The 1,062,983-nt window shown below is 32.7% G+C and overlaps 14 protein-coding genes across 23 annotated transcripts; 7 read left to right on the forward strand and 7 right to left on the reverse strand.

Annotated features, from left to right (window-relative positions):
- The first annotated feature begins 35,461 nt into the window (after positions 1-35,461).
- Positions 35,462-581,946, forward strand: LOC140448135 (uncharacterized). 3 transcript variants are annotated; one of them, XM_072541218.1, is made up of 14 exons: positions 35,462-35,800; positions 120,144-120,201; positions 523,572-523,665; positions 530,074-530,429; positions 538,356-538,578; positions 547,416-547,606; positions 549,639-549,838; positions 553,528-553,755; positions 553,818-554,630; positions 559,402-559,731; positions 561,508-561,777; positions 565,423-565,743; positions 572,897-572,965; positions 574,698-581,946. In XM_072541218.1, the coding sequence occupies exons 2-14, from the start codon at positions 120,149-120,151 to the stop codon at positions 574,775-574,777; spliced, it is 3,228 nt and encodes a 1,075-aa protein (XP_072397319.1). In that variant the 5' UTR covers positions 35,462-35,800; positions 120,144-120,148; the 3' UTR covers positions 574,778-581,946. The 3 variants fall into 3 exon arrangements, with proteins under 3 accessions (XP_072397319.1, XP_072397320.1, XP_072397322.1); XM_072541219.1 differs by having other exon boundaries at positions 523,575-523,665; XM_072541221.1 differs by lacking the exon at positions 565,423-565,743.
- Positions 581,947-663,122: 81,176 nt separating this feature from the next.
- On the reverse strand, positions 663,123-690,275 carry chic (profilin chickadee). Its single transcript, XM_072541222.1, has 4 exons — positions 690,029-690,275; positions 671,931-672,102; positions 665,267-665,366; positions 663,123-664,587 (listed from the first exon to the last, which is right to left on the reverse strand). The coding sequence occupies exons 1-3, from the start codon at positions 690,137-690,139 to the stop codon at positions 665,269-665,271; spliced, it is 381 nt and encodes a 126-aa protein (XP_072397323.1). The 5' UTR covers positions 690,140-690,275; the 3' UTR covers positions 663,123-664,587; positions 665,267-665,268.
- Positions 690,276-693,876: 3,601 nt separating this feature from the next.
- On the reverse strand, positions 693,877-705,758 carry eIF4A (eukaryotic translation initiation factor 4A). Of its 2 annotated transcripts, XR_011951659.1 has the most exons (7): positions 705,581-705,758; positions 700,206-700,462; positions 699,109-699,494; positions 698,149-698,376; positions 696,773-696,996; positions 695,685-695,888; positions 693,877-694,057 (listed from the first exon to the last, which is right to left on the reverse strand). XR_011951659.1 is itself a non-coding variant. In XM_072541224.1 (6 exons), exons 1-6 carry the CDS (start codon positions 705,598-705,600, stop codon positions 695,744-695,746), a joined length of 1,260 nt encoding a protein of 419 aa, XP_072397325.1. In that variant the 5' UTR covers positions 705,601-705,758; the 3' UTR covers positions 693,993-695,743. The 2 variants fall into 2 exon arrangements, 1 of the variants encoding a protein (XP_072397325.1); XM_072541224.1 differs by having other exon boundaries at positions 693,993-695,888.
- A 509-nt stretch (positions 705,759-706,267) lies between these two features.
- Elp1 (elongator complex protein 1) lies at positions 706,268-723,124 on the forward strand. The gene is made up of 6 exons (XM_072541223.1): positions 706,268-706,936; positions 707,731-708,020; positions 712,668-714,867; positions 715,936-716,170; positions 720,601-720,929; positions 722,996-723,124. The coding sequence occupies exons 1-6, from the start codon at positions 706,414-706,416 to the stop codon at positions 723,061-723,063; spliced, it is 3,645 nt and encodes a 1,214-aa protein (XP_072397324.1). The 5' UTR covers positions 706,268-706,413; the 3' UTR covers positions 723,064-723,124.
- Positions 723,125-725,818: 2,694 nt separating this feature from the next.
- Positions 725,819-771,348, reverse strand: LOC140448139 (uncharacterized). 3 transcript variants are annotated; one of them, XM_072541225.1, is made up of 6 exons: positions 771,139-771,348; positions 744,759-745,029; positions 742,479-742,563; positions 736,094-736,259; positions 735,160-735,390; positions 725,819-734,486 (listed from the first exon to the last, which is right to left on the reverse strand). In XM_072541225.1, the coding sequence occupies exons 1-6, from the start codon at positions 771,209-771,211 to the stop codon at positions 733,915-733,917; spliced, it is 1,398 nt and encodes a 465-aa protein (XP_072397326.1). In that variant the 5' UTR covers positions 771,212-771,348; the 3' UTR covers positions 725,819-733,914. The 3 variants fall into 3 exon arrangements, with proteins under 3 accessions (XP_072397326.1, XP_072397327.1, XP_072397328.1); XM_072541226.1 differs by lacking the exon at positions 771,139-771,348 and adding an exon at positions 755,975-756,283; XM_072541227.1 differs by lacking the exon at positions 771,139-771,348 and adding an exon at positions 749,044-749,224.
- A 4,993-nt stretch (positions 771,349-776,341) lies between these two features.
- Positions 776,342-784,363, reverse strand: LOC140448141 (activating signal cointegrator 1 complex subunit 1-like). Its single transcript, XM_072541228.1, has 5 exons — positions 783,999-784,363; positions 783,716-783,920; positions 782,530-782,952; positions 779,038-779,213; positions 776,342-777,263 (listed from the first exon to the last, which is right to left on the reverse strand). Exons 1-5 carry the CDS (start codon positions 784,102-784,104, stop codon positions 777,016-777,018), a joined length of 1,158 nt encoding a protein of 385 aa, XP_072397329.1. The 5' UTR covers positions 784,105-784,363; the 3' UTR covers positions 776,342-777,015.
- A 55-nt stretch (positions 784,364-784,418) lies between these two features.
- RabX6 (RAS oncogene family member RabX6) lies at positions 784,419-818,656 on the forward strand. Its single transcript, XM_072541229.1, has 3 exons — positions 784,419-784,671; positions 785,096-785,340; positions 817,349-818,656. The coding sequence occupies exons 1-3, from the start codon at positions 784,492-784,494 to the stop codon at positions 817,548-817,550; spliced, it is 627 nt and encodes a 208-aa protein (XP_072397330.1). The 5' UTR covers positions 784,419-784,491; the 3' UTR covers positions 817,551-818,656.
- LOC140448632 (facilitated trehalose transporter Tret1-2 homolog) lies at positions 789,961-812,216 on the forward strand. Its single transcript, XM_072541730.1, has 3 exons — positions 789,961-790,330; positions 795,738-795,819; positions 810,772-812,216. The coding sequence occupies exons 2-3, from the start codon at positions 795,774-795,776 to the stop codon at positions 812,103-812,105; spliced, it is 1,380 nt and encodes a 459-aa protein (XP_072397831.1). The 5' UTR covers positions 789,961-790,330; positions 795,738-795,773; the 3' UTR covers positions 812,106-812,216.
- A 35,702-nt stretch (positions 818,657-854,358) lies between the features above and the next one.
- On the reverse strand, positions 854,359-865,860 carry Nfs1 (Nfs1 cysteine desulfurase). The gene is made up of 7 exons (XM_072541230.1): positions 865,678-865,860; positions 865,545-865,618; positions 865,233-865,487; positions 861,833-861,998; positions 861,377-861,538; positions 856,023-856,319; positions 854,359-854,774 (listed from the first exon to the last, which is right to left on the reverse strand). The coding sequence occupies exons 1-7, from the start codon at positions 865,775-865,777 to the stop codon at positions 854,488-854,490; spliced, it is 1,341 nt and encodes a 446-aa protein (XP_072397331.1). The 5' UTR covers positions 865,778-865,860; the 3' UTR covers positions 854,359-854,487.
- Positions 865,861-869,907: 4,047 nt separating this feature from the next.
- LOC140448633 (uncharacterized) lies at positions 869,908-881,716 on the reverse strand. Its single transcript, XM_072541731.1, has 3 exons — positions 881,514-881,716; positions 876,526-876,882; positions 869,908-870,329 (listed from the first exon to the last, which is right to left on the reverse strand). Exons 1-3 carry the CDS (start codon positions 881,583-881,585, stop codon positions 869,952-869,954), a joined length of 807 nt encoding a protein of 268 aa, XP_072397832.1. The 5' UTR covers positions 881,586-881,716; the 3' UTR covers positions 869,908-869,951.
- Positions 881,717-881,989: 273 nt separating this feature from the next.
- Positions 881,990-928,146, forward strand: LOC140448144 (integral membrane protein 2C). 2 transcript variants are annotated; one of them, XM_072541232.1, is made up of 6 exons: positions 881,991-882,170; positions 893,792-894,012; positions 905,289-905,375; positions 920,872-921,135; positions 925,647-925,792; positions 927,380-928,146. In XM_072541232.1, exons 1-6 carry the CDS (start codon positions 882,084-882,086, stop codon positions 927,505-927,507), a joined length of 933 nt encoding a protein of 310 aa, XP_072397333.1. In that variant the 5' UTR covers positions 881,991-882,083; the 3' UTR covers positions 927,508-928,146. The 2 variants fall into 2 exon arrangements, with proteins under 2 accessions (XP_072397334.1, XP_072397333.1); XM_072541233.1 differs by lacking the exon at positions 905,289-905,375 and having other exon boundaries at positions 881,990-882,170.
- Positions 928,147-930,968: 2,822 nt separating this feature from the next.
- On the reverse strand, positions 930,969-948,616 carry LOC140448146 (putative GTP-binding protein 6). Of its 4 annotated transcripts, none has more exons than XM_072541237.1 (6): positions 948,197-948,616; positions 940,103-940,279; positions 934,925-935,768; positions 932,023-932,227; positions 931,252-931,351; positions 930,969-931,200 (listed from the first exon to the last, which is right to left on the reverse strand). In XM_072541237.1, the coding sequence occupies exons 2-6, from the start codon at positions 940,231-940,233 to the stop codon at positions 931,065-931,067; spliced, it is 1,416 nt and encodes a 471-aa protein (XP_072397338.1). In that variant the 5' UTR covers positions 940,234-940,279; positions 948,197-948,616; the 3' UTR covers positions 930,969-931,064. The 4 variants fall into 4 exon arrangements, with proteins under 4 accessions (XP_072397338.1, XP_072397336.1, XP_072397337.1 ...); XM_072541235.1 differs by lacking the exon at positions 948,197-948,616 and adding an exon at positions 943,355-943,534; XM_072541236.1 differs by lacking the exon at positions 948,197-948,616 and adding an exon at positions 940,337-940,538.
- Positions 944,812-1,012,312, forward strand: Dcr-2 (Endoribonuclease Dcr-2). Its single transcript, XM_072541234.1, has 17 exons — positions 944,812-945,266; positions 947,822-948,054; positions 961,220-961,460; positions 962,072-962,359; positions 973,257-973,641; positions 977,641-977,895; positions 978,925-979,200; positions 982,052-982,264; positions 983,319-983,876; positions 986,747-986,902; positions 989,069-989,267; positions 991,372-991,665; positions 993,753-993,915; positions 997,516-998,054; positions 1,001,813-1,002,381; positions 1,004,663-1,004,847; positions 1,007,589-1,012,312. The coding sequence occupies exons 1-17, from the start codon at positions 945,115-945,117 to the stop codon at positions 1,007,752-1,007,754; spliced, it is 4,872 nt and encodes a 1,623-aa protein (XP_072397335.1). The 5' UTR covers positions 944,812-945,114; the 3' UTR covers positions 1,007,755-1,012,312.
- Positions 1,012,313-1,044,040: 31,728 nt separating this feature from the next.
- On the forward strand, positions 1,044,041-1,053,655 carry LOC140448147 (monocarboxylate transporter 12-like). The gene is made up of 6 exons (XM_072541239.1): positions 1,044,041-1,044,120; positions 1,044,379-1,045,326; positions 1,046,523-1,046,851; positions 1,048,793-1,049,096; positions 1,050,925-1,051,207; positions 1,052,948-1,053,655. The coding sequence occupies exons 2-6, from the start codon at positions 1,044,433-1,044,435 to the stop codon at positions 1,053,139-1,053,141; spliced, it is 2,004 nt and encodes a 667-aa protein (XP_072397340.1). The 5' UTR covers positions 1,044,041-1,044,120; positions 1,044,379-1,044,432; the 3' UTR covers positions 1,053,142-1,053,655.
- Positions 1,053,656-1,062,983: the final 9,328 nt, after the last annotated feature.

The following is a 1,062,983-nucleotide window of genomic DNA, read 5'->3' on the forward strand; positions in this document are numbered from 1 at the left end:
AGCATTCAAAGCTATCTCCTTTTTTTGTGTATGATGAAAAGTATTTCAATCATTTCTTTTATATGCCTGCTGTATCTATTCCGGGTGATTTGTTTCTGGCTAATTTTTTTAATTACATCTTTAACTTCAAAAATCGATGGTGGTTCTTCTTTGCTCTCATGTATTCCCCTTACCTCATCTCTTCCGTCTTCCAGGTTTTCTTCTCCTTCCTCTATATTAAGTGCCTGGTTAAAGTATTCCACATATATATTCAATACATATTTTTCTTGTTAATAGGTCATCATTCTGACTTCTTCATTGTCTTGTAGTTACCTTCGTTTCTATTGATGTTAACTTTCTTTCTTTCCTTCTTTCTTTATTTTAAGCATCTTTCTGTAGGCTTCATTTTTTTCCTTTGTTGCATTGTTGCATTCATCGTCAAACTATAATTTATGGGCACAAATTTCTGTTCCTATTTCATCTTTCGCTGCTTCTTCAATATCTTCTTTTATTCTGGTCCAGTAGGAGTCTATATCTGTTTGGCCTTCTTCATTTACGTTTTGATTCCTTAGCCTGTTGGTGATGTCTTCCGAGTACCGTTCTGAAATTGCCACATCTCTTAGCTTTTGCATATTCCTTTTTTTTTCTATCCATTTTATTTTCTTTACTGGTATTTGAAATTCTATCCCTGAATGTTGAGTTCACTAAACAATGGTCTGAATCTATGTTTGCGCCTCTATAACTTCCTCAGTTTATTACGTCTGTTCCATGCTTTAAATCTATTAAGATGTGATCATTCTGACTTGTTCTTCCACAAGGAGAGGTCCAGGTTACCTTGTATACGTTCTTGTATTCGAAATACGTGCTAGCGACTGTCATATTCAGTGCTGCTTCTAAGTTTATCAGTAGCAATCCATGATTGCTACTGATATTGTGTAAGTTATGCTTTCCTATCGTGGGCATAAAAACTCGCTCTCGTCCTATTCTTGCATATATGTCACATAATACTATCTTCTGGGACACCTTCTGTAGGCTTGCTCTAGGTCTTCGAAAAACTGTTTTTTTATTTACTCGGGTTTGTCATCAGTTGGAGCATGTGCATTGATCAAAATGAAATTAAAGAATTTTATTTTTAAGCAAAAATAACACATTTTTTGACTGTGGGCTTTAAAGTCAATAATAAGACCTTTTGTTCTTTGGTTTACAATAAGGACCCGCCACATCCGTATGTTGGCTTTCATTGCAGCTATAATATATAAAGGGTGCGGGGAATAAAGGCGCAATGTCACTATTAGTACATTTTTCAGAAAACTATATTTTCTATTTTTTTTATTTTGTAATATTTAACTTGTATGATCCTAAACTCCATTTTTTTAACAGGTTGCTAAACAATTTAGTAAAATATGTTATATAACAGTATAATTGTTAATTATATTAATTTAATAAAAAATATTTTAAATTAATAAAAAAAAGAATCTTGCTGCTAGCGCACGAAAATAAGTTAAACAACGCCTTTATTATCTTTTATTATAATTAAAAAACAATATACTAATATGGTAAAGATTCAAAGTACTGCTCAGCTTCTTTGGAACAAAATGCACTAAGAGACACTACATCTTCAAATGTTTCTCTAGAAAGTGGTAGCAGCTTCTGATGACATGCTAAAGGTAACTAGAGTGTCATTGGTTTTTTTTGCCCTTTGGAATCACTGTATTTGAAATGAAATTTCCATAGTACTTTGTACGATTAGAAATCAAATGGGGAGATTTTTGTTCAATTTTTAAAACTTTTATAGGTCTTATTTGAAATGGGCATTTTTTAAAGATTTTGTTATCAAAATACTCAGTCCATGATTTCAGCATATTTTGGTCAAATTCAATCACATCAAAAGGAAACGTTTTTTTTCTTGAATTCCGGAAAACTTCAGCCCATTCCTCTGGCAATTCAACTCTTGATTTTTGATTTATAATCCACATATTTTTATCTGTTTCCATGTATCAATGCCCTCTAATTGGAAAAATCATATGTATGGTCTTAAGACTCTTCTCTATGTGAACAAGATGATACAAGAATCTTGCAACTGTATAGTTTTTATTTTGGTTCCCATAAGAATCAGGAATATAAACAACTCTTCAACTAAAGGATCAAGAAAATTATGGATGAAATGGTAAAGGAGAGAAGACACATTGTCTGCGCCTTTTTTCCTTATTTTCTGTGGGTATGTATAAAAAACACTTTTATTCATCTGTTCGGGGGTACCCGAATGAAATATTATACTTATTCGTAAATTTGGTTCTGTAAGATTCGTAAGAAATGGGGGCCTCTTTGTACATTTCCATGACAATCAGCCACATTTTTTTAACGTTTAATTCCTCAGATAGGTATACTTTAGAAGAATCCTTTAAGCTATAATGGGATTCTCCTTCTTTAAAGGAAGATATGTGTTCCATCACAGCATCCGATAGCTTATGAGGGCGATATATTAATTTCAAAGATCGTTGCAATAACTCTAACTTCTTTCTTCCAATTCCATGGATAGACAGAAAAGATTTAACGCAGATAGGTACATCAGTAATAACTTCGTCAGCATTTTTAAAATCTGTACTTACTCTATCTAACTAATCTGTACTATTTTTGAACTCTGTAAACATATGTGGAATCATTTAATTTTTCTGGGTCGGTCAAATCTTTTCTTGACCTCCGTTGTTTAATTTGTAAAACTGTAATAAGACCATATAGGTATAAATTCTGTGCATCCTCTGAGTCAAATAAATGAAAACTACGTATTATTGACTGTCTAGCATCAGGTGATACAATTTCAAAGCAACGATATCTTTTGCACTTACAGTCTGGCTCTGTTACGTGACTCTGTAGTCGTAGCCTGTTACGAACCTTATTCATCTGCCCAGTTTTTTCCGTTTTTTTTGTGTTTTCTTGTTTAGGGTTTTCTAAACTATCACTACTACTGTCTATAAAGTCACTTGCAAAAACTTTACTCATTTTATAATCAATAATTTAACGATATTATAGACTTAAATAAATTGCACACTGGATTCTTTAGTGCAAATAACAGCTCAAGAAAAGACAAGTTGTAGTCACAGTGGCGCCACACGAAAGTGACAATGCGCTTTCATTCCTAGAACGCATGTACTATGCGCATTTCTCCCCAGACTACCAAATATTTACTTGCGATTTTCTACTGACCTAATGCTTATATTCCCCGTTGGAAGGTATTGATTTGAGCCTTTAGAGTACTCCTAACATATAGCATTAAAATCTCGATTTTCGTAAAAGTTGACATTGCGCCTTTATTCCCTGCACCCTTCATGTGGAATAGGTTCTCTTGTCAAGTTCCCATCCACCACATTTCCTGTAGTGTTGAAACATCTACTTTGTACGTGTTCACTATGCCTAGTGAGACAGAGACACAAAGATGAGACTGCTTCAGTTCGGTACATGGTTCAGGTATTCGATGTTCCTAATCTAAATTCCATTTTTCGTTTGCAAAATCGTCGTCGTGAGTTCCATCCAGCTAATAGTTCCTGAGGTCTCGTAACATATACTCTTTTACAGGAAGGGGTTGTCGGCCTCTAGCCCAACCCCGAACCTGAAGAACCAGAGACTGTTCTGTTAGGTTTGCCATACCTTAGTCTGTTTTGGTTTGCGTTTGGTATTTTAATTTCCCAACTACTCTGCGATCCTAGGACCGGTTATATTGCAAGATAGGTGTATCCCTGTTCTTGTATAATTCGGACCATCTTGTTAAGAGATAATAAGTGTTTCCAGACTTTTGGTTTCGGTATATTGCAGAGATCTTTTATATCGGCCTTACTATTTGTACAGTTTTAATCTTTTTATATGAATCATCTCCAATGTACATCTTTTGTTGTAGTTCTTTTTATTTTTTTATTTGGAGTTTTTTATCAGAGCCAGTTTATCCATGGTCCTTTTTTTCCAAAATCTGTACATTTTCAAAATCAAAAGAACGGCTATTTTCTAAAGAATGCTTAAATGCTTAAACCTGTAGTATTTGATTTGTTAGTTTGTACAGTATGTGTGTGTGCAACAGCCCTTCTATGTAGACATTGGCGTGTTTGCCCAATATATGTTGAATTGCAGTCTTGTGGACAGGTGGTACTTAGGTTTTTATTTCGGAAAGATATACAGAATAAACAAATTATAATAGATATAAATTAAATATATATATATATATATATATATATATATATATATATATATATATATATATATAATAAATTTTAGTTGAATATTTTTCAGATTATATATTTCGTACTATTTTTTTAAACTTCCCTCGTAGTATTGATTTGTCACACCAAATATATTGAATTTTCGGGTTCATTAACCTAAAGAGTCCAGACATAAATTCAACATTACCCATTTAAAAATCCATATATCTCCGGACGAATAAAAGTAGAGTATTATTTGATTGCTTTAATATAGAGTGTATTAAAACTAATATAATAAGATTTATAGCAAATTCGAAGCATTCAAAACAGCTTTTATCATCTCTAAGAGCATAAACAAGGCAATAAAAATAGGATGAAATGTGCACTACATACAAAGTTTAACATATTTTTTCTTGCGGATAATGGATTTTATCAAATAGATTTATTATTATTTGCCAACTGCTACGCAATTTATATCGATAGTTAGTTAATTTAAAAGCAACGCGAAAAGAAGGTCCATGAAAAATGGCCAAAAATAGCCGAAGAGATATTTGTCAACAAATCTAGATTAGCTGCATTTTAATACTTAAAAAATGAAAAAAAGAGAACCACAATTTCATTCTAACTAGCAGCTAACATGAAAAACGCACATAAAAGTTAAATCATAATCACAGTTTTCTGTTTAAAATAAGAAAATTATATATAAAGCGTTGACCAAACATATAATAGATATAGTTCTGGGGATGCCAATTATCACTCCAGATGCTCCAGTTTTTTTCACATACACAGTCATTCTGGAACATCTCCTACTAAATGCCGAGTGTTCAAGCTAATTCATTACGATACGTATTAACCTATAATTAATTTTTGAATTAATGTATACCTGTAATTAAAATTGTAGTTAATATTACAACTATTGGAGAAAAGTATATCCAGCGAGAACCGCTCATAAGAGAATTTTCTAACAAATTATTCGTAGATTAATCGTAGAATACGGACTATAAATTCTTATCAGAAAGATTTCATAGGTTTTTTAACCCCTTAATAAATTATCGCGAGATACCTCGTGGTGCAACTCATCATCATCATCATCATTAACCTGTATGCTTCCACTACTGGGCATAGGTCTCCCTCAGCTCTTTCCATCTGTCTCTGTCTTGTGCGGATTGCATCCAGTACAGTGGTACAACTACCGTGCCTAAAATAATAAACCCACAATATTTCGTGCTGTTCTATTTATTGAAAATTTAAACGATTTCTCTTGTATTTTTAATCTGCGTTTGATATTCCTTGGGTGGAGAGAGACGATTTGTCTGATGAACGAGAGTGAGCAATTGTTTGTCTTATAATTAGTTTTGAGACTCTACGTGTAACGTGTTTTTCATTGAAAATGGATTTTAGTGACCATTTGGAAAACAGTATGTACGCGGGCAACTCAAACAAGGTATCTCGTAGACACCATGGTCTCATTGGGAATTTGGTCTTTTACGGATCTGACGAGATTGGACAATTTGAAGTGAATAGTGAAGATGGTCTTCATGTTTAGATGATTAAGAGTTCTACTGATCTTGTCAGTGACACCTTTGATAAAAGGTAGAAAGATTTTGCGTTTGATCAGGCGGCAAGGTTTTTTGAATGCTCCTATTGATTTGGGTTTTGTGGTAGCCGTTTTGTAAGAGTGTTTGCCTTATTATTAATTTCGGATGATCTGTGATTGTTGTCGCTAAGTCTTGTGGAACATGAAACAAGAGTGTTGATAACTGAAATAAGTTGGGAGGGGTGATGATTTGACTAAGCATTTAGATAACGGTTCGTATAGGTGGATTTCAGGTACACAGTACACTGTTTCTAAATGAGAACATCAAGGAATGGCAAAGACGCCTTAGACCCTACTTCTATCGTGAATTGAATACTGGGATGTATTCCATTCAGGTCGGAGAGGAAGGGATCTAATGTGTCTTTACCATGGGACCAAAAGACAAAGGTGTCATCAACGTACCGTAACTAGCAAGTGGGTTTGAGATTTGATGAGGACAGGGCTGTTGTTTCGAAATGTTCCATGTAGATATCAGCTATTACAGGAGAGAGAGAGATCCCATTGGAGCACCATTAATTTGACGGTAGAAATGATTTTGGAATGCAAAGTATGTATTAGACATGCAGTGTTTTATGAGAGGTAATGTGGGGATTTAATGTTAAGAGGGTGTAATTTTTGTATGTCTGTAGGTAGAGTAGACTTATTTATGATGGAATTGGTCGTTTTTTCAAATAAATGGTGAGATCGTTTAGGACGCGTTTGTATTCTGTAAAATTAAGAAGTTTGAACATTTTGTCAAAATAATTAGAGAATTTGAGAATGATGGTGGCAATTCCTGTGTCGGCCGGAAGGTTGACAATATCAGGGTTATTATAAAGTTCTTTGAGAGCACGTCTTTCTAAAAGACTGATATTTGACGGTGGGGGTTTGGAAGTACGGAGAATTCTGGCGACATCTTGTCTGGCAACTTCGGGTTGGTCGGAAATAAGATGAGAAATAGCTTCTTTAGTTTGTCAAATAATTTAATCAGTTGGGATCGAAAAAGGAGTGACAGAAAAAATTAAGCCTTTTGACAGAGCTTTGGTAACTGAATCGAATATGTATATCTGAGAAAATTTGTACAATACTATAAGGTTGTTGATTTGAAATGGACTGGGGAGTTTGCTGACAGATAAGTTGGTCCAGTTTGCGTTTCTGGGTTTGGGTTTTGTTGTCAGAAATGTGTTGGACTTTTTTGTGAGAAAGTCGATCAAAAGTGTCCCATAATAATGGATGGATATTTTAAGAGTAGATGTGAATGTAGGTTTGAAAAAGTTACGAATTTGTTGTGTCTAAGTTGCGTCGGCTGAAATAAATTAAATTTCGAAGAAGCGAAAAACCAGTTGCTCTAAAAATTTTGGAAATCGATGAAGATTTGGTGTGATATTTAATTTGAAGAGATTTTGGATTGACTTAATGGTCACAACACGATTTAAGAAAAGCGAGGTCACAGAAAAGATGTTATTTGAATGAAAAATTTCTCCCCGTAGAGACGAATGAAATATTCAGATAAGTTTCCGTGGTCAGGATTCTCAACGTGGTTCTTCCCGAGTACTTAATAATTTTCATTTACCTGACCACGGAAGCTTATCCAAACATATATATATATATATATATATATATATATATATATATATATATATATATATATATATATATACTTTCGTGAAGCTACTTTCGTGATGCTCGTCTTAGCATTTTACTATAGAGAAAAAGAAATGTAACGCCAGTATAGAAGCTTCGCATTAATATTTTCTGTCTTTTCGAACAATCTGCGTGTAATGCATTGGCGCTGTACATGAAAAAGGAGCGACTTAAATACATCTAACATTTTAAATGAACTTGATAACGCAACTAAATCAGGATTACCAGAAAATAGAGTTTAAAGTGTAAAAGCAAGTCCTTCTACACTTTCCAACCCCCTGAAGCTTAGTAGTTGGCATTTTAATGATATTATTTGTGTCACAGGAAAGAAATATCATTGAACTAGAGTATGTGTTGTATGTAGTAGGCGAAAGATAAATCTGGAAAGAAGGTTAGGCGCCAGTCACGTTATTACTGCACTGATTATGATGTGGGACTTTATGTGGTACCACATTTCAAGAATTATCATAGATAACTTAGTTTTTAGTTCCGCCAAAATAACTTTTAAATATTATTATATATATTCAGGGATTCTACAGTATTCACTGCCTTCCCTCGCTCAACCATTTCCATCTTTCTCTGTTGTCCCATTCTCCATCGTTTAGGCCTCTCTTACTCATGGCGTCATCTACTTCGTTCCTCCAGGATTTTCGGGGTCGTCCTCTTTTCCTCCTTCCTATGGGGCTCCATTCGGTTATTCTCTTTATCCACCTGCTGTGGCTAGTTCTTTTTACATTTCCATACCACTTTAGTCTTTTTTGTTCTATATATGTTAGTATGTCTGTTTCTATTGATGTTCTTTGCTTTATTTCGTCATTACTTCTCCTATCCATTCTTGTTACTCTGCAGCATCTTCGCAGACATTCCATCTCTGTTGCTACAATCTTACTGCTGTTTTTCTTGTTTATGATCAAATTTTCAGCCCCATATGTCATAATACTTCGCACTAGTGTTTTATAAATCTGTGTTTTTGTCTTCATATTTAGGTGTCTATTCCAACATACTGAGTTAAGTTGTCGAATTGCTGTTCTTGTTTGTCCTAATCTTTGTGTAATTTCTTTCTCTGTTGTTGCCTTTTTCGTGATTCTAAACCCCAAGTATTTGAATTTATCCTTTCCTTTGATTGTTACGTTGTCATCAATCTGTAGATCTTCTATGTCTTCTTCACTTGTAGATAGGTACTCTGATGTCGCGAGGTTAATCTCTAGGCCAGCCTTGGTATATTCTTCTTGTAGTTTCTTCATCATGTAGCTGAGGTCGTCTTGATCTTGTACAATCACTACTTGATCGTCTGCAAAGCTTAACGTATATAGGTATTTGTTCCGTATCGGTACTCCCATCCCTTCGCATTTTCTTTTCCATGTAGTCAAGGCTTTCTCTAAGTATATTTTGAATAGGGTTGGAGATGTGGAACAACCCTGCAGGAGCCCTTTTTGTTGCGATGAAGTCTCCTATGATTCTTGTTCCCATTTTAATGGACACTTTATTTTCTTTATACAGAGCTTTTGTAGCTTCTATGGGTTCCGTCTGTATTTCTAATTTGTCTAAGCCTGCCTGACCCTCCCCGATTTTGCCTTTTATCGCTTGCTCTATCTTTTCTTGCAGTATCTTCCCATATAATCTTCCTATTGATGATATTACGCTTATTCCTCTGTAGTTTTCGCATCGTTTTCTATCTCCTTGCTTAAATATAAATGTCATATATGCCTCCGTCCATTGTAATTTTTTTGATCCGTATTTTATAAGCTCAGGTGAGATTCCTCCAGGTCCAGGTGCTTTCTTATTTTTGATTGCTTTTATGGCCGTTCTCGTTTCCCTATCTGTTATTTCGATTTCTTGTTGTGGGGATCTGCTTCGTCTTCGCCTGTTTTCTTTTCCAATGACTTGTGGTCTTTATTCTGTTAACAGTTCCTTGTAATAGTCCTTCCATTCTTTGACCTGTAGATTTCCCAATTTAATTTTTTCTTTTGAGTTTTGTTTCAATCCTTTCAGTACTTTCCATGACCTCGAAGTTCTTGTACCTCCTATGTATGTTTCAATATTTAAGCAGGTTCTTTCTCATTCTTCATTCTTTTGTGGTGTTATTTGTTTTTTCACTTCTCTATCTTTTTCTCTTAAATATTATTAAAACCACTTATTCGCAAACTTTAATTTCAATCCTACAATGATATCTCACGATAACTCTTATCTGTATTTTACTCCGTCTAAAAATATTAAAAAAAAACAACAACAAATGGATATTGACAGGAATCTCCATCTTTTACATGAAAACATGTAGCAAATACATTAATAAAAAACGTGTATCTTTTTAACAGTTAATTTATATTTAAATGGGAATAAGCCACAATTAAAGGTTAAAATACGTTTATTGACGTTTCAATTTCCACTTCGGAAATCGTTCTCAAAATACAAACATTAGTGTTTGTTATTTTGAGAACGATTTCCGAAGTGGAAATTGAAACGTCAATAAACGTATTTTAACCTTTAATTGTGGCTTATTCCCATTTAAATATAAATTAATTTAAAATGCCACAAGAAAATAGCTTCAGAACAATATTTTTTAACAGTTTTTAGAAAAGTAAATAATTCGTTAAGGAGTTAAAACTTATTTACCTTACACTACTTATATTTACAGTATAAAAAGAAGTCCAGACAGATAAAAAGACAGTCCAAAAAGAAAAAAATATCTAGTAGCTTCAAGTATTAAGTAAAATCTGACATAATATTTTTAAGTCTTTAAAAATTATTTTTATACCATTAAAATCAATTTGGTCCATTTTTATTATATGCTGCAAATGCTGTTTCCCCAGTTAATAAATTTGTCTCGTTCTTATAGTTTTCAACTGTCTATATTCTCAGTACAAGTCTCCAATCTCCACGGTGTAGAGACAGGGCATAAATCTTAGAGCGGAATTTTTTAACAACACTAATGAGGTCTATCGCTAGTTTCTGGAGCTATGTCATCAATTTGTCACTTTTCTCCGAAAAACATGGCACGGCAAAATTGAAAGACATTAATTGGAAATCCAGATATCTCTTACCCTCTTACGTTGGATTTTAGATTTGACACGTTGTTACTTCATTATTATACTGCAAATTATATTTTAAGAAAGACATATAATTATACAAATAATATAAAAGTATAAATAAAATAACTTTTTATAGATCAATTATTCTTTGACTTAATAGAAAATTTAAATTTAGAGCTGGCTGAAGACCAAAATAAAGCAGCAGTAGGACAGCAATTAAAAAAAGTTATTAAACAGAATAACAAGAGCGTTGGCTCAAACGGAGTTCGTAAACAAAAGAGATGCAGAACTTAAAGAAATTACGTCCAATCTTATGACCAAAATATCTTCTCCTTTATGTGCCGACTTCTAATGAATGTTCGTTATTCTACTTACTACATTGTATATAGATTTGTTACGCGAAATTCTCTTAAACTATTTACATTCTAACTCTCAGCTTTAATTTTACCTTTACCAAAGGAATGCATCGAATCTCAAAATTATTCAGAAACATCCCTCGACCGATCCCCTTGCGCTTTTCCTTCTAACCGTACGGTACGAGTCAATGATTTCCATCGTTTTCACGCTTTTCCCCGACTCCACTTCGTCACATTCACATTCACTCTCTTCTTCAAGTGGCATTCAGATTATTATTAGCAGACACGCACACTTTGGTTACTGCTGTGTCTGCTGTGTCTACTATGAGGAGGAAAATGCGACCAACGACATGGAAATTCTAAAGACTTTTATATTTACTGGCAAAGCTATTAAAAGAATGGGTTTTAAAAGATTAGGGTACTTTTTATTTCGCGCACCTAATGGACTTGTTATTAGGTTGGGGAATGTTTAGGGCGTAAAAAATGTTAAACCGGTTACAAAACTTTTATTAACTAATAATAATCGCATAGTGAATTTACCTTATGTAAATTACCGTAGTCAAGATTAATATTATAAGCTGTATTTCTGAGACTGAACTAACTAATTAATTATTAACATTATCAGCAAAGGGAGAAAACTATTGAATAATGGATAAAGTTTCAAACTTAACGGCAGAAAGAACCTTTAAATACAAAACCAACGCACAGTTGGAAAACGGGTTGCTTGGAAAACATTCGTGAATGGACATCAAATGCAGAACAATTATTCTATATTGTAGAAGATCGAGAAGTCTTCGTAATGGTGATCGCCAACGTCGGGTAATTCTGATATGGCACATGAAGAAAAACATTCATACTCCAGTAAATGACCATTTTGGAGTGTATTTTCCTCGTTACAACGGATTTGCATAAAAATTTGGATTTAGGTTCTTCTTACCATCTACTTCCCTTTTGGACTTAAAGAGTTTCTTTTACTTGTGGGAGAAAGCCACCCCTTCTCGGGGGTGAAAAATATACTTTGAAAATAATTCCGGAAATAGATAAATTGACTAATTCTAAGTAACTTTATTCCATAGAGTTTTTTACTAAGTCAATACTTTTTGAGTTACTTGCGAGTGAAAATGTTTATTTAAAAAAAACACATTTTCAGACGGTTTTTCACAAATAACTCAAATATTAAGTATTTATGGAAAAAATATATTAAGAAGAAATGTAGATTATAAAAAAAGAAAAAATAGTGTACTTATGAAGCCTTAAGACCTAATAGAAGCAGAGTTGTAGCTCATGAAAAGTAGGTTCTTATTTGTCAAATTTCAAGTCAAATATTTTAACGTGAAATAACCATTAAATGAAGCACTTTTCAGAAAAAACTGATTAAAACTTTTTGAAAATGTTTAGAAAAAACTTTCTAGCATAAAAACTAGGCGAGTTGCGCTTAAAATAAAGTTGTTCCCTTTTTTTGGTAAAAAAACAAACACTTAAAATTTACTTATTCTTTATATACACATATAATCAATTTATATATTTTTTATATGACCTGTAAGTTTGACCGATTCAAAGTGCTTATTTTTGAAAAAATTGGGTTTTAATGTAAAAGAAACATTTTTGAAATTTTGAAAAAAAATGCATTTTTTCAGAATTTTTAAAAAAATATTAGTAATTCGAAAAATCTTGAAAAGTAAAAAAAATTTAGGTTTTGTGTTTCCAAACATTTTTTTTCTGTAAGACATTGCTGTACACTCGTGATTAGTGATTCGTTTAAACCCTTTCAACTACAACCCTTTTAAAAATAAGGGTTTAAAAAAATTAATTTAAGTGATCCTATTACCCTTAAAAACCTACAAAATAGTTTTATAAGTACTTCATAGCTTAAAACCTAACCGAGTTATAAGTAAAAAACCAATGACATATTTTAGGAGATATCAGAACGCGTATTCTGGAGCATTGTAAGATACACATAATGTGCTATTAAGGCACAGACATACTTTTACCCATCCTTACAAACTAATAAGGGTTGTTTTTTAAGTTGAAATAAAATAAATTCATAACATTTTAATTAAAAAAATTATTGTATATATAAATTCAATGAAAAAAAATACTTCAACTATTCGAATTTCTTTGCAAGGGGTTATTTTTATAAGGGTAGAAATTATATGGTACAAAATTAAAACAGTAAAGTAATCGAAATTTAATGTCTGTGTATAATCACATAATCCAAATATGATTTTTTTCTAATAGTGGTCGTTTTCGCCCCTAAAAAATAAAATACAACCAACGATCTAATTTTGAAGTGGAGGGAAGAGTAACCCAGATCTAAATTTTCATCGAAATCAGTGGAAAAAAGGTATTCAATGGCATTGTTTTAATTACAACTAATTTAAGTAATCTCTACGTCGTTGGAAGAGCACTTCTTGTATGCTAAAGAGAGCCTCTCTCGTACCCACTGCGTCCGAAAACCAAAATACGTATGGCTGATTTTTTCTTCACATAGTCTATATATCCTCAGGACAAAATTATAGAAGGATCTAAAGGGAATGAAGTTAGTTTCTTCTTCTTCTTCTTCTTCGTGCGACTAGGATTACTCCTGTTTTTCTGCCTCTGATTCTGTTTCAGTTGTTGTTACTGTTACTTTACATTATCTTTCCACCTTTTTGGCGGCCTTCCAACAGGTCTTCTGCTATACGGCTTGTTGTTTTTACAGATATTCGCTAATCTATCTAGTCCCATTCGGTTTACATGTTCGTTCCAGTTTTTTTTTCTTGTTTTTATCCACCTGTTAATATTTTGAATTTTGCATTGTTCGCGTATACTTCTGTTGGTTTGTCTGTCTCTTAATGATATGCCCGCTATTGATCTTAACACTTTAATTTCGATATTGTTGATTTGTTGTTTCGTCTTTTTTGTATCGGTCCTTGTCTCCGCTGCATATGTTAGAATTGGTCTTACTGTTGTCTTGTATACTTTCATTTTGCTTTCCGTCGTCAGATATTTGTTTCTCCATATGGTTTCTCGGAGGCAACCACTTACTCTTGCCGCTTTTGATGCTTGCCTTGTAGTCTCTGTTCTTATATCCCTGTCACTAGTGATCTCTACTCCTAGTTAATTGAATTTCATTACTTGTTCTACAATTTTGCCGTCTATTTCTATTTTGCATCTACGCGGCTCTTTACTGATAACTATACATTTAGTTTTTTCTACTGATATTCTCATATTAAGTTTGTTTGCTGTGATATTGAAGGTGTGGAGCACTGGAGCTGCCTTTGTAGGTCATCTTCGTTATCAGCAATTAGTACTTCATCATCGGCATAGCATTGTATCGTGATTTTATGCGCCCCCATGTGGTATCCGTGTCGTTTTCTTACTTCGTGAATTATTTGATTCATCATCATATTGAATAACAATGGGCTGAGCGAGTCTCCTTGGCGGATTCCTCCTTTTTCTATGCATTCTGTTTCACCTGTTAGCATTATAACTCTGGTCTTGTTGTTCTTGTTAATTTCATTAATTGTCCTTATTATCTGATCGTCTATTTGTTCAGCTTGTAATAAATTTAAGATGTCATTTCGCTTCACCCTGTCAAAAGCACTTTTTAAATCTACAAAGCACATGTATGCTGGTTTTCCATATTCAATAGACTTGCTGCGGTTCTTCCGAAAGTCTTGTTATTCATCTGCTATCTTCCCTTTTTTCTCGATTTTATCTTTTATGACTGCCGTTAACAATTTTAATGTGCTATTCATCAGACTAATGCCTCTATAATGTTCAGGATTTCTCGAGTCTCCCTTTGAAGTTAGCGTCAGTCTAATAAAAATACTGTAACATTTGTTTATGGGCACAAGACGGGAGTATTGGACGCTGCTGACCCTATTTTTCATTTAAAATGGAATTAAGACGGACATGTTAGTAGAAAAAGGAAGAAGCGGTAGATAAGAAAGATGGCAGGGACACGAAGCATACATAACTAGAGGCAGGCCACCCAGTAGATGGCTAGACTTAATAAAGAGGATTACTGGAAACTAGATAAAAAGGACGCAAGATAGAGAGAATTGGTAAAAACTAAGAGAAGCAGTAGACAATTTAGGCTTTTTAGAATAAATAGATAGATTCCCAGAAATAATCTATTGAAGCAAAATTGCCCTCGTACCAATATTGTTGAAAATCTAAATAGAAAAATTAGTTTGTCATGAAAAAAGATATATATGAACCTAAAGATTTATACTTTCTGCTCTGCAGGTGACCAAATAATTATAGTGTCGATATACTACGATATACAATGTGTGTATATATATACATACATTGTAAACTAAAAGTCTGAAAACGCCTAATTATCTCTTAAGTGGATGATCCCAATTGTACAAAAACCAGGATACGCCTATTCTGCAATATGAAGATTTCAAATTTGATGCTTGTAATGTTTGCTAGATTATTAACCATTTTTCTAATATCATTAGTCACTTTGGGGACACTTGAGCTACAAGAGCTACATGAGCTTCTAAACATTATAAATGGTAAAAGAAAGAAATGCTACATACTAGAACATATTACTCTTAATACCGGTACATAAAAAAGGAAATAGGCAAGACTGCTTAAACTATAGGCAAATAGCCTTGCTGGGTACGGTATACAACATATTAGCGAGTATTCAAGCAAAATTGGAATCGTATACACCAAAATAAATAGGAGAGTATCAATGTGGTTTACAAAATAGCAAATCAGTCACAGATCATATTTTTACATTAATGCAAACCGAGAGAATGTGTTATGAGTATAATATTCCTATCCACGCTGTCTTCATATATTTTAAAAAAGTATATAATACTGAATTTATTAAAATATTTAATAATACCAAGCAAATAAATTAATTGTTCTTGGTTCCGGTTTTGGCTAAGGTTCATGCTCGGCCGGTAATGCAGATTCAACGCTTATCGACAGTGACGTCACACTGTCTTGTACAATTGTCCCATACTGTGCAATTTGCGACACATTTCTCGGCAGAATGTAGTAGGATCTGGTTATTAATAAAAAGAAAATACCACTTTTAGTAAGTCAGTAACATACCGAGGATATATTATCATTTACGTTTTCTAAATAATATACCAATAAAATCAGAATTTGGTGTTTATTGAGAGTAAACTATATGAAAGACCAAATACCATATCGGGATAGTATTATGAGATTTTTTTCCTAGTTTTTTCCTCATGATTTACTATGGAATCACTAGCAGGAGAATTTATTAGCTGTTATCATAGCATGTGGTTGTCTTTTTAGAGACTAATCAAGTGCTATTATTTTTTCTGACAGATATTATCAAGATTAAAGTTGATTTCATGTAATCGAATGAACTATCTTACAATAAAATCGTCCCAGGAACGCAACTGAGCAATATTGGCAATATAATTTTAAAGTGGTCTACTTTAAAATGTATAATGTATGTCTGAATTGTCAATATAAATGAGTCAGATAAAATTAAATTATTAGAAGAATTTTTCACCAAGAAACAAAAAACAAAATTTGTTTATAATTTATAAATTTTTGTATTTTGAGAACGATTTCCGAAGTGGAAATTGAAGCGTCAATAAACTTATTGAAACTTAATTATGGCTTATTCCCATTAAAGCATTAATTACTATAAGAAGCCACAAGAAAATAGCTTCAGAACAATATGGAGAAATGTAATAGACGTATTCTACCATCGTTTAGGATACTGTTAAATTAACATTTGGAAGACGTTTTAAATATTTGCTTAGGTAAACATTAACTTAACAATGTAGTAAACTTGATATTTGGGTCAGTGTATATTTTTCATAAAATTCATAAAATTTTTTCAAAAGTGTCCGGACTATAAATGATGCATTTAAGGGTTGTTCTTTTGCAGTGAGTACAGCTCAATTAAAACCAAAATTAAATTTGCCCTGTACCCACTATTAATTTCAGAACATAAATTTGTTTGTCCTTTGCTCAAAATTCTAGACGATCCCTTCGTAGACACTGCGAAAGGTGAACGGAAGGGGCTACAAGGTCTCTAATATTCAAAATTGCAAATGGCCGATGCGACATCGGCGTGATTCGTCGTTAATTAAGTTTCGGATAACCAGCAGGAGTCTATCCAATTTATTAAATTGATTAGTCCTGATGTCAAGGCGATTGGAGGATTTTCAGACGCTAATTTACTGCTGGTGAATCGAAAAGTCAAAATTAATTTAAAATGCAGTAAATTATAAAATACTTACTGTTACAATTGTTAGAAATCTTTCTTTAGTGTTTTAGAGAAATTATGGACACTACCTATACCTACATAATAACTATATAAGAAAAATGGTCACATGCTAATTGATTTTACAAAGGAAAAAAAACCTTTTAATAATAAGTACCTTTGCCTAAAAAGTAAAGGAGTAAATATATTTTCTAAATATTCTGTAAATACATTAGCTTTTTCATTGTCAGTCTGCTCCTAACTTCTATCAGGTTTTCTTATTAGACAAATTAGTAGTGTCGGTTTCTTGTCTTAGTTGGTCTTCATATAAATTGGTCATTTGGAGAGAAATTGTTAAGTAGAACAAACATTAGAGATAATTAAAAAGTATTGTAAGTATTGTTATAAGTATAGTATTAAAAATTAATTGTAAAAGTAGTAGCAGATAACACTAGCAAGTCTAAAAAACAATAAAAGCTATAATTTACGATGATGTAAATTGGAAATAGAGAAACTCAATAAACTGCTATTCAAAAAATCTAAAAACAAAAAGTAAAAAAACATAGAGCAAAGAAGAAAAACCAGTGCAACATTACTAAACAAAAAGATGAGATTTTATAAAGATAAGTTAAAAAATATAAAAGACAATTATAAAAATAATTAAATTATAAATTTATGTCAAAGCATTCAAATTAAAAAAAGGAAATATAAACCGCAGCCTACATATTACAAAGATAAAGAAGAAAAAATGATATTTGGTGACCAAGAAATATTAAGACGATGAAAACAACATTTTGATGAATTGTTAAACAGGTAGTAAATAAATAATGACAAAGAAAAAAACACAAATAATGGAAATAAAGATGACTTAGGTTACGATAATGAAGAATCTCAATCAAAAATAAGTGCGCAAGAAATCTTAACAATAGCCTAGGAGAATATTAAGTGTGGCTTTAGAAAATGGAGAAGCACTATAGACAACACCTTTACTTTAAAGGAAATACAAAATGAGAGTCATAAACATAATAAACCGAAAACGGCACTCTTTAGAGATTTTAAGCAAGCTTTTGATAGAACTGGGTAAAGATAACCAGATATGCGTCGAATAGGATTAACATGGTCAGCGTTTGGTAAATTAAACTCTGTATTTAAATCGGATCTACACATATGCCTCAAAAGAAAAATCTTACCAATGTGTGTTACCTGTACTTACTTATGTAGCGTTTATGTGAACATTAACACTCACAAAAAAGGTAGTAAATAAGATTTGCGTGACTGAGATGTCTATGGAGCGCTAGATGTTGGGTGTCCCTCTGAGAGACCGAAGAACAAAAACAACAGACGTCATCGAAAAAATCGCGTCGCTAAAATGATATGGGGCAGGACACGAGGCCAAATTATCAGACAACCGATGGATAAAACGTATTCTCGAGTGGAGACCAAGACAAAAAGTAATACGGAGCAGAGGACGCCCACCAACTAGATGGACTTACGACCTGAAGCGTGTTGCCAATAACTGGATGCAAGCCGCACAAGACAGAGACAGATAGAAATAGCTAAGGGAGACCTACGTCCAGCAGTGGACGCGTACATGTTAATGATGACGATGATTTAATAGAATAAAAAGAAAAGAAATATATAAAGCATTAAAAAATCTAGTTTTACCAAAAATAATAAGAATAATGAAGCACTTATGAAAACAGATAATAAATTAATGGTAAATAATAAACTAGAAAAAACATTTGAAGTGAAAGAAAGTACGATAGATCCTTTGTTATCATTGTTATTTAATATAGTGTTGAAAATGGTATTAAAATAGGCTAACATTATCAGATCTGGTCACATAAATCAATATTTTTCATTTGCGGATAAAGTAGTAATTATGTCCAGAAGCAAAGAACTAAAAAAAGTTGTGGAACAAATAGAAAAAGTAGCTAAATTCTTTAGCGTGAAGCGTGTGTTCTTGTTCAATCCTTTTTGTATAGTCACCCAATAGTGTTTTCAATGGGAAGGTTAGGAAATCGAGTGAATGAACGAACGGTAGGAAATTGTCACGAATTTAAAGGAAGTGCAGGAGATTGTTTTTACTTATTAAACCAATTGTCTGGCTAGATAGGTCGTGAATCTAAGGCAAAAAAAAGTAGCTAAATTACGAACGTATAAAACTGTAATAAGACCAATATTTCGGAATCCTGGAATATGATAAAAATTGAGCGATCAATGTTACAAGTCTGGAAAAGATTAATACGTCGAAGGATATTTGGTGAAAAAATTATAAACAATCAGTCGACACGAAGATTTTAAGCAACTTCAAGGGAAAATCTTTGACCAATGTGTGCTACCTGTACTTACTTACGTAGCGTTAATGTGAACATTAACACTCACAAAAAAGGTAGTTATAAGATTCGCGTGACTCAGACTAAGGAGCCTAATATAATTACAGTAGTAAGAGCACAAAAACTTAGATGGGTAGGATATGTCCAAAGCAAGGTAAAATGCAAATAATCTTGTTAAGCGCTACAATAGGTATGAAAGGAAATCCCGGGACCAAATAGAGTCATAAAGTTAGTGAGTTACCTCAGTGTAAGCAATTGGAAAGAAAAAACGATTAACAAACAGGAATGGAGGAAGATTGTAAACCAAGCCATGGTTTGGTGCCAATATAGCTCTGAGATAATTTGCTAGTCTTGTTCGTCAAGTATAGTTGTTTTCAAAGTTTCGATCATCTTTTGATTGTTAAGGCAATCAAATGCTTTTGAATACTTGATAAAACATGCATAGATATTTACATTCATGTCTCTGCATCGTTCTAATAACACATTTAAGGCAAACAAGAGCTTCTTGTGTTCCCAATCAATTTCGAAATCCGAATTGAGTGTCTCTCATCTGAAACTCACACTATTTGTAAATTCGTGTAAGAATGATCCTGAAAAAAGTTTTAACACCATTAGAATTTTTTTGGTAATGTTACGAATTTTGATTTTGTCTAGTCTGATGGTATTTTATCTGTGTCATATATCTTATTGAAAAGAGCTGTTATTAAGCCGGGGCTTTTACTTTCGTTGTCTGTATTTAATTTAAGTATTTCGACATTGATATTGTCTTAACCGCTGGCTTTTTTGGTTTTCTGAGCTTTTACTACATAAATAATCTTCTTTTGACATTTTTGGACCTTTTTAATTTATTCGATCAACATTGGACGTTGGAGAACAAAATCTATCATCGTCAAAAAGTGTCTGAATGTATTCTTTTCATCTCTTCAGTTTGTCTTCTGTATCTATAATTATCTCGTTATTATTATTTCTTACTATTGTTCCTTGTCTCTTTCTGTGTTAACCTGTCATTTCTTTAACTTTTTATGGACAATGAAGGTGTCGTATCTTTCCTAAAGGTGTTCAATTTCTAGGGATCTGTTTTACATCCAGTTTTCTTGTTACTGTTACATGTTACTTCAACTTCTGTCTGTACTAAGTTCTCTAGCGTTTCTATTTCTTTCTCAACCTTGATACTGATTTCAGTTTTCTTTTCAGGGTTCTTCAGTTGTGAGATGTCTATTTTTCTTGACACTATTTCCCTTTTAACTTAAAGAAACCTTAGACGTTGGTCTAAAATCCATTATAACTGAATTGTGATCGCTATGAATGTCAGCTCCAGGATATATGAAGTGCTAATAAATAATTATTATTATCATCATCATCATCATCATTTAACCCGGATCTATCCACTGCTGGATATAGGTCTCCCTCAGTCTTTTTCATGTATTTCTGTTTTGTGCTGTTTGCATCCAATTTTTGTCGATCCGTTTTATGTCATCAGACCATCTTGTTGGTGGACGACCTCTAATTATTATTATACCAAAAAGTATTTTAAGCATATTTTTATCTATTTAACGTTAACGCACGTATTAAGATTTAGCTATCATGATCTGATTTGACAGAATACGTTTTAATTTTACTTATTCTTTTGGAAAAATTTGCATTTAAATATACCTATTACAAAAAATGAAGTTTTTATATTTCCTTTTTATTTTTACGATAAAATAACTCCATCCCATTTTTATAATAAATGTTTACTACGTTATTTGTCTTTAAATACCACCACTTCTCGTTTAAAAGTATGAAAGAGTTCGCTTTCCTGCAGTTTAACAAAAAGTACGATTTAGTGTGTATAAAACAAAAAATCGACAGCAAAACACTTGCAATTCTCATGGAAAACTCTGCAAAAGGTTCCCATTCACGGAGAACAAAAAAGGTCATTACATAATTCAAACTTACAATTATTTTTAAAAGGCCGGTGAATATGCTTTTTGAATAGATCCTACAAAGATGCCACTTGAATGTTTTAAAACTGGAGTTAATTGCACATAATTTTGCAAGTTTTAATTATTCATATCCTTATTGAAGTGTTAGGAACTTACATGTTTGAAATTATTAATTATTTAAAATTTGTTTATTATTTCGTTTCTAAGAAACTAACGAGCTTGTGATTTTATTAATACTTAATGATAATATTTTGCATTATTGGAATATCAGAGGCAATATGTTAAAATTTATTTCCAATTTTCTTCATTCTCGCAGCTTCATAGTTCGATCAGACAACGTTAACTCAGATAAAAAAGTTCAAAAGAACGGAGTACCACAAGGATCAATTATAAGCTCAACCCTTTTTCTAATAGCCATAAACGACATACTTCAACAATGCTCACCGATTGTTAAAGGAAGATTATACGCTGATGACTTAGTTTTATTCGCCAAAGGAAAAAACTCTACATCTATTCAAAAACATTTACAACAAACAATTAATCAGTTAGAATCATGGTCTAGGACTATCGGATTACAATTTTCACCAACAAAAACTAAATGTATTTTATTCACACGAAAAAATAACACTCTAACTCAACATCTAAAGCTATATAATCAAACCCTTAGTTTCACAAATAATATCAGATTTTTAGGTATGGTTTTCGACCAAAAGCTCACCTGGAAAAAACATACAGAAGAACTTAAAAAATCATGCCAAGCAGGACTAAATTTTATGAAAACTATTTCCAGCAAAAACTGGGCAGCAGATCAAAATACACTATTACATGTATATAAATCTTTAATTAGATCCAAACTCGACTATGGTGCGATAGTTTATTCATCAAGTAAAATATCAGTATTAAAAACATTAGAAACTGTTCAAAACACAGCTCTACGAATAGCTACAGGTGCGTTTCGAACGACACCAGTTGAAAGTTTACAATGCTTAACAGGAGAACCACCACTAAGTTTACGATGCAAATACCTTTCTCTCTCATATGCTTCTAAAATAGCTAGTAATAAAGAACACCCTACTTATACGAATACGTTCACAGATCGATTTTAAGACACTTTCTCTACAACAAGACTAGATCCACCATTTTACGAAAGAGTTAGAAGAAACCTTCATGACCTAGATCTTAAATCTCCTGAAATTCTCCTAACAAATTTCCTAACTTCTCCACCTTGGTTAATACCAATTCCCAAGATTAATACTAACCTTAGTATATATAAAAAACGTGAGACTATAACAGACCTGATCAAACAATCATTCTTAACAGAAATGGAAACTTATAAAAATCACTATAAGATATACACTGACGCATCCAAATCTTCAGACGGTGTTGGTGCAGCAATCCTTACACCCAATACATCCTTAAAATTTAAATTCAAGCCTAATACTTCGTCATATACTGCGGAGTTGTTTGCAATATTACAAGCACTTATCCACATAAAAGAGTCGAAACAGTCCCCGTCTCTCATAATAACCGATTCACTAAGCTCACTTCACACTATCAAACGTTTTTATACCAATAATCCAATTGCCTCACATATCAAATCAGAAATAGAGATTCTAAATAATAATAAGATCACTGTTGACTTCATGTTTGTTCCATCACATTCAGGTATACAAGGAAATGAAGAAGCAGATGAACTAGCACGCTTAGCATCCTTCAGTCAGGACTCCATTCTTATTAATGAGGTTTCTTCAGATGACTTTAAATCAGAAATAAAACATAAAGTGTTAAGTGCGTGGCAAAATAAGTGGAGTGCATCACAAAATAAACTCAAGGAAATCAAACAATTAGTGAAACCGTGGCTCCAACCAACAGCGAATAGACAGGACCAAGTGAGAATAACACGTTTGCGACTAGGACACAGTAACTTTACACATAAACACCTCTTTACGCGAACTGTGCCGCCAATGTGTGAAAATTGTCAAGTAACACTCTCTGTGAAGCATATACTAACTCAGTGCAAAACATATGAAGCAGCAAGAAAGAAGCACACTATACCAAATAATATAAAGGAAGCCCTAGGAAAAAACATGAACATTAAAAACACAATAAGTTATCTTAAAGACTCAGGACTGTATCAATTATTGTAATTTTTTCTAACTTTACCTGTATTATATATTTAGGTCGCTAATAACCCTGGTGGTTACAGCGTAAATAAAAAAAAATGATAATATTTTAGAGCTGAACAATTTATGTATATACCGTAAATTCGAACTACTTTAGCCCATTTTTTAAAACCCTTTAAATCAAATCTCAATAAATCTTAGCCTTTTTTTACTACTAAACTGTGGTCATCTGTTTTACATAAGTAAAATGTCTCAAATAAAATGCTTAAAGCGTTTTAATGTTTAAAAAAAATATTACTTTTTTAAACTTTTTACCTGAGCCAATGTTAGTGTTACTTTGACCCAATCAATATGATTTTACTTTGTTTAAAGCATTATATAACTAGGGTAAATGAAATACAGGGGTTTATTTACTAACCGTATATTTAAATGACAGAAAAATATATTTCAAATCATGTTTTTTAAAAAAGGTACAAAAATGAAGAAAAGGGTACAAAAATAAATTAAAGGTTGGATTTTTTCTAAATAGCACTCCATTTGTAAAACAAAGAATCCTTTTCTTTTGGCCACTTCCAAAACTTGGTACGTTCCATGTATTCAAAAACAGCACCTTTTTCTGACCAATTAACAGCTATCTCAGAGAACTGTAGCTCAGTCCATTCCACAACAACGAAGTTTACTTTTTGCAAATTTTACTTTAATTCTTCTTCTTCGTTTTGTTCCGGGGGATTTATGATACTGAAAGAAGTAGATGCAACTGTATCGTTATTTTTGTGATTTTCTTGGAGACCACTAATCGTGCTAATTTCTTCGTCTCTTGAAAGCTCTTCTTCGTCTATTGAAAGAACCACGAAAAACCAAGAAACGAGGTTGTAATTGTCACTATCTTCTTCCGAAGATGAAAGTTTCATGTCATCTTTGTTCATTTTTCTCTTTTGTCTCTTAACTTCTTGTTTCTTTTTTAAATTCCCGTCTGTCACTTTTTTATGTTTTTCCTTTCTTCTTGTTTTTTCTTCTCGCTTTTATCTTCTTTTCTTCCTTTTTTTTGACCTTTATAATTGGTTTGGTTTTCTTGATACTAAATAATGTAGCTGTTATGCTTTTAGAACCAGCAGAGATGAAAACACTTAGATAAATTGATGGTAAGACACTATGGGACAACGCTAGAAGCACATATATACGACGTTGATGCAAGGTGGAGAACATCAAGAACTGGGTAAGAAATAGAAGAGTAGAATGAAACGATCATATAATCTGAATGACAACAAATAGACTAGTGAAGACGGCAAGAGACGGTTCCCCAGTAGAGACGATCAGTAGAAAGATCACGAAAATGATGGAACGACAACTTACTGGAGGCACATTGAAAAACAGACAGTCATGTCTACGTATAAATAAAAAGAAGTTATGCTTTTATTAGCAGGAACGTTTATTTTTTTTCGTTTCATTAATCGGGTTTTAACAACTTGCCTTTTGTTTTCCAAATGGCAGATAAATGTTTGTTCTACCAATTCCAATTTAACTGTCACATTGTTGGAAGGCAAGCGCTTCAAAACTTTTTCTTTTTCAAAGGGATGTATGCCTTCCTTTTTAAAACCAGACTTTAAGTTTTCCTTTCGATGAAGCTAAAAGTCATAAAAAGATTTTTTCAACAATCGTGGAAAAATGACTTTTAGTAATGTGGCAACAGTTTTGCCATTATTAGACTGTTTCCATTCGGTCATAATCTGTCGCCAATTACTTTTAAGAGGCTTAAAATAGGCCATATCCAGTGGTTGTGTTAGGTTCGAGGAGTTTGGAGGCAAGCCTTGTTTCTTCGCAAAGCCTGACCACGTTTAAGCTTACATGTGATCTAAGTTTATCACCGATAACTACTTTTTTACGTTTTGGTTTCTTTAAGATTGGAAGAAGATGTGTAGCAAACTAATCTTCAAATGCTGCTCCGTAGCGCGCCGATCGAACCTTGTTGTTGCTCGTTCGCCTCCTTGTTGTTTCTTCCTGTTGCAATGTGCTTCTTCAGGGCCATCTCTCAACCATGTGGTCCACAAATGTTCAGCCTTATAAATAATATAAAGTGGCACAGAGGTATAATCATTAGACATGCATATATCGTCGTAGTTATAGATGTTCTGAGACAGTACATTCTCAGCCACTTGTTTTAAGTGATCGAAGTAGTCTAAGATTATTTTTCTATTAATCTGAGGATGTCTTTTTAAGAAAGATTTGATTCAGTCATAGTCAGGCAAATTATTGCAAAAATAGCGTATTGTCTTCCCTTGTCTTGTGACATGACTTTTTACAATATATCTCAAATCCAGTTCATCAATTTGGAATCTGAATTCACACATTTTGTCGATGTGACTAGCAAACGCTTTTCTTCTTGAGTACAAATCTATTCAAATAATGCAAATTATAACAATACCATTGCATTAAGTATTAAATTCTGATGTTAAAAAAGTACTTACCAATATTGTAACGGTTTTTGCAGTCTAAGTTTTAGATATTAAAAAATCACTTGTTGCACATACAATACAAAAGCACTCGTGCTGGATCTAGTAGGCAGGTAACACGTGAAACATTTAATAGTCGCTACGAGATGCGCAGGTCTGCACTCTAGCGGAAACTACCGTAATTGGCTTAAAATCTACTATCTGGAGATACTTTGACAACTTTTTATTTTATTGGTAATTTGGTCCAAAGAAGAACCCTAGGGCCAAAGTTACCCAGTAACACTTTTTTATGGTAATCACATTATTGGTTTATTAAAATGATTGCCACATTTGGACAAGAAACCTTCAACTACTTCTAATAATCTTCGTCACTAATTTATGATATTATGTTGAGAATTATCAGCTGTCTCATAAAGTCTGTGCTATCAATTATTATCTAACGGAGCACAGGATGAAATATTTCTTCTTCTTCATGTGCCGAGCTCGAATATCGAGCGTTGGCTATCAAATTGGCTAAAGTAATTTTGTTGACGGCAGCTCGGAAAAGAGATGCAGAGGATCTGTTAAACCAATCTCTCAGATTTCTAAGCCATGACGTTCTTCTTCGACCTGGCCCTCTTCTTCCGTCTACCTTGCCTTGTATTATTAAATGGAGTATATTATATCTCTCTGGGTGGCGCATAACATGGCCAAAATATTCAAGTTTGCGATTTATGAAATATTTGCCAAAAGTACAAATACTGCAAATTTAATCAAGATGCATAATGCTGTAGCTTTAAAAATATACGGTGTCTGCCCAAAACACATAAAGCGGGTATGCATCTGTGCCCCATCGTCTCATGCATTCAGTCTCCTTTTGAAAACCTTTCAAAATATTTGAAAAAATTATTTCCAATGTAATTAATAAAAATTCATACTATTTAGAAGATGCTGATGACCTGAAATCTAAATTAAAAAAAAAACGGGTGTGGCAGTCAAGTGGGACTGCCGGTAGAAGTTATACTTCTATACACGCGTTCGCCGTTACAAATTTATATGGGAGTCAATCTGCACAATCATTACATATGTAATGCTATAGGTAAGAGAGAGCAGAAAGAGAAACAGAATTAGGTATATAGGTATATGGTGCATCGTTTGCTGTATATAAACAACATTTGACCTGTAATAGGAGTATAGTAAATGAAGGATTGAATCAATATTTTGAATAAAATGTATATTTTTATTTTCATACCTATATGTATAAAAGAAGTTGAATGCAAAAAATTTTTTTACAGATACTCTGCAGTAAAATTCATTGTTTATTTTGTTACTAATATAAAAATACAATACAATACACTGCAACATAATTCAATATAATAATACAATACAAATTAGAATGCAACATTCATAAGTATTTGAAAATGACAATATGCATTATAACTTATTTACGCATATGTTTAATTTACCATGATAATAATATTAATAAAAAAATAATAATAATAAATAAATATTAAATATATTTACAAAAAGAATATTTTCATTCTCTAGAGAGAAAGAGAGAGAAATATATCTTCTGTCTCTCTCTTACCTATATCTTACATATGTAATGATTTTGCCGATTCACTTCCATGCAAATTTCTAACGTCGAACGCGTGTATAGAAGTATAACTTCAATAAAACTTTACCTAGAAATTATAAATTAGTTTCTCTCGAAACTATATATTTATACACCAATATTCCAATAGCTCTAGCGAAAAATATTATTAAAAAATAGTGGAATGAAATTAAAGTGTTTACATACATCCATCCCTCTACTAGAAGAAAATTTCTATTAGCAATCGAAAAAACATTAAAATCAACCTATTTCCTATACAAAAAAGTTGCCATTGTTTATGAACACTGAACAATGAACAGTATTATAAATAATAAAGTGTTTATTAACAATGAATACTTTTTAGATGAACAAGTTTAGCTATTATCAATAAAAACAAGATTTGTTGACAATAAAATACTTTCCCATTTAATTCAAATAAACTTTTTTAATAAACAAAGGCCCTATTCGCTGTCAGAAGGATAATACATGTTCTAAAAATATATTTATAACCCGAAATAAATTTAAAAACATATTTGCATAATTAGCATCTTAGCGTAATACTAGCAGTTGAATTGTATTTACCGATGCGGCAACACTGTTAAGTTTCACGTGTAATGTTACCAGGCGCCCCGAATAAAGCTTTTTCTCTCGTATACCATACACACTTATTTCTCTTCGCGGTGCTGGCGGTGTTATGCTTGAATGATGACTTTTGCTACATTGAATAATCAGAATTACGTAATACTGTGATTATTCTAGTCTGTGATGGGTTTGATCGCGGTTTCATTTGGTGTTGCAAAACAATTGATTGTTTTTGTTATTGGTGCACCCATGTTTTAGTATGGTTATTTAAAAACACAATTAACACACAGAAATATTATGATATTGTTCGTATGGATGAGTACTGTAATTAAGAAATTGTCTGCGTTTTTCTGCTAAATCTTTAATGACATTTTATTTTATGTAAGACGAAACCACAATAATTGAATGTAATGAGAATTAAATTTTACATTTGTTTTGACGTTTCGATTTCCATAGCAGAAATTCAATTTGTAAAAATCGTAAACCTTACTGGTAGCAACTTTGTTAAGCATGTTAAGAACTACTGCCTGTAAGTTCTGCTATTTTACGAACAGACCAAGTACTCCTATTCGGTCTGTTCCAGATCAACCCACGCCAAAAAAGGTAAAGCCACTCTAATATAAAAACTATAAAGCCGTCGAATTTTACCAAGTACCAAAAATGTTGCACAGAAACTAACGAATACGTGGAACTAACCAAAAAGACAGTTGCTGAACATCAAATTTATAAAGCCGTCAGATTTTACTAGTGCCAAATGATGCACAAAAACAAATGAATACATGGAACACCAAGCAGACACTTGCTGAACGTCACCTTCTTGGTTTTCATCATCATTTTGGCTTTACAACACTGCGTGGATATATTTAAAATAAGGAAGTTTTAGTCAAGTTCCAGTAGAACCGGAAGACATAGGAAGCTTTAAATATTTTAGATGAATTGGGCATATCTAAAACCCTCTCATCATAAATTTTCAGATATGAACTGTCTAGTCCAATAGGGACTCAAAGAATTACCCTGTATAATTAATAAATTTTTAAAATTCAAAACAAACTGTATTTGGTCTATCTTTTTTAATTATATTTTTGTAAAAAATTATTCCTGTATATAGATATTAATGTATCAGGGTAATATATATTGAATTCGAGTCCTTACAAGTTACTTTATAAACTATATCAGATTGACTAACTATATTGGTTATAGGTTTCAATTTTCCAAAAATGTTTGTTGGATGTTGCTAATAACTTGCGCTCAACATTAATAATATATCTAGAAACATACTTGCCATCTGCTTGGAAAAACTAGACGGAATGGCAATAATATACAGTTTGTGGAAATTGGTGAAGATATTGTTATTGTTGTTTGGGATAGAAAGTTGGTGATTTTTTAAGAATTGTTGGTAGAGGTAAGGTTAGAACATTATAAAATTCCAGTGACTAATTATTTTCGTCTAAAAGACTTTTTTTTCAGATTTTTTAAATGATATGTAGGAAGTATACCACGTTTGGCACATCTTTTGACAGGTATTTTGCTGTAGAAATCAAGCATAAATGATTTTTCTCCATATTAACTTTATTTTTGTGAAAAAGTATTGGTTTACTAAAGCTTAAAGTTACACCCCTTAAAAATTAAACGTCACGCCTATGTTTTGCTAGTGTCAAATTCAAATTTTTTCCGTTAAGTCAAACACGCATTAAAACGAAATTTGCAACATTAATAGGAATCTTTCTTAAAAGTAACGTAAATAAAACAACCTATATTTCAAAGTATTAAACTCATAATTCAAAACAGTTTACTCATCAGCTATAATTATTTAATTAAACGTTTAAAATAGTATTCACCAAGTTCGTACAATTATATAAATGCCTACATATACGTTTAATTTCAATGGCTGTTAAGTATGTGCTTCGTGGAAAACTCTGGTATTTCATCTGCCAATAAACGCAATTATGTCGATTTATAGCATCATTTAGAAAAACATTCATCTGAAAAATTAATATTAAATAGAAAATTTGGATTATTCTTTCTTTTCTCAGTTATAATCTTACAAAATTGTACTCGCCTATCAACCTTAATTTATTTCCTGTACCAAGTGTATTTTATAGGAATAAAATTAGTAATATTTCAACATTCATGTATAACTTATTGTTAACTATATACTACACAAATTAAAACTTGTAATGACACAAAGTAGTAGCAAAAATCAAAAATAATTCATTACTTCTGTCTAAGAATTTATTATTTAGAAATTCCACTACTACAAAAAACAAAAAATGTACAGGCCCAACCTTCAAAGTGCTCACGTCCAATAAATTCTTAGTGAATCATAAGGTTTTACCTTTTTTACAAATTGTGTCAAATGAAATCGAAAAATAAAAAGGAAGTACTTAAATATCAATTAGTAACAAACCAGTTACGCCGTCTTTAACTAACGAATAAAAATATTAGTACTGGTGGGATGATACTATTATAATAGTACCGATTTTAATTGATTTCGTCTATTACTATCAAGTTAGCAATATAGAACCGACACGAATGATTTTAAACAACTCGTAATCACACGAATGATCCATACCTGTATTAGAGGACGAGGACTATACCAGAAATAAAAGTTAAGAGGATCTATATTAACCATCCACATCAAAAACAAAGGAAACTACGAAAACAGTTTATTCTGAAGCCAACAAATGTCTCAAAATTCATAAAATTGATAAGCGGTGGTAGTAACAGTGATGGTCGGAGATAGATAAAAAGGCTGATGGTTTTTAAGTGGAACAATCATATAGACTTTGAACCAATACGATATGAAACACGTTCCAATTTCATTTTTAATATATTGCGGATCTTCCATTTCCGAGACACATGGTGTACACACAAACTAACGATTTATTTATTACCCTTAACCTGGTTGAGGTATGCAAATGAAATGTGGTGGATTGTAAGAGTGAGTTTTTGCACATTTTGTGACATACAACTAAACATTTTATATTCATCACTGGCGCGCGCGCATTCGAAAAACGAAGCTGAAAAAATCTTATATCTTAAAATTCATAAATAATAATTGATGAGTTATTAAACTGTGCTAAATCTCAGCTAGATAGACGAAATAGTTTGTAACTTATTCAATTTGTTTATCCTGGGGTGTGATTATTTAAACAACTTTACTTGCCCAACAGTGACTCTATTTGAAGTTATTTAACAGATAACCCTTTAAGGTAATGGTAATCGTAAAATACCATCTGCCACTTTGTGTAAAAATACACACTTTGGTGCTTTTACTATCCAGAAGGAAGGAGTTTTGTTGGAAAAACGATTGGGAAACTAATGTCTAGAGAGTTAAGTGCTATCCTCACTCGCTGGTAACTAAGATATTGGTACTTTTGTGTAAATGTATTTCGAGAAAGGGGATGGTTTTTATTTGGAAAATATTATTTCACTGGTTTTTAAGACTAACAATTCTATACCACCTTTGGAACCATATTTCTAATTGATTGGGAAATGTCTGCAGAGTTGAGGACATAACATGTGATGTTTCTTCATTTGATAAAGACTACTAAATCGTCGGCATATAAGCGAGATTTTGGTGGTCTGTTTATATCCTTTATTAATGTTGTCATTAATGACCACTAAAAATAATGTGAGACTTATTACAGACCCCTGAGGAGTACCGTTCTTCTCAAGATAAATGTTGGAAAAACAGTTATTTACCTTCGTTTTAAAAGTTCTTTTTTTTCGATAGTTTTGGATGTAAGCCAAAGTAGGACCTCTGATATGCCAGGAGTGTAGTTTTTCTAAAATAATATATCTCCAACATGTATTGAATGCTCGTTCTAGGTCAACAGTTATAGCAATCCATAGTTATTTAATTACTAACACCTCATGAATTTCGCTCTCTAGGTCAAAGATAGTGTCGATGGTAGAAGAGTCTTTTCGAAAGCCATTTTGGTCCTAATATAAAAAAATTTGATTTTTCTAAAGTCCACAATAGCCTATAGTTTATTATTCTTTTTTTCAACAATGTTTCCATAGCACAGATGATAGAAAGCTGTATGTAAGACTCTGGATCGAGAAGGGATTTGTTGTCCTTCTTCTTTCTTTTTGTATGTAGGCTTTAAAACCTGTTTCTTCTTTAATATTAGCCTCCTAAATTGTTTAAATTATAGCACCATCTTTTTCTTGGTCTGCCAGACGTTCTTCGTCCATTTGGTAACTTATCTCGTGCTATTCGTACTATCCCATCCTCTGCCATTCTACTGATGTGTTCGTTCCACCCCTGTTTCCGTTTTGTCACCCATCCACTTATGTCTTCTATATTGCATGCTCTTCTTATGTTTTCGCTTCTCTCCCTATCCAACAGACTTTTCCCTGATATTCGTCGAAGTATATTCATCTCTGTTTTTAGTAGTCGTCTCGTTTTAGATGTGTCAGGTCTTGTCTCCGCAGTGTATGTTAATATAGGTCGAATTGCTGCTTTATAGATTCTTGTTTTTGTGTCTTGTCTTAGGTGTTTGTTCTTACAGATTGTGTCATTAAGAGATCCCGCCACTTTACTTGCTTTTAAGCTTTGTTGTCGTACTTTATGCCTATTCCCAAATATGTCTATTCCCATATATCTAAACCCTGCTTCCTGCTTTATTATTTTTCCATCAATTTCGATTTTACATCGTAATGGGCATTTAGATGTCATACATTTGGTTATTTCTACTGATATTATCATATTGTATTTCTTGGCTGGTGTATTGAACACGTTTGTTAATCTTTGGAGCTTGTCTTCTGTCTCGGCGATTAATGCGACGTCGTCTGCATAACATAATATTTGGATTTTTTTGTTCCCCATTCTGTAACCATGACCTTTACGTACTGCTTCTATTATTTCGTCCATTATTATATTAGAGAGAAGTGGGCTTAACGAGTCACCCTGTCTGACTTCGCTTTGTACTGGTATACACTGTGTTAGTTTTTCATTTATCTTTACCTGTATTCGATTATGGAAGTAGATGTTTTCGATGGTTTGTATAATATTGATTGGTATGTTGATTTTATACAGTAGGTGTAAGACGTCTTCGAATTGGATGTAATCGAAAGCCTTTGTCAGGTCGATAAACACGGATATGCTGGTTTATTGTACTCGATGGCCTTTTCTGGAATTCTGGATGGAACTAAATCCCTGTTTTTATCTGATAAAGTTGTTATTTTATTGATTTTGTTGGTTGGACTTTTGTGGTAAGCTTAAGTGCGGTGTTCACTAGATTTATAATACTACTATACTTACTATAATTGTTGGGGTCTTCTTTATTTCCTTACTTAAACATTGGTATCATTATGCTGTTTCTCCATGCGTCTAGTATCTTGAAGAGATTTGTTGAGTTTTAAAATTGGATTATACTATGGATTTGGTCCAGAGTTTTGGAAACTGTCGATTTAGCCAAACAAGATTGAGTAATTTGAGAACGTAATGTTTTGAAGGAGAAGAAAGATGTTTTAGAAATATGGTCGGAATGTTGTCTGGAGTTTTTTGTGGTCAAACGAGAAGTTAAGGTCTTGGCAACTAATTAGACTTAAGATGGGATTTTCTGCGGGTTCCACTAAAGACAAGATATTTGTTTTTCTTTTTCTATCTAAATTATATACCTATATTATATATTACAATTTAAATATTTCTCACGAACTAATAGTAAAATTCGATAATTTTTTATGGAAAAAATTTATTTATTTATTTTTTCCGGAATTTTTTGATTTTTCCGGTAAGTGAAAGTACACCAATTCTTATTATTTTCTCGACCTATTCGGTTTAAAAAAAATGAATATTCTGCCTGTCGTTAAAGGCGAAATATTCTAAATTTTTCTAGTGGGCTTCAATTTGAACTCCTATTTTAAAAAGAACGGAGCTAGGTGAGTTCTCCCCTCCACCTTAACGTGGCGATATCTTACGAGTACGATCACTTTAACGGATTCTAACTTTTTAAACCTTCTCTCTATATGCTAATTATAAATTGGATAATAGATTCTAGATCTTTACTTATAATCTATTTAATTTTCAACTCTTAATGTTAATAAAAAATGGAAATATGATTTTAAGAAAAAAATGCTATCTTGGTTCCTACAGGTCACAGAAGGTTTTTTTTAATATGTATTGTGTTTTTTTTCACCATCTTTTCAGCGAGTCCAGTTACAAGCGCGTAATAGAAAAAACATCAATGTTATTATAAATTTTTTTAACTTAAAATTCTATCAGCACTTTTTTAAACGATTTAGATAAAATGTTGAATTTTTTTTAATATATTGAAATTAAATTTATTTAACTGCTATGTCTTTATTTAATTTATAATGTCTTTATTAAAATGTTCTTATTTTAATTTATTAAAAAGCACAATAATTTATATATAAGTTTATTAACCACTAAGAATACATAATTTATTTTAGGCGAACGTAACAATTAAAATCGCGAGCGCGTCTTATTCAAAATTAACTCATCCCCTTCAATTACAGTTCCGTTATTATATATAAAGTCCTGTTATTCGAGAACGGAGGCGATCTCACCAGAAGCTCAGACCGGTTTTATTTCGGTCTACCTGGACACATCGAATCGGATGAATTATCATAATTTGGGTCTAGATCCTTCGCCGGAACTTCTACCAAAACAGAATTAGTCATAATATATTTACAGTTATTTTAGGCCATGATATTTATCGTATCAATATCTAAAAATTAAAGGCTCAAAGAATCGGATGCGATCTGCTAAATACCTCTGGAGGCACCGCTTGTGCAAGTGCAGTTGTTTAAATAATCGCTCCCCTGGATAAACAAAATTGAATAACTTACAAACTATTTGGTCGATCTAGCTGATATTTAGCACACATCAATAATTAATTAATTGTCATAATTTTTAGTAGTTATATTACATGTCATTATTCAAAAAACAAAGGTATTAACATTTGTAAATTACTCCAAAAATAAGGGTTTTTTGCAATTATCTCGGTCAATTGTTTAAAAAAAGAACTTATTAAGGTCTACAACTTTTATTTTATCCATTTTCTCTGAAATCTAGAAGAAATGTTTTATAGGCAAAAATAATTTTTTCACTTTTTATTAGTGTAAAAAAAAACAGCAAAATCAGATGTACGTCTTCAATGAGTTATCATCAGATATCATATAAGTACCTTTTAGAGCCTTTAAAAACCCGTATAAGATGTTAACGTGAAATCGATGATTTTTTCACAGATATACTGTGGTATCAGTTCAATATAAAAATAAACTCTAATGTGATATATCCTATAGTATTCTATAAATGTGATCACTCCTAATAAATACTAATCTATGTACAGTTTGGTACAGAAGTGAATAACGAAAGTAAATAAAATTAAAACCTTACCAATCCTCAACCTATAAATTGATCACAGATACATAAGAAATACGGGAACTTACGCAACGCTGCAGCATGCGCCTCCGCTGGAGAGATGGAAATCGAAGGTTTTGAGAAAAGGGGGAACTGGCTCTCCGACTACACAAAATCAAACTCACTCAGTTCTATACCGACTAGGAGAGGTTGATAATGTAGGTTTCTATATATGGGGTAGGCGCGTAACATCGCGGACTCAAAATGCGGAAAAACTATTAGTCAACTATGAGGTTAATGTTATATTTATGAATCGCCTTTAGTGAGTTTTTGGACTACTGCTAGTTTTTAGTGATTGTTGTATTTGTCATTGTGTAGGTGTCTAAGAGTGTTCATGTGCAGTGTTTACAATAATTGAATTCTTGCCTGTGTAAAATTGTAAGAAAGGATTTTTAAAAGTTTCGTAGATTGGCTTGTAATAAGGAATACTTTAAGGATAGCTACGTTTTAAATGGTAAATATTTGTTACACATTTATTACAATTTAATAAGCATATTCAGTTAATTTTTTCATCTTGACATCACCAGATTCTTCATAATATATCTTTCTATTCGCCACATAACTTTCCATACAGACACATACTACAAGAACAGTACCAACAAGTTAAAGGTCACTCAGTGTATGCCAATACTCGGCTTACCAGAAAAACTTGTTTTGAGATTGAGGATTGTTTAGCAGACTGAATGATATCCAACTTTTTATATAACATTTTTGAATAAATTATGTAAATATCTTATGATGTTTCATATACATTTAGAAAAACAATAAAATAAATTATTCAACTGCGGTTGGAATAAATTAAAATATGTAAAAATAAGGTATACAAATCTTGAATATTATTCTCAGTACTAAGCATTAAATGGTTTTAATATTATTATACAACCTGATGTTTTTAAGAATATCTACGACTTCTTGTTAAATTGTAAGTAACAATAAAAAAGAGTATTAGCTTGCCTATGATTGAAATAATTTTATAATTGAACATTAAGTAATAATTCTTGAAGTACAGAAAGGGTTTAAAAAATAATTGCAATCTGTGCAACCAGTGAAAGCTGGGTCAGCGTTTTTGAGACTTTGAGAACAAACTTCTTCCAATGAATATGACCAAGATATGCATGAGACATTAAACAAACAATTGTTTCTTCTCAAATCTGTATACTGTGTACTTTTATTCAAAAGGAACCACGTAACTGAAAGACTTTCTTTATAATATAATGTGTCGTAAACACGAAATTTTATTCAAAGTTGGTTTATCATTATCAATGGTTGATTATTACACATTTTGACAACGCAAAAGCTAATCTACAAAATTGATTACGGACCATAGTCCTCGATGAAATGCCCTTTGGTGATTCAAACTATATATTATTGACGTTGGAGTTATCTTTATTATATTATTTCTATTGTTTATCGATGATATGAAGCCTAACTATATAAGCATAATAAATAAACACAGTACTAAAAGCATTAGGAAGGAGTAGGTGTATTATATTAAATTTAAACTGGACGAAAAATTACATCTTTTAATTAAAAATAAGATATTTGGTATTTTCCAAATAATATCTTGGAAACCATATTTTCGTTTGGATTTTTTGGTGCTAGATAGGTATGAAAATAAAAATGAGTTCTATAAAAATGAAACAAAAAAAGATAAAATTAGTATAAAAGTATAAAATTTGTTCTATAAAAATGAAATCAAATAAAAAATAATTTCAAACAATTAGAAATTCTAGACCAAATAAAATTCTTAGGTAATTAAATGTTCAAACAGACCACCAAATTGTAACGGACAGTACCCAAATCTATTATACAAGGCATTTCTCATGGCGTTGAGTTCATATGCCGATATGTTTTGGCTAAGTTGGATCATCTTTTCCTTCAATTCCTTCAAGTTGGTAGAACGCTCGAATTTATACCTGTACAATTTCGTTTTTACCATCCCACAAAAATAAAAATCTAGAGGAGCTAAATCGGGTGACCGAGAGGGCCATTTTATTGTACCTTCTGTACTAATGACACGTTCAGTATAAATTCACGCTAAATAGTTTCTAACGGCGTTTGCATTATGTGCAGGACAGCCGTCGTGTTGAAACCAAATTTCGTTGAAGTTAATTTGAAGACCTTGAAGTGCAGGAATAATTTGATTTTGCAGTAATTTTTGACTACGTTTAAAATGCCTTTTTACAGAAAAAAGGAACAATAATATGGTCTCCCAAAATTTAAGTCCAAACATTCAACTTTTGTGGAGAGAGACCTGAGAGATTTTCCTGAGACCAATAACGTACAACGGATGGATTATGTTTCTTGTGAATTGTGAAGGAGGAGTCATCTGTAAACAAAATATTTTTAAAAAAATTATTACATATTTGCATAGCATTTCTCCATCATAATTTCACAAAATTGCATCCGTTTAAATTGATCATCAGGAAATATTTCTTGAGTTGTCTGCAGTTTTTAACAATGGTAGTTGTTTCTTTTCAAAATATTCCTCACTGTTTTTGCATTCAACTCAACTTCATCGGCAATTTGTTTACTTGAACACGGCGTCGCTTCAGCCAATGCACAAACTTGAATTTCTCGTTCTTGAGAAATTTTCTTTTCGCGAGGTTGATCTGACTGGCAGCATTTTTTATATCTGCCATAAGTACAGCCAAACTTTTCAAATTGATGAATAATTGCCAAAACAATTTTTTTCTGTAGGTATTGGCCTATTTTCAAAAGCCATAATAAATAAATGAATAGTTTCTTGTACTTGCCCTCAAAGTACCATTTTATTATTTGTACCCGCGGCCTGTCTCGTATGCAGTTTACCATTGAAGAGAACGGACGAATGACGATGTTGCCAAAATTATCTTGTTTTATTGGAAATTAGGTTACAATTTAGTCAAATAAAATTGCAAATCTGTAAATTTCTCATGGATTTAAGAAATTTTTTACCAGTATTTGTGTCAATTAGTGTTTCATTTTTAATATATCCAGTTTTGAATGGTAATATAACCGCGCCACTGATGTTTTTATTCAAATATGTAATAAGGCAACCTTGCTGCTGTTCCTTACGTATAAGCTGGATCGGAAATAATCGTCTGGCGTTCACTAATTAGCGTTCATGAGGAATGTGGAGGGGTGACCAAAGTTAAATATGATTGTTATCTTTGTCTATTCGCTGAAACTATGATTTTATATCTGTGTTAAATATCCTGTTAAATTCTACTATACCGACCATAAACTTTTACATACACCGTATGTCTATACTATGTGCTGAATGTAAAGAATGTACTTATTAATTTTATGTAAAGATGTTCAATCACTCTATGATCAGTCAGAGGCCAATGGTATGTCACTAAATATTAGAAAAAATTTATATCACAAGTACATAAGTACTAAGAAAAATAACAACAAATTGCAATATTTAAGAATTACAAGATATAATTAATAAAGTCAATGTGGTAAAAAATTTTGGATTTCAAATTGATCAAATCATTTCATTAGTCCATCACCTAGATGTTAGATCAAGCAGGCTGGTCAGACACTTGGTTTTATCTTAACAAACTCTGTAGGTCTTGTATGTTTATGAAATCTACCAGGTCAGAGCAACTACACACAGAATCAAAAATTTTGGCGGTCAAAAATCTTGGACCTGGACCCAAATGACTACTCAGAAAATAAAAAACTTATATGTATATGTCATAAATTCACTATCTTACCAAGTTATCCATATAGCTTTTAGATGCATAATTCTTGGGTCGGGAAAGATAAGAAAAATAAAATAAGGTCCTAAAATTTAATTTATTAAACAACATATTATATAACAACAACATTATATAACAACTCTGTTCTCGAGGTATGTATCGACCCATCTTGGCATTGAGAGGATAAGATTGCCAGTCTGTTCTTGAGGAATTTTGTGCTACTCTTTCTGTTGCGCCATAATCAGCTCATGGAGACTATATGGAGATTTTATCGTCTGAATATGGCTTAACTCAATTGGATTTAAGTCCTGCGAGTTTGCCGTTAAGTACATTCTCTGAACTCTGGCTTCAATTAATACCTTTTTAAGTCCTTCTAGTGCGATGTGGTCGAAAGTTTGTCATCCATAAAGATAAATTTTGGTCCAAATTTTTCGTTCCAGAGTAGAACAATTGTTTTGGTAACATTTCCAGATAAATATTTTCCGTCAGTACCTTCGGATTGTAAATAAGTGGAGTGAGAACACCGTGCATAATGCATCCCCAAAACATTACTGTCTCTGTTTAATAAGGAACCACTACTTAATGACAAGCTAAACGTGCTACGTGTCCTCACCATCCAGCCTGAAAAGTCCACTGCGGAACATAGGCCTCTTCCTAGTGTTTCCAACCACGTCTATCTTGCACCACTCTCATACAGTTTTTATTTTGTCTTCTTAAATCTTTAGCCCATCGTGTAGGTGGTGGACTGACGCTTCCCATGTCTTCCCTTGGCCTTCATTCTAATAATTGCTTTATTCGTCACCCATCCGTCATTTTAGCTATGTGCCCTGCCCATCTCCAATTTAGTCTGGGTATCCTTTCGATTACGTCAGTCACCTTGCTTCTTCTCCTGACCTCTTCGTCTTTTATTTTGTCTCGCAGTGTTATCCCTAACATGGATCGCACCATGTGTGACTTTTAGTTTGGTAGCCGAAGCTTTTGTTAAAGTAAGTGTTTCTGTTCCTTATGTCAACACTTAGAGGATGGCTACATGTCCTACTCCCTACATACTCTTATAAAGCACTCTACATACTTGTTGATCCAAATTGAGACTTATCCAAAAATAAAAGAAAACTTCCCCATTAGGTAAACGTGAGGTAAAAGCAAGTTTCTGGGATTACGGCAGCATGCAAAATGTCCAGCTTACTGTTTTATAATAAGCAATGTTATATATAAGTTATAGATAGTTATAGATAAGTTAATGAAAATATGTTTGGTTTTCTTTTCATTGACCATTAGATCATAATTGGGAAACTGACAGATTATCCAACAAGCCTTCACCGAATTCTAGGTCTTAAAATGAGTTCTGAAATAATTGGATATGCATATCTCCAGTTTCTTCAATCAATCGTATTCTGCTAACATTCATTCTGGGAATTCTAAGCCTGGCTGAAATCCTATGATTGCTCTGGCTCTATCAAAACGGGAATTTGGATGACCAGTCATTTTTTGAGCAATTGGAAACAAATTATATCTTTTGATGTTTACTTGAACACGACAATTTTTAACAAAATATTATAGTTACAGAAAGAGATAAGGTTTTTTTGGTATTTTCATTCCATGATAAAACCCGGTATTTTATTCGAGATAATTTTTGTAAAAGAATTATTTTGATAAGAGTTTTAGATTTGGTTTTATACAGGAAGTCCAAGATTTTTGTAGTTGGGTGTATTCAACATTTCGTTCAACTTATCTAATTAAAATTACCATTCTCGTAAAACACACTTTTTCTTAATGGTGCCCTTTTGACATTTAATTTCCTTTGAAGAATTAATTAGAGAGCACCATAATGTTTTTGAGTTTACATTGTGTTTCAGATATTCTAATGTTTGCCTTGTTTTGCTGATTTTGTAGCAACAAACCACTTAAAAAAAATTTAATACGCCATTTTGATGGTTTTTCAATCTCTTAACAGATACAATGTTTAATTTTATATGTAAATACACAGTATAAATAGATACTTTTTAATGGTAAGCGAGAATTCCAAAAGTCGCATTTTTCACACTAAACTGTTATTAATTAAAAAACTACGCCAAACTGTATATATTATCGAAAAAACTTGTCATTATACCTGATGTTTTGTATTATGATGGCCTGAGAAAAACTCCCTGGACTAAAAGTGAAACTATTGAACTAATCATACATATCAGGCGATCTTAAGTAATTTTGATCAATATTTTACAGATCATAGTTTACAATTATAATTATATAATAACAATAGAATTACAGTAGGTATCAATTTACGGTTATATCAGCTAATAATAGTACCGGGACACTATATCTATTCATTTTTTTCAACATTAAATTTCTTAGGGCCGTCTGTTAGATTCCCACACGTATCTGCTACACATAACAACCAATGAATAGCAATGTGATTTATTATGTGAGACAATATTTTCTTGTAAATTCAGTTTAATTGGATAATATGTCTTCTTAAGAACAAACAATTTTTGTGAATATACAAAAACCGATGTATCGCCTTTATCTGTTTATATTTATTAGATTTTCCGTTTAAAGAAAACCACATAAATTGGTTTTTTCTAGAAAATCTTTCTCTAATAATTTAATGCCACTCAATTGGCAGTCTCTTAATAATTTGAGTTTGTACTCATTTGCTCATGTCTGATGATAGTCATAAGCTCGAAATCGCTTTATAATGCCAGTGTTTACGAATTAAATTACAAAAATCACCAGGCCGTTCCGTTCTTGAGGAATACACTATCCTTCAAGGAAATAATTTTCTTTTAATGCATGATAACGCACGATCACATGTTGCAGGTGTAACCCGTGATTATTTGAACGAAGTTGGTATATAAACCATGAACTAGCCACCCTGCAGCCTTGATCTAAATCCCAAAGAGAATTTGTGGGATGTTATTGATCTTCCACTCAGGAGCCGACAACCACCACCTGTCTCTCTTGATGACACAGAAGTTATGGTGAGAGAAGTGTGCGATGAAATGTATTAAGACCAAATACGACTCTTGATTTTAAGTATGCCGCGTCGCTGTGGTAGAGAAGTAATTAGAAATACAGGCAGAAATACTTGTTATTATACTTTATTTCTTTGTAACTGTAAGTATAATTATTCAATAAAACGTTCAAAATAGTATTCACCAACGTTAGTACGATTATATAAATGCCTGCATATACGTTTAATTTCAATTGCTGTTAAGTATGTGCTTCGTGGAAAACTCTAGTATTTCATAAGCCCAATAAACGCTATTATGTCGATTTATAGCATCATTTAGGAAAACATTTATCTGAAAAATTAATATTAAATAAAAAATTAAGATTACTCTTTTTTTCTCACTTCAAATCTTACAAAATTGTAGTCGCCGATCGTCTTCATTTATTTCCTGTACCAAGTGTATTTTATAGGGATGAAATTAGTAATATTTCAGCATTCATCTCACTCATCACTTATTGTTATCTATACTTAACAAATTAAAATTTAAAATGACACCAAGTAATAGTAAAAATCAAAAATAATTCGTTACCTCTGTCTAAAAATTTATTACTTTATAAATTCCACTACTACAAAAAACAAAAAATGTTCAGGCCCAACCTTCAAAGTATTCGCGTCTAATAAAATCTTGGTGAATCATAAGTTTGTACCTTTTTTACAAATTGTGCCAAATCAAATCGAAAACTAAAAAGGACGTACTTAAATATCAATTAGTAACAAACCAGTTCCGCCGTCTTTACACTAACGAAATCAAATATTAGTATTGGGGGATGATACTATTAGTACCGCCTTTATGATTGATTTCGTCTATTATTACCAAGTTATATAGAACCGACATGATTTTTTTTAAAATCTGGTAAACTGGTAATCGCACTAATGATCCAGAACTGTGTTAGATGACGAGGACTATACCAGAAATGAAAGAGGATCTGTATTAACCATCCAAATTAAAAACAAAGGACACTTATACGAAAATAGTCTATTCTGAAGTCAAAAAACTGATAAGCAGAGGTGACGATATCAGTAATGTTTCGGAGATAGATAAAAGGCTGATATTTTCTGAAGTGGAACAATATAGACCTTGGACCAATATGATATGATACACTTTCCAATTTCATTGTTTCTATATTGCAGATCTTTTATTTCCGAAACACGGGGTGTTAAAATTTTTCTTACAAAGTAACGATTTATTTATTGCCCTGAACCTGGTTGAGATTATGTAAATGAAATTTGGTGGGGATTAAGAGTTGGTTTTTGCGCATTTTGTGACGTACAACTAGGAATTTTATATTCATTATTGGCGCGCATACGGATAATGGTCTCATTTTTTTTTAAATACTATAGGCCAGTAAAGAAAAAAAATAGAAAAAATCTTATATGTATCTTAAAAATTATACAAATGCAAATCTTCACTAATCTGCAAACAGCAATTAAAGTGGTCAGACTCAAATCACTTAAAATAATATTCTCTCCTGTTGAAATTTAGTTTTAGATATTATTTTTAAAAGAGTCCACCCTGATTACATAAAAATAACAATACAAACCCATGAATGATATAACTAACAAGTATGAAAATCATGGGTCAGTGTTGAAGAATCAATACGGGAGATGACAATACGGACAGTATCAAATTCATCACAACTTTCCCTTACTTGGTCGGCAGGTAGTCAGGTACCTCAAAGATGATTTGTCAAATCAATCGAAGTCGTTAATAAAGGATTATCCCCTATAATTATTAAATAAATGTAATAGTATAGATATGTCTTAATAAGTTTATGTGAAATACAAGTAATTATCTGCCTAAGATACAACTTTTACAAAATTCGTGTTTTCTATTTTCTTATTATTATTAGTGTTAAGAATTTTTAATTAATGGAGTCTTTTTTAACACATATTTAACTAAACAAATTAATGCATAATTCCTAATATTTCAAAAAAAACTTTATTGGTTTCCAGTAAATCCGTATGGCCATGGTTTATGATCTTGACTACGATGTTTGAAGATTTGCATTTGTAATGAGCTGCCAGTAGCAAACAAACAGACTTTAAGTGTTTTTGAGAAAGGAAACTTGTTAAAGATTATTTAGGTTATGCTTTCTAGGCATTAGTTGTTTTAAATATAAATTAAGTTTATGTTATATTGTGTTTCTTGCTTTAAGCTGCTTTAAATGGTTATAAAAACTTGCTACATTTAAAGTTTTATATAATATTTGATAATAAATATATTGAGATAAACCTTTTACAAAAATATTGATAAAAGATGAAATTTACAATATTAATAAAATGTAGCATTTCTTTCTCATAAATTCCCCAAGATGTTCCAAAATAAGATGAAAAAACCCAAATTTATTTGTACACCCTATATATGGGTAAAAAGTTTGACATTTTTTGGAAAAACATTTACAGTAATTCCCTAAATAATGGATCTATAATGTGACAAAAAAAAAATAAAAATCCACTTAACAGTTCAGAAGAAAAATAGCTTCAAATTTATGACACATTTATGGGAGAGCGTTAATTTTGGAGAGTAGTGTATAAAATACCTACTAACAAACATGCCACAAGGAAGTAATTTCAGAACAAAATTATATGTATATGTACATTTTAAAAACAGTAATTTTGAGTACTTTATCGGCAATTTTTTGCCTGGTTATATCGTATTATTCCAATAAAAGAAATTTTACCTACCACAGATAAAAAATAACTATACCGTATTAAAAAATAAGCAATAAAAAGGAGTAGGATATGAAGTTTTAAACTACCAATGCCGATGATTTTTATTACGCATTAAACTGCAATTACAGTTAAACCAATTGCTAATAAAGTCGAAGTGACCTTTATCTTGTATAGTCTATATAGTAACCAACTCAGCGAATAGTCCAGTCAATGAAAAAAATATTTTAAGTTTGTTTTGTCAAGGCATCCATATATGTTATTAACGCATCCTGCTAATTTATTAGCTCTTTGAACTTAATCTTTTATTTTTTTTTATCGTCCCCATACCTGGGCAGTGTAATCCCTAGGTAATTTATTTCCATTACTTTTTCAATGCCAACTCCATTGTCTAAGTCTTAGAATCATTATGGTAAATTCTTTTGCTCTTGTACTAAACATCTGCATTAGTCTTTGAAGGCTATGTTCCTTTTGGGCTATCAACTTTTCATGGTCTGCGCAACAGAGAATTTTGAATTTCATTCTTCCCCATGCTGTGTTCTCTTATTTAGTGACGCTCTTTATAACTTCATTCATGATTATAATAAATAGTATAGGGCTTAGTAAATTTCCCTGTCTTATTCGATTGCTTTTATCTATAGATTTTTTAAGTTCTCCATCTATTCTGAGTTTGTTTCTCATTGCTTTTATATACGTTTTCAATTTTTTTAATATACATCGGAATCTCTTTATTATACAAGAAATGTATTACATCTTCAAGTTTTACTCTGTCAAATGCCCTCTTCAAGTCGATCAATATTAGAAATGCGGGTCTATTATATTCTAATGCGTTCTGTGTAGTCTGTTTTATGACGGCATCTGTACACGACCTTCCTGTACGGGAATCTTGTTGCTCATTTGCTAAGTTTATGTGCCAATTTACTCGTTTCTCGAAAAATTTGAGTTATAAGTTTCAGGGTAGTATTTAGCAAATTGATACTTATGTAGTTTTCTGCTTGTTTTTATCGCCATTTATGAAAAATAGGATCAACTCGCTAGTCTTTCATTCTTCTGGTATTTACTTAATTGTATCTTAAAATTTTGCTAACTAATGTTGCCAGTTGATCCGTCATTGACGCTTTACCATATTTCAATAATTTATTTGGTATCACATCTTTATCTACAGTTTTTTGGTTTTTTAGTTTTTCAAGTGTTTTTTGTGCTTCGTGCTTGCTTGGGTAAGCTTCTTTATTTATGGTAATTTCTAGTATTTGTGGTTCCTCTATATATAACTTCTTTAGATAGTCAATCCATGCATCGTTTACAATGTATTTCGTGTCTATTAATTTCTTTACGTCCGCTCTTTGACGTCTTATAAAGCACCATATTTCTTGTTGTAAGCCATAAAAACCATGCTCCAGTTCTGTCCACCAGGAGGATGGTAATCTTGCTGAAGACTCCCTACCTCCTTATTCGTGCTGACCGCCAAGCTACTCGCCCTACCAAACATCAATATTGGCAGGGTTGTTTAAGTTCGTTGCAGTTCGGTATCAAAATATTGTCAATCGAATAAATAAATCCGTTTTATTATGCTATTTATTTACATTTTACTAACTGATGCTTTAGACTGTTTGGGTCCCATTTTTTTGTTTTTTTTTATATTGTAATGTATCTAATCTCTTTACTACGATAGTTATTTATTTTCGTTTTATATTTAACCCGAGATATTTTTCAATTTTGCTTGTTGTATATTTTAGATAAGACGTTCGACTTTTGTGATCTAGTTTTAAATGAAAACTTCTTCTTCTTCTACTTCTTGGAGATCTTTCGATCTGTTTAATTCTGAAGCTGCCTCTGGTTAATTTCCTGGAAGGTAGATTTCCAACTATCCCTCCATCTTTTAGGGAAGTCTTCCGGGAGGTCTTGAACCGGACAGGTTGTTTTTTAGGGTAATTTTTGAGAGTCTATTCTCATCCATTCGTCTTATATGATTGGTCCACATCCTCTTACGCTGCCTTCCCATCTTACAATATCTTGAATTTTGCACTGCTCTCTGACGTTTATATTTCTCACCCTGTCTAAATAAATAATTCTAAATAAATTATGTCTCAATCTACAAGCATGATAGATCATAATGAGAGCATTATAAGATCAGTTAATTTGTTCAGATCATTGAACTAATATCTTGGCTTTCCTGATGACGATATTTAACTTTTAAATTTCTTGCTTACTATTCGAAAGTTCGATCATAATAAAGTTAAATCAATCGGCAAACGCATATCAATTATGTTCTCTAATACCGAATAAAAAAAGGGTTTAATCCAACCTCTTTTTTAATACATCCATAAACTGTACAGTCTAAAGTCGATTTGTGTGCAACTGGCAACTTATTCTAAATGCAAATCTTCAAATAGAGGTTAAGGGTTACCGTCAAGGCTCTAAACCATTGCCGTACGGATGTAAATGAAACCAATAAGGTTTTTTTTTGAAAAATTACATGAAATTAAAAAATTGTAACAGTAATAAAAGAAAATGGGAAGAACGAATTTTGTAAGTTGTATCTGATAATTACCTGTATTTTATTTGCGCTCTTTAATTTTTTTCACGAAGCAAGTTCTCAGCAACTTTGGATTTATAAGGCATATGTATATATATATATATATATATATATATATATATATATATATATATATACTATTACATTCATACAATACTTTGTCTCATTAGGAGATAATTCTTTATTACTAATTTTTACGAATTAGACAAATTATCTTTGAGGTGCCTGCCTACCTGCCGACCGAGTAAGGGGAAGTTGTGACAAGTTTCATACAGTCTGTATCATCAGTTAGCAGTTCAGTCCATGCGTTACAATTGCATCATCGTTTTAATTTGTTGCTGCTAAACTTAGAAACTGTTGGTATTTTCTCAGACAAAGAACTATTGTGTTAAATGTTCTTGTTTATCATCATCTTGTTAAACTGCCTTGTTCATCAACAATCTTTAATAACGATTAATAATATAGTGGAATTGAGCAGGCCATTCAGCGAGAATGCATGACTCACGATGGACGAGCAAAATTGGAGAGCATTGGAGGCCAAGAGCAGACAAACGTAGTAGAGGAAAACCACCTACACGTTGGGCTGACGTGTAGGCGGTTTTCCTCTACTATCGTCCTAACCGGAGATACAATGATCTGCCCAAGATTTATTTTTGGATACAGAGGACATTGCAAAACAAGAAAATGATAATTTTAACTGATAAAACTGACATCTAACTTTCACCAATACTCTCACTGTAGTACATGGAACCATATCGTTCTAACCTTAAAGCATTTTGTGCACTTGGAACTATATTTCACTGTTGACTGTGGCGCTATCTGTCAACGAATGGCAGACCTTTCAATACCATTCTATGCAGAATTCAAAGAACAATAGATTTGTGTTAAAAAACAAATTTTGTACAAACTGTCGCTTGGAACCCCATGCTTGTAAGCCTCGATTTGTAATGAGCTGCCAGTTACAAGCAAATAAAGTATAATACAGATTGTACTAAATAAAATATACAGATATTTTGTATATCTTATAATATAGGGTTTTATATTTCCTCGCAAAAAAATACTTTTAGAAAAGAAGTGAAAAATTTTACATTACATTTTATTCATTTTATTGGATTTCCCTAAAATGCATGTCGTTCCAATTAAGCTTGAATTTGAAACACAGGAAATCTAGTATAACAAAATAGAGATAAGGTGTTTAGATTGATAACTGTGGTTGATAGGAAATTGTGTACTTTTATGTTTAATCTCTCGATATCTTTATAGTTAATATTTGTACTTCCTTAATTTGTGGATAGTTAATCTTGATCACGATTTCATAGTTATTTGCTTTGAAAAACGAACGTATAAAATATAAATTGTTCACACTACGAAGCACGTTATTCGAATTAGTTGTCATGGAATTGCACGGATTGAGACACGATTTCTACAATATTATCATAAACTATATCTATTACAATAATTTGTAACGTGTTAGCAACATTTTTCTTATATCTCAAACATTTTAAAAATTAAATAAACTAGTTTTACTTGTGTAGCAAAATTATGGAATAGATTAATACTAGAATACGTGACTTTGAAGACAAATCTCCAAACAGATCAATTTTTATTTTTAATTTTTGATTTTTTGGCATATACAGGGTGAGTTTAATAGTGCGACATTGGTCGATAATTCCATTGTGGTACAGAATATCCAAAAAAATTATCTAGAAAAAATGTAGTCAAAGGATATTCTCTAGGCTTGTGAAATATGCCGACTTCTACAGGGTAATTAATAAATAACTGGTAAAGCATACAAGTTTTTTAAATAGAACACTTTGTATATTTTCTAATATTTAGATTCCTCTTATAATCCCATGTGCAGAGTGTCCAAATTCATAACGTCTTTTTTCGTTAAGGTAACGATTGCCCAATCAAATCATCAATAGCTCACCACATTAGCGAGGTACAGGACAAATTGAAAAATGTCGAAAACGCCAGGATTAAATATCTTCTTTATTAAGCAAAATTTAAAAAAATAGAAATTTTTGATAGATACATTATGAAAGAGTTCAGTGGCGTAGGAGAAAGTTTTTTAGGGGGTCTCGCTAAGGAAATATAATACCAACTTTTGTTTTTTTTTATATGGGACACCCTATATATTTTGATATTTTTCGTTTAAATTTTTAATTCTCTTTCACGTGATGTCACATATTATATACCTATTTTCAATAAAATGTTTATAGTTGACGTCATGTTATAGCCACTTAAAAATAAAACACTCGCAACAATGGTAACACATTTTAACATTTTATTATGAGGATGCTAATTTCTTGAGAGATTTATTTAGCAAAAATTAAATCAGTACCTACCTAACAATAAAGTAAATGCTTAAATAACTGCTTATTGTTGGCTCAAAGTGAATTATTAATTTTAAAGTATTGATTCCATATTATAAATAAAATTGTCACGAAATAGAACACACTGTATTTTATTATCTTTTTTGTTACCACTTATAATTTTTTATCCGATACAACAGTATTATCTCTCTTTCTTTTTTTATTATTGTTCTGAAGCTAGTTTTTTTGACAATATAATTTATTATTTTTTATTGGGAATAAGCCAAAATTTTGCTTTAAAATGAGTTTATTTTGTAAACTTATAAAATAACATATTGTTATATCTTGTAAAAATGTTCATTTCGTAGAGTAGGTTATATTAAAAGGTAATAGGTAATAGTTAAGGTAATATTTAGCGACGAAGCTCGCATATTATCCAGTGCATAAATATTTAACTGACACAATAAACTATACTGGAATGACTCATCCCCACTTAGTTCAGGGGATCTAAAAGTAAGGAAAAGTCGGTTTTAACGTTAGTGTTTTGTCATAATAAATTAGTTTATCATATATTTGCTGATACATGTTTGAACATGTTTTATTAGAAATATTTGGCCGAGAGGAATACATTTTTATTTCAACAAAATGGACCCCTGCCCTTATTGCCGAAGTCGTTGGAAATGATATAATTAAAAATTTTTATAATCGGTGGATTGGAATGTATGGTCCTTGTTCACCAGAACTAAATCCTCCTGATTTGTTTAAAATATCCTGAATATTCATAAAACTGATTTTAATATTAAGAAAGAATTATTACCAAGCATTCAAATACTCCTATAAACTAAAGCCAATGCATATAATGTGTATAACTAGTGCATAACTAAGTTTGAATCAATAACCATTTTTCTGAATCTAAATTACAGAAAAATGGAATTCCACAGGGCTCAAATCTAAGCGTAGCGCTATTTTTAATTGCTATTAACAATATTGTATCGTACTGCAATGGCACAATTAAAACTTTTTCTAAAAGTCTATAGAATCGTGGTCTAACAACATTGGACTCAAGTTTTCCACCATAAAAACAAAAGCTATACATTTTTCACGAAAATCAAAATCCACAAAAGCTCCAAAATCTATTTTTATGCAATTCTCCTATCTTATATACTAAAACGCTAAGCCCTTTTCTTGTCCACCACTTTAATCAAAAACCATATTAGATAATTAAAATATTTTTTCGGAATATTATTAGTATTACGTATGAGATTGTCAAGATATACTTTTGGTACAAAAATTCACTTCCGGTTTTGAGATGACCGGAAGTTAAAATTTACTTTAAGTTTTAGACCCCACAATGTATATATGGATCGAAAGGTCTCGTCGAGACGAATCTAAATGTACTTCCGGTTGCGATCCGACACCGGAAGTGACCCGAAACGCGCATAAAACGTCAAGATAGAGCAAATCTGACACCGGATTCGTGATCAGCATGCAAAATTAACTGCTAAATGATATCCATGTCGACATTTGATGAACTAAAAATTGCATTCCGGTTTTGAGGTCGACTTCCGGTTTCGTTTTTATTAGTCAAATCAATAGAGAATTCAACGTAGAGTTCAAAAATGTAAGTTCACGAAATTATTATTTATAGTTTTTGAGTTATTGATAAAAATATTTTTACTTCCGGTCATTGTATATATTGTATATTTTTCTCGCAAAATAAAAATTTCATTTAAAAAACTCGATGTCGAGTTGGTCCGCTAGTAGAATATACATATAACAGAAATAAAATTCCTAGGGATGCAAATCAAAATTAAATTGGACAAGTCATATACACTCGCTAAGACTATCGTGCCAAGCTGGAATAAACATTATGAAATCTGTATCACATAAAAATTGGGGAGCAGATTTTCCAACTCTAAGAAATTTATATAGAGCTTTAGTTAGATCAAAACTGGACTACGGATGTGTTGTGTATAACACCGCAAACCAAGCATTAGAAGCAATAGAAGCACCACTAAATTGATAAAAATAAAATCTTTCGTCCTTCCATGGAACTTCTGGCCTTCAAAGCGACATCAAGTCCTAATAACACGTCTCAGATTAGGACATTTTGTTGTTGTTGTAGGACAGAAAGGATTTTGTTAATTCAATTTAGAAATTACTTGTTTCATATTTTCATTACTTGAGCAATTTACTTTCGTACTTCTTATGCTTATTAAAGTGGACTTGGCTGTCGACTGTCAGAAATAATTCAAAACAGTCGCAAATTCGTGAAATATAATATTTTTAATTACTTATAAAAAATAAAATGACTTTATAAATAGTTAAACATTTGAGTGATGTTTAATCGTACAATTTTCGGGCTTATTTTTCTCTTAAATTACTTTTGAGACTTCTTCGTGACAACTGCTCCCTGGGATATTATTAATCTGTACTGTCGTATATTTTACGAGTCTATGGGGATCCTAAGAACTTGACTTTTACGTATAGCTTATGTTATCACTTTCCTTTTAGTAAAACGGAAAATTTTTCATTTTGATATCTATTTACAATGTCCTGCTTTATAAGTACATATACTTGTTAATATTCATTGTTTAAAACCGTTATACAATAATAAACCGTTAATAATTAAATTGAAAATTAACAACTTTAATGATCTAAACTGTTCTAAAGTGAACAAAATTCTATGTAGTTATGGTAAATGTTTATAAGCTTAGAAAGTGCTGTTTATTATTAAATCATTTTGTCTACATAAATGTAATTGTTTTAAACTGTTTTCCATAGGTTAGTAGTATACGTCTAAACAAAGAAAATAAGCACCGGATTATTGAGATCCATTCAGTCAAATTATCTGGACCAGTCATAAAAATCAAAAAATTTTCAAAAAATCTTAAAAACAAATTAAATTTCAACTGCTAAACACGTTTATGCAGTTTTGACGAAAAATATTTAATTTTTAATAATAATCCAGTCGTCTGTTGACCCGTAAAAATCATACAAACAAGCTGAATTTTGTCTAGAATATCAATATTGAGACTCCAAAAAAGATGCAAAAAACTTTACTACTTTTACCCCTGGGCTTCCTCTAAAACCCACCTCGTAGAGGGCTAAAAACTCAAAAAAAAAAATCGATTTACCAAGGACCTGAAGGCCGCAGAAAAAAATGTTTTAAATAAAAAATGTAGCTGATATACTTTTAAATAAAAATATTAATTAGCACTTTTTCTGTACAATGAACCATTTTTTCAGAAATAACGCTTGAAACGACCGACTATTTTGAATGCCAGTTGCGCTCGCGAAATCAATATTAAATAAAATGTGTATCAAGTCGACGGTAAAAATTCGATATCTTCTAATCAGATGGTGCTATCGACAAAAATGAAAACGCATTTTAAAGATGAAAAGCACAGCCTTCTTGTGAAATTTTTGTATTTTACAGAAAATGAAGTGAGTTTCTATAAATCTGTTCAATAAATAAACGTTGGGCGATTTTTGCCATTTTTTACAATTATTCTCCTGAGATCATTAAAATTTACTACTTTAATTGACAGGTCATAGTGAGATTTAGATTTTTAGAGATCAACCTTCAAAACCTATAATATGAAATTTGAATTTTAAGTTGTGGCAACAACTTTTAAACAAAAATGCTAATCAACATTTTTGTTTAAAATTATCACAGCTGCATTTTTTATTTAAGATATTTTTTTTATGGTGTACAGATTCTTGGTAAATCGATTTTTTCCGTTTTACCTCCTCGTAGTGGACGGTTTTAGGAGAAATCCTGAGGGTAAAAGTGGTAAACTTTGTTGCATTTTATTGGCGCTTAAAATTAACATTCTCGGCAAAATTCAGCTTGTTCGCATTATTTTTAGTTTTGTCTCTGACGACTGAAATATAAATTGGTCTAGTAATGAATGGTTGTATTTCTCGCCGATTAAAAATAACCTGAATAATAAATATTAAATATTATTAATATTTAACTCTTGTTATTTCTTACATATCTGGTAAAAACTGTCCTGGTAAAAAATTATTTCCTATTTTTTGAGTTCTACTAAATTTTCTAGAATAACTTTCTCTAATAATATGTAATAAAATTTTTAACACGATTCATTGAATAGTTTTTAACAGTTTAATTTGTTTATCTCAAATTTGCAAAAATTTACAATTTTTTGGAAATGCTATAAGACACTATTAGCCCTAACTCATTATTTGCCATAATTTCAAATACTTAGTGATATTACATGCCATTAAAAAAAAAAAAAAACAAAGTTGTAAATATTTATAAATTACTCCAAAAATAAGGTTTGAGCCGGGCAATTATCTCAGTCGATTGTTTATGTACTTACCATTTTAATTTAGACGCAAAGTAAAGAACTTTTTAAGATCTTCAACTTTTATTTGGTGTCTAACTTAGTTGACAAATGGTGGCATAACAAAAATTCTTCAACTTTAGCTATAGAATTTCCCAATGTTTCTTCCTATTTAGAAATCCCAGCTGTAACTAATTTCTTCCATTCTAATTTCAATATTCTTTATTCTCAAACTAAAGTTTATTTCCCTATTTTTGATGATAACAATACCATTCAACTTCAGAAACAACTTGCCAAATTTGATAAGCCATATAGGATTTTCACAGATAGGTCAAAATCCATTTTAAGAGTTGGTTGTGCGGTATATATCCAAAACAATCAAGAATACATTATGTTTAAATTGAATCAACAATGTTCCATTTATTTTGCAGAACTGTTTGCAATATATCAAGCTCTGGAATTCACTATTGAGAAGAAAATGTCGGATCAACAAATAGTAATCCTGTCGAATTGAAAATCTGCGATGTCTACTTTAGATAATGCGCATAAGCATAATATACCTACAAAAACAGTATTGCTGGTTCTCGGGTAACACCAAAGCAGATTGTTATAAGGAAGCGGCTTCAAATGGATTAGAACTTAGTTATCTCAATAGAAGTGATTTAGTCTCGCTGCGTAAACAAGAATTAAAAGAAAACTGGAAAATTGAATGGAATGCTTTCTGTAACAAAAGTAACAACCTTTGTACAAACATTTACCGTGTTTTACCTACTGCGTCTTTTGCTGCAAGAAGTCATCCCAATAGAAGAGTAAATTCTATGTTTGTTAGATGCCTTGTTAATCATGCTACTGTGAAAGAATATCTTCATAGATTTAATTTAAGTGAAACAGAACTCTGCGATTGTAATGATAACACTGATGATATCAATCATGGGATGTTCGGGTGCATATATAATGATGCTGCTATTAAGTTTATTGGAATATCTGATAAAAGAACAAATACCTCTTCCTCAGAGTCAATCCTCTATTTTATATATCTCTCATCGTAATATTAGGCTTAATCAATTTTTTTGGGGATATTTAAAAAGACCTAAAAGAAAAATTTAGGATGGAATGTGTAATGTGAATGTCGTATAAATGTTGCTTTGTTCCCTTTGTCTATCCTTATGTTATATATTTACCTCCTAGCCGTTGCCTTCCTTGTGTAATAAAGTCGCTATGAAAGGCACCTTAGCGAGAAAAGTATCCCTATATTATGTACGCCCTTATCGGTACTAAATATTCACTTTAAGTTGGTTAGGGCCCTAAATGTAACAAATGAAAGTATGGTTTCACGTCAATCTACCGATTCGTGTGATACTGATGTTTATAATATATTTTTAATTTACTTTTAGGCGAAGTATTATTTTGTTAAATGCAATAGGTCAAAACATCATTAACAAATTCAAGTAGGCAAATACATTAGCCATTACAGTAGCCATAACAAAGCCATTAATTAAATAAAAAACACTTTTATTTGAACCATTTTTCTCTAAAATGTATAAGAAACGTTTTATAGCCAAAAATGATTTTTTCACTTTTTAGGTTGTTTAAAAAAAACAAAGCAAAATCAGCTGTACGTCTTAAGGTGCGTTTTTACCAAGCGCGCAAAATGTTTGCAAACGTTTGCAAATGATTACAACTGTTAGCAAACAATTTTATTTGGTTGGTGTAGACAGATTTCAGAACGCTCCCAAACAACTGCAAACGTTTGCAATTGTTTGGCACGGTTCCGTCGGCTCGGCTGTCGGTACTTCAAAGGGATTCGTTGTTCGTGCGTGTTTGGTGGAGACACTAGTTTTTATAGTCTGTCATAGTAGAAAGGAATTTCGGTGAGCGATTAGTCTAGACTTATTTGTTTTTTACAAAAAAAATGGAGTGGGATAATGAGAAATGTTTGGACTTAATTGAATTTTACAAAACCAGAAATATGGAATGCCAGTCATAAGCTATACTACAATAAATTTAAAAAATTCAACGCCTCGTGTGGAATAGTGTGGAAAACAGAAATAGTGTAAACGGATCATTTAGAAGTTCTATTGAACTTCTCCTTTTTAAAAAATTTGACATCTAAAATCTACGATTTCTTTTTTTTTATATTCTCGTTTTTCACTAACTTAAACATGATTCTAAAACTAGTCGCACATATAACTTTTCTTTTCGTCATTTTGTACAAACAAGACGGAACGATGGCAAATGTTTGCAAACTTACACAAATTCTCGAGTTCTTGTTTTTGACAAATTATGCCATTAACATATGTGTTGGCAAACGCTAGCAAATGTTTGTGTGTAGATGTTTGTAAATGTTTTTTGGTGAAAACGCACCTTTAGGATGTACTTAGGATGTAGGCTTCCTTTTAGGGTTTTAAGTTTTAAGGATTCCTTTTAAAACCTACAAAAATCTGTATAAGATTTTTTAAGCTTTTTTTATTCTTTACTATCCCATTAAAACATATTAACTGTATTAATAACAAATATATTAGTTGTTTATCTTCTACAATAATTCTTTCGGTATAATAATTTTCTAGTAATTCTAAAGAGTAAAATAAATACTAACAATAACACAATATCTCCGCCTGCTCTCAACACTGTCAAGGCCGTCCACTAAAAAGTTGTTTCAACAAAATACCAATACAATGGTATGTCAGCTGACTATGGTTAGCATTTTTAATCATTCTAACATCATATCGATAAATAGAATAACCACAATATATTCTCGGTGAATAATAATCGAGTGTGTGGTTTAAAAATATTAATTGATGTTTTTGTAATTAGTTAATAACATACCCGTAGTCCATATGCTGGTAATGCCATTACCATCGCTTTAATTATGCTTAACTATTATACATATTTGAAAGGTATTTTTTAATTTAAATTATTATGTGTTGATTATAAAGAATAAAAACCGATACAATGTAGTTTAAATATAGTCCATTGAAAAGTTACATTGAGATTACGCATCTTGGAAAAAGGGGGGCAAAGGATTTTCTCGCTGTATCTCGTAAATTAACAAGCGAAGAACGGAAGTTAGAATTGGCGTCATTGTGAGTGATTTATCTTCGAATTTTTCGATTAATTTTAATATTTCTATGATGTCACTGCAGATTTTACCAGAACAGTTGAGCCACATTGCATTTGAGGCCTACTTGTCGGCAACCATACATACTTTCACAGTTTCCCTTGCATCTGCAGAAAATAAATTTCAGAAGTTCGGGGTGTGCTATAGTTTTGATTGGTATCTAAATTTTTCCATGCTTTTTCCAGCCCCAATTATCAGGATCGCAGTGTTTCCTGGTGATAAACGCTAACACTGTGGAAATAAGCTGCATCTTGTGTTGGCGAAAGCGGTGATAGTTAAATGAAGTTAAATGTAATTTGGTCACTGTCTTGACGAATCGTTTGTATCTCATGCTTTTAGAGAATGATCTTTTTTTCCATCTTATAAAAAGATGAAAAAGTCATGAGATTTAAACTACTTTGTTTCTATCTTCTCCAGTTTTTTGTACATTGACTTTTATGAACGGGATTGTCAGGTCTTCATGGAGAATGATTGTATATACATCCCAAGGAGCATCTCCTTAGACGCTATAAAAACATAATTTAAAAATAAAAATCGACTGGTTTGGGGATTTGTCTTCAAAGTCGTCTATTTTTGAAACCATGAATTTATTTCATAATTTTGTCCCTCACTGTATATTTGCGGTTTCTATGACTAATTTTGGGTATTTAATACGCTTCGTATTTATAAAAAACTCTTTCTTTAGGCAACAATAGTTTTTTATCGACATTTAAGCTCCATTTACTACTGTAACTAAACTTTGTATAATGTGTATAAAATTTCTGAATTATCTTACCCCATTGGCATATTTTAGTGGCGGGTTTTATAGAGCGTCGTTAATCTATACTTATACTTAACACCAGTGGATCGTTAACTTTAACTGATACTTAAATTTTTTTTAATATGTTTTAATAAGCCACTTAACTGCTATTTAATATTTTTATTGACCGATGTATTTACTACTTGTGCCACTCAGTATAGAAGACGTACATTTTTAAAAAAATCTAAAAGGAAATTGTGATACTAAGTAAATATTTTAGTCACTTTACTGTATATTTGACTCGTCGTTAACTGTATTATTACTTTTTTTTTGTTTTTTTATAGTACTACAAAATATTAAAGTTAACAGATTAATTAAAATTTAATTATATACACAGTACTTTCTTCTTTTTCTCCCCAATTTCCATGCTAGCATATTTATTAGCGTCATAACCTCTTAATAAATTGCTTCTATAAACAAAATGAACTATTTTTTTTTAAACCGAACTCCATATTTTTCTAGTTTAAATAAATCACTTGATTAGGTGATAGCAATGTAACGTTTGATTAAAATATGAGGTACTTACCGTTCTAAAGTTATGACGAATTGAAATTAAAAATTTAAATTTAGTCAAAATTCACGAATTGCACTAGGTATATATTATTAAGCAATGGGAGCAACAACGTTTTAATGGTTCTTTGCTCTCATATCTGCTTCCTAGGTGCTCAGCAAAGGACTTCGAGCCCAATCGAAGTTTCCTCTGCGTTTGTAATATCTTACAATAAAAACTCAGTTTGGAAAAGTCCCAGCAAAAGAGTCTAAGTACGAATGGGGAGCATAGCCTCGTGAAGGGGGCGGCTCCCAGGATATAGGAGACCCTATGTGGGGGCCATAGCAAGACTAGACTGCCTTGGCTTGGAAAATGCAAACTTTTTAATCATTTTTCTTTAGTATCGATATGTGTATTTTCAAGTCAATTGGCCAATCGTAAATCGTAAAGGCACGAGATGACAACAAAATCCTCCATACGAGGTAGGAGTATGTAACGTTCTTCCATGACTTATACTGTATTGAATGCAAAACACGTTTTCGTCTACTTCTTTTAGTGTTGTTAGCCTTAGCCTCATTTTACTTCTCCTGGTACGCTACCTATCTCCCCCTTTTGGTTTTGGCGAGGTAGGAGTATGTAACGTTCTTCCATGACTTATACTGTATTGAATGCAAAACACGTGTTCTTCTACTTCTTTTAGTGTTGTTAGCCTTAGCCTCATTTTACTTCTCCTGGTACGCTACCTATCTCCCCCTTTTGGTTTTGGCCCACATTTTTCGGGATCAAAAGTTATGACGAATGAAAATTTTTATTTAAAATTCACGACTTACCCTGTATATTATTACACAATGGGAGTAAACACGTTTTAATGATCATTTGCTATTCCCCATACAAGGTAGTAGAATGTACAGTTTCTTATGACCCACCCTGTATGGCTCAAAAAAAAAATTAAAATTAGGAAAATATAGTTACCCTAGCAACAGATAAACAGAAGATAAATAGGTAATAAATAGGAAGGAAGCGGAAAACTTTTTAAACATTTCTAATTGTTTTAATTATCAGTCCCTATAAGTTGTTATATCAATAACTAGTTTATCAAGACATAATTTTAATTGTTATTTTTTAATAACCATTATTTTGGACTAAATGAGTTGAGCTAATTTTCTGAAACTCAATTTTATTATTATGTAACACAATTATCTTTAATTTGTTGTTTTGATTTCAAAGAATTGTTAATTAGAACATTTTAATAACACAAATTACAAGAATAGTGAACATTTCGTCGTTAAAATATTTCGTTTAGATATGCGTGTATCTTTTTTATTACCGAGAGATCAACGACCCTTGCTACTCTTATCAGAAATTACACAAAATGTTGCATGTTTCGGTAGTTAGCCATTCCTAGATTTTATACATTATGAACTTTATACTTTGTCCGAGAGGTAAAAAACTTATGTTAAGTTTACTTAATCATTTTTATAACTTTGCAGATTAATTTATTGACTTTTGATTTTTTATAAGTAAAGTTTTATTTATAAATTTAAATATATAACTTGTACGATTAATAGAAATTTATATAAATATTATACAATAATCAATAAAATTTAAATATTTCTTAAGACATAATGAGAAACTTCTTCAACTTTTTATGGAAAAATTTAACTAATTCAGTTTTCCGAGATTTTTTTATTTTTCCGGTAGATGAAAATAGCACAACAGTTCTTATTATTTAAATTAAAAAAAAATCAAAGTTCTGCGTTCCATAGAAACCAAGATATTGCAAATGTTTCCAGCGCGCTCCAATTTGAAGTTCCATTCATGACGAAAACAGAGCTCAGACATGCGTTATTTTAAGAGTAGCTACCATCACTTTTAAAGGGGTATACCTTTTTACTTCCGCTCGGTATATGCCATCTATAAAATGGATAAAAAACTTTAGATCTTCGTTTCTGATCTCTTCAATTTTCAGTTATTCGTTATTCAGCTCTTAATGAGCTTGTCTACAAGCGCGTGACATTAAAAATGTCAAAGTTATTATAAATGTTTATAAGCTAAAAAGTCAGCCTATTACGAATATTTATTATTTTTATATAATATTAATTTAAACACAATGTATTTTAGTTAATTTTTTTAGTTTTATAATGTTACCCAAAATTTCCCGTTGCTACTGTTCTATAGATTATGTCATATTAAAACTTCAGAAAACAAACTGTCACCGATTAGGGAAAAAATTTAAATAATTTAGCAGATAACGAGAGAACAGAATTTGAGTTGTTTTTTCGCAAATAAAAACAGTTTACTACAAATCCGTCAATTGGCGCTGTACAATAAAGACAAATTCCCAACACAGCCATTTTTCAAACTGTTTTTTTAATAACAATTTTGATGAAATGTTAAAATTTTTTTAATACATCTTAAAATTAAAATTGTTCTGAAGCTATCTTTTTGTGGCGTCTTAATGCAATTACGATCCACCGATCCAAAATTATTGTCATCATAGTGGGAGGAAGGAAAGAGATACCTATACAGCGCATGCCTATCATTAATTCAGATATACTGTCAGTGTACGTCATCTTTGAGTATGTTCAGATCATCGAGCAATAAGACTGTTTTTTTGCTTGATGGTTTAGATATACTTCTCAGTTTACGTCAATTTTGACTTTTTAAGTTTTAGTAAACAAAATTATAATTAAAAATAGTTTTCACGGATGAACAAAAGCGATTTATGCTAGAAATGTATTTTAGAGATGGCCGAAGACTTAACGGAGAATGGGTTTACTCCAACCGAGATACGTTTGAAGGTTTTGTTGAAGAATTTCCTCCCAATGTTGCGGTTCATTATGACGTCTTTTGCAGAACTATTCGTCTCGTTGTAGATGTTGAGAAACGGGAAGCGTAACCACAAGCCAGGGGCAGGTAGGCCTAAAGTACGAACTAAAGAAAACATCGAACTGGTTGAAACAGTTATTGTAGGTCAACCACATACATCAATTCCGCATTTACATCAACAAATAGATCTTTCATATGAAACTTGCCAGCGTATTCTTAAGCAAGATTTAAATTTTCATCCGTATTGTTTACAAGCTTTCCATGAAATCGCCCTAAACGAGTATCCACAATGGCCTAGCTTTTTGTAATTGGTTTCTGAACAATCTCAATAATAATGATGATGATGTATTAGGCAAAACCTGTTTTACTGACGAAGGTTTCATCTTTCTGGGTACACAAATTCTCAGAATGTGAGTGCAGATAACCCGCATTCTTTTATTAAAACGTCTTTATATCCACAGAAACTTGGAGTTTGCTATATGTAAGCGACGTAATGTAGGACCAATATTTTTTGAAGGGATTCTAAATGTTAAACGATACCATCAAGAAATTTTAACTCCAATTATAAATCAATTGATGAATGATGAATTTTCAACAAGACGGGACTCGAATTCATACAACGCTGCAAAATTTGAATTTTATTATGGACTTTTTCGGCAATAGAGTCATAAATAAGTTTAAATACGCCTATTATATTCCCCCCTCGCTACTGTGATTTGACCCTGCGATTTTTTTCTGTGGCTACATTTAAAATATTCGACTTTTAAAACGCCTATAGTGGATTTGGATGATCTTAGACAAATAAGAGAGAATTATATTGAAGAATTAAATAATACTCTAAGAACTAATTTTCGTTAGAACAAGTAATTTTGGCTCTATTTTATTAGGATTTAATTATTCCCTTTTTAATATTGATGTTTGTGATTTGATTTTTTAATTCAGATTTCTGTTGCTGTGTGTTGGTTTTCTATACACCTGAGTCTCATATCCAATATCGTTCTCTGAGATTAATACATCCAGGCAAGGTAGTGTATTAGAAGTAATGGAATTAAAGAGAAGAGCTATGAGTCATGCCGATGCAGTACACAAGTTTACCTGTTATTTACAAGGTCATAGCTCTTGTCAAAATCCATTACCTATATTATATTCCTTTCCATGGTAACTGTTATTGTCTCTTCTTTGGCGTTTATCTCATTCAAGAATGTGTTTAACAACTCTGATCCATGAAGCCCCTTGTTATTCTCCTGGTCTGCTGGTAGGATAATTATGATGTCGTCATTTTTTAAAGTTCTTACAGCCTTTAGGTCCTCTTTGCTATGTTTTGTTTACTTTTATTAAACTTTTTGAATTCAATTTTATATAATCCTCTATATTCTTCTTTTTCGTGGGTTGGTAATTATCCAAAATTAGATGTAATTAGCTCAGTGAAAAATATATCTCAATATTTTTCTAGATCTACAACTTTGATTTGAACAATTTTTCTATAAAAATGTATAAGAAAAGTTTTATAGGCCAAAAATGATTTTTTCACTTTTTATGATTATTCATAAAATGAGCAAAAATACAAAAATCAGCTGTATGTCTTCAAGGATTTCTCATCAGCTATCACTCATATACCTTGTACAACCTTCAAAAACTTGTATAACATTTTTTCAGCTTTTTTTTTCCTTTACTGGCCTCCTGGGAGAGCACGAATGCGAGAAAAACAAATCGACTAAAAAGCATTATTAAAGATCTCTATTTATATTTTTTGTGTCATATTTCGTTTACTTTTTAAAAAAATAAACCATCTTTAGAAATTTAAAAACCAAAAATATTTTCAGTGTTTCACGTTTATGTACTTCTGAGAAAAATCGAAGATAAAAAATAACGAGCAACATGAGCATTGCAGCAATTTAAAAATCCCCTATATTTATGGCTTTCCAGTAGTAAGTGAAAGAAAAATATTATCAGCTTTTACGTTTTTTTTTTTGTTTTCAAAAGGTATGTCGAGGCCAACGTGTTCTTTGAAGTCAGTAAGTTTGCATACAAAATGTTTTTCTTGGTTCCCCCCACAGAAATATCGGATTGCTTATAGGAAATAAGGCTTCTTTTTATAGGATCTCCCAGCTCTTTGATTTAAGAGTTTTATATAAATAGTACACATACGTTAACAGAATGGTATTATAAGAGATTATCTACAAAATAATCAGTTTGAGATTTATGATTGGTTTAGCACAGTATTTCAGTTTTGTTCTTAATGAAATTAATACTAATTCCCATTCCTTTTATTATTATAAACAGTTCTAACTTTTTACGATATTTTAATATCCTTCCATAAATCCTTAATTCGAATGCTTCTTTACAGGCTAACAAAGTCCATTTTTTACTGTTATTATATTAGATACCAAAAAAAGTTATTTACAAAAATAGGAGTTAGCTGTAAGGTTCGCATTTTAAAATTAGATACAAATATACAGAGTCCTCCATAATATTTTACCCCATTAAAGATAGGTTTTTTAAATGAGATACACTGTGTTTTTATGAAGTATTCCCTATGGCTATTAGTTTTGGTTATTAGTTTTTTTAGATATTTTTATTTTTCTATAAAAGTATTAATTAGGTAAGTATTTAAACGTTTACCAAATATTTATCGTGAATTGGCCATGATTGATTTGTCAAAAACTGAGAGTTTACCATTATTGTATGTTAGTTTAATGATGAAATATGTAACGATGTGCATCGCTAGCCATCGCCACGTCCCGTCAACGTTCCGTATACATACCCCCATCGCCGAATTCCACTTCCATCGGTGCGCGCAGAGAAAATGGAAGGCCGGCAACCTTATAAAACAGCGTACGTCTCAAGAGAGAATTGAGTTTCGCCATAGTGGTGATCTGGTAAAAACTCTACCGAACCTTTGGGTGTTGACTGAAGTCCAACTGCTTCGGATAGAGTGTTGATCTAGTGGCAGTCCATTACAGGGTCTTGGAGTGTTGATCTGAGACAGATCAACACTTATTTTTTTCCGTGTACAAGTGGTGATTAGTTACTTCTCCTAGCTGGACCGAGTGTTGATTGATCCGTCCATCTCTACTTCTCTAACCCGTCCTTCTTTTCTTTGCCGCGTGTGCATTAAGACATCGTAATTGTCGTTTCAATTTTATGTTATTAATTGTATTTTATTTTTCGTAGGTATTTAACAGCCGTACGCCGTGATATACCGCCTGTCTAAAGGGGAATTACAATTTGAGGCCGTAAAGGTCGGCTTAGATTCCAAAGGCACTGCCAAAGATCTGTGATCAAGGTTAAGAGACTTTAGGTCCGCTATAGATAGCGGAGATCTAACGAAAACCGAATGGGACTCCAATAGGAACCTAATCCGACGAAGAACCCATGGATAAACTAACCCTAATATGATCCCAATAGGAACCAAATCCGAAGAAGAACCGAAAAAAAAACAGAAACGAATAGCACCAGGCCATTTAAGAATTGTGACAACCGTTTACCAAATAGCGCAAAGCTATTTAGCTATGCTCAAATATTACACTATATTAGCAACTATAAGAAATTGCCTTAAGTGGAACTAGTAAAATATGTCTATCCGCTATAGAAAAGCCTCGGCACAATGTTCCAATTGATTTTGTGGGACCATGCCCAAGATCTACAGAGAGAAGCATCTTCTTGACAGTCATCCAAGACCAGTTTACGAATGCTATCGCCTAACCGACACAGAAAATATCGTAATGGGATCATGCCATTGTAGACTCCACGCCACAAAAAAAATGTATGCTATATTTTTTTTTCTAAAGAAAAGGGGATGTAACGATGTGCATCGCCAGCCATCGCCACGTCCCGTCAACGCTCCGTACACACACTCCAACCACTGAGTTTCACTTTCATCGATACGCACTAGAAGAGATGGAAGGCCGACAACCATATGAAGTACCGTACGCTGCAAGAAAGAATCCAGTTCCGCCAGAATTCTGATCTGCTACGAATAGTGGCAGTTCCTTACCCGCTCTTGGAGTGTTGATCTAGGACAGACCTATTCTTTTCCGTAGCTAAATGTTGATTAGTTACTTCCCGCTCCTCGCCGGACCGAGTTTTGATCGTTCTGCAATCTCTACTCCTCTAACACGTCCTTAATACATCGTAATTGTCGTTTTAATTTTATGACATTAATTGCATTTCATTTTTCGCAGGATCACAGAAGGTCGCTGAGCTGTGCGCCGACACCTTCCCCGTAGGATTTGCATTCGAATTATGTACATAGCCTATCGAATATAATTTTATTTTGTAATTTATTTTTATCAAATATATTTCTATTTTAATTAATCCTGACGTTTACTGAGCCTGCTGTCAAAAAGAGCTGCCCGTGACAAATAACGATACAGAAACGAAAACAATTTATAAAAAAAATTAACTAACGGAAAATTAAACAAAATAACCAATACAAAAAAAAATAAAAAAACAATTATAACTTTAGCTCATCTTATTTAGAGAAGGTGTTCCAAATAACCTTCCAAAACATTTATACATGCATGAAAGCGGTCATTGAAAGAATATGCTTACATTACGAAGCATTTGTAAAGAAATACGTTGAAATACAATTCGGATTCATTCTTTCATATAATTCCTTGTTGCTAGAGATGTTTTATACGCTTCGCTCTTAACATAACCCCAAAGAAATAAATCCATTTTATTGAAATCTGGTGACCTGGGTGGTCACCTTACCGGTCCATCTCTTCCGTTATTTAAATAACTTTAAAGAACTTAATGGTATAGAACATTACTTTCATCAAACAAACAATTACATTTACCCATCTCTACTTCATTGGATAAAATCTGTCTCCTCAAGAACTTCCCCGTGTACTGTTAAACAATTACAATAGTTGACTTGAGTTCTCTAATCAACAATACAAGATAGTTTGAACCATGTTCTTTCAACCATCAATTAATAGAGTATCGGCATGTAAGTAATGTTTTATTTAATTGTTTATTTATTAATTCATTACAGTTTAATAGACTATTTTACCAATTTGTGGGTCTTACCTTGTCTGCGTAAACATTTTATTCATTTTGAAAAACCACAGACATGTAATATTGGCATAATTACTGTAATTTATATAATTTATATCACCTATCTTTGTTTTACCTTTATTAGACAACACCCTAATATGGGTTTATTATTTTCAGCATTGATTTAACTTTGTATCGTGACCTGAAGATGCTTTGCATATTGTAGAAAGCGAAACCGGTCATCTGATAGTTAAATTAAATTGATTGTGAGTAAGTCTAATTTATTATTTCTTTTACCTTTTGAAATGGACTCACACAAGCAACACATTCATGATTTTTACAACCTTTTTCATTACAGTAGACATTAGTATAAATTTCAAAGAAAACTCGGAAAAAAACGACAAAAGAAAATAAGCAAACGAAATAAAAACTGGAATTTTCCGTATTAAAATTGCAATTCTTAATACAATAACAAAGTTATTAAAGATTCGGTAGCAATAAATTTTCGTCGGAAATTTATATGGAGATAATAAAAAAATAACTCAAGATTAAATTGATATTGAGTTGAAATATTATCCCATTTCTAACTTTTTCCCGCTTGGAAAAACAGCCACTTCTCCTGTTCAACTAGAACATTTTAATATCTTGAGATTTAATACTGAAACACGGAAAAGCTTATAAATATTGTCAAAGCAATATTTAGGATATTTAGCAACCCATAAAAAGAGATATATGTAAACCATTCTGATATAAAGAATCAGAAAAACTCATCAATAATTTATTACTTAATAAGAAATATTTATGAAATACCTAGTTATAAATTTTTATTTGATGATTTATTTTATGGAAATTTGTGTTCTTAGATGGAATCTTATCAACTTATTTCAAAGATTTTCATCAAGGCGGGTACCCATATGCGAGCAGAACTGTTCGCGAACCGTTTGTGAACGCTATATTCGTTAACTTGTACGACGGAACGAACCGCTTGCGAGCTGTTCGTTCGTTGCTCGTCAGGAACCACAGCCTGTCGGTTTTTGGGACGAACACAAAGAATGTTCGCAGAACTATAAATTGTGTCTATAAATTGTTTCTGCTAAGTGTGCGATGAGATCATTCGGTTAAACAAAATTGCTGAACGAGCGCGGCTTATTCAAAAGTAACGAGAGAAATTAATAACAGATAATCTAAACAAAATACCGAAATGTTTAGAATAACGAAGTAAATTAATTCTCGGTTTGTTATTAGATACTTAGGGTATTGGATAGCCTGAACATAAACATATTTTCAACAAACTCTTCGCGAACAGCTCACGAGCAGTTCGCAAACAGTTCGGCTCTCGCAAATGTGTACCCACCTTCAGATTATTTATAATTTTCTGTGTAGAATAAACGGTTCTCTCAGAAACAACGCTTGAACCGATCGGCAATTTTTAATATCAGTTACGTGCGCTAAATCATTGTTCAATAAAATTTGTATCATCTCGACGGTAAAAATTCGATATCTTGTGATCCGATTGTGCAATAGACAAAAATGAAGATGCGTTTAAAAGATAAAGAGTGCAGCTTTTGTACGAATTTTTTGTATTTTGCCACAAATAAACTTTTTTTTGTAAAGGTAGTAAATAAATAAACTTTTTTTACCAATTTTTATGATTTTAACCGATTAACCGGCCACTGTGGAGTTTCGATAACTAAAGCCTAATCTTTAAAAACTGTACTATGAGATTTTAGTTTTGGGTTTGGGCAACACATGTAAGGCATTTGAAATATGCTTAAAATACGCTGAATTTAAACTTTCATATTACAGACGATCTAAAATATATGTAAAACTGCTCTTTTTCAGTTACACCAAAATGTTTTTCAAAACAGCTTATCTTCTGCTACAAATAACACTCAAAACTATCTTTTTGGTGGCATTTCACGTGACGTGCGATCGTTTCTAATGTTAAAGTTTAGATTCTGCGTTTTTTAGTCATATTTCAAATGTCTCAGATTTGCTACCACAACTTAAAATTCAAATTTTATGTTATAGGTTTTGAAGATTGGCCTATAAAAATCCAATTTTTACTATGATTGGTCAACATTTCGCGCGCGAAACCCCTCTACGAAGGAGGTTTTAGGGGGAAACCTGGGAGTAAAAGTGGTAAACTTTTTTGCATCTTTTTTGGGGCCCCAAAATTGATATTCTCGGCAAAATTTAGCTTGTTCGTATGATTTTTAGGGTCTTGTTCTTTATTTTTTTTTTTGAATCCAGTAAGAACTTGAAATTATTAATATTATCTGTTGATGCGCCTGATAACTTACTTTCTTTGAAAGAAAACTGCGCTGTAAAATTGTGATTGTAGTGTTTGAAACTGGTATATGGAAATTCTGATAGAGTGTTAAACTATTTCTTTTCTTCTTTTTCTTAAAGTGCCCTCTCCTCAATGGAGGTTGGCTACTACAATTTTAAACTCTTCTCTATCTTCAGCTGTTCTTATTAGCTGTTCAAAATTTAGCCCTGTCCATTGTCGGATGTTTCTGAGCCACGATAGTCTTTTCCTTCCTAGGCTTCTCTTTCCCTCGATTTTTCCTTTTACTATAAGTTGGGCATATTGGTACTTATTATTTCTCAGTATGTGGCCTAGGTATGATGTTTTTCCAACTTTTACTGTGTTAAAAAGTTCTCTTTCCTTGCCTATTCTATGCAGCACTTCTTCGTTTGAGGTATGCGATGTCCATGAAATTTTGAGTATTCTCCGGTAGATCCACATTTCAAAGGCCTCCAATTTATTTACGGTTGATGTTTTAAGGGTCCACGTTTCAAATGCATATAGAAGAGTCGACCAGACGTAGCATTTTGATAAACGTAGTCGAATTTCGAGTTTTATTCGAGAATCACTATTTCTTTTAAAAACTGTAAATTGTAAGGGAATTGTTCCTCCTCCTCATTCCTTAAGCCTTTGTCAGGTTGTCAGGGCGTAGTGATACTGTAAATATTGTTAGCTTGCTGTATCCATTAGGTTTACTTAATTAATTTATTATTGCCTAATTGTATTGCATAAGTACCTAGTTTATTATTAGATACTCCCATATTCTCATTATAGTGCAGAGGGAGTATCCCATTGTACTTCCTTTTTACTAAATCAAAAGCCTTTGTGTAATCCACAAAACAGTAGCATTAGTATATTGTGTTCCCTCGATTGTTCTAATATTTGTCTGGTGTTCAGTAACTGCTTGCATGAGGAATAAGGGCAATGGTTCTATAATTGCTGCCTACTGTTAATGACCCATTGTATGGCTAGGGATAAAGATTGATTCGCACCACTCATCAGGCCATTCACTTCTGATCAATATCATGTTACATATATTTAGTATTAAATTCATTTCAATTTCGCTCATTGCTTTCAGTCTCTGCTGATATGCCATCTATCTCTGGGATTTTTTGTTTCTTAGGAGCTGTTCAAGTATTACGTAAGCATTATTGGGGGCAGGGGTCTTTGCTTTGTTTAATTTTGTTGACATGGGTGTGGAGGAGGGTTAAATGGTGACTACGTCAGCAGTAGTTACCCACACAAATGTGTTAGCTGAAGTACGGAGTTCAATGGAGAATAATGGCTAACATTTTACAGCACAATATGTTGGGCCAAGCAACATCTTCCTGATTTCCCAGACATTAAATGGTATTTAGAACATGTGCGTGAAAGCCAATACTTGCTTCAAATTGTAAAATGTAAAGACATGAAATGCTGTCCTTTAAGAAGTGGTCTATTTAGATTACTAGACAACAGCTTTCTTTTACCACCAGTAAAAGTAAAACAAACAGTTGATGACTTGGTTTTGGATATTATAATTTGCAATTTCTCAATCTTGCAGTCAATTTAGGTCTACGCTTAAATATGCTTCACTCAAAGATTTCGTGCAAATACCCTACGAATATTTTTGTTCGACGGTAAAATTGAAGCTGTTCAATTTTACCGTCGAAGTCGAACATGCAAACGTGTTAATGCTTCCGTTAAGTCCCTAAATCGTCACGTCGAGAAGATCAATAAAAAAGTTAATAATGCACACTGATATGAAATTAATAGCTTCTTCTTCTTCGTGCCCTCTCCTCAATGGAGGTTGGCTACTACAATTTTAAAATCTTCTCTATCTTCAGCTGTTCTTATTAGCTGTTCAAAATTTAGCCCTGTCCATTGTCGGATGTTTCTGAGCCACGATAGTCTTTTCCTTCCTAGGCCTCTCTTTCCCTCGATTTTTCCTTTCACTGTAAGTTGGGCATATTGGTACTTATTATTTCTCAGTATGTGGCCTAGGTATGATGTTTTTCTAACTTTTACTGTGTTAAAAAGTTCTCTTTCCTTGCCTATTCTATGCAGCACTTCTTCGTTTGAGTATAGCAAACATTTAAAAGAAGTTTGTTTTGTTAGTAATATTTCACTTAAGATTATAATATTTGTACCCTACTCTATGTTGAATACACTCTCAATAAGGTTTGTTTAATTATATATTATGTATGTTAAAGTCATCTACCTAAATTTATTTTCTTATTTTTAGAATTATAACGCTCATGAGTCAATAAAAAAAACAGAATAGGTACATTAAAAAAAATGAATATAACAATTTTTATGTAACATGGAAGGGGGCGGGATAAAAGTTTTGCTTCCTTTTGCTGAAAGGGGGTTTGGGGAGGTAATACTTAAAAGACTTCTTGGTTGATGGAGAGCCTTCTCTACTTCTGCTCGTAAAATGATTGTTTCTGCTTTCTTGAATGCATGTTTTTTTATGTTCTGAGACTAATACATATTTTAAAATGTCTGTATATAATTCTGAACTGTGTTATTTCCAGGTTTCTGCAATAATCTATATACCGGCTTTTATTTACATGTATCTACCTTTTTATTTGATTTCTGAAGGTATTTTATGCCTTCTAATATTTGTGGTTTCTCCTTGTTTATCAGTTTTATCTGGAATACTTCCGCATTGTTTTAACTTAAGGAAGTTGTTACAGCCATCCAATTACATTAATCGAATTGCGCTAACATACAGGCCGATATTCAAAAATAAATACAACTGCATAAAGTCTGCTAAAGAATGACGGGAATGTTTCGTTCTTCCGGAGAAACGTTATTAACTCCCAACAGAAACCGTACCCACACATCAAAGTGAAATGCTAAATTGACACAGTAAATAAAATCTGAATGTATCCAATTGTTTGCTAGTGTGTATTTAGATTTACGATTTGCAGAAAACTATTTTTAACAATAGGTAGTGTGGGTATAATCTGTTTATGGAGTATAACAATGATTTTGTTAACCTACTTTTCAGTCCTATCGGTTCCGTGGAAATACGACACGTATATGATTTAAATAAAATATGAATTATTGGTTTAGTTTATCCAATATGCTTTTTATTTGTTTTATCCGCAAATTTACCATCTGCTTTATAAAAGCTTTAAACAAACTAGATTACATTATTTACATAACTTAAGAAGAGTGATTATCCAGTAAAAAAAGATTAGTTTCTTCAGTGTTTGTTGGTCAGCGGTTTTGAAAGTCGACTAATAAGTTTTTTATGGTTATGGTTATGGTTTTATGGTTTGGTATACCTAATACAATAAAGTAAAGAGTATTTTTCAGCCGTCATCATCCATTAATTCTACACGTTATAATGTTTAGGTTAAGTTTGGTTTAATATGAGTGGACGCTTAACTATCCTTCCACAAGACGAAAGAGGTCTATTGTGGGTCATCTCTAGGTTATACTTGTCTCTTCAGTTCAGCCTTTTTAACAAAATCTATTATTGCCTTTGGTGACACTTGTACGAAGTTGTAGGGGTTGAGTTAATAATGTTCAAATGTATTGGGCCTATCTTCTAGCCAACTTTGGACAGCTGCATAAAAATTGTTCCGCCGTCTGGTCTTAAGCCTGACAAAAGCTGCAATCCGCATTTCCTTTTGGTTCAATTTAATTCATATGCCTCTGGAAGCGGCAATGTTCTGTTAGGAGACCTACGATAATTCGCAGATCATTTCTATTTGTATCCTACGATAGATTTTTGGATCACTTTTTCGAAGGTTCATCTATAAACGCCTTTGAATATTTAAGATCCATTTGTTCGTACCATTGGTTACGTTTCATACGTTCTACTTAGTGCAATATATTTTTTTGCGGCAAGTAGGTTCGCCTTTTTCGTTTTTTTCGTTAACAGTCTGTCCACTTTCTGTGCAACTGAGCATCTAGGCCTAATACATTTAAGAATTATCAAATCAAGTTCTGCTACTTTGAAGAAGTGTTACCACAGGCTATAATAGACTTTATTATATATAGGCTGGACTGAAAGGATAACTTTAACCTCGGGATGAGCCACAATAGAGTCCTTAGGTCGAGTGGAAGGGTAGTTAGGGCATCCATAATAATGATTATATTATGAGCAATGAGTTATAATTCTTATCCATTATTTCCATCATTTCGTTGATTTTAATGTAAAGAACATCTCATCTGACCTTAAATATTGTTGAGATGTACGCACCCCAGCAGCTAAGATTGAAAAGTAAATAGATTTTTATGAGGAAATACACAGTATACTCAAAAATATTCGGACTAGAGAGGTAAGACTACTTTTAGTTGATTTTAACGCAAAGAACGGCGAGGAACACCTGAGTAAATTTTAGAAACTTCTGGCGGGAGGTATGTAGTGAAAGAAATGATGGTTTAGTGAAACTCTGCAAAGAAAACAATTTTGTAGTAACAAATACAAATTTAAGCTCCAAAAGAAGATGGATATACTAAAAGTACACATACTTTAAAATAATGATACCTCAAGGCGATCCAAATAGTAAAAAAATATATACAGAAAGCCAAAAAACCGAGAAACAAAAGTCCAACAATGCTTTAACGTCTTTAAGTGGAGATAAATAAATGATGATCACTGAGCTGGAACAATCTATCTTACCGTACTACCCAGGACTCGGTTCACTGGTCAATTCCAATTCAACACGACCACTCCACATTGAATTTGGAATGATACATCTCTGAAAATTTCTGAATAAAATGTCGCCCGAACCACCAACAGAGCGAACTAATCACATTATCAGTTTGTTAAGCTATTAAACCGATATTACTTTTATTTTAAGGTACTTATCATTTTTCACTGGACAACTTTTCTCTAAGCTTTTTTGTTTTTAATACATACATAACTAAATTAAATTTTTTTATCACGCCACTGGTTTGATCAATTTTAAAGCTAAATGATAGGGACGTGTAGGTCTTAAAGAGATTAGCGTAGTATCCAGAAGTTTGAACGTACTTTATTTTCGTACGTGATACAGATAATTGTTTTAAACTTTTTTCTTAAAGAAGTATTTTCAACACCGTTTAAACATGTAAACGTTGGGAAAGTTTATTTCGCTTGTGTAAAAACTATTCTGTTGGTTTAATATAGAAAAAGTCGAAACGTTTTTACCAATTTTTGTTGAAACTAACTAAGTTTGAAGTTTGACCTAAGAACTCGTGAAAATAGGCCCGTATTTAACTATAATTAGTTATTATCTATAAAATAATAAACTACTGTCTGGTACATAACTCGATTGTTACTAATACCTTCTAAGAACACAAAAATCTACAGAAGTGTACAAGAGAATAGCCTAGTTAAGAAGAAAAGTACATAATAGACTATAATATTGACAGAAAATAAAAACAGTAAGAAAAGAACTGATGTAGGAGGGAGACCTGGACCCGAAATAAACAGCGACCATTACCTGCTGGTAGCAATAATAAAAGAGGAAATAAAAATTACAAAAGAATAAGATAATAAAAGCGGCATAACAAAACTAAAAGAAAATAAAAACTAAGAAATATGCTAAAACAATTAATAAAGAAATAGAAATAAGAAACTGGGACACTATGGGACCATATGAAAAACTCTGAAAGACACAATAGGACAGATGAAAATATTAGGCTGTCAAATACAATTAAAGAAGGATACATGGAGAAAACATTTAAGCAATAGGACATATGAAAACTATAAACAATTTAAAGAGCAGAGAAAAAGAGTGAAAAATAAAATATCTAGCAAAACGACGATCCTGTAAAGAATGTGGTAACAAACTAGAAGAATACAGTAGCAGCAATCAAAAACTATTCTATAAAATAGATTATATAGAATAGAAAACTAATATATAAAATATATAGAATACAAAGCTATTCTATAAAGTGGTCATAAATGACCAATAAGGAATTTTAATCTATCCGAAATTAGTAAAGTTACTTAAAATTAAGAGTTTACCCTATAATAAATAACGCACGAGGTTGAAATGCACGTAACGCACAAGCATTATGCTTTTTCTCACCTTTTTTTCTTAACATGAAATTGCCAACGTAGTTATGCATCTAATGATATAAGTACCTAAGTATTTGCCGTATTTGCGTATGGTACTTGGTTATTATTAATTATAACTGTTATCTTTTGTATCTTTTTATTGGTAAAGTTAACGTGGATAGATTTATTTTCGTTAGTCTAATTTTTGTTAGTCTATTTTGTTGCTTGCTGATTGTAGTTTGTTTATTGTCTCTTTTACAGTGTCATCTACTTCTAAAATCGCCGTATCATGATTTTCCAGTGGTATTTCTTATTCTATGTACTTGATCAGTTGTCACGTGCTTATTTCTGAAGCCAAGTTGATGTGTCGTAATCAAATTTTTTGTTTTAATAATTATTTTCATTCTTTTGAGCAGAAGAGTCTCGAATACCTTTGACATTATAGGAAGCAGTGGTACTTGTCTGTACAAAGATACTTGAGAGGTTTTCCTGGTTTAGCAATCATTATCAATTCCAGTATTTTCCATAATCTGGGCAGATACAATAATCTTAAGGCAGCATTAATAAGATTAGTAAGTTTCACAATAGCTTTACGAGGTAGATTTTTAGTACCTCAGCAGTGATTAAATCACAGCTTGGAGTTTTTTATGAGCTGATGTTTTCTTTTATTTCATCCATTACTTCTTTAGGGGATGTTTGTTTTATTAGTTTTTCTACTTGAACTGGTGTTTTCCAACTTTGTTCACCGTTTTGGCTTTCATTGGGTTTGCATGCGGTTTTAAGATGTTTAGCAAATCTCTCTCTCTCTTTTCTTCAATGCTCCCGGTCCAATTAACATTCTTTAGTCTAATGGGCGGAGAGTGGATAATTGAGCTTTTTAGTTTTTTTGTAGCTTTCCACAAATAATAACCAGTTCTACTATTATACGACCAAAACTCGAGATTGATTCGGAACAGACTTTTGCAAGACGCATTGCGTCTATAAGAAAACTAGAACTGCTCCAGTGGGGACCTTAAGGTGACTAAGTCCGTTTTAAAAAAGAAAACAAAAGAGTAAGTGTGGAGCGCTGCGTAATGGTAGGATCCAACCTGGCGGCCGATGGAGAACTACGTGTGAGTCTACGGATCAATAAAGAATCCGAGCTAGAATCGAACAGACTGCCCTGGATGCCTTATAATTAACTCCATCGTGCTAATTTTATGCAGATGAAAGGAAAAGAAAATCTTATGCAACCAAGACACTGATGAACCAAAACCTGCGACATGCCGTCCACAAAGGAGATCTAAAAGTAATTCATAAAACGGATGGAACGTCACAACGATAATAAACTAAAATCAAAAAACATTTGGAAACTTTAAGAGATAAAAACTAATTATGGGCACTAAATTTTGAATCTGTAACTTTAGTAGACCAAAACTGATAGCAATGGGATAAATCTTTGAGTTCTTGGCGGCGTTTATAACAAAATGTAGTCTCACGACCAGGTGCTAAAGGCAGTTACAGTTTCTCGCCTGAGGTAAGAAGAATAATAATAATTTTGTTGATTTTATGCTGTTCAGAATTCAAAGCAACTCATTTCGTGTGGTTTTAAGCTTAAGTGATTCGGTATCTTAAATAACTACATTTCAGTTACTAAGAAAAAGTGGATGAATTAAGTTGAGAAATTTTAAAACTTATGATTGAAAGAAGAAAATATAAAGAGAAGTTAATTAAGACTATCCTTTCTTTAGTTCTTAGCATCAATTTTGCTGCAGTTAACGTGGTTTTATTTATTAGGTCCCAAGTTCAACGGTAACTTCAATCTCCACAAAAAATTTCCATTTTGAAAGAGCATTTTAAAACTGTTTTGTTGTGGTTTTTCGATGGTATTTACCATATTTAATGAGAACTAACCAGACTTTCAATATAGAGTAAAATACAATATTTCAGACAACTATTTTCAAAGTAGAAATGGAAACGTCACAGCAAACATATTTTTAAGTAAAATTGTGATATATTTTAATTGTGAATAACTAACGTACATAAAATTTAAAGTTTATGTAAACGCTTTGATGTGAAGGAATAACTACAGGACAGGATTTATTTAAAAATTGTGCAAAGTACTTAAATCATACTACTTACATATAACGAATATTTAACATTATTTAAAGTATCTGACAAATATTCGATTTGATTACAAGCTCAGCGATTGATAAGTACTATGGTATGCTTTAAATTAATTGGAAACTATAACAGTATGAAAACTTGCAAACACTAACGAACGATGAAGTGTGAAATATTATAAATCACCGTCACAAATTAATTTAACATCTTAATTCAAAGAATTTAATTTTTAAGCATATATAATCCACATGAAATAGTGTCGGCGTGGAAATCAACCCCTACGGCAAATTTGCGCTGATGACCCGATTAGTTTATGCCAGTGCAAAAATTCTGCCACTACTGCATTATTTCCACCGGGAGCAATAAACGAGCTGCCTAATTCGTTAGACAGACAAAACTTGTTATGTGAAAAATAAAACATAATTAAGTTTTACAAATGAACTACCAATTGCTCTATCTTTGATAATTTCAAAGAGCGACCTGCTCTTACTGAAATGGTAAAGTAAATATTAGGTATTATTTTATCAGAAAACTCAGATGGTCTGAGCGCGTAATCCCGTTGGATTACTATGGCAATGCCAAGCGGCATATAATAATCGCCTTTTTGAGGTGGATTACTTCTCTTCAGTTTGTAGAACACTGGAATCTAATTCGTGATTATTTTTATAATTTCTGAAGGTGTTCTTCTCATTATATTTGATAGACCGTATAGGTGGTATATGTTTTAAAGTAAAGACATTTGGGTGGAAGTATATAACCGTAGTTCTTTTGCATAAATCACTTTCAAGTATAACTAGAAATTTTATGCGTGAATTCTCAAAAGAGGTGTTAACTTTTTGTTAAACAATATATTAAAAAAATTATTATATTCCTCTTAATTTTTTTTTTTAATTTTTCATTAAAATGAAAAACTACTACAAATCACAAACAAATATTTAAAAAAACCTTGTTTTGTGATTTTTTTATCATAATTATATTATAAATAGGACCTTCATATTTCGCGAAAGAAATATTTTTAGTATGTCTTTACAAATTTCAATAAAATCCATCCAACAGTTTGCTGTATATGCGTTGTCTGCATAGCAGATTATTTTAAGTTGTTTTTTTTTTTCAAATTTGGTATCCTTTTTTAGTTCTTACTTTTTTTTATTATATAGTGAAGCCTTAGAAAAGGCGAAGATGGTATCCTTTTAAATGGATAACGCCTAAACAACATCCGCTATGCAGATGACACCGTTATTTTTACAGACAGTTAAACAGTTTACAACAACTAATAAACAAAGTAAATGAAGTAAGTGAAAGATTTGGACTACAAGTAAACATATCAAAAACTAAATTTATGGTTATCAGCAAAAATAAAATTAGAGACGTCCAAATGCTTATTAAGAATACACCAGTGGGCCGGGTAAAACAGTTTACCTATCTTGGAACAATAGCAAACGAACAATGGGATCACTAACAGGAAGTAAAATGTAGAATAGAGAAGGTTAGGAGTGCATTCAACAATATAGCCAAACAGTTCAAAAGCCACAACCTTAATCTGGAAATAGAAGTAAGGCTCCTACGATGTTATATCTTCTCAATATTATATTACGGAGTTGAATCCTGGATACTCACTGAATCGATGGAGAAAAAGCTTGAAGCCTTCGAGATGTGGCTATACAGAAGAATCCTAAGGATATCATGGACGGACAAGATAACCAACGAGAATGTACTATGAAGAATGGGGAAAAAAGAGAAGTGATGTATACGATTAAAAGGAGAAAGAGAAAAGCGAGGAATTAGGAGAAGAAGAACATCATCGTTAAAAAACCTGAGGAAGTGGTTCTCCACAACAACAACTAATCTATTTAAAGCATCAGTTAATAATATAATTATAGCCAGAATGAAAGCCAACATTCGAAAATAATAGATACCAAAAGAAGACTTTTTTTATTATTTCATCCATTAGCAGGTTGAACAAAATAGAGGGCTCGGGGAATCTCCCTGGTTAATATATCTAATCTCCCTGGTTAATAAATCTATTACCAGCTTCAAATGGGCCAGTTAGCTCTTCTTCTACTTTTACTTTTCTTTTGTGGTTGTTGTATATGTGGTTGATATTTTCGATAGTTTTAATTATCCCTTGAGATATTTCTCATGCGTACAGTTCCACAAAACATAGATATGCCGGTCTGTTGTAATATAGTAATTTCTCTTGCGCTTGCCTCATTATAAATATAGCGTCGGTGCATGATCTCCATGCATGTGGTTTTCGTTTTTGATCTAGTATTTTTTGGATTCGTTTTAATATTTGTTTGGTCAAATCTAGTCCTCCGTACTTTAGGAGTTCGTGCAATATGCCTTCCTATCCTGGTGATGTTCCATGCTTTAATTTTCTTAATTCTTCCCTTACCATTCCCCCCTCAATGTTTATTTCTTCGTTTGTCGTCTCTTTTTGTTTCGTAAAAGTCGTATTCCAACTGTCTTCACATTTTGTCTACACTTCCTCTCTAAACCCTGACTTTTTCGTTTTTGATACGTTAGTGTTCGTTACTTTCCTGTCTCCTGAAATACTTCTGTTGCTGCGATAAGTTGTGGTATCTTAGATCGATTTGTTTATCGACGTATTTCTCTGTTGGTTATAAATTAATCTATCCTAGATCTTTGTCCACGGATGTTATTGAATATATATTTTTGTTGTACTTCGTGGTCAAAAAATGTGCTTTTCGTAATTTATGCACGAGCGTCATCAGTTCTCCATGTTCATTTCTAACATTATAACTATTTGGTACTCACACATTGGCAGATCATTTAGAGTCATAAAGACAAATTGGAAATTATATATGGCACATGCTTGACCTAGTATAGGAGGAAGTAATTTTATTCACTAGTCATTAATATTTGCATGTGAAAGTATCACATGCAAAAATAAAATAAAAAATTTAAAAGCTAACAACAGCTTACACTTAATACGACATAATGAGATTTAAATTTCAAAATATATTATTGTTTCTCTTTGCAAACATCCACTAACCTCATTATTTTGGCACTATTTTGTTACAATGACTCTTCAGCGTCATTAACCAGGGTCAAAAAATAGGAGCAGTTTCTTCTGAAAATTGTATAGGTAGATCATGCCGTGTAGATATCGTCTCGAGATTATTCTACAACAAAAGAACTACCATAAAGTAATAAACTGAAACCATTGTACTTAATCATGTTTTACAATGACTCAAGTCTTGCCAAGGTTATTCAACGGTGACCGCAACATTTTTTGTGAACAGTTTTTATAATTTAATTTAAGGAAAGCAGGCCAAACACCTCCAAATACAGCTTAGGTTAAAATAATAAATTAATAAAATATAAGAAGAAATTTTTTTTTATTTTACATTCTTGATAATTTCTATTTGTGACAGATCTGAAATTTAACTTTTTATGATGATGGAAAATGTTAATTACAATGTGTTTTAAGAAGTATTAAGAAGTTTTAAGTTTTTTACACAGTATAATATATATATATATATATATATATATATATATATATATATATATATTTTAATAATCTCATAATATGCCACAAGAAAATAGCTTCAAAACAATAATAAATGGTCGCATCAAAATCACGTCGCACATTCGTTTTGTAAGCGGGGCCACCAAACGAATTTGTTTCGTAGGTTATGGGAGTAAAATTAACTGTAATATGAGTATAGACTTTTCATTTACAGGAGAATCAGAATAAAATAGGCGAAAAATTACGTTTTTTTATTAAAAATAAGACATAATTTGGTATTTTCCACATAATATCTTTGAAATAATGTTTTTTGTTTAGTTTAGAATGAATGGGTGGAAAAATAAAATAAGTTCTATCAAGATTAAATATAATTAAAATTTATTCCAAAACTACTACTTAAATTAAAAGAATTCCAAAAAGTTAGAAACTATAAACTAAATAAAACTCTTACCGAATTAAATGTTCACACAAACCTTATGCCAAACAGAAACCAAAAAATCTTTTATACAACGCCTTTCTCATGGCATTAAGGTTATTTGCTGATATATTTTGGCTAAGTTCGATTATCTTTTGTCTCAGTTGCTCCAAGTTAGTGGCTTGCTCGAATTTATGTCTGTAAAAATTGGTGGTCTTTAGCATCCTCCAAAAATAAAAATCTCAGGGAGTTTTTCGGGTTTATCGCATGGTATAACTTTCCATTGTGAACATTAATCCACAATGTGGAGGGGGCTAGGGGGAAATATCATTTCGATCAATATCTATTAAGTGGAAATATAATGTTCATATTTCTTTTAAAACTCTCTTAAATTTTGTAATAATAATTATAAAAATTTTCTGTATCTGTATATATATTCGGAAAGATTTTCGCGGTTAGTATAATTAAACCTAAAGCTAAGATCAAAAATGAATATCAAACCCACTTGGCTTCCGGGTTGGACCGGGCTTTCGACTTCCTCTCTAAAGTTTTCATTGGGGTCTCCCTCTTCACTACACTGTTCACTGTACTTTTACTGCTTAGACTGAGAAACCATCCATTTTTGATGGCAGGAAATGGATTGGTAGACGGACGGACGGTGTTGACGAATGTTCATAAATATTATTTTGTATTATACGATTGGTTTGGCCTATGTAAGATCATTGGCAGTTGCATAAGGAATTTCATAAATTCCCTATTGTTCATTTGGGATATTGTCTTTGACGGATCAAACAAGATAAAAAAGTTTTTGTTGAGGGGCAAATAATGTCTTTTTTCTTTTTGATTTAAGAATTTTGTCGATTTTGTTAGTGACACCTTTGATGTAAGGAAGAAAGCATTTCTTATTATGAGTATCTGATTCTTGAGTATGGATGATTTTCGTGGTATCTATTATATTATATGGCTTGTTCCCAAGGTTTTGTATGACTTTGTTTACAGAAAAAGTACCAACTTCCATCACTTACAGTCACAAATTAATTCAGTCTTTAATAGCCTTGTTTCCAGATCAACATGTCTATGCGATAATTAAAGTAGATCCGCTCAGGCCTCTTTTCTAAAACAAGACCTTATTAAAAAAAACTTTTAGACAGCTAAATCAACCAACACAACAATCTAATAAAAACACGTAAGCTGTAATGCTTCAATCACATTACGCGGTACTCTAGAAAATATGAACTTTTGCATCTGATCGTATAGGGAAAGATCCAAAGTAAACGTTGCGCTGACAGAAAAAGAACATTATAACTTAAAAACTTAAGACAAATGTACGAAAAATTGACTACGTCATTATTTGGAGCTGTTTTATTATTTAGTCTGTATTTTTGATTGATTTTAGAATGTCACTGGTTCTTGCTGATAGTTGCCTGTTTAGAATGAATGACATAGTATATATATATATATATATATATATATATATATATATATATATATATATATATATATATAGAATATGACAGCTACTCTAGTTGGTCTAGTCTTGTACAAATGTTAGCTGTAAACTTATACTTATTTACCATCAAGTACCACGTTAACAAACTATATTTTTTTCAGTAAAATAGCACCTAGTACGCTGAAGTGCTAAAGAGGATATTTTAAATTACTTTCCCGAAAAGAGCGTTTACCTTTTCGTTCGCTTGCATAAAAACAAAGCCTTGGTGATTCTCTCTACGCTTTCTCGTTTAGTCTGCTCCGCAAAGACCAGCGTAATGACCGTGAGTAGAAACCAATAAAATGAAAGAAAACATCTTTTGAAATAAAACGACAAAAGGTTGAATCGTAATTTATCTTTTCCTTCCGGAGTTTGAAATTGTTATTGGTCTGATTAGTTCCAGTTAGAGCACGACTTATTCGATATATAAAGAACATGTGGTTAATCAAGTAAGTTTGGGTTTTAATCGAGTTGCCAAAGAAAGTTGATTCGAAAGGTGAATGTTAAATTTATTGTTTAAAATAAATATTTATTGTAGAGGTAGCAATGAACAAAAATTATATTTGTTAACATTTCTTTTATAAATGTGTCAAAGAAAATTTTGCTTCATGAAATTTTAACACTATTTTGATACCATATCTAATAACTATAAAAGATTTTAATCGGACTAGAATGTTCGAGACAAAAATGAAATAGTCTGAACACCCGAGACTATTTGTAATATCTGAGTCCTGCAAATATCTGATATATTTTATGCTATGTATTAACTATCTTGAATATAAGTTGCAAGGTGTGGGTTTGTCTACGAGATTATTCATCTCAACCGATATCAAATGCCTAAGCGGGAGCGAAGTAAAAAGGATGACAAAATTACCTGTTATGTAGATATAAAAGTATGTAGATATCACACTTGTGATATCTATATATTCACTCAAGAGACAGGGATGTGACGATCACGCTCCTATGTAAAAAAACAACAAGAAGGTGAGCCAACATCAACACCAAGCCCAAAGAACAAAATTGAGTCGTAATCATTAGCAAAACCAAAGAAAAATCCTTTGTGGATCTAATGACAGAAGTAAAAAACAAACTCACAGGAAGAAAGGACATTGACATAAAAAGTATCAAACAAACTAGAGACCAAGGAATATCACTGGAGTTGGGCGGAGGATGGGAAATGGTGGAGGAAGTAAAGAAACTCCTCTCTGATAATACATGCGTGTCGAGAGCGGTGGCAAAAGGGGGCATCGTGAAGAGAAGAATCTTGGTACAGGAAATCCCACTTAATACAACGAAGGAGGAGATCCAAAAGGTTACGGAGGAAGCAGCTGGCAAAGAGCGGGCCTGTGACATCATAAAAATTTAGACCGAGACACGAGGCGAAGTAAGAGGGATGATGAGTGCCGTGATAGATGTAGATGAAGACGCGGCCGAAAACATCTTGAACAGTAGACTACACAGCCTGCCGAGTAATAGAATAAAGCTTAGAAATACCGAGATGCCTGAAATGTCTCGCTTTTGGACACAAACAATGGCACTTCAAGGAGCAGAACAGAAGAGGATGTTGCTTCCGATGTGGCAAAGAGGGTTACATAGCTCTGAAATGCAAGAAAGAAAAAACCAGATGCCTCAACTGCGACTTAACTGGGCATGCGGCGAATTCAATAATATGCCCAAAGTTCAACCAGTCGGTTATTTTCTGAGTGACACTGACTAATCTCAAGAAGAATGCGCGAGTGGAAACAGTACAAAAGAGAGCGCGAAAGAAGTCCAAGGCTTAGACATGGCAAACACAGGAAACAGGACTCGAGAGCTGAGGGTGCTCCAAACTAACGTGGGAACAGCGAGATTAGCACATGATCTTGCCGAGGCTGCCGCAGTCGAAAAGATCACGGAGATAGCACGCGCACGAGATAGAGAATTCTCACCACAGGCCTCTTTCAATAAATTATAGCCTCAGTCGGAGTTTTTTTTTTAATTTAACGAGAAATTTCACATTAATCCGTTGCTCATGTTTTTAATCACGCATTGTTATCTGCACGAGAAAAAAACACGTTCTTTTCTCGTAGATACACTTCAAGCTATCCAATGCTGCATTCGTTTCCCACTCTTCTCCTCTAGGACGCCTTCTGCGGGTGCAGTCTCGATATTTAATAGCCAGACCTCGTATGCCAACCTGCACAATATTTACCAGAATATATCGTTTAAATTTAGTTCATAAATAATTTGTTCACTTTCAACAATAAAAAATCATATATATACAGGGTGGTCCTTAAGTAATTGTACAAACAGAAACCGTAGATTCTGCACTTTAAAATATTACGATTTAAGCCAACTTGCTTTAATAAAATGTTGATATTAAGAAAGATACAGGGTGTTAAAGTGGAAATTAAAAATTTTATTTTTCGATATTACTTTTACGTTTGTAAATATTTTTGGACAAAAACTTACAGTTGGATGCTTTTGCGAAGGAAAAATTATAATTTTATACTTTCTTTAATGTAACTAATAGAGGGCGCCACATATGCCACATGTGTGGCATAAATTTGCGCTTAACTTTTTTGCTCTTTAAGTTAGCTCTATTTTTGTTAAAAAATATTAAAGATACATTATTTGTACAAAGAAAAGGTATACTTGATAGTAACCTGAAAATTCGACCGTTTTCGAGATAAATGCATTTTATAAGTCAGTTGCACAATAATTCTTAGTTTGATATTTATGCGGTAAAGCACTGAATACCTGTAGATACGCATAATTCATAGTTTATTCTTATTAAAACAACTCAAAGATGATAATGTAACATCACAAAATGGTGTGTTATATGTCCAATATCTTATTGGAGAAAAGATATTTCATCTCCTTCTTTAGGTGCCGTGTCCGTAGTCAGACGTTGGCCGTCATCATGTTTACAATTTCCCTTTGCTATCGCTTCTATAATGGCGTTGTATTACTTTTTCTTTATTATAAAATGCTAAAAATCCAAAATATGTGGTTTATGCAAGATGGTACACAACCACATTCTAAAAAGAAGACAGTTGGAACATACCTTAATACAACTTTTCTGAACGTTGGATTGGTCGTGGTAGTCATATTCCTTGGCAATGTGGTGAGATATTGATATAATTATTTAATTCATAAAAAATCCGAAAAGAATACTTAGTTCATTACGTAAATTGTTTACTCAGTTTTATTAGGACAAATAGAAAGTAGAGCACAGGTATTTAATTACACATATGTGTCCTGTTTCATAATACTTTTGCTACAAATCTAACCTGAAAGACAGCATTTTTACAAAAACATCATCGTTTTCCTAATAACCGATATTGTTATAAATATAGTAAACACACAGGCAATTTAGTTCAGCATAATATTAGTTCATTAGTAAATCATAATAGTCCATTTGTTCGAGATGTAATTATAGTTACTCATAATCTGTAACGTAATCATATAAATAAGTAATGTCATCGATATATTCATCCATTATACATTATAGCCACCACATAGCCCTGAATTTAATCCGCTTGATTTTGGTGTATGAAGCGGATTAAAATAACGTATCTATAAGAATCCCATAAACATTCGCAACCAACTATGGGAAGAAATAAATACTGCAGCAGTTTCTTTAGAACCAATGATGCTATTTAATATGAGACGATCTTTTATGGAATATATTGACAAATGAATTAAAGAATATGGTGGACATATCGAACACTTACTATGACAAAAACTGTTATTTAGTTTAACTATTTCTTAATTTGATTTGTAAACAAAATGTTTTGATTATGACTTTAATTTAACATAAAACATAAAATTTTTGATGTAAAATCCTATTATTCTGTTATTTTGTCAAATCCTATTATTGATTATTCTGCTGATATATTTATTTTATTTGATGTTTCGTTCACTATTAAGTTTAGTTAAAGGTATTTTATACCAAAATTCAGAAGTATTAATGTTTTTGTCTATTTTTTCTTCGTTGCCTGGAGTAATTGCCTTAGATCAGAAATATGCAGCTGATTTTTAAAATGCGATTATCTCGAAAACTGTTGAGTTTTGAAGTTATTAACAAGTATACCTTTTTTTTGTTAAGATAATGAATCTTTAATATTTGTTATCTCAAATACAGGTAACTTAAAGAGCAAAAAAGTTAAGTGCAAATTTATACCAGATATGTGGCATAAGTAGCGCCCTCTATCAGATATATCAAAGTGTGCATCAAATTATAATTTCTCATATTTAAAATTACCCAGTTGTAAATTTTTATACATAAATGTTTACAAACATGAAAGTTATAGCGAAAAATAAAATTTTAATTTTGCACTTTAACACCCTGTATCTTTCTTAATATCAACATTTTATTAAAGCAATTTGGCTTAAATCGCAATATTTTCAAGTGTAGAATCTACTGTTTCTTTTTGTACAATTACTTTGTTAAATGACCATCCTAAAAATTTCCAAACGAGCTGATATTAAATGAGCCGAGAATTAATAACAAAATTGGCATGAATCATCGACTTGATTAATCTCAATGTTAGAGAGGACGGATTTAGTAACATCGCAGAACTTCAGTGGATTACGCATTTGATTCAAAAATAATTATTAAACCAGCTCTCCTATAATAATATATAATAATATATACATACATAAAATTCTTGGAAAGTCTATTTATATTAATAAGTGTGTTTATTTTAATAAGATTGTTTATAATGTTGGATTTTTAAACTGCATTTTTAAAATTTTTTTATTATCAAAATTATTTTTACATCATCATTTTGATTGGTGAGTGGTTGTTCAGGATAAGTTTATGTAGCAACAGCTTTTCAGTTAAAAGTTCTTTCACCCAACCTTCCATCTCGCACTTCCGCAATATGCGTCGCACTGTTCTCTTTCACACTATGATTCTTTCGGTGACACATCGGTCTTCTAACATTTGCTTAATTGAGCGGTTTGGTCTATGCCAGCGGTGGGCAACCCCCAATCCGCAGGCCACCTCCGGCCGTCATGTAGGATTTGTTTCTAAAATTTGTCACTATTGGCTGAAACTTTGTAGATATGTAGCGTTGGTCATGCTGATCAAAAGTTATCATTGCCCCAAGGCCCTTACATTTTTTTCAATAAAATGTAAGGTTTTTCAATTATTTGTGACAAAGCGATTAAAAACATTAGAAAAATTTAAATTTTAAATCACGAATAAATCTAAAAGGAATGATTTATCGAAAAAAAAATTTGTTTCTTTCTATTCTTGAGGTTATTTTCAATATAATTGTACGAAATTGGGGTGGCTTCCACACCAAGGTAAATGCACACTTCGGCTATGGTTATATAGTAAATATGGTTTATTTTGTAGTTAATGGTAAATAGAGGTTAATTCCACAATTTCATTAATATATGGAAATCCGAGTTAAAACCTTGTTACACTGCACTAGGGTTGTGGGGTCGTGTTTTGTGCCGTTCTATATATTTTTCACAAATATTACATGTTTTTCAGTTTTTTGATTCGATGTATATGGTTCGAAATATTCGACCGTCCTGATTCTTTTGGCATACCCTATATATTTAAATAGTATACAGGGTGGTTAATAAGTGCGACTAGCTTAAGGTGATGAAGAAAAAGCAGCAGGAGGACAGAGGAAGAAATTGAGTCAGGGATCTGAAATTTATGGTTAATATTATTTATTAGTTTATGGCCTAACATCTGAAACATTTTCTGATTTACGGTAATAGGTTTGGTTATTTATAAATTTTTAGTTTTTTTTTAGTTGTTAATTGAGTGGCAAGACCACCTCTCTGGAACGGTGGTTAAGGTTTTAGCCGGAACACAGTTAATCCAGCACTACCCTGGAGTCTTCTGGCCTAGTATCCTACGCGGCCGAAAAATACCAGGGTGTCTTGTGACGTAAATGTCCAAAAAAGATTTCCCCCACCGTTGCCTGTCAGAATTCAATGGATACCTTCTTAGGCTGTTAATGGAATCTGACAATACGGCAATTAAAAAAAAGCCTAAGGTGATGATTCGCAAATGCTTTGTTTCTGAGATATGGGGTGTTGAAATTTTTCTTACAAACTGACGATTTATTTATTGCTCTGAAACCGATGAAATGAAATTTGGTGAGTTTTAAGAGGTGATTATTGCGCGTTTTTAAACATACGGGTAATGTAACAGTTATGTTTTTAGCATAATTTTTGATATAGGTGGTTTCTAGTGGAAGTCAATTCACAGCAGATAATTAATCTTTACCACAAGGGGACTGTTTTTTTAATGCTTAAACCCGAGTCTTTAGTGGATTTAGTATTTTTCAACAGTACTTCTCTAGTCTTATGGGGCGGAAACTATAACTCTAACCAAAACTACGGCTTTGAAATTGAGAGTGGTACAGAGACGAATGGAACGGTCTATGCTGTTAGTGACGTTGCGAAACCGAATAAGAAACGAAGATCTGCAAAGAATCACGAGTATTGTTGATGTTGTGGAACGCATAGCGGAATTAAAATGGAATTGGACTGGCCATGTAGCGAGAATGCATGACTGACGATGGACGAGCAAAATTACACATTGGAGGCCAAGAGCAGACAAACGTAGTAGAGGAAGACCACCTACACGTTGGGCTGACGACATCAGGCGTATCACGAAAAATTGGCAACAAAAAGCACAAAATCGCAAAGAATGGAGGAGTTTAAGGGATGCCTATGTCCAGCAGTGGACCTGATAAATAAAGGCTTGATGATGATGACTTCTCTAGTATATTTGTAGTTATTTTATGCATGAATTTATAATTCGTTGTGACCAAATCATTAACCATGCCATACATCCATCCTATGGAACTACAGCTCAATTGTAGCCATTCTCCTTCACGATCGACTGCCAAGAAGATTTCTGGCGTCCTCATTTACATTATCTTCCCTTCGCTTTTTCGGTCTTCCGATAGGTCACTTCTCCTGCATTCTTGCATTCAACAGTTTTTTGGGAACTCAAGCCCAAAGATTGAAGACGCTGTAGCTAAACATTATTATCTAATTGTACTTGGATTTGAAAAATAATACACAGCTTCTATATGGTTGAAAGAACCACACCCACTCTCTTCGACACGAGCGACATGGCCTTGAATATAAATTTGTATGCCAAGATGATTATGATATGCATCTACGCTACACTACTAACACTACTACAAAATTCGGAAAACGTAGTAGGCAGTATATTTCGAAAACTTGTACACTTCTCTCACAAATACCACTCGCTATGTCAATTTCAAAAATGTTAGTATTAATTGGTATAGGAGAAAAGTGCTGGAAGAGTTTGAGATAAAAGATACGGTAAATGACTGCTCGAAAGCCAACAGCAATGTTGTAGTGCGAGTCGGAGAGGAAGTCTAAAAAAACATCTGGCAAAGGGCAAACTATGGAAAAAGGAACATGGTGGTGGAACTATGAAGTATAACAGAAAGTTTGGGAGAAGAAAGAGGCTAAAAAGGGGTATGGCAGGTCTAAAATAGAAAAGATAAAAATATTAACAAGGTAGCAAAGAGAGAAGCAAAGCACGCTATAGTTACTTTTAAGGGAAGACCGTTTGAAGCTGTATGAAACACTCGAGGGGATGAAAAGTTTACACACAATAAAGAATGTTAATATAAAACAAAGATGGTGTTCGGACTTAATACAAACTTGCAACAGCTCTCTTACGTCTTGCCCCTCGCTGCAACATTGCGCTGTCCAAAATTTGACTCTGCGAAAGATTGCACACACAATCTCTCTCTTACGTTTCAACTGCCGGGCGAAGCAGCCACTTCGGTAAATCATCTGATCACGTATTGTAAGTTTTAATATTTCTTATACAAAAGCAGAGAGCAAATAAATGGCAATTGTATGTAGAATCTATCGAACAATTTAATCGAATAATTGCAATACATTTCTACTGAGTAAGAAGTAGTTTATTTAAATTTATACATCAAAAAGAACCACCGCTTAATATATATATATATATATATATATATATATATATATATATATATATATATATATATATATATATATATATATATATATATGACTTATATATATATATATATATATATATATATATATATATGTGTTTGAATGCACATCTACTTAATCATTCGACAGTGAAGCGAATGAGAATTGCTCGCTTGACCCGCTTGGATATCTGACCGACCATCGGAGGAAGGAAGGAATAATCTGAAGTAATTATACCTAATTACTTGTATTCAGCCGAAATATTTATTCAGCTACACTTGGACGGTGTTAGAAAAACCCTTCCTGTTCCAGATGGTAAAAAATAGTTTAGAAAGCTACTAAATAAAGAACACCATAGGATGTAATATCGAGGATAACGAGTGATGAGGATGAGGAATAATAAGATGATGTAGGACCTGATGGAACACCTTTGGAGGTTTGGAAGATTCATTGTAGCGGAAGGGGTTGACGTTTTGTGACGAATGATGAGTAGGACATATGAGCAACACAGGATATTCAATCCATGAAGGGGGGAGGTAGCACTGTATAAAGATAAAGGGGACATTGAAAAGGTGTGCGAAACAGTTCCTAGATAAGAGCTATGTAGACGTATGGTTACTGAGAATTATATCAAGCTGTGAAGGATATGTGTACACCACACGTAAGGACTTGTGTCAGATTGATCCAAAGTTTTTCAATGACAATTAGTTAACATCAAGGCTCTGCACTGAGTCTCTATCTATTTGATTTTCTTATAGATATACTGATAAAGAAGGTAAGGGAGGGGCTCCTTGGTCAATGCTGTTTGCGGATGATATCGTGTTATGTGGTTGGAAGAAACATGAATGGTTAGGGACATCTAATTGCTCAGGGAAAAACTAGAACAAGCAGGAGAATTTTAATACATTTCCTACATAACGAAAAATGGAACACTAGAATACGATCTGGTTGGTATAACTGAAAGCGATTGAGCGAAGTATTTTATGATCGAAAAAATCGGGAAAGAACTGAAAGAAAAGATATTTATATAATAGTGTGGTGAGCCATGCGTCGCTAAAGTGTGCCCTGTAAAGAAAATTCAGGAAAAGAAGATGAAGGTATCTGAAATAAAATTGAGGTGGATATAGGGTAAGACTAGAAAGGACAGGATCAGGAACGACTTGATTAGGGTAAGAGCCTAGTCCCAAAAAAGGTTCAAGAACAAAGACTAAATTCATTTGGTCGTTAGACGTAGAATTATATAGGACGAAGATTAGAAAGTGGAGGAAAAGAGGTAGAGGAAAACACAGAAGGTGGAAGGACTGTGTGACAGAGGACTTGAGATAAAAAAGTTGAAATAAAAAAGACACGATGGACACGAGGAAGATTAAGAAGAAGAGATTAAGGGTAATAATTGATATTCCTTGCATTTTTTTAAGTGCATAGCAGTAAAAGGGAAATTAAATTTTGCCAAATGGGCGTAAAAATTAAAATTCTTATTACTGTTTTTTAAATATCGGTATGCTTGTTTATTTACGTCTATTACATTATTATTCATCTCGTGTTAAAGTATTTGAATTCTAGCAGAAATAAAATAATATTAGCTAGAAAATAACTTCAATTGAATTTTTAGCGAAAAAAATATAAACCGATTACACCCGTCTGCATGGCAGCAACGTTACGAACATAAAACAGCATTAAGCCTTTTAGAATTTTGATGAAGACCCCTCGAAAAAGTCTCGAAAACTACACGAATTGATTCTTGGCAATGCCCATTATCGAATGCATACCATTAAAACTTCGGGAAAATGGAAAAGTGTACGTTCTCGAAGTAAAACTGTTCAGACTTTAAATTAAGTTGGAGAGCACGGTATGGAGTGCATATAATTTAGACTGCTGGGGCCATCTGAAGACTTTAAAAATAGTTTGTTTTAAGTTTTCCGTAACGGAAATCCAAAGTAATATTTAATATGCAGACATTTTCAAATTTAAAAGAATTTAAAAGAATTCTTTCGTTAAAAAATGTTCAATTTAACAAACATTTTTAACTATTTAATGGATATAAATCATGTTGTGCTTGATATTTTATTTATTTGTACCAACGGTCGAACCATTTAATTAGATTGTGTGTAATAATAAAATTTTTACTAATTAGATTCGATACTAGAACAATATTCTAACTCAGAGAAAAAAATGCAAATATTATCAAAGATTTGAACAAAAATGTTTTAAGTTCCCGACTGAAAATACTTATACTTGTTAAGTAGGAAGCTATCTTAGCGAGCATCTCTCCAAGATACGTCCATATTTTTATCTGCCTATCCTACTTAACAAGTATAAGTATTTACTTGTTAAGTAGGATAGGCAGATAAAAATATGGACGTATCTTGCAGAGATGCTCGCTAAGATAGCTTGTTTATAATAATTCTTCAATTAAAGTAGGGAAGGATCTCGAAGAGATGCTCCCTGTAAGATATTTATTTAATAATAAATAGCCAAATAAAATGTAAATTATGAAGGAAAAACAAAGATTTTAAAATATTATGTGAATTCAATGTGAAAATAATAAAAAGTGAATTTCGGAAACCGATAATGTGCATATTTACCGTCTAGGATCGATCTATTCAGTAACAATAGTAGTAATAAAAAGTTTGTTTCTGCAGTGGTTTGCTTACAATCTAACATAGGTCTCTTTATTCTAACTTATTTCAAGCTTGAATAAAACCTTGTCATAATGACAATTATAAGGAAGGTTAGCGATTGAAGTCGTCGAAACATTGCGCCCGTCCAGTCAATGATTATTGGTTTCCGATGCAATCGGAACTCCAAATATTATAGATGAACACACGGGGCGGCGGTGTTGTGAATTGCCTACCAAACAGGTGAAGAGAACCAAATTTAGTACTATTTAAATAAATAAATGATTAATAAAGCGCGAAAGTAGCGCCACATCGTTAGTTATTGACTCTGGGGCGTATTACACTCTTGTTTACTTATCACTATTTATTTTGTCTTCCCAATATTTACCAGATTCGTTAAGCAAAGCCCAAACTATTCACCAGATTCATTAATTTTGTTACGTTGTAACGAATATTATTTACTGAAACGCCGTTGATCTTGATTTTAATAGCTTTTGCCTCATTTTCTAAACATTTTCTTGATATAAATGTTGAACAAAGTAGAACATAGGATAGATCTCTGTCAGTCTCTCCTTAAAATTTCTAAAATCTCAGTTAAAATATCGTTATTCTTCTTCTTCTTCTTCCTTCTTGTATGTAGGCTTTAAAGCCTGTTTCTTCTTCAATATTAGCCTACTAAATTGTTTAAATTATAGCACCATCTTTTTCTTGGTCTGCCAATACTTTCATTTGGTGACTTATTTCTTGAATCGGCTGAAAACAAAAATTAGCAACGTAGTTGTCGAATTTTACCTCGCCTTATTACGTTTTAGTTTAAATTAGTTTTCACAAAAATTTCAATACTGGCACTTTAGGGTTTAATCTCGTATCCAAGGCGTCGCAGAAGAGGGACCCTATTGGCCACGATGTTAAATCTGGTACGACAATAAACGATTTTGACACGAGGAAGATTGGCTTAGCTATCGGTAAAAAAGGGGAGGAAGAGCAATGGAGGGACTAGGAGAATAAACACCGTTTTCGTAAGAGTTTTGAAGAACCGGCCAAAATTTTTCTGGTGGGAGAGGTATCGGGACATTTGGGTATCTTCTCTTGGTACATAAATAATTAAAGTTATTCTGCTCCAACCATTCGCAAGTTCTCCTGGCAAAATGGCTCGATGCGAGATCAGGCCAAGTTATTATTTTCTGGTGCTGATGATGGATAATAATACAACCAACTTCGGATATAAAATTTTTGAGTATAAAGCTCAAGATATAAAGCTTTTCCCCGAGCTCAATCAATATATCGTATGATTGAGAAATTGTGCACCCACCTTCAGAAATGGCACAGCAATCTAAAACTTTGTTAGTAAATTTTGCTCTTGTTTTAGATTTAACTCCGTTTGGATAGTTTTCAATTTAAGAGGTGTAAAGTACATCGCTAACTTTCATTTCAGGATGTTCGAGTGAAAAATATATTTCAGTATTATGTAATTACAATAAATCTGTTTCTCACAAAATGGCTTCGCCGCAAAGCTCGGATATGCAAGCATTTTTTCACGCTATGCCTAGTCTATTTTTTACACTTCCTTCTTTTTTTGGATTTTGCACTATATCCCGACACAATTTTCTGAACCGATTTGCATATGAGCCTTCTACTTAAAATTTTCGGTAAATAATTGCATGTGTATTTCTTCAAATTCTCTTATTATCCTGTAAATTGTTGCGTGGCTAACATTTTAATCTCTGAATAAGTTAACAATTTTAAGTTTGGGCATCCTTCCAACACGGCGGTTGGCTGGTCCAAGCGATAAATATCTGTGCAAATTACAAACTTTTTACGTTTATTGGATTAGTCTGAAATTCAATAATACATAGGAAACACGATTTATTTGACGTTATGGTTAAAATTGCATTTTATTGCATTTTATGATCAGGCATTTAGTTAAGATATTGTTAATAAGTTAACAATTCAAAATTTTTTACGTTGAAGTGAAAACTTATGTTGTAATTGGTGTATATTTAATTAAAAAATTAAATTAAAAATCCAAATGAATTACAATAGTTGATTTTTTGTTCAAAACGAACGTTTTCGGACTTATTGGTCCATCTTCAGTGAATTTTGAAGTACTTGCGCTAATAACCGTATCAATAAGAAGTGGGTGAATTTAAATAATTAAAAACTACATACTTAAAACTATTAAATTTGGTGAACGGTATGTATATACTGGAAACAACACTCACATCAGTATGCATGCAATTGCCAGCCAACTCATAGAGTTGGCTTACTATTAATAATAAGATCTGACTATTAATAATAAGCTGGCTTAAAAAACAAATTTATATGTTAACCAAAACACAAGAGGCATACCATAATTACAAGACAATTAGAATCGAAACACATGCACTTGTGAGAAAAATAAAAAATGATACTGGGAACGCTTTTCGAAAGAAATGGAACGTGATTGTTACGGTCTGCAAAAATTAATACGGCGCTTCATAAGAGGTCAAAGAACGAAGGTAAAGGAACTAATAGAACCAAAACACATAGAAAAGGATACGTGGATTGACTACCTAAAAAAGCTATATGCAGAAGAAGAACAAATGACGCTAGAACCGGAAACACCAAAACTGAAAAACTTAATATAAATATACAGGAAGTTCGTAAAATACTCGAAAGCCTAAAGAACAGAAAAGAAGCAGGTAAAGACAGGATACCAAACGAGTTACTGAAATATTGTGGAGCAAATTAATAAAATTATAAAACACAATAAAATACCGGAAGAATGGAAAACGAGCAAACTTATTCTACTATTTAAAAAAGGAGATAAAAAACAGCCCGAAAACTACAGAGGTATAAACTTGTTAAATACTACGCTAAAACTTACAACCAAAATTTTATAAGTGCTAATAAATCAAACGATAAGTTTAGCAGATGAACAACAAGGTTTTCGTAGTGGAAGATCGTGTACAAATACAATATTCGTTATAAATCAAATTACTGAGAAATCACTAGAGTATAATAGATCAGCATTTCTGTGTCTGATAGACCTAAATAAACCGTTTGACAGTGTAAGATCCAAAGATGTAATCCATGTTCTGCATAATAGAGAAGTTATAGTAAATATTATAAAAACTATCGAAAACATCTACCAAACCAACAAAATGAAAGTCAGAATAGATGGACAACTTACAGAACCTATAGAAATAGGCAGCGGAATAAGACAAGGGGTTTCATTGAGCCCCATGGTCTTCAATTTGATCATGGATGAAATCATCAAAATCGTTAACAAAAGAAGAGGATACAGAATGGGAAACAAAGAAATCAAAATACTCTGTTACGCAGACGACGCAATATTGATAGCCCGAGATGAAGATAGTCTGCAAAGACTGGTCCACAGATTTAACATTAGAGCAAAAGAATTTAATATGACAATCTCATCTCAGAAAACTAAAACAATAGTAGTCAGCAAAGAACCAACCAGATTTAAAATATAAGTTGATGTCATCAGTATTGAACAAGTAATGAAAACAAAATATCTGGGAAAGACCTGGACAAAGAAACAAAGCAAAGCAATCAAGTATAAAAAGCAAATAGACTGGCAGGATGCCTTAATAACACTATATGGCGAAACAGACACATTAACACTAAGATGAAGTCAAGAATTTATAAAGCCAGTGTAGGACCAATAATGACATATACCTCAAAAACAAGACCCGACACAGCCACAACGCAAGGGCTACTTACTAACGGCAGAGATAAGAGTACTGAGAAGAATTACAGGAAATACGCTCAGAGATCGAAAGAGAAGTGAAGACATTAGAAGAAAATGTAACGTACAGTATATAAATGAATGGACACAAAATAGAAAAAATCGTCAAAATAGCAAGAGATAAGTCACCAATCGGCAGAAGTATCGGACGACCGCGTAAAAGAAAGAGCGACAACCTTCCATAGAGGTATTAATCCGCCAATGAACAAGCAGAATTACTTATAAAGAGGAAAAAGTAGGAGATGAAGAAACAAATTGGATACTAGAATAAATAATTACAATTAGCACATTCATACAACTGAAGAACGTACTTTGTTACTGTAACCATAACATAGATATTCCCACATTAATGCTGCGATTTTCTTTACAGATTGCTATATAGTTTATAAGCAGGGACAAAAAACAACCTGAAACCAAAAAATTAAACCACTTTGAGATCTGCTATATGAAAATGCACAGAATAGAATCCCAAATCTTGTGGTATTGTAAAGAATGAATAAATAATATAAAATAATAATATAAAAGGTGTTTTTTAGAGGTATAGGACTTTGAAATAAAATAAAACAAAGATGATTTTTATATATTGACATGAAATTGACTTTATTCGAAAGATAATCTATTGACATTAAAATTTAAATATGATTTCTGGCATATGACCGTCATGGCTGACTCTGACGTAATCTAGTCTGGAGGTCCAATATTTGTCGCTATATATCGGCAATAACGCGGCAAATGTTATCCTCCAAGTGGTCAATTATTTCATGCTTATCGGCGTAAACTAGCACCTTCACATATCCCCACATAAAATGGTCTAGCAGTGTTAAATCGCACGATCTTGGAGGCCAATTTACGGTCCAAAAGGTGATACTATGCGGTTACCAAACGTTTCCTTCAATAAATCGATTGTAGCACGAACTGTGTGATATGTTGCGCCGTCCTGAAATGGCAGCTCCTGCACATCATGGTGATTCAATTAGGGAATGAAAAAGGCAGTAATCATGGCTCTATAGCGGTCACCATTGACTGTAACGTTCTAGCCAGCATCGTTTTTGAAGAATTACGGTCCAATGATTCCACCAGACCATAAAGCACACCAAATAGTCAGTTTTTCTGGATGTAATGATTTCTCAACTTACATTTGAGGGTTATCTTAACTCCAAATAGGGCAGTTTTTTTGTTGACATAGCCATTCAACAAAAAGTGAGTTCATCGCTAAACAAAATTCGCTTATGAAAATCGGAATCAACGGTAATCTCAACGGCAACCTTCAATTCTTGCATGAGTTTGATTTTGGATTAACAAGTATCCAACTGCTGTACACGATGGCAGATAGGCTGATTCGGATCTTCCTGAATGCTACGCTCTGCAGCAGCAACAACTTTTTCTATGCGCACTGTACGAAGTGTCTGTGAATGCATACTATCATCTAAAATAAACGCGGTGCAAAAACGTTCCATGGTTAATCGAATTACTTGCTCTGATGGACTAGTATGTTGACACCATAAAATGTACGTAGTGCGAGATACGTATTTCGAACCGAACCACAATTTCCAAAATAAATTTGTACAATTTGGAAGCGTTACTCAGGAGTCAAGTCTATTCATGCTGAAATGCCAAACCAAATTTAACATAAATCACTCGAGAGCTGTCAAAATGGCCGGCACAGCTGTCAAAATGGCCAACAGTTAAAAAAGTGTTATCAACTTACATTTTTATACCTCTAAAAAAACACCCTTTAGAAGTTTAGGAATCAATATTTGTCTGCAACCTCATAAATTGTAGGGAAAAATATGCATTATCCAATTTCCTTCATTACTGCGATTTAATCTCATTTTTTTTTTCATTTTTGTATCCCAATAACATAAATCTTTCAGTTAGACGTTTTTTTGCTGTATATTTTTTACCTTTCATGTGTCCCCTATTTCTGTAGAAGGAAACATATCGATTTTTATAAGATTTTGGTTTTTTTTGGTTCAATGATTTCCCCGTTCTTTTTGACAGCATTATATCTTTGATTAAAAAACCATTAGCATTTTTGAGAGCATTATAACTGTTAACCACAATAAAAACAACCAAAATTGAATACCTCGGTCACATCATGAGGAACAGCGAAAGATATGGGCTGCTGCAATTAATTCTGCAACGAAAAGGAGAAGGAAAACGACGACCAGGAAGGCGAAGGATATCCTGGCTGAAAAATATTCGTACGTACATGGTTTAAACAACAACTACAAATCTTTTCAGAGCAGCAGTTTGCAAAGTACAGAATGCCATGATTGTCGCCAACATCCGAAACGGATATGCACTGCAAGAAGAAGATAACTTTGATTAAAGCTGTCGTCTTTCTATACTTTTTACAGTTTTTTGTCCTATTAACAAAAATTTGGTTTAAATATTTTAGTTCAAATATTTTTCATAAGACTTACTCTAATGTCCTCATTGACTCATTGTATATCGGTATAACGCAATTTTTCAATGTATGTTTTTATAAATAATGCGTATCTACTTACAAATTCTTGAATTAATCATTACTCATAGTGTTGAAATTTGTACCGCAACTGCGTAATGTTAATTGACATTGTTCTCTGATTAATACGTTCAATTTTGACGTGATAATCTACATTCCAGCTAAAACAGTACATTAAGTATCAAATTAGCCGTAATAAACTACTACGTAAATTTGTTTTGTGTAGGTTGATTACTTAGATTGCCGTAATTATTTGTTGCATGTCCAAAGTTGGGTTAACTTTTGAGGAAAATTAGGTTTTAATTTTGTAGGTTTTCAAAGCATATCAGGTCGATAAAGAACAATCAAGGTTAATTTAACTTATCGTTTTATATCTATGACAAGAAACTAAAAAATAATTGCCACACAACAGTTTTAACGAGAACAAGTAGAACGAAAGTGTATTTCATATTATTTTTGTTTTATAATAAATGTACACAACCAGTTGAAAATTGTTGTTTTGTTAATTTTCGGAAACTCTATTAAAACGTTATTAAACATTTGGTGTTGGGATCAACACCAATGTTTCCAGTAAATTTCGTTATGTTTACTGATATTTTATGCTGATTTTTGAAAACTAATATAGAAGGGGAAAATATATTAAATTGAAACAGCCTTAAGTCACACAAAAATCAAAGTTGAGTTAGATGTGCCAATGCATTATTCTGTTGTAGCCAAAGTGGTTTATTTTATCTGTTTATACAAAAAAAATTATTACCAATGGTAAAAGCATCTTTACATGCAAAACAACTTATTTCCACAATACTGATCCATGCTTACCAGCTTATTTCCAACCAATCAATAGGAACTCTGCAACTGCCACAAGCTGACCCAGTGAGTCTTACAAATTTGAGGTTATGTGAGGGTTATAAAGGATAATGTATGGGGTAGACGGAAGTGTAAGTGTTGGTGAAGGAAATAAATGGACTATGAAGGAAAAATTTACAGGAGGAAAAAAAGTGAACAAATTACCAGGTACTATAAACTCTAAATACTCCTAAAAGAGCCTTAGTTTTTATACAGTTTAAGCATAAAAATAAATGTTTCACGTGCGTAAAAATAAGGCCTTTTTACATCAACTCTTTCAAAGAAGAGGTTTATAAAGTTCCAGACACGAAAAGACCAATCAATATAATTGCCAGTCTGATTCTGTCTAAACAGAGTCTAAACATTCTGTAAACTAAATACAGTATCCAGGAAAACCATTTATTTCTCATTAAACATTGTATGTCCAACACTTCCTAAATTAATTGTACAGACAAATAAATGGTGCCCCAATGGACTCCCCACTATATCCAGTAATTGTCAATATCTTTATGAAACACATCGAGACCTGAGCACTCTCCACGTCATTGCTCAAACCCACATTCTGGCTACGATATGTTGATAATACATTCGTCATTGGTTTCCACGACAGGGATGCTTTTGTGTCTTTTTAATCATATCTTCTTAATCCCCTAGTATCTAGTTTACGATGGAGGTGGAAGCTGATTCATCCCTACCGTTTCTTGCCTTTATCGCAAAGAAAAACCAATCCCAAGGTTTTCATTACTCTGTTTATCGAAAACGTACCCATACCAATCGTTACTTGCATGCCAACTCTCATCATCCACCTTTACAAATTAATTCAGTTATTAATATCCTTCTCTTCATCATCTTGCGATTATGCTAGTAGACCCGATAAGCTCTCTAGTTTAAAACAAGCCTAAACCAAAATGGCTACCGTGAAAATGACATTAATAGGAGCATCTACAGACATCAATCTCCCACTCAATCTCAACCCAAAAGACTTAGAGCCTCATCATACGAAAATTTTTCTTCCCCTCATCAAAGGTGTCACTGACAAAATCGACAAAATTATTAAATCAAGAGGAATAAAGACAATCTTTACCCCGCAACAAAAACTGTCATCTCTTGTCTGATCATTCGCAGACAAAATTCCAAATGAACAACACGGAGTTTATGAAATTCCTTGTGCAGACTGCCTTCGATCGTATATAGGCCAAACAAATCGTAGAATCCAAAATAGGATTTATGAACATTCCATTTCTGATCGCAATTCTGATTCAATTTTAGCTCTAGGTCAACAAGATCTTCATACAGGTCACAAAATTGCTTTTGAAAACTCCATAACCATAGCCCCCATCCACTTCCATAAACCAAGAATTATCGGAGAAGCCATAGAAACTGAAAAGAGGCCAAATTGTCTTAATAAAATAGATGACGACATCCGATTACCTTCGACATGAAGATTTCTTGTGTAGTAGTATCTGGGGGCTCGGGAAACTGAGACCTCGGAAACCCTGAAAAAGACATTAAAGAGGATGTCGAAAGCTTGGCGCAGTGATAATCGACGCGGTTTAACCCGGAAGCCTGTTAAGTTTAATAATAATGCGTCTAATAGTATTAATCTTAACTTTTGGTTTAATTTATATATATATATATATATATATATATATATATATATATATATATATATATATATATATATATATATATATATATTGTAAAGACTACGACCGTCAATTTATATTTCTAAAGTATTCAACTAGTGAATTCAGAGGTTTAATCGGTCATTCAGGTTGGCAAATAAAAAAAGAAGTCAACTACTTCATAAGTTTATTGAAGACGTTTCGCTTTATATTTCTAAAGCTTCATCAGTTCTCTAAAATATAACAAATGACATTGAGTTTATAAGAAATACAGATATAGTTCATAACTTACAACTCAATATGTAGTATGTTATCGATGTTATCATATCTACTGTACACTTTACTCCTTATTTAAAACTAACTTAACCAAAAAAGAAAAAACAAAAAACAAAAACAAAAAACACACAAACTTTGCAGAAAATAATGTTCATATTCGTAGATATGAATATTTAAAAAAATTTTAAATGAACATTTGGCTTCATTTAGATGGTTCTCCACTGAAGACCAACAAAGTTCTGATTTATTGCAATCTAAGCAAACAACTTGACGCGATACCGAAAATTTTTTTAAGGGCCATGTGTCACCAAATTCCAAGGTTTGAGACAATTATGAACTTCTACAGGGGACATTGCATAATTAGTTGGACAGGTGGAATTTATATGGCGGAAATATTTGATATATTATTTTTAATTTATGTTTTAATGAAACTTGGAAATAGGGGATAATTTTGTTATTATTTTGAACAAAAAATACGCCAACTTTTAACTGAAGAATAAGTCTTCCATCTTCCATCTGTAAGTCTTCTCTTATCCTGGTATTTTATATTTTATACGTATTTATGTCTTTGGCTCTTCAAAGGTACAGCTGGTTCCTAAAAAAACTGATACGACTATTAAAGCGCATTTTGTAGAAAATTGTGCAGTGTATTTTGAAGTATTTTGAAGTATTTTGAAGTATTTTGAAGTATTTTGAAGTATTTTGAATACTGATTATTTACATGCTGTCACTGTCACTTCCAAATCTTAAAATTTGACAGATAACTTATTCTGTTGTAACTTATTCTCTATTGTAACGAAATAAGAAGATGGTTAGAGAGAACAAGAAACTCTCGAAAGAAAACAAGGTTCTGGAAGATCAAAAATATCTATCGCTCATGAAGATCGTACGCTTTTCGAGAGATTAGATCCTTTTGAAGGTGGAAAAACTGCAAGAATTATGCCACAGTTTCCGGGAAGAAAGACAACAACTTGGCGCAGAATTAAAGCATCGCCTCCTAGGCACCGAGCTGCAGCAAAAAAACAAGCTTTTACACCACAACAGAAGCAATCAAGACTTATATTTGCTTTAAATCATCAGCTACAAAATCAAAATTTTTGGGACAGCGTAATATTTACAGATAAGAAATTTTTTCAATCTTCTAAAAAGGGCAAAATTGGGGTGTATAGGCCAGATAATAATAGATTTAATACTCTATAGGTATATAATGTATAGGGATGGATTTCATCTAGAGGAATGGGAATGGTATGGCGTATTTATGTCAGGCTTATTGGGCAGACTTATCTGAATATTCTGGAAATCATCATGTCTCCCTGTGTAGAACAGTTGTATCCAGAAAATAATTTTATCCTCCAACAACATCATGGTCCAGCTACAGTCCAGATTTAAACCCAATCGAGAATTTGTGGGGGCTTATTATAAAACGGTTGTATCGGCGTAATTTTATACCTCAAAATGTTGAAGAGCTGTGGCACGGTATACAACAGATTTGGGAAGAGCGCTCTGAAGAACAGAATTTCATAGTTCCTTTCACACACATGGACCGAAGACTACAAGCTGTTATCAACGCTGATGGAGATATTACAAAATATTAATTTTATTTTTACATATCTAACTTTAGTATAGCTTTGGTCTTCCAGACCCTTGTTGTCCTGCGAGAATTTCTTGTTCCCTCCATTTTTTATTAATAGAAAAACTGTGGTTCTGCTTATGTTAAAATATTTTGCTGCCTCTGATAGTGCCCAGTTTTCTTTTAATTTGGTTACAATTCTTGCTTTAATACATTGTTGAGTTAAGTCGTTTGTTTTATTCCTTTATAGTAATAAAAATAATAACAGCCCTTTTTTTTTATTGTATAATGGCTTTGGCATAGCCAATTAGCCAGACTATTTGTGGTAATTACAATTTTTGATTTTATTACCTAAGCCTATTTATAATATAAATTTACAGGAAGTAATATGTTGGTATACACATTCAATTTTTGACATATTTACAAGTTTTGATTTGAATACCTAAAACTAGTTATAATTTAAATTTACAGGATGTTATGTATTCGTAGATACATTTTAATATCTGTTTATTATTTGAAAAAATAATTGTATTTAAATTGACAGGCAATGAACAATTTAGCTCAATTAGTTTTTCATACATCATTTTGATACTTTGTTTGGACTGTCCACACTCCAATATAAAGTGCTGCAGATCTCCCACTTTACCACAGGAGCAATAGGGGTTATCAGTAATACCTATGCTGTATTTGTATGCAGGAGTGAGTGCGTGGTTTGATCTTATTCTGTTTATTGTTTTTATAAATAACCTATTTGTCTCATATTTGAACCATCTCTCATTGGGTATTAGTGGTTGGCAAGCTCTAAAGTTTATTCCAGTTGTACTTTGGTTGTATAAACGTTGCCATCTTTGTTTGCAGTTGTTTCTACTGATATTATCTATGTCTGCTACTGCAAGAAGTATGTTGTTTATATTATGTTTGGTTAAAGCTGCAGATTTAGCTAATTTATCGACTTCTTCATTTCCTAATATTCCAGAGTGTCCTTTTACCCAACAAATAATAATCGAGCTACCTGCGGAAATAATATCATAATGTAACTTCTTTATTTCTATCTCAATATGGTTTAGGTTTTTTGTGGTTTTGATAGAAGTGAGTTTGTCCATAATGCTTCTACAATCAGTCAGAATGATATAATTATTCATACCATTAGAGGCTATATATTTTAACGCAAGAAATAAAGCTGATAGTTCGGCAGTATATATTGAAGCTTCATTGGGCAATCGACATGATTCTTTGTAATCAGAATTCCAGTGATATATTGCACAACCCGTTTTATTTTGAATTTTAGAGCCGTCAGTAAAAATATATTGAAATGCAGGCCACTTATCTTTAATTATTTTATTGATCATACTTCCTGGAAGATTTGAATCCATATAATATGTTTCTATTATCCTAGAGAAGAGAGTCTTAGGAGGTTGTGTATAAATTGGTGGTATTTTATTTTGATACAATTGTTCTTCAAATATTGTTAGTTTCCAATAACTTTCAACGTATATGGGAGTTTTTAATTAATAACAGCCCTATTTGATATAAAAACCATCATTTATGTACTCTTTATAAAATGCAGGAATTCAAAATAATATCAAAATTTAGACCTTTCTTAATTATTACAATTTATGAATTAACATATGTAATCAATTGTTTGTTGTTTATTTGTTTATTTTATTATTTGCCTGTCATCATAAATATAATATAATGTCAGACCAATCAAATACACTGCTCAAAATGATCAAATATTACTAAAAGTAGTATCAGTTTTTTAGGATCCAGCTGTACTTCATTTAGGTCTCTGTTAATACCCATGTTTCCTGTCCAAAAGTTAATACAGACTCATGATAGAGGACTAGGGTTTTTTTATCCTATCGTTGATCTCTATATCATGTTTTCCATTGTTCTTGTTCACTTGTCCTGATTATCTTCTACTATAATAATTGCATCATCATTCTATATTCGTTTATAATCTAATTTCATATATTCCAGTTTTTTATAATTGCTTTTCGTTTTTTGCTAGAATGACTGTATCGACTACAAGTATTCTTTTCGAAGTGTCTACATTTCTTCAGTTTCTATATCCCACAAGCTTTTTTCTTGCTTTACTTATATGTGCATTGTCTTATTATTTTGTCAATATATAACTATTAACAAGGTTTGTCTAGACCTCCTCCTTGTCTCAGCCCATATTTATTTGAAAATAATGTTTCTTATCATTTGAATATACTATTTATATAGTATATTTGAATACTGTACTGAAATTTTTCCAGAAATTTGCTTGTCTTGGTGACAGATAGATTTTAAAATTAGTTGTTAATCTGTAGGTTATTATATTTGGATAAAAGTTTATACATTTGGCAAACGAGACTTAATAATATTGTTTTTATCTTCCTTTTATATCCTTTATTGTGTATTTGACCTTAATTAAATTGTATTGTTCTGTTTTTTTATTATATTTGTTTTTGTTTTATACTTTTTATACTTTTTGTACTTTTTAACTGATTTTTTTTAGCTTTGTCCATAAAATTGTTCAATAATTTTCAGTGACAATAAAGCATATTTCTATTCTATTCTAATCGCAGTGTTCCAATTATCTGGTATTCTTCGTTCTATAAAACCTCAACTTTTTGAGTAGTTCATTATCTCAAATTTTCAGTAGTTCAGGAATAACATCGTTTTCACGAAGTTATTTAACCACATTATAATAGAAAAAGCAGTTCATTATACAAATGTCATAAAAAAAAATCATAAGAAAATGAATCCTTTACTTTGTTATGAGCCACGTTCTATCACGAACATTAATTCTGTTCAAAGTAAAAATTTTCTTAGCGTTTTAATTAAAATACAGCATAGTTAACCTTACGAGTTTTTCTGCCTCGAGCTCTAAGTGCTGCACGCTGCTTTTTTTGTGATCCTACCAATTACAGCTCCAAGATACTCCAAAGGAATTGCGGTTAAATTACATTATTTCCAAAATTAAATTTTTTGTTCAGATTAAAATACAACTGCATTTTTAATGCAATGTATGTATACAGGGTGTGCCAAAACTCTGGTTGCTTGGATTACGGCTGAATTATTGAATATATAAAAAATGTTTCAAACAAAACTGACGTCTATCAATGACGTCTATAATTTAAAATTTATTTTTGATTGTACAAGGCCAGTTAGAATAAACCAAAGTTGTGTGTTTTAAATGGAAAATCGTATATACTAAAGCAATTTTGAATACATTTTTTAAAAATAGGAACAGTTTTATACAAGGTTTATAGGCCTAAAGTTGTTAATTTTTTAAATATTTAAAATTTTTTTGAGAAAAACGAGTAATAAATATGTAAATGATATGTCAAAGATTTTCTAGGGTAGTGTTATTTTTAAATAATTTAATATCTTTAACATCCAGCGATACAATATACAGTGTTAAACTATTTTCTCATTTTTTTTAATAGAACACCCTGTATATACATCATCATCATTGGTGCTGCAGCCCTATAAAAGAGCCTCGACCTTCCCAAGTCTATTACGGCAGTCAGTTCTATCCATTGCCAACTGTTGCCAGTTTGCTGCGCCTATTTTTCTACCATCCTCATCTACATCATCCCTCCATCTGAGTTTTGGCCTACTCCTACTTCTACTTCCCACAGGTTATGGCATAAGGATTTCTCTAGGAGGGTTGTTCTGCTGTGATCTTGCCAGATGTCCTGCCCATCTTAGTCTTCCTATTTTTATAAGGGATACTACGTCTTTACCACCAAATATATGTTTATATCTGTGATATATCTCGTAGTTGTACCTCTTTCTCCAAACACAATTTTCACAGATGCCACCGAATATTCTTCTTAGGATCCTTCGTTCAAATATAAACAGGTTTTCATCTGCTTGGGAAATGGTCCATGTCTCCGACCCATATGTCAATACTGGTTGTATAAGGGTTTTGTATATGGTTATTTTTGTTTTAAGACCATATAAAATACTCGAAAATATTTTGTATGCTGTATTAAGGAGGAAAACACCCTGTATATTAGTATTATATTTTCTAGAAAGCATCACAACCTTTCTTTTGATATCAAGGTTTTACATACCCAGCATGCTGTAGAGAAGAACTATAGATTTCATGTTTTTGCAAATTCTTTAATATAATAATTATCATATGTATCTACTGAACTAAAAAATCTAGTCAACGAAGACGTAAGTTTAATTACTTATATATTTAATTCAATATTAAAAACAGGCTATTTTCCACTCCAATGGAAAGTTGCTCAAATTGTTCTTATTCCAAAACCTAATAAGGATCACACAGAAGTATCTTCATATCGCCCAATTAGCTTGTTGCCTATTATATCCAAAGTATTTGAACGGCTTTTTCTGAGAGGACTGGAGCTTATTTTATATGACAGTAATGTTTTACCGAATTATCAGTTTGGATTTAGGAAACAACATGGTACCATCGAGCAAATTCATAGGGTGGTAAGACTTTCAGAAATTCGCTCGAACACAAAAATTACTGTACTGCTGCATTTTTAGAAGCCTCTTAAGCTTTCGACCAAGTTTGGCATGTATCTCTTATCTCAAAAATTAAATACATACTTCCTTCCTCATCCCAATAAGTTTACTTTTAAGATCCTACCTGACAGATTAATTCTTTCAAGTCAAAAGAGGTGAGGAAGTCACTAATCTTTTTCCAATATGTTCCGGAGTTCCACAAGGAAGCATACTGGGACCCACCCTCTACTTAATATTCACATCAGATCTACTAATAACGACCAATACAACAATCGCTACATATGCCGATAACACAGTTATCATGGTTTAAATTCTACAGCAACTAAAGCATCCCAGGTATTGCAAAATCACCTACTTAAACTAGAGAACTGGCTTAAACTGTGGCGAGTCCAAGTCAACAGTTGAAAATCAACACAAATAACGTTTACGTTAAAAAAAGGTGACGCGCCACCAGTTTCTATACGTGTGTGGTTCCAGTCCAACCCTACTTCTTTTAGCACCTCAATCAATTTTCCGTGTTTGATGTGGTCGAAGGCCTTTCTATAATCGACAAAGCACACATACCCGTTTTTGAACCTCAAGATATCTTTCTGCCATCAGTGTCAATCCCATAATTGCTTCTCTAGTGCCTGTACCCTTTCTAAAACCATATTGAGAACGATTCAGGTATTCTTCACACTTATTGTGAATTCGGTTATAAATTATTCGCATAAAAATCTTAGAGGCATGACGATACAGTTCGATGGTCTTCACATTTCCTTGCTTTTTGTTTTTTAGGAAGAGCTATGTATGTGGATGTTAGCCAGTCATGCGGTATTATGCCATGTTCATATATAATGTTGCAGAGGTATGTTAATTTCCTGACAGCATTAGTTGACTGTTAAGTTCTTTGTATCTTGTTAGGTTTTTGTTTTTTACCATCCGTCTCCTCTCCATAATTTGTAATATTTCGTTTGTCATCCATGGTTTTCTATGTTAACGGTTTTCTTTCTGTATACTTTGGTCTGCTGCCTCCAAGACAATATTTTTAATTTTCTCCCACATGTCTTCAATGTTTTCTTTTATTGTCTTCTCCTTAGTGGGAGCTATTGTCTTAGACTCTAACTGCGTGTCTACTATATCTTCATACTTCTGTTGCTGTCCTTGGTCAGCACTACTCCATGATATTCTCTGACTGGGTTTAGCCTTGTCTACTCTTTTGAATTTTAATCGGATAGTTGCGACTACAGGATTGTGGTGTGAATTTATGTCACAGCTTGGGTATGTTTTTCCATTTAGAATACCATTACGGAAGCTTTTGATTGTAATGTAGTCGATTTGGTTCCTCAGAATATTTCCTTCGCAATCTTGAGGAGACCTCCACGTATATAGACGTCTTTTATGTAATTTAAACCATGTGTTAAGAACCGCCAGGTTGTTCTCTTGGCAAAATTCAACAAAGCGTGTGCCTCGTTTGTTCCTGGTTCATTTCAATTATCATTATTACTCCCATTAAAATCTTCACTTATTTCGAGTTACGTTCCAGAACTGGTGGTCGTTGAGTTTTATAGGAGACATTGTTCGGTCATGCGATACTGGATCTTATTTTTCCAAACGATTACTGGCAATGAGTATTATAGGTTTTTAACAGCCGAGTTGCCTGGCTTGTTAAAGGATGTTCACTTGGGAATCATACGAAACATATGGTTTCTATCATGCGGTATTAATAATGCGTTCACACAATACTTTTTTCTGTCAGAAAATCACTGCTCTGGCCTTTATAATGCGAATATTTATCTTTTTGCTTATATCCCCATTGTCATTTATTTTTGAAACTGGATAAGTGATGTTCTTGGTTTTTTCTATTTCATTACCATATGCTGTAATTATGTAGTCATCTACCGATGTTTCCTGACTATGATATATTTAGTTTTTAAACTATTAAGTTTTAAGCCATATTCTTCAAATTCTTCAGTAACACTGTCAATTAATAACTATAGTTCTTCCGCAGAACTCGCAATCGACACAGTATTATCCGCATATCTCAAATCACTTACTTAATTCCATTGACCGTGATTCCGACATCAATCATGGCAAAGCCTCCGTGAGAATATGCTCAGAGTACAGATTAAAAGACAGTGGTAACAATATGCAGCCCTGTGGAACCCCACAGACAATTTTAATTGTTTCAAAAGTATCTAGGCCAGTTCTGATATTCTAGCCCAAGTCGGTTATTCCTACGTATTTGCTTTATAGCAAAAAGCTCGGATACGTTTGAAAAAATATTCCCATGAAATATTTTTGTATAATCACATTCGTTAGACACCAATTTTTTAAGTTTTTTGATTCATCAGAACAAAAAAGGTCTCTGCAATTTTTTTCCAAATTTAATCATTTATAAATTTAAAACTGAAAAAAAAACTAAAAATGACGATTTTCAAGTATCAAAAACACAAATAAATAATACCATTTTTAAAAACATTAACTACCTAAATTTAAGTTCAAACCTTCTTCTATTAGCTCCTTATTTTGTGTTTATTGGGTTTATTTTATTTTAAAATATTGTTTTTAATTGTTAGTCAAGGTCACATAATGTCCTGTCATAATTAATATTCTGAATATGGTATAACGTTACTTTTTCTGGAAAACTTTACTATGGTTTTAATCCTTTTTATAAAAGTCCCTATGCAACTAAATGAAACTATATCTTAAGTGTTGTTAAATAATGTGATAATTGAAAAACAAATATCAAACAATGTCACATATCCTACACAAACATTAAAAAAATATCTAATGCAAACACATCACGTCATGTGTAATTCGGTAGAGGTTATAATACGTTTATCTTTGTATATAATAAGTGGAGTGTAAATAATTTTCCATTGTCGATGCCAAAAATTGCTGTTTCAATTCTAAAAGAACTGAATTATCAAAGTCATAAAACAAACCCAACAGACCAGTTTACTCCCTACAGTCTTGTCTGAAAAATGAATGAAACTAACGTCCATTCACTCACCATGGGAACGATTAGGAGAGGCAGAAAAACACCCCTGTTGGCCCTTTATTCGCGAAGATATAGGGGTAGCAATAACAATGGCAAGCGCAGACACAGGTTTTATTCAGAAATCGATAATTGCAGTTGGCATAATGTCATCTTATTTCGGCAATAATCCACAAGTGCTTGAAATACAATGAGGGGTTTCATCTCGCTAATACTTCCAGTGCTGTGGATTAAGCGGGTGACGCTGAGTTATATTAGTCACCGGAATTCATCGATTTTAGTAACACCTGTCGTATCATTGCCAGCTGAATACTGATTCTATTAATATTAACTGGTACAATAATAACTTTATACTGATATAAAAACACGATAAGGTGCCTAAAAACTATCGCTTTGAAACGGTAACAAATTTTGATTCAACTATATTTTTTATTTATGGCTAGAAACTGGAAAGTATGCAGTTTGATCTATTTAAAAAAATTTAGAAAATTGTAATTTCGTTTTGTAGTTCACCCTGTATACAAATTTTAGTCAATGATTTTAAATAAACTTAATTTAAAAACTATAATGTATCCAACGGTTCTTTTGTAGAGGGTGTTTTGTTATGTTTTAATTAATGCCCATTTTTGCTGTCAGTATTTTATGGTTAGTTCTACATTCTCCTCCTCTTCCGACTCTCACATCTTTTATTCTTATCGTGGTATCTGGTTTGACTATTACGTGTCTTATCGATTTCAGCTTTCGTGTTTCTTGCGTCCATGTATATTTATGAATATTTTTATGTCTGAAGAATCCGTTGGTGATTTTTAGGTTGTTTAGTTCGCATGATTCAATCAGACGTTCTCCATTATCGTTTTCTTTCCTGCCATTTCCTTTTCTTACATTTAGTAATATATTCTTAGATTTAAAATAATTTTTAACTGTCAAAATCTGATTAAAAAATTAATCTTTACATAGTATAATTATTCTACTTTATAATAAATTATAAAAGTTTGGCAACCTAGCATACTGCTTTTTATCTTTTAATAATCATATTTAAAACAGTTATCTATATCTACGCCACTGATTTTTTGGGACGATACACGTGGAGGGTATGAAAACAGGTTTTGTTTATTTTAGGGATTTTGGAACAAATGTTGCACGTTCGAGGATCATTTTGTTTGATGATAGTATTGCAAATGAGGGAAATTGGAAACTGCTGAGTTTCCCTTTGATAAAATTTTATGATGAAGTTATGATTCATTATGTACTGTAGTACACTTTATTTAAGCACGCTTTTGTTGTACCAGAAAACATAAACAAAAAGCAATAAAAGTGTAGAGAAAATATTGAACACTTTTTAAATTTTTGTCATTGAAATTATTAATGGTTTTTAAGTTAATTTGAAATTTATTAACAAAATCATTTTCTATTTACTTATTGAGCTTTCATAGTTAAGACATCAATTTTAAATGAAGTTATGTACGTTATTTCATTAATATCCAAAAAAATTTTACAAAATACAAAATATATTATTGATATTTTATGTCGTCCTTACAACATTTGCATTTAAAAGAAACACAAATAGAAAATTATTCCCTATTCATGATGCTTTACGTAGTGATAACTTGTTTTTTCTGATCTGTCTCTAATTAGCCCAACCAAATAAATTATCCATGTGCAGTATTGAAATAAATACAAACTCATACAAACAATCTTATCAAACATATAAAATTTTGATAAAGTTATAACCATAACAACATGAGAACTGTCTTGCTAAACTTTTTGAATAACTTCCTACTCACTAAGTCTTCTTTTTAATGGATTAACTGAGTTGGGAAATAAGAAAATACGTTATTAAGTTTAAATATGCAACAGCAACAAAAAAATTTACTGTTATAGTTAATCTACCTTGAGTTAAACATGTTGTGGACTGTACACAAGAATATTAGATAAAGAAATATGCACTGCTTCGAATAAGGTTTTTATGACGCAACTATATTTTGTCTCTTGTTTGGTTTATAACTTTCTTAACTTTGAAATAACTTTACTTAAGAAAAGTAGAGACGATGAATTAGATAGAGCTGTCAGCAATGTGTTGAGCTTCCGTACTGTCAAATTCCTTATGATGAAGGTTTAAGTCCAAGGCATTTGCTGGGGTAGCGACGAATATGGGTCTTAATTTGAGAAGAAATTTGCTTGTTACACCAGTCAAATCTTGAACCCAAATTAAATTGGGTAATTTAATTAACAGAAGTGGTGGCACAAATGTTGCAACTTCTTCCGCAGTGGGCGATAACTGACCTTCACGACTTAATTTCTAACCCTAAAGAGTAGGCCTTTTTATAGGAAAATATTTAAAACAGAAATATACTGTTAACTTGGGGTATACGGTTAGTCTGAGTATTATTTGGGAATATTTTCAAACGAGACGTGACGGAACTAAAATTTACCCAACTAACAATAAATTTTTGGCGATTACTTTGAGGGATTATTTCAGCTTTTACAATTTTAATTTCGATCAAATGTTCTTGCATAATAAGTGCTCAAAAGAAAATGGTAGTTTATGAAAATGGCCATATTTTTGGTAAAAATGCTTGTTTATAAATATTTAGTGTAATGGATTGTATCACTTTCAGTTATGCAAGATATGATAATTTTTTATTAGAAGATGAAAAAGTGAAAGGTTGTAAATTAAAAAAAATCTAATACACCTAACCCAAGGCGCATATTCTTTTTGAAGACTTATATTTTATTATAATGTAAAACAAAACCTAAACAATGTTTTGACCGGTTATTTATTACATTAAAAATATGGTTATACCATGAATCCAATGAACCTTCTCTCACTCTAAGACGACGATGTCTTCTACTTTCGTATGCTGCATCAACATCGGAAAATCCCTTTAATCCGTTCATTCCCTAATTACCACAATGTCGTCTTCTACCAATAACAATATCCAATACCTCATCATAAAACCTATACCTCAATTAATTTCTTCACTACTTAAAAATATTGACCTCCTTCTGACTAGTTCATTTCTTCTACCTTTACTTCCTTCCTGGGCTAAAAATTTTCCTTCAATAGACACTTGATTCGCTATCTTTAACAAACACGAATCTTCTAACATTCTTATAGAGTAAGCATTTTTAAAAACCACAAGGAATCTACGTTCCTGTATTTGGCTGTATACCATATATTAAAAAAATTTATTAAAATCCTTTGTAAAAGGTATATATTTTTAAAAACCCAAACGGGCTGTTTTAGACAAAACGTTTTCGGAATCCATTATTCCATCATCAGTGTCCTATAAAATATATAACCACTTAATTAAAAAGAACGTGAAGTTAAAATTTTGACCAAGATTAATGTAAAGTGTGGTTAATACTTACTAGGAGTACATGAATGTAGCCACTAAATACATGGGTAAAAACCCGTTAACAAATAATTAGTTACATTTGATTTACATTATATTTTAAAAAATTATTAGGATGTTAAAGTTACCGTTGGATTAGGTAACATGGTGACATATGACTCCACGTTGAAGTTGCAAGTCCTGAGACGGTGTGTCTACGAGGACTTAATGGAAGCAACTGATTGAAATGACAATGTTGACAAGTTAGGACGGAACAAGTAACAGAGTAGTCAATATAACTGTATGTGTCTACTTAAGACAAAAGCCAACGTTAATTAAATTTGTTAAAGTAATAGATTTTTTGATATTAAATTAATATAACAGTATCAACCATCAATGTTGTTGTTTTTTTAAAAATTGATTTTTATGTGTATGAGATGAAATGTGGAGAGAAGATAATGTGGTTATAGTTGGGCAACCAACTATGTATGTGTGTGGTAGTGTAATGAAAAGGAGATTTTTATATTTAGGCCCTTTATGTTTCTTCAACATTTGGTACTTGGGAAATAGAAAATAGACACATGTAGAAGGTTGAGTTATAGAAATTTTGTTTGATATTGGTGGAAAATGAATGAATATATTTAAAATATGAACGTGTTCTTACATGAATGAAATAAAACTTTTGTAGTATAATGGTCATGTGAAATTTAACTTATAACTCGATTATAGAAGGCCCTGTATGTCAAAAAACAACATTTGGTACCTGGTAAATGTAAAACTAATTAAGTTATAAGTACATGAAATTAATTAATATAAGTTACATGAAAGAATCTTTCTCAAAATAAACGTAATGAACATCTCAAGACCCTCAAATCCATTAAGAATAAAATCATATCCCACAACTTAATTATCAGTAAAGCTGACAAAGGTAACTGTCTAGTGATCTTAGATCAAACTTCATATCATAATAAAGTCTCAACCTTCCTCAACAACAATAACTTCACTCTACTTACAACAGACCCCTCTAAAAAGTTCATAAATAAATTAAAAGACAATATCAAACATTTCACAGATTTCTTCTCAGAACATTTTGCCCCATATTATAAAATCCCAAGCAACCCCTTGATACCCAGGCTGTACGGTTTACCTAAGATACACAAAGAGGGCATTCCCATTCGTCCAGTTGTTAGTTTCATTAACACTCCAGTCTCCATCTTATCAAAATTTATATTAAATCTTATTAACAACATGACGAACTTCAGCCCTCGATTTTCAGTCAAAAATACTAGTCATCTAGTCAATAATTTACAACACATCAATCTTCACCCCAACATTACTATGCTTTCATTTGATGTCAGCAATCTATTCACGTCTGTCCCTAAACAAGAAACAATTAATCTGGTTAATTCTCTTCTCAGAGCCAACTCCATTACTTCATCTACTACCAAATCCATTATCCAACTTCTACAACTTTGTTTAGAACAAGATTTCTTTGTTTTTAACAACAAATACTATAGACAACCTGATGGCTTAGCCATGGGTAGCTGTCTCTCTCCTTTTTTGGCTGATGTATTTATGGATCATTTAGAATCCACACAGATCATGAAAAACCCTGAAATACTCCATTGGTTCCGCTATGTTGATGACTGTTTAGTCTTCATTTCAGGTAATTCCAATTCAGCTGAACATTTACTTTCCAAAATTAACCAAATTCACCCCAATATCAAGTTCACTATGGAACTAGAATCATCCATGTCAATCAATTTTCTAGATCTCACCATTACCAGATTAACTGACCACTTCGAGTTCAGTATCTATAGGAAACCCACACAGACTGATCACACAATTCCATTTTCATCTAACCACCCCATGTCACATAAACATGCAGCTTTTCACAGTTACATCCACCGCTTAGAAACCATTCCACTTTCAGACATAAATTACAAAAAAGAATTCAACATACTTAGACAAATAGCAGTCAACAATGGATATGATCCCAACATCATCAACAAACTCATCCGTAAAAAACGCCTTAAGACCCTGCAGGAGAATGCGTTCCCCAGAGACCTCACCACCAAGCCCAATTACGTTTCACTTCCATACTATCATGAAAGTCTTTCTGGAGATATTCGAAATCTCATCCAACGGTCGGTTGAAAACATCCATGTGTCATTTAAGTACCCAACAATTTGGGTCAACACATATCTAATTCCAAAGATCCCATCAATTATATGGATCGGAGTGGAGTGTATAGATTAAAATGTTCAGATTGCAATGCCTCTTACATAGGTAGAACATGCAGATCACTATCCTCACGTTCTCTAGAACACACTAAAAGAGAAAATACTTCCACTTTCTCTCAACATCTTAAAGAACACAAACACACCCTTAATATCCCAGAAGACGTTTCACTTATTCACAACATCCCCCAAAAAAATTTTCTTAAATTAGACTTATACGAAGACCTTGAAATTCTTAAAGAAAAACAAAAAAGCCCAAATTGCGTCAATCGTCATGTATCCTTCAATCGAGACTTCCTCCCTCTCCATCGCCAACTATTTTCATAATCTTCATCCCCTACTCACTTTTACAACAAAAATCTACATTTATCACTATTTGTCCGCCCAATACTCATCTTCTTTAATCCACTCCAAAAAACTTTTCTGTTTACACATCACACTCACAATCAGTCCTTATCTCTCTCTAGTAAACCCAAACTTCTAATCCGACCCACTATACCTTTTGTTGTCCATACTTCTTGTCGGCACCTCCAAACCTTAGACTATTCTTCATCTCTTTCAAACAAACCTCTCAGTCCTCATTTCACTCTTCCACACAACCCCCCTAGGTTTTGGTTGCAGCTCTCTGCAATCTTAAATCCTATCATAAATCTTAATCATAGTTTAAGTCCTAATTAAATTAAAGGAAATTGGTTTTAAAGACTTTTTTGGTGGACAATTTATTGTTGTATAACAATTCATAATTTCTACCTTGCGAAGATAATTTTGCAGTACCAGAAAATCGTGTTTAATAAATGTTAATGCCATACCACGTAAAGTTCTAGGATATCAGATGAATCACGAGACCCTTTCATCAGTTTTAGCTATGTCACGTAACAAATTCGCTTGGCTACTAGGCAATTTACATCTAGTTGATAATACAGTGCAGCCAAAAAAGACTGATCCCCGATTTGACAAACTTTACAAAGTGCGACTTCTACTGGCCAAACTCATGGAAACGTTTCTTGCAGCACTGAAGAGCTTCACATGAGTTTCAAGAGATTAATAAGTCTATGATACGATTCAAAGGTCGAAGCAGTGTCTGACAGTACATGGCTACAAAGTATGGGTTAGAGCAGATTCAAGCGGATTCATGTGCGAGTTCCTGATATGTACCGGTAAAGTGGGAAATTCCACCGAAAAAAGCTGAGGACGAGTCGTACAGGATCTAACAAGGGTATTAGTAAATAAACACCACCGAGTATTCTTTGACAACTATTTCAACTGTATTGATCTTCAGAGATCTTTATTGTCGGACGGAATTTATGCAAATGGAGCCGTTCAGAAAAAAACAAAGGATTTACCAGAGTTCAAAACTGACATATAAATGAACAGAGGGGATTCAGATTACCGTATTTCAACAGATGGACTATCTCCGTTGAATTTGATGAATCGCAGAAGTGGATGATTCTTTTAGCAAATCACAAAAATCCAGCAACAAACGAAGTTGTAAAGGGAAGACAAAAAGACGCTACTCCAAATGACGTTTCATGTCCACAAATGGTAGTGCTCTAAAACTCACATATGAGATATGTTGACAAATTTGACATGCTGAAAAGTCTTTATGAGGTGAATCGTAAGTCACACAAGTGGTGGCATAGAATATTTTTTTATTTTGTGGATGCTTGCGTCGTAAACGCATTCATTCTATTTCAACTTAGAAGCCAATTCAAAAGTATGTCTTTGAACGAATTTTTGCTCTTTGTGAACATCAGCAGAAAAACCTATGAGTAAATTCAAAAGGCATATTCCCTTGGAACTGCGCCATTCAAAGTCTTCTCGTATGCCCCAAAGAACTACTTCTTTGAGATGTTCCAACTGCAGCACGACAACAAATGTTAGCAGAACACAGTGGAAATGTTCATCTTGCAATGTCGGATTTTGTCTCAAACACGACAAAAATTGTTTTGCAAGATTCCATTCAAAACAATAGTAAAAAATAGGAAGAAAGAAGTGCTACCTGGTTTTTATTTCTCATTTAATTTTTTGTTAAGCTATGTTCCTGCTGGTATCTTAAAAATACCACATCCTGCGTGATATACTTCAGGATCAGCATTGTTCATTTTGACTGAATTTGTTTTGAATATACTAAAATAAATAAATTTCACAAAAATCCTGTTTTTTTATTTAATAAAAATCGGGCTTCAAAGAGTTAAATTGCTTATACCTCTCTGTTGCTTATTTTTTTCAAAACACTGTTATAGTCTATTGGTGTAATGCACATAGTTATGATAAAAAGAATTCTTTTCATAAAAGCGCTTATCAAGATATCATATTGAGTAATCGATATATTGGTGCTTTATGTCATGCAATTTTTCTGTTTTCATAAGCCATTCATTTTGTAATGCACAAAAACTTGATTGTCGCGAAATAAATTGTGTTGTGCAGAAGACTTCAGCCCGATAGATAGTAATAAATCAAGAGCTTACGTTTTTACACAGTTGGGAAGGATTTCGGCTCTTCTTATTTATTTATTTTAGGGCGGGGTATTTGTTTGACTCTTTGCAGGGAGACATGACAAATAAGCTTTTTTCAAAGTACTTTTGTTTGTGGATTTAGGGCCCAGCGTAACGTCAGCAGTCTCTGTGGATATCGATCCACATTTAGCTTTTGTTCTTGAATCGTTCATGCTGATTGTATAATTAGATCTTTTGTTTCTATCCAAAACGGGTTGAAAATAGGAACAAATATACCGCTTTAAGTTTAACTGTGAGTTAGCACATTTAACAACTTAAATATTATCAAAGAAATTATTTTAAAATTTTGTAAAAGATTTAAGAATAACTGTGTTAATCTTCATTGGTTTTTATCGACGAATCCGAATGATAATGCACATATATAATGTCATAATGTCCCTAAGAAATAGAAATACGACGAGAATTGTAATAATAATGTTGTTTAGTTGTAACAATAAAACTCCAACTAATGTTGAGAGCCAATCGTTTGGCTTCAACCAGCTTAAGTCTCTCAGGCGTAGGTAGGTATTATCTTAAAAAGGCAAATTTAGAAAAGGAGTTTGGATGGGACACATAAAACATGCTATTAACTAATTATATTTATTATTATATTTATTATTCATAAGAATGAATTTTAATATTAAAAAAAATGGCTTCCTGCCTGAAGCTTTACAAAATATGAAAATGATACTTATGCTAAAATGTATGGTTGGTTTCCTGTAGTTGAATAGATTCCAGTTAAAAAAAAATAACTTGTTGCTGTAGTTGTAGTGTGGTTGTAGTTGGACGTAGATACTTATTTGGATGTAGGATGTATGTAAGCTGAAGTACTTTCAGGCAGGTGTGGAGTTCACCATAGTTACTGCAGTTGTATTCTCTGTGGTACCACGTGATTCAGGAAGTCCCTACCAAATAGAGGGAAAAAATTTGAAATGAGGCCAAAAAAAGAAAACGAGAAACTTTGTGTTAGCGAGAGCATTAATTTTAAACATTTCCTTGCCATAAGAAAAAACAAACAATTTTTTTAAAAGGACTGCAGATGAAAACGATAAATAAATAGGTCTTACCTATTTTAATTAGCAATGTTGACCCATTATATAAGTTTTGTAGTGCTTTCTGAGCGTGTGATTTATATCAGTGTCTCGAATTACTTCTCAAAATTTTGGTATTTTCACTGTATCGTAGGCCATTAGCAGATGTTAAAAAGTACACATAAAAGTGAGTTATATGTACTTCTTTTAATCCCTTTATCATCGTTGTCATCAAGATGTAGCAAATTAACTTTTAAAATAATATATATAATATTTAAAAATATAAGGCACCGATAAGTCGTTTTTACCCTACAAAAACCGATGTGTAGGCAAGCATACTAAAAATACTCCTCTAATACGACAACTAAAAATAAACTATTTTTAGAAGGGATCAAGATTTTTTTTAAATTTTTAATAGATTATTGCTTGTTATCGGATATAATTTATAATTAAGTACTACTTAGCCGATTCATCTATGTATATTAATAGCTTGTTTAATTTTTTTTTAATTTCGACAACGCTAATGAATTATTTTTTTAGGTGGTATGGCACGTGCTGGAATGGCATTAAGAAGAGGAACGAATCAGGGGAATACAGAGTAAGTATTTACTTTAGACTAATTAAATTTATTTTTCATGAGGGTGTAGATCGTGATTAACAAATTGAACAATTTGTAATCCTTTAGAGGAGTAATGTGAAGTGATCGATGGATTAAAACAATAATAATTTTATATATTTATTTTTTTTAGTATATAATTTCAATAAACAATAGTTACAAAAGTAAATACATTACTATTTTACGATGAGATAGATTTTTAAACTAGCACTAATTTGTTCTCTGCTTATTTGGTGCAATTGTGAAATGGATTTCAAATTTTTACTAATTCAAGAGCGAGTTTTCGATGCGACGTCGTATTTATTATGTCAAATTTTTTCAGTAAACGTATATACATTAACAAAAGAGTTTCTTAGCCGTACTGCGACCTAAAAGTGGACCATATTCACTGAGCAATAGACAGAAAGTTGTTAAAATAGGCGGTGAAATAATAAATAATATTAAGTACGCCAATGACACAGCATTATCAGTTAAAACTTTGGAAAACGCTCAGACTTATTAACTTGTTGTACGAAAAAGTCTATATAGAAATCCTAATATCAATATTACCAAAACTAAGTCCGTAACAATAGGGAAATACAAATAGGTCCAAATCAACATATGCTGAAAGAAGAAGTTGTACCGTTAGAAAATTTTAAATACGTTGTGAGCTGACTTCACACTAATAGTGAATATAACTAAATTCTTTCCAGAATTTTCAAAAAAGAACAATGAAACTTTTAGGAAAGTGGCAATTTATTTCGCAACATTTAGCTTGATATGGTTGACCCAGCGATTCTCTAACTTCTTTAACCCGTCTGAAAAATACGTTTCTCGAGGTCTGCAAAGTAAGCCTCTATGACGGCGACGCTCTCCTCATTCGACTTAAATTTCTGCTCGGCGAGTGACTTTTTCGAGTGACGTTTTGAAACAAAAAAAGTCACACGGAGCCAATCCTGGAAAAGACGATGGATGGGGTAGCATTTCGTAGTCCAATTCTTGGAAAATCTGAGCTGTAAAAAAAGAGCACTATTTTTTCGCCATTTTCGGACCAATAATTTGGCCTAGTACAGCTCTTTGACCGGTATGTTCTTCTCAAGGTAATCGACGTAGATCACACATTGGTGAATCTCAGAAAATGGTGGTCAACATCTTTCTTTCCGGCCAGCAGGACAGCCTTCGCCTACTTCGGAACATGTTAACTGGGTAAAGTCCATTGTTTCGACTGTCTATTGGTTTATGGAGTATACCAGTGGATTCATGTTTTGTCGACAGTTTCAAGATAACGCAGAAAATCCTTCGGATTGCGCTTAAACAGCGTCAAACACTGATCTGAACTGGTCTCACGGTTGCGCTTGTTGTCCGGAATGTGCTAACACAGGATATGACCCACGCGGTCTTTTTTAAAAGCCTACTATCTCAGGTATCTCTCGCACCTTTAATCGGCCGTCTGCCAATACGAGATCGTGAATTTTTGTCACAATATCTTCCATGGTAATCGTTTTCGAGGCACCTGGACATGACTCATCAAAAACCGATCGCCATCGAAGGACAAAAACAAGAATCAAATCAATGACCGACCGATATTGCTCTTTTTCCATTTTTCTAAATTCCGCGATTGCGCCCGATTTCAGACGTGGTGAAAAAACCAAAAGTCTAATTAGGCTGAAATTTTGACATTTTGTTGCGATAGTGGCGCCATCGAGCGGTGAGGCTGACGACTTATCTCTTTCGAGCGGCTGCTGATAGGGAAAGGTTTGTTGGTATTGTTGACAGAATATCTACTGAATATCAAACTGAAGAAGCAAAACCTTTAAAAAAAATCATATTTTTTACTTTGGAAATGATAGAGTATATATCTATGAAATCTAAAATCATGTGGTATCGACGAAAGAGATGAATGTGATGAAGACGAATAGAAATATATTGGTGCCAGTAATACTTTAACACAAACCAACTAGCTGTTGATCATTAGACCTCCCAAAACATGAAAATATAGGAATTATCAAATATAACAATTACCATCGCTGGAAAGAGGAAGAGTTCTTAGCCTTTTATTAAATTATTTAGGGACGATTTATATCAAAATACATTTTGCTGAAAGTTTAATAAACCTTACTTATTAGATTCCTTTATCTGTTCAGGTACACCTGATTTAAAGAATTGAAATATGCACACTACACTATAAATATATTTTTAAAGTAGAAACGTTAAATTGATGTGAATTGAAGTTTTTAATAATATTTAAGAACTATTTTCAATGTACAGCTGCTTCCTAAAAAAAAACTGATACGACTCTTAGTAAGATTTGATCATTTTGAGCAGTGTATTTGATTGGTCTGACATTATATATTTATTATGACAGACAAATAATAAAATAAACAAAAAAATAACAAACAATTATTGATTCCATAAGTTAATTCATAAATTGTAATAAATATTAAGGTCTAAATTTTGATATTATTTTGAATTCCTGCATTTTATAAAGAGTATGTAAATGATAGTTTTTACATAAAATAGGGTTGTTGTTATTATTTTTATTATTATTAAGGATTAAAACAAACGACTTAACAGTATATTAAAGCAAAAATTGTAACCAAATTAAAAGATAACTGTGCACTATCAGAGACATCAAAACATTCTAACATAAGCAGAGCCACACTTGTTCTACTCGTATTAATAAAAAATGGAGGAAATAAGAATCTCTCGAAAGAAAGCGAGTATCTGGAAGACCAAAACTATACTAAATTTAGGTATGTAAAAATAAAATTAATATTTTTTTATATCTCCATCAATATTGATAACAGCTTGTAGACTTCGGTCCATCTGCGTGAAAGGAACTATGAAATTGTCTTTTTCAGAGAGCTCGTCCCAAATCTGTTGTATACCGTGCCACAGCTCTTCAGCATTTTGAGGTTAAAAATTACGCCGATACAACCGTTTTATAATAGCCCCCCACACATTCTCGATTGTGTTTAAATCTGAACTGCAACTGAGCCATGGTACGGTTTCGATGTTGTTATTCTGGAGCCACCGGTTTATTATATTTGCAGTGTGAACAGGACAATTATCTTGGAGGATAAAATTATTTTCTGTATACAACTGTTCTACACTGGGAAACATGATGTTTTCTAGAATATTCAGATAAGTCCAACAAACCAGCCATAAATACGACATACCATTCCCATTCCTCTAGATGAAATCCATACTCATACATTGGCGCCAAAAAGGTCAGCTGCTCGATATCTATCAACATGTAGAGGATTAAATCTATTATTATCTGGTCTATATACTTCAATTTTGCCCTTTTTAGAAGATTGAAAAATTTTCTCATTTGTAAATATTACCCTGTCCCAAAAATCTTGATTTTGTAACTGATGGTTTAAGGAAATATAAATCTTGATTGCTGTTGTGGTGTAAGAGCTTGTTTTTTTGCTGCAGTTCGGTACCTAAGACGCGGTGCTTTAATTCTGCGCCAAGTTGTTGTCTTCCTTCCCGGAACCTATGACATAATTCTTGCAGTTTTCGCATCTTTAAAAGGATTATCTTCTAATCTCTCCAAATGCGTACGATCTTCATGAGCGGTAGATATTTTTGGTCTTCTAGATAGAACCTAACTTTCTTTCGAGAGTTTCTTGTTCTCTCCACCTTTTATTAATATTAAAAACTATTCTTCTGTTTACGTTAAAATGGTTCGCTACGGCAGATAGTGACCAACCATCTTTTCATTTCGTTACAATTCTTGCTTTTAGTTCTTTGCTAGCATATGGAGCTATTTTTTGAGGTTGAACAAAATAAGCTATCTGACAAATTTAAAAATTTGGCAGTAACAGTGACAGTATATAAATAATAGTATTTATCCTTCGAAATACACTGCTCAATTTTTTACAAAATACGTTTTAAGAATCGTATCAGTTTTTTTAGGAACCAGCTGTACATAAATCTCTTAAATAGTTTGCGTGCTAGACACTATAAAATCAAGAAAGGGCCGCATATTATAGAGAGTAAGCCGGCGTTTTCATTTCTGCTCCATCACAGTTAACTGGTAGGGATGGTCCGGCGGGATATATGGCCTATCTTAATAATCCCTTTAATATTAATGTTCAATTACTTACATTTATAAGAGCGGCCACTTTACGCATAATTCGGAAATATCTAGTCCTTTAACTCAATTAAATATGTAAACTGAGCTTGTCGTTAACCTGTACCAAAAATAATCTTTAAACAAGGGATATATAATAATATTGTAACAAAATAAATGCACATATGATAAATATATCGGACATCCAGAAAAATAAATTATACACCAACACAGTCCAAAGGAGAGATCCATGAAGAGAAAAAACAGTATGGCTTAAAAATCTAGAAAAATAAAACCTTCCATATATACATATACATCTTAAAAAATATAAACGCATAGCTGACAAGTATTATAACTTAGCTCATTCAACAAACAGCTGAGATTATCTACTGTGGCTGAGTTCAATTAGCCTGAAAGCATGGGTTAAGCTCCAAAAATAAATATAAGCACCATCATAATATATCTAATGTATCGAGACAATTCCATGTACTGATATGTAAGTATTCTTATATTATTAAATATAAAATTGACTCATGCAACTGATGCATCAGTCAACATTAGAATAAAGCCGGTATATTTGAAACACGCTTTGTTTTTTACATAATTGACTATTTTATATAACCCTTAAACGCACAACAATATGTAGGTTCCATGTATACCTAAGGGTGGGTAACAAATATCCACCTCGAAAATTCCTTATATATTTATTGACAGTTGTTAAAAATTGATTAAATTTAAGAACCTTACGCTTAGTAAACACAGCATTTTCTGAAATATTAATATAAAGAATTGTACAAACCTTACAAAACTAACGAACTATTAAAAAACAATCTGAAATAAGAAGGCTAATCTGACTTTTAATGTTTAACTGCTGCATCCCTAGAATTAAAACAGATATTAGTTTTTTTCACTGTTTTTGCCACATAGATATATTGTACTTCGCAGACACTGTGGTTGGCTTTGACAGTTTTTTACACCTTCATTTCTACTAACAGCTTCTTTAACGCAAATGAAAAACCGTGTATTTGTAGTGTGACGTATATCGTCAGAGTTTTGCCCCAAGATACCCTCAATTGCAACTACAATGTAAAGATGCAACCCCTTTAGATTCTCTGCCTTTCGTTTTCTCAGCCTTTATTAGTTCGATGCCTAGATCCAGGAGGAAAAGAACCCTTCTATTATGTTTTTTTATGTTTCATTGTGGGTGGTAAAATATAAATAAGGAAAATGCGTTTAAGCAAGCAATGTCTAATACTGTAAAGAATATTGAATTGAATATTGAATATAGACCATTTGGTCTATTGCGTCTACTCCACCGTTGGTAGCATTGTAATGTAGATTTATATCAGACTTATTCTTGGCATTGTTGTTCACCACGTCATCACCATGTTGTGCAGATAAAAAAATTATTTGTGTTTTTGTCGGTTTTATCCTAGGAGCATAGGCGAGAAGGGTAACTGGTGGAGTTTTGGAGTGGGAATCCGTAACGGCGAACATATTTGAGTATAGTTTCCTATCTTCAGTTCTTTTGATAACGTTAGGTTTATATTTGCGGTTTAGTTGCATTATACCAATCATAGTGAGTCCGAAATCTTTATATAGTTCTACTGCTAAGTCTATGGAAGTGTAATAGCGATATGTAGTAACGCTGTGGTCTAAAGAATAATACAGCACCAGGAACGGACGAAGTTTCGGCAGAATTGTTGAAATATGGGGGACCCGAACTCTGGGGAAGAATCCATTACCTGATAAAGTTGGTATTGACCAAGGAGCAAATGCCGAAGGAATGGGCAGCCAATATATAAAAAAGGAGATAAGACAGAATGCCAGAATTACAGATCAATTACATTACTAAATGTAATATACAAAATTCTTTCTGGCATTATCTACACTAGATTGTCAGAATACTCCGAAAATATAATTGGTGATTATCAAAATGGATTCAGACCAAACAGAGTCACTACAGACAACATATTTATATTTAGAACGATACAAGAGAAATCTTATGTATACGACATAGAACTATATAATATGTATATCGACTTTAAACAAGCTTTTGATGTATGAATAGAGTCAAAATGCTGGAAGACCTTCGAAATCTAGGTATACCAAAAAAATATATCAGCCTCATAAAAATGACATTGCAGGGTTCAAAAGCCGTAGTTAGAGTAGATAGAGAACTGTCTTTCCTGTTTGACAGGAAAGGGGGTGAGACATCAACATGGGGGTGACACAGGGAGACGCACTTTTAACCATGCTGTTAAGGTTAAATAGTTTAAGGAAATTGATCCTGAAGCACAAAAAAAGTGCTTAAAATAAACGAAACAAAAACTAAGTACATGGCTATCAAAAGAACACATGAGAATGAAAATAATATAGCAATAGACAACTATACTATTGAACGTGTGGATGCCTTTACATATCTGGCCACAGAAATTAATCAGAAGAATTCCGTAAGTAGCGAAGTTAATGCACGTATTTCCAGTGAAAATCGTACATACGAACGACATCGAAATTATTAGACAAAAGAACCAAAATGACTATCTACAGAACTTTGATTAGACCCGTAGTAACCTATGGATGTGAAACCTGGGTAATGACGAAAAAAGAGGAAGCCCAACTCAGGACATTTGAGAGAAAGATACTGAGAAAAGTATATGGCCAGGTGCAAGAGGAATACGGCAAATGGAGACTCAGGAGAAACTACGAGGTTAATGAACTGAATGAAGGGTATGACATGGCAAGATTTGTGAAAAGTCAAAGATTGTCATGACTGGGGCATGTTCAGCGACAAGAAGACACAAAAAAGACAAAGAAGATGTAACAGTGGAAGCCGGTAGGAAGGCGGAAAAAAGGAAGGCCCAGGACGAGATGGTTGAATGGCGTGAAAGGCGACCTGAAAACCATGAATATAAGACAATGGATGAGAAGGGCCCAAGAGAGATCTGAATGGAAGGACATAGCCAGACAGGCAAATACCCATCCAGGGTTATGATGCCAAAAGAAGAAGAAGAAGTAACGTTGCGACCTGTATTCTTTATTGGTTCAACTAGACGCTTTACAATGTCTTTTGGTCCTCTAGACTTTGGTGTTGTGCTTTCCACCTTTCCAGAATAAACCTCCATTCTCAGAACGTAACGAGATTTACAATCTGCTATCATCTTAATAAGAATCCCATGCTTTCCTGGTTTATCTTTCATGAAAACTTTAAAAAGAGACCTTCTTCTAAACAGGGACAACATCTCATCAATATCGACATTTACGCCTGTAGTTAAGTATTTTAGGAATGTACCGTTCAATTCGAAGATATTTATTTCTATATGGTGTAAATTTATCTTGCTGTCGCCGTTCTTACCTTGTCTCTCTATCATCGAATTGCATAACTTTTAACAAATTTAAAAATTTGTTTCTGCTCACGGTAGCAACGTAGATAGCCCAGGCACATGCTTTTGACCACATATCATGGCGGTTCAGCTTAGTTTCCACATTTACAACCATCAAAATTAAAATACCATTAAAACACAGTAATTTAGATTTGTCGATTTTCTCCACATTCTTCCTTTTAGACTCATCATTAGCGTGGCGGATAATTACGTTTATTTACATCTTTCCCATCCCAATCAGAACATTTTATCTAGAAAAGTTGTGCAGATTTTTATTACGAACAGATATTAGAACAGATATAGAAATATTAGAACATTTTTGGACCAACTCGACTACTCCCAATGGTTCGAAATCGACACTAAACTATGGGTCCCAATAATAAAGGACCGAATTCAAAAAGAAAACCAACAATAATTAGCGCTGGGACTATTAATATAACGCGAGTAAGTATTAGACTGTGTTTTAAAGTAAAATTTTTTACCACAAAAGTTCAGTTATTTAGACCATTACAACGTTTTAAACCAGGTTAGGTAATTCTTCCTGAATTACACTATGTTAAGTTCATTTTTAAACTATAATTTTAGTTGTCGAATTTTGCGAAGGTACAAATTACGAAACCACTGTAGTTCAGTCGACTGAAAGATAAACTGCATAATTTTCAAATTGCCTATTGGAGTAAATAAAAACTGATTACATATTTGGCAATTGTTACCACAAGTTAAATAGAACTGGTTTAACAAATATTAGTTAACAGGATAGATCGGAAATTATTCTAATTTAGAAAGGCTTTGTATTAAAATATATTTTACACAGGGACATATATTTATGAACAGATTTGAGCAGTTTTTTTCTTAAAAGTTAATATTATGCAACATTAGCACTGAAATAAGAAAGTAAAACCAATATGATAAATTTTTAATTAACATAAAATTGTACATAATCAATTTAAAAACAATAGGAGAATAACTTGGCAGTGAACCTGACTTTTATGTCAAACACTGACAAACCTGATAGGATAAAGTTGTCTATAATATTCGAAGTCTACAGCCAATGTAATAGCAAAGAGGTTAACATCGTATTATTCTTCTAAACTATAGTCTTTCAAATACCGTGATATATGACGAACTCTTTCAGATCTTAAGAGCTCCTGAAGAAGGCTCCTGAGTTGAGACTGAAGCTGTGGGTCCTTCAAGAAGTAATGAATCCGGTGGAGGGGAAGATGTAGACGCTCTGCTCGGGGTGCATGTTTTGCGTGGTTGTATAATGGCATGAGAAATCGTTGAGGTTCGAATGTAATTCATGTGGGTCCTCTATCAACACTAATTCTTGAACTGGTATATCTAGTATTCCTTGTTCACGTCCAATTGGAGCCAGATGACGATTAGACACTGTGGTCTCCATCCGTCTTTCAGTTTAACAAAAGAGTACTCAGGATTTACCACTACTACCTCCACTTCTACAGTAGGCTGGTACTTATTTTTCCGATCGAGCCTTTTCATCAAGATATGATCTGATTCTGCTAGCCATGACGGTATTGTATTCATATTTGGAGATCGACCTGTTTCCTTTATGCGGCGTACAGTTAATTACGGTACATAATAATAAACTAATGTAAGGTAGCGCAACTAGTAGGTATTGTTCCTAAGTCTCAATAGGTACTTCATGTAATTCACAGGCCAGTTGAATAGCTTTCCAGATAGTAGAGTTCAACTTCTCCATTTGACTATTATCTTGAGAATTATAAGCAGAAGTTCTACTTATTTCAATTTCTCTGACTTTAAGAAACCCTTTGATTTCAGCTGATAGAAATTGAGTTCCTCTATTCGAATGGATGTATGTCAGCGTTTCAAATATCATGAATAAGTTATTTAAATTCATGATTAACATTTTGGTACTAATTTCACTGCATGAGAAACCAAATGAGAATTTGGACTTCTCATCTATTACCGTAAGAATATAATGTTACTTGGTATTCGAAGGCACTGGCCCTTTAAAGTCGATACTAAGGTGTTCGAATGAAGATGTGGTTTTATAAGCTTTGGAAAAAGCCCTTTATTCTTACATATACTTACGTATACTAAGTACTTTGGCTTGATTTTGTTACATACTTGAGAGTCACGAGTCATAGTCTTGTCACTCGTGACTCTAAAGAATAATAAGATCACTGTTGACTTCATGTTTGCTCTATCACATTCAGGTATACAAGGAAATGAAGAAGCAATGAACTAGCCCGCTTAGCATCCATTAGCCAAGACTCCATTCTTATTAATGAGGTTTCTTCTGGTGACTTCAAGTCAGAAATAAAATATAAAATGTTGAGTGAGTGGCGGAATAAGTGGAGTGCATCGCAAGGTAAACTCAAGGAAATGGAACAATTAGTGAAACCGTGGCTCCAACCCACAGCGAATAGACACGACCAAGTAAAAATAGCGCGTTTGCGGCTGGAACACAGTGACTTGACACATAAACGCCTCTTTGCTCGGACTGTGCCTCCAATGTGTGAGAATGTGAGAATGTCAAATAACACTCTCCGTAGAGCATATCCTAACTAGGTGCAAAACATATGAAGCAGCAAGAGGGAAGCACACTATTCCAAATAATACAAAGGAAGCGTAAGGAAAAAAAAATTCGTCGCACTACTTTAGTACAATTAAAAAAATGGCAACGCTTAGAAAGGGAGGAAAAAACAGGTAAAACAATCATGAAAACTAGGCCCACTCCAAAAAGGCTGTGCTTTAAGCTGTGTTTACATTAAGAAATATTTTCAAACTCGTTCCATTAAAAATGATATTAAGTATTAATTTTCTTTATGGTTATGTTTATATAAATCTTCGTTTTATTTTTGTACGTCACTGGGAGCATTTGGCAGCATGAATATTGTGATAAACAGAGGTCGGTGGTAATCAGGCCATTCATCATTCCGGTGCAACAATGCGTCAATTTTTTTTCCTAAACATGGCAAGCTGCCAATGCCATTCAATAGATGTAAATATATGCGAATATGAGGCTTTCAGTTATTTTGCCCGTCGAGCTGTAATATCAAATTTAATTTCATATTTTAAAATACTAAAAGTTACTGTAAACAATTTTAATCATTAAACAAGTGTTATTTTTACATTATTTTCAAAAATATAAAACTTAACACTTGCTATAAAAATAAAATGTCGGATTTTACGACAAATGACGACTAAGCAATAAACTAATAAATAAAACATTGATAGAACAAAATTTGATTAATAAACGTATTAACAGATCATAACGTACATATACAGAGGTACAAACAATTATTATTATTATTGTCCAAGAAGTAACGATAGAAAAGGTTGCCATATTTGTGTTTATGGTGAAAAAAAATATGTGTGCAGAACACCAATTTAGTATTTGCGGAGATTGTAAATAATATAAGAATAAAGTATTCAATTCCTTTCTTGTTTTTTAATTTACTTTTGACATATTAAAAAGTATTTGTCAAATTCTTTTATATTTTGACTAACTCTGTATATTAGTTTTGCTTATTGTTGTTATTATAATCAGAAAATGCATCTAACAATACATTTTCTGATTAGAAATCAAATCATTTAGTAAATTTTTTGACAAATAACTTTAAATACCATTTAAATGTCTTTTATTTTGAAAAAACAGTTCTTAATGTTTATACGCTTAAAAAAGTCAAAATTTCCATTGCAAGTATCAGATATCAGTTAGCAGTACTTAGTGTTGCCTATGCCAGAAATATATATAAATAGCAGCCTCTGGTACAATTTGGAGGAATATGGCAAATATCCATAAAAATTCATGTAGAACGTAAAACATAAGTTAAAATTGCAATTTTCATTACAAGTAATTGTGACTTAATCCCATATAAACATAATATCTAACAATTTTCTTATTTTCAAGTAAGCAAACCTCATGACCAGGTCTATTATGTGTTCGTAAAAAATTAGTTCACAATCGAAGTTCGCTTAATTTTATTGATTATATTATTCGATGATGGTGTCATTGATTGATTGTCTTATCGTATCATACTTTTATGTTGTGTGAAATCGGTGAAATAGAAATTTTACGTTTTTTTTATTCTCAGCTACAGTATCATTCTCCGAACCGGATCATCCTAAGAAGAAGAACGATTTTTCATCTTGCAACCAACTTACATTATAGTTTATAATTTTATCAGTCCAATTATATTTTGTCGGGATTATATAACTATTAGTAGGTGTTATTTTTCTTGATAATATTGTAATTTCTATTTACTGAAACCGAAAAGTTGTTTCCATAACTTCGAAACATAAATTCATAGTATCCTTAATGTAGCCTGTCTTGCAATATGCACTAAATAGCTATATATTCACATAGAGAAACAGGCATAACTAATTGCTTAAAATAATCCTTCTCGCATACTCCAAAAGGTAACAGGCTTACTATTATATTACTATGATGCTTTTGGGTAAGTAGACTCGTGCATAAAGTAGAAATATATGAGCCATTCCTCTTACAAAGAGGATATTTAACGACCAATTAAATCATATCTTCATACGGGGTGTTCCATATTGTAACATCTTTGTCAACGATCATAATGGGTTATATTAACTAAAAAACATTTATATTTTATAAACTCTAGTTATAAATTTCGGTTAAGTAAAAGATCTATACGAATTTATCTAAACGAAATACGTGCTAGTATAAATCAACACTGAGAAATGTGCACATTATGTGGAGCAAAATCGAAGATTCTGTTATAACGACACAGAATGAAACTCTACAAAAAAAGAAATTACTATTTAAATGGGAATAAGCCACAATTAAAGGTTAAAGTACGTTTATTGACGTTTCAATTTCCACTTCGGAAAAGGTTCTCAAAATACAAACATTAGTAAATTAAACAAATTTTGTTTAATGTTTGTATTTTGAGAACGCTTTCCGAAGTGGAAATTGAAACGCCAATAAACGTACTTTAACCTTTAATTGTGACTTATTCCCATTTAAATAGTAATTACTTTAAAATGCCACAAGAAAATAGCTTCAAAACAATAAAAAAAAAGAAGACAGCCAAAACCTTAGATTACTCAAGAAATACTGGAAAATAAGGAACAAAGAAAAAAATATAGAAACAAAAACTAGTGGATGATGGAAACATGCATTGAAATGAAGGAATTGCAGAAAAACATGATCATCATAATTTATATAAAAAAGTTAGAGCATTATCTGGAAAATCGCGAACATACACACCCAATCGACTAATTGACAAAAACAATAGACCTATTAATAATTCAATTAAAATAAAACAAGTGTGGACTAAACAGATTGAAGATCTTTTCACAAGAAAGGAACCAACAAATTTATAATCAGGAAGCTCTAATAATATTAAAATCTGAGGGCCAACATGCTATAAACAAATTAAAATCTGGCAGAGCCCTTGGGTTAGATTAAGTTTACATCGAGCTGATTAAACTTATAGATGACAACAATTTAAGCGCAATAGCTATTTAGCGGAAAATACCATGGACCAATCATTTTCCGAACATAATGATGTTGCACAGACTGGAAAGAGACAGAGAACTTTTGACCGCCATTAAAAGGAGAAAGACAGCATATTTGTGGTACATACTTAGAAATATTAAGGGCAAAATCGAAGGAAAAGGGGGTCCTGGTAGATGACAAATATCCTGACTGAAAAACATTCGCGACTGGACCGGATTAAACACACAGACACTTTTAAGAAAAGCAGAAGATAGAGACGTATTTGCAATAGTTATAGCCGACATTCATAAGTGTAGTCTTCACTAAAAGAAGAAGAAGAAGAATAGATATATTTAAAAATATTACAATTTATACCCGATCAAAATCAGTAGACACATTATCCACAAACCAGACGGTGTGAGTATTAAGTGAATTTGAATACCTACTGCTTAGAGTGACACTTAGGGCCGATTGTTCGAACGTTAATCAAAACTTGATTGTAATCAAATGTTTAATTACAATCAAATACGTCACAGCAGCTGTCAAAATTATTAAAAATTGCTTATTAATATTACTGATTTGTAAATAAAAACATGAAATTAACATCAGAAATAGTGTAATTATGCTTTAATTTAAATTAAAACGCAAAATAACAAAATTGAATAAAGTAAATCAGTCAACATTGCCTCAAAATGTGACGTATTTGATTTTAATTAAATATTTGATTACAATTAGGTTTTGATTAGCGTTCGAACAATCGGCCCTTAATATTTTTGATATTAGGCTTCACCTCCGATGCGCAGTGGATAGTAAATAGCAACCAAATTCCATCATTTTTATTTCGTGATCGTTAAAAGTGAGGTCCTTATACAGTCTGCGACTAAAAATATTATTTTTCTTTTACTTGAGCAAATGTAATTGTTTTTATGTGGCGAGAAGCGGTACAAAAAGCTTGTTAAAGATTTAAAAAAAGTACAGAAAGTGCTGCCTTACCAACGAGAGTAAGTTTAAACACTATAAAACGATATCCTACATTATTTTCTATACTTAACGACAAAATGATGAAATGAATGAAATCTACCCCAAAATCCAACTTAGACGATTGTGACAGAGGTTAACCTCATCGTATATTAATACATTTTTATGTGACGGAAAAGGAGTTTATACCGTACGACATATAACAAAAAAAATTAGTTAATATTAAACATTATAGGAAAGAAAATCGCCCCATAATTTACATGGATGAAACTTATAATTAGTCTACTCGTATCCATGACAAATATTGGGAAGAAACTCGAATAGAATAGAAATATCTTTATTCGCAAAAACTGGTTGACAAACAAATAAATAATTACTATTTTAATTGGAATAAGCCAAAATTGAAGGTTATAATAAGTTTATTGACGTTTCAATCTCCACTTCGGAAATCGTTCTCAAAATACAAACATTAATAAATTAAAAAAAGTTTGTTTTTTTTTATTTTTTGTTACTTGGTGAAAAATTCTTCTACTAATTTAATTTTATCTGACTCATTTATATTGACAATTCAGGCATATATTATACATTTTAAAGTGAGTGAAATAGTAAATTGTAATAGAAATAAATTACAGACCAATATTTTTATGGAAATAATTATGAAAATAAATATTTTAATAAAACCGATCACCCTTTATAGGTTAAAAATTTGTTTATAGAACATGTTATAAAAAACAGTTTATAGCAGGTAGGTAGTTTATAAAGAAAAAATTATAAAAAACTTGTACATATTGAATTGGAAAAAATTTTAATTTTAATTTTAATTTTAATTTCATATTTCGTTTTATTTTATTTCATTTCATTTTATTTTATTTTATTTTATTTTATTTTATTTTATTTTATTTTATTTTATTTTGTTTTATTTTATTTTATTTTATTTTAATCTGTTTTATTTTAATTAATTTTATTTTATTAAGAAACACATATGGGACTGCGTTTAGTACTACACGTAGTGCGCGGTCGAGCAATTTGTCGTTACAGTCTGGAATTTCATTGCGTTTCAATAATTTTTTTTATTACACGTCTGCGCGATCCACCGCACCGATTAATGCATTCCTAATAATAAAAAATCTATAAAACAATATTAACAAAATATATATGGAAAAAATATAATCAGTAGATACGAAACGGATAAAATACGGATAATTGGTTTCCTAAATACCATAGGTTTCACAGTCAATTCCAAACACACACACACATCATTTTGTCCTTTAAAATTGATATTGAAAATTATTTCACGGTGTTACATATAATTCGATTATAATATATATTTAGTTATTATCTAAATTATGCATGATGCAGTTACTTACCGGAAGTTATCGCGAAACACACACGATCATTTTGGGAATACCCGAACGTGATGTATCATGTTTAAAATAATCCAATATGAAATAAATGGTAACGAAATGCACTAGAATAGAATTTGACAGTGTTATAAAAGAGAAATATTAGAAATTTGTTTACATACTCGTATTGTATATTCATATCGACTTATTTTTATTAATTAAAAAATTTGTTTTATTCCTTGTTTAAAAAGGAATTTAACGAAGTAAGTTTTGCCGAAGTAATTTACAGACAAAACAATCCATCGTTGCGTAATTTATTTAAAGGATATATTTATTTGTATGTAGAAATTATTTGTGAAAAATATTGCAGAATGGAGCCAAATAACAAACGATAAGCAAAAAAGGAGGAGATCATATCCCGATCCTATAAAAAAGGACAATGAGATGTAAACAGCCTCTAGATGTACCAAGAAATCCAAGCGAGTATTAATCGTTGTATCTTTGCTTTAAACAAGTTATTAAGAAGTTAAAACATATCTACAGCGGCTCAAGTAAGAATATCCAAGACAGTGATAAGGTCTTCTTCTTCTACTTCTTGGAGATCTTTCGATTGGTTTAATTCTGAAGCTGCCTCTGGTTAATTTCCTGTGATGTAGATTGCCAACTATCCCTCCATCTTTTAGGTGGTCTTCCGGGGGGTCTTGAACCGGGCGGGTTGGTTTCTAGGGCAATTTTTGGGAGTCTAGTCTCATCCATTCGTCTTACATGATTGTACCACATCCTCTTACGCTGCCTTCCCCATCTTACAATATTTTGAATTTTGCTCTGCTCTCTGACGTTTGTATTTCTCACCCTGTCTCTTCTTGTTTTGCTCACTATTGTTCTTAGGGTTTTTATTTCGGCAACCCTTAGCATCTGTTTCGTTTTGTTGGTATCTTCGCGCACTTCTATGCCATATGTCATCATCCGTCGTATGCTTGTAGATTTTAATTTTACTATCTGTGCGCATATACGGATTTGACCAGACTATCTCCCGCAGACATCCCGACAATGCGGATGCTTTGTTGATCTGACTCCTTGGGTACTTTACTGGATCGTGTGTGCTTGATATATCTATGCCCAGATATCTGAATTGCATCACGTGTTCTATGGAATTGTTCTCAACCACTACCTTACATCTTAGCGGATCTTTTGCTATTGTCATACATTTAGTTTGGTTGGTAGGAATGGTCATATCCGTCATCCATCATCAAATCCGTCTGTAAATAGCCTTCACCGTTTTCCTACGCTAAGATTTCTGCTTGCATTTACGTGTTACTAGTCTTATTTGTGTAGACATGTTGCTGAATCTCTCTGCAGATTTTCTCTCTATGCTTGTTCTTATCTCTACAAGCAGCCTGAATAGCTCTAAAAACCTGTCGATACTGGGAATGCCTAAGAGGTTTCTGAATTCCATCAATTTTGAGTTTTCTGCGTTCTTCAACGAGGTCAAAAGTATCTTCAGACATGTACACTTTTTTTGGTTTGGTTGATTCGGGCTGCCTCGCAGTCAGTCAAGATCTGTATCAAGGTATTTTTAAAAGATAGCCAAATCTTTTCAGAATTAGGAGTGCCGAAGGTTGGTAAACTATTTTAAAATCTTTTATTACATTGGCTTTTAAATTGTTGTGTATTTTAAATATACACACCAATTTAGGCGTAGACAATACTTCAACTATATTGTCTTAAGTTTATGATAATTTAAAATACAGGGTGTTGCATTTAAAAATACTAATCAAATAATAAATTTGTGTTTTGACTTACCCTGTATTATATTTAAAAGTATTAGCAAAGTCAATTATTTTTATCAATTTTGACAATCATTTAAAAACTAAGCCTACTACAGGTCGTTGCTTGCGTCCTTCTTTCTAATTATACAGCGCGTTGAACTAAAAATTAAAAAAAAAATCAGAGTAGTCATTAAAAAAAATATCTTTGATGTGGTACTGTGTTATAGAAGACCTTGTATGTTTGTATCTAATTTTAAAATATGAAGCTTACAATTTTTTTGTAAATAACTTTTTTTAGTATTCCTACAATACCAGATACAACGGACTTTGTCACAAAAGTTGATCACCCTGTATATGTTTGTATGATAATGATGGTTTCTATTTTAAAGATTAATTTTGTATTCTTCACAAATTCCATAATATGTACATTTCTTCGTTTTTTTTTACATATTTACGTACAGCTACGGAATTATTTAAGAATAACTATCCCCAACCTAACCATATTTTGATCTGACATTGATTTTTTCAAGTACACCAACCTTAACATACTAGCAAATATTAAAAACTATTTTAATCATGCAAAATACATTTGCATATGATATGTAGGTTCCTGGAATCTTATTAATTTATACAAGGTTGCACAGGTGTGTATTATTAAGTGGATGTGACATTGATTACAAGAAACCGAAAGTGTAATTATTTTTTTTTATTTACCAGGTGGGTATGATGGCATGAAGCTGTCTAGTTGTATAAATACGAAATAAACAAAAACAATTATAAATAAAACGAAATTAAACTTTTTAGCATAAAATATGCTTAATAGAAAGTAACGATTAGTTATATATACTGTGTGGCTTTTTAAAATACATCAAAATATTATTTTTGTATATTTTCAATTAAAAGAATTTCTTATATCGTACATTAAATTAATCAAAGGGCTTTCTCCATATGTAGCGCTTTCAGTAGTAGTTTTAGATTCTCTTTTATAATTTTAAAAGCATTAGAAAATATAATACTACTATATACAAAACAAAATATGTATATTTAAAAAAATTAGAACATTTGTTCTAATTGTCTTCGAATTAGTACTTATTAAGTACTTATCCTACAAAAGAAAAACGAAAATTTTTGAAAAAGTGTCGATTTATCTTTCGACATAGTCTACGTTTAACTTTATACACTTGATCCAGCGATGCTCCAACTTCTTTAACCTGTCTAAAAATACGTTTTCTCGAGGTCTGCAAAGTAGGCTTGCGATGACCTTCTATTTTGACTTTAATTTCTAACCAGCCAGTGCCTTTTCTAAGTTTAAAAACAAAAAGAAGTCACACGTGGCCAAATCTAGAGAATATGGTGGATGAAGCAACAGTTCGTAGACGAATTCGACCAATTTCCCCATCGCGACGGCAGAGGTGAGTCTGTTATCATGATGAAAGAACAGTTTTTTCTTCGTTAACTGGGGTCTTTTTTATGCAATTCTGCATCGAATCGGCCCAATAATTTGGCGTAGTAGAGCCCTGTGACCGTTTTGACATTCCACACGTAGTCGACGTAGATCACCACCCATTGTGAATCACAGAAAATGGTGGTCATCACATTTCCGGCCTATAAGACAGTCTTTGCCTCCTTCGGTACACCTTCCCCGGGTGCTGCCACTGTTTCAACTGTTTGTTGGTCCCTGGTCTGTACCAATCGATTCATGTTTCGTCAATGGTTACGAAACGAGGTAGAAACTCCTTCGGATTATACTTAAATAGCGTCAAACACTGCTCGGAAGTGGTCTCACGGTTAAACTTGCTGTCTGGAGTGATCAAAAGTGGCAATCATTACGCCAGCAGCCTTTTCATGCCCAAAATTTCACGCAGGATATGAAATACTCGATTTTTTGATATGACTGCTGTCTTATCTATCTCGCGCACCTTCAGTCGGCGGTCTACCAATATGAGATCGTGGATTTTTGTCACGATATCCTTCATGGTAACCGATTTCGGAGCACCTGAGCATGACTCATCAAAAACCGACGTGCGACCACGTTGAAACTCGTTAAACCAATTTTTAAGGGTTGCCTTCGAAGGAGAAGAGTAACCGTACACAACATCCAAGTGCTCTTTGATTTCGCTGTGCGATTTATCTTTCAAAAACAAGAATTAAATCACCTACTGATATTGCACTTTTCCATTTTTCTACAATCCGCGGACACGCCCGCTTTCACACGCGGCCGAAACAAAACTATGAGTCTGATTCGGCTGAAATTTTGACGTTAGCCATTTCTGAGAATATATTACACGTTAGGATATTTCTCTTGAGATAGTAGCGCCATCGGGCGGTGAGGCTAAGTACTTATCGGACTGCCTACTTAAGTATATGTATTTTACGAAATTGCAACTATTTTGGAATGAAAGTTTTCACTTAAACAATCCACTGTTCTGAGAAAGTTCTCCCAATATTTGAAGCACTGAAGCAAAAATACGGTTTTAACTGATAATGTATTTTACATTCATTTAGAGAAATATACAATTATTAGTGAAAAAATAGATGAAAATTACAAATTCTTTTGTTTCTATGTTGTAGTGGTAAGTATTTACTGATCAAATAATAATAAATCACACTCCACAAAACTAAACTCAAATACAGTAACCAACTGTACAACTGATAATTGTTTATTAAATAAGAGAAAAAGGTTAGGGATTTCCCAATAGTTAAGCCTCAACTCTCGATCAAGTATATTTTCCTAAAAATCTATTATAAACAAACCGTTGATATTTTATTATTGACCCAAAATTTTATTGTACGAAGGTTTAGTAATATTACTATAAATATTATCGTAAGTAGTAACAAACAATTTTAAAAAAAGGCACAAATAGACGGAATTTAGAAAAAAAGGCAAAAAGTGCAAAAAATACCTAGAATAGGTAAAGTATAAAAAACATTTTGCCTATAATCTGAGCTTAAGTCAGTATAGTTACAAAGGTTTCTATATCTAATAAAATTTCTGACATTTCCCTACAAGGAGAGTTTATAATACTTCAAATAGGTCTGAGGTGTATTTCTCTCCACTGTTTATTACAGGTTTTCTCCGGTAGTACCGCTTTTTTATTGCCTTAATTATATCTGGACAGTAACGGATGTCAGTCATAATTTCCCACATCTTATTTAGGCTGAGTCAGTTAAAAGTTTTCTCTTACTATAAAATATATAGAGGAAAGTAGCCAAAATTGCACCGGCGCCAATATTGTACCTCCACTGTATTTATCCTTTATGAGGAAGCCAGAGCACTCTTATCTCGTTTAGTGGAACTAGTTCCTACCTAGAGTTAAGTGCTGACATTTTACACCTTTTACGTTTGTCGATTTTGTTTTATCAATTTTTTGTATTTCATGGTGTTTCAGTATAGTTTTATAGGTCCATACGTAAATTTACAGCATCTGTAAAGGTATGTGCAAATCATTTTGATACATAAATATATATTTAGTTGTATAAAACTGAGTTTCCCTTTGCCGCAACCATTTTTAGATTAGGACTCGCAGTTTATTTACATAAAATGCAAATTTCCTATATTATTATACCACGCCGAGTTGCCTATATTGTACAGGTACAATTTTAGATACCATTGGGTATTTAAAACCTACTTATTTTCAAAATTAAATAAATAACACAATGTGTTACCAACAGCAATGGAGAAGGAGCTAGTTGATCACATTTTAAAACTGGAGACGTTGGTGTTTGACCTCACGATCAATGATGTTCGACGGCGTGCATTTCAAATCGTCGAGAGAAATCAAATACCACATAATTTTAATAAAGAACCTCAAATGGACCTGGAAAAAATTGTTGATAAGAGTAATATTGATGCAACTGGCATATTTAACGTTGACGAAATGGGTGTCAGCACTGTGTAGAACAAATGCCAAGAGATTCTAGCACAAAAAGGTAAAAGGCAAGTTGGTTCAGTATCCAGTGGAGAACGTGGAGTCGACACGACAGTTGTTTGCTGTACAAGTGCTTCAGGAATTTACGTTCCACCTATATTTATATTTAAGCGTATGCGATTGAACAATGATTTGAGAATTGGTGCTCCACTATTTTACCATACACTGATCCCTCTATATGGGTTACTACGGGTAATATACAAAAATAACATTCCTATTAGGAATTTGTCTTTCTTGCTGAGTTCTATAAATAAACAATTTATTAGATATTGAATTACAACTCGTTCTAATTCTCGAGTATTAAGAAATTTACTCTTTTAAGCAAAAATATTTTACTTATGTTTGGTAATGTTTCGCAAATTGCCTGAATAAAAATATTTATATTTTGTTACAAATCATTATAAAATTTGGTTGTAAACTATTCCTTTGAGTTACCTATATGATTACAGGTCATCTCATTTGTGTGATCACTGTTTTCATAATAAGCCTGGTATGAAATTATATAAAATTATTTCTAACACATATTTATAATGTTTTTATGCGCTGATGGCAAATAAAATAAAATTTGTATTTATTAAAGGAAAATGCATAAATATGTTTTGTTACAGACTGTTAGAGAAGACACAGCATCTAGTGAAAATGAGGACAATGTATTGAATATATTGCCAGAATTGAACAACTCTATGACTGAAGAATCGACTGATATTAGGAGCAATGATTTCATAAATTCGGATGTTAATGATTCAGACCAAGATCCCGATTATGAGATGAATAAAGAATCTGCAGATTCATCTGGTGCAGATGCTGCTTCTCTGGAGGATAACCTGACAAATAATACATCTACCGCATCAAATGTACCATTAAAATAAAGGGGAAAGAAACGAGTGCGTGATCTTGGCAGTTGGAAGTGCAACATTAGAAAAAAAATAAGCTAGCAGGAAAAGAATATGTTTCAAAAAAAGGAACATTAATAGCAGCAAAAGCAATAAAGCCACCGTGTCTGCCATCATGCAAAAAAAAGTGAAAGAATTTCCCATGATGATAGGCAGAAAATTCTGATAATTTTAAACGGAAACTTGTATCCAACAATATTGAAAGAAAACCAGTGTCTTAAAGTTGGCGACAAACCTAAATGCTCCAAGGAGAAATGTAACGTTATCTTATTTTTTTGTTATAAGAGATACTAAAATACCGGTCTGCAAACATTTCTTCTTAAATACACTCTGCATATTAGATATGTTTCTGAGAACCGCTTTAGCAAACATAACGGATATAGAAATAGTTGAACCGAATAATAGAGGAAAGAAACCACCAGCAAATAAAATTAACGAAATTGTTTACCAAGGAGTACGGTCACACATAAGCTCATTTACAACAGTAGAGAGTCATTATAGCCGAGAGAGGACCGAAAAGCACTATTTGGTGTTGCAAAAGCACTAATGGGATTATTGCGAAAAAATGGTTATACGAAAAAATTTTAATTTTTAATATCTATCCTTCAAACAACCGTCCAATGATACATGCGACACATGTGATCATTTTAATATCAAAATTAAAACTACTGAGGACAAAGGCGAAAACCAAGTCATCCAAATACAATACGATGAACATTTTACTGAAGCCAGTCTCCGATATACTCTAAAAAGAACTGATATCTAAGGAAATTGATTCAAAGAAAATTACCATAATGGTTGACTTACAAAAATGTTTACCAACCCCATTGCTGACAAATACTCAGTCGTTTTATTTAAGAGAATTGTGGACATTAAACCTCACGATATTTAACGCAACAGAAGGAAAAAGTCATTGTGCAATGTAGGATGAAACAGTTGGGATCCGTGGAGCCTGTAAAATTTCTTCGTGCATTTTCAGGTGGGCATTAGCTAACTTGAATTCAAATATAAAGGAACTTACGATATGGTCAGATAATTGTACAGGCCAAAATAGAAACTTCACCATAGTTGCTATGTATATGTGGCTTATTCGCTGTGTCCCAACCTTATAATATATAAATCACAAATTTTTATTAAACGGACACACTCATATGAAGACTGACGGAGTCCATTCTGTAATAGAGAGAGCCAAAAAGAAAATTGATAAAACAAACACCATGATGGTTCCCTGGGTCTGGCAGCAATTTGTCAGACAGTGTAAATTTAAAGATGTAATTGAAGTATACGATATGAGGTTAGAAGATTTTAAAAATATTAAATCACTGTTCGTCAACAATGCTGCTCCTTTAATAAACAGAAAAAAAAATTCTAATCATAAAGATTTTCTCATTAGTGAAGTTGTTCATCCGCAAGTACGATCGTCAGATCCGGGGACTCTCTTTTACAAGAACGAACTGGCCAACAGATATTCATCCTGTAAGTAAAAAATTACGGCCCATATGATCTAAAAAGTTTAATGACCTACAGACAAGTTTGCAGTGGATCCCTCCATGTTTTCATCATTTCTACAAGAATATACCACATGGAAATAACATCGCTGAATATTCTGAGGAAAAAGAGCAATAATACTGGTGTGGACGATATTAGTGAATGTTTATTAAACAATACTTAATACTGAATTTTAGTTTTTATATTTCTTATAAAATAATATAGTTGTTTCAATTCTTACTTATTTTGTATGATATAACCTTATGAAACCTGTGAAATATTCAATGGTATACCGTCTTTCCCCATTTATTTTATGCGAACGTATTTGGTAAAAGGTAATTTTTTTTAAGGGTAAACTATCCCATAGTGCTCCCATCCCTTAACGGTAAACTGAAATATTATAAGAATATTTTTTTCAGTAGTGGTAGACAATAAAATATTATCTTACTATCAAAATGATTTTAAAGAAGAATAACTAATTCGTCAGTTGCCTCATAAATAGTTAAAAAAACTTAAATCGGCTCTACTGTAAAATTAGCAAAATGTTACATACGATAGTTTACCCCTGAGGTCCAGGTAATTTTTTAACAGTAAAATTAATGATATTAAGTTATCATAAATCAAAATTACTATGTGTGTGTAGATGTTTAATATTTATCCTAATACATAACTATGACGTATATTATTCAAATTAAAAAAATTAATTAAAAAAATATGTTAAGTGGTACAATATTGGCAACTCCCCCTATTATGGGCTTTCAAGGTTAAATTTTGGATCTTCGTTTAAATCTTCATTTTCCTGAGGTCCAGATGATCGTAAATACGTTGTTACTAGCATTGTAAATTTGAGTAATATAAATTCCACATTTATTTTCACAGGATATTATTGTTTTTTATCCTCATTATTTCTCTCTGGTAAAAGTTCATCATATTCTTATTTATAAATACGTGTATAATAATACGTTAACTTATTGTTTTCTGGATATTCAAATAAAATCTGCCTAAAACACTCAAAATAGAGAACGAAGAGAGTTGTAAGTTAAATACATACCCCCAGCAATATTAAAATTTTTAAGCAACTCAAGCATGAAACAAAAAATTAAATATTACTCTGGAGAAATTATCATAACGCAATTTTCTCCGGTCCCATTCCTATCTTTTTCCGGAAACGTTTCTTGGGAAGGAGGAAATAATATTCGAATGGAAGAATTGAAAGCATGGGAATGTTTGAAGTTTGAGGGTGCTTTTTCATGAAATGTTGGTCGCAGAATCGGAACGGTTTGCTTTTGGAATATAAAATAAAGTAAAAATGATTCTGTTCATTAATTCTTAATGTTTAATCATCTTAGTTAATCTTTTAAAGATGTTATTCGTTTGGAACAAGTAATATATTATCGTGTATTCCGTTGGGAATAAACCACAAATTAAGTGTGGTTAGAAGACAGAAGAGTTTACAAATCGAAAGGCATTTGTAAATGATAAAATTTAATTTTATTTATTTAATTGTTCAATTTTAAATTGTTTAATAGTTTAATTGGTTATCAATGTTTTTTTATATTATTTATATTGACATTTTAATTTTCACTTCAGAAATCGCTCTCAAAATACAAAAATTAATAAATTAAACAAATTTTGTTTTTTGTTACTTGGTGAAAAATTCTTCTATTTTAATTTTATCTGACTCATTTATATTGCCAATTTAGACATATATTATAAATTTTTAAGGTGAAGACTTCAAAATGATATTGCCAATATTGCTGAGTTGCTTTCCTGGGACGACTTTATTGTAAGATGGTTCATTGTGTATGAGTACAGTGTATTTCTTTCGATTACATGAAATCAACTTTAACTTTAAAATATCAGTTAGAAAAAATCATAGCATGTAATTCGTCTTTAAAAAGACAGCCACATGCCATGACGACAGTAAAATTCTCCTGTTAGTGATTCCATCGTAAATCATGAGGAAAAAACCAGGAAAAAAACCTCATAATACTATCCTGACATGGTAAGTATTTGGTCTTACATTTAGTTTACTCTCAATAAACACCAAATTTTGATGTTATATGTTTGTTATTTAAAAAACATAAATGGTGTATCCTCGATATGTTACTGACTTACTACTAGTGGTATTTTCCTTTTATTAACTTCTTCTTTTAATATGGGTAATCAGATCCTACTGCATTCTGCCGAGGAATTTGCGACACAATTGGTCTCATTTAGCATAATTAGAGCCGCTTCTTTGATTTTTATTTACCATCTGTTTCTTTTCGGACTATACTTGAATCAATTCATTGAACCCTATGTTCATTTTCTCATGGATGTTTACATATTTGAGATCTACTAAATTCTCTATTTTTAATAAAATAGATATCAGATTGATGTTGACTTATTCTAACATTTAATGGCCTTGATGTTTCACCTAAATAAAACTGATCGAATTGACAAGGTATTTTATAAATACAATTCTTTGTTCATTGTTAGTTTTTCTAATAATCCTTTTATATATGACATTGTTATTTTTCTCGCATTATTCATTGTGTATGCTATAGAATCTCGTTCTAAGTTGTTCTGTTCTATTCGGTCGATTGTTGAAAATTCCTAATTTATAAACGATAAAAGATAATCATTTTTTAATAAAACAGATGTTAACAAATGTTTTTCTCTAAGAACGCATTTTCGGTAGAATGCCAATCAAAAACAATAGATTCTCAATAGAAGAGTATATTCAGTGTTTGTTAGATGCCTTGTTAATTATGCTACTGTGAAAGCCTATCTTCATAGATTTAATTTAAGTAAAACAAAACTTTGCGATTATAATGGTAACACTGACGATATAAATCATGGTATGTTCGTTTGCATATATAATGATGCTGCTATTAAGTATCTATTGGAAAGTCTGATAAAAGAACAAATACCTCTTCCTCAGTGTCAATCTTCTATTTTATATATATCTCGTCATAATATTAGGCTGAACCAAATTTTTTGGGAATATTTAAAAAGGACTAAAAGAAAAATTAGGGTGGAATGAGTAATGTGAATGTATAAATCTAGCATTGTTCCCACTGTCTATCCTTATGTTATATATTTATCTCTTAGCCGTTGCCTGTCTTGTGTTGTAATAAAGTCGCTATGAAAGGCACCTTGAAAAGTATCTCTATATTATGTAATTCCTTGTTGGTTCTAAATACTCACTTTAAGTTGGTTAGGGCCTTGAATGGAAGGAATGAAAGTATGGTTTCTTGTCAATCTACTGATTCTTGTGAAACTGATGTTTACATTATATTTTTAATTTACCTCTATGCGAAGTACTATTTTGTTAACAAATGCAATAGGTTAATACATCAATAACAAATTCAAGTAGTCAAATACATTATCGTGGCAGAATGGATCAAGTTATCCAAAGCCATTAAGCATTTCCCCGTCTATTTTTATTTCTCTTTTTTCCCACTTTAGCATTTTAAAGGCGTATTCGAGGACCGCTATAAATAATTTAGATGAGAGAGTGTCGCCCTGTCTCACACCTCGCTTTATATGAATTTCTCTGGTGGTATCATGTAGTTTTACACGCATTGTGGCGTTTTGGCACAATGTTTGTACTAACTTTGTAAGTCGGTAGTCTATCTACTATTGTTCAGAGTAGTTATAATGCTTTCTAATTCCACGGTATCGAAGGCTTTGAGAAAGTCTACGAAGATAAGTACCAGTGATCTGTTATATTCTATCGATTTTTCTATTAAGGTTTTTACTGTTGTAGGTGATCGTTTGTTCTGAATTTTGAACAGATTCTGCAATATGCACATTTCAAATTTGATGCTTGCAATGTTGCCAGATTTACCATTTTTTCTGATATCATTAGTAGCATTTTAAATACAACACTCTGTACACATAGTTGTAATCAAAAAATTTATTCAAAGAATTAGGCGTTTTTAGGCTGTTGTTTTATCTTTTTAAGATGTTCCTGACTATATAAAATCGAAAGTAGTGAAACGTTGAACTGGTACTACAGTGGAGATTTGAATAAGATAATATATACTGGGTGTTGTATTTAAAAAAAAAAAAACAAAGTGACCAATTATATCAGAAAATGGTAAATCTAACAACATAATATATACACTCACAATTATTTTTATTTCTTCGTTAGAAGATATCTGTTTAGGGACATACCTATTAAGAATAAAAACACAGCATATTCCGTATTAGAATTGCGGTACAAATAGTAACGCACAAAGGGGACTAAGAAGGAGAAAGTGCTATTCGCTACGTAATTAAGAAGGATATTACGGATCAGGTTACACATAACCTCAGTTATAGCGGTAGTTCAATAATAAAAGCGAGACATTAAGAAGATAGTAAAAGGAAAATGGAACCAAGTTTTATAACTCAATAGACGGACAAATTAATGAAAATGGTCTTTCCAACAAGTATGAGATAACTTTCCTTAGACATATTAGACAGTGTACTGAAATGTTAGAAAACTAAAAAGAACGGGTGTAAACGTTAAGACTATTTTATAGTTATCTCAGTATTCAACAAAGCTAGGATAAACACTTTTATTATTTGCGTCTAAAGTTTGTATTTTTATAGTTGTGAAAGGAAAGATTGACCGCATTTGTTGCGGATATTCCATAAGTAAAATAATTGTCTTTATGCATGTGTTGCATACAATATTTTCTGTACAGCCCCATACAAATAATAAAATTAAAATTAATATTAAGAATATTTAATTAAACATTTTCAGTAACGAATACATAATTATTGAATTAGAAATTAGAGCCAATAATGTATTGCAAAAATTAACAACTAAATTATGAATATTTGTTTCATTTTGCAAGATGAATATTGAAAATGCAATTATTTAGTTGACTAATGTGAATTTTTGATCCAGTCGCATTTGTTTTCTTTTGATTCATACATAAAGCTTCGTTTAAATTTTGAATATATATTTAGGCTAGTAAAGGAAAAAGAGAGGTAGCGGGTAGGTACTCCTTTGGAGTCCCTTGGATTCTATTTAATAGTCCTATCAGGGAAAGTGAATCAATCCCTGCCTCAGCAGATTCCAGGAGCTTCTTCACCTGGAAAGCTAGCAACTGTTAAGGGTCCCTTGTCCAGGGTCCCGTATGAAGTCCAAAACGGCATCCAAGGCGTCGAAGAATATTTTAGGTACGGCGAAGATGGCGGAGTTGGCAACCCCTGATTTTAGAGATAGTATAAGATCACAAACCTAGAAGCGTATGACCCGGAGCTGCCGGCTTCAAACAGCGGCGGTACAAGCGATGAGCGACTGAACTTAAAAACTCACCAACCCGACTTGCCAGCGTGGTGTTTTAATACAAATACCTCCCAACAAATGTCAGATTTTAAAACAAAAACGGATGTACCCCAGGTGAGTATAGCGAGAAATCGAAAGTCTAACACTGATTTATCAGTCTGTTCCAAGGATTCTGGGGGAGACGCGAAAGACGAAAAAACCTTTAACACTCTTTATCTGTACCTACAGTGCCACAACAATATTATCTAAAGAAAAAGTCACCGAAATGGAAATCGAGATGTCAAAAGTAAAATGGGATATAATTGGAGTCAGTGAAGTAAGGCGACATAAAGAAAACCTAACAACACTAAAATCAGGCCATATATTTTATAGTATAGGTAGTGAAACCGAATTAATCGGGAGAGTCGGTTTGGATTATTAATTTATAATTTATATTATATATTTCTATAAATAGTGTACATTAATTATTTAAAATTTAAATATTTCTTACGAAATAATAGAAAAATTCAATAACTTTTTATGGAAAAAATTAATCAATTTATTTTTTCGGGATTTTTCGATTTTTCTGGAGGGGTAAAGTAAACGAGTTCTTATTATTTTCTCCACCTATTCCAGCTTGAAAAACAAAATTAATATTCTGCGTGCCATAGAAGGCACGCAACGGTGGAAAACAGAAAAAAATATTTTCGGAATATTTGTTATACTCTGGACTACTTTTAGGATAAATACGGTTCTGTATTTAACAAAAATGTATTCGGTATTCATTGTCTGGTGGGAGTAGGAGACGTAACTGGTGAATAAGGGGCCGAGCTCCAACGTATATCTTGATTTCGGGTGTAAAGTGAATGTATTCAGCATTAAATTTACATAGGACAGTGCCAAACTGTTTGGAGATGCCCCAAATTGCTTCAATAACACCAAATTAAAACTTGTTCTTTCATTTATTGCAGTATAAATTTCGACGTTTTTGGGTCGCACCAAACATAGTGTCTATCTCAATAGTTTCATCCATTTTAATGTCCATTTATAAACTTAAACATAAAACAGATTTTTATAAAATTCTAATAAAAGCTTAATAAATTCTAAAAGAGAATTTTATATACGGCAATAATTTGTATTTTCATTTAATTTGTTATATCCAGTTTTTATTTCTTTACTATATACGGTTTCCTTCCCAATCTCTGGAAAAAATTCAAATTGCAAAAAATTCGATATCGACCCAGATATAGACTTAAATCAATTCAAGACGAACATTACAAATTTGTTGTTGGAACGTTGAAGGAAAAAGATCACAGGATGCTGAAGAATTTAGAAAACTATTAACATAAACATGGATATCGTAGTAATTAGTGAGACAAAGAAGAAGGGTGAAGGAAACGAAGTAAAGGAAGACTATGTTCTTTTATATAGGTAGTGGAGTCAAGAAAAAAAATCGAGCAGAAGCTAAAGGTTCTATATCTATCAGAAAAAAATATATAAAGAATATAAAAAACTGGTGTGCTGCAGTAAACGAGGGACAAATCACAATGGAATTAAAACTACAAGGACAAGACCTGGTAATAGTAGGTAGGTATACGAGCTCCTTCCCATATCAGTTGGCCCAACATTAGATTGATAAGAAAATTAAATTTTAGAGAACAAAAATAAAAGAATAGCGTACATTTTCGAAGTCTTAATGCATCGAAAAGTATTTTTGATTTTCCTAATTATAGAAAATATTCTATAACGCAATGAAAACTATTTACTTAACATAATAATAATAAATTTAAAAAATGCAAAGAATATGTTATATTAACAAAAAAAATGTGAAAGTTTACCACTTTGAATTACATTCCCTTTATTTTTAATGACATCCATAATTCTTCGAGGCATAGTTTGTACCAAATTCTGACAAAATTCTAATGTAAACGAATCTTATATTTCTTGCAATTTTTTCTTCAATTCGTTGACGGATCTGGCAGGATGTTTTCTTAAATCTTTTTTTATTTCGCGCCACAAAGTCTCTATAGAAACCCATTCCAGAAGTGGTATGCCGTGGTCTTCAATCCATTTTAAACTCTTTTTTGATATATGACAACCTACGACGTCCTATTGGAAGACAAAATCTTCCGCTGATGTTAAACGGTGTTCCATAATCGGTAAAAGAGATTTTTCTAAAATATTCAAATATTTGTCCGTGTTTACAATCCCATCGATAAAATGTAACTTTCCCACACCTTTAGACGACATCCTGCCCCAGATCATGACAGATGCAGGAAATTTGACTTTTCTCTTCAGACAATCGGGATGGAAAGCTTCATTTTTCCTGAGAATGACGCGACTCCTACTGTCTTCAACACACACTTCAAATCCGGACTCGTCACTCCATTGTATTCCCATTGCGACTGAGTCCAATATTTATGCTCTTTTGACCATCTTAGTCTATTTTTCTTTTGTTGTAATGTCAAAAGTGGCTTTTCCTTAGCGGAAAATAAAATGAAATTTATTAAAAACAATTCATACTAATTTTTTCAACTATAACATTTACTTTGTAAGTACCAAATATTAATTTGTGGGCCTCTTGGTGACATTTTGATCTAGAAACATATCTTCCAATAACATCACTCCATAAAACGCTTGACTCCATATAATTTGCTCGTCGATTTTGACGTGACAACGTCTTAAATTAGGTTTTGGCTCGGAGTCATTCATGAAAAAGTGTAACGCCCGCTCACGTCTGTTACAGTGAGTCACCGAACGAGAGAGAGGCCCGCCGGACCGGCGAATGCCTTGCGTCTCTCTCCCACTCAAACATGATCGGTCCGCTGCGCGCGCAGCACTAGAGAATTAGGCGCGTTGAATCGGTGCGTGCTTGTGTCTCTGTCTTTCTCGAGCGTTCTTGGCGTTTAAGACACATTACAGCAGAAACACTTCCTTTCATTTCATATTTCTCCTATCATCGTCCTATCCTCAACAAAATCACTCAAATAGAAATTAGTTAAGTTTAAGTTTACATGTACAATGTTTTAGTAAACAAAATATATTTCTATAGTTAAAATTTGTGCAATTCTTATTTTCATTCAATTCCTTGTTCATATTGTGCAATTTAATAATATTCATATCAATAAATATTCTACCGAGAAAAAGACGTTGTCACGTAAAATCTTCGCCCGTAAAACCGACTTTACAGGCAACCGATTTTTTTTTCACTATAATTCGTCTTATTACCCTTCGATCTGCTTTGGTTATTTTAGTTTTTCGTACATTTCTAGGTTTTGTAATAATTGCATTTTTCAGAATTAAAAAATCTACAATCTGAACAAATTTTCTCATCGATAACTTTACCTCGAGCCATTATATAATCCACAAACGGCAAAAAGCTTTACAATACCATAGATAAAGAATATATATTACTGAATAGATAGGAAACTGTGTAGGTTATTTCTGGACAATGCGCCATCTGGCGGCCTTAGGAAAGCAACATCTTTTTAAAAAATCTTCTCGTAATTCTTCAAATATAAAGATTAATATTGAGGGTTGGATTACAAAAATAAAACAAACGTTGGTTCTTTTTCTACTTTATTTTCTTTTTTACGTTTTTATATAAACATTAATTACATGTATTTTAATGTAGTTGGTTAAACAGTGGCTATTCTGTAGTTTCTATAAATTACAACACAGAAACAGAGAAGGAATAGCATCACATTTCAAGGTGGACTTATATCTCAATCCAACATAGCGGGCTTCTGGTCCAAAATGAATTGTGCAAGTCTTCTATGCTTTGTTAATCCAAATATCATAAAGCTAAAAAATAAATAGTTTGTTTTTAATATTTTCTGTGAAATAATGTTACATAGTATATTTCTAGAGGTGCTTTACAAAAGGACAAATAAACAAAAGTTTTGTAGAAAAAGTTCTTGAAACATTGAAGAATTGCCACATTTTTAATGGCGATAATTTTAATTCCTAAAAAACTTTTACCTAATTCTATATCGGCAACAATTCTAATACACATCATAACGTGAAAGAAAGAAGTTTGGGACAACATCGGACATTTTAAGGCAATTATTAAAAAATAAATAAAATCTTATATCAGCATTTTCTACTTACCGCCCTATCTTTTGGAAAAATATCCATTTGAGCATCCTTATTGTAATTATTACAACCATTAACGCAACAGTTAAAAACCGTAATTATTTAAATATGATGGCAAAAAAGCAAACAATTATTTAATCGCAAATAATACAACTCGAAACACTGTGTCGAAACCACAATAAAAATGGCGTACTTGTTTTGTTGGTTGCGGTATTGCGCAGTCACGAAGCTTTGCTATGAATGCTACGCCCTCTGGTGTCCTTAGGAAATACAAATTTCAGAGGACTGTCACTCCCATAAGAGATACCCGGGCATGTACCGTTCGCGTCATAAAAAACTGGTACAACTCTTATTACCGAAAATCATGTTTTTCAAGTTGTGTAAGTTGATCTTGTCACATGTGTCATTCTAATTTCTAGGGCACTGTTGCCAGTTCAACGAAAATATTATATGAAATCAGCTAAAAGCAGGGCTGTGTGACAGACCGCCAGTTTTGAGTATTCTAAAAACTAAAACATCGAGCATTCTCGATCAGTCAGTCACATTAAATTTGTTTAAACATGCACCCTAAAAAATTCTCATATTAATTTTGTAATTTTTCATTATCTCAATTAAGTACTCATGCCTTGATTTGTGTTTTATTATAATTTATGAAAATATTTCAATTCAAATATAGTGATAGATAAAATCAATCTAGACATAACTTTAAATTATTATAATAAAACATTACAGTGAGGTATTGGATCTGTCACTTTATAATCTACGTAGGATAAAGTATAATGTTAGTTTTTGTTAATGTTATCGTTCATATAATAAATAATAAATTAATTTTGGTAGTTGGCCTGTGACTAAACTTATTGATACAAAATACAGTTCGTGTTCGGTAGGTAATTGAAGTACAAAATTAGGTACAGCAGATGCATTCCAATGTTCCCTGTGCCAATAATCTAGGTTTAAAGATCCTTCAAATATTTTGGATATTAGCTGAACCCTATCTCTGGTTATTAAATTTATTAAATACGGTTTTTTATTGTTAATGATAAAAATAATACCTATCTAATAATAACTTTATTTTTTTTTAATTAGATTTAGTGCAATTCCGTTATCTGTGATGGCAACAGCGAATTAATTCACGAACCACTGTATCCAGTCTGAACCCAGGTTTACATTGGGAAAAAAAAGTGTACCAGTTTTATATGACGGGAAGTGTACAATACTACAAAATATATTTGACATTGACTTACAATATTATTGTTTTGATGTCATTTTTCCAAAGATACAAAATTTAACGTAATTATGAAAAAATCATTGTATGTTGACATAAGTGAATGCATAACGAGGGTTTAGTGAAATTTTTTTTATTGTTGAAAATAAATAAGAAACCATAAGGGTAATGTTTTTAATAAATATTAATAAAAATGCCATATTAATTAATATGGGAACTTATAAAAACATGCAGAGTATAATTTGTTTGTGGTAATCGACTGAAACTGCAAATTACAAAGGTGGGCCAACTGTTATGGGAAGGGGCACGTATTTCCTTAAATTGGTAATGCCTCTGTGGTCGTCAAACCAAAAATTCTTTGAAGAACTAATAAAATCAAGAGATTTAAATTCTTACTCAGTGACTTTAATGAATAAGTTGGAAGAAAAAAGTGAAGTTCAGTGATAGGAGAACACGGAGAAGACAAGGTTAATGACAACAGCACACGTGTTATCGGAATGTAAACAGCAATTAATAAAAATACAAAATGGATATTTTAAACTTACAGTAATCCACAAATATAAGTGGAAACAAAGAACAAAAGGTATAAAATATGTAATTGATTACTGCTTAACCAGACAACATTCAGAAACAAACATTATTGACTTATTGATTATGTTTACGTATAATTTTAAAATTTAAACAAATAAAAATAATTTGGGCGTTAATGAGTTAATAAAATACTTAAATAAAAATAAACCAGTTACCCTTTTCGTTTACATTTATACTACTACTAAGGATTTCCACAGTTTTCACTGTCTTCCTTCACTCAACCGTTTTCTCCAATTTTCCCTGTCATTCCAGTCTCCATCTCGCAGGGTTCTTTTCTCCATAGCCTCGTCGATTTCATCTCTGAATGACCTTCGGGGTCTTCCTCTCTTTCTTCTTCCAATCGGGCTCCGGTTTTATTATCGGGTTTACATTTATTCGGTATTTATTAATTCTCATTATAAATTTCATGTTTATAAATTTTTCATAATTTGTATATTAACTAAACTTTAAATTAATTAAATTGTTTTTTCCGTTGACCGTCCATTTATGATCAATTTTAACACCCTCAAAATCATTGATTAATGACCCCCATTAATGAATGATTTTCTATTAATGAACGATTTTATTATAGGCAACACAACATACATTGCTTGCATAAATTAATTAAAGGCTCTGAGATTGGCAGTGACCTGTGGTGTAGGCAACCAAACATATACCTATTTATAAACCCACTAAAAAATTAATTTAAAATGAAGTAGCCGATGTTAGTACTATCTGTCATTATATGTCATTATTTACTTTATTGTTTAAAATTCTGTGTATTTGAAAAATCAAAGGATGGATATTGACGAAGAGTTTAATTTAACTCCACCAGAATTTAACTTCTTCTATCACAGAATTTACAGAGGTCCAAGAAGACTTAAATATAAATTTGTCAAAATGCTATACAGCAGATAATTATTTATCAATATCTTCCTTTAATTTTAGTAATTGTACCATTTCGAATATTAATATTTACTATAATAAAACTACCACTAAGGAAACTTTGAATAAAGTCAATGAAAGCTGAAAAAATTGTTGTATATCGTTAAGTAAATAAATATTTAAACTAAGATATCTTTATACTCATGAATTAAAATGGCGATTAACAATCTCGAACATTAACGCACTCGCTTCGCTCGCGCGTTAATATATCTCAATTGTTAATCGCCCTTATTAATACACTTGTTGGTTAAATAACTATTAAGTAACATCATAATACAAAATTGCCGTCATAAAATAAGTGTCATAAAATAAAAACTCTGTTGTATACGATTAAACTTTCATGTTTACCAGAAACCAGAACATGTTTTCCTGGTTTTAATCAGATAAATGCAAAAGCGATGTAATAATTGCTTAGTCTTTGTTCTATTCGTCAGTGTTTTGTCTTTGTATACACCGCATTGAAATCTGACTTTATTGATGCTATTTAAACCCTCTTTGAATGTTTGCTTTTTGCAAGATTTGTTATATTAAAATTGTAAAACAAGATTTTTAAATAACTACCATTGGTAGAATTAAACGGACTTTTGTTCAACAAATTAGTCATGAAAATGAAGTCATTTCATTGCAATAATCATCTCAGTTTAGATCTAAGACAAAGAATGGTTAAGTGTTATATTTGTTCCGTACTTTTGTATAGTGCAGAGGTGTGGACGCTAAAAGTATCGATCATGAACAAAATTGAAGCATTGGAAATGTGGGTTCATAGACGAATGCTAAAGATACTTTGGACAGCAAAGAAAACTAATGAAGTACTAAGGAGCGTGAACAAAGATAGAGAACTGCTAAAGACTGTTAAACATCGGAAAATGTCTTACCTAGGACATATAGTAAGGGGAAGTCGATATAAAATATTACAACTGATCCTTAAAGGCAAAATAGAGGGCCGTAGAGTTGTAGGAAGAAAACAAGTTTCTTGGTTAAAAAACATTCGTGGATGGACACAGATATCAAATGCAAGACAATTATTCCATATTGCAGAAGATCGAGAAGCCTTCGCAATGGTGATCGCCAAGGTCGGATAATTCTGATATGGCACGCGAAGAAGAAGAATCATTATCCCAAGAGCTTTATTGAAAGAACTCATATAGCAGCACAACGAGCGTGTTTCTTACGTAAATACATGGAAAACAGATATAGTACATATTCACACGAAGTTGGACGAAACGTGGATTTTTTCTAGGGGAAACAAAATGATGTTGTTGCAAGATGACAACAGCAAAAGTATAAGTAGTAAACCAGGTGGTTATGATGGAAAAAGACTAACGGCAGGTTTTACAAAGTAATGTTACCTTGCGGTGAAGAGATAACCAGCGGTTACCCTGAAATATAGGTTTCACAATATAAGGGCAACAGCTCCGGTTGTGGATAACCTAAAAAATTTTTAACCCAAAGTAAAAGCGGTGGTTTAGAGCTTGAACAGGATATCCTAACCTAATTTCGAATTTCGTTTTGTTGAAATTGACAGAGTGTAGACAGATACGTAAATTATTAATTAATCAGATATGGATTTATATGATGTAAATGATTTTAGCAGTGATGGGGAAGCTGGCAGACCAAGAATTATTAGGCACAGAACAAATCATTTTGAAGAACTAGACCATGAAGATTTTAAATTCTGTCGGTTTAGATTCTCAAAGAACACAGTTGAAAATATTTTGGAGCAAATTGAAGATACATCTCTAAAGATAGATCTCTTGAACATTTTTGTGGGTTCCATTTTATAATTTTAATTTTAACGTGGAAGAACAAACAACCACTACTTAGAACAAACTACCACACTAGAAGAGAACTTGAAAATGAGAATAATATTTGTATATTTATTGTTTTCGATCAAACGTGACCAATGTGTCTATACTGGTCATAACTCATCTATACTGGTCAATGTCCATAATATTTACTGACAATATTTCATAAAAATTTGATTATTGCCCATAATTTCTTACCAACATAATAAAAATAAAACGAAACCTAAGGTTAAGTGACCATAACCTAATCTGTGAATGTGAAACGGCATCTGTCAGTGAAACTAGGGGTAAAGGTTACTTAACTCTTAGCCCCCTTTCAGACGAGGATACTGTATCCGAGATACGCGTATCCGAGATGCAGATATTACATAGACTCAAATGGAGCTTTTCACACGAGACGCGCGAGAGATACAGTATGCGAGATACCGAATTCAGTATCTCGGACTTTCCTGTCGCCGACGACTGAATGCGTATCCCAGATACAGAAGAAACATTACGTTAAATGAACGCTTTCAGACACGAATACTTTTGCACCACATTCCATAGACGCGCGATTTTCTGTCGAATAATAATTGTGAATGAGCAACGAAAGAAAGACGGTGTTTTCTGAATATAGTTAAATAATGGAGCGTACTGTATTTGATAGCGACAAATTTATTTGTTTGGTACAATCAAATCCCTGTCTATGGGATACAGCATCGCCAGATTACTGCAATAGAAATAAAAAGCAGCAGTGCTGGGTCGAAAATTCTAAGCGACAATTTTGAGGCCATGACTGCAGTACAGCAAAATGAATATGGTAAGAAATAAACGTGTATTTATTATAAATACATAGTAGAATATTTTAATATTTTGTTTCATACGTATACAGTTTAGTTTTAAAAGTTTTCTAATTGGAATTTTGATTATTTAACGAATATCAAACTACATTATTGTGAAAGGAATACGGTCATTTTTTATTTAGGGCGAGGTAAACAATTTACAAATTGGAGATAAGTACACATATTTATTTTAAATTTAAGTCATAGACTTTAACTTTAAAAAGTCATAGAAAGCCGTTTTTTGATGAAATAACTCTACGCATAGTTGTGTCTTTTTTACTCAATTGAATTTCCAAAATTTTATGAAGTTCTTCAAACGACTTCACAGACATTCGAAAATAATTAAAAAACTTCGATGGATCTTGCAATAAATCTTGATACAGCAAACTATACGTTCCCTTGGTTTCTCTTAATTCTAAAATAGGATGAACCCACAAATTACGTCGTCTTTTCAGTTTCTTTTTATTTAATATGTTTAGCACAGCATAACACACTCTTCTACATCCATAATCCAAAAATATAACCGCACTGCACTGCTACTATTTTTACACTGACGAGCATGCCCGTGAATCCGATACAGCCGCCATCGAAAATTCTGTATCTCGCATACAGTATCTCGGATACAGTATCCTCGTCTGAAAGGGGGCTTAGGGTTAACCACTGATTGTGAAACTGGCCGTTAATCTGGTTCATGCCGGTTCAGCAAAAATTTTTATTTCAGACGCCAGTTTATTATTTTATCCTTGACTACAGATTATCACGGTGAAATAAATAGTACAATATTTACTAATGAATAAGTACACAATTACTTCCTTTTTTAGAACACCCATGTTTGATTGTCATGGATAACGTACCATACCACAGTAAAATCATCAATAAACAACTTTCGCTAGATGGTTAAAATCAGACGTTATAGATTAGTTAAAGAAATACAATGTGATTTTGATGAACATCAGGTAAAACCAAAACTGTTACAATTGGCCAAGATGAATCGACAAGAACATATATAGTGATATATAGATATTGCCACAACTGTGTATACCAAATAACCTGTTTAACAAATTACGAAACTGTGTCCTTCGCAATTTATTTAACGTAAATAAAAACCAATAATGAGATTTAGAAAAGAACGTATGAAAAATAGTAAAGAAAGCAAGAAATTGAAAAGGAATAGTCATAGGAAAGAGACAAATGGAAAGAAGTGGTAAAGAAAAGCATTGAGGTATTATAAAATAAAATATATTTCCGAACGATTTCCGAAGTGGAAATTGAAACGTCAATAAATGTATTTTAACCTTTAATTGTGGCTTATTCCCATTTAAATATTAATTAATAAAATATATTGTCTCAAATAAAATTTAAAAAATAAATGTTAAGCTAATAATTCAAATCATACAACACTTTTCGAAAAGTTTTTCCAAAAACGTTTCTGTTTTCTATTAATTAGTGTATATCTCACTAACATGAACGTGTCTCAATTACTGTTATTCCAAATTATATTAAATATTCACTCAACTGTAATATAAATTTTAAAACTAAAACCTCAAAACGCTGTATACGACCTCTCGTTCAAATATGTACACATACAACTACAGTAGTGTATTATTGTCATACATGCTGCAAGTATTGTCGTTGCTCTAATTAGGACTCTTTTCAAACTTCGTCGCGGTGATAAAGCTCTCGAATTTGCAGAAGTTGGCATACACAGTTCACGTTTAGAATATTTTAACATACAAAACATCGAGCAGACGGGTCATACCCGAACAAAAGTTTCTTAAACTCATTTCCAATGACAATAAAGAAGTAGGATGTAAAATTGGCTCCATTTGTTAGAGACAGAGGTAAATGTAAAATAGTCTAAGATAAATTACAGACAGCGGGGTTTTCATATAGTTTTTATCTAGTTTTTTTTTACCTATTCCTTTCTCACTGATTCTTTTGCACATTAAATGACGAAAGGATGGAATCGATACTTTGAAAGCCGTGCAACGGCTATTCGTACCTATTCGTACAAGAAATTTATAATTTTGTTTTTATTGACATAAAACTTTGAGAAATAGTTTATTATATAAATAACTACCATGGGCTGAAATATGTGTTATTCTCGACGGTAGTGCAGAAATAATTTTAATCTCATATGAACAGCATCCGCAACATTTTCACAGAATATTGAAAGTCGATGTTTAAGTAAATAATCAATTCTGATCAAAATCAAAGTCATGTTTTGGTAACATTTCGAGAAAATCGAAAATTTGTATACAAATTCATAATTCTACTTTAGTGTTTATAGTAATAACAACAACTACAACGACTGACGTTGACGTATGCGATGTATATTTCCAGTAAATCCTTTCAATAGCGACCATCCTCGGAATAAAAATGTGGTCGTAAATAAGAAGTGGTCGTTTAAAAGAGAACATATTAAAATTAAAGCAACTGATCTGCATTTTACGCTCTTTATTTATATCTTAAATATAATTTTAATTAACTGTAATTTCTATTTTTATCAGAAGCATAAATGAACACAGTCACATGAATTTAAGTATAGGTTGCATCCTTTTTTGGACACATTCTTCTTCTTTAAGTTGCGCTCTCATCGGAAATTGAATTGTATAATGACCTACCTAAATCTGACGTCACAATGGGCGGGAATTTTAAAAATATTTCCAAACGGTTCTAATTTGTGTGTATTTGTCCCATAAGAAGTTGGAAATATTGTTTTTTTTTTTAATTAATTGAAGAATAAAGAAGGACTTTTGGTTATGAACATTCATTCTGTGTGATTGGTACTATTTGTTGTTCGTAAATTTGTGAGGTAAGAATATAAAGTATTAAGATATTTGCTATGAATGTTCATATTTTAAGGTTATGTTATTGTTTGATTAAACTTTGATTATTTTTTACTGTATTTCAAGGTATTTTGTTGTTGTTTTTATCGAGGTTATTTCAAAATAAATCTAGAAATCGTTTAATTTATTTACGAAGTTAAAAAATATTTAAATTATCGCCAATCACATAGAATGAATGTTCATAACCAAAAGTCCTATTCTTTAAACAATTAAAAAAAACAATATTTCCAACTTCTTATGGGACAAATACACACAAATTAGAAATGTTTGGAAAGGTTGTTAAAATTCCCGGCTATTGTGACGTCAGAGGTTAGGTCGTCCATTGAACTGCATCCAAACCATTTGGGGGATTGTGTAGCCACGAGATTTAGCGTCTTTCTAGTTTTCGCTCGTCTTGGATTTTGCTCTGCATTATATTTCTGCAAAATTTCGGGCCAATTCTTTTTAAATGCATTCATTTTTTTTCGAATCCTGAGAAAACTACTAAGGATTTTTGAAAAATTTAAACGCAGAATGAAAGATTACATTATTGCCGAGGACCGAAAGTCCCTGAAAGCTTCTATAATGTTTATTTTAATAAGTTACAGGGGTGAAAAAGAAAACAAAATTTAGTGTGATTTTTAATTTCAAATATTTCACTCAAAAATTTTTTGGTTTATTCTAAGGGACTTTCGGCCCTCGATAAAATCTTTCATTCTGCGTTTAAATTTTTCTAAAATACTTATTAGTTTTCTAATTTAAACATTGTTTGTATTTTGAGAACGATTTCCGAAGTGGAAATTGAAAGGTCAATAAACGTACTTTAACCTTTAATTCTGGCTTATTCCCATTTAAATAGTAATAATTCTTTAAAATAACAAACAGCTTTAGTTTCCAAGGTTTCAAGTTTTGCAAATAAATACTTTTAAGATGTGAAAAAGGCAGCATTAAATGGACAGAAAGGTGGAATGTTTTAAGTCAAATAACACATGGTGATTCTTTTTTTTTTAAGTTTTTTAAAACTTTGTTCAATTTGATCAATGCCTTTTATTATTTCAATAAAGTAGTTGATTCTTGTTTTTTGCACAGTTGACAAAGTTTGCACAGTTTTTTGGCGCAGTAATTACAGCGAGCACGTATCGGAGTCTGTTACGCCGATTTTGAAAAAAACTTATACAATAAAAAATACAATATAGATCCTTTGCATTCTAAGTATAAAAATACTTTTGCGTGCTGTACATGAATACGGTTCTTCATTTTTAAATCTAAGCATAATTTAAGCGTAGTTGTGTTTGTACCACAATATTCGTTTTAAAAATTTTAAAAATGTAAATAAACATTTGTCAAACGAATGAAATCTAAGCTAAATAGGAGGATGTAGCCATATTGAATAGGTTTTCTGAAAAACACATTTATATTGTTTCTATTATTTAGTTTTATAGTTTATTTGAAATCTGAGAACATTATCGAATTATTACTTCTACAGATTACACCACTGGTGAAAATAGTAATAAACTCTCATTCAAGGAAATGTTTACTTGGCAAACAAATAAACAACCACCTAATCTAATCTATTTGAAGGAAAGATAACCTAAATTGCATACTAAGCCACTAAATTAAAATGCACTTCTGTATAGACAAATTGTAGAAAAAACTTTAACTCGTTTTATTTTAAGGCGTATAAGCATATGTGCACATTTTCATCGTTCTTATTTTTTGTCATCAATTAGCAGTTAATGTTACAAAACTAAAAAGTATCTGCTCTTTACAAAATTATAATTTAATTGATTTCCTAATCACCGCAATATTTAATAACAAACTGTTTATCGACTATTATTTTAGGATTGTTTAAGTTGTGCCGTAATATTAGTTAAAATAAATACCTCATTTATAAATATATTTTATTTAAATATGTAGATACAGTAGATCCGCTGGATCTTTGCATATTGTCATCATTCGTATTATAGGAAATAAACCAAAACATGTGAGCCAAACTTATATGGGCTAAAAGAATTAGAAAATGGCTAATATTACAATCGACGTTTTTATACTTCTTTATGCATGCCCTATGTTCTGTTTGTAGATATGGTAATATATACTATAATATTATATGGAACCATATTTCAATCGTTATATAACTTGCAAACAATATAAACCAGCGGTGCCCAAACGGTTGATCGCGATCCACTGGTCGATCGCCATAGAATTCAAAATTAATCAGGCCCTGGTTGAAATATTCCAGACTTCTGGGACAAAATTACCTCGTTACGTTCGGCGAATTTTATCGATTCTTTTTGAATATTTGTTTCGTATATAATGGATAAGCTGCGGTGACGAAGCATTATGTCAACCTTTCTTAAGTTACGATAAGTAGAAGTTTTATGTAAAATAGCAATAGTCAAGGCACAAAATGAGTACATTGAAAAAAAGGAAAATGTACTATTTTAATAGTGATTAAGAAGAAGAATCTTTGTTTATAATATTCAAGGATAACTATATTTAAGTGGCACTACCCAAGTGCGAGAACTTTAAATCGACTACGTTTTGGACATGCGTGCTATACATATTATTTACTTAAAATAAGTTTGTATTAAGTTTTAATAAGTGTCTATAGTCAACATAGAGCAAATAGACAAGACAAAAAAGGCCATTGAAAGACAAATTATCAACATAATGCTGTTAAATATAAAGGGGAATATCTGGACGACAAACTTTTCAGAGAAAATCGAGGAGCGACGGAGGCCTGTGTCAAACATAGGATGTCTCAACGCCCATAGATAGGTAAATCGAACAAACTCAGTCATCATCCGCATAAAAGTATCTCCTTTACCATTATATTTCTACTAGTTTTAAATCCAATTTAATTTTTTTTTCAGTGTACTTCGGCTTCCACAATTTTGTAAAGTAATGAATAATTTATATGTTAATTAGTTTGATTAAAGCGAGATTCGCCGATAGTGTCTGAATCGTTTGACGTGTTGACATGTTGTATAGCATTATTTTTCAAGGGTGGTAGACAACATGTGTTTGTATTCATTAACCTTAAGCCCATTAATTTTAATAACATCATTGACTGTCTGTGTTGAATGTGTGTGACTTGGAAGCACTTAACTAACGAAGGGTTCTGGGTCGTGTCCTGTTAAGACCGTCTGCGGGTTGTTAAATCACAGTTGGGTAATCACTGTTAAATAAAGTAAATCGTTAATTAGATAATTTAATAGGTATTTGACTCTTACTTGTTTCGTATATTGAACTGTGTATGGATGATGCGCTTAAAATACAAGTACGTGGGTGCGATGAGAAGTAAAAAATTTGGTTTCTTTTGATGTTTTTATATTTTTAATCGAGCTTTATGCAAGGTAGATCAACAACAGATGCAATTTTCATTATAAGGCAGTTGATGGAAAAATACAGTAACAAAGAAAAAAACGCTCATATGGTATTTATTGATCTTGAGAAAGCATATGATAGAGTTCCCAGAATTCTGTGGAATGTTACGAAAGGTGTGTGAGAGATTAATAAATTTCATGTGAAAGTAGGATTGCAGGGCTCAGTGCTTATTCCATACGTATTCTCATTAGTGTTAAATCAAATAATAGCAAAATTACATAGTAAAATTTCCTGATGCTGATGATGTAATGTTGGCAGAAAAAAGTGGAAGGGATTTAGAACAGACACTAAAACAGTAGAGACAAGCTCTGGAGAAAAAACCTAGTAGGACTACAACAGATGATTTGGAATACGCATTTAAAGATAGAGTTACTGAAAGAAGATTATATCTTAGAATGGTAAAAAGATTGTGAAAAGTAATAGTTTTAAGTACCTTGGTTTAGCGTTGGGAAATATATGGAGATATATTACAAGGCGGTTCATGCAATATCTTCATTAAAAATGCAGTGACTGATTTTCTGAACCACTCCATCCAGTACTATTTCTGTTGAATTTCCTTCTTCATACGCTCCTATTTTTATGTCTATCAAGAATTTTTTCTATTGCCTCTAACAGAAATGATGTAAGATCGGCCTGTTGGATTTAGGTAGGGCGTTGTATTGTCGTCATATTTTATGTATTGTTATATTTTTATTAATCGAAATTATTGTTTTTATTTATTATCAAAGGTTCTACACTTATAACACTTACAAGTTTATTTAAAGTCTTTATTTGTACAATATAAGTAATTTATTTCACACTAATAATTATATAAGCGTTACATTTTAAAAACTCGACGCGATGTTCAAAAACTAACTGTCCCTTTAACTAAAATGTCTCATATATATATATATATATATATATATATATATATATATATAAATATATATATATATATATATATATATATATATATATATATATATATATATATATATATATCTACGGCATAAAGTGGACTCCGCCCATGTTAAAATTCAGGTTCAAGTGAGCTCCGTGGTCAAGTGGCCACCGATATACGGAGCTCACTTGACCATTCCATAATATTGGCTCTGTCGATTCGTCAACATGTATAGTTTCACAATTTTTAAAAATTTTGTGGAGCCCCTAAGTACCCCTGTATCATGAATGTATATCGCTTAGTTCACGTGTATATATTATAGGGGTCGTTCAGATCTTGTTCCGTGTATATTGGAACCATACGTATATCGGTTTAAGTAAGCTCTGATAGTTTGGCAACTATGGGATTAAGCCGTTTATTTCCAGCGTATATTCTAAACGGTTCATATAGACTCCTTACTTTTGTTATCATTCATACGCATTACAGTATGTAACAGATATGTGTACTACCAAATACCTGTTTTTGGTAGGTACGTGCTTTTCTAAAAATAGATTTATAGATACAAAAGGATTTCATTACCAAGTTGGATGTGTTTTTTCATATGCGAAAATTTCCTAATGTATTTTGTTAACGTGAGTATGTCTTTATACGTTTTATTTAAGAATCCGGTTAATAAGAACTTCTTTTATTGTTTCATCATATCTTATATACAGTTTTTTTATTATTTTATTTCTTCTATTTTATTATTTTATTTTTTTCTGGATTCTATTTCTTATTATTCTATTTTTTAATTCTGGATAGAAGGTTATCTCAAAATAAATATTTAAGTGCTAAAATAGATATTTTTTTGTTAAAATGGGTAGTAGTGCACAAAAAAGGGAAGAATGATTAATTTTTCTAACATGAATTATGCCACTTCACCAATATTACATATTTCTGAATGTTTTATCTCGTATTTAGGAGTAATATGTAATCAATATAAGTGGAGTTAGTGTCAAATTTGCAATAATCTTTATAAGTAATAGCTTACTGACTGTACTTTACATGTTCAGTTCACATAAATAAACCTTGTCCCTTCAAAAAGAGCGATTTGAACGGTAAAGTTAACTAAGAAAGTGTGATAAGTCTTGTACTACCCCACATGCACATAAGTTAACCGGTGTTTGCAGGCAAGAGTCCTCCTGCAAGATTTAAGGAAGATAACTACCATAAGGAAGTTCCGTTCGAGGGATCAGATGGAGAGGAGCAGCTTATTTTTGTTTGTATATCTTGCAGATGTGTTGATATAGCCAGTTTTTCCTTGATTCTAGTCATAAAATAGGCTGGTATTCGTGGAGTGGATGTCACGAATCTGGACTTTGTTTTTTTTTGCTCTGTAGCTACTTATCTTCGGATATTAGGTGGATTGATAGCTACGATATTGTAGAGCTTATGTATGGATGTGAGTCTTAATATTCCCTGAATTTGGCTGACTAATTTATAACTAAATATTTTATAAGTTATTTAAATAACTATTTATAAACGGCATTTAGATTAACAAATACCACTCCTCATACCTGATATTTTTCGTACTTCTCTTCGCTGTGTTGGGCAAGATTTAGTATTTGTGACATATATGATCTAACCTGTCATATATAGCCACTTTTGTCTTTTAATTTGAGTTTTTCTTCTATTATCGGTTTATATTAAGGATCATGCACAGAAGTATTCTGTATAGCTGACAAAATAAATAGATATATTGGCCGATAGCTTTTGTGGTCGTTGGAGTTTTTGCCAGGTTTAAGCAAGGCAACAACTTTGTCTTTGCTTTGCTTGTCTAAAGACTTTGGATATTAGCCATTGTTGTATTTTTAGTTCAAATTTTATAGTTTTGTGCTCAGATCCTCAGCCAGGAGCCGTAATATTGTTCATTAAATACGTGGATAGCGGATCCAAGCTCAACATCGTTAAAAGGTTCTCTCAGCTGACTGGTTTTGTTTTCTCTCATTATAAGTTTTTATGTAAAGTGGAGTGTCTTCATCTCTAGATATACTCTTAATATTTATACACATAATTAGAATAGTTGGTCCTAAAAAGCACCGATTTAACAAAAAACATATTGAACGGGTGATTTAAGAATTAACGATTACTTAATTATTCATTACCCAGGGTACGCCCGATTGCGGTGGTCTTATTAGTACTTCAATTTTCGTGAACGCTTCTACTTTAAACTTCATAAAAAATGACTAATCTTTTACTTTGCTGTTACTGTTATTTTAAGACGATATTTCGAGTCAGATTTGTATAGTAATAACTATAGTCAATATATAGTCTCTATAAGTAAATGAGTTTGTGGTATCGGTTACAACTCATATATATTGATAATGAGGAAATAAACAGGTTAAAATAGGTGTAGAAAATTTTACCTACATATATCGGCACCATTGTTCAGGAGATGGGTTTATCCCAGAGATCAAAGGTTACATACTTTTACAGGCGTATTCTAGGTTCTATTTATATAATTGAATTTCCATCAAGTAACGGTCGAATCTATCACTTACTAAAAGAGTACGAAAAGACCTGCTTATGCTTTAGAGTATGGGTACTTTAGTACAAAGTACCCTTTGCTTTTGCCAATTGCTTTGTCACTTTCTCAGCGATGGGTCTCCCTTTTGCTCATCAATAATGTTCCCGCTCGATATAGTTATTCTAAGATATTCAGATTTCACTATATGCTCTACATTTGGCTTTATCTCCTATTAATTTACAACTAGGACGAAATCTTTATAATATATCTGATGCATTGATATTAAAGTGGAGTAGAATACTTGGTAGATAATATTTATTTGTTTTGAGTATACTTATTTTACGACCTAGTACATAAAAAAATAAATACTTGTGTGCTCAGTGCTTTCTAAGTCTGTAAAACATAAACATGCTTCCATATTGGATTATACATTTATTAAGAATGTCCACTCTCTGAATTGAAGTTTTTATCTTAAAATATGACTGTGTCCCACAATCTTTCACAAAAGTTATTCTTTTCTGAAATTTTCTGAATAAGGTTCAATAGGTTTTTATATTTTGTTTTACGTTTTAATCTTTAAATCGGAGTTCATTTTTTGAAAAACTATAAACATGTGACAACAAATTGCTATATGAACGGCGTTATGCATCACTAGACCCAGCCCCAATTTCTTAAATTGTGGATTATGGCGCTTTCTGGTGGAAAAGAGGAACAACAGGATAACATCAGATGTAGACCAAACAAAAGAAATTAGGACACGCATTGAAATAGCACGTGCATTATTTTTTAAACTTTAAAAGTTTCTTTGTTTTCGGGATATAAAGTTAGAGCCTGAGAATGTTTCGATATTACGTGTTCCCTACTTTTCTTTATGGCTTGGAAGCGTGAACACTAAAACAAGTCCATCTGAATAAGTTGGCCGCCTTTGAATTTTGGTGTTACAGAAGAATTTTACGAATATCATGGATTCAAAGAATGTCAAACGTGGAAGTAACTAGAATGATAGGAAATGGGGCGGAAATATTATTAACTATCAAAAGACGAAAACTTGAGTACTTAGGACATGTGATGACAACTTATTATGCAAGGCAAAATCCGAGGAAAGCGAAATGTGGGAAGACGAAGAATATTCTGGCTTAAAAACTTAAATGAATGGTTTGAATGCAGTAGTGTAGAACTTTATAGAGCGGCAGTCAACAGAGTCCGTATAGCCATGATGATTTCCAACCTTCGATAGAAGATGGAACTTAAAGAAGAATATAGAAAAAGGCATAAACTATCTACGTAATAAATCCCATTAACCTGTTAGTAACGGATAACCAGATATATTTAAAAAGATTAAGTACCTTTCTTTTTATTTTGGATTTTGAATTTTGCATAACTAGAGCAAGCGACTAATTTTTGTGTATTAGTTTTGGACCAAGCGCCCCTTGCGAGCGTTTTAATGATTGTAAATCGAATATTTGGCAACATATGTACATAAACGTGGTTAACAATGGTGACGTTGGCAACTTGTTGAGGCGTTTAGGTTAAGAAGTAGTGGCAGTTATTGCTTAAATTTTTCTATAATAGTTACATTACAGAAGAGCTAACACAGAAAGAGAATACTTAACAAAAGACATAACATTAAGTAAAATGTATGAATTGTATATTGAAGAAGCAGACAATGACCTTGTTAAATTTTCGTTTTACAAAAAAATGTTTTTAACACGATTTAATCTTCAAAGAAAAAAGTTGAAAAAAGATACTTGTAGTAGATGTGATTGTTTCGAATTAGAAATTAAAAATTGCGCAGATAACGAACAATTAAGCGTTAAAAAAAGAAAAAATGTGCACTTCGAAGAAAGAAAGCTAGACATGAAGATAAGCAACGATCAACCAGAACTGGAAACCTTTTGTTTTGATTTAAAGAAAAACTCTTCCCCTTTCGAGAATTCTAATAAATATTGTATATTATAAGCGTCAATTATGTATTTACAACCTTGGTATCCATAGCGCCAAGGATAAAAAAGGTCATTGTTATATTTGGATAGAAGGTGAAGCTGGTCGGGGAGCCCAGGACGTAGGCATTGGTCTTAAGAAACACATTGAAGAAAATGTTACTTCTGCAAAACATGTAATTTTGTGGTCAGACTCTTGTGGCGGCCAAAACCGCAGCATTAAAATAGTTGATTCTAAAAATGATTTTGGAAACTCATCCTACCATTGAAAAAATTACATTACGCTATTTCTTTCCTAGTCATAGCTTTTACCCAATGGTAGTGATTTTGGAGATTTTGAAAATGCCCTAAAATTTCAACAACGTTTATATACCGTTGATGATTACCTAAACGTGATGAAAAAATTCCGTAAAAAGAACCCACTAGTAGTTCACAGAATGAAAAAAGAAGAATTCGTCAAGCTAAGAAGAAATACAAGCGAATCAACAGAAGAGACCAATTTAATAGATCTTGATAAAATATTAAAGTTAACAACTACAATTTCGTAAATATGGAACACTTTAAATATCTTAGATAAATAATCACGGTTAATAATAATGCCACTAAAGAAATACAGATCATAATTTAAACTTTTTACCTATTTTAATACATAGATGCTAATCATGGACAATGACTAAAACGGATAAGGAAGAACTACGAATATTTGAAAGGAAAATAATAGGAAAATTGTTTTAACCTCATTATCATATCGCTACAAATCCGTATAGAAGAAGAACACATACTTAATAAAGAAAGCTCTTATAACGATATTGTTTAGGCAAATAAATTGCTTAAGGTAGATCGTACACATGCATAGACGCCAAGATGTCAAACTTGTAAAACTGTTATGGAAGGAAGTTAGCACAGAAGAATACCACTTGGGCGTCTCAGTATGCAATGAAGAGAAAACATCCAATCATATCTCAAAAAATTAACATCGTGAAGGTTCTTCTCTGAACCCCATAACAAATGGCTAATCTTTTACTTTTCATTAAAAATTTAAATTTTAATAAGTCACGTAAATAACGTTTTAAAAGTGCCTTTCCTGAGATAACTTTTTTTAAGCCTGGTTTGTTTGATTACATGTAATTGATTTGATAGTCCCCAACAGATGAGTATTGACTATAGGTAGGATAGCAGGTAGTTGAACAGGCATGTGTTGATAAATATGATGGGTCGGTAGATAGTCTCATTATTCCTAAATCTGACCTCATGTTACCTTCCCCCTTCATTTGTGGAAGTCCTAAAGGCATTTTTTCTCTTGGGTCATCCTCCCAATTTAACTTGGCAATGTAGTTATTATAGAGCCTTTGGATATAGCCAGCGCAACTTTAGCATTGAGATTTAGCTTCTTACACGACGTTGTTGTCTTTATATATGTGTTTGGCCTTGGCATTAGTTCCGTTCGGTATTGGTTAGTACGCGGACCTTTGTAAGTCGGAAAATACTTCTGATGGCTTTTCTAGCGATCCTGATCTAATTAATACCTGAGTTTTACGTACATTGTTTTGTTAGCGTTCTGGCCACATATCCACACATTAGCACTGGTTTAATCACTGTTTTATATATCCTGATTTAAGAAAGTCGTATTAGACCTCTGAATTTAAAAGTATTATAAGAGTTATATATACATCAGTTAGCTACCTGAATATTCCCTTTTATTTCTTATGTTACAACGTTATCTACGATATCTAAAATGTTGCAATCCTTTAAAATTATATGGGTCTATTGTTACGTTATGCCCTACTCTACGTCACCTCTTTTGTATGTTAAAGAACATTTATATGCTTTATTACTGACAATTAGACCGTTTTTTTTATGCTAATATCATTATTTTATAGTATTCTAATAATTTATGGATTAAATCCGGATAGCAAATTGATATTCTTCACTTTCTCGGAAAAATAATATTCTAACACACAAAATCCTATTAAATTGCCAAAACCTTCCTTGCATATTCTATTCACTCATGAGGGGCACCAGCAATATCAGTACCATAATAAGGCGTATAGTACTGGACTGGCTAATCGTTGGAAAATGGGAAGCATGAGTTTTAATGTTTTCGGGACTGCCATCTGTTAGCGGAGAGCAGAGATATTAGTACCAAGTTAATGCATATAGTAATCGTTGCTGGAACTTTATTATTATTAAACAACACTATATTTTCTTGTAAAATCATCATGACTTTACAGTAAGACAAATTTTCGAACGTTGGTTATGGAAACATAATAGGTTCCCTATGTCGATATCCAGCAAAATCGTTGTAATAAGGAGACGGAAAACAAAAATCCAGAGATAAAAATATGCACCAAGAAAGTCTGTTTTATTCAACAGTCGAATAAACTACAGATTCTTGATTCAAATAGTCAAAAAATCAATAAACAGCTTAGTAAAATAGAAATAACGCATATTTAAGATGTAATCCATTAACGGGCCAAGGTACAAAGCACTCCTGGCATATGCTAATGATATGGATCTCATAAGAAACTCTCTCCGGTCCGCAAACATCTTTAACAAAGTGCACGAAAAATGTTTCACTTAAAATCAACGAAATGAAAACCGAATACAAGCGAATCAACAGAAGAGACCAATTTAATAAATTTAGAACAAACATTAAAGTCAACAACTACAATACATTGATATTTATGTGGCAATCAGCTGTAAAAGTCATTGCCTTTTTCGTGTCGTATCGTATTTTAGCATATCATATTTTGAGTGAAGTTGATCCTAAATGCGTCTAATAATATTAAGTTTGTAAAACAGCTGTCCGTTTATGCTCATTTGTTCACCTTTTGTAAAACAGTCTGTGTAAATATAAGGGATTTATATAATCTTTTCATTTCGTAATCTTTTCGTTTTATAATTATAGTTCTCTTGCTTTTATTTTCTATGGTAATACATATACATACCCAATTCAAAAGGGAGAAAACCTGAGAGTTCTAAATTAAACATAAACATTATTCTCTCTTTCTCCTTATATGTTATATAAAGATCATCGTCATCGTATAGTCAGAACGGAACAAGATTCTATTGCCTTTTCTTCTTTTTGTCTTCCCTTTTCTATTGAAAATACAGCCAGGTAAATGACGTTTTTAAAATTTATGTCAATATTTCTGAAGTGCCTTTCCTTGGATATTTTTTTAAGCCCAGTTCGTTTAATTACATGTAATTGATTTGATATTCCACAACAGATAAGTATTGATTGTAGGTCTCATTATTCCTAAATCTGACCATATGTTACCTCCTCCTTCATTTGTGGAAGTCTTAAAGGCATTTTTTCTCTTGGGGCATCCTCCCAATTTAACTTGGCAATGCAGTTATTATAGAGTCTTTGGATAAAGCCAGCGCAACTTTAGCACTGAGATTTAGTTTCTTGTACGACGTTGCTATCTTTATATATGTGTTTGATCTTGGAATTAGCTCTGTTCGGTATTGGTTAGTACTCGGACCTCTGTAAGTCGGAAAATACCTCTGATGGCTTTTCTAGCAATCCTGGTCTAATAAAGAGGGTTATATATACATAAACATCAGTTAGCTACCTAAATATTCCCTTTTATTTTTTATGTAACAACATTACCTACGGCATCTAAGACGCTGCAATCTTTCAAAATTATATGGCTTTATTGTTCCGTTATGCCCTACTCTCGATCCTCTCTTTTGTATGTTAAAGAACATTTATTTGCTTTTCTCATTAGTGACTATTAGACCATCAGTCAGACTATCAGTCAGACTATCAGTCAGTCCACGGATTCTGGGGGGGCAAAATTCTGACATATTTTAGAAAACCATCTAACAGATATATATCTCTAAAAATTGCAACTTTCAATGCAAGAACCCTGCTATCAGAAGAAAAATTCATAGAAATGGAATCTGAACTTGATAAAATCAATTGGGACATTGTGGGAGTCGCTGAGGTCAGAAGGAAAGAAGAAAGCCTAACCACTTTAAAATCCGGTCACATTTTCTATCATGTCGGAGAAAACTATGGGAATGGAGTCATTGGGCTCTTTATTAATAAAAAACTAACTGAGAATATCATATCAGTAAAAGCAGTTTCCACAAGAGTTATACTTGCAAAATTACAACTAAACACCCGTTACTCCATAAAGATCATTCAAGTCTATGCACCAACATCGAGTCACGCTGACGAAGAAATAGAACAGTTCTATGATGACTTGTACACAGCTGTTTCAGAAGACCAAGAACATTTTACGGTAATATGTGGCGACTTTAATGACAAAATAGGAATAAGCACTGACCCAGCTGAAAATGCCCTCGGAAATTTTGGCACACCAGGTAGAAACGAAAGGGACGAAATACTCTTAAATTTTCTATAAGAAAACAATCTATATTTAATGAATAGCTTCTTCTATAAGAAGATCCATAGAAGATGGACTTGGAAGAGCCCCTATGGTAAGACAAAAAATGAGATCGACTTCATCATCACTGACAAAAAACATATAGTCAAAGATGTTACAGTCTTAAATCAATTTTCGGTTGCAAGCGATCATAGAATGGTCCGAGCAACTGTAGAAGTCAATATTAAGCAAGAAAGACTGAAGATGATAAAAAGTAAAAAATTCAAACCTTGGATGCGCCCAACGAATGAACTTGAGTTTGAAAAATATATCACCAGTAACTTACTCAGAAATATAACAAGAGAAGACATAAATAACCTAAACGAAGAAATAGTAGATACATTAACACAAGCTCAGGAAAAATTTGGCCCTAAACATGGAAAAGAACAAAAAATAGTAATGAAACGAAACAAAAAATGGAAGATCGTAGAATACTGAGAAGTGAAGGAAATGTTGACTCACAAGATATAAACAACATAAATAAAGAAATCTCTAAAGCCATCAGACGGGATATTAGATAATACAACAACGAGAAAATTATAAAAACTATAGAAGACAACAAAAGCATGAAAGCATTGAGGAGAAAAATAGAAAATGACAAAAAAGAAATCTTCCAACTTAAAGACAAAAATGGAAATATTATCTCAGATAGACCAAGCATATTACATATAGTGGAAAGTTTCTATAAAACATTATATAAAAGTCAACTTATTCCAGAGCTCATCGAACAACCAATACAAAAGGTACATAATGTAGGATCGGAGGATATACCAGATATATCACGAGAGGAAATTCAACATGCCCTCAAAAATATGAAAAATAATAGAGGTCCGGGGGAAGATGGTGTAGTCATTGAAACAATTAAACTAGGAGGTCCACTTTTAATGTCCCGAATCCAAACACTTTTTAATCTATGTCTGCATAGTAAAAACATTTCAAGTAAATGGAAAAATTCGGTTACAATCATCCTCCACAAAAAAGGGGAAAAGCAGATCTCGAAAACTATAGGCCAATTAGTTTGCTTAACTACCTATACAAGCTCTTTACTCGAATACTGACAAACAGATTAGAAGCAAAACTCGATTTCTATCAATCAGAAGAACAGGCAGGATTTCGAGCGGGACACGGAACAAACGACCATTTGCAATGCCTTAAAACTCTAGTTGAAAAGTCTATCGAATATAACAGACCCCTTGCTCTTATCTTTGTCGACTTCCACAAAGCATTTGACACAGTCGAAACAGTTGCTATCTTAAAAGCACTATCGGAATGCAGAATATATCAAAGGTATGCAAATATTATTCGAAATATATACGACATGCGACAAATGCGACAACAACCGTTAACCTCCATTGCACTGAGAAGATAAAAATTGGCAGAAGGGTGCGGCAGGGAGATACCTTGTCGCCAAAACTATTTATAACAGTTATGGAGTACGCATTTAAAAGGCTAGAGTGGGAATCAAAGGGTATTAGAATCGATGGAAAGATATTCAATCATCTCAGATATGCCGATGATATTGTTCTCATAACAGACAACTTAGGAGAAGCCAGAGTTATGCTATAACAACTACAGCAAGTAACCCAGAAAGTCGGTTTAAAAATAAACTATGGAAAAACAAATGTGATGACCAATATCGTCCCCAATGAGCTAATAGAAATCAAAAAGTCGCCCATAGAACTTGTAGAAAAATATGTGTATTTGGGTCACAAAATAAGGTTAACGCGAAACCAAACATGCGAGCTACTCAAAAGAATAAGTCTGGGTTGGGCTGCATTCGGAAAAATGAGAGACGTATTTAAAACAAATATACCGATCCATTTAAAAAGAAAAGCTTTTAACCAGTGCGTTCTACCAGTCCTCACATACGGAGCAGAAACCTTAACTCTCACAAAAACATCAGCCGAAAAATTGAGAAGGACACAACGAAAGATGGAGAGATAAATGCTTGGAAGAAACTTAAGCAATAGAATAAGAAACGAGGAAGTTCGTAGAAGAACCGGAGTGGAAGACATTATCGAACATATTACAAAAAACAAAAAAGGAGATGGACAGGACATGTTGCAAGAATGAAAGACAACAGTTGGACAAAAAAATTGCTTGAGTGGAGACCACGGGCTGAAAAGCGAAGCCGAGGAAGACCCCCAAAGCGATGGACCAACGACCTCAAAAGAATCGTGACCAATTGGATAGCAGAGGCGCAGAACAGAAGCAGATGGAAAAGTCTAGAGGAGGCCTATGTTCAACAATGCACAACTCAGGGCTAATTGATGATGATGATGATGATGACTATTAGACCGCTTTTTTTTTGCTGCTACTAGCATTATTTTAGAGCATTCTATTATTTAATTTATGGATTAAATCCGGATAGCAAATAGATATTCTTCACTTTCTCGGAGAAATAATATTCTAACACACAAAATCCTATTAAATTGTCAAAACCTTCCTTGCATATTCTATGCACTTATGAGGAGCAGCAGCAATATCAGTACCATCATAGGGCGTATAGTTCTGGACTGGCTAATTGTTGGATAATGAGAAGCATGAGTGTAGCAGTTTTAATGTTTTCGGGACTTCTACCTGGTATCGGGGAGCAGAATTATCATTACCGAGTTAATGCATATAGGAATTGTTGCTTGAACTTTATTATTATTAAACAACACTATATTTCCTAGTAAAATAATCAAAAATTTACAGTAAGAAAAATTTTTGAACGTTGGTTATGAAAACATCATGTACATACCACCGGGTTCACTATGTCCATATCCAGCAAAATCCTTGTAATAATGATACTGGAAACTAAAGATGAAAATATGCTTCAAGAAACTTTGTGTTATAAAACAGTCGAATAAAATACAGATTCTCGATTCCAATAATCAAAAAATTAATGAACAGCTTACTAAAATAGAAATAACGCCTATTTAAGATGTAATCCATTAACGGCCCAAGGGACAAAGCACTCCTAGCATATGCTAATGATATAGAACTCATAACTCTAATGAGAAACTCTTCCGTCCACAAACTTCAATAAAGTGAAGAGAGCACAAAAAATGTTTGACTTAAAATCAACGAAATGAAAACCAAATACAAGCGAATCAACAGAAAACCAATCAACCAATTCAATCAATTTAGAAAAAACATTAAAGTCAACAACTACAATTTCGAAAGTATGGAACACTTTAAATATCTTAGATCACTAATCACGGTTAGTAATAATGCCACTAAAGAAATACAAAGCATAATTCAAACTTCAGACCTATTTTAATACATGGATGTGAGTCATGGAGAATGACTAAAACAAATAAGGAAGCACTCCGAATATTTGAAAGGAAAATAATCAGAAATTTTTATTTAACCCCATTATCATAACTACTATTTAAATGGGAATAAGCCACAATTAGAGGTTAAAGTTAGTTTATTGACGTTTCAATTTCCACTTCGGAAATCATTCTCACTAATGTTTGTATTTTGAGAACGATTTCCGAAGTGGAAATTGAAACGTCAATAAACTAACTTTAAGCTTTAATTGTGGCTTATTCCCATTTAAATAGTAATTACTTTAAAATGCCACGAGAAAATAACTTCAGAACTCATTATCATATCGCTACAAATCCGTATACAATAAGAAAACATACTGAATAAAGAAATCTCGCATAACGATATTGTTCAGGAAAATAAATCCCTTAAGGTATATCGGACACGTGCATAGACGCCAAAATGTCAAACTTATAGAACTGGTGTGGAAGGAAGTTAGCACAGAAGAATGCCACTTGGGCATGTCAGTATACAATGGAGAGAAAACATCCAATCATATCTCAAAAAATGAACATTTCATTTGATTGCAGATTCGTGGAAAATCGATCAACTTGCAGATAAGTTGTAGTCAGCGAAGATCTACCGAGTATTGTAGCGCTACGTATTGATAATGATAAAGAGATAGGAGAAACAGTGACAAAAAGCAACAAAAATGGACTATGGTGCAAAGCTACTTCAAAATCTTTGATTGGAGAGGATTTAAATGAAAGTATAAGAAATACAATGGATGATTGATGGATTCGAGAAACTTGAGACTTGAGAAAGGCACTCTCCGAAACAGCTGTAGTGATAAGATAGAAATAATTTTGTAGAAGTTTTGCTGTTTTATTGTTAAACAAAATGGAATTAACATACGACATTATATACGCTAAAATAACTAGACAACTTATATGATACGGACATATAAGGAGAAAGTTTAATGATACAATAGTCTACCCAATATTTGTTATGAGTAAAAACGATATAAATAAACAAAATAAAGAAATCCATGGCAAAAGGCAAAAAGAGTAATCATTTAAAAATGAGAGAGGTATCCTGTGGATAACATGTGCTTAATTAGGAACGAATGGAGATGAAGATCAGAAGACGACAAAGAATGTTTTAAATTGATAAATGTATACAATTTTTAACAATGTATATTTATAGATCATTATTAGGGCCAACGTTCTAATTTTATGTAAAATAACACTTTTCAAGTCGGATCGGTTACAGCACGGTGGAATCAAATACACCCAAAGTTAAAAACTATCGATGTTTATATGAAAGATGAAACCTTATGGCACATGACCGTGCAATCTTGACACCTACACATTATCACATAATTGTGAACGGTATATTGTACCTAATTACTAAGAAGTTTAATAATTTACGGGAGATTTAATGTATTTAAAATTTTACAGGATCCGGTATCGTAATAAGAAGTCAAATTTCACTACAACTCCATAAAAACGTGTTAAATTTTACTTTGGATATTCTTTTTGTGAATATAATAAGTAAAAATACAGTAAGTTTCATCTTCTTATTGTGCCGTATTCTAATTAAGGTTAGCGATTACTTCTTCAAACGTTTCCCATAAATTATTATAGTTTAAATTTAACTACTTTATGAAACAAATATTGCACGTCATAGATTGCAGGAATTGAAAAATTATAAAGATCTCCTGTTTACAGAGTTTCTTTTAATTTTATGTAGTTTATTATAATCCTACCGAATGGCTTCTACTTTCTTAAACTGTTACACGACTACTCTACTCGATGTTAGTACATTTAGAGACTAAATGTTTAAGTGCATATTCATTTTAACAAAAAATAATAATAAATAAAACGAAAACTAGCCATTTCCAAGCTTATAATAAATACTTTTTTAAGTTTGAAAATAATTAAAGCAAGTAATATAAATAACCACCATAAAATATTTAACTACATTAACCGAGTACCTATTTGTGAAATTTCTCGATGACTAAATTGATTGATATTTAAATAAATTTGAAGTTCCAAAACGTACCTGCTGTAAAATTTAAAAATCTACGACTAATCAAATTATTGGCAACATCGGAGGAGTTTAGTTGTATACGCAAAGAAATGTATACGGATCCCAAAAGTGTTTTAACCTATTACAGAGTCCACTTAATCCGACGTGTTGGTCGGAGTCCACATAAAGCGCTACCCAGATAATAATATACACGATGTATATTCGCCTGGAGTTTTAGTATGGAGTCCCCATTAACCGCTAGATCTATATATATATATATATATATATATATATATATATATATATATATATATATATAAATAACCGTTAATCGAGAATTACGGCGAAGAATCGATGGCCTTCCATCGAAGGAATTCCATCAAAAGCAGGTTTTTTATATAGGAGGGGGACCCATATATCTAGAAATTCGTCGAAGGATGTCGACCTTCCAGACCCTTGGCGAAAAGACTGGAAGGTCACGCCATACTGGTTTTTTTTTAGCCGAGGGAGACCCGTCGATCTTCTTAGTAGAAAATACTCGAATGAATAAGGATATTAGTAATAAATATGTTTACAATTTTGAGTCATATGATGCGTCATTATCTATCGTAACAGTATTTACACGACTCTTATAGTTATCCAAGTCTTTGGTATGTAACTTAGTGTTATGCTAGCCCTAAAGATCTTTATTAGTATGGGTCATAAGATGTTCAATTCTTAATAACTGCAGGAATTGTTCCATCCTCCCCTGGAGATTTAAATGGTACAAAGTGATTTATAGCCCACTCTACATATTCCGGTTTGATGTTTATTGCACATAATTCCTATTCTGTTTTGCTAGGGCCTTTAGGTCGTTCTACGGTTTCAGTCTGAGTTTGCTCATCAATAATTGTTGAACATGGGAAGTGTTTTGTAGTAAGAGCACTAGTATTTGTTTTTTAGATTCGAGAAAGTTGCCGTTAAGTCTATTAAGTAAGCATGGTTTCTGTGCCAGATCCTTAAAAAGAATTTTGTGGATTCTAGTAGTCGCAGATATATCTGCAATTCTCTGGCTTTCTATCTCTTTGTGGTATTCAGTAAGAGTTTTCCTTAATGTTTTCCAGTTCTCCAAATCTTTGGCTTTATTCGATAGCGTCCTTACTTATTTTATTAGTTTTTCCAGTTTCTAGTTTTTATTTTAATCGAACAGTTCTCCTGATATGTGAGTATTTCTTCCCTGATTCGTTCACTCTCCTCTTTAATATCCAAACATGTTTTGACATTACTAATATTATTTCATATATTTGCTCCCAATTTGATTTAATATCCTTTTGTTGATACACCTGTATATAAAGTAAAGTTAATGTGTCTGTGATCCGAGCTCAATGGCCCTTTCGACATATACTAGTTAATAATTTTGTTCAGTACTTATAGTTAGATCAAGAAAATCCTAACTTTTCTTGTTAAAAAAGGTAGGCTTTTTATTTTTATTAATTGATACGAGCCCTTCCTCTAGAATGTAGTTAAAATGGTAATTGATTTCTTCTATGTATTCTATATATGAATGTAGTTAAAATGGTATTTCATTTCTTCTACGATTAACGTGTTCGATTAACCACAATTACAGACCTACTTATTTAAACACCTAAGTATTCTAAGTTTAAAATTATTTCATATAAATATAATATACGATTTTTACAATTATCAGCTCAAAAATTGTATTCAAGTGTGACAAAAAGAGTTATTAGTAAAACATTTAAGTTGAATTTTCATATTTATATTTTGGAAGAGATTTCTAAATCAGCACATATTAAATATGGCTTTTTATAAAATTGGAAAGAAAGAACACAATATTGGAAGAGCCTATTTACTTTTTCAATGTTATTAAATTTTGAACATATTATTTAAATTTGAAAAATACAAAAAACACTATGAAGCTTCACGCTAGTCTACAGTACATAGTTTTTCATATTTAAAGTAAGTCTTCAACCTTTCATGCGGTATCAATAGAATTACCGTTATCTATTATTTATTACTATTATCTTTATTTTTTAATTCTTATGTTATTACAAAAAAATGACCTCTAGTATAAATAGAGTTTTTAAGCATTAAGTTCTATTGTGTAGAGCAATCACAAAACTGTAACCGAATTTTTATAAAAGCTACACTCAGATGCAAAAAAACCCAACAGAAAAAATTTTGGTCAAATTCAAACTATATCAATTTTTTTATTTTTAGACCTATTTTAATACTTTTTTAGCACACTGTGTAAAAATTTATATATTAATTTAGTATAGTAAGTTTTTTCATAAAATTTTAATTACGGGGAACGGGGTTAATCGAAAGGTGGTTTTTTATCCTAATTTTGAAACATCCTGTGGAATAATTCCGTTAGCGGATTTTCGTAAAATCTTGTTTTTCGGTTGCAACCATATCTTTTATGTATTGTTTATATATGTTTTTTGTTTCATGCAATAATATGGATTAGTTCATTTTTAGGAGCGAAATGACACTTTGCCACCCACAATTTACGAATTTTCCTATTATTACCATTATCTTTTGTATTAATTTGTAATACCACGATGGGGCCTTTGGTGACCGATATCGAAGGAATGTCATATGGACATCCCAGAAGCACTGTATTTAAATAATAATTAAAAGCAACGTCATGATCTTGGTTTTAATGAACAATGATAACAATAACAAATCATAAAAAAACAACTTAAATGTAACTTAACATAAGTACGCAAATAACGAAGAAAAACTACTAAAATATAACTTAATACTATGTATTGCCTCCCCTAGCCTCTATAACTGCCTGTACACGTCGGCTCATACTGTCTATGAGGTTGCGAATATCATCTTGCTGGATGTTTTGCATTCCTCTTCTAGAGCCAAGCTAAGTTCGTTAATTGAGGCTGGTGCGACTTCGCGGCCTCTACTATTTCTACCAAGTATGTCCCAAACGTGCTCTATTGGGTTTAGATCTGGCAAACACGCTGGCCAGTTAGAAAATCATCGCCGATATATTGAGAAAAGAGTACTACGTGATTCGCTAAAATTTCATCAATATACCGGTTTGCAGTTAACGAACCCTCAATAAATACCAATTCAGTGTACGCTTCTCGGGATATTCCTGCCCATACCATCACCGAACCCCCTCCATGGCTAAAGTGGGGACTGACAGCGCACTCTGCAAATCTCTCTCCAGTTCGATGCCATACTCGTTACCATCATCCCATCTGATGAGTGGAGACAGTATCTCGACTCATCCGTAAAAAGAACATTGCTCCATTGTCTTAAATTCCAATATAAATGTTCCCTGAAAAGTTGTAGTCTAGCCACTCTGTGCCGTGGAAGTAATTTGGGCCCAGTTGCTGGTCTGCAACTTAGCAAAAAACACTTTCATTATTTCCTCGAACCTCTTTAAGCTTATTTCTTGTTTGCATCGCTGGTAAATGACGATCCCGCAAGGCGTTGACTCGTATAAAACGATCATTTAAAGCGGTAGCTTTCCGATTTCTGCCACTTCCCGCTTTACGCTTGTTTGTTTTAGTTCATATAAAACGTTCCACTACCCTTTAGATGGTTGAACGATGAGTGTGTAGTACTCTAGCCACATATTCATAATTTCGCCCATCTTCAACCAGAGGAACGGCTTTCGCATAATCTTCGACGCTAAGAACCATGATCAATCATGGTAAGGTAAACAAAATGTTAAGTGTCAATATAACATAATGATCACTAAAGCCACCTCGTCGTATGGCGTTGCATTTTTTTTGCATTTTAGTGTATAAACAATTAATGATTTCGCAACATTTGGCTATTTTTTGGAACAAGAGATTAGTTTAAAAAGGTTTCGAAAGGTTTAGAATTTTGAAGGTTGTTTTAATCGTATTTTTGCAGTAAATTGTTAATAATTAAAAAACCACTCCAAAATTTCTGCAGAAAACATATATAGGTCTGCTTACTATAGATAAAAAATATTAACAAAAAAACTCATCAAATACCTATTGGGATGCCCTGAGAAATACTTATTTTCCTGAACTATAAAGTATATGACAACTTACAGGCGCAGTTTATAAAAACCGTATAATTTATATACGATATTCAGCTAAATACTTCTACAACCAGCAAAACATGATTTTTACAAAATCGGCACTTAAAATCCTTTTAATTCCAACCCCCTCAATTTAAAAAATTTACTATCAATCTGTATATCGGAAGTATGTATATAGATTACATAAAAACCAAAGTTTTCTAATATTACTTTATACATAAATCTAAACTAAATTAATTTAAAAGACAAACAATCTGTTTTTCAAAAACTTCACCTATAAACAAATCAAAGACAAACATTTTAATCTTGATGTTTTTTCGTCCAACTAGTCTACGTCTATTCAGCATTTTAAATTCGCCATAACTCTTCCTTGAATATATTCAACACTGAAGGCTTTTCCCGGGTTTTAGTAAAGCAGCTTATTCCTGAAATCACGAGATTTATGATGGTTGCTTATATCACCAAACCCCAAACAGTTTACGAAAAAAAGTCTTTTTATTTTGTTTCTGGGAATTTAAATTTAAAATTTAGTAGTTCACTTAAACTACTGTTAACCTATCCAAAACATAATTTGGTATAATTATACAGGGTGAGTCATAACTATTGGGACATAGACTAGGGACAGGTTATTTGGACCAAAATATGGCTATTGGGCCAAATATGCCTTAATAAAATGTTGCTGAGAAAAACATACAGGGTGTTAAAGTTAATTTTTGTTTTTCGTTTTTTGCTAATAGTTTCCCTGTATATTTATAAATTGCTATCAAAATTGGCACAGAGGCATAATCTTAGACAAGAAATAGTATTTTATTTACAATTTTACGTTTTGTCATAGAGGGCGCCACGTGGATCATTCCTAATGATCAAATTGAGTCTAAACTTTTTCTGATGAAACTTTTTAGTAATTTTTATTAGAAAATATGACGTAAACATCATTTTTACGTAAAATTGGTACTCTTGTTTAAACATGATAATTTCAACCGTTTTCGATAAAAACGCAGTCGAACTGCTTAGAGTCTTAAAAAAGGATTTCAAATATTATTTCATTTATGAAAAGTATGCTTTGGACTGTCAGATAATTGTTGTTGGTAAATGTCATTTGTTCAGAGTAAATTATTTTTGATGTGACAGTGTAGTGTAATGTTGCATTTTTTAAAAGTAATCATTACTTTTTTTGATTGAAATGCCTCGTCACAATCATTTTACTAATGAAGAAATGCGAGATATGATTTGCGTATACGCACAAGAAAATTTTTGCAGTCGCTCGGCAGCCAGAAGGTATGGAATGTTATATGCAAACAGAAGGCAACCAATTCACAAAACTTTTGCAAGATTATATCGTAGTTTAAGTGAAACTGGGTCATTTCACACTAAAAATCGGGGTAGTCGACCGAAACAAATCACACCTAATCAGAAGATAAACTTTTGATTCGAGTAGATGAAAATTCTGAAATAAGTTCACGACATCTATTAGCAGCAACAGGAGTAAGTCAGTCGTCTATTGTTAGAATTCTAAAAAAAGAGAACCTCCATCCTTATCACTTTAAAATTTACTTCCAACAGATCTTCCACGACGGTTACAGTTTTGCCAACGTATTCTGAATAAACATCGCAATGACAGACACTTTATTAAGAATATTATGTTCACCGACGAAGCAACTTTTACCAGACGAGGGGTTTTTAATTGGCGAAATAGTCATTATTGGGAAGAAGAAAACCCGCATGCTATTAAAGCTAGACATTTTCAGCATGAGTTTAAATTGAATATTTGGTGTGGCATTATAGGCGACCAACTACTAGGGCCTTATGTTCTTCCTCCGAATTTAAATGGAGATTCTTATTTATTCTTTTTGGAAAATACTCTTAGTGATATTTTAGATGATCTGTCACTGGATGTAAGAAGAAAAATGTGGTTTATGCAGGATGGAGCGCCACCTCATTTTTCATTAGCTGTTAGAAATCATCTTAATGACGTATTTCCTCAACGATGGATTGGCAGAGGCAGTGATTTTCAATGGCCACCAAGAAGTCCTGAGTACAACTCACTAGATTTTTATTTTTGGGGACATATGAAGTCCTTAGTTTATGCCAATGAAATTAATACACGAGACGAACTTTGGAGATACATTCAAAAAGCAGCTAATCTTATAAGTGGACAGAATAATATTTTTTTAACGTCCGAAAATCCTTTATAAAAATAATTAGAAAAGGCATAGAAATCGGAGGAGACCATGTAGAACATTTAGTTTGAATTTTTGTGAGTTCTTTTAAGTTAAAGTGTGTTTAATTTTGATTTATCGTCAAAACGGAAACCTTACGTTAGTTGCGACTTTGTTTATTAGTTTGGTATTTGATAGTGGAATTGTAAATAAAATACTATTTCTTGTCTAAGATTATGCCTCTGTGCCAATTTTGATAGCAATTTATAAATATACAGGGAAACTATTAGCAAAAAACGAAAAACAAAAATTAACTTTAACACCCTGTATCTTTTTTCTCAGCAACATTTTATTAAGGCATATTTGGCCCAATAGCCATATTTTGGTCCAAATAACCTGTCCTTAGTCTATGTCCCAATAGTTATGACTCACCCTGTATGAGTTATTATATTTATTTTTATTATAATAATGCAATTTTGACTTTATGTGCGTATTACTTTTTTTTTACAATCTTTAGGCGTTTTTTGAAATATACAGATGTTTGTTTAGTTTCACATAAGTGGTTAAATAGTTTAACACAGATTTTTGAGTTCAATATTCTTTTTCTTCAAGTACCATCTCCGTGATAAAAAGTACCCCCGTTGAGATAGCCAAAATACTCTCACTCCTAGAATTCTATTTTTTTACGTTCTATGCGATTAAAAAATAAGGCTCAGGGCAATTTTAGCCCGCCAACCCCCCCCCTGCCCCCTACCTACAAAAACGTCAATTTTTCGTTTTTATTTTTTTTTTAGGTGGAGTTCAATCACACCCACACATAAAAGTTCATTTTGTTTTTTCAAAAAAGGCGTATATCTTTTTTTGGACGTAGTTGCAGGTCCAATTTTTTTTTATTTTATGTATTTAGTCAAAAACTATATCACTGATTTTTTTTTTCAGATTTGTCCCTATGGTGTGCTTTTTTAAAAAATCCAAAAACTGTTTTTTAGGGGTTCTCGGGGATTTTATAGACATCAAAATATATCAAATAATATTTAGCCTAATTCAAGTTAAAATTAGCTAAAGGTCTTCAATGGCGTATCGCTATGTTTGATTGTTCTTTGTCATTGTATTCGATTAGATAATTATTGTCATATAATACTTCTCACGTCACGATTGACCCGATAGTAGCAAAGATACGTGTTTAAAGCCTTTTTGACATGTTGCCATGTTTGATTTTGCCTTGTCATTAAATTCTATTCGCTAAATCCTGTCATATGACATATCGCACGGTCTTATATGTTAAGTCGTTTAGGAACTATAAGCTTAAGGTCTTCTCGACAATTCATCCTGTGACCCAGCCCTTTTTGATTTACTTCTTCTCCCTCTTCTCTACCTCTTTTTAAAGACCCCTCAAAGTCACGATCCAACCAGCCGTTCTCGCGCTCAACGACGTCAGAGTAGAGAAGAAAAAAAGTTCTGACCATACAAAATTTATATTTTAACATTTAACAATTTTGATAAACAATTAAACGTATTTCAAAAAGGAATCGACTGATCGGATCTTACCAAATCTCATTCAATTTGTATTTAAAAGAGCTACAATTTAATGCTTTTTGCTTAAGAAAAAAATAATGTTTATAACTCCTTAACTCAAAGAACAAATTATTGAAGAGCTCTTTATCTTTTCTTTCTTGAATAATTGGGTGTGTCCACATGCTCCGAGTTTTCCTTTTTTCTTTTCTAGCTGTAGTTCAGAAGAGTCGACATCAATACTTCTTCTTTATCACTCATTTTAATAAATCACAATAATTTTGAAAGTGAAATCTTTCTATTTCTATCTGAAGTAACTAAAAACTCCGTCTTGATTAAACTTCTTCTTCAGCCCTAAGTAATCCATCTTTCGGCATAGGCCTCCACCAAATCAATCCAGTGTTTTCTATTTTGCGCCACTTGCTTCCATTTGTGTCCTCCGATCTTCTTAATGTCATCAGCCCATCTCATTTGTGGTCTTTCTTTGCTTCTCTATCCTAACCATGGTCTCCATTGTTGTATTTCGTGGTTCTATCTTTTATTCTTCAGTCGGGCATTGTGCTGCGAAGCTCCATTTTAATTTGGCAGCATGTTCTCCTGCGTCTTTTACTTTGGATTTGCTTCTAATCCATTTGTTTGTTTTTTTGTCTATAAGTCTCACCCGTGTATTGATCTTTCCACCGCTCTTTGTGCCTTTACTATTTTATCCATATTAGACTTGGTGAGTGTCCACGTCTGTGAACCATACTTGAGTGTAGGGAGGATACACTGATAGTAAATTCTGTTTTTCAAATATTGTTCTATTTTAGTGCTTTTCAAAATCCAACTAGTTTTTCAAATCCTGCCCACGCTAACCTTATTCTTCTGGTAATTTCGGCAGTTTGATTTTGTTTGTTAACTTTCATTATCTGTCCCAGGTAGATTTATTCGCTTACTGTTTCTAAATTTATGTCGTTCAACGTTAGTTCTTTAATATTAGGTGTATTTGTCAATATTTTTGTTTTTTTCCAAGTTCATCTTAAGACCTACTTTTTCCGAAGCTTGAAATAGTTGCGTCATCATGGTCTGTAGTTCTTCGAAACTTGTAGCGAATATTACAATGTCATCAGCGTATCTAAGTTTTCTTCCATTAACATTTATCCCTTTATCTATTAATCCCTTTGAACACGTCTTCCAGTCCAAGTGTGAATAGTTTTGATAAGAACATCACCCTAGCGAACTCATGTGTTGATTGGTATAGCTTTTGTTTTCGCATCTATTTGTATTTTCATTGTAGCTTTCTTGTAAATATTATGTACGAGCATTCTGTATCGAGAGTCTATCCTGCAGTTGTTCATAGCACTCTCTATTATAAGTAGAAAACAGCTTCGGTTAAATCGTTACGTGTGTACTGGTCTAGAAAACCGCCTCGGTAAACGTTTCGGTCAAATTTCTGGGTGTGTCGTTGGCCTAAAATGTTGATTTGATACAATAAAAATAAAAATAATCAAAAACAACACCCGCACAACTGCACCAAAAGTGTCACAAAAAAATTATAACCGACAGTTTGTTGCAATATAGAAAGATTATAATACAAGATATACTGATCGTTGCAATACCAGCCCGTACAGAGTCAGTTTACAGAATAAACTGACACAAAGCAATCCCAACTCTTTCTAATTTGTCAGGTTTATCAATCCCTTGACCTAAATGGCCAATGAGAAAGTCACGTGGTCGAGAAACGATAACCGTTTTCACTGTAGTACTGGGGCACTGGGGGAACGAGACTGTATTGCAGCATCTTGTATTATATGTCTGAATTGAAAACACTTACAGGTTACTCCTGGCATTGCCGTTCATAACGCTGTGCTGGCTTCAAAAATTTACTAATTAACGTATGTTTTTTTCACTACAGCTTGGGCTAAAAGTTTAGATTTCGGGACGGATACAGAAAAAATATGTTTCTGTTTCATAAGATAAACAAATCTTTATTTCACATATTTGATCATATTCGGGATTAGAAAATTGCGCAAACTTTCAGTTTTCAATTTTTTATGAATAGGGATAGTTTTCACCCTTAGAAAATTCCAAAAAAACTATTTTAATACATAGCTTTTAAAGATTAGGTTGGGATAAGCTCATCTGCAATGAAATCGGTGTGGTTCTTTAAAATTTAGAGGTCTTACTATAGTTTACCGTGAGAGAATGGACTAATTAAAATACATAGGTATTTATAAATACGTTTAGTGGTGTGTTGTTACAAAACTATTTTTAACCCGTTTATTTATTTAGATTTTGTCAAGAATTATATAGTACTGTAATTGTTCTGATCCAAATATTCTGAATGTTCTGCTCGGATTTGTCCCTTGAGATCCACTTTCGCTTTCTTTCTTTTCACTTAAGTAACCCTCGTCACAAGAAACATTATTCACGTTTGGCGCACATACATATGTATGCCAGCTATTTGAGAAAAAAAGATTTTTGTCCTCTCGCCGGTAAGCTTTATAATAACGATTAAATATAAACGGTTATTTTGTAGTTTAATAATTTAATTTGAGAAATATTGATTGCAATCCAAAGTTTACAAATGTATATTAACTGTTAATTAATTTTGCTGTATATATATTTTTTGTTAATATATTTTCTTTTGTTTTAGGTAAGTTCTACTTATGCAGAATATTGATTAAGAGCTGTAAGTCTTAATTTTTATTGATTTAATGTTTTCACTAGATAAATAAGATTGCTATTTTGTCAGAGACGAAAATACCACAGAACGTTTAAAAACCATATGAACAAGCTGAATATTGTTAAGAATATTAATTTGGGGAGTCCAAAAATAATACAAAAAAGTTTGCCACTCCTACTCATGGGCTTCCCCCCAAAAAGTCACCTCGTAGGGGGGTAATACAGACAACATAGATTTACTAAGAATCTATATTATGTCGTAGAAAAAAATGTTTCAAATAAGAAATGTGTATTTTATTTCACGTTAAGAACGGAATGTTTGGCTTATGCAGATCAGTGATGCCGAAGCTCTCAGTCACGTGTTGCTACTAGACTGCCGATATACAAGTCAATCTAATCAGAGTCGTATTTAACGCTGTGTAGATGAAGTTAACTTAATTTCACTAATAAGCGGATACGTATAGTTGAATACATAATAATGCATTATAATTACTTGTTTCTTTTATTGGCAGATATAGGTATGTAATTATTATAGGTATGATAAAAATATTTAAAATAGTTATCTATTGTTTTAACGCTTTAGATAATTAGATAATATAACGATTTTAACTAAAAGATAAAAAGCAAGTTCAACTGTTATTTCATTTGCATTTAAATAATAACAACAATTACTTATATAAAATTTTTTCCTTGTACATAACATGCATTCCCATTATATTATTTGAAATTTTTCGGACGATTATCTAATTTTTACTTTTTACCGGTCTATCACTTATATACTTTTCGAATTTGGCACTTTGTGTCCGCCGATTTTCACACTATCACATAATTTACTCCACTGTCATCACTATCACTGCCAACCGTCACATTTATTACCACAGGATCAATATCGTCCATCAACCTGTCAATAACAAAAAATTTTACCAGTATACCAATTTTATAGTTTTTCCAGTTGTCCACTGTTACTATACCAAATGCATTTCTTATTAATTGTGTTGTGTGAGGCAACATGTCTTTTAACTTGACTCCATACATTTTCAATTGGATTTAACTCACAATGGTATGGAGGTAGTATCAGAATGGCAACATTTTTCTCTTTGAAAATCTCGTTGATTTTATATTTTATGATTTCTTCTTTGAATGTGTTTACAACTTCCACAAGCTCCGATTTTAAATAATCTTCTTTAAAAAAGATATTTTTCACTATCAACTATGTTTTAATTTAATCTTTATTAAACGCTTTTGTCGGAATCACTTCTTCTCTCATCGAATGGTGCGAAGCGTTGTCCACGACCACAACATATTTCTGTGGAAGATTAAGAAGCAGCTTTTCCTTTATTTTTGCTAATAACTAAAAAGCAGCACATTCCACAAAGCCTAATTAACTACCCGCATGCACTATAACAAATCGGTAGCCTTGTCGTGTCGGCTGTTTTAGGTCTGTTGACAACCCCTTAACAAACACATCTCTGGCTAAAGTCACTGAGAGGTCCTTTTATTCTTTGGAAACACTATGTCCGACATTCACCTAAGTTTCATCCAAATAAATGACGGTGTAGCCTTGGGAACAAAATTTATTGTTGAAATGGTTATTTCACGCAAATGCCTCCGTTTCTGAATATCTGGCCGTTTTATCATGGACGACTTTACTTCTCGTTTGCAAAAAAACAAAGTTCATTTAATTTAGTATTCTCCACATTGTTGTGCGTGACATGTCGGCAGTAAGTTTTTAAAGCAAAAACTATGCACGATGGCGCGGAGCCGCGTATGAACTACTGCTACTAAACGAACTTTCTGCTGTTCACTTTACTTTTGGTACGTTTTCTCGTTTTTCTTTGCGGGTCTTAGTCCTCATTTTGCGGCATCTTTGCGTATACTAGAATCTACTCCCATCATTGCACTTACGTTATTAATTAAACTTCTAACCTTTCACCACTCTTTAAATTTAGATGATAACTAAATGCGTTTAAAATAATTTGTTTTACACGGTTGTCAAAGTTATTATATTCCTTTTTTCTTAATTTTTAAATTTACATTTTCAATCAACATTACACTGTGAAGTCAGAATAACTACTAGACAACCACAAAGCCTTCTTATCGTTATAGGCACGAGGTACGAAAATGATTAGTTTGTAATGACCATGATCCTGACGCCGGACGCTGGAATTCACTAGCCAATCAGCGTACCGGACACATCTCTTAACACTGGAAAAATTGCCCATTGGTTGGAAACCACGGTTTTTTCAATCTTTCGGCAATTTAAAATTCTTATTAGTCTGATGTTTGTAAAATCCACTTTCCTACGTCACAAGCCTGAAAGACAAAGGAAATCGGGTAGGTGTATTTTCTAGCATCAGTCAGTTCGAGATTTCTCTCGTATTTTAATACTCTACGTACGGTGCTTGTCATCCATCTAGTCTCTGCATTTTTATTTTACCATATTTTGACTGTATATTTTATATTGTCTGATATATTTGCATTTCGTATCTCTGCTTGCAGGCCACGCTCTGAAAAGTACACACACATTTATATATATATATATATATATATATATATATATATATATATATATATATATGTGTGTGTGTTAAACCTAGAAACCTAGAGCAAAGATTAATATTATTATAAAAATTAATATTAAACTCACCAGTCTTTCGGGTTGAACCGCGTTGATTTCCATTGCGCCGAGCTTTCGACATTCTCTCTGATGTCTTCTTCAGGGCTTCCGAGGTCTCGGCCTCCCAAGCCCCCAGACACTACTGCACTGATCACTGTTTACTTCACTACTACAGTAGAGTTTTGGCAGCAAGTGCGAGGCATTTTAAATGTGCCTGAAAAACGCTGAACTTTCACATTACAAACGATTTAAAACGTCTAAAACTGCTTCCTTTCTATTCCATATGTACGTTTTTCGAAACTACTCAACTTGAGCTAGAACTTTTACCAAATGCCGTAATCGTGAATACATTTCCCGTGAAGTGAAATCGTTTGTAATGTGGAAGTTTAAATTCGGCATTTTTTGGCGTATTTCAAATGTCTCACATTTGTTACCAAGAAATTTAGTGTTGTAAGTTAAAAGTCTAAAACATTTTTTCTACGTTGTACAGATTCTTGGTAAATCGATGTTTTCCGTTTTACCCCCTTCGAAGGGGGTTTTAGGGGGAGACCCGGGGGTAGGACTGGCAAACTTTTTTGCATCTTTTTGGGGCCCCAAAATTGTCATTCTCAACAAAATTTAGCTGATTCGTATGATTTTTAGAGGTCAAATCTCTGACGACGAGACTAACTAGTATTTAACTAAAAGTATTAATATTTTAAGTAACATATTTCCTAATCAAAATCACTTAACAGTTGCGTCGTATAATGTGGTTTCTGGAAGTCCGCTATGTCGAAATGTAAAATATTTTTCATTGTTTAGTTTTATGGCTTTGTGTCGCTTTTGGTAATACTGTATAAATACACAGTGAAATTATTAACAAAAAACGAAAAAATAATTTTAATTTTAACACTCTCTATTTCTTTCCAAACCAGAATATTTTTTTGAAGACATATTTTGATCCAAACTCACTAGTCTATGTTCCAATTTGTCTGTTTTAGACATTTATTTTTAATCCTATCTTTAGTGTAGATGTCCTCAACGACCGAATTGTGTGTTTATTGCTAGTAAAACCTTTTACACTTTTATATGAAAATATGTTGAAAATTTAAAAGATAACTTATCTTATACAACTTCATTGTCTTCTGTGTTTCGCCCCGAGACATTATATTAATGGGAACTCTTGCGGTCTCAGCAGAACGTAATAAATTGGTTGGTTGTTGTAAGATAACCACAAAAGACAGTTTATGTTTTATCGATTTTGCTGTGTTTGTATAACGTAACATGTAGCCTCACGCTTTGGAATTTCTCAATTTCTCTGCTTACCCTACCCAACGAGGTTATAAAGGAACCTAAATTTCATGAATATTAACATAAACACAGTATGTTGTCGCATTGTTGTATACTAAATATTTTGTTAGGTGTTGCTACTTTAGTGTGGAAGTGTCGTAGAATATTTTAATATATCATGTTAAAATAACTTTTGATGGCGTTGCCATATCTACATCATAATTAAATTGTCAATTAACTCAAACAAATTCCACTTGCTTCTTAGCTTTTTATCAGAACTTTCTCTGTTTTTTCGTTTTTCAAAGTTTGAAAAACTAACTTTGCTCCAAATTGTCGTATAACAACTTTTTTGAAAATTCGTGTAAAGACCTCGTCAGTTTTCAAATATGAAACAGATTTCATTTAAAAATGACAATAATTTTGCAAAAATATTTTTATTCAAAAATGACTTTTTATGATACGTGTTGATGGTGTATCATTTCCTCTTTTCTATGGTATCTGTAAACATCATAGTTTATTGAATTTTCTTTGAGTTTAAAATGTTTTAAAGACTGTTTGGTAAATGGTATTTAATTCTGTGACGATTGGACTTTTCGCGTTTTTCCACTAGCACATGTTTTACCGTAAGGGGTGAACCGCACTCATCACAAATTGAACGTTCTCCTTTCTTGAACAAATGTTCATGAGAAAATTGGGTATGTCCAAATCGTAAACGGGAAATAATTATCTGCTTTCGTCTGGATACCTCGGGTGGTTGCCACGATCCAATCTTATTTTTTATCTCCTGAAGCAATTTACTAGTTTATTTAAGTGTTCTTGTAATATTGACGCCATACTTCGATTAACGTTCTTACCTTTGATGTAAATAATTTAGTCATCAGCATAAAGTCTTGCCTGAACAGGTTTCGCAATGATTTTTATTATATCGTTGCTAATAAAAATAGAGTAGGATTCATAAATTCCATATTTTTGTTGTGATATTTTGAGACTTTTTTTGCACCACAAGACCTAACGTTGAACGCAATATCAAAGGTGTAAATTGATGTTTTACAAGACTTATAAACAAGTAACAAAAAATATTTAAAATGTGAGCAATTTATCGTCGAATTCGCAGTTGTGGTCTTTTTTCATTTTGGCCACACGGGCTGCTACCCCTGAACATCGACGTAATCGTCCTAAATAGTGCAGATGGTTTCGAGGCCAGGTATATAATGGAGCTGACCTTTAGTAATGAATCTCGATTCTCTTTAGAGATGCGTAATAGCCCAGCCTGGTTCAGAAAACAACGTGGTGAAAGACGAAATCCACAGTTATTTGTCTAACGAGACGTGCACCGCACTGTTGGGGTTATAGTGTGGACTGCCATTACATATGGTTTAAAGTCACCTTTAATCTTCATGAACGGGAACTCGACAGCTCGGCGATACTTAAAAGAAATTCTGAAACCTCATCTATTACCCTACCTTTAGCTGTTCAAGGGCACACATGGCAATAGTGCTCTTGGACATCTTTGAACAGGCTGAAGTCGAGCTTTTGTCCTAGCCCTCGAGATCCCCAGATTGATTCTAAATTTAACACGTGTGGAACATGATGGGGAGGACCCTTTTTAATTTAGAGTATTCTCCTCAAACTTTGGAAGCACTTTGGGAGGAGTTAATTATGACATGCAACGAAATACCCCAGGTATTAACAAAACAGACCTAAATAATGAGGCCCCTTTATACTTTTTAACTTAAATTCCGGTTTTAAAAGTTGACAATTGATTAATGTCCCTACATACAGTGTTTGAACCACCTATGAAATAAAATTGTTTGTGTCACTATTTTAAAAAATTATAAAAACGCTGAAACCTGTCAATTAAATTTGCACTTTGCATTTGTAAATGTTTTAAAAATAAATGTGCACTTTTAAAACATAAATTTAAATGTACAGGATGATTCACGCAAGTCTAGCAGTCCATTATCTTCATTTTTACAACCTGTATATTTTAATTATTTTATTAAAATCTCCTCAATTTATGCAGAACCAATTTTTCTCACAATATTACAGAATTGAAATAGAATCGATAGAAAACATATAAAAACTGTTCCAGTTTAAATTTCAAACTACGATTAAATATTGTGATATTCTACTTTTCTTCTGAGTTTTAACACAGAACAACAGTGTACTTTAAAAAAAATGAAAGATTATAATAAACAGTTTTACTCTAAATTTTTACTGTGTACCTACCGATACTTCGATAGTTTTAAAAGTAGGTCTATTATCCTTGTTCCTGGTAAATATTATTACAGTGCTACTGTACGTACGAAGCTACGAGGAAAAAATAAAATGGGCAGAAAATGGAGGAAGAAGGAACAGGTAATTTGATACACTTTTTTCCCTTCGTTGATGGTATAGTGATTGATCTTTTTATAGTTCAAAGATGACTGGCAAAGAATAGAGATTATATGAGTTTTATACAGCGTGATTTATAAGATATGTGTATTATAAAGGTTTGAGATTTTAGACACGGGGTAATAAACCTTACAAAATAATTAAGCAATAATCTTAATCGAACAATGATACTCGTATGGTAATAAAAAATATATTTTAAGTGGATTTTAATTTACCAATGCTCCTTTAGGAGCGGAAAATAGGTGATTTTGGGTATGGTCAGAGAAATTATAGAGGTGTTACTTTGATGAACTACCTAGATGAAAAGCATATATACGCAATGAACCCCTTTTACAGAAAGAAGTCCCAACGAAAGTGGACATGGATACTATCCACGGAACGATATATCATTAAAGATGTAACAGTTCTTAACATATTCACAACAGGTAGCGATCACAGGATGGTCAGAGCAAAAATTAGTATTGACGGTAACTATGAAATAATACATATTGAACATAAACTACGAATAATAAATGAATGAAATACGGTATTTCAGTAATATATTAAATACAAACACAACCCATACTATAAGAAATTGTTAAAAACAAGTTAAAAAAACTTATTTGCTAGTCTAAGTCCTGATGCCACTTTTAAAAACATAATCCAGGACATAATGGTGGATTTTCATTACAATCCTTACATCGCCAAGACGTTTCTTTTCGAATTTTATTTTTAGAACATTGACGACATCGTAAATAATAATTCTTTCGTGTATATTCTTCAGATACAGGAATCATTTCTTATGGCATCCTCATTATCATGATAATGAGGATACCTAATTTGTTCATCATTCCTCCGAGTTATTTCCTTACATTTACCTCCATGTACAGGACCCACTTTTACATAACTCCTGCCGTCAGTCTAGACAAGAGGTACATTAATAAAACTTTTTAGATAATTTCTAAAATCTAAGCTACTCATACATCATTCTTGGCGGTCTTCTTTTACCTTTTGATAAATAAAGTAGGCATTGGCAATTGTTACATCTAACAAATGAAACAAAACTTTTTTATACAAGCGAATGGTCCTTCGTGGCATGAGTAATGAAATTAGTTGATCAGTTCTATCAACACCAGACATATTGTGATTATATTCAGTTATATTTTTTAGTTTTACTTTGAGCTGGTTAAATCTGTTGGTTGTTTCTATCATTGTCGGATGGTAACGAGTGGATATACTACAGACATCTCTCTTATCCTTCCATTTTGATACATAAGCACGGTCTTGTCTTCTCCATATATCCTGTCCTTTTCTTAGGTTCGCGCCAGTTACAATTTTTGGATTGTCTCGTCTATTATAACATAAGGTTTCTGTGCAATGTGTTCGTCTCTGTAACAATTTTTTGCATAAGCCTACACTGTTATAAAAATTAAAAATCCACAAGGAAAATAATTCCTGCAGCTGGCTGTATACCACGTACTTATCACAAAAATAGGTTAAATCTTTGTAAATGGGTATATTTTATAAAAAAACCCTTAAAAGGGCTACATCAAAAACACGAACGTTTTTGGAACAACAGTTCCATCATCAGGTTAAAAATACAGGTTACCATGCCTGAGCCACCAAAATATTAGGGTAACCCTTTAAAATATATAAAAATACCAAAGATTGTACATAATGTTATTATTATTATTTGATGTTTAATATTTAATTAAATTTTACTTCAGGTAACATACACCCATGCCTTAAGTGAGTTCCAGCGTCCGGAGAGTAAACCTCTTCAAACGGAGTTCAGCTGGTAACTCAGTTACCAATTTAATTACAGAATTTACAGAATTTAATTTCATATTTGGCCCTCTTGCTCTTCATATATTGTCGAAAAAGTAATCTACCTTTGAATAGTAATAACGACTCGTCTAAACATAAATTTTCTTCAGGAGATAACTCCTGAAGAAAATGACCTACTTACTTATAATCGCCTACTTACAAATAAAATTTGTAAGTAGGCCATTTAGTAACTATTCCACTTTATGTAGCCTACTGTTTCTATTTTCTGTCTCGTAACTAAAACATCTTAAAATCTGCTCGAATCGTCGCCCACTCATTGTTGCAGAAAATATAGGATGATAGTATAATGAATCATACGTAAAAACTTTTTTATAGATTACATTTTTATTTGTCCTTGCAACATACACAGACCCATTTTTATAGCTCAGTTAGGTTCACGTTTTTCCACACACATTTTCTACTATACTTTCTGTTAGGTCTGGATTCTCTTGAAAGTTTGTTGCTATATCTATTGGTGGATTCTAATATCATATTCATGATTTACTCGGTTCAAAGCATTTCAAAAATTTGAACAGTTGTGGCATTTTCTGGTAAATCAAGTTTAACACCCGCTAAATCTCTATCGAAATTAAATTCGGGAATTGGTATCACATTTTCAACCCAATTTTCCACATCATTAAATTCCTCATCTGTATTTTCAATCTCTTCAGAGCTACTGAAATTTTGTAATGTTGGTAATTGCCTTACTTTATCACCATTATCATCAGCACTATCTAAAATATAAATAGACGTTACACACAAATTCAGTATTCAATGAAATACTAAAAGTTTTTTCATAAAACCAACTCTACCTTAGTCATTGGCAAACGAAGCGTGGGGAGACGGCGTATATCTTGCCTACGCAATTTAAGAGACTGGTTCCAGTGCACATCTAACCAATGATTTAGAGCAACAGCTTCAAAGATAAGAATAGCAATGATGATTGCCAAACTCCGTAGCGAAGAGGGCACTTGAAGAAAAAGAAGACCTTAGTCATTGTACCGCGACAGGCAGTGAAATCTAAGGTCTGATTTTGATAAAATAAAATAATAATTCAGAAAATCCAATGCATAACTTTGGTTCAAAATGATACCTATTATTTCATGCTCATTTGAGAAGTGACATTCCTGTTGTACCAATTATACATATATGTACATAGGATTTTGTTTTTTGCTAATTTGCTATGTTGGTACAGATAAATAGGTACAGGTAAATATTTTATACTTACCACTAATCTCATCTGTGTTGGTATGGGGATATAATCATCTGAACTGTCGCTATTTCCAAACATGTTAGCATTTTGTTCCTTATTACCTCCCACACTATCATCAGAACTGCCACTACTTTCTGATAAATGCAGATCGTTTCGTTTTTTCCTAAATTTCATTTTTTTAAAACTTATTTATTCTGCAATTATTGTACTAAAGAGGCTCCACCTTTTCAATCATGAACGAAAATAGGGAGTTACAGTCGTAATATTCCTCTCGAGTGTCGTCGTCCACCGATTTACACCGATTTCCCACTACGTGCACTACTGTGGGAATCCCACAAAATTAGAAGTATTCTTATAGGACACCGTATTCTCATATATAAGAAAACACTTATATTTATCGTCGGTCCGGACCGCCTTGACTCTGAGAGCGATTCAAATAGCGACTGCTATGACCGTCTTGTCCCAGAATACCGATAATAAACCGACGGCCAGGACCGTCTTGTCCGTGAAAGGGTTAAGTAATTTTGATTTTATTTCGAGTTTAGTTGCGATTTCGCAGCCATAAGCCAGCATTTCAATCAGTTGTGGTTTAATCCCAAATAAAATAATATTTAATTCACAGAATTAGTTGATGAGTTTAACAAGAACAGATTCTTGCCAGATTTTTGCGGTACCCTCTAAATGAATTAAGGGTGACTCATATAAATTAAAATTAAATCAGTAACATTATTCGTCACAGTAAATTTTACTTTCAAATAAGAATTTTTATTCTTGTTATGTACAAAGAAGCAAGTTAGTTTTAAGGTTAATTATGTTTATCGTACTTATCATGTTGTAGTACGAAAAGAGTCTTCATTGCATAAAACAATATTTATAAAGACTTTAGACAATCTTTCGTCTGTCAACAAAGCTGTGAACGTCTTGCATTTCCTTTTGTTTATTATACGTATAAACACTCTGTTAACAAGCTCAACTCTTTTTCTCTCGATTCACTTGAAAGTACGTGCGATTAAAATGCGGGCAAACATTAAATATACTTTGAAGTTCTTGAGAGATTATGCAAATATCTGTGCGGAAATTCTAGGTCTAGAGCCGAGAACACTAATTTTCAAGCAACAATTTCTTGTACGTAATTAAATTATCCAAGGATTTTCGTGTTTTCCTTGAAGTTGAACTCTAATGATGTCGCCGTGTCTTTTGAAGTGTGTGTTGGAGCTTCTTCCTTGGTTGTTTGCTATGTTTTAAGCAACGAAAGCGAAATAATTCGATAAATTTTGTTTTTAATTCACCAGCACAAATAAGTAAAGATAGAAAAATGTATTTATAGAAGACAAAGGCACGCGGAAACCGACTAATTTATATCGCAACTATAACGACTTCTTTAAGTACTTTTTTTTTTAATTAAAACCTTTATTGTTTTTGTCAAAATTAAATAGACAATCGAATTCTAAGACCGGCGATATGTGTCACTATTGCCTAAAGTTAGTAGTTTTTGAGATACACCGCATTCTAAACTAATTCTAAAACTTAATTGGACTGTTACTAATATTAAACGTACGTTTTTAAAATTGCATTGCCTATTTAATTTTATCAGAAAAAATTAGATTTCCATTTAAAAAAAATGGATGGCAATATTTTCCTTAAGAATATTCTTAATTTTTCTTCATCTTTATCTGTGACGCACATTGTCGCAGTTGCGTATCTAACTACTGATCTGATTGCAACTCTGTATATATATTCAGTTTTGTATTTCTGGATAAGTTTTCGTCCTTCATTAGCCTGTGATATCTCCAGTATGTTTTGTTGCCGGCTAGTATTCAGTTCGTTACTTGTTCACTTCTCTTATTTTTGCCACTCATAATTACTCCCGAATATTTAAGTTGTTGTTATCAATTGATCTCAATTGTTCAATTTTGTCCTGATATTGAATTTTAATCATTATGAGAGTTACATATCCCTAATTTGCTGGTAGGTTAATTATGGAGTCATCACTTGTTAAAGTTCTTACAGCTTTTAGTTTTTTAGTACACTGAGCCAATTATGTCTAATCTTGGAATAGAAGGATGAAAAATAACAAAGTTTTGACCTCTTGACAGTATTAAACTCTCCAGAAATTCGCTATCAACCCTCTTCCGTGAGCTACAAAACGTACATCCAGTATACGTCATGCATTGCACAGAGGTCAGGATGAGTACGTGGAAGTAAGATTTGTTAGTACGTTCTGGTCAAAGTTTCAGGTACCTTCACCACCTCTGAGATACAATACCAACCATTTGACTCATAGTCGATGTCGTATAAATTCTTATTGAAGAAATTGTATATTTAATTTTTGCAAACAAATGTATAAAAGATTAACAAAAGAAATATTTTTTTGAGATCTAGAAATCTTTAAGGAATTCTAAAGTTTAAAGCAACATTTTTGTCTTGTTGCTCTTGTCGTCTTAAATATTCATCGAGAATACCTGTGGTTACACTGTCGCTACACCTCCATTTTTTTGTATTGAAAAGCCAGGTGTATGACGTTCGTATCAGTACTGTGCAAACATTGTCTGTGTTATTTTGAGCGTCATTTATCCATGCTTTTAACGACTTCTTGTTAACACTGCAATTCAAAGGTGTGTAACTACCAACACGTCATTGTTTTAATAACAAAAGGTTGTCGCCTTAAGGTTGACATTCACACGAAGTGAACATTACTTATTCCTTTTGACCGGATAACACTACGCGTTAAAATAGTACTTTAAAATAAAAATACTAATTAGAGACACATATGTTGACAAGTTGGAGTTATTGGCAATTTGTTTTTTGTTTTTGTTTTTGAAAGTTTAAAACATTTACCTTACCTTTTTATGCCACAAGCAAACTGTAATTTTTTTGGTTTAAAATATTTAATAAAAATATTTAAAATATAAAATATTTGTCTTTACGCCCTAATTTTCAATCGAAAATGTTCACATCAAAGTGCTTGTTTTAAAAAGTCGGTGGGATTTTTGTTTGTTGAAATTTCTTCTTTCTGATGGTGTAAAAAATATACATTTCTATGGTGAATTTTTTCAGAAATGCAAAAAATGAAAAAGCTCTAATTTGAAAAATTAATTTAGTCATGTAAAGTTTGGATTTGTTTATTAAAATTTGCAGTTAAAAACTCAAAACAAGTAAAATTACATGCTACATTGATAAGTGAAAAAATTACTAATTTATGAAATATAGAGATTGTAAAAAACATGTAAAACTAGTTGATTTTCTAAACATTAAAGATAGGAATTAGAGGAGATTTTATAAAAAGTGTAAACTACTGTAATGTTTTTATTAAATAAGTTGATTTATTAAATGCTAATTACATTTACAGCCTGCACGTTAATATTTATAAATACAAAATAATCAAAAGGTAGTAAGGCCCAGATCCTCTTAACTCTTCCCGACTTCCCTTTAAAATACCATTTAATGGGCAAAAATTTTCCGTAGACCATTCAAATACCTAAACCCTATTCATTCTACAAATTCCCAATCGTCAATAGAACCACGTGTAAGCCAAACAGGGTCGTACTGATGTACGACCTATGTATCATATGATTTTTAAAAATATTTACTTTTGAAACTGTTAGTGTAAGAATTTCTTGAAATTTAATCATTATATCACAATTAAACTAAACTCTAAAAAATAACACGACCAGTAAATAACTTAACTATAACTTCTTCTTCTTCTGGTTCCTATCCGTTTCGGATGTTGGAAATCATATTGGCAATCATGACCTTGCTCGCTGCGGCTCGAAACAGCTCCGTTGAGGTTTTCTTAAACCATGTTCTTAAATTCCGCAGCCATGATATTCTCCTTCTACCGGGTCCTCGCTTACCTTTGACTTTACCTTGCAATATAGACTGCAGCAGGGAGTAACGGTGCTGATTTCTCATAACGTGTCCCAGATATTGCAATTTTATGCGTTTGATCGTAAACACAATCTCTGGGTCCTTCTTCATTTTTTCTAGAACTTCCTTGTTCGTGATCCTTGCTGTCCATGATATTCTCAGCATTCTTCTATAAAGCCACATCTCAAATGCTTCAAGTTTTTTAATAGTGGTGTCTGTAAGCGTCCATGCCTCCGCCCCGTACAACAACACAGAGAAAACATAGCATCTCAAATGTCTCATTTTTGTATGCAGGGATATGTTGTGACTTTTGAAGATGGCGCTCATTTTGTTAAAGACCGTTCTTGCCTTTCCTATGCGGCACTTTATTTCCTGTACATTGCTCCACTGTTCGTTTATAATAGTTCCCAGGTAGCAATACTGTTTTACTCGCTCTATCTCGCTCTATCTGTAACTATAACTAATAACATAAATATAACACAATATATTAACTTAAAAATCAACACGATACAATTTGAATTTAAAATGTTCGCAAGTTGGGATCTGTAACATGAGAATCTGTCTCGCTTAAGGTAATAAATTAGATTTAATAGCCTCTTGACGAATGAGACGGCGAATATCAACACGTGCTCATGTTTACTGATGGGAATTCGGTAAACGAATAAACTTTAATGTAAATTATCTTAAAATAGCAATAAATAGCGATGGATTCGACCGTTCCTTAATGGAAATTCATTTTATCTATTAATAAAAAACTGAAAAGTTTTTAGTGTATGGTAAAGATCTTACAACTTTCCCAAAATATTGTATATGTCTTCTAAAATATTAACTTAATTGGATGTTTATATGTGGATCTTGGCCTGCTCCCAAAGAATTCGCCACTTCTGTCGAATTCCTGGCAACTTCCCTTCATCTTCTGTAGGTCTTTTTCCACATCATCAATCCATCTCCTTCGTGATCGTTCTCTACTTCTTGTGCCCTCTGGTTTTAAAAATGTTAATCTCTTCGTGTATTCGCGATCTGACATCCTAACAATGTGTCCAGCTCGTCTAAGTCGCTGCACTTTAACGAATTTCACAATATCTGGATCGGTGTATAACTGATATAGTTCAAAGTTGTATCTGCGACGATATAGCCCATTTTCATTTACGGCCCCAACAATATTTCTAAGAATTTTTCTCTCAAAAATACCAAGAAGTCTATCATTATTTTGAGATAAGGTCCACGTTTCAGCCACATATATCAAAACCGGTCTTATTAAGGTCTTGTATATATTGAGCTTTACTGCACGTTTTATATTTTAATTTTTTAAATGTTTCTGGAGACCGTGAACGGTTCTGTTTGCTACTGCTATGAGTCTTTCTATTTCGTCGCTTGTCGTGTTTGTTGCGTTTACTAGCGATCCAAGATATGTGAATTCTTTGACTTGCTCAAAGGTATAGTTGTTAATTTGAATTATGTCTTGGATATTTCGGGAGTTTTTAGAAACCACCATATATTTGGTTTTTTCCTCGTTTATCACAAGTCATCATTCACTTTTGCCCACTATATCGTCACCGAATGCGAGAATTTGCGTCGATCTATTAAAAATAGTTCCATTTATTCTAATATTTAATTGTCTGATTTAATTGCAGTTTCCAAGGCAATATTAAAGAAGATACATGCCAACGCGTCCCTCTGTCTTACGTTTTGCATTGTTAGTTGGGTCAACTTAACTAACTTAGTTTGGATCCCAAAGTCTATCATTGCATGTCAATGTCATCTGCGTATGCTAGTAAGAATTTTGGTCCATTTACTGTCAGTAATTCTGTTTTAAGTTGTGCTGGTCTTACTACTTTCTCCAGGATGATATTAAAGAGGAGAGGTGACAGCGCATCTCCTTGTTTCAGGCCACTGCTTATTTCGAAAGATTCTGAGAGTTTGTTACCTATCCGTACTCTGGATCTACAGCTATTCACACATAACTTAACAAGCTGGATAAGTTTTTTGGAACTGAAAGTTCTGCCATTGCATTCCACATCTGATCCCTATTAATGCTGTCGTACGCTTGCCGGAAATCTATGAAGAAATCTTACTTATCATCGATGGAAAATTACAAGGCCACATTCTGAATCATCAACGGGAAAATCTTAGAACTTAGAAAAAGTTATAAGTACTTGTTACGTCAATAGCTTTAAGCATTTGTAAGATATATAATCAAAATATCTCCTATAATTTATTTTATAAGATTTTTATAGGAAATAGTTCCTCAATTTTTATTTTTGTAATAATAATAATAAGTATACTAAAATTTTCTTTCTAACATTTCGTCCGAAAATGCTAAAGATATTATCAAAGACAATGAGGTAATGGTTGTAACTGCCACTGTCCGCTTACTGCCGCTATTTCTAAAATATCTAACTTAGTCTTTGAGTGCCCTACAGGCTCTGTCAGTTGGTCCGAATTAGTATTACAATTTTCGGTGGTTCCGAGGAGAGGTTGCGTGTTTCGCAGAGCTACGATTCACATCATGTTTGGATGCAGACTCTTTTCTTTACTAATAAACTTAATTGATGTGTTTAGATTTAAATATCTTCTTGAAATATCTGTGGATAGTAGTACGATACCGTGTTATTGATCGAAACACCTTTGATTTTGGTCGTTTCCTACCCCGTCTGCATTATTTGCTCTTTTAAATTTTCAGGGTTATTCTGCACATTCGTTCGAAAGGAGCCAATTCCAACTTATCACGTACCAAGATTGACAAAAGTATTGTCAAGTAGACTATTTCTTGACAAGAAACGAAGATACATGAATGTAAATACTGCAAGGTAGAATAGTCCGTGAAATGAATCCAAAATATCGGGGAGGATCTCGTGAAGTGTGGTGCACCCTGTAGAGCAGAACACATCAACACTGTTTTAACTAAACGACCAAAAACATTTTACTTGCTTTCGCAGTTTTTATGTATATTTTGATTGAGCCGTTTACACAAAATATTTACTCGTTTTGGCTGAAACAGGGGAAACTTTCGTATATTTTAAACCTTTTTTATGTCCATATCCTTCTCGTTCGAAAAACTTTATGTTTCTGTTTATACCGAAACCGAAAATATTTAGAATTTTGTACGGCACGTCGCAATTTAGGGTAGCAATCTAGTACGGATGCTATAAAATTCGAGATATATGACATTTTCGTTATTGTCCAATTTTCCCGAAATTGTGGTCAAATTTGATATTCTTTGTTTATTTCATCTGCAATGGAAAAAGTCAAAGTAATTTAATTTTATGTATTTAGATACTTTTTAACCAATCTTTCTCCAAATATGAATTAAAAAAAATTGTTTTGTTACTTTGTGACACAAAAATTCTTCTAATAATTTAATTCTATCTGCCTTATTCATATGTAGATGACTCTAATATATTTGAGTACCTACTTATTTGGTACTTATATTCCAGTGACGACTTTATTAGGGGATAGTCCATTCCATGATAAGTTACATGTAATTTTACTTACATGATTTTAAACTTTACCTTGAGAATACACTTCATACTCCAGTCGTTATGGACAAAAATGATAATTAACCACTAAAAATCATACGAACAAGCTGAATTTTGCTGTGAAAATTAATCTTGGGACCCCAAAAAAGATGCAAAAAGATTGCTACTCCTACTACCAGACTTTCCCTGAAAACCTCCTTTCGTAGGGGGCGCGATCTGAAACGTTTAAAACTACTTCTTTTTGATTGCACGAGTACGTTATATAAAACTACACAACTTTGGCTACAAATTTCTCTTAATAGCGTCTTCGTGAAAGCATTTCCTGTGATGTGAAATCATTTGTAATGTGAAAGTTTAAATTCAGAGTTTTTAAGCATATTTCAAATGCTTCATATTTCTTGCCAAAACTTAAAATCGATGTTCCATGTTATAGTTTTTGAAGATTTGGCTCTAATAATGAACTGATAAGTTTTATTGATCTTATGAGAATTGAAAAAAATGACAAGCATCGTGCAACGTATATTTATTTAATAGCTTTATAGAAACTGACTTCAATTTTCGAAAAAATGTAAAAATTGTATACAAATGCTGCACTCTTCATCTTTAAAATGCATTTTACAACAGTTGCCATGCGACGAGGGATCCAATCAATTTTAATTTAGAGCCACTACACTCTAATTTTTTTTATTTCCTTCTATTTTAAGGCTAGGACGAGAATAAAATATTATTTTGGCCTGTTGTACAACTTTCATAAATAAGTCACTGTCGGTTTGCTTAATCTAAACTTGTTAAAAGAAGTCTTTTTTGTTATAAAAATTAAAATGGTCGATTCTCCCTTAAATACTTTATTCTCGCAGTAAGTTCATAGAAATCACACTCTTCGATTTCATTAAATCTAATAAGTATAAGTCTTCACAAGTAATTCTGATAGTAATTAGTATTCAGATAGTACTTTATTTGGCAAACAAATATTTAACAAGAAAAAGACAGTTAAGATTTGATTTCACGTATAGTGCGTCTGTCTATCAGCTTATACGTATTTCTCCCTAAAAGGGCTCTTCCCTTCTTCTGTCTTTTTCTTTTTATTCCGATATACTCTGTACGAGTACTAGAAACCAATTTGCTAAGGGTTTTTACTTAGTGGAGGAGATATGTTGTGGAATGCAATTTTTTGATTCCCCATGTCTCTAATAACATCTTTATCAACGTCCGTTTTGCCTTGCAATTCTTAGACCTTAGAACAGATTAAAGCAAAAATCTGAATTTGGTTTCGAAAATTAGTTTACGGATTTTAAATATTTAGCATTTTATCTGCCATAAGTTATTCTGCGATAAATTTATTCGCTAAAAAAAGACGCTACTTTTTTATGTGTCGGATAAATAGTTAACCGAAAGTGAAAAGACTAGCCCTACACCAAGTAAATATAACATAAAGCTTAAAATTATTTTTCTTAATAAATCTTTCCTTAAAATTATAGCAACCAATATTTTTAGCAATTTTACGAACAAATTAATCGTATTACTAATTATATTAATATGTAATTAATATTATTAGTATTAATTAAAGGTTTTGATTCAAAATCAAAATATTATTGACTGAGTAGGTTGAAATGGCATTTGGTAGTTCAGATTTTTTTCCTAGGTGGCGCTAAGAATTGTCGTCCTAGACAAACTGCGAATTTTTACCGTCGAGTTCATACACATTTTATTTAGAACATTGATTTCGTTCGCGTAGCGGACATTCAAAATCGTCGGTTGCTTCAAGAGTTGTTTCTGAGAGAACAGTTCATTCCACAGAAAAAGTGCTAATAAACATTTTTGTTTAAGATTATCCCAGCTACATTTCTTGTTTAAAACATGTTTTATGTGGAAGATTTTGGGGAGAAACCAGGTGGTAGGAGTGGCAAACTTTTTTGTCCCATAAATTGATATTCTCTGCAAAATTCAACTTGTTTGTCTCATTTTTAGAGAGCCAACTTTTCATCAGATCACTTGGTAAATCAGTTTGAAGTCGTTCCAGGTGATAGAGTGGGCAACTAACAATAATATGTTGGATTGTCAGAGGAATATTACAAACATAGCACAGTTTTTGTTGTTCTTTCTTCATTAGGTACTGGTGGGTTAACTTGGTATGTCCTATTCTCAAGCGGTGTTGTAGGACTTGATCTCGTCGTTTTTGCGGCATTATCCCTTTTGGTGGCAAATTTGGGTTGATGCGTTGTGGTTTGTTGTCGTCAAGTATTTTCCATCTCTCGAGTTATATTTTCATTGAAAATTCTTTGATGGTGTTTTTGAACATCGGAATGATGAATTTCTAGGAGCTCTTTATCTGGCCTATTCATATAGCAGGCTTCTTTAGCTTCCCGATCAGATTTTTCATTACCTATTGTGCCTACATGAGATGGAATCCAAACAAATTCTACCCTTTTATTCTTACTGTAAAGTTCTTCTAGATCAATTTCAATTTGGCATAGTATTGGATGGTTTGGGTTAACCCTTAATATTCCTTTTACTGCACTTCTGTGAAATTGACTGCTTCCAATTTGCGCTGGTTTGATATATGTTGTAGGGCTTTAGATATGGCATATAATTCGGCAGAATATATGGAGTACTCCTTAGGTAGCTGGAACTGATGTTTAATTGTTTCGTCAATGAAAGCTGCGCCTACCGTTTCCATTTCAGAAGTTTTTGACGCATTTGTATATATTTGGTAATATCTTTTGTACTTGTCTTTAATCGCTTGAAACCGTTGTAGAATTATATGTGATGAAGTATCAGATTTAGGATACAGTAGAAGATTTGTATTACATTTGGGGAGTTTTATGATCCAAGTGGAAGGGTAGTTTATTTCATTGGAAATAACTTTCGGAAAATTGAAACTGTGATTCTTTTACTAAAAGATGCAGAAAGAAAGGGTTTTTGTTCAAAAATTAAATGAAAATTGTCAAAAAATGTGTACGAATAAGCAGGTTTATTAGAATTTGCTCCAATTTTAGCTGCATATTTTAGGCTTAGTCCGTGTCTTCTAATTGAAAGAGGTGGTTTACCAGCTTCTACATACAGACTTTCTACTGGACTGGTCCTGTAGGCTCCAAGTGCAAGCCTTGATGCGGTATTTTGTATGATGTCCAATTGCTTTAATAAACTATCTTTAGCTGAACTGTAGACTATTGATCCATAATCTAGCTTGTTAAGAATCTGTGTTTTATATATATTTAGGAATTGTGTGGTATTAGCTCCCCAATTATGATTGGCTAATACTTTGAGAATGTTCATATTTTGCATGCAAAAGTTGTTGAATGTGGGTTTTCCAAGTGAGTTTTTTATCTAATATCATTCTCAAAAATCGATGTTGTTCTACATACTGCAAATTTTGATTTTATAGTGTTAATTTTGGCCAACTTGTTTGTTTGTTTCTTGAAAAATATATTGCTTTTGTTTTGTTTGTAGAAAACGAAGACATGTTTTCTCTGACCACTTTTCTAAAGATTTGGTGGACTCTTGCAGAATAGTTGCAGCTATCCGGCTATTTTTATTGCTTACATAAGGAACAAGGTCATCTGCATATATGTAAACCAATTTGGACAGGGCTATTAATGTTATCAACAACTTCATTCATTGCAATCAAGAAAAGTGTTACACTAAGTGTTGATCCTTGGGGAGTTCCGTTATCGTGGGTATACGAACTTGAAAAATGATTAGTAAGTTTAACTCTAAAATTTCTATCATAAACAAAATTTTTGATAAAAGCTAGAAGATTTCCGTCCACACACCATTGTTTTAATCTTTTTAGGACATCATACTTCCACACAGTATCGTAGGCTTTTACTATATCAAAGAAGACGGCCAGTACTTGAAGATTACTTGCAAATGCCTCATGTATGACTGATTATAGTTTAATCAAGTTGTCCGTTGTACATCTGTTTTTCCTAAATCCGCTTGGTTGTTTGCATATTAAATTATTGGATTCCAGGAAGTATTGCAGGCGTTTGTTAAGTATTTTTTCTATTAGTTTGCACAAGGTAGATGTTAAAGATATAGGTCGATACGAATTTGGATCCGTCTTTATTTTATTAGGTTTTAAAATAGGAATTACAATTGCTACTTTCCAAGATTTTGGGAATTGTTTCGTATAGAATAACAGATTATAGATATTATTATCCAGAAGGTATTGTTTAGCATTTGCTGGAAGATTTATAAGGAATGCATAAGATATTTCGTCAGGTACTGGGCTAGAATTTTTAACGTCCTGAAGTGTTTCATTTAGTTCATTTATACTTAGTGATGAGTTCAGTGGATGATTGGTATTTGTAATGATTATTTCTTGTTCTGAGTTTCTTTTATGTTCAATAAATATTGGGTCATACATAGTGTCATTGCTGTATGTTTGAAACGAAACTGCTAAGACATTTGTTATTTGTGCTTCATCAGTTATTTGATTTCCGTTCATATTAAGAGAGTTTATCTTGTAAGTATATGGAATACCTTTAATTCTGCGGATCTTGTTCCACACTTCAGATGCGGGGGTATCATCGGTAATTGAGGATACATATTGTTTCCATGACTCACGCTTATTCTTTTTGATTATATATCTCGCCTTAGCTCTATGTTTTTTAAAATTAACTAAGTTATATGGTATTTTTTTATTACGTTGAAAGGATGTTTACTAAGTTTCAGTACATCTTGACATTCAGCATTCCACCATGGGACCGTCTGTTTACGTTTTGGCCTGCTTGTTTTATCTATAGTTTCTTCTGCAGCTTTTATAATCAATGTAGTGAATTTTTCAACGATGAAATCAATATCAGTTTTCAATGGTCCTAAGTGGGGTATAAAGTTTTATAAGTATAATGTAGTACTTCCCAGTTTAAATTTGAAGCTAGCGAGCTTTCGCATGTAGAGAGATCGATAGCGGAATGTTTACCAGTAATTGAGTTAAAGCGAGTTTTTCCCCTGAGTTAAGCAAGACAAAGTTAGTTAAACTTAAAAATCTTTCTATAATATCACCTCTTTTATCTGTAGCATGTTGTACTATGTGCATTAAAGTCTCTTACTATTATTCTGGGTTTTGGAATTTGTTCAATTAACGTTTCGAGTTGTTTGGCAGTGATTTCGGTATCTGATGGAATATATACATTAAAATAGTAAATTTTTGTAAATGAATGTGATGACTAGTAGAGACTCATGTCTAATCCTAAAAGTGAACGGGCTTTGTAATGTGTTTTATATTACCAGAGCATTCATTGTAAAATCCTATAAAGATTTCGATTTTTATAAAAAAATCTTTGTTGTCAATCAGTACTCCGTTATATTGTCCATACAGACACAAAAAATGTTTTGTTATTTATGTTATTAATTAAAATTACTAGTACTTTTGACCCATCTTGTTAAGAATATAATAAAATGAGATCTAACTAACTCAGTTTACGTTTTTCTTTGTGTACAAACTTTGTAAATAAAAGTATATACCTCTAACTACAAGTTATAAAATTACCAATAAGAATAGGGCGGCAGTAGTAAAGTTTCGGTCAACAAGAACTTCCAGTTATACGTATGCCGATGTAAGTGGTTGTTTCGCTTTCAGGTTCTCCTTTTCCAGTGAAAGTCCTCCCCAAGGCCTAAGACGATCATATCGATCCAGTTTGTCACGCCAGAATTAGCACAGGAGATGCTTCGAGAATACCGGACGATCCTCCGGTGGTTGGTGAAGATTAATTCGTAGTTCAGGAGCTTAATAAATTAGAGTGCTTTATATTCCGGATGGTTATATAATTTAAATTAATTGTCGAGTATCTATTACATGACAGTAATTTATTATATTTATTATGCACATATAATTAAAAGTACGTATATAGATGTTTTAAAACTTTTCAGAGTATATTTAATCTACTCTTTCTAGTTATTGCTTGATACAATTTTTGTAAAAATGTAGTTGTTTTCCACTACAGTTTTTGCTTTAACTCCTTTACCTAATTTTTGGTTCGTAGATCTCGTTTTTGATCTTGTCTTTAAAGCGTGATACGCTTCATTGATAGTTCTGTTTTTGTTTATGTTGACGTTAGTCTTGAATTTTTTTTAGTAAAAGTGTCTGCATGATAGTTGGCAGCATACAACAGCAGTTGGATAGTTGGCAGCAAGATCTAAGTTCGACTTCCATTAGAACTATGGAATCGGCATAATCGGTGGAGTAGTAGTTCTCCATCAATATTCATAACTTTTTAATCCCGTTTAAAGGTTTTTAATGCGTGTTCTAGGTCATGATATGAACTGATTTGGTGACATCTTGTCGCCCTGCCTGACTCCCCTTTCAATTTGTAGTTTGTTACTGTTTTTATAACCTTATTGTGTTATATAAACTTATTGTGTTATATCATATATCGTATAGCTGATATTATTCTCCGATTTTAATTTAGTACTTTAGTAACAATATCCAATTTTACTCAATCCTGTGATATTATATTGTTTCTCTGTTTGGTAAAGGTCTTATTTTTATCTAATCTCGTTGTAATTACTCTTGATAAAATTTTGATTTGTCCAGGTCAGTTTTATCTTAAAGATAAATTAAAGAGGTGTTTTGTTTATTGTCTATGTTTCTTACAAACTTCTACTGTTTCAATAAGGTTTTTAATCACCACGAAGAAACTTTATTAAAGAAATTAACCTTAATTAGAGGTTAACCTAAGTTTCCATAAAAATTCGGCTCCAGGATTAGACAATATTTACTATATAATGTTGTACAACCTGACAAAAACACAATTTGCTGAATATCCTTAACTTAATATGAGAAACTCAAGATTACTTAAGTAGTTAGAAGAGGTATGCGGTTATTTTAATACTTATATGTAGCGTCATGCGTTTTAAAAGCTTTATAACGCATGATAAAAAGAAGATTAGAATCGTGGTTTAAAACTAATAAGGTTACAATAAGGTAATAAGGTACAATATCAATTTTGATTAGAAAAGAACACTCCACAATGGAAAATATGGGGAATTTAATAACAGCTATCAACACTTTCTTTTTGAGTTCTAAATCAGTAGTTGCTTTCTTTGTAGATATAGTAAGCGCTTATGACAATGTAAACCTTAACATTTGATATAATCAGATGAAAAATATTGGTCTAAATATGGATTAAGCTAAACGAATTATAAAATTGTACAATAACCGAACAATCTCATTAAAAACAGGGAATAAAATAATATGTGAAAGAAATGTTAATATCGGTATTTCACAAGGCAGTATATTAAGATCCACTCTATATCTGATATACACAGCCGAAATAGAAAATAGAGTTCAAAATTTTGTCAAAATATTAGAGTGTGCAGACGATTTAATAATTTACAAAGACCTATGTGACATCCCCTTTTGAACTAAAAAACTGCTGAGAACTTTAGGGGTTTTATATATTTCAAGTCAAAAACAAAGTTATGTATATTCTCCAGAAAAAAAAAACAGTCAAGTACCGATTTCAGTAACAATTCAAGATATGACTTTTCAAGTACTACTATCAATTAAACATCTAGGCATTATTCTAGATTAGAAGTTACTATGAAAGGAACATAAGAGCAGTAAATAGTTGTAACTGGAGAGCAGACTCCAATATTAGTCTCCCCTTTATATTGGACTTCAAAATATGCCTATTGCAAATATATTCTTTAGGGAAAAACACCTGAGAATTTCCCACTACTAGAGGCGTCCAAAAAGGAGATTAATATTGATATTATTATGATTAATGATATTAATCACCAAAGCTCTTCACTGTTACTCTAGAAAATATATTCAGCAAATGAACTGGCAGAACAATGGCCTATTCATTGATGAAAAATACCTCAGCCATCTGATATTTGCAGACGACATCGTTCTGATTGTTGATAATCCTGAAGAACTATAAGAGCTTATAAGCGACTTAAATGCAGTTAGCAGCTGCAACTGAAGTTGACCTAAATACGAACTTGGCAAAAACAAATACCATGCACAACGAGCTAGTGGATGTCCAATATGTAATAACAAACAATACTGTACTTCAGACAGTAGACGAGTATGTATACCTGGAACAATTAATACGTAAATCTGGCTCCTTACTCCCAGATATCAACAGAAGATTGAAACTGGCTTGGGACTATGGTTTGCATATTCAAATCGAAGATGCCACTCCACATGAAAAAAAAAGCATTTGATCAGTGTATGCTACCAACCATGATATTCGGCTGCGAAATTTGGACATTAAAGAAAGAGATAATAGCGAAACTTAAAGTCACAAGAGACCAAGAATACGTTAAAATTTAAGATGGAACTATGACATAAGGAATCTAGGCGGTAAAACATGGCACAAAAAAGCAAATACTAGACAATCGTGGGCAGAAATGAAAAACGACTGTGTAAGAGAGGCTGCACCATAATCGTTAGAGTACGCTGAAAATGATGATGATGATGACATCTAAAAGTTATGAAAGAAAATTTTACCATACCGCTCTCTATTTTTCTCGAATAGACAGTTATAAATATAAAATTATTCAATTTGTCGGTTCTTTACGAAAAATATTAAAGATTGTTAAATCTCATACAACTGAACTGAGTTGTAAAATTTAACACAATTATTCGGTCAGAATTAAAACCTTGAATTTTACTTCTAAATCAAACTTAAAATTTACTAGTGATTTTAACTTTACCGTTAAAACTTTCACAATTCTCAGTCGACTTTGGAACCGTCGTTGTCTCCATCCCACACTGACATGTAGGCAGAAAATTAAGTGTGGGTGTTGTATCTATTGATTTTCTACATATTGCTCATTTAGGTTCCATATTTTTAAATAATGATGTTTTATTGGACGTAATTATAGTTTCGTAGTGTTGTATTGATACTTAGTACTGCCATAATTTGTCTAGACAATTGCATAGACCCATATTTCTTAGACGTAACAATAAATCACTATAAAATCTATTTATGTTTGTTATAATCCCACTAGAAAATGGTGAATATAATTTCAATTATAAAAATGAATAGGTAAATATTTTTAGACCATTAGAAATTTATTATACATTAGCAAATACAAGAACGTGGCTAATTTTCCATTATATTCTTTTCTTGTAACATTTTAATAATATTTTTTATACATATTTAATGGAATTTGACCACAATTATTCATCAGTTTAATTGGCTATCAGTTTAACCCTATGTAGATTAGTGGTGCATATTTGTACCACTTGCTTTTTTCCGTAACTGAATATTCGTACATTGTTAAAATAAACAAAATGCTTTTCGAAATACAAGAGCAGTGACTGCGTAAGATTGTGGATTTTAAATGAGTAATACCATGTTTTAATGAAAATACGAAAATGACGTCAAAAAGTGGTACAAATGATACCACCGAGCATATATTACAAGCGTGAGCTTTCGGGCACTTTTTTTCCACTGTTTTTAACAATCTTATATTGATAAATTGAAGTAAAAGTAAATATTAATATGTTTTATTATAAAATTAATAAATGATCTACTGATTTCCGATCTTTTGCAATTTTTTTTTTTGTTAAATCGGTAAAAATACCTATTCGAGTTTAGATTTTCAGTTTGTTAGTGGTGCGAATTAACCTTAATGGTTTTGTCAAAGGCTACACTTACGCATGCCAATTTAGAATTTTGAAATACAATGCTATCAAAATAGGATCAATATGAATATTCGAAACTTCATTAATATTTGACTAGAAGATTTTTTTGTTTAAAAAGTGGTATATATATATATATATATATATATATATATATATATATATATATATATATATATATAAACTTATGTCCAACTAGTAATGAAATATTAAGTGGTATGTATATGTACCACTAAATGTTAGGTCTTAAAATTCTTTAGGTACTTTTCAATTCTATACTATTTAATTATACAAGTTATTGTATAATTTTAGTACCTAGTTAACGCTTTAAATAATCAAAATGTATTTAATATTTTAAAGTTGCAGTTCTGTGAATATTTTTATTTTTTGCAGATTGAACGCAAAGGTCATTATAATTAAGAAAATTTGTTTTAACAAGTTTTGAAATTCAATGTCCTCTTAGCATATTTTTAAATGTAGTTAAAAATTTGGTTTATATTCGCTCCGTGCGTGACCATGGTAGGGGTACCTTGAAACGATGCTAGCGTGCGTAACGGCGAAACATGACAAAATTGGAATCTTTTTATGCATACATTTTATCAAAAATGTGTGCAAATACATGTTGCGTATTTAATTGTGCTAATGATAGCAAAAAGAGTAAGTGTAGTTTTTATAGGTTCCCAAAGATTACATATAAATTAGAGAAAAGAAAAAGATGGATCCCTGCTAATAATATGAAAAAGTAAATATCACATAACCTCATTTTTATGCAATTGAAATAAGAAATATTTAAATAATTTACCTTAAACGATATTTTATAAGGCTTCAAGCTAACTGCAGAGTGCCTGATGACTTTAGCTTTTATATCATAACTTTCACTATTACTATTTTTAATTAAATGCTCTTTCACGTGAAAAACTTGATTTGCCAGTACTAGATTTTTCCCTTTCTTTTCCGTTTGGGGTCAAAAAGATATATTATCATGAATTTTGAGAAACCCAGTTTTTAATACTACATTTATTTTGTACATAAACTGAAAAAATATAACTAAAAAGTTTATTAATAATTGTCAACTTCGCCTGTATTTAACAATGTCAAACATATGTCATATGTTTAACCTGAAAATTGGTAGGTCCAAAACTGTCAGATGAAGGCGGTAGGTGTCGCGTCAGTCACGCACGGAGCGAATAGATCAGTCTAACGTATTTTGTTGTCAATGTGAAGTCTAAATCTCACTGTTGAAAAGCTTAAAGTTTATTTAGTCTACTTACAGAAGTTCTTAGCAACGCAAAAGGTGATGGAGGAGTTTTGTTATTATTGTCTAGAACTGTCAATAGTCAATTCATATATATTAAATTAGACAACGTTACGATAATCCTACTTAAGGAAAAAGTCAACGTCAGATTTAAAATATAGCTCTTCATTGGTATCATAACTAATAACTAATAACGGAACGTAGATCGACTTTTTTTACCGTAGAAAGGTTACGCGATATATGAAAAGTAGTACTAAACAGATACAAAACGTTCGCATATTCTTTGCGCAGAATGTGAATATTATGTCTCGAGTGTGTTGTACTTTTTTGTGATTATTCTGGCTGAAAATTAAGTTTCTTAGAATAATACCTATATAAACTTAAATTCTAAAGATCGTTTAGATTAAGTCGTTTAATTTACTTTAGGTTCGTACCATTCAATTTAGTTGCTAAAAAATGTTTCTTTTATGGTTGATATATTCAATGTTTGCGTTATTTTAAACAATATTATAACAATAGTACATTTCCATAAAATTTTTTTTTTCATAAAAATTAGGTATATTAAAAGTGGTATAAATATGTACCACCAAACTGTTACCTTCACTAAACTATAAAACTACAACCAAAATGATGCTGTGTTTACTAATTTTTGGTAAACTATATTCCTCAAAACTCAGTTATTATAAAAAATACAATATTTGAAAGTCCCTTTTATTTTTCCTGATAAAGGGGTTAAAATACATTTAATTTGACGTTTCAATTTCAACTTTGAAAGTCGTTTTCAAAATACAAATTAAACAATTTTTTATTCTGTTCCCTGTTACCTGGCAATACAAAAAATTCTTCTAATAATTTAATTTTATTCGCCTCATTTAAATTGACAATTTAGACATATATAATACATTTTAAAGTAGCTGACTTTAGAATGATATTGTCAATATTTTTGAGATCCGTTTCTAGGACGACTTTATTGGTGTGTGAGCTGAGTGTTTAATATAAGAATTCTACTAACAATCATGTATTTGGTATTTTATATATAAATAAGTACATACATCCAGACCGTATAGTTAGCTTACTTCAGTTATACGAGACAATAATATTTGAAGCCCTTCTATATTGTCCGCAAACACGACGGTGTCGTCCGCATGTCTAATGCTGTTTAGTCTTTCTCCATTCACTATAATACCTTCGTCCCTGACTTCTGCGGTATTTTTGAAAATTTGTTCTGAGTATATAAAGAAAAGGTCCACGCCTAACACCTGCCTGATGTTCTCCTAGGAACGCTTGTGTACAAGGCTTCAATCTCTCATGTAAGATGTTTGACAATATCTTGTATGCTGTATTTAGGAGGCTTATTCCGCGGTAATTATTATATTCAAGCTGGTTCCTTTTTTGTGTAAAGAGCATATTAAGCCTAAGCTTCAGTACTTAGACATTTGCTGCTTGAACCAAATTTTACAAATTATTTTTTTAATCACCTTGGCGATCTGGTCTTGAACGTATTTAAATAATTCTGCTGGGTTATCACAGCTGTCTGGGGATTTGTGGTTTTTTTAGTTATGGTTCCACAAATTCCTCATTTCGGTACTACAGTTCTGTTGCTACTACCGAAAGTTCGAAATTGTCTTACCCATCGTAACAGAATATCCTCTTTGTGGGTAAGTAAGTTACCATCTTGTTAATTCTGGGCTTGAATTCTGTTTTAATAATGTTTATTTGGTGATAGAACTTTCTTGTTTCTCCTTTACTCATATGGCTTTCGGGCCGTTCTAATACGTTGTTTTCTGATTCCCGTTTCTTGTTTCGACGTACGCGTTTCTACTTTTTCCTAAGTAAGTTTTTGAACCTACCTATCTATTGTCCTAGTTCTTCGTAGTTCGGAGACCTAAAACGAAAATGGGACCGGTGTGTTTAATATGTATTTATATATTGTTTTTGTAAATATTAAGTGATGAATATGTATATATATATATATATATATATATATATATATATATACTACTTTTATATTTATATATACTACATTTTAAGAGAAAATATGTACGTTTGTCTATATTTTACTTTGCTTTATCTGAGTATTTGAGGTAATACGAAACTTTCAGTTTTCAGCACGTCCATTGACATAATCGTGATTCACGCCATTGAGACTTTTAATGGAAAATAAATCTCTACGCAGTGGTTTATCATCGTTTTTGCATAAAGGGTAAAATACATAATGTTGGTCTTATGGTTACCATTTGTAACGCTTAGCGTAGGGGAGTTTTAAAGATTAAAATGCCAACACCAAAAAAGATCATTATGTCGGAGAGTTATAAATGATCTATTGTTTTCTTGCGTTTTGTATTTTTTGAGACTGTTTTATAATTGAAACTTAATACAGTCGGCGCTTTTGTGGAAAAATATAGAAAATGTATTATTTAATACACATCAGGCGAAATTAGAAGAGGAATAACAATATTGTCACTGGCATTAGACTGGCTGACAAACAACGTAGTTAAATGTACACGAGAATATTTTGTGTCATAAAATATATAAACATTAAGAAATATATAAATATATTACGAATATATAAACATTAAGGAAACTATATTTGATGGCAATTTCAAAAACCTGAAATAACGATGAAAGTCCTAACACCCTTTAACAAGAAAATAACTACGTAATCTTGGCAAAGTAATCCATCATACAAACGATCAATTACTTAAATAAATTATAATAACAGTCACCAAAACTCAAATCTGAACGCTCTTGGTTATCATGGAATTTAATTGTCACACTGAAATTCATTCCTGTAAATCTAACTTCAGCCAGTGGTGTTACAAAGAGAGGGAAAAATATTTAGAACAAAATGCATATTGCTTATTATTAAATATATTGTTATTTTACAAAAATATTATTTATAAAACATGTTTAGAAGTTTAATTCATTTTTAATGTATACTTTTTTGTTACAGGTAAGTTTCATTACCTTCCACAAATACCATATCAAGCAGGAGTTAATATGTGTTTTGGTATGTATGGTTTGTTAAAAATTTCACCATTTTTAACATAAATTTTAAGGATATTTCGTTTATATTATCACACCATCTCAGATTCAGAGAGTTCTTGTTTTTTTGGTCCCCAAGATTTATTTTTTTGTCCTGAAATGTAGGTACAAATGTTTAATAGTCCACGATCAAAACTATGTGAAAAATACTAACTGATGCGTTTTTGTCACAGAATATTTGAAGACATTACCGTAGTATCTGTATCCCTTAATTTTTGACATATTTTTATTTAACAACGACCTAATAAAAAAAAGTGGAAAAGTAGGCGGTACTGTAGACTAGCGCGGAGCTTCATAGATATTTTCTGTATTTTTAAAATTTAAGTATATTTTAAATTAATAGAATAATACATAGAATACCATAATAAATAGAATACCATAATAAATAAAATACCAGAGAACACATGGATAGAGCATTTTGAGAACTTATTAACAGAGAGAAGAGAAAGGCTTAAACAGACAAATCAACAAGTGGAAGTAGAAGGGAGAATAGAAATATCAATAGAACAAGTGAAAAAAGCAGTTAAGGGAATGAAATTAAGAAAAACTTCAGGCTCAAATCATCAAAACTGTTTGAAATGATCCGAAAATTGTTCGAAAGATACTTAAACGGAGACGAAGTTCCAGAAGAATGGAGACAACCGTATATCTCTCCAATACACAAGAAAGGCACAAAGACGGATCCTAAAAATTATAGAGGGATCACAGTGATTGCTACTATAGGCCGACTATACTCAAAAGTACTACGAAACCTGATAGATAATGATATTAAAGACAAACAATCTGAAGAACAAGCGGGATTTAGGGCTGGACGCTACAAGATGGATAATATTTTCACATTAAAAATTGCAATAGAAAAACTAGTGCAGAGAAATAGAGAAACCCATATAGCTTTAATAGATTTGGAAAAAGCATATGACAGTGTACCGATCTCCCAACTATGGATAGAAATGGGTAACTTGAAAATAAGCCCAATTCTTATTAACGCCACTCAAAAATACTACGAACAAAACTTTGCAAGAATTAAAATGGGACAAGAAATCACCTCTCCTTTTCAAACAACAAAGGGACTAAGACAAGGCTGCTGTCTGTCACCCACCTTATTTAAAATCTATTTGGACAGATCCTTAGTAAAATGGGTAAAAAAATGTAGAAACATGGGAATAACGGTGGAAGAAAACACGCATATACACTTTTCTTTGAGGATGACCAGGTAGTAATTGCCGAAGACAGCTACGATCTTAGCTATATGGTAAGAAAACTGCAAGAAGAATATGAGGTGGCAGGTCTAAACATGAATATGATAAAATGTGAATATCTCTCAGTGAGAACAGATGAAATATGTGACCTAGTCTTGGAAGACGACAAAATCAAAGGTGTGCAATCCAGCAAATATTTGGGGGCATTTTCAACAAGAAGGGAAATACCGGAGATGAAATCAGGGAAAGAATAAACAAGGGCAGAGCTGCGACCCGTGCCTTAAACTCTCTTCTCTAGCAAAAAACAAGTCGACGAGAAACCAAAAAATACATTTACGGTAGTCCAAAGTATTACACTTTACGGTTCGGAAGTATGGGACGTCACCAAAGCTAATACAAACAAACTTATGACAACAGAAATGGAGTATCTGAGACAAAGCTGCGGTAGATCGAAACCGGAGAGCATTAGAAACGAACAAATAAGAAACGAAATGAAAATGGAGCGAAATATCAATGATGACATAGGAAGAAAACAATTAATCTGGTTCGGACATGTTAAAAGAATGCCAAAGTACAGATGTCCTAGAAGAGTACTGGAATGTATCCCTCCTGAAAGAAGAAAGAGATGACGACCACGGAGAAGTTGGCGCAACGATATTGATGAAGCAATGGCGGCAAGAGACTTAGAAGCAACTGCATATGACAGAGAAAGATGGAAATTGGGGGGCGGAGAAGCGGCGACAGCCGTAATCAATCCGTTATTAAAAAAATATTTAAAATTAAATAAAGTAAATTTGTTATTGATTTGTTTTTTATATTTTAAACAAATTCAATAAATTATTATGTTTTCTTCTAACATTCTAAGTCAAAAACCTGTCAAATTCACACCAAATATTATTAATAAAACATAAATAAATATCATTAGATAGAAAATTTAATTACATTATATAATTATAATTATATAAACTAAATATAATGTTTAAAAATAATAATTGTATTTATATGAAATTATTTTTAAACGAGAAATATTATAAAAATTTAAACACATTATTTAATGTTGTTATTAATGGGATGACATTTATGACTTATTAAATTTTAAATCGAATCTAATACGATACACATTTCGTACAGCTCAAAAAGACAGAAAACCACAGTCGTTTTCGTTTAAGGCTACAAAAATAGGTGGCGATTTAAATAGCAGGACCCATTCGCTGGCTTTCCGTGTATGAGTTTATATCTATCCGAAACTATATATATATATATATATATATATATATATATATATATATATATATATATATATTATATACATATATATATATATATATATATATATATATATATATATATATATATATATATATAGAGAGAGAGAGAGAGAGAGAGCTCTCTCTTAATGCCTATTTTATTATTGGTTTTACCTCCATGTTTAAATCCAATAGATCATGTCTTGTTTGAAATCTCACATTTTTTGATATATGCGTCTGGTACCATTAAAGTAGTCACTACTCTCTTAGATATTCGTTCTATCTGCTAATTCCATGTAATCTGCTAGTCTAGTATCACCCCAAGAGGCTTTGCTTTACTTAAATTACACCAGATTCAGATTTGTACCATCAGGTTTAGAGAACGTAATCCGTCAAAATGACTTCTTTTGTTAAATTTTATGATTTTATACTTACATGAATACGATGACCATATTATGCTTATAGTGGGTTATCTTCTACCTTTGACTATGCTATTAAAGTTGCCATGCTTTTAGGTGACTAGGTCATCTGCGTAGCCCAGGACCAGAAATGCAGCCAGTATTATTTCTCTTATAGAATCCTGTTCTATACTCATAGTTTTACCTATGTATTGTACTTTTAACTAATTCACCATCGCTGGTGTGTCTATCAAGAAGTTTTTTACACAGTCGTCAGAATAAAGGGCTACTTTAATAACACTATGTGCCAAATATATTAAACAGACACATTAAGACTAGGTAAATTAAAGAATTTATAAAGCCAGTACAAGAAGACTAAATATATTAGAAGCAAGATCACAGCAATATATAACGTGTAGGAGGTAAACGAGTGAGCATTGAGCAGAAAAAAGGAATGGAATAATCATATACATAGAATGGAGAAGGCGAGACTAGTCAAGAAAGCCCTGAGAAAATCAATTCATTTATGGTTGCCAACCTTCGATGAGTAGAGGACATATGAAGAAAAAAAATCAACCCACAATTGAACAAGCATAATTGCTTATAGAGTTGTGGAATCCTACATACGATATTGGATGCATATTAAACATTATCCACAAAATTTTTGGTAGTACTTATGCATAAACTGGTCCCCGACTTGTAAATGTTGTTACACTGAATATATTATGAATACCTTTTAATATTAAAAAATCCAAAACCCTTTTAAAATCCAATATAAAAAACAAGATGAAGAAACTTTAAAATTAATAGAGAAAATATTCAATAAAAACGAAGAGTTTAATTGTGATCGTAGAAAAATTCTATGATAGTTTTAATAAATTATGTAACTACCTGCATTAAAACCTAAATGGTCTTTTTTATTAACAGCTTTTCAGCTTTATAACGTATTACAAAATCCATATAATCTATCAGCACCTCTTATACAAAAGACAATGCGAAATATCATGCAGGTTTAACTGTCTACATTGTTGCCATGCCACGCTTTCTATCCTACTGACTGTTGAAGCAGGTTCAGTAACCTTGAAACGAAACGTTGCGTTGCTCCTCGTCGATCTCCACGGCGAAGATAGGACGATAACTGTTTTCGAGGGGATTTCTACGGTCGTTAACTCAAACTACGGGATCCGGGAGATATTGCGAGTACGTGGGGGATTTCACCACCAACATGTAAAGACGGCCTGTAGATAAGGTGGTGGTTACTCGTGATGCTGCGGCATTATAGTTGTTTAATGGTAATTTTTGTATATTTTTGTGTATTTTTATGCTACAACTTATTAACGCTACTATGTAGGACGAATTATTAAGTCCTCATATTGTTCTGAAGCTATTTTCTTGTGGCATTTTAAAGTAATTACTATTTAAATGGGATATAAATTAAATGGGAATAAGCCACAAATTGAAACGTCAATAAACGTACTGTAACCTTTAATGGTGGCTACAATTGAAGGTTAAAGTTAAGGCTACAAAATTTGATTCATCTGTCCATAAAATGTTATAAAAATAATTAAGATCATTGTTCAAATTTGTAAGCATGTCTTGACAAAACTGTAAACGCTTTCTCTTATGAACATCGGAAGTTCTTGTACCGGTAATATTTTATACGGCTTATAGTTGTGCTTTTTTAAAACACAACTATAAGCATTGTTTAGACTAGTTTCGGAATTTTCTAAAATAAAAATGTTTTAATCTATTATTTAAGTATTTAATTTTTACCTTCAAAGTAAAGCTTCATCATCATTTCCTACGATAGTACGTTTCTTCCGTTCAAACATTTTTTCATTTATGACATGAAGATAATTATATAAAAATGTATTTGCAGAAGGAGTCTGTCGATCTGGATAAATCAACCTATATTCTCTTCTTGCCGCTTGCTTGTTTTTATTATTTTTTACATAAATTAAGAATATATCTACTTTTTCATCTGCAGTATAACCCATTTCGGTATGAGGACTGGCAGTTTATAATAAATTAATAATTGTTTCATTTTGAAATGTCAGTTGCATAGCCACCTATGGTTACCCTTTTGTAGTACCATATGCCATTATAGAACAAAACTAATGCTACACAATGTTATATATTGGTAATCAGGAAATGCAGGGCTACTCAAAACTATAAAAAAATGCAGGGTGTCCATTTGAAATATTGAAGATGCATTTTATTGGGCACTCCCTGTATACAAAACTTGGGCTGTTGCTACATTGTTGGTTGGTACAGATAAAATAATACAACTTTTATTTGAAACTTTTTTTTGTATTCCTTTAAATTAAGGAAAATAAGTAAGGGGCAAAATATAATGAAAAACCCGGTACATATTTGGAATTTCGGAGCAACAATTTTTCGTAGTTCGTTGTTGGCAGATAAAATTACAATATTTCTTAAAAAACTGAAGGCAAATTTTGTCCGGAGTCGTTGTGAAAAGGGTCCGTTGTTCGGAGGTGTCTTCCTATTTACCCACATATGAAATGTACGGTGACCTAAAAACTGTCCGTTCGGCAGAGGTTTTCCTTGTGGAGGGGTGTCCGATAGCAGAAGTTTTACTGTATACATATACACAATTTGTGTGCCGCAATTTATGTATTTTATTACTTGGTATCGGATAAACATGTGCATATACTTGAGCGGTTATAAGGACAAGCAATGGGCACAACAGTAACTCCCTAATGCCCTGCTATTTTATTGATAGGTATAATTGTGTTTTCGATACTTCAATTTCGTTAAGATGTTTTGAGTTTGAAAAAGTTTTTATTTACCATTATATTTAATATTGAGGTCTAAAAAATTCAATTCATATTACATTTATTTGTGAACTTACAAATTTATGAACAAAATGAATACAAGTTCTTTAGAAGTATATTTTAATTAACTACTCAAGTATTTTTAATAAACTACTTTTCAAGCTGCGCTTGCATTGAAAACGAAACAGACCTGTAAAGTTTGTTCTGAAACAAAAACTTAAGAGCTACTACAGGAAAAATTAAAATAGTATTATTTATAAGAAGAAATACAGGAAATATTCCACAACTCACTAAAAAAACATTAGTGATATTTCAACATAATTAGAAGAGAGAGTTTAAATATTTTGTAATACATTTAAAAACAACAATTAAAACCATACGAATAGACGAACCCAAAGACTATAATCAATTCAAAAAATATATGGAAGTCAGAAGAAGTTCAGAAAAAGAACAATTTTGTTCATTTTCTCTGCCAATCACTACGTTAGCCCATAAAAAGCTATTATAAGCAGAACTGCTGCGCACAAAACTGATTTCTATCAAGAAACCTATCAATTATCTTGCAAAAACACAACTCTTCGTTCCATTTCTGTTCATTCTCGATTAACCCGAGTTCAGATTATTGCCCACCATCGATTAAATGATTACAGAAAAATAATCAGCACGCTTACCCTTCGCACCCCAAAAACTGAGGGGTTCCTTAACAATGTTTGAGGGTAACAAAGTATAAATCAATCGTTTTCTGTCAATGACAGGCTATTTATAGAATGGGAAGAGTGAGGAAAATGATTTTTTTCTGTATGCGCAATAAAAATTAATTACATTATTTTAAAAAAATTTTTATTAAGTAATATACATTTTCAATTTAAAAGAACAAAAAATGATGGTGTTCTTTTAAGGGTAGTATGAAAAGATTTTAATTACAACATAAAAGGAAATAAGCCAAAAAAGTCCTGTTCGGAACTGTGATAAATCCAGGTATCCGATTTGTTTTTATTTATTATAGGAATATATAAAGAAAACTAATACGTTTTCGGCTTCTTTTTTAATTTCTAAGTGTAAAAAATGGCATTTTTCGATTTTTTGCTTACCATTAAAAAGCTGAATATTTGAGGTAGAATAACAATACTTTATCTTTTAGAACAGTTTTGTTTTACAGCTTTTAAAAGTTATAAAATTATTTTGTTGCTTCGTAAACTGCAAAATAATGCAAAATCGTTAATTGTTTATAACTATTGTAAAAATCAATCTAGAGATTTGTTATTGCGCCCAAAGTTGGGCATTGTGGTCCTAAACAAACGTTTAAAATTTTAGATCGATTCCATTAATTAGTTTAAAAGCTATTTGATTATCCCAGAGACTTTTTTGCAATAACGTTATTCAGAAAATAATGAAGATGCGGTAATTCTACGTAAACCCAATGAAAGTTTAAGAGCTAAACTATCAAAATGTATCAAAAAACCAAAAATCATTTTTCAAAATCACTGTTATTTTTAACGTTACATCAAGTAGATTAACTTTTAAGCTATTACTTGTAGACAAAATATTTTTTAGTATTTAAAAACTTGACAGCTCTACACGAATTTGAACAAAAAACAAAGTTATTCTAGAATGATTAGGTAGAAAGTTGGGATTTAGATTATACATACTCAGTATTTTCAATGAGTGTTAAAAATAAGGTTGAAATGATTATTTTTCTTATTCTTCTTTTTCTTCTTTCTCTTTATAAGAAATTCTGCTTGCTCATTGGCGGATTTATACCTATATGGAAGGTTGTCACTCCATCTTTTGCGCGGTCGTCCGATGCTTCCTCCGCCGATTGGTGACTTATCTCTTGCTATTTTGACGATTCTGCTCCATTCTGCCTCCATTCTGCTTATGTGGTTATTCCTATCTTTTTTCTATTTTGTGTCCATTCATTTATACAAGGTACGTTACATTTTCTTCTAATGTCTTCACTTCTCTTTCGTTCTCTTAGCGTATTTTCTGTAATTCTTCTCAGTACTCTCATCTCAGAAATGAAAATTAGTTGCACCATAATAATAGTCGAGGTCCTAAGCTTGCCAATTTTCCGTAGTATTTGCAACTTTTTGCATTCGATTCGGGGAAGGGTCAGGAAAGTTTGTGAATAAAGTTCATGGTGGAAATTGCATTAAGGAAAATGCATTTCCAAAGTGCATAGAAAATGAAAAATTTTTAACTCGAAAAATATTGACACTAATGAGTAATTGAGTATATTAAGTATTTTTGTGTAGACCTTCGATCGTCTTCCTTCTTTTTGAAATCCGCTTCTGAATTTCTTGGCTTTTTCCACCTTTATAATACTCTTTACTTTCGTTGTTTGTGGTAGTCCCCAGTTGTGTCTCTTTATATGTGGTCTGTCCCATTTCCCTATGCTTTGTTTTTTGCTCAATAATAATCAGTCCATACTGTTTAGCCTTCGCTTCAAAGTGTTGGAAAAGTCCTTAGTAGTTCCCCTTTAGTTCATGACATTAACACTACATCGTCTACAAAGGCCTTTCGTTCGTATTCCACTCTCTATTGCCTCCCGCAAGACATTAAAGAGTATTGTGGACAGCGGATCTCCATCAGTCCTCTTCTTACTTCAAATTTTCCTCTTCGGCTTCCTTCTATCCTTACTCCATTGTCGGTCTTCATTAAGGTCATTTTTACTAGTCTAATTATTTTTCCGAAATTCCAAGTTCTCTTATTACAAAATTGTAAGTTTGTTTTAAATCTATAAAGAGAAGACTTAGCTTTAACTGTTGCTCTTACGTACTGCTCTGAATCATTTTTAACACAAATATTTTATCTATGGTAGATCTGCCTTTTTTAAATCCTCTCTGGTGTTCACCAACCTGCTCATTTAAGTGCCTTTTTAGTCTACTTCTTATATGACTCTGGCGAGTACCTTACATGTTATATCCAGAAGAGTGATACTCCTGTAGTTTTCGCACCCTGCTTTATCTTCTTTCTTATGAATGGAACATAATATTTGCTCTCATTTTTGATTAGTTCTGCAGGAATAACATTGTTGCCTGCACTTCTATTGTGTTTTATGCTATATATGGTTTCTCTTATTTCTTCCACGGTGGGAATCTCCATTGTTTCCTTCAGTTCGCTGACTTCCCCTACCATTTCCACTTGCTCCTCATCCTTTCCATCTACGTCTTCATTAAGCAACTCTCTGAAATACTTCTGCCATTTATCTAGCTTCCCTTGCTTATCTCCTATTAGGTCCCTTTTTTACTCTTGTAGTAATTCTGTTTTTTTGCCTTGGAAATTGGTCCTTTTCGCCTCCTGGTAAAAATTTTTCACATTTTTATTATTATAATGTGTTTCAATCTCTTAGAGCTCCCATTGGAGGTTAACACCTATAGGTTAGCAGATTAAAAAATGAACAAAAAACGAAAACCTAAGCAGATATGACTGAAATTCTAGTAATTTATTGTTTTTTTCCAAGATCAGCCTCAATACCAAATTGTATTAAAATAAAGTAATTTATAATCAGTGTTTGGATGTCTAGGTCATTTGTATAATTACGAATTCTAGCGTATTTACATAGGTATTTAATAAATTGGTTATATTAATCTGTAAGAAATTTTAAATAAGCAATTCTATGAAGAAATTCATGTATTCGTTCAGATTCACATAACATTTGCTTATTGTTAAGATTTAAGAAAAGTGTTACAGTTCTGATATTCAATAAACGCAAATTCTAAATTCCTTTGTTGGACTAGGAAATGTCTATTTGCAGAAACCGAGAAAAAATGCGAACAGTAGAGTTCACAACAAATGATTTTGTGGTGAAGCTTGTATTTACAATAGCCGCAAATCGGTCGGCAAAATCGAAGTTGTAAACGGTATCGTTATTACGAGATTAACAGTGCTACGGATGTAATAGTCACGAATGTAGGCGCAAGAGAAAAATGGGCGAGAATAATATCGAGGGACTGAGAACTCATGGCTTACCCTAATTACGGTTTTTTTCGATGGCTCTATAGTTTTAAGCATTGAGTTGTGGTCCACCAAAACATTTATATTTTGCTGTCATAATTCGGTAAAATACATTAACATAAAATATTTCAGAAAAGATTGTATATTTTTTTCTACAATTTTATAGTGTAAAGTAGAGTAATATATTATTTAATCAGTTAATTACAGCAGCTTCTTTTACGGAATTAAATATATTGGTATTAATACAGATATATGTGAGAAAAGATAGGATTTAATGAATATATCGATATATAAGAACATGTTAACCTGCGTCCTTAAGCTTGTGGTGTCGCAAGAAGGGACCAATCATGACGCAGATTGTAACTCTGACCGGCCAATCACAAACAGCGTTATTGCTAACACGAAGTGTATAAATGTTTAGCAGCACATCTTCCGATCGGGATCTAGTCGTCTTACACTACTAGCCCCGCTAGACCTTGTTGGCCGAGTGTCATTTGAAAATTCAACGTTTATTATTATTATTCAAGATTGGTACACTAGAAGGTGTAGGAGCCGGAGTAGCGACTGTTAGTCATTCTTTCGTCGGGGTGAAGAAAAGTTTGATAATAAACTTGTCACCTCACGAAAGAAACTGTCGACTCGAAGTGAACATTTCCTGCCTGGGCGTGCATCGATCTTTGAGAAAGGAAAGACAGATTGCATTATACCTATCGCAGATCGCGCCGAACTGGCAAAGTGTTCCGCTATTCCACGGACGGTTAGGAGTGAATAAAAGTCCCTGGAGTCACTTCTCACTCGGTGGCCGAGTCGAAGTCGCACTTCGCCGTTAGAAACCTTCTCGACGGAAATAATCAACGTCTTTACAAGACATAAGATTGTTTCCGCAGGAGGTAACGTGCGAGGTGTAGCAAAATCATCAGAGTCGCCATTCCGACGGTGTTCTTACACCTTGTGGGGTGTGTGCTCGACCACTCGTCGAAACGTAAAGGGCTGGCATCTGGGTGAAATCTAACATGTACACCGCAATTAGAATACTCATATTCAATACATGTAAGAAAATAATACACCTTCCAGTAAGAAACTATCGAACTGTTAAAGTATTCTAAATTGTCGGTGAGCTTTTGAGGACTATAGAGCCACCAGTGAACTTCACGTGTTGTTCGGGTACATACCATTACCACGAGATCAAGGATCGAATCGAGAAACCGTCGATCCTCCTGTAGAGCGGCAGTCGCAGATCATTCAGATATGGAGAATACCTTCGTGGATGCTACGGTCGTACGACAGTAGCTTTCAACATAGACAATGGCACGTGATGGGATCTAACGAATACAACTCCTCGTCCTTTTTTCCGTTTGGTAAATAATTTCCTTCTTCATTTGTCGAATAGTCACTTTTGACATTCTATTGCAGTTCCATTTCAAATTGCATTTTGAAGACAAAATAAACCTTGATCAGGCCTGGATTCCAACCTAACGTGATCGATTGCATATTTCTCACTATCAAGCCCAGAAATAGTTGTATAGCATAGCATCTAAGATTCATTTATTTCGACTTCCACGATGGTTCTTGGTAATAATAATGCAGTGAATTCCCCTGCCTTTCTACATCGCAGTATATGAGGCACTTGAACTATTGTCGCTGTGCCTCATAATGTACAATGATGGACCGGTCCAGGATCGTTTCCTATACGACCCATAGTTGTACTGAGGATGCTGCTACAAGTTTTGAGGAACCTTTATTGACCTTCCAGTTTATTTGCGTAATGTTTTGTGCCAACAGGGTTACCTCGTGAAAGATGTGGATCTTCACCACGCATTTCGGTCTTGACCATAAGTTTATTTGAGCATCTCTCAAGGCTTTCAAAAAATTCGCGTCATTCCACTAAAATATCTTTTATTGGCTGAAACACTTTACAAATTCATTTAAAAAGTCTTGTCGTTAAGTATCGATTTTTTAAATAATAGTTGATTTATGGGCTAAACAAGAGTTTTATAAGTATTATAGTGGATACAGTTTTTGGATCCACCGCTTGCAGATTTGTCACGTTCATATCTCTCTATTCCTATATACAGATAACGACATTGTTTTTTTGACCATAGGAATTAAGATTTATTGCAATACCATCTTTAGAGTATATTTATTATAATGTTCTAAAACTAATTTTTTGGTTATTTTTTAGCCTTAATAGCAATACAAATAAATAAGTAAGTAAATAAGTAATATGCTTTATTGTGACTGAAAATTGTACAAATTTTATGGAGAAAGCTTACAACAATAAGACAAAAGGAAGAAAAAAAATCAGAATAAAAATCGTTTGTACTTTTAAATAAAAAAAAAACAATAAAATTCTTCCAAACTTAAACATAAAAAATACTACCTAATTAAGAACCTACAAATTTCGTAAAATGTCCGTAACAAAAAATAAAAATTAGGAAAGCAGATTAATGAATTAAGGGCTCAAATAGTCCACCTCCTTGTGCTAAACAGTAACCAAATCTGTCATACAGATTTCTCGTCATATTTTGGAGTAGGGCTGGTGTAATGCTTGCAGAGAAATGATGTATTTTTGCCCTTAATTCGACTAGGTTTGTGGCCCTTTTAAACTGAGGCCTATAAATGTTTTCTTTGAGAAAACATTTATAGGCCCAAAAAAATAAATTGGCCACTAAGTCACAGGGCCTAGTGGGCCATTTAATTGTACCACGTGTACTTATCAGTCGATCAGGAAACGTTTGATTGAGGAAGTCAATAGTTGCTCTAGAGTTGTGAGCCGAACACCCATCCTGTTGGGAATAAACCTCCTGAAAATTAACGGTAAGGCGTCGAATTGCCGGAATGATCTCATTCTGTAAAAGTTGTAAATATTTGGACCCGTTTAGATTTCCATCGATAAAAAATGGACCGACAATATGGTCGCCTAACATCCCAACATTTCACCAAACATTTAACTTTTGCGGATGCTGCGTTTGCACTACAACACTGAGGTGCTTATTTTTCCGAGAATAATACCTTGCAACGGATGGATTGTGTTTTTTATGTAATGAAATTATAGTATTCGTCAGAAAATAAAATATTTTTTAAAAAGTGTACATTTTCATTCTGTTTATCTAAGATAATTTCACAAAACTCCATCCGCCTAAAGTTATCGTTCGGAAACAGTTCTTGTGTTGGTTGTATCTTAAAACAGTGATACTTATTCCATTTGAGAACTCGCTGGATAGTTCGAGAATTCACGTTAACTTCCCTAGCAATTTGTACACTATTTCAGGGTTCACTAGCTTCCACAAAAGCACAAATATCAATATCCCTGTTTTGACGCTCCTCATCGACAGGTCTAACACGTGGTTCATTACCTTCATGACACTTTTTACAACTGTTTACACATCCCGAAGTTTGAAAATGTTTAATGGTATTTTAAACTCTTGTAACACTTGGTGGGGGTCTATTTTCGAAGACAACAATAAATAAATCAATTACTTCGCGTATCGAATGACCCTAAAAGTACCTTTTATAAGTTGCACTTTTTCTTGGCCGTTATACAACGTAATAGGCATTTTATTAATTATTTGTTTATTCTTTCAGAACTTCGTTTGAATTTTTTAATGTCAATGTGACAATTGCGACAATTGGTACCTACTGTGAAATGAATATAGAGGTGGAAACGTGTAAACATGTCACAGCGATTGCCATTGATTGCCATAGATTTTTTTTAATAATCTGAATTTCTATTCTGAATGTTTCTACTCTTGTTTCATGTGCTATCTACTCTAAGAAGGTGAGCAATTATCCTGGCAATTGGCACTTTCGATACCGCTGCTCTAAAGATATCAGTAGAAGTGCTATTAAACCAAACGATCGTCACTTATGACGTGTCCTATATATTGCAATTTTACAATTTTAGTAGTATTTAAAATTTAAAACCTCTTTGTCCTAATCCATTCGTCTCAACATCTAGACATTTGTCCATCCACCCAACTTATTCGTAATATTTTTCTGTATATTTCTGTCCATAATTCGAAGGCTTTCAATCTGTCTGAAAATTTGTTTTATTATCTTAGTCTCCAACCCATAAAATAATACGAAGAACATGTAGCATCTCAGAAGTCTTATTTTTAAAGAAATTTTAATAGCCCTGCTACAAAATACTTTTTTTTACTTTGTGGAAAGTATTTCTTGCCTGTCCTATTCTTGATTTAATATCTTTTGTGTACACAATATTTTCATTAATTTTTGTTCTAAGATATTTATATTTTGACCTTTTTTAATTTGTTCTTCGCGTATTGTTTGGCTTTCTCGGCGCCGTTGGGCTTTTGTAATCACCATAAATTGTGTTAAGGGACAATCCATTTTCTTCACTGACTTCTACCACCTATTAACCATACAGTATACGTTGAATAAAGTAGGAGACAGGACACAACTTTATCTGACACTCTTCAGCTATCTGATTATAATAGAGGCCGCTAATGATCTTGATATCTCTTATATTTCATGATCATTCTTATCAGTTTTAAATAAGCGCTTAGTAAAGATGAGCATGCAATACATCCGTAATCTATTTTTGAGTGAATCGGCGTTATCTACAGCAGCCACAATGCATTTTTGTTTGTCCTCCAATTTTTACTTAATAGATATCTTAGTAAATTTAGCCCGTTTTGGTTTGTCAGATGTAGTTGCTTAATATGTGACTTAATTAAAAGTTTCATCGGATGTTATCCCAAGATATTATATTTTACTGCATTGTTTTAAAATGTTTCTCCATTTAATGTTCTACTTCATTTGAACCAGCTAAGAATCTGAAACTTTAAATTATAGCAAAGCAAGCTACATAGTCATATTACACGATCCAAGACGAAGAATTTTATGTATTAAAAGTATGTCTAAATACATTTTTTAATGCCATAAAACAGTTTTAAAGTACGTACGCCTAGAAACGTTTTGTTCTCCATAATGTAGGGATGAATCATGTACTAGTATGTCTTTGCTACTATACGCTGCTCCAGCTCGTATACAAAACGTACAATGAAAAGTCTGATGAAAAGGTCTATCTTCTAACTTTATGTTCTTGACATATGATAAGTAGAAAGGTAGCCACTTAGGCGCATTTTGACCTGTGACTTCCACTGTTTAAAACGTATGCACATTTGCTTCTCGCATAAAATTATTTTATTCCGATCCACGCATAACTCTCATAGTTCACATCTCATTCATACAATTCTTCAATTTGGATCATATAATACGACTATGTAACTTGCTTTTCTATAATCTAAATAAGCATTTTAAGAAAGATTTCCGAAGTGGAAATCGAAACGCCAAATAAACTTATTATTTAAAGTTTTATTAGCTAAATAATAACCTTATAAACAAATTATACGCCTTTGTTTGTAAAAAATATCAGTTTATAATTGTTATAAATAATATTTCGATTATAATTATGGTTTAGTTATAAAGCAAGTAGTTTTTCCTTTAATTTGAGCTATTATAAATTTATTTTAGTTAAAATGCTGCCGAGTTACAAAGAAAACGTCTAAATGCCGTAATTTTGCACTGTTTCTGTAGCAATTTTGCAATATCTTCGGTTCTAATTATTAATTCAATGTTTATATAATAGTCTCCCGTTTTATACCGCTGTCGCGGCTTTGGGAGTATAGCAGGGTAGTCTGCTATATCTAGGGCCTACGGTATACAAGGAAGGTAACATGGCCAGTGCTACGCTTCAACCGTCTATTATTACCCCTGGTTTTACCCAAGATACTCATTTTTATTCAGGCTGAGTCGACCTGGGGCCTATAGACATTTTTAAAATGTCTAGATGTTCTTGCCGACGGTGGGATTCGAACCCCGGACCACCGGCTTGCGAGTCAAGCATCCTACCGCTTGCGCTACGCAGGCCCTAATTCAATGTTTATCAAACATTATTTTGTAGGAACAAATTGCATTGTGCAAAATTCATTTGTATCTGTAAGTTTACGATTTACATTTATAACAAATTCCTGTCACTTTCGACGCAAAACCAAGTTTGAAATTCAAATTCAGCGGATCAAAATACATAAGAATACACTCTGAAACTCCGTGGACTTTGCTCGGCCAGGAAACAATCCTGGCCCCTGGACTAATTGGTAAAAATGTCCATGTTGAATATTAAAATACATGTGACTTCGAAATAAATGAAAAATAACTTATTTAATTATAAAAAAATATCTTATCTTGTATCAAGTTCCGGTACTGATAATGATTTGATATGAAATACATCTCATTCCAAATACAAAATATTAAATAATTAAGATATATTTCTATTGCATTAATACTACAAAAAGCAATTTAATTAAAAGCTAGAGTTTATTTGATGGCTTATTTTATATTTTTAATAATATGGGTGTTAATAGCATTTGCTCGGAAATAGTGCTCAACCTTATTTAACCAGAGCGTCATAAATTCTCACATAATGCCACTCCGATATAGACACGTACCAGGAACATTACATGAATACTTTATAAGGAAAATATAAGCGACGAACTTGTGGAAAACCGTCCTACTTTTAGCTATAGCTATAGCAACAAATTTCAATTTTATGTCAGGGCTGCTTTTACGGAATCACCACTTTCAACTTTAGTAGTCTTAGAACAAGAATTATTAGGTGTGTTTTATGATAGTACGGCGTGTATAAAATGTTGCTCAACATAAGTTCTTAATTATGAACTTGGTGTAAATACAAATTAACCGGAATTTTAAAAACTTTGTTGGATGAAAACTGTAGTAAGAAAATATTTATAGGAGTTGCTCCGTCTTATCAATTTGCTTTAATAGTGCTGAGCAGTTACGTGGGAATTACATCTCCTTCCTCTTTATATTAACTTTCGGAAGAATATGATGACTTTATTTATTACTAATTTGTATAGTTAGATATTAGTTAGATAAGTTTTGGTTGCTAAGCTATCACCAGTTACCCTTTTAATCGTTAGTGCTTCGTATGGAGAAGATTCCTTGGTATTGTAATATCATTGACATTCTGATAAATTCCGTTAAGTACATTTTATACAATTTTTATTTAAATACAGAAACGCATTTAAACAATTTGTTTCTATTGTCTGTCAGAAATCCAAGCGTAATGTATAACTGATTGCATACGGGTTAATTTTGTGACAGTCAAAACCAATGCTTTAACAGTTAGGTATATAATTATATTGTAGATCCTCCGGATCTGGATGTTTGCACATTGTCATCATTCGTACATTCGTATGTAATAATACTACCTACAGTAAATAAACATTTGAACAGTAGTAATCAGAAATGAAAGTGTTTTCATTGCATATAAGCATATATTTATGGGTTATGATCTAAAAAACTGAATAGAAGTCTACCTCAGGGCTTCATCATCTTCATCATTCTGTTTATTCAGTGTTAACTATGTTTTTCAGAATTAATTAAAGATTTTGCTGTTACGACTGTGGAGGCATTTGATGGATTCAAGATCGAAGAGCTTTGAGCCTCATAACGAATATTATTCGTACAAAATGGCTAAAACTGTATTAAACATAGTAAGACTGTATGCAGGTTACACACATGTTATCAAACAAAATTGAAAAACAGCTGTACAGCTGGATCCTAAAAAAACTGATACTACTCTTAAAGCGTATTTTGTAGAAAATTGAGCAGTGTATTTTGAAAGATAAATACTTATTATTTACATACTGTCACTGTCACTGCCAAATCTTAAAATTTGCAAGATAGCTTATTCTGTTCAACCTCAAAAAATGGCTCCACATGCTAGCAAAGAACTAGACTCGGTCCCAGTCCGAACTGTCTAGTGAATTTAGTAATTTCTTTTTTGCGAAGTTTGTTACTTTTTGACAGACTAAAAGTGGCTGAAAATTACTATACAACCAAATACACGTACATATAGCCAATATTAATAGTAAACAAACTAAATGGTAAATAAAATAGAACTTTGCGAATTACCGACAATCAATATTTATTTATCTGCTCCATATAATAAATAGTTATGTCAAATTATAACAACTAAAATATATTTTTTAAATATATATATACTACCCAAAATTTGATGGGTTTAGTATACACTTTCACTATTTAGAATAATTCTTCTTTTTTTAAAGAAAGAAGTCTGCAATAGTAGGATACTTGAGCTATTAATACTGAGAAGTAGGAATTGTTGTGTTGTAGGTTTCCGACAATGAATCTGTCAAAATATGCCCGAGCTAAGCGAATGGAGTTTTATAAAAGCAAGAATTGTTACGAAATTAGAAGATGGTTGCTCACTATCTGCCGTAGCGAACCATTTTAACGTGAGCAGAACAACAGTTTTTATTATTAATAAAAGATGGAGCAAACAAGAAATTCTCGAAAGAGAGCAAGGTTCGGGAAGACCAAAAATATCTACCGCTCATGAAGATCGTGAGCTTTTGGAGAGATTAGAAGAGAATCCTTTTTAAGATTCAAAAACTGTAAGAATTATGTCACAGTTTCCGGGAAGAAAACAAGAGTCAATTTAAAGTAAAGATAAATGGTACAATATCCAGCACCAAGGACCAAACAAATGAAACACCTTAAGGATCCATTATTAGTTAAACACTATTCTTAGTAGCAATAAAAAAAATCTTAGAAAATTTTCCAAAACTTGTTAAGGCAAGATTATACGCTAATAATTTGGTTATATTTTCAAGAAAAAAAAAATTCTTTATACACAGAAAAACTTGCAATGTGCAATAAATCACATTGAAAACTGGTCAAAAACGTGGGATTACAATTTTCTACAACCAACACCAAATGTGTTGTATTTTGAAAAAACGGCACTCTACAAATACAAATCGAGATCTTTAGTTATATGCAAAGAACTTAACTTTTGTGGAATTTTTGGGAATGATTTTTGATAATAAACGTTGGAAATACCATATTATGCAAATTAAGCAATCTTGTCAATCTGGTCTCAATTGAATGCGAACACTGTGCAATTGTATTTGAGGATTAGATTTTAAAAGTCTAATTCATATTTACAAATCACTAGTACGATCATGGATTCATGATCTCGATTGTGGATCATTATGGACTCGATTATGGATCATTTGTATACTCATCTGCAAAGAAGACTCTTCTTGCTCAATTAGAAGTCATAGAAAATGCAGCACCAAGAATAGCTACAGGAGCATTTTGTACTACCCCATTAAAAGTCTACAATGTTTAACCGGTTAACCCCTTTTAAATTTTGGAAGAATGTACTTGTCATTAACATACTCATCAACCACATGTGCGATAAAATCGCACAAAAATTTCCATCATACTATCGCTCAACGTTTCAAAGAAACTTATATAAATAAAAAAAGGACGAACCCTCCCTTTTACGAGAGAATCGGAAGATATCTCTTTCTCCATAATATTCAATTCCCAAAACTTTTTGATCAGACACGAACAGTCACACCTCCTTCCAGGACCTTTCCTCCTGCAATATGTGATCTATCTCTTTCTAAATACAATGAGCTTGAGACCTCCCATGCAACAATTATTCAATCATTTTAACACATACTGGCTTCTTTGGATAGTGTAAGGTCAGCAGTTATACTAATCCAATGTCATGCCGGTATTTGTTTAAAATATTTTTAATATATTTCGTCGTTTTTTAAGCCCTAGATCATTTAGCCTGCTACACCTTGTATAACATATTCAATTATTACAAATTTATCTCTGGAATTTGGTAGTCATAAAGTATTCGCCCAAAGCCGATAAAAAATAATTGAGAAACTATATTGAGTGTCGAATTCTGCGTAAAATCATGAAATTGAAAGTTTCAGTTTTCGTTCAGGGTTATCGATTTAGTTGTCTGGTGGTGCAGACTAAAAATAATTTATTGCGAACATTGCTACCCATTAATTTTGATCTTACTTCTTCTGTTCAAAGTCACAGGCGTAGAAATTCGTATGTCTGAGGTGGAGGATTTTTGGTAATATATTATTAGACCTTTCAGTTTTATCTCCTATAAATTATATGTTTCATAAGAAAGACTTGAAACCGTGCGTAGAAAATTGGTTCAAACGAATTTTTTCACTAGCTAGCTTTTTCTATACGTTTTGCACGATTTATTGCTTATGTAGTAATTATAGTAAAAACTGAGTAGATTTATATAATAGGTATAAGAAAGTGTTGTTACTTACTTTACTGTGATGGCTAATGGTTCATGATATCTTAGAAAAAGTAAAAAAAAGAAGCATTTCATGCTCTAGGCTATGAGAATGATTAGTTATAGTAGCTAGATGTAAGAATAATAGTATTATTGCTGATCCTATGCAAGTATACATTTACTAATTATCTTATATTACTATAACGACACCCTTGACCCCCCAACCATGGATGAAATATTACATCTTAGTGTTATATTTATAAAAATTTTACTTGCAATAAGCCTCTCACTTTTTGGGATCTGAAATCTTAAATGATTTATTGCCATATTATATAGCAGTTGTAATTACTTATATTGTAATGGTTGGGTAGAGCATATTATGATTTCAATGTTATTTTACTTCCATGTTTACTCATCATCAAGTATTATCTACACTAGTCAGATTTGATAAACAGACATAAACAGCTTTAAATATACACAGTTTCTAATTTGCATCTAGTTGATTTTTTACTGATTTTTGTTGTTTTGGTTTTCTAAAGTTGAAATCATTATATTAAACTCTGCTCTTGTATTTAATCTATCCTCAATGATAGTCTTTGTATACTATCTTGATCTTGGGCTATCAGTACTGCGTCGTGTGCGTAACATAGTATTTTTACTTTTTTCTCATTATGTATTTTTTTGCTACTGTTTTTGATATCTTTAACCATTACTAAATCGTAGAGCATAATGTTTAATGAGTCTCTCTGTCTAATTCAGTTGTCTGTGTCTATAGCTTTCGTAAGAAATACTGTATACTACGAAACTACACAGATACATCCGTGGTAATAAATCTTAACCAGCGATTTATAAGGAAATCAAACTCATTATAAAATACATCAAATCATCACACAAACCAAAATATTAAGATTAACGTGCTTACCTATATCAAGCAAAAAATGGCCAATAAAATAAAATCATAACAAAATAATAAGTTTTAAAAAAACTGTATTTGTTCATTAAAAATGGGCATATACAGACAACAACAAACTAGTATCTAAATAAATTGCGGTCACGTGAACAGAAAAAAGTAGGTGATTCTCAAAAAAAAAGTAAATTAATTACTATTTACAATTAAAAAAAAATGAAAAATGATGGACATGGACCACAATTTTTTAACTAAAAAAGCTTTTTGGTTCGAAAATTATACACGTATGTCTCTAGTTCCATTCTCCCTTGTGGAGTATTGGGCACTTTTGCGTTTCGATTCTTGACCAAAAGTGTAATATTGCTGACTGGCCGGGTCAGCGCATCTTCGTTCTTATTTATTCTCTGGATAAGCTGTATACTAGTGCCTTCCATTCTCTTCTATTGATCTTGATCTATTGTCTGGTGTTCCTCTGTTTGTTTTTCTCCCCTGGTTGGTATTCAAGTACTTGTCTCGGTATGTTGCTTTAATCTTTCCTCAAAAGTATGGCCAATTCATTTCTTTTTTTTTCCGTGACTGTAGTAGATATGTTAGTTTGCTTTGTTCTTTCTCATAGTTTTGTATTATTTCTTCTATTGGGCCAGTATATTTTCAGGATTTTTTTAAAGATTTGTTTACAAAAGTTTGCAGTTTTTTATTTATGGTTTCATCTTGTATCTATGATTCTGTTCTGTAAAGTAATATACTTTTGATGCAACTATTAAAGATTTTAATTTTTGTTGTTTCTGATATTTCGTTTCTTTGTCAAATTTTATTTAAGGCGTTGAATGCATATTAAGCCTTTATTATTCTCGTCTTTATATCTTTTGTACACCTCCCGTTCCTTTCTAAGATTGATCCCAAATATGTCTACTTCTTTTACTTCCTTACCGTTTTTCATTATTTTATTATTTGGGTGGTTATTATTTTTTAAGAGTTTGGTTTTCTCTTTGTTAATTTGGTGTCCAATCTTGTCGAAGTCCGATGCCAACTTGTCAATTTTTATTTGCATACGACTACGGTGATCAGTTAGTCGGCATAATAAGTCATCCGCAAATTCAAGATCTTCTAGCTGTTTGAATAGATTCCATCTAATTCTTCTTCAGTTATTTTTCTCATTACCCAATCTATCATAATAAGAATTAGGGTCGGGGACAGTATGCACTCATGTTTGACTGCATTTTCTATGCCGTTACATTTGCACTGTTGAAGGTCTATTCAAGGTCGATAAAATTCACATATATATGTTTATTCCATTCACTTGTTTGTTCCAAGATAATTCTAAGATTGCAAATGTGGTCAATGGTGGAGCGTTTGTCACGGAAGCCTGTTTGGTTACTTCTCAGTTTTTTATCTAGTTCTGGCTTCAATCTTTCCACTCCTTCGGTAATTTTTCGTCAGTCCATATCTTATTTTGTCTAAAAGTATATGTAACATTTCTATTGATTGCTCAGTAGCTGCTTTTATTGGGTCAATGGTATATTGTCGGCGACAATAACCTAACTAGTTACCAGCTGAAGTCCGTTTGAAGAGGTTTACTCTCCGGACACTGGAACTCACTTAAAGCATGGGTGTATGTTACCTGAAGTAAAATTTAATTAAAATATTAAACATCAAATAACATTATCAACATCATGTACAATCTTTGGTAACATAATATATTTTAAAGGGTTTTTACCCAAATATTTTGGTGGCTCAGGCATGGTAACCTGTATTTTAACCTGATGATGGAACCCCTTTTAAGGGTTTTTACAAAATATACCCATATACAAAGATTAACCTCTTTTTGTGATACGTGGTATACAGCCAGCTGCAGGAATTATTTTCCTTGTGGATTCTTAAGATGCTCTAGAATAATTTTTTTTATACCATTATGGACAAAAATATGAGATAACTTAATTGGATGTGTTAATAATTGGACTATCGAGCAGTTAATACTGTTGTAAAAATGTCTTGTTCACAGTACAGACGAGAATACTGTTATGGAAATCACATGGACGAAACTGCGTCTGCAGAAGAGTTGGGGGACGGTATGCCAGTTATAACCTCATACAGAGCATTATTTTTGATGGTGGCGGCAAAGTGCTGTGGGGCGCGGTATTGCTTGGAAAGGACATACCGAACTTGTGGAAGTGATTGTACGAATGACAACTGACATGTACTTACATTAAAAAATTTTTTTTAGGTAAAGATTTGCGCAATCTGTCATCTTTGGACAATAATCAAATTTTATAATTCACACAGAGAAATTAGCATGAACGAAGATTACCTGCCAGTGCTGATACCTTCCTAGTTGAATGTAACTACAATTAATATTTAGAATTTTTTCTTATATTATTAACAATTTACTAGTGTCATCTATCTGGTAATTTCAAAGGTTTGTGTCTCTTAACTCTTCTCGCTTTTCTGCTGTTATCCAGTAGGTTTACCGCACTAGAATTTGGGTGAACCTCTAACCGCTTTAAATGACTATCACTACACTTTTTTATTTCTTTGCGCGCAACACTTACTAAAAGATCATGATGTATGACTACATTAAGCACCTAGTATGGTGCATTAACAATCTGCCTAAGGACCTTCAATTGGAACCTCTGCAGGATTTCAATATTGGATTCGCTTGCTCACCCCCACAGTTAAATGCCATAGGTCCAGATGGGTTTTAGAATTACTTTATACAGTTAGAATTTATTTTCTAGTAATAGCTCAGATCTTCTTTTAAGTAGCCAATAAAGTTATCTTAATTTTAATTCAAGTTGTTTCCATTTATTGAAGATGTGGTTTCTCCAAGTAAGTCGTCTATCATAATTCCAAGGTAATTTGCACTATGGGATTACGGTATATCTTGATTGTTTAGTTGTACAAGTGGGCATGTTAGACGTTTAGTTGTAAAAGCTTAAATAACTTTCATTAATCCTGATTCATCATTTTCTTAATCACATCTGAATGGTGTTTAAGTGGACTTGCAAAGTTCTAGCTGCTTTGATGGAATTTGTGTGGAACGAGAGGATGACGTGTCATCAGTAAATGTTGCCAAAGAACATTAATTAGAAGTGGGTAGGTCGGCCGTGTAAAATAGATATAAGACAGGACCAAACAGACTACCTTGAGGTATGCCGGAGTTTATAGGTCTCAATGCTGTTACTATCGTAGCGTATTTTATCTGGAAATATCTGTCTGTTATGTAGTATTTGAATATCCTATAGTATTCAGATGGTAGTTGTTTTATTTTATATAGCAAACTTAAAAACCACACTTCATCAAAAGCTTGTGTTATGTCCAAGAAGACTGCAGAACAATATCGCTTTTTCTCCAAATTATTGAAAACATTTTAGAAGATCATGTTTTGCTATTTTCCGGCCATATTGGAAATGCCATATTCATGCTAATGCATAATAATGCACGTCCTCATATCGCAAGAATAGTAAATTATTACCATGATGAGGTTCAATTTGAAAGATTTTATTGGCCACCAGACATCCCGGATTTAAATCCGATCGAGCATTTGGGGGACACCTCAAAACGTCGTATTTGGAAAAGAAATCCTGTTTCTATGACACTAAAAGAGCTACGGATTGTAGTACAAGAAGATGCAAATGCAATTCTTTAAGTATATATTTAAGATTTAATGCAGAGCAGTCCACGACGGTTACAAAATTCAGGATAAAATACCCGCTATTAATTTAATTATTCTTTTAAACATAACATTAAAATACGACGTCGTAAGTAATTCTTAATTGGAAGCTATTTTTTGTTCAAATTCCAAAAATTTCAACTTAAATTATTTATTTTTTAATTATTTACTTAAAATATACTTCATTTTATTAATTATTCACTTATAATGTGTTAAACAAAGTTTTTTTTTCTGAAAAAAGTATTTTGGTAACGTCCACATTAAAATATTGAACATATTTTTATTAAATGTATCTTAATCATATATGACCGAAACTGTCAAAGAATACTCGAAAATTTTTTAAAGAATTGCTTATAAAACTGCAGTACATGTTTTGCCTTCAATTAATCTCTTACTGGTGTTTAAAACACAACTATTTTTACTAAAATTCAAATAAGCAGAAATGTATAACATATTTCTTAAAATTTGAAATTATAATTAATTAATTAGGTAGTTAACTAATTTCTTTAAAAATCTCTCCCAGTACGCCATTGTCTACTGCTGGCTGGTTGGTTCGACTGCTGTGGGGAAATTGGACTTGTAATTTATAAGAACATTTATTGCAACTTCAAGTCGGTGTAAATTTAAATAAAAATTTGCTTCGCTTTAAATTTGGATTACCTGATAAGAATGCCAAGAATAAGATCGGGAACAATACCAACACTGATCTGTTTTTAATGAAACATTAGATACAGACATAGATACTCGGTGAGAGTAAGAGATATAGAGGAATATATGTATAAAGACCGGGAGTGATAATCAGTTACATCTATTCATCTCAAAACCTCATTTCCTCACAACAGATGCATGTAGATCCTGATCCATTAAGGTCTCTTAGAAATGGTGTCTCGCCGCAAGTTGTACCGATTAGAAGTAATATTAATTCCTAATTAGTGATGTTACGATCTGCTGTATTTCTCACGAATTTAATCAAAATCTTTCTGTTGTCCCTTATGCCAGAATGCACTCAATTACTATTCATCGGTAATACAGAACGCGAACTTGAATCTTAATTAAAATGGATATAAATCATTACCTAAATTAACAAAAAAACATAAATATGTCTCATCGAGCCACTCCAATTATGTTTACAATTATCTTTCTAAAAATGTAAGATAATAATTTGTGTCTTTGTATATAACATCTAGAATATTATTTTAGTTACGAATTGTATTAGCCCAGGCGAGTAGAAAAAGATTTTCTTAAAAATAAAAAAGAAAGCAAAAGATATACAAAATATTACCGATTTAAACATTTTTTAGTTAGTAAAGAAATCTATATTATATTCGGTAAAAAAATTATAGGGCCTGCGTAGCGCAAGCGGTAGGATACTTGCCTCGCAAGCCGGTGGTCCGGAGTTCGAATCCTACCGTCGGCAAGAACATCTAGACATCTAGACATCTCAGACTCAGCCTGAATAAAAATGAGTACCTTGGGTAAAACCAGGGGTAATAATAGACGGTTGAAGCGTAGCACTGGCCATGTTACCTTCCTTGTATACCGTAGGCCCTAGATATAGCAGACTACCCTGCTATACTCCCAAAGCCGCGACAGCGGTATAAAACGGGAGACTATTATTTAAAAAAATTATATAACCATCTCCCTTTGCAACTTAAATCTACAACTTCTTTCCTTTAAGTTCCGTAAATTGACAAAAGCCTATCTATTTGAAAGACCATATTATTCAGTAGAAGAGTTTCTGAACGAATAACTAAGAAATTACAGTGCCTTTTATTAATTTTTTTGGGGGGCTTGCGCCACCCAAGGTTTTTTGTTAGTAACTTTTGATTTTTAAGAGTCATACAGATGGAAGCGGAAATCTCGAAAATCAAGTAGAATGCGATAGTGGTTAGCGAGGTAAAACAATGAGGAGAAAGCCTGAAAAATCTGAAATTAGGTCATGTATTTTATCAGATAGGTGGAGAATAGGATGAGCAGTGAGCTGTTGAATATTATGAAACAATACTCAGAAATACAGAGGCATTAACAATGAGATAAGAAAGAAGATATTAGAGATAAAAATTTAATTCTTTGAGTAAAGTTCGAGGAACTTATTACGACCTATGCAACCCTTATAAATAGGTTAAAGAAATGGCATGAATAAAATATACTACGACACTATTAGACAACAAAAAACTAAAATTCTGAAGATAGTAAATACCCGGTATATAAAGATCTATAAACCATTTAACGACATATTTTTTATAGTGGTGCTTTTATTTCCAAATTTTATTATCATTTATGGATTTAGATGTATGAAAGCAAATAACTTTCATTTAAGTGCCCACTTAATTCTCACCTACACAAAAACTTTCTTCATTTTTTCAGCAAAAATGCTTAATATTTTCATATCAACTTTTATTACTTTTATGATTTTCTGCGTAATAAAACTAGGACTGTATATTAAGGAAGTCAAATTATGGCATTTCTCAACATTTTAAATTAATTTTTCCAGGGATATATAAACCTCAATTCGTGAAGTCCATTGAGATATGAGCATAACATAATGAATGTAGTTTTATTTGCGTTGAATAAGAATTCAATTTGAAACCTGTGAGGTAAAATCATAAAACAGACATATTTAAGTTCCGGAATAATTTTAGTTGATTATTTTACTAATATTAACGAATAGAAGAGCTTCTAGGAATACAGAGGTTCCGAAACTGTTTTCTTGTGGTATGTTTAAGTTAAATATCTTATTTTTATGCGGTAAACCCACAAAACTTTGCTTATTAATTTGACAGGTGACTTACCAGGCGCCGATCTTGTTAGTAAATAACCATGATTTTTGTGTGTTTATGTATTATGTATTATATTTTATATATAATTGTAGATTATTTGTCTCTGACCTTCTATTTATTCATTAATGTGATAATGTTCTTGTTGGTCACTTTTTTTTTTTAAATTGTTAACCAGTGCCTGCTACATTCTGTTGATGAGTGTGCTCCACATTTTGCTTCACCAACTAAGAAAAGAGCGGCTTCTTTGAATTTTTTTTACTGTCTGTTTTTTTTTACGACTATTGATGCATCTTTCCATTGTATTTTGTGTTCATTGTAACAAGCATGTTTGCATATCTGGGATCTGTTAAAGTCTCTGTTTTTAATGTATGATTCATGTTTATTTATCCTGACCATGTCTCATATACCACGTCTTACTTAAATCAGATAACAAGAACAATACAACATCACAGATAACTAACTTGACTGATATATCCATTAACAACTAACCTACCTTTATAATTAATTTTCATTAACTAAAAAAGATAACATTCGTTTTTACGAATGAACCTTAACGATATAAAGATTCATAAGAACTACTTGAATTTATCAGCGCATGCGTTCTGGCTAAAATAGAACCTCACTTTTAAACTTTCTAACAATCAAAAATTTAGTTATTGCCGACAATTCAAAGAATTACCTCCTTTTAAATGTAGTTACATTGGGTTTTTCGATTAACCTTGGGTAAACCTTTGCGTTTTAAGTTCAAAGCTACCATACATTTCAAACCTTAAAAAAAAACTTTTTTTGCACATAGTAACAAAAAACACCATTATGTTACTAGCAAAGTTTATTAATATTCTAACTCTACAATTCTAAGTTACGGTAAGATCAATAATGTTTTTAATAGATAATATATGGTAGCTAATTATAATTTATTCTCTTTCAGCCCTGAAGAAGCCAAATTAATTCGGAAAAGAAAGTAAAAGAAAACGTTCGGAGAAACAATTGATACTCATTAGAGTCTTTCTTGCAGATTTCCCAAAATTTAAGAGTTTACTATTTAACTTATCTGCAAAGATTAAATTTCTTTTCTATATATATATATATATATATATATATATATATATATATATATATATATATATGTATATATATGTATATATATTGTGATATTGTAATACAAAGGCCACATGATATTTAAATTAAAAATCAAAATTTTTGTGTTTCAAATTTGAGGGACATAACTTTTTCTAGTACAAACCCCAACCGCCGTTTCTAAAATAGGATCCAGCTGAAATTTTATATTGCTAATTTAACAGTTTATGTTATGTAATTTATTATTTTTATTGTTTCAGGTAAGTTTGGATGCTGAACTGCTAGAATGGTAATATGTTTTCAGATTATATAAAATTTGTGTTAAACTGATTCTTCAATAATGATAAAAAAGTCCAAACTTCTATAAGCAGCATTAATAAAAATTATTAATTTAGGTGTAGAAAAATTCCAACTTGTCTTCAGCATGAAATCGGTTAATGTAATGTAAATTGCATATTATACATTGCTTATACTTATATAAAATGTCATATTTCATAATTTAATAGGTAATAAATTCTTAGTAAGGCAGAACAGTATTCAATTAGCGGTCAGAAAGTTTTTTTCTCTTAATATTATGCCTTTTATTTTCTTTATTAAAAAACCTTACGATTTTGTAATTGGTTACTCAGGTTTCTCTGAATTTAAGAAAGAGTACTACAAAGTTTTAGGTCAACAGGTATTTTTTTCTACTTTATTAGTCCTTTTCAGCTCTTTTGCTACTTCTTACTTTCTTTTTTTTTTTCTATTAATAAGTCATAGGTAACCAAAGTTCCAGATATCTGTTCCAGAATTCTATGGTGTCCTTCGCTACTTGTATATCTTTATTTACCTATTAAAAATATTAAATTGGTAATTTTATTCCATCCAAAAAGCCGCTAAATATTAGTCGTAATTAAAAAACGTAATCTACTTTGCTTATCTTTTCAGAAATAATGAATATGTGTCGTTCTAAATTACCTTTATGTTATACTTTCATTTATCAGTGTTGCTAAAATGTCACCCGTGAGATTATCGCCCTGCTGCGAGGCTGCGAAAGGGTTAACATTAAATTCGCAATATGGCGGCTATTATTTTGATATCATCCTGTCGTTTAGGACTTACCTATTAATTGTGGAAACGGTACACCGACGTTGCTTGTTGCTTTATGAGGATTGATTATGAAGTAAGTTGATATTTAGATGTCAGGTTTCAGCGAAGTTTCAACGTGTCATCGTTTTGATTAATTGACTATTTATAAAGTAAATAGTAATAATATATGCTTCTACATAGGTAAATAGTACATAGTTTAGAAAAATATATATACACTTAAGTGCAAAATAATTGACTTAACATTATTTTAAGAAAGTACGTCTCCTGTTTCAATATAAAAAGTGAAAATTTAATAATATTTAGTGTACAATCATTAACCCATTATTGAGTTTTAAAAAGTTTTGTTTTTTGGTAAATCATATGACGTATTACAAATAAATAATGCAACACGTCGAGAGGGGGTCAGAATTTGACTTATTGAAATCGACACGAACTAACTTAAAGCGTTCGGTTAACATCATACGCATCAATTTCCATAGCAACCCACTAATACATCAGTAACTTAAGCTCTCAACTGCATTACAAATTGATATCACTTCCGTCAAAGCAGCTCAAGCAGTAGCATTATTGAGAGAAGGACTGAGCCAGAGGGTCACGGCAAATCGACTAAATTAAGCCAATCTGTTGTGTCCCGAGTGTATTGTCGGTAACAAGATACTGGTGATTATTTCCGTCGACAAGGAGGAGGCCGTAAACGAATAACAACGGAGATATGATCAATTTTTTGTATCGAAATCCCCGACATTTGACTGGTGCTAATCTCAAAGAAGAGCTTAGAGAGGTTCGAAAAATGGTTATCACCATTTGGACAGTCAGAGGGAGACTGAAGGTAGCCAACCTGACATCAAAAAGGGCAGCTACGGGCCCTAAGCTAACTGCAGCCCAGAATCAAAGGTAATTAGAATTTGCTTGCCAACATCTGGATTGGGACGACTATCAATGGAGTCAGTTATTATTCTCGGACGAAAGAAGGATCTGTCTACATGGCAACGATAAAAGGTGTCAAGTCTATAGAAGGCCAGGAGAGCGATTTGCTCAATATTGTATATGAGAAATTGTGTCATATAGAGGCGGTTCTTTTATGTTTTGGGTAGGCATTTCCATGAATGGGAAAACCGAGTTGGTTCTTGTGCCTGATGGAGAACGTGGAGGAGGTTTAACGGCAGATCATTACATCAGAGACATTTTGGAGGCACATGGGGTTCCATACGCGGGATTTATTGGTGATGCCTTTATTTTAATGCACGATAATGCTCGATGCCATACCGCACGAGTCACCATCTGTCTGACTGAGAAGCTCTAATAGGAAGACGATCATTCAGAAAACCACGAAAATGATAGAATGACTTACTGGAGGCACATTTAAAAACAGATAGAGCCATGTCTACATAAAAGGAAGAGGATAAAGAAGGTATCCACTTTTGGATATCTACTAAATTAAATAAAAGTTTTGGCAGTTTTTTTGTTTGAGTAAAACAGTAAATATATACTTTTTATTATCATTTTTTCTCTCCCGTTCTTATTTTCCGTTATTTTTTATTATCGATATTTTATCGTTCCCAAAGACAATTGCTTTTAAAACACCTGACTAAATTTACCAAAGTTTGTGCTTTTCCTCGTATAAGGAACCAACATTACAATCATTAAATCGGTAAATTAAAAAGGGCATTGCGGTATTTCATCCGATTTCATCTTATATTTAAGTTGCCGTATAAATATGGCCTACATACGATCCAAAAACAAAACAGATGTATCTCATTTTTATTTCTGTTTGTTTAAGCAATTTGTTCGGTTTAAAACGGAAGCCGTTTACTTGACTCTACATAAATAGGAAAAATAAATAGGAATAAAGTTCTCATCCGCAGACAGATGGAGAAGAGTTTAAGTTGTCAAATAATAGTAAAGGAACTAGAGACTTACACCTGCTACCTCAAGTGTACCACTAAAGCTAATTAATGTGTGGGTATAAATATCGCTCCGTTGGTATTACATAAAGATCGATTGTGGAAACTGTGATGAAATTGTTTTAAATTTTCTTATGTATGACTTACATTGCTTGCTCTGCTTCTTCTTCTTTATATTTGGCAAATTGCTTATCTTTCTTTAATTAATTTATTTTATCGACTTCTTTGATTTTATATAATGTATTCTTTTTTTGTGGTATCCAATACCTAAAGAATGTTAATATACATTCAGTGCTTATAATATTAGTATATTGAAATCAATCTATTAAATACACCTTAAATTATTAACAATAAATTACAAAAATATAGAAACCCGTATAAGAAAAACACAACACGGTTTCTAAAAAGACAGAAAATCTTTCCATAATAAAACGCCTAGAGAATAATTTTACCTAGAAACTCATATTTCAATTACGGATTTTGAAAAAGCGTTATATTCTATTCAAAAGAGTAGACCCTAATATTTGACAACGTTTATTGGATTTTGTGAAAATGCTAAAATGGTCTATTTTTATTTCAAATGGATCTTTTAACAATATAGGCATCTGTCATTTGTCGAAATCCTCCCTTCCAGTATCATCATCATCATCATTTTGGCTTTACAACCCTGCGTTGGTCCTAGCTTCCTCAAGAATTTCTCTCCAGTCGTCTCTACCTATCGTCTTCCTCCGTCTAGCACGTATTCCCAGATATCTCATGTCTTCATCAATGTTATCAAGGAACCTTCTTCTGGGTCTTCTTCTCCTTCTCTGACCAATGGGTATATCAAAGAGAGTTTTTCCCAGCCTGGACTTTTCCTTCTATCCGTTCTGCATATGAAGCCATACGGTGTCATAGTACTGTGGAAAATATTTTATACGCTGCATTTAGAAGCGTAATTCCTCTGTGGTTAGAGCATTCAAAGATATCTTCTTTTTTTTGGGTATGGTGCAAAGTATTCCAATATTTCAATAATTGGCGTGAGATTTCTGAGTCCATATTTCTTTTATAAGCTGCTGTAATACCATTATGGTATCGTGGCCACCTTCTTTATATAGTTCAGCTGGGAAATTATCTATTCCGGGTGATTTGTTTTTGGCTATCTTTTTAACTGCATTTTTAACTTCAAGAATCGTTGGTGGTTCCTCTTCCCTCTCGTATGTCCCCCTTACCTTATTTCTTTCGTCTTCCTGGTTTTCTTTTTCTTCTTCTTCTATACTAATTTCCTAATTAAGTATTCGCCCTATCTATTCAATATATCTTTCCTTGGTTAATAGGTCGCCATTCTGACTTCTGCATTGTCTTGTGGTTGCTTTGAATTCTTTTCTGTTGATGTTAAATTTCTTATAGAATGCTCTGAATTATTTCTCTCTGTTTAGGTTTTCTATATATTAAAGTTCTTTATTTAAGTTATTTAATTTTTTTCTTTTGTTTATATTTTCTTTTCTTCTCTTCTCTTTGTCTGGTAATCCTCTACAGTTGTTCTAGTTCGTCGGGTAAACATCTTTCTGCAGGCTTCATTTATTTCTTTTGTTACATTCTTGCATTGATCGTAAGTATCCCCCTTAGTCAGTATCGTCCCTTCCAGTATCACAAACCTTTAATTTTAAATAGGGAATAAACCATGTGTAGCACATCATTAAACAGGTATTTTTTCTGGAAAATTCAAGCACTCATGATTTTTTTTTCATATTAACTCAGTTCTTATAAAAAAGTATCAATTTGTTAAATGTGTTACACCTCTTAAAAACTAAACGTAACGCCTATGTTCTGCTAGTGTTAATGACAAATTTTTCCGTCATAAAAATCTTCTTAAGGTGCCCTCTCTATTACTGAAGGTTGGCTATAACTACAGCAAATTGCTCTCTATCTTGAGCTATTCTTAGTGTCAAATGTGTGTCCATGCCTGTCCAGTCTATTACATTTTTCAGCCAGGAGCATTTTCTTCTTCCTGGACTTCTTCTTCCTTCCACTTTCCCTTCCATTATCAGTCATAGGAAGTTGTATTTTTCTCCTCTGTAAATATGTCCTAGATTACTCGGTTTTCTGGTTTTTACAATATTTAGGAGTTCTCTCTCAGTCCACATTCTTCTCAGTACCTTATTGTTCGTCTTTGGTCACGTGCTCTGTCCAAGAGATCTTCAGCATTCTTCAAAAAACCCACATTTAAAAGGTTTCTACACGTCCCATACTTGTGATTCCGAGAGTCCATGTTTCCACTCCGTATAGCAATATTGAATAAATGAATGTTTTTACAAATTGGTATCGGATATCCAACGATAAGGTAGAGTTTATTAGGAATTTTTTTCATTCTTTGAAAAGCGGACCTAGCATACTCTATACGAGCACGTATTTCAACTTCGTAGTTAAGATCGTTTGTTATCCAGCAACCAAGATACTGGAATTTTTGTACGGGTTTTATCTGTTTGTTGTAGATACGAATATTAATATCGGCATTTGGTGCACGTGTAACGGCCATTACTTTTGTTTTATTTGTGTTTATATTCAGCCGCAAGCTATCTTCCTCTCTGGTTATGGCATTCATAAGTCGTTGCAAACCCTCAGCACTGTCCGCAATAATGACGGTGTCGTCTGCGTATCTTAAGTTGTTTACATATTCTCCGTTGATTTTTATTCCTTCTTCAATATTTTCGAGGGCATTTTGGAAGATCTTTTCGGAATATATATTAAACAATAGTGGAGAAAGTACACAGCCCTGGCGAACTCTTCTTTTATTGACATTTCTGCTGTCATAAGATTGTCTATTTTAATCGACGCCATTTGATCCCAATATAGTTTTTTAATAAGTGCTACAGTGTTATGGTCTATACCATGTTGTGTTAGGGTTTCTATGAGTTCTATGTGTTTTACTTGATCAAACGCCTTTTCGTAGTCGATAAAACAGAGAAACACTTCTTTTCGTTGATCTCGGCATTTTTGTAGTAATATCTGGAGGCTAAATAATGCCTCCCTCGTACCAAGCGCCATACGAAATCCAAATTGATTGTCGCTCTGATATCTCGCATTCTCTGTATATACGTTGATGTACGATTTTGAGTAAAATTTTCAGAAAATGGCTGATCAGGCTAATCAATCTGAGCTGTAAGCATCTATTTGCTTTATTTTTCTTGGGTATGAGTATAAATGTCGATCTAAGCCAGTCTTCTGGGAAGATTCCAGTGGTATATATTTTGTTAAATAGTAGTGTTAAGAATTGAAGATTTTTTTTATTGATAAGTTTTATTATCTCTACATATATCTCATCTGGACCTGAGGCCTTTCGTGGCTTTGCCGTATTGATTGTTTTTGTAACTTCCGATGTTAATATAGTAAGTATTGTGTCTTGTACTATATTTATTTGTGGTTCTGTTCTCTCGTCAAAAAGATCTTCGATGTATTTTCCCATATATTTCCTACATTTTCTGGGCTAGATAGTATTTGGGTATAATGTACTAGAGTTGTTGTGGTGAATTTTTTCTTCATATGTGTGACTTCCTTAGTCTTTTTGTATACATAGAAATAGTCATGTTTTTTAATAATTTAGTAATTTTAGTAATTCCTTTAGTAATTCCTTTAGTAAGGGGTTGTTGTAACCCCTGAACTACCGAACTGGCATGCTAGACAAAGCTCCCCACTTCCTCTTTTGCGCTCCTCTGTCGTCCACACACATACGCCACCTTCTACTTTCCCCTGTTCCTTAATAGTCCACTACTTCTCAATACTCAGAAATTCAGTAACTGACGTCTACCACACCCCCACTGCTCCGACAAAAAAAAGAAGTACCTCATCCCTTGAAGAGGCTCAGGTCTAAACAAGGTCAAAAGGCCTAAAACTCAAGTAGCTAGCAATTCCCTCAGTTCTTTGGCTTTCCTGATTTTGTTTTGGATGGTTCTCTGGGTTTCTTTATATTTTACTTCATTGCGGTTTTTTTAAGATCTTCTTACGTCCATCAGTTCTAGAATTTCTTCTGCCATCCATGTATCCATGTAGTCGTAAAAATAAAATGAAAAAAATGTTTATAACAAAATTGATAAAGATAGTATATAAATGACGTTTATATTTTAAACCTATTTTCGATTATATAGGATCAGTCAGACAGCAGAATGAACCATAGTTGTGTTTTTTTAATTAAGCACCATGTATATTAAATCATTTTTATATGTGTTTTCTGAAAACATGAAAATTGTTATAATTTTCAAAATATATGAGAAAAACTTTTATTGGGAAAAATGGTAGTATTTAAAGGTATAAAATGGTAATTTTCTTCTAATTTTCCCGAAAATTTTCACCTGTCGGACAGGAAAAACGGAAGATAAGTTTAATCATACAATATATTCTTTTAATTAAATAGCTTAAAAATTGTAAGAAAAACACGAAAACAAAATTGTCTGATGATAAATATAGGTATTGGATTGGAAAACGTGTTGGAAAAACTATAGTGACGAAATTCATAGATAACCAGCTAATTTTTTAGGATACTTTCATTAACAGCAGCAAAAACCACTTTTCTTATTGTCTGACGGAACTTGTTACTTGAAAATGTTACAATTACATTTTATAATTTTTATTTGACGTTTCTATTTCCATTCCGGAAATCATTTTTAAGACAGAATATTTTAAGATAGTAAGTTGTTGTTATAACCAATAGTTGTTTTGATTTTACCAAACAGGACCAAAAAATTAGGCAGAGGAACAATATATGTAACAAACAAGTGCTGCACTAGAGACCCTGTCACATAAAACGACTCAAATAAAAATCTAGGATGCGGTGGGCATATGATTTAAAGAAACGTACCAGTCCAAGATGGATGAAAATCGCAATGAACAGAGAAAAATGGAAGTAAGGGGGAGGTCTATAAACGAAATTGGATATAAAAAGGGCTTTAGATAGATGTCGCATCTGTGTCTGGAATTTGAATAGGTCCAATAATATTCAATATTTGTTTCCAACATTTATCTTGATTAAAATGGTAATAAAATAATCTGAGTTATTATAATAGCGCGGATTAGTTAGATTTTGGTAATTACATTTCTATATATAAAAGTAATAAAAATATTTGAACTAAAAAAATCTATGTTTATTGCATATACTACATCATTTTCATTAATGAGCCATTAAAGTTTCGTTCTCTGCCGTGTAGGAAGCATCATTTTTACATTAAAAGGCAATTTATTATCGCTCTTAAGATATACATTTCTAATAATAAACTCCAGAAACTGTTTTAACCGTCGGTAGTGCTCTACTGCAACCGAAATAAACGTTGTCCAAGCAGAAATCCCATCAATCATAGAACGTAATATCTCACTCGTGGAGAAAGTAGCTCTCGAAGAAGTTACACACTTGCTGTGTCAGTGCCTACAAACAAAAATAGAAACTATTTTGAGAGTCAAAAGCGTATTGTTATAGAGAACATAATTGATATATTTAGATTGGTCTGTTTGGCTATTTCAGATCCGGTTCTACATCACCATAATATTTCGATGATAAAAGGTCAAACAAAACAAAAAAAAATGGCACTGGAGAAGTTATAACAAATTTTAAATATTTTGTTGCGCTAATTGTAAAAATGTCTTTCTTTTTTCGTAATAGCTCAATTTTTTTATAGTTTTAGCTACTTGGAAGTTCCCATGATCGTAAAAACCAAATTTCACTACCTGAGCTGTATAATTAATGTATACCTATTCAAGTTTCAGTTTACTATTAGTAATATTTATAAGGGAACTTGTAAGTATCAGTCTGTGTTCATTATTGACAGTTTTTAGGAACAAAATAGTTTAGTCTACTTGTTTACGTATACGTATACGAATCTTATCCATATCTTATACATTTTAGAAAAAACTGGGGGGGGGAAATGGGTACACGGTAACTCATTACCAATTAGCATAAATGCCCACGTAGATAGTACAAACTCTTCACTGCAATAAAAGCAGAGATTTTGAAATAGACCCAGAGACTTGCAAACTGATAACTGGCCTACCTGAACGCCGTAAAAGGCAAATGTTTGCAAACCGCTTGATAATTTAGGTTTGATAATTTAAAAGAATAATTTAAGTCCAAATGCAAATAAATTAACGAAGTTGGGGACTTTGATATAATCGGAAATAGCTCATGATCACAAATATTTTCATTAAAAAATTCACTATTAAAAACCTATGCAGCTAAATTTTCATATTTCAAATCCGTTTAGATTTCAAAGCCACTCGCCGGGGGACACCCAAAATAAACATATCAGTTAAATTTTAAAGCAATTAGCTTAAAATAATTTCTGAATTCTACAGATTTCCAAATAAACAAGAAATGTAACAGGTAACAGGCAATCTTCCGTACTAGATACCAGCGTTTGGGACAAAACTGCTGGTGGTGAGTTTACCTACGGGTGTGATAAGTTTACCGATCTCCAAAGGATACCAGTGATCATTTATTAGACCCTCCAAAGTACGTGGCATAAAAAAATTAAAATTATTTTAAATTTTTATAAGTTAAAAAGTCGGCCCTTTTTCAAACGATTTTTTTAATAACAATGTTGATAATTTTTTTTTAATATTCCTAAAAATTGAAGTCTCAAAAAATCGATTGTGATTTACTATATATATATATATATATATATATATATATATATATATATATATATATATATATATATATATATATATATATATATATATATATATATATCTAGACTCACTGTTTGGGTAAATACAGTTGTTAATAATCGCACTCCTTGTTAAACAAATTAAATAACTTACAAACGATGTACCTTAGATTTAGCACACTTCATTACCTCTTTCATTGTCAGAATTTCAAGTAGTTATGTTATATATCATTATGGAAAAATCAAAATTATTAACATTTATGAATTACTGTAAAAATAATGGTTTTTTGCAATTATCTCGGTGAATTAATTAATTATGTATTTTTATTTAGAAGCTCGCAAATAGAACTCTTCAAGATCTATAACTTTTATTTTAACTTTTTTTCTGCAAAATCAATAAGAAACGTGTTATAGGCAAAACATGATTTTTGTACTTTTTTTGACTGTTTAAAGAAAACAAAGCAAAATCTGTGCATATGTACATCTTTAAGGATTTGTCATAAGCTATCCCTCATTAACCTTTTAGAACCTTAAAAAACCTGTAAAGTTTTTTCAGATTTTTTTGTTCACTGGCCTAAAATAAGACCATGTTATCTTCAAGCAGCGTGGTGACTATATTTTGAAAGAAAACAGAAAAACGGTTTCCAACCTTGTAAAAGAAAATCAATGTATAAACCAGATAATTTCTAAGAAAATCAAACAACAGCACCAAACACCAAATGATCCACCAAGGTCCTATGAAGTTTAAAATTTATACAATAATTCATAACAGAACTAAATGGAATAATTATGTATGAGATTACTATTTATTTATTTACTACTAGCGGAGCCGACAGACTCCGTTCTGTCAAATAGATTTGGAATGTGGCAGTTTATTTCTTTAATTCTCGTGAACAGACCGTCACCATGATGATAGGGCGGTGTGTGAGGGTCAGTTCGGGTGCCCTAGGTATCTTCGCTTCCACGAACTTTGGCCACCCTTTTGGACCCATTTAAAACCCCGACTGGGATGTCTGCCAGAGGGCTTTAAACTAAGAGGGGAACTTAAGGTTCCAACCTGATTGAAAAATAATCTAAAGGAATAGTGGGAACCTAAAGATGACAAATATTTATAAAGTGGGTGCTTCAATGATAAAACATAGAGATAATTAATTATTTATTATTATTATTATTAACATAGGGTTAATAACCGATGTAACAAAGAATAATGAAATAAAACGTATAACGTATATAAACGTAAGTATTTTCAGTAATCGCTTTATTGTAAATCAAGTGAATCATAATTATTAACAAAAATCTGTTTTATTTTTATTGTAGTGCTTTATGATATACAATGTTTTTTGTTTGATTACCTGGTGAATATACGAACAAATCTGATGGTTTCAAAACATGGGAACAGGCAACATACAATTGACCATGTGAGAAACATGGGTTTTCTAGATTAATACCACAAACATCTAATGATTTCCCCTGGGACTTATTTATGGTCATAGCAAAAGCAAGCCGCACTGGAAACTGTAGTCGTTTAAATTCAAATGCTACATCAGTTGGAATCATTGGGATGTGTGGTATCAAAACGTGTTCTCCTTTATACTTTGCTTTCAGGGAAAGTATCCTATAGTTGCTTCTATCACGTTGTTCAATAATTTTTTTATCGCTTACCGTGTGCCGTTGCAAAGACGCGGTTGGTTGATATTTTTCAACATTATAACTACCGATCCAACCTTTAATTGAAGATTGTGAGGTGGCAATCCTGGTAAATCTAGCGATTTTAAAAATTCAGGCAGATAGTTGACGACATCATCTTGGTTAGTAGCCGAATCAACTGATTTATATATCCTTAATTCGCCTGTGATTTGTTCTTGAATGTTGAAATTTAATTCAATTACATCTATGTTTTTTTCAGCCAATATAGCTCGTTCTCTAAACCAATCATGGTTTCTGTAATTTTGAGTAACATCTAAAAACACCTTTTGAATAAGTTCATCTTTTGATCGAGTTAACTGACAAAAACTTTGAGGAAAGTTAATGCAACCAGTCAAAGTGTCTATAGGAAATTTGCCATTACCAATGTCAATGAGTTGTTTAGAGAATATGTCTCCAGATTGGTCATTTTGCAACTCGACACGCATATTCTTGCTTAAGTGTAATACCTTGACATGTTTCCACAAATTGAAGGACTTTAAACATGCATTGAGTTCATCAGCTGACGTTGATCGTGGAATCACTGGCAATGTCTGACGAAAATCTATGTAGATCTATTGTAGATCTTGTAAGGTTCTATCTAAAGCCTTCAAAGATTTTTTATGTGACATCGTGCATTCATCCCAAACAATCAATTCACATTGTTGCAAAACCTTTGCCAATGCAGAGTTCTTCGAAATGTTGCAGTTTGGAGTTTCGTTGCTTTGCATGTTTAATGGCAATTTTAGTGCTGAATGGGCTGTTCGACCATCTTCAAGCAAAGTTGCTGCGATTCCCGACGAAGCGAGTGCAAGTGCAATTTTATTTTGTGAGCGATTTGTTGCTAATATCAATGAAATCAAAAAAGTTTTTCCTGCACCACCAGGTGCATCTAAGAAGTAAATCCCTCCTGTTTTATCATTTGTTACTTTCATAAGTGTATCAAATACATACTTCTGTTGTTCCTTCAATAGTGGAAGATTTGTTTGAATTAATTCTTTCAAAGTGTTCACCGGACCGAACAGACCGCTCCGAAAATATTTGTATGGGAAAAGAAAAGGGCTGTTTTAGAGTTTTTCCGGAAATTATTCAAATTTTTCTCACCGTAAAAATCATCCTTAGACTTCAAGGAACATTTAAAAAAAAGAATTGTTAAGATTGGTCCATGCGTTGTTGAGTTATGCGCTTACCAACACATTTTGTGATTCATTTTTATATTATAGATAAAACGAATTAATGTACCTCACATTAAGATAAATATGTTTATAAGTATATACATTTAAAAGTATGTTATATTTATATGGGTTTCAGCGATTTCCGTGTAAATTGAAACGTCATACATCAGTACAATGTAATTTGTAATGCGTTTCGTATCAGAACCATTAATTTTACTGTGATTATATAACTTATATAACTATTGAATAGTATACCAAGTGTTGTTTAGATAATCTAATAACTGTTTTGTTTATTTTTTGGGTATTTAAAAGGGTCATTTACCTTTAAGGACACGGGCCGTCCCTGCATTAACACACATTCCATACAGTTTTTTCGTTCATTTAGAGACTCGACATTATCATCGCTTTTCTTCTTTTTACCGTTTCGAGTTACTACCTATTTCTTATTAAAGAGGAAGAGACTTTTTCAACGGATGCTTACTCTTTTTATCCTTTCGAATAAAAAGAGTGATACAATATTACTCCACTAGAATGATGTATGTACATTGCATGGGCGGAGAAACGGAAGTCTTCTGATGATATAACTGCACGTTGTGGTTGATAATTTTAGTTTTACTTATCCGCCAATGAAGCATTAACGAGTAAAACGTATAATTTTACTAAGAGCAAGAAAATTTTTAATTTCTCTTTAGATACTGCCACTGCGTTTTCAATTATATGATATATGTAGGTATATTTTATTGAGTAGAAACACTAAACAATTTTTGATTTCTTATTAAACCAGTTTAATCTATTTCAATTCAGTTTAACCACTAATTATTTAAACTAGAGTGAAATATTTATCAAAATCGTAAGTTTATAACATAGACACATACAATAAGTTTGGTTAATTAATTTCCAGATAAATAATATCTTACTTAAAGTAACAGAAAAGATTTTTAAAACTTAGAAGTGAAAATATACAGATACCGAGAAATCAGACATCCAAAGTCTTTGTCTTACAAAGCAAAATATAAAGCGTAATGTTTGAAAATTATATATTAGTAGATAAAAGATAATACCGGGGGTATAATGCATCCCTGTCTGACACCTCTTTGAATATTTGAATGTAACATTCTTCGGTTAATTCTCCACCGATTTTTACGACTGCCTTCTGCTCCCAATACAAGTTTTTTATGATACGTCCATCTCTACTTTATCATTAATCCCTTTATTTTCGTAAAGCTTTTTCGTAAAAGATGTAAGCCATATAAATATGTTTACGTTGGTCGCGACATTTTTAGAGACGTACGTTTAGGCCAAAAAGTGCCTAAGGGATACCCAGCGCATTTGTAAATCCAAACTGGGTTTGATCTAGGTCCCTTTCGCAATGACTTTTTACGCTTCCTTGGTACAAAAATTTTTAAAGCACTTTGAGAAAATTGGACGAGTAAAAGATGGCATTCGAACAGCTAGACCAAAAACTGTTATAAATTATAATAAAACTTTAGATTTAATACAAAGTTTCGTTGAAGATCCATATATATCCTCTCGCAGAGCTTTACAAATATATGCTGTAGGTCACTCTTCAGCCTTGCGAGTAATACATAAGAATTCATTTAATTCCTACTAAATCCAGGTGTTGCAAGAATCAAATAAAGATGGGTACGACTGTAGATTGCAGTTTAGTAAGGTGATGATGAATAAAATTGTAACTGACGAGAAATCCGACGTTTTTTCGACGAAGCAATATTTATACTTTGGAAGAATGTAAATTTTCAAAAATATAAGATATTGGAATAAGGTAAATTCACACTGGATACGTGAAAACCATACTCAAAGATCACAAAAACTAAATGTATGGTTAAGTATAGTTGTTTTATCTTTTTAAGATTTTCCTGACTACATAAAATCGAAAGGATTGTATACGGTTGAACTGGTATTGACGTGGAGATTTCAATAAAAGTGCAATATACAGGGTGATGTATTTAAAACACCAAAGGGACTAATGATATCACAAAAATGGTAAATTTGGCAACGTTAAAATCATCAAATTTCAAATCTTCATATTGTAAAATAGGAGTATCCCTGTTTTTGTCAAATTCGGAACGTCCATTTAAGAGATAATTAGGCGTATTCACACTTTAGGTCTACTCTGTGAACCTTATATTAATAACAAAAAGCAAAACACACCACAAAGATAAAAGTTAAAAGCCTACAGGAGGTCTCCACAAGAAACCTGTTCCAAAAAAAACTGAAAAAGCAAAATCATATATATCACAGAAAATGATGCAGTCGAACAACGTTGGACAAAGATTAAGTCAAGTATCTAAGAAAGTTTTTGATGAGAGGGAAATAAACAAAAATAATTCATTCTTGAGGTAAAGTACTACGGTTTTGCACAGATGGAGTACTAAAGGTAAAAGAAAAATGTAAAAAAGCTTAACTGGAATACATGTCAACTAATACACAAAACAATAACAAATGATCACTGGGAACGTTTTTTGAAAGAAATAAAAAATGATTTTTACGGTCTACAAAAGGAAATATTGCGTTTTATACAAATGGGATTAATAATAAACAAATCATAATGGTAAGATCTGTAACAGACGTAAGCGTGGCGTAATTAGTTCCTAAAATTTTACGTCATCCTCACAACCAGAAGAGGCGAGGTCAAATAGTAGATATAGTAGATATCTGTCATTTGTCAAACCCTTCCCTTAGAGTACCACAAATCTTTAGTTTTAAGTAGGTTATATACTAGTTTACCATACATCATTTGTATGTGTAGAATAACTCTAATTGTGAATAGGTATCAGTTTATCGAAAGTGTTCACTTCTTAAAAACTAAAGTAACGCCTGAGTTTTGCTAGTGTTAATTTAAAATTTTTCATGAAGCTATTTTCTTGTGGCATTTTAAATTAATTACTATTTAAATGGGAATAAGCCACAATTAAAGGTTAAAATACGTTTATTGACGTTTCAATTTCCACTTCGGAAATCGTTCTCAAAATACAAACATTAGTAAATTAAACAAATTTTGTTTTTTGTTACTTAGTGAAAAATTCTTCTAATAATTTAATTTTATCTGACTCATCTATATTGACAATTCAGACATATATTATACATTTTAAAGTAGACGACTTTAAAATGATATTGCCAATATTGTTGAGTTGCGTTCCTGGGACGACTTTACTTATAAGATAGTTCATTCGATTACATGAAATCAACTTTAACTTGATAATATCCGTTAGAAAAGATCATAACATGTAATTCGTCTTTAAAAAGACAAATACATGCCATGATGACAGTAAAATTCTCCTGTTAGTGATTCCATAGTAAAGTATGAGAGAAAAACCAGGAAAAAAACCTCATAATACTATCCCGACATGGTAAGTATTTGATCGTGCATTTAGTTTACCTTCAATAAACGCCAAATTCCGATTTTATATGTTTGTTATTTAAAAAACATAAATGATGTATTCTCTATATGTTACTGACTTACTAATAGTGGTATTTTCCTTTTAATAACTTCCTCTTTCAATATGGGTAACCAGATCCTACTACATTCTGCCGAGGAATTCGCGACACAATTGGTCTCATTTAGCATTTGCTAAATGAGACCTGATTACCCTAATTAAACTGATATCCACCAACGTGGGGTTACTAGACTACATTCATGCACTATTTGTCGTCTTAATTATTTCAATGAAGCAAGAATATAAATCTTTTTTTTTAAATAACCTCATAGCAAGAAGTCCAAAGGAGTTAAATCAGGCGATCTTGCTGGCTATTCAATAAAACTTGTTCGTCTAATTTATTGCATAGGAAACCTTTAATTCAGTTATCGCAATACTTTTATGATGTAATAGGGAAGTGCGCCGTCTTGTTGGAAAAACAAATCATCTTCTGAGTATATGTTGTCATTTTCGATGATATCTGTCAAAATGGGACAATTGTGTCTTCTAATAATTCTAGATATGATTTTCTGATTAAATTTTGTTGCAAAAAGAATGACCCGACAATACGATCTACCGATTCCCATAAATTCCTGCCCATATATATAATTTCAATGGCTGTTGGATATGTGTCTCGTGGAAAACTTAAGAATTTTCATCAGCCCAATATCAGCAATTATTCCGATTTATATTTACAAATATTTTCTCAGTCATAATCCCATAAAACTGTGGTTGTCTGTCTGGATCATTTTAATAATTTATTTCCTGTACCAAATAGGATAGACCATTTCGATTTTCGAATGAATTTAAAAAATATTTATTTAATATCGGTGTTAATCGCTAACAATAATAGTTGAAATAACTAAACATTTTGTAATTTTTTTTTCAATTCATATTTTTATGCAACGGAAAAAGTTCATATATTATATTTACACTAGCAAAACACTTTACTTTACAAGAGACTTTACTGTAGTTTTTAATAGGTGTAAAATTTTTAATAAATTTATACTTTATCACAAACAAAAGTTATAATGAAAAAAAATCATGTATGGCTGATATCAAGGTGGATTCGTTTGAGTGGTCAACCCTGCATATCAAATAAAGAAAAATCAAGTATCTGCTTGTTTAATGTAACATATCTAAAATATGATAATTAAAATTAGGCTCCTTGATAATTTACTAATTCAATTAAATTGTTTAAAGCCTTAACAGAAACTCAATTTTATGTTAATTTGAATTGATTGTATCAGTTATTTAACATTTTTATTCTTTTATATTATGAGTTACTGTATAAACACCTTTTTGTACACAATGTCGAGAATAGAAAAAAATTGAGTTCTCACTGCAGTCAAGTTTGCTTAACACGTTGCATGCTAATCACGCCTATGAGCGTCAAGATATCGCTTCAGTCATATGCTGATGACGCACATGTGAGTTTTCAAGATACCTATGTTTTGTATTGTCTAGCATAAATACCCTTGTGTATAAAAGTTTACTTTTTGGAAAAGTTTGTAGAGAAAACTTTCTGTTAACTTATTTATCAAGCAGTTCTCAAAAACATTTTCTACCTTTCCTTCTACTACCAATAGTTCCATAGTTCCCGTTCTTATGGCCGAAGTAATTGAGGTATTCTCGGTTTACTTTTTTTATTAGCCTGTCGTTTATATGAAGCTGTTCCAGAAGTGACAGGTTGGTCCTGTGTTTTGTCCAGAATACTTCCTCCACAAAAGCGCAGACCGGCCAAGGCATTTTTATATACATAATGACAAATACTCTGTCTATGTCCTTAATTATTTCTTTTTCTCCTTTTAGAATGTTTCCATTACCTTCTTCAATTTTACTTATATTTTTCTTTTTCTCATTTTAGAATGTTTCCATTACCTTCTTCAATTTCACTTGTGTTTCGGTAATTTCTTCTCGGGTGCCGTATTGAATCAAATTATTTTCGATTTGCTTCGTAAATTGGGGTTAAAAAATAATATTGTTTCTGGTAAAATTATTCAAAAAAAAGCAGTAGAAATTTCAAGTGAACTAAGCATTGATATGAAGGCTTCTAGTTCTTCTAGGCTTGAGAAATTTTAAAAGCGACAAAATAGTTGCTTCAAATTTGTATATGACAAAACAGCTGCTGAAAATTACTTAGTGGTTTCTGATTGAAAGGAAAAACTGCTCAATTTATTGAAGCGATACTCACCGCTAGATATTTTAACGCAGATGAGTCGGGATTATTTTTATTTCGACGAAAGCATTATCTAACATAACTTATGCCCTAAGAGAAGAAATGAGCAGTGCAAGTAAGGCTTCCAAAGATGGACTCACAATAATTCGGTTTTGCACCAACACTATAAAAATAAAAAACAAAGAAAAGCCACCGGTAATCAAAAAAGAAAATCTTTTCTCCAAGTACAAAAACTAATTCATAAAATTATTTAAATTTAGATTCTGTATTATCTTTATTTTGCCATATCAAATTTATTAAATTAATATATTTTCTAAATTTAAATTAACCTTATTCTATTTTTTGCTATTAGACTTTTTTATTTTGGATTTATATTATTAGAAAAGATAATGCTGATTATCACAGTCAACAACCGAAATCCGTATCTATCTATTACAATAATTGTATTATTTTATTTATTTATTAAAACCTATTACAGAATTCCGTACCTACATAATAGGTTGCCATGCTTTTTAGTTGTCAAACTATCAAACTATTGACGTTTGTTAAAATAAATGCAAATAATAATTCACATTGTAAAAGATCGAAGATTCGTGTGGTAAAATGAATGCAAATAATTCAAACTGTAAAAGATCAAAATATAGTACTGATCAATTATATAATACCTATATTAAATAATAATTCATCTAGTGAAGATAAATTCAGTGAATCCAATAATAGTGTAGTTCTGTTAGATGAAGACACAGGTATGTTTATTATAAAGTACAGATATGATTCCAATACGAGATTTGAGAAATGAATTCAAAATTATATCATAACTTCATTTGTATACATGTTTTGAAATGTTTATTTCTAATATCAACCTTTTAGAATATTATCAACAGAATTATTTTGCAGCATTATATTTTCTTGTATAATTGCTTTATTTTCTTTTTTTAGATTTTGAAGAAGAAAATGATTATTCTGGATTGGTTGAAGCGTTACATGGAAATGCAGATAGGAATGAAAATATACAGGAGGAGCCAAATTTAAGTGAGGATTCGTGGAAAGACGATCCTATTGGAATGCAAAATTTTAATTTTACCAAATCTTCTGGGTTATTAGTAGACATTCCAGGGACTGGTCTTCCATATGATTTTTTTTGCCTTCTTGTAGAAGATATTTTTGGAGAGTGTGGAGAGTTTTGGAAAAAGTGGAGAGATAAAAGAGAAGTTATGTACATATCCACGGAATTTAAAAATGATCTTATCGAAACTGAAAACAAAAGAAACCAAATAAAAATAAAACCCCTACCTATATCCAAATATAATGAGTTTATGAGTGGTGTTGATCGCAAAGATCAAATGCTCGCTTACTATCCATGTGAGCGAAAGACGCTAATATGGTATAAAAAAATAGGTATTAACATATTTCAAGTTTTGTTGTTAAATTCCTATTATTTGTACAAAAGTTATACTCCGTACACTGGTAGAAAAATGAATTTATATGAATATAGTTTAGAAATTATCAGACATCTTTTAAAAAATTCTGAAACAGTATTGGTTACTCCAGTGTACAAACAACAACAAACAACAGACAAGCACAACATTTCAAAAATTTTAAATGTTGATACTAAAGGTCGGATAAAGAGAAAAAGATGTAAGGTATGTTCAAAGAATAATTTAAGAAAAGACACGATATTTGAGTGCAGCTTCTGTCCTGAAAAACCTGGCCTTTGTGTTGGAAATTGTTTTGTACAGTATCATAATGATAATAATTTGTAATTATTAATATTATTATTGTAATATGTTTTCTATTAAAATTTCCAGTAAATGTTTCTTTTGACAATAATGACTTTCTGCAATTTAAAAATCAAAGACGCACATGTGAGTCACTTATCATATGGATGAAACTTTAATGATCTAGTGCTGACGACGCCTATGAGCGTCACGCGTTAAAAAAGACAAAATTTAGCAAAAACTTTATAAATGTATTCTGCCAACAAGAAACCAATTGCAGTTATAACGATTTACAAAAAAAATACTCTCAGCACCTAGCAGTAGCATATCGTTAGGCTTTAAGCATGCGACGTGTTAATACTTAGCATATAATTCTCTTTCAAATAGAATAAAGCCATAAAATGTAAATGAATCTTCAGAAAAGCATTCAGGTGTTGGTGGTCTGAATATAAAAGTCTTAAAAATTCCCAGCCGTAAACAGTCCGCAGTGTATTACCATTTAATCTAATTTAAAACGAGTCAGCAGGAATAAAGTTAAACTTTTGCCATGCAATTTCATACAATAAGTACTTATTGTATCTCAGCGTTTAGTACAGCTACTATTCCAGAGCATGATGTCTTCATAACTAAGCTATATAGGAAGGAACATTATTTTAGTTACACGTTCATATACTCATTGTTTATTATATTTATGAATAATATATACACGAATCGTATATCATGAGGAGGAACTTGTTGGGCTAACATAATAAAATAAATATTTTCGTTATATTCAGCCTTAGTACATCAACAACGACTCCAGCAATTTTCCAACTTTTTTATGCCCGTCCGAATAATACGATTATGGAATTTCTTCAAAATATGCGTTTGTTTTGTGAATTATCTCTTGGTTGAGCTGAACTTTTTATTTAAGAGTTATGTCTTTAGATTTGGGAATACATAACAATCGAAGGGGGCCAATCAGGAAAATAAGGTGGATGAGAACGGAATTCAAAGCCCAACTTATGAATTTTTACCATTGTCACAACGCTCTTGTAAACTTGTACATTGTGTTGGAGCAACAACACTTTTTTCAATAATACAAGCTTTCCGACTTATCAGGCTACTCTTACTCTATTGAGCAGTAATCTCTTGCATCCTTTGTAATTCGGTTTAATGGCTTAGCGATATGTGCAAACTTCTTAATGAACCTCTGATACTAAGTATATAGACCAAGAAAACTTCCCACTTGATGTTTGTTAGTCAGTTTTGGCCACTCCTTAAAGTCATCGACTTTTACCTTATCCACGGCTACTCCGTCTTTACTGACTATATGATACATACCCAGTCTTAAGTTGATTAAAAAGATCTCCCTTAACACATTTTCCTGAAGCCTTTTAAATATTGCAGGAACATTATAAAGTCTAAATGGCATAACGTTGAATTGTGGTTGTGAACGTATTTGTTGAATTGAAATTGTATAATCCAGATTCTGTGGCGAAGGCTATCTTCTTTTTATCTACTGGGTGGATTTTTACCTGCCAGTATCCAGACTTCAAATTAAAAGTAGAAAACACTTTACTTTCGGTCAATGTATCCAACGTATCGTCAATCCAATGCAGACGATAACTATCTCCCTTGGTAACATTGTTGAACAAATGGTCAAATGTCAAATGACCAAACAGGTGTACACAGAACCTCGTAGTTCCGTCTTTTTTGTTAACCAGGACCACCGGTTAGACCGTGGACTGGTAGAAGGTTCTATCACTCCATCATTTCGTTCACTCCGAACAATTGTTTTAGTTGTGCAATCAAAATTTCTCGTAGAATATCAGAAAGAAGTGGAACTAATTTGACTTAACACTGACCTATATTCAATGTAGAGTCAAAGCCGGAAAACCACACAGAAAACACACACACACATTATATATATATATATATATATATATATATATATATATATATATATATATATACATTTTATTATATCATATACACAAATATTTTTAATGGGCTCCAATCAGGTGTATTGGAGCGTATTTTTTAATAATGTCAACTATTACAAATTTGTGTTTATCTATTTAGTCGGACAGAGGCTTTTTCAAAATCTATGTAATATGTGCTTCTAAGTTACACTCCCTTCGTTTTTTGATAATTTATTTGATAATAAAAACATTCGTTAGTAGACACATGTCTCTTCGAAAACCGTGTTATCCTATAATGCTTCTATAATATTTCTAATATAATGTTAGTAGTGTCTTGAGTATATTGAATAGATTGCATTAAATAGAGTGATATCTCTACAGTGTTGGCAATTACTACAGTCACCTGTTTTAAACTGTGGTATGATTTGTACGATTTGCACATTTCAGAATATATTAAACTCCTGTCAATAGTTTATCAGATGTAGCAAGATGTAGCTACATATCCGTATCACAGAAGCTCCATATTTATTTGGTTTCTTATTGCTTTAATATTTTTTCATGTTGTGATCGATTCCATAAGTTCCTGCTTTGTTTTATGTACAATTATATATGAAATTTGTTCTTCTAAGCTCTCTTGGAACTCTCTCTTCAAGCAGCATGTAGGGTGTTCCAAGATGTTTTTAACACCCCATAATTCAGAAAGGGATGAATATTGTATTTTAAAATTAGGAAATGTCAATTGGACCTACAATACTATCATCAATTGATGTATTCATGAGGTTATCGCGGGCATCGTGACGTCATTACAATGGAAAAAATTAAATGGATCATGGAAGTGAAGGTTAAGTCATGTTAGGTTTTTATCCCAAATTTACGGTGTACCAAAATAAGGGCATTAATGTTAATACATACGCTAAATTTATTTATTAAATGTATTAATAATATTAAATGGCTCATTTATCATTTTCAAATTATCCTGAAAATATTTTTATAGTTTTTACAAATTCACAAGAAAAGCAAGTTGTCCTTGAGATTTTATTTAAATCCTTTATTGATAACTACAAACAGTAAGAGCTAATGTCATTTCTTGTGTTCTCTCTAGTTTTAAAATAGAATTCTGAAATATCTTGAGTTCATACAGTAATATTCCTACAGATTTATAGTAAATATAAAAAAAATGCTCGAAATGCTCAAACCTTATACATGTAACGTTTTCCCAAAAAAAGAACACTGTCTTATATAATTTTTGCTAAGGTTGAGAAGAAATTGCGGCAAGGTTCATTTCCGAACAGTAAACATAGAGATTATGACAAACCAATACAGACCTAACAAAACTTGGTGAATGTTTTAGCATATGTAGTGATTAATCCACATGTGTCCGTAAGGTCCATTATTGCAGAAACTGGTGTGTCGTTAAATACAGTTCAAAGGGTTTTAAAAACCCACCATCGATTTAAACTGTGTTTGTTTTATGAAATGCAACCCACCGATTTGGATCGAAGACTTAACCTTCACCGTCATAATGCGAGAAAGGATGCAAGACAATCATGACTTTTAACTAGAATTTTGTGGAGTAACAAAGCTCGTTTTTCTAATACTGGGATTGTAAATTTTCTCCCATTATTGGTCAGTGGAAAAGCTGCACTGGTTAAGGGAACTCGCCTTCAAATATCTGAATTTTCTGAAAAATAAGCTACTTTTGTTACTGAAAAATATTCCTTTACGCAAAAGAGGAGTAATGGTAAGGCAACAAGATGGTGCAACTCCAGATAATGGCGGTATTGTTATCAATTACCTTAATGCCATATTTCCAAACAGATGAATTGGAACTAACGGACCCGTCCAATAGCCTCCAAGATCGCCTGTGCTATCACAGTTGGATTTTTTTTGTTTAGGATTATTAAAAAAATCGTTTATAATGAAGAATATACAGATGCAGTAGATTTAAAAACTAAAATTAGACAAGCATCTACCCTGATTGCGGCAAAGATGATACATGAGGCATGTACACGTGAACTGTTTAGACGGTTTTACACTTGTGTTGAAGCAAAACGAAGTCATTTTGAACACCGCCTATAAAAATTTTTCACATTTTGAACATCATTTTTGAAAATAAAAATTCAATTGAAAAATTAGCGTACTTATTTAAATTAATACCCTCATTGTGGTACACCGCTGAATTTGACATAAAGCCTTTCGTTTGACCCAACCTTCACTCCCACGATCCATTTAATTTGTCCATTGTAATGACGTCACTAACCTGTGATGACATCACAGATGGCATGTATACATCAATCATGTATACATCAATTAATATTGTTTTAGATCTAATTGGCATTTCCCAATTTTCAAATAAAAAATATTCATTACTTCCTGAATTATAGGCTGTTAAAATCTTGTAACACCGTGTATGTTACAATCTCTATTTTTCACATAAGATTAATGTTCACTTATTCTTTAACGATTAGCAAGTTTAACATTTAACGGTCGTAAACTCTCTAACCTTAATAAAAATGTTCGCATTTACAAGGTATTTAGCATGTGCAATCCTTTCTTTTTACCTATTCGTTGAGCTGCTTTTTCTGGTGTTAAGTTACTCATTTTTTAGTCGCACTACGCTAAAACGGAAAGGAAACATACGTACATTATTCTGTAACGCAAAAGATAAAAGAGTTAATCTTATTATATTTTAATTTATTCTACACGTATATTAAAATGTTCTGGTAAAAATTCATATTTACTTTTAACATTCTCTTCTATTTATCTATATTCTTTTCTATATCAAACAAGGAAAATTAACTATATGAAGTTATTTCTCTCATGACGATGAATATATTTGACAAAAATTACTGTTTTGTCCTTTCTTGTGAATATTAACTCATAGGTAATTAAACTGTACTAAAAAAGTTAACAAAAAACTTTTATTTATTAAAAAAGTATACTTTTTACAAAGTAGGGATAAATTTAATATTTTGTATGTCCGCCTTTGGCTGCTAAAAGAGCTTGAACACGTCGAGGCATGCTCTCGATACAAGCTTGAATAGTTTCCTGGAGATAAGCATTATGATTCCAATCATATATGAGCGTTTCAAGTAACTTCCTTTTATTAGTAATGTTTTTCTTTTTTTGCAATCTCTCTTTTCAGTAGTTCCCACCCATTCTCAATAGCGTTCATATCAGGCGAGTTGCCTGGCCAGTCAAGAACTTTAATTTTTTTTTTGGTTTAAATAAGTTGAAATACTCTTAGCTTTGTGGCAAGGAGCACCATCATGCCTAAATATGGGTTCTTCTTCGCCAGGAAACCATTCCTGCAGCTATGGCAAAAGTCTCGTCTCGAGTACTTTCCGGTACTGGTCTTATGATCGTGTTTTCCACCACGTAGAGATGGCCTGTACCTTTGCCGGATACCACAGACTAGACCATGGAGTGACGGTGGGTGTTTGATGGTGGGTACAATGCAGTCGGGCTTGTATTTCTCGTTGGAACGTCTCCGAACAAACTTCGTTTTTTCTGTCAAAACTTGAAAAACTATAATACCCTTAATTATACCAATAACTTCATTGCACGTGTATATAATCTAAAAAATAATAAAAAAATGATAAATCACTCACCTCTGCAATAAAATTTCGGGTCAAAACCATTTAGAATTCAAATGTTGAGAGAGTATTTAAGGTTATAAAATGCACACTAGTTGACAGGACACAATTCCGTGTAGAAATGGCAGATAGGGCGGTGTTGCCAACGGTAAAATAATACAATAATGTTACTATACTATATTAAATGTTGGTTTGCGAAAAAATAACTTTCTGTTGAAAAAAATTATTAATTTTAAAAAATGCAGATTTTTAATGCTTTTTCTAATAATTTGTCCAGGTACTGTACATTTTAATATAATACGTTGCTGACTTTGCAATTTTATTCTGGTGAATTTTAATATAGATTTAGTGAAGGTGTTTTTATTTCAATGTTTAGATATCAAAAATTGTGTGGCGAAAAGTAAATTTCAGGATATAAATAGAGCAAATAAATTCTCCCCTTTATTTTTTCCAGTAAATAAATCTTCATTCGAAAATCCGTGCATGTTCGTGTTATTGACGTGTCACCGCCACTAGGAAGTTTTGATAAACTACCCCTAAATATATGTGCCACACGCGACCTCAAAAAAGATATACTAATTGAACACTATAAAAACAAATCAATCCCAGACAGTAACCCTCCGATGACATCTCTTATTAAGTATTGAGTTTATTCAAGCGAAACCCTCTTCAAGTTTGGTGGTGAGTTAACCAAAGAATGTCAAACATGTGAAAAAAGATAAGGGACATAATGAACTTTCTTCGTGAAATACCCTCTCTCCCCACCTCTGTATGACACGTGAACTACCCACCCCCAACTTTGGGGTCGCAGACGGTTGATTTCGCCATAGGCGTGGTGCATGAGAGGGTAGAAATCGCGGTTTTTGGGGGACTTTTCAAACTCAAACAGGAGAGGTTCTTTAATAAGGGCGGTAGGGGAGATGCAGCTTGATTGATTATAACAACAGATACAGATGTTCGAACTTTTTGAGGGTAAGATAAACGTTTGTAGTAACTTTTAACTGTAATTTGTACGGACAAACATATATTAAATAAATCTACAAATTGAAAAATACTGTTTTAGATTTTTAACGAGGCTTTGTTTGAGACTTTGAGACACGTGATTTTTAAGGTGGAAGGTATATGTTACTAATAAGTGGGAGTCGAAAATTGTATTTGGAAAGCTATGTTTGCAGGAATTTCGAGAGTTCTTATTTCTGCAAAATTATCAAACACAAAAAAAATGCTATTTAATATTTCAATGAAACAAAAAATTGTTATTAAAAACAGTACAATTTCAAGTACAAAAACAATTTAGTTTGACCATTTAAATCAGATTTTAATCTCGCGTGAGTGGATTTACTGCCGTGAATGGGTTTATTCTTACTTCGAATTGAGAAATTATTAGAGAATCTTATGTATAAAATGTTATGTATGTTAAATATATAAAGAGATTAATTCCACAATTTTTATTTATATACAAAATTTATAACAATTAATTTGCGTATATTTTTAATATTTTCGAGAAACAGTAGTTTTAAAAATACTAAGTATAATTCAAGAAATATTAACATGTATAAATTTAATTTTCAAATAAAAAATTAATTTGTGTAAAATTTATTGGTCAAACATATTATTTATAACTATAATACATAAATATTTAAGTTGCTTATTATTTGATAACCTTTTCTACTAATTATAATTGAAATTATTATTAGTAGTGGTAAAATAAAAAGAAAAAAGTAAAATTTTACAAAATAAAAATTTATTTTAAATTGTTTAAACACATTACTTGGGTAAATAAATAATTCACAAATAAACTAAATGCATTTTTATAATCTATGCCATGAGGTACCCCAAATTAAAAAAAAACAATAATTTTCGTTGATTAAAACCGGAAATATTGCGACTTTTAGACATCGTTTCGCTTTTAAACCCTTTATCTTTGGCGCTTCATGTATGGCTCATTATTAAATGAATCGTTTTCAAATGACAGCTTAATCTTCGTGATCATAACTTCGTGATCAACTTCGTTGATCTGAAGTTGAAGAGCTTTGGATCAACAGTTTATACCATTTACTGATTCTGAAACGTGCCTGGAAGATTACAGGTAGTAGCAAGAAGCTGAGGGGATTCTATAAGATATTAAGTAAAAAATTCATCAATGAAATCTGCAACATTTTGTATTTTTTATTAAATTTAATTGGTACTAAAAAATTTTAGTATGACTTTTAAAAAAAGTGTGATATACTTGAAGTTCATATTTTTGTAATTTTTGATTAATTTCCACTTTAGCGTCACGAATTTATTTTTAAATTTTTGTCTAAATTAAATATAATTTGTACTTCGTCTATTTTTTATTGTTAGCATCTATTTGCAAAACAGGCTACGCCTCTGAATTGCATCAAAGGATGTGTCGGGTTTGCAATATAATACACAACAGCTATATACTGTTGTAGTTTGAAGTAAATTAGCCTACCCAATATATAACCCTTTCTGTGTTTGACAACCATTTCATTTGTTAGATATTAACTCATTTCTTGACAACTTTTGTTTAGATGTTCGTTATTAAAAATAAAAGATTTAGCATTGTTCTGAAGCTATTTTCTTGTGTCATTTAAAATAATTACTATTTTAATGGGAATTGTTAAAATATATAGCCCAGTCTGGTTATGCAAAAATCATCGATTTCACGGCAAAATTTTTCGCAGATATCTGATGCTTTTAAGACATAATAATTTTAGGCCACAATGTTATCGCTTATATTTTACATAAACAATATTTCTACCATTTTTTTATATTAAGAATATCTTTATTTTCCCGTTTTTTAAATTAAAATTGATAAATAATTTACGGAGATATTTTGCAAAAAAGCAGTTTTTTTGCAGATCCAGAACTCCCAAAAAATAACGGTTCTCAGAACCGTTATTTTCAACAACAAAACAGAAAGCATTGCAACATAAGGTAACGTTTAGGGTGTATGTCTATCGAGCGACATCTTGGGTAGTGGTCCTATAGCACGGCCAAGATCATTCAACTAAACGTCTCTCGGAGGCGTTGCTAGCTAGCTCGCGAAGATCTGTTGAGTGCCTGACGAGCACTTAAGCTCTTCCTACGAAGGATATGACTCTTAATTCTAACGGTGTTCTCCCGTTGTCGCTGGTAAGTCTGCCAAAGTCTAGTAGGAAAAGCCACATTAATATCCGTTCTTCCAAAAATTTCTTTAATGGGCCTTGTCCAAGGAAAGCTTTCACTCCTGAGATAAAGACACTATCGTCTCAGGAAATGTTTAAATCTCCACGCCAACCAAGCCAAACAAAACATGAGCAGGATAATTTCCTCTCAAATTAACATCACCCCTTCAAGAGGCATTCATCTGGTATTCTGATTCACCAAAAGAGTCAGAAACCTGAACTCCAATCTTTCAAGCCCTAATCTTCACCAATAAGATGAGAAAGACCACGATTTGCTCCTATGAGCAAAATTATCCGTCACTTCTAAACATAGGACAAGCTTCAGGTCTAAAACTGCCACCAACATAGTCATCGCTCCCGTAAAAAGAACCATCCCTCTAACAAATGAGGTTGCCATAACCTCAAAAGCCATCAACCAATCCTGATGCTAAGACAACCTCAAATATTCAACCTAGTTCTGAGAAGCGACTGCCACGCTTCTACTATAAAATATTTAATATACCACAAACATATGATACCTAGAGGAAGCTAGTCCTACTAGTCAACACTCAGGAGCTTCTGAAGAGTATCATGATAAACCTTAGAATAGTTCCAAAAGATCACTTGGTTTATTTCGGGACATTAAAAACTTTGGATGTGAAAGATATGGCCAAGAGATTGCAAAACAAAACGGGTGATCCAAATATCACAATCGAGCCTAAAAACTTAAGACTCCTTTTCAAAAACTCTAAAGCCAATATATCGAAGCCATCACCCTTCCATCTCGTCGTAACTGATATTGATCCAGCCATAACAATCGAGGAACTAGTCTGAAGTCTCACGGAAATGGACTTTCCTTTCAAGTCCTTACACCGAATTATCTTTTAAAAAATGGACAAACCCACCAGGCTAGTTTGCATGTTCCTCGACTCTGAAGAATACTTCACGCATGCTCTGACCAACGGCATCTACAAAAATGGCTTAATCAGACTCTGTGAAGCTACTCATGCCATTAATATCATCTGTCCATCTTCCAAATACTGGAGCTGTTGCTGCCAAAAAAGACATGAAATCTACGAATGCCAAAAAAGGCAGACGACTTGCCCGGCAAGTACAAAAGTCCAAACTATCCTCCGATTAAAAACAAACGGTGAGTTAAACTCAATCATACCAAAATGTAATCAATCTTATTCAAATTCCCTCACAGCCGTGATGCTGGAAGGAACCAGATAGTCCTTCAAGGAGAAGCTCTTGGAAGTTAATTCTTATTTGGAAGTTAATTTTAATAGGACTCTCGACTGGGACATTGACATCAAAGACACCCTAGACAGGGTAAGAAAAAGAGCTAGACTCCTAGGCGAACTGTCTGGAAAACTCGGAAATACCGTAAGTATATAGGTCATCTACGGAGAGCTCTTTTAAGCTCTCTCTATTTGAATAAGCTGCATCTTTCTTGTTTTAGTCATGACCTCTAATCAGAAATTTATGCCTAATTGATTTTATGTTTGCCAATGTTGTGACGAAGCAGAGGACGGCCACCGACTAGACAGACGGATGATATCAAGCGCATCACCACAAACTGAATGCAAGAAGCTCAAGATAGAAATAGGTGGAAAATTTTACGGGAGGCCTACGTTTAGCAGTGGACAAATAAAAATTTAGCCCATCAAATATAGGCTAATTGATGATGATTATGAATGTTGTAACCGGATCTTCGTACAAGGCTAGAATGTAGGTGTTTTTTTGCTGCGGGCAACAGTAGTAACTATAAACGACTGGTCAATCTCACTTTCAGCTTTGTCCATTTAAGCAATGCAAATGCGTGCAGCTTTTGTCTATTGTCAAGGACAATTTTTGTGACCCAGATACTTTTTTCTGGTACATCCCAGATGCAGCATTGCACAATTTTGTTGCCCTTCAGTTCCGCAATTTTAAAGTTACAAACAGCTAGTTTAGATATGTAAAAAACAGCCATCGTAGAATCAGTTGCTTGTTTGTTCTTCTCCTTTTATGCCATGGACAAATCTATTTCCAAAATATGATTTTCGTATTTTAGATGAATATCTTTTGTATTATTGTAAATTAGACAAACTGTGCATTGGTATTTTTTGGGTTTGTAGAAACTCGAATGTATGTATATGAGTGAAAAATAGCTCTGTATTGGCGTCAGCTGACTGTTGGGAGGTTTGTGTCCTTCCTTTCTTTCAGACAATCCCTGTAAATTTCGGCGATAGATTTGCCACCACCAATATATTACCGTGAACTTTCAGAGACCTTCAATTTCTTCTTAGGCCTGTCCGTTCCAAACGTTGGCGATCATTCTGGCTATGATGACTTTGTTGGCTGTTATACGGAATAGCTGTGTTGAGGTCTTTCTATACCATGCTCTCAGGTTAGCAAGCCAGGATATTCTTCTTCGTCTTGGAGCTCCTCTTCCTTCAATTTTACCTTGCAGACCTTCAATAATGACTCTAAATATAGTTGGATATAGGATAGTTAAACTTTAAAATTACAAAAGCTTTTTATTTTTAATTCTCGTGAAATAATGTTTTGTATGGTCATTGAATCTATAACTTTCAAATATATTGGCTTGCGCTATTATTATAAGTAAAAATGTCACTTCTCCAACTTTTTATCTATTCTTCGTGGCATTTATATAATACCGATATTTTCTTCGAAGACGGAGATTAACGACTTCTTTTTTAATGGACTTTCCTATATAAATATTGAGCTATTTTCGGATATTTTGCTTTTTACGCAAATTTAGGTAATCATTTATTTAAAAATCAACATTTCAGTACATACAACAAAGTTTCAATTAATCATGCTCAAACATGTACAAATTCTTTTATCGTAAACGTGTTTAGGAATATAATCCAGTAGTGACACAGATAATCAATAAACACATCAATCACTATCAGCGCTACCCTATATTCATTTTCATTTTCATTCGATACGCATTCAGTTTATGCATTATTGAAATATCGAATTGATATTGACGATCCGTCGACAATACAATTTGCAGCAGTGTAACAACACCTGTAGGACTATTAATATTTAAGTAGCGGCTTTGTTTTTATTTCCTCATCTTTTTTATTACACATACCCGTTTTATGTAGGACTCTTCTTACAACGTCCACTAGATTGCATTAATCAGCTATTTAATTTTGTGATATTCGACGATACAGTGAACTGGGAATGCTGATGGCAACGTAACAAAAAAAAATTAAGAAATACGGTATGAAAATAACTGAAATTAACGTTTAATCGTTTTGAGTGACTTTTATGTCCTTTATTGTCTGCATACGACAAAAACAATTGTTTCTGAAATTAGCAGTTGTTTCAATGTTTCAGCGAAATATGTGCTGTAGCTATTCTGTGTTTTAACTAAAACTATTTAAAAACTGTTTTGTGTTTTATATTTTAACTTGTACAGGAATTTTTGGTACAAGATTTGGTATAGAGGAAAATATGACAATCTTTTTGAAGACGGATGGCGTTTCTCTACTTTTCTTTACTTTGGAATACCTAAAGTGACGATTGGTGTTCCTCTTTTAGTAAATCTACCGTTTTAGTAAATCCATAATTCTTCACTATCGCCTTCGATCTTTTAGGATTATTCGTTTTTGAGTTTCCTATGCTCAAGTGGTCCAAAAACTAAAAAAAAACTGTTTCCCAAACAGAAACTAATTTTTTTTTTGAGACAATTCTTTTACTTGAACTCTTGGTCATTCCCAGTGAGTAAATCCATTTCGTAATATGTCATACGTCTATTTTCATAGATAAGCTTGTGTATATCATTGACGTTTACGTGACTGGCTTCATTTTGATGTACAGCTGGTTCCTACAAAAACTGATACGACTCTTAAAGCGTATTTTGTAGAAAATTAAGCAGGTATTTTAAAGGATAAATACTTATTATATACATACTGTCATTTTCACTGCCAAATCTTGAAACTTGTCAGATAACTTATTCTGTTTAACCTCCAATGGCTCCACATGCTAGCAAAGAACTAAAAGTAAGAATTGTAACGAAATTAGATGGTTGGTCACTATCTGCCGTAACGAATAATTTTAATGTAAGCAGAACAACAGTTTTTAATATGTATAAAAGATGGAGAGAACAAGAAACTCTCGAAAGAAAGCAAGGTTCTGGAAGACCAAAAATATCTACCGCTCATGAAGTACGTAAGCTTTTGGAGGAATTAGAAGAGAATCCTTTTGAAGATGCGAAAATTGCAAGAATGATGTACGGGAAGAAAGACAACAACTTGGCGCAGAATTAAATCATCGCGACTTTGTGATCTTATACTACCCCTAAAATCAAGGGTTGCCAGCTCCAGCATCTTCGCCGTATCGGAAGTATTCTTCGTCGCCTTGGACGCCGCTCTGGACTTCATCCGTGACCCTGGACAAGGGACCCTTAGCAGGTGCTAGCTTCCCGGGTCAAGAAGCTCCTGGAATCTGCGTGGGGCAAGAATTGATTCACTTTTCCTGATGCGACTGTCCAATAGAATCCAAGGGACTCCAAAGGAGTTCCTACCCGCTACCCGCTTGATTTTATAGTATCCCTAAAATCAAGGGTTGCCACTTCCGCCATCCACATCGTACCGAAGATGTTTTTCTCTGCCGCACCGTGCCTACCGTTGTGGTCTTTGCCCGTATCCCTGGATAAGGGTCCTTGTTATATCCCACAGAACTGGGTTCCATCTGAACTTATCCATCTATTCACTGCGGTACAGCATGAAGTGATAGATGCCAACCCCCATCGTAGACGCGCCAGATTGGAGTTTCGCACGTGGGCGACAGAGAGCGACTGTACCTTGTGAGCCAGGTTATTATACATGTATGATTCAATGCACAAAGGCCTGTGTTACTAGTTGTCTCTGTTGCCTCTAGAGGTGCTAGGAAATGGATCGTTCATCTCCGCAGAGCTCCTCAGTTCTGGAAAAGACTGATCAAATCTACGTGTTCCCAGATACCCTGAGTTGAGCTTTTCTTAACTTTTTACTGTCGTAATATTGAACATACAGTATTAATATTGAACTTATTGTCAGATGGTTTAACAGAAAACAAAGCGAGTCTAGCGATCAGAATAACACATCAGTTTAAATGCGAACAGATTCAAGAAAAGAAACTTTGAAAGTAGAAACATTTGCAGAACTGTTGGTTGATTTTGGTATTGTTGCATTATTGTTTGTTGGATTAAAGTTTTCATTTATTAAAAATTCTCCTACTTTAAGAAAAAAAATTTCTTGCGATTCTTAACATCCAGAAAGAGAATGTTGTCTTCTCCTTCTATTGCTTAAGATGTCGTGTTAGATACTTAACTACGGGAGGGTGGATAATACTTAGTAAATTAAGAAAGGCAGATAATAAACGTTTGTGACTAATAATTGTCCCTTAACCATCCACCGACATACTTACGGTATATAAACAGTTCCTGTAAAAAATGTGAGTGATCATCGAAAATTATAGCCAAAATTTTTTTGCAAAATTCCATACACTCTGTAACTATTTTAAAGAATTAGATTTTATTGTTACTTTCGTTGTACTCGTACTCGTAATCCATAAAAAATAGATTTATAATTATTTTTAGCATAATATGAAATGTGTTAATTAAGATAATAATATAAGTTATTGCAAAATATTGATTTAAAAGTATACTATCGCTTTATCCCACACACTTCCAATCTTGTTAATACGGTCTAATTATATAGAATTATGCAATTCTTATTGTATCAAGTCAACTGTACATATCTCCCATGTCCATCCATTCCTAGATAAGTACATGGGCGCAATACCATTTCCGCTCTCTGTCTTTATATGTAACAATGAACTCAGCTGATGCTAAAGGTAACACTAACGGTACAGAGACCGGCATTCCACCTACAAAACGAAACTAACGCAAATAATACATGCAATAATCCTCGGATGATAAAATAAGTGATGGAAATAAAATTGTGTAGGTGATTAGTATTGAACATATATATTGAAAAATTTTAATATTTTTTAAATGTAACTGGTATTTACAGATTACCAAAAAGCTTTTAACTCTTTGGGAGGCTATCACAATATACTTGTTTACTGTAAAAAATATAAAAGCACTCCACTGATTTAGTATAGCATAGTAGAAATAATGATAAATATAAACGGAGTCTTGAGACAAAGGTATGCAATATCGCCTCTATTTTATCCCGACGAAAGCAGCTATTTAACAGATCTACTGGTGAAACCGAACAAATTGACATAGATATAAAAATATCGAATGAACTACCAAGTATGTAAGATAAAAGAAAAATGTTCGAACAATGTCTTTCCTGAACAAATAAATAAAACACAATCGTAGGCCTTTATGTCCAATACCAGTTAAAGATTTGAGGTGATCTACCGGAATATGGACTTGATCCAAAAGAGTAGATTTCAGAAAGAACAAAAGTGAGAGAAAAATATAACAATAATGGAAATAACATGAAGATTACGTGTGCACATTGCAAGAGTTGAGGAGAAAGCACAAACAAATACAATACCAGAATGAAGAAGACCTTCATTCGATAAGAGACTACAAGGCAGATCAATGACACCAACAACCAAGTTATTAATAAATGATATCTGTAAAATGCGTAAACTACTTAAAGTAAAGTTCATTGGTTGATCGAAAATAGGCACACGTTGAAACATTTACCGAAGTTGTATATTTAAAGACTCACGGCAGATCCTTGATATGGAAGAACAGGAAAAAAAGTTATACATATATTAACAACAATAATTTTACTCGGAAAGCTTTTGAGTTTGGTGTTTTTTAAATACGATAAGTGAGAAACAAAAACAGCGAAAATACTTTTCAGTAAAATCCAGTTTACAAGCAAATATTACACATGGATATACAAAGGCCGTCATCTGACAACTCGTGGAAAGACGTTCTTTGCTGATCACGTCGACAAAGAGAAACAGAAAAAATCAATATTAACGAAAAGAAAAGAGACAACGGGTGACACTTTATATTAGTGTAAAATTAATAAATATTGACTTTTTGATATCTACACCAATGGAGCTTGTCTCCTAGAAGTGATGGGGTAAGTACGTGCTATAGATCAGCTTTCACTTTCCTTTGAACTGTGTCAATTTACCGGCAATCGGCGGTACTGGCCGCGCTGATCATAAATAGATAGTTTATGCCCTATCCCAGTTGTCGTAAATCACAAATATTGAGGGTAAAAATGGTGTTCCACGTTTTTATATTTTGTCTTTTTCTATTATGTATTTTCTATTTCTCTTCGCTGATGCAAAACACCGCGCCACGTTCTGTCAGATCGCGTTCCTTCAGATTGTATCTATGGATAAGTATAATAACCGAAAAGGTTATTGAAAAAAAATTATTTTTAATAAAATTAGGACGAATACATGTGTTATCAACGAAACTGCTAAAAATACCTGCTAATGTTTTTTTCAATATAGAAAGTTTACTCAGTTTTTAAAAGAGAATTTCTGACAAAAGTATGTAATATATTGCGTGTATTACAGTCACTAACGTGAATCCGTCAAGCTGGCTTAACTTCACTTCAGACAACCAGACAAGAAAATATTCCAATTTTAACTCCAATATAAAAGAATATTTCACTTCTTAAAAACTTTTTGTGAAAATATTATTCTATTGATTTGTTACTGTTTGGAAAAGTATTAAGTGTTTAGTTATATATTTTTCTTTAATATTTTTATTACTGTATTATAATATGATCTTATTAATTATTGATTTTTATTACTTATTTATTTTTAAAAGGTTACAGTATATCCTTTTTCTTCTATTCAGTAAATTCTCATTTTCAAACCCTCTAAGATATTATGATAATCTCTTTTCAAGTTTAAAGAAATACACTTGTTGTGAATTGTCTGGAAAGTACAGAAAACGCTTTAGAATATTAAATTTCTACTGAATTGCATACGCAATTTGGTATCACGGCAACAGAAAGTGACAGTTTTAAAACCCTTGTTATTCGCTTTCGCGAATTCTTCGCGAATCCCGATTTTTGTCGATAGGACACTTGGATCAAAAGATATCGAATTTTTGCAGTCGAGCTGATACAAATTTTATTGAACATTGATTTCGTGCAGGTGACACATTCAAACTCGACGGTCGCTTCAAGCGTTGTTGCTAAAAGAACGGTTCATTCTACACAAAAAGTGCTTATAAACATTTCTGTTTAAAATTATCTCAGCTATATTTTTTATTTGAAACATTTTTCTACGACATACAGATTCTTGGTAAATCAAATTTTTTTTCCATTTTTACCCCATACGAGGGGGATTTTAAGGGGAAGCCCAGGGATAAAAGTGGTAAACTTTTTTTGCATATTTTTTGGGGTCCCCAAATAATATTCTCGGCAAAATTAGACGTATGTCATATAATCAATAATAAATCCATTAATTAATTCTTACAGATCCGTAATAAGTCATTGTAAATAAAAAACCAAACTACTTGTATTAACTAGAAAATTTATTTTAAAATGCTGTTTCTTGTTTCAAACCAATCGAACGAGTTTGAAATCCATTTTCCGTTTATTGATTCCGCAACAATTTTTTAACCGAAAACGCGGCGTAAGGCGTCAGTGAAAACCACATTTTTGGGACATGACAAATATAGAAGTTCCGTCAACCATAAAATTACAATGTTCAAGTGTATCTATAGGCTTAACAGAATTTACTTTGGTTTACCTTATGCCCTATATACATGTATCCCTTTTCCGAAATCGATTTTCCTTCCATATTCTCCGCCTTCCCACGCTCTTTCTCAAAATAGGAAGGAAGCTTTTATAAAGTGCTTTCGAATTTTTTATGTACCTCGTGCCCGGATTATCCTATAGATCCGTTCCATGTGAGATGGCACGTCAGTATATACACATATGCATAATTTATATATGTTTTTTGACATATCTTGAATGTAAATACGTTACATTGACAGATATTCGGAACCCTTTCAATGCACAAAGGCAATTTTATTTTATCAGGAAAGCGGAGCAACAATTTATGTATTCGTGTAAAAACTCTTTCTAATATTTTAAGCTATTTTATAAAATTACCGCAATAAATTATTTAACCTTCTTGATACTTACGTTGTATAGTATTAACAAATAATTCCAACATAAAGTTTTTATTAATGCGGTTAAATTGAAATAAAAAGAGACATTTTTCAGGGACAGTTAAAGAAAAAATCAAATATACGAGGACTCAGCCATTATTAATTGATTTACAACAAGCATGCTGTGGATTAGGATAATTTCCGTTCTTTATTTGCAACTTTTTTTTCAAAAATATGTTAAATACAATATAAGAGAGAAAAAGGACCCCACGCATATGTTGTCTAACATGCTGTAAACTGTTGACTGGATGGCCCGACGGTTCTCGCCACATGCTGTGTGCAGTTGCAATGATTTGGAAGGAATCGACAGATCATACTTTAGACTGTTACTTTTGCTTAGCAATGTAACGTAAGCAAACTATATACTTGTGTACACAAATAATCTGTGCCCTTTTGCTCGTGTCGAGAAGAGTTTGGGTTTGGTTTTTTTAAAAATAGTATTCAATCTGTTTGATGAATTGGGCACCATACTTTAATAGTTTACCCTCGTAAGGAAACGAGCTCAGACAAAGAAATAAAATGAAAAATTTAAAACAAAGCTAACCTTTATTGTTTTGTAACGAACAAAAAGTTATTAAAAGATTCTAGGAGAATAACGTCATCCCGGAAAAGAAATAAAAAATCTCTGTTCAGGTATAAAATTTCAAATTAGAAGTGCTTATACGAGACTAAAATTAAACTTTATTTAATTTTAGCCATAATCTTGGCATTAGATTATGAATGAGAAATATTTATATGAAAATAAAATTATACTTTATCCAAAATTTTGAAATTCGTTCATATAAAAAAAATTTGATTGTATAGAAGATATTTTATATATTATAAAGATATTTATGTAATTAAGAGACCAATAATAAATCACATCACTGTTACTTAGTTCATAGATAATCTTCACTGTTCAATAAAAAAATATAAAATTGGTACAACTGATTTATCCAAATCCATTGGCTTGTAGAAAGGATATAATTTTGTATAGGTACTATACAAAATGTAGACACGATGTAGAAAGTCTAGGTACACAGGATGGGATTTCAGAACGTTGAATCTATCGACAGCAGAAACATATTATCCACCACAAAAATCTATAGGATGGGGTGGCAAAGCAAACGGGATATTCCACAAAAGGCACTTATACCAAATAAGCGTAATCCTACGAACTGCTGAGAGTGTCATATAATGGTGGCCAACTATACATTTTTGTTTTAGAACACATACCTACCATAAATTCATAGATACTTCGATAACCTCGGGCCAATAAACAGAGTTCTGGCAAAAAGGAATTTTTCAGCTTACCTGGTCAAGAGACCACTCAAACAAAATTTCATCCTGTATGATGGACATTCAGAGACAGAAAAGAGAGATGAATTGCCAGGAGGTTACGAACACTCGGATTTTGAGGCCAAAGTCGGACCTATTAGGAACTATATTTGGATCCTTGAGTTAATTTAGATGCACTCGGCAGATATATGCCGTGAGCAACATTGATTCGAATATTTACTAGGAATTATAATACCTAATAAATTTTTGAAACTTTTGAAACAGTTACAACAAATACAACAGGGATAACAAGTAAGTCAAAACATACTTTAAAATAGCCCAACTTGCCTTAAGCGATCAGACTTGATACTCATATCAAGAACTACTAAGTGACACCACTTCGTCCAATTATATAGAAATTTGTGACAGCCCATATCCTTCGCCAGATCAAGAAGGAAATATTGATATACAAGATCCTAGTTTTAAGGTAGAAACTGAATTCCATTTATTAACTTAATTAATGATTTGATTTGTGATTCGGTTTTACCTAAAAAAAAGAAGCGGAACTGTTGAGATCGCTGCTCTAGGATTGGAACATACTTCTTAAAAATACTATATTACTTTAGAAAGAGGCAAGATTATTTTAAAGATTTTTTTCCCAAGAAGGATAATAATTAGTGGATTGTAATGATATTTCAGCAGTAATGAACACTTTAGGTCGTAAGCATACACCAGAAGAATGCCGTTTATTTATAGACTTATCCAAAGCTAGTCTTAAGGCTATTCTACTACATAACAGTAACTAATTCCGTTTAGTCCTTTTGGCCTATACTGAAAAGATAAAAGGGATATATGGCAATATGAAACTAATTTTATAAAATAAAGATGATAGATACAGATGGAACTCATGTGTAGATCTTCTGAAGATTTCTTGTACTCAAAAGAAAAGTTTCCTAAACTAAGTTATGCGAAAACCGAAGACGGCATCTTTGTAGGTCCACAAATACTAGATTTGATAACAGATAACAATTTCGAAAGCAAACTTAATGACTTAAAAAAAAGCGCATCAACCTATTTTAAAACTGTGGTTAAAAACTTCTTGTGAAACTACAAAGACTACAACTACATTAAATATGTCAACGCTCGACTAAAAGCCTACAGTGATTTAAACTGCAACATGTCTCTTAAAATCCATTTCCTTGATACCCACTTGGACTTTTTCCCACCAAATTTTAGAGATGTTTGTAAAAACGGAGTGCGAGAATGCTAGCTGACTATTTCTGGACACATCAGAAGCAAAATACTAGAGAAAATCGCTCACAATCATCTGTTCATGTAGTAAATCCATATATGTACAGTTGTAAATAGGTAAAAAATATTATATTTGTATTTGCCTGTCACAAGGAAACCTTACGTAATAGAAAAAAAAACAATTATCATTTTTATCTATACATTATACTTATCTTTTTTGTGCAATAAGAAGTTTTATGTATACGGGTATGTTGGTGTAGCTGGAGGTGTAGCTATTTTAGCAGCTGCGTGTATAGATTGGGTGAGAAGAAGCACGGCATTCTCGAACATGTCTGGTTGCTTCAATCTAATATCAAATTTTATATTTTTATTTATGTTAGAATCAAATTTGTTTCAGTTGGTTTTTGGTGCTGTCAACTTAGGGACATTTGGACGTTTTATAATGTGCGTGGATGGTGTGACAATTATAGGAGTATATATGGTCACTGGACAGCTCCCAGAATACTTGTATATTAAAATAATTTAAGATTACGCTATGTAGGATAAGGAAGTCGAACATATTTGGAATATTATTTGGATCTGATAGCCAGTAGATGGGTTTCCCTGTAGATAAGAGCTGTTTGTATTAGCTATGGTTTGTCTGAGTTTTTTTGCCGTACATGGTCTCGACCTGCAGTCTGTATGCTTGGCATTCCAGTCACCTCCAATTAAGAACTTTTCTGATAAATGTTTAAAGAAGTCTTTATATTCTGCTGTGGTGATATTATGCCTTAAAGGGCTGTGCATTGCCCAATGTCAAAGAACCATGGTTGAGAACTGATATCGATTACTGCAGCTTGTATTTTTTTCGACTGATGCATTGTTTCCTTATAATGTAGTATGGTGAATAACATTTTTATGACAAAATATTATATATTTTTTTGTTACCCAGTGTTATTATCCCTACACCTAAATAACGCACTAGACAATGCATTGTTAAAGAAATTTAATGAAATACTCACGGAATTTATCGTACACTTTGTTAAATAAAAACGAACGTGTTATCTGAAAATACATCTTGTTTTCCTCTTCGAAACAAACACGGCAATTTATAAAATTATTTTGTAGGGTTGTGAAAAGACTGCACAATGACATTTTCCTAACCGTTGTGAAAATTTAATTAGGATGATGCGGGAAACGCGGAAAACCTATTAGGATTTTCCCTATGTTTTGTTTTGCATTAATATATTTACTGTCTACCCACTTTTCCGATATATATTTAGTACAAGGCTACAGGAAAATAAAGACATTAGCATGAATTATGGAAAATTTGTTTCGGAAATTTATACCATTTTGGTAAAAGGATTTAATGGGGCCCATTTATTTTGCGTCTGCTTATGTTGTCATATTTCAAACAATAATTCATAATCCACCGTTTTTGTGAAATACATACTTTATTATTAATTTAGACATATAGAATATTTAATTGTAATTTGCATATACAATAATGGTACAACACTTATGTGATTTAAAATTATTTATGAATTATTGGTTTTAAAGTTTTAGATATGACAATAGTATGGAGATAAAGTCATCATTTAAAACAACAAAGGAGACTGAATCAGCACATTTATTGTTTATAAGTTTATTTATGAAAATTAAAGAGGACACTAGTTTAAATAAGGAAACTCTCAGAATTAAATTTTTTTCATTTTTTACGTTTTATGTGGCTATAAGTAAGGCTTTGTGCAATTTTACCTTTAAACCTCAAAAAAAAATGTTTTAGGTTTATAAAGGTGTTTCGCCCAATTTTTGAATGTTCTAATTCACGTACTTCAAATTATATATAACCTAGAAAAATCTTGATTTTTTTGTATTTAAATTATTAAATTACTGCAAAAACAAGGATTGTGTACAATTGTTTGTATCAATTGTTTCTTCTTCTTCTTCTTCTTCAAGTGCCCTGTCCGTTGCGAACGTTGGCTATTAACATGGCAATTCTGATCTTGTTTGCGGCGCTTCTGAATAGTTCGACAGATGTGAGCCCAAACCACTTCCTCAGATTTTGAAGCCACGAGTGTCTTCTTCTGCCTGCCCCTCGCTTACTGTCTATTTTTTCCTGGACAATCAATTGCAGTAGAGGGTACTTATCGTGTCTCAATATGTGGCCTAGATATCCAAGCTTTCTTTTTCGGACTTATCACATCTATATATATATATATATATATATATATATATATATATATATATATATATATATATATACTCATGGACAAAAATATCGAATATTTTGGAATTTTCAAATAATTTTTCAAAATAAATTCTGGTCAATCAAGTCGTTTATTGTAAAATTGTTTTAACAATGTTTAATGAACAATTTTAAGTTTTTATTCGGAGAAAATTGTGAAAAAAATAAATGTTTAATATTAGGTAAATAAGGTTATTTTACTCTAAATTTAAATGATAATTTAAATTACTTAAACAAGTCGTTTTAACTGAAAGAAGTGCATGATCAGTAACGAGTATTCCCTCTCTAGCTCTTGTAACTGCTTGCATCTTTCTTGGCATGCTTGCAAGTAAATTTTGGACATATCCTTGGGAAATTGCATTCCATTCATCCTGTGCAGCAAGCCGAAGCTGCTCTATCGTATTTGGAACGGGATTTCTTTGTCGCATGCTGCGTTTTAGGTGGTCCCACATGTATTCTATTGGATTTAAATCCGGGCTAAACGGTGGCCAATCCAATCTTCGAATTTGGACCTCATCAAGATAATTACTCACTATTAATTAACGTGAATCTTTCATATTTAATGTAACCAACATATCACAAAACATGATCTTCCAGGATGTTTTAAACGTAAGAACCACTAAGTCATCCGTCCAATCACTTCCACAAGTGCGGTACGTACCTCCCAACTAATACCTTCCCAAAGAATTATGCCATCAACTCCAAAACTAACTGTCTGGGCGAGACTGCAGCTGGCGAATCGTTCTCCAACTCTTCTGTAGACGTAGTTTTGATCATCTGGCTTCCATAATAGGATTCTGGTCTCAACAGTGAAAATAATGTTTTTGCAGTTGTCGATATTCCACTAAATATGTGTTCTTGCAAATTCCAAACGACGAGCTTTATGATTTTGGAGAAGACGTGGATTTTTGGCGGGGCGTCTGGGCTTTAAGTTTGCTTCTTTTGATCTTCGTCTAACTGTTTGTGAACTCACACTAACTTGTCTAACATTAAATAGCTCATTTCTAAGGTGCGTCGATGCCAATGAACGATATCGTGTAGAATTAAGAACCAAAAACATTCATCAATTGCGGTTGTGCACCTTGGGCGTCCTTGACCAGGCCTTCGTACAAAATTTCCTGTTTCGCGGTAACTTTTTAGAGTATTTGAAAAGTATTTGAAACTATAGATTCAGTTCTACTAAGACGTCGTGCGATATCTTTTTGTGCATATCCTTCCTCGTACAAAATTACAATATGTGCTACTTGGACTTCATCGCAGTGTCGAATTAGTGGGATACTTGTTTTAAACTTAGTTAAATCAAAACAATATTTAATTAAACCTAATAATTTAAACTAAAAATAACCGAATTAGTATGATTTTTCCTTTACGTGAAAAAGAATTTTTATGATAAAAAGTACCAATGACACTAACCACTAAATAAACATCAAAATAAACATAAAAATATTTTAAACAAGTTGAGTACATCAGCCTACTATATGAGTATTATCAGTAATCTAAAATTATTTTGAAATAATAGTAACTACAAAAAAAAATTGAAAAATTCCAAAATATTCGATATTTTTGTCCATGAGTGTATATATATATATATATATATATATATATATATATATATATATATATATATATATATATATATATATATAATAACAAAAAAGAAGTACTTGTGACTCGTTTGGAACAAATATATAACTGTTTTGGATGGGTTGGAGTCAATAATAGGGCTATTGGTTAACTATTTTTTTATTCTCGAGCTTTCAATTGTGTTTACAATTATTATCAAGAACTAAAAAAGACAAAATACTTACAAGGTTGAACTAAAAAGAAAAAACAATTTTTGTTAACTTACCAAATAAAAATTAGTTTGGTAAGTAAAAATCACTGCTTACATCTTCAAAATATTTAATAAAAAAATGTTTTAATCTAATAAATGTTTCTCCGAAAATTTTTATAATTTTGAAAACATCTTTTTAATATAAAAATAATTGAATTTATAAATAAGTTCAAATAGCAACCAATTACAAATAGCCTCAATGTCATAAATGCCAACATAAAATTTTTATTTTTGACATTTATATTGCCAAAAGTAAAATTTCGTTTAAACATTCTTTTTGTTTAGTAACACAAAGAAGAAGATTTATTCACCGTTGACAGATGTCTGAAAGAATGTGACAGATATATGGAGAATTAAATATGACATTTTACAAGTTTTATATATAAATCATAAAGAAAGAATATAATTGTAAATTTTGCTTAAATTTTGAATTTCAGATCTTTTGTTTAAGCTATTATCATTTTTGCTAATACAAACCATTTCCAAAAAAGTCCTTTTAAATTTATTACTTTCACTACATAAAATTTTAATGTTATCAAAATCCATAATATGGTCTTTATCGATTACATGTACGTACATGTACGTACACCTTAGATAATCTAGATAACGAGAGCACACAGTTACTTTACTCCTGGAGACTAACACAAAAACTACAGGAATCACACAGATCAACGACGGATGAATACGAACATATAAAAAACTGCATGAAAGACGCAGCGCTAGAAGCCTTAGGGCCACAGGTACGAAGAGTAGATAAACCATATTGGTGGGATAAAGAAGTGGAAGAAAAGATAAAAAGAAAGAAGGAAGTATATCTACAGTTATTACAACAGGGAGACGAACGTACAAAACAACAATATAAAAACTTGAATAAAGAAGTCAAACGAGAAGTGGTTAAAAAGAAAAATAGTACATGGGAACAAAAATGCCATTACCTAGACAACCATATAGGAGGGACAAAGAGCTCTGAAGCCTGGAGAACTATAAAAACGATGAGAACAACGACAAAAAACCAAGTCATAATAAATAGAATACCAGAGAACACATGGGTAGAGCATTTTGAGAACTTATTAACAGAGAGAAGAGAAAGGTTTAAACAGACAAATGAACAAGTGGAAGTAGAAGGAAGAATTGAAATATCAATAGAACAAGTGAATGAAGCAGTTAAGGGAATGAAATTAAAAAAATCTCCAGGCCCAGGCGGAATACATCCAGAGTTGATTAGATATGGATCATCAAAACTGTTTGAGATGATCCGAAAATTATTCGAAAGATGCTTAAACGGAGAAGAAGTTCCAGAAGAATGGAGACAATCGTATATCTCTCCAATACACAAGAAAGGCACAAAGATGGATCCTAAAAACTATAGAGGGATCGCAGTGATTGCTACTATAGGCCGACTATACTCAAAAGTACTACGAAACCTGATAGAAAATGATATCAAAGACAAACAACCCGAAGAACAAGCGGGATTTAGGGCCGGACGCTCCACTATGGATAATATCTTCACATTAAAAATTGCAATGGAAAAACGAGTGCAGAGAAATAGAGAAACTCATATAGCTTTAATAGATTTGGAAAAAGCATATGACAGTGTACCGATCTCCCAACTATGGATAGAAATGGGTAACTTGAAAATAAACCCAATTCTTATTAACGCCACTCAAAAATATTACGAACAAAACTTTGCGAGAATTAAAATGGGACAAGAAATCACCTCTCCTTTTCAAACAACAAAAGGATTACGACAAGGCTGCTGTCTGTCACCCACCTTATTTAAAATCTATTTGGACAGATCCTTAGTGAAATGGGTAAAAAAATGTAGAAACATGGGAATAACGGTGGAAGAAAACAAGCTATATACACTTTTCTTTGCGGATGACCAGGTAGTAATTGCCGAAGACAGCTACGATCTTAGCTATATGGTAAGAAAACTGCAAGAAGAATATGAGGTGGCAGGTCTAAACATGAATATGACAAAATGTGAATATCTCTCAGTGGGAACAGATGAAATATGTGACCTAGTCTTGGAAGACGACAAAATCAAAGGCGTGCAATCCTGCAAATATTTGGGGGTCATTTTCAACAAGAAGGGAAATAGCGCAGATGAAATCAGGGAAAGAATAAACAAGGGCAGAGCAGCGACCCGTGCCTTAAACTCTCTTCTCTGGCAAAAAACAATTCGACGAGAAACCAAAAAACACATTTACGGTAGTATAGTTCAAAGTATTACACTTTACGGTTCGGAAGTATGGGACGTCACCAAAGCTAATAAAAACAAACTTATGACGACAGAAATGGATTATCTGAGACGAAGCTGCGGTAGATCGAAACTGGAGAGAGTTAGAAACGAACAAATAAGAAACGAAATGAAAATGGAGAGAAATATCAATGATGACATAGAAAGAAAACAATTAATCTGGTTCGGACATGTTAAAAGAATGCCAGAGTACAGATGGCCTAGGAGAGTACTGGAATGGATCTCTCCTGAAAGAAGAAAGAGAGGACGACCACGGAGAAGTTGGCGCAACGATATTGATGAAGCAATGGCGGCAAGAGACTTAGAAGAGGCAACTGCATATGACAGAAAAAGATGGAAATTGGGGGCGGAGAAGCGGCGACAGCCGTAATAAATCCGTTATTATATATATATCGATTACATGTTCTGCCAAAGCACAAGATGGTTTTTTAATTCTGCAATCACTTTTGTGAGAAATAATGCGATTTGAAAGATTTCTTCCGGTCTCACCAACATATTCAGCCTCACACTGAGTACAACTAATACTGTATACTAAATTCGTTTTTTCAAATTTGTCTATAGGATATTTAGTTTTAGAATATAAAGATGAAATAGTTTTGATGTTCTTTGTTGCTATTTTTATATTGTCAATAACCTTTAGTGTTTGTATTAATTTAGGTGTTAATGATGGTATAAAAGGTAGTGAATGATAATAGATGTTCTGATTGTTAGATACAATGTTTTGAGATTGAGCAAAAAATGGTGTTAAATTATTTATATTACCAATATTAGAAAAAAGCATCCTATGTAGCATATCTGTAGGATAAGAGTTTTCAATTAGAATATTTTTTAATAATTGAAGATCTTCTTGTAGATAATCTGGATGAGAAAGTTTTAAAACACGTTCTTTTAATCCTGTTATAAGGTTCATTTTCATCTTATTTGGATGGTGAGAGTAATAGCTTATAAATCTATTACTACATATGGGTTTTCTGAACCATCTGGTTTTCAACATATTGTCTGTATTTCTTACAATTCTCATGTCAAGGAATGGTAGAGAATTATCTACCTCTTCCTCAACTGTGAATTGTATATGTTGATTATGACTGTTGAAAATGTTGACTGTTTCATGAATTTTGTGTTTAGGAAGTGCCAAAACTAAATCATCTACATATCTCTTAATAAAAGGAATGAAAAAAGTGCAATTACTGATACAATCACTGATAACATCATCCATGACATAGCTACTTAGAATGGGTGAAAGACTAGATCCCATAGGACTACCAAAAATTTGTTTATAAAATACACCATTAAATATAAAAATATTAGAATCAAAAACAAAGTTGATAAGTGTTTTGAAATGTAATAAGTCAATATTAGTGTGTTGTGAAATCTCATTCCAATGTTTTTCAACACTACTTATGATTAAATCTAAAGGCAAATTAGTAAAAAGAGATGTTACATCAAAACTAACTAAAACATAATTTTGTGGTAATTGGAAATTATTAATGAAAGAACTAAAATCAAATGAATCTTTAATGTAAAAATTGTTGTTTAAATTATAAGACTTAGTTAAGATGTCAGTGAGGAGCTGTGCTATTGGTAGATTAGGAGGGCATAAAGATGAAACAATTGGTCTCATAGATAAAGTTGGTTTATGTATTTTTGGCAGAGCATAGAACCGTGGAGCAATAGAATTATAAATTTTGAGCTCTTTTGCTTTTTTATTATCAATAAATTTCTTTATGTTTAATTTAGATACTAGACAATTTACTTTTTGTTGCAAAGTACAAACAGGACTCCTTCTAAGTGTAGTGTAATACTTAGTATCATTTAAGAGTTCTCCAGTTTTTTGTAGATAATCCTCTTTGTACATTACAACAGTTCCGTTACCTTTATCGCTTTTAACAATATAAATTTCAGGATGGTTTTTAAGAAAAAGTTTAGTTTGCATATAGTATTTATTTAAAAAATGATCTTTGACTTCTTTATGCAAAAAGTTTGTAATAACGTTTGTACATTTAGATCTAACAACATCCTTTTGACTATCATTAAGTGGTCTGATTATTGATTCAATATCAGAAAGTAAATTAGGAACTCTAATATCAGATTTGGAAGGACATAAAGAAAATTTAGGTCCTAATGCTAAAAATTTTTTAATTTCAAAAGGAAAATGAATAGATGTTAGATTTTAAGACAATTTGCAATTTTTTTGCTCAATCTCAAAACATTGTATCTAACAATCAGAACATCTATTATCATTCACTACCTTTTATACCATCATTAACACCTAAATTAATACAAACACTAAAGGTTATTGACAATATAAAAATAGCAACAAAGAACATCAAAACTATTTCATCTTTATATTCTAAAACTAAATATCCTATAGACAAATTTGAAAAAACGAATTTAGTATACAGTATTAGTTGTACTCAGTGTGAGGCTGAATATGTTGGTGAGACCGGAAGAAATCTTTCAAATCGCATTATTTCTCACAAAAGTGATTGCAGAATTAAAAAACCATCTTGTGCTTTGGCAGAACATGTAATCGATAAAGACCATATTATGGATTTTGATAACATTAAAATTTTATGTAGTGAAAGTAATAAATTTAAAAGGACTTTTTTGGAAATGGTTTGTATTAGCAAAAATGATAATAGCTTAAACAAAAGATCTGAAATTCAAAATTTAAGCAAAATTTATAATTATATTCTTTCTTTATGATTTATATATAAAACTTGTAAAATGTCATATTTAATTCTCCATATATCTGTCACATTCTTTCAGACATCTGTCAACGGTGAATAAATCTTCTTCTTTTTGTTACTAAACAAAAAGAATGTTTAAACGAAATTTTACTTTTGGCAATATAATTGTCAAAAATAAAAATTTTATGTTGGCATTTATGACATTGAGGCTATTTGTAATTGGTTGCTATTTGAACTTATTTATAAATTCAATTATTTTTATATTAAAAAAATGTTTTCAAAATTATAAAAATTTTCGGAGAAACATTTATTAGATTAAAACATTTTTTTATTAAATATTTTGAAGATGTAAGCAGTGATTTTTACTTACCAAACTAATTTTTATTTGGTAAGTTAACAAAAATTGTTTTTTCTTTTTAGTTCAACTTTGTAAGTATTTTGTCTTTTTTAGCTCTTGATAATAATTGTAAACACAATTGAAAGCTCGAGAATAAAAAAATAGTTAACCAATAGCCCTATTATTGACTCCAACCCATCCAAAACAGTTATATATATATATATATATATATATATATATATATATATCTAACGTTTATATAATGTAGATATAACATTTAGATAAAAATTGCGAAATATTTTAATATTAAAGCTATCAGTGGCTTTTTTTTTGTGAAATAAGTTTTGCTCTAACTACTATTAACGAACCGAATTAATATTATACGAACCGAAAACCACTAGGATTTTACAAAACCAAGTTCTCAGCGCCAACGTGGTAACGTGAGAGGTATCAATTATTCTCTTTAAGTTCTGGCCTTCTTGAAGCAATTAAACTTTTGGAAGAACTTTATCTAAGAGCTTAAAATCAGACAGAGATAACTTACCGGTTCAGTTAAATTGCTGGATTAAAGACAAGATTAATTTTAATGATATTTCCTATTCCTTACTCCTTTCAATTTATTTTCGGATCTGGAAAATGGGTCGGTTGATTTTTGGTACATTGCTCCAAGAAGTATAATTTGTGTCAAAGAGTTAATTGTATTTGCGAGAAGATTAAAATTTGGCCTTAATATGCCTACAATTTTTTTTATAAAAGTATTCTGATTCTTAATTGTTTATACAATATTTATCATAAATTATATTTTATTATAAAGTATGACTTAAAATATCCAACATTATATTGACAAATTTATGACAGCTATTTTAACATGTCCGTCTCTCCACACAGATATTTTTTCTTATTATTTTTTTAAGTATCTTATTAACTAATTGGTGTGTTAAGGGATAGTGAAGCGCAATACATGATGCTGTATCCTGTTAGCATCACTCAGCCTCTCCTACTAAATTCATATCTTCATCTCCAAGTTGGTACACATCGGTAACCTGAGCAATCCCATTGGAGATTGGGTAACCAAGCCCAGTGGAAGGTGGGGTCAGAGCTGACGAAGAAGGGAGCCTTGGTCCTCCGATGAATAAGCGTTGAGCGCAAGGCTAACAACCCTTCCCTGTAAAACTCATTTGTTGCGAAGACAATGGCTAATGAAACAAACGGACGGATCTCACAACGACGAACTCAGCAAAGAAAAATGGACATGATTATGGATTTACAATTTGGAACCTGGAATGTGCGAACAGATGGAAGTGCCAGGGAGAAATTCGTAAAAATAAGATCTCACTATACTACTCCGGAAAAGAAATGAGACAAGGTGAAAGAGGAGTAGGGTTTATAGTAACAAAGACTACGAAAATCCATTATCGCACTTACACCAATATCACCAATATCAACTCAAAGGTAAAGCTGGGGAAAGAAGAAACTTTCGTAAACATATTTGGGAATCATAGTTTGCATAATGAAACCAGTCAAAATGGACTTGGGGTTGCACAATTTGCAATTATGTAACTGTCAGCACTAACTTCCAGAGAAAAGATATCCATAAAAGAACATGGAAAATACCAGGAACCAATGAAGCCAATCAAATTGACCACATTCTCATTTCAAAAAGATGGGCAACAGACATAACTAATGTCAGAACGTATCTCGGGGCGAATTCTAGCTTAGATCACTATCTTGTGGTGGTAAAATTGCAAAAGAGAAAAACAGCCAAATTTAAAAATGGAATGTTGAAGGATTCAAAGGTCCAACAAAGACACAAGAATATCAAAATACTCTCCAAATAAAACTAAACGGAATCACGGAATCAGAGAGGAAGATATCGAAGAGGAAGAATGGAGACAATTAAAAACAATAATAATGGAATCTGCACAGGAAACTGTCGGAAAAGCCAAAAGGCAAAGATATGCGGAATGGTATGATGATGAATGCAGAACTACAGTAGAGGAATAAAGGCAATCTAGGCTTAACCTACTTCAAAGAAACACAAGAAATAGCAGAGAAATTTATAAGGAAAAGAGAATACAAGCGACTAGAATATGCAGAAGAAAAAAAAGAGAGGCTGTGACAAAACAAATACAAGAAATCCTACAACATAACAACAGACACGAAAGCAGAAAATTCTATAAAAGAATAAAAGAAAGCACATAGTCATTTAGACCAAATTGACGCTACAGCACTTCCTGACCTGAATTAAAACCTTCTTCTATTCTTTCTTGTCGAATGTCCTTCTCTATCCCCTTACTCCCCTTAAATCGTCCAGCACATCAAATATATCAAATTCGTTTATTTAAAAATCAAATTCAAATTAAGCCTGTATTTATTTACCATATTCAAAGCGTTTAACTTGTTATAATGTTACAAGTTGAGCAATATTTGCGGTGTAAACTTGTACATGAAGTGGTACATAAGCTTTTAGTAGACCTTCAATGGTTTAATATGTTTGGTAAATATTAGGTTTATATGGAATAAAGCCACAATTAATTGTAATGGAAATTAAATGTGTAACTGCTGTTTGACGTTTCAATTTCCACTCTGGAAATCCTCTTTAAAAAAAGATTATTTTAAAAATTCTGGCTTAATCCCATTTAAACATAATGTTTAAATGAGATTAACCTAATTTATTCCAGTCAAAATAATTTTGCTTAAATGTTTTTTAAAAGAACTTTTTGATTTTTGATACGTAGTAGCTTTAATTAATTTATATGCTGTTCGGAAAAAATAGAAATTAATGTACATCAATCATCAACAAAAAAATTGTAATACTTCCCTTAATCCTTTTTATGATGTTATGAGGCAGTAAAGTGAATGAACATGACATAATAGACGACAGATATAGGTTATGTAGGGGACACCAGAGCACATGTTTGAATAATTAGAATATGTTTAATATCTAGGTACAGTTCATCCCAAACCCTTTTTTCAGTGCGTCATAGTTGATCGAATTCTCTCTAACGCATTAAGCTAGAAGTGACAGAAAAAAACGTAAGTCTGTGATTATTATACATAGAACTAAACAATGATAGAACTTAGAAAATTATGTATCGTTCACAGGTATTTGCATATTAAAGCGAATTTTACTTACGGATATATAATTGGTTGGAGTTTAGAATGCGCTAAATAGATATCCAATCAATGATGCGCATAAATATAATTTGACGCAGATGGTCTCAATAGTGACAGTACTATGATAATGTCAACTGATAAAATGATAATTGTCATTCCAGATTAGTATTTTAAGACATTTTACAGTGAAAATTTAATTTTGTATTTATTGTCATAAAAATATTTTAAATATGCCGAGATATACTGAGAAAGAACAAAGCCTAATATTAAAATTATTAAATTATTTTCAATTAGAAGATATTCATATGTATTAAAACGGTTCTTTTTAGAACCACATTTTATTAAAATATAAGATATAATTGATGCCAGCCACATAATCCCCTGTAATCATTGATTTTAATGAATTAGGTTCTGAATCGGATTGTGGATTGTTTGAAATATAATATTCATTTTTGTTATTCATAAAAAAAGAAGATAAACTTACATTCGGTATCTTGTTTTTTAACTAAACTCCATTAACACTATTTCATCTGCATACCGAAACTGGTAGATTAACTCAAAAATCAACTGCTTTACTATTTAAACTGTCCATTGTTTTTTTACCTAAACTTCATAACACTCTTTCATTTACACACCCAATCTAGTAGAATAACTCACTATTTAAACTATTTTCACGATTTTATGATAAATCTTCACAAAATTAAACTAATGGCTGCCACAGAAACTTTCCGAAAATTACTTATCCGAATATGACTGATTTCAATCGATGCTTTGAAAATTTATCACAGGAATGTTTGCTTTGATGCCTTGAAATTTCCAGTAAATTTTTTTTATCTCGCAGTCAACTCTTAAAAGATTCTATAGGAGGAAGCATTATTTTAAATAAACAAACATTCCAATTCCATAGTGTTTATAATAAATAATAATAAATCCAAAAAAAATTGAATTCTTAAAGTTTTTACTTCACATTTTAAAAAAATAATCTTTTCACATTTAGCCGATTACAATCCTGCAACTGTCAGATTTAACTAAAATGTCATGCAATAATTCTCGACATTCTTAAAATCCTATATGACGTCAAAATTAGTGACGCACTGAAAGAAGGGTTTGGGACAGACTGTAGTATTAGAGTACTAAATAAAACTGAGGAACAAAGGAAAAGTGTTTTAATTTACAAAACGACTCAATCCATATAAGAAAATGTATATAATTTTTATTATTGTCGAATTTCCATTATAATTCAAAAACTTAACTTAAAAATTTAACTGAAGAAATATTATTTGGTTTGATGAGTTAAATTTACGAATAATAGCAGCTTCTACAGACCTAATTGTCACTACTAGGTACTTGAAAATCACTGTCGAAATAGACCAATATAGTCCAGTTGTCAGTGACGAAAATGCCATTGAACCTCTAAAAACCATACGAACAAGCTGAATTTTGCTGAGAATGTTAATTTTAAGACGCCAAAAAGATGCCAAAAAGATTACCACTCCTCCCCCGGGCTTACCTCTAATACACCGCTTGTAGCGAGAGAAAACGGAGAGCATCGATTTACATCGAAAAATGTTTAAAATAAAAAATATAGCTGAAATAATTTTGAAAAAAAAAACGTTTATTGGCATTTTTTGTGTAGAATGAACCGTTCTCTCAGAAACAACGTTTAAAGCGACCGTCGATTTTTACTGTCAGTTAAGAACGCGAAATTCATTTTAAATAAAATTTGGATCAACTCAACGGTGCAAATTTGACGTCTTTTAATCAGAGTGTCCTATCTAAAACAATAATTAAAATGCGTTTTATAGGTAAAGAATGCAGCTTTCGTATGCAACTTTTGCATTTTTTTTGCAGATAAAGTCAGTTTCTACAAATCTATTAAATAAATAAACGTTTCGCGATTTTGGCCATCTTTACGGTTCTCATAAGATCAATAACATTTACTACTTCATTGACCAGTAACTAAAAAACGCTGAATTTTACATTACATTAGAAACGATTTAAAATATTTTGAACTGCTTCTTTTTGATTGCAGAGGTACGTTTTTCGAAATTACATAACTACAGCTACAAATTCCACTCAATATCGTCTTCGTGGAAGCATTTCCCGTGGCGTGCAATCGTTTGCACGATGGTGCTTTAATTCAATTTTCTCCCAAAAACTTTAGTATTTTAGCACTTACTTCATCGGGTTTTCTGTTCTTTTACAGGTTCATTGACATCTAATTATCTGTATTCCTTTGTGTCTTCTAAACTTTGGGACAGTTATTTCTGTTTGTTTTCAGTTATTTCATGTTGTTCAATTTCATTACATTCTTTACTATGAAACTGTGTTTCCGCATGTCTTATCTTCTGCCTGATTATTGCGTGGATACTCTTGTATTCATTTTTATCTTTATTCTGATTTCTCTTCTTTGGTTCATGTCTTAGTATTTCTTCTGTCATCCACCCTTGGTCTCTTCTTGTTTTTACTGCACTTAATTTTGTTTCTTGAACGGTCCTTACTATGTCTTTAGTTCTCGTCCAGTTTTCCTCAGTACTTTCCTCTTTGCTTGATATCAGCTTTATTTTATTACTACTAGAACCAGGTAAATTAAATTAAAGACAACTAAAGGAAGTAATCAGCAACTCCGTTGTGAAAAATTGGGATATAAATTTAAACAAAGCTGTTTTATATTCAATGTTCTTTTATGATATTGTTTAAAGTTTGACCGATGAAGATTTTAATCAAATATCTGATAAAACAACGTCATACATGTTTAGTTTGTTCTTATAAGACTTGTTTCCTGGAAATAAGATCTTTCATTACGTACTGTAATTATCACATAAGTATGGATATTCAAGATACTATTTTGACATCATACGTACCAAATAATAAGATTGAATAGTATAATACATTATTATAATCTTAAAATATAAGGTTATTATATTAAATTAAAGAGAAATTATTGGATTCATTCAAAGCTCAGAAGCTACTGTATTTGTTCTGTAAAACTATTCTATTATTACAAGTTTAAAATTGGGCAAGTTGAGAGTCAAAATATTACTGTGGAATTTTTACAAATTTAGTACTTGCATAATTTTAACAAGAACAAAACTATCATTAGATTGTAATTACCGTTTCCAAAAATATTAATTTTAGAAATAAGTACATACATGTACATAAAAAAGTACATACCTGTATATAATTTGATTCTTTTTTGTTACAGGTAAGTGATCCAAGGAGTTATCATTCGTAAGTTATGTCTACCAATTTTATATACTAAATAACATGAAAATAACTTATATAGGTAAAAATTCCACTTCCCGTCTACCTGAACAATTTGATCTTCTCTAGAGATATCAATATATTAAAAACGATTTACGAAGATATCAAAAACTTTAAATATAAATTGTTGCTTAAAACTAACTTATATTTAAGTAAGTTAAATAAAGAATTAAAAAAAGAAAAGGAAGATGTAAACCTCCGAGATGTTGAATCGGGTTATGTCTTAGCGCAGGAAAAAAAAAAAAAAAAATTAAAAAAGAAAAAAAAAACAATTAAAAAATATTATTACTAATTGCATGTTAGATTGTACGGATGATTATATGTTTATTCCTCTAATTGTAAAAAATTGCTCTGATTGTAAAAATTGTTTGTCTTTAAATTTGTCTGGCTAATTGGCTCGGCCAAGGCTATCAAACTAAATATAAAAAAAAAAAAAAAAAAAAAAAAAAAAAAAAAAAAAAAAAAAAAACTTATATAGGGAAAATTGACTATACCATAATTTAACAAAAAAAATTACAATGAAGTAAAAAACTTCTATTGTAATTGGCATCTTTGTAAAATTAATAAAATTATAAAAATATCCAAAATGATTATAGTCTTCAAAACGTTTTTAATTTTATCGGAACTTTATCAGACCATCATTAGTGAAACTTGAGCATTTGCAAAAAGTCACTTTAAAGCGGTATTGAAACCTTTGATTTATTTTTCGCATTTCGCATATGTCCGAAGAACTGTAACTTTCGAGATTTAATGGTGGTCATTACCTCTCGCTTCTTATTCATTCTTCTGAGGACCTCCTCATTTGTGACTTGGTCAGTCCACGGGATCTTTAGCATTCTCCGATATAGCCACATCTCAAATGCTTCCAGTTTTCTGCACATATCTTCGTTCAAGGTACACGATTCAACAACATAAAAAAGGACAAAGAAGACGTAGCATCGCAGCATTCTTACTTTTGTATCAAGAGAGAGGTTGTGACTCTTGAAGAAGGCCCCCATCCGATTGAAGGTGGATCTAGCTTTTCCGATGCGTGCTCTAATCTCCTGGTTGTTGGTCCATTCTTCATTTATTATGGTGCCGGGGTAGTTGTAGTGCGTCACTTCGGAATAGTAGTTGTTGTTAATTCTGACACGAAAGATCTGTTTTCTAGAAAGTTCTTAATACAATGAAGGCAATTTTTACGAATATTCCGTTTTTTTGTTACACTGTTAAATCTCCAACATGTATTAAAGGAAGGACGGTATTGATAATGGTGTTTAATGTTTAAAAGTGTATTATAAAACAATCTGTAAGTTACATGTTCCATAAAATATCAAGTTTAATTCAGTATATATTGTGGAGTTCGCTAATACACGACTTAAACAAAATAAATGATTTCATAACTGGTTATATAAACAGCTAATACAGCGCCAGCGTTTATACGGCTTAAGAATCAAAGTTTAGAGATACGTAAAACAGGAAAACATAATAAACACATGTAAAATTCTACATACTATTTATAAAACAAGGAAGTTATTTTAGCAACGTTACTCCCGCTATTTATGTTTATTCTAATTTCACTAAACACACCTGTACCAAATATATTTCAGTATGCTGGTTAAATCCATCCAAACCGACCGAGGATATTTGGCATTCCCGTGCTCAACGCTTAGGAATGTTTATAACATCAAAAGCAAAACAATGCTCCTTCTTTACAACCAGAACTTTTACGAGCAACAAAGCCTAATTTAGTTGTTACTATAAAGGGAGGAGAGCAACAGTGTCGGACTTTTGGGACGCGAGGTGTCGTCTCAAATAAATTTTTTGATTAGAAATATTATTCGTAGCCTTAATTATCGTCTGTAACCGACTATTTCTGTAGTCTATTTTTAACTGATAAAACGTAATAGCAACGCCACGTTTACTACTGATACTTATTCCTGTCAATTATGTCTCAGCGACAAAATTATGACAGATCCGTCACGAAGGTGTCTGGTAATTCTATTGTTGTCAGTTTGACAAACTTCATTGAGGCATAATTAATTTTGGACAGATATAATGAATCCAGACGAAAAATCAAGATTTGGTTGCCAGTCAGGTAAATAAATTAAAAAATTGGTTTTGGAAAATGTCCCACACGCAGAGGTCCAGAAGCTTTATTTGGACCCAATTTTTGGAGTTCCTACGAGTGAGAAATTTTAGGCTTGAAGGATGTAGCAAAGGCAATGGCGACGACTATAAAGTTGACAAAATCCCTCGACTGTCGTCTCGTAATTTAACTGTCAAAATTTAATTCGCCAAAATTTTCAGGCAACAAACCTTCAGAACGCAGAAGGATAAAAGACTTCTAGAAATATTCGAGATTAAGATACTCCGCAAAATATTTGAAGCTATAAACGATCAAGGGCAGAGACGCAAAAGATTTAATTTTGAATTATACTAACTCTTTAGTGAACTAGATGTCGTAACGTTCATTACAACACAGCAACTTAGATGGGCCGGACACATAATACGAATGCCTGAAAACATAATTGCTAAAATGCTAACGCCATGAACACTCATAGGAAAAAAAAGCAGAGGCCGACCGCGAATAAGGTGGTTAGATGGAGTTGAGACCGACTTAGGGATACTAAAAGAAATATCCCTATCGGCAACAGAAGATGGCAACACGTGGCCAGAAACCGAACAGAATGGCGACTAATCTTATAGCAGGCCAGGATCCACAGAGGATTGTCGAGCTGAAGATGATGATGATGGTAAATCCCAGCAAAGAAATGGGATAAAAGGAAAGCTGCTATCAAAACTGTTATTTTTACAAGATATTAATAAGCATTATTGGGGATCAAGAGATCATTTTTAGTTGTTTAATATTAGGTTAAGGTTAAATAGTTATACCACGTTTTTCAGCAATTAAATGACATTTATATAATACTTATATAATTTATTATTTTCGCATTATTTAACATTTGTAAAAACATCGATGTTTCTATAACGTTGATGCTTTCTTTTTTTTTTTTTTTTTCTATATATCGTTACTATTGATGTTCAGGTTCCATGTTACTATCGATTCTTAACACTGATGTTTTTTACGGATGTCGTATTCCTATAACAAATTCATTTGTTACACTACTACTGAAATTGATGTTTTTAGAGCGTGGTCTATGACATGAACAATTTCAATATTTTCAACTGCACGTTTAAAGAGAAGACCATATCCAGCTTTTTAACGACGCTACCGGTATCTCGAAATAATTAAACAAAATTTTTCAAAACATTGTAACATGTATTGTAATTGTTCATTTATGGGACAGGATATTCGTCACGAAAATCAGAAACGCTTTTCAGAATACTTCACGCCTGTACGGTAACATTCGATAACTGTTGTCTTTTTCTCTTTGTTGAACATACATCCCGTAAGACTACAACGGGTAGTAAGACAAGGAGAAACCATCTCTTCCAAACTATTTACCCTTGCTCTAGAAGACATTTTTAAGAAACTAGAATGGAAAAACAAGGCTATCAACGTCGAAGAATCATACTTAAACCAATTGAGATTCGCAGATGACATAGTTTTAAAAGCCGATAATATCCAGGAACTAAATGATATGTTACAACAATTGAATGCAGTTTCAGGAGCGGTAGGCTTAAAAATGAACTACAACAAAACAAAAATACTGAGCCGAGACCAGACAAATATAACAATACAAAATCATACCATAGAAAATGTTGAACATTATGTATATCTTGGTCATGTCATCAAACTAGGAAAACCAAATCAAGATGCTGAAATTAAAAAAGAACACAACTGACATGGGTCGCTTTTGGCAAACTAACATATATCTTGAAAAACACCTCCATTCCTGTAAACTTAAAGGTGTATAACACATGCATACTAACAGTTTGTACCTACGGCTTGGAGACAGTAGCTCTTACCAAAAAATCTGCTAAAAAATTAGAAACAACGCAAAGAGTAATGGAACGAATCATGCTTGGAATATCACTAAAAGACAAGATTAGAAACACCGAGATAAGACGTAGAACAAGGATTAGAGATATTGTGGAAGAAATTACAAAAATGAAGTGGCGCTGGACAGGTCACGTAGCCCGATAGAAAGACAACAGGTAGATACGGAGAATTCTAGAATGGAGACCAAGGACGACAACAAGAAGCATGGGAAGACCTCAAAAAAGTTGGGTAGATGACATAAGAGCAGTGGCAGGCAAACAGTGGATTAGATTGGCGTAAGATAGAGAAAGATGGAAGCAATTGGGAGATACCTACATTCAGGAGTGGATGGAAAATGGTTGACAAAGAGAACATACATGATTCAATTTAATATTCTAAAAAAATATTACGTTCATAATCAGAAAACAGGTATAAGGATGTAGTATATAAACAAACGGTATCGTCAATGCTAATTTATGTTTGTTGCATCATTCTGCAAGATCACTAACTACGAAGTAGCACAAATAAGTTATTTTATGGTTTTCTCATTTAACGATTTTTTTGAACGCTGTATATAAAGCAAGAAAAGTAATTATTTTTCCTGTTCGGAACACCAATAATAAATCTTATATTTCCAAAAGTTTAATATGTTCGAATTAATTTAGGGATTTTTATTTCAAATATTATCAAATTCGCAGGAATTGTATTTTGGTTGATTAACTTTGAATAGCGGTAGATAGTAATCAAACACTAATGTACACCGTACACCGTATATCGTGGAGAGCCACCCTAATACCTATGTAGGGTAGAATCCCCATTTGAAACCCATAAAAAGTACATTAATCCCTTCCTGTATCTTACCCACTTCCCCCATTAACACGATACTAATCTGTTAGATGTTTCTGTTCGTAAGATTATGGAGAAACTACAACCAAAATGTGAGATGTGGTGAGAATTCGTTAATATATACCTTGCTATATTATACCTACCTTTAAATTAAGCATCGTATCACATAAACGGTCTAGTATGAAACGGTAATTTGTTTTGACTTACATTCTTATTCTTTTACTTGTTAGTTTTTTTCCTTTGAACCCTTAGTAATTTATCTAGAACTTCGATTGGTTTTGTTAACTCCCAAACTTCCGAATCGTGCAGTTTAATGTTTGTAATTATACTTCTGTCGATATATTTTTGTCATTTATCGGAAAAAGGGATTAAAATTTTCTAAATTCAAGATATTTTCTGGTTTTACTTCACTACAATTCTGTATAATTCACTATTAGATATTCATCCTTTATTAATTATCATTTTTAGGAGGTTAGTTTCAAATTTTTGTTGCAAATAAACTTTTTTTTTGTGTTAAATACAGCGATCACTTCTTTTTCTATTTTACTTCTTGCAAAGAGTTGTTCTTAGTACTTTTACGTATATTCAAACTGTTTATTCCCCCGAAAAAACATTGTCGAAAATTTACCCCTTAGATAAAAACATATCTCTTTTTATATTTATGAAAATTATAGGTAAGAAAAAATTGCGTATGCATTATACGTTACCTGATGATATTATGATTATTTTAATATTATTGGATATATTTTTAATATTTTTTAATAAATTAGTACAAGAAAAATTGTTTATATAGATTATAATAGTTGTAATGTTTAAATAATCTTTCTTAACCAGTTTAAACTTTCAAAACCTATTGTTGACATATGATCAAAGTAAACTTATTACAAATTCCGCTTAATTTCAATGTTTACTGTCAAGTAATTAATTTTAATGATTTTTATTTCTCAAAAATATTTTTTTTATAAAACGTAGTTCTTGATATATTTGCAAAATATTGCCAAAAAACTTGCATTTTTGAATTAAAAACGACCACATTTAGGTGCGAATATCTCAAAAAGTGTTAATTACTATTTAAATGGGAATAAGCCACAATTAAAGGTTAAAATACGTTTATTGACGTTTCAATTTCCACTTCGGAAATCGTTCTCAAAATACAAAAAAAAAATGTTTGTATTTTGAGAACGATTTCCGAAGTGGAAATTGAAACGTCAATAAACGTATTTTAACCTTTAATTGTGGCTTATTCTTATTTAAATAGTAATTAATTTTGTATTTTGAGAACGATTTCCGAAGTGGAAATTGAAACGTCAATAAACGTATTTTAACCTTTAATTGTGGCTGATTCCCATTTAAATAGTAATTAATTTAAAATGCCACAAGAAAATAGCTTCAGAACAATATCAAAAAGTATTGGCAAGACAAACAATTATTATATAAAATTTAAACTTAAATTTGTCCCCCAACCGAATGGAAGAATTATTTTTTATAAAGAAATTTCCAACCTATTAAGGGATAAAATCTCCATCTAGGGAAAAAGCACGTATCGGCACTATTTAACTGGGCTATTCTCTATGTTCATTTCAAATTTCACGCCAATTCCATTTCATTGGAAAAAAATGGTAGCCAAATACTTGAGGGACTGTACTATAAGCACACAAATTCCAGTATAAAATACTAGTAGAACCAAGGGAAAACCCAAGCCTACATATAAGAAATAAGAATAAAAAGATTTTCCAATTTTTAAATTTCTTCTCAACCAAAAAGGGCTGTTGAGTAAATGATGAAGACTTGAAAAATTATTAATATAAATTCATAATATCAAATTCGATTTTTCGTTTACTATCCTCATCACAGTATTATTTTCCTTTTTTTATATATAAAATCACTTCAATAAGAAGTAGTTACCTATGTTAACAGCAACACGATGTTTGATTTGACTCTAATTAAGCACCTGTGTTAAATATTTCTGGTTTAAACATATAAAGTCAATTCTTCTACAGTAATGTGTAATAGAATATTACACATTCTGCAGAAGTATTGATTTTATCCATAGATCTATGCGAGTATTGTCAACGATAAGAAAGAAGTTCAACAAACCCGCATCGCACGTGGTATTGAATTAAAGAAAAATGAATGGGAATGAATCACAATGGGACAAAAATCCGCAATTTCCTATCTGCCGAGAATATGAGAGCAGATACCGAAGCGACATTTTTAACAAAACTGCACGATTTCGTGGTTTTCGTTTATGGGTTTCAGACATAAAAAATATAGACCGTTTGAGGGTATGTCACTAGCTGAATTCTTTTGCAAGTAACAAAAAATAATCAAATATATGCCATTTACGGAAGTCAGTTTATAATATTTATTTTTTACATCCAGAATTTTTCACTCATATATTTTCACAATTTAATTGAATAGAACAGATTAGCTGTTCAGTTTGATTTCTCTGATTATTGCTATGCTCCATCTACAATTAGTTGAAAAAAATAGAAATTAAGGCGTTTCTTAAATATCACTATACAAAATATGGTAAAATTTACTTAACCAAAATATATTCAAAAATATTAAGTATCATACATACCACAAAATAATCAAACTCAGTGCTGAGATAAAATATTCAAATATATTATATATCGATAAAGTTATCTTATATTATTAAAAAACGTGAGAACTAACGTAAGTCCTATTTGCAATGGATTAACTATGTATGCAAATAAAACAAAACATTCAATTAAAACATAAATACGCAAACAAAGAATAAAAACATTTACTGTTTCGTTAATCCATTTCGATTAAACATGTTTAATAGAGACTTGCACTAGATTAGTAATTAACATTAATGTGGAATTAAAGAAGCATGATATATGCACTATTAGCGTATATTAACAAGAAGTCACTTGTATTATTGTCTAACTTACTTAACACTCAAATCTCTTAATAATAGGAATGAAACGTACTGTACAATAACTTGTAACTGTAAAGCAGATCCACAGGATGTTAATCTTTGTTGCAGATAAATCTTAAATACAAAGCGGGCCTCCGTCAGATCAGGAAAAAGATGGCCGCTGAATTAGGGGAAACTCATATACCCAGTGGAACAACCTGGATTCCCAATTTGAGACTGCTTTAAGATCTTTTGAATCTAACGGAAATAACTGCGACTACCTTGAGATTAACTTTGGAACCAACTGGGACTATGTTTGGAGTTAACCTTGGAATTACGTTTGGAATTACTGTGGATCAATTAGATAGAAAATAGAAAGTCAAATAGGCGAAGTCACACAAGATAAAAATATAGAAAATACAAAAAGGTACAAAAAATATCTTACCCTTAGACACAGGTCTCGAAAACACACCAATCGAACTGCAGCTACATCTTGAATAGCGGAAAATGTAATAAAATTGAAAAGATATGCCTTTTACTAAAGAAATATTTAAATAGGTAGATGCCGATACTTATCCTGGGTGGTAGAAAATACACTAAACTTATTTTACCTAACGGCATATCTTTCGGCAACTTCCTAAGGGATTAGTTTATATATTTACAAGCAAGATGTCACGTTACATAAATTTACCTAACTAACGGTATATTTTGAATTCTGAAGACATTAGAAGAAAATGTAACGTATATTGTAAAAATTAATGGACACAAAATAGAAAACAAAAGAATGGAATAACACATAAGCAAAATGGAGGAGACACGTGTCGTCAAAATAGCAAGAGATAAGTCACCAATCAGCAGAGGTATCAGACGACCGCGCAAAAGTTGGAGTGACAACCTTTCATAGAGGTATTAATCCGCCAATGAACAAGCAGAATTGCTTATAAAAAGGAAGAAGAAGAAGAACGGTATATTTTTCGGAACCTTTTCAATTGATTATAAAAGAATATTACTACACTACGTTATAATATATAAGTGAGTGGTCTTATCTAAAGAAAAAATATTTACAAAAATTACAATTATGTACAGGCTGATTTTATAAAATTTAACAAAATAACTAAAATTGGACAAGATATAACAACCGTCATTTTGACATCGGCACCGTTACAATATGGCACCGAACTCTTCTTGATCGACCTATTGGGCAGATGAGAAGAAGAAGACTCGGAACAAGGATACGCGTTTAATAGAAGAAAGATATAAATAGGGAAGACTGGAGGAAAATTCTTGAGGAGGCTACAGTTTACATAATGTTGTAAAGCCAGAATGACGATATTGTGGTGTTCTTTCTAGCTAACAATTTAATTTGCGACTGTAGTCTGACGTATATGACTGTAGTATATCTTCTTAAAGACGACGTAGATCGGAATGTGATTCCGAAGGTTAGCGAGTAAGCAAATTGACATAATATTTGCTCTGTTAATCTTATTGATAACAATATTTTTTACTGTTTTAGTGCATTTTTGTGGTCGGTAACTTATCGAATTTAACCCAGTGAAGCCACCGCCGCCTTGGATTGAACATCGGATGGATTCCCATAATTAATAATAATAATAGTCTCCCGTTTTATACCGCTGTCGCGGCTTTGGGAGTATAGCAGGGTAGTCTGCTATATCTAGGGCCTACGGTATACAAGGAAGGTAACATGGCCAGTGCTACGCTTCAACCGTCTATTATTACCCCTGGTTTTACCCAAGGTACTCATTTTTATTCAGGCTGAGTCGACCTGGGGCCTATAGACATTTTTAAAATGTCTAGATGTTCTTGCCGGCGGTGGGATTCGAACCCCGGACCACCGGCTTGCGAGTCAAGCATCCTACCGCTTGCGCTACGCAGGCCCTTTCCCATAATTAACAATTAAAAAATAACCGTCTAAATTGAAATAAGCTCCGATTGGTCTTCAGAATCTTGAATTTGAATGTTTAAACTTGAATTTGGATACTTGGCAACCTCAAAAATAATAATTTATATCTGAGTTTTCAAAGCCTGAGCCTATCTGAGCCCCAAAAATGCATATTTTCGCATTTTTTATATTTTAAATCGCTTATAACTCAAAAACTGTCAACTTTAGAGAAATATTACAAGAAACATTATTTTGTTTAAAATGGCACAAAAAACACGGAAAATGTTTTCCCGAGCAAAAAAGGTGTTTTTGGAATTTGTTAAAAATATTGTTTAAACAATTTCTGGCCAAACATTTCGCCCGGCACCCCGGCTAAATGTGTTTTAACAGGATATTTTTTAACAAGAATCCACAAAAAACCGACTCAGACACATTTTTCCTACGGAAGCGGTCTCACAACATGTACTGATAAATTAAATCTCCTAATTGACCAGCAGAGATGGTTAAGGTCTCATATTATTTGAAATTATTGTTACTCTAAAACTCTACAAGTTTCTTTTGGATATTGTGTTGTTGATAAGACAAGTGTTGTTATTATCGAAAGTAAGTGGGTTGAGTAAAAAAAGGATTTCACATTAATTGTTTGATCTTAGCGTATTTATATGGTGAAATGCACATAACACATTTTCATGTCGTGAGACTTGGTTATTGTTAAACGTTTTAATGAGTGTAATTTGTATGTGAAGTAACAAGAATAAGGTGCCCGAATGGTATTACCGGCAAATATACACCTGCAACGGTTTTACTGTACGAAACAGTTATTATTGTCATCAGCTAAATAATACTTCCAAAAAATTTACAATATAATATACATAGGTACTTTTTATACTTCTTTTGCGAATAGCTTAAGAAAATTTTTTACTTTTCGACTTTAAATTCTGTTGTTTTTATTGTTATCGGCTTTCAATTTAGTTTATTTTAATATTTTGTCTCTGCTTTTAGAGCTTCTTTAGTTAATGTTTGACAATGTTCAGTCTTTCCTTCTATACATTTCTTTGATCCTTTGGTAGTTCTCTATGTTTATGGTTAGTTTAAATACAAAAAACTTTGGAAAAAAAATATCTTGAACTCTCTCTAAATGTTTCAAATAATTTTATAATTTCTAAGGTTTTTTTAAATATATCTTTTAATAATTTAAAAGTAAACCCGTTTTTTCCATTAGTCGGGAAAATGAGCTCTGTAGATTTTTCGTAAACTAAGGAACATTCAATACATAATGTATATGAAAATGCAACTATGATAGTACAACTAGACGAACATACCCATAAATCCCATTCCCATTAAGAGAGGAGTTAGGCAAGGCAACGTAATATCTCCAAAGGTTTTTAATCTAGCCCTAGAAGATGTCTTCAAAACTAAACATTGGTCAGAATTGAAACAGAACAGGTCCAGGAATATATCTACCTAGGTTAAATTTTGAAACTTGACAATGTTAGGTTTACGACTGTCAGATAAAAAGAGAAACGACTAGGTAAGCTTGGAGCTTGAAATGGAGATTCGCAGGTCAAACTGCTAGACAAAAAGACCAACGTTAAAACGTCACACTACAACATTGAAGACCTTATAAAAGTAGACGGCCAATAGGAGACCACAGATGAGATGGATGGACCACATAAAAAGAATAGCCGGAACAAATTGAAAGTATTTTGCTTAGGATAGAGATCCATGGAAGGAGTTGTTAGAGGCCTATATCCAAACATGGGCGAAAAAAGGCTAAGAAGAAGAAGAAAGGAACATTTAATTCGTAATAATCTCTACAAACTTTGTAAAAAATCCTTGTCCAATCATACAGAAATAAGAAACTGCATTTGTGCATTAGAAAAATGCATTTTAAAAGTGCAGTTTTAAGTGGGTGTTCGAAGTTAAAAAATTTAGTGAAAAACTCAATGAATATTTATAAAAATAGGTCAAATTTTGTTATTTGGAGGTTTTTGAGGTCGCTGAACACGAATATGATACCGGCAAGAGCCAAAGAAGTACCTGGTGCTCGGTGAGGGGATTATCAACGCCTTCCTCAGTTTTGTGAAAATTTTTTATATAATTTGACAAAACTCGTTACTTTGTGACAATGGCAAGAGTCTTCGGAATACATGGTACCTGCTAAGGATGTTGGAATGGATGTTGTACTGCGAAAACGAAAGTGTCCGCTTACTTCCCTCCATCAGTTTTTGCTTTCAGAGTGGTCAATAACGTTGAATAGTAATTCTCAGTTACTCTTCTGCCTTTAACTAGAAAATCAATCCATCATGATTACTTTTTAAGGATCTTTTTAAGGATAAGTAAGCATATTTTTAAAACATATTTTTAAATACGAAATTTTTTAGGACTTTTAGAACCAGGGTGTCTCCATTTCATCGATTGCTGATTTGTTTCTGGATCGTAGAAATGTACCCAAGCTTCATCACTCAGATATTATCACGGCTTCAGAAGTTTACATCTTTTTCTTGTCCTTGCATGCTTCTTGCCCACATTCATGTATTGGGGACTCATGGAAAAATTTTCTCATAACCAAATCGGCGTGAACTACTCGTATATGATGTGTTCATATGAAATATTTGGTGTATCCATATTTATTTTAGCCTCTTTCGACTGATAAAATTATGATATTTTTACCTTCGATCATAATTGTCAATGTTATTATTTTAATATATCTTTTAACTCTACTAGAGTGTATTATTTATAATTTGCGTTCTGTTCTATTCTGTATAATAGGATAAGATTCTCTGATTAATAAATTCTAGGGAAATCTAATGTCAATCGAGAAAGATATCCAGATTTCACATATTTCTTTTAATTTGTTCTTATTTCTCTTTGTTCATGGAGATACCACATTAAAACATCAAGTTTCGCGGGTCGGTTTCAAATATACCTTTTTGTATATCAAAATATTTTCCATTGTTTCACATTTTTTAATTTAAAAGTGACACGTTTGAAACCCTCGATGACTCGACCCTATATTAAGTACAAAAAAAAACCAAATGAAACATACGTAATATTTATACGCAACTGGCTCGGTCGTTGCTTTTATTACCAGTAGGGGAAAGTGGATGATATCCAAGGGGTAGAAAAAGGATTTTACGAATCTTAATTTTTTTTAAATAAGATAATTAGAATAGCATTTGTATATATATATATATATATATATATATATATATATATGTGTGTGTGTGTGTGTGTGTGTGTGTGTGTGTGTGTGTGTGTGTGTGTGCGTGTGTTCGGAAAGATCTCCGCGGTTAGTACAATTAAACCTAAAACTAAGTTCAATATTATTATAAAAATTAATATTAAACTCACCAGGCTTCCGCATTAATCCGCGTCGATTATCACTGCGCCGAGCTTTCGCCATCCTCTCTGATGTCTTCTTCAGGGCTTCCGGAGTCACAGTCTTCTAAGACGTTAATACACTGATTACTAGTTGGTAAGACTGCATCCAAACCGTTCCCTTAAATTTTTAAGCCCTTATCTCCCTACATTGCGCTTTCCTCAAATTTTATCTTACAAAATAAGTTGTAGAAATGAGTATTTATGCCCTCTTACCACGTGCACTTAAGTTTTCGGTTTTTGATGGTTAATATGAGTTCTTCATAACTTCCTTTTCTTCATTTTAACATCCAAAATGTTTCCATTAATAAATATACTCTCTATTGAATTCAAGAGGTCTTCTTTAAATACCCTAGCGGTCTCCTCTCTGGAGTTCAACCTACAGTGAGCTTCAACACTAAACGAAATTCGTCTATGAAAATCGATATGAACACCAATCTCAGCAGCACCCAAACTTAGTTGTTTCCCAAGGTGAGTGGACACAGCTTTAAGTAGTGGTAGTACCTTTAAGTACCACCTGTCAGTCCGATATTAGTAATTTGAGTGAAATTTATTAATAATTTATTTACCGTCTTACACAGAAATATGAATCACATCAAACTCCTTATTACGAGTTCAACAAATAGTCCAATATTATTTCGCTATTCCCAACCTTCCTTCGAACAAATTATTTCATGATTTTCGTATATTTCTATTAATCCCTTTTCGACAATTCGCACTGTTAAGTGACGACCCAAAGAGGGATAAAATATATACTCATTTTCTAAACAAAGCACGTCACAGTGTCTGCAACAAGAAAAGCAAATGAAGCCGTATAGAGTATAAGTATAGAAATCCGTCATTGTAGTCGTTTACTTATAAACTTCTTCATTATATTTGTAGTGAACTGAGAAAGCTTTATTAAAATTTAAAAAAGCAAAACGTATTATGGTTTTTCTATAAATAGAACGTTTTCACAGTACGTTTACTCTAAATGATAACACGCATGCATAGAGACGTCGTATATTCTGTATCTGTATCTGTAGAGTAGGGAGGGCGAGTTAAGTTTCACAGCACTTAGGCCACAATTGACCCATTGTGCATCCTCTCAGGGAGCTGTCACCCTTAGCTCATTGTCCATCCTGACATTTCTAGGAAGGTGGACAAGTCACCAGGAGACATCTCTCTTATGTGGGCAGGTGCGGGACAGGACTCGCCGAACGCGTACTCTCGTATTAACGATAACTCTGGGCATTCACATAGGACATGCTCTACAGTTTCGTCTTCTCGTTCACACTTCCTACATAGAGGTGTGTCTGCTAGCCACAGTGTGTGGAGGTGTTTGCTTAGTTGACATGACCAGTTAAAAAACCAACAGCCAAACGTAGATTTTTCCTGGTCATTCCCAAGTACTTCTTTGATGTTGACTCTTCAAGGTTACTTAGTGTTACCCTGGCAAGTTTACATCCTTTCCCTTCTTCCCATCTTTTTACGGTTTGCGTATGGGAGTGACATTTGACAATTTCCGCGATTGTTGTAGTTGACCAACCAAAAAGATCCCCAGGTCCTAAGAGTCTTAGGCCTGCCGCCTTCCTAGATAATTGGTCAGCAATGTGGTTGCCTTTATTCCTATTGTGTCCTTTAACCCACCTCAGGATCTCTCTTACGGCTATGGAGATACCAGTCAGTTCTGTCTGAACTACGCTGGCATTTTTGCCCATACCCCACTTTATTCTTAGGTTCAGTGATCTGGAGTATATCCCGCATCCTGAGCCTTCTTTCATTTTGGAGCCATCGGTGTATATGCAATAGGCATTTGCCACGTTTGTCTCCATACACTGTCTTGTTTCAATTTTGTAGGGTTTGTTAAAGACAAACTTTGGTTCAATTGAGTCGCAGCCTGCCTGTAGCAGTGGTAACGTATCCAGCGCTCCCCGCCAGAAACGAGTTCTCAATTGTCCCATTCCTACATCAAGGTTTGCACCAGCTGAGCGCAGTCGCATCATTGTCACTAGCGCCACCTCTTTGACATATATATCTAGAGGCGCGATGCCAATGATCAACTCCATTGCAGCAGTTGGTGTTGTTTTCATGGCACCTGTTATATTTATGCAAGCCATCCGCTTTGTTAATCGCTGTTGCCTGTAGCACTTTTGGTACCCAAGCAATAGCTCCGTAAGTTAGCATTGGCCTAATGACAGCGGTGTAGACCCAGGCGATCACCCTGGGGACGTCGTACATTGCGTATAGAAGAAGTTATTGCTGCTATACAACGTAACATAGAGGAAGTGCATCTGCCATCGTTCACAAGAGTTAAAGTTGTGTCTGTCCCGTTTAGCTAACAACTAAGCTTGGGTGCTGCTAAAAGGAGATTGCTGTTCATCTTGATATCCGTAGGCGAATTTTGATTAGTGTTGAAGCTCATTGTTGGTTGAACTTAAAATAAGAGTCCGTCAAAATAACTTACGTTTTACATACGATACAATATTAATTATGGATAACAACAATGATTTGCAGAACGCAACTAAGAAAAATATGAAAATCATGAACTCAAAGATTGTCAACGTGAAAGGAACTAGAAGACTAGAAAATGACGCAGAAATCATATTAACCATCAAACACCGAAAACTTTAGTACTTGGGACATGTGATAAGAGAGCAAAAATACTCATTTTTACAACTTATTAAGCAAGACAAAATTCAAAGAAAACGAAATGTGAGAAAATGAAGAATTTCCTGGCCTAAGAACCTAAGGGAACGGTTTGAATGCAGTATTTTCAGTCTTCGATAGATGACAGGCTTTGAAAAAGAAGAGAAGTTGGTTAAAGAGCTGTAAGCGAAACTGCTATATTTCGAGAGAACATCGTCCTCACTTCTATGTTAAGATATCATTATGTCTAGAAAAACCGACTGTTTGGTGTTCTTTATGGGTTCGTGGAATTATTGATCCGTATTTCTCCAATCGAAGTTGGCCAGGACGTTACAAATCAATAATAACCTCTAAACAGTCACGATCACTGACTTTTTCGTTCATTACTTGAATAACCTTGATGTGTAGGAGCTGTGGTATAAACAAGACAGCATCATCTCACACAGCTTGAGTCAAAATGGATTTGTTGAAGAAAACAATTGGTGACCGACTAATTTGACGTTAGGAGTCTTCAATATTGTGCGGTTTAATAATATTTTCTGTAAAAGTATGTAAAGTTTCTAGTCTTTGCTGATTAGCCAGAAATAATTTCAAAATTTGTGGACAGATCTCTAGATTGGAATACCTTCGAGCGGGCCGCGACAACCCTATGCCAGAAATCATATTTAAATAAAATGACAAAGATTATCTTGCGAATAACGTTACTTTTATGTTAATTTAAAAAAATGTGTGTCAGTCCAATTTAAAGTTTTATACGTCTAAAAAACTCAATTATATACCTCCAAAGAAACACCTAGTGAGTAATATTCTAAGCAAACAATATAAGTGTCTTGTGTGTACTTATAAATAAAAAACTAAAAGATACTACTGTCAACAAAGACAGTCAATCAGATGTATGTAGTTTATAAAGTAGATTGTAATGGTTATACGTCATCATATATTGGACAGACACATCCATATTTACATTATTGCACACAAATATAGTACATATAAGAAACAATAAGCCCAACACTGTTGCCTTCGCCTAACATTCTTTGGAAATAGCCATTCTTTTATTTTTGAAAAAACACAAATTCTAATAAAAAAATCAAATTACAATAAAATTGTAGACTAAAGATGCTACTTATTAAAAAGAAACCAATCTGTATCAATAATAAGACTGGTGTCAAATACCTGCCCAATATATATTAAAATTTGATTAATTAACTATAACCACATTTTCTAAAACTAGCGTTGCTTTTACTCGTATTTTGCAAAGACATAAACGACATAGTCCATTCGTTCTTAAGAAAATCGCTGATTTATGTATCACAGTTAGTTTTATTGTGAAATAACATTTAATGTAATTTGCAGCAGGAAAAGGTATTTTTGTTTTAAAAAAAGTAATTAACATTCAACTGCCTTTACCCAAGGGCCAACAACATCAAATTAAATCTAAAAACGGAAATTGCGAACACCAAACTCCATTTCCCCCAATATATACGAGGTTAGGTAAAGCCAGCATGCTGCGTATTTGCCTATCAAACGGGTGATCGGGTATGATACAATGCAGAGACCAGAGACGTCCCAGCGAGAAGCAAAAACTGACAAACGGCGTACATACGTGACGTCCATATCTGGTTGGAGATAAAAGCCCACGGAATCTCTTTTTGACAGAAGGTTACCGTACACGGTTAAGCCTAAACGTGGCTTATTATCCTCGTATGAGCCGTTCTCACGTGTTTGTAAAAACAATCTATGTTGTTTTATTGGATATACGCCTTATAAGCCCGCAGCGGTGTAGTCGTAAAACGTAAGGCGATGATAAAAGTTAATATACTTTTAATCTGAAGATTTTTTCGATAATACACAAACACTGTAGAGCTGTAATTTAGTTCGTTATGTAATTTGATTGGCCTTATATCTTACATTCCATAACTGCAAATTGTTGTAATGTGAAAGTGTTCAATTAGCGGAATAATCGTCTAAACTTTTTATATCTGTAAAATGTAAGGTTATAAATTGTTAAAAAAATCACATAACATTACCAATAGTTTGTTTTTATTTGTTTTTCTACTTCGAAAATCGTTCCCCAAATACAAAACATTAATTCATGTTTCATATTTTAAAAATGATTTTGAAAGTGTAAGTCAAAACGTTAAAATAAACTTATTTTAGATAATTAAGATTTCCTCCTTATCTGATACGAGTAAAATGGAATTCCGACATTGTTTTATATATCGAAAGTTAAGATCTTGTAATGCTTTTCGCAATAATAATTCATGGCTCATTTTAGAAAAATTATCTATTTCACCTATTTTACTTAATATAGATGTGAAAGTTGGAGCCCTATTTTCAAAGAAAAATAAATGTAGAGTTCTGCGGATGATATTTTTTGGGCTTCATCCAACTCAACACATTTTCATTTGCGCTGATTTGTGTATCTTAAGCACAATATATTCGACTGTCTCCACTGATACTCCTGCTAAAAAATACTGAAATAACCACGCCGCTGGAATTGTATAAATTCCCAACAGTTGGCAATTTTAAAAATCGGTTCTTAACAATGAATCACCCTCCCTATTTTCTTGCCAGAGTATAATTTTAAGAAAAAAGTCGACGTACAAACCCATATTTATGTCTTATATTTAAAATAGTCTTCTTTTAAGTAAAAAAAAAGGCACGATCTTGTAAAGTACACTCTTTGATATTTTAAGCCGCCTTCGAACCTAGAACTTTATAAAATTACATATTAAAGCGTGAATGTGTTAAACATTATCCGCTCTGAAGTATAATATTGCGCCTATTCCTAGTGTGTTTATCTGATAATTACCTTTCGCGAACATGAAAGTTAATAGCATACCCCGATTCGTGTAAATATCCAAATTCCAATGCATTGGAATAAATCGAGATGAAACTGCAGCTGAGTATAAATATTTAGAAGGGAATCGACCTGATTAGTCAATTTATTAGCAAATATCTCAAGCTGTTCACATTCGAATGCAAACAAGATACACCATATGCTTTGAAATTTGCTTTATACGCTAAAATCGAGCAATCTCAAGTTTCTCTAGTTAAACGAATTTAAGAGAATGTTCAAATACACAGAGAGCTCCTATTAAGTTACAGAAGTTTGAGTCTACTGAACTGTTCGGAAATTGGGTAGTAATTTGTTTGACATACAACAGTTTTTAAACCTAATGGAACACATTTAGGATGTCTCATACAAAATTGATTAGGGTTTATTATTAACAGATCCTAAAGTAAAACATATTTTGTTTTTGTATAGGTCTAAGAGTTCGACCACTAATAAATACATAAAGGCGCGTACTGACTTGATAAATTTATTCCAACGAACGCGGTCTGCGCAAAAATGGTTAGGTCTGTACGTGTGTCCACATAAAGTTAACCAGTAGGAATGCTACGCGTCCGTAGTCGATTTCTGAACGACATCAAAGAATATTTAATAGTCAATTTGCTCAGTTTTGACAGTAGTTACGAATGTAAAGGGGCTTACTGACTTGAGCACATTAACTCGCATGCACACTGTGCGCGCACACAAGATTGCGCGAGTGATTTTATTTACCGCAATTATTGTAAACAAGGAAACTCACATAGTATACTAAAACAGAAAAAAAAGCGAGATAAAACAATTTTTAACTAAAATCAATCTGTACAGTGTACGGGCATACCCGCTACATTCACAAATACCGAAGTCCAAACTGAGCAAATCCACCGTCCAAAAGTCAGTACGCGCCTTTACGGTTGTGCCTGCATAATATATTCAGATTAATTTTATTTAAAAATTGTTTAATTCGAAATTTTTTCATAAAGAATAAAGTGGAATAACGAACAGTGCTTGCAATTAATTGACGAATATGAACAACAACAATTTTATTGGATGTCAAACACCGTCAGCATTTTTCACGAAATAAATTCAATGGATGGCAAAGTATAGTAAATAATTTAAAAGTAAAAGAACATCCGTGTTTAAACACGGATTGTTTTTTGCAATCTAGCTTTTAAGTTTCTGAATTAAATCACGTTCAATTATATTCACAATGTTCTAAATAAACATAAAGATCCTTGCATGTTTTCGGAATGATGGAAGACATAAATTGTTTAGAAACTTTAAAAAGGGTATTGCATACCTTGCATACCTTCTTTCTTTAAAAAATCTATAGGGACAAATATATTCAATTATATGAAAAATTATCTTTTTGATTTCTCTCTTGTCGGTGTCATTTACTCTTAAAATATGACCAGTATTTTTACTCTCTTATCAAAATCGCCCGCAGCTGTATCTACAGACGACATCAAACTTCGAAATTTCTTTCTCGCGATAAAAACAAAAAAATGAGTCTGCGCTCAACTTTTAAGAAATGTAATTGGATTGAGCCTGTCCGGATAACTGGTTAACATCAATCAAAACTTTCTTGCAGAATCGAGAATCAACTAAAAACTACCCTTAAGTATGACAAACGACTTTTCGGAGTAAGTTATCATGAAAGAAACGAGAGCAGTGGCAAACTACAACAGGTTTTACTGAGGTCATTTTTCACTATGAAAATTATTTATTTATTGACTCTTGGATTCTGAAACGTTGAAAAATCGAGTCAAAAACAATAGCAAAATTTACTTTATTTTATTTCGTTGATCATCATCAACCACTTTGGGTTCTTAGCTGTACTATAGTTAACACATAGATACTCAAATCTAAAAAGTATTTTTGATTAATTGCTAGGTTTACAATTAGGTAATAATGTCATATTTTGCAATTTGTATATTTGTGTAATAGTTACAGTGTGTTTAAAACATTAATATCTTTCAAGTAATTAAACATGTTTGTAAATTTACAATGTGCTCCTAAGACTGCTTTTATATTGTTAGGTAGTGAATATTTTTGTCTTTTACTAATATATTTAGACCACTCTATTAAGATATGTGTTACATTAATGTAAACGGGTTAGGTTAACAAACAGCTGGCGATTCAAATTAATCTCGCACCAAGATTCGGTTGAGGGCTTTACGATGTGTAGAGTTAATTGTAAAATATTTCATTCGATTTTCCATTCATTTGTCACTTTTTCTTTAAGTAACGATTTGTAGTCGGAAACAGACACTTAGTTCACCAATACTTAAGAGGCACTGTTAATTGTTTCCCTGACATGAAAATCTACTTGTTCGTTTTCTTGATGTCCAATGTGTGATGCAACCCATATACAGCGTACTTGCTGCCTCGCGTTTTTTGGCAAATGTAATTGTTCTTTTACGAGTATTAAAATACTTATGGGATTACTTGTATATAACTGTTCTATCGTATGTCATGCACTGAGATAGTCAGTAATTATGGCAGAATTTGGAATTTTTTGGATACATATATAAATGATGGCTTGCAGAGTTGAGTATCGTTCTCCACATCGAGTAGGATATTTTTGGTAAAGGTGGAATCCGTTGAGAATGATAAGATGATTGAGTAGTTGGTGATGAAGATTGTATGAAATTTGTCGACTGCTGGTTGGCTTGATAAGATGTTTGAGAGGTGGGCGACGGTGATGGTATGAAAGCTGTCGGCTGCTGGTTAACTGGATTTTGTGTATAGTACCCACGATATTGATCTTGCCAGCCAGTGTTTTGAAAATCATATGTTTGGTAACCTACTCTATTTTGCCCTTAATTTTCTGTATCAGAGGTAAGACTCCTGCTTGAAACTCTTAAAGTTTTATCCATCGTGAACGAATCCACGGCAGGTAGCATCCCTTTGAAAAATAATAAATTAGGATTTTCTTTTTCCTGTTTTTTCCTAGAGTCCAGATATTTAGCTATCTTGTCATCGATCTCTTTGTCTTTCGTACTCCTACGAGTCGGTGTACAAAACTTTTTATTACTACTCGGACAATGTTCTACATTTTCTTCGGTGCTCGGTACGGTGCTTGACGTTTGAATTGACTCTTCGGTGGGTCTCGGCTCATAAACCTTTTTTAAAAACATCAATTGCTCTTCGTGCACATAATTTCGGGACCTTTTAGCGGCAGATCCAGATCTTTTTTCATCTTTCTTTTTTTTTCATAGATTTTTGCCATGTGTCTCGAATGTTGCTCCATTTATCCGAGACAAATTGTCCTGCAAACAAATTAATACATAATAATGAGTAATTCTTATTTAGATTATTTTTTTTAGATATTTTGCATCTGGGTGTTCGTTTAGGGAACTCCACTACTCGTATAGGGTAGGAGTTTCTACTATTAGTAAAATAATAAAAGAAATGAGCGCCATTATTTGGAACAGATTACACACAGATTTCATGAAGTTGCCTAATTCGGAGAGAGAATGGGAGGCCATTGCAAATGGATTTGAAACAAAAGCTAACTTTTCTCATTGCCTTGGAGCCGTCGACGGAAAACACATTAGAATTATAAAACCAAGCAATAGTGGTTCTATGTTCTTTAATTACAAAGAGTATTTCTCTTTTGTATTACTTTTTTTTGGAATGAGGTGAAAAGGTTCGAAACCGACTAGAGAAGGTGTCCCTAGTACTGTTGGATTCAACCAGAAAGGCGGGACCACACGAGAATGGCACAGAGTTCACACGAAATCCGGGGCCCCATCGTGCGCCCCTGTCAGGTCGCCTACCAACTAAAACCACCCCCTCTTCGACGCTGAATATCCCCGGATGAGTTCATTAGAGAACAAAACATGGGGACATCCCGCGCAGTCTGGAAGGATGTTCTTGCAGAAGGTCTTAGGGCTTGTCCTACGATGTATACCTAATAACGGCACACATCTAGGGAGGGTCTGATTTCTTTTCGGAAGGAAAAGGGGGAAGGGGATTCGAAAAACTGATGTTATTATAGAATGAAGAAGAAGAGAAAGATGAAACAAAGAGAAAAGTCTGCACCTTTAGTGTCTCTGGTTACCTGTCGATATGGAAGCTGGTTCCTACCGGAACAAGATTAGGACAGATTAGTTTCCCACTGTAGTTTTCGCACTAAAGGAGTTCTTGTCGCTGAGTACCAAGAATGGGGGGAAAGTACATTAAAAATTATATCGAGTAGATATGCGTAAGTAATTTTTTACTATTGTTATCTATTTAATTATTATTCTAATATGTATGACGTTTATATCCGGTGTAGCTTCTCTTTGTATATTAAGTCGAGGATAATTTTGTATTACTTGCTGTGGTCGATTCAGAATACCGATTTAACTATATAAGTGTGGGTTCATATGGGAAGGAATGTGATTCTACGATACTAAAGAATAGTACGTTTTGGCAAAAGTTAAATGATGGTTCATTAAATATACCAAAGCCTAGACGTTACATGAAAATACATATGATGAAAATAAGTTTGTACTTATTGGCGACGAAGGCTTTGGTGTGACATCGAATTTTTTAAGACCTTATGGAGGTACACATTTAGATCATAAGAAAAAAATGTTTAACTACCGCTTGAGCCGCGCTAGAAGATATGTTGAATGTGCCTTTGGTATTCTAGCCATCAAATGGAGAATACTGCATCGGCCGATAGATCTTTAAAAAGCTTGTACACGTTTACATAACTTTGTTAGAGATAAAGACGATATTAATTTAGAGCATAGCCAAAACCCAATTTCTACGGAAAAAGATGAAATAACACATCCCAATATAAAAACTAGAGGTGTTCGGTCCTAATGCGAATGTGATTCGAACAGTATTGGCCGATTACTTCGTATCTGATATTGGTTCAATACCTTGGCAGGAAGTAGCTTTATGAATATGTTTTTACCTACATATTATTTATATACTTACACGGTGTTCTAACAAAAATTTGTACATCCCTAGAACTTGGCAAAATTAAAGTTTTGACAGAAATCCAAATACAGGTAGTTTTTTATATCGAGTAAAAGAAAAAATAACCTTTATGTCACTTTAAACAAAAATATTTCTATACATTGATTAACTTATAGCTCACAAATTTCTAAAAAAATAGAATAAGTACCTATATTCATCTCAAGAAGAATGTGCTTTCATCGTATACCTACCTACTTAGTAAATAAAAAATTTAAACAAACTCACCAAATTCTTTTCTTTCTTTTTCTTCAAGTTGTTCAAACTCAGGATTTAATATTGTACATATTTCGCGCCATGCTGCTAATCTTAAGTTTTTATCTTTATATCCTTCTGACGTTTTGTCCCACAAGACAGTTTTATTTTCGATAAGCGATATCAATGCAGACGTATCTAACTCCATTTTTCATGAGCGTAGAAGCCGAAATGATGAAGGGAAGTACATCGGTGCCGTCTGATTGGCAGACCCGTTCACATTACATCCGATCCGGGCGTTTAGACGGCTCTTCGCAGTGGCAAATGGCAAAACGTCCGTCTAAAAACTCGGTTCCGTCTTTTTCTCGGAACCGCCTTAATGTAAACAGTGTCATATAAATTGTATTGTCACTGGCATATCCGTCTCTTTAGACGTTCCGAGAAAACAGACATAGTGAGAACGGGCTCTAACAGATTTCTTTCTAAATACCTGTGATATTGTCCCTATTCTCACGCGAAAATAAGTTTGTTGAGCATTTTTAGAAAAGTTATTAATAATCTTCAAAAAATCGACTTTTCAAGCTTTTTTGCAATAGTTCAGTAACAAATTAACAAAAATAACTTTACAAGCTCTGATTTTAAAGAATTGTCTATGCTTTTTCAGTAAAATTATGTCACTTTTCCACATAATTTACCGGTCTTTGCCTTAAGTATTTAACAATAATAACAATCTTGCATTGTTTATATATTGTTTATAAGTAAAAAGTTACGTTTAATCATTTACATATTTTGAAAATTACATTGTTATCACTAAATTTATCAAAAATAGTTGTTAGATACCTGTATCAATGAGTGTCTTTAGAAAATCAGTAATTGCCTGGTCTATATGAACTAGAGCTAAATAACAAAATTGCCTTTTATATGTGATACAGCAACTTAAAGACTAGGTATAATCCACAATATAATTCTTTCGTTCATTTGCAATTTTTTGCCACTCCAACTACTTGAGTTAAGGTAGCGAGTCTAAAAAGGTATTTTTATTTTTGTACAAAGTAATAAAGTAAAAATATAAAAGTTTCCACTTCTATTTTTATAATTAAGGTATTTTACATCTTTATCCTCTTTATGTATATAAAAGTTTTCAATATAAAACTGTTTTAACAGAATCCGTACTCGTAAATTTTCAACAACTTGCCGAGTTGTGTGACTAGGATTATTCTCCTGTCCAAATATACATGGAACTAGGACAGAACTCTTGCATTTTATTTCGGTACATTTGTCGTCCACAGGTTGTATGTTTTCAAAACGTTATGCGCTAGTAGATACTCATACGTTGTATTCAGAAATAGATTTACGTTTAGGAAACGAAATCCGATTCAGAATAAAGTTTACTTAATACCAAAAGTTTTATCTGAAAATAGAAACGAGGCAATATTTGTTTGTAGTAATGTAGTAAGGAGAGTAAATTACCGTTTTAGTTTATAATTTTAAAATTAATCTACTGTTATTATTAACAGTTTATATAATTACAAAAAAAAACGGCTAAAAAATTGTAGTAATCATGTCAAAATTCTCTTTGTCTCTGGGGCTATTAATGAGCCTTGTATCTCTTGATCACCTAAGTGGCAAATATTCCTAAATACGATTCTCCTTCATGTCAGACATTATCTTTAATTTGAATTTAACAATTAACTTTAAACGTCCCCGCTATCTTGTCTTCTCCAATGTGTCACTATGATATTTGTAGTAGCCAGTGTACAATGTCTTAAATTTTAAAATCAATATGATGTACTCAATACTACTACTGTCAAACTTCGACAACAAAAATCCTCCGTATACAATGAAGCCATCCCTACCGTATACAGTTACATCAAGAATAGATAGTCGATGATTAGCTATTTGTCAGTGGTCTCAGCAGCAAGTAATAGTAACCGATTTTTTTTGATTATGTGCATTTTGGATATAGGGCTACATTTCACAAAAATGGAACAGTGAATGGGCACAATTTTCATTGATCAAACATGTGATCAGTATGGATTAAAACTCAACGTCAAGAAAACTAAATATATGAGTTCTATATGATATAGCACACAAAACTATACAGGATGGCGGTATAAAAGTCGGAGATGCCGTAGAGGGCAGTAGAGAAACTCGTGTATCTCGGCCGTAATATTAATGTCAGGCAGGATCCAACCGTAGAAATTAAAAGCCGCACAGACAAGCCTGCGCCACTTTTGTAAAAATGAGGAACGTACTTTCCAGCCACGATCTTAATATCGACCTTCGCCTTCGAATGATATTGCTATATTTTTCCGATGCTACTGTATGGAGTGGAAGCGCGGACCCTAAGTTAGGATATGATTAAACGCTTGGAATCCTTTGAGATGTGGTTATACAAACGACTACTAAGAATAACCTGAGCCAACAGAGTTAATGAGGAGGTCCTTAAACAGTCAGACAATCACCGATGCGAGCGAAGTGTGGGCAGTCGACACATACATGCAGCGTGTATTCGGCTTATTCGTGTCCTTTGAAGTATGTAAAAAACTAACAAGTGGGCGGATAGGCGTATTTGCTATTCGGGTATTTGCTGATGCGTGCGAATAAAGTAAATAATTGCCGAATGTTCCCTCTACACTTCGTCTTATGCGGTAGATTATGGCGCATAACACATAGCGAAGTATGGTGCCGAGATTATAGCTGCGCCGAATATTGGCAGCAACTTTATTACAAATAGAAGAAGTAATAAACAGACAAACAATAATACCATAGAATTATTTGTTTAAAACTAATCATTCACCATTAGAGTTATAAATGTTGAAGTAAAATGGGGAAGTGAAATGGATGTCATTACACGTGTGAGTGAAAATTAAAAAAAAAATGGTGTCCCTTCTTTTTATTTGCATTAGTTTAGTAGCTAGATGTGTATAATTATCCTCTTTTATAATCATGAGTGTTTGTAGTCAATACGAGTATATAGGCTGAAATGCTTCTGTGATGAATTAACTCAAAAAACGCGAATTTCATAAACATTTAGAAAACAGTAGGTGTAGCATTTTATTTATAAAATTAATTTTTATATTTACGTATTTACTGTTTTTATTTGGAACTCCTCGCCATTTTAGTTTATATAGCGTTATTTTGATGTTTAAAGCGTTATTTTGATGTTTAAATTTTCATTTCGGAAATCGAAACGTCAAAATGAAGATGTTAAACTAAAATTGCGGTTACTCCACAATAAAAATAGTAAATAATAAAATGCCACCAGAAAATAGCTTCAAAACTTATGAACTTAGTCTGGTATTTTTGGATTATTTAAATTATTGTATTAACTTTCAACTGACGGGAGGGGTCAGACAGACCCCCAGTACTTTTTAAATCTATGTAAAACTTGCAAATTTAGTATTTATGCCCGGCCGCGCCATCTAGACTTTGTTGACTGAATAGTTAGTGTAAATATTTTATTGCTTTGGTTTTAGGTTTTATTATGAAGATGATCGAGAAGAACGTACATTAGAAACGTAAAACTAATGATCGAACTGCAGCAGTGTCTTGGTAATTTCAGCGTTTTGTAAAAAATTGCCAAGACTGTTTTTCTATGGGAGAATTATGTTGTATCGACGAAATGCTGATAGGCTTTTGCGGTAGATGTAGGTTCCGCATATCCGTAGCTAATAAACCTCGGAAATATGGACTGAAAATTATGCCCTAACAGACGCAAGTACCCACTATGGTAAGGAGGGATGTTTCATAAAACCAACACAAGCGGTGTTGAGATTGTGTAATCCAATTGCTAATTCACACCGAAATGTCACAGCAGACGATTGGTTTTCATCCATAGAAGTCATGGATGCATTAAAAAACAAGGACTGACCTATGTTGGCACGCTTAAGCGAAACAAAAAGGAAATACCTATTGTAGCACCTTCTAAGTCGGAGCAGAGCTAAAGGATCTTCAATTTATGGTTTTACAAATGACTACACTATAATTTCCTACGTTCAAAAAAAAGGGAAGGCATATGTGTTAATATCATCAATGCACCATACCGAATTTGAGGACATAGAATCTGGTAAACACAAAATCATTTGCTTTTATAATCAAAGAAAAGGCGGTTATAGTTTAAATGGATGTTATAAAAACAACCAAGCCATAGAGAGAAAAGAGCAAGACAACTTACAGAACCATACCTTAATATAAGATTGTACAATTTTCGATTACCTTGGAAGCTTCGCATGGGTATCAGTAGAATACTAAAGAAAGCTTTACCTGAAGCAGAGAGGGGAGAATTAAATAACACCAGAAGCGAAAGAGATGTGATAACTGTGATCGAAAGAATGACCAAAAAAAAACAAAAATGTCGTGTGGCAAATGTTCCCGACCCAAAAATTGCATTTAGAAAAATCTTACTTGTAAATTGTTCAAAAGTAATACAGTTTTGTTGATAATTATATATTATAATTAAAGAGTTTGTATATTTTAGTTCCTTGTTCTTTATATGAAACGAAAAAATCAAGAAAGAAATAGTGATTTTATTTTTTATATTTCTTTTGTAAAAAATTATGATCTGCTGCCAGAAAACCTTGAAAAATAAGTTATGTTACATTTTTTTGGCATTTGTCATTATGAATAAAAAATAAATAGAAAATGGGCTTACATGGTTTTATTCCAGCTTAAATGATTACAAATTATAATGAAATAATGAATTGTCTTTAATAGTTTCACAAAAAAAAACTTAAAAAAAAATAAAAAATGGACAGCAGCAATGGACAGCAATGGTCGCAGTTAAGGACAGAATAGACCACGACGCCAGTTGAGGGTTAAATATTGACTTGTTCCGTTTGTCTCATAGTACGTTTTTTCTTCTATGTAATTTGTAATCCTACCTCATAATTATGTTTATATTTTAATGCTTTAAGAGCAAGATAATCTTAATTCCTTTCTTTCTTTTACTAACATAATTAACCAATTATGGTTTCAATTTTAATGAGACGACACTGCCAACAAAACACCAGAATCTGCCAAATGGCTCATTTTCATAAATTGGCAAATTTTATTTATTTCCTCCCAATAGCGATTAACATTGAAGGGAGTGAAAAATTGCCTCTAATTACACCAGCATAAACGAGTAAAAAATAAATAAAAAAGAGAAAAACAGCGACTACAACACTCAGGCAAAGCCAGCTTCCTCATACAAAGTGAAAAATAATTACACCTGCAATTTCGTGTCGCATAAATCACAGTCAAGGTTTTGCAGTGGCGGGCAACTAATTTTCTTTTGAATCTATTTTTAAATGTTGACTTACATTCTTTATCGTACAGAAAAAAAGAAAGTTTTCGGTATGTTTATTTTGCGTTTACCTATTGAGCTTTAGGTGTCGATTTATAAAAATTGTCATAACATATATATACCTTTTTTAATATACATATAGAATTCTAACAATAATTTATAATTTATTTTAATATATATATATATATATATATATATATATATATATATATATATATATATGTATTGATTTATAGTATCAGCAATCGGTCTGTATGAAATAAAACTCTATTTCTTTTATGTCTCAATATTTCGTCACGATTTTGTGAGTTCTTCAGGAGAAAACTGTAAATTTATTAGAATAATTATTCTATGTAAACAAAGTGAATATTTCAATACTTATTAGAAGAGTAAAAATTTAAATTTTGTTAACATATCTAAATGACATTTGATTTTAATTGATTTAAGACTTTTTGGTTGGTTCTGATTAGGGAATGAAACTTAACAGTAGACGATCATAAAAATATTCTTGGTAACTAGTGGACAATTGGTAAGAATAATAAAACGTAGATCGTATATTCACAATCTGCAAATGTATATTATATATTTCATAGAAGTCGATTGGCTCGAAGATCTTTCCACATCTCTATTCAGTCGAACAGATCTAAGAAAACCTATCAGCCGCTTAACAGAGATAATTATAACATCGAGAGATAAACTGGACAACTGGACACGTGAAACATATTGCAAATGCTGGTCGTCCACCAGTAAATGACATTTCTAAAACGTCTGTCTTACGTTTACTCAAAAAGAAAAACAGCTTCTGTATAAAATGCATTATGTCCAGGAAATCAATGGATGATCTCTGAATGAAGTTTTGCTAATGGAAGATTTATGTAATTAAAATCCGCACTTCATTCGTCAAATCTTTTTTTTTTTTTTTTTGATGAAGGAACCTTATGTTTATATAGAACAGTAAATCGGCAAAACTACAGATATTGGAGTAAAGATAAATCCTATTGGATGACTGCGGTACATACTCAACACAAGTAAACGTAGATAGAATTGTATATATTTTGCATCTTACGGCTTAAAGATAGCATTTTTTACAAAACGAACTTACCAATCGACATGAATTACTGATAGATTATAAAATCCAAGTTTTAAAAATATAATTGGGTTGAAAATTCATAGCATAACTCTAAAAATGATCCAAAATATTCAAGAAAATTGTTGTTGTCGTTATAGTCACTGCCAAGAGGCAGGTGGGTGGCAATTTGAACTGTAAGAGAAAAATAGTTTTATTTGTTTTAGTGTCAATGAATTTAATTAAAAATTAAATAATTTTAGCTACCCTCTACAAATAATTATAATAATCTTGTAAGGATTCGAAAAAAAAACTAATAATTTAATTCATGTAGTTCAAATTTTATTTAAATCACAAAGCAGTAACTTATATTCGACCCTGTATAAAGCTTGTATTTGCTTTTTGCAGAGAAATCTATCTATGTAAAAGGCTGGGATGACAAGTTACACTGTTTGTCCGGTTGGGTAACTACGCCAGCTAGAAAAGAAATTTGACTACTCTGAAATTTTACTACTTCATCAGTAATTAATTTTTTCGCAAAATTGTTAGAAATATAGATTGGGTACTGTAAGTGTAAGGTAAGATTTACAAACATTTACATTTACACTTGGTATAAAAATAAAATGACTTTTAACTAACGTTAACGTTTTACCAAAATAAAATAAACTAAAATTAAATAAAATTAAATGCAATTAAATAAAATTTATTAAAATTATTTAGAAATTAAATAAAATTATAGAGAATTAAATGAAATTATGTAAAATAAAATTAAATGTAATTATAATCAAAATTAATAATAAAATATAAATACAAGATACTCCGGAAAATGTAAATGATGAATAAATTCAATATAATATTTAACAAATTTTAGAAGTTACTTAAATCGTTATACAAAAGTTTTAAAGAAAAACATTAAGACTTTTTATATTTTAAAGAACGTCAAGTGTGGTTTTATTATAAAAAAAATTAACAATTCAGTAATATGCAAACTTAAAATTTCATTAACCCACATAGTAATAACGCGCTATAAGAAGTATTCACTTCTGTTGGCACTCCCCAAATGCCATGCGCCGTTCTTTTTTTTTTAGTTTTTGAGTAACTGCAGATGGCAATTGATTGGACATCGACGGGCAAAATCACTTCTTCTTCTTATTGCGCCGTCTCCTCTCGAAGCGGTCAAACGATCTCCTCAGGTCTTTCAGCCACGAGTTCTGGCGTCTTCCAACGATTTGGAGTAATTTATGTCTTTCACCTCACAACACATGACCCAAGTATAGTAGAGCACTTTAGTTCTCTTGAAATAGAATAAACAAAATTAAAAAATGATTATTTTATTTAGAACAAATTGTTTTTGGGTAATCAGTTTTCAGTTTTGATAAGTTCCCATTTATCGCCTTAAGAACTTAGTTTTAATTTCAAACTCGAAAACAAACTTAAAATTTGTTTACAATGAAAATCATGAGATTGCGGTCAATGGACATTTCTGTTTGTAAGATCTAAATTAATATGTCCAACTAAATCTGTTTGCTAAATTAGCATACGGGGTAGGTGTGATTATTTACTGTTTATTTGTATACAAATCACTTTTTTTGATTGATCACTTATTGAATTGAATGACTGATTGAATCATTGACTGATTTTGAATTGATAACTTTTTTTCTTTTTACTGTCTATCCCATATTTCCGATTTAACTCTAATAGCTATCATCCCCTTAATTTTTCTTCTTTTCAATTTTTCTTTTGTCTGTGCTAGTAAGAATTATACAAAGAACCATGCTCAGATCTCTTCCGATTTTGAGTACCGTGTCCCCGTTCATTTTGTGTACCTTAAACACTTTTTATCATTTGTTGTGCTATAATCTTTATATATCGTTGAATATACATATAAATAAATAACCTCTCAAATGAGCTAGCACACGACCCACGACCCCTATTTATTTAAAATAAATCATTCATAAATCCGTCATTTAAAAAAATCATCGATTACGTCATAATATTTACATCTATAACGTTACTAGTATAATATATATTTCAAAACATAATAATTTAAAAATAAATCGACCTGTTTTAGGATTTGTTTCTGAAGTGTACTATTCTCGCAAACTTTTTATTCCATAATAATTGTGAACCTCACTGTAAATATTTTACTGGGTTCTTGGTGTAGGGTCGATCTAATACCTGCTACTGATATTTTGGTATGTGAAATATTGACTGTATCAGATTCTTTCCGGTTATTGGCATTAAATTCTTTGAAATCTTACAACATATCTCTTTTTAGAAGTTTATAATAGCAATTAAATGCATGCCTTGCCGAATAAATCATTCTTTTTGTTAAAGAAAGATTATCTAGTGAGTGGTTAGGGCATGTGGATGGCTCTGGGCCAAAAGAACTTCAAACCGTCTGTCGGGCGGACAAACTGACAAAGAAAATTAATGTTTTCCTAGTTTTTAAACATTGTGTTATCATAGTCGTATCAGTAATATAAAAAATGGGCAGTTACTATTAACCAAAGTATCGGTTACAACTTACTTTATCCTATTTTTGTGCTAGTTTTCTACCTTCTTGTTGACTTCATTTCTACTATTTCAATTTTTATTAAGCAAACCTAAAGTAAATACAATTTAACAAGAAATAAAGTATTTATATATTTTTTAAGTATGTTTATGTAATTAGGAGATAATAGATGGTCGTGGTCGTGAATTGGATGCAAGAGGTACAAGATCGAAATAGATGGAAAATTATGAGGGAGATCTATGTCCAGCAGTGGATAAGCGAAGATTGAATGATGATTATGATGATGAGATGGTCGTGGAACAATTTTTAGCAAAGAATCGAATGAAGTGGCTGATTAGAAGAGTTAAATCCATTACACTAAACTTGCCACCTTATTGATCTATTAAGCAAGTGCCGATCATTATTGAACTATCTGCAAAAGGGTTTCTTGTTGCTGATTTAATCCAAGCGCTTTGTTGTAAGTGTTGTATTTCAACCACAATATCTTTGTTATGATCAAAAAAGAAATATTTCACTTATTATCTCAAGGTAACAATATCGTCTATATCTGGATGCCTTCTTCAAGTGGTAATGAGAAAATGTTGGCTTTAAATACAGCACCTAATTAACGAGAATATTGTATTTTCAAACGAACTATCTTGGTTGAAAGAAAATTAACCACAATTTTAGTTAAATATACGTTTATTTTGATGTTTTGATTTCTACTTTAGTTCACTCGTCAGAAATTTTACCTCTAAAAGTCATGCAAACCAGCTGAATTTTGCTGTGAAAGTCAATTTTTGGACCTTAAAGAAGATGCAAGAGAGTTTACCACTCCAACCTCCCGGTTTTCCCCTAAAACATCGTAGGGGAGAAACGGAAAAATCGATTTACCAAAAATTTGTAGAAAAAAATTTGTACAGGTAATTTTAAACAAAAATGTTTATTAGCAATTTTTATGTAGAATGAACCGTTCTTCCAGAAATAACGCTTGATGCGACCGGCGATTTTAAATAATAGGTACAGCTGGTTGAAAATTGAGCAGTGTGTTTTGAAGGATAAATACTTTGTCAAAGAACTCATTTTGTTCATCCTCAAAAAATGGCTCCACATGCTAGCAAAAAAACAAAAGCAAAAATTATAACGAAATACTTGGTCACTATCTGCCGTAGCAAACCACTTTAACGTAAGCAAAACAACAGTTTTTAGTATTAATAAAAGATGGAGAGAACAAGAAACTCTCTAAAGAAAGCAAGGTTCTGGAAGACCGAAAATATCTACCGCTCGTGAAGATCGTACGCTTTCGGCGAGATTAGAAGACAATCCTTTTGAAGATGCCCAAACTGCAAGAATTATGTCACAGTTTCCGGGAAAAAAGACAACTTGGCGCAGAATTTAAGCATCGCGTCTTAGGTACCTAACTGCAGCAAAAAACAAGCTCTTACACCACAACAGAAGCAATCAAGACTTATATTTGCTTTAAACCATCAGCTACAAAATCAAGATTTTTGGGACTGGGTAATATTTACAGATGAGAAAATTTTTCAATCTTCCAAAAAGGGCAAAATTGAGGTGTATAGACCAGATAATAATAGATTTAATCCTGTATATAATGATAGATATTGAGCAGCTGGTCATTTTATCGCCAATGTATGGCCATGGATTTCATCTAGAGGAATGGGAATAATATGGCGTATTGATGGCAGGTTTGTTGGCAGACTTATCTAAATAGTCTATAAAACATCATGTTTCCCAGTGTAGAACAGTTGTTTGCAGGTAATAATTGTATCCTCCAATAAGATAATTGTCCTGTTTACACTGCAAATATAATAAACCAGTGGCTCCAGAATAACAACATTGAAACCTTGCCATGGCCCAACTACAGCCCAGACTTAACCGCAATCGAGAATGTGGTAGGTTATTATAACACGGTTGTATCGGCGTAATTGTATATCTCAAAATGTTGAAGAGCTGTAGCACGGTATACAATAGGTTTGGGAAGAGCTCTCTGACAGAAGACAATTTCATAGTTCGTTTCACGCAGATGGACCGAAGACTCAATGCTGATGGAGATATTACAAAATATTAATTTTATTTTTACATACTTAAATTTAGTATAGTTTTAGTCTTCCAGACCCTCGCTTTCCTTCAAGAGTTTCTTGTTCCCTCCATTTTTTATTAATAAAAAAACTGTGGGTCTGCTTATGTTAAAATATTTTGCTGCCTCTGGTAGTGCCCAGTTATCTTTTAATTTGGTTACAATTATTGCTTTAATATATTGTTGAGTTAAGTCGTTTGTTTTATTTCTTAATAATAATAAAAATCATAACAACAACCCTATTTTATGTAAAAACTATCATTTATATACTCTTTATAAAATGCAGGAATTCAAAATAATATCAAAATTTAGACCTTAATAATTATTATAATTTATGAATTAACATATTTAATCAATTGTTTGTTGTTTGTTTATTTTATTATTTGTATGTTATAATAAATATAATATAATGCCAGACCAATCAAATACACTGTTCAAAATGATTAAATCTTACTAAGAGTCGTATCAGTTTTTTTAGGAATTAGTTGTACGTGCACGAAATCAATTTTTTTAATAAAATTTGTATTAAGTAACTCGATGGTAAAAATTCAATATTGTTTGATGGGATTGTCCTATCGATAAAAATAAAATTGGGTTATAGGTGAAAAGTGCTGCTTTCGTATGCAATTTCTGTGTTTTGCCGCAAAAAAGCCAGTTTTTATAAATGTGTTAAATAACTAAATGTTGCCCCACTTTTGCCATTTTTTACGATTCTCATAAGACTAATAAAATTTATCACTTTTATTTGCCCATCGCTGTAGGATTTCCATTACTAGAACCTTCAAAACCTATAGCATGAAATTTCTATTTTGAGTTTTGACAACAAATACGATGCATTTGAAATATGCCTAAAATTTCACATTACTCGCGTTACGGAAAATGCTTTCTTAAAGACGGTACTCGTATTAAGTGAAATATGTAGCAGAGAGTAAAAATGACAAAATGTCTCAATCTATATGAAGAAAAAATCTAAAGTAGCACCTTACCGTGGTAAAAACCTTTAGAAATCATTGTTTTTCTATAAAATAGATTTTCAGCTAGAATTTTTGATGGACTATTATCTCTTTTTTGTCTAGTGTTCTTACTAAATCCAAAAACTTTAGAAATCACTGTTTTTTTAACAAATATATTACGAGTAATATATAACAAATATATAATTAATAATTTATGAGTTAAAAAAGTTAACTACGGAGATTTTCAAAGGTGAGGTCATTGCCGACATAATTTTAAAGCAATAATTGTTCTACGCCTTTGACCATTGCTCCGTCTTATAATGATCTTATAATTCCGGAAAAGTTCGATTTTTGGGTCATTGCTCGGAAACTCTTTCCATTAATTTTCTAAACTTATAATAGACAGAATGTGGCTTTTGTGATATTTATTCCATCGCAATGCAGGCCAATAGAGTTCTTTGAGAAAAGTTACTCGAGGGTGAATGGTTGTGAGCTGAATACATGATCGAGTAGATATGACTTAAATGAATAAATCGCATTTTAATATATATTGGCATCAAATTCTTTTATCAGATAATTTTCAGTTTATCCATGTTTGATAAATGAATAGTTAAAATATTTACATAGTTGGTAGTATGGAATAAGATACTCCGAAGAATGAACATGAGATACAAATTAATAAAAACAAGATTTCTGCAAAAAACAAATAATGCCATAATTCAGTATACTGCATTGCTTTGATTGATAGACCCGGATATCGCCTATCTTTACAGAACTGTTGCATTAGAAACGTATACAAGCTTATACAAATCGCAACAGAGGCACATTAATTTACTAACGAAGAGCTCAAAAAGGGTATGGACATCATTAAAAGGATGAAAGCCTAACGGAGCAGATAAAGCACTTCGGGCCTAAAGCCAGACAATGGGTGCTTAACTTATTAAACAAAAATGTGAGTCTACCTACTAGATCTCAAAATTGTGGCGCAAATCAAAAGTGGCAGTAGCCCTTCTGAAGCCCGGGAAAGACCCCGAACTACCAAGTAGCTACCATCTAATATCCCTGCTATGTCTCCTGTATAAAATATATGAACACCTCAGTATTAGGCAAAATAAAAACTAAATGTTTATTATTATTATAATAGTTTATTAATAATTTATTAAAATTATTTTTTGTTAGTTTCGGTAATTGTGTCATTTATGTTATAACCATTTAAATGATTTCACCATTATTTTTTTTTCAATTATAAGGTATTAAGAATACTTTTTAATTATTCGTTTTCTTTTTTCAGGTAAGTTTCCAGACTAAGGTAAAATATTTTAACTAGTTTTTAACAGTCCTTCGGTTTTTCCTTTGGTTAATAAATGTTAATGTAGCTTTTGGCTTTTTGAGAACTTTAATTTTTTATATTTTAACGTGTTTTGAAAATATTTTTGTGAAACAAGAAGAATAAGTTCGTTCACAATATTTTAAATTAACTTATGGTTAAGTACCTACTTGTGAGATAAAAGCCATGATTTATAGTCCAGTCCTCAGAGATTTCACCCCAAAAATCATACGAACAAGCTATGTTTTGCAGAGAATATCAATTTAGGGACCTCAAAAAAATACAAAAAAAGTTTACCACTTTTACCCCCGGGCTTTCCACTAAAACCATCCTCGTAGGGGGTTAAAAACGCAAAATAATCGATTGGCCAAGAATCTGTTCGCCGTAGAAAAAAATATTTTAAATAAAAAATGTAAATAAGATAATTTTGAACAAAAATGTATATAAACAATTTTTGCGTAGAGTCAACCGTTCTCTCAGAAACAACGCTTGGAGCGACCGGTGGTTTTAGGGAGAAGTCCGGAGGTAAAAGTGGTAAACTGTTTTTGATCTTTTTTGGGGCCCGAAAATTAATATTCTCGGCAAAATTCAGCTTGTTCGTACGATTTTTAGAGCTTAAAGGGCATTTTCGTCTCTGACGAATGGAGTATATCTTGGATCGAACACGACAAGCGTCGAAGTAAAAAGACGCACAGCAATAACAAGCAGAACCCTTCATAGTCTTCAGAAATATCTGAGAAATAAAAACCTAAAATGTGCAGTAAAGCTTAACATTTACAAGATCTTAATTGACCAGTTTTGATATATGGGGCTGAAATATGGACTTTGTCCCAAACCGACGAGATACTACTTGGTTTTCTTGAAAGACAAATACTTCGGAAGATTTTTGGGGCCGTAAATGAAAATGATCTATGGCGTCGAAGATATGCCTTTGAATTATACCAGCTATACATAGATCCACATATTGGAAAATTTATTCAGGTGCAGGGACACAATGCTAGGATGATAATGAGTACACGAAGAACTTGACATTTTTGAACCCAGAGGGCAGAAGGTTTATAGGACAACCGCCTTGAAGATGAATTGATGATGTAGAAAAAGACCTTAAGATTCTAAGGTACAGCAGATGGAGGGAAGTTGCTAGGAATCGACGGGAGTTACGACTTCTTTACGAGCACGGCAATGATGATGATTTACTATTCATACTAGGAATAAACCACAACTTTACTTTAAAATATGTTTTTTACGTTTTAATACATAATACGATGATAATATATAATACCTTAAACACAAAACTCTTTAAACGTATCAAAAATAGTACATTGAAAATTACACATATGAAAAAATTCTGATAAAATGTTTCTTTTAAAAATTAAAAAGTAAGAAAAGACAAACCATATAATATGATAACTATATTTAGTCATGATGAAGTAATAAAATATGCACACCACGTATTGAATTTCAGTTTGGTTTATATATCAAGTCAAGTGAAGTGAGTAATGGAAAAGAGCACCGCTATTGTTACCTAACATGGCTTATTTAACCTTTAGTTGACCTTTCACCTACTTACATTCATATAGTTCACACGAATCTTTCTACGGTTCGGCTGTTTTGATCAAAAGGATCATATAATGTACTTATTATCTTGACATATACCAATTATACAAGGCGTTAATAAAGCGTGTAATCACACCATTATTTTCTAATTACAAGTTGATTATTTTTAGAGGTAAACCTTTGAGAGCTTTATTTCATGTTTTTTTTTTCCAATATATTGCAAAAAAACTAATTTTTACTCTTGATTGTCTGTTTTTTAGTAAGCACTGTGTGCTTACGTCTTGGCTCCAACTCTTTCTGCGATGGCGCTAGCTCCGATGTTCCATTATGAATTTATCTCAATCGATTGTTATCTCTTGTTATTTTCCCATTTTTTAAGTGACACACTCTCATTTTTTTTTACTTTTAATATCAGGTATAAATATTTTTGATCCATCGTATGTGTCGTATGCGTCCGCGTCTTTCCATGTCTAGTAAGTTTAGGTATATATGTAAATTGCAATCCTATTTCAATAAAACAAACTAAACTAATTAGAATCCAATAAAACCTGCAATATAAAATAGTTTAAAGATTCTATATTTATTATCAAATTTCCATTGCACCACTTTATAACTCGATTTGCAAAATAACAGTCAATTTCGAACTGGTAAATACTTATCAGTCGATGATGTATTATGCCCAGGGTGACAATCAAAACAGAACTTCTACCGGATATTGAGGGTCGATGGAGGCCGAAATAATCAGTTAATACTGTCCAACTAAGACCTTAATACAGAAAGGGATTTGGATTAAGGATATTCGTTATCGGTTAGTGTACGTGACAATATTAATAATAAGTAAAGAGGTCACTTTGGACTGGTGGAGTTTTCACTGTTAAGTCTAAAAGTTCTAATCATAAAGTTTTCTTGCATTTGCAAATGAACTTAATGAGTTCGTCTCTGCAAGCACTTGATCCAATATTTTTTATACTTTCAACTTACAATAAATACTCAGAGACAAATATGAAATTTCGAAAATGATACTAATGTGAATCGAAGTTCACAAGAAAAAACAACTATACGAGTTTACTCTGTACGCCACTCAACCCCGGCTTTACTACATCTTTATGCTTTTTGCCCAAGAAAATATAAAATATATAATATAGACACATTGAAGAAAAACCATTTGTGAGATCATACTGTAGCGAAAATTTTCAAAATCATATGCTTACTCGAGGAATCATGAACAAAATCGAAGGAAGAGCCAAAGAAATTATTTATGTCTACTGCCGTAAAGACTGGCCGTCAATAAAAGCAATCCTTATCCAAAATTTTGCAAAACAATGTTCATTAATTCATTAACTAAAAATTTAGTTAATCTTCGTCAAGCCCCAAACGAAAATCCTCATCATTTCCATGAAAAAGTTATTCATCTAAATAATATTTCAAATCACATTGAATTTCACACAGAACATAAGGAAGTAAAAAAGAATTTTTCCAGCAACAAGCTTTAACCACATTTTTGGCAGGTCTAAGAGAATCTCTAGGATGAACAGTCCGATCCATGAGATCATCGATTCTCGCTCTTGCTATTTAATATATTCAGGAAGATAAAAAAATCTCAGAATTATTCTTTACGGCTGTGTAATCATATTATAGCGTCTATTATGTGGCTTGGGCAACCTGAGTTGTCCAAGCCACAATGACCACAGCAATTCTCTAGGCCAAATCAAATGGGATATTTTAACCCTTAAGATTCCAACAAAATCCACAAATCACTCCATATGCACCACTCCAATTCTAGAGCTAATCAACCCAATTTACATAAATTAGTTCTTTCTCAACCATATAAATGAACAACTTTGAGCGTATCCACATGTCAAACAGGTTTTAATAGACCTTAATCTCAAAGAAACTTCTGCTTTCAACAAACAGCTAGCCCCAGATTTACCGTAAATTTGTAAATTCGAACAAGAGAAGAACAACTGTCATGAAGATATGTAAAATGACACATACCAAGATTACCCTTACTACGAACAAGAAAGCCAAAAATGTGAAGATGTAAATATTTTGAGTTCAAGAACAAAAGAATAAACGTAATAGAATTGCATTCCTATGCTAACGACAGATGCACCCTTAGGAAATATTTCGTTAATCCTGATACAGAAAGTAAATTCTACCAAAATAATAGTAAATATGAACCATTTAGGTGTTATCGACCTCAATAATCTTAAACTTCTGAAAACAAATCTCAATTTTACCCAAGCGACTCATACTACAGAGCATTCCATTCTTCCTATCAATTACTATGTCACAAACAAAGCGCACTTATATACAGTCCAATTAGAGCCCCAATCAATTACACAAGTTCGATTGCCAGTAAAATAAACATCAGGTACAATCCTTATCCCAAGAGAAGAAGTTAAAGGTGCCATCCTAAAAGAACCTCTCACCGTCGCATATAATCAAATTGCCTGGACCGAGCTAATCAATAACACCGATGAATATATCCAAGTAACATTAACTGATCCCTGCAAAAGCCAACCAATGAACCTCAAAAATATATACACGTCGGACATCCTACCCACGGAAGATAATAAATTAAAGAGATGTCAATCCTCCCCTAAAACTTATCGTCTAAATACAGAAGAAGAATTTTTGCAGAGGACGGAAGTGCAGGAAGTTTGTAGAGATATTTCATTATCCAGCCAGACGATTCGTTAACATTTACTAATTAAATAAAACACCACATACGAACCAAAGACAAAGATTCAGTTTACACTAAATCATATAGGTATTAAACCATCTATAAGGAAGAAGTACGTAAGCCGATAACTTCGATGTTTGATCAAGGAATCATCAGATCCAGTCAATCACCTTGGTCGTCTCCCATCGGGGTCGTACCGAAGAAACCAGATGCCTCAGAAGAAATTAAATAGCGAATAATTGTCGACTATAGCGAAGTAAACGAGAAAACCATCGAAGACCCACATCATATTCGAAAAATAACAGACATTTTGGACAAACTAGGACGCTGAAAATATTTTTTTACCCTCGATCTAGCCAGCTAATTTCATCAAATTGAAATGGCTGAAGAAGTTATCCAGAAGACTGCATTTAATGTTAAAAATGGCTACCTAAGAATGCCGTTCGGACTAAGAAATGCTCCCTTAACATTCCAGAGAGTAGTGGAGAATGTAGTAAAAGGACTTATAGGATAAATATGCCCAGTTTACATGGACGATATTATTATATTCTTAACTTCTCTTCAAGAACACATAAATCTCAAGAAGATATTTAAAAGACTACGAGAAACAATATTATAATACAAGTTGACAAATGTGAATCTCTAAAGGAAGAAGCCGGTTTCTTAGGCCATATTAACCTGCGAAGGAATAAAATCAAACTCAACTAAGATTAGAGCTATCATAGACTATCCTATACCAAAAACAGCAAAGGAAATTCGAGGATTTTTAGGATTACTTGGTTATTGCAGAAAATTCATATACTTATTTAAACTTAAGGAAAATAAAAAAACGGAAATATTGTCAAATACCAATTTAGCCGTTATAAAAAGTTTTTTATGATTTATGATTTTATACTACATTATGTAAAATTAGTTACAAAGGCGCCTATACTAATAGAGGCTGATTAAAGTTTAATCAATCAGGGCCATAATTTTCCGTTTGCGTCCATGCCCCGGGTCTTCTCAATCCAACTAGTTAGGTTTAACACTGGCTTTGGTGTTTATTAGTGGACACCCCAAATGCGTCGATGCATTTAGTAAACAGCGTGAAACTGACTCTTCTTGATTGCTGGAGATAGTTATCAATGTGTATACTTAGAGTTGGTTAGTTGTTTTCGTGTCTTTATCACTGGAATAAATTTGGATTAGCTTACAAAGTTGGAGTAAATTATCGGGAGTATACGTGATGTGCTCAGTAATTATCCAACTTAATTTAAATTCTAATTCACTTTCCAGAAATTCTCAAGGAAAATGGCTCAAAATTTAGATCACGTATATAAATTCAGTTTACACGAACGCCTAATTTATGTTTTTGGTATTTCAAGAAGTATAATTTATATGGATTTTAATAATATGTTCGATTAAGTAATTTGCGAATATTACCTTTATAAAAAATAAGGTCCTCTCAAGAAATTACTTGGTAGTTGTAATAGTGATGAATATGAAACTAAAATTACTGATTAAAATAGACAAAATTTAAACGCTTTTCTACTTAGCTTCGTCTACTTCGTTCCTTCAGGATCTTCGGGTCGTGCTCTTTTCCTCCTTCCTATGGGACTCTATTCGGTTATTCTCTTTATCCATCTGCTGTCGCCAGTTCTTCTTACATGTCCATACCACTTTAGTCTTTTTTGTTCTATATATGTTAGTATGTCTGTTTCTATTGATGTTCTTTACTTTATTTCGTCATTACTTTTCATATCCATTCTTGTTACTCTGCAGCATCTTCGCAGGCATTCTACCTCCGTTGCTATTATCTTACTGCTGTTTTTCATTTTTATAATCCAATTTTCAACCCCATATGTCATAATACTTCGCACTAATGTTTTATAAATCTGTGTTTTTATCTTCATATTTAGGTATCTATTCCACCATATTGAGTTAAGTTGTCGGATTGCTGTTCTTGTTTGTCCTAATCTTTGCTTAATTTCTTCCTCTGTTGCCTTTTTCGTGATTATAAACCCCAAGTATATGAACTTATCCTTTCCTTTGATTGTTTCGTTGTTGTCAATCTGTAGATCTTCTATGTCTTCTTCGCTTGTAGATAGGTACTCTGTTTTCGCGAGGTTAATATGTACGCCAGCCTTGGTATATTCTTTTTGTAGTTTTTTCATCATGTAAGTAAGGTCTTCTTGGTCTTGTGCAGTCACTACTTGATCGTCTGCAAAGCTTAACGTATATAGGTATTCGTTTCGTAACGGTACTCCCATGCTTTCGCATTATTTTCCAAGTAGTCAAGGCTTTCTCTAAGTATATTTTGAATAGGGTTGGAAATGTGGAGTAACGTTGCAGGAGCCCGTTTGTTGTGGTGAAGTCTCGTATGATTCTTGTTCCCATTTTAATGGACACTTTATTTTCTTTATACAAAGATTTTGTAGCTACTATGAGTTCCGTCTGTATTTCTAATTTGTACATTGCCTCCCATAGTTCTGACCTTGGTACAGAACCATTCGCCTTTCTCAGGTCCACAAATGCCAAATGTATATCTCTATTTTTTCCTTTTTTCTTTTCCAACAGTTGTTCCGGTGTGTATATGTGGTCTATGCATGATCTTCTTGCCGTGAAGCCTGCCTGATCCTCCCCGATTTTGCCTTTTATCGCTTGCTTCTATCTTTTCTCACAGTATGTTCCCATATAATCTTCCTATTGATGATATTACGCTTATTTCTCTATAGTTGTCGCATCGTTTTCTATCTCCTTTCTTAAATATAGATGTCATATATGCCTCCGTCCATTTCTTTGGGAGATGTTCTCCATTTATGGCTTTGTGAAATATCCATTTTATCATTCGGTGTAATTTTTTTGAGCCGTACTTTATAAGCTCAGGTGAGCTGCCTCCAGGTCCCGGTGCTTTTTTATTTTTGATTGCTTTTATGGCTGTTCTCATTTCGCTATCTGTTATTTATATTTCTTGTTGTGGGGATCTACTTCGTCTTCGCCTGTTTTCTTAAAAAAAAAATAGAAAAAGCGAAGCTTTTAATAATATTGACTTACAAATATTAAGAAATGTGGCTCGGTCATTTGAATATCGTTTACAAACTTGCATAGACATTGGAGGAGGAGATTCTTCTTTTCCTTTCCAATATCCTATGTTTTCTGCTAAGGGTTACTTGTTATTCCGTTCTTTGAATTTTTTTGATAATTCCACAATACTTCACTATATTTTTGCTAGTTAAGTCTTTAGTTCACATATCCTGTGGTCGTCGTACATATTTCTTATATTGTTTGTACCTATTCTTAGCCTTGAACGCGGGAATTCATTGCGCCCTTTTTCTTTCAACTCACGGGACACTGAGCGCCTTGTATTTTGGTTTTCAGTGGTAATTCGGTTTATAAAAGAAACAAGGTATTATTAAAACACCACACTGTACAACGCTGCTCCGTTAGTTTTGATCCGCCCGGGTATTGTATTTCCCTGTCATGTCTGGGAGAGATTCGTCTATCCGCCGCGTTGAGACTGGCAACCTCCATGACAATAGCAACGTTTATTAAAATCTTCATCTGACAACTCTCGAACAAACTTTACTTTGTATGGATGCAATTCACTAACGCATAAAATTCTCATTACTGATTTTTGCCGAAGATCAGGTTGAATGGATATTTTTCTAGTACTTAAGTCTAGATCGTCTTCTAAAATGATCCGAACATCTGAAGATTTGTTTTCAGTTGGTATTGTTTTTCTGCATCCTGATTTGGATAAATATTTACTGCACGAGTTTAATTAACTTCTTTACCAACTTACAATAGATCTTGTTATGAAATTTTGGTTTCTGGTCGACTCTACGCGTATCAAAATATCTTAATATCATTAAAATCTCAATTCGTTTTTTTAGACAAACGTTCCATTGTGACTTTTAATAAACACCAACGATAACAGTTTATTGAATGTGGAATAAAATATTTAATATTAAGTTTATGTCAATGTGCTTATTGTTGCAGTCATAACCATCTTAATATATTATTAAATATATTAACTTGGTCGGATATAATATAAATTAAGCTATAATTCCGAAATGCTTTTAGATATAAAAAGTATTACATTAAAAAAATTCAGTACCTTCATTTTCACAGGAGAATTTAAAAAAAAATAAACAAGGTGATTCAATTTGAAATCACAAAGTTCAATATATTTCCAGAGAAATGGAAAATCTGACAACAATGTCAAGACTACCATAAACTCACAGGTGTATTAAAAATTACTCACAAACTAAAATTTATATGAATCGTTCAAGCCTTTTTCGATATAATTGTCGCGATTCATACTTACAACTCACTCTGTATAACAATGACCTACTAAATAAAATTTATGAGCTAATAGGATATTCAAAATATACAGAATGATCTATTTGTTGTATTGAAAACACAAAATGGAATAAAGTTATAGGTAAAAGCCCAAATTTTTGGGTAAAGCTCGGTATACAATTAATATTATCATTATTGTTATTGTCACGAATATTTTGTTTCCAACGATAATATATTTAAATAGATAAACTCTATTGGAACACCTTACTGATTAGTGCCAGCTGTTCCCATATTTACTATTTTCAAACCAAAACAACAAAACTATCGAGTATTGATGCCAAGAAACATCCACACCAACACGAAACATAAACAAACTGTTGTCTAGAAGTAAAAATACTCATTCCAATTCATTAAAACACATTTTTTAAATTGATGGCAAATTTATTGTATAATTTGGTTATAAATACTTCGACATTAAATGAGAAAAATGCAATAAAATGGTATATGAACAGGAAAACGGTGCTATTTGATAATCGAAAATTGGAACCGTTCCAGAATACAGCTTTTTTAAGTTTTCAGCACGGAATAATACAGGGTGATGGGCTGGTACCAACACTGTTGAATTTAGCAATGAAATAGGTAATTAGAAAAACGTCAGAAGGTAGAAACAAAACACTTGTCGATAATGCAGTCCAACTGGCAGTACATGCAGATAACATAAATATCATGAACAGAACCAAAGCAACATTTGAGAATATGTATATGGAGCTCAATTCACATGCTAAACAAATAGGCCTGTCAATAAACACTAAAAGAATCGCAGTACAAAGCCGATCGGAGAGCAACACGACCCTACCTGACACTAAATTTGAAAAAGTAAATAGCTTTATCTACTTAGACAACATTACCGATGCAGAACGTAGAAGAAGGATCATCCTAGCTTATAGGGCATACTTTGCTATAAATCAAAGCATGCTTGTATGATTGTTTTAACAGATTTGACGTTTATGTTCTTGTTTTCTGTAGTCGCTATTTATCTTCTCAGTTCAAAAAAATTTAATTTAATTCAAGAGTAATTTAGCTTTTCAAACGTGGATCTTGACTAAGTGAATCATTAAGATATGGTGTTATGTACAGTAGATGTTGCTAATTATTACCTTGAGACAAGACGAAATAATTCAAGTTTATATATCCGAAACGAAACTTTAAGTATTCCGAGAATTGGAGCCGAATTCTCTTTTCTGATGAATCGCAGGTCTGTTTGAAGTCTGGCGATGGCCGAGAGGGTTTGGAGATGGAGAAATGAGAGATATGCCCAAGCTTGTATGTCCCAGAGAAGAAATTTTATCGGTGGTGGTGTCATGGTTTGTTTGAACTGAATCTATTTTCATTAATGGCCCCCTGAATGCTAACCGGTATAGGATGTTTTGGCAGAAGCAGTAGTTTTATTTGGTCTATTTATTGCGGACAATTTCATCTTAATGAATGATAATATTGTTAATGCACCGCCGCATACTGCAAGAATCATGATAAATTACTTGGGGGGGGGAGGGTAAGAATCAATACTTGCAGAACTTTAAATTCTTGCAACTTGCAAGACTGAAGTCTTGCAGAACTTTAAATTCAAAACATCCTTTGTGAAGAATATAAACGTATTTCTCAAGTTTTTGTTCAAGATTTGTTCATATTACACTATTTTCTTTTGTAGCTTTCAAATTAAATAAAGTATGCTAAGGAATCAATCAGTAATGGCCATTTTTTGTTTTAAAAATGAAAGATGTTGAGTATATAATATGAAACAGTGCATAAAACTTTTTCTGCCGGTCAGTATACGTTGAGTAAAAAGGGTATCACTTAAACTGCTGTTACCTTCCTTTTAAAACTTCACTCCATATTAGTTATAAGTATAATAGAATAGCGTATGTCCTAAAAGTTTTGGCACAAATTTCATGGGCTTTATTATTAACAAAAATAAAATAATATCGTTGCCTTTAGAAACAAAAGTTTGTTATAGAGCTATAATTTTTTGTAGTTTGTTTTCTGTTTAAGATCTCGTATAAATTAGAGAAAGAAAAAGAATCTAAAAGAATCTAAAGAATCGAGTTGGTTGGATAGGTACCCAAAGCTGAAATCAAGCAGAAGATACCTTGTCTGAATCTCCCAAAAAGTGGAAGTATTTATTTTACATGGGTCAGATATATCGGTAAGAAGAGAAAAAAACGAGGTTGAAATGTCAACGAGGAGACCGGCTTGTCAATACAGATCTTTTAAGTGAACGGTATCGTTGTAATTGAGGAAGAATGGTATTAAATATCGAAAGCGATGTGCCCCAAATATTCTCAAGCGCAACTTATTTTTATACAAGATGCTGTCGTCAACTGACGTGGGTACACTTTGCAAAGGAAAAAAATATTAAAAGGTTGCCAATATGAGTCCACCTAAGATTCTGAGAATTGACTATCTCCTATAGATCAGAAAAAATTAATATTTTAGATGACGAAAAGTATTTCACTTTTAGTAATTCTGAAATGAAGGGAAACGATGGATTTTATATGGACAATGTAGAATAATGCCCGAAAAATGTTAGATACAAACATAAAGCAAAATTTGCAGATAAAATCCTTGTCTGGTGCATAATTTCTAACAGGGGTGTATCCCGACATTTTGTGGGAAAAGTGAGGCGTGAAGCTTTGAATATTCAAAACTATATTGTCAAGTGCCTTTCCAAATTGGTTCAGTTTGTCCACCAACATCTTGCTAATGACGATATCATATTTTGGCTAGACCTAGCACCCTGCCATCAAACAAGAGACACCCAAAACTGGCTTCAACAGCACCACATACCTTTTATTCTCAAGAACGATAATCCTTGCCCGAGGCTAGTCTAATAGTGAATTTTTTGGCTTTACTCTGCCTAGTAAGGTTTATCATGGAGGCTGAGAAGCCCAAGATGAAGAACAATTAAGACGGAGAATTTACGAAAAACTAAGAAAAATTTATCTGAATTCCATCCAGGACTGCATAAAAGACATTCGAAGAAATTTCCGACTGGTAGAACAGATTGGGCTGCTCAAAAATATTCAGAATTTTTGAGTATTTAAAAAGAAAAAAAATAAACGCAGGGACTCATTTGAAATAAAAATTTCATTATATTTACAGAAAAACCATAATTTGCATAAATCCTTCAGGTCATTTCCGAGATAATTGAGGCATTCTATATTTAAAACTCACCCTGTATAGACACGCACTGTAATTTAAGCTAGAAATGAGTTTAGTAGTAGCTTTTCAATATAATGAAACAATGTAAATTATGTTTGGGTAGAAATTTAGTAAGCTTTTCTTCCATTTAGGTATTCTTAATATATAAGTGGCAATAATGTATGAGATCTATGTCCTATTGTCCACGACTGTTTAGGATTAATGTTAGGACTCATTCATTGTTGTACCAGCACATTGCCTTTATTTTTATTTAAAAATATTATTAAGACTGGCTTTTTACAAAAAAGAAAATAGTCGTCTTGATTAATATTGTTAAATATATGATTGACACATATATGTTCCTTTGTCCCTTTTAATACCATCGTGTCCTTCATAGAAACGCACCGCCGGCGGTCAACCAGAGCTCTGAAGGCACTGGAGCATTGTCCCAGCAACGGCGAAATGTGGGTCACGCCATCGGCTACGTCACGGTTCCATTGCCACAACATCCTTCCATTTATCCAATGCTATATATTGATTAATTTCTTTTGATAAATACCTTGATCGTGAGTTCGTTCGTCCGGGTCATCATTTGTTGATTAATCCGTAACAGATTAAAAATACAGCATGCAATGAAAATACTTTAGTGAAAGTATTATTTGGCTTAAAGAACACAAGCAAAAATATTTAAATATAATTTTCTAAGAAAAAAAAAATAAATCCACAAAAAATACCGTCGCACAAAATTTATTATTAACTAATGTCATCAGATTAACCAGTCACGATCATCTAGGGGCAGTAAACAAACCTTTAAATTAAGTTTTATTAACCTGCCTAATACCGGGGGGTCGAATTTTCTCACCAGCTTCGAACGAATAAAACAAAAGAAAAAATCAACCAGGTATTGAAAAAACTGAAAGATCATTGCAACGTAGAAGGAAGAAAAACCCGTGGAAGAACTAAATTCACCATAACCAAAAAAAAGGAAGGTGCTATATTTGCCAAGGAAGAAAGATTGCAAGTATTAAAATAAATGTTCTAAATGTAATAATATCTTGGTTTTCCGGGGGTGTGTTGTGAGCTAGGAGATGTGAGTTAGTAATAGATGAGGGAGTATTTTTGGGGATTAGTTAATATACCAATCAACAGCAACTAATTAGCAATAAAATATGCCACCAAGATTTGCTTTGTAGCCTTATTCATCGCCAAGATATAGCTACGGCTATGCTAGATTTACTGTAAAGTTAACATAATCATTGTTTCTCTGAAACGGTTGCAGCTATAGATCAATCAACAGCAATTAATTAGCTAAAAAATATGCCGCCAAGATGGGCCCCTTTTCTTTGCTGAGGCATAGCTATGGCTATGCTAGCTTTACCGTAAAATTAGCATACCCACTGTTTCTCGGAAACGAGTGCAGCTATACTTTGTTTCTTGACGTAAAACTTCGACAATAAATTAGCAATCAATTCCTTGCGGTTCGCTTTTTGGCCGATATCCTGGTTTTTTGGGGGTGTTTTGAGCTAGGGGATGATGGAATACCTTTTGGGGATTTATTTAATATATCAATTAACAGCAATTAATGAGCAATAAAATATTCCAGCAAGATGGTCCGTTACCCCTTTCCCTTGCGGAGACATAGCTATGGCTATGCTAGCTTTACCGTAAGGTTAGCGCACCCACCGTTTCTCAGAAACAGCTACATCAATAATTTCTTTCTTTCCGCAATTAATTAGAAATAAATTATAGTGTTATAAAAAACAGATACAATAACACGAAATTGCCGAATACACATACAACAGTCAATCCAAATTGACATTGCGGCAGTAAATGCTTTCGTTATGTGGGTTCATCTTAACATTAAATGGAAATGGCAGATGTTTTTGTTAGAGTTGGCAGATGGCAATGGTTTTTGTTAAAGTTAGACAAAAGACTTTTAGACCCACACTTAAAAAGAAGAATAAGCGACCCAATAATTCACTCTTGTCTAACCAACAAAACAAAAGAAAGTATCAACCAGATTTTAAATGAACTGAAAGATCATTACAACGTAGAAAAATCCGTGATAGAACCGGATTTACCACAACCAAGAAGAAACGGAAGGTACCATATTTGCTCAAGGAAAAGAGATTGCAAGTATCAAAGCAAGTGTTCTAAATGTAATAATGTTGTGTGTCGATCACACAGCATGTAAGTTAAAATATGTAATAAATGTGAAAATTGATTTGTTTGTTTTATTTAAAATAAGGAGCTTTTAGTCTTCTTCCGGCATAACCGAAAGTGTCATGAGGCTCTAAATATTTAAGATTAACTAAACACATCTACAAACCCTTCATCCTAAATTTTCATATATAAATTGGTTGTCAAGTTCTTTAAAATCCACTCAAAAACAGAAAGTCACCAGGACCAGACGGAATAACCATTGAGCTTCTAAAACATTGAGGAGAAAGTATAACCCTAGAGATGACAAAACTTATACAAAAACTAATATTGCACTGCAAGATACCAGACGCATGGAGAAACAGCATAATGATACCCATGTTCAAGAAAGGAAATAAAGAAGACCCCAACAATTATAGAGGTATAAATCTACTGAACACCACACTTAAGCTTACCACAAAGTCTTTACCAACAAAATCAATAAACTAACAACTTTATCAGATGAACAATAAGGATTCAGATCCGGAAGATCCTGCGTAGACACCGTATTTGTACTAAGGCAAATCACAGAAAAGGCCATCGAGTTCTATGTTTTATAGACCTGACAAACGCTTTTGATCGGATCCAAGTCGAAGACGTCTTACATTTACTGTTTAAAAGAAACATACCAACCAATATTATACAAACCATCGACAACATCTACTTCCACAATCGAATACAGGCAAAGATAAATGAAAAACTAACACAGTGTATACCAGTACAAAGCGGAGTCAGACAAGCAGTACGTAAAGGTCATGGTTACAGTGAGGTAAACAAAGAAATCCAAATATTATGTTATGCAGACGACGCCGCGTTAATCGCCGATACAGAAGACGAGCTCCAAAGAATACCACACATATTCAATACAACAGCCAAGAAATACAATACGATAATATCAGCAGAAAAAAAACAAATGTATGACAACATCTAAATACCCACTGTTGTAAAAACAACATTTTATATTAATTTTAGTTTATTTTTTATTCTCGCAAATATTGGCTTGGATCTTAAGCTACATACTGTACTTTTTGCCTGCAGGGTATTTGTATCATAAATACGTTATAAGGGCCTTGGGTTAAACTGACGCCGACCGGTCGACACTTTTAAATAAAAATTCAAGCCAAAACTATCGCAGATGTGATTTTGTGTTCTCAAGTTGCTAGCCGAACGTGCGGCTCTGTGCGGGACTCGGTACGCTAAGAAGCTCTAACTCTCAAAAATGCGGTGAAAAAGTGCATTTAGTTTCGGTATATTCGCGCGCCCCAAAAACACGCCCAATGTAAATATTCTGTATGTTTTGTAAATATTCTCTAGTTATTAAATGTGTAGTATCGATTGATTACGCTTTATTTCTCGCTAAGTACAACCCGATCAAACCAAACACATAAAGAATCATCCCGTGAAGTCCGCTTACATATATCGAAGGAATCCCCGACCTTTAACAGTCCATGATCCTAAAATATTTCGTACTGTACCCGCTGGGGAAAGGAATTTAATAAGCTTTCCCTCAACAATTGGTGGAGATCAGACAAAGTTCCACCACCCACTACCATGTAAAATCGAAATTAATTGGAAAACAATAATGAGGAAGCAAGGTTTAGATATCTGGAAATAGATATAACTAGTTACGGAGATGCTGAAGAAGAAGTACGACAAGAAAGCTCAAAAGCAAGTAAAGCGGCGGGATCTCTTAATGACACAATCTGGAAGAACAAACAGCTAAGACAAGATACAGAAATAATAATCTATAAAGCAGCAATTAGACCTATATTAATATACACGGCGGAGACAAGACCTGACACATCTAAAACAAGACGACTACTAGAAACAACGGAGATGAAAATACTCCGACGAATATCAGCGAAAAGTCTGTTGAATAAGGATAGAAGCAAAAACATAAGAAGAACATGCAATATAGAAGAAATAAATGGATGGGTGACAAAACGGAAACAAGAGTGAAACTAACACATTAGTAGAATGGCAGAGGATACGATAGTACGAATAGCATGAGATAAGTCACCAAATGGACGAAGAAGTATTGGCAGACCAAGAAAAAGATGATGCAATAATTTAAACAATTTAGGGGGCTAATAATAAAGAAGAAATGGGCTTTAAAGCCTACATATAAGTATGGAGAAAAAGAAGAAGTTCTTTAAAACGCCTAATTAGAACTTCCAAAAAATCACCCTATATAATATGAACTAATTTTTTTACTAAAAGCCCAAAAGCTGTCAACAATACAAAAAGATGATCAATTTTAATAGAGAATATTGGATGCAAATTTGACTAATTACTAAATAACTCTCAACGGGTAACGACGGAACTACCATTGTTATTCCATGATTGATGGATCGATGCTAACCGATATGGAGCAAAATAAACAGGAGATATTCATGTTCGTTTATCAGATTAAATTATCCAATTAACGGCCGTGCAAATAAAAATATCTTTGTACGTGATGAATTACTGACATTTGTCAGTTGGTAAACGGATAAAAGTATATAAACGGTGAAGAAATGATATTGTAAATTATGTTGCTTTCTAGTTAAGGATTACAGTGAAAGTAAGAGATGTAAAAAATTGTGTAATGATCTATACAATTAAAACATCATAATGAAGAGATCTTTTTTAAAATTTATTGTATGATCCCAGACGCATATGAACTGGACCAAAACCAATATGCAACACAATACACCATTTTATTTTTTTTTTCAAACGTCACAAAAGTATTAATTTTTGTGACGTGATTGACAATATAAAAATGTTACTTTACGCCTAGACATAAAAGTAAAAGCACTTTTGCGCCCAGGCACAAAAGTATAAAAGTCAAGCTCAAAAGCTTCGTAAACCACACTGGACTTGGTAGACAACAATGTTTCGGTTAGAGTCTTTGCAGTAAACAAAATGTTTGGAAGAATATGCGATGCCCTGAAATCTTCGGAATCAGACATAATACTCGTACTTTTGGGTGCCAATAAGCACAAACGATCACAAAAATCATCGAGTAGGGCAAAGGTCGGTGTTTGTCAAAGTGACAATCAATAAAAGTAACCATACTAACATAAAAATTATTTGGAACGTTTGCAAAAAAAAATAGTATGTTCTATTCGGAGTAAAAATGACTTTTTTTCCATAGCTAATGTTAAAGTGTTGCTATAACAACTGTTTTGAATAGATAAAGTGTGGATAAAGTATCACTTTAACCACAAGGGTAGATAAAGTGACACTTAAACAGCAAGAATAGATAATAAAATGTTTTAACTTTTTTTTATTCAATAAAATTTACAAATTCAAACACATTAAGGATTAAAAACATCTGAAATTTTACAATTAACATTATTAGAAATATCTATTTTTGGAGCATCACAACTTGTACTCGTTTGCTTAAACACTTGATTCGAGGTACTGGATTGATTTTCTGGTCCGCCAAGTATACACTTGGATACAGCAATCTTATTGCTTATTGACTCTTCAATGTAAGATTCTGCAACAGATGATATTCCGTCCATTTCGTATTTATTCACTTTGTACACAAAACGCAACAATATTCTCTGCAAAAACCAAAACGTAACATTTGTTTGACATTTGTTGACAGTCATATCCCAGTTAACAGTTGAGTAATTCATATCCCCAGCAACGGAGCAACACAATTGCGATTTTTGTGCTAAAAATTACAATTTTCTTTGAAATTCTATTTTTCACCTGAACTTGAAGTCTTGCTAAAAAAACGCTCTCGAAGATAAAGTACAATTTTATCGTCTTGTACAATAAATAACTATTTGTGCCTCGGCTTAATGTCGACTCGCTATCGCTACGCTAGTCCGTCAAACGTACAGCCTCGCCACAAAAAGTATCGTTTTTACTCCTAATAAAACAATACAGTATTTTCTAAATTAGAATGTATTTAAGTAACTCTTATGAATTAATCTGATAAGATTAAGCTTATTATTTGATACTAAACGTGCTCTGTGTTCAACTTAAGTGTACAAGGTATTACTAATAAGATAGATCAATTAAATGCATTTTTTAAAGATAATAAGTATGACATTTTTTATAACACTTGTTAAACTCTGATAATTTACAAAGAATAAACTTAGACAATTTTTAACTTATCTCTTCATATTGTAGAGAAAGTAGAATACATGGAGGTGTAGCTATCCATGGTTCTAAACATATTCAACTTAAGCCTGTTGATTTAAACAAATTTTGTGTTCCATTGAATGCTGAATTCTGTTGCGTTGAAATTAAAAATAATCGTTTTCTGATAATTGTACTTTATCGATCTTGTAATGTGGATTCCCTTTTCTTATTCAATATTTTTTAACCACTTAGTTCATCTGAATGAATTTTATGTTCATATTTTTTGACAAACCGCGTATATGACTGAAAAAATATAATATCTGATGATTGTATTCTAGGCTTAATTCATTAAGAATTTTTTATAAAGAACAACTTTCTTTCATAAAACTAAAAATAAAAATGTTTCCTATATGGTGCGGTCTTAATTCAACAACCTGTATAATAAATCAAACGAAGTTTATAAAACTATCCCCGATATACATTGTACAGACCCCCAATATAATATTATTCACGTCCAGTAGCGGATTAAAAACAGCAATCGAAAGTTATATAAAGGTTTCCGTAATCCGCGTTGAAGAACTTATGCGGTGTCCAGCAGAATGTAGATGTTCCCTCATCACAAAATAATATATTTGTTGAAATTACATTTTAAAAAAGTTAAAAGTCATAAAGTCTAGCGACACAATGTCGATGTTGATAGACTTACTTTAAAGAATTATAACGGCCCTTACTGGAAACAAAACCCACCTTTGAGTTATGCAGAAGACACCAGGCAAGAGATGTATCTTTCCAATTCCCTTATATTCCCTTCCCAATACAATAAATTTTCTTTGATCATGGATAATAATTTTTGTAGACTACATTTGTATATTTAAAATAATGACTAAAAATATGTCACATTTAGCAAAAAAAAATTAAATTTTTATAACTATTATTAACAAACTGGTATATTTTTGACTAATAGTTATTTCTGCATGTCTATATAATTTAAAAAATCTAAATAAAGCCATAAATATGAATCCAATTTTCCTAAAAGTTACGCAAGATATGCAGACTCGTATAATAAAGATCTAGCGGATAAAACAAACATAAAGACATTTTCTATAAGTTTTATGAGCATCCCACCACTTTATAGAGCTGGCTGAATTGAAAAATTTTATTTCCCAAAATAAATTTTGTAAAAAGCCAAGTCATAAAATTTTCAATTTTATTTAAATCAACTATGAAGTTTGAATTAAACTTGAAATGTACTATTTATATACAGTGCTTTTCAGATAAAACTATCCACCCTAAATAACTTTGACACTTCTAAGTTTTAGGTAAAACGCAAAAGCACATCAATTAATGAAGAAAGAGACATTATATGATATTTAAGGTTGCTGGGAAATGCACCCTCTCACCCCCCGTATCATCCGTTTGTTTTGTTTAAATTACTTCCCTCTTTTTTTATTTGATATTTGTATTCTCCTCTTTGTACAGATTTCAGAAATGTATAACACATTATAATGCTTGAAGTGATGCTTGAAGTGAGAAAAATGAATACAAAAGCAAGAAAACTGGATTGAAAAAAGTTATTTTTTTAACAATTTTATTACAAACATTTAGAATAAACATTTCACTAACAATTTTATTACAAACATTTAGAATGAAAAATTTCTTCTTTTACATTGCTTAACACGTCTGCATTTCATTGTCGACATTCATCCTATATTCTTTGTCGTAAATCATGTAGATATTCTGGTTGAGTAGCATACATTTTTGTTTTTAATTGCCCCCGTAAGAAGAAGTCTATGGGTTTTAAATCCGGTGACCTATCCATCGTATGTGCTCTTCTACCTATCCAACGAGTGGGAAACGTTTTCGCACAGGTTGAGCAAAGTGTGAAGGAGCTCCATCATGTCGAAATACAACCAAATCTTCAGTGTTACCATCATTTTCTACTATTGTTCTAATACGATCAACCACTTGCCTAAGTAATTCAAGATACGTTGCTTCATTTAAGTTTCCAATGATAGAGAAGTGTCCGATAATGTGATCACCTAGGATACCACACCATACGTTTAACCTTTGAGGATGCTGTGTGTGAAATTCATGTTCAATTTATATGGATCACTCCCATCTCAGTATCGGCAATTACGTTTGTTCACCAAACCATTTAATGAAAATGATCGTTCATCTGAAAAGCAAATATTGTTTAACAATTGTGGATTGTTAATAATGCATTGTGTTATTAATTCGCAAAATTCGAGACGACGATAAAAATCTTCTTCATTTAACTCTTGTACTAATTTAATTTTATATGGATGAAACTTAAATTTATGGAGGACTCGGAAGGCTGTAGAAGATGAAACACCGATTGGTCTGCTTATTGTTGACAATAACTGTGATTGCGCAGCCTCTAAGTTAACTTACCCTAAAAGGGCTACTTGGATTGCATCGTTATTTACAAGTCCCTGTCGGTTATGTTTTTAATTGCAAACTGACTCTGTTGCTCTAAATTTCTGCATCAGTTCAATCACATACTTATGAGTTGCATGTATGTTGTGGTGTGTTTCATTAAAAATTCTAGCAGCAGCTCTTGAACAATTATTATTTTTGTAGTATAAACCTACAATTTCGATTCTTTCTTGCAAAGTGTAAACCATTTTAGCGATCAAATTGCACACGTATCAAAATAGTTTATTACACGATAGTGACTTAATTATAAAACTTTTGGTTTCTTAGTTTTTAAAGCGAGGATAGCTCAAATTGTGCTTTACTGCTACTAGCCAACACCAGAATTCGTGGTGAAGAACTATAGGCACAAGACATAACCGGAAGTCGATAAATATTCCTGAAAAAGACACGCAACATTTTCAATATTAAGCTAAGCGGATGACTCCTTTAGTAACTACATATTTTTGTTGGATATTAATATTCATAGTGAAATAAATGTAAGACCAAATACTTACCATGTCAAGATAACATCATGAGTTTTTTATTGCTTATTTCTTCTTCATTATTTACTATGGGATCACTTTACAGTTCTAAATTGTTAATATAAATGAGTCAGATAAAAATAAATTATTAGAAGAATTTGTTACCAAACAACAAAAACAAAATTTGTTTAATTTATTAGTGTTTTATATCTTGAAACCGAAGTGGAAATCAAAATGTCTAATAAATTTAATTTTAAAGTAAAATTGTGGCTTATTTCCAACGAAAATAGTAAATTGCATTAAGATGTTACCAAGAATGTAGCTTTAAAATAATATAAGAAATAAAATCAGACTTAAAACATATAGAGGATCTTAAAAAGGCAAAAAATGCTACAAAACTTTCATACATAGTGAAAAAAAAAACGTTTGGAAAGCAGACTGGAAATTGTGATAAATGGGTAAATATTATAAAGAAAATAATATAGTTATTTAAGGTTTATCTTGCAATACTAACGATTCTCTTGAAAAAGCAATGGCCAATCTGACCCAAAAAAATGTGGGAATGCAAGTCTGTTCAAAATCGGAAGAAACATGTGCCTGATTGAATTAAAAAATAATGATGACAAAAAACAGGTTATGAAAAATAAATAATAAATTAAATATGGAAAGAATATACATTAATCATGATATGATAACCTCAGAGAGAATATGCAGTCTTAAAATAAAAACGAAAGAGCATTTTAATGTAGATAGTGAATGTAGATGCGTCAAGTGATCACTTGAGAAAGGCACTGTAGTGATAATTAATTAATAAATTTTGTGGAAGTGTTGAAAATAAAAGTTTTCGGTGTTTTCTTCTTAGATAAAATAAACTTCCATCAAGTAGCGGTCGAATCCATCACTTATCTTATATTATTTAATTATATTTCGTTAATTTACTTTGATAATTTCGTGGCAATTGTTCTGGCAACAGCCAATTGACTTCCAATTTTGTTTAGTTGTAAATTAATACCTAACTTTTAATTAACCAATCCTTATATTAGTGAATGTGTCTCATGGGGAACCCTTTTATAGTTTTCTTAAGCTTCCGGTGTTCCTTTCGGTATGTAAAATACTTTGAAGAACTTAAAAACTTACTATTAGAAGGTTTCTTCTGCGTTATAGAAATTTTGTTGACCACTATATATATTTCGCCTAGAAGACTGTCAGTCCAAACCTATAAAATAGGAGAAAAAATTTCACTCTCACTGTTTATAAGATTAAAAACTCAAGTATACTTTTGTGTATTTTTAGGTTAAATAGTTTTTGATCCGCACATTGATTGGCTACTGAATGCTTTAATTTGACATATTGCTTTTATCTTAATTTTTTATGAGTTTTATTGTTAATTTTTTTTTTGTTTTAGGTAAGTACCAATCCAGCTATTAAGTACACGAGTAAGTTAAAATTTTTTACAGTTATTTTTAAATGTTTGTATTAAATTAACTTGGAATATTAAACGATTAGAAAAATTAAATTAATAAATCAATAAATATTGTTAATTATTCAATATTGTAAACTATGATTTACCTTAGTAAAACGAAACTTAGCTGAAAATTTTGTTTATATTTTTGTTATAGTCAATCAAAACCATTCCAAAAACATAATACAAGCCTATCTATTACATCCTTGTACTGCTTATCTATTTCTTCATATTTTGAGGGTGGATACAGTTTCTGGGCTTCACTCTTCAAAATATTTTTAAGGTATGTTTCTTTCAGAAATTTGATTTAACACACACATAACAAAGTAACTCCTTACTTCAGTGGATACGAAATTTCCGGAGTGAAGTGAATATTCGAACATCAAAGACATTGTACCTCACTGACTTTAAGCTACATCCACCCTTCCTTAGTCGCAGACATAACGTTGAGAAGGCTTTTCTTGTTTTGATTTTATTGAATTAGTTCTTCGTGCCACACTATGTCAAATGCCTTACTGACGTCTAGTAATTCAGTAGTAATGTATTTCTTCTGAATCACTCTGTGATTTATTTGGTCAACCTTAGCACTTGTAATTCGCTGGAGTGTTCAGTTCTGACTTGTATTGCTTGATCTGGAGTATTGTGCTTTTGGGCTCTACTAGATAGAACTAACTTAACTACTATTACACACTCTTTAACCTTGCTTATTGCTGATAGTAGGCTGATTGGTCAGTAGTTTCGAGGAAATGTTGAATTTTTTCCTGCTTCCGATACATTATCACTTGAGCATCTTTCCATTTCTTAGGAAATCTTAGTCTGACGATAGCATTTATAATTTAAGTGATGTTTACGATCAATTTCCTTTTCAAATTTTTTAGTGTCCTATTCATGATCCCATCTGATCCCTTTTTGCTTTTAGGTCTTTAGTTATTCTTTTGGAGAGATGTAAAATATTCCTATTTCTTCTGGGTTTCTTAATAATCTGTGGCTTTCTTTATTCCATGAAATATATATCTTCATACTGATGGTAGTTTAGTCTGAATTGCCGTTGCAGATTATATTTTATGGCTTCGGCTTTTCCTTCTGTCGTGTACATTATCCCATTTTCTGCGTGTAATGATAGAATAGGTTTAATTTCTTTTTTTTTTTAGAATCATAGACATCTTCCATATAGCCGGCTTTCCAGAAGACGAAAAGTACATTCATGTTTGATCAATTTGACATTACTAACACACTCATACTTTAAATACATCGATAAGTTGATTAATATTTTAAATGCAGTATAATAAAAATAACTGACCAAGAAGCTAATAAGCTTTTCCAATGATATTAGTTCTAAAGTCTAGTCAGTAAGTTTTTCAATTATTAATGTTCATTTGTTAAGTTTTACAACTATCTATGTTCTTTTTCCTCCGGGTGTCGTCGACAAGTATTGTGACCTATCGCCTTTATACATCCACTAAAAACTGATGCAAAATATCCATATTGATAGGTAGTTGGCTTAAATCCTATACAGCGGGCAATACATGACTTCATTAATTCCTGTATTAGTTGAACGGAATGTATGCAAATCAATAATACCAGTGCGTTCAACTGATCTGTCCAGTGCGAATTCATTTTATCCAATCGTATATGGGTCGAAAACTTTGAAACTAGGTCAACAACGTCAGCAACGACATTAGAACTGAGATTGATTGATTGACATCAATATGTTGTAATTGATAGTCCTCAATGGCTTTTATTTGTCATTTTGTTTGCCTTGTTTGGAACTTTTAACCAATATTGTTTGTTCGTAACTTTTCTCGTATAAAAAAAGCTGCAAAGATACTAAAAAATAAAACAGTACCGGCGTTAAAGCAAGTGTATTTACTTTTATAAACCATAATGATTTTTTTTATTTATTTCCAAAACCACAGAAGTAAAGGGGCTAGGAGAGTTCGAGCCCAAATTAGGTCATTTTCCCATGTAAATCTCCATAAGAAAATCTAAGGTCCATTCTGCTCATTTTTGACGCTTTTCGAAGTGGAGGCGCGACCGCTCGTCGGATCGCGACGTATGAGGTGTCAAACGAACTGGAAGGGGGCGGGGAACACGTAGAGGGAAAAAACAAAGATGGCGGCATAGTCAAAACGGCACTATAACATATCTCCGGATCTATTGGTCCGATTGCAACGTATGAGGCGTCAAACGAACGGGAAGGGGGCGGGGAACACGTAGAGGGAAAAAACAAAGATGGCGGCATAGTCAAAACGGCACTATAACATATCTCCGGATCTATTGGTCCGGAGACAAAAAAAATCATTTAATAAACATCCTTTATAATAGGTATACATTTATTTTAAAAAGGACCGTTTTGGGCCTGGAATCACAGAATGATTTCAGACTAATAAGTTCATTATCAGTGCAGTTGCCAGGTATAAATGAGTGAAGAAACTAAATATTTGGATAAAAACACTTTAAATGATATTAAATGTGTTAATTATTACATATTATTATTTTTACTATCCAGTTTATTACATATTTGTTGATAAATTCAAATGATGTTGAAGTTTTAAACAAATTCACTGAATGGTAACGCAGGACTCCCAATGGTTGCTGATCCTGAGACAAGGACTCTTGTCTTGGAACCCTTGGGAGTCCTGCGTTTTTATGCAGTGAATTTGTTTAAAACTTCAAGATAATTTGAATGTATTAACAAATAGGTAATAATTAATACATTTAATATTACTTAAAGGGTTTTTACCCGCATATTTAGTTTCTTCACTCATGTATACCTGGCAACTGCACTGAAGATGGACTTATTAGTACGAAAAAGTTCTGTGATGTAGTCCGAAAGGGTCTTTTTAGAATATATATTTCTTTTATAAAGGATTTTTTTTAATAAAAATGTTTGTGATACATGGTATACAGTCAACTACAGGAGTTTAATTTTTGTTGTGGATTATATTTTATTGCTTGCATAGTTATTTATAAAAATGCGAGTAGTATCTTAAAAATATCTTAAAGAATGTTAAAATTTGTTACGTACATATTATCTTCAGATATTTGCTTTAGTAGAAGACAGTTTCGTCGTCCTCTTGGGACCAGTCGAATCTGCAAAGTTTGGTAATGGAGCGGGGATTTTGGGAATTTTCGGGTATTTAGTAAATTAAGAGGGTCGTAAAATTATGTACACACATGCGTTAATTTTAAGTTTGTTCCATTGTTAAAACGTAATGGAAATGCGGAGAAACCGCAGAAGCTAATGGATGTTTACCTTTCGACTCCTACCGACAATAATTATCAAATTCAGCAAAATCTGTGTTTTTAAAAGTCAGCATTATATTAGGTCTTTACCTTATGGTTTATATTCAATACTAACTAGAGACAGCAAGGAAAATGGAAGTATTTTAAAATTAAAAGGAACTTTCAGTTGAGAATCCTCGTAAATAAATTTATATATATATATATATATATATATATATATATATATATATATATATACTTCTCCCTAAAATTAACACACCACTTTAAATATTAAATATTATACCAGTTTGAAGTTATTTTTCTTCTGAATGGTTGACTGGATTTTGATGAGTTTTTCTCACAATATAGGTCAATTTCTAATAAATTATTGTTTTCTAAAAATATCAACGCTTTACCCATATACGAGGTGTAAAAATAAAGTTGTGTTTTTTCATCTTATTTTGCAACACCCTCTTGAATTTATTAAAAACGGACGTTACATCTTATTAATATTTTGCTATAGCTTTATCCTTTCTTAACATGTACGTAAAAAAATATCTCGATACCTGTATTATCAATGATTATACAGAACATTAAATGTTACAAGTTTTTATTGGCATTTAAAGCAAAGAAAACACTACATACATAAACTTTATTGGCATTTAATACAACTAAAATCTAAGAAAACATAACGTCAATATTCTTTAACAACTTCCTTTCCCAAAATCACTCATTATCTATTTTTTCCGCTTCTACTTCTAATTAATAACGCTTCCACTTCTAATTCTAATTCTTCATATCGAAGAGACACAATTAAAATCAAGAGTCGTATTTGGTCTTAATCAATTGCACCCCCAAACTTCTCTCACCATATCGTCTATCGTCGTCAAGAGAGATAGGCGGTGGTTGTAAACTCCTGAGTTGGCGATAAATAATATCCCAAAAATTCTCTATGGGATTTAGATCAGGGCTGCAAGGTGGCCAGTTTACGGTTTGTATTCCAACCTCGTCCAGATAATCAAGGATCACACTTGCAACATGTGGTCGAGCAATATCATGCCTTAAAAGAAAAGTATTTTTTATGTAAGAAGCAATTGGGACTACGTAGTTAGACAAAATGTCTGTAATATACCTGTGACTTGTTAAGGAACCTCTTCGTAAAGCAACAAGTTCCGTTCGCGCTGTAAGAGATATTCCTCCCTAAATCATTAGAGATGCTCCATTGAATAAAGTAGTAGGTTGTATAATGCACCGTCCATAACGTCCTCTTAACCATTGAATAACTATCACACGTGTATTTGAACTATATAAGCAATACCTCGATTCATCTGTAAACAACACATACTCCTACTCATCAACATTCCATTTAAAGAGTGCTTGCTCTCTCTGGCAAATTGTAAGATGAAGAATATAAAGACGACCATGCACGATATACGACGGCCAATCCTGGTGGGTTAAGACTGAGGAGAAAGACAAACCACAATTAATCATAATGATAGTTACATTTTACATATGTTTTGATGTTTCGTTTTCCGGATTAAGAATCGAAACGACAAACCAAATGTAAAATGTATTTCTCACTAATATCAGGATAATAAGTATGATATATTTAGTTTATATTAGTTAGTTTAGCCTTTATTTTTGATATACTCTCTAATTTTCAAATACTGCTTGATTTAATGTTTATAAATTATTTTATTATATAAGCAAACGTTAGTTTTTGATTAAAATATAGAATTTTTATATACTTTTTGAATATATTATTATTAAAATAAGGACATTTTTTAACCAGCATAAATTTTTAAAATGCCTATTTAATTAGTAGTATTTTAAAATATAAACAACCTTGAAATTTTTACCAGTTTTTACTTTGTCTTACGAGAATCCACTCAATCACTCTGAATTCCCTTGAAATTTCGAAAACCCGTGTCAAATATGAAAGTTCTAGTTTCGCTTCACCACAGTAAGACGTAAGTTTCTAGTTGACAGGTAGACAATAATCCTTTGGGAGGAACTGTGGACATGTCATAGAGGCGCTACTGCAGGCTTATCTAAGGGGCGATATATTGGAAAAAGACATATTGGTAGATTAAATGCTTTAATATATTTGAAAATACTTGTAGTAAAATAAATTAAAACAACAATTTTCAATAGCAAAAATTGACCGATCCCTACTATAAAAGATAATAAAAATTATTTGTTTTATAAATGGACCAGGCGGGATCTGTTTTGAATTGGTAATTTTCCATAGAAGTCTATTTTTTGATGAAATTACTTCAGGATGTACCTTATATCAATAATCACAATATACTCCCGTCGCAAACCTTGTGCTTATTTTTTTATTTAACAAATTGTGAAAAAAATCGAACATTTTTGCTTTTCCGCCTATATTTTCGCCTATAACTCGGGAGATATTGCTCCTACAAAAAGTAAAAAAGCTAATAGTTTTTAATTTAATGTTTATTGTTTAAAAAATACTGTCCTAATACAATGCTTGGGAAAAACGGTGCAAAAAATAGAGTTTTTTCTTTAAAGCTTTTAGACCCCTTAGATATAACTTGCAGCCTTCATATTCAAGCTAGAAAAACTTCATATTCCAGCTATAAAAAATTGCAGATTTTCAAAATTATGCTGGGCCCAAAATAAGCCCTTTAAATAGTAGAAATTTTTTTACATATAAAAAAGGACAAGCTATTAAACACACTTCGAAAAATTCAAATTGGTCAACCAGGCGAGCCTAGGGAATTTTTTAAAGTAATAACCATTTTTTTATAATTATTCGTCAGGTTCAAATAAAGATACATTTTCAAATTTAATAAGTTAACAATTATTATAAAACAGCTAAAATATATATACAGAGTGCGGTGTTAGTGCGAGGAAGTCGATTTCCATATTAAGTGGTTGGAACAAACTTATCTTTTTTTTAACGGAATACTCTGCATATTTTTACATTTTTGAACGTTTTACAATGTTTTGATTTGTTTCGTTTTTTATCCTCATTAAGCTTTTGGTGCATCTGTGCTGGGAGCATCTAGTTCTTTTTTAAAATTCTTTCTATACGACCACTAATTTCAAAACAGCAAATTGACTTTCTCGTACTAATGCCGCACTCTGTATATAAATTCCGCTTTTTTTTGAAAAAAATTCTACTGTTTTAAAATAATTTAAATATTAAAATTAATTTATTTTAGCAGTTTTACAATAAACATTAATTTATTATTAAATTTGAAAATGTATTTTTATTTGAAAATGACATACTATAATTTGAAAAAATGGTGTATACCTTTAAAAAATTCCCTAGGCTGCCCTAGGTGACGGATTTCAATTATTTAAAGTGCGTTTGAAAGCTGGAGCCCTTCGTTATGAACGCGGCATAATTTTGAAGATTTGCAACTTTTTCTGCAAACGCTGGATTGCAAAATTATTATTATGCCAACATATTAAACCGATCCTAACAAAAAAATTTAGCACACGTTTTAGCCGTATTGCAAAGATTTTCTAGACGGAATATAAAGGCTGTAAGTTATGTCAAAGATGACCGAAAAATTGACCGGACAAACTATTTGCACTTATTTCCCAATTATTGTTATTTTTTAAACAATAAATACTATTTTTTAATTTTTGTCTAGTTAAATATTATGTAAAATTAAAAGCCCTTTATTAGTTTTTTTGTACGAGCAATATATCTCGAGTTATAGGCGAAAATATAGGTGCAAAAAGCATTATTTTTTAAATTTTTTTTTTAATTGAAAATTAAATAATCCAAGGGCGTATCCAGAGAGGGGGCCATGGGGGTTATGCCCCCCCCCACGAATATTTAAAAAAAAATACAAATTTAAATATTTGCAGTTCAAAGGGTTATAGTTTTCTCCAAATTTGATATACATACACAATAACAAGATTCGTGAAGTTCATTGACGCTTATGAGAAAATGAGCTCTGAAGCAGTCTGTAAAGTAACAGAAATAAAAAAACAGTTAGATGTCCTTACCTAAATCATATTTTAAACAAATCTCTTTCAACTTGTATTAGTGCATCGTCCATCAGAAACACTGTGGGAACAATAGAGTCAGTAATATTATTTTTTAACATGTCAGCGAAGAGAAATGATGTTTTAAAACTGAAACTCGGAAAAAATTGAACAAGTTTATGCGAAACAAGATCGGTTGACCGCCACGAAAGCGTAATCCAGTTCAGATCTGGAATTTTACATTTAAATAAAATTACTAACATCTATCTCAACATGAAAGGATCCCAAGACTGCTACACTTGCATCAACTTTTCTTAAGCTTTAAGCACATCTGAGTTTCTAGTATCAATTACGTCACTGAGTGATATACTTAAATTAACATTACCATAAAGCCGCCTTCTACAAACAAAATCTCTTGATGCTAACCTGGCGACTAAGGCTGTTTCCGATACCATGTCGACTTTGAAAAAGGCGAAGAAAGTTTTAGTAAGATTGCTTTCTTTGTCATTGTTTTGGTCAGTTTAATTCTGAACATTTTTTGTCGAGGTAGTCGAATAATAAAGTTATTTACCCGCAAAAAAATCGCTGTCCCGTCCCGCAGCAAAATCGCTATCTCGTATTTTTCCGTAGAACAAAATGCTGGAAAAAGTGACGTCCCACGTGAATCCCTAAACTTGACCAATATTATTTGCTTTTTATTTATGCTAATAATTAATTTCATAAACTAAACTACATTTCTTTCTTTGCACTTGTTGGACTAAAATTTGCTGATTTTTCGTTGCTAGACAAATACAAATAATTTAATAACGATTAGTTTTGAATGTGTTTATGGCACTTAAAAGTGTGTAACAAATGCCTTAAAACTCACTATTTTAACACTAATTTTTTAAAAATTTCTCCAATGCCTCCGGTACCACCCCAGAAAAAGTTCATGCACCCTCCTCCGAAGATCGGTCCTGAATCCGCCCTTGGATTAATCACATGGTGTGCGACTGTTATGTTATAAAATATCCATTATGGTCTGCTTTTCGACAGATCCCGCTTGGGCTAAAAATAATTATTTTAAGATGATTTTTGGGTGTTTTAGAAATTATTAGACATTTCTGTTTGCTAAATTTTCACTTTAAATTTCTTTTTTAGTTTGTGATAATAGTAAGACATATTTAAATAATAATTTCATGAGTTTTTGCACAACAAATTCTAATTCGAAATACAGTGTGTCAATTTTAAAACTTACAATGGGCTATATCTCACGAACAAAAGCTGATAACCAAAAATGCTGTGGTTGCTGAAACTAAACCGTTTCTAGGTTAGTAAGGGGGAACTAAAATGACACGAAAGAGAACTCACCTCCATCAACCCCCTAGGCCCCACCCACCACAACCATAAAAGTTTAAATTGCAAATCCCTACTTGTGATACATTATTGAAAAGACTATAAAAAATGCTATCCAATTAAATAAATAATAATTAAACAAGGTGAAGCAATAATTGTGAAACTTTCGCTTAAATGCAAAATTTAATGAGGTTTTTGTTGAACTACAAATTTGTTAAAAATGTCAATTAAGTAAATGTTCAAAGTGGATTCCGTTGTTTTGTTAACAATAATACAGCCTATTTTCAAATTCTGCACGAACTTTGGCAAATTTTGTCCTAGTAATGGCGCGATATGCTTGCGTAATTCTTTCTCGCAATTCTCCAAGTGACGCATATTGAGTTTTATAAACAACTGACTAGAGGTAACGCCATAGAAAAAAGTCAGATGGCGGTAAGTCTGGTGACCTCAGTGGCCACTTAATAGGACCTCTGCTTCCAATCCATTTGTTCGGACAATTAGTATCCAATCAGTGCCTAACTTGAGCTACATAGTGAGGAGGTGCTCCATCTTGTTGGAAGTGTAGCAAATCTTCGTCTAGAGCTAAGTTGCCTTGATCGTCCCTTTGGTTCTCTAATTCATGCACAATTAAAAGTTCGATGGTGTTTTCCAGCATATTGAGATAAATGTCGCCACTTAAATTGCCTGGTATAAACAAGGGGTCAATTATAGCATCGCCTAATATTGCTGCCCAAACATTCAGTTTCAAAACTCAATTCGTCGGTTTGGATCATTATCGCCTAGTTCTTGGAGAATTTGTCTTTTGTACGGGTGAAACTTATGTAATTTCAATACATTTCTAAACGACTCATGTAAAAGTCCTGTCATTGCAGATAATTGACGTGTTGATGCAGTAGGCTCTATTGCAAAATTTCCAAGGACCTCAATTTGGGATGCTTCATTCAGTAATCTTGGAGCATCCCTTTTTTTATTTTGCACTCATCCCGTTTCTCTAAACTTTTCAACTAAATCGCGGACGTACACGTGACTTACATTTTTGTCCACATGCCTTTCATGAAATATTTGAGCTGTTCGTAAATAACACGGTTCTGAGAGGCAAATATGAAAATTATTTCCACGCGTTCAGGTATACTGTAAACCATCATGACAACTACAGCTGAATGACAGTACCGATTCTACAAATGATGAAAACTAATGACATTTGATATGATGAAAAATTATTGAATCTGACAGAACCCAAAAAACAGATGTTTTCAACTTGTTTTGCAAAAACCGCAAACTAAGGTTTCATTTAACAAAAAAAAATCCGACGGGAACTTACCATTAAAAATAATAGTGCGGGAATAGCGTTACAAATACAAAAGTCATAGTAAGCCGGTTGATATTAACAGTCATTAACAGAATCAACAAAAACCTCATTAAATTTTCCATTTTCATTTAAGCCAAAGCACTGAACCATTTTCTATTTGTCAAAAGTGCCAATAAAGTTTTTTATGTTTTGTGATAAAGAACATCTTTAACCCTGTCATTTTTTATAATCGGCCTGTATCTGGCTAATGTGGGGAGCTGTTGATGATTTGATTTTTCAATCATTACAGTCACAAGAAAAGAAGTCATGACATCTTAACTACTTTTTTCTATATCATCTAGTTTTCGGAATATTTTGCAAAACATACCAATTTGCAGCAACCTGTACATACAAAGATAACGAGACGAGATGACAAAAGCCGAACAAGACGATTAAAGATAAAATTTCTTCAAGTGAAAGAAAAAATTACAGGAGAATAAAAATATTGATGTACTCGTAAATACAAAATAAAATTCATATATTTTAGGTTGCATTTCTTCAAAAATATCAGAAAGCGAGAAAGTAGATTTTTAAAAGGAAGGAAGAAATTAATATAATAATTATATAATTACAAAATATTTTACACAATATTCAAATTATTAAAATTTCTAAAAGCACAATTTTTGTTACTGGTTTTGTGTCAAAATTCTAAATTGATAATTAAAGTAAATAATACGAACTTTCAATTATGAATATTCATTATAAGATTACAAGATAAGCAACCTTTTTAATTTAGCTTACACTCACACATTTCTTTATGGTCTAATGCGACACACATTACGGGTTTACGAAAAAGGAAATACAACATTTTTTAACAATCTCTCCTGCGCTCTGACAAAGAACTGTATTAACTTCTAACCGGATATTGAACTTTTTATGTATGGTGGTGTTCGGAGTGTCTCAGTGGCACTATCTATAGAACACGTGTAGTTATATATAACAGCTATATTTTTACAAATTGGGAGCTACATGTTTTGCCGTTTTTTACATACAGACAAATGTACACTGCTGACCAACTCTGTAAGCCTAAGCTATAAATTTTGCGGTTCAAATTGTTATGAAAATACTAAAACTGTTGGGAACTCATTTTATAAGACTAATCACTTCCTATTCACAAAAATTAGTATTAGAAATCATAATTTAATCTGATCCAACTTACCCAATAAATGATAGCTTCAAATTATTGACTATTATTGATGGAACTGTTTGTAATTATTCTATCCGTAGAAACTAATTGTAATTTTATGGCCAACTAGGAAAAAACTAGGTTTTCGAAAAAGTGATAAGAGGCAAAAATTTTTTAAAAATAATGTGTTAAACTAATGATGCCACAAAATTCATTTGATTTGAACGTACTCAAAAGTTTGGGGGGATTTAGGGCTGCACAACCCCCTTAAAATTTTACTGTGCCCTTAGATTTTGTTGTTTCTTTTGTATGAAAAATGCTTTCAGAACAAGAAAGTAATGTGTCCATTTTAAATACAAAATGCCAATTAATTTAGGAGATAATGCAAAACAACAATTTTTATTTTGTAACTTCAAAGGGCTTTAACCTTTTTTGTGTACACTTTTGTACTAAGGTAAGTTGGATTCAATCAATTTATTTTTGTCCCCGGAATACGTGATTTAATTTAGGACATACCTTTTTGAAACACCCTGTATACTGCATTATTTATATACTTGCCCATGTTTATGAATAAAAAGTGTTGTGTTCTTTTGGAAACCTCAGTTAATATTGAGAGGATTTTATCATCTTGAGATAAATAAACATGGCAACCTCGTAGAACACATAATGACAAAAATAAGCAAGAAATTCATCGACCAGTCCAACAAGGTAAAAAATATATTTATACCTATTGTATAGAACATATTTATATGCTTTTTTAATCACTCTGTATATATTTATATTTAAATGGGAATAAGCCACAATTAAAGGTTAAAATACGTTTATTGACGTTTCAATTTCCACTTCGGAAATCGTTCTCAAAATACAAACATTAGTAAATTATTTAAACAATTTACTAATGTTTGTATTTTGAGAACGATTTCCGAAGTGGAAATTGAAACGTCAATAAACGTATTTTAACCTTTAATTGTGGCTTATTCCCATTTAAATATAAATTAATTTAAAATGCCACAAGAAAATAGCTTCAGAACAACACTCTGTATATAAAATGCATATATTAATAATTACTGCTTGTTGGTATTAGTGTGCCAAATATGTTAATAATAATAGCTTCATTATTTTGTTGCGAAAGAGGATTGTGATAATACAAACACAACTGAATTAAAAAGAGCACGTATTACTGCTTATAATAACAAATCGCATAATCAAGCAAATTAGAATAATAATAGTATGATATCATCATCATTATAGTTCCGAAGATAGGAGTGTAAATCAGCTTAAAACCTACGCAATTTCAATTCTTGGTAAATCACGTTTCAGTCAAAATCATTACACGAGATAATATAGTGGCTGGACCATCGCCAGAATCCATCGTCAAAGATTTCATTATCGCTTAATCGAAAATGGTGACCGGATTTGATTTAGGCATCGAAGGACAAATTTCCCAAGGGCCACAAATATCATAGAGCATTCGTAATAAGGGCAAAAATGGTAAAAGTAAAATGAAGAGAAACGGTAGAAAATTTAATATTAAAATAATTAATAATTTTCGATAAAAACAAAGGTACGTACAGGTTTACATACGAACCTGATTTTTTTAATATTATTTTATCTTTGAGTTAAACAAAAGAAAATTAGAGGTCGCCTTAGTTAACATCTTAAAAGAACAGTGTCCGATGGCGGATTCAACGGGATTACTTAAAGAAAGCGCCCTTGCAAGACAATCCACCACTTTTAATCAAAAATTAAAATCAAAAAATAAAATGGCAGACATTTGAAGAAAAAGTTAAAAAAAATCGACTTTTTACCAATTTTTGCATGTCAAAACTAATTTTACAACTTTTTTTTTTGGGGTTAATTGTCTTGTAAGGGCCACTTCTTTCAGTAATCCCGTTAGAATTTTTGTTTCAGATGTTCCAATCCTGAGAATTAGTGTCCGCCATCCATTGAGTTAGAATCTATGGAGAGGGCATCACGTGACTAAAAACGACCTCACTTCGGCCATATTGTTATGATCGTTGTGTCAGATCGTGTATGATTGTTTACGTTTGTTGTTTTTAAAATATTTTTTAGTTTTAATGCTTTTATAGTAACTGTAATATTATATTGTGATAATAATAGTTTCTTGTTCTCATCGTTATTGCAGTAGCAGTAACAATGTTGATAAAAAGTCTTCAGGAATAACGTTTAATAGGTTAGTATACAAATATGTAAACAAAGTAATGGTCCGTACTTCAGAGAATAAATTAATAGTATTCATAAAAAATCTTATAAGTAACGTATAGTTTCTCGATTAATTTTTCAGTTATTATTAAATATTTTGAAAAGTTTACAAAATAGCAATTAAAACTTCCACTTCCAATAAAATAGAATTAATGAATATACAGAATGTAAAGATACTAATAAACAATTTCTAAGCTTTTTATAATATTTTTGAGTTCATTAATCATATTTTTTATTTAAAACATAAATTTGTTATTAATGCTTAGTGATGCATTTAATTGTATTTTTAGGTTTCATCTTAAATCAACCAAAAGCCGAAGTTTTATGATCAGAGATACTACCGACTCTAGTTAGTCATTTATTGTCTTATAATAGTAAATTTTATCCCTTTGACAATGGACAATTGATAATATAAGTACGGTGATAAAAAGCCGGAGAATAATTGTTAATAATATTTACTGTATAAGTGTATATGTATTTTTGTCTTATTTATTAGTAATTATATATAATTAAACCATAACAGAATCAAATTCCGAGATACTTTTTGCGTGCTATTCTTGAGAGAACTCCTTTAAATCTAAATATCTTAAAAGTTTAATGTTAAATACGGTAACATATTTTTTTTTATTTCTACATGTGTAGTATTTCGATTGTGATATTCGGCAGATATTCATTGTTGTTTGTTTAATAATAATTTTTTAATATATTTGGTTTTATTAATTATTCTTTATATATTATGTATATATGTCGTATTTTTAGTGTTTTGTTCCTGTCTAGGAACCATGTGTATCTTTCTCGTATTGTTTTTGTCTTATTTTCTTTCCGTTCTCGTCACTTTATATCTTTCACGTTATCGCTCTTATCTTATTTTCTATCCATTCTTGTATTTACACGGATTTCCTGTTCCTTCAAAGATAGGGTAGTGCCCAAAAGTTTCTTCTCTTAGGGCCGGTTTCACCAACGAAAAATAGCAGTCTATTCAATGAATAAAGTTATTCGACCAATAAAACTGACATATCTGCGTTTCACCAACGTCAAATAAGACTTATTCTATGAATAAACTCCAAATAAGTTATTAGTCCAATATCGGCTAAATAAATTTTTATTCTTCGAATAAGTTGACAGCTAACCTCACTTTAAATATCAATAATAAAGAAAATTCATTAGTTTAACTTGAAATTATCAACAATGTATTGTAGGTAAACGTAATTATATCACACAATTTGAATTTTGTATACATATATATTTATTTTAGATTATTATCTTCATCATCATCATCCTCTGATGACGGAAATAAGCAGCGAAGGAGAAGACCACGCTTGCAGCTGCAAAGAAGAAACCCTTTTGTTGAATTTGATGATGTGGACTTTAAAACTAGGTTTAGATTATCAAAGTTCTCCATTTCTTTCTCTAAATAATTTTTGCTCCTCTCGCGTTTTTTGTCCATTTTCACAAGTTTCAGATTCACAATAATTTACAACCACAACAAACAGATTTTTTTTATATAAATTGGGTATTGACATTGACAATTATTATTATTTTATTTTGACAAATTAATCCAATAATATCAAATATTATAGGTTATGTATATGATTACAGTGAAAAATAGTGCGATGCGCTTGGCCAAGCACCTAAGAGGTGGAGGCCAAGAGAGGTGTCAACGAGTACAGTCTTTGGAAAATCATTACACTTTGAACTTATTCGACGAATAACTAACTGTGGATTACAAATAGTTATTGAAACGGAATAAAATTTATTCTACTAATAAATTTTATTCGACGATTAACTATTCAGTGATTTATTTGTTGTTGGTGAAACCGGCCCTTAGATGTATTTACCTCATTCGCGAATCTCTTGTAGTCTAGCTCTATCGAACCATGACCAAGATACCTCTGCCAGACTGAAGCTCATACCGTAGTACCCTTATTTGTGTAACCGTGTTGCCAATGAGCAGGGCATTTTCCATCTTCCATTAAACACACTTCTCCACAGCCTAACAGTGGCATTCATTACGCTACACTTTACATCAACGTGCATCTTGTATTCCTACCTTTAAATTAATTTGTTTCCTACAGTTTTTATAATCGCGCAGTTAGTGAATTTAGTGTACATCATGATTTTTTAATAGCTACCCAATGGCAACGCCTTTAATTTTAATTAAATAAATCATAGTTTATTAAAAATGTATTGCACTTCTTTAGATTATGTTTAAATCTTCTGAATAACTATTCATAATTGTATAGTAGTTTTCATATTATTGAGTCCGACCCTGATCCCACCACCATATTGGTATGATCGTTATCCACAGCTTCTAACGCTGTTTTTAATATACACGTTAATATGCTCATAGCTTCTCCATATATTCTAACCCGATGCCGCCATTGGACACCGTTTTTTCCAAAACAGTTTCCAAAATTTTGACAGTATTCTTTATTCTTTTGTTATTTTCTACTAACGAAACCAACTTACTTCCTTAGTCGCTTAACCCTTTCCCTTTTTAGTGGAGCTTTTAGGACTTATAATTTTCAGACGATTTATTATAAATTTCGCGATTATTACTTGAGTCGATCATTTTTCACTTTTAGAAGGAACTTAGGATTTCCTTCAATTATTTGGACCTTTCGTATATTGCGTTTAATTAACTCTGTAAATGAATTCTACAGGGCAACAAATAAAGCAAAACTAATTTGAAAGCCCAATTTTTACCACAAAAATGTATTATTACAATAAGTGCTGTAGTAAAATTATAAGAAAAATATGTATTGTAACCACAGATTTTGCAGGCAGAATAAAAAACACACAGTAAGACACCCATGGAATGCGGTATTGTAAAATCATATTCGCTATATCTCTGGGTTTCTTGCCGTGCAAGGCCTATTTACCATGCTGTGATACAATAACATCTGGAAGAGTTAGAGAAACATTTTCTATTGTCTTCAATCCGCAGAGTAATTCAGCCGTCACTAAACTCTATATGTTTTGTTATTAATATGCATAGTTTCAGTCGATGACAACAAGGATAGAATGTTACTGTGTTAGGGTGTTTAAAGTTGAATCAAGTATCGAGCGGAACACTTAACAGAGGCGTAGAATATGATAATGGGTTATTATACATGTGCCTATCTTAAGACAGTTTATTGAATATATTATATATTCATGATCTCGTTCAGGAAAAATGGATGATTTACTTTAGAGGTATTTTACTCATAGTGTAAGAGATTGCAAATTAGATGTATATTCACACACAACAATACTTATATAAACACAAAATCAAACGTCCGCAGATACACCACGAAATAAAGTAAATGCGAAGATGGGCATTCTATCATTGGTATAAAGTTATATAAAGCTATATAAAGATATAGACCACTTCAAATAGAAAGTAGATAGAAAACTTGATGATGTCGATTAGTAAATTAATATAACAATATACTTGACTAATTATTATATATTATTTATACATAATTATTTACAGATATTTATAATACTGCTCTTAGAATTTGACTGACAGTACAATTAAATTTAAATAAGACATTAGTTCTTACTGAACAATGGTATTATCCCCACATAATTCCAGTATTATGGCATGCCGGGAGGCAGTAATACGACTGACAGGGGGGCATTGTACTCCTTTTTTAAACTTAGAATGTTATATTTGACACATACTTATACACATTTAGTATTGATCAATTAACTTTAACGGAACTTTTCGTTTTCGAACTGTATGCAGTTTATTATTAAATATAACATTGTTATATTTTATTCAAGTTATTTTGTAGGATTTCTGAGGCTATTTTGTCATTTTTGTTAAATGATATTATTGGTGTATAATAATGGAGGGTATAATATGGATCCATCCTAAGCCCAAAGCCTAAATTACTCTTAAATCAGGACACATAGTTCATTTTAGAGGTGAAGAAGACACTTCAAATGGTGGAGTAGGATTCATTATACGTAGAAAGCACACACAAAATATAGTTGAAATTATCGGCATAAGCCGCATCTCATCTTTAAACGAAATGCAAGATACAACCTTAAGATAATCCAGACATATGCTCCAACGACTACCCATTCGGATGAAGAAATTGAAAAATTTTTGAGGACCTAGAAACTACGTTACGTGCCATATCAGCATATTACATAATAATTATGGGCGACTTTAACGCGAAAATGGGTTTTAAACAAGATGATGCAAAAGTAGCAATGTGTAAGTATGGCTATGGCGAAAAAACTGTACGAGGGCAAAGATTGCTGAAATTTATTCATGATGAACTCTTTTTTCGATAAAAAGCCTCAGTGTAAATGGACATGGATGAGCCCAGATGGCAGTATCAAAAATAAAATAGATTATATCATAACAAACAGAAAAGACATCGAAGTACTCAACAAATTTTCAAGAGGAAGCGACCACAGATTAATCCGAGCAATGTATGAAGATACACTAACCAGACACATACAAGACTTGCAAGACGAAATAGAAGATGTAGATCAGGCAAATAATGGCATAATGAAGGCTCTAAAAGAAACGGAAAAGGAGTGCTGCCTGACCGTTCTGACTCATAAAGAAAAACTAAGCCCAAATACCAAAGATCTAATAGGTAAAAGAAGACAGCTGACGGAAAACAAAAAGAAAGAGAAAAGAAAACAAAAATTTAAAAGTTTTTAGACGAAATACGAACAACATAGGCAACAAAAACATGTACAAAATAAAAAACAAACATGTTGTTGTTGAAGGTTTCGGAGCCATGAGTTTTTCTTCCTACCAATTCCTCTATTTCTGTCGACCTTTCCATTGAGTATCAACTACATTATCCTGTATCTGCTTCTTCTCATTATATGTCCTAGATATTCGAGTTTTATCTTTTTTATCATCTTTATTAAGTCGCCTTCACCTTGACCTACTCTGATCAAGACTTCTCTGTTTGAAATGTGTTGAACCCATGATATTCTGAGCATTCTACCATATAACCACATATCGAAGGCTTCTAATTTGTTCATCATGTTAACCTTCATAATCCAGGTTTCACATCCATACAGTAATACGGGATACACATCACAATTTAGGAACTTAATTCTCAGCTGTAGAACAAAAACAACAAACGATATCAAAAAAATCGCGTCGATAAAATGGAATTGGGCAGGACACGTCGCCAGATTATTAGACAACCGATGGACATAACGTATTTTAGAGTGGAGACCAAAGCAAGAAGCACTGCGGAGCAGAGGACGCCCACCAACTCGATGGACTGACGACCTGAAGTGTATTAGCAATAACTGGATGCAAGCCGCACAAGACAGAGACAGATGGAAAGAGCTGAGGGAGACCTATGTTAAGCAGTGGACGCATACAGGTTGAGGATAATGATGATCGATCATCGGACGCTTAATTGGAGCACCCCAGCAAGAATTTGTTGTATGCTTGGTTATTCATTCTCATACTTAGTTTCTAATGGTGATATAGGATCTTAAAATTATATAGTAATTTGTTGCTAAATTCTGTTTTAATTTACATAAGAGGCCTTTATTCCAGACTTAATCAAATGCCTAGCTTATGTCCAGGAATAATGCTGAGAACTACCTATTATTTTCAAAGTCTTCATTGATTCTCTCTACAACTCTATGTACCCGTTGTATTGTGGAATGTTGTTTTATGCACCCAGATGCACACAGCACATGGTTGTTTCAGGGCATACATTTACAGGGCATATCTTTAATAAAAAAAATATAAAAAAAAGAAGACCGAAAAGAGTGTGTCCGTTGGAAGGAAGAAACCAGAACGACCAAAGAGGACTTGAAGCTTGTTAAGATCCAAGAAGCAATAACAGCGCGGTAATTAGGTCAAAATGACTGGTTTGACTAAAATCGCTGGTGCAGAAGTAGCGAGAAATAGAGGGCTGGAGGAGAGGGCTGTAACATAACAGCTGTTTATAAATAATTCCTTCTTTCTCTTGTTTTTTTTTAACGAATTGCATCTGTTTACAAGTTTACTACAAGTTGTATATATATATATATATATATATATATATATATATATATATATATATATATATATATATATATGTATATATATATATATATATATATATATATGTATATATATATATATATATATATATATATATATATATATATATATATATATATATATTGTGATGTATGTGTTATTAGTGAATGATATTTTAATGAGCAATGAGTGTTTTTCAATAATATATTTATATAGGGTTTTTATCGCGGTTCTCAAAGAATTAGTTTGTAAGCACTTTTTAGAATTATCTTTATTATATCTATTATGAAGCGCACATATATATATTTAACATAGCCAATGTAAATTTAAAATAAACTATCTTTAAATTGAAATTCTTATGAAACTAATTAAATTATATAGACAATGTAAATTTTAAACAAACTATCTTTAAAATGGAAATTTTTATGACACTAAATAAGTTATATTAACAAAATTTTCTACCTTTCTGTCACTGAATGCCTAAATGAACTGTTCTCCACTATATAGATTTTAATCACCACTCAATGTCTTCGTTCTCAGCCTCGGTTATCCTTGTTTTTGTGAAATTACTTTTTCCAATTATCAGCTTCCACCAACTTAAGATATTTTTCTTCTTAATAGCATTTATATTTATTCTTCTTTTTAATACACCAATATCCAATCACCATATAATTATTATAAGTTGATTTATACTAATCTCCAATCATAATATAATTTTTAATTTCTTCCAATATCCAACCAATATTCTTCTAATATACTTTCCAATACTATCAAATTTTAATACTAAATCACTGATTATTGCATACTTTATACTTTCTTCCTAATCACTAACTGTAACTAACTGTGTCTGTCTTCTTAATAACTAATTGTCTGACTGCTTACTGACTGACTGACCTGCTGACTGACTCTTTGAATCCAAATCACCGAGTCTTTATACCTTTTCAATGTCCCAGAACCATCTGGCAAGAAATCCTATTCGAATTGTTCTATTTCCTCTATATGAATGTTCTCGAAAAAGTATATCTTCAATCCACAGACATAACCATATTCGAGAAGGTTCTACCGTAAACAAAGGTTAAATTCTGTATTCTAGAGAATTCTTTACTTTTCTATCGAGAATTTTATTGACATTTAGGCTTTTCAGATCAGAATATAAACTTATGTGTAAATTTAAACAACCTAAATTAATAAACTACACTATTTCAAATCCGTAACTATATGTAAACTAAACATTTCAAATTAACAAATAACCCCACTTTATATTCGTAATAATTATTTAAATGTCTGTCACTTTCAGAGTATGTATATCTGGTTGCCTATGCACATGGCTCACCTAAATATATTCACAATATTATAATTATTAAAAAAAACTTTTTACACTTATTATATGCTAATTTCTTAAAAATGCCCTCACATAAATATTTTTTATAATATTCCCTAGTATACAACTTATTAAAATAACCAAATACTTTTTATATCTAATATTATCTAGTGTGTAACTTATAAATTATTTTTAATCACTATTTTTCTTTGTCCTATATTCTATATCATTTCAAAATATATATATATATACAATCATACCAGCAATAAATTACATAAATAATGCATTTTAATTAATTTTATTTTTAATCATTCTACGCTTACATTTTTGTAAAACATAAAATTTGACATTTATATTACCTACCTACGATAAAAAATTATGCTTGTAAAATTTGAGATTTAAACTTATTAATAACATTCGTTACACGCCTAATGTCTCTAAAAAGCCTTATACGAACCTGTAAGTCTATCCACATATTTGATACTTCTACATATATATGGAGATGCCATTTCACTATAAATTACTAAAATTTATACGCTTGTCTGTGTGAATAAATGTAAATTTCAAGATGAGAATTATAGCCTCCTTCACTGACTTTCACTTTCCTCTTTGGTTAAACGACAAACCTGTTAATAATTCCCATCTAGACTGGGTGATGATGGCGGAGGATTACAAATCGAAATAGGGAAATTAACTACAACTCTGGAAATATATGCAATTATGAACAGCGGCAACGCTGCGCTTCTCGCTTCCGGTGTCTGGTGATTCCAGCCGCCGGCTATATAACTTCTCGCTTGGAATTTATCGGGAATTTGCGGAAAATTAAAAAATGTAACGGAATTTCATGCGAACGTATATGGCAAACGAAATTATCACGTATATTCGTCAAACTGCATACAAAGGTTTTAATACAGAAAAAAATATCTTTAAGCTATAAATGTAATATACCTACTCGATGAACTTAATACACAAAAAATCTTTGATGCATAAAATTACATTTTTTTTATTAAATGACGAAAAAACTTTTTAGGAGTTATATTAAATTTTTTTCTAAATGTGAAAAATTACCTATGGTACGAGTCAGATTTAAATTCATCTATAGGATCATTACATATATCATCCATTATATATATATATATATATATATATATATATATATATATATATATATATATATATATATATATATATATTCCACTACAAAAAAGGAACCACTACCAGATGTGAAAACTGCCGTACATTGTCACTAATAACACATGCAAATAAAATCTTGTTGCATATGAGTATGAGTTGCATGTTTGTAAAGGAAAAAAGTTCATATGAGCAAATCCTGAACCTGAGACTAACCATCGAAAAATCGAGAGAATTTTAAATACCTATTATATTCTTTATTGACTACCCTATCAGAAGGCATTCGATGGTGTAACTTGGTTAAATGTTTGGTCCATTTTGATAGAGATGGGTGCACCGATACACTCGGTGACACTAAAAACCTGTGTTAGTTCAATATAGCAACAGTACGACTATATCAGAAGTTCTTAATCCAATTTAGAGCAAAGAGAGAACTTAGACAAGGATGAATTTAGTCACCTGACTTAATTTAATATTTATGGTAAACATGTAATGAGGATGGTTTTAGTCGATGGAGTAACGGTGACTGGTAGACAAATATCTAATTTAATATTTGCCAATGATCCTACACCTATAGCAGCAAATGAACAAGAAATGCTAAATTTCCTGCGAAATTTCAGTTCGAAAGCATTAAAGTTGGCCTTAAAATTAATAGAGACAAGACGAAAATAATGGTGATAGAGAGATTCAACAATATTCAGATGACTAACAAGGAATACCAGAAAGTAGACATCTTAAAGTATATCGGATCCAGTATAACTAATGATAGCACTGCGGAGCAAAAGTTCGGAGACGTATTGGTATGGCAAAAATGCGAAGAAATGCCTAACTAAAATTTGGAAAGCTAGATTTATCTCCCAAAATATCAAGGGGAGATTGGTGAATGCACTTGAATTCCAAATACCTTATAAGGAGCAGAAATTTGGACTCTTCGCACACAAGAACGCCAGAAAATGTATACCTTTAAAATGTGGAATGGGAGCATACCTTGACATTAAAAAAAGGCTGCCTACAATATGTCTGAAGCGAGTTCTACATTTCTTTAGTTAGGTGATTCGCAATGGTGACGATAATAATTATCTAAATTATTTAGAGAGATTAATTGTTTCTGGAAACGTTCTGGGAAGAAGATCAAGAGGACGATCACCAACCAGATGGTTTGACCAAATTCATAATCCAGCGGGCTACTCATTCTGCGAAACTCTCAGAGCAGCTGAAGATAGAGAAAGAGGGAGAGAGAGAGACACTTCTCCGTGTGACTAAGGCATACACTGACTCTAGAAAAACGCGCAATAGTAGATTTGCGCAAAACACGCAAATAATTCCTAGTGGCATCTTTATTCCTACCGTAGTTATTGCCACCATCTTCGAAGTCTACCAATTCATAAATCAGTCCTCATTAATATTCTTTGGTTCTATAATTAGTTTTTGCGTCTTCTCGAATGACTCTTCATCTTCTGACTGACGTTAACTGACTTCTTCTACAAAGTTCCCAATGACTTCAATTATGTGGTCTTTTTGCCATCATCATCAATGGTACTATAGACCTGATTGAGCCTCAATCTTCTACAGTTGACTTCGCCAGTCGTTTCTGTTCGTCGCCAACCGTTGCCAGTTTGCTGTGCCGCTCTTTTCCTATTGATGCCGTTATTAGGGTTAGTCTGTGTAGATAATTTTCATTTGCTCTTGACACATGTCTAACGTCCATCTAAGGCTAGCTATTTATATATACAGTGTTAGCCAAAAGTCCCCTCCCCGCTTGTATCTTTAATTGTTATACTTATAATAGTGAAATTTGGAGGACGTAGGCTTGTCAACTAGTCGTAACAGGTGACGTAATAGTGATACAGTAATGGGACCGTATGGCAAGTGATATCTCGTTTTAAAGGTATTGAAAATACCTATTTAATCATATTAATTTTGTTAGGGTTTAAGTTTATTTTGATGAATAAATTAAATAAATACTAAAATTGTAGTTTCGTTTAATTTTAGTGATAACTGTATCTAAATGACTCCTTTCTAAATGTTTTATACACCTGATTATTTGTGCTTTGAAAAATCTGTTGATGTATAAATGTGTGACGAAAAATTCGTCATTACCTTAGCCTTTATTAGGCCTATTTTTTTAATTATTTTCGAATTTGTTTTCTCTCTTGGATCATTAGTCCTTCTTCGTCTTTCAATGTCAAGTACCTACTTTCAGCACCGCATATGATTACTGGTCTAATTTCAGTTTAAATATTTAATTTTGTCTTCTTAGTGATCTGCTTATCTTTGAAAAAACTATTCTTTGTATTTCCAGTAAGTTATGTTTCCTGCGGAATACGTTTGTTAATTTTTATCCTTCTATTATTTATTCTTGAAACAATTCCATTTACTGAAACTTACAGATACTTGAAGTGTTGTATATCTTTGACGACAATGTCGCCAATTTTTATCTGTACCATAATAATTATATTTTTTTAAGCATATTAGATACTTTGTTTTATATTGGTTTATTGCAAACCTGACCGGGTTGTAAACTTTCGCAAATTCCTCTTCTTTCACTATTCCGTCAACATAAGCCACAAGTTGAGACATCAATGTTATATGATGCTTACTGATATCTTCATTGCCAAATCATATGTTTGACGAGTTGTTTCCTTTCGAAGATTACTTGCTTTGGAAAGTCTATTTATATATGTATTGGCTCCTTTAAATTATGTGGATCCCTTCATCACACCTGTTTTCTTGCTTCCACTCTTCTTTTATATCTATAGTTCTATTTTTCATTTGCTGCCCGTCTTGATTCCTTATTCTTTTCATTATTCATATCTGTTATTAATCCTTCTGGGTTTATCTGCATTCTTAATTTTGTTTTATTGTACTATTTCGTGTATCACTGGGATTTTCTCCTAATTTTTTTTCTGGTATTTCAATTCTTTCTGTGTGGGCTTTAGTTTTTTCTTTCACTGTCATATTTCCTTTTCTTAACTTTCGTTATCAATGGCAACTTTTTTGAGGTATATTTTTCCTTCAACGCGTTTATTTCTTTCTTATAGTAAAGTGTTTCAAGTATTTTTTCCGTCATTTTAACTTCTAGATGATAACGGATCATAGATGAGTCCCTATTCGTCTCCAGAATCCAAAACAACAAAAATGCAGGTTCTGTTTCTTCGAGTCTTACTCTTGTGTCTATTTTTCACACACCGGCAACATCGCCACCTAGTTATAACAACATTGCTGCTTATTGGATTTATATTAGATTAGCCTTAAAACTTTTTATATAGCGACTTAATTTTCCAAATATTTTGCCAATATTTTGTAGGTAGTTACGTTAAGATATCTTATTTTTACTTACAGCTCAGGAAATTTTTTAATTTAATATTCACTACACACACTCAATTTAATGAAAAATATATCTTAAAATTCTTACGTGTATTTGTTTTCTAAGTTCACGTTGCCAAATATATGATACCACTACACAAAAATTACAGAAGTAAATGTATTTTTAGAAAAAAAACCAAAGTTACATTTTGAAACAAAAGTATCAATATCAATTATTGTATCATAATATAATAATCAAAGCTATGAGTGACGCATATGCATAAGATAAAATGATCGAAGGAATCATCTAGTTAAAAAAAGTATTAAGCAAAGATTTGAATTTGTAATGAAAGCGTACGAATAATGCACATATTTTAACTTAGAATTATGGTTTAAAAAGAACTTAAACAAAACAACACTACGTGAAGATGTTCTCATATTTCTTCATACGTAGGCTTCTCAGAATAGTGATCTTCTGATAATCCGTCCTGGTGTTTATAAAGAGAAAGATGTAAGTGGATGCTCTATAATTGTACCCTTTGGTTGTGTGTTTTATTTGGTTGTCTTGCTAACACAAACACAACTCTATTATTTAAAATAATTTAAATAAATCTGATTTACATAGGCTAACATTCATGTCTCGTTCATTTTAAAATGTTTTGAGCGATTGCGTTCGTATTGCAAAGTGTGGTTCCATATAAAATTCTTGAAATGAACTCCTAAAAACTCTTATAAAGTGAGTTGGTTAATTACGGGAAGTTTGAAATATTTAGACATTCAATGGTAGATAAATAAGTAACAAGGCGGTTTTGTCTTCTTAATTTACTACTTAAAAAGTTTAAATGACAAATCTATATATTGTTATTTTAATGCTTTATATTTATAGTCCAAGCAGTATAGACAAAAATGGACGAAAGATTAAAAAAAAGTTTTCTACGACCAATAGAAGTGGAGTTAACTTTATTTGTTTAAAAAATTACAGCATTACACCGAATCAGCTCGGTGTTGGCGGCACTCGATGTGCAAACTCGTGTACATCGAGTTGTGCACGATTTTGTATCGCAACAGAATAAACACAATAATCGCAAGGAATAAAATACGGAGACCTTGCTGGCCAAGCAACTGGACAGCCTCTTCCAATCCAGTGGTCTTCATAGTTATTATCAAGAAAGTCTCGTACATTCTTGTAGTTTTGCCGAATATATAAAGGTGCATCATCATCTGAATCAGGTAAAACATTTTGCAGAAAAGGTAAGTAATCAGCAGCATTTAAACGAGCAGGCAATTCCACAGGCCCAAGTAGGTAATCGTTAACTACTCCTATCTAGACGTTTATGCAAAACCTATGCTGATGCTTAACATCTTAAACAACGTGGGGATTGTCACAAATGTACGTATAATATTGTGCATTATGCACATTAAAAATTTCATTTTTTGTAAATATAGCTTTGTCGCAAAACAAAATATATCTGAAAAAAATCTTCATTTTGATTTTTCTGAAAGGATAGAAATGTTCGTTGTGTAAGATATTTCCTACGGAAAATTTTGAAATTGTGGGATACATGGCAGATAGTCTTCGAACGGTAATTTCTAGATTTTCCTCAACTTCCATTAAAATAACATCTTCACGTGTTGCTGTTACATCATCATGACGCCCTGTTTCATTATTTGTTGGGACTACTGAACTTTGATGAAGATCTGTAAATGTTGAGTGAGTGAAATCACGATTGGGAAATTTTTCAGGGTATGTACGTTGTGCTACTTGAGCGTTACACTTCATTTCCCCATAAACTAAAACATAGCAGCGTATTCCTCATTAGTAAAAACCATTTTTGTTGAATTTAAATTGTTATATTTGAATGCCACAAAGTAAAAAACTAAAAGATAAACTTCACGAACTGACCACAATTTGACAATGAAAAACATAGGGTATACTTCTGTTGATAGGTCCGCGGCCAACTAGTGCAAAAAATATTAATTTAACTTTCATGACGAAAAAACGAAAAATTAGAAGTTCCTTTTGGTACTAAAATACTTGAAAATTTAATGATCTAGTTTCACGACTGCTTAAAAGGTAAAGACAAAAAAGTTATGCGTTAAAATAACCGTTGACCTTCCCAAAACGGTCACCTATAACCGGTACTAGAAATTCGCAATTAATGAAATCGATTCAACTCTGGAGGATAAATAATCGTACCAGTTTTCATTTTTCTAAGTAGAAACGTTCTGGAGGTATTAAACAAAAACTAATTACAACGCGCCTCCTTCATAGAGCTTTAGCCCACTTAGGAAGCATTTTCGGAGTAGGTGAATTGGGTTAAATTATCTTAAAACTATCTGAGGAATCTCTAGTGTTCGTTTGTCAGAAGAGTTTCTGGACACCCTGTATGATATATTCTTTTATATTAAATAGTAAATATTCATATTAAATTTATTTTATAACATATATTTAGTGCACTCAATATTAAATATTTATAAATTAAACAATTGAATGTCCAATTAAAAGGGTATTGTGTAAAATATTAAATGTAAAATACACTCAAAAAAGTTTATTCATTAATTTATTATTAATATTATAAAAAAATTAACACTATTCATTAATTTGTAATTATTATTAACACTGTAAAATTAATATTAATAATATTCATTAATTTTTCGTTTTTTTTTTTGTATTACGGATCAAGATATTGAGAGCGAAACTTTTATTTGATAATACACTCTCAAACAATGCTCATCCGTAGCATTTTCTGTTGGCGGCAAATATATTCGACCAAAAAGAGAATCTATTTAGAATTAGATTAAAAAAAAGAATTTCTACAAAAGTTATTTCAAAAATTGAAAATGGCCAAAAATTCACATTTTTGGAGTTTTAATCGTTAATTTTGCATAAACTATTAACTTAAATTTAATTAATTCTCTTTATTTCGAATTAAACCTTTATTTATGTACTTTTATAATATTGTGCTCTTTCTACCCTAAACTATTGATTTGACAATAAAAATAAAAATAATCAAAAACACCGTTTTTTGCACTTTAAAAGTGCTATAAAAAATTATAACCAACAGTTTGGAATTGCAAACACTTGGAGGTTACTCCAAGTATTACCCTTTATAACGCTTTGCTGTTTTCAAAAATTCACTAATTAATAAACAGTTTTTTCCTTTACTGCTTGGACTATTAATTGTAATTTCTCTTTGTGGACGATTTTAAAAATATCCAAAATAAATGTGTGTCCGTTCCGAAAGCTTTGTAATATTCCTTTATTATTTTGCAACAATGACACTCTCACCCCAAAAGTAGAGACAGTACATTGTAAGCTCGTCCTTATCTTTTTTTAATAAGTGTCAAAGAAATACGAAAACTAAGCTTCTTCCATGCTTTTACAGGGCGCCCGGATATTGACCTTTTCAGTTTTTGTTGACCTCTTATCCTAGCTGACATGTAGTGTAGAAAAAGTTGGGTCTTTGCCTTGTCTCTTAAAAGAAGTTTGGGCTTTACTCTAATTTAAAACGCCAAACAATTCTCAACTTCGAGTTTAATTAATTTTGTAAACAATTTCAAGTTTAATTTGTGTCTACTGTTTGTTTTGCCGAAATTAAAACCAAACAATTTTATCGAAGTTTATAACTATGTGACTTTTGAAGCTCAATTTAGTAATATATACGAACAAAGGAGCGGCGATGTTCATTTTGGTTGTTTTATGAGATTTATATACCTTAATCAAATATTTACGAAGAATTTATTATTAAACTTCAAATCAGAAATTATTTGTGTATATTTTATAAGTCAATAAACCTTTAAAATATTATCGGGAATCGTTTCTATTCGAAAATAATCAGTATTCTTTCTTTGGTCATTATCTCCTTATGTTCTCTTCACCTATTTGCTGTATTAGCTAGCTCAGAGCTATAGATGACATTTTAGCTACGTAAATAAACAGATATTTTCTTTTTATGATAACTCCGAGGAAAATATTTGCACGCCGAAGTCAGCAGCTCATTTTGTTCGGAGATTACACTCACGGCCTTATGTTTCTTGAATGGAAAATCATTGTTAATAAGGAGGTACAAAATCTAACTCGAGAACCACCATTATTACCTCTTGATGCTTGCTGTATTTTGTTTATTTAGCTTGATATCTATTTTACTGACTTAGAAGCTTATTAACTGTTTTTTAACAATAAAAACCACGACTTTACTGGTTGCTCTGGCGGAAGTGGCAACCCAACTTTTAGGTAATAATATATAAGCAATCACGACATGGTATTCCAACACAAGGCTTAAAGGCTTAGAAGAGCTTAAACTTTAGAATTATGTCTGCCAGAAAAACTTCTACCTTCTGAGATTTACAAGCAGAACTGAAATAATAGCGGCATGGTTGAGAAGCTACGGTAAAGAAGATAACGGAAAACCTCTTTGTTAATATTTCCGGGTGATATATATATATATATATATATATATATATATATATATATATATATATATATATATATATATATTTGCAAAGATTTTGAACTTTCGGCAAAAGAGCTATTGTTATAGTGTATTTCGGTATTCGTCGGTCGCTCGAACTGATTTAAAGGTCTTCTTCTATGGCCCTCTCTCTCAGTTCTTTATTTATTCCTTCGTTCCAACTTTTTTTCGGTCTACCTCGTTTTGTCTTTACTTCTGGTTGCCATTTTAATGTTTCTTTTGATATTGGTTGTATGTGTCCGAACCAGATAACTTGTTTTGTTGCTAGGTCATCTGTGATTGTTCGTTTGATTCCCATTATTTCTCTAATGCGTTCGTTGGTAATCCTTTCTCTTCTAGATCTTCCTGCGGCTCTTCTCCAAAAATCTATTTCCGTCACTTTCAGCGTTGCCAGTGTTCTTTCTTTCAGTGGCCATACCTCACAGCTGTACAAAGTGATACTTTTTACTATAGTCTCATATATCCTCTTTTTATTTTCTTTGCTGATGGATTGGTTCCATAAAATGCTGTTTTACATTGTGATGGCTTTTCTGCCTGACGTAGTTCTCTCTCTTATGTGAGGAAATACAAAATACTTCCCACTTTCAGTTACTCGCGCACAGAGGTGCAATAGTTTTAATATAGTTGTACTTTTCTTCCAAATTTTATATTACGAATAAATCTCCATGATTCCCTAGATTTCAACCACATATAAAAGTATCAAACTCTGTACATTTTCATCCCCATTGTACTTATATTTTATTTGTTTTCCTGTATATTTTAAATCTTTCTAGTTCTCTATTATACAGTGTGGAAACGAGTTATGGAATAAAATTGTTGGCTGAGACCCGCCTATTTTTAAATATAAATGTGCTTTTTTAGAAATTCATAAATTTAAATGTACCGGGTGATTCAGACAAGTCTAAAACCACATTATTAACAGGCTGGCCTCAACAAACTATATTGTGTAGGTTCTATTTATCTATCTTGGAAATTATATATAATCTTCATCAAGACATTAACTACAAAAAGTTTTGAAACTAATAATTTATCATGCTTCAGATAATGCAAAAAGCACACATCAATTTTTTAAACTGAGGATCAATATATCAAACTGAGGATTTTGTATTTAATTTCTTGACGAAAATTATACGTACGTTCCAAATTTCACCTTGTATTATTCATAACAGACTGTACATACTACAGCTCGTTGAGATTAGATTGTTAAGGAGCTATTAAAAACATCAAATATACAGGGTATTGCATTAAAAATAAAGATGATGGATCATGATAGACTTGCATAAATCATCCTGTACATTCAAATTTATATTTTAAATGAGCACATTTGAGTTTAACAGTTAAGGGGTCCTAACTTTTTTTTATTTTCTAAAATAATGATAAAAATGATTTTATGTCATAAGTGGTATTTACACTGGATAATTTCAAAATGTCTTCTTCTTCTTCTTGTGCCACTCCTATCGGAGATTAGAAATTATCAAGGCTATTCTGACCTTGTTTACAGCTGACCTAAAGAGTTCATTACTGGTACAGCCAAATCACTCTCTCAAATTGCGCAACCATGACATTCTTCTACGGCCTGGATTCCGTTTTCCTTCTATTTTTCCTTGCATTATATTTTGAAGTAATGCGTATTTATGTCCCCTCATCAGGTGACCCAAATATTCGAGTTTTCTTCGTTTGATCGTTGACAAAATTTCTGGGTCTTTTCCTATTCTTCGCATTACTTCAAAGTTTGTAACTCTTTCGACCCAACTTATCTTCAGCATTCGACGGTAGCACCACATCTCTAAACTTTCAATATTTTTTATATTGTTATGCTTGAGAGTCCAGGCCTCTACACTGTATAATAGTGTGTTAAATACGTAGCCCCTTAGCATTCTTAATCGGAGAGGAATGCTTATAACTCTGTTTTCAAAATGTCACCCTGCACTATTCATAATAGACCCTACATAAAGTTCGTTAATATCAGGTTGTTAGAAGCTTTTCAAATAATCCATAATTGGTTTCCACGCCATCTGTAAGAGTTTATTCTATTCACATTGTTTTTATTTAATTGATTAACTTTCTTATATTATTCTTTCATATTCAGCTGGAATAAAGGTAAATGGAGTTCCCATTTACAACATTAGATATGCGGACGACACTGTGATCAGCCGAAAACATTGAAGATCTTCAGAGACTGGTGACCAGAATAGCAGAGTATGGAAAAGAGTATGGTCTAACAATGAATGTCAAGAAGACGAAATTTATGAGAATATCGAAAACTCAAAGAAATAACGAGAATCTTCTAATAAACGGAACCAATGTCGAACAAGTGGACAAATACGCATACCTGGAAACAATGATTAACTCCACAAATGATTACAATCAGGAGATCAAAATAAGAATAGAAAAGGCTAGAGCAAATTTCAACAAAATGAGAAGAATTCTATGTACCAGGGATTTAAAACTGGAACTAAGAGTTAGGTTGGCGAGGTGCTATGTTTTTTCGACTTTATTTTATGGAATGGAATCTTGGACCTTGAATGCGACATCAATGAAAAAACTGGAATCTTTTGAGCTGTGGGTGTACAGAAGAATTCTGAAAATATCATGGACACAACACGTCACAAACAAAGAGGTTCTGGAAAGGATGAACAAAGAAATGGAAATTTTAAATAAAATAAAAACAAGAAAATTAGAATATCTCGGACATATTACACGTGGAGAGAAATACACCTTGCTCCAACTGATTATGTAGGAAAGATCCAAGGAAAGAGAAGCATAGGGAGGCGTAGAATGTCATGGCTGCGCAACCTGAGAGAGTGGTACGGATGTACATCAAATGAACTTTTCAGAGCAGCCGTCTCAAAAGTCCGAATAGCTATGATGATTGCCGACCTCCGCCGCGGAGATGGCACTTGAAGAAGAAGATATTGCATGTTTTGAGCTTTTACTTAATATCTTTAAAATTACCAAGTAGTAAGTGTTTATGTAAAACCACTATAGAGAAAATTTCTTCACATTCTGGCTTTTAATATATTGGATAATAAAATTTATTACATGGACTGTAGATGTTATTTGCAGTTTTGTTTCATGTTTCCATCACTCTCTGATATCAGTCTTTTGTACTCCATTATAGTAAAAAAATTAAAAATAAACAGTAACAGCCTTTCAATGTAGAACATTTTGGAAATTCGCCGAACAAATTACTTTGTGGATTATTTAAACGGAATTAAATTGTAATTTATTTTCAAAAAAAGCAATTTACATAATAGTGTGATTGTTTTTTAGTAAACCTGCGTTTGCTGAGATTGATATTAAATCCCAAGAGACAGGAATATCGAAATAATAGGGATGGAAAAGCTATCAATCTCGTGCAGACAGTTCGATAATAATTCATAGAGTTCGGATTATATGGGACGTAAAAAATGATCGCAGATGTTATCTTTTCGATATGTTTTTAGTTTGGGAAATTGGAAACGTTGTGGCGGAGGTTCAAAATGACTATAAAGAGTAGAAAGGAGAGAAAATGTTTATTTTTGATAACAATATTTAGGGCAACGCGTACTTTTGAGTTGTTATTTTGTGTTAGAATTGTGCCAAATTTTTTTATGCGACTAAAGTTTTAGAACAACCTATAAAACAACAAAAAAACTACTTTGTGGTTTGAGTGGTAGGCCTGGGTAACAACTAGAAAATGAATAAAGATTCTATGTATGTATTTTCAAATACGTGAAACTGAAGAAATGTCCAATTAATGCTGGACTAACTAAAAATTTCTGAATTCATATGTTAGAAATCTACTCAATAATGGCTCAAGAAATCTAGCTTTATATACATCTTTCGTTCGTTTACCTAAGTTCATTCTAAACGTGTTCATATCTGCTAAAGCAGCCGGGTGCATCAAATACCATAGCAAGCAGCATACTGTTACACTTTTTTTTAATTATTATATTTGAAACAGAAAACAATATAATATTCCTTCATTTCTTGATACCTTAGGAGGCCTTATTTAGTTTTTTCCAAATATTTTTTTTCCTTCATGATAATTATGTGAATTGGACATATAAACTTACATTCAGCATTTATTAATAATACTGCACAGCTATTTATTTAAAAAAAGCTTTCGAAAAAACATGCAAATTTTAAAATGGTTCGGTGTGTTGAAAATATGAGCCCCCCAAGAAAAATCACACAAAAATATTTTATTTAACCAAAAAGATTATAGTTTAGTAACTTAATTAGTAAAACAAAAATAAATAAACTATGTACAAAAATCGCAAACGAAAGTGTCTTTCTCAGCTCCTGAACCTTACAGTTTATGCATTCTGCATCTTGGTTGCCTATTGTATCTTGCCCACCTTTTTTAAGGTCAACATCACCGTCAACTAAGAAAATTTATTCAGGTGCTACGGAATTGCATTCGCTGCTGGTTTCGGATGTTTTTGATTTCTTCTGGATTTTTCTTTTTTTTTGGCAATGTTGAACCCTCGTTTACTGAATTTCCACGTGATTTTCTTTTTACTTTACTGAGTCTTTTGCTTGGAGTTTTAGCGAGAGAATCTTGTAAGTCAATTTTTTAAGGAGATAAGATAATTATTTGTGATTTAGAACCTTTTCGTTCACGAGTGGATGTTTTTTTTTAGGATTAGTTTATTTCAAATATTTCAAAAAGTGACACAAATCTTTCAGACGTCTCCCTGGCCTGGAGCATGACCTCGATGGTTACATGGACTCTTTTTCAATAAATTTAGAGCAGGTAGGTTGTGGTTCAATTAGCTTCTCTTGCAAACAACTAGCTGCTTCTTTGGAGAAAGATTTGATGATTTTAGCATCAGAGCTTCCTAAATCATTTTCAGGTACAATGAAGTTTCGCGATGTCTAAAGGGTATATTTCGGTTACTCTAAATCCATTAACGGCAATTTCTCCAGACTGTGACTTTAATAATGCCTTGCCTAACAATTTAGATATGGGTTTTATTAAGAAGTTGAAGCTTATGTCTGGAATTAGAAGGTAGGGAGATTAAAGAAACAAAGTTTTTGTGTATGCTATTCTGCGAATGTCTTTTCGTGTTATCCAAAATATGCAGCTTTCATTGTTGAAATGTACTAAACCAACTGTACTTAGATCTCTTTTCCTAATACTGTTTTTCTTCCAAGGAAAGTTGAAATTATTTCCTCTACATCTGAGCATCTAGTCTTCTGAATTTTCAAGAATCTTGGTACGTTGAAACTTTGACTGGCATTTTACAAACCCATTATTTTATTGCTAACATTCTCCACGACTTTTTGCTTTTCTCAGACCTCCAATTTGTTGGATGTCTTTTATCTGATATTTGGGTTTGCTTCGAGGCATAGCTGATATAAAAAAAAAGACGCAACTAGTGATTGATCGAAAAAATGTGGTCCAAATACGGTCCATATTTGCAACCCATGGGTGGAAATATTTGCAACCTGTAGGGGCACATATTAGCCACATTGTACATGACCACAATATGATGACAAAATTTTTTATAGGTAAGCATTGAGCCAAAATGCATATAGTATTCTAAAATACAAACCTGACACATCACAGTTACCGTGAATAAATATCAGAAATCTAGCGAATGCACTAAGCGCACTTTGATATACATCGTTGATATACAATGGGGCTACACGTCATATCCAATTTTTGATGAGGGCTCAGATTAGGATCTTCTTCTCTACTGTTCTTTCAACTATCAACTTCCTGTGTTTATATATTTTCTGACATTCCAGACTATACGAAAGAGTTCGGGATTTTTTGATGACATCTCCAATATTCTAGATTTTTTTTAATACTATGTTTCTTTTGTCAGACTTAGACTTCTATGTCTAAGCTTGTCTTATCTAAGCGGAAAATTGCATCCTGCAATTGACTACACACCAGAACTTATTCTAACTAAACTAGAGAACAAAGAAAAATTAATGTTCTCTTTTGATGAATGTCAAACACTGGAATACATCGATTACGAAGCTATACCCAAAACCAAGAAAATTCAACACCATTAAGATATTGATTCCAACGCATTCCTTAACCACCAACAGAAAGTTCAGATAGTACTACATAAATATCGGAAACATAAATTATTTATGTATATCTTATTTCAGAGACACATTTTACTAAACAATAATTTATTAAATTCCATATCTACCAAGTATATCGTGCTATCTATCCTGACAATTATGAAAAAGTAGGTAACGCAGTGATGATTAAAGAGAATCTAGAGCACACCAAATTTTACTCGATCAAAAAATAAATTTAAAAGTACGACTCAGAAATAAGGAGAATCTGGAAACAGAGGTTGATAAATTTATAGACATTTAGAAAACTTCCTGAGAATGCACATTAGATGACAAAAGCCTAAAAGGTTGTAACTACCCTGACGAAATTCGATTGCTGGTAATTGGAAAGCTAAAAGAAAATGGTTCCGAGCAAAAGCTCACATAAACAAATATCAAACTACTTTATTGAACAACGAAAAAGGAAAAGAAAGAAGTTTAAAAATGAATCTATTAACTCTTACATACGAGAGTTGACCAATGATTCACGGATTACTCGCTCTGGAAATTTACTAAGAAATTAAAAAGAAAAATTATGCAAATCCAACCAATTATAAAACGGACGGTACTTGGACCAGAAGTTCTCAACAATGATCAGACTGTTCTGCTGTTCACCTTGAAGAAATATTCCAGCCGCACTTACATGATGATGATATACTCAAAGAAATTGTCCCTCAGGAGGAGGGTGGCTTACGTTTAGTAACTCCTAGTAAAGATTTAAAAGAAATTAATAATATGAAACCGACAATCACCTGGTCATGATAAAGGAAGAAATATTAAAACAACTTCTAAGAAAAGCACTGGTTATGCTAAGTTATCTCATAATGTAGCAATTAGGTTAAAATATATTCTGTTAACATGAAAAGTTGCAGAAATACATACAACAAAGTTCAATAAAGGCTTTACCATCATGAGAATATTGAGGCAATGCAGCTCCTGGATAGCTCAAACTAAACCAGACGGTTTAAGGGGACCAAAGAGACCATTTAACTGTATACAAATTCTATTGATCCTTAAACTCTAAACACTAAAAATGTTTCTTCCTACCAGCCTAGAAACTTTCTGCCTATCCCCAGTAAAGTCTTTGAGAAGATATACATAAACAGGCTAAAAATAATACTAGATAAAAATAAAATAATTCTAGAATAACAATTTGGTTGTAATCACAAACACTGAGTTATAGTACAAGTACATAGACTGTTTAACCAAATAAACAAAGACTTAAACGATAAAATAAACTCAGCTGCTTTCCCTGACATATCTTAGGCATTCGACAAGGTTTGGCGTACAGGACTGTAAATAAACCCAAAAATCTCCTACTCTATCGTTATTTCCAGCTCTATAAATTCTGATAAAAACACAAAGATATATCATATATATTCAGGCTCCCCGCAAGGCAACGTCCTTGGCCCAATCCTATATATTTTGTATACGGCGGACATTCCAACAACAAGAATAACTACAATGGCAACGTATGCAGATGATACTGCTATTTTGGTATCCCACACTAGCATCGGCCTTATGAAACCTCCAATCAAACCTCAATAGAATTTAGCAATGGTTTCAAATATAGCGCGTCATATCATCCCCCTATAATTCGTCATAGAAGACATACAACGTTTTAGTGCAGAATACTATGAGCTAGTGGCGTAAACTGAAACGATTACTACCGACAGTCCTTTCTGTAGGTCCCAATCAAACTTAATGACGTGTATTCAAACTAATAAAACTTTTAATTTTTGATTAGTTTTAAGAAGGTTATTAACTCAAGTAACTCTCTACATGTCAGTATATTGAACAAAATAAATACCTTTTGCCCATATGGGCAGATTGCTGTACTCAATGGAGTTACATAAAAAAAATTACTTAAAGCCAAACTTCTCTCGCGTACACGTAAAGATCAACACTGTTTATATAGTAACACTGTAAACTACTGCTTATTGTTATTTAAACATAACGTGTGTATTTAGTTGAATAAATATTTATCTTCCATATTTTCTGTAACCAATTTAATTTTGTGTATTTTTAAATAAAATGCACACCAAATTTTACAAACGGTAGCATAAATTTTTGACTGTAACTGCAAACATTTACCCTTCATCTCGAAAGTTCTCGTAACATCGCCAACGAACGACAAACTGGAAAAGTCATTGAAGCCCTCGAAACGCCTTAAGGCATCAACTTACTAATTACCCGATCCTCAAGTGAAACTCTTGATTGAGTGAGATCCAATTGTTTGTGTTTGGACTGAAAGAAGGCTTTGGGTGGATTGATGTTGATTTAGAGACTGAATTTATTCGACACTTCGAAGATTAGAAAACTATATTGGGGTGAATATATTTTCTGTAATGTGGGGTTAGAGGAAATTGCTAAAAGTTTCCGTGAATTACAATGAAGACCCTTTAAAAATGTAGGTGCTATAAATTTTAAATGGAAAATTGAAAGTGTTCTCCTACCTTAAAGCTACTTTTTAAAGTTTAAAAGAGAATTTTGTAAACAACATTTGTTCAGTCAAAATATTATAATAAAATCTCTGGGTGAAAACCAAGATTATATGTAATAGGAAATACCAACAGGGGAAAAATAAATATAGCATTTATAGATAAGGTAAATGCTTTCGATAAAGTGCCAACACAAAAATTAAGGATATTATTGAAAAAAAAGTGGAATCGGTAATAAAATGGTGAAGTCGTGAAGAATATATATAAAAAATTTCAATCGAGTTATCAGTAAGATTGACAATCCATTTTCAACATTCAACAGTCTAATACAAGGAAGGGATTAAAGTCCAACATTATTGATAATAATAGTAGTAATAGTAGTAAGAGATTTGACCCCTAAAAATCATACGAACAAGCTGAATTTGGCCAAGAATATTAATTTTTGGACCCCAAAAAAGATGCAAAAAAGTTTACGACTTTTACCTCCCAGCTTTCCCCTAAACCCCCTTCATAGATGGGTAAAAAAACAAAAAAAAATCGATTTACCAAGAATCTGCATGCTGTCGAAAAAAAATGTTTCAAATAAAAAATGTAGCTGAGATCATCTTAAACAAAAGTGTTTATTTGCACTTTTTGTGTAGAATGAACCGTTCTCTCAGAAACAACGCTTGAAGCGACCGGCGATTTTGAATGTCATTTATGCGAGCGAAATCAATGTTAAATAAAATTAGTATCAACTCCACGGTAAAAATTCGATATCCTTTGGTCAGTCCTATGGACAAAAATCAAAATGCGTTTAAAAGGTGAAAGGCGCAGCTTTCTTGTGCAAATTGTATTTTATCGCAAATGGAGTCAGTTTCTATAAATCTGTTCGATAAATAAGTGTTCCGCGATTTCTGTCATTTACTCTGTGTTTCGTTATAGCATGCAGACTTAAAAATGCAGATTTACAAACAGAATAAACTCCTGAATTTGTTGTCACTCTATACGAAAATGAGTGTTCATGTGGTTTTCTCCTGTTATCTTTAGTGTTTTGTCTAGGACGTCGTCGGAAAACTGTCAATATTTCAGTAAGAGACTGAAGATAAGCGTCTTGAGCATTATTGTTTTCTAATTTATAAAATGTTGTAAAAATCTCTTCTCGACATTCACGAGGAATCGCAAGAAAGCATTTCTTCTTACATCTACAATTTAATAAGTCTAGTAATAATTAAATATTTAACAAAATTTGAGGTTATAACAACATACCTGCATGGTTCTCCAATCGTTTTGCTTGGAATAGTACAACTGTTATAATCAGGATACTGTTGTCCCTGTTTTTATTGATAACAGCCTTCCAACACGTTAGATTTAGCCTTTTTTTAATTTTAAATTCGAGATTATGATCTTGTACACCTTCCACAGTGACGAATGACAAATGTATATGGGCACGAATAGACATGCGTTGTAGCTTTTGTAGAAAAAGTGAACATGTCCAGGACTTATCCGGTTTTTCCACAATGCCATAATTTCTAATACGCATAAAAGCATTATTAGTATGAGGATTATGTCCGGTTTCTATACAAAACGGCGCGTCTTCATACTTATAATGGATTTCTGTCAAAATGTCAAAAATCTCTATTTATGGACATATCCAATTTCTCTTCTCACCGATTCAATTATTAAATTTATCACTTTCATTGACCGGTAAAATTTCCATTAATAGATACCAATCTTCAAAACCCAACAGTTGTGGCAACAAATTTCAAAGGCATTTGAAATACGACTAAAAAATGCAGAATTTAAACTTTTCCGTTACAAACGATCACACGTCACGGGAAATGTAGCAGAAATTTGTAGCAGAAGTTGGGTGCTTTTGAAAAACTATTATTACTGTATGAAAAAGTGTAGTTTTTAACGTTTTAAACCGTTTGTAATATGAAAGTTTAAATTCAACGATTTTGAAGCGTATTTCAGATACCTCACATTTGTTGCCAATACTCAAAACAAATTTCATGCTATATGTAGATACATATAGCAAAATACAAAAATTGTAGGCAAAGGCTGCACTCTTTACCTTTAAAATGCATCTTGACCTTTGTCGATAGGACACTCTGATCAAAAGATATCAAATTTTCACCGTCAAGCTGATACCAATTTTATTGAACATTGATTTCACATTCGTAACCGATATTCTAAATCGGCGATGGCTTCTGGCGTTGTTTCTGAGAGAACGGTCCATTCTACATAAAAAATGCTAATAAACATTTTTGTTCAAAATTACCTTAGTTAATTTTTTATTAAAAACATTTTTTTTTTCTATGGCGTGCAGATTATTAATATATCGATTTTTTTCCGTTTTCCCCCTTTACGATGGGGGTTTTAGGAGAAAGCCGAGGGGGTAAAAGTCGTAAACTTTTTTGCATCTTTTTTGGCGTCCTAAAATTGGCATCCTCGGCAAAATTCTGCGTGTTCGTATAATTTTTAGAGGTTCAGTCGCATTTTCTTCTCTGACGACTGGAGTATAATACATATATGTGGACGAAATAATAAAGAAATGTACCATAAAATTGAGCAAAATGCAGTTCCCCAAGTAAACTAAGTTCCTGTAGCTGGCTGTATACCATGTATCACAAAAAATTTAATAATTCAATAATAATAATTTAATATAATTAATTAAATAATTAATTATATACCTTTTATACAGGATTTTTAAATATTTTTTTTAAAAATGCAGTTGTTTGATATTTGAATGCTTTTGTCTAAACTCAACTGATGGATTTTTTATTAGACTTTTTCATTAAATTGTGGCTCTGACTTTTTTAAGTGTTAATTTTTGAATAACTCTAATATTACATCTATAGTACCTACTACCAAATATACAAATTTTACTTCCCCAAATTAAATAATAAACATAATCTCTCGTGTAGTATTTTTCTACATTGTCATTTTTATTTGCTTATGACAAAAACAAATGTCGTAACTTTTTACTTTAAGAGTCCTTTGGTATACATTTATTTAACTCCCAGAGTTAAAATCACAGTTCACAAACCCTTTTCACAAATAGGCAGCCTCTCTATGTATAAGTGCTCCATAAAATTCTAGCGATAACGCAATACCGCGACCTTTTCACTTCGTGACCAATTTACCGGTTTTTATGGAGATCTACATCGAGCAAAACGATTTATTTCGGGTCACGAATCTACGAAAAGTATACATAATACATAAAACATGCAGAGGTGGACTTACTAATTAAAGTTTTTATTGAAATCGTAAGCGGGTGTTGGTTCCCCTGTTATTGCGATAAATATTGGCTATGATGGTTCACCATGTTTAATCAAAATTGTTTAGTGTATACGATAGAGCGAACATATATGAGGTTTTTCTGATCTCCTGATCAAAACAAATACATACTATTAAGCCTTCATCTAAATAAATCCTCTTAAGTTTGTCGGGAAATTCGATTACCCAATTTCTCCAAACTTATTCAACCCCCTTTTTGAGATGATTAGCTAAATATACTGACAGTTGTGAATTTGAACTTAGACCACAAGGTTAATTCGTAGTGTTGTGTGAATAGGTTTCAGTTAGTGACTTTGGTTTTCCAAAACTTTCTAAACCACGAAGAATTGGATTATGCTATGAAGGAAGCTGTCGACGAAATTCAAAATAATGTGAACAGTAAATATATTTTTTCTATATATCAGCATTTGTCATATTAGGTATTTATAATATTTATGTTGTATTTCTATTTTATTTGACTTTTCTTGTAGATGTTGTTGATGCCGTATACATCCCTCCTCCAGTAGACGATTACCTTAAAAGAAGATCGATCAATCGACCAATCTTGAACAGATCATAGCTTCGCAAAATATTACAGGAAGTTTTGAGTTGTACAGAAGTACAGCTTTCTTAGACTGTTTTAAAGCTGCTTTCACCTCGCTTTCTAGTATTGGTGGCCCTATTATGCAATTTATTTCTGAAAGGTTACCTTGGTAGTCCGAGAAAAAATCTTCGATGTTCATTTTCCAGGTCACCAACTTCTCCTTAACTGTCGTCGCCAGGTTCCCATCTTTTTTTATAAGGATGTGTTTCTCCTCTTGTATTGACCAGTGGCTTCTCGAAGCTTTCGGTGGATATTTATATGATCGTATTTCACTTGGACGTTCTTTTCTCGCATTTAGTATGACGTCTTTCTTGTTGTGAATGTTCTCTATGACTTGTTCTATACGGTCTTCTTGATGTTTTTTAATCTCCTCTTTAATCTGTTTTATTATAACTCGATTAAGTTCCTTAGTGTCTCTTTTGTTTTATCTCAGATCTTTTCTTTGTTTCAGCATGTTTTGTGGTTCTACACTCATTTTGGATTTTCGTTTTCTGTTAGCGGTTGCCACTTCTGAGCTTGCATGTAACAGTTCTTTTGTTATGACTTCATTGATTTCATTTAAGCTAAGTTTATCTAGATTTAATACTTTCTCGGGTTTTAACTTGCTTTTATATTGTTCTGTATTAGATTTTGGTTTATCTGTGTCTATATTTCTATAGTTTTTCTAAATGTATTTCTGTTTTTATTATGTTTTATCTCTAATTTGGCTCTAACCATTCAGGGATCGCTACTTACTGACGCCGTATTTATTACTGTTACGTCCTGTATGATATCTGTTTTGTTACACAGTATGTAATCTATTTTGTTTCGAGTTTTTTGTCTGGGGATAGCCACGTCCACTTTCTTTCAGGTTTTTTCTAATATAATGTGTTCATTGCATTGTATTTGTGGGTTTGTAGGAAGTTAACCAAGGTTTCCCCTCTCTCATTTCTAACTCCAGAGCCGAATTGTCCTAATATATATAGTTTATATATAGTTTTCGGTTTTTTCAAGTCGTTGTCCGATCTTCGCGTTAAAGTCTCCTATAATCATCGTATACGTGCTGTGATAATTCGTGCTAGTTTCTCCAATTTTCTCATAAAATTCGTCTATCTCTTCATCAAGATGTGCTACAGTTGGAGCGTATACTTGAATAATTTTCAGGGAGATGTTCTCGTTTAACTTTAGCCCAATCATTGCAATTCTTTCAGATATTCCTACGAATTGCTCTACTTTATGTGCATATTTCTTGGAAATTAGAAATCCTAAATCTTACCGGACTCTAGTGTTATGCATTGTTCACCTTTTCTTTTTACCTCTGCTAGACCAATTATGTCCCATTTTAAGTCCTTGATGTCTTCTTCGAGTTCGTAGACTTTTTGAATTAAGAATTTTGGATTAAGAAGATATAGATGTAAAAATAGTAGTATTACAAAATCAAACAAAATTTACATCTTTCTGATAATTTAAATCTAAATAAAAACAATAAATATGCCAAAATTACACCTTTTATAAGTATAATAAACGAATGAAACATGCAGTGAGAAATTTTTGCACACAATTTATTTAAATGATGAACAGCTGGTCCCCTATTTAGGAAGACATTCCTGTAAAATGTTTATAAAAGGAAAGAAGTAAGGTTTGGATTCAAATTGTGGTGTATCTGTTGTCCAAATGGCTATTTATTTTATGGCGTGCCGTATGGAGGAGCATCGAATGATAAGAAATTTGAATACGGTCTCGGTGGTAATACTGTTTTTTTTTTTTTTTTTCATTTTTTTACATCTAAAATCCAAAGAATTTATTTATACATCTAAAATCTAAGAGTTTTTTGTTACTGGTACAATACACCAAAATAGAACAAATCATTGTCAACCTAAAAATAGTAAAAGTATCGGTAAAAAGGAACGAAGTGCATACTATGGTTTTTTCGATAGAGAATAAACAATTTCATTAGTTTCGATTGGATGATAATTTTGTAGTAATGGTTTACAATAATGTCTTCAACGTCGAGCCTCTAAGTTCTGTGAAGCGGTATACTATAGGAAAAAATATATACAAGTTATGCCGCCGAACGTTATCGCACTTAATCGTTATGTGGTTGGTGTTGACTTACACGACAACGGCATTGCAACTTATAGTTTAAGAGTTTAGGAAAAAAATGGTGGTGACCAATACTTGTAAATTCTTTGGAAAGTATTAATGTTAATTGCTGGAAAATTTATTACGAAGTCAACAAATTCCTAATGTCGCAATTAGAATTAAGATCATATATTTTCTACGGCCTGATCTAAACTGAAAACAAACCAGGTGCGTAAAATTTTCCGAGAGTGTTGGAAAATATTCGATTCCTCGAATACTTTACAACTTCATTTTTACATTGTAATACTGTAAAATCGCAGTGTCGTACAAATTTGCTAAATGTCAAAGTGCTTGTCAAAAATTTCGCGCGTATTGAAAAATAAAATAAAAAGCTATTAAATGCGTCCAAAAGGTATAATATGCATTTGAATGACGCGCAAAAAACAAAAGCCAAACTCGAAGAAGGTTGGTCTCTAAGGCAAGTTGCTGCAGATTTGAACGTGAGCCATATGTGCATATGGAAAATCAAACAAAGACGGGATCATTTTTACTCTATATTACGGGTGGGTGGTTCAACGGGGCAGAAGATCTCCATATAGCAACAAGATGAGGTGTTAGTAGATTATCTGAGAGAAGTTCCTTTTGCCCCAGCTCGAAGCAAAGCTACGAAGAGACAGTGTTAAAATTGTGCAGCTTTAGGGAAATATTTTTTGGCTGAGGATCACAAGAGGAGACGACTTGCATTTTGTAATGAATTCATAAACCGAGAAGAAAACTTTTGGTCTACCGTTATAGTGGTCAAACAAGAGTTTATAGGCCGAGAAATCATAAGTTTGATGAATAGTATACTCATAATTTGAGAAATAGTCGAGGATTTTCGGTCAACGTATGGGGATAAATGAGTGCTGGATGCCCGGGCGTTTATTGTCATATAGAAGAAGAATTAACAAGATTATATTACAAACAATTCTTGAGAACATAATGTTGCGATCAGTGATCCAGAGATTTCCCAATAACAACTTAATATTTCAACTTAACAATTGTCCTGGTCATGCGAGTAGAATTGTTCGAGAATGGTTGAAAGAATGTTAATGTTCTTCCATGGCCTTCCGAAGTCCACACCTTAACCTCATCGAAAATGTATAGGCAGAGTTGACAAAGAAATTAAATGAAAGAAACTTTATGCCTCGGAAAAACTATAGGAAGCAATTGAGCAGGCATGGGAGGAGCTTGTTGAATATAACATGAGAAGACTGGCTTTTTGTTAGAGAATTGTTACACCCGATAGTACTACCTGGGTGAACATTTCTCATAGGCTGGGTTCAATTAAATTGCTTGCTTGCTTGCAGACTGGCTTTTTATGAAAAGAAGATTGTAAAGTTGTATTGACAATAATGGAACTTCCACCAAATATTAATTGTGTTTATCATTTTATAATAATTACTGTTTATTATTATTTAATATAAAAATTGTTTGAAAGAAAAATTTTATTTTGTTACATTTTGTAAAATAGATTTATTTTATTTTGATTGTTTAATTTTAATCAATCTATTCTGTGTCCACTACTGATAATTAATGTCACTTTGATGTAAAATGTGCGTTGCTTCAAACATTTCATGAACTTTAGTTAATTTAAAATTAAGTATTTTGCTATTTGTGCAAAAACGAACGAGTCGTTTGTCTATATAAGAGATAAAAAATTCCATTTTTTTTTTATTTATGTTTTAATTACAGTAATTTATTGCCAAAAACATGTTTTTAAAAATAGTTTTCTGATAATTAGAGTTACTGGTTAAATATGGGTTAACAATAACACATATAACATTTTTACTGCTCTCTTTGCAGGCCACTTTGCGTTATCTTAAAAATAAGCAGATGAAAATAAACACTGAGAATTTCTCTTTGCAACTTTAAAAATTAAAAACTTAAGAACGTGCTATTTGACAGAATAACACTGTTTTGTGAGGTGTTGTGAACAATATAATCTCGTAGGAAGATAATCACAAATAGCGGAACTGGGGATTGCTTAACATGTATTCGTTAATCAAAATGTTGTAGCTTTTTACCCATCATCAGCTCAATCCATCTCTGAGTTTGCACTGATGAAAAAACGTGTAATGTAACCTTAATTCTGCAACCTCTGCTTTTTATCTGTATACTTACTACGTATATCTACGTTATTAGGCTGGATTGTAATAAAACTGAATGTGTACAGCCATTCCACGAGATGATTAAGGTTAAACAAATATGAAAAGGGACCAGGAGACGGTTCTGTCAATATTTGTCTGATAAAAAAAGTATAATATTTGTTAATCGATGTTTACAATTAGTCATTTAAATATTAAATATACATACACATACATACACACACACATACATACATACATATATATATATATATATATATATATATATATATATATATATATATATATATATATATATATATATTGTATTTTTCTTATTCTTTCTATCAACTTTGCTATTTGCACTTATAATAAATAAATATATAAAATCGGTCGAATAATAATAATATTCAAACGATGGCCGATCCATTCAAGGTTTCGCTGCCCTACGCCTCACATTTATTCGTCAAGTATCTTTTCTTAATAAGAGAACTATGCCAACAACGTCTAGACCAAAAATTAATAGAATTTAGATACGGCAACATCGAAGAAATATACGAGCATATAAAGGCGTGTATAAAACAAGCAGCATTCGAAGCCCTTGGAGAAAACTGACATAACAAATAAACAGCACTATTATGAAATAAATGTATCAACAAAAAGAATAATTGAAGAAAAAAAGCAACTATACAGAAAAATGGCTGACTACTAACAACGATGAAGTTTATAAAGAATATAGAGAAAAAGATAAAAAACTGAAAAAACAAATAACACAACAAAAGAATGAAGAATGAATGGAAAATAACCTGCTTAAATATTGAAATTTACGTAGGAGATACAAGAACTTCGGAGTCATGGAAAGTACTGAGAGGATTGAAACAAAACTCAAAAGAAAAAATTAAATTGGGAAATATACAGGACAAAGAATGGAAGGACTATTACCAGGAACTGTTAACAGAACAAAGACCACAATTCATTGGAAAAGAAAACGGGCGAAGACGAAGCAGAAATACCCCACAACAAGAAATAGAAATAACAGATAGGGAAATGAAAACGGCCATAAAAGCAATCAAAAATAAGAAAGCACCGGGACCTGGAGGTATATCACCTGAGCTTATAAAATACGGATCAAAAAAATTACACCGGATGATACAATGGATATTTCAGAAAGCCATAAATGGAGAACAGCTCCCAAAGGAATGGTCGGAAGCATATATGACATCTATATTTAAGAAAGGAGATAGAAAACGATGCGAAAACTACAGACGAATAAGCGTAATATCATCAATATGAAGATTATATGGGAAGATACTGCGAGAAAAGATCAAGTGACAAAAGGCAAAATCGGGGAGGATAAGGCAGGTTTCACGGCAGGAAGATCATGCATAGACCACATATACACACTGGAACAACTGTTGGAAAAGAAAAAAGCAAAAAATAGAGATATACATTTGGCATTTGTGGACCTGAGAAAGGCATATGACTCTGTACCAAGATCAGAACTATGGGAGGCAATGTACAAATTAGAAATACAGACGGAACTTATAGAAGCTACAAAAGCTCTGTATAAAGAAAATAAAGTGTCCATTAAAATGGGAACAAGAATCATAGGAGACTTCACCACAACAAGAGGGCTCCTGCAGGGTTGTTCTACATCTCCAATCCTATTCAAAATATACTTAGAGAAAGCCTTGACTACATGGAAAAGAAAATGTGAAGGCTGGGAGTACCGGTACGGAACGAATACCTATATACGTTAAGCTTTTCAGACGATCAAGTAGTGATTGCACAAGACCAAGACGACGTCAGCTACATGATGAAAAAACTACAAGAAGAATATACCAAGGCTGGCCTAGATATTAACCTCGCGAAAACAGAGTCCCTATCTACAAGTGAAGAAGACATGGAAGATCTACAGATTGATGACAACGTAACAATCAAAGGAAAGGATAAATTCAAATACTTGGGGTTTATAATCACGAAAAAGGCAGAAGAAACAGAGGAAGAAATTACACAAAGATTAGGACAAACAAGAACAGCAATCCGACAACTTAACTCAGTATGGTGGGATAGACACCTAAATATGAAGACAAAAACACAGATTTATAAAACATTAGTACGAAGTATATGACATATGGGGCTGAAAATTGGATCATAAACAAGAAAAACAGCAGTTAGATAGTAGCAACAGAGACGGAATGCCTGTTTAGATGCTGCAGAGTAACAAGAATGGATAGGAGAAGTAATGACGAAATAAAGCAAAGAATATCAATAGAAACAGACATACTAACATATATAGAACAAAAAAGACTAAAGTGGTATGGACATGTAAGAAGAACTAGCGACAGCAGATGGATAAAGAGAGTAACCGAATGGAGTCCCATAGGAAGGAGGAAAAGAGGACGACCCCGAAAATTCTGGAGGAACGAAGTAGACGACGCCATGAGTAAGAGAGGCCTAAACGATCGAGAATAGGATAATAGGAGGATACTGTAGAATCCCTGAATATGTATGTATATTTTCTTGCATTATAGGCACAATATATCAGTCGCAGGAACTCATATCTTGTACCTATAGAAATAAGGAAACCAAGAAATTAAGAAACCTTGTGCCTGTAGTGGCCAAGGAAAGTTTTCTCGTCTTTATAGTAAATATAAGTTCAAGTTCAATATTCAGTCTCTCCAGCACTACCTGTACTGATTTGCTACTCTATCCATCCAGGACACTTAGTACGTCGCATAGGAATATGAAAATATTACACATAACACCCAACCATTCTAATTCTTAGAGTCACAGAAAGATAATTTGTCAACAGTTTTTACATTTTGACAAACGCAGGTCATGCTTGTTCGATGTATTGCGTTCACTTAATTTCATATCATACCTATGACTAGATATTTTTGCAAAACGTAGTATACTGGTAACAACAATAATAAATTAAGGAGCTGATGGCATGCAAATACAAATTATCGAAAACATTGTTGAAGCAAACGTTCTGTACAACAGCAAAAACCAGTTATAAAATTGTTAGTGATACGCCATTATTCATTAGACCAGAATGAACCGAAACTGAAATAAACTTCCGCTCACTTCTGATAGATCTTGCAAGCGTTCTTTGCAGACTCTTGACACCTTTGATAAATGGATCGTCGTTTATCTTAACGTGGTCGAGTGGAAAAATGGTGGTGCAGGGTTCTGTGTTTCCACATCAATCTCGAATCGGAAAATACAATGTTTCTCTACGATAATCCTTTCAGACTTGTAACAGCTTTCTAGTAACAAGAAATTCCAAAAGTATCTCTTACTCTGTTTGCGGTTGAGTCTGCAATTTTAAACGTTAAATCCGCAATTTTCACGTAGGTAAAATATTTTAAAGTAATAGAGTATATTCCATTAAAAAGCATTTAAGAATTTACCGCTACTAGCACGCGAAGTGAATACCTACATAAAAAAATTAAAAATTATGGGTTAATTTTCGTTTTAACTTTCTAATGACGAAATGGAAGTGCCAAAATCATAGACTACTATCTTATTTATTCTAGGAACAAAAAATAATTGTACTAATACCACATGTTTTATTAACATTTCAACTTCCATTAGGAAATCGCTATGAAAATGCAAATATCCTAATGATAAAAATTATGTATTGCTCTTATTTAATGAAAATAAATTCTTTTGACAGTTGAAACTTACCTTCTTCTTCTTCTTCTTCCTCTATTTCCTCAAGCAATTCTGCTTGTTCATTGGCCGATTAATATGGAAGGTTGTCACTCCATCTTTTGCGCGGTCGTCCGATACTTCTTCTGCCGATTGGTGACTTATCTCTTGCTATTTTGACGATACGGGTCTTCTCCATTCTGCTTATGTGGTTATTCCATTCCTTTTTTTTCTATTTTGTACGTTACATTTTCTTCTAATGTCTTTACTTCTCTTTCGACCTCTCAGCGTATTTCCTGTAATTCTTCTCAGTACTCTCATCTCTGCCGTTATGGCTGTGTCAGGTCTTGTTTCTGAGGCATATGTCATTATTGGTCTTCTTCTTCTTCAGGTGCCATCTGGCAATCATCATAGCTATTTTAATTTTTGAGGCAGTAGATCTAAATAGTTGTTTTAAGCTGCATCCAAACTATTCTCTCAGGTTCTTAAGCCATGAAATTCGTCTTCATCCGATGATTCTTCTACCATCTATCTGTCCTTGCATTATGAATCGCAGGATGCCATACTTCGTACTTTATTTTCTGTTATAAGTGTTCCTAGGTAAGTGTACTTTTTTACTCTTTCGATCTGCTGGCCCTCTACTATCAAGATTTCGTTAGTATTATGGTTGTTTTTACAAATTTTCATAAACTTCGTCTTTTTGATATTGAGCGAGAGTCCGTACTCCCTACTACACATTACTATTTTACTTATGAGTCTTTCCAGGTCTTGTAAACTATCGGCTATTATTACTGTATCATCTGCATATCTAATGTTGTTAACTAAGACTCCATTTACTCTTATGCCGACTGTTTCATCTTCCAGAGTTTCTCGAATTACCTTTTCAGAATAAGCGTTAAATAATAGAGGTGATAGTATGCAGCCTTGCCTGACTCCTCCCTGTATTTCCATTTCTTCAAATGTCTCTTTTTCAATTCGTACTATTGCTCGCTGATTGTAATAAAGGTTTGTTATTATTGGTCTTACACTGGCTTTATTACATAAATGTAATACTTACCTAAATTGTGTTAATGGCACACAAAGTTAATTGTTAAGTGGAAGAATATATTACTGACCATCCTTGCGACAAGTTTTTGCACCTTTTTTTCTTTACTGTGTTTTTACTTTAATTTTACTTGTAGCTTGGAACTGATGATGTGCATGGATTCATATAAAAAAGGTCTTCCCTTAAAGGTACAAAGTAATAATATCCTTGTTTTTTTCATACTTCAGTTGATCGATAACTCTCACACAAGTACCATTGAGTAACTTTTTGAATAATTTTTAGTGTTAAGTAATTTACGTTGATTTTTTCCTTCCGTATAAAAAATTTTTTTTTGGAAATTTTTGGGTCCGTATACGACGTCCATTCGAAATTCTAAAGTTTTCACAATGGTAAGATTCTAACAAAAATTTCTAAATGATGTAGGTATGGTTCGTTTGTGAGTTTGCTAATATACCAAAACATCATTATATTAAACAATGATTGATCTTAATTTTTATGATGACTTTTTTTTCTACATTTAAATATAATTTTTTTAAATAATTAGCGAAATTGTACTTAATAAACTTTATAAGTAAGTAAGAAAGTGAGTTAAGATAAGAAAAGTTTATGTATTTGAAACTAAACAGAAGACAGCGATTTGAATCGGACAAACCTCGCCGTTTTATCTATAAAATTTAACTTTATAGTACTGGTATTTGAACTTTCCAATAAAATCCCTTACTTTGTAGACAAAAGGAACAAAATCCATCCTTTACAAAGTGGCTTAATTTATTTTTACCAAGTTTACAGAGTAGCAATAACTCCTGGCGTATTTTAAAATTTTAATTGCCATCAAAACGTTTTGTAACCGACTTACATTTTGTGGGTTTTACGGTTTTATTCGCGTCAGGATTTTATTCTTCTGTCGTTAAAACTAGTTGCTGTACCAGATACGAGCTTTGGCATAAATGTCGGAAACGGAATTAGTCTGTAAATTAACCTTTTTATCTTATACTAGTATTACCAGCTGTAATTTTTAACAGTTATAACAGGAAACATCTTTGCATTATCATTTCTTCTCGTATTCTCCTAGTGCACTCCATTACTGAAGATGTGCAATCACTACAACAAAATCTTCCCTATTCTGTACCGTTCTTAGAAATTGTTGAACATTTATGCAGGTCCAGAGTGTGATGTTCCAGTGAGTTAAGATGTGAATCCTAATAACTCTAATTCAGACGCCTCATTGGTTATAATGGATAATTTGCTTCCATTTGGTATTCATGTTTCTAGACTGACAATTTCTGTTTATATTTCTATATCTGGATTGTACTTGTCGTTTAGTACTACTCCTTAGTATCTAAACTTCTCAACTTGTTGAGGTTGGCAATTGTAATGATTATTTGAACTCTGCTCACTGCTGCTCTAAAAATCTAGTTAGACTAGCAATTAAACCACTCTCTGACACTGCGCAGGCCATAACATTGGTCGCCTTTCATTGTTACGCTTTCCTGAAATACATCACTGCATGATATTTTGAAGAAGCTGGTATTTTTTTCGTCTCATTACGTGTCTAAGGTACTGTAGTTTTCATTTCTTTATTTCGTTATTGAATTCTGTTTCTTTTCTGAATCTTCTGTAACGTCACATTTCGAAAAAAAGTTTGACCCTATGCGGACCTCCTGCCTTTCCACGCTTTCCTTCCCCCATCCTCCGAGATATCCGGGACCAACTAAATCCCACGACAAGGGAGGGTATTTTTTGAAAATCGTTTCGATGCCTACTTCTATATATCGACTCCCATTATATTCTTCGCTCCGTTCGCTTCAAATTTTCAATTGGAAAACACAACGACCAGTGGGTTTCAAAAAGTTCTTTCTCTTTTTGTCTGCCTTCGCTATTGTTGTCCAATTAGCTTTTCTTTTTGCTCTTTCTTCAATAGCACCTTCCCATATACCTGTGGATTACTTTCCACCTTCCTTTTGCTCACAGAATCTAACCTCATCTCACACTATTTCCCAAGCATATTTCTTTCGCCCGCCATTGTAACGTATTCCAGCATTGTATGTGTCACAATGTCCGAACCGCCACCATAAAAACATTTGGAAGATTCTGCCCTCCTAAACCTGTGAAGGTAAGCACAGAAGCAACCATTAGCGGGAGTTGGTCCTCATTGGTATAGTTATGTTTTTATGAATTCCGATTCAAGTCATTCCTTTGCTATTACGCCACTTTCACTATTGTCCAGTAGTTATAAGACATATATGTTTATTTTTTTTTGGTCCACAAGCTTTCTTTCAAGCGCATTTCTTTCTTTTTCAGAATAGATGGACAACTTAGAAAACCTATAGAAATAGGCAGCCGAATAAGACAAGGGGATTCATTGAGCCCCATGCTCTTTAATTTGATCATGGATTAAATTATCAAAGGCGTTAACAAAAGAAAAAGATACAGAATGGGAAACAAAAAAATGAAAATACTCTGTTACGCAGACGACGCAATATTGATAGCCCAAAATGAAGATAGTCTGCAAGGACTGGTCCACAGATTTAACATAACAGCAAAAGAATTAATATGATAATCTCATCTCAGAAAACTAAAACAATATTAGTCAGCAAAGAACCAACAAGATGTAAAATAGAAATTAATCGCATCAGTATTGAACAGGTAATGGAAATAACATACCTGAGAATTACACTGTCTAGCTATGGAGACCTGGATAAAGAAGTGAGAGATCAAGTCCAAAAAGCAAATAGACTGACAGGATGCCTTAGTAACACTATATCGCGAAACAGACACATTAACACTGAGATGAAGTCAAGAATTTATAAAGCCAGTATAAGACCAATAATGGCATATGCCTCAGAAACAAGACCCGACACAGGCATAACGCAAAGTCTACTGGAAACGGCAGAGATGAAAGTACTGAGAAGAATTACAGGAAATACGCTAAAAGATCGAAAGAAAAGTGAAGACATTGGAAGAAAATGTAACGCACAGTATATAAATAAATGGAATAACCACATAAACAGAATGGAGAAGACCCGTGTCGTCACAATAGCAAGAGATAAGTCACCAATCGGCAGAAGAATTATCGGACGACCGCGCAAAAGATGGAGTAACAACCTTCCATAGAAGAAGTAAAAATTGTAGATTGTACATATGATGAAGTCGATTGGTCCCGAGAATCTTATTTATATTACCTACATCTATGTTTACCAACAGATCTAGGCTCCCAAGAAAGTCTATTATACCTTTTAGAGATATTTTTGTTATTTGGTTGGACAATAAAAATATCTGTTCAAGGCACTTATGGTGTTAGTGAACAATTATTTTACAATTGCATATAATATGTTAAACCATTTGCCCTCTACATTTATAATACTGTTGCTACTCAGTTGCTACCTAAGGTCCATATAGAGATGACGTTTCAGGGCAAGCAACCCCAGTTGGTAGTTGTACGTTACCATGAAGTAAATCTGCTTAACATCATATAAAATCAGCAACAATGTAATAAATAACAAATTTAATAACATTTAAAGGGATTTTACCAATGTATTAAGTGTCTTCATTCATGTATGCTGGTATCGGTACTGATAATGGAATTTTCATTCCGAAAACGTTGTGTGATGTAGCCCGAAAGGGTTCTTTTTGAATAAATATTCCTTTATATAAAAGATTTTTTAAATAACATTTTTACCATAATAGATTGCAAAAGATTATAATTCCAGCAAACATTTTATATTATTGATATTTTCTGAATACTTTTAAATTTTATTTACAAAGGTTAAACGATACCTATGTTTTTAAAATATTTTTATAAAATATCCGCTTTTAATATTCAATAGCAGCTGATTTAAAAAGGGCATTTTTTTCTCTTATTTCATTCAAACTTTAAACCATTTTTATATACACATGGAAATTTGTCATTTAAAACCAATATATGAGAAAGCTTAAACTGTGTCAAAAAAGATTATGCTTTAAAAATTATTCAAATTTATGTTAGCTCTACAGCAACGCCCTTGTGGATGAAAAATCAAGTCTAAGCAAGTCTTAAAACTAGACGATATTACCTACAAAAAACCGTTTCAATTGAGTTTATAGCATATTTATAGCCAAAATAACAGGTATTTTGTAGATTTGTTTGGTTCTTGAAGACGATTAATTCTGTGCAATTAGAAACCGTGATAGTAATATTAGTCATAGTTATACAAAAACATAGTTTTTTCATGCCATTTTATTCGCAAAAGGGACAAGATTTGTACTTTTTTAATTTAATTTAATTTTTTTGCGTTTCTCACAGAAAATGGTTTTCCCTAAATCAGTAGTTTTCAAGATAAATGAGAAAACGTTGGGAAAAACTTGGTGTTTTCATTTCCTTGACGACTGTTTTAGAAAGATTTGTAAAACTAAATAGTTCGTTACAAGATCACGTCCTCAATACTGTCCTTGTAATATATCATATCCAACAAACAAATATAATCTTTTATACCTATTTTAGGTGTTCAGTTCTTGGTGTAATAGAAAATTTTCAGTCTGTTTACATAGAATTTTATTTACGAAGAAGGGAAATGGTACAGAAACATAGGGATTACGTAAAGATTTTCGTTTCACGAGAGGGTCAAGACTCTCTAAATTAGTTTGGACCGGGAGCGTCCTTGGTTTTCCTTTTACATCCTTTTTATTGTTTTACCTACTAGTTATCACTAAGTTGGTGCCTTAGTTTTGTCCCTCCCAAGATTAAGGTTTGGTCCGTTATGCAGAACCGTATCTAAAAGTTTAATAATACTATTAGTTTTTTGACACTCTTTTATGAAGGAATTTAGAGTGGGTTTGCTTCAAGACGAACATATTCATCTCTTGTATGTTTTAACTAATTTAATAGAACTTTGTAAAAATAAAAGTTCTACGATACAAAATTTTTTAGATTGGTTTTATTTATTAAAAGTTTCACTTCTTTGATCAGCTCCTAATATAATTACTTTCTACCACAGCAGGACTCCGAATGCGATTTTATAGTCAATGAAGATACATTGGCAGCTTAAAACGATCCCCTAGTCTTGTTACTGCTCGCACAAAAAAGCAGCTAAAGCAAAACAATAACTCTAGTTTAGTGTCAACTAAACATCATAACAAATACGACTCTAGTTTAATTAAAAGCATCATTTTTAAGGAAATAGAATCACAAACCAACAAAATGAAATGAAATACTCAAAATGGTATAAAACTATTCAATGACAATTTGTTAGGATTTCTTTTAATAAAGTATCTCCTCCTAGGGTTTAACATTCCTCTACACAATCTAAACAATACTTCGGAGTTCGTCCTTAAAAACCTCAATAACACTTCTCCTGTTATATATTCCTGCAAAAACACAATCTTATCCTCACGTCCGGAAAAGATCCAAACATTGTACACTTATACAGAGTAAGAGTATATTTAAAACTTTAAAGAGACTTACTAAACTTAAAAAATTAAAAGTGAATGTAAAACCTTATTAAAATGATGATAAAACCTTTTTTTGTTATTGGTATATTTGATTTTTTTTTTCAAAATCCAAGGGAATAGTTGATACATCAAAATGTTTTTGATCTTATCTGACCATCATTAGCGAGTCTTGATAACACGTGCAATTAACCACTTAAAAGGTATAGAAACATTTGTAATTCATTAAAACGATAATAGTAAATCGTTTTCGTTGATGGACATCAAAGTAGGTGGTACTTTTGTAGCTATCCACTTGAAGTGGGAAATAATCAGGGGACATTCGTAAGCCGTTCTGTGTGGGAATTTGTATCAGCCCGAGTCTCTGACGGATATGTTCTTAAACTTCTAAGTGGAGCATAGAGCTTCGGTAAAAACATGCCATTGTCCTATTTTGCGCTAAGGCGCTAAACAACATCTCGTTCCGAGACTTTCCTTGACCTCTCATTTCATCTCATCCATAATTGATTTTCTCCAAGCTTGTATTTCTTCTCCAAGTTTGTCCTGAACGTCTTCTTTTTCTTTTTTCTTGGGAATTTCACTCTAGGACAGTTTTACTATAGAAGTTCTACAAAAGCTATTTTTAGGAAGTCTATAGCCGATCCAACACTACTTTCTGGACTTTATTTCATTGTCTAGCACCTTCTTAGGTGTAGCAGATCTTCATTTCTGATAGTTTTTGGCCAAAAGAATACAAAAAATTTTTGTATGTATTTGTTAACAAAGACCTGCAGTTTTTATCACTTTCCAGGTTTCAGATCCACAGAGTACAACAGACTTGAAATTCGACTGGAATATTCGGATCTTTGTCTTTTTGGTATACTGGCCAGACCTCTAAGGAGGGCTAATGCTATGATGCTAATACTTTCTAAGCTTTTAAGATTCTCATATAAATATCGTTCTTCCATGGCTCCGCCTTTTATTATGATCCTTCCAAAGTATATTAAATTGTCCACATCAATCTGAGAATTGTAATTAGTAAATGGTATGTTATTTCTTGCATTAATTCTCATGGATTTTGTTGTATTAAAATTGATTTTCAAACCTATTTTATTGGCTTCGGTGGAAAGTATTTCCAATTGGCCAGCCGTATCTTGGAAACTTTGCCCTAAGAAGCAATCATTGGCGTATTCTATATCGCTTAGGTGTGTGGTTACCGTTCACTGTCTCTTGTGTCGAAGTCTAGTTTGGAGAGAACGTAGTCTGTAGCTATATTGAAAAGAAACGGAGAAAGCACGCTTTCCTGTCTCGCTTAAGTAAGAATGTCAAATCTATCACTATTTATTCCATTGTATCTCACGCTGCATTTCGCCTCAGTGTATAGTGCTTTATTTTTTGTAAGATGATTTTTAGATCCGAATTTTCCACACAGAAGTATGTGGTAAGCTGTCAAAGGCACGCTCGAAATCAGCAAAAACCAGGTATTCCATTCGACTCATTGTTCCATTATTACCTTCTTAGTATAAATGTGGTCTATGCAGGAGGATTCTAGTCTAAAGCCTGCTTGATGCACTCGAAATTCGACTTTGTTAATCTTTTCAGTGTGATAGTGGTGACAATTTTATTTATAACGTTTGTTCTTCTCCAGTTTCTGCCCAATATGAGGTCGATATTTTTACGACGTTTTATAATGTTATCTTTTTTCCAACCTCCTGGAATTCTGTTTGTTTCGAAAAAAAAAAGTAATACATGTTTGAAATCAACGCATCAAAAATATTTCAATTTAGTTCTTACATCTCCGACACTAAAATGGCTATCGTAATTATAAATACACATTAGACAGAATAAAATAGTCGATGCTAAGTATACTTCTTTTCCAATTACTTTTCTTTTTGCTAACTTTACTCGTTTAAGGGCCAGCACGTCACTGTTAGTATTCGCCTTATTTCATTTTCCCCTGTCCATGGGACACGCAATTAATTCCACCAATAAAACTTTCTTCTGGATATGTGAGCGATTGTTTTCTCAAACAGTTCAACGAAAATCCAATAGATTTAAGCCGGATCAAACCCAAACCCAAGAATTGGGATCTTTCCATTTAGTTCATAAGCGTCGCTGTCCATATTTTCTATTTAGTCGGAATCAATAGAGTGTACGTTTAGAGATGTCATTGTATTTACTAGCATTACATTTGCTTATATAATATATATATATATATATATATATATATATATATATATATATATTCGAATACTTTAAATTACATATAATATAACCCTATCCATATCATTTTAGATAATTTTCAATATAAACATTAAAGTCCTAAATTACCTTAATGGCATTTTTTACACCACTAGCATAACAGTAAACAAAATTAATTGAAATTGAGAACAGATGATTTACTGTGAACTTTCATGGTTTTTCTGGTTCGAAAAGAGCTTGCTTTTATGGTGTGGTCTGTGATGTCTTCGCTTGTTTTAGTTTTCTTCATTCTGCGTGCTGGGCTCGAATGTTTTCTTTCTTTTAGATCTGTTTCTGGTTACGTAAGTATTATCAATAAAATCCCAGTGGTTGACTGTATACTATAGTTTAAAAAAAAAACTTTGAATAGTACATATTTTTATTAAAATTTTAAATTATCCAAAAGTATTAAAAATTGAACAAAACGTTTTCAATCCTATATAACCTAAGAATATAATACTTCTGGAAATCCTAAAACATCGACCTGGTGTTACAACAATTTGGAAAATTCAATATGTATTTTGATCCTGTATAAAGTACGATGCAAAACAGCGTCATTTTCTGCTTATGATTGACAATTTTCACCATTTTAATAGTCGTATATAAATACTTATTACAATCGTTTTAAAGTTTAATCGAATATATTAAAACATTTTTAGATCAGGATAAAGCCGTTAAAATTTGGTACTTGCACCACCCTGTTTGTACTACTCACTTTACTTTGTCCTACATTACATTACAAAAATAACAAAAAAAAGTAATATTTTTAAACAAAAATGGTTTATCTTGGTAACCTGGTAACTATTTATTAATTTTTTCTTTTTCAGGTAAGTGTTAATGCTGTAAAATTAATAACAGTTGGTAAGTGCTGCTTTCTTTATTATTTGTTTATACATATTAGAGGAAATGAATAAATAAATGTATATTTTATAGTTAACTCTGGGTATTACAAATCACTGCTATTTTTAAATCTCCATAAATATGCGATTTTACTTAAAATATGAATTTTATATATATATATATATATATATATATATATATATATATATATATATATATATATATATATATATAAGAATAAGAAAAAAGAAGTACTTGTGACTCGTTTGGAACAAATATATAACTGTTTTGGATGGGTTGGAGTCAATAATAGGGCTATTGGTTAACTATTTTTTTATTCTCGAGCTTTCAATTGTGTTTACAATTATTATCAAGAGCTAAAAAAGACAAAATACTTACAAGGTTGAACTAAAAAGAAAAAAACAATTTTTGTTAACTTACCAAATAAAAATTAGTTTGGTAAGTAAAAATCACTGCTTACATCTTCAAAATATTTAATACAAAAATGTTTTTATCTAATAAATGTTTCTCTGAAAAATTTTTATAATTTTGAAAACATTTTTTTAATATAAGAATAATTGAATTTATAAATAAGTTCAAATAGCAACCAATTACAAATAGCCTCAATATCATAAATGCCAACATAAAATTTTTATTTTTGACAATTATATTGCCAAAAGTAAAACTTCGTTTAAACATTCTTTTTTGTTTAGTAACAAAAAGAAGAAGATTTATTCACCGTTGACAGATGTCTGAAAGAATGTGACAGATATATGGAGAATTAAATATGACATTTTACAAGTGTTTTATATAAATCATAAAGAAAGATATAATTATAAATTTTGCTTAAATTTTGAATTTCAGATCTTTTGTTTAAACTCTTATTATTTTTGCTAATACAAACCATTTCCAAAAAAGTCCTTTTAAATTTATTACTTTCACTACATAAAATTTTATTGTTATCAAAATCCATAATATGGTCTTTATCGATTACATGTTCTGCCAAAGCACAAGATGGTTTTTTAATTCTGCAATCACTTTTGTGAGAAATAATGCGATTTGAAAGATTTCTTCCGGTCTCACCAACATATTCAGCCTCACACTGAGTACAACTAATGCTGTATACTAAATTCGTTTTTCAGAGAAACATTTATTAGATAAAAACATTTTTGTATTAAATATTTTGAAGATGTAAGCAGTGATTTTTACTTACCAAACTAATTTTTATTTGGTAAGTTAACAAAAATTGTTTTTTCTTTTTAGTTCAACCTTGTAAGTATTTTGTCTTTTTTAGCTCTTGATAATAATTGTAAACACAATTGAAAGCTCGAGAATAAAAAAATAGTTAACCAATAGCCCTATTATTGACTCCAACCCATCCAAAACAGTTATATATATATATATATATATATATATATATATATATATATATATATATATATATATATATATATATATATATTTGGTGTATAAGGTACTCCAAAATTAGCAGTGTACTTTTTTGGGAAGCTTCTTCTTCTTCATGTACCATGTCCTTTCAGAACGTTGTTTACCATCATAGCTATCTTAATTTTATTTACTGCCACTCTAAATAGCATGCTTGTATCAACACCATACCAATCTCGCAAGTTCTTCAACCATGAGGACTGCGTTTGCCTGCTATTTTTTCTTGCATGAAATTTTGTAGCAACCTATATTTTGGACCTCTCATTACATGTCCGAACTACTCCAGCTTTCTATGCTTGATGCTTTTTATGATCTTAGTAGTCTTGCTGAGACGTTCTAGTATTGTGGAGTTTCGAATTTTCTCCACCCAGGAAACTTTTAAAATTCTTCGATAGCACCACATTTCGAAAGCCTCAAGGCGATTTAGATCGATTTTATTCACAGTCCAGGACTCGACACCATAAAGTAAAACCGAGAACACGTAGCAGCGAAGTAGGCGGATCTTCAATGCCAACTTTAGGTCTCTGTTACATCCTTCTAAAAGACCTTGGACATCCTTCTAAAAGCCGCTCTAGCCTGCTCTATCCTTTTATTAAAAGTTTATATTTAAAATATTTTTGGTTTTATATTTCTTTTGGGTAACTGAGTAATTTTGGCATAAGAAAGTCGTGAGGAAATGAAATATTTTCATTCGTTAACTATTTTTTTATTTTATGTTCTGTTTACGGAAATTTTTGTTTGCTTATTTATAATCGTAATCTATATTATAATATAAGCTTCCTAAATAAACATTATTATTATTATTATCCAAAATTATGACGGATGGATTTTGTAAACTTAGAAGCAGTTTTTCTTCTTTCCATTTCATAAACATCTCAGTACTCATGTTGTCGTGATAATCAGCCGATTTTGATTTTGACGAAAACACAAGATCCGCTCCATCATTAAAATCATGTTTTCCACCCGCATGTAATATATCTCGTTCACATAGTACAATGGAAAGATGCATCAAATGTCATTAAAGAACCAGTCAGCAAAAAATGAAAAATCAAGCAAGCAGCGCCCATCCTCCTTAATGATTGAAAAATAATGCGGTGCAAACCTAACAACAGAATATAGCAGGCTCTGGTTACCAATACTAAAAGACGAAGTCAGCAACAAGAATATATCAACATTAATGGATTAATAGAAGGTCACGTCAATTAGTAGAGACACGTCATTAATATCATTATCATATTAATATTAATATAATAAAATTGGCCAAAACGAAGCTATAATTAATAAACAACTAGAAGTTAAATAATGCTTTATTTTAAATTAATCTTTTTTAAAAATTATTTCCGGAGTGAAAACAAACATAAAATGTAATTTTGTAAGAAAAAAACAGTTTCAGAACCCTATAAAACGTAAAGACTGTCTTTGGGCACATCTTATTAGCTATTACTTGTTTATCTTCTTTAGTGGTATCAGATATCTCAAACGAATGTGCACGCAGAATGCTTATTTAGTTCCTAAGTACTAAATTGCCGAATATATCGTAGGTTGATTGTCAATATCGGCCTTAATACACTTTCAGTAACTGATATCTTTATTAAAATTTTATTTACCAAAACTGCTACTCATCTATTCCCATCTATTCATTACTACCTTGCGATAATATTTGTATTCTTACTTTACATATTCAGGCAATTTACTAAGTCTTACAGAAAATACTTTGACTATTTTTTTAATCACCAAATATTTGTAAAGCAAGTATTTGCCCAGATCCAATGATTACATAAAACCATACAAAGAAAACAAAATTAATTTCGGCGCTGCTGATTGCCTAAAAGTTCTAAAGTAAAAATGTATTATCGTAAAACTTTTTGCGGCCCTTAGCTTGGTCACCGAAATCTAGTGATTTATAAAGCCATAGTTGTCCGGAATTCTGGAGAATTAGAATTAGATATTCAGTATGTGTCTCAAAACTTTTTTGGTGTATTATCCAGAAGTGGACTTGAAAGTGGAATTTGGGCTATTCGGAATATTGCATGTATCGTTATAAGCCTTTAATGTATTATTATAAAATGATTTATTAACTATTAATTGAAAATAAACCATGGTTTCTACATAAGTAATTAAGCAATGTAACAAACTACAACTACTTTATTAAGTGTAACAATTTATTAAATTTTGAACAAATTGCCTTTATCAGCTTTTACAGTATATTTGAAGATCATTTATGATATGTTTGTTCTTTACGTGTTCCAGCAGTACCTGACTCAATAAAAAAAAATAAAAATTTTTGAAAAAAATGTATTTATTTTTCATAATCTCCATAATTCTTTATAAGTTTTCAATTTAAATTGGTATAGCACAGCACCAATTAATCTACATCCACATGCCTTATTTTTAAAATATTCTTTTTGAAAACGTTTTCTGAAATGGGAATCGAAAAGTGAAAACCGACATCAATCTTTGTCTCATTGACTGTCGTAAAAAAGTTTTTGAAAGCTTTTCCATGTTCCTACCGAGTCGGAACGGGTTTTAGCGCGGTAACCAATCTGCCTACGAAAAAAAGAAGTCTACCTAAGACCTCGTGTCATCAACTTGAGGCCACGAATTGACAATTGGTATCAGAGCATCAAAGGTTCATCTTTCTGGGTATTTTCAATACAATATGAATTAAATTTATATGTTTCTATTTTTCAATTATTGTCCACACAAAACTTAAAATAAAAAAAATTAATAAATAAATATATATTTAAGGATACCGCTGTCGCCGCCTACTTTCTTTTAGCCATCGTTCCAGTCCTTTCTCTCCTGTCATTTTCCATCTCTAAGGTCTCGTCGACTTCATGCCTCCATGATCTTCGGGTCTTCGAGTTCTATATATTTTCTCTTTCTTATTGGACTCCACTCCAAAATCTTTGTAACTATAGACGTCTTGTGACGTCAGGCTGTTGACATGTTGCAGCGTTGATGAACGCCTGCCTTGCCGATCATCTTGTAGACAGTTGGAAAGTTCGATAGTAGGAAAGAGCCTGGCGTAACAGTACTTTACTCTATTGTAGGAATAGGCACTAATAATTTTTCCCTTTTTGTCTATTAATGGATTAAAATTCTGAATTTGACGATAGGAACTATCTGAAATTGTACTTCAGCCAAATAGCCAAGACGGTAACTGTTTTGAGTTGGGTAAACCGTATATAATCATAGTTTTTTGCTTTAATCGCTTTGAAATATTATTAGGAATAATAAATTTAACTATGCGTGCACTTTAAAAAAGGTGGGCTAATTTTTTATAACAAACAATTTGTGAATAAAATGAGAAAAATTCAATGTCCTTTTCGTTGCTATATCTAGGTAGCTATATATTTTAGAAAAAATGTACAATTAAATTTCCTATAAGACAAAATTGATTGCAAATTGAAAAACTAATAATTATTATTGCAAAATTAGCAAAAATAATTTGAAAAAGGGTCAAAAATGGATGTTTATTGAATAATTTTGTTTAGGTATTCAGGAGCCACATACAATTTTCAAAATTTATCTGGGAAATCTTTAAAATAAAAAAATACTATACAAAATTTCAACACAATCAATTAAGTAGTCTTTGCAAAATAATTTTGCAATATTTTTGAGAAATTAATTTTTCAAACTTACGCAGAGCTAACACAAAAAGTTTTAAGTTCTTGCAAGTTTTTTAGACTATGAAAGGGCATTTGAGCTTTCAAATAAAAGTCAAATCATTGAAATCAGTTAAATAGGAGAGCCTAGGAATTTTTAACCAACTGTTTAATTTCTAAGCTAATAAACAAATACAATAACTGTTCCAATATTCTATTAACTTTTTTTTTTCTTAACTTGTGTCGAAAGTTCAGCAAAGACGCTTATTTTAAGAGAAAGCCCATTAAGATTAGCCGATTAGTTCCAAAGTTATGATCGAAAATGTCTTATTCACTTGGAAAAGTCCATTTTCACTTGGAGCGATAGAACACCATGTTTTATTCCTCTAAACATGTGAATTATCCCCGCACATAGTGTTTCATATCTCTATGATGACAGGTAGACTGTTAGTGATCTAATAATAGTACTTTTGCCATTTATGGTGTGTTTACTGTTGTTTGTTACTAATAATAAGAATAATGTACCATAATTCTCGTGGGAGAAAGATTCTTGAACTACTGAAATGTTCTGCGAATTCTTCTACTGCATTTACAGGTAAGCTTTTTGCTCATTATTTTTAAATTATTATCAAATATAACCTCAAAAAGTTAATGTAGTGATTTGGTACCAACCTTAGACTAGCATTATTATAAAATATATTCTACAACCAATATTATAAGCCTAGTTTAAATAGAGTTGCCATATAACTATACTAGAAAAGTACACACAAATACAATCCAATATTATTACTATTTGATATGGTTATATTTTACTAACATAAACAATTTTCCTAATAAAAAAACACAGCTATAAGGATTCGAAATATCTAAGAAAAACAAACTACGAACTTTTATGTCTAACTACTAAAGTAAATATCTGGTAAATATCTGTAACGAAATTAATAAAAACGAAATTATATACAACAGAATGGAAATTCCTATTAACGAAACTCTCATTATATTAGAAAATACAACCAAACAATACAAATATTTTAATTAATATACAAATCATAAAACAACTCTTTCTATTTTCCTTTTTTACCTAGCTTATACATTTTAAAAACAGGTTCGTTATCGACTAATCACAAAAAGCAGTAATTTTAAACGCCCATCCTTCAAAATCTTTGAACCAAATACTTATGAATCATATACTTGAATTTAATCAGTTGACAACAAAACATATAGAAAGCATTATAGACGATATCGGGAAGTAATTGGTCAAGTAAATAACCAATTACCTGCTGTAGATTGACTCATTTAAATGAAATAGGTGGATCATTTAATGAATCATCACTCAGAAGTTTCTACTAAAGGATCACGCCCACATGGAGGCAGACACTGTCCATGCGCTGATAGAACGAAAGAGAAAAAAATTTTAATTTAATAAAATAAATAATAATAAATTTTTAAAGTTAAAATAAAAACAGAATTTTTATTTTAACGCCCTAGGACTGGCAGCAATTGGCCAGACAAACCTCAATAAAATATACCGTACATAATATGGAACTAGAAGATTTTAAAAATGTTAGGTCTTGATATCAAAACATCTCAAAATCTGCTTTTGATTAATAAAAAAAAAGAAATTAACAAACAAGTTCTTTTGTCAAACTGTGTTTAACTGCAAGTAAAACAAAACAGCATTCGAATTCTGTTATTGAAAAGTAATTTTCATGATGAAAATCAGGAGATTGACCTTGTTAGGTTTCGAAGGCGACACCTTACATTGCCAAAAGATTTGCAACTGGTATCAAAAAGTCCAATATCTATATCACAACAAAAGTATAATGATTTATTGGCATTACTGCTTTCTGTTCCTAAATTTTGCCATGATTTTTATAAAAACTTAAAGCATACTGGTAATACAAATAGTGACTATCCAGAAGGAGACTTACTTGACGATGACTGAGTCGTTTGTACGTAAAATACCATTCTGGTTAAATACATAGATGTCGAATTCCACAGAAAATCGTCCTTTTTTTTGATGCCAAAAAAAAAAGCGTTTTCAAATTTGAAGGCACACTCCTCAGACCAATTCTTTTTCGTTCCTTATAGCTTAAAAGTGAAGAAAAAAAGAATGCCGTCCGCTGGACGTAGGGTACCCATCACTTTTTAAGCGATTTTTTAAAATTTATTCATCGAAAATTTACCGTATTTTCAAGAAATACTTAAAATAGCTGTGGTATCGCTTCTATAGCACCTATAGGACTCTTTAAAGAAATCAAAATAAAGGTCTAATGGTACTATGGTGAGGGCGTCTGATTTTTAGCCACTACATCAAACACAAAGGTTATAAATGTTTACTGAACTAAACGGTTTAATTTTAAAAACTTTATAGTATTCTGGTAAAGTGGTTCAGTATCTATTGGAGGGCTATCTAGATTCTGGACATGCTGTCTAAATGGACAACTTTTATAATTCATATGAGTTAGCTTAATATTTAACCATACGAAGTACTCACTGCATTGGTACCCTCAATGTCAAACGAAAAGAAAATCCTAGAGGAGTAATAGCACAAAAATTAAAGAAAGGTGAAATAGTTGGTGGCCTACTGTAATAACATATTGGTAGGAAAATGGAAAGACAAAAGGGAAGTTTTGTATATATCCAACGAATTTGGAAACGACTTGATTGAATATATAAACAGAAGACAACAAACGAAGAGCAAACCTGCTCCCATATTTCACTACAATAAGCATAAGGGAGGAGTTGACCGACAGGATCAACTGAGTTCCTACTACTACCCCTGTGACACAAGGATGTTAAGTTGGTATAAAAAATTAGAAATTCATTTTCTTCAACTAATGCTATTAAATTGACATTTGTTTTACAATGAGTACTCAGGTCATAAAATGTCACTCTATCATTTTCGATTATCGATTCTTACCTCGCTTTTGCCAAATCAACAAAATTAAATTATTAGAGACAACAAAGCACCACATACAATATATCCTTGTGAAAACTGTCCGGAAAAACCTGGACTTTGTGATGACAAGTGCTTTAGTGATTTTCATGCTTAGAGTCAAGTTTTTTATTTTTTTGTTGTAGAATTATTATAATTTAGTTTGTTTGACGTTATGAATTTTTAGTTTTTTGAAATAATAAAAAATATTTTTTAAACTATTTTGACTGGAAAACTGTAACGTTTTTTGTACAATATATAAATATCCTTATTTAAGTTGACTTTTATTTATTTAATGACAACAATAGAAACGAAATTAGTAAGACTCACATAAGCGCCAGTCAGCACTTAGCAAGAAAATCTTACAAGGGTGCGCATGGCGCAAATGTGAGTCGCTAGTCAAAATTTAGTTAAAACCCTGTATATATCATTTTAAATATTAACACTGCACTGTCCTCTTAACAACAAATACATAAGCATTTTTACAAAAATACTCTTCCGCTCCAGGCATACATTATCCCTAAAAAGTGCGCAAAGTGTTTTACTATTTTATACGAAAAAATATTTCATGTATTTTAAAATTTTTTTTATGGCTCTGCATAAGTTTAAAAATTAATAAGTTTTTTTTCAAAAATTTAATTTGCAAAATTAAAAAAAGTACTACTCGATCGATTGCGCTAAAATGTTGTATATCTTTTTATATTTTAAGGATAAGAATAAATTTTGTCTTATAGAAAATTTAATTGTAAAACTTTTTTGTGGTTACAAAATTTCTTTAAAATGTATAGCTGCCGAGATATAGTAACGGAAAGGAGAAACCAATTGAACTTTTCTAATTTTTTTCACAAATTGTTTAATAAAAAATTTAGATCACCTTTTGAAGTTTACACATAGTTAAATTATCATTTCTAATAATATTTTAAAGAGATTAAAGCAAACAACTAGGATTATATCTATTCACCCAAGTGAATGTGTTTTAGAACAGATACCGCGTGGGGTAGAAAAGAGTTTAACTAATTTATTAAAATAATTCAGAGAGGCAAACATTTGTAAAATAATCAATTTTACTAAAAATCTTGAACAATAAGCAAAAAAGTAAAATTTTTATAATCCGGACTTTACTTGTGCATATAAGTCTATACTTAAGTGTATCTTAAAATATTAAAGAATTCAAATGAATCCTTGTTAATTCGATTATATTTAAAATGTGTGCTACATAAAAAGCATTCTGAAAAGTTCTTTAAAAATAAAGTTAACCTTATTTAATTTCTTTTAACTGTTTCTTTTCAAAAAACTTTCTCGATATATTTTAAAAAATTTATATCGACCTAATTGTACACACTGAGACTGACCATTTCCAACCACTAATGCGGTTCTGCATTACTTTTAAAAAGTGTCGGTCCGGAAGGAACAGAAGAGGAAGTAGAGAGGAATAATAAAGAGAATTTTTAGTGCGCACTTGTAAAGCAACTTTTCAAGAATATCCAATTTCCAAAAGCCATTTGAATTTGTTTTGAAAAGTTGGGATCAATTTCGACTGGGCGGACGAAAATAAAAGTTGCCCAGACGTCGACATCGACATCGTAAAAGTTTAGAACGAGAAAATTAATTTTGGGGGCAACAACATTTTCACTGAGGAATGTAATGCGCGTTAATGACTACCAGAAAATCTTTTATTGCCGAGTTAGTCTTCAGAATGTATACAATGTTTATTCGTAGTAGTTTGGTGAAATTTAGAAACTGATTCTGTTTATTTTGAAGTTTTAAGAACTTAAATTCAAAGTACATTCACGTTATCAATCGAGCTAAAGACAAACATGATACAAAAAGTTAGAGACGATTTTAAGAAGTTACTATATTATACAGGATGTTTCACGACGAGTTTACACTTTATATACAGTGTGTCCGTAAAGTATAGAATAAATTCGATATTTCCTAAATGAAAAGCCTTTTTAAAATAATCTAAAACACGCCGATTTTGAAGTTCGTTGTTCTACATTCTACAAGAAAATTTCAATATTAAGGTGATGACGTCATTGGCTAATTTTTTAAATGTAGCATCCTATATTTGTTGACATTTTTAGATCGATCAAAATGAGCTGTTTTAAAAAAAGTATAACACTCGAGGTCTGATGGATATAATTTGAAAGATATGCGCTTAGAAAATAAATTATTTATTATCAATTGCACAAAAGTAGCCTACTACTAGTTTTTAGTGAAATGTTATCATTTTTAGTAACGTTCAATAACAATTAAGTAGTACAATAATTGTAATAATTTGTAAATGTTCTGTATTATTGCTTAGAATTATTTGGAAGTAGAAATGAATTTGAGTGTAAAGCAAAGAATTGAAATACTCATGATGATTGAGTATGGAGACAAATTGCGAACTCAGATGGAAGTGTGTGATTTATTTAATGATAAATATCCAGAAAGACGCATAACACAGTCAACAGTAAGTAAGATTGAAAAGAATTTTCGAGAAACTGGTACGGCTGAAAATGCACGCAAATCAGGTCATTCCTCTGTAAATTATGATACAACATTAGATGCTCTACTTGATTTTGAAGAAGAAGCGCACTCTTCTGTTCGTAAGGTTAGTCGTAATCTCGATGTTTGCAAAACAACGGTACACAAAGTAATAAAACTTGAAAAATGGCACCCCTTTAGTTGCACAGGAATTAAACGGGAAAAATCCAGATAAAAGAATACAATTTTGCGAAACAATGATAGATAACTGCCACCGAAACCCTCTCTTGGTTTAAAATATTTCTGATGAGGCTAAAGACCTTCAGTTTTTAAGGGGGTATATTGTACCTACTTCGGTTAATTCATTTAGATTAATCCAGTAGAATTAATCCTGGAGGTTTTGATGAAAGTTTATGGTTTCAACAGAATGGTGCATCTCCGCATTATGCTGTAGATGTTCGAAGGTACCTAAACGAAATTTTTCCGAACAGGTGGATTGGAAGACGTGGGCATATTGAATGCCCAGCGAGGTGGTCATTTGAAGAATGTTGTTTATAAAACGAAACCTGCGAATATTGAAGACATCACAACAAGAATTTGTAAAGAAATAAACAATATTTCTCAAGAAATCATAAACAAGGTTCTACAAGAATTTGTACAACGTTTGGGATACTGTCAATTCCAACGAGGGCTACAATTTAAGATAAAGTCGTGTATCAATTACTGGATTACTTTTAAGTTATTTATTATAATTTATTTATAATTTATTAATATTAGAAATCATTAATTTTTTTGCGCATATGTTTCAAATTATATTCGTTAGACCCCCAGTATTATACTTTTTTGGTATTAGCTCATTTTTATCGATCTAAAAATGTCCTAAAATAGAGGATGTTACAATTAAAAAAAGAGCCGATGACGGCATCACCTTAATGTGTATCACCTTATGATATAAATAATATAATGAAATTTTATTGTAAAATGTAGAATATTAAACCTAAAAAATCGGCGTGTTTTGGACTTTTCTAAAAAGGCTTTTCATTTAGGAAATATCACATTTATTCCATACTTCACGGGCACACTGTATATCAGAAACTACTTCTTGGTAAGGAAAAAATTATTTATGTTATATTTAAAATAACAAACTAAGTTTGGTATTTTAACTGGAACACCATGAATGTGATTCCATTTTTAGATTCTTTGTAAAATTGTAGACAAAATTTAAATAGGATATTATAAGTCCAAACTTCATATTTTTTAAGTTATACATAATAATAGCTCATACATTTACAAAAATAAAGTCTTGGAAATATTTACACACAAGCAGTAGAAAGTCCTTTCAGTAATTTACATTAAAATCGAATTGCTATATACAGGGTATTCATAAATACGCCATTTCTTTAAACTTCAAACCACGATAAGTCAATAATATTAAATAAAACACTGTATTTTATAATTTTAGTAAAAAAAAAGAAGTCTATTGTCTTTTGAAATAGTATTAGAGTTCCCTATACCTAAAGTTAATACTTTTTTGGGTAATTGAGTTTTAATGTTAAAGGTAAGATATCATTAGAGATTGATTAAGATTGAGTAAGATTAAGATAATTTTGTCATATTTTTCAGCCCACTTTCTGTTGTCTTTTTTTGCTACCTTCTTGGCAACTTGATTAGCTTTATCGAAAACAATAAAAAATAAAGATGTAGTAAATTTAAAATAAAGTGACAAAAATATAAAACGTTAGCTCCCTTGTTAGTTAGAAGTTGATCAAGTTGGGTTTGAGAGAAGTGGCGTTTTAAAAGATAATTTTTCGTGAGGATTTATTAAAAATAACAATATTTATAAAGTTTGTGTTTTGAAGAAATTAATAAACTTTAGTTCATTAAAGATCGTCTTATTTATACACAAAATGATTTTAATGAGTATAATTATCTCTTTGTCAGACCTTGTGGTTATAAACGTAGTTAGAAATGTTAATACTTTTATAAAAAAAAAAACCTAAAATGTCTAATAAATATATATTTCTTGGTTTATTCACACTCACCTATAAACCCTTCCTATTCCTGAATTAAAATTTGTGATGTAGGTGATTAGTCCAAATGAACCTCAGTCTTCTAAAACAGTAGGTAATACAACTCAAATTACAACCTATATTAACTTACAATGGTGATAGAATTTTATGCGTACGTTTAAAAAAGAGTTCTTTGTATTTTAAACTTAAGTTTAAATTGCAAAACAAGTCGTTTGTACGATTCCCCCATCTATTTCGAATTCAAAAGCTCATTACATGCTTTCAGACATTCCCCTTTAGGTAAGTTTCGAGCATTTGAATGGGTCCAAAGAGATTTTTTTGCCTCTTTACTGTATCTGGTTTGTTAAGTATTCAAAGGTATAATTATTAAGTAATTTTAATTGTTTGAGTTAGGAATTCTCAGTAATTATTTGATATTCGACGATTTTGCCATTGTACGTGTAAAAAGATGGATCCTGAAAATGAGAAAAATATCTACAACAATTTTTAATTCTAATCTGGAGATCTGATATTGGCAGGTTGCCTATTATTAAATAAAAATAAATAAATAATTAAATTCATTAATATGTTTCAAAAGCAATTTGTATTTGTCAAATAAACATTGTTTTCTGTTTTCTGACAGCAGTAAAATGTATTTTGTATTAAATAAATTACATATATATTTCTTGTTGTGTAAATTAGATTAATTCAAAGATTAAATATTTTTTGAACACCCTGTATGTGTTGAATAAATTTTTTAAAAGATTGTACCCTTTATGAGCAACTTTAACATTGTGTTTAGAGCACCTTGAACAAATTGTTTTAAATAAAATAGATTTTGGTATTCCATTTTTCTATTGTTATGTAACAAGGTGCAGCACCTAACGATAAAATGACTATTTTGTTAAATGAATTCAAGAACTGAGTCGTCAATGGTCGTCGAGATATCTGAATTTTCAACTATTATCATCTCTTGTCCCAAAATAAATCAGTAGTTATCTGCCTTGCCGATAGAGCTGTCAGATTATCCGACACTATTAATGCAATAATAGACCTCAGACCATAAAAAAAGGAAAAACAGCACTACCACTTAATTCATACCTACAGCAAGTTATCGAAAACGCATTCAAGTCGCAACTACGTACTTTTTATAATAACAAGAATAACAACAAAAATAACAAGGTAAAGAAAAACTATACATCTCTTTCCAAAATATAAAAGGGTTATCAGAACAACTTGCAAATCTTCTATCTAAAATGGTACAATCTTTAAAAGAAATTTTGCAAAACTAAAACGAACACCCCGCTCAAATTTCGATGGAGTATATATTGTACAAACCAGTCAGCTACTAAACTCAAGAATACGTTCCCACAAATGTGACAAAAAAAAACTCAACAGCCCTCACAAAACATGAAATTGAAAAGAAACATAAATTTGATTTTGACAAAAGATCCTAAAAAGTGAACATAACACAAAAAGAGGGAGTTCCTAGAGTCTATAGAAATTTAAAAAATAATAATGCAGTAAATGATAAAAAACATGTCAAAAATTTAAACAAGCGATATTTAATTTAATCTAAAATATATAAAAAAAATAATTTCAAAACGCGTTTGATGTAAAAACAATTGATTGTTTATAATTATGATGATAAATCAAACATCAACAAAACAACATATTAAATTTAAAATACATTTTACTTGTTATGACTTAATGGGTATGTCCCATGTTTTACTATTATTTTATGTACATACAGACTTTTAATTATTTTACTTTGACCCCTAAGCTAGGATAAGAATCACCCCAACATTTTTCAATAGCAATGGGAGTCAAATAAAATATCGTTTTAAAGCCCCCGAAATTCCTTATTTTTTCCCTATTTTCTGCCTTTTTAAATTAATTATGGGACATTTTCGACCGTATCAACACACAAACAGCCCTAAACACTTTCGAATCTAAGACTGAAAATCAGAAATTAGCGCATCTAATTGCCAATCAAATTCCTAAACCTACAACTTTGAAACTTACTAAAATGGTTTTTCTAATACCCCTATTTCGACCATTGCCATGCAAGCTTCAGCAAAATGTTTCAATTACTGTTACTTTAAGTCACAAGACAATCATCTGTCAAACTAAAGAGCCATCTCCAGTTTACCTTCCGAAGATGCTGAAATAACTAGACAAGGCATCGCTAGTTCTTCTTCTTCTTCACGTGCCATCTCCGCGACGGAGGTTGGCAATCATCATGGCTATTCTGATCTTAGATGCTGCTGCTCTGAATATTTCAATTGATGTGCATCCGTACCATTCCCTCAAGTTACGCAACCATGAGATTCTTCTTCTTCCTACACTTCTCTTGCCCTGGATTTTCCCTTGTATAATCAATTGAAGTAGGTTGTATCTCTCATTACGCATAACATGCCCCAGGTATTGCAGCTTTCGTGTCTTGATGGTTTCCAATACTTTTCCATTCAAATACTACTATTTCCAATACTACCATTCTTTTGTTGATTCTTCTCATGACTTCGTTGTTTGTTACACGCTAGTTCTTAGAAACTCAAAACCTCCTACTTCGAACATTAGCCCGTCCGAGAAAAAGGCCCTGAAACTACTTTAGGTAAATCCAAATCTAGTCATTCTTCCTGCCGATAGAAGAAATGCCACTGTCATTCTAAACACTTCTTCTTACATTAATAAACCCTCAAATCTCATTAATACTGCAGGCTACAGACAATTCCTAATAATTCAACAATTTATCCAGAGAAAAAACTCTATAACCTCTCGCCGAAAATGCTCCTTCTTTAAAAATTCTTTTCATTTTATCGAACTTCTTAAACAATGTCCTATCTCACCATCAGACATTCTAGTAAGTTTCGTAATCGTTTCACTATTTACAAATATTGCAATAGACGAAACTCGTAAACATATATATAATAACGGATTTATTACGGCTGTCGCCGCTTCTCCGCCCCCAATTTCCATCTTTTTCTGTCATATGCAGTTGCCTCTTCTAAGTCTCTTGCCGCCATTGCTTCATCAATATCGTTGCGCCAACTTCTCCGTGGTCGTCCTCTCTTTCTTCTTTCAGGAGGGATCCATTCCAGTACTCTCCTAGGCCATCTGTACTCTGGCATTCTTTTAACATGTCCGAACCAGATTAATTGTTTTCTTTCTATGTCATCATTGATATTTCTCGTACACAACTCATAAACATACTGAAAATAAAATACAGTATCCAGCAAGACCACTTATTTTATTTCTCATTAAACATTGTCTAACACTTATTTTATCTTCCAAAATTAATTCTACAAACAAATAAATGGTGCCCCAATGGGCTCCATACTATCACCTTCTTCTTTAAGTGCCATCTCCGCGGCGGAGGTCGGCAATCATCATAGCTATTCGGACTTTTGAGACGGCTGCTCTGAAAAGTTCATTTGATGTACATCCGTACCACTCTCTCAGGTTGCGCAGCCATGACATTCTACGCCTCCCTATGCTTCTCTTTCCTTGGATACTATCACCAGTAATTGCCAATATCTTTATGAAAGACATCGAGACCCGAGCACTCCCCACATCATTGCGCAAACCCACATGTTGGCTACGATATGTTCACGATACATTCATCATTGGGCCCCAAGACAGGCCCCAAAACGGTTACCGCGAAAATCACAACTTTTATCTCTTGTCCGATCCATCAAACACAACATTCCAAATAAACAACACAGAGTTTATGAAATTCCTTGTGCAGACTTCCCCCGATCTTATATAGGCCAAACAAATCACAGAGTTCAAAATAAGATTTATGAACATTCCATTTCCGTTCACAATTTCGATTCAATTTCATTTCTAGGTCAACATCATCTTTATACAGGTCACAAAATTAATTGTGACAACTTAAGAACCATAGCTCCCATCAGCTTCTATAAACCAAAATTTATTCAAGGAGCCATAGAAATTTAAAAAATGCCAAATTGTCTCAATAAAAGAGGTGATGCATCCGGTTCCCTTCGACATGGAGAACTCTCATAAAAAAATATCGTTCGTTTGACCCTCCAATCAAAATCCCGCCGTCAGAAATGTTCCACTCTCCATCCAAACCATTCGTCCGCTGTTCCCAGTAGCATGAATGAGTGATTCCCATTGATTAGTGATCAGTGTAGTAGTGTCTGGGGGCTCGGGAAACTGAGACCTCGGATTATGGAGAATGTGGTGATAGATTTTTTTAAACTGATTTATTATTTATATTTTTAGGTCGAAATGATACCTAAATAATAAATTAGTATTATTTATTATCATTTCGACAGATTTCCGTGTTATCAAAACGGTCTTGATAAAAAAATACTAAAACTAAATTTTTATTTTATTTTTTGCGACAATATAATATTCTTGGCAATTATTCATACTCTAACTTTTCATGTTCTCTTTGTTCTGCTACTCAAGACAGAAGATCCACATCCATCTATCTCCCGCACTCCATTATGAAAATTAATTTGTTGCAGAGACCACTTTCTAATATATCTGCTCTAAATAATCCAACTATACGGAAACTTGCGGTAACAACCATTGTATGAGACTTAAATATAAGCTGATGGCCCAACGTTTCTATTAGTTCCGCCGAATTATATAGCCATAGATGGGACAGTCTTCCATTGACGCGTTTCATACAATGACATCGTCGTTGCATCAGACTGGAAGATAATCTTTACGGTTGGGGAATTAGTGATACCATTAAAAGTTTTAATTATATTCTAAAGTTATTCTAATTATATATGAGAACTATTCTTTAACTTGTTAGTATTACTCTGCAACTTTAAAATTGTACATAAACAACATTAAACTACTCAGAATTTTAATTATGATTCTTGATTAAAATAATTTTTAATATCAGCAACGGGAAACCGCTTTATATAATTTTTTATTTACAATTTGAAATTTTTAAACCAACATGCATGCAAATAACATGCTGCTATGACACCTGACATAACGGAATACAAGTTGCAAAAGTATTTAAGGGAACTAAATTTCGAATGCAGACTGCTATTATCTCGTTTCAGAATAAAATTTGTAATAGAATCTTGTTATATCAAGTATGTCACACCTCAAAATACTTTAACTATAGACAGAGAAAATATGTTATTGAGGAAAAATGAGTTAAGATATTAAAAAATAAAATTAAAAATTAATGGGAAAATCCCAGTACTTGGTTGTATCCCATAGTTAAAAAACTAATACAGAAGTAAAAAGCTTCAAAATTTTGTATATTGGTATAAAAACATTTTTTATTAAAACTTGTTAAAAGTGTCGTCCAAAAATTGGAGATGCATAACGTTTCCGATCTCGCTCAGATCATCCTCAGTGCATTATTTTGGTACTTGTAGCTAACACTAAAATTGCAGTGCACAACTAACTAGACTGTTTTTGTGAAATAGAGAGACAAGAAAAGGAAGGTACTTATCAATAATACCGGTTATTTTGAGATTTGTGACGTTCCCCCACTCGTTTCACCCTTTATCTGTAAGGAGAAAGAGAAATAGAGAGAGACAAATTACTGTTTTAGTTTTTCGGAAAAAGTATGGCAACGGCATTAAAAGAATATTTACGATGAGTGCTACTATTATCTGCATTTAAATATTTATTTCTTTTACCCAGTAAGCACAAGTACGTACATAAGACAAACTAAGTACGTACTGATGGAACATAAAGTATGTACAATATACGTACTTTGCTGTACGAAGTACGTACTTAATACGTACATAAGACGTACATTTTCCATTGATGGTACATACCTAGTACGTACTGAAGGTACGTACCTAGTACATATTGAAGGTATGTACCCAGTACATACTATATATACATATTATGTACATACTATACAAACATATGATGATTTATGTAAATAAAAAAAATATAGGTGAATATATCTTTAGATATATCTGTAGAAAATTCCTAACCAAATAAATTAGGTTAGGTTAACATAACTTAACATAATAAATATGCTTTAGCTTTTCTTTCTCATGGTACATACTTAAGACGTAATAGTACGTACTGTTCTGTACGTACTGGTATGTACCCCAGTGTACGTACTTAAACCGTACATTTTACATCATGTACGTACAGTACCAAAATTGTACGTACTCAAAACGTACTGTGCTGTTTGGGTATATATTTACTAATTTCGAAACAACGTTTTCTTTATACCCCGTATATAATACTAATTATTTTAGTTGCAGCTTAATCTGATATCCGTGGGTAATATTTATTGAACTAGTAGGCGGGATATAATTATTTAAAATTAAAAGCACGACCAGAACTTCCCAAATATAGCACAGTTCACCTAATAAATTTTAAATAATCTTTAACGGTATGTAGAGGATATTGACATTACCTGTTACTGTTCTATATTATAGTATCATAAATCATTATACCTAGATTACAATAAGAATGGAGATACATAATCAATTTTACCATCATTTGACAGATGTATTTAATGTTTGTCCTAATATTATATTATTTATCTATGATGTTTGTCATTTAACTTTATTGGAAGCTAAGCAAGCCTTCCAAAATAACGTCCTCCAACAACAACTGTCATTCATAAAATCAAATTATAGTTTTGTCCAGAAAATTATAACTTAATTAGAATCCTCCAAATTATCATTGTTAGAGAGTACAGTTTTAATAAAAGAATTTGAGTCATTGTGTCAAAACGTTAAAGGTACTATTGGAAAGGAAATTTTTCAAAAATTTAAAGTAACCATGGAAAAAAATAGTGGTTTACCAGGTTCTTTCTGAAGTGGTTCAAGTACTAGCCGGGACATTTTTCGAACCACTTAATTTAGAACCATCTATTATAGTAAATTTGAAAAATGTTCCAGTTACATCAGTTGATGTCGAAAGAAGTTTTTCTATTTACAAATATATGTATTCAGATAGAAGCCATAAGTTTTTATTAGAAAATTTTGAACATCATTTAATAATCTATTGTTACCACAATTCAAAATAATATTTATATGTTAAAATAATTCTATATGTTATGTATTTATAATATTGTAAGTATTTTTGTAAATAAAAAAATATTGTAAATATTTTTATTACATGCATATATTCTAGATAAATATGCATATTTTGCATAAAATACTGCATATTTTTGCATAAAATACTGCATATTTATGCTCATATTTTATACTTTTTTATTTGCATATTTGCTTAAGTCTAATTAAAAGCTGTAGTAGTTTGCCCATTCTTTTCTACCAAAGCATGATTTCGTGTATTATTAACCTGTAGCATTTGGGAACTCGAAGGTCCAGCTTCATTTGTTGTTCTGAGATTTTCGATTAACGATCAGCTGGTGGTGACTGGAATCCAGCTGCAGATATGGTTTTAGAGAGCTTGCATTTACATATTGCACATATACCCCAGAAAACTAAGAAACTAAGAATAATAAGCCCTATTTTTTAACTGAAATATGAAGAAGAAGCATACCATTTCGTGGATATCAAAATTTTTACGGCGTCATGGTTTTTTATTAACATTTAAGCAGAAAAAACGACTTTTTTCTTTTATTTCAATATTGTGAATAAAATAGGCATTGTACATGAAAACGTGTAACATACAACGTTTTTAAAAATACTTCATCTTTCAAATACAATTTTTTAATTAAAAAATGTTTATAAGCAAAAAAGTTTAAACCCGAAAGTAAGCGTGTTTTATTTTAGCAAAATTTATCAAAAAGATCCAAGGCACCTGTAATATGTATAGGACTTGTCCATAATGTCCATCCAGTAAACGGGTATTTATAGGTAATTTTTGGGTATTTATTAAATGGACATTGGGTGTAGGAAGCTCAAGACCGACAAAACTGGAAGAAATTAGGGAAGACCTACGTTTAACTTTCGATGATGATGGTCATGATGGTAATCTTTCAATAATACTTCAAAATGGGGACGTTTTTTTTTGAAACGTTGTAAAAAGCGGCAAATTTATTTAATTAATTTAATAATTTATTTATTCTTTATACGTTGATAACGAAAACAATTTTTTTATATTAGCTTAACTATGTTATATACTTACGACACAAATTTATTTTTACATTTATCTTCTAGTGTCATTCTCTTCCATGTTTCTAAAAGTAACTATAAAAACTTCCGCCGCTCGCTTTTGTTAAAAAAATAAAAGCGTAACTTGCGTAAATAAAAAACTTTGTAAGTTTTGATCGTTCTCATATTTTCATGCTACAACTTCGTCCCTCCAAAAACTCCAGTAACTTTTAGGCTTAAATGATGATAAATGAATATATTAATGAAATTTCCCCCTGTAATGAACCATTACTTTTATGGCTGCCGGTTCAAAATGGCCTCCCTAGCGCCTTACTTTCGTTTACCGACAGTGGTGGAAATAATGAAAGGTCGAAAGAGGAGACCTTTGTTAATTTTTTAAAGAACAATTTGCTTCGGCAGGATGAAACATATTTTTACCATTTTTGTATGCAAATACCTCGACCCCATTTAGCCGTCTGTATTATTAGAGATATAGACAACCAAAAACTTAGTTCAGGGTGCTTAACTGTACATTGTAATATTAGTTAAATTGTGCATATACTATTTAAATATATAGCCATCGAAAATTTCAAGCAGGGTTGGCTTTGAAATCCTTTCAGTATGAGTATAGACCGGAATTTCATATTTTTACAAGAAATTTTCTCAAAATTTTTCATTTAAATTCCCTTCTTCTTCTTCATGTGCCTTATCCGTTCCGAACGTTGGCAATCAACATGGCAATTCTGACTTTGTTTACGGCAGATCTGAATAGTTCAGCAGATGACAATCCGAACCATTGCCGCAAGTTTTGGAGCCACGTGTGTCTTCTCCTCCCTGGACCCCTTCTGCTGTCTATTTTCCCTTGAACGATCAGCTGTAGTACTCTATATTTATTATGTCTCATAACGTGACCCAAGTATTCCAACTTTATTTTCTTTATACTTATTCCTACCTCTCTCTCATTACCTATACTGCGTAGTACCTCTTCGTTGGTCACGTGCTCAGTCCAGGATATACGTAATATACGTCGGTAAGCCCACATTTCGAAGGCCTCTACTTTTTTCATCAATGTTGCGGTCATTGTCCACGCCTCCATTCCATATAACAAAACCGGAAATACATAACATTTCAGAAGTCGAATCTTGAGAGGTAGGGTGAGGCTTTTAGAGGTGAAAATTTGCTTCATGCTAGTGAACGATGCTCTTGCCTTTTCTACTCTTATACGTATTTCCTTCGCTTGATCCCAATTTGAGTTAAGTGTTGTTCCCAAGTAGATGTACGAATCCACGTGTTCAATTTTTTCATTGTCTAATATCAGTTGCTGTGGTGGTTGTTGGGTTTTGCTTACTAACATCCATTTGGTTTTTGTGATATTTAGTCCGAGTCCGTATTGTGTACGGACTCAGACTCTTTAAATTCCCCGAGTAATAAATCATCTGTTTCTTTGAATTATTTTGGGCGTACCTGCTATTGTAATAAAAAGTTTTAGGAAAACTGATTAAACACAATTAACAACCCTAATATACACGTACAAACAAAATGAAACATACATAAACACTTTTAGTGGGACGGGTTTTTCCGAAATCCAAAAGGGGCGGAAGTGTCGGTGAAGACGTGCTTACTTATTTGCCGCAGTTACACCAATAGGGACCCTGAGCTTTATCATCTTGAGTTATGAAAAATACTTGATCTAATCTATATAATACTTGATCATGAGCTTCACAGTGATTATCGATACGTGTCTCCGTTGCTCTGTAGAATTAGATTTTTTGGGAATCAAACGAAGATATTATGTCCCACTTCGACTAATGTCAAATCCTATTGTAACGAGATTAAATAAAACGAGCGGTTCGAATTTATATAAGTATATTTATTTATAGGTTTACAGCACGAAACTATCTTATCAACTAACCTAACTCATAGAAGGTATGTTTATATATAAAAGTGATTATGTACTAGAACATTCTAATTCGCCTATTTAACGGGTCGATTCCTCCCGCGCTCCATACATCGCTGGGAATTTCTAGTCGCTTTCGAGATGCAACCGTTACACGGGCCACGCCGAATGCATGTTCGTAACACTATTTTATCTTATTCTTGTGTGAGTTCAAGAGTTTTTACACTGAGAATAATTTCCGTTCGTCTTTTATCATTTGCTGAACTCCCAAATTAAGCAATATCCGCAATTGTTTTCAATAGTAAAGCTTGGTCGTTTTCTACGATTTTTTTTGTAAAACACAAACATGTATGAATAATATTTACTTCTTTAAAAAAAAATTAAAAAAAACAATTTATCACATTCAATTATTTCTAAAAATTTTTAAAAATACTATTAGTTTATATATTGCTTTGGAAATATAAAATCTCAAATAAACTAGGTTTTATTTCTTGGTAAACATGCTATAGATGAATTTAGAAAATGCTATTAGAAAAATTAAATTTGGGATAAATAAATAAAATACCTTTTAAACTTTTTGACCAATCGCTTTGAAATTTCAAGCATATTTTAAGCACAACAGGACCCAACATACCATGTTTTATGAAGGTTTTAAGTTAATTTTTAAAAAAGTTATTTATTTTTTCAACATTTATAAAATACCGAAATCTAGTCAACAAAATAAGGATAGAAACAGTTAAAAACGCCATTTTTTATGGACAGGTATTAATATCACTAATAAGTTTTTTATAATTCATTTGTTAATAACAAATACTGGTTAACTAATACCTTACAAACAGGGTACTTTTTGAAAGCTAAGCTTCTATACTGGCGTTGTATTACTTTTTTCTCTACAGTAAAATACTGATTCGAGCGTCACGGAACTAGCGAAACAAGATGGCGTCGTCACGGGTAGCGTCACAAAATAGCTGTTCTTTACATCGAATTACTACTCTCGATTAATTCGTTTCTAGTCATCATATATTTACTCTAAGCAGGTTTAAATTAAAAACTGCATAAAAAATAAATAATAAAATATGGAGATTAAATGAGAAGTAAAAAATTAAAAGAATATCTGTCACTAAAAGATTCGATTCGTAATGACTGTCAAAATTTAAGTTTCATAAATGTCATCCGATTAATAACAACATTAAATATAATTTCATATAAATAGAATTATTAATTTTAAACATATTATTTAATTTATATAATATTTAAATTTACTATCAAATAATATTTATTTATATTTTATAATCAATTTAATATTTGGCCTGAATTTAACAGGTATGTCAGAAGGAAACAACGGTATGTTGTGTTAATACGTTAACAGGTGGCGTTAGGAGCAAACATAATTATTTATTGAATTTGTTTAAGATATAAAAAATAAATAAATAATAAAATCATTTTATATAATTTTAAAAATATTATTTAGATTTTAAAAATACTGAAAACATAGTATGAAGCTTCGCGCTAGTTTACAGTACCGCTTACTGTTGCACTTTTTTTGCTATTTTCCTGGATTACTTAATAGATCGAAAATGGTCAAAATAATTGTATAAAAGAGGTTATTGGAATAAACTGAGGTTCAGACGAGAAAAATACTGAAATGTCCTAAACCAAAATATCTTTTAAAATGAGACCCTTAGATAATTGTTGATACACCATTGACTACCGCTAATGTTACCGTTGCCGCTTGCGGTACGTACGCACCGGTGCGACGGCTTATACGATGTGCGCCAATGTCAACTGTGGGAGGAATATTAATTATTTTTCGGAAAGGCTAATGTGATGCTTTTTGAACAGGGATCGTTTTTATTTGAAACGTTTTTTATGTTAAGAGGATTCGGTGCACTTTATATTTTAGGTGATTTTTTGAATTGTATAATGGAATTATTAAATCTGTAGTGTTGCGAAATTGGTTTTGCTTTTACGTTTGCCTTAAGTTTAAAGTGTTTGTTGACGGTTTAGTGAATAAAGGGATTAAAAATAGTACAAAGAAGGCAGGACTATTATCAGGAACGATTTAAACTTGTGTTTTTTGTTTATACATATAACGTAGTTTCAATTTTAAAATCTAAAACTGTGTCTTCTTCTTCTTCCTATGCCGTCCCCATTAACGGAGGTTGGCGACCACATTTCTAAAAGTTTCTCTGTCTTTTGCAACTTGGAATAATTCGTCTATAGTCATGTTTGTCCAGTCTCGAATATTTTGCAACTATGACTTCCTCTTTATACCTATTCCCTTTTTGCCATTGACTCTACCCTGCATGATGACCTGCAGAAGACTATATTTATTATTCCTCAGTATGTGTCGAAGGTATGCAGTCTTGCGTACTTTTATTGTTCTCAACAATTTTTTATCTTGACCCATCCTTCTCAGTACTTTCTCTTTGGTTACCCTGGCAGTCCATGGAATTCTCAACATTCTCCGGTATATCCAAATTTCAGAGGCTTCAAGCTTCTTAACTATTTGCGCTTTTAACGTCCATATTTCTACCCCGTACAATAGTTGGGACCAGACGTAACATTCAACAAACCTCAGTCTCAGCGCAGTAGTCAGATTTTTGTCACAGAACAATTGCTTTAATTTTAACAACGCTGCCCTTGCCATGTCTTATCTGTGTTGATGTCAAGTCCTGTAAAACTGTGTAAAAAACCCAAAGATTGTTTTTCAAGAAAATCCTTAACAGCTACTACAATCTGATCATATAGACTAATTTGGCTATTCTCTAACTTAAATTATTAAAAGGTATTTTTTTCTAATTATATTAGCATTCATTAATACTTCTATTTAAACACTTTGACATTAATAAACGTCAAACACAGTCGCTTAAAAAATATCTCCCGAAAATAGTTTTTTATCAGTGAAATAATACATTTTGGACTTGTAAAACCCGTTTTGTATGACCCTTAATAGTTTTTCATTCCCAGTGACCAAGAAAAATATAAAATGTAAATGTTTTATGCGACCAAGCGAAGAGACCTCCAGATATTAGCCGGACCGACGAAGATGTAAATACAGAAAAAAAATAGAATGGAAAAAAAATAAAAATAACTGAGAAACTGTAAGTAATAAATCTGATAATTCTACAGAAAATGTAAAGAACATTTTCTGTGTCAGAGCAGTGATCCAGGTCCTTTTTATGTACAGCTAGTTTCTAAAAAAACTGATACGACTCTTAAAGCGTATTTTGTAGAAAACTGAGCAGTGTATTTTGACGGATAAATACATATTATTTACATACTGTCACTGTCACTGCCAAATCTTAAAAGTTGTCAGATAACTTATTCTGTTCAACCTCAAAAAATGGCTTCACATGCTAGCAAAGAACTAAAAGCAAGAATTGTTACGAAATTAGAAGATAGTTGATCACTATCTGCCGTAGCGAACCATTTTAACGTAAGCAGAACAACAGCAGTTTTTATTATTAAGAAAAGATGGAGAGAACAAGAAACTCTCGAAAGAAAGCAAGGTTCTGGAGGACCAAAAATATCTAACGCTCATGAAGATCGTACGATTTTGAAAAGATTAGAAGAGTATCCTTTTGAAGATGCGAAAACTGTAAACACAATTTCCAGGAAGAAAGACAACAACTTGGGGCAGAATTAAAGCATCGCGTCTTAGATACCGAACTGCAGCAAAAAACAAGCTGTTACACCACATCAGAAGCAATCAACACTTGTATTTGCTTTAAACCATCAGCTACAACATCAAGATTTTTGGGACAGAGAAATATTTACGGATGAGAAACAATTTCAATCTTCTAAACAAGGCAAAATTGGGGTGTATAGACCATATAATATTAGATTTTAATCCTCTATATGTTGATAGATATCAAGCAGCTGGTCATTTTAGCGCCAATGTATGGGGATGGATTTCATCTAAAGGAATGGGAATGGTATGGCGTATTGATGGCAGGTTTCTTTGGCAGATTTATGTGAATATTCTAGAAAACATCATGTTTCCCAGTATAGAACAGTTTTATCCAGAAATTTTTTTTCTCCAAGATAATTGTCCTGTTCACACTGCAAATATAATAAACCAGTGGCTCCAGAATAACAACATCAAAACCTTAACATGGCCAAGCTACAGTCCAGATTTAAACCCAATCAAAAATGTGTGGGGGTTATTATAAAATGGTTGTATCGGCGAAATTTTATACCTCAAAATGCTGAAGAGTTGTGGCAAGGTTTGGGAAGAGCTCTCTGAAGAAAACAATTTCATAGTTCCTTTCACGCAGATGGACCGAAGACTACAAACTATTATCAATGCTGATATTACAAAATATTAATTTTATTTTTACATACCTAAATTTAGTATAATTTCGCTTTCTTTCGAGGGTTTCTTGTTCCCTCCATTTTTTATTAATAGAAAAAATAGAAAAACTGTGGTTCTGCTTTTGTTAAAATGTTTTGCTGCGTCTAATAGTGCCCAGATATCTTTTAATGTGGTTACAATTCTTGCTTTAATATATTGTGAGTTTAGTCATCTGTTTTATTCCTTAATAATAATAAAAATAATAACAACAACCCACTTTTATGTAAAAACTATTTTACTAAGAGTCGTATCAGTTTTTTTAGGAACCAGCTGTACATTTCATAACACAAAAGACTGTACAGTAAATTAATATACTCTAACTTGTTTCAGCTATCAAGGTATTAATTTACGATACACCTAAGTGTATGCCCTGAGCTCTCTAGGCAGAAAGAAATTAAGAATACTAGGCTATCGTTAAGTCTAAATTCCTTTGATGCATGTAAACAAATTTCAAAAATTTCGTATGCCAATTTCTGCCGGAAATAATAGTTCTTTCTTGTCATCCAACTGTAATAACAACAATCAGTCTTATCAAGTAACTAAAAAAAATCAATCAGCTTCGTCCACAAAAAAATTCTCCTCACAAATGTTTTATAGTAGCATTAGTCCAGAAAAAGCGACACCAGCCAAGTTCTCCCGATCCTTGAGAATCAAATAGAAAAGAAATAATTTCCCCAATTAATATTCTTAGACAAAATGGTGGTATTTACAATACCTCTAAATATACCGAGAATAGGAATACAACAAATTTACAGACACAAGCAGTATTATCACAATTAAATAAGTTAATTTTTGAATTGGTTCTTAATATAATTAGTTTAAAAACTCACTGAAAATTTAGACACATTTAAAAACAGAGATTATACAACAAGTTAATAAATACTTACGTCCGGCATCGATCTCGCAAGTAGACTTACTTGCTCAAACATCACCATCTCAGACATAACTAGCCCTATAAACTTTTTACAATGGAACTGCCGCTCAGCAATTTCTAATAAACCAAATTTAGAAGCCTTACTTATTCAAAAAAAATGTATATTTGGCCATTTTATCAGATGATAACTTACAATGAAAATTTTATAACTTCTCTAATTATATTTGCTTCCGATCTGATTGCCCAGATGGGTATTGAGATTCAGCAGTTTTAATATAAGATAAAATAATTACAGAAGAAATAAATTCATTAGATAATTTTACTTATACATGCAAGGCTGTTAAATTTCGTGCATCAATAAATTTATACATGTAATATCCATATATAAAGTATCAGGTATTAGAGTAATGGTTGAAGAATGGGTCAATTTTTTTAACACATTCATTATCCATTCATCATTGGAGGGGACTTCAACGCTCAAAACATGACATGGGGGTGGAAAACTAATGATACTCACAGTAAAGTTTTATTAGATGCGATAGAACAATGTAGTCTAGTACACTTAAATGATGGTTCTTCGACTCTTGCAGTAAGTTTTAGTCCATCAGCAATCGACATAACAATATCTACCCAGACATTATATCTAAATTAACTTGGTCTATTATTCAAGATCCACATGGCCTTCACCATCACCTTGAAAGACTCCAAACGAACAATACAACAAAATTTTTAAAATTAGAATAAAACAAAGTTGAATGCGAAAGCCTTAACTCCAAAACTCCAATCAGCCACGTCTGGAAAAAAATAAATCGCTACAAAAACCGAAAGCAAGTGGGGAGTGGAGGGTGTTTCCCCTCCACTTAATTTAAACCATATTTTTGACAATTCATAGAGGATCCTATTATAGTGCAATAATTGTACAACTTTTTGTATAAAAACTACAAATCCTTTTCTTTCAAATGCCGAAAATTGCGTTCAATAATTGTTATAAATAAATTAGCAATAAATTAAAGAAAAACTAACTTTTCCCGAAATTAATTACTATTTAAATGGGAATAAGCCACAATTAAAGGTTAAAGTACGTTTATTGACGTTTCCATTTTCACTTCGGAAATCGTTCTCAAAATACAAACACTAGTAAATTAAACAAATTTTGTTTTTTTGTTACTTAGTGAAAAATTCTTCTAATAATGTAATTTTATCTGACTCATCTATATTGACAATTCAGACATACATTATACATTTTAAAGTAGACGACTTTAAAATGATATTGCCAATATTGTTGTGTTGCGTTCCTGATACTACTTTACTTATAAGATAGTTCATTCGATTACATGAAATCAACTTTAACTTGAGAATATCCGTCAGAAAAGATCATAGCATGTAATTCATCTTTAAAAAGACAAATACATGCCATGATGACAGTAAAATTCTCCTGTTGGTGATTCCATAGTAAATTGTGAGAGAAAAACAAGGAAAAAAACCTCACAATACTATCCCGACATGGCAAGTATTTGGTCGTGCCTTTAGTTTACCTTCAATAAACACCAAATTCTGATTTTATATATTTGTTATTTAAAAAACATAAATGATGTATCTTCTATATGTTACTGATTTACCAATACTGATATTTTCCTTTTAATGACTTCCTCTTTCAGAATGGGTAACTAGATCCTACTACATTCTGCCGAGGAATTCGCGACACAATTGGTCCCATTTAGCATAATTAATTAACTTCTTTGACTTTTCTCTTCTTACCATCCGTTTCTTTTAGGACTATATTTGAATAATTCCATTGAACCCATTCCATAGGGTTTAATACTTTAAAATGCCACAAGAACATAGCTTCAGAACAATATTTCCCGAAATTATTGTAGAACAACTTTTTTTAAAAGTCGTGTAAAAATGTCATGTGTTCGAATATAAAAAAAGATTTTATCTTCAAGCAATAGTTTAAAAGTTATTCTAAATGTTTATAAATAAAAAATAACCGTAATTATACAAAAAAGTTTTATGTTTTAAAAAAATTTTTCTCATTTTTTTTTTTGGTGTATATTGATAGTTTAATTGTTAAACTTTCATTTAATATGCGAAGAATTACTGTATATTCATTATTTTCTGGCTAATGTGCCTGCAAAAGAAGGTCTCTGGAATAAATTTTAAACTAATTAATAGATCGATCGTAAATTTTGAGGGGCTAATGAAAGACCACAATACCCAACTTTGGGCAGAATAACAAATGCTTAGGTTTTGAAGCAACAAATTAATTTTACAACTTTTAAAAATCGCTTTTTACAGCTTTTTTTACGTTTTAAAAGATAAAGTTTTGTAATTTGATATCAAATATTAAGCTTTTAATGTTAAGCAAAAAATAACTGAAAATGGCATTTTTTACACTACATAAATTGTTGATAATTAAAAAAAGACGCCGAAATTTATACGGAAAACATACATTTTCTTTATATAAACCTATAATATCTAAAAAAATTGTCAGATATCTGGATTAGTCACAGTCCCGAGAGAAATCTTATTTCTCTGGTCTATAATAAAAAAATACTCTTTTTAATCTAAATGAATACTACTTTCACGAAATATAAAACATGATAATAGAAACCAAAGACTGTATAGAAATAAACTGAAAGAAACAGACTAAAAAACAAAAAAGATAAAGACGCGACGTAATGAACATTGAAACATTCCCAAAAAAAATGTTCAAGTCTAAAACCATAACGACTGATTATCTAATTTTAGAAATGAGTAAGTCAAAATAAAAAAAGTATTAGAGTATAACATATAGGTCCCTATAATACATCTATACACAAACCCTATAAAACACTAAAATAAAGTAAAAAAATTTAAGATTGCACATAATTTTTCATTCCGGTATCGTTAAATAAATTCTAAGAGATAAAAATGGCGTTTACCTACGATTACAAAAATGGCGTTTGGCTATGAAGATTATTACTTAATTATTTCCAAGAATATTGAGCTGTCAAGAAAAATAATTCTAAAATTCGATATTTCAGTTACACTCTAATTAAATATATATTAAACACACTAAAATTACTATAAGATGAATAAAATCCAATAAGAATATAAAATACGACTTACCAAAATTTGCAGTCATCAACCGGCACCATTAAAGTAGTTGCTCACAAATCAAAAACGAAAAACGCACAGAACTTTGTCATATAAATATAAACCAACCGATATCACTCACTGAATGGATTTATAATCATTTATACATTTTTGAATATCTAAAACTACAAAAGTCCAGTCTAAAACATTTACCGTAATAATTTATTAATTTGCCCTAAAATCTTCGCGATTCGGACAAGGAGACGCGTGCCCTAGAATACAAAGGTGTCTGCGACTGATTGTTTTTTGTTTATACCATAGTCGTTTTTTAGCGATTTGCACATTAAAACTGGTTTATGCGGCTAGAAAAGGGACTGAAATATTTTATGTAAAAAGTGCTTGAAATACGATATTTGTGTATTATAATAGAAAAATGTTTAATTGTAGAATGTTTATTTATTTAATAAACGCTATAAATTTTTAACAAGTTTCTACTTTAAATACTTTTAACAAATTTACAATAAATATTATTATTTGTGGATATGAAGAAAACATAACAAACAGAACTAATATCACAGAATAATAAAACAATTATACTATAAAACTCTAAAGACATTCGTTTTCTCGTAGTTTAAGCTGTAATATAACATTCTGTGGAAACCTTTTTACCAAATTGCCAGAGTGAGTGTTACTAAAAATGGTTTTTTAATTGTTGTAATAGTTTTTTTAGATCTGGGCATATATAATGGCTAGTAAATATGTGTTGAAGATGTCCACTATTATGACAACAAAACTACTATTAACTACGAGAAAACGAATATATTTAGTCTTTTAGGGAATAAAAGCACTGGCACTTAAAAAAGAATAAAACAATAATTGAAATATATTTCAACTTTGTAAATATATTCAATGATTTATTAATTAATTTTGAAATAACCCCGATAAAAACAACAACAAGATACCTTGAAATGCGGCAAAAAATAATTAAAGTTTTAATAAAACAATGACATAACCTTAAAATATGAACATTCATAGTAAATATCTTAATACATTGATATTCTTACCTCACAAATTCACGAACAACAAATAATACAATACATGCAATTCGCACAGTCATAACTTCTTATGGGACAAATACACACAAATTAGAAATGTTTGGAAAGGTTTTTACAACCCCCGCCCATTGTGACGTCAGAGCATAAGTGGTCCATTGGTCGGTAATTTTTAGATACGTGATGTCACCATCTTTGTGGATTAAGATGGTGTTATAATGGGACACATTTCCCCCAAAAAAGCATTAATTAAAAAGCTTTTTTAGACACCAAACGGTTTGTCTTCTTCCTTCTTTTAACATTTTTCCATCCCTTCCACTCTTTGTTCCTTTCCATTTCTTTGATACCATGTTCTATCTCCCCTTCGCCTATTTCGGGCATTACTTCTGAGTAGAATATTACGAAATAATAAATGGTAAAATTACTGTAATTTATTTATTATAATTTACAAAGGTCTATTCAAGATCTTAATTTAATCAGAAGTTTGACCTATGTAAGCTGAATTTATGTAGGTTTGAGAAAAATTGGTCACTAATTTGTTTGATCCGATTATAATCCAACTGGAATATCTCTATAACTACTTTATATATAAAAATAAATTTTGGCATTACCATGTAATAACCAGAGGAGTCAATTTTGAGTGATAAAAGTAAAAGTCGCGCATTTTATGTGCCCAATCGTAAACTACAATATATTGCAACAAACCTTTGAAGCCGAAGTCATAAAAGGTAATCATATATCAGCCTTTTTCAAAGAGCACAATATTCCTTTGTCCATTTTTCGATATCAGTCGTGAAAAGCTCACATTAAAGTACTAGACAATTTTCCTAAGCTTTTTGAATAAAAACATTTTATCAGTGGATAGAGAGAATTTTAGAAACTGTATCGAATAAGATCGAGTTTTTTTGGAATAAGAAGGCGATTATTTTTATAAGTTAGTAAATACTTTTAATAAAATAATAATAACAGTTAGATATACAAAAGCCCTATTTATGTTGACTACTATACAGAGTTGGCCACTCAAAAGAATCTACCCTTATATTTGGCAAGATTTATTTGATTTTGTGAAAATTCTAAAACAGGTTGATGTTTCTTATATCCATTGTTTAACGATATAGGTATACTATAGTCATCATCATCATCATCGTCAGCCCATATTCTTCCACTGCTGAACATAGGCCTCCTCGAAAAACCTCCATTCAGATATATCTTGCGCTGCTGCAATCCAGTTGGTAAAAATCCTCTTTATGTCGTCAGTCCATCTTGTAGGTGGTCTTCCCGGGTTTCGTCTATCCGCTCTCGGTCTGCACTTCAAGATTTTTTTGGTCCACCTATTATCCTTTATTCTAGCGACGTGTCCTGCCCACCTCCATTTAATTTTGGCTACGTGTTTTATAATGTCTTCTACACCACTTTTTCTACTGATTTCTTCGTTTCTTACCCTATCTCGCAACGTTATGCCCAACAATGATCTTTCCATTCTACGTTGCGTCACTTATAGTTTTCGTGTAGATGTCCTTGTTAGAGTAAGTGTCTCTGCACCATATGTAAGGACAGGCAGGACACACTGATTAAAGGCTCTTCTTTTTAAGCTGATAGGTATATCACCTTTAAAAATATCACGCAGTCTTCGATATACTGCCCATCCCAGTGTTATTCTTCTTAGCAGCTCAGCAGTTTGATTATATCTGCTAATTTTTACCGTATGTCCAAGGTATATGTAGCTGTCAACGATTTCAATTTCGACGTCTTCTATCCTTAAAAGATGGCTCGGAACTAAATTAGTCATCATTTTTGTCTTTTGGTAGTTAATATTTAGACCTACTTTACGTGCTGCATCGCTGAATTCATTCAACATATCACTGGCAGCCTTTAGGTCATCTGAAATTAGAACAATATCATCTGCGAATCGTAGATGACTAAGCATCTCACCATTAATATTTATTCCTTTATTTTCCCATTCCAATGACTTCAAAGCATGTTCAAGTACAGTAATGAACAACTTAGGCGACCTAATATCTCCCTGTCGAATACCTCTTCTGATATGTATCTTATTGGTAGGACCGTGCAGATTTATAGTTGTTATAGCATTTCTGTATATATAGAATATAGATATACTATAGTGCTCCAAGGTATCTAAGAGAGTCATGAATATTCGGGTCAGCGGGGTGCTATTGTTAAGTGTGAAATTCCATCAAAAAGAGATATCACCCGGGAAAGAAATGAAAGGCAGAATTGACAAAACAGTCATCAGACTGTTAGAAACAAGACCTGACACAGAGAGGACAAAAAATATGTTAGAAATAGCAGAGATGAAAACACTTATATATATATAAGCCGAATGACAACAAATAGAGTAGTAAAGACGGCAAGAGACGGTCCCTCGATAGGAAGACGATCAGTAGGAAGACCACGAAAACGATGGAACGACAACTTACTGAAGGCACATTTAAAAATAGACAGAGTCATGTCTATAAAAAAAGAAGAAGCAGAAGAGATATCACTTTGAGGAGTCCTGGTATTAATGTAAATTAAGTATAATTAAGAGAGATTTTAGTGTTAAAAAACTATTAAAGAAAAGTGTTTTATCAGTTGACATAAAAAAAATATTATATTTGATACTATTCTCCTTGAACGAGAATTTTCCAAATTTAATACAGGGAAGAAAGCGGCAGCCTGAACACGAAGACCAGTACAGTCAGGGTGGTCAATAGCAAATAAATCGATAGTAAGTATAAGAAAAAGAAAAGACTTTACGGTGTTTATGAAACTAGATCAGAATGACGAAGACATCATTCGAAGAAAAATTTATACCATGTATGAAGAAAAGATGATCTCCTCGTTAAAAACCATGATGAAAAGTTTGTAAAGATTCATTACACAGGAATCAGTGTTCCGATAAGAGAGTAAGGCAATGTCTTCCAAAAACTGGCTCTACAATAAGAAAGGCCAAGTGCTTCTGGAATCTAGTCTACAAAAATGGGGGAGGATGGAATCCCTAATTCAAAGAGAAATTTTTTATCTTGATAAGACATGGTTTGACACCCATGTCGTTCCAAATTATGGTTGGGTAGATTCTTCTGGCCATTGCACAAAGCTTCATCAAATAAAGGCAAACGCAATACCATAATCCATACAGAAACAAAAAAATGTTTTTAACTTTAGTAGACGTAAGTGTTCATTTGAATATCGTAGAGTAAGGACGTATTCCGCCGAGTGCGATAGCAAAAAGTAACCACCGATAAGAACAATTAAAATCTAATTATTAAAATTCTAGTTATTAAAATAAACAGTAAAGTGGCAGTGACGTACCAAATTCTGTTTTCTACAATGAACAATTCATACACATGGAATACAAACAATCAGTGTCTATTGTAGTATCAGCAGAAATTGCAGGTAAGCAGCAGGTCCACTATTAACAAACATTCAGGAATATGTACTCAACTTCCCAACAATATTCTCCACTAGAATACACATCCGAACATGCACCAAACCACATATACTGTAACCCACAAATACTCCTATATCAAACATTTCACAAAATCAATTCGTTCTTCCACCACAACCACAACAATTTCCACCACAACCCCAACCAATTTACTACAACCCAAGCAACCCATCTACTGTAGGTTGAAAAACCCAAAGCTAAAACTTGCAATTACACATTCAGAAAAGTCGGATATAGAGTCTAGTGAAGACGACGATCAAGAAACCCCAAATAAAAACTCATGTCAAGTAGTCAAAAAACGTAAATTTTCAAAAACAAAATAACGATCCCAATTCTCCAAGCTCACCACCAATAAAAATACAAAATCGATACAGTACATTATCAAACGCCGAGAGCTATGAACAGACTGAAACAGAAAAACAACAGAAAATACCAAAACCACCTCCAATATTCGTATATGGCGCCAAAAATTTTAAAGGTATGGTCGATAACTTTGCACAAATTGTGGAGGAAGAAACTTACTATACCAGAATTCAAATCTACACATGACATAGATACAGCAGCTCCAAACTTCACCACACTTGTGCAAAAAGCGGCATGGCAATCTACATCACGAACTGAACGCAAATCAACACATACCACAAATGTTCCCCTGCACATTAGCCAACTCATTGCTGAAAAATGTCGTGCGAGGAGAACTTGACTAAGATAACAACATAGGCCTACATATATTCAATAGACTATGTAGGCAACTTGGAATAGCCATCAAAGCCGCAAACAACGAAACCTTCGAACATTACATTACAAACCTTACAGCAAATGCCGTACACAACTATTCCTCCCATCCGTAAACCAAATAGCGATTGGGTCTGTCCCAACAAAGAAAAAGCAGACGTCTTTGCTGAACATCTTACAAACGTATTTCAAACAGAGCCAGCATAAAGAAGTGGAAGAACTAATTAGCGCGCATGTCAAATGTCCCTCCTATTTAAAAGTTTTACGCCTATAGAAGTCAGAAGAGAAATAAACAAACTCAACTCACGAAAGGCCCCAGATTATGATTTAATCTCGGCACAAGTACTAAAACAACGTCCTCGCAAGACCATTACTTTGCTAACAGTTATATTTAAACGCATGCTAAGCTTATGATACTTTCCAAAAATATGGAAATTTGCTGAAGTTATTATGATCCTCAAGCTAGGAAAAGAGTCCAATGAAGTAACATCTTATCGACCCATCAGCCTATTCCCAACCGTAAGCAAAGTTTTTGAAAGATTGCTGCTACAAAGGATATACGCAGATCATGAATTCCTAACATTACTTCCAAAACATCAGTTTGGTTTTCGGGAAAATCACTCCACTACCCAACAAATTCATCGAATGATAAATGAAATATCAAAAAGTCTTGAAGAAAAGAAATACTGCAATGCTGTATTTCTAGACATATCACAAGCGTTTGACAAAGTCTGGCACAGAGTTCTGTTTTACAAAGTCCAGTAACTATTTCCTCCTACTTAAATCCTACATATCAAATAGATATTTCTCTGTAAAATTCAAAGACCAACAATCCAACCTCTGTCCTATCAACTCCGGAGTCCCAGGGTAGTGTTATAGGGCCGCTGCTTTTCTCACTCTACACAGCCGATATACCAGAGACTAATAATACTACAATCATTTCATTTGCTGACGACGTAGCAATATTAGCTGTAAATGAAGATCCCATAAAAGCCTCACAAAATCTGCAACATCATCTGAACATACTCAGTGATTGGTATACGAAATGGAGAACAAAAGTAAATAAAACAAAATCAACTCAAATAACATTTACCAACCGTCACAACATATGCCCACCTGTAAGAATGGAAAATGTAAGAATACCAGCAATAACAGACGCTAGATACCTTGGCCTCCATCTTGACCAACGTCTCACTTGGAAGAAACATATCCAGACCAAAAAATGACAGCTCGACTTAAAATTCCGGCAAATGTATTGGCTTCTTGGACGTAAATCAAAACTAAACATCCAAAACAAAATTCTTCTATACAAAGCCATATTCAAACCTATCTGGCTCTACGGACTACACCTATGGGGCTGTGCAAAGCCAACGTCGCTAAATATTATCCAAAGATTCCAATCTAAAGTGCTAAGATCGATAGTGGATGCACCATGGTACGTAAGTAATCAAACACTTCACTACGACACAAAGATTCTTTTCATCAGAGAAGAAATCCATCGAACAAACAAAATAGAATAAGGTGAGACATTATTGGATGTCTCTCCTTCACGCGCAAAGGCTGTAACACATTTACTTAATACTCTGTAATGATGTAGATTGTAAATAAACATAATTATAAAAAAAAACTTTAGTAGACAATACCAACTTTTTAACATACCTGATTTATTGTAACTATTATAAACAGTTCAGACAGTCCAAAGTCGGGATAAAGTGACGGGAAGTTTGCAAAAAGTTACCTAGGCTATAACTATATGACTATAAATATACTAAAAAAAAACTATAAATAATCTGTCATTGTCAACCCTCTCCACTTCAGTGCCATAATCCTTTTATTTTAATTAGGTATGGCACATTATTGGACAGATATTTTGCTGGAGAATTTAGGCATCCATGTTTTTTCCGTTGACTCTATTCTTGTAAAAATGTAGCAGTTCATTAAAACTGTTACACCTCTTAAAAACTAAACGTAATGTCCCACAATTTGCTAGTGACAATTTTAAATTTTCCTCGTCACGTCAAAAACTACATTTAAACAAAGTTTGCAACATTAATAGAAACTTTACTATTTTTACTGGAAACAAGACACAATTTTAGTTAAAAATAAGTTTATTTTAATCGATTTCTACTTCGAAAATCGTTCCCAAAATACAAAACATTAATAAATGAAACAAATAATTCTCGTTGGTTGATAAAAAAATTCTTGTTTTATCGTTTTAATGTCCAGAAATAAAGAAAGATCTTTTATATTTTTATTATGTTATATATTCTGGTATTTTTATTTATCAATAATAATTTGATAATAATCTCAACGGTGATATTGTTGAATGCACTAACTGGTATACTAGCAAATTTATAATTACACACAAAAATCTTATAATCTGTTTATAAAAACGAATCTTCCATTTCACAAGTTTAAATTCTCTTTTCTATTTTCTAAAAATAGATGAGAAAGAAAACGACATTTTATTCAAATTTGACAAACCAAGCATATTGCTGCGGTCGTCGCAATCCTCCGTCTCTGCCGAAATCCATTCGTATTAGCTATCAGGAAACCTCGTTCTCCGCTAATCTCTAAATCCGTGACGAGATTAATGAAGAAACGTCGAAATGCAGCAGCAGCTTCACTTTTGCCTGTCGTTACGGAACACCAATCTCTGCAAAGCAAATCGACGAGAAGTTTTCGTAAGACACTTTTCACGAGTTTAACGGATATTACTGCAGCGGTGAGAAGCTTTTATGATATTTTTGGAGATGACGATTATTATGTCTGCTTAAGAAATAAAACAAATCTTAATTTGGAAAACGTGCTAGGTTTATTTAAAAGATTAAACTTGGAAATTTTGTTTAATATGTAGCAGGCTTTTGTGCATAAACTGTACTAAATAAAAAAAACATGTAGGTATGTAAAATAATTAAATAGAATTTAAAAATGTGACACTTTTTAACAATTTTAAGAAGTATTGTTCTGAAGCTATTTTCTTGTGGCATTTTAAAGTAATTACTATTTAAATGGGAATAAGCCACAATTAAAGGTTAATATACGTTTATTGACGTTTCAATTTCCACTTCGGAAATCGTTCTCAAAATACAAACATTAGTAAATAAAACAAATTTTGTTTTTTTTTTGTTACTTTTTAATTAATCGCATAGTATCGTACCATTAATTTTTCTAAGAGTTTTCGTATCTGCTGTTTCTAGCATTTTTTTTTTGGTCTTTCTGTGTCGAGTCGTGTTTTTGCCCCGTATTTTATTATTGGTCTGATAACTGTTTTGTAAATTCTGCCTTTTATTTCTTTTCCGCGATTATTATTCCCCCATATTGTTTGATTCAAGCATCCTGCGGTTCTGTTTGCTCTATTAACTTGATCCTTGATTCAAGCATCCTGCGGTTCTGTTTGCTCTATTTACTTGATCCTTCACTTCTGTTCGAGCTTTCCTTCACTAGACAGTGTCATGACAACATATTTAAACTCCATCATTGCTCTATTATCTGTTCATCCAGCTCCAATTTACATATTCGCAAATTTGGTTGTATAACCATGCATTTGGTATTTGTATCCATCTTTGTATCTAATTTATATAGGTAATATCCCAACAACCAACTTAGGTGATCTGAAAACCTTTGCTGATCATACTGCAATAATATGATTGGACGAAAATAGATTGCACCTTAATTTGCTTTAAGATTGGATTCACAAGTAGAAGATTACATTAAACACGAAGAATTCTGCACAGGTAACTTTCATGACTAGACATACTTTGAGTCGCCAAATCCAAATAAAAATCAATCCATTTAAATGAAGAATAAAGTCAAATATTTGGGCCTTCATCTCGACCAAAAATAAACGTAGAAATCACATAACCCAGCAAAAAAGCAACAACTACATAAATATCAAAACCCAAGAAATGAACTGGCTCATTGGCAAAAAATCAAAACGAACAATAAAAAACAAGCTAATATACAAAACTGTACTGAAACCCATTTGTACCTATGGCATAGAATTGTGAGAATGTGATAGCAATCTGCTTAATATCTTTAGAGTTACTATTTGGGCAAGTACAGTTCTTGCTTCAGAGTACAGTTCTTCTAGATAATCGCTCTCCGAAATAAACAAACTATTTTGTTGGTCTAACTTAAATTTAGCACACTTCAATAACCCAGTATTGCTATAATTTCAAGTAGCTATATTATGCCATTATGCAAAAAAACACAGTTATTAATATTTATAAATTACTGCAAACATGCAAGGGCAATTATTGTAATTATTTTGGCTAATTGTTAATATAAGTATTTGAATTTAGAAACTTGTAAATAAAAAAACTTTTATAAGATCTACAAGTTTTATTTGAACAATTTTTATCTAAAATGAACAAGAAACATTTTATAGGCAAAAAAAATAATTGTTTTCACTTTTACGGTTTTTAGAACCTTCAAATACCTGTATAAGATTTTTTTAAGCTCTTTTTCCTTTACTGGCTTACAATAATTGGATTTTGCTTAGTAAAAAATTTTTGTAACGCCATCCGTTTTCAAGATACAGGGCGTTGAAGAAAAAAAGATTTTACGCATAATTTACGATTTTGCCGAAACTACTGGCAACATTGTAATGAAATTTTATACGAATATGTTTTGGAAGCTGATACATCCCATGAATTTTTTTTTATTTCTAATTCTCATAGAGGGCGCTAGTTACACGGATCGTACTAAGTATTAGTCAATATAACTTTAAGAGTATAATTATTAATCAAAATTTCAAGTAAACTTAAACATCATTCAGTTTTACACGAAAAACGTACAATTGGTAAAACTGGATACTGTGTACCGTTTTCGGAATATTTTGATTTGAAAATTATGAAGTAATAATTGATGCTGGTATAAAATAGTTAGTAATTAAACAAAACTCACAAGAAGAAAATTAAATTAATGACTAAGAACATAAAATAAAATTCAATTACAGTAAGTATTTAAAATGCCCTCCATTTTCGCGAATACTCAAGTCTATTCTTTTTTCTAAAGATTCCATTAACCTTCTAAACGGTAGGGGATCAGCTATGATGTCATTAAATTGACGTTCAATTCTTTCTACCAATTCTTGGGGTGAATTTACCTCTGTAGCATAGACTTTTTCCTTAATATACGACCAAACTGCGTAGTCCAAAGGGTTAAAATCGCATTACCGAGGAGGCCAATGAATGAGCTTCTGCACCTCTACCAATCCATCGATTCGAAAAATGATTACTCAACCAATTACGACACCTTCTATCAAAGTGTGGTGGAGCTCCATCGTGCATAAAAAATAAAGATCTTCGCTCGTTTAGCGTTAAATCTTCTAATATCTCGAACAAGGAATTTAAAAAATCAAGATACATATCACCATTTAAATTTCCAGGTAGAATATGATAACCTATTAATTTGTTACCTAAAGTTGCTGCCCAAACATTAACTTTAAATGAGTGTTGGTAATGTGATACCCTTTTGACTCGTGGATTCTCATCACACCAGTAGTGTGCATTATGGGAGTTAAACATACCTTGTCGCGTAAAGATGGCCTTGTCCGTAAAAAAAATGCATTTTAAAAAATTTGGATTGTGGGCTGTCCTTTGTTGCAATGTTTCACAAAAATCTACTCTAACCAATAGATCATCTGGCAAGAGCTCTTGGACTTGTCTGTAATGATAAGGATGTAATTGCTGTTCTTTCAGTATCCGCCAAGTACTTGAAGAAGAAGTATTTGTTTGTCTTGCTATATTCCTTACGCTAACTGTTGGATCTTGATCAAGTAAATTTAAAATATTATTTTCTTTATTAATTGTTCTTGTTGTTCTTGGTCTACCAGAATTTATTTTATTTGGTCCCATATTCCCAGTTTCTCGACAACGTCGTTCAACGGCTCTAAATGTTTTTTTACTTGGTAAGTTTCTTCTAGGAAACTTTTCTGCATAACATGTCACAGCTGCACTAGAACATCCTAAACATTCGCCTAAGGTTAATAACATGTCAGTGTATTCAACATTTGAGTACATTTTGATTTGATTTTACAAATAACAAGGTTTTAAAACTCTAATTATTGTTGATTTATCGTCATAACAATCAATAAATGTCAGATTTCCATGGCACACTTGGAGAAAATAGAGGTATACCTATTAGAACTTTATCATTACTACCAGCATCAATTATTACTTCATAATTTTCAAATCAAAATATTCCGAAAACGGTACACAGTATCGAGTTTTACCAAAAGTACCTTTTTCGTGTAAAATTGAATGATGTTTAAGTTTACTTGAAATTTTGATTAATAATTATACTCTTAAAAAAGTTATATTGACTAATACTTAGTACGATCCGTGTAACTAGCGCCCTCTATGAGAATCAGATATAAAAACAAATTCATGGGATGTATCAGCTTCCAAAACATATTCGTATAAAATTTCATTACAATGTTGTCAGTAGTTTCGGCAAAATCGTAAAAAATGCGTAATTTTTTTTTCTTCAACGCCCTGTATCTTAAAAACGGATAGCGTTACAAAAATTTTTTACTAAGCAAACCCCAATTATTTTTCAGTTTTTTACCTACCCTAGAGACGGGGTTACCTTTTCTTGAAACACGCTGTATTATCGGCTGTGCTTATTTTTATAGTATGTTTCCGATTTATTATGATTTCTTGGGGTACAATTATTTCTCCTAGAATACCTTCTTAGCGTTTTCGTCTTGCTCTACGTTTTCACTTTTACGGTTTTTAAAACCTTCAAATACCTGTATAAGATTTTTTAAGCTCTTTTTCCTTTACTGGCTTACAATTTTGATTTTTTTTTTCGGTAATTAAAGCCTAGTTTTTTTTTAAACTGTGTAAATATTTTCGGAATGTGTAATTCTCTGCAAATACGTATATTATTGGCTGTGCTTATTTTTATAGTATGTTTCCGATTTATTATGATTTCTTGGTGTACAATTATTTCTCCTAAAATACCTTTGTAGCGTTTTCAGTCTTGCTCTATTTTAGGCATTTATTTTGATTCCCAGTATACGGGATTATTGAATCTCAAATTCAAGTCTCTGAAAATGACATATATTCTAGCGTATATATGTTTCTATAAATAAATCAAGGCATTTGCACAGTAGGTGTGCTCATCCCCAATCTCGTCCAATCAGATTTTCTATTCCAGACGACAAACGGAACATTTCCTATGTGGAATTTTAAAGCCAATGGAGCAGGCAAATTTTCTACCACAATCTTTCCATGACATTTTATGCATTGTCAGTGGCGCATCAAAAATTGAAATTGAAAATTTATATTTGTCTGCGTCTACCTGGAGAACGAAAAAGTGTCGGCAAAAATTTTTATATTTTTCATATGAAGTCTTAATATTTTTTCTTAACAGCTAATCAACTAAGAATTTGAAGATTATGGTTTGCTGCCGACTGCCAAAAAATTGCTGCCAATCAGTTAAGAAACTACATACAGATTTGTCGCTCAAAGTAACTAAAGAATATATTTGTAATTAATTTATAATGTGAATCAACAATAATTTGCAAGGTACTCTGTATAAAAACAACAATTATATTAATATTAGTTGATTTTTGGTTTATAAATATTGGTTTGAAAACAGTGTAAACGTGCTGTTTTTAAAGACAACTTATCTGACCCCAGGATGCCTGCCGGTTCCTCAGATTAGGGTTGCGTCTGGCCAAAATTAATTGTAGTTGGTCTCAAGTCGCTAAGCCAGGTGTGCGCGATGCTCTCTCTTCAAAATGCAGAGAACGCGCGATATTCAAAACCCGGTATAAATGAACAGTTTTGTAAAACAAACTTTTTATTTCTTAATAGTTGTGTAAAATATTCTCTTGTTATTAAATGTGCTATATCAATCGATTACTCTTTATTCTCGTCGTTAAGTACAACTTGATAAAAGCAAACACATACTGAATAAAGAAATATCGTTTAATAGTTTTCTACCGGAATGGCCGCCCCGAATAAGGTTGTAACCCACAAAATCATGTTTTGACAAGAAACGTTTTTTTTTTCGTTTGTAATCAAATTTAAGATCCTTAATGTACTTTTTATTATTAGATAAGGAAAACAAAAAGATTTATGAGAGGATAATATAGCATAAACTTTTATATATAAAAAACTTAAGGCCATAGAAGGCGATAGAAAACCAGGTTAGTGGAACAAGGTTGTAACATCACTGAAATTATCAAAATGCGTTGGTTACAACCTTTTATCATATTGTGTGGAAACGTAAGGAAATAAGACAAATATGACTGCTTGTTAAGAAAATGGTATTTATTTTTCAAGGAACACCTATACCTATAAATTTTTATATAAACCTACATTATTAACAAAGATAATAAAAAAATATTTTTAATTTTCCGTTGAAGTAAGGTTTAAATAAAATTTCCTATATTCCGGATTAGGAATATAAACACACTAAGTTCTTTTTTTTTTCTTTCTTTACTGGCAAAGGATTCTTATACAACACAGGAAAAACTTTCAATCGGAATGGCAACTGGTGGCAAAAAACGATTTTTAACTCATCTTTCTTTTTCAGCCAAGAGATGGAAAGTCCAAGGTTGCAATAATACATTGTGGGATAGAATAGATAGGGATGTGGAATAGATTTGTAGGATCATCACTGGTATTTTTGTAGCATAGCGCTTCAGTTATTTTAGTCTTATTTTTCAGTTAGTTTTTCAGATAATTCTCTCTCCTGATACCAACCATAATATAACTTCGCCTATTTTTAAAAATTTTAAACTATTTGTCCTTGTGTAGTCTAGCGTAATGTACAATTGTATGTTTATGACATTCCCTGATTGTTGGATAGGCCAAAATTGACGAAATGCCCCTGAAGATGCTCTAGAAAGCGAAAGTACTTGGGCAAGATTTAATTAATAAACTGTGCTCGATATCTGCCTTTTATTCCTATACATCGGTCTGACCAAACAATTAATTTTCTTTCTGGTTTTTCTATGGGCTTAAAGTTAGTGGTAATATACTTCAGTAGGCAGGATGTTGTTTAAGCTGAACCTCTTTGCTACAATTTCATGCCACAGACACATAAAACCCTCGTTTGTACCCATATTGTGGATTGCTTGATTATAACGTGAATATTGACGTTGGTAGAATATGTTTTAGCGTCGGGCAAAACAGTACCTGCTGTAGATCTGTACATAGAACAATTATATCGGGATTATTTTGAGCTAATTCTATATCCTCGTTTAAGGTAGCATATGCTTGTTCTGTTTTTGCGTGGTGTAGCTTGCTTTCGATTTAAAGTCTTTGCATTTCGACCTCAGATTTGGCACATACAAGCTCAACATAAAACTTATCGCATCGAGCGCAGGTGTCCGATCTAGGTGTGCCAAATCTCAAGTTGAATTCGGAATTAAATATGTATTGGTAGTGATTTTCACTGCAACGAAAATTGGGAAATTTTGCCTTAAAAAGTAGGTACATTTTGTTTATGGATAGGGTAGATAAGCTTTTGAGTGTTATTTCTGGAATAGTGGCTCACTTCGTTTGGAAAAGATTTAATGTGCTCTCTTGCAACTGCTTTTACTTCTATATTTGATTACACTTAATTTTTTCTTGCAATTTTGGGATACGTCTGGGCGTAACTTTTAATATGGAACATAGAGTTTTTTGACACAAACGTATAAGTAAGCGAACAGTTTCGTCGCGATTCACCTTTAGGAACTTCGTCTTTTCACAACTACTATATTCATATATTGGCGTAACAACATTGTTTGTCTATCGTGGCTAACATTGTAGAATTGTTTAAAAAGCAATTGTTTTTGCTCCATGTTAATTTCGTCACACCCATCCTTACAGCGACAAGTTCTAGCCTGCAACAAAAAAACGCGTTGAAGCAAAACACAGTTGCCAACAAAATTTCAGTTTAATTATTTTTGTAATAAAATTTATTTTTTTGTATAGTTAATTAAAATTTAACAGTTGCTTTCAATTAGGATTGAACACATTTTTATGCAAGCATTTGTAAAATGTATAGTTCGACACCAGTAGTGTTAATCATATCTTAAAAATGACCTATATTCACTTTGTTAATCTAATTTATATATCTAAAGCTATTTAGGTACTTAAATATCAGGAAATAAATACAATTTTCTGTACTTACGTTTATTGGAGGTACTTTTTCAGAAACAACAGTACTTTTTGTGGAAACATTGCTTCCCAGTGTCTCGTAGGGTTTTTCTTTTATTATCCTTTCACTCACTAAGCCTAATTTTTCTTTTTCAAGACATTAGTTTATTTGTATGTGGCCACACTTTTATTAATACATGCTTCATCCGCCATGTCTAATATTTCTAATGATGTTACAACCTTATTCGCCGTGGCTCGACTTGAATGCCCTCATAAACATGAAATGAGGTGATTTTCTGCGACCAATTGTATACCAGTATAACAGAAATGATGATTATAACCTTACAACATAAGGGTTACAACCTTATTCGGGGCGGATATTCAACTATAAAACTAATTTAATATTTCCTAAATTAGTTTTATTGTACCCTCTGAGGAAAAGAATTTAATAAAACAATTACTGGAGATTACGGCAAAGTTCCCAACAGTACTAACCACGTGTTTTGTACTGTTTTGAAATCTACGATTGACTAACGATCGTGAGGAGGTGAAGCTTAACTAAAGTATCTCCTCTTCACCTCCACAAAACAATCATGAAGTTTTCTACTCTAGCGAGCTTTTCTCAGAGGTACTTCGGCTAATCCCTTAGACACACAATGGTACCAAGAACGAACGATATCAAGGGAGATCAAAGCATAACGCAAAAATGTAAACAAACATATTTTATTAAATAAATTGGCTGACTTGCATCTACGTTACAAGTCATGTACAAGTTGGCTGAAGGTCTAAAAAATGACTGAAGTTCCAAAAAAAAATTAAATGGCTGAAGCCCCCAAAGATAAAAAATGGCTTCATATTAAAGAAAAATAACTTGCTATTAGTGTTGATCAAAAAAATTTAAAAATCGAAATTTTCATACACAACGATGGTGCCTACAGCAACCCTGTATTGTATTTCATGCTATTGTTAGCAAAAATTGAATAATAAAAATAATTTTACCGACAATGTTATTTGCCATGTCGCGTCACTGTAAAATAAGCACGTCATATGGCCATGACGGATACTGTGCTAGCCCGGAGCATTTACAATTTCCAATAAATAACATCATCGCTTGTGTATGTATATCTAACCGTTGCGAACAGAGGCCATACGGCTGGCGCATAACTTTAAAGCATTATGTATGTTTTATTGTCTTTCTGATCGATATATAATCAAACTTGTTGCGTGCTTTTTGCTTGCCGGTATTGTGGTTTATCAGATAATGTACTTACACCGCATGTATGTCATGTAAATATTAATTTTAACTTTAGAAATAATTAAACAAGCTTTAACACATACTAAAAGTATTAGCTTCTTTATTAGCTTTTAGCTATTTGAAGAAGCTAATTTAGTCTAAATTTAAATATGCTGGTTTAATTTGTTTATTTATTTTTTTTTAATTGGAAATACGAAATATTTGACGTTTTGATTTAATATGATGATGTAAGCTATTTTATGGGGAGGAGTTTTCATTGCATGACTGAGAAGATAAAAAATGACATAGGGGTTTGCAAAATCAAAAATAATAACATTAGGCTTAGGTTATAGTTTTGAGGTATGGAAAATTATTTTTTTAGATAGTTTTATTTATTCTTTTAGGTATATATGTCGTAGTCTTCTTGATTACGCATTTCGTAAAGAAAATTTAGAGGAAAATGCCTAAAACCGGACCCCCATTTTGTTTTTCGGTTCATGTGTATAAAAAATAGCAAAAAAAATATAAATGTACATACTATTTACTTTATAATGTTTTGAATTATTTATATTCAACTTTCATTAATAATAGTTAAAAATTAATATAAAATATATGTATTTTCCAAAATCCAGCGATTGGTGAGTTCGGAAAATGGTTGCTAAAAGTGGACGCCCTTAAAAATTGGAAAATATTTAGGACAATTATTAATTTATCTACAAAAATCGCAGATGTAGGCATCTTTATCAGCTCCAGTAAAATCCACATGGGCCCACAAAGAACACATAATGCACAAGACCCAAAGTTCTTCTTTACAATCTTCCGAATATTTTCTGTCAAAAAACATGCACAAAGCGTTATCTTCTTTAAATGGTGACATTTCCGGAATAATGTCCAATTCAGATGTTCAAGAAGAGACACTAATTTTATCTTCGGTGTCTGATTCGGTTGCTTTTGAAATCTTGAGCACGTTCTTTCTGTTTAGTTTTCATGGCTACTTTATCTTATTTAGATTCCATTAACTTGGATTTATAAAAAGAATATGTGATAATTGTTGAATTGCAAGCTTTCCGTCCCCTATTAGTGGTCCTTTTTTGATTTTTGGAATAGGAGTGATCGCGAACGGGCTTATCATAGACAATTTTGGACTATGAGGATTGTCAATTGTAGATGGTAACACAGGATTGCCCTGACTTGCCGAAGATATTGACGGTTAATTTGGGTCAAACTCTGCATTAACTTGTGATTCATCCATCGTCATAACACATTGTTCACTGATCCCTGTAATTCTTTCATTACCTGCCATTTTTTACTTTGATATGGATTCGTAGAAAGATGAATCTCGGATTTTGTTTGCTTCTTCAATATATTCGGCATCAGAAAACAGCAACTCCTTGTTCAGTGGATATTGACCTGTGAATTTAAACCCACTGATTGCAATTTCAGCTGTTTGACATTTAATGTATGCTTTGCCAAAGAGCTCCATTACATTATAAGCTGTAAGCGGCCGTTCATTGTTTCTTAACCACTGCCTTATTTCCTCACTGTAATAAGTTTTGAGACAACCCATGAAACTTTTGTCCAAAGGTTGAAGTTTGTGCGAGGAGTGAGGTGGTATGGACACAATGGTAACATGGTGTGTTTTTGCCAAATCGATCACTTCAATATTTTGAGTGTGGGTATAATGACCATCTAAGAGTAACAGCACAGGTTTCTCCTTTGTAGGATGGACCAAGTCGATAAAGTGCTTAAACCATTAAGTGAAGGAGTTGATTTGACTCCAACCTGAAGGATGCACTGCAAAAATTGTTCCTGATGGAGCTCCTTTTTCAATTGTTCACTCATATTTTTTCTCGGAAAAATTACTAAAGGAGGGAATAATGAGCCAGTGGGATTCATACAAGCAACAATCTTTATAAGGGCTCCACGTTCTCCTGCCGGCAGCTGGTTCTGATTTGTGAGAGTCTGGCAAAACCTCGGATAGAACGAGCTCAAAACTTCATAATATCCAACCGAGAATTTCCTCCTTAAAACAACCAGCACTTTCTAGAAGAGACAAAGTTTTTATAAGAAAATTAAGAATTGGACATTGCTGTCTTATACATGGGTACCTAATGAGTCAGGGCGATCCTCCTTGGTGCCATACCTGCAATAACCGTGTCACCATCAAGCACATATTAGTTGAGTGCCAGCTATATACCAACCCACGTCAACATCATAAACTGAATAAAAACATAACCCCCATATTTAGTAATAATAGCAACTTAAAAAATGTGATAATTTTTCTTAAACACTGTCAAATATACTGCGCCATTTTGACCCAAATGCTCCTAAAACTATATACGATTGAACGAATTTAAAACGGAACATACAATTTATTATATGTATGTTTGAACTGCATTTGAAATAGTGGACCAATATAAAACTTGGACAAAAATAAATCCATACCCAGTGATAGACATTGTATAAAATATCGTTCAACTATCTGTCTCCTTTAAAGGAAAGAGGAGCTTGCCTAATAGTCGGAGAGATAGAGCCGAAATTTTGGAATGATCAGTAATATGACATTTCTCTATTGGAATATATTCATTGTAACTGGGTTAAGACTTTGCCTTACAGGCGGACGCCCCTCGTGGTACAGGGGGTGGCTGTACAGGGATGAAGTTGTAATTTTTTTCGGAAAAATTAACGATCGATAATATGGCTGAAAATTTGCCCAGAGTAAGATCTTGGTATAACTAGACGAAATCCCAAAGGATGGACGCGAGAGTGGATACATAAGGGGTGGCGGACAGGGGTGAAATTGCAATTTTTTGGGGAAAAATTAACGATAAGTAATATGTCCGCCATTTTCATGGCTTATTATTTAGCCCCTAAAAACTCTAAATCCAAAAGAGCGGACAGCTGGGTTGGTACAGAGAGCCATAAAACGGGGTCAAATGTACCACTTGCCTGCGCATTTTAGGTCTCGGTAACAATTTTCAAACTGATTTTATTATGATATTGTTATACCTATTGATTTGAAAATTTGTATGCTCACTTCTGTTACTATTCTGAAAAGCGTCAAGTAGATTTTTGCTCAAAATTTTCCAAAAAAATTTCCGTAAATAAAAATTTTCGTAATTTTTTGAGGTAAAATCTAATTTGTAGAATCCTTTCGATTTTCTGTCAGTTATACCATGATTTTTTTCCAAAAATTTTCAAACGATTTTTCCGATAAGAAAAAAAAATTTAGAAAAACTTTAAAAATTTCGTCATTTTTCTCACTCTCATTGATGTCATCACATTCATCATCTTCGTCACTTTCACTTTCAATAATATCACATTCATTATCTGCTTCATTTTCAATCACTACTTCTCGAACTGATTCTGGCATCTGAGGTCCACTAAACCATTTGAATTTATATGTTTCATCTTCAAACTCCCAACCATGTTCTTCAACAATCAATTCTGTTGGTACTTTTTTATGAGCATTTGTCCAAATATTTGAAATATAATGAGCTCGCAGTAGATGTTGGTGTAATTCATCTTGACATGGTGGTAAGCATCGAAATTTTTTAGTTTTTTTTTTTAAAGGCTCGTTTACATCATGCAACTTATACTGCCGGTTAAATAGTGAAAATCTGACATCGTTTACTTTTAACAAAACCTTTTTTAAAGGTTTTTAAAAACCTTTAAAAATATTTAATAGTTAACATTATAAAATTACTTTAATTTAATAAAATATCAAATATCAAACATTTATTCAATTAAAAATTAATTCGTAAAATATTTATATTTAAGAAAAAAATGTAATTTGTAAAGTAAATATGACTTTAGTTTGTAAAAAAAACATACAGAAAATCGAAAGGATTCTACAAATTAGATTTTACCTTTAAAAATTACGAAATGTTTCATTTACAGAAATTTTTTTGGAAAATTTTGAGGAAAACTCTACTTGACGCTTCTCAGAATAGTAACAGAAGTGAGCATACAAATTTTCAAATCAATCGGTATAAAAATATCATAATAAAATCAGTTTGAAAATTGTTACCGAGACCTAAAATGCGCAGGCAAGTGGTACATTTGACCCCGTTTTATGGCTCTATGTACCAACCCAGCTGTCCGCCCTTTTGGATTTAGAGTTTTTAGGGGCTAAATAATGAGCCATGAAAATGGCGGACATATTACTTATCGTTAATTTTTCCCCAAAAAATTGCAACTTCACCCCTGTCCGCCACCCCTTATGTATCCACTCTCGCGTCCGCCCTTTGGGATTTCGTCTAGTTATACCAAGATCTTACTCTGGGCAAATTTTCAGCCATATTATCGATCGTTAATTTTTCCGAAAAAAATTACAACTTCATCCCAGTTGAAGGAGTTGATTTGACTCCAACCTGAAGGATGCACTGCAAAAATTGTTCCTGATGGAGCTCCTTTTTCAATTGTTCACTCATATTTTTTCTCGGAAAAATTACTAAAGGAGGGAATAATGAGCCAGTGGGATTCATACAAGCAACAATCTTTATAAGGGCTCCACGTTCTCCTGCCGGCAGCTGGTTCTGATTTGTGAGAGTCTGGCAAAACCTCGGATAGAACGAGCTCAAAACTTCATAATATCCAACCGAGAATTTCCTCCTTAAAACAACCAGCACTTTCTAGAAGAGACAAAGTTTTTATAAGAAAATTAAGAATTGGACATTGCTGTCTTATACATGGGTACCTAATGAGTCAGGGCGATCCTCCTTGGTGCCATACCTGCAATAACCGTGTCACCATCAAGCACATATTAGTTGAGTGCCAGCTATATACCAACCCACGTCAACATCATAAACTGAATAAAAACATAACCCCCATATTTAGTAATAATAGCAACTTAAAAAATGTGATAATTTTTCTTAAACACTGTCAAATATACTGCGCCATTTTGACCCAAATGCTCCTAAAACTATATACGATTGAACGAATTTAAAACGGAACATACAATTTATTATATGTATGTTTGAACTGCATTTGAAATAGTGGACCAATATAAAACTTGGACAAAAATAAATCCATACCCAGTGATAGACATTGTATAAAATATCGTTCAACTATCTGTCTCCTTTAAAGGAAAGAGGAGCTTGCCTAATAGTCGGAGAGATAGAGCCGAAATTTTGGAATGATCAGTAATATGACATTTCTCTATTGGAATATATTCATTGTAACTGGGTTAAGACTTTGCCTTACAGGCGGACGCCCCTCGTGGTACAGGGGGTGGCTGTACAGGGATGAAGTTGTAATTTTTTTCGGAAAAATTAACGATCGATAATATGGCTGAAAATTTGCCCAGAGTAAGATCTTGGTATAACTAGACGAAATCCCAAAGGATGGACGCGAGAGTGGATACATAAGGGGTGGCGGACAGGGGTGAAATTGCAATTTTTTGGGGAAAAATTAACGATAAGTAATATGTCCGCCATTTTCATGGCTTATTATTTAGCCCCTAAAAACTCTAAATCCAAAAGAGCGGACAGCTGGGTTGGTACAGAGAGCCATAAAACGGGGTCAAATGTACCACTTGCCTGCGCATTTTAGGTCTCGGTAACAATTTTCAAACTGATTTTATTATGATATTGTTATACCTATTGATTTGAAAATTTGTATGCTCACTTCTGTTACTATTCTGAAAAGCGTCAAGTAGATTTTTGCTCAAAATTTTCCAAAAAAATTTCCGTAAATAAAAATTTTCGTAATTTTTTGAGGTAAAATCTAATTTGTAGAATCCTTTCGATTTTCTGTCAGTTATACCATGATTTTTTTCCAAAAATTTTCAAACGATTTTTCCGATAAGAAAAAAAAATTTAGAAAAACTTTAAAAATTTCGTCATTTTTCTCACTCTCATTGATGTCATCACATTCATCATCTTCGTCACTTTCACTTTCAATAATATCACATTCATTATCTGCTTCATTTTCAATCACTACTTCTCGAACTGATTCTGGCATCTGAGGTCCACTAAACCATTTGAATTTATATGTTTCATCTTCAAACTCCCAACCATGTTCTTCAACAATCAATTCTGTTGGTACTTTTTTATGAGCATTTGTCCAAATATTTGAAATATAATGAGCTCGCAGTAGATGTTGGTGTAATTCATCTTGACATGGTGGTAAGCATCGAAATTTTTTAGTTTTTTTTTTAAAGGCTCGTTTACATCATGCAACTTATACTGCCGGTTAAATAGTGAAAATCTGACATCGTTTACTTTTAACAAAACCTTTTTTAAAGGTTTTTAAAAACCTTTAAAAATATTTAATAGTTAACATTATAAAATTACTTTAATTTAATAAAATATCAAATATCAAACATTTATTCAATTAAAAATTAATTCGTAAAATATTTATATTTAAGAAAAAAATGTAATTTGTAAAGTAAATATGACTTTAGTTTGTAAAAAAAACATACAGAAAATCGAAAGGATTCTACAAATTAGATTTTACCTTTAAAAATTACGAAATGTTTCATTTACAGAAATTTTTTTGGAAAATTTTGAGGAAAACTCTACTTGACGCTTCTCAGAATAGTAACAGAAGTGAGCATACAAATTTTCAAATCAATCGGTATAAAAATATCATAATAAAATCAGTTTGAAAATTGTTACCGAGACCTAAAATGCGCAGGCAAGTGGTACATTTGACCCCGTTTTATGGCTCTATGTACCAACCCAGCTGTCCGCCCTTTTGGATTTAGAGTTTTTAGGGGCTAAATAATGAGCCATGAAAATGGCGGACATATTACTTATCGTTAATTTTTCCCCAAAAAATTGCAACTTCACCCCTGTCCGCCACCCCTTATGTATCCACTCTCGCGTCCGCCCTTTGGGATTTCGTCTAGTTATACCAAGATCTTACTCTGGGCAAATTTTCAGCCATATTATCGATCGTTAATTTTTCCGAAAAAAATTACAACTTCATCCCTGTATAGCCACCCCCTGTACCACGAGGGGCGTCCGCCTGTAAGGCAAAGTCTTAACCCAGTTACAATGAATATACTCCAATAGAGAAATGTCATATTACTGATCAGTTCAAAATTTCGGCTCTATCTCTTGGACTATAAGGAAGCGATAAGTGGTTTGACAGCATAATAACTGCTTGTGTAGTCTAGTTTTTTCAGTACTTGTTCTTGAATGAATTCAGAATCCAGCAGCCCGCTGAAGTATTGGATTTTTATAATATAATTATTTGACAACCTTTTGTTGGTCAACCACCTAGAGCGGAGTTGGGCCGAAATACATTGATTTCGTATGTTCCGTTTTAAATTCGTTCAATCTGTATACAGAAAGATGCTAGTATTTTAGGAATTGGTGCAGGCGCAACAAATACAAATAGATGGAGAAATGAAACCAGTAGCTTACTTTTCAAAAAAATTGAACAAATATCAAAAGAATAAAAAAGCCATTTTCTTATAACGCCTTGCAATTAAAGAAGCAATAAATTTTGGCAATAATGGCTCATGGGACGAATAGTTTTGTAGTTATTACTGATTATAAGCCCCTCGTGGGAAGAGATCTTCGTACAAGACCAGATAAAGACTTAGGAGATATGACACATTTCCTTTCATAATTGAATTCGATAATATGAACCTGGCAAATAAAATGTAAAAGCCGACTGCCTTTCTAGAAACCTTGTTTTGGAAAACAGAAAATGCTGAAACATTTATAAGAACAGTAAACCTAGTTATACTAACCGAAATAAAACAAGATCAAAACAAGATATATGTTATTAAGTAAGAATAAAAAAAATACTTTTATTCAAAGATTTTGGAATAGAGTTATAACAAAATTCGCATATTTTATGGTCATATTTGTGTTGGTAAAGTAACAAACAAAATTAGAAATTGTAACTACATTAAGAATATGGATTCACTGGCAAAGGATATCTGTCAAAAATGCGAGACCTGCTCTCATAATAAAACAAGAATAGGTTCAAAATATGTTCTTTTGTCACATTTGGGTGCGCTAAAAGAACCTATCGAGATAATGTCCTTAGATATGCATCAAAAAATACCTTCACTTACTTGTAGGCCACTTTGCCAGATATGCGTTTACAGTTACTACTAAAAATCAGACGGCAATTAATTTCATGAAATTAATTGCCAAAATGCAAGATAAACACCCCATAAAAAAAGTATTAACAGATCAGTGTCATGGAACTAATTCCAAAATATTTAGACATCATATAAATCATTTAAATATTCAATTAATTTTTAAAGCAGTAGACTGCACATTCTCGAAAGACTTAATCAAACATTAGTGGACAGAATAAGATGCAAACAAATTGGTGATATGTGGAAAATAAATCAAAACCAAATAGGAAAAAACTTGACGAATTAATACTAGGTCCATTACAATTATAGTTTTTTTTTATACAATTTAGTGGATATTTAGAATATTAAGATAAAACGGAAATTTAATATTCGGCATTACTCTATTGTATTATATTATTTTTGATAGTGTTTTGCTTTTAATAGAGATTAAGGTTTTATTTTATTCTAACAATAGCCTTGTCGTTTCATTTAAATTAGCACGAACTTAGGATCTAATCTGACTGACAATTTTCCACCTATCGCATCAACATCAACTAAACTTCAGAATGAAATTAAGCTCATTAAAGGAGGTAGAGTTTGTGAAGAATTCTAGAGAATCCGTACAGAGTAACAGTTTAATAAAGCAGAAGGAGGCTGCCTCACAAAGGAAATGTCTGATGAATGGACTGAAAATCGCTTCCAGATACAATCTTAGATTATGTTATATTAATTAGAATCTTTTGTGTATGGCAGACGTTGATGTTTTCTTAATAGTTGTAGGCTTTGTCTTTTCCATAGAATAGGAGAAATATAGAAATGGGAAATGTCACCCGTGTAAAATTAAGCTCATTGTTCTTTATGTTCTCAAAATGACCAAAAATAAATAAATTTGATTTCTCTAAAGTTCTCTATTTAATGGTAGATTTTCAGTAACGAGCTTTTAGTACACAAAAGTTCGTAATCGAATAAAATTTAGTTTTTTTCTCTTCAAATATTCGTTTAAATATAGAAATAAGTGTAGAAAACCCTTCTCTTCTTTTTACCTAATTCTCTTTGGGTTAGAAACCATAAAGTATATGTTAGTAGGGTTAAATACGACGAGATATAAAAAAATATTATTTGTGGTAAATATCTATATATTCTGAAAAATATTAAGCATGTTAAGATATAAACCTGCTTTTAAATCTTGTAATCACATCGTGATTACAAGATTCATCAGACTTCCTCAAGGAGAAAAGAGGAATGGATGAATGACGAGATACTCAATATGATGGAACAACGGAGACAATTTAAAAACAAGGACAACAATAAATACAGAGAGATAAACCACGAGATTAGAAAGACGATAAAGCAGGCAAAAGAAAAATACTTTGAAGAACAATGCAAAGAGATCGAAGACCTTCAAAATAAATATGATCTGTTTAACCTACACAAGAAAGTCAAAGAACTGGCAGGACTAAGAAAACAAAATCCCACTTGTGCAATTCTGGATAGACACGGTACTGCTATAACACATACGGACGAGAAAATACAAAGATGGGCAGAATATATCGATGAATTGTTCGATGATGAAAGAGGAGATCTGGAGCACATAGAACTTACGTCAGAAGAAATAGGTCCATATATTACAAAAGAAGAAATATTGCACGCATTAAAAACAATGAAGAGCGGGAAAAGCCCTGGACCTGATATGCTTCCTATAGAAATCCTAAAAATTCTAGATGAGAAGCACATTGATGTTTTAGTGACACTTTTGAACCAAATTTATAGTTCAGGCGTATTACCCAAAGAGTGGTTGACATCTATTTTTATTTGTCTCCCTAAAAAGAAAAACGCAAGAGAATGCAGCGATTACCGCACCATTAGCTTAATGTCTCATACGCTAAAGTTACTACTTAAAGTCATCCATAACCGAATATATCACAAACTGGACATAGACGTTAATAATACACAATTTGGTTTCCGCAAAGGCCTAGGAACACGTGAAGCTCTTTTTTCACTTAATATACTAATACAAAGATGCCTGGACGTCAATCAAGATATATACGCATGTTTTATTGACTATAATAAAGCATTCGATAAAGTACGACATGAACATTTAATGAATGTCCTGAAATCAAAGAAGATTGACTACAACGACCTCAGGATCATATCAAATTTATACTATAAACAGCGAGCAAAAGTACGTGTTAACGAACAGCTGTCAGAAGAAATTGAAATTAGATGTGGAGTAAGACAGGGATGCGTATTGTCGCCAATTCTTTTCAACGCCTACTCCGAAGAGGTCCTGAAAAAAGCTCTTGAGGGTGAAACAGCTGGAATAAAGGTAAATGGAGTTCCCATTAACAACATTAGATATGCGGACGACACTGTGATTTTAGCCGAAAACATTGAAGATCTTCAGAGACTGGTGACCAGAATAGCAGAGTATGGAAAAGAGTATGGTCTAACAATGAATGTCAAGAAGACGAAATTTATGAGAATATCGAAAACTCAAAGAAATAACGAGAGTCTTCTAATAAACGAAACCAACGTCGAACAAGTGGACAAATATGCATACCTGGGAACAATGATTAACTCCACAAATGATTACAATCAGGAGATAAAAATAAGAATAGAAAAGGCTAGAGCAAATTTCAACAAAATGAGAAGAGTTCTATGTACCAGGGATTTAAAACTGGAACTAAGAGTTAGGTTGGCGAGGTGCTATGTTTTTTCGACCTTATTTTATGGAATGGAATCTTGGACCTTGAATGCTACATCAATGAAAAAACTGGAATCATTTGAGCTGTGGGTGTACAGAAGAATTCTGAAAATATCATGGACAGAACACGTCACAAACAAAGAGGTTCTGAGAAGGATGAACAAAGAAATGGAAATTTTAAATTCAATAAAAACAAAAAAATTGGAATATCTTGGACATATTACACGTGGAGAGAAATACACCTTGCTCCAACTGATCATGCAGGGAAAGATCCAAGGAAAGAGAAGCATAGGGAGGCGTAGAATGTCATGGCTGCGCAACCTGAGAGAGTGGTACGGATGTACATCAAATGAACTTTTCAGAGCAGCCGTCTCAAAAGTTCGAATAGCTATGATGATTGCCGACCTCCGCCGCGGAGATGGCACTTGAAGAAGAATCACATCGTGGAAATATTTCCCCAGACCATCTAAAAAATAAACTTCCTTTTGGCAACAATGCTCAGACAAGATTGCCCAAAGTGCTTACGGGTCTATCACAGAAACGTAGTAACATTTTATTCTCTCGGACTTACAAGTCTTTATAATATTTTTTCTTAGTTTGTTGCGTTGTCTCAATGCCCTATAGTCAGATAATTTTTTCCATACCTGTATATATATATATATATATATATATATATATATATATATATATATATATAGAGAGAGAGAGAGAGAGAGAGAAAAGGAGTACGACCGTCAATCCAAAATAAACTAAGGTACACTCGAAGAGTGGTGGGTTTTTCGGTCAAAGTGGGTATCTGTATTTATCCTGGGATGTATTTGCAGAACTTTTACAATTAATATTTGACACTAATTTTTTGGTCTTCAACGACAAATATTACCTTCAAATTTTTGGGACACCTATGGGTTCCTCAATCTCTCCCATCCTGGTTAATTATGTACTGGATGGTTTAGTATCTGACCGTTTGGGTCATTTAGATTTCCAAATCCCTTTTATTAAACGGTATGTTGATGACTTATTACTAGCCTTACCTCCAGACAAGATTCAGGCCACCTTGTCTTTATTCAATGAGTTTGATCCTCATTTACAGTTCACTGTTGAACTTGAGGACTCTAACACAAATAGTATTCCCTTCTTAGACATGCGTGTCATTAGAATGGGAGATAACACCCTTACTACAAGTTGGTACAGGAAACCAATGGCCTCTAATAGGTTTCTCAACTACCACTCTTGTCATCCCTTTAAATATAAATTAAACCTTATTAAAGCTTTAAGCTGCAGGCTAAATAGACTGATACATCCGATTAATCGAAGGGAATCCTTTCAATTACTTAAAAATATTCTGATTGAGAATTCCTATCCATCCTCCCTTATTAATAAATACCTTTTCGTTCAAAGCTATGGTTCTTCTTTAAATGACATACCCAATGGTGACCAACTTAGAATAATATCAAATAATTCAATTAACAACACTGTTCTGCCTAATACTGTACTTGGGAATCCAACTACCCATTACTCATCTTTACCTTATTTTCCTCAAGTTACTGAGAAACTCGTTAAACTGTACAAACATAACAACGTACCGGTTAAAATTGCTATTAAGAATGCTAAGACTGTCAGGAATTTGTTTTCTAAAACTAAAACACCTCTGTCCCTTCTGGAACAAGTTAATGTAATATATCATATACCTTGTGCTGAGTGTGACTCATGTTACATCGGTCAGACAGGGAGATCACTGAGAGGGCGTCTTACGACACACCGCAGTGATATTAATTTATCTAAGCATACTTGTGCTCTTGCCCAACATGCTATTAACACTAAGCATGAAGTAAACTTTAATGAAGTTAAAATTCTTGGCGCTGAACGCAATCTCGTTAAAAGACAGTTTTTAGAAATGTGTTCAATATTAAAACATCCTAATACCCTTAATAAGAGAACCGACATCAGTAATTTGAGCCAAATTTATCATGCATTAATTTTGCAGAATTAGGCTTGATATGTTGTTTACTTAAATTTTGTCCCACATTGGTGTTTTCTTTATCACATTTTCATATAATAAATTTAAATAAAAATAAAATAAAATAAATTATTCCTTCCTTAACTAAGATTTATCAACTTACATTTTATTAATTATTTATCAATATCACTTTTACATAATTAAGTAATTGTTCTATTTGAGGAACTTGTTTGATAAAATTTTAAACTGAAATTGATTCATAGAATCTTTTTCATTACGGTCCTAAATGTTTTGAACCTTTGGACTGTGGAAGTTGTATTAATCTTCACCTGTTGGCTGGCTAACCAGTGACGTCATAATATTATAATATATGATATTTTGGATTGACTTCGCATGCTTTGTTCTTTGTTGACAGATCAATCACTGTAGGGTAAATGGTGATCTTAACCACCTTTTCCTTTCATTGTTTGGTTTTTTAACGACAAGTTGTCAACCAAATTTATCATATTCTTTGAATATACCGCCCTATTATATAGAAGTTGGTAGTTTGCCTTGCTGTTTGTGTCATTTTGACCTCAAGGCCACTTCTATTCACGTTGTGTGCGTGGGTGTTAAACCTGTAAATTCATTTACCGGCGAGATTCAGTAAGCTAAAGACTGGTAACTTCATTTTATCTTTATTACTATTAATCTTAAATAACTTATAATGTTGCCTAAAGTTAAAATTAAAATCTAATTTATTAAATAAATTTGTTGGAAGTGCATTCTTATGATCTTTCTAGTTCTTTAGACTTTAAAATAAACCTTAATGTTTTTTACTTAAGTTTTTATAATAACTTTTTTATATACATGTATGTTTATCACATGTTCTTTTGCTGTGCTAATTTTGTTAAATTGCAAACTATACCTAGTTTCAATTAATTGTTTTATACAACGTTAACTCTGAATGTCCAGTTTCGTAAGCTTTTTCATATTTTTAACATCATTGACTGCTACATGTCTTTGTAAGGTAACACACTTTTGTTGTAACTTCTCTATGGATGTTTGGTTTCATATTGTTCTTGTTAGATGAACTGATGATGCTTTCTGAGCAGAAAGCGAAACACACTTTGACCGAAAAACCCACCACTCTTCGAGTGTACCTTAGTTTATATATATATATATATATATATATATATATATATATATATATATATATATATATATATATATATATATATGTATATGTAAGTATATGTGAATCAAAATGTCATTTCCACGTGACATCGTAAATCTTGATTTTCTCTCATATACATATACTAATTGCCTTGAATTACTGGCTTTGCTAATTTCATTTATAATGATATGTGTCTATCATGTTGTGTATTACTGGGAAATGTAATAAATTATTCATAGTAAAGTTTCTCAATTTATTATATACACCCTTCGTTGGCATTCACCAGAGATGAAGAACAATGTTAAATTGTATTGTGTGTTAATAATTGTGTAAATCTCAATTATTTGGGTGGTCCAGAAAATAATTTTCCTCACAAACTTTTATGTGATGAAAATTTCTTTAAAAAGTTGTGCAAAAAATGTATTACCAATAAGTTGTTAGTGGGTTGTGTGTTTTCAAAACCAACGGTTGACTTATTTGGCCTGGATCTTGTAAGCAATAACCACGCTTTTAATTAAAAAATTTGAGAATGGTGTTTGTACCCTCGGGATAACAAATTCTGACTATTTTTTGAGTTTTTATATTCTTTGTTTGTGTATTATGCGAATTTGATGTAAATTGAAATTTAAAAAAATGGAAAAAAAATCTAATTAAATTAATATAATCATAAAGTTCTTCCTTTGCAATAAAACATCTTAATAATCACAGGTATTGGTCCAGGGTATAAATTTTCGAGATCAATTTGTCTGAATGAAATTAGTCTTCCTGGTTTTGCTGATTTTAGACATAGAGCGGAAAATGTAATGGTCTCGTTAAGAGTTTCCTTGTAATATAGCATAAATGGTTTTTCCTTCACTAATCGAATCCATTGCATTTTAAGTCAAGACACCTGTTCGTTTGTGACATTTTTTTTTCTTTGTAATTGCTGCTTCAAGATTCTTCGTAGGCTTGAAGTCTTGGCCTGACATTTGTGTTACAAAAAAAGCTTTCTTCATTCGTGACTTTGCGATTATGGAGCGGCAATCTACCGAAACATAAATGACCTTACTTCTTTCGTAAGTTTCTATGGATCCAAAATCAGAATCATTAGGGAGATAAGAGTGATCACAATAATTTTGACCTTATCATTGCTTTGAAGCCATCTTATAAGACACAATTCAAACTTTCACTTTCGATCCTGTCCCGTGCAAGTATCACTATACATGGTAATATATTTTGATGATGATGTTCTTGAAGTAATATGTTTTCTAACACAAGAACTTATTTCTTGGGAACCATGTAAAACAATTGTCTCTCCCATGTGTACATAAAGCCTAAATCGGTTTATAGCTTATAACATCCTAGATGTATACGTACATGTTTCTTTTATGATAAGCCATAGAAGTGGTTAGAACGAGAAAAGGTAGATCTTTCTGCAAGTCAAAAGTCTTCTTCTTCTTCTTCCTCTTCATATGCAATTCTGCTTGTTCATTCGCGGATTAGTACATTTATGAAACGTTGTTACTCCATCTTTTGCGCGGTCGTCAAAAGTGAAGACATAAAACAATTGATCTTGCCATAACTTTTTGGCATCTAATTTCACAGATGTTTGAGCAGCCTCTGCCTTTTGAATATGAAGTTCATGTTGTACTTTCAAATTGTGTTTTGCTGTCCCATCTTCTAGAATGTACATTTCTATTTTGAGCTTGTGACATCTAGAACAGGTATCTTTACGCGGCGATTGAAATTGCAATAAGTCATTGGAGCTGGAGCACTATTAAGTGGTATAAAATAAAACACAGCAGGCGATCAAAACGAGGAGGGCTTTTATAGTACTTATTCGAGAAGCAAATTAAATAAAATATATGCTGCACTGGCAACTAATTGTGGCGACATGTTTACTCAAAGGTTAGTTGAAAACTGTTGAGTGGACGAGGAGGTATTTCATGTAGAGGAGCGCATGTCGTATCCATTGAAGCAGTTGCAGGAGCGCGGAGGGTGAGAAGTTCGTGAACATAGTAAATACCCACCTTTACAGAGCCATCTTACTAATGAATGAAGGTTACTAGAATAATTGCACCAAAAAATCTAATCAGTTAAATAACTGTTCGTAAATATTTTAATTAGAAAAATGATATCTCTATAAAGCACAATTGGTACAGTAACTGAATGAAGACAATCCAGATCGCAAAATGGAGTTATGTGACACATCGTTAAACAGATTTAACAATAATTCTAATTTTTTTTTCTGATGAGGATATTTTTCATTTAAATTGCACGGTCCATAAATAAAACTAAAGGTACTGGTCAGATGAAAATCCGTATTGGATGGTGAAGGCATATACGCAGAATAGACAAAGGATCCATGTGTGGGCAGGAATTATTAATAATAGCAATATTGAACCTTATTTTTGGGATAGAACAAAAACAGGTGAAGAAAACTGGACATTTTTAGAATTATAATTAACTACAGAATTAGCCAGACTCTTTCCTGATGATATAAATCCTCATCTCGTAAATAGATCAAGTTAGTTTCAGCAAGACGAAACACTTCCTCGTTATTCTCGAGGCGTTCGTGAGTTTCTAGACAATACATTTCTAAATCGTTTGATTGAAAAAAGGAGGTATCGAATGGCCAGCAAGATCCCCGGATTTGACACCTCTAGATTATTTTTTATGGGGTTATTTAATAAGCGTATGTAAATAAGCCACAGATCATCCAAAAACTGAAAGAGAGAATTGAAGAAGAGAAAGCACTAAATTCTCTGGAACCGACTAGAAAAGTCTTAGATGTTTTTATTCAGAATGCATTTATTTCAAAGACAAGGTGGTTATATTGAACAATACCTATAAATTTTTCTTTAGGTGCTCTCTGTTTATACAGCAGTATTAATAACAAAATAAAATGTTTTTCCGCATAGTAATGGGCAATATTGACCATTAACAGATTATACGTTAAATCAAAAATAAAAAACTGTAACAAAAGTTTGTAAAATATACGGGTGGTCCTATTTAAAAATACACATATCCGTATATCTCAGAAACTGTACATTTGGCAACGTCGAAAATATAAAATTTTAAATCGCTGGTCTATCTTATATACATAACCAACATTTTGTTACTAAATCATACGGAATGTCACAGATATCTTTATGTTTCCATGCTTTGCGCGAGCACTGTATAATACTTAAACATGCAATATACAACCGCATAATACACAAAGAAATAGTACATAAAAACACAAAAAGAGTCAGAATTTTATATCCCTAGGGAACACACGTTAGGTCTTAGGTCTTAAGACCTAAGGAAAAGAAAAGTTATCACTGATGTCGAACGTAAAGGCAAGCTGAAATGGAATTGGGTTGGTCACATACCGAGAATAAAAGACTCAAGATGGAACAGAAAACTAATTGACTGGCGCCTAATAGAAGACAAACACAGCAGAGGAGGAACACCAACACGCTTAATGGACGATATTTAACGAATATCCAAGAAATGGCAACAAGACGGACAGAACCGTGAAGAGTGGCGAAAAATAGGAGAGACCTATGTCCAGCAGTGGACAGAAGAGGTTGCATGATGATAATTATGATGAAGGAACAAACACTACCCTGAGATTATTTTAACTAAATGCATGGCTATTGCTTAAAAGGTAGAGGCTAAGTAAGTCAACCGTCGGTTTTGGAAAAACATAACCCGCTAACAACTTGTTTATTGTACATTTTTCATACACAAGAAAACACTTTTAGGACCTTTTTATAACTTTTATGGCTGAAGTCAAATCCATCAATAGTTTTTTTCAGTCTTTTGCAATTTCGACTACTATTCTCGGACGGTGAATCATACAAATCTAATTTTTTGTTTTTTAAATTTTCTACTGAATGTAAACAAATTGATAATAGCAGGTAAGAACAGGTAAATTAGCTTAATTGATGGTTGTTTAAGAGATCGTATACAATTTATTCTGATATTTTTGTATATTTTTATATTTTCAAGTCGTCTAAAAGATGTGGTTCCGTATGGAACCACAAGTACTGTTTATTATTTTTGTTGTTTTTTTTATTTTACGGCAGAAACGAAGGCTGAAGGCCTAAATACTTGGTGTACCGTGGCTGTCTAAATATTAAACTAATGGTTGAGAAGGGGTAATTTATTGATACGGGATTTGAAAGACTTTACAGTTCATGACCAATTTTTTCACTTTTATTACAGAAAGAAAACAATGGACAATAAATAATTTAGAAACTATGTGAAATGATGGTGTATTTGCTTTGATTGAGGAACTACCACCTGACGGAGAGTCAGAAGCGTCATATATTGATTCTGATGTTGAGGATCTTGGAAATAGTGAATCAGATAACGGCATCCTGGGCACTCAACATTCATTGGAAGAGATAAATCAAGTGGTTGACGAAGATGAACATGAAAAAGAAAATAACGAAAGTGTTTTCAGTGATTTGGATGATTGTCGCCGCCATCTGTTTCTGGGCAAAGGAAAAGAAAGCTTACAAAACAAAAACAAACTTCAACGAAAAAAAATACTATTGGTAATGCAAAGAAAAATGTTAAGATTGTCAAATGGTCAGAAAATATTCAAACTTATTACAAGACACCTTCAGGTTGTGTTGAAGAAGTGGGTCCTGATATACCGGATTTACTTGAAGATCCGTTGGAGTTGTTCATGTTGTTATTATCAGAGGAGCTGTTAGATATATTAGTGTTTCAAACAAATCTCTATGCAACCCAAATGAACCAGGGAAATGCCAACAAATTTACTCCCACTAATCGTGAAGAAATTAAGTGTTTCTTGGGGATAAACATTCTGATGGGAATAAAGTATTTACCAAGCTACAAGGATTATTGTTCTTCGAGGACAGATCTACGTGATGGTTTTACTGCATCTTATATGTCTCGCAATCGATTCAGTTAATGGAAGATAAGTGATGTTGGTATACTTGCTGTGAAATGGATGGATAACAGAGCAGTTCTCTTTATGAGTAATTTTCATGATCCTACAGATGTTTAACTTATTTCAAGGAAACAAAAGGATGGCTCCAAACAAAACGTTACTTGCCAAAGTTTGGTCAAAGGTTACAACGAACATTTGGGTTATGTGGACAAGCCAGATCAACCTCAAATCTTGTTTCGAAATTAACCGCAAGTCCAAGAAATGGTAGCATAGAATATTCTGGCATGTTGTTGACTTAACGGTTGTTAATGCCTTCATTATTTTTAAAGAACGATCTGGTGATGGTGGTGGATCAACACTTTCCTCAAAAGAATTTCGGTTAGCAGTTTTACTGCTAACCTAGAGTTACTCCTTCGCTTACTCAGAAAGGGAGGAAATCGTCCTATTCTGAGGTAAATAAATTTAAAATCTGCGTTCCCATTGAAATGCGCACCAACAAGTCGGAGCATATGCCAATACATGGAACCAAAGTAAGATGTGCACGATGCAGTACAAGAAACCAACCCCATCGAACGAGGTGGCATTGCACTGTACGTAAGGTGGGACTATGTTTATCTGAAAAAATGAATTGTTTTTTAGAATATTATAAAAAATAAAGTGAACTTACCTCCTTTATTAATATTTATTATCATGTTATAAAAATTGAGATAGTACCAATCAGTACCAGTGGTTCCACCATGGAACCACCTCCAAACTAAAACACCCCCTATATAAAAAAAAATAATTGACACTTGACGTTCTCTTTTGTATCACTGTATCCCTAACTTGTAATAACTTTTCAGTTTTTTATTTAATACTTAATTTGGTCCGCAAAGGGTTTTAACAAAGTGCATTTTCATATAACTACATTTTACATGCGAAATATTAGAATTAATATAAACTTTACAAACACAAACTGATAAAAATGCAATCAAAACAAGGTACTTTACTTAATTACTTTTATATTAGCTTAATTGGCCTCTTGTTGGATGTAAATTTTCTGGTTCAAAAACCTAATGAATTAACATATATATTGGGATCCTACTTTTCCAATACATTTTAGGCAATTGCGTTCGTTGTTGAATATAAGTTTCTTGTCCTCGATGTAAAAACACAGGAAACTTTGTCAATAAAATGAAATAAGACATTCCCATCCGAATTTTATCTAAGACAATGTTATTAGTAACAATGAAACTATTTTCGTTCAGTTTATTACATCGGCAAAAAAGAAGAAATGTTATACTCTCTAAAAACATTCACCCGCTGAGAAACTTTTCAAATTAATTTACGAGAGAACGAGAACAACAAAAACCATGGAAAGTGGACTAAATGACAACAATAAAAACAAACGGCTTTCATTTACATGCTATTCGTTCACATTCATTTATTTTACATGCTCTCCACTTATTTGAGATGTTCGTAATCTCGAGGGAATCTCTTAATTTTTTTCTATCATTAGTTGAACAGTTTGTAGATCAAATAAACTAATTAATGTTGATTTAGGAACTAGGGAAAGTGAGGTTTTGTTAAATAAATTTCGTCAAAAATTCGTAAATGTATTTTATCATTATTATTGTTGTACAGCCTTTTCCGTGTTCTAATACACTGACGTATACCTTAAGCTCTATTTAAGAACTGTAAAGAAAAATTTTAGTTTTGTTTTAGAAAAACAAAAAGAAGAAACAAATGAACTTTATTTAATTGTTGTTTGAAATTGAGGTTATACCGCCTATTTTGCTTGTTTTGTTTTTTTTTTCTATTTTCGCTTTTAGTCCTGGATATGATGAATTTCTGCTCAGAATTCTTTTTATATGCATGAATTTGCTTTAAATTTTGACAGTATGTAGAAAATAGCTTTAAACTCAAAATCTACCCTATCTACCCTCTATGTACTTTTTCTCTGGGGGACTACCACCCAACTCTGGGGGTGGAAAATGTTTATCAAACTAAAACTATGATAGTCGCTAGAATAGTGAATTTTAAGACAAAAATGTTCTTTAGAGTTTTGTCGAAAATTCATTATTTGTTGAGTTATTCGTGACTGAAAGTTCAGTAACCACACGTCAAAAAAGCATGTTTTTAAACGGTTTTTTGCGAGTAACTCCAAAAATTTAGATTTTGCGAAAACTAATTTACTACCGTAAATTTAATACCGTTAGTTATAGCTGTTCGAAAGTAGACTTTTTTATTCATCGAATACAGAAATCTAAACATATTATGATGTTGAATAATCGGAAAACGGTAAGTTTTTCGTGGAAAACTTATACAAACTATTTAAAGATTTAAAAAAAAACGGTTTTTGGGGGTTTTGGGCATTTGCCTTATTTTATAGAATTCAAAATAGATCAAATCAAGGTTTTTTAGAGGTTATTTATAACTTAAGCACAGCAACTGAGTACGTCAACCCCTTCGATTCGGATTTTTTTTTCAGGATCGGTATGGAATTTAGAACTTTTTTGTTTAAAACGTTTTAAATTATTATGCAAAAATAAAAGTGATTGAGATTAATTTTATCCTTAAGATCCGCCATTTTGTCCGGGACATATATGTCCCAGACAGACTTTTTTATAAACATAAATGGGGGACTATAATAAGCCATCACATACCAAATTATTTCTTTATTTTAGTAAAGAAAATCGAAAACAAAAGGACTAAAACTAAGATCAAAATTTAATGGAAATGAAAAGGTGTGAAACATGTTTTGCACAAGGGTACATTGCAGCTCTGACATAGTGTGGTGGTTCGTTTTCCTTTTTTCTGAGAAGAACATCGTTGACATCTTCTACGGGTCTTTCCTTCGATGGGTAAATGATCTTCCACGTTGAACACTTTTTTTGTTTGTTAGCTGGAGGAAGTCCAAGTGAAGTAGAGGCTTTTCTTTTAACAACAGCATGGCTTCTTCCCAATCAAATAATTAGAAAAGGTTAAAATAGTGTTTTTATTTGCTTCTTAGATCATTGTGTAGTACATAAGAATTTCCAACAGCCGTCGTCAGAAAGTGAAAAAATACTGTTTTCCACCACTTTTGAGACTTCCAATCAAAGTCATACAAGCCCAAAATATGATCCAATTCCACCCCGCCCATTTTCTTATTGTACATGTCAGTTCAGGACATCGCACATTTATTTTAGAGCCGTTCTTCATTTTTTGTTTCACTTCTACTTACTTATCTCCAAAGCAAGTCTTTAGTATCTTGCCATCTGCAAACTATGGCGCCATGGAACCAAAATACGTTGTAAAAAAGTTCCATCGCTATGAAACCAAATACCTGGTTGCTACGTACCTTTGCCTTCTTCATCATTTTCGTCACCACTGCTTTCTTCTTCACTTTCGTCACGTATCATCTGATTTTCTTTGTCCATTTTATTGCCCTCGGAACCTGAATCTATTTCGTGACACTCTCGTTCTACTTCTCCTTCGCATCCTGATGGATTGTAGTTCTCATCGTCGGAGCCACTAGTGTCAAAATGATAGACTTTTGCTTCTGTATCGCTGGCAGAAATCTCCTCCTTCTCTAGCTCGTTCTGCGTCAATATGTTTCTACTCATCTAGAACAAAACAAGACTCTTGGGATACATATAACCTACCATAAATGTCTGTTGGGACATATTTCATCCACAAAACAAAATACTAGTTTTATTGAATATATTTACTTTTTTTGTAGGTAGCTCTACCCACAAAAACAAATTCGCAACAACAGTAACAGCGCACAACTTTCCCTGTGGTAATCATCAACAAAACTACATAAACACATTCGATCAACATCACGGGAAAATACAGCGCGAAAACGGTTCTCTTCTTAAAATGTTGTCTCTTGCACAAATTTTTTTTTAATTGGTATTAAGTTCTTAAAAATTGGTTAGGATAATGTAAATGTAATTTCATGTAAAATGGTTTAGATTTAGTCCAACGGACTTAATGATTTCATGACTGGCATACATACGTCCCGTCAGACTCGAAAGGGTTGAGACATTCAAAAATCGGGCAAAACCTTTTTCAACCGACAAAAAACCGTATTTTTCAGGGTTTTAAGCGTTTTTGTGGGGTTTATCAAATTTTTTAGATCAATACAACCTGAATCAATGCGACTCCAATTTAAAATATTCGTAAAATATGTCCATTTTTTTACCTTTCTACATATAACAGGAGACAAGAGTTTACCATGCAGTAAAATCCCCAATATTTTTCGCATGTTTTAAAAAAATTCTAGCTTCTCTGAATATGGGAAATACGTCATTAGTGTTATTTTATAAAAATTATGAAAACATGCTACTTAGTGATGTAGAAAGGTAAAAAAGTTGGGCGAATCCAGTAATAACGCCCGAATAACGCTTGAAAACTTGGTTTGTCGCATAAACGATGATTGTATTTACTTCTTGGAGGCCTGAAAACATTCTTTTTCATATATTCTGTGAATATGAATTGGAGACGTATTGAATCAGGTAGTATCGATTATAAATAATATTATTAACCTTGCAAAAACCCTAAAAAGTTTGAAAAATCATGGGTTTTTGGGAGTTTTTGAAAGCCCAATTTTTGAACTTAGTAAAGGACTCAGTTTCTTCAAATTATATATATATATATAACCAATAAAAAAACCTTGATTTTATCTATTTTGAAGTCTATATAATAAGAAAAAATCCCCCAAAACCTCTAAAAACTCAGACCAAAAAAAATTTAGACTACACCTGCAGCCGTCTCCATAAAAAAAATTATACCCGTTTTTTCAAAAAAAAAAATGCATTTTGAGGTTAGGTACAATCAACCTAAACAAATAAGGATCAGCCTATGGATCTGTAAACAATACACAACTTTTATAAAAAACTTAACAATGCGTGTGATTTTTTTTAAATTTTTAAATCAATTGCAACCCACCGAAAAAAATAAAAACAAAAAATTACATTTTTGTTAAGGGGTGGGGGAGGATTGAAAGGTTAAAATTGCTCTGAGTCTTATTTGTTAATTACGTAGAACGTTAAAAAATTAAAAAAATTGAATTATGGGAATAGGGACATTTTCCCTATTTTACGTTGTATTAATGGCGTAGACATTAGTTGCCAGTTGCAATATATAATTTAATCGGATAAATCTTACAAGCGATTGTTGGTTTAAAAACTACTTTGTTCTATGAATATATATAACATTGATAATTAGAATAAAATTTGGATATGCCTGTTATCCTAGATATCTGGCAAAAATTAAAAATGGTAAATTTAAATGGGTATCCAGGGTGTCACAAAGAAGAAGATCCGAATCACATTTTCTTCCAATGTAAAAAATACATAAAACTGTGGATTACTTATCTGCAATGTTGCAATTTTTGCAATTTTATAAAAGTCTTTTAAAATCTTTTAGAAACCAATACATTATATTTATCGAAACTTACGTCTCCTGCAAAATGGATGTTAATATGATTATTATTTTATGGCTGACGCCACATAAAGACCGAGTATGTAAAGGCAGAAAGTAACTTAAAATGGCACTTTTAAAAAAGTTATCCGATAATGTGGAACATGGTCACTTTCCGCTATAGTGACAGAACACTCCTTGCGTATAAGCCTCGGCTTTTAGGGATCACTAAAAGCTCTTTTACCCCATTGTGCACATCTGCGTCCCGGCCACCAACTACATTCCTTCGCCACGTGAGGTCTCACTACTTAACCGAATTAAAATGCCCATCGTGTGTACGTATGGCAGCAAAGAGAAAGCCGAAAAACTGATAAATTTTTTATGAAAAGGGCTATTCTCGGCTATATGGGGTCGTTCCTTGTCAAATTGTGCTTGAATTGTTTATTAGAGTTTTTTTTGTTGAAATTGACCTACTATAAAATATTTTTTGGAAGATCTTTAATTTTAATTGTACAGAAAATTTATGTGTATTTTTGTGGTTTGATGTCTTCGTCTTTTCTGAATTTAGTATAGTATCTACATCACATGATCCAGTTTTTAATAGAGTTGAGGAGTATAATGGCATTTCTGCGTTTTGGTGGTTTTTCCAACGTTGTAATTTTCGTTAAATGATGGTTAGACGCTATATCATCCTTATTTTGTTCATCATCTTCGTCTTTGTTTTATCTTTAACTTTTTGTATCCTGTTTTTAAAATTTCAGCCCTATTGCTTGGTTTCCTTGCGCAGTATATAACATAAAACAGGTATTCTTCCTTGGTTAGTTTTGTCCTTGTTTCTGCTCTTGTTTCAATTTCATACTGGCGTTACTCTTATTTTTACTTTATTTTTGTGACTATATGTTTTTTCTGCAGACTTCGTCACGTAGATTTTCAAGTTTCTTTGCTGCTCTTTTTGAACCAACAATTTATTTTTAGGTTCCATTAAAGGTGAGTTACTTATTTAAAACTATTTTAAAAGTGATACAAATCTGAATATATAAAAAAATGCGAAGAACAAGTATCCAATGAACACAATTTGGAGTCCGCGATACCTTATGTACCCTAGAGGCTCTATTCCCTATAAAAATGCCATAAAAGACGTATATATTTGTTTGATCGACTACAAAAGGCATTTGATAAGGTAAAACATGATAAGCTCATAACCTAAAAGAATCGGGCTTAGATGATAGAGACTTGGATGAGCAGTTGACAGAAGTAATGTCCATATATAGAGGAGTGAGACAAGGGTGCATTATGTGTCCGGTGTTATTCAACATGTACTCTGAACATATCTTCGAACAAGCACCAGGAGAACTACAGGAATACGTACAAACAATGATATTGGGCATATCAGAGCATAAGTAGAGGATATGGACTGGATCTCAATACGAAAAAACAAAGTACGTGGTAGTCAGTAAGCGCGAAATATTAAATACACGGCTTTTGATTAACCAATAGCCAATTGACAGGGTAAACAGGTACACATACCTTGGTATGTGTACCTAGCGCTAACAACCACTTACTAGTGATAAAGAACCTGATAGAGAAATCTGCAGAGTACAACAAACCATCGGCACTGATATTTGTCGACTACGAGAAAGCATTCCATATCACAGCTATCGTGAGACTATTTGAACAAGAAAAAAATAAATTCTGTATGCAGAGAGAAGTACGACAAGGAGACACCGTCTCTACAAATCTATTCACGACGCTTTTAGAACATACTTGTAAGACGGCATATCTGAACGAGCATGGTATCAACATAAATGGAAAGAAGCTCCAAGAAGAAGAGAAGAAGAAAAAGAACAAGACACAAATAATGACTAATCTGGTGCTAAATCGAAACATTGCTGTTGATTGGAAAGGATATTGTAAAGAATACATCGTATAAGGACATGAAATTTGGTTGGGCAGAGATAGCCAGACATGTGAGCTCCCACGTCGCATAGGATTAGCCTGGGGTGCGTTTGGTAAATTAAACTAGTATGTATTTAAACTATATTTAAATCGGATCTACCTATACGCCTCAAAAGGAAAATCTTTGACCAATGTGTGTTACCTATGCTCACTGATGGAGCGGAAACATTAACACTCACAAAAAAGGTAGTGAATAAGATTCGCGTGACTCAGAGGGCTATGGAGCGCCAGATGTTGGGTGTCTCTCTGAGAGACCGAATCTCAAACGAAGAAATAAGTCGTAGAACAAAAACAACGGACGCCATCGCAAAAAATCGCGTCGCTAAAATGGAATTGGGTAGTACACGTCGCCAGATTAACACATCGGCAGACAACCGATGGACAAAACGTATTGTCGAGTGGAGACCAAGGCAAGAAGCACTGCGGAGCAGAGGACGCCCACTAACTAGATGGACTGACGACCTAATGCGTGTTAGCAATAACTGGATGCAAACAGCACAAGACAGACAGATGGAAAGAGCTGTGGGAGACCTATGTCCATACAGGTTGATTATGATGATGATGATCCGTCATATACCTTTTAGAATCTTTAAAAACCTGTACAAGATTTTTACATGAAATCGATTATTTTGTCACAAATAGACTGTGGTAGTATCCGTCCTCATATAAGAAAAAGGTAATATTTGAAACATTTTTTTAGTTCCGTGTTTGTGCATAGATTTCTGCACATATTTTTTAATGCAGTATTGCATTACAATACTTTACAATATTTTACAATAATGTTTTCACTTTGTTATATTTTTTTTGTGTAAAAGTGTTGCTGCTTTTTAACCAAAAAATCAAATTCCTGAATGACCTACTTCCGCAACTAAACTAGAACGTCAGAGGGTCCTGATTCCGGTTTTGTTAAACTTTCACCCTACCGACATTCTACTTGATTTTCGACATGTCTATTATCATTTCTTTAACATTTTTCTCGGAGAATAAATTATGGAGTTGTCGGTAGTAAAAGTTTTCCTGATTTTTCCATTTCGTCTTTCACCCATTTATGGCCTTTTTTTTCTTATAGTGGATTTGAATTCTTGCAATTTTGTACTAATTTAAGCTATATAAAAGCTATTGTATGCCCGACAACGCGTGATAAATACTTAGAATCCATATTGCAGATGTTAAGGATGCCCGTAGGCCGGAACCAACCCATTGTTTGTTGTATGTATATTCACATTAACATCAACATGTACCAAAGATTCCGTTATTTATTACCTTTATGTTAAATGACTACTTCCTGCTTTAGATTGGACTTGTTGGTCGTCTTGGAGAAATATGTACGTGTACAAACACGCGGCCGGCGATCGAACTCTCGTCGGTTATTAGTTTACAGAGGAGTCTGTAACAAGAAAATTAATTGATTACACTGTCTAACCTGTAAATCACTTTAATATTTTATTTATAGGTACTTTGGTAGCTATTCTATCGATGGCTTAGTATACCGCTATAATTAAAATGAAGTTGTAAAATTAGCAACGTATATTTTACTTTTTACAGCACATTTGTAATAGTTTTTACTTAACTGGCTATCAGCTATTTCATGACAAGTGTGTAGGTAATTTATTCAGCTGTAAGATGTTATTGAATTACTGTGCAACAGGGGAATTGTACAAAACCTAATTAAAATAATAAAAGAGCTTTATAGAAAAAAGCGCAATAAACGGTGAATTTAAAAATCCTAATAAAGTATATAGTGACATCAGAAAAGGTGATTAACTAATCCCATTACTATTTGATATCATTATGAATGAGGTAATAATGTAACAGCGCAATCGAAAAACATATAAAATAAATAATTCGGACGTGAAAATGCTATTCAGACGGTACTATTACTCTTGCATGTTTTAACACAAACGTAAAAAGTCTAAATATGGTAAAAGCAACTAAGAAAACAAAATGTATGACAACTTCTAAAGAACCGATACGATGTTAGTTGGAAGTTGATGGGAAGGTAATACGAGCCCCTTCCCATATCAGTTGGCCAAACCTTAGATTGATAAGAAAATAAATTTTAGAGAACAGAAATAAAAAAATAGCGTAAATTTTAGAAGTTTTGATACATCGAACAACATTTTTGAATTTCTTAATTATACAAAATATTTTATAACGCAATGAAAACTATTGATTAAACAGAATAATATTAAAAAAGGCGCATAGAATATGTAATATTAACAAAAAAAATTTGAAAGTTTACCACTGACTTTCACATTTTATTTTTAATGACATCCAATTCTTCGAGGCATAGTTTTTACCAAGTTCTGACAAAATTCTAATGTAAACAAATCCCATATGTCTGCCAATTTTTCCTTCAATTCATTGACGGACCTGGCAGGATGTTTTCTGTAGGTAAGCTTTTTTCATTTCGCGCCACAAGACTTTATCGGGGACAAGTCGGAACTGTGAGAAACCCATTCCAGAAGTGATATGCCATGGTTTTCAATCCATTTTAAACTCTTTTTTGAGGTATGACAACCTGCGCCGTCCTGGCAAAGACAAAGACAAAATCTTTCGCTGATGTTAAAAGGTGTTCCATAAATCGGTAAAAGAGATTCCTCTAAAATATTCAAATATTTGTCCGTGTTTACAATCCCATCAAGAAAATGTAACTTTCCCACACCTTTAGACGACATGCTGCCCCAGATCATGACAGATGCAAGAAATTTGACTTTTTCCTTCAGACAGTCGGGATGGAAAGCTTTATTTTTCCTGCGAATGACGCGACTCCTACTGTCTTCAACACACACTTTAAACCTGAACTCATTACTCCATTGTATTGAATCACATTTCGACTAAGTCCAAACTTTATGCTCTTTTGATCATCTTAGTCTATTTTTTTTTGTTGTAATGTTAACAGTGGCTTTTCCTTAGCCTAAAATAAAATGAAATTTATTAAAAACAATTCATACTAATTTTTTCAACTATAAAACTTACTTTGTAAGTACCAAATCTTAATTTGGGCGTAGGAAAGTTCGACACTAAGCAGGTAGCGACTAAAATTTAATGGCAATTTTTGACACCAGCCCCAATTCCCGTTTTTATCTTACAGGTATATTCGACACCAAATATATAGCTGAGACATAAATAAAATACCATAATTAATTATTTATTTTAATAAAAGTAATGTGCATTTTATTTCTTTATAACTGTAATAATATCTTAAATATAATACAACTAGTACCTAATTTTTGTACATTTTACCGTTAATATACTTGTATACAATGATTTATTTGCTATTATAGGAATCAGGAATGATAAGATACAGCTTTTATAAAATCGAACCTACGTATTTGTTGGGATCGTAGTTTATCCATCATTTTCTCCAAAAATGCCAATTTAGCCTTAACAGTAGTATCTTTGATTTTTGCTGGTATATGTAAACTATTTATTTTGACATAAGTGTCTACTTGAAATTCTTTTAACTTTTCAATAAAAATAAAAATAGAAGGATGTGTTGAATAAAAAGAAGAATTAAATCTCGAATGAAAGGATTCACAGGCATTTGTGGTCCTCGCAATAGACGGATTCTGATTAGACCATATGTGTGGTGGAAATAGAGCGCTATCGAAAATGTAATTTTCCAGTAAATAATCTGCATATATATCAAGTGTTGCGTTTATAGGTTTATATGACATTAAATCATAAAGAAAGCATTCTTCAACTTCTGCTGGATTTAAATAAGTTAAACCAAACGTATGCCTTAACCATTTTCCAATTTCTGAATTTGTATCCTTATATTCTTGTACCAAACCCAAAGATTGGATTTTTTTAAACCAGTTTTGGTGTAAGTGAAAACGGCATCCACTAATTTTTGCATTGGGCCTCATATACAATAAAGTACAGTGAATTGCTTTTTCAAAGTCCACAAATATTTCAGTTGGCTCTAATGATAATTGAAATGTTTCAAAAATCTTAGACCTTAATAAAGAAAATAAATTTTTGTATGTCATTGACAATTTGTCCTTTAACAAACAGTATGCTAAAGGAACATAATGTCCATTTTCCAAGCCATGTATAGTAAATAATTGTATAAAATATTTGGTACTGTATGAAAATGTACCATCCATATACAAAGTTTTTAATTTACACAACAAACGAATATTTGTCTCGCATGAAAATACAATTACATTTAATTCAGGATGATTTAAAAACAAAAACTTTCATTGCGACAGGTTTTAGGAGAATAATTACTAACCGCGTTATGGACTTCTGATATGCTTCTTGGTAACGGACCTGGTAACAGTTTACGACGACAGTTGTAAATGTTCTTTCTTATGCTAGCTATGTCAGGAACCGTCAGCAAATTGGCATCACACTCAGCAACAGCAGTTCTTGTAATTTTGGCAGGCTTTTCCGATATGTCCTCTTGGGCTTTTCTTTTACATGCATTGGTTACCATCTTTACTTCAAGCTTTTTTGGATCGGCTTCATGATTATGCACCAAATCACTTCTTGTGATGGTGAGGTCCTCACAGCCTATTGTAAACACTTTTGCGGAACACTTAGTGTTTCTTTGGATGCAGCGCCAAAATATCTCGCCGCTTTTTAACACTTTCTGTTTCGAGAACGAATGATGCTCCACCACTAATAAATCTCGACCACGGGAACTTTTTATCAAACTCATTTTTTAAATATCCGTATACGTGCACAAGTCAACGTCAAACAAGAAATAAATTACAACTGAAATAATTTAGTCACAAGTACACAAGTGCCACGCCCCCCGCCGTGTCAATAAATATTGGGAAAACTCGCTTGTCCTGCTTGGGTGCAAATGTCCATCGCCGCTAATTACCTACCTACCTGCTTTACGCCGCGGTGTCGAAATTTCCTATAATAAAATTTGACCCTTCGATTACCCCAGGTACAAAGACAATTTGGTGTCGAAAGTTCGCCCGCCGCTTAATTTGTGGGCCTCTCGATGACATAGAAAGGTGACATAGAAAATTTGCTTATCGATGTTTCACTATAATGCGTCTTAATGCCCTTCGATCTGCTTCGGTTATTTTACTTTTTCGTACATTTCTAGGTTTTGTGACGACCGAACCTGTAGTTTTGTATCTTCTAACTATATTTTTTACACTATACCGTGACATTTACAACATATTCGCGACTTCCGAATTGTATTTTCCAGAATTAAAAAATCTAATAATGATTGAACAAATTTTTTCATCTTTAACTTTACCTCGACCCATTGTGCAATCCACAAACGGCAAAAAAGTTTACAATACTGCAAAATACATTTGACATTAACTGACAATATTATTGTGTTGATGTCATTTCTCCATAGCTACCTCTGGATTTATCGTAATTATGAAAAAATCAACGTATGTTGACATAAGTGAATGAATAGCCAGGGTTTAGTGAATTTTTTTTTATTGTTGAAAATGTTTTTAAGAAATATTAATAAAAATGCCATATAAATTAATATGGGAACTTATAACATGCAGAGTATAATTTTTTTGTGGAAATCGACTGAAACTGCATATTCCAGAGGTTGGCCAATTGATATGGGAAGGGGCTCGTAGAATATATAATAAATTTAAATCAGTAAACCTAACAGTAGTAGAGCAAAACGCATAATGGGTGACAGAGAAGGTAATAAAACTTATCTACTTTTTCTAATTGACTTTTCGATGCCTAGTCATAAAAACGTATGTACCATATTCCAATACTGACCTAATGTACTATTTGTACAGAAAGATTACTACATTTAAATAAGTGATGGATTCGACCGTTACTTAATGAAAATTCGGAAATTCATTTTATGTAACAATAAAACACTGAAAACTTTCGTTTTCAACAGCCTTTATTTTGAATGTGAAGAATTTGAAATCGGTCACTAAAAAAGTCTAGAAGGTGTAGTGCGTATATAGAATCTGTTTTTCTCTTAATGAAATCCCTTTTATGTTCTGCTATACGTTTGATAAAAGTTCTACCAGTTTGACCGATGTAAGTTTTTGGGCAGTCGCTACATTTAAGTTTGTATACAACAATTCTGTGTAAATGCATTTTCTTTTGGCTCTTGTTCTTATGCAAGTATTTTTTTTAATTTTGTTTTTTGTTTGTTCGTTGTACTCATTGTTTACAATGGTTCGAGCGGGAATTTATATGTTTCCTTAACAACGTAATCCTTTAACATCGACCTAGTGTCATAATAATTATAAAATTTATTACTTTACTGATGTCGATCGGATTAGCCAAGCGGGCTGGGCGGCTGGCTTCTCCTTCGCTTCAATGCGAGAGATGTCAGTTCGATCCCCAGCTCGGTGTGCAGAAAACAAAAAGGCTAACGCAGCAGTTTAAAATTCTAAAATGAATCTGCGGCTTAGTCTAGAATATGCTGGTATCTGATCGGCCTATGGTGGAGCAGTACGGCAAGAGATAAGGGCTTGCGGCTAGGTGATACTCCTCCATAGATCCCTACCGGAAGGGCGTCGAACGCCTAAATACCGGGTATATATATATATATATATATATATATATATATATATATATATATATATATATATATTACTTTACTGATGATGGTCCGATAGAACTGAAAACGTTCTGAAAATTTATAAATCTATTTTGGATATTTTTAAAATTGTTTAATAAATTTATACCATTTTACACAAGAAGTTTTTACTTCTATGTAAGTTCTTTAAAACTATAGTATACAGCCAATCACTGAGATTTTGGTGGCAGCCGTAGCTCAGTGGCTATGTTACTGGCTTAACAAGCTGGAGGGCCCGGGTTCAAATCCCGGCACCGACAAAATTTTCAATTTATAATTTAACTGAGCTGCCGCCGTGCTTCGGAGGGCACGTAAAGCCGTCGGTCCCGGCTACGAAAGTAGTCGTTAAGTCATCTTAGGGGCGCTTGCGCGACCTGAAAACCCTAACACTAGACCTTAGCCAGAAGGTTACACGAACTTTACTTTTTTACTGAGATTGTCACTTTTAAAAATTTTCATTCGAATATATTCTATCAAGTCAATAAAATAATATCGGCCAAGTGGCTGCCGCCAGAAGAGTCTAAGACTTGTTGAGGTAAACTCGCGACTTCAAAAAACCCCATAAAAATAAGTCTAAAATGGTTCACTCGTGTGATCTCGCCGGCCAGCGTAAATCATCAAAATGAGAGATAAGGCGACCTGGAAATGCTTCCTTCAGAATATTGGTTGTAGCTCGAGCAGTGTGCGCCGTTGCACTATCCTGTTAGAACCACATGTTCTTCAGTCCCAATTCATCTCATTCAGGAAGTCAAATCGGTAACCATGGCTCTGTAGCGCGCGCCGTCCACAGTTGTTGTTTGTCCTGCGGCGTTCTCAAAGAAAAATGTCCTAATGACTCCTCCAGCGTAACCAATACACCATGCAGTAACTTTGAGCCGGTGTAATGGCTCTACGTGGATGATACACGGATTTTTGGTGAACCAGAAATGATAATTTTCCTTATTCATGTTACCGCTAAGATGGAAATAAGCCTCATCGATCATGATAATTTTCGATGAAAAATCGTCCCCGTCTTCGTCGAGATTCACGATGGCCCGAGCGTAAGTTAGACGCATTTGGCGGTGAATAAAGCTAAAAGCTTATGCACACTCAGCACTTTGTAAGAGATGTTCAAATCTTTCACAAAAATTCTAATTGCCAATTGCGTGGCACGTCGTTTTGTCAATGTTCCGGGCTCTTATTCGACATATTGAGAAACAGGAGCGATATTCTCAGCAGAACGGATGCTCCGCAGCCGGTTAGCCTTGGGAGTATCTCGTGTTGTCCCAGTCTTTTTAAGGCAAGTGGCCAAACTGCGCAGTGTTTGTCCAATTGGTGTCGAACGGCCAGGAAATCTGCGACGAAATTCACGCTGCACCACTACAACCGACGAATTATTTCGCAAAAAAAATGGAAAGAATTATTCCACGTTCTTGCGAAGTAAACCGATTAATGGCTTGTTGATTTGTATTATGCGTTTGTCTACTTCACAAATGTCAAAACTGAATTGACATTTGGCGTCATTTGCAAAAGTTATCGTTTTCTAATAGGGTGGTAACTTTTGCCCCTGTTATTATTTTTTTGGGAGAGATTTATAGTAGTTATTCTCTTTACTCTTGTTAGCTTGGTTTTATATTCTATCATACACTTGTCATATACAATTCCATTTTTGAAATTATATTTTGTCCTCTTCTTAATCTCCCCGTTTAATTTATGTTGTTTTTGTCAAAGTGCTAACTCTTTCTCTAGTACGTGTTATTCTTGATAATGTATCAGTTGATAACTCAGAATTGTTTTCTTCCCATAGGTAATTTTAACTGAAATTTTTCAATTTCTTTTCACTTCATGTGAAAAAACCATTGAAACAGTAAATAATATAAGAAGTAAAAAAATTTTTAAAATACGATAACAGTCCTGGAGAAAATGACGTGACTTTCAAAGTCCTTGAAAAATAATAAGAAAATTGTTTTAATTGATATTTAAAATATGACAAGAAGTGAAGAAAAGAGTTCACCATAAACTTTATTTACTCGAACTAGTTTTAAAAGCAATAAGGAGATGAAGTAGAACTAGACAACAGGAATAGTCCTTCAGAATAAAGAGAAGACTCTTGCTTATGCATATGAAGCGCTATTAATGACAAAGTCAAAGAAACAAGAAGAAGGCAGTTGTTAACTTTGAAAAAGGGACAAAAATGTATTATCTACACGAAAATAAAAAGAGAAAAAGTACACAGGAGGAGCAGATCTGAGTGAAGAAAAATATATATGCAATGTTAAAATTAGTGTAAATTTTCCCACATCTGATTATACATGCATTTTAAACATTTATTTAATTTCATTCATAACAATAATTTGCAGCAATAAATATTAAACAGAAATAGAACTAATATATACAGGATCATACATACAGAAATAGTGGTTAACGGGCTTATAATCAGCCCTATTATTAATGTTGTACCAATCGTCCTGTAATAAATTGTAAAAAAAATGCAATTTACTAGTTCTGAATGCTTATTTAATGTATTCTGAGCAGAATTAGTGAGACGTATCTCTACTATCGTTTTGGTTATATTTTCCTATGTCGAAATCGTTGTTCTGTTTTAATTAAGGCTGTGATTAGTTAATATGGCATGTTCTCTTAATGAGCTCGCTTGTAGCTTTTCCATCTTAATGTCACCCTTGTGAGGTGTCTCCATGTGATTGTCCTTGACATGTCTCCATTGTACACTTCATTACAACCATCACATCGTACTTTATTCAAGGTTTGGGATGTTAGAGAAATTTGTGTTTGTTCAGTTATCGAATCGAATTTTTTATAGGGATATTTTAAATTAAAATATTAATTTGAAAAATTTAATATTAAAATTCGGCATCCAAATCTGAATAAACACAGTATAGACGAACGACAAATAATGCAAATGAAGCAGTTGATGGGTTTTGGTGCATGGAACGTTTACTGAATCTCTAGAAAAATACAGAAAGTACTAAAAGAATTATAATAAAAATTAAAAGCCCATATATTGATCAGCATGAAAACCACACGGAATGACCACGTCTACACTGAAACTGCTAGATAATGCACGGAGCAACCAGTTGTTTGAAGGATTAAGTTGAGCGCCACCTATTTTTAGAATAAAAATAGTAAAATGAAGGATAAATTAATAGGTGAATAAAATCAAGACAAAATTGAAGTAAAATAATTATTAAAGGGGAAATAGCAAATTTGTGATTTTTATAACGTTACAAGGTATAAAAATAAATCATAAATATATGTTAAAGAAAGAAACTCAAGAAACTCATGTGCTGCGACACCACCAGAACTATCCTTATGAATCTTTATGAAACTCTCCTTAAGTCCTCCGTTTTCTTATGAACTGAAGTATGTATTAATTCGCATTTAAACTAATATAAATGGGTTGAATTATTTAATTTAATCAAATAATACTCTAAAAAAATATTGTAAAGCGCAAAGCATAAATTTGTATAACGTCTAAACCACTACGGTCTTTAATGATTAATGTGGTATTTCTGATAAAAAGATAATTAAAAAATGATCAACGAAAAATATAATATTTAAAAGTTTAAAGTAATTTTCTTCAATTGAAATTACCCTAAACGTCACTTTTAAATTTTTTCATATTTTCAAACACAGCATTCTTTCCTTATTTTGTGACTTTCTGCTATCTGATTCATGTTTAACTCATAAAACCTATTTAGGCAACAATATTATCTCAGAAATGAAGTGTCACAGTTATTCACCCCAAAAAGTTTGCCGCGAGTTCTTCCTTCCTTCTCAATTATGGCTCCATTTTTTTCCAGAACAAAATAGTTCGATAAGCAGTGTTGAACATTTTTTAAAATGTTGTAACATAGGCGTACCAAAATGTTTAAGAATATATTAAGTAAATATTAACTTTTTTAAATTTGCAAAACATTTTTTAGTTTAAAACAACAGTGGCATCTTTGTAGTTTCAGTGTAGTATGGAAGGATTATTTAAATACATGATATTTTTTGAAAGATGGGTCTTATCCAATGTAATGTTATACTTTATTTCTAAAAGCTCCCAGGCTCTTATAAGCCAGTTTTTTTCTTATGAAGAACACTTACTGCATAATATATGTTCGAAAATTTCCGATATGAATTTAATTTTAGAAAGCATCAGAGAAATGTTGAAAAGAAAAACTCCAACAACAGTCAAAAATTTATCAAGACCATTTACCTTCGTGGAGATCAACAAAGTTATAAACCTATGTAAAAATGCTCTAATTGCTTTAAATCTGATAAAAGCAAATAGAGGAAGGCCAAAGTCATAACCTACTTAAGACCTGGAAAAGACAGAGATACTCCCAAGAGCTACAGACCAATATCCCAATATATATGGTCTATATAAGGTCCTCGAACGAATAATCCCAACAGGTTAACAACTGCTATTGAACCTCTTCTCATCACTCAACATCCGAGATTTAGACCTGGTGAAAGCAGCACCTCGCAAATATTTAAACTAACTTAATATATTGAAGATGGTTTCAAAAATCGCAAAAGTACTGGTGCAGTTTTTATAGATCTTACAGCTGCCTTTGACATGGTTGCTTCTTGGGAAACTTTATAGCCAGACTTTTATTTCAACCCGTATAATAAACAATTTGCCCCAAAATCGCAGATTTTTCGTAGAATTTTAAGGAAACTGATCGCTGTAGAACACAAAAAATGAGCTATTACAAGGAAGCGTTTTGGTCCCAACTCTATTTAGTATATATAAGAATGACCAGCCCTTACTAGTAGACACACAGAGCCTTATATATGCGGACGATTGTGCCATTACAGTCTATGACTGAGAACATCATAAATCTTAGTGCCTACTACATGAAAAATTGCCTAAAACCAAATTCAACCAAAACACAAACCTGCTCCGTTCGTCTAAAAAGCAAGCAAGAAGCCAGAAACTCCAGATTGCTTGAGAGGGGACACTCTTCGAGCATTATCCTACACCAAAATATATTTGGGCGTAACCTGGGCTGAAAATTGCTGCCAGAAATAATGTAATACAGAAACTAACACGTACTTCTTGGGAGGTGTAACCGCAGACATTTAAAACTAATGCTATGGCCCTATGTTACTTCGCAGCGAAATATGCTTGTACGATTTAATACAGATTATGCCACGCCACTCAGTCAAATACAGCTCTAATTGAAACTTGCTGCGTTACCACCGGCTGTGTGAAACCGACTTCAATCAACAAGATGTACTGTTTGTCCGGCATAGCACTGCTTAACATTAGATGTGAAGTATCAGCTCAGAAGGAAAATCTTAAAGTATCCACCTTAGTTGCACACCCTCTGTATGGCCACCAACCCGCCCGCCAATGCCATAAATTAAGGAAAACTTTTCGACATACCAACAAAGATCTGATTGAGCCTGTTCTAGACACTAGACTGAACTTGTGGAGAGCTCAAAGTAACAATAGTAATAAATGGAGGATTCCTCCGAGAACCTCTCAATTGAACACAAAGAAGGATGAGCGGCATGGAAAGTTTTTAATAAAGTTAATGGGGTGACAATATTCAGAGCCGCCCAAATAAAATAACTTTCCCTGTAAATCTGCCCTAAGCGACTGTGCAGAAGGGCAAACTACAGAACACCTTCTGATTTATCCTTTATGTCCAGCCACATGATCAATGGAATAACTGGTCTGCGCTGTACCAGATGGCTTGAGATTGTCGATTTTTGGCTAAGAAGTGTGTAACAGTCCTATTTTTATTTTTGTGTTGCCCTTATTTTATATATACACCTTTTATCTGTTACTTATGTGTTTTTGTTGTTTAAATAGTGTATATAATACTGTGTCTAATATATACGACTCTAATAACGACTCGAGATGAAGAGTTACTACGAATCTTTGAAAGAAAAATATTGAGGACCATTATATGGCAGTTATCAAACAGGATCTGTGGAGAACGCTATATAATTTCGAACTTTATAGACTTTTTGGTAATGCAGATATCGTGAAAATCATCAAAATAAACCTCCTAAGATGGGTGGGCCACGTTATGCGGATGGATGAAACTGATGCTACTAAAATAACCATGCTAAATAGGTCTGTCGAATGAAGAAGATAGACACTCGACAGGGAAGAATGGAAGAATGTTTTGACGCATACTAGTGTTCTCGAAGGGCTCTAGCGCCAACTAACGATGATGTATATATGTCGTACTTTAAAATGTTTGATGCTTCGGACACGAATAAATAAATAAAACTGTATTTGTGCGTCCAATGTGCAAGTTTAAATCTCACATGGTCCCTATTATTATTCTCTCTATTTATATAAAAAAAAATTATCCTATCATGATTTTGTCGCCGTTTTCCTTTGTTTCGCTTTTAGTATGTATTCTTTTTTATCTTCTTTTCCGCCTCGGTAAAATTTAATGTGAAAAATAATATTAATATGTAAAATAATATATAATACGTTTATCTTTAAATGGAGATTGAAAATAAATTATTTTCATCTGTTAACATTCTTAATTCTTTAGGCACATGTAACTTCCCGTTTGTTGCTTTTTACAGCTTTCCTTTTCGATGAAAACAGTGGAAAATATTCAGAACGACGAACCAGCGTATCTCAAAAGTGAACGACCTTTAAATGAGGCCTAGCTCGACGCCTTTTTTATTGCCCTCGTTGTTTTGTTTTATTCAAAACTAGAAGTCACCATTTTCGAATACCTTTAGGTTTAAGTTAATTGGGGATTTTTTACTACGCGAGCAATTTCCCAAAGTCATGATCTTTTTGTACTAAAACAAGGAATCGATTAGTTTTAGGGAAAAGAAAATGTCTTTTAAGTTAGCAAACTATTTTAGTGTGCTATATGTTATGTTTTATGTTCGCTTAAAGGTGGGAATTATTCCGAAGCCATTACAATAATAGTTGTTGAAAAAAAATAAGAAAAACACATACTTTGTTTTTAGGCCAAATTACAAAAAATGTCATTTTAATTTTATAATCTTTTCACATTCCTGGCAACTGTCAGATGTATTTAGAATTGCGCGCAATAGGCTTTTTCATCAGCCAACCGCCATGTTTTTCGTACAGTTTTGATCAATGAGGTATTTGCAGATATATGTATATCTATAAGCGTCATGGTTAAGTTTATAAAGAAATATTATTAAATAAATATTTTTTATTTAATAAAGAAATAACATTGTTTATAAAGAAATAAAGGCTTTGGAAAATTTATAAAATAATATGTATCTACCTATTGTCTTTAAATGGTTTAGTTAGATCGTGTAACACTCTCTTACATAGTCCTTACAGACATCACTTCGTTGTTTCTTTTCGTACGGATCATCATTATAATCGATTAAAAAAACTGATTTTACTGACAATACTTTCTTTGGTATTTTTTATCTTAATTATGTGTTCACGTGCACTTAAAAATTCAGTTCAGTTCAAAAAACTGTACAAAAAAAATGGCTGACACTATTTTGTCCTTGTTAACCAGTGTATATAAATAAATAAATAACATGAGAAAAGTTACATAATGTTCCAAGACATTATTGCTGCCTTTTTACTTGCCTATAACTTTTTAAATTACTGTTATTTTGTTTTTATTACTGTACACTTTTAACACAAAAAATTATTTCACGCAGAGATATTTAATGAAACGGAAAGATATTTTCAAGAGGTCAAGTTACTTCGTCGACCACGCAAAAAAGGTGCAAAAACGTTTGCGTTGTTGCCAAATTTACGTTTTCAACCATTTTTATAGAACTCTAGAACTTTGTATATAGGTTCAATAAAATATATATATATATATATATATATATATATATATATATATATATATATATATATATATGTTCCAAAAGGTTTCTGCGGTTAGTACAACTAAACCTAGAGTTAAGATTAATACTATTACAGGAATTAATGTTAAATTAAACAGTCTTCTTGGTTGAACCGCGTCGGTGATCATTGCGCCAAGCTTTTGACATCCTCTTCGATGTCTTCTTCACCAACCTCCACCCAAGCCACGTCACCATCGATGGTATAAATGACCCTTCCTCTATTCCCAGCACCAGCAACGCAATGATTAGTGATCAGTGTAGTAGTATCTTAGGCTCGGGAGACTGAGACCTCGGAAGTCTTGAAGAAGACATCGAAGAGGATGTCGAAAACTCGGCGCAATGATAACCGACGGATTCAACCCGGAAGACCGTTGAGTTTAATATTAATTCCTGTGAGAGTATTAATCTTAGCTCTACGTTTACTAGACAAGACATCGCTAGAGTTCTTAGAAACTCAAAGTCTCCTACTCCGAACATCAGCCATTCCGAGAAACCCTGAAAGAACTTCAGTCAAATCCAAATCTAGTCATTCTTCCCGCTGATAAATGCAATGCCACCGTCATCCTAAACACTTCATCTAATATTAAGAAACTCTCAAACATCATTAATACTCCAGACTACAGACCAATTCCTAATAATCCAACAACCTATCTGGAGAAAACAACAAAAGCCATTATCAATAAAGAGAAACCTCTCTTCGTCAAAAAATTCTTTTTATTTCATCGAACTTCTTAAACAATATCCTATCTCACCGTCAGACATTCTAGTAAGTTTCGATATCGTTTCACTCTTTACAAACATTTTTATAGACGAAACTCTAAATATTCTGAAAACTAAATACAGTATCCAGCAAGACCACTTATATCTTATTAAACATTATATGCCCAACACTTATTTCATCTACCAAAATCAATTCTGCAGACAAATAAATGGTGCCCCAATGGGCTCCCCACTATCTCCAGTAATTGCTAATATCTTTATGGAAGACTTCAAGACCCGAGCACTATCCACATCAATGCTCAAACCTACATGTTGGCTACGATATCTTGACGATGCATTCGTCATTTGGCCCCATGGCAGGCATGCTTTGGTGTCTTTTCAAACCCATCTAAATGGTATACATCCTAGTATCCAGTTCACGATGGAGGTGGAAACTGATTCATTCGTTTATCGTTTATCGACATTATCATAAAGAAAAACCAATTCCAAGGTTTTTATCTCTCTGTTTATCGAAAACCCACCCATACCAATCGTTACTTGAATACCAACTCTCATTATCTCCCTTCACAAATTAATTCAGTCATTAATACGCTTGTCTCCAAATCAATACGCCTTTGCGATGGTGCAAGTAGACCCACTGAGCTCTCTACTACTGCTACTCACTAGTTTAAAAAAGCCCTCATCCAAAACGGTTACCGCGAAAATAACATAAATAGGAGCATCCACAGACATCAATCTCCCACTCCATCTCAACTCAAAGTATCAAACCCTCATCATACGAAAGCTTTTCTTCCTTACATCAAAGGTGTTACTGAGAAAATCGACAAAATTCTAAAATCAAGAGGAGTAAAGACAATATTTACCCCCCAACAAAACCTTTCATCTCTTGACCGATCAATCAAAGAAAACATTCCAAATGAACAACACGGAGTTTATGAAATTCCTTGTACAGACTACCTCCGATCCTATATAGGCCATACAAATCGTAGAATCCAAAATAGGATTTATGAACATTCCATTTCTGTTCGCAATTCCGACTCAATTTCAGCTCTAGGCCAACACCATCTTCATACAGGCCGCAAAATTGATTGTCAAACTCCACAACCATAGCTCCCATCCACTTCTATAAACCGAGAAGCCATAGAAATTGAAAAAAGACCAAATTGTCTCAATTAAAGAGATGACGGCATACGGTACCTTCGACTTGGAGACCTCTCATAAAGAAAATACTGTCCGCTCCACCCGTCAATCAAAACCCTACTGTCATGTTCGCGCCAATTCCGGCGCCAATCCCCACGCTGGCCCCCACACCACCCTCCACTCAAACCGCGTCACCAACGACGGTATAAATGACCCTTCCTCTATTCCCAGCACCAGTAACGCATTGATTAGTGATTAGTGTCTTTGGGTTTGGGAGACTGAGACCTCGGAAGCCCTGAAGAAGTCATCAAAGAGGATGTCGAAAGCTCGGCGCAATGATAACCGACGCGGTTCAATCTGGAAGACTGTGGAGGTAAGTGGATGGCAAAAGCCAAACGCACGGGAAATTGTAGAAGCATAAAAACAAATTGTAAGTTCGTTGGAATCATCGGTATACGTGGAATCAAGACATCCTCTCTTTTGTATTTTCCTTTGATGATCATTGTCTCAATGATGTTATTTATTAGTTTTTTCACAGTTAGTCTCGTTCATACATTTATGTACACAGTATAATGACAACTTTACTTATCCTACTTTTAGGGAGTGCAGGCAATTCCAATGGATTTAAAAACCCTGTAACATAGTTGACTGCGCCATTCTGGTTTATAATTGTGTCAACTGATTTGAACGAAAACAACTTTTCGAGAAGAAAATTCTGAATGGTCGCGTTAAGATCGTCGACATCTGTATTTTTTGCCGCCTATATTACTCGTTGGATCAGGCAATTATTGTTATTGAACTGTTGCGCTATATCCAGAAAAACACGCTTAAATAAGTGGTTTGGTGTGATGAATCCGGTCGAGGTGTCCAGAGCGACTTTACCGTTTCTAATATCTAACAGCTGCTGCGAAATCACAATTTTACTTTGATCTTGTTGTAAAAGATACGCATATTAGTTACCAATTGGATCATCTTTAAGTTTCGCTAAAAATTGGATAATTTTAGGAATGCGTTTGGTTCGTCCGCAGCAGTTGATTGAGGAATAATTTTAAGAGCCTGACGAAAATCACCTGACACCTAAAAATATTTTTATTCTCACGAATATCTTTCAAAGCTCTGATCAGTATCTCCAATGACCTCTTGTGGATCATTGAACATTCGAGGTTAGTCTTTGTATGTGGGTATATTTTATTTTATAAAAACCCTTAAAAGGGCAACATTACAAGCACGAACGTTTTCGGAACAACTGTTCCATCATCAGGTTAAAATGCAGGTTAACATGCCTGAGCCACCAAAATATTTGGGTAAAAACCCTTTAAATTGAAAAATGTTACCGAAGAATGTACATGATGTTTATAATATTATATGATGTTTAATATTTTAATTAGATTTTACTTCAGGTAACATACACCCATGCTTAAGTGAGTTCCAGTGTCCGGAGAGTACACCTCTTCAAACGGACTACGGTTGGCAACTGATTCAATGTTCATGGCAACAGTTCATGGCAATCAGTTGCCAACCGTAGTCCGTTTTAAGAGGTGTACTCTCCGGACACTGGAACTCACTTAAGCATGGGTGTATGTTACCTGAAGTAAAATCTAATTAAAATATTAAACATCATATAATATTATAAACATCATGTACATTCTTCGGTAACATTTTTCAATTTAAAGGGTTTTTACCCAAATATTTTGGTGGCTCAGGCATGTTAACCTGCATTTTAACCTGATGATGGAACAGTTGTTCCGAAAACGTTCGTGCTTGTAATGTTGCCCTTTTAAGGGTTTTTATAAAATAAAATATACCCACATACAAAGACTAACCTCTTTTGTTATACGTGGTATACAGCCAGCTACAGGAATTATTTTCCTTGTGGATTTTATATTGAACATTCGTCCCAAATGATTAATTTGCATACCTGTAAAATCGTCACCACTGCGCTGTTCAGAATGTGCAGTTCGTTTACCTTCTAATAAAGTTGCAGCTATTCCAGATGAACTCGTCGCCAGATTTACTTAATATTGGTTTACTTAATATCTAATTATCGAACTATTTTACTAATCACAGTACAAAACATGGTAAATAAGTACTTTCATTGAGCCACTTAGGAAATTACTAAGTAATATAATTGTTTATTGCTTTATATTAATAGTGCGTGTATAAATTTTAGAATAGTTATTTAACCAACAAGTGTATTAATAAGGGCGATTAATGTTCGAAATTGTTAATCGCCATTTTAATTCACGAGTTCGTTATAAAACTTTTCCGTCGACCATACTTTTCAGAAATAAAAATATCTTAGTTTAAATTTTTATTTACTTAACGATAAATAATGACATACAATGACAGACAGTACAATGACAGCGGCTATGTCATTTTAAATAATTTTTTAGTGGGAATATAAATAGGTACCTATATGTTTGGTTGCCTACACCACAGGTCACTGCCAATCACAGAGCGTTAAATGTGGTTAAATTAATTTATACAAGCAATGTATGTTGTGTTGCCTATAATAAAATCGTTCATTAATAGAAAATCATTCATTAATAGGGGTCATTAATCAATGATTTTGAGGGTGTTAAAATTAATCATAAATGGACGGTCGACGGAAAAGATATATTAGGCTATATAATAAAACTATGTCTTGATAATAAACTAAAATTTAAATTAAAATCAAAGAGTAAACAAAAATAAAAAAATTGTTTTTATGATTTAATTCGAAAGTCTTCTTTATTACTGCTACTGAGTATATTCTGATCATTGGTGTTGTTTAAATAAGACACAAGTATAAAATAAGATGACTAAACAATAATAAACATTGACAATAAATAACTGAGTACACAATAATAAATGCTGACTTCACCTTTAAACTTTAAAGGTGAAGTCAGTATCCTTATATTATTGGAATGGTCATGTGTAATGTAAAGGATGTTTATTTAGAGGTATAAAAATGTAAGTTGGTAACACTTTTTTAACTGTCGGCCGTTTAGACAGCTATTAAGTGATTTATGTTAAGTTTGATTTGGCATTTCAGCATGAATAGACTTGAAGCCTGAACAACGCTACCAAATTGTACAAATTGATTTTGAAAATTGTGGTTCTGTTCGAAAAACGTATCGCGCACTACGTCCATTTTATGGTCAACATAATAGTTCATCAGAGCAACTAACTCGATTAACCATGGAACGTTTTGGCACCACGTTTACTCTAAATGATAATATGCATTCGCAGACACGTCGTACAGTGCGTACAGAAGAAGTTGTTGCTGCTGTAGAGTGTAGCATACAGAATAGCCCAAATCAGTCTATCTACCATCGTGAACAGCATTTGTATACGTGTCCATTCACTTTATGGAGGATTTTGAGCAATGATCTTGCTTTGCGTGCTTACAAAATCCAACTTATGCAAGAATTGAAGGCACATCATAACCAAGCAAGGCGTAGATTCGTATATTCGGTAAGTGGGTCCAAAATGAGATAGCCGTGGATTCCGATTTTCATAAGCGAATTTTTTTCATGAAGCTCACTTTTGGTCGAAGGGCTACGTCAAAAAACTAAACTGCCCTATTTGGAGTTAAGATAATCCTTAAATGTAGGTTAAGAAACCATCACATCCAGAAAAACCGACTGTTTTGGTCTGGTGGAATCATTGGACCATACTTCTTCAAAAACGCTGCTGGCCAGAACGTTACAGTCATGGTGACCGCTATAGAGCCATGACTACTGCCTTTTTCATTCATTAATTGAACAACCATGATGTTTAGGAGCTGTCGTTTCAATAAGATGGCGCAACATGTTACACACCTCGTGCCACAATTGATTTATTGAAGGAAACGTTTGATAACCGCATAGTTTCACGTTTTGGACCGTGTATTGGCCTCCAAGATCGTGCCATTTAACACTGCTAGAGTATTTTATGTGGAGATATGCGAAAGTGCTAGTCTACGCCGATAACCATGAAACGATTGACTACTTTGAGGACAACATTCGCAGCGTTACTACCGATATACAAAGACAAATAGTGGAGAAACTGATCGAAAATTGGACCTCCATATTGGACTACGTTAGAGCTAGCCATAACAGTCTTATGCTAGAAATCATATTTAAATTATTATAATGCCAAAAGATTATCTTTCGAATAAAGTCAATTTCATGTCAATTGATAAAAATAATTTTTGTTTTATTCAATTTCAAAGTTCTTTATCTCTAAAAAAAACACCCTATATTTTATAGACGATGGATATATTTTTCAAAATCCTCCAAATTATATTATTTAAATAAAAGTTTTTATTGTAAATATTAAAATATTCGATCTTTCCATTATCAATGCATCAACGGCAACAATGGAACGTACTCACATATTGCCTTCTACTTCAGATAGCAGATAACGGGTGATGAATATAGCATCAAATAATCCTTCACGTAACCTTTTTTCATGAGACCTTTTTCTTTCTTTTTATAAGTACGCGGTTATCTGCATACGTCGTCTGACCCATTGTCTGCCTACTTGGTTGTTAACAGTAAATGAATTTTGCTACATATATAAAATCTGGTGCTGTTTTATGAACTGAAATAAATTTAATTTGTAATAAGTTGTTGGAGACTGTTTTAACAGAAGTTAAAAATATGGTTCTGAAAATTTTGACAACGATATTCGAGTTGGAAATCGAATCGAATAATAAAATGCTTATAAAAATTACAATATTGTCAATCAATATGATTACTCAGTAATTTTTTTCTAACCTAAATAATCACTAAAAACTTAGGACTAAAGAGAAATTCATTTGTGTCCCTTAAGTTTTATTAATTTATTACACAAATATTAATGTGTAAAACGTTTTACCATCACTTACACTATATTTTGTTTTTCTCCTAACTAACTCGAAGGTCTTCTTCCATTTAGAAGCTGAATGGTCTCACTCCTGACATCGTTGATCGTGAAAATTTTATTTTTCATTTCTTGGTCTTTGTGGAGGTCACTGTTCCTGTAGTACGAAGGTGCGTTGACAATACTCCATAAAACTTTATATGTTCTCGGTTCATACAAATGCAAAAGAACCGCAGTGAATTAAGGTACAAAATTATTTCTACCAAACTTCAAGATTTCCGAGGGTCCTTGGAGCGATAAATTGTATACATATAAAAATGCATGCCCCCGGAGAAGAGCATAGTGAGTTTGTTAGAAACAAGAATGCATGGTTTTTCTGTTTCTTGACATAAATGTTTAAATAACAGGTACAATTAAAATGTATTGATATAATTGTTTACTGGAAGCATAAACGACTCAACGATATTTAGTGATTCACACTCACGGACCCGAGTTGAAAATAATGAATTCCCTGACTGCTTTTTATTAGGTGATAGTGGATATGCTTGCAAAAAATATTTATTAACACCGCTGCTGAATCCACAAACATGTTCAGATTATCCATACATTATCTCAATGTTATAGAGTTTGGAAGAGACTTTTACCATATCGTTAGCTGTAATAGTTACAACTGCTGTTTGGCATAACATGGTAATTGGAATGAGTGATAAATGAAACCAAATGAACGAAAATACCAATTGCATTAGAACAACCAGAATTTCCAATTTACCAGACTTTATAAAGAATATCTTTTTTTCATGTCTACACCAATATATAGCGAATGTGTCCTGCTATTTTCCACTTCAAGTAGTGGCTACACAAAAGGATATCTACATTGATGACATTTGATACAGAAATAATGTTTGAACACTCTATTGATACCGATTCATACACGGAAGATTCGACGAATTGTGCTCCATTCTCTCTCATTCAAAAAGACAGAAACCGATAGTAGTAAATAGTTTCATTATGGTACAAAATTCCCAAAAGGGGTGATTAATAACTTACGAGGTAAAGCAATCATACCTATTTTTTTAAATAGGAACCGTGTATATTTTTTCATTCTCATTTAGATGTATGTATATAGGTATGTACAACGTTAGCTACTTTAATAAAAACTTTAAATATTATATGACTGGCCTTGTATATCGATCTTACTATATTTTATTATCGCATATATTTCTTCTGACATGACGAATTTGAATCAATTCTAAAATGTCTTTTTGAGTTCAATCCAAGCCTGGCAACGAAAACAAGCTACAAAAAGATGTCTAGCCGCTCTCTCTTGGAAGTCGTAGTTGAAGTAAGTAAGTGCTTTATTACCGGCTATCAACACTGAACAATTCGTCATGTGTTCGTTGAGAGACAAGTAAATAGGGTTCAAGTACATTATCAGATTAATACGGCAAGGTTTCGTGGTCAACCAGTAAATAAATGAAACGATTTCTTGTTTTAACTACCACAAACGTGTAGATACTGGAAATAACACTCGTAAAAATGTTGGAATATTAGACCCAATCTTTCGGTTTATGATTGTCGTCTATATACCTATGAAGCATGCGAATTAAGTAAAAGAGTGTATCAACTTACTCGGAAAAAATATCACATACATTGTAGATATAAACTCCGTGTTAATGCTCATGCCCATGCAGAAAAAATGTAAAAATGTGAAAAATATGTTTTGCTCTCGGCATCTAGTAAGAATTCCATAATAATAGATTTGTTTTTTTAACTTAATATCCATTAAACTTTTAGTAGCTGATAATAAAATTCAAACTAAACGTTGATTTGCCTCGGGGTTTTATAATTTTTGGAAAACAGCTAAAAAATGATGGTTATTACACTGTTAAAGGTCATGAATGTTGTTAGAATTTTGAGTTGTGATATTTGATACCTTCAATGGAAGTACATATATTTAACAACAATACAATATACCCCAGTAAATCTGTTGTTTTTTTTTTAGTAATGACATGTAAAATAACTACTTGAAATAATGGAAATTAATGAGTTTTTTTTTTATTCTGGAGAGAGATTATTTAAGCAACTGTACTTGCCCAAACAGTGAATCCAGAGGTATTTAGCAGATTGCAATCGATTATTTAAGGCTTCAGTTTCAAGATGTATTAAAAAAATTAACATTTTATCAAAATTGTTCTTTAAAAACCCGTTTGAAAAAGGGCTGACTTACTAGCTATTAAATCTTTATAACAACTTTGATAATATTAATGTCTCGCCCGTGTAAGTAGGTTCAATGAAAAGATAATGAAAAAACACAATCTTTAAAAAAGAACTTTCTATGACTAATAGGAACCAATATAGCATTTTTTTAAATCATGTTTCCCCTGTTTATGAACATTAAGAGCTTTCGATTGAACAGATTATAAGTGAAGATCTAAATTTTATGATCAAATTTATAGATGGCATATACAGAGAAGGTGTAAAAAGTTATAATCCGTTAAAGTATTTATACTCGTAAAATACCGCCACGTTTAAGTGGAGAGGAGAACTTTCCGATCTCCGTTTTTTTTTAGAATGGAACTTCAAATTGAAGCGCGCTGGAAAAATTTGCTATATCTCGGTTTGTAGAGCACGCAGAAGCTTATTTTTTTTAATTGCGGTAGCTCGATAATATAATAAGAGCTGTGCTATTTTCACCTTTCGTAAAAATCGTAATTTGTATTGGCTCTAGCGGAGATAAATTTCACGGTGTTTACGAATGCTCGGCTTTTGAGGCCGAAGTCAGAGCTATTAGGGACTACCGGCGGGCGAACTTTCGACACCAAATTGTCTTTGTACCTGGGGTAATCGAAGGGTCAAATTTTATTATAGGAAATTTCGACACCGCGGCGTAAAGCAGGTAGGTAGGTAATTAGCGGCGATGGACATTTGCATCCAAGCAGGACAAGCGGGTTTTCCCAATATTTATTGTCACGGCGGGGGGCGTGGCACTTGTGTACTTGTGACTAAATTATTTCAGTTGTAATTTATTTCTTGTTTGACGTTGACTTGTGCACGTATACGGATATTTAAAAAATGAGTTTGATAAAAAGTTCCCGTGGTCGAGATTTATTAGTGGTGGAGCATCATTCGTTCTCGAAACAGAAAGTGTTAAAAAGCGGCGAGATATTTTGGCGCTGCATCCAAAGAAACACTAAGTGTTCCGCAAAAGTGTTTACAATAGGCTGTGAGGACCTCACCATCACAAGAAGTGATTTGGTACATAATCATGAAGCCGATCCAAAAAGCTTGAAGTAAAGATGGTAACCAATGCATGTAAAAGAAAAGCCCAAGAGGACATATCGGAAAAGCCTGCCAAAATTACAAGAACTGCTGTTGCTGAGTGTGATGCCAATTTGCTGACGGTTCCTGACATAGCTAGCATAAGAAAGAACATTTACAACTGTCGTCGTAAACTGTTACCAGGTCCGTTACCAAGAAGCATATCAGAAGTCCATAACGCGGTTAGTAATTATTCTCCTAAAACCTGTCGCAATGAAAGTTTTTTGTTTTTAAATCATCCTGAATTAAATGTAATTGTATTTTCATGCGAGACAAATATTCGTTTGTTGTGTAAATTAAAAACTTTGTATATGGATGGTACATTTTCATACAGTACCAAATATTTTCTACAATTATTTACTATACATGGCTTGGAAAATGGACATTATGTTCCTTTAGCATACTGTTTGTTAAAGGACAAATTGTCAATGACATACAAAAATTTATTTTCTTTATTAAGGTCTAAGATTTTTTAAACATTTCAATTATCATTAGAGCCAACTGAAATATTTGTGGACTTTGAAAAAGCAATTCACTGTGCTTTATTGTATATGTGGCCCAATGCAAAAATTAGTGGATGCCGTTTTCACTTACACCAAAACTGGTTTAAAAAAATTCAATCTTTGGGTTTGGTACAAGAATATAAGGATACAAATTCAGAAATTGGAAAATGGTTAAGGCATACGTTTGGTTTAACTTATTTAAATCCAGCAGAAGTTGAAGAATGCTTTCTTTATGATTTAATGTCATATAAACCTATAAACGCAACACTTGATATATATGCAGATTATTTACTGGAAAATTACATTTTCGATAACGCTCTATTTCCACCACACATATGGTCTAATCAGAATCCGTCTATTGCGAAGACCACAAATGCCTGTGAATCCTTTCATTCGAGATTTAATTCTTCTTTTTATTCAACACATCCTTCTATTTTTATTTTTAATGAAAAGTTAAAAGAATTTCAAGTAGACACTTATGTCAAAATAAATAGTTTACATATACCAGCAAAAATCAAAGATACTACTGTTAAGGCTAAATTGGCAATTTTGGAGAAAATGATGGATAAACTACGATCCCAACAAATACGTAGGTTAGATTTTATAAAAGCTGTATCTTATCATTCCTATAATAGCAAATAAATCATTGTATACAAGTATATTAACGGTAAAATGTACAAAAATTAGGTACTAGTTGTATTATATTTAGATATTATTACAGTTATAAAGAAATAAAATGCACATTACTTTTATTAAAATAAATAAATTAATTAATTAAGGTATTTTATTTATGTCGCAGCTATATTTATTTGGTGTCGAATATACCTGTAAGATAAAAACGGGAATTGGGGCTGGTGTCGAAAATTGCCATTAAATTTTAGTCGCTACCTGCTTAGTGTCGAAATTTCCTACGCCCGGGACTACAGGTGGATCCTTGAGGTAATTTAGATGCACTCGGAGGATAGATGGCGTAAGCAACTTTGTTTTGAATGTTTACTAGAAATTGTAATAATAAATTTTGGATACTTTGAAAAATAATTTGAAACTTTTAAAACGGTTACAACTTTTGTTCTATAGAGTTGATACTTTTGAAGCGCAGCTTCTATACTAGCGCTGTATTACTTTTTTTATCAATCACTTTAATGATGTATCGAAAAAAATAATTTGTTGAAAAATTGTTTAATTATACAGCTTTCAAAATGAGAATATTTGTATTTAGAGTGTTAAAAAGTACACATGTAATGCAAAAGTGAAAATTTTGTATTATCTTGTTATTTATCACTTCTTTTATGCAAATCCTTGTAAATAATCCAAGAATTTATATGTGCTAACGTTTTGATCGGCGAGATCTACTCCTCTCATAAAATTATTGTAAAAAATAATTGCTTCTGAACAAGTGGACTCAGCCTTTTCTCCAGTTTTCAGCTTTCTGTTGAGAATTCCAACAGTTGTACTGTGACAATTGGACATCAGCATCACTGCTTTCGTATCTTTCCATTTAGTCGCTAAAATTCCTTCGGATGAAACTAAAAACTCCATATCACCCCTTAACATTTTGATATTTTCAAATTTGGCTACGTTTACTCGATTGGTCTAGTAAGTTCCTAAACATGGAAAATTTAGGGTGGTTAGTAACTTGAACGAAGTGAAAAATCTGTAAAAGCGTAGACACATCTGGTGACCGTATAGTGTTGGCTAGAGTTTCAACAACTCGTTTTCCTAGAGTTCCAGTAGTTGATGTGGATTCTTTTCCAGAGTAAATATTGAAATCGTATATATATATATATATATATATATATATATATATATATATATATATCTTGTGAAAGAATCACTTCGTTGCCATATTTTTATACCTCTTTTTACTGGCTTCTACATAAAACATAAGAAATGTCTAAAAATACAGATGCGTTCAAATAACATCGGCTTTGGGGACAAACAGATGCCAGCAGATTTTTTAAAATACGCTGTGATATATATGTCCCCCCAGTAATGAAAGGGTTAAGGGTACTAAATCTAATTATTTTTAGCTAGCCGTATCTTATATAAAATTTAATTATGGCTGTTTTATTTTATTACGATGTTGCTCCAAAATGAATCATTTTAAATTCATAAACAAGGAAAGGAGAAAAAACTGAGATTTTAATCATTTTTAAATATTTTAATTTTTTTATTAATATTTCCAACCTATTTGAGAGTGAGGGAAAGTCAATTAGTATCATTGTTATCAACTTTTTCTGCAAAAATCAGAATGCCAGCTCTCACATTCACCTTAAAACAGATCCATCCTGATCTACTATTATTATCGTGTCCTTCAAAAATAAAGACAAATGACGTTAGAAAATTGTTAGTTCAACTGCATTATTTATTAAATGTTGAACAGCTGACTTGATATAGTCCTTTTATTTTTGTATGAAATAATTTTTGTGTCACTCAAGCCTTTAAAATGTTTTCGTTTCGAATCAACATGTATTTTTAAATCATTCCTTTCATTTCAAGCATATATTTTTGTTTTTGTTTTGGATCGTTGATCATTCAAGTGCGCCATTTTAACCTTTTTATTTTTGTTTCAGTAGTAGTGGTGACGACGTCCAACGTTCCATCGAGTTGTTAGATCGAGTGCTCTCTGAATTCGATGATGTGGAAAATGCGAATCAGGTTCAAAACGTAAGTATTCGAAGACTTCCCTTTTACATTTTAATTTTTGTTTTTATTTATCTATCAAATGCGCAATAAAACTTTACTGACCTATTTAATAAATAATTTGTATATTTTTTTATGTAACTAAACTTTTATATAAACATTGCAGAAATTATAGGTACGTCGTTATACAGTACGTTAAGTTTTGGATTAGATATTGCAAATACATAAAGCGCTAAAATCGGCAACATTGCCGCGTACGAGGTAATTGTAATTTTTTGATCCCCTCAGCTCCGACACCTTAACTCCTAAACAGAAAACGATAAAACCGTTTATTAACACATAACAACGCAAAACACATAACACATAACGCAAGAGATATGCAACTCCGTCCGTCGATTTTTGTTTTGCTTACGTACACCCGGTTTATTTCTTATAACATAATCTCGATAAAAATACACTGACCATATAAGGTGGTGCATTTGTATCGGTTTTTAATAATGTAAACAATTTTTTGTGGTTAAATTAAAAATAAAAGCGCATTTGTTCAAAAAGATAAAACAAAATATTTAGTCTTATTGAAAATAAAAAATAATTCCTTATAAAATAAGAAATAATTCTTTATGCCCTACAGAAATGATTCAAATATTTGACCTTCTACGGCTGAATAGTATCCCAATCTGTCATAAAAACTTCTGCGAACATTTTCTGCTGTAATATAATTGGAGACTTATTCGGTTTCTTAATTCATCCAAATTTTGGGCTCTAGCCTCAGGATGATCGTAGATGATGCTTTTTAAATGTCAAAAAAAAAGAAGTCCATGGGTATAAGATCTGGAGATCGCGCAGGCCACTTAATATCGCCTGTTTCACTAATAACTCGATTCGGAAAAGTATTGTTTAAGTACTTCCTAATTGTTCGAGCGTTCGAACTGAACAGCCGTCTTGATGGAACCAAACATACTCCAGATTTACATTGAGAATAGCGGGAAGAACATGATTCTGTAACAAATCGAGGTATACTCTACTATTCAAGTTGCCCTCAATAAAAAATGAACCTATTATGTGGTCTCCTAAAATGCCAGTCCAGACGTTAACTTTTCGAGGACGTTGATTTTGGTAAACAACACTTCTGTGCTGGTTTTCCCGCGCCTAATACCTCGTAATAGAAGGACTGTGTCTCGCTACTAACGAAACAGAAGATTCATCAGTAAATATAATGTTTTTTTAATAAAATTGGGTTCATCATTAACCTTCGTTATTAGAGTTTTACAAAACTCCATTCATGTAAAATAGTCGTCTGGATAAAGCTGCTGCGTTTTTGAATATTTAAAAATCATGTAACCGTGCTTTTTGCACACTTTCGTTTGAGTAACATTACTAACATCTCTAGCAAGCAACGCTTCTACTTGAACGTGTTGAATCTACCTCTATTGTTGCACAAATTTGTGTATCCCAGTATTCTCTTTCCTGTATGAATTGACTGTACTCAAAAAATTGGTCTCCCCTCAAAAAACACAGAAAATAAATCTACACAGTTTTGTCCAGAATTACCACCATCAAACCATGTTATTATTTGAACCTTTTCTGCCGCCGTATAGACATGTTGTTTACAAAAATAAATTAAAAACTCTACACTGTTATTGCTTTAAACAACCACTGTATAATGACAAATTATTGGCAACGGGGCAACGGAAATTCGTGGAAAGTCGACGGCGCGCAGTGTTGCCATTTATAGTGTGTATATCTAATTTAAACCTTAACGCATTGTATGATTTTTTTGTCTAATTTCCCTCTTTAGACTTATTGTGTAATCCCTTATTTTTGTATGATGTTGAAAGTTGTAACGGATAATATCAGGAGCTCAGAGTCACATCAGTATAAAACTAAAAACTCAGAGAGATGTTAAAGAAACTATTGTTTAAACTTATAGTTCCTTAAATATTTGCCTTTTTAAGAACATTTATAAAAACAATGAAATTAGAAAAAAAATTTACCTTCTAATAGTCGGACGGATCTGACAGAATAGGCTGTTACACATTTTGTAATTTATGTCTACGGCAAGTTATACGTGGACGATTTCCGATACGTCCCGAAAAATGTTTTCTTTCCACGTACCTCAGTCTAGGTGTGAAAAAATTATCCATTTCGTGTAAAAATCTTATACAGGTTTTTGTATCTACTGTAAAATTCTCATCTTTAATATTTGCTTGGCTTGGAGCTTCTTCTGTACCTTTAGGGTGTCCACGAACATTTTGTTAAACTGCTCAATATTGTTTTCATTTTGCACGTCTATCTGTAGGTTACTCTCTGTTTCTTTCTGGTATGCCCTTGTGTTAGTAATCGTAATATATGTTTATTCCTTGTTACCCTATTTCTTCTTTCCTTCTTTACGTTTAAGACAATATTTGCTCTAACCATTTTATAGTTACTTCCGGTTGAAAATTGATTAAAAACAGTTACCTCTTGAACAGCGTCTTTTGGTGATTGCCAAGTCCTCTTTCATTGGTTGCTTTTTTTTAAATAAGTGTTTATGACATATAGCCTGTGTTGCAGAAGAAGTTCTGTAAAAGTTTGATCCCTTTCATTTCTATTGCCATATCTGTGAGGCCCAAGTACAAACTGAACCATCCTGCTTGTGGCGAATTTTGGCATTAAGGTCTCCCATCAGTATATAGTTAGTGGTTACCTCTTGTATCGCAGTATTAAGGTCTTCGTAGAACCATTCAACTTCTTCGTCAGTGTGGGCACTGGTAGGTGCGTATACCTGGATGACCTTTAATCGAATGTTTTTTTTTACTTTGTAGATAAGATGTATGAATCTATCACTTATGCTTTTAGTTGTGAGGATATTCTTTGTGTGTTTTTTATTTACCATAAATCCAAGGCCATCATTAAAAGACTCTCCTCTATAATCAATAAGTTTCCCGACGAAAGTGCCATTTGTTTTTTACCTTACCGCCGTACTTATAATCCAAGTATATCCATTTTTTCTGCTTAAGCTCGTTTTCAAGTTCCTCGTTCTCCATCAATGTTCTGTTGTTATATGTTGCCACAAACCATATTCTTTGCCATTGTCGTTTGTGAAGGTAGCCTGGTCGACTCAGGGATAGCTGATGACATATGAGGGATAGCTAATGACAAATCGTTGAAGACGTACAGCTGATTTTACTTGTTTTTTAACAATCAAGAAAATTAAAAAAACATTTTTGCTCATAAAACGTTTCGTATAAATTTTGAGAAAAATGGTTCAAATAAAAGGAGATCTTAAAAAGTTTTTTATTTTGCGAGTTTTTAAATTATACTACATAAACAATTCACCAAGATAATTGCAAAAAACTGTTAGATGAGTTGCTGTAGAATTTTATAAACACCATGACAACTAATCTCAATTAGTATAAGGTATAAAATTATTTTTATTCTGTAATTTGTACTAATTTTGTTTATTGTAGCACCTTCATGATGCAAATAAAGATTTGCGAAAGCTTGGTAGACTAAAAAGAGTACTTCTTTGTCCTATCTTCCGCTGCATACCCAAATAGTTTATAGTCTAACTGATTAACGTTGATTACAAGCGTTTATCGCTTTTTCAGTATCTATATATATATATATATATATATATATATATATATATATATATATATATATATATATATATATATATATATATATATATATATATATATATATATATATATATATATATATTTATATATATAATTATATATATTTACATTTTTTTTGTAGTTACTTCCATAAAACCAACGCAAACAGATATTTTATGAAGCGTGCATCACGATCGTTGCGCATTTTGAGCATTTAATTTTCCAATTAAAAACTAAATTGGGTTTTAATTATATAACAATTTTTCCGCTTTACAGTCGATGAGTTTTTCACTTTCCTCTTCCACTGAAGTTTAATTTGTAAAATGTATAAGAAAATGTTTCGGACGGGAATGTTCAGGTTTTTAAGGGTCGCTAAAATCCAAGTATGTTTTCTGAGGTGAATTTATATAGGCGTTAAATTATAATAGCCGTGGGCATCCTTAAGGTAAATTGAGAGATTATTGGTGATAAATATCGTACCAGGTAGTTAATCTTTGTAACACAATTTACTTTATAGCATGAAAATGTCACGTATGTGCATTAATTTTAAAAGTTGGCTAAGTAACTATGTATAAACTTACAATTAATTCCTTTCTATATTTATTTGTTGTATGAGTTATTTCAAAATCTTGTTTGATTTCTACATTTTGTTTATTACCACAGTCTATCTGTGAAAAATCCTGTGGCATTTTCAATTGTAGCAATCTTGTTGGTTAAAATGAAGTCAATTTCGTTTTTAGTGGTTCCATTTGGTGCTAGCCAAGTCTATTTTCTGTTCGATTTTTTCTTAAAGAATATATCTGTAATAGGCATGTTTTGACATGTGCAAACTGAACCAGTCTTTCTGTCCCTCATTTCTATCACCGACTCCATACTTTCCCACGACTGAAATTACTATTTTAATGGGAATAATCCACAATTGAAGGTTAAAGTAAGTTTATTGACGTTTCAAATTCCACTTCGAAAATCGTTCTCAAAGTACAAACATTAATAAATTAAACAAATTTTGTTTTTTGTTGATTTTTTTCCCATGACTGGTTCCTTACCATTTCTCTTTTACATTGTGTTATTAAAGTCACCAATTAAATACTTGAAGTGACTTTTATTATTATTTATGGGAGGGAAAACTCATTTATTACCGACTATTTGGTACTCATATCTTGTGTACTCAAACAACATACAAATATCTTGCATTTAGTAAAGTATCTCTTCTACTTGGTCAAAAAGAAGGTAGTTTTGGACTCAAATAACTGGAACAAATCTTTAGAGACCTTGAAATATCATCAATTCAGACCGAAATTATTAAATCATGGGGTGGTGCTATTCCAGAATAACTGCTTAGAAGGTTAGAGAGTTGAATTTTTTACTAAAGTGGCTGGCAAAACAAGACATATTACAGCGACAACGACTATGCAAACTCAGAAGTGAAGCTTTTACTGCTAGCTAGACCAGGGCGATCTGTAAAAAACGACTAAATTTGGATGTGAGAGGTGGCATTCGGATTTTTGCAGAAGAGGGGGAAACAAGCCTTTTTGTATTCAATGATTTTGACATTTTGAACCACTTATATCGCACTTAGGACCTTTACAATTCCTCTAGAAAATATTTATGATATAATAAGACAAATTTCATTTAATTCGATTTAATAGATTTTGCATAATAATTTTGCAATCTAAATTTTTTTTAAATTGAATTTTTTGAAAATCTTCACAACAAAAACTAAATCATATAGAAGTTTGCCAATTTTTTACTTATATTATAGAAACGTACTTATTCTACCTAACGTACTTTATGGAATGGAAATCGGATTATTTGGAGGGCCTCAAGAATGTTTTTAAATTATAAACAATTTTTTGGCTTGTAAACAAATAGAATATCTCGGTAACTACTAGCTTAAATTAAATTCAAAAAATGGCGTTAGAAAAGACTCGGCAAGACTCTTCTTTAAAAAAAAAAGTTAAATTACAATCGGGGGTTCCTGAGATACAACCGGTCAAATAATATTTAAAACATTATCTTTTTATTTCGGAACTCTTTTCCTATGAGAATTAGATAAAAATATTTTAAATAAAAAATGTAGCTGGTAAAATTTTAAACAAAAATGTTTATTAGCACTTTTTGTGTAAAATAAACCATTCTCTCAAAAATATCGCTTAAAACGACACGGCTACGCGCGCGAAGTTAATTTTAAATAAAGTTTGTGTTAATTCGACGCTAAAAATTCGATATCTTTTGATGAGAGTGTCCTATCGACAAAAATCAAAAAGCATTTTAAAGATGAAGAGTGCAGCTTTTTTATGTAAATTTGCATGTTGCCGCAATTAAAGTCAGTTTCTATAAAAGTGTTAAATAAATAAACTTTGCGCGATATTTGTTATTTTTTACGATTCCACTAATAAAGCCCAATCTTCAAAACCTTCGACATGAAATTTCGGTTTTAATTTTTGGCAACAAATGTGAGACATTTCAAATATGCCTAAAAAACGTATTGAGGAAAGTAGAAAAAAAATCGATGTTTTTAGTAATTTTTAAATATTTTAATTTTTTTACTAATGTTCCCGATCTATTTGGGGGGGGAGAGAATAAGTCAATTATTATTACTAAAGTTATCTCACAACTTTTTCTGCAAAAATCTGAATGCCACCTCTCCGAACATATACCTTCAGTATGAAAAATAGCAAACTTCATACATTATATCAGTTTATCGCCCAGATATAAGCAAACGGTAAGGTAAAACTGAATATTTTAAAATAGTCTCCAATGTGCAATAGACAAGGAGAGGACATGGGAGTAATTTAAGTCATAAGTCTTATATATTATTTTATTTCAGATTCAACAGATTACTACTTCGACCTCAACGCCTCAACTCCGTCATCACACCAGCAACAACCATCATCATAACTCCACTGCTCCTAACAGTGGAGCTACGACAACCCCTGACGACGAGAGTCCTTCGTTGGGTGGTCACCAGTCAGAAGACGACGGATACATGAGTATGAACGGTCGAAAAGCTAAATTTAATTTATCTTTTAAACCTTTGGCGGAACATCACGAAAATCCCCCTCCGCCGTTACTGTCTCCACATCAATTAAGATCGCCTACGACACCTGTTAGACCTGGAGATCCGGACGACTTCCCGCCGCCCCCTGAGGAGGCTCAGAGATTAATAGCTACATTATTGCCTAAGTAAGTGTGCATTAATCACATATAAATTACAACTTCATTTTTAATAAATGTCACCGAGAAAAATGTCGCATAAATTGGTTCATATTCGTGAAATCAAGTTAATACTTACAGTTCAAACAAATAGATTACAAAATTTGGGTATTTAAAAATTGGTTTAAAATTATACTAATAGTTAAATTAAAAACCAATTTCCACTAAGTGCATAACAATGCTAATAAGCAAAATAATGCAAACTGTTTTTAATCTGTATTTTCGAACCTGCCACAAATTTAATTAACATGATCTAATAAATAAAGCTTAGATTTGAGCATCCCGATCAGCAACTCTATACTTAGGCCCAGGATGGCGGAATCTACAGGACTCTCCAGCTCCACATGAACCCCTCAGAAAGAAATAACAGTCTACTGTCTTTGAAGGACACGATCTCTTCAGATTAATGCAACACACAGTAATTCGTACGCTGGTTTCTCGGAAGATCACTTCAAACATGCTTCTGACAATCTTCCAATCCAGATTTTCTAGTGCATGGCCTATCTTGGGTAAGGCCAAATTCTTGATGTCATAATTGCACACAATTTTCTTCAAATTAGTTAGAGCACGCCATATATCCTCGTAGCTTGCCCTGTCTGTAGACGACTTCCTGGTCATTATATACAGCAAAGATCGAGGACCATCTTCTAATCTCAGTACTCCTCCAACTTTAGTCTGCTGATTTTGTTACTCGTCCAAACGACCGAACTTCTTATAAAATACGGACGAGATTCCTTTAGTCATCTTAAGATCTTGGGCAACACAGTGGGCTAGATAGACATTATGCGGAACACTAAAAAGATCATGCTGAACTTCTGTGATCACGCCGAATCTAGCACTCTTTCTCTCTGCGTAATTTGATATAAATTCATTAAAGCTTGGTCGTCGGTCATCTTTGATCTCATGTTGAAGGGTTCGTGCTTCTTCTGTTTCATTTGAGCCCGCATAAGTTGCAAGACGATTTATGTGAACTACTTTTGGTTTACCTTTCGGCAACTTCTTAATTCGGTATATTACGTCATTGATTATCTTTTTAATTTCATACGGACCTTCCCATTTTCTTTGCATTTTTTGAGACAAGCCTCGACGACGTTGTGAATTATAAATCCAAACAAAATCACCTATTTCATAGCTTTCATTCTTGCATCGAGAATCATATTGATCTTTCATTCTGTCACTGGCTAACTGGATATGTTGTCGGGCAAGGGAATACCAAATCGCATAGTTCTCAGTCCATTTCGTAAAATGATCCATGGCTACCAGGATATATTTATATCCATCATTCGTCTCTGGAAGAAGACCTTCAATGTCGATTGCTACTCTTTTATAGGACTACCAACATTGCACTGTTTTATGGGTGCCCTCTATGTAGCAACTGGACCATTACTGGTTGCACACAGTTCATATTTCCGGCACCATCTTCTTACATCATCTTTACAGTTCATCCAATAGAACCATTCTCGAACCTTCTGCAGAGTCTTCGTAATACCAAAGTGTCCACCTGATGCACCGTCATGCAACTGGCGCAATACTTCTGACACTTTACTTTTAGGTACAATCAACTGAAGCTTAGATTCTGTACCATCATCGTTCTCAAAGGTTCTATACAGAAGATCATCTTTTAGCACTAGGCAATTCCGTTGGCTAAAGTAAGACTTGACTTCTCAACTGCATGCACTAATGTCTTGCCAAGTAGGTGAGACTTCGATGCATCCAATCCAATACTTTTTTGATACATGGATCATCTGCTTGGGCGTCTTGTAGCTGTTGAGGGAGGCTGCCATTTATCATTAAAACGAGCCGTTCTAATTTACGTAAATATATTTATTTATAAGTTTACAGTACGAATATATCTTATCAACTAAACCATCTAATATCAGCGCTGCTTATATATACAAGTTTTTATGTACTAGAATAATCTGGAATAGTCCACCTCTATTTTGCTTGCATTAGCGCCTCGGATCTGTCCGCCGGTTGATACATCCAGAAGACTCTCGAACACAAATCATTGTCGCCTCGAGATGCAACCGTTATGTGGGCTACGTCGAAATAAGCATGTTCGGTACACTATTTAAAAAACTCTACGAGATAAAACATACTACATAAACTTTGATGATGAATTTGGTGATCGTTAAACTTTAATTATGTTATTGTAGTCTTTTCAGAGATTTGACCTCTAAAAATCATATGAACAAACTGAATTTTGCTAAGATAGTTAATTTTGGGACCCCAAAAAGATGCAAAAAAGTTTGCCACTCGTGGTTAAACCCCTAAAAACCCTCTCGTACGGAGAAAACGGAAAACATGCATTCATTAAGAATCTGTACGCCGCGCCGTAGAAAAAAATCTTTCAAACAAAAGTGTAACAGATATTTTTTAACAAAAATGTAAATGAGCAGTGGTCAATGAAAGTGATATATTTTATTGATCTCATAAAAATCATAAAAAATGGCAACAATTTCGTACCGTTTATTTATTTAACATCTTTATAAAAGCTGATTTATTTGCGGCAAAATACAAAAATTACATACAAAAGCTGCTCTATTCCCATCAACAACGCATTTTGATTTTTATCGATAACACGCTCTGATCAAAAGATATCGAATTTTTACCGTCGAACTGATACAAATATTATTTAAAATTGATTTCGCCTTAACTGGAATGGCAGTCAAACATGGACTCTCAACCAGCGGGAAATCAATAAGCTTCTAGTATTTGAAATAAAAGTTCTCAGAATAACATTTGGCCCTCAAAGAGATGAATTCACAGGGGATTGGAGAAGACGCTGCAATGCTGAATTTTTGACTCTGTATGGAACTGAAAACATAGTTAGACTAATCAAGGCAAATCGAATAACATGGGCAGGTCACGTGGTACGATTAGAGGATGACAGAGTGTTAAAGACAGTGTTTTTTGAAAGGTCAGATGGTAGAAGATCAGTAGGCCGACCGAGAAAAAGATGGAAGGATGAAGGATAGAAGGTTGAAGCCGATTTATCGAGAATTGGGGTACAAGAATGGGAAATAGAGGCGCAAGATCGTAGAGGATGGAGGGCGATGGTGGATGCGAAGACTCACCCCGAGTTGTAAAGCCAGTAAAGAAAGAAAGAAAGAACTGGAATTCAAAATCGCCGGTCGCTTCAATCGTTGTTTCTGACAGAACGGTTCACTCTACATTTAAAGTCGTACTAAACAATTTTGTTCAAAAATCAGCTACTTTTTTTATTTGAAACATTATTTTCTATATTTTCTACGGTGTATAGATTCTCAGTAAATCGATTTCTCGTTCCGCTCTCAATACAGGAAGGGGTTTTTAGGTGGAAGCCGGTGGGTAGGATGTAGAACTTTATTGCATCTTTTTGAGACTCCAAAATTGTCATTCTCAGCAAAATTCATCTTGTCTGTATGATTTTTAAAGGTCATATCTCTGACAAACTGCACTATTGGGTAACCATCTTAGTACTTTATAATTAAATTTATTAAAATGAATTTGTTACTGGCCTCAGATGGTATGATTATGCCACTGCAAATAGATAAAGATGAATCGACAAATGTCTAAAAGGTATGAAACTAGTCGTAGATGACGAACTCTAGTACAATACCGAAAATAAAAACTATCCAGCAAAAACAACACTTAAAAAGCTTTAATATTTTATTTACTACAAAACGATTGCTTACATCATTGAAATATTTAACAGAATTTGCGAAAGGTAAACTTTTTTCTTACAGCTACGAACTGAACAATAAGATTATATAATAATACACTCACAGCATTGTAGAGTATAATACATGCAATCATCTATCCAGTCGTCGTCTTTTTCATCACATTTTTTGACTTTCTGTTTCTTATTTAGTGTATATCTGCGTTCTTTTCCAATTTTCTTAATTTTCAAGGACGGTGAGACTTCGGACAATGGCATTGTGGTTTCAGTGCCAGGAAAAATAACGTCTTCACATCTACTTGTCGATACTATATTAGAAAATTTTGATATACTTTCCATTTTGTCATGTTCAACGGATATAGCTGATGAGAGTAAACAAATACCTCCGGTTCCATTTTGTATCCCAACATCTTTCGTCGTACTTACTGCCGAATTTAAAGACGGTAAAGCCGTTTTAACGTCCGAAAATACAAAAAACTCATTTTTATGAGAATTGGGAGATTCACCAGACATAGTTTTGACTTTTTCTATTTGACATTTGACGCCGCTTGCGGTTTCTTCAGGTGTGAAAGGATACATATGAATTTTCTTAATATAAACTGACACAAGAAAATTGTTGACATAAGGATAGTTTATGTATATTTTATGTGAAAACGACAAGCAGTATACGTTTACTTAAATAATTTAACTGATGTGCACGAAATCGATAGAGTGACAACTTATTGGTACGATATTTTAATCATTCTAGCGAGTTTGTTTAGTCGACCTAACTTTATTTGATTTCATACTTAAAATTTGACAATACTATTCAATGTTTACGTTTAACCTAACCTAAAAACGTGGTAACGTCAACAGCAGCCAGTTTTTATGCGATATTTTTATAGCGTTCTTAAGACAATAAAATTTACAGGCTATTATTGAATTATTGTTTTGTGTATTTTGTGCGTTTTATAAACATTACTAATTGTTTACAAATAAAATATCGGTGTATGCATTTACTGTAATCAAAATATTACGAAAGATTATATTATAAATATTTTTCAAATTAGTTTTGGTTAATACTAAATTGAATAACATACAACATACAGTGACGGGAAAAATTACGGCAATAGGCGGCTTTGGAGACAAATTTCGAAATAGGTGGATATGTCTGGGCATGATAGTAGTCAATGATTTTTTAAAATGAGAATAGGCATTGTATATTAGTTGATTTGAAAGGGTATTCAATTCTCTAGTTAGCACTATAAAAGATTAACATAATTATTTATATAGTTTGTCCAAAAAAAAAAGTTTAATTTTGAATTAAAATAATTTATAAATAAAGAAGTATGGATGTAATTTATATAATGCCCACTGCAGTTTTAGGAAATTATGCAAGAATTATGTACCTGCAATCCACATTTCATTATTTTCATTTTTACATCTACAGGGTGAGTTTTTAGCGCGAAATTGGTCGATAATTCCAATATAGTGCAGAATATTCAAAAAAGTTATTTAGAAAAAATGTAGGCAATACTACTCTTCAGGCTTGAATAATATGCCAGTACTACAGGGTGATTAATAACTACGTGGTAAAGCAAACTTTCAATTTTTTTAAATAGGATACTCTACTTATATATTTTTTTTATTATTATTACACATAAGCAAGAGCAGAGGGACAAGTCCCTAATATACCCAAAAACCAAGAAATTATATTAGTAACCTACTAGAAAATTACAAAATTACAATTTTTGGTTTAAAAGAAAGACAATATTTCAACTATAATATTAAACGGTCGAGGCTGTTTTCGAACGCGTTGGTAGAGAGAGCAGAGACAATCTTATCTTTAAGGTTATTGCAGCACTCAAAAACTCTATTTGGTAGAAAGTTCTGTCTTAATATTGTAGAAAAGTTCTCTTTTTTAAGTTTAAACTCGTGACCTCTGAGACGTTCATCTTGATTTATGGTAAACATTTCATCGATATGTCCAAAATTGAAATTTGATATTTTGAATCTAGTAAGTAGTAAATAAGTCTTCACCTTGTCGGCGAAGTTCAAAAGAAGTTAGGTTAGCCATACTAAGTATTTCTGCGTAAGAAGGTCTTCTTAGTCCCAAAGGAATTCGAGTGGCTTTTCTTTGAACGTTTTCCAACAAAATTTTGTCTCGAACCAAATCAGGATACCACGTTGGTTTAGCGTATTCAAGAATGGGTCTTACGTACAGAGTGTAAAGTTTACAGAATGATTGCATTGAAACTCTCGAAAAACATCTCCGAATAAGATAGAGTATAGAATTCGCACCTCTACAAATAGAAGTAATATTGTTGGACCAAGTTGGGCTGCTGTTTACGATAACTCCAAGGTCGTTAAACGAGAACATAGATCTAATGGTTGCCCGTTAACAAAGTATGGCACAAGTGGGTTATCTTAACTAATTCGAAGCACTACACATTTTTCCGCATTTAAGGGTAGTAGCCATTGGTAACACCAAGTTAAAATAGAGTCCAAGTCCATTTGGAGGGTTAGCTGGTTTGTGGTTGGATTGGCATATATTTTTGTGTCATCAGCATAGAACGATATTTTACTTGAAACGTAATAAGGAACATCGCTGGTATAAACGGTAAAAAGCAGTGGTCCAAGGACAGAACCCTGGGGCACTCCACTTTACCCTAACCTGTCTTGTGAAAATGATTCGCCAACTCTAACTGTGTAATGTCGATCTGTCAGGAAATCATCTATCCGACGAAGTAAAGTACCGCGAACTCCGAAATGTTGGGATTGTAAGGGATGACTTCAAGTCGTTAACACAATGTAGTAGATTGGTTAGAGTAGAGCGACCAGAAACAAATCTATGTTGCTGTGTTGGAATAACATGTTCCTGGAGAAGGAATTTGGTCATCTCCTCGCTAATAATGGCTTCTGTGACTTTGTCAACTACTGGCAGCAAGCTAATTGGACGATAATTGTTGGGGTCCAGTTTGTTACCTTTTTTAAAAATGGGTGACAGATGCTAATTTCCAACTAGGGGGTAAGGAATTCTGGATAAAAGAAGTTTGCATAATTAGCGTTAAGAATATTTCAAGCGTGTCTGCTCATCTTTTTAACAGTTTTGGTGTTAAACTATCTAAACCAGGTGAAGCGGTTGTGCGAACTTTAATTAAGTGTTGTTTGACATGATCCACTGTGAATTCAACTTTCCATAAAGATGCGCCGACATGATTACAGTTAATAGCAGCTATTATTCGATTCTTTAGTAAAAACCTGTGAAAATGCTAAAGAGTTACGGAAGATTCTTTGTCAGAAGAGCATAAAATCTGGTTGGGTTTTTGAAGTATAGGAATGGAAATTTTAGACGTCAAGAAGGATCGTATGTATTTGTAGACTTTTTTAATGTTACCACATTCAATAACGCTTGCTTCAAAATTTTGTCTTAGAGTTTTTAGAGATGTTTGTAAGTTATTTGAAAATCTGCGGTCGTTTTTTAAATCACTGAGAAGCCCGGTGAGTTTAAATTTCCGCCATAGATGTCTTTGGTGATTAATCTGTTTTATTGCTGTTCGATCTATCCAGGGTTTAAGATTGTTTTTATAAATCTTAGGGAAGGTGGTGTTTGTAGAAATTATATTGTGGACGGTATCAATTGATTAAACTGGATATGAGCCGTTATAACTGCATGATCTGACTTTCCCTAGGGGAACTGACTTCGAGAGACTAAATCAGCTGTTCGTCGTTAATAAGCACTAGATACTAGATCTAAAGTAGAAGGTTGGTTATTAATTCTAAATCTAGTAGGTTCTATGATGAGTTGTATCAGGTCTGAATTTACTACAAAGCTTTTAAACAAAGTATGATCGGTTTCGACGTCAGATAATGAAGTTATTGGCCAGATCATCTCTGGGAAATTAAAATTTCCAGTAATGATAAGATTATCAAGAGATGATAGTTCTTCAAAATTTGTAAAAAAAACATTTCATGTGCAAGTAGTGTAACAGGTGGACGATATATACATACTAAATTAAGGCAAAAAAGATCTTTAGTAACAGATAAGTGAATTGCATCTATTCCGGGAATATTTAATAGGTTAATGTTCATTTTGAAAGTTGAGGTAATAATATTAAATAAATACATGCATACACCGTCACCACACGATTTTCTCTGTCTTTACGATATATTGAATATCCATTTATATTAAAAGAGTCGTTTTTAATTTTCCATAATATGAATTTTTATATTATCATGTTTAACTTTGTTTCCAGGGTTTCACCTACCCATCGCGCTTCAAAATCCCGCAGTGGTAGCGTTAATTCCGTAACAGGAGGCAGTGGGGGCAGAAGCCACCGGTCTTTTCCTCTCACTCAACTGCCTCCGCGTATGGATACTATTCCACCCCCGCAACGGTTTCAAAATGATAATAGTGCCGCTCCCATCATCAACGGGTTACCTCTAGATCCCGTACATACTGCCACGCAAACAACATTGGTAAGTACTAAGGTACTAATATAAATTTGTTATTTATTGTATATACTGGTGGAATCTTACACAAGGAAAATGTATATTTTAAAACGAAAGCTATAAAGTTATTTTACGAGATTTGTAATTATAACATATATAAATAAACATGACATGGTTACTTGTAATGTAATTTAAAGTCGAATAACTTTAGCAATAAATTTAAGTACTTCTGGGAGAGACTAATAAAATTACAAAATTACCATTCGATTTTATGTACATACTTTGTTTATTATGAATAAGGTGTATTTGTAGAAATTATATTGTGGACGGTATCGAGAAATGCAGTCAATGAAATGTCATTTAAGTCTACAAAAAATAAATGCCAGTCGATTTGAGAGAGTTCAGTATTAACTTCAGAAAAGTCGGTAGTAACGTGAGCCATTATAACTGCATGATCTGACTTTCCCCTAGAAGAACTGACTTCGAGAGACGAAATCAGCTGTTAACTACCAAAATAGTATGTTTTTCCGATGTAAAAACCCGAACGTGTACGTATGATTTTAGGTTATATTCTGAGTAAAAAGATATTTTTGATGTGTTGACCACGAATATATTTATGTCAACAGGAAACATCAATGTCAAGCAAAATCTAAATGTTCCAAAAATTACTTCGTCATATAAAAATATAACAGGCAGTCCCGGTCCTAGGGTATAAAATGCCCGCCTGCAAAACTAGCATAGGCGGTCTTCGGTTTTTTTAACTTGAATCATATTTTGGTAATTGAATGCAACACTAGATAATGCTCTTTTAACTGTACAGTAAGCATACAAACTATTCTGTATTAATAGACACATAGAATACTAAATTGCCAAAGCTCCTATTAAACTAAATTTTATGTAAAATTAGTTTACTACAAATCATTCATTTACGCTTTTCACTGCAAAGACAAAAACAAAGGCTATAGCGGGATAAGATGGTCAAAAGTGCAAAACTATTTAAAAGTTAGCCAAATATTATTAACATAACCTAGGAAATTATTGAAAATTTCAATGATGTTTCCTAGACTCAATTTTCAATATAAAAATTTGAAAAAATCAGGCTATTTTGTATTCGATAGATACATCTTCATGATTTTTTTCAGATTTTTTAAGACAAAATTGCGTCCAGAAAAAATAAGCTTCTTTTTTTAGATTTAAGACGTTCTATGGCCTCTGGGAAGCTAAAAATTTTTATGAAGTCAAGTTTTTATATGCTTTATTGAAAGCACAAGTAGCGGTGCTGATCGGGAAAACTTTTGACCATCTTATCCCGCTATAGCCTTTGAACAACTTCACAGAAATTTGAATAAAATAAAGCATTTCGAATAAGCGCCAAGTTGTTTGTTTTTTGAAACATAATATATTTACCAATTAATTATATTACTACAGGGTATTAATTGTATGTGTTGTATATTTTACGTGTGTGTGCAAAAATAACAAACACAGATTAGCGTATTGGAATTAAATCCACATAATAAAAAATTTATTTTTATATTTTACTATTTTGTATAATACTAGCAGAAAAAAAGCTCATCTTGGCGCCCGCCTGCAGGGTATCCCTTGCAGGTCCGTGATCGCCGACCCTGATGGCAGGTTCCAACGTTTTAACGCATAGGTATTTATCCGTGTAGTTGATTCTCTCCTACACTCCTCAATAATTATTTAACTGAGTAATTTTAATTACTCTTTCTTTTTCGTTTAAAATTACTCTCGAAATTAATGTCTTTGATAGGAGAAACGTTCTTTTTTATCGTCCGATTAGGGCGCTTCGATCTTAATCTAGAAAGTCTAACCTTTTTAGGCATACATGTCAAATTTTAGCGCGATGTAACCATTACTATATTTTTGACAGATGCTTATATTGTTTTTGATCTCTGATTAAACTTTCTTATTTTGAGAAATAAAACAGCGAAGAAAACAAAAGGAAACCTAATTAAATATAATATAACTAATGCTGGTGATAGTGGATACGGAGATACCGGTACGGCGGAACGGAAAGCAAGTAGGACACCAGAAAGTAAAGTGCTGGAAGTTAAAGGATAAAGATTTAGTCTTTAAGAGTAGAGTGCTTCAAGAGCTTGAGGAAAAATATACAAACAGTAGTGTAAGATATAGTGCAACAGAAGGTTAGAGAGAAGAAAGGGGCTAGAAAGCACTATAACAGATCTAAAAGAGAGGAGGATAAGGATATATACAAGGTATATATCTGCACAGTTGTAAACACTCGATGGGATGAAAAGGTTATACAGCATTGCTAAAGCAAGGGACAAGTCATCAAATGGCGAGTATTAAGAACCGATCTTGAAATAAATCAAAGATCGTATGAGCACTTTAGAAAATTGCTAAATGAAGAACACCAGAGAATGTAATAACGGGGATAGCGAGAGATGAAGTTGTCGAGAAGTTAAATAGAAATAAGAATGTTAAGGCAGTAGTACCTGATGGAATTTGCCATAAAATAATATTTTTGTCATAAATAATTTTTTATGACAAATAATGAGTAGGATATATGAGGAAGAAATGATGCCCAATGCATGGAGAGAGAGTGTGATAGTATCATTGTATAAAGATAAAGTGGACATTCAGGACTGTAAGAACTATAGAGAGATAAAGTTAATGTCGCACAGAATGAAAATTTGAGAGAGAACTATAGAGCTAATGTTAAGGAGAGAGACATCGATAGGAGAAGAACAGTTTAAGTTTATGCCAGGGAGGAGGACAACGGATGCCTTGTTTGCTTTGAGACAGTTAATAGAGAAATACAGCGAGAAGAATATTTGATATTTATAGATCTTGAGAAGGCGTACGATACCGTTCCTAACAAGAGCTATGTAGATGTATGAAAGTCAAATGAGTTCCTGAGAAATAAGGAAGACTCATAAAGGAAATGTATAAGGGGGCGTACTCCAAAGTAAGGACTGCTGCCTGATTGACCGAAAGTTTTCCAGTGACGCTGACCGTTAGTTTGCATTAAGGCTCTTTACTAAGTCCTTACCCCTTTAATATTGTTATGGATGTACTGGCAGAGAAAATAAGGTAGGGGCTCCTTGGTCAATGCCCTTTACTGATGATATTGTGTTACTAGAGAAGAGCAAAGATATGTTAAAGGAGAAACTGGAGTGTTGGAAAAGGCTGTTGATGAGGGAGGACTTAAGGTTAGCAGGTCGAAAACGAAGTATATGTGGTTGAAAAGAAGAGGAATGGTTGGGGACTTAAAATTGCTTGGAGAAAACTAAGACCAGGAGGAGAATTTAAATACCTTGGCTCCTACGTAACGGTAAATGGGACACTAGATCGAAAAATTACCCACCGGATACAGTTGGTTGGTTTAACTGGAAGCGAATGAGCGGAGTACTTTGTAATCTAAAAATCGGGGAAGGACTGAAAGGAAAGATTTATAAGAGTGTGGTGAGACCTACGTTGGTGTACGGCGGTGAAGTGTGACCTGTAAAAAGATTCAGGAAAAGAAGATGGAGTTATCTGAAATGAAAATGTTACGGCGGCGGTTGGGTAAGATTAGAAGGGACAGGATCAAAAACGACTTGATTAGGGAAAGAATCGAGATGACCACAGTTTCAAAAAAGATTCAAGAACAAAGACTGCAATGGTTTGGTCATATCCAAAAGGAAAAGGGAAAAGTTCAGGAAGAAGAAGAAGGATGCTCCTTCAGACCAGACTGTCAAATTTTGGTTTCTTAAATGTCGTAGTGCCAGTATATCTAGATTAGATGAACCACGTACTGGACAGATCTTCGATTCAGTTGCACCGGAAAATATGTAACCGTGAAGAAAGTCAAAGAAACGGTTTTGTGATCGTAAAATGAAAGGGGCGATTAATTGCCAAAGGATTACAAGATTTAGTAAAGAACACACTAGTCATATTTTGAACTAAGTTTGGAATATGAAAAAATTATCCTGTCAATGGGAGCCACCACTGACCAAAAATATTATAGTGTGACCCTTCTCAGCAGTGTCCGGACCTTATTACAGCCTGGAAACCTAGATCCATTACTACACACGATAGACCAGAATGGTAGTGTACTTTAGCCGGCAAAATTGATCCAAAGCCGCTAAGAGTGGCTCAATAGATCGGGAAGATTATGGCTACTATATTTTGAGATTGAAAAGGTTGACTATCTTAAAAAAGATTAATCTATTAATAGCTTATATCAGTGTTTATTATTTGTCAAATTGTAGTAGGAATTCAGTGGAAATCGCTCCCATATGCAGAAAAAATAATGTTTTCTCTCAGACAATACACAGACTCGCAAGAATCTTATGACGGTTGCAAAGGTTCATGAGTTGAGCTTTTAATTGTTTTCCCGTCCGACTTATTCTTCTGATTTGCACCCCTAGGATTATTATGGGTTTTCGTTTGTGTATTGTAGCCTGAACGAAGAGATAATTACCGAAACGACCACCTATTTTGCAGAGCTTCCAGAATTATATTCAGACAGCATACAGAATTTGGAAAATCCCTAGAATAGTTTAAGTCAAGTGAATATCGAATTTTATCGAATAAAACAAAAGAATTTTCTGGAAAAACATATTTTTGATTTCAAATGAGACTACTTCTTATAAAACCACCTAGTATCTTGAACAAAAATAATCTGGGCATCACATTGTCTATGTACAAAAATCTCGAAACATAAGTGGAAGATCAAGTGAATAGAGCAAACAGAGCCGCAGGCTGCCACAATGAAACAATATGGAACAATAGAAATATCGGGAAAGACATGAAACGCACAAAACAATCATTAGACTAATAATGACATTTACTGTTGGCATGGACGCCGGCAGTGGGGTGCGGAAAGAAAAGACGTAGCTATACATGTATAGTTATATATTTTATATTAGTTAATAGTATGTGCAGATGCAAATGCACTCCCACGAAAAGCAGATGCGCCCCCTGAAAGTAGTCCTGGCGGCGCCCATGGCAGTGGCTTAAAAATTTAAGGGAATGGTTTAGTATGAGTTTAACTTAATTATTTAGAACAGCTATAAGAAAAGTTAAAATCACCATATTGATTTCCAACCTCTGATAGGAGAAGGAACTTCAAGAAGACGAAGAAACAGCAGAGATGATAACCCTTAGAAAATTCATGGCAAGACACTATGGAAAAAAGCTAGAAGTACAGATACATTACGGAGATGCAAAGAGGATTGGGTAATAAATAGAAGCATTGAATAGCACATTGAAAAACAGACAGTCGTGTCTACATATAAAGCAGAAGAAAAGATTTGTTACATTGAATTTAAAATGAAAATTATTGGTTATCGAATTCCTTTTTAATAATAAATAGAGTTTTTTTACATAGAACTTTTTAAATTCTTATATTTAATTATATTCGAAGTTAATTGGGCGTACTAAACTCTGAATTAAAGTGTAAACATCAAAACCGATCTGATTGAAAATCATCATGAGCTGGAACCGCAGATTACACCGCTAAATTACCACCTACAGCGTAAACATCGCTTTAGAACGGGAGTCTAAAAGAGACATTTAAATTTTACCAACTCAGCTGTCTGTTTTATTTAATTTGGACATAAATTAAATAACTTCAGTTCTATTTAGTTAAATGCTAATTGAAATCATTTAAATATAAAACATTACATGTTGATTAAAATTGTTTTCAATATGTAGTCGATTGCTTTGAAACACAGCTATTTAACCATTTCATTGTTATATTGTTTGTCTATTGTTCTTGACAGTTACATTTTATATATCTGTGATAAAGGGTCAATAAATTATACGTTTATGAACAAAGTTAATTAAGTTGTCTTTTACTTTTTTATCTCTTTTTTTGTTTCTTGTAATAATCTTTTTAGTGATTCGTTTTTTTAAGTCTTAACTATAGACGTGGCTTTTAACAACAGTATAAACAATTTTGAAAGTTTGTATGTAAAATGTTCTTTGATTCTTTGAGAAAGGGTTCTTATTTTTCCACCCACATAAGTCGTGTTACAAACTCCACAAGACAGTTTTTAAATGCCACTTTTATTAAATGTGTCAATTTTATCTTCGGTTTCGCTAAAGATGGACTTGAAGTTGTGTCTAGTTTTGAACGAGATGTTTAAGTTACTGACCTTATTATAAAGTCGACATTTTTTCTGAAATTGGTCCTAGTAGAATAAGGATCTATAAAATGTCTCTATGTCGAAGATAATCGGATGCCTTCATCTCTTTTATTGGGACAATTTGTTCTTGTTTTAATCTCTATGGCCTCTCGGATAATTCTTGGTTTATAGAAGCGGATGGGGGTCCTCTAGTTTAAAAATAAATTTTGTGACCTGTATGAAGATGTTGGCATAGAGTTAAAATTGAGTCAGAATTGAGAAAGGAAATGGAATGTTCATAAATCCTATTTTGGATTCTACGGCTTGTTTGGCCTAAATAAGATTGGGTACAGTCTGCCCAAGGAATTTCATCAACTCCGTGTTGTTCATTTGGAATGTTGTCTGTGATTGATCGGACAAGAAATAAAAGATGAAAGTAGAACCACACACATTTCAGTATATGTAACATTTTGTTTCCAGGAAGACGTGTGGGTGTGTTAAAACCATGGCTTGTCCATCAAGAGGGATTTTGTAATGGATTAATATGGAATTTATAGGGTATAGCCTTGAAGTGTTTTGACGAATTAACTAGTGTCTATGAATTAGATAAACAAGTGTGTCATAGCATCTTATGAGGCAAGAAAAAATAAAGCTTAGATAATGACCTAATCAATTCTTAATTTTATTCACTGCAATCGGAAAGCCAAATGTAGTATCATATCATATTGCTAATAAATAAGGTAGACTGCAAGGACGAACGATGTACTTAAATTCATCTAGTGTGTTCTTCCAAGTACTTAATATCGCGCTTTGTAAAATACGTACTTCACTAAAGTTAAAAAAATCCAGCGAAATACTTTATTCGAAAAGATATTAACAGAATAATTACTAAAAGATACATTAAACCTTAGAATAAATAATCCTTATGTATCGAAGCTAAAGCCATTCTGTGTAAATAATATTCATTGAATTTCTGTAAGTATCACACAACACACCACTCGTTTCCTTCCACTTCATCCATTCAATCCTAATTTTACTGGACGCATCTCCCTCTATTTCCTTATTAACTGTAATACCCATGTTAGGTACTTAGAACTATTACTTTTCATAATCATTTTACCATCCAAAGTTATCATTTTATTTGTAACAACTTCATCTTTAAATGAACATTCCAAATACTCTCTTTTTGTCCTACTAAGTTTTAAACCTTTTTCCTCAAGAGCTTCGCTCCACTTTTTCAGTTTTTGTTCTAAATCCGTTTCAGTATTTCCTTCTAACACTACATCATTAGAACACAATAAACACCGGGGATTGGGACCCTGTAATTTTGCTGTTTTCTGAAAAAATATCCATGAGAATCAATAAGGACTGCACCGAGCTCTGGTGCAATACTTTTTTTACATGAAATTTATGAGTATCTCCCACACCTATCCTAACACCAGTTATTAATCCTTTATACATGTTGCTCACTTCTTCCTATTCTTCTTTTTAGCCTTCTAGGCTAAGGCCTTTCCCAACTCCTTCCATCGATCTCTATCCTGAGCAATATACTTCCTAACCTAACCTAACCCAATCGTTTCTCTTTTTATCTGACAGTAGTATACCTCCTCCTCCTAAGTGCCTTCTCTGTTGAGGTTGGCGATCAATATGGCAAATTTCTCTCTGTTCTGGGCTTAATGAATTAATTCATTTCCTCTTATGTGGGTCCAATCTCTGATGTTTCGTAGCCAAGATTTTTTCTTTCGTCCTATGCCCCTTTTCCCTTCAATCTTGCCTTCTAATATTACCTGGAGCTGCTCAAATTCCCTATGGCGCATTATATGTCCTAGTAGTATATACCTAACATTGCCTTTTCTATTGTGGCTAGTTTGTTTATATTTGTCTTAGTTAAGGTCCAGGTTAGTCATCGATATAATCATGATAAATCCTGCCCATGCCAATATTGTTCTTCTAATGATTTCCGCACCTTGGTTATCTTTGTCAAGTTTTAGAATTTAACCAAGGTAGATATGTTATTGGACTTGTTCTATGATCTCATTACAATTTACTGTAAGCGACATTATTATGTCTCCCACAATCTGCACATATTCACTCGGAACTGCTTTCGTATTGAGCGCCCATCACAAAATTCTAGGAACTCGTATGCTTTCTCAAGATCAATGAATACCGTATGAGCGTTTATTTCTTTATATGTCATGTATTTTTTCATCAGCTTCCTTTTATACCGATTAAAAATAATATATACCGGTATAAAATAATATTCTATTAGTCCCCCCTCAAGGGCGCCACAGCGGTATAAGAGTATACATCGATCTTCAACTATATTTGGGCGTACGGTACGTAAAAAAGGTAAAAGTAGTCTCTGGTAAAAGGTCCCGTGTAATGCTTCATCAGTGTACTATTATACTTGGTAGTATCAAAGGCACTCATTTTATTGGGAGCAAAATATTAATCACAAAAAAAAGAAAGTCTTTAAGAGGCCTGAAAAAAAATTGATCAGTATTCATAACGAAGACTATCAACTAATAAATTTTAAAATAACGAGAATTACAAGAAGGAACGCTTTTTGTCATATTATTCTAATATTGACACATTTTTTTTATTTTATAAATATTCTTTCTTGTCCTAATTAATAAATAATTTATAACTTTTAAATTAAAAAAGCAATAATTAAAGTAATTATTACTTTTTTAATTTAGTTTGAAAACAATTTATTTTCAGTAACATAACTTTTTATCACAAAAGTATTAATAAACATTTTTTTAACAGCCAAAAACGAAACATCAACGTCCATTTGGTTGGGAGAGCAACGATTTTACATTGAATCCGCCGCCTCCTCCACCTGGCTACCGTTTTGGAAGCTTGCCATACAACCATTGCGTCTACCCTATTACCTCACCTACTAGGATGCCTCCTAGAACTGTGCCTACAGCTGTAGAAAGACATAGAGAAGTTAAGAGGTAAATATTTTATCGAAATTTACTAACTACTAAGCTCAATTTTAAATCAAACTTTAAAGTATAAATTTAAAAAATCAACATTTTTTCTCCTTCAAGTCATGTCGCCGGAGTATTAGGTTTACAATACTTCTGAAGAAATCTGAAGTTATTGTTAGATAGTTTCGAGAGCAGTATCTAACAGGTAGCAATTTAACGGTATCTCTTGATGTCTTGCAGGAGTTTTTCTTGTTCTTTTTGTTGGTGTTGGGTTTGTTCCATTGGTTAATACAGGAGGAGTTCCTTGACGATTAGACGTTAGAGTTTCTTGATAACTAGACGTTGGAGTCCCATTCTGTCCTATTGGATGACCTCTCTTTCTTGGTAGTCACTTCCCAGATTCACAAAAATGATCAGAAATGGCTTGTTTGTTAAATAATAACATATAGCAATTTTGTTAATTTTTTCTACGCCAGAGTATCCATGCGTTCACAACACATAGATCCAACATATGAAAAAAAAAAATTCGTTTATACCATTTTCGTGATCTTAGATGGATTCTGTAAAGCCCCAGCATCGAGTCTAATAAGTCCACTCCTCCCATCAGCTGATTATAAACTTCAACAGCTTGAGGCCATGGAATCTCTTTGTACGTTTTTTCTTTTCAGAAGTACCTAGGTTTTATGGTTCTAGGTTCACTACCAACGTAAGTTGATAACATATTTACGGACATATTATCGAACCAAGTTATTATTAGACTTATGCCCTCTTCAACAAGGGCAACTTTTTCTACAATGAAACCATGTTGTTTTTTCTTTAGTTCTTTTTCGGATGGGATTCCTGAATTTGGAACACGGTTTAATCGAACCGTACCTAAAGGCAACAATCCATTTTTTGTAAAATAAATCTTTAATTTTGGACTATTAACGTGATTAACGTTCTTCGGCACTGTCTCTCTCAGTCTAGTCACAACATTTCCACTGACTCCTAAATCAGTCGCTCCATTTGGAAAAGTATTGCTTTGTTCACCAGCAAAAATATCAAAGTCATAACTAAAACCTGATACACCACTAAATACTTGATTTTTGTATCCCCATTTTGCCTGTTTTGCAGTTGATTTGTCTGATTATATGGTTTGAGGTGGTGCCGGCATTTCGTAGAGATAATTTGTTCGTCAACAGCTAGATGTTCCTCCTTGGGAACCAGTCAAAGGCGTTGTTTAATCTTGTCTAATAGAGGTGTAATTTTGAACAGTTTATCATGGCCTGGATTACCAACAGGACCGGGTTTAGTATATCACTAAAATGAAGATGTTTCTTTATAATTTCCCATCTATTGCAGGTCATAGATTCAAATAGGTACTTGTGGTTTACCTACAGTTGCATTCCACTAAATTCTCGATGATAATAATTTCACCAATGACATAAATATTCAGTTCCTATAAATTGCTCCATTTCATTTTTCTTAATATTGGCAGGTTTGTTTGTGTTATGCTGCAGAGCTTTTATGTTTGATTGTTTAACAATCATGGATATTAATTGTTTTGGAAACAAAAACAAAATCTGCAGGAGTTTATAACCCAAGGATACATTCTGGTAGCTCTACAACGCCTTTAAATGCATAATGACTTTTAATAAAATGCTTCAAATGGCCTGATTCCCATAAAATGTGTTCAGATTTCTTTCTTTTGTTGACAATTCTTTTTATACCAGAGCAAATAGGTATATTTTCATCCAAATTCCTTTGTTCATTGCTATCACTATCATCAGACTGGGACTGACGACATCGAGGAATATACTCATTATGACACTGAACCTAAGTCGTCTTTACTTAGTTCTCCATTAAACAGAATATACTAATTATCTGAATCTGAACCTAAATCGTCTTCTTCACTCTTCACTCTTCACTTAGTTCTCCATCACCAGAAATACAGTTGATATATTTAGATGAGCCATAAAACTTCCCAGGATCAGTATTTACCAAAATTTACCATCAGTAGTTTGATTAAACCTTATAGTAATAAAAATAAGTAATGCTTGTTTTTGTTAATTTTTAGACACGGCAGTGAAGACAATCTCTCTAGTGATTTGGATGAAACCCCAGCCTTACGACCACTTAGCGAGTTAGCAGACGATGAACATTTTTCCGATGATTCTTTAGAAGGAATATTACCTCCTCCACCACCACCTGCTTGTAATAAAAGAGCCAGTATTGCTTGGGAAGTACCCTTAGATGATGAAGCTCTGCTTACCCCAGGTGCGTTAACTAAACAATCGTACATAGTGACTTTATTAAAAAGTAACCAACAAATACCGAAAATTACAAAAAACTTCATCGCGAATTATTCAAAAACAATTTAAGTGAATCTTTATAATACTTAAAAGTTAGTGTACTAACGTTATAAAAATGTCTAAAGTATCTACAAAAACTTAACATTGCGAATAAGTGTTCTCGGAGTATTATATAAAGAGAATTCGTCATTTTTATTATCAGTAAAAAAATTATTAAGGGATTAATACATTATGAATTAACGATGCTTGAAAACCTTCTTAAAGATTAAATCTGTTCTACTGTGGATAAGTTAATAGTCCAAAGAAATTTTTTGGGACGAAAACATTGTAAGATTTAACTGTTTATGGTCGACTTTACTACCTTTGCTACTTTCATAAAAAAGGAACAGCTTACTTTACGCTTTATGTTTTGTACGTGCCTCCTAAAACATCAGAAATTACGGTGTTCTACATGATCACAAAAATTGTTATTTTTAACAGTCACAATAACTATTTGTGTTTCAACGTGCCTTTAGGCCAGTAAATGAATGTAAAATACGGCATTACGACAATCCCACAAACTTGAACTTTAACTTATACTTACCCCCTTCCAACACATCAATAATAAGAAATGTGCTGACCAATACATTAGTATGCAGCCAAAAGTGAAGTAAGAAGAAGAGGAAAACTTGAAACTTCAATACGTTTTTTGGTAGAAACGATATAAGTGCCAGAGAAGTTTGTACAATATTTTATGGTAAAAATGCCGATCGATCCAATATTAGCTGTGATATGGTAATGAAAATAATAGAACATTCAATGAATATGTCACAGTATCAAAACTAATTTTAAAAAATAATCCCTTACAAAAAAGAAAAGGTAATGATTAAATCAACTGGAATACTTAAATAGTAACCACTTTCAGTACATATACAGTAGCACTGCCACTATTGTCTCTAGTTGATAGTAGATAATCCATATTTGTAACAAACTGTAAAAGCCAGTATTCTCAAAAAATTAATGTCTGGTGTGGTATACTGAACGAGCGAACTATTGGTCTATTCTTCTTTGAGGAAAACATGAGCTCAAAAAACTTTTTAGAATTTTTAGGTATGTGCAGAAATTACTCATATTGCAAATTGGAAAACTTACAGATGAAATTAAAGTATTGTTACTGCAATTCGTCTTTTAAGTTGATCAATATCGCTGGGTTGTATTTTATAAACAATAAGGCCCTGATCGACAGGCGAGTAAAACCGCAGTTTTGTGGCTCGTCGGTAAAGCTCGCCAGTGTATCACTGCATTACCGCAGTTTTATATACCGACGAGCCTGGCTTCTGGCTCGTCAGTTTGTTTTATTTTTTACTTGGCTCGTCATTTAAAACATCGCGTGTATCACTACTGGCCAACAAAACCGGCAGTTTTCTAGTGAAAAGATCAGTTTTTAAGAATGGATATGCGAACTCTCAGCCACGACTTTTTATTAGAATTTATATATTGTTTACGAGACTGTGTTTGTTTATGGAAATGTACATCGCCAGAATACAAAAACAAAACAACTCGACTTACCGCATATGTCAAACTTTTAAATACCCAACGTCTAGGGCGTCTCCGCTTTTTTTTTGTAATTTCGTAGAATGCTAAGCGAGGTAACATAAAACTTCCCTTTCAGTTTAACACATGTTAGCTGTGGACGGTTGACAATGACCGTTTTGCTCGCTAGTCGATCAGCACCAACGAGCTGCGAGTAAAACCGTCGTTCTTAAAACCGCGGTATTATGGCTCGCACGTCGATCACCCACTATAGACAATAATATATATAAACAGAATTAAGATGTCCCCTATTTGAAGCATTTAATATCGTTTACTTTAAAAGCTACCTGCTCACATTAGGTGTTTTTTTTTGTTATTAAATTTTTTCAGTACTTTATCCATTAATCTAGGTTTCACAAAATCCATAGTTACCTCATTGTTTAATGTTTCTATTGCAGTAAATACTGATTAATAATCTTCATTACGGGATAATAGAAGATGACGTACTTTAATTGATTCATCTATCTTACTACCTACACCTTGCAGTTCTCTTATAATTCTGTCAAAATTCATAAAATGGTCTTCCAGTTTTTGGTCTCTTTTACATTTTAAAGGCAACAACCTTTTTTTTAATGTAAGCTTGATGAATGCACTTTTTCTTTCAAAAACGTCTTCGAGTGCTTTCAGCATTTGTTTAGCGGTGTCGGCATCTTTTATAATGTCTAAATGCTTATCTTTAACCCAGTGAACTATAATCGACGTTGCTTTTGCATCATCATCCCTAAAATTTTATTTCTCGGTTGGATCTAAATGTTCAATCATTGATAATACTTTCTTTCCATTTAATAAGTCTTAACTCGAAATTTCCAACTGTTAAAATTATATCTGTGAGAAGGGAAATTGTTGACCTGTAAACATTATCACGTTATCACTTTTACTTTATTTTTACTCTAGCTATTTATCAAAGATTCTCCTGGGACCATAACCTGTTAAATATTTAATTTAGAAATGACTTAAATAAAATAATTATCGATGGATAACTTCTTTTCAACCCAATCAACATGCTACAATTTTATATGAATTGGCATTATCTCATTTAAAAACATGACGTTGACATTACGCATAATTACACAATAGCCAAGCTACACTAACTACCAAACTATATTTAACATGTTCCTGATGGGAAAGGAAGTCATTGGCGTGGAGTATATCTTAACGATTCGATTTTTATATGCAACATAGTTCTTTAAAAGTGGGTATCAACATACCGTGTGTATGAGTTATTTGTCCATACAGGAGAGCAGTATTTTGCTGCATAATATATCAGGGCTATCACTGAACATCGCACAGTAGTTGATGGATATCGCCAGTTTTCACACAAAGCTTTTGAATAATATGTATTATTTCTCGTTTTTTATTTGGTAGACTTTTTCGAGATGTTTGTTCTATTTTCTATGTGCCATTTTATTATTGAAATGAAAACAGCATATTCCACTTTTGTTAGCGCTAGGACAAACTTGATTTTTAAAACATTCTTTTATAAGATATCTGACGATAAAGTTTCTTCTGCAGTCGCTATGAATTTATATCTAGTTGCAAGTGACATATCATTAACATAGAAAAGTTGAGTTTTTTAGCCTTTCCTTGATTATATGTAGCAGGAATTTCTTATGTGAGGAATAAGGGCAGTGGTTCTGTAATTGCTCAATACAGTTAGTGATTATTTGTTATGGATAGGATAAATGCTGATGCACACCACTTATTAGGCCATTCACTTGTGATCCATATAATGTTGCACATATCAGTTATTTATATTGTATTCTAACTGTTCTATAGATCTACTCTAATACAGGTGTAACTTAATATTTTCATTAAATATTAGAATAATTTAAAAATGAATTAATAGTAACATCAAAGAAAACAATTAATAGGTATCAAGGTTAACTTAAACCATGAATAATTATATAAATTTCCCAAAAGAGTGCCTTTGTTCAAAACTAATGTAGAATAAACAAGCTGATTCAAAAACAGTGTATAATTAACTGTAGTATTATTTAAATGACTATTGTAGCTAGTATTTTAATATAACCCTTTGTTCTCCTTTAATAAAAATTATAAATATATAATTATTAAACATTTTAGGTAGCACCAAAGTTATAGGTAGAAGAAGAAGGAAATCAGGTTCTTATTCTAGCACTAGTTCTATACCTAATAGACTAAAGGAACTGGAAGATTGGCCAGATCCACCACCTTGCACTACAGAAGATGAAGTTACGTCCCCCTTTTCAGATTCCGATGATCACATGATGTTACCAGCCGAATTAAACAGTGCCAATATATCTGGAAATAGCACATATATAATAAGAAGAGGTATGTTAATTTTATAGGTATTCCTGACTTTTCTTAATGATATAAAACGGATTTTATTTTAGCTAATAAAGAACGAAAATCCCTCCAGGCTATGGGCAGTTCGCTAACTTCAAATTCGTCATTAAATTCCCGCTTAAGTTCAGAGCTAAGTATACCAGCTAGTAGATTTAGTGGTGAACTTAGTCATCGCTTGAGTCGAGACCTTCACACTCCGAGCTCTCGATATAGTGTAGATCTCGGCACATCGCATTCAAGATTAAGCAATTCGCCTAAGTCAAGATTGAGTTTAGATTTGAACAACTCAAGACTACTCAGCCAGGAACTAAGTTCTTCTCCATCGAGACACAGCGTAGAATTATGCAGCAGTAGATCCAGCACGCCAAGCAAGTACGATCTCGAATTGAGGAAACATAGCACTACCTTTGATAATATAAAGTCGTTAGTAAGAGAAGGTGTCGTTCAAGATCTTGTTTCCCCGAAAACCGAGACTGCCAAAGACTTTAGCCCAGTTATATCTCCCATAGTCAGGGTGGTGTCCTTACCTAGTTTAAATGCTGAAGAGTTTACTCCTAAACGTGAATTAGATGTAACTGTAGAAGAAGAGGAAGAAGTAGAAAGTTCCCAACCTAGCGCAGAGATATCGCCTTTGAGAAAAATAGAGCAAAATATTAGCGAGCTACTAGAAAGGAGAGACATAGAAGTAATTCAGAATGATCTGTTTGTGTTAAATGGCGTAGATGGACTAGGTAGAGAGAAAAAAAGAGCTCCGTCTAAACCAACTAGGGATTTCAGACACAGAAATGATTTGCAGAAATCAAATAGCCACAGTGAGATACAGAGAACGGAAGAATATTATAGACAGCTTTTGATTGATGGTAAGTGTATTTTTTAAAAAAACTAACAAAACTTTATAGTCCAGTTTATTAAGGTTCACCTCCGATTTCCTTAAAGACGCATCGATTTCCATGAAATTTTAACAGTAGCTAGGGTATACCTCAACAAACAAAATCTACCCTATGCCGATAAGTGCTTTTTCCTTGAGGGTGAATACCACCCCGACTCAGGGGTGAAAATTTTTATATTAAAAATCACACATGGATACAGGGACACATTGAAGCAAAAAATGTTATATAGATTTTTTTTGAATGCATATTTTTTTACTTATCGGGATTGAATTTTGTAAAAAACACGTTTTTAATCGGTTTTCACGAATAACTCAAACATCTTTTATTTTATCAAAAAACTGTTAGGGGTAAAAATGAAATTTATAAAAAAAACAAAGAGATTCATTGATTTAATTTTGCTGTGAACTCAATACAAACCGAGATATGTTCTATTGAAATTTGAAATTGGTATTCGAACAAAAAATTTAAAAAATACACCATTAGTCCATTATTGACCACTGAAAGGTCATCGCTATAAGGAGAGAAGGATATCGGTACAGAGAAAAAATTAATACATTATCCTTATGACGAACCAAACAACGTTTACTATTTTAATCGTTATAGGGGAAGTATCCTTATATATATATATATATATATATATATATATATATATATATATATATATATATATATATATATATATATATAAGAGAAATTACAGGCACATGTAAAAACAGAAGAGTAATTAAACTTATTAATGACAACGGACAGGTAATCGTGGACAAAGAGAGTATTGATAATACCTGGAAAAATTACATACAAAATTTATTTTTTGAGAAGAGGGAGAACCAGTCCCCAATACCTACAAAACCGGGACCACCTATACTAGTGGCAGAAATAAGAGCAGCCATAACATCACTAAAAGAAGGGAGAGCTCCAGGACCAGACGGAGTACAGTCTGAATTTGTTAAACTTCTTGATAATGAATCTTTAAGAATAAGAGTGTAAAATCTTCAATAATATTTATGACACAGGCAATATTCCAAAAGATTGGCTAGTTCAGATTTTATTACGTTACCAAAGAAACAGGGAGCGAAAAAGTGCGGAGAATATAGGCTAATAAGTCTAATGAGCCAAACACTAAAACTTTTTTTTTAATTATACATCGCAGAATATACAAGCTATGCGAAGAGAGAATACAAGACACACAGTTTAGATTCATGAAAGGCGTAGGTACGAGAGATGCACTGTTTAGTCTACAGGTATTATTCCAAAGATGCAGAGATATGACTTGCGATATCTACGCCTGCTTTGTGGACTACCAAAAAGCATGTGACAAAGTTCAACACCGAAAAATGATGGATGTTCTAACAAACGCCCAAATAGATGATAAAGACCGGCGTATAATACAAAATTTATACTGGAACCAATCAACCACAATAAAAACAAATCTTGGAGATGAACCGACGAAAGCGATCCAGATTTTGGACGCGTTACACAAGGATGTATACTTTCACCTATATTCAACCTATATTCAGAGGAAATATTTAGTGAAGCCTTGGAAAATTGCGAACATGGAATCCTTTTAAATGGAGAATGCGTAAATAACATCCGCTATGCAGATGACACCGTTAATTTTGCAGACAGTTTAAACAATTTATAGCAGCTAATAAATAAACTAAATGAAGTAAGTGAAAGATTTGGACTACAAGTGAACATATCAAAAACTAAATTTATGGTCATCAGCAAAAATAAAATTAGAGACGTCCAACTGCTTATCAAGAATACACCAGTGGACCGAGTAAAACAGTTTACCTATCTTGGAACAATAGTAAACGATCAATGGGATCACTCACAAGAAGTAAAATACAGAATAGAGAACTCTAGGAGTGCATTCAACAACATGGCCAAACTCTTTAAAAGTCACAACCTTAATCTGGAGATAAAAGTAAGGCTCCTACGATGTTATATCTTCTCGATATTATACTACGGAGTTGAATCCTGAAGCGATGAACAAAAAACTTGAAGCCTTCGAGATGTGGCTATACAGAAGAATCCTAAGGATATCATGGACGGACAAGAAAACCAACGAGACTGTACTAAGAAGAATGGGGAAAGAAGCAGAAGTGATATATACGATTAAAAGGAGAAAGTTAGAATATCTCGGACACATAATGAGAAACAGCACTAAATACAGATTACTGGAAATAATCCTTCAAGGCAAAGTATTCGGAAAGCGAGGAATTGGGAGAAGAAGAATATCATGGTTAAAAAATCTGAGGAAATGGTTCTCCACAACAACAACTAATCTATTTAAAGCATCAGTTAATAAAATAATTAAAGCCAGAATGATCGCCAATATTCGAAACGAATAGGCACCAAAAGAAAAAGAAGTATCGGTGTTACAGAGTAATGGGGGAATAGATGGAGACGCATGAAGTAGAATTAGTGTTGGATGGATGAAGTGGAAGGAAGCGAGTGGTGTATTTTGTGACAGAAAAATTCCAATGAAGCTGAAGGGAAAATTCTATAAAACAGCTATAAGACCAGCTGTGATGTACGGAACTGAATGTTGGGCAGTTGAAAAAAAAGAGGAACAACAAATGCATTTGGCGGAAATGAGAATGCTAAGATGGATGAGTGGAGTAACAAAAAAGTATAAAATTAGGAATGAGTATATTAGGGGAAGTCTAAGGGTAGCACCAATTGTTGCCAAGATGAGAGAGCATAGGTTAAGATGGTTTGATCATGTTCAACATACAGACTTTAATCACCCAATATGCAGAATTTCTAATCTACTGGTTCCTGGAAGTAGTAGGAAAAGAAGACCAAAAAATACCTGGGGGAGATGCTTAGGCAGGTCATGTCGGTAAAGGTTATTAATATTGATATGACTCAAGATAGAAACTTATGGAGAAATGTAATTAGGAAAGCCGACCCCTCATAAGGATAAAGGCAAGGAGAATGATGACACTAGCTCAAAATTGGTCAGCGGTGAATTGAAGGACATTCACCTCTTCGGCCCATATTCTAACTTCAAAAGCAGGTAGGCGTCAGAAGTGACAGAAAACTAGCGTACATTACCCTCTTCTCGTCAACAGAAAAACAGTAATATAGAATTTGATGAGATAATAAGAGCAGACTGAGCAATCAGCCTTGCATTGAAACGTGTATTGAAAAAACCCTAGGAAGTAAGATAAATACTTCTATAGGTTTATGTTTAAACGAAAGGGGCTAAAAAAATAATTAAACTTACCACAAACGTGCATTTTCCACTACTGAACTGTACTTAATTAACTTATAACTTGACGTTAGCGGCCATTGCGACAACAAACTAAGAAATGAGATAAAATCGAGGTGGTCGGTTCTTTTGTATGATCGCTAGACTAATTAAAATTTGAGTGGCAATATATGACACTTTTATTAGGTACTTGGAGGAAATGCAGTTGTGTCTATAATACGCAGTTAATTTCTTAGAAAAAATTACATACTTTTAACATAGTCACATGCAGACAAAGTTAATAGCATAGAAACTGAAGTACTGTGTACTTAGACGAAATAAAAACAGTCTACGAGATAGTGTAGTTACATCTTAGTACAGCACTAACAAAAATTTTAAGGGCTAGAAAAATGAAATGGTTCACCATCTTGTAGTGAAATACTAGTCACATATCCATTTTTTTTACACAAATACACATACATAAATCAAGCTTTCTTCGGCACTAACAAAGTTGCTAAAAATGTTCAAATATAATTAAATGTCCCTATTGTAACTTGTACAGCAACAATGTTTGGTGCTTTTGTACCTGTTAAAAAAATCATTGCGGAAAAATGTCCACGATTTAAATGTTTTTTCGGTTATTGTTTACTGTATTGTTCCAAAATGATGTCGTAATTAAATAGATCTATAATATTATACAAAATGACATAGAAAAAAAGAATACCTAATAATACTGAATTTATAACAACAATTTTTTGTATACATGTCTAACAGGATTTGGTAAGTAACTGCTTAAAATTTCAAAAAATCCAACTGTTGGAAAAAATGTAAAAAATTAATAGTATGTTGGATCTACACGATGTCTTTTGCACTCAAAAGACGCCTGGCCATACTAATAACGAGATGCTCACTTTTCTCTTGAGATATCTCATTACAAGCTACGTGTATCTCATGTTAAAATGCCGCAAGGGTTGGTGAAGGATGAAGTAAACGGAGTAATTTTTTTCACAAAATGTCTCGTGACGTGTTCATTTGGTGAAAGATCAGGAGATTTAGGAGGGCAAGGCAAAATATTGTTTGGGAGCATCCGTATGTAAATCAGAACATGTGGATCCATGTGGAACTTTGATGAACATAAGATAGTCTGCTTCCATATTCAATCGCCCTCAGTAGGACGAATAATAAAGTTTTTTCTGTAATGGATAAAATTTAGACATTAGCCAAAAATACAAAGTGATAAATATAGAAATAAAAATCAGGGGAATATCTAAATATCTAAAATTAAGGGACTGTGGAACTGAAAGAGAGAAGTTGACAACTGACAGATGTCTGTATCATTAAAACACATGTCTGTGTTTTAGCATTTTCGTAAAATCTACTGAATATTGTCAGATATCAGGGTGAACTGTTTCCAGTTATCCATCTGTATAAATATTACTAACATCTTTTTATATTACACCGTTAACATACAACTTACTTTATTATATATCACTTTTAGTTATTTTATGATCAAAATATCTTAAAGCTATATTTAACTTTTAGGTGGCATTCCGTTTCCTAAGCGAAACGGCATCCAAAAATCTGAAAGCGCTAAAGAAATGCTTATAGCTCATCGAGAACCGCGTCCACTTCCAACTTCAACTTCGGCTGATTTTCCTGTGCGAGTGGAGGTTTTACAGCATGAATTTCCTCCATTACCTCCATCGCCTGTGGAAGAAGACGAAGATGAATACACGGAAATTTTACATCCTGTACATAAAAGCAGAGCTGACACGCTGCCCAATAGTAACGAGCCGCCCGCAGTGCCTGCCCATCGTGAACCGGGCTCCAATAGTCTTAAGACTAGATCTATGGATGTTAATTATAGTCGAGGTAAAATATTTTTGTATATAGTACCTATAACTCTTTATATTACTGGTCTTTTTCGTAGTATTTATACATGTTTTTGTACGTTTGAAGTGCTTTAATAAATCAATTAAACCAAAACGTAAAATAAAACTGCGAGGGCCCCTTAAAAACTGACACATGACAGTAAAGTAAGTCCCACATAGTTACTGGGACATAAAAGAGTTGAGAATGAAGTAGCAAACTTTGTAGTAAAGCGAAGGATCTAGAGGAATTTTTGAAGGTCCAGAATCAATCTGGGGCATCAAAAGAGTCATAAAGGGGTATTCAGGAGCAAACTTAAATAAAGCCAACAGCTGCTAGAAATCAGCAACATTGACAGGAAGCCTTTATTCAGTGTAATAAATATTATCGGACGAGATCTGAATACGGTCACAGATCTAGTGGTGGGACATTTTAAACTGAGAAAACATCTCTATAACATATGTATTGTGAAGAAATCATGGTGAAGAGAATGCGAATTGGAAAAAGAAAGGGTCGTACATTTCCTCTGAGAATCTGAAAAGGATAGTGGTATAATAAAAGAAGGTAAACACCGACAAAGCATGGTACTGAACCAGCAAAATCCTTAAACTGTCTAAAATAATGTTTTATCGGCATAAAAAAAGAAACGTTGTTAGGTATCGAACAGATGAAAGGAGCCATTTTCATCTATTCAACAGGTAACATTCATTCGAAATTCGGTCGAAATACTCCAACACATTTAACACGAGATGTTGTGTTTGAGAATTTAGTGGTTTACCAGGCATACTCTAAAAATGAAAACCCTTAAAAATATTTCATATCACTCCGTTGACGTGGTTTTAGCCATATCGTAACAGTTAGTAGTTATAACTACTGTTACTACATAATAGTAGTTATACTAACTACTATTATGGAAAGAGCAATGTTAGGTATACGACTGTCAGATAAAAAGAGGAACGACTGGGTAAGATCCAAAACAAAAGTCGAGGACATAGCAACAAAAATTGCCAAACTTAATTGGAACTTCGCGGGCCACACTGCTAGACAAAAAGACCAACGTTGGAATACTACAATACATTGGAGACCTTACGAAAGTAAACGATTAAGAGGAAGACCACAGATGAGATGGGTTGACATTAAAAGAATAGCCGGAACAAATTGGAAATATGTTGCTCATGATAGAGACCGATAAAAGGAGTTGGGGGAGGCCAATGTCTAAACATGGACGACAGAAGGCTAAAAAGAAGAAGAAGAGTAGTTATAACAACTGTGTGTTAAAAAAATATATATATTCAAAGTACGAAAAAGGATGGAATATTTAGATGACACGAAAATAATTTATAAACACACTACAAACGCTGTCAAATAAAATTTACTATTCCCAATAGATGAATCAATCACCAATTATCTTCCTATGGCTGTCTTTGTTGCCTGAAACTTTTTCTCTGAAAGTTTGTCCTTGGTCTTGGTGGACATTAAGACGTGTTACATCATAGTTGTAGCGCGTTGCTAGTGATAGAACCCAAACCAGTGACCGTGAGAGTGGCGGAGCGGGACCACTTAATTAGAAAGAAGCATTATGAGTTTCCCTCTCCGAGTCTGTTTTCGGCTCTACCATGGTCCGATTAGATGCAACTAGACTAAAACATGTAATGAAAACGGATACAGGCTTTTAAAAAGAAAAGGCAGGCATTCATGCATTCTGTTGTAAAATACCCCGCCTTCTATAAAACGAATGAACAATTTGTTTCTTGAAGATACTAATAATTCTATTTTTAGGTCGAAGGACCAATTTCTTCACTTCATCGAATAGAAACATTCCCTCAGAGCGTAGAACACTTCCGACGGAATTGCAGGAAAAACGAAGACCGTTCCAAAAGCGGGCCTCACAACAAAGTCCACAGGAGGAACATCATCTACAAACGTCGTGCAGTCTACCAGAAACGCCAATTTTTGCTAGAGGTTGTGATATACCGCGAACTCCTCACCGAAGAGCTCCAGACGTACCTGGTGGTAACCAAACTGCACCTAGGCAAAGCAATACAATAGGTAGGTTCAAGTGTCATTATGGATTATGAATTTTCTTGACCTGAAACAATATGGTCAACATTTATCATAGATGTGGATGACATTGCTATCATTTATCATGTCTTAGTATCACTTTTATACACTATTTTCTCATATTCTGGCATTAATTGCTCAATATGATTAGCTACTATACACTAGAAAAAATATATAGTCCAATCATAAGCATTATAGTTAGTTGTTATGAATTTTACTGTAAACATTTGTGAAAATGTCTACAAAAGGTTGTTTATAACTAGAATTGGAGTATGTCTCAACTGAAATAGTTGTAGGTAATTCAGAATATTTTAGAACAGTCTAATATATGTATAGCTGTCGAATTTTTCATTTTGTTGACATTGACGAATACCTGAATATTGTGTGTTGGGTATTTACTGCCAATCATGTATTTGGTTATTTTTTCTTGCGGTCCAGCGCATATAGTTGGCTTACTTATTTTATGCGAATCAATAATATTTCTGACCTTTCCATACCATTTGCAAACCATAGACGTATAAACTGTTTTTTCGGGCTGTTAGGCCGTTGTCTACTGAGGTCTGAAGTTAGACGATGGCCGTGAAAGCCTAATGCATTTTATCATAGACGTATATATTAAAGTAGACTGAGCAGTCTGTACAGCTAAGTGACGACAGCATCTTTTTTCTCGTTGTTTGTTGTGTCTCTGTCTTTAACAAGTAAGTATGTCAGCGTCTCTTTTTGTCACATGCTCGGAGTTTACTTAAGGTACTTTGGGTAATGAAGTAAGTAAGTTTTTAGTAATTGTGGTTATGCCACCTAACTGTAGCGGTAGCCTAAATGTCGGCTTTTCTCCCTATTTACTTTACTGATTCTATTTTGTTTTATCTTAACGTCGGATCTGAGGTCCCTAAAAATTCGTGTGTTCCGATCAGAGAGTCCCCAGCCGGGGCTAGCGGCTCTCTGATCGGAAGTGTTTGTGTGTGCTCGTTCACTCAGCCGACGATTTGACAAAACGAATTTTGTTCTCCTCGTCGGCTGGGCGCTCGAAGGTGGTCCGGCCATTAAGCCCATGTATGCCGCACATGGTCTTGATGCTCGGAATTCGCGAGTTTTGTGCCTAAAGGGCCTTTGCCTTATGGCTTTGACTATATATATATATATATATATATATATATATATATATATATATATATATATATATATATATATATATATATATATATATATATATATATATATATATATATATATTAATTCTTAACTTGTTAATAGTATCTTAACGTTTTTCAATCGGTATATTAATTATCTCTGTTCTTTATGGCGATTAGCCACAGAAGCAGATGATATAATTCTCGATTTTGCGGGTGACATTAAGATTCGTCGATGTTAGCTCGTTATTTTTATTCCGTTATCCATATATGATGGTGTTAGTAAAGGTGTTTTTATTTTTTTGTCAACGATGTCGTTTTATTAGCCAGTGAGCATTTTTATTTTTTTCCCTATCTACTACTATTCTAACTTAACTATAGAGTGTGCATTCCCAAGTGTATAATGCTCTTACACACTCCGTGTATATGCCTACATCCAAACTATGTCTAAACTACTACTAGGTGTGGATGTGTTCAGGTTCAGAGTTCACAGAATTAATTTTCGGGCAAATTAAAATATTAGAATATCATGAGAATATGATGTACGTGCTGCCATCTACTCTAAGAATTGTTAAACATTAAATTATTTGAATGCCACTAATTTTAAGTGGCATGAACATATCCCCTTAAGTCAGAATTAAAGCCGGTTAGGGGGCGCTATTTTTTGGCGGAAAAAAAATAAGGGGGCAAGAATTTGAAAATTAAACTTGACTGAGTATAAGAAGATTTTAAAAGATTTTAAAAATTAATACTTTTAAATTACCAAAACAGAAAAATTAGATAACTTTAAAACAGTTTTTAAAAGTAAATAGTAAAATATCAGTATAAATAATAGAGTTAAAAAGACATCTATTGCAATCTGGCAACTGGTGGTTTGAGAGTTCTCACTCTATCGCCAAATCTATTCGCTAACCTACCAAAGGTCAATTAAAAAAAGTTCTAATAATTAACTGCAGTTAATATGTATTAAAAGAAACAAATATTTATTCATTCTTGTTTTATAGAAGTTATAAACTTGCAGTATCGATAAAATAATGTAATAAAAATGTACATTTAAAAGCTTTCTCTCGTTATATTTGAAGCATATAACATATACATTATAATGACATTGATTGATAGCTCATTTGAGGCTATCTTTGCTGGGACTAAATGTAAAAAAATTATTTTACGCTTTATTTATGATTTTTATCATGGAATAATGAACTTTTGGACTTGTTTTATCAAGTTAAACCCTGTAAGCAAACAAAACGATCGTTTTTCGGCCAGGATATTATCTTACTTAAAACCGCTCACACAAAATTCCATATAATTATTACGGAAAACAAGTGAAATTTAAAACAATGTTTACACTTCTTTTGCCCCCTTATTTGTCTCCACCTAGCGGACAGCACGTCCGCTTAAAAAATCAGCTTCACTTATTAATTGTTCTCCAGTTCTACATCTATAAAAAAATTATAGTTTATTATTACTACATCTATGATTAGGACTATCAATCTAACATACAGAGTTTTGGTACGGTATGGAACCAAGTATAACATGTGATACAACACAAAAGTTCCTAGCCCACAGTATTAACAGCTTAAATAAGCTTTTATTACAGACTTCTTTCATTAAAAAAAATAAGAATTATTATAAATAGTGGAAGTGTATACTAAACCAATAACATTTTAGATAATATATATTTAAAAAATATATTAAAGTTGTTATAATTTAACATTATTAATTATTATAATTATATAGTGCAAATAAATAACTATTGATCGTCGGTAATTCGTAAAAGCTCTATTTTATTTACTATATAGTTTGTTTACTATTAATATTGGCTGTGAGTACGTGTGCTTGGTTGTATAGTAATTTCCAGCCACTTCTAATCTGTCAAAAAGTAACTAACTAAAAAATAATTACTAAATTTACTAGACAGTTTGGACTGGGAATAGCGAACCGACTATACCTACTACTTGACTTACTACTACTCTAGTATAGGTTTTAATTTATTTATTTCTCTTTTTTAACAAATTTTTTCTATGAAACTTTTATGTATGAATTAGGAGTAAGGTTTAATTTCTTTTAAAATCTGTAAAAATATACAGATTATTTGCACTTTGTACCATATAAATTCAGATTGATTATATGAAATTTGTTAAATGTTACCTTTAGGTTCATTCATCCTAATGTTTCACTTACGTATAGCATATTTAGTACCTATTTCTTCTATGTAATTGAAGGAATGCGATAAAAATAAAACCATTCCCCTTTACCAAAATACTCAATTTGTATGTGTAGACGTTATTTTATGTTACTAAAGTATCCCATTGAAATGTATTATTCTGTATATTTAAATTACACTACCTTTTAAATTACATTTATAAAAGTGGTGCTAATCGTTACTCATTTTAAATCATATCAACATTCTTCAACATTTTCTTTGTGTATGGTCTTTTCAATTATTTCTTACTAACACACGTTGCTTTAACTAACACTTCCATTTTGTTCATCCATCCAGGTAGCCTAAATACAATCGGAACCACAGTCTCCAGCGGCGGATACCGTCGGGGCCTGTCACAAACAGGTCTTGAACAAGCAATCGTTGGAGCGGAGCTCCTCCGTCTTGCTGGCGGACCTGGACGTGGTTGGTATCCAAAGCAAAGGCATCGACGCCCCGCCTCGATCGAACATCTCGACAGGACCGCGATGGGTCACAATCCTTGGGATTCGACGTCGAATAGAAAACCGCAGACTTTACCGCCCAACTTAACTCCTAAGTTCTTCCAGAGATCACCTCGAGATGCTCTCAGAAGGGTTACCAGTTTGTTGATTAAGAAAGGTTAGTTTTGTGGTTGTGACAGCACTTACACAGAATAGAGCACTGTCTAACACATACACTTACATTTTTAACACGGTTTTTAATTAAGTTCTAATCCTAGTAAAGCTTTAAATGAAAATATGAAAAATAAAAATAGACTAAAAACAAAAACCATTGGGCCTAGAATTGATTTTGTATGATCTATTTGCAGATTTTTTTATGTAAATACCTATTGAATATTGTAACATTTTAAGGTTCACGTCATCTTATGAATATTAATCACATAAAAAACATTTACATACATTAATTTATTACTCGATATTTAAAATAATTGTATATTTTTTATGTATTATTGAATTAAAACGGTATTGGTAGTTTTAAATGATTAAATTAGTCTGTTATATCAAGTTAGCTCTTCGACTTAACATTTCTGTTTTTTTTTTTTGAGGTTTTCCTACATTTACCTTGCTTTTTGTGTTTTCTACCTTGTTTACATATTGTATTATACTCGATATCCGAATATGGCCATTGACCGAAATTTATACTTACAGCGCGTTCTGAATTTCGTTTATTTCTCACATCGCGTTTCGGGTATTTTTGACGTGCACAGAACGTGTTGTGGATATAATGCGAAGACCCACAATGCGAAACTACGAAGACCGTCGGACACACACGACGATTTTTCGTGTTATGGGCAATACAAATACCCACAAAGCGAAAATTTTAATTTTATTTAAAAAATGTAAATAAAAAAAACGGGTGTGGCAGTCCAGTGGGACTGCCGGTAGAAGTTATACTTCTATACACGCGTTCGCCGTTAAAAATTTATATAGGAGTCAATCTGCACAATCATTACATATGTAATACTATAGGTAAGAGAGAGCAGAAAGAGAAAAAGAATTAGTTATATAGGTTTATTTTTATATATGTATAAAAGGAGGTGAATGCAAAAAAAATTTTACACATACTCTGCAGTAAAATTCACTGTTTATTTTGTTATTAATATAAAAATTACAATACAATAAATACACTGCAACATAATTCAATATAATAATACAATATAAATTAAAATGTAATATTCATAAGTATTTAAAACTGCCAATATACATAACTAACTTTACGAAGATAAAAATAAAAAACCAACATCTCGGATTATGTTGTAAATTTTCATTTTATTTTAAAAATTATGTTTTTTGCGTATATTACATATATTTAATAAGATTAACGTGAGGTGTTTAAATATTTCAAAAATAAAAAAGGAAATTCATAATTGGGATTCGAACTCACAACCACCAGCGTATGAACCAAACACGTAAAGGATTTGCCAATTAGACATAATACTAACGGATTTCAAAATTGACAGTTCTCGGTAAAACAGTGATTATTTTGAAATACAAAAGCCTAAAATAATTATAAACGTTTAATTTTAAATAATACAAAACATATCACATAAATAATAATATTAATATATATTATATTATATATAATATTATATATATATATATATATATATATATATATATATATATATATATATATACACTTCATCTAATTTAGTTAACGATGTACGTCATCGGCGTCATAGCGTGTGACGTCACATGATACCAACACGAAATATTTAGGGTGTAGGTGTGTTCTTTTTTAGAATCACTTTACCGAGTACAGTGGCATTACAGCCACTAGACATATTTTATTATATACGCGTAGAACTAATATTTAAAAGTTTCTATTAATGTTAACTTAAAGAAATACACAATAATATGTTTCATTTAATTTGTATAAATGCATTATAAAGCGTTTTTATCAAGAACATTTGTTCGGAACACACTGTAACTGTAATTGAACGAAGGTAAAATTTTGGCATAAATTGGTAACACCTATTTGACAGTTGCGGTGTTGACACTTTTTGTACTTTATTATTTTAAATCTTAAAGTGAATACCTCTTGTTTTATATTTTTAACTATTTAATAAAATCTGTTCTTTTTAGAACAAAATTAGTGTGTTTTATTTCAAAAATGTCATGTAAGAATTTAAATAGTCGTTGTAAAGAGTATATTAATAATTATGTGACCTATTTGATTTAAAATGGATTCAGGATTTTTTTTATACTTTGGCAACTATGTCAACTTCAATCTCTGACGTATATAATGACGTAAATCGTTATCTAAATTAGATGGACTGTATATATATACAAAAGGAACATTTTTATTCTCGAGAGAGGAAGAGAGAGAAATTATATCTTCTGTCTCTCTCTTGCTCATTATCTTACATATGTAATGGTTTCACAGATTCACTCTCATGCAAATTTCCAACGCCGACCGTGCGTATAGAAGTAAAGCTTCAAAATACGATAATAAAAATGATGGCTATAAAAGAAACATAACGAAACTTCTAATTTTATTTAAAAATGAAGATAAAAATAAGTTTTAAACACAAAAATTTTTAGAACCAAATTTCTTCATTTATTTTGGTATGTCAGCAATAAATGACACTTTGAATTACAATGTTTGAAAACCTTTTACAGTTGCATCTGAGAAGACCTTGACCAGAACCTTTGGATGACATATTTGCTGCAGTTCGCAAGGGTATTTTCTTACTACTAATATCATTTGATTCAAACATGAATTGCGAATCGGTTTGAAGGAGTTTATTTCTTGAAAATAATCTATCCAGTGGTCCATTCTCAGTACTGAGTTTGTACAATCCATCATTATTAATTTTAGAAACAATGGCTTTTTACATTTCTTGAAGTTAACCGACTTCTACCAATATCCGGCACTCGAATCAAAACATTAGTCCCTTTTTTAAATGATCAAATCTTCTATTTGACTCACATATCATCTTCGATGCCACAACTCTCACCATTTTATGTGATTCTTCTCTCTCATTAATTAAAATTGTCGTCAACTTTGCCTTCTTGTAAATTGGCTGCATTTTAATCAGGTTATTATTGTCCAGGATTTCTAAAGATTCATTCATATACTTGTCTTGATTCTCTAAATTCTCTTGGCAGAGTTTTACACTGTTACTTTCTTCTCCATTTTTTAAATAACCATCATCAGGCAAGATATATGGAGCACCTACTAGACAAAAAATATCTACCAAGTGGTAAGCCACTTAAGTGCTATTTTGATTTTCAGTGGTCTAAAGAACAAAAATTTAGTCAAATGATTCTGGTAGTTTAAAATATAGTTATATGGACTATGTTATATGGTTTGCATATTTATCAGGCCAACCTACAATATAATAATTATATTATATAATAATTATATTAATTATTAATATTATTGTTTCTTATTTAAAAATTATTAACTCTTTATAGTTACCTGACATCTACAGTTCATAAGAAATTATAGGCTTGACAACCAAGCCTGTCTTTGGAATTTTTTTTTAACTGGCATAACTTGCATTTACTAAGGTACAAATTTATAATTTCTTGAGTTATATTTGCGTATTTTTTCTTTAATTCATGCTCCATTCCTATAAACAATAAAAAAAAATGTTTAAGAACTTTTTGAGAGAGAGAGAGAGAGAGAGAGAGAGAGAGAGAGAGAGAGGAGAGGGCGAAAAAGAGAGCGATTGAGAGAGCGAGAGAGAGAGGGAGGTACCTAAAGACTGTGCGAAAAATATGTACCTACCTTTTTCTCTCTCTTTTATGTCCTATATTTATATGGGCTGTATGCACAATATCAAATAATTGCTCACGATGAACAAAAAAATTTGATTTCCTCTTCATTAGTGTGTCTTTTGGCTATCAAATATTCATTTTCTCCAATGTTTAATAATTAATATCGATTGAGTCTTCGATAATGTTTAGATAATAGTCCTTTGCCGAATCTTCGTAATTATTGTGCTTCTTTTTAACCTCATAAATTAGTTTTTTATAGTCGCCTTCGAAAAGTAGCGTTAACCTAATACTTGACTCTACGTAAAATTTATTTAACGTATCCTCGAATTATTTTTAAGGTTTTCGATTGATTCACCCAGTATTAGAAATTATCAGAAACTACACTGTAAAAATTCGATAAAATTCGATATTCGATTTCTGTATTTCCCTTTGTGGGTGTTTATATTGGCCATAAAGCGAAATTCGTCGTGTTTTTCCGACGGCCTTCGTAACTTTGCATTGTGGGTCATTGTAATTTATCCACAACGCGTTCTGTGCACGTCAAAAATACCCGAAACGCGATGTGAGAAATAAACGAAATTCACAACGTGTTGTGGGTATAAATTTCTGTCAATGACTAAATTCGGATATTAAGTAAAACATATATGTCCCCATGTTCCCATGAAACTACAGGTTTCGCAGTCAATATCCCAACTACGCACGCCCATTTATCCTTATAATCAGCTATCTTATCGTTTATAGCGCATACATTCAGCTCATTACAGCTTGTACAGCCTTCACTTTTTCTGAAAAATCTGATCTCTGCTGCCTGTATTCTGTTCTCATATTTTTTATCATGGACCTAACATTCACTACCGTACATAAGTAAAGATAACCTACTATAGGTAGTAAAGGTTTATTGTATCTTTTATATCTCTCATTAACTGTATTTTGCTGCGTTATATTGATGTGTTTGCTACACAATTTGCTTCATTTAGTAAGATGAGAACTGCTTCCTTAATTTTCTCCTTTTTACTATCTGTTTCTTTTATAACTATTGATGGATGTTTCCCATTCACTTTGTGTTCATCGTCTCAAGTATATCTGCAGATCTGACGGTTCAAAGAAGTCTCTGTTCTCTGTTCTCTTTGATTCTTACACTTACTGGTCTTAAAGTTTATCCCAGATAAAAATTATTACATTCAGAAGTTATAAAATGCAGTTCTTTAATCTTTCCTACTAGGATTTCCAATTGTTTTAAATGTTGTAGTGATATTGTATTTGTTTCCTATCCTTTTTAAATTTCTAAGAAGCATTTTACATATGGTATTTTGCATATGGTATTGTTTTTATTTTTAATTCGCGGCCATCTTTTACAACCCGGAAATTTACATCTAGAAGCAAAGCCTTTTCCATCATGTTCCGGTAAATGATCCATTGCATCCAAACGTACTTCAGTAATTGGTCTCAATTAGAAATTTTGTGGGGTTGAAGAACACGATGAATTTGGAGAATTATCCAGTGTGGTGAAAGAACGACACTTCTTTCTTGGTACTGCTTTTTCAGTTTCAGTATTATTATTTCACAATTAAAGCTTCTGCAATATAAGTACAAAAATGCAGTAAGTCTATTATTGTTTTTTTTAACAACCGAATTGAGTAGCTCTATTTTTGTGCTCTAACCGGGCGTTTACACAGGATAAGTCTCTAGCGTGTGTAAACATCCTAAGGGTTCACTTCTTTGAGCGAATGAATGCTCTATATATAGTTATCAGAAAGTCTAATTTATCGACTCCTCCCGTGTGTGTGTTGTAGAACTAAATTACATCAGGTCTTGAAATTTCTATATATTTTTTTAATTCTGTCCCACGATTTTCACAAATCTTTATTTTCAATGGTTACAAAATTTGAAGCCATCACAACAGCTTTATTATCATACCATATGACCATATTGGTCACTATTATTCTCTTAATTTTCTTACATAAGTTTTTTCATCAATATTGTTACAACACAGATAAAAAATGGGGTTCAAATTACATTAAATTGTTACAATATCTGACTCCCAGCAACAATCTTCAGAACCATCACTACTCAATATTTCAATGTCGAAGCAATCACTGGAGGAGTTCTGCCTCCGATAATGGCGTTTTCATATCCATTATAACGTCTTAAACATCGCTGTGTCAAAGGGCGATGGAGCGTGCTATGTTGGGCGTTTCACTACGAGGCAAGATCCCAAATCGCCAGCTACGACAAAGAACAGGAGTGGCTGATGCAGTAGAGAGAGTAGCAACACTGAAATGGAACTGGGCAGGTCACGTGCCTACCGAAGCAGAGGTCGTCCACCAACACGTTGGACTGACGATGTAAAACGTTGTCATAGGAATTGGATGCAAGAGGCACAAAATCGAAATAGATGGAAAATTATGAGGGAGATCATATAATTTATGAGATGATGTCCAGCAGTGGATAAGGGAAGATTGAATGATAACGTCTTAAATTATAATTGTATTCGTTTTTATATAATAAATAAATATGCAATTCATGCTTACTCTCTGTTCCCTGAGTCACAACGAAGACGAATGTCTACGTTCTTAGAAGTGCGAAATATCAGAAAAAACTTTTTAAAATATATTTTTTTTTCACTTTACCTTAAAAACAGATTAGTGTTGTTAACAAATGGATCATTACAATTTCAGAAATTTAAGCATTACCCTTACCAGTGCAAAAATCTGAAAAAATTTTGTTAATAGCTTTACAGACCAGACTCGGTGACAGCAGATAATTCCCTCTCCTGCTGTCACCCACAATGTAGCTTCTTAAATTTTGAAAACATATTTAAACTGTTTTTCCCTTGTCTAATGTTGTGTAAATGTATTATTTAATGTTTATAACATTCTTAGAAGTGCTGGATAGTCTACAATTTTAACCAAATACCTCTGAAGATGCTCTGAGAGCGAAAGTACTTCGAGTGAAAGGGCAAGATTTAATAAAAGACTGTGCTCGATATATGCCTTTTATTTGATTAAAGTTCATTTTCATTCGAGCATTTAACCATATATCACTTTATTATTTATATCTGTATAGTTTGGTGTTTTGTTTTCCATCTGTTATCATTGTGTAGTTGTCTAAATTTTTTTGTGCTTTTCTGCCATTCAACTTTTTCTCGATTTCAGTTGTAACTGCTATATCTATTGTTATGATATTTATTCTATTTACCAAAATGTGTTTGCCAAAAACGTAAACTTTATATAATGTATTACAGCTAACAAATAACAGGTAAAATGCGTGAACAATGTCTGATTAAATCCGTAACACTTTGAACTGCAAACAACACCTGAAGCAACTGTAGCTCAACCAAGTACCTTTGTTATGAATATCAGAGCATATTGATATTTGACTCCGATATAGCTGAGAGGCTGAGTTTTGTATTACTTTAATTTTTTTTTAATATTGTACTCATTACACTCAATATTAAAACTGTTAGTTAATAGTAACTCTCAAAAATATTTCTAAAAAACTGTTGTACGTGTTTGAACTCATTGCAGTATATTCTTTTGTTTCAGGAAATAATGGCAAGGATACGAAAAAGGATAAGGAAGTAGTGTCACCGACTATCCATGAGAATGCAAATGGTAAGCATAATTTTTCTCTTTGGTGACATATACCAGTGGCGGATATACGGAGGGAATGGGGAAATCAGCCCACAAGGTCCAATATTAAAGAAAACCTATTATTTATATATTTTATATAGTTTGGGTTTATCGTTGTTTTATCTTTTGGTAAGTATTTCATTGGAAGTTCCCCCAAGGCAAATGTCTAGATCCGCCACTGACACATACAGACTTATAAGTCCAAGAAAATAACATAGATTTTGCAACGTTGCGTAGTATAAATTGACATCTCTAATTTAGTTTATAAATAAATAAATATGTCTAAATAGATCGTTGAATGTGCATTACCGCGGCTTCCATGGTTCATTTTGAGTATTTGTCGAAGATGGACGTACAAACAGTATCAACGGTGATTTTATACGGACAGCAGAAACGACGTGAGAGAAGACGAAAATATTTGGTACACCCAATTTTTTCATGTAGGCTGACTGAAAGCCAGTACATAATTTTGTATCCTAAACTAAGGGAATTTTATATGTACTAACATAATAACTTTTTATTTTCTTCATTATCACCTTCTTCACCGAATATAAGGACAAGTATTTTGCATTTCTTTAAGTTCCTATATCAATAAACGCTATTTTTCATACACTTTATCATAGGACGTTTTTTAGTTTCATCTATAAATAATTCGATATTAAAAGCTGCCATTTCCGTTTCCGCCAAGGCAGCATTTCGGCCAAGGCAGAATATCTTAAATCATGTATGTCTGATTGTGATTGATCTGATAATATAATATTCTGAAGTTGTTGCAATGTTCCAAAAGTTAATATTTTTTAAGCAAGTGAAAAGATGCTTGGTCCACTTAACAAGTATTTTTCGAACAATTCGAATGTCTACTGCAAACATTCATTTTCCACTGAAAGAGCACTATGAATTTTAAAGTATGATTTTCCAAACTCTACTACGAAAAATGTAAATAATTTGCTTGAAAAACCGGTCAAATTTTTCTTCTGACAAAAAGTCATAAAAAGTTATTTGACTTTTTTTCCATGTTATCACAGTTTGAGTTGTAATACATGTTTTTGAACTCTATAATTTATTTTCATTAGCAGGTGTCTCCGTTGAACCACACTTTTGTTTATCATTCTTAACTGTTTGTAATAATTCTGTTCCTGCTTGCTCTTTTTGTTTGTTTGGTGGCAATACTGCTGCATAAAGTCTTTTTCTATATCTGTCACTTCTCCTAGAGTCATTCACTGGATTCTCCAACTTTCTTTTGGTAAATTTACTTAAGGTCTTGCATCTTTTTTAAGGATCCTCTATTGTCCTAAAAAAACAAGACAATGGCAATGCAAGAAATTATGATAAGTATTTTTTAACTTATCCAAACTTGTAACGGTATAGACCTGATAGTGATCAACCATCTTTTTGTAAAGTGTTATTCAAGAGAAATTTATAAAACTTAACATTGTCAGTTTTATTGGAAACTGAATTGCATTGTGGCACACAACAGTTTTAAGACATACTGTAAAGTTTTAGTAAAAGAGTCCAATAATTAAAATGTCCTAAATAACTTTTTAAAACTTAAATCTCTCACAAAATGGCATACCAACTAGGAAACGAGTACCAAACAATTTAAATAAATGGCAAAATAAAATAAAGTTGTTTTAATACCAAACCCTGACGCCAGCGCCACCTACATGCATGTGATCTATTGACAATGTTATTATTAAATATTATTCTTTTTTAGGCGAAGAAGTTCAAAAGAAGAAAGGATTCTTCAAGAATTTCTGGAAACGGTCACGGCACTACTCTTTAGAGCAACAATAGTGAATCCCCATATATAGGATATTTTTTTGTGTACATTTTATATACCTAACAATAACTCAACAAGTCTAACCGCTAGTATTACCATAGGTACTACTAAACATTCATAAATCCGACATCCCGAAAATCCTTACATTACTGTGTATTTCAGAAATTATCATAAAAGACATATTGTTGCAAATTACCTGATTAAGTATTTGTTTAGGTTTATAACTTTCCGGGAAATTTGTAGTTAAACATATTATGTTACATGGAACTAGTTAATATACATTTTAATACACTAGTTTTATTGATTCTCTTAAAAACAGTATATTTTAATATTTTCTAGAACACTTGTTTCATCGCGGTTATTAAATTGTTTAATTTTTATTCAAATTTTAATACATAAATACATATAATGATAAGCAAATGTAAAAAGGCTTGAATTGCTTCTGAAACGCCTGATAGGCTAATTATTAAACTTGTTTGTGTAAATTGTATAATATGACCGATCCTGATATGGTATTTGCGTTGTTGTCAGATCTTCCATTTTTCCGTTAAAAGGGAACTTTGTTTTCTCAAATCGACCACCATATATATTTTAGAATTTTTAGATTACCTAAGCAATTCTGAATATTTTTTATGTACTACTCTCCATATCTAAATTTAATAATATCAGAAAAAACGCCTTGCGAAAAGTAAATATTAGTATTTTATACTACCGATAATTTCTTCATCAACCGCCACTACAACCATTGTCTACAACATTAGATTTTGAGATTTTGTTTTTTCTTCCTCAAACTGGAAAAGCACCGTTTATGCACAAACCGATAAACAGTCAGTTCTTCTCCCTTTCGATGCAGATACAGATACAAAACCTGCTCAAAGAACCTCGAACAACACTAAAAAAAAAAAACAATAGAAAACCCCCAGCACGACCCTTGTACGTGCCAGAAAAACTAAAAATCCTAAGCACGGACAATATTATGTTTTATTCTAACCCTATTGTGAATAAAATTCTTTATCTGAACTCTTATAGAATATCTCTCACTTCTCTCTCTCTCTTCTCTCTCTCTCTCTCTTCTCTCTCTCTCTCTCTCTCTTCTCTCTGTCTCTCTTCTCTCTCTCTCTCTCACTTTCTCTCTCTTCCACTCGCTCTCATTTCCTTTCTCTTTTCGTTTCTCTATTAGGTACTTAGAATCGTGATTTCCTCCAATACTCCTAACAAATTTTCTCCATTAGTCACTATCTTCAGCTCCTCTAAGGGTTTCACAGAATGAGTGGCCCGCTGAATTCTGAATTTGGTGACCATCTGGTTGGTCACCGTCCTTTTGATCTTCTTCCCGGTACATTTCCAGAAACAATCTCTCCAATTTATCGTTACCTCTGCAGACCACAAATTAGCTGCAGACATGTTGTGGACAACCTTTTTTTAATGTCAAGTTGGTTAAGAATTGAAACGTTTGTCCGATGAGCTGTCCAAGGTATACGCAAGCACTTCCACAGACGTGTTCTACCGCACTTTATTCAAGTGTCATCTGCATTGAGTTTATTAATAAAAAAAACATGACTGTCACTTGAAATCGTAGGCTTCCACGGCCAGAGTCAGAATTATAGTTTATTCGTCTTCCGGGTTTGGACCGTGTCATTTGTGAGTGACCCAAAAGTGGGTTCATCTCGACGTTTCGCTACAATTGTATGTAGCTTCAGGAGAACAAAAAAGAAAACAAAAGACAGGAAGATGGGTAGTTAGCAACGGTAACTCAGTTACTCAACGCAACCAGAGGCGAATACTAACTACCAAGATGGGCATTTGGTCACAGTAACTCAACTACTTAACGCAGCCAGAGGTGAAAACCAAATGCCAGGACAGGGATTCACGTCCAACAGCTCAGAACACTAACGCGTCGAGAGGCGGGGAGTGAATCCGACGATTACTCCGCTACCGCTCTATTTATAGTCGCGGTGACCTGTCGTGTCGGGACGTATCGGCACACTCCGTGGCGCGAACGTCAAGAACTTCTTCTGTGTTATCGTTATCACAATTCCAAGAACTCTACATTGTAACAAGATTTTGCTAAATATCACAACTTGTTCACTCAAAGACTATTTTTAAGTCGTTGTTTTTCATGTACGATGTACATTCAACTTTACAATATACAACAGGTAAACTTACAAATTAATCTTTAAACACTAATTCCCTGAAAACTTCAAATATAACCCGAGTAACAAGGCAGTGAAGATTTGCAGAATTATTTAATTAGGATTTAAGTCGGACCTGATAACTTGCAAATTTTCAAAAATATAATATTTATAAGGGGGGTTATTTTTATTAGTTTAATATCATTTCTAAGAGGCCGTTGGGATAATAAAGGCACTATACTTGTGAACTCTCTATAAATACAATTTTGATGTCACAAACAACTCTGGATAGATTTTTATCTTGTCAGTAATGTCATCCCTTATTTGATATACTTCTCTTTAAATACTGATAAACAATTTTGCTCTATAAATGTAGTATCTATGCTTACGTTTTGTTAATGAAACACTGTAATTAAACAATCAAATACACGAAACCTTGAATAATATTGTATAAAACTGAAAGAATATGCTGCCTGTTATTCAACGATTATTTTCCGGATTGCCTCAAGTACGGCCCTGTTACCGGTTTAAAAAACCGGTGTTAAGGTGCGATCTGACAGAACGTGGAGCGGTGTTGGAAGAGAGATAGAAAATACATAATAGAAAAAGACAAAATATAAAAACGTGAACCAACCCAACGTAGAATTCCGTTTTTACTCTGAATATTTGTGGTTTACGATCACTGGGATAGGGCAAAACTGTTTATTTATACCTAGCGCGACCCTTTCCGCTGTTTGTCGGTATTTTAGCACAGTTTAAAGAAAATTCAAAGCTCATTCAAACAATCCGACGTGTACTAGTGACAAGTACGTTCAATGTCGCGATAATTTTACTATGGAGTGGTCTAACGAAGTTTGCATTGGAATTTTTATCATTGTGTAAATTACCCAACTTAATAAAATTTTTACCGGCAACACTAGTAGACTAAATCCTGATCTTGGGGGGACACGATTCATTGGGATAGTTATCAAAAAGTAAATATTTATCAATTTCACACTAACATGGGCGGCCATCCGTGGTCTCTCTCCTTTTTACAGTATATATTTTATGTTCCTCTTTGCCGACGTGGATCAGCGAAGAACGCGTTCCAAGAGCTGTCTGATGCCGCCTTCAGTTCTATATCTAAACTTCTTTCCCTTTAATGCATTCGTATTATCATTTGGAAATGTATTTTTGGACTGTTAAATTATGTTTTGATTATTTTTGGTCTTCAGGGCAAACGAAATCGGTTAGTACTCTGCACTACAACCTTGAATTAGAAGTAGAATTAATCAAAATTCTTTTTAAATGTATTTTTTACTTAAAAACGAATATGCGCTAGTATAAAGAACGCTTTATAACATGGTATGATTTACAATCACCAGCACTATCTAGGATTTTGTTTTTTTTTTTATTTCATTTTACTACCTATTACCTTTAATCGTAATAAAAAATTACTTATTACCAATAAACCCAATATTAAAATTACTCCAAAGCATTTTGTCAATAGATTTATTTGACCTAATGGGTGAAACACATAAAAAATGAACCAATATTTTTCTCTCAACTTTCAAAATATTAAACGGTGGTTTTCTAAGCTTATAATAATTGCCAAATACGGCCCTCATCTGTTATCTATTATCCCGTATACCCATTTCTCTACATCACTATTTCTATCGATGCATATTAAGTTTACGTATCATCTTAAATTCAATTATTTTTCCTGGTTTCTTCAAATTCGACCACATAACAGACTAGTTATTGGGACTGACTATATCTCATAAAAGTTTGAATCTGAAATTGCTGATGAAAAGAAAAGTGTATGTAATTTCTGAAACACAGAATGTAAGGGATGTCATTCACCTGCCGAAGTTACTTTTTTAATTTTTTTACTTCGGTGCGTATTTGAGAGGTAGATGTAGATATTACATACTAATTTATTACATGTAACAAGTTTAGCAAACACTCCTTATATTCGTAAACGATGGCTGATAAACTTCAGAACAAAATTATTTAACAGCATTTTTTTTACCTTTTTTGTTTTGATAATAGCAACTCTGTAAATGTTTAAACATATAGGTGGAGTTACTAACTGAGCTTTGTGAACAAATATATTTAGTTATTTCTTTGCAGATTCAAAGAATATTATTGCTAAAATGAGGTAGTTTTTAATGTTATTAAATTGTAATTCAAATTTAAAAATTTAAATAAATATCTATTTCTAGAACGGGTCCAAACTCCAGTGTATTTAATTAGGGTGATATTTCAAGATGTGAATGTTATCATTAAAATATATTCTTAAAGGCTTCTCAAAATATTCACTACTTTCCTTCAGACTTTTCAGTTAATATATTTCATTTAAAATGTTTAAGATATTGTAAACTATTATACAAATATAATATTTATTATAATTACATTGGACTTCTGCGTACCTTTTGTACTAGTCTTGCGCACAGGACAATCATACACAATTTTAGTAACTGGTTCTCGCTCTTTCTTTATCTGCCTTTTACTCTCTTTCTCTCTGGAGCTACATGACGCTATAGTGACGCATGACAAATCAAATCGAGGTTCGGTTAACTTTAGCAAGGAACAATAATATCAAACTTTTACTAGTATGGATCCCAGGACACTCTGGTATTACTGGAAACTACAAGGCTGACCAACTTGCTAATATAGGTCGTTCCCTGAATATTCCCATGAATATCAATCTACAGTTTTCAAATTTTACATCCTACTTAAAAAGAGAGATTTAGTCTAACTGGGCAGCTGAATGATACGAAGGATATGGCACAAGTAATTTATTCTATTTCAAAATTAATAAGCGAATCCACACTCTACCATGGTTCAATAAATTCTCATATATCAGCAGTAGACATTTAACTACGATCATCCGTATAAGAAGGGATCATTGGTCATCCCCTCTTCATCTCTTCAGAATTGGAGTCAAAGATGATCCTTATTGCGAATGTGGCGAAAGTGGGAGGCTTGAACCATATTTTATTAGAATGTCGCTTGAATCAAAACCCACATTTCGACTTGTATGCCGAATTAACTAAAACTAAACTTCCCACTACCATAAATATTTGCACAATCCTTACAAATGTTAATGAAAATACAATAATCATCTTATGCAACTGTATTTCTACCTTCAATATTAAATTATAAACTATGATCTTCCTTCTTTCGTTCCTTGGTGCTTCTACTTTATCCGTGGATAGCATTTCTGGTGTGTGGAGGATACTCCCGAGCGAGAAAAAATTATACCTTTGTTGTGTTGTCTTACTAAAATTTTAGCCTTAGAAGAATATAAAAAAAATACTAATACAAGTATACATGTAGAATAGCCCAAAACAAACAAAGGATGAATATAAGTGTAGGTAGACACTAATTGCTGAAGCAAGACAAAAATGTCTTGCTCGAAGTAAACTGGGTAAATTGTCAAGGACATAGCCCATAAAAAGAATAACAAGAAAAAGAAGAAGAACTTTTTAAGTTATGGATTTGTTACCATTTAGGTTATGGGATAAATGATTCCTTTTCATTATCTCGAAAAATGCCGACTAGAATTATTTGAGTATTAGTCCAAATTGATTCTGTAATTGAGATCTTTCATTTAACACATACTATTCACTTCCAGGTCTACTTTGCGAAATATGGAATACTGGCTACCATAAGATCAACTAAAATCAGTCTTTGTCAAAATAAAATTTTTTCTATCGTGGGAACATGCAGACATCTGTTCTTTTTGTTTAGTTTCAATTTCTAGCGTTGATTTATTTAACCAACTTCCTTGTTTTTACTATCTTTCCTTCACAGAAGATGATATTGAACTGGTTGGTTTATCGCTATTGATATTGACTTTTTGGTATTACGAAACATATCAAGAAATGCAAAAAATTAGGCAGTTATTGGTTATAAAATTATCTCTCTTTTTTCTTACTAGTACTATAATCGTTTCTTCAGTAAACCGTTCCTTTGCATATATCTATGTTGTATATCATGATTGGTATACAGATATACGAGAACAACAGTCTAACTTTGATCCCTTAACGACTATTATTAAGTGTTGAAGAGCTGTACTAGACAAATTATTACTCCATGGTTATTATTGCCTTCTGGGAAACCATGTTTGCAATAATTTTAGGGTTTTCTGTTTGTTATAGGAATCTAATCCACACCAAAGGTGAATAAATTCATTTAATACCTACTCATGCCATGTTAGTGCACTAAATATTTAAAAAACTATAGTCTACAAAACATACCGTAAATCTTGGACTAACATATTGGCCCAATCCACTAACGATTGCTGAAATAATAATAAAATCAAAATGACACAAGTTCTTCTCATCCTGCCATTGCCAACATAGTCTCAGATTCAACAGATAAATTTCATAGTTAGACAAGAATATTGCCCACACGTACGTTTTAATAATATAGCAACGACATTCGACAATAAATTACCTAGAAATACCAAAAAACAAAAACAAATCTATACAGAAGTAAGAGTCATATTGGCTAATCGGTAAGAAATACTGTCTACGTCTAGAAAATTAAATTTTCAATTAATATATACAAACAAAACATCAACACAGCTAATTTGCCAACCAAATAGAATTTTTACTACTTCGGTTAACTGTTTGTTCTATGACTATGACTGATGCTTTTTTACTTAGCATTTGTGGTAACTGTCTCTTTCAGTGTGTTTCACTAAATTCTTCTAAGGATATTTGATTCTTGATCTTCTGTCTGCTACAAGGGAGACGCTACTACTATTTTTTAATTATATTCAAACATCTCGAAACTCTATTCACTCCAATCGTTTGGTCTGTATTTCTATCTCGAACTAGAAATAGCTTAACTGTGTTATGTATATTTAAACATTTTTTATATTCTATCTACGGATTAAATCTGTATAAGTAAATTGCATCATTATTTAGAACATGTTTACTAATTTTGTTCTGAAATATATCTATACTAATTTTGCTTTATTAAAAATGTATAATTGTATATTAGTTTATTTATATTGAACATATTTTTTGTCTGTGTGTTTTATGGTTTAATAAACTTAATTTAACAAAATTTAGAGTTTTTTTATAGTCAGTAAATAATACAAAAGAGGCAGAGTTGTGCAAACTATAACAAAAATCTGTAGCGAAACCACAGCTAAAATTAAATTCACGAAACAACTACGAAAAGAAATAGAGAGACTTAAGTCAGTTTAAACGAGACTTTGATGCGTTGTTTAACAAAATGAGACATCTACAGTATATAATAGTGATAAATAAGACTACCAAGAAAAAGACAAAATAAAAAAGAAGGAAGAAACAAAAAGAATGCTATAGTGGTAAAAGAGTGTTATAGTGCATTCTATACTGTTTAGATGTTTTTTAAGCCTTCGTTCAGATTTCCGGGTGTGGACTATTTCAGGGGGAACACTATTACAAGTTACAAGAAAAATTAGGATAGGGTCTTGGAATCCTGGAGGTCTTACAGGTAAGAGTGTGGAGTAGATGTGTTAAAAAGAAGTGCAAATAGTGCAAATTGCATTCAAGAGACTAGGTGGAGAGGACAAAGTGCGAAAATACTAGGTGAAGGATGCAAATTGTGGTATGTAGGAAAAAATAACGCTAGGAATGGAGTTGGTATAATTGCTGATAGTGACATGAAAGATGACGTAGAGAAGTTGTAAGAACGAATGATAGAATAATGTCAGTGAAATTTGTACTTAATAAAGAAGTGAAGAAGGCGGCCGACGCGGCGAGCTGTTATAAGGCTTTAACAAATGCTTATTTTAATTGTCCAAATGTGCCCCACAGCTGTACAAATTTACCCCATGGTGGGGTACCATTGGACAAATACACTGTTATAAAAAATTTGACAGATACCACTATTGATTTGTCCATTAACAGTAATAGAATATTAAAATATCTTGAAAATATTCTCTACTGAAAAATAATGTCCAAATCTACCCCACCCTCCCCTACGTGTATGATTATTTATTTTGTACTATCTCTCGCTTATTGTTTTATTGTCGTTCTATTTTATTTCTGCTATTGGGTATACATTGGGTATGTGCTTGTCAATTTATATCGGAGATGCCCGCCACAGGTAACCGATGGTCATTTGTCATTTATTTCTTTTAAAGCTGCTCTTATTTCTGACACTATAAGGGGTAAAAACAGAGATATGTAAGAGGTTAAAAAGTACCGATTCCTGATTTATGAGAGCTTACTCGTTTCGTGAAATTGTCTTGTCTTCTTTGGCTGGTATAAAAGTTTTAATATAAAACTTTCTATTTATTTTCAGTTTATTGTATCTACCGGTATAAATCTGAAGTATGGTTTTAAATAAAATTTAACAATTATTTAAATTATTTCTTCTGTTAGAAATCGATTTGTGCCATGTCCCTCTATTATTAAATTCTTGAACTTTTAAGGTCGTGCCATCTAGTTGTGAAAAGTAAAAACAAAAATCTGTAGATGTTAACAAAACGATGAATACTTTATAGTACCGAATTATTTTGTAGAGGTCAGTATATGCAAACAATTCTAAAAATATATTGTTAACCAAGAGTTCATACAGCCATAAAAGGACATTGTTAAATCTCTACGTTTTATCATTATAATCCCCGAATCTTACATACAATCGATTACGTATTAATACAAGGTTTAAACTGATAGTTTCTATAATATTTTCATTCGATTATATGCAATTGAATATACCGGTGTTAACAGTCAAATTTATAGGTTATATGATATCAAGGACTTTCGTTGAACTTGACCGTAGAATTTACTTGACATTTAAGTTCATCTCATAAGAATAGTTCAAATATGTAGTATAAAACAATCCAAAAGCCTATGACAAAAATATATTTTTTATGACGTAATGCATACCAGGTACCTTTAAGAAATTTTACGATGCTATTAATTTTTATACAGATTAGAGAAAAAGATAAATTTTCAATGGTCGAATAATTTATTTATCAGTGAATCATAATATCATAAATACAGCGCAGCGGTCATAATTGATATTTGTGTAAAATGTCAATACCATCGTTTTATAACGATAGTGGAAAAAATAGGACAGGTTTAACAATAATTGTTTCTTACTAGGTATATAATAAACAAACCATTTCTGAACTATATTACTGGATTATGTTTTTTAAATGTTTTAAAGGTTTTTGAAAAACTACTGTTGGGTAGGCTTCAACTCAACCAATTCTTGCAGAACGCGAACTAATACCTAACCACCAGTTTGGATTCAGACAAGAACATGCCACCTCTGAGTAAGTACCTATATAGAGTCTGTAATTTTATTCGAAGAAAGTAAATACTGTTCAGCAGCCTTTTTAGATATTTTTCAAGCTTTTGACAGAGTTTGGCACACTGGTCTACTTTACAAACTTAGAGAAGTCCTTCTCCTAAATTATTTCCTTATCCTCATGTCCTACCTCCATGTCTGGCATTTCCTAGTAAGACATTACGATCAGTACACAAGTCTAAATCCAATCAAAGCAGCTAAAGATCTGCCTAAAGCAACTTTAGCTTCATATCCAAACCCCAACGTTGCTTCCCAGCTACTACAGGCCAATCTTATCACAATACAAATTTGGCTGACACAGTGGAAGATAAAAGTGAACGAGAGCAAGTTCAATCAATTCACTAATAGAACAAAAAAACATGTCCACCAGTGTCTTTAAATAGCCGACAGTTATAACGAAAAGACCATGTCAAATACCTGGGTATGTATCTCGACAGGCGATTAACATGAAAGAAACATATATCCATGAAAAGAACAAGGTATTAGTGTGTAAATCAGTCAAAAAGTCCAGGTCTAATGTAGATATCTTGGAGAGGTTTCAATCAAAAGTCGTTACGCGTTATAACAAATGCACCGTGGAATGTTCTTAATCATTTCATTATGCATGACCTTTAAGTCATACACTCCCACTTCCCAGTGATCTCATAGTCTCATGTTTTGCGAATATTTTTTTATTTTACCTTATATCTTTGAAAACAAAGAAAATAGTGTTAAGTCTTTTATTTATTTATAATTATTTATATTTTGTTGTGAATTCTTTAATTTATAATGTCTTGTTCTTATCTTAATTCATTAAAAAGCAAAATAATTTATATTAATTTATTTAAAGAATAATACATAATTTATATAGCGAGCGTAACAATTAAAGTCGCGGCCGCGGGTCTTCAGAATTAACTGTCCCTTCCTAATAAAATGTCCTGTTAATATATGCCAGTGCCGTTATCTCGAAAAGTCTAAAACCTTCTTGAGTAGACGACGGCGAAACGGTAAAGGCAAACTGGATTTCCCGCATCGGTTCGACCTTTTTCTGGAAGGTCGTTCAGGTAAATAGAAGCCTCTCGTAAAATCTAAAACATAAGCATGTGAATAAAAACATGTTTACAGGTTAAAACTATGACTCATATTTTTACGTAACAATAGAGAGTTTTATTCTTCAACAGTTAACAAAACTTTAACTACCGTAAACTAATACGGTTTCGGTCTAGAGTTCTAGATATCAATAACTATAGTTTCCATATCTTGCAGGAAAGCAGGAATGGGCTGACAAAGTCTTAATTGTCTACCGCCAATATCGCGTAAGTGTTCAATAGGCTCTATAATTCATCTTTTTATGGAGTGCTTGTTACAACAGCAGCTTTGCCACTTGTACTATTTTTTTTTAGTATATTTTTAGAAGCTATTGGAACTGGTATCAGATATGCAGGAGTAACCTGTTTTTCAAGGGTTTTTTCTTCTGATACATTCTTATAAAATTGCTTTTCTTCCACTGCTTTTTCTTCTATTATTTTTTCATTAATTGTTCCTTTTCGACTGCTTCTTCATAAAACATACCAGTTTTCATAAACCGATTAATTACTGTATCCATGGTCGCTGCTTTTATATAGGCGTTTCCAAAAAGTTACTCTACTGGATAGCCTGTTACAACACATCATCGTGAATTAAGCCTAAAGCAGTTTGTGATCTCCTGCGTGTAATAAGTTTTGAACGGTGACATGAATGCCACTCTCGCGCTACAGATATTACCTCCAAATTTTTTTGTATGGAAGTAATGACCATCAAGGATTAAAACCACTGGATTGTCAGCGCTAGGCATCGTTATGTTAATAAAATAACAGAGCCAATCAATAAAAATTTCTTCTTGAATCAAGCCAGATACATGGCACGCATGCTTAGATTCAGGCGGAGTGCCATTCAGTAATTCCATTTTCATATTCTTCCAGGTTCAAATTAAAAAGGACAATATATATTGGCCTGTTACGCCAAAGCCCTTAACTGTGCTTAACAAACATCCACGTTCGGCTAAGATGATTGCGCCAATTTGTTCTTTTTTTTTTTCATTTTTCCCCACGATTCTCAGATGTTTATGTTGCACAATGGTGAGACCTGTTTCATCACAACTGAAAATCCTTGCTGGAATGTAATTTATTTTTTCTAAAATTGGCTCATATAAATCAAAAAATGTCGCAACGTTTTCATTAGTAAATTATTTAATATGAGCATAGGATATTCGTTGATGCATTCTCAGTGATAATTCCTTGTACCTTGCAAGAAATCCAGCAAACCATTTCTTTCCAGCACTTTCTTTTGTCACGCTGAATGGATTTTTTATATTTTGTTGCATAAGCTATATGCCAATTTACGCACGTCTTTTTGTGTAATTCCAATAAATCTTTTTTTCATATTTCGTCCTAAATGAGAACTTAGGTACTATGTCTTCAAGATTCCCCTCCATCTTAATGTACCTTTCTAAGGTTGTTAGAGATATATTGTGAGATGTGAGCCCATTATTCCTTGCCGAACAGCTAAAATTGCGGAAATCATTTGTTCCTTATTCCACGCTTTCCGTTTTTTAGGCATCTGAAAAAAATATTTTTTATTGCACAGAAAAAAATATCTTTCAATTAAGTTGAATAAATTTAAAAAATTGACTATATTTTAATAAACCACAGATACCGAAACGCAATGCAATCGGTGAAAGCGTACCCAGGTGCACACGTGGCGTCGTCGGAACACAACCTTCTAGCAAAATTCCAACTTCACTTAAAAAAGTTACAAAAAAGCTACAAAAGTGATAAACTAAACATACAAAAATTAGAATCAGAAGACGTCAAAGAAAAACTGAAACAAGTAATTAATGCAAACGTAAAATCCACACCGGAATCAATTGATGGTGATGTAGAACAACAGTGGCAATTACTTAAAAATGCAATTATCGAACCAAGTAGCAGAGAACTTACCAGATGCAAGAAAGGAGATTGGAGGACAGAAGAAAGCAAAAGAATATCAACATAACTCAGTACCAAAAGCTGCATAATCAAATAAAAAGGAAAATAAGAGAAGCTAAAGAGACTTATTTCGCTGGAAAATGCCAAGAAATAGAAGACCTACAAAACAAATATGATAACTTCAATTTCCATAAGAAAGTTCAAGAATTAGCTGGGATAGCAAAACAAAAAACCTCAAGCATACTAATGGACAAACAAGGAAACATTTTAGTGAAGACAGAACAAAAATTAGGAAGATGAAAAGAATATATAGAGGAATTATTCCATGACATGACCAGAGATAGGAAAATACATATGAAGATAATCAGAGTAAAGACGAGGGACCCGAAATAACAAAGTCAGAAGTTATGCATGCAGTAAAGTCCATGAAAAATAATAAAGCTGCTGGTCCAGATAAAATACCAAGTGAATTGCTAAAACTGGTCAATGAAAAAAACATAGATCTTTTAGTCTAACTACTGAACACAATCTATTCCACAGGAATCATTCCACGTGAAATGCTGACATCAACATTTATTTGTCTACCAAAGAAAGTAAATGTCAAAGAATGTAGTGATTATTGAACGATCAGTCTAATGTCACATACCTTAAAAACCCTGCTAAAAATCATCCATAATAGAATACACGCTAAGCTGGAGATGGATATTAGTGGTTTTCAGTTTGGATTTCGGAATGGAGTGGGCACAAGAGAGGCACTATTTTCTTTTAACGTGCTAACCCAAAGATGTTTGGATGTTAATCGAGATCTTTATGTATGTTTGATAGACTACAACAAGGCATTCGATAAGGTAAAACATGACTGACTTATAGAAGTACTCAAAAACAAGAATCTGGATGTGAGGGACAATAAAATGTGAAAATTGGAAAAGAAGTGTCAGAAGAAGTGAAGATAAGGAGAGGGGTCAGGCAAGGTTGCATACTGACGCCGTTATTGTTTAATGCTTATTCTGAAGAAATCATACAAGAAGCTTCGGTAAACGAGACAGTCGGCATAAAAGTGAACGGAAGACTTAGAAAGAATAATGAACAAAATATTAAGATATAGTGGAGAATACGGACTATCTTAAAACATCAAAAAAACAACAATATAAACGAAAAATTTACGGTAGGCGGCCAGCAGATTGAGAGAGTAAAAAGATATACTTATCTGGGAACGAGAATCACAGAAAATAACGATTATACTGCAGAAATAAGAGTCAGAATTGAAAAAGAACGTGCCAACTTCGTAAAAATGAAAAAGATTTTATGTAGCAAAGATCTGACATTGGCCCTCAGAATAAGGCTAATTAAATGCTATGTATAGTACACAGTGTACTCTACTACGGAGCTGAATCATGGACATTAAACCAGAATACAAAAATTAGAATCAGAAGACGTCAAAGAAAAACTGAAACAAGTAATTAATGCAAACGTAAAATCCACACCGGAATCAATTGATGGTGATGTAGAACAACAGTGGCAATTACTTAAAAATGCAATTATCGAACCAAGTAGCAGAGAACTTACCAGATGCAAGAAAGGAGATTGGAGGACAGAAGAAAGCAAAAGAATATCAACATAACTCAGTACCAAAAGCTGCATAATCAAATAAAAAGGAAAATAAGAGAAGCTAAAGAGACTTATTTCGCTGGAAAATGCCAAGAAATAGAAGACCTACAAAACAAATATGATAACTTCAATTTCCATAAGAAAGTTCAAGAATTAGCTGGGATAGCAAAACAAAAAACCTCAAGCATACTAATGGACAAACAAGGAAACATTTTAGTGAAGACAGAACAAAAATTAGGAAGATGAAAAGAATATATAGAGGAATTATTCCATGACATGACCAGAGATAGGAAAATACATATGAAGATAATCAGAGTAAAAACGAGGGACCCGAAATAACAAAGTCAGAAGTTATGCATGCAGTAAAGTCCATGAAAAATAATAAAGCTGCTGGTCCAGATAAAATACCAAGTGAATTGCTAAAACTGGTCAATGAAAAAAACATAGATCTTTTAGTCTAACTACTGAACACAATCTATTCCACAGGAATCATTCCACGTGAAATGCTGACATCAACATTTATTTGTCTACCAAAGAAAGTAAATGTCAAAGAATGTAGTGATTATTGAACGATCAGTCTAATGTCACATACCTTAAAAACCCTGCTAAAAATCATCCATAATAGAATACACGCTAAGCTGGAGATGGATATTAGTGGTTTTCAGTTTGGATTTCGGAATGGAGTGGGCACAAGAGAGGCACTATTTTCTTTTAACGTGCTAACCCAAAGATGTTTGGATGTTAATCGAGATCTTTATGTATGTTTGATAGACTACAACAAGGCATTCGATAAGGTAAAACATGACTGACTTATAGAAGTACTCAAAAACAAGAATCTGGATGTGAGGGACAATAAAATGTGAAAATTGGAAAAGAAGTGTCAGAAGAAGTGAAGATAAGGAGAGGGGTCAGGCAAGGTTGCATACTGACGCCGTTATTGTTTAATGCTTATTCTGAAGAAATCATACAAGAAGCTTCGGTAAACGAGACAGTCGGCATAAAAGTGAACGGAAGACTTAGAAAGAATAATGAACAAAATATTAAGATATAGTGGAGAATACGGACTATCTTAAAACATCAAAAAAACAACAATATAAACGAAAAATTTACGGTAGGCGGCCAGCAGATTGAGAGAGTAAAAAGATATACTTATCTGGGAACGAGAATCACAGAAAATAACGATTATACTGCAGAAATAAGAGTCAGAATTGAAAAAGAACGTGCCAACTTCGTAAAAATGAAAAAGATTTTATGTAGCAAAGATCTGACATTGGCCCTCAGAATAAGGCTAATTAAATGCTATGTATAGTACACAGTGTACTCTACTACGGAGCTGAATCATGGACATTAAACCAGAATACAAAAATTAGAATCAGAAGACGTCAAAGAAAAACTGAAACAAGTAATTAATGCAAACGTAAAATCCACACCGGAATCAATTGATGGTGATGTAGAACAACAGTGGCAATTACTTAAAAATGCAATTATCGAACCAAGTAGCAGAGAACTTACCAGATGCAAGAAAGGAGATTGGAGGACAGAAGAAAGCAAAAGAATATCAACATAACTCAGTACCAAAAGCTGCATAATCAAATAAAAAGGAAAATAAGAGAAGCTAAAGAGACTTATTTCGCTGGAAAATGCCAAGAAATAGAAGACCTACAAAACAAATATGATAACTTCAATTTCCATAAGAAAGTTCAAGAATTAGCTGGGATAGCAAAACAAAAAACCTCAAGCATACTAATGGACAAACAAGGAAACATTTTAGTGAAGACAGAACAAAAATTAGGAAGATGAAAAGAATATATAGAGGAATTATTCCATGACATGACCAGAGATAGGAAAATACATATGAAGATAATCAGAGTAAAGACGAGGGACCCGAAATAACAAAGTCAGAAGTTATGCATGCAGTAAAGTCCATGAAAAATAATAAAGCTGCTGGTCCAGATAAAATACCAAGTGAATTGCTAAAACTGGTCAATGAAAAAAACATAGATCTTTTAGTCTAACTACTGAACACAATCTATTCCACAGGAATCATTCCACGTGAAATGCTGACATCAACATTTATTTGTCTACCAAAGAAAGTAAATGTCAAAGAATGTAGTGATTATTGAACGATCAGTCTAATGTCACATACCTTAAAAACCCTGCTAAAAATCATCCATAATAGAATACACGCTAAGCTGGAGATGGATATTAGTGGTTTTCAGTTTGGATTTCGGAATGGAGTGGGCACAAGAGAGGCACTATTTTCTTTTAACGTGCTAACCCAAAGATGTTTGGATGTTAATCGAGATCTTTATGTATGTTTGATAGACTACAACAAGGCATTCGATAAGGTAAAACATGACTGACTTATAGAAGTACTCAAAAACAAGAATCTGGATGTGAGGGACAATAAAATGTGAAAATTGGAAAAGAAGTGTCAGAAGAAGTGAAGATAAGGAGAGGGGTCAGGCAAGGTTGCATACTGACGCCGTTATTGTTTAATGCTTATTCTGAAGAAATCATACAAGAAGCTTCGGTAAACGAGACAGTCGGCATAAAAGTGAACGGAAGACTTAGAAAGAATAATGAACAAAATATTAAGATATAGTGGAGAATACGGACTATCTTAAAACATCAAAAAAACAACAATATAAACGAAAAATTTACGGTAGGCGGCCAGCAGATTGAGAGAGTAAAAAGATATACTTATCTGGGAACGAGAATCACAGAAAATAACGATTATACTGCAGAAATAAGAGTCAGAATTGAAAAAGAACGTGCCAACTTCGTAAAAATGAAAAAGATTTTATGTAGCAAAGATCTGACATTGGCCCTCAGAATAAGGCTAATTAAATGCTATGTATAGTACACAGTGTACTCTACTACGGAGCTAAATCATGGACATTAAACCAGAATACATTAAATCAACTTAACGCGTTTGAAATGTGGACATTTAGATGATTGTTAAGGATTCCATAGGTACATAGAGTTACGAATACAGAAGTCTTAAGGAGAATAGGCAGAGAGAGGGAAATGGAAAATACAATAAAAGAAAGAAAATTCCAATATCTCGGACATGTGATGAGAGGCGAAAGATACAACATCTTGAGACTCATAATTCAAGGAAAAGTAGAGGGCATGAGAAGCGTAGGAAGAAGACGCGTTTCCTGGTTGAGGAACCTGAGAGAGTGGTTTGGTTGCAGCTCAAGTCAATTGATCAGAGCACAGGCCTCGAAGATCAGAATAGCCATGATGATTGCCAACCTTCGTCGCGGAGATGGCACTTAGAGGAGAAGTAGAAAAACCCAAAATGCATCACGACCAAAAAAACTTTCTTTAGTATAAAAATTTATAAAAAAAATCAGAGTAAAATTTTAGCAGATGAACAACAGGGTTTTTGTAGTGGAAGATCATGTACAGATGCAATATTCGTTATAAAGAAAATTACTGAGAAATCACTAAAGTATAAAAGACCAGCATTTCTGTGTCTCATTGACCTAAAGAAAGTGTTTGACAGAGTAAGACTCAAACATGTAATCCACCTTCTGTATAATAGAGAAGTTCACCTAAATATTACAAAAACTATTGAAAACATCTACCAAAACAACAAAATGAAAGTCAGAATAGATGGACAACTTACAGAACCTATAGAAATAGGCAGCGGAATGAGACAAGGGGATTCATTGAGCCCCATACTCTTCAATTTGATCATGGATGAAATCATCAAAACCGTTAACAAGGAAGAGGATACAGAATGGTAAACAGAGAAATCAAAATACTCTGTTACGCAGATGACGCAATATTGATAGCACAAGATCAAGATAGTCTGCAAGGACTAATCCACAGATTTAAAATGACAGCAAAAGAATTAATATGACAATCTCATCTCAAAAAACTAAAACAAAGTAGTCAGCAAAAAACCAACCAGATGTAAAATAGAAATGGAGGGCATCAGTATTGAACAAGAAATGACAAAGACAAACAAGACGTGGACAAAGAACTGAGAGATCAAGTACAAAAAGCAAATAGACTGTCAGGATGCATTATTAACACTATATGGCGAAACATACTTATTAACACTGAGATGAAGTCAAGAATTTATAAAGCCAGTGTAAGAGCAATAATAATTTGCCTCATAAACAAGACTCGACACAGCCACAACGTGAAGGCTACTGGAAACGGCAGAGATGAGAGTACTGAGCAGAATTACAGGAAATAAAATAACAAATGAATGGACACAAAATAGGAAAAAATAATGGAATAACCACATAAGCAGAATGGAGGTGATCCGTGTCGTCAAAATATCAAGAGATAAGTCACCAATCGGCAGAAGAAGTATCGGACGACCGCTCAAAAAGATGGAGTGACAAATTTCCATAGAGGTATTAATCCGCCAATGAACAAGCAGAATTGCTTATAAAGAGGAAGAAGAAAAAGACAAAATTATTCTAACCTTAAATGTTAAATAAGAGAATAAGTTTACGCAAAAAGAGAAAATGGTTACCTCCCTAAGGTGATGGTTAGTAAACAATGCATACCTACCCATATTAGGCACTATCCCTATATTATGCGATTTTCCTCTACATGTATTTAAACAATTACTGTTATATTCACAATTGATTATATTAAATTCGAACACTCGATATTACACTTAAAACACACTTTGTGAAAAAATCAACTCAATACTGCGCGATACTATTGAGTTAAATATGGAAACCATTTTACACACGTGTATTACGTGTATCCGAAGAGAAAATCCTAGGATAAACTCATTTCCAATTAAAATTGTAATTTACTACCCTTAACTAGAGTAGATAACACAAATATTCCATAAGAAAATAGTTTCAGAAATATATTATATTGACAATAATGCAAAAATATTACAATCAATTCCAAAATAAGAGGTACAGTTACAAAACGGGTTCTTTGATCTGCACCAACCTACCAGAAGCGTCGTACAATTTTTCCAAGTTTGATCCAGGAATACAGTAGCTGTGAATCGATTCACGTAGTGTTGCTTTTCTGTTCTTTTTAATTACCAAATACATATTTATTATAATAAAAACAAAGACAACGAACACTACACAGAAAGATCCCAGGATTGAATACATCACATATTTATTCACAACGCTCACTGAATTCATTATACAAACTTCTGGAACTGAGTTTTTAATAAAACGTGGAATCTGGTATACGGAATTCTCGATGTTCACTTTGCTTGACACAAAGAGGAAAGGATGCTCAGTAGCCCACACGTTAGTAAAGACTTCATTGCCCATTTTAAACGCATAGCTGATATTGCTGCGATTGAAAACGATGTACTGATGATTGTCTTTTAAAAAAATTGTAGCTTCGTGTTCGAACAATGAGTAGAGAGAAGTATTTCGAGTATACCAGCTGAAGATTGTTCTAAAACCGTCGTAGTAATAACCTTTAAAAAAGTCTGCTTTTTCTAAAACTGGCTGAGATATATTTATATTAAAATATTGTAAATATATACCCAGAGAAGTGGTGTTGAGTTGATGTAACTTTTCTGCTAATAGCTTAGCTGGACCAGGTTGCATGAGACGCTCGACATAACTGCTTTTTGTAGCTATGAGAAAAGATTTCATCAAAGTTTCTTCGTTCCTGAAAGTAGCAACTAGTTTGGCACTAATTTCATCGTCATGTCTGTTGTCATTTTCTATTTGGAACGTTTTTTTGTTTCGAAAAAAAGGGACACTTCGGATCTTATCTTCATCGGAATTTAATTGATCGTTTTCGCCTTGGAACACGTAGGCCCAGGGACTACCGGTAAGAAGGGACCACTTTCCTACGAACAACGAATTAATACAGTTGTCACCTTGAACAAACAGCACAAGCTGCAGAATAGGTAGAAGAGACGACAGTACTATCATGATCTTAAACTTAAATTACTTTAGGATAGTAAATACATTAACACGAAGCAATAAGCGGAAACTGTGTTTATAATTTGAGACCACAAAGTATATCACTTATTTATTTGCCAAAACCATTTTCAAACAGAAGTTTGCGGATGTTATGTTGCAATGAAAATGACGTAAAAATTGCGGTAGAAAATTTTAATCATTACTGAACTAAATTATTGATAATTTTGTATAAAGATCACTTTGCAATATATATGTTATCTCGTAATATATATGTATATGATTCTTTTGGGGTTCAGACGTTTCGTTAGCTGTTCATCACCGATGATAATTCAAAATTTGCCAATATCACAAGCTGCAAAGAAAAAAAAACGTGCATTAATTAGTGAATTTTTGAAACCAGCACAGCGCAGCGTTATGAAGGGCAATGCCAAATTACCTCCAAGTGTTTGCAACTCCAAACTGTTGGTTAAAATTTATGGCATTTTTAAGGTGCAAAAAACGGTCTTTTTTGATTATTTTAATTTTTATTATATCAAATCAATATTTTAGGGTAAAATCAATACAATATTCAATATGATAAAGCACATATAAAATGCTTTAATTTGAGCTACGTTACATTGAATTTGCTTTTCGCCATTTTTTATTTTTGAAGTAAATTTTGTAAACATTCTTTTTTTATGCGAAAAGAATATTGTAGCTCTTTTAATTACAGATCGAATGAGACTTCGTAAGATCAGTCAATTCTTTTTCGAGAAACGTTTAAGGTTGATCTGCACCCTCAATTAATTTGTTTTTGATCCTAGAGATATCTCTTCTGCGGTATACTGCTGTGGTAAAATTCTGAACAAAAATCTACAAAGTTGTTGGTTCTATAGTTGTTATATACAATTTAAAAGTAAAAAAAAATGAAATATGACAATTTTCAAGGCTCAAAAACACTAGTAAGAATTATTGTTTTATAATTACGGACTTCGACTTCGACGAACTATTGTCGCAATTGTATATACAATATATATCAAAGTTTCGGCAGGAAACCCTTGCCTTTGTCAAGATTCTAAAATGTACAAGATTAGGAACAAAAAGTTATTGTAAAATATATAAAAAAACTTACCAAAACGTAAAACGGGACACTGGCATTAATGAATTGACACAAGTGAAAATTGATATGTAATTTCTCATGGTTTACTGTCATTAGTATATAAATATTTTTATATGGACGTATCGTTGGTGGTTTCTAAAAAGGTAAAGTGGAGATATGTTATGACTTTAAGAGTTTTTTACGGGGTTATATTTATTATTATTTAAATCAGATTGAAATATATTTTATTTAGGTTCTGTGTACCTTTTTTGTCATTGATTGCGTTGGTATTTCTTTTTATTTCTTTTGATTCGTATATCTCCCTTTTATTTTTGTTATGTTCGGTTTTTAAAATTTTGATGTTCTCAAGATCTCTCTACAACACAATTTGATTGCGGCAGTTCAAGATATAATTCTTGCTTAACGAGATTTTTCATATGTTTTAAAATTTTATCCCGTTTCTTACCGGTAGCTTTATTATAAGCCGGAACATATTATTTTTTCTATTGTGGCAAAACTGTACATTCAAAAAATTTCAAAAAATTCATTCAAAGTATTTCGTAGGATTATATCTTTATGCTGTAAGAAAATTAACAAAATTGTATGATTGGTTTTCCCGCTTTATACTTGGAAAAAAAGTTGTTTTTTTGAGTTTTTTCGAAAGCGAAAACATGAAGCTTGCTCAAAATTTGTCAAAATACTTTTATTTATCACATATACCTTCTCAATTTTTTTTAAATTTTTTGAATGTGTAGTTTGATTTTGGGGGGTGCAGATCAACATTAATTGTTTATAAAAATTCTTAAATGTTTATAAATTTTACAGGACCATAACTTAAAAAAAATAGAGATCTAATTTTAAACGGATTCTCTTGTTAGTCGATTATATTTTTATGTAGAAATACAAATATTTTAACCTCTTATTTATTGCTTTGAAATAGACACATTAACATTACACACATTTTAAGCATATTGATTCTTATAGCTGAAGTCAAGACAATGATTAAAAAAACAGCTTTCTACGATCAAGAGAAGTGGAGTTAGCTTAATTTGTATAAATTGTAGTAGAGGTTAAGACAATTGGGCTACTAAGAAAACAATGCTGCGTTTCAAGTAAAACTACTTTGCCAAGAAACGATTACGTTTTATAAATTAAAAAAAACAGGTTCTATAAATAAATATCTGGCGATCAAAAAATTTGATTGTGATAAATATTTTTTAATTTTTAATTCTTGAGTTCCCACCAATCTTACCACGCATTCGATAACTTTGCCAACGACAAACACAAACACTTTAAAAATAATTATCGATTTTATTTTTAAACTTGACTTTTTTGTGCATGTTGATAATTTTAATGATGAGGTATCTTTACAAAAGAAAATATTTACTTGTTTACTTTCTGGTGAACGGTGAACTCTAGGAATGATTCGTCTGACCTGTCCCGCCGGACAGACAAGTTTAAACAAAGAAACAACATTGTAAACGTTCACGTAAACGTTCAGCTATACATACACTGCACTGACGATGACCGGATTAAAAAAGAATTATCAAATTATACTTGAATATTTTTTTATATCCGTTTATTAACGAATACTCAAAACAAATGTAGAATCGACAAGAGGTTGCAAGAAAAGATTTTACAAAAAATATATTATCTTGTTTCAAAATAGGTACCCTCACTAGCGTATTAACACCGTTCGGTGTAACACGAACAACATATTCACGACAGAGCATCTGAAAATTTATACGATAATAATAACAGGTATAATCCAACCGGTAAATTTTTGCACATGTTTACATTATTCACGAATTATTATTATTTTTTTTTTATTTTACGTCTCTTTTTTCTGAAACGACCTAAAACCATGAGATTAAACCAGTTTTAGAGGAATATCATAATCAGACTCGTCAGAATTCCCAATCACTTTTATTTCATATGTACCTGCAATATCCGATTTTATTGATCCTTCACAAATAATATTATCATCAATGTCTTCTACATCAGAAACTTTCTAATCTAATGTCGGCAGCAAATAAACCACATTAAGTGAGTCAGCATTTTCACAATCTGAGTCTTCTTCTAACAAAGCTATTAACTCTTTAGTAGTTAGTGCCATCTTCATGTCATATTTCGAGAATTTTCTGAAATAAACAAATGCACTACTATATACACGTATTCACATAATAATAGTTTAGCTTACTTTATTTTAATTTATATGAACTTCATACTATATTTTTATATTTATATAAACAAATAAACACAAGGAAACTTTAAATTCAGAAAAACAAATACAACGTTTACAGCACACAGCAATTCTATAAATAGGGAATGACGTGTAATGACGAGATCGTATGTTAAAATTTCAGATTGTTTAGTCTAATGAAAAAAATAAGTATTTTCCAAAGTTTTCTGTTTTTTGACGTTCTGTATTAGGTACTCTCTATAAGAATAAAATTTTACTTTAATTTGTTAGACAACTATAAGATATCTCTTTAAAAGACACATGATAATTTAATAATTATATCGGTCTTTGATTTAATTTTTACGTAATTACTTATGTGTTTAAATAAATAATTAAAAAATTTTTTGGTATGCCTCTGCAAAATTGATAAGTGGAATATGATTTCGTTGAAAAGTTATAGTTAAGGGCTTCGTCAAGTGCGATGTTGCCAATTATCGTAATCATCTTCAATTAAAAATTGTTTTAGTATAGTAATCGACATAATTGTATATATTGTTATTGAAAAGTTGCTAAAATGCTACACAAAAGTGAAGCTCATTTAATTAGACATTTACCTAGGTGGTTTCTATGATTACACAAAAGTTATCAGCTATGACATAAACACCAATTCATTTCCGGCTGCATGTAAAACTGTACTAAAAAAACACAATCGGTTTTAAATTGGGTTTTCTTTTTTTTTATCAGTTTATAATTAGTAACTGGTATGGAAATAATCATTTAAACAAACCTACGATAACGATATATACGTCTAAATTATAAAAGTTACGATTAGGTATGTTAGTTGCAGAATAAATAAAAGAATAGAAAACATAAATATGCAATAACACTACCGCAAATACAAAACAAAAGCTCAGCCTATATTATCATTAGACTCAGACAATATGCGAGATTTAATAAATCCTTAACACTTCTAACCACAATCAACCACCTTGTTTGATTGATTTATTTATTCACTTATTTGAACAATTATTATTTTTTGAAGCGAAACTTCTATATTGGTATTGTATTACTTTTTTCTATGTAGTAAAATTCTGAGGCGAGCGTCACGAAACTAGCGTCACAAGAGAACGTCGTCACGGATAGCGTCACAAAATAGCGGTCCATCACATCGATTCACTACTCTCGATCAATTCGTTTCTAGTCATCATACATTTATTACAAGCGGATTTAAATTATAAACTGCATGAAAAATAACTAACAAAATCATTAAATGAGAAGTAAAAAAATTAAAAGAATGTCAATAAAAGATTCAATTCGCAACGATTGTCAAAATTTAAAAGTCATAAATGCCATTCGATAATTAAAAATATTAAATCATTTGTTTAAAATTTTAACAAACTTCTCGTTTTAAAATAATTTCTGCGAATTCGAGTTTTTTCGTTTTTTTTTTCTTTTCTGAGAAAATTCGGCATAGTAATGTATATTTTTTTACACCATCAGAAAGTAGAGATTTCAAAGAACAAAAACCAGATATTTTGCTTTTTGATATTTAATCAAAATAAGCTGAAAAAATAAATATTAAAAAAAAAATTGCAGTGTATTTGTGACATAAAATGTTAAGATTTCACCAAATTTCGTGAAAAAAAAAATTTGTGTAAGATTAAAATAAAAAACTAAAAACTCGGTTATTTGAATTTTTCGCATAAATTTTGAGGTTTTGTGAAAAAAGTGTAAATACAAAATTTGTAGATATTTTTATTACCTAAAACTTTGCCATGTAAATTTTTTCTGTAAGACTTGTAGTTTTACCGTAAATCGTGATAAACCATTTTTTACTCTTAAAAACGCACCCTACGTCCTCAGATTGCCCGTAAATTATTTTTCTTCCTTTTACAAAGAATTCCCTGGTCTAACAATGAATGCAACACACTATGTAGTTATTCCACAAAATCTGTGGAATATCTACATAGTTACATAGAAGAAAATTAGAACAAATAAAAGAAGGCGATCACAATGGATCGGTACTATAACTACTAAAACATGATCCACGAAAACTACTTCCACTAAACTACTGCCATGAGGCAATTTCCACTAAAACAATGTCAACTAAACCACATGATGTCACAGGTGCCAATTATTATAAACAGTAAAAGTCAATCATTATAAACTATTATGAGGAATTTATATAAAGCATCTAATAAAGATTTAAATATCAACAAATCCAAAATTATTGTAACTCAACTACAACTACAAATAACTATTAACTACAATCATTTACGTTTGTTAGAATCAGTAAAAAGTTATTTTATTTGAAATCTTCTAATTGTATTATACCAGTCATAAACTTTTATTTGCCATTACCCTAGAGTTATAAAAACGGTTTAAATTCGATCATTTACTGCCCTGTTGCGTATGTTGCTGAGACTCTCCCTTTCTATTGATCGGATGGGCTCTGTCTCCGTTGAGAGAGCCACGAATTAAGGCTCTAACTCAGAGTCACAAAGAGAAATATTGCCATCCCTATTCAGTGTGCAAGTAACATAACCAGTAGCGTACATGATTTTGATTTTATTTAAGTGAGAAATTGGAGCCTTTAATCATTTTATCAACTAATGAAAATATTATTACAATATTGGTATCAAGGATCAAAATTTGAATATTCGCACCACATGTCTTCTTCTTCTTCCTCCTTCTTGTATGTAGGCTTTAAAGCCTGTTTCTTCTTCAATATTATCCTCCTAAATTGTTTAAATTGTCGCACCATCTTTTTCTTGGTCTGCCAATACTTCTTCGTCCATTTGGTGACTTACCTCGTGCTATTCGTACTATCCTATCCTCTGCCATTCTACTAATGTGTTCATTCCACTCCTGCTTTCGTTTTTTCACCCATCCATGTATGTCTTTTATATTGCATACTCTTCTTATGTTTTCGCTTCTCTCCCTAGCCAACAGACTTTTACCTGATATTCATCGGAGTATTTTCATCTCTGTTGTTTCTAGTAGTCGTCTCGTTTTAGATGTGTCAGGTCGTGTCTCCGCCGTGTATGCTAATATAGATCTAATTGCTGCTTTATAGATTCTTGTTTTTGTGTCTTGTCTTAGGTGTTTGTCTTCCAGATTGTGTCATTAAGAGATCCCGCCGCTTTACTTGCTTTTAAGCTTTATTGTCGTACTTCTTCGTCAACATCTCCGTAACTAGTTATTTCAATTCCCAGATATCTAAACCCTGCTTCCTGCTTTATTATCTTCCCATCAATTTCGATTTTACATCGTATTGAGTATTTAGATGTTGTCATACATTTGATTTTTTCTGCTGATATTATCATATTGTATTTCTTGGCTGTTGTATTGAAGATGTGTCGTCTTCTGTCTCGGCGATTAACATAATACTTGGATTTCTTTGTTCCCCATTCTGTAGCCATGACCTTTACGTACTGCTTGTATTATTTCGTCCATTATTATATTAAAGAGAAGTGGGCTTAACGAGTCACCCTGTCTGACTCCGCTTTGTACTGGTATATACTGGGTTAGTTTTCCATTTACCTTTGCCTGTATTCGATTATGGAAGTAGATGTTTTCAATGGATTGTATAATATTGATTGGTATGTTTCTTTTATACAGTAGGTGTAAGAGGTCTTCGATTTGGATGCGATCGAAAGCCTTTGTCAGGTCTATAAAACATTGATATGCTGGTTTATTGTACTCGATGGCCTTTTTTGTGATTTGTCTTAGTACAAGCACTTAACACCACATGTATTACAATAAATTATGTGGTGGTATGTGGGTAGTAATTTAAAATAAAAAACGATGTAATTTTGATGGTTTAGTGACGAAAAATGTTATTTTTTAACAGGTAATCGGCCGAGATAACATTAATTTAAATAATTACATTGCAAATTTATGTAAGTTAAGAGGTAGTCGTAAGAATTATGCGGGCATTTGTCGCAAAGAATTTTATGAAAATGGGTAATCTGAAAAACTGCATCGATGGATTTGAAACTGACACAGAAGAGGTAATACAAGTAAAGGTTAAGAATTCACTACGTTTGAAAATTATTAATAACTATTATTATTATTATAACTTGTTAACTGAAAAACCTTCGACAATGTTTTAGAATGACGTCCGCTGAATGTTTTGAAGAACAGTCAACAAAATCATGATATCCTTGATGATAACCAGCATCCAAACCGAATAAGGCACTGAAGAAGAACAAGAAGCAACCATTTCCAGACTTTTATAAGCAAGTAGTCCAGTCATGTTAGACGATAAAAAGTTCTAACCTTGCATGGCGAGCTACCCCAAATTTTATTATTCTAAACTTTAAGGGTGGTTAATAGTAGTGTACATTTAACATCGCGACTAAATTCCACCGCACAAGGAGCACAGTTTTTGCTCAATATTTCCACCATTTTCAATTTTTTGACAAACATAGTATGGACTGAAATGGTTGCAAATGTGATTTCCTACTGTGATTTTTTCTTTCCAAATTTTTACTTGGTTTTCGAACCACAATTATTGAAATATCCCGTTTATTATTAACTTTACGATTACGACATAAATTTACATAAACAAAAATGGAGAGCATTATATTTGATATAATTTTGATCTTCTCATTTTTTTACCAAAAGTAATATTTAAGGTCGTACGTATGCAATAAATGCAAGAGTGAGGATTTATAAGCATTGTTTTTGTTGAATATCTCGGCTATTTTCAACTTTTCGACAAAATTGTAACGACTTAAATTGTTACAATTGCGTTGTCCTACAATTTCTTCTTTGCAAATTTTTCGTGCAGTCAATATTTTCCGAGTAAAGTGAGAAAATAGTGACAAATTATAATTATTGAATTACCTCGTTTATTTAGCTTTACAATGTTTAGTTAACTTTACGACAAAAATGTACATAAACAAACAAAGAGAAATATATTTTATACAATTTTGATTTCTTAATTTTTTTGTGCTACAATTAACATCCTGCCTCTATCACAAGCCTAACGAAACGCAAGCAATTAATGAAGCATACGCGTTGACGTGATGAGCAGCAGGTCGTAAACAGGAACGAACCTGTCTCGTGAACAAAAACAAAGGCTCAGTTTGTCAATCGACGCCCTTTGGAATAAACATATTGCAAAAATAATGTTACAACAAAAAAACGTGGTCATGCATCAAACGTACCAGAAAAGTTATGAGAACAAGAGGCAAGTGTAATTTTCACGTAGACGACGCACCATTGATTTCAGCAAAAAATGAAAGAGATCAAAATTGTATAAAATATAATTCTCTACATTTTTGTTTATGTACAGCTGGTTCCTAAAAAAACTGATACGACTCTTAAAGCGTATTTTGTAGAAAATTGAGCAGTGTATTTTGAAGGATAAATACTTATTATTTACATACTGTCACTGTCACTACCAAATCTTAAAGTTTGTCAGATAACTTATTCTGTTTAACCTCAAAAAATGACTCCACATACTAGCAGAAGAACTAAAAGCAAGAGTTGTAACGAAATTAGAAGATGGTTGGCCACTATCTGCCGTAGCGAACTATTTTGACGTAAGCAGAACAACAGTTTTTAATATCAGTAAAAGATACAGAGAACAAGAAACAATATTTTGATAAAAACGTGTAACAAAGAATATGCAATAAGCATTTTTACACAGAATGTATAGTCATCCTTTTAAAATAAAATTCATCGACGCCATTGATGCTTATTCACTAAGCCGCAGAAATGGTTATAAGAGAAAGGTATACGCCTTTAAATGAAGACGAATACTTCTCCTGGTTTTGAAACACGAGAGTTACATTTGTTTGAGACTTCTCTTCCAGAATCTGAATTGGCCAAATGCTAAAAATATACCAAGGGCTTTAATAAAAAATTAGATCTGACTTTTCGGTAAAATGAAATTAAATCTCTTTTGTGAATTGCGTGTCCTGGAAGTCTCTTTAATTGACTTATAAAAAGGGTTATGAAAATTAAATAAAAAAAGGAATTTTTATACAATACGTAAGTTTTGCAAAGATTTTTTCCAGACTTTTAAATAAAATGGACTTAATTAATTAACAATCTAATATACTTAATAAGTATAAATTTACAGTAATCTGAGAAAGAAATTTCAACAAAAATTAATAATTATCATAATACCGTTCGGTGAAAATATTTTTTTTAAATTCAGTTTATAGTCTTTGTATCCTGAGATATATTGTCCCAGTCATTTTTTCTAGTCTTCTTCTTCTTTTTATATAGAATGACTCTGTCTGTTTTTCAATGTGCCTCCAGTAAGTTGTCGTTCCATCGTTTTCGTGGTCTTCCTACTGATTGTCTTAGTATTGGGGAACCGCCATTCTACTCTTCTATTTCTTACCCAGTTCTTGATGTTCTCCACCTTGCATCTACGTCGTATATCTGTGCTTCTAGCTCGGTCCCATAGTGCCTTACCATCAATTTTTCTAAGTGTTTTCATCTGTGCTGTTTCTATCATACTTTTTGTCCTCTGTGTGTCAGGTCATGTTTCTGCCGTGTATGTCATTATTGGTCTGATGAGTGTATTGTAAATTCTGCCTTTCGTTTTTTTCCCGATATTTTTATTTCTCCATATTGTTTCTTTCAGGCAGCCTGCGTCTCTGTTTGCTCTATTCCCTTGATCTTTCACTTCCGTTTCGGGCTTTCCGTAGCTAGATAATGTGATGCCTAGATATTTAAACTCCATCGCTTGTTCTACTATCAGGCCTTCCAGCTCCAATTTACATCTTAGTAAATTTGCTGTTGTAATCATGCATTTTGTCTTTTTTCAAGAAATTAACATGTTAAATTTCACTTTGAGAGATTAGTATTGCGTCGTCTGCATAGCAGATTATTTTAAGTTATTTTTCTCCCATTTGGTATCCTTTTTTAGTTCTTAGTTTTTTTATTATTTCATCCATTATCAAGTTGAACAATAGAGGACTCAAGGTCCTCTATTGTTCAACTTGATAATCTTGTCCTCCATTTCCTGTCTTATTCCATTACCAGTTTTAATACGGTCGGTTAGTTCTTCTTCTACTTTTACTTTTATTGAGTTGTTTTGGTAGATATTTTCGATCGTTTTTATTATTCCTAGGGGTATCCCTCTTGTGTACAGTAAGTGAATAACGTTCTTTTAATTTGACCCGGTCAAATGCCTTCTTAAGGTCCACGAAACATAGATATGCCGGTTTGTTGTATTTTAATGATTTCTCTTGCACTTGCCTCATTATAAAAACAGCATTGGTGCATGATCTTCCCGACCTAAAACCTTCTTGTTCTTCTGCTAGTGTTATAATTTTATTCAGTTTATTTGTTATCACTTTGGTTGTTAATTTTAGTGTTGTGTTTAATAAATTAATTCCTCTATAATTTTCCGAGTCCGATTTGTCTCCCTTTTTGAGGAGAGGTATTAGGATACTTGATCTCCATTCTTGAGAGATTCTGTTTTGTTCTATTATTTTTTGGATTCGTTTTAATAGTTGTTTGGTCAGATCTGGTCCTCCGTACTTTAGGAGTTCGTTCGGTATTCTGTCCTCTCCTGGTGATTTTGTATTTTTTAATTTCCTTATTGCTTCCTTTACCTCTTCCTCCTCAATATTTATTTCTTCGTTTGTCGTCACCTTTGGTGTTGGTGGTTCATTATCGTCACCTTAAGAAAATAGGGATTGAAAATAGTCTACCCATGTTTTCTTCTGAATGTGTTTCGTTTTTATTAGTTCGTTCATCTCTTTTCTTTGTCCTCTGATCATTCTCAATGTTTCTTTTTGAGTTGCGCAGAAGTCGTGTTCCATCTGTTTTGAGAAGCTCTACCAGTTCCAGTTTTTTCTAGTGGGACGATATATCCCGATAGTATTGAAATAACATTTTCCCACATTTTATTAATAGGTACGCAATAAAAACCATAAAAATAAATTTTCGTTTGAATTTAACCAGTAATGGCAAAAAATATAAGCAAGAAAATATTTCTACAAATGGTAAAGAGTACCGCATTCTTTACATAAGGTTGCCTGTCACATTTGACATATCATTTGTGTTCGTTCTTCTTTTAGCTTTCCAGAATACATCTTACAATACCGACGATGTTTTTCTGAAAACTTTACCATTTTTGCTGAATAACTTAAAGATGAAGAACGATTTTTTTATTTATTTCCAGGTGTCAATAAATAGCTTCAATGAATTATACGGTTTAATAAGGTATGATATAGAAACACAACACACCAACTGGAGGAAGTCCATTCCTGCTATAAAGAGGCTGACATTATCCATAACCATAATTTGTTATTCTCTATTTTAAAATATATTGGTCTAGAAGCGAGAGCAGTTGATCTAATGAAATCCTATCTTTCTAATAGATGTCAAGCAGTAAAACTTAATCAAAATATTTCTTCATTTCTAGATCTTAATACTGGTGTGCCTCAAGGATCTATATTAGGTCCAATTTTATTCTCTATATACACATCTAATTTTCCTTCTGTGTTTTTGTCCTGTTCACAACATTATTATGCAGACGATACCCAACTCTATATGTCATTTTATCCAAATGAGTGTGATCAAGCGGTAAATGCAATAAATCATGACCTTCTTCAGCTGCAGATTTTTTCTCAAAATCATTGTTTAAAATTGAATACATCAAAAACTCAGGGTATCATTTTTGGGAGGAATCTCCATAGGAAAATATTTTTAGAGAATTATGCCAATCGAATTATCTTAGGAAATGACAATTTAATTTTTAGCAAAAAGATTAAAAGCCTTGGGGTTTGGTTCGACGAAGATTTAAGGTTTACATATCATGTAAGTATTTGTTTACAACGAGCTTACGCCGTTTTAAAATTACTGTATCAAAGCCGCAATTTATTAAGTAGGGCCACAAAGTCATTATTATGTAATGCTCTGGTATTATCAAAATTAAATTATTGTGACATGCTTTACAATGCATGTCTCACTGAATTTGATTCATGGAGAATACAGAAATTGCAAAATTCTTGTTTGCGTTTGATTTTTGGCATCAGGAAATTTCAAAGGATAAGTCATGTTTTCACTGTAGTCAAGTGGCTAAATATGAAAAATCGTCGGAAACTCCATGTTTTATGTTTTTACCATAAAATCATTCAAGAGAGAGTTCCACCATACCTGTACAATCGAATAACTTATAGGACGGACGTTCATAATCTTAATCTTAGACACAAGAATACCCTCACCTTACCTAAACATACAACATCCTTTTTTAAACGTTCATTTTCATATTCAATTGCTTGCAATATTAACAGTTTGTCCTACAATATTAAAAATCTGTCTAGAGTCAAGTTCAAGAGATTAATTTATGAGCAGTTGTTAGCTGAACAGTAATTTAAAAATTTAAGAATTAAAAAAAATAAATAGTTTATAATTTATAAATTTAATATGTACTTATTATTTTTATGTTTTATTGTAAATACAATTTCATTATTTAGATATAGTCTATCTATCCTATTTTCGGGGGGTTAGGTGGAAGAGCAGTTGTGTGCCGCTGTTGCACAGTGGTACACAAACTGAATCTCGCCCTACTGATATTATATTTCATTGTAAAGAAAATTTAATCTGTTGTTAATAAAGACATTTATTATTATTATTATTATTATTATCCCCTGCATGTCATACCAATCAAAACAGTTGCCATATCCAGTTTATCTAGTTTAGCATAGCTTGCTTTCTCAGTAAAAATTTTTAAAACTTTGAGCGGAGCTTAGAAAGAAATGATTTACCTCATCCACTGTTCTTTGTTTCTCTTGCTCGGTTATAATTTTTAGATACTCCTGTATGTTCCTTCTGATATATTCCTTATTCTTGGGTTTTTTTTTAAGAAGTATTATGAGAGGTAATGGCTCCTGGTCTTAACAGAAATGTTAAAGTGACATCTGACATATGACAACCAACATTTCCGTTATCTGTGTTAACTGCGTTAACTAATAAAAAAATGTGCTCGATATCTGCCTTTTATTTGAATAAATATTCTTTTTATTGCACGAATATACAAAAAATATATAGTCATAAATAATCGATTACTGCTATCGACCACTGACATTCAATTTCAATCAAATTGATTAATATTTGCGCTTGTCGATAAAATACATTTACTAAAAGCCCCCTTACAAAAAATTTAACTTTCTTTTCGATTTTTATATTATTTACCCAGTGTCTAATGTTTAATGACCTTAAATACCACTAAAATCTGTACACAAAAGAAACAATATTTTTGTTAACTGTTAAAAATTATTACCAATAATTAATTTTTTCCTTTCTCATTGCCCTTTATGCAGTAGTGGTAATAATTTTAAGTCTCTAGCTTATGGCTGATTGTCACATTAAGTTGATATTTTGAAATTTAGTTCTTTACCGTTATTTAGGAGTAGAAATCATTTATTAACGTTGAAGTTAACTTTTCAATACAATCATATAGGAAAATATGGAATTTAAAAATGACTAAAAAGAGATCTTGAAATTCCAGAAACTTGCTACGGAATTCTAACCAAGAATTTGGGACTGACTTGCATTACTCGCATGTATACCAAATTCATGCCAAAATTGCTATGACAGTCTTCGTATAGTCCCTCAATAGCACGTTGTCGTTTTTTTTTTTCAAAACTAAAAATGGGGCTTAAAGGATAATATTCCGATGACTTAGCAGTGATTTAAATAAATTTGAGCGAATGTGTTGTTTAGTCTAATAGGTATAAGCTTCAAAAGATGCCACTAATTAGATGAATAATCATAAAGCATTGCTAAGTTTTGGTATACGCCTCGTATCGTGGTTTTAGCACCCTGCACACACAAAAATATTTCAACAACATACACTTCACCGATCAAGTTAATCCCCATTGGGAAAAAAATACCATTCTGATATAAAAACCACGGAAGTTTTCCGTTACTCGATTTACAAGAGAATAATAGATTATAAAAGTTTACAAATTCCGTACCAGACCTAAAAATAAATCTCTAGAAAGAGGAAGTTGGCTACCGATAATCGTTTAATAGATAATTATGATATATATGACTAATGAAGTGAATAAAAACTTCAATTTCTATTCAGTTCATTCAACAGCTGATAATCAGTATCTGTGGTTTTGAAAAATTGTATTTTAAATAAATTTTATTTGGTTTGTGAAGGTATTTCCTTGTGGAATTTTTATGTTTATAGCTTTAATGTAAAACAAAGTAAATTTCCGAAGTGGAAATGGAAACGTCAAAATAACATATATTTTCAACTGAAGTTGTGGTTAATTGCCATAAAAGATATAAAATAAAATGTTTGTAGTATTGCTTGTCATATTTTCATATTATAAATGCAAGGAAAATGTATGAATCACTTGAATTAAACTATTTCTGAAAAGCAGGAATATGTACCATTATAAAATCATAAAATGTACAAAATATGTAATAAAAAGTTTTTGTTATGTCGAATCTCTACTTGCGTTATTGTCAGATCTTCTTTCTTTCCGAGATTACAGAGAATTTTGTTTTTTTTTTCGAGTTTTCAAATGATGGTTCACCCTAAATATTATACAATTATTAGATTATCTAGCTCATTCTCGTCTAATCCTACATCAATTAGTTGAATCAATTATATTGTTTATTGCTATTAAAAATCCTCTGGCATTTCGACAGGCCAGAGGACAGAAGACAATTTATTTAATTGTTTAGTTCTTCGCCACCAAAGCAGATAGACCTCTGTGCTCGAACCACTGAGAGTGGGAAGATTTTGGAGACATTAGTTAGACTTTTTGGTTTGCATTGGAGCTGATGAAGTAGAAAAACTGTTATATAGTTCTATTGATTCCGATTCAGACGTGAAATGTTTGACTAATTTGTGCTCCAATGCCATAATATATGGCTTTTATTTCATATATATATATATATATATATATATATATATATATATATATATATATATATATATATATATATATATATATATATATATATATATTGTTATGATATGTAAAATCGAGAAAAATATTGGTTTGTTTAAAAATATTTCAAAGTTCAAAAACATTAAAATAATTCAGATAAGTAGGATAATATCCAACAAACATTTTGAAGAAGGAAAGTTATTAAATTCTTGGATTACCTGTACTAAACAAAATGTAAGCTATACATAAATTATTTCTTTGTTATACTTGAGTGACCCGCATAATTTTAAGTGAAATCCAAAGACAATTGAAACGGGTTTTCCAAAATACATTAATGCAGTGATTAGAGACAAATAGAAGAGATTTTAGAAAGAGGTTTTTGTTAGTTTTTAAGAATTATAGAAAATATTATTTGTAAATAAGTTTTAGGAAATTTTATAATTATAGGTAAAAATTTGTTTGTTATCGAAATGAAAAAATGGGGGAATTGTGACGAGTTTTGATTGGCGGAGATTGAAAAAGGTGGGATAAGTATGTAGGAAAAAGTTTAGCGAGATTGAGGAGAGAGAAAAGATAATCAGTTGGTTTTCCAAGTCTGTAAGACGAACAGTGATTGTTCTCTGGTGGTTCCCAAGAAGTAGCAAGCAGTAGTGTTGAATGTTAGTGAGTTTTTGTGGAGTTAGTGTATCTGACAGAAGCTGAAGCAGCAAAATATTGTAAGTCATATTTTCCTACTTATATTCCAAGAGTCACTGTTCAGGCCAACGAGAGATTCAGTTTATCGTAAAGAGAAGATATTCCAAGAGTCATTTTTCACTCGGGCCAACGAGAGATTCAGTTTATCGAGAGGAGAAAGGCTATCATAATTTGAATGATTGTTGCTTTTGAAGGAGATCATTAAGGACGATATACTTGCAACAATCTGTTGTAAGATTGCTGATTACATAGGGAGCGGTTGAGAGGAGATAATACAGTCTACAAGGAACAAGGATTTGGACCACTCATCATCAGAGAGAGATATTTTTGTTTTCTGCAGTTTTTTTTCTTTTATTGATAACACAATTTTTACACGTAATTTAGAAAGGATATAAATATTTTGATTAGGAGAGTTAGAATAGTTTGGGATTTTGAGTTTTCAATTAATATTGTTTGTACCATTAATTTTGATTGTTCACGTACGGAGAACAAAATTTTGAGAATCCTTATATGAGATTTGTTTATTGAAAACTTTTGAGTGTGAATTATTTCATTATTTTTATTTCAATATATAGTGTTAGATCATATGTGTTTTTTATTATTCCGGTATTCTCTGGACCTTACCTTTCACATGTAATAGCATAGATATTGAAGCACGAATTTCACCCTGAGATAAAAGAATTAAAAATTGTGATAAAGTCATAATCATATCATTTAAATAATTTTAATTAATCAAAAAAATTAATTAGCTAATTATTGCTTGGCGCACCAAGACTTTAAATATCACAATAACTGGCTTCCAAAACGTGGGGCTTGAAAATATCGCAGCTTTACATTTGAAGGAAGGGAAAGAGATCTGGAATAAGTACAGGTGATCCAGAGATAAAAACATATAACATTGAGGGAATTTGAATTTGAAAGTATTTTGACAATTTTTCCAGGGAATATAAATTTGATTTATTGATTGATCGTAGTTAGTGGATATTTACTGCTATTGAATTATTTGATTTTATTTTCTTTACCAATCGTACATTTGATATTTATTTTGAATTATTTGAATTTTACTGATTGCATATTTGATATTTGTCGTGAAAATTTAATACATTTGGGGAGAAATATTGTCGTGTTCTGAAACATATAGAGTGTTGTAAAATTTCACATTTGGCGGGGACAAAAACAGTAACGAAAAGAAACAACATGTCGACCACAAGGAGTCAAAGCAAAATGCAAGAAAGGAAGGAGGATAACAGAGAAGAGGAAACAATTATTGATGAAGGATCGGATAATGAAGGAAATGCTACAATAATGGAGGAAAGAAAAGAAACAGGGATGCTGGAAAAATTATTAGCAATGATGCAAATACAGACACAAACAATGGAAGAAAACCAACGGGAAACAAGGCTAGCAATAGAACAAAAATTAGAAGAAAATGATAGAAAAATGGAAAAGCGTTTTGACAAATATGAAAATGAGGTAAAAGTCTGTTTAGAAAAAGTCAGAGAAGAAACAGAGAGGAAACTAGAGATGCAGAGAGAAGAAATAGAAACTAAAATGAAAGATATTAAGACTGTACAGAAAAAAGAATTAGAACAGTTAGAAGAAAAATTTGAAATGGCGCTACAAGAAGACAGGAAGGAAATAGAAAGAAGATTAAAGCAAAATGAAAAACAAATGGCAGAAATTGAACTAAGAGGGGTAGAGAGAAAAGAAGTTATCATCCATGGAACAAGCGAGTCGAAAATACAATTTGGCGGGGATATTCGGAAAACACACCCAGTACCGTTTGTTAAAAATTTGAAAACCAAATTACAACATATTAGATATTTTGACGAGTGCAAAGAAACAATTAGAAACCATTTGAAAGAAGGAGCAGCGTTATGGTATGAAAGCAAGGAAGATGAGTTTGAAAATTGGACAGATTTTGAAAATAAATTTCTCAACTATTTCTGGGGGAAAAATAAACAGAGAGAAATCAACCAAGAGCTACAGAATGGAAAATATCACGAAAAAATGGGAATATCTGAAGAAAGATATGCTTTGCAGATATATAACAATTCAAAATATCTAGAATACAAATATTCTACCGAACAGCTGGTAGAAATGATCAGCAGACATTTTGAGGAAACGTTGGAAGATCATGTGATTTTGAGAAACTATCAAGATATTGATAGTTTGTGCCAATTCCTTCAATTAAAAGAAGCGAAAAGAAAAGAAATGAGAAATAGAAGACAACATGACCAATATAATGGACCGGAAAGAAGGTATTCATCAAATTATGACCAGAGAAACCGACATCCCAGATCAACAAACGAATATAGGCCGAGAAATTACAATAATTACAATAGACAACAAAATTACGATAACAGGAATGACACACAACATAGAACATATGAAAATCACAACAGGAATAGAGATGCACAAAATCCTCCGAATAGGAATACTAACGAACAAAGGGACGATAGAAATAACCAGAGCTTCCAACAACAAAATAGAAGGGAGATGAATCATGTAGCAATAGGAAACGAAAGACAAATGTCTAATTCTAATCTAATATTTTTAGATGCATTTATAAAACATAAAGCGATTAAAATTGTGATTGATTCTGGCTCGGAGATATCGCTAATCAATAAAAAACTAGTAAAAGAATTAAATTTGGACAGATTTGTGTATAAGATTCCTAGGGTTGATTTAGTGGGTGCAAACAATAAAAATTTGACGACAGTAAACGAAGGTTTGGGAGTACAGATAAGAGTGGGAAACAAATTCCATATTATGAAATGTGTGGTGATTGAAGATTTAAATCATGATATGATAGCGGGAATTGATGAATTGAGGAAAAAAGATATCACCATAAATTTTTCGGAAAATAAAATGGAAATCAGAGCAGAACCAGACAACACAGGAGAAGAAAAGCAAACAGATAGGAAAACAAATTCTGGAAGGATCAATGCACAGGAAAACGCAAAGAAATCGATATGACTGTAGAGGATAAACCGAAAGTACAAGAACAAGATCTAACAGAAGAGAAAAAGAGAAGGAAGAAAAAGAAGAAGAGTTCGAAAAGAAAGCAGGAAAATAAGATGGAGACCAGAGAAAAACAGGAAATAGAAGGTACAGAAGAATTGTTGGCAACCGACGATAAAACAGAATGGAAGCAGGAAGAAAAAGAAAGTATCATCAGAGAAATGAAAGGAATAGAAACATGGTGCTCGGAATACCAAAGGGAATTAGAGGATAAAAAGAAAACAGAAGAAAAAATGGCACTGATGGACGAGAATCCAGAATTTTGTGAAGAAGTATTATGGACAGTGAACACATGTGAACAAAAGGAGGATGAAAGAAAAATAAATTGTGGAGAAAACAGGGGAAAGAAAATAGAGAAGATTTTAGGAAACCATGGAGATCTTATTAATGAAGTAAACCGAGTGGCTAAAAATTATGAACTTTCTGTTAAGGGAAAATACTTGGAAAAATGTAAAACGAAAATATATCCAATCCCGTATAAAGACAGGCAATATACGGGGTATTTTAACATTCACGACATTTATCAGTATCATAAGTAGATTTTAATAACATAGTAAAATAATTTGATCCTAGAAAACTTTTGTCATTTTTAAAATTTAACAAAGAGTTTTCGGCAGATCAAATGGCGGGGATTTGTTATGATATGTAAAATCGAGAAAAATATTGGTTTGTTTAAAAATATTTCAAAGTTCAAAAACATTAAAATAATTCAGATAAGTAGGATAATATCCAACAAACATTTCGAAGAAGGAAAGTTATTAAATTCTTGGATTACCTGTACTAAACAAAATGTAAGCTATACATAAATTATTTCTTTGTTATACTTGAGTGACCCGCATAATTTTAAGTGAAATCCAAAGACAATTGAAACGGGTTTTCCAAAATACATTAATGCAGTGATTAGAGACAAATAGAAGAGATTTTAGAAAGAGGTTTTTGTTAGTTTTTAAGAATTATAGAAAATATTATTTGTAAATAAGTTTTAGGAAATTTTATAATTATAGGTAAAAATTTGTTTGTTATCGAAATGAAAAAATGGGGGAATTGTGACGAGTTTTGATTGGCGGAGATTGAAAAAGGTGGGATAAGTATGTAGGAAAAAGTTTAGCGAGATTGAGGAGAGAGAAAAGATAATCAGTTGGTTTTCCAAGTCTGTAAGACGAACAGTGATTGTTCTCTGGTGGTTCCCAAGAAGTAGCAAGCAGTAGTGTTGAATGTTAGTGAGTTTTTGTGGAGTTAGTGTATCTGACAGAAGCTGAAGCAGCAAAATATTGTAAGTCATATTTTCCTACTTATATTCCAAGAGTCACTGTTCAGGCCAACGAGAGATTCAGTTTATCGTAAAGAGAAGATATTCCAAGAGTCATTTTTCACTCGGGCCAACGAGAGATTCAGTTTATCGAGAGGAGAAAGGCTATCATAATTTGAATGATTGTTGCTTTTGAAGGAGATCATTAAGGACGATATACTTGCAACAATCTGTTGTAAGATTGCTGATTACATAGGGAGCGGTTGAGAGGAGATAATACAGTCTACAAGGAACAAGGATTTGGACCACTCATCATCAGAGAGAGATATTTTTGTTTTCTGCAGTTTTTTTTCTTTTATTGATAACACAATTTTTACACGTAATTTAGAAAGGATATAAATATTTTGATTAGGAGAGTTAGAATAGTTTGGGATTTTGAGTTTTCAATTAATATAAGGAGATTGGACTTTTCTGGGTATTTTCCAACATACAACTCAAGAAGAAAATAAGCTGTAAGTGTTTGTACAATTGAATTTTATATCTGTGAAGGATCGTTTCGACATCATGGTCATTAGCATTCAAATTTAAGAACTGAGGTTTTGTTAGGCTAATCAAAAGTTTAAAGTTTTGTTGTTTCTTGTTTCAAGTAAAGAAAATTTTAAGTAAAATTGGTTTTTCACGTAATATAAATGTATGTAGCTTTATAATCTTATTATTATAAAAATTTGATTTATTTTCTTCTATGCTGATTGATAAGATAACGACAGAATTTAATAATTGTTTTATTCGTTCATATAAAATAAAGAAACGTAAATCTTTGTAATATAATATATTTGTATTCTTATCCTTTCTTCTCTATCCCGATAAAAGACAACTAGAAAATCTTTTGAATCCATCGAACACAGGTAATATAAGGATTATTTTACTTTTGATAACAAATAAGTTATAATTCTTTTTTTATTGGCTCAATAAACTAAGATTAAAGTCAAAATAAACAATCATAACAATATATATTATATATATATATATATATATATATATATATATATATATATATATATATATATATATATATATATATATATATATAAATATATATATATATATAAATATATATATATATATATATATATATATATATATAAATATATATATATATATATATATATATATATATATATATAAATATATATATATATATATATATATATATATATATATATATTATTTCTTAATATTTTAATTTTACTATTATAATTAACACAAAAAGTATTGTACTATATACTTTTAAAGGAATTTTTCAAATCAAAATGGTTTTCTAGAAACCATTGAATCAACTGTAACATTATGAGGAACAAAAAACAACGAGGTAACTAGCGACTTGATATGAAGAAAATATTCAATGGTAGTGTCTAAACGGCATCCGTTAACTAGTTGAAAGGATCGCCTCGAATGCCAAAGTACCATTTAAAAAGTATGTACCGAGAAAAAAGTAGATCTTAAAAGATGTATTTCCATTTCTTGATCTTTGTACAGGTTTATAGACACAGAATCGTAATACGAACATTTTCGCAACGGATGTTACTGTACGTCAAATGAAATCTAGTAAAAAAACATTATTTTAAAATCACGTTTAAATTTTTTTATTAAAATTGGCTAATATTGTTCCTTCTACTAGTTTTTCTTTTTTCTACCTGATTTATTATATTTCCTCTTATTAAGTACTTTGAATACTTGATTGTTTTGTTATTTTTGCTATAATATGCTTGCTTATAGTTCTGCTTTTTCAATTCATTTAATTTTGGATAGGAATAATTGGCTTAGTTTAAGTGGCTCTATCATATTGTTCCATTAATTTTGTCTAGCTATATTATCAACAACACCAACAGTGCGATTCTTTCTCCGGGGACTGTACATAATGACGATATTTTATAATAAAGCTACTAAGAAATGGACTTGGAATTGTCCCAATAAACGAACCAAAAATCTTTCAACATGTTGAGGTCTTAAACCAATTCTCCATAGCAATCACAGAATAATGAGAAGTAATATTAGAATCGACAATAAACTAGAAACAAAAAATGAATTCTGTAGAGAGAAAAGAAAAGTACAAGCTGATCAATTGATAACAAATAAAGAAAAATAAAATGAATAGTTATATTAAATACTCAATGAAAACCTCACATGTCATGACTAGTAAAGTTACTATAATTATTATTGTAGCATCAAATAAATCTACTATCCAACAAAAGAGTAGCATTGATAACCTTTCCCTAAAAACAAATTAACATATCTTCGCTGAAGAAGCAAAACTTTTAAGTGACGTTTTTTCCGAAAATGTATTTTATGGTTCCTTTACATAAATACATCTCTTCTGCGTCATTTGGCTTGAAAACTGTTTAATTTCGACAAACGACACGCCCTCAGTGACGCTATTTGAATACCGCTTATGTACATTCTGTTAAAAATACCGCCGTTTTCCTTTTAAACAAGTGTAATATTAAGGTTAGGTTGTACCGCTGTGTTTTGTGCCAAATTACAAGCGACAAAGGTAAGTTTAATTAGTCAAATATATTTAACTTAGAATCAGCTAGTTCATCTTCTGAAGATGCGGAAGGGACACTTTTTGATGGAAATGCACATGCACTTCTTCTTCTTCTTCTTCTTCTTCTTCGTCTAGCCATTCACGTCCACATCTGAACATAAGCCTCTTCAAGTCTTCCTTTCCATTGTTTTTTATTGTACGCTACTTGTAGCCAATTTTCCCCGGCAGTCCTTTTCAGATCATCTGTCCATCTCATAGGAGGTCTGCCTCTGGGTCTTTTTTGTTGGTATGGTCTCCAGGTTAAAATTGATCTGTGCCATTTGTTTAGATCGCTCCTAGCTACATGTCCAGCGTATTCCCATTTCAACTTTAATGATTTTTGCACCACATCGGTGACTTTGGTTTTCTGTCTTATCCATGTGTTTGTTTTCTTGTCCTTAAGTGATATACCTAGCATTGCTCTTTCCATCGCGTGTTGAGTGACTCTAAGTATATTCATATTCTTTTTTGTGATTGTCCATGTTTGTGCCGCATAAGTTAATATCAAAGTTTTTGATGCATGCACATGCACTAAAGAAAGGAAAACTTGTCAACAAGAAGGAATGGAAAAAACCTAAAAACAAAAATTTGAGGATGCAAGGGAAAGCGTATTTAGGGTATTGAAGAACCAGAGAGAGAAAATATATCAAGATGTTAAGAAAGGTCAACGAAAAATGGAATCAACCTGTTCTTCTGATATGTGCTGAAAATTGAAGGTTAAAGCCTTTGATAAAATTACCGAGCAGAAGAGGCAAGGCAACGAAAAACATTTATTGTAAGTACAGTCGAAAAACACACTATCAAACGACAAAGAAGCCAAACTGATAATTCTAGATGCCACTAATCGCTACAATATTTCCTAATTATTAATGGTACTAGAAAACAAGTTTGTTGTAAAACTTACTTAAGTACATTTTGTATTAAAAATGGACTGTACGCTACTGGCTTCACTTTAAAGAAAATAGTGATTGTATTACTCCTGCTTCTAATCTTCCTTACTCAAAATCTACAGAGACTGCTGCAAAGCGGCACACACAGGACAAAGATTTCGTTAAAAGTTTTTTCAATTCTCTACCAAATATGCCGTCCCATTATTGCAGACATACAACAACAAGGAAGTACTTAGAGCCTATCGTAACATTACTTTCGCAACTGTACAGTCTTTATCTCGAAAGATTGCCACAAGAAAATTTGAAAAAAAGTCAGTAGATTTACTTTTGAATCGATTTTTAAAAAAGAGAATTTGTCACTGTTTAATCCGAGGAAAGATCAGTGCGATTTATGTTGGGCTCATAAAAGTGGAAACATTTCTGAAGCTGAGTATAATATACATATACAAAAGAAACAAAGAGCACGAATTGAAAAAGAACAGACAAAGAAAGAGCCTGAAAAGGTGAAGCACATGTGTTTACGCAAGATCTTCAAGCCACTAAATTAGCTCTGATGACCCACAGCAAGCGCATTTTATTATAAAAAAAAGTTAAATTTACATAACTTTACTATGCTTAACATACACACTCATGACGCGGTTTGTTACTGGTTCGACGAAACAGCCCCATAATCGGTATCCTCTTCATTTGCTTCTTGCATTATACATAATTTGGAAAACGCTTTGCAAGAAAAACAGTTACCTTTTTACTAATTTTTGACTAAGGGGCATACGCAGATGGCATGTGATTCCGTTCAAGCAAAATTAAAAAATAGAGATATTTCTCTTCCCGGTCAGCATTCTGATATTACAAAAGAGACCCGACGTAGACCATTTCCATATAGAAGTTACTGTCTGGACTATAAGTCTTTTAAAGATTATTCTCATAAAATTTTTTTAATTTATGACTCCATAAGACCAGGTAGATCAGCTGGTGATCCAACCGTAGTGGATATTAAGGCCATAAAATATAGAAACGGAAAAACAACTGTAAAAACGAATTTTGATAACTATTTTGACTATTTTGCTTTACCATGAAGACCAAAAAAAATCATTCATGATATTTCACTCTCGAATGCTCCCCCTCTTTAAACCAAGAGAAGCGAAAGTTGACCTATTCCAAATGGAACAACCTTCAAGAACTAAAACTTGTTTTGACGCATGGTTGTCATTCGTATTACGATCAGCTGCCACATGATCAAAAGAATAGTTAAAAAATCTTTTTCATTATCGATGTTATTTTAGTTTAACAAATAAATATCTGCTTAATTTTGTAAGTTATTTATTTATTATGTAGAACACAAAACCGCCTATCTTACTTTTCTATAAATTTATAATATAAAATACCACCTAAAATACCGATAAAACTTTACCGATAAAAAAGTAACAAAACAAACTACAATTATGTAATTTCGCTAAAATAATGATATAGCCTTTTAAACCATTAAGAACGTAATCATTCAGGTCAAAATTGTATTGCTGGTTCCTGAAAAATAACCTTTTTGGCACTTAGGTGGTTTTGGTTCTTCAACGATGATATAGAAAAGAGAAGATAGCTTATACAAGCAAAGGAAATTAACTTACTTGAGTAGACAAAAATAACTAAAACTGCAAGGAAAATGGACAAACAAGGCATACTTGACCTGAACACTAGACTAGTGGAAAATATTATTGAAAAGAACATAGCGGTGAAGGTTTTTAAAAGAAAAACCACAAAAAAAAAGAAATTATAAGACTAAAAGATAAACATGGAAATATTATAGAAAATGTTAAATACATATGCTGTAATTCACAGACAATTTTTATAGGGAACTATATAAAACAAAGCAAGACACCTACCTAACATCTAAATAGAAGAAATCGATTATGCACTTTAACAAATTAAAAATAATAAAGGTGTCGGGGATGATGGTTTTACCTAAGGTGTTAAAGAAAAGTATCACTGAACTAAAAAAACGAACTGGTAAATCTATTTATTTATTTATTTATTTATTAATACCCATTATTCCCATTACAAAAAATATATATATGTTAACATACAATATAAGAATCAATCTCTGTAATTGCTTACAAACTAAGTGAAATTAAAATTTTAATTATAATAAAAGAAAATATTAATTATATATATAAAACAAGATGAATTAAAATAAACAAAAAAGTTATCCGATTTTTAAATGAAGCCAAGGAGACACCAAATATTTCTAAATTGTTCCTATTTATAGTTTTCAGTGTTCGCTCAATGGGTGAGTGCATACCATAATTTGTACTGTGAAAAGGTATATAAAACAGATCAACATATCTGAGACTTCTGGAGAGAACATTAATAGATTGGAGAAGTTCGGGAGAACAAACTAAACAATTTATTAATTTAAACACAAATACTAAGTCAGAGTTATCTCGTCGGATTTTTAATAAATTCATGTTGACTGTTTTTAAAATAGCTGTATAATCATGATTAATAATGCGTATGTTTAATTTATATGCACAATATCTTAAAAATTTGTTTTGAAATCTCTCCAATGTAGTAGAATGAATTGTCGAAGGTATGTAGTCGTATGAAGGTATTGTCGAGACCATACGATAGATGCATATTCCACTTTAGATACGACCAAAGCATAATAAACCGTTCTTAATCTTAACCGAATTAACTGTTACATCATTTATATGTAGTACAAAACGCAACTGTTCATAAAATGTGACTCCTAAGTCTTTTATTGTTTTGACATTAGATAATTCATTATCATTAATTGTATAAGAAATATCATATTTTATAAAACCTCTATGAAAACTTATATAGCAGCATTTAGCAACATTTAAATGCAAAATATTATTCTCACACCAAATACTCAACCGGTCTAAATCTTCTTGAATTAAATTTATGTCATCATTTGAATCTACGGATTTAAATAATTTCAAATCATCTGCAAACGTCAGGAAATCGCAGTTTTTAAAACATTCTGATATATCGTTCACAAACATATTAAATAACAAGGGTGAAGTGAGTTTCTTGGGGTACTCCTGATGTAACATCAATTATATTTGAATTAAAACAACCTATTCTCACTTATTGTGTGCGGTCTCTTAAAAATCTGCTAAATCATTGTAAGGCAGTTAATTTTTCTAATAGGATGTTATGATCTACTCTGTCAAATGCCTTGGAGAAATGAGTATAAATAGTATCCATCTAACTGTTATTCTCCAAGGCGTTTAATATTTTTTGTTCAAAGAGTACTATAATTGGTTTCAAATGAGTGTAGAGTAATAAATCATGAAGTGTCATAAAATTTGCCTGAATTTCGGTGTCGTCATGGGCGTAGGCAAATGGACGGATGTCAACTTCGTCGTCAAAAATTGATGTACCTCAAAATATCATATTTTGGATATTTTGTGATAACCAATTTTATTTAATTTTTCGATTAACTTATTCTTCAAACTCGTATTCCATTATATGGTCATTAAAGCTAATTACATTTTTATTTATAAAAACAAATTCACTTCCTTACTGAACGAATAAAAGCATTAGAAGAAACTGATAAGGGTATGACGCACCTCCTAATATTACTAAGAACTAAAATAAATCAACATGAAGACTAATAACGCGTAATGAGGTTTTACTTACACTTTCATTATAATCCGTCTTTTATTTTATTATTATCATTCGACATTCTACATTCGAGTTAGTAATTGTTACTACACCAATTAAACGTACAGTAATATTGTGATATAGAAATAGTGAAAAAGTTATAAAATGGCGACATTTACTCCAAAGAAAAGAGGTGTAAAAAATTCTCCGCTATCTGTTAGTGAAAAAGTTATAATTTTAAATGTATATGATTGCATAAAACACGATCACCCTAGTTTGTCTGTGCAAGAAAGTGTTGAGCGATGTGCCCGAATGACTGGAATTGGACAGTCCACGATTTTTAAATTATTGCGAGAAAGAAAGATATCAGGCCAGTTAAGTCCATGCAAGAGAAAATCAGGAAGACCAATAAAAATCTTAGGTGAAGACACCAAACGTGACATTCGAAGAAAAGTTCATTCGTTTTATTTTAAAAAGGAAATACCCACCCTTGACAAAATACTAATGGAGATAAGCCAAGATAACGATATTCCTTTGATATCCAGAAAACTTTTATGGAAAACTTTAAAAAGTATGAATTTTTCCTGGGAAAAGCACAATCGAAAGGCACTATTACTGGAAAGTGATGAAATCATTTGCTGGAGAAGAAAATATTTGAGAACTATAAAACAGTACCGCAGAGAGCACAAGAAAATTTTTTATCTTGATGAGACGTGGATAAACGAAGGTTATATAGTCCAAAAAATGTGGCAAGATAAAAATGTAACAAGTGCTCGCCAAGCTTTCATAGAAGGCCTTTCGACGGGTATTAAAGTGCCTTCGGGAAAAGGGAAGAGGCTTATAATTGCTCACATTGGAAGCGAAGAAGGATTTTTAAAAGAAGGTTTGTTAAGCTTTGAGTCGTGTCGGACGGGAGATTATCATGAGGACATGAATTCGGATGTCTTCGAAGACTACTTCGGGGAAATGTTAAAATTTCTTCCAAACTTCAGCTTGGAGAAAGCAAGAAATTATTAACTGGCTGTCAAATAAAGGTATTCAGTTTGAGACGAATTCAATAAAGAAGGAACTACTAGCCGTAGTAAAACAACATAAATCTCGCTTCATAAAATATGCCGTAGAAGATGTAGCAGAAAAGTATAAAGTAACTGTGCTACGCCTACCGCCATATCATTGCGAATTAAATCCCATAGAACTTATATGGGCACAAGTTAAAGGATATGTTGCAAGGCACAATACCACATTTAAAATGAAAGATGTCAAGGTATTGTTTGATCAAGCCATTATGGAAATCACATCAGAAAACTGGCAAAAAGCAATCCAGCATGTTTTAAAAGAGGAAGATAAAATGTGGGAACTGGACAACTTGGTCGATCAGATGGTTGACCCTATAATTATAACACCAGGGGATGATGACAGTTCTTCGGATGAAGACTATAGTGATGTAGAATTGTAATAACGTATCCAGTAAAGTTTTTGTAGTTTTTGTGAATAAATTGATTTAAACTCTCCACAAGTGTTTCAATATGTAAAGTTCATTCGTGTGTGTTTGTGAGTATTTCCCGATTTCGGTTCGTATATATTTTATTGTTACATTTTATATTTTTTTAATAACACTGTTCTGCTGTATTACATTTTTATTTTCTTTAATATGATTTTTAAGAATGCATATTCTTTTGTCAATTAACCCACTAGCGCGCCTCTGGCTCAGTGTTTATCTGTCGATAACAATGGACTAATCCCTTAAAACAGGGTGATACCTACCTGCTCTTTATGAAACGACAGAATTTTGCAATGCGGACGGAATTTATTGACGGATTACCCTGTAGCGCTTTTGATTACTTCATGAGATTTTATTACTCTACACTCATTAGAAATAGATTATAAATTTGTTACCGTTGATTTATTCTGAGAAAATCCATGTTGATTGTGTTTTAGGCGTTCTTTACAATAAAATTTTAATTGATCGTGCATTAGTCTATTAAAAAGTTTTGGTATAGAGGATTGTTTACATACACTTCGATAATTTGTTATGTCTTGATTTAAAAATGGGGCAGATATAAGAATGAATATATAAGAAAACAGATGAGCATCGGTCGTATTGATATACAAAAAAGGTGATCCAGAAGATCTGGAAAATTACCGACCGATAAGTCTCCTGTGCCATGCATATAAACTTTTTATGAGGATAATAACAAATAGACTGGAAAGGAAATTTGAGCTATAGCAACCAAAAGATCAGGCATGATTCTGGAAGCATTGCAGTACAACGGAAAACCTACACACAGTCAAATAAATCATTTGTAGATCTCAAGAAGGCGTTTGACACTATTGAAACATATCCAATAATTTCTACCATGCGAAATTCCAGAATAGATCAACAAAATATTAATCTAATGAAAAAGATCTATAGTACTTAAATCAACCTTAAGAATACAGTTACAAGAACTAACAAAAGAAGTTACGATACAAAGATTAGTAAGGCAAGGGGATATAATGTGAGTTAAACGCTTTACTCTCACACTTGAAAATATTTTTAAAGAATTAAAAATTAGAATACAGAGCAGGAGAAATATTCAACAAAATAAGGTTCGCTGATGACGTTATTTTATTCGCCCATGAAGAAACAGAAATTAAGAAAATGTTGGAAGAATTACATCAAAAAGCAACAAAAGTGAAATTAGAAATGAATATCAGAAAAATATATATATAACACTGTAAATTTAACAAAAACAGCACAATAGAAAATTTTAGAAAGTCCTAATACCTCCTATTTTATGTAGATTTTCTTCCTGTAATTCAATGAGCATCTCTTGAGTTGCAAGTACCGAAGCACCGCCATTGAACATTATAGGAACTTGTGAGATATTCAAAGAAAACAAATTAAAATGAAAGAAACATTTTAGGAATAATTTTAAGAGATAGAAATACTAACAAATGGATTAGGCAACGGAGAAAACTTGAAGACATAATCCAAAGAGTATGTTTTTCATAATGGAACTGGGCTGGATATGTGGCTAGAAGTCAACAAAGCTTGAGTAGAAATGAAGACTATCAGGAGAAAGAAGAAGCATAGAAAGATCGTAACAAAGATGGTAAGACGACTTAAAAAGAACAGCGGGATTAAACCGGTGCTGGCTAGCCTAAAATCGAGAAAACTCGAGAACAATGAGAGAGGCCTATATCGAAAAGATGGAGAACAGCTGAAGAAGAAGAAGATACCTGTTTTACAAAGCAAAAAAAACATACTTTTAAAGGTGTACAGGCGTTTCAGATTCCTTGTCATAAATATATCCAATTATAGAGAGATTAAGTTGAATAATAAAATCCTTTGACTTTCAAATTTTGTGTGCGTCTATAGAAAATTAAGAATTTTTCAATGCGTCCATGTATTTTAAAAGAAAACTTTTTAAATTATCACCTAGGTATATCTAAAAGTGTTTTTCCGCGCAACCAAGTTCTTAGTGAAAGTCCATTAAACTATGTTGACAATTATCCCCTACTCTAAAAGTTCGTCCAATGAGCGTATGCTACGGTTCGGCAGTTCTGTTTGTAAAACCCATTGAACATTATCAATTTTCGCCCCATTCAGAAAATATCAGAAAAGAGGAAAGCGTATTCATCCTTTTGTTTTCGAAAATGTTAGCATGCAGATTATCGACATTTACAGGCCTAACAGAGAATAAATCCACTTTGAGGGTGAGTCAGGATTATTTAGATTACGTACCCCGTCGGGCGAGGTGTGGCATTCGGGTGGGAGAATTTCCCGTTTTAGTCGGCTTAAGAAGGGGACTGAATCCGATAATTTGAATGGACTTTATTTACTTTTTTACATGTCTGCAGTAAATCAAATTAATGTTATTCTGAAGCTATTTTCTTGTAACTTTTAATAATATTTAAGTTAATTCCCATTACTCAAACATATTAAATTAAATCGAATTCATTTCGAAGAAATCAAGAAATCGTATTACCGTAAAATGGGGTGAAGGCAGTTTTCAACTTTGAACATAAATATCGTAAAGTATTATGAGATGTAAGGAATTGAGAGCTACCTTCGTTTAATGGGCCTTGCAGTCCTCTACAAACATACACCATTGTTTTTTTCTTTGAAGTACAAGGAAAAACATTTAAAAAATTAAAACATGTTGTTTCTGTTCACCCCATTGAGTGGGGTGAATAGAAATAGACACTGCTTTCCAAGAATATTTCAACTGCAGAACCTGTGGGGCTTATAGAAACAGTCAGCAATGTCGAGGAATGAAAAAAAAACAACACTTGTTTTGATAAAAAAATTTATGTAATGTAAATATCAAATTATAAATGACAAAATGTTTCACTTGCTAGTCAAGTTAATTTAATTATAGATGGTAAAGTTACTGAGATCATCAAGGAAACTAATGTTTGGTTTCATACGAGAGAAGAAAGACTTAGATGCTTCAACTGGCGGCATGAGTTTCTTCATAACATCGTTCTTCAGGAAAAATACTCTTCTTCAGTTGGTAAAAATGTTTTGTTAGAAATTGATTTCTTGTAAAAAATTCCACCATAAGCATTGTCTTCAAGGCGAGAGATTTTGCTAATGTACATTCGAAACACATTTTTAGTTTTCCCAAATACTTTCACTTTCAATTGCAAAGTCATTAACCTGGAGGTTACTGTCAAGTTCTTGAGCATAGTTTGTCATATCAGATTCTTCGGAGTCAGATAGAATAAGTTCTGCATCAAAATCTTGGAGAGAGTACTCTGACTCTTCTTCAGATGAGGAATTAACATTTTTATGTTTTTTTACTTTTCCATCTTTGTTTTTTGACCTGCTTGTTATTTTATTTTTATACTTACTAGAACTTCCATTGCCAGTGCTTGTACTACCACCGGTAGGTTCGACCTGAACTGGATCTTTTGGAATTGGAAAATCTGCCACAGAAACACTTTTTCCAGGCTCAAGAGAAACTTTCATACGTTTTTTGTGAGTTCCTTCAAAGTATCGTCAATAGCAGCGACAGGAGTTGTGGCTGTTGAAGTTGTGGCTCCTGAGTCATCTAAAGATGGTAACATCTTTAGTACTTGATTGAAACAAAGAGGCACAATACCACATTTTCTAAAGCCAGCAATGATGTTCTTTGATTTACACGCTTCACATATCTGCCAGGTTCTTTTTTCTAATCAGCAACAATTGCCCGCTATGTAATTTTCATTGCCGAAAGAATGCTACATCTAACGACTGTGTTATATGCGTCGAGTTTGCTGGTAGAAATATGAAACGAACATTGTTCTCTGAACACGTTTGTATGATACCAAGTAACAGCTTGCTAGCTTAGTTGTCTAAATCAAGTATTTTTTAACGTCATATCGTCTAAAAAATGGAAGAATGATGGTTTCGATATAATCTGAAAAACAGAAGTCAAATCAACCACTTTTGGTCCTATTATACCTAGACCCCTCAGGACCGCCTTCTCTCCAACTTTTATACAAGTTTATGGCCTTATACGTTTGTCCCCCACTCTTTTTTAGCTGATCACCCTTTCTGAAATGTTTACAAAGAACACTATAGTTGATGCCATATTTACTCTCTGCTTTCCTGAGGCTGAGACGATTGGCTATCTCTGCTACGGTTTCTGAAGAACCTCTGGAAGTAAACAAGTATATTAGATATTTTGTCAAGTATAATAGGTATCCTAAACTATTATCATGTTTCTTCCCTATTTACCACTAATATAACAAAAAATAAGGGGTTTTGTATTTGTGAGGTGAATAGAAACAGCTGTCTACTGTATTTCTATTCACTCCACACGTCCTAAATATGTAACACAACCTCAAATAACATTCTGAAAATAGAAAAGTGTATTATTTATACATTTTTAAAGTATGTTATCCTTTTTATAGGTATATAACACTAAATAAATAGTACAAATCAAGAACATAACCTGACAGGATATAATACTTACATGTAAAGTTTAGAAGATGGCGAAATATCTGCTTAAAAGAAAACGTGTTATTCTTGCAATAAATCTGACTCTCAATGCTGCCAACCACGTAAACTTATTTTTCCCTCCAAATTTAGAGTGTTATCAACTTGCAACCAGAAATTTACCCCTTTTACCCCCTGAAATGTGACATAAAACTATTTTGGAAGTATTGTTACTATTCACCCCACTGTTTCTGTTCATACCATTTTCCGGTACCTAATTACTTGGATCAGTTAAATAATTCAGAGACTATTTAAATTTTAAGACTTAATTATGTTTAGATCGGCACAAAATATAACACCTATTTTGAAAGTAGTGAAAATGTACGAAAGATTAATAACTAAAAAAGTGGTACAATAGACAGTACAGTAGACTAGCGGGAAGTTTCGTACTACGTTTTCTGTATTTTAAATTTTAAATATTTTTAAAACTGAATAAAGTAATAATTTTATTATCAATTTTTTTTTATTTTACCAGTGTTGTTACAATCATGGATTTACAAAGGTTATTTATTTATTTGAACAATTTTTTATACATTCAAAAGTATATAAAACCGCTGTTAGTTAATATAGGTACTTGTTATAGATTTTAATAAAATTAAAAAAGTTTACAGGTTGTATAACGGACTCGCCTCGTCGGGTAAATTTACTCTTCCAATTATTTTATGTCGCTAATTTTGTGATGACTATCTCTACGATATTTTAAATTCGCATCTTACTTGAATATCCAGGATCTCATTCTTATTATTATTCACCACTTTTGCTTACTTACAATTTTGTAAAAAATAATTAAATTGTTACGTTTTTGTATCATAAACTGGTACAAAACAGCAAGAAAACTATAATTTTTGTTCACTGATTATCACTCTACTTTCTTTTATAAATTGATAAACTGTGGACCGTGGAAAATAATCAAAAGTATGGTTTTAGTATTAAGCTACTACTTCACACAACGTTGATTTAAGTTTTAAAACGCGAGTAGGTAAGCAATTAAAATTTTACGTTAGGTAGCTAGAAATTCCATGTGCTACTGAATTAATCGATAAAGTAATAAAGTCATTCTAATAAAAAACTAGAAAGTAATTATATGGATAATTACTATTTTAAATATTTAATATCAATAATTATTGACTGTTAAACAATCAATGTTTTGGCAATACTTAAAGTTCCAGGAAGTTTACAGTTACTACTACTTGTCGGTTTATAAAGTTCTCCGCTTTTCCGACTTCCAATCGCCACTTAGACCGGTTGTTCCATAGATGGAACAACTTCTATGGCCCTCTCTCTCAGTTCTTTATTTATTCCTTCGCTCCAACTTTTTCTCGGTCTACCTCGTTTTCTCTTTCCTTCTGGTTGCCACTTTAGTATTTCTTTTGGCATTCGTTGTTCGTCCATTCTTTGTATGTGTCCGAACCAGATAAGTTGTTTTGTTGTTAGGTCATCTGTGATTGTTCGTTTGATTCCCATTATTTCTCTAATGCGTTCGTTGGTAATCCTTTCTCTTCTAGATCTTTCTGCGGCTCTTCTCCAAAAATCCATTTCCGTCGCTTTCAGCGTTGACAGTGTTCTTTCTTTCAAGGCCATACCTCACAGCTGTATAAAGTTTACAGTTAACGGTATTTATTGATGAGACCTTCTATGCATATATTTATATATTAGTAATTTATCGTAATAAAAGTCAGACACATTAAGGAACAATTTACTTACATTAATAATAATGAACAAACTTTAAAGGATTAAAAAGCAAAGGTAATCAACAAACATTAAGTCTATTAATATATTCTATTGACCCAACCGTTCCAGACTCCTAATTTGAATTGACCATACGACCAAAAGCACCACAACACAACCTCCGCAAGCTAAATAATGGAGAACACCGCCAGCAGCCACTTCCAATTCCTCGACAGTCTTATGGAAGTTCCAAATCGTAAAGGGATTGCAAGAGTATATGCAAAGATTTCACACTCGAAAGACCACTCAACCTATAACGCAAATTAGAGAAAATAATCATGCTTATGGCCAATAACACCAATTTGATGATATACTCGCTATCTACGTACCCAACTGAACCTCTGGACAATTCTACTATTAATACCACAAATCTTACCCTCCTTAGTACCTTATATCAATCAATTATATCTAAATATGACAAATTATATGAAGATTTTCACCGACGCATCAAAAACCGAAAATGGCTGTGCCTCAACCTTTATAACAGACTAGTGATTTTGCCCTTTACTGATCACCAAATTCATAGCAAATACTGTACATAAGTTTGGCAGTGTTGTTGGAATTCGAATACTTCAAATTTTAAAGTGATTGAACCTTCTTTCTGTATCCGGCTCCAACTTCCAGGAAAAAGAACAAAACCGGTGATTACAAATCGTCTAAGAATTGTCCAGACAACATTAACCCATAAACACTTATTAACGAAACAGCTACCACCAGAATGCTCATACTGTAGATGCCAAAAAACAGTCCAATACATACTTACAGAATGTCCACTTATTCGTATGAACCAAGCATCAACATTTCTGAAGAACCAAATCAGCTTAAAAATATATTGAATTGTAGCTTACCCAATACAATTAAATATCTTACGGACATTAACTATTTCATAAAATGTATATATATATATATATATATATATATATATATATATATATATATATATATATATATATATATATATTGTAATCCTTAAAAACTCGCTTAATAACTTTTTTGGCTGATGTGGCTTTTTGTAAATAAAAAAAAACATTAGCTTCAGTCCTGCTTGTATTAAGCATATTGTTACGAATCTCGCTACAATATCATAATATTACTAAAAAATTTAAATATCGATATTAGGAGGCTATGATGAGATAACTGTATCTGTAAAATCAATATGACTACTCTTATGTAGATACTAAAATAGACGCATAAAACAATGTATGAAAGCTACGGTAATAATATAAAGGGAATAATAGGAGAGCCAATACCGTTTTCAACAGAATACTCAAGCTTGGTGGCAAACAAAACAATTATTGTAAGTATCAGAACAGCGTTCAGGAGCGGAATAGTAGATAATTTTCTAACAAAATTTAAAAATATTTATTATTATAAAAAAGTAGCTCATCGTATATTATCACTACTAATCATAAAAAGAATTTAGGTCATAAAATATGCACAAAGGTATTAATAAATACACATGAAGTGCTCGAGAATGCAGATCGATAATAGCCCACATAATGCTAAATGAAAAATTACAAGTTTAAGGTATGTACTCACAAAATCAGTTCGGCTTTTTATCTAATAAATATACCAGTGAGGCTATGTTTTCTGTACTACATGAGGTTTCCGAAGCACTACATAATAATCTGCCACGACATTTTAGTAAAAAACCTAAATTTTTATGAATTCGAGGTATTTCTTTGAATTGATTCCAATCTTACTTGGACAATAGAACTAGTTAGAGCAAATGATGCTGACTCTAGTCACAAAAGCATTGTATGTGGAGTACCACAAGGTTCAGTATTGAGTTCTCCACTTTCCTTATCTTTATAAATGATATCACTAATTTAAAAATCGATGGAAATTTCTTTTTGCTGATGAGATGATACCAGGTATAACCTGAAGAAATTCTAATATTGCAACTCTTTATGTAATTATAGCTTCTTATTTACTTAAAATAAAAACCTGGTCCGACTCTAATTAGCTCTCTTTTATGTTGGATAAGACATTAGCATTATCCTATAAAGCAGCTCTACAGCCTTTCTTATTCCATTTTCTATAAAAAGTACTAATATTTTTACATTCAGATGATATAGCTTTTTCGTCTAGACATTTATTAAAAATTAAAGTTAAGTATTCTAGTACCTACTGTATTCGGTGCATATTTTAAAAATTCCACGGGTTTGCTTCCAGGATCAGATGACTGTAATTTTTCATTTTTTTCAACGAGTTCTAGATTTGTTCAACAGTTAATAGTTCATTTACACTTTCTACTTTTTCTTGATTGTACTTAACATTAGAAAATGTATCTCTATTTTCTGTTCAAGCAATCGTTTTATTTTAATTTCAGTTTAATACGATTTCTCTTTGCCGAAATATTCAAACAAAAAAAGGACAAACTTTTAACATAACGATGAATGAGAAACATAAAATTAATATGTAACAATAAAACACTGAAAACTTTGTTTTCAAAACTTCCACAAAATTTATTTTAAATTGTTATCACTACAGCTGTTTCGGCTAATTGCCTTTCTCAAGTGATAACAATTTAAAATAAATTTTGTGGAAGTTTTGAAAACAAAGTTTTCAGTGTTTTATTGTTACATAAAATGAATTTCCATCAAGTAACGGTCGAATCTATCAATTATATAAAATTAATACAAAAAATGTTTTGAATAACCTTAATTTTCCAACAGCAATCATAACCGATTGTTTAATATGATTTCTCTTTGACGAAATATTCAAACAAAAAAAAGGACAAACTTAACATAACGATGAATGGGAAACATAAAATCAATACAAAAAATTTTTTGAATAACCGGTTGACATAATTTGGGCATCTTCTTCTTTAAGTTCCATCTTCTATCGAAGGTTGGAAATCATCATGGCTATGCGGACTCTGTTGACTGCCGCTCTAAAAAGTTCTGCACTACTGCATTCAAACCATCCCCTAGGGTTCTCAAGCCAGGATATTCTTCGTCTTCCCACATTTCGCTCTCCTCGAATTTTGCCTTGCATAATAAGTTGTAATAATGCGTATTTTTGCCCTCTCATCACATGTCCTAAGTACTCAAGTTTTCGTCTTTTGATAGTTAATATTATTTCCGCCTCATTTCCTATCCTTCTAGTTACTTCCACGTTTGACATTCTTTGAATCCATGATATTCGTAGGATTCTTCTGTAACACCAAAATTCAAAGGCGGCCAACTTATTCACATGGACTTTTTTTAGTGTCCACGCTTCCAAGCCATAAAGAAGAGTAGAGAACACGTAACATCGAAGCATTCTCAGGCGTAGTTCTAACCTTATATCCCGACAACAAAGAAAATTTAAATTTAATGAATGATGCACGTGCTATTTCAATGCGTGTCCTAATTTCTTTGGCTTGGTCTACATCTGATGTTATCCACGTTCCTAAGTATTTATAGTTATTAACACTCTCAATTGCAGTATCTTCAATAGTCAATTGAATATTTGCATGTGCAGATTTAGTCATGATCATGCATTTAGTTTTCTTTAAATTTATCTTCAGTCCGTACTCATGATAGCGTTCATTAAGGCGTTGCATTACGTTCTGTAAATTATTGTTGTTATCCGTCATTATTACTGTATCGTCTGCAAAACGTAAGTTATTCAAAACTTTTCCATTGATAGATATACCTTCTATTGAAAAAAACACAGAAGTTAAAACACTTCACACTTGTATTGTGGTATAAAAAACATAGTTAAAACTTTATAAAAAGTGTCGTCAAAATTTAAGTACTAGCAAAATTTTGACGACACTTTTTATAAAGTTTTAACTATGTTTTTTATACCACAATACAAGTGTGAAGTGTTTTAACTTCTGTGTTTTTTTAAACGATGGTATACAGCCAACTACGGGGTTTTTCCCATTAATTTTACCTTCTATTGAGTCTGAGAGCGCTTTTTGAAATACCGCTTCACTGTAGACATTGAAAAGTAGTGGGGACAGCACGCAACCCTGGCGGACTCCTCTCTGTATTTTGATATTTTGGGTGTACTGGTTGTCAACTCTTACCTTGGCAGTTTGATTTCAATATAAATTAGATATAATTTTCATATCACGACTGTCAATTTTTCATGGCATACTTAAATTCAATTATCAATTTTATTTAGGAGCAATAAGTTCCTGTCAAGTTTTATACCTTGATAACGTTGGCAAGTATGAACATTTATCACATATTCTGTTTTCTTACTATGTTGTTCCTCTCCCGTTTCTCGTTTTGAATTAATCTTCTGTGTCTGTGTTATTTGTTATGGTAAGATTATCTCTAATAGTAGTTGAGTCTATCCAAAAATGAGTTCATTTTAATAAGGTAATTTTTTAACTACACTATTATTAAAAAAAACATGAATGCATTAATTTGAAAGAAAAATCCTAGAAATGTTTAACAAACAATTTATTTAGTGTCAGACCCTGTAGGTTTTCTGAATATTAAATGTATTATAAGACCTAAACACACTTTAGTTAAGGGTATAAATGATAAAAATAAAATGATGTTTACAATAATTATATTTTCCATTATATTAATTTCAACAAGAAATATAAAAAACCGCAGAGTCTACAACAAATGTCATTACTTTTTTAATTTATTTTAAATTCGTAGTCCCACTCTGGAAATAATCGACGACAACGATTATAAAAATGGTCCCCGGAAACGCAAATGTGGTTACTGGTTAGTCACTCCACATCCACATCCCGTCTATACTCTGAGCGAAGGAAACGTGATTACCATTCTTTATCAGATAAAAAGTAATAAAATGTTTAACACTTGAATACAGGTAAACATTTTTTAAACTAATAGCTAAAATTAATAATAATAAATTGCAAGTTGTTTTGAGACTGATCAATATTTTAAATTGTTTGTAATTTTGTTACAAACTCATTTTTATACGAAGACTTTTATCTGATCCTTTATCTATTTCCTCTTCTTCTTCTTAGAGTGCCGTTTCCCAACGGAGGTTGGCAATCATAATGACTATTTTTATTTTTGAACTTACTGCTCTAAACAAATCAATCGATCTGCATTGATATCAATGACATAGATTGTTTAACCAAGAATTCTACCTTCAGCCAATAGATCTTCTTCTTTGAATCTTTCACTGTATTATGAAACTCAAAATTTTATATTTTAGTCCTCATATCATGTGGCCTAGGAAAGCCTCGATTCGTTTTAAATTGCATTTTTTTAACGTCCAAATTTCAGCTCTATATAATAATATTGAAAATATATAACATCGAATGGTACGTAGTCTGACTTCCAAATTAAGATTTCTGTACGTTAGGAGTTGTTGCATTCGTATAAATGCTGATCAGGCATTCTTTATTCGACTGTTTATTTCTTCAGTATGATCATTGGTTTCATTGATCAAAGTTCCCAAGTACTGATATTTTTCTACTTGTTTTACCTCTTACCGGAACACAAAATTTGCAACAGTTGTATTTAAAGAGCTTTTAAAATTCGATGCAGTCTCTAAGAATGCACGTGTCTGTAGTTTAATTTTGGAATTTCAAGAATTTATTAGAAATTCATATATTTTACGTCGCTGGATCTTTTCGGTCCTTTTTCAGGATTTGTTCCTTTAGTAGGCGAGACCAGGGCAGCGAAGACCACCGGGGTAAATAGGACCACTATCTTTAAGTATACAAATATTTTGCATTTCGTGCGCAGTTTGACATTAGTAGGTTGACAAGAACTGAATTCAGATCTATGTCAATAACTTGTTAGAAATTTTTTACCAAAATATTATAGTGTAAAAAAAGCTTCTGGAATATTGAGAAAATCTGAGTGTACAATGATATACATTGAAAAATCTACAAAACTAACCTAAATTTGTATCGTTACATGCATTTTGACTGAGTAATATAAGTGACTTTCCGATATAGTTATATTAGGGGTAATAGGGACCATTGGCATAGGGTAGATAGGACCCCGGTCCCTGTTACCCCATAATGGTGCCCATTACCCCGCAGTGGTCCCCATTACCCCGTAGTGGTGCCCATTACCCTTTTGTTAGAAGTTTAATGATTTTATTAATTAGTTTTTCAAATGAGAAATTACAAGAGAAAACGTGATGTGCCTAATTGGGCGCAAGAGGATGCAGAAGCCGCTGTTAGGGCAATACGTTAAGGAACAAGCATCAGAGAAGCTGGTATATTTAAAATACCAAATACTTGTTTACTTAGACGAATGAAGCAAACCGAAGGAAACATCCCTGGGCCCTTGCTTGGCAAATACAATCGTGTTTTTTCTGGTCCCAATGAACAGGTACTACTAACACATTTGCAGTCCAATTTTTATGGTCTTACTCCATTAGGCACTCCATAGAACTTGCAGAAAGGCTAAAAATTAAGCATCCATTCAATAAAACTAAAAAAATTGCTAGGGAAGATTGGCTACAAGGTTTTTTAGAAAAAAATCCTAGACTATCTAATCGATAACCTGAAGCTACAAGTCTTAATAGAGCCTTAGTAGCCTTAGCCTCAATAAAGAACAAGTCACATTTTTTTTTATCTTTTAAGTTTCAGATCGTTACAATTTTAGTGCAGAAACATTTAGAATTATGATGAAACAGCACTGTAGCGAAACCTACTAAAATATTGGTAAAGAAGAGACAAAAGCAAGTAGGAAGAATAATTAGCGGCGAAAGAGGTTTCAACAATTTTATCTGTTTCCTCGAAAGAGATTGGCTCCATCATTATTAAGAAATGCGCCTTCAGTAGCTGTCGGTTTTTGTAATGAATCTGGTTGTATGAATAGTGAATTTTTTTAAAAATATTTAGATCATTTTATAGAGCATTAGAAGCCCAACAAGAAAAAGCCAGTTTTACTAATCTTGGACGGGCATATTAGCCATAAGCAGCTTGAGGGTGTGTTGAAAGCAAGATAAAATCATATAGTAATGCTGACTATCCCACCTCACTACAGTCACCGAATCCAGCCACTTGATTTAACATTTGTTTGGCCATTCAAGGCTTAGTATTCTCGTGAATATGATTTCTACATGACAAGTCATAAAGAAGAACCGATCATAATATACGACGTGGTGCAATTAAGCGGTAAAGCATTCCAGAAAGTGACTACAGTAGATAAAGCTGCCAAAAGTTTTGAAAGAAGTGGCATCTATCCATTTAAACCGGATGTTTTCGAAGAATATGATTTCCTGCCTTTGACTGTTAATGAAAATGTAGAAAACTTATCTACAAATCACAAAACTACTGCATTAACGCAAACATCAACTTTAAACGTTCTTCCACCAAATGAACCGCGGCCAGGTTCATCAGAATTTATTGCAGGACCGGGTTCTTCGAAAGCAGAAGTTGCCCAGTCTTCATCAATTGTAGAAGTATTACAAATCGTACCGCCAGTTGCAGTTTCAAAAAATAAAAAGAAGAAGAGATAAAGTAAGAGAAAAAAAATTCTACAATCCTTACTAGCATACCTATTAAGGATGCTTTAGAAGAAAAATAAGAAAGAAAAAATACACATTTAAACTAAACCAGCAACAAACCGATTTAGAAGACCAAAGCGTTTTCTTTAACTCCAAAAAAGAAAAAAGCTTAGCAAATATTTCTAAAAAGCAACTTTAAAACAAAAATTAAATTACAAGGAAGAAGAAAAATGCAAAAATGATTGAGAAAAGTGATTAAAGCAGCAATGGCGAAAGCGATAATGAAGACGATTGCCCGTACATCGTTTGTCATAGCACCTATAAAAAAGCAAACAAGGCGGATGATGGATTAGGTGCCAAACTTGTCAATGGTGAGCCCAGGCAGAATGTGCGAAGGCAGAAGAGATCCATTACCTTCTTACTTATTTTTAACGACATGACATATGGAACAGTTTTATTTTTTTTTTCTTACAAATGTTAAAATTTATTTTCCATTTTGTAACAGAATAACATGAGTTACACAATATTTTTTTTATAATTATACCACAATAAACAGAAATTATATAGACATTTTGCTTAGCTGATTCTCGCTGCCTCGGTCCCCCTACTACATTTCCTATTTTGCTTTGTTTGTTTGTTCCTCGACCATTACTATCCCCCAAAAAACTAGCAAATAGATGTTCACTCTCAGAAAAGCCCCGCATACCCCGCGAAGGCTAACGAAAAAATGAAACCTAGTGCCATTTGATATCCCGAATTAAATAACTCACTTAAAATAGCCACCAAGCAACACCTAATCCTTTCAGCATAGTTTCTTCGCTGAGCCAAACGTTTGATCCACGCTGTTTTCCCACTGGCTCGAGTAGGATTTCGATCATCACAGACCAATAAGTCGCCTATGCCAAATGTATAAATTTTTTACTAAGATAATAATCAACCGGTTAACAAATAAATTCGAAATTTACCAGTCACCAAAGCAAACAGTCGTTTACCTTGGGCAGCAATTAAATTGTAATGCAGAAAGTCACGGCGAAATTAGATCTAGGATAGAGCAGGCTAGAGCGGCTTTCAGAAGGATATCCAAGGTATTATGTAACAGAGACCTAAAATTGGCATTGAGGATCCGCCTACTTCGCTGCTACGTGTTCTTGGTCTTACTTTACGGTGTCGAGTCCTGGACTGTGAATAAAATCGATCTAAATCGCCTTGAGGCTTTCGAAATGTGGTGCTATAGAAGAATTTTAAAAGTTTCCTGGGTGGAGAAGATTGAAAACTCCACAATACTAGAACGTCTCAGCAAGCTACTGAGATCATAAAAAGCATCAAGCAGATAAAGCTGGAGTATTTCGGACATGTAATGAGAGGTCCCAAATATAGGTTGCTACAAAATATCATGCAAGGAAAAATAGCAGGCCAAAGCAGTCCAGGACGAAGAAGAACCTCATAGTTGAAAAACTTGCGAGATTGGTACGGTGTTGATACAAGCTTGCTATTTAGGATGGCAGTGAATAAAATTAAGATAGCTATGATGGTAACCAACGTTCTGAAAGGACATGGTACATAAAGAAGAAGAAAGCAAACAGAAAACAACAGCATTATACATAGAACTGTATTTATATTTTTAAGGTTGCAACACTCCATTTTAATCAATAGAAATCTTAGCAACAATCAAATCACTCCAAAATTATAGAGTATATTACAAATATACACAACCAGGAAATATCCACAATCGTGACAAACGGTAAAAACAGCCAAAATTGAATACCTCGGTCACATTACGAGGAACAGCGAAAAATATGGGTTGCTGCAATTAATTCTTCAAGTAAAAGTAGAAGGAAAACTAGAACCAGGAAGGCGAAGAGAATTTCTTAGCTGAAAAATCTACGTATGTGGTTCAACATCACAACCACAAATCTTCTCAGAGGCGCAGTTTGCAAAATACAGATTGCCATGATAATCATCAACATCTGAATTTGATAGGCACTACAAGTCTGCCCCAGTTTCTGCCATCTTTCTCAAAAACTTTCTTTCTGTTATTCTAATCATCACGTAGCAATGCTAGTCTTTTTAAATACTATCTACATAACGTTGTTTTGCCCTTCTTTTTTTGCTTCACACTCTTGTTGTGGATGGCACTGAATAATAGAGACTCTTACCAATAACTTAGCTTTAAGCTCAAAGAAAAACAGAGGTTATATAATAGATATATTTCTCTAGTGTAGGAAATCTTTTCAAAAAAAAGATATGCACACTGCGGATTTAAAGAGAATAATCAGGAATGCGTGGAGTGGATTTAGAACTAAGCTTTATAAGTGAGAGCAGGAGTAAAAGAATTGCAAAACAAGATAAAAATGTGAACAATGAACAATGCATAAGACCAGTATTGACATACGTAAAAGAAATGTGGGAGTTTAGCAAAAAACTATAGCAATCCACATACTCCAGGCTATACATCAAAATACATAAAAATCGATCTAAAATATCAGAATAAAAGATAATAAATACGTAGGATAGATTAAGAGAAAACGAAAATAGGAGATGTCAGTACAACCATAACGAAGAACAAATCGAGATGGAGAGGACATGCTTTAACGATGAACAATGTTAGATGAACTAAACAATATCTGAATGAAAGCAGTAGAGAGTGAAAAAAACGAAGCCAACTAATGACCACATTGTACGATGATATCAGAAAGCCATTAGGAAAAAAAGATGATAAAGCAAAAAAGATAATAAAGCAAAAAACCTAGAGAGGAAGGAAACACGTGGGAGAATGAAGATGAGGGACATATGTATCCAAAGATGAATGCGAATAATTCAACATAATAAAACAACAAAAGCAAATGCGAAATAATAAGTACATGCAGTAGAACAAAAGTAGCATTGAGTTTACAAAAGAAAATAAGATACAAATACAAATATTAAGACAAGATGATATCACTGATTATGAAACGATAACAAGACTTTGGAATCTTTGAGTAGTCAATGCTCTTGTTTTAGGTACGTATTAATATTGCTTATATGAACACTCTCTATGGGCCACAATATAAATTTTGACAAAACAATTATGGATGCAATTAACAATACACCAACCAAAAAAAGATTAACAAGGTGTGTCAGGAAACGAATGACGTCACGAATGTGAGGTTTAAGAGGTTTCATATTTTCTGGTCAACGACATCTAATGAAGTGAAGTATGACGGGTAAGTATAATTAATGTGAGTCTGCATTTTTTAAATTTTATTTACATTAAATTACTTTTTAAGTAACAAAAATTATTAAACTCATGTTTCTGTGATCACCAGGTGTATGAATAAAAATTCGTGTACAGATATAGTAATTAAACATAAAAGTAAAACATTAATTGCTGTATATATATATATATATATATATATATATATATATATATATATATATATATATATATATGTGTGTGTGTGTAAACAAAATTTATTTAACTTTGGAAATTTGCATGTTATACATACAAATTATCGACAATAACCTTAAACTGTCTTCTTGTGGCTTGTTTTGATGTTTCGATTTCTAATCCGGAAATCGGTTTCAAAAATTTTAAATTAAGAAACTATTAGAATTAACCTGTAAATGTTTATAAATTGAAGCTGGATGGCAACCAATTTGACTTGGCCTCGATTTTGTGGGCAAATAGCCATGTTTTGCAACCATTTAATTGTGACGGGGTGCAGGTAGGCCAGTGATCAGTTTGTAACTCTCTCTGGGTCTATTTTAAAATCCCTGCTTTTATTGCGGTGATGAGTTTGTACTATCTACGAGGGCATTTATGCTAATTGGTGATGAGTTTACGTGTACCCACTCAGACATTGCAGACTATACGTATCATTGCTATGCTACGCTTGGCGTTTGGTGTTAAAGTTTTGCGCGGTGTTGTTTTCTATCGGTGATTGGAATCATGGCAGTTATAAAGCCGGAGGAGATGATTGAATGTATCAGGAAGTTTCCAGTGCTATATCATCAGACGCAAGAAGAGTATAGGAACGCTAACTATAAAGCTCAGAAGTCACAAGCACAAAATCTTGCAGACATTATGTTGATGCATTTTTGATCATATCCGTCTACTTGAGGCAAAAGTTAAGATTTTTAATCTGATTCAGGAGAATGAATTATAGCAGCTTCGTGAAAATAGTAAACAATTAATTACGTTAGTTTATACAATTAACGTGTCTTCTTACACAACGTCTATTGCGTTTTTCAGAAGAAAAGGGATTGTACATAGATGGACCTTCAAATTTAAAAAAAAGTGGTCAACCAACACCAAAATCTCCCACTGCTTCTAAAGAAATGTACACCAACGTTTCATATTTTCAAACGTAATAACATTTTATGTTTGAACCGAAAATTACGGTACCATGATAATAAAGTTCTTTTGTTTTAATTTTTCTTTTTATTTACCACTCCTTAAATTTTTAAATACAGGTTATTCAAATGTAATACGAATACATTTTATATGCAAGCAACTTTTAAAATAAAATTGTTGAAAAAATATAAAGTCTAACCTAATAACTTTTATTTAATGCAGTACTACAAAATAATAATACTATCTTAAAGTATAATACAAAATAAAGTCGTTAAAACTACACCAATAAGTGACATATGGCTGCAATATGTCAGCAACGCTTTTTTACATATTCATCATCCACGTCGTAAAATAATTGAATAAAAAAACCTATCGGCCAAAAGTTGCCATTTTCGATTGTAATTGCCTATTAGAACAAAAATGTCAATAAACAATGCATTACGGGTACACTGAGTCATTATAATTACCTTTAATTGCACATAAAACTTGTAAGAAGCAATATATTTGTAGAATAATTCACAGAACTCTAAAAAACAAGGACAAGGCTAAGAATGACACAGTGGTAAAGGTTTATAAGACCATGGCAAGTCGTCAATGTTGTATAGAAGCGAAAAATAAGTAAGAACTGAAAGATACGTTTCTATAAATTTCTATTTTAATTTCGTTTAGTAAATAATACCTATTAAAATGCTACAAGAAAACAGCTTCCGTACAAAATAAAAAATTTTATTGAATTTTTTGTTTAAACAAGCTTTATGTATAATTTTACATTGAAAATTATAATTTCTTTTTTTGTATGCTCGTTTTGTAATTGATAGCAAAAATCTACTGCAAAGATTAAAACGAATATACATATTACGATTCACAATATATAGAATTTCCGATATTTGTACCAGGATATGCCGCGTCTGTGTCTTGGATTTGAAAAAGTACAAGACTTTATAGTTTTTTTTCTAACATTCGTGTTAGATAATACAACAGTGTTGATAATAATATTTCTCCTCTCTCTGGTCTCTCTTTTAGACTCATCTTTAGTCTTTAAGTCTTTAAAAGTTCTATAATCAACTGAAGTTGAGTTTCAGGCAGATGTAACTTGCTTCCATTGAAAATCTTGTTAAAAGACTCAGTGTTCTTATCGGTTGAATCTTCTTCTTTGTGCCCCGCTTGATTATCGTGCGTTGGCTATCAAATTTGCTATACTAATTTTGTTGACAGCAGCTCGAAAACCTCTGTTAAACCATTTCCTCAGCTTTCAAAGCCATGATGTTCTTCTTCGACCTGGCCCGCTTCTTGCCTTGTATTATTAAATGAAGTATTATTTCAATATTTTGTACCATTTGTTATTGGCACAAAATGTATGACTGGGAGAGAATTTTATCAATGAAGCAAAATTTAACATATAATATCATACATATTTTTAACATATGTCGAAAAAATATTTTGTATTTTAAATAGTTACTGAAAAATCAAAATACCCAAGGCCCATTTTTTAGACAGCATAGTTTAAGAAATTAGAGGATAGTGCAAAATATGTCGGTCAATTATTGTCTACCCTCTACACAAATTGACATATTCCTCATTTAGTGGCGCTAGTTTCGTGTTTCGTTACCCGTGACGACGCCATCTTGTGGCACTAGTTCCGTGACGCTTGCCTCAGCATTATAATGTAGAGAAAAAACTAATTCAACGCCAGTATAGAAGCTTAATACCACCGAAGGCCTGTGAAATTGTCTATTAGAGAAGCTATTACTTTGCAGCTCAAAGTTAAAAATATAATATACTGAGTCGGGTCTAAGACGTTGGATCGAACACGAAAGGGAAAATATAAGCCTCCAGAAACGGAGTCTTAATATCAATTCTAACGAATTATAAGTAACCGTGTGCGGCTCATACATTAAATATCATCGTTAATGATGCTGCCAGGTCTAGTGGTGAAATTTCTGAATTTCCTGATACGATATAAGAGGTTTATAATTACTTTTCTGCGTCCCCGTATCATTGTGATTTACTAAAACAGCACGTGAAAACTTTAACTTTTAAACCATCAAATGAATTAAGGTGGCAAAGGCTTATCAATGCTATTAGATCTCTAAAACAAGATTGTCTCTAAAAAACATTATCACTGCATTAAATGTCTTAATTAAAGATCCCACCAGAGACACGAAAACAAAAATGAGTAGTAAATCAATAATTAAAAGTTTAGAAACATTTAAATTGTTATCTTCTTCTTCACGTGCCATCTCCGCGACGGAGGTTGGCAATCATCATGGCTATTCTGATCTTAGATGCTGCTGCTCTGAATAGTTCAATTGATGTGCATCCGTACCATTCCCTCAAGTTACGCAACCATGAGTTACGCAACCATGAGGTTGTTAATTGTAAATTGTTATATTCACTTATAATTTGGCCTAATTTATTACCAAGAATTGATGTCTTAAATAAAATTAAAAAAATTTCAGTAAATTAAAAATTACTTAAAAAGTAATATGTCACAAGCAAGGCTTACAGATTTGGCCATCACCTCTATCGAATCCTAATGGACCGTGGAAGTGATGACGTAGATTTTATTGACATCTGTCAGTTTCACTTTCCAAACAAACCTTGTTTAGTGTGGATAATTTGTATTTTTCGTTATTTTTTCATTTTTTTACAGAATCTTTCCGCTTTTTGCAATATCTAAGTATTCTAATAGTTACTACAACAATTTTACAAGGTTGTGTAAATAATAAAGCATGTTGTTTTATAAAAATAGCAATAAAATGCATGTATCAATAAAGTAAGGTTAGAATATCTTTAATTTAAACTTTTAAAGTATATTTCATAGAAATAGAACACTGAATTATGATGGTATTATCGTAAAAAACACTATACTTAAAAAAAAGCAGCAGAGGAAGCAAAATGTTAACTTTATAGAAATTAAAAAGTCTTGAGATTGGGCATTTCAACTTTTGTTTGGAAAGTAATTGACAGTTGTGACGTCACACTCCCGCTGTCCATTCTCTGAAAAAATTGATAGCACCGAAATTATTGACGAATTTGTTTTCCACAAAGCCAAAAAAGTTAGTAAAGTAAATAATAAAATTATTAGAGAGGACTACTAGCTAGTCTTTGTACAAAGACTGATTTATATACTTTTCTTTAGACGAGATTTATGCTTAAGTTATTTTTTTTATTAAGATTGTATTTTCTGAGTGAATAAATACTGTTACCTACTGTTTAAATTCAAATAGTTTAATTCGCCACAGCTACAAAGTATTGAAACATTCTCTAGAGGAGGGCGGTATATTAGGTCTTTGCATTAGGGTGGCTTACTCCCTAGGATCGGCCCTGACTGGGAGTATCATAATATTATCGTTTTTAGGAATAGGTTTGATTCTATACGTAGGAAAAATATGAATTAATATGGAGGATTGGAATTTTTGTATATAATGAGCATTCTTTATATATTTGCCATGAAAAATAAATATTGATTATTCATTTAATTGTCTATCATATCGTAAAATAATACGTTAAGAGTAAAAATATACCAAAGAATGAAATGAATATCTGTTTTTCTTGGAAAAACCAATGACTTTAAAAATGTCTCGACATGTAAAATGAATCACTTCCTGTCTGTTATATTCTCGAAATGCATTTCATTATTTACTTAAGAATGGATAATTTCTTATGCATAGTTTAAGTAATGTTATTTAGATAATATAAATTAAGTAATTAATTTGACCGACTAAATAGCATTTGCTGCAGTTATAAAGTATAAATAATAATTTATAATATAAGCAATAAATTTAATTTAGATTTATTTTCATTGGAAACATCTGCACATTTATCTTTATATATATATATATATATATATATATATATATATATATATATATATATATATATATATATATATAGAGTGGACCAAAAGTCTAGAAAAGCCTAATTATCTCTTAAAAATGACGGTTTGAAATTTGATGTTTATAACCTTGCAAGATTTACCAGTTTTCTAATATCATTAGTTACTTTGCTTTTTTAAATACGCACCCTGTATATTGTACCTTTATTGAAATCTCCACGTCAATACCAATTCAACCGTATACAATACCTTCGATTGTATGTATAGTCGGTTCGCTATATTTACGCGGGTTTCGGATTAAAAATTTTATTGTAAGTACCCAGTTTTAATTACCTGCTCTTTGGGGAAATATCAACTGGTCATATAAAATGAAAAATAATCCATAACTTTTTTTAATTAAATAATAATTGAAAATCTTTTATATAATTGACAGTATAATAAGGAGAATTACTTCATTAATGGAGTCTAATGTGGCTAATATAAACCTAAAAATAATTTTATATTACACTTCACACAGAAAATATGGTCTATGTATATTTGTTCCATGGAGAGAATTTCTAATGAAAAATAAAAAAATTTAACTTGCCAACAAAAATGAAAATCAGTCATTATCATCAAAAATATCATAATCGTCATCATCATCACTGTCATCACCATTAATTGTTATTATGATTGGACTTATTTCGTTTATTTTATTTTCACGAGTCCACCAATCTTCTATTAGTTTCTCGCACTTGAATATACAGTTGCACCACACTTCTGGAGTTACAATTGAAAGTGCCTTTCGCCAAGTTTCCCGAACTGCGTCGTCGCTATAACCGTTAGGCCCAATATGGTTATCATAATATTGTTTTGCTATTCCCCATATATATTCGATGGGATTAAACTGGCAATGATACGGTGGCAGACGTAAAACTTGATGACCGTAACTTTCAATAATCTGATCCACAACAAAGGTTTTTGGTTTTGCGTGGATATTTGCCAAGCGTAATAATTCTGATTTTAAAATATGTTGTGTAAATGGTATATGTTCCTTTGTCAACCATTCTTTAATTTTATTAATAGTCCAAGAATTCGTTGGACTTTTGTTTCATACTTCAGAATGGTAAGGTGCATTGTCTAAAATAATTACGCTGGGCTCACTTAAACCTGGGAGAAGTTTTTCATGTAACCATTTTACAAACATTTCTGTGTTCATATTATCGTGATAGTCACTTGATTTTGATTTAGATGAAAATATTAAATCAGCACCTTCTATAAAACCCGATTTCCCTCCTGCATGTAAAATTATGTGTCGCTTCCCTTCTCCATCAGTATGTTTGATAGACTTTACGTTATCATCTTGCCATATTCTCTTGGTTGCACCCCTAGAAAATATCCATGTTTCGTCTAAATATATAAAATTTGCCCTTTCTTCTTTTAATTTAGAATATTTTCTTAGAAAGTTAATTCTTTTATGTACAACAGAACTTCTTTCACAAAGGGCTTTTCTGTTATCCTCCTTTTGAAATTTGAAACCCAAATTATGTATCACTTGCCATAGACTTGTTCTGCCAATTTCGTCGAATTTTCTATCTTAATTCCGAGAGAATTGTATTTAAGGTCACATGTTCCTTGTTGGCTCGCATTCGATAAATGGTATCACGAATTTCAAATTTTTTTCCATCTGGAATATCTTTCGTTTTCAATGATTGATTTTCAATGAGACGAGTTTTTCGGTGATCTTCTTTCGGCCGTTCATTATTGCGATTTTGTAATACTCCTCTTAGTTTGGTTTCACTAATTCCTAGAGCATCACATACGCGTTGTTGAACAGACATTACCGATTTTAAAGGACCGCCATTTTCTTTTTCATCCGTAAAATACTTATGTACACTACAAATTAGACTATCTACATCAAACACACGTCTAGGCATTTTTAAATATTTCCACCAAACATACAATGTCAACACTGGCAAAGAATCAATTCAACTGCAATATTGTAACAAATTTATACCTACCCTAATGTTATTTTAATGTATTTTAAAATATGACCATTAATACAGTTTTTACCTAATTTTCTGGGAAGTCGTTTACTGCAACTGGTTGATGAGGCAAATGAGTCATTAGCATAATTTTGTTAATCCGAAACCCGCGTAAATATAGCGAACCGACTTTACAACTAAATTTGAACATAATAATTAAAAGTCTACCTAATCAAGTATTCAAAATGTTGTTAACATTGTTAATTTGACAGTATCCTAAACGATTGATGTTAGAATAAATCACATTTCTCAATGTTTCTCTAGAAATTAAAATCAATTCATAGATAATTCTTTGTCTTAGCTCTCCAACACTTGCTGGTTTAGTTTTATAAATCCTACTTTTCATTTATCAAGTGAACGAGGAGGCCATTCAATACTACCTAATCTACCGATCCATCCTCCGGGAAATCTCTGATCGAAATAACATTTACACCAAAATTAGCTGGAGCTTCGTCTTGATGAAACTATATCTCATTAAAATTGGCTCCAAACTTGTTGTTCAGGCAGGTACAATTTCATTTGTAGGTATAGTACCACCATATTTCTAAGAGACTCATTAATATTCAGATCAGCGGGGTGCTATTGTTCGAGGTGTGAAATTATATAAAAACGGATCATTTCATAAAACAGGTTTATTTAATTCTTGAACAACTGAATTTTGTAGGGTTTAAATGAATTCTTAGGTAATACACTCAATACTGACTAATGACGTTACACCATGTATTTGTGTAGCTCTGCGTGAGGATGTATGTGGATCTTGAACGAAACTCTGCATTAAATCCAAACTTTTATTAAGTATAAGTTATAACAGTTTTTGGTCTACCTGTTCAAATGCTCAAAAATTTACTCGTCCAGTTTTCTCAAAGCGTTTTACAATTTTTTGAATCGTCACCTTATGGATATGGAGAATCGGCAATTTACGTTGATGGAATTGTCCATCATGCTGAAGGTAAATCATTGATATTAAGAATACTATACTTTAAAATTTTTATGAGTAATAGCACACTTATTTAGAATGAAAATTTTTTCAAAATAAGTTGAAATCGTTTTATTTTATGATACATTTCTGCAGCGGTGTACCTTTCATGGCTCCTATTTTTATGTTCCCTTAGCAAATTTAATTAAAGAAACGCATAGGGAACTATAGGGAACACGGAACTGAATATAAACACTAAAATTTAAAATAATTTACCATGCTACAGTAAAAAATTCTAATTCAAAGAAAAGTGCCGTAAATGGTTTTTAAATTATTTTGAATAATTCTTTGATTGTCTATGGTAAAAATGGGGATCCAGCATTAACTGTTAATACTTTTGTTGTTCTCGAACGTAAAGAACAACCTAGGAAGGAGGTACCTGATTCTGACTACTCTGATCGTGATAAAGATTATATACCTAACAATGAGAATACGCAGAACTCATTTTCGGGTAGGTAATATTGTTTAGTTAAGAAATGAAACTAAAATACCTGCCGTTATTTTAGGAAGTGACGACATCCCGAATGATGAAAATAGTAATATTGAGAATATCAACGAAATTATTTCTAAATCCCAAGCTATTGAGACCAATATTTATAGTGAACGAAAAACTCCAAAACGAAGACAACCAAAACTTTGGAAAAAAAACTGTGGAAATCCATATATTACTTGCAACGGTAACTACGTCCCAGGAAAATCAATGGGTAGACCTTGCAATGATAGTTGTAGGTAATGTATATATATATATATATATATATATATATATATATATATATATATATATATATATATATATATATATATATTACTATTTTTGCAAATTTAATCTTCACATTTTGCAATTGTAGGCTCAAATGCAATGCACAAATAGACAAGGAACAGCGACTTCTTATTTTTACATCTTACTGGAAACTTGGAAACATTGATAGACAACGTAATTTTATAAATAGTTTAGTAGTAGTTTTAGATTGCAAAAGAAGGATCGTAACAGAGGAAAATTAAAAACGATCAAAAACTTTAAACTTTCATTTTATTATTGGGAATATTGGTCAAAGAGTATGTAGGATAATGTCTTTACAAACTCTAGACATAAAAAAGGAGTACTAAATTTTGCAATTAAAAAACGTTTCCCCAATAGTACTACTACTGAACATAATAGAATAGAAATAGAAAAATATCCGATGAATCACTAATATTTTTGAAAGAACATATCAAAAAGTTTCTCACTATGGCATCTCATTATTGCTGTAAAGACTCAAAAAGATTTTATTTAGATCCAAAATTGAATATTTTTTACCATGTTCAAACTTTATCAATCAGTGTGCATGGTAAACAATAAAACTTGTCTCAAAGAATCGTACTACCGACAAGTATTTAATAATCATTTTAATTCGTCCTTTCATACACCAAAGAAAGACCAGTGTGTAATATGTACTATTTATGAAAAAGCAAATCCTGCAGACAAGCACACGCGACTCAACCATAGAGACCTGTAATTTTGACCTGCAACAGGTCCTGTACGTTCCAACAGATCCGACAAATCCGGTTCTATTTTATAATAAAACTTGCTACTTATAATATTACGATTTTGAATACTGGAAATAATACTGGTAAATGTTTTATGTGGACTGAGATTGAGGGTGGGCATGGATCCTCAAACAATTAAAAGTGTTAGACTATTCAGTGACACTTGCGGTGGTCAGAACAAAAATTAATTTGTTGCTGTCATGTTTCTGTATGCTGTTCAGGCTTTACCTATTGAAGTAATCGATCAAAAATTTATTACCTCTGGTCACAGTCAAATTGAATGTGACTCAATGCATGCTATAATAGAAACCGCGGCCAGAAATATCCCTGTATACTTGCCGCATGAATGGGTAACTATTGCAAAGAACGCAAAACGAAATGCTCCAAAATATGAAGTTTATATAACCCTTGACCTTACCTTTATTGATTGGAAACCCCTTGCAAAACTTATAATGGTTAATTGAAACAAAGCTGAAGATGGAACTGTGATTAATTGGCGTGACATTAAGTGGATTTGTTATGAAAAATCCAATCCTTTTGTGATGCACGTTAAAACCCATTTAGATGAAGAAGTATTTCACAAAATATTGATTGTTCCCCATAGGGGTCGAAGAGTTATAATGTCCACCATGGAAAATTGTTAAAGCCTTTGTTTAAAGAAATAGGAAACATATCGACTGCAAAACTTAAAATAAATCAGTAGTGTCGCAAATTTTCCCGACGATTGCAGAGCATTTTATAGAGACTTAATTGGAGATCCAAATGTTGAGGAAGATAAGGTATTACCCGATATAACTGACAAGGAAAAGCAAGATTTTTTTTTTAAATATTTATTTTACAAGAAGTTCACACCGTTGTTTATTTATTAGTTATTTTTATAAATTTTACTGTAGTTGTAATATTGTAGATAGCCAGTATTAATTTTTCAATTTAAAACAAAGTTAAGTTCCAAATATAGATACGTGCATTTTATTACGAAAAATCCTTCCCAGACGAATAATTTAAAGAACTATTTATCATTCTTGTATCTAAAGTGTTTGTCAGTATTCGATTTGAAAGACCTGATTTGATTTGAACAGGGTTAAACTTAAAACGACGTTTTTGTAGTTAGCCACTTTTGGAACCAGGCCATCGATATGGTTGACTCGTATTGAAGTCAAGATCCCAATAATAATACAATACATAGAGTTTTGTATTTAAAAAACCAAAGTGGCTAATAATATCAGAAAAATGGTAAATCTGGCAATATTGCAAACATCATCATCGTTTTGTACAATTCGAATCAACCATTTCGAGATAATTAGGCTGTTCCATTGAAGTCTCAAAGTGTAACCTTTTATTCTACACTGTATTTATTTCTGTTTTTTAGTTTGTTTAAGTCATAGATAAGTGATATATCAGTGATGCTCCGATTAGATAATAATTTATGAAAGCTAAGCTTGTTTGAACATTATATCACCTAAAAATATTTTATATTAGATTAACAGTCAAAGATATTTATATTTATATACATTTTACTTCGGTCTATAAACTCGTCGCTATCTAATAATACATATTGCTAAACAGTTTTATCAACAACTGCAAATTGCTTTTAGAAATACATACATATATGAAAACCATGTAAACAGCGTGATAAAGTATGACTCACCAAGATAGTTTCAATAGCCGATAAATTCTAGATATAATTAAACATGAAGATTGATATTTTTATTTTGCTAAAAACTGGAAAGTCAAATTAATTATCCTGTACCATTAACAGATATGGATGTCAAGCCAAAGAAACTATATAACATCCTACTAGGGGCTGCCAAGCATTTGCTACAACTGAATATAAGGAACGTCATGGCTCAGTAGGAAAGATCATTCATCAAGAGATAGCTAATTAACTGGGACTTCTCCAAACCATCTTCCTTATTAAAAGACGATTATTATAAAGACGTCCCTGAGAGTATGCTTGAGAATGACAGCTATGAGGTATGTATATTATTGGGATCGCACTATGCTTACAGACCAAGCAGAGGCACGTAATAGTCAATGAAGTAACTAGACAAATAATCTGCATGTATCGCCAAGTTCAGAGATCTGGAAATTCAAATAGGGAGACAATTGACAATGGAAAGTATCCAAACGATACATATCGATGAACCTCTTACAAAATATAAGAAAGCTGAGTCGGAATGAATATCTCTACAATACAATGCCGAAAACTGTATAAAAGGTCATGAAGAAATCTGACTACTCTCCACGTCCATATGTGTACGACAATTTTTGGGAGATACTCTAGCATACCAAGTCACCTTGTGGCCCAAGTCACAAAACCAGTTTCGCTTCCAGCATGAAGAAGAACAAACGAGGACCTCTTAGGGTTGGAGCTTTCAGTCCAGTATAGAGCCCTTTTATGAAGGCATTTCGTGGATTCTTGATCGTTGTGTCCCTTCATTTCTTTTTGACTGAAGCATCGACGTTAGTCCAAGATTCATCGGTATAAACAAGGTTTACATTATCCTTCTTCCTCAATGTTTTTATTTGTCTGAGCTACTTGTGCCTCCAGGATATATCTTTTCTTTCCACCATTATCGAATCTCGACCTCTTTTACGATATTCAAAACCCATGTCATTTAGTAGCCTACGAAATAAGGTTTTTAAAAAAACTGGTAGGTCCTCATCATCCTTTACTTCACTCTGTTCAATATGCTGTCGACGGTTGGTGGTATGTTTTCCAAAAAAAAAATCATGGACAATTTTCCTTATTCGAGATTTCACTCCCTCATCGTAAGTATTCCTCACGTGAATTGGACTGGAAACTGTTTTTCTTACTTTTTTGTATCGGTTTCAGTTCGCTTTGCTGGGCCTCTTCGCGGATGTCATACATTTTGCGAACACTCACACCGCACATTTTCGAAACTTTTTCCAACAATAATAGTCAAGCTGTCACCATTTTTTAAGTTCAGATGATAGTTCAATACATTTAACAGCACGCGTTTTACTTGCACACTAAGAGTCATACCCTGTTTCAAATTCACAACAGATACTGGTAACGGCTCAATGATGTAGGTACTTTCAGCCGCTTGCGAAAATGAAATAGAACTGAGCTGTCATAGTTTTTGGTCTAATGGCCAGTATCCAAATAGGTAAAGAGACATGTTTGCTTTGCGTGGACAATGAGGATTAACACTGATCCGCTTCTCCTAATGACTTTATAATGATCTTTATTTTCCAAAGAATGTGTTTACAATGGAAGCTATTGTAAATTGATAAATATAGGTAAGCTATCGACAATACGTTTTTGATATATTTTACTTTTTTTATTGTATTTTTCTTCATGTTATTGTTTAGTTCGACAATGTAACTCTCTTATTTATACACCGATGATTGAATCACTCTTTAGTTGAAACAATATTACTAGTCTTTTATACAACCGTAAGCAATTGTTTTGTGCGCGTATATTCCAGTGCTATGATTCTTAAATCCGGTCCTGATGCGCCGCTCGGGGCAAACCGGCAACATGGTCGGCCGTTCTTCCGTAAGAAATACATTGCCTGTCTTACCTGCACTGCATTCTAACTATGGCTTCTACTATAGGACTCAATAACACGGAAAGAGCTTAAACACTAAGCTATACACTATACAATATACACTATAAAAAGCTCAATGCTTTTTATAGCGTAGTTATCTGGGATGAGTGAATTTTTTCCTTAGAAGGAGTATGGCTTAAATCTGGAGCAACTTTTTATTACTTCATTTCTAAAATATTCATAGAAAGTACACACAGGTAGGTAATTATTATCGTTCCCTGCAATGTTCGTGAATATTAACTATTCCAAAGCATTTACATTATTTTACTACTTTTTAAACAGTTGCATTTGAAAATCTTATAAATAAAATATATAAATTAGTAAAGCTGTTTTTTTTATGTTTTGTAAAAAGATTGATATCTTCACATCAGTATCATTTGGATAATTTGGAATTTTATGTAGTCATATATTTAAATAATAGATTGTAATTCATTACATTGATAACTATGTAAGATAATTGATAAAATAAGGTAGTTGATTGGCCACTTGGCTGGTGCAGGTTATAAATTAATATACTTCAAAAGGGGACACTTTACTCACATTTGGCACTAAATTGTTTTATATGTTTCATAATAAAAGCTAATTTTTATACAATTAGTCAATCTTACAACCAAGGAAACACAATATTCTTTATAATTTTTAAATAGGGATTAAAAGGGTAGTATTAATAGAAATTAATCAGAAAATTATTTTTGTATTGCTGCCTTTGGTGGTTCACCGTCCGATGTCGAATCACACTTGATTTAGGTTTGCATACGCAGGCAACTCATCAGAATGGATGACGGAACCTGCTGCAACTTTCCTTTGGATAACAGGAACTAAAGTCTCTCCGTTTGACGAAAAAATAGCGGCTCCATTTTTCAACCCCAACGCCCAAGGCCGTCGATTCGTGCTCCATGATTCCGTTGGTTTTTCATTTCAACATAGCTGTCCTCCGATTCTGTAGCACCATCTCCTTCCTGTATGCGTCTTCGGTTGCATTTTCGGCGACTAGCGAATCTCGCCCCATCAATTTCAATGGGGCTCTTGTTTGTTCTTATCATCGGATCTCTTCTCGATACGATGGCTGTACAAACTTCTCCATGGCCTCGGTTCTTCACCTCGATCTTTTCTTGCCTTCTGTTGCATGGCACTTCCACAACGATGGCAAGGTAAAGCATAATCTGCTTGGTCAAGAAGTCCGTGTTGTCGAAGAAAAGCCACAGCACACTTCTCTGATAAAAGTACGCTTCTGTAGACGTTTTTCAGCAACATTCTTGTTCCAGATATTGTGTTATTGATAGTCAAGACTTATTCAACTAATTTTTGTAAATCTACCAGGTTTTTTATTTGAAAAGAGTGGTTGTTATTTGCGCAAACTCTTTTGGGAAAATATTATAGTGGTATTTATATAATTGTAAAAAAAAACAAGTTTAGTGTATATTCCTGAAACTGTTTATTACTACATTTTGCCTAATGACGGTTTGTTGCTATTCATTATTGTATGTAAACCCTTCTGAGAAAATATCATGGTGTTGTATAGCCGCACAGGTAGACCATATCCCTCGACAGACCGCAAGCTATAGCAGAAACGCGACGGTAGACCTCCCCTATGTATAGAACCACGGAGTTTTTCGCTTTTGGAGAGACTTACTTTTACTTGCTTATCTTTCCTTCTCCCAGAGCTAAACAGAAATATATTGGAAAAAATTATCTTTTTATGCTCTTTACAGAAATAAATAAACTTCAAAGAGTGCACGATAAAAAGTTGCCATATCTACTGTCGAGGCTGTTTATCTAAACCAGTGCGTCATTAAACCAACACATACGATTAATATAGTTTCATTGTGCCCCACATGTGAAAATAAATGTAATTCTAATGATAATACTAAATTAAATGATAAAATAATTGTAGTTTCCCTAATATTTTCTTACTGTTTGATATTTGCTAGAAAACTAAGTAAAAAATATTAAATACAAGTTTATCTTTCTACCGCAAAGTACTTTCCAAAAACACTATCTTATCTTTCCGGTAAGGAAAAACCATCTTCGCATAAAATCTTGTTCCAACATCAATTTTTTTAGTAAATATAAATATTACGTAGAGATATATGTAATCTCCATATATATTTATAAAATATAAGTTTTTTTATAAAAATAAATTCAAATAAATCGTTCCCGATGCAAAGAACTGCACGGTTTTGTACAGAAGTGAAGAAAAAATGTAAAAAAAAGAAAAAGCTTACCTGAAATATATGTCAACCAAAACACAAGAGGCATACCATAATTACGGTTTGAAAAAGGAAATATTGCACTTCATAAGAGGTCAAAGACACTACCTAAAAAAGCTATATGCAGAGGAAGAACAAACGACGCTAGAACCGGAAACACCAGCAATTACCACAAATAAAGAACTAAACATAAATGTACATGAAGTTCGGAAAATACTTGAAAAGCTAAAGAAAAGAAAAGCAGCAGGTAAAGACGGGATACCAAACGAATTACTGAAATATTGTGGAGCAGCAATGACAGAACAATTAACAACCTTAATTAATTAATGAAATTATAAAACACAATAAAATAACGGAAGAATGGAGAACGAGCTAACTAATTCTACTATTCAAAAAAGGAGATAAAAAACAGTCACAAAACTACAGAGGTATAAACCCTAATACATACAACTAAAATTTTACAAGTGTTAATAAATCAGAGGATAAGTTTACCACAAATATATGACCGGCAGATGGCAGATGAACAACAGGGTTTTCGTAGGGAAGATCGTGTACAGATGCAATATTCGTTATAAAGCGTTCGACCTAAAGAAAGCGTTTGACAGAGTAAGACTCAAAGATGTAATCCATCTTCTATATAATAGATAAGTTCCCCTAAATATAAAAACTAGCGAAAACATCTACCAAAACAACAAAATGGAAGTCAGAATAGATGGACAACAGAACCTATAGAAATAGGCAGCGGAATACGACAAGGGGATTCATTGAGCCCCATGTTTTTCAATTTAATCACAGATGAAATCGTCAAAAGCGTTAACGTTAAGAGGATAAAGAATGGGAAACAAATAAATAAAAATACTCTGATCTATAAAAAAGATAGTCTGCAAAGACCGGTCCACAGATTTAACATAAGAGCAAAAGAATTTAATATGACAATCTCATCTCAGAAAACTAAAGCAATAGTAGTCAGCAAAGAACCAACCAGATGTAAAATAGAAATTGATGGCATCAGTATTGAACAAGTAATGGAAATAAAATACCTGGGAATTAAACTGTCCGGCTATGGAGACCTGTACAAAGTAGTGAGAGATCAAGTACAAAAAGCAATTAGACTGGCAGGATGCCTTTATAACACTATATGGCGAAACAGATACATTAACACTGAGATGAAGATAAGAATTTCTAAAGCCAGTGTAAGACCAATTATGGCATGCCTTAGAAACAAGACCCGACACAGCCGCAATGCAACGGCTACTGGAAACGGCAGAGATGAGAGTACTGAGAAGAATTACAGGAAATACGCTGAGAGATCGAAAGAGAAGTGAATACATTAGAAGAAAATCTAACGTACAGTGTATAAATGAATGGACACAAAATAGAAAAAGGAATGGAATAACCAGATAAGCAGAATAGAAGAAACCCGTGTCGTCAAAATAGCAAGAGATGTCACCAATAGGCAGAAGAAGTATCGGACGACCGCGCAAAAGATGGAGTGACAACCTTCCATAGAGGTATTAATCCGTCAATGAACTAGCAGAATTGCTTATTATAAAGAGCAAGAAGTTTTTTATGGACAATATGAACCCGTAACTGCTGTCTTCAGTTTCATTGGGCTTATGCTATTTTTTTATAAATGGCAAACAAAAATAATGAAAATTTGCTTATTTCTGTTTCGTATAGATTGAAAAGGCTTTTAAGAAAATTAAAACTAACAGAACAGTTGCAAAGAAAAAAAAATTTATTTTACTGTTAAGCTAAACATGTAACTAATGCTGTTCACTTTCTCTTTATTTGGCCTTTAAAAGAGATCCGGGTGATTAATTTCTTATTAGAATTCAAAATAAAGTACAAAAACTTTGAATAAACATTTTTAGACTAATCAAATTGATCAAATATATTTCGAAGTGACGTGAATTACTGAAGAGGTACAGATGTAATTCGGTATAGATTGCATTGTATTTAAACAAATGTAGTGTTTTGAGCGAGACAGGCTCTTGTAACATCCCTTATCTCGCACTTTCCATCTGTCCGACAGCTATTTTCGTAAACACTGTTCCGTAAAGCAACATAAATTATATTTTCCAAAAAAGTAAACATATTATTTTTATAATAATAGTATAAGACAAATGTAATATTTATATTTTTTCTGAGCATATTTTTTACAAATTGTAACAAAATTAAAATTATATTAGACCAATTTAATAATTACTTCAGTTTCTATAAGTGGCAACTAAACAAATTTGCAACGTCATTTTCGTCAAAAAATTAATGTGCGGCTCTTTTTGTTTTTCTATACACTCAGTTACTGTATTACTCAATTAGTACATTGATCGAATTAAGTGGTCTATATCATATTGCGGAATACTCATCCTTCATATACGTCGAGGGTCAAGGGGCCGATTTTGCTCTCATGATCAAGCTCTTGTTCGCGCTAGCCGCACTTCAGAATGTTTAACACAGTTGGAATATTAATAATTTTACTCAACTCGTGTCAATTGCATCACCTACAAGTTCTCCAGTATTTTTGCACATAGATTCAAGACGACTAAATTTAGTAAATCAGCTGTCGTATGCAAGTTATCAGGGTCCAAAATACGTATAAAATTTTATTTGCGAAACTTTCATTTGTCACAGTTTTCTGGGTGGTCCTTCAAAAAAAGTGTAGACAAGTGAACCTATTTCCTTAAGGACAAAACTTATTCCCCAAGGGTAATACCAGCGACCTATGACTGGTGCGTGAAACCAAGGCATCATAACGTGGTGTAAGGACAAGCACACCTGCATCTTCGCACAGCAACTTTTCCTGTACAATGTATTGTCTAAAAATTTCTATTTGTTTCATGTTCTCCCGTTTAAATTGTTTCAGATACTATATTATACAGGATCATTCACGCAACAATTCAATTAGAAGTTCTCTATTAAAATAAATATTTGGTTTGAGCCGCCCATGCTGTGAATTTCTTTAAAATTTTAATTCATTACTCAGTCTAGATTGCGAAAAGATTATAATTATGTAATTAGTTAAATATGTTAGTTATAAAAGAAAATGCAGAACTTAACACAATACGTACGTTTTACCTATTCCCTTTATGAAATGTTTTAATTATTATGAATTTTTCTATACGGTCTAGTAATCCAAACATTCCAGTAATTCGGCACCCTATAATGTTAATAGTGCCGAATTCGGAAGATTCTACAGTATTACAAATGTGACTTTAAACATGTGTAAACCAATTGTTTGAAGTAGTCTATTAAGTTTTTAGGTTAACTATTTTGTTAAAATACGACTGATAAATTCGAAGATATCGTAAAATGATATTTCCGCGCATGATTGAACTTTTCGCAATCAGTGACTATTTTTAGGTACTTTTAAGTTCGTACTACATTGCTCATATAATGGCTTATTTTTTGAAAACAAGTACCTATGTATAAGTGTATTTGTGATCAGACAACGGTTTTTTTTAATCGCTAGTCTCACATCATCGATGTTGTCGGTGTTGTAGTGCTGAAAAGTCGACTATCTACAGATATTGACGATCATATTTAAACCGATTGAACTATTATTTTTGCAATTGCAAACAGGTGTTATCATGGTCTATGAAAGTACTTAGCTAACAAACGTCTGTCTCAAAAAACTCGTATAAGGCTGTATAGAACACTGATAGTTCCCGTTCTCACATATGGATCAGAGGCATGGACGCTAACGAAAACAGATGTATCTATTTTTGAAAGAAAGGTGCTACGCAAGATATTCGGAGCGGTCTGTGAGAACGGAATATGGAGGCGTAGATACAACTTTGAACTGCAGAATATCTACAAGCATACGTTTGGTGGTAAAGATATTACCACTATAATTAAGTTAAACCGTCTGCAGTGGGAAGGACATGTAGCCCGGGCCCCTGAGTCAAACATGATAAATGCAAGCGAGGGACAGAATAGAATGGCGTAGAAAGCTTGAGAAGGTCGAGGCCCTCTAAGGGCTGTAGCACCAAGATGATGATGATGATGATGAACTATTATTTTATTTGTTTTTTTGATCATATATGCATCTTCAAGGAATTCTTGCATCGTTCCCGTTGGTAACTGCATTATACCTATGGCAAGTTTGTGGATTTATTAATAATGTTTATACCACACAAGACGCAAGAACGTTTTGAACGAAGGTTGGATACGTTTGAGACCAAATCTCCTCGTTGAGAATGTAGTATGACTGAGCTAGAGAAAAAATGTTACAAAGCACAATATTTGAAATTATTCCAGTCTACCATATAATTAAGAGAATGAATAAGTAAAGATCATCGAAAATGGATTGAATGAAATAAAAATTGAAGCAAATTTTGCGCACACAATCATATAATTATTTACTAACGAATTTTGTTTAATAATTGGACTTTTAATGTGTTTATTACACGACCTTGTTGTTATTAATTATAAATAAGCAGAATTTATTTTTGTATTTTAATTACCCAATGTCGATTGTTAAATATATGAGTAATACATATTTGGAACTTCCAATCATTCCATACCCCGTAAATTGATAAATTTCATTATGATATTGTCAACATAAAATTAAGATGATTTTTACATTATTTGTATTACTCATAATGTCGCTATGACGTCTGATAAATAGAATGTATACTGCTAGTCATAAAATTCCATTGTAAACCTTATCATCAGTTTAGTTGATATTTTTATAGCAACAATTAATAAAATTGATTGGATGGAATATAATAAGAAATTCCTCAACTAGAATAAAAGTATATAGACAAGGTATTTTTTTGAATATCTTGAGCCCGCTATGCAAGAAAAAGTTGTCATACGGGAAAAAAATTTTTTTACTTAGAAAAAAAAATTGAATTACCCATATAGACCGCTATTTTGGACCTAGAAACCTGAAATATGGTAAATCATTTTATTTTAATAGTATAGAATAGGATTGTAACTTAGATTAACGAAACCGGAGGATTCGATAATCTAAGGATTCTAAAATTTAAGTCGGCCCTCAATTCGTCCTCGAGCACGTACTAGAAGATAATCGTACCCTTAATTTATACCGATGCTAATGACGGTACTTTATTGACACCACTCAACTGATCCCCGACCAGGGGATTATACTACTTGCAAGCAAAACGTGGAATGCTCTAAAAGTTTAAGTGAAAGTGGAAAACCTGTATTATTACTAGAATCTCAAAAATTTACAAGACATAAGAGTTGAAAAAACTCTTATTGGCCTCTTATATATCGCAGGAACATATAAAGCAAGTCATGTCAATTTGGAAGACTGAGAACGTAGCGGTGGAGGAATTGAGATATTTCGGCTCACGATGTCATTAAAACGATTAAAGTTTCTTCTCAGATGTATCAGATTTGATAAAAAAAAAATGACCGTGAGCAGAGAAAAGTTAGATAAACTAGCACCAATTCAACAGTATTTTAATTCGTTCGTTGGAAATTGCAAAGTTGGGAATAGCCTGTCCGAATTCGTAACTATTGACGAAAAATTAGAAGGCTTTAGGGGACGATGTTCTTTTCCACAATATATACAAGCAAGCCAAACAAATATGGCATTAAAATTTTTGCTTTGAGCGCTGCCAAGATGTTCTATACTGCGAATTTAGAAGTTTACGTTGAGCGTCAGCCAGAAGGGCCGTTTTTTGTAGATACTTCAGCTTCTTCTGTTGTTGAGTGACTTATTCAACCAATCTTGAATTCAGGAAGAAATATTACGCTAGATAATTGGTTCATGAGTATACCCTTAGTGGAAAAGCTATTGGAAAATCATAGAGTAAGCGTTGTAGGAACTCTACGTAATAATAAAAAAGAATTACCTCCTTTATTTGTACTAGGAAATCACCCTGAAAGGTCAAGCATTTTTGCTTTTAGAAAAAATTATACCCTTGTTTATTATTGTATAAAGAAGAAAGTTGTGCTTCTGGCTTCAAGCATGCATTTTGATGACACAATAGATGCTGAAACCTGAGATTTCCACAAACCTGACAACATATAATAATCAGACCAAATGCGGCGTCGATATTGTCGACAAGTTATGTGCAACATATAATTGCTCAAGTACTACAAAGATTGTCCGAATATTGCTGGAATTATCATGCAAAAAATAATGAAGAGAAGACTATCGAAAGACGAAAATTTTCCAGGTTCCTCACAAGTCAGTTAAGAAAATTTGTCATATTACCTCCGTAAAAAATTTTTTGAAGGCATTTTCAGATTATTATCCAAATAAAAGACTTTTTCGGCATCTTATTTGTTTTAAAAACGTTAAGATAATTTTGTAAACTCAAAACACACAGAGCTGTCGCCGGAGTAATTTCTATGCGTTCCATTGCTGATGGTACACTGATGCATCACTGTGGTAGCTGTATGTAGTCATTTGCGTTAAATGTTGCCGTGGAATTATTTCGGGTACGACAGTAGGCAACGGAAATAGCAGCAGCAATGGCTGCATGTAAAGGGGATATTATGTATTTCGACAATCACTTGTAATGCTAAGCCGAGAAATTTATAACGATCAGTATTTTTGATTTGAGTGATATTTATAACGTTAATTTATTTTTTGATAATTTATTAATGTAGTTTTTAATTTGAGTGATATTTGAGTAACATTTCTAACAATAATAAGATTAGTAAATTAAACAAATTTTGTTTTTTGTTACTTAGTGAAAAATTCTTCTAATAATTTAATTTTATCTGACTCATCTATATTGACCATTCAGACATACCTGATACATTTTAAAGTAGACGACTTTAAAATGATATTGCCAATATTATTGAGTTGCGTTCCTGGGACGACTTTACTTATAATAATAAGATTAATTATAAACCAATCAATTATCAATACGAGCATGCGGTATGTTCCCTGTAAGGTGAAATGTAAATAAAAAATGGTCAAAATTAACTAGAACATACAATATGTCCTGCTTTAACGGTATATACCTAAGTAAAAAATACATATTTTTAATTACATAAGAATCTTTAATTACCAGAACCATCCACCGCACTATATCGGAAAGCAGACTATCAAAACCTACGTTCTATGATATTTCTTACTTATACTATACCTTTAGGCATTACTCTTTCGTCAAATTCCCGTCACTGCATTTGAAACCAGCTATAACAATAGCAGCCACTAGGAGGAAAACTTACCTATCTCTAAACATAACCAATATAAATTAATTTAAAAAAAAGAAATTTTTATTCTATCCTCTTGAACGTAGTAAAACTAATAGATGAATAACGCAGTATGTATGAAAATTAATCACAAAAACATCAGCCGAAAAATTGAGAAGGACACAACGAAAGATGGAGAGATTAATGCTTGGAATAAGCTTAAGAAATAGAATAAGAAACGAGGAAGTTCGTAGACGAACCGGAGTGGAAGACATTATCGAACATATTACAAGGCAAAAATGGAGATGGGCAGGACATGTTGCAAGAATGAAAGACGACAGTTGGACAAAAAAACTGCTTGAGTGGAGACCACGGGCTGACAAGCGAAGCCGAGGAAGACCCCCAACGCGATGGACCGACGACCTCAAAAGAATCGTGACAAATTGGATAGCAGAGGCGCAGAATAGAAGCAGATGGAAAAGTCTAGAGGAGGCCTATGTTCAACAATGGACAACTCAGGGCTGATGATGATGATGAAAATTAATTATTTAAGGTTTTAAAAATAAAACAGCAAAATACTTTATAATACAAATTTATTATGTTTTATCATTTAGATACACAATATCCCTTGCGAATTATATCAGAAATTTTACAAAGCTACTTTTTCGATTTTACTTTAAATTAGGAGGTAAAAAGTAATTGTCTTTCATTATATCAAAAGACATCTGAGCATTATGCATTACAATATGACTGCATTTTTGGGGAAAAAATATGAGCGTTTTTCTTTACTGAAAACTGTCATATTTTTTTTCCAAAAAAAAATTTGATTGGTGTAATAGCCTAAATATATTTGAAAACGTTTAAATACTGGCGAAAAATACTAATAAAAACTAAATGATAATTTATCACAAAAATTCCAAAATGGTCTTATTTAAAGTGTCCGGTAAACTAGTGCTGCTAATTTGGAAATAGGACTAGCTCACACCAATCATAGCTTAAATAAAAAGGAAAGCAGACGTAACACTTGATTTGTTTTAGGTTATAAAACAAAATAAGTATTTGAAAATTAAGTCGTAGCTATAAAAAATAGTAGTTTTAAATTTACTACAAAATAAAAATATCACAACTGTTTACTTAATAGTAGGAAAATTACGCTTTTCCATTTGACTTTCTATCTAAAAAGCTTAGTAAAATGCAATAAACAAAATGTTCACTTACACTGTCTTTTCATTGTCTCTTCATTGTAAAAAAATGTTTTATAACCTAAAGCAAAATGTTTTTTTTTAAACTTAAACAAGCCAATAAAATTTCACTTTACACTGTTAAACCGTATAAATATTTTGTGCTTACTCTAACCCTTTTTCTGATAAATTCCGAAGTAAGTTTTTAGATCCACATCGGCACTATTACAAAAAGCACAGGAGTCCAGGAAAGGTAAAGGATCGAAAATAAAATAGAGACAGCAGGACTAGAGATTTTTTTATTAAAAAATCCTAAACTGTAAGTTCTTCAGTATCAAATGTTTTTAGAGATAGCAATGGTATGAGAAAAGCTAACAAGAAAATGCTTTATAATTAAAAAAATCACATGATGTTCCGGAAACTTATCTCAGTTAAGTTTGCGAAACACTCGAAAAAACTTAAAATATCCTAAATACTCTTAAAAAACAATGATAATTGAGACCACAGTCAAAAATTATGATTGGCAATAATTGTTGCGGTTATGCTACGAGGTATGTATAAAAGGTTTAAAAGCCAAAAATTTTGTTATAAATTTAATATTAGGACCGTCGTAACATAACTGAAACCACGATGGACAACGATGAAAAAATTAATGATTTGACCGATATATAATATATATTTTATGTTGTTTGATAAAAAAAGGAAAATACAATTTCCGATTTTATGACTTTTCCATGTATTTAATGATGATGCACTCGGTATACACATTGCCGGTTCGCTGTTATTTTGAAAAAAATACAAATTTAATAATAATTAATTTTTCGCCGCACGGCATGGCTGCTTACAGCGGCACACACTATCTGCAACAAAAAAAAATTGGTTAATTGAGTTCAATCTGTTGCTTATAGTCAGGTTTTTTTAGGAAATTATGTAACATGTCGAAAAGCCGATAGGTTACATTTTGTCTAACTTTCATTTATTTTACTAAATTTTGTATCATCATCATCATTCTTAGCATATTCTACCGATTATGCCCGATTCTACCGATCCCGTTAGGAGAGTTCTGATTACTTCGACCACCTAGAAAGAATAGCTAAAGGTACTTATTTTCCGTAAACTTTCTTATAAAAGTAGGAATGTGCCGGATCGGTTACCAGACCTGGAATTCCTACCGCTAACCGAACCGAATCCTGGAATTCTGATCTATAAGGATTCCTACCTATAAGGAAGTATACTAATTGCTTAATGTTATTTTAGAAGTGCTATCTATTAAACTTTAGATGTAATGCAAATTTACACTTTAGCTTCTAAAGTATAAAATGTCATTAAGATCAAAGTATAAGCTTGATTCTGTTGCTTCACTTGTGGTAAACAGGGAAATCCCCACCGAGTTCTGTCTGATCCATTTTATTTTTCAACTCATTCAACTAGTTTTTCACAAATTATGAAGTGGGATAGATCAAACAATATTGGCAACATATCGAAGGTATTAAAATAGTATAAATAGTTTTTGATGAATGATTAAAAAATGTTTCTTACCTCTAGTAACCGCAGGTAATTAAGTAATCACCTAGCTTTTCTACCACTGACGCTGCTTGCTGAGGTTGAATTGGATCTTCATAAAGGGATACTACAACAGCTGAAACAAAAAAAAAACAATTAATAGCTGATACAACAGATGAACAAATATATTTAGCTGACTAAATGGTTTGCAAAAGACCTACAGTTATGTTGTTGATAATCTAGAAATGTTGAAAAAATAAAAATGTTATCCTTTATTCTGACAATTTAACTTGCAAAAGAACATGATGTCAAATGATCATTTAAACAAGAAAAATCTAGAACAGTTTCGAGTAACAGTGCGTCGATAATATGTAGATGGATGCATATGAGGTCGAAACCATACAGAAAAGTTCAGTATACGGATTCATATCCAATATAAGTTGTTCACGATCAAAGAATAAATTAATAATAATAATTAATAAATTAATCCAGTCTCTGATCAGAAACAAATTGCCTAAACCTGAAAAATGGAATACAGGAATTAGACACCCATACACGAGATAAGAAACGTGCTTGCCTGCTTTAACTCTACACGGTTTTCCCTTCTTAATAGAGCGTACACATTTCTGCCTGATACTTCACGAATTACTTTGAATAAATTACAAAGACAATGATGAAAGTTGAGTGTAAATTGCGGGAACAAGGGGATCTCTCTGAAGCATTTAAAAATTAACAGAGGACAGCGTCATGGAGATAAGATATTATTATGATTATGCATCTTTTTCAACATAGCGTTGGAAAAAATTTATGCACACTCCGAAATAAAGTTAATGGTACTCTTACGATGGTTGTCTTTTTAGTTTTGGATATAACCATAAAGACAAAAAATATAGACTTACAGTAGTTTATTGCTTTTCAAAATATGCCCTACCAAGATCGACTTTTGCATACATTCAAACTAATTGATAAAAAAATTATTGTCTTCAGTTGACATCTACAAAATCGCTGTTTTAAAGACTTGGGCCGGGACTATAAGGTAGATGGTTTAACAATTCGATGTTTTGAAGCTCTAAAAACTCTATTGTCTTTTGGGCAGAGTGAGCACTTGCATTGTGCTGATGTAGGATGATTCGCCGGTATGTATTGCTTTGTCGGAGTTTCGCGATAATTTCTGGTAAACAAACGGTTATATACTAATCAGAAGTAACTGTTCTTTGATCTTCTAGAAGAATTGTTGCCACATGACCAGATTTTGACACAAAAGGTGCGATCAGTTTCTTTGACACACTTCTAGAATGGATCACTTTTGTTGGTTTTTCCTCATCGTGAAACACCAGCTCGTAGGAGTATATCCAAGATTCATCGCAACTAACAATATTAAAAACGTTTTTTGTTTTTTTCCGTACCAATCACAGAGTTCTTCATCTATGATCTTTTGGATCGAGGTCTTTGAAATGCCCAAAGATGCCTCTATCTCCCGGTATGTTACACGGCGGCCATCCTTAATTAGCTGACGAACCGGATCAACGTTTTACTGTGTGACTGCTGTTTTGGGTGGACCTGGCCTGGATTCGTAGTTGAAACTGGAGCGACCACGTTGAAATTCGCAATATCAGCGGGAAATAGTTGACTGGTATGATGCTTCATTCCCAAACACATAAACCATTTCAGCGAGACGTTGCTGTTGGGATAATCTTCTCCAAAAATTGTAAAAAATTATTCCTCGAAAATGTTTTCGACCAGGATCCATTTTTCGACTGACTTGCTAATTTTAAAAATTCATTGTAGCTACACGACTTGTTGTATCGCAATGAAACTCTCAATTTATGTCAACAAAATAGTGAGGTTACATTTGTGTCGGAATTTTTTATTCGTATACAAAATGTCTACAAATAATTCCCTATGCTGATGATATCGTGGTAACAAAGAGTAAGAGATGAATGAAGCGGTTTAACCTTTCACATATTTATCAAAAAATCCACAGAAAAGACCTCACTTATAATTGATAATACACAGAAAATTAACAACATAACTTACAAGAAATAATACAAGAGATACTACATGGAACTATCAAAACTGTGGAAGAATTGTGCTACTTAGGGTCAAAAGTGAGGACCATATATACCGGGGAGAACGAACAGGGTCTATGGAGAAACAGATAAAGAGATTACCTAAGGTTAGATACATGGGCGATATTGCGGAAGATTACAGTTATTGGAGTGAGGGGATGAACAAGACAGACACTCGACAGGGATGAATTGCAGGATATTTTGAAGCAGAGCAAGGCTCACTAACGGCTGTAGCACATGAAATGTGATTTTGACAGCTCCATTTTTATTATAAATATTTGTTTTCTCTTGTCTGAATCCAAAACTAAAGTAGAATGCTCGTATGAAATGAATTTGGAATCTTAAATATTCATGAAACCACACATGTCTTATGTTAAGACTAAACGGGGTAATTTAGAAACTTAATAGTTTTTAGACGTAAACGTATACTAATGTATTAACACATTAGAAAAATTACATTCCAAGATAAACATCTGGTATTCGGATACTATCTATCACGGATATTCAAAATTGGCAAGTGCATCAAAAATGTATGAATCGTTAAGTTGAAAACGACCGACGGTGAGTTCGAATCTAGGTATGTTGACCCATATGCATTAAAAATACACATCGAGACATTCCGACTACTTGATATTTTAAACCGACGGAATTTTGAAAAACACGAGAATATTTATTACAGCCCGCACCAATTTAGGTAATGAAAAATGAAAATTTATTGAAAATAAAGCTATTTACCTTTTAGAGAGTGCTATAAATAAAAAAGTATGATTTATAGAAGTACGTGTTGAATCAATGCACAATTGAATTCTATTTATAGAAAACCGTAATTATAAATGAATAAATGATTGGAAATACTTAGCTAATCGGAGAAAATAAATTATGAAAACACATAATAAAATAGCTATTGGAAAGGTATAGAAATTCATCATTAAATATGTATTTGCAACTGTTTAAGCTTTGCAGTTGTCGTTTCTTTATTCTTAAGAAGATTGTAATATTATGTAATGCATTCAGATTTCTGTCATATTTTGCTTTCCACGCTGTATTTCTCTGTTGCAATCAATCGTAACATATCAGTATTACACATTTCCGACATTTTTCACATTCATAATCGATGGCTCAAGATATCCACATGTTATGTAACATTATCGACAAGATTAAGTTATTTTAAGTCTGTATCATCCTTCATTAACATTTTATAATCGTCATTATCATCCAGCCTTCATTTATCACGTCCACTGCTGGACACATAACTCCCTTAAACTCCTCCATTCTTTACGATTTTGTGCTCTTTGTTGCCAATTTTTGGTGATACACCTGATGTCGTCAGCCAAATGTGTAGGTGGTCTTCCTCTACTACGTTTGTCTGCTCTTATCCTCCAATTTGTAACTTTGCTCGTCCATCTCGAGTCATGCACTCTCGTTGCATGGCTTGCCCAGTTGCATTTCAGTTCCGCTATGCGTTATGCGTTTCACAACATCGAGAATACTCGTCCTTCTTCGCAGATCTTCGTTTCTTATTCGGTCCCGCAACGTCACTCCCAGCATAGACCGTTCCATTCGTTTCTGTGCCACTCTCAATTTCGAAGTCGTAACATTTAATAATACTAGGTATTACATTCTCAACTCTATTAGCGATTCAAAGGAGATATCTGTGATTTCTACTCTATCCATCTAGTAGTCTTATTTTGAAAATCGTTCTGATATTTATGTCGGCTAAAGAATATATAACATTTTCATTTTTTAACGCATTTCTTGCTTGGCCTATTCTAGAATTAATGTCTTCAGTGTAGTCATCTTCATTTATGGTTGTCCCAGAACTCTATACTTTTGGACTTTATTTATTCTCCATGTATTGTTAAGATTTCTCGATGTTGCCGAATCTTTGCGATTTCCATAACTTGTGTCTTTATGTTAACGAGATCAGCTACTTTCGTCGCTGATATTTATTCCTCTTTTAACTATCTGTTGCAGATCCTTAAGACATTCAGCTATTAGGACAGTGCCATCTGCAAATCGTATATTTTTGATGTCATATATGCAAGCATATATTTGTTAATTCACGTCAATGCATACTTGTAAAACGACGATTGTGGAAAAAGATGAATTTTCTTTTCCGTAATATCCTGTTTCTCTCGCCAGTAGCTCTACAACCCATATCGAGCCTTAGCCTCCTTTAAACTATGCCTCCAACCTCCCACTTTTTTCGTGGCCTTTATTTTGATCTTGCGCTATGCATTTTTGTTATCAAGGGTTCTTTTAGGGCTATCTTTCGGCTTCCATTCTCAGTACGCGACCAGCCCATCGAGGGCTCCAGGTATTGATAAAGTCTCTTCTGAACTGTATAATTAGGTGGCGAATACATAGTAGGACAAATGCATGTGCTCATAAACAAGATTGGGAATGATGAAAAGATCCCTAGTGACTGGAAAACCGGGATTATATGTTCTACAATCTATAAAAAAGGAGATAAACTGAAAATGCGGAAATTATCGCGGCATGACACTCTTGTGCACAACGTACAAAGTTTTTTTTTACATATTCAACAAATGACTCAACAATTGAAAACATTGTCGGGGAATATCAAATCGGTGTTCGACAAGGAACATGTACAACTGACCAGCGATTCACAGTCAAATAAATTTTGAACAAATCGTGAGGATACGACATTGACGTCCACAAAATATTCATAGATTTCAAACAGGCCTACGGCTCAATAAATAGACAAAAGTTATATAAAATATTGCATAGCTTTAACATCAACCACAAATACATCCGACTAATAAAAGCAACAATGGACTCGTCAACAGCAACTATCAGAATACGAAATGAGCTCACTAAGAAACTTTTCAATTTTCAAGTCAAAGGAATAAAGCAAGGAGACGAGCTGGCACCGACACTCTTCAACCTGTCTCTCGGGCATGTGATAAGACCCTTCAATATAGGAAGAGTTAATCTATCAAATAAAGCAATAGATTGCCGCCTATGCCGGTGACATCAGCATTATGTCTCATAGAACGGAAGAGGCGGCAGAAATATATTCACAATTAAAAACAGGGGCAAGAGACCGGACTCGAAATAAATATTCAAAGGGCAAAAAAGCTTATACGGGCAAGAGCTAGGGAAACATACGCACAAATGAATTAGAGGATGATAATAAAACAGTAGAAATTTTAAAACATATGGGAATTTTTAAACAGTGGGAGCATTAAGCACGGATAGAACAGAAAAATCAGAAATTCAAAGAAGAATAATAAAGGGAAACAACGCTTATTTTTCACTCGCACATGTGTTAAGCTCTAAAAACACAGACTGGAAATTTTGGGGGGAAAAGAAAGCTGGAAGTCTTTGAAAGAAAAGTCCATAAGATATTTGGACCTATGTATTAACGAAAACGAAGTATGGAGATCCAGGTACAACCATGAACTCTACCAACTGTTCTAAGAGGTACCGGTCTCAGAATATCCTGTTTAATTGTATCATATTCTTTGATGTTATGGTATGATTGAAAGAATATTTTGAACTATTCTATGTATATTTTTTATCAGGCACAAAACATCGAAACATCGGAAATATAACGTTTTTTATCGAATATTAACCAAGCCATCATTGATGTTTGGGGATTTAACAAACACCGCTATCTTGTAGTGTTTCAAACAATCTTCTTAAAAGTCTTGTGCGCGAAGTTCTCAAACAAGTCAGTAAAACGATTTTTTTCTATTCAAATAAAATCTCGCGTGCACGTTACTTTTTAAACGTTTAAAATTGGATACTGTAAAAAATGTGCAATGGAGTGGCATGAACTTGACGCAAGGTTGTTTTTTTCTACCTGTCATTATAATTGGTCAATAATACTGTTCTATATAATGTCGACTTAACTTTATTTAAAAGAAGCACTGTTTACATATCGGTGTCTTTCGTTTTTAATTAGTATCTTCTTATCTGTTTTAACATAAACAAAAATTCAAGTTCAACACAATGTAATCATCAATAATTGTGGTTTATTAATTTGTTAGTCAAAATAATAAAATTGACCTTTCTCAATTTTATAGATATCTACAGAAATTGTTTATTTCTTTTTCGTTCATATTATGTGATATAAATTGTACATTCTATAACGAGAACATTGTTCATGATGAAACTTGAAAAGATAATCGAATTATCACTGTTTTCGAAGTAATGTCCAAAAGTTGTCTAGGGTATACTATATAGAAACATTTCTTCTCATTATCGAGACTAACTAGTCTAGTCTGTTAATCCTTTTTGAAATCATGAAGAGGAATGTTTAAGGCGTTCCGAGATGATTATTATATTGGTCAACAGAGATAGACGATTACTGGTCACACTAGTGCCAAAAGTTTTAATACGATTAAGACATTTAAATCTAAATTAGCGTACATAAAATAGTCATAAACGCAAAGGCTACTGGAAACGGCAGAGATGAGAGCACTGATAAAGTATCGGAGGACCGCGCAAAAGATGGGGTGCCAACCTTCCTTCCACAGAGGTATTAATCCGACAATGAACAAGCAGAATTGCTTATAAAGAGGAGGAGGAAGAAGAAGACAATACTCTTGTTATACAAATATAAAAACGGTATTCTCAATACACAATTTACAGATATCGCTTACCTTGTGTCGTTTTCATGCAATGTACACCAACTTTTCCCAATTTCGCCCTAATTACACGGTCTGTGCCAGAGAGGTATATGTATCTGCTACCGGCTAATGTTACGCCTGAGGATGTGAGAATGTCTTGTTTTTCGAAGCCCTGAACTAATTTTGCTAGTTCTTCTTTTGATACCTGGAACAGAAGGTAACAGTTTAGTTACAACAATTAAATACAAAGTGTTATCACAACATGGATATTATTTTTAAATTCTAAAATTCTTGACTCAAATTATTTTTTTTTTAACTTATTTCCATTACTGATATAAAAAAGTCATCGGCGTCGTGGTCAACAAGATCTGTTTCATGTGCTGTTTGTAATTGAATGTGAACAGAAAGGTTTTTGCAGAAGATACTGACACAACTTATGCCTATTCTTATGTTATTCAGACGATTTAAAAATAAATTTATGACTGATATTTTTGATTCTTTTAATCTATCCACTCTGTAAAGTTCCTCTCGATTACAAAAAGAAAAGAAATACAATTTTAATATTATTGTTTAAAATAAAACATTCATACACCGGAATTAAAAAGGATAATTGATACTTTGCCGAGGCGCAAATTCCAACAAACAGTAGCCAACACGAAACAATATTCAATTTAATTCATTCATAAACGTTCTAAATTACCAATTAAACAGCGTAAAAAATGATACCTTTTTTATTAATGGAATATTATTTAATTGGAATATTTAATGATGGTAAACTTGTAAACTGTCACGGTCTGAATGTAACTGAAATAACTCTAGCGGAAAAAGCCAATATTATTCGATTTTTTTGTAGCGTTTTTTACACAGAATGCGTTTGACGATATTGGTATTTAATACAAAAATATACGGCCTGAATGAAGTTAAAGGATTTTTTTTCGGGAAAAATTATTAAGTTTTTTAATATATAGTCTGCTGATGGCTCATAACACTTATTTCAATTACATTCCAAATAAGCAATATCTTCATTGTTGTTCGATGAATTCAAGCCCACGAAATAGCATTTTCAGGAACAATTACCTCGGAATTAGACGAAAATCTAAAGAATAGGACAAACGAAGCACTAATTACAACTCATGAATTTTATAAGCAGTTATCGTGATGGAAAAACATTTTCTTTTTTACCAAATGATGCCGTTTTTGGTTTCCTTAATGTCGGAGGTTCGCACTGTTCTATGGTTTCTGAAGTATAATGGTTAACTGAGTTTCATCGACGGTTATAAAACTGAGCAATAAGTTTAAATGTTTTTTAATTGCAAAATTCAAACATGTTAATTTTGGATATTTGTTATATTTACCTTACATAGGTTTACAAAATGTCCAGTCAGAACTAAAATTTATGTACTAAAACTTTCTGAATAAAAATTGTACGTGTATCCTGTATTACTATAGGGGTGTAAAATATGGATCATGAAAGTTAACATGATAAACAAGTAAAAGTCTTCGATTGTGGTCTTATTGTGTAATTCTAACATCGTTGGTTCAACGCGTTTTAAACAACAGAATAGGTCAAGGCGTAGGTGACTTAACAGAAATGATATGACAAGAGAAAATTTAAATAATTGGGGCATATGAGAGGTAGCAGATTCTTGTAGTTAATCAATGGAACGATAGGAGAGATGAATTGGTAAGAAAAAATATTTTCGTCTCCGAAACCTTCGTCAATAAACTGGCTTATCAAAAGCTCAGTTATTACATGCCTCACATCGAGAAAAACATGGGGACACTGTCGTGAATGCTAGAGGTAATGGATTTTCACAAGAGCTATAAGTCATGCCGATGCAGTACACAAGTTTACCTGTTATTTACAAGGTCATAGCTCTTGTCAAAATCCATTACCTATACCAACTAATGCCTAAATCTGGGCACGCTACTCAAGGAAGGTCAGGTAGCCATCGAAAAACTTTTAAGTTTATTCTTCTAAATTCTCGAAAAAACCGAATATGCTTATTGTTCTAAATTCTTACAATAATCAGTAAATATTTAAGTACCTATTCATAAGATTATTTCTATTTTATGCTTTAACCTCAGGTATGCCCGACAGCCAATTTCAGAGAAGTACATCGACCTTTTTTTGCGAATGGCTTAAACGGTATCGGCACAATAGACGGAAAGTCCAACATCTGCTGACGTCACATAGCAGCCCCTTTTTTCTTACCTTAAGTGAGTAAAAACAACTGGATGAATGCTGGTTGAAGAGGACAAAACCTCTAATAGTGCTTACTTGTATCTCGACTTAAAAAGGAAATATCGGTGCACTATCGATCTTGTATATTATTTATTGGGCTAGGTTTAAGGCTTTTAAGAAGCAGTCTCGCTGTTTCCTTACGTATACAGCTAATTACCATTATATCAGTGAACCATCAAGCTATAGAACCTGAGACTATTTAGTAATTCCACACACGTAGGGTGTGATAACAAGCTCCCAACACTTGCATATGCATAACTTTCATCAAACCCCTCCATTTATTTCAAATTTATTTGCTCAAAACAATCTAGTACCCTTCATGAAAATATCATGTATCTCGGTAACGATGCATCTGGCTAATGCGGTGCGTAATTACAAATAGAAAATTTGTAGTTCGTAAAATCATGCTTTTGTACATTGTCTTTTGACAGAGATGCGAGCAACTAATTTACATTAAATTTTACTATAAAACTTAAAAAAGTTGTGCAGACTCTATTCAAACGTCCATATAGATATATAGATGTGCTGGATAGACCTTCCAGCACAACATCGAAAAATACCGAAAGTATGAGACGGAGTGAAATTGAAGAAGATTATCGTTTCACTATAAAGTAACAAGAAATTGATCTTGGACTTCCCAAACATGTTTTTCAGACTTCTAACCAAGAAGTTGGGAATTGCACACGACAGAGCAGAAAAAGATTGAAGTCTCTCTGGACAACTTGGGAATTAATGGTAGTTAATGTTGAATGTGCAGAGTCCCTTTTCCCAAGTAACGTTAAAGCACGAACTCCTATTGTGTGAGTTTCTTTCGACCCCTATTTTTTCACTTTTCACTGATTACTCGCACAAAGCCAACTGTGTACAATATAAACACGCAGAATAAATTAAAGAAACTAAGCGGTCAACTACAGACAACGCATGCAATTGTTCTTCGAATTTGGGGAACTGGTAGTTAATGTTGAAAATATGCTTAAAAAGATCACCATAAAAAAGTCTTCAAAATGAAATCTTACATCCGATCGCCACGTTTTTCTTTTTATTTGGTTATAAAGAGTTATGAATATGAATATACTGAATCAGGTTTAGACAATCTAAAGAATTATTTTACATCGAAGTTATAAAAATAACGATTTCTTCGTAAGTACTTTACTTCCCAGTGAGCAAAGCAAATTGAAAAAAGCCTTGTGTATTTAGTTATCATTAGGAGTAATGTTATTAACTCTTTGCAGTCGTAATAATTATGCTTTAAAAGGTTAGCAAATAACTCGGATTTTTTTTATGCAATTTGTCGCCACCCGATACGGCGACATACAAGTGCAAAGAGAAAAAACGTTCTAAAAAAAAATAATAAAAACGAAAAATAAAACTAAGAGACAAAGGACAAAACGCCTTTAAACCAAATTAATCGCATTTGAATAAATTTCAAGTATTAAATTAGCTTAGAACACATGCAGCAACTTTTAAAAAACACCAAAAACCGAATGTGTTAAAACGGAATATGTCCGTTTCCAATGAAACCGCTAATTAATTATTCAGTACGTCTGTCTACCAGATGTGATTTGACACAGTATACCATATTTAAAAAAAATTGTTTGTGACAAATATGGAAATACATCTGAGATGTGCATGCCTTGGCTGTATGTGGTGCCACTAATAAAGTGAGCCAAGGGAGACCATGACGTCATGACATCTATTCATTGACAGTTCGGGCAGCTGTATATTTTATTCGAATCGTTTCATAGGAAATGAAAGAAAACGCAACCTTCCAACTAAAAATCAATATGCGTTATCGTTTATCTTATTAATACATTTCACATTATGTATATTTAGCAGGTTTGTCTATGATCTCGATAATAACCTTGCAAAACTGCAGACAAACGCTGTGTAATTATTATACATTTGCCATTAAATCAAAAAAATTCACTGAGGACAATGAAAAAGTTGAGCTGCTTAAAATATAGCTAATAGTTGTGGTAATCAATGTGAAGCATTAAGATTTCAGGCACAGTTCAGGCGTTCAAGATTTCAATCATCGTCTAAGTAAATAACGCTCTTACGTGCTTTGTTTGAAGTTAAAGAATATATACAGCGTTCCACGTTAAGAAAATAACATTAGGCTTATGGAGATCAGTGTTGCCAAAACTCTCAGGCATGCGGTTTACTAGATTGTCGATATATTTTTCGAATTTCCATTTTCAATTAACATTTAACTGTAAAGAATAACAACTGAAGAACCACAAAGCCTTATTATCATTAAAAAGTCTCAGAGAACGACATAAAATCGCTGACATACGCACACCGTATTATTTTAAATTGTAATTAGTAATTAGATATATGCATTCCAAGCGGTCCGTTTATTTGCTTTTAAATCTTTGATAGCCGGCAAAGTGCATGATTTAACTAAGCAATATTTTCTACTGATTTCTATGATTCATGGTATATGATATTCTTACCGAAAAACAAATAAACTGTCGTTACTATAATTAAAATAAGATAAAATAAAATTATCTTTTGTAAATACTATTTATTTAATTAAAATCATTTTCCCTACTTTTCATCTCTTGTTTCGAATGGACACTTTTGGTCAATTACGTTAAAAAACATTAATTCATGTCTGTGAAAACGAAAATACAAATTTTACAACCCTGACTCGTGCTTGTGTTCATCGTGGCATCGCTGCGCTTCTATCGTCCATAAGAAATACATGGCCCTATCTCCGCAATGTTATTTTCTTAACGTGAAACGCTCTATAGAAACATCTAACTTTCGTATATAAACATTCAGTATGTTCACCTACCACCAGGAGAATAAATTGATTAACGGAATCTACAAAACCTCGTCAAATGCCATCCCCGCGTATTTTAGGTGATTTTAATGATTATAATAGCTTTATGATTCCACTGTAATTATCGAAGAGAACTTGCTAGGGAAAAAGTGACAAGAACAGTCAAATTTAACAATACTGAATGATGGATGCCCTACAAGATGTAACATACAAACGGATATTCAAAACCTCCGATCCTAACTGGAACTGACAATAATTTATCTCTATTAACAACATAGGACAGACTAAACTACACTTCTAACAGTGATCGTTATCCAATAATAATTACAAAAAATGGCAAGCATACCCCTAATTGGAGAACCAACAATGCAAATTGTACGTCAATAGAATATATAATAATGTTGATATAGACATACAAGCTTTCAATAACATCATTTTAAATGCAGCCAACATAATCATAAAGAAAACTTCATTTATTAAAAACAATCCAGTGCCTTGGTGGAATGAAGAATGTAAGGTATCGATTGATTTATAAAGACTTTAATAAATAAAAAAGACATAAACACTTCACAGTAAAATGGAATTTCAAAAACTTGCGTAAGATCGATTAACTGGAAAAACATAAAAAACTCAAAATACTAGTATTGCCGCAATTATGTTTCTTAATTGTTATAAACAAACAAGCTATGAATTAAAAAAAAATGACCAACTTCGTCCGTAATTGCCGTAGGACAACTTTTTTTTATTTGTGAAAAATGTCAGCTTTTCGAATATAAAAAATTTTTTTTGCCGGGAAATAGAAAAAATATTTTCTTCATCTTAAACATATAAGTCGTGATATTCATAGTGGCAACAAATTGAGTGAATACAATTTTTTTTGTTTTTACGTTTAATCCATATTACGCAAGTTTTTGGCATTCTCTACGTAATTGCATTAAGATGCCACAAGAAAATAGCTTCAGAACAATAAAAAGTTACTCAAATTGTTTATATGGCAAAAATTCAATGTTTTGCAATCAAGTTGCGCAATGTTGTTACGAAAAAAGTTAATGAGATGAGCAAATTGAATAACTGTTATACTAATTAATGAATTACTCTAAAATTTGAACCACATTTTTAAATATAACCCAACCTTCCACGCAATACCAAGGTTGTAGGTGCATTGTTACAATAGTACAACATTTATTGAAAATTAAGAATTCTTAGGTTTTTTACAATTTTCTAAGCAACAAATTAGTAAATCAGCATTCATAAAAACTCCATTTTAAAGCTTTAAACTAGTTTTATCAAATAATCACCTACAAATCCGTTCAAAATACTTTACTTTTTACTGGTAGACGAAAGTACATACTTTTAATACTGCATTTTTGGTCTTAAATTGTTAATAATTTAAAAAAGTCTACCGAACCCACTGTAGAAAACATAAAGGTTTTTTATCGAGATCCATAAAACTCAAAAAACTTGTCAAATATCTGACCGGGTAAAAGTCTGTGACAGGGTAATTTTGTTCCTTATTTCTCTACTATTAACTTTATCCATAAACTCAGTACAACTGATGGGATCTGTTCTAAAATAATATTCCCAGTGCAAGTTCCACTAAAAATGAGTACATACAAATAATATTCTGGAACGGCTATGAAATTACTTCATTACTTCACTTTAGTTATTCCAACCCAACAATTATTTTTCTTATTAAGGATTCTAAAGGAAATTTACTTTCACAAATTACTTTTGCGTAAAAGAAAGTTTTTGATGCATTTAAAGGCAGACAAAATTTCTACTTTTTACCATAATAAAGTAAAAATTGTGTACCATTGAGTATTTTTACTACAAGATTCTTGTATAAGTGATACAAGAATGTGTGTATCTTAGAAATACATTATACCAGTTTGTAATCACGAAATAACGATTTGCAATTATTGTTATCTGAGATGGCACAATTAATAGATATCTTAATGGTAAATAAATCAATAAAAGATAACAACTGTGGAAGACAACACTTATCAGTTACTCTTAAAAATAATTAACCTTTGCAATAGATAGGTGGAGTCAATGATACGAGACCCTTTATATTTTGGTATGATGTAGAAACATTTTTTAATATATTTTATCTTTTAATTTTGTTTAATGAGTATTGGAAATCGAAAAGTCAACATATAAACTATGTAAAGAATTTTTACAAATATAGTGCCTTCATTATCCTAAAGGCCTCTTAAAATGATGGTAAAGTAACAAAAATAATCCCCCCTTATAAGCCTACTGTTGAAAATTTGTAAGTTAATCATAATCGTTCGAGATTCTAAGAATGTGAACTTGGTAAACTACTTAAAATTTATAATCTTATCACTACCTTGTTACTAGAGTTAATTTTTGGGGTTTTCAGGGAATAAGTGTTTAGATTAATTTGTAAGGTTACCTGTTTTATATCCTAAAATAAAATACGTCGTATAGTACATGAAAAATAACCAGTTAAAAATAGTCTTTGAGTGAACAAGTTAATAGAAGTTGTTATATTTAGGGAAATACTGTTACAATGTAACGTCCGTTGAATTGTAACAACAACACAGAAGAAGCTCTTGTTAAACCCGCTCTTGAAAAACTGTCATTTTGAAAATGCTGCTCCCATTTAAGATCAAGAATCAAAAAGGAGTTAAAGAACCTATCTGCCAATTATTGCTAGAGAAATAGTTAAACGTTTTTTTTTTAATTTTACCTACAGGCATATACAGTACCTGGCCAAATTATTAGGACAATTATTAAAAATTTGCATTTTTTTAAATTAATAATTTTTATCAACAGGAATGTTATTTTTTCGCATATCAACATTTAATATAGTATGGTAACATTATTGTACTATTTTAACGTTGGCAACACCGCCCTATCCGCCATTTCTAGACAGTATTGCGTCCTGTCAACTAGTGTGCATTTTATAACCTCAAATACTGTCTGTGAACATTTGAACTCGTAAACAGTTTTGACCTGTAATTTAATTGCAGAGGTGAGTGATTTATCCTTTTTTTTTTTAATACTTTTTAGGTTATAAACATATGCACTGAAGTTATTGGTATAATTAAGGGTATTATACATTTGTAGATGGGGAAAAACGCTGATCTATCACCAAAACGAGTAGGCCAGGTATTTGGTCTCCTAAAAGCTGGACAAATGTCTCAAAATGAAATAGCAGCAATGGTAGGCGGCAATGTAACAAGTATTTGTTTAATATATATTAGTAATAAAGCTTGAAGCGTAAAGTTTGACCTAACAATTAATTTATAAAAGGCGGGTAACAAATGAGGAAGGCAGAGTCTGTCACGCTTCAAGTCATTATTTACTTACCGTTCGTGTCAACAAAACTGTCAATTGGGTTTAGTGGTATTACTTTAATCCAGAACTTTAAATCGTTCCTTCATTAATAGAATAAATAATTCGTACTTGATACAAGAAAATTATACATGGTCCTTCGAACCGTATGAAACATCGTGTGTGGTAAGCCTCTCAGAGAAGAAAAGACAAGCCACATAGCGACCTAAAACTACAGTCCGCTGTAATCACCAACACCAAGACCCAAATCAGATACTAAACCCGGTGAAAAAGAAAATAAATCAGGACACTCGATCCAGCGATTCTATTATTAGTGGTTTTAAAGTTAGAAACAGTAAGAAATGTCCGAAAATCATTTGAGGAGAATTGAAGGCTGTAAACTAATACCTTTGCTAATACGAAAACTAGTCAGAATTTGATTGTCGAAAACTATTCAGGAACTATCTCCGCGAATAAAGCTATTAATATATTCTTTTTGTCAGAGGAATAAAGATGTAAGACTTAGGACTATAAATCATCTCTTTATTAAACAATACCTGGTAAGCTAGTTTATTTACAACTAATTCATTTCATTGCAAAATATCATTTATTATTTAGGTAGCTATAAAAATATTAAAGGAACGTGCCATTGAATGTTTGTATTTAAAAGCTGACCATAAATTTTATAAGACAGGTAATAATAATTTTATACCAGTAACCATATATTCTTAGTCCTACCTGGAACACTAAAACTTTTGTATTCACTCATTCTTTGATCTTTTATGTATTTATTTAAACATTTATTGGGCACCTTCAAACCAACATATCAGAACTATAATACAAGACTGATAAATTATGTTTCACACGAATTTACTACTGTTTTGGATTATCGCTAGACACTCGACAGCGAATGGTCCATTATACTGTACAGCATAATGAGGATCTTCCTCATTAGATAAGACAGTAGATAAAACAAAAGAATAGTTAAGGAATATTTTATTTTCTCCGGATTTTTCAAGTCGGAATTACTACATTTAGCCAAAAGGAATGAAAAACCAAAATTATTTATAGTAGAAGAGATTATACATAATTTTGAACATAGTGTGTTAAGATTGCCCTCTTACCATTGTGAATTCAATCCCACTGAACATATTTGGGTAATATGCAAAACTTACTACGATCTATGTTGGAAGAAACGGTTACAATGACGCAGCAGTTTTGGAAACACGACAAGAAGCATTGAACACTGATACTCCGCAGTTTTGGAAACACGACAAGAAGCATTGAACACTGATACTCCTGCAATTTGAGAAAAAAGAGCGGAAATGTGAAAATTTAATGGAAGAATGATGGAAACGTGAAAATCGCATCGAAACAATCAGTCGCAATTTACAATCCAAATGAAGATACCGATAACAGTATGGATCTAATTCTAGAATACACTGTAAATATGTTTTCATTTTCTCATTAATAAAAACTGTGAGTATTATTGTTATTATTTTATCAGTAAATACTTATCACTAAGATTTAGAAAGAATAGTTACCAGTTAAAACAGTATTTTTGCTTGTCTTCGACAGTGCTTCAAAAATTGTGAGAATTTGTTAGTAACTTTCTACACACAGAGGACCGGTTAAGTAAAAGCTTTCATCCTTAATCAAATATACTTTAATTGGAGAACTCAATAGCTCAAAGAATGAGAAATATTCAAAAATTAAATTTCGAAAAATAACAAGATACTAAATGCAAATGTTGATATTAAATACATGATTTAGAAAGTCATACTTCTTTTCAGGTTGAGTTTATATTCGATTCGTGGTAAGGTGAAAAGAAAAACGCAAGACTATCGATATTTACATAAAAATAATTAGTTGTAACGTATTCGTCACGCCGCTGTACTATTCGACTAAAATTACAAAATTATGCACATAAATTCATTAACAAATAAAGTGACTCATTTCCATCATAAGACATTAAATTGTTCAACATCATTTCACTTGCAATGTTCCAACTGTTGAATACAAACTAGCCGACAAGAGATATTAAAATAAACGGTAATTGCACGTCCAATTTGAGCTAGTCTGTTACCACAATATCGTTTAAAGCGAGAATCTTCTAATGACCAGAAAAACGTAATTGGATGTAGTTAGTAATCCGCGTAATTGAAAATTAAACAATATTTTTCATCGTCCATAGATAAGGAAATCGATACTTGATAAAATTCATGATATTCACTATAATTATTGAGCACTGACGAAAAATTTTTTGACGTCCTTGTTCTCTAACATATCTTTTGATTTGTTAAATTTGAATTAATGAAACGCGTTTTGTTGTTATTAAGTAAGTAGGGATAGGATTAAACTTATGACAACATTGTCTGTGAGTGTTAAAAAAGAGGCTAGATGAAGATTAATGGAACATGTTAAGGGGGAACTAAAAATTCAAGAGTTCAAAAATGTTAATTAACTTCAAAATACTTCTAAGTTTCTTTATCTCCAGTTCTAGTTGATAGATTTTGATCGTTTTTTTTTTAATTCTGATGTACTTTTTGTGTTCATTACAAGTTTGCAATGTTTTAATATTATTAATAAACAAACAATGTAATTTGTTTAAATAGTTAAAAATATATATTTTTCCCAAAAAATTCTAATTTTTTATTCTATTAATCTTCTACTCTATAATAAAAATTTCAGCCTTTATCGTTAAAATAAAACTAAGTACTTTTTATGATTATTATAAACAAATTAGCAGTTAGAGGCAGTTTGAAACGTTTTGACTCATTTGTAATATGAAAGATTAATTCAGCTTTTTTTTAGCATATTATTTCAAATTTCCAAAACTGAGAATCGAAATTTAATGCTATAGGTTTTGAAAATTAGGCTCTAATAATGGAAAATTCCATAGTGACCTGTCAATGGATGTGATAAATTTTATTGATCTCATGAGAATCGTAAAAAACGGTAAAAATCGCGCAACGTTTATTTATTTACAAGCTTTATAGAAACTGACTTCATTTGCGGCAAAATGCAAAAATTATAGGAACGTAGCATACATAAAAAGTGATGATAAAAACATTTTTGTTAGCTACATATACCTTGTTCGAAAAAAATTTTCTGCGACGTGCAGATTCTTGGTAAATCAATGTTTTCCGTTAACTTCCTTCCTTTTTGGGTTTTAGGGAGAAACCGGGGCGTAGGAATGGTAAACTTGTTGCATCTTTTTCGGAGCCTCAAAATGGACATATGATTTTTAGAGGTTCAGTGGAATTTTCGTCTCTAACGATCGGAATATTTGTATTATGTTGTCTATAAGAAAACCATCGCAAAAATGTTTAATTTCAGTTCAGTTTAATTTGCATATATCAACTGTGACGTATGAATGAAAAACTTCTCGGCAACGAGACACTTTTTCATTCTGGTAAGTTTTGAAAAATATTGAATCTGAATATATACCAGATGACCCATTAAGAAAATTCATGGAATAAGTTTTTCAATTTAGCGTATTCTTTTATAATTTTATTTTTAAAGTTCTAAGAACAACGGACTGTAACTGAAAAAATATGAGATATCAAATTATGATAAATGTCATATCTGTCATATCCTTTTTACTATTTACTACACTAAAAAAATAATAATGTTGGAGATGTAATACAGTGTATTTTTGTTCTTCACAATCAACTGTGATACACATACTCCCTTGATTTATCAGCCTGATGTACGACAAAATTAATACATTTTATCGTGATATTGAACTGAATAATAATTTTTTACATCAATAATATGGCAATTGACAAGTTAATAAAAACAGTGCTGGTTCAAAAATCGTACTTTAAACATAAAAAATATAAGAGAACTTGAGGACAGTTTGAGGAACTGTAATTATGAATATGTTGAGAGAATACTCATGTCCATCACTCTACCATCAAAAGGGTACTTAAAAGTTTTCAACAAACTGATGGAAATTAATTAAAAGACAAGTGGTGTCAGAAAACGCAAAACTACTGCTACTGACGACAGATTTCTTCACCTTACTACTTTGCGAGATGTCATTTAACATCAGTTCAGTCAAGTCAACTTCAAGAAGTCCGAAGTGCAACCGTTAGTGTTTGTACAGTTCGCTGAAAGTTGAGGAAAAGCTTATAGACAGGCATGTGGATCCAAATTGCTTCCGGATCGCTGAGTAGCAAGACTGCACATTAACATTGGAACTTAGTGCCCTCGAATAATGTGATTTTTACTAATGAATTCTCCATACATTATCTAGTAAAAGAATATGGAAAATGACTGATGAGAGATTCACACAGTGCTAATTCAAACCCCATCTAAGCTATGGTGGTCAGTAATGGTATGTTCAGGAATAAAGCATGAGGACAGCATGGACTTGGTTGTAGTTGATCACATTGTACTTTTTACTGGATTTATTGGCGTTTAATTAGAAATTTAAAACAATTTAACCATTTAAAACAAATTCCACTACCTACCTACTTCCAAAGCATACAAAATGATATTTTAGAAAAGTTTTTATAGAAGAAAGCACATGATTAAAAATCAAAATTTCCTGTCAATTCAATGTGATAAAACCACAGGCATATCGAATCACTGCTAAATGATTTTAATAATTAGATATTTCCATGAAAACAGGCATATAAAACAACATTTTTGGGTTTTTTGTTTTGATGGTTAAAAAGAAGAAAGCAGTATTTCAAGATATTTTCCAAAATTCCCCAATTCCTACTGGATGGAACAGTATTAGCTTCATTAACTTCATCTTTGAGCCTCGTGAAAAACTATAAGTTTTTGAAACGAAGCTTCAAATTTCCATAAAATATTACCCCGGTTGATAACCTTTAGTGTTCAAATGGACTTTACAATTTTTGAGAAGAGTATCAACAATATTAGAGATCAAATAGATGATATTAAATATTATATTGAAACAAGTTTAGAGTAAATAAAGCAAATTACTGAGAAATCACAGTAGTGTAACAGACCAACATTTCTGTGTCTGATTGACCTAAAGAAAGTGTTTGACAGAGTAAGACTCCATCTTCTGTATAATAGAAAAGTTCCCCTAAATATTATTAAAACTATTGAAAACATCTACCAAAACAACAAAATGAAAGTCTGAATAGATGGACAATTTGCAGAACCTATAGAAATAGGCAGCAGAATAAGACAAGGGGATTCGTTGAGCACCATGCTCTTAAAAATTTGATCATGAATGAAATCATCAAAAGCGTTAACAAAAGATGAGGATACAGAATGGGAAACAAAGAAATAAAAATACTCTTGTTACACAGGTGATGCAATATTGATAGGCCAAGATGAAAATAGTCTGCAAAGAATGGTCCACAGATTTAACATAAGAGCAAAAGAATTTAATATGACAATCTCATCTCAGAAAACTAAAATAATAGTAGTCAGTAAAGAACCAACCAGATGTAAAGTAGAAATTGATGGCATCAGTATTGAACAAGTAATGGAAATAAAATACTTGGGAATTACACTGTCCAGCTATGGAGACCTGGTCAAAGAAGTGTGAGATCAAGTACAAAAAGCGAATAGACTGGCAGGATGCCTTAATAACACTATATGGCGAAACACACAGGTTACATAAAGTCAAGAATTTATAAAGCCAGTGTAAGACCAATAATGACATATGCCTCAAAAACAAAACCCAACACAGCCACAAGACAAAGGCTACTGGAAACAGCAGAGATGATAGTACTGAGAAGAATTACAGGAAATATGCTGAGGATTGAAAGAGAAGTGAAGACATTAGAAGAAAATGTAACATACAGTGTATAAATGAATGGACACCAAAGCAGAATGGAGGAGACCTGTGTCATCAAAATAACAAGAGATAACACACCAATCGGCAAAAGAAGTATTGGATGACCCTGCAAAGGATGGAGTGAATAGAGGTATTAATTTGACAATGAATAGGCAGAATTGCTTTTAAAGAGGAGGAAGAAGAAGACGTTTAAGAGTTTAGTAAAAGAAGAATTGGCAACATAAATATTGATAAAATTACAATTTTAGTACAATTACAAGTCAATTTTAGTTATTTTTCCATGTTGATGACCTGAAAAATTAAAACTTATTTTCTCATATTTTGCTATTTTGAACAGTTTCCAGTAAAATATCTTTCAATGACTCACAAATAAAACTTGTTAGTCAATTTGTTATGTTTTAGTAGCAAAAATGAAATTGGATAATTTAAATATTTTCTGTTAAAGATCAGTAGCTGGAAATATCTAATGACTCACTTGTATTAATAGATACTGGCAGATGATGAGCAATTTTAAGTTGAATCCAGTTTTTTATTTTTCCAGAAAAAAATTTATTTTATCACAAAAAGCATTTAGATAGGTATATGAACTAGTACATGCCATTAAACATCTCCAATTATTTATCAGTTTTATATGTATATAAAATAATATGTTTATCTAGATGTTTTAACTGATATTCTCAGTGGAATCTTATATGCCCTAAACACAATAGCCTAATTTCTTGTGAAAATTCTACTGTTACTTTCCATTTTATAAAGTATAAAAAATATAAATAGAAGAAATTAAATACGAGGTTTCCACTGCCAAAGTTATAATTATTAATCATTTGTGTTTTGTTTGAAAAAACCATGTATGAATCCATATAATTCAGATTCCTCTCCAGTGAGCTAAGTTTCTGAGTTGCCAGACTCTTTCTCCTGATGTAGCTATAATTATAATTCAGTGAAATTTGGAATGAACTTGAAGTTTCACTGAATATTCTACAGTAGGTATACGTAGCTACAATATTATATTCATTTCACATTAATTACAACATATATAATGGCACCTTTCTTCTCCTTTGTTATTTTTGTAGTGCTTTTTTGCTAATAAACTGTAAAGATTTCTGGGCTATAATAGATATAGATGATTCATTGACTAAAACAATGTTGGATTTTAATTTATCTGAATCACAAAATGATTCATGATCTGAGCTGTCTAAGCTCTAATTTGAACTGTCAGTAAAATAAAAGAAGGTTCAGCTTTATAGGTATTTGGTTGAAATATATTTTAACATATCACTTATATGTTACTTATGACATGTGCCCACATGTATTCAGTTGATGAGAAAGTAAAAAGTCATTTTCATTTTATAATCAATTCATTGACTGAGATAAGGCAGATCAAGAATCAGATGATATTATCTGTTGAAAATGGTGAAATATTTTTGGGGTTTTTCATGATGAATAATTCATATTCAGAAAAAAAGTGATTATAATTATCTGATATACACAAAGACTGTGTTTAACATATTACTAAACACAAAGAAAGGTGAACAGACTATTTGTAGGTAGTAACAGAACTTATCACAAAGAGATAATATTCAAGTGTTTGATCAAAGTTCAGGTTCGATATGAGAATTTTTACTAAACAAAAATGACACTCAAATTGTTAAAATGTGACCTATCTCATTAGCTTTCAAGTTAATGATATATGCATTGTTATAAATAACTTAGGAGTCGAATAAAGAACAATAAGCTTTAATTTCGCTCAAGACTGTCTTACAAAAACAAATTTTTATGGTTAGAAAATGATCTGGCCTAAAATTTTGAGATGCTGGCAACATTGTTAATTTTGCAATGATTATAAAATTATGAACACTTTAATTTTACATTTGTTTGGAGATAAGTGGAAAAGCAGAGAAAAATATTAAGGGTGTAAAAAAACACCCTGACTAGTGTTTAGACCAATGTTTTTTCTGGTATGGCTGTTAGTTCTGTGATTTATAAAAAGTGATTTTTATGGGTCCTAAAGACTGGCCTAGAGTTTCCAAATATATTGTAAAATATTCCATAATCATCTATAGAAAATATACAATACTTAAACAATATGATATGTAAAACAATTCTCTGAGAACTGTCTCTAGCTAAGCACAAAATTATTCTACCTGTACATCCCCCTCCCACAGTGAAATAAAGAGTGCTATTTTTTCCAGCTAATTTTCAGTTAAGTATTTACAATACATTCACAATTTTCAGTGTCAGACAGCAAGTTGCAAGAACGCCTCCAGTATTTTGTATTATGAATTCATTTTATGAAACACTCTTGAGAAAATTACAGGTACCAGACCAGCTTAATGTACAAAAATTGTTCAAAATTTTCTTATTACCTTTCAATCAGACGAAAAAATATATTGGTGATCATATTTATGATCACTGCCATGCCAAATTACCTCTTTTCAAAGCTTCTCAAATGTAAACCACGGTATAAAGAATCACTACCTACCTATCACAAAACTAATTGGATTCGTGCTACAAACTGTATATAAGGATTAAAATATATAGACTATTCTCATATTATGATTCAGTGGACAGTAAGTGGAACTACAAAAAAAATTATTTGCGGTGGAGTTAAGAGAATCAATTAGGTTTGTACCTATTTTTCTTATACACCTGACAATTATTATCAAGAGAAATAAACATTTTGTTATATATTAGAAAATTTTTAATGATCCACAATAGTTTTAAATCTTATATTATTGAGGATAGTATTTTCAGATAGGCTGTAAATTAGAAAATGATCACTATTCCAATCCAGATAATTCTGCATTTAATGACTTATGATTCAGATTTAGATTATAGGGCTACTCATTGAGATAGCTGTTTTGAAGTTGGAATGGAATGCAGTATTTAAAGATTATAATAAGAATGTTACTGCAAATTATAAAAAGATAGGTACATCCTGAAACGTTTTCATTTTGAACCTTAGTTCTAAATTCCTATATTGGATAGACTGATGATTTGAAAATAAATAAAGAAAAGTAATCAATTTTAGAATTCTGCACACTAGTATAAAAATAATTAAAACTGCAATCAGTATACAAGACAGTATTCTGATAACGAAGGTTAAGGCTGAAGCCAAAGCTCAATGACCAGCACCAACGGATCAATACAAAGCATACTCACAAGTTGAAGGACTGTTTTGTGCACCCTCATGATTTTGACATTTCATTATGTCAAGTGTAAGGGCGGATCACAATACAAAAAGTAACAAAACACCGATCGACCTTAAACTTCTAAGGATACAAAGTGAATCTATATGAGACTTTAGATTTGGTCATGACAAGATTGCTTTGTAAAAAACTGTGATCAACTTCAGGTTTTATTAGATGCCATTTATCTGAGCTTCAAAACTGGTTCCAGCGATTCCGTTAGTTCACCAGCCTACCAGAGGTTTTTATTAACCAACGTACAACGTACATACAATATATGTATATAAAAATACCACATATATATTAAGTCTGTCACACCAAAGTGTAAGAAATTCGTATATTATCGTTTTCGAGTGTTGTAAATTTCTCGTTTTAGTTGATCTGAATCACTATAACGCATACCTTAAATCGTAACAATTTTTAATTAGTGATAAGTAAACAGCAAATATCTTTAAAAATATCATTTAATATGAATTTAAGTTACATCTGGTGTAAAAAGAACACTTCATATTCCACACACGTCGCATTTGCAGGTCGGCCATCTTGTTTTTGAACCGGCTAGTTGTGTTACAAATTATAGCAGAATTTTGATAAATATGACAAAACTACTCTTCTTGATTTGTTCGGTTGTAAAGAAAACTCAATTTACAAATCAGACAGGCAGTGCAGCAGCTTTTATTGATTTAAAAGTATCAGAAGGAAACCTGGCCAAGCCCTTACTTTCTTTTGTTTGCAAAAGTTCATAAAATGCAATTATTAGATCAAAATATCCTTATTTGGACAATAAATCGTGATAAATACATGTAAAAATGAAATACTTACATCAAAATTATCTGATTTGGCCCAAACGTTTCCGTCGTGCCCAGCGATTGCGGCTTTCGTAACGCATTTTGAAGCCAAGAGCTGTTTGTCTACGTAATCCTGCCAGCTCATATTGTTGTAAATTTAAAAAATCACTCCACACACGGTTCTACTCACTAATAAAATTGGTGCAATTAGAGCAGTTGCCGCACGACGAACTGAAGCCGAATACTTTTGTCTACCAAGGAAGATTTGTAGTGGCAGCGGAAGCTCTAAGAGACAAGTGCGACTGCGCTTTAAAAGGATCAATGTCGCCAACAGCTTATCAAGAAAAGAAGCCGCGTTCCGTTAGTAATGACGTCATAATAGATTTGGAATTTTGTTAAAATATTCTAACTTTTATTGATTTCTGTAAATTAATAAATGTATAAATAAAATTTTACTAAATATTTCTCCAGATTCTTAATTTATTTTGATAACGGATAAGGAGCGATGACAATGGTTATGTTGACATGTTGACCTGCTAACAGATTCTTCGCACACCGTGAAATTTTTTATATAGTAGGAATAAAACAGATGGTCATCAAACTTTGATTTTAAAACACACGTAAATATTCTTCCATAATTATCATAATTAATTATAAATCATTTTTACCAGTTTGTTTTTTAATTAGACAATAAAAAAAGAGTCAAGACACAATTATATCAAATGGACGTAAAACAATACTGTTGCATACTGAATAGCTAAATACTGACCAAAATAAAATATTTTTCGTTTAACTTCTACTTTAATTATCTTTAGAATGAAAAATTTATCAAATATCCTGCTCACTTTCTGTCAGACCATTGAATTCATGGCATATTTTAAACATTACAGAATAATTATTAGAATATTAATTATTATATAAACTATTTTAGTAATATTCTATTAATTACAAATGTTTATTTCAATTTTATTCAAAAACTGAATTTCTGTATTAATAAATAAAATTAGTAAAATAGACAACGTAGATACTGTCATTTTTGTGAGTATGAATTCTACACATTCATGTAAAATCTTTTTTTCAAAAGATTACTTTAAATAATTATTAATTAAAAGATTATTATTAATAAAATCAAATGTCGCTTAATCTCATATAAACATAATATGTATATAAATTTACTTATAATTTTTGGAACACAGCATAGCGATGTTCCCATACAGCCATCTAGTAGATAATAGTTAACTTTCAAATTAATGTTTTCTCCCAGGAAATTTCTTCTAAAGTATTTTAAGATTCCTATACATTAATGACAAACATTTAATTAAAAAATTTAAAAAAGACTTGAATTTTTATGTGAAAGTACCACAAATTCAAATTTGAATGTTTACACATGACTCATCATTTTTTACAATAATCTTATATTATCGTTGATAATTAGTTTAATTAAAAATTAAACTGAAATAATCCTGTGTTTCAACAGCTTCAACCAGCCCCTCCCCGAACAAATCAACGGCGCTTATTTTGTTCTTGTGTCTCATCCGTTGTACAGATAGAACTATGCTCATTTTCATAGTAAGATTAAAAAACATTAATGCATTCAAGCACGTCTTACACATTCTAATGTAATTGGTTATAATATATTTGGTTCTGGAAATGCATAGTTATAGAGTTCTGATATTCTTTTTAGAATAGGATATTTAAAGCAATATCTAAATATATTCAGACTGCATCGTAAAAGTCTAATGAGATAATAGGTTTCTTAACATTCAAAATTGACTTTAAACACTTTTAAAATATTTTAGACACTTTACTAGAAAATTAACTGCTCAGAGCTAAGACGAAGGCTGTGAGAGGCACACAAGAATTCAAGCACATCTCAAAATTATCAAGTCATGACTTTTCTTCGGAAACAAATGAAATTATCACTTAAAAAAATCTGAAATGTGATTTTTTGATATTTACATTTTTCAGTCAGGAGCCACAACTGGCCTCGTACATTATTTTTTCCTTTTTTTAACGTTTTTAACTTTTATTTGTTTAGTGGTAATTCTAAAAACAACTTAGAATACCTATTTAGGCAAAAAAAATAGTGAATTAAAGGTTCAAATAATTCACCTTGTGCAACAATAGCTAAATTTATTAAACAATGATGCTCTTGTATTTCTAAGTTGATTCGGCTGGACAATGTTCACCCTTAACTCCATTAAATTTTCGGCTCGTTCAAAATTGTGCCGATAAATATTTGATTTAAGAAAACCTCAAAAAGGAAATTATTTGGATACAAATCTGCTGATCTTGGAGGCCACTTCATTGCAATTATGCGGTAGGGAAATGTCCTTTGGAGAAATTCGGGAACTGCCCTGGCATTATGACTGGGATATCAGTCATGCTGGTACCAAATATTTCAAAAATTCACAGGAAGTTGCTGAATTGCCAGAACGGTTTCGATTCAAGATTCTTTTTGTTGACACTCATATTGAAATTCATTCGATATAGTTCATAGACGACTTTCTTTTTCAACTTTCAGAATTTTGATTTAAATGTTTTTATTGATTTGTATACCGTATTGCTTTTGTCTTTAAAATCTATCTTGTTGGTTTGTTTCTTTGGACTTACTTATATGTACGTATAAATATCAATTATTCATGCTTTTTTTAATGAAACTTTTGCCTTTATTAAATTTTACAGCATGCAGTATTAAATATATTTCTACTTACAGTAACTTACTTCAATTTGAGACCTTCCGCTGTAACTGCCAAAGTAATTTAAACTGAAGTAAAAAACACAAGCACAGTGACAGTATCAACTAAACTTTTTTTTGTTAATGATACAAAAAGTATAATGAATATTATTTCCATTGCAGAAAAATTATTATCTATTCTCATTCATCGAGTTAATCTCGCTAATGCTAAACTTTGCAGTGGTTTCAATGTACATGACCTCAATTCTAGTCGTCGACATAAAATAAATATATGTTCATTTTGAATAAACCAAACAATTAGAAATATATGGGAAAATTGGATGAAAACACGATTTAAGAAAAAAATTACAAAGATCATTTGAATTCTTGTAATATTTAATGTATCTTCTTTAATCCTTACAAAATGTAAACTCTGTGGGTTTTGGCTTCTTTCATAATCCTCCTCCAGTCCCCTCATATTCGCCGGTTCCCTTCACCATTGACCTGCAGCAGGGAAGTTGTAGAATGGTTTTTATCATTTTGTATACCAGGCTCTTATTATCAAGTAATCAAATATCTTACAGAAATCTATAAACAGCATGTGCAGGTGTACATCACATTCCCAAACAAGTTTTAATTGCTTGACTTAAAAGATTAGATCTACAACACTTCTACCAGCGTGATATCCATACTCTTGTAATATCTTTCCCATATATATGAAAAACTTTCCAGATATCAGCTTATTGCAGATTAAAGTAGTAAACTTGTAATTCATACACGGTATCGCCTACCCTCCATTCCCTAGGCATTTCCTCATTGTCACACATATCGAACATCAACTTATGAAAGGTCATCAAACCTTGACCACCCGATTTATAAAGGTTTGCTATCAATTGAAATTCTTTAAATTAAACAGCAGTTTTACCGTTTCTCAACCTCATCAAGTAGATATAATAAAGTCACTATAAACAACTTATTGTTGCAGATATCAAATAGTAAAATCGGCAAACGCGCGTAGTTGTGTACGTGTTGATATGATGTTGTGACTTTATCTGTAGGACGGTTAAGAATTGTGATTGTCGTCAGTAAAGTGCTGGAGAACATTGCAAATGGATATTTATCTTTTTAATTTGGCTTTACTCTTACATCATAAAGAATGCACATTTTAAAATTGAAAGGTAATCTCAGGAAATTAAAGCCGGATCTTAAATAAAAATAAATTTATTTTACGAGTTAAAAATTACGAAATAAATTAAAAATTGTAAAAATAGGAAAATGGAGTATGGAAAATGGGTTTTAAATAAGAAGCAAAACCACTGAATTGTAATTTAAAATGGAAATTAGATCTTTATTTCCAAATTTTGGTGTCCACAGGATTGATGACGCCTGCAAAAATTAAAAACATTCAATTTTTTTCAAAACAAAAAGAGAAGGTCAAAGAATTTAGATTCTAAATATATTTTATGATTTAATGATTACGTCAAAACAAAGATAAATCTTTAAACTTCTCTAGAGTTTATTGCGTTTAATTGAAATTCACGTTTTAAATTTACTAAACAGGGTTTTGGTTCTTGGAGAGGTCTACAGTCTACATGAACAGCTATATCTAAGTGTGTATCTAAAGAAATGTTGAATTAGAAGCATCTTCTAATCTTATTACTTACATAGTGATTTACAATCAAACAAATGCAAATCTTTTATAAGGCAAACATTGATGCAGCTATTTTCATCTTTATTTAGTATTAATTACAAACCACAGTCCAATATTGGTCAAAACATATAAATTGAAAAGAACAAACTTTTGGAGAGAAAAACAGACATTTATGTCTGGTGCCTAGTATGAACATTATTTAAAATTTATTTCTAAACAAGCTCTCTAATTTATACTTTCGTCTTTTGAAGCACGGTATATAAAAACTCTTAAAATTTCTTTTTAAGAACAATCATGACCCAATTAATTGCCAGCGAGAGGAAAAAACCAAGAAGTTTGAAATAAATTTAAATTGATGATTACCAGGAGAGAATGATGTAATATAAAATATTGAATTTTCAGGAGTCTGAAAATGAAAAGCTTATTGAAAAGAAAAAATTCACGGACACAAACATATACTGCTGCAGTTTGTATCAAACTAAGGTGAGTTCGCAAGAGTGATTGCAAGAAAAACTGACAAAAACCATGAAGCATGGCGCATGACAGCTAGTGTTCGTTTTAAAGGCTGAAGCGTATTCAATATATTAATGAACTAGTTTAAGGTAGCTTAAATGCTTCCCATTTGCATGTTACTTTTACAGAAATTGGAGGAAACTTGCCAAAATTAATGAACACCAAAGAAAATTTCAACAAACTATCAACATGAAAGGTTATAAATTATATTGTTAGTGTTTCTTTTTGCATTTTGTGTTAACACTTAATACATTTTAACTGAGACTTTTACACAAACAAATTTAACACAGAAAGAAACTAACAGTACTATTACTCACCTGTGAGTCTCCTTTAAACAGGACTTACGCAGATTCATGATTCAACAAATCTTTAGACACACCAGTTATAATAAAACAAAGAAAAGGCAACAACTTTTATCACCACTTTTATTAAGTCTTAATGTACAAAAAGTCTATGTGATAATCCAGAATTTCCTTCTACATCTTTTACGATTATAATAACCTTTCCAGATACCAACTAAACCCTTACAGAGACGAACAAACTGTGTGGAGAAAATCACAACACACATACCGTCGGTACCCCTCACATAGAGAGGCCCTCTGGCCTCCATACAGCCACACGTCTCCGGAATGATAAACACTAACTATATGTATATCAAAAAATTAAAAATACACTAGAGATTAAACCGAAACAATTAAATATATTTAAAAATTGACACTCAGAGAGTTCGTGGATGATTAACGAGGGGCAGCGTGCCTTGAACGGCGTTGTCCTAAAGAAACGTGATGGCGCAGCGCACAATATTCGCATATATATGTCGCAGATTTAGCATAGAAAGCTAATACTCACACCAGAGAACCTTCAGGAGACGTCGTAGTAACACACCAACACTCTTTATAACCTCGTTTTTATATGAGATCAGCAACATTCATCGGCATTTCATCTATCTTTGTATTGTAAAACTGCTCGATATCCTTAAGCGTGCGTTTATCATCGTCAGTTACGAAATTTATTGCTACACCTTTACGACCAAATCTACCACCTCGACCAATCCTGTAAAAAAAATATCAGAGTAATATATGCATATATTTACATTAAAAATTATATTTATTTTGAAAACATCAGACTCAATTAATGCTAACATCAGCACTCTCAGCGATCTTGGTGGAAAAGTGTCATCATGAATAAACTACAAATACTTATACACTGTTTAATGTAATAATTGGATTATTTATTTTACCGTTTTCTTTTTCTCATATTTTTATTTTATTTTATTTCTTGAAAAAAAAAAAAGAACATAGGTTCCTCCGGGTGTATGAAAGAACCTTATTAATAAACTGGGAACTGCCAGACTCCCTTCTTATAATTCTTATGCAGTTTTCTCACGAAAGAGTTCTATATTCTTGATAGTTCTTCCTAGTATAAATAACCATTATACATAGGTTCCTTCTGGTGCAAACTAGAAATCTATGTTTCGAATTTGAGGTTAATATAGGTATTCTTTTTTCTTTTAATCGAGAGAAGAATTCTAGTCCTGAAACTTTGTAGAAATGTTTCTCTTGGTGTAAGAGTAAACATGTTATCTTTGTGTTTTCATATATTTATGCCTTTAGTATAATAATTATTACATTTAAGTTTAGAACTTTAAACAGCTAATTATTATTTAATAAAGCAGATCTACAAAGAGTTTCTAACCTATTCAAGCTATTGGAAATGATATTTTACTTTTAACTGAAATTTATGGTAAAGGAAAAGACTTAGTAATAATAAATTCATCAATACATTATAAACCCTTAAGTTTTGAAGAAAACTTGGTTTATTGTTACATTTTACAGATTTGTTTAATACTAATTTATCTATTGATTCTCTCTTGGAACATGCCTAGTATATAATAATTACACAATGTAATACTTAATGTAATGTAAAGTGATACTAACCTGTGAATGTAATTTTCTCTATTAGAAGGCAAATCATAATTAATAACTAGGGAAACTTGCTGTACATCTATACCTCTCGCTAACAGATCAGTGGTTATTAAAACCCTAGATGATCCTGTTCTGAACTGACGCATAATAACATCACGTTCTCTTTGTTCCATATCACCATGCATAGCAGAAACAGTGAAGTCTCTCTTGTGCATATTTTCTGTTAACCAATCGACCTAAAGACAAATAAATAATTTGTGATAAATATTGACAAAATTTAGTAAAAACATTTAAATTCATAATTATTTTATCAGACTGCCAAGAAAATAATTCATATAAATTTTCATTCAAATATACGAAACCTTATTGACAATATCATCATTTGTAACTTCTCTGCTCTTACTTTTGTACTTTTTTAAATATGAAATGTTTTGTGACTGTTCTACATGACTTACTAAAATAGTTTATTAGTCATGTTAAATATTTTTCCAATTGGCCAAATGTTTAAATAATTGTTCTTGGTCAGGTAATGTTTCTAGATGAATTTAAAAAGGGTGCCATGGATTCTTGAAACTTCCATTTTCAAAGATAATTGAAAAATGGATGTGAAAGCATTCATTCAAATATTTTTAAAAATTTATTTTAAAAAGGAGGTCTTTCAATTTTAACATTCTAAACTAAAATAAAGGTTTTTTTTATCAGCCTGGGCTATATGATTTTAAGGCTATAGGCAACAAGAAAATTGGATGAAAATGTAAAAAATATCTGCATATTTTTGTTTTATTTAAATTTATGCTTGACCAGAATATAGAATCATAACTAATGCACCCCAGTGAAAAGGGGACATAGAATTTTCTGTAAAATGATCTGTTTTGCATCACATTTCATGTTAAAAGTAACATTCTTGAGTCTTCAGCTACATATCAGTGACAAATCAACACTGAATCTTGATTGGTTTGTTTAAGAATTGACACTACCACTCATGAATAAAGTACTGACTTTCAGAAAAAATTAAAATTTTTATCCAAATCAATGTTTTTTGGCAAAATTATACGGTATCATCTTATTTTACCTTTAAGATTAGACTTACATATGAAAAATTGGGTCCTGTCGTGTTGTTACATAGTTTATATAGTGGAAAACTCACAGCAATTTTAAAAAATCACAGGCATTACAGTATAAAACATTGAGGTATTTGTAAGTTAACAAAAAAAAGTAAGGCACTTAATTTAGATCTTAGTTTAAAAAATACATCCAGATATTCATTATCTAGAAACACAGATTCTAAGACATTTTTTGATTTTATCATCTTTACAAAAATATATATAATATAAAAACATATATTTACTAGTACAGAATGATGAAAAAATACACAATATATCATTTACCTTGCGACGGGTATTGCAAAAGATTACAGCCTGCGTAATCGAAAGAGTATCATAGAGATCACATAATGTCTCTAATTTCCAATCTTCCTTTTCTACATACACATAAAATTGTTTGATACCTTCTAAGGTAAGTTCCTCTTTTTTGACAAGTATCCGAACAGGACTCCTCATAAAGGATTTTGTCACGTCTAGCACATCATTTGGCATGGTAGCCGAAAGTAAGATTACCTATGGACAAATTTCAACAAATTAGAAGTGGGAAAATTGTAAATAATAAAATACATGTCTATGTTAATTATTAGAATATTGTTTGTTTTGTCTGTTGATTATTAAACAGACAGATTTTTGCTTAAATTTCACAAATATCATAAATAGTTTGTACTGGTTCATTTTACAGAGAAAGATTACAAACATTGATCAATATTTTCTATATCTTTTGAGATGGTATAATGAAATCAATATAATTTGTACTTAATTTGGGCCGTTAAATAGCTTAAGTTTGGTGGAAAAGATATTACCACTATAATCATGAGAAACTGAATACCTAAAGTGGGCAGGGCATGTAGCCTGGGTCCAGAATCAAATGTGATAAAAAAGATTTTAACAGTGGGAATAAAAAACCAGGGCAGACGAAAGCTGAGGTGGACAAGACAGAGTAACACAGGATGCTGAGAAAATTGATGCTGCCAACTGGAAAATCTAAGCAAGGAACAGAACAGAATGGCGCAGAAAGCTTGAGGCCCTTTAAGGGTGACAGCACTGTGATTATAATGAAATAGCATTAAAGTGATATTATATCAAAATATTATTTGTAATAAATCAAGTTATAATACACTGGAAAAGTATTACCTTAGGTTATCAATATTTAAGCATAACAATAAACCAAATTCCAATGACATTGATTTGAAATATTACAAATATTAAAAGTAAATTCAAATACATAAATTAAAATTTCTATACCTGTACGTCAGTGTTCAACATTTTAAACACATCATGAATTTGATCTTTAAAACCTCTTGACAACATCTCGTCAGCTTCATCCAAAACAAACATTTTGATATGAGTCGGCCTTAGGGCCCTCCGTGTTATCATATCATAAACTCTACCAGGTGTACCAACTACAACATGCACTCCAGTTTCAAGTTTTCTTATGTCTTCTCGTACATTGGTACCACCAATACATGCATGACACTGAGCTGACATGAAATCTCCTAGGGCAATTACTACTTTTTGGATTTGTTGAGCCAATTCACGAGTTGGTGCCAATATAAGTGCTTGGCACTCCCTCACTGACGTGTCAATTTGTTGTAAAATAGAGATGGAGAATGTTGCAGTCTTTCCAGTACCTGAAATATCAAAATCGAAAGTTAAACTTTGGTATATTTTAGTTAATATATGATAATTTTCAATGATTGGTAGCAAAAAAGTCATAAAAAATTAAAGAATGTAACACCAGAATAAAATTTTTGCTTGTGTGGAAACAGTTAATTTATCTCCCTATATAACAGGTTCTTATGACTAGTTAATTTGCCAGTGTTTATTGCAGCACAGGTACTACAGTTCTCTAAAAAAATCACAGAACTGGAAAAATATGATCAAAGCAGTAATTCACCAACCAAACAAGCTAAAATATTTGGATTTTTCAAAGAATTTATATAATAAGGCAGCATATTCTGCTACAAAAATTATATGAACTGCAATTATAGGGATGGGTCTAGAATGTCATGGAACACCTTGAACAAGAGACTCGCCTGTGATCAAAAGAAAATGACTATAAAAGCTTTTGATAATATATCAGGTGTAACTTATTTATTTGTTTGATTAAAAAACTTAATATACAAAATGAAAAACTCTCCCAAAACAATTCATGTAGCAAGAATCTGCTGTAATCTTAACATTGTAATGGCCTATGGATGAAGAATGATGATAATTTAGTGGTGCTGATCTGAAATTTAATATCTTAAACATATGAACTACTGATTAAATAATTTAAATGATAAGAAGTCTAAACTAGACATAAATAATATCTCAAGTACAAACAAAATTTTTATAATTACCTGACTGAGCCTGAGCAATAACATCATGCCCCTTTACACAAGGAATGATGGCTCTCTGTTGAATAGCAGAAGGTTTTTCAAAACCATAGGCATAAATTCCTCTTAAAAGTTCTTCTTTTAGGTTCATGTCATCGAAATTATCAACCACCTCTTCCCAGTTTGATTCAATAATGCCGTCAGGCTCCATACCTGGTGGGCCATCATAGCCTTGGGGCTGGCTATCTTCATTAGCTGGGCCATTCTTGTCCCACTCTTCACTATTAACAAAAAAATATATTTAAGACTTTGTTGTTCCATATTTCACCAATAACTTTTATAGAAGAAATTGGTACTGTAACATTAGAAATAAAATTAACTATTTATAACTTTTTTATGAACAACTGTAAACTACTTTCGAATTTGAAAAATTTAATATAGATTCACTGTTTACATTATTCTTTTACATTTATGTTAACCCTGATAGAATTCTCTCATCAATACTGGAAAAAACCTAAACTTCACATATATCACAAATAATAGCATAACTGGTATTCATTTTATTAAGCATTCTGTGACCTCTTTTTAAGCATCAATGCCACCTTTAAAAGGTGTAACAAAGCTTTATAAAAAACCAAGGTTACAGAAATTTACCTCAGATATGTTAATATGTACGCTACTAAAATTTTATGGCCTATTTTCAACTACATAATTTGTATAAATAAATTAAAACTTGTAAGAGTACAGGCCATGCTACTTCCCTCCTTCCGCCTTCGATTGTTGTAAACTGGGCAGTTCTCTTCTCAGAAGCTTGTGTCTTTTCGTTTTCCTACAATGAAAAGTTCTTCCTCAATGAAAAGCTGAAACTTTGTGGATTTTTTCATCTTTTAATTTCTTTTCTTTTACTCAAAGAAGTCAAAAAGCAGTGAAACTTTGTACATGCATTCCTTTTGGTGTAATTAAGAACTTTATTGAATTTGGATTGTTAGGTTTTCTTTCAGATATTCTTATACCTTTTCTTTTTCTTCCACGGAAAGGTCCTATAGTCTTCAAACTTGGTATACAATTTCTTCTTAATGTAGGAAAAATTTTGGGACAATAGGTGTTCTCATAACTATTTCAATATAAGTATTTTGGGATATAATGAATTTTAAAAAAATTCTTAATATAAAAAAAGCTTTTCAGAACTCTCTGTAAAAAATTCTCTCTTCTGGAGTGCAATTATTTTATTTATGCAAGAAACATTAAGTATTTATCAATGAATATAACAACATGAAGATTGTGTCAAAGCGGTTAACATTGAAACACTTATGCAAATATTAGCAACGGTAATCAGTATTTAGCTCAAACAATTTAAAGAAAATATAACATACTGTTAACTGCACTAGGAAAAAGTCACAGTAAAAGTTTCATAACATCATCAGAGCAAAGGTTAACATTCATGTTTTGGAAGTTAAATGATGAAATAAGAGAGATTCATTAAAAATTTATAGTTATAGTTTATAAAATATGTTAAAGATGTCTTCAATATCTCATCACTAATTCATACTCAAAATTGATATTGGCTTTAGGGATAGTTAGGTTTTATAAAAGGATAGGTAAGTGGAGTATAAGTAATTATTCTCAACATTAACACTTATTTTGAAATTCCTTCTGACTATAATAAAGAATTCACCTTTTACATTGACTCTGATATTTTCAAACATATTAATTTTCAAAGACATGAATTTTTTTCTCTATTTTTTGGAAAATCATTTTAAGATTGACGAACCAATTTTCTTGTCGTCAACTCAGATCTATAAAATATGCACATAAAGATAATAAATCTGATAAACAATAACAAAATAATGAGGTGTAATTAACGAGAGATTAATGATTTAAAAAGTTTGCAAATAAGAAATGATTTATTTACAAAATTTGAACATCAAATAGGAGGAGAATATGTGAATATGTGACAAACTTTTGTGTAACATGTACACAGGCACTGAAAAAGATCTAGTAGCTGTAATTTCTGGTAATGTAAAATGAGAAAAAAAAAACCTTAGATCAACAATGAGGATCAAATGCAGACAGTATATCTAATAAATTAAGAAACCAATAAGAAATGTAGAATAATCCAATTGGCTGAAGTATGACTGGTTTATAACGGAAAGCTTCTGGAAAAAACCAATAAGATTACATACCACAATAAACTTATTCTTGTGTATTGTGTTCTTTAAAAAGTTTTTTATATGTAAACAACAGAGGATTAAAGAAAGTACTTAATTATAATAAATAAAACAAAAGGATGGCAGGTTAGACATATTAATGAAGCAAGAACATATTTTACAATCTGTATCTTTATATAAGTGTATGAAAATACCAAACAAGTATTAGTAACACTAATTTCTTAGAAAAATGATATACATATGCGTATGCGACTCAAAACAATTGTTATTTTTATCTATCAATAGGTTCTTATAATACCTTGAGAAAACCCATACTTAAAATAAGTCTTTTGATAAAAAGCATATTAAAAAAATAATAGATTTCATAAAACTCCACATAAGTGCTGATCATCTGAATAACCACCTGATTAACTGATCATATGACAAAAAATATCCAAATATTTAATAATCTATTCAAAAGTCAGTAACAAAGATTTTGTTAATTGATATTATTACTATCTTGTAAATTTTATGTTTGTCTCAAGTAGCTCTCCATGATGACGAATAGAATCCACTATATCATTTATTGCTTACACTTAGATGCAAGTGAGCAATTGTATTTATCGTGTAGTGTACCATCTTGTATTGGACTTGCAAATCATCTGAAGGTTTAAAAACTAACATATTCAAACAGAATTAAAAGATACCATCACACTTCCTGTTTTGTTAAGTCTGGCAATATTAATGATGGGAAGAATTACAGGCCAATCACTGTCTTAAATTCTTTGGCAAACATATTTGAATGTTTTATATACACTTTAAGAGAAAATTTTAATACACCTTTTACTATATCAACATGGCTCTCCACCTGATAGATCAACTCTTACAAACTTCTGTGTTTTCACTTAATCTGTAGCTGTTATAAATAATAAATGGACATAATTTTCAGAGATTATGCCAAAAACTTTGATAAGGCTGACAATGATTTAATACACAAAAAATTGATCAGTTTAGGTCTTATTTGCTTGTTTTATAAATTATCTTTTTAACTACTTCTAATTCTCCTTATTTTAATGTTTTCACCTCACTATCCTATCATTTTGTTTGTAGTAACTCCATACTGCTTTTTTTCTACTAAGTATTAAAAATTTCCTCAAGAGCTTGTCTCTACTGTTCCAGTTTTTGTTCTGAATCTCTCCCAGTACTTGCTTCAACCTCACTGGGAATTCCTTTCTTATTGAGCAACCACTATATAATTTCTCAAGGAACTCTGGGATGTTTTCTCAAGATCAGTCAATACTATATAGCCATTTGTTTATTTATTCCTGTATTGGAAACATAGCTTTCTTATCGTGGGCTACATAGAGTAAATGCATTTCTTAATAAAATAAAACGAAATAAAATAACATAATTGAATTAAAATAAAATAATATAAAATATGAATTAAATCAAATTGTGTTTTCCTTTTTGATGACATACCTTATTTTTTTGGCAATGTTGCTTGATTGACCACCACTAGGTCTCTTTATCATCAAACTCGTTTTTGAGGTTTTTCCAACTATTTAAATAGCAGCATCTGTAATAACACTGGTCATATTCCTCCAAACTGTATAAGGACCATGATATATGAATGATAATGTCAGCCATTGTCCGGCTGGGCCAACTCTAATGCGACGCTGCTGACATGATGAAATTAGCACTCATATAAAAGGCCCCTAAAAGAACTTCCTTTCATGTTCTAGCACATTTTTTCTACTGAAATTTTGCACTAAATATTCATGAACTTTTTTCTTCAATGTCCAGCACATGCAACTTATATTGTTGTCTTTCATATCATCCCTATCTTCACTTCTAGTTCCAAAACTTAGTCCTCCATATATTGCTTCATATATTGGATTGGCCCACATGCGCATTATAATCAGCTCTTATAATGACTCTGCTCTGGATGGAATATCATTCAATGTGTCTCATAATTGATCATATAAAGCTTTTCTTTCATTCTCAAATAGATAATTATTATAAAAAAATTGTGTTTTCAATCAATGAATGCAGTTTAAGCATCACAAACTGTTTGTTTGGGTTTGCATGACTGCAGACACTAAATCCATTTGTCAATAACAAACTTAAAATTGCAGATAATCACAAGTTCTTGGGTTGCAGATGTGTATTATAAAGATATGAAACAACGTCAAAAATTAAATACCTGTATAATTGATTATCTGTGAAACTGTACAAAAGATTAAGCAATAATAATATGAAATAGCTGTATCTCTTATCTGGATTTGACATATACTTCAAAAAATAGTTAATTCTTGGAAATGATAATTAAGATGAAAAAAGTCAAGGAAAAAATTACCAGGGAAAAATTTTAATGAGTTTTTGTCAACAAAGTGAGTCAACTTTGAAAAGTTACATTAAATAAGAAGTATGGACTTCAAAAGTCCTTGATTTTGCAATATATTTTTTTTGTGTTGAAACAACTGTTCTTTGCCTGTCCAAATGTTAGTTAAAGAAAGTAGTATCAATAATTTGTAAAATCACAAGAAGTATCTATCAGAATTGTGTTGTTTGACTAAGATATCTTGTTTCTTATTTATACTAAATCTTCGGGGTTAAATATGTTAAGATATTACAAAAATTAAACATAACAATGTTAGAAGTGCTATACTTATCTTACTTTTATTGCATGTACCTAACTATGGAAAAATATAGCAAACTCTACTAGAAGTCTATTAATGTTTTTGGAATTTGTAACCTTCAAAGTGGCATGAGTCATTTAGAATTTAGACCTTCCAGTAACTGTTTAATTTATCAAAATATGAACATAGGTGTGAAAGAAAATTGCATAGTAATAATAATTTTACAAATAAAATCAGTTTTTAGTTATATAATGTGCACTACAAACTTCACGTGGACATTAAAACAATTTTGAAAATAACATAGTATATATGCTAGAAAACTATTTTTGAACTAAACTTCTACTTTTAATCACAAACGATTTACAAACTGAGTTCTAAATAAACTTAGTATGACAATTTTAGTAGTTTTATATGAAAATATCTTTCAAATTCCAAAGCGCCATGTTGGCAGAAGAGTGAACATTCACGCCGAAAAAATTTTCTGAAAATGGTAGAAGTACCAAACAAACAGTTTAAATAAATTTTAGATATACTTATAGGAAGTAATAAAACATTGTTACTTACGAGTTTTTAAAGAACAATACTTATAACCATATGAAAAAACAAAACTTACCGACGATCTGGTAAAGACATGTCTCACTCCGCGTATAGCTAAACGGAAAAGGCTGCTGAATTGAAGTTTGAAGTGATATGACTACTGTCTCTCCGCCCAGGTATTGCAATTCACTTAATGGCTTCTATGAGGCTTGTAACCACCTCTATCTTATAGCCACAAATAAGTTAAGATTTTTTTACCTGAAAGTGAGTCTGACTATAGCTGTTTTATAAAATAATTCTTATTACAAAATGGAATTATTTTTTAGGGCGAAAGAACATGGCCGGTTTTCTACTATACTTCCGATCACCTTGGCTGTCAGTACAGCCGCCAAAATTTAAAGTTCATATTTGCACTGAAATTATGCCACTTGTTAATTTTGACAAAATAAATAATTTTGTAAATAACTTTATTCGAATGTCATCTGTTTTTCTTGACTTTCGTTTACTTTTAAATGGTTCCGAATATTAGACCTTTTATTCAAACTAATTTATTTATATGTATTTTTTTTTTGTTGCACGCAATAATATTCTATTGTCGATATATAAATGACTTCTTTAGCCATAATATAACACGTTTAAAGAAAAGTACACTGTAGCTAATTTTTATTAGATTTTTAATAATTTATAAATTACAGCCTAACTGATATACCATTTATGAACAAGACAGTAAAGCTCATGATTAATAAGCTATTATCAGAAGAAGAGTAAGACAACACATGGTCAAGTTGACATATGATAGTGAGGTTAAAATTAAGATGAACTAAGTAAAATATTATTATTATTATAATAAGAAGTAAAAACAAAAAAAATCCCATATTATTATTATTAAGAAGAAAAGTTGCATTTGAAATGAATAATCTAGAAGAACTTCAGTGTCATTTAGTAGGTTTAGAAAATTCAGAGAATCAAATTGCATTTGATTATTCAGATGGTTTGATCTGTTCTATTGAAAAAAATCGGTTAATAGTATATGGAAATAACAAATCTACTGAAAATCGATCTATTCATATAATAAATGTAACTGGCACCTTGCAATATGTAAAATTTTTGTCAATGTTTGACATTGTTTTTTTAGCAACTGAAACTGACCTGATTTTATATGAAATCGAAAATAAAAAAATATTGTTCACATTAACAGTTGATAGTCCAATACTTAATCTTGCTTGGAATCCATTAGCAACACTTCTTGTTGTTATTCATGAGAATTATGATGTAACTTCATATGTATATACAAAACAATTTATTGAACTGAGAGATAAATCCAACTTGAATGCTGCAGTTCCCATTCCAGTATTATCAGGTTGGGGTTCAATAAATACACAATTTCAAGGTCCTAAAAAGGCTAAGAAACCTACTGAAAATGAAGCACAAGGTAAGACAATACTGATGTTTTTTGTCTATTTACTTATATTAATGTAAGTTACAAGATTAGTAACATTTCTTTGAGAACCACATTTCCTTACTGTTGTCCCCTTGATTTTACCAATCCTCTTTAGTAGCTGTTTCTTCAAGTTCATTTTGAAATCTTACCAATATTGGTGCATTTTCCCTGTTGCCAACCCTAAAATGAATGGTTCATAACTGAACTGATGGTGATGATCTCCCCTGAAGGGAGATGTCTCCTGGTGAAGTGTCCACCTTCCTAGAAATGGCAGTTTGGACAATGAGCTAAGGACAACAGCTCTGTGGGAGGATGCACAATGGGTTAATTGTGGCTGTGGAACTTAACTCTCCCTCCCTACTCTACAGATACAGAACTGAACTGCTGATGTGAGGACTTGTTAAATCATATAGGATAGTAGAATTGACTTAGTAATAGAAAGCAGCAGCAAATGTAAAAGTTATTATTCAAAATATAAGGGAATAAGTTATGGCAGAATAAACAGAAGGAAATTTATCAATTAAAAGCTATAAAATGCTTAAGCTATGAAGGCAAAATCGAAGAGGAGACTAAGTAGATTTGATAATGAATGAAAAGTTACAAAATAAAGATGAAAGATGGAGTGTTATAATGTTATGTCATAAATAAAAATAAGCTAACATTAAAAACATCCCCACATTTGCTAATGTTTTCTTACTAGTGCTCCCAAAATAGTTGTGAGACTAATTTATACCCAACATTCTTATCATTTGTTATTTTTATTATAAAAGAATCTATTGTTTCAGCCACAGAAGTAGTTTCTGACACTTCCCCAAAAATATGTTGGAGAGGAAATGGAGAATCATTTGTAGTAAACTATTACTTAGATAATCAACGATTTCTTAAAGTATTTCATGCTGATTTAGAGGCATTAAATCAGTCAGAACCTTATGCAAATCTTCAGGATTCTGTTGCATTTATGGGCCAAGGACAATGTATTGCATGTTGGGCTGTCAAAAGAAGCAAGGAAATTCAACTAGTTATTTTTGAAAAAAATTGTAAAGTGAAAGCTGAGTTTGATATGCCAGAAATTCAGGTAATATATATTATAGACATATAATATATATGTATATATATATATATATATATATAATATATATATATATATATATATATATATATATATATATATATATATATATATATATATATATATATATATATATATATCTTTAAGGAATATGACCGTTTAATTTAATATAAAAAAAAAGTGCACTCGTAAGTGAATTGGATGTTTTCGGTCAATTTGGAGATAAAAAAGACAAGAGTTGTGTTACTTTATCTATTTATGGAAGACGTTTCGCCCACTGTTCAATGAGCATCATCAGTTCATCTAAAAGAGTGTTATTAGCGATACATCTAATATGAAAAACAATTAAGTAAATGATCTTACCCTTAAAAGATCTGTAGCATTAAAATGTTATTATTGAGAAGAAACATCAAAAATTAATCTACTAAATACATCAGCAAAAACAAAGAAACACAGAACGCCGGAAGATTCCCAATTTAAGTAATTTTATATTAATTTTTTTTAATTTCACTTTTGAAAACATTGATTGATTAAATCTATCAAAAAATGTAATTGTCAATTTTGAAATGTTATATTAACAACGGCACAGCTAGGGTTCTTGACTGTTATGATCTTCAGTCCTAAAATCACCCAGACTGCTTTTTTTTGACTATAAAGACAGTTGAGCTAGCTACTGCAGCACCCCAGAAGATTACTTCATATCACATAACAGAATAAAAGTTTACATAATATACTGATAGTGAAATCCCCTGGTCTAGTTATCTCTTTAACACTCTTAATGAGCAGCAGGCTATATTCAGTTTTTTTGTTGTATTTTGTATTTGTACCTCCCAATTCAAGTTCCCATCAATATGAAGATCAAGAAATTTAACTGATCTAGCGGGTTCTGTGTTTTGTGATAGAAAATTGATTGTATCTGGGAACTGTTCTCATGACTAGCTGGTTCTAAAGTAAACAAAAACTGGCTTATCAGTATTAAGCAACAACCAATTTCCACTGAACCACTGTTCAGCCTTGCTTAGAGTTTGCTCTGCCACTGTGAGGAGTGTTTCTAATGTTTTTACCAAAAGGATAAAAGGCCCCAAGACGCTCCTCTGTGGTATGCCTAATTTTAAATTGATCGGTTCAGAGTTAAATCACATTACTTTTTCCCCAAGCATACTTTTTGTGACCATTTTATCCATTTTAATGCCGGTCCCTGTATTCCATAAAGATGTAATTTTTGTAATAAGAGAACATGATCTAGGCTATCGAAAGCCTTAGATGGATCCAAAAAAGCACCTAGTGTTTTCATCTTTCCCTCTAGTTTTTCTAATATTTTTGATATTAAATCATGGTAGCTGTATCAACAGATCTCCCTACGGGAAATCCGTGCTGAGAACTACTAAATAAGTTGTTTGGAGTCTGGAATATATTGCTTTTTCGAATATTTTTGAGAATGATGGAAGAAGGCTTATTGGTCTATAGTTCTCCATCTTAGTAATATCACCTTTTTTATGTAGTAGATTGACAATTGCCAGTTGTAAACTTTGAGAAAATTACCTTGCCTGAAAGAAGCATTAACTATAAAAGGAAGAGGAAGAAAAATCTCTGATGAAACATATTTAATTAAGTAGGTTGATATTTCATCATAACCAGAGCTATGCTTGTTTTTTAAGTCATTTATTATGTGGATTATTTCTTTCACTAAAACGGGAGTTAGAAACATGCAATGATTATTTTGTTCAATACTAATTTGAAAATTTTTTACATGCTTTATTTTCTTTACAGCTTCTGGCACTGCATTTGCCATAAATTGATTTATTTCGTTAGAAAGCACCTGAGGATCACCCTCTAAACAGAAATTACCTTGATTTTTGGAATTACTGTTAATCTCTTAATTGCCAAGCCATTTTATTTTTTTTCTCTATTTTCAATTTGTTCTTTATAACAATTTTTTCGAGTTTCGAGTTCGAGTGAATAAAGAATTGTATTTGCGTTTTCTGCCCTGTAAATATCTTTATAATCAATATTATTAGTTTACAGTGTAAACAAAAGATCAAGCCTATTTACAATGTTTTATATCATCATTTTTAAAGTACTTTTGTGATTTTTTTTTATTTGCTGTATTTATGTCTTTGAGTGGATAACATTGTATAAAAATTTTATATATATATAACTATATTTATAAAAGCATCACACTGATTATCTACCTCTAATGTCTCAAAAACAGATACCCAGTCTACATTACCTAACAGTAATTTAAAAAAATCCTTATTCTTCTTGCTAAATATTCTTTTTTTTTATTATATTTGACTCAAATTTATTTGATTCAAATTTTATCTTTTGAGCAGTATGATCAGATGTATGAGAATTGAATACAACAAAATCAAATATATAAAGATTTGTAAAAATATTATCTATACAGGATTTTTTGTTACCTTGTATGCATGTATAGTCATTGATAGAAGGTTTAATATCAAAGGAGCTCAAAAACATTTTTAATGTTTCTGGCAACTTCGCACCCTCAAGTAGCATATCTAAGTTAAAATCACCAGCCAGAAAAATGATCCTTGTCAACTAAATCACAAAGTATTTGGTCTAATTTGCTTATTAAAACTTGTGAGTCTTCTGTTCGGTAGATGGATAGGATTATAATCTTCTTATCAATTCACACCTCTGCAGCGGAACACTCAAACACTGTTTTTTTTTGATAAACTAGAAATATCTTCCTGGGCTTTTGCAATAAATGTGCCTTTGATGTACAGATAGCTTCTTTCTGTACAGCCTTGTATTTTTTTTCTTCTTTTATGAGGGGGAGTGGTCCAAATGTTCGAAACATACCTCAGTCCTAGAAGGTGGGCAGAACCGTCTTCCAGTCTCGGTTATGCAGGACTCCTCCAGCGTGGGTACTATGATATCCGAGGCCGCGCGCAATGGTTGTTCGGACACCATCGCCGTCAATGCCAGAGACCTACCTGCTAAAACAACACCCTCGTCAGCGGTGAATTACCGGCCGGATCGCCCTGATTTGGACGCAACATCGACACAGCATTCATCCGATCTCTCATTCAGGCACAATTTTCACGCATTCTAGCACTTTCTCACTACAACTTAATTCTTCTCTCTCTCTCTCTCTCTGTACCTCCCTGTTCATGTTCAATTTCAGCCCTTCTCATTCTGCCTTATCTTCTTGCTTGCTCCTGTGCACCTTGTCTCCCTTCGGGTCGCCTTTCTTCTTGTTCCTTTCACTCCAATGTTCTTACATATCTCTGAACAGCTCTCCACCGATCTGACGACCTAAGCATCTCTTCTACCAGTTCCGTGACTGATTGCACCCTACTTCCTAGCTCTCTCTCTCTCTCTCTCAAGCAGGCTCCTCTCACCTATCCATCTATCGCATACCAATAGAGTGTGTGACACAGTGTCCGATATTTCACAATACAGGCATTTGTCATTTTCTGCCTCCTCAAATCTGTTAAGGTATGCCCTGAAGCAACTATGTCCAGTGAGCATCTGCGTCAGGAAGTAATCCAAACGCCGGGCCCGCAATCCATCCATCTTTTCATATTAGGAATCAACGACTTCGTCCACTGCATCACCCCTCTCATCTCGTCCCATTCCTCTTGCCACACCATTATGGACCTCTCCCTTTCTTCTTTTTTTTAACGTTCTGTTGCTGTGTCTTCATTTCTTCTCTCGTATATTCTTCCTCTTTCCTTCACTAGCACTTGCATCGGAATACACCCGGTGATAACTCCCAACGCCTCGGCAGGGACGGTTCTGTATGCACACAATAGACTCGAGATCTTCCAGTTTGTCGGAAATCGCTGAGTTTCAAGCTGTAAATTCATGTGTTCCAAAAGCCACGTCGGCTCTATACTTCCAATGCGTTTCACCGCTTCTGGTGGTATTCCATCGAGTCCCGGAGCCTTTCGTGTCTTTAGGGCACTCAATGCTTCGTTGAGTTCGTCTACGGTAAAAGGTACAGCTCGCTCAGCTTCGGTGTCCCACTGCACTCCATGCCAATGGCCGGGTAGAAACAGCTCTCGGGTAACCTTAAGCTTCCTGTCCAGTGGCATCTCATACAGAGGGTACAGCTTGAACTGGTTCATTACGATTTTGTACCCCTGACCCCAAAGGTGCTTCATCTAACTTGTGACACAGTTCTTTCCAGTGCCCTCTTCTTCTCGGCTCGGATCTTCCCGTTCTCCGAATCTTCTGTTATGTTTACTGGTCGACTTTTTAATTTGAATCATTATTATTTTCTTAAATGCTTTCCTTTTTTCACTAGAATCTTCATTTGTCATAAGCACTTTTTGCGATAGTTCTTTTTTTATCATTGGGTGCTTTAGAAGAGAACTTATTTATTGTCGATTTTGTCAAGCTTAACTGCTGGGTTTTGATATGTGCCACTATGTGTAACCCCCGGCTATGTATTCAATGATTTTATATCGCAATTATTTCAAACTTCTGACAGAATTATCCAGTCTGTGCTGACAGAATTTCCCCAGTCTCTATGGGGAATCAAAATTCATTTTTTAACGTTTAAATAAAACATATTTCACATAGGAGCAATGTTTTCTTAAAATTCTTTGGATGCAGTTAAAAAATATTTACATATACCTACTGATGAAACACCCTGTATATGTAATGTATATTAATTTGTTACAGGGTTCCATTAAGAAGATACTCTATCATTCTCAGATGAATATGTTGGGTATTTTGTATGTCGATAAAGAAGATAATAATTTTATAAACATCTATTTATATTCCAACGGACGATGGTTCTTGAAACAACAATTATATTATCCTTCAGCCGAGAAAGTTTATAGTTTTCAATGGCTAAGTTTGCAAGAAAATTTATTTACAACATGTAAATTGGTAGTATTTACAGTGAAAAATATAGAATGCCATTATTTCCGTTTCGTCATAAGCAGGTGTCCAAATACAGCTACTGTTGCAGTGATTAATGGAAAAGAAATAAATTTTAGCTTCTTTGATAAGAAGATTATACCTCCACCGCTATCATCCTGTTCTTTTACACATGAAAACCCTGTAAATAGGATTTTTTTTCATCCTTTTAAAAGCATGTGTATTTTAATAGATTCTTTCTACCACATAAAACTTTTGAATATTGGAAATGATGTGATAGAAGAAATAACTTCGTTAAATGACCACAAGTTTAGTGCAAGCATTCAAATTTTGTCATTTATGTGGGAAGAGAATGAGGCAAGAGTGATACTGAAAACAGAGAAAAGTATAGACACAATTACCAAGACGCACAATGAAATGTCCATTATATTGGAAACTAAAAATTCTAGTCCCTGTATCACTATACCATATAATGACACTCAACTTGTATTACCTATGAAAACGTTAGATGTGACCAATAATTATATTTATTTAACAAAATATATTATTGAAGATAACGGCAATGAATTGAGTTTTGAATTCGCTTTATCAGAGAACCGAGAATTTTATGTAAATGATACATTAGTATGTTCAGGAGTGACGTCATTGTATGTCTTCAGGGGATACTTGATATTTACACATTCCAATTCAAAACTGTACTGTTTACGTTTAGGTGATCATTTCACGTATACAAGTGACATTGATCTAAATAAAATATTTAACAGAGAAATCGAACAAGGTGCAATATTAGTTGCTTGCACCAATTTGATATCGCCACAAATTATTTTGCAAATGCCACGAGGTAACATAGAAACAATAGCTTGTAAAATGATTACTGTAGACGTCATCGAGGATATGTTAAAAGAAAATAAGTGGGCAGAAGTTTTGCATATTTTAAGAATAGAAAAAGTTAATTGGAACGTCCTTATAGATCTAAATCCTGAAAGATTCCGTACTCATATTGAAGATTTTGTAAAGTCTGCTAAGAATAATACTATTTTAAGTAATATTGTAACTGAATTCTCTCTAGATGATAACTGCTTCGAAACTTTTTATAAAAATTATTCACCTTTCACAACACCCAAATTTGATTATGATAAAAAATCGATAATAATAGACATATTGAATTATTTGGTCTCTACAGATTGTATTAATAATTTACAGAGCATAGTAGCGATACAACAAAAGCATATTTCTTTAAAATCTGCGTTAAAATCAGTAAAAGATGTTTTTCTGTCTGACAAACTTCGGAATGAATCTGTTTGTGGTAAAGCAATAAAACAATTATTAATACAGGAACATTTTAAAGACATTGAAAATATTGCCTATAATTTGTATGATTTAGACTTTTTATCACTAGTTTATCGCAATAGCCTAGAGGATCCAAAAGTTTACGATCCCGAAATTAAACAATTTAGAAACATGAGTATATTGGAAAGGAAATTTAAGATGAGTATTCGTGGTCGAAATCTCGGAGCAGCCATAAGGTATTTGCTACGTTGGGAGACTGCAGAGGCCGATTTTATTCAAGACTTTATAATTAAAAACCATTTGGAAGATAAAGCTTACTTTAGCATAGATATTTCCAACAGACATTTTGTACTAGTTTCCCGTTTGTATGCAAAAACGTTGTCCATTTTGAAAAAATATGACGAAGCTGGAATACTTTTAAAAAAAGCTAAATTGTATGAAGAGGCTTTGTTGGAATATAAAAAAGGGCTTGATTGGAGAGAAGTGATTGCTTTATGCTCAAAATTACAATATGGACCAGAGAAAAAAGTTGAGATCGTTGAAGAATTGATTTATGATTTAATAAAAGAAAAACGAATCGATGATGCTGTGATATTATTGGAAACTCACAATGACAACTATAAAGGTGCTATAGGGGTTCTTGTTCAACATAATGTTTTTAGAAGAGCAATATGTTTAGCAGAAACATACAGGGAACATAATTTAATAGGTAAGTAAATTGTTACTTAATATTTTTTATTATGCTTATTTAACAATCGCAACATTCTACATTTTATAAATTAAATTGTTGTCTTGGGATCTGGGGTCCTCATTGGTGTGGAGCGATTCCTTCCAGTAAATGAGACTTAGTTTATCTTCATGTCAGCAGGCCATGATCACTTCAATCTTCTTCTTTTTCATTATTTTCAATAGGCAACGCGCCTTTTCAATCATTTGTATCTCCTAGACGACCTAGACAATCCCACAGAGCTTATTTTTTATTGTCCAAAATAAAAATTGTCCTTAATACAAAAGGGAAGAAAAAATAAAGAAAAATAAAGAATACAATTTCAGAAAATAGAAATTTAAGGCGTAGTTGGTAACAAATGAGATACCTGCCTGATAAAACACGATCGCAAAATGCAATGCAAAAACTCAAAAGAAAAAATCGCAAGAATACAAATGAATTAATTTGAATCTACCCAAGTGAAAACCGACGATTTTGTCCAGACGCGATGGCGCCGTTATTTTGAAAGCACCAATATTGGGGTATCCATTGTCAGAAAGAGAGTTTATCTTAGATACTGATGCAAGTAATGTGGGAATTGGAGGAGTGCTATCTCAGATTCAAGGAGGACAGGAACTATTTTTTCATATTTATATTCCTCTCATCATTCTTGTTCTTATAATATTGGGCTTAGCATTACTATATAGAGTATTTGACAAGTTATGACCATTTTTATTTCGAAATCCCTATGAAATCAACACCATGTAAATAAAGAAGTAATGCCTAAACAATTATTTATTTTATGTAATAAGGTAAACAATATATTGTAGTTTTTAAATTACGTTTAATTGAAATCATTGACTAAAATTTGTATTCAGGGTGAACTACAAAACAAAATTAGGATTTTCTCAATTTTTTTAAATGGATCACCCTGTATTTTATTTTTTAGAAATATTGTATTTATGATACTCTTTCATTTTTATATAGCATTCAAAATACCTAAACTCATTACTTTCCGAGATATTTTTAGTTTTCTTCAAATTTCGTTGCTAGATCGATTTTTTATTTCAGAAAATGAGATAATTCCGAAATTATTGGAGTATATGGTATTTTTGATGGAGAAAATTGATAACTGTAGAAAACAGTTTGAAACTTATTCTAACCGTTTGGATGTTATTCGAGTTGAGAGAATCTCAAAATTACATATGATTTCCCTAGGAGTATATGATGATCAAGATGATTTATATTCGGACACATCCAGCCACGTTGCATCATCGTATTCCAAGGCTACTTCTAGATCAAGGGGGTTAGTATTATTTTATATTATAATTTGTTCGCTGTTAATAACGAAACGAAGAATAACTGAGTATTTCTAATATAAAAATATTACGATATATAGTTTCAATTTTTAATATCTTGAGGAGAGCACAAAGAAATATTTTTTTATGAACTTATCTGTCGTACTCACTATAGATTCAATTTATAAATTAAACAAAATATTCATTATGCAAGGATTATCGCAGAATTTTAAGATGTACATTCTTACAACGTTTCTTTTGGCGCCAAAATTCACCTTAGAATTTAGGTCCCCAGAGGTATAGTCGGTTTATTTTTCTTAAATTACTTTGTCTTGCAATTAAGTTCGCTGTAAAATTGTTCTATTTTTCCTTCTTGACTTCTTCCAGTAGGAGCTTATACTTACATAATATTTAAGTGGAAAGGTTGTACTTTTACTTTTAATTAATCTATCTGATAACGGGTTTCACTGTATGACCGCTATCTTTATTTCTTTAGTTACAATATAAACAACTTTTGTACCAGATTAATATACAGTGTGATCATCGAAGGAACGTTTTCCTTCTTGAGACCATCCCATTTCACTAATGCCCAGTATGATCCAGCTGAACATACTTTTTTACTCTCCGGGTACCTATTCGTTCTTCCAATTTTCTGTTATCAATAATATAGTCAATATTAGTGAATTAGGATATTTTTATTACCTACCAACCATCACAGGAGCTCCTGATCTCTGAACCCTTTGATTTTCCCAATTTTGTGATTGTCTTGGGAGTATAAAATTTTAGAGTAAACCTCTTTAGCTTTATATGCTATTTTATAAAAACGGTGATCGTTGCCGGACAGTATTTCGTCTTAACTCATGGGAACAAAATAAAAACAAAAAACTCAACAAGACTCCGTCTAACTTACCAACGTTCTATTCATAATTTTTGAGCGCATTTTAAAATAGTTGCTGGCAAATGTCACTAGGATTGGGAGTAGGAGAGTAAGGAGAAAGTAGACAACTTGAATCACATTTTCTTTAAGTATACAAAATACATTCCATCTCTATAATTTAATCGAAAATTTAATAAAATGGAATGTTCATCTACCTTTTAATATATACTACCTACTGTCTCTTGAACACGAAATGTTATATGATTACTTAATGCAATTTGTTTGTGAAAGTAAAATTAACCTTTAAACTTTAATGTCAATTAAAATTCTCTTCTCTGTGTTATCCTATGATATGAAGATGAATCACTGTGCAACTTTTTGCATCCGATTTGAGAAAGTGTAAGGAAATTTTGTGAACAAAATTCATGGTGGTAAAATGAAAATTGCATTTTGTGCATAAGAAAAATGCCTTTCCAAAGTACATAGAAAATTAAAAATTTGCAACTCGGAAAATATCGACAGTAATGGGTTCAATTTTGTTACTCAGGGGTTTTTGAGGTCGCTGAATACGAGTATGATAACGACGATGGTCCTTAAGGTACCTTGTGTCCAGGATGGTCCTCGTCTCCTGGAGTGTTACGTTATTTTCATTCGAAGTTAGTCGAAAGTCATTACTCGGGGGGTTTTCAAGGTCGCTGGAGTTTTGTATTATTTTCTTTCGAAATTAGTCGAAAGTCATTACTTGGAAGGGCTTCGAGCTCGTTGAACACGAATACTATGATGGCGATGGTCTCCTAGGTATCTGTTGCCTAGGGTGACCTCGTCTTTGGAGTTTTATGTTAATAAAAATCGTAAATAACAAATAAACAAAAAACTTCAGGAGATGAGATCCACGCTCAGCACCAGATACCTCGGAGATACAATATTCGTGTTCAGCAACCGAAAAAACGTCCGAGTAATGACTTGTGACTGATTTCAAATAAAAAAAAAACATAAAACTCCAAGAGACGCAGTCTATACCAGACTACGGGTAGCTCGAGGATCGTGGTTGTCATAATATTCGTATTCAGCGTCCTTGAAAACCATCTAAGTAATGACTTTCGACTGATTTGGAATGAAAATAGAATAAAACTCCAGAAGACGAGCTCCAACCTGGCCACCAGGTAGCTCGAGGACCATCGTGGTTATCATATTCATATTCATCGACCTCGAAAACCTCCCGAGTAATAAAATTAAACTCATTCCTGTCGGTATATTTTTAGTTGCCAATGTTTTAATTTTCTGTGTACTTTGAAAATGCATTTTACTCATGCACAAAATGCAATTTTCATTTTACCACCATGAACTTCATTCTCAAACTTTCCTGACACTTTTCCGAATCGAATGCAAAAAGTTTCACAATTCATCTTGTTGCAGAAAATTGTTACGTTTAGTGCTTCATTTTTTCGTCTAAAATTAATGTTCTGATGGACCACTAGACAAGAAGCTAGTGACCACGTCTATATCCTACCTGTAATGATATTTATTTTAGTTTTTTATGGCAATAATACCCTTTTTTTCCTTTAATGAAATTGTTGAGACTGACTGACTGGCTAAAGCCCAGACGAAGAAAAAAGTGGCACAGTAGGCGTGTGGCAAATTAAACAAGCAAACAATGTATAGGTTCAGGTAAAACTAGGGATGACTTACCGGTAATTGAAGTTGATTACCATGGTTTACACTATTTTACGAAACAACGAACAAAACGAATTTAATACGTCTGCATTGGTTCACTCTCGAGTTGCGTCTGTCCCTCTTATCCACGATCACGCTCTTGTGGTTTGCGAGATGCATTCCTCGATCGGTACTATAGGGGAGGACATCGAAGGGATACAGGGAGGACAAATGTATCGATTCATTTACACAACCATATTTAAATTTAAACAAGGCGGTACTGTAGACTAGCGCGAAGCTTCATTTTATATTTTCTATATTTTTAAATTTTAAATAATATTTTTAAAATTGAATAAAGTAATTTATATGACAAAATGTGAATATCTCTCAGTGGGAACAGATGAAATATGTGACCTAGTCTTGGAAGACGACAAAATCAAAGGCGTGCAATCCTGCAAATATTTGGGGGTCATTTTCAACAAGAAGGGAAATAGCGCAGACGAAATCAGGGAAAGAATAAACAAGGGCAGAGCAGCGACCCGTGCCCTAAACTCTCTTCTCTGGCAAAAAACAATTCGACGAGAAACCAAAAAACACATTTACGGTAGTATAGTCCAAAGTATTACACTTTACGGTTCGGAAGTATGGGACGTCACCAAAGCTAATAGAAACAAACTTTTGACGACAGAAATGGATTATCTGAGACGAAGCTGCGGTAGATCGAAACTGGAGAGAGTTAGAAACGAACAAATAAGAAACGAAATGAAAATGGAGAGAAATATCAATGATGACATAGAAAGAAAACAATTAATCTGGTTCGGACATGTTAAAAGAATGCCAGAGTACAGATGGCCTAGGAGAGTACTGGAATGGATCCCTCCTGAAAGAAGAAAGAGAGGACGACCACGGAGAAGTTGGCGCAACGATATTGATGAAGCAATGGCGGCAAGAGACTTAGAAGAGGCAACTGCATATGACAGAAAAAGATGGAAATTGGGGGCGGAGAAGCGGCGACAGCCGTAATAAATCCGTTATTATATATATAATAAAGTAATTTTATTATTTATTTATTATTTTTATAATAATAATAATAATAGTCTCCCGTTTTATACCGCTGTCGCGGCTTTGGGAGTATAGCAGGGTAGTCTGCTATATCTAGGGCCTACGGTATACAAGGAAGGTAACATGGCCAGTGCTACGCTTCAACCGTCTATTATTACCCCTGGTTTTACCCAAGGTACTCATTTTTATTCAGGCTGAGTCGACCTGGGGCCTATAGACATTTTTAAAATGTCTAGATGTTCTTGCCGGCGGTGGGATTCGAACCCCGGACCACCGGCTTGCGAGGCAAGCATCCTACCGCTTGCGCTACGCAGGCCCTATTTTCTTATTATTTTTATAGATTTTAATAAAATTGAAAAAGTTTACATGTTGTATAACGGACTTCCCTTATCGAGTAAATGGACTCTTCTAACTATTTCGTGTCGTGACGATCTGCTCTTCTGTGTCGTGACAATCTGCTCTTCAAAGCTTATTGTTTTTAAGGATGTAAGAAACAGCAGAGATGAAAACATTTAGAAAAATTGATGGTAAGACACTATGGACCACCGGCTTGCGAGTCAAGCATCCTACCGCTTGCGCTACGCAGGCCCTATTTTCTTATTATTTTTATAGATTTTAATAAAATTGAAAAAGTTTACATGTTGTATAACGGACTTCCCTTATCGAGTAAATGGACTCTTCTAACTATTTCGTGTCGTGACGATCTGCTCTTCTGTGTCGTGACAATCTGCTCTTCTGTGTCGGGACGATCTGCTCTGCATTTTACTTATAGAGAAAATTAATACAATGCCAGTATAAAAGCTACGCTTAAAATAATTATTGATTATAATTTTATTATCTTTTCAGATCTACTTTATCATCAAGAAACCGTCGAAAGGAGGAAAGAAAAAAAATCGATCTTAAAGAAGGCGGATATTATGAAGATATAGCCCTGATACGAGCACTACACATTCTATACGGTGAAGTTTTTAATTTTGGAGAAGAAATTAAAGAAATTTGTTTAGCTGGTTATGAACATAATCTAGAATTAACAATTAATTTGCATAAAAACTTGTCCGCCCTACAGGATAGTATGATAGCAAGAATTTCGAAGATTTGGCCTGAAGTGTTTATTAAAGAAGAGGAATCTAATGATTATTCTATTTTAGCCATCATACAGAACAAACAAGATTTAGGTAAGATATAAATCATTCTATTCCCAGTAAAATAGTGAATTAGATATAAATTAAGGATGTTAAGAACCATCTATCGATATTCTGATTGTATTTGTTTTAAAATAATTTGTATTTATTTTCAACAAAAAGGTGATATTTTATTATATTTTAATTTTTTCTCGGATTGTGTATGCTTCATTCAGTGCGCGTTTTATAATGTTTCAGTGACGTAGTTATTAAAAATGACATCTGGTTCCATTGTGAAATATTACTTTAAATGGGATCGTCATATGGCAAGTAATATCTAAATGGAAAATGCTTCAAATTATTTATTAATAAAATTCACTTTTGGTAACTGTTTTGTTGACTGCTTCGTACAAAATCTATATATTGTTTTATTTATTTCATTACCCTATTTTAAAAAAATTCGTGATACATTGTACCTGCAGTGATAGGTAATAATTTTTTTTGCGTGTTGAGTCGTTGACGCCTCTAGAATCATTTCCTAAATGAATTTTTATGGAGCGATTTCTTTATGATCAGCTCATCATCAGTGGCATTACAGCTCGTTATGAGCCAAAGCCTTCTTCAGAATAATCTTCCATTCGCCCCTGTCTCTGGCAACTCTTCTCCATGCTTTAACGTTAACCACTGTTATCTTGATACATAAGTTTTGGTCTTCCTCTGGTTCGTCTTCCCACTGGTCCTCTTCGCTCGAAAATTTTCCTGATCGTTGCATCTTCATCTCGCCCAATTACATGTCCTATCCATCGAAGGCGTGCTAATTTAATACATTTTACAACGTCAGGTTCCCCAAAACTGCTATATAACTCAAAGTTGTAGCGCCTACGCCACAAACCATGTTCTTGGATTCCTCCATATATTTTCCTTAGAATTTTTCTCTCCAAACCTTTAAGCAATTCTTGGTCGTTCTGTGTAAGTACTGACCTTGTTAGTGTTTTATATATGGTAACTTTAATTTTTCTGTGTAGTTTTGGGGCCATCTGTTTCCTCAAACCATAATAGCACTTATTGGCAAGCACTATTCTTCTTTTAATTTCTTAGCTGACATTGTTTTCTTTGGTCAGCAGCGAGCCCAGGTAGATGAACCTTCCAGTTCCAGATCATCAATTAATAGTCTAGGTATCTGGTTGCCTAATCTAGTACAATACATATACTTGGTTTTCTGTGCGTTTATTTTTAATCCCATTCTCAGTGCAGACGCCCTTAGTGATCGAAATGTTTCGATCAGAGATTCTGTGGACTTAACAATAATGTCTATGTCATCTGAATATCCGACCACTTGTACAGATTTATTAAAGATGGTGCCATTCGTATTAATATGGCACTCTCGAATTACTTTTTCTAGTGCAAGGTTAAATAAGAGACACGACAGTCCATCTCCCTGTCTCAGTCCATTTTTACAATGAAAGGGTCTTGAAAAGTCGTTTTGGATTCTGACTAAACTCTCTACGCCTGTGAGTGTAAGTTCCGTAAGTTGAACAAGATGAAGCGGCATTTGAAATTCCATTATAGCCTGTAGAAGTTTTTGTCTGTTGACTGAGTCGTATGCGGCTTTGAAACCCACGAATATGTGGTGGGTGTCGACTCCGAACTCAAGCGTTTTCTCAATAATCTGCCTGAGTCGTTGACGCCACTATAGAATCATTTCCTAAATGAATTTTTATGAAGCGATTTCTTTATGATCAGCTATTTGTATTTTTTCTTCTAAATAATGCTCTTTGGTACATTTCAAGAAGCTCTGTTGCAAAATACTCCAAAATGAAAACTGTAAAAGCTGAAATTTAAAGTTGTTTCGGGAATTACGTCCAAAATTTACATAGACACCCAAACCCCTAGCAGGAGAGTTAATACCTGAACTAATTAAGTCATAACTTTAATCCACCTATCAAATCAATAATTTTACTCATAAAATTGCCTCATAAAGCTTTATTTGCTCCTTTATTAAATTGTTTAAATTATTTATTCATTATACTATTGATTAGACAAATTGTAAATTTATTGGAATATAAAAAAAAATTATATGGAAAAACATGAAAACAAATAATTATGATACATATTTTCAGATCCAGAATATCGAAGCCCTCCATCAGTTGCCAGAGCTAAATCTTGGAGATTGGAGATATTTCCTTAGGATAATTGTAGTATTTTGTATGCTATAAATTCTTTTATACAATATAAAACAATTCGACCAACCTCTTTTTTCTTTTTTTATTGTCGCCCATACTAATCATGTTTCGATACGTCGCTGGCAGTCATGTTCCAAAAAAGATTCGGAAGTTTAGACCATCAAGTGGGGATATGCAATACACATATAGAATGGTTCAACCAGGTAAAATACTTGGGAGTGCTAATGGACAAAAGAATGACATACACACCGTATGTCAACAGTGCTATCTCTAAGAGGTAAGAGAGGCACACCAAGATTTCTAATTAGAAGAAACAGCAATATAAGCCTGAAAACGAAATTAAAAATGGCAAATAGCATCATCATACCAGTCATAACATATGGATCGGCAACTTGGGACCAAACCTGTAAAATCAACAGGAAAGAGATCCTAACCAGATTATGATTATAAGAGACACCGTGAACCTCCCCACATACGTATAAGAAACCACCCTATAAATTTCCGAAAATAAAAATGCATTGGAAGTTTTATGCACTGTTTCATCTTGTATACTCAACATCTTTCAATTTTAAAACAAAAAATGGCCATTACTGCTTGATTCGTTAGCATAATTTATTTAATTAAAAAATGGTGTAATGTCGAAATGAATTACAAACAATAAAAATTACGAGAGAACTTAAACAAAATTGTCTAATATCGCGTATTATCCCCCAAAGTATCAATAACCGTTTGCATATGATTTGGAAGGGAAAGGAACAAATTTTGAATAAAGACTAGAGGAATCATTTGTCGGGCCTGGTTGAGTTCTAACCCTACGATAAAGTTCATCCTAAAGATGTTCGATGATATTCTAATCATTAATTAATACTACAATATTAACTCCTACCTTCCCCAAGTAATTTGATACGATTCTTGCAGTATGCGCCCGTGCATTATTATACATAAAGACGAAATTGTCCCCAATAAATAGACCAAATGGAACTAGTGCTTCTGCCAAAACATCCTTTATATACTGGTGAGCATTCAGAGGGCCATTGATGAAAATAAGTTCAGTTCAAGCTTCAAATGAGATTCCAGCCCAAAACATGACACAACCACCGCCAAACTTTCTCCTCTGAGACATAAAAGCTTGGGCATATCTTTTATTTTTCCACCTCCAATTCCTCTCTCGGCCATCGCCAGACTTCAAACAGAACCGCGATTTATCAGTACAGAGAATTCTGTATATCCCAGTGTTGACGTTGTCGAGCAAAAATTAATCGATTCCTATAGTGTCTGGGTTATAAGTCGGGAACAATAGCCGGCCTTCTTGCCATTAGTCCTCTTTCATTAAGACCTCTTCTACCCGTTCTTTCACTTACATTCACATTTCGAACCTCCTGCAGATGGTTTCTTGCAGCAATTGCACAGGAATGGTGATTTCTTAAAAGTTCCATCACAATAAATCGATGATCTTTTTGGGAGGTAACTGTTCTACGACCGAAATCAGGTCGACGTGAGTATGTACCAGTCTCTATGAAACGATGAAAAGCTCTCCGTACTGTAGTTCTCGGAATATATACGTTTTGGATAAATAAACTTGACTTCTTCCGTTTTGTAGCAATGCAATAACTCTGTTGTGTGTATGTCCAATATGTAAGATAGAAATATTCAGTGGTAAAATCCACGTAGTGCATCACATAAACACATCTTATCAAAATCTTAGATATTATTTCAAAAAATAAAACACTAGAGGAAACAGAACGGAGATCAGAAGTGTACATGTTAAGTAAGATAGAACCGAGTGCTGATCCCTGAAGAACGCCACTTATTACTAATTTTTTGTCACTATGACTATACCATTGATGTTCACCCGAAAATGTAGATCGGTAAGGAAACTCTTAACTTCTGTTGTAATTAATTTTAGCTATTTTAATACTCAATAAATTATTAAAAAATTGTGTATGAGTCAGGAAGTTAACTTTATCTTGTACATCTGCCATACTGATTTTTACGTTTTACTAGTTTGTGTATATCTACAGTTATCCAAATTTTTAAAGGAAATTAACTCGTTTGTCTGGTAGGGCTATGTCGTTTTCCAGATTCAATAATAATTGAGAACATGAACACCAGATTTCCTCCACAACATCATGTCAGTATATCGCGCCAATTAATCTTCAAAGCTTATTATTTTTAAGGATGTAAGAAACAGCAGAGATGAAAACATTTAGAAAAATTGATGGTAAGACACTATGGGGCAGAGCTAGAAGTACAGATATACGACGTAGATGCAAGGTGGAGAACATCAAGAACTGGGTAAGAAATAAAAGAGTAGAATGGAACGATGATATAAGCCGAATGACAACAAATAGAGTAGTAAAGATGACAAGAGACGGTTCCCCAATGGGAAGACGATCAGTAGGAAGACCACGAAAACGATGGAATGACAACTTACTGGGGCTACATTGGAAAACAGATAGTCATGTCTAAATAAAAAGAAGAAGAAAAAGCTTATTATTTAATAAAGAATAATCTATTGTGGATAGGTACTGTTTTTCTTTGGTTTATGTTCTACCAGAAATTGAACGCCAAATTTTAGTATGGTATGGTCAGCTTTTACGCTTTTTTTGGCCAGCGTAAGATCGATTTTTATTAAGCAAAAAAAGCGAAAGTTGATTTTGATTTTCAAATAAAAATACAATATTTTCAAATATACTTTTTACTTCAAGAATTATTTATATATTTATAATACTTTAACAATATACACTTACACTACTAAAGATCACAGATACAAATTAATCATAGAATTTAAACATTAAATTTTTAACAATAACGTAAAAATATAAAAATACAATCATTAGAATTACTTGTTTTCTAGATATGGATATGCTCTTAAAGAATGTAGGAATCAATAAAAATTAATATATATATATATATATATATATATATATATATATATATATATATATATATATATATATATATATTTAACATAATTGTTTTCTAAAAGGTTCCTTTAGAAAATATAGACAGATGACAGACTTTAAATTCTCACGAAAGACGACAAGAAAACGGTCCAAATAACCTGGAAGTTTTAGTAACAGTAAGGATAGAATGGATTTAGATACTTTCTAACCTATACTATTCTACACCATTTGAGCCGCGACCTTGAACCACCAAAAAACAGGTATGCTTATTTTGCTTCCATTCTATTGAGCGGTGTTGTCAGATAATTATTACTGTTCATCGCCAGCGTATTTCTACTCTCATTGTAAAGAAAAATGGACATATTTGCTTTATAACATCGATCGCCGTGCTTTTGAAACTGGCTGTCGTAGTCCTTCACTACACGCTTCTAAATCCTTTCTTTATCCCGTGTGTTCCTCAGTCCTTCTTTGAACGTACATCTTCTCCACCTGTTTCCATCTACAGTACCGGCAAAATAATCTTTACACAGTGAATAAAACACATCAATCAGGATAATTGTTGTTTTCATTTTACAAATTAATACTTTGTCATATCACCCTTGTAGTCGATGACAAGCTGGATTCTCTTGGGTATGGATTGAGCAAGGTTTAAGAAATATTCTTCTTCCATACATACTTCCACAACTAGTCTTTCAGCTAATTTATGTTGCTCGGTCGACACTTTTGAACCTTATTTTTCATCATATTCCAGGCGTTCTCGATGAGATTAAGTCGGGCGAGACCTGGCCATTCCAATACGTTGATATGGTGATCATTCATGAACTTTGACACTGTCTTAGCCTTGTGAACAGGGCACCATCGTACATACATAAGTCACATTCGTGAATTTCCCACAAGTTCAATAAATGTTGTTCTAGAACACTCACATAGTGTAACAAATAAGAAAGAAATACAACCCTGCCTTCGTTTATTTCCACTAAACGCTCCCTACACTGTCAGGATGTTTGACGGTTTTAACTGTGAACTTTGGATCGTACCTTGACGCGGCGTGTGGACGACGAACAAATTTGGAGTTTCCTCTTACTAACCTGAACGTACTTTCGCCACTGAACATGACTTATTCCATTGTTCAGCTGTCCAATGCTGATACCTTTTACAAAAATCTAATCTTTTTTTCTTCATTGCTTTTGTAAGCAAAGGCTTATTTGCAGCAAGTCGACTTGGTAGTGCTAAATCTTTCTGAAGCCGGTGACGAATCGTTCTTGTAGAAACGTTCTGAAGAAAATCAGGATGTTTATTTTTAAATTCTGAGGTAGTTATGAAAGGGTTCAATATTACTTCATGCCTGATAATGGTGTCAGTTCTAGATGATGTTTTTTTAGAAGATCCAGAACCAGGTTTTCTTTCCGTGACAGTCCCTGAAGGCAACGACGCAGCCGACTGTTTCAATTGATATATGGTCTCTCTAACACCAATATCACGTGCTACGGTAATTACAGAGTCCCCTTTCCCAAATAACGTTAGAGCACGAACTGTCTCCTGTTGTGTGAGTTTCTTTCGACCCATATTTTTCACTTCAATTTAAAATTTAACGATCCCAAACTTTACTGAGAATAAACAGAAGTTTAACACTGCATACTCGCATAAAGCCAACTGTGTACAGTACAAACACGCACAATAAACTAAAGAAACAGATAGCCGCCGTCGCCCTCTCCCCTCAAATGCTAAAAAAGCGCATACATAAAGCCTGCAATTTTTCTTCGAACTTAGTGAATTATTTGGCAATGTAAAGATTCTTTTTTGCCGGAACTGTACTTCGGCTTTGTACTGCGTCCATTAATTTTTTTTATTTTGTGTTTTCCTGATATTATCGTATCGTCTTGTGATCGGTCGGCTTCGTTTTCTGTTTTTGTCTACAGGACTTCCATCGTGATGTTTTCCTATGCCATCTAGTATTAAACATTCTTGCTAGCTGACAGCTTCGTCTGTTTATTATCTAATCTTTAATACATCTTAAATTTCTGATTTGACAAGACTAAAGACAAAAACGCAGATTTATAAAACATTAGTGCGAAGTATTATGACATATGGGGCTGAAAATTGGATCATAAACAAGAAAACCAGCAGTAAGATAGTAGCAACAGAGATGGAATGCCTGCGAAGATGCTGCAGAGTAACAAGAATGGATAGGAGAAGTAATGACGAAATAAAGCAAAGAACATCAATAGAAACAGACATACTAACATATATAGAACAAAAAAGACTAAAGTGGTATGGACATGTAAGAAGAACTAGCGACAGCAGATGGATAAAGAAAATAACCGAATGGAGCCCCATAGGAAGGAGGAAAAGAGGACGACCCCGAAAATCCTGGAGGAACGAAGTAGACGACGCCATGAGTAAGAGAGGACTAAACGATGGAGAATGGAACAACAGAGAGAGATGGAAACGGTTGAGCGAGGGAAGGCAGTGAATACTGTAGAATCCCTAAATATATATATAAATTTCTGATTTTTAGTCTGTATTTAAAATTGTTCTCTCCATATTTCGTTGTGTAAGGTGGAGTCTATGGATTGCTTTTGCTGTAAAAGCCCACATTTATGGTCCCTGTGAATACTGTCATTATGTATTGTGTTATCACTAATTTAATTTTCCGAATACTCTTCAAGTATTTTTGGTCAGATTTTCCTGTACTTGATCCATACCTTATTTTTGATCGTGGTTTAGTTTTCCTACCCTCTTTTGTTGAGTTATCAATTTTGTTGTCACGTTAACCGAACTATGAATTTTAGCAGCTCCACTCAGTCGTATTGCTTTATTAATCGCAGCTGTTAAAAAACCCATCTGACTAGGTTGTAAAATTGTAAAGATCTAGTGAAATTTCACCTGACACCATTGGTATGCGCGGTATACGTTAACCGCAACAAAATTAGAACTGACTTTTTAAACTAGAGTAGCAGCTATCCTACAGAACTATAACAGTAATAAACACTTTGTAAAGTCATAACAAACCTGTTATCGACACTGGTCCAATACTGAGTAAAAACTAATGGAGCAAAATACTTTAAAACCATATCAATATCGAGTTATTATTAATTAGGGTTTCTGCCAAATATTCATTATAAACAGCAACTAATTGCAAATAAACTTTACAACTAATAATATCACATGTTTTATTAATGTTTACATTACTTAGAACCTTTACTGGACAATATTTTTTAACTGAAATATAAGAAATTTATGAAATTTTGTTTAGGGAATTCAGAATGTTAATTTCGATTATAATTGTATTGCTTATAATTTTTGGATGAACAACAAGGTTTCAGGCAAATCATGTAAATCATTGAAATACAAAGTCCAGGACTTGTAGGTAGATTTGTAAAATAATTAGAACACACACACGTAAAAATACCAATTCACCAAACTGCTGAAGAAGTACTTGAATGCTAAAATCCCATAACAAGGCAACCAAAGATAGAACAGGTTCAAATCTATACAGAAAGTAGAAAGACGAAGAAGAGCGTTTAAGACGACAATCCAAAAACAGCGTAAATATCACTAATAAATACATCTTTATTACATTAGAAATCCTGAGATTTCCTACTTAGAGAAACTAAATTCAAATTTTTAACACTGTGCTTTCTACAACTTGCAAAGCAGATATATTGATAAATTAGTCGGCAAGGGAATCTTCAATTTGCATTCTACATATTCATCACGGCAAAATTCTTAGTGAATTTAGTTTCTAGTACTCGAAACCGAGTTAAGAAATAAAACAGAAAGACGGTTTTAGATTTAATTTCAATGCAAGGCATCTGCCATCCGATTATACGTATTTCAACCTTTTTAGGTATCATCAGAGCGTCATATACAGAGGCATCTTTCTGACATATTTATTAGTTAATGTTTTACGAAGTTAAAGGAAGTAAATCTAAAACGACATTATTAAAGTGAAACACATGTTTAAACGATGTTTCTTTAACGGGGATTAAAAATTTTAACACGTTTATGTCCGATAAAGGTTCTTGTACTATTAGTGCCTACTTATATAAGTCTTTAATTCGTTGAAGATACTTGATTGCAATATATAACAAAAAAAAAACATCATTTCTTCATGTCGGAATAACATTTTTTAAATAATTTACAATTACTGCTCCTACATGCTTTGAATAGCGTCCAAGAGTCAAAGAATGTCTCTCCGGAAATACGGTGTTTGGTATGAAGATTGAATGGAAATTGATAAAAAAAAATTTTAGTATTTCATTAGAGTCTCGCATTTTCTCTTTTAATATTCTTTTCTTTTATTGACTGAACATTTCTTCTTAGCGAAATAAATATTTTAAGGACGAGGCATGTGGTATATATCAGTAGTTCGTGATGTAAAAAAATTAAACGATGTTATGAATTCCTTTTGCTATTATTTGCAATAGATTGTAGCTTCAACGGTAACTTTAAATTCAACGTATATCTAAAAACGAGTAAAATACAACCACTGATTCTATATCATCTGTAATGACTAGAAATATAATATGTGCCACTAGCAATGAAGTTGGTAGAGAATTACAAAAACTTTAGTAATTAATAATGCATAATAATCACTTCAAAAACCGATTACACAAACGCTCATTTAATATTGCATAATAAATGTTGACGTATTGAAAGATTAACGTTTTATTAATGTTATATGCATATCACTCACTCAAAGAGAGTGAGTGATAGGAAGACATAAAATAATCAAAACTCAGAGCAGAGAAAGCAAATAACAGAATAGTACTGCAGGAAAATGATGCAAAAATGCGTTGAAAGAAATAAACCATTTCGTGAACAAAAATTATGACAGAAAATCAGTAGAACTAAAGAAAACAGTAATCGCAACGTCGGCCAAAATATCAAACGAAGAAATTACCAAAAAACTACAACCAAAATAAAAAAGATGAAGCAGTTAATCCAGATGGGATGTCTAGGGCAGTATAGCCATCGTTAGGGGAAACAATAACAACACACGTTTTCAAATCCCCCCATAAATGCGTCGTATCAAAGAGTTATGCAGACTTTCATCGGTGTTTTGTAATGGTACTTTGTATTCGGGGTTTACTGGCTATGGTTTGGAATTGCTTCGTCTACAACTGCGGTACATATTATCAAAGGTGCAGGCGTAATTTCTTCTGGTTCTGACAGCGATAGTGACAGGAGTAACAGAAAGTTCTGTCTGCTCCCGCATCTCCTTTGATAACATTTTCCGAAGTTGCAGACGAAATGTACGTCAGAATCAATTCTAGACTACGACACCAAAGATAATTTTTTTTCCCTTAAGTTAATGGCACTAAGTTAAAGGCCAGACATCAAAGATAATATACCGTTACAATGAGTACACTTTTTATCTGTATACAAAAACAAGTGATCAATTAAACAATTGGAAAGCAAAATTTTATAGGCAATCCTAAGAAAGCTATGATGTAATGCACTGATTGTTTAACAGTTAGATATAAACAAAAAAGGGCCGTGTTACCAAAAAATCTAGTAAGAAGCATGAACAAGGTTAGAGAAATGTTTACAAAAATCAAGACAAAAAATTACGTACTATATTCATATAAATTCATATCACGAGAACTAAAAAATCAAATCTATTGCAGTTAATGCTACGTGGTAAAATGGACGGTACGAAAGGAGTGGGCATAGGATAGATTGTTGGACAAGATACATAAGGCAATGAGCTGGGCTAAAACCATTGGAAAACTAGTGGGCGTTGCGAGAAATAGAAAAGAATTTATATATGTGATTGCCAACATTCATAAAAGAAGACAGACAGCTAAAAAAATAAAATTGATTCCTCTGTTATCTATTATTTTCTTCTTCTTCCTTCTTCATCGGAATTTTTATACCAGTGTTCACATAAAATGTCAAAAATAAAAATGTTTTTGAAGCTCAATTAATCAACTGTAAAATTCAAATCACATATATGAACGTTTGTAAAATCGATCAGAAGACGTTACATGTTCAAATCTATTGTGTTCTATTAAATACCCTGTGCATTTTTTTATAAACAACACACAACAACGTACACTGAAATTAATTTAAAGATCAACAATATCTAAAATTTTAACATTTTAATTAAATTCATGCTCAATTACAATATCACTGAGGTGAGTTCTTCTATTTAGAGTGGCAATCAGGAGATCGTAGGTGTTTATATAATATCCAAAGAACTCAATTTACCTCCAAAAAATTATCTCTGCAAATAGCGCACCCTGTATTTTTATGTCTAACCTTTTTACAACGAATATAAAATATCACAAAACATTTTATTAAACAGTACGTTTTGCAAATTAGTACGCTAATACAAATAATCTAACCTTGTTAAATCTTAAATCAAAATAAAAAAAAAACGTGAATATCACTCTGTTAAGAAAATTTAGTGCAGAATACCAAGTAACACGTTTACTTTAATAGTAGAGTACGTTTATTCAATAGTGCTTAACGGAGAACTGGAAACAATTAAGTTGCTGTTTCCTAAAGAAGCGATTTGAGGGAAGCGTTAATACACTTTTCAATGCGTTCTAATAGCATCAGCCGCTTCAGGTATAGAGAAGTGTTAATCTGTAATTTATTTTTAATTGACCAACATTACCAGAAGATATTATGTACCATATCATAAAGTCTACGTGGAAAAAAAAACTAAGAACGTTAGAAGTGCGATTCTGGAAAACCAAGTCAAAAATAAGCATCACTAGAAACTGATCCTGGAACTGGACAAGACCAACAATGTGCTATAAAGCCTAAGATGGTGATAATAATTCAAGCCATCGATTATTGGATTATAGTTTTCCAATCTTCTATGCTTTTTATCTTTATTTTTTAAGTTTGTGAGTTTAAGTTCTACATCTTTTCAACATTGTTTTAAGTCTACCTTTTTTATTTTCTTCCAATTACCCCAATTAGTGTTCTTTTTTCCGAATGATTGCCGGTATAAGCAATCCCCCACTTGCTGACCCTTAGCTTCAGATGTCGCTATTTGCGTCTATACGAAGCCATGTTAGAGTTGCTTCCTAAGACAGAAAAGATTTATTTTCACTTTCAGAGCAACTGTGAATAGCCGTCTCTGATGATCCCTATTAGGTTGAAATACGTATAAGCGGATACACAGACGTACTGTACGTGAAATCAAAACTTAACTGTCTTTTCCTTTTATTTCGATATACTCTGTAAGAGTACTAGAAACCAAATTCGCTAAGAATTTTTGCTTAGTGGAGGAGATATGTCGTGGAATGCAATTTTTAGATTCCCCATGTCTCTATTAACATCTTTATCAACGTCTGTTTTGTCTTGCAATTCTTAGAAGGCATATATTAAAGCAAAAATCTGAATTTGTTCGAAAATTAGTTTACGGATCTTATTAATTTGTTCATGAGTAAAGACGCAACGATTGCCAACTATTATTCTCTTTTACATTTCTTCCTACGTATTAGGTTTCCTGGTGAACGTCGCTCCCGGGTATTAAAATATTTCTACATCTTCAGACTTTTGTATTTTACCTTCTACTGTTGTCATTCTCACGTATTATTCTTGATCTCCCTGTCAATTCAATATATTTAGTCTTTGCCTTATTTATGTATACTACGATATAACAATACGTAATTAATACGAACAAATATTTTTTTGGCGATAAATATTCATGACATACTCACTGTATTGGAGTAAAACCAATGCTTAAATATGCCTAAATCTCGCAGTACGTCACTTGACGATTTTGCAGGATTAGTTCATAATTCAAAAAACCATTAACTCATTCGAATAATTTCAATATTAAATGAAAGGTTGAGCAGCTGGCTTTATACCACCATGTAGGTATCGGCTCTTTAGAAAACAATAACTTTTCTAGTCGATTTTTAATCACTGGTGACTTTAAAGGGTTTTCAAAATTGTTGCCTAGCGAATATCTACGGAAACACTTTACAAAAACGCACAGACCATTATGAAAATTAACACCAATATGGGAAAAATTACATATACCTCCATTCTCGGTCTACAAGTACTTGTAAGAAATGTTATATCATCGTCTTCGTGTTCTATTCCGTCTCTCGTAGGCACTTCAACTATCACTATCTCATTAGACATTAAATGTATCGGAAATTCGCAAACTGTTTGATTTATGCATTCTTTTCCACTCGTATCATTTTTAAATCCGTAGGTTGTTTTATAAATATTAAACACAACATGTATATCATTCTTAACTATATCATTATCTGAATAAAATATATAATAGTAATAACCGTCTGTAGCGACCGTATGTTCGGTAACCATATGGTTACTTTGATCTAAATATTGCGTGCTGTTACAAAACCTGTTGCTGTGTTGAAAACTGCTCGAAAGTAATATTTTTCCATCATAACACTGAAGTAATTCCGTCTCAAAACTAGAGACGCTACTCTCACTTTCTCCGTCTACATCAGAAGTATTCATTGCATTACCACCGTGTTTAATGTGAGCATCTAGTGCGGAAATACTTCGCTTTCTTCGATTTCCTGAAAAAACAATGCAAATCAATATCTAATTAATGTTTTATTTAACACAAAGTTCTAGATCTTAAATTATTTTAACTATTTTTTCTTTACAAATTCGCAATTTTTTCTTGTTGTGATAAGTTTCCCGGAATTTAAAATGATCACGCGTACGGTTCAGAACCTTGCTTGGTTAGTTTCGGAACCGATAACATCATAGTCGCTGTGAACTTGTCGCCACAGGATCGCTCTTCTTCTTTTTCCTGTGTGGATTCGTTTATCTCCACCGATATTAGTCCTATCGAGACGTGTGAGGTGTCATATGATATCTTTTAGCGAATATAATGCAGTGGTATTGAAAAATCAAATATTGGTTCGATCGTAACGTGTGAGGTTTCATGTGATCAATTTTAATTAATAGAATACGACGACATAGAAAACAAAACATGGCGCTTTGCCAAAGGAGCCCAAACGACTTAACGTACAGGGCTATGCGAGGTGTCACGTGATAGGATTTAACAAATAGAATACGATGACAGAAAACCAACTTGACGTAGCACGTAATTAAACATATAACATAAAATATTATTTGACATTTGACGTGGACATTTATGAAAATATTCTGCAAATACTTTTTATCTTCAATGCTGATACTCTATCGGATCGATTACAGGTATCAGTTACATGTAACTCTTACCTTCTAACTTTTTGCGTAGGGCATCCACTTTTTCTTTCCATTCTTTTAAATGTCTTTTGGAATGTCTTATTTTTGGCACAGGTTCAGTCTCTTGATGTGTATGATTTTCTGCCGGTTGCGCATTTTCATTCGGATAAAAGCTATGGTCTGTTCTTTTCCACTTTTTAGAAGGTCCGACACCGTTATCATTATTATCCAATTCCTCTTCAGCTTTGTCCTCATCGATCATATCTAAAAAAATTAAATCAATATAACAATGTGGACATTTGAAAATGAATTTACTTTTAAAATGATGCAGTACATCGGTTTTTGGGTTATTATGTTGTTGCTTGTGGTTCCTGCATAATTTATTCCAACTTCGATAAAAGAAATTACTGTTTAAATGGGAATAAGCCACAATTAAAGGTTAAAGTAAGTTTATTGACGTTTCAATTTCCACTAATAAAAAATAAACGTCAATAAACTTATTTTAACCTTTAATTGTGGCTTATTCCCATTTAAATAGTAATTACTTTAACATGCCACAAGAAAATAGCTTCAGAACAATATTCAATAAGAGCGAAAAGAAACCACGTATATTTTAAATGACAAATTAGTCCATCCACAACTTTTACGCGAGCATCTACACTACGACAATCTCGGCAATCTACGAAAACTGCGATCACGGGAATCTGGAAACGGCCAAACTTGAGTGAAATCTTTGTTTCTGATGGAGACCAATTTATTCAATTGCTCATTACGCCGGGTCCTTAGCCGAAGAATATTAGCGATCACATAGTGTTCCTAAATTTCCTTTCGGTATCTTAATACTGCTAATTTAGTTATTTCAAACACAATCTCAGTTGACCAAGTGGGGGCATAAAGTTGTACAGCTTTTTCGTCCCTTCTAGTTAATATAAATAAACGACAATTAATGTTAATAGCGTTATCTTACCCACAACATCTGCTGGTTTTTCATTTTCATAAAACACTTTAACTTTGTTAAATTCTGCATCCATTTTTGCACCATATTTGCCACCTTCCCTCATGAGATTACAAGTGTTTAAATTTTTTTCTCCCCTTACAACCAATATCCGCGCTCCATTATGACGAGAACACACCTAAAAATGCGGAAATATGCAACTAAAAAAAATTATTATTATTTTGAGTTTTCTAAGTTAACAAACATACATACAGATTGAACCAATTTAAAACGGAACATACAATTTAATATATGTCTGTTTGAACTGCATTTGAAATAGTGGACCAATATAAAACTTGGACAAAAATAAATCCATACCCGGTGATAGACATTGTATAAAATATCGTTCAACTATCTGTCTCCTTTAAAGGAAAGAGGAGCTTGCCTAATAGTCGGAGAGATAGAGCCGAAATTTTGAACTGATCAGTAATATGACATTTCTCTATTGGAATATATTCATTGTAACTGGGTTAAGACTTTGCCTTACAGGCGGACGCCCCTCGTGGTACAGGGGGTGGCTATACAGGGATGAAGTTGTCATTTTTTTCGGAAAAATTAACGATCGATAATATGGCTGAACATTTGCCCAGAGTAAGATCTTGGTATAACTAGACGAAATCCCAAAGGGCGGACGCGAGAGTGGATACATAAGGGGTGGCGGACAGGGGTGAGGTTGCAATTTTTTGGGGAAAAATTAACGATAAGTAATATGTCCGCCATTTTCATGGCTCATTATTTAGCCCCTAAAAACTCTAAATATAAAAGGGCGGACAGCTGGGTTGGTACAGAGAGCCATAAAACGGGGTCAAATGTACCACTTGCCTGCGCATTTTACGTCTCGGTAACAATTTTCAAACTGATTTTATTATGATATTTTTAAACCGATTGATTTGAAAATTTGTATGCTCACTTCTGTAACTATTCTGAAAAGCGTCAAGTAGAGTTTTCCTCAAAATTTTGCAAAAAAATTTCCGTAAATGAAAATTTTCGTAATTTTTTGAGGTAAAATCTAATTTGTAGAATCCTTTCGATTTTCTGTCAGTTATACCATGATTTTTTTCCAAAAATATTCAAACGATTTTCCGATAAGAAAAAAAAATTTAGAAAAACTTTAAAAATTTCGTCATTTTTCTCACTCTCATTGATGTCATCACATTCATCATCTTCGTCACTTTCACTTTCAATAATATCACATTCATTATCTGCTTCATTTTCAATCACTACTTCTCGAACTGATTCTGACATCTGAGGTCCACTAAATCATTTGAATTTATATGTTTCATCTTCAAACTCCCAACCATGTTCTTCAACAATCAATTCTGTTGGTACTTTTTTATGAGCATTTGTCCAAATATTTGAAATATAATGAGCTCGCAGTAGATGTTGGTGTAATTCATCTTGACATAGTGGTAAGCTTGAAGCATCGAAATTTTTTAGTTTTTTTTTAAGGCTCGTTCACATCATGCAACTTATACTGCCGGTTAAATAGTGAAACTCTGACATCGTTCACTTTTCTTTTTGGAATTGTTCTCGTCAGTCCTGTTCCATATAAGTGACATATGAAAGTTTCTAAGGTTTCAAAAACTTCATTACAATCGAAGTCAGTTTCACCAAGTTGAATAAAAGCATCTTGATACTTATTACATTTAGCGCATGCGTCTAGAACTACTGATCTAAATTAACGCGCATCATTATTATTTTAATATTTTAAAATAATAATGATGCAAAATTAATGTCCAAACAGAATTTGTAAAATTATAATTAACTAATGAAAAAAAATTCAATCAATTTGAAAGTTAAAAAAAATATTGAAAATATCTACAAAGTAAATTTCAAAACTTAAAAAATTGATAATTCCACTATTAAATTGATTTTTATTAATAATTATTTGTAAAATGTTAAAGGAATTCTACAAATTGAATTTTACCTATTGATAAATAGAAATAATATATTTTGTAATTGATTATTAATGTAATAATAAATCAAATTTTTCTTATATCTGAACAATCATTATTTATGCAATATAAATTTAAAAACATTTTTATTGTAATAAAAAATAAGTAAAATTACTATTTGTTATACCAAAAATATTTAATAGTTAACATTATAAAATTACTTTAATAAAATATCAAATATCAAACATTTATTCAATTAAAAATTAATTCGTAAAATATTTATATTTAAGAAAAAAATGTGATTTGTAAAGTAAATATGACTTTAGTTTGAAAAAAAAAACATTATCATAATATCATTTTAAAACTACAAAATATTCTATAAAAGATTCAGACGATGACGTAGAGTTTTATCAAATGTTTTAGAACAGTTTTTCTAAATTTTTTTTTCTTATCGGAAAAATCGTTTGAATATTTTTGGAAAACAAATCATGGTATAACTGGACAAATGCTCATAAAAAAGTACCAACAGAATTGATTGTTGAAGAACATGGTTGGGAGTTTGAAGATGAAACATATAAATTCAAATGATTTAGTGGACCTCAGATGTCAGAATCAGTTCGAGAAGTAGTGATTGAAAATGAAGCAGATAATGAATGTGATATTATTGAAAGTGAAAGTGACGAAGATGATGAATGTGATGACATCAATGAGAGTGAGAAAAATGACGAAATTTTTAAAGTTTTTCTAAATTTTTTTTTCTTATCGGAAAATCGTTTGAATATTTTTGGAAAAAAATCATGGTATAACTGACAGAAAATCGAAAGGATTCTACAAATTAGATTTTACCTCAAAAAATTACGAAAATTTTCATTTACGGAAATTTTTTTGGAAAATTTTGAGGAAAACTCTACTTGACGCTTCTCAGAATAGTAACAGAAGTGAGCATACAAATTTTCAAATCAATCGGTATAAAAATATCATAATAAAATCAGTTTGAAAATTGTTACCGAGACCTAAAATGCGCAGGCAAGTGGTACATTTGACCCCGTTTTGTGGCTCTCTGTACCAACCCAGCTATCCGCCCTTTTGGATTTAAAGTTTTTAGGGGCTAAATAATGAGCCATGAAAATGGCGGACATATTACTTATCGTTAATTTTTCCCCAAAAAATTGCAATTTCACCCCTGTCCGCCACACCTTATGTATCCACTCTCGCGTCCGCCCTTTGGGATTTCGTCTAGTTATACCTCTGGAACCAAGATCTTACTCTGGGCAAATTTTCAGCCATATTATCGATCGTTAATTTTTCCGAAAAAAATTACAACTTCATCCCTGTATAGCCACCCCCTGTACCACGAGGGGCGTCCGCCTGTAAGGCAAAGTCTTAACCCAGTGATAATGAATATATTCCAATAGAGAAATGTCATATTACTGATCAGTTCAAAATTTCGGCTCTATCTCTTGGACTATAAGGAAGCGATAAGTGGTTTGACAGCATAATAACTGCTTGTTTAGTCTAGTTTTTTCAGTGATTCTAGGCAACCTATTTGCGTGGAGTTTTGACTTGTTCTTGAATGAGTTCCGAATCCAGCAGCCCGCTGAAGTATTGGATTTTTATAATATAATTATTTGACAACCTTTTGTTGGCCAACCACCTAGAGCGGAGTTGAGCCGAAATACATTGATTTCGTATGTTCCGTTTTAAATTCGTTCAATCATAGTCCAATTATTACGACATTCATTAATAAAGATATCATTTAGTAATTTTATTTCAATAACACAATATTATTATTGTTGTATTGATAATTCATTTCTTGAGCCAAGCACATAGCTGCTAGGGGTCCAAGAGACTAGCAAGCATAAAGTAAAAAAGTATTGTAGTGTTTGGACCTATAAAACAGTTACTTGTATAAACTAGAAGCATCGGACTGCACTTTCTTTCACATTATGTCTTATATCTACATTGAGAGCTCTGTAGACATGAAACATTATTTCTTCCATACTCTATACGTCAGTACAACCAACCAGAAAGGACTAAATCAATTATTATTGCTATTACAAATGCAAATTTGCATTTTCTTGGTCAGTAAATATCTGGAAGATACTTGAATGGTTTGGACAATATTTTAGTTGGATTCGTTATAAACAAAAATTTAAATTCATTTCATTTGAATAATAACAAAAGGTGTGTTTGTAGTAGCTAAAATTATTCATATTGGCAAACATAAAAAGATTTAAATAATTTATTGTAACATAACAGTTACATTGTTAACAGTAATGCAGATAACACGATTATAATAATAGCAATTAAAGTGGGAAAGTTTGCATATTCATATTGTTAAATTATTAATATTAAACAAAAATGAACGGCAAAAATATTAACGTCAGTTAAGCGACTATAGGGGCTTAACCTCAAGAGCCATAAGGTAGTCTCTAGTCAATGTTGCACTGGTATAAAAAAAAAACACAGCAATGAAAGAGCTGATACACTTGCTAAAAAAAGATCAGCTACAAAATAAGTCGGTCCAGGGCCCCGCTTAGGAGCGCCAAAAAGCACTGTCCGAGACCGGAAAAAGCCGTGGATCTAAACGCATCTCCTACTGGATATCATGTATATAAAATATATATTGGATGGACATGCCCTAATCTGGCTAGAGTAATGCAGGAATTATCTTAGAACCGTTAAGGCGGGGTCCCACCAGTCGCGCTGCGCTGCGCCGCGCTGTTTGTTTTGGTTCATTTGTGCGCGGAGCGAGCTTGAGCGACTAGTGGGAACGACAAGTAGCGCTGCGCCGTGCAAGTTCAAACAAGAACGAACATTATCCGTTGGTTGTCGGTAAAGTAGTGTAGATCAAAGAAAAGTGCGCGTTTAGTTGGAACGGTGTTTGTGATTGAAGACCATTTTTACAGATTATTGTGTTTCTGTACTATCTCCGCAATGAGTTTTGAGTGGAATCATGAAGAAGTTGAAAAACTTATTTAGGCATACAGAGACAAACCGGAATTGTGGAATCCGAAAAGAAATAATTATCATATAAAAGGTAAGAAATATGATGCATGGGTATTTATTGCAGACCATATCGGTTGTTCCGTCGCTGAAGCTAAAACAAAGATGACGTCTTTGTTGTCTTCATATAGAAGAGAAAAGGTGAAAATGAAAAAGTCAATGGACACAGGCAAAGCTAATTTTACATTTTAATTTCAGTAGACATTGATAAATGCTTTGTTTCATCTCTTTCTTATTACTGGTTCAATCATTGTAAACAGGTACTCGAAATCGTGTAACGACATACGAAAAAAAATTTTGAAACTGTCCTGCAACTAAATCACTTAAAAGATTATTTCCATTATAAACTTGTCTACTTTTAAATACTGGTGTAACCCAATAACGACGTTTCCTCTGGGTCTTTTGTTTTTCTTATAAAAAATGGTTAATTACTATAACAGCAGCACTTGCTATTGCTAATTTTGTTTCCATCGTGCGCGCGTAAATAAAAACTGGAACTTATTTGTTCCTCTAGAATCACATGCGCAAAGTTGCGCCGCTCTGTGTAGTTCTGCTCCGTGCTGCTCGAAGCAGAGCGGCGCAGCGCAGAATAGCGCGACTGGTGGGACCCCGCCTTAATAGTCTTTCTTACTGGACATACGCGAGTCAAGGGACACCTGCATACAATGTGACTGATTCATGGAGACTTAAGCTGCATACTCTGCAGCAGAGGACCTGAAAAAGTCAACCATATCTTTCATAACTGCCAGGGATTAGATTGAAGACGGCAAATACATTTTGGAGATTATCAAGTGACTCCAAAAACATAAAGTACCCATCCACATATCTGCACCAGCTGTTACGGGGTTCCAGAATTCTGGAATGGGTGTCATGAAGAAATGGAAGATGACGACTTCCAGAACAGAAAACTTCAGTTGTAGATAACCTTAATACGTTTTTAATGATACGTTTTATTTGGTAAGTCATAAAATACAGGGTGTTTCATTGTAAAATACACTGTTGTTTACAATTTAAATGATGGCATAGCCTGTATTTAGAAGTGTGATGTGATCGTAACCTATCTGTCGACATTTTTGAAAACATGAATAATTTAACAGATATCAATTGCTGATGTGTCGTTCGTTATACAAAATATATCCAAAATTTTAGAGAGAATCTAAAAATACAATAATATTCCGGGCGTTTCATTAAAAATAAAGTTGATTACGACTTCCGGTTTTACCAGTAGTGATAATGAGATAAATATTTTAGATGTGTAGACAAGCTACATTTATGAAGAGTTACATAATATTTTCAGCTTTCAAATCCGATTATTTTCAAAGATGATCCCAAGAGGTGGGCTGCGTGAAACCATATTTTAACTAAGTCTGAACGATGGATATTACCTATATTTAAATTGTTCCAGTGTCTTTAATATACTCGTAACTGTACTGTAATGGCACTATTCTTATTATTACCTTTAATTTAACTGTAGATCCCTGAAGTAAATAAAATCCCCAATATTCCAACGTGTCATCTGGTAAAGTCATCGATTTCTTTAACCTAATAAAAAGAGATTGTTTATTTCTAGCTTTTTATTAAATATCTAAATATACGTCAATATATATATATATATATATATATATATATATATATAAAATAAAGTTTTATTTATATATATATATATATATATATATATATATATATATATATATATATATATATATATATATATATATATATATATATATATATATATATGTCAATCATTTTACTCATATTTACTCTATTCTCCAAGGAATACAACTTTTTATTATAATAATTATCTTCGCGCTAATAAGTCCTGGAAGTTTGTGTCGATTTATTGCCTAAGTAAAATAGTTACAAATTTACGAACCAATAGTATTAAGTGATGTCTTGAAGGAGATGACTCAGTAATATGACTCAGCAATAAGTATAAAACCTTAGATTAATAAAACAGTTTTATTAAAGGCGTAGGAGTAGGGCTTAGATTTAATTACCTACCTAACTAATTAACTACCTAATAACTATTAACAACACAAGTGAAAGCAATCACTTGGGCCCGATAGAATATTTTCCAACTCCAATACTCCCGGTCTGTAGCTAAATCGCTACCTTGCTCGCAATTCTTAATTAAATATGTAGTATTTTATTTTTTCAATCATTCAAGCGAACGCAATCATTCAGCCGCATGGCATATATCGTTCCTCGTCGCAAGTGAGGAATGGCCGAAAGTAATGAGACTATGAGAGTATTGGCTGTGCGATTTTGTTTTGGTTCAATCTCGATCGGCGCCGTCGGCGGTTGATCAATATATTTTTGTCACCGTACGATTCGATCGTTATGAACTAGCGAGATTCGGTCGTTCAATACTTTAAAGTGATTGAATAAAAACGAACGAATCAATCGCGAATAATACAACACTACTTCGAACTTTCCGTAGCTAGATAATGTGATGCCTAAATGTTTAAACTCCATCACTTGTTCTATCATCTGACCTTCCAGCTCCAATTTACATCTTGGTAAATTTGCTGTTATAACCACGCATTTTGTTTTTTTTTTGGGTAAATCAACATGAAATTTTAGGGCGGTTATATTAAATTGGCGCAGCATACGTTGTAGATTATCTTCACTTTGAGAGAGTAATATTGCTTCGTCTACGTCTAAGCTCTCACATAGTATCATTTTTGTGCACGACAATGTTCGGCCTCGGGTTACCGAAGTAGTGAAAGAAAATCTACAATGAAAGAAATAGAGAATATTAGAACATCTACCCTACAGTCCCGATTTATTGCCTTGTGATTTTCATATCTTTGGGCCATTGAAAAAGGCGTTAAAAGGTAATCGTTTTCAGTCGGATGAAGAAGTACAAAATACCGTAAAAGAATTCTTCGAGCAACGGCCAGAATAATTATTTAAGCAGGGTATACATCAATTGGTGAAATAATGGGATATGTACCTTAATTGTAAAGGTACATAATTAGTTGTATATATATATATATATATATATATATATATATATATATATATATATATATATATTTGCCAATAAATTTATTCTCGGCCAAAGATGTGTTTCAATTGAGCAAACTCGTAAAAGTCATGGAAATACCATAAATGTACCAGTAATGAAGTAACAGCAAAGTAGCTGTGAAGACGAAGCTGGATAGAAACTAAACTATCAAAAACGAGTTAAAACAGGAACCAATAAATGAAGAAAGAAGAAAACTGAACTGGTATGGACATATTACTAAAATAGGCGAGAATAGATTAGTCAAGAAAATGATAAAGGGCGAAAGACAGGGAAGGAAAGGAGGGGATAGGTCTAGAAAGAGGTGGGTGGAACAAATCCAGGAAATCGGGTAGGAGGGAGAAAACGTTGCAACAGATGAAGGATATAGCAGAAAACCGGAAGTAGTGAAGAAATGGATAGAAGATGAATAGACGACAGTAACATCCGACGATCTTATAGGGCTCAAGGTATGCGAGAAAAAGACAACCGTGTAAATATAGATTTTTTAGTAAATGAGTTATCCATATTATCGGAAGAAGAGTGGCAGCCGTAGCTCAGTGGCAACCATAATCCATAAAAAGTAGGAGAAATCCTGAAATAATTAAATTAATTTATACTCTTACAGAAATACTTTTTTGATATGATCAATAGAGGTTATAATAATTTAGAACATACTATTTTTAAGAGTTTGATTTATATACCTCTATATAAAAAGACTACATACCTAATATGTTTAATTTTTCCACTTTTCTTTGGCTTACTCGGTAGTTGAAACGCATTAAAACTGGTGTTCATCTTCAATCCTATCGATTCACAAAAAATGGAGGAAACTCCTTCGGATATAGCCAAAACATCTGATTCGGAAACAGGATACACGATGTCAGCGAAGACATGATGTCGGAGATAAAGTGGTATAATTATCAGGATCGTCGGAAGAATTGCTGTCATCAAGCAGAAAACCAAAACGCGTTTAGCGCCTTGCATTTTCCTCTTTTCTGAAAAATAAAAACGAATTAAAACATTACAGAATATTTAATAAATATAAAATATTCATTTCATTAAATTAGCTAACCAATATTTATTACTATGCCCGCTATCATTTTTATTGAATAACATATTATATAAGAATATATGAAGATGAAAAAGCTCTTAGTCCAATCCAAGACTACCTTATAGGCCAGTATTAAAAAAATGAAAAAAATCTTATACAGGTTTTTGAAGGTTCTAAAAGGTATATGAGGAATAGCTGATGACAACTCCTTGAAGACATACAGCTGATTTTTTTTACAATTTAAAAAGGTGAAAAAAATCAAGTTTTACTAATAAATCGTTTTTTTTGTACATTTTAGAGAAAAATGGCTCAAATAAAAGTTGTAGATCTTAAAAAGTTTCTTAATTTGCGAATTTCTAAATTTAAATACGTAAACAATTAACCGAGATAATTGCAAAAACCCTTATTTTTGTAGTAATTTATAAATGTTAATAACTATGTTTCTTGCATAATGACATGTATTATAAATACTTGAAATTATGACAATTAATGAGTTATTGAAGTGTGCTAAATCTCGGCTAGATCGACTAAATAGTTTGTAAATCTTTTGGAGATTATCTTCGGTCTCGGCGATTAGTGCAGCATCGCCTGTATAGTATATTATACGTTACATGACAAAACAAATGAGACCCTGAAATATGGAGGAGAAAGTATAACCCTAAAGATCACAAAACTTGTCCAAAAAATAATATTACAACGCAATATACCAGACGTACGAGAAATAGCATGATATTTATGTTCAAAAAAGGAGCCAAAGAAGGCCTCAAAAACCATAGATGTATAAATTAGCAGGGTTCTGATTAATATCCGTTCTATAAGATATAAAACAGATAAATTATTTTTGTTTCTACAGGAATTTGGATTCGCCCCGCTAGTAGCGGTTAGCGAGCACTGGTTTGAAGTTAACGAGCCTCTTTTTTGTAGAAAAATATACCACAATTGCTAAGTATCCTCGCTAAGTAAGATCGCCCAAGTTGAGCTCATGGTGGTACTCTAATTCTGTCTACAAATAATATATTTATTAAATCAGTTTTCATTGGTTTATAACAAGAATCTTAATCTATACATTATTTGCATTTTAGATCACCTGATTCTTCCACAAAACTATTTTTTCAGAACCTACTAAATTTGTTAGACGACCTGCCCAATAAAAGCAGAAAAATTCTATGCTGTGACTTTAATATTAATTAGGCTGTTGCTTGTGCTCTCGAATTATCCTCGGTCAATATATTCTAATCGTATGGTTTCACAATGCACGTTAATTCCTACAAGAATTTCAAAAAGAACATCTACCATAATTGATTATATTGCTGATCATGAAGCAGTATATACCAAGTTTATCACTCTTAACAAACCAACCTCGAAAACTCAACGTTTAGGTAGGATTTTTTCCGCTCAGAATTTACGAAAATTCCAAAATATGTGCTTGACTTCTAGGTAGCACTTTCTCTTTGTGGACGTGGACTATAACTTCAGTAATTAGGAATTACAGAGTACAGAGGAACCTATCTAAAACTTATCAAAACAGTTAAAAAATGTACTATCAAAATCGTCTGGGAAGCTCTAAAAATGCTGCAAAGGAAACTTGGTCCATAATAAACGATCTTCGAAATAAAACTAACACAGCTCAAACATTTTCTCTTCCAAACCCTGGAAATCTAAATGAATACCTCGTTAATGTGAGTAAAAATTTAACATCAACTATTTTGCCACAACAAGATCCTATTTCCTATCTCCCAAATTTAAAAAAGGTCTCGAATTCATTATTTATAAGACCAGTTGATAAATCTGAACTGATCCAAACAATCAGTAGTATCAAAAGCAAATCTTTCTGTGGTACTGATGGACTATCCATAAAAAATTTCTTAAATCTCCCAAAAAATGTGTTGGAAGTCCTGGTCTCACTAATTAATGATTCCTTTGAAAAAGGTATATTTCCAGAGTGCCTAAAGACAGCCATTATTATTCCTCTTCATAAAAGTGGTAAAAAATCGCATGTCTTCAACTACAGACCTAGTCCATTACTACCGGTCCTATCCAAAATTATTGAGAGACTTATAAAAGCCCGACTTATGTTCTTTCTCGTTGAAAACATTTTATCACAAAGTCAGTTCGGCTTTTTATCTAATAAATGTACCAGTGATGCTATGTTTTCTGTACTACATGAGGTCTATCAAGCACTAAACAATAATCTTTACAGTGCCACTGTTTTTTGTGACTATGCCAAAGATTTGATTGTGTAAATCACATTTTGATAAAAAAAAAACTAAATTTCTACGGAATTCGAGGTATTTCTTACTTGAGAAATAGGAAACAACTAGTTTAAGCAAATGATACTGACTCTAGTCACAAAAGCATTGTATGTGGAGTACCACAAGGTTTAGTATTGGGTCCTTTACTCTTCCTTAAATTTTTCACTTTGCTGATGATATCAGTATCACCTGGATGAACTCTAATATTGCAACTCTTCATGCAACTTTAACTTCTAATCTACTTAAAATAAAAACCTGGTCCGACTCTAATTTACTCTCTTTTAACGTGAATAAAACAGTAGCATTATCCTGCAAGGGAGCCCTTCAACATTTGTTTCTTAATAACAGCCAGATCAGTATCGTTGATTCTGTAAACTGTCTTAGCAGTTTTATAGACAGCAACCTTAAATGGTCCCTTCATATCGATTTGTTAAGTAAGAAACTAGCCTCAGCCTGCTATGCAATAAGATCTGTTTCGAAGGAAATCAATTTAGCATCTTCCAAAATAACATATTTTTCTTTGTTCGAGTCTCATCTTCGATATGATCTTCCTTTTTGGTGTTCCAGTATAACTGCCCAATCTGAAGTTATTTTTAAATTACAAAAAAGAACAATGCGGTATGTATTTGGCCTCAGAAGACCAACACATCTGAAGCTACTTTAAAAATCACGAGGTTTTAACGCTTCCCTCTTTATATATTTTTAAAACTGTTTGCTTAATTCGTAAACACCTACATGTTTTTCCAGCAAGACCTAATCATGACTACTCCACCAGAAATTCAAGCTTAGATGTGTATTTACCAATCCCGTCGACTGAGTTAGTAAAGAAATCTATATTATATTCGGCCAAAACATTATACAACTATCTTCCTTTGCAACTTATTTCCTTAAGTTCCGTAAAATGACAAAAGCCTATCTATCTGAAAGACCATATTATTCAGTAGAAGAGTTTCTTAACGAATATCTAAAAAATTGCAGTACCTTTATGTACAAGTAACCAAAGTATTTTTGTATATAGTTGGGTGTCACATGCAGCAACTTCGTAAGTTCGCAAATTAAGTTCGTAAGTTTTTATTATGCAATTTGCAATTTATTTAACTTTTGCAACGGATTGTGTATTTTATTTTAGTATCTTTATATCGTTATTTTCCTTTTTGTAAGCTTTGTCCATAAAATTGTACAATTTTCAGTGACAATAAAGGATATTTCTATTCTATTCCATAAATCTACCGAACACCGCATTCAAGCTTTTGTAGTCACAGAATCACAGAAAAGGTCATTGAATATAACAAACCGGCATATTTATGCTTCATAGACCCAACAAAGGCCTTCGATCGCATCCAAGTCGGAGATGTGTTAGATCTATTATATAAAAGAGATATACCAATCAATATTAGACAAACCATCGAAAACATCTACTCCCATGCAGACAAAGATAAATGAAAAACTAACACAGCCCTATATCAGTACAAAGCGGAGTCACAGGAAAGGTGATTCGTTAAGCCCACTAAGTGAATTTATTATAATAATCCTAATCCATGATGAAGAACAGAGAGACAGGTATGAAAAAAATGTAGATACTGTTAATAAATAGTTATGGTAATAACAAATATGTCACAAATTACAATTTTATCTCAAAATCAAAAAACAATATAATATATCATATTTGGCAAATTTAAACATTTTATTTATTAAATATACCTTACCTTTCGTTAAAATTGTTTAAACAATATTATGTCACAACCTCCCAAAACCTCAACACTAACTATGTAAAGTAATCATGCAAATCGTATCTATTATTTAAAAAAGTGATTATAACTTCACTACAAAATGATTTGGTACACGATTGAAATAACGACGATAATTATTTCGACAAATTTAAAATATGATTAGGCAATTGATGAAATTATTTTTTCACCATTTTAGTTTTAACTATTTAACTTAGTATTTAACTATTGTAACCAAGTAAACTTGGTAAAAAACATAGCAATGAAAAAACTCGTTCGCAAGAAATACGATATTAATATACGGTACGGCTACAAATACGATATGGCTCAAATTTCTTGTAAAATGTAAAATACAAATAATGATCTTAAACAATTTACATTTTAAAATTAATTATCATAAAATATAATTATATTGAATAATATATATATATATATATATATATATATATATATATATATATATATATATATATATAAACTAAAGTTTTATTTTGAGGTTGCAGTAATTATTAGGGCATGATTACTTTATAAGTAAAACTCTTTGTTCTTTTATCAAGCTTTCGCAAAATTTATTTGCTTCTATATACATATATATATATATATATATATATATATATATATATATATATATATATATATATATATATATATATATATATATATATACATATTATAGCCCAGAACCATAGCCCCAATACCGGATGATGGGGGCTATGGTTCTGGAGTTTTCAAAATCAATTTTGTGACCTGTATGAAGATGGTGTTGACCTAGAGCTGAAATTGAGTCGGAATTGCGAACAGAAATGGAATGTTCATAAATCCTATTTTGGATTCTACGATTTGTTTGGTCTATATAGGATCGGCGACAGTCTGCACAAGGAATTTTATAAACTCCGTGTTGTTCATTTGGAATGTTGTCTTTGATTGATCGGACAAGGGATGAAAGTTTTTGTTGGTGGGTAAATATCTTTATGGTATCTTTATTCCTCTTGATTTTAGAATTTTGCCCATTTTTTCAGTGACACCTTTGATGTAAGGAAGAAAAGCTTTCGTATGATGAGGGTCCGAGTCTTTGGGTTGTGTGGCAGTGGATCTAATTGCATCATCGCAAAGGTGATTGATTTGGAGACAAGCCTATTAATGACTGAATTATTTTGTGAATACGGATGATGAGAGTTGAGATGCTAGTAACGATTGGTGTTAGTAAGTTTTCGATAAAAAGAGTGACGAAAACCTCGGGATTGGTTTTTCTTTATGATAACATCGAGAAACGGTAGGGATAAATCAGTTTCCACTCTACCTCTATCCTGAACTGGATACTAGGATGTATACCATTCAGATGGGTTTGAAAAGACACCGAAGCATTCCTGCCATAGGACCAAATGACGAATGTATCGTCAACATATCGTAGCCAATATGTAGGCTTGAGCATTGATGTTGATAGTGCTCGGGTCTCGAAGTCTTCCATAAAGATATTGGCAACTACTGGTGATAGTGGGGAGCCCATTGGGGCACCATTTATTTGTCTGTAGTGTGTCCAAAATCAATTCTTTATAAAAGTCACAAAATGGATATTGAAAACTCCATAATCATAGCCCCCATCCAGAATCATAGCTTCAATAAACCAAGAATTATCCAAGAAGTCGAGTTTAATATTAAATACGGAAATAGGTGGAAAATTTTACGGGAGACCTACGTTCAGCAGTGGACAAATATGGGCTATTTTATTGATCATAAAGATACCCTGCTCGATTTTATCAAAACAACCAGATGGACAACTTACGGAACCTATACATACTATACATACAGGGGGATTCACTAAGCCCCATAATATTCAATCTAATCATGGATGAAGTCATAAAGACCGTCAACAAAGGAAGAAGATATAGAACGGGGAACAATAAAATTAAAATTTTCTGTTAGCGAGAGCGCCCACCAAACTGCTGTAACATGGCAGTGACATAGCACGGGCGTGGCAGTGACATAGCACGGGCGTGGCAGTGACAGCACGGGCATGGCACTGGCGTGGCAGATAGCGCACACTAAAGTAGCATGACATTAAAAAGGCTAGTTAAATTTAAAATGTCGTCCTCTGGCAACAAAACTCTTCCGAAATGTCAGTTTTGGGTACACCCTTATTGGAAAGAGATGCAAGGGCATAGTAGATTTAATGTATTTAAAGAATTGTGTTGTCATAGATACCTGGAAATTTCTCAATTATTGAGACAAAGCGAATATGAAATTCTGCACTGTCTTCCATATTTAAATTTTTTAACAAACACACATGCAAAATGCAAGTAGCACGTGGCAAAAAGTAAAACAAGCTCTATTTTTTAAAAACGACGTGGAGTAGCAAGCTGCATGACAACACTATCACTGTCATTTTGGTGTGCACTGAATCATTCGTTTGCATTGGTTACATTTTAAGTAACATGCTAGACGCGCGCTAGCCATGCCAGTTTGGTGGGCACTCTCCCTCTCCATCTCCAAAATGAAGATAGCCTTAAAATACTAGTTAACAGATTTAACACAAGAGCAAAATAATTTAACATGACGATTTCAACTCAGAAAACTAGAATAGTAGTATGGACTATTGATGGAATATATGGAATCTACTATATATGCGATTTTCGTTTAACAGGAGAGTTTCTGGATACTCTGTATAACATTAAATACCATGAAAGAGAAAAACCCTATAAGGTAAGACGACTTGACTGGAACCAGGCATTGTTGGCCTATAAACTGAATGTGTTTTTATGGCTTACCTATTCTCTGGGCGAGAACAACAAGAAGTCAAGAGTAGATGGTCATCATTTTATTAACAATGAGAGCAAAATGCTCATTTAGCGACAAACGCCAAATTCAACTCCTAGTTAGATATTATTTCATAACGGATTAAACCACAATTTATTGTAATAAGAATTTGGTTTGTCATTTCGATTTTCAATGCGGAAATCGTTTTCAAAAAAAAAAAATTATAAACCAAGAAATTGTTAGTGTTAATCTTCGAGCATATACTAACTAAAGGCAACATTCATGCTCTGATCGTGAGACGAATACCGCGGGAGAGAGAAAGCAAATAAAACGACATCCTTTGCACTTCGCTCTGATTGATCGGTCTCAAAACCCTCTACTTTCGTGTACAAAAGCTGAACTGTTAGGAACAACGTGCGAGAGAGATAGCGTGTAGCTTTATTCGCTTTCTCTGTCAGTACACATCCAGCGCTCAGAGCAATGAAAGGCTACCTCTAGTTAGTATATATTCGATGGTGTTAACCTGTAATAGGCACTGTATGGCAGTCCATGTAACAATTGACTTATTTGGCCTCGATCTTGTAGGCAAATAGCCATATTTTAAGTGAAATTCTGAGAGGTTATAATGTACCCTCGGCTTCATATCAACTTTTGATCTTTCTCTACTTATGTAGTTAATTATACGTAGATGATGTCCCTCGTGACCTTTTATTAACACCTTCTATTGGTATATTCTTACTGCTGACTTCTTCTTTCAGTATTGGTAACCAGAGCCTGCTACATTCTATTGATGAGTTTGCTACACATTGTTCGTCATTTAGTAGGATGACGCCTTTATAAGCTTCTTTGATCTTCCTTTTTTTTTTTGTTTGTTTCTTTCAATTACAGAATTTTAGAAATAGCAGAAAGAATTGTAATGAAATGATAATTAGAAATCAATGATTTATCATCACATTTGTGTATGGGCTTAACAAAACTCTCTTAAATTGTGATGGAAAGTGACCCTCGAGTCAGAAATTTATTAAAAATAAACCCCCAAGGTCTACATAAAGAGAACATACAATACCTTAAAAACAAGTTAGATATTCTAACTGGACCAGGACCTTTACTGGTATTAAGATACTGTAAGCATGCTAGAAGGTCACAAATTTTAATATTTAAGGAGTTACATAGGTATTGAAGAAAAAAAACAAAACTTTATTAAAGAATTGTATTTTAAAAATCAAAAATCTATTTTATTTAAAATTTACACAGAAAAGTTTAGCATTTAAATAAGTTGTAAAAAAATTTCAGCTAAAAATATTGAAAATTGTTGATTTTTTCCAGCAGTTTTGCTCATCCAGAATTTTTTTGCAGTAGGCAGAATATACAGGTTCATCAAAATTAAAAAACTCTAAAAATTTTCTTATAGTTTATGATTTTTTGAAAATACAAGACCTATCCTATGTAAACCCTTAAGGAGTGAATATGGCTGTGATTGATATCAAGTCTATGATTCCACTGATCTAGGCAGGAAAAAAGAAGGATTATGGAGACTGCTAAAGAAATTGACAAAACCATCAACAGTTGAGTGTTCTGTATATTCTCTGTTTATCCAAGTATATTTTATTCTCAATACTTAGTATTACAAAAATGTATCATCATCATTTTGGCTTTACAACCCTGTGTGGGTCCTAGCCTCCCCAAGAAATTTTTTCTCCAGTAGTCCCTATCCATCGCCTTCCTCCGCCAAGCACGTATTTCCATATTTCTCATGTCTTCATCGATGTTATCTAGGAATCTTGTTCTGGGTCTTACTCTTCTTCTTTGACGAATAGGTCTATCAAGGAGGGTTTTCTAGCTGGGTCGGTTTGCTCCATCTGCATTACATGGCCTACCCACCTCAGATCTCCTATCTTTATGTGTTTTACGATATCTGGTTCCTGGTATATCCTATAGAGTTTGAAGTTGTATCGTCTTCTCCAGACACGATTTTCATTTACCGCTCCATAGATGCGCCTTAGTATTTTTCTTTCGAAACATCCTAACATGTTTTCATTGCTTTTTGTTAAAGTCCAGGTTTCTGAACCATATGTTAGGACTGGGCGTATTATTGTTTTGTAGAGTTTTACTTTTGTATTTCTTGATATAGCTGTAGATTTAAAAAGGAGATTAACCCCAAAATAGCATCTATTAGCCGTGCAGATTCTGCGGTTTATCTCTGCGGTAGTGTCATTTTCAGAATTGACGAGCGTTCCCAGGTATACAAATTCGTTAACTGCTTCGATGACGTAATTTTCTATAACAAGTGGCCGTAGTGTTTGTGGTTGCGTACCTATTTTCATGTATTTTGTTTTATTGGTGTTTATTATTAAACCCATTTTTCTAGCCGCTTCCTTTAATGCTACGTACGCCTCTCGTGCTGCGTTTTCGGTTCTCCCAACAATATTGATATCATCAGCATATGCTAAGATTTGCACAGATTTGTTATATATTGAACCGGTAGTTGTGATTTGTGACATACGTATTACTACAAAAATGTAGGTGTTCTTTAATCCATTCCTTATAAATTTTGTTTTTCTCTAAATTCAGATATTTGTACAATTTTGTAGAAATCTAGTTCCTATTTAGTACCTAAAGCTACTGATACGTAAGAAACAAATCTATCTCAAGAGGTATTTGATTAGCATGCCTGAGAAGTCAGACCATACCTATATTTGTAGCATAATTAGTTCTGAGATGGGGAACATGGAAAAGTGAATTCTGATGCAGTGAACGGAAAGGAATATGAAAAAACAATTAGCTGAAGCAAGTCAGGAGATTAGATTATTCCATTAACAAGCTTAAAAATAAAGATCAAGTCAAAGTTAAATCTTCTAGTAAGAAGAGAATCCAGATTCATGAAATTGATCATACCAGAATAATAATATGGTCTAACAATTTAAAAGAACAGTATATCAGAAATCTTCTTTGAATTCTCTCTAACTTTTCCAGATCCCAGTTGAATTTTTAAGCTGGGAGCAGACAAGAAAAAAGTATAGAGTTTTTCAAGATACAATCCTAAGAAAATCTCTGGTATGCCTCTTAATAACACTAAGCTGTTTCATAGCTTTGTTGCAGTTTTATTAGTCCTATTTATAAATCAGGTTATAGAAATAATGTAAGTAATTGCAGATCGATAAGCGTTCTGTCTTATATAGCCAAAATTCTATAGAGTATATATGTGACACATTGATGGTAGACAAAAACAAGGAAGATGTAGGAAAAAGAAAGGTAAAAAATAAACACTGCAGTGAAACTATACCTTAAGTAATGCCTATGGGTCTAACAAAGAAATGGAATAACAATTAAAATTGGGACAAAAATAAAAAACAACTTTGAGGTTTGTAGCAGAAAAACTCATAAAAGTATACACAGAAGAATAATGAAGAAAAATGACTATAAATCTAGAATATAACAAATCACTAAATTAGAAAAACCAATGAAAAGTTTAAATGCAAAATAATCCTAGATGGAGAATTGAGAGAATTTACTTAGTTAACAGTATGACAAACAAAAAAAGTATAAGTCTAATACAACTTGTAGATAAAGATAACATAAATGAGTATTACCTAATAAAAACAAATGAATAACAAATTTAAGTAGCAGATTAGAATTTTATATAATTACAACAGTACAGCAATAAAAGTTGTTACATGTAGAAGATTACAACATTACAAGGTAAATTTCCCAATGTCCTGTTATCAAAATAACCTGCCAATATTATTTTTATATAAAGAAACCTAAAATGTGTCTTCTTAAGTAAAATTAAAATCTGATACAGAACATTTTCTTAGTACACCATTGTAAAATTATGAATTTTAAATTTTAATACCAATTTCTTTTTCTTTTTTGTTCAACTATGATATTTTATAGACAAAAATGTATTGCATATTTATATGGCAGAATCGGTTAGGTAGATATGCTGTTCTTTCTTTATGTAAAAACCATTATGAAAATGTAGAAAAAAAATGAAACTATAAATGAAAGCATATATATTGCCTGGACTTACCTACCTATTTTTGATTTTTCACTGCAATTTCCAATGAACTTAATTTTTAGAATGATATAAATAGTTATATTTGACCAATAAAATTAACACAGGGTTTTATTTTTAATACATAAATTTGTTTCTTACCTTTTTTACAACTTAACGATTCCAAAGCTTAGAGTGACCATCAAACACGCGAATTTATAAATAAACCCACACATTTCGATAAATCATTCAAGATCAAGATAAATATCAGCAATATCAAGATTATAGAAAGACTTGGTGATACCTATTTTTATTTTTTCATTAAAATCTGTTCCGGACCTTACATATAATTTTCTGTTCTCAACGATACTTTTAAGCATTTTGTAAAAAAATATTCATTCATCTTTTTCGACTATTTTAAAAGATCACTATTTATATTTATATTTACCCACACTATTTACATTATGTACATTTTCATTTTATCATTCGGCTTTTTCGACCTTCACTTCAATCTTCTTATTTTGAAAATTCTCATGGTAGGAGTAAGGTGCCTACTATACTCGTCTGGAGAAGATATTCAGGCACCCAATTTTAATGTAATTTGGTTTGGTGGTTACCCAAGTCATTGATTATAAACCACCCAATCAATGCCCAAGTCTAATAGGTACGAGTATAGGATACTTGTTTAATATATCATTTAATAATAATCAGAAAAATAATCTTTTGTCTTTGAAATTAGATTTTGAAACAGAAAATATTCTAATTAACCGGCTTTTCCTTGAACCAAAAGGATCAGATGCTAAAAACTGTGAAAACTTCCTTGAATAAAATTAGCAGGTATACACTTCGTACTATAAAGAAAACTTCGGACTTCGGACTACAGACAAGTGTCGCATTCTTAATATAGTCTGAAAAAAGATTCAGTCTGGAAGTTTCAATATGCAAAATGTTTTACTCTGACTTAACTACAGGGTAAAACAGTTACTTATGTCGTTCAAACATTATCGGCATATCAATTTACACTAGCTTGGCCTTTTAGAAGTCCAGACCTTAATTCATAGAGCATTTATGGGATAACTTAAAAAGAGTAAAATCCACAAGAAAACTGTTCCTGTAGCTGGCTGTATACCATGTATCACAAAAAATTTTGTTAAAATCCTTTATAAAAGATATATAATTATATATCTATATAATTATATAGGTACCTTTTATAAAGGATTTTAACAAAATTTTTTAAAAAGAGTAGTTAGACACAATTATGGCGAGTTTGAAACTGTGGTAGGTAGTGTTAGAACAGGCGCTGGTAAACGAGCGAGAATATATACCGCAAAACGAGATTTCTGATTTGATCCAGTCTGTCAGAAAAGATGAGAGTTGTTGTTCGAATCAGAGGAGGAAATACTCGATTTTAATATCTATTTTTTTTATTTATTTTTATGATGTCGATTTGAAAAATATCTTAAGTCGACTATTCATTATGCAATTTTCATGCTATGCAGGTGCTATGCAAGACAGATTATCCCACGCGATATTTAATGGCAATATCTGTGCTAGGCGAAAAAATATGAGTTGTATTTTTTGAGGCTATTTTCGATCAGTTTGGAGTACCGATAATATATATGACTTTCCTTCAACGCTCTCATTACGCGTTTCAAAATTTATAGTTTAGAGTAGAATAAAACTTAATCTTATTGTATAAGTGTAAATGTTAATTATTGGATGTAATAATTTGTGATGTATTTTTGAATACATTTAATGCTTTACTAAAATTTCCAAGTGAAATATCTAAAGTTAATATTTTGATATAATTTCTTCTACTGAAACAGCGAAGGTGGTATTTCAAAATTGCACAAAAATAGCACTGATGTAAACAGGTTAGGCTAGGCAAGAGATTTGAAATGCAAGACGAACTTGAATATGTAAAGCTATCTTTACCCCAGAATAAAAAAAAATTGTAAATTTTCATTTGTTGTTAAATAAATCAATATTTTGTAATTTGTTTGTTATTTCATGGTTTGTTATTGAACATACAAATAAAAACATATTATAATTTAAGTTTTTCTAATACTTTTTAAAATTACGTAAAATAAACTTAATGTCCGGTCATTGTCCGATTAATTTTGCTGGGCAGTGTATAACTAATACTCCTTGTTATATTTCTAAAAAATAAATAAATAAAATATATAATATAATAAATGTGCCAAAATATAAAAATATTATATGATTAAACCAGGTTTACCCTAATTTTGGATTGTATGTTTATTATGTTATGGATCAAGATTTGTCTTGTTTGCTTATATTAGTTTATAATTTTAGATGGCTTTTTTGTAGATATAAAAATATAATTCATAGTAGGTATACTGAATCTTTGTCACTTGGTAAATATTATTGACCTTCATATTTTTTGTTAACAAATATTATATTAAATATTTACACTCTTTTATACAAAAGTTTTGAACTCAAAACGATGTTTGAACCATCGAGCAAAAAGACAAAAGAGGGAATGTAAAGGTAGTGGGGGCAAAAATATTGTTAGACAGGAAGTGCCATCTTGAGAGGCCAAATTAAACAAGGAAAGAGAGTCTTTCCTTGTTTAAGAAATCAAATTTAGTTGGGTTATGTTATTATTTGTCCCAACTGTCACATGAAATCTTATTTATATTGAAGTTTTTTAACAATTGTTTCACATTTTAGACTGTTATCGTTAATATTTAATTAAAATTTTCTCGTCTAAGACACATTCTGAAAACTATTTTATAGCTACTGTTAATAAGTGTCGGAAAATTTAAATTTGGCGCATTCGCATTTCCGGATATGTCGGCCATCAGTGGCCACTTTTTTGGTCGCCTTTTCATAACGATTAGATTCCCTCTTTTGTCTTTTTGCTCGATGGTTTGAACGCAAACAACTTCACTACAATAGGATGATGAAGATAGGCAGGAAAATATGTTGTTGTAGGCAACCAACATTCCATTTACATCGTGCCAGGGCAGGACAATACAAGAATTTTAAAGCGGTTGATATTACTCCGCTGGCCGCTATTTCCCTACTTTACCCTACTTGAAACTAGCTACCAATCTAGGTGTAATAAGCTTTACATTACATGAAAATCATTATTATATTATAAAATTGTAATGACACAAGATTGTCATAGGACGTCACTTTAAGGGAACATACATTTTTCCTGCTCGAATGGACAACTTTGTCCAACGTTTAGAACCAGCCAATTTGGCGTGATACACACACACCACAAAACCTAAATATATTGTCGGGTATAGCGGGTACTCAGTAAATTGGGATGCTTTTTATAGAAAAAAGTTTAACAAACGATAATTATGAAATTATACTTAAAAATGAAATTGTAGATACCCTTTCTGAAAAACAAGTTTGGAGCAAATTTTAATGATATATGGTTTCAGTAAGGTGAAGCTCCAGACTGCCTATCCTCATCCTATTGTAGTGAAGTTGTTTGCGTTCAAACATCGTTTTGAGTTCAAAACTTTTGTGTAAAAGAGTGTAAAGATTTAATATAATATTTGTTAACAAAAAATATGAAGGTCAATAATATTTACCAAGTGACATAAGATTCAGTATACCTACTACGAATTATATTTTTATATCTACAAAAAAGCCATCTAAAATTATAAACTAATATAAGCAAACAAGACAAATCTTGGTCCATAACATAATAAACATACAATCCAAAATTACGGTACCTAAACCTGGTTTAATCGTATAATATTTTTATATTTTGGTACCAGGATAAAAATAGGTTTAAAAACCAACGGATTACGAGTATAAGCGACAAAAAATACTTTTTGGGAAGAAATAAGTTTCCTTCTAAGGACAAGAACATTATTTTAGTGTTTTAATAGTTTAATCCTAGTTTAACGACCATGGTTATTTTTTAGAAGTATAACAAGGAGTATTAGTTATACACTGCCCAGCAAAATTAACTGGACAATGACCGGACATTGTCCAGTTTATTTTACGTAAAATTAAAAAGTATTAGAAAAACTTAAATTATAATATGTTTTTATTGTATGTTCAATAAAAAACCATGAAATAACAAACAAATTACAAAATATTGATTTATTTAACAACAAATGAAAATTTACAATTTTTTTTTTATTCTGGAGTAAAGATAGCTTTACATATACAGTAGGCCATTCAAGTACGTCTTGCATGGCAAATCAAATTTAAAATCTTCATAATGCAAAATAGGTTTTTGCGTAATTCGGGCCATCCATTTAAGAGATAACAAGATAACAGATACAAGAAATGTAGGGAATCATAATTACTTGACAATCAACAAATAAGAATATGTGTTTTCTTTCTTTTCTTATATTAGACCTTAGAACTGTTCTTGTCCGATCTTAAGGTTGTAGTTGTATTTGTAATATTGATGGCCAGCTGTCTCGCCATTTAGTAAAGGGCCTTCTTGATGCCCTGGTGCCTATTTGTCTTAAATCTCTTACTGTTCGGACTAGTCTCTTTCGAGTTTAGAAAGTCAGATAGTTAGATATTGAATAAGTCATATAATGAGAAGATGGCCGATAGAAATAATTAAAAAATTACAAACTCAACTCTAATGGGCCAAAACAACTACAAACAGGATGAGACAGAGGCACACCCAGGGGGGGTTTTAGGGGTTAACCCCGCCCCACTCCAGGGCCATATTCCGACACTGTTACTCACACATTTTGAGGACACAAAATGGAGCATCATAAAAAAAATTTCGGTGACCAACCAAAACCCCCCCAGAGGCAAATTCTAGGTGCGCTACTGGGCTGAGAAGGAAATAATGAGTCGACGTAAAGGATAATATAAAATTAACGGATATATTAAATAGGTGAACAAAATGCGGAGATAAAAAAAATTGGAATAAAATTACTACCAAATCTATGGCACATTCGAAATTATAGAAAAAAGTCCTATGAGATTAAAAGGAGTTGATCATGATGATGAGATACTGTGGAATTTATTATGATGCTATTTATCCTTTGAAAGATGATGACATGATATGAAGAAAATATTATTCCTGTTTTGATTTGGAAATTTTTGTTTTGTTTACGTATTTTTAAAGAACAAACCTTAATGATAACCCAAGAGTTCAATGAAATAGTATCATATCCGTCTAAAGCGCTTTTATAGAAAACATGTAAACATATTTTTTAATTTCTGTGTCACAAACTACCGTTATTTTGAAGTTCCCATTTTAGAACTTCCTAATTTTAGAAAAAATCGATATGGAACGGATGATTCACCATAAATGTATTTAATTTCAGTTTATCCTGTCTACCGTTATGTTTATGCTGTCTACCCTCCTATACTTTGTCCGTTCTGAAGTTTAGTAAAGTCGCTTTGGAAAATCCTTTGCTTTGTGGAAAGCGTCACTGTCTAATTTCTTATTTGTAAATCTAATTACATTGTTTTGGGCTTTGAATGATAAATATATATACGGTGAACCTAATGCTTATACTTTGTTAACATTTCTATAAATAATATTGTAACAACAGTACAATGTCCTGATGGCGGGGATCCAACAAGACAAGGTCCAAAACCGGAAGAACAATAGTTCTAGAGTATAGCAATTTTGTTTAGGTACTTGTTTGTGTAAATTATTTTTATCACTTTAATTATTTATTATTTGGGAGATAGCTGCGGCTATTCGCTCGGTTGCAATGAACTCGAAAACCGCAGAATACGACGAGCTGTCTTGTTTTTTAGATAATTAACTGAATTGTTTAACCTTTTCGCTATGGGTATATTTTTCGATGGCTACACGCGGGATGCAAAAATATCCGTTTTCCAAACTAACATTTGTGATTCTTTAACGCCTGAGTAAGCCTCTATTGATGCTTTCAACTTTTTTTTTGGACATCCTACTGTCTTTCTTCTATTTGTCGATCGGTCTTCTGCTGTTTTCACCGATTTGTATTTACACATTCGTTCCATATGTGCTTAACAGATCCTCTCTAACCCTTTTCCAAGCTGCCGTCAACAAAATTAATATAGCCAATTTGATATCTAACGATAATCGTGCAGGGCACAGGAACAAGAAGAAGATCAGTGTTTTCAGGTTTCTGTTCTCTGAAAATTTTGTATAAACACTAACTTGTTGTTTTTTTTTTTCTAAAAAAAACTGAACGTTTAATTTTATGATTCCTAAGTTAAACTTATGCTTCACTTTCATCTTTTTAGATGTCTCTATTTACTCTTTTCAATTTTCTCTATGTATGTAAGCTTATTTAACTGATTTGAAATGGACTGATGATGTGTGTGGATTCATATACGAAACGTCTTCAATAAAGGAGGAAGTAGCAAGATGATTTTGGTTTTTCCTCTCCAGATTGTGACAGATAACCCTCCTCCAAATATTCTTGTGAACTACATATACTATGTATCAAAATTGATTGAATTGTACTCCTTTTAAATTAGTTTTTAACATATAGCCACCACAGAATGATAAAAGCCTCCAGACCTTGCGAAAGAGAGATAACGTATGACCAAAAAGAAGTCCAAACCTACCTGGACAGAGTCTGATAATATAAAGACATTTGAAGAACACATCAATAATATTCACGAAAGAAATAAGAACACAAATATTAGAATGAATGGAACTATTTTTAATAGATCGACGCAAATTCTCGCATTCGCTGACGATATAGTTATAGTGGGCAGAAGTATGAGAGACATGGTGCAGTGTTTTACAAGGCTTGCGGACGCAGCAAGTGAATTAGGACTTGTGGTAAACGAGGAAAAAACCAAATATATGTTGGTTTCTAAAAACCCTCGAAATATCCAACAAAGAATTCAAATTAACAACCATACCTTTGAGCAAGTCAAAGAATTTACATATCTTGGATCGCTAGTAAACGCAACAAACACGACAAGCGACGAAATAAAAAGACGCATAGCAATAGCAAACAGAACTGTTCACGGCCTCCAGAGACATTTAAAAAATAAAAATATAAAACGTGCACTAAAGCTTAATATATACCTACAGGACCTTAATAAGACCAGTTTTGATATATGGAGCTGAAACGTGGATCTTATCTCAAAATGATAAAAGATTTCTTGGTATTTTTGAGAGAAAAATTCTTAGAAAGATTTTTGGGGCCGTAAATGCAAATGGGCTATGGCGTCGAAGATACAACTTTGAACTGTATCAGTTATACACCGATCCGGATATTGTGAAATTCGTTAAAGTGCAGAGACTTAGATGGGCTGGACACATTGCTAGGATGTCAGATCACGAATACACGAAGAGATTAACATTTTCAAAACCAGAGGGCACAAGAAGTAGAGGACGACCACGAATGAGATGGATTGATGATGTGGAAGAAGACCTACAGATTCTAGGGGTTAGAAGATGGAGGGAAGTTACCAGGAATCGACAGAAGTGGCGACTTCTTTGTGAGCAGGCCAAGATCCACAACGGATTGTCGAGCCACTTATGATGATGATGAAATAAGAACACAGACCTAAATGTCAATAACCTAAATGACATTATAATAGAAGCTCTAAAGAAAAGCCAGAACTGCCAAAAAAAAACCGTATAACGAAAGAATAAGTCCCCATAATACAAGCTTTAATGGAAGAGTGGAATAAATGCAAACTAATAGAATTAAATAACACCACGGACTTAGAGAGATATGTAAAAGAATACAAAAGTCTATTAGAACGGACATCCAAAACCATAAAAGTGAATAAATCCAACAAACAATTGAAGATAACAAGAGGCTCAAAGTTCTAAAAGGAAAATTAACAAAAGGCAAAAAATAACGAAATTAAAATATAAAGATAAAACTATGATCACCAACAGAGAAGAATTACTTAGGGTAGTAGAAGATTTCTATATAGAATTATACAGACGTCGACAAAACCATGATGAACAAACAAACACAAAATCTAGAAAATTCAGAAAAAATTTTTGTCATTCAAGGATCGGATCGTCTGTCCAATATATAAAAAGAAGTCTATTAATTATCGTACTATTAGGTGCAAATTTTACGCAGTGTTACATCATTAGCAAAATAAAAGAAAATTTATTTAAAAACCTACATCGATACTCCAGTCGTCAGAGACGAAAATGCCACTGAGCCTCTTAAAATCATACGAATAAGCTGAGTTTTGCTGAAAATATAAATTTTGGAACCCCAAAAATGATGCAAGAAAGTTTACCCCCGCGCTTCCCTCTACAACCCCCCTTGTAGGGAGGAAAACGAAAAACATCCATTTACCAAGAATTTGTACGCAATAGAAAAAATATTTCAAATAAAAAATGTAGCTGAACAAAAATGTGTATTAGCATTTTTTATGTAGAATGAACCGTTCTATTAGAAACAACACTTGAAGCGATCGTCGATTTTGAATGTCAGTTACGCGCGTGAATAAATTTTTTAAATAAAATTTATATTAACTCAACTGTAAAAATTCGATATCTTTTGATAAGAGTGTCCTACCGACAAAAATAAAATGGAATTTTCAAGGTAAAGAGTGAAGCAGTCAGTTTCTATAAAGGCATTAAATATCACTTCAAGCGTTGTTTCTGAGAGAATGATTCATTCCGGACAAAAAGTGTTAATAAACATTTTTGTTCAAAATGATCTCAGCTACTATTCTTGTTTGAAACTTTTTCTACGGCGTACAGATCCTTTGGTAAATCTATTTTTTCCATCACCCCACATACGAGTGGGGTGTTAGGGCGTAACCCGGAGGTAAGAGTGGCAAATGTTTTTGTATCTTCTTAAGTTCTGAAAATTGAAATTCTCAGTAACATTCAGCTTGTTCGTATGATTTTTAGAGGTCAAACCTGACGACTGCACTACAAAGCTAAGCGCCACCTTTTAATTGTTTATATGTCTACGGATATCAGATTTTATTCACCGGATTTTTATGTAAGCCAACACACAGCTTTAAATAATTCTGACTCCGTTTTACATTCAATTGTTAATAGTTATTTTTTATAACAAAACAAATTATTGTTTAAACTAAACATTTTAAATTTATAGGCTATCATTTAATAATAATTAAATGATAATCTTAAACCTTACATGTTTACTACGAGATATGTTTCCTAGTATAATATGTAAAAAATACTGAATTATCTCGTCGGTGTATTTCAGGCACCAGTAATAATAATACACCAGGGAAATAAGCAAAATTTAACCGTGTACAGAACATCGCAATATCCAAATACTTATTTGACGAGTTTTTCCGTTGATATATACCCATAGTAGGAAATCTATACGTTTTTTTTTGTTGAAATTTCGGCGTTCTTTTTTAATTATTAACAATTTAGTGAAAATATAAAATTTTGAAAAAACTTTATTGTGTTGGAGTGATTAAAACTGCACTTCTAAATATTTATAAATATACCGGCTTGTAGTTACAAATTTCGCCACGAGGTGAAAGATATGTCGTTATAACCTCCAAGCATATTTAGCTTTTCCTCAGGAGGGATATTGACTCAACTGTTGTTTACGATAAGTTTGGAATCATGGTACAATGAATGTATATTCAGTGTGTATTCATTGTACCATGGTTTGGAATTTATTCTCAGAAATATAACGACGCATAAGTCATATTCTTTGTGTCATTCGAATCCAAGAAATATTTATTACTTAGTTTTATATTAAGCATAGTGGTATCATCTGCTTACAGGACAAAAATATTGAATACTTATGAGTGATTGTGTGAAAAAAATAATGTGTCTTGTAAAAGAAAACCTAGATAAAAACAAAGACCTAGATAAAAATCTAGATAAAAACAGATACGGGGTTCCATCAACGTATCAGGGGCTTCAACAAATAATAAGGTACCTACCATTTTATTAATAAATGTTCGTACAAAAATATACTTAGGACTGTATTAACAATCTCCAGTTATCTCTTGGCCAACCTTACATAATTTTCTTTTTTTTTCATTTATAGTTTAAAATTGCGCATGACAACCCATCCGGGGAGGGGACCCAAACACTCGTGCGGCCAAGCTCTGTGATTTACAACTCAAATGCAGAAGATGAAAAATTATTTTTATTAGATTCAAGTGACTTATATGAATCCAGTGATTACGAGTCTTCTAGTGAAAACTCCTCAATAGAAAACAACTTTTTTAGAATTGCAATATCTTTCAATGAAGTCATTTAGCATCTGGTTCAAATAAAGAGGAAGGATTAGAAAATGTTTCACCAAAAAAAAGGCGAGAGGAGGACCAGAAATAAAAATAATTGGAAACAAAATGTCAATAAGAGATTAAAAAACTCCGGGAACACATCCAAACTAAAAAAAAAATCGGTTGCCTGTAAAGTCGGTTTTACGGGCGAAGATTTTACGTGACAACGTCTTTTTCTCGGTAGAATATTTATTGATATAACTCGGTTTTCCAACGCCAAGAACGCTCGAGAAAGACAGGGACACAAGCACGCACCGATTCAACGCGTCTAATTCTCTAGTGCTGCGCGCGCAGCGGACCGATCATGTTTGAGTGGGAGAGAGACGCAAGGCATTCGCCGGTCCGGCGGGCCTCTCTCTCGTTCGGTGACTCATCGTAACAGACGTGAGCGGGCGTTACACTTTTTCATGAGTGACTCCGAGCCACAACCTAATTTAAGACGTTGTCACGTCAAAAATGTTCAGACTCGAAAGATGAGACCTCCATGTCCCGATAAATGTTTTTTATCGTATTATATTGCCACACCAAATTATATTGCACTTGTTGCTATTGTCGAGTGGTTCTTTCTTGTTCTGTAAAGCAGACTTAAAAAGTATTTTATTAAAGAAAGATTATGAGTGTCTTAATATTATAATGTTTTTGTATAGGTATATCTGTACTCTATCACTTATTTTTATCTATACTTCACAAATTAAAAATGACGAATAATAGTAAAAAAATTAAAAATAATACGTTACTACTATCTAAGAATTTATTACTTATAAATTCAAATACACCTACAATTTACAAAAAACAAAAAATCTACCGACCAAACCTTCAAAATGCTCACGTCCAATAAATCCTTAGTGAATCATAAGGTTGCACCTTCTTTACAAAGTATGTCAAATCAAATCGAAAAATAAAAAGGAAGTAGTTAAATATCAATTAGTAATAAACCAGTTCCGCCGTCTTTACACTAACGAATTAAAATAATAGTACGGTATTCCGGGTGGGATCATACTATTAGTACCGCCTTTATTATTGATTTTTCTATTAATACCAGGTTAGCAATATAGAACCGACATGAATTTATTATTTTATACCACTGGTAACCACAATAATGATCCAGAACTGTTTTAGCGGACGAGAATTATAACGGAATCAAAAGTGAAGGCGTTCTATATTAACTATCCACATTATAAAACAAAAGCAATTATACAAAACCGCCTGTTCTGGGATCAACAAATGTCTCAAAATTCATACTTAAAACTGATAAGAAGTGGAAGCGACTCGAAGACAAATAAAAAGGCTAATAGTTTTTTTAAATGGCAAAATCATAAAGACTTTGAACCAATAAGATGTTAAACAGATTTTTTTTTTCATTGCGTAGTTGGTAAACGTTCACCTAATCTGAAGTGGTATGAGAAGTGAATGTTTAGGTATGAGTACAATCATTTGTTCGAAATATTCTTCAAACACATCTCCGTTCATCTCTTTGTGATAATAATAAGTTTTCTTTGATTCAAACAAAAGTAATCCCTCCTCGAAAAATCCATTTACACTACCAATATGGGTAAGTATGAGTCGAAAGCCTTACCAGTTGATTCTTTTCATAGAAGATACAAGATAGCAATACAGTGAAGTTCCCCCTGTGCAACAGAGAAAACTGACGCAAAGCAGTCCCTAAATCTCTCTGTTTTCACGTTTTTATCTTTCCAAACTCTTCCTATAGAGTGCCCTTCGTTAATCCACGTTTCATCTATATATAAATATTCTTGTTTTCTGTCCTATATTTTATATTTTTCGCTACTCCCGTCTTTCGTCTAGAATTGTACTATTTTAGAATTGTAAAATGTAATGTTTAAAGTTTAATAAAGTGCTTATTGAAAATGGCAAATTTGCCGAAACGTTTAAGCAAAATTTAAATAGTTTTATTTACATCATACCGACAAACCCAGGAAATAAAAAAGTTTATATGTATATGCATATATTTATATATATATATATATATATATATATATATATATATATATATATTATATGTATATATATATATATATATATATATATATATATATATATATATATATATATATATGTATATATATACACTCGGGATCATAAAATCCGGGTCACCTTGAAAATTTCAAGTTTATTGAATATTTTTGCATCTGGTGCAGTCATAACCTTTTTTTTAGGCTAATGTATTTTTTATTTGTCATCAATGTTTGTTTTGAAAGAAAAAAAAAACGGTTTTTTTATTGTTTTTATTGAAAACGCACAAAACAAACCAAATTGTTGATAAAACAGACATACGAAAAAAAGAATAAAAAATACAGAACGTGGTAAAATAGTGGAATTTCAATGACTAATATCGTGTATTGCCTCCCCTTGCTCTAATAACCTCTTGCAGACGACGGGGCATACTCTCAATTTTTCTCCGGATTACATGTTGTGGTATGTTATTCCACTCTCTCACTAACAGATCCTTAAGCTCCTGTGCGTTGTTAGAAGGTGGTGGATGGGTTTAAATACGTTTTTACAAATCGCCCCAGAGACGTTCGATGGGATTCAGGTCCAGAGACCTAGCTGGCCAGGGTAACCTCGTAATTCCAACCTCGTCTAAGTATTGCATACTGATCCTGGCAACGTGCGGTCGCGCGTTGTCCTGCATAAAAACCGCGTCTTCTCCAAGCCCTACCATGGTGGGCATAACATATTCTTTCAGAATCTCCGTAATGTACCTTCGTGCAGTTAAGGACCCATTTTCGATTAAGGGTAATTCTGTGCGGAAGTCGGAAGATACACCTCCCCAAGCCATGACCGAGCCTCCACCAAATGGCATTCTTGGAGCAATGAAAGCTTGTGAAAATCGTTCACCGGTTCTCCTCCAAACTCTTACATGTCCATCGGATCCAGTTAGGCAGAAACGGGATTCATCTGAGAATAGCACTTTGCTCTAATCATTAATTCCCCAATGCGCGTATTGTCGAGCAAAAGCTAGTCGTGCAACTCGATGCTCCCGGCGAAGTGGCGGTCCTGTAGCCATTACTCGAGAAAATAGTCCAGAAGAACGAAGTTTTCTCCTGACTGTTGCAACGCTAACATTGCAATTTCTTACTTCCTGTAGACAATTTCGACGCATAACCGCAGTTGAGGTCCGGTTTCGTAAAGCCTGAAACATAAGGAAACGGTCATCTCGTGCCGTGGTCGTTCTTCTTCGTCCAGATCCAGGTCGTCTGGTTAGCAAACCCGTCTCCTGAAAGCGTTGAAGGACTCGTTGAACCGTAGAAAGGCTTACACCAACAGTTCTTGCGACTTGCCGTTGAGTATGATCGTCTTCCTCCGCGCAACAATGCGTGCCGTTTCAACAACAGTCAAAGGCATTTTTGGCAAAAAATAAACAATAATAAACACTAATAATGGCACTAATACACACTAATGGTGGCAATAATAAACGTTTGTTTGTTGCGTTTGAACAGAATGTCGAAGCACAAATGAGACATTTAAAACAAGCGGCAGTTACAGGTACCGTTCATTTTGGGAAGTGTATAGTTTTCCGCGAAATCGGCATTATTGGAATTCTTTGTTTGTTTTTTTTTTTTTTTTTATTTATTTTTATGGCTTCGGCAGTTTGCCATACAGCCAGTTACATGATCTTTTAATCTCATTAGGTACAGTAAAAAGTTTTTGAGTTATTTGCAATCGAATAGACTAAAATAGATAAATTTACAACATTTAACAAAAAGAAGAGAAAAAATATAAATAATACATACACATATATATCCATAAACATATACAATTAACATGGGTCACTCGTTTCACGTCCAGGGGAATTCTTTGTTACAAAGGAAACCACTAAGGTGACAACAATTCTCAGAAACATGCATTAGTTTATATTTGTGTTATTATTATTTACGATAAAGCTCGTTAAAAATGAAATAACGGTGATTTTCAAGGTGACCCGGATTTTATGATCGCGAGTGTATATATATATATATATATATATATATATATATATATATATATATATATATATATATACGAAAATTCGAAAAAATCGCTTTCGCTCTAAATCGTTGATAATGAAAAAACAACGCCGCAATTTATGCAGAAAACGTATAATTTTTCTTACTATAATAGTACTACAGTCGTCAGAGACGAAAATGCCACTGAACCTCTAACAATTATACAAACAAGATGAATTTTGCTGAGAATATTAATTTTGGAAACCTAAAAAGTTTGCCACTTCTACCCCTTGGCTTCCCCCTAAAGCCCACTCTCATAGGGGAGAAAAACAGAAAACATCAATTTACCAAGAATCTTTACGCCTTAAAAAAATGTTTCAAACAAGAAATGTAGCTGATATAATTCTGAACAAATATGTTTATTAGTACTTTTTCTGCAGAATGAACCGCTTTCTTATAACCAACGCTCGAAACGACGGACGATTGTAAATGTCATATACACGTGCGAAATCAATTTTTTAAAAGAGTTGTATCAACCCGACGGTAAAAATTCGATATCTCTTGATCGGAGTGTCCTATCGACAAAAATCAAAATGCGTTTTAAAGGTGAAGATTGCTGCTTTGGTATGAAATTTTTGCATTTTGTCGCAAATAAAGTCAGTTTCTATAAAGCTGTAAAACGTTGCACGATGTCATTTGCGGCAAAATACATACATTTTATACGAAAGCTGCACTCTTCACCTTTAAAACGGATTTTAACTTTTATTGATAGGACAACTCTGATCAAAAGATATCGAATTTTTACCGTCGAGTTGTTTAAAATTGTATTTAAAATTTATTTCGCGCGCGTAACTGACATTCAGAATCGCTTTAAGCGTTGTTTCTAAGAGAACGTGTTACACAGAACAGAAAAAGTGTTAATAAACATTTTTGTCCAGTATTACCTCGCAGCTATATTTTTTAGTTGTAACATTTTTTTTGTATGGCATACAGATTCTTGGTAAATCGTTTTCTTCCCTACGAGGGGGATTTTAAGGGAGAGCCGAGGGATAGAAGTGGTAAATTTTTTTCCAACTTCTTCCGTTTCCAAAATTGACATTCTCGGCAAAATTTAGCTTGTTGGTATGATTCTTAGAGATCAAATCCCTGACGACTGGACTATATAAAGACATGAAAACGCAATTTTAAAAAAATTCTTACCGTTGAGTGTAAGTATTGAATTATATTTCTGCCCATTGTAGTAGGAAATTGTGTTTGACGATGTAACTAACATTTTCACAATATTTTAATAAAGGTAACGCACAATTATTCACATAAACTAAATTTTCAGATATTATTTAACTGTCACAGTTTCTTATAACTGCACTGTATGTTAAGGACATATCGTTATAGACTCCAAAGAATAAGAAAAATGCAGATAAACTTGTTTTCATTGTCTTATCAAGCGACTTTACAATATTTACTTAGAAATAAATATTTTGAATGAAGCATTATTATATCATTTAAAGTATTAAAAGCCGTTGACATTGTCTTAATTCTATTAATATAAAGTTTAGACTAAAAACCTAACTGTCAGATATGTATAATACTGTGACAAAATTTCTTGATTGATTGTTTAGAAAATTCATTGATTGATTAGACGATGCACATATAAATATGTTTACAAGAACCTATATGTTTTACGCAGTCGATTTTTTGGACTTAATTAGATATTAATAAAATAGGTAAAAAAAGGTTAAAAAACGATACATTTTCGTGTTTTTCGCCTACGAGCAAAAAGTGAAGCATTTGAAACAAAGGGTACACGCCGTTAAGATATGCAAAATGCCATCACTCCCAAAATTAAATTTTGTTTCATTTTTTTACGTTCTATGTGCAACATTAACATCGAGCAAAAAGACAAAAGAGGGAATGTAAAGGTAGTGGGGGCAAAAATATTGTTAGACAGGAAGTGCCATCTTGAGAGGCCAAATTAAACAAGGAAAGAGAGTCTTTCCTTGTTTAAGAAATCAAATTTAGTTGGGTTATGTTATTATGTGTCCCAACTGTCACATGAAATCTTATTTATATTGAAGTTTTTTAACAATTGTTTTACGTTTTAGAATGTTATCGTTAATATTTAATTAAAATTTTCTCGTCTAAGACACATTTTGAAAACTATTTTATAGCTACTGTTAATAAGTGTCGGAAAATTTAAATTTGGCGCATTCGCATTTCCGGATATGTCCGCCATCAGAGGCCACTTTTTTGGTCGCCTTTTCATAACGATTAGATTCCCTCTTTTGTCTTTTTGCTCGATGAACATTAACATTTGCTCTCCCCACCCCTACCACCAAAAGTTATTTTTTCGTATTTCTTTTAGGTGAGATGCAATTAATTTAAAAATTTCAAAAAATTCAGGAGCATAGTTGAGGCTTTTACAAAACATTTCGATTTTTTATAGACCCATAGGTTGTGTTTACATAACCTAAAAATGCATTTTTTTTTTCGAAAAAACCGTAAAACTGTTTTTTTATGTGGCTGCAGATCCATTTTTTTTTTATTTTGTGTATTTGATCAAAGGCTATATCTCAGATTTTTCCGTATGCTGCGCCATCTTCAAAAATCCAAAAAACTGTTTTTAGGGGTTTTGGAGGATTTTCTCCATTTTATAGACTTCAAAATCCTCAATAGCACACGATACGTCATTCTCGGACTTTAAGGACGTCCCTCGAACGTCCGCTTTGGTTCCAAGGATGTCCTTTTAACGTCTGTTGGTTCGAATGTCGCTGTGCCAAAAGTCCATTTAACGTCCTGAGGGGATGTTCGTTGGACGTATAGGGACGTTATCTGGACCTTAATCAGACATCTGGTGGACTTACTTGAGGGGCTTTTGGGATGTCCTTCGGACGTCTATTTTAGCGCTTAGAATGTACATTAGACGTCCAAAGCCATCGTACGAAGTACTAAAAGTGGCGTCATCCTGTTCATATCAAGAATGTATTTTGGGAAATAAAAAATAAATGTTTAAAGGAATTTAGTTATTATTACATTTAACATTAGATATTATGCATTTATTTCCATAAATAAATAAATCCACTGTCAAAATTATACAAAAATGCAACAATATATGAAATTACAGTAGACATTTATTTAAACAAAGTATCAATTTGCATTTTGTGTTTCAATATTTCAAATACTACCTAAAGCTATTGATACATAAGTTAAACAAATCTATCTCATATTGGTAATAGTAATATCGTATGACAGGTTCCAGCGCTGTTTGCATCTTTAACCCTATTTCAAGTAGCTAATGTCGATGCACACTCTAGCCCAGGGGGACCGACGACTTAACGTGCCCCCCGAAGCACGGTGAACGGCTCGTTTCATTTTAGAAATGAAAATGTCGTTGGTGCCGAGATTCGAACTCGTGCGCTCTGGGTTATAAAGCCAGTATCTTGGCACTGAGCTACGGCCGTCCACATGAGTTAACTGATATGCATGACAAATCAGACTATAGATATGTTTGAACCACAATTAGTCCAGAGAGAATCCAGATTCAAGAAATTGATCATACCAGAATAAGAATATGGTCTACACAATTTACAAGAACAGTAAATCAGAGATATTCTTTGAACTCTCTCTTCTTTTCGATACATGCTTGAGTAAAGGGAAATCAGATCTTAATTGAATTTTCAAGTTGGGAGCAGACAAGAGAAAATTATAGTTTTTAGACATACAAACATACGAAAATCTCTGGTATGCCTCTTAATGAAATCAAGCTGTTTTATAATCTTGTTGCGTAAAAGATCTCTATGCAAATTGAAGGACAAATTTCTCTGAAAAATCACACCTAGATCTGTGACATTATTGACCCTCTCAATCAAAATATCCAAATTATAAGTAAATACCATAGGCTCAAGAGATTGTTAAATTAGATCATCAAACATTTCGCAAAACTGTCCAATGATTTCTATAACCCAAAATAATCAGAATAGTTTCGAATAATATGAAAACAATTTTTTTGACGTCTGCATATGTTAAGATTTCACAGTCAGTCAAGGATCTGATAGCATCATCAAATAAAACTGTGAAGAGAATAGATCCAAAATGGATACTACAGGCTAGAAAAGTATTCAGTTGAAGAAAAGTCCTTCATTTTGACACACAAAGATCGGTTTGGTATATAACTATTCAACTAGTAAAGAAGTTCGCTAGACACTCCAAAGACAAGTCAGTATAAATGGAATCGACCTGAAAAATGTCTTTTAGTAGTAAATTAGTAGAAGTTAAACTATCAGGCCAGAAACTATGCTAAGCAGTATGAAGCTGACTCTTCAGATTAACTGTCAAAAAATCAGTCAGTAAAGCCTGGAAAATTTTAGGATTAGCAGAAAGAATGAAATCAATCAATAAATAGAGACTAGAGGTGGCTGCCCGCCATTAGTTGGCTTGCATATTATTAACCTGTAGTTTGGATACCGCAGACAGACATGCGGTTATATTCTGTTTTGATAAGGGGGTTGCGGGTGCGTTGAAAGTGACGGAGGAGTCTTTTCTTTTATCAATTATATGGGGAGGAAGTAGTGGTTTTGCATCGTTAATGACCCTATTAGTTACTGATATCTCAATTGCTTGATTTATCAGTTCGTTAATAACCGTGATATGATGATCGATACCATCAGGATAATTTAAATTACCTAACTGAGGAATATTAGCTGACAAATGATCTTTGAAGCGGTTCCAGTCGGCGTGTTTGTAGTCTCTTATCGTAGCTAAAGGATTTAGCATCTGTTCCTTTACTAAAATAGGAATGTGATCCGAAGTGATTGAGTTCCCCTTTATGCACTCGTCACCTAATATATCGATCAAATCGTAAGTACACACGACGTGATCGATGGACGACATACCAAGGGAACCCAAAAACGTCGCCTCACGGTTATTTATACGATGTAGAGGGAGCTCAAGGAGCAAGTCTGCTAGGAGGATGCCTGCACGGTTGCTTGCCGTGTTGCCAAATTCAGGCTGGAGACATATTCAAGCAACGCTTGGGAGAGGGGTTGGAGAGGATATTTGATATGAGACTAATGTAAGTGTGATGTTATCGAGGTGGATCTCCACTGCCAGGAAGTCTTCATCATTTAGGATAATGTGCGGAGTAATGGTGTGAGGGGAAAAAAGGATTCCGTATTTGATAAGGATGATATTACCGTGAGATACCTGGCAGCGGGGACGGTGGAGGGTGCAGTAGCCAGGGGCGATGGGACCTTTTTTGAGCGGGTGTTGGAGAGGGCAAGGATTTGTATTTGACTGGCAGTTGACAGCACCTATCGAACTGTCCATTTACTCAGGTAAAAAGGTGATGAAGGCCCTGTTGCTGTGTGCCACAAGAGGACTCTTGTGGACAAACATCAGGGAGGATAGGGAATTGGTGACGTCAGTCTGGTAGGAGAAGGGAAGTGAATTGGCGGAAGGTGGAATTTGGTCTCCAGTGACCTCCGTCGCTGGAGGCCAAACAACAACAGTCTACACAGGTGGCCTTTCTTACGGAACCACCCACTGAGCCTACACTATTGCTGTTCAAGCCCTAGGATAAGGAAAAACACACAGAGCTGCCGAAAACCTGACCTCTCCCGGTTTCCTTGTGCAATTTGCGGTACAGTTCGCAGTATTCGGTGTTTGCTTACATTCCTGGAGCGCACGCCTTCTTTGCAACTTTTCCTTGCTTTATTCGCTTGTGGACGTTGGTTTTATCTGCGTCGGCGCTTCCCAAGCGTTCAGAGCTTGAGTTTGCTATGGCAACTCGTCTAAACCTGTGCTGTAGGAACCGCTTGTGAAGCTGAATTACCCATCGCATCGGGTGAATATATAGGTTTTAGATTTGGAGCGTCGTCGGCCAGGTCAGTAGTACGTTCGCGCATTGCGTAAATGAAAACAAAGCGCCAAGTCGACCAGAAATAAAGAATAAACATTTATTAGCTTTCTAAATAAAGTAAAATCCATTCAAAATACATTTATTAGCTTTTAAAATAAAGAAAAATTCATTCAAAATAAATTGTAGTAGACATCTACTACATTGAGAGAGTTAGTGGAAGGGCGGGAGGACAGTGCCCCTAGCACTTCCCTGTCACAGCCGACCTTGGGCCTACACACTTTTACCTTTATTTTTAGATTAGCAGTGCTATATTTTATATTATGTGTAGGATTACTAAAAATATTTAGTAGTCATAGTCATAGTCATCTTTATTGATCCTTTAAGACATTCAAAATAAATGTATAGGATACGTCACTACAGAATATGGCATAAAAAACATTAGTGTGTACACTCTTCTTATTTGTACTCTTTATTTTATTACTACAATCTACATTATTAACATTAATACATTATTCTAATGCCTATTCTAACCGCATCCGTTACGGTAATAAATCAAATTTATATTTGACATTTCGATTTCCACCTCAGAAACGTTCTCAAAATTTCTGAAACGTCAAATATGAGGTATTTTTAATTAAAATTGGGTATTCCGATTAAATACAGTAGATAATAGAGCAAAAGGTGGTAATAGCAATTTTGTTTGCTTTGGCCTGAAAAATTTACCTAATAGGTAGCACCAAGTTCCTTTCTTCATTTTCGAACATCTTTCACGCCGAGGCTTTGTGGAATATCGGAAAATGGTTCTGGTCAAATAAATGTAGTATATTATAACGAACTGTTTTCAGTTCCGTGTTAATATTAACTCACAGGTTGTAGACTTCAGAATCTTAAGTGCAGTTTAATTGTTATGTCCAAGACCAAGTTAAGACTAAATACTCAGCGTGTGTTAACCTTGTAGAGCGGTCTTAATTACATGTATAAGTAGTGAGGGAAGTCTAGCATTACCTCTGCTTTTGCAGTGGTAGTAATTGAGGATCTCATAACGGTTGTATATAAATCATAAAGCCAATTCATTTCCATTTATCTCAAATGATTTAATTGTAAATTACACCCTATTAGTGAATAAAACAAATTAATTAAGTATTTAATACTAAAACTATTAAATAAACACCATATTATATATACAAGAAAACGTAAGTGAATCAAACAAGAAAAAACTTAAATTACAAGTCAACACTTGCTAACAATTCATAAAATCCGTCCTTTGCCAAGGTTGATATGTTTGCTATATGTATAGAATTCAGATCGCATTGCCCAAATTCGTAATCTTTATATTTTTCCATGATTTTTCTAGCATCGATACTTTTCCTCTTAATCCATCTGCGTCTTGGACTGCCTGGTTCTGCTCTGTATTTGGTGTTTATCAAGGTCATATGAAGTTTGATATTTTCTTGATGTTTTTTCAATAAGCCTACGGGCAAATATGAAAAACATTTAAAATCCATTTGCTAATATTTTAATTTATATATCAAAATGTAGCAGATTTTTTGCTAATATATTAACAGTAGTTATATAAAGTACGGGAAATAAGTAAAAAATCGGCGCGTGGAACTTGGGGAGTGCTGATAGAAGTGACTGCTTCTTATAGTTGTTTTATTAATGTCGATGAGCAGAGTAATAAAGTATATTATGTATATTATACTGCAAGTGTCTCCCACAAGTGAGATTGATTCGGGCTCGTGCATACCGTGTGATAAGACGTATTATTCAAAATGGCTATTTACCTGAATAAAACACCGAAGTCCATATTATATAATCCACAGAAAAATAATTGTCCGCAGCTTCTACCAGCGCTTGCTTTAATGACTCCAGATTTTGGTGACCTCTTGTACAGACCATGCCCTCTAGCACTGATTACAATTTGTAATCGACTGGATTAAGGCCTGGGCTGGCTGAAGGCCAATGGTCACTACTAATAAATTATGTACATGATTTTCAACCTACTGTTGAGTAGTTATGGCTTTATGCGCTCGTGCAGAGTCCTGTTGGAATAATATGGTCTATTTTGCAACATATTGTGGTTTAGAATCTCCATTTAATTTTGTTAAAATGTCCCGCTGATAATTTCTCGCCGCTGTTTTAACGACCTTTTCACCAAACTGTATTTGCTTATTGAAAGTTTCCTTCACAGTTAACATTTTTTTATTGTAAAGAGGATTTCTTTGTAACGCTCTCTACCATACAATGACAACAAGCGTTTTGATTTTTCCTATTTTCTTTTAATGCAACGGTAAAGCGTTGTTTTGTTTAAGACAGCTCCAAGTCCCATACAGTTTTTAATAGTGCGACTCATAGTTATTTCTATGTATATTATACTACAATATCCATTTCCCGAGCCATGTTCTTTTGTTTTCGGACCGAATTTTGGTTAATTATTGACCTAACAGCATTAATAATCTGTGACGTACGAACCACGCGAGGCCGGACGAATATTTTAAGGTTACTTACTCCTCCTGTACCCAAAAAAACTTGACAGTACGATTCACAAAAACACGCGTAATATTTAACAGTTTTATTATTTAAAAAATATGAGCATTTTCTATTCCGCACTTATAAATAGCAACGACAATAATACGGATGTCTTTATCTGTCAATCCTAGTGGATCAAACTAGACAAATGTTTTGGTGCGTTTATAGTGTCCATGTCAACAGTCAGTAATGTCAGCATAACTTTTAGCTACGTTCAGTTTGTTAGCCGTACAAGCCGCGTTTACACTTATATCAATGTTTATGGCAAGACCACAGAATAATAAACCCACAATCAGAATGCCCACTCTGCTTGAAAAAATAAGTACGCGCAGACGGAATCAGCCATGTTTTAAACGGAACCAGTGCTGTTCAGTGACATTTTATCTGGTGTGCATAGAAAAATTAACCTGGTTTAATTTATTTACGGCAACTATAGACATAATATGCACTATTTTATTCGTACTTTTAGTTGCAGAATAGATTAAATTATTTCAAATGTACTAAATTATTAATCTCTAAAAATTTAAATTACAGTTCTGTCGTAGCTTATCACAAATTTCTCAATTCGAGTCTATGTTTCCGTTTAAAATATGGCGATCGCGTGCTCACAAACTTCAAAGGCGGCATCTGAGAGTGGGCATTCTGATTGTTATTTATTCTGTGACAAGACAGTTATATTAAGCAGTAGACTAAAAATATTTGGTTAAAGTATATACCTCTTTCATAAAAATGGACAGAAAGTCCATTTGCGAGTGTTTGTAGAGTCATTTCATCAGTTTCGTTAAGAATTTTCGCTTTGGCATACAATACGTGGACATTCTCATAATCATTGTTCATGCACTCAATACCAGCTACATGTATTTTGAGCGGTCCTGATTTTTCTATCATTGGTCTAAAAACAGAACAAAATTTAATAAAACGATAAACCTTCCGATCGACGTTTTTTTTTATATTTAGCTTTGTCTACAAAAATAAAATGATGTAAAATTTTTTATGCCCAGCAGACTACCCTGTGCTCAAAGAAGCGGAACCTGAGCTATATAGCTGTATTGTTAATTCCATTCCTCTAGCAAGAATACCTAGGTTAGAAACGGCTTTAAATCAACATCGATTATATGTACACTAGCTGTCTTAAATTATATGAATTTAAGACTTTTACGTTTAAACAATTTAAACTTACACAATTATATTTGAATGAACTGCAGACTCTAGAAAAATGTCATCAATTTTTCGTTAATTTGAAAAAAAAAATTATTCAAATATTTTCTACTTTTCATTTGGTTTTTAGAATAAATGAAAATTGTATTTTAAAAATACGTTTTTTGTATTATGATCTTATTTATCTAATTTTGAGTGGAGACAACTTTCTTCCATATATCTGCGTTACTGATCTTTAATTGACCACATATACACTCAGATGCAAAAAACGCAACAGAGAAAATTTTGGTCAAATTCGAAGTATTTCAGTTTTTTATTTTTAGTCCTATTTTGATGATTTTTGTAGTAGGTACACTTTGTACAAAATTTATAAATTTTAATTTAGTATAGTGAGTTTTTTAATAAAATATTATATTTGACTTATATTCGAAAGGTGGTTTTTTATCCTAACTTTGAAACATCACGTGGAATAATTCCGTTAGCAGATTTTCGTAAAACCTTGTTTTTCGGTTGCAACCATGTCTTCTAAGTATTATGTTTTTTGTTTAATGTGAAAACATGGATTGGTTCATTTTTAGGAGTGAAATGACTTTGCCACCCACAATTTACGACTTTTCCTATTATTATCATTATCTTTTGTATTAATTTGTAATACGACGATGGGGGCTTTGGTGACTGATATCGAAGGAATATCGACATCCCAGAAGCAGTGTATTTAAATAATAATTAAAAGCAACGACATGATCTTGATTTTAATGAACAATGATAACAATAACAAAACATAAAAAAAAAGAACTTGAATGTAACTTAACCTAAGTACGCAAATAATAAAGAAAAACTACTAAAAAATAACTTAATACTTTGTATTGCCTCTATAACTGCATGTACACGTAGGCTCATGTTGGATAGGAATATCATCTTGCTGGATGTTTTGCCATTTCTCTTCTACAGCCAAACAAAGTTCGTTAATTGAGGCTGGTGCGACTTCGCGACCTCTAATATTTCTACCAAGCATATACCAAACGTGCTCTATTGGGTTCAGATCTGACGAACACGCTGGCCAGTTCATTTTATTAATACCAACTTCCTCTAAATATTGCGTGACAGTCTTGACACACATTGCAGAGTGGCATTATCTTGCATTAATAGAAAATCATCGCAGATATATTGAGAAAAGGGTACTACGTGATTCGCTAAAATTTCCTCAGTATACGCGGTGTGCAGTCAACGAACCCTCAATAAATACCAATTCAGTGTGCGTCTCTCGCGATATTCCTGTCCATACCATCACCTAACCCCCTCCATGGCTAACACGAGGACTAAAAGCACACTCCGCAAATCTTTCTCCAGTTCGGCCATACTCGTTCTCTCCCATCTGATGAGTAAAGACAGTATCTCGACTTATCTGTAAAAAGACATTACTCCATTGTCCTAAATTCCAATGTAAATGTTCCCTGACAAATTGTAGTCTAGCCACTCTATGCCATGAAAGTAATTTGGGCCCAGTTGCTGGTCTGCAACTTTGCAAACCAAACTCATGTAATCTTCAATGAACTGTGCATACACAATATTGCCTCGAACCTCTTGAAGCTGATTTCTTGTTTGTACCGCTGTTTTAAATGACGATCCCGCAAAGCGTTGACTCGTATAAAACGATCATCTAGTTTCAGTATGTATAAAATGTTCCACTACCCTTTGGATGGTAGAGCGTTGAGTGTGTAGTAATCTAGCCACATATTTATAATTTCGCCCATCTTCAACCACAGCAATGGCTTTCGCACAATCTTCGACACTAAGAACCATGATCAATCATAGGTAAACAAAATATAAGTGTGAATATGACATAATGATAACAGTCACCAAAGCTATCTCGTCCTATGACAAAATAACTCCAAAATAATCATAATTAAAAAAGTTCTAAATTGTAGGTGGCAAATTCATTTAGCTCTAAGAAATGAACCAAGGCATATTTTAACATGAAATAAAAAACACAATACTTAGGAGACATGGTTGCAACTGAAAAATAGGGTTTTACGAAAATTCGCAAACGGAATTATTCTACAGGATGTTTCAAAGTTAGGATAATAAATCCACGTTTTAATTAAACCCATACAATAAGTCAAATATAAAATTTTATCAAAAAACTGACTATACCAAATTAAAATTTATAAATTTATACACAGTGTGCTAAAAAATCATCAAAATAGGGCCAAAAATAAAAAAATTGAAATATTTTAAATTTGACCAAAATTTTCTCTGTTGGGTTTTTTGCATCTGAGTGTATATGGGATTTACAGTTTAATGTCAACACTGAAAGACTAAATGTAGAAGAGTATAAAAAAAGTATGTATAAGAGTAAGAGATATTCAGATTGTTAGAGTATGTCTTTGTGGTTTTTCAGGGCCCTAGTTGTAGTGGGAATCAATCCACATCATTCAACACCAAAAGCAGATACGTTTGCCTCTGAGTTACCTAGTGCTCCTATTTACCAACAATCACGAAAGAATAAAAATGGCGACAGTTAGTGAAATGTTGAGAAAAGGGAGAAAGTTTTTAGTGCTTAATAAATACCAGTTGTATCTGAGAAATAGTTCTAGAAATGGAGTAAAAATGTGCCAACTAACTTACATAGTGAGCAACTCTTGCAAATGGAAAGCAGCTGATGATATATCAGAAAGACTCATGAATTTAATCAGAAAATAGTTGAATTGAACAACAGGAAAAATTAAATCAGGACTTGTTGCCAAAGATATTATTAATGTTATAAATAGCATGTAAAAGAGCAGAGAGAAACAGCAGCTATTGGTGCAATCAGTGAAATATTTTCATGACATTTTAAACTCCTAGAAATAGTGACAAATCGGGTTGAAAAGTTTTTAATAAAAAATGATAGTGTGAATAATGTCATCAACCTTATCTGATAATACCCAGTGCTTACTAATCTAAGCATGAACTATAACTGTCTTTAAGGTTCTAATCGTCTGGCAACTGCAGATCTTACGAAAATATTAGTTACAGTAAAATAAAAATACTATTTTATACTTATGTACTTCAAAACACTTTCTTTGTAGTCTTCTAGAGCTTGAACTGCCTCCTTCTTCTCTCTTTCATTTAACAACACAAATATATCAATGGTCAGATGCAATTTTAATGATTTTTGAAATATCGATTCATGCATTCCTCTCAAAGAACACTCTGCCAATATTTCATTTTTGAATTTTTCGAAATTAGATATAATTTCTTCATTTGTCAATCGAATTGCGATGAACTGTAAAGCCATTGCCATATTTCTAATTTGACCCAATATACAATGAATTTCATTTAAAGCTTCCTTTATACTTCCTTCATCACCTCCAGAGATAACCACTCTTTCTGTTTTCTCATTTTTTGGTATAAATATATCTGTTTTTGTTTTACTCTTAATTTCATTTATATTTTCAGAATGATGTTGGTTCAATTTATTGTAGTAGAATCTAAAAAATAAATGTTAGAATACATAAAAATATATACAACTATATGTAGTAAATTAATAGTAATATTAATTTAAAAAAAACCTCATATCATGTTAAACATCAATCAAATATTACTGGAAATGGCAAATGAAATACCTATCTGATCATCCAGACATAACATAACTCCAGACTTGACTCATTGTGTGACTGATTTTTTACATAAAGAGGAAATACCTGTTATGAATAAATTGGCCTGTATTGTATACTCACTGGACTTCAGGCTGATTGAACATGTCGGGACATGCTAGAGAAAAGACTAAGATCAATAATTCCAACTATTCAAAACACTCACAAAGTGACAAATATTTAAATTGAAATAAATAATTGAAATTTAGAAGAATCAGTCTCAAGCAATTATCAACAATATCATTAGTAGCAGGTTCATTGTACCTCAAAAACTAAACATTTTCAGTGAAAAAGAGTGTCATATTTCAAAAACTTATGACATAGTTTTAAGAAAATATATAACTACCAGATAAACTATAATGTTTCAAAATTTTAATCATTTTAGCAATATCACCTGTATTAAGGTGGACTACATTTGTAGCAACTCCTATTAGTAACAAGTTTTACCGAATTTTTAAAGTGATTTTTGATGTTTTATCATTATATTGGTATTTCCTTAATCATTTATGGATCCAATTGTTAGTGTCTTCATTTTAATACAATATACCTAATCCATAAATTCATTTTTGAAACATACATCTATCAATTTTCAACTTACACAGGCAGTTCAATACTTGTGGATAATTTCCCTTGACTATCAGCTTCTACCTGAATATCATACACCTCTTGTGTGTCTTCCGCCACTATATTCTCAATATTTTTATCACACTCAATAGTCTTGTCATTATTTTCAATACTCTTGTCATTCCCAACCCCAACAATTTTGATATTACTTTTAGTAGCATTACTATTGTTTATTATATCTGCAAATAAAGTTGCCTGTAGTAATTTTAATTGTTACTAAGTCTTACCTTTTAAAACTAGTCTAGGAAATTTGATACCTCTTTTTTGTTTCCATTTATATTCTTTCAGGTTAAAGCAATTGCCATCTATCCACATACGAATAGGTTTCGATTTCATGATAGTTTTAACAATTTTATCAGACATTATTTTATATTAAAAATATTATAGTCGCTCTAATCAGCTGATTGAACCTATTATAGCAGTAGATAATTTGTAAGGAAGTCGAAAGTCGATCTACCCAGCAAAACACTGATTATTAACACAGGTGCATATTGTAGAAGTATTTTTGTAATTAAATATTTTGAATATCATATAAATAATTAATATATTTTTCTAAAGTGTAAAAGTAACGTATATAATAAACTGTTTATTGTTTAAAAAAAAACTGACAACAAAAATAAACAAAAAGACCTGTTCATTTGATCTACTGCTAACTTCTCTGTTTTGTTCTTAGGCTATATTTGTCAAAATTAAATGTCAAGTTACTGAGTGTGCATCTTTTTAAATTACACAAGTTTTTAAAAGCAATAGATGGCTTCAATTCGAGTTCCTGAGCAAAAGGTTATTTTGTGTGGAGAATATGGTGTAGGAAAAAGTTCAATTTTTCGAAGATACACCAATAATACTTTTGTAACTGCTACCGATAGAAAATCGACTTTGGGATTGGATCATTGTTCGAAACTGTTTCATGTTTGTGATAGGGATTTAAAGGTAGGTATTTGTATATTTAAATGATATAATAAGTTTTACAGTATCTATAAATATTGTGTATTAAAATAAGACAGAAATATAAGTAAATCATGAATTTATAAAGTCCTTTGTTTTGTTTGGATACTCAATTAAAGGACCACACTATGTGTTATAATATAGATAGCATTTGAGCTTAAGATCTACAGACAAAATTTGTATTAATGTATTGTGCATAGTTACCGATTACTGTATAATGCAAATTATAGGGTGGTCAAAATTATTTTTCTGAATTTTCCAACTAAAAAAGAAACTATTTTTCATCTATCCCTAGAAATGTTGGTGAAAACATTTTCACTTTTATAAAAATTTAAATTGACTATAAAAATTTCTGTAACTTATTATATAGTATTGAGTAACTTTTTATTATATAACTCTATTTTTACAGCTACAACTGTGGGATACTGGAGGAATGGAAAGGGTAGCTTCCATAACTTCGAGTTATTACAAATTTGCTGAAGCAGCCATTTTAGTCTTTTCATTCGACAACCCAGCATCGTTTCATGTCCTTTCACAACACTTATTAGATATCGTTACTTATGCTGAGAATGCCAAAATCTTTTTATGTGGAAATAAATGTGACTTAATAGATGATCCTCCTCAAATAACTGATGCAGAAATTGAAGCTTTTTGGTAAGTTTTTATTTCTTAAGTGCTTGAAAGATGGTATCTGGGAAAATAACCAGTATTGAAATGTAGAATGATGAAGAATTTCTTCCTCAGCAGTTTAATTATAATTGAATTGAATTCTAATTCGTAGTTAAATTCATCATATTCAGCCTACTTACTAGTTATTGTTTTGTATAGAATATGAGACAAATGTATGGAATCCTTCAATTATTTCAGAATCAGCATATATAAAAAAGTTAGTTATACAGTTCAGTATCATTAATATCCTAAAGCAAATTACTTCCTACCGTCATCAACGAAAGACTAAAATCAATTCCTTACCACAGATTCCCCAAGAACAATGCTTACAAGGATAGATTGATAATAAACTAGCCTTTGATAGATGGCGCTACTTGATACCGAATTAGTTTCAGTGTTGACATTTTCCATTCATGACATGACGTCTGTCAAAATTTTAAGTTTTAAAAACAATTAGTTTGGTTTTTACAGCCATCAAAAGCAAGCAAATTTTGTGTTTTTGGAGAAATGGAGTATCCAATGAAGTGGATACCGAAAGTATCGTTCAGTGATTAAGTTCCTCCACACAAAGGGTAAAATGAATGTGCAAATCAAAGCCCACCTGGACGAAGTTTATGGTGAGGTTGCACCATCGTTAGCAACAGTAAAATTTTGGAAATCTGAATTTGTTCATGGTTGTATGAGTGTTTTTGATGATGAGCGTCCCGGTAGGCCAAATGAAGTCACCACGCCGGAAATGATCAACAAACTCCATGACATGATTATGGCAGATCGTCAAATTAAGCTCCGCGAGTTAATAGAGGTGGTAAACATTTCCTAAGAATGCGTACACAACATCATTCACCATCATTTGGACATAAAAAAGCTATCCGCGCGATGGGTGCCGCGTTTGCTGACAATCGATCAAATGCAAAAACATGTGACTACTACAGAGACGCTTTTGGCGATGATACGGCGCGATCCCAAGGATTTTTTTCGCCGATTTATCACCGTTGATAAAACCTGGGTGCATTATTACACACCGGAAACCAAAGAACAGTCGAAACAGTGGCGCAAACGCAGCGAAGGCCGCCGAAGAAGGCAAATAGTGCACATTGGGCCGGCAAACTGATGGCGACTGTTTTCTGGGATGCGAAGGGCATCATCCACATCGACTACTTGGAAAAAGGAAAAACAATCAATGGTGAGTACTACGCAGCATTATTGGATCGATTCGATGCCGAATTGCGTCGAAAATGCCCCTGGTTTGTAACGCAAAAAAGTGCTCTTTCACCAATACAATGCACGGGCTGACCGATCAGCCGTCGCCATGGCAAAATTACACGAATTGGGCTATGAATTGATTGAACACCCACCGTATTCCCCAGATCTTGCCGCCAGCGATTTTTTCCTGTTTCCAAACCTAAAAAAATGGCTTGGAGGACGCCGTTTCGCAACAAATGATGAAGTCGTCGCTGAAACTTCGGCCTATTTTGAAGTGCTCGAGCAAAAGTACTATTCGGATGGGATAAAAAAATTGGAACATCGTCTTACTAAGTGTATCGAGCTAAAAGTTCAGAATGTTCAGAAATAAATCGATTTATATCCAAAAAACTTGTTTTTTCTATCAAAGACTAGTTTTATCCCAGTTGGGGTACAAGACAAAAAACAAATTTTTAATATTTGTCAAATAAACATAAACATGTTTATGCTTTATCTATTCCAAGGCCTTTGTCCATAATTATTCTTTGGCTAATAATCCAAGCCTTTGATAACATAAAATAGGATAAAATGTGGCATATACTAAGGGAAATTGGTACGCTAGAACGTCTTATCTATTTATAACAAGAACTGTATGTAAATAATACCGCTAATGTAAGAGTTAAAAATGCGTTTTTTAAACACTTCAAATTGAAATCCAGAGTTCGGCAGGGATGTATAATATCCCCCATTCTATTCTATATATATATATATATATATATATATATATATATATATATATATATATATATATATATATATATATATAATATATATATATATATATATATATATATATATATATATATAATATATATATATATATATATATATATATATATATATATATATATATATATATATATATATATATATATATATATATATATATATATATATATATATATATATATATATATATATATATATATATATATATATAGCCACTAGTCTTGAACCCAATATTGAATCTAATCAAATAGAATCGATTATCGAATCAATTATCAAATAGAATCGATTATCGAATCAATTATCAAATAGAATCGATTATCGAATTAAATGTATTATTAGATCGAATCGATTATCGAAACGAATCGATTATTGAATCGGTAGAAGCTATTACCGAATCGAATCGATTATCTTAAATATAATCGATTATCAAATCGATTATCGAATCGAATCAAATCTATTTGAATCGATTATTAAATAGAATCGATTACCGAATTGAATGGATTATCGAAACAAATCGAATCGATTATCGAATTGAATTGATTATCAAATCGACTAGAACCGATTTTATCGAATCTAATCGATTTTCCAATCGAATTGATTTTCCAATCGAATCAAATCGATTATCAAATCAAATCGAATCGATTACCGAATGAAATCGAATCAAATAGATTATCGAATCGATTATTGAATTGAATCGGAATCGAATTGAGTCGATCATCGAATCAGAATCGAATCAAATATCGAATATAATCAAATATCAAATCGAATCGATTATCGGATCGAATTGACTATCGAATCGATTATTGAATGGAGTCGATTATCGAATCGAATATAAATAAAATAAAGTAGAATGGAATAAAATAAAATAAATTAAAATAAATTAAAATCATCGCTTTTTGCTTAGACGATAAGAAAGCTATTCTTCCTGTCCTCAGTCACTCCTGGAGTGCCACATCCCGTTTTTTTGTGTCAGATATATCATTAGTTGATATGTCTTGAAAAAATTGTATTAGTTACCTAATAAAAATTTTTGAAAACAATCTTTTTTTGGCAATAATAACGGCAAATTATTTAATTGTATACTACCAGAAAACGAAATAACTATACTTGTATTATATACGAATATAAAAAACAATAAATGGATCGTTTTGTTGTCATTTTTAAATGTTTATATATTTATAAATTTAACAAACAATACTACAATTACAAAATTACTATTTAATTTACCTTGCAATAAAAGTACTAGTTTAATGCCATCAGCTTTTTACCTGTGGCTAAGTACGATCGTGACATTTGTCAGATGCGTCAATAATTACATGAAATAATTCTCGAAACATCCAATACATTATATGACGCCATAATTAATGACGCACTGAAAGAAGGCTCTGAGAAGTAAAATGTAATGGCATGTCTCGCAAAACAGAAAACCAAAAAAGGTATATCGATGGACGGCAACCGTATATACGTATTTCTGACTATTGGTCGTCTTCAGTACGGTGCAGCCAAGTTAGAAAAGGAGCATGTTAACTTGCGAAGGATCACTACAGAAGCAATGCGACCAATTTGTGACATTAGAGTTAGAAGACCCTGATGGTTTCCAGGGCAACAACTAACAATAACCACGGAGGAAGCTACAGCTACCTGGAGAAAGGAATGTCAAACGTTGAAACGTTTAAAACAAATGGAAAAGGATAATGCGAGTGAATAATAAAAGTAAAATGTAATGGCATGTCTCGCAAAACAGGAAACCAAAAAAGGTATATCGATGGAAGGCAACCGTATATACGTATTTCTGACTATTGGTCGTCTTCAGTACGGTGCATGCCATTGCATGGCAAAAAAAGTAAAATGTAATGACATGTCTCGCAATGGCATGGCTGCACCGTACTGACGACGACCAATAGTCAGAAATACGTATATACGGTTGCCTTCCATCGATATACCTTTTTTGGTTTTCTGTTTTGCGAGACATGTCATTACATTTTACTTTTATTATTCACTCGCATTATCCTTTTCCATTTGTTTTAAACGTTTCAACGTTTGGCATTCCTTTCACCAGGTAGCTGTAGCTTCCTCCGTGGTTATTGTTAGTTGTTGCCCTGGAAACCATCAGGGTCTTCTAACTCTAATGTCACAAATTGGTCGCATTGCTCCTGTAGTGATCCTTTCCCAAGTTCCCTCCAACATGCATGTTAGAAGACTCTGAGGTTTCCAGAGCAACAACTAACACAGGAAGGAGGAAGCTAAGCGGGCCGCGCTAAGCCATTTCATGAGAACTAAAAAAATTTTTTTGTTTAATTCAAAAATAAAATAATATTTCAAAATTATGTTCGATTCTAATATTTCATGTTCGTATCTAATAATGGAGCCGAGAATTTTTTTTTTTGAAAATTTGTATTTTTTTAGTCTTCTAATCTGTACTCTCAAGTTTTAGTACCTAAAGGAAGATTGCATAAAGTTGTGGGTGCCTTTATATCTAGCATTTGCAACGCTTCATACTATCGTCTGTTTTGATGTACTTTGTATTTTAAATTAAAATCTTCAAAACAATTAACTATAATATTCAAAATATTTAACTGTATTGAAGGTTCCAAAATTATGTCGAAAAGCTTTGTTAACACTTGCGTTAATTAAACAACGCATGTACCTATTAGTCATATCTTATCGAACTACTTTAATATGTGTGTACATTAAGAATTTTTAAGACATATTTATAAACTTTTCAATTAATAACGTTAATCAATTACATTTCAGTGTTGCGACATTCAAAATATATTGCAACACAACTAAATTAATGTATGTAAACAATTCTTAAGCAGTGTAATCCTTTGACGAATAAATTTTGAACAATATATTTTCTATATATTTCCCGGATCGTATTTTAAGTACTCGCAATTAAATAGTGCTGAATTACATAGTGTTTATTTATAAAATTAAGCAGATTATGCATTTATAGTGTGATACATAAAATTAGTCTTTGGAAATACATTATTTATATTTTTAGGTAAGTATAAGATATTTTATTTAATAATTTTGTTATATTTTATTTAATTATTTTGTTATATTTTACTTTTCTTTGGCCATCGTTAGACAAGAAGACTGATTCTTACTTTGCTATTCCTCAGCCAAGATGTTTTCTTTCTTCCCAAGCCTTTTCTTCCCCTTACTCTTCCTTGCATGATGACGTACAGAAGAGAGTATTTATCGTTTCGAAGTATGTGGCCCAGATACGATGTTTTTCTTATTTTAATTGTTGTCATAAGCTTTCTGCAATTTCTCGTTTGAGACTTTCGCAGTCCAAGGAATTTTAAGAATACGCCTATATATAAAAATTTCGAATGCCTCAAATTTTTTTACGGATTGAGCTTTCAGAGTCCAAGCTTGTACCCCAAGTAGCAGTTGCGACCATACATAACATTTGACGAACCTCAATCTGATAGCCATACTTATTTTCTTATTTGTAAACATTGATTTGTATTTTATAAATCCTTTTCTAGCTATTTAAATTCTGACATTTATCTCCTCGTCTTGATTTAACTTTACTTTCACTGTTGTTTTCTATAAGAATTTGTAAATCGTCTATATTTTCTGCCATGATTGCGGTATTGTCTGTAAATCTTATGTTATTAATGAAGTTCCTTACACCTTCAGTTCTTTCCCATAGTGCCTCTTGAAATATTAGTTGGGAGTACACATTAAATAATTGTGGCGACAGCGCACATCCTGGTCTGGCTCCTCTTTGAATTTATATTTGGTTTATCTCACTATCTTCCACGTGTACTACCGCTATTTGATTGTAGTATAGATTTTTGATTAAATTAATATCTTTGGGATCTAGGTGTATGTGTTTTAATGCATGTATGAGTTTAAAATGCTGAATTCTGTCAAACGCTTTTTGTAAATCTATATAACATATGAATACGTTTTTATTATATTGCCTGCATTTTTTTAATAGAACCATCATTGTGCACAATGCCCCTCTTGTTCTCATTCCACCTCTAAATGCGAACTGAATATTGTCTAATAATTATTGTTCTTCACATTTTTCATGTATACGCTGTTGAATAACTTTGAGTAGTATTTTTAAAGTATGGATTTATGACTAAAGTATCAGTATTCATCGCAAGATTTAGGATTACTTTTCTTTGGATCAGTAAAAAAATAGATTTTAACCATTCATCAGGAATTTGACCATCTTGGTATATATTGTTCAAATAATTTAGACATTCCATATTTTCGTCATTCAGAATTTTTAATATTTCTACTGGAATTTCATCCAGACTTGGCGCTTTTTTCCCTATTATCTGTAAATAAGCCCTTGGTGTATTTCTCCCAAGTTTGTTGTTTTTCTTCTTTTGATAATTGGATATCTCCAATATAATGGAGTTACTTATGACTCGTGATATTATTCTCTTCAGTGTATTATCCGTAATTTCATGTTGTGTGTATCGTGTTTCATTTAAACCTATGCTATATCTATCTTGATTGATAGCATGGCATTTTTTTCTTTTACCAAACCTTAATTCCGCTTTGTTATTATCGCAACTGTTGTTGCATTGTATTGATATCTCGATACCAGTTTATTTTCGTTTTTTGAGTTTTCGATGCTGTGGACTTCCTTTTTGGGTCTTTTTTACTAAGACAATGTTGTTTCGATATAATTTTGTTTTCATTCTATTTGTCTCAACTGCATCTTTTCTTTGTCTATTGGTGGTCATATATTACTATTGGCATGAATATAATTTCAAGGAAAAGTATAAAAAAAATTTTAATAAATGTTTAATAAATCGGAAAGCTGGATACGAAATAGTAACATAAGTGATTTATAAGCAGATAATTTATTAATTGTATCACACACACATACCCAAACACACACACACACACACACACACACACACACACACACACACACACACACACACGTATAAAATTTTACTTGTTCTATCTCTAATTATTCGCAGATATCCAGAGGTCGATACTAGTTCTAACTTCCTATTTGTATCACCTGTCGAGTATCTGACTTACTCCAATTTCCCTTAAATCTTTATCCATCTATCCATTCTTTTTTTCATTCATCCGCATAACGTGGTCTACCAATCTTGGGCGGTTTATTTAGATGATTTTCACAATATTCATCACCAAAAAGTCTATAGAATTCGAAATGATATCGTCTTCTCCACAGACTTTGTTCGTTAACTCGGCCATATATGGTCCTCAATACTTTTCTTTCAAAGATTCGTAGTAACTCTTCATCTCGAGTTGGTATTGTCCATCATTACAATCCGTAAGCAAACGTCCTTTTTTTTCATGTAAATATTCTTAGATCTCTGTTATCCTTTTTTTCTGTTCAACCATTCTTCTGGCATAATTCCTAATTTATAAATCCTGTTAAATAAATATACCGAGACCCAAATCAACTCTTTTTCAATAAGTTTAAGAATTTCGGCTGGCAGTTTGTCCGAGCCTGGCTTTTTTTCGTTTTTCAATTTATTCAGAGCATATACAAGTTCTTCCTTTGTTATTTCATCCCTTTGTTTAGTAAGTAATTTGATTTCTTTGTTCCTTATGCTATACCCTCTTCTTTTGTTGATGCTTTTGATGACTTCAACAATGATTAAATTAAAAGGTGCAGGGTTTAATGAGTCCGCCCTAGTATTTCGTTGCCTATGTCTATGGGTTCCGTAACTTGTCTGTCTGTTCTAAGTCCCATCTTGTTATTTTGGTAGTTTCCGGCCATTTTTGACTGCCTTTTTAGAATAGCAGGATTAATTTGTTAGTTTTCCATTCTTCCGGTAATTTATTGTACTTTATAATTTTGTTAATTAATTCTATTAGTTGTTCCATGATGGCTGCTCCACAATAATTTAAAAGTTCATTTGGTGTCATCTTTACCAGCAGGTTTTCTATTCTTCACCTTCTCGAGTATATTTTGAACTTCCTGCGTGCTTATATTCTTCGTTGTGTGAAATATATGTGCATATCATATTTTTTTATATATTTATTTTGATATTCCACTAATTATTTTATTACTTTCCAAATGTTTGTTATTCCACATACCTGTTGCAGACTTTCACGTTGTACTTCTTAAGTTGTTGTACTTTTCTTCTACATTCCAAGTTTTTTCAAGTTGTCCCAGTTTTTATCTGTTACTTTTTCTTGTATTTTCCCCATTTGTATATTATTTAATATACAGTGTGTAAGTAAAGTATGGAATAAATTCGATATTTCCTAAATGAAAAGCCTTTTTAAAAAAATCTAAAACACGTCGATTTTTAAATTTAATGTTCTACATTTTACAATAAAATTTGATTATACAAGATGATATACATTACAGTGATGACGTCATCGGCTCTTTTTGTGAATGTAACACCCTGTATTTTAGGACATTTTTAGATCGATAAAAATGAGCTGATTCCAAAAAAAATTAATACTGGGGGTCTAACGGATATAATTTGAAAGATATGCGCTTAGAAAATTAATTTTTATTGATTTATAATATTAATAAATTATAAATAAATTATAATAAATGACTTGAAAGTAATCCAGTAATTAATACATGACTTAATCTTAAATGTTCGAATCGTAGCCCTTGTTGTATTTGACAGTAACCCTAACGTTGTACAAATTCTTGTAGAACCTTGTTCATGCTTTCTTGAGAAATATTGTTTATTTCTTTACGAATTCTTGTTTTTAAGTCTCCAATATTTGCAGGTTTCGTTTTATAAACAACATTCTTTAAATGACCCCACATAAAATAATCCAAATGATTGAGGTCTGGCGACCTCGCTGGCCTCAATTGAAACCATAAACTTTTATCAAAACCTCCAAGATTAATTGTACTGGGGAATAAATTATCTAAAGTAGGTACGAGATACCCACTTAAAAAGTGAAGGTATGCTGGCCCGTTTAAATTACTTTTGAAATAGTAGGGTCCAATGATTTTATTTCTTACAATGCTAGCCCATACGTTTAGCTTTTGCGGGTATTGTGTATGATGTTCCCGCATCCAGTTGGAGTTTTCTTTTGCCCAGTATCTAAAATTCTGACGGTTGACCTCGCCATTTAATTTGAATGTAGCCTGATCAAAATAATATTTTGAACCAAGAGAGGGTTTCGGTGGCTGTTATCCATCATTATTTCGCAAAATTGTATTCTTTTATTTGGATCATCCTCGTTTAATTCCTGTACAACTGTGCATTTTATTTACTTTACTTACTTTTACGTACTTTGTGTACCGTTGTTTTGCAAACATCGAGATCACTACTAACTTTACGAACAGAAGTGTGCGCATCTTCTTCAAAGGCAAGTAGAACATGTAATGTTATAACATAATTTACAGAGGGACGACCTGATTTGCGTGCATTTTCAACTGTACCAGTTTCTTTTCAATCTCATTTACTGTTGACTGAGTGATGGGTATTTTTGGATATTTATCATTAAATAAATTACACACTTCCATCTGAGTCTCCATACCCAATCATCATGAGTATTTCAATTCTTTGCTTTACACTCAAATTCATTTCTACTTAAAATTAATTCTAAGCAATAATATAGAACATTCACGAATTAATACAATTATTGTACTACTTAATTGTTATTGAACGTTACTAAAAATAATTACAGTTTACTAAAAACTAGAAATAGGCTACTTTTTTGCAATTGATAATAAATAATTTATGTTCTAAGCGCATATCTTTCAAATTATAACCATTAGACCCGAGAATTATACTTTTTTGAAATCAGCTCATTTTTATCGATCTAAAAATGTCCTAAAATACAGGGTGTTACATTCACAAAAAGAACCGATGACGTCATCACTGTAATGTGTATCACCTCGTATAATAAAATTTTATTGGCAAATGTAGAACATTAAATTTAAAAATCGAAGTGTTTTAGATTTTTTTAAAAAGGCTTTTCATTTAGGAAATATCGAATTTATTCCATACTTTACGGACACACTGTATATGCTCCTAGTTGTGTATAATATTCTGATTTTGCTATTAATTCTACCCTTTTTCTATTTACCTGTGCTAGCACAGTCTTTCCTGTGTTACTAGTTGACGCAATTATCTGTTTACATTTTTTATCATGTTTACTTCTTTTGAATCTATTTTTTTGTAGCGTGTTATTTACTATCTTTAATAAGAATTATATAATATTTTATTTGAAAATACGTTTATTTTGGTCTACGTTGCGATTTCCACTTCGGAAATCGTTCTCAAAATAAGTTTAGAAACATTTTTTTTCAAAACTTCTAAAATTTTTCTTAGAAATTTCCGATGTGGAAACCCCATTAAAGATAGTAAATATTTTGTTTGTTTTCTGCAGATTTACCAATTATACTTTTCACAGTGTGTTCGTGTATTACGTATATTACATAAATATTTTAATTTTGTTTATTGAAATTCTAGGTACTTTTTTTGACACGGTGTTACTAGATTGTTGTAATGGACCGAGAGAATTCCTATTTTATATATTGGGCAACGTTTTCAGGTAAGCTTACTACTATAATTTAATAACCAGTAAAGCCATACGACAAGCACTGCCTCACCTCTCCCAGCCTTTGGAATGTCCTCCCCATTCCTTGAGCCCTTGTCAAAGACGTGGTGACATTTTAAATATTGTTGGCTTGCTGCCTCTACTGGCTGCGATCCTGTGCCAGATGGACGCCAACAGAGTCTTCATTTGGTCGGCTCATCGTATTGGTGATATTTCTCTCTGTCTTTGGCCTTTTACCTTTTCTTCTACTACAACTCCAGCGAAGAAATAATGAAATGAGTTATATGCGTGATATCGTAAGTTATCGTATAACTTAGCTGTCCTTATGAGTTTTACTCAGAAGCGTATCAGTAACGGAGAATTTTTATTTTTTATTTAGTATATTTCATATTAAGAACACATAATTAAAATCAATATTTTTGTAAAAAACGTTAAATGGAGTATTACAAACTAAAGTCGGTTCGCTATTCCCAGTCCGAACTGTCTAGTGAATTTAGTAATTATTTTTTTGTGAAGTTAGTTACGTTTTGACAGACTAGAAGTGGCTGGAAATTACTATACAACCATTTAAATGGGAATTTATTAATTTTTGTTCTATTTTATTCTATACCAATAAAGATGAAAAATGTTAGTTGTTATAAACAGTGCATCAATACACTAACACATAATTATAAGTTTTTGTTACACAAGTCGCATTTAGTAATTTTTTAAAGGGGGCACCATTTATAATTTTGCGGGGGGGGGCCTGACGGAGTTTGTTACGCCACTGAAGAAAACAACCACTTAAGTCAATTAATCCAATTAATAAATTGTATAAGAAAGTATATATTTATGTACTTACCTCATTCCATCACCAGTTTTTTTTTGCTTATTCCTTTATTAGACTAAAACCTTCTAACTGATCCACACGATAATACCTAAGTTTGCCTTGTAATTTAACTGCATCCTTGCTCATCTAAAAATATTAACTCTTAAATAACATTTATCATATTTATTAAAGAAAAACTTACCAACATATTAGTTGATGGAACAATTTGGCTATCCATAATAATAAAATTCAATATATAAACTAAATATAACTAATAAACAATAAAACAAACAGCGTGATTCAAAGGGTAATGAAGCAGCTGATAAAGCAGCAACAGAAACTATCAATAACATGACAATTCCTATTATGCAAAACATACCAATTTCAGACCAAAAAACATTAATAAAAACTTACATTAACAATACCTGGCAAGTAAAATGGAACCAAACAGAAGCAAAATTAAAAAGTATCAAACCAGATGTTACTTCTGCTTTACTACCGCTCCCAGCTAAAAGACATGACCAAGTAGTTATTAACAGACTGCGGCTAGGTCATACAAAATTTACACATGGATACATCATCTCCAAGGACCCTCAGCCGATTTGCCACACCTGTCAAATACCATTTTCAGTGCAACATATAATGATAGACTGTCCAGTGTACTCAACAGCAAGATCGACAGCAAAAATAAAACACAATTTGAAAGAAACTCTAAAAGAAGACATCAGCAATACAATAAATTTTATCAAAAATTGTAAACTGTATAACAAACTGTAACATAACATAAAATGTTTGTATTTTCCAAAAGTGTTATGTAAATTTTAATAATATACTAAGTGTAACTTTTCTAAAATAAAGATATACCACCCCGCTAATAACCCTAGGGGTTGATGCGGAAAAGAAAAAAAAAAAAAAAAAAAAAAAAAAAAAAAAAAAAAAAAAAAAAAAAAAAAAAAAAACGAATTAATGAAAATATTTTGTAATAATTCTTCTTTTTCTTCTGTAATAAAAGTTTATTTAAACCGGTAATACTGTGAGATATGAACTTTTGTGTTGTAGGTTTCCAGCTATGAATCTGTCAAAATAGGCACGGGCTGAGCGAATGGATCCTAACATCTAATATATCAATGTATTCTAAAACAGTTTCTGTCGCATTCGAGGATTTCATCTTCTTAGTTTTTTTGCAGTTCTGTCAATATATTATCCTGCGTATCTCTTTACTTCTCTTGTTTGAATTATCTTTTGCTTTTGTTCAGTTTCTGGTAAAATATTCTTGTCTGTATTGGCTTAATTAGATCTTGTAGTTCTTTGTTCATATTTTCTCTCTTCTTTCTTCGGTGGATTTTCTGTTCTTCCTTACGTAGTTATTTATATTCCTCTTCTGCTTGTCGTGTTCGGTGCCCCTGTTGCATCAGTAAATATGCTCTGTTTTTCTTTTCTGTTATAATCTGAAATTCTACGTCAAAACAGTCATTCGTTATTGTGTTTCTTTGTTTTCCTTTTATGATTAGTAATTCTTCAGCTGCTGCTTTCATGATGCTTCTGCACTCTTCCCACTCTTCATTTATGTTTTCATGTCTGTTTTCTAGTATGTTTTGAAATTCTCTATTTTTTTTTGTATTTTTGAGTCTTTCTACATTTGAAATTCTGACCCTTGCCCTACTTTCGACTCAGTAGTGATCAGAATCCGCATTTGATCCTCTTATGGTGTGGACGTTTATTATATTCGATTGGTGTCTTGAGTCTACAATCTATCATATTGATATGAAAAAACGAAATTAAAGATTTTTTATGATCTGAAAAATCCACCAATGTTAAGGTGGGTACACATATGCGAGCCGAACGGTATACGTACCGTATGCGTACAGATCCTTGAAAAATATTCTACATCGTACTGATCGCATACTTATCTCGATCCATGGAAAGCGACAAACCAACAACGAACACACATGTGCGAAATGATTCACTTTATTTATAATTTGGGTACTGATTTATGTTCCTGTTTTTGCTTGTTTAACAAAAATAAAAATATGTACAATAATCAGTTTACTGTTTTCTTACGTCTCTCTAGGAAGGATCACGTCATTCACAAAATGTCGATTTGATGACACAATAAAAATGTTCGCTGGGTCTAGTAAGCGCCGTCCAAACTGAAAGAGCCTTCCTTTGAAGTCGTGAAATAAACCGCAACAATTTGGTTCGCGACGAGTCACGATGAAACAGTACGCAAGCGGTTTTTTCTGCCGTACACATTACCGAATATAGCGTTCGCATACCGTATGCATACCGTTTGGCTCGTATATGTGTACCGACCTTTACAGTTTACCTAAAAACTTAGTGGAAAATTCTAGGACAGACAATGTAATTTTTCGACTTTGACCGTTGGCATTGTTTATAGATATCTGTATTATATAATCAGCATTTTTTTTTTGTTTTGTAGACTGGGATAAATATTTATGAATTCGTGGATTACATATATTTTTTAAATCTATATTTAAAATTGTTATGAATTGAATGATCTGTTTAATTTACGTAGTGTGTTGCGTTTTAATATTTTATGTGTATTTTATATAATATCATCTTGTTTATTACGTAGATAAACGTTGTGGAATAAACCGTTTAACATATCTGTTGTTATGGTTCTGCTCTTATATAATTTTGATTGCAATATTTTCTCGAATCCGCATTTATGTAGCATTAAATTTAGTAATATTATTAGGAAAATGCAATTATTTTATTTGACGATTAACAACAACTTTTATTCGATTGATTTCTTGTTTCATCTTATCATATTCAGTACCCATTTTACGAACACTAACAGCTAAATATTGGGACAAGCTAATTAATAATAAAAAATATTTATATTTTTGGCATCTATATATTGGGACATAAAACTAATATTTTTAAGCATCGCCCTTCTTCTTCTTTAAGTGACATCTCCGCGACGAAGGTTGGCAATCATCATGGCTATTCTGACCTTCGAGGCAGCTGCTCTGAACAATTGCCTTGAGCTGCAACCAAACCACTCTCTCAGGTTCTTCAACCAGGAAACGCGTCTTCTTCCTACGCTTCTCCTACCCTCTACTTTTCGTTGAATTATGAGTCTCAAGATATTGTATCTTTCGCCTTTCATCACATGCCCGAGATATTGCAATTTCCTTTCTTTTATTGTATTTTCCATTTCCCACTACCCATGGAATCCTTAACAATCTTCTAAATGTCCACATTACAAACGCGTTAAGTCGATTAATTGTATTCCGGTTTAATGTCCATAATTCCGCTCCATAGTAGAGTACACTGTGTACATAGCATTTAATTAGCCTTATTCTGAGGGCCAATGTCAGATCTTTGCTGCATAAAATCTTTTTTATTTTCACGAAGTTGGCACGTGCTTTTTCACTTCTGACTCTTATTTCTGCAGTATAATCGTTATTTTCTGTGATTATCGTTCCCAAGTATATCTTTTTGCTCTCTCAATCTGCTGGCCGCCTACCACTAATATTTCGTTTGTATTGTTGTTCTTGCTAATTTTCATGAATTTGGTTTTTTTGATGTTAAGAGATAGTCCGTATTCTCCAGTATATCTTAATATTTTGTTCATTATTCTTTCTAAGTCTTCCAAGTTGTCGGCTATTATGACTGTATCGTCGGCATACCTAATGTTGTTAATTAAACTTCCGTTCAATTTTATGCCGACTGTCTCGTTTACCAAAGCATCTTGTATGATTTCTTCAGAATAAGCATTAAACAATAACGGCGACAGTATGCAACCTTGCCTGACCCCTCTCCTTATCTCCACTTCTTCTGACACTTCTCTTCCAATTTTCACATTTGATCGTTGGCTGTAGTATAAATTTGATATCAATGTTACATCCCACACATCGAGATTCTTGTTTTTGAGTACTTCTATAAGTCGGTGATGTTTTACCTTATCGAATGCCTTGTTATAGTATATAAAGCATACGTAAAGATCTCGATTAACATCCGAACATTTTTGGGTCAGCACGTTAAAAGAAAATAGTGCCTCTTTTGTGCCCACTCCATTCCGAAATCCAAACTGGGAATCACTAATATCCATCTCCAGCTTAGCGTGTATTCTATTAAGGATGATTTTTAGCAGGGTTTTTAAGGTATGTGACATTAAACTGATCGTTCGATAATCACTACAATCACTTCTTATTTGATTATGCAGCTGTTGATACTGAGTTATGTTGATATCCTTTTGCCTTCTTCTGTCCTCCATCATTTCCAAGATTTCTTCTGTCATCCAATGTCCTTTCTTGCATCTGGTTGTTGTTAGTTCTCTGCGACTTGGTTCGATAAATTGCATTTTTAAAGAATTGCCACTGTTGTTCTACATCACCATCAATTGATTTCGGTGTGGATTCTAGGTTTGCATTAATTTCTTGTTTCAGTTCTTCTTTGACTTCTTCTGATTCTAATTTTTGTATGTTTAGTTTACCACTTTTGTAGCTTTTTTGTATCTTTTTTAAGTGAAGTTGGAATTTTGCTACAAGAGGGTTGTGGTCCGACGCCACGTCTGCACCTGGGTACGCTTTCACCGATTGTATTGCGTTTCGGTATCTGTGGTTTATTAAAATATAGTTAATTTGGTTTCTAACGATTTTATCGACCTTGTTAGCTGGCGATTTCCAAGTGTAAAGGCGTAGTTTAGGCAGTTTAAAGAAAGTATTCATTACCGCAAGATTATGTTCTAGGCAGAATTCTATAAGGCGTTCTCCTGTCTCATTTCGAACACCGAGTCCATATGGTCCTACAGTAGACTCACATCTTCCTTCTCCAACTTTGGCGTTAAAATCACCCATGACTACTGTTATATCTCTAGATGTTGTATTTTGTAGGGGTTTCTGAAGGTCATCGTAAAATTTTTCAATTTCTTCCTGTTTTATCGGCGGTGGGCGCATAAATCTGAATAAGGTTTAATTTTCCATGTGTTGTCATCATTTGTATTAGCATAATTCTTTCTGATATTGGTATAAAGCCTACAACTGATTTTGCAACTTTTTTTGCCAATTGCCAAAATTTTTATTTTGTGATTTATTGTTTAAAAAACAATAAAGTTGATTAAAAATGTATTCAGCTGAGGAAAAAGTAGCAATAATAAAAATGTTTTATGCAGACAATAGTGCGCGAATTGTTGTCAGTTCTTTATTTAGCGTAAGATATCGCAATAAACCAATTCCAACCCTTTCAACAATTCAAACGATTTTACAAAATTTTGAAAATACTGGGACCGTGATTTCTAATTGTACCTGTACAAACAAAATTGCTGAGATACCAAGAAATTTAGAAAATCAAAATGAAATAAATGTATTAACAGCAGTTGTAGAAATCCTAAAATAAGATCTCGGACCATTGCAGATCAGTTTAATATTCATAATTCCACGGTCTTAAAAATTTTGAAAATGAATAATTTCCGTTCATATAAATTTCAATATCTTCAAGAACTAAGAGAAGGAGACGTTGAGTGACGAGCGGAATTTTGTTATGATATTTTAGAGAGGGGTAATGCAGACAGACAATTAAAAAAACATTTTGTTTAGTGAGGAATGTACATTTACATTAAATGATGAATCAAATGTTCAAAATTATAGGATTTGGTCGACAGGAAAGCCTGAGGATATTATTGAAAGCCATACCCAATATCGTCGAAAAATAAATTTCTGGTTAGGAATATGGTTTGAACACAATATTATTGGACCATTTTTCTATAAGGAAAATTTAAATTCAAAAAAGTTTTTAGACTTGTTACAAGAAAAGATTTTACCCAGACTTGCAGAAATAGCTCCAAATGAAGAAGAAATTTGGTTTCAAATGGATGGATGCCCTGCGCACAATAACTGGGTGGTTAAGGAATTCCTTAAAAACAGCTTTAATAATTGTTTGATTGGAGCTGACTGTAACATTAAGTGGCACCCGAGATCGGGAGATCTAGCTCCAAACGATTATTTCATTTGGGAACATCTAAAATCAAAAATTAATTCTGACCCAAAAATTTACAGATATAGAAGCATTAAAATTAAAAATGGGAATTATTGAAGAGTGTGCAAAAATAACGCCACGTGTTCTGGTTAATGTTAGACGAGAATTTTACAATCAATTGGGATACTGCTTAGTACAAAATGGTTTATTGTTTGAACATTTGTTATAGTTTTGTTTAGAAATTATCATAAATTATTTTTAGGAATGATCACAGTAAAACTATATTGAAATTCTTTGAATTGTTGTATAACCTGAAATTGAATTGGAGTGTATTATAATATCTTACATTAAATAAATATCTGGCAGTGCTCGCACTATTGCCTGAATATAACATTATCGCGATTTTTCGTGAACTAAGTACATGTCATCAACTTTATTGCTTTGTAAACAATATAATTTATTGCTTACAAAATACTATTTATTGTTAACTAGTAGTAGTACTATTTGAGAAAATTTGTTGTTTATATGTTTATATTCATATGTATTAATCATAAAATAAAAATATTATAACATATATAATATAACATTTATTTCAAAATTCAAATATTGTCAAATATCAGAAACAACACATTCTTGTACCGCCTGTGGCCTGACTTTAAGGGGTGGCCTGAAAAATGTATTATATTTTTGCAAAATTATGGAGTACGCTTAATTCGTAGAACAATTTTAACATTTGGATTTAATGCAGATTTCACTCCACTATAAAAAGTCTCTTATAACTTTTAATGTAAAATAATTAGGTAAGCAGGATTTTTTTTTTCTGAACCATGGTGTATTGTTGTTGTTGTTTGGTAGATTTTTCTATATATACTGGAGCTTATGGTTGAAAAATGTATTATTGATTCTCAGTTCGTTAAAAACACAGAGATTAGCCATGAGTTCTCCATTTGCGTTGACATGGTTTTCATTAAATCTTTGTTTTACTCCTGGAACTATTTCATTTTCGATTCGTGCGTTAAAGTCACCCATAAGAATTAAGGATTCTTCATGAGGTATTTCATCCAGGATGGTTTGCAATTGTTCGTAGAATGTCGCTCGTTCCTGCTTAGGTTTGCAGTCTTCGGGGCTATAGATAGATATGACATTTAATTTTTGGTAGTCCATCTCCATTGTGATGTTCATATGTATTATTCTTTCGGAGATATAACGGCTGTTATTTATGTTATATTTAATTTTTCTATGGACGCTAAGTATACCTACGCCTACTCGTGCTCGTTCTTATTTCTTCACCCCACTGTATGCTAGAAAATATTGATTACTATTTACATGGGAATAAGCCACAATTAAAGGTTAAAATACGTTTATTGACGTTTCAACCTCCACTTCTGAAATCGTTCTCAAAATACAAACATTAGTAAATTAAACAAATTTTGTTTTTTGCTACTTAGTGAAAAATTCTTCTAATATTTTAATTTTATCTGACTCATCTATATTGACAATTCAGACAAACATTATACATTTTAAAGTAGACGACTTTATTGAGTTGCGTTCCTGGGACGACTTTACTTATAAGATAGTTCATTCGATTACATGAAATCAACTTTAACTTGAGAATATCCGTCAGAAAAGATCATAACATGTATTTCGTCTTTAAAAAGACAAATACATGCCATGATGACAGTAAAATTCTCCTGTTAGTGATTCCATAGTAAATTATGAGGGAAAAACCAGGAAAAAAACCTCATAATACTATCCCGACATGGTAAGTATTTGATCGTGCATTTAGTTTACCTTCAATAAACACCAAATTCCGATTTTATGTTTGTTATTTAAAAAACATAAATGATGTATTCTCTATATGTTACTGACTTACCAATACTGATATTTTCCTTTTAATAACTTCCTCTTTCAATATGGGTAACCAGATCCTACTACATTCTGCCGAGGAATTCGCGACACAATTGGTCCCATTTAGCATAATTAGAGCCGCTTTTTTGATTTTTCTCTTTTTACCATCCGTTTCTTTTAGGACTATATTTGAATCATTCCATTGAACCCTATGTTCATTATCCCATGCGTGTTTACATATTTGAGATCTATCAAATTCTCTATTTTTAATATAGGATTGATTTTCACTTATTCTAACATTTAATGGCCTTGGTGTTTCACCTAAATAAAACTGATCGCATTCACAAGGTATTTTATAAATGCAATTCCTTGTCCTTTCTTGTTCATTGTTAGGTTTGGTTTTGAACAAAATAGATCTCAACGTGTTTGTTGTTTTGAATGTTGTTGAAATGTTAAATTTATTTCCTATCCTTTTAAGCTTTTCCGATAATCCTTTTATGTATGGTATTGTTATTTTCCTCGTATTATTCCTTGTATATGCTGTAGAATCTCGTTCTAAGTTGTTTTATTCTATTCGATCCTTTGTTGAAAATTCCTTATTTATAAACAATAAAGGATAATCATTTTTTAATAAAACAGATGTTAACAAATGTTTTTCCTCCAAGAACGAATTTTCGCTAGAACAAGTAATTTTGGCTCTATCGTATAAGGATTTAATGATTCCCTTTTTAATATTAAACGCAACTTAACAATATTGACCATATCATTTTAAAGTCGTCTACTTTAAAATGTATAATGTATGTCTGAATTGTCAATGTAGATGAGTCAGATAAAATTAAATGATTATAAGAATTTTTCACTAAGTAACAAAAAACAAAATTTGTTTAATTTACTAATGTTTGTATTTTGAGAACGATTTCCGAAGTGGAAATTGAAACGTCAATAAACGTACTTTAACCTTTAATTGTGGCTTATTCCCATGTAAATAGTAATTAATTTAAAATGCCACAAGAAAATAGCTTCAGAACAATATTTAGAAAATATTGGTTATAGTCTCTTTGGCCTTTACCTTTCTTCTTGGTTTCTTCGATTGCACAACTTTCTATGTTTTTATTTATCAGTTCTTTTATTATGTCTTGGTCTTTGTTGTTGAAAGAAGTAATGTTCCATGTTGCTAATCTGATTGTGGGCTTATTTTTCCTTCTCGTTTTCCTTTTCTTTGCGTGGTTCGTCATCTTAGGTTCCGTCTAGTTCTGAGGCTTTGAGGATTGATGGGCCAAGTTAGCATCCTACCCATTGTAAAAGAAAACAAGGCTCAAAGAACCAATATTAAACTTAATGCTTAATAATGTGACGGATTCCCTAAATATGTATCAAAATATAATAGAATGTATAAATAAAACGACTATAGAAGTCTTGGGAAAACACATACTAGACCAAAGGAATACAAAAGAATGATGGAGTGAAGATGTTAGAGTAAAGTAGAAGCAGAGATAGCAGAGAAAAGACGGGCACATAACATAATGGTTAATGACAAAAAACACAGAAGATCGGAAATACTACACAAGATGTTGCAACGATGTCAAAAAAATAGTGCTTAATGCAAAAAATGAAACATGGAACAATAAGTGATGATACTTATAACATGTATCATTTAAAATATTGCTTATTTAGCATTATTATCATAATTATTAAATAATAATAAATTAACAGTCAAACAGCTGAATTATATATTTTTTTAATTTGTCCCAATATAAAATATAATTGTTAAGGCTCTCGTAGTTAATTAAGAAAGTTCATTGTTGCTGTGTGTATAATAATATTTGAACATATGTTCTTTCAAGATAATCGTAAGTTTTTCTTATAATTACACATTTCAAAAGCATCTATCTTGATTTGTTCTATTACGATATTTTGCTGAAACTTTCCATAGTTTTATTGTTGAGTCACTTGCTCTTATCAATCCGAATTTGATCTCCTTGTGAAAACCTCTTTTATTTGTTGTTAGTAATCCAATGTAATTAAACCTTTAGACGACCTTAAATAATTATAAACTTTGTACAATTTCGGTCAACATTTAACCTGTTTACTGCTTTTTGATTATATTATTACCACGCGCTATAACAAAGCCCGACAAGAACACTAATTTTTGAGATAGACAAAAATGAAATATTTCTTAATAATGTCCATCTATATTGAAACAATATATTAAAGTCTATCAATAATAATAAAATATTGAAATGGCATGATTGAATTGCAGTATTGACAGAAAAATAAACGAAAATATTGCATATGGTGGCAACTAAATATTCGGACGAGAAATTACTATTTTAATATGGAGTTACATTGCTACGCGCCTGTACAACCGCGGCAATCCTGTCTGGCATTGTTCTTACTAAAGCGGCCCACAAACTGCGTTATTGCTCGACAGTTTTGATCAACGAACAAAACTGTTCAAACAGAACTGTTCAAACAAAAATGACGCAAAACGGAAGTATGTGGCTTGAAAACTGTTGTTTTTGTTGGCGTGCAAAAATGATGGAATAATTAGTTTCAGCTTGATTATGTCTGTCGAACTTGTTCGATAAGCACCTCAACAATTTTAAAAACCGACTATTTATTCATAAGCGGCACATTCATTGATTTTTTTTATTTTATTTTCAATTTATTTTTAAAAATATATATTTCAAATTCAAAGTGTACATTTCTCAACGAATTGTTTCAATATGACGGATCACTTGTTACCAAAATCTCTCTCATTAGATGCTATGTATTTTCTACGTTATTATACGGAGTAGAGGCCTGGACACTTTCCGAAGCTTCTTTAAGAAAACTCGAGGCATTCGAGATGTGGTGTTACAGACGTATTTTAAGAATTTCATGGGTGGATCGTGTGACTAATGTTGAGGTCCTACGTAGAATAAGCAAGGAATGCGAGATTATTAACACCATCAAAAAGCGCAAACTAGAATATCTTGGCCATGTTATGAGGAATGAACAGAGATACGGCGTGTTGCAACTCATTCTTCAGGGCAAGGTATTTGGAAAGAGAGGACCAGGGAGAAGAAGAATATCTTGGCTTCAAAACCTGAGAAAGTGGTTTAATACATCGACAACCGGACTATTCAGAATAGCAGCAAGCAAAGTTAGGATAGCCATGTTGATCGCCAACATCTGGAACGGATAGGCGTCGTAAGAAGAAGAAGATAACAGATCGTCGCCAGATAAATCGAACATTTTTATTAGAATTTATAGAACTCTATCGTAGTTTTCCATGTGTGTGGAAGATTAAAAGTCACAAGTAAAGTGATCGAATTAAGAAAGACAGATCACATGAAAGTCTATTGGCAAGAGAAGTTAAGAGAAGTGGATGCTGATGCAACAAAAGGATCCGTAAAGAAAAAGATTGATTCATTAAGAGCAGGCTACAGAAGGGAGTTCTGTAAATCTGTGGTATTATAATGATCTGTCATTTTTGAAGGACATCGAAACCACACGTTCTAGTGTATCAAATTTAGAGAATGACGATGATTCTTATTATGACAATGACAATAATACTTAGTATACTTCTTCCTATAAGGTGTGTACAAACTAAAGGCTTTTATTTTTTTTTTACTTTATTTTATTCAAAATTGTAAGCGGACAAATACACTTCTCCAAGAAATTAACGCACCGTCTTAAAAATGGGTAATTTTGACGGCTCGAATTTCCTAATTGACCGATTTAAGTGATTTTTTTTAATATGTTATAGCTTTATTCTTTAACAATATCGCTGTGATAATATTGGTGCTAGACAGGTAAATTATCATTGTATACCGAGTGTACCAATCAAACTGTGATTTTTTCTCAAAGTTCGCGTGAATATTCTAGCCTGTGGAATATTCTAGCATTTATAAAATACTGAAATTAAAACCCAACTATAGCCTCATATTTTCTTAACATTCTGTTTTTTGATTCATTCACTTATGTTGGATAATAACAAAGTTAGGTACTTTAACAACTAGCCTTGTTTTTCGTCAATACAGGGTGTTTTTAAATAAGTATGGTGAACTTTAAGGGGTAAGTCTGCATAAAAAAATAATGACAATTTGCTTGATAAACATATGTCCTCAAATGCTTCGTTTCCGACATAGGGAGTGTTGTAATTTTTCTTAGAAACAGACGATTTATTTATTAATCGGTCAAAATAATTTAGACAAAGCTTGAGGTGAAATGATTACCGAAAATTTTAAATCTTCGTAACATCTGACGGTAGCAAGGAATCGTAAAGTCGTTGTATGTCGCTAGAAATAGAGTAGAAATATGTTTATTGTCACTGAAAATTGTACAATTTTATGGACAAAGCTTACAAAAAGTCAAAAAAATAACAACAATTAAAATTTACTAAAATTGCATAATAAAACCTTACGAACTAGTTTACGAATAAGTTTAAGCTGCTGCATGTGATACCCAATTATATATTAAAATACTTTGTTGTTTGTACCTAAACGTACTGTAATTTCTTAGTTATCCGTTAAGAAACTCTTCCACTGAATAATATGGGCTTTCAGATCGATAGGCTTTTGTCAATTTACGGAACCTAAGGAAAGAAGTTGTAGATTTAAGTTGCAAAGGGAGATGGTTGTATAATTTTTTTGCCTAATATAATATAGATTTCTTTACTAACTCAGTGAACGGAATCGGTAAATACACATCAAAGCTTGAATTTCTTTTGGAGTAGTCATGATTAGGTCTTGCTGGAAAAACATGTAGGTGTTTACGAATTAAGCAAACAGTTTCTAGAATATATAGAGAGGGAAGAGTTAAAATCCCGTGATTTTTGAAGTAGCTTCTGAAATGTATTATTCTACTGAGGCCAAAAAGATACCGTATTGCTCTTTAAGTAGTAATTTAAAAATAATATCAGATTGGGCAGCTGTACTAGAACCCCAAAAAGGAAGGCCATATCGAAGATGAGACTCAAACAAAGAAAAGTATGTTATTTTGGAGGATCTAAATTGATTTCTTTTGAAACATATCATATTGCATAGCAGGCTGAGGCTAGTTTTTTACTTAACAAATCGATATGAAGGGATCATTTAAGGTTGCTGTCTATAAAAATACCAAGAAATCCATCCAAAATTTTTCCATCGATTTTTAAGTTAGTGATGTCATTTATAAAGATAAGGAAAAGAAGAGGACCCAGCACTGAATCTTGTGGTACTCCACACACAATGCTTTTGTGACTACAGTCAGTATCATTTGCTCTAACTAGTTGTCTCCTATTCCTCAAGTAAGATTGGAACCAATTCAACGAAATACTTCGAATTCGGTAGAAATTTAGTTTTTTTTTTCGTTTCGTTTCGTTTTAGTTTCGCATAGTCACAAAAACCAATGGCAGTATAAAGATTATTGTTTAGTACTTGATAGACCTCATGTAATACAGGAAACGTAGCATCGCTGGAACAGTTATTAGATAAAAGCCGAACTGACTTTGTGATAAAATGTTGTTTTCCACGAGAAAGGACATAAGTCGGACTTTTATAAATCTCTCAATAATTTTGAATAGGACCGGTAGTAAGGCAATAGGTCTATAGTTGCAGACATTCGATTTTTCACCACCCTTATGAAGAGGAATAATAATGGCTGTCTTTAGGCACTCAGGAAATACACCTTTTTCAAAGGAATCGTTAATTAGTGAGACCAGGACTTACAACACATTATTTGGGAGATTTAAAAAAAATTTATGGATAGTCCGTCAGTACTACAGGAAGATTTGCTTTTGATACTACTGATTGTTTTGGATCAGTTCAGATTTATCAACTGGTCTTATAAATAATGAATTCGAGACCTTTTTTTGAGTTGGGGAGATAGGAAATAGGATCTTGTGGCAAAATAGCTAATGTTATATTTTTACTCACATTAACGAAGCATTCATTTAGATTTTCAGGGTTTGGAAGAGAAAATGTTTCTAAAGCTTTATCTTTTTATATTTGAAGCATATAGTATCTATATTATAAAAACATGCCAACACTGCTAAACCGCAATTTTTTTATCCATGTTTGACATTTGCGGCTATAATCAGCTGTACTTTCGGTAAACTCAACCATACATAGTTATGTTAGGGATAACTTGACATAGAACTGATCGGGAAACCGAAAAGGTTTAATTATAAAATATTAATAATCATAGAATTCGGGGATCACGTTCTTAATTAGACCAACAATTGAATTTCCCAATAGTCACAGGTGGTGATAAATAGAAATCAACAATTATTCCTAACTTTTCACCTTTCTCCTTCACATACTTTCCTATTTTTTAAATAACATTATCTGAAATACTTCCTTAATGTATAATTTTTATTGCAGTGAATTTATACAGTCTTAGTGCATGCACAGTATTTTCATGGTCTTCGCCAGCTTTAGTCAAATTAGCTAGCAATGATACGGATATAAATCCCTTGGAAACACCAATAACAGATTTTGAAGAATCTTGGATAGCTTCTGCAGCTGCTTTGGGGCTTATATTTGGAAGTATATTGGCAGGCGTATGTGCAGGAAAGTTAGGACGCAAGAAAACTGTGATACTTTTTGGCGTATTAGATTTAATAAGTTTTATTTTAATAGCCCATGCAAAACAGGTTAATTTATTTTATATTGCTAGATTTATAGCGGGATTGAGTGGTGGATGTGCAGTATCTGTGATTCCCAGTTATGTAGCTGAAATATCTGACGACGCTAACAGAGGATTCTTTAATTCAATTCTAAGTATTATGGGCGCTGTTTCATCTCTGTGTAATTTTGCTATTGCCCCACTGATATCGATAAAAGTTTTTGCTTACTTTTTTATAGGTGTATTAACTTTATTCTTTATTACATTTGTACCTTTTGTACCTGAAACTCCGTATCACTTCTTGGAACATCAAAATAGTTTCAAAGCTGAAAAGGCTCTTCTGAAACTACGCAAAAGTGTAGACGTAAAAGAAGAGCTAGATTATTTAAGAGAACTTATTTTAAAAAATAAAAATAAAACGGGTTCCTGGAGGGATATTCTTGAGTCCAAAGCAGCAAGGAATGGTTTGTGTATCTGCTGTATTTTACTAATTTTTCAACAATTCATGGGATCCAACTTTTTTGGATTTTACATGCAAACGATTTTAGAAGCTAGCGGAAATATTATTCCGTCTCATATTGCGTCTATTATTGTAGGAGTCATGCAAGTCTGTATTTGTGTTGTTTCCAGTCTTCTAATAGATAGACTTGGAAGAAAAATATTACTCATTACATCTTCTTTGGGTGCTGGTATATCAATGTTAGGAGTTGGTGTTTTCTTCGCTTTTAAAACTCATGGATACAACGTGGATTCCTTTTATTGGTTGCCAACGTTGTGCATGGTAATCTCTGTTGGATGTTTTAACATGGGATATGGTCCAATTCCGTGGACAATTTGTGGAGAATTATTTTCCACAGATGTGAAAGCATTATGTGTTAGTACAGCCTCTTTCGTTGGATTTACTGTATCATTTATAATAGTGGCATTATTTCCTCATATAACGGCAATGTTAGGGTTCAGCACACCATTAATTTTTTCTGGTGTACTGGCACTGCTTAGTAACTTTTATCTTGTTAAATACGTTCCCGAAACTAAAGGAAAGAGTTTTGAAGAAATTCAGTTTATTTTGAAAGAAGGACAAACATCCTGATCATGTTAAGATAAAAGATATTATGCAAATGGGTATATGTTAAGTATTATTAAGTTAAATATGTCAATAGTATTTATTACATAAAAACCTGTAAATAAAGATTTGATATTTTTTGCGTTTTAATGTATTTTAGCTAACCTTTTTTAAATCCTTTATGAATGACAATATAGTAAAATTAAAGAATAACATGCTATATTATAAAAGTTGAAATGGCGAGTGGTGGTGACAGTTTAATGTAGGTTGCATATTGAATATGAACAAAACCTTAGACCATTAAAACTTATAGACACGCCTTGTAATCGTTGAAGCAAACACCTTCTGCGCAAATGACGTCGCACTATGGCAAGAACTTTTAACATTAGATTGAATTTTTACAAAAGCCCTAATAAAATTATCTAATTTTAGATGGATTTTTAATAAAACTGCAATATTTTGTAAAATATATGGAAGATAATCATTTAGCAAAGGAATTAATGAATATTTTTGAATTAAAGTAATTTTGTAAAAATAAATGTTTTATTTGAAAGTATATCTATCTCTTCTTGTTTGATAATGAAAAATAAATTTAAAGGATAGAAAATTTTACTTGTGGGTGGAAGTTTCATTTTAGGGGAAAAATTATGTATATAAATTTATTTATTGACCACAAAATAAAATAGTTTTTGTTAACTTACTTCTAAGTCTATTTACATTATTATTTAGTTTCTCACCCTCATGGTACAATCTTATATTGCAATAATGAAAACAAATTATCTTTATTAGATTAAATAAATGGTTAGTTTGAAAATCATGATCAAACATATATGTTCTTTGTATTCATTAAAGACTGAATTATGCACATTACTCATGACATTTAAGATTAATTTTGTCAGTAATTTTTATTTATTTAATTTGTTTAAATCACACATAATTCTAATTACACTTTCGGCAATTTTCCAAATATGAATAACATCTTTGGAAGGTTGAATTAAATAATTATTAAATATACTATAATTTTTGTGTCTTATGAATGGTAATTGTAAGTTATCACTTTCAATTGCACACAAGTATATTATGTCACAATCTAATGTTTTCTTAATTTTTTTAACTACAAACCCAGCGATATGGTGTACAACATAACAAACATAAGACGACAATATTTTTGAAAAACTTAAATTATTTAAAATGTAATCATGGCACTAGTAATTTCTCTTTTATTCTCATCAGTAATAAAGTTTTCAATAAGTTAATAATCAATAGTTTTCATTTTCACAGTCTGTGTTTTATACAGTGAAGGTGCACATTCTACACCTTTGAAGGTGCTTGTTCTATGCAATTAGCCTGGGAAGATCCAGTAACACTTGTGTGCATCAAGAGCCTTTTATACGCAGCTTTAAATTGTTTTGCCGTTGGGTTGTTTTTGTAACCTCCATGACTCCTAATACAACTAAAGAAAACTTCTAAATGATCCTGAGATAGTTTATATGCTGAAAGATACTTCAGACCTCCATCTACATCCTCCACATAATTTTTCCAAATTCCCATAAGTGACTTTAAACTAATAATCATGACAATAAAGCCAGTTTTTCTTTGGTTTTCACGACGCATCGCTCTAATCCATTTTTTTTGCAATGATGAATCTTTAGGCAAATCCCAAATTATCAAATTTGGGATTTGCTGGAAACATTTTAAAGTTACTGGAAAGCTATTTAATAGGTAGGAACCAATTTGTATCCTATAATGGTTTCATATCAGAATTAATGGTGTTCCACAGGGATCAAATTTAGGTCCATTGTTGTTCCTATTATATATCAATGATTTATTTTCAGATATCAATAACAGAAAATTGTGTTTTGCGGATGATCTTAAAATATACTGTGAAATTAAAACAATTGCTAACTGTATAGATTTACAGAACGATCTAAATTATATAGATACTTGGTGTGTAAAAAACAAACTTTTTCTTAATGTCAATAAGTGTAAAGTAGTAAGTTACTCTAGAAGAGAAAATAAGGTTGATTTTAATTATGTAATTCAGGGGTCAGATCTTGAAAAATGTAATAGCATTAAATATTTAGGAGTTATATTTGATTCAAAATTAACCTTTAACAACCATATTGAGCAGAAAGTATCCGATGCTATGAAAATGTACGGTTTTATCATCAGAAACTGTAGAAATTTTTGCGATATAAGACCGATTAAACTGCTGTATCTATCGCTGGTGCGAACAAAACTAGAATATTGTAGCTTAATTTGGTATCCCATTTATAAATGTTATATGCAACAGATTGAAAAGGTACAACGGAAACTTTTAAAATATTTAGCTTTTAAGGTTGATGGAGTATATCCTGTCCATGGTTATGATTACGATTTGTTATGTAACAGGTTTAATATTGTAAGTTTAGAGTTAAGAAGAATTATATTTTCGGTTTCATTTTTATATAAGTTGTTACACAACTGTATTGACTGCAGTGATATATTAGGTCAAATTAGATTTAATGGGCCAAGAATTACTTCCAGGTCGACTATAGTGTTTACTTGTCCACGTGCGAGAACAAATATGTTACTGAAGTCACCCATTTATATTATGTGCAATAATTATAACAAAATATGCAACCATTGTGATATTTTCTCATGCTCAATTAATCATCTGGTTGATACCGCACTGGTTTATGGAGTACATTAGATTGTTAATTTTTTTTTTGTGTATTTTTTTTTATTTCTTATATACGTAGTGATTTGTTTAATTATATTGTTCTCACTCTTTATTTTGTTTTTCACCTACTTATTTTTTGCACTTATTTTTTTACTTGATATTTTTGTATCACCTACTAATGATTGTATACTAATTAAAAATGTATCTTAAATTTTTACCCTAGAAATGGGAAACTGTTGGGTAATAAAGCTATTATTTATTTATTTTATTTATTTAGGAAATCTAAAACAATTTATTTGCTTTATCCTTCAGTTTTCAACGTAATTATAAAATGAAAATTATATAACTCTCATATATGTATGTATCTATTTTAAACACTTTGGAAGAGAAAAGTACATTAATATACTCAGTGGCATTAGAAGTGTTCCACCCAGAAGGAATAATTTCTTGAATTTAATTTTTTGGCAACAGAATGACTATATTTAAAACATGCTATGATTACAATACCAATGTTTTATCTTTTCTACTTTTTGTAAAAATAAAGTTTTATTTTTAAATTTTTTTGTGAATAGGCCGATTTGTTAAAACCGGTTTGTATAGAAATTTTTAGTTATTATTACTCAGTCTAAGAATTGTATTCAGTGTAAGAAAATGCCTCGAGTTCGAAGACACCAAAATTACCACCATGTTAGCGATTTTGACAGGGGTAGAATTATTGCGTAAAGAGATATGGGTTTGTCGTATCGCGAAATTGACCGTTGTGTTAATTGTAGGGCAATGACGAGTATGCGTGTCTGTCGTGTGTGGACAAACGAAAGTAGAGGAACACGAAGAAGACCAACTGGTCAACCGAGGCGTACCACAGAGCGTCAAGATAGTTGCTTTAGATTACTGCCTCTGCGAGACCGTTTTGCTACTACGTGTCAAATTGCTGACCAATGGTTTGTAGTAGGTAGACCTGTTAGTATGCCTACACTATACCGTCGCATTCGAGTCTTTGGACAGGTTTAATTCCGTCCAAGATTAGTGCTTCTTTTGACTACGGACCACTGTAATCAACGTTTGAATTGGTGCAGAGAACGGCAGCATTGGGTGGCAGAATAGCGTAATTTAGCATTCAGCGATGCATCCCGATTCTGTTTAGGAATGCATGATGGTTGTAGGATGGTAAGACGGCGCCGTGGAGAACGACGAGATATCGGGTTTGCTGTTGAGAAGCATGTACACAGGACAACTGAGTTTATTCTCGGCAAAATACAAAAACTGCATACCAAACCTGCACTCTTTATTTTTAAAACCCATCTTGATTTTTGGCAATAGGACACTTGGATCAAAAGATATCTAATTTTTACCGTTGAGCTGATACAAATTTTATTGAACATTGATTGCGCGCGCGTAACTGACATTCAAAATCGACAGTCGCTTCAATCTTTGTTTCTGAGAGAACGGTTCATTCTACACAAAACGTGCTTATAAACATTTTTGTTTAAAATTACTTCACCTACATTTTTTATTTGAAACATTTTTTTCTAGTGCGTACAGATTCTTGGTAAATCAATTGTTTGCATTTTTACCCCCCTACAAGGGGGTTTTAGGAAGAAGCCCAAGAGTAAAAGTAGTAAACTTTTTTTGCATCTTTTTTAGGATCCCAAAATTAATATTCTCTGCAAAATTCAGCTTGTTCGTATGATTTTTAGAAGTTCAGTGGCATTTTCGTCTCTAACGACTAGAGTATTGTAATTGACTTAGTTATTTTGTTGGTTTATTTTTTTATGTTATAGAGATTTCTATAATCTTTACAACATTACAAGTTAATAGAAATTCTTTAAAAACTGGCGTAGATTATACGCCAGTTTAATTCTTTACTACGCCATTCTTTAAAAACCCAAAAATTATATCAGGACTATATTGGAATCAGAAATACAATATAAGAACTGCAGAAGAGAAAACATTTAAAATACGTTATGTATACTCAGAAAATATTATTAGAAGATCAGAAAACATTATTAAACTCAAAAAAATCTTAGATGATGTAGAGGAACATATACATATATAACCGGAGAGAAATATATTTCCAGTACTTCTCTAAAGTGTTGAAACGTAGTCCCTTAAGATGTATTCACAACATATTAAAAGCCTTTGAAATGTAACCATATTAGAAGGGTACTTAGGATTTTCTGGAAGGACCATAGGTACATCCATGAATAATTATTACGAAGATTACACTAAATCACGGAAGTCGTTCAAACGATTTAAAAAAGCAAGCTTGTATATCTAGACGGCGTAATACAGAATGGCAACATATAAGAAGGATTAAAGTATTAATGGTAATAATCCAAGAAAAAATACCTGACAGGATTAGTTAGGAATGGTAAGGTTGGTTAGTATGGAAGATGAATCTCTTGGCTAGAGACATTATTTCAAACACTGCAGAGAATATAATGCTAAAAATGTAATGTATAGTCTATATATTTATTATATATTTAGTGATACATCATGGATATGTTTTTGGTATTTAATGATGATTTGTTAGTCTTTACACGGACTTTAGTTTGCTATTGTTTGTTACCTTGTTATTTTTATTATTAAGATACCATTTATTTTTTAGTGAACAATGCCACAATTTGGTCTCAGGAATCTACAAAACTTCATGTAAGACTGGAGAAGGTTTAGAAGAAATGTTCACGGATATAGGGTGTCAGTTAGTCAGTATGAATAGGTCCAGATTAGAACTTCAGTCTATTGAACAACACGGTTTCAAGATAATACCGTACGAGGAAGAACCAGAAGAAACTAACTGTATCTGTTGATATATATGAACTTAAATTGAACGGTCAAGACTGGTTTCACATGTTTAACCCCTGTCATATTGTAACAGCTTTTAATATGAGATCCCAGATTATATATATATATATATATATATATATATATATATATATATATATATATATATATATATATATATATATATATATATATATATATATATAAAGTTGTTTATAACAAACCACCAAAAAAATATGTAAAAGTTACGACTTTCAAATTGGAAGTCACTGTCAAAATATTGTTTTGGGATGTCAGCGATTAAATTGCCCGATAAATTAATTAGCTCGCTGTAAGAAAGCTATGCTCCCAAAAAATTCTTTAGGGTTTTCTTAAGGGGGTTAACAATCCGCGCTCTGTCTCTTAGCTTCCTATAGTACAGTGCCTACAATATGAACAGGTTAATGGTAAAACAAACATTTAATTTAATTTATTTTATTTTATTTTCGGTAGACAGACAAGGGAGATACCAACTAGATGGTCTGATAGAATAGGAAAACTAGAGATTTGTAGATTGTTTATAAAAAAATGGGCACATGGATATACGCGCATTCTACTTTAAACGTTCGTAGTGCAAGGGTCATTGGTCGCATACCGGAGCACGCTACCGAACGTAGGTGGAAAAAGCTAAAATCCACCCTCAGAAGTAAATTAAACAGTTCCAGACAAGAACATTCACCAATAACAGTTACAACAATACCCGATAACCAAAGAAACAGACGTAAAACCCAATAACCAACCACAGGACCATTGTGACTACAAAGGTACGTTGGGGAATACGTCTACAGAGCGTCGACAAAAACCGCTCATCTGGACGTCCCTCGGAAGCGTTCTTAGATAGCTCGCGAAAAGGTTCGTTTGAGTACCTGCTTACAGCTTATCCTGTGAAGGACAAGACTTTCCTCCTACGGGGGTTATCCCGTTGTTGCCTGTGAGTCTGCCGATAACTGGCAAAATAAGCCAACAAAAAATCCGCTCTTTTATAAAACTTCTTCCCAACGCATAAGCCGAGGCCCTCGGAGGACCTCTACTCCTGGAGCGGAGACACCATCGCCTCAGGAGGTGTCACAATATCCTAACCAAAATAAGTCAAAGGGCAAGAAAGATTTCATTTCTCGTCTCACCACTTTTCTTCAGGAAGCCCTTCTCAGGTATCCTGATGCATCTTCCAAAATTATTTAAAAGATTAAAGATTTAAAATTCCACTTACCATCCCTCAATCCGAATATTTCGGATGAGGACTCCGATAGCTCATATGAGGAGGAATTCCCTTTTCTTCCCACCATCGCAGAGGAACACTCTGGCGATGATTAAGACATCATAGCCCAACCAGTCATCACCTCTCCTAGACCAAAGACACACTCCAGGTCTAAGCGAGCAAAGAAAACCAAATCCGCCAAAATTATCAAAACCACTAAAGGCGCCACTCCAGTAAAGAAAAGAGTAACAGTCCCCCATACAAATGAGGTACCATCTACCGCACGAGCCACTCCACACTCAACCACCAACATCGAAGCTACCACTGTCTCACAAAAAACCACCAGTCCGGAGCAGAAACGCCCGCAACGTTTCACCTGTAAAATTTTAAATATTCCAATAGCGTATGACACGCAAAGAAAACTTTTCCATTTAGTTAACACCCAGGAGCTTCTCAAGGGTGTTATGATCAACTTCAACTGATCAATAACTATTGAGCCTAAAAACACACGAACAAACAACAAAAGCTCACGCACCAATACCGAAAAACCGTCACCGTTCCACCTCGTAGTGACCGACATCGACCCCTCCGTTACAACCGAGGAACTTGCCGAGAGTCTCAATTAGATGGAATTTCCTTTCAAACCACTCCATCGAATTATTTCCAAAAATTATAATAAAGCTAGAAGGCTAGCCCGAATGTTCCTCGACTCTGAGGAATACTTCACAGATGCTCTGATCAATGGCATCTGTATAGATGGTCTCATCAGACCCTGTGAGGTTCCTCACAACCCCAGCATCATCCGCCCTTCCTCAAAGTATTGCAGCCGATGCTGTCAAAACGGGCACGAGATTTCTGAGTGCCAAAAACAACAAACAACTTGCCCTAATTGCGACAGTGGTGAGCATAAAATTCCAGTGCCCCCAGATAAAAAACCCCAAATGCCCCAATTGCAAGGGTACACACCCGGCATGGCCACCTCGTTGCCCAAAAAGACAGGAGACACAACTCAGCAGGAGGCCCTGCTTCTGCTCGCTGAGAGAAAGATTCCCTACTGCTACTTTGACATCAGATGTGATATATCCAGTAAAATGTTTGGACACTCTATAGTGCCCACCGCATGAAACAACAAGGTCGAAATGACCTTCGTCCCCAACTACTAATTTTTGAACACAGAACCAAAACAAGAAATTGAGGAACAACCCTGGACAACTACAAAAACTAAACGGAAGTACGATACAATGAAAAAGCTAAAACCCGGAAACAACGGCAAACTCATGGACACTATGAGGACAATCGAGAAACCAACGGACCTTGAGAACATAACAAAATAACGGACCAAAGATGCAAACACAATTATACTATCGGCGAAGGACTCTCTTATATTAATCACAGGAATGCCAATAAATCAAGACCAACAGACATTCACAAAGACTTTGGAACAAAAACACGACACAGAACTTGACAAACTCAAAATCTTAAACACACGATCATGCAAAAATCCATGGCATTAAAATGTACTAGTGAAGGACCCAACAGACATTATAAAAGACATATTACGGAACGGATACATAATATGACTTGAAAAAATGTTACGTGAAAAAATACTTCTGCGTCAGCATGCGCTATAACTGCTGCAGATAACAAAACGTGACCAAATACTGCAAAGAGTCACAACAGAGATGCTACAAATGCGGACTGAAACACAACGGACATGAATGCACAAGTACGGCAACCAACTGCGTTAATTGTCAGGTAATGCATTTACAACCAAGAAGACACAATGCCAGGAACCTAAATAACCCGTTATACATAAAAAAAGTAGAGGAGGCTAAACAACAGACAAACTACACAAACTAATAAAAAACACTTATACAAAATGGCCTCTTTCATACAGTTCAACGCTGGAAGAGACCTAGAGGCTGCAAACAAATTAATACAAAAAATAACAGAACAAGCTATTGACATAGCTCTACTACAAGAACCGGGACACAACATATGGCAAAATACGAACTACACTGCAAAAGCACACAACAAAACCTTCAAAGCCTCAATACTAATCAACCAAAGAATGACTAAACAAACCATACTACGGAAAAACCGAACCGACGAAAACACGACAACAATACACCTCACAACAGGAAACAAAACAATCATAATTACAAACATGTACGACAAACCTGAAGAAGACAAAAATACCACATTAGGCAAACAAAAAAGACAAATTATAAACAGATACAAACAAGCGATAATAAATACCCCAGTTGGGGAGGTATTTATAAACGACAACAGAGGACAAGACAGATTGGACAACACAAAATCACATAAATAACAAATACGACAGTCCACCAACTTTTTCACAGTAAGGGGGAAAAGTTAGTAAGACTTGACAATGACAAAGGACATGGCAATAAATAACTAAACAGTTCGCGAGGAGGAACCTCTAAGCGATCATCAATACATACCATTTGACATTACTAAACATACACACAACACTAATGAAACAACAAAGACAAGATACAAAATTACAGAAATAAACAACAAAACTGATAACACAAACACAAAACATTTTAACTTTAATTAACTTTTAGGAACTAGGCAATAAACAATTTTGTACCACATAAGAATTTTCTAATGAATAAAAATTTTGGGAAATAAAGAAAACAAGGGGCCCTTCTTTCGCCGCTAATTTTTGGAGTGTGTCGGAATGGATTATCTTGAAAGGACTTTGGAAATATTGAGTAGAAACAGTTCATATGCCGAAAAGTAGGTGGAACAAGTCACACTTGCCGAGCTCTGTTCTCTTGAAGTCCTACCGCGAGAAGTGGAGACGCGAACATAACAGATTCATGTACTCACAGATTTAGATAGGGCAAAAAGAATACAAGCACCAAGGTAAGTCTCACGGCACTGTGAGGAAAAAATCTATAGTATACAAAGTTTGTACGTGCAGTATGGACAATTCAGAATAAATAAACACAGGGAGACAGCGTCAAAAGAAGATTAAGGACCCTGGAATACTGATATCATAATCACTACACGTCTGCTAAAATGTATAATATTAAAGAAGAACGAAATTGATTGCTATCCGGTGTTCAGCCCTTTGGTTATTCATATTATATTAATTACCAATTTGGAGAGAATAATTAAAGAGTGAAATAGCCAGATTTCAACTATTTATGTACCACTATTTTAGAGGTACAATAAGTCAATTGGCTACAGTTCGATGGGTTCTTCTTCATAGACACAATGCTCATTTAATCTTCGACATCTTCGAAATAGTAACACCAGCATGTTTTAAGTTGCCCAATGCTTCTTCGCTCTGTTGATGATCTGTCTTGAGATATCATTACTATTCTGGTTTACGTCATTCCGACAATATGTTAATTGATTCTAGTTGTCTTTTTTGTACGATGTACTAAGTGGATATATTGTGCACTGCCTTCTTATGTCTTTAAACATCACCGGTAGTCCAGGACCGACAGAGCCTGTGGTTTGTTGCAGGTTCTGGTATATTTAATATCAATACCAGGAAAAAATGGAAAACAAACAAATTTCTATATTATTGAATTTACAAAAGATTATTTTTTATTATTGAAAACTTTATTATATATTATTTTTTTAACATAATATATTTGGGATCTTTATTGTAGCCGCTAACAACAAATTAATTTAAACCAAAGCAATTGTACAACTCAAAAAGTAACATAGATATTCATATTAATGTAATTTTTAAATATTTTATTTGTTAATTTAAGGATTTACACTAAAAAAATTGTAAATAAAGGAAAATGAAAGTTTTTATTAAAACAAAATTTAGTTTTTTTATATAAATTTCGTAATGTATTAAATATTTGAGAAAGTCTGGAAAACCGTACGTAAATACCTAATATTGCTTAAAATATTTAATACTATTTTTTTAATACAAGTAAAACTTTAAAATAGGAAAAAATAGTTTGCATACTGATACGAGTCAAAATAGACTTACGATTGCACAATTTGTAGCAGTAAATAATTATGTAGTTATCAGTACTACCAGAGAAACGGTATCAATAAAGAAACGTGTTTAATATTTTAATTAAATTTTACTTCAGGTAACATACACCCATGCTTTAAGTGAGTTCCAGTGTCCGGAGAGTAAACCTCTTCAAACGGACTTCAGCTGGTAACTGTACACAGAATTTTTTGTAAATATGTATTTTAATATTTTTAAAATAGTTATAAAAAATACAGAAGCATGCAAACATAATTTTTGTATAGAAGAGGGATAGAATTACTAAATAAAATAAAAATTTGTACGTACGTAATATATTTTGAACCTAAAAAAAAAACAAAAAAATACTTTCATAAGTTACTTAGTAACAGTATTTTTTCATTTATTGCATAAGAGCATACAGCTATGAAAAACCTACAAATTATTTATCCCAGGTACAGAAAAAGACCCCTTTTATTAAAGTACTGAGGCGGTGCTGCAATTAAATAAACAATTTCCTTTGGATCATACCAAATAATATAATCTGTCTCTGGCCATCTCCAATGATATCCTATTTTTTTCATAGCATTGAATTTATCTTCTGTTATTTCTTCTACTACTCCTGGAAAATGTTTCTCCTCGTAAACTACAATGACGTAGTGACCTAGCTCGTAGTAGTCCACCTCTAAATCCCTAGAACTGTTAGTTTTCGGCTTTTTAGTTCTTTCAGATGTTTTTCTGCCAGAACCAACATTTTTGTTTAAAATTTCATTTTCTTTTTCATTTGCTCCATCTATGTCTCCTCTTTGTTTTTGTTCAATCTCAATGTTTAGGTTTAATTTGACAGTTTCCGAAATTTTAATTTTTTCTGTTTTCTTGCCAACAGATACTGCATTTTTCTTCGTGATGTTAGGTGCTTTTTTTCTTTTTCTTCAAGCTTTAATTTTTCCTTGCTTCCTTTTTATTTTTTTCGACTTCTACTCTCCTCTCATTATTATTACATGAAATCATCAACAATCGTTACTGTAGGTGTTAATTTTTTGTAGCCTTTCTTTTCTACGTTTGAGCTATTTTTCTGGGGAAATTTTTAAATGGCGTTGGAAATTTTGGAGCAGTGACAAAACAGGGTTTAGTAGAATTTATGGGAGATTTTCAAAATACGTTCAGAAATCATGAACTATTTTGCATTCACATCTTTCAATGTACTTTTTGGTATACCATACATTTTGGATGCTTTATAGGCAGACACTTTCATATGTGAATATTTTTTTTGCATTAGCTAGGCTTTTTAGTTCTGACCATGATTCTAGAAAAAAATCAAATGTGAATAATTGAGTCTTTTTTTGTAGATACCATGTCAGGCTAAATTTGGGTTAGGCCGAAATTAGAGCACATGCGAAATATAATAAAATCTGATACCACCCAAAATAAAATAAATTATTTTATTTTTTTTTTGTAATTAATAAATTGTCAAACTATATATTTTAACTTAGTTAAAAAAAAATAATTTTTTTGGGAACAAATTCAAATTTTTTTTTTAATTTTCTTCCATTAGGAATAAGTACCGGACTTTCATAGTTGTAAACTTCCTTTTTTGCTTTGACAAAAAAAGTATGGGACGGAATTTGCTAGTACGTTTTTGGTAATATTTTTTTAAAAGAATAAATTACTTTTTTTAATAATTTTTGATATTAAAGAACAAAATGTTAAATTGAAAAAAAAAGCTTACATTCGTAATTACGGCCCATAATTAGATTAGCTACTAAAATTGTGCCCTAATACCGGCCTAATCTATTTTTGTAAATTCTACTTTGTTTTGGCCCAAAAACTAAAGTATTTTATAAAAAATACAACTATTAACCATTTCTATTGAACAAAATACTGCATGTAGGTGAAAAAATATTTTGTGTAATAATTTGTAAGCAAATATTGTAACCAATAAATTTCTCAATGCTTACCTGAAACTTTAAGGATTGACGACCGCTCTCCAACTGATTGCGTCACTTGATTAAAACAAAAGCTAGCACATGTCACCCCACCATTTATACATAAAAAAATGGCCTAATACATTTCTCGCTAGGATACACACGCGCCGCAATATTAAGTTTAACAAACTTAAGCGTATTTACAAAAGAATTTCAATTTTTTTAATAAGCCTCATTTACATCACGAATTTAGGTCGTTATAGGCCGTTAATAGGTAGTTTTACTTTATGTCAAATTAATTAAAATTAAGAGGGAAAAGACAGTTAAGATTTGATTTCACGTATAGTGCGTCTGTATATCCGCTTATACGTATTTCTCCCTAATAGGGATCATCAGAGACGGATATTCACAGATGCTCTGAACGTGAAATTAAAATTAAAATTATTCTAAACGTATTATTAGTAAATTTCTAAGCAGTTGGTTGTACCAAAGAATAAATAACAATCAGAATGCCCACTCTCAGGTGCCGCCTTTGAAGTTTGTCAGCACGTGATCGACATATTTTAATCGGAAACATAGACTCGAATTGAGAAATTTGTGATAAGCTACGACAAAACTGTAATTTAAATTTTTAGAGATTAACATTAGTAAATTTGAAATAATTTAATCTATTCTTCATAAAGGTAAACATAAACATCAGAACTACTACTAGTAAAGGGTGTTTTTTTAGAGGTATAGAACTTTGAAATAAAATAAAACAAAGATAATTTTTATAAATTGACTTTATTCGAAAGATAATCTTTTAGCATTATAATTTAAATATGATTTCTGACATATGAACGTTATGGCTGGCTTTGACGTAGTCTAATCTAGAGGTCCAATTTTCGATCACTTTTTCCAATATTTGCCGCCGTATATCGGCAATGCCGTATATCGGCAATGTTTTCCTCTAAATGGTCAATCGTTTCATGCTTATCGGCGAAGACTAGCATCTTCACATATCCCTACATAAAATAGTCTAGCAGTGTTAAATCGCACGATCTTGGAGGCCAATTCACCGTCCGAAACGTAAAATTATGCGGTTACCAAACGTTTCCTTCAATAAATCAATTATGGCACGAGCTCTGTGACATGTTGCGCCATCTTATTGAAACGACAGCTCCTATATACCATGGTTGTTTAATTACGTAAAATATTTACGTAAAATCTTCCATAAAGTGGATGGACACGTATCCACCTGCTGTGCACGATGGTAGATAGACTGATTCGGGTCTTCCTGTATGCTACGCTCTACAGCAGCAACAACTTCTTCTGTACGCACTGTCTGTGGATGTATATTATCATTCAGACTAAACATGGTGCAAAAACGTTCCATGGTTAATCGAATTATTTGCTCTGATGGACTATTATGTTGACCATAAAATGGACGTAGTGTGTGGTACGTATTTCCTACAAAACCACAATTTTCAAAATAAATTTGTACAATTTAGTAGCGTTGCTTAGGCGACAGTATATTCATACTGAAATGCCAATCCAAACTAAACATAAATCACTTGACAGATGTCAAAAAAGCTGTTAAAAAAGTGTTTCCAATTTACATTTCTATACCTCTAAAAAAACACCTTTTAATATAGTCTCATAGGTAAATAAAATACTTGGCGTTTTTAAAATAACATTTTACTTTAAAATATGTTCCATTAATAAAATATAATTGAGTATACTAATTATAATACAACAGAAGTTTTTTGTATTTTTTAATTGTATTCCTAATACGTACACTCCTGATCAAAATTAACGCATCAATATAAGTCTTCATTATTTTCTAAATTTAAACATTTTATTTATATGGCGTATGATATAGTTTGGATATCTTTTGGATTATCTTTTATGTTATGTCTCGATTTTATGTACACAATACAGCAAAGCTTAGTAAATGATTCGAACCTCGTGAATCATATGATCAATACGATGATGAAAGAAAAAAGGAGATTGGAGAGGAAGAGAAGAACGCTACGAAAATGTTGTAGGTTTAGAATAGACTATAGTAAAAGAGATGCGATGCAGAGCAGTGAGGGAGCAGATAGTAAAATTTCTCGGGTAAATATAATCTCAATAAACATATCAGAACCATACAAAAAACGAATACCTTACACTAGATGCATATGATGCGAATATATAATAGAAAATTCTGCTGTTTATACCATTAAAAAAGGGTTTTCTAATATATGCTGTTCAAGCATATAAGTTAAGCTAACAATATGTACTTCAAAACAAAACAGAACTCTGTAAGAAAAAAAAAGAACATAATATATTTGTCTATTTTGAATGGGATATCAAAACTAGCGCATGCGCAGATTGTGGAATACACTTCTCAGGTTCCTCCTCACTCCACTGCTATAGGTTTTAGTTAGTGGGTGGTATTACTTCATAGTACGTCAACCGGTGGGGTTTTTATTGAGTAGAAATCCCATCGCAAAGATTTATATATGAAAATAAACAAAATAGACCAATAAAAGTTAAGTCAAAAAACTTCACCATGTATGCATAGCAGTTTCGGAATGATTTAGACAAAGAGATATACAATTTTAGAACTTACTATTGTTACGCGAACCTACCTATTGATCCAAATAAGTCATCATTTAAATATATAGAAGCAGTCATAAAAAACTACGACATTTCCACTGACTTCAATGCATATGTTTCTTTGTATTTGAAATTTTTTCTAATTATTCTTTACTCATGTTTTACAAATAATGTTAAGCCAAAAAAAAATTGTTTGAAATGAATTCATTATAAAATTGAACGGCAGATATATAATGTTGAAACATAAATAAAAGGTTAAACACTGTTATTTTGCTCAGGAGTGTGTTCTTTGACGTTCACACATCACCTAAATACGACGATCTTTTTTATCACAATCTTTTTAATTCTTAGATCTAACGCTAGTTGATAATAAATTACGAAACGGCGTTTAAACAACTAATAATTACTATTATATTATAAATTATAATTTTCTACAAAAATAAAATTTTTAGAAATGTTTAATAATCAATTTACGATCCAGTTTATTAGTATAGTCCCTATCACTACAAAAATAACTTAAGTTTATTTTAGAGAACCGGCAAGTTCCTCAAAATTTGATATAGTTAATTTCACGAATTTTATTTTACGAGGAACAATTAGAGTTACATATTTATGTCATATACAAGCAAGCTACAATTTTAAACGCGGACGTATGTTTTTTAATTTAGCTCCTAGACAATTTAAATTAAATAGCGGTATTGTATGTCGTCTAATACTATCGTTCGATCTGTTTATCAGTAGAGAATTAAGTCAACTGCCAGGTACATCAGAGAATTGGTATTGGGAGGTATGGTATGGGGAGAGGTAGGAATACTTTTGTGGATTAGGATGCCATTCTCATGACTGGCATGACTATTAGGTACGAAGTGTATCCGGTGAAACTTAAGGTGGCTTTGAGACGGGTATCGGCCCATTTCCTACCGATACCTGCACAGTTGACATGAATCTGGTATATTCGCTGTTTGGCCCGGCATGAGGAACGCACAACACAGCCGTGGCTCTGGTCTTCCTACCTTTCGGCATACGACCTGTTACACAATATCTGCGACGCCCTGTCAGGAGTACCCATCCCATCACCGCACTCCAAAAATTAGCGACGAAAGAAGACCCCCTGATTTATTTATTTATTACAGATTACATTGATGTTTACATGATAATTTGTAAGTTAACAAATTTAAAATAAATGATACAGATCCTAAATGCCTATTTCTAATTCCTAATATAATATTTACTATCTTAATCCAACTAGCTATTACCTTAAGAACTAAGTTGGTAGTGTCTTTGCACTAATTGTTTTATGTGCCTGTTGGTGCTCTAAGATGTAGTGTCCTGTCACTTTTGCGCGCCTTAGTTGCTCCTGACCGTAGAGGGCAGAGGTAAGTTGTATATGGTGTGTGGTATATATATATATATATATATATATATATATATATATATATATATATATATATATATATATATATATATATATATATATATATATATGTATATATATATGTATGTATATATATATATATATATTACGTGTTGTTGTCTATGTTCGTAGGTAGATATGTCATATGTTTTTGTGCCAGGTTGTTTGTTAATGTTTGTCTTGCCGTTATTCGTTGTGGCAGTGTGCAGTCGTTGATTATGTGCTATTGGTCTTCTATCTAATACGTTACAGTGTCCGCAGTTTCCGTTTGTGTCTCTTAGGTTAAATCTATTATAGTATTCTTGTATGTGACCGTGTCCTGTGAGTAGTTGAGTAGTTTTCCAAGTACATTTCGGTTTTGTTAGTTTCACTTGTTTTTCTTCCTTTTGTTGTAGTGTTCCAGTCTTGTTGCCATTATTTTTGTGTTCAGTTCGGTGTTTTTTGTCTTCTTTTGTTGTTATTGTCAGTGTGTTTTGTGAGTTTGTATGTGCTTCATTTGCTAAGTTATGTGCAGTTTTGTGTCCCAAGTCGTTCCTGTTTATTTTTTTGATGGTGTATGGTATACTGTGTTTAGCGATTGTTTCCAAGTTCTTTTTTATTATGATAATTGTCTTGTTTCTGTTGTTTCCGTTTTGTAGTTGTTGTATTAGTGTTTGTGAGTCGGTGTAGAATGTTATTGTTTTGTTTCTGTGTTCCAGTATGTTTTGCGTGATTTTTTCTGTGTTGATGTTCAGTGCTAGAGTTTCTAGGTCGTTTATGTTTCCTGTTGTGTTTACTTTGTAGTTGGTTCTGGTGGTTGATTGTGGTGTTTCTATGTTTATGCCTATTGTTTTGCTTGTGTTGCCGTTTGTGGTTTTGATACGTGCGTCTGCATAAGCTTTTATATCTGGTGTGTTTGTTTCATGTAAGGGTTTTATGGTGCGTGCTGTTTGATGTGGTGTGTCAATTGTTTTGGTTTTTAGTATGTCCATTTTATTTTTGTAGTCTGTGTATGTTTTGTGTGAGGCTAATGCATCTATGCTCAACGGAGTTGTTCCGGCGAGTACATGGAGGGCCGTTGTAGGGGCGGTGGTTTATGCCCTTGTGATTGCTCGCAGAAAGGTTCCTTCTGCGGCAGCCAGTTGTTTTGCCATCCTGGTGTCGGTCGCTTTTTTTCCTCAGATCTCTGCTCCGTATAAGAGCATGGGTTTGATCGCGTTCTCGTAAATTGCCTGAAGTGTATGTGGTTTGCGTCCCCAGTCTTTGCCTGCTATTATAAACAGTTTGTGTCCGAAGTCGGCTGCTTTTTGCCTGTTCATCTTAACATGTTCCAACCATTGAAGGCTCGTGTCTATCGTCAGCCCTAAGTATTTTAGGTGTGCTGACGGCGTTATTGTTTCATTGTTGATTTTGACTCGAAGAGCCCTGGTTGGTCTATGTGGAATGAACAGAGCTTCGGTCTTACTGCTGTTATATTGTAGTTTGTATGACCTAGCCCATTGTTAACATGCTATCCATATTTTTGACCATTTATTCTCAATTTGGTTCAGAGAGTTACCAGTTAATAAAATTATCTGGTCGTCGGTCAAAGCTTGTATGACGTCGTAGTTTGTTGGGGTCTTGGTTTGCTCGATGGCGTCGAACCAGGATTCCATCAGGAGAATCTAGAGTATGAGACCCAGGTTCGACCCCTGCGGGCATCCTTTCTCTGTTTTGTCTTGTACGTTTTCCGTTGTGATTGTGCGATTTTTTAAAAAGTTTGTGCATCAGGTGTGTATGTTTTGTGGTGTCTGTGCGTTGTGTAGGCTGTTTGTTATCGCCGGTATCCAAGAGGAATTAAAGGCGTTCTGTAGGTCGAGTGTGATTATTAGTGTGTGTAGTTTTTGTTGTTTGTTATAATTTATTTTTTCTAGTATTTGTGTTATTGCGTCTATTGTCGAGTGTACTTGTCTAAAACCGAATTGGTTTTTGTTTAATTTGTTGTTAGTTTTTAATTAGTGCGTAAGTCTTTTGGCTATCATTTTGTCTAAGATTTTCCCCAGTGTGGGGAGCAGGCAGATCGGTCTTTTGCCTCCATCTTTTTCAGGAAGCCACACCATGTCGGCTCTCTTCCAACACTCCGGAAATTCCCCTGTGTGTAGGCAGTCATTGTATAAGTTGGTTAGTATATCTGGATTTATATTGTGAATGGTTCTATTATTTCTTTGCCGAGTCCGTCTATTGATGTTGCTTTTTGTTTTTCATGTCCTGTATTGTCTGTTTTATTTCTTCCTGTGTGAAGTCTTTGTCATTGTTCGTGTTTTGGTTGTATTGTTTTTCATCTTCTTTGGAGTTTTGTGGGAAGTATTTTTTGTGTAAGTATTTTATTGGGTCTTCGCTGTTTTCTATGTAGGCTCCGTCTGTTTGTTTGATAGTGTTGCTGTTGTTGTTTTCGTTTTTCTTAATGATTTTGTATCCTACATTCCAGGGGTTGTCTGGGTCGTGATGTACTGCCTAATTGCGTTTCTCTTGGCTTGCTTTATGGCCTCTTTGTATACTCTTCTATTTGTCATGTATGTAATTTCAGCTCTTCTTTTGTTTATAAGTCAGTTTCTTTTTGCTGTTTTCTTCTGCTTTTGTTCGTTTCTTTTTAGCCTGTCTAGTTCTTCAGTCCACCAAATTTGGTTTGGTTTTCCGTTTTTATTTGTCCTTCTAGATGCTTCTTTAGCTATTTGCGTAATATCTTGCCGTACTCTTTCCCCTTTTTAGTTTGTAGCACCTGGCAGATCCCAAACCTTCGTTGTTGTGAGTGTGTTAAGTTTCGGTTTGTTTATGTGTGCGATGTTTAGTTTAGGTTTTGTTGTATTTTTGTTATTTTGTGTATGCTTTGTTGTGCTGAATGTGATGTACTGGAGGTCGCTGAGGGTTTCCTCCTCTTGGACCACCCAGTCGTTTATTGTGATGTCTTTTGTAAGTGTTAAGTCGATCCAACTTTTCCCCCTTAGGGTGAAAAAAGTTGGTGGACTGTTGTGTTTGTTATTGATGTAAACGTGGTTTTGTGTGCCCAGCAGGAGTGTTTAGCGTTTTTGAAGTTTTAGAGGCCCCAGCTAGGCCTCTTCCTGCGATAAACTGGATGAAAGAGGCCATTTCGTTGGTGTGAGTGTTTTGTTTTGTTGCGTTTAGTTGTCGTAGTCCGTTTGCTGTCTTGCTTTGTTAAGTTTTCTTAATTGAATTGTGCATTTCATATCCCTTGCCACGTGCGCTCTGGGTTGTAGATCCATGATCTGGCAGTTCGCACAATTGTAGGTTTTGTTGGAGCAGGTCCCACCTTCGTGCCTGCCAGCGCATTTGTAGTAAATGGGCTGTTGTGCGCTACAATGTTTTTTCGAGTGATTGAATCTGCAACCCCGGAAGCACATGCTTACTCTGATATATTCGGTTACGTGGTATTTTGCTAAATCATAATATAAATGTCCGTTACGTAGGATTTCTTTGATAATGTTTGTAGGCACCTCAATGATAACGTTTTCCAGTCACGGTTTCGTGTATACTATTTTTAAGTTATCCATTTCATTTCCGAATTTTTCCTCCAGGGAGTCATTTTCGGCTCTTAGTGCCTTTGCCAAATCTTCCCTGATCTGTCTCTTGTCCATTCCCGTTAATAATAGTAGGGGGTCCTTAGTGTTCGTTATGTCCTTTGTTTCTATGCTGTTGCATGCTATTATCTTCTGTCTTAGTTCACTATGTTTGTTCCTGTCCTCTGTTGTAATTATAATCGTGTTGTCATCTTTGGTCCTTTTGATAGTCATGTTTTCTAAGTCTTTTGGTTTTATGGTTTATCTTAACTTGTCCATTAATTTTCCGTTGTCTCCCGTTTTCAGTTTTAGCATTGTATCGTACTTCGGTGTGTGTTTGTGTGGATGTTGGTGTCATATTTGTGTCTTTTGTGTGTCTATTATGATTTGTTTTATGTCGATTATTTCTTTTGTCAAATTTTTGTGTAGTTGTGTGTTTTGTGTGTCATATTCGCTTGTGTTTTTTGGTTTAGCATATTGATTAAGTTATCTTGTAATTCAGTTATTCTATTTTCTTGTAAATATAGGTGGGTTATAAGTGTTTCATACTGAGGAGGAAACATAATTGATAAAAGACAGTAGACTGGACGACACAAAACCACATTTACATCAATAACAAACACAACAGTCCACCAACTTTTCTTACACTAAGTTGGAAAAGTTGGATCGACTTAACACTTACAAAAGACATCACAATAAACGACTGGATGGTCCAAGAGGAGGAAACCCTCAGCGACCTCCAGTACATCACATTCAGCACAACAAAGCATACACAAAATAACAAAAATACAACAAAACCTAAACTAAACATCGCACACATAAACAAACCGAAACTTAACACACTCACAACAACGAAGGTTTGGGATCTGCCAGGTGCTACAAACTAAAAAGGGGAAAGAGTACGGCAAGATATTACGCAAATAGCTAAAGAAGCATCTAGAAGGACAAATAAAAACGGAAAACCAAACCAAATTTGGTGGACTGAAGAACTAGACAGGCTAAAAAGAGAGACGAACAAAAGCAGAAGAAAACAGCAAAAAGAAACTGACTTATAAACAAAAGAAGAGCTGAAATTACATAAATGACAAATAGAAGAGTATACAAAGACGCCATAAAGCAAGCCAAGAGAAACGCAATTAGGCAGTACATCACGACCCAGACAACCCCTGGAATGTAGGATACAAAATCATTAGGAAAAACGAAAACAATAACAGCACACTTAACACTATCAAAAAAACAGACGGAACCTACACAAAAAACAGCGAAGACACAATAAAATACTTACACAAAAAATACTTCCCACAAAACTCAAAAGAAGATGACAACGACACACACAGAACACTCAGAATAAATCAATACAACCAAAACACGAACAATGACAAAGACTTCACACAGGAAGAAATGAAACAGACAATACGGGACATGAAAAACAAAATAGCAACAGCAAGCAGACGAACTGAGCAAAGAAATAATAGAACTCATTCACAATATAAATCCAGACATACTAACCAACTTATACAATGTCTGCCTACACACAGGAGAATTTCCGGAGTGTTGGAAGAGGACCGACATGGTCTGGCTTCCTGAAAAAGATGGAGGCAAAAGACCGATCTGCCTGCTCCCCACACTGGGGAAAATCTTAGACAAAATGATAGCCAAAAGACTTACGCACTAATTAAAAACTAACAACAAATTAAACAAAAACCAATTCGGTTTTAGACAAGTACACTCGACAATAGACGCAATAACACAAATACTAGAAAAAATAAATTATAACAAACAACACAAACTACACACACTAATAATCACACTCGACCTACAGAACGCCTTTAATTCCTCTTGGATACCGGCGATAACAAACAGCCTACACAACGCACAGACACCACAAAACATACACACCTGATGCACAAACTTTTTAAAAAATCGCACAATCACAACGGAAAACGTACACGACAAAACAGAGAAAGGATGCCCGCAGGGGTCGAACCTGGGTCCCATACTCTAGATTCTCCTGATGGAATCCTGGTTCGACGCCATCGAGCAAACCAAGACCACAACAAACTACGACGTCATACAAGCTTTGACCGACGACCAGATAATTTTATTAACTGGTAACTCTCTGAACCAAATTGAGAATAAATGGTCAAAAATATGGATAGCGTGTTAACAATGGGCTAGGTCATACAAACTACAATATAACAGCAGTAAGACCGAAGCTCTGTTCATCCCACATAGACCAACCAGGGCTCTTCGAGTCAAAATCAACAATGAAACAATAACGCCGTCAGCACACCTAAAATACTTAGGGCTGACCATAGACACGAGCCTTCAATGGTTGGAACATGTTAAGATGAACAGGCAAAAAGCAGCCGACATCGGACACAAACTGTTCATAATAGCAGGCAAAGACTGGGGACGCAAACCACATACACTTAAGGCAATTTACGAGAACGCGATGAAACCCATCCTCTAATATGGAGCAGAGATCTGAGGAAAAAGAGCGACCGACACCAGGATCGCAAAACAACTGGCTGCCGCAGAAGGAACCGTTCTGCGAGCAATCACAAGGGCATACAACACCACCCCTACTACGGCCCTCCATGTACTCGCCGGAACAACTCCGTTGAGCATAGATGCCTTAGCCGCACACAAAACATACACAGACTACAAAAACGAAATGGACATACTAAAAACCAAAACAATCGACACACCACATCCAACAGCACGCACCATAAAACCCTTACATGAAACAAACACACCAGATATAAAAGCTTATGCAGACGCAAGTATCAAAACCACAAACGGCAACACAAGCAAAACAATAGGCATAAACATAGAAACACCACAATCAACCACCAGAACCAACTACAAAGTAAACACAACAGGAAACATAAACGACCTACAAAGTCTAGCACTGAACATTAATACAGAAAAAATCACGCAAAACATACTGGAACACAGAAACAAATCAATAACATTATACACCGACTCACAAACACTAATACAGCAACTACAAAACGGAAACAACAGAAACGAGACAATTATCATAATAAAAAAGAACTTGGTAACAATCGCTACACCATCAAAAAATAAACAGGAACGACTTGGGACACAAAACTGCACATAACTTAGCAAATGGAGCACATGCAAATCCACAAAACACACTGACAATAACAACAAAAGAAGACAAAAAACACCAAACTGAACACAAAAATGACAAAATGGCAACAAGACTGGAACACTACAACAAAAGGAAGAAAAACGTACAGCATAATATAACAAGTGAAACTAACAAACCCGAAATTTACTTGACTACACAACTACTCACAGGACACGGTCACATACAAGAATACTATAATAGATTTAACCTAAGAGACACAAACGGAAACTGCGGACACTGTAACGTACTAGAGGACCAACCGCACATAATCAACGACTGCACACTGCCACAACGAATAACGGCAAGACAAACATTAACAAACAAACTGGCACAAAAACATGTGACATATCCACCTACGAACATAGACACCACAGACATAGAATTAACACAATGGGTAAACGAATGGGGAGAACAACTAATACTTGACGACGACAAAAACAACACGTAATTATATATATATATATATATATATATATATATATATATATATATATATATATATATATATACACTATGTTTAAGTCACACCGCCAGGTCTGTCGTATAAGTTTACTATTGTGGTGTCGATGTTGTTTAGTTTTAGGTGTATAGTCGTGCAGTTCTCGTTTCTTCGGTTTGTGATGAGTGTCGCTCGTTTTATTAGTGTACGTCGTGTGAGTATTGGTGCTTTAGTCCATTTGTTGAGTCCTAGTGTGAAGTATTCCGTACTTTGCCATGCATTTCGTCCCGGTTCTTGTATTAGTGCGATGTCTATGTCGTCCTCCTGTAGTTTGTGTAGTAACTTCTAGTCGCTTCTAGGCCTCTTCCTAGGTTTTTGTCTGTCTCTATGTGGGGTTTTTGTGTATCAAGTATGGTGTTTGTGTCACCTCCCGGCTTGTCATAGATGTTTGTTATTGTGGTGTTGGTGTCATTTATTTTGAGGTGTATTATTGTGGTGTTTTCATTTGTGCGATTTGTGATAAGTGTAACTTGTTTTGTAAGTGTTCTTCGTATTAGTATCGGTGCTTTTGATGTTTTGTTGTGTCCTAGTACTGTGTAGTCCGTGCTTTGCCAGGAGTTGTATCCTGGCTCTTGTATTAATGCGATGTCTATGTTTTCGGTGTGTAGTTTATGTAAAAGTTTGTCTCTAAGCCTCTTCCTGCATTGAATTGTATGAAAGAGGCCATTTGCGAAAGAGGCGTTTGTGTTGTTGTGTGCTGTTGTAGGTGTTTTAGTTGTGTTTTGTTTAGTTCGTGTAGTTCGTCTGTTGCTTTATTTCTTCCATCTTTTTGATATAGATGGGGCACTTTACGTCCCGTGCCTGATGGTTTCTTGGGTGTAAGTTCATTATATGCACGTACTGGCGTCGTATTTTTGTCCACATTTGTAACAAGTTGATTGTGCTTCTTTGCAATATTTTGTTACGTGGTTATATCTGCAGCATCTGTAACAGATGCTGACCCGTATATATTCCTGTACATAGCATTTTGACAGGACGTAATAAATGTATCCATTTTTGAGTATGTCCTTGATTATTTCCATCGGTCCCTCTACTATCAGGTTTTCCTTCCATGGGCTTCTACATGGCTTTTTGTGGATGATTTTTAGTTTATTTATGTCTTCATTGTATTTTTCATTTAAGTTTTCGTTTTTCAGTCCAATAAATTGTTCTTGTTCTTGGCCTTTCGGCATGCCGGTTATTAAGAAAACGGGATCTTTGGACTTCGTAATATCTTTAGTTTCTAATTTGTCGCAAGCTGTCGTTCTCTATTTGATCCTGTCGTGTTGCTTCTTGTCTTCTGTTGTTAATATTATTGTGTTTTCATTTCTTGTTCGTCTTATTGTCATGTTGTTTAGTTCTGTGGGTTTTACTACCGTTCGCATGGTGTCCATAATTTTCCCATTATCGCTGTTTTTCAGTCTAATCATCGTGTCGTATTTCCTTTTTGTCTTCGGTGTTGTCCATGGCGTGTCTTCTGGTTTTTGTTTCGGGACCGTGTCTTTTGTTATCGTGGCGTATGTTTTGGTTTTTGGTATGGTTCCTGTTGTATTTGGGGTTTGTGTGTGGTTTTGTGTGGGTTTTTGTGTTGGTGTTTGTGTCTGGTGTTGTGTGCTTGTTGTTGTGTTTATTGGATGAGTGGTTTTTAATAAATTTTTAATTTCATTTAAATGGTTGCTCAGTTTATCGTCTAATGCTAAATTCTGAATTTTATTTTTCGACATATTATTTATTAATGTGTCCTAGAGTTCAGTTATCCTGTTCTCCTGGGTGTATAAATGAGTTATTAAATTGTCATATAGTGAAATTAATTTGTCGGTGCATTCAATTACGGTATGTCTGTCTTTATTATTGAATTGCAGCTTACCTCTGCCCTCTGGAGTGGTTCGCGACACTGTAGCTAATATGGTCTCCTTGGTCTGTTGTATTGTCTCTGCGTTTTGGAGGATGATGTCCCTCGTTGTCTTGTCTTTTGTCGTCTTCTGTACTGTATTGATAATCGTCCTTCTTTTTGTCATTGTTTCCTCTTCCTCAGTTTCATACTCGGTACTGTCGTACCTTTGTCTTGTCGGGGGTGGTGTACGTCTAAGGCCCATTGACACTCTGGGCGTTTGGTCGTCGTCTTCGAAATTTAGTGACGTAGCCATTTCACTGTCACTTTTGTCACTTGTTTGTTTTGTCACTTTTCAAATTAATAACTGTATTGAACTTAATTTGTTTGAAATAAAAAACCAGACTCGAGTTAATTCTCGAATCTGGTTCAACTTTATTTACCGGCACTGTCTTCTAATTAGTAAGTAGGGGTCACGAAAATTGTTTAATAAAAAAAGCTAGACCCGAAACTTGTTCGGCGTCTAGTTGTAACTCCAAATTCTTTTTTATTTTGATGATAGTTTTGTTTCTATTGTTTCCATTGTGCAATTGTTGTATAAGAGTTTGTGAATCAGTATAGAAGGAGATTGTTTTGTCTCTGTGTTCTAGTATGTTTTGTGTAATGTTTTCAGTATTGATGTGTAGAGCAAGAGTTTCTAGGTCATTTATATTTCCCCTTGTAAGTATTTTGTAGTTTGTTCTGGTGTTAATTTGTGCTGTTTCTATGTTTATGCCTATTGTCTTGCTTGTATTGTCTCCTATAGTTTTGACGCTAGTGTCTGCGTATGCCCTTATGTCTGGTGTATTTGTGTCGTGTAGTTGTTTTATGGTGCGTGCTGTCGGGTGTGGTGTTTCTATCGTTCTAGTTTTAAGTATTGTGTCCTTGTGTTCGGTATAGGTTTTGTGTGCTGCCAAGGCATCTACGCTCAGCGGAGTTGTTCCGGCGAGTACGTGGAGGGCCGATGTAGGGGTGGTGTTGTATGCCCTCGTGATTGCTCGCAGAAAGGGTCCTTCTGCGGCAGCCAATTGCTTAGCGATTCTGGAGTCTGTCGCTCTTTTTTCCCAGATCTGTGCTCCATAAAGGAGCATGGGTTTTATCGCACCTTCGTAGATAGCCTTGAGTGTATGTGCTTTGCGACCCCAATCTTTGCCTGCAATTATGAACAACTTGTGACCAATGTCGGCTGCTTTTTGCCTGTTCAACTTAACATGTTCCAACCATTGAAGGCCCGTGTCTATAGTCAGTCCTAATTATTTTAGGTTTGCTGACGGTGTTATTAAATCATTATTGATTTTGACTCGGGGGGCCCTGGTTGGCCTATGCGGGATGAACAGGGCTTCTGTCTTGCTACTGTTGTATAACAGTTTGTAAGACTCAGCCCATTTTTCACACGCTGTCCATACTTGCAACCATTTATGTTCGATTTGGTTCAAAGATTTCCCTGTTAGCAAAATTATTTGGTCATCAGCGAAAGCTTGTATTATGCCATAGTCAGTTGTAGCGTTTGTTTGCTCTATGGCGTCGAACCAGGACTCCATCAGCAGGATCCACAAAATAGGGCCCAGGCTCGACCCCTGCGGGCAACCTTTTTCTGTTTTGTTTTGTATATTTTCAGTCGTAATGGTGCGGTTTTCCAAAAAGTTTGTGCAAAGTCTGAGTATATTATGTGGTGTGTGTGCCTCGTGTAGTTTGTTTTTTATAGCTGGTGTCCAGGCTGAATTGAAAGCATTCTGGAGATCCAGCGTTATTAAGAGTGTGTGAAATTTATGTTGCTTGTTATAATTTATTTTGTCTATGATCTGTTTTATGGCGTGTAGTGTCGAATGTCCTTGTCTGAAACCAAACTGATTTCTATTGAGTTTCTCGTTTGTTTCTAGGTACTGAGTCAGTTTTTTAGCCGTTAGTTTGTCTAAGATCTTCCCTAGTGTTGGAAGGAGGCAGATCTGCCTTTTGCCACCGTTTTTTTTTGTGTAGCCAGACCATGTCTGCCCTCTTCCAGCACTCCGGGAATTCACCTGTGTGTAAGCAATAATTATATAATTCTGTCAGTAGTTCGGGTTTTATGTTGTGTATGAGTTCTATTATCTCTGTACTAAGTCCGTCTGTGGCAGTGTCTTTTTTATTTTTCATGTCTTGTAGTGTGGTTTTATTTCGTCCTGTGTAAAGTCTATGTCGTTTTCTGTGTTGTGTGTGTATTCTTTCGTTCTAAGTGTTCTGTGTGTGTCGTTGTCGTCTTCGTCGTTGTCTTTGGAAAATATTTCGCGTGTAGGTATTTTATTGTGTCCTCCCTGTTTATCGTGTATGTTCCATCCGATTTTTTGATGGTTTTTAGTGTACTATTATTGTCTTCTCTTTTCTTACTTCTACTGCCTAATTGCTGTTCTTTTTGCTAGTTTTATAGCATCTTTGTATTTTCTTCTATTTGCTGTGTATATGATCTCATCCCTTCTTTTGTTGATTGGATCTGGTTCTTGTTGATATCTTCTTCTGCTTTTATTGGTTTCTTTTTTAAGTTTATCCAATTCCTCAGTCCACCAAATTTGATTTGGCTTCCTGGTTCTTCTTGTTCTTCTGGATGCTTCTTTTGTTATTTGAATAATATCCTTTTGAATTTTTTCAGCTTTTAGGTCCGTGGTACCCGACAAATCCCAAGCCTTTGTGGTCGTGAGTGTGTTGAGTTTGTTTCTGTCTATGTGTGAGATGTTAAATTTAAGTTTATTTGTGTTTAAATTGTTTTGTGTATGTCTTTTTATGTTGAATGTAATGTATTGGTGGTCGCTGAGAGTTTCCTCCTCCACGACCATCCAATCTTTGACTGTAGTATTTTTGGTTAGCGTTATGTCGATCCAACTTTCCCCCCTCAGGGTGACAAAAGTTGGAAGACTGTTATGCTTGTTATGTATGTATATGTGATTTACAGTTGTCCAGTCTACTATGTTCTGTCCTCTGGTATCGGTTATGTTACCTCCCCAGCATGTATGTTTAGCGTTGAAGTCACCTGTGATGATTGTATTATTCGTGTCCGTTTCAATTTGTGTTTATCTAATATGTTGTTAATGTCCCCTCCGGGTGCGTCGTATATGTTCGTAATTGTGTATATGGTGTTTCCGGATTGGAGGTGTATCGTGGTCGAGTTTTGGTCCGTTCTGTTTGTTATCAGTGTGACTTGTGTGAATTTTTTGTTCATGAGGATAGGTGCTTTTGAGTTTTTATATAGCCCTACTGTGTTATATTCGGTATTTTGCCAGATGTTATGGCCTGGTTCTTGTATGAGGGCTATATCTATTTTCTAGGTGTTCATTTTGTTTATTAGCTTGTCTGCTGCCTCTAGACCTCTTCCAGCGTTGAACTGGATGAAAGAGGTCATTTTTGTGTTGTTTTCTGTGTGTGTGTTTAGTTTTGTGTGGGTTGTGTTTTTTGTTTTGTCTTGTCTTGTTTAGTGTTCGTAGTCCGTCTGCTGTCTTGCTTCTTCCAGTTTCTTGATTTGTATGGGGCACTTTGTGTCCTTTGCCATATGTGATCGTGGTTCTAGGCCCATGATCTGGCAGTTGGCACAGTTGAAAACTTTGCTGGAGCATGGTGCTCCTTCGTGTTTACCTGCGCACTTAAAGCAAATTGGGTCTTTGGCGCTGCAATATTTTTTCGAATGATTGTACTTGCAACACTTGAAGCACATGCTTACTCTGATGTACTCCGTTACATAATACTTGGTTAGATCAAAGTATATGTATCCGTTTTTCAATATTTCTTTTATAATGCTAGTTGGGCCTTCTACAATTACGTTCTCCAGCCATGGATTTCTGCATGGCTTGAAGTGTATGATTTTAAGGTCCTCGAGTTCGTCACCAAATTTTTCCTCGAGTACATCATTGTCTGTTCTGATGGCTCTTGCAAAGTTGTCCCTTGTTTGTCTTTTATCCATGCCCGTTATTATGAGTAACGGGTCTTTTGTTCTAGTGACGTCCGTAGTTTCTAGGCTATTACATGCGGCCGTTTTTTGTTTTAGTTCTAGGTGTTTGGTTTTGTCTTCTGTGGAGATTATTATGATGTTGTCGTCTTTCGTTCTCTTGATTGACATGTTTTCCAGCTCTTTGTTGGTTGTGTATTAATTGCGTTCTGTGTTTCTGTGTGTTCGATTGTGTGTGTATTTGGCTGTGTGCTTGTGTGTGTAGATGATTGTGCGATTTCATGTGTTTGTGTAGTGTAGATTTTGTTGGTGTGGCATGTGTTTGTGTTTTTTGTGTGTTTACTATTGTGTTCTTTATTTTAGACAATCAGACTGTCCTGCAGCTCAGTGATCTTATTTTCCTGCAGGTACAGCTGAGTTATTAAAGCATCGTATACTTCAATTAATTTATTATTATTATCTAGTACATTGATTCTATCTTTGGTATTAAATGAAATCATACCTTTACCCTCCGGTGTTGTTCGTGAGACAGAGGCGATCATATTTTCTTTAATGACTTGAATTCTTATTGCGTTTTCCTATTATTATTTCCCTAGTTGGTCGGTCGAAGTTATATTTGGTCTCTGTATTTTGGTCCTTGTTTGTGGTCGATTGTTCATATTTGTTTCCCGAAGCTGAGTCCCTGCTATGGCTTCTGCTTCTGGGGGACTTAAGGAGCCCCATGGAGACGTGTGGCACGTCTTCGTCCATGTTGCCGTTTGTCCGTGTCACTCTCACTTTCAGCACTCAGATTGTACCTGATTGCCTTGCTCGCGGGTCACTTCACTATCGTGCTTTCACTATGTTTATTATTAATTCACTTTAGTTTTTAGTTTGTGTCGCGTATGGTAGGTTGGTTTGCTTGTTTACTGGATTGTTCATTACGGTAGTTGCAATTCAACGCTCGACCGTTTTGACAATGTATATAGAGTTTGGCTGTTCTGGTGTTATTTATTTGACTCTCCTGTTACCCATCTACTGATTGTATCCATAGTGAGTATGGAGGTGTTTCGGGTTGGTGTTCGTCTTAGTGTTATGTGTCTTGTGTGTCGTCGTCTAGGATCACTTTCTCACCCCATTCGTTGATCCATTGTATCAGTTCCTTGTCTGTGATGTCAATGTTGGTCGGAGGGTAGGTCAGTTGTTTCTGTAGTAGTTGTTGTGTTAGAGTTTTCATAACATACAGTTGCCAACCGTAGTCCGTTTGAAGAGGTTTACTCTCCGGACACTGGAACTCACTTAAGCATGGGTGTATGTTACCTGAAGTAAAATCTAATTAAAATATTAAACATCATATAATATTATAAACATCATGTACATTCTTCGGTAACATTTTTCAATTTAAAGGGTTTTTACCCAAATATTTTGGTGGCTCAGGCATGTTAACCTGCATTTTAACCTGATGATGGAACAGTTGTTCCGAAAACGTTCGTGCTTGTAATGTTGCCCTTTTAAGGGTTTTTATAAAATAAAATATACCCACATACAAAGACTAACCTCTTTTGTTAGAGTTTGTCCCGCCGTTTGTCTTTGTGCTATTGTGCATGTATTGATAACATGATGTTGGTCTTTAAGTATTTTACAGTGGCCGCAGTTTCCATCTGTGTATCGCAGGTTGAATCTGCGGTAGTAAGCTTGTAGGTGTCCGTGTCCTGTAATGAGTTGTGTTGTTTTCCAAGTAAGTGTTGGAGGTGTTAGCTTTACAGTTTTGAATATACTGTAGGTTTTCCTCCCTTTGTCGGTGCTGTCCCAAAATTGTTGCCATGCAGCAAGTCTTGTGTTTTGTTTCAGTTGTTTTATGTCTTGTCTTCTTGTTATGGTGATGTCGTCTTGTGGGCTGTTGTGCGCTGTGTTTGCTAGGTTGTGTGCTATTTTTAGTCCTGTGTTTTGTCTATCTGTTTTTATGATGTTATAGTGTATGTTGTGTTCTGTCATCTTTTCGAGGTTTAGTTTTGTCCTGTTTACTATTTTATTCCTATTGTTTCCGTTCTGTAATTGGAGTAGTGTTGCAGACGAGTCCGTGTGAAATGCAATTGTCTTGTTTTCATAGTCCTGAATATACTGAGTTATTATTTCAGTACTTTTAGCTAAGGCCATGGCTTCCAGGCTATTTATGTCTTCACTCGTTTTGACTTTGAAATTTAGTCTGCACGTGTCCGCTTGGTTTTCAATGTATATACCGATCGCCTTGCTTTCTCTGTTGTTATCAGATTTGATGCTTGCGTCGGTATATACATTGATGTCCGGTATGTTTATGTCTCGTCTTAGTTTTATCGTCAAGTTTTAGATTGTTTATGTTTTCTTTGTTGTCATTGTATGTTTTGTGAATGACAAAGGCATCTATGTTCAGCGGTGTTGTTCCGGCCAATATATGTAGGGCCGCTGTTGGAGCGGTCTTGTATGCTCTTGTGATCGCCCGCAGAAATGGTCTTTCTGCGGCGGCCAACTGTTTGGCGATGCGGGTGTCTTTCGCCCTATTTCCCCAGATCTCTGCTTCGTAGAGGAGCATGGGTTTTATCGCTCTTTCGTAGATTGCCTTCAGTGTTTTCGGTGTTCGTCCCCAGTCTCTGCCGGCAATAATGAACAACTTGTGCCCAATGTCGGCTGCTTTTTGTCTGTTTATTTTTACATGGTCCAACCAGAGCAGTCCCGTGTCAAAAGTCAGTCCCAAGTATTTGAGATTATCTGACGGTGTTATTATTTTGTCGTTTATTCGGATTCTGGGTGGTCTGGTTGGCTTATGCGGTGTAAACATGACTTCTGTCTTATCTCTATTGTAGCTTAGTTTATAAGTTTTAGCCCATTGTTCACAAGCTGTCCATATTTTGTCCCATTTCGTCTCTATGTTGTTCAGAGATTTTCCTGTTAGTAGAATGATTTGATCATCAGTAAAGGCCTGGATGACGTCGTATTCTGTTGGTGTTTCGGTCTGCTCGATGGCATCGAACCAGGATTCCATTAGGAGTATCCATAATATGGGTCCCAGGCTCGATCCCTGCGGGCAGCCTTTTTGTCCGTGATGTTTTCTGTTGTTATGCGTCTATTTCGTAGGAAATCGACGCACAACGCTTGTATGTTTTGTGGAGTGTTAGCTTTGTGTAGATTGTCTATTATGGTCGGTATCCAGGCAGAGTTGAAGGCGTTTTGTAGGTCTAATGTTATAATTGCTGTGTGGTATTTGTGTTTTTTATTGTATATTATTTTACTATTTATCTGGTCTATTGCGTCTATTGTGGATCTGCCCTGCCTGAAACCGTATTGGTTGTCGTGTAGTTTTTCGTGTTGTTCGAGGTGGTGTGTTAGTTGTCTAGCTGTTAGTTTGTCGAGGACTTTTCCGAGTGTTGGGAGGAGGCAGATTGGTCTTTTGCCACCGTCTTTCTTCGGTAACCAAACCATGTCCGCTCCCTTCCAACACTCAGGAAACTCTCCCGTGTTTAGACAGTCATTGTATAAGTTCGTTAGTATATTTGGGTTTATTTCGTGTATTATTTGTATAATTTCTTTTGATAGCCCGTCTGAGGCTGTTGCTTTTTTGTTTTTCATTTCTGCTATTGTATGTTTGATTTCGTCTGGAGTGAAGTGTTTGTCGTTCGTTGCATGATGTTGATATTGTTTGTACCTGATTTCTTTGTGTATGTTTTCGTCTTCTTGTTCTTTGTCATCTGGGAAGTATTTCGTGTGCAGATATCGTATTGTTTCTTCTCTGTCTTGAGTGTAAGTGCCGTCTGGTTTTTTTATGGTGTTTATTGTGTTGTTGTTTTCGCCGTTTTTGCGGATAATCTTATATCCGATATTCCACGGATTATCTAGGTCATGGTTAGTCAGGTATTCCCTGATAGCCATTTTCTTCGTGTTTTTGATTTGGTCTTTGTAATGTCTTCTTTGTGTGATGTACTCGATTTCCGCTCTTCTTCTATTTATAACATCTGTTTCCTTTTGGTACGCTCGTTTGTTTTCTTCTTTTGGTTTTCCAAATCGTTGTTCCACCATATTTGATTTGACTTTTTTTCTTTATTCCTCTTTTTCGTGGTGTTTTGTACTAAGGTTATAATTTGATTTTGTGTTTGTACGGCTTTTTCGTGTATTGTACCTGTTGTGTTCCAAGTTTCCTCTAGTGTGGTCCTGTTTAGTTTTGTTTTGTCTATGTCTGTAATATTGTATTTTCTGTGTATTATGTTCTTGTGTTTTTGTTGTCTTTTCGTACTGAAGGTAATGTACTGGTGGTCACTCAGAGTTTCCTCTTCGCTGACCTTCCAGTCCATTACCCTCAGGTCTTTTGACAACGTGATATCAACCCAGATTCTTCCTCTTGTCGAGAGGAAGGTAGGAGGGCTGTTGTGTGTGTTGTTGATATATATGTTATTTAATGTCGTCCACTCAATGATGTCCTGTCCGCGTTTGTCTGTGATGTTTCCTCCCCAACTGGGGTCCTTCGCATTGAAGTCACCCGCAATTAGGGATTTGTTTTTGTCAGTTTCTATGTGTAGTTTTTGTGAGTCGAGTGTGGTGTTTATGTCACCTCCTGGTTTGTCATAGATGTTCGTTATTGTCGTGTTTGTGTCGTTTGTTCTGAGGTGTATTGTCGTGGTATTTTCGTTTGTACGGTTTGTAATGAGTGTGACTTGTTTTGTAAGTGATTTACGTATCAGTATTGGTGCTTTTGATGTCTTGTTTTGTCCTAGTATTATGTAGTCCGTGCTTTGCCAGGCGTTGTATCCTGGCTCCTGTAGTAATGCTATGTCAATGTTTTCTAAGTATAGTTTATGTAGAAGTTTGTCTGTCGCTTCAAGGCTTCTTCCCGCATTGAATTGGATAAAAGAGGCCATGTTGCTTTGTGTTGTGTTGTGTGTGGTGTTAGTTAGTTAGTTGTGTGTTGTTGTGTTTTGTTTAGTTTGAGTAATTTGTCTGTTGCTTCGTCTCTTCCGTTTTTTTTATGTATATAGGGCATTTCATGTCCCTTGCTTGATGGTTCCTAGAGTGGAGTCCCATGATCTGACAGTTGATACAATTATAGTTAGTGGTCTTGCATGCGCTCGCTTCGTGTTTTTGTCCACATTTATAGCACGTCGGTTGAGCCTCTTTACAATACTTGGTTACGTGGTTATACCTACAGCACCTATAGCATATGCTGATCCGCACGTATTCTTCCACGTAACATTTCGATAGGTCGTAATAGATATATCCGTTCTTTAGGATATCCTTGACTATGTCAGTTGGTCCTGTAACTATTAGGTTTTCCTTCCACGGGCTCCTACATTGCTTTTTGTGCACAATTTTTAGTTTGTCTAGTTCGTCGTTGTATTTTTCGTTTAGAGATTCGTTTTCTAGCTTTAGCGCTTTTATAAACTGATCTTGATCCTGTCCTTTTGGCATGCCGGTGATTAGTAGTGTAGGGTCCTTTGTTTTCGTAATATCTTTCGTTTCCAGTTTCTCGCATGCTGTTGTCCTTTGTTTAATTCTGTCATGCTGTTTCTTGTCCTCTGTGGTAAGTATTATCGTATTTTCATTTCTTGTTCGTCTAACTGTGATATTGCTTAATTCCGTGGGCTTTACGACCATTCTCATGGTATCCATGATTTTACCATTGTCACTGTTTTATAGTTTGATCATTGTATCATATCTTCTTTTCGTTTTTGGTGTTGTCCATGGAGTCTCTTCCGGTTTTTGTTTTGGGGTCGTGTCTTTGGTTATTGTGGCATAGGTTTTAGCTTTTGGAATTGTCCCTGTTGTGTTTGATGATTGTGTAGGGTTTTGTGTCGGTTGTTTTTGTGTTGGTGTCGGTGTTTGTGTCTGGTGTTGTGTGTTTGGTGTTGTGTTTATGGGTTGTGTGTTTTTTAATAAATTTTTGATCTCTAAGAAATGATTATTCAATTTATTGTCAAAATCTAAATTCTGTGTTTTACTTACGGACAAATTATTTATTATTGTATTTTGGAGCTCAGTTATTCTGCTCTCCTGCGCGTAAAGATGAGTTATTAAGTTATCGTACAAAGAGATTAATTTGTCCGTATGTTCTATAACCGTGATTCTGTCTTTACTATTAAATTGGATCTTACCTTTGGCCTCCGGAGTAGTTCGCGACACTGTGGCTAGGATAATTTCCTTGATCTGTTGAATTGTCTCTGCATTCTGCATGATAGCGTCCCTTGTTGATTTTTCTGTCGTTGGTTTTTCGTGTTTCGTCAGTTTTTGTGTCGATGTTGTTGTCGTTCTTCTTCTATTCCTTGTCTCGTCCTCTTCGGTCTCGTATTCCGTACTATCGTACCTTGTCCTTGTCGTAGGTGGAGGTGTCCTTCTGAGGCCCATCGATACTCTGGGCATCTCGTCTTCTTCAAAATTTAGCGATGTCGCCATCACTTTTCCGTGGTTCACTTTTCACTCGATATGCAATTTGTAAAGTATAGACAAATTGAATTTTGCCAAATAAAAAACCAGATCCGAGTTATGATCTCGAATCTGGTTTACTTTGTTTTTATCCCGCACTGGTCCTAATTTGTAAATAGGGGGAAATGAAATTTTTTCATAAAAAAAGCTGGATCCGAGTGAATACTCGGCATCCAGCTGTCTTAAAATGTTTTAAGAGTTTTATTTATGCAAACACTCCGGCGTGTTCCGGACGGTAGTTAATGTCGGTAAGGTTCGTTTGCAAATGAGCTTTTTGCTTCAGCTGCGCATTTGCACGCGCACGTCCAATCCGAAATTTAACGGTGGGCGTGGCCACACGTGCAGCGCAACGTCCGACTAGCACTTTACACTCCGGTCACTTTTAGCACACTGAACTTTTTTGGTTACTGCGCATCACGGCGCGCGTCTTTACACTCCCACGGTTCGTGCGTGTTGGCTTTGCAGAGCGTTCGCCCGGACACGTCCGCTCTGGTTGAAGTCTCGATGCAAACTGACACAGTTGACAGTACCTATTACATGGACGAAGATGTTAATTAATGATTGAAGACAGGAACAAGAGACAAAGATCAATTCGACCTTATTATTCCTTGCTGCAAGGTCGGATGTGTATCTGCTGATCATCTCCTGTATGCTGGAAGAATGTTCAGCAGGAGAGTGGTGCTGAATCGTATAATTAACTTGGAGGTAACGGTACAAGGAGAAATATTCCTCTCATCAAGACGAGGTTTGACCTCCTGGGGGTGGTTGGAGTCTCCTGCCTTTTGGGGCACCTAGGCGACCATGCCAGATGTGCACCCTGGCAATTAGGGCTTTTTATTTAGGGGCATTCAGGGCTCTTTCGCTCACCGCCACCGTAATTAGGGCAAGCCGTCCGCCTTTTCTGGCATTCAGAGATCTCATGCCAGGGGTATGTGATTATGTTTGTGGTTTGTGATTGTGTGTATGTTTATGTGTCGTCGTCCAAAATCATGAGTGTTTAGGTGTGCTGCATTCGCTAGATTGTGTGCTGTTTTGTGTCCTATTTCGTTTCTATTTGTTTTCTTTATGTTGTGTAGTATGTTTTGTGTTGTTATTTTTTCCAGATTCTTCTGGTTGGTTAATTGTTTGTCTCTATTATTGCCGTTTTGTAGCTGTAGTATTAGTGAAATGTTATTGTTTTGTTTCTGTATTCTGGTAAGTTTTGTGTAGTTATGTATGTGCTTACGGCAAGCGCAGCGGCTTCTAGGTTGTTTATGTGTTCCGTTGAGTTTATTTTGTAATTTCTTCTGATGTTTGTGTGTGGAGTCTGTGTAGGATTTAATGTCTCTGTGTCGTGTAGTGGTTTAATCGTTTTGCATGTTGGGTGTGGTGTGTCTGTTGTTCCGAGTTTCAGATCGTTTATTGTGTCTTTGTTGTCTGCACGCAGAAATTGTCTTTCTGCGGCAGCCAGTTGTTTACCGATTCTAGTGTCGTTCGCTTTTTTCCCAGATTTCTGCTCCGTAGAGTAGCATAGGTTTGACCGCGTTTTCGTAGATTGCCTTAGTGTCTTTGGTGTATTTCCCCAATATTTGCCTGTATAATGAACAACTTATGTCGACTGCTTTTTGCCTGTTCATTATTACATGCTCCAACCACAGTAGATCCGTATCGAAGGTCAGTCCCAGATATTTTAGGTGATCTGACGGTGTTATTTTCTGACTATTAATCGTTAATCTCGGGGGCTTGGCTGGTTTGCATGGTATGAAGAAGGCTTCTGTCTTACTTTTGTTGTAATCCAAATTGTAAGTTTTGGCCCATTGCTCACAAGTCGTCCATATTCTTGTCCATTTTGTTTAATGTGACGCACCTGTTAGCAGAAAGTTGAGTGATGTCGTGATCTGTTGTGGTTTCAGTGCGCGTGATGGAATCGAACCAAGATTCCATTAGGAGAATACATAGCATGGGTCCCAGGCTCGATCCCTGCGGGCATCCTTTTTGTGTTTTTTCAGTTACGTGTTCCGTTGTAATTTGTCTGTTTTGTAAGTTTATACATAATGTCTGTATGTTGCGTGGTGTGTTGGGTTTGTGTAGGTTATCTATTATTGTTGGTTCCATGCAGAGTTGAACGCGTTTTGGAGATCTAGTAATAATAAGCGTATGTAATTTGTGGTTTTTATTATACATGATTTTGCTAGTTATTTGGTCTATAGTATTAGTCGATCTGCCCTGCCTGAATTCAAATTGGTTCGTGTTTAGCCTTCTATTAGTTTCGACATGGGACGTGAAGCGTTTCGCTGTCATTTTATCATCGATTTTTCCAAGTGTCGGGAGGATACAGATTGGTCTTTTGCCGCCGTCTTTTTTAGGTAGCCATACCATATCTGTCTTCTTCCAACATTTGGGAAACTATACTGTGTGTAAACAGTCGTATAATTTTGTCAATATGCTAGGGTTGGCGTCGTGTATAAGCTGAGTCCTAAGCGAAATAACAATTTCTTTGCTGAGTCCGTCCGTTGCAGCGGCTTTTTTTGTTTTTCATTTCTCGTATAGTTTGTTTTATTTCGTCGTCTGTGAAATTTTTGTCGCTGGTTGTATGTTGGTGGTATTGTTTTTGTCTTAGCTCTTCATGTGTCGTCGTCTTCTTGTTCGTTGTCGTTTGGGAAATATTTTTTGTTTAAGTATTTTATTGTGTCATCTCTGGCTTGCGTGTACGTTTCGTCTGGCTTTTTTATTGTGCTTAGTATTGTGTATTGTGTTTCTTCCTTATTATTTTGTATCCTATGTTACAAGGGTTCTTTAAGTAATCTCTTAATGAGATTCTGTTAGTATGCTTAATGAGATCCTCGTATATCCTTCTTTGGATTTGATAATTCAACTCTGCCCTTCTCTTGTTAATTACGTCTGTTACTTTTTGGTATTTTCTCCTTGCCTTATTTGTGGCTTTTTTTGATTATCCAATTCTCTGTTCCATCATATCTGATTGAATTTCTTTTCTTTTTTGCTTTTTTTGAGATTTTCTTTACTATCTCTGTGTTAAGTATTTGTATCTGTTCTGCCTTCTGGTTTGTTGTGCCAGTTGTGTTCGATGTTTTGCTCTATGTGAGTTTATTTAGTTTTATTTTGTCTATATTTGTGATGTTGAATTTTGGCAATGGGCCAAAACTTAAAATTTGGATTACAACAAAAGTAAGACAGAAGCCTTGTTCATACCATGCATACCAACCAAGTCCCCGAGATTAACGATTAATAGTCAGAAAATAAAACCGTCAGATCACCTAAAATATCTGGGACTGACCTTCGATACGGGCCTATTATGGTTGGAGCACGTAAAAATGATCAGGCAAAAAGCAGTCGATATTGGTCACAAGCTGTTCATTATCGCAAGCATAGATTGGGGACGTCCACCAAAGAATGTAAAGGCAATCTACGAAAACGTGGTGAAACTCATGCTCCTCTACGGAACAAAGATCTGGGAAAAAAGAGCGAACGACACTAGAATTGGTAAACAACTGGCTGAGACCATTTCTGCGTGCAATCACTAAAGCATACAACATCGCTCCAACAGCGGCCCTACACATCCTGGCAGGAACTACACCGCTACGCGTGGATACCTTTGCTATCTACAAAACATACACAGACAACAAAGACACAATAAACAATCTGAAACTCAGAACAACAAACATACCACACCCGACATGCAGAACGATAAAGAGACATACACGACACAGAGACACTGGACATTAAGTCCTACACAGACCCAGTATCAAAACCATAAACAACAACAAGCTGGGCAATAAGTATAAACATAGACTCTACACACAAACATCAGAATAAATTACAAAATAAACTCAATGGAACACATAAACAACCTAAAAGCACAGATATAATTACACAAAACTTACCAGAATACAGAAACAAAACAATAACATTTGATACAGATTCTGATTCACTAATACTACAGCTACAAAACGGAAATAGTAGAGACAAAACAATTAACAAAATAAAAAAGAATTTAGAAAAACTAACAACACAAAACATAATGAAAACAACAAGAAACGAAATAGGACACAAAACAGCACACAAAGAATGCAGCACACTTAAACCCTCAAAACACGATCGCAACAACAACAAAACAAGACATCAAAATTAACACAAAACTGACCAAATGTTTCCAGAGTTTCTGCGCCGTAGCATCGTGCGGGCGGGCGATCGCGCGTGCAGTGGCCCGCTGACGCACCTTCCCGCGACGGTCCAAAATACACTGAAATCTTGCTGACTTATGCACATACAGACGCGCGCATTAGTCGCACTGGTTCGATCGGGCGGAGAAGAGGACAGTTGCTAGTTGATGCTCTTGTGATAAATGTTGCCGCAGTTTGGACACGTAGATTTTCTTGTTTGACATTCCGAAATGTCCGTGTCACTGGGCATCTACTCCAGAGTTTCTGCGCCGTAGCATCGTGCGGGCGGGCGATCGCGCGCGCAGTGGTCCGCTGACGCACCTTCCCGTGAAGGTCCAAAATACACTGAAATCTTGCTGACTTATGCGCATACAGACGCGCGCATTAGTCGCACTGGTTCGAGCGGGCGGAGAAGAGGACAGTTGGTAGTTGGTGGTCTTGTGATAAATGTTGCCGCAGTTTGGACACGTAGATTTTCTTGTTTGACATTTTCCGACGGAATGTCGTGTCCGCTTTGGCATCACCGACGGCAACCGTATTTTGTAGTCGAACGGGTAATGTTGGGAGCGTGTGGAGCTTCACAACGTCTTATCAGCCCATCCAAATGGATGACATGCTCCTCAGAGTCGAGAGAGAGGCGTACCAGTTTGGTGGGTGTATCCCACGTTTGGAGATAATTATATGCAAGGGGTTAAAAGGGAATTTTGCTTCGTTCAAACTGGCCGCCAGAACCTCAAGCAGCTGTCTGAATCGATGTCTGTGAGCACCTGGTATGAAGACGGCCTTAGGGCAGGAGCTTTTGAGTTTCTAGATGCTTTTGAATATTTAGCCTCGATGAAGATAGCTGGGTCTGCTGCTCTGAAGCTTTTTGTCATTTACTTGAGCTCAATTGTTTTATATGTCTTAAGTTAGGCAACTCGGTTTTTGAGGACCATTTTCAAGTTGACCATGCTGACCATCAGAAGTTGTTCAGCGTTATCTATTTGGTAGAATTTCCTCTGTGTCTTATAGACCGCTGGGATAATGATAATACAATAATAGAATTTTTGCTCCCGTTTGTTGAGAGCTGGAGGTTGACTTGGTGTAAGCTGTGGAGGTGGAAGGTACCTCCACAATCCCGTTGGGATTGCTTCTATTTGCGGAAGTAGAGGCAAAAGCTGATGTATGGCTAGATGTAGAGGCAACATTGCTTGCACTGGCTGAAAAATATTTGGCTGAAGAAGTTTAGTTGCAGAAGTGTGCAGTAGTTTGCATTCTGGTGGCAGAAGAGGAGGCTTGAGTTCTCAGTCTGCAGGTGGCTGTATTTGGGGCGGACTTGGTAGAGGAAACATCGGAGTCATATCCGGAATGATTCTCCCTGAGAGGTGGTAGTATAAGGAATTCCTCTGGTAGTCAACCGACTCATCCTCAGAAGGGAGGTCGAGGATGACGGGTATGGTGAAGGGTGTTCGAATAGTATTCGAGACCCTCTTAGATAAAGGCTCTTGTTGAAGAATGGCATGGCTTAGCTGAGATATTTGCATAATGGGCACTGCCTGACCAGATGAAGTGTCCTGCTCAGGAATGAGAGGTCGCTTGGGGCGACGACGCCTCATGTTTGGGAAGGAATGTCTCTAGAAGAGCGGGTGTTTTTGTATTATATTGCTCCGATATGCAACAGTGACCCTCGCAATCGAACTTTTATAGTAGAATGAGCCAATAACACCTTAACACCACACAAAAAATTTACCTTTATAATATTACAGGAGTAATTTCGATAGGCCCCTCTCACCAGTGCTGGCGCGCGTCTTTCTAATTGGTCTGATAAATAATATAAAGTTCATACAATTGCGGAACATATTCACTTTATAATGTTTCTGATATATATCTACAAAATTAGAGCCTGACTGATTATAACTATCTTAAGCCATTTTTGTAGATTTTCCCACTTAATGATCAGGGTTTATATTCATTTTCATCTATCAACATTATTGGAAATATAAAATTACTTAATGTTTTATCATAATGAATCGATTTAAAACGAATAATCTATCATTCCTAAGAACTTTAACGTTGGACTCAATTATGTGGCCCTTTCACTATTAAAAATGTATGAAAAGACACAGAATTCGGTTTAAATAAGATTATATCTCGCGTTACGATGATTCTAACAAGAAAAATACGAGAAATCAAATATACGAGATATTAATTATAAAAAATTTTCAAATTAAATACTTAACTAATCCAATAATTACAATCCATAACAGTTTACGCCATAAAGTAATTCATTATTACGAGTACAATAATTCATATAAATATTAATGTTGCGACCACTTAATCGATTTTAAATCCACACCCTCTTGTATCATTTCCCACAAAGGACTCATTTCTCTTAATCTAGTTACATGTTGTATGCACTTTTTAGCAGTGTAATCTACTTCAGCTTGTGTGGTGAAACGGCCAATGCCGAATCTGATAGAACTATGTGCCAAGTCTTCATCTGCTCCAATCGCACGTAGAACGTAAGATGGTTCCAGAGACGCTGAAGTACATGCTGATCCACTAGAAAGGGCTACGTCTTTAAGGGCCATTAATAGAGATTCGCCTAAAACATAAAAATTTATGGTTGACATCATAGTATTTTTTTTGTATTTTAGCGTTGGTTTAAAACCTTTAGCCACGTAATTACATACAAATATTAGTATTCATTCCTTCAGGATTGTACAGGGGGAACCTTTTCACGCTCAGGGGTTTGAATATCTGTAGTCAGAGAAATAATGTCGCGAGTCAAAATGTGTTGCTGGTAGTATACTTTGCCCATTATCCAAGTTTCCATTCTCAATTTTAGAATACTTTCGAATGTTTTAAAAATGCATGACAACAATGTAATTGGTTGATATGAATTTGGATGATCCTTGTCTTTTCCCGGTTTTAAAATTAATATAAAAAAGGAATCATTATATTTATAAGGAAGTATTCCAGTTTACAAGATACAGTTATAAATATGCAGTAGTAATCTTTTGGCCAGCATACCAATTCTTTGTAACATAATATACGAAATCTGATCTGGACCTGGGGCTGTGTTTTGGATATCTTAATAACATATTCCAGTTCGGATGATGTTATTTCTTTTAGTAAACAATCTTTATCTTCTATAAATATACTTGGGTGAGGTATATGTTTGTCAACAAAAGGTTCATAGCTTCTGTAGAATATCTTCTGCAACTGAAGGGTGAGCATGTTTAATGTTTGTGTTTTTATTGTTCAATTTGTTCACCATCTGCCATATTTGAGTTGATGGGCATCTGGAATTAAGACTGGAACAAAATTGAATCCATGTGTTTCTGGCTTTCTGTTTAAACATTTTTTTAGGTGTAGCTTCTATCTTTTTATATTCGAGAAAGTTATTCAGAGTGGATGTGGTTTTGTACAATTTAAGCGCATTCTTCTTAAGCTGTAACTGTGTGACACATTCATCATCCCACCAAACCGATTTTTGTCTATATTTAGGAATGAATGGTATGTTTTCAGGAATAGAAGCTTCAGCGCTTGTATTGATTGTTCTATCCAGAGTAAGTGCCATTTCATGACAGTTATCAGAGTATTCAAGATTCTAGTGACAACAAAGTAATATTAATAAATTTCTAGTTTAAAAAATCTGAGGAAATGGTTCAAAGCCAAAAATTTGAAAAAAATGTTGATAAGCGTTTTTTATAAATTTTTTCGGTTTGAAACTTTTGATCCCCTATCGTTTATTAATAACGGCAAAACTTATTACACACGATTGTAGGAACTTTAAACAGCTTGTATGACTACTACCATTAAAATATATAGAATTAATTTTATAACTCACCTTCAACATATGCGAAAGATAAATTTACACAACCTGGATAAGTATTTACATCATCTCCATTCCTAACTACATGACTTAACGAACTAGATATCTGGTCTACTAATCGTTTACTTAATCTTTCAATGTAAGCATGATCGTAAGCCATTTCTTCTTTGGCCAATCTACACGCTTCACCGAATCCTACAACTAGTGGTGCTGGAACTGTGCCGCTCCGTATACCTCTTTCTTGACCACCGCCACTTTGCAGGGCCTCTACCCTTACACGGGGACGACGCCGGATATAAATAGCACCAATACCTTAAACAAAGTTATTTATTTTTTTTATTTTTCTCAAATAAATTATTTATTTCAAAAGCAGATGAGTCATAAAAAATATTTTAAAATAGATGCAAAAAATGACTTTGAGGAATAGCAGTAATGCTATGGAATTCACTTTTTAATACATATGTATATGTCATTTGAGACATTTATCGATTATTTTGATACTGTTTTAAACACCTTTAATTGAAAAATGTTTTCTAACTCAATGCTTCAATGTGGGACTTTATCTGTGTCAGTTTGGGACTGCGAGCCTGAGTTAGGACTAAGGGGAAAGGTATATAGGGCAATAGAACAGGTGTGAACATAATATTACCAAATAAACACCCACAGTCTCACAGATTAACTACATACACAGCATATATGGACTGCAGCTTTGTCATCACTTGTAGGTTTGTTGATTGAATATAACACACACTCCCATAGATTATTGAACTTGTCAATCCCGAGTTGTAATACCATAATGCATAGAAAATACATGATGCAGGGTGGAAAAACAATGTTTCAGAGAGTGGGCCAACTCTGAAGATGGGCCTTATAGCAATTGTATATTTCAATTCTGTCTACTGTAGAATACATGATTGTTTTCCATCTTATGTCTTCAGATGTATTCCAGCCTATAGATTTTACATGCTCTCCTCAAAAAATTCTGCACTTCTGCCATACTAATATTATTTCTATGCTTAGTGATAAGTTGCCAGATTTCTGTACTGTACGTCATAATCGGCTCTTTAAGCCCTCTTTTTTGTGCTTCAGGATCAATTTCCTTTAACGTTTATATTAGTTGTGTCTTGCATCTACTGCAGCAACCTTGGGTGCCAATAAAGAGGCAACAACCTAGAGGTTCCGACATATGGGTAATAATGCACCGTTGCTCATTAAAGTACTCGGAGGGGTCGTGGGTCTATATCTGAGGCAGTGTGCAATGTCGTAACTCGAGAGGTTTCAGAAATTTACAAAACAAAACGACAAAAAATATTGGGCGCCGCCTACTTGCATAGGAATTTGTCGGTAAGAGCCGAAAAGGTACGATTATCCAAACTGTTGTGAACTTAACTAGGAGGTACTTGAATTACTGGTGTTATTTAAATATGTAAATATATACGGTACAAAAATTGACAATCGTGGATCAGGTCATTGAGGAAAATGGAAAATATTGATAATAATCATTTATTTTGCACAAACAAAAAAATATAAAAAATGTCAGTTCTAAGTTGGACACTGAATGCGCACTGTAATTCACTAAGAAATGCTAAGAAATGTATCGTCATAAACATAAAAATCATACCGCCATAGACATAAGATGGATAGTCATTAAGTATATAAACAAAGAATCCAACATAAAATCTTTGGTACTGAGTAAAACCGGTATAATAACGTATCTACTGGTGCATCAGTCGGGAATCTCCATAGTACATCTACTTTTTATTCAAAATAATTATAAAAACTAAAAAAACTTAAAACGGAAGGAAAAATATCGTCAGTCCGTAAGTTTTATGTCGTATATGAAAATAAAATATTAATATGAAGGCAAGTGTACTAAATGCGTGTCTAATGACACCTACGAGGAAACATAATATTTATTTAACAAAATCAAATTTATTATAGATTTATTAATTAAGCATTGCCTGTCATATTAAAAGCAGAATGCTGAGCTCAACAGATCTTTAATATTTAATTACTATTTATACTTAACTAATTAAGAAAATTGGCACAATAATTATTTTATAGCTACAGAGCTCACATGTAAATATGATGTTAGAAAAGTTCCTCAATGACTTGATCTTTGTCGCATGGATAGAAGTAATAAAGAAAACTATTACCTTGGCTCTGGAGTACTAACAATCCCCACGAACTAGCATCCAGTAAAACAATACACAATCAGGAGTCGCTTGGCAAGAGAAACAACCCTGATAGATCAGCGATTCTCGCTATTGCACCACTATAGACTCTCGAAATGTACTACCGCAAAACAGTAAATATTTTATCGTGAATTAACCGCCGATGACTGAAATATCTCCAATTTTATCCACAAAAACTTACAACTCTTTAACAATTCCTAATCACATAATAAACCTTAGAACGAATAACTTAAATAATTCGGTAACGCACATTACTTGTTTATTTTTCAATAATCGGCACTGATGGCCAAGATAAGGTTGGAATTCTTTTTCTTTTTTTGTCACACCACCATGTTCTATGTTCTGTACTTCACCAGTTCTCGTCCCGTAACCGGTATACCGGTAACCTCCTCCCCGAAACAACTCATCCGCTTCTTTTCTGTCAATTCAACCTCGTCTTCTTTTTCTTTATCATTCTCAGAAGGTTACGAATACACTAATTACTAGGTATGCAACCAGTTTAACAATTTTCAGAATATAATTATTTTCTATCTTAGTTCGGGGACTGAAAATTGCTACACTACTAATAATGGCGACATCGTCTACGACTGCTTCAAGAACTGGGTTGAACAGCATGGTTGAAAGTGTGTCTCCATGTCTCACCCCCATGTCAAACAGGGGAGACAGTTCTCCATCTACTCTAACTGCAGCTTTTGAACCCTGCAACATCATTTTTATGAGGCTGATATATTTTTTTGGTATACCTAGTTTTCGGAGGTCTTCCAGCAGTTTGTTTCTTTTCACACTATCAAAAGCTTGTTAAAAGTATATATACATACTATGTCATATTCATAAGCTTTCTTTTGTATTGTTCTAAGCATGAATATGTTGTCTGTAGTGGCTCTATTTGTCTCATATTTGTCTACAAAAAACAATACATGAATTGATAACAAAGATATGGTCGAATAAACAGCTACCAACGGAGTGGAATAGCGGTATTGTACCACTACATAAAAAAGGAAATCAGTTAGAATGTGGAAACTACCGTGGAATCACGCTGCTGAATGCAGCATACAAAATAATGTCCAATGTCATTTATGAAAGACTTAGACCACACGCTGAAAAAATAGTTGGCAAATACCAAAGTGGCTTCTGTAGACAGAAGTCAACAATAGACCAGATATTTGTTCTGCGACAGATCCTCGAAAAAACAAGTGAATATAACATCGACACCCATCATCTCTTCATAGACTTTGAAAGCGCATATGACAATATAAACCGAGAATTCTTAATAAAAGCAATGAAAGAATTTAATATACCAACACAACTAATAGAACTGATAAAAGAATCTCTAAAAGTAGAAAGTAGAATCCGGATACAAAATGAATTAACGGAAACAATAGATGTGAAAAAGGGACTACGCCAGGGAGACGCTCTATCATGCATCTTGTTCAACATCGTGCTCGAGAAAATACTGAGGGACACAACAGTCAATACATGAGGAACAATCATTAATAAAAGCGTGCAAATACTAGCATTTGCAGATGATGTTGACATAATCGCAAGATCAAGAAGAGAAATGATAGAGGCATACAACCAAATAGAACGAGCTGCACAAAATAGTGGTCTTAAAATCAATCAGACCAAAACAAAATATATGCAGGTAAGAAAAAACGCAGAAATAAGGCAGCCACAAAATATAACAATAGGAGAATACAACATAGAGGAGGTAAAAAACTTTATATACTTGGGATCCCTAGTCACGTCTGATAATAACGTTACGGAGGAAGTGAAGAGGCGAATATTTATTGCAAATAAATGTTACCATGGCTTAATTAGACACCTAAGATCAGAAAACGTCGCAAGAAAGACAAAATGCCAAATATATAAAACCCTAATAAGACCGGTACTCACATATGGCTCAGAAACCTGGACACTTACTAAAAGAGAGGAAACGTTGTTAGCCACCTTCGAAAGAAAAATCTTGCGACACATATACAAGGGCACAAAAGAAAACGGAATATGGCGAAGACGATACAACTCTGAACTATACAAAATATACCAGGATCCGGATATTATAACATTCATCAAAATAGGACGGCTGCGTTGCATAGGACATGTAGAAAGAATGGAAGAAGGCGAAATACCAAACAAAATATTCAAACAGATGCCAGTAGGAAAAAGAACAAGAGGAAGACCGAAACTGAGATACTTAGAACAAATAGAAAATGATATAACAACCTTAAAAATAAAAAACTGGAGAAAAAAAGCACGAAACAGATCGGAATGGAGAAGAATCCTAGAACAGGCCAAGATCCAAAAAGGGTTGTCGAGCCAGTGATGATGATGATGAGTGACTCTATTTGGTCTGAATCCATTTTGATAATCACCAATTATATTTTGGGAGTATTCTGACAATCTAGTGTCGATATTGCAAGAAAGGATTTTGTATATTACATTTAGCAATGTAATTGGTCTGTAATTCTGATGTTCCCTCTTATCTCCTTTTTTTATATATTGGCTGTATAAGACCAACTGCCCATTCCTCTGGCATTTACTCCGTGGTCCATACCAACTTTATCAGGTAATGGATTCTTCCCCAGAGTTCGGGTCCTCAATATTTCAACAATTTTGCCAAAATTCTGTCCGTTCCTGGAGCTTTACTGTTTTTTAGTTTCTTTATTATTTGAACTACTTCTTCATAACTCAGATTTTCAATGTGCTGTCCAGCTGTAAAATATATTGTCTCGTTTTGATCATTTACATTATCTGCATTTAGGTTTTCCTCAAAGTATTCTTTCCATCACATTATAATTGTTTGTTTCTCTGTTAGTAGTTCTCCGTCCTTGTCTTTGCATATTGTCAATTTTGGTCTAAATTACTGTCTACAGGCTCTATGATCATAAATTATAATTGTCTTCTCGCTCAACTTCCAGTCTATTTTTTGGCCACAGTAAGTGTTCATTAATCTGCATGTTTTCATATGGCACAAAATTTTCATTCAGCCTGCTGACATTGAAAGTTTTTGGAAGGAGTAATAGATCAAAGAAGACCTTTTGTGAAACTTGTGAAGAAATATGATTGAGTAAGTTGTCACTGTATAGACATAAACACAATGAGAATGATGATGTTGACAAGGACGAATTAGATTTCTGATAAAATAGTGATCTGTAAAAATATTGTTATACAACTTACCTTTAGGGCCATATATTTTATGTCCACTAATAGACATGAGATCAATATTCATAGTGTTTACATCTAGGGGAACTTTTCCAACAGCTTGTGCAGCATCTGTATGGAAAAATATTTTCTTCTGCTTACACAGTGCTCCTATAGCATCTATTGGTTGTTTTACACCTAGATATTAAAATAATTAAAACAAATAATTCATAAGGAGTTGTTAAACATCATTAGAAGTATACAAAAATGTACATAACAACTCCCATAGTTAAATATTTAATAAAAAAATGATACATTGCATACTGGTACTGCTAATAATAGTACATTGAGTAATGTAAGTATCTTGAACCAGCAAAGGAGCTATACCAGCTTATACAGATCGAGAAGATGAGTACCATACATTTTTGGAGTCACAGTAGTTTAGAAGTATATTTATTTAATTAAAATATTAATGATTGATGAGTTATTTACCTATTTCATTGTTCACTGCCATTATGGAAACTAATGATGTTTGTGGAGTCATAGCCTGTTCCAATTCTTCTAGTGATATAATACCATTTGGGTTTACTGGGAGGTATGTTACTTTAAATCCTTCACTTTCTAAGGCCCTACAAGAATCTAAAACACATTTGTGCTCCTAAAATAAACACAAAATTAGTAAAAGTTATAAATAATAAGAAATATGTAATTGTCCACACAAATCTATCTATTTATGTATAGTTCAGAATCAATTTATATGCTGAATATATGCATCTTTCCTCTCTCCAACTTGTCTCTGTCCTCTCTTTGAATCTTCCACATTGAGCTTTTAGTTTGCTTAATGTCATCATTCCGTTTCATTTGCAACCTTTTCATTTATTTGCTGTATATGATCTCTGGTCAATTTCTTTATTCTATCTTTCATCCTGATATCTTTCGTTGTGCCCAACCCACTTCCATTTTAATGTATGTTGGATGGTATCTGTTGTTTACAGTATAAAGATGTTGGAGGGAATTTTCAGTGTAAATATTTAAATTCTATTGTAATAGATAACTATCATATTCATCTTCAATAACCCTAAACATTTTAATATCATCAGCAGAGATTATATATGAGGAGCATTTAAGATCTTTTAGTTTATTTAGTTTCATTTAAAAAGGTCTTTTAGTTAGAAAATCTAGTCATTTGTTATTTTTTCTTTAAAAATGATTGTTTTATTTTATATAAACACAAGAAGGTAAGTACAACAGTCCAATATGTTTCACTTCTACTCAAAAAGGCTAGAGGACTTAAGAATTGTTATATTTAACCCTTGTGTTGCCAACCAATCTGGGGTACCCTGGTACCCATGTATTAATTTTTATATAAAATTCCGTTGTAGGCATTGAAATAAAAATACACATTTGAAAAGTAGTTTAAGTTAGTTTGTATTGACCACTTGCATGAGTAAGACAGTGTACTAGGTATAGCTAAGCACAGTCTGTTAGTTTGAATATATTCATGTGCCAGCGTGTTATATTTTTATTTCAACAGTGAAAATATAAAAGATGGATATAATGAGAGCTGAATTTCTGGGGTAAGGTTCTTGGTAAAAATTATGCTAATTTGCAGTTGCACGAAACGATTTTTTGGCTGATGTATTTCATCACAGCTCTTTCCATTCTGTGGAGAACAAAGTTCAATCAGTATATGCCTTTGAAACCCACTAAATATGTCATACAAATGTGGTAGATAAGTAATGCAGAAAATCGTTTTATGTTCAAAGGAATTATTTATACAGGTATACATTTATACAAGATAGGTAATACTCGAAATGTCAGTCAAGGAAAAAGAGTCATCAACGAACTTACAGTCAGTTTCACAGGATCTGGTTGAAACAAAAGTATAGATAGATTTTTCCTAACTTTGCCTTTAGTTAAAACTCTTCTTTCATGGAACCTTACTCTCGTTGGTACTTAAAAACAAGCCATACATTTCTCAAGAAATAAAAACTTCAAAAAATAAGAGAACCCTTGTCAACTCTTTTTGTTTTTAATAAAAAAGATATGAAATATTCTTATGTACCAAATAAAAACAAAGCTGTGATTTTGCTCAGTACAATGCACTATGATGAAGAGCCTTGTAAACTCTTTTTGTCCTTCATGAAAAATTGTTGCCACTTCCTTTTTTTTGCAATATTCTCAACATCTTCTTTCTTGCTGCTTGTATTGTTTATTAAGAAAATAATACAATGATATCAAAAAAAACAAACCAAAGGGGACTTTTTTGCCTACTGATAATAAAAAAATTTTCATAGCAAATAGCATAGCATACCATAAAAAAATCAAAATACATAGAATGTAGTCATTAATTTGGTATTTTTATTGATTTCTTAAAAAAATATTATGTTTATAATAAATAAATAAATCATTGATGTGAATATTTGTTTACTTACAGTTATTTTTGTATTAAAATAATCAAATTTTATACAAAATGCATGATTTTCCTAGGTGGGTACCTAGTAGGCCTATACAAGTCTTTATTTTCAAAACGAAAATTTTCTTGGTTCAAATAAGTAAAATAAATCTATCTTATAGGTGAATTATTTGTTAGACAAAAATTATTCAACAAAATGTATGTCGATGGGAACCAGGTTAACAACAAAAGGGTTAATAAAAAAATAATTTTTTCACCCCCTAAATATAACATTTTGAACCTCTACTGATCGATATCTTACAGTTTGGGTTACTGTGTACAGAGAGTACCAAGAATGATAAAAATGACACATTTTCAACAATTTGTTTTGTATCTTATCTGTTATATATGGCAATCAAACTTTTTTTATATAATTATACAACTTTTGAAGATTAAAAAAATCTCTTTTTTTTCATTGTTTCTGTATTTTAAAGATGGCGCCAAAAATGATTACTCTATGGCGGACAGTTAATCTATGGAACAGCAAATCTGAAATATAAAATTCGAGAAGGCTTTTAAAAAAGATGTACCCTTAAGTGATAGTTTACCAGAAAAAATGAAAATTCTTTCAAAAATTGACCTTTTTTCAGTCACAAAAATTTTATTATTTTTTTATGGACCAACTAGATCTGAAGATAACTGTCTGCCAGTTTTAAAAATGTAGTTTTTCTCAAAATCATTAATCTTCAGATTTAGTTGGTAGATTTTAATAACCCTTGATGCATTTTGTTTCTTTTGGTTTTCTTTATGATAGTTTACCACAATTTGACCAAAAAACAAAATTATAGAATTTTTGTGACCAAAAAAAGTTGAAAAAAAGGTCAATTTTTGAACAATTTTTTCAAATGTTCACCATGTTTTTATTTCAGAATTTTCAATTTTCCTGGTAAACTATCATGCAAGAGCACTTCTTTTTTAAAACCCGTCTCGAATTTTATGTTTCAGATTTACCTTTCCAGAGATTAACTGTCAACAAAAGAGCAGTAATTTTTGGAAGAAAGATTTTTAGCACCATCTTTAAAATATATGAACAATAGAGAAAAAAAAAACAGAAAAAAATTGTAATCTTCAAAAGTTGTTTAATAATATAAAAGAAGTCAAATTGCCATAATAAATAAGATACAAAAAACTACTTCAAAGTATAAACTGATCTATTTTAGGGTAAAGTATTTTAGTTTTAATGTGTGTAAAGATGTATCCATATAAGGATTCCTTTTTTTCCTTGTGAACAACTATTAATATTGGGATAGGTTCCTACTTGTGTGTTATGGTATACAAAATCTATGTTAACCTTTAACTATATGCTACTACCCCAACAATTTTTAAAAAAGCCTGAATATTTTGCAAATACTTTAAAATGTTGCAGATAACTGGGATTACTGTATTTTCTAAATTACACATAACTGAGCAAACAATGTTATCTAATATAATACTAACTGTTTGTGTTGTTATGATATGGTTCTTTTTTTCTTTGTAAAATCGAGCTACGCCTTTTACAGCTATGTTATTACTTTCTGTTGCTCCTGAAGTAAAAATTATTTCTCTAGGATCTGCTCCAATAATATCTGCTACATGTTTCCGTGCATCCTCAACTGCTGCTTCAGTTTCCCAACCATAAGCATGTGTTCTAGAATGAGGATTACCATAGTAATTTGTTAAATATGGAAGCATTGCATCTAAAACTCTAGGATCCTAAAATTTTTTTAAATGTAATTTAAAAATTTGACATGCTAAATTATGAATTAGTACCAGTGGAGACGTAGCTTGAACATCTAAATATAGCGGTCTGCCTTCAAAATCGCCTTTAATTTTAAATTTATTCTCTAAAATAGATATAGAATAATAGAATAACATAACCTCTAAAAAGAATACAGTATAATACCTTCTGGATAACTACTTAAACGTTGAATCCGTATAAAGCCTGTTTTTTCGTTCAATAAAACTGATACAGTTTTTCGAAATCTGGATAATTGTCGATACATTTTAAATAATTAATTGCACAATAGAATTCCAAAAAAATTCTTTTTATGCAAAATAAGCGGCAAGAGAAGCAACGTCATATGTCATAATTTTTTCTTCTTGCTGCGTAGATCGTAGATGGCCTGTACGTCGTCAGTGTGTGCAGGAAGGAAGTATCAAAGAATTCTGATAGTCTGAATCTGCAGATCAGGCCTTGCTTTTAACATACAATTAAGGACAAATTCAGCATTACTAATAAATCAAAATTAATACAACTGAAAAAAAAATAAATATTGCATTCGGCAAATCCCATTCAGGGTACATACTGTGAAATTACTACTTTTAACTTACAAAGCTTAATGTCTGTAAGTAATCGTCTTTCACAAATGTCAGCGACTTTCTTTCAGTTTCCTTTCATATAGTCTTCTCATTGATGATATCGCACTTATTCCTCGGTAGTTTTTAGTCACATATTTTAAATAATTGTATTATATGGCAACGCCGAGAGGGTTTGGACAGCGGCAGGTATTGGACACTCTCATAATTTCCATTCAAATAGACCATCGAGTTAGAATCTATGGAGAAGCTATGAGCAAATTAACGTCTGTATTAAAAACGGCGTAGGTAGGCGTGGCTAACGGTAATACCAATATGACGGTGAGATCATGGCCGGACTCAATAATATTAAAACTACTATAAAAATATGACTAGTTATTCAGAAGATTTAATCATAATCTACAAAGTGCAATACGTTTTTAATAAACTATAATTTATTTATCCCGCGGTAAACACTAAAAACACGATATATTATACATAAAGATAAATTAATACAGGTAAATACTATTAATTTATTCTTTGAAGTACGGGCCATTACTTTGTTTACATATTTGTATACTAACCTGTAGAACGTTATTCCTGAAGATTTTTTATTAACAATGCTTCTGCCACTGCAACTACGTTGAGAACAAGAAACCATTATTATGCACTATCACAATATATTATTACAGTTTAAGTATTATAAAACTAAAAATATTCGAAAATCAACAAACGTAAACAAACATATACGATCTGTCAAAAGTGTCAAAACAATATGGCCGAAGTGAGGTCGTTTTTAGTCACGTGATGCCCTCTCCATAGATTCTAACTCGATGAAATAGACACAGAATAGACAACAAGCATAACCGCAAAGCGCAAATATAGCTTGAAGTGCATTTCTGTATTCTTAGTAATAGACGCCAAGCCGGTGGCAGGTTACTTTGTTTTGATGCTCGGCCAATTTCTAAATTTTCCATGCTGTTGTTCTAATATTTAGCAATTTGAAACTGTGTTTTTAATTAGCTGGTTTTGATTGTTTTGGAATACTGATTGAGTATTATTACTAGGTAAGCCTATATAATAAAAGTTTGTTGTTATTATTACATATGATATAAAATGATGCTTTAATAAATTTTGTATTTATTTATCTCAACTGTCTTGAGGGGGGTATGGACACCTGTCCAAATCCTCCCACAAGTGTCCAAACCCTCCCTAATTTATAAGATTGTTACAGAAAATATGGCGTATAAATATAAGCGATTAACCGAAGGACGATTTCCCGAAGAAGCCATGCGAAGTGCAACAGCTGATGTTTTATCTGGAAAATTTTCTATCAGAAAAAGCGCTCAACAGCATGAAGTTAAAAAATCAACACTAGCTTTATATGTAAAGAAACCTAGAGAAGTATGAATTGACAATATGACATTCTCTCTACATTTTGTAAGTGTTTTCTAATGAAATGGAAGCCTCACTTGCGTTGTACCTTAACAGATGTTCTAATATGTACCATGGTTTAACTCTAAAAGCGACTCTCAGATTAGCATACGAATTTGCCGAAAAAACCGAAGTCAAATTTCCAGAGTCTTGTAAAGTAAACAAATCAGCTGGGAAGGACTGGTTTACAGGATTTTTAAGTCTACAATCTGAACTATCCTTAAGAACCCCGGAGAATATAAGCTTAGCGAGAATTTCCAGTTCCAATAAGTCTACAGTCGGTAAATTTCAAGGTAAGTTAGAGGTGATTTTAAAAAGGCACAGCTTCACTGGATCAGATATATTTAATTTGGACGAGACGGGCGTAACCACAGTTCAAAAAACTCCAAAAGTAGTTGCTACTAAAGGTCAGTATCAAGTTGGTAAAGTAGTGTGCGTGAGATAGGAGAACTGATTACTCAAGTGGGTATTATTGGAACGAATGGAACAGCACTTCCACCAGTGTGGATGTCTCCAAGGAAAAAATTTGACAAAAAGAATGCTAAATGGTAGGTATTCCAGAAGAGTATGGTGCTATCGATTTAGTGCATTCATCTCGATGGATGACAAGTGATAATTTTTTAAAAGTTTTAGAGCATTTTGTAACTCATGTTCAGTGTTCTAAAGAACGCCAAGTTATTTTATTTCATCATCCAGCCTCAAGAGTCCACTGCTGAACATAGGCCTCTTCCTCATGTTTCCGACCCCGTCTATCTTGCGCCGCTCTTATCCAGTTTTTATCGAGTCTTCTTAAATCGTCAGTCCATCTTGTAGGTGGTCGACCGACGCTTCTCTTGCCTTCCCTTGGCCTCCATTCCAATAACCTCTTTGTCCATCGCCCATCTGTCATTCTGGCTATGTGTCCTGCCCATCTCCATTTTAGTCTGGCTATCTTCTCGATGATGTCAGTCACTCCGGTTCTTCTCCTGATGTCTTCGTTGGTTATTCTGTCTCGCAGAGTTATTCCTAACATGGACCGCTCCATTCTTCTCTGCGTGACTCTCAGTTTGGTAGCTGCTGCTTTTGTTAAGGTAAGTGTTTCTGCTCCGTACGTCAAGATTGGGAGGACGCACTGATCAAATACCTTTCTCTTTAGGCATGTGGGCAGCTCACTTTTAAAAGTTTCTCTCAGTTCTTCTCTTCAGTTCATGAGTCTGGTTATCCCTGCCAATCATAATTTCATGTCCCAGGTATTTATATCTATCTACGAGTTCTATTTCTTTCCCACCAATACTGATGTTCTGGTTGGGTACCAAATTGGTCATGATTTTTGTTTTCGAGATATTTATATTTCAACCTACACTTTCTGTAGCCACAACGAGTTCCTGTACCATCTCTCTTGCCATACCTAGATCTTCAGCTATTATAAGTATATCATTGGCGAAACGTAAGTTGTTTAGATATTCTCCATCTATTTTTATTCCCTTTGTCATCCAATCCAAATTCTCAAAAGCATGTTCTAGCACCGCATTAAAAAGTTTAGGTGACATTGGGTCTCCTTGTCTAACCCCCCGTTCTATTTTTATGCGATTACTGTTAGTATGTAATCTGACAGTGGTTGTTGCCTGCAGGTATATTTTGTATAATAATTTAGTATATCTATAATCTAGCCTGCATTCTTTAAGCGCCTGTAATATTTTGCTTAGCTCAACTGTGTCAAAGGCTTTGTGAAAATCGATAAATATTAATATTTATTTTATTTGGATAATCATAAATCGCATTTATCTGTTTCTGCTATTGATTGCTGCAAAGATAATAGAATTGCAATTCTAACTCTTCCATCCCACATATCCAACAAATTGCAACCATTAGATAGGACTGTTTTTGGACCATTTAAAAGGTGTTTCAATCAAGTATCAGATGACTAGATGCTCTCTAATCCAGGGAAGGCATTTTCAATTTATGACCTTGCACCAATATGTATGAAAGCTTGGGATCGATCTGCAACTCGTACCAACATAAAATCTGGATTTCATTGTACTGGAATTTGGCCATTGAATAAAAATACTCTTGGTGAAAAAGATTTTCTATGCTCAGTACAGTATGATGCGAAAGTATGGAATAAATTCATTGTTTCAGAAGAAAAAATTAGCTATTAATTGCTATATATATATATATATATATATATATATATATATATATATATATATATATATATATATATATATATATATATATATATATATATATATATATATTAATATTGTATTCATACTTTATTTATTTAACATTACAAGGTATGTAATATGTACTGTCAGGTAGTTGAATATTTAAAACTGTTAATGTTGCCATGATCACTCGCATTTTTAAAAGTTGAATTTAGATACGCTGAGGCGTACTTTAAATAAGTAAAATGGGATACCAATAAAAAAACGTATTTGATTGAAGTTGTGAAATTATATTTATGTTTTAACACACTTGTGCTAAAGGTGAATTTTTACAGTGACACACACTACGAATTAAAAATTTTTCAATGTTTCGTTCTTGAAATTTGACAGTAGTATCTGATGGAAAATTAACGGACAGTTTTAAACAACCCCTATTAAATATAATACTATGCGGTTCCTTGGCACTAAACTTCCTATCTCGACTATTTTTGGATTTCTTTGGAGAAGATACTTGATTTATTCTGGTTGTCGATTTGCTGGAGGATGGTTTACTTGACGATAGTTGCTTTTCTGGAATCGATGGTAGTATTGGTTCAGGTTTTCTTACTGGTACGGATTTGCTGCGAGTCTTCTGTGACGGCTTTTTATTGAGTTCCCAGGGTACGCGTTCTTCAGGAATCTAAAAATTAAAAATTTACTATGTAGTAGTAGTTTAGTATACATATATTATAATATTATAGTGCATTCGCTCATCTTGGGCATATTTTGACAGATCCATTGTCGGTAATGAAATTAAATCGAAGGTATAATAGCAGATACTTGCAAAAGAAGAAATAACAAACACATTTAGAAATCAAATAGGCACAAGAAGAACTAGCATATTCGTAATCCAAAGACCTACGGAGAATGGGTAGTACCAATAGACAAAGGGTAGGGGTGGTCGGGGTACAGTGGACAGTGGGATACAGTGGTTAGTTTCAATTTTCAAATAATTCAAATTTCAAAACAGGGGTGTATAAATATATTTCTGTTGAAAATGCAGTTTTCGGTAAAATTCATTAAAAGTGATTTATGAGGTAACAGGTAAATTTTATCACGTGGAAAGAAAGTGTCATAAATACTTATAAACCCATATTTATAAATTTTGTGATAGTTCATCATTTGAAGGTACTTTCAAGGTAAATTTACAGTTAATCAGTTTTTTATTTAACTTAACTATATAAATAAGTTGAAAAACATTGAAATTGACTGGGAAAATGTAAGAACTGTGAATGAAATAAACGTTAGAATCGATTTTCATTTTGTAACTTCAAAGGGCTGTAACTTTTTTATGTACACATTTGTAATGAAGTAAGTTAGGTTCAATCAAACTATTTTTGGTCCCAGAATATGTGATTTAATTTATGACCTACCTTTTTGTTACACTCTATATTAATGACACAAAAACAAAATACATGGAATGCACAGCCAAAGAATATATAAGAGGAAAGTACATATGAAGGGTATAGGGAAAAAACCAGATATGTCATTTTTTATTGAAAATCTTGGTAGAGGCGCTGTTAAATTCTTTAAATGATGACCTATATTTTAGAGTACTAAAACTGTGAAAAAACCACCGTAGTATGACGTAAAACAATGTCTAAAATATAGCCTACTGAATAAAAACCTGCTTAGTGTAAAGGTTCAGGGGAAAAAGCCAGCGATGTCATGTAAACAAACCGGCTGATGCATTTTTAAGAAACGTGCCAATATTATTGTAACCTCAAAAGTGTAAGTTCTTGTTTATTTGTGTGATTATTAATAAACGATTATTGCTAATAGTGATTCGGAGGGGTCCGTTGAGAACAAAATTATGTTTAAAAAAAAAGACTACCGGCAAGATGTCAGAAGTCTCTAAAATGTTGAAATTATCGACTAATGAAACTAGACAGCTTTGTAACTCCTTAAGGTTGAAGTGCTTTGAGGTAATTAATGAGGCGCAAAGAAAAGATATATGGAGAAATTTTAAAGCTCTGCACTCTCACGATGAGCATAGAAGGCCTCGTCGAAATGAGAATACTGCTAGTTTCCATGATGCAAGTTATGCGTATCGAGTTTGAGTTCGCGATTGTGATATCCCGGTGTGTGCCAAAGATTTTTGTTTCATTCAAGGGATTACAAAAAATTAAATAAATTATATAAAGGAAAGCCTCAAAAGAAGTGGTGCAGCTCCTAAGGACAGACGTGGGGAAAGCATAGTGCAACACATAGGAAGCTGGACGACTTAACAAAAGGTTTGGTATGTGACCACATCAAACGTTTTAAGGGTCATCACAGTCACTATAGTAAGATACAAAAAAGACTTATTTACCAGAAGAGTTCACAATTAAAAAAATGTTTAACCTCTTTAAGGAAAAGCATCTGAATGCTAAAGTCTCATATGAAGCGTACAGAATAACTTTTTAATAAGGAATTTAATATTGCTTTTGGATACCCAAGAAGTGACACATGCGCAACGTGTGATGAATTTTAAATTAAGCTTAATAGTTTGACTGATACTGATACTGATACTAGACAATTAACTGTTATGAAAGCATAAAAGAAAGGCAGAAGCGTATTATTCAAGAAAAAAGCAAGCCATAAAAATCTACAAAAAAAAACAACAAAAAGAAAGCCATCTTCCTTCGATTATTCAAAAAATGTTTCAATTCCGAAAATTGCCACTAACGATGTGTACTATAAACACTAATTGTCTATGGATGTCTATAATGTACGTGTCCTCTATTCTGATCAGTCTATTTTTTATACCTATCATGAAGGAATGGCTAAAAAAGGCTTTTCCTCCATTTTATCAATAATTATTTACAAGACCATGTTGAAGAACTGCAAATCTTCTGTGAATCTGCCGGAGAAAAAAATAAAAACTTTACTATTTTTCGATTTATTCATTTTGCAGTAAACAAAATCCATAATCTGAAAGAAATAAATATCACATTTCCTGTAAGAGGAAATTTTTATTTGGAGTGTGACAAAAATGTAGGATTGTGGGATTTGAAGAGCCCCTTTGAAGCCATTAGTCATTCCCGTTCCAAACCATCGCCGTTTGTTATAGTGAGTGTGTCACAAAACATGGTACTGGATTGGAAATCATTTTTAGACACAATATATTTACAAAAATGCCCATTTAAAACTCAGATTTTAAAGGAAATAGTGACACCATCTGATCATAGCCGTCTCATCTACTACCGTTCAACATACAATGGACAATGGATCTGGATTAATACGAAAACGGTTTGACCAAAACTCAGCATTAAGATGTGGAGAATTTTTGCTGCCTGTATACGATGATGAAGTATAAAAAACTTTTAAATAAAAATGAGATTTATTAATTTTTTTAGCTACATTAATTTTTTTGGTCCTTTACCACTTCCAAAGGCTGAGTTTAATGACCTAATGAGTCTTATGCGGATTTACAGTCCAAAAGCATTGTGACATTGTTCCACAACCTGGCTAATCTCTAACAGTAAATTTAAATTATTTATATATTGATAAATAAATAAACATTAAAAAATGCATTAATTTTCTTTTTTAGTTCAAAAATAAAAACGACTGGTTTTTGTCTGTTTTAGGTGACATTGATGCTTTTGTTCCTGCAAAACTGTGAGTGATGTAGATTTTTTTGCAATAAAGCCGACTTTAGTTTTTGTAAACTAAAAAAGTTTAGTTATAATACTTTATAGTAGTGTTAACTTAGCATAATAGTGTAAACTACTGTTTATAATCCCTTTTTGAAATAAAAATAATTCGTTTTGAACATTAAAATTCAATTTTCTCAGTTGTGAAAGAAACGACATATCTGGTTTTTCTCTTATACCCATCATATTTAACAGCACAAACATATAATAATACATAATATAGATTTGAGGAAGTTGAGAGAGTCGAATATCTACAAACAATTATAACACGAAAACCAAATATAGAAGAAGCAATCCAAAATAGACTAATGAAAGTGGACACGTGTGTTTATGCATTAAATAGGTTACTACGAAATAAATGCATATCAAGAGGTGCCAAATTAAGAATAAACAGAACGGTTATTATGCCTATAGTTAGTTGCTATATTTAAAAAGTAGGAAAGCGCCAAGAACGTCCGAGCTGCATATAAAATAATTAAAATATAATAGTCACAGACGCAGACGCCCGGCAGCCCGAGCGATCGCCCTGTCATAAGCGCTTCAAACAACTAAAAAACAATGTTTTAAAATGAAATAAGCCCAATATACTTATCGGGAACTGATGAACATGGTTTGAGGTTGAATTTAGGTACTTAATGAACTCAAAAATAATAATTTTCAGTTTTAAATTGTTTATAACTCAAAAACGATCAACTTTAGAGAAAAATTAGAGGCCTTTTTTTATTCAGAATAATCCAAAAAAATTTGTCCGGGCCAAAAAATTTACTTTTACAATTTATTTACAAAAATTTGTTTAAATAAATTAGGACCACTTTTCGCGTGGGAGACTTCTTGAACCGTATTCTGGTGTACTAGATCATGAAAGTGATTATGCAAAAAAATCTCATGGGAATATTTTTCCGAACGAACCCGAGTTTTTCACCTTGTCTAAATATGGAACTCGATGGAGATGCGTTCAATAGAGTCAGGGCGGAATGGATACAGTGGAAGATATGAAAATGATAGAGCATAGGTTAAGATGATTCGATCATGTTCAAAGTCAGATGATACACTCGCGATCATAAAATCCGGGTCACCTTGAAAATTACAAGTTTCTTGAATATTTTTGCATCTGGTGCAGTAATAACCTTTTTTTAAGCTAATGTATTTTTTATTTGTCATCAATGTTTGTTTTGAAAGAAAAAAAAAACGTTTTTTTTTATTATTTTTATTGAAAAAGCAGAAAACAAACCAAATTGTTGAAACAGACATACGAAAGAAAAAATGAAAAATACAGAACGTGGTAAAACATCAGTGGAATTTCAATGACTAATATCGTGTATTGTCTCCCCTTGCTCTAATAACCTCTTGCAGACGACGGCGCATATTCTCAATTTTTCTCCGGATTACATGTTGAGGTATGTCATTCCACTCTCTCACTAACAGATCCTTAAGCTCCTGTGCGTTGTTAGGAGGAGGTGTATGGGTTTGAATACGTTTTTTCAAATCGTCCCAGAGATGTTTGCTGGGATTCAGGTCCGGAGACCTAGCTGGCCAGGGTAACCTCGTAATTCTAACCTCGTCCAAGTATTGCATACTGATCCTGGCAACGTGCGGTCGCGCGTTGTCCTGCATAAAACGGCGTCTTCTCCAAGCCCTGCCATGTTTAGCATACCATGTTCTTCCAGAATGTCCGTAATGTTCCTTCGGACAGTTAAGGACCCATTTTCGATGAAGGGTAATTCTGTGCAGAAGTCGGAAGATACACCTCCGCAAACCATGACCGAGATTTCACCAAATGGCAGCTTCTTGGAGCAATACAAGCTTGTGAAAATCGTTAAACGGTTCTTCTCCAAACTCTTACACGTCCATTGGATCAAGTTAGACAGAAACGGGATTCATCTGAGAATAACACTTTGCTTCAATCATTAATTCCCCAATGCGCATATTGTCGAGCAAAAGCTAGTCGTGCAACTCGATGCACCCGGCCAAGTGGCGGTCCTGTAGCTATTACCCGAGAAGATAGTCCAGAAGAACGCAGTCTTCTCTTGACTGTTGCAACGCTAACATTGCAATTGCGTACTTCCTGTAGGCAATTTCGATGCATAACCGCAGTTGAGGTCCGGTTTCGTAAAGCCTGAAACACAAGAAAACGGTCATCTCGTGCCGTGGTCGTTCTTCTTCGTCCAGAGCCAGATCGTCTGGTTAGCAAACTCGTCTCGATCCGTAAGAACAACCCGTAGAAAGGCTTACGCCAACAGTTCTTGCGGCTTGCCGTTGAGTGTGACAGTCTTCCATAAGCGCAACAATGCGTGCCGTTTCAACAACAGTCAAGGCATTTTTGGCAAAAAATAAACAATAATAAACACTAATAATGGCAGTAATAAACTAATGGCGGCAATAATAAACGTTTGTTTGTTGCGTTTGAACAGAAAGTCGAAGCACAAATGAGACATTTAAAACAAGCGGCAGTTACAGGTACCGTTCATTTTGAGAAGTGTGCACTTTTCCACGAAATCGGCACTATTGGAATTCTTTGTTACAAAGGAAACCGCTAAGCTGACAACAATTCTCAGAAACATGCATTAGTTTGTATTTGTGTTATTATTATTTACGATAAAGCTCGTTAAAAAATTAAATAACGGCGATTTTCAAGGTGACCCGGATTTTATGATCGCGAGTGTAATTACCCAATACTAAGACTCGCTGATTTGAAGTTTCTGGAAGTAGTAGGAGAGGAATACGAAAGAAGACCTGGGGGAGGAGACGTTTAGACAGGATATCTCAGTATGGTATTGTTTAAATTCAAATATGGCTGTGTAAATTAATCGATATATTTTCTCCTTCCTGTTCTCTACGATTCCTATAGCATCGATCAGAGAATGGATCTCGCGATCGATGGCGCGGAAGTCGATGGGATGGAACAAACGCAACTTGAAAGTCGACTAATACACACATATTCAAATTCGCTTGTTCATGGTTTCGTAAAATAGTATATAAAGCACCATTGAATCATTAGTGGAGTCGGCACAAGAAGAAAATTGGTAATTTAATTTTGCTAGTGGCATGGAATGCAGAAATTATAATTCTTCCTATCTCTCCATTATATACCTCGCGCATTTTAAATTAAAAAACTAAAATGTTATAAAGAAATCTCAGAAGCTATTAAAATAATTAACAAAATTAATATAGTATTAATAAGTATTCTATATGTATATTTACTTTTGGTCCTTCAATTTTATTTTTTTCTGGGGCACAAGCATAACACTTAGATTTCCTTGTTCCCAAATGACAGTCTTCATCATCATCTACAAAATCTAAAGCTATCAAGTCTTCAATTTCTGGTACAATATTGTCATAAATAGCAACTCTGTTCAAAAAGTTTGGCTGTGGTGTTTTCCACATATTATCTACTCTACTTGTTCTCATAACATAGTTTAGTCTTTGCATTAAAAAATAATTGTCTTGTTCGATTCGTCGACATCGCTCTTTTTCTTTTTGTTGTTTTTTTAATTTGACGCAAACATGTTCACGAAATGGAGGGGGGCCGGTGTCGACAGCCGGCAAAGCAGATTGAACCTTAAAATGAACATAATTAGTTATATAGAATATGATTAAAATAGCTTATTCTACTAAAATGTCAATTTTAGTATTAGAATCACATGGTAATTCCTGTTAAATAACCAATGAAGCTTTGACGACCGAGTGACTGATATCTCAATCGACTAGATAGTCCGCAGCTTCAGGTGGACGAATTGACTAGACAAACTACATTAAAGATAAAGATCGTGTTACTCTAATACAAGAAAATTTGGAATTAAAGATGAAACATCAAGAAATAGCGTTGGAACAGAACAGTTAAACTATAACAGACGTCAAACGATCTATATGACGAAAACCGCAATATCGACCAACAATGAAAACCGAAAGATAAAGCTGTCTTACCGTATAGGTATTAAAAATATCATCGATTAAATCAGCAAAATTTTAGGCAGACACATTTTAAGTTCATCTTTAAACGAACAAAGTCTAAGTAAGGGTTGACCAATGATCCAAGAGAACCGCTGTGCAGAAATTTACCGTATACACTGTAAGTAGTCGTGATTAACTTTACAGGGTGTCCGAAATTGGTATGTTTTGCACGGTGCACCAAAAACTAGAGGAGATAGAAAAATAGTAGTTGAGATATCATGACTTCTTTTTTCATTAAAGATTGCCCAATCAAATCATCAATCGCTCCCCACGTCGAAAGCGATAAGGTTACTAAGATAAATTTTAAAAAACTATATTAAATCTTTTGACTGATACATTATGGAGGAGTTCAGTGGCTTACAAGACATTTTTTTAAGGGAGTCTCACTAAGGAAATATAATATCCACTTATGTTTTTTTTTTATATGGGAGACCTGTTATATTTTGACATTTTTCGTTTACATTTTTAATTTTCTTTCAGCTGATATGACATATTATATATCTATTTTCAGTCGTTGGAGCTACTCTGCAAATACATTGTTTATTATAGACACTTAATTAAATGCTCAGTAACATATTCTAACATTTTATGATTTTAATATGCGGATAATAATCCTTTACAGTTTTATTTACCAGAAATACGATCAATCAACTTAAAAAATTGAAATTACAAATTTACACAGAACGAAAAATACTTAAGAACCAGAAATAATTTTATAAAAGTATTTTAATAAACATAAAGACAACAATAATAAACAACGGAACGACTAGAATTCACTTTACAAAAATTTAAAAATTATAATTAATGTTCAAAATCTCTCCCGTTTTGTTATACATAATAATAATTTACACCTTTTTATTATATATCTTACACAATTGAGTATATGCATTGGCTTTATTTTTCTAAATGCTTGATGAATGCTTTGTAATAATTCTTCCTTATTAGTATTAGTCAGTTTTATAAATATTGTTTTTTAAAATCGCCAAATAAAAAAATCAGGAGGATTTAGTTCTGGTGAACAAGGACGATAAGTTCCAATCCACCAATTATAAACTTTTTTTTTAATAATTTCCAACGTATTAAGGACAGGTGCTCCAGCTTGTTGAAATAAAAATGTATTCCTCTCGGCAATATATTTCTCATCAAAAATGTTCAAATCTTTTATTATCAAATATGTGATAAACTAATTTATTATGCTTGATAAAACACTATCGTTAAAATAGAATCTCTCTTATCTCCAGATCCCCTGAACTAAGTGAGGATTTGAGTCATTCCAGTATATTTCATTGTGTCAGTTAAATATTCCTGCAATGGATATGCGAGCTACGTTGCTAAATATTACCTTTACTATTACCTATTAATATAACCTACTCTACGAAATGAACATTTTTACAAGATGTAACAATATATTATTTTAGATAAAAAAAAAATGCAATTTACGGAAATCTAAACGTCAAAATAAACTTATTTTAAAGTAAAATTGTGGCTTATTCCCAATAAAAAATAGTAAATTGTATTGTCACAAAAACTAGCTTCAGAACAATAATGCAAAAAAGAAGATATTATATAGGATAAAAAATTGTAAATGGAAACGAAAAAGGTATAAAATACAGTGCGTATTTCGTGACAATTTTATTTATAATATGGAATCAATACTTTAAAAAAAATAATTCACTTTGAACCAACAATGAGCAGTTAAGTATTTACTTTAAGGTTAAGGTTAGATAGGTACTGAATTTATTTTTGCTAAATAAAACTGTCAAGGGATTAGTATCCTCATAACAAAATGTTAAAATGTTTTACCATTGTTGCGAGTGTTTTATTTTTAAGTGTCTATAACATGACAACTATAAACATTTTATTTGCATAGTAGCTTCAAAAACTGAAAATTCGTATATAACATGTCATATCATGTGAAAGAGAATTAAAAATGTAAACGAAAAATGTTAAAATATATAAGGTGTCCCATATAAAAAACATAAGTTGGTATTATATTTCCTTAATGAGATCCCCTGAAAAATTTCTCGGGCGCCACTGAACTCTACCATAATGTATCTATTAAAAATTCCTATAAAGTTTTTTAAAATTTTTCTTAATAAAGAAGATATTTAACCCTGTCGTTTTCGACATTTTTCAATATTCGTTCTGTGTCTCGCTAATGTGGGGAGCTATTGATGATTTGATTGGGCAATCGTTGCTTTAACGAAAAAAGTAGTCATGACATCTTAACTCCTTTTTTTCTATCCTCTCTAGTTTTCGGCATATCCTGCAAAACATAATAATTTGGGACACACTGTACATTGGAACAATGTTAAAAAATATACTATTACAAAAAACAGCTACCAAATTTTAGTCGAACAACAGGTGGTTAATAGAACATGATACTATTACACGGATATTCAGGTGAAACATTAATAGTGAAAACATTAATCATCTCTCCAGACGCACCATCTTCAACATCCGAGAGAAAAAGAGAGATCATCAGTGAGTACCAGAGAACGGAGATTCCATCCGCTCCCAAAAAGCCTTTGATAATATCTACCGTAGTTGCAGACTTCCAACTTCAGGAAGAAACAATTCATTATAAGGCAGCTTATGAAAAATACAGGAATAATGAAGCAAACATTCATGGAAAGAAACCAATATTCAAGCAAATGTTCCTTAGGAATACCTGCTTGTTGAAAACAGATCAGGGTACGCAACGGAAGATTCACTTTAATACGATGTAGTAAGCAGAAATGTAGCTATTACACTAGAGGAAGTTGGAACCACATTATCAAGATCGAAGGATAGCCGATCCCTATGTCCTGGAAATATTCCTGTCGAATTACTAAATCTATGGAACAGAATAGCACAGTTAATGCAAAACTGCTACCAACAAATACAGCTTCCATTGGAGTGAAAAACGGAACACTTAGTATACTATCTATTTTTAAGAAACGCAACAGAGGACAGCAATTATTGTCGAGGTTTGAATGTAAGTAATTAATGATAAAATACAAAACATCGGTAATAGAATCGAATAATATCAAAGCAGCTTTACACCAGATAGATCCTGTACAAAAAAAAACGCATTTAAACAACAGGTAGCAGAAAAGTTTATAGATGTAGGAAAACAATTACATTTGCCCTTTGTGGACTTAAAAAAACCTACGAGAATGTTCCGAGATCAAAGTGGTAGGATGCCTTAAAACATCTAACAAATATTGAGCACCTGTTACAGATTATTTTAGAAATAAATAAGGAAAACATCGTAAAAATAAAAAAGAATTAATACTCTGACAACCTATTGATGTCATAGAGAGAGGAAGGCAGGGTTGCAACATCTGTCTTATTTAATCTGTATTATAGAAGCTGCGCTTCAAAGTTGGAAAACACGATATGGTGGAATGGGAATGTCTACGAATAACATTACGATTTTTTCATTCTGTTTTGCAGACGGCCAATTTGTGTTAGCCTGGGATTCATATGATTTATGTATAATGGCGTATTATGAATATAAAAAATTGGGATTACAGATAAGTCCGAAGAAAACAGAATACAAATATAAATCAAGTGGAGAAATTCAAATACTTCGGATAATATTTTGATAAGAGCGAATTGGGCAAAACGGATTATTTCAAATTAAAATAAGAAAAGGGTGTTTGGAGCCATGCTGGAATCAGTTTTGAACTATGGGTCTTAATGTAGCCCTGAAAAGAAGGCTCTTAGAGATTGATATGGATTTTACAAGAAGAAGCACAAGAAAATTAGAGATAGATATGGATTTTATAAGAAGAAGCACAAGAATATCAAACATAGAAAGGGGAAGTAATGAGGAAATACGAATGTAAACCAGAAGAAACGGGGGTGGAGCGAATGAAAAAAAGGTCTTTGAAGTGATTTGGACAGGATAAACCTAAGAATAAATAAGTAATTAGAGGAAGTCTGTACTGGCACAAGTGATTCAAAAATGATGAGTAGAAAAGTAAAAAAAAAAGATGATGGTAGGGATTAGAAGACAGCTATGAAAGAACTCCAAAATCCAAAATAGAAACATATGAAGTAGAAATACTGTAATTAAAAAATTCGATTTATATATAAAAGAACTATATTCAATACATATATAGGTAGGATATATTTCTATTGTAATGTATTATTATAGTAGATTAATAAGTGAATCAAATTGATAACAAAATTCTAGAACGAAAATTGATCTCTTGTTCTTAGACAGCTTCACTATTGGCAACTACGCTTACCTTATGACGGTGATACGCAAATTTCTTTTGCTGCCAAGGCCTAATCAACAAATTATCTTTTTTTGAAATCATAATATACAAAAATATTTAAAATTTACATCATGAACATAAATTGGAGCTACGGAACTATAGAAAAAATAGTCTTGGTGTTGTAATGATAGTTGCCTAGCAAAAATTGATTTTTTTGTATATTGGTCTAATGGAATTTAACCAATAAAATCCTGTGAAATATATAATGTACTGACTGTCAACAATGACATCAAATATAATTTAACAAAAAAAAATTATTCATTGCATATTATAAAGTATTTCAAAATTATTTTACATCTTTCTCATAATATATTTGAACCTTCTAAGATTTAAACAGTTGTTACAAATGTCACGATGTATGACGTCATCCGAATAAAGACACTTCCACTCCCAATATCACATGGGAACTGATCATGCGCAACATATCAAAATTTACAGTATTTTGACGTTTTGTTTTGGTCAAGTAAAGTCGCAGGCTCATTATAGTTGCGAACTAGTGTATTGATTATCCTAAATTTGTGCTAGAAAATATTTTTCAAAATGACGATTTTGACAAAACCTTTCTCCGAAAAGAAAGGTGAGAAGGATGTAGCTCCTTTGGTTTTCAATGAACAAATTCCTACTGCGGTAAGTGATTTATTTAATCTAAGTTAAATAATAATCTATGGTTGCTCTAACAAAAACAGTACGTCATTTGTGTTTAGTCATATTTGACCGAAGATCTAATTTATTTTACAGCATCGGCGTGTTAATTTATGAAAAATTGCTGTAACAAACATATAAAAATTACATACTTAACACATATTAGGATTAAGCTGTGTTTATTTTTTTTTATTATTTTAAATAACTTTATAACTGCTGTGTTATCAGCTGAGTTTAGTCAACGAATATAAATATAATCGCTCCTATATTCGTTGTTTTGGTATTTGCAGTGCCTACATTCAATTTCTAAAGAATACTAAATTTAATCCCTTTCTTTTTAAGATAATAATACAGAACATCTTACTATTGACATCTTGATTAAGATAAATAGTGACATTGAAATGAATTTGGTGATAAGTACCTTGCTCTTTTTGTTAGGTATTTTTTATACCTATATCATTCTATAAATAAGCATAATATTTCTTATATAGTTAAATTATTTTTTGAATGTTTCACAATTATGATCCATTTAACAGAAGAAAATAGCAAAATATAACTTTAATAGTTTCTACATGTTTTTATTTTTATTTTATTTAATATTTTTAACCATAAACTTCTAAATATATTTTAAAGATCTGTTTGTACAGTGAAAATACCTATTATCATGTCAGTAAAGTCCAAATTTATCATAATTTTATGTGCATAAAAAGTATTCTTACATTTTCTTCATATTTTATTAACAATCATATGCAAAGAACAAGGAATATATGGGAAAATGTTGTTAAATGCTTTTATTACATTTTATACTGTATATAATATATATTTTATAGTATGTCTCAGTATGTTGAAACCATATAATATGCAAAACTTTTTCATTATCAGTTTTATGACTAAAAAAAAATTTTTATATAAGGTTCTTTATCGTTTAAAAATATTAATTTTGTTCAAGAATAATAAATTACCTCAATTCTCGAATATATAGAAAATTGCAATTAAGAAAAGTTGATCAGAATATAGAACCATCAGATCAATGAAAATTTAGGAAAACAAATATATAAAAGAAATCTTACAAAATAAGATATTTAGTATTTAAACACATTTTATCATAAATAATGCAAAATATCCGTATATTTCTTCAAAAATCCACTTCCAAGATTCAAATTTTCATCATTTTAAGTCCTTTATGATATTATGATGCTGCTAAAACAATTACAATTTCGAAATAAATGTTTTAAGTCTAAATGGAACTGGGTCTAATGGGTTGCTTTTTTCTAAGTTAACCTAATCTAACTCGACCCATTTTTCATCTTTTATGAAAGAAGTCCCAGATTCTGCTTAGCTATCATCATTATCAATATCAAAGGCCTACCTGCTTTAAAACACTCTAGTCCCCATTTCTCTTGTCTCGCTTGGCAACTATTTCCATTCTATATCGGATCATACCAAACCTGGTTTGTTTTTATTAGTTTTGCTTAATTTGACTGCAACTTTGTGTCATGTCAACCTGATCAAAGACTTTTTCAAAAAGTGAAAATGCAATATGTGTTTCTATGCTAAATTCTTTTCGTTTTTTGACAATTTCTTTCATAATTGTTAATCTTATTGAACACATGGCTTATTTATTATTGATAATTTTGCAGTATATTTTATAGATTACATTCGATATACTGATGGCCTCTAGAGTTTTCACAATTGTCATGGTTGTCCTTTTTGAAACAGTAATATAACTAGTGCCTTTGCCAGGTTTTAGATATTTTGGATTTCAACCAACAGATTTAGCATTCTTAACTCCAAATCTTAGAAAGTTCCACATTTATTTCCTAGTATCCTGTTGTTTTCCTAGTCTTTGACATTGTGATCACCTTAAATTCTTGAATTAATATATGGTCAGTTTTATATGAAGATTGTTCTTCTAAGTCATCTTCTATAAAAGTGTAGGAATATACTACATAATATCATAGTCTGCATTGATTGTTGTTACTGAAAGGCTTCTAAATGGCTGGTATATTTTTCTTTTCTATTCGTTTTTTCATTTTTTAAATAAAAGTTTGATTTCCATGTAAATCATTTTCATTATGTTTGCCTTATAATCCTTTTTGCTTCCGAGTTTTCCTGTATATTTCCTCGTTTTTCTGTAGATTTCTTCTTTTTCTCTCTTATTTTGCAAGTACTTGTATTATGCATTCAATTGCTGTTCATTTTCAAAGCATGGCATACAACCTGTTGAAGGTTTAAACTTTAAATATGTGTAATACTGCGACTGTGCTTGATGACTTGAGATTAGTCCCATAACATACACTTCACAACCCCAACTGTGAGTGACGCTCACACTGCGTCGCTAATTCACGCTCGAAAAGGTTACTTACGCTCAGGACGGGTAATGTCGTGACCCGTTGTGAATCCCGTTATTCATGAAAGATAGTAAATAAGATTAAAATTACACAAGAGAATAACTTCAGAACCAAACCCACCATGCTATTCAATCTTTTTTTGAGCTCCTTAAAAAACAGCTAGAAAACTACTGCTACTTGTATACATATTCAACATTCATCTTTCTTGCAGTGTTTCTATGTCTAATCTACTTTAAGAAAACATTCCACTGAGCAAGGTATAATTCATCTTTTATATAATAAAGAAGTTCTTTCTTCTTATTGGCCGTATCCTTTCGAAGGTTGGCGATTCAAATGGCAATTGTAGCTGTAGAAACTGCTGCATGAAACATTTCTGTGGATGGGCGGTCAAACCATCTCCTCAGGTCTTTCAGCTACGAGTTCTGGCGTCTTCCAACTGATCTATTGCTGTGCACTTTACCTTCCAATATGATTTGGAGTAATTAATATCTTTCAAGTCTCAACACATGACCCAAGTATTGTATTTTTCTCTCTTTAATTATGCTGGGTAATTCTTTTTGTTTACTAAGCATCCGTCTGTATATATACGTTTCAAAGGCATCTATTCTTTTTTTCTGAAGTTCTTTGGATATCATATAATCTATTGAAAACATCTACCAAAACAACAAGATGGAGGCCAGAATAGATGGAGAACTTAAGGAACCTATAGACATAGACAACAAAATACTACAGGCAGACTCACTAAGCTTTATGCTCTTTAATTTAATCATGGATGTAATTCTCAAAAGCGTCAACAACGAATGAGGTTACAGAATAGGGAGCAATAAAGACAAGTTACTCTGTCATGCAAACAACAGAATATTAATAACTCTAGATGAAGATAGTGGACAAAACAATAGTAATGAGTAAAGAACAAACTAGATGTAAATTAGTATAATTATACTTCACTCTCTGTACAAGATAATGCAGTGCCATTTCCGAAAAGAATACTGCTGTATATGCATAATGTCCTTGATGTATCATATAGCTAAAGCTACCCTTAGTGTCCTTTTCTACGGAGTAAAAAATTGGAGTCTTACAAAAGATGCCATAAAACAGTTAGAAACATTTGAAATGGTGTGCTACCTACGTATGTTAAGGGTCTCACACTTGGGCGCCGCCAGGATTATTTTCAGGGGGGTGCATTTGCATCTACACATACTATTAACCAATATAAAATATAGAACTATACATGTACAGTTATGTACTTTCTTTCCTGACCGGGGGGTGCAATTGTACCTCCTTACATTCCGCTGCCGGCGCCCATGTTCTCATATTATATACACTACACAACTAACATAATTATTCTCCAGAGGCTAAGAAAAGACAAAGAAATTATTAACACTGTAAAGAACAGAAAATTCCCTTCCAGAAAAGCGAGGCCCTGGACGTATGTAGATGTATATCCTGACTGGCCAGTCTTAGGAAATGGACTGGTCTATTGTCAACTGATCTATTTCGAGCTGCTGTGAATAGAATAAGATGGATCAATGTGCTCGCCAACATCAATAAGATAGGCATCTTTAGAAGAAGAAAGCTACCCCTAAGACCTATGCATGTTCTTGATCCAATAGTAAAAATCTCCTTTCTCCGCTCTCTCACTTACCCCCATCACTACAACCCGTCAATTTTTTGACGGGACTTCTTTTAATTGACATTTTAACCAACTTGTAGTGGTCTGTAACTAATGTCAATTTGTATCCAATTATTGCTTCGTATAATAAAGGTTTTTATTTAAAAAACAGACCTTATAACCTTATACTATACTTTTATTGTAAATCGCAGTCAACTTTGACCGATCATAACTCAGAACTAATGAACCGATCATCTTTTTTTCTTTGAAGCGTCTTTCAACGCACTTATAGTATCCGTTTTGAAAATTAAAATCGATCAACGATGCATAAAGTTATTCAAATTGTTTATAAGCCCAAAATTTAAACAATTAAAAAAAATTAGGTAGCTAGGCTCTTCTAATCGACGGATTTTAATTTTTCAAAATGAGTGTAAAAGCTTAAAGGCTGATATATAAATGTAAAACAATTTTCAAGTATCTAGAAGTTTTAGTTTTAACTTGCATAATTTTGAAAACTATTGATTTTTTTAAGAATGCAAAAGTATTATGCAAAACTATTAAAAAGATTTTAACGAAATTTTGTGTGGTGATTAAAAATATTAAAAAGTTTTCTTTCTCGGAATATGAAGGTCCTAAGTTGGATTTTAGTATGGGAAATAAACTCGCAAAGAAAACCTTTTTTTAACTGTTTTTTTTTGTGTTTTTTATTATTTTTTCAATAATAATAATTTTTAAGGTTTGAAACTAGCATTATCTTTTGTAAAATTCAATTTCAAAACTTTTATGTCTAAACAAAATTGTTCTAAACCCAATAGTTCTTGAAATATTTGCAAAAAAGGAGGAAAATATCGAATTATACATTTTGATTAATAAAAAATTAATTATGCAAAAAAACTGGACTATACCGGTTTTTATTATTCTCAATAGTTTTGATGGGTAGGTAAGTGTTTAATATATGCAAAATCAATTATTTAATTGAAGAGAATAAATTTTATGAATTAGCTTATGAAACGCAATGATTATGTTGATTGTTATTTGAACGAGTGCAATGTATGAGTAATATTGTCTGGTATGTTACGTTAATAAATATTCCAATTCAATAACTGTTTATTATAAGGTATGTAAACAAAAGCCGTCTGTAATTATAATAATTGGTAATATAATTAGAATGTAATACATAAAGTGATGTTTAAATATGTAATACATTCTTCTTCTTATAGTGCTTATTCGTTACTGACTTTGGACTCTGGTCAAGTTAAACCCTTTTCGTTGGTTATGAAGCCATGATATTCTTCTTCTTCCTGGATCTCTTTTCCCATGCACCTTACCTTGAAGTACCTATGGTCCGAAGTGGTTGTTATAGTTGTCCATTAGCGACGTTTCACGTCCATTCTGTGAAGAACTTCTTCGTTGGTAACTTTATATCTTCAGGAAATCCTCAACATGCGTTTATAGCACCACCACATTTAAAATGCTTCGAGTCTCTTCAGTGATGCTTCAGTTAAGGCCCATGACTCCACTCCATACAGAGAACAGAGAATATGTAGCATTTTAGTAAACGAACTTTTATTTCTAATTTTATATCGTGTTCGTTAAAGATTTTTTTCATTTTGACGAAAGGTGATGAGGTTTTCTCAATCCTTATTTTAATTTCCGTCGATTGTTCCCACTGTTCGTTTAAATTTGCACCCTGTGACGGGTAGGTCTTTTAGACAACATACTTAGTAAAACTAAAACAAATAAATAACAAAATAAAATTATGTCCTAGATAATATGTACAAAATTTAATTGTTAATTCTAGCGACAACGGTATCAACCACCGCCTTGACAGACTGTTTAATACCTGTGAAAAATAAAATATAATTGTCATAAAAATCGAAACGAAAATACGGTCTCTTAATACACACAAGCTGAAGAGAAGGAATAATGGGTTAGAGGTGTACGGATCGATCAACATTCGATCCGACAAGGAGCGGGAAGTGACTAATCAACACTTAGCCACGGAACAGGTCTGTTTCAGATCAACACTCTAAGACCGGTAATGAGCTGTCACTAGATCAACATTTTCAGAAGCGCCTTCTGAAGGCCAGTTTGGCCTTCGGTCATCGTATATTCTTCACATTTCATTGCGTTGGGTTTTTTGAGTATTGGGATGAACTCAGCCATTCTTTCGGAATTTCCACGGTATAGTAAATGTCATTGAATGATTCTAGTATATCAACGTGGTTTTCTCTTAGTAGTATTAAGATTTCTGTAGGTATTTCATTTGGTCCCATGGCTTTATCACTTGCTATACGTTTTAGTGCTTTTTCAATTTCCCCTTTGGTAATTGTAGCTCATTTCTACCATTTGTTTCTATTGTCTCCATTCTTTCGTCATCTTGAAACAGCTCTTTTATATATTCTTCCCATCTATTTATTTTCTCTGCACTTTCAATTATTATTTTTGCTGTTTTTGTCCATTATGTTTCCAATACCTCTTTTTTGTATATGCCAGCTGTTACTTTAATTTTCCTGTATATGTTAAAGCTGTTATGTTGTTTTTCTAATCTCTCTATTTCTACATATTTTTCTGATAGCCTTTCTGGGGCTATCAGTTCATCATTTTTTTTATTCTAGTGAACGCTTCCTGATAAACAACAAAACATCACAATTCACTCTCTACATCGCATCGCTAAAAGGGAACTTGTATTGCAAAAAGTGCCTCTTGAGTATCCAATCCCGAATACCTTGTCGGTCGCAGGTATTGGTTTAATATTTCTCTGCCTATGTAAATAGTATGTAACCTCTTTTGTAACTTATTTATTTCTGTTTCAACATCATTAAATACTTCTGACTTAGATATGTTGTTCTTCAGATATTCCCGTATGTCTTGTTTGGTATCATTACCTCATAGTTGTTTGAGATCATATCTTATAGGATTAGGTTTGTGGATTTTTTTAATTTGACGAAACTTACCAATAAGTGGGTTAAATGACAACTTTGTCATTAAACTTTTTTTCATAGGACTTGTAGTTTTGCCGGAAATCTTAATAAACCGTTTTTACCCTTAAAAACCACCCCTTTCCACTTCCCTACCTCATAACGCCACTAAATTATTTTTTATTTGATCTTTGTTATATTTTCTTCCTTTTCCAATGGGTTCCACCCTGTTAATATTTTTGTTTTCACTTTTTACCATTTTCAAAGACTTCGACCTTTCTCTTACATGTCCAAAAAGAATAAGAATTATAAAAAGTTGCGTTCTTTTAAATTTGCACGTTTGTTTATTTTAAAATCAACATACAATAACGAATATAGATGATAATATAAAACAATGATACAATTTTAAAGTATTTTTAAATGGTTCACATGAGTCACATAAACGATAAAAAATTAGTCACGTAGTATATTTACACGTCAGTATACAGGGATAACAATGTATTGCATTAAAAGTTATTCCGTATCTAATCAAATATGTATATTATATATTTTGATAACACTATAATTATAAAATTCACCGTTACTGGATGGAAATTAATGTTTAATGTTAAAACTAAGTATTAAAACACAACACTGTTTTTTAATTTCCATAGAATATCATCCGCTGAAACAGCTTCCTCAGAAGGGAAGTCATTTTAAATTAAATATTGTATCGTAGAAATACCAAAAGAAATATTTGACAAATTAAAGCAATGTATAATAATATTTTATGTTCTTCTAAATGTGACTATCTTCTAGAGATGTTGGGGACCACATTGACCCATCTTATTCTATTCACAGCAGCTCGAAATAGATCAGTTGACGTTAGACCAGTCCATTTCCTAAGATTGGCCAGCCAGGATATACGCCTACGTCCAGAGCCTTTATTACCCTCAATCTTGCCTTGTAGAAGTCGGTATTTATTATTAAGCATGATGTCTCCGAAGTAAGCCAATTTTCTGTTCTTTACGGTTCAATAATTTCTTTGTCTTTTCTTAGCCTCTATGTTACTTGTGTGGTGTATATATGAGACCCTCAACATACGTCGGTAGCACCACATTTCAAATGCCTCTAATAGTTTTATGGCATCTTCTGTAAGGCTCCAGCTTTCTACTCCATAGAGGAAGACACTAAAGACGTAACATCTAAGAATTCTTATGCGTATATTGATAGTTAAAGATAAGTTGCAGAGAATCCTACTAAGGCTGTTAAAAGAGCTTCTGGCTTTTTCAATACGAGTTTTTATTTCGTAGCTGTGATCCCAAGTATCCTTAATATTGCAGCCCAAATAGCATATTTTTTCCACTCTTTCTAAGGGTGTATCGCCTATTGTAATTTGGGCGTTTATGTTGGTGTTCTTACTAATGATCATTATTTTTGTCTTCTTGTAATTTAGTTTTAGGCCGTATTTGTTACATGTTTCTACAACGTTATCAATCATCCTTTGGAGCCTCTGCGCACTAGTTGCCAACAACGCTGTATCGTGTGCATATCTAATATTGATTCGTCCAAGGCCTCTCTAAAGATGTTTTTATAGTATATGTTAAATAATGCCGGTGACAATATGCAACCTTGTCTAAGTCTTTTTTCGACTGTGAAGATCTCGGATAGTTCATTTTCTAATCGCACTGTTGCTTTTTGTTGGAGATATAAGTTTTATGTTACTTGTTTTAATGCTAGAAGAAATACACTTATGTTACTATGGCAGTTACAAACTGCGTTGCAGTTGTCAAAGCTATGAGTAGAAATAGACTAATCTATTCGGCCTTATAAGATCTATCGCTTGTATATTATTCCCCTTACGCTGTATAGCTTATACAATGATCGATACAATTTAATTTGTTTATGTAAAATGAGTAAGGTAACAAGATTGATAATAGTATTGCTAAAGAAAGAATATTCCTTTGGCTCCATCGCATCGAGAAAGATGTCAAAAAATGGGAAAATGCACTTGGTACTGAGAGAATATTCCAAATTTTTCGTCTATCAGTAAAAAACTTTTGAAACAAATTTGGGAGAAAGAAACTTTTGAGCTATATAAAAAAATTTAAAATGGCTTGTTTAAATGTAAAACTTAAAACCTCCGTATTGCATGGACTGTTAAGACTTGTGGTGATTAAAATATGATCAAAGTTTCAAAGCAGTTTAAAAGTTCTTTTATTTGTTTATCCCAAATTAATTTTTTTTGCAACAATGTAAGTCAGAAAATAATGAAGTGACAGGAATTTTACGGATAGCTTATGAAAAAAGAATATAACAGGAAGATCAAGAAGATTCTATCAATATTATTTAAAAAAAAATGAAGAAAAACAATTTTAAATGTTGCAAAATCGTTATTCAAAAACATGTCGATTTTTTGCTTATAAACAATTATAATAACTTTTTAACCATTAACTGCAGGAAAATTGTGTTTTCATATTGGGAAAGCTTGCATTTGTTCACAAATTTAAAAAAAGATAAAGTTGTCCTAGGACAATTTGACACGAAGTTAGTCCCTTTTTTTTTAAATTCACAGCAGCTTTGTTTATAACGATTAAAAGATCTAATTAGTGTCATTTGAATAAAATACTTTAAAGTTTTAATGTGCCAAATTCGAAAAAAATTTACCTTTTAACGGAATCGTTCACAATGCTTCAAAATCGGCCGACTTTGAAACCCGCGGGAGCTATGGAGGGGGAAGGAGCTGTTAGCGGTTTTTGTTTATGGATTTCGACGTTAAATAAATAAATTGTTAAATAAACCATCTAATTTGTTTAAAAAACATTATTTACAATTTTTTTAATTTTTTTTTGTCATATTTGAGGTAATTTTTATTGTAAACCGTAAATATTTATGATTAATATAATACTTATCCTATTCAATTATTTCTAAAAATAGTATTTTGTGTATTGGTTTGGAAATATAAAATCTCAAATGAACTATAGTACTTTTTATATAAAAATGCGTGCACGTCATTCAAGATTTACGACGTCAGAACCCCACACGTTGCCAAAACATCAGAATAGTTAGTAAGTGAGGAATTTTTAAAATGTCAACTATTTGTCAAACTATTATATAACAGTAAATACATTTAGTTTTAAAACTACTGCAACACACTAAAATACATCAGAAAACGTTTTAAACTTATCACTTTTAGAGCATTAATAGTAAAAACGTCCCGCCATTATTTCTTGTTCAAAATAATCTATCTTATATGAAAGCTTATCAGCTTTCTGCAGACTAGTTAGTTGTTTTGGCATAGCACAATCACAATACACAACAATAATTAGTTTTTAAAGCTGTTAATCTAAATTTAATATATATTTATAAATACAATTTATTAATATATAATATATTATGATCAAATTGTGTAAGAAATCAAAACAAACAAAATTCTTACTATAAAAAGACACTTTAAACAATTTTGCCACACGCTGAACTGTCAAAACATTTGAAGTATTCCCATATCAGTTTCGTACAATTGTCGCATATATTTAATTAAAATTATTATTTTGTGAAATATTAGACTTAAAGAGTTATTTCATAAAATTTATATTATTAATAATAACAAATGTTTTTGGTTATTTAATCAATATAATTCTAAAATTCCCAATATAATGATGATTACATTTTTCTGATTATTATACCATGTTGACCCCTATGAAAGATCAAGTATTATTAGCTGTGTTAGGAAAATTTGAACTCTAAGGTTGACGTTCTGGAAATTTTAAATATAAGTGACGTCACTTTCTATAAATTGTGACGTGCACGCATTTTTAAAAGAAAAGTACTATCGGTTTTACTTCTTGTTAAACATACCTACTATTAGTTGAATGAAAAAAATGTGCATTTTTGATTAATATTGGTGTTAATCCTTCAAATGTTACAAATATATTACAAAAAAAAAATAAAAATTGAAAAAACAAATTAGATGGTTTATTTAACAATTTATTTATTTATTATTTAAATAATGCATATTCGTAGTTTAAGCAAAAAGTAACTACAAATTTAAAAAAGAAACGTTATGCTTTCCAAATATGAAAAAATAATTTTCCTGTAGGCAATGGTTAAACAGTTATTCTAATTGTTTATAACCAAAAAACCGACATGTTTTTACAATATTTAAAATTATTTTTCTTTATTTTTTTTAATATTATTGATAGAATAAATCTTCTTCTTTCTTCTTCTTCTATTTTGCAACTTTTTAAGCAACAAATAGGAATAGAAATTTTTAAAAAACATCATTTTGAGGATTTCTATATGACATAAGTTTCTTACTCTCAAATTTGTTTCAAATGTTCACTTTTTGCTGATAGACGAAAAAATCGAAAATTGACCGTTTTTGACCTTTATTTATTGATAACTAAGTCCAAAAAATTCGAATGCAGGGTCCGTTGTTGTTTTCAAATCTGACAATAGAAATTAAAACGTCACCCAGATATAATTTTAATAAAATGGACAAAGTCGACAAAGCAACATGCAAAGTTTGTGAAATTAGATAAATCTTTTCAAAACGTGATAATTGGTTTCATAGACTTTAATAGAAACCTAGAGTTTTGGACTAGGACATTGATAATATAGGATACACACAAAATATCTTTTAGGTCGCAGGATAGAAAAGTCTACGAAGTCAAATGACCTATTTGTAATCTAAAATCCATAAAAAAACATTTTTTCACTAAACAAAATTTATATTTTTTTCAGGTTGCTCCAGAAGATGTTGAATCGCAACAACGTAGAATGCCCCGCATTCTTATCTTTCCAGCTGGTGTACGACCCCACAGGGTTACGACAGTTACTACACTCTGTCTTCTTTTGACTGCTCTTACAGTGGTCGGAATAGGTATCGTAGGCGGCAAAATTCTGTATGACCAGTACATCAGGGTAGCTCATAAACGGTTTGAAGGATGGGCTCAAATTCCAATGTGAGTATTAGTTTTCACCTAACTTTTATTATTTTTCCTAAAATGTTACATAAAATAATATTGAATGTTTCAAAAAAGCAGAACTCTATTTCATATAAATATTATACGATTACAGATCCAAGAAACGTTAATTTGTCTTTTGTTTTATATGTTGATATTGAAATCACAAATTTATCTTCTTTTTTCAAAAGCTATAGCCCAAATTGAGGCTTGACCTATTTTCATTTGTACCTCCAATATACGCGGTCCTATTCCGCTTATCTTCAAGTTCAGTCAATTGTAAGCATCCGTTGCCATTTCACTCTCCCATCTTTAACGTAGCTTTTCTTTTGATCTTCTGCCCTGCATTATACCATCTAGAGCTCTGCTCGGCAGTCTGTCATCATCCATCCTCACTACGTGACCAGCATATTAAAGACTTCGGAGTCTAGCGAATTGTGAGATCGGTGGTTCTTTAAACAGTTGGTCTTCTTATTCTTCTTCTGTTCTCTATTCTGCGCCACTCTTAATAATTGTTGAACGTTCATGCCAGTCCAAGCTCTGATATTGCGAAGCTATAACATGGCTCTTCTGCCTACTCCACTTTTGCCCTCTATATTTCCTTTAATTATTATTCGTAGGTGTTATAAATGGTTTAGGTATGGTATATATAACTCCATACAACCTTCCTTTTATTGTACATATTCCCAGCCTGTTCTATTCGTGTTTTTATTTCTATATCTGGATTCCACTTATCATTTAATACTGCTCCTAAGTATCTGAATTTGTGAACATGTTCTAATTGAGTGTTATTTAGGTCAGTGCGACAATTTTCATCGGTTTTGCTAATCACCATTACTTTATTTTTTTTTTTGAGGATTTATTGTCAGTCTCATTACTTCACTTGTATTATTAACTCTGTGTAGTATATTTTGTAAGTCGTCCATTTTTTCTGCTATCAGAACGGTATCGTCTGCATATCTGATATTGTTAATATATTTACCGTTTATTTTTATACCAATTTCGGCGCTGTCTAGTGCTTGTTTGAATATGCATTCAGAGTACAAGTTAAAGAGCAATGGAGACATGGCACAGCCTTGTCGGACACCTCTTTGTATACGGACGCTTTTAGTAGTGTGGTTGGAATATTGTTAGGTTACTTCTTGGTTCCAATACATGTTTTGAATTATGCGGAGATCTTTTCCGTCTAGCTTTATTTTCTGTAATTCGTACAACAATTTTTCAAGCTGCACTCTTTCAAAAGCCTTCTGGTAGTCGATTGTTTCTTGTTATTATCGGAGGTTTCTTTTATTTTTTTGTAGAGGTTGAATGTAACATGTTGTTTGTCTAGGTTTTCTATTTCACTTATCGACTTTTTTGCTTCTTTGATTTTTTAATCTATGGTTCTTTACATTTTTATATGTGGGTTGTTTTTTTGTTTTCTTCTCTCTTCCATGAGATCCAAAATATCTTCCGTCATTCATTTTTTTCGTTATTTACAAAACAGTTCTAACTTACTACCGTTTAAACAGTTGGTAAAGTTCATTTATACCTAAGCCTCCTTATCCATTCTTAGGGAGTCCAAAGATGGGTCCAAAGATCTTTCTTACAATTGTTCATTCTTTTTCTACACGATTTCGTATTCCAGCATGCTAGTAGTAATTCCTTATTCTTTCTCGTACTCCTTTTCCTTACTAAGGTCGTTTCCAAATATTGCTGTGGTGTATCCGAGGCATGGTGATCCGTTCTATGAGCGTGTTTGTTTACCGAGGCAGGTTGCTGTTGCTATCCTCGCCTTCGAAGCCTCCTTTTTATTTAGATCCTTACTATTGTTATTATACACTTAGTTGAATATGGGCCGTTGTTTGAACTCTTTGTTATACTGTACAGTCTGCTTCCTTCGAACTTTTACAGGAACTATTTTGTAAATTTTATTTGTATAATAGCCACTTTTTAATGCAATTTATAACACTAGAGTGATTCTCACAGACTGGCTCAAGTCCATTTTTGTTGCAATTTCTAAAAAACACAATGCTGGAAAATGCTCATAATATCGATTAATTGGTCTAATGATCCACACATTTAAGATTTTCCTAAGAATATTTCACAACAGAATTACTTAGGTGCAAATGCGAAGAAGATACAAAGTTTGGTTTTAGAAATGATATGCGAACTTGGGTGGCACTTTTTGCCCTTAATAACCTATTACAAAAATGTCGTGATCAAAGAAAATATGTATTTGCATGCTTCGTGGACTTCGAAAAGGCATTCGATAAAGTACAGCATATAAAATTAACGCAGATGCTAAAAAATATAGGAATAGATGACAAAGATAATTGTGTTATTAAAAATATGTACTGAAATCAACCTGCTACAGTAAAAATTGGAGATAACTACACCGACGAAATTTCCATACAACGAGGTGTCAGAGAAGGTTGCATTTTGTTCCCTGTCCCCAATATTCTTCAATGTTTATTCGGACTAGTTATTTAAAAAGTCTGAGAGACAGCCATATGGAATAAAAATCAACGGAGAACTACTTAATGTACGCGAACGATACAGTAATTCTGTCAGAAAATATTGAAGGTCTCCAAATTCTGCTTGATCGGATTCACGAAGAAGGAGAGGAAATGGCTATTAAAGCAACCTCACACAAAACCAAATTTTTAGTCTTTAGTCATAACCCAAATCCAGATGCAGAGCTTCAATTAAATGGAGCCCAAGTTAAAATAGTTCACAAAATTACATATTTAGGAACTGTCATAACGGACAAACTAGATCCAGACATAGAAATAAAACCCAGAATAGCATTGACTAACACTACTTTTATAAAAATGAAGACATTTCTTGACATAATCATCTCAGTTTAGAACTAAGACAAATAATGGTTAAGTGCTATATTTGATCTGTACTATTGCATGGAGTAGAAGTGTAGACAATAAAAGTGTTGTGAATTGTCTTCTTTCTATAACACAAAAAGCGGGCCAGACGTTGGAACTGTCTAAGTATGTAGACTAGGATTAAATACTCCTTCGTCGAAACAATTTCTAAGTCGAACTGGTAATAATTATGCTTGTTGAATTTGGGGGCACTTCATTTTACGTTTCACTTTAGTTACAAAAGATTATTATTCACAAAAATATTTAACTAACACTAAACTATTTATTTTTCTGCTATGTGAACTAAGTCTGAAAGAGGAGTCTTGAAGTAACTACTGTTTGGCACGAGGGCCGAGTACGAAGTCTGGACTGTAAACTGTTTGGCACTAGGGCCGAGCACGAAGTCTGAAAGAAAGGTCTGGTGTGTAGCTACTGTCCGGCAGAAGCACCGGTAACAAAGTATTTGAATGCCGCTTTGATTCAACCTTTTATACTGAAAGACACCGCCAATCTTTCAACGGTTGTAACGAATTTTAACGTTTTTAACGAACTTTACATGTCCCAAATGGTGGGTTCTAAAAAGCAACTTTTTTATACATTTACGAAGAAAATAAAACAAAACTAAAAGATTTATTGCCCTTTAACGAGTTTCGAGAACAAATAAATATTGTTGACCCAGTTTTAGGTAGACAAAAAACTTGTTTTTTGTAACGAATTAGCGAAGCGGTTGGTACTAGCAAAAAACGTTCATGACCAGTTGTAGTCGTAAAAATGATAATTTTTATATTAAGAAGAGGAGAGTTGGTGGTAAAATAATATCGAAGTGTGTTTAGATACCAAAACAAGCAACCTGTTTTTAGCGGGAGTCTGAACGAGACAAAAAACTCGTTTTATTTGAGTTGAAATATATCGAAACTAAGTAGAATATATTTTCGTGTTTTATTAATAATTGCAACAAAGTAATGAGGGATTGTTGGTGGTATGTTAAGACTTTAACAGAAAGTGTCAAGCATGAACAGAATTGAACATTGGAAATGTGGATTCATAGACAGATGCTGAAAATACCTTGGACGGCAAGAAAAAGTAATGAAGGAGTACTAAGAGGAGCCAACAAAGATAGACAATTGCTAAAGACTGTTAAACACCAGAAAATGTCTTATCTGCAACATATGGTGAGGGGAAATTGATACAGAATTCTATAACTGATCCTTAAAGGCAAAATAGAAGGCCGTAGAGGGGTTTCCTCCCGAGACTCGGGGAGCCTTTGTAGTGGTGATCGCCAACGTCGGATAATTTTGTTAAGGCACTTGAAGAGGAATTGTCCCTTGAAAAGACCACTCTCAATTTTGCAGAAAAGCACTGGTAATCAGATATCTGAGTCCCCAACCTAGAAATCCATAGAAAGAATTTTTTTTTATATATTATAAAGAACTTTGAAGGTAAAAAATAATTGCTATGATCTGGTTGAACATATTGCCTTTAATACATTTTTTATGGAACAAGAAATAATTATCTATTTCATATTCCCTTTCACCATAATAACTGTTGTTTTTGCTTAAATTTTTTAAGGAGAGTAAATGTCAACTCGATTTGTTTACTATGTTTTACTGCCAATTAAAAAAAATAGTCAACAATAGTTGTGATAACACAAAACTTGTCAGTTATCTTAATAGGTTATTTTTATTGTTTATTATCATATTAGAAATGACACGTTTCGTTAAATAAATAAATAAATAAATAATTTCCCAATGTATCACAGTGATGAATCTTTCCATATTATTTTATTTTGTATAATTTAGCATAGTCAAATAAACAATCTCCAAAACAAACTAGGAATTGTCCACATTTACGATGTATTTGATTAGGCCTGTAGATTTCCGTTATTTAATATGGGAGTGAACAGTACTTATCCGGAGTATGGTTAACATTTTTTTAATTTTTCACATATCACATGGCATAATTATACATTTCTGACCGGCGAATGACTCGAAACCATTTGTTTATGAAAGGAAGGATAGACGATAATTATATCTATAATCATGTGTTTGGTGTTGTCTCCCGATTGCATACGTAATATTATGCAAAGTACTAAAATTTCATATCTATAATTTAATCATTGTTAACCTGATATTGCCTGGGTCAAATGTGTTTACTGCTTGAATTTACAGTATGGAAACTACTTAGAGAATTGATTTTTTAAATTTTATTCTGTAAGAAATAATGGGAAATTTATTAAACAAACTCAATTTTTATTATTATTTTCTTTTAGTTGTAAAATTCTATGGCAATTAATTTCTGAGACTGTTGACATAGCATCTCTATTTGGCAATTTTTTAGAATTTTTCATTTTTCATCTACAACATATTCTCCTTCCACATCTCTAGACTGCTCTATGCGAACCTTTCACTGTGCTGCAGGTCATCTTCCGATAGACTGTTGAGGAGTTGCGCAGATTTTTGTTTTACGTCCTCTAATGACTCGCGACGGGTTTCTTTCAAGCAGGATTTGATTTTTGGGAATAGATATAACTCATAGGGTGCTAAATCTGGCGAATAGGCGGCTACTTCATAAATTTGGTCTGGATTTTGGCCAAAATAATCAGGGTGCGAAATTATTTTTCCACATTTCGGGACTCTTGCGCATTTGGTAGAGTCTTTGTAAAATCTCTTAATAGTAATATTTATGAACTATCTGACCTTGTGGTATTCATTATTACCGTATCACATCCCGTATATGGTGGAAAACAATCAGCAATATTTCTTGATATCTTTTTAATATTAAGTTCTGTTGTTCTCCTCCAATACTCATATACTTTTTCTTTTTTATATTCACCTCCATAGAGTCTGTGAGTAGTACGCCCACTTGAACATTGTTTTCGTCCACTTGTGCTGTGATGCTTCTAGATATATTTTAAAATAGTGTTGGCGAGATACAGCACCTATGTCTTAGCCCTATGGTTACTCTAATTCCAGGTGTTATTTGCTTTCTCGTTTTAATTTTTGTTGTTGATTTCTGATACGGCGTTTTAACGATTTCCACTAATATTGTTCTGAAACTATTGTCTTGTGGCATCTTAATACAATTACTATTTTTATTGGGAATAAGCCACAATTTAAGTTTAAAATCAGTTTATTTTTTGGCGTTTCAATTTTCACTTCGGTAATCGTTCTCAAAATACAAACATTAGTAAATTAAACAAATTTTGTTTTTTGTTACTTGGTGAAAACTCCTTCTAATAATTTAATTTTATCTGACTCATTCATATTGACAATTCACACATCTATTATACATTTTAAAGTAGACGACTTAAAAATGATATTGTCAATATTGCTGAGTTACGTTCAAGCAAAATTCTCCTGTTAGTAATTCCATAGTAAATCATGAGGAAAAAAACCTCATAATACTATCTTTGGTAAGTATTTGGTCTTACAGTTAGTTTACTCTATTTAATATGGAATAATAATAAAATGTAGCAATGGGCTCTAGATTATCTCCGTTATTAGTCGATATATTTATGGAAGATTTTGATTCAAATATTATTTATAAACAAAATTTAAAATCACAGTATGGTGGAGATATGTAGATGATGTATTCTCAATGTGGCCTCATGGATCAGAGTTGTTGACACATTCCTGAATGATATAAACGATAAAGAAGAGACAATAACATTTACCATGGACAAGGAATATAATAACACACTATCTTTCCTGGATGTTTTAATCTCTAAGAACGATACTGGATATGAGACTCAGGTGTATAGAAAACCAACAAACCAACAGATGTTTAAATTACAAATCAAATCACAACATCAATATTAAAAAGGGAATCATTAAATCCTTAGACGATAGAGCCAAAACTGCTCGTTCTAACGAAAATTCGTTCTTAGAGGAGAACCATTTGTTAACATCTGTTTATTAAAAAATGATTATCCTTTATCGTTTATAAATAAGGAATTTTTAAGAATTGACCGAACTTAGAACAGGATCGTACAGTATCCACAAGGAATAATTCGAGGAAAATAACAATACCATACATAAAAGGATTATTATTAGAAAAATTTAAAACGATAGGATATAAATTCAACATTTCAAAACACATTGAGATCTATTTCTAACACCTCGAATAATTGGTATGGGGATTTTCTTGAAACGGCAGTACAACGTCCAGTTTCTTGGCTTCGGGTATTGAATTTCTAACACTTCTGGGGAGATCTTTAATATGGCCCGTTTCTTAATTTTTATTTTCAATTTTGCAAATTGTTGACTAAGGAATGGGTTCGCGATTGGGATATTTAGCGTTAAGGAAATTACGAACTTTTGCCTGAGTCCTCACTATTTATGTCGACAGAAAACTCGAACAGTAAAAATGTGACGGTTATAGATTCATAGATCATTGACAAGAATGACTAATCAATGACAATACTGGTTTAAATATTTTTGTGAAAATAACTTTAAATACTTGGCTGATACTACATTAACTAATTTCAGATTGGAATATAACATTGTTATCAATCAATATAATTCTTTTTTTTGGAATTAGCAAAAAACACAACGTTGTTTTATTCGCAGTGGCGGTCCTAGTGTCATTTTTAGTGATTAGTGATTGAGTATTTACTGTAATTCCTTTTTGCTTAAGGAAGTACGTAATTTTGGTTAAACCGTAGGAATAAATATTCGAATGATACATCATCGTTGCAAAGGCGATTAGGAGACTTTTCAAATGAGGTGTTCATAGCAACTAATGACCATTTTAAATTTGTTCTTAACAGTATTAGAATATGCTTGGAAAATACTGAACTAAGAGGACAAAGGAATCATCGTTGAAGGAGAATAATTAAATATCCTTAGCTTTACAGATGAAATAGTGTTAATAGCAGATGACTTAAAAGAAGCTAAAGGCATGCTGGAAGAACTTATTGCAGCAACAGGAAAAGTGGGATTGAAAATATAAAAAAACAATGATGACCAAACTAGCATCCATTGACAACATCAAGATCGAGCAAAAAGAAATTGAACTCACTCACAAATGCACTTGTATTTTACTAATAGTTTTTCATAGTCAGTCGTCGCCATAGTGGTTTTTGCACAAGCATCCAATAACCACCAAACATTAAAATTAATAGTATCATTCTGCCTAAATAGGTTGGTCACTCCGGATTGATGTGCATAAATGGTCTTATTAAAAAATATTTTTTCATAAATACAATACTTTTTAAACTTTACATCAATCTTAATTCAAGAACAATATATTCAGTTTTTGAAGTATGTTTAGAATGTACAATTCTTTATTTTTTTAATTCGTTTAAGATACGAACCGAGAAGAAATATGTGCGTTTGAAACATTCACTATCATTTACAATGTAACATTAAATCAAGACGATATTGCAATTCAAATATTAATATTTTAATTTTATTAAATCATATAATTTAATGTTGAGGCTAAAAACTTTTAGTCGTCTACATTTTTATTCTATAAATAATATTGATATTTAGTTTTGCAATATGTTTGAATGCAAATTTCAGTTGTTTTTTAATGTCCTAATTACAAAATAAAACGAGACAAAATGCGGAATAAATTTATAATCGAAGAGAAGTGTATACAAGATACATCATACCAAATGAGTATTATATTACCTTAAATAACACCGGAATACAAGGTATAAAAAATTATATATACAGAGTGAGCTTTAACTATGGAACGTCTGGATTATCTAAGAAACGACTTGCTCAATTTATATAAAATTTTGTTTGTAAGGGTTTTGTAATACGGTCGATCTTATGGTAGTATTTCAGTTTTTTCTGAAGATATACACTTTATTATTTCAATTAGATTATCTTGTAAGATTTTTTTTATGAGGAATTCAAATCTGCAATAAAAAATTTGCCTCTCTCCCCGCTAGAGAGAGTGAGGTGGGAGGTCGTATTTGGTGTCATTCGATATTTTTGTAAAATATAGAACACGTGTTTTTCAGCTTTTCGATCCGATATTTAAATCGCGAAATATTCGACCGCCTCGCTTCTTTAATCACACCTTTTATAAAAATCAGCTGTTATACTATAACGTAAGTACAATTTCAATTATTTAATGCATATTTAAGCTAAGCGTCCGTAGGTCCGCATCGGAATAATTTTTCATACTGCGTCCACTGTACCGGAAGCAATCGGATTTGCCGACGCGAGTATCGTCAATCGGATTGCCGATGCCACTTCATTCGGATTTTTGTAGTGATTGTAATTGTAGTAATAATTTTATATAATAGCATTATAATAGTTTTATTCACTTTGTTAACATTTAATTTTACACTTATCTCAGCAACATCATTAACAACTCTAATAGGTGTAATTAGAAAAATGTATTGTTTTTTTAACGAGAATAATTTTCATAGTTAGATACTCAAGATATCTTAAGAAAGACCAATAAACATGAAAAATGAGTAATATTTATGATATTTTAATCCCCATAATCAACTTATCATGGCCTGTAATATTTTTTCGGAATATACCTATACCGATATATAAAATTAAAGTTAAAACTGAGTTTACTTGTTTGATTACTTACAAAAAGTCAAATCTTTTTTAAAAAGCTGGGGAGATCGACATTTTTAAATTTTGTTTTTTTTTTGGAACACCCCAATAAATATAATAAAATAAAATCGTGATGCGTCCATGATACAAAAACAGGTGTTGACAAGCTCCACTGGAACCTTGCGACCATGCGTAATTGCGAAAAGAGCCCGCGGAGTGCGTCTACCGATCGGACTTCCGTATGACGTCATCAGCACGCATCGTAAAAGTTGTCTCTGGAAGTAAGGCTTCGGCATTGCCGGTGATGCGATCCGTACGAAGCTGATCAGTACTAATCAGTAGACGCAGTTACATAAGTTTTTATACAAGGCAAACTAAAATACGATGCGGACCTGTGGGCGCTTACCTTAAGGGTGTCTGTCGAGAGGTTGCCAGGATGGTAAGCGTCTGGCAATTAATGACGCAATTTCTAACAATATCAATATATAAGAAAATATTAAAAAATCACACTTTATTATTTGATGAATATAGACTGGTATTTTACACATCTTTAGCGCCGTTTACTCGCCAAGGCTACGATATCCCAAACTTCATGATAGTCCCATCTTTCGTACCTGTGTTGGGAGCATACGTTGACAAATTTTCAAGTTTTATAAAATAACAAAGGTCTGGGGTTTAGGGGATTTTGCTCTATAAGCAGTTGGTTGTACAGCGGAAACCCAGAAATCTCGTTGAAGGCTTATAGGGAAAAATGTATGCCTATTCGTCGGCCGACCCGATTAACCTGCGAATTCCCATGGGCATTTGAAAAACATTCTGGTTGGCATAGGGCGTGAACCAAGCCAACTACACTTTTATTTTTAATATGTACCTTGCATGTAGGTCTGTCTTATGCTTTCGTTCTTTTTCTGACTAGGAGTATCTTTTCTGTTATTCTAAGATCTTTGTTTCCACTAGTTCAGCTTTATATTGTATATTAGATATAACAGTTTCACTATTCGGTAGTTGCAAAAAATAACGCGGATTTTCGCGAGAAAAATCACAAGAAAATTACTTTTTGCGCCAGAAAATTATCTGTCAAGTAGGTAAATCGTATAGAAGTGATTTGTGATTTCCATTCATCCTTTTGATAAAAAATAACTTAAAATATAATAGCATTAATGAAACACGAGTACTGGGCAGTGAACACGAACACTAGCAAGTTCAGCAATTCAAACGAGTGAGAAATTACGTTTCTGCACGTGTTACACACTATACTTTTTAACATATCTTTTTAAATAAATATTTTACAAAATAATGTTTTATATTTGACGTTTGTGGACAAACTTAGTATTCAGGGAATCAGGTAACTAAATAAACAATATTGGTTGGTCATGAGACAAGAATTATTGTTAAATGGAAATGTGCAGAAAACAAACTTTCTGACACAGAAATTTCACTTTCCAGCTGTTGCGAGACGACTGGAAAGAAATTATCAAATTTATTAACATAAAATTATGCAGAAAAGCGCTTTTTGAGCAGTGGCGGTTAGAAAAATTATATGTAATGCTAAGTAATCCACTATTTTGATTGTATTATATCAGAACACGATGGGAGGCTACTAAAAAGCTTGGTACTTCAATAATTAAATACACTTTCCCGCCGTTTTGTTTTTTTTTGTAATTAGGACACATTTTTTAAATTCGGACAAAAAAACAAAATAAATGAAATAACTTCATTTACTTTGTTATCTATTATTTGTTCATAATTATTAAAATATAAAGATCGTAATTGTATTTCGTATAATATAATTTTTATATTATTTTAGTTGCTTAAATCCCTAAAAAAACACAATACCTATTTTGCTTTAGTACCTAATTTCTTTTGCTATCTTTTTTCTTCTTCGGTATTACAGAAAAAATGCATATGCCGGGACAGAACTAGATGATACTGACGCAATTTTAGATAAAATATTACCAACAGAAAATTACTCTGAAATGTGGTAGGTAGTTGGGTACTATAATAGTTATTTTCAGTATTTGTTTTTGTGTTTTTCGTTTATTTTAATGTGGCGTAAAACTCTAGCAGTACATATTTCTACTATTAACACTTTACACTGCAACTAAAACGAACACTATGTTAACTCAGGACGACAGTTTCGGTGCCAATGGAATTTTTTTAGCTTGTATTATTTTTACAGCTTTATGTAAGTGTACAGCAAACAGAAGGAGAATTATTGGTTGTAAATATGTAAATCGCTCGTTGGGAATTATATATATATATATATATATATATATATATATATATATATATATATATATATATATACATATTGATTTGATCTCTTACACTTTTCGTATAGCCCAGAGGACAGAAAACGATATTATTAAATCGTTTTCATTGATGGCCGCCAAAGCAGGTGGCACCTCTGTACGCTAACCACTGCAGTGGTCAAGTTTTAGGAGACATTCGTTGGACTTTCCGAGTTTGAATTTGTATCAGCGCGAGTGTCTGATGAGGCAGAGATATGGTGAAATGAGTCATAACACTCTATTGATACTTATTCGAGCACGGGAAGTTTAACGAATTTGTCCTCGTAGGCTATATATTTGGCCATTTAATTCATATATATATATACAGGGTGTCCCATAATTAATTGGACATTAGCTAATGGGTGATAGCTGACATCAAAATAAAGCGTTTGAGCTCAAATTGCTTAGACAAAATGTTGCTAGTTTTCGTTCTACAGGGTGATTCATTAATATTTTTTTATATTATTTTTAGGGATATATTGAAAACTATTTAACCGATTTAAGTAAAATTTGGTATCTTGCTATTATTTAGTATGCTTAATATGAAAATGATATTAGTTTTACCGATGACACTAGCTGGCGCCACCTACTATAACATTGGTTCATTAATGGGGTCATAATTTTTTTTCCCGCCCTGTATAAACATTCTAGGAAAAAAACATGAAATAACATTCAATTTTACACAAAAAAGGTATTCTTGTTTCAAATCAAAAAAGTACACCGTTTTCGAAATAAACGTATTTTTTAGAGACGTGCATAAAAGAAAAAAATTTTCAAAAACTTATGTAAATTCAAACATTATTCAAAAGGTCTTAAATAAAAGTGAATATTAAATGTATTAGTAGTAGATAATTTTTGCAAACAAAATGCATATAATTGAAACAATTATTTTTATTAAACCTTTGACTCAGTAACAAATTTAAAAAAAATCAGAAATTAAATTAAACAATGAAATGAATATAAAACAATTAACAAAGTGAATAATTCAAAACGAAACGAAAAAAAATTACAATAAGTGTTCAATATGTGCACCATTAGATAAACTACATAATCTAAATCTTTTGTGTATGTTTTGTCTTATTTTAAATAATGAGTTTTTTTGGGCCCTAATTACGTTAACTCCCTCTACAATATTTTACCATAACTCTTGACGGTTATTTATTTTTTTTTTATAAACAAGTGACTTTAGGTAGCCCCACAAGTGAAAGTCTAGGGGATTTAGTTCGGGACTGCGTGCTGGCCATGGGTATACACTACCTCTACCAATCCACCTTTGAGGATAAATTTCATCTAGATAATTTCTAACTTCTAGGCTATAATGTGGTGGTGCATTATCATGAGTGTACCAAGAGTTCCGTCTCAAATTTAGAGGTATGTCTTCTAAAAGAGTTGGTAAATCTTTTCTCAAAAAATTTAGATACGTTACTCCGTCAAGCCTAGTTGGTAATTCGAATGGTCCTACAATACAATCCCCAAATATGCTACACCAGATATTTATGGAAAACTCGTGTTGAAAATGATGTTCTTAAAATGCATGAGGATTTTCTGTCGCGTAGGTATGGCTATTGCGCCAGTTAAATACACCCCTTCTAGTAAATGTGGCTTCATCGGTAAATAAAATTTTATTATAAAACATTGAATCGTCTAAATGCCGCCCCATCATAAACTGACTAAATCGGAGCCTTGCTGGAAAATCCTCTGGCAAAAGATTCTGTACTGGAGTAAAACGATACGGATACAGATTTTCTGTCCGTATCATTCTTGACACCGTAGATTTGCTTATACCAGTGGCCGCAGAAACAAGCCTTGTACTGGTTTCTGGATCTTCTGCAACACGCACAACAATTTCATCCTCCATAGCCGCATCAATTACTCTCGGTCTTCCAGCATTCCTGTTTTTGGGATGAAATGACCCTGTTTCGCCTAATCTGTCGAACAATGATCTAATAGTTTTATGGTTTGGTTGCCTTCTATTGGGATAAAGTTCGAAATAGAGTTGAGCTGCTTTACGAGAACAAAAATTTTCCTGGGCATACAAACAGATCATATCGCGCATTTCTACATTAGAAAATTCAACTAATAATAAATAAATTCGTAGTTACCTTTGACAACTAATAATAAATAAATTCGTAGTTACGTCTTGACGTTGTCATTAAGTTCAAAGCATACTTGTTTTGCAAAAAATTAAATAGAGACATGCATCATTAACAAAATACGTTTATTTCGAAAACGGTCTACTTTTTTTATGTGAAAGAAGACTAGGTCCCTTTTTTGTGTAGGATTGAATGTTAGTTCATGTTTTTGAAGTTATACTTCTTTAGGTGCAATTGGGAAAAATGTTGAGAGTGAATTTTTATAAAAATGTGCTAGTTGCTAAATCTTTGAATTTACGTATGTATCAGTGCAAATAAAGTGTGAAAAAAATATATTTTATAATTTTTGTGTCTTTGAATTTGTCTTCGTCGGATATAGGATAATAGATATTAAAATATGATGATAAGAAGATTAAAAGGCAATCTTAATATTATTTGTAGATATAATCTGTCAAAATAATTCACTTTAGTATGAATTTTACGGCCATAGTACACTGGCTACACCAGTTGTCGCTCGAAAACGGGAGTCAAGCAGGATGCTTTCATACTTTGGATGGGTGACCGCTTAGGAACATAACATGTCATGTTATTGCCTTGCTTACTTTTTTTAATTTTCGGTATTATTTAAGAAAATTTTTAGGAAACTTGTAAGTATTAAAATTAGTTTAATATTTAAATAAATCACAAATAAACTGTTTAATGTTCTCGTTAATTTCGTTGAAGTCATATAATAGAAGTATAACTTCTTACCTGCGTACAGACTACACACATATTCTTTTTTAATAATAGACATGCACTGCACTTTGACAACAAATAGTAAACAAATTCGTACTGACGCCTTGACTTTGCCATTAAGTTCACAGCATACCTAGGTACCTGCTTGTTTTGCGAAAAACAAAATACGTTTATTTCGAAAACGGTTTACTTTTTTGATTTGAAACAAGAATACCTTTTTTGTGTAGAATTGAATGTTATTTCATGTTTTTTTTCCTAGAATGTTTATACAGGGCGGACAAAAAAATTATGTCCCCATTAATGAACCAATGTTACAGTAGGTGGCGCCACCTAGTGTCAATGGTAAAACTAATATCATTTTCTTATTAAGCATACTAAATAATAGCAAGCTACCAAATTTCACTTAAATCGGTTGAATAGTTTTCAATATATCCATAAAAGTAATATTTCCATATAATATCCAAAGTAAAAGTAATATTTTTTAAAATTTTATTGTCATTTAATTATTTTATTGTAATATTATTAATTGTATATTTCATGGAAATAAACGTTATTATTATTATATTATTATTATTATAAAAATAATATAAAAAAATATTAATGAATATCCCTGTAGAACGAAAACTAGCAACATTTTTCCTAAGCAATTTGAGCTCAAACGCTTTATTTTGATGTCAGCTATCAGCCATTAGCTAATGTCCAATTAATTATGGGACACCCTGTATATATATATATATACTATTTTTATCATAAAGCCATTTTTAATTAGTAAATTTTAATTAGTAAAAAAAATAGTTTTACGCCACAAGTGTTTTCCTTGTTTTTAACGCTTTTAACAATATTGGGATTCTGTCAATGTAAAATTAAAAAACTGTATAGTGAATCTTCTCAAAAAAGATAAAGCAATAAATCATCAAATTATCAATCATAAACAAAATCTTTCTTCTTTATAATAAAATAATTAAATTGCTGAAATTCGCTCTATTGGAAATTGTAATTGGCTTCATTTAGTGATAAATTTTAATAGATATTATATTCTAACGGAAGTAATAAATTTTAAATAACGTGTTTATCTACAATCTACAATACGGTTTTGATAATCAGAATATACAGAGCGTTATCTTATTAATACATTTCATATTATGGTATATTAAGACATAGTAGAAGAGAATAATGTAAAATGCCTTTTTCTAATTTTTGGACATATTCCATTCGTCACAGAATGATTTTGGTCCGATATTCATTTAATGTTTATTCCGATAAACATTAGTGAAAACTTGTTGAATTTAAGAAAAACGCTTGAAATATTATTTTGATGACTATTTATTGCGTACCAGATCCATTCGTAAACCAAACAAAATTATCAATGCTTTGTAAGAAGAAGAAAGCAGCTACACTTTAGCTGAGTAGCACTTTATAATTTTCTGGATAAAAAATTCTAATTCTATACAAATTTTAATTAGTATATGATCTTTGATAAATGTTCAAGTGATCTATTTAATATATTATTTCTATATTTTGTTTGCTTTCTCGAATAAATTTGGAATTGTATTTCCCAGACGGTTAAGTATTCACTCCCAATTTCTTGTTACCTTGTTACCCATTAATATCAAAAGAACAAATAACCTTTTGCAGTATGAAAATTACTTGAAGTGGTTAATTTGGTTTTGAAACTATTTCCTTGTGGCATTTCTATTATCTACTTTATTTAATTTGCTATAATTTAAGGCTTAATAATAAAGTATATTAACTACAGTAGATAAAGCTTATGGTTACTATAATATTGCATTTTATCTTTGGTGTTAAGTCGATTTGGGTATGATAAGTTAGTGATATCATTAGAAAAAATATTTTTTATAAATTTTTATATTATATACTGTCTGATATTGAAATTGTAACCCCCAGTAAATCTGACTACATCTTAATAATTTTTTAAACACCTGAATGAACAATTTAAAAAGGAATTGTTGTAGTAGTCGTTGCTTGTTATTAAAAAAAAATCACTGTTTATTATTACTATTGTTTGAAAGTTTGACATTTAGTGTGAATTTTATTCGTGATACTACTTTCAAAACAGTATTTTTCAATTTTCATCAATTAAGTGAATGTGAAAGGGGCGAATGTTAGGGATGCAAGAGGCTGGAATGGCTCTTCGGAAAATAGCTAATAGGGTTGGTAGGAATGAGTCTACTGGAATGCAGAGTTGGAATTCTTGGAGGGAAAACAAAGTCACCAACGTCGTTAAGATACCGGAACAGTTTACAGAACCAGTGACCGTGAAGAACGCCTACTAAGAACAAATGCTCCTATCGACCTCTTCAGCGCTACTAGATCAATTAGCAATCAATGGGTGGCTGCTACAGAACAACTTGATATGAGATCAATACCCGAGAATAAGATATTTTAGTCCATTAAGTTAAAAGACATAAAGAAACAAGGCTGCTTTGGTGCCAAGAATAAAACTAGTGGGTTCAAAAATGGAAGAAGGGTGAGAATTTTTGTCTATAACGTGAGACACGGGGTTACCAGAGGACGTATGTTTTGGGGTTCCACAAGATATGGAAGTAAGTCCCCTCTAGTATTTTTTGAAAGAAACATGCACACCCAGAGTTACATTTATACTGTCTTGGAACCCATTACAGTGATGTATCTGCGAGGACTGGAAAACCTTACTTACAAGCTAACCTCATCATTCTTGCGACCTCCAATATCAACAGACCTTTTTCCCATTGACTCCCATTGATATGAGTGTTAGACAGATTGTCCGCTTCGCCTGTAGATTGTCAGCACCTTCAGAATGAGATTTAGAATGGTTGGACGTCTATGCCACAAGAAGATATCGATCACCTTATCCAAAGCAAAAATCGCAGAATAGAAGAATGCGTTAGCTTAAGAGGGACTCCTACTGAATTTTAAGGTTATGGACTATTCCAATTGTCAGCTAACTTTAATCAAATGATACACTATATCTACCCATTTTGTTCTTTTTGTGGAGGAGAAATACAGTTAAGCACACCTGATGTACCAGATATATTGTAGGACTCGTAGACCTTTCATATTCACTAAAACTCCCCTTTTTTGCTACGTATTAGGTGTCCGAAAAATATGGCTTCAAAATCATATTAAATTTATAAATAATCTGAAAAATGTATATTTTTAAATTGTGTTTTAAAATTCGATCTAATAATTAACTTTATTTAAAATTTATAACATTTAGAACACACCCTTTCTGTCACAGACTGATATTGTCCCTATTATTACGCGAAATTACAGTTTTTTGTGCATTTTTACAAAAGTTAATAATTTTTTTTTATATCTACTTTTGAAGCTATTTTTGAATTAATTAAAAAACGAATTAACAAATATATAACTTTAAAAACTCTCATTTTAAAGAATTTTTTATGTTTTTTCAGTAGAATTGTAAAAAATGAGGTTTAATCATTTGCATATTTTGTTTATTACATAAGAATGTCATGAAAAATGCTTTTTCAATTTAAGAGGACAGCATAACCGAAATATTTTTCCTTTCTGTCATAATGAGTATTTTGTTTTGTGATTGTTTAAGTGATTCAAAGATACATGCATTCATGGATTCATGTATTCCATAGATAGTTATATAATACATGTTTTTTATTTTACATTGATAAAAGAATCCCAAAACGTTTTTTTTAACTTTATTTAATTTTAGTTATCTACTAACCTTTTGTTGCTAGCATTAAATTATACTTAATATGTATTATTAAATAGAGTTTTAATAGCTTCTATCATAATTATTGAAATTTCATATGATTATTTTAATAATTAGCTTTGAGGGAGATCATTGAAAATGTTTTAAGCATTATCCATTTAATTTAAAATGCCGGTCCAATATAACACAATAGAGAATATTTCTCTTGGATTTCACAAATTCACTTAATATAAGTTATTTAATCGTTTTTCGTATACTGTACAGAGTGTTAATGAGGTTTTTTCAAAACATTTGACGGATGGAAACACGATTTTGAACATTGATAACTCTTCTACTTAATATTTTGAAAATTTGTTTTGTACACACAGAGAGTGTCTTTAAAATAGATAGTATTAGGGTTCCCTATATTCAAATTTAATCGTTTTGGATTGATTGTGGTTTAAAGTTGGCTGAAAATTATATTTTTGTAAACTGTCTAACTTTTAATTCTGTTATCTGTCGTGTTATCTGTAGTCTTATTTGATTGCTTGTGTCATCATCGTCATTTTCTTTGTCTTTTCTAATTATATTTTTCTATGTTTCTATATCCGTATCCTGCAATGATTTCCGGATCAGTTATTTCTAAAAATCATACATCAAAGGATAGGTATAGATTGTGCGAAGAAAAAATCAGCCTTACACAGTTTGGTTTTCGAAACGCAATGGGTACGAGAGGCTCTCTTTAGCATACAAGTGCTATTTCAACGATGTAGAGATGTGAATTGCGATATTTATGCATGCTTCATTGATTACCATAAAGCGTTCGATAAAGTAAAACACGACAAGCTGAGGAGATATTAACAAATACTGGAATAAACACCTGTGATCTAAAAATTGTTCAACAGTTCTAAAAAAAATTAACAGAGAATATATCAATAACATCAGATACGCGGATGACACGGTGGTATTCGCTGACAGTTATGAAGCCCTCCAAGAGTCACAAGCCTCCAATGAATAGAATCACAGAAGTGAGTCAGAGATATGGACTTTCACTGAACATTAAGAAAACAAAATGTATGATGATCTCTAAGAAGGAGCAGCAAATTGAAAGAATCAGTGTGAATGGTCAACCAATAGAAAGAGTAAAAACATACACCTATCTTGGTACGAACGTCAATGAAAATTGGGACCATTCCTTAAAAATAAAATGTACGATAAAGAAAGCAAGATCTGCATTTAAAAAAATAGCTAATCTATTCAAATGCCACGATTTATCAGTACCCATAAAAATCAGGTTACTACGATGTTATATCTTTCCTATACTGTTGTACGGAGTTGAGTCGTGGACTCTCACAGACGCTACCTGCAAGAAAATTGAAGCTTTCGAAATGTGGCTTTATCGTCGAATCCTGAAGATATTCTATACCGACCACTTTATCAACCCAGACATTTTATTAAGAATGCAAAAAGGAAAAGGGTTTATAACCACAATAAAAACAGCCAAAATCGAATACCTCGGTCACATCATGAGGAACAACGAAAGATATAGTTTTCTGCAATTAATTCTACAAGGAAAAGTAGAAGGAAAACGAGGACCAGGAAGGCGAAGGATTTTCTGGCTGAAAAATCTACGTACGTTGTTCAAAACAACAACCACAGATCTTTTCAGAGCAGCAGTTTGCAAAATACAGATTTCCATGATAGTCATCAACATCCGAAACGGATAGGCACTACAAGAAGATGTTTCTATCTTGGGTCGTACCAGTGTCCATCCCCTTTATAGACATGTACTTCCTAAGAGTTTTCACCCAGGTCTTCTTCGGTCTTCCTCTTCTACTCCTTCCAGGAACTTGCAAATCAGCAATTCTTCGTATTGGTTGACTAACGTCTCGACGTTATCACCCGATCAAGTACAAAAAGGAAATAGACTGGCAGAATGCCTTAATAATTCTATATGGCGAAACAGACACATTAAAACTGAGATAAAGTCAAGAATTTTGTGACGATTATTTTGCCTACCACATAGGGTATTATTATAGGGGGTTGAAAATTGGGGACAGAGATTATTGGGGTAATGATAGGGCAAGTAAAATAAAACGAAACTGTTGCGAACGGCCACTCAGGGTTTATTTGGAGAACTGGGTCGTGGATAAGTGAATGACAAGGGGACTGAAATGGGGTAACTACAAAAATGAAACAAAGGGGGTGCTTACATGAGTCTCCTGGACAAACAAAAACACAAGAAGGTTCTCAAAGCTATTTAAATAAGGACGCCGCTTTGAAGAATCTTCCTGCTGGATAAAAGAAACGGTTCTTCCTTCCTAAAAACACAAAAAGGGATTAGAGAGTTAGTTAAAAGAAATAAACAAAGTGGTTTAGGGAAAAAAATCAAGCATTTATTGTTATTTCACCACAAACAGTTACAAATATAAATGGTAATACAAAAAAATTACTATATAAATAGTTACAAAGATAAATACCAAAATAACAAAGAGAAACACTTACTATGTCCTATCCGTTTACCAACTCTAGAAGTTGGAGATACCACAGGAATTTACAATTGTTACTGGGCGATAATTTGTAGCAGAAATAAATTATTACAAATGAAGAAATATCTTTTTAAGTGAAACTATGCATAGAGGTTAACCTTTTTTAAAAAACAAAAACGAAATCTCTATTATGATTAGGTATTTACCAAATGTCAAAAAATAAAGCTGGCTGTCAGATGTCAATATTAAATTTTAAAACAGAACAAATAATATGACAGCTAGACCTAGACCACACCCTAGCATCTACAATTTTAATTATTACAATTTCTTAAATTGTTATGAAAGCAATTATTATTAGAAAATGTTTATTTTTTCTTTAAAAATCAAACACAAAAGTTACCTGGATTTCACAAAAATTTCTGGGGTTAGGAACTGGACTTTACTGCCACGCAAAAAACTGCATCTATAGTCTGGAACGACGACCGGGGACAAACAAAATGAGGATGGAAACCAGCACTGAGACGCAAACTTTGGATACTCGTCTCCTTAAAAACTCAACAAAGGAACATGTGGGTATCTTTCAAAGTTGTAGACGACACAAATCTCTTGGATACCTAGAAACATAGAAATAGTGATTACTCTTTCAAAAATGACACATTACATTCAGTATAATTCACTATTTTCAACAAATTTGCCGGCTTCTGGACGCCGACACCCACAGCGTGTTCTCCTTTCAAAGATTCTCCCAAAACTCAATAACTGCACAGAAAATTTAACACTGCTACACATGTTCCATGAAAACGGACGAAAAAACACAAAACATTACAAATTTGACGAAACATTTAGACTAACCTGAAACCAACTGCCCCTGACAGCGGCCTCAGCGAGAGTGATGTAATTTTCTTCCTCTTCAGAAGACAGAAGAAAGAAAATACCAAGGACATACACATCTGTGATATATAAACAAACTTCAAAATGCGTCTATTATCAACAACAACACAAAGGCTACTGGAAACGGCAGGGATGAGAGTACTGAAAAGAATTACAAGAAATAGACTGAGAGATCGAAAGAGAAGTGAAGACATTAGAAGGAAATGTAATATACAGTGTATAAACGAGTGGACACTAAATATAAAAAAAGATAATGGAAAAATCGCAGAATGGGGGAGACCACCAATCGGCAGACGTGTGGGACGACCGCGCAAAAGATGAAATGACAACCTTCCATATAGATATTAATCCGCTAATTAACAAGTAGAATTGCTAATAAAGAGGAAGATACGAAGGAACTATCCAATAAATTTTTAAAAGATTTCCCGATCAAGAAATACCTGGATAGCGTCATCCGCGCTTAAAAATGGAAATCAGTCCCACTAAAAGACAGAGGTGAAGAAGATATCACTCATAAGAAATTTTGGGTGTAATCTTTTCAATAAAAATTTTACCGTACTCTATTAAGGTGTCAGGAAATCTCTTAACAAAATTGTTCGAAGATTTGCACAAAGATTTGATACACTCGAAATAATAAACTCGTAACAAATTCAAATTCATCTCATTCAAATAATAAAGAAAAAATTGGGTTATCTTGAGATACCGCAAATAAACGGTAATAGCAATAAAAGTTGTACTGTTTGCAAATGCATATTTTTTGTCAAGTCAACCTTATTTATGAGTTTGATAATTTGAGTTAACATTAGAATACAATTAATTATAAAAGTATTAACTTTAGACATATTAAATCTTAATATTTGAAAAATAATTAACTTATTATTTCTAAAATTTAAATTTTAAAGACTGCCGTACCATTCCGATAAATTCCTATATATTTCTAAAACCTACATTATTTACTTCTAGTGTGTACAAATTTTCAAGAGGTTTCATTTGTAAACAGATGAGATATCGTCAAAATTAAAATGTTGAATGATTCAAATAAATATATTTTGTTTGATAATATATACGTACATACTTCATACAAAATCTGTCCAAAAATTTTACACTCTTAAATAAATCGGGAATTCCATTCAAAATAACAAAGTTGTTGGCTACTTACGGTATAATCGGACGTGATAGCATCGTGATAGTGTACTGTAAATATTTTAGACTTATATATATTATCAAAACCGTTATGCGGAAATACAAATCTTAGGATTTAAAATCCAGACGTCTAATGGGGTCTATACGAAATACCCTGTTATATGATTATCCTCGGTAACTTAATTTTTGACGTAACTATTCGAGTACCGATAACTTAATATCTTACAATAACACTTGTTTATACGGTAGCAATATTTATTCAGTGAAGTATAATTTGATACCGTTAGTAAAAAGAAAAGTAAATAGTCATATAATGTTCATAAATACCGGAGATGGGGCCGATTCGAAGAAATCATTGTTACCGGTATTATATTCATCTTTTGATGGGTTAACGATAACAGTACAGAGCTACGTGTCAATTAGTCCGTATTTGACAATTAGTAACTCACGGTGATCTTGTTTATAGCGTAAAAAAATGAGTTGAGACCAGCGATAAAAAAATACTTTCATTTCAAAGGCTTAACGCCACCCGAAATCAAAGCATAGTTTTACTAAACTATTGGAATGCCATTCTTCGTTTTCATTGGATAAAAATGGATGGTTAATCGTGATCATAACGATGCCGTATACTCTTCAAACCAAAGGTCAGTCCAAACAATGTGCACATAAAGCTTCTCCGTCACGAACCTTCTTAGTTAACCATTAGCTTCGTAAAAAAGGGAAAACAATAAAAAAACATGTGTTCTAAATTACTTCAAAAGAGAGCCAAAATAAAAAAGAAACCAAAATCATTTGGTGAAGAGGAAAGTGCTTTACGGTCAGCACAACTCACCTGCTTACATGTCTTCGATTGCGTTTTTATTGATGCCATTTCGGCATCATATAGGTTTTGATCCTTGGACTATCCACTACTTATTCTTAAATTTTCAAGAAACTAGATCATTTCGATTCGGTTTCAAAACCTTCGTTTCCTGGACTATATTCCTAAAAATCGGTTTTTGGCTTCTGTCATTGATTATAAACCGTGGGTGGTTTATAATCAATGCTTCTGTTGTAAATTTCGCATGATCAGCGGGTTTTTGAAATCAATCTAAAGTAATTAATCCAAAAAAATCGAAAAGAAGTTGAATTAAGAAAATTAGAATGTTTTTTATTATTTTAAAATTTTAGTTTAACAACGATAAAAAAATTAATTTTTTAATAAAAAATTTTATTTTTTGCATTTATACATACACACGATATGATCCCGCCAAATAAAAAAAATTAAAATAAGTATCTACGTATTTATTTAGTAGTTACCTATATATTTTGAATTTTTGGTATATTTTCAATGTATATTACGAAATCAGAAATGTCTGCAGGACGAAGGTTGTGCCAAATTTTAGTGGGACTCCAAAAATCAATACATAGAAAGTTTTCCGTCTCTATTGTGTTACATAAACATTCAGCTCCATTATATATAATGAACATAGCTTCTGTATTCGCATATGCCTGTTTTTAGTATTGTTGGTTACAAAATATTGTGAAATATTAATTCCTAGTAGAAAAATTTATATCGTCAAATTTACTATTTTCAAACCAGAAAATACACTGCGCTCCAAAATTAACGCATAATTTTAAAATTCTTATTTTGAGTTATAATGAAAAAATTTTTGTTTGTTCTTTTCTGCTTTATGGTTGTTTTAGAACATCTTAAATAAAAAAAAACTTTTCTTTTTTTACAAAAAATGTATTGAAATTAACAATATAACATAAATCTAAACATCTAAACAAACAACTGATCTAAAGAAACTAACATTATAAATTAATGACGAAATTTAAATTTTTAAAGTTGAAGAAAATACTAGTACCGTGTACTAGTATCGAGTATTACCTCCTCTGGCATTTATTACTGCTTGACAACGATCTCTCATACTGAGAATAATCGTTCTGAATTCTTGATCAATTTGATCCCAAATTTCAAACAACCGCAAAACCAGTTCATCTAAAATGTGTGTGGTGCATTGATGCATAGTTGTCGTAGGCGTCTTCCTATGATGTACCAAACATTTTCTATTGGGTTGAGGTCAGGACTTCTCGCAGGCCAATCCATGGCAGGAATTCCAACCTCCTGACGATACTGCCGCATAATTCTTGCCGTGTGTGGCCTGGCATTATCTTGCATAAGCATGAAATTATCCCCAATAAATGGTGCAAATGGCTCTTCTAAAATGTCTGTTATATACCTCTGCGATGTAAGCTGGCCGCGATCTATTCTAACTAATTCCGTACGAGCCTCTAAATTAATCCCACCCCACACCATTACCGAGCCGCCGTCATACTGTACAGTCACTACGGTGTTACACTGTGCGTAGCGTTCCCCGGGCCTTCTATACACTCGGTTTCTTCTGTCATCAGAAAAAGACAGTACCTGGATTCATCGGTGAACAATATTCTTCCTCAAAATGTTCACGAGCAAAATACAATATTTGCCTTCTATGGTCTCTGGTCAATAATGGGCCAATTGGTGCCCTTCCAGGGTATAGATTGTTCTCGGCAAGTCTTCTTCTAATCGTATTTTGGCTGATTCTAAAGTTATAACGATCCAAAAATTAATTTTGTAGAGAAGTACTGGTAACAAACCTTTGTCTCAGTGTACGGAGTGTCAAAAACCGGTCTTAATTAGGAGTTGTAACCCTTCTACGGTCTTGACCGGGTCTTCTTGAGTTACTTCCAGTAACAGAAAAACGTGTTAACACTCTTGAAATGGTTGACTGGGTGACGTTAAAACGTTCAGCGAGTTCTACTTGAGTGTATCCTTCTTCGCGAAGAGTAACGATTCTAAAACAGTCACTTTCTGACAAATTTCGATTGTCTTGCTGCTGGTGGTTCATTTCAAAGAAAAAACACTTAATAAACTTGAAAAACCCCTTTAAACGTTCAGCACAACGTAATCCAACCCAACTAAATTCGAAATAAAATGAAGCACAATTAGCATGTTATTAATTTTTTTGCAAAAAATGGTAAAAACATCAGCGTTTTTTACCGTTCTTCCGATAAATTTTACAATATACCGAGGGTAACAATAAGATATTAGCACAAAAATCAAAACATTAAAATTATTTGATTTACAAGGGTTTTTAAAATTATGCGTTAATTTTGGAGCGCAGTGTATATATGTATCTACATAATATTTCCAGAATTGTTGAAATAACATATGTTTTTAGGATAAATTTGCGTTATTATCTATATTCATTATAATACTAACAAAATTGACTGAAGTATAAACAAACTCGTACTCAAAAAAGAAAACCACAATTGACGTTAGTACCTATACACTGCTTCCAAAAAGTGACTCGTAAATAAACGATCATCATCATCATTGTGGATTTACAACCCTGCTAGGTCATAGCCTCTTCAAGAATTTCTCTCCAGTCGTCCCTATCCATCGCCTTCCTCCGCCAAGCAAGTTGCTGCCATTTTTTTGACACACTTCAAGAACGGATCACTTTTGTTGGTTTTTCCTCATCGTAAAACACAGGATTGGCATTTATTTTCCGGTTCGTAGTAGTAAATCCAAGATGAATTGCTAGTAATAATGCCATAAACGATTTTTGAGCTTCCTTTATTGAACCGTTCCAATGTTTTTCGACACCAATTGACGCGAACCGCTTTTTGCTCTTCTGTGAGCAAATGAGGGATCCAACGGGAAACCAACTGCGTAACACCCAGTTCTTTATGTAGGATCTTTTGGATCGAGGTCTTTGAAATGCCCAAAGATGCCTCTATCTCCCGGTATGTTACACTGCGGTGATCCTTAATTAGCCGACGAACCGCGTCAATGTCTTGCTGTGTGTGTTTTGTTGTAATAGTATCGTCGTTATAGTGGACATTTATATGATGTGTTGCCAAAAGAAGAAGTTAAAGTGACGTGTTCGGTATACAAGGACCTTTTGGAACTCTTGTTTGTTTCGGTACGGTTTTTTGTAGATATGATTTTTTAAAAAACATATTAAAATTCATAATATTATTGCAGCAATTCTAAGAAATGTGGATATTCTTGGTACATATTTCCGCATATTATGATTCTTTGAAATTACATATATTTTTCTATTAGGAGTAAACATGCTTATTGAAATGTCCTAATTTTGGGTTGAGTAGATCTGTTTTAATTTTATTTTTTGCACAGGAACGATGACGATACTGACTTCAAGCATATTTTCAAAGATTATTTCCAAGAAAACTTCGAAATTAGCAACGATGAAAAATACGAAAAAATCGATGTACCTGATTTCAAAGATGGTCGCAGTGGTCGTTTCATTCACGATTTTAATACCAATACAACTGGCATCATTGACGTAACAGGACGTAGATGCTTCGTTATGCCATTGAATCGGGACAATGTTCTGCCACCAAAGTCATTGTTTGATTTGATTCACAAGATGTGGGAAGGGTAAGTAAAAGATAATTCAATTTCTAAGGACCCTGTCATCCTTACATAGACATGTTGGTCGTTTTCGTGTCTTCTATTTAAAATATCTTAAATTAAATTGTATTTATTTTTAATATACATACATGTATATATATATATATATATATATATATATATATATATATATATATATATAAGCTACGATAAATACTATTACAAGATTTAATATTAAACTGTCTTTTTCGGGACTTCCGAGGTCTCAGTCTCCCGAGCCCCCAGACACTACTACACTGATCACTAATCATTGCATTACTGCTACTGGGAACAGCGGACGGTTCATTTATACCGTCGATGGTGACGTGCTTTGGGTGAAGGTTGAAGAAGCCTTGGGGTTGAAGCCCAGAAGAAGACATCAGAGGGGATGTCGAAAGCTTGCCGCAGTGATAATCGACGCGGTCCAACTTTCAAACCTGTTGAGTTTAATATCAATTCTTGTAATAGTATTAATCTTAGCTTTAGGTTTACTTGTACAAACCGCGGAAATCTTACGGAAGATAATATATTACGTCTCTATATACTATCTCGAATACATGTCAACTTTCTAATCCCATCGATACCCATGAATTTAAAAAAAGGGCACTAAGAGTTATGGGAGAAAGTCATGTATGTCTAATCGGCCGTTTTCAAGTTACCTCCCGGCGGTTTTAAAGGATAAACTTTTCTATTGTACTTACTCGGGACGGAAATCATGTTGCCCTTTTAAAAGTTAGCCAAGGGCAGTTTAAAAATTGCAAAGCGACATGGACACTCTTTAGCGTCGTAAGTTGGAGATTAAATAATGAAAAAAATACAAAAATTTTGAATGTTATTTTTATTATAATTAATTGTGGTTTAAATCCATTTAAAAAATGCGCTAGATATAATTTGGTAATAAGCTTGCGCCGGCTCGGCTTGAGAAATTTTTGATTGTATTTCTTGTTCATGATCGAGCTTGTTGTTAATCCAACAGGCTCGATCCATACAAGTACTTGTAATGAGTTACCTGTTTTCGAATTTTTCAATTTATCGTTAAAGGCAACGCAATATTTTGTTTATTCTTGCTTACTACCAGTTTAGTATTTTCTTCGTTTGTATGCATTCAGAAACTCGTGGCATGCCTCATTTAAGGTGTTTTTAAATAGTAATTCTGAATACACAGTAAGTAGCATAGGAGAGCAGCCTTATCTCTTTCTTCGTTGCTTATTTAAATGCAGTTGGAGACTTGGTTATTAATTCTGATCCTATCGTTTTGTTATTAGTAAAATATTTTTATTTCTATTTTCCTTTTTAGAATTAAGGGACATCTTGGTTAAATAATTTTTTAGTTTTTCTTGTGTGTTGTGGATAAATTTCCCTTTTTTCTCTAGTAGGGAATTTATATTTTTTTTTGTTACCGATTTTTATGTACGTAGTCAAGTAATTATATTTCTTCTCGTAGTATTTTATTTCTTCACATTTCTCAGGCTGTTTTGGTTTGCCCCTTTATTTTGGATCTAATATATCTATTGAGTCACTTGTATTGCTGCAGATTCCTTCCCTCGTGGTTTCTTTCGTCTTGTTTTCATTTTGCCAAGAGGATTTCCCGTGGTGTCCAGTGTTCTTTAGCTTTTATTCGTGACTGAAGCATCTTGCCTTTAGTAGTTTCCAAAATTAGTAAAGTAGTTAAGGTCTTAGTAACTCGGAAACCTGGAAAGACACCGTTTAATATTTTAAGGGTTTGCAGTTTAAAAACTTCAAATAAAACAAAAACGATCAACTAAAAAAAAGTATAAACAACCTTCAGAAGTCAATGATCTTTTAAACGAATATTTTTATTAAACCAGTAACATAATATTTAAAAAACGCAGTTAGTTGCATGGTTAATGTTTATTTCAATGTAAAATAAAACTGATGTGTCACGTTCATATTTGTTTAACTTTAATTTTGCAAGGTGAAGGTTATTGAATTACATAATGCACATGGATTTTAATTAATATTTTCGTATTTTATATACAGATTGAACGAATTTAAAACGGAACATACGAAATCAATGTATTTCGGCTCAACTCCGCTCTAGGTGGTTGGCCAACAAAAGGTTGTCAAATAATTATATTATAAAAATCCAATACTTCAGCGGGCTGCTGGATTCTGAATTCTTTCAAGAACAAGTCAAAACTCCACCCAAATAGGTTGCCTAGAATCACTGAAAAAACTAGACTACACAAGCAGTTATTATGCTGTCAAACCACTTATCGCTTCCTTATAGTCCAAGAGATAGAGCCGAAATTTTGAACTTATCAGTAATATGACATTTCTCTATTGGAATATATTCATTGTAACTGGGTTAAGACTTTGCCTTACAGGCGGACGCCCCTCGTGGTACAGGGGGTGGCTATACAGTGATGAAGTTGTCATTTTTTTCGGAAAAATTAACGATCGATAATATGGCTGAAAATTTGCCCAGAGGTATATTTAAGAAAAAAATGTGATTTGTAAAGTAAATATGACTTTAGTTTGAAAAAAAAAACATTATCATAATATCATTTTAAAACTACAAAATATTCTATAAAATATTCAGCCGATGACATAGAGTTTTATCAAATGTTTTAGAAAAGTTTTTCTAATTTTTTTTTCTTATCGGAAAAATCGTTTGAAAATTTTTGGAAAAAAATCATGGTATAACTGACAGAAAATTGAAAGGATTCTACAAATTAGATTTTACCTCAAAAAATTACGAAAATTTTCATTTACGGAAATTTTTTTGGAAAATTTTGAGGAAAACTCTACTTGACGCTTTTCAGAATAGTAACAGAAGTGAGCATACAAATTTTCAAATCAATCGGTATAAAAATATCATAATAAAATCAGTTTGAAAATTGTTACCGAGACCTAAAATGCGCAGGCAAGTGGTACATTTGACCCCGTTTTATGGCTCTCTGTACCAACCCAGCTGTCCGCTCTTTTGGATTTAGAGTTTTTAGGGGCTAAATAATGAGCCATGAAAATGGCGGACATATTACTTATCGTTAATTTTTCCCCAAAAAATTGCAATTTCACCCCTGTCCGCCACCCCTTATGTATCCACTCTCGCGTCCGCCCTTTGGGATTTCGTCTAGTTATACCAAGATCTTACTCTGGTCAAATTTTTAGCCATATTATCGATTGTTAATTTTTCCGAAAAAAATTACAACTTCATCCCTGTATAGCCACCCCCTGTACCACGAGGGGCGTCCGCCTGTAAGGCAAAGTCTTAACCCAGTTACAATGAATATATTCCAATAGATTACTGAATTTATTACTGGATTTATTACTGAATATTACTGATCAGTTCAAAATTTCGGCTCTATCTCTCCGACTATTAGGCAAGCTCCTCTTTCCTTTAAAGGAGACAGATAGTTGAACGATATTTTATACAATGTCTATCACCGGGTATGGATTTATTTTTGTCCAAGTTTTATATTGGTCCACTATTTCAAATGCAGTTCAAACAGACATATATTAAATTGTATGTTCCGTTTTAAATTCGTTCAATCTGTATGCATTTATAGTTTGTTTGGTCTGTTTAATTATACAGGGTGTAACAAAAAAGTAAGTCTGTTCTGTTTCTTTTCCGCTGCAGATGTTTGTATCATACACATAGCCTGTGATGGAGTCGCACATGGTCCATAACTTCTACTCCTATTTTTACCGGTTTCAAGGGAAGATATTGACGTTGTATGCTAATCACGCCTATGAGCGTCAAGATATCGCTTTAGTCATATGCTGATGACGCACATGTACGCTTTTAAGATACCTCTGTTTTGTATTGTCTGGCATAAATACCCTTGTGTATGAAAGTTTACTTTTTGGAAGATTTTATAGAGGAAACTATCTGATAACCTGTTTATCAAGCGGTTCTTAAAAACATTTTCCACCTTTCCTTCTACTACCAATAGTTCCTTAGTTCCCGTTTTTATGGCTAAAGTAATTTAGATACTCTCGGTTTACTTTTTTTATTAGCCTGTCGTTTATATGAAGATGTTTCAGAAGTGTTTCATTTTTATATACATAATGCCTCTGCCTATGTCTTTATTATTTCTTTTTCTCCTTTTAGAATTTTTCCATTACCTTCTTCAATTTCACTTGTGTTTCGGTAATTTCTTCTCGGGTGCTGTATTAAATCAAATTATTTTCGATTTGCTTCCTAAATTGGGGTTAAAAAATAATATTGTTTCTGGTAAAATTATTCAAAGAAAAGCAGAGAAATTTCAAGTGAACTAAGCATTGATATGAAGGCTTGTAGTTCTTCTAGGCTTAAGAAATTTTGAAAGCGACAAAGCTGATTCACACATGCCACTGTTTCATTGCCGCTAAATTGATCCTTTTAAAATGTACGCGACGAAACAAACCACACCGATACAAAATTTGCGTTTACTATACCTTTATATTACAAATGCAAAATTAATCGAATACATTGTTTCTCTATTTTCTATTATTTAATAAGCTGATATATTTTTATTCTTTTTTAATTTTAGATATTACAAAGTAAATACCGATCTTGTTAGAAAAAATATGAGAGTTATTATTCCCCCAATTACAGACACCAAGACCATTGGAGGATATATTGCAAGTGAATGTGATGGATTGCCTATTTATAAATTGGAAAAATATGTTGGTGGAGGTAAGTAAAACAAAATAACATGAACTAATTTGGCGAAAATGTTCCTTTTCAAACTGTAGAAAGTGAGTGTAATATCATGATAATTACTGCCGTCAGAGATTATTACTTATTTATAGATTGGTAGTACTGAGGCTTTGTTCCACACATGGCGCACTTTTTCTTCCAATTTTTTTATTAATTCTATCAGTAGCCCTATAGGCGTAGTCAGGTTTTTTTTTCGAACAATATATTCCTATATGAAAAACAGTTTACAAATTTTTGAAATAATTTTTAATTTGGTAGAACTGTAAATTTTTGAAACGAACTACACTATCTTTATTTATATTAAAGAGCAAGTTCTTGTTGAACAAAAGGCACTCTTAGATATTCCAAACAGTCTTGTAGCATTGTCGGTCGAAATATCGATTTTATTATGCTCAGCTTAGAAAAAGTTCTCTCACAAGTAGAACTTTTACATGAATTGTGCCAAATTTTACCATTGGGTGGTTAAACATTGAAAACATCGATTTTCTAGTATGCTAAGACATCCAATCGAGCTAGTCGAGAGCTTTTTGTCGAGACAACCCACTCTTGGATGCGCCTAGGTTCGCTTCTGATTACGTAGTCAATATCCTCGTGGAGTAACTCGTTTTTTGTCCTAATTAACTCTTCCCGAAGTGCTCCCAAAGTTTGAGATGAATGTTGTAAGGAGCCTCCGACTCATCATGTCTCACACATGTTCAATTGGGGATAAATCTGGAGATCTCGGCGGCCAGCACAAAAGATTCACTCCAGACTGTTCAAAGAAGTCCATGGTGACTCTCGCAATGTGTGGCGTTGCGTTAATCTGTTGAAAAATTGGATATTGGGACGTCTTAAAGGTATGAGAATTTTTTCTACGTACCACTGAGCTGTCACCTTTCTTCTGACCAAGATTAGAGGTTTACTTGAATCAGGAGCAAATTTTAAAAGTTTCTTTGTTTCCTTGCTTGTATTAGAGCATTTTAGGCATTTGAAATATGCCTAAAAAACGTTGAATTTAAACTTTTACATTACAACCGATCGCACGTCACGGGAAAAGCTTTCTCGCAGACGACATTGGATGGAATTTGTAGCTAAAGTTGTCTAGTTTTGAAAAAGGTACTTACAATCAAAAAGAAGCAGTTTTAAATGTTTTAGATAGTTTGTAATGTGAACATTTCGCGCGCAACTGACATTCAAAAAGACCAGTCGTTTCAAGTGTTATTTCTGAGAGAATGGTTCGTTCTACAGAAAAAGTGCTTGCTAATAAACATTTTTTTTTCTACTGCGAACAGATTCTTGGTAAATCGATGTTGGTAGGAGTGGCAAACTTTTATGCATCTGTTTTGGGGTAGCAAAATTGACATTTCGGCAAAATTCAGCTTGTTTGTACGATTTTTAGAGGTTCGGTGGCTTTCCATTTCTGACGACTTTGTCCAACTTTTGAATAATATTTACTAAACGACATATCAAGCAAAAAACTCAATTTTGAAAGATTTGGACTTGGGACAGAAATATTTGGCAAAGCCAATAATATTGAATATTAATGTTTTTCAACAAGTCTAATGTCCAATTTTCATTTTTCAGTTGTAAAGAGGTCTGCCGATAAGCAATCAGAAACATTTGCCCAATTCGCAGGCCATGGAGTTACTCAGATAGAAATTACCAATCTGGATGAGGTGATCGCCTATGAAAAAAGTTTAATTAGCCATTAAATTGTTTAATTATTGTATTAACATAAAATTATTATATAAAAAATTGAATAGTTGAGAAGCATCACCGAAATTTGTCTTGCTTTTTTCGTATTTTATTATTTAGTTCTATGGTAAACTTCTTGTATTAGTTGTGTACGAATGATGTATTACAAAAGCTCTGTGCCATACCGCGGTGCTTATAACGGTCGGTATATTGGTTTAAAGGAACTTCTGCGTACATCATTTTATTTTTAAATAGACGAAAAGTTGGTCTAAAAACAATTTTTGAATAAGGAAGTCACCGGATGTGTCAATTTCGCATAATTAATTCAGTCTTAAATTATTATTGTTTCAATTAATAAAGAACATAGTTTAGAATTATACATTTATTTATAGCTTGTATGTGAGATATTCTGTTACAAACATACAAGTGGTTTCAAAAATATCAAAAATTGTTTTAGGGTCCCCAGTCAAGTAGATAAAATTATATTACTAGTGGAAATACCAGTTTCGTGAAATAAATATATTATAAAATGCATGTAAAGTTTATGTAAATTTTATAAATAAAATAGTATTGACACTATTATAATAATTTGTGCAATATATTTCGTCAAGTGTTGTATTTAAAAGTTCCTATGGAATAAATCCCCGAAAACCTAATTTTTTTTATTTAACCCATTTGTATTTAACCCAATAAAAAATAAAATAAGGCTGAAATGGGAACAGCAATGGGAGAATATTGTTGAAAACTCGCAAAATACTTATTTACAGATACACCCCACCCCAATAGATAATCAATTACTCGACTACCAAATCTTCTCGGCAAGTGTATTTTGCTTAAAAACGAATCATGGTCGATTCACGTCGCATTTATTTAAGCTTGGAATATTACCGGCATATTTTCTTTGGATGCAAAAAATATTTAGAAAAATCTAATAAATTAATTCAAACTCTTATTGAAATGAAATATTTGCTTTCATTAAGTCTATCACACATTTTGTCATCTGTTAATAGAGAAACCTTAGAATTGCTAATAAATTTTATTAAAGATATAAAAGTAGAAATATAAATTAGTATAACTTTAGTGATTTATACATATATCTAGAAAAAAGTAACAACAAGAACAAAAAAAAGTATCTTTAAACATAAATAAAACATTCTGTGGCTGATGGACTTGTTTTCGTGCCATATATTTCACACACACACACACACACACATACTTTATTGCTTTGGAAAAATGTATTTAATTCCACAAATTTTTTAAAACTCATTCCAAAAATAGGTAAAAAGTTCTCATTTCAATTTATCAATTAATTTATACACTCGCGATCATAAAATCCGGGTCACCTTGAAAATCACCGATATTTCATTTTTAACGAGCTTTTTCGTAAATAATAATAACACAAATACAAACTAATGCATGTTTATGGGAATTGTTGTCGGCTTAGCAGTTTCCTTTGCAACAAAGAATTTCAATAGTGCCGATTTCGCGAGAAAACGCACACTTTCCAAAATGAACGGTACCTGTAACTGCCGCTTGTTTTAATTGTCTCATTTGTGCTTCAACTTTTTGTTCAAACGCAACGAACAAACGTTTATTATTGCCACCATTAGTGTTTATTAGTGCCATTATTAGTGTTTATTATTGTGTATTTTTTGCCAAAAATACCCTTGACTGTTGTTGAAACGGCACAAATTGTTGCGCTTGTGAAAGACGGTCACACTCAACGGCAAGTCGCAGAACTGTTGGCGTAAGCCTTTCTACGGTTCAACGAGTGCTTCAACGCTTTCAGGAGAAGGTTTTGCTATCCAGACGACCTGGCTCTGGACGAAGAAGAATGACCACGGTACCAGATGACCCTTTTCTTGTGTTGCAGGCTTTACGAAACCGGACCTCAATTGCGATTATGCATCGAAATCGTCTACAGGAAGTACGAAATCGCAATCTTAGCGTTGCAACAGTTAGGAGAAGATTTCGTTCTTTTTGACTATCTTCTCGGGTAATGGCTAAAGGACCGCCACTTCGCCTGGTTCATCGAGTTGCACGACAATACGCGCATTGGGGAATTACCTATTGGAGCAAAGAGTTATTCTCAGATGAATCCCATTTCTGCCTAACTGGATCCGATGGACGTGTAAGAGTTTGGAGGAGAACCGGTGAATGATTTTCACAAGCTTGCGTTGCTCCAAGAATGCCATTTGGTGGAGGCTCGGTCATGGCTTGGGGAGGTGTATCTTTCGACCTCCGCACAGAATTACCCTTCATCGAAAATGGGTCCTTAACAGCACGACGGGACATTACGGAGATTCTGGAAGAACATGTTATGCATACCATGGCAAGGCTTGGAGAAAACGTCGTTTTTATGCAGAACAACGCGCGAACGCACGTTGCCACGATCAGTATGCAATACTTGGGCGAGGTTGGAATTACGAGGTTACCCTGGCCAGCTAGGTCTCCGGACCTGAATCCCATCGAACATATCTGGGACGATTTGAAAAAACGTATTCAACCCCTAACATCTCCTAAAAACGGACAGAAGCTTAAGGATCTGTTAGTGAGAGAGTGGAATAACATATCACAACATGTAATCCGGAGAAAAATTGAGAGTATGCCCCGTCGTCTGCAAGAGGTCATTAGAGCAAGTGGAGGCAATACACGATATTAGTCATTGAAATGTCACTGACATTTTACCACTTTCTGTATTTTCCATTTTTTTCGTATGCCTGTTTTATCAACAATTTGGTTTGTTTTCTGCTTTTTCAATAAAAACAATAAAAAACCGTTTTTTTTTTCTTTCAAAACAAACATTGATGACAAATAAAAACTTCTTCTTCACGTGCCATCTCCGCGACGGAGGTTGGCAATCAGCATGGCTACGTCATCAAATAAAAAACTACTACTACTACTACTAACTACTACTACTACTACCATCAAATAAAAACTACGTTAGCCTAAAAAAAAGGTGAAATTTTCAAGGTGAATCGGATTTTATGATCGCGAGTGTATTTTATTTTGCTTACTTGCATTAAGATTTTGAAGTTTAGCGCGGGAGAAATGTTTGTTTTCATTTCAAAGTTTGTATATGTTACACGAGATGCTCGAGATAAAAACTGATTAATGAATTAATTAGCACAGATTTTAAAGAGTTGTATACCATCATTAAAAAAAGCTTGATATATCTGAAGGTTCCTTCTCAGGAGTGAAAAGAAAGCTTTGAGCTGTAATAAATAAGGAGCGAAAAGGAGATGTAGACCCCGATGTACCTGCAAGAGGGCCATTGACAATGAAACACGAAGCATCGGGAAAGAATAAATCGAGCTGTGAAGTATAGGAATAAAGACAGATGGCGGAATCTTCTGGTTACTCCCTAGAGAGCTAGAGGAAATAAGTAAGTAGGAAGGTAAATCTGAATTATCTAGAGAAATCTTCAATTATCTAGATCTACTGTTTAAATAACTGTTCAATAAAAAAGTGCTACAAGTTAGTAACAAAATTTATAATTATATTATACATAAATCTACTTATGAGTTGACGTTTGAAATACATTTAAAATATTATATAGCAAGTACTTAATATATTATTTAGTTCTTGATAAAAAAATATGTTTGAACTTTTGTAATTTCACGTCGGTTATAATTACATTTGTCTTCATTACTTGAGGATTTGTTTCGTCGGGATGTTGAGATACTACCGTAGCTTCTTTATACAACCACCTAAAAATAATCTATTTAACACTTTTTATGTACATTTGGCCTAAAGAGTACCTTATTTCCTCTCCTCCATTAGGAACTTTTATGGTAATGTAACGTCTAGCCGTTGCCTTCATTATTGCTTTTTCGATGTTAAATCTTAGTTGATCTAAACCTAAAAAGTTATATATGCTTTATACAGTATTTTGCTCTGTCACAAACGTTAAAAAATAAAATTACTATACTTATACTAAAAATAATCGGTATCGATTATATATAATAATCGGTAATATTTATTTGTTTGCAAGTACTATACTATATTGTTATAATATTTATATTTATTACCCGAAAATTTGGAAAACATTTTAGGAAATAAATATTTTATTATTATTCAGATTAGAACTTAATTAAAGACTTGTCTAAACATATTATTTAGACTATTTCTATAGTATAAAGAATTTATAGTAACCCAAAATTGTTAAATACCAATTTACAAATTTTAAATAATTAAATACATCTCGTTATAAACAATGATTCATGTAAACAACATTTCAAAATGAATCAATATTTGTAGGAACCGTGGCAAACCTGTAATTTAATCCCCAAATGAATTCTGCATCCCATTTACGTTAATATATACGTCTACATAATAACACGATCCTCTCCGAAGCATTTATGGATGCCGAGCCACATTGCCAAATTGTTCTATCATTTATGGACAAAAAGAATAAATTACTAGAGTTTTTCTAACAACACGACCGTTAGCTGGTTAAGTGAATCATTTATTTTTAATTGTATTAATTGTTGTACCTGACTTATTAGTATCAAAGTAGAAAATGCCTTTACCTATTCCTAATTTAGCAGATATTGGTAAAATCTGTTGATCTTTTACATCTTTAACAAGATCACATTTATTCCCAACAGACATTATTTTGTTTGTAATATCATCACTTCCTGTATCCTTTCCTAAATTTTGAATTGTTTTTAGAACATGGTCCCTTTTATATTCAAAACAAGAACTTGACAGATCTTCTACATGCAGAATCAAGTCCTACAAAAGAATTATATTTAGTTTCTTAAACTGAAATATGAACATAACAATTAAAAGTTTTTGCTAAATTAATGTCGTCCTAATCAAGTGTTTAAAATATCCGCTATTGTTAATTTGACAGTATCCTAAACGATGGTAGAATGCACTCATTACATTTCTTCAAGTTTCTCTAGGAATTGATATGGCTCAAAATTAGACTTTTCGCTTTCTTTTTCAAAAACTGTAATTTTATCTAGAACTGTTTGTTGTTCTTCGACATTGTCAGTACTTTCTAATCCACTATCACTGAGTTCGCATTCATCATCAGTATTGTCACTCTCTTCTAAAATTCTACGTAATTCCTCTTCAGTATAATATTTACGTCGTGCCATTTTCTCCGAAATATACACATACGTACTGCAAAGCAAAGTAAAGACGAACACTAATCTAAAAATAATAGAATATTGTTTACGTATTTGGCTGGCTGACGACGACAATATATGCGTATGATCTCAATACGCAGCAGGCCATGTGGGGTAACAGAGGTACCCCAAGTAATTAATTTTAATGTTATTCTTCTTCTTTATAATTGAATCGCAATATATTGCAGCTTTCGTGTCTGGATGCTTTTCAATATATCCATTCTTTTGTTGACTCTTCTCATGACTTCGTTGTTTGTTACATGCTCGGTCCACGATATCTTCAGGATTCTTCTATACACCCACAGTTTAAATGCTTCCAACTTTTTAGTAGTATACGCGTTAAGTGTCTATGCTTATATCCCGTAAAGCAGAGTCGAGAAAATTAACACTTTGAGAGCCTAACTATCAAGTCTAATTTCAGTTCTCTTGTACAAAGTACCTTTCTCATTTTATTGAAGTTTGTTCGTGCTTTCTCTATTCGAACTTTGATTTCTTTGGAGTAATCGTGTGTGTGATTAATTATTGTGCCAAGTTAATTGTAGTTTTCAACTTGTTCTAAAGTTTTACCGTTAATTGTCAGGCTTTCATCATTATTTTGGGTTTTTGATATCCTCATGAATTTAGTTTTCTTGATGTTTATTAATAATCCATATTCTTCTCCATACTCAACTATCTTGTTCATTAGTTTTTGGAGGTCTTGGAGGTTGTCTGTTATTATGATAGTATCGTCCGCATATCTAATGTTGTTAATTGGTGTTCCATTGACCTTTATTCCACTGTTCCTCCTTCAAGAGCTCTTTTCAAAATTTCTTCAGAGTATGCATTGAATAGTAGTGGTGACAATACATGCCCCTGTCGCACTCCTCTTTTAATTTCGAACTTTTCTGATGTGTGTTCATTAATGCGTATGTGTGCCTGCTGTTTAAAATATAGATTTGTTATAATTCGAAGGTCATTGTATTGTAATTCATTGCTTTGAGTACGTCTCTCAACTCGTCTGAGATGATTTGGTTTCATACCACTTTTTCCGGTTTATCTGCTGCCGTTACGTCCCCTAGTCCTTCATCTCCCATTATTGTTCCAGCTCTTCCCTTGCCGACTTTTGCATTGAAATTGCTCATAACTACCGTGATTTCCCTGTTCTTTGTCATTTTCAGTGCATCTTCAATTTGTTGGTAGAATGTTTCTACTTCATCTTCTGTTGCATCCGTCATTGGCGCATGCACTTGGATCAAATTTAGTTTTGTGTTTGATATCCTTATTTGTAGTAGTATCCTCTTTCTGAGATTGGAACAAATCCCTGTATTGACTTGTTGACCTCTATATCGACAATAATTGCTACTCCACGTCTATGCTGGTTGTCAATGTTTCGCGAGCAATATAAGGTACTGGTTTCTGTCAAAAGGTATCCTGAGTTAGGCCACCATGTTTGGCTTACACCTAATATATTTATATTCATTATTATCATTTCCTGAAGGATGTTATGCATTTTACCAGGTTGATACATGCTTTTGACGTTCCACGTACCTATTTTTGCTTTTGATAATTTTATGTTCTCTTGCTTCGATGTTTGACAAGGGTTTCGCCGGTTAACGACCTGCGAGTCCTTGTCTGTTCCTCCCCTGTCGGATCTTGGGCTCCGATTCCCATGATTAGTTTCTTTTTTTCTTTTAGTACCCATTGCCATGATGATTGTACTAGAGATATCCAATTGGATCTTTAATGCAGTGGTTTCTCCTGCATTTCTTCTGCATCCTTATACCAGTGACCATACCAACTCATCCGCCCGAAGCCGTTGGTCAGTAAGTGTGGGATTGCTTATACCGGCAATCGTTCGGTGGAATTTTCACCATATCTGGCTACCCTCACTTAGTTTAGCCTGCAGACCAATACAGTTGCCCGGGGTGTGGCACGTAGCCATAAGTGAGAGTTAGTTGTCTTATGAGGACCAGTTATCAAGAACCATCTCCCGTCTATGACGCTCGATGTGGTCATTCCGATAAAAGCTGTTATCTCTATAACACAACTCTACACCCTCTACACCTTGTTATTCGAAAACTGAAATTGTGTCTAATAATTTTTATAAAAAAGGATTTGGTAATATAATTTCCAAGATTACCTGGAAGGAGAAAAAAAAAATAAAAATATTTTGAAATTTTATAAAACAAAACCGTATCTGGGGTACCTAAAATACCCCGCCCGGTCACGAAAAGGTTAATAGATAATTGGGCGTTTCCAAACTTTTGCTCCACTCTATAATTTGCTACATGTTTTATGTATAAGACTAGGTACTTACGGCTAAAATGGCATCCTCTAATGTAGCAATGAAACATTCAATGAGATCCGTAGGAATATCCGACAAGAATCCAACAGTATCTACATATAAAATTTCCAAACCAGAAGGTAAAATTCCACTGTGAACAGTAACGTCTAAAGTGGCAAATAGTTGATCCCTCGGTTGTAAAGAATCTTCTCCAGTCAATGCTTTAATTAAACAGGTTTTACCTGCATTAGTATAACCTACCACAGCAACAACTGGATAATCCAATTTCCGTCTTTTACTACGTAAAAGTTTTCTTTGATCCCTGAGACTATTAATAGCTTTTTTTAATTTTTGCTCCCTATTTTGAAACATTAATTTCAACGTATCCCGATCGTGTGTAACAAATACTTGATTGCTTTCAGCTTTTCTTCGAATAAAATACAGTTCTGCTAAAGCTACTTGTAGTTTGGCGTATTTACTGGTAGCATGCATTTTTAAAATTTGCATTACTATTCTGTAGCGATCCAAAATTGGTAGCCTAAAGTTTTCATGTAAAATCTTAGCCGTTATTCTTTTTAAATTACTAGCATTTACGAAAACTGCTGATATTTCGGAATCTTTTCTGATCATTTTAGACAGTTTTTCCATATTTCCTGATCTAAATAAAGTTTTAAATTCCAAAGATTCTAGGGGTACGGTTATCGTATTAACAACTTTCCAGGATGGAAGGGTATTTACGAGTGCAACTGCTTCTTCCAACTGCTCCTCTGGAGTAATTGATAGTTTACGAGGGCCCCATTTTACATATGGTTGTATTATCAGGCAGTTATGGACATCTTTAACACTCATAAAATTATCCACCTCCTTGTTATATTCACTGTAAAAATATAGCTAATTAGAATGTTCAAATTATTGTTACATAGAAATAATCAAGTAGATATTATTTCTATTATTAATTTGCGATGTACAGTCCGGTCAAGACGGACATTCAAGGTTACAAAAATTCACATAGAGTTAACAATAGATCACATGCATGTAGGTGGCGCTGGCATCTATATGCCAGCGCCAGGGTTTGGTATTAAAACATAACCTTATTTTATTCTGCCATTTATTTACATTGTTTTGTACTCGTTTCCTAGTTGTTTTGCAATTTGGTAAGTGATTTAAGTTTTATTAAGTTATTTAGAACATTTTAATTGTTTGGACACTTTTACTAAAACTTTACATGCCTTACAGTCGTTGTGTGCCATAATGCAATTCAGTTTTCAGTATTCAAATGACAATGTTAAGTTTTATACATCCCCCTGAATAATGCTTTACAAAAATGATGGTTAATCGCTATCAGGTCAAAAAAAGTATCGGTAAGAACACAAAAATCTGTTCCAGGCACTTTTCAGATGAAAGTTATACCGTTACAAGTTTGGGTAAGTTAAAAAATAGTTATCCTAATCTCTTACATTATCATTGTTTTATTTTTCTAGGACAATAAAGGATTCTTAAAAAAGATGCAGTACCTTCATTAAATTTACTAAAAAGTTGGAGACTCCAGTAAAGGACTCTGGGAGAAGTGATAAATATAGAAAAATACTGTGCAGCAGTATTGCCAACAAACAAACAAAAAGAGCAAACAGAAACATAATTATTACAAACAGTTAAGAATGATACACAAAAGTGTGGTTGAACAGAGACACCTGCTAATGAAAATAAATCAGAGAGTTCAAAAACATGTATTACAACTCAAACCGTGATAATATGGAATAGAAGTAAATTACAGTCCATCTAATCTACTTACCGTTGCACGTCATTATCATTGACCGAGATCGAAATTGACATAGTTGCCAAAGTTTAAAAAAATCCTGAATCCATTTTAAATCAAATCAAATAGATCACATAAATATTGCAAAAGTGGATTATACAACAAAACAAATTAATATTTAATGTAAATAAATAGAAACAAAACAAGAGTTAATAAAATAATCTTGTTAAAAACAATTTGAGCCGCTTGTATGCGTCGTATAAAGATGTAAAATGGAATACTTAAACAAAAACAACACTTTTTTCATTACTTATTAACATTAGTCAACACCGCAACTGCCAAATAAGTGTTACCAATTTATGCCAAAATATCACCTTCGTTCGATTACAGTTACAGTGTGTTCCGAACAAATGTTCTTCATAAAAACGCTTTATAATGCATTTGTACAAATTTAATGAAACATATTATTGGGTATTTCTTTACGTTAACATTATTAGAAATCTTTAAATATTATTTCTACGCGTATATAATAAAATATGTCTAGTGGCTGTAATGCCAGTGCACTCGGAAGTGATTCTAAAAAAGAACACACCTACCGCCTAAATATTTCGTGTTGGTATATGACCTCACGGACTATGACGTGGATGACGTGCAACGGTAAGTAAATTAGATGAAGTATAGTTTCTTATGAATTTTTGTCAGAAGAACAGTTTCAACATTTTACTGGTTTTTCAAGAAAATTATTTACATTTTTTGTTGAAGAGTTTGGAAAATCATACATTAAAATTCATAGTGCTCTTTCAGTGGAAAATAAACTGTTAATAACGCTTTTGAAATATAGACTTAAATTGTTTTATTCTACATTAAAGCATTTTTTTGCAGTAAATATTTGAACTGTTCGAAAAATATTTGTTAATTGGACCAAGCATCTCTACCCTTGCTTAAAAAAAAATTCACTTTTGGAACATTGCAACAACTTCAGAAGACCAGTACAAAATTATTCTGGACTGTACCAAAACTACAGTATACCGAAGCAATGACCCTATTATATAACAGGCAACATATTCTACATATTATGGAACCAATACCTTTAAAAGACTAACAGCATGCTTTGAAAAAGGTAAAATTATGTATGTATCTGATGTTTATGTAGGCAGTATTTCAGATAGAAAAATTACAGTAGAATGCGGAATTTTAGGACTTATTGAAGAAGGAGAATTTATTTTGGCAGACAGAAGTTTTGATATATCAGATCTTTTAGAGAAAAAAGGAATACATTTAAATACATCTCCATTTAAAAAAGGGGCTCAGTTAACAGAAGAAGAAATAATAAAAACAAGGGCCTATGCGATACCAAATCAAGAAGCTGCTACCGTTGCAGAGGTACTTGTTAAAGAATTCTTTAGCCGATTTGGTGTTCCCTTGGAGATCCACTCTGACCAAGGGCGAAACTTCGAGTCAACCTTTTTCTAAAAAGGTTGTAAATAGATTGGTGTCAATGAGACCAGAATGACACCCTTGCATCCTCAATCAGATGAAATTGGCGAGAGGATGAACCGAACGATGGGTAAACACGTGTCCAAAGTTGTATCAGAACATCAAAGAGATTGGGACCAGCACATTCATTTATTCCTAATGGCCTACCGCTCGGCCGTGAATAAAACTACAGGCCATACTCCAACCTGCCTGATGTTAGGTCGTGAAGTTCGTTTGCCCTGTGACCTAGAGTTTGGCTGCAGACCTACCGAAGAACATGTTGCAAGCGAAGAATATGTCGATCGCCTGAAGTTAAGAATGAACAACATTGGGTTTGGGAATGAACAATTAGGTGATCTTGTTTGGCTTTATAATCCACAACGTCGTCGAGGCTGGTCTCTTAAACTGCAAAGACAATGGGAAGGTCCGTATGAAATTAAAAAGAGAATAAATGACGTAATATACCGAATGAAGAAGTTGCCGGAAGGTAAACCAAAAGTAGTTCACATAAATCAATGTATGTCAAATTACGCATAGAGAAAGAGTGTTGGATTCGGCGTGATTACAGAAGTTCAGCAGGAGCTTTTTAGTGTTCCGCATAATGTCTCTCTAGCCCACTGTGTTGCCCAAGATCTTGAGATGACTAAAGAAATCTCATCCGTATTTTATAAGAAGTTCGGTCGTTTGGACGAGTTAAAAAATGAGCAGCCTAAAGTTGGAAGGGTACTGAGATTAGAAGATGGTCCTCGATCTTTGCTGTATATGGTGACCAGGAAGTCGTATACAGGCAGGCCAAGCTACGAGCATATAGGGCGTGCTCTAACCAAGTAGAAGAAAATCGTGTGCAATTATGACATCAAGAATTTGGCCTTATCCAAGATCGGCCATGCACTAGAAAATTTGGATTGAAAGATTGTCAGAAGCATGCTTGAAATGATCTCCTGAAAAACCGGCGTACGAAGTACTGTGTGTTGCATTAATCCGAAGAGATCGTGCCCTTCAAAGACAGTAGATTGTTATTTCTTTCTATCTTATTAATTTTAATGACCTTGTTAAATAGAATGACTTAGTGTAATTTTTTGTATATTAAGGAATAATATTTGTTTGCCAACCCTCCTGATGGCATGTGCCAAGGAGAACAAATGTCGCTAAAAAAGAATATTGTATTGTATTTTTTTTAATGAGAAATAAAAAGGCATTATTGATTGATTGATTCTTTCTAAGGGGTTTATGCAGAGCTAGAGCGTCCTGTAGATTCTACCATCCTGGGCCTACATATAGAGTTGCTGATCGGGACGCTCAGATCTAAGAGGAAAGCAGTGTATGTGCTTATTTCGACGTAGCCCACATAACGCTTGCATCTCGAGACGACGATGATCTGTTTTCGGAAACCTTCCGGGTGTATCGACCGGTATGGAGATCGACGCGCTGATGCAGGCGAATAGAGGTGGACTATTCCAGAATATTCTAGTACATAAAAACTTGTATATATATGTAGCGATTATATTAACCTTATAAATAAATATATTTATATAAATTAGAACTGCCCGTTTTATTTAAAAACGCTACAACAGTGACATCAGAAAAATGTGTAGGATAGACAACATAAACGAATCAGTATAATTTCGAAATGAAGAATAGAATAGTCACATCAGCAGAATGGCAGCAAATAGAATAGTTAGAATAGCCCGAGATATGTCGCCAATTAGAAGAAGCATAAGTCGGCCTAGAAAGAGATGGAATGTTCCAATATAATTTAACTGCGTTTTTTATTGCAATTTTCTTTGAAAAATTGTTTATGATTGACGGTAATCTCTTTGTAATAGAAAAATGAAGACTAGGTAGGTTACTTGTGTGTCCTTAAAAACAAATACAAAAAGAGTTCATACCTACTCTCATACTGTAATATTGCCAAAAAAAATTATTAGTACAGTTCTGATTTCAAATATTTCCAGTTAAATATTTAAAATATACTTTACCTCTCAGTTGCAAGTATTTCCTCAACAGATTCGTTTGATATATCGTCAGATTTCCTAACGATAGTCGTGGAAATCGATCTTAATTTATATATACCTCTAAATATAATCTGCAGTTTATTTGGACTAAACATTTTAATGAAATATACCTTTACCCCTTTTGGTAAAATGTGATATAATCTAAAAACATAAATATTAAGATAACTTCATTATTTTTGTTGTACTTAGAGTGATTACAAGCCAAGTCTGAAAAGTTAAGAACAAAAAGAACACCCTCGGATTTACCGCATCAAAAATATACTTTTTCAAATAAAATACACTTTATTTATAAAGGAAACAACTTTGTATTCTTGTAATGAGGAAGTGAAGCGGATTTTAAATTTAAAATAAATTACATTAAGATGGCTATGATCTGATAAAACTTATATTCTATCAGAAATTTAAATACGCTGATCAATTAAAGTTTTCTTCAATGAAAAGCGGTTCAATTAGTTTGTAAGGTATTCTGCCGTCCTAACATGAAAGGTCCTATCTGCAAAATTTGGTAAAATGACTTTATTGGCTCATCGCATGCGTAAACATATTATCTATGTATGTACAAAATGAAATTGTCCTATAAGCGTCTTAAGTGCCTTATTATATACCTAAATGGTTTGTCCTAACTGACTAAAAAGTAATGTTTACTAACATAAATTGTCCTATCTCACATATGCTAAGAAAAATTGTCCGTTTTAACTTTAGAAATGCAGTTAGGACTATTTAAGGTAACATTTTATACTGAACGGCATCAGTTAGGACAATTTTGCGTAGTATGACAAAAGCATGTTTGTAACATAACTTCAAATATTTAATTATAAAAGGTATTTGTTATTGTCAGACATTGGGTGTACGCTCATGTTTTTTGTATTTGAAGTAAATATATATTGTGAGAAATGGATGAAGGGTAAGTTTATTAATGTTACCTTAGGTATAAGCAATAACTGATTGTAATTATTGTTTGTAGTAGTAGCAAAAAATATAGACGCATATGCGTCTATATTCATTGGTAGTAGCAATGTAGCGTCACTTAGCCGGAACAGCGATAGATGTAAACTTATGGTATTTATAAAAAATAGAGAATGATCCAGATTATATACCTGGGCCGTCCAATGAATTCGACAATAATATCCGATATAGAACCAGAAGAAAACGAATTTAACTTCGTTCAGGATTTCATTCGAGATATTAATTTTACAGCTCACAATTATAAACAAAACAGTTGATAAAGCTAAGAGTAAACTGTATACAAAAACTGGGAAAATAAGAAAAAGAAAACAAATTGAAGAGCCATGTGTCGAAAGAAAGAAACAAAAAAGAGAGAGTTACATAAGAGTTTATAAAGTTAAAAAGTCACGTAAATTCAAATTCAATTGCGCTGAAAAAATTTCGTATACTAGGCAAAAAGACATTAATACACAATACTGGCTATTGGAAAAGAACACCAAAAACAGTTTGTTTTGACCTGCGTAAAATAAAGTGAGAAAAAAAGAAGTAGATCTCAGAATCAAACATTACCAAGAGTATATTCCTGCAAATACTATCTAACATCAAAGAAAGCCGAAGAGGTGTGTATTTGTAAAATTAAAAGCGTGAAAAGATATTTCTTTTGGCGACATTGGGCTATGAAAAAGACAATGATAGAATCATTGCTGTAGAAAATATAATAATCAAATTTTTTGAGCCAGGTCATACTTTTATGGCAGCAGATTCATTTCATCGCCAAGCTGAGCTTGCCCCCAAAAGAAAAAAAAGCAGGTATACGATTTTGACGATTTTTTCGAAACGGTAAAACAAGCCAATTCATCAAAAGTTAATTTAATAAAAATGCTACTTTTTAACTTCACTGACTGTACCTCCAAATATACGTTACAAAAGCTGATTTCTCGCGTTTACTTAAAAGATATAGTTTGTCTTCATTTTAAAAGAAGTAATTATTACAAAACAGAATTTGAAAACAATTTTTTTGATTTAAAAGATATTTTTATGAGATACGTTAAGGGTAGGCTAACGAGTCCCCAGATTCGTAATACATGTCGCGGTGTAACAATGTCGCGTATTTTGAGAAGTTAATTGAGATATAATTTTGAGAAGATTTGCCGGTTAACGAACATGCTTTTAAGGAAGAAAATGATTATTATTAGTATTATTTTAATATTTTTATCAATACATATCATTTATGTTAAATATATTACGATGTACATTGTGTATTAAGTGTAAAACTTATTATAATAAAATTAAAAGTGTTCAGTTAATTGCCATTTTTAGTTTCATTTAGGACAATTTCAGTAAGAAATAAAAAATCGTACTTCATATACACTAAGTTAAATTGTCCTAAGTGACAATGTAATCAAAAATCGACTAACCTGGAAAAAATAAATCAAAATTATGGCTAGCAACTAAATCCTATTCTCCGACATAATATATAAAATAAAACATAAAAAGTTTCTTAAATTACCAAGCGTTATACAATGAAAAGAAACAAAAACTCGATTTTCTCAAAATCTAAATTTTGCAGATAGGACCTTTCATGTTAGGACGGCAGTATTATTCCAGCCCATACATTAGTTTCTTCTAGACAGTTTGAATTTTATGCACTATAAGCTGCCTACATTTGGCGCAACTCCTGCATATAAACTGTAAATTAGGCTAAATTGTATATATATTTTTTGATAGAGTATCATAAACAAATATAGACGCTTTACAAAAACAAAAGTTGCTTCATCACAAAATAATCCTTTACTGTTTATATCATTATATCTTCGAATTCCACCAAATGTAGGCAACTTACAGTTACTGCTTGCAGTGTTGCATGTGTTTTTATATTTCCTTCAAAATAATGTATAACTGTAGAGTAACAAAAATTAAATAACATAAATTTCAAACTGAGTAAGCTTAAATACTACTAGTTTCGCATATTTTATACAGACACAAAATTATATTACTACCCGCAATTGAAAAAAACACGAAATAAAAATATAATATTGCACACGTATGAAAAATACAAGATTTACTTCTAAAGTGAGAAAATATGTCACCAGATGTGGCAATAGTATATTTCCATAATCTAAAAATTCAAGAATATTTTCGAAACCTATCTTTAAATTTAACGTATTTATATTTTTATTCTTTATTAGTGTATGTGTATACATGAATATCTAACTTCAGAAGGGCTAAATATCCACTACTTAAATGAATTATTATAAAATTTAAACTTACTTTCTTAAGCCATTGATATTTATAATATAAACATGAAAAGGTTGTAATTTAAATAAAAGTAAGACTGTTGTGATACTTGGTGATACCACCAGTCAACCAATATCATCAGTTTATCGGAGTTGGTCTAAAATTTAAATTTTTTTGAATAATTCAAATTTGAGGTTATGTTATTGTTGTTATATTTTCCTCTTTTTTATTGGCCTTGACGCCTTGACGAATCGCTGAAATTATCTTTCTAACAACAAGATTGTCAAGAATCAAAAACTGCAAAGTAAATATCCAGCTAACTAGGAAACGCTAAAACGCAATTTTTTTGAACAGCTTGAAAAGTGAAAAAGGTACATGCAAAGAAAAGTATAAAAAGACCTTAAAAAATTGAAAAAAAAAAAATATATATTAAAAAGTAATCGAATATCGAAAATTGTTGTTTATTACTTTTACAGACAATTATGATATTTTAAATAAATTAATATTTATATTTTAAAAATGAAATTTTGTGTTTTTATAAGCCGTCTGCAAAGAAATTAAAGAACATCCCGAAAAAGAAGAACAGTTTTAATAGGATTTTTCATCACGCGTCATGTTTTTCGTACACAGATTTGACAGTGACGTATAATATATGTATATTATACGTTATACGTAATTTAGAAAGAAATATTTATTAAATGAATATTTCTTCTTTAATAAAGAATTACATATTCTATAACAACACCGCTTTATTGTTCCTGTTCGTACAGGTATCATAATAAAAATTGATTAAAAAAAATTGATTTGCTAATTGTGGCCCTTTATTTTTTTCAATAATAAGACTTTCTTTAGTATTTTTATATTAATTATCTATATTAAGCTCCATTCGCTTAGCTCGGGCATATTTTGACAGATTCATTGTCGGAAACCTACAACACAACAATTCCTATTTCTCAGTATTAATAGCTCAAGTATCCAACTATTGCAGACTTCTTTCTTTAAAAAAAGAAGAATTATTCTAAATAGTGGAAGTGTATACTAAACCCATCAAATTTTGGGTAGTATATATTTAAAAAATATATTTTAGTTGTTATAATTTAACATAACTATTTATTATATGGTGCAATATTGGTTGTCGGTAATTCGCAAAGTTCTATTTTATTTACTATTTAGTTTGTATACTATTAATATTGGCTATCGGTACGTACTCTTGGTTGTATAGTAATTTCCAGCCACTTTTAGTCTGTCAAAAAGTAACTAACTTCGCAAAAAAATAATTACTAAATTCACTAGACAGTTCGGACTGGGAATAGCGAACCGAGTTTATTTATATTACTAACCTAATCTGCTTGTTTACAAAATGTCTGTTCGAAAAAAATGGCTGACACTATTTTTGATGATAGGGTGATAAGTCCTATCTATTGATGTACTATGTCATATATGTGGAGGGGTTAGAATTGTTGATATAAATTCTGTGGATTGTGGATTAGAGATTTTAGAGCACAGTCATTGGTGAGAGTCACAGACTCACGTGCGAATGATAAATGGACACGTAATATAAATAAAAGTTTAAACATTTTTTTTACTTAGTTCTTAGTTATAAATAAACTTGCGTGTAATGAAATCCTGATGTCACTATGTATTATTATATGTGATTGTGGGATTTACAGAAGAATCCAATGTTACAAGATTTTGTCCTCATAATATAAGTTTCACAATATCGGATCATATTCCTAGGTTCAGAAACAATTATTTCTACCACTTTTAATAAATGTTGTAAACATTTAAGCAAAATGGGTAGCGAAGAATTAATTCCTAGGAATTATCAAGTCCTTTTGATGAAAATATGTCTTGAGCAAAATACTATTATTTATTTACCCACCGGCTCAGGTAAAACATTTATAACCACAATGGTCTTGAAGCAAAAAGGAGAGGACCTTTTAAGGTAAGTACCTACCTTTTTTAATTCCATATAAGATTTAATACAAATTTATTCATGACAAATGCTGATATTACTAAAATATTGAAGAATCATCAACTTTTGTGGTTATACTTATCAAAAAAGGATAATAATAATCACAAGAAAACTGTCTTTGTTGGATGTTGTTTTCATTAGGTAAAATTGGCACATTTAAAATCACTTGATTACTTGATGTTTTCTATACCTATCTTTTTGGGTAATTTTACTGAAATTTATAGATGTTTTCTATAATTGGCAGTATATATTATAAGACTAGTATATCTTATGTCATAGATAGAGCATATAGCATAGCTGAAGTGGAACTAGGTCGGCCATGTGGCCAAAATCAATGACAGGCAGTGGACTCAAAAAAATTATAGAGACCACGAGCAGACAGAAGAAGCATAGGATAGACCACTTTCACCATGGTCAGATGACTTCAAAAAATCACTGGCAATTGGCTGCAGGAAGCTCAAGACCGCCAGAACTGTTAGGAGGCCTAAGTCCAACTTTGGACGCAGAAGGCTGAAAGATGATATCTTATTTCCAATGCCTTTTTGCATATGTTATACATCGTATTGACTATTCTTTTCTCATATAAAATTCTTTAAACTACTAGTTTTCCCTCAATCTCTTAACATGCACTTTTACTTCTACATTTCTTTTTTATTGCTTATCCAATTAACCTCCTATTTCAATTTTATTTCAAGATATTGGCTACGAATAACATGATATGTCATTCTGTAAAGAAACTGAAATAAAACCAGGAGATATTAAAAAACACTCCAATGTTATAAAAAATGAGTTTCCAGGATCAGGGGTAGTACCCATGGAACTGATTAAATTTGGCTATGACACAAACTATTTCAGCTATTGGCTTATGCATTTAATTTATCATTAAGAGGTGAATTGCCTGAATGGAATGGAAAACTGCATATATCAGCAATCTTTACAAGAGCAAGGATGATAGAAAGGATAAAATAATCTCTATTTCGTATAACCACAATTTATTTAATTTTTCTTTTGTTACATTCTAATAGATATAACATCTAAAAGAGATAATGTGAAGACAATTACTAGATCTGGTACCTATCCATGACAGACTATCATGCCTTTCCTTAGTTACAGAAAATCCTAAGAGGTAGGAACGTGTGATCGAAATTGTTAAGGCTTGGTTTGCATAGTCTGGAAGATCTATAGATGTAGTAAAAAGTGTATTAATTAGTGATGTAACGAATGTCAGTTTTTGAACATTCGCGAATGCGAATATATGCCACCAACATTCTCGAATATGAATGTGCATGCAAATATTCAGTTTTTTTTTTAATTTGGCAATTTTAATTGTCTCCGGCAGTCTCATTTGCGTGAGGTGTGTAGTTAGATAAGTTCAGATAAATTTAGTAATTCAGCAATTTTCAGAACAATTATACAAATCATGTACTATATTACATTACAGTGTAGTGTACCATCCGAACTTATGTAACTGAAGTCGGACTGTTTATGTTTGTTTGTTTAAACTCTACATAAAAACACATAGACTATTTTTAATTTGTAGTTTAATAATTCTTAGACTTTTTCAAGATGATTGTCTAAAATTAAAAACTTTTGGATAATAAAAGTTTCAGAGAATAATTTTTTTTTTGTTTGTTTACACTGCATCATTTATTTTTTGTTTTTTAATTTTATAATTTTCTTAGCTTGTAAAATAAAGTGAGTTTTCTTAATAAAAAATCGGTTGCCTGTAAAGTCGGTTTTACGGGCGAAGATTTTACGTGACGTCTTTTTCTCGGTAGAATATTTATTGATATGATTATTATTAAATTGCACAATAGGAACAAGGAATTGAATGAAAATAAGAATTGCACAAATTTTAACTATAGAAATATATTTTGTTTACTAAAACATTGTACATGTAAACTTAAACTTAACTAATTTCTACTTGAGTGATTTTGTTGAGGATAGGACGATGATAGGAGAAATATGAAATGAAAGGAAGTGTTTCTGCTGTAATGTGTCTTGAACGCCAAGAACGCTCGAGAAAGACAGAGACACAAGCACGGAAGCACGCACCGATTCAACGCGCCTAATTCTCTAGTGCTGCGCGCGCAGCGGACCGATCATGTTTGATTGGGAGAGAGACGCAAGGCATTCGCCGGTCCGGCGGGCCTCTCTCTCGTTCGGTGACTCACTGTAACAGACGTGAGCGGGCGTTACACTTTTTCATGAATGACTCCGAGCCACAACCTAATTTAAGACGTTGTCACGTCAAAAACTGAGAAGTGAATGGATTTTTATTTCATTAACCTACTCTTCAAATTATTTTTTTCTTATACATATCTATATTCAAAAAACATTTGCACAAATTTTGCGAATGCGAATATGCAAAAATATGCGAATATTCGCGAATTCGAATGCGAATTTTCGTTACATCACTAGTTTTAATTAATCATATGTTGTATAGCCTCAATATCAGCTAAAGTTGCAAAATGCATAAGAATTTTTGAATCTGATTTTTTTTAACTATACCTTCTACTTTTCAGATCATATAATGAGGGTGGTAAAATTTCTATAATCTTAGTGAATACTGTGGCACTTGTGGATCAACATGGATCTTACATTACTAATCATACAAGCTTTTCTGTTGGAAAATATACTGGTGAGATGAATCTAGACTTCTGGCCAAGGAGTAAGTGGTTTGAAGAGTTCAACAAATATCAAGTATTGATAATGACATCGCAAATTTTGGATAATCTATCAAGGACTAATTTTATAGGTATGTACATATTGTGGAAATTAAAATATATTAGGTTAACTGACCTCTACTATAGAAAAAGTTATATAAATAAAATACAATTCCCTTAATAATATTAAAATTACTCATCTATATTAATAAAAATGAAGGAGAAGGTTCTTACCTTAAGATTTAACTTAACTTGCAAAAGAACCAATATTCAACACTTAGCTGCAAAACAATCAATCTCCAAATTATTTTTATTAGTTTCGGTCCCAATTGGTTAAGAAATTGTCTCTTTATCAATGCACAAATGAATATTTATGATCTTCGAAGAGTCTTAGGAAACAATTGTACTCATTATGCTATATATACCATAGTTATAATTTTTCATGTTTCCTGTAAAATTTATGAAAGTGGAGAACTATCATTTTGCAACTATTTTAGATAATGAGGTCCTGAAACTGTTTTCATGTAGCATGTTAAAGTTAAATATTTTTTTATACGGGAATAAACCACAATTGATTGTAATGAGAATTACATTTTACATTTTTTGTTTTTGACATTAAAAAATTTACCAAAAAATTTTTTGAAAATGATTTCCGGATTGGCAATGAACCATTAAAATCAATTGTAGTTTAATTCGATATAAATAAAATATTTAATTTTAGATAAGATTACCTATGTAAATAGATAATATTTTATCTCCTTGAATTTAATGGTATGTTTATATAAACAGGCAGATTATGTATAGAAATGTTTCTTTTAATAATATTTAACGTCCCTTTGGTTTATTCAACTTGTATCAACATAGTAGGTATTATCTAGAGCCCCGATGGACTTCCCAGAAGCCACTTGAAATGTTGACTAGTCCTGTTCATATTTGTTGAACCATATATATTAATGTACCAAAATTCTAGGCACTAAATTCTGAGAAATGATAATTGAGTTTTAATAACAACATCGTGGCCAGGGTGTGATTGTAGATACTTTATCAACTTTTATATTAATAATTCATATACAAGTCCAGTTGTCATAGACGAAAATGCCACTGAACCTCTAAAGAATGCTTTTAGCTCGTCTATTGATTCAGTTCTGCACCTCTCTGTGGTGCATATAAGTTGCTGTGATCTACAATGACCTGCATGATGCTATTGTCCATAAACGATTGAAAAATAGAGAGGATAATATCTGTTTCAATACTTACTACACTATACACTACAAGGTTGACCAAATACAAAAGTTTTTTATACAAGATGTAGTGGAGAATTCTTCATTCATTTTAATCATTCAGGCTCTGGTCGAGCATTTTTTTTATCCAAGTTTTGTATTAAATTCTCGCTCTTCTTTATCACTGCTGGAGGAATTTTGTGCAAGTAGCCCTTTTCGAATATATTTTTGATCTTTAACATTACAATTATTAAGATCTTCCAAACTGTCCTCTGAAGAATATGGATTAATATTTTGTTCCAAAATCATAGTTGATGCATTTACTTCTGGTGCGTCGGTATCAGTATTGGGCGTGTACTGATTTTTTACTCGAGCCTGATAATCTACTGGATGGGGTTGATCTTGAAGACGAAAAATTACACAACTCACCTTAGGCCTTAGAGTATCCGCCAATATCTGAATCCACAGCTTGTTTATCTCTTATAATATCATCTATTAACTATAAGCTTCATCGCTTCTCATTTTGTTCAAATTATAGGTTTCCATTTCTGAAACAAATGATATTTCACATTTCATGTCTAATTTACCTGGTAAAAAATTCAAAATATAATCTTTGTCGAAGATAAATACGACTAGATATGTATATAATCAGAGTGTGTAACATCTGAGAAACACTTTCTATCAATATCAAGACCATCCCTTATTTTATAGAGTTGCAGTGTGGTATAAAAAGTTGAAAAATAATTTCTATCTTCAAAATATTTAATGAAATTTATAATAGTATTTTATTTGATTAACAAAGGCACATCCAGTAAATAACAGCTAATATGTGTCAGGGATTTTTATAAAAAACAAACTACCTACCTAGTTTTCCCAATTTAACAAAAAATCGCGTGAATTACTATCACCGCTATAAAACCTGGTATAAATATTTACCACTTTAAAATATTAACAACGGTACTTAGTTGCCACATGACTGATCGTAAGCGGTAAATGGCGATACACGTATCCATAGTTGACCTTCCATTTACAGTAGAAGCGCATAATGCATAGAAAATGTGTGTTTATTGAACCTAAATGCAAGGTGGTAAATATATACACCATGGATCTTTAAAGGGTTAAATGATTTTCAGAAACTTGGTAAATAACTCCCTTATCAACATTATTATATAAGTTAGGTTCAAATGAGCTAATTTTATCTCCCGAATATGACCCATTCTTTTGGTATATCGAAAAAAGCAGTAAAAAGTTATCGGTCACAAAAGTGGAGAAGAATACAAAGGAACTTGCTACTTCATCCCTAATGAAAAACGTTTTGTATATGAATCTATTCACATCAGTTCATCAAGAAGTAAATCAATAAGCTTACAACTTTAGAGAAAATTTCAAAAAATAACTTTCAGAGTTGAACTTTTTTATACTTCACTTTTATCAAATTAACAGTTACGTATTCTTGTATGTTGAAATCATTTGAAATTTTTTCTATAATTGTAAGCTTATTACTTGTATGCTTTACAATTTAATATAAAACGAAGAAAATTCAATATTCTATTCTATTCTTATTCTATAGTAGAAGCCACAGATAGAATGCAGTGTTGGTCTTACGGCGCGCAGCGATGCTGCTCATGTCGGCACAGTGGTAGGTGTGTAGTAGTTTGGCGATAGACTAAGAAATCAGGACCGTACGCGGTTTGTTTCAAAAATCTTAACTCATCAATTTAACTGAGTTACATAAGAGAATAAACAAAAAAAACAAATTAATTCTATATTTATTTATCGTATGGCAATTACAACACATTTAGAACAAATACACAAACACTAGTAATATAGGTATTTGACAAACTTTAAATAGTTACAAACAAACATCAAGTGTATTTATATAATCAATTGACTCTGAAGTTGCAAACAGGAAGTCTTCAGGGCTACCATTGTAGGATCTTGAGGGACACTCTTGAATAATGTGGTCAATGGTTTGGTTCCCCCCACAGTCACATTGAGGAGACGGGTTCTTTCCCCATTTATGTAGTATGTATGCACATCTGCCATGTCTGGTTCGGATCCTATTTAGAGTGGACCATGTTTTGCGTGGAAGATCAAAACCTGGTGGCTTGTGGGTAATGCAGGGCATGTTATTTTGCCATTCGTTCCATTCTTGGGACCATGCATTCGTGATGTTGAACTCCTCATGTATCATTCTTGCCGTTTTCATTGGTGGTTTTCTAGAACGGAGACGGGTATTTCGTGCATCCTCGGTATCTTGGTGGATCGGCAGGTTTATATTGTTCATGATCTTTTTGTATTCACGTGTAAGTGCGTCGACTCGTCGTAAATGTGGAGGTGGGATGTGACTTAATACTGGAAGCCATTGGGTGGGAGTTGATTTAATTGTACCAGCTATCATCCTCATAGTGCTGTGCAGCTGATTGTCGACCTTTTTTACGTGTGAACTGTGTAGCCAGACTGGAGCACAATATTCAGCGGTCGAGAAAACAAGGGCTAAGGCAGTAGAGCGGAGAGTGGAAACCGATGCTCCCCAGGTGGTACCGCAGAGCTTCTGTATAATGTTATTTCTTGTACTCAACTTTTGGGCAGTTTTTGTTAAATGCTCTTTAAATGATAGCGTTCTGTCTAGTGTTACGCCCAGGTACTTCGGTGTTTTGTTGTGGGTAAGTGTGGTATTTTCAAACCGTATGTTGAGTTCCTTTCCAGCAAGTTTATTGTTCAGGTGAAAGCAACTAACTTCTGTTTTGGATGCATTTGGTTGAAGTCGCCACTTGCGAAAATATTTGCCCAATTATATAAGTCTGCCGTCAGACGTTAATTCTATAAAAAATGCCCGTATACATAAAATATCTGTAAATACATATATACAAAAAAATGCAAGTGTTTATCCTATACGACACGATAAATATATATATATATATATATATATATATATATATATATATATATACAAGATCATAACTGAAATGTACTGTACATACAGTACTAAAAAAAACAGATGACCATTAAATCTGAGATATTTCTCGTTAATTAATACTAATCACAATTAATATTAATTATCACCGGTTCAATATCTTCCTACAAATTGTCCACCGGAAACATTTTTTCTTCTACTTTCTTGACGTGGTTCACATAATTATGCCACTGCTCTTTAGATACGATATTGATAAGATAGAGTTGCGATAAGCTTCATTTATCAACCGTTCTACCGATTGTTCTTTAAAATCGACGTTGTTTGAAGCCACATACCATTTCACTTGTACACTATCTCAGTCAGGTTCAGCTCGCAATGGTAAGGCGGCAGTCTCAAAATCTTAACGCCATATTTTTCCGCAATTGTTTCAATTTTGTACTTGTCGTACTCGTCTCTAAATGTGGCCGCAGTTCCAGTAATTCACTTTTTAGGTAATCTTCGTCGAAGAAAATGTTTTTTTCGATTAGCCAATGCTTGATTTGCCTTTTGTTCCACAATCTTTTCGGGAAATCAAATTTCGAAACCTGTTGGTACGGATAATGTGAATTAAGAGTCCGTCGTTTTCCCCTCGTTGTATTTAGGTATTCTGGGAAATTCAGTTCTTGAGGAAGCCCTGCAGCATCATTACATTTCACCAAATCATTCTTTTTGGAAACGTAACTCGTAATATTTTTTTGCCTTGTTCGAAAATATGAGATTCTCGTATTCTTGTCTAACAAATTCCACTATTTTAATTTATATTTAAATGGGAATAAGCCACATTAAAGGTTAAAATACGTTTATTGACGTTTCAATTTCCACTTCGGAAATCGTTCTCAAAATACAAACATTAGTAAATTAAACAAATTTTGTTTTTTGTTACTTAGTGAAAAATTCTTCTAATAATTTAATTTTATCTGACTCATCTATATTGACAATTCAGACATACCTTATACATTTTAAAGTAGACGACTTTAAAATGATATTGCCAATATTGTTGAGTTGCGTTCCTGGGACGACTTTACTTATAAGATAGTTCATTCGATTACATGAAATCAACTTTAACTTGAGAATATCCGTCAGAAAAGATCATAACATGTAATTCGTCTTTAAAAAGACAAATACATGCCATGATGACAGTAAAATTCTCCTGTTAGTGATTCCATAGTAAATTATGAGGGAAAAACCAGGAAAAAAACCTCATAATACTATCCCGACGTGGTAAGTATTTGATCGTGCATTTAGTTTACCTTCAATAAACACCAAATTCCGATTTTATGTGTTTGTTATTTAAAAAACATAAATGATGTATTCTCCATATGTTACTGACTTACCAATACTGGTATTTTCCTTTTAATAACTTCCTCTTTCAATATGGGTAACCAGATCCTACTACATTCTGCCGAGGAATTCGCGACACAATTGGTCTCATTTAGCATAATTAGAGCCGCTTCTTTGATTTGTCTCTTTTTACCATCCGTTTCTTTTAGGACTATATTTGAATCATTCCATTGAACCCTATGTTCATTATCCCATGCGTGTTTACAGATTTGAGATCTATCAAATTCTCTATTTTTAATATAGGATTGATGTTCACTTATTCTAACATTTAATGGTCTTGATGTTTCACCTAAATAAAACTGATCGCATTCACAAGGTATTTTATAAATGCAATTCTTTGTCCTTTCTTGTTCATTGTTAGGTTTGGTTTTGGACAAGATAGATAGAATTTTCGTTCTTGGAGGAAAAACATTTGTTAACATCTGTTTTATTAAAAAATGATTATCCTTTATCGTTTATAAATAAGGAATTTTCAACAATCGATCGAATACAACAAAACAACTTAGAACGAGATCCTACAGCATACACAAGGAATAATACGAGGAAAATAACAATACCATACATAAAAGGATTATCGGAAAAGCTTAAAAGGATAGGAAATAAATTCAACATTTCAACAACATTCAAAACAACAAACACGTTGAGATCTATTTTGTCCAAAACCAAACCTAACAATGAACAAGAAAGGACAAGGAATTGCATTTATAAAATACCTTGGAATGCGATCAGTTTTATTTAGCTGAAACATCAAGACCATTAAATGTTAGAATAAGTGAACATCAATCCTATATTAAAAATAGAGAATTTGATAGATCTCAAATCTGTAAACACGCATGGGATAATGAACATAGGGTTCAATGGAATGATTCAAATATAGTCCTAAAAGAAACGGATGGTAAAAAGAGAAAAATCAAAGAAGCGGCTCTAATTATGCTAAATGAGACCAATTGTGTCGCGAATTCCTCGGCAGAATGGAGTAGGATCTGGTTACCCATATTGAAAGAGGAAGTTATTAAAAGGAAAATACCAGTATTGGTAAGTCAGTAACATATGGAGAATACATCATTTATGTTTTTTAAATAACAAACATATAAAATCGGAATTTGGTGTTTATTGAAGGTAAACTAAATGCACGATCAAATACTTACCATGTCGGGATAGTATTATGAGGTTTTTTTCCTGGTTTTTCCCTCATAATTTACTATGGAATCTCTAACAGGAGAATTTTACTGTCATCATGGCATGTATTTGTCTTTTTAAAGACGAATTACATGTTATGATCTTTTCTGACGGATATTCTCAAGTTAGATTTCATGTAATCGAATGAACTATCTTATAAGTAAAGTCGTCCCAGGAACGCAACTCAACAATATTGGCAATATCATTTTAAAGTCGTCTACTTTAAAATGTATAAGGTATGTCTGAATTGTCAATATAGATGAGTCAGATAAAATTAAATTATTAGAAGAATTTTTCACTAAGTAACAAAAAACAAAATTTGTTTAATTTACTAATGGTTGTATTTTGAGAACGATTTCCGAAGTGGAAATTGAAACGTCAATAATCGTATTTTAACCTTTAATGTGGCTTATTCCCATTTAAATATAAATTAATTTAAAATGCCACAAGAAAATAGCTTCAGAACAATCCACTATTTTAATCTTGATCCATTGTTTGATTTTGATGCAGAGTATTTAAAAAAATAATTTTCGAGGCTATTTTGTCATTTATGCATCTGTTTTCATTGCTTTATGACAATTAAACACGGAAGTGATAAACAATTAGCTCTTTTACACGGAAGTGATACCTCTTCTTTTTAATACTCTTTGGTTTGTTAGTACAAGTTAAAATGGATTTCGAAAAATTAATTGAACTGAATTAATTGCAAAAGACAGAGAAACTTTTAGAAATGTGGTCGCCAACCTCCGTTAATGGGGAATGCATAGGAAGAAGAAGAAGACAATGATAAATGCTATCATGATGCAAATAAAAAAGAAAATATTTGGAAAAGCGAGAACACATCTTCACCGCACCAAACTGAAACGTTCTATGTATGAAAATGTGAACGCGCAGTCCGATTACTGGAAACGCTACCTGCCGGAAACTATACGTGCATGATAATATGCCGCGACCTCAAGACTCATCGGTATAAACAAGGTTTACATTATCTTTCTTTCTTCTTCTGTTCTTCAATGTTTTTATTTGTCTGAGGTACTTGTGTCTCCAGGATATGATATCTTTTCTTTCCATCATTATCGAATCTCGGCCTATTTTACCATATTCAAAACCCATGTCATTTAGTAGCCTACGAAATGTGGTTTTTGAAAAAGCTGGTAGGTCCTCATCATCCTTCACTCTGTTCGTTATGCTGTCGACGGTTGGTGGTATGTTTTCCAAAAAAAAAAATCATGGACAATTTTCCTTATTCGAGATTTCACTCCCTCATTGTAAATATTCTTCAGTGAATTGGACTGGAAACTGTTTTTCTTTCTTTTTTGTACCGGATTCAGTTTGCCTTGCTGGCCCTCTTTGCAAATGTCACAAATTTTGCGAACACTCACACCCCACATTTTCGAAACTTTTTCCATAGTAATAGTCAAGCTGTCACCATTTTTTAAGTTCAGATGATAGTTCAATACATTCAACACCACACGTTATACTTGCACACTAAGAGTCATACTCTGTTTGAAATTCACGACAGATACTGGCAACGGTTCCATGATGTAGGTATTTTCATCCGCTTGCGAAAATGAAATAGAACTGAGCTTTCATAGTTTTTGTCAACAAGTTTTTGGTCTAATGGTAAATCGACAAAAAGCCATTTGTGCTTTGCTTGGACAATGGGGATTCGCTTCTCCTAAGGACTTTATGATGGTCTTTAATTCCCAAATAATGTGTTTACAATGAAAGCTATTGAAAATTGTTGAATATAGATAAGCTATCGACAATGAGTTTTTGATATATTTTCCTTTTTTTTATAGTATTTTCCTTCATGTTATTATTTAGTTCGACAATGTAACTGTCTTATTTATACATTGATGATTGAATCATGTTTTAGTTGAAACAATAATGATCGTCTCTTCAAAACTCAGTGATGGAAAAGATGAAAAAATCTTCGCGGTCCTTAGTACGTGTATGAAAAACTTCATATGCATGTAGAATATACTTAAAAGTTTAAAAAATGTCATTTTACCATTGTTTATCCAAAAGGAAATATATATAAAGATTTTAAACCAAAATATTCAAAAGCGCACATTTTTACTTAATCTGTTTTGTATTTAACCCGAAAATATATCTTTCATAAGAAAAAAATCATTGTCCATTGTTTTCTAAGTGTAAATAAGCTATACATCTTGAAGGCACGTTCATTTTGTATTGGTTTACCGTTTTATCAAATAATATTTCAGTTTTACTCACACACCTTCAAAAAACAATACATTCAGCAAGCTATTCGTAGTGATATGACAAGTAACACAGACGTATCCAAAATATTATTGTTTCACCAATAAAAACGTAGAACTTAAAACTAGTTTTACTGATAAGGCTAGTTAAAAACCTGTCTCATATTTATTTGACGAATAGCAAGTTTCGAGTGTTATCGATTTATAATTATTGGTTGTGATGTAGACGGATCACATTGATCAATACCTTCAGAATCGGCCTTTTTGGTCAAGAAAGAAGAGAATGTCGGAGAATTTTTTCGAAATTATTAATTAGAATATTTAGAAGGGTATATAGGAATTGTTTTTGTTCAATATCTCGGCTATTTTCAACTGTTCGACAAAATGGTACGGACTTAAATTGTTTTCAATTGCGATTTCCCACAACTTCTTTTTTGCATATTTTTTCGTGAGGACGATATTTTCCGAGTTGAGGGAGAAAATAATCACTAAGTACCTAATAAATGAATTATCTCGTTAATTATTAACTTTACGACGTAAATGTACATTAACAAAAATAGAGAGGATTATAGAGAATCAATTTTGATTTCTTTGATTTTTGTGCTACAATCAACATTTAAGGTCTTAATTACCAACATCTAAGCTCCTATGTACAACCTTAAATATTGATTTTAGCAAAAAAAATGAAATAGACCATCATTGTATAATTCTCTTTATTTTTGATTAGATATATTTTTTTCGTTAATAATAATTTCGTCACTATTTTCCCACTTAATTTAGAAAGTATCAAACGCACGAAAAATTTGTAAAAATGAAATTATAGGAAATCGTATTTGCAACAATTTTAGTTGTTAACCTTTTTTGTCTAAAAGTTAAAAATGGTGCAGGTATTGGGCAAAAACGGTTCTCCTTTAAAATCAAGATGGCGGCTAACTCAATGGCGAAATTCAGTCGCGATTTTAAATTTACACGATTATTGATCCCCATAAATGTTCCTCCTCCTCAGTCCTAATCCCTTTTGGGATGTGGTGACACCATCAGGCCTTTACAGTTTTTTCACGATTTCCCTCCATCCTTCCCTGTCCTGGGCTAGTTGTTCTTCGCATTCTTCATTTATATGTTTATTTTTATCATCCCTACATGCTCTTTTAAGTTCTCCATTTATATATATATATATATATATATATATATATATATATATATATATATATATATATATATTTAGGGATTCTACAGTATTCACTGCCTTCCCTCGCTCAACCGTTTCCATCTCTCTCTGTTGTTCCATTCTCCATCGTTCAGTCCTCTCTTACTCATGGCGTCGTCTACTTCGTTCCTCCAGGATTTTCGGGGTCGTCCTCTTTTCCTCCTTCCTATGGGGCTCCATTCGGTTATTTTCTTTATCCATCTGCTGTCGCTAGTTCTTCTTACATGTCCATACCACTTTAGTCTTTTTTGTTCTATATATGTTAGTATGTCTGTTTCTATTGATGTTCTTTGCTTTATTTCGTCATTACTTCTCCTATCCATTCTTGTTACTCTGCAGCATCTTCGCAGGCATTCCATCTCTGTTGCTACTATCTTACTGCTGGTTTTCTTGTTTATGATCCAATTTTCAGCCCCATATGTCATAATACTTCGCACTAATGTTTTATAAATCTGCGTTTTTGTCTTCATATTTAGGTGTCTATCCCACCATACTGAGTTAAGTTGTCGGATTGCTGTTCTTGTTTGTCCTAATCTTTGTGTAATTTCTTCCTCTGTTGTTGCCTTTTTCGTGATTATAAACCCCAGGTATTTGAATTTATCCTTTCCTTTGATTGTTACGTTGTCATCAATCTGTAGATCTTCTATGTCTTCTTCACTTGTAGATAGGTACTCTGTTTTCGCGAGGTTAATATCTAGGCCAGCCTTGGTATATTCTTCTTGTAGTTTTTTCATCATGTAGCTGAGGTCGTCTTGGTCTTGTGCAATCACTACTTGATCGTCTGCAAAACTTAATGTATATAGGTATTCGTTCCGTACCGGTACTCCCATGCCTTCGCATTTTCTTTTCCATGTAGTCAAGGCTTTCTCTAAGTATATTTTGAATAGGGTTGGAGATGTGGAACAACCCTGCAGGAGCCCTTTTGTTGTGGTGAAGTCTCCTATGATTCTTGTTCCCATTTTAATGGACACTTTATTTTCTTTATACAGAGCTTTTGTAGCTTCTATGAGTTCCGTCTGTATTTCTAATTTGTACATTGCCTCCCATAGTTCTGACCTTGGTACAGAGTCATACGCCTTTCTCAGGTCCACAAATGCCAAGTGTATATCTCTATTTTTTGCTTTTTTCTTTTCCAACAGTTGTTCCAGTGTGTATATGTGGTCTATGCATGATCTTCCTGCCGTGAAGCCTGCCTGATCCTCTCCGATTTTGCCTTTTATCGCTTGCTCTATCTTTTCTCGTAGTATCTTCCCATATAATCTTCCTATTGATGATATTACGCTTATTCCTCTGTAGTTTTCGCATCGTTTTCTATCTCCTTTCTTAAATATAGATGTCATATATGCCGCCGTCCATTCCTTTGGGAGCTGTTCTCCATTTATGGCTTTCTGAAATATCCATTGTATCATCCGGTGTAATTTTTTTGATCCGTATTTTATAAGCTCAGGTGAGATGCCTCCAGGTCCCGGTTCTCCATTTAACATTGCTAATTCGTTTTTGTTGCTATCGTTTTGATATATTATGAGAGATTTAATTCTCCTTCGCCCTTCGAGAAGTTGCAGCGTTCTGTCTGCCAGCCAGTGTTTTCTCTTGATGATCTTTTTTTCGGTTCTGGTTCTTTCTACAGAGGTTTCTATGGCATTTCTGAAACCTTTCCTCGTTCTGGGTAGTCTTGTGTGTTAAACATACTAGTTTCCTTTAATGCATCTCTAAATGTTTTTGGATTTGAAATGATTTTCCAGCCTGTTTTGATTTTGGTGCGGCATTGTTCTTTTTAGCTTCATCTTGAAGCAAGCCCATAACAATTTATAATCGAATCCACATTCAGCTTTTGGTCTAGTTTTTACGTTTGTAAAACATGTCTTCCATCTGCTTCTTATCAATATGTAGTCGATTTGGTTCTTGTATTCTCCATTTGGGCTGGTACACGTCAATAAACGACGGGCATGATGTTTGAACATTGTGTTTACAATGGCCAAACTGTTTTCGGTTGCAAAATCTATTAAACGTTCGCCTCGGTTGTTTCTAATACTGTGATATGAAACCCATCGTTTCCTACATTTTGGATGTTATAATTTCTTGTTTCTCCTACCTAGCGTTAAAATCTCCATGATTATGAGTGGTTTTTTAGATGAAATATTTCTTATTGTGTCTTCAATAACGGAGTATACGTCTTCCACTTCATTGTCTAACGCGTCTGAGGTTGGCATATAGACCTGAAGAATGTGCATTTTGTTTGGTGATGCTAGTAAGGATATTTTTATAAGTCTATCATTTATCGATTAGTAATCATACACGTATTGTGAAACTTTTTTAGTCGCCATAATTGCAACACCATTTCTTCCTGTGTTATTTGCTCCCGATATGTATACATCATCATAAACATGACCATAAAGGTTAGAATAATAAAATTTGAGGCAGCTCGGCATGCAAGGTCAAATGCTATCGCGACTGGAGTACCAGAAATACCATTTAGAAACTTTAAGAACCTGTATAAGATTTTTACCCAAAATCGATTACTTTTTCACAGATAGGACTACGGTATTAGAATTTAGTCTATATTTATTATTTATTTAATGGCCGAAATACTCGCTATGTCGTGATACTTTCCCTGGTCTATTGTAGCGTATTGTATGCGTTTCGAAAGAATATGTACCCACTACATTTCTTTCATATTTTCTTTTTGCATATCTCGCAGTTCTTGAGTGCATTTTTGTTTTCCAATATGAGAGCATTAAAGTTTACTACTTAAGAAAGCCATTATCTTCTAAATGATTATTGAAACTCGGAGATTTCATTTGGCGGCAATGATAAACTTTCACTGTATGCTGAGTTAACCTCACTTTTTGCACATTAACTTGATTGTACTGTATTTCGCAGTAGTGTATTGGGCAGTAGTGTCTCGAGCAAATGCTACAAATCACAGCATCTACAAATTCTTTTTACAATAAAAACAACAATTTTCTCTAGAGCACATTTTGCAATGTTTACTGTAACTTAACCTCTCTAAGTTAATTTTGTAGTGGCAGCACTGTCACGAAGAAGAGTCTACGTTGCTTGTTTTTTGACTTAGTTACGAAAGTTTTTTATTTGAATTTGACTATATGTAAATTATCTTTAATATATTTTTAGATTTGAACCAAGTTAATCTGTTGGTTTTTGATGAATGTCATCGAGGCGTAAATGATCATACCATGAGAAATTTAATGAAACGATTTGAACATTTAAGTGATCCTCCGAGAGTTATTGGTCTCACAGCGACTCTGTTAAACGGCAATTGCCAACCACACGAGGTCTTACCGAAAATCAGGACTTTGGAAACAACGTTTCATAGTAAAGTTGCCACAGTAGAAGAACTTAAAGATGTTATTGGGTAAGCTGTATAAACTATTATTTTATTGAATATTTTGAATTCAAATATATTTGAAAGACACGCGCAGTGCTTAGAAATCTTTGTTTAAGTTTAAAAGTATATTTTTAGCAAGATAGAAATCACTTATCCGTATCATATCAAAATATTCTTACTTATACGTGAAAGTTTAAAGATTGTAAAGCTTTTTGTAGAATTGTAATTTATTTAGTAGTTTTTTTTTTAGAAAAAAAATCCCAACCGCTAATTAAGGCATTTTTTCAAAAGAGAAAAAGTATTTACTTTCATGAGATACGTGAAAAAGAAATTTACTCGAAGCGGTTTGGGAAATTGCTTTTTTGTTAATAAAATATTTGTTAATAACAATTTCCGGCCCACTTGGAAAAATAAAAAAAATACATTTGAACTTGAAAAAGGTTCGATACTTAGAATCGAATAAAAAAGTTGGGTACGGTAGAAATGCAAAAAAAATCAATTAAAAAATCAAATGCAAATAAAAAATTATATACTTATTTTAAATGTATTTAGAGATTCGGAGTATGTCTATTAAAGTTGTCATGTGCCTTATGTCGGCACTCCTCCGACTGCAATATTAATTTTTTTTTTAATTTTAGCTACTCTACAAATCCTCACGAAGTTGTCGTTGGATTTAATAAACATCTTCTCCAAATGGATGAGCTATTTGTAAAGTCTAGATTAGAGAAAATCATGGAAAATTTGTCCAAAGTAATTGGAAATCCAATTCCGATTAATCTAACTCTAAAGGGATTAGTGCCGATACGTGTAGAAGAAGGACAAAAACGGTTGATAAATCTTCTTAAGGATTTAGTGTATCATATTGAAACCATGGGGATATATGGTGGAGCAAAAGCTTGTCAAGTGAATATTATAAAAATTGAAAGGTAGTGTTATATTTATTTTAATTTAGTTAAATTATCATCGGCACAACAATTCTCTATGAATCTTGGTCTGTTCCAAGATTTTTAATTTTTAAGTTTCTCCATTTTAACATCTTCTTTTTTTATTGGTTTCTTTGATTTTTCATCTATGGTAGACACTTTTGAAATTCTACTAGGATAGTATTTATTTTTTATGACAAGTTTCCTTGACGTTAACGACTCTGTCATCACTTTCGAAATATTTCAAGAACTTAGAAACCCCTTCTCAACAACTTAATAACTTTTTCTTCTTCTTCTTTACGTGCCATCTCCGCGACGGAGGTTGGCAATCATCATGGCTATTCTGATCTTAGATGCTGACGCTCTGAATAGTTCGATTGATGTGCATCCGTACCATTTCCTTAAGTTACTCAACCATGAGATTCTTCTCCTTCCTACACTTCTTTTGCCTTGGATTTTCCCTTGTATAATTGATTAAAGTATGTATCTTTCATTACGCACAACATGCCTCAGGTATTGCAACTTTCGTGTCTTGGTTTTCAATATTTCCATTCTTTTGTTGACTCTTCTTATGACTTCGTTGTTATGCTCGGTCCTTGATATTGAACTATATAAGTCTAATTTAGTAACTTTATTTATTACAAAATGTTCTAACACTTAATTTATTAAAGTCTTTATTAGATTTATATATATATTATATATATATATATATATATATATATATATATATATATATATATATATATATATATATATATATATATATATGTAAATATTCTTTCACTTATCACTAAAAACTATAACACAACTACTTTAATTTATTTTCAGACTATTTACACTAATTTATTTCCGCGTTACAATTCGACGACTCGATACCATTATTAAGACTAACTGTTTACAATAAAATCCTCTATATATATATATATATATATATATATATATATATATATATATATATATATATATATATATATTAAATATCCGTTGTTCTGGATTCCCTTTGAAGCGGACGGTTACCTTTGCTTGACCCTTCTCGAATAGCCTGGAACCTTGACAGATTTTATCGTAGGAGAACCTACTAAAATACTTGTTAGAATAAAATGTTTACAGCTTAAATATGAGTCATATTTATCGTAACATTGCTCCCCTCTTAAAAGATGGTTCCTCCTGGAACCTTATCGGGACTGGAACTGGAACGGTATGCTGGTATCGGCAACTGGACCCTCTTTTACAATCACTGGATTACTACGTTGAATGCAAAGAGAGCTTCACGGGTACCTACGCCTCTACTCTACGTAATCCAAATTGGGTAGAGCAGTGGCTATACCGTTCTGAAGAGACTTAAGGAGGTCGAAATACGTATCAACGGTTGTTGCTGCACTTTATCAAAACAAAAATCTAATACCGTCATTCTGTTTTGTTATTTACTTCGTTGGAAGTACGAGAAACTGAATTCACTACGAATTTTGACTAGGATGAACGGCTTGTGGAGTGCAATTTTAGATTCCCTTGCCGAGTAATTCATCCAGCTGTTTGTTTCGCAAATTTTAGGAAACACAGTGGTTAAGATTTGAATTCGGTTTCGCTAAGTAGAAATCGTTTGATTTCTCTTTTTGGGTTTCTTCAATTTCCATATCAAGTATTTGGTAAATGCGTTTTATGGATGATCTTTTAATACATTTTGAGTGTGTGAGACATCAGGCTTATGGTGCGGTGGTCGGTGCATTCTCTAGCATTTTTCTTTTTTTGGGAGACAAATAAATGTTGAGGTCAACCATTCATTGGGTATGTCATCCGATTGATAAATTTCATTAAAGAGCTTTAAGAGGACATCCAATTACCCATTTTCTATTATTTTAAGGATATCAATAGGCAGTTGATCTGCTTGTTAATGCTAATTTCTATACTTGTTTCTCTGTCCTCGAAAAATGTCTTGAATTCCTCTTTCGTCGTCGAAGAGCTCTTCCATATATTCTTTCCATCGTTTTAGCTTTTCGTCGGTCATTATATCCATTTCCAGTATTTCCATTTTTATCTAAAAAAGTTGTGTTGTGGTTTCTTTTTTGCAGCCCTGCCTAACCTTTTTATGTAGATTGAATAGGTCGTATTTGTTCTGAAGATCTTCTATCTCTTTACATTTTTCTCATAGTAAGTTTGTTTTGCCTCTCTTATCAATTTTTCTGTTCCTTTTGTATGGAACGAGGAGGCAGTTTTTTAATCTTTCCCATTGTTGGTTTATCTCGTAGGTTTTAGTATCCAATTTATCAAAGTTTTCGTATATTTTCTGTTGGAGTTTGTTTTTTATATCAGCTTCTTTCAGTTGAATGTAGCTTCGACTATTTTTTAAATAATTTTAAACTTTTTGTCCTTGTTTAGTGTAGTTTTTCTGTACAATTTTATGTTTAATTATATGTTTATGACATTCTGCGACTGTTAAATAGCCCAAAATTGACGAAATGCCCCTGAAGATGCTCTAGGAAGCGAAAGTACTTGGGCAAGATTTAATTAATAAAACTGCTCGATATCTGCCTTTCGTTTTTCATTTATTCGAGCATTCAACCTTATATCAATTAATTTCCAATTAATTAAGTATACTTATTAGGTTTAAACTCAGTAGTCTTCTGGGTTGAACCGCGTCGATTATCGTTGCACCGAGCTTTCGACGTCCTCTTCGATGTCTTCTTCAGGGCTTCCTAGTCTCAGTCTCCTGAGCCTTTAGACACTACTACACTGATCACTAACTGTCCGATGGAAGGCGGATACACATATTTTATTATATATTTTTTTCCCTTGGTTGCGAGCTATACCCATACCTTCTACCTTTATTTTACTATTAACTCGCATTAACTTTTTTCTTGTCGTTTGAAGTGTTCTAAACGTTTGGCATTCCTTTCCTCAGACAGCTTAGCTTTCTCCGTGGATGTGTTAGTTGTTGCTGTGGAAACCTCAGAGTCTTCTAGCATTATTGCCACAAATTGGTCGCATTGCTCATGTAGTGATCCTTTCCCAAGTTAACATGCTCCTTTTCTAACTTGGCTGCACCGTACTGAAGACGAAAAATAGTCAGAAATACGTATATACGGTTATTTATATTTATATATATATATATATATATATATATATATATATATATATATATATATATATAGCAAAAAATACGACCATTTAAAATATATCCAATGGTTGAATAGCAGAGGTTTTATCGGTCAATAATTGGCCAATAAAAGTCGTCAACTACTTTATTGATTTATTCGAATACGTTTCGCTTTTATTTTTAAAAGCATCATCAGTTCACTACAAATAAAAAAGATTTTAGAATATCACAGTAAACAACCAACAGGGTTCATACTTACAAAAACAATTTGTAGGGTTTTTTTAGATGTTATAAAAACTCTACGAGAGAAACGAAACAAAAAATACAAGAAAAACTGTAAGAACACTAGTTCATTTGATTTTAACCGATGGCTTCATTTGAATGTTGGTTTAAGCTCTTTCGAGGGTCAAACCACACTAATCTTTTCGATTGTTTTCTGACAGCTCTAGGATGTCATAATTTTCACATGTGGCTTATTGTCGTACATGTGTTTCTCTGGAATGTGGCAAGCAGGTACGATTCTTGAGCGAATTAACGGGCGGAACGGGGACAGACCTTTTTTTTTTAAAAGGATTCATTTATTCCTTTTTCTTTAAAAAACAACCAAACAAAAAAATGGAAAGAAAAATGGGAATGAAGTTACTCTCTTGTAAGGGGTTTTTTTATTTGGAGTGATATATCTGGCTCAAGTTGTCGATGTCGGTTCTCTTATTTAGGGACGATGGATGTTTTAGAATTTGACACATTTCAAGGATGGATCACTTATGATAATTTTTTTGTTAACTGCAAGTAGATAATGCTCCAATCGATCAAGTGAAAACATTTAAATACTTGGGAATGATGATGAATGACCAATGGGATCCTCAACAAGAAATAAAATGCCGTACCAAACAAGCAAGACAAGCTTTTATCAAATTTAAACCGCTGCTATGTAACCGCAATCTTTCCTTCAATTTCCGATACAGGATGGTTTAATGCTATGTATGGTCCATATTGTTATACGGCATGGAAACATGGACGTTAAGAGTACCTTCCATTAATAAGTTGAAGGCCTTCGAAATGTGGACATTGCGAAGAATGTTCCGCATACCATGGACAGATAGGTTGAGAAACGAGGAAGTCTTAAGAAAGGCAAATACTGAGAGAGAACTACTCAATTTGATCAAGGTACGAAAAATTGGATACCTCGGCCATATTCTGAGAGGAAAAAAAATACGTAATCCCTCAACTAATCGTCCAGGGAAAGATTGAAGGCAAGAGAGAAGTAAGTCGCAAACAAATGTCGTGGCTATGAAATATAAAGAACTGGACAGGCATAAATAACACTGACGATCTTTTGCATAGAAGAAGATATATATATATATATATATATATATATATATATATATATATATATATATATACATCATACTATCATTTTCGCATCGATACATTATGCTTTTACCATCAATTTAGCATCGACTTGCAAAGTAGCATCTGTATATCGACGCTACTTTACAAGACCTTAATAACTTTTTTCCTGTACTTGTTACAAGAATTTTAACCATCTCATTGATTAGAGTGTTGATACCGTGTTGATATTTTAAAACATCCACTTTCTCTTTTTATCCCTTACTGAGTTATACAAGTTTATTCCAGAAAATGTTTGAGTCTAAAATGATGGTACAGTGAAAATATTATATATATTTAGTTCAGGGTTTTACCGTTTACTCGCTGCCATTATATACATGAAAATGTATATCCCACTTTCATTATCAATCATTTTAGCATCAGAAATTTGGCATCGCTGTTGAATATAATATTACCCACAATGAAATAGTAAATTTAAGAATATATATATATATATATATATATATATATATATATATATATATATATATATATATATATATATATTCTTTTCATCCACAAATCATTCTGGCATCATGGTTGGTTAAAAGTAACGGGATATGATATATTGCAACTACCTATGGTATCTTCGCTCCAATTGGTCCAGTCGCGACGTACAGCCCCTCAAATGATAGGATTTAACCAATAAAATACAATAAGACAGAAAAATCAAATATAGCAGCATGTCAAAAAGGCCTTAATTATATATCTTCGTTTCTATAAGTCCAATCATGACGTACAGTATCTCAAATGACAGGATTTAACGAATTGAAAACAATGAAATAAAAAAATTAAATACAGCAACATGTCAAAAGGGCCGTAGTCACGTATCTTCGGTCCTATTAGTCCAATCGTGACGTATAGTACCTCTAATGATAGGATTTAACATAGAGAATACAATGGGATACAAAAATCAAATACAGAACAATGTCAAAAGGGCCTTAGTTGTGTATCTTTAGTTCTATTAGTCCAATCATGACGTACAGTACCTCAAATGAAAGGATTTAACAAATAAAATACAATGAGGTATAAAAATTAAATAAAGTAGCATGTCAAAATGGCCTTAGTTATGTATCTTTGGTCCTATCAGTCCAATCGTGACGTACGATACCTCAAATGATAGAATTTAACTAATAGAATACAATGAGATAGAAATCAAATACAGCAAAATATTAAAAGGGCCTTAGTTACGTATCTTCGTTTTTATTAGCCCAATCGTGACGTACAGTACCTCAAATGATAGGATTTAACCAATCGAATACAATAAGATAGAAAAATAAAATACATCAGTTTATCAAAAGGGCCTTAGTTATGTATCTGCGGTCCTATTAGTCCAATCGTGACGTACAGTACCTCAAATGGTAACATTTAACCAATAGAATACTACGACGTAGAAATCAAATACATCAACACGTCAAAAGGACCTTAGGTATATATCTTTACTCCTATATATGTTATGTCAAAAGAGCCTTAGTTGCGTATCTCAGGTCCTATAGGTCTAATCAGGATATATGGAGCCTAAAATGATAGGATTTAACGAAGATAATACGATAGTGGAGAGAAATTCAACATGGCTGCATCTAATAACACCTTAAACTGGCAGCAATAAAACGAATTTACGCACAGAGGTATGTGGCATATTACGTGACAGAATTTATCAAATACCGTACGATTACGTCATACATCTCTTTGCATACGTCCACTTTTAGTTAACTACTTAGTATGTATTCAGTACTTAGCTTTACGGTGTTGAGGCATGGACTCTTAAACAGAAGAATGTTACAAATCTTGAAAGCTTTGAGATGTGGTGCTACTGCCGTATACTAAAAATAAGTTGAGTGGATAAAATTACAAATGAAGGGGTAATACGTAGAATACATAACGATCCAGAAGTTATACTGAATATAAAAAAGAGAAAACTTAAACACTTTGGCCACCTGATGAGTTAGTGATGAGTGAATTATTCAAAACAGCAGTAAATAAAATTAAAATCGCCCTAATGATATCCAATCTCCGATAGGAGAGGCACTCAAAGAAGAAAATATGAAAGACTCGAAAAATCTCCAACGTTCACTGTTAAACATATTCCTCCCGTTCACTGCACACATTTACTGCTCCTTGACGCTGTGACGAGAATGAGATAGGATTTAACAAATAAAATGACAGAAAACTAAACAAGACAGTGTGTCAAACGTGGAATGCGTCGTAGAACGTGAAATAGCGTCAAATTATATGATGGCCATAGACGTTTCTTTAATACCCAGCAAACGACTCGCTTTGTAAAGTTACATAGGCGGGATCTGTGCGAGAAAAAGTCGATCATTCGTTTTATAATCCAAACGGGACCATAAAATATTCAACGTTAAAATGTGACATAATGTAACGTTATGACAAATCTTTTTTCTTCCTCACGGGTGCATGCCTGTGTACCTATGCAAGGGGAGTCGTGCATAACCTTTAAGTTGATCGTAATACATAACTGCAACAACAAGTTTGTTGACGGTTTGGGTTAGTATATACAGTGCATTCCGTACGTTTTTTAAACATGATTAGGAAACTGTTGACTGGAGGCTATTAAAGAAGTTCTTAAAATTTTTGCGGGTCACCCCCTTTTCTGTAAATGGAGTGAATATTGTTATCCGTTTAATTTTTTCCCCAGTTGAATGATTCCTGCTGGTATTTGGACTAAGCTTACTTCTTTTCCCCATTTAAGCTGTTTCATAGCTAATTCTACTTCCTCTTTATAGTACCCTGTTCACCTGGCAATTTCGGACTATTTCATCTCTTATAACATAAAACAGTTGTTTCAGATATCTTTATCGCGTTACCTTTTTTTATGCATGAATATGCTGCCGTTTTCATCTTTTACTATTTCATATGGAGCTACACGATTAACAATTCCAAATCAAGAAAACACAAGTAACACTCCGAATTATATTATACAACTAATAGTCGAAAAATTAAGAGCAAGAGTTAGGTGACCAAGAAGCCGAAATCTTAATGACGAACACAAAAATCGACTAATCAGACAATTAAGATCAGCGCTACATGACGCACGCAATGCCACATTTGAACACTACATTAGTACATTGTCTAAAGAAGATCATTCAGTATGGATACCAACAAAAACACTTAAAGAGACCTGAACAACACAACCCACAAATTAAGAAAGATGACGTTAGTTGAGGAAGATCAGACCAGGAAAAAATGTCAACATTTTCAGAATACCAGATGATAATAATCAAGCAATAGAACACTGAAAACTTTTGTTTTTAACTGTACGCCCGTCGTGAATGACATACCATTTTTTAAATAACACTTAATATTGCACTTTTTTAGTGTATTTATTTCATGTTTCAAGATAATTCTTTTAGGAATATATTAATTTATAACATACGGTCTTATGGTCTTATTACGGCTTTCAGATTATACGACATAAATGTATCTTGTACCGCACTGCTAATTACGAATTATGTTTGTAATGCGATAAGAGGTCCGGATATACGAGACACCAGTGACTCATGCCGCACTGATAAAAATCCGACAGGAATCTGCATTTCTATAAAAAAAATAGATTAATTTGTTTTGTGTATTAATTTAGTTTAGGTCGAACAAGAGTTGCAGTAAAAGATTTTTCTAAATATAGAGTGTAAACCATATTTCCAATGCTTTATGAAAGAGAACCAGTTTATAATATTCTGGACGACGTAATAACACCTTATTTTAGAATATTGGTCGATGAATTGAAATCATTGTTCAAGAAACGAATTATTCATGTACAGATGTTTTACTCTAAAAACATGTAAAAATAAAATCTCGATTAAAAAAGTTGCAACCAGTTACTCTCGATGAAATTTAACCCCATTATTGATTTTACGAGTGATAAAATGGGTCGACAAAAGACCAGTTTTAATCCTTGCAACATTTAAACATAATAGTTGTATCTTGGTTTAATCAAATAAAAAGAAAAATTATACACAAGTACTAAAACCACAAATTATTCTCGATTATAACTTGGTGAAAAAGAGTGTTGATTTTAGTGATCAAGTGGCTTCTTACCAAAGCCCAATACGCAAAATTCTGAAGTGGTACCGGAAAGTGGCAATGGAATTAATATTTAATACCGCAGTAGTCAATGCTTAGTTGCTAAATAATAGAAAACGTAAAAAAAGCGACAACCTATCCTTGAGTTCAGACTGGAGTTCGCGAAGGCGTTTACAAATAAAGAAATGTTGTAACCCTCATGACCAGTTACACCCAAAAATACCATCTAAGGCAAAGCGATGTAGATAATACAAAGAGAAGAAAGTGTACAAGATGTTACAAAGTTTTAAGAAGAAGCATGACTAGTAGAAAGGCCGATAGAAAAGTTAAAAAAGTTAAAACATACTCTGAAGAATGTGATGGCAAAACTGAAATATATCTAGTGTGCTTCAATGAAGCACATTAAAAAACAATTTTACTTATACAGGAACTATTATTGAGTAAAAACGTATTGTGGCTCAAGTGGCCTTATAGTATTGGAAGTCGTAAGTTGATAGTTTCCAGTAGAACGTTTTTATTGTTAATTACCTCCGTAAAAGTGAGTTATAGTATTTATAAAGAAATGGATGTAAATAATATGCCTTCGACATCTAAAAAAGGTAGATGTGAACATAAACGTAGATTGACCACTGCTGAATTACAATCATTGTTAGAAGCATCGGGCGAGGACGATGTGGATTAAATGAATGGTGGAAGTGACTGACAAAATACTTGCACAAAGTCGTTCAGAAAAATCGAGGATTGCGTTTTGGAAAGAGACAACACAAACAGAATTTAAGACTTTTCTCGAGCTTAAGTTCCATATGGGGACAATTAAAATGAACCGTCTGCATGACTACTGGAAAAGTATAGGTAACTATAATAGTGTTGACTTGACTAGACAATTGTTCATAGCCCATATGAAGAAATAACCTAATCCTCACTTGTCAAAGAAACTAAAAAAACGTTAAGTGGTCTAAAAACTAAAAAGTCCCCTATTCAAACTGGTTTTTAATAAAAAATTTAATAATATGTTAAAAGTTTTTTTAATATACCCTAAAACTGAAAGCGCAAATAATCGATTGCAAGTTACAAAATACTTATAGTCATACGAGTTTGGACAAGTACAGTTGTTTAAATAATTGCTTTCTGTGATAAACAAATTGAATAAATTGTAAAATATTTTTTGATCTGCTTGATATTTAGCACACTTTAATAACTCATCAATTGCCATGATTTCAAGTAGCTATATTATCTGTCGTTAGTCACAAAACAAAGTTATTAACATTTATAAATTACTACAAACATATAATATCTTAGAGTTTATGGTTTTTTGGAATTATCTCAATTATTTATGTATTTAAATTTGGTATTTCTCTACATAGAAAACTTTTTATGGTCTACAACTTTTATTTAAATTATTTTTCTTTAGAATGTATACAAAACGTTTTATAAGCAAAATTTTTTATTTTGCCTTTTAAGATTGTTTAAGAAAACAAAACAAAATTAACTGTACGTCTTTTTCAAAATTACATTTTTAATTAACGAATATTTAACGATACGATTTCCAATATTTAACCTTGTTTATTGTACAAATTATGTAAAAATGTGTATACACATTTTGTACAAAAAACGTTTTTTGAGAACGATTTCCTGAATTGAAATCAAAATGTTAAACATTAAATAATTAAAAATGTGATTCTCATCTCAATCACAACCAATATTTTTGACCTAATCCCATAAAAATCTAATATTTATCTTAAACTATTCACTGATAGCTACGATTAAACAGCTTGGAAATATGTAAAATATTCCTCTACACAACTCTCTGGGAAAAAATATCTAAATTGAATAAATATAACAACTGAACATTGATATAAAAAAACTAGTTGGTTGACCCCAGCCGGTCGGCAGGTAGTTTCAATGTCTGCATTTGAACTTGACCCAAAACCGATCGATATTTTTATGTTTTCAAATATTATTTAAGTATTAACACTGGCAACATCTATTGGCTTTAAAATGATACCAAATACAGTAATTTTACCTCCCAATGTTAAAATGATGGTTTGATGTAAAAAATTTAATTTATAAAAAAATCGGATTATTGAAAAACCGACAACGGTGCCATGCCTACAAAGGTGCACTAAACGAACATACACGACTTATAAATAGAAAATGATAGCATTTCTTGGTGATGCTAAATGACTGCAACGTGAAAAGAGCTTAAAACGATAGTGGGATGTATATATATATATATATATATATATATATATATATATATAAAAGACATATTTATAATATATAAAGATATAATATATTTATAAAAGATCCATGAATTTTTGTAAAAGTTAGTTAATATTTAGTTTGTGTTTATGTTTACGTTTTTAATTTTAGGTTGAAGAAACATTGTGACGACATGAGGCTCTCCATGATCTTTGATTCTGTGCAGACCATGCTTGGATTTATATCTCTAAAGTTGCAGAAACGGATGAAGGGATTATCAGAAAGGGAGCAGATTTATCAGTTTTCTTCAGATCAAATCAAACAACTGATTAATATATTTAATCAGTCCCAAAAAATAAAGGGAACCGATGAATTATGTTGCATAGTATTTACACAGAGAAGATCTACCGCACAAATTTTATTTCACATTTTGCAAGCGTTAAGTCGAAATGATCACCAATATAATTACATCAAATCCAATTTTATAGTAGGACATAATAGTAATCCTTATAATGATACTAGGGAATTATTATACTTACATAAAAAAAACAAACAAGTGAGTTAAATATCTTCTAAATTTTTGTCTAATATCTCTACTTAACGGGTATAACGGAAAGATTTTTTTTAAGCAAATAAGTATGCATTTTAGATAAAAAAAGTTTGCAATCAAATTTCTTACAAGGTCGAATTTATTCCAAATTCAAAAAACAATTATTATTGTAACATTACCAAAAACCATTAAAAAAGGGCAAAATCAATGTTTTTTCAATAATTTTTTTTTGGGGTATTAAAACCTTCAAAAGTTTATCTATTGAATAGAGAAAAACGCTACACAAAATTTCAGCACACTCGATCAAGTAGATTTCGCAAAATAGTTTTGCAATTAAAATTTTTGAAAAAAAGTTATTAATTTTCAAAATTATGCAGAGCCAACAAAACAATTTTTAAATGAATTTTTTATGATTTATCAAAGTTGATCACCATTTAAAACAATATTACGAACGTTTGAGCAAAGAATATAGACGCTACTATCTTTTTTTTGTTTTTTACACAATAAAATCTTTATTTTTAATATATTAAATTGTTCACCAATAACATTGTTGTTATTGTAAATAAGTTTTAATTTTTAAACTTAAAAGTATTTTTATACTCAAAGTATTTTTTTTATTAAATGTAAATAAAATTTTATAACTTTGAATTAAAAATAGGTTTGTTCCAACACAACGAAAAACCGTCACATAACTTTTTATTATACTGTTTTCCTGTCCAAAAATTTACGAAACATTTTAAAAAAATTTCAAAATACGTGGTATCTACATATAAAATATCTAAAGTTGCATTTGATGCTCAACTCTTTCTTATTTTAGAAGCAGTAATAGCGTTGACATGGCCGCTCCCTAGTGGTACAAATAAGGAACTAAAATCATAATCAACTTCTGATTGTTTTGTGTATAACCTTTGCCAACGCTAATAAATGACAGTGAAAGACTTTTCTATATGCGTCGATATTCTTTGCTTTGAGGTCTGGTTTTTACAGGTAAAATAATATACATCAAACTACTAATTTTTTTTTACTTTTTTTCAACATTTGTTGTGGGTGTATGGGTGTCATCATTTCTTGGAAACGAATCATCCGAAAAAAAAAAACAAAATGTTTTCATATTCTGTATCGAATTGGCTATGGTCGCTGCTACAATGAAACATTTTCGACGAAAAAAAAAATGGCGGACTTTTGAATTTTTCGAACCTTTTTTGCACTTTTAATTGTTTATAACTTTTTTAAATAACAATGAATATTTTTGGTTATACTACCGACCATAGAGAGTCATCTAAAGAGTAAAATGCCGTTATCATAAAAAGTGCAATAGTTTCGAAATACGAGTGATCTAGTTGAAAAAACGTGGTTTCCAGAAAAGCCCAATAAAGTAAACAGCTGCCGTCACCCGGTCCGCATGAATGGCCGGATAACCGCTTGGAGTGCTCCGCTCTTCCCTCTTCTTTACCTACTCAACGTCGCGCGTGCCTTTCCGACTAATTCTATACTATTCCTAAGAGTATTTTCTAACAATTTTTGAAAAAGACAATTTTTCGATTTTTTGAAAATTGTTTGGAGGAACCTGGCTTTAAAGAAATATCTTTGTTGTGCCAACTATTTAGTAGATATAAATTATAATATTTGATAAAAGTAACATATTAGAAAGTTTTAACTCACGGGGCCTCAGTTTAAAAAAAATTATCAAAATTGGTCCACTAGAAGCTGATATAATTGAATTTTTTAAGCACTATTCAGCTTTGAGACGGCTGAAATTGCTCTTCCGAGCACCACCAGTGCCCCTCGTCCATTTTTCTGTATTTTTAAAATTTTAAATAAACATTTTAATCAGGTTACACAAAAGAAAAAAGATGAACATTTATATCAATTTGTAAAAAGTACTTGGCACAACAATTGTATTTGTTTAAAAAACAGTCCGTAAACCTACTATAAATGTAAATGCCGGCCAAATTTGATCGATCATAACATCGGAACTATTTGACCAATCTTAATGTTTTTTTTTTAATGCGCGTCTTTTACTGAACTTTCGATATAAGTTTAGAGAAAAATGTTTTAATTTAAAATAGAAAAAGTTATTCTATTTGTTTATTAGAATAAAAACCGTACATTTGTAAATTTTCCTAGGCTCTCCTATTTAACGGATTTCAATGATTCAATGTTATTTGAAAGCTTGAATGCCCTTTTATACGTAAAACAATTTTCAAGTGTTTAAAAGTTTTTTTTATTAGCTCTGCATAATTATTTACTTTTTATCAAAAATTTAGATTGTAAAATTATTTCGCGAAAACTACTTAAAGCCGGAGATACACATGCCTGTTACCAGCACAATAGCATACCAGTACCTAGCAAGCACAAGCTACTGTCCTCAAGCTGGCAAGTGTGTACATTAACTGGCATGCTAGCTAATCGCAAAGAATTTGATTTTTCTTGCTAGTAGCATGCTGTTGGATGCAAGGCGCATGCGTGTGGAGTGTTACGATACGGACATGCCAGTAGCTATACTCCATTCGCTTAGCTCGGGCATATTTTGACAGATTCATTGTCGGAAACCTACAACACAACAATTCCCACTTCTCAGTATTAATAGCTCAAGTATCCTACTATTGCAGACTTCTTTCTTTAAAAAAAGAAGAATTATTCTAAATAGTGAAAGTGTATACTGAACCCATCAAACTTTGGGTAGTATATATGGGTAGTAACTATTTATTATATGGTGCCGATAAATAAATATTGATTGTCGGTAATTCGCAAAGTTCTATTTTATTTACTATTTAGTTTGTTTACTATTAATATTGGCCATGAGTATGGGTGCTTGGTTGTATAATAATTTCCAGTCACTTATAGTCTGTCAAAAAGTAACTTCGCAAAAAAATAATTACTAAATTCACTAAACAGTCGGACTGGGAATAGCGAACCGAGTATAGCATGTGTGTCTTTGGAATTCTAAATTATCTTTATATAAAAATAAAATAGCCCCTGACAGTGCTTACACACCAAAATCCCAAATTTTTCTCTTTTTTGAGTTCCGCTTCTGATTCATTATTAAATTTCTAACAATATCCATGGTCATCAGCAATATTTGCTTGTTTAACTAATTCAGAATACCTTCCATGGATCCCCTTTTTTTGTTGGAAACTTAAAAACTTTAATTACAAAACAAGTACTTTTGTTTCAGATGAAAACCACTCGATTGTTTACTAGCACTGGCATGTGTAAAAAAACTACCCTGCTTTTTCGCCTTGCCAGTACAGGCAAGCGAGCTACTAGTATGCCAATTACTAGTAAATAAATGTGTTTTGTACTTACTAGCTACTTTCCCAATTTACTGTGTGTCCGGCTTAATCGATTCTACTAAAATTTTGTGTAGTGTTTTTTACAATAAAAATATTCTGGTTAAATTTTAAATGTTCTATGTGGCTTTTAAATAGCTGAAAAAGATTATTGAAAAAAAATTGATTTTTGACACTTTTTTTTAATAGTTTTTACTAATTTTTGGATTGCAAATTGAAAAAATAATTATCATTATTTTTTCGATCTTGTAGAATTTAATTTCAAAACTTTTTGTCCTCACAAAATTTTTCTAAAATGCATAGCTGCCGAGATATTGCAACGAAGAGGAGAAAAAAAAATGACTTTATTTAAATTTTTTTCACAAATTATTTAATAAAATTTTAGCGAAACTTTTGAAGTGTCTGATATTTCGAAGGGATTAAAGAAAAATAAGGATCACATACGATTTACCCAAATGAATGTGTTTTGGAATAGATACATCTGGACTATCTGGGATGATAACACATACCTATATTTCTCCAGCTTGGCGAGTGCCATCACTGGATAAGTCTTCATCATCCAGCTGTTGATAGCGGTTTAGTAGTGGGAGAAGGTCTCGAATTAATCCTATAGTTAATATGTTATCTTTAACATATATATAATCCTCAATGTTTTTGTCTTTTCATTAATTACATGAGAAAAAAGTTAAAAAAGTAATATTTTATGTTACAGATTTTAAACGATTTCACAAACAAAGAAATCAATGTTTTGGTATCATCTAACGTTTTGGAAGAGGGTGTAGATGTGCCCAAATGTAGTCTAGTTATAAAATATGACTGCCCGATGGATTACAGGTCCTACGTTCAATCAAAAGGAAGAGCTAGACACAAAGAAAGTTTTTACTATGTAATGGTTGATTATGATAATTTCAACAGCTTCAATAGAAGAATAAATAGCTATAAAGAAATCGAAGACATGTTAAGTCAGGTAAGTTAATTAAATTTATTTCTGATACTTACCAACTATTATTTGAACTAAACTTCCAAAACTTGACTTTTTAAAACATTTAAAAAAGCTTCAAAATGACGTATTCTAAAAGTTGTAAAATTATTTGGTTGCTCCGAAAACTGCAAAATCAGGCAAAATAATTAATTATTTATTTGTCCGACAAAAATCAAGCTACAACTTTGAAATTGTCAACTACAAAAATTTGAGTCTTGTGGTGCTTACAAACTTTCAAAATAATTAAATAATTTCACATTTAGTCATCAATTAGTTTAAAAGTTATTCAATTTATTTATTTAAAGATGCAAACAGTGGGTACACAAAATGTCAAAAATTTTGCACTTTAACGAGATTGCCTGTGGATATTCAAAAATGAGGTTCAAATTCAAGTATTTGTTACATAAAGTACTCAAATGAAGAGTATTCGGAATGCGTGAAGAGTAAACTTATAAATCTACCTATTCATGAGCTTTAAACTATGTATTAAAATTTTCTATACTATTTGTGCCTTGCTAATGGATTTTGATTTTTTTTTTGTACATATGTACTTTTTACGATATAGAAAATTTTAGTGAATTTAAATAGTCTTTCAACAGTAGGCATTCAACATATATTGGGCAAACACACCAATTCCTGCATAGAAGGGTTATTGCACACAAAGAGTGTACAAACCAAAAGATTAAACACAACAGCCCTAGCAAACCATTCTCTAGAAAATTGCCAAAATTTGTATTATTTTATCTGTACCGACCAACAATGTAGCAACAGACCAAATTTTGTATACAGAGAGTGCCCAATAAAATGGGACACCCTGTATTTTTTTTATAGTTTTGAGTAGCCCTGCATTTCCTGATTACAAATATATAACATAGTGTACACGAAAGTGCAAGACTAAAAACCGATATGTTCGAGCTTTACCTCCGAAAATAGTCCATTATTAAGCTAATGGAGCGTTTCTTTACTTTAGGAACTAATCGTATAAGGTAGTTATAATACGTGTGTTATTTGTAGTATTTGATCGGGAAGAATTCCGAGAGAGAAGATATTTCAGAAGAAGCTCTCCAAGCATTGTACAACGAAGATGAAATTCCTCCGTATTACGTTAAACCAGGTGGTGCTTGCGTTACGATGTTATCAGCAATATCTTTGCTATGTCAGTATTGCACAAGCCTTTCTTCCGATATGTACAGTGAGGCCGCTCCCGAGTGGTATAAGAAAGATCATTTGGGGAAAACCGCTGTTGTTATCCTGCTACCCACTGGTTCTAAGATTCTGGATGAAATTCAGGTATTTATGACATATTGCTTATGTTAAAATTTCATTTTTGTTTATGAAAATTATGCTTATAATTTTTTAAATAGTAAATATTTTTTGTCGACAGTTAAAAAAAATAAATTCATACTTTTATTCAAGACTTTTACCTGCAGGTACGGGATAATGAATTAAACAAAATATGACACTTCGAAAGGACATAATCCTTCGAATTGTGTATCACTTTTTGTTTTTTAGTATGTTTTCTTGTTGACACCAATATACTTCTTTTTGTTATTTATTTAGTCATTTTAGTTCTTCTGATGTGATTTCAATCTGCCGTAACATTTTTAACTCCTTTCACTTATCTAATTGTAAAGTTGTATTCCTCCAGCTTCAATTTGAATTTGGTTAATTTGCTTGAAGGGTTTGTCGTCCCAAATAGGTATACCAATGGATGATGGTGTGTCATAATCATAAATTCTTTTTGTGGTAATTAATATCTCCATTTAGAAATGCATTTTAAACTATTTCCAACTATTCCCTTTTCTATTTAAGTGTATGAACAAATTTTCGGTCAATTGTTTTGCTTTTATTTATTTTATACATACATAATCTATACTCAGATGCAAAAAAAACACAACGGGGAAAATTTTGGTCAAATTCAAAGTATTTCAATTTTTTTTATTTTTTGATGATTTTTCTAGAACACTGTGTATATATTTATAAATTTTAATTTGGTGTAATCAGTTTTTTAATAAAATTTTAGATTTTACTTATTGTACGGGGTTAATTAAAACCTGGTTTTATTATCCTAATTTTTAAACATCTTGTGGAATAATTCCGTTTACGAATTTTCGTAAAACCTTATTTTTCAACCATGGTTGCAACCATGTCTCCTAAGCATGGTTTTTTGTTTCATGTCAAAATATGCCTTGGTTCATTTTTTCGAGCCAAATGAATTTTCCGCCCACAATTTAGGACTTTTTAAATTATGATTATTTTGGAGTTATTTTGTAATTCGACGAGGTGGCTTTGGTGACTGTTATCATTATGTCATATTGACACTTACATTTTGTTTACCTATGATTGATCATGGTTCTTAGTGTCGAAGATTGTGCGAAAGCCGTTGCTCTGGTTGAAGATGGGCGACATTATGAATATGGGGTTAGAGTACTACACACTCATCGCTCTACCATCCAAAGGGTAGTGGAACGTTTTATACGAACTATAACAAACAAACGTAAAGCGGGAAGTGACAGGAAGCGCAAAACTACCGCTTTAGATGATTGTTTTATACAAGAAATCAGCTTCAAGAGATTCGAGGGAACATTTACATTGGAATTTAGGATAATTGAGTAATGTTCTTTTTACGGATGAGTCGAGATACTGTCTTCACTCATCAGATGGGAGAGAACGAGTCTGGCGTCGAAATTTGTGGAGTGTGCTTTCAGTCACCACGTTAGCCATGGTGAGGGGGGGGGGGAGTTCGGTGATGTTAGGGGGGCAGGAATATCCCGAGAGGCGCACACTGAATTGGTATTTATTGAGGGTTCGTTGACTGCACACCGGTATAATGAGGAAATTTTAGCGAATCACGTAGTATTCTTTTCTCAATATATATACGGCCAGCGTGTTCGCTAGATCTGAACCCAATAGAGCACGTTTGGGACATATTTGGTAGAAATATTAGAGGTCGCGAAGTCGCACCAGCCCCAATTAACCAACTTCCCTTGGATCTAGAAGAGGAATGGCAAAACATCCAGCAAGATTCTATTCACAACCTCATAATGAGCCGACGTGTACAGGCAGTTATAGAGGCTAGGGGGTGGCAATACAAAGTATCAAGTTATTTTTTAGTAGTTTTTCTTTGTTATTGCTGTCATTGTTCATTAAAACCAAGGTCATGTCGTTGCTTTTAATCATTATTTAAATACAGTGCTTCTGGGATGTCGATATAATATTCCTTCGATATCAGTCACCAAAGCCCCATCGTCGTATTACAAATTAATACAAAAGAAAATGGTCATAATAGGAAAAGTTGTAAATTGTGTGTGGTAAAGGCATTTCGCTCCAAAAAATGAACCAATCCCTATTTTTACGTGAAACAAAAAACATAATTCTTAGAAGACATGGTTGCAACCGAAAAACAAGGATTTACGTAAATCCGCTAACGGAATTATTCCACAGGATGTTTCCAATTAGGATAAAAAATCACCTTTCGATTAACCCCGCATAATAAGTCAAATATAAAATTTTATTAAAAAACTAACTATACTAAATTAAAATTTATAAATTTTTACACATTGTGCTAAAAAAATCATCGAAATGGGGATAAAAATAAAATAATTGAAATACTTTTAATTCTACCAAAATTTTCTCCGTTGGGTTCTTTTTGCATCTGAGTGTACTTAATTTCTTTCTTCTCCTACATACAAAGACAATTTATTGTAGGGAATTATAATTTATCGTACAAAAATGTATTTCAATTATTCCATTGACTTCATTTGAAAAAGTTATCGTAATTTCAAATTCCTCTTGCAATTTTTTCAACATATAAATAGTATATTGTTGTGCTAGAACCGCAGGAGTCTTGGCGAGTGGGATTCTAATTACCACCCTAGCTTATCTCCGTGCATATTCGTTTTCTACGTAGATTCCTCCCTTATAGGCGAGCCATATCCGATTTGCCTGTGTTGACACAATCAACAAAAAGCGGTTGTTTCCTTACTATATTACACATATCGAATTCGGGAGTATTAACGATAATTATCAATAAATGTGTAATTAAAATATTGATTAAATTAAATAATACTAAAGTATATACATTTCATACATTTTTTACATTCATCCTCATAGTTTATAAAATGTACAATAATTTTTTTAGGGGCAATTTATGTCAAACATAAAACTAGCTAAGAGAGCAGCTGCATTCAAATGCTGCGTTTTACTTCATCAAGTGGGAGAATTGGATGATCATTTGTTACCCGTAAAGAAGACTGTAAAAGAAGAAGACGTGAGTTTTCTGTTTTCCCATTACCCGGATAAAGAAAGTAGAACAAATGCAAATTTAAAAACGCGAAGATTACATAAAAAGATGGTAAGATCTTTTTTTAATACAATTAGTATTTTCAAAATTTCTTAAAACAAATTTTGATTTAAAATTATATCGGTAACATGGATTCTAGTATTCTGGGCAATAATTTACTTGCTTTATCATATCTAATGTGCATTAATTTTTCAATTGGGCATAGGTATTATATGTAAATGGTAAATGTGGCAACACTGACTTAAATGAGGTCCGACTACGACCCCATATTATAGAGAAAATCGGTCAGTATTGACTGAATAGATGGAGCTATGGTGTGAACCTGTTGGGATTATAAAGATCATATAAAATTCATATAAAAGAAATCCTTTTATGAAAACAATTCGAGCATTTTTAGATCTCTATGACTTTTCGGATAATTCTTGCGACAAAAGAAACGGATAGAGGTATTAATTAGTTGGTTTTCATATAGTTTAATATCAATTTTGTGGCCTGTATGGAGATAATGCTGGACTAGGATTAAGGCGAAATCGAAATTTCGGACGGAAATGGAATGTTCGTAGATACTATTTTGCATTATTCCATTGGTTTGACCTATGTAAAATCTATGTAAAAACCTATGTAAAATAGTCCGCCTACGATTACATCCAGTGGGTATCGCAGCGCTGTTGCCGTTTTTAATAATTGGATACTTGGACATAGGAAAGAATAGTTATGTCTCAGATCATTACTCTAAGACCGGGTAAGGAACTGCCACTAGGTCAACACTCCAGCAGAATCGGTTGGCCTTCAGTCAATACCCAAGGGCAAGTGGAGATGTTGTCAGATCAATACTCCGACAGAACTATGCTTTCTTCTTGCGGCGGCTGCTCTTTTATACTGTCGAAGGCCTTTCATCTCCTCTAGCGCACATCGATGGATCTTCTGGTCGGGATGCCTGATTACGAAGCGCTGACGGTATCGAGGCAATGCAAATCGTTACACACAATATATATTATACGAGAGTTGCATTATAACAGTTATGTAAATCACTTTATAGCTTTATATTTTTTAGCATTATTGCACTAATTTATGCGAATTAATTAATTTTTTGTATTTATTTTAGGTTCCGAATACACTTAAAGAACAAATACGACCTTCTTCTAAGGTCTATCTACATTATCTCCAGTTAGATCCACTATTTAGCAGACATAATTCGGACATTAATCAATCCACCGTTTATGATATGTATACATCTTCTTTAACCTATGGAATTATTACTACGTCACCGTTACCGACCATTTGTGACTTCCCGATTTACCTTACTTCGGGTACAATAGAAGTTTCTTTAAAAGTAAATCACCGATCACTGAATATTACCCACGCAGACTTGAATGATATTAAAACATTTCACTTCAACGTTTTTGATAGCGTTTTAGAAATTTTACCAAGATTTTTAATTTTTGATACTAGTGATAATGCAGAAATGATGCTGTTAGTTCCTGTAAACAAAGAAAACGATGATATAGATTGGGACGTTTTGAGAAGCAGAGTTTCTGCTCAATTTGTTAATGAATTAAGCGAAGAACAAAAGTTGAATTTGTCAGTAACACAAGAGGCTTACCTGAAAAAAATCGTCAATCCCTGGTACAGACGGGACACGCCTACATATATTGTAACGGAAGTAAGTATTTTCTAGATATAAAAGAATCGTATGTGGGCAATCAATAATATTTTTGATGAGTGTAATTTGTTGGACCTCGAGCATCTACTGAACTGTTTCAGCGAAGCAGGAAGAAAAATGGGTCTGAGTATAAATGTGAATAAGATCAAGTTTATGATCTCTAACACTTTGAGTTCCAGGGCCTACTTCAAAAAATTATCCACTCAGCCCGAGATATTTTTTTGTTGTTGCAGCTGAAAATGTTATACTATATACTAGTGATTTAAAATATTGGCATATTTTATTATTTTAAGGGATATTTAGGCTGTGTTCAAATTCGATACACAAGGTTTACAAGGCACGAAAATATCGATTACATACCAAATAGCCTAGGTGTATTAAAATTGATACACAGGTTTTTATTAAAAATATTATACATTAATGTTTAAATGCAGCAAACAACTAGTTTAGGGTAACATTATGTATCTTAAATAAACAATTTGAACACAAACTTTTTCTCAAGACAACCTGTACACCTGGTATTACACTGCTTAGAATTCTTGGTTGCATGAGCTCTTCCGTACCTCTCAGAAAAGTGGCTCTAACATACAACACAACGCCCTCGTTTGTCGTATTCTTCGAGTTTATCTGAGATCTCTCGGACTGTTGCGTGTTCATGTTTTAGGCATATTTCTGCAACAAAAGTGTTTCCCTTAACATCATTATGTCCATTTTAGTGTTCAAAGTTGCATTAAAAAGCATTGGTGCGTTTACAACATCGTTACTGGTAAGATTTCAATACCTACTTTACGATACCATTTGATTGATCTGCGGACAGGATTACTGTAAGCTGATCTCTGATCCGAAATATCGATATAAGACTTAACGGAATTATATTCCACTATTGTATTTGATTTCCTTTTGGTACCTGTCCGTGTCTGTACCGTAATCATTTCTGGACAAACTTCTCGTTTACCAACCCATTTACCAACAATAACTTTTGTGTTGCTTTCAAGAGTTATCATGACCACTTTTGATAGTTTTTTTTTTCAAGTTGGATTATATTTTCTATGTTTTCGCAGCGTCCCTATCAAATATTATTATCGTTGAGTAAATGGGCTAAACTAACGCCTGTGTAGTAGTGGTCCGTTACTAATGTTCTACCACTTTTAAGAGGTTGTATCAATTCCATTACAACTTGGCTGGAAACAGGCTGATCAATTGATCTACTTTGCTTTCCAGCGTAGATTTTTATGTTGTATTTATAGCCTCCTTGTCCACAGAACTTAAATATTTTTATCCCGTATTTGTGTCATTTGCCCGGTATATACTGTAAAAATGATCTTCCTCGAAATGGAACCATTGACTTGTCGATGCAAACGTACTCCCCTGAAGTATAAACGGTTTGAAAAATTTTATTACATATCTACTAATGTACTTAACTTAAAAAGGCGGTTATTTTCGGGACATAGTTCATTATTTGAAAAATGAAGAGAAGCCAAGAGTGCCTCAAATCTGTTTCTTGACATCTGTGTACTTTGATAAATGGAACATTTATGAACAAATTTTGTACTCCAACAGTCTCTTAGTCTTGGTTTTGGATTTAGGCCCATCCGTATGAGTATGCCAAAGAATGTTATAACTTCTTCCTTATTTGTATCAGTTCAATTAGTTAGAAAATAATTTCGTGTTACTGATTGATTGATGATACCATTAGTAATTCGTTGTTCGGCGTAAATATTGGTTTCGGTTATCAAAAGATCAAGTATATCTTCCGCCAGTAGAAGTTTATAAAATGAAAGTGGACTACCATCTTGACGATGTATAACATTCAAAGTTGGAGAACTATTTTGCTGATGCGGAAAAGCATTCAAATTACCAACATCAGCCCATACAACACGTGTCTCTAAATTTCTTGTCGATTGCGTAATTTGGTTAATGACTTCTTCAGAATCCAAATCTGCCTTTCCACTGACCTAAAAAAGTTCAAAGTTTCATTTTAATTTTTTTTTAACTTCAAAGTCAGCATACCTCTGAACTTGTAGAATCAAGTCCTTTCACATTTTGATTACCTACTTATTTCTTCAGATTCCAAATTTGAAATCCCACAGCCCAAATTTCTAATTTGATTTACGTTAACCTAAAAATTGGTGTATTTTACAAAACAGTCACAAGAAAAATATGTAGTATCTGACATACCCCATAATATTTTGATGTTTTACGATCCGAAAGTTTTCGTTTTTTATATATTTGTTGATCAGAATTATCTGAACTCTCCGAATATCATTGATCATTGATAGAATCATCATCGTCTTCAAATTCAAATTCACTTAAATTTTCAGTTATTATTTCGAGTTCCCTTGCTGAAAGCACTTTATTTTTTCTGTTTGACATAACTATTGAGATAAGGGCACGATAACTACTATTCAGACTGCAATAAGTAGGTAACTACTGTCGATTCAAACAAAACATAGACTTGTCGAGGTCATTGATATTATGTACCACCGTTGCCAAATTATTTCCCCAAATTTCGAACTGAACTTGAAATGTAGTCGCCACAGCCCAAGTCTACTGAAACGTCCACATAAATGCACAGTTAGCGCGCTTAACTGATGAGCATAGATCTTCAAACATTGGATATTAGTGATTTGATTTAATACACATTAGGTTTAAAGTGTTAATCAAAATTAATGACGTGGTAACTCCATTTTTTGTATTGATAATCAATTTAGGGTCAGACAAACCGCACAAAGCATATAAAGAGAAATGTAGTTTTTGAGAGTTAATATATCATAAGCAACAAAAGCCTTCTTTATTAAGTGATTGTAGAAAAAAATATTTAAAATAAGATAATTGCACTGTGACAAATATTTATACAATATTTTTTTTAGGTATGCTTTAATAAGTCTGCTAAATCACCATTTCCAAATGAGAGCTTCAGCAGTTTTGCAGAATATTTTAGGACGAAACATAATATTACTCTTTTAAACCCTGATCTTCCATTACTAAAGGTTAGAGGATTAACCAAAAATAGGATTTTTATTAAGGTACATTTCACCGTCTTAATGCAATAAAAAATATATTTTTTGGCATTATTAGGTAATAATTTATCAATATATACTCATATTTAACTATCAGTGGAGCTGTTAAGGTGTGCTGGAGGATTTCATTCAAGGTTAAAAATTATTTTAAAATGCCCTGCTTTAGTATGTCTGGAAAGATACCATCCTTTCCAGAGAATTTGTAGAACTTCAAGCTTTTGATAGCCCATTCATTGCTGTTTTTCCCGTGTGAAGATTTTCAGCTGGAATTTTTGATATTCTTGATGATCTCTATATGGATTCATCTAGCTTACTTGCCTCATCTTAAAAAGCTGTTGCAACCAAAAAGTTGACATTTAAAGACTATAAAACTGTCGTTTTATATCCTCACCCAATTTTCCTAATAGAGCAGTTGTTGTGACCTTAATAACTATCATACCCTCAAAGAAAAATATAGTTGTCAAGCAAGTTATTTGAAATTAAAAAAATAATAAATTGGGAGTAGTCTAACTAATTTTTGAGGTTAATGAAGTAGTTGGCCACCTATAAAAATAATGCAACCAAAAGAGTCGTCAGTTGCCAAGTTATCTGTAATAGTCATCTCTACTTGTCAATATAAGTTGGTAATTGTTATAAATCAGTATGTACAGAGTCGTGCTAGCAGGAGTCTGGAGTGTTTTAAAAAATCGAAAGTCGATAGTTCGTACCTGTTTGTTGGTATACATAGTAAAATAAAATAGTGTGACTCGATGGTAATATTGCGCAGTCCTGGTAGATTATGGACGGGTCATTCATAGAGATGAGAAACGCAAGAAAGTTAAGACACAAGTCATCAAAAGGAAGAAAGAAAACAGTAGCTCTTAAAAAAAAGAGCGTCACTGTTTTTTAATTTTTACATTTGAAGCTAAAGTTTAGAATTTTTTTATTGGATAGTGGATCATATTAAAAAAGATGTCACCACTTGAACTATTCAATTCAATGATGAGCTAGTCACTGAACTACTTGAAATTACGTAGAAACTACTAAAATAATAACTTGTGTATTTTTACACTTTTTACTTGACAATTTAAAGAAAAAGTCATTTTTGGCGATATTTCCAACCCTTGTTGGCAATAACGCCAACCTAATATTTCGAATGCAATACGGTCTAACAATTGAACATTATACTTCAAAATGATATATTTGCTGAAAAATAATAATAAGTAAGGATTTAAGAACAAGAGGAACAAATATATGATTGAACAGTGTCTTCTTTTGTTAGTCCACTTATTTTTGTGTCATATCTGGACTGGTTAGCATATCTTAAAATGAAGTGTCATGTTTTTCTTCATCTGGATGTTTCCATCTCACTTAACTTTATATCATCAGAATCACTGACTCAGAGTCACTATCGATGACTCTACAGCAGAGCGCTTTTTAATTTTTCCAACCTTCGACTTACTTGGAGAAGGTGACTGCCTTTGAGAAAAATGTACTCGAAATGGATCATTCTCAGATAATGGATCCAATAGGGTCATCAGTTACTGTACTGCATCTGGATTTTACATAATAGATGCCTGTTGCCGAAAATCCCGATTTGATGTTATGTGACTTATCCCATACTATGAAGAAAATGGTTCCGAAACGTTACTTCGTTATTGAGCGATATTTGTTTTTGAGTCCAGTATTTTAAAACCTCATTTTCCCAGAAGTGCTCGAAGGAAATGGAGCTTATGTGTTGTGTTGTTGAACAATAGAATAATTGAGATGAGAAGAAGCACCATCAAAAATTAATAGACAGTTGCCAGCTGATCTGTACTTCGCAAAATGACGCAACCAATCTTTAAAAGTCTCAATTGTCATGCTGCCTTGAGGTGTCATCATTACAATTCTACCAGGAGGTAATGAATCTGACCATCCTGGTTTAAGTCGTATGCCTTTAAATAAAGGCAGGAGGCATAGCGGCACCCATAGCATTACCACAGGATACTATTGTATCATTCTGTGCATGTTCATTTGCCACTATGTGTACGCGTTTGGCACCTCTCTTTGCCAAAACTGTTTGTTGATGTTTTTGGCAAAACCGATACAGTTATAAAAAATTTGTAGGTATTGACCTGTTTTGCTTCACAGTGATTCGATTATTACCTAATTTTACTTTCCAATTAATCAGCAATACGTATTATTTTACAGCCAAAAGGTGCTTCTAAAGGAAAAAGAAAATATGATGAACATACGGAATTAGAAGAATATTTACCTCCTGAATTAGTGGTGAGACAGGAATATCCCGCCCCTCTGTGGATTCAGTCCAACTTCTTGCCGACGATTCTGAGTAGAATTTCGTTTATGCTGCAATTAGAGCAACTGAGATGCAGAATCGTTGAAGAAACAGGTAAAGTATATGCTTTCCTTTTTTACATAAAGCTAAAATGTATTTATTAAATGCACTTGCAAATGAACAAAATCCACGAAATTTTATTCATTTCTAAAACTAGCTTATAACAACATGCTCACAACTTTCTTGTACTATAAACTACAGCCTTATGTGTTGTCTGTCTCAAAACTTCTCGAAGTATTCTGTCCTTATTTATTTCAAGCCAAATTAATTTTTCACCGAAATTGAAACCGAATTATAAACCAAAGAAAAAAAACTATTAAAGAATACACTAAACTGAAAAATATAATTCAATTATTTTTTTTTCAATAAATGTATATTTATAAACAAGGGGTGGATGAAATATTAGGAAAATACGAATTTAAAAATACAAAACATGAAAATATATTCTATTTGAACACATTTTCGTTTAAAAAATGGGGAATATACATAAATTTTTCCAAAAAATTCAAATTTTCGTCATATTTACTTAGCCGTAATGTTGCTGCTGAAATTAAAATTTCTTAATATATGCAGTTCGAATCGACTGATCGAATGATTCATTCTGTAGTAGCTTTATTCTGAGCTAACCTAATCTACCTACCTATTTTTCTTCATAGTTTATGCACGTGAACTTAAAACTATTCGTAATATATCTTGGTCTTAGTGAATGATCAAAACTGCTTACTGGTCAGTCCGAGGAAAATCTTAAGTTTGCTAGATGTTAAAAACGAAATTGTACAGGTATGAGTTCGAGCGAGCCACCAACTTGGAGGAACTGAAGGAAAAGATAATCCAACTTAAACAGTAGTTTTGGAATTATTTTTTATTTGATTTCATTTTTATAGAACAAATTTTATACTTTTATACTAATTTTATCTTTTTTTGTTTCATTTTTATAGAACTAATTTTTATTTTCACCTACTACCTCCAAAAAATCTAAACGAAAATATTGTTTCAAAGATATTATTTGGAAAATACCAAATATTTTTAATTAAAAGACGTAATTTTTCGTCCAGTTTAAATTTAATATAATACACCTACTCCTTCTTAATGCTTTATTAGTACTGTCCTTAATTATTATGCTTTATGAAAGACCAACCCACGAACCCATGCAATATGCATGGCATACCAAACTAGTTCTGTTCTGCTCGTTAAAGATTGTAGTTCAAACACTCCTGGCCATGGAGCTGCGCGAAGGCGGAGTCAAATTCACGTTAAGGCAGAAAGGTTCTATTGTAAGTGGAATTACACAGTAATACAGTGCATAATACAATGCGTTTCGCATGGAAGTGGGGACTAAACCAAATTTCGTCTACTGCGCCGTGGTCAGGAGTGCTTGCACTATCTCTACCACAGTATTAAGATCAAACTGTCGTTACTTTGACGACGCGACGTTGCCAAATAATTTTGTATGAAGCTTTTTTTATTGTGGCGTCATAATGCAGTTTATTATTTTTATTGGGAATAAAGCACAATGTGACTTTAAAATAAGCTTATTTTGATGTTTAGATTTCCAATTCGGAAATCGTACTTAAAATACGAAACATTAATAAATTTTATTTATATAAAACGATTTCCGAAGTAGAAATCAAAAACAGTAAGTTGCCATTTAAATCAATTCGTCCAAATTTGATTATATTACGAACATTGTTCAAGTGCTAAAAAGACAACAAGTCAAATAAAATCAATAAGTTTGGAAACGTTGAACTTGCCCTCTTCTGTTGAATTTATTATTTCCACTAATGCATTTTCGACGATATAAAGGGTGGACCTAATATACATCCCTCTTAAACAGGTGTTTCTCACTCCATCTCACGTAAGGTCCATACTGGTGATAGATTATTACCCAGGCTGTATAGACATCCGTGTTTCAAAATGTTTAGAAAAATGTTGGCTGGTGTGGCACCGACGGCGACGTTTATGTTCGTTTGTTTTTCTTTTGAATTGTCAATGTTTATTTATCTCGTTGAACTCCTATAAAAAAAAAACAAGTTTTTGGATATCTTGTGTAAAAATAAAAAAATATGCTGTACTTATCAGGCGTAACCTTTAATTTAAGATTATTATCCATCAATGTATTGAATAATCAAATAATTTACTTTTTTCTTTTGCTTTTCAGGAATGGGTTCAATTATTCATACTAATAGGAAGCCTCTTCAATTGGATGAGTACCTTTTAGACTATAAACCGTATGTAGAAGAAATACCTTATCATGAAGATACGCCTATGGACATTGATCAAGTAGATGCTATCCAGGCTTTTCCTTTAAATTCCGTATCAAAAATAAACAAAGAATTCACAAATAAAATCATAGAATCCCAATATCCGTGGAAAGATATCGAAGAACCTCTTGATGTTGAAAGGGATCTCAACGCAACAGTTTTAGATGTAGAACACTATGAGCAGTTTTTGGGTAAGTTTTAAAGCAGTTTAAAATAATCTTATTTGTTTTATGTTTTTTACAGAATTTACTCCTTTTTAAACTTATTTCGGTATTAAAATATAAATATGATAAACATAAATATGTACAGTAGGTCTTTGCACATTGTCATTATTCGTATTATAGGAAATAAACCAAAACATGTGAGCCAAGCTTACGTGGCTTATAAGAATTAGAAAATGGGTAATATTACAATGGACGTTTTTGTACTTCTCTTTTATTTCATTTATTGCATTTTGAAAACTGGGTATACGTCTATGAACGTGATTTTTCAATTTTTGGAAATCTATAAGTTGTCCAATAATATCTAATAAATATTTAAAAACCTTTTCTATTCAGTTTTATGATAAAACTGAATAGAAATATACCTCAGGTCTCCATCATCTTGATCATTTTGTTTATTCAGTGTTAAATATGGATTTTAGAATTAATTAATGACTTTGTTTTTACTGCTGTTGAGGAGATTAATGGATTCAAGATCGAATAGCTTTATTCGAGATATGTTTTGAAATCAAACACCATGTCCTGTGTTACACGTTCTACAGTGAAATTTTTACCACAGCTTTCAATTAATGAATACCATTCTTCGGGTAAATACAAAATCTCTCTCTTACTCTTCTTTTTTTTTTCAATTTGTGCAAAATCTCGGTCACACAGTAAGAAGCTGTGACCTGGCTCTGGTAAATGGTGTGCTTGTTTTTGAAAATCTTCCGTTCTTGGCTAAAGTTGAAAGGAAATGAATAATAACAGCATTTTTCTTCTGTCCCCCACAGTTGTCAGTAAATATATGCACACAAACACGATACAGCTTTACATGCTTTGGAATACATCCCCGATTTCAACCTGAACCACTAGCTTTGATCATCTTATCTGCAATTACATTTTTATATGAGCATTATTTTATATTTTTAAAACTTATAAATTGCCTTCTTTGTTATCGTTGTTTAAATCATACTTTTTGCTTCTTTTGTTGCCACTTTCTTCTTCCACTACATAATGTGGGTCAGCATCACTATTAACGGAATCGTGGTATGGATCACTTTCACCAGAAAGCTCAGTAAAACTAGCCATTTTCGCTGAGCGATATACACACTGCACTTTACGAACGAGGAAAATGTGAGGTTAGAACTTCCACAGTCTTGGGCGCAAAAACCGGTCATGTGAATCATATGGCCGGCTATTGATCTCAATACCAGCGATCCTAAGGATTGTGCTGTTAACATTTTTGGTGCAATAACCGTCCACGTTATTCTACATTGAGTTTCTTACACAATACGTGTACGGGTTTTGCTCCAAATTGTGCAGAGGTATTTTTAAAGGCAAGAAATGCCATAAACTCAATTTCGACAAAAATGGTCTTTGACCAATTTTTGCACCAAACCCTTTAATTGCAGTTGGCAAATAAATCACCGACCACCGTTCTATGGCAATTTTTGTTCGATGTACGCTGTTGTGTATGGACAGGCGGCTTAAGTTCATCGATTTAGTTTCTGTGAGTGGGAAAGAGAAGTAATATAAAAGTTTTAATGCACATTCAGATGAAAAAAAATATATATATAATAATAAACTGTGTGTGATTTATGTAATATAAATAAAGCATTACCTAAATATTTAATATAAATAAACGATCAAGGATGTTGACGGATGAGTTTAAAAGTAATTTTATATGATGTTAATTTAAGGATATACTTATGTATTGAACATTATATCAACACTGAAACAAGAAACTGGAAGTTAGTTACATTTGGCGCCACTAGGTGATATAAAATGGAACTGTACCGAGTTCTTGTTATTATAGATTTTTTTTATGATTATGATGAAAGCGAACAAATATTTTAATACTCCAGATATAAAAGAGATAAAGAAATAGAAAAAAACTTGTGTTAACTACTTAATAACACACGTTCGGTATTTTCCATATCAAACCATGTGTTAGAAGGCACCCGATAATTCAAATTGCTAGATGTCATTTCAGTCACACACTTAACGAATATAATAGTTTAAATTTGTAAATAGAATAATGAAAAAATTCCCTTCGATTAAAATTTTTATTATTTCAGGTTTTAAATTGTCACAGCCTGCCCGTGAATTGAAAAACATTTCTCCTATTAAGAAAAAAGAACTATTGGCCTTAACTTATGATAAAAAATTTGCTCCTACCAAAATCAAATTACTCGAAATTGAACTAGACGAGAAAGGCCCAGAATTATGCAAATTTTACAGGTAAATAATTTTTTTTTTATTAAAAATTTAAGGAAAGATATTTTTATGTATTTCAACTATCTTTATATGATTTTCCTCTTTAAATTTATAATTTGCTTAAGAGAAGCTGTTAGTAATATTAACAGTATATAATGGAGAGTTATGATACCTAAAATGAAGATTAAAGTCAATAGAAAACACTTCCAAGTAATTATATAGAATATGTGCAAATCGTACAATGAAGTGCTCGTCTGTTTTTTTATTTCTACTTATTTTTTCCATCAATATTGTTTTTTTTTTTTCAATTGTATACGTATATATTTTATCATTATTCGCAGTAGATTTTTGAGCTTTACAGTATTGGAAAAATCGCCTTAATTTAGGCAAAACATTGGTTCTCTGAACTGACTATTAAAAACACAAATTTTGAATCCTTAAAACATTTAAAAAATGGGCCCATACGGATATTTATAACCCAATACAGATTCATATTTCACGGTGGTATGAGCACTTTAGAAACTTGCTAAATGAAGAACACCAGAAAAGAAACATAGAATGCAGGACCCCAAATGAACGAGAGATTAGGAAGGGGATCATAGATGAAGAGGTTGATGTATTGTGGCAAATGATGAGGAAAATAAGATGCCCAATACATGGAGACAGAGCGTGATGGCCTCACAAAGATAAAAAGGACATTCAGGACTGTAAGAACTATAGAGGGATAAAGATAATGTCGACACAATGAAAATTTGGGAGAGAACTGTAGAGTGAAGGAGGACAATGCATTTCCTAAAGGTTGAGAACTATTTCAAGCGTTTTGCAAAGAAAATGCACTTTTCAACAAATACACAAATTTAATTTTCGAAAAACTGACAATTTTTAAACAGCTGTATCGTCAAAACTACTAGATGGATTTAAATTTACCAATGCTCGTTTAAAAGGTATTTAAAAATCTTTTAGTTTACCGGGTTCTACATTTTTTTCCTTGTTTAGTTAACCCTTAAGTGGCTAAGTACATAGGAATAAATAAACACTTTTAATTTTCGACCGCACTGTGTACACCTTCCTCTTGAATTTTCCGGTAGTTTTGGAGTCTCAGTCTAGGAACTCTCATATGAAGCTAAGTAACTTTTGATGCCAACAGATAGGCTGGTGATATTATCCCACTGTTGCAAATGGGGTGTCATTAGAGAAACCGCTAAATTTTTAAAAAAATGTCTGTGACGTAGGGCCTTATCGCAATTAGTGGTGTTAAATAAAATATTGGAATTTATTCCTGCAATATTCATAAGCTGATAAAATACGACCAATGGCCATCGTCTAGTTCGTCTTTGGACAGTATAATTGCTGCACATTTGGTCGACTACCCTTTATCGGTTCCCCCTTTAGTTTTCATTGAAGAATAGTACTATGTCTGGTTTATCTAACTTTTCATCTAGAGAATCATCAGCGTGCTGCGTTTAATATGAGTACAATATCTGTTGCAGTGTTTGGTGCATTATATGTGATTATATCTTCCTTCGGGCTTCCTGCCACAGTAAATTTCTAAATATTTGACACATAAAACATCTTTGAATCACACAATGCAAATATTTTTATCCCATATATATATATATATATATATATATATATATATATATATATATATATATATATATATATTTATATATATATATACATATATATATATATATATATATATATATATATATATATATATATATATATATATATGAGTGTGTGTGTGTGTGTGTTGGGCTTGTTAGTATGGTTCCACGGTATGGAACTAACATTTCGTCAATTGTAATACGTTCACCTGGGCAGAAATTTTTCCGACAGTTCTGCGAATTTGTCTGTAATTTCTCGCACTGCCGCTAATTTATCTGTCTGCTTCCGTTCTTCACAAATTGTTTTGTCGTCAAACCTAAGTGCTCCAAGGAAAAACAGAAAACGTTTATATCCCGTACATGCCGGAATGGTTTAGATTCCTGTGTCATCCGTTGCTCACACCTATCTAAAATCAGTATGGCTTAACTTTTTTATACCGGCAAGGAAGAGAATTCCAAGACGTGCAAGTATTTCCTTTGACGTTGTTAATTTTTCATCTCTGTCAAAAAAAATATTTTTTGTACGTTGTCTATCATTTCTTTGATAAAAAATTGAAAAAATGCACTTTAACACTTTCTGTATCGATTAGAGGTCGATTTACTTACAATATTATATTAATTCAACTCCATATTTCCGTCGCGACTTGTAAACGTAGGTTCTTTTTCTTCTTCTGCATTCATTTGATGGTCACATACTCTTAGAAATATTTCTTTATCACCTTTCTGCTCTGAAGTGAAATCACTGTCTTCAATACATCCATCGAACGCATCGGGATCAATACAACCCATATCTTCGTCATCAGATTCTTCCATTATTTTTTCTGGCTATCTCCTCTAACTCATCGCTAGTAAGTTTTTTCCTATAATTGTATGGTACGGTAGACCTAAAATAACTAATTACAGCGTAATAAACTATACATTTACTTAATTATTTGCTCCGATAAGCAAAAAATTATTGTTACTTACATAATTGCTTGGCGTACTTTATGCACCACTTAGTAACACGTATCAACAAAGACCTCAATGCTAGTACTAGATTTGTAGTGAGGATGATTTACACTAAATTCCAACGTAGAAAAATGTGTGTACACGAGCGACCTTGCCTATTTAGTATCTGGATGTAAAGTTATGACGTTTTAAATAAGAATGGCGTACTTTTCACGCCTTAGCGATCACTTAAGGGTTAAATTTTGACAATAATTGATAATCATAATATTTTGTAAGTTTTCTTTTCGTTCTTCTTTACCTATAAAATAAAATTTTGCGGTTTTGTAAATTATTTCATCAAAAAGTTGACATTATAACAAAAAAAAGAGACCTTGTGAGTTAAAATCTGTCCACTGGGCCCAGAGATAAACCTCTTTAAATATAGAGTAAAAAGGGCTATTTTTGACCCTTTCGAGGGGCATATATCAAGCACGGGAGAAAAAGAGAGAAAAAAGAAAATAGCTATAATCTCTTTTTTTTAAGGTACAATAATATACTAAATTTTGGTAAAAATCCGCGGACCTCCCATATATGCAAAAGTGTGCAGATTTCAGCAAAATCGCCACCGCTTTGATGAAGTGGAAAGCCAAATATGTGGCGTAAGAGCACAATTCGTCAAATCTTCCGTGTATGAATAGGTATCACTAGAGTGTTATAATGTTATTTCTGTATCCCTGCGTCGTCAGAGACTCGGGCTGATACAAATTTGCATACAGAACGAACCGCAAATGTCTCTTGCTTATTTGTCACTTCCAGTGGATATTTACAAAAGTCCCATCTTTATGTTACAAAAGTGCTTTCTTCGTTTATGATAGTTTATGGCCATCAGAAAGATTTCACATATGGTTTTCGTTGTAAATAAGTGAAAACATTCTTAGATTTATTAATATATGCAATTTGATAGCTTCTTATGATTTATTTTTACTTTATTGCTTCACGGATTGTTTTTTGTGTTACAAGTAAAATTGGTTGGTTTTCATTTACACCATATGCTATTATAATCAGTAAATGTTTTTTGCATTCACAGGGCATTCACGTGCGCCAAAGCTAATGACATTGTTAATTTGGAACGTCTGGAAACTCTTGGCGACTCATTTCTCAAATTCATTTCATCAGTCTACATATATCTGAAATTTCCCCAATATAACGAGGGTTTGGCAACTTCCTTAAAAGGCAGATTGGTCAGCAACAAAAATCTGTTTTATTTAGCAGTAAGGAAAAACCTACAGGGTATCATTAAATACCATGAATTGTCTCCACAAAAAGAATGGTTACCTCCTGCATTTACCATTCCCAGCGAACTATCACGGCGAATAGAGAATAAAGAACTCTCTCTTAGCGCAGTTTTTGGATTCACTATTCCGGTAGAGGAGCAAATTTCGGGTGTGTTAAGCGAAGAAACTAAGCAGGAGATTTACGAAGAAGAATATCCTCCTACGACTACAGAGGAATCTGCCTACCAAACAATGGCCAACTTTATAAAATGTCAATACATTGGAGATAAATTTATCGCTGATGTGGTCGAAAGTCTTATTGGAGCTTACCTGAAGTCAGGCGGTTTTAAAGGTGAGTAATGTTTTATGTATATTGAATGTAACAAAATTATAATTTTTAACAGTGTTTGACGACTTTAGTCTGATCAAATAAAATTACAATACGCGTAAATCAAAATGTAATAATTCTGTACAGATTGAAACAAATTTTATATAAAAGTTAGGTGAAAACAAATGATATTTTCAAGAATGTATCTAATTTATATAACGGGATCATTGTTTAAATAATGAAAAATGGGTCATTCGTGTCTGCCGTAATTCATGTTTTTATGATTTATTTTTTCTGCAAAGTTGAAGGGAAAACTTTCATTTAAGACTTGTTAAATTAAATTTGACCCTGAATTTATTTAAATCATTATAAATAAAGCTTGAAACAAAATTGCAAAAAATTATTATTTGCATTATAAATAACCACTAAAATATTTTATTTTGCAGGAAAAGTTGCACTGTGTTACCAAAATAAAGCAAAAAAAATATTTAATAGTTTAGAGATATTTAATTTGTTTATTAAATGTTACTTTTTTTTTCAATTGCAAAAACGCGGTTTCACTCGAGTATACACTTTTATAAGGTTACATTTTTTTTTGTTTTTATGTATATTTTCGACAAATGCATTGAGAAATCAAAATTTCAATCAAATTATTTTAATTTGTATACATATAACTTATTTTTTTTAATAACGTTGCGGTGATTAAGAATTTTGAAATGCCGTTTCGATATTCGTGTTCCTGACAATTTTTCACACATTCGAAGAAAAAGGCTTTTCTATACTTTATTTCACGTTAAGAACGGAACGTTTGACTTATGCAAATCAGTGTTGCCAAAACTCTCAGACACGTGTCTGCCGATATACGAGTCCTTCTAATTAGAGCCGTATTTAACACTGTGTAGATATAGTTCTCTTCAAACCTCAATTAATGAAGCTTTTGCAAACAACCAAAAACTGATTACAATATTTTTTGATATAAGCCACGCTTTTGAGAGAACTTGGAGACACTGCGTTTTGAAAATTCAAATGATAACAGGATTCAAGGTAACATACTATAGAGCGTTTCACGTTAAGAAAATAACATTGCGGAGATAGGGCCATGTATTTCTTATGGACGATAGAAGCGCAGCGATGCCACGATGAACACAAGCACGATTCAGGGTTGTATAATTTATATTTTCGTTTTCACAGACATGAATTAAATGTTTTTTAACGCAATTGACCAAAAGTGCCCATTCGAAACAAGAGATGAAAAGTAGGGAAAATGATTTTAATTAAATAATTAGTACCTATTTACAAAAGATAATTTTATTTTATCTTATTTTAATAATAGTAACGACAGTTTATTTGTTTTTCAGTAAGAATATCATATACCATGAATCATAGAAATCAGTAGAAAATATTGCTTAGTTAAATCATGCACTTTGCCGGCTATTAAAGATTTAAAAGCAAATAAACGGACCGCTTGGAATGCATATATCTAATTACTAATTGCAACTTAAAATAATACGGTGTGCGTATGTCAGCGATTTTATGTCGTTCTCTGAGATTACATAATAATAATAAGGCTTTGTGCTTTGTGGTTCAGTTGTTATTCTGACTTTACAGTTAAATGTTAATTGAAAATGGAAATTCGAAAAATATATCGACAATCTAGTAAACCGCATGCTTGAGAGTTTTGGCAACACTGATCTCCATAAGCCTAATGTTATTTTCTTAACGTGGAACGCTGTATAGCATTTGTAAACAATTTTTTAAATAATCGATGAATACAAATTAGGATAAATGGCCTTAAAAGCTCAACAAGAACATTAGATAATGGAATACCTCAAGGTTTTATAATAATTCCAACAATATTCTTAATTGCTATCAATAGTGTTATTCATGAAATTAGAGCACCTATTAAAGCCAGCATTTATGCACACGACATCGTCGTTTATACTAAATCAAACAATATAAAATCGGCAACTAAAATTTTACAAAATATTTTAATTCGGCTTGAAAATTGCACGTGAACTAGGTTTAACTTCTCTACAGAGAAAACACAATACATAATTTTTAATAAAAACAGATCTCGGTGTTTATCTGACCTAACTTTAAATAATTTATCATTAAAACAATCGGAAGAAGTTAATTTTCTAGGTTTAATTTTTACCAGAACCTTAAATTGAAACTTGGAAAAATATTAATAAACTTATATAAATCACTCATTAGGAGTAAACTAGATTACGGTTGCATTTGTTATAACGCCGCAAGCAAAACTACCTTAAAAAAGCTTAACAGTATTCAATCAACAGATTTGAGATTGGCACTTGGTGTGCATTTAGAACTAGTCCCACTAGTAGTCTACAAGTTCTAGCTAAAGAGCCAACTCTAATCATAAGGAGACAACAATTATCAATATGAGAAAATTTCAAATCAAAAACAACATCCCTTTTCTCTCAAATTTTCTACCCTGGCAGCCTCTTTTTTAAAAAGGCAACAAACTGTATACCTCTAATAGAAAGAATAAAAGTCACAGATTTCAACATGGATGAACTTAGTCTATTGCTATATACAAATGCAATCTCTCCTCCATTGACAACCCGCCTACTATCTCTTTGCAGAAATCATATCCCATTACCCCAACTATTTACAAATCTTTACCAACGCCTCTAAAACCCCAGATGGTCATGCTACTGCTTACTATCTTAACGAAGAAAACTCCTACAGCATATACTTACCTACAAATTGTATACTCACAGGGGAGATCACAGCTATATTAAAAGCCTTAGCTTTTTTAAAAACGTGGAACACGATGAAGTGCGTCATCATTACATATTCACCTAACGCGTTATTGAAATTAAAGCAAATTTATAAAACAAATCCCATTATACAAGCAATAAAAAATGAATTAGAAATACTTCTTTCCATGAGAAAGGACACAGCCTTTATTTGGGTACCATCAGACACTGGAATCTGGAGAAATGAAAAAGCAGAAATCAGCTAGCAACTACATCAACTTAGAAGATACTACAAAATTACAAAATATCATTATAGTGACATGAAATATCTGACTAAAGTTCATTGCAATAATATTTGGCAAAATTACTGGGAAAATTCAGCAACTAAATTGAACCCATTAGGCCTAAAGGTGAACAGCTCTTTGAATAACCCCACAAGTAGACGAGATCAAGTAATTATAAACCTTTTAAGAATTGGTCATACTGCTGTCACACACAAATTTTTAATCAGTAAAGATCCATTCCTTCTTAACGGAAAATTTTCTATAGGACTATTTTTTGCCAAGATAGCCTTTCCAACTTTTAAAACATAATTTCTTTATTAACATTTATAATATTAACATTTAAAACTTCCTGAGTAGTTTTTTCGTTGCGACCTTAAATGAAAACATTTTGTCTGAAAAGTGGTGGGGGGTGGTGGAGGGTAAGTTGATCATCTAAGTGTTATAGTTTTTGATGGATATTCTGATGAGAGGGTACGAAAAAATCAGCCGAAAGATTGGTGCGAAAAATTGCTCTGCTGGGCATAAATTTAATATTGATTATACCACAAAAATTACTGTATCACAGCGGTACTTCTTTTTATACGATAGCAATAAAGCACAATTAATTAAAGTGAAGGTCAATTTGTATCAAAAATAGCTGTGGAACATGCTGATTTATTATTGGTGGCAACTAATGAAAAATCTTTTTTTAAGATGGAGTACACGTAGTGACAAGTTTTTCTTAACATTTCTTTTATTGTAAAATGAAAATTTTTATCATTTTTCTTGTTTTTAGCCGGCGTCAAAATAATCGAATGGATAGGAATAATTCCCAAAAGCGAAAAATTGGAATATATTTGGCAACGACTATCTCCGAATCCATTATTAAGTCCTCTGTCAGAACGTGAGCTTGATGAAAAAATTCGCTATCATCTACCACTTTGTAAAAAAATCGAAGAAATACTTGGATATACTTTTACAAACAAGGCCTATCTTTTACAAGCGTTGACGCATAATTCTTATACTCCAAATAGAACGACTCTATCATATCAAAAACTCGAATTCCTAGGTGATGCCGTACTCGATTTTCTAATTACCTGTCACATATACGAAACTTGTGAAAATTTAGATCCCGGACAACTGACCGATTTGAGGTCGGCTTTAGTCAACAACAACACATTCGCTAGTCTTTGTGTAAGATTGCGTTTGCATACGTATCTGCTTATGATGAATATGCAGCTGCAAAAACTAATAGACCGGTTCGACAGCTTTATGGCACAAAAGGACTATATAATAGATGATGAAGTTTTAATATTACTCCAGGAGGATGAGTACCAATTGGCAGAATCAGTAGATGTACCTAAGGTATGTTTAATTTTTTTAATCATGTTATACTAAACTTTCATAAAATAAAATAGACCCATCCTGATTCTCCCCCACAATGTAAAATACATATTCTCTTCTCTCTAGAGGAAGGAACATTGGTGAAGCAATTTTTACTACCATCGGTCCAACATTTGTTAACTATATCGTGGGTGTCGAACCAAGTTTCATCTAAATAATACAAGTTCTTCCCTTCACCCCTAAAAGACCTTAGACTATCCAAATAATCGAACCTCCACTTTATTAAACGTCTGGATTCCATAATTGCCTGCCGTTTATTTACTGTTTTAAACATAAAACCATTAGATTTTAAAAAACCTCCATAAAGTAGTTATGACACTCGAGGATTATTTATTTATTTCTTAATTCAGTCAAAAGTTTATTTAAAGTTGGTAAGTTATTCACTGAATACATATGATATTAACAAAAAGAGAAATCAAACGATTTCTACTTAGCGAAACCGAATTCAAATCTTAACCACTGTGTTTCCTAAAATTTGCGAAACAAACAGCTGGATGAATTATTCGGCAAGGGAATCTAAAATTGCATTCCACAAGCCGTTCATCCTAGTCAAAATTCGTAGTGAATTCAGTTTCTCGTACTTCCAACGAAGTAAATAACAAAACAGAATGATGGTATTAGATTTTTGTTTTGATACAGTGCAGCAACAACCGTTGATACGTATTTCGACCTCCTTAAGTCTCTTCAGAACGGTATAGTCACTACTCTGAACCAAAACAAAAATCTTTCCCGTCCTAGACAATAGTTATTAAAATAACTATATACGGACGTAACTACGCCATCTAAAAACAAAAAGAGAAATCAAACGATTTCTACTTAGCGAAACCGAATTCAAATTTTAACCACTGTGTTTCCTAAAATTTGCGAAACAAACAGCTGGATGAATTACTCGGCAAGGGAATCTAAAATTGCATTCCACAAGCCGTTCATCCTAGTCAAAATTCGTAGTGAATTCAGTTTCTCGTACTTCCAACGAAGTAAATAACAAAACAGAATGACGGTATTAAATTTTTGTTTTGATACAGTGCAGCAACAACCGTTGATACGTATTTCGACCTCCTTAAGTCTCTTCAGAACGGTATAGTCACTGCTCTGAACCAAAACAAAAATCTTTCCCGTCCTAGACAATAGTTATTAAAATAACTATATACGGACGTAACTACGCCATCTAAAAACAAAAAGAGAAATCAAACGATTTCTACTTAGCGAAACCGAATTCAAATCTTAACCGAGTAATTCATCCAGCTGTTTGTTTCGCAAATTTTAGGAAACACAGTGGTTAAGATTTGAATTCGGTTTCGCTAAGTAGAAATCGTTTGATTTCTCTTTTTGTTTTTAGATGGCGTAGTTACGTCCGTATATAGTTATTTTAATAACTATTGTCTAGGACGGGAAAGATTTTTGTTTTGGTTCAGAGCAGTGACTATACCGTTCTGAAGAGACTTAAGGAGGTCGAAATACGTATCAACGGTTGTTGCTGCACTGTATCAAAACAAAAATCTAATACCGTCATTCTGACATATGATATTGTTTCCCGTATAGCCGATAAATGAAAATTCGGTAATACTCGATGAGCACCAGAATCCTTTTTTTTTTTCGCAACACTGGACCGTCTTTTATAAGTTCGTACACAGTGGATCGCACTTGTGTAAAAAAGTCTTTTTGATCTCTTCTGATTTAACCATCGCATCCTCAAAGAAGACCTAATAAACAATATGTAATTTTACTTTTTAAGGAATTCTGCTCGGAATTCTGTGTTTTTTATGAATTAATAATTAATTAATCGGTAAATATGATTAACCTTCCTAATACCGGGTGGGGCGAATTCCTGACCAATAACTTCATTATCTGACGCCGAAAACGCTCCATTTGTTTAAAAGCTTTGTAGTAAATTCGAACCTGATCACTTCCAGTCACATAGTGTATCAGTGCTCTAGTTTACTTCGTAGTAATTTAGTTCATTATGTATGGTACTTAAGTAGCGCCATCTAATTTAGATTCCAGTAAATACACACCGCTGTGTGTCCTAAAACTAAAAAATAGCTAGAACTAAAAATGAGCAGATCCTTCGCTCAAAAAAGATTGTGGGTAGAAAAGTGGGAAATAGCTATAGTTTTTACAGGAGTGTGCATATTATGTGTGCATTTATCGACTTCACTTCACCGACTTCATAGTGCGTGAAATTATACATTATATAAATATTCTATCTTTTGCTTTCCTTCATTAATAGTATTCGTTTTAGGTACTTGGTGATATTTTCGAAGCAATAGCTGGTGCTATCTATTTGGATAGTAATAAATGTTTGAAAACGGTGTGGGACGTATTTTATAAGATAATGTGGAAAGAAATCGATTTATTTTCGAGTAATATTCCGAAAAATGCGATAAGAAGACTGTTTGAATGGACTTCCGCTCATGCTAAATTTGGGTAAGTACAATTTCTTTTCTATTGTTTTTTGTGATAGTTATAACGTATGTTTATAATTTTTTTTTTGTTTGACCTTGGAAACGCTTACAAAGTTGGAATTTTAGTATAAATCCCTTTATGATGACAGGTTCTATTTTCAGACCTTCCAGGTCTACATACTTTATCAACTCTCTGGGATAAACAAATTGAATAACTTACAAACCATTTGGTTGATCTAGCTGAGATTTAGCGCACTTAAATAGCTCATTAATTGCCATAATACCAAGTAGTTATATTACATGTTACTATGATTGACATTTATAAATTACTTGCAAAAATTTTATAAATTACTTGCAAAAATAAGGTTTTTGTTTACAATTATATCGGACAATTGTTTATGCATTTTAATTTCTGTCTATTGAATGGCGTTACAGCCCAATCGAGCCTTGGCATCCTTCAAACTATGCCTCCAACCTTCCGCTGCCACTTCATCCTCCCACCTTTTCCGGGGCGTTTCTTTTGGTCTTGCATCCTGCATTTTACTATCTAGGACTCTTTTTTAGCAATCTTCCAGGCTCCATTCTCACTACATGACCAACCCATCTGGAGTAGAAAATATAAATATGACCTCCGTAGTACAACGCCAATCTCCAGAAGATGCCAACCCTTACTGTTGGCGAAACGTCGAGAACTAATCTCAGAAGACAACGGCCTAACAGCCCGAACAAACAGTTTAACAAGTTAGACGATGGTCGTGAAAGCCTAACGCATTTTATCATTCTCTTTTTGTTTGTTTCATTTTTTTTGCCTATGAACTTTCTTGCTGCGTCAATTACTTTTGTTTTAATTTCTTCCCAATGTTCTTCGGTGCCTAAACTGCCTGTATTTGTCATTGTTTGTGTTATTTCTGTCTCATAGTTCTGTTTGATATCTTGTTGTCTCAATTTTTGTATATCTAGTTGTTCAGTTGTTTCTTCCTGTCTGTCCCTCCTGTTTCTTTGAATTCTACATTTGTATTTTATTTGTACTAGGAGATCCTCAGCTCCGCAGCATGCTCCTCTTCGGCTCTTTACATCTAGTATGCTTGTTTTTTCGCAAAAATTTTTCGCAGATATCTGATGCTTTTAAGACATAGGTGGGGGTTACTAGATGACGTATAGATGAAAAAGTACTCGTATTTTTACCTTGCGTTTTTTTTTTTAACAATTTTTGGTCACAATTTGATTTTTTGTCTATAAGTTTTGTCCCTTATATTTTACACAAACAATATTTATATCATTTTTTGATATCAAGAATATCTTTATTTTCCCGTTTTTTAAATTAAAATTGATAAATAATTTACGGAGATATTTGCAAAAAGCAGTTTTTTTGCACTAATCTATAAGTTTTATTAATTTTTTTATTAACAAAATAAAATGTTATTAGTACATTTGAACATCGAGGAATTACCGTTTTTTAAATTTGTGCGAAATTTCCCCCCAATCGGTCAAATAGTTTAAAAGTTACTTAATTCTAAAATAAAGATATTCTTGATATAAAAAATGATATAAGTATAAGTAAAATATAAGGGAAAAACTTAAAGACAAAGACAAATTGTGACCATAAATTGTTTAAAAAAAAAACGCAAGGTAAAAATACGAGTACTTTTTCATCTATTCGTCATCTAGTAACCCCCACTTATGTCTTAAAAGCTTCAATATCTGCGAAAAAATTTGTCGCGAAATCGATGATTTTTGCATAACCAGACTGGGCTATATAAAGACATGATCAATTTGGTTGGCGGTTGTTCCACCAGGCATAATCCATGTCGCTTTGTGTATCATGTTTTTTCTATTGGCAAAATTGATACGTAATTCTCCATTCTCATAGGTGTTTTGATGGAGTGAAAGTTTACCAATGGCTCCTAAGAAAAGTTCTTCTTTGTCTATTTGAGCATTCATATCTCCTATTACGATCTTATGTTATTTCTCGGTGAGCTGTCGTATACTTCCTCTAGCTGTTTTTTTTTTTTCACTTTTTACGATTGTTAAAAAAAACAAAACAAAACCAGCTGTACGTCTTCAAGGATTTGTCACTTTTTAAAACCTTCAAAAAGCCGTATAAGCCTGTATTCAGCTTTTTCCTCTATATGGTGGAAATTACTTATGGATTAAAATTATTTCTAAAAATTTTAAGTAAAGAATCCTTTATAAAAAGGTATATTTATTTAAAAAAAACCTTTTGAGCTACATCACAGTCATCAAATGTACAGGTAAAACCCTTTAAATGTTGTTAAATTAGTTTTAAATTACATTGTTGTTGATAATATTATAGGATGTTAAGTTTTAAAAAGAATTCACTTCATGGAAACTGGGGCAACTCTGAGACGTGGTCTATAGAAGGACCTTTAGGTAACTACTGACAACAGTTATGCCGACAACATCTTTATGCCGTTGACCATTTGGTTCGTCCGTCTTCCCCCAGATGGCAGAACCAGAGAACAAAAGAGTGCTCTGCTCTTATTAGTTCCTCCACCCGAGGCTGTTTACCAATAAGAGGAAATTTCTTATACCGGTAATCACTCGTGTTTTTGCCATATCTAGTTTAGCCTGCCAAGTGGAACCATAAGTGAGAGTTAAGTTTCTTATGACAACCAACTATCAAGAACCATCTCACCTCTATAACACAACCCTACACCCGTCTCTCATTCTAATTAACCTTTATGTATTTATTAATTGTTTATTGTTTAATTAACAGTGTTTAATTTTATTTATTTCTTTCAGAAAAACGGTACCAACAGAAAACAAAAAAACTATGATACCTTTGCAGTTTCAGTTGAACGGAATTCCAACGATGGTCCATGGTTTTGGAACTAATACGTCAATGGCCAAAAAGGCTGCAGCAAAATTAGCGTTGCAGTTGCTTTTGGAGAGAAAAGAGAAAAAATAATTTTACAAAAATTTTAAAATACAAAAAGTATTTATTATTTATATTCTTCTAACAATGATTTTTTAAATTATTAAGTATTTAATAGTTAATCACAGTTTATACGTTTATATTGATGTTTTGATTTAATCTTTAGAAATCATTCTCACAATACAAATTAAACAAATTATTTTGTTTTGTTACTTGGCAATGCAAAAATTCTTTTAATAATTTAATTTTATCCTAAATAATATATATATATATATATATATATATATATATATATATATATATATTTATATATAATAAAGGTAAAAGATATCGGCATAGCTCGCAACAAAATAGAAAATATATAATAAAACATGTGTATAAGATGGAAGGCAACCGTATATACGTATTTCTGACTATTGGTCGTCTTCAGTACGGTGCAGCCAAGTTAGAAAAGGAGCATATTAACTTGGGAAAGGATCACTACAGGAGCAATGCGACCAATTTGTGGCAATAATGTTCGAAGACTCTGAGGTTTCCAGAGCCACAACCAACATCACTGAAATTCATCAAAAGAAGGAAATAAGACAAATATGACTGCTTTTTAAGAAAATGATATTTATTTTTCAAGGATCACCTATACCTATATTTATTTATATAAACCTACATTATTAACAATGATAATAAAAAATTGTCTTTGCTTAGCTGTGTCCTCTAATTAAAAACTTGCTCCACAGATGTAAAATATCTCATAGTGACCAGATACTGGTATAATGCAATACTGCGCCAATTATTATTTTGTCCTATACATCGGTCCGACCAAACAATTAATTTTCTTTCTGTTTTTTTTTTCTATGGGCTTAAAGTTAGTGGTAATATAGTTCAGTAGGCAGGATGTTGTTTCAGCTGAACCTCTTTTTACTACAATTCCATGCCACAGACACATAAAACCCTCGTTTGTACCCATATTGTGGATTGCTTGATTATAACATGAATATTGACGTTTGTAGGATATGTTTTAGCGTCGGGCAAAACAGTAGCTGCTGTGGATCTGTACATAGAACAATAATATCGGGATTATTTTGAGCTAATTCTATATTGTAATGTTTTTATTAATTCTAATTTATTGTTCTTATTTTAATTTACTAAAACACGATAATTTATATCAATTTATTAAACCACTGTACAACAATTTATTTGACTAATAATTACATAATTTATCCATCGGACGTTACAATTTAAACGCGAGCGCGAGCTTCTTTTTGACTAACTGCTTTCTTCAAAACGGCCCTGTTATATACCCAGTACCGTTAGACTTGAAAAGTCGACGGCCCTCTCGACTAGACAGAGCGGCGAAATGGTCTCTCAAAACTGGTATGTTTATATCGGCTCGTCTCCAGAAGGTTCGAGTGTTGTTTTTTTATAACGGAGAGGGACCCATCGTGTGTCAGGTAGGCATTACCTAGAAAATACTTGAATGAATGAGAATATTAGTAATAAATATATTTACGGTTTTGGGTCAGAGTTTATCGTAACAATATCCTCGTTTAAGATAGCATATGCTTGTTCTGCTTTTGCGTGGTGTAGCTTGCTTTCGATTTGAAGTCTCTGCTTTTCGGCCTCAGATTTGGCACATACAAGCTCAACATAAAACTTGTGTTTGTATCGGTAGAGATTTTCACTACAACGATAATTGGGAAATTTTGCCTTAAAAAGTAGATACATTTGTGTATAGGTCTGGATGCAAAATAAGCTTTTGAGTGTTATTTCTGGAATAGATTGGCCAACTTGTATATGGTCTAGTTTTTATTTTGCAAGATTTTAAAGAGTTTATGCGAAATCTATTAAATTGATTTTAATAAAATTTGGTGGGCTATTTTATTTGTTATAAGGAATTGCTAGGCGAATTATGAAGATTAAAGTGCAATCAAACTGGTTGAAAATCATTGAATTAGAAAAGATTTGTTTCCTCTTTTTCTTATATTATTATATTATATTATATTTCTTATATTTTTAAGGTCGATTTATACATATCCGTGTCATATCCGTTCCGCATTATGACAGTGCCCGGCAAAAAAACAATAATGTACTCTTATGAGTATATTTATCATCATCATCATCATAAGTGGCTCGACAATCCGTTGTGGATCTTGGCCTGCTCACAAAGAAGTCGCCACTCCTGTCGATTCCTGGCAACTTCCCTCCATCTTCTAACCCCTAGAATCTGTAGGTCTTCTTCCACATCATCAATCCATCTCATTCGTGGTCGTCCTCTGCTTCTTGTGCCCTCTGGTTGTGAAAATGTTAATCTCTTCGTGTATTCGTGATCTGACATCCTAGCAATGTGTCCAGCCCATCTAAGTCTCTGCACTTTAACGAATTTCACAATATCTGGATCGGTGTATAACTGATACAGTTCAAAGTTGTATCTTCGACGCCATAGCCCATTTTCATTTACGGCCCCAAAAATCTTTCTAAGAATTTTTCTCTCAAAAATACCAAGAAGTCTTTTATCATTTTGAGATAAGATCCACGTTTCAGCCCCATATATCAAAACTGGTCTTATTAAGGTCCTGTATATATTAAGCTTTCTTCTTCTTCTTCTTCAAGTGCCATCTTCGTTCCGAAGGTTGGCGATCATCAGGGCTATACGTATTTTCGAAACTGCTGACCGAAACAATTCGTTGCTGCTACAGCTATACCATTCCCGTAGATTCTTTAGCCAGGAGTTTCGTCTTCTTCCTATGGACCTTTTTCCTGCTATTTTCCCTTGCATAATTATTCGAAGCAGTTCATATCTTTCGCCTCTTGTAATGTGTCCCAAGTATTGCAGTTTTCGTTTTTTGATCGTAAATATGACTTCCTTTTCTTTATTCATTCTTCTCAAGACCTCGACATTTGTGACTCTCTCGGTCCATGATATTCTCAGGATTCTGCGATACATCCACAGTTCAAATGCCTCTAATTTTTTGGCTAATTTATTAAGCTTTAGTGCACGTTTTATATTTTTATTTTTTTAAATGTCTCCGGAGGCCGTGAACAGTTCTGTTTGCTATTGCTATGCGTCTTTTTATTTCGTCGCTTGTCGTGTTTGTTGCGTTTACTAGCGATCCAAGATATGTAAATTCTTTGACTTGCTCAAAGGTATGGTTGTTAATTTGAATTATTTCTTGGATATTTCGAGGGTTTTTAGAAACCAACATATATTTGGTTTTTTCCTCGTTTACCACAAGTCCTAATTCACTTGCTGCGTCCGCAAGCCTTGTAAAACACTGCACCATGTCTCTCATACTTCTGCCCACTATAACTATATCGTCAGCGAATGCGAGAATTTGCGTCGATCTATTAAAAATAGTTCCATTCATTCTAATAATTTATATATATGAGTATATTTATACATTGGCGTTTTCCGGACGGGGCCGTCCGTGCCCGGCCTGAAATTAATCCTAAACTATATTTTTGTTCTCGGCACTGGCGGTGCACCGGCTTGTATAAACACGATTTTATAGTTTTGTAAACGCGAGTGCTGGTAAACAGACAAGCGAAAGATGCTGTGCGGTTAGTATGTTATGGTTTTTTATATGTATATATTAAGAAAAAAGAAAAGAAAAAAAGAGTACTGGTCATTCCAAAATATTCGTGTAATTTTGATTCGTCGTCCAATAATTCTCTGCATATTTTAATTTTACTTCGGTTTGTCTTTTTTCCACCTAATATGCACACTCCATCTTCTTTGTTTCCGCCTTTTCTGCTCTTGCTCTTCCTCTTCATCAAGTAATAATGCCAAAACGGCGAGATCTTCTATCCAAGCTATATTTTTCTATATTTTTAACTCTCTTTTACACAGAAATATGTAATAATGTTTTCTTCTCTCTTAGGCCCGGTACGTACCCTGCTGCAACGCGGTTGTATGTATATATATATAACATTCAAAATACCCGGACTCGGCACTGAAACGGAACGGACACGGCACGGATATATATAAATCGACCTTTAAGCAGTAGTATCTTATAGAAAATTTAATTATTGCTGTTTTATTTCTTTGCGACTTTGCTAAAAAAATGAATCGTTTTAAAGTTATAACCAAGAAAAGTAGAAAAAAAAAAACGATGTTTTAGTCATTTTTAAATATTTTAATTTTTTTTATTAATCACGACCTATTTGGGAGGAGAATTCAATTATTATTATTATTATTGAAGTTATCACACCATTTTTTCTGCAAGAAAAATTCAAATCTGGTCTGTTAATGTTTTGTATTTTGAGAATGATTTCCGAAGTGGAAATCGAAACGTCAAAATAAACGTATTTTAAACTGAAACTGTGGTTAATTCCCATTAAAGATAGTAAATAATTAATTTTCGAATTGTGTTTATCCGCGATTATATTTATATCTAGAATTGTTGTGGCTTTTATTACAGCTCGAAGCAATGTCCGTAAAAATGTTAGGAACGGCAGTGACTGAAGTAGAAGGAATATATTATAACCTTATTTATATTTAAAAAATAGAGAAATATATGAAAATATGTGTTAATAAATATTCAATTTCTTATTTTTGTAATGTTTATATCTGAAATATAGATAAATGATTGTTAAATTTGCTTTTTATTTATTTATTTATTTATTTATTTATTCCACAACAAACACATTTTACAGAATAAAATGTAATTACAAGTAGGCATTTTGACATTAGATATACCTACATGCTAAGATAAAGTGATCGAAGCGGATAGAAAGCTAGATTTAATTACTTTGATGTTGTTTATGGGCGAGCAGTCTGTCTCACAAATAAAAAAAAGCAGCCTTCTATGACTTAACCTTAACTTAATCTTAGGTACCAAGAACTTTATATAGTTGATCAAGAATAAGTCTTTATATTTTAAGTTATTCACAATACAATATACAAGTAGCATTGCTTGCATTTTCCGTCTCTGTTCCAGTGTTACAAATTTGAAAGTTTCAAGCATACTCCGGTAAGACACCAAGTATGGATAAGAATTATATTTTCTAACATATAGATATCTTAAAAACCTTTTTTGTACCTTTTCAATTAAATCTATATTTACTTCTGCATTGGGTGCACAAACCACAGAAGCATACTCAAGATGTGGTCTTACCAAGGAATTATATAGTTTAATTATGCTATCTATCATCTTAAAATGTTTGGTATTTCTAATTATAAATCCTAAACATCCTAAAAGCCTTATTAGTAGTATGTGACAGTGATCATTGAAGTGCAAGCTTTGTTGAAAATTCACACCAAGATCTTTACACACGAATTTTCTGGGCAATTCTCTATTATTGATATAATAAACCATTTTAATAAAGTTCCTGTTACGTGTAAAAGTCATCACTGAACACTTTTCAACATTTAGATCCATTCTATTTATCTAAAACCAATTAGATACCAGATTCAAATCTAGTTGTAATAGTTGACAATCACATTGATCTTCTACAACTCTAAACATCTTAAAATCATCTGCAAACATTAAACAAGTGGAAAATAGAGACAACTAGAAAGTTCATTTAGAAAGCAAGCAAATAAGAGTGGTCCAAGGTTGCTGCCCTGAGGAACTCCCAAAAGTTACGGAATATTCCTCTGAGAAAAAATTACCAACTATACCTTGCTAACTTCTGCTTGCTATCTGCTAGGTACGAATTCAAAAATGTTAATGCATTAATTGAGAGACCAAAGGTGCCCAGTTTTTCTAGTAATAAACCATGATCAACCCTATCAAATGCTTTTGCACAATCAGTGAAGATTACATCCATTTGCCTCTTGGTGGTTATGGCATCTGCAGCAGATTGTGTGAAAATACATAAATTTGTAAGTGTTGATCTATCTGGTAGAACTCCATGTTGATATTGATTAAAAGATTTTATCTGATTTTTCCTGTTCGTCTTGTTTTCATTTCTGATATTTTTGGCTATTATTCCTTGTTCTGTAAGTTTCGCCTTCATATCATCAAGATCCATTCCTAGTGCTGCTTTTATTACTAGTTTCTTAGTAACTTCGGATTTTCTGGTATAGGTGTGAAATGCTGTCTTCGTTGTTATAAAATCTTGCTTGAGTTTTTCGTAGTCCTGGTTTCTGGTTTGTTCTTGTATACTCTCTTTTTCCCGCCTTTCCAGCGGGGGAGATCTGGAAGTTATTATGTCCTAATAACTCCCTGATTTCTTTTATAAAAGTAGAATAATTACCAATTTGTCCTACAATGACAATTGGTTTGGTGCATTGGTGGTATTCTTTCCTTCTTAGTAGCGTTGTTTTCTTCCGTAACCGTATCGAGGACTTGGTAACGGTTCCTCGTGGTTATCTCAATCTTCCTGCTTAAGCGGCATTATAGATGTCTTCGTATTTCATGAAAATCATTGCGTGTTCGGTGAATGATTTTTCTGCTTCTGCTAAAAGTTCTCTCATGATGAATGAATTTTCTATCTGTAGATTCTGTATTCTCGTAGGATAGGATAGGGATTTTTTTATTGCGAAAAGGAGAGAATGTTTGTGTACCCGTTTAGGGTCGGTTGATCCTCTTCAGGCTTGAGTTTGAATTTTGTTTCTAATGGCATACACAGCAAACAGACCGAATAGACCACCGGAGATTTAGCATTTTTCTTCGCCTTCTGTGGGGTTGTTGTCACTTTGTGTCATCCAGTGAGCCAGGGGCGAAAGGGTTTGACTGGATTGATGTTCTTTCCAGTGAATGTGTTGGTTTTCGAGCTAGGTACGACAAGCCCTGTCTCTAGTGACCATTGGTCCTGTGCAATCTCGAGCTTAACTCGGCCCCAAAACCAGTGTATTGCACTGTAATTTTGTGACCGAGTGTGCTCGTGAGTGGAGGCGCCTCGGCTTTCGAGAGTTGACTTGTCGTATTTCGCTCTGTGTGAATGTGTGTGTAAATCAAACAGTGACGGCCGCTGCCATTTCGGTGTTACTGACTCCGTCGAATCACCTAGATTTTCTCCGGCCATCCACAGACTCCGTATAAAGTAACGGAGGCTGCAGATAGTCGGAGGTCCCGGTGATGAGGATGATTCGGTAGCAGAAAGTGTTGTGTGTGTGTGTGGTGTGTGGTGTGTGGTGTGTGGTGTGTGGTGTGTGTGTGTGTGTGTGTGTGTGTGTGTGTGTGTGTGTGTGTGTGTGGTGTGTGTGTGTGTGTGTGTGTGTGTGTGTGTGTGTGTGTGTGTGTGGTGTGTGTGTGTGTGTGTGTGTGTGTGTGTGTGTGTGTGTGTGTGTGTGTGTGTGTGTGTGTGTGTGTGTGTGTGTGTGTGTGTGTGTGTGTGTGTGTGTGTGTGTGTGTGTGTGTGTGTGTGTGTGTGTGTGTGTGTGTGTGTGTGTGTGTGTGTGTGTGTGTGTGTGTGTGTGTGTGTGTGTGTGTGTGTGTGTGTGTGTGTGTGTGTGTGTGTGTGTGTGTGTGTGTGTGTGTGTGTGTGTGTGTGTGTGTGTGTGTGTGTGTGTGTGTGTGTGTGTGTGTGTGTGTGTGTGTGTGTGTGTGTGTGTGTGTGTGTGTGTGTGTGTGTGTGTGTGTGTGTGTGTGTGTGTGTGTGTGTGTGTGTGTGTGTGTGTGTGTGTGTGTGTGTGTGTGTGTGTGTGTGTGTGTGTGTGTGTGTGTGTGTGTGTGTGTGTGTGTGTGTGTGTGTGTGTGTGTGTGTGTGTGTGTGTGTGTGTGTGTGTGTGTGTGTGTGTGTGTGTGTGTGTGTGTGTGTGTGTGTGTGTGTGTGTGTGTGTGTGTGTGTGTGTGTGTGTGTGTGTGTGTGTGTGTGTGTGTGTGTGTGTGTGTGTGTGTGTGTGTGTGTGTGTGTGTGTGTGTGTGTGTGTGTGTGTGTGTGTGTGTGTGTGTGTGTGTGTGTGTGTGTGTGTGTGTGTGTGTGTGTGTGTGTGTGTGTGTGTGTGTGTGTGTGTGTGTGTGTGTGTGTGTGTGTGTGTGTGTGTGTGTGTGTGTGTGTGTGTGTGTGTGTGTGTGTGTGTGTGTGTGTGTGTGTGTGTGTGTGTGTGTGTGTGTGTGTGTGTGTGTGTGTGTGTGTGTGTGTGTGTGTGTGTGTGTGTGTGTGTGTGTGTGTGTGTGTGTGTGTGTGTGTGTGTGTGTGTGTGTGTGTGTGTGTGTGTGTGTGTGTGTGTGTGTGTGTGTGTGTGTGTGTGTGTGTGTGTGTGTGTGTGTGTGTGTGTGTGTGTGTGTGTGTGTGTGTGTGTGTGTGTGTGTGTGTGTGTGTGTGTGTGTGTGTGTGTGTGTGTGTGTGTGTGTGTGTGTGTGCGAGTCTGAATCGACAGAAACTAGAACCGTGTTCTCTAGTGACCATTGTTCCTGCAGCCGTTTATGCGTTTGCAACCGACTTCAGAACTAGTGTATTGCACTATAATTCTGTTATCGGTCGCTCACGCTAACGGCCAGGCCTCGTCGGAGTTCGATAAACGGTTCCAGCAGCTGTCGATTCAGTTGAGATGTCCCTGAGAAAATAGTTGCGGCTATTTTCTCAGGGACGGACAGGTATCATTGAGTAGTGAGATTGGGAAACCGCAAAAAACCAATCTTCCCCTGTCCAGGGTAAGGAAAAGGATATGACATGTTAAAGGGTTCTGTAGGCTAGTGGAGTGGCCTCGAGGATATCAGCATATTCATCCGGAAGTTCGTCTATGCATGCCTGCAATAGAATTGACGGTAGATGAGGATGTTTGATTTTAGGTTTTCGGGTGGATATGTGACCTAGGACGGAACAGGAACTTTTTAGGGTATTTTGTGTGATTGAAAGGGGGCCGTTGATTGTTTTAAGGGTGAAGTTCCTGTTGAGAGATTTTATTCTCTCGATAATGGGAGTGGTATTTGCTGTTTGGTGGATTTCACGGAAGGGGAAGTGCCAACGTTTTCTGCACGTTCTACGCAAGATTCCACGCTCCGCAGCAGACAGTTTACTCCTTTGATAACCCTTAAGAAGGCAATATAAGCTTGACTTATACTCAATAACGGGTCGAATGAATGTTTTATAAGTGTGTGTGAGAGTTTTGTTGTTAGTTTTGCCAAACGTCCCTGATAGTGGAACTAGGAGTCGGGCTCGGTTTCTGACCCTACTTATCTAAAGTTGCCTTTAGATCAGGTTCCCAGTTAAGTGTTTTAGTAAATAAAACACCCAAGTAGGAAGCTGTCGGGCTGATAACGAGTCTTTCTCCCATCAAAAACAGGGGCGTTTGGTCGACGCGATTGCGTATGATGCCAGATGATGAATTTGGGCTGCGAAACACAATAGTTTGCGTTTTCGCAGCGTTTAGTGTAACTCTCCACTTATTACACCATTCCTCGACACCGTTTAAAAGAGTTTGTGCTCTTCTAAAAGTTGTCTCAGGGGCATATCTGTTCGCTGTTGTTAGGAGGGCTGTGTCGTCTGCATAGAGGTACATTTGCATGTGCGGTGGGTTTGGGATAGGGATAGAACATAAACATTGTATGTGATGTACAACAGGGGTGCGAGTACTGGGCCTTGGGGTACTCCCGCTCGGGGAGTAAATGGGGTGGAAACTTGGTCGCTTATTCTCACTCTCACTGTTCTATTCGATAGGTAAGAATGAATGATTTTTGTGAATTGTAGAGGTAGCCCGATATCCATTAGCCTCCGAATTAGTCCTTCATGCCAGACTTGATCGAAGGCCTTTTGTACATCAAGAAAGGTGGCTATGGCGATGCCGTTACTGTTTATTGTCTGAGTGACTTTAGAGGTGAAGTCTATTAATGCATTTTTTGTGGATCTATTAGGTTGGAATCCGTATTGAAATTTTGGGATGATATTGTGAGTGTCGAGAAAGTCGCTGAGCCTCTCTTTTAGGATTAGCTCAAGAACTTTCCCTAGTGAATTTATTAAGGAGATAGGTCGATATGATTCCACGTTAGTAAGGGGTTTACCCTTTTTGGGTAACATGATTGTGTTTGCTATTTTCCAGGGAGTAGGAAAATAGTAGTTTTTGAGACATGCATTAATAATTTTCGTGAGAAGTGGGATTATACTCTCAGGAAGTTGCTTTAGACACCTTCTACTGATATTATCAGGTCCGGGAGAATTATTTTTGCCTATTTGGCAATAACTCTCCGTTTCTCTGTCGGTAATAGGGTCCATAATTGAGACGTGGTTTGGAGTTTGATGCAAGAGAGTATTTCTTACTGCGAATTGAGTTTCGAGTTTGAATAAGCTCAAATTTAGGGCTAATCAAAGTTAGGGTTATCTGGGGTGTGAAAGTTTTCATTGAGTGAGTTTTTGAATGCCTCGGCTTTTAGTTCGGGGGAACTAATAATTTGGTTGTCAATCAACAGATGGGATGGTTGTGATAGTTTTTGTTTTGTTAGGACTTTAAATTTGTTCCAGAATCTAGCCCCATCCCTGTAATCCAATTTCGAGGTAGTATCCTCCCACTGGCGAGCCTGTAGGATAGATATTTCTCTCTTAATTCGAGCAGAGATGCGATTATATTCTGTTTTGACAAGGGGGTCTCTGTTGATTTTATATTGACGTAAAAGCCGTCTTTTTTGGTGTATTTTGGCAATGATGTATTGTGGAAGTGCCGGTGAAATGGGTAGAATGGTTTTCATTGGAATTGAGTGATTAATTGCCTCGGTTAGGAGGTTTTCAATTTGGATTACACTCTGATCGATATTTTCGTTTGTATTTAGTTCGCCTAACTAAGGAATATTGTTGTTTATGAAATTTTGGAATTGTGGCCAGTTTGCGTGACGATAATCTCTTATTTGTTTGGGAGGAGGTGGGATTTGTGGAGACATGATATCAGAATTAACTAATATCTGGAGATGGTCGGACGTTATTGTATCGCCTATGTGGCATCGATCGTCGAACCTATGCATCACGCTACCTGTAACAATGATGTGGTCCACAATAGATGCCCCATTTGCGTTCAAAAACGTGTAATTAGTGTTTGTGATTCCTATAATTGGAAGGTCTAGAAGTATATCAGTTAGTCTGATGCCTTCCTGATTTGTGGAATGATCGCCGAGTTGGGTATGTCTACAGTTCAGGTCGCCCATAAGAATTGCTTTATTTAGAGTAAAGAAATACTCTAAGAGTTCTAGAGAAAGCGGGCTTGCTGGATGCCTGTAGTAAGAGATTATCGAAAGGGTTTGGTTGTTAGGGAGATGCAGATCAATTGCCAGGAAGTCCACGTTGGGTGGAGGGACGTTTTGTGAAAAAACGTGGGGGGAGTGTGGTAGTCCGTGTTTGATAAGGATACCATTCCCACGGGAAACCTGACAGCGGCTTCGGTAGATTGTTGTATATCCTGCAAAGGTCGGAGTGTTTCGACAAAGTGTGTCAGTTATAGCAAGGATTTGGATGTTATGATTTTGCAGGATATGTTTAATTTGGTGTCTCTTTTTAGAGATCCCTTGGCAATTAACTGCACCGATTGTGAAATCCATTAACAGTGTATTTAAAAGTTGGGATGGAAGGATATATCGACATTATTGCTGTGGCCAGACAATACAATTGTGTGGCCGAATATTTTTTCAATCACGGAGCTTGTGATTGAAGTTATCAGGTCCCTTCTTTCGGGTAGAATGTTTAGGAGCACAAGGGTGCTGAGTTTAATCGTGTTTTTGAGGTCGGTGGTTAGGTCGAAGGGAGGAGTTGATCTCTCGATCGATAGAGGTTGAGTTTGTCGGGAATCGGTGGGTTTTTCTTGCCTTTTCGGGCATTTATTGGAATATGCGGGGTGTTCGCCGCCGCAGTTAGGACATTTGGGATTTTTTGGAGTGGGACACTCACTGGACTTGTGGCTTTGTCCGCAATTAGGGCAGACGAAGGTTCTGTGACGGCATTCAGAGATGGAGTGGCCGTTTGTACAGCATTTACTGCAGTATTTTGCGGTCGGAATAATGGGATTTGCTCCGTGAGGGAGCTCAGTGTAATGTATGAGTCCATCAATAGGAATGCCATAGTTGAGCACATGGGAGTATTTTTCAGACGAGGGTGTCAGGACTTTTATAAGGCGTGTGTCTTTTCCAGTCTGTAAATATTTGACTCTTCACAGTCTGGACTGGAGACAGGAACACACACACATTAACACACGAGGTGATCAACCCTACCCCTAGGAACATGTGTATACCAATATAAGATAGGGATCCACATGTTCGAAGATCAAACCGGTCACACCTCGCTAGTCGAGTTGGTACCTATCTGACCCCCGGGCTTTTCCTCCACCCCTCCTCAGCGTGTTAATAACGTGAGGAGGCTTATGATCTTAGAATTTACTAAGGTACTTTGGGTAATGAAGTACCTTCCGTTTTTAATAATTGTGGTTATGTCACCTAACTGTAGGGGTAGCCTAAATGTCGGCTTTTCTCCCTATTTACTTTACTGTTTCTTTTTATTTATCTTAACGTCGGGACTGGAGTCCCTAAAAAATTTCGTGTGTTCTGGTCAGAGAGACCCCAGTCGTGACTAGCGGCTCTCTGACCAGAAGTGTTTTGTGTGTGCTCGTTCGCTCAGCCGACGATTTGACAAAAATGGATTTTGTTCTCCTCGTCGGCTGGGCGCTCGATGGGATTGTCCGGCCATCAAGCTCATGTTTGCCGCACATGGTCTCAATGCTCGGAATTCGCGATTTATTATGCCTGAAGGGCCTGTGCCTGTTGGCTATGACTATATTTTTATATTGCTTATCATTTTTAAATTCGTAACTGTATGAAATCGACATACAGTTTTTTCAAAAAAAAATTTTTGTTAAACATTTTTTCATCGGTTTATTAATTATCTCCGTTCTATATGGCGGTTAGCCACAGAATCAGATGATAAAATTCCCGGTTTCGCGGGTTATGCTAGTTTCCGTCGTTGTCAGTTCGTATACTTTTTCCCGGTTTTTAACGATGGTGTTAAGTAAGGTGCGTTTTTAAATTTTTTTTTTATTTTTTATTGGCGTGGCTTTGTTAGCCAGTGAGCATTTTTATTTTATTGTCTACCTATGCTAACCTAACTATGGAGTGTGCATTCCCAAGTGTATAGCGCTCTCACACACTCCGTGTATATACCTATATCTAACTTAGTTCTATTCTATCAGCTATGTGTGGGTGTGATTGAGGTGTGCATTCCCGGGTGTATAGTGCCTGCACACACCTCGGTGTATATTGTACTTAAAACTAAAAATTTTTTTGTTGCTCACTGTCTACCTTTTTCTTTCAGTTTACTCTGTGGCTATCTCTTTTCTTCATGTTTATTAATTCCTATATCCTATGAGCTGTTGCATTGGCCGTTTATGTACCAGTCTGTGGTTTATATCGTAGTTAGTCAACTCTCTTAATTTTGTATTAGGATGGTTTCTGGCTTCGTTAAAGATCTTATGGGCTCTTTCGTCCATGATTCTTAATATTCTTTTTTCTCCTGAGTCCCTGTAGAGGTATCTTAGCGGTACGTAGCTTGGTAGGTTCAAAGCTTCTCTTATTATCCAATTTTGTGTTGTTTGGATTTTCTTTCTGTTGGATTTGCATGTGTGTCCCCAGGCGGCAGATGCATAAGTTAAGGAGGGTAGTATTATGCTGTTAGCTACTCTCATTTTTGTTTTAAAGCGAAGTTTGCTCTTTCTGCCTATTAGCGGTGAGAGTTGACTTCTTAGTGCTTTTGCTTTGTAGACAGTTTCTTTGACGTGGTTTGTAAAGTTGAGTTTACTGTCTAGAGTGACTCCGAGGTATTTAGCCTCGTTCGTCCATTCTACAGGGGTGTTTCCTACCGTGATCTCCCTGTCTGGTCTCTTTTTTCTGTGTTTGTACATAACGGCTTGTGTCTTGTCGGGGTTTAGTGCAATTTTCCACTTTATACACCATCTTTGGAATCTATTCAGAGTACTTTGCAGGTGGTTTGCAGCCAGGTTTGGGTCTCTGCTACTGGCTGCTATGGCTGTATCGTCCGCGTACAGACTAACCAGTATTCTGGGGTCTGTCGGAGTGTCAGCAGTGTAGATAGTGTACAGGTAAGGCGACAGCACCGCCCCCTGGGGCACACCCGCCTCCAGAGTCCCGAGCTCAGATAGTGTTGGTCCTATCTTAACTCTGAACCTTCTGTTGGCCAGGTATGACGCAAGAAGACATGTCATCGCCTCACTGTAACCTAGGTTACTCATTTTATAAAGTAGACCCAGATTCCATACCCTATCGAACGCTTTACTCACGTCGAGGAACGCAGTTGCTGTGTACAACTTTTCGTTGAAGCCTTTAGTGATGTGTTCTGTTAGTCTCAGTACCTGAAGTTCGCATGAATGTTCAGATCTGAATCCGAACTGAGATTCTGGTATAGATCCCAAGGCTAGAGATTCATCATTGAGTCTTTTTAAAATGACTCTCTCTGCGATTTTGCTTACTGATGAGAGTAAGCTTATCGGTCTGTAGTTTTGTGGAAAAGTGCCGTCTTTTCCCGGTTTAGCAATCATCATTACGTGGGCTTCCTTCCATCTATCCGGGAAGTATCGCAGTTTTAGTATGCCATTCACGATATTCGTGATGTATACTACTGCTTTCTTCGGTAGATTCTTGAGGGCCTTGTTGGTAATGTTATCCGGTCCTGGTGCTTTTTTCGCATTTGTCATTTTAATCAGATTTTTGATTTCTTCGGGGGAAGTGTGGACTAGTCCTATTCTTCCCTTTCTCTTTTTTAGTCTCCTAGCGTAGTTTTCGACTTGGATGGTAAAGTCGATGTCTTCGTGCGGATGTTCGTTATTTTGACATGCCTTTTCCAATTCGTCCTTTAGTACTTCGGCTTTGTCATCTTCTGTGTAGACGATTCCATTTTCTCCGTGTAGCGGTGGAATCGGTTTTTTGTCTTTTCGTAGGACTTTTGACAGTTTCCAGAAACCGGATTTATTTGGGTTTAGCTCTTGAATATAGTTATCCCAGCTTTCGTTTCTGTGATTTTGCAGTTGCCTCTTGACTTCTTGATTTCTTGTTCGGTAGGCTCTACGTCTTTTTCTGTTTTTTTCTTTGATCAGGTTCTTTAGTTCGGTACTAATGTCCCTGAATCTTCCGCTTATCGTATTAACTACAATTTCTTTTGAGCTGGCATCGATGGCTTTTTTAATTGTGTTTTCTAATTTAACCACACTATCCTCTAGTTCGGCGATGTTGTTTATAGTGGGTATCGCACCGATGTTTTCGCTCACTATTCTTCTGTAGTTTGGCCAGTTTACTGTGCTTCTCTTGTGAGGCTGCAATTGATTAATATCAATAGCGCCTAGGGTCAGGACGATTAGATTATGAGTGGAATCGCCTTCATTTAATGAGTGTATTTCATATTGTTGACCCACGTTGTGTAGGATTGCAATATCGAGATGAGTGGGTTCTGCTACTCCGTTGTAGCATGTTGGATCCGTTGGTCCGACTGCATATGTGTTATTCTTTGTTTCGAGATAGGCACAGAGCCGTCTGCCATTCGGATTTGTCCTTCTGTCGTACCAGTTCGGTGATCTCGCATTTAAGTCTCCTATGATTATCGTGGGTTCTTCTGAATTCAGGATTTTGTTGAGGTCCTCGTCTAGGATCGGTTCATTAGGCCTAACGTATTCTGAGACGATTTTTAGTGTCTCGTTTCCAGCGATTAGTCGTACTATCATGGCTTCCATTGTGACCAAACCATCAGGTGTAGGTATGTTTTGGTGCTCTATTCCTTTTTTGACCATAATGGCTGTTCCTCCCGAGTTCGCTCGGTGATCTGTCCTGTAGATATCATAGCCTGGGAATTTTGTTTTCTTCCTCTCCACCAGTTTGGTTTCTTGTAGGGCTATGATATCTAATTCTAATCGATTTGCGATTTCGTCCAGAAGATTTATTTTTGTGTATAATCCACCTGAGTTCCAAGACCCAATGCGTAGATCTCCCGATTGGTGTACTAACATTGCTTACCGAAGGAGCTTATTACTGTCATAACTTGTGTGAGTTGCTCCAGCATTGTGGAGAAGTGTGCCATTTTGGCGTTGATGTCGTTGTTAAAATTTGCGATGAGTGCTGCAGCTTCTGTAACTGCAGTTGTGGATTCGCTTTCTTTCTGGTTCTTTGTTGCTTGTGCATAGCTGACTCCGTTATTGGTGGGTTTGCTGTTTATTGGTTTACTTTTTTGCTGTGTCCTGACTGGGACTCTTCTTTTCGGTGCCTTTGTGCATCCGCGGTAGTTGGCGGTGTGTTCACCGTTGCAGTTGGCGCATTTAGGGGTGAATTCACCTTCCATATCACATTCGCTGCTGATGTGGTTTTTTCCACATTTGACACACTTAGCTCCACAATGGCACGCCTTGGAGCTATGATAGTAACCTTGGCAGTTGTAACACTGCATGGTTTCCCTTGTGTTTTTGATTTCATCCTCTACATGAATTTTCATGTAGCAGATGTTAGATAAAGATTTAATTTTTTGATCGTCTTCCTCACGGATGGTGAATGGTGACCAAGAACATAGGTAAGCGGCTTTTTGTCCTCTTTCTTAGAGATGATGTTTATCACCCTAGTGGCTTCTATGCCTTGTTCCTGTAGTTCATTTTGTATAATTTTTGGGTCAGTAGTGGCGGCCAGCCCTCTGACTACTACTACTACTCGTTTCATTCTGTCGCTATCTATTAGATAGTATCTATTGGATAGGCGACGAATTCTAATTTTGGTTCATGATTTTCAAGGATCTTGACCATTCCTAATTAGTCTTCACGTGCTTTCGTTTGTATAACGATCGTCCTTCCCGATCTTGCAAACTTATTCACGGAGATGTCTTGGAGATGGAGACAGGAATTTATATGTGTATGTATATAAGGTAAATAAGAACTGAGTAGATATCATGTGGAGCCATCTATTGTAGAATAGATATATTTTCACTTAACATTGTTTTGAGTTATAAATAATATCGTTTAATATGAAGTTGATTTTGTAAATGATTAAAGTTTAGATGGATTTAGATAGAAAATAAAAAATTGTTTTTTTAATATTAATCTTAAGGTCTATATTTGCAGAATTCCGAAAAATATAGGAAATAAGGCTAGGTAAAATGAATTTTAAACACTAACAATTATAATACCAACGTGTTTTCTACTGTGGGTATCATTCAAGCCAGCCAGATCAATCGGTATTAAATATTTAAAAATGTAAATACCTATGTTTAGTTGTGTTATATGAATACAGGAATAACAGGAAACTGTTAAACGATCTTAAGATCAATTGTTTAATATCAAATCAACTGATTAAACTTAAATATTATTGGTATGTGGGATTAAAACACAATTGATTGTAATTAGAATTATTATATATATTTTTGTTGTTGTAAGAAATTATTTTAACCTTTACATGTTTATAAATATTTATAAATACAGGGCAACCTCAATATAACGAAACTATAATAATAAAGAAAATTACAAAATTATCGTTAGGCGAAATAATTTGTTACATTGAGGTTTATGGTTTTAACAAGGTAAAAAAAATTATTAATCTCAACTTTACGTAGGTACTAATCTGCTTACCCTGTTATAGCGAATGATTTGCACTAATCAATGAACGAACTTTTTCGCAAAGTTAATTTTTTAATTATCGGTTTTTCGTTTCTATTCGAGGGTTGAGGAACATTTTTCGTTTATCGGCCACTTTTCTATTTTTATTTTACATTAGTTAGATATTTAGGTACCTACTTAACTTCAAACACCTAATTGTCTTAAAAAAAAAATTGAACATATCGGAATCTGCTGAGACATGAATTATTATGAAATTGCATGTGAAAATTTATAGGATTCTAGCAGTTCTAGGGGATTTCGAAAATATTGTTAAATCGAGGAAACCACCATATTGAGGGTCGTTGTGTTAAGGTTACACCAAAAAATATGCGTCTATATTCTTTTGGTTACACGGTCATTATAGGTACCTACATTATAATTAAATAATATTATTATGTATATAATTAAATAAGAATTTATTTTTTTTTAATGATTTCCGGGCTGTTCCAGTTTATTTGCTAATGTTTCTGGATGTGGACAATTTTTTTAAATATAACTCCTTACTACCTTACCCTTTTGTGCCCTTACCTGTCCTTATACATAATTCCGATTACGTCAGCGAAAGTGAGATGCAAAACATTTCGTCTTCGGCGCCAGTTTTTGGCGCAGATGATGCGCTTTAACCTAACTTCCAGCCAGAATTTACCCACTGCAGATTTGCAGAAAAAGAAAACTAGATTAAGGGTTTATGGTTGGTTAGGTTTAGTTTAGGTCACGTTTAGGTTGGCCGTTCTGCCCTTCTGTCTGATTGAATTTTTATTTGCTTGCTGTACTAAAAAAATTTATATTAAGTTTGTGTATTAAGTTTTCAATTATTTGAGCGTGCATTTTGTTACACTAGATACAAACAACGGTTATTGTTAGTCCTATTGTGCAGTGAATTTTGAATAAAACAACACAATCCAATAGTTCAAAAGGAATAATATTTCAGATTGGAATAATATTTAATATGGTTTTTTAGCAGACACTTCTCTTTTAATACGGTGAGTAATAATATATCTCTAAATTTTTGATAATTGTGTAAGTACATATTGAACAAAGATTCCCAGATACAATAACAGAATAATTAAAAAATAAGATAAAAATCCCAATAGTGATCACTACTGTTACTGTTGTGTAGGTACACATATATAGTTCATACAATATCAAACCTCACAGATTTTAATAAAATTAGTCCTTATTATTTAAATAACAAATTAATCTCAGCGCTCCACCTTAACCCTGTTCTGAGATGAGGCAAAATATTTCAGAAGAAATAAAACAAAAAATGTTCTGGTGTTTGTAGAACTCAGTCTACTTTATTTTACACATTATACTTAGGACTAATGTTTTTAACCAGTGATGCCATTTTTAACAATTGTATTCATGATATTATTGTGCAATGCTTTAATTTAGTGATTTCATTTTCTTGCTGATAAAGTTTTTATAAAAGTGCCAATGAATGTATTTGAATACCAAAAAATGTTGTGTTTTGCAATCAGTAACATATTTTGATATTGATATAACCTAAACAGTCATAAAACCGTTAGCCACAATGTTAACAAAGGGTTTTTTACATTCTCCAATCAAAGAGCTTATGCTCATGTCTTCATAGAATTGGTCTCTGTGGCCAAGCACTGTCTACTTGACAGGCGGTTTAATTGTGCAAAAAAACATATCAATTAATATTCTCCTTGCTTCTAAAGTATGCCACGAAAGACTGTTAATAATCCTTTCATACATTGATAAATCTTTATTGCAATGAAGTTGATTATTGTGTTGGGGCTACCACATCTATAAATAATATCAAACATTTTACTACTACATAGTAGTTCTGTTTTTAATTTTTTAGATCTTTTTTTTCTAGTTCTCTGTTTTCAATTTCTATCACTATCTAGTGGAACCAATATATCTCATAGCGTGAATAAAAAACAGGAATTTTAAAGATGGTGTTATCACTACACATAAAATGATAACTTTGGAGGGTAAAATGATTGTTAAAAAGTAATTAAGTACCACAATGAAACATGAATGAACATTTACTGCTTGAAATCTATCACTGTATCTTTCCAGAATTGCCAGTTTTATGTGAATTCCATTAAATAATGTTATGTAGTTGTCATAATTTAATTCCATTTTTTGTAACTTTAATAATAAATATTATTATAAGAAGTTATCATATTTTTTGTCTTTATTCCTGTACAGGCCCTAAACTGCATTTTATGCCTGCCCATTCATCAAGTATACTGTTATGTAGTTCGTAACTAAGCAATAAGTGTTATTATAAAAATATTAACAATTCAGTAACAGTTCAGTAAAAGAAGTACTCGCTTCTGTTGGCACTCCCCAAGTGCTATGTGCCATTTTTAATGTGAGATTAGTCTTTTATCACATTGTTGCAATAAATAAATAGATAAAATAAATGTAACCCTAGCAATTCACAAGAAAGTGATATACAAATGTAGTAAAACTTTTTAACATTTATACATTAACTTTAACATTAATTATACATTTTCTTGTATCATATCTAAGTTAAATATTATATAAGGGATTTAGCCTAAATTATGCTGTAGAAAAAAGGAACTTAAGAAAAGAACAAAATCAAAAAGCAAATGTTATTAAAGAGGAACTCAAAGCTCTAAAAGATGACTCCATAATAATGGCAATGCAACTGTAATTGGTCACAAATGGACCTTACACAAAACTAAAAAAGAATATAAAAAAATCTCTGGAAAAAAACTGCACAAATTTAAGGAATATTTGATAGACTACCAAAGAAGAACCGTACAGCACAAGTTCACTAGGAAAATGTACCCCTCAGACGAATTCTCAGTAGCATGGGTTCCCCTTGTAGCAGAATGTTAAACAATATGTTAGACATAATACAACCTTTAGCATGCAACACAATAACATATATTAAAAACTCTACTTGCAAAAAACAACAATTCTTGCAAAAACCAGCAAAAATAGATTAATACTCTAAAAAAATGCTAGTCAGTTTTAAAATCACTAGCCTTTAGAGAAAACTTTAAAAATAATAAGAGTCAAATTAGAGAGGGATGATACATTGACAATAACAGTTAAACTGAATGTATCAGCTATCATGAAGCTACTAAAACTTTACACAGACAACACTTATTTTCAACTAGATAATGATTTCTATTAGCAAAATTTCAGATTAGCCGCAGGCTCATCCTTATCTCTATTATTAGCAGATAGATTTTTAACCAAAACATTCTACACAATTTTTGTAATATAAATAAACATTTAGTAAAATTTCCTGTACTATTTTAGTTTTTTTATAATCCTTATTTTATTTAGTTTTAGTTTTTATTTATACCTGTAGCTAAGTAGTAATTTTTATTTTTTTTTACCCGCAGAAAAAGCTCAATTTAAAATGGAAAACGCAGCTTTGAAGAAGAGGGCTCACTTGCCGGTGTCAAGGATTAACACTATTATGAAGAGTTCTTCAGATGTGGACAATGTAGATAAACAATCATCTTTGCTGATGTGTAAAGCAACAGAAATGTTTATAGGAATGTTAGCGCTAGAAGGTTACAAGAAGGCTAACCAAGCTAAAAAATTAGACTACAAACATATAGCTGAAATAGTGCATGCAGAAGAAAAATATAATTTCCTTAGGGACATAATGCCCAAAAAAATTTCAGTTTTAGAATACAAAAATATTATGGCTAAAAAACAGGCGTTAAATAATAAGCAAACAAAAGAAGAGGTTTCCTCCTCAAGTTCCTCAGATGAAGAAGACTCTAGTTCTGGAAGTGAAGCAAGCAATGCAAGTGCATAGTGTAATCTATATTTATATATAAACACCTTTTTCTAAGTTTGTAATTAAATTATCAAGAGTATCAAAAACTGCTTGGAATCTCTCTATGTGGACTTACAATTATAAAACTATCTTTGGTTAAGATCTTAGTATTATGGACTTATAACTTAGTATAGTTTGGAGAGGTGCGTGAATGCAAATGTGACAAACACTGCATATATGGAAATGGGTATTATGTGCCGATATTACATTGTCCATGAAGAATGCTAAGTTGGAACTCCTAATAAAATTGTGTTATGCATGTGCTGTATATCTTTGTTAATATTGTAATTTAATAATTTGTTTAGACCAGCGTTTCTTAACCTTTTGCAGTCCCCGGACCCCTAGAAAATCAAGCACAATTTAAGGACCCCCTTAATAAAAAACACAATTAAATTAGGACAATTTATTGAAGTACTGAAAAAATTATCATTATAAAAATATTGTATTAATGTGAAGGTTGGTGCTGTTTTCTTGCTACTAAATTTGGTATATTTGATTCCAATTGTAGTCTGCTTCTATACTTGTGTTTGATATATACAAGAGCAGAGAATCCCTTCTCACAGAGGTATGTAGATGAGAAAAGCAGTAAATGTTTCAGTGCTATAAACTGTTTTTGAATTCACCCAAAAACTTGATAAGGAAGATTCTTTGAAATTACGCTTTAAAGCTGAGTCACATGATTTTTCTATTAATTGATTTTCCTGTATCATTGTCAAGCCGATGATATCGGAAAGATCTGTGTTGAAAGGGTCTGCTATCCAGTTTTTATTTCTATCGGGTTATAGAATATAATCTAATCCAAAAGAAGACCTCAAACTGCGAAGGTGTGTATTTATTTCTTCTACTTGCTTTGGCAACATTTCCCCACCAGATGATTTCAAAAACCTTATCAGTGTAGGAAAATGATTTCAGTTTTTTTAAATTGTACGATTAGTCTAAAGGTCAAGTTTTTTTTATTATAGTTTCTATTTTATCTTCAGCTTGGAAGATGTTGTTATCTCTTCCTTGTCTTTGTTGTTTTGAGTTCAGTTCGTTAAGGGCACTGAAGATATCAGCCAATTATGCCACCATTGTAAGCCATTCAAAGTTATTAAAATTATCAGCATGTTTATTTGCGCTGCTTACAGAATTTTTCAAAAAAAAAACATTCTGATCTCATCTCTGAGGTTAAGAACACGCGATACGACTTTACCACGAGATAACCAACGCATCTCAGCATGCAATAATAACTGCTTGTGTATACTTCAAATTTCTTCACAAATCATACCGAAAATACGGGAATTTAAGGGCTGGCTGTAATAAAATTCACGACCTTTACTATTTCGTCTAGCTCTGTTTTTAATTTTTCGTTATTTTTTTAGTAGCGTATGCCTCTCTGTGAATACAACAATGATGCCAGATAATAGATGGATTCATATTCTTTCACGATCGAAAAGATTCGATCTTTTTGAACGGATCGTTTGTGACCATTTCATCACTATTAGCGCGCTTTGTATGTTGTTTTTTTGTAGCGATCGCTGACATTTATTTATTAATTTAAACGTCTATAGATAGACCGCGGACCCCCTAACATATGCTCGCGGACCCCCAGGGGTCCAGGTACCACAGGTTAAGAAACGCTGGTTTAGACTCTTCAAAAGAATGTTACAGTTTGTTTCTATTTAATATTGTCACCACTTGATTTATATAAGGCAAATTCTTTTTTGTAGGTAATTATTATTTATTGGATACAAATTTGTTAATCTATTAAATCATATATTTCCTTTATTAAAAATAAATTTCTTTCCTGTAATTTGTAAAAACTACTTTATATTAAAACCATTTCTTCTTTCATAAAAATAAAATTCTTTATTATCAAAAGTTCACTTTGTAGAATACCTGTACCAGTGTAGAGGAATAATCTATTGATAATTTTATTGTTGAAAGTACAACTTTTTTCAACCAACTAATAGTTATTATTCTGGTGTTTAAGATGTTTAAAAATCATTTAAATTTTAATAAAATTTACTATGGCTTAATTAGGCAACTAAGATTAGACTGATAACGTCGCAAAAAAATGCCAAATATATAATTATAACCTTAATAAGACAGGTATTACTAGCCACCTTTGAACGAAAAATCTTTCGACAAATATACAAAGGCACAAAAGAAAATGGATTTTGACGAAGATGACACAACTTTGAACTATACATAATATACCAGGATAGAGATGTCATATCATTCATTAAAATAGGACGGCTGCGTTGGATGGGACATGTGAAAAGAATGGAAGAAGGCGAAATACCAAACAAAATAAGCAAACATGTGACAGTAGGAAAAATACCAAAGCTGAGATGCATAGAACAAATAGCAAATAATAAAAAAAACCTTAAAAAAAATTGGAGAAAAAAAGTTTGGATGTTTCATTTTTTGGAACCATTCAATAGCTGTATAATTTCATCTCATCTTTTACAAGTCGATGAAATAAAATTTAAGTAGTAGGTATTGACAAAATCAGCCTTATAACGGTAACTGACACGAGGTGGTGTTCTAATTTTAATGCAGTAAAAGAAAATTTGACTTTAATTATCTCAGTTTTAAATGAATTTGGAAACTATTTTACTTGCGAAGACGGATTAAGTATGTTTAAATCTTTACATAAAGCTTTAAATTAATATAAGTTTACTGCGCTTTTATATGTATTGCATTTGATACGTAAGCGTATAAATAGCGTAAATTTATCTTTACAAAAAAAGATCAGGATATTTACAAATATTGATACGAGTACAAGTAATAATATTGATAAAGTTTTTATTACAATTAAAGAAATGTGTTTAAAAACGAACATTGAGGTAATAACAGAAAGAAAAAGAAGAAAATGGCGGGTGAGTTTGTTGAAGATGAATCCGACACCTTGGATGCAGTCAAATTGCCATGTTTTAAAATACTGGATTCAATAATACAATTAACTGATCGATTCGAAAGCCTTCAGAACATTGCAGATTTTAATTTCTTAACAGCGGAATCATTTCAAAATATGACCAAAGATGTGTTAAAAAAAGTGAAAGAAATATTTGGATATTGATAAAGATCAATTAAAATTGTGGTTAAGTGTATTAAACACCATATTGCTGCTCATTAATGGACAAAACGTTCATAATGTATTCGAGATTGGCTTATTGCGATATTTCCTTTGGTGATAACCGTATCGATACATAGATAGATGCAACTAATAAAATAGTCAATTTCCAAAGCAACCGAAAAGCACCATTTCACTCAAATGTTATAAGAATCCCATTTATATTCTTCGACAATATATTTCTGGATGGATATAGAACAGTCAACAAACTTTTCTGGAAACTGGCGATCAAGAAGTAGCAGACGAGCTCGAGAGCCTAAACTTCCAAACTTTTAAAACTTCGACCAGAAGAACTTGGACATTACTACGAAAACTGGAAACCGCTACTCCCACGAGAAGACAACCTAAGTGTTAATCCAAACGCCGTCGCTTCACATATAGTAGGTAATAACATCCAGTGCGCCAAAAGAAAAAGTTCACACGATTAACATAGAACGATATTTTAAATCACGAAGCTTTTAAATCACTAGAGCTCAGGAAGCAGAATATTTCAGCTCCTTCTTGTATCAAGATATTTCAAATGCTCTCAAGGATCACTCGGAGTTTTTTATGAACTATTGCTAGTATACAAAAGCCTGGTTATTTTTAGACATTATAAAAACCGGTAAATCATCCGATAGTCCAAAGAACTACAGACCAAAAGCACCAAGTTGGGTTTATACCCAAAAGGAGCTATGCAGACCAAGTTCTCTCACTCACCCACATCGAGGCAGGAGTTCAAAGAAAACTCAAAACCTCAGCTGCATTTATTCTCGTATTACTCTCGTCTGCTTTGGGTCTTATTTATTCATCAATAGAGTATTATGCATCAACCTGGCTAAATAATCCCCACGTACATAAAATACGTACGTAAATAACATATATCATCACCCAGCCCTTTGCGTCCACTATTGGACATAGGCCTCCCCCATTTTTGTCCATTGTACTCCATCTTAAGCGCTTGTCATCCAATTTCTTAACATTTTCTTGAGATCGTCAGTGGGGGTTTTCTTTACTTCTTTTGTCTAACCTCGGCCTCCGCTCAAGCAATCTCTTCGTCCACCTTTTATCACTAATTCGGGCGACGTATCCGGTCCAGTTCCATTTTAGTGTGGTAATTCGGGAAAGTAAATCAGTAACCCCTGTTCTTCGTCTTAAGTCTTCATTTCTAACTTGGTCACGAAGCGATTTACTCAGGATTGACTTTTCCATTTTCTTCTGAGGTATTTGCCGCGTTTTAGAGGTTGTAGCTCTCAATGTCAAAGTTTCGGCACCATAGGCAACACATTGGTCAAATGTTTTACGTTTTAAAGAAATTGGTATATCGCTTTTAAAGATGTCTTTGAGTTTTCCATAGGCTGCCCATGTTAGGTCTATTCTTCTTCGTAGTTCGCATGTTTGGCTGTCTCTCGTGATCTTTATTTCGTGTCAAAGATATATGTATTTTTCCACCAGCTTCACTTCGTTGTCTCCAATATTGATATTTCCGCTAGGTACTAGGTTTTTCATGAATTTTGTTTTGGAGATGTTTATTTTAAGACCCACACTGGCACACACTAACTGAAGTTCATGTAGCATTGTAAATATCTCATTGAGGTTGTTCGAGAACAAATTTGTTAATCTTCTACCGTCAATGTTCAGGCCTTTCTCTTTACAGTTAAGTTTTTTACAGGCATATTCTAGTACTGCGGTAAACAGTTTAGGCGATAACTTATCACCCTGTCGGACTCCTCTGCCGATTGGGATATGATCCGTGTTTTTATGTAGTTTCACCGACATAGACATTTCTTGTATGTATTGTAAATTAACCTTGTATATCGGTAGTCAATGCGGCATGCTTGTAGTGCTTGCAGGATTTTGTCAAATTCTACCGTGTCAAAGGCTTTATGGAAATCTACAAAAGCCAGAACGATTGGTCGATTGTATTCGATAGTCTTTTCGAATGTCTATCTTCTCTGTTGTTTCTTTTTGAAAAAAACTGTTCATTTGGAATAGTTCCTGTTGCAGCATGAACCTTAACAGTATTTCGCCAAGTTCATTCAACTAAATAACACTACCACTAAACTAACCACCACACATTGGCTGCCTATTTTAAGTCATATACCGCCTCCTCAACTTACACGAATAGATAATCTAATAAATCAGGACAAAAATATTAGGAATAACATAAACCTGCCGATCAAACGACACCAGCCACCAGCATCGATAGAATATCTAAATAAGTTCAACATATCATTACTGATGAACATAAACACTTAATATAAATGTTCCCATGTTTTATATTTAAACATTTTGAACAATATGAATGGAAGAATTACTGTGCATAAATACCTTCTCCGGCTGTTGGTTTTCGCCTTTGGGAACATTGATACTTAAGTTAACGTGATAAACAGTCTTCTCCTGCTTTGTAGGTAGCTGCCGATTTACCTACCTACAAAGGTAACGAAACGTCAACCATTAATAAAGGGATAGTTTAGAAAAGAACTGGTCCAAATGAGTAAAATTATTATATTTGCTCCTAACGCCACCTTTACGCAATTTTTTAAGACTTTAGACCCCAACCCCCATGTAAAGCTCCGGAGCGTTTTACAAGACCCCCCTACCTAAACGTTACTTAACACTCAAGTGACCACTTTTACCTAAAAGTAATAATTATATTGTGAAAATTACCGGAAAGTAGGTAAAATAACTTTGTTATTGTTATAATCGTATTTACGATAATATTAAATAAAACAAGAGATTTCTAGCTCGCAATAATAAACTTTTACTGCTAATCTTACTCTTTTTTTAATAATAAATTATTTATTGACTAATATATTTATGTCTTCATTTGGCAATACAATTAGAAGCGGAAATGTAACTGAAATAAAACATTTTATTAAAATTAAAATCGTATTCTTAACAAAAATTAGAAATAGTATCACGAGGTAGATATCTTCTTTTTTCTGTACTTGAGCCATGACATCTTTTGCATTTGATCATTCTTTGACGCACTTTTAAGTTTAAGCTGTGATAACAGAAAAATGATTTCATTTTTCGAAACGTTGTGCGAGCTACTTCAATTCTGCACTTGATCTCTTTACTTGGATCTAGTTGGTCTGCAATGTGGCATCCCAAATATTTAAAGTTAGTAACTATCTGAATATTTTGTTGATCTATCTGCAGGGAAGTATTGTCATGAATTTATGAAATCATAAATTTTGTCCTAGAAACATTCATAGATCTCTAACATCAATGACTTTGGTTCTTAAAATGTTCAAAAGGTTCCAGGCTTCACCCTATCGCAAGCCTTTTCGTAATTGATGAAAGTCACATAAATATCTTTATGTTGGTCGTGGTATTTTTTGAGAAGTACATTTAAGCCAAAAAGTGCCTCACTGGTACCCAGCGCATTATTAAATCCAAACTGGGTTTCATCTAGGTCTATTTCGTAATGAATAATGCGAAGAAAAAACATTTTCAATGTGTGGATCATCAGACTAACTAATCTGTATTCGTCGCATCTTTTTGCCCGCCGGTTCGTCGGAATTGCTATAAAAAAGACTAACCATTCCTCAGTTACTTTAACCAGTAGTATATACAGCATTAAAAAGCTTAACTAGAGCACTGATGTGGTCCTCTTGTATAATTTTCAGTTCAATTGAGTTCAGCTCTTATTTAGGGTGGCAGTGATTAAAATTAAGATGGCTATAATGGTAACCAACGCTCTGAAAAGACATGGTACGTGAATAAGAAGCTGGGGTGTTGTCTGGTCCAGTTCTTTTCTTGGTTTTAACTAATTTTATTGTATAAGGAAATTCAGATTTTAAAATTTCAGGCCCTCCTTGGATGTCATCTTGGAGCAATTCAGTGATATATTTATTCCGTGTTTCAAATATTTCTCGTTCATCACTGATAACTTTATCTGGATTATCTACTAGAGTATTAGTCAGTGGCGGCTGGTGTGGTAAAATTTTGGGTAGGCCAAGCCAGCAAATTACATATAGCTATGTGTAATCAGTGACGGATCCAGAGGGAGGGGTCTAACTAATTTTTTAACGATTTCTCTGTTCTTTTAACTTCTGCGTTGTATCTAATTTGTGCGATTTTTGATTTTTCATCTAGCAAATCCCGAACAGAAAACGCCCTCTTCTGTACATCCTTAAAAGACAGGAAATTACTTAAATGTTCCTTGCAACTGGAATGTTTTTTTAAGGAGGCAGACATATTTTTTAAATCAAAGTATCCTTTCACAATTCCATACACATTTCTTATTAGAAAATAATAAACACGGCCAACAATATAGTCTGTTTTTCGTAATACTTCCAGACAACCATTTGTAGACATCATACCAAGAGAAATTAAAAGTACGCACCTTTTTCCCATTTTTTTGGTCAATGCGCAATGTTGGAGTAGGCCTTTCATTCATAATAATTTTTTTTCTATTAATTTCAGTCATTTTTATGTATCAGTTATAAAACAATCTCACAATATATAAGTTGCATACAATCAGGCGATATAGAATCACGCAAATGTGATTTTTCTTCTTCGAATTTTACGAATTTTTTTATATGTATTTGGGCAACCGTGCACTTGTTTGCAATTGTGTTGTTTGTTTAAAAATATGTTACAATTATATATTATGTGGCATATTTTTTTATCATAATTTAAAAGAAAATTTATATTACAATTTGATAATTACGTTACAAGTGACAACGATGGTCGCCGTAGGCCCGATCGTCTGGTGCCTAAACATCAAGCATAAACACGACAATAATAATCGCTGTCCGGCAAGCTGCATGACTTCAAACGCTTTTTGTACGGGGATCTTACGTGAGCTGGGTCGGCCAGTTCCGATGGGGCCTATTAATGATATTTAAAATGCCTTAATACGATTCGATGCTTTCTGTGGTAATATAATAACATAGTTGTTTTAACTGAAGCTAATGTATTGAGTGATTTAGTACATTTAAAAGTTATTTACATGCATTAACATAATTTTTGAATATATGTTTTTCAATTTTAAAGCTCTTAAAAGTATTGGGTAGGCCCGGCCTATCCTGCCTACCCCCAAAAGCCGCCACTGGTATTAGTGTTTTTCTTATTATAGAGGTTAGCAACTTCACGAACTTTCTTGTGCTGCAAACTGAACGTATCATGCTTCTTTTATAATTCTTCCCTTTTTGAAGCCACTTTATTTTAGCCGCTCGTATTTTTTATTCTATTTCTCTTTGTTTTTTTCTGTATTCGTCTCCATTATCCTTGTATTGCCTTCTTTTGTTTAAAAAGGTCTTGTATTTCTTCCGTCATCCATTTTAATGGTTGGTTATACTATGTTCTTCTATTATCTTGGTCATACGTACACGAAATAATTTCTATATTTTCTCAATATTTTCGGTCGTTCTTATTTGCTTTATGTGATTATCATTTTCTATTTTACTTTTGTTGACATCTGAAATAGTAAAATTCTTTTGCTGATGTTTTTTGTCTATTCGTTTTAGCCTAACTCTTGCATCGGCGACTAAAGAGTTGTGTTAGATCTAATATCTGCTCCAGGGTATGTCGTAACTCTACTGATGGAGTTCCTAAATCTTTTGTTGATAAGAATGGAAGAAAGAGGTAGGTATTTTAACAACAATTCAATTAGAGTTACTAAGTACTCTTCAGTTAAAAGGTTTGTCAAGCATCCGGAAAGCAGACGAAGAGGCGATGTGTTATTCTAGCGCACAGTGCAGATAACCTCATTTGCCCTTTTGGCAGCAAGTCGCTGTGGGATGCACTATTGTGGGATGTGAAATAGATCCTACGGGTTGCACATATTCTGTTCTTGAGGGCGCATTGTAGTGATGGACAAAAGAAATCGTAGGGCACCTGCTTAAATCCTTTCAATGAAGGTGACATAAAAAAACCTTACAAGAAGTGGTGAAAACTTGCATGATCCTTTATCTAACTGACTAAGTACCACAAGCTTACTTGGGATTTGAAGGATTGGGCAGGCTGACTGCAGGAAATCCGGAAAGACAGATTTCAATGCACTCCTCGAGCGGCAACAGCAGCATTCGTCCGCGCATTTAATCACTTGCAAGAAATATTGTGATTTACAACTGTGAGTGCTATATGTATATTCCGCCGTGCTGTATTCCGCCGAAATATCATAGTTGTCAATTTTCACGTTTTTTTTTCAACTTTTGATGACATTATATGTAGTATGAATTTAATGTAACAACACTGACTACAGCAACGTGTTTCTGTGTATTACTGACAACGAAAATAATATAAAAAGAACGTACAATAGAGTCGAAGGATTTCCCGTAAAACATAAACAAAACGAACAAAATAACAATATTGTACAATGTAATCGAGGGATTCCTCATAAAACATAAACGAAAAGGATTGCTAACTTGAGAGATTTTAATTTCATAGTTTTTTTCTTTAAATAAAAAACAATGTTACGAAACGCGTCATTCGAACCTCCCCTCAGTCCCCTGTAAAGCACCATAACGTTTTACAACACCCCCCTAATTGCGTTACGTAATACTTGAACGATCCCTAACGTATTATCAAAGCACACGTTGTCTACTTCTGACAGACCTGTCAAATTCAGACGAAAGATTAAATTAATAATAAAATATAAATAAATATCACTTGATGGTAAATTTAATTATTATATAAACCAAATAAGATGTTAAGAAGAATTGCTATTTCGTAACGCTACCCGTGACGTCTTCTCGTAGTGCTAGTTCCGTGACGCTCGCCTCGGCGTTTTACTATAGAGAAAAAAACTAATGCAACGCCAGTATAGAAGCTTCGCTTTAATAATATTTGTTTCTCCCGTATTACCTTAGATTGTTTAAATATGGCATTTTAAACAAACTTGTAGTAAAATATACTGATTTTAACTGTATTTTAGTAAAAGTGGTTAATACCTACTGCAATATATCATACATAACAACTTTAGATAAAATGCATATCGATTATTTTCAAAGATGCTGTGGTTGCGCAATTACTCACACCTAATTGGATAGATAAGTATTATTCACGTGAGCTTAAAAAGGTCAAGCTTTTTTGTCTTAATAGGCTGTTCATTATTTTTTTATCGTCTTAAACTGACTGATCGTAAAAATGAAATAGTAAATACATCAATAACGTCTAACCATATTTTAGATATTTTTTATATCATTTTTTTTATAAAGGGTGTTTTTTTATAGGTTTGAAATTGAATAAAACAAAGATGATTTTTATCAATTGACATGAAATTGACTTTATTTGAAAGATAATTTTTTGACATTATAATTTAACTGGTTTCTGGTATACAACCGTCATGGCTGGCACTGACGTAGTCCAATCTGAAGGTCCAATTTTCATCACTTTTTCCAATATTTGTCGCCTTATATTGGCAATAACGAGGCGAATAGTCCTTCAAGTGGTCAATTGATTCATGCTTATCAGCATAGACTAGCACCTTCACATATCCCCACATATAAATATATTCTAAATATATATATATATATATATATATATATATATATATATATATATATATATATATATATATATATATATATATATATATATATATATATTTTAATTTCCATTATTTTTTTCAGAATTTTTCTACCAGCTGTTAGCAACAGCACCGTATGGCAGCTAAGTGCCAAATTTCCAAAAATTGGCAGGAGCCACCAGTTTCTATACATATGACACACCGAGTAACCACTATACATCTTGCGTCTTTGCGCAGACAGTTTTGTAGAGATTTGAAAGAATGGCCGACCAGAATATGGATACCAAAAAGGTATCATCTAATAAAATTCAACTTGAGAAAATTAAGCATCCATTAGAGACGCAGGATGAAGTAATACAGTCGAACGGAAATATTTCAGAAAAATTGCATACACCGTTAATCAAAGAACAGCTTAATAATACAATTACGCTTTTTTCTCCAACCAATGCTTCGAGAGCAAAACCAGGTCTTATACTAAATGAGAAAAATAATATTAAAAAACAAAAAATTAAAAACAATAATGTATATGCCAATCCCATCAACTCAGACAATCTAGTAACCCAAAAATTACTGCTTTGCAATAAGGTATGTAAAAATATGAATTACTAAAAACTTATTTTTTTTTATTACTGAAATACACTCCGGACACTGTTCTTACAAAAGATATTTAAAAAATTTTGCGAAAAGTATAAACAACAAGTTGTTAAGTTGGGTTATGTTTTTGTTTTGTAAAACTGACTATTCACTTATTTCGCCTCGATCTTATAAGCAATAGCCTTCTTTTGGTTGACAAAAATTCGAGGGTGGTGTTTTTACCCCCGGAATATTAAATTCTGACTGTTTTGTGTGTTTTATTGTTTTATTTGTTTGTATAATGTTTGTTTAACGTAGATTATGGTTTTGTCTATTGTGTGTTGCATATAGATTGTGTAGAATTGTAGATGATGTCTGTGACTGCCTTTAATCAGCTATTTTTGGTTTCTTGTTGTTGACTTATTCTTTTAGTATTGGCAACCAAAGCCTGCTGCTGGATTGTGCTGATGGGTTTGCTACACATTTTTCTTCATTAAGCAGGATTCCTGAAAATTGACTATGCCACAGAATACCATACCTAATCCATACATGAATATACATGGAGATCAACGACAATCAAGAAAATAAACTGCTCTACCCATGAACTACCCAATAAAATCAAACAAAAAATTATTGAGAAACGAATATTAAGACGCAGGTGGCAGCTGACTAGAGTTTCACAAGGCAAGAGCAGTGTAAATGAAGCTGTAGCACAGTTAAAAGCATTATTATATAACCACAAAAACAATGGTATAGAGTTTTGTGTAGATGAACATATTAATATAGATAATGAAATCCAAAATCTAGAATCTTCATATTAATTTGAAACTCTAAAAATTAACATTAAACGAAGTCAATAATATCATTCACACTAAATTAAACCCCAAAAAGTCCCCAGGGTATGACTTAATTACCGTAAGAATATTAAAGGAATACCAAGAAAAACCCAGCCGTATTAAGAACAGGAACAGGACACAAGCCGTATTAAGAACAGGACATTTTCCTCTAGTTTGGAAATTAGCCCAAATAATATTAATTCCAAAACCCAAAAAATCCTCGGAAGAAATAAGGCACCTATTAGCCTGCTCCCTATTTGGTTTAAAATATTGGAAAAACTGCTGTTATCCAAAATGGACCCAATTTTAAGTGACAAATAAATAATACCTCACCACCAGTTTGGCTTTAGGCCACAGCACGCTACCACTGAACAAATTCACCGAGTTTACTAGCAAATACGCCAATAATTAGAAAACAGAAAAGATTGCTCCTGCATCTTTTTAGATATCTTCGAGACATTTGACAAAGTCTGGCATGGTGGCCTTTTATACAAAATCAAAAAATCCTTTTCCAATAATTATTACTTTCAAATCCTAAGGTCAGGTCAGTAAGAAGGCATTTGACAGGCTCAAATTAAAAGACGTTATCCACTTACTGTACGCAAGAGAGATACCTCTAGGAATAATCAAAACGATCGAAAATATCTACCAAAACAACACAGTAAAAGTAGAAGAAAAACTAACCGACCTTATTGAAGCTGGCAAATGGAATAAGACAGGGAGGATTCCCTGAGTCCTCTATTGTTCAACCTGATTATGGATGAAATAACAAAAAAAAAGTAAGAACTAAAAAATGATAGGTACCAAATGGGAGAAAAACAACTTAAAATAATTGGCTATGCAGACGATGTAATACTACTCTCTCAAAGTGAAGATGATTTGCAATGTATGCTGCACCAATTTAATATAATCGCCAGAAAATTTAACATGTTAATTTTCCCAAAAAAGACAAAATACATGGTTACAACAGCAAATTTACTAAGATGTAAATTGGAGCTGGAAGGTCAGATAATAGAACAACTGATGGAGTTTAAATATCTAGGCATCACATTATCTAGCTAAGGAAAACTCGAAACTGAAGTGGAAGATCAAGTGAATAGAGCAAACAGAGCCGCAGGTTGCCTGAATGAAACAATATGGAGAAACAAAAATATCGGGAAAGAAATGAAAGGCAGAATTTACAAAACAGTCATCAGACCAATAAAGACATACGCGGCAGAAACAAGACCTGACACAGAGAGGACAAAAAGGATGTTAGAAACAGCATAGATGAAAACACTTAGAAAAATTGATGGTAAGACACTATGGGACTGAGCTAGAAGTATAAATATACGACGTAGATACAAGGTGGAGAACATCAAGAACTGGGTAAGAAATAGAAGAGTAGAATAGAACAATCATATAAGCCGAATGGCAACAAATAGAGTAGTAAAGACGGCAAGAGACGGTTTCCCAATAGGAAGACAATCAGTAGGAAGACCAGGAAAACGATGGAATGACAATTTATTGGAGGCACATTGAAAAACAGAGAGTCATGTCTATATAAAAAGAAGAAGAAGAAGCAGAAGAAATCCCAAGGTCCTAGTAGCAAGACCGCAATTACCTTGTAAAACATCACGATGATTATACTACACTTTACCCAATTATGGATCCCTCAAAGTAGTGTCCTCAGACCAGTGCTGTACCTGTTATTCACTACGGACTTACCTACTTACGCCAGAAGTCACACAGCAACTTATGCACATGACACACCAGTAATCACTTCTCATGAAGATCCAACTTGGTTAAAAATATGGCGTTTACGAGCCAACGAAACAAAATTTGCGCAGGTAACATTTACAAACCGCAAGGGAAACTGTCCTCCGGTATCGCTAAAGAGTCAACCTCTGTCATAGAAAGACGACATAAAATACTTGGGAATGACAGTTAGCTGACATTAACCGGTGGACAAAGTAGTACCCCTTTTCGAGCAGGGAAGAAGAAATTTCAATTTCAAAACTAGCTGATTTTGTAGCAAAATACAAAAATTGTATTCGAAAGCTGCACACTTCTCCTTTAAAACACACTTTGATTTTTGTCGATAGCATACTCTGATCAAAAGATATCGAATTTTTACTGTTGAGTTGATAAAATTTTTTTATTTAAAATTGATTTCGCGCGCGTACTGACATTCAAAATCACTGGTCGCTTCCAGCGTTGTTACTGAGTTAACGGTTCATTCTATTCAAAAAGTACTACTAAACATTTATTGTTTAAAATTATATCAGCTACATTTTTTATTTGAAAGATATTTTTCTACGGCGTACAGATTCTTGGCAAATCGATTTTTCCGTTTCTCCTCCTGCGAGAAGGGCGTTTTAGGGGAAAGCTGGGAGGTTGGAGTGGTAAACCTTTTTGCATCTTTTTTGGGGTCCCAAAATTGACATTCTCAGCAAAATTCAGCTTATTCGTGTGATTTATAGAGGTTAAATCTCTGACAAATCTAGACGACTGATGGACTATTCATTTACTTTTGTAAAACCTTAAAGGGATACCCTTGTATCTACGCTACTGTTCGTAAATATCTGACAATTAAACTTCTTTATAATATTATTGTCAATTTTTTGTACGTAATATTGGATATAGTACCTACTTATGCAATAATTATTACATTAGTCTTCGAAGTGAGCTGAATTTACACTTCTGGGTGTAAGATACAGTTTTTTGGATTTTTTGAATACATTTTTGGAATTAAATAAAAGTAAACAAAAATACTTTACAGGTACAGTAAACAATGAATTGAAACTTGCTAGACATTGTTACGAAATAAAATAGTTGTGATTGTAAACTAACAAAGTGTTTGCTTGTTCTACGTATCTAATTTGACAACTAACTACAACTACTACAACTTAATAATTAGAAACAATTAAAAATAATTTATATTTCGTTCGTACCTCGTATAAATATTTTTCATTAGACAGAGTAAATAAATTAAACTGTTTCATATGTCAACAAATCACTAAACAAACAGATAAACAGCTACAACTGAATTCAAACGATATTTATCATAATTTCTAAAGAAAAATATATAAACAAAAAGACTTTCAAAAAGAATTACATGTGTACTGTAGTTAATTGGTAGGTACTTTAAATAATTTTTATCTTTAAACATTAATAAAATGATTCTTTTATACTTAAATATTGATAAACAATAATGTAAGAAACCTAACAATGTAAACCAGAAATAACGATTTTGATTATACATAAATTTCTTGCTCCAAAAACTATTGGAGCACACACACACATTCTCTGCGGCGAGTTCTATTCACAAGTGGGTTTATATCGTATTCTTTGTATTGTAATTGAATAGAATATGAATATATTGTTATTTTACAGGAAGAAGACAAGCCAGTTTTACATGTCCAATTTAACAGTGATAGTCGTAGTCAAATGTCTGCAGTAAAAAAATCATGTTCTAGTGTTAATTCAGATATTTCTTCGTCTTCCAGTGAATCTTTAGATGACATTTCTGAAACTAGACCTCCCGACGGCGGTTGGGGCTGGGTTATAGTTTTAGCTTCTTTTGTAGTAAATTTAATAGCTGATGGTATAACGTTCAGTTTTGGCGTGATTTTTGTTGAATTCTTAAATTATTTCGGAGAAAATCGTGGCACGACAGCATGGGTCGGTGGTTTGTTTATGGCTATGCCACTTCTATCAGGACCAGTTGCTTCTTTTCTTACAGACCGGTATGGATGCCGTACAGTGACAGTTTGTGGTGCCATAATGGCATCTTCAGGGTTTGTGATCAGTTCGACAACAAATTCCATGACAGTACTTTGTATTACCTTTGGTGTTTTGTCTGGCTTTGGTTTGAGTTTGTGCTACGTAGCTTCAGTAGTAATAGTTGCTTATTACTTCGATAAAAAACGTTCTTTTGCTACTGGATTAGCAGTGTGTGGGAGTGGGATAGGAACTTTCATTTTTGCACCATTAATTCAACTTCTTCTTGACGAGTACGGATGGCGAGGCACGACGTTGATTCTCGCCGGCCTCTTTTTAAATTTAATCGTTTGTGGTGCACTTATGCGTGACTTACCGTGGACGTCACAAAAGCAGAAAAAGTTGGCCAAAGAACGAAAGCAAATAAGATACTTAAAACGTAAACAAAAAGAAGCATCAGCCGATTCTTTTTCTGTTAGCAACAGTACAAATACAGCAAGTGTGTTACAAGCAATCACGGAAGAAAAGGAACAGGACCAGGACATTTGCGATAAAAGATTAAGCAGCTCCTTGATAAATTTGCCCACGTATGTGAGGAATGGAGAAAAGGTTCCGTTGGAGGTTCGTATATTTTCTTTTACCTTATCTAGCATAGGCATATTATGTAATTTTTATTTAAAATCATTTATTCTATTAGTTATTAGTGAAGAGTGCATAAAATGCAAAAAAATGCGCATTTTAATGCATATATTTTTGTAAAAAAAGTGCAAGATTATCCTAAAAATATGCAAATAAGTTTAAAATATGCAGATGATGTAAATTGTTTATTTTAATATTAAAACCAAATTTAGAATATTTAAACACTAAAAACTACTTTTTGGAGATTTAAAAATCTATTTAGTTATTATAAAGAATCAATTACTACAACATATTTATAAATATTTTCATATATTTACATATCATAAATATTTTCAATTGAAAATGCATAGACTTTAAACGACTAACAGGGCAAGGTTCAGGTAAATTTGATAAAAAATGCAAATAAATACCGTAAATGTCTTAAAATGCAAGTTGCATATTATCCGCCATTTAGTTATGAGTTATAGATAGTGCTAGTTTTACTTTGTAAAGCAGACCTCTGTGCCAGACTTTTTCAAACGTTTGTGAGCTGTCTAGAATATAGCGTTGCAGTGTTTCTTTTCTTCAAGACTTTTTGATATTTCATTTATCATTCGATGGACTTGTTGGGTAGTGGAGTGATTTTTCCGAAAACCAAATATGTTTTGGTAATAATGTTAAGAAATCATGATCTGTGTATATCCTTTGTAGCAGCAATCTTTCAAAAACTGTGCTTACAGTTGGGAGTAGGCTGCTGGGTCGATAAGATGTTACTTCATTGGGCTCTTTTTTTGGCTTAAGAATCATAATGATTTCAGCAAATTTCCATATTTTTGGAAAGTATGATAAGCTTAGCATGCGGTTAAATATAATTGGTGGTAAAGTAATAGTCTTGCGAGGAAGTTGCTTTAGAACTTATGCCGAGATTAAATCATAACCTAGGGCCTTTCTTGAATTAAGTTTGTTTATTTCTTCCTTGACTTTTATAGGAGTAAAACTTTTACTCGGAGGGGGGGGGGTATTTGACATGCGGGACACTTCTTCGTCAGGGCAGCGAAGACGTCCGCTTTTGCTTTGTTGGAACTAATATTATATAGATTTTAAAATTATTTTTATTAAACATAAAAATGAATATTATAAAATGAGTACCTAAGTATATTTCTTATGTTTCTTAACTGATAAATTTTTGGAAATTTTAGGTTTTAGAGCTGTTAGCGCGAAATAAGACTGTAAATAATGTACTAGCAGCAAACTATCCGAACCTTCTCGCTTCTTCTAGAAGTTTTAGCGAGTCTGGAAAAGTTCACGAAGGAGTAATCAATTCCAAACATGCAGCTACCCAATCCCAACTGCCACATGTTAGTAATAATGTTAATTGCCTTAATTCAAATATGTGGGCTCCTAAAAAAGAGACCGAATCTCTACCTCTCAATAATGCTCATAAGAAAGTACCTACAGCTTACTTAAGGGATCTCAGAATTCACAGGCTCTCTGTTACGTATAGGGGAGCTATGCTTAATATAAACAGGTAAATATTTATTTATTTCTTCGTCTCATTAATTTAGAAAGGAAAGGAAAGTATTTTTGAGGTGTTTAAACATTTATTTCCTAACTGAGCGCTTGGGTCTTACCAAGCCATCTCAGAGCTATGGTCAAGGTTTTAAAAAGTACCACTACTTTGGAGAGATTTTATTTTAATAGAAAAATCCACAATTTTCCTTTGGGCTATTGCTTTTTGTTAAAATATTTCTTTGGAAAAAAATACATGAAAAACTGTACACTGGACTCAGCAAAAACATATTAAAAAATTTGGTTATGGTAAGGGTATCGGAAACTAAGCATTTGTTAGAGTTAAAACAGCAAATCTACTTTAGACCAACTCTAAAAAATAGTTAAAATTTTTTAATGTGTTTTTTGTGGAGTCCAGTGTCCAGAGTTCAGTCTTTTATGTGTTTTTTCCAAAGAAATATTTTGGATAAATGAAATCTCTCCTAAGTAGTGGTACTTTTTAAAAACTTGAAAATAGCTCTGAAGATGGCTTTGTAAGACGAAAGCGCTCAACTAGGAAATAAATGTGTACACACTTCAAAAATACTTTCTTTGAAACTCTTTGATTTGTCATAAGTGTGTACAAAAACATATCAGTCTGTTCATTCATTATGTATAGTGTTCCGAAATATAACATTGTAATAGGTTTTCTTAAACCTGCGTTCCAGAAAAATTGTTTGCACGGATAAATAAAGCGATCTTTAAAATACTTACTTAACTTTATTAACTTTTTCAATTTATATAAATATTAATAATGTAATCTGCATTAACACGGTGGGACGAGAAATATTTTTTTTCTGTGAACGTGGATTGTTCAACTTACGCTTATCGGCCTACTTTAAAATCTTTTGCGGTCGAGGTGTTGGGCACACCTCTTCAATATCGAGTATAAATAACCAAGCGTGTAAGGTATAATATTGAAGAGAAGAAGTTTTTCCAGATATCACTTACAAAAAAATCAGAAAAAGAACTAAAAAACGGCTTTGGCCACCAAAAAAATTAGTAAAACTGCTATAAATAAAAAACAAAACGGCGTAAGCCACAAAAATACCAATAAAACCCATAAAAAAACGGACAAGAGTCCTGGACCCATACTCTCGAATACCTAGTCGCCGAACTGGACTCCAAATGGCTCCTAAGCAAGCAGAGCATTTCGATGATAAGTCAGTAGAGACGGTAGCGGGACTATAACGCATCATGCTGTCCCGCATAATTCAGGGAAAGTATCATGTGAAGTCAGTTTAGAACTAAGACAAAGAATGTTTAAGTGCTATATGTGGTCTGTACTTTTATACGTAGCAAAAGTGTAGACACTAAAAGTATCAAGCATGAACAGAAATGAAGCATTGGAAATGTGAATTCATAGATGGATGCTAAATATACCTTGGAAAGCAAGAAAAACTAAAGGGGAAGTACTAAGGAGGATCAACAAAGATAGAGAATTGCTAAAGACTTAAACACCGAAAAATGTCTTATCTGGGACATATAGTGAGGGTAAATCGATATAGAATACTACAACTGGGCCTTAGAGTCAAAATAGAAGGCAAAATAGTAGAGGTGTAGGAAGAAAAAAGGTTTCTTGGTTAAAAAAATTCTTGAATGAACTCAGATTTTAAATGCTGGACAATTATTCCATGTGGCATGTGCGCCAACGGTGGATAATTCTGATATGGCACGTGAATAAGAAGATCATGTGAGGGTCCTTGTACCCATGACTCTTATACGACAAGCATTTTATGGGAGGGGAATGGAAGATGGCCTCAGAGCATTAGGATGCGGTGGAGTAGTCCCTGATTTAAACGGATCAATCCTCCTCACCCTAATGAATTGTTGGGTTTATTTCTATCGCCTACTTACTATAATATTGAACGCGCTCGGAGGTTGAATACTGAAGTATCTTAAATTATTTTAAATATTTTAGGTATCGTCTTAGAGCAAGCTCTTGTCCAGACATCTACAGAAATTCTATGACAACCATCGCCAAGGAAAAAGGCGTTTGGTACGCCGGTTTCTGGGACTTTTGGGATCTTATTGTTGATATGTTTGATTTTTCGTATTTTGCCGATCCCAAATTCTGTATTTTTGCCATATCAAATTTTCTGCTTTATACATGGTACGATGTTCCGTATGTGTATCTTACGGATAATGCGAGAAAAAATGGATATTCCGAAAAAGATGCATCCATGCTCATATCTATTATCGGAATTATTAATATGATAGGGGAGGTAAGTTTAATATTTTTTTATCTTGCACTAAAGATAATATTAATTCACTATTAACTATCTAAGATTCAATTTATTCAAAACGTAATTTTAAATTTTTTAATAATGCTTTGCAAATAATAGCTCCTGCTAATCTTTCTCATTACCTATATTTTACCAGATACAGGGTGTTTTACTTATCTGATCAGTTTCACTATTAACTTGGTACGCGCATAAATTGTAAAATGATTGAGGTTACACTATAATTCTTGGCAAGAGAGTGCCTAACTTGAGATGCGATTATCCAATGCTTTTTGGTGCGTACTGCCTGTGTCGGGTTGCGATTATAGAATGCTGAAATGCCGGGATGTCTGTCCCACACGGGACACGAGAACCAAAATGCCGCTCCAATTCAATAATTTATGGGAAAAATCAAGCAACCTCCAATCCCAGTGGATCATTTTTTTTAGCAATAACCATTTTTTGCCATATATTTACGAAGAAATGCATAATATAAAACAATAAAACTAAGAGATTTAAATAAGAAATCCGAAAACTATTAACTTTATTGACCCACGTCTTGATAAATATAAATATCTTTTTGCAAATGGTTTAGATACGAGGAAGAAACGTTTTATGACCAGGTGTGGTAAAAAACGAAACTTTCTTTACTGATTTTTATATTGAGACGAGGAATGTTAGTTGCAAACATGATATAGAAGCGTATTTTTCGTATTTTAATTATTAATTGTAACGGAAAGAATAAAGGATTATTGATTGTGCGTTAAGACTCAGCGCCGGTTTAACCAGGGGTCTTTTCGGGGCTGTAGCACCGTGGGCTGAAGGTTCCCGGAATCTTACAGATATGGACTTTTCAATGTCAAAAAGAAATTTCGACGAACAAAACAGGTATGCGAGTAAGCAAATAGTTGAGTTGATGTAGAACTCGAAAGTCAAATTAACACTGCGAAAGAATATTGTGTTAAAGTACTAGAAAGAATCAAAAGTGTAATTGAATTTTTGTTTAAACTAAAAACTACGGAAGATAACGATATTTTCAGATCGGCAACCAAATTACAACATAAATACAAGGAGGATTTGGACGAGTATTTTCCCCAAGAATGTGTTCATTTTAAGTATTTGTTAACATCCCTTCCCCAATTACAAATAGACACTCCTTTAGAATTGGTACAGGTTTTATACGAAAATAAATTGATATCTTCATTTCCAAACGTTAATTTTTGCCTGCGTATTTTTTTCTCCATATTGGACGCAAATGCAATTAGCCAACACTCTCTTTCGACACGAAAAATATTTAAGACCTACTTAAGAAATGCAATTTCCCAAGAAAATTTGAACTCCTTAGCAGTTTTATCCATTAACGAGGACTTGCTAAATGAAGTAATATAAATGATATCATCGAAAACTTCGCTTCAGTAAGTAAGATAACAAGCTTTTCTGTAGTAAATGTATTTGATTACCTACCTTATGATACCTGTTTGAATGTTATTAGATACGTTTTTATTTTACTTTTTGAAGTTCGCCCTTAATCTTTTCTTGTATTTTGTTAGTATTCATTTAAGTTGGAAACCAAAAAAGTTGTAATTGTTTTCCTTATTTTAATAAACTTATATTCACAATATGTTTTGTTGAATTGAAATAAAGTTAAGAAATATTTTTGAGCCTGGCGGCAACTGTATGAGCACCAGGCGGCAGACTGTGTTAAACCGACAGTTATGCCATAAAAATTGTACTATAATGCATTTCCAAATCGAGTACAGCATACATAAAGAAACATTTGCATAAAAATATGTCTCAATAAAAAGAATTTATTAGATTTATTTTGTTTTAGATCATATTGGGATGGGCAGGAGATAGGCGATGGGCCAACGCAAACTTAATCTATGCATTATGCATGGTTCTTTGTGGCGGCGTTATCGCGCTTGTTCCAGTGATAACAAATTATCCAATGCTTTTAGCAATTTCAGGAGCGTTTGGCTTTTTTATAGCGGCCAATTATTCGTTAACCTGCATCATATTGGTGGAATTAATTACGTTAGATAGATTTACGAACGCTTATGGATTACTGTTGTTGGTCCAAGGTGTGGCGAATTTACTAGGACCACCGCTGGCAGGTAAGAAAAATGGTAATAAAACTTATAGTGAGAACTAGGTAATGAGATATTGAATGCTACTGGACTCAAGTGTAATCATAAGATCTAAATTGTTACCTAAGAGGTGCCAATTTAAATTTTCTTTAGATATTCCGCACAAGCTAAATCCATGCCGGTGTGGAGAATGTACTCATTTTCCTTGTATCGGAAACAGGGATAGTTTTTAAACAAGTTCTTTGTCATAAAACGTAAATGTTTATTTTGGTCTTTTACACACGCTCGACTCGGCATGCGAGATATTGAGCAATATTTTCCAGCATTGCAAAACCAAGTACGTGTTACTAAGAATCCTATAGCTTAAGGGACTTGTTAGTTCTCTTATTTGGACTGTGACTTTTGATATGTTAGTTACAAATTTGCCCAAAAACTTTGCCATCCCCAATAGCCTTATTAGATCAGATTTATTATCCGGTATTGACATTTCTAAAATAGCTTTTACATATACCTTATTTAATTCAACACCTTGTTTAGAATAAATCTGACCTAAAAATTTAACACCACTTAAATTAAATTTTTTCCTTATTGAATATTAGATTGTGCTTCAATGCCCTTTCTTGTACTAAGCGAAGGTTTTGGTCATGCTCTGCCTCATTGGCACCTGTAATAATCAAATCATCAAAATACAGACCTACACCCGCAAAGTCATAAAATATTTCATAATTTTTTCTTTGAAATACTTCTGGGGCTGAGCAAATGTTGAAAAGTAAACGACAAAATTAATATCAGACAAATTAAGTGCCAAATGTACAATTCTGCATCTCTCATCATCAATTTTAATTTGAAAGTGCCCATCTTTCATATCCAGAACTGAAAAATACTCTTTATTATACAATTTTGCAGCAATTTCATCTGCTGTAAGTATCAACAAGAATTCTCTTTTAATAGCTTTGTTCAGGTACTTCGGGTCTAAGCACAATCTTAAATCCTTGTTTTTCTTTTCAACAATTACAAGTGGATTTCAACCACTCTGTAGGTTTCTCTACTTTTCTAGTAACACACTGATTTTCTAGTTGTTTTAATATATCTTTCAATTTCTTATGTAAAGCTTGAGGAACCCTACGAACTGGTTGAATATGAGGAACTGCATTGTTTTTCAATGAAATGTGATACTCATGAGGAAACTGACCAAGTCCAAAGTGTTGAAGTTTACGTCTATACTTGCCACTCGATTAGTGAGATTGAGACTAATACTTCTGCTTCTTCTTCCTTCTTGTATGTAGGCTTTAAAGCCTGTTTCTTCTTCAATGTTAGCCTCCCAAATTGTTTAAATTATCGCACCATCTTTTTCTTGGTCTGCCAATACTTCTTCGCCCATTTGGTGACTTATCTCGTGCTATTCGTACTATCCTATCCTCTGCCATTCTACTAATGTGTTCCTTCCACTCCTGTTTCCGTTTTGTCACCCATCCATTTATGTCTTCTATATTGCATGATCTTCTTATACTTTCAAATAACAAATTCAATATCATTTAAAGGGTTTTTAACCAGATATTTAGTGGCTTCACTCATGTACACCTGGTAAATGCTCTGATGATGGACTTGTTAGTACGAAAACGTTCTGTGATAAAGCCTGAAACGGTCTTTTTCATTTTTAATTATATACTTTTTACAAGGGATTTTTTAAATAGTTTTTTTTAATTACTAATATATTTATTATTTTACTAAGTATGTTGTAATTAAAATATGTTTGTTTTTTTACAGGTTGGATATACGATGTGACCGGTACATACAGTTTGTCCTTTTACCTGGCAGGAATTTTCATAGCAATATCTGGTCTCATGTTGGTTATAATACCCATAGTTAATAGGTGTAAAAAATGTATGCGCAAAGACGAGGAATCGTTAAAACCCTCAGTAGATTGTGATGTTCCCTGTGAACCAAAACATAGGAATTAATTATTGTATAAAATTAAACCGTAGGAATATTAATAACATTTTAAATAACGTCCACAAGTGAACTTAAAATTAATACATTTTTTAAATAATTACTTTATTTATTTTACGTTTTTAGATGTATTCAAATATCTTATTCCTCGACAAAAACCTTATGTGCCATGTCCGATAAGGACCATGCTTTTAGAAGAAGTTAGTAGCTATTTAATAACGTGACAAACGGGTTTTAACTTAAGTGTTTGTTATATCAATATTTAAATTTAATAATAATTTTTTGAATGTACTTTGATTAAATTTTTATTCTTTTCGTAGCCAATCTTCTATTTCATGAAATATAATAAATGCAGAATCATAATTGAATCAGTTAATCCAAGAACAATCAGCAAAATAATAAATTTTCAGACACCAATAAAACTTGTATTTAGCTAGAGGCTATAGTTTTTACTCTCACAATTGCTGTAGGATGTACTACGTATATTATAATTTACATGTAATAAAGGCAAAATATAAAAAAAAACAGACGTTAGACTCGTATATTTAAGATAAAATTTTATTGCTATCTACACAAGTGGCCAAAATTCTGGAAACTTTACAAAAATGTTAGTTTTGTTATCAGCATTCCTTTTTTTCACAAGGCTTATGTTATTTATAAGTTTTACTATAATTTTATTGCATGGTTTTATGTTTCTACTATTATTTGAAATCTATTTTAAGAAGAAAAACCCTCTAAAAATTTAAAAATAAATAAAACAACGGCCGTTAGCTATTAGTAAATACATTTTTTAAAAATGGTACAATGGTTATTATCAAGAAAATTAGTACTTGGTGAGATAACCTTTGTTTTTTAAGATATACTCGACTCTGCGAGACATGGAGTTCACGAGACGAGCCAAATCTTCAGGTGTAATAACTCTAAACCAGTTTTGAATAATGGTTTTATCAGTTCTCTCTTGTTACTTGGGTTTCGACGTGATACTAAAACAGTTTCAGTCTTGACGACAAACTTTCTATTGGATTTTTGATCGGGACTATTTCCGATTTTGTATTCGGCAGGACAGTAATGTCATGGTGTCTCAACCATTCCATGGAAGTCTTAGCCGTTTGACAAGACGCTCCATCCTGCTAGAAGATGCATTGTTGGGCATCCCCTTCAAACAAATCTCTGATGGTGGGCAGCAGTTTGGCTTGCAGTATCTCTTCCTGATATTTTTTTGCATTAATATTCCCTCTATTACTGCTAAACGTCCAACTCCATTAGTGGTCTTACAAACCCATATCATGACACTCACAGGATGCTTCATAGTGAACGTAGTGCACTGGGTCAAAAGGTCTTCCCCCGGTCGGCGGCGAACAAACTTTACTCCGACACTCCCAAAGATCGAGATTCTGGTTTTATCACTCCAAATTACCCTACTCAATTGCTCTTCTGTCCACTCTATGTGTGGCAAAGCCCAATCAATGCGTTTTTGCCTCTGTTTTTTGTTCTCGAACGGCTTATTTTTAGGAGTTTGCGCTCGCAATCCATTTTCACAACTTTCTTCTGATAGTCCGATATTTGTAAGCCAGTTGATTTAACAATAGCATTAATTTCTTTTGCGGATCTACGACGATCTTCTAAAAAAGTCGGCATATTCTACGTTCATCGTATTGACTAACTTTCGGTTTTCTGCCTGTTTTTTTTGCTGATTTTGTCGTTCCAGTGTTATGATAACGTTTATAAACTTTCATTACACCTGATTTTGTGGCGCCACCACCCAATTTGTTTGCTATTTCTTGATATGTGTAACCTTCTTCTCGAAGGATAATAATTGCTTTGGCTCTCTTTCCAGGCGACACCTGCAGTTAACACGTTTTGGTTTTCTTGGTGCCATTTTCGTTGAATTGACACTGATGTATTATATAGAGTGATTAATACATAAAATATTATGCAGAAATATATATATATATATATATATATATATATATATTCAGGGATTCTACAGTATTCACTGCCTTCCCTCGCTCAACCTCCATCTCCATCTCTGTTGTCCCATTCTCCATCGTTTAGGTCTCTCTTACTCATGGTGTCGTCTACTTCGTTCCTCCAGGATTTTCGGGGTCATTCTCTTTTCCTCCTTCCTATGGGGCTCCATTCTGTTATTCTCTTTATCCATCTGCTAGTTCTTCTTACTTGTCCATACCACTTAAATCTTTTTTGTTCTATATATGTTAGTATGTCTGTTTCTATTGATGTTCTTTGCTTTATTTCGTCATTACTTCTATCCATTCTTGTTATCTTACTGCTGTTTTTCTTTTTTATGATCCAATTTTCAGCCCCAAATGTTATATGTCTTCGCACTAATGTTTTATAAATCTGTGTTTTTGTCTTCATATTTAGGTGTCTTCCCACCATACTGAGTTAAGTTGTCGGATTGATGTTCTTGTTTGTCCTAATCTTTGTGTAATTTCTTCCTCTGTTGTTGCCTTTTTTGTGATTATAAACCCCAAGTATTTGAATTTATCCTTTCCTTTGACTGTTACGTTGTCACCAATCTGTATATCTTCTATGTCTTCTTCACTTGTAGATAGGTACTCTGTTATCGCGAGGTTAATATCTAGGCCATCCTTGGTATATTCTTCTTGTAGTTTCTTCATCATGTAACTGAGGTCGTCTTGGTCTCGTGCAATCACTACTTAATCGTCTACAAAGCTTAACGTATATAGGTATTCGTTCCGTACCGGTACTCCCATGCAGCAGAAATATAAAACAATAAAATAAAAATGTAACTGTACCGATAAACTATATAAATCTCGATCATGAGACGAGGGTTGCTGGAAAAGCAATAATTTTTGTAAAGTTTCAAGAATTTTGGCCACTAATGTATATAGTACCTCTTCTTTATAGCTCCACCGCCCTTGATGGGCCCTGGGTTCCCTTAAGAATCCCTCAAATATTCCCAATTAAGTACCGGTCTGCTCCATGTCCTTATTCCCAACACCTGTAGATCTGCTTCCACACCGCCCTGGTGGTTTTTGGTGTTCCTAGTGTTCACAAGTTTTTCAAATATGGATTTTCGGACTAAACCCTTGATCCTTAAAACATGGCCCACTCACCTCAAGTTGTTGATTTTAATTGTTTTTTGATGGATTTCCCAATTTGCATGTTTTCGCGCAAACTGAAGTATACGAAGTCGATAGCCTGCGGTATAGTATCGTCGTAGAAGAAGATTGTTGTTGTCGGAGAGTAATAGTAAAAAAATTTATTATAAGAGCTTTAAGTTGCAAAATACAGTCTTCGCGGGTCGTAGTGATTTTTGATGCTCCAGTCGAGATCTTCTGTGATTACTGGCCGTTTCGCAAAACCTAGCTACCACTTTGGATATTTCAGATTATGTAACTTCAAAGCAAACTCCAAATTGAGTCCACCTTTGGCACTTTCCTGATAAAGCACTTTCCTCCACTGTAAGATATCTTATTTTTCGTGCCTGATTGTTCAATTTGTAATAAGTCATCATCATCATGATCATCCAGCCTCAAGAGTCCACTGCTGAACATAGGCCTCTTCCTCATGTTTCCAACCCCGTCTATCTTGCGCCGCTCTCATCCAGTTTTTATCGAGTCTTCTTAAATCGTCAGTCCATCTTGTAGGTGGTCGACCGACGCTTCTCTTGTCTTCCCTTGGCCTCCATTCCAATAACCTCTTTGTCCATCGCCCATCTGTCATTCTGGCTATGTGTCCTGCCCATCTCCATTTTAGTCTGGCTATCTTCAGATAATAATAAGTACAATTAATAAATTTTTAAATGCAATTTAGACCGACAAACGGCAAAATAAGCAACAAAACTTGTTAATAAAATATTTTTACCTAAATTTTTTGGGAAAGTAAGCAAAAAAAACTTTTAAAACATTATAGATTACAGTTAGACCAGGGCGGATCTGTTTTGAGGTGGATGTGAGATATGGCATTCGGATTTTGCCACGGAACCTCTAAAAATCATACGAACAAACTAAATTTTTCTGAGAATGTCAAAATATGCAATAACCCACCCCCGATTTTTCTCTAAAACCACCCCCCTCGTAGGGAAAACTCGATTTACCAAGAATCTGTGCGTTGCAGAAAAAATATTTCAAATAAAAAATGTAGTTGAGGTGATTCTGAAGAAAAATGGCACTACAATGTAGAATGTAGCTAAATAAAAATGTTATTAGCACTTTTTGTGTAAAATAAATCGTTCTCTCAACAATATAGGTTGAAGCGGAGCGGCTAAGCGCGCGAAATCAATTTTAAATAAATTTTTTATCAATTCGACGGAAAAAAATCGATATCTTTTGATTAGTGTCCTATCGACAAAAATCAAAAATCATGTTAAAGGTAGAGAGTATAGCTTTCTTATATGATTTGTTTATTTTGCTACAATTAAAGTCAGTTTTTAAAAAAAAATAAATAAACGATACGCGATTTTTGCTATTATTTACCATTCTCATGAGATCATTAAAATGTATCATTTTTCCAACTAGTCACTACGGAATTTTCATTCTTAAAGTTCAATATTCAAAACCTATAACATGAAATTTCGATTTTGATCTTTGGCAACAAATGTGAGGCATTTGAAATGCGAGCCTCTATTAAAAAATTGACTGGAATGTACAGTGACAAAAAAATTACTGTAGAAGTCCACATTTACTGCGTCATTTGTGTTCATGTACTGTATCAATGTACTACACAATTGTTTAATACTTTAGTTGTTATTGTTTTTAAAGGTACAAATTGAAAATTTTGTATCTTCAAAACTGGGCTGAATAAATTAAAAAACTGGTTAAAGAAATGAATTTTTAAAAACAAATATTCAAAGTTTTCTTGAAAGTATGTCAGTTCAGATCGTTTTTCGTATTTATAGGTTTGTTTGGAAACTTTCTCAATTCCCACCGACTCCTGTGACGTCACGAACTTGATAATCAATTAAGAAAACTTACATTAAAAAGTAATTTAAATTATTGCATAGCTTCAATTACAACATTTTGTCCCAATTCGAATAATTTAATATAATCAATGACTTTTAATAAACAAAAATACATTTGTAAACTTGTGGGATCCCTGAAAGTAGTAAAATCCTATTTTTTATAACATAGATAGATAACGTTTTTTTATTCCTTTGCACAATTTAGGTGTATTTTGTAAATAATATTTTAAATCGGCCATTCATTAGGAATTGGCAATTTAAGAGTTCGAAATACCGTTTTGTAGATTTAGTAATTAAGGAACATTTAGCATTCGGCGGGACAAATTGATTCTCTGTTGCAATACATAATGAGCAACATGTTAAATGTAGATATAGTTTTGTTAAAAATCTTAATCTTTTGTTTTAAAGTTAAAAGAATCATTCCTTCCGGAATGATTCCTTCCAATCAGAGATCAAGTGAAATGTTTGTGTTTATTTAAAATAAAGTGCTTATTGAAAATGGCAAATTTGCCGAAACGTTTACGCAAGATTTAAATAGTTTTATTTACATTAGTCCGACAATATAGAAGAATGGTGGAGCTCGAATTGAACAGAAATACAGTCGTATTAAAGTTATGTCAAAATGATGAAATTACGAAAGACAAAAAAGTTAAAAAGTTTTGACTAAAAATGCCCAATACGCCTTCCAAACGAGCTTTCTTCAAACCGAAAAATTGTTATTTTTCATCGCTACATACTAAAGGTACTTTTGATACAAAGGCATCAATTTATTACCATTTTTTTTCCATTTGTTAAAAGAAAATCTTTAAAAAACGCGTTAGTTCCATAACGTGATATGACTTGAAGCTGAGATTTCTTGCGCCAACGAAATTTTTAGGTGTAGCCCAAACCAGTTCAATCAGATTTAGATCCGGATGGTACGGTGGTAGTCGTAATACCACGTATCCAAAACTTTTAATAATACGATCAATTTTTATACTTAACAATCGAGGCTTATGTACTTTAATCAACTTGTGTAACTCTGTGTTTGTTTTCTTGTTCATTGTCGTATGGTGCATTGTCTAATTCCAATACCATAACGCTGTTGGGAAATAAATTCATTAGAAGTTTATCCATAAGCCATTTCTGGTTCTCCAAGTTCATATCGTCGAGATAATGATAATTCTTTGATCTTTAAAAAGTGGCTTCCTTAGAACTATTATCACTCAATTGTATCAATTGTATTCCTTTACGCAATCGGAATGCGATCACCTGTGAAAACAATCGTTCGATTTTCTCTTTTTGGAGAGTTTTTCTACTTCTGGTCTAACCCATTTCGTGTAAAAACTTTGTAAGTATTTATTTGTATTTATAATAAACTGACGTAACAAGCCTTCGTCAAATTGATCCATCTATAATGTTTATTTTAATTTATTTAGTCTTCTCACACTAACATTAAAAACACAATTAATTTATTAAATGTATTTACTTAACAGTACAAATTTATTTTATCGACAGGCTCTACAATTTAATTTATCTTTTTATATGTTTTCGCTTGGCCCCCAGAATTCAACAGCAATTGCTTAAACGCCGACCTAATGTTCGATCAAAGGCGTAGCTAGGGTTAGCGTATCACATTTTTAGTTTGAATGCTCTTTGTTTTTTAGATGGAGAAAAGACCTTATTATTTTCTATTTTTGCCATTTTCTATGTCTCGGCTTTCCCTAATTATCTTTCTAACGAATTTCAAGCTCACGCCTGCAAATAACATGTAATTTTTGATTGACTGAAGCTGGAAAATAATTTTTTATTTAAAATAAAAGTAGCACTTAGTGGTAACAATAATAGGCAATAAAACAACGGATAAATTTAACAATATTAAATGTGTATTAATGTTTAATTACGTTTTATAATGATGTATTATGTTTAATTTTTATTAAATTTAAGATCCCAAGCACGAGAAATTATTAAAATAATTCCTAGTGCTTGGGATCCTAACCGATTATTTTTCACTGAACTTTCCATTTTAATTCCAAAATGTACCCGTCCGCTTCAAAGACATGTTTAAATACTTGACAACATGGCGGTGAATTTAACGTTAGGAGCTCGACCTCTTCCGCTTGTCATACTGTACTGACAGTTCAGAGTATTTCCTCTACTCTTCAAACATTTGTCCAACCGAATGCTTATGTACTAAGATAAATCGTTTATGAATAAAATTCCTGTGATTCTTCCTACATAGATGACAATTTTATATTATTTGATCAATTACTATTAGTAATATTTAATACGGGTAGTTAGAATGTTACATTTTAAGCTTCAAAGTTGAGATTTAATAATAGTACAACACAATTATAGTTTATATTGATAAGGTTAACAAAAATTTTAATCTTAGAATATTACATTCCTGTCAATAAATGATTTTATTATTAAATTGTTAAATTATTTTGTGTATTTATTTGTGTGTAAATTTTCAAAAATCGCTAAATAAGTTATTACCTAAATTTATGTAGCACATAAATTAAGACAGGGCAGCAATTACTGTTATCAAAAAGTAGTTAAAATAAACCCAACATCACAAAGAAAATAGAAACCGGATTGATCAGTGACCAAAAAACTGCTCAATGAACTTAACTTAACCACAGTATATTGCTTAAAAAGAATCAGTAGGTTCACTCTCGCATTTTCACGGTTCCAATTTTGAATCCACTCCTGGCTGATTGCGCAATAGATTTGCCGAAAAATGCCGCTGTTGCAAGATTTAAAATATTCCATCAGTTTCATAGAATATTTCAAATTTATAATAAAATAATAATTATTATAGAAGTTCTTCAAAAAGAGGAAAATAAATTTCATAAATGGTAAAATTCTTCATATAACCACTATACACACTTCTAAAGTTTGAAAAATCATATTGCCTGATTGACTTAATCTATTCTCAAATAATTAATCATAAGTATCTATCCATTGATTGAAACTACAGTTATTTCAGTAAGTTATATATGAATTTCATTTATTTGTTGGTATATAGTTGGTTCTATAAGTTTATTTCGTTTTTAATACATATTAATGTGATATTTCTCCAGTTTTTTAAGTGGTTTTATTATTTTAAACGACGGATTATGATGAATTCAGCCAAAGCAAGAGTTTATTATTGCTGTGTATGTAGAAAAAATTCCAGGGACAATAACAACTTGAACTTGAGTTTCTTCAGGTTTCCCAAGGATGAAAATTGGTAAGAACTAAATTCTCTATTTAATATAATTGACCTCATCGTTGTCTGAAAGTGGAATCTGATTTTGTCTTTCAAAATTAAGATTCGACTGTTACTGTTCCTGTCTGTGAGTAGGTATCTTAGCTGGATGTAACATATGTTCTACTATTTTATTTTCTGCAAGAATTTGAGTATTACTTTATTTGCAGAAACTATATAACAGGCCTCGTAAAATCCAGCTTTGGTTTTATTCTTCATGCTTTATTCTTAAAAACAAAAATTAAATTTTAAACTTTAAAAACTTAAGCTATGTAAAAAACATAATTTTCTTGAACCTTTTAATACAGAATATTAAATAGCTGAGAAGATTTATATTGCATGTTAGCATTCGATCAATTAATTTTGTACTCAGCCTGAGGCCTTCTTTAAGTCAATAAAGCAAAATTTGTCTTAAAAAATCTATTTTTATATATCATAGTGCCCTATCATATCTTGTATGTCGCTATACGTTTATTAATATTGGAGATACTGCGTAGTGCCCTTTTAGCCGTCGCCTTGTTAATTTTTTCTATCTGAATATATTCGTTATATCCTCCCCTTTCATTTGCCATGTCGCATGTTAGGATTTAATCAGTTTTTAATTTTATACTGAAACCGAGGCCTTCTTTAAGTCAAAAAATCAAAATTTGTCTTATGGTAAATCTATTTTTATTCATAGTACCCTATCATATCTCTTATGTCGTTATACGTTTATTAATATTGAAGATACTGCGTAGTGCCCTTTTAGTAGTCGCCTTGTTAATTTTTTCTATCTGAATATATTCGCTATATCCTCCCCTTTCATTTGCCATGTCGCATGTTAGGATTTAATCATTTTTTTATTTTGTACTGAACCCGAGGCCTTCTTTAAGTCAAAAAATCAAAATCTGTCTTATGGTAAATCTATTTTTATTCATAGTACCCTATCATATCTCTTATGTCGTTATACGTTTATTAATATTGAAGATACTGCGTAGTGCCCTTTTAGTAGTCGCCTTGTTAATTTTTTCTATCTGAATATATTCGCTATATCCTCCCCTTTCATTTGCCATGTTGCATGTTAAGATTCAATCAGTTGTTTATTTTGTACTGAACCTGAGGCCTTCTTTAAGTCAAAAAATCAAAATTTGTCTTGTGGTAAATCTATTTTTAGTCATAGTACCCTATCATATCTCGTATGTCGCGATACGTTCATTAATATTGAAGATACTGTGTAGTGCCCTTTCAGTTAACGTATCACACGCTCCAATGCCAAAATGTGTATTTTTTCTGTCTCAACAGCGTTTTTACAGCTTTTACTTAATTACATTTAATTTTGATAGATGTTGGTAGTTCAGATTTCTTCCCTAGATGGCGTAGTTACCTTACTGAATAAACAGTGTGACTTGTCATCCTAGCCTTTTATATAGATAGATTCTCCCAATTTTAAATGTACGTAAAAATATAAGTTTGACTAACTACGTTATGAACGTAGTGTTCCTACAGTGGGATCTTTAGGCTATATGACTTTTTTTCATTTTATTATTTTGTTAATAATAAGTTGTGATTGTGAAAATATATATTCTATTCTAACTTGTATTCATAGTTCGCTACTTGTGTTTTTATAATCCTATTTTTATTATAACTGGTATTGTTAAATTCAAATCCTCGAAATATAGTTTATAATTCGAATT

Source organism: Diabrotica undecimpunctata, chromosome 8 (assembly GCF_040954645.1).
Source record: "Diabrotica undecimpunctata isolate CICGRU chromosome 8, icDiaUnde3, whole genome shotgun sequence".
Lineage (NCBI taxonomy): Eukaryota > Metazoa > Arthropoda > Insecta > Coleoptera > Chrysomelidae > Diabrotica > Diabrotica undecimpunctata.

Bases quoted from the DNA above. Each gene is read 5' to 3' on its own strand.
- LOC140448135 (XM_072541218.1), top strand. From the start codon at position 120,149: ATGGCACGTGCTGGAATGGCATTAAGAAGAGGAACGAATCAGGGGAAT. The intron at 547,607-549,638 runs GTAAATATTTTA...GTTAATTTTTAG, and splicing joins AGACATAGAGAAGTTAAGAG to ACACGGCAGTGAAGACAATC. The intron at 553,756-553,817 runs GTATGTTAATTT...ATTTTATTTTAG, and splicing joins CACATATATAATAAGAAGAG to CTAATAAAGAACGAAAATCC.
- chic (XM_072541222.1), bottom strand. From the start codon at position 690,139: ATGAGCTGGCAGGATTACGTAGACAAACAGCTCTTGGCTTCAAAATGC. The intron at 672,103-690,028 runs GTAAGTATTTCA...CTTCTGTTCCAG, and splicing joins CCAAATCAGATAATTTTGAT to GTATCAAAAGAAGAACTAGC. The intron at 665,367-671,930 runs GTAAGCGATATC...TTTTTGTTTCAG, and splicing joins TTGCATGAAAACGACACAAG to CTGTTGTAGTATCCCTTTAT.
- eIF4A (XM_072541224.1), bottom strand. From the start codon at position 705,600: ATGTCTTTACCAGATCGTCG. The intron at 698,377-699,108 runs GTATAGAAATTT...ATTTGTCCATAG, and splicing joins TGTTGAACACTGACGTACAG to GTAATCTTACTTTCGGCTAC. The intron at 696,997-698,148 runs GTAAATGATATA...ATTTGTCTTTAG, and splicing joins TTTGCAATACCCGTCGCAAG to GTCGATTGGTTAACAGAAAA.
- Elp1 (XM_072541223.1), top strand. From the start codon at position 706,414: ATGAATAATCTAGAAGAACTTCAGTGTCATTTAGTAGGTTTAGAAAAT. The intron at 716,171-720,600 runs GTTAGTATTATT...TTATCTTTTCAG, and splicing joins GCTACTTCTAGATCAAGGGG to ATCTACTTTATCATCAAGAA. The intron at 720,930-722,995 runs GTAAGATATAAA...ACATATTTTCAG, and splicing joins ACAGAACAAACAAGATTTAG to ATCCAGAATATCGAAGCCCT.
- LOC140448139 (XM_072541225.1), bottom strand. From the start codon at position 771,211: ATGTTAGTTACATCGTCAAACACAATTTCCTACTACAATGGGCAGAAA. The intron at 735,391-736,093 runs GTAAGATAACGC...TAATTTTTTTAG, and splicing joins AAAACCAGCAGATGTTGTGG to ATATGATCGATGAGGACAAA. The intron at 734,487-735,159 runs GTAAGAGTTACA...TTGTTTTTTCAG, and splicing joins CCTACGCAAAAAGTTAGAAG to GAAATCGAAGAAAGCGAAGT.
- LOC140448141 (XM_072541228.1), bottom strand. From the start codon at position 784,104: ATGTCTGATAAAATTGTTAAAACTATCATGAAATCGAAACCTATTCGT. The intron at 782,953-783,715 runs GTAAGTTGAAAA...TTTATTTTTTAG, and splicing joins ACAAGTATTGAACTGCCTGT to ATTCTACTACAATAAATTGA. The intron at 777,264-779,037 runs GTATATACTTTA...ATTTGCCCGTAG, and splicing joins TGTCCATTTTTATGAAAGAG to GCTTATTGAAAAAACATCAA.
- RabX6 (XM_072541229.1), top strand. From the start codon at position 784,492: ATGGCTTCAATTCGAGTTCCTGAGCAAAAGGTTATTTTGTGTGGAGAA. The intron at 784,672-785,095 runs GTAGGTATTTGT...CTATTTTTACAG, and splicing joins TTTGTGATAGGGATTTAAAG to CTACAACTGTGGGATACTGG. The intron at 785,341-817,348 runs GTAAGTTTTTAT...TTTATTTTTTAG, and splicing joins GCAGAAATTGAAGCTTTTTG to TGAACAATGCCACAATTTGG.
- LOC140448632 (XM_072541730.1), top strand. From the start codon at position 795,774: ATGGACCGAGAGAATTCCTATTTTATATATTGGGCAACGTTTTCAG. The intron at 795,820-810,771 runs GTAAGCTTACTA...TTTTTATTGCAG, and splicing joins ATATTGGGCAACGTTTTCAG to TGAATTTATACAGTCTTAGT.
- Nfs1 (XM_072541230.1), bottom strand. From the start codon at position 865,777: ATGTATCGACAATTATCCAGATTTCGAAAAACTGTATCAGTTTTATTG. The intron at 861,539-861,832 runs GTAAATAACTCA...TTTAATATCTAG, and splicing joins GGCAGTGAACAATGAAATAG to GTGTAAAACAACCAATAGAT. The intron at 856,320-861,376 runs GTAAGTTGTATA...ACTTTGTTTAAG, and splicing joins TAAAATATATGGCCCTAAAG to GTATTGGTGCTATTTATATC.
- LOC140448633 (XM_072541731.1), bottom strand. From the start codon at position 881,585: ATGATTTCAAAAAAAGATAATTTGTTGATTAGGCCTTGGCAGCAAAAG. The intron at 876,883-881,513 runs GTAAGCGTAGTT...GTTCATTTTAAG, and splicing joins TTGCGTATCACCGTCATAAG to GTTCAATCTGCTTTGCCGGC. The intron at 870,330-876,525 runs GTAAATATACAT...TTTAATTTTTAG, and splicing joins ATAAAATTGAAGGACCAAAA to ATTCCTGAAGAACGCGTACC.
- LOC140448144 (XM_072541232.1), top strand. From the start codon at position 882,084: ATGACGATTTTGACAAAACCTTTCTCCGAAAAGAAAGGTGAGAAGGAT. The intron at 882,171-893,791 runs GTAAGTGATTTA...TATTTTTTTCAG, and splicing joins ATGAACAAATTCCTACTGCG to GTTGCTCCAGAAGATGTTGA. The intron at 921,136-925,646 runs GTAAGTAAAAGA...TTTTAATTTTAG, and splicing joins ATTCACAAGATGTGGGAAGG to ATATTACAAAGTAAATACCG.
- LOC140448146 (XM_072541237.1), bottom strand. From the start codon at position 940,233: ATGTTTAGTCCAAATAAACTGCAGATTATATTTAGAGGTATATATAAA. The intron at 931,352-932,022 runs GTAAAGGCATTT...ATAACTTTTTAG, and splicing joins ATCTGCTAAATTAGGAATAG to GTTTAGATCAACTAAGATTT. The intron at 931,201-931,251 runs GTACTCTTTAGG...GATTATTTTTAG, and splicing joins AATGGAGGAGAGGAAATAAG to GTGGTTGTATAAAGAAGCTA.
- Dcr-2 (XM_072541234.1), top strand. From the start codon at position 945,115: ATGGGTAGCGAAGAATTAATTCCTAGGAATTATCAAGTCCTTTTGATG. The intron at 948,055-961,219 runs GTATGTACATAT...ATATATTTTTAG, and splicing joins ATCAAGGACTAATTTTATAG to ATTTGAACCAAGTTAATCTG. The intron at 982,265-983,318 runs GTAAGATCTTTT...TATTTATTTTAG, and splicing joins GAAGATTACATAAAAAGATG to GTTCCGAATACACTTAAAGA.
- LOC140448147 (XM_072541239.1), top strand. From the start codon at position 1,044,433: ATGTCTGCAGTAAAAAAATCATGTTCTAGTGTTAATTCAGATATTTCT. The intron at 1,049,097-1,050,924 runs GTAAGTTTAATA...ATTTTGTTTTAG, and splicing joins TTATTAATATGATAGGGGAG to ATCATATTGGGATGGGCAGG. The intron at 1,051,208-1,052,947 runs GTAAGAAAAATG...GTTTTTTTACAG, and splicing joins ACTAGGACCACCGCTGGCAG to GTTGGATATACGATGTGACC.